The sequence below is a fragment of the Pezoporus flaviventris genome, unplaced genomic scaffold (assembly GCF_033815535.1).
Source record: "Pezoporus flaviventris isolate CSIRO_AGI_PZ_B2104156 unplaced genomic scaffold, CSIRO_AGI_Pfla_v1 ptg000013l, whole genome shotgun sequence".
Classification (NCBI taxonomy): domain Eukaryota; kingdom Metazoa; phylum Chordata; class Aves; order Psittaciformes; family Psittacidae; genus Pezoporus; species Pezoporus flaviventris.
Genome location: NW_026892561.1, coordinates 17,799,840 through 18,814,171, shown reverse-complemented (window position 1 = coordinate 18,814,171; position 1,014,332 = coordinate 17,799,840). Strand labels below are relative to the sequence as shown.

Sequence of the window (1,014,332 nt, the reverse complement as noted above, 5' to 3'; positions counted from 1 at the left end):
TGGATTTACTCAAAACAGTGGGACTGTGGTTGGATACTGTGCCCCTGCATCAGCCCAGAGCAATTCATGGCTCTGGTTTTCCCTGTGCAGCACACAGGGCTGTGGTCCAATATCCATCTGGAGGGGCTGTCCTGGAGGGATGAATTGTTGTTGGCTTGGAAAGCAGAGCTGTAGCTGAGGACCTGTGCCTGTCCCATGGGGTGGCTGTCACCAGGTGGTCTGCCTTCCTACAGCACTGTGTTAGGATTGTTGTGGGTACTGCGAGCATCTGAATTGCAGAGTGAGAAAGGGGGCACTTGCCTTTCCTGTGCCTGTGTGGAGCAGCTTTCTAGGGGAGAAAGCTGAAGGTCGGTTACAACTGATCTCTCTGGCTGTGCGGGTGAGAAAGGCAGGATGGGCTTACCAGCATGCATCCTGGGGATGGGGATCCCCAGGGGTCAAGGCAGCTGTAAGCTCCCATCCAGTGGGTGTTCTGGTTGTCAATGGGTCTGCATTCCACTGGGAAGGATGAAGTACGTGGGCAGATCCAGCTGGTTCCACCCAAAAAAGCAGAGGAGGCAGACCCCGTAGCTCCTCATGGGTGGTGTTGAGGCAGTGGTGTATCTGCACTACAGGTAGCTGGGTTTTGTGTGGTCCTCTTCCAAGCTGGGTGTATTTTAACATGACCAGCTTGTTCTCCCCAGGCCAGGGTGTCCCTGAGATGGGAGGAGCAGCTCATCCCTTCCCCATGCCACCTCCAGCTCTCTGCCAGGGCAGCCTGTGGTCCCACACAAGTCCTAACCTGCTGGGCAACCTGCTCCTGCTGTGAGGTCCTAAAAGGGGAGTTAAAAACATGGGTCATTAAGGCTGGGAGATAAAATAGCTGCTGGTCTGAGGCTCTGGAGATGCGCACCAAAACTCTGGGGCAGGTGATGTCTCCTCCCTGGAGCTAAGGGATGAGCAGCCAGTGACAGCCATCGTGTCAATCAGATGGAGGCAAAGGAGGAGAAGAACAGACATTTCTGGGTTGGTTTTTGGAACCCAACCATGAAGCCACACTGCTCCAGAGCCAGCAGCTGGCCCTGCTGTCTGGCCCCACCAAAAAGAGACAGTCTGTCTGCCTTGTGCTTTCGGGGAGGCGTTGAGAGCCCTCCTGACTGTAGTACTGCTGCACGTGGGAGGCTCCTCTCTCTGTATTGCTGCCTGAATGCAATTAGGCTTTAATGAGTCATTAAAATAAATCTCTGTTTCTACTCCAAGCAAACATGCCGGGGGGATGCTGACAGTCGGAGCTGCAGGTCTTGCATCATGCGGAGGAAGAGGCTGCACTTTCACGCACCCTCCTTCCCAGGGCTGGGCCCAGCACCCTTCCTCTCCCTTCCCCATGAAAAAGAGGATTTTTCCCAAGCAGGTTTGCAGCTACTGCAGGAGTGGGATTTGGGATTACATTATAACCAGCACTAGGGTTCGGCTTCTTTTGGAGGAGCAGTGGTCTGAGGGTTATCTGCTCCCTGATACTGAAAGGCGCTTGCCCACTGGAAACAGTCAGAGATGTAACAAATCCCAGATTTTGGCTCCTAGGTTGTTAAAGATGCTGATGGCTGTGTCCCTTTTAACCCGTATCTGGATCGGGTGGGCAGCTGGGGGAGATCTCAGCAGGTCCTGTGGCTTGAGAGGGATGTACATGAGGTGAGCACTGATAGGAAAGTGTGGTGCATCACTGACAGACGTCCATATAGTTTTCCTAGCTGTGAATGGGGTTTCAAGAGAGCTTGTGAGCCAAGAGGGATGCTGGTGGCCTTTCTCCTCATGGGCAGGCTCAAGGCTCATCTTCCTTCACCCCGCCTAACTGGTAAATGATCCAGTTATCCCTGAGGATGTCTTTGCTAATTTAATCCCTCCCCAGTGGCTGTCCTGCTGGCACGCTTGCAGGCGGGAGAGCAGATGCCGGCAGGTCACAGGGGGACGTCCCCTGTGTGTCCCCAGGGAGCAGCATCCCTCAAATACAGTTGCTGTGTCAGCCACTGGCCCTATATTACTATCCAGGCTGCAGAGGGGCACGAGTTAAAACCACGGCTTGAGCAGCAGAAGTTACTTTGTATTAGCAAAAGTGGTAAGTTGGGTGACATCGAGGCACGACAGAGCCGCCCCGGCACAGCTTGCGTGGCTATGCCCAAGCGTGCCATGCTGGGGAGGGAGGCTGAAGCTGATGGGGTTACAGAGGCTCCAGCTCGGCCGGAGCTTTCCCCCCAGCTTTGCTTTCATGAGCAGAGCTTACTGCTACATGGAAAGGTTTTGCACGAGTCGTGTTTCATACACCAGGCTGGGAGGAACTGGGACAGGGCAGCAAGGGCAGAACTGGGTGGGAATTTGGAAGCTGGGCAGAGGATTTTGAAGGAAAGATGGAAATGAGAAAAAGGCAAGAGAGCACCAGTGTCCAGGGCAAGGAGGGAGATCACAAAGTGGTGCCTTGGAGAAGAAGCTGTCCTGGGGTTTGATGCAAAGAAAGCTGGTGAGAAAAAAATCTTTAGTGAGAAACTAACTGCTGTGCTCGATTGGATTTTGTTGGGGGTGCTCTGGATTGTGTTGCACAATGCTTCTGCTGGGATGCATGCTCCTCTTCCAGTACGCACCTGGGATGAAGATACATTTTGGGTCGCTGAGTCTCCTGGTGGGATTAGCCACACTGGAGAGCAGAGAGCGTGCCTTCCTGTGGTTGAACAGTGAGAAAATCAAACTGAGGAGAAGATCCTGTCTCCACAGGCTGTGTTTGCAGTCCCTGGCGAACGGAGGGGTCTGGCCAAGGCCTTCATCTCCTTGCCCTGATGGGAAGAGTCTGCTGGTGTGAAAATAAATGGGTGCTGAGGAGGTGAAGGTTCCCTCTTGGGGCAGCGAGGGTGCTGGAGGAATACTGCCCCAGGGCTGGGAGTGAACAGCAGAGCATCCTCGGAGGGAGGCTGGCTCCTCCACACTGCCAGGGAGGGTCTCCAGGCTGTGGGACCAGCAGGATCTGCTCCGCCCTGAGACCTGAGTGTGGAATAGCTGGAGGCTGAGAGCTTTTAAAGAGGTCCCTGCTGCCCCATTTTGCTCTGCTGGTGCCTTCTCACCTTTTCCTGGGCAAGTTCTGGGAACGCTGGCTGACGCAGGGGAAATACTAATGCTGTGTTAGTGCTTTACCACAGGGTTGAATCCGTCATGGGATACCTACACCAGTGCAAAAAGCTTGTGCAAGCAACAAGGGTGACATCAGGGTGAAGGAAATAACCCTTCCTGCTCCTTTCCATGCTCACGAGGATCCATTGCTTGTGCTGTACACAGTGAAAACTCAGCCCATGCTGTGGCAGGGGATCTAGTGGCAGCATGGGGAGTAAATCAGACCCAAGTCCTTGCACTCCAGGGCCGTGTTCACATGGTATCCATGGTACATCAGGATTCAGCTTGGGCTTCAGCTCTCTGCTGCCTGTGGCCATAGGCATGGTCCTGAGCCTTTAGTACTCGTGCTGCAAAATGCTCTTTTTGGCAAAGGTCAGTCTCACCTGGGGCACACCCAGCACTCTGGCTCTCCACAGCATCGCTCTGCTTTCCGCGTGGTTGATGCTGCCACAGCTGCTCATCACAGGGGATATTTGGGTATTCGGAGGGATGGTGCACACAGCAGGGGTTGGCTGGCCAGGGGCTGGCTTGCTTCATGGAGCCTGTGGGGTTCTCATGTGTGGGATAATCTCAAAAGCCCTTCTTTGTGTGACTTGGCTTGATGCCACCAGTTTTGTCCCTGGTTATTTTGGGACCACAGTGGAGTGGCTCCCTGGCACATGTGCCTGGGCTTGGCCACGGCTTTTGCCGGGAGCAGCCCCAAGCAGGACCTCAGGCACAGCAGCAGATGAGCCATGTGGGTCAGGCAAGGGCCATTTCTATCCTGCATCCCACCATGGGCTGCCCATGTCTGACTCCTTCTCTGTGCCCAGAGCTGCACCAGCCACCTTGACTCCCAGGCTGCACTGGGCTGGAGCTGGCCAAGAAAATGCAGCAGGTAGGAGATGGTGGGGATGAGGAGGGAGGTGTCATTTTCCTGCTCTGGGTTTTAAGCCATCCTGCAATTAGGAGGGACTGCAAAAGGACGTAATTATATAGGTAATTGCCTAGATCCAGGTGTAGCCCTGGCCATGCTTTGCAGTATCACACTGGTGTGTGTGCTTGGTGGGGACAGAAGGGGGTGATGGTTCCTTCTGTGTCCTACCATCTCTGCGCATGTGTCCAGTTAATCCATGCAGGCAGGTGAGACAGGATCTGACTAGTCACTTAAGGGTATAAAGGGCAGGGATGCCAGAGTAATGGGATACTCGTGTAGTCTGTGCCTGAGACATCCTAGGCTACAAAGCTGTCCTTCCACCAAAAGTCTGTGAAGTGCTGGGAAGTCTTCCTGGGACAGGGATGTGGATGTGCTGACTGGTTACAAAACATGCTGGGACTTCGCACACCAGGCAATGCTACAGTCAGAGATGGGAGGGGGATACTTGGTCCTATGTGGCTGTAAAGGCAATTGCCACTGGTGGGGAAGGTCTCCTGTGCTCGTGGAAGGCAGGATAAGGCCCAGTGTTGGGGGGAGTGAACCTGGGCTGGCAAGAAGGTGGGTTTGGCAGAGTTTGACAGCCAGGAGAAGGGATCTGCTGGGCTTGGTGGATTGGGAGCACAGCATTAGCAGCAGAAATGGAACCTTTAATGCCCACCCAGGATCTGGGGTCTGGCTGGCAGCTTCCACCCTGGAAATGGTTTGATTTGTGTTAATTTCAGTTAGTATCTTGCCTTTTCCACAAATTTTTTGCAAGAAAAGGTCTGGTTTCAAAACCCCATTGGCATTACTTCTGTCCCATCCCTTACCTGGAGAGAGGCAGGGCTGGGAGGATGTGGTGGGAAGCCCCAGGGAGCTGGTGAAGGGAAAGCAAGGGCAGGCATGTGGCAGGGCATGGGGTGTTTCGTTTTGATGACTGAGTGCAAATCACCCCAGCATCGGTGGCAGGACAGTGTTACCTCTGCAAGCTGGCTGTCCTTGTGACACCTGGGACAGGGTGTTTGCTGTGGTTTCCCCTGCAAAACTGATGGGCTTGAGGCACCAAAGGGCCCACAGCACAAAATCGTCTCGGGTAGGAAACAGGTCACACAAAACACCCTTTCTGCCGGGAAAAGCCTTTCTTGGTGTTCTCTGCAGCAGGTGGATGTCTGTTTTCCCAAGTGCTGCTGTGATTTCTGTCTGCAGACTGGTCCAACTTCAATTATAACTTGGGCAGAAACCACAAAGCTCAGTGCTGGCTCAGGAGGTGTTATTGCTGCAGGGCTGCTCCAGTCACCCAGTGTCACTGTTGATTTTCATGCCTGAAAGATGCCTTTTCCTCAATATATTTATTAACAGCACATCAAAAGTCAGAACGAGCTGGCCCCATCTTCCCCTTTCCCCCTGAAAATAATGGGGCTTAAGTAAGCTTTTGTGCAAGGGTAAGTCAAAGCAGCAGTTTGTAGTGCTTCCCAAAATCAGTGTTCTCAGGGCCTGGGGTGGACAGCAGTTCCTTGGTGGCTTGTAATTTAAAGTTTAAAGCCTTCCAAGTGACCCAGTGGTTTGGGACCTGGGCAAGAAGCACCAGCAGTGAGTGCTGGGGCTGGAGGGGAGACGCTGGGGGGCTGTTGTCTGAGTGCAGCCCCCCCAAATCCTCTTGCATCTCATGTTGCCATTGCTCTTTGGGTGAAAATTCACTTGGGCTTGGCTCAGTTTGGGAGAGGGATCTCATTAATTCTACTTCCCAGGACTCGGCTTGTCCCATTACACCTTGCAGCACAAAGCATCTGATACGGGATGAGTTTGCAGGGCCTTGACCCACGCTGTGCTCCCATCCTGCCCCATGTTGTCCCACCTCACCAAGTTTTGCAGCCACGGGTTAACCCACCCAAATCCCACCGCGCTGAGCCCGTGCCCTGTTGTTTGCTGCCATAATCTGTTTTGAAAAGGCAGCCCCTGATGCTGTTTCTTCCAATTAGGCCCAGGGAGATGATTCTGGTAAGGCAGCGGCTGGGCTAATTCACCAGGCAGACATTTCATTGAATTAGCCCGTGAGCTGCAGAGCAAAACCAGGAGAGCAGAGCCCGGGCTGAGGCAGGACTCACCAGCAAGGTTCAGCATGGTGCTCATGGCAGATAGCTGTGCTCTGCCCCAGCCCAGGACCTGCTCCCCAGCTCTTGTGGTAGTGCTTGACCCTTGTTGGATGGCAGGGGTGAGCTGGGACACACAGGGTGAGAAGGGGCAGGAGATTCTCAGCTGGGCTGAGAGTGCTGGCAGCTGGCAAAAACCTCACCATTGACTTGCAAACTCTGCAAATCTCCTGTGGACGTCATTGAAGGGGAATAAATATAGAAGCCTGAGATGCCACTCGTTCCCAGAGTCACTTTTCAGGCCGTAACTTTGCAGTGTGAGGCAACATCAATTAAAGAAAATGTATCTCTGCAGCAAGCAGTTCTGCACGCTGGCCCAGGGTTGTACAATATGGCAGGGTTCCCTCCCTGTGCCTGCTCCTGTCCGTATCAGGGCAGCATGACACCACTGCATAGCATCTCAAATTGCTTCCCAAAAGCCAGTGAGGGGAAGAGAAAGTAGCACAGCCTGGCTTATATAAATCCTGATTTTATTCAGCAGTGGTTTGTACACCATAAGGTCTCCATGTTTGCCCTTTGGTCATAGTCCCCTCTCCTGAGCTGCCCAGGAAGCTCAAGTGAGCAGAGAGAGCCAAGGCATCTGCTCAGGGTGGGGAATTTAGATATATAAACAACTTCCAATTCCCTTTTTAAGCCAGAGGAGAAATGGGACCGTGCCCAAGGGAATTGCGCTTCTGCGTCCCCTTGCAGTTTTATAGGCACAGAATAGAAATTAACTGCTAGGCTGCTGGTGAGCAGGATTTTGAGGGGGGAGGAGAGTAGAAACTTTCTCCTCTCTGAAAGCATCACCTCCAGAGAGATGAGGAAAGGCAATGCTTCTCTTCTTGTTTGTTTTAATTTCTGCTTATTTTTCTTTTTAACAGTCCCTATTTTAATAAGGAAGAGCCTTGCTCCTGAGCAGGGCCAGTGAAACACTGACCAAGGCAGCCCCAGAAATGGAAATGCCAGATGTGGGGCACGTGGAACCCTGGCCCTCCTCGAGGCAGTGCTGATCAGACATGTGGCTCTCAGAGGTGACCAGAGTCCCTCCCTGCCCAGGGTTGTTCTCCAAGGCTGCCTGCTCACTCCAAACCTTGGCCTAATTGGATGCTGCTCTCTGAGCTCTAAATCAAATCACAGCTCCCATGAAATGAAGTTTTCTGGATGCGAACAGCTGCTTGCATCATCCGTCACTGCCCAGCTCACAGCGGGTCCCTCTTGGGGGTCATTGAAGGTCAATGTCTGCCTTTTCCAGCTGCCCACCATCAACTTTTCCCTGTTAAGGATGGCACCTGGGGAGGTGATAACTCCATTGAAGGCTCCCTGGTGTGTGTCCCCTGCGTCTCCGGTGCCCCTCGCTCTTGGTAGTGTTTCAGGGTGCTTTTTGGTAACAGGGTGTAGGAGCTGAGTGTGTTGGTCTCTATTATTAGCTCTGCTGGGTATGGACCTATTGATTTCTCAGGGCTTTTTTTTCCCCCCTTTGTTTTGTGTGTGAGAGCAGCTTGAGGAGGAAATCCAATGCGTGCCCGCCTTCTGGCTTTGCACAGGAACTTTCCAAGAGCTGAAAATCAATTTGTGGCAGGCAGGATCCTGCAAATCACTGCAGCAGGGTGAGGAGGGGGTGATTTGGGGAGGATGGCTTGTCCCCATGGTGCCCAACAGCACATGCAAGAGCAAGGGGCCGGGGCAGAGTTGGGCAGGTCTTGTTTGGAAGCTGCCACCTCTCTCTCAGTTAGGGCTGCGTGGTAAGTGGGTAATTAGATCTCTTCGGCTGCAACCGGCTGGAACTTGGGCCCTATCAATTAGCCTTGCTCTGGATGATGCACAGAGGGACGCAGAGCCAGTAATGAAATGTGGTTATGCCAGGCATCACCCAAGGGTGGGGGTGGCAGGGGCGATGGGTGCACCCACTTCTGGCGTGCAGGTCTCTCTCACTGAAATTGCAGGGTTTGGGTGTGGGGTTGTCCTTTCATGGCGGTTTGGGTTTACCCACCTTTGCAGCACCACCTTTCCTGCTGGTCTCCCTAAAACCAGCAATTTATTCGGCTCCGCTGCAGGAACAGAGGTGGCACCAGTGGAGATGGGGACATTGGGCAGCCCCCTTGAGCTGACGGTGGGTTTTTCTCCTTGTCCTCTCTCCCAGGTCTGCCAGCGTCTCCCTGTGGCCATGCACCGCTGCCTGTCCCAGCCGGCTGTCCTGGGGCCAGCGTATCCGTAACGCCCTGCCTGTCATTTCCCAGGTGCCTGCGGGGTGGCAAGGGGGTGCTGGGGAGAGCCCGTTTCCCAGCGGCACCTAAAACATCGGCTGCTTGCACGGTGATGCATCTGCCTCCCCCATAATTAATTTTAAAGAGGAAAAGGCAAAGTGCTGACTAAGCCAGGCCTTTGCCCTGTGAAGCCGCGTGATTCAGGAGCTGCTGATGGCACAGCCTTGTCCTGTGCAGTATTTCTCTGAGGTCGGGAAATGCCTCCTTTCCCTGCTCCAAATTAAAGAAACCGTAATATTTACCATCATTATCATCTGCAGGACCCAAAAATATTTTTGCACCGTGCAGGATCCCAGGGGCACATGCTGAGCCCCATCCCCATGGGACACGGGGTGAAGCAGTGCTTCCTTCTCGCGGGTCCCAAATCAAGACAAATTCTCAGGAAGCAGGGAAACACGGGCAGGTGAAGGGGCACTGTCAAGCCACTGCTAACCTCTCCCTCCACTTCTTACAGGTCTAACGCCTCCGTTCCTGAACGTAAGTAGCCTCCAGGTGCCATGGCACAGGGATGGTGGTGGGAGCTGCTTGGCTCATGCCGAGCCCATGTTAGACCCATTGGTGCCTGGCAGGCAGCCGGGGTGTGTTTTTTTCAGCTCAGATTGCCACAGTTGTAGAGTTCAAAGCCTCCCCTCTGGCTTTTCCTGGTGGAAACCCAGGTTTGCTTCTGTGTTTTAAAGCAGAAGCTGTATTCTCTGCCAACAGGGTGGAAATCAGTCCTTTCAGCCCAGCAAGGGAGGAGGCTCTGTGGGTGGACCGCGGGTGTTTCCCAAAGACCCCAAGCCAGAGGCAGTGATAACAGTGAGGGGCCATGAGGCTGCATCTCAGGTGTCTTCTTGCTAAGAGGAGAATGATGTTAGGTGATTGACAGTTTTTTGGTTGGGGCGGGAGGAACAAGAATGTGATATTTTGGGATGCCTCATGAGTGTCATGTCTGTGATATGATGATGAAGCCATGGTAGATGACTTTCATCTTCTGGGGTGACGCATGTCCCTGTGGCCCTGCCTTGCAGAGTTTGATGGAGAATCGGTCGGATGACAGCAGGAACTGTTGTTATCACCGGGGGAATCCTAGCGACAGTGATCCTACTGTGCATCATTGCCGTGCTCTGCTACTGTAGGCTACAGGTGAGTGCTGCGGTTGTCCCCATCTTGCCACAAACCCCAGCAGTGGCAGTGCTCCTGAGACTGAAATGATGCTGCAGGAGAGGTCTCGGAGGGCGTTTATTGCTTGCAATGGACAGGAAGTTGAAATACCATTTCCCCCAGGTACCGCAGAATTATGTCCATTCTCATCCCAGTGTTGGGAGACTCCCCTAAGGCTTTTGAGGCTCTGCAGCGCTTGCTAATTTAGGTGTAGGCTTGGCTGGGCTTGCAATACCAGACTGAGATTTTTTGTGCTGGTTTTTTTTTCCCCACTGTAAATGAAATGAGGAGGCTTTCTACAGCAGCTAGCTACAACCTCCTGCTCTTTAAAAGTTAATGTAAAGTCTGTGCCATGCAGCAGTGTGATGAAAAGCACAGCAGTTATTTGGAGGAGTTTTCAACTGGCATGGTAAAATACCTTCCTCTTGCAAACCTCACTGGGAGGGGAGAGGACGAGTTCCCAGCAGCTGCCTGCTGCAGAATGCTCAGGTCTGGGTTTGTCCAGCTTCTGCTTTGCTGGACCAGGTACCGTTGGAGCAGATCAGCAAGAGGCCAGCAGAGGGTTTCTCTGCCAGGGGGATGAGGGGGCGGGGATGTGGCAGGGCAGGCTGTTAAGACGAATTCAGCTGCTCTGCTTCCCCTAATACAACCCTTTCCCTTTCATACAGTACTATTGCTGCAAGAAAGATGACTCTGATGAGGAAGAGGAGGAGGAGGAGGACGAAGAGGAAGAGCCAGACCTTCCCACACACTCGCACCTCGGCATGTGCAATGCCTGCAGCTCCCACATGGTGGACGGCCAGGGAAGCCCTGCGCCCCCCGCCAGCGAGCTCAACCAGCACGGGGCTCACAACTACTGCCCGACCTGCTCCCCCTACGGCTCCCCCTTTTACATCCGGACTGCCGACATGGTGCGCAACGGGGGCGAGAGGGTCACCTACACCCCTGCATGCTACAAGGAGATGGGGCCGCCCATTAACATGGGCACCCTGCAGAGCTACCTGGTGAGCCGCCACAGCCTCCTCCGAGAGAGCTTCCCGAACCCACGGGCTATCAGCACGGAGGTGTAGTCACCATTGCCACTAGCACAGGGTGTTCCCAGACGGCACCTGCTCGAGGGAAGGGGCTTTTCACTTGTCTTTGGAGGGGGGGTTCTGCAGAAAAGACCCCATAAGTCCAGCCCGAGACCAGCATGGTCCTCCTGCTGAACCGCCCAGCGCAGCTGAGCTTTTTGGGCAAGAAGACAAGAGAGACCTCAAATGACAACATTGAACCGGTCACCTCCGAATCCATCATAAGTGTCATTATTATTCTACTCTATCTCCTGAGGGGACTTGTCTAATGAGGGCTATGTACAGTACAACCTAATTTAATTACCCCAGGCTCCCCAACTCCCCAGGCCTAGAGTGAGGCATTGGGTGTCCCCACACAGCCACCCGAGGCGATGCCCACCACCTCTAGCACACAGAGTGATACGTGACCCCCCACCAGCTGCTGCCCGTGGCAAATCCCACTGCTGAGCTGGGAACAGCAGCACTCCTGGCCGATGGGAAAGCAAAGAAGGGAAGATCCAGATCATTCTGCTCCCCTTGTACTGAGTTAGTTGCCGCTAGCAGTTAGCTTTCATGTTCGAGTGTAAGATAGGACACCTTCTACCACCCGCTTCGGTCTTTGCACATTCTGAAGAAGTTCAAGACAGAGTTTATATCACTGCCGAGGGAAGCAAAGTTGCTCACAAAACCATTCACCCACACAAGTGGTCACAGGATGATCTTTCTGCAGCCAAAGTCCCACCCTCTTTCACTCTTCACAAGCTTTTTTAGGAGTGATTTTAACTTGGACCCATAAAAACAGCAAGATTTCACTTATGGGAAGAATTGCATCCCTAAATAACTGCAGTTTTGGTCATCTTCAGCTTTCAAAGACCTAGCCAGGCCACCCTGACAGCTCCGGACAGCCACAGGAAGGTTGGCTTTAGGATGGCTTTTGCTTTCGACATCAACAACAGAGACCACCAGGTCACATCTCCTCCTCTGAGGGGCCCACAACCTGCAATGGGAAAGACGCGATGTTCCATTGGTCAGGATCCCCTCTTCTGCTTTTGGAAGAAGAGGGTGCAAGACCCAAACTCGGGTTCACCGGCTCTGTGGCTGGTAATGACAGCCAGTGACTCTGCCTTTCTGCAAAAAATGAATGTGGGAAAGTTCCTTCTTCCTCCATAAATCAGATTAGGTGAAAAATTACTAAAAGGCCATCTCCATCATTCACAGGCACTTCCGTAGCAACTGGTGCAGAACTGCTCAGCTGAGCAATTCACAGTCAATGCGGAAGGACCAGGACAGCAACAGTTCCCACAGCCCTGCAGATGCTGCTGGAGGCAGTGATAGGAAATGCTTGCCATCCCTTTGCAATATAGGGTACCACTGCTCAGAAATTTGAGTGGTGGCTTGGTTTTTTTCACCACAGCAATTTAGAAATCATCCTGCTGCTCACAGAAGGATTTGGACTTAACCTTCCTGTTCATGCACAGAAAAAGTATAAGTCTTAGCATAGAGGCGTGCACTACATGAGTCTTGGAATGTCTACGTTATCAGGCAAAAGGCTAATTTACACTTTGGGCCTGCCCATGCCTTGGCACCTCTGCACCAACTACCCAAAGGAAGGAGACAAGACGAATGCCAAATGTGGTGACAGTCGTAGTAACCGAACACCTTGCCCCAGCCTGCATTTTACACAGCCTTTTGTGCAAACTTTACGCATCATCTTCCCCACCTCCAGCCCAGAAAGTCATTGTATTTCCATTATTCTGAGACTCAGCCTAACTGCAGTGCTTTTAGAGTCTCCTTCCATTCTCCAAATAGTGATACCAGGTTTTAAATGTCCTCTCACATTAAGGGCAGGCAGGCAGGCAGGCAGACCAAAGTTATCACCTGCAAAGCTGTCTGGATCCCACTGGGCAACAGTCCATGCTTCCCATCCAGCCAGTACTCCTCCCTGAAAACAAAGTCTGTAACTGGAAAAAATATCTTGACTAAGTCGGTAAATGCCATCCTTTTCCACTAGAGCATCCGCTTAACTAGGTCTCATACTGCTGGAAGCCACGAGAAGTTAGTATGTCCCAGCGTGATCTGCGGGCTGCCACCTGCAAAGCTCCACCAGACAGCCCTGAAATGCCGTCGCCTCAAAGGGCACAGAGCCAGCTCACAGGCACAGTGGCTCCTGACATCCAACTCTACCTTTTGGCACGCAGCAAGGCTTCCCACCGCAACGACAGCACATGCTGGGCTGCGACCACCGGAGGGTGGGAATAACACCGGGGCTTTTGCTTCTGTGGGTCACTCTTCTGGTGAAAACAACCGCATCATCCTCACATGCACATTAAGCGTGACCCGTCACTGGCTAACGAGGTGCCAAGGCTGGCAGGGCAGTTCCAGAATAGCTGGATAGCCAAGAGGGTTAGCCTCACAGGCAACACAACACCCTGGGTCTGGCACTGCTACAGGGAAACGGGTGAGTCTGAAAGGGCTGGAAACATAGGAAATAGCTGTGGGTTCGAAGGTTTGGGGGATGGTGGAGGAACAGGATGGGGTAGAGGCAGGGATCCCAGATTTTTTCAACTTCAGATTCCTCCTGGTATTATTCTGTGTCTTTGTTGCTCAGCTATGGGTCCAAATTCAATGTCAGAAATAAATGAGGACTTTGAAATACAAACAGGAGCGGTTTCTGTTCTTTGGCAGGCAACACAAAATGGGGTTACCTGGTGTTGCCTGGAAGCTATACTGATGAAAGAATTTTTCCTCCCCACTCTTCCTGCTCCTGCTTTTGTTCCTTGTGGCCCCTCTCCTCCCTTGCCTCTGGCCTAGGTGCACGCATCCCAAAACCACAGTTTCATAGTTTAGCTCTTTATTGTGACACAGAATTTTTCACTGTATTTTGGAAATTGTCCTTCTACTATAGAAATCTGCAGGGCAGACAGGAGAGATGGCTGCTGTTGTCTGTGCCCTGTTGCAGGCTGGCCTCTGGCCCCACTGCCTCCAGCTAGAGCTCTTCAGAGACGATGACAGTGAGACTCACTTCTCAGTAGCTTTTGAGGAACTGATGGGTTATCTTGTGTAAAATCCTCTTGGTGGAGAGGGAACAGCGATGACTAACTCCTAGGAATTCTTCCTCAGTGAGCAGGCTGGTCTACAGGGACTGGCTCCACACCCAAGCCAAGTGGTGTGGCTTCAAGTGGTAAAGTCTGGCTCGAGAGAGCTCTTGCCCCTTAACATGGAAGGGAAGTATGACCTGACAGCAGTCAGGGTGACTTGAGCCGACATGACCAGCAGCAAGCCTTCCTGTAGTACCAGTGAGAGCACAGCTTTACCTTCAGCACCAGCACACAGTTGGCTGTCGCTTTATCTTCACAGTCCTCTTCTGGGGAACAGAAGGGTCCACAGAAGGAGTTAAAAAGGAGATGTGCTTCCCCAGAAAACAGCTGGACAGAGCAAAGGGCTCCCAAGGGCTCCACTCCCTCCCTACTCTCCCACACTTACCTGGTGCCTCTGTGGGGCATGGCTGGAGCTGGCATGTCTGCCTGGCTTCTGGTTTGGAAGTAGGGTCACAGCCCTGAGCCAGTGCTTCCCCTTGGTAACACTTTACCTCACGCAGTTGCACACCAGCACCACATGTCTTGCTACACTGTCAGCATCAAGAGGATAAAGGAATCATGAGAGACATCCTTTTATTTTTCTTTAGTTTCCAAGTTTGTTCTTCCAGTGAGGCCTCCCAGTCCCTGCTTTGGATACTGTTTTGAGGAGGTTTGGGTAAATTTCACACTGATCGCAAACTTATTCTTTTTTGTTGCTGGAGCAGAGCCTCCCAGAGCTGGGGTCAGGACAGAGCAAGGAAGGTGTTTGCTTTCACCTCTTTAGTGCAACTTGCAATGTTTTTTTCTTGGACTGTCAATGGACTGCAGTAGAAGAAAAATGGCTGCTGTAAGCCAGGCCCAGTTTCCCGTCCTCCATTCCATAAAGGCTCACTAGTTAAATCAAGGGAAAGCCAGAACACTGGATGCTGGCTGTATCCTGTATGTCTGCAGTATGGTGCATGCTCTTGCTTGAGGCAATAATCCACATGCTAGAAGGTTTTCCCCAGCTTGTGTGTGCCAGTCCCTTCACCTGCTGCCTGGTCTGCAGAAGAGCAGAGCTTATGGTCCCACCCAGACCTGACAGAGCCATCAGCAGAACAGCCTGCTAGAAAACCTCAATGCAGGTTGCGCTCCACCAACCAGGATTATGAGGCCTCCTCTCCCCCTTCCCCACAACCCTGAACCCTACCTGAGACCATGAGGTAGTGAACCACGTTGCACAAGGCCTCCTGAAACAGGTAGCTTGTTCCTCAGGTTTCTGAGAAGCTTCACAGTGCTTCTCAGGGTACTCCCTGTACACTCCATTCTCCAGGCCTGCACACAAGACAACCCGGGTCTTCACCCCTCGCCCACAGCTGGCATCACACTGGGAAAGAGAAGAACATAAAAGCCAGGTAACAAATGATGCTTGTCAGCTGTAGAGCTTCAAGTAGTATGGTATCCTGCTCAGAAGCAAGGTGCATAATGTCTCTGCTAATACCAGTCTAATGGAGCTAGCACTGCCTAGGTCACAGCAGCAATGGGTGTCTGCAAAAGAGCTGAGTTTCTTAGGGAGCGGGGACTTCCTAATTAGTGGTAATTAGTGTTTAGCCAGTGCTGGGGATGCGAATTCACCTCTGCTAGCCTTGAGAGCAGCTAGAAGGGATCTGGAGTAGCCAAGGTAAGACTACAAGATGCTGTTTCTGTCTTATTTTATGTATATCTATGTTCTCAAAAAACACGTAGCCTATTCATGTAGCAACCTATATTTCGGAGTACTGACAAGCTTTGTGTGGGACCCAGGGGACTAAACTGGTACAGTGCAGGTAAGTTGCATGGACAGGTACTACTGAGCCCAAAGCTACATGTGCCTAGCTGGGAGGACTCACCCTCTCGGGACACCACCAAGAGAAGCAGCTCATTCTATCTTAGCTCTGCTTCCTGATGCCCATGGAGACAATTGCCAGTTTCAGATTTCACTGCTTTGTCCCTTCTTCACCACAGCAGGGCCAGCATAACTAGCCTGTATCTGCCCTTAGTCATCCTGTGAACTCAGAGCTTAGCAGCTGAGAGGGAGAACACAGCAAAGGCAAAGAACCTGGCACATACAAAGGTAGGGAATTCGGATTCAAGAGAGTTTAATAACCTGCTACAGCTGAAAAACTGCACTGAAGTATTGTCTGTGACCCACACTACAGGCCAGAGCTGAAGAGGGTTACAGAACTGCCACGGATCCCCAGGTTTAACTAGTTTGTGATCATTACCAGTGCTGGAGGGAGACTCAGATGAATGTAGTCAACAGCTATAAATGATAGTAAAATGAGAACAGAGACAAGACTTGATTGCTTCTCTGGTTCCCTAGAAATCTTTTTTCTTAGTACTCTGTGAATCCGTGTTTTGCTCAGGACTTTAAAGACAAATCCCAAAATGGACTCAATGTGCTCTTCTAGGTAAGCTGGGATTTGGATCAGCTTGTATCAGGAAGCCTAAAGCCTCAGGGCCTTAAGCAACAGAAGGGAAGAATGAAGATCGACAGAGACCAATTGACTGATTGTTAGAACAGGGCCCCTGGACTATTTTTACTAGACTGAGTAAAAGTTCTGAGGCAAGTACACAGTCAATGGCCTGGACACGACTTCCAGGACAGAGATGTGGACTATAGTTCAGGTTTATCTTCAGATATTATTTATCAGAGATGAAGCTGTGTTTGTTGAGGCTTTCTCTTTAGCATGTAGGACCAAACTCTTGAGATGGGTGAGTGCAGGTTCTGGACAAATTGCTCTGCTGAGGTGTCTACAGAAACCCAGCTATGAGCCAGAAGTGGAAGAGTGTAGTTTCTGTAGGTCACTGCTGCCCTCCAATGGAGGGCCCTAGGAAGACAGCAAATGGCACAGACTGTGGCAGACTATAGGGTATTGGAGGCAGGGGACAAGCTGGGGTATTCATTACTCCTTCATCCTTTCTAAAAGGAACTAGGAGAAGGGTACAGCCACAAGGCTAGAGGTCACACCATACAACCTTATTCCAAGGCAGCCAGGCTCCTACTGTCTCCTATGGGATATAGGGTGGAAAGGAGGGCTGAGGACACAGGGCTGTGCTTGGCTTTACCTGGTCCCATTCCTGCTCCACCCAATGTGCAGGGCAGTTCTTGTCTCCACACGGATGGACAGCCAGGGGCTTCGTGACTGGGTCACACTGTGAGTCGGAGATGACCTTGCCCTCTAGGTTGCGACACGCAATGAAGCGGCTCATGCGTCCCTCACCACACGAACCTGAGCACTTGGAGGAATAAAGGGCATTTAGACGCATCAGAAAGCAGGAAGGTGGAGGGGTCAGGGTTGGTGGTGCCAGGAGACCTGAGTCCAGAGCCTGGCCCTGCCACTGGGACTGTGGCACTGGATCCCAAGGGTCTTTAGAGGTACATCTGGTCAGGGGCTTTCATTTTCCTGGTGCCATGAGCTTCCCAGGTAATGGAATGTAACTCACCTCACAGCTAACCAAAATTTACAGCATGAAGAGGCAAAAATACTCTAGTTTCTTTAGATTAGCCTCTTCCAGAAGAAAGCCAAAAGAGAGCAGTAGCATGACAGCCTGCCTGCTGCCTCCTGCCAGTCCTGTATCCCCAGCATCAGGTACAAGCAGAAGCAGACCCTCAGCACTCACCGGGCCCCAATCTGACGCAGTCCAGTGGCGGTCGCAGGGTGGGCCTGTGCAAGCCTTCTCGCTGCTGGGCTTCTGGGACTCATCACAGAGGGGCGCTTCCACCGAGCAGCGCACCTCCCGCTTCATCATCCCCTGAGTGCCACACCGGGCTGAACACTGCAACGGCCATACACAGTCAGCCCTGGGGCTGAGACCAAGAAGAATGAGCAAAGGTGAGGGAGGCAGCTATGCCTCCTCCCATTTCCTTCTGCAGCATTAGGTGAGAGGGGAAGAGCACCAGCAAAGACAGGAAAAGGTGGGTCCGTCTCTATCTCTACTGCTTATTTAATTTGGGTCATAGAGTTCCAACGCTCCAAGATGCTGATACCTGGAGTGCTGTTCAAAGTCACTAGTTCACTGGCCCAGTACCAAGCAGACTGTGGAAAGTTAATCAAAAGAATTTTGATTGAATTTTAGCTTCTCTGTGTCTCCTTGCTACCATTTCCCTATTTGCTCTTAGAATCATAGAATTGTTTATATCCTCTGGAAGAGGGAGGTAAAGCCTCTTGCTTGCAGGGCTTTAATTGGGTCCACATCCTGCTTGAGAAGTGACCTTAGAAAAAAACGTTTTGCAATGGATTTTGTCTGCTGAGCAGTGCCAGAACAGAATAGCCATGCATAAAGGCAGTCCTTGCTTCCCCAGGATGCAGGTAGCCAAGGGCTTCTTTAGCACCCAACATCTACCAGCCACCTTCCTCCAGGCCCCAGCCCAGCCCTGGTTGCTTACCTCTGGAAGCAAAGCTCTCCTGCTGCTTACCTACCTCAGACCACTCAGAGAGCTCCCACTGGGGCCCACAGGCCTTGTTCTGGCAGGCTTTCCTCTCCATGGGCCTGGCCAGCCCAGCTGACTCACAGAGGTCATCATAAACAGAGCTGTCGAAGCCTGGAGCCAACATCTTCCAGCAGCGCACAGTGCGGTACTGATAGCCCTCACCACAGGTTCTGGAGCACTCACTCCACCGGCTGGTCTCCCACCTCCACGGGCAGTCCCAAGGAGAAGGCACAAAGGAAAACCCAGGTAAGGGAGACAAGGGGCATGGGGTGGCTGGGGAATGCCTGCATAACTGGAACCCCATCACCCAGTAGCTGCTGCTATGAATCTGCTCATCACATACATGTTTGTGTTAAGGCAATGCTGGTCTAACTGCAGGCAATTTAGACAGCAGATTTCTTCCCTCTTTTTGCTTAAAGAGGATACTTTCAAGTTTAAGCATATCTTTCAGCCCAGAAATGGCTGTATACATTGAGCAAAAAATGATCCTTAGAAAGACATCTTGTCCCTGTGGATAGCTGATGTCATTTCCACTCACCTAGGCTGGCAATCTCTCCCTGTGCAAAATTCATGAGTAGGTTCTGGTCGGGTTAGGGCATCACAATATGTTTCATCCACTTCCACTCCATCATACCGGACACACATCGCATAAGAGGCACTGATACCTGCTGGGCAATCAAGACACTCCCTTGGTCACACTCCATTGGATTAAAAGCCTCCACTCACCATGATTAAGTTACTGGAGTGCTCACTGCATCTGAAATGCTACCTGCCATTTTAAAAAATACCAGTATTCACCCCATCAACGCCAAAAAGGACTTCACATGATCAGTCACGTGAAGCCAAACCTACCTGAAGTGCATGTGGAGCTGCAGGGGGCATAAGCTGAGACTTTCCACCGATACATGTCAGCCAAGCTTATGTCATCATGGCCCACAGGGCTCACATCAAACTCATTGCTGTGGAAAAAGGAGGCAATATGAGCTAAAAATGAGGAATTGCCACAAACATAATATATTGAAATTCCTCGTCAGTGTCTCTGAAGATGGGAAAAACCCTAGCGTTTCTGCTCTCCACCTCCCCCACCTTGGTCAAGATGGACCACTGATGAACAGAATGTAAAGCCTTGATCCACCTCCTGAATTCAACAAGCAAGGCAGTGTGTCATCACTGTTGAGAGGAGGCAACACTCATTATGAGTCTTGCGTATATTATGGTCTTTTGACCAAGCGGGTGCCCTCAGCCTCAGTTCACACTATCACCTTGAGAGGTATACTAGGTTGGAAAGGGGAGCTCAAGCACGGTCCTTCTTAGTATATAATTTGGTGAGAAGAATTCACATGTGGCTTGCCAGAAATGTTTAAAAATTGGCCCTTATTCTCCTGCCAAATATTTACTGATGTTACAGAAGCTTCAACAAGCTTATGTGCTCAGAGGAATGGAATAGAAGCGGCATGATGTAGTGGTAAACACATGACATGCTATAGACTCCTAGCCTTCTTTACAACCACATCAGTGTTGGCTTCACAGGTCCTTCAGCATGTGTTTAAATGGATCCCCTAGATGCAGGGGACCTGAAATACATTCTGGGAGCTGTGTGTCAGGCCAATTGTAACAATCAGTCTTTGAAGGACATACCATTGGTCAAGCATCTACAACAGCTGCCACAGGCAGACACTGGTGAATGGGGACATCAAGGACAGCAGTGGGACTACCAGAGGACTGACTTGTTCTTCCCTCCCTAGCTAACCATGCATTTGTTTTGCCCATGAAATCAAGTGCCACCTTTCAGTGCCAGGAGCTTGCAAAGGCTCTGCTTGGCTGATGTCCATGGTTGGGCTGGCACCCAGCAGAGGGCTCTCCACAGGTGCCATCATGCTGGAGTTGGCTGCTTCCCCCTGACTCCCAGCAAATGCATCCACCTTCAAGTCTTCCAGTGAGTTCTTACGGGCCGGCACTTTGTGGAGGCCCTGTGGCCACCGAGCAGCTGTCTCGGTCCATAGTCCTGCTGTGGAGTTTCTTGAGGCCAGCCTGGCCAGGTGCTGCAACTCCCTACAGAAGGCAGTGTTGTATGTGTCTCGGTGACACAGGCGCCTGAAGAGATGAAGGGTGGAGGATGCTATGTGGCTGTTCTCTGGGAGCTCGGATCTCCTCATGCTGTAGGGTACAGTTGTGCTGATGGAAATCTGATTAAACCTAAGAGCTGGAAAAAAATACAGGCATGCTTGAACTATATTGAATGGCATATACTTCAGCATGTGGTATTTAACAAGACAAAAGAACTTATTTGGCCTCAAAATCACTGGTTTTGTTTGGGGTTTTTTTGCCACCAGGGAGCACCAACAGGCCTTAACTGCCCTGAGCAGCTTCATATACACTCTGCCCATTGCTCGGGAGCTCCAATTAAGTGCAGGCCTGGGCCTTCATTTCTGGTGTTCTTTCTTCCTAAACTGTTGTTTGGCTTCCCCAGACTGACCTCAGATTGGACTTCTCCCCTTGTTTTTACCTGATGATCTCTGGACTGCTTCTGTCCCTGCCCTGCCTGCCAAGCTCAGGTGCTTTGGAACTGCTCTGCCTAAGAGGGCATTGACTGATATCTGCTGCAGTTACTCTCTCCCAGCTCCCCTTCCCTAACAGTTACTAGCCCTTGCTGCTCCCTGACAATCTCCACCCCACTACCAAGTGTCATTCCCTCCTGTCCACCCTGATGGTAAAGCCACCTTAGATTTCAAGAAGACCAGTGTGGTATGTCCTCTTCCAATGAATAAATTGGGAGAGAAGGAGCGACAAAGCAAGCAACCCAACTCTCTTTCTCCACCAACTGCTGCTGCTTCCTCATCCTCTCCTGCTGTGTTTGTGGGATATATTTGTCTTATCTGGAAGTCATAGTCCTTCTCTTCACCTTGCTTCCAGCCCCAGTCCTGAGCCTGACTGGTGGAGTTGGTCTGGAAGAAGTGTGGGTGACCCAAGCCTAAATCTTCATGCCCTTCTCTTAGAGGAAGCTGTTCACTGGTATCATCTGGCGACAGAGTGAGCCATGTGGTGTTGAAGTCCTGGGCAGCTCTGGAGTTAGCTGGAATGGGATAGTTCTGGCTGGTCTCTGGTAGGTGGTAGTAGAGAGGTCTGTCTATATCAGGGGCTGCAGTTTGGAGAGGCAGTATCCGTGGTACAGTGTAGTCATAAGTTATGTGTGGCATTTTCCCATTGAAGTTGTAGTACTGGAGGAAACGGAGCAAGAAAACAAAACTCTCTTTATCTTAAGGGCATGTATTTCCCAGAGAACTCCCCTAGCCACAGCCATCTTGTGATGGATGATAAAAGAAGACAGCATCCTCATAAATCCAAGAGAAGTACACACAACCAAACCAATATATGGCTTCCTCAGCCACCTACCAGGTTGGCTTGGGAACCAGGTTAATATTCCCCTTGTCTGAGGGAGGCTGACAATTTTAGTATAGGCAAGACAGGAAAGCTTAAAACTACTTCTTTACATACCATGGCATTCAGAGACTGGTTAGTGGGTCCGTGAGCTATGATATACTCCAGTCCATCTGAGTTCAGGCTCAAGGGCCGCCGGTACTTGAAGACTGTGCCAGCTACCCTGAAGTTCTGAGGGTTGTCAATGGCAGAGTTACCATTGAAGAAGAAATGTCCAGATTCATCTGCAAGTGCTTCAAAGAGAGAGAAAATGGGTAAATGTGATAACTCTGTGCAGAACACTGGGGCTGCACTGGTAACTGAGAAGAGCAAACAGCTCAAGAGCAAGAAAAACCCAATAGAAAAAGAACTATAGGCCTTCCAGCATTCATCTTCCACATTAGGTCAGCAGTGCTCAGTGCCTGGTGCTTTCATTTCCCTCTCCAAGAGCACAAATGTCTTCACAACAGGGACAGTCCATAGTGAGCTGTTTCCAAATGTCCCTCTTGCCACTGGTTGCTGGAGATATAACTTTGATTTATGGATAGATGAAGTGCCCCTATGCTACCCTGGAGGAAATGCTCACAGATAGCTCTCTCACAGGATTGATGGGAGCGCACAGAGCCTTCTTCCCACCTCCCAGGCAGCTGAACTGGGATCTCCACATCCATCTGGTTCCTCTGCTTACCTAGGATGTTTTCTGTTTTCCTGCGCTCAATGATAAGGATATCTGTAGCACCAGCTGGAATGTTGGTGATGAACACATAACCTGATGAACAGAACAGAGTGTGAGGAAACCTCTAGGACAAAATAAAAAGGTCTGGGCAGGAAAAGCAGCTTGTAGGACAAGTGTGTATGTAGGAGGGCAATGCTGCCCTTCAGGGGCAGGACTCTTATTTGCATTACAAATCACTACTACAGATCATTAAGGCTCAGTCTGAGCACTGCTGGGTCTGGAGTGAAGAAGGAGTTGCACAAGTATAATAGCCTGGCTTTAATGTGTGGTTGAACGTGCTGTTGCAGTCTTTCTGGCAAGAGCAGAGAAAAAGCTTACTAGTGATCAGGACTGATGCTAAACAGAGGATGGAAAAAAACACAGGGCCCTTCAGCAACTGGCTCAACAGGATTTGTCTCAGGAGCAGCATAAAAATTGACCTTTAAAGGGAGAGGAAATAAGAAGGCTCTTAAAAGTTGTGGGTTTGGCAGCTTGTCTTTCCTGCTAGAAATGCAGGTCTTGTCCATTCTGTAAGATTTTATGAGGACTGGAACTGGAAGCCAAATCCATACATGTACTGCTGGAGAGGTTAGCACCATTACCCCTGCTCTGGAAAGGGGCCTGAGTGCTTTCCTAGTCTGGTGTCTGTAGGGAGTGATGCAGACTAGTGAAATATCAACAGTGTGAAATGTTCCAAAACACTCTCAAACACCAGTTAATTAACTACTACTGAGTATACCACAGTCTTTTCCTTCTGTGTGTGAAAGAATGGGCCACGAAGTTGCAAGGGATGAATCTCAGCCCAGTTTCACGGGGACTTCTCTTCAGCTGTGCCAGCCATAAGACTGGGTAAAGCAGGAGTCTAATTGAAGGCTGAAACACTGTGACCCTCACCATAGGAGCTTAAGTTTCAAATGAATACATAGCACAAATATAAAAAGATTTGTTGATCTCTTCACATTATCTGAGGTAGACAAGATGCCAAAATCAATAGGAACAAATAGATCCCCAGCTGCTTCCTGTTGTAAAGAGGTGAAGGGAAACCTTACCAGCCTAATATACAGCACATCAAAACCCATCTCCTCTGGTGAATAAGTGAAAAGGACAAATTACAGGCATTTAAGCAGGCATGGTACTCTTCGGGTCTTTCCATCAAGCAGCTGGGAAACTCCTACCCGCATCCAAGCCAGTCACCCTTCATGCCCGCTGGTGTAAGAAGTAACAGGTGAAGTCTCCAGACTGTGGTAGCAGGGAGTACCTATCTGTGAGACTGCCTTTCGGAAGCTGCCCGAGACACGGTGGCAAGTGCTGCCGTCCCCTCCACACACCCTGCATCTGTCCATCGTCCGGGGTGAGTACAGGCTCCCATCGCACCCAACTGGCTGCAAGGAACAGAACAAGAGAGGGTTTCCCTGGGCCAGTATATCTCCACAGGTCAGGGTCTTTTCAAGAAAATGCTACCATGCTCTTTTGGTGAGGCTCTGAGACTCGGTGATACTGGTTAGCTTGGAATAGAGTAATGAATGAATCCCACAGCAGCAGTAATTCAGCCAGGCATGCACTTACACGCTCCTGATTTCTATACTAATTCCTCCCAGAGCCTCACCTCACATTTCCCATTGATGCAGACCCCTTGATAGGTCCTGTCCTTGCAGGAGGTACCATCCTGTGCTTGGACCATCAGCTGCCTCTCTCCACTTTGGGTAGTGCACTGGAGGTCACATGGCTTACTGGAGATACTGGTGTAGTCATCTGAAGGGACAGAGGCAGAAAGTCACCAGGCAGATCAAGGTACTCAGAGATTGGCAGTGAGAAAGGGGACTTTCCTCTTACTCATGCTGATGTCAGCTTGGATATTCTTGCTGCTTGAGATGAGACCCCAAGGCTACAGATTTTGTAGTACCAAAGTGGGCATGGTATGGGGCTGCAGCTGGGAACCACGCCTAGCAGAAACAGTTCTCGCTGGCAAGCCCTTTTCACTGCCATACCCTCTCCCCTTTGCAATGCCCTGTACCAAACATGGGACTCTGCATTAGCAGATCCCAGGCCACACATAAATACAAAAGAGCAAGCAAGACCTGTAAGAGGGATACTGACTATGTGGGGCTGTGGGCAGGTCCACCCCATTCAGCTCAGAAAGCGAAGCTAGAGGTTCAGCTATGTCCCCTTGGCAGCTAATGGAAAAACAGGTGGGTCCAGAAAGCGGGTAATATCTGTGGTGAGCTCAATCCGGGCCTCAAGGCACAACTAGCAACCCATGTGAAGCAATCTGTCTTGCCTGTACAGGAAATCCATGGGCATCCTGTTCAGAACAACCCACCACCAACCCCACATAAAGCATGCTGGGTGACAGAGGCAGCCAAAATTGTAGAAGGCACAAAGAGCGTGAACACCCACTCTGCCAAGATGACTGCTGGTTAGCCAAGACAACTCAGAGAAGCCTGTGTCCTGTCTGCCCACCAGTGCTTGCTGATGTAGGATCCAAAACAGGAGCAATGTGGTGAGAAAGGAGGCCTGGCTGGGTGGAGCAGTTCTGTGAAAAGACAGGGAACGATTTCTCCAAAGCAGGGAGCATAGGGAAGCACTTCCAGACCAGCCAGGAGCATCCATCCCTTTTCCCCTGGGACCTTCCCCTTCTCCTGTGTCAGAAAATCCTGTGGGTTTTTTCTCTCCCTGATCCTTTGAGTGAAGCTGTGAAAACCCACCTGGATAGAGAGGCATCCAGTGGTAGTAACGCTTCCCAAAGGCTTTGGCATTGAAACTGGAGCACTGCTGCTGTTTGAAGCTTGCTGTGTTGGCTGGGCAGGGCTATGGAGGGAATAAATGTGATCAAAAGCTCCCTATGTCACAGCCATGGTTGTGACAGCTGCATATCCCTTCTGCATCCCTGGAGGATGAAAATGCCCTGTCCACCCTGGAAGGAATCAGTGATAGACTCTGAGATGCTGTAATACAAGCAGAAAGGCCAGGCCTCTGTTGCCAAGGGCCCTTCAGACAGCTGTATTTAACAGTCCTGCAAAACTTACTTCCAGCAAAGAAAAAACATACTGGAAAAACTTTATCCACCTCCCCACCCCACAACAAATACATTTTTATATCCTATTCCCCCACCTCTCAGCCCCAGAGAGTAGAGCCCATCTCTTGTATCTTCAAAGGCACACTGTCACCCACCCCAGGAGTCGATCACACCCCCTGTCTGCACTCTGAGTGCTGCTACTCTTGCAGCTCTCCGAATTTCACATTCCCCAGTGAGGACCAGTTAGTACTGGAAGTTGTTCTTACCTGCTGCTGACACAGTTGGTAGTGCTTGGCTTGACCAACACATATGGTACTGTTTGTTGCCTGGGGTATCTGTAGCCTGCAAACCAGAAAGAAAATGAGCTGGAGGTCTGTGAAGTACTGAGGTAGTAAAGATGACAGAGAAGTTAGGCCTGACTTAAGTGGGAGAAGCAAGGCAAGTATTTTTATCACAGGAAAGCTTTCTGGATCTAGACTAGCCAACATCTCTGTTTTCTGTGCTTCTAGGTGAACTGAGATTTTAGATTAATCTCATTTTGGGACAGGCTGAGCAGACAGGGAGCAACTCCAGTACCACCACCTCTGTGTCTCTTGACCTCTGAGCTCCAAAAGGGTTGATGTGATGAAACGACAACACTCCCATGGAAGTGCAGTGACCAGGGAAGCTGATCTCAGGATTCACTTTGCAGAAGGCAGAGATGGAACCTCTCATGGGGACTGGCCCAGTTAAAAGATTAGCAGATAATGGACCAAAACCATGGGAATTTCTCAACACTTCAGCTCTGGCCAGCAAGGGCTATCCATGGGACACTGGAGTCCTAGATTGATGCAAAGGCAAAAAAATTCTTGAAAGCTGGGAAGATGTATGGAGAATGGCCGAGACCACAGATTAAGGCAACAGTGTGTGTGAGCAGAAGTAGCAGGCAATGTGTTAACAGTATTGGGAACTTAGGGTGCACTGTGTAATGAAGAACTCTGTAGGCATACTCAGGCTGGACTAGCTGGAGGCTCTGCAGCTGTTCCTCTAGAACAATGTTTTACATGATGTAAGCAAAGCCTAAATTTACACCAACCAGCTTGAAAACTGCCATCCTTTCCAGCTGAAGCAGAGGCTTCCTGCAGCCTCAGAAATCATTTTGTGGGCATACCTGGCTCAGACTTAAGCCAGTCTCCTTAAAGCTGAAGAAACCTTTTGACTGGCTTTTATGGTGAGGGTTTTTTTTTGTTTGTTTGAATCTGAATCAATCCCTGGAGTAAAATGTCATAGCAAAGTCCTCCCCTCCCCATTTGTGGTGTCAAGGATACAGCAGATGCCAAATGGAGATGAAAATGTCTCTTCTGTCAGCAGGCAAAGGGCAAACAGGCTGCTCTGGCTGTGGGGGGTATGGGACAGCCCCAGGCTTCTTCCCACACTTTGTTTCTCACTCTTCTCCCATCATGGCCATAGTGTGCCAGGGAAAAGCAATAGCAGAGACATTGGCAAGGTAGCATAGAGGCTACATCCAGACGGAAGGTACTGCAGCACATCTGGACCCTCACCATGCTGTCAAAGAGCCCACATAAAATAAGTTTTCTGCTGAAGGAAGGAGAGCAGGATCCTAGCTTGAGCTTCCTCCACGCAGGAGTGCATCCATGCAGAAGGGAAAGGGGCAGAGTATGCGGTGGGCAGCGCCTGTGAGCTTGCTGTGCTGCAGGATGCTGGCTCTCATTACATCACAGGAGCCTGGAGTAGGAGCTTAGTGAGGTGTGCAGGAAGAGGAGAGCTTGGCGGCAAGGTGACTCAGGAGATACAGCAGGAGTTCAGGCAGCTGAAGTTCCCCAGTACTCCTCACTCCCACAGACCCAGTCCAACTGATACCAGGACTGTAGCAGCTGTAGGGGACAAATGTGGCTATAGGGGACAAATGGAGATGCCAGATATATCACAGAAGGAAATAAACTTGCAAGCTCTGCAGAGAATAAAGAGGGGAAACTGCTGAGATGTGGCTGAGCTAACTGCTGTCATGAGTAAATCAAGTCCCCATAAGGCGTTTGGGAGTATGTATCCACATCCTTAGCACAGGAACTGCCTACAAATTAGGGTTAGGTTGGTCAGAGCTACCACAGCAAGCGAAGGAAAGGGGAAGTGGAATAGAGCTAGCTTTCTTCAGCTCACAACTTTGTCAAATCTCCCACAGACTCCAAAAGGGGACCAACCCCTTGCTCCCTATCAGATGAAGCAGGCTGAGTGGGTGATGTGTTCAGGGGGCCTGTGGCTTGCCCCATTGCAGCATGCTTCTCCCTTGCCAGCCCTCCCCACCACTGCCTGCTCATCACCTACCCCACGGGTCACTGCCACCTTCCTTTCCAAGAGACCAGGGATGAAGACAGAACAGCTGACCCTACAAACTCAGGAGGTTCAGCCCTAAAACATAGGTGAGGGGCACCCCATTTCCCCTCTGCCATTTCAGACCTGGCCAAGGGCTCAGGCTGGGACACAACACACCTCTGTTGCAAGCAGTGCCTCTCCCGGGACATCACGCCTCTTCCGCAGGACCGGGAACAGGTGGACCAGGAGCTCCACTCTCCCCACCACTTGGTGACTTCTTCATCCCAGGAGCCAGCTCCATCTGCTGCCTCACTACTGTCCTGACAGAAATAGAGCATGGTTAGCTGGAGAACCTGGCTCCTCACCAGCCCTGAAACAGAGAAGGGCCTTCCAAAGGCAGCTCCATCAGGGACCATGTCACCAATGGACAGCACTGGGACAACCATGGCAGGATCAAGGTCCTTGTGGGGCCACACCAGGCTCATGCACCTCAAAATTCAAATTTCCCTCGAAGACTGAGTTATGGGAAGGAGAATGCCTCTGGGATCTTATGCCATGCTGTAGAGAAGGGCTGTTGGGCTGGTTATGTGTGACAGTATCATCAGCTGCAGCCTGGGTCAGAGAGAACAGCAGATCATGCTGCCTGCCTAGGTCTGATGCAAGGCCAGGAGAGAAGAGGAAGATCTGCAGTGCTTGGCCATGCAGATGCCTGCCTGCAGGGAAGCTGGGGGTACACATCTATCACTCACTGGAGCTTCATTTCACCAGGTAAACTCTTTGTGATTAAATCAGCTCACATCCAAGCTCCTCTCCCTCCAGCCCTCACAAGCCATTTTCAACAGTGCTTCATAACCTGAGTCTCCTGCAATTGCTGGAGATGGATATTGCAATTGCCAATTGCTGGAGATGGATATTGCAATTGCAATATGCATCCCACTCTTCTCAGAGGTGGATTACTCCATCTCCCAGCATGCCTTGCTGGGGCTGAGCCTTTAATTTTGGCAAAACTGAGCTCTCCTGGCCCCAGTATGGTCATTGCAGCAGGTTGCTGTTGGCTGTGTCTTCACAGTTCCCAGCAGGTAAGAGATTCTGTGCTTTAGCTTCAGGTTTGGGTTTCTTTCTTAGAATATTTTCCTGTTTAGTGTCTGTCTGATGGCTTGAAAACTCCCAAGGACTTTGGCAAACTAGCCTGTGCAGGAATTAATTTGCTGTTCATTGAAATACAGTGAGTAGTGTTAAATGCAGCAATGAATTTAACACAGAACAGTGACTAGAAGGGATTTATCCAGTTGAAACACTGACAATGTTTGAGTACTAGTAGAAGAAAATAAATAATGTGTGTGTGTGAAGTCTGCTATGTTGAAGTAAAGGCTCAGGGAAGTTGTATCAGTGCTACTATCTGTGGCAGTGGCAAATAATCCTCTTGCAAAGAACCAGTCTGCAAAGCTTAACCGATGGACATGAAAGAAAACTCAGCAGGGTTTGCTCATCACTAAATGTGCTCTGTATGCTGTTTTGGTTGTCTGTCTCTTGGCTTTATGCTCTTTCATAGTGTAATACAGCTAAAGTGTTCTTCATCTTGCAGTGTAATTCCTGCATGAAAACTTGTTTTTACAGCATCTGCCAACAGAACACCCTCTGGGCAGAGGAGATGCAGCTGGTTCATGCAAATGTTTTTAAGTTGTAACTTAGAGTGGCTGAAATATGCATAGTGCTGCTTCTTGGAGATAGCCAGAACATGCTGAAAGTAACCTTTTCTTCTGCAGAAAAGCACCATAATACCCAATGCTTTACTCTCTAGTGATTACAATAGTTAATTTTTGAAAACAATAATACGGCAAAACTTTTGGCTGTACTTAGATGTTCTGGCTGGAGTTGACTTGCCTGACAGGGACCAAATGCTGTGGTCAGAAGCTGAGCTGCTCGAGAGAAAAATTAAGCTTACAGGAAACAGACATATTTTCACAAATAACTTTTTCTCTTCTTCCAAATGATCATCTCAACCCATTTCCTATGAGAATTTTTGTCTGACTGTATACTATCAGACTGTACATGGAAATGCTGACTATGTTGCTTTCACACGTAGAAATGAAAAAAAAACAAAGGTCTCTTACTGTAAGGTATTTTTGGCTAGAATCTTTCCCTGACCTCTTCTATGCTTCTCTGTGATAAGCATCTCAAGGCCTGTGGAGAAAGAGCTCTTCACAATTGTTGGGATGGAGAATGCCAATGATTTATCTGGTGTCTGTCCAGAGAGCTCAGCACAATACAGATTCTCTCATTGCTGGGGTAATAATCAAAGCTTGTGTCTTACCAGTTCACTAAATAGCTGCATGAGATGCATGGACAGCCTGGGGAGAAGGCATGTGGACTAAAAGCTGCAATATTTACACAGCTTTTCCCCAGGTGGCAATAAAAATCTGACACTCTAACCAGCAAGATAATCCTGCTCCACAGATCTTACAATCCAAATAGGCAAGACAAGGCAGAAAGGAAACAGAAGGGAAGTTAGATGGGCTGTTCTACTAACTTATCCTAGGTATGAAAAAGACTTTGTGTATCTGGAGTGGGGGAAAGTTGCAGTCTTCTTTCCTGGGTTACTGCTCGGGTGTTTTGCCTTGGTGCAAGGAGACTTGGCATGTTTGGGGAAGATCAGCATCTCTCCCTTTGTGTGCCTCTTTCTTATGGTTAGAACAAGATACGTTTCTCTCCACACTGGGACTTTCAGGGATGACAGGAGCCCAGAGGAAGATTTATTGAAGGATGCTAAGCAAAACCTTTTTTAAAAATAAAATGTGTTTTCCTATATCCATAAATTCTGTTCCTGCTTCCTCATTGCACTGGAGTAATCAATCACTTTTAAAGTAGATTGATTTGGCTCTCAGGTTTTCCATGACCAAGCTCCCTTGCCGATCTTTGCCTAGGAATGCTTATTTTCTTGTGTAAGTAAGGAAAATGCTGAGCTGTCCCCTTGACCAGTAAGACTTGCAGCATGACTACACCAGAGTCCTAGGCCTGGTGACGTAGAGGGGGAACTCCAGGTACTTAGAGCTGGGACAGCTAGTTTCAATCTGTGCTGAATTTATTACACTGTCAGAAATAAATCTGCACTAACCGTGACACACAAATGGTTCTTGTTTTTCATTAGTGATGATACTTGCATTTTCCAAATTTTCAGATAGTAAATTAAAGACTGTAGGAAAGACTCCAGATTAGATTAGCTCCTAGCTTTAGTTTCCCAAGCCCCTCAGCAAATCCCAAGTTACCTTCTGGCCAAGTGAATTCCTCTCCCCCACCTCCTCCTTGTAGGATAAATCAAAGGTGCTTAAAAACAACTGTTCTGCATTCTCCTTGTTGTAGGAGATGCTGGAACTGCTCTAACTTGCACTCTGCAAATAACAGAAACAGAGCAGGCTAGAAACAATGGAGCAGGAAATGTGAGTAGGTCCAGTCTTTATAAGGCTGGTTCTGTCTGGCCTTGAGTGAGGGCTCTGCCTAAAGGAGGTAAGAGGATCAGGTGTGATTCCTTAGGTAATGAGGAATATAAGGCCTAGAATTTACATCTGTAGAAAAGAGGGACCATATTCCAGTTCACCCAGGTGCTTTCCACAAGGATTTCCCCTCAGGCATTTGTGGCTTGGCACCAGTGATTATATAGCTGCAGTTCTTCCTCTCTGAGGTTAACCAAGCTATTTCTCTGCTTCTGCACCTACAGGGGAGGCGATGCAACTGAGTAATTGAAAGTTGCCCTCCTGTCTCCTTGTTGGGGGAACCACATCTTTGAACCCCAGCCTACAGAGAACTTTCTGATGACAAGATATCTGTCTCCAGATTTGCCAGTATCAATAGCAGAAACGTCAGTCTCTCAGCCAGCATCACTGAAAGCTTTTTCGGTGTAACTGAAGCCCCAGAAGCTGCTTCCCCTCTCCCCCCTGCCAAACAAAGGCTCACACAAACAAAATGCTTCAGTCCTGCACTGAAGGGTGGGCTTGGACTGACATCCTATCAGATTTCCAGGCGGTCTTTCTGAAGAGCTGAAAGGGATAAAATAAATTCTCCACTGACTCCCTGTCACGCCCTGGATCAGCTCTAAGCTATGCTGGGTTTCCCAGAAACCTGGGAAAAACTGCAATTACTGTGTCGGTGGCCCAGTCTCCTGTGTTGCTTATTGTTGTGCCTAATCTTGAGATTCGTTAGAGCCTGGGTCCTGCAAAAATGCTGTCTGGGAAGAGAGACCACAAACATGCCTGTCTAGTTTCCTTAATAGAGGAGCTTGGGGGGGAAAGCTCTCCTGCTGCAGCCTGACATGCCTTAAGCACTGGCCCACCCCTGAGGGGCACAGTAGCTGTTATAAACTGTTCTGCTCAGCCCTGTCTAAGCTTGTAAGACTACTAGAAACAGCAGCTGAAAATGAAATAAATTCTTCATAGACTTTTTCTGAGGCTATTAACTGTACGTCCTCTACCAAAAATTTCCATGATCCCTTTACTGAAGGGCTTCTCTCTACAGCAAACCATACACACTACTTACTGAAATACTAAGTGGCTTCAGATGTCTTAACGCCTGGAGTGGATGTCAGATTATTATCTGAAAATGAATGACCATGTTCAACTCCTCTTCTTTGAGTTCCCCATGTCATTCTCTGACTAAAGCTGTGGTGAAAGATTCTACCACAGCCCTGAAAAAAACGACAATAGCATTTGCAACTATGCCTTAATGTTTTACAAAAGAACTGGTGTTTGTGTAAAGCTGCTTCTCATCCTGTCATAGTTTTATCCTATTTGGTTAGGCTAAATAGTTTGTATGAGAGATTCAGTGTTGGAAGCAGACACAAAACCCGATTTTCTTTAGAAAAGTTGAAACAAGGTATCTGAGGAGTCTTCCATGAGGAGAAGGTATCCTGAGGTAAAATAAGCAATGCAGCATAAATTTTAGGGGATCAGGAAGAACGTTAATCTGGGTGGAAATGGTAGCTTGCTAAAGATGTGATATTGCAGCAGGTATGTGACAGAAATCTAGACATATAATGAGGTGCAGATGAGAAGCAAATTAGAAAACTGGTGAACAGAAGCCAGTGGAAAACTATGAGGTACTGTTCATAACCCTGTTGTGACAGAAATTTCACAGGCAAATGCTGCACATCATTACAAAATACTTGATCCAAGTCAGTTAGGTTCTTCAAGTGGGATAACTCACTTATTCTGGGGCAAGCTGGTAAAAAGGATGGAAATCTGTGAAGGGGAAGAAGTGAATAACAGGCGGCGTGTATGACAGGCATCTCATTGTCAGTTTTTTCAGAGGCACTGAATGCAATTAGCCCCACATAGGAATTTGCTTACCCTATCTATAGATTTAGGTTTTCTATGATGCTTTCTGTAAAATCATGTTGTATAAAGAAAACAGGACAGCAAGAGAAACTGTAGGTTAATTCCTGAATGACCGTTTTGTGCACTGGCTTGCACTGGAGATACCAATCAATACTAGGAACATCTGCTAGGCCAACTTGCACTATGCAATCCTTGATCAGAGTGCTCTGTGGGATTCTCCTGGAGTAAGGGAGTCTTCAGAGCAGACCTGTGAACAGTACTGGTGTGTGTTTGTCCTGGGGAGAGCTCAGCAGCCTTTCTCCCAGGCCCAGATGCCCTCAGCTTAGGTGCTGTACAAACACAGGTGCTGGGGGCAGAAAGAACCACCAGCAGCCAAGGCTTGCGTGCACATGCTGATGGAGGAGTCCATCCAGGTCACTCTTAAATGAAGGACTTCACATCTTTTAACTTGACCCAGCTTGCTCTGCCTGAAGTTTTCTCTGACATAGCCCTATAGCTAAGGGGTAAACAGAATGGGCAGTGAATGTGTGTGAAGGTGAAAACAGTGAAAATGAGACACTTCAGCTGTAAAATTAAGATAACCCCAAACCAGGAGATGCTGCTGCTCCTTAAACCGGGATTATACATAGTAAAGCTGGTGTCTGGTCTTCTCTGCATTTAAAATAGCTCCTGTGAGATTGCTTCACCATGATGGAGGCTGGCTTGTGGGGGTGGGAAACACAACCCCAAACCCTCTTTTCCCTTCTGCAGAGCAGAATCCCTTTAGCAGCAAAGAAATCTGGCCGGGTTCCCCTTGGGGAAACAGGAGCGCTGAGCCAGAATGCACGCAGTGACCCGTGAAGGCAGGAGCACAGCCGGTGCCCTGCAAAGCTGGGATTTCTGCCTCCCTGCCACAGTAACAGGGGCAACTCTCCCAGGCTGGGCCTCAGGGAGAAGGGGACTGGTGGAGGGGTTCTGGTGTTGCTGTGGAAAAAAGTGCTGCCAGGAGGGCCAGGCTGAGAAAGTCCTCTATGGAGGAGAGCAGAGATGACGGGAGCATGGGGCTTCAATGTCTGGACATGCACCCCACTTAGGAGAGAAAGCTGCTGCCTGAACCCATGCGTGGGGTGGCAGGAGGGCCAGGGGGGATCAAAGTCTGTTTTCAGCCCTAAATTGGAGTCAGCCCTCTGCTAGAGATGAGCATGGGGGGCAGCCCCTAGCAAACCCCCCACCAGGGAAAGGCCCTGCTCCCCATGATCCTTCAGGTGATGCTGGGAAGCTTCCTCAGGCATCGTTATCCCCCGTCGGCCTTTTACAAAGTCACGCGCTGGGCAACGGGCAAAGCGTCTGGTCCTTGGGGTAAATTTGGGGGAAGACACAACAAAACCCCCTCCTCAAGTACTTCAAGGCTGAAGGAGGGCAGCGGGGGAAGCCCCAAGTCCAGGCTACCCCCTGCAGGAACCAGAAACCTACGACGAAGGGCGAGGGGCCGCCGATTCCGTAAGGCGACCGCCCGCTCCCTGCCCCGCGCAGGCCCGGGGTGGCCAGGACCGGCCCCGCCAGCTCGGAGCGCCCCTCCTGGCCCCGGGCCCACCGCGGCTCCCTGAGGGGAGGGAAGGAAGAAAGGAGGGGGCGAAGGGAGGCTTCGCCGCCGCGGACCCACCCGCTGCCGCTTACCTTAGCGCCGAAGGGGGCGGCGGCGGCGCTGAGAAGGAGGAGGAGGCGGAGGCGGTGGGGAGAAGCGGCCATGCCGCGCTGCTGCTGCTGCTGCCGCTGCCGCTGCCGCCGCCGCCGCCGCGGAGGAGACGGCGAGGCGGCGCGGCGGCCCACCAGCGGTGGTGGCAGGAGCAGCCGGCGCGCGGGCCGGCATGGCTGAGGGAGTTAATGACTTTACAGCCTGCCGGGTGGCGACCCGCGGCGCGGCCGCTCGGCAGGGGGGCAGGGGGCCGGGCGCTTCTGAGGCCCCGCCGCCCCGGGGCTCGGTCCCGGGTCCCGCGTCCCGCCTGCGAGCTTGCGGGGCCGGGGCCGGGGCCGGGGCCGGCAGGGGGGCGGGCAGCCTGGGTCTGGCGCCTCGTACCGCCCTGCCCGCTGCCCGTCCCAGCGCCCGTCCCAGCACCAGTTTCTCTCGCCGCTTTCCGCCGCTCCTTCGTAGCCCCGCACCGTCTCCCGGGAGCGGCGGGATGCAGCGACTGTCCCTGCCGAACCTCGGCCACCCGCGCTGCCCCCTGCACCGCGCACACCCCGCGCTCCCAAGCGAAGTCCTCCCTCCGCTGGTTTCCTCCTGTACCAAAAACATTTGCTCTACCCAGTTCCTATTTCCTGCCCTTTCTGGGCAAGCTATGCTTTTTGGTGCATCCCTTTTAGTTCTCCTGGGGCTGAAGGGCAGCATGTGGTCCGTGCCGGAAAGGAGGGAAACTACCCGGGACACGGAGAGCTGCTCTTTCTGGCGCTGCAAATGGATTGTGCCTGTGGTAGTGAGCCCGATGACCTGGCCCATACTAAAAGAGGATATAGTTACCCAGAGGCCCCCAGATCTCCTCCATGGTTTGTGAAGTTTTATACTAAAGTGCAGCTTAAGCCACACATGGAAGTTGTTCAGTTTGTGCATCCTGACCTAAGTCAGTAACTGCAAAAAGCACGGTGCAATATCAGACCATTTGAACCTACTCCAGCAGTCTGCTCTTTGCTAGAGGCCTTCTCAGAAGGTGCAATGGCACCTCAAAAGCCCCCATAAGCTCCCTGAGACCTTTCAGGCTAAAGAAATCTGTCGATGCCTGTCTCCAGATGCTGCTTTCAGGCTGGAACACTGAGATAGTCAAGTGTGTAACTTAAGAGGAATGAATTTACTTGCCCTCCTTTCTGGATCCCCATTTGTTGTGCTTGTTATCAGAAGACAGCTCTTGGTGATATCCTTTGAGTCTCCAGCTGCTGTAAGCCATGGACAGAGGCTGTGCAAAAATGGCATTAGGTGTCTCTGACCTGGGGCAGGCGCCTGGGCAGCAGCAGTTCCTGCCTGCCAGATGTGCTGTAATTAGTGTAGGAAGGTGATCCGAGCATTCCACACCTCTCCCCTACCAAGGGTTTCAGCCTCAAGGTGAGGGGAGGAAGGAGAGAGGAATGATGGAGGGGTGTCAGCAGGAGGGAGCAACTGGGAACTCCCATCAAAGCTGTTTGCTAGCAGGCAGGGGGCAAGGAGAGGAGGGGAGCAATGTTCTTCTGACCCATCCAGAGAAAATGAGAGTGAGGAGCACTGATAACAGCACGGTTGCATCATGAGCTGCCTTCTACAAATGGGGAGGAAGCTTCAGAATCAATTCTTGGCCTTCCTGCCCTGCTGCAGCCCTGTGTAATGTTCCTCTGGACCCAGCTCCTGCACTGCAGATAAGCAAGGCTGTGGAGAGGCAGTTAGGTGGAGGAGAGGCTGAGCTGAAAAGTGTGTCTGGCTCCAGCTGAGTGATAGAGTCAGTAGCAGTTCAGGTCTCACGTGAGTTACGGTGTGTCTGATGTTCTACAGCTCAAACCCAGTATATGAGCAGGAGCCCAGGGAGGCAGAAACAGGCTGTTGTATGCTTTTCAGTGCAAAGACAATTTGAGGAGGGGGATCTGCATGTGAGGTGCTAAGGGAGTGTGATGGGGCAAATCTAGGTGGCTTTCAGTGCTCTCCCCTCCAGGGCCCCTCTGTGCCCCCTCTCCTGACCTTTCTTGCTAGGCCAGTTTGCATCTCTTAAGCACAACTCTTGAGCCTCTTCTGCTCACAGGGGTGATGCAAGTGCAGTGTGAAAGGCAGCAAGACACTGTTAAAATGCTGCTTGCCATTTTACACCCCGAGTTTAAGCAGCATGGTTGTTTTCTTGATGTTCAGAGCACATTTTGAGTAATCTCAGTCAATGTGGGAACAGTGGTATAGGAGATAAAGGTTCCCTCTTAGTCTTGAGAACCCAACCCCCACTAATCAATATATAGAAGGGTTTGGTAGGGTACTAAACCAATTAATACACTTAAAACTTTGCTAATAAAATCATCACCAGCCACCACAACCAGCTTCCAGTCTTGTAATCATTTCTAATCCACCTCTCTCAATTTGTATTTTTTTCCCTATTGTCTTTATTTAAAGTAAATTTGCCACTTTATAACTGGGCCAGCTGGTTCTGCTGTATTATGTACATGAGCAGGCTGAGCTCTGCATGTGCAGCAGCTCTTTGTGGTCTTGCATTCAGCCTTGCCATTGAAAAGGGCTTTTCCTCTGCTGCTTTCCAGTTTCATGTGCCCCGTTAACAGAAAGTAGGTCTGTATTACCACCAGGGAATGTTTAAAGGATTTATGAGGTTGAGGATCTCCCTTTTATTAGCACCCAAGAGCAGAGCCATATAGTTTCATCCCAACAGTCTCTCCATAACCAGATTTGAGCTGGGGCCAGCCAGTGAGTTTCACTGTAGGTGCCAGCCACATTTGGACATATGGGCTGCTTGTAGGGATCTGATCTGTGCTCATTTCTTGCCCTCTGGAAGTTGCCTAGGGTTATTTCAACTTCTTGTTTCATTGAATTGTGTTTCATCAGCCAACTGTTTCTCCCAAAATCTTCCAAACACAATCAGGAAGAGGAATCAAAGCATATTGCCTCTGGAAAGGAGAACCAATGTTTGTGGCTGCTGTTGCAGCACGTCCTGCAGGACTGGAGTACACTGTCCTTTAACATTACCTGAAGGGATTTATTCTGCTCACAACTCACTTGCAGATGTCAAGATGGCAGCTATCTTCCCACAGCGAAAGTTTCAGCGTCATAATTACAGAGGTTGTGAATTCAAAAAAACACATGTGAGAGATGGGCCTGAAGTGTAAAGGTGTTTGGACCTCTTTATTTCCCTGTGTTTTCCTCCCACTGGCCAAGCTGCTGGAGGAAGACTGTCTTTGACAGCAGTCTTGCAGGACACTGCAGTGGGTTTTTAGTCCATCCATACCTCTGGCCGAACAGTCACAGTGACTCAGTTGGCTTTACCTGGTGTTTGCCCCAGCACAGATGCCCCTTCCTGGCCCTTGGAGCAGAAACAACTGGACTTTGCTCTCCCTTTTGTGGAAGAACCTGTGTGGTATAAGGCTTCCCACTGCAGGCACAAGCTGTGACCAGGGAAATGGCTGGTTCTTCTTTCTATCGTTCTGACCAGCTCTAAGGGGTCAGCTGTGTTAACATAGAAAAAACAGTGGCTTCATTCAGCTCAAGCTGTAACTGGGGGAAGAGGCCAGGTCTGCTCTCCTGTAGAGATCACCACGACCTGAAACTGCTTCCCGGAGGTGTTTGAGTGGTCCTTAGATTGCTGGGGCAGAGGATGAAGCAGACCTCAAAGGATGTGTGGTGTGGGGAGGCTGTTTCCATCCCTTGTGTTGAACCGCGGGGCTGCCCCGGCTCAGGCTCTGAGAAGATCCTCAGCTCTCGAGTGCCCTCTCTCGGCCTGAGCAGAGCTGCACACTCCAGCCAAATCGGAGAGAGGCCAGCAGGTCTGCTCATGGCTTTGCCTCCTCCCTGTGCGGGCAATACACGTGCAAGCTGCATTCTTCAAGCCTTTTTTCATTGCCAGCTCCTAGATCCACAGCCCACAGGCTGATGCCAAGCTCCTTTGTGCAGTTCATTGTATGGCTGCTTCCCCTGGAGAGGTGAAGGAGGGAAATAAAAAAACCTCTTAAGCTCCCGCTATATGCAAATCTCTCTTAAAATGGAGGTTTTGTAGGCCTAAAAGTGACCCCCAAGAAACCAGCCCTCTGGCAGCAGAGCCTGCCCATGCATGGAGCTGCAGGAGAGTTAAGCTGTCAGAGAGCTCCTGGAGGTTAAAGCTCAAAAGGAGAGATGTAACTCAGCTGGGTTCACTACTTGTCTCTCTCTCTCCTGCCTTCTTCCAGTTTTAGCCTGTGCCGGTGCAGAGGGGCAGAGATGTGGCATGATGTGCCTGTTGCAGGGACAGGGATGCTGCACAGAGAGCCAGGTGGCATGCCAAGCCCATGCAGCACTGGCTGGGCCACTTGCCTTTAAATGCTGGAGATGGTAAGTTTATGTCCTATCACAAGGCAGTGACACATTCACACATATTATCAGTGCTCATTTTGTGATGCAGTCCAGACTGGCCTTCCAGAACTGGTTTTGCCCCTCAGTTGAGCTGCTGTGTAATTTTCAAGGTGATTTTTAGGGTTGTTGAGCACCCTGTGGCAGCACATCTTTCCCTGAAGAACTACTGCTGCAGAGAGCAGTACTAAAAAAAAGGGAAGGATAGCTGGGGAGTGGAATCCTTTAATAGGCCAAGTAGAATAAGTTTTTAATTTTTTTTTTAAGATCAGGAGTTGAAAAATTATTTCAGGTTTTTTGCATTCATGTAACAGCAGGCAACTGATAAGCTCCAGCCAAACCCATGGCCTTGCTGGGCTTGGGTGATGTGTATGTGCAGGAAGAGATGTTTCCAGAGAGATTATGAACTAGGCCTGGGAAGAATAATTTACCTGCGATGCTGCAGAGCTGGACCATGTCCTGCTTCATCCTGGTCTTGTGCTGACCTGTCACAGCCTGGGAAGGGGAAGCTTTAGCTCCTCCTGAGTTGCCATGGGTGTATCTGCTCCCTGTGCCCCACGACCTCTGTGTCACCTGGCAGGCACCACTCCCATTCCCGGTTCAACCTGTTTTTTGGAGCAGGATGATGATTCTGTTTACTAACACAGATCTTAAGGTCCTTTCCAACCCTAACTATTCTATGATTCCATGGTGAGCACACCATCTAGGGGAAAAATACCAGTGCATCCTTCTGCCTGAAGACACTCTCGGAGCTTGTTCAGCTGGTCCCTTAGCACTCACTTTCGAATTCATGTGCAAGACTAAAAAAGCAGCCTGGGTTTGTCATCCATCAATCATTTAACCTGGTGACATCAGACTTTCATCTGAATCTTTGGGCTAGGACCAAGTCTTGTTCTTTTGCATCAGACAACAGGAGACGAGTGATGTTTACTTCTGGCTATCAATCACGTGAACATCTGTGTGAAAATAGATGCCAATGTTATGAGTATTTAGGTTGTCAGGGCCTGGACAGGGATGAAGAAAATCCAGAAAAAGAGTAAATCCTCTTTTGTTCAGCCTTTTCTCTGTTTAGGCCAGAGCTGGGCAAAGTAATTCATCACAAATATAAGAATTTGTGTGTGCTGACATGGTGTGACATTGGGTGGAACCGATCTGATGAACGGTGTTAAAATGAGAAATATTTGCTTTCTGTATTTCTCAAATATTTCAGTTGTCCATGGATTTTAGTTTAATTATTATCATTAAGCATTACGCAAACCTCAGTATGTTCCAGTCTGCGCTGAATTCAGCGGCTGTTTGGGGGTTTGTTTTTACTTTTGCTTTAGTTGAAAAAGCTGCAAATGTTTGCCCCAAACAACTGAGAAAAGGGTTGTTTGTTTTTTTTCTGGTAAAAGCTAATATTCGATTTACTTCCACAAATATAGCCCTGGCCTAAAAAAAAACTTTGTCAATATATAATGATCCCTTTTCCTTAATAAACTGAAAATAGCTAGTGGAGGGGAAAAAAGAAAGAGCAAAACCAAAACACCAAAAAAAAAAAAACCCAACAAAAAACACTATCAAAAAAGCAAGCAAATAAACCAACCAATCACAAAAGCAGAATACGTATGGTAAGAGTCCAGTCTCAGTTTAAGAACTTCTGGTTTCTTTTGCAATCTCATTATTTATTTTTAAATAGAAGTTTTGGTTCAGAAGCAAGCAGACAGTTTGTCTTTAAAAGGTCATAAAAATATCTATGTCTGTATTAGACCAGCTCAGGTGGATGGAGCTTACAGTGATGTGTCCAAGCAGTGTGAATTTGGCCTTCCATACCCTGGCTATGCATTACAAAAACAGAGCATAAAACTGAGAGTGAGATAACATTAAAATACAGACTTCCTTCGAGATATTGACATGGTCTGCTGGTTCTTACATCAACGCCCATACTGAACTGCGCAGAGCAGAAACAGTATTTTCTGTTACCAAAGTAATGTTTACCAATAAAAAGGAGGAAGGGGAGGAAGCAACCTATATCTTATACAAAACCATGCCCTGGGCTGCCCTGCTGATGCTGAGCTGCAGCAGGTAACTCACATCTAGCCTAGTGTTTGTCACGGTTAAAACTCTTTGGTTGTGTCTTCATGTCCCCAACCAACAAAGTTGTCCTTTGACTAGAACATGAACAAATAACCCCTTCCTCTTCCTTCGTTTTGTCCCCTCCTCCAAGTTAGTGGCCACATATCTCCTAAGAGACGTCAAGGCACGCAGCAGGAGGAAAGAAGAGACAGGCTGTGGTTTTAGGGTGCAGGGTTGTACCTCAGCTGGCCCATCAGTGGGGCACATCAGCAAGGCACCATTGGCAGGAGACCTGGACAGCACCAGGGTCCAGTTGCTCTAAGAAGCACTCACATGTGCTGCTTGTAAAAACACCATAGTGTTCTCAATTTGTGTCCTGTTCGGATACAGAGCCTGGCTCTGTAAGGCCCCAGTCTGTGCTGCTTATATGGAAATAAGCCATGCTCTGCTACAGCGGCTCCTTCCCTGGCAGACAACTCTGTAGGCACGAGGGTCTGACACCCGGGGCAGGTTGTTGTGTTGCTATAAATGCTGCAACCTGCACCTACCCCTGAGGTGTTCCCTGAGTTGGCTGCTCTGTCCCAGAGTCCCAGAGCACCTGCAAAAGTGCAGTGTGCAGGGGCAACACAGTGTTTCCAGGACTCAGATTTTTCTTCCTGGTATGCAGAAGAGGAGGCACAGTAAGAAACCGACTTGCTTTTGGGGGGAATTTTAGTGTTAACATGAGAGATTTTGTCTTTACCAGCAAATCCCAGCTCTGTTCCTAGTTGCTTTAGCATATGACAGAGCACCAGCTGCCTGTCAGGGAGGCCAATGTACCTTTGGAGGGCAAAGACCTGGAGTGCTACCCTATGTGATTTGAAATAAATATCAATGCTAACATCTACATTCATCAATAAAAGTGAGCTGGGGAGAGACAGGCTTCCTGTCCTCACACAGATCAGAGACCCAGGTGAAGAACAATCCATCATGTAGGGCCAAAGCTGATGCATCAGCCCAAAGATGTAGCCATAGTCTCGTGGCAGCAAAGGGATCAAGAGTGGACACTTTTTAAAAGAGGTAGCATAAGTTAAACTGTGTTACTAATTCTTTTACCTGTGCAATCAGAGCAACAGTGAGGCGGTTTCTGTTTCACTGCTCTCTGAAGTTTCTTCTAATTGATGTTTAGGGGATTTCTGAATTGCAGGCTTGTTTGGACATTCCATATTTAGGATCTGGTCTTTGCAAGGTGTCAAGCTGTCTGTGCAAGTGTGACCCTATCAGGACTGACTGGTCAAACCCCTGACTAGCAAATGAGTTTTCTTTTTGAAGTATGCCTTCAAAATGTTGGGCTTTGAGGAATTTGACCTTCCTGTGTTTCAGCAGCACTCTGAAAATGGAGAGAAACCTTCTAGATAAAGTACATTCGGAGACCAATGTACATGACATTAGCAAACTAAGAGGCAGGGAGAAATGAAAGAGATACTGAAGTATCTTTCTGGAATACTAGTTGTGTATGTTATTTGTGTATCTTCTGATAGAAATTCTACCTGCAAAGTCTTGTTTTCCCTCCTGCCTCCCCACACAGCAATGTTCTCCTGTGCAATTAGCAGTCTAGAGTACCCACTCTTCCCATCTGCCAGAAGGAAGTGTGCAATCTATCATCTCCAGGCTGGCAAACAGCCTGAATCAACTTACACCTGTCAAACTCTTTCCAGGAAGATACAAGAAACAAATTGAAAAGAAATAGCACTGTTTGTGCATGCCTCCACCAGAGCTGACAGGACCATTGTCCAACCCTCCTCTAGGGGCTCTGGCAGCCTCTGCCCCTAGGGTTTGGTGTGGACCTGGCAGCCTCCCTTCTCGATGGCCTGCACTGGGTAGATCGGTAGGACCAGGTGGGAGATGCGGCTCCACAGACCACTGAACTTGTCAGAGTCCATGTGGTCATGGGAGCTGGGGGTCCTGGTGTCAATGAACTTGGCCCAGAGGAAGTCGCGGACACTCTCCTCCGCCTGCTGGAGGCTGATGTGGGTCTCCAGCATCTCCTCCTCCAGCAGCACAGTCAGCAGCAGGGCCACGTCCTTGAAAGCAGCACTTTCATGGTCACAATATTTGTAGAAAATGAGGGTGGCCCCTGCCGGCAGCAACTCAAAGCGGTGGATCACTGCAGCATGGCTCCTAGCCTGGAAAGCTGAGCTCAGCTCCATGTCCACCTCCAGCTTGGCCTTGTCACTCTGGAGCCTGGATTTCCCCATGCCATCAATCTGGACCGTGCTGCCATGTAGGGCAGCCGAGTAGGTGTCAGCCACATGGGTGCTAAGGCATCGCAAGGTCTGCTCACCCTTGCGGGCAGCTGTAAAGATAATGATGGCTGGCTGTGTGTGGTGAGATGCATTGAGGTGCTTCTGCAGGAACTTGCGCCCACGAAGCCAGAGTTGAGGACTCTGCCCCGGAAACCTTTCCTGCAGCTGGTTGAACTGCAACAGGAATGCCTCCACCGTGGGGTTCTTGGGGGCTTGCTGGGAACTGGAGGTTGGGTTGCTGAAGCAGAGTAGGCAGAGACCAAGCAATAGAAGGCTCAAGGTGATAAGCCCTGTTCAACAGGGGAAAGACCCAAGATGGGGAACAGAAGTCAGTCCCAAGTGACCTGCAATGATATGCTACAAAGTAGCTATGAAGGTTCTTTTTTCTCATTTCAGACCTTTTCCCCTACACTAGGAAAGTGGTTCAAATTGACGTTCTCTGGGGACCCAAGAATGAAGCAGCTGCTCCGCCCATGCGGCTACCCACCAGATGGGGGGGCTACAGCTCCAGAGATGGAGGCAAGGACAAAGCTTTTTTGCGCAGAATTTCCTGAGGAAATTGCAGCTACAAGCTTTTCTTTCACCCTCTCTGTTTGCTTTAAGGTTTGTGGCTGTTCAGAGTACCTATCTCCACATAGTGACATGGTTTAGTGGGGGACTTTGCAGTCCTTCAGTAAAGGTTGGGCAGGATGATCTTAAACGACTTTTCCAACCTAGCTGATTCTATGATTCTATATACAGGTGTCTGACCCAGCTAAAGTGTTGTGTTCTCTGCCTTCCTCCTAGCTATGCTGGGTGAACAAAGGCTACCATGCTTCTGCCCCAAAAAGGACAGCAAGGTCCAGACACAACTGCTTCTGTCCCTCTCCAGATCAGCATCACAGTTCCTGCTTGGGGCCCCATGACACAGAGAGAGACTGGGAAGGGAAACCATCAATGTAGTGGCATCAGACCTCCCAGGGCATGCCAGGGTAATCCCAGCAGTCTGAACATGCTTTTCATGAGCATGTATGCCTGCTTTGGAGTACTCAGAACTGGATGAAAGCTGTTACTATAGGTTCAAACAGAGCCTATTTTTAAGGGAATGTTTTTTCCCTCAAGCCCTCAGAAAAGGCTGTGAAAGGTCCCAAGAGAGAAGAATTATTAAATGTGCTTCATTACTTGTTCCTGGAGGATCAGGGCCTTCCAGTCGATGAGTAACATGCAAGGGAAGCTTCTTTTCCTCACCTTTCAGGAAGAGGGACTTTTTTGCCTTCTCCTGGTCTGTGTTTTGAGTGGTGATATTCTGCAAGCAGGACTGAGCCTCTGGCTTTGGAGATGTGTGCCCTACAGTAAGAAAAAGAAATGTGCCACTCACGGTTGAGGGAACAGGTAAATTGAGCTGTAATAAGAAAAGCAACAGAGCTGCCAGGAGCTCCCAGCTGAGGGAAAGAGTTAGAAGTCAATACTGCTTTGCATTAATACTGCTTTGAGTCTTGACAGTCTGCTATTTGAGCAGGGGAAGGAGAAAGATAATGCAGAGTGCAGTGTGATTTCATGCAGGACAGTACCCAAAGGAGAGAGAAAGAGAGAAGCCAGATAGTTTCTTATACCTTCTTTCATGCTTGACTCTGGAGAATTGACAATAAGCACTAGAGATTTCACCTTACCATTTTTCTAACACCTATGCAAAGTGTAGGCATGTGAATAGTGGAAGAGCAGCAACATGCAGCCACCAGCTCACCTTTCATCCCATGTCTGTTCCTTAACATGCCTTGGGATCCATTTTCCTGTGTTTCTTGCTCCATGTTCTCTTCTGGCTCCTGATCTAAGAGAGGAGCACTGGTGCCCTTCTCTGGCAAGGGGTCCTTTGTGATATCTTCTGTGGCAGTCACAGACGAATGTGTCACTTTACTGTCAGAGCTTAGTGACTTGCTTCTTGATGAAGCATCTTCCTCTGCTGTGTAGGAGCTTTCATATTGCCTGCTTATCTCCTGGTCCTCCTGTGTTTCCTGCTGTACAGGGCTGTCTCCTTTGCTGTCCATTTTATCATGGGCCAGCTTGGCTATGGGGAATAAAATTTGCAGACCTACACTTACCTCTCTTTGGTCTTATTCAAGAACCAACAACCCCCTCCTGCATTTTTGGAAACACATTTGATGATTCTCTATACAGATGAACACAAGGCAGTGAACACAGCACTTTACCTGGGTCAGATATCTCTATATAGAGATTTTTGGATTTTTGGAAATGCTGGATGGGGAGAGACTCACCTTCATCCAAGTCATCTTCTTCCTGGCATCTTTTGGAGACACCATCACTTGTTTTCCCAGATTCTTCCAGTGCTATTTCAGCTTCCTGGTTAACCTTCTCTGCTGTGGGGCCAGCTAAATCAGACAGTGTTGTGTCTCCATCAGGAGTTGGTGATTTACATACTGAAGAGTCCTCCTCTAGTTTGCAGGAGGTCTCAGGCCACCTGCTTGCCACTTGGTGCTCAAGTGTTTCTTGGGTGGGCTCTTGGTGGACAGGATGCTCTGCTGTGCTCTGATCCTCATCCTGGGCTGGCCCTGCTGTTGAGATCAGAGTTCAGAAGCTCAGCTAGGCATACAGGAATCAAGAATACCCTGTGCTTTACCACCACCCTGTAAAATTCCCAGTTCTTGCATTTCAGAAACATCTACCCCAGGTGAGACGGGGGAGAGAATAGGTGACCGAAAGTGAGAAAACTCACGGCTTGAGATCAGGACAGCTGAATAAGTGAAGGAGAGGAGGGGAAACCACAAGCAACGCAAAGGCAATTGCTCACCATCTCCTACAAGTGGACTGATGCCAGGCCACTCTTTGAGCACTGTCCAGCCTGAACCAAACCCCCTCTCCCTTTCTTCCTGTATCGTTTTTTGTTAGAGTGTGATGTTACACTTTATGCAATAACCCATTTCCCACCTTGGGTCTCCACCCAATCTTCTCCCCCCCCCCCCCCCCCAATTATTTGTTTGGAGCAGGGAGAGGAGGGGGGAAGAGAAAGCCTTGATGCCACACCAGCACTGTGGAGAGGAGGGGGGAAGAGAAAGCCTTGATGCCACACCAGCACTGTTCAGCCATCACCAAAACACTGCTGTGTTATCAACACTATTTTTTTTTAAACACAAATCCAAAACACAGCACTGTACAGGCTGCTGTGAGCAAAGTTAACTCAATCCCAGTCTATGTGCATGCTGGGGCGAGCAATTCTTTTATTATGTGGTAGGATATGTTGCCACACCTTCCACAGATAGTGGGGTTTCCTAGGTTGGCAAATTAAGGTGATGGATTTGAAGAATTTCTAAGGTTGTTGTTGAGAACTGGCCAGAATAGTTACACAAAAGCACTTCAAGCATCTGTTTGAATTGTAAATGTCAGCTCTGCTCATGCTCCTTCTCTGCTCCTGTTCTGGAGCTGCTCTCCCAGACAGCTATGGTAACATATAATTAAAAGCAAACAGTGGAGCATAATTCAATAGAGAAATACTTACTCAGAACACTGAAAGTAAGTGTTTGTAACACATTTTGAATCTTACAAAACCAAACAGTGCAGCTCAAATTTCAGGCACTATTTGTGGAAAACTCCTTATGAATGATCAAGCACTATAATGACAGAAATGATTATGCTAAAACTAGAATAAAGACTGATAAAAATGGCAAGGAACTCCCCGCTAATTTGAAAATGGAGAAAAACGTGCCCTTGTCACATGTCAGAACATGCTGTCCTTTGGAGCATGACTTTTACATTCCTTGTTGCTGATTATGATGGGAAAACTTCTGATCACTTAGGATGGATCTGAACTAGTTACAGCATCACAGTATCACTGAAATATATAGTAGTCATAATGAGGCACATGGAAGATGTAAGTACAGGGTAGAAACTGAACCAGGAAGAACCTCAAGGTATCCTGCTATTCAAGCTGGGTACAAACAGCACTCCTTGCTGTGCCTCCTCCAGAGGTTTTCCATCCATAGGTGATGGAAAACTGGCCTATTATGTAAGCATCTGTAGATGGGAAGCACTGGGATGCAGTGAAGAAAGCTCTCCCAGCTGTAGCTGCATCTTTAGCCTTTCTTGGGCTGCCATTCTGGACACAGAGTGTAAACCTGTTGCAGACTGGAATCCAAAACTGAAATAACTTGTTAATCTTTCACCCTTCAAAAAAAGATAGCAACTTGCTTTTCTGGGTCTGGAAAAGAGGGGATTTTTTTTTTTTTTATTATTATTATTTTGTTTAGGTTTTCCATATCACTGTTGAAGTGTTCTTGCAAAGGGGTTTTCCTAGTAGATGGAGTTAAGCATATGATTCACTTACCTCCAGAGAGATCCACACTTGGATTCTCTTCCATTTTCTTTCTTCCCTGGAGCTCTGGCTTCTGCACCGTTTTGTTTCACTTTCTTCTTTGGTCATAAGAAGACGTATCTCCCTGCTGTCTGAGTGGCTGATCAAATCCTACCCTCCTCACAGACACCATCCTGTCTAGGTCTTGGGAGTTGCTATTAAATGCCCATAAACCTGATAACCAGAAACACAGGAGCAGTGATTCATGGTAAAGAAGGAGGCTACTCCCTCCTCGATTACCAAGGTGATATGAAAATGGACGGATACTGCTGATAAACTGAAACCTTTAGCCCAAGAGCTATTAGATATTTTGCTTCCCGCAGGCTGCTGTCTTGGGGCAAGCCAGTGGAGGGAGGCACCGGTTTGTCACCCAGGTGGACCTGGATGGACTCATGCGCTCTTGAGATGGCAGGCCTGGAGCCTGGGGCTTGGCAGGCTGCCCCATGTGCTTCCAGGCACCTGGGATCCCACAGCCAGGCCGACACAGAGCAGTGAGCCTGTTCCACCTTACCTTCCTGCCTCTGGCACGTCAGAACGGGAGACAGTGGTGCTGGGAGGGGAAGCCACTGACAGAAACACCGACTGGCCTGTGTGCAGCACTGTTACCCCCAGCCGACCCTCAGCAGTGCCCTAGCTGGGTGCTGTGAACATGGAGCAACACCCTGACTCTCCTACACCCCCAGAAATACTTCCCCCTCTGCTAAAATGCTTTGGGACTGGATGGCCATGCTGGCCTGCTAGTGTAACCTCAGAAAGTGGATGGCTTCACAACAGCAATGCCTGCCTGCGGAAATCCGTGCAGCACGGAAAACTCCTGAGCAGCTTTCCCCACTGGGAGTGGTTTATGGGGATTTCCATACAGAAATCTCAAGCGCAGCCTTCTCAGCAGCCCGTCTAGCATAGCGGGGCACCTTCTCCCAGCCGCACTGTCTCTACAGTTGAGCTTTCCTGCTAAACACCAGATTTGGGAGGCAGGGTGGGAGGGTGTAAAACTGCTGCTCCTTGCCGCCCAGCTCTCGTCCCTCCCCTCCCTGTGCTGCTGCCTCTGGCAGAAGAAGGAAGTCAGAGGAACAAAGTGGTTTGCAGAGTCAGACGCTTACCCGGGCAGGTTCGGAGCTGCTCAGGGCGCCGAAGTGAAGCAGGGGCGGCAGGAGGAGGCCAGCGCTGGCCACTCCACTTGCCCTTCCCAGAGGCCTTTCGGCTCCGCTGGGGGCCGGACTGCCCCGGCACCCGACACACACCCTTAGTCATCCACTGTCAACGTGACAGTGAACTCTGCCCTTCCCCGGCTGCCGGCAGGCTGCTGGGAGCTGTAGTTCTCCTTCGCTCCTTCTCACCAAAGGCGGGCGGATTTTCCGCAGCCGTTCTCGGGAGCGTTCAGGAAACTGTGACTTCTTTTCTTTGGCTGTATTTCTGAATGCGATCGTGCGCAGTTTCTTTCTGGCAAACTGGATGACCATCAGCTTCCTGCATTAAGTAACAACGCTGCAAATTTAAACTAAATGACAGTGAGGAGGGAACTGTTTTGAGAGTTGATTTATGTAGATTAAAAGTGCCACAAGAAAAAGAAAAAAAGCCAAACGTGTAGCCAGCAAACCCCGGGCTCTGGAAATGTCACACTGTGCAAGTGCAGGGAAGATGGGGAGCCATGGGCTGTGAAATGGAGTGTCTAGCGTCAGCCTGGAGGGTAAGGGGTGGGGAGCCCCGCAGTGCTTCCTGTCCAGTGTGGTCCAGAGACTGCAATGCGGAAAGGTCAGAGAGAGTGTGTGCAGCTGCTTCTGGCCTCATTTGGGCAATGGTTTTCCAAAAAGTGCTGATCTGACTTCTTGTGCCCACACAGGGGAAAAGTTCCAGCCTCTTCCCTGTTCCCCCCCCCTGCCCAGAACACTTTTCATAGGAAGCAGTGGCATGGTGCAGGGCATGCCAGGAGAAAGGCACAAGGAGCAGCAGCACAGAGGTGGCAACTTCCACTGGGGATGCCAAGCCAGAAAGGGGCTGCTTGTGCCCCGGGACAGAACCAGCCAGAGTGTGCCCTGCTCCATCTCTGTCTCTTCCCAGGCCTTCACAAGCTGCCTCCTGCCCTATGGCCAACTGTGTGTCCATCATTTGACTGTATTGTAACTGAGCAATAATGAAACACGTGTCACACTACACAAGAGGTGAGCGTGTGCATAGGTATCAATACCGATGCCGGTCATATCAGGAAGGTGAGGCATGTATGGGCACAGTGCATGTAGCAACTGCAGAATTGCACCTTCTCTTCAGGAGCACAGAAAAGCAGTGGCTTCCTCTGAGACTCACACAGTCACTCTGATGCTGGTGGCCATCCCCTCCCTCCCTGGTAGATTCAGCACATTCCTTTATAATGGCCAACCTCCTACTGGATTCAGTAGAGGCTGTAAAACCAACAGAATGACAAAGCAGGGAGGAAAAAGCCTGAGAGGCTCATGTATGGAGACCAAGATCTCCCAAGCACCCTGCTCTTGGTTGCTGTCCATCTCATATCCCAGCCAGTGGCACATTTGACTTGGTCTGCTTCTAGCCATAAGAGATAGCCAACATGGGCAAAGCAGATGGGAGCTGCAGGTGTCAAAGGTGTCATGAAAATCAAAGTATTTTACATCCTTCTGTCCTTACAACTAGCCAGTCCCTTCACTACAGGAGGCAACTGGGAGCAGGCAGAGGGAGGGGCCTCATCAGGGAAGCATAAGAGTCATGAAATCTGTGGTGGAATGCCAGCATAGCAAGTGGTGAGGAAAGAGGTGTGTGATGAAGTTAAGGGATAGCTTCATCCTGTGCAGGATGAGAACCCAAAAAGCAGTTTGGCAGGAGAATTAACTGGTAGGTCTATGACATGAAGACATCCACCATCACAAAACTCTTACAAAAAGGCATGTTGACATTATCTTATGCTGCTTTTCTTCCTTTAGTGTCCACAAAGTCATGGGATAAGAGCTGGGATATAGTATTGTAACTTAACAAATCCAGTCTTTTTTTTTACTCAAGTTTGAGAAAGGATTTTATTTAAACAAGAAAAACATTTTCTCTCAATCTGCAGGAGAATCAGCAGTGACCAGGTGAATTATGAAGGTCATGCTATGTAAGTATTTACACAAGGTAGTCGTTTAGAAACTTTGTTTGGAAACTTGTGAATAAATTGATAGTAGAAGCTGTAGTTCCACACTCGGTCAGGAATCAGCAGGTCATCTTCTACTTGGTTTGAACTGCATGATGGTTCAGCTGTACTTTGAAACCTCCTGATGTGGTATTTGTTACATCCTCTTTCATTTCTCCATTAGAAAACATTGCTCAATATCTGTGTTCTGCTTTTACATCTTAAAAAAATAACATGTACTCTGTTGCTGGTACAGAAGGAGGTATGTGTAATGTCATAGAATCATAGAATCGTTAGGGTTGGAAAGGACCTTAAGATCATCTAGTTCCAACCCCCCTGCCATGGGCAGGGACACCTCACACTATCACCCAAGGCCTCGTCCAACCTGGTCTTGAACACCGCCAGGGATGGAGCATTCACAACCTCCCTGGGCAACCTATTCCAGTGCCTCATGTCTCACAAATACTCACTTGCTTCTAAATGAAGCTGGAATATTTATGGTGCAATAGTACAGCATTAAAATCGTGGGGTTTTAAATACATGTACAGTCAATACAGTAGCAGAAGACTGAATGGCACTTCCCTCACCCAGCCTTCTCATTTGAGCACACAGAACACCTAACTATTTACAACCCTGCAAAACAACTAACATCAAACATGAACATACATATTTTAGAGCATGGGAGATGAAGATACTGCCACTACAGATAACAGATATCATCTTCCTTGTTCTTGGCTTTTGGTTTGTTTGGGTTTTTTTAGCATGTAAAATCCTTTGGGATTTGTAAAAAGATCTCTATTTGCTTAGCAGCTTGATTCTGAACTGGTCGTGAACTGTTTGCTGCTCCGGTAACCATCTATGCAACAGTTACAGAAAACGCCAGTCCCCTGCTGAAAGATGTGAAAACCGCCTGGTTTTACCAGACATACGCAGGTGTGCAACAGTTCCAAGCACAACTCCCGTGCGTGCCCTGTTACAGTGAGTACCGACCGTAAAGCGCGCAAACTTTGCACCTGGGAGTCTTCCGACCGCCGCCGTCCCTCCGGGGGCCCCCGCTGCAGGCCCCGCTGCAAGGCCCGGCCCACCCTCCCGCGCTGCCACACGGGAGGCCGCTCCCGGGACCTCGCGGACGGTCACCCCAGCGGGGGGGGCCCCCCCGGCTGCTCACGTCCCTGCACGCCCCGACCCCTCAGGTGGGGACAGCGAAACTGCCCGCAGCGGCCGCCGCCCCGCGCTTCGCCCTGCCCTGGGCTGCTGGCAGCGGGCCTTTGCCGCCTGGAAAGCTTCGGTCGGGCCCGGCCTCCCCTCACGGGCCGCCCCCACGGGGCCCCGCCGGCCTAGGGGAGGCCGCGGCCGAGGGGCCGGCTCGGCGCGCCGGGAGCTCCCTCATTTTTTTCACTGGAGGGCAGCCGCGACGCAGCCAGGCCACGGGACGGCCGCTCCCGCCTCGCGGCCTCCCTCGGGTTCCTCCCGTGGCTGCGGCCGCAGGCACCGGCAGCGATCCCGCTCCGTGGGCAGGCGGGTTACGGTTGCGGGGGGGAGGAGAGGCGTGCGCAGAACGTAGCGGCGCTGGCGCAGGGCAGCGGCGCAAGCCATGGCGGGCCTGCCTCTGTACCACGTGACCCCGCGGCGCCCTCTCCGCGCGCAGGCGGCGGTGCGCGGTGAAGCGCCGGAAGCTGTGGTGGTTGGGACCGCCCCGCGGCGGGCCCGGCGGGAAGTGAGGTTCGCGGAGCCGCCCCCGCGGCGGGAAGGCGGCAGCTTCGGTCCCGCGAGGCGCGGAAAAGCAGCAGCCGGCGGTCGGGGCGCGGGGCGGCGGGGACGGCGGCGCCGTGGGGCTGCGGCGGGCAGGATGGTGGGGGACAGCGATGGGCAGGCTCCGCCGGACGCCACCGAGCTGAAGCACAGGCGGAAGAGCCCCCGTTTGGCGGCGGCGCGGGCGGAGGAGGCCGAGGCGGAAGCCGTGGCCGTGGCCGAGCCCGGCCCCGGAGGGGCGCTGGAGGGTGAGCGCAGCGTGCTGCGGTGGATCCTGCGGTTGGGGCGGCAAGAAATGGGGCGGGCGGGCGGGCTCGCCCTCTGCTTAGCTGAGGCCGCCTTGCTGGAGGGCGCAGCGGCGCCCGGGGGTATACTGAGTCGGGGGTGTCCTCCCGAATAGCCCCGCTGGAAGCACTGGGGCGTCTCAGTGAGTCTGAAATGGGTGTTTGGTGCTGCTGGAAGGCTGTCAGGCTGGAGTCCGGTGGGCTTGAGCTGAGCTGCCCGGGCTTGCTGCTCCCCTCACCCACTTCTCGTTTCAGGAGATGAGCATCACTTTGGGATTCCGGACTCCTTGACTCGGCCGCCTATTAAAGCATGTAGATCGCCAGGTAGGCTTTAACCTGGAGAGGTTACTGTATATGCTGCTTGCAAAGTGCTGAAATGCCCAAGACTGGAGGAAATTGAGTTTATTGGGTTTTAGCTCTATTGTGGACTTTACCGTGATTCTGGCATACAAGTGAATAAATCCCGCTGTGGTTTGTATTGCTGACATAAGAGATGAGGAGTGCTTATCGGTCTTCCACAAGGATTCATGCATGTAGAGCATGCTGAAGCCCTTAGGTGGCTGTTTTATCTAGTGCATCACCTGGAGTAGTACTTTGCCACAGCATGAAAATAGAGACTAACTTATTTTACTAACACTGCTTGGTTTGTAAGGGCTGAATTAAAATTAAGTATCTTGAGCTGCAAAAAGAGATCATTGCGAGAGTTTGCTTGGTATATACTGAGCAGTGTTGCTTATGAGGAAGTGAGTAATTTGGGCTTTCCTGGCCTTTCTCTGAAGTACCAAGCACATATCAGTACTTGCTCTTGGACACTGGACTAGACAAGCTGTTGGGTTAGCTTTGTTTGGTACCTTGTTTCTTTAGCTGATGAAAACTGTATCCTAACTCAGAGAGGTGTTAACTTTATGTAATACAGTCACATGTCTTTAGCCTGTCATCTATCAGAAAACTGCAAGTAAAGTGTATTTCCTTCCCTTTTAGTGTGTTGGTCTGTTTTGGGTTGGACTGTGTACATTATTAGTATGTGGCAATTTTCAGATGGATAAGGACTCTCATTAGGCTCTTGTTGCAGCTGTAGGGCATGACCTTAGTTATGTGGTACTGTCCTTAAGAAATGTTGCCAATATTATGCTTCAGAAGCAAAATTCAAAGGAGGTGTGGAAGCATCTTGAGGGAGGAATAGGGGGGTTATGAGTATGTCTTTGGGAAAGTGCAAAGGTTTATCTGGAAAAAAGCTGTGGGAAGCTGTTACTCCCAAATGATATCTAACAGTACTAACATATGTGGTATTTTAAATGTGGCTGGGCTGCTTTGGGAGTTACAGAGGTGTGCGGTTTTTTTTAAGTAAGCATCTCTAAAAATGAAACTGGGGGAGAAATGTCCTCCCCCCACCTCCCCAAACTCTTAACAGTGGTATTTCATTATAGTCACAGCAGGCATAAAAGTGTGACCCTAATGCTTTATATAGGAATGAAGATGTAATTTTCCCCCTCATAGTCCTATAGCTGTACAGTACTGTTTTTTTTTCTGCAGAGTTTAGGGGAATGCAGGGTCTGTGAGGCAGCAGGAGTAGATTTTTATAAAGACATAATTGCCATGCTTCCCTGAACAGAATGGAAGCAAAACCACAACTAGAGAAACTGGTTTCTGGCATCTGCTTAGAGGTTTTAAATATAGATTAGGAAGTTTGCTTCTAGAGCTAAAGAGTTAGAAGAGCCTGCAAACCCTACCCTGAACCAGGCATCTTCTAGATCAGCAAGCTAAAGATGGGTGTTCTTGCAGTCTCCATTTAAGTTGTCTTAAAATATGCAAGTTGGTGTCCTGGGTTTAGCACTTGTTGTTCTTCAACTTTCAGCAACCCCACAACAGAAGGATCCTCTGAGAGACCAGGCAAGGTGGACAGCTGCTCAAGTTCCTCAGTCTCCAAAGCAGCAATTGTTGTTCTGTATTGTCCTGGGTTTAGCAGGACAGTATAGATTATTTATGAGTGTGAACACTGATACAAAAAGAACTGTCGTGGTTTAAACCCAGACAGACAGCTTGTTCACTCGCTCCCCCCCTTTCCTCCCTCTTTCTTTCCCTCCCCCTGCTCCTGGGGGGACAGAGAGGAGAACTGAAAAGAATGCAACTCCCATGGGTTGAGATAAGAACAGTTTATTAACTAAGGTATAAGACACTACTGCTACCACCAATAATAATAATGATAAAGGGAATAACAAGGGAAGAGAATACAGCACCTCAGCACCAGCCGACCGATAACTTGCCCCACCCCACCAGACCAAGCACCGACCGATACCTCCTCCAGCCCTGCAGTCCCCCAGCCCTTCTGGCTAACTCCCCGTTACATCCTGGGCATGATGTGATGTGGTATGGAATACCTCTTTGGCTAGCTTGGGTCAGGTGTCCTGTCTCTGCTTCCTCCTGGCTTCCCCTCCTCCCTGGCAGAGCATGAGGCTCACAAAGTCCTTGGCCAAACCAAAACATTGTTATCAGCTCTGTTCCCAGACAGAAAGTCAAAACACAGCATTGCACCAGCTACCAAGAAGGAGAAAAATGACTGCTCCTGCTAAACCCAGGACAGTATGGCCTACAACTGTATGAGTTAAAGGTAGGCACTGGGTGGTATTGGCACTCAAGTTTATAGTGTCTGTTGTTGCTGTGGATACATTCCAGCAAGTGTTTTGTGGGCTTATCTCTGTTGAAAAAGATTGAACCCATAGGGGTAGATACATACTAGACTTAAAAGAACAACTTCCATTATGTTGAAATAGTGGCTTTATATTTTGGTTTATAAACATGTAGTTTATGAACTCACAGATTGCTAATCCCTTTGATTAAAAATGGGTATAGTAAGAAGATCACTCTTTCTTGGCAGGTGACTGTGCAGTAAGTGCCTGGCTAGCAGATTTAAGGTGGATTGGGAAATCCTCAACAGCTGGGAGGCAGGAATGATCCTTTGGATGGGAGGCTTAATGCCATGTAAGGAAAGAACAGGAATGTCTGGACTGGAATTTGTATCTATTTCTAGGAAAGTTACGCTTCATAAAGGGAGAGTTACTTTTCTCTGTAGGAGATGCCATATGTGCTGTCTGCTTGCACTAATAATCTTCTTGTTGGTGATAGCCGTTGTTACAGAAGGTGCTGATTCACAGGCTGTCTTCATGTGAGAAATGAAGTTGTATGTATTTAAATCTTCTGCTTTTACAGCAACTTTTAAGAACACTTCAAGAGACAGAGTACTGATTGATGCAAAGAAGGGGAGAGGAATTAGAATGTATGGACTGCATGAGTAGCCTTTTTTAGATTCATAGATCTTCCTGGTTTTGTGATTACTAGCTACTGCTACTAGTGAGATTTTCCTTGCAAAACGTCAGTACAAAGTGAAATATGGGTATGTTGTTTGGCATTCCTGAAGATCAAGTAATTGGAGTATCTTCATTCTTAGCTTGGTGGGAAATCAGTCACTTAACTTTTTAAGATGGTTGTGAAAATACAGTATCCCACTCACTATGTGCAAATACTGTTTGTACCTGTGACTTAATATTTTTGCTTAAAACTTAAAATTTTCTCACTTGTTCATATTTGTGGTTTGGTTTGGGTTTTTTCCTCCTTTTTATGCATTGTATACACTGACATGCTAAAGCTGCCAGAACATATTAGAAAAAGGCTATGGTTTCATTTCTTGAAGTAAAATTAATAAACACTAGGTGGCAAGCTATGTGTTACCCTCACACATATAGTGCAAGAGCTACAGAAATACATTAAACCCTGGGAGAACCCAGTACTGTTAAAAGAAAAAAAAAAAGGCCCAGTGTGAATGTCACAGAGAAAAAGTTTTACTAATTGTTTTATTCCCTTTGCTGTTTCCTCTGCTTACGCCCTTCAGTGTGATCACTGTGTCATGGTCTCTGTTCCACAGCTGTATTACAGCTCTCATTCCATATCCTGAACTGTTTTCCCCCACCTGGAATCTGGGCAACTATGTGGTTGCACTTTATCCTTTCAAGCATCTTCTCCTGGTGTTTGGCTTTTGACTGGCTTTCCAGCCCTGACCTTTGCTCTGTGACTCCTGCCATCTTCCATGCCTTTATTAGTTGTAGTAAATTAACTACATTAACTTAGTTAACATTAACTAAATTAGTTTCAGCATCTGAATGGCTGTGTAATTTGGCAAACAATCTAGAGGTGTTGGCTTAGATTCTTCCCAGCTACATGAGGGAATTAAATTATAGGTCCCCTAGATTGCCATTATGGTTAGTGAGAAAGAGAGAGAGGAGACCTAACTAAAGGATGGCTTGGACTACATAAAAAGGGGACTTATGTTCTCTATTTGCTTCTCTCTCTTTGCCCCTCTGCCCAATGCTGTGGAAGACAGCACAATTAATTGTTTGTAAGTTGTTTGCCCAAAGCTATGGGCATAATTCTCTTTACACCCATGCTTGTATATTTAGCAGTTTGCACTGATGCCCTTTAGAGTAAGGTATTTGCTGGTTCTCAGCATTTGGTGTTTTCATGTCTGGCTTGCTTTCAACTATTTTTAAGCCAAGAGCTCCTAAAAAAATAAAAATTCAAAAAATAAAAAGAGGATAAAAAAAAAAACAACCCTGTGGTGATGTAGTGAATTCAATTAATTGTGTTCATTCAATTCAATATAGTGAATAAGCTTTTCAAGTAAGTAACTCTTGGGAGATCACAACTTGAAAATCAGTTGATTTAGATCATGTAACTGTCTTGGTCTTGGAGTTTTGTGATGTTACGAGCACAAATGATAGTGCACCTATACCAATTTTCTTTTTATATTTTCTTTTTTTTGCCTCTTGATAGGCAGTCCTTCAGTTTACTTTCCTGCAGAGAATCCAACAAAGGAAAAAGCAAAGGCTTATAACAGTAATGAACCCGAGATACCAGCAGAGCATCAACCAAACCTTTATGCACCATTAAAAGGTAACAATTTTATCAAAACTGATAGTTTTATCAGTATCTTTTCCATGATGTAACAAGCGATTGCTTAAATGCGCTAAAATGACATACCTTCAGTTCTCTTACTGAAAGGGTGAGTTGTTGAGTTTAAAATCTGAATGGATGAAGATGTTTAAAAACAAAAAAACCCAGCCAAAAAAAATCAAAATCAAAGTCAGGGTGTACTCCTGCCTATGAGTCAAATTAAAACTGATTGTATTATGACAGTCATCTGCTTGGGTGTAGAATCTTAAAGTTCAAGGAAGCACAGTTTTAAACTTAGATAAATATATAGCTGTCTGTTTTCTCAAAACCAAAATAAAAAGATGGGTAATATCATACCTCCTTCAACAGCTGTTATGAGAGTGGATCTTTAATTGCCTTGGGTAAAGCAAAGTAAATCTGTTCTTTTTTTAAAAAAGATTAGTTACTTCTGACTTTAGCAGGGAGAAACAGGGTATACCAAGTGATTTTGAAGTGAGAGAGTACTTTTTCTGTTCACTGCTCAAGAGACTTTTCTGTTTGTTTCACAGAAGCAGTAGGAAAATATAGTGAAGAAGAAAATAAGGGATACTTTTTAGCCCAGCAGAAAGTGGTTGTGTTACTACAGGTGGTTTGAATACCACCTGTATACATATGCTGTGTAAAGGTTATATAGGAGAGCTGGTAACTGGTCATAGAGTGAGGTAATGGCTTGCATTCATTTGGTCAGTAACAGTCCTAATCACACAGTGTTTATGGGAGAGCACTGAAAGCAATTGTGAGTGCAGACTGACAAAACGCAGACATGAGCCCAGGTAGCTGAGATGAGCACAAGAAGACATCTGTGTCAGCCTGCTGTTTCCCAGTGGCACACACAGGCATTTTACTCAGGCAGCTAAGAACATGCCTGTGTGTGTTGGAATTACCCCAGGTCTGAAAGTGTTGTTAAGGTGGTAGCTTTACACTGTTTATTTTTGGTTTTCCCTCCTGCTGAATAGTTTTGGTTTCAGAAGTGACAAATCCAATGCCCTCCATTAGCAATCATTAAAGCTGCTAATTTCCCAACCTTTGCATTTTATTATTATAGTGTCATTACTTTTTTTTAAGAAAAAACAAGGACAGTTTTGTGTCATGTAGGGAATAGCAGTATGAAGGGCCAAATTAAGCCTTTTCTCTTAGACAATAGTTGTTTTCTCCATCTACAGAGGGTTGCAAGAGTTGTCATCGTGCAGGCTTGGTTTGGCAGCATAGTGTATGCTTCTTCCCTAATAACCTTGGAAGATTTCATAGAGCTAAAAGCATGTATGGCTTGTCTGTCTTACTCTGACCTGTGATGTGACAACCAAGTTCTTTCATTTGTACTTTGTTTTCAGAAAGAAAGGCTGAATTCCTTGAGAAGAAACAGGAGCACTGCTCAACAATATCGGCGAGTAAGTTGAAAAGTCTTTCCCTGTAATTAAGTGAAAAGTACAGCATTCTTTTCCTTTCCTCTGCTTATGGTTTTTCCCATGCCCTGGGGGACACTGTCTGGGAAGGTAGAGAGGGATCCATGAGGCAGATCCAAATGGAAGCTGGAGAAGGCAGCACATTGCAGAGCCAGAGCCCTTCTATGAAATTATTCAACTTGCTGACCACAGAAAATGACCCACTTTTCTGTGTTGTTTTTTTTTTTCTTTTTTGTCTCAATGCTTGTTTCTGTCCTGAGCAAATACACATAAACAAAGTCTTGTAAATTAGAATTCAATGTGTAGAACCTGGGGGGCTGTTAGGGCTTTGTTTTTTGAAAACCACAGTGCCTTCCAGAAGAGAAGCTCATCCTGTGGTAGCTGCATATGTGTGAAGTGTCTTTGAACTATGGATTGTTGCAGGGAGTTCTTGCTCGTCTGGTACTTTCTCTTTTCCTGTGCCAGAGGTAATAGCTGCTGCGGGAGTGACCAGTTGTGTGTTGGGTGGAGAACTTTGGGAAATCACTTGAAACTCTGAAAGTTCTAACATATCTGCAGATGTTAGGCAAGACAAATAATTTGCTTGGCCCTCATGCAAATTAGGTTGTAAACAAGGCAAGATCCTTTTGTAGTCTAGGATCTGGTTTTAGACTGTTTATTGAATTTTTTTTTCTTTTTTTTTTCTTTTGAATCACAGCTGTCTCCTAAATATGAAACATAGTCCCTGCAAACATTGCATTGTGAAATGTTACAGAATTGAGGTGATTTTGATCTGTTAACTATTAGAAGACTTCTATGTTTAGCCAGTTATAAGCTCCATGTCTGTGCCCTGTCAGGGTATGGGGTTTAAATTACAGAGTAGCGTAGCTCATTGAGTCAGTTAAGATCAAGCTTAAACCAGAGCTGCTTTTACCACTTTCTGCAATTACATTTTTACAGAAACAAGGTTATAGAATTTCTTTTAGTATTCTTGAAGCAACTACTGCAGGGTGTGGGGGTGTGTGTTCAGTTTATTCTCAATAGTAATGACAGTATCCTTATTTGGTTATGTATTATTAAAGAGCCTTCAGCTTTGAACCAGTTGCTGTAGTTCATAAGAAGACAGAAATTCTTGTGACTTTAATTAACTGAGTAAATGAAGGCAACATGCTGACCAGTAACTGCATATATTCATGCCGGCCTTTTGGGAAAGTTTTTCATAACACTCTTTCATGGATAATATCTCGTGTACTTTGCTGTCTGAGCCCATTTAAATGAATAGCCAAGAGTATATTTTGAAGTTGAAAGCTTGCATTTTGCTTTAAAACCATAATTCATCCTAAGACACTGACTGCTGATAAAGCAGGCCTCTGACCAGAGCTGGAGGGGAGGGTATATGAGACTATGCGTATAACACATTGCTTTGCTTTTGCTACTTATATCTTGCATTCTGTTGTTTTTCTAAATATGTATTAATTGAGCTTCCATTTTTCTGTTCCTCTAATTCTTGAGCGAAATCAGGAAACCTGGGGCATGAGATCCTTATGCAGAAAGTGGCAGGTTACTAAACCTCTGCCATTTTGTCTCTTGTACTTGAAATGCCCATGTCTTTATTTGCATAATTTTTCAAGAGTTAAAAATCTTTGGGGGTGACTTGTGATAGGTTGGGTACTTCTGCTTTTTATGTAAGTTTGTCAAGATGACTTAAGAACTGACATTTGGCAAATTGCATAGATGGAGAGTTGGTCTGCCAGCTGAATGGGTCTTCTCAGGCTAATAATGGTGGTGAACATGTCATTTTCCTCGTACAAGACTAGCCTTGCTTAAGTACAGGAAGGTGAATGATGCAGAAAAGGACAAAAAGCCCCATACTTGATACAGGCCTACCTGGGATGAGGTCACAGCCTTGCCCTTTGCTCCTACTTACCAGGACTGTGTTCGCTTCAACAAAGCGCTATGTAAGGGTGCTTTGTTAACCCTCCGGTAAGCCTCCTGGAATTTTGTATGTAAAGCATAAATAAGAACAGCTTTTTTGTTGAAAATAATGCAGTTTAATGATTTCAACTCCATGCTGAATTTCGCACTGGAATTTTGGTTATGATTGTTGTCTTAGTATTTTTTTCATGTTCCTTTCTGAATCTTCTAACAGGCAGAAGCAGATTTCGAGATCAGTCCAGTATAGGGAAGCATTCACTGTCTTCAACCAAAAGTAAGACTTTTGTTTCACTTCTCTTTCATGGTTATGTTACATTTAACCATTTTCATGCCTGTCCAAGTGCTTTAATTCCTGGTAGCTGATGTTAAACTGAAGGTCTTTGCCACAGCAGATGACTTGCTTGCTAGGGCATGTGTTTTCAGCATGAAGGAAAGGTGTTCTATAATAGGTAACACTTCCGTCTGAATTTAAGGTCTTCCATCTGTAGTGTTTACAAGATTTGTTGCAAGATTAAAACTGAGGTAGGCCTAGTGGTGTTCTTATTTAACAGTTGTGTTGCTGTCCTGATAGGAGTTAGGATATAAAAAGGTAGCATAAAGTATACACTCCTTTTTTGTTTCCAAAGAGGTTGGTATACTTCATCACCAAGTGAAGGAGAGGAGAAATAACACAGAAACAATTCTGGTGTTGCCAGGTTTTGTATGGGTTTTTTTCTGCAGAGCCTAAATGTAGGAAAAATATTAGCCTTTTTCAGAACTGTTTTAAGCTCTTAGTTTGGATTTGATTACATAGAATGAAGTACTGATAAACTTTCAGAAGAGCTCCTTTTTCAGAAGAATGTCTGATTTCTCAGTCAATCTGGAAATGTGCTAATAAAAATGTCCCTTTTTAATGCTGTCACTTCACTAAGTTGCTAAAGAAGTTTGTTTTGGTTTTGTTTTTTTTTTTTAAGTAGAACATCTTTATGCTCTTCAACTGCTGTACCAGTGGCTTGAGAGTGGAATGAGTTCACCGAATTCTACTGTTCCCTCTTACTTTCATCTCACTTGTTGACTTTGTTTTACTTTGAAAACATTTTCTTCCTGTTTGCTCCTCCTTTCTGTAGGTGATGGTGAATCTCAGAGTGGATTTCACAAGAGCTGGACTTTGTTACTGGTTCTGTTAATTTGTGTCACAGTGCTTTATGTCCTGTGGAGTGGAATGCCAAGTCTTCTAGATACAACTTTGTCACGTAGAGATATTGAAATTCTGCAAGCATTTCGAGCCCAGATGAATAAACTAAAAAATACTTACCAAAGTCAGGACCCCAGACTGTGGAAAAGGACCCATGTGTTCCTTGAGAAACATCTTAATGCTTCCCATCTGCATTTGGAGCCAGCCATCTTACTGTTCACAGCTGGCCAAGAAGCTGAGAAAGCACTGAGATGCCTAAGTAATGAGATTGCCAATGCTTTTGCCTTCTCCCAGAATGCTACTACAATCAGAATTAATGGGGCAGACAAAGCTGTATTGGATAGTGACATTGTCAAACTGGAGGTAGATGAAGAGCTCAGCTCGGGGTTCAGTGAAGGCAAGAAAGTTGCAGTGGTGCATCGTTTTGAGTTACTGCCTGCAGGTTCCACCTTAATCTTTTACAAGTACTGTGACCATGAAAATGCAGCATTTAAGGATGTGGCTCTTCTGCTGACAGTTCTCCTGGATGAACAGTCACTTGGAAAGGGCCTCACCTTGCAAGAAGTTGAGGAGAAAGTCCGGGATTTCCTCTGGGCAAAGTTTACCAGTTCAGATATTCCTAGTTCTTACAATAGCATGGACACAGATAAGCTGAGTGGACTGTGGAGCCGTATATCTCATCTTGTGTTGCCTATTTGGCCTGAAAAAGGCCTTCCTGTGGAGGGGTGCACATAGAAGTTGTGTAAAGGATGAACACACAAAATGTATGTTGCAATGGCTGAACAGGGAAGAACATACTGTGGCTGTTGAGCTTGGGCTGCATACAGTCTTTTCTGTGCAAAGAAATTCTACGAACTGGCAGGCTATTTCTTCTAAAGTAACTGGGACTTCTGTAAATCAGCTGCAGAATGCGAGCAAAGAACTTGTGATTTTTTTGGTTAGTTGTGTTCAGTGACTTACTCAGGCTTGGTGTCCTTGAACAGGAAGTAAGTAGTGCAGAACCACCCATCTCCTGAAGCTCTCTTGGTGCACTACTGGCTTTGCTATGAGGTTTCTTTTCTGGCAGTGCATAAAGCTGGTATTGCATTTGACAAGGTAAGAGGATGCAAAAACATCACCAACTGCCAGAATTGCTTACTTTTCTTCTAACACAAGAAAAAAAAAACAGAAACTGAAAATTATGTTAGTGTTGTGAGTCTAAGCACCAGCTTTTTCTTTATCCATCTTATCGCAACGTAATGTCACATATCTCTGGCAACTTCCTGAATGATAAAATTTCTTGAAACATTTGTGACTTATAGAGAGCCTTTCAGCAAGCATTTCTTCCTTAAATAAGCCTCCCCCAAACAGTTCTGGAGAGTGAGAAAAGCTGAAGTACAAGGATTGCTTAACCTTAGTAGTACTGATGTCAAATAATCCCTCAGCGCCTCTCTGCCTCGCTGCTTCCAGGAATTCTCTGTTCTTTGTCAAAGTTCTGCAAGTCTTAAAATTCAGGGGGAAATGATAAAATGTCATCCATGTGTGTTTAATATCTCCTTTCAAACAAAAGTTTAGGAAGACATAGATGATTTCTCATTTTAATAAAATATTTTTGCATCAAGAGAATTTATTTATTTGTGATACCTGGTACCCTAAAAAAATAACCTTTCTTCATGTGTTTGTGTATAACCTGCTGCTTGCTTTTTAAGCTTCTAGTAAAGAACAGATTTGCAATGCATGTTTTTAAAATACATTATTATTAGCGTGCCATGTGCCAAGAATTTCTCTTGCCAGACTAAAAATGCGTACTTGTTTCTATTGTAAGTATTTGGGAGGCCGGGGGGGTGGGGGGGAGAGAATTCCAGCACTTCCATTTCATTGCTGTTACTGTATGCTCTTAAACTATTGGTCTGTGGGCATTTGGTTTTATTGCATATGAAGGAAATGTGTGAAGACTGCTCTCAAATTAATAGGATATTTTCCTATAACAGCTGGGGGATTAGTGGCTCCTGGACCCATCCTTTATTCACAAACCCCTTGAGTTGTCCTGTTGCAAAAAGTCCTTCTTAAACAGAAAACCTCTTGAGGTGCTGGAGCTTCTGGGTTCTTTGTGCAAGGAAAGGTTTGGGGTGTGAAGTGGAATGAACCAAAATCACCGTAAACAGAACACAGTTTGAGAGAGACAAAGGTAGTCTCTTAAACCAGAGGTGGGTATATTGTAGCCACTGAGAGCCAGCAATGGGTAATACTTCTTATTTTAATGGGAAGAAATAGAAATGGTAAAAAGATGGGGAAGTGCTGCTGTTCTGGATGTTTAGGAATAGCTCAGGAAGGAAAAGATGGCATTTACATTTTGGACATTTCACTGGACAAATGTTTTGTTGGGTTTTGTTTTTAAATAAAACAACTGTGACTTATTTTCAAGTGTGTCCTGATAGTGTATTTGTATATTATGTAAACTAGTTTAGCAATCATTGAAAATAAATATACTTGTTTGTTTCATAAGCTGTTTTCAGATTTGTACATTCATTTGTAAGTGCTCAGACTGTGTTTTACATGTGGTTTTTTACATCTTTTGCATGTTTAAGATTGTCTCTTTTACCTTGGATCATTTAAGGAAATTGTAATAGCTCTGAATTGTCTTTTACTTGGTGTTCTTGTACTAATTCCTCAGTTCTGATTTCAGCTGGAACTAATGATATGGTTCACTTGTTTCATTAGTCTGATACAAGAGTCAGCTGCTGACAAAAAGGGATGACATCATTCTTGTTCCACTCCTAGCTGCATGTTCTATACCTCTGCTGTTGCAAGCTGGTGCCCTGTGAACTGACGAGAGACAGCCTTGCTTAAAAACTGGCTTAGAAAAAACGTATATAATGAGCAGAATTAGCAACCACAAAAAAAGGCTAAGTTGTGACACGAAAGCAGGAGATTCCATGTTCTCATACAAATAAAACATGTAATCCGGGTTATTTTTCTGTTTCTAAAACTGCTCCTACCCCCTAATTATGAGGTATTAAAGAACTATGTTCCTCAGTTTCAAGACAAAACAGGAAGATTTAATGTTCTACTTAATTTTGTGCCAGACAAAGAAGAATCACTTTTTCTGAGGTATATATCCAAATATATGGTGTGCTGCTAAATTTGGAAGAATAAAAGCAAGATGGTATATCCAGTGGCCCCTTCTGAAGGAGGGGAAAGGCTCAGGATTAGATTGTTACTGCTCTTGTAGTGGTAGGTTGGTTTTGCAGCTGTTAGTGTCTTTGTCCTTAAAAGGCTCACATTAACTACCTACAGGTACTTAATGCAGATCTCATTAACTCCCTGTTAGCCAGAGGTGAGAAGTAATGTCTGTCTGTTGCTCATAGGCAGCTGATGGCTACCCTCCTTGTGCAATTGTTTCATTGCCTGCAGCAAACGTAGCCATTTGATGTTTTCCAAACTGTAAAGTTACAGACTTTGGCTTCTGCTAGAGAAATCTCAATTCTGAAATTGAACTGTCCCTAACTGTCAGCAGATAAGCAAATCAAATTGTCTGTGATGGGAAAGATGTACTTCTGTACAGCAGATACCAGGTCTGGCCTGGGGAATGAAGCGCATGTTTCTTTTTCTGTGGGCTTACAGCTAACAAACTTTGCTCTATGGGCAGAACATGATCTTCAGGGAGCTGAACCAGCTGCACACCAATTTGCAGACAAAATTTCCACTGCTGTGCAAAGTGAACTGGAATATGAAAACCAGTCATTGGGTTGCAAGCAAATGGACGCCTATGGATGGAGAGAGTCCCCTTGCAGATAGCCAGCCAGACAGAAAGTGGAGTGTGGCCCCTCTTCTGCTCCTGCTCCTGCTCTTGCCTTGGGAACACCTGGAGGATGGCAATACCTGCATTGCCTTCAACAGTGGATGTTGCCAAAGGGACCTACAACAGTGCACTGCCCCATCTGTTCTTACCTTCCCTTGCACACCCTGCTCTGAGTCATGTGCTGAGCAGTGGAGTTTTGAGCTTGCTAAGCAGGTTTTATTAAAAGGACTAATTCCCACCCCACACCCCCCATTTTTTTCCACACCAACAAAAGCATTTTTTAATTTTTCACAAATTAAAAATCATGGTTTTCATATTTTTTTCCTGAAAAATGCATTTGTTTTGAAACAATAATTGATTCAGCTCAAACTGAATGAGTGCAAAAGGCAAGATGAGCTCCATGCTAAGGTAAGTATAAATGTATTTGCTGTACAGAATGAAGTATGCGTATGCACCATCTGCGGTGAAGTCGTCACCAGTATGCTGTATTTGGGAGAAAGAATCTGGTTTTGGAGGTGTGCAATGACAGATTCTGTGTGTAAGGACCCTGTAGCACAGCTGGAAGACTATGATAATAAATCTGAAGTGATCCCTTTATTTTGTAAGTGCAGTTCACACAGAGAACAATTTTTCATGCATTGTTTCTGCTGTAGGACAAACTGCAAAATTGAAGGAGTATGGAGAAGTAGGTTGGGAGAGTTGTTCAACAGTCCTCACAGCTGTCCTGTGTCCTGCTTTACTGTCAACTCCTGACAGGTGGAGTTATAATTGAATTCCTGGACAAACTCATTCCATATCCAACAGGTGGAAGCACCCTTCCCCAGATTCCAACGTGGCTCTTGGGAGCCATGTCAGTCAGGGAAAGAGAGGTGGGAGTCTGGGGGGCTCCAGCCGATCTTTTCAGCTGAAATAGCCAGCTGCCCTTCTAATTTTAGAAAGGATGTGCAAGAATAGCATGGAGTGGAAAACCTTCCAAGCCTCTCTCTTAAAGCTGCAATATCCAAGTTAGCATAAGATGAGATTGCGTCTCTGCTGTAACCTACTGCATGTCTCCATCCACTGCTTTCAGTGCTTGGACAGTGTTTCTCTCTGCTGAGCAGTTTAGTGAGCAGTTCATCAAACTCGAGTGTGTTCCGTTCTTCCTCTTCTCTCAGCTCTGGCTGTTTGCAGGTAAACAGTTTCTTCTAGTCTTGGAGAATTTCACAAGATTATTACATTTTCCTTAAGAACATGTTTCTCTTCTCTTTCTGTGTGATGTTTGCCTGTCAGAGCTTTCTGTTCATTGGTGGGGAATCTTTGAAAAAGTAAAGTTTTACAATTAAGTTCCACTGGCAGATACAAATAATAAATAGAAGCAAAACAGGAAGGCAACAAACAATGCCTTTTAATTTTATTTGTCTGACCAAAACCAATTTTCATGTTTGGGAAAATCCTAATGTGATGCCTTATTTGCCTGAAGATGAAAAGGAGGAGCATGAAACTAGATTAGTGCTTCCTAGCAGAGAAGAGAAGCTATGTTTAAAAGCATAATTAAAGAGGTAGTGTATTACAAAAGTGCTGAGTAAACAGGCTGCCAATCCAGCAATATTAAGCAGTAAATTTAAGTAAACACCAGGGGGATGTAGTAATTTAATTTGCCCTAGTCTGTGATCAGGGCTTCCAATCACTGGTAATATTTTCATTGGCTGAAATTGTCATTGTTATTATTTATTACTGTCTTCTGCATTTGGAGGGAGCAGGTTTGTTCTTTGAGGATTTGGGTGGGAATTAGGCACTACTTACCACTTTTTCCCATGGGAGCTGTGCTTACCTTTCAGTGTTCACGTTTGCTGGTTTTTTTTTCCCTCACCTGGCAAAACAAAATAGTTTTCAAAGGTTTAACCACTGACATCTCAAGCTCACCTCTTGTTTTGAAGGGGGTTTGCTTATGCTGGAAAATATACTCTGTAATTAGTGTATGTAAAAGAGCCAAATTAAGGTTAAATGTGTATCTTGTAATTGTGATGTGATTTAAGTTCTACATTGCCTAAGCTTCATAGCTATAATGGTCTCCCAGTGTTCAGGGTGGTTTTGTATGGTATTCCCATATTTGAATAACTGACATGCAAAATGTTGACCATTCACAAGATGATAGGCTATGTAAAAACAGCTTGATTCTCTTTGGTTAAGAAAAAAAAGGGGGGGGGGGGAAGCTCCAGCAGTTTTAGTGGTCCTTCTATGGTTGGAGTAGAGAACTCTCCACCCCCATGCTCCCCCAAGAAATTTTGTCATCTGTAGTCAGACAATCATCCTAATGACTGAAAATCAGACTCTAGTGAAGTTGTAGACAAGTCCCAAAGGAGACATTCCCAAAATAGCTGCAGGAAGAATTTCTGTTTTACTATTCTAATAACTTTCTTTCTTCAGTGGAAACAATTTTGTTATAGCTGGATAACATCTTGGACCTATTTTAGAAACGTGGGTGGTTTTAATGCATCTTTGGGGTGGTAGCTATGCAATAGAAGATAGTATACTACCAAACACTTCCGGGTTTATAATGACTTGTTAAAAGTGAAATTAAGCCAGTGGCACTCAGTCATCTCTGTGAAGTTTTGCAAATGTTTATTTAAACTTGGCAACTGCGAGACTGTAATCAGAGCTGCTTTCATTTTGCAACCAAAAAAAAAAGAATTATTTTTATAAAGATGACTTAGCTATGAATACAAATGACTGAAAAGCGGTGCCCTAGTTTCTGCTGGAGCTGCTTCAGGAATGCCAGCATCAGCGTTGGCACCGTGCTGCAGTGGTGATTTAATAAACATTGCGAAGTCCTGTTCTTTCATCAAAACCGAGAGCTTTGCCACCTTTTATTTTTACAAGATTTGCATGTGGACTGAACAGGCAAGTCAAGCCTGCACAACCGCGGGGGGGGACAAACAAAACAGCTTTGAGGAAAATACTGGTGAACGACGTATTTCTGAAGCTGAGGGACGGCCTGGCGCCCGCAGAAGCGTGAGACCTTCGGCCTCCCCGGGCCTGGGGGCGTCAGAAGGCCGGCGGGACGCCCGGCCGCCCCGAGGTCCGGAGCCGCCGGCACCGCCTTGCCCGGGGCCAGGCGCGCCGCTGTGCGGGCTTCCCGGCCTCCATGAAAGGTGCGCTCTGCCGGCACCGCCCTCAGCCCTTCCCGCCGCTCTGGGTGCACTCGCGGCACTGCGCTCCTCGCCGGAGCTCAGCTTCAGCAAGGTAGGCGGGCTGTAGGGCCGCCCCGCTGCTCGGCCGCGGTCCGCTGAGGCGGTGGGGCAGGGTAGGGAGGCTGCACCGCACCCAACATGGTCACTGGCGGCGGAGAGGGGGACGCGTGCGGTGGGAGACTGCCGTGTCGGGAAGGTCTGTGGCGGGCTGGTTCTCGCGAGACTTGGTCGGTCGCTCCCGCCGTGCCCCGCGCCGCCGCTCTCTCCGCCGCTGCCGCTCCGTGTCAGTCGTTGGCCGATAATGGCGGCGGGCTGGTACCGCTGACGGGGCTGCGCGCCTGAGGGCAGCGGAGCCGATCTCGGGGCACCGCCAGTCTTCCGCTGCCCTTCTCTCTTCTTCTTTTGCGGGATGTGCAGGGACCTGCTCCCGGGACGGGGAGCGTCGATAGCCGCCGCCGCGACCAGGTAAGGAGGCGCCGGGAGCGGCCCGTGCCTCCGCCCCAGGCCGCGCTCGGCCCTCTGCCGCTGGCGGCTGCCGTCCCGCTAGGGGCCGGGACACCGAGCGAGGTGGAGCCGGGGCGAGGCTGGTGGCTGGGGCCGGGTTCGGCAGCTCGCGAGGCTCGGCGGGCACGGGGTGCCGGCTGTCATTTGGGTCGGTCTTCGCTGGTGATGCCGCCGGGTCCCCACGGCCTCTGCAGTGCTCATCCTACCCGTTAAGTCTCTCTCTTCCTTCGCTTAGTTTTAATTTGTTTCCTGCTGCTTATTATATCGGGTTAGCGGAGGAAGGGAAAGGGTAGAGGAGCTCTAGTTTCGCTGTTGTATTTTTGCCTTGTATGGGGAAACCGTCGAAACGGGGTGTTTCTGAGAAGCTGTGCTGGCTCCGGTTCGCTCTCTGCCTGCCGAGGGGCTCCCGAGCCCGGCCTGCGCCGCTGCCCTCGGAAACCGGCCCGCTGAGCTGGGTCAGGCTTGTGACGGTGCTTTTAAAGTTTAAATGCACGCTCTGCTAGGGCCTGTGCTGTGTGTGGGCTTCCTGCCCTGGCTCTGGAGCTTGCCGGGCTGGGGAAGAGGATCGGCATCGCCTGGTATCTGACCGCTGAAAGTGCTTTTTACATCCCTGGGTAACATCTGTCCCAAGTGTCTTTCGACTTCATTGGTGCCATTCATTTTGGGTGTTGTTGGCATAGAGGTTTTTATACTAGTGTGACTGCAGCTTTTCTTCTGTGGATGCAGTGTTTTCCATGATACAGTGCCTACTGTTGATGTAGTTTTCTGGAATCCTGTTCTTTGGATATAAGCTGTATCTCAGCACCGAAGCATTTCTTGGCTCACGGTGTCATACCTGTATGTAGAGGTTTATATCAAGTAACATCACAGTGTAAGTGAACGATCTAGTGTCTTGTAATTGAAAATTTACTACTTCACTGGTCAGTTCTGTATTTTTGTCGTTTTAAGCTGCTTCACGGGGCTACAGAGTCTACAGCCTTTAAAACTCATTCAGGAGACTGCAGTGACCAAAAGTGGAACTTGGTGGAACAAATGCGTTGTGGAGCTGTAGTCAGGCACTCATTTGTTGTTTTGCGTGTGGGCTCAAAATGTTCTGTCAGGCTGTCTGCATGGACAGGTGAAGTCATGTGAACTGCATTCTCTTTCGTACAGTTCTGATTGCTACAACAGTCTCATTAGGTAATGCTTTAGATAATTAAATGCAACTGAGAGTGTGGCCACGCAAACACTTGTAAACTGTTGAAGGCTTCAGTTTCTGTGAGTGACCTGAAACAAAGGTGTGTTGCATCCACTGAATAGAGCAACTTAATTTATGTAGTAATGACACATTTCTACAAGGGGCCAGGGTATTGTGGAAAATTATATTGCTGACTGGTGTAGATATTCTGGTAGATTGCATAGGCTAGGTGTGGTGGTAACTGAAAGACCGCAATTTTAAAGCTATAAAATGTTTTGTTTGCATGGATTTATTTTACTAAGCTCACCAAGCCTTGATGCATAGCTTAAGTTTGCCGCAGTAACGCTGGAAAGGCTTTGCAGATGTAACAGTCCCAGTGTGGATGATGTCCTTCATGTCTTGAAATAACTTTATCAGTAATTTGTGCCACCATAGTAAAAGCATCACTTGAATGTAAAAGAATCTGAATCTTAGAATGGCAACATCTACCCTAAAGGTTTTGTTGACTTGGGTACAATGAACTTTCTGCATCTCCTTGCACCCCTTTACCAGCATACTGCTGATTTCTGCTGGGAAAGTTATGTTGTCTCAGACATACCCATGGATAAAGTCACTAATGTGATCAATCTCATTTACTTCAGTGTGCCCAGATGAGGCTATAGTCCTATTAATGTCTTTAAAGTGAAGCATGTGTTTGAAGTTTGAATATTAGTGCACATAGCACTATATATGTTTTATATTATTGTATCTGTTGCAGTTAGGTGAAGCTACACAGCATGAGGTGAGCAAGCATGATGTTCTACTGTTGCTCTTTTTCCCCCACTTTGGCAGTGCATGGCTATTGGCCATGCAGCAATTTGATTCAGTGTGATAAACTGATAGAAAACTGAGCCAACAAAGATGGAAAAGGTGACTACTTTTCTTCTGGGTTAGTGAGTTGAACTGGCTTGTAGTATAGTCAGATGAGCACTGCATCTGTCACAAAAGAGTGGCAAGATTGCTAGGGAAGGCAGGGAGGAATATATCCATTCCTTCATCAGTGTCGGCGTGCTTTATCTGTTCAACTGTGCCTTAGAAATGAACATCAGGAGTGTGACCTTTTATCAGTACAGCAGCACTGTTTGATGTACTTAAACTAGTATAATTCGTCCTATTCAAACCAACGTAAGTTGTGTTAATATGAGACAGGTATAGTGGCATAATAATACTACAAGGGGTTTGGTAGCTGAGTGCAGAGAGGAAACTTTCCCACTACAGTTAATATATTAGGCATGTGGCTGCATCAGAATGTCTGAGTGTAAAATTTATCCATAGGTGTAAGTGCTTGGAGGATACATGTGTATCATTGTGCTAATGATATAACAGCCTTTAATGGACTACTCGATTGAGAATAAAATTACTTGTGCACGTAAGTCTGAAACCTTTGCCAATATACTGGAGAAAGAAGAGAGCAAATAAATTAACTAATCAATTATGCTGGGTCAGTTGAAACTTCCTGAGAGCTAACAGAAAGTCTGCCTATGTTTTAGCTTCATAAGAACACTCTTTACTGATTGCAGAATTTCACACAAAGTCTGATCCATGGCAAAAGAGCGTAAAAGTTTAAAGAACAGTTACATTTTTCTCCAGTATTTTCCAGTCATGTTAACATGATGTGTCATGGTTGCTAATAGCAAAATACATCATGTGGAATTGTCTGAAACAGAAAAGTTTGGGTTTAGGTACTTTCTTGTGGGATGCATTTAATGGGATGGAATTATTTAGACCTGGGAAAATATGTTACTGCTATTTTTAGCTAGTTCAAGAAAAAGTCTTCTCAGCAGAGTCCTGGTATCAGTCTTTATAATGCCAGATCAGAGACAGAGCTGGTGGTCACTGTTCAGCTTGTCATGGGGTTTGGTTTTCTTTTTGATGTCTCATGTTGTTACTCTGAGACATTTTTCAGACACTGCTTCTGAATGCAATTTCAAAGCAAAGGCATCAAACTTGAGAAAGTGGCATTTGAAACACATTCACTGAAGTTTTCATGCACTTTATTCTGTTTTGAAAGAAAATACTGACCCGTCTGCAGTTGACATCTGCAAGTGAAGTTGCTGCTGTGGTCATAGGTCCTTGGCATTGTTGAGCATTTGAAAGCTGTTGTCTTAGACTCTCAAAATTGGCAGGTCTCGTTCTTCTGCTTGACTGGGAGGTTTGTCTGTAACTTCTAAGAATCATAGAATCATAAAGTAAGACTTGCTCACAGTGGAGTGTTCCTTGCGAGATGAGAATTTGAGCATATTCTGCTGAATGGATTTATTATGGGCTTCAAGAATTGAAATCTTCTGATGTGTGATTTTTAGTAACTGGAGATGGAACCAGTGAATTTTTGTTTTGAAGGCCAAGGAAACGAATGCAGGAGTATTTTGTTTGTTCCTGAAGCTAAGGTAGTTGCCTATTTTCTGTCATAAATACCAAGATCTTTGAAGTCAAAGAAAATACAGAACTTCTGAATGGATAGACAAATCCTTGTGTGCATCTGCTTAATAAATGGGTGCATTCTCTGTGCCTTTGTACTCTCTTCACGAGCAATGAATTAAGTTACACTAGCTGTCACAACATTCATTTAAATAGATTTCCTCAAAAGTACCTTCTAGCATGCAATGCAGCAGAGCAAGACTGCCTTTTACTTTCAGTAAAACCACTAATCAACTTTTTAGTGTAATTTTTTTCATCATATTTACATCACTTGTGATGAAGCGGAGACACTTTTGCAAGTTGCCATGACTTGTCATAGCAGAAAGGTGTTGTAAATGTCCATTCTGAGCATACAGTTGGAGAGAATCAGATTCAGAAATGTTGCATTTATAGAACAAACTTCACTATAGTGTGGATCCAAATTTAGTAGCTGACTGATGCCAGGGATTTCATCTTAGAGCTCATGAAACATGTTCATATTTTTCAACTGTATTTTCTGACATTTGATGGATGTATGACTGTGGATGTCATTTATCTTTCTGGTTAACAGTTAGATGTAGTGACTCGTGCTTTGAAATTCTTTCCTGCTTTTCTGTCTGCACGTGTGTGTTGTATCATGATTGCTCTCTTATTTTTTTAATTTTTTTCTTTTTTTTCTACCTTAATATCCCTAAAAACTTTTTTACTTTTTTCTAGCTTAAGACATATCAAAGTTTATCAGTACATTTATTTTACTTTTGAGGCTTTTTTGGTGTATTTGGTGTATTTTTTGGTGGTATTGTTTTCCAGAGTCATAATGATTAAAATGTGAGTAGTTCTGGTATATTTACTATTTGCATTACAAGGCAAAATACTGAATATTATCTAAAACTAGTCATTCAGAGCAGCTAACATTCACAAGCTCCTTGGGCATTGTTGCTGTTTGTTACTTCTAGCTTTTTCTTGAATCAGCTTTACAGAATTGTGTCCATTGTAATTACATGTGGCCTTGCTCTTGGGGTGCAGTGCAGTCTGAACCAGTAGAATATTTCTAAGGCAATATTCTAGCAGCCAGTTGGATTAAATACCAGCAAAACTACCCATAAAGGCACTCTGAATACTTTAATCCTGCTCTGCACCCCTTAAAAATCATACGAAGAAAAAAACCCAACTTTGTAGCAGAAATAATTTTGGAGGAACAAAGTGGAGATTACAGACTTGAAATAATATGGTGACATGTTAAGATGAAGTTTGGGTCCATGAAGTGTTGTGCAGTTGAAGTCGTACTTGGATTGTGAACATTAACTTCCTTTCAGAACTTTTGCCCCTGAAAGGCATTTAATTTGAAGGCTTATATAAGTGAGTATTGAAAGAAGGTGGGGGGAGGACCTGCTGATTCTGCAGAGTTGGCTATAGATGCTGGAGATGTGGCACTTGTTTTGATAAATGTGTCAGGATTTGTTTGTTGCACTGGAACTTGTCTTCAGTCCTGAGGAGGGTCAGTAAATCACCTGCACCTTGCTTTGAGAAGCAAAGCTTTCTCAAAATAACTTGAGGGAAAAAAAAAGATATATTACTCTTGTATCAAAAAAAACCCAACATTTTAAAAGCCCATAAACATGTATATATGTGTATATATATATATATATATAATCATAGAATCATAGAGTCGTTAGGGTTGGAAAGGACCTTAAGATCATCTAGTTCCAACCCCCCTGCCATGGGCAGGGACACCTTACACTAAATCATATCACCCAAGGCCTCATCCAACCTGGCCTTGAACACTGCCAGGGATGGAGCATTCGCAGCCTCCCTGGGCAACCTATTCCAGTGCCTCACCACCCTAACAGGAAAGAATTTCCTTCTTATACCCAACCTAAACTTCCCCTGTTTAATTTTTAACCCGTTACCCCTTGTCCTGGTAATGAAGAGTCCCTCTCCAGCATCCCTATAGGCCCCCTTCAGATACTGGAAGGCTCCTATGAGGTCTCCACGCAGCCTTCTCTTCTCCAGGCTGAACAGTTCCAACTTCCTCAGCCTGTCTTCATACGGGAGGTGCTCCATTCCCCTGATCATCCTCGTGGCCCTTCTCTGGACTTGTTCCAACAGTTCCATGTCCTTTTTATGTTGAGGACACCAGAACTGCACACAATACTCCAGGTGAGGTCTCACAAGAGCAGAGTAGAGGGGCCGGATCACCTCCTTTGACCTGCTGGTCACACTCCTTTTAATGCAGCCCAGGATATGGTTGCTTTCTGGGCTGCAAGCGCACGCTGCCGGCTCATGTTCATTTTCTCATCAGCCAGCACCCCCAAGTCCTTCTCCTCAGGGCTGCTCTGAATCTCTTCTCTGCCCAACCTGTAGCTGTGCCTGGGATTGCTCCAACCCAGGTGTAGGACCTTGCACTTGTCATGGTTAAACCTCATGAGGTTGGCATCAGCCCCCCTCACAAGCGTGTCAAGGTCCCTCTGGATGGCATTCCTTCCCTCCAGTGTATCAACCGAACCACACAGCTTGGTGTCATCGGCAAACTTGCTGAGGGCACACTCAATCCCACTGTCCATGTCAGCCATGAAGATGTTAAACAAGACCAGTCCCAACACCGATCCCTGAGGGACACCACTTGTTACTGGTCTCCAGCTGGACATTGAGCCATTGACCACAACTCTTTGTGTGCAGCCATCCAGCCAGTTCTTAATCCACCAAGTGGTCCATCCATCAAATTGATGTCTCTCCAGTTTAGAGACAAGGATGTCGTGTGGGACAGTGTTGAACGTTTTGCACAAGTCCAGGTAGATGACATCAACTGCTCTACCCCTGTCCATCAGTTCTGTAGCCCCGTCATAGAAGGCCACCAAATTGGTCAGGCAGGATTTCCCCTTAGTGAAGCCACGCTGGCTGTCACCAAGCACCTTGTTGTTTTTTATGTGCCTTAGCATGCCTTCCAGGAGAATCTGCTCCAAGATTTTGCCAGGCACAGAGGTGAGACTGACTGGTCTGTAGTTCCCTGGGTCATCCATTTTCCCCTTCTTGAAAATGGGGGTTATATTTCCCTTTTTCCAGTCATTGGGAACTTCACCTGACTGCCATGATTTCTCAAATATGATGGCCAGTGGCTTAGCAACTTCATTTGCCAGCTCCTTCAGGACCCACGGATGGATCTCATCAGGAAGTTTCTGTTCAGCCTGGGGAAGAGAAGGCTGCGTGGAGACCTCATAGCAGCCTTCCAGTATCTGAAGGGAGCCTATAGGGATGCTGGAGAGGGACTCTTCATTAGAGACTGTAGTGACAGGACAAGGGGTAACAGGTTAAAACTTAAACAGGGGAAGTTTAGGTTGGGTATAAGAAGGAAATTCTTTCCTGTTAGGGTGGTGAGGCACTGGAATAGGTTGCCCAGGGAGGTTGTGAATGCTCCATCCCTGGCAGTGTTCAAGGCCAGGTTGGGCGAGGCCTTGGGTGATATGATTTAGTGTAAGGTGTCCCTGCCCATGGCAGGGGGTTTGGAACTTGATGATCTTAAGGTCCTTTCCAACCCTAACGATTTTATGATTCTATGACTTGTGCACATTCAGATTTTTGAGATGGTCTCGAGCCAGTTCCTCTCCTACAGTGGACGCAAGGTCTTCATTCTCACAGTCCCTGCATATGCCTTTCAAGACTTTGGTGGTTTGGTCAGAGCCTTTGCCAGTGAAGACCAAGGCAAAGAAGTCATTCAGAACCTCAGCCTTCTCCAAATCCCGTGTAGCCAGTTCTCCCGAGAGCTTCCTGAGGGGGGCTACATTCTCCCTAGTCTGTTTTTTATTTGCTATGTACCTGTAGAATCCCTTCCTGTTATCTTTAATACCTCTAGCTAAGTTTAATTCTAACTGAGCCTGAGGTTTCCTAACCTGGTCCCTAGCTTCTCGGACAACAATATACACACACGTATATGTCTTAGTGTATTATGGCTATTTTTAGCTCTCATTTAAATGGGATAATGCAATCTGTTAAAAACTTGGGTTCCAGAAAAATGAGTAGGTAAAGGTATTTGTATTCCACAGTCAAGCATATCATCATTAACTGTATCCTGTGGTATTTGAGGACACATGGAAAGTGGTTCTGGCATCTTTAAATAGAAATTCCATCACTTTCAGTGGGCTGGCTCAGAAAAATAATTTGCTTGACCTGCTCTGATTTTTGTCTGTTCACCTGTGTGTGTGTCTGTTACTGCCAGTAACACAGAACTGTAGCAGAACAGATGCGTGCTCCAGAGGGATTTTAAGGATTCAGAAGTCAACTTTCAATTATTTGTACATGGAAACTTAAACTATTTTTATAAACAGGAAGAAAACATCCCTAAAACCTTTCATATGTCTCTGTGTCTATTTCCCCATGGACAAGTTGTGCAGTGCGAGGCATGGGTGCAGTGGGACGCACTAGAGCAAGGTGTATAGACTCTGGCTCCCCTGGTGTCTTTGAGCTCCAGTGGCATCTCCGCTGGTAAGAAGGTGATGGGAATAGTTCTTGTTTTCCTCGGTCCCTCTCACTCTCCTCAAGGTGAAAGCAGTAGCAGCCTCGAGCATTTGCTTTTGGGGAACACTGTAGATTATGATATGCCACAGTAGCTATTATAGGACTGGGACTGATCTGGCTGTTCCCCAGTGTTTCCATCCTTCTCATTCTGCTTGCAGGGAGATTGTAGTTTATGGTATGACATAGATAAAACTAGTAAAGCAAAAAACCCCCCAAAAGCTACTTGTTGTCTTTACCGGATTACCAGTCCGCTTTGCTTTACCACATAATCCCATTGATTTTCTGTCTGAATAAGGCAAGAGCGACCAAAGCATAAAGAAGGGAAAAGATGGTTTTATTTTATTGGCACTGCTGCCTTAGTGTAGCTCAAACTCTGTGAATTGCTGGCCCCTGCACTGTAGCAGTTTGTAGCAAAACCCATTTCTTGGGGATTAAACATTTAAGAATATGACATAAATCAATAATTTGTTGCTTTCCCTACTTTTTGCAAAGCTTCATGCTTTCTTTTGTGGTATCCCTTTCATTTCATATCCCTTCTGTTTTTATAAGAAATTAATTCTTGAGGAATACTGTTTCCTATGCATACTGGGTTTTTTTTGCATAACCACTAAATGTCAGTGAAAACAGCGGGTGATCTCTTGCTCACATTCTCTGCCTTTTTGTGTCTGCATGATTCATCTTCCTCTCCTGTTTCCTTGCTTGAGTACCATGCCACGACTTCTGAGTTTTCTCTTTTCTTACGGAGGCTGTACTACTAAGAAAAAAAAAAAATCATACTGAGTATATTTGGAAAAACTTTACAAATGGACCAATATACCGGTTTCTTCCTTTTTGCTGCTCTCTATGACAGTTCTTCAAAAGTTCATTCCATTTCTCTCCTTCCTGCCTTTCTCCATTCTCTTCTTTTTTTATATCCTGCTTCTGTCACCACTTTTCTTTCTGTTCTTAGCAGCCCTGTTTTTCATGTCATCACATTTTTGTGTACCTTTGCTAAGCATATTCTACTTTCATATCTCCTGTTACTTTTAAAATGCTGTCCTCTTAACTGACTAGTTATTTTATCTGTTGTACCTTCAATACCATCTTTGGTATGCTTATTAGTAAATGTAGTTGTAGTTTCTCATCTTTTTTATTTGATGGTGGTTTTCTCTTTGTTTCCATTTCCTCCTCTCGTGTTTTTCTGATCTGTCAGTTCTCTTCCATGTCTTCCCATAGGAATAGTGTTTGTAGAAGAGAGTGGTGTTATGTCCTGTGTCTAGTACCTAAGTTGTCCTGCCTATACCAGTAATTCTGATGATAAAAATAAATTTCAAGCACTGAAGAGTAATACTTAATCCCTTCAGAAATGGTTGCTTTCTCAGAAGTTCTCTTACGCTAAATTTACATTTTGAGTAGGTTGTCTTACGTTTTTGTTTGGGCAAGACACATCATGGTATGTTATGACGTTTTCAGTGGCTCTCAAAATTGATTCTGTATAAAAAAATCCCCATTTTTATTAATACTTGTTTTTCTACATTTCTGACATAACTGCTCTTTGCTTCAGTGATGGAGAAAATCAATTAGATGATTTCCATGGTAGGGCAGTGTTATGATTTACAGCATGAAGGATGTGGGGCACAAAGCTGTGGTTGCATGAATGAGCTCTGCAGCACCTGTCCTAGAAGCAGGATCTTCTAACTTCACTTGGCTTGCTGCCTGTAACTAGATACTTGAAAAACAAAAAACCACCTACTTCTTTCTACTTCTGTGTTATTGTGGATGTCACTCTGTGTATATGCGTGTTTTTCTGTACCTACATATATAAGCTCACTTTTCCACACTCTTTTGAGCATGTGTTTGTATTCTGTAAAGAAAGTCACAAGTAAAGGTCTTTTGAAGACCTGTGTTGTTGTTATTGATAGTCTTGGGGCATAAGAACAGTTTTGGTGGAGTAAGTTGCTGCCTTAGAGATAAGCTGTATAACTGAGTGTGAGGACCAAGCTTCACTGCTGGTCACTGTGAGTATCCTTGAACCCATATATGATAAAAATCCTTGTCATAAGATACACAGGTAATGATTTGCGTCAGTAAGTAGTACACAGTGTTAATTTTGTGGAAAGTTTGGTCACTTTTATTCAGAAGGATGACCTGTATATTTGAATGCTCTTTTTATGTGGCATGCTCTGTAAGGAAGTGAAAGCAAAAGAAAACTTCAGAAATTAAGAGAGAGGACAATGTGCTTTATGACTCTTTCAGAAGTCTAGAACTTCCTGTATGAAATCGTGGTTACCTAATTTTTTCTTTTCCATAGCAGAAATCTCCTTAGTCTGTTGCAAAGACAGATCAGTAAGCACATGCGGTGGCCTCCACATGCAACCATATGACCTCCAAGACAGGAGGTCCTTGGTGAGAGGGTAGTGGCAGTACGTGCTAATCGGAGTTCTTATTGGCTCCATGAACTCCTCTTAGATTTCTTATACTTACTATTTTTCTTATATAGCAGTTCTTTCAAGTCTGTTACAACTTTGAGGAGGGCAGCTCAGCCTTTCCAGTGAAACTAACGAGAAATAAAAAGTTGCATAAATTACCTGCCTTTTCTTAAAATTACCTTTCCTGATTGCATACCTTCTTTTTTTTTTTTTTTTTCCCTTATTAAAAAATTCCTTTGGTGACACTCTTTTAGATTGCTGCTGAAGTACACAGGAAAACCATGGCAGCTCCGGTCTTTTTTCCCAGCTGTAGCGTCCTGCTGCGCAATTCTGTTCTGCCTGATCCTTTAACAGATAGAGGTGACACATTCATCTGTTATTGGCAGAATTGGGTATTTTGTAGGTTCAATCCATATTGTACTGTCTCTGTTACTTTAATCCATATATCTCTGTTACTCTAATCCATATATCTCATATAGTCTGTTACTATAATCCATATAGTGCTGTCTCTGTTACTCCTTCATGTGCAGTATTTCAGTATGGTCATCTTCAGATTTGCTGGAATACTTGTGACTGTGATCTAAATTGCATGACTTCTGGGTTTCCTTTTTTCAAGTTCACTCTTCTCTGTAACATACAAGAACAAAAGCAAAACCCTCTTTATGCACAGAATTACGTGGTTTCTAAAAAAGTGCAAGCTGTAAACATATTTGTGATTTCGTGCTGATGTTCACGATCTGAGTTTGAAATCATATGAGGTGAAAATTCATCATAGTGATCAAGGTTAGCATAAGATAACATTTGTTCTTACTTTATACCTCTTTGATTCTTACATAACTTTTTTTTTTTTTTCTTTTAATAGATAAATTGACATGATGTGGAGCAACAAGTCAAAAGAGGTGCCTCTACAAAATCTGAGGCATAACCAAACCAAGGACTCTGCCAGAGGTAGGAATTTTCTCTGTTTTATTGCCTTGTTTTGGAAGATGTTTTATCATGAAAAACATGTTGTTTGAAAATTTGAGGAGTTACAGAAAGTATTCTCTTGCCTCAATTCGGAAGCAAAGACCATGTGTTACATGGCTTCATTTTTGCAGAGATAGCAGTCTCATATTCTGATCAGCAGTTATCTGCTGATCTGCATTAGGAATTGCCAGGCTATCGTATGGTTGCCAAGATGACACAGAGACGGATTTTTTTTTTTCAGTACTGTGGAGGGTGAGCAGTGAGGGAACAGAAACTGAACTGTAGGCTCTTGAAAGAAGTGAAGAGCCTGAGAGGCAGTAGTTTCTGATTCTTTCTCAGTTCCAAAGCGGTGAAGAGCTAAGGACACTTGAGTAGCAGCAGTACATCTGGACTAGGATGACTTGCAGAACTTCTGTCTCCCTGAACTGGAGAAATCCTATTCGCTTTCTACTGTCATGTAATTACAGTACATCCCTGGGAGTAAGAAAGCTATAGTCTAGAGCTGAGCTGCATGTTAAGTCTGTGGTTCAAGATTAGTCTTATGATCTCCACTATGACAAAACTGGACTCCAGAAGCTATTTTGAAAGTAGAGGCAGATTATTATTTTTCTGTAGGAGGACATTATTGCTTATTGTTTTCTGGGGTATGTTCAGTTTCTTTTAAAATTATGTACTTTGTGAAACTGAGGTGTTCTGTAGGCATGAAGCACCATCTCTTTGAAATCAAAGTGAAGTTGTTGCTATGCTGCTTCCTTACAGCAACACAAAGGAAGAGGGTTATCTTACCTGAAATTAAATTGGCAGCTTTTCAACTGTAAGGAAAATACTTATTTATTTATTTATTTGTTTAAAAAACGCACTGACCCTACTACTCTCATGGTTCTGACACATATTAAAGTTTTGGATGTTGTGTTACGTAAACCATTGCATTAGAAGAAAACCATTAGAATCCAAAAGAAGAGGAGAACTGAAAAAGTAAGTACTTTTAGAGGAAAATACTAATGCATCTAACTGAACTAGTTTGCACAAAGAGCAAGTGCTGTTTAGATCAAAAGTCTGAAGTTGATTAGTGCCTCACGCTTGTTCTTTGCAAACATTGCTTCTGTTTTTTTTGTAGGGTGTACAGTTCAGAATTCACATGCTCAAAGCTTGTTGTTGAGTAGAGTCTTTCAGTGATCATGTATTCATGCTTAATTTACTGAAGAAGAAAATGGGAGGGAAAAAAAGTAGTTAAACTATAGTGTAATGGAAAAATGCAAGATACTTGCACTGGGGTAGATAACCCGCTTTTATTTTGTCTTCTAAACAACTTTTTTAATGTGACAGATTTGATTTCAAGTGTAATAATATACTTGACCTAATGTAGTGAACTCGTTAACATTACATACTCGTTTTACATTATGTACTTTATTGCTCTGGTTAAATGAGTCTTGACTGATAGCAGCCTCTCCTAGAGGACATTGACAGGCTGGAACTGAGTCATTAAAAGAATTTGATTAGTGAGCCCATGGAAATTGTTTTGAAGCAGCATTTTATTTCATTGTTTTACATGTACTAATGAGAAACATATTTCTGTTTTTTTTTCTGCTCCATAAGATCTAACTGCAGCATGGGCTACTTTTTCTCAGACTAAGGCTGCTGTAAGTACTGATTTTTTTTTTTTCTTTTGTGTTTTTGTTTGTTTTTTGGTCTTACTCCTTTTCAAATCAGTTAATGGCTACACAACTTTTAACTCGGGTATTGTTCAGTGATTGTTAAACAGTTTGAAATAAGGCAAGCAGTTGGAATATATGCATGTTGGCCATTGTTCTATCTTGGAAGCAGATTTCCACGTGCAGTAGAAGAAATGTTTGCCACAGAAAGCCCAGTCTTGAGTGTAGTAACACATGCTGAGTCTTGAGTTTAGTATTACCTTTCTATGTAAAAAAGCGGTGACTTCTGAAAACTTGAAAAAATAGCTCTCCCCTGTTTACTGGTCAGAAACTGGGACAACACCAGTGTATTTCATCTTTGAGCATTGGAATTGCTGTTTTTCTGTGAGAATTTAACTAGTTTCTAAAACCTGGCTTCAGGTAAGCCAAACATCTTGTTTTTTCATGGAATTCAGCTCTTTTACATAGCCTTGTCCATCTGTCTTTTTTGATAGCTTAGCATCAATGTGGGGTTTTACATGTGGAATCTTGTATCATGCTCGATTTTGAAAAGAGTATTACAGAATTTATTCCAAATGAGATTGCTTTTTCATTCAGGCCAAGCATTAAGATTCTGCATGGCATGTTGTTATTAATTTTTTAATTTTATTTTTTTCACAATAGCCTGCCTATGGAAGCAAAACTGTGCAACAGAACTATGTAACAAAACCTAATTTAGATAATCCTGTTAAACAAAACTTAATAATCTGATGTAGTTTCTGGCCATAAGGCTGTGCAGTTTTATGGTATCAGCCTTGTGAAGTTGCTTTTGCCTGTGGCTTTATTCTTTATGAAATGAAGAAAAATTGGTCACATTAGAGGAATAAAACCCTGTAGCCTAAAAACTGAAAACACTATTATAATTTGCATTATCTTCAAATTCTAGTTACGTCATATAGAGAACAAATTGGAAATAGCTCCCACCAGCACAGCTGTATTTGATTCTGTCATGGATGCCAAGAAGCCCTCTGCTAGTGCTAGCAGGAAAATATGCAGAAAAGGTATGTGTTATTGAGGGTATAGTGTGTAATGCAGGGTAAAGCCACTGTGATCTGGGAAAACTTGATTTTTCCTCCCTGCCCTCAAGTTGTCTCCTGCTAATGATCTTTATTCATGAAACTAATTGCCCATGAGAAACTAAAGTTTTCTTCCCTTAGCTTAGGGAGGAAAGTGTACTATCACAGTCACTGGGTTACAGGGAGGGACAAGACTTTCTGATGTTGTGAGTGAGCAGTGTTTATCCCATTCTGATACCATGAGTTCTCTGGGGGGGCAGGTGGGTGACAATTGTTTATGCTGGACTAGCTGTTTCTATTTTTTATTGTTTGTCAACTGTTATACCCTGATGCTCCCTTTATTTCATTTAAGGAAAGCATTTGCTTATAAGAAATAAGCCCTCATTTTAAATACTGTTCAAAGCATTCTGGTAGTGTGACACTGGAGAAGAACAGACAGGTCGACCTCTAGTGGCAACACAGCTTTCACAAATTTAATTACTTACAATGTTTAAATATGATTGTTGTTTCAAGTACTTGCCACCTTGCCTCCTAGCTGTTGAAATCAGCTTGTTGAAAAAGAGAGGAAGTACTTTAGATGTTATTTTGGAGTGCTGCTTAAACCTAAGGAAAACTGTGTTCTTAATTGTTTCCCCAAGAGTTTTCTCATTCTGGAGAGATAGGTACATAGAGAATTCTTTGGTTTCTGCTTCAGCTTCCCAGTCCTCCAGCCAAAATAAATCGAGCAAGGAAAAGTCCTCACGCAGCCCTCTTCGAGTGACCACTCTTGAAAGCAATGTGAAAAAAAGCAATCATGCGGAATTTCATGAACCACTGGCTTCATACAGGTTAGTGCTGAGACAGTTGACTGTTAAAGAAAAATATGCTAAGATCAAAATTAAGCTAATAGTGATGTTTTCTGAAAGCTCCTCAAAAAATTATTTGCTTCCTCCCCTCACCCACCCACCCACATGACTAGCCTGTGGTGTTGGACAAAAGTGTTTTCCTTTTAAAAAAAAAATATGAAATAAAATACAAACTTATTTATCATTCAGTGAATGTGAGTTTAAAGCCAGATGTCTTGAAATAGAGCCAGATCATCAGCTTGATTTGGCTGTGGCCTCAGTGGCCTGTAAGTTTGATAGGTATTTTGGTTTAGTTATAAGAACTAAAAAGAGTATTTCCTCCTGTTTATCCAACTTTGTTTTATTAGTTCTTTATCACGTATTCCCAAATGTGTTATCATAAGATGGTGTATAGCAAGAACATCTAGTACTAAATTTGCATTCAGTTCTTGTGTGTGAGAAACCCAAATAAGAATAGCTGTATCAAGGAGAAAAAGTGGCTTGGAATATTTGAGAACATAGGGCATGGTGGGGTATGAGGAATGAAGGAAAATATGGAAAGCCTGTTTTTCTTAGTGTATGTTAAGTGCTGTAATGAACATAAGATGCCTTAAAAACTTAGATAACATGCAGTCAAAATAAACTCCCTATAACTTGCTGTAATATCAAAGCCTAAAAGACTTCTACCATAACTTCTTTAATTCTTCATGATTTTTAAGCAGTGTGTGTTCTTTGCACAGGCATCCCTGATGATTAGCTTTGTTAGGTTCTTAATAGTCTTTTTATTGGATTCTAACACATAGTTTGAGTATTTTTCTAAATGTTCTCACAAAGATTTGGGGGTTGCTGATGGCTGATTAGAGTGGAGTTGGGACAGTGGTATTTTTTAAAATTCTACTAGATCTCTATTAATAATCATTATCCTAAGACCTGAGTTTTGGTCCCCTTTTCCACTACTTGCCAGCTGTGAAGCTTTTCTCCTTGTTTGTTGCATGGTAGGCTGATGTGAATCAGTTGTGTAATCTTTGGTCAGTTTTATTGTCTTCCCTATCTGCAATAATTTACATCAGTTATTTGTTGCAAAACTACATAGTAAATTTAACGGAATTCAGGGAAAGCAAGAAAATGAGAGCAGCTAGACTCATGCTGTTACATCCAGGTGGAAAGAATGGCTTTTTTACAGTAAAAAGAACTGTGTGGCTCTGGGGGCATTAATTTGGGAAGTAACATCAGAGCTGCTAGGTTAACATTATTCCTGCTCTGAGAGCAAGCCTGTAGTCAGTGCTTACAGTGTGCATAAGTAAACAAAAGCCAGAAAGCCAGACTAATGGGTAGAACAACCTGCTTGTCTATATATTTATATATACTTTTGATGAAATTTTGTGCATTTAAACCGCGCAACTGTTATGTTGGTTGGTAATGATTAGTGCACTATGCAGCAGCAGTGTGCTATTAGAGAAAGAGTGGTAGACAATTTCACAAGTACAGTGTTATGACTTGGCTTCAGGTCAGTTCTTTAAATGTACTTGCTGAGGAAGCAAACCAGGTAGCTTAAGTGCCAGTTTTTAGTATCTTCAGCCCTTCATTCGTGAAAACATTAAATACATTATATACAAAATGCTAAGAGATCCTTAGTTTGTTGAATTTTTAAGCTCTCAGTAGGCTTTATATTTTTTGCAATACATCCAGTTCAGTCTGAAGTTCTTGTCAGGGGCTTGCCTTTTTAATGCTCAAATACAGGACAGGGTTTTCTTGTGCATTTTATTTGTTTTCTCGTCTAATGACTGTGCTGTCAAGAAGCTGGGCGGTGGTTTGTTTTAGAAAATGGATATTAATTATACTTCTCAAGTTTTGCACTTGTTTTTTAATGTAAAGGTTTTTTTAAACTGAGGGGTGACATTACTGTTTGCTGGTTTTCTACATAACCAACGTTCAGCTTTTCAACTTTATATATAGTCATGTTCTGACAGAGTGCAGAAAATGAAATCTTTAACAGGAAACCTCTTTCAGTTTCATCACACTTGCACTATTAAATGTGTGGTGATCAAACTTTAGAAGAGCTTACCCTTAAAGTGGAGATGAGGTATAGGAAGTCATTCTTACAGTTAATGAATATGTCGATTGCTGGGTTGGAAGGTCATACAGTTGTATTTCTGATGGTGACATCTTTTTTCCTTCTATTACATCAGGGATACATACAATTCTCTCTCTTATCATGGTTCCAGCCAACTTGAGGCCAATCAATTGCTCTCTAGTTTGGACTTCAGTGAAGCACAAGGGAAGACGGAGATAATAGGCCGTATGATACATGACCGAGATGAGCGGCATCTACAGAGCAGAGATTTTGAAAGCCCATGTTCTTCTGCTGCAGGCGAGACTGTTGTTAGGTATTTGAATGACCGACCAGCTATTGATGCCTTGCAGAATAATGAGGCATTTCTTAAGGCTGCAACACCTCCAAGATTGGATGAGGAAAAAAATGGTGGCTCTGGAGGAGATGAGAGTAGCACTAAAACTCCTCAGAGTAACACATCCCAGGACAGTGAACTGAAAGCGTCTTCCTCTTCTGCCACCAGTACTTCTAATGCTCATAGGCTGGAGATTTTGAAGCGGCAGCAGCATGATGCTAAGTTGGAGAAGCTGAAGGAGCGGATTCGGAAGCAGTGGGAGCATTCTGAAGAGTTGGGTGGCAGAGGGCAGCACTCAGGCTATGTTGAGCAACCTGTTGTGATCACAAACATGGAGAATACAGTAACTCCCAAAGTCAGGAAAGTGGCAACTGCACCTGCTGCTCCATCATACAGAGGTACGGAGGTGCAGAATCCCTCCCTGTTGGTTATACATGGTGAAGGAGTGGAGTTCAATTCATTGAGCAACATGTCAAAGCATGGATATGACTCATAACTGTGTTTGGCAGTACAGAAGTGGAATAGCATGGTTTGATCAAAGATATGGACAAGAAAAAAAGGAAATTATTGCCTATTTAGAGAACTGTGGATTCTTTTGAAATTTTTCCTGTCTCATTCCGCATTACTATGTAAAAAAAGCACACTGTATTAGCATTTAATTTTATTTTAGTATGTTTATTTTATGGTCCCAGAGCTTATTGATTGAGAAAGCCTTTCACATTTTTAATAATCTTTTCTTCATGCAGTCTACTGTTTTTCAACTGTGCGCAACTGCCAGACTTTCTTACTTGGCAGTTCCCCACCTCTTCCACCCTGAGAAAGCTTTATTTACATCTTGTTGCAGTTATTTTAAACTCCTAAATTGTTTACTTTCAGGTTTCAATCCTGCCGAAACAAGAATTCGTACTCTAGATGGGAAGATCTGGCATGATGAAAAATTTCACATTAGTCGGGAGTTGTATAGAGATATAGCACTACAGTTAACAGGTGAGACACAAACTGAAGTGATTAAACCACACAACCTGTTCTTAAGAGGCAGAGAAGGATATTTTGAACAAGTCTGCAAAGTCCTGGAAACAAAAAATCGAAGCAATGAGTGTTAAATATATTGTATTCTTTACACGGGAGGAGTAACTCATTGAACACTAAAATGAATAAAAAAAATCCATCTCCCCATTCTCTCATTAAAATACTTTTAATAGGAAACCAATACTAAAAACAATCAAATGATGGCTTTTCTTTGAAACAGACAAAAAAACCAAACCACAAACAACTCTTTGGTAGAACAGTTGTCATTTAAGTTTGTAACTTCTTTATATGTGTCTGCGTGAATGAATGCGATTTCCTGTTAAAAGCGCAAATCTGATCCACTTTTGGTTTTGATGAAACCTGTATTATCTCATGGGAACAATTGGGGGTTATTTTTGGCATTTTAAGCACCATTAATGTGATACAGTGTTATTTTGGAGGCTGCATTCTGCATACTTCAGTATGTTATTAACACATTTTTGGACATGAAGCTGCTGTGGGAATTGTTAGTGGTTTAGTTGGAACATATAGGTAGCTAAAGGGGCGATGGGAGTTGTCTGCTGTAGAAAGTCTCTGGGAATCCTTATTTAAAATGGAGGAGGTAGCCTGCAGTAAGGGTGGTGGTGAGATTATATGGCATTAAGTTGATTTAATATCTCTGAACTTGTAGAACTGTATTATAACTGTTGGAGAAATTTGTATCCTAGAGATTTGCACATATGCACTTTTTTAGAGATCTCTTACCTGAATTCCTTGAGGAAGGGGAGAGCAGGTAGATCAGAGAAGATTTAAGAAATCTTGTAAATAGTCTATATTTTATTTCCTGTACAACTTTTACCTTCAGTATTATAAGGCATGGATAGGATGTGGGGTGGGAGACTGAATAACTTTGCATTGAGAAAATAACAGGATGTGTTAACTTTGGGATTTATTCCACATGAAGGTGTAGGAAGGAACCTTGAATGCTAAAAGCTCAGGAAACTGTTACTCAGTCCTCTTTGCCTAATGGTCTTTTGAAAAACATTGTTGCAGAATGTCAACACAGGAGAAATGATCTCTTTCTAGGTGATGAGTTCATTGAGCAACAAAGTATTCTGATACTTAAAATTGTGAGCAAAAACAATAAAAAACCTGTATTTACTTAACAGTTACACTGCTAACAGACCAAAACAGTGATACATGCTTTATGTCCTCAAATGTACTGCTCTAAGACACAGTCTTTATTCATTTTTCACTTTGGAAAACTGTAGTACGATTGGCAGCTCATTTCTCTGGGTGATCAAGGATAGGATGCTCAAGTGTGCATTTTGATTTGCTAGGCTGGTTACAGGGGAGTGCTGTAAGGTTGAATTGCTTTTGACTGACTTGGGAGAGGAGATACCAGGTGAATGAAAAGAAAGGGAAGGGAAAATAAAATCCCTTAAAGAGCCTATAGTTTTGCAGCTTAAGAATTTGTGTATTAAAAATAACCTTTCTTATTGGTCAATACATTCAAGACCAGAGGAGTATATGATGAGATTGTAAACTTGTAGGTGTCTTTGTATGTTGATAGTATAGTGGCTGGTATAGAAATTATTAGATTTCAGTACAGCTTAACAAGATGCTGAGGAGATTTTCTGGAATCATTCATAAAAAACTCTTCGGAAAGAAGAGGCACTTCTTTTCAGTAAAGTTGTTTTTCACATACTCTACTCAGCATCAGCCTATGAAAGTAGTCAAGCCTATGAAAATTTCCAGACTTTTAATCTACACTAGCATTTAATTTGGGGGGGGGTGTAGTTTTGACAAGCAAAATATAACTAATCAATGAGCTTTTTGTAGAAATCAAAATTTTTTAGAAGCTTCACTGAAGAGGTTTTATTAAAAAGGCATTTGGATAATGTGTTCAGTGGACTTCTGCCTACAAAAGGAAGGAGCTCTGTGTGTGTTCACCCATACTCCTGTCTTGATGCCATGCAAAGAACAGCTGTTGTGGAACACGTCTTCTTTCTGACCTGAAAAGATAATATTGAATAGCTGATTCCAAGCAATCAAATGCTGGTGCTGTACATAATATATTCTCTAAATGTATTTTTAGGCTTTTGGATTATCTATCTGTGTTAATTCTGTATTAAAGGTATAGCCTTTAAACTACAGCCTAGAGGTTTGGGTGTGTACAGTCAGTTGTATCAAAAGTGTCCTGTGGTGCTAAAATAAGCTATAATATCTCTTATATCTTCAGAAGCATTGTTCTTTACTGTAACAAGATTTTTACATGTAAGTGTAGACCATAGAGAACATCTTTTTCTTTGTTTAGCTGTTAGGCTGAAGGACGTTGTATGGACCCCAAGCTTCCAGTAATTCTGTCTGAAAGATGTTCAGGACTTGCAGTACTAAAACAAAACTGCTATAATATGAATAGAGTGGGAGGCAGCCTGCAGTTTCCTGGTATCAGGAAGGAACTGTTTTTCATTGGAAGAGGTGAGGAGGCAAGCTAGACTTCTGTAAATGCAGTCACTGAGGCCACTGGTACTTGATGCATTTATTCTGTCTTCCCTGCACTTGTAAGCCTCAAAGACGACTGGAAAATTTGTAAGGAAAGGATGTTACAAGGGAGAAAGACTCTAAAAATTCCTTTCCTACATCCTTTAATAAGACCTGTTGTTCTGTCTCTTATAGTTCCTATGGACATCCATTAGAGAGCAGACTCAGCTAAAATTAGGGACTGTAAAAGTTATTATTGGCATCTAAATAAAGCTTCGGATCTATCCATGGAGAGGTTATTTCAGGTTGTCGATCACACTCTTTCTAAAGGGATACAGGAAAACAGTGATTGTAATGGCCATGGAGTGCCTTATCTACAGATCATTTCAGGATTGAGAGCATCTTCAAGGCATGCAAACTGAAGTGCTTTAAGAAATCTTTGAACATGTCCAGTGGAGACTGCTGAGACCAAATATATAGCTTGCCTTTCCTTCTTGAGCAGTGATTGTCTCTGCTTTGTAACTTGGGGAGCTGGGAAACCCACTCAGTGGGGTGGTGGTCGAGCCACATTCCTGGTTTCCTTTTTTTTTTCGCCCCAACATGAGAACATGGTAAAATATGACTTTGGTAAGTGTTCCTGGCATCTCTAAAGCCTAAAACCTACCTGTATTGTAGATGAGGCCTTAAGTGATACATAATAGTTCTGCATTGCTGGGTGAATTCTGTGACAAGTTTTGCAGGTATCCTGTCTTTCATGCTGCAGCATGGCAGCAACGAGTGCTTGTGCTGTCATGGGTTGAAGCGGAAGCAGCAGCCTGTGCGTTTCAGATGTTGAAGGAACTACGTGTTCTTGTGGAACATTAATACTGAAAAATGTAATATCTGTAGTAGAAGTGAACCAGCAATTGTTCCTGCCAAACTGTTAACATTTCTTTTAAAATTTAACATGAACTTTGTAAAGATCTATTACGGCATTGCTGTGTGTTTGCTGCATTCCAGTGGGTAGGTAAGGAACACTTGATTTAAAGTTTTCATGATACCAGGATTTTAAAATGCTGGACTGGGAGTAGTTGGTCTCAACATATAATGTGGGAGAGTCAGTGAATTTTATTGTGTTTTTCCAAGTTCCCTTTTTTTAAGGTAAGTGTTGAAGCAGGCTTGTCATTCTATGTTCTTTTCTGTGGGATATCACTTAACAGCTTTTGTTTCTTTTTAGAGCATTCAACAGTGAAAGGAAAACCTAGTGAGAAAAACAAAGAGAAAAAAGCAACCAGACCAGTGCGGAAAGTACAAAAACTGACACGGTTGTCAAGTCCAGAGTCCAAACAAGGTGACTAGCTCTACTGTAGAGGGAAGGCTGTCACTTGTCCTTCGGAGATGAGTTGTCTCAAGAAATAAAGAGAAATTAAAGCATGTTACTTTCCAAGTCTTCTCAGATATGTGACAGCGCTGTTGTAGTGTGTTTGTAGACTATATGCTGCATTGGGGATGTGTGTGTTTTTGTTACTGGGTAGTTGGCTGTATGTGCTATTTTTTGTTTGTTTTAATTTTCTGCCTTTCCACTTGCTGTGAGCACTTTATGGGAACTGCTAAAGAGCATGTGTTTCTTGGGGTGTGGGGGTGGGTATCCTTAGATATCAGTCAGGCTAACACAGACAAAAAGCAATAGCTCTGTTTGGATTCTTCTTCTATTTTGCTTGTGTCAAAGCTGATTAGTGCCTTCTCAACTAATGTTGAGAAGAGGAATGGCGAGGAGTGCCAGTGGGATTTGCCAAGTTGACCCCCTCTGCAAAGAGGGGCTGCAGTAAAAGCTGTTCACTTGCATGATTGCTCAGTGGAGAAGCAGAGAACAGATGTCCTTCTGGCTTTTCTCTGGCTGTTGCCATTCTATGTCCTTTGTCAAGTTGTTGCTGTCCTGCACCCTTAGTTCTGGCTTGGCCCATTCCTGGCTTTTTAAGTTAGTGAAACTTACAAAAACCTGTTCCTTGACAAGACTTACAGATTTTGATATTTATAAAGGAATGTTTATTTCTTTAACCAATTAAGATTATTTTTTTCCACTGTTGTCTGATATTTCCACTCTCTATCAAGTAAAATTAAAGTATTAGGAGAAGATGATGTGAGATTACTATAAGGCACTCCTCTACAGTAGAAAATTGAGTTAACTATATGTGGAATTCTGTCAGCACTTCTTAGTTTTCCAGTAATGTTAATTTTTGATTGTGTGTAGCAAAAGAATTAGGAAGACTTCCACATCTGCTTTGCATTTGGTTTTATTTTTCATACAAAGTAAGTGGTTATGACTGCAGTCCCATTAAAGAGCAATATTTTTTCTTTGAATACATGTGGTATTAGGTATCTCTTGCACCTCTAAAGAATTGATTTCTCCTTACATACAGTGACCCATAATTGGTAAATACTTTGTTGAGGAAAAAAAAAAAAAAGCTTTAAAAAATCATTGCAAAGATTTTTTCAAGTGAGTGTGCTTCTGCAAGCTGTAAATCATGAAGCTGCATGTGACTATTTTGTGATAATGAATCATAGAATCATAGAACCATAGAATAGTTAGGGTTGGAAAGGACCTTAAGACCATCTACTTCCAACCCCCCTGCCATGGGCAGGGAAACCTCACACTAAACCATCTCACCCAAGGCTCTGTCCAACTGGGCCTTGAACACCGCCAGGGATGGAGCAATCACAGCTTTCCTGGGCAGCCCATTCCAGTGCCTCACCACCCTCACAGTAAAGAACTTCTTCCTTATATCCAATCTATACTTCCCCTGTTTAAGTTTTAACCCATTACCCCTTGTCCTATCACTGCATTCCCTAATGAAGAGTCCCTCCCCAGCATCCTTATAAGCCCCCTTCAGGTACTGGAAGGCTGCTATGAGGTCTCCACACAGCCTTCTCTTCTCCAGGCTGAACAGCCCCAACTTTCTCAGCCTGTCACTTGAAGTGATAATATGGATTTGCTCCTTCCTGTGCTGATCAGTTCATACTTAAGGGATGAAACTATCTTAACTTACGTATTTGTGACAGTTCCAAGTGATGGGGGAGCACAAAGATAGCTGCAAGTTTTAGTGGCAATGATTATTCACTGTAATGGATGAAATGTGAGGAGAATGATGTCCTGAAATCCCTAGAAGATAACAAGCGTAACTGAGTGGTATATCTGTGATGGTCTGTCCTCCTTCAGTCATAGCAATAAGAAAATGCTTTACATAGCCAAGGCTATAAATAGCCAGAGCTCATATTCTGCTCTGTTAGCGTGTTTTAGTTCAAACAGCTGACTTGAAATGGAAGATGAGACTTTACACTGCCTTTTTAAAAGCACATAGAAGTAATGGAGAACAGTGAGTTCCATGAGAGAACCCCTTTGACTGATATATCTGTTTCAAAGAGGCTTGTAGTGACATGTTTTAAGTGGCAGATTTATAAAATACTTGGGTAATTTACAATGTAAGCAAAGAATACTGTTAGTAAATGGAAGAATAGTGGGCTATAGGCTTCTGACTGAGCAAGTTTCCTCCTGTTTTACAATAACAAAAAGAAAAGGGGGGGGTGGCAGGGTGTGGAAATTAGGGACTGGGATTACAGAAACACCGTTGTTCTGCTGTCCTGGACTTCACTTGAAGTTGCTTTGGATTTTATCTTCAAATCCTGTTGGGCCCAGACAACAGTCTTTTTTACTTTGGCTGTGTTGTTTTCACGCTGCAGTGTCTGGGTTTGTTTAGTCAGTGCTGTCAGAGGTAGAACCTGAAACTGAATGGTTAGAAAGCAACTGCAGATTGTGTATTGAAGTTAGGTACTTTTCTAGCAATAAGATAACTGCTAAATTGTCTGAAGTAGGTTATTAATGGTTTTATTTTTTTATGTGATGCTTTTCTCCAGAGCTCTTTAAGGTCATTATTAAAAAAATAATAAAAAATTAACAATATTGGAAGTTATTGGGATGAAAGGTGAGCTGAATAACAGCATTTGATCAAACCAATATTAGGTAAAAAAGCCATCATACCCAGTTTTTTATCATCTAATTATATGTGGGATGATATAATAATACTAGTAACATTTTGATTTGCCTTCTGTCACTTACAAGATAGTCTGCTCTTGAATTAAGTATCAACTAATAGCATTTATTTTAAATATTTTCAGTCTTGGTACGGAAATCCCAGATGGAGGACAGAGTGTTAGCATTGGCTTAGAACAACTGCTGCTGTCTTATTTTTTCTAACCTTTCCCAAGACACGTATTGTAACAGTTACCTGAAAATTTCTGAAGGTTGTTTTTTCCCCTTAGAATAACAACTAACCTTCTTTTTGTATGAAGGTGAATTGTTCTTCATCTCCCACCTTTATTGTTCTTTTTCTGTTCCTTTTATTTGTTCTTATTTTCCTTATTTGAGTGAAGATGAACAGCTTCTTCTCAGACCTCTACAGTTATTTCCCCTCATCCCAGTAACATTTGCTTGTATGGTTTAGACCTGTGTAACACCATTCCCCCCCCTCCCTTTTTAGTTTTTTTTTTCCTTTTTTTTCTTTTTTCTTACACCAGTTCTTACACCAGAACTAAATGGTATAGAAATAATCTGTGGTTGCAATAAATATTGTTTGATATGTTGGAAAATCCATCTGATACTTGACTTTTATTTATTACTTACTGTGCAGGTGGAAACTATGTAATAAATGCATCCTCCTGGCGGGAGGGACAAAAGCTAGTAAAAAAGATACTGGGTCCAGCTCCCAGAATAGAACAGGACAGAAGAGCTGTATCTAGTGACAGAACAGGACGAGAGAGAGCTGCCAAGACTGGTAAGTTGTACTTTTATCGCTGGACTTTTTAATTACTTTTTTTTTTTTTTTTTTTTTTACTACTTTATTATGTAACACTGTGTGTCTGCAGAATAAAGCAGACTTCTGAGACAGAATGAAATCAGGTTCTTATTTTAATAACTCCTATTTTTAACCTGGGATTTGGGGGAGGGATTTTGCTCATGTCCACTGTTGTGATGCATTAACCTCTCTTTCTGGGTGGATTATGAACTTTGCTTGGTGTCATGGGAAGCTTACCCTGCAAGTGACTTGAGGTACGTTACATGCTGCAAAGGCACTCAGGAAAAGATGGCAGATAAGTTTGCAACGAAAAAAATAGAGACCACCTGCAGTCAGTCTTTACCTCTTGAAGCTAGTGAGGAAAAGAATGGCTAGCAGTGGTCCACAGGCCCGATGAACTTTCCAGATATGCTGTATATAATATGTAAGCTAGAATTGGGCATCCCTGTTTTACAGGAATTGGGGTTCTTCCAGATACTATCCCATCATCTATGTGCATCATAAATCTTCACTGACTCCTCTACCAACCCTTTTTAGAATTTATCCAGAATCTCAGACAGCACAAGTAAGGAATGGTGGTAGCTGCTGTGCTTCTTACTGCCTGTGAGGTGGTGAGGCTGGTTAAGACTATAAAGGGTGTGAGCTCAGTCGAAGCAAAGGCTACTATATTAAGATTATGACAATGAAGCAAAAGCACATTTACAGTGAGATTTGCACTCCTCCTTCATCCCCCCTTTTGCAGCTGTTGCAATGTTCTCATGTAATTTCCAAAATTTTATTTTTACCTGAAATATGTGACTGTTCTTTAGCAGGCTGTATTGGAAGGACAGGTTCAGATTCTAGACTGGATGTTACCTGTAAAACCTCTTCAAGAAGTTTTGAAAGGTCAAGAAGTAAAGTACATTCCGAGAATAATCTGAAGAAACTGGAAGCTGCTCTTCCAGATGATAAGCAAGAAGATCATGCCTCTGTAAATAAGGACTTCCTGCCCATAGAGATACGTGGAATTCTCGATGACTTGCAGCTGGATTCCATGAGTACAAAGCAGGAGAAAGATGGGGAAAAGCAGAATCATAAATCTCTATTGCCCACTCAAAATGCCAGGAGTCACAGTCCCACCAAAAGGAAACCGGACAAGATAGCCGCCAGTGAGGAGCCTCAGGTGATCTCTAAGAAACGTCACTATGATACAGATGAGGTTCGTCAGTACATCATCAGGCAACAAGAGGAGAGGAAAAAAAAGCAGAATGAAGAGAAGAAAGCACAGAAGGAGGCAACGGAACAGAAGAACAAAAGGCTCCAAGAGCTTTACAGAAAGCAGAAGGAAGCTTTTACTAAAGTGAAGAATGTGCCTCCTCCTGAGCCTTCAGCAGCCAAAAGGTTACAGGAAACTTATTCTAAGTTATTGCTGGAACGTACGATTTTAGAAGAGCCACCTCAGCTGCCTACAGTGCAGGAAACACAGGTAATAGCTGATTCACTAACTTGTGTTGCAGTTGTTTGCAGGAATAGGAGGTCATATGTTTAGGAAGGTCATGAGTTGGTCCAGTTATCAGTTAAGAAAAAGGATAGAAGGAAAAGTATAGATTTTGTTTAAATATAGTGGTTTTGATCTGGACCCTCCTTGCTAGTGGCTGCTTTTTGTCACAGCAAGGCCTATAAGAAAGGTGATTGGAAATCACCTTTCTGTTACAAATAGAAGCAGAATTCTGGATAATAACTTAAAGCAGCTATAAAGGTTGTCTGTTAAGAAAACTGAAGTCCAAGTCTGAATTAGAGAGCTTTGAGGTTGCTTTCAGTCAGTAGACAAACTTCAGCAGTGAGTTAAATTTGCTAATCAGAAACTGAACATGAAAAAAGATTAATATATGGTGAAAGACTAATATCAGTTTGTGTTTGGCTGAACTAGTTAAGTATGTAAGCAAAGCTTTTTGCTTTTTTCACAGTACATTCTGCTGAGACAAAAGCATAAATGTCTTGTGTTTTTAAGTCTTTGTGTGGTAGGAAAGATGGGATACTACACTGAGAAATGTAAGCCTTTTCAATTTTAATGAGATGAGCTTCTAAGATTTTGAAAGTTCATTTTTCTGGTTGTCTTCATTTCTAGCCCAGACCTGGTTATCAGCCATCTGGGGAATCTGACAAAGAAAACAAGGCTCAAGAGCGTCCTCCAAGTGCGTCTTCAAGTAGTGACATGTCGCTTTCGGAACCGCAGCAGCCGCTGCTGAGGTGAGCCACTGTGGGCCTTTTCTCTTTCTCTCTTTTAAAGTACTGCGGTACTTAAATGTTGGCTTTCCATTTCAGGACCGATTTGATGGAGCCTCCATGGATACAGCCAGACAGGTTGAGCCCAAGAGTGCAGCTCTCTCACCCATCAATGCTCATGGGCTCAAGTGGAGGCCCTTGCTCCCAACACTGGAGTCTGGAGCAGATGGATATTTTGTCAAAGGAATGTGATGCCATGATGGCAGGCAGGAGGAAACATGCTGCACCCATGGGATCACTGACCTTGATGCCTCAGCTGTACCTGAATTCAACTGCAGCACAGCAAAACCTCTTAGTGAAACCTACTGCTAATCAATATAAGAGCAAATTAGATCGGATTGAAGCTTTGAAAGCTACAGCTGCTTCACTTTCTAGCAGGATTGAAAGTGAAGCCAAAAAGTTGGCTGGGGCTGGCATCAATTATGGTACCATGTGGAACTCGGACCATGAATTCATGCAAGAAAAACAGGATGATGGGCGGTGGGCAAAGGCTGTGAGTCCTCCTGTGAGAGAGGAAAATGAAGATGCTATTTCAGCCAGAATTCAAAAAATGTTGGGTACCTGTATGTCTCATACAGCCTTTGATGACAGCCTTCCTGGTGCAGGCAACCTTAGTGAATTTAAAAAGCTCCCTGACTCTATCAGGCCTCATGCTGATGTAGTCAGCCTTGGAATGAGATCCCCTGCTACTAACAGGCATGAAGGGATACCAGGACATTTATGTAAGAGACAGACAGACTCCCTTGGGCATGAAAACCAGGCTTACACTCTGAACAAAGCTGTAATTCCTCATGAGTCCAGCATTGACTCCATCAGTGAAGGGCCTCTCCCAAGTGATGGAAGTCTCTCTGAAGAGGAAGTAGGGCAGCACAGACAGTTGCCGCTGAAAATGCTGGAGACATTAAAGGAGAAGGATTTCTGCATTCGGGATAGAAGTGCATTTGAGCCCATAAAGGAGTTTCAGAAAGCAGCTGAGAAATATTTGCCACTTTTCACTCAGACAAGTGATGCACACAGCAAGGGGCCATGGGAGGAACTGGCGAAGGGAAGTCCTCACAGTGTCATCAACATCTTTGCAAAAAGTTACCAACTTCATGGAAAAGGTAAAAATGGAAAAAATTCTCAAAGCTCTTGTGAATTCCTGTTTTCCCAGTTTTACTATTTCATACACTTTATACTTCACAGGTAAGGAATGTGCTTTTTAGATGTCTCAAACATGAATCTGTGTAAGGCTTTCTCACTTTTTCACTAACTTTTGAATGTTAAATTACTTCCCCTTGCCTTCTTTTGCTGCCTTGTCTGTGGAAAAAAGGAGAAAAAGGAAAAAAAACCCATGCTTTTGGGCTGGAAGAATATTATTTTTATATTAGATTGCTGTGTGTTTCTAGATTAGTAGCTAATTCATATATACTGGGTTACATTTATTAAGGATGCCCATAGTTACGGAATTATGAATGTAAAGTTAATTGTATCCAGAATTACATGCTAAATCTAAATTGCCCAGAATGCGTTTGGAAATGGTCTCTCCACTATGCGAACAGACCCTCTGGTTTGGAATGTGCATCCTCCTATTATGTATGCAGTCCAGATCATCTGTAATAGGATGCCATCCCTGTTTCAGTTAAAGCGGAAAGATGAAATAACATGCTTTATGCAGCACTTTATGGTGTAAACATAAGTGCCGTAAACTTGCTATGCAACAGCTTTACTATGCTGTTGTTGCCGTAAACTTTCCTATGCAAGAATATAGCTTTGCTATACTAGCTTCAGTGAGTGAATGATGTGGTCTTTCTTTTTTGCATCTTTCCTCATACGAGTTACTTGATAATGCCTCAAAGTAGTGCAACAATTAAAACTTCGCTAACAATACTGGATCTTGAGAAAATAAGGGACAGTCTCTTGTTTAAATGAGCCCTTTCAAGTGTTAATGTCTTAGGGCATGCTTTACAAGTGTCCCATGCAGAACACTTAATTTGATTTTTTGTACAAATTCATTCTTCATTTTATGAGTAGTTTCTCTTGCCTTGAGTTCCTAAGTTTGAGGAGTGTTTTCTAAGAAGTTGCTTTTTATCTTTGCTTGTTTTTTTTTGCCTTGTTTTTTTTTTTTTTTTGCTTCATTTTATTTCCCTTAAATATGATTGCGTTTAAATTTTCTGCATGTGGCTCTACTCAAGCGCTGTGCTCTTCAAGAATGTTTTAGCTGGAGTGTGTTAATGGAGTATTCACTTCATAATTTACAAAAAGAGGGCTGTGCTTGCTATGTTGCATTAAAACTGCCACGGGACAGCTGCACCATTTTTCTCCTGATGTTTTTGTGTTTGAAAGGAAGTCTTTGTAACTCATGGTTGGGAGCATTATAATTCCTGTAGCTTTAATATCTGCTTGATGCACATTGTCGTTTTGTGTCATTTTTGTTTTTTCCTTTCTTTGTCCACGTTTTAGTGTTTGATGAAAGGTTGAATGGAGGGTCTGCCCTTCTGCACCCTTTACTCCCTGCCATGAGCCCTCCAGAGAGCATGGTTTCTTCTGAAGATGACTTTGTCTCATCACAGGAAAGTGGCACTTTAACAGACAAAAAGATTGCACGTGACCTCAGGTAGCTGCACGTTAGATTTCTTGTTAAAATCAAAATGCAGAATTCAACAGAAAGTAGTTAATGCAGTATTTGTTTCACAATATGCTGGACATCTTTTCTGTTACGCTGTACAGTAATACTAGCCAAAGTGATGAGGTACGACTTTAGGACCTTTGCAGTTAATGTAACAACCATCATGGTTAAGACATAAAAATTGGAGTCAAATATTCCTGTTCTGTCTAATTTTTGTTGTTCTTTAGTCTGGCCAGGTAGCTTTAGGCAAGGTTTTTACCTGTCGTAGTCAGGTGAAAATTAGTTCTCCATATTGTGTGGCAGCTATAAAGCTCAATTGGTTGGTCTTTGTAATCTGGAAAAAAAAAAAGAAAAACATTTGAAAATGATAAAATATCTTCAGTACTTCAGAAAATTTTTAAAAGCCTATGATTGCTTTCAGTAAGGGTTTGGTAATGCTTAGTAATGGATAGGTAAATCATCTAAGAACTTTTAAAACCTTTCTTGCCGGCTAAAATTTGAAGACTGCAAATCCTAGGCTCTCCATGTTACTGCTGACTTCATGTCATGGTCCTGAATTTTCTAAGACCCCCTTGTATTTTTTTTTTTTTTTTTTTTTCTTTTTTGAATTGAGATATATTTACATCTTCTGGGCACCTCAGAGAAGGCCACAAGTACTGTTTTTATACTAGTAATACTTTACCTCAGAAGAAAGGAAGGTAAAAGGCATTTTGCACCCTGAAAACAAATGCAAAAAAAGTTTTCTTTCTGATTAAACTTCTTAATATTTCTTCTCTTGGTATTCTTTGTTATGTAACGCGGTGCTATATTTTTTTGCAAATCCTGTCTAATCACTGCTGTTTCTGTGAGTTGATGATACTTGTATGCCCAGAGATTATTTAAAATGCAGTCTTATTTGGAGTCATTCTTAAGTTCAGATCTGTAGTCAAATAGTTCTGAAGAGTTTTTAGCATTGGAGAGGATGGTTGTTACCCATCTTCTACGGTTTCATATTATTGGAAGCATGTTTCAACATGTTCAGTATCACGTCAAACTTTACTAGTGTCTCAGCTATCATAGTTTTTAATCTTAAAATCAATGCTTTTCAAGTTGGACTAATTAGTCTAGTTTTAGCCATCTGTCTAATTAAAGTGTAGTGGATTTCTTGTGCACAGTGCAATGTGGGAGCTGGAAATCCATAGTTAATCACTGTCAATGTGCTCCTTTTTAGTGTTGCTGGCAGCAGTAATTCAAACATTCAGGAAGAAGTTGCGAGTAGAAAGTCTCCTCATGAACCTCAATCTGCAGAGCTTGCTTCTCAGCATTCATCTGGACCACGGTCTGCAGCATCTTCTCGCTCGTCTGCTTCCTCTAAAAAGAGAGGGAAAAAGGAACGTAAGTGCAATACTTGACTGTAGCTTACCCAAAGAAAGCTAGGCTTTATTCAGATTATCAACATCAAAGAGTCAAATATGTATTTTCTTTATTAACAATAACATGCAGAACTGAAAGGTGAGTGACAGTTTTCTTGGTAGTGGACACAATACACAGAAGAGTACTTAGTCTCTTGTAGGAAGCTGCCGAATTTACATTTCTTGCTTGTTGGAATTATAAACTTCTAACTCGGAGGTTTCTTTAATTGTGGAAAAAAGTTCTCAATTACCTGTTTCGGGGCTCTTGATGGTGAGAGATTCATACTTAGAATTCCAAACATAAACTTCTGGCAATGATGTTTCTTCTTAGGGTTGGACTCTTTCAATGGAAGTTCTCACCATTTCCCTGTGGAAGAAGATAAAGTGCTATCTGAATTGGAGAGGGCATCCCAACCGACAAAGAAATCCTTATCAAGTAGCAGAATTTCTAGTAAAGATCATGAACAGAACCCAGATACAGACAGTACACTGGAAAACTTGTCTGGACACTCCCTGATGAGGTAACATGAACTTTATAAGACTGTATGCAAATATAACTAAACTTACGGTGTTATGGCATGTTATCAGAAATGGCAGTGGCTTTGGATGTGCAAAGGAAAAGTAACAGAAATGATCAAATGTTAGTAAAATGGGAATGCAGAAAATATTTTGTAGTTCATTTTCCCACCCCACTCCCCACCCTCTGTATTTTAAATGTCAAAGCCTAAAGTAAATGGCTGTAGTAAGAGAAAATACAAAACAGTGATTCCTTCCCAGATGGTTCCTCTATTTTTGTGTGGATAACTGGCCAATACAGTTGTCATGTCAGGTTCAGCAGTGAAATACAATTTTTATATTTTTTTTTTTACTTCTATAAATGTTCTGTAGGAAGTGTGAGGTGGGGGGAAATAGTGTGTGCAGTCATCTTGCTCTTTTCAGTAGAATCCACAGACTTTTTTGGCTAGACTTGTATTCAGCTAATACTCATAAACCTATCCAGCTACGTGAGTTGATGCTTTCTGAGAGGTGAACTGATCCTTGGAAAAGAGTATAGAAAAAAAGGAAAAAAGTACTAATTTTCTGCTAATTGTGCCATGAAGATGATTATGGAATACTCAATTTAGTTTCCTTTGCAGTTTTTTCTAAAAAGCAACAAATAAAACGAGTGGTCTCTCATCTCTGTGGGTACAGGGCGGTTCAGAGATATTGACTTATACTGGTGACTTTCACTGATATCCAGTATTGGGTATGAAAGGAAATTTGAACAGTAAATTTAAGAAGTGTCTGGGTGATTTTCTGTATGTTTAAATAACTTGATGTCTTTGTGTTTAAGCGTAGTAGTTTACTAATTGTTTGTCAAGTTTTGGCGTTCAAGTGTTTCATTGCATTTTGTTGAGAGAGTTGGCTCCAGGGCAGTGACTTAACCACATTCAGTTGCATTCATGTGCCAGTAGTAATCTGTTCACTTTCTAAAAATTCTGTTCATTGTATTCTGTTATCAAAATATGGCCCTAATTTTCTGTAAGTAAACCAAAAAACTCAGACTCTCAAAACAGATATATAAATGCACATGCAGGTGAGTGCATCCAGACTTTGTCATGGCAGGTTCCTAACAAGGAGGCATTGAAACTGCTTGTTTGGCCATGTAGAACATGGTAGATACTATGCTTTGGTTTTAGGTTTTGGTTGGGTTTTTTTCCTCTTTGGTGTGTACTAACTAGGTTTAATACTTGGAGGAAAAGTAGAGTGCTCTAGAAACTTAACCTTAACCTGGGATATGGGTACAAAACCCATCTCATGAGGCCATTTCCTAAAGGCACACTGGGCCTTTATAGTGCAAACTATAAAAGACTGCCTTTTATGTGGATCTTTTTGGTGTGTGTAAGTGGAAGAACTAGGAACTTCCTCATTGTGGTATCAAATGGCTGGATTTAGGAGAATATTGACTCCTTTCTTTTTTCGTTTCACTGTCAGTTTCTCAGACAAGGGAAGATCCCAGAAGACACCAACTTCTTCCCCATCTCCAGGTTCCCAAAAAATGTTGCAGTTTGATTCTATAGGCAATACAGCAGAAAGAGTCAAGTCACCTGCTGGCTTTACTGGAAGTACAGCCTCAGGGCTGAAGCATAATTCAGCCTCCCCCGACTTGAGTCTGGGAGCTAGTAGGTCTGTAGCAGGAGCAGCCTCTGCAAGCGGTGAGTTGGTTTTTTTTTTGTTAAAACCACAGGAATCCCAAAGTAGTTATATTTTTTCTGTATGTTTGATGTGGGGCACTAAAGTCTAAGGAAGTTGACCAGTAAGTCTTATCCTGCAGGATGTATGCGCTTCTCCCCTGCTGGTCTTCAGCATCGTTTATCAGTAGAATTGAACTACCTTAGTGCTATTGAGGAGTCTGTGAGACAGCTGTCAGATGTAGAACGAGTACGAGGCATATCACTTGCCCAGCAGGAGAGTGTTTCCTTGGCTCAGATTCTAAAGGTAATGGAAAAATACTTCCTTGTCTTAACCTTCTTTTCTTCTTTATTTTGCAAGAAAATTAATCAGGGTGAGTTATGCTTTTGTTGGCAATGCAGAGAAATTGTAATACTCCTGATAGTGTCTCTGCCAGTGTCCATTTTTGAGGATTAGTGTCTCTTCTTTTTCTGACTCTAAGTTGACACCAAGGAACTGATGACTCAAACATGTGTCATTAATATACCATTAGCTGGAATCACTGCTTTAGTCGTATACTTCAGTAAAATAAAAACTTGATTGTTTATAGAGTTTGATACCGGGTCCCAATGCCATGCAGTGTAGTTGTTCAGGCTAGATCATTTGTCTTAGACCATGAAAAGGATACTTCTGGTTGAAATTTCCTAATGTTGGCAGGATTGCTTGTTCTTGTTTGTTGAATTAATTGGTCTCCTAAATCCTCTTTTCTTTCCACACTGTAGTGGAAAAGTACGGGGCATGTGCATTGTCTACTGCTTGCTTGAAAAGGGAGAAGGACAGTTGGTAGCCTGGAAATTTTACTTTAGCAGAAGAGACACCACCAGTAGAGAAGATCTAGATCTTTCAGAGGTCATTGCAGCTAGAGGCTGAGACAAAAAGTGTTTACATTTAATTTGCATGATTAAAAACTTGTTTTCCTGATTTGTAGGCTCAGCAGCAGCGCCATGAACGGGACCTAGCTCTTTTAAAAATCAAGGCTGAACAAGAAGCTTTAGAAAGTCAGAGACAACTGGACGAGGCAAGGCAGAAGGCAGCTCAGGTAATGCTGCCCTTCAGAAAATGTGGGGTGTGTAAGAGGCAAAATGCTGTAAGTAAATCCATGCCTACGAGTATTATTAACTTGAAGCTGCTATGTGAAGGTGCTGAAGGGGTTTAATATAGCTGAAAAACTCTTAGGAGCCAATTTCAAACTTTTTTCCACCAGATTGTAAGAAATGAAAGTGTAGTTGTTATAGCCAGAAAACTTTGAAGAGGTAAACTGGCTGTGTTTTCTGCATAGGTCCATGCAGAGTCGCTACAGCATCTTGTCCAGGCACGTCAGGAGGCTGTACAGGAGACCCAATGCAAGGCTCCAGCCAAGCAGGAAGAAACTGCGCATCTCACTACAGATGCAGCTCACCAGACCCGTGAGGTGAGGTCCTGAGCGAAAGGAAAAAACTGTTCTAACCTGAGTAGTACTTTGCATACTTTTTTGCCTCTAGGATATTTTCTGTTCAATGTAATTCTTCACCTTCATAACATAACAAATGATAGGACTTTAGAGGAGCTTTTCCGGCATCATTACTAAAGAGTCAGTCAGCAGCCTTAAATCCCTGATCACTATTCTTAAGATCATCCAGTTAGCAAACTCTTAAGAAGTTTGTTCTTCCAGGATAGATTGAGGATAGTGAACACATCTTTAATTTGTAAGAGTTGCACTCCATCAGGGATGGATCATGTATCTTTTTCATACGCAAATAAAATCAGAAAAGTGGGAAAGTAACAGTTTGCTTACTTTTGAAGATAGAAGTGAGAAAAAAAAAAAGGATCTTCACTCTTGGTAGTTTGAAGTTTTCTTTTTTGGGGTCTCTGTTCTTCTGTGGCATCTGGAATATTTATTAGCTTTCAGGTTTTTGATATAATTTTATCAGTTTTTATACTACTCGCTCCAAAATTGTAGCGGCTGCTACGTAGGTAAAAAACACAGTAACAAAAAAATGCTTTTGCTGCTTCATAGTTCAGCAGTGGCAGTGCCTGCAAATTAGGGTCATGGGGTGGAATGCAGAAGGCTGATGAATGTGAACATGTTTCTTTACAGCTTATGCACATGTTAGTGCTCAGGAAGGCTGTGTGATGCGTAGTGGAACTGTAGAATAACAGTAATGTACTTGTTCTGGCCTTTGCCAAATATGTGACTTTTACATAATTTTTAATAAAAAGAATGGATTAGGTTAAAGGCACAGAAAAGCTCAGGCATCTTGGATCCATGCAGTGGTTGCTGGTAGAAGGTAGTGAAGTCTTGGATAAAGACAAAGAAACATTTGTAGCTTATAGAGCTGAAGTGGGTAGAAACCAGTTAAGAAACAAGGCAGAAGGAATAGAGCTTTTATTTGGTGTAGGGTTTTAATCTCTTGTTTTGCTTTAAATTCAAACTCTGAGATTAAAAGGTGCTAGTGGAGAGGTTGATGAGGAAGACCTAGTCAGTGATGATGGGCTAGCAGAGTTGCTTTTCCATCTACGTTTACAAGTGACTCCAGATACTCAGTTGAACAACCATTTATTTTAACTGGAATGCAGCAGTGGAAATGGCTGTTACCAATATGCTGGGAATATTTTGGAACGTATCCTATAATTTCTTATGTATAAGGGAATAGAGTTAATTTTCTGCATTGCTTTCAATTAGAAGTTTGTATTATGCAAAAGAATATAGCATGCTGCTATACAGTTCAGTTTGCTTAGAGTTGATTGTCATATTAATGAAGGCTAAGACAGTGGATGATGTATGCAGACAATCCAATTTAAAACATTCACTATTTCTATAAAATTTATATACATTAATTGAAGAATTAAGGAAGAAACTCTGTATATTTATTAAAAATCACTGGAATACAGCTTATACCTACCTTCAAAATGAACCAGACTTCCCTGCTCTGCAAGAGGCAGACCTTTGAACAGTAAGAAAAATATTTAATTCTAAAGCTTCTGAAAACTAGTGTTATCTACTGTGGTTTCTGAAGAAGCTCTTATTTCATAAGTCCAGTACACAGTGACTGCCATACATTAAGATGGATAATTTATGGCAATTGTTTATTTAATGCTGCTGATTTTAGACCTGGTAGTGTGCATGGTATTGGAATTTAAACCTGTTGCTTCCTTTGGAGTGAAAAGAATATTTTTTGCTTATTGGGCAAAATGCACTTTCAAATGAAAACATTGTTTCTGGTGTTTCTGGGGGTGGTGGTTGGAGGTTGTTTGGGGGGGGAGGTATTTGCTTTGTTTTTTGTTTCAATTATAAGAAGTCTGGAATGTTGTATTATGTGGGGATCATTAGACTGATCAGAGTTTGGTTAAGATGATTAGAATGATATGGTAAGTAGTATCTTGCTTATCTGCAGCTTCATATTAATAATTCCACTCTGCATAAGTTAAAGAATATGTATTTACAGAGCAGTATGTACCTTCCATATCCAAAATTGACACATTTATAATTACAAGCCATCTTAAACCCACATCTTACATATTTGCTCAATAAATGAGTAAGATTGTGAGGATTACTTTTCTCGCTCAAAAAGATTTTGGTGCTGATAGGCTTATTGTATTCCTTGGATTTTTATTTTTTTTTATTGTGCTCAGATGACTGAGTTAGCACGAACGGATACTGTCAGCACTCCAGCTGCTCCAGTCACCACCTTGTTTGACCACCAGCGGCAGCATCATTCAGAGTTCATGAAACAACTGAGAGCCCGAGCTGATACAAACAGGTTTTGCCTAATGTTTCACATCTTGGGAAGGGGGAAGTAAAATTTGTTAGGTTCTCCTTCACCTATTCTTGAAGAGAATTTTAAGATGTCATAATGAGTGAGTATTGAAGAAGAATTCAGATTCCATCTTTATTGCCTTTTTATAGTGTATGATATGGCAATGGTGACATTAACTAGTTCTGTGAACCTTTATATAAGAAGTGTAGAAAAAGATGTCCTAAATGTTTTGTGGGATAATTTAACTAGTCTAAGCTTTAAGTGATCTCTTCAGAAATTTTAGCTGTTACTACTTCTAGTAAACTATATTCCTCTTTGGTTTATGATAACACAGATTTACGCCAAACACTTTGCTTTCTTAGGAAATGTGAGTCTGGTGCCATATCACAAAGTAAAGAGGGGACAGGTGACTCGAAACAGACATACTCGCCAATGTTTGATAGTTATTCAGAGTCCTCAAGATCGAAGGTTCATGATCAGAGGTAAGAAGGGCTTGGATTACACAGGGGTGGTTTTGCTATAAGTAAGAACTAAAGTACAAAGGAATATAAAGATATTTCCTTCAAATTTTTTTATAAAAAGAGGTTGTCAGCATTAAACCTTCAACAGGTAAGCCTGTCTCGTATTATGGAGCTTGAAGGTTTATATGCCTACCAGAATTGGTTTTGTCTTTAATTAAAAAAATCCTACTACACTGTAGCCCACAGTGTGTTAATGTCTTCAGTTTTGAATTTGCTATATTTGTTCTAATTGAATGCTTTTCTCCTGTGTAACTTAAGAATAATTGAGTTTCACTTTCTCATTCAGCTGATTTAGCGGAAGTCTAGCAAGCAGGTGAAGGGAAATGGTTATTCCACTCTGTTCGACTCTTGTGAGACTGTATCTGGAATATAGTGTCCAGTTTTGGGCTTCTCGGTAAAGAGGAGATATTTGCATACAGACACAAGTCTAGTGGTGACCCACCAAGGGGAGGCTGAAGTGCATGATGTAAAAGACAGGATAAAGGAACTGAGCTAACTTAACCTAGAAAAGAGAAGGCTAAGGGGGCAGGAATCTAGTTGCAGTATCTTAAAACATGGGTTGTTAAGTAACATAAGGTTAGACTCTTTTTAGAGATGCATGGTGAGATGACGGAAGGCAATGGTGACATTAAAGAAAGGGGAAAGTCACTGAGGAAAAAAACACTCACTGTGAAGGTGGTCAAACACTAGACTTGGGGCTCTGGGGAGATTGTGGGATCCTTTGTTCTTGCAGCTGTTCAGAACTTGTACATAGCCTTGACTTTGGTTAGATGAAATGCATTCAGAAATTTTTGAGCTTAGATTATTCCAATTTCTGTGCTGTGGCCTACTTCCATGCTTTTATTGTGTCACCTTTGTAACCTAAAAGTCCCTTCAGGTCTCTGTTTGTATGAGTCTTTTTCCCTGTTCTAAATATTTGTATTTTGTGCCGTTCTCATTTTGCTATGTGTGATTTTGGAATGGACTAGAACAGAGACTGGAGCATATGTTCTGAAAACACAGTGCAGGGACATGTAGAACTGTCTGCTGTAATGTACATTACTTTCTTTTCTGTTCTCTGTGTATCTGAATGTTTTGTTAGGTTCTAGTTTTTGAACTTTTTATCACTGCTGCTGTGCACTGGCTTGAGAGTTTTCATGAACCGCATGGGGTATTATTTGCCTGAGGTTTAGGTTTGACTCATTTCTGGTGTTACTTTTCAGTATCTCACCTGTGTTTAACAATGGATTTTTAGCTTTTTGTTTCCTGTTGACTTACCTGATCTAGTTAGATCTCATGAAGTTTCTCACAGCCCTTCTGTGATCTTGTCCAGATGAATGATTATATCCCCTGTAGTTCTTCTAATTTAAAACAGTATTGCCATCTCGCTTATCCTTTTAAAAACTGTAAGGAGAGATGTTTGCAGTGGTTTATCATCCACACTCATTGCCAGGTAGAGAGTGTGCATACCTAAAAAGCACTTGGATTCAAAGGTGGAATAAAAATGCAAGTCCTGCTGTCAATCTGCAGCTTGTTGAGGCTTGGAATTTTGAAGCAGCCAAGCTGTATTTGAAAAAGGTCGCAGACCCTCTGCATGTGGATTGTTGCTGGCATTGTTAATCATGGTATGTGCAGTAGTAATGCAATATAAATACTTTGAAATGTGCAAAGTCATTTAAAAAAAAAACCTTATCTCTTTGATAACCCAGTAGTGCCAGCAGCCGCCAAGAGAGTCCTTCAGTTCCATCTTCTAAGGAGAATGAGAAAAAGCTTTCCCGTCGTGAAAAGATAACTAGCAGTATTGAAGACCAGGCACGTACTGGTGTGGATGATTCCTTGCGAAGTGATAGTATTTTATCACTGCCAGATGAAAAAGGTAAGCTGTGGTGTTCATATGTGATGAATCTGAGGGTGGTAAGGGGGAAGGGAGGGGAGGTGCTGTTTCAGAATTAGTTTCTGAAGTAAATGAGGGAATATATGTGAAGAAAGCTGAGCCTCAGGTGAATTGGTAGTCTCTTAAGAAGTAAGAGAGGGTGGCATAGTGAGACTGGAGCCTTTGAAATTCTGCACATCAGAGTGGTGGAGTGTGTGGGCCGTTCTGCTCTCTGTTGTGCTAACTGTGTCTGGAAGTTCACTTGCTGAATGTGCAAGCTGAACACTAAGTATTTCAGCAGCCCAGAAATGCGTTTATACCTGTTTACGGAAGTCTGTTAGGTTTGTCAGGCTGGATAATGATATTTCATGATGTCCTATAACTCAAGGTCAGGTCACTCACTTTTTCACAGTGAGAACAATCAGCCATTGGAATAATCTCCCAAGAGAAGTGATGGACTCCCCAACCTTGGACACTTAAGATTTGGCTGGACAGGGTGCTGGGCCATCTGGTCTAGGTCATGCTTTGCCAAGAAAGGTTGGACCAGATGATCCTTGAGGTCCTTTCCAACCTGGTATTCCATGATTTTCTGAACACCCATTTTATTCTGCATTAGTTCTCTCCCTGTCTTTCCTGCCCCTCTGACTTTATTGAGATTAGACAGAGTAAAATCTCATTCATGTTACATACCTGAGCATAAAACTGCTTCCCTGGTTTCTCCCTCAGATTCTGCTTCTGTTGCAACAGAATATTCCCTGAAATTTGATGAGTCCATGACAGAGGATGAGATCGAAGAAAAGTCTTTTCGGTCTTTGCTGCCCTCTGAGAGTCATCGCAGAAATAACTTGGAGAAGAAACGGGGTAATCGTGATGATTCTGATGAGGAAGTTTCCCCAGACAAAACAGCTCTGTCATCTATCAAGGTAGGTCGAGCAACTGTAGTGAAGGTAAATTAACTGAACTGAAATTGTTAAGCTAATGAGCTTCAGGTGAGCTGTTCTTACCTCTGTTTGCAAACTTCAGGTTTTTTCCTCCCTGTGGTTCTTTGAGCATCTCAAAACTTAGGGTTGCATGAATCATGCAATATGTCACTGTTGTACAAGCATGATGACTTACAAAATATGCCTCTATCCTCTTGTGACATTTTGAGGTGGGTTATAAAAGATCAGTGGATTAAATCTTTCTATTATGCCTACACACAAATAGGAAGTATAAGAGGATGCTTTGGTTCTCTGGCCCAAGAGGGGACACCCCAAAACTTTCACACAGCCAAGGGCAGAAAACGCTGGTCTGCACAAAGCTCAGAATAAGAGCAGCTTCCCTTCTTTAATATGTTTTTTTGTGTATGTCTGTATAGACACACACACACTTTGTAATTGAAAAAAGCCTTGGAATTTCTCTAAATCATGCCAAATTTTTCTTGCCTTCCAGGAGCTAAGCATGCCATTCTCAGGGGGACAAGATAGTTTCTCTAAATTTACCATGGAGATGGTAAGACAGTACATGAAAGAAGAGGAAATGCGAGCAGCTCATCAGTCCTCACTGCTTCGGCTCCGAGAGAAAGCTCTGAAGGAGAAGACCAAGGCTGAATTAGCTTGGCTGGAACACCAGAAGAAGTAAGGGAGCTCTGAATATACACTGTTGGTGACTGACCATTTTCCACCCCTCCCTTTTTAAGTATCAATGGTTGAACTGATCTTCTGACATCAGTAATGTATACAAATGTTATTGTCATTTGGAAAGACAGAATTCAGTTTGTGAGTGTACTTTGATGCACCACAGTGAGCATGGTTTGATCAAAGAGAATGTCATGAAACAGTAGAATATCAGATGTTTGTTGTCAGTCAGAGAAGGTAGTTCCCAACTGTTACTTGACAAGTCTTAATTCAAGAAGATAAAAAACTGTCAAACAGACCTTTATTTGCTTGATGTCTGAGGTCATTTTAGTTGACTCAAGCCAAATTTTGTGAATCTGGGTATGAGTAGTACTTAATAATTTGTTTCAACCTAACATATGCTTTGGCTGGGAATGCCACTTCAAATATGGTAGTGGCCAGATTTAATCAATAATACTTTTCTATGGTCACTCTCTGCATGAGACTACCATTGTTCAACAGGAATTTTCTTCCAATTTCTTGTTAATGTAGGTTTGACAAAGGATTGTGAGGTAGTGACCCAAGTGTCCTTCCTATTGCCTTTCTCAAAGGGTGAGAATACTACCTCTTGAGAGCTTCTGCCCATTCGTGTGAGATCTCGTATTACCTGCCCTGGCCTTTCAACTGTGTGTCTGACTAAACAGTACAACACATTTCACTATAGAGCATGCAAGTGATTAATTACAGACATATACTCTTCTGCAGATTAGGAAAAGTATATCTTGGTTTTTTATTTTAAAGTGTAAAAGGCTTGTGGTTCATTGTTATATCCTTTTTTCTTATTTAATCTTTTCTTCCAATCTGTTTGCAGGCATTTGCGAGACAAGGGAGAGGATGATAAAATGCCTCCTATTCGAAAGAGGCAGCGTGGTCTGCTGCTGAGATTACAGCAGGAAAAGGTAACTGATGCTCTGTAGGAAAACCCTGTTGGAGCCTCTCTGTAACCATTAAATGTTTCAGACACTGTAAAAGCTAAGAATTGAGAAACTTCCATACAGGCTTTTGGATAGAAAGCTAGCAGTATTTCTTACCAGCAAGTGTTACTTGCATTTTGGTGCTATTTAACACATTGATTTAAAGGGTCTTTCTAGATCAGTAATCTCACGTGTTGGGACTTGGAAGTTTTAACTGATCTTCTGTTCTTTGCTGCTGAAGTTCAGGCTAGTTGCTTCATCAGTAATTGCAGTAATTTTAAACCCCTAGCAAGGACACTGTGGCAGCTTTAGAGCATGTTCTTGAGAGTTGTCTGTCACAGTTCTTATGCTTAATCTTTTATACATAAAAGGCAGAAATTAAGCGTCTTCAAGAGGCTAACAAAGCTGCTCGGAAGGAAAGACAGCTGATCCTTAAACAGCAGGCGGAAATAGAACGAATACGTCAGACTACAATTAAACTGCAGGAGAAGCTAAAGTCTGCAGGAGAAAACAAACTAGTAAGTGTTCATACAGAAGCTGGAGTGTTCCCTCTTTGTCCATGCATCTAGTGTTTGATTTCAGTGTTTATAGGAATGGAAAGCTACTGGATTGGACCTATCACTTGAAAGTTTTGTCTGCCTCAAATGGTCTTATCCTCTTTATCTCAGCAGTGTTTAATTTCTTAAAAGCATTATTAAATGTTTTGTTTTAACTGTGCAGTAAATGATGTTTTAACTCTCAAGCTTAACTGGTAACTTCGGGAATATCGGCTTTTTGTTGCTTAGATCTCTTGGGCTCTGATTTTGTTTGATTCTTTTTCAGACTCCAAAGTACTAAATATAAGTGTTAAACCCAAAACTTGCTGCCTTGTGTGAGTGTTAGTGTCATTGCACTAAGTTTATTGCATCTGCTTTATAAGACAGCAAGACAGGATTTTGGTGACTGCTTCCTCACAAAATTTTGAGGAGACACAAGTTGAATAATAGTAGTATAGAAAGGATTGGTTTCCTGTTTGGGTAACTCAGTTCTGATGTTGGGGTCTTGTTGCGGTTTTTTCTGCATACAGCTAGGGAGAACTTAAATTATGGTGGAAAAGCATGTACTAAAAAACTTTGTGTCACATAAAAATGAAGTTGTATACTCAAGTTAAATCTGCAGGCTGACAGACTTACCTGAAGTAGTATTTGATGTAGTCTTGAGAGAAGTAAGCTAAATTAACATAATGTCTAAAAAGGATTGTAGAATAACTTCCTACTTTTAATGTTGCCTTTTGGGGTTTTTTACACTTAATTGCAGGAACTTCACAGTGAGGATGACATCAAACGGAGCAATGGTTCTAGCCCACTTCCAACTGATGGAGAAACACGCAGCCCTTCCCCAATCTCAATCTCCAGCAGTGAGACTAGTAGCATTATGCAGAAACTTAAAAAAATGCGCAGCAGAATGGATGAGAAGTAATTAATTTATTTTTTATTTCTTCTTATGCAAGACTTTACTATTTTAATAGAGTGAGTTGGTTTGGCCAGTATCTGCACTATTAATATCACATCAGCTTTGATCTGTGTTGCCTGAAAAATAGCTGATTGGGAAGCATTAATAGAACTGTGTTAATTTTTGAATATAATATACAAAGGCTACAACTGTTGCATGAATACTAAGATTTGGACATTGTTAGCTGGCAGACAGTGTGTCAAGTTTTTATTATACAAGATTGATTTTAATATTCTTTGTACTTCTTTTTTGATTTGTAAAAGCACATCAATTTAGGAGATTCGGCTACTTGTATGCTCAAGGAACTTGGACAGTCTCCAGCTTGATGATATTAGAGCTCCTATAGCAATGAGACCTCTGAAGTCAAATGGTCAAAATAGTGTCTGTATTTTGTATCTCCCCTTTTATTCTAAAGGGCAGAAATATAAGAAGTGAGACTCTGCAATTACAGTACCAATTTTATCTTGAATTGAAGCGTAAGTTAAAAGTAGGAATAATTTTATGCAAAAACTAGTAACTGAGATTGAGATCTGGCTCTCAGAAAGTCATTGAGCTTGTCAGGCTTGTGATTTCTACCTTATTATCCAGCTGCAGAATTTCAGTTCTGATTGCATTAAAGTGAGCTAGGATGCATTTTATAGTATTTTCTTAATTAATGGAGGTTGTATGTGTGTGACTGAGAAGATGGGCAATTAATAAGACCTTTCTTTTCATCCTGTTTGGTCCATGGGTTGGAAAAAAATTGAAGTTGATTGTTAGTCTTCAGAGGAAACAATGAAGTATATGTGCAGTTCCTGTGTCTGAAAACTAGGGCTGAAGGTTTCACTTGTTAAATTGTTTTGAATGAAATTATTTTTCCGCATCTTTTCAGTGTAGGGATTATTTTGTCTGCACTAAACATCCCAAATGCTTTTCCAGCATGTGCTCATTAGTTTGAAGCCTTAAATTTATTTTTGAGACTAATCCATTAAAAATTTGATCTCTGCCAATTTCTGCAAAAAATAGTCCTTGCTTAAACATTTTTTTTTTTAACTTATAACCAAAGTATGTCACTGTATTTTAGTCCGTAAGGGAGATCTTATATAATGGTTGTTTTTTTTTTTTTCCTCATGTGACTCCTAACACAGCTGGTTAAAACATCAAAAAGCAAGCACTGCCATTTGCAGGCTGTTTGTGACTCCTTATGTGCTTGTAATCTTTTTAGAAGTATATTTCCCAGACTTGCATGTGTTTGTATATGATGAAGATAAAAACCAGTAGTACTAAGTGAGGATTGGTGTAAGTAGGAAAAATCAAAAATGGCGTTCTAGGTATACATAGTCTTTGTGTTCTCGCCTGAATTCATTGCTATTTTATTCAAACTCTTCTGGTAAACTTAATGGCCAAAATGACAAATGATTTCAAGATTCTGAATTGTCATATTTCCAAAACTAAACTCTTGGCATTCCAGGTCGTGTGGAAACCAACCCCATCGGTATAGCAGCAAACTCTTTTTCTCAAAATGTATTTTGAAGTTGGTAAATGGCTGAAGATGAGGACTTGAGAAGGATGTGCTCTGGAGGCCATGTTGACTTACAGAGTTTCAGGTTTTTTTTAAAGAGGGTCTTTATTTTTTTTACCACCTGAGATTCAACATACAAAATTTCAGGTGGTGTAACAAAACCAAGTGACATCTTACCATTTTTGAGATATAGTGTTACTAAACACTATAGGAGATGACACTTTTGTATTTAAAACTTCCTTTGCTACTTTTTATCAGGTAGTGGTTTTGTCAGTATTGTTTTTGAAATTTTACTGTTTCAAAGTACTTTCATTTCTAAGCAACAAGTATGATTGCAGAAAGAATTACATATTAATAAATAATTGTTCTTACTATTGCAAGGGATAGTAGTAGATACAAATTATGTTCTGCCCTTAGAGATGTTTGAATCATCAGTCCAAAATAGAATAATTTTCAAAAAGTAGATAGCAGGATTTGAGCTGAAATAACTGCTTTTAGGCTGAACAAGTGGAAGTTGTGCAATATATGTGGTCATGTATTTTTGGTTTTATGGTTTTGTTTTGGATTGATACAGACATATTCAAAGGAAGTAGTATTTTGTGTAAACATAAGTGATTCTCTAGTACTTGATCTTCCCAATTATGTAGGTTTTGCACACCTTCTGCAGGCATTTTGATTGCAATAGCCATGCTTATTGATTGAAAACCAGTGCTGACTTGGAGTCTTTTAAATGTCCTTATTTGTAAAATGCGTAAGAATAATATTAACATAATAGAGTAAGACATTTGGTTTGGGGTGTAGTGATAGGAAGCTGCTGTCTGAAGGGCAGCTTAATCAGGGTGTGAGTGAGATACGGCAAAAGGAAAGAGGCTGAATGTTGAGTGAAGTAGTAGAGGAACTAGAATAAGGAATTAGGAGAGCCTACTATGCTGGATTTGGTATAGCCCATAGCAAGGTGGAAATCCTGTGGCTTCCTTAAGAGGCAACTTTAATATTTCTTTTCTGCTAAAAGGGGAATGAAAGAATGGTTATTTTTTTAACAGCCTGCATGTGAACAGGAGCATGCTCTGTCAAAGAGAATTAACCACTTCCCCTTGCTTTCCTTGCATATGCAACTTTAATGATAATCTGTGCTATAGAAGAACTGATTAAATGCTTATTTTCTTTTGCCTTTCCTTAATATGCTGCTTAGCTTGCGTTGTAGTTGATAGAGCTATGTGGAGCATGGCATTTTTCTGTAATTATGATCATTCATTAGGAATTAACTTAAAATGGTAATTGTTTAGAAAATACCATTTTAAGCACAGCTATAAGTTTAGGTAGGTAGATTATTTTTTTTAAACAAATGGGCATTATCTTTCTGCAGTTAGTACTTCAAATGAAAGAGGCAATGTACAAGTATTCTGAGACCAAGTCTGCACTTCATTGCCAAAAACCAAAATAGCAGCTAGAGGTCAAATTACAGGTATTTCTCAGACTCTTCCTGGATTTGCTCATGTTTTAAAATATGTAATTTAATCCCCCCCCCCCCTTCACTGGTGCTTACCTTTGGAGAATTAATTTTACTGAGGTTTCACCAGGTGAATGAAAATGTGTTTAAAGTTTCAGACAAGCAAAGTTGTCCATGTAGCAAAAGTAGTATGCTATTTAATGCTCATTGTATACTGTATTGACAATTACAATAACAGGAGTTGCAAAAAGATCAGGTTGAAATGTTAACCAGTGCATGTGGAAGTCTGCATCAAAATAACTCTTTCCAAAATTTAAAGAAAAATCTAGCAGTGTGAAAGTAGCTTGCCATTAGAAAATGAATTGGTGTGTGTGTGTTTTCTGTTACCTTCTGCATAACAGTGTATAGTTTTTCTACTTCAGATGTTGGGTAATAACTATACAATGTTAAATGCAATTAATTTTAAAGTTCTTTGCTAGATGCTATCCTTTTCTCATTCTTTCTGCCTTTTTTGCTATCTTAGTTTTAAACTCTTCCTCCTTATTTTGTAGACACTGCTCTCCTGTTCACTACTTCTTCTCTGTCTTTACGTCTCACCACTGGGCCTCTCTCAGTGTCTGTTTTCCCAATCTTCACCCCAAATTCCAGCTGTATATCTACAACCAATTGGTCAGGTAACTGCATCTTTTTCAAGTGATAGACTCTTTGATAGAGCATGCTCTGTTCAGTCCTGGGAAGTCAAGAGGTTCTTTCATCAGTGAACTTCTTGACGCTTTCCTCATTGTTTCCAGATTTTTCTGAATGGCATAGACAGTGAGCGGGATTGGGTATGTCTTTAAAAAGTCTGCAGATGACACCAAGCTGAGTGGTGTGGTTGATTCACTGGAGGGAAGGGGTGCCATCCAGAGAGACCTTGACAGGCTTGAGGAGTGGGCCACTGTGGACCTCATGGAGATAACAGGGTCCTGCATCTGGGTCAGAGCAATCCCCAGAATCAGTGTAGACTTGAGGGATGAATGAATTAAGAGCTACTCTGCAGAGAAGGACTTGGGGATGCTGGTGGATGAAAAAACCCACTGGATATAAGCTGATGCTTCCCCTCTACTCTGCTCACATGAGACCCCCATCTGGAGTACTTCATCCAGTTTTGAGGTCCCCAGGATGAAAAAGACATGGATCTGTTGGAGGAGGTCCAGCAGAGGGCCACAGAAATGATCAGTGGGCTGGAGTACCTTTCCTATGAAGAAAGGCTGAGAGAAGTGTGGTTTTTCAGCCTGGAGAAGAGAAGGCACTGGGGAGACCTTATTTGTGCCTTTCAATATATAAAGTGGACTATTTAAATAAAAACCAGAAAGACCTTCTGCTAGGACACGTTAGCAATAGGACAAGGAGTAATGGTTTTAGACCAACAGTAGGTCTAGATTAAATATAAGGAAGATTTGGGTTTTTTCTTATTACGAAGGTGGTGAGACACCGGCACAGGTTGCCCAGAGAAGTTGTAGATGCCTCGGCCCTGGCAGTGTTCAAGGCCGGAATGGATGGGGCTTTGAACAGCCTGATGTAGTAAAAGATGTCCTGGGCCATGGTAGGGAAGTTGGACTGGATGATCTTCAAGGTCACTTCAAATCTAAACCATCCTATGATTCAAATCTCTTATTCCTACTGTGTTCTGAATGGCAGGCAGATAGTTCACTTTGTTCCCACTGTCTAGTTAGCACTTCAGAATAGCTGCTGAAACTGTCTAATTTGAATTTGAAGTCAGTATACTTTGGATATAAATGTACAAGCACAGGTCAGAACAGCAAGTTATGCTTCCAGGTTAATATTTGGGATGCATTGATAAAATATGTGATGTTAGCAGCAGAGAAATATTTAGATTTTTTTAAATCATGCTGGTGCAATCCGAGTGCTGCTGCTCTTTTTCTCCCCAGTTTTCCAGCTTTGTAGATGCCAGGCATGGTTTTGCCTTTTTCTGGTTTCCCATGAAGGTGCTGCTGCTTTTGAGGATAAATGCATACCTTTGGTGTTACAACTGGAACCCTCTAGACCGTAGTAAATGTCAAAGCAGTGTGTATACTACCTTGTGGCTCTGACCTTTCAAACCCCAGGTTATAAAAGGGTCTGCATCTTTAGGCATGCTGCTTTAATCCTCCTCTTTCTGTAGGTGGAATGTTGGAAACTTCTTTCGTTCCCATCACTTCTTTTGACTTACCTTTCTTACTAGCAAGTAGTTTTTGTGTGGTGGTTAATTTCATCGTCATTTAGTTAATTATTCTCCTTTCTGTCTCCCCTAGTCTTAGGGGTTAATGCTTTTAGGGAGTCCTATTCTTTTGAATCCATTTATTTCAACCTATCTCTTGCATTTTATTTCAACTGGACTTGCCTTCCTAAAGATCCAGTAAGCTGTGAAGATCCAGACGTTCTGATTATATCAAACCATTTACAAGGAAGACAAAAAAGTTGCCTTTTGCAGTGAAATCATTGTAATAATTACTCTGTAATGAGTTCCAAATACATGATGATCTGCTAGATTAACTGAAACTGTTTTGTATCTGAAAGTAAGAGTTGATAAATCTGATAGTGCTGTTGAAAGGCACAACATGGCTGTCCATGTCATGTTTGTAATGCAATTACTGTTGGTACTCTATTTTCTTAATGGTATTAATCTGTTGGGTTTGTCTAAAAGTAGACAATGTTTAATGTTTGTCTATAGAAAGTAATAAAGTAATGCACAAAATCATTGAATCTGTTGCTTGAAGGTGTTCCCAAAGACTCTGTGATGCTTCTGGTTTGAGCCTGCTCTTGTTTTGATCATAGGAAAGAAGATTGTGGGCATGTCTTACTGGCTTCTGAAACTTTTGTCTTCAAATCATAACTTGTCTACCTTACATGAATCGATCTTAGAGAAGGATTCACATGAATCTTAACCTTTCTGGTCAGCTTCCAGCTCACTTTTACAGGGAGCAGAATGAACATGAAGTGAACAAACAAGACGTGTGCCTTAGCAGGCAAGACATGCAGATTAGCTATTTGGCTATTCCAGCGTCTGCAAATAAAAGGGCTTTTTTTGGAACATGAGAGATTAAAAAGCAGAAATGAAATTATCATCTGCTTTGCAGCTTAAAAATTTAGATGCCAAGTGATTGGTATGGTTTGAAACTTACAAATTATAAAGGCATTTGCAAAGCAAATAGTGCAAATCTTTGAAGACTGCCTTTTTAGGTACCCCACCCCCTGTAGAGGGTGAACTCTAGCTGGCAAACCATAAGTTTTCTGCAGAATGATTTTATGATGTCATAATTTAAGTGTAGGAGATTAATGACTTGATACACACTCTTCTCTAGACTTTGCATGTCAGAAGAAGTGCATGCAGTTGATGTTGAACTTGATTTCATTTACTATGTTAAAGCTTAAATCCTATGGTCTTGGTTACTTCAGTGTTTAGAAATAAGACCAGAGATACTGTTGTTCAAGAGCTGCCAAAGCGAGCTAGTATATTCACACAAACTTATTCATACCTAGAGAGTCCTATAAGAATTTCCTCATTTTTGAGGTTTTGTGGATCACCTAAGAAATCTTTGTCAGAAAGAAAATATCTCATAGTTTTCATCATGAGCTTTGCTTTTTATCTGCTGTTAAACCGGGAACCAGATATGCTAGTGGCTGGGAAAAAAAAGTCCTGCATCCCATATTCTCTTGATGCTGTCAGCTCGCAATTAACATTTCAGATGTGGTTATCCACAGAGACGACGCTTAAGGGGGGAAGGATAGAAACTCCAGTCATTCAGGAGATCTATTAACACAGCATCACCTTCTCTTAGAAGTATGTATTTGGAAAATATGTGGGGCAACTTGGAGTTACAATTTTTCTGTCATTGGGATTAGTGAAAAGAAAAGGTTTTTTTTTCAAACAGTCACTGCTTTCTTGAGGGTTCCAGTTTAATACCACTGGTACTTTTCATGTACTGAAATTGGGAACTTAGCCTGTTCATTTTAGTGAATAGTTAGTAGCACTTTTAATGGTTTTGAAGATCTTTAAAATGTAAGCAGCATATGTTGTAGTCTGCTGTAGCCCACCACTACAGGATGTTGTAGACTTATTGCAAAGAAAAAAATCTTTTTTAGTTGTAGGGGGTTTTTCAGCAGCACGTGGGAGGTCTAGAACATAGTTGTTAGTGTGGATATTATCCTTGAAAAAAATCTGAACAGCTGTAATTCTAGAAATTGTGTCAATAGAGCATCTGGGTATTGGGACCTTTGAGTGTGATTGGCTCTTTTCTCATTGTCTTCTGCTCTGTCTGTTAGGTTTCTAACTAAGCGAGAACAGAAGCTGATGCAGCGTCGACAACATGCTGAAGAATTGTTGGAGTGGAAACGCCGCCTGGATGCAGAAGAAGCAGAAATACGGCAGATAGAAAAGCAGGCTCTAGCTGCCTGGGACAAAGAGCTGCTCAAAACCAAAACAGCCAAGAAAGAGCTGGGGGATCAGAGAACTGAACCCAAAGGTAAAAGGAAGTGGAGGGTAGTGATACAAATAACGAGTAAAGCGTAATTTGACATGATTGTTCAAGTTTGCACTTCCTTCCTTTTTTGATGTTTTGGTGGTGGTGGTTCTTCTCTGGACCCCCTTAGAATATCAGTTTCTACAGTCTTTAGTGCCTTCTGTTGCCTTGTTCTTTTAGCCCCATTTTACACTTCAGTTAAAAGTGTATCCCTCCTCTGCTATGTATCTTCTCAAGTGAACAGTGCACCAGAGGCCCATTTCTACATACAATTCAGAACAAAAATACTTCATGATCTCTGCTGATCATCTTCTGAACTTACTCTTATTAAAACTTCTGTAGTGCTCAGAGTGTCTGTCCTGTTAGCTTCCTCACTGTTGGTGAGGATGGCTCTTACCAGAGGCTGTGTTTCAGCATCTTTTTCTACCCTCTGTTGTGAATGCAGGATAACCATTTGAAATGTGCAACTGTGCTTAAGTGTGTAAGGATATAATTGGCGTGAGTAATGCTATTGTTAGGAAAAAAAAAAGTTCAGAGATGTTGGGAGCCACAGCTTTACTGTTCTGTTTTAACTGGACCATACTTTCAGCATGAAGCACAGAGAAGCAGAGAAAATAATGGAACTTTGGGATTGTTCTAGAAACAATCAATTTTCTTTTTTTCTCTCCCACTTTGCTGAAGGCAGGCAGCATGTCCTTTGAATGTGCAAAGGAAATTCAGAATTATGCCCTATTAGGGCTGTTACTGAAGAGTCATATGGATTTTGGGCATTGTAAGACATTTTGAAGATATGTGTATCAGATTAACAAAAATTCAGAATGAGAAAATATACTTACTTCCTATTAATTGTATCTACTAGTAAGCACTGGAACACAGCCCATGTTCAGAAGTTCTGCTCCCCAGCCTTTGCTCAAATACTGAATAATTCTCTATGACTGCCTAAGTAATGCTGTGACTCCTGCGGAATTTAATAAACAGGAATTTTGAAAACCCAACTTATTATTTTAGTTGCTGCCAGTTGAGACACTCATGATGAAATCCTAACATTAAAATGTTTTCCGCAACTACTGTAAAGGAAGCAGTCAATTCTAAATTCAGTATCTGGCTTGCAGATTATATGCTCCTCCATGACTTCTTCAAACTAATAGTGTCTTTTGCTATGGTGTATGGTCAACCAGAAGGACAGGTTTCGCTAATGATCTTTTTTGAGTGTGTTGTCTGGAAAATGTTAGAATATCCTGAAACCCTCTTTATTTTATATGTTCAGCAATCACTTAGAAGGTTTGACAGTCTCAAATTATAACTTTCTAGTAAACATGCTTGTTCTTTCCAAGAGCTCCACCCTCAGTGTCTAGGTGGGGGAAATAACACCAATTTGACATGTATTGGTAGCAGTTACTACTTTGTATACAGGCAGCAGCATCTTTGCAGGCCTATAAATCAGGGCAGGTTCTTAAGCGCTTTGTTTTGTCTCTTGTTGAATCTCAGAAACAGCTAGCGAAGAAGAGTCTCCAGTGCCTTCTTGCTGTCATCTGAACAGTGAAAGCTCTGTCCCAGAAGGTCTGGGCAGTCTAGCTGCTGAGTCTGTCCCATCAGAGACTATGGGCCATGGACAGCCAGAAAGCCCAGATCAGAGTACAGCTAATGAAGAAATGGTTTATTCTGAAGAGTTCAAGTCTGCCTCACCTGGCAAACTCGTGAGTTTTTATGCTATATGTATTTTAACACTTGAAAAAGGCTATGAGAGAAGGAGTAAGCATAGCCATGCCAGTTGTCAAAGCAGAGATTAAACTATTTTCTGTTGGCAATACCATTTTACATTATTGTGTATACACATTGTGATCAGGTACGTGCTGAAGTCTTGAGGAGAAATTGCTTCATCACTGAGTTTAGATATTTTTAAACTTGTGGGTAGTCTTGCAAAATGTTTTGCGTATGTCACGTAGGTATGCAGTATTAAGTGGTGGAACATTGACCCAGTTTACCAGTATAAATTAGCTGTAGGCTAGCTTGTTACCATTGTATAAATTCTTTGAGGCCACAGAAACTATGCTCTGGTTTTCCGCATTGCTTTATTTGCAAGTGATGTACCCCAAATTATAAGTATAGGATGAAGAAGCAGAGCTGTAATGTCATGCACAACCGTTTGGGTTTCAGATTATGTCTGCGCAGTAGCTAATTCTACCTTATTGTTCTGTTCCAGCTATTCCATAACTGCTAATTCTACTTGGTTGATAATTTTTGTCAGTTTCGTCCTGATAACTTTGCTCTATGCTTAGTGAGACAGAAAATGTGGTGTCTGTGGGGTAAAAGAACTGCTCATCTAGAGTTTCTATAGTTATGCTGTACACGTATCTATATAGTTTTATATTCTAGAAATATTTCTAGAGTTATTACAAATATTTTCTTGGAAAGTTTGCCGAGAAGATAGTGAGGTAAAATGTCTAATATGTGCCAGAGGTTATGTCCAAGGTGTGTGAAAGGTTTGTGGTATAATGTCAAAGCAGTAAGCAGCACTGTGGGAGAATGTTTGCTCTTAGAATTGTTTGCCTGGCCTCAGAGAAATGCTCTGTGGTTTTACTAATTTAGAGTGTCATATTGCACCCCTTACGTGAAATGGTCCTTTTGATTTCATTGATATGTTTACTAGGAGTTTCTTTTGCTGTGGTTGTTACCAAATAAGATTAAATAAACTGTGTTAAATGCCTGTGAGTCAGAACCATGTCGGTTCATGTAGGTAGAAATAGAGTAATCTAAGCAGGTTTACTGAAATCTAGGCTCAAAGTAAGCAGTCAGCTATTTCTGCTCTTGGTATTCTTGTTTGTCCAGCAAACTGATATTCTTCTTAAGATAGTTGGATAGGTACCACTGCTTGTGAGATATTCTCTAGTCATGCTGTTCCTTCCTTGTAACTAGCTCCTGATGACAGTGATCTCCTACTTTTCAAACTGGTCTTTACAAGCAATGACTTATTTGTCATTCTCTTTTGCCATAGTCTTCTCCCAGAAGCAGCATATCTGCATCACGGCAAGATTCCAGTAAAGGCAGCCATAGAACTGGAGGACAGCTACGTTCACCTGTAAAGTCTCATCAGATATCTCACAACTGGTCTGATGAATCTTTATCTATGACACAGTCAGGTAAGTGTAATATCAGCTTGGGTTTAAACCGCTTTTTCATAGCTTTTGCTTTTAGCAAATAAACCTGAAAGGCAGAAACAGATGTGGGGAGGCCTGGAAATGCCAGGCTTTGTGGTTTTGTGGGAATATTTTCCCATGACGTAATTCGATCACTTCTGCTTAAGAAGGTCTGTGTATTATCTCTTCTTTTAGAAAAAACACATGTTCCTGCAAACAGGTATGAAGGAAATAAGAGTCAATAGTCAGGGTGGTCCTAGAATTTAAAAATACCAACCTTATCTGTGCTTAGCACAGATGTGACACATCTCCAACTGTCATGTTGTAAGAAAGCAGAATATGGTTCAACAGCGTACAAACATGATTGTTGTCCTTCTGAACACAGCCTGGCTTCAGAAGCAGTATAGCTTTGTTATCATGCCAGTATGAGTGAGCCCGTTGCACCTGCATTGGCATGCACAGAATGAATGGGTGCTTCAGGAAACATGTTTTTAGTTTTAGAGGAAGGTTTGAACTGTGTGCAGTAAAATAGGGCCTAAGGTTGCATTTTGAGCTGTAAATTGCAAGTTCTACTGAATGGACTAATTATACTCTTTTATCCAGTATCAAAGCTGGCTACCAGTAAATGCTAAGAGAGAAAATATTAGAAGTGAACTGGTATGGAGCAGTCCTTTCCCTGATGTGTTCTCACAGTCTGTTAGTCACATGGATTGCAGGACTTCCTGAGCCATGATTCAGTGAGGTTCACTATTGTGAGTTCTGTTGAACTAAAGTCTGTTTTGAACCTTTCTGTACTTCTAGTTCTCAAATGTGTATTCCTCAGTGCAGTTGATAGAGTATCATGAAATACTTCTAGCAAATGAGACAGCATCTTCCTGCCCTTTTTTTTTTTTTTTTTTTTTTTTTTTAAATTTCCTAAATTCATTCTTAAGTCTTTACTGGGAAAAAAAAAACAAGTAAACAAGTGGCTCTATTGTATGTGCTGACTGTTGTTTGTGTGTAGATGGATGGCTTCCTGGTATGTGTATATATCCAGTCATTGTGGTGCTTGATGCAACAAGCTTAATAATCTTTTATTTTGGGTGGGGTTTTTTGTTAATATTGTATATGTGAGTGCAATAGAAACACAGAAATTGGAGGCAGCTGTTCTCCTGATGGATAGAGAAGTGAATACATCACACCTAGGTATGTGTACTGAGTGATTTGTATTGGGATTCTGTCTGGAGAGCAGTTTGCAACATTATGGAGCATTCAACAACTTGATTATTTTCAAGTTCTGACTGAGCAACCACATAAGAAAGCTATTTGAAAATTAAAGCATACAAACAGGGGTCATGAAAACAAACTTTTGTAAAATAAAGTGTTTGCAATCTTTGATCTCAAATGTTGAAGAAGGGTGTAAGAAGTGAGAAGCTGATCACGATGGTGCTGGTTTCACAGTAAATCATTCATAGAATCATAGAATCGTTAGGGTTGGAAAGGACCTTAAGATCATCTAGTTCCAACCCCCCTGCCATGGGCAGGGACACCTTACGCTAAATCATATCACCCAAGGCTTCGTCCAACCTGGTCTTGAGCACTGCCAGGGATGGAGCATTCACAACCTCCCTGGGCAATCTGTTCCAGTGCCTCACCACCCTAACAGGAAAGAATTTCCTTCTTATATCCAACCTAAACTTCCCCTGTTTAAGTTTGAGCCCGTTACCCCTTGTCCTGTCACTACAATCTCTAATGAAGAGTCCCTCCCCAGCATCCCTATAGCCCCCCTTCAGATACTGGAAGGCTGCTATGAGGTCTCCACGCAGCCTTCTCTTCTCCAGGCTGAACAGCCCCAACTTCCTCAGCCTGTCTTCATACGGGAGGTGCTCCATTCCCCTGATCATCCTCGTGGCCCTTCTCTGGACTTGTTCCAACAGTTCCATTTCCTTTTTATGTTGAGGACACCAGAACTGCACACAATACTCCAGGTGAGGTCTCACGAGAGCAGAGTAGAGGGGCAGGATCACAGTATCACAGTATCACAGTATGTTAGAGATTGGAAGGGACCTCGAAAGATCATCTAGTCCAATCCCCCTGCCGGAGCAGGAACACCTAGATAATGTTACACAGGAATGCGTCCAGGCGGGTTTTGAATGTCTCCAGGGAAGGAGACTCCACAACCTCCCTGGGCAGCCTGTTCCAGTGTTCCGTCACCCTCACTGAGAAGAAGTTTCTTCTCAAGTTTAAGTGGAACCTCTTGTGTTCCAGTTTGTACCCATTACCCCTTGTCCTATCATTGTTTGCCACTGAGTAGAGCCTGGCTCCGTCCTCGTGACACTCCCCCTTTATATATTTATAGACACTGATAAGGTCACCCCTCAGTCTCCTCTTCTCCAAACTATAGAGACCCAGCTCCCTCAGTCTTTCCTCATAAGGGAGATGCTCCACTCCCTTAATCATCTTCGTTGCCCTGCGCTGGACTCTCTCCAGCAGCTCCCTGTCCTTCTTGAACTGAGGGGCCCAGAACTGGACACAATACTCCAGATGCGGTCTCACCAGGGCAGAGTAGAGGGGAAGGAGGACCTCTCTCGACCTACTAACCACCGCCCTTCTAATACACCCCAGGATGCCATTGGCCTTCTTAGCCACAAGGGCACAGTGTTGGCTCATGGTCATCCTGTCGTCCACTAGGACCCCCAGGTCCCTCTCCCCTACACTGCTCTCTAACAGGTCGTTCCCCAACCTATACTGGAACCTGGATCACCTCCTTTGACCTGCTGGTCACACTCCTTTTAATGCAGCCCAGGATACGGTTGGCTTTCTGGGCTGCAAGCGCACGCTGCCAGCTCATGTTCATTTTCTCATCAAACAACACCCCCAAGTCCTTCTCCGCAGGGCTGCTCTGAATCTCTTCCCTGCCCAACCTGTAGCTGTGCCTGGGATTGCTCCGACCCAGGTGTAGGACCTTGCACTTGGCATGGTTAAACTTCATGAGGTTGACATCAGCCCACCTCACCAGCGTGTCAAGGTCCCTCTGGGTGGCATTCCTTCCCTCCAGCGTATCAACCGAACCACACAGCTTGGTGTCATCGGCAAACTTGCTGAGGGCGCACTCAATCCCACTGTCCATGTCAGCCATGAAGATGTTAAACAAGACCGGTCCCAACACCGATCCCTGAGGGACACCACTTGTTACTGGTCTCCAGCTGGACATTGAGCCATTGGCCACAACTCTTTGTGTGTGGCCATCCAGCCAGTACTTTATCCACCGAGTGGTCCATCCATCAGATTGATGTCGCTCCAATTTAGAGACAAAGATGTCGTGTGGGACAGTGTCAAATGCTTTGCACAAGTCCAGGTAGATGACATCAACTGCTCTACCCCTGTCCATCAGTTCTGTAGCCCCATCATAGAAGGCCACCAAATTGGTCAGGCAGGATTTCCCCTTAGTGAAGCCATTCCATTGTAAAGAGACAGATCTCCCAAGTTGCTGAGTAGTAATGAAGTCATTGCTATGTCAATCCGATCCATGCGTAGACAAGATCATTAAAGATGAAAGCATCTGCAGATCTTTCCGTTATGAGTTGATCAAGAAAAGATATAATTACATAGTGGTCACTTACTATTTGGGAGGAGTTTGTTAATTACAAGAACATCATGAAGTACTCCTCATTAGCTAGTGAGATTCCTTTTTTTTTTTGTGCTGTTTCCTTTGTTGTTTTTTTTAATTCTCTAAATTATGAACAGCAGTTTTTAATAGAAAAATAACACAGTAGTTTGATTGTATTTACTGGCTGTTGTTGGTGATGAAATCCTTCATTATGGTGGTTTGTTGTCATGGGAAATTTGATTAGCAAAATGTCGAGCTGTTCCTGCTAGCTGACCAGATAATACAGATGACTTTATTTCTAGGATGTTCAGTAAAGCAGTTGATGATAATAAACATCCAAGCTTTTTGGTCCAGAAAACATTGTAGGTAATATTGAGCATTATAAAATCAAACCAGACAAGTTCCTTCTTAGGAGATGTAGCTGCTGCTGTACAAGTGGAAGTGGGACATCAGCTGCTGGGAGGAGCTTCCGTAAGGCTGTGTCAGATCAATATTTTGAAGAGGTTTTGATACTTAACTGTGGTAGCACCAGTGTGGGGCAAAGATCTCATTTTGCACTGTGTTGGTATACATTTTAAACAAGAAACAAGTGGACATAATCAGGTGTGCAGAAAAGAATAAGTAACGAGACACTAAGTCAGCCTCTTTGTAAAGTCTGAGAGACTGAGAGGTTTTTACATCAAAAACATCAAAAGTAGCAGAGTTACTGGTAGAATGGGGTTATCATGCAGAGAATGGATCTAAGTATCTGGCGACAGTGTCCTAAGGGAAAAGAGGTAGAACATTATCATAATCAGGACTGCAAAACCAGGTTGCAGGGAGTTCTGGGGTTGGAAAGGAATGGAGATCATATTAAAATTACTAAGAATAATCATTAAAGAAAAATATCTTTCAGGTGGAAAACAGCTACAGTCAGTAATGGCATCATAGGAGGATCTGTAAAATTAAATTTGGAGCCAAGTAGCTTTGTATAAGCTATTATTGAGCAGTCCACCACATGTCTAAGCTCAGTGCTACCCCCATTCACCCTGAATAAATTGTCATCCTGGAGCCTGACAATAGTGAAAAAATCTCTGCATTGTTCAAACTGACTTTCCTTCCAGCAGTTGAGCAGTCAGCTCTCAATATCATAGGTGGATTTAGTCTACATGGCAAAAAATCTAAATGGGCCAGAACCCTATTTTGCAGACCACTGTTCCAAATGAAATTCTCATCACTGAAGTGTACCCTGCATCTTGAAACTGTGTACTGTGATTGTAAACAAATTTTTTTAATATATTTTTGATACGCATCTTTGAGCTGTCATATTTTTTTAACATGTCAGAAAAAATTAATTTCGGCAACAGCTGACATGATAAGCACTTAATGAGGTAGCAGCATAAACATGGGTGGTTGATGTGAACAAGTTTGGGAGCAAGTACTATAACAGAGCCTTTCTTTTATAAATGAGATGCAACTCTCATACGTTGTATACTAGTGTTATGAATCTGAGATCCTACTTTAAGAGACTTACTATGTTACCATGTTGACATTAAATTCTTTGAGATTTTGCTTGGACCATATGTTCTATTTACTAAACTGTTTATTGCTTTGTGTAAAACTGTTCTGTGAGGTGGAAGTTTGCAAAGACTAAACCAAAACTTTTTCAGAAACCACATCCGATCAAAGTGACATTGAAGGACGGATCAGGGCCCTGAAGGATGAACTGCGGAAAAGGAAGTCTGTGGTTTACCAGCTGAAAAAGGAACAGAAAAAAAGACAAAAGGAGAGACTGAAGGCCCAGGAAGCCAGTTTGATCAAACAGCTGGAGGTTAGCAACAGTAGGAAGAAGGGTGACATGAAAGATCATTAGCCTTGGATAAACCGTTACAGTATGGATGTTGTTGGCAGACTGTCCTATCAACAGCTATGAAAGACACATTACTGTGACTGTGTTCTGGCTATTTAAATATTTTCAATAATGAACCACAGCCTTGAGGCAAAAATGCTATTCCCTTCTAAAATTTATATCTTGAATGGGTTACTGGCAGTGCTCAGGGGGCTTATGTATGTTTATATGCATTAGTATCTGAGCCTAAATTAAAGATTGATTCACATGTAATTAATTTTTGTTTATTTTTTTTTTAAGTGTAGTATTCAGAGAAACCAAGTGTCTTCTTTATTAACTTAATAGGTTTTGATTACCAAATTGTAGTTGTGGTTTTGTAGACTGACAGCCATAACTTTTCTGTGTGCAGTCATATGATGAGTTTATCAAGAAGACTGAAGCAGAGCTGAGCCAAGATCTGGAGACATCGCCAACAGCCAAACCTCAGATTAAAACTCCATCCTCAGCTGCTGCTGAAAAACCTAAGATCAAGGCACCACCGCTCCATAGGTAACTGGGATTTCTTCTTTCTGAGAAACTATGGTGAATACTGTTTTTAGGAGAAACCATGAATTTAGCAGATAACTGAAACTTTAAATCATGAGTATTAGCTTTTAGTTTAGAAACTGGACAGTATCCTGCTGACCTATTTGCTGGTCTCACTGACCCAAAACAGATAAGATGGACTGTCCTTGGAATTGTATGCATTTCCCTTTTGTCCTGCGCAGCCTTTCAGGTCCTATTTTCAAGTTCTTTCTGAACATTTTTCAGTTGTGCAAGAATTGAGCCAAATGGTTTAATGGATTACAAACGGGAAGAAATTCTTTTCTCATTTTGGTTGCTTCTTATGACCAGTATTATTGCCTGCAGCGCTGTGTGAGGCAAACCATTCATCTTTGCAACTTAAATCAGGTTTGGTTCTTGGGTTTTAAAAGGCAGAGAATTCAACTGATTTCTGCACTTCCTACTGTATTTTTAAGTGTTTAATTTTGTCCAGCAGATGGTGCAATTTTAGGGCATCCCAGTAAAACCCAAAATATTTAAAAAAAAATACTTTTCAGGACTTGCCAAACTCTTCTCTGTGTCCCCATTCCTATTTTCTAGGGTCACAGTATGGTGACAAAGCAAACTGCTTGCTATCATTGGTTTGGCCTTATAATCATAAATGCTGGCATTTCCACTTTTATCAATTCAAAAAAAAAAAAAAGACAAAGCAACACACTCTGGTTGTAGCCATGATTCATGCAATTTCATTTTTCATATTTAGGCCTGAGACAGCTAAGAACTGGAAATCACTGGCTGAATCAGAGCGATGCAAAGCATCTTTGGAATCCATTTCAGAGCATGCAGGTATGTAACTGGAAGAATTTGTACTACAGATGAAGATCTTGGAAGACTGTCTTAAAATTCTTTAAGCTTTTCCTTGGTGATTCAAGAAGAGGTTTTAAGAGAAAATGCAGACTTCATAAAATCATAATGATCAAGCTATATATTTATTTAGTAGGCATCTGGTTTCGCTGTTTCCTGTATATTCAGCATTTAGTTTTACTCTGCTAAGGTTTATGTGAAACCATAATTAAGTGACAACCTTTTCCGTTTCTTTTATTTCTTGTTTATTTGTCACTTCAGGAAAGTAAAGAAACAAAAAATAATGAAGAATTTAGGAATAGGGTTGGGTTTTTATAGATATTCTTCAATGTTTTGCTGTTGATCATTATCTAATAATAATATACCATTCTAATATTGGTTGTATTTGCAGCTTGCAAACAAATAACTGAGCCCTTACCTCAGGGTCAGTGTTGTATGGCATTGCAAAATAGTGGTACAGAAACAGTATCAGAGAAGAAGGGTTAGAAACCTGGAAGTAAAAGAATGTTGCTGGTGTTTATGGGACAGCTATAAATACATGTTTCCAAGGCACCAGTTTGTAACTTCTTTAGCGCAGAAACCTTGCTGTTAATTTTGTTGCCTGTTGTTGCAGTTTTCCATTAAACAATGCAACTATGATTCACTTTTTATTTTCCTTCAAGATACTGTGTCATCAAAAACGGAGAGATCGGTGTCTGTACGCACCAAGAAAGTGGCTGTGACAGATCTTCATGGAGAAGAACCTTCTGGAATACCTTCCTCAGTTTTAATGTCACCAGGGCATTCGAGAACAGGAACTGGTGATTCCTTAGAAAATGTACCCTTATCATCTTTTCTCAAAGATGTTAGCAGAATATCCCATGGGTCAGTGAACAACGTGATAAATGCATCCAGTGATAAGTCTGCCTTCAGTTATAAATCTGAGATACAGGAATACTTGGAATACTTGAAGTCAGAGGAACATGAAATTGAAGGTTCTCATGTCAAACCTTTGGAGAGTTCTGATGTCTTGTTGACATTAAGTAATGAACAGGAGAGCTCAAAGGACATCCTTGCAAAGCAAGTCCTCTGTTCTGAAAATGAACACTCTCAGAAGGAACTGTTTAATTTGGCTGTGGAAAGTCTTCAGGGTACGGAAAAAATCTTGGAACAGAGACTGACAAATAAACATGCTGTAACTGGCCAAAATACAGAAGAATCTTCTTGCAAGCTCAGCAAATCTGCAGAGGAAAAAGGTTATCTGCTTTCAGAACAACTCTTTAGTGAAAAAGAGGCATCGTACCTTGAAGACTTTGAAGGATCCACCTCCAGAAAACAAGCATCAATTGAAGAAATGCTTCCTGGGGAGCATTACAAAGATGACTTTGAAGCATCTCCTCTCTCCCCTAATGGGGACTCACTGAGAGAGCGGTCACAGCACACACAGACCAGCAGAAGCAGATCCACCAGCCTTGGCAGTGATGGTGAAATCAGTGAATACCTCAGTGACAGGTCTCTCTCTCTCTCTGGCAGTGTGCATTCAGAGAGGTTATTAGAACTGAAGTCCCCAACAGAACTTATAAAAAATACTGAACGTAGAGATGTGGAGCAAGAACAGGCCCCTATTGAATCACCACTGTGGGCCTCCGTTTCGATCATAGAAGAAACAGATAGTTTGCCAGGTTTCAACATTGGTGATAGAGTACTTGTGAGTAAAGTCCAACCTGGAACATTGCGATTCAAAGGCCTGACTAAATTTGCCAAAGGTTTTTGGGCTGGTGTAGAGTTGGATAAGCCTGAAGGGAACAACAATGGAACTTACGATGGTATTAAATATTTCGATTGCAAGGAAAAGCATGGTATTTTTGCTCCTCCTCAAAAAATCTCTCACATTACAGAAAGTACCAATAGCTATTTAGACACAGGCAACGATGAAGACTCATTCTTCGATGATAGACTGGAGAAGCAACACAAAGCCTACCAGAAAGACAGAGGAAGTTCCAAACCTGGCAAAGAGGATGAAAGCCAGAGCAGAGATGTAACAGAGAACTATTCCCAGGATAAAGGTCCTGCAGACACAGCTGTTTCAGAAGTCCCAGCTGAGGAAAGGCTTGATGAGAAGTTGTCTTCTAAAGCAAACAGCAAAAACGTTTCTGTAGCTATTGAATCATTTACCCAAGAAGAGTCAGTGGTGGATTATCTGAAGCATGTTGTAAAAGAGGAGGCCAGCCTTGCTCCTCTTATTTCTAGTGTTGCAGATGAGATTTCCACTGTTCAGTTGGACGACATCTCAGATTTCCTTTCTGAAAAACTGGAGAGGCAGAAGACACTGGGAGAAGAATGTGCTGAAAAGGTAGCTGACCTCCTTCCTGGACTTGTGGAGAAGCCTGCAACTCCACTTCTGGATTTGCTGACAAAAGAAAAGAACCAGTTGGAAGCACAGCTTAGACTGCCGCTTAGAGAAGAAGACAAGTCAAAAGACCAACTGGAAAAAGTCAGTTTGCTGACAGACAGCCTGCTTAGAGATTTTGTAAAAGACACAGTTGATCAGTTACAGCAAATAAAGAAGGTCAGGAATGAGAAAATCCAGCTCAGCAACCAGGAGCTCTGTGATGTAAAAGAGGAATACAGTACCCCATCCCAGCAGGTAGAAAAGCAAGTTCCTGATGGACTGAATAACTTTTTTCTGAGCTCCGAATTTGAAGATGAAAGAGAAGAACTTTCCTCTCCAGACATGTGTCCCAGACCAGTGAGTAGCAGATGTCTTGCCCTGGTTTTAAGTTAAATCGTTCCTTTGACTGATGATGATTGAATCTGAGGAATGCTATGTGGCATCGGTTTGTTTTCTCCCACGTTCTGTTGGATGATGTGGAGATTGTATGTGTGTGTCTTGTCTTACATGTTTGTTCTTACATATCTCAGTTCATGGCTTGTTTTGGTAGCCCTACAGGGCAAAAGACACATTTTGGCACATGAAAGTGAAAAATTCTTTTTCTAGGTTGCATTCTGCCTACACATTCAGTTTGTATTTAATCCTTACCTTTGGTTTTTACTCTAAAAATGGCAAAATGCAATAGACTGTTAACTTACCTCTGGTTATTGATATAAAATAATGATCTCTAAACATAATTAGTTGCTCTAGAGGTCATTAAGGTACCAAACTGCTCTGTTCTCTCAAATAATATACCATGGGTAGTGAAAGTTCAGGCTTCCTCAGAACAATCATTAATGATACAGATACAGGGCTTGGCCTTTCTGCTGAAGATCCCAGTAAATCTGTCTGCTTTGCCATTGATCTCAATATATTATCATCACAGGAAGCTTTGGCTCATTTCATCAGTGTGAGCACTGCTCAGTCACTGAAACAGCCATCGCCTGCTAAAAGCTTCTAGGCTGTTGATTTAGATCTGAGACTGCTTGTAAGAGAAGTGAAAAGTTGTATGTCACATTGCCAGTTTTTAAACCATTTAGCCTTTTGTAAGGAGTTAAACATTAGGACAGACAGTGGGCAGGATGCAGTCTTTTAAGCTCTGTAGGAACACACTGAAAGCATTTCTCAAAAGTGGTAGAAGCCCCAAATATTTGAATCAAAACATTTTTAATTTTACAGTGGGATATTTATTATTTTCCTGAGTATTTGTGCATATATTGCCAGTTACACAAGTAGGGCATTTAAAAATGTAAGCTGAGTTAGATAGGAGTGTGACACTGCTTTTACATTTAATCTGTGTCTCTTAATTCACAGGAGAGTCCAGTGTTTGGTGCCAGTGGTCAGGAAGAGCTTGCCAAGAGACTGGCAGAGCTGGAGCTCAATCGGGAGTTCCTGAGTGTGCTGGGAGATGATCAAGACTGGTTTGATGAGGACTATGGCCTGAGTTCCCATAAGGTCCAGCAGAAGCAAGCTGAGGAACCAGCAGTGCTGCCCAAGGTAGAACCTCAGAAAGTGCCAACAAAGCCATGTGAAGAGCCTTTGGCGGTCCCTCATACTGCAGTGGAGGTGGAAGTTATGGTGCATGCAGCAGCTGAGGAACTCTGGAAACTAAAGGAGCTGGGTCATGATCTTCAAAGTTTCAGCCTACATACAGATCTTGATAGTACTCTCAAAAAGCAGGACACAGACACTATAAATAAACAGGTTTATAAGAAGGTACAGTCTTCAGACAGTTTGTTCTTGCCCTTTTAATGTTTATCATAAACAACAGAAGCCTTAGCTTTTACTTCTTTTTTGTTAAGGTGGTATTTGATTTAACAAGAGAGATCTTTGGGGAAATGTTTGCTGAGGATCCTAATCTAAATCAGCCTATTTGGATGAAACCATGTAGGATTGCATCTGCTTACTTTCGCCGAGTGAAAGATCCAAATGATCTGGATGAAATCAAGGTAGGAAGAAATCTTTGTATTTCAGGGAATGTGAGATGAAAAATCATTGTACTGGCACTTGCCTGAGTGTTGAAAGATCATACCAGGTGTATCCAGCAAGATATAAGATGAGAAAACAAATGAGATTGCAAACCTGAAAGGGAGTTTGTCAAAATGGTCCGGGTTTTTATTCAACATGCTTCCCTGTCCTTTTGGCTGGTACTGGTTGCTTTTAAACCTTGGTCCTCTGTGCTTAACTGCCAGGGTGACCTTGATTTTATAAAATTGGTATGCTGGCAGTCTACTGCTTTAGCAGATTTCAGTGGAACTCTGTATGGGCATATTGGCATGGATCCAAGGGTAGGGTTGGGCCAAATGGGATGAGCTGGATTTTTTTGCTCAGACACACCTGTGCCAGCCTCACTGAGGACAGTGGGAGTTTGCAGAAGGGACCCAAAAATTGACTAGTGAGGGCATTGTTGTATTTGGTACACCAGAGGAGGTCTCCTGTTATCTGTGGTAGTGCTCAAGAAAGGACAAAACTCCAGAAGGCTAGAGCATGACTGGACCTAGGTTAAACTTGCAGGGCTAGACATTTGGAAAAAAACTGTCTCTGAAAATGCACAACAAAGAACTGTCCATACAGCTCACCAAGACACAAATGAAAATTTCAAGCTATGAAGACTTCCTTCTCCCCTGCTCTCCTTGCCCCCCTCCCCCACTTTGGAAGGTGGTAACTGTATTTTGATTAAGATGCTGAAGATGCTGCCTAGAAAAGACAGAAATAGTGTCTAGATCACTCAGTTCAGAAAACTTTCAATAGCATGGAGCAGAGGGGCTGGGGCACAGGACAAGAACACCAAACTCCCACCCTGCTTTTCTTTAATATTCTCCCATAAAATGAATTGCCATAATCTGTTTGCTTGTTGTGTTTAATTGAAAGTTTCTATTCTCAAGATTGTCACAGAAGTGGGTGTCATTCTCCACACACACACACACTTCTGGATTTAATAATTGTTCCACCTGTTCTGCCTCAAAAACTTTCACTCTTAACTTCATACATACACCCTGTGTCTCTTAGCTAAACAGAAAGGTACTTTGTGCATACATTTAATTTCTTAGGTCGAGTGTGATAAATCTTACCTTTACTGTTCTGTAGAGCTTCATTGCAGCTGAAGTACTGAAGTTTTTCAGCCTCAGGAAGGAGCCTAATCACAAAACAGACTGGCAGAAGATGATGAAATTTGGGCGGAAGAAACGAGACCGAGTGGATCATATACTGGTCAGTGGATGAAAATAAGCAATTATGTCAGATACTGTCCACCAGACTAAAGTGTGACATACAGTTGCATTTTTCAGTATTCAGTCATGCTGTTTAAAGAATCCAAAGTGTCTGTGAGGTTGTGATAGGTGGTGTTTAATTTTAGAGAGCACCCAAATGACAAAAACAGAAGTCTAGTGCCAGTAAGTGAAGTAAGGTGACTTGAGTGAATTAGCTGTTCATGCCTGCTAGTTTGGCTGGGTTATAAATTTGCCTACTGCCAAAAGGTTAAAGCATGAATTCACAGAAGGAAACACTGAAATATTTGACTGAAAGGAGAGTAAACTTTTTCTTTGGGAAGGGAATATGTTTTTCTTCTTACTTTATTTTAAAATATTTTAATATTGAAGTAATATCATTCATTGGAGACAGTAATATGGAGAATTTAATAGGCCAGACTGCTAACCAGATTCAGCTGAAATGTTGCAGAGTCGTTGAGCTAGAACTGCAAAGACTTCAAAGAGATAGTATGGGACATGATAGTCCCTAGTAGAAGGTAACCAGTCTTGACAGATGGTACCCACAGCTGAGCGTTTCCTCTAGTACTTGACATGAACTAGTAAATGCAGCTGCCACTGCAGCAGTTCAGTGTTAAAACTGCATAAGAGAGTGTGTCTTGGCTGTGTACTAGTTTTTGAAAGCTATTTGTTGGCTTGTATTGCAGAATGATTAACATCTTTATTGGCTATAATGATAGTGAAGGTTCTGCTTGGGAATATGAGTCATCATTAACACTGTGCTTGACTTAATTATACCTGAAATTGATTCCACACACGCGCACATATAAGTAATTTTGAGTCATGGGTCCTGTGGTCTTTTAATTGTCCATCAGTGGAAGGTTTCCAACACGGGCTTTTTCCTGGGGTTTTAATTGTGTGTAAATAGAATATCTGTGCATAGAACCTGCATATCATAGTAAGCTCAACTTGGGGATATAAAGGCTATTAAAGCATGCACAAAAAAAGTCCTATGTTTAGAACCTGGAGAAAACTAATGGTACAACTTTTTTACCAATTCCTAATTTCTTTGAACCATACCTAGAAAGAAAGATTCCTGACTGGAAAAAATTGTTCTAATTAAAGGCATCCAAAGTGCTTTAAGTGGAACAAGTTCAGATGAACTGATCTGCAACTTAGATGCAGACTCAGACATCAAAGATTAATGGAGCTCTGACAAGTTTGGCTTAATAAGTAATGTGTTTAATTTTATTCTGTTCTCATAAGAATATGGTAATAAAATTTTAGCTGAAGTCTGGGAATAACTCTGTGAAGGTTGCAGCAGTGGTTTAGGAATAAGGCTGTCCTGGTGGCAGTGCTAGCAAATGCATACTGTAATGTGAGACACCATAAGAGAAACTTCTGACTGAAAATGTAAGGAGTGTTAAATTTATCTTACCTTGTTTTATTAAAATTTCTATAAAACATGAAGTATCTGGATAGCTTTCTCTGTCTCCTAGTGAGCCTCCAACTTGTGCTTAAGGTCATGAGTTCTGTGATAACACAAGTCCTAGGTCGTAAGCAGATATACAGGCCTGTGAGAGATCTGCTACCTACCCCCTAGTAGTGGGTACACTCACGGTGTAGCCCTAAACGGAGAGGTCACTTTTGGAGTTTTACAAATCTTGTTCAAAGTATATTCAAGTAGTGCAATACAGCAGTTTCCTGAAAGATAAATCAAGGCTTTTTTGTTAAGTTTAGGTGTTGTGGAAGCTTCTCTAGAAATCATCATAAAAAATGTTCAACTTTTTGTGAAGATTTACCCAATATACACCTCTTGCAGTGTGCAGGAGATGTCACGTGAGCACCTATGAGCCGATTGATTCTTCACATTCTTTTGCCACTTATAAAGACAAAGACTATTAAAATAAAACATAATTTCTTTAAAGCAGAGGTAAACATTCTTAGGCTTCTGTTAATTTGCACATAAACTTCGAGCACAGGTCCTTCCCAGTTTCTTCATTTCCCCAAGCAAAACTAACTTTCAAATTAAAACATCCTTTGATAGTTTTCTGTTGAGGCAACTATGCATTATTAGTTACTTCAGTGAGAGGGTTGAACACATCTGACTGTCCAGTACTGTCTGACCCAGGAACTAGGCATGACTTAATTTCTTCTGAAGGTACAGAAGCAAGTGCCAGGCTTACTGTCTCACTGATTATCCCTGGATGTGTCTTTCTGGGTTTATTATACTACACCCAATTCCTAGAAGTTCTCATCTCCACCAAAGGTTCAGCCTTGTGGGGAAGGGGCAAGGCAGTAGAAGCAGCCTGTGCCGCACTGTTGCTTTTCTGTGATCTGGGTCCTGTGGGTGACTGCAGTCAGCCATCACACATGCTGGGAATGCATCTTGACTGCATTTGCACTTTTGTCTGTGCTTCCCTAGCATTGACACTAGTACAGTTAGCCTATTATTTTTTTTTTTTTCCTACCAGTGACAAAAAAAAAAGAAATGTCTTCCTCTTACCCTTTTTTGCAGCACTGTTCAGTTTGATCAAGCATTTTGGTCCTCAGAAGGCATTTATATTGGGATTTCTTAAGAGATCTTTCTTGTCTGCTGGATAGTTGCTCCAGTTATTAACATTTGGAGCAAATCTTCAGTAAATAAGTACAGGGAAGTTCTTATTTATGAGAAACTACTTTGTTTAAAATAAGGTTAAAGGAATGTTTAGGTATTTGCTTTCTTCTTCTCCTGTCCCTTCATGTTGCCACCTTTATCGTGTGTATGCTGTCTCTGCTTTGTGGGAAAATCACAAATGTACATGTAGGCTGAGGTGCTGCATTTCAGTTCATTAGGGCTGCCTTCATCTTTCAAAACCTCTGTTTCAGCTACAGTAAGAACTCTCATATCTCCTCATTTAAGTTCAAATGCTAACAATAGACCATTTCTGCTGCTTTTTTTTTTTTTTTTTTCCACTTGGGTCTTCAGCCAAAAACTCCTGGTGCTGCTCAGTTTGCGTGGGGTTAAAACAAACTCTGCTATTGCTTTCCCTGCCACCCTCCCTTCCCTTTTATCCTGAGCTTGAGAAAGCAAAGCTCACATGATACTGCCAAGCCTATGTGTTTAGCTTTTGCACCTGAGAAGCCTGCCAACAGAGTGCTGAAAAGTACTTGATCTTCTAACCTTTTGACTTAACATTTAAGGTGTTTCTCTCCGTGCAGAAACTCTGTAACAAAGCAAAGCTGTTCCTATAAAGCTGGCATAATGGCAAGGCCCACTTCTGCGGCACCTGAGGTCTAAACCCAAGGGGAATGTTAACAGTTAAAGAGAATCAAAGCCTGTTTGCATGCACACTGGAGGGTCTTAAGATTGCCAGACACTCGGAGAGCAAAAAGCTGTGAGAATGCATCTGCCTGCCTTCCTGCTACTGGTGTTCTTCCAAGGCACTAGTTTACATCTGCAGTTTTACTCTCCTAAATGATCTAGTCATCAAATGTAGTTTGGTTTGCAGATACTCATGTTTTGAATGGAAACCTTCAGAAATCAAAACTTAATAAGTTACTCTTTAAAGTTTCTGCCAGATTATATTAAGTGATGTCTTTGGGTACTGTAGCATTTATTAAATGGCCAGCAAAGTCACACTATTTTGCTGTCTCATGATTTTTCTTTTGTGTGCGTGCCCCCTTGCTTTCCTTCTGTGTTTAAAAAAAAAACGAACGCGAGTACAAAAAAAAAGTGCACATTAAAAAAACAAACAAACAAACATACAACAGCCTTCTGCATTGCGTCACTATTTATCTTTTCCTGTGGGATGGAATTCAGTTTCATTAAAACTTGTTCTCCTGACTTTGCCCAAGTGCAGTTTCTCTTTGCTATAGAGAACTTCTCCGTATCAAATATGCGAAGTTTTATTTTTGTCACAACAATGTACAGGAACTTACATTTTCTGCATGTACTAAAGACAGTGCGAAGTCCATTTCCATCAAAGCTGTAATAGTCACCAAATACAAGCAAACTTTCTCCATTGCTTAGAAGTTTGTGGTAGTACAGCAAATGGGTCAAACCTTTCCGTGGCTGAGGAGTTGCAACTGCCTTGGCTCAGATGTCTGCAGCTAAGGCTGCAAAGCAGCACAGCGGTTTCCCTACATGCTCTGAATACACTGTATTCAGAACATACATATATATTTATACACACACACACAAATTGCATATTCTCTTTAGTTTTCCAGAACTACGATCGAGGAAGTCCTAATGTCAAAGGAAATTGAGTATCTGAGAGGGGAATGGCAGAGGCAAGAGAAAATTAGTCACTGATACAGTTTTCCTTTCTTCATCTTTCTACTGCTATTTAACATCCAGCCCTTTTCTGCCTGGATCATGTTACCTTCTCCTCACCTGTTTATATTATCCCATGTATCTCTTTTCCCTCCTGGAGCACAGTAAAGGAATTGTCCCATCATGTTGTTGCAGGTGAGACAGAATAAACAGCACCCTAGTGTGGATCTTGATATTGGGGTTTACTTAAGGGCCAGTGTGATCAAAGCTTTTAGCCTGCTTGATTATTTTACTCACTCATTTCCACACACCCCCAGCGTTACATTCACAAGGTCTTGACTTCGCTTCCCAGCAGTGAGATCACTGCTGGCCTGGGAGGGCCCAGTAGAAAATCTCACCACTGGTGTGGTGCCAGTGCTCTCAGTAACCAGTGTTGGGTGTCATTGGTCAAGGTCCCTGGGTGTGCCCCACCCAGCATTTGTTTCCACCCACCTCCATCATCTCCAGGTTCTTCCCCCATTTCCAGGATCTCACCTACAGCCAGGATCTTCCCCTTCACTCTTTGGGACCCCTGTTTTCCTCCCCAGACCACTTCTGCTTTTTGGGAACCTTTCTTTTTAGCACCACCTCTTCTTTTTGTGACCCCTGTATCTTGCTTTTCCTCATCTAAATAGTCTGTGATGCAGACACACAGCACATGATAAGTCTCCAGATCGGTACTTCTATCTCATGCCTCTTTATTGATGGAAGGACCTGGGACATGCTGCTATTCTTTAGCCCAGTGTTTGTCAACATTTACAGCAAGTACATAGTGTTTGCAGGGAGCACAGTTCTGCTGGAGAGTTCAGAAGTCTGTTTCAGACATCCATGTCTACACAAACTTAGACCCAATTACCTGCTGCTTATTAGCATTCACTTTAAATTATTTTTCACCTACAACAGTCATTCAAAATTTGATTGCCAATATTGTTGCTTCTTCCTTGTTACTAAGAAGTGTAATGAAACCATTAACACCTCACCTTTAACAGCTATATAGGAAATGAGGGCTGTGCCAAAGAGGAGTGCTCGCTGTGGTAGCGCAGAGATTTGTGAGCACATAGCAAGACTCTTACAAAGCTCTTTGTAGGATGAAATCCCAGCTCCTCTCCTCAAGCTCTCTTAAGAGTGGGAGAAAGAAGCTGTCAGACTGAAACCACATGTACAACTAAGACCTTATGAGTGGCTGCAAACCCTGAAGCAGTGCCAGTTCCCATAGCAGCCTGATCTTGGGCTTCACACTGCGTTTGGGTTATTGAATCATCATTAGGCTACAGCAGCTGTCATCTTCCAAATGGACAAATTTGTGGGTGGTTTAGCTTCAGGCAAAAGGAAGGGTGTTGGTGGTATAGCACCAGTACTCTGTTTAGATGATAACATTAGATACTGATACTGAAATACTGGATTTTCAGTATGTTTTAACCTTGTTTTGTCAGTGTCTAAGTGTCTGGCTCAGTTGTTTATGTGGACATGTATTTTCAGTTCAGAGTGTAGGAATTACAGTCAGAGGAGCTTTCTGCTGAAGCTGAGCAGGGAAAGAGCTTTCAGCAGGTTTTCTTCGTCATTTTAAATGAGTGATGTTTGCACCCACTCTTTTCTCAAGTGTTTGAGCTTAGTCAGGATATGTCTGTAATACTGAAATGGTCACTAAGACAGATTTTTAGGAAGTTTAATTGGAAATGTCCAGTTTGGAGAGAGTCTTGCTAAGACTTTGATTTGCTGAATGAAATTGCATATTTCTGTCTGTTACTAAAACACCTATTTGCCAGTGGCCAGTAAAACAGGATTTTGTTTGTAAACAGTTTAGGTATAGAAAGAAATAAATATTTTTTGAGTTACTGTTTTAAATGTAATGGCACTTGTAATAATGCTGTCAAATCCAACGAAGTATGGCATATTCTGTGCAAAGGGAGTTGTAATACTGTCATACAACACATGCCAGCATTTTGTCTTCCTATACAGAAGAACTGGAAAAATTATTTCCTTTAGTTTTTCTAATTATTATTCACATAAACTGAACTGCAGAAAATTCTTTTCTTTTTTCTCCTTACCCTGTTCCAGGCCCTTGCACAATTTCTTACCAGATTAAGCTGCATGGAATCAGCTTCTTGCAAATAAACAATTAGGGATTGCTGTTGGCCAAGAGTATCTCATTAGCTGAGTTCTTTCAAATGAAAAACTTGTGAAAAATGGGTACTACAGTGAAAGGTGGAAAGCATTCATACAGTGAAATAGCCTGGTTCAAATAGATCTGTGTTCATATTGCTATTCAAACCTTTTCTGTAATCTCTTACAAAGACAGATATGTTGGCAGATGTGTGCTGTTTTGGACTCTTTCTGGAACTTTGCAGGGGTTACTATCCTAAAGCAACAGAACTGTAATATTTGTATTGCCTTTCTATCCTCCAAGGTACAGGAACTTCATGAGGAAGAAGCGCAATGGGTGAACTATGACGAGGATGAACTGTGTGTAAAGATGCAGTTGGCAGACGGGATCTTTGAGGCCTTAATCAGAGACACTGTTGATGTGCTCAACCAGATAAATGAGAAACAGCGGAGACTGCTGCTTGTCTAACAGTGCTGAAAATAAACTTACAGCTGCTTAACCACTGAATCAGAAGCCAGCCTTTCTGACTCCTGACGTACTCTCCACACTGCAAGCGCTGCTGCTGGACTTCCTTCCATGTGTGGGGTTTAAAGGCAGTTCAGATGTGATTGAAAGAATCTGAATTTGCATCCACTGCCATTAGAGACCTTGCACTGGATTTGGAACAAGCTGATTCTTCACTTGAGGCTGCGCTGGGGAATGGTCAAGACTGTTCGTGTGCCAGTACAGTTACGTCACATAACTGTCAGCAGCTGTCTGGAGCCCTGGCCTGGGGCTTTGACATGTTCAGCTTGTTCTCTGAAAGGGTTTGGGTAAGTTGGAATATTAGCTATTTTGCTGGAATGGCTGTCAGCCATCAGTATTCACCTTGTCTTTAGAAGTGTAATTGGGAGAAGAAATGGTTTAGTCAGGTTTTAGTCTCAAATGGAGACTTACCATACTGAAGTGTTCTAATCCTAACACCTCTTCTCCTGCAGCCAACCTTACCAATGTTCATCAGTTTCTTTTGCTCCAGAGCCAGTTTAATTCCCTTTTCTGTGAAGTTGGTCTTCACCTTTCTTCTGTGACATGGTGCCAGGTGTGGTGCCAGCCAGTCCAGGGTGATGATGTTGCTTTCTGCATTCAAGTAAAAAATTCTTGCTGCTTTTCGTACATAACTTAGGCTTCAGTCCCAAGGTGGAGCAAGATAAAGGCCGCCCAATGTGTTAAAGATGAGCCTGTGGACAGCTTTCCTCCTACCATGTAGCACTTCTCTTCCTAGAGCATCAGCTGCTCCCAGATAATGGATACTCAGGATTTTTTCAGGCACGAGACATGCAGGAGTGGGAAACTTTTCCTCACAAAAATTTGGCCTTCAATCCCTCAGCTTCCTCCCTTACTGTCACCCTAATAACTCGGAGAAGCTGTTACTTGAACAATTTAGAGAACAGAGTGTATTCACCAAAGAAAGTGGTGTCTGGTGCTTTGACTGTCTGCATGTTTTGTGCTTGTGGGTTTTTTATTTATTTTCAGATAATTTATTAAGTGGATTATAGGAGAGTGCCCTGTGCAGTTGGCTGCACTGTCTTAGTTTTGAGACAGCCAAACTTGAGAAAGCATCTGTTCTGGAAAATTCCAGAGCCCTGTACTATTCACACAAAACCTCCAGCTTCTTGAGGCAAATATGGGGGTAAGGTGAGAAGAACCAAACCCCAGTAACCAGGGGTGGGGTACAAAGGCAAGCACTAGGAATAAAGCTTCACCACACCTGGTTCAGAGACAGTGGAGAGTTGAGTGGGCTGAGCTTGAAAAAGCTCTGTTTCCTTCCTATCCCAGACCTTCTAGGCTATGGGCAGCTGTTACATGGTTGATTTGCCCCAAAGATGCTGCAGCCCACAATAGGTGTGGCAGGGATCTCTACCACTTGGTTCATCCATTTGGTTCTTGAGCTTCCTGCTATGCATACCTCTGCTAGTGCTTGATTTTGTTTTCTTTTCCACTTTTTTTGGGGGGGGAGGGGAGCTATCATTGGAATATTTGCATTTTGCACAATGACACATAGCTGGTAATTCTTCAGGGACAGTACTGGGAAATGTTGGATTTGTCAGAGGTCCATGCAGATTCTCAGATGTAGTATTGCCAGCACCTCACTTGAGAGTTAATGGAGAGCCATATTGATGGAAGCTTAATGAGTGGAAGAACAATGAGGAGGAGGTAATGGTGTATAGGAATACCTCCGACAAGCATATGTGTGTCTGTGTCTCTTCCCACTGTAGTGGCCCTTCTGGCTAGCTGGAAATAAGTGGTCTTGGTGGAGCAGTGTTCAGGTTTCCCCCCTTCCCCCTCCCCCCCCCCCCCCAAGTAATTCATTTGTCCACATAAAATGTCATTGTGCTGGACCAAGAAACTCTTGAATGCTTAAGATAGAAGCAAACTAAAGCTGCTATATTTAACCAGCATGGTGTCACTGATTGGGTCACCGCCTCAGATTCCCTTTCCTGGGTGTATCTCTTTCAAAAGTGGGGATTGCTGTTTTTATAGGTAGCAGTTACAGAAAGAAGGCAGAAACCTGCAGCACAGATTTATAGCTGGAGTATAAGAGAAACAAAATTGGTTTCTGTTCTGTAAATACCATGGCAGGTGTCAGGAAGGTTGTCCTGCTCCCCTGAAATTTTTTGGCTGTTCTGCAGGGCTGGCATAGCTTTTCTGGACTGCCCACCAGCAGGGAGAAGGTTGTACAGTTGGTCTGTGGTACCAGAGACCATTGGAGATCATGTGCCTGTTGTCTTGCTGGCTTGGGTGGCACTAGTTTAGTACCCTCAACATTAGTAGTAACTATTTTTGCAGCTGTTTGGGCAGAAGGAAGCAGTATCTAATTAATGGCGTTATTCCTTTGCAAACATCTGTTTATTTTTGGTAGCAATCCTTGCTAGAAGCAACCCTAAAAAGACTTGAACGTACATGAATTACCTTCTCAATACCTCAAGTGTGTTGAGTTGCTTTGAGTTGAGTATAGACTCAAGTGTGTTGAGTACCTGTAGACTGATGATTACTGCGATGAAGAAATGGTCTGTCTCTGTCACAGCTGGTAGCAAGGAGGTATGGGGAAGCCTGGAGTCTCACAGACAGACTGAATTCTCTGTTTCTTTCTAATACCTAACCTTCCCATTATAAAGAACAAGATGATATTTCTGGGTCCTGGTTATCTTGGTGCAACTACATTAGAAGATTCAAGGCTGAGACATTTTTCTGAGACCCTTAAGCTGTCTGGGGCAGTGGCTGTTGTCAGTGGGGAGGTGCAGTTCCCTCTTCAGAACGATCCTGGTGCCAGGTAGGAAAGCCCAGGCTTGTGAGGACAAGGAGTGTGAGTATCTCTGTCACAGCAGGATGCTCCCTAAGCCAAGCTGTGGAGTATCAGTACTTCTGCCTTTCAGAAAAGACTTGTTACTCACAGGGTGGAATGAGGGATTGAAAAATCCCATCTTGTTCACTTTCCTTTCTTGAAAAAGTGGCCTTAGCTTTTTGCAATACTTGAATAAGTGTGTACCTGCAGAAGATCTTCAGTAGCACAGTGATAGAGACCTTTTAAATGACTATTCTTGAAGGAGCTGCATGCAGTTCCAACGTTCATATCCCTTTGCTACCTTAAAAATATTAGGAAAATAAAGTACTTTTCAGCTGAAAAACAGTTGACTCTTATAAGGTATTTAGTGCATCTGAAGTGTTTACAAATCAACTAAAACAGAGAAAAGCAAGCTGTTGAACTTTCTTGTAATTTAAATGTTAAATGCAAAATTATATACAGATGAAAGAAGAATACTGTAATTAACCTGCATTTACTATTTTTTTCCCCTGACTTTGCAGAGCCTTTTGATACACATTTGCAAAGCTGCCTTTTGGGAGGCTCCATCTCCCAGTGTACTGTGTTGTGGAGATGCTGAAAAGAAGCCCGTTTACTGTGTATGTGTAAATAACCTGGTAACTTGGGTTTTGGGCCAGTTTCAGCTGATGTTCACATCCAGAGCAGCTTTGCACAGTAGACAGACCCAAGGATGTGGAGGGGTTTTGTTTGTTGGGGTTTTTTTGTAATTAAGAACTGTAAGATAACCAGGGTACTCCCTGTGTACACCAGTGTAAATATCTTTGATAACTGAAATGTACTTTAAGAGAACAAAATCTGTAAATAAACTGATTTATAAATTAATCTTGTTTCCTGATTCTTTATAAAATGGAGCTTTATAATTACCCAAATGGTTGCTAATTCTTATAGTGTCCTGGAAATCATCTGTTGTCGTTCCCTTTTCTGTCTGATGCTGTACTTGGGATGCCAGTCACAGTCCACAAAATCCCATTAGAGTTGCCTTAATTATAACTCATAACATTATTAGATATTTCCTTATTTTTAAAGCTGAGTGTTGATAGAAGTAGAACCAGAAAATAGTATTCTGTAATCATTGCAGGAGTGTGCTGCATAATCTCTGTAAGTAAAACTACTCCTTGGACATACTTATTTAAAACAGGTTTTTAAAACTCAAGGTTTAAAACACTGGGGGGGGGGGGGGGGGGAGCGGAGCTATTTTTATGCAAAACAATCATCTTGGAATTAAATTCTTCAGAGTCTTGGTCTTACTTTGGATCCCTCAGGCTCCTAAATTGTTACAGCTGTATAGAGCTGCTGTTACCAGCACTGATCACTTCTTCACTGAGGGGGCAAATGTTGCTCCTTGGAAACTTCATGTATTGATAGAACTTTGCTAAATCTTTGCTGTTTTCTTTCCAAAACAGCAAGCTAACAAAAAAAAACCGCACAACTATGCTTTAACATGTGAAAGGTCACAGAGCTCTCTCACAAGACTGCCGAACACTTCCAGTGCCAAATCAGAGGTGTGCATGCTGGTGGTGAGCAAGGGGCGGTGTGAAATGTGTAAGGCCAGGACTAAGTGTGTTTATTAAGTCTCCTCAGTGCCTACAGCTGCTACCGCTCCTGTACTTCAGGTGCATTTTGGTACCATTTATTAATGTACAGCCCAGCAGAAAAGGCTTTGCTTTCCGTTCACTGCAGACATCTACAAAACCCAATGTTGATCTTTCCTACTTTGCTAGAAAAAGTGCACTGCTTTCCAGTTGTGTAGCACTCTTCTCCTCACCACTCTTCTCTACCTGGGCAAGATGTGCATTTAAATGGGGGGAAAACAAAGCCACTGCAAAGGCATTACTCTCTGCTGAGCAGTTATTTGCTCTTTCCTTTTCCTTAAGAGAGGTACCTCATCTTGGAGGAGGACTTACTGCACTCGGACTCCCATTACAAAAGGAGCTTTGCTTCAGTCCTGCAGTGCCAGTAGCAGTAATCCTCAGCAGAGGAGGCCGGGAACGCCATCCACAACCTTCATACAGAGAAACACATCACAGCCCTCTGAGCTCTGGGGTTGAACCAGCCAAAGCCCAGCAGGTGGGTTCTTTGATGTCCAAAGCACTGTAACGAAGTGGTGGCGGTGCAGTTTCTGTGCTCATTACTGAGCAGCAGGGGAGCATCCGTGTCCCTACTTTTCCCACCCTGTAATGATTTTTCTCCATGAGTTCTCATTTTCAGACACTGATCTCCTTGCAGCCATCAGCATCCATCCCTGGAAGTGGCTTAGAGTGCATTTCACATTGAGGAGAAAAAAGAAATGATCTGTGCTCTCTGGCTGAGGAACTGGCTTCCCTTTAAAATGGCTCAAGTGGTGGGAATGCTGCCAAGGCACCGCTACTTGCTGCCCTTGCTCAGGATGCCCAGTAATCAGCTTGATGAAGGCACTGACTTCCTCATTTGCAAGTCTACATTGCTTTACTTGGGCACTGACTTTCTACAGTGGTGTTCGTGCAACTCTTATCAGAACCCTTGAAGTGCAGCTGCCTTTGACAGCCATTTCACCCATGGACTGGTGAAACTCCCGAGTTGGGCAATAGCAGGCAGCCACGTCCTGATGGCATGCTGGATTGAGTGGGACTGTTCTGGTGCCTCCCTTCCCAGATGCCACCCCCTCCCAGGTGCCTCCGCAGGAAGGTGGTGCCAGCTGCAGCCATCCCGCATCCTAAAACGCCTGGCAGAGTGCTGTAGCACTTGAAATGTTGACTTTGCTCTGGATGTCGCTGTGCCTTGCCTACCACAAGGGCTTCTGCAATGTCTGGGCTCTCATTAACATTGCCTTTAGAAGAAAAAGAGCTGGTGGGGAGCTGCTGAAGGCCAGCAGCTCTCTTCATCATGCAGGAAGGACAGGAGGGGGGCTGCTGCACCACTGGCACCCAGCCCAGAGCACGGGCCATTGGCAGGCAGGAATGCAGATGAGATACAATGGAGTTTGAAAGCTTAGGACACTCTCTGGGATGTGGGTCCTGTAGGGGAGGGAAAGATACCCTGTGAGGTCTGGAAACTGGAGCAAACAAAACCCATAGCCCAACCCTGTGCTCTCCTGCCTCCTTCTGATTAAGATCCTAAGGAAATTCAGGGAAAAAAAGATAATAGAGCTGTCAGGGGGCAGCACCTCAAATCAGGAGGGTGAGGTTTGGGCAGGAGCATAGCAGGCACACTTAGGGTGAAAATACCTTCTTTTGCCTGCTGAGTATGCTGTGTGAGGATTGCCTGGAGCAGGTCTGGTTTGTTTCTGCTCTGAATATTTCTCTCGGCCCCAGTTTCCAGCCCTTTACTGCAGCTGTGCAAGATCTGCCATGTCCCTTGGGCTGTGTTCCTTCCACAATGTTGGTTTCCGGTGGCTTCCTTTTGCAGGCTGGCTTCTCTGTCACTGCCCTGTGAAATCTATGGTGACTCAAAGCAGGGTTTTATCTGTGAGTTTGTTGGAGGTGGAATTAACCCCAGTTCCAGGGGTGTCCCTCAAAGATTTTTCTTTTCTTCCAGCAAAATAAAAGAAGCTGCAAGAGATCCTCCCTTCATGTTTGGCTTGAGGAGCTCAGCAAGGACACAAGGAGTCCAGTATCTGTGTTCTGCTGCATTTCTCTGCAGAGGTGATGGAGGAGCCAGTGCTGCCCAGTGAAACTCTGATTGGGTACCCCAGTCCTTGATAGGTGAGACCTTGCTTACGTTGCAGGACTACTGCCACATCAAGAGAGGAGTGCTCCACTGTCATCTGTGTGGTATTCTCAGTTTCATGAGCTGCAATTAAGCTAGCTGCCAAATAATGATGTGGCAAATCTGGGCGGTGTGGCCTCCTCCGATCTGCTCCTGGAAGCTGGGCAGATGAGCTAGAGAGGAAGACATATGCTCCGTTCATCCTGGGTCATAGTGATGATTTATGACTTTAAATAGATCTTAAATTTGCAGGTAAAACATTTCCTACCCAGACATACCAAAGACAGCACCAGTTCCTCCCGGTCCCCCCAGGTCCCTGTGTAAAAAGCAGGCACAATATTGCTGCCATCCTTTTGAGCAGGGATGAATCAGCAGAGGGTGAATAGCAGAAAGGGGCTGGTATTGCTGAAGTCTCTCTGCAGACACAAACTACGTGAACATATTCATCACATCCTGAGAATGTAGCCGGATTTTCTTTTACACCTATTGTTATTATAGGCTGGTTGGGCTTGAAAGGTAGAAATCTGCTGTATCCAACCCAGCCTGTCTCACGTAGTCGGCAATTCCCAGCTACCACTGAGGGCTTTCCTGGTCTTCACAGGTGTGAGCACAGCAGAGCCAATGCAGGTTATGGGAAGCAGTCAGGGTTCACATCCACTCTGCGCTATTCCCTGTCTTGGCAAAGCCATGGAAGCTGACAGCTTTATTGCACAGGCATTACCAAAGGTCTTGTCTGAAGTCGTGTCTCAGTGGAGGTGTGACTGGTGCCGCCAGTGGAAAAGTGCCACCTGGGATGGAGTGTCCCAGCTCACTTTGGCTGGCTGGGAGGTGGCAGTGGCACAATTTTCAGTTGCTCTCTCAAGCTGTTTGGCGATGATAATTGAGGAAATGAGGCTTTTTCTTCTATTTAGAGAAGGACCACACTCCCCCCCCCCCCCAAGTAATTCGTATGTCCACATAAAATGTCATTATGCTGAACGAGAAAACTCTTGACTGCTTAAGACAGAAGCAAACTAAAGCTGCTACGTTTAACCAGCATGGTGGCACTGTGGCACTGTGGTGCTGTGCTCCAGATCGACGAGAGCTTCACTGAATTCATCAGCCCTATCTTGTGAAGGACGGAGAGAGAGGAAAACTGCCAAGCATCCTTTTCAACTGGTATTTCTGAGGTGCTCACAGGAGAGTCAGATGCAAACTTCTCTAAATGGCCTCCAAAATGCCAGGGCCGGGTGACGGGGTTGCCATGATTGTATCATGAGTCTTGCATTGGTTGTGTGTTTTTCTTGGAGTCAGTTCCTGGAATCACACAATTAGGTAGGAACGTGTTCTTTAATTCTCAAGGAAGGAAGTCCATTTTGGGATCTCCCTATCCCTGAACCCTCACAACTAAAGGGAGCTGAGAAGATTCTGGGTCGGCTTACCTGGCCATGTGGAGCTATTGGTATGTTGTAGTGAGATTCATGCTTTTGAAAAGGGACAGTAAAAGCCTTTCTCCATTTTCTTGAAATCATTTCCAGCACTTGAACGGCTGAATACACAAAAACCCATTAGCTCTTCCCTCATCTCCTCTCTAACTCAGCACAGAGGCAGAGTAGCTCTTTGCATCTGTGAAAATGACCCATTTTGGGTGCACGAAACAAGTTCTGCAGGGTGTAAATAGTTTTGGTAAGATCTTAGCAGCCTTTGAGTCTCTCAGCCTGTTTGTGTTGCCCACACCTCATTGACTTCAAGGAGATTCCTACTGGGTATTAGCCTGGGAAAGGAGACTTGAGAGCCGATGAGCTTAATGAACTAAAGCCACCGCTTGGCTGCTGCACAAAGACGTGTGCAGCACAGGAACCTCCACAGTGGGCTTTAGCCCATGGCCTTGCCGCAGAGGGGGGAAGCATGTCTTTTGCCAAAGTTAAGGATGCTGAGGCGAGTGCTGAAGGTTTTGCAGTGCAGTGCAGTTTAGAACCTGCTTTGTTTCCAAGGGGCCATGAGAGCCTAAATCTGGTTTTTGGGGCTGGCTCATAAGCTGGGCATCTAGGGTCATGCAGCACCCACTCCCTGTGCATTGCTGCCCACAGGCTCTGCCAGCAGTGGGGAGGTGCAAAGTATGAGAGGACAAAAAGGCAGGCAGCACTGGGAGAGCGTTTAAAACCTCCCCAGACTTCTGCTGCTGCTTTGATTTTATTTTATTTTACTTTACTTTATTTTTAATTAATCTTAGTTATTCTCAAATCTACCTTAAACTGTGTTGTTTTAAAATTTTTAAATCTTTGGGTTTTACATGCCCATCCCCTGTCTCAAGGCATTCTGCTCTTCCCAGTTTGAGGCAGAAAGAAACCCTCATTTCTTGCTTTGCAACAGGATTAGAAGGAAGAAAGGCTTTTGGGGCAAGTCCCTGCCTGGAAAGCCCCACACCCTGCTGCTGAAGGAGGCTGTTCCCTGGGAGTCGTGGGGATGGCCACGCCAGCCCTGTAGCAGGGTTCTCGGCAGTACCTGCAGCCCCAGCTGTTCCCTAGGCAGCAGGAAGCAGAAGCATCCCCACCCCGGGGCTTTGGTAGGTGAGCAATGGTATTGCTCACCTCAAAAAGAGCCGGAGCCCCCGGGTGTGTGCTCTTGCCCTTCTGCCCTCCGGTTAGATGCTGCTTTTGCATCTACAAAAGGATTTAAGGAATTTGGGCTCCCTGGAAGGGAGGGGTGAGCTGGATGGGGAGGACGGCTGGCAATTATACTGGTGCTGAGCGCCTCCACCGTGATAACCTAATCGAGTTGACGAGCCCTTAGAATAAGGATGTCAGCTCAGGGTAAAATAACGGTGATGACATCCCTGAGCACAAGGATTTTTTGTTTTTTAATTGCCAGCTGGATAAGGACAAGTTGTGGCAAGGTCTCTGGCAATAGTGAGGGACCATATTTCAGAGCAGCCCAGCATGGGCCGGGCTGTGCCTCTCTTCTTGCGTTTGGACAGCAAGGTGTGATAATCCCTTAAGCATCTAATTACAGTTGGCAGGGCTGGAGCAAACCATCTTCTGCCCCATTTCCATCAGCATGGACGTGCAGAAAATGCGTGGCAGCGATCCCATGAGGCTTGTGTCCAACAAGCTCTGACCTCATAGCCAGGCCATCTTGAGGAGTCCTATAGCTCCCCAGAGCCGTGCCCCGTGTGGAGGCCCCTGCCCCCTGCTGCCATGGCGAGGCTTGGTTCTGGCAGGCTTGTTTTTCTAGCATGGCAAGTCCGCCTAAAGTACTTAGGTGGGGCCCAGCATGGCTAATGGCCTTCCTGGAGACAGAGCCAGTAACCAGCCCTCAGCAGCGATGGGCACCCGTGGGGCCGGGACCCCGTGCCCTTAGAGGCTGGGGAGGGAGTGGAGGGATGGAGGTCAGGGCTGTGTACACCCCTCAGTGCCCAGCTCTGCCCTGAGGCCCTGGGCAACGGACACCTTACGTAAGGGAGATGGTGACACGGGTGTGTGCGTGAGCCATGGCACAGACAGGGCTGGGAGGCATTGGCCGGGCACCGGCCTGCCCGCCACGAAGGGCAGCTTTTTGAGGGATGGAGGAGTTTGACTTTGGGGCCTCGTTGGGTATCCTTGTTGCTCACCCCTTGCAGGGTTGGGGTGAGGGCAGCCAGGTCTCCGGGGTCCCCATTCTCTGGGGTGTCCCGGCAGGCGTTGACCAGTGACGCTGGCTGATGTCAGGGTGTGGGATCAGGGCGCTGCCCTGGGGCTGGTGGCTCCGTCAGGGAGGACTCTGATGGCGGCACGGCGGGTTTGGGGCTTGAATCAGCCCCCTCCGCCTTCCCTCGCTGCACCAGAATGTGGTGCTCCCCGTGTCCCCGCAGGGGGGTAGCGCTGCCCGGCGCTGGGGGGGGCTCGGGGCTCCCCCCTTGGCGCTGGGAGCGCAGGAGCGCTGCGTTCCCAACAGGGGGCGCCGCGGCCCTCCTCGGCCCCGCCCCTGCCCCACCCCAGCGGGTGGGGCGAGCGGCGGCCCTAAAGGCGGCGGGCGGTGGCGCACGGCCTGGCGGGCGATGTGGCGGCGGCGGCGGCGGGCGCGGGGCGGTGTGGGGGGGCGGTGGTGGCCGGCGGCCGTTCTGGTGCTGGCGCTGTCGGTGCCCGCGGCGCGGCCCCGCGAGCTGTACTCGGCCGCTGACCCTCTGGAGCTGCTGGGGGCGGAGGCGGAGGGGCGGCTGCTCGGCTCCCCCAGCGCCTGGGCGGTCGAGTTCTTCGCCTCCTGGTGCGGGCACTGCATCCACTTCGCGCCCACATGGAAGGCCCTGGCCCACGACCTTCGCGGTGAGTCCCCGGCGCGGCTAACCTACTGCCCCCCATCCCCGCCTGCCTGTCCCATCAGCACCCCCAAACCCTCGCTGTGTCCTTGACCTTGTTCCCCCCCTTGTCCCTGTCTCTGGCTTCTCTCATCGGCACCCCATTTAATTCTACATGTCTCTGTGTTCTCATTAGCATTCTTAAGTACTCCCTGCATCCCTGTCTGTTCTCCTGTGAGCATCTGTAAATCGTCCCGGTCCCTCTCCCCACCCCCATCACTCCTAAATCCCTCCTGTGTCCTTGTCCATCATGCTGCTCTCCGTCAGTACTCTTCACTCCTGCCTGTATCCCTGACTCTGCATACTCGGTCCTGTCAGCACTCCTTCATCCCTTCTGCATTCTCCCTGTCAGTACCCCCCTCTCTCCTCTGCCTTCCCTTCTGTCAGCACCGCTAAATCCCACTGTATCCCTTCCCCAGCCTCCTTGAAGTGTCAGCCCGGTGGGAAGGCCCAGGGTCCCCCATGATGCCCAGGCCTCCCTTGCAATGGTTAGTCCTGGCTTAGCAGCATCCCTGGAACCCCCTTTAGCTGGGAGAAGCTTAGGCTGAGCCTGCCCCAGGCATGGGGGTCCTGCTGACTGCCCAGACCCTCCCTCAGCTGTGCTCCTCCCTGGTGCCTGCAGGGAGAGGCTGGCAGGGCTCTGGGGCGGGGCGTTGATCCCAGCTGGTTTGTTCCCAACTTTGACCTTGATACCTGGCCTGGCTTATGCCCAGCATCACTTGGGAGCCCGCACACCCCAGTGCTGGGCCCCTGGCCCCAGCAGGGCTTGTCCTGCCTCCCCCAGCATCCCGGGGTGCGCAAGGCTGCTCTCTGCTATTGCGGTAATTGATACAGCGCAGTTGCTGCCGGGTGACTCAGGGGCTCCTGCCAGGGCAGGTGTCCCATTCCTCGGAGGGGATGCCATCCCTCCCTGGGGATGCCATCAGTACTTCCAGTGGGGCAGGATGTGAGGCATGTGGTGTGTGCCCAGGCCCCCTGGGGGAATGCTGGCTCTTCTGGCCTCTCTCCAAAATAGGGTCACCCTAGGGCTCCTGCAAATGGGGTGCTCGTGAAGGCAGGATAGGGAAGCCATCCCTGTGCCCCTTGCCATCTTACTGCTGTTCCCAGGGGTGGATTTTCGCAGGTGTGGGCTGGCCAGGGAGGAGGCCAGGGTGACCCACAGGCACCATGTGCAGATGAGTCCAGAGTGTGCCTGGCTCCCTGCAGCAGGGCTTGGCACCGGCTTTCCTGTGCTGCTGGTGCTCCTACTGTGTTGTAGTAGGACACAGTTCATGTGCTCTGTCACCTGTGACCAAGGACAGTCCCAGAGGGTTGTCTTCAGCAGGCTCCTTCCTCAGGTGGCATGGGCTCCATTTGTGTGGTGGTACCATGCCCCTCCCCATCCTGCTCGAAGGACAGGCTGGGCATTCTCTAGCTTGTATCTTTTACACTAAAAAGAAGCCATTTCAGAGCTTTTATCTCCATTTTGCTGCTGGCTTTTAGAGCTTGCTGCTTGAAATGCCTCTATGCATTCTTTTTTTCCCCACTCTGTTTTACTCCAGTGATCTGTTGGTCCTCCCCAGGCAGGTGGTGGTGGAGAGTCATAGAGGGGGAGCAGATACTTGGCAACTGTTCTTGGGTTGTTCCCTTGTGGTTATCAACCGTACCCTTGGGGCGAGATGAGCTGAAGCCTGTGTTCCCTGCTCTCCCCCAGCAGTGGTTAGCCATCCCTCCCTTTCTTCTCCCAGTGGCCTCTTCCCGCTGGCGCAGAGGCTGGGCAAGCAGAACCAGACGGGCAGGCAGCCGTGGGCAGAGCTGCCTTGACTCGGGCGCCGGTGAGGGCAGGGCATGCAAAGCCTGGTCCCGCCTTGCACAGCTTTCCCTGCACTCCTCTGTCTGAAAAGTAGGCTTTAGCTCGGACATGGCGTTGGGTATTTGGGGCTTGGAAACCATCAGTTTCCTGTGAGGGATGAGCAATGACTTCGGGGCACAGGGGAGCCATGTCGCTGGTGTGGCAGGAGATCCCTGCCGTTTCTACAGCAGCTGTGAGGAGTAGGGCAGTTTTGGGGACCTAGAGAGGCTGATCTGTGCTGACCGCATCCTTTGTCCCCCCAGAGTGGAGGCCTGCAGTGATGCTAGCAGCCATCGACTGTGCTGATGAAGCCAACCAGCAAGTGTGTGCTGATTTTGGGATAACTGGCTTTCCCACGCTGAAGGTGAGGGCTGTGTGCACCAGGTACTTGCCTGGTTTCACAGTGCTTTGCGTTTTGCTCTGTCTCTGTCTTGCTCAATCAAATTGACAGTATTATTGCACCAAAGCATTCCATTTGGGGCTTTGCAGTCCAGAGCTGCTTCACACTTCCCCAAAACAGAGCTGCAGCCAGACTGCAGGCAGCGCAACTGCTGGGTGATGTATCAACAAGGAGGGGGAAAACCAAAGTGCTGCTTCGTGGTGAAATGTAGAGGCCATATCTCTCCTAGGATAGTGTAGTGTCTGAAAATTCAATTGGAACCACCTGGGAAAGGCTGCTGGAGGGCAGAGAGCAGTCACAGACACAGGTTTTGAAGAAGGGTGCAGGGATGCTGCAGGAGGCTGCTGGGAGCCTCCTGCAGTGGCTGGCGAGGTGCCAGCCTGAGCCTGACCTCTTAGCTGTGTCAGGGTGGTGTTTCACAGTGTTTCACACTGCAAACAGAGCCTTGTTCCAACGTAAGCAATAAAGCTGAAGCACCCCAGGTTCAGGCAGCAAAATCCAGGATCATCTTGGTATGGAACAGGGGGAATATGGGTTTTATCAGGTATGCCCTCAGTCCCAGCTTACAGGCTCACTCCAAGGTGAGGTCAGGTTTGGTGGTTTGCCAGGTGGGTTGGCTTGTGGCCTAACCCTGCCCTGTGGTCTCAACAAGCACCTGCTGCCTGAGCGCCCACTGCCTGTGGGACATTGACCAAAACATCTCCCAGGGCAGGGAGGTGTGCTGATGTGGCAGTGCCAAGAACTCACTCGTTTTGCATCCCCTGTCCCCACCAAACACCTTTCGCAAATAGCCAGCGCTCCTAGCCCAGCCTGCAAAGCAAACACTGGTCTGATGCAACCTGGTTTCACTGCTCTGGATGTACCACAAGCTCTGGAGCCGCTGTGGCAGGTCAGAAGGGGAAAAAAAAAAACAAAACCCTTCTCCTGGTTTATGAGAGCTCCGGAGCAGGGAGCTACTGGATTGCAGAACCAGACTGCCTCCCTGGGACCCCTAGAGACACCTGCCTTGCTGCCTCCCAGCACTCAGCCTTTGGCTGGACATGGCTCCCAGCCCTTGCGGGCACCCCTCCCCTTTGGGGATGCCCTGCAAGATGGGGACGCAGCCCAAGTGCTACCTCTGTGGTGGCTCATGTTGATTGGTATGCTGTAATGTTGTAGGGAAACTGAGACAGAGATGGTGTGGGGGGAGTCTCTGCCTGCTGGGCAGCACTGCCTCCTTGTCCCACTCTACACTCTCACTCCAGTTTCCCCTTGTGTTTTGTTTTCTCATTCAGTTCTTCAGAGCTTTTAGCAAGAAGGCAGAGGACGGGATAAGGATTACCAGTGAGTGTTCAGAACCAATTTTTTGGGGTTTGTTTTGTTTCATTTTTTCCCTGGGTGCAAATGGCTCTGCTGTCCACATCCCCCATGCATCTGGACCTCAGGGAGCCCAGGGGGCAGCTGAGAGTAGCTCCCTCAGCTTAGCCCAGCCCATGGGTCAGGCTTCCCCATGACTGACCCTTGGCACCCTGTCCTCCTGCAGATCCCAGTGCCACCGTCGAGGACCTGCGCCATGCCATCATCACCAACCTTGAGCAGAGCCAGGCCGCCTGGCCGCCTGCCTGTCCTCCACTGGAGCCAGCGAGGTAGGAGTGGCGTGATGGGGAATGTCTGTGTCAGCCTCTGTCCTATGGAGGGCAGGTTTTGGGGAAAATCCTGAGGCAAAACTGAGCACAGAGCAGCCACTGCATCACCCACATCCCAGGGAGATGCAGATGACCTGGCCAGGCTAGAGACATTTATGTGGCCCAGATGAGATAGGCCTTAATTACAGCAAGCAGCGCCTGGGCCAGGGACATGGCAATGCCGACTGCTGCTCTTAGCAGCTTTTTCCTGTCCCAAGAAAGGGTTTTCTTGGTTCGGTACAAATTTGTTGGGATCTGCAGTCTTTACTGAATGCAGGCAGTTGCTCCACTCTCCCAGGGGGAGCATTCAGCTTTCCCAAAGTGATAGTCAAGGTGGGCACATGCTTCAAGTCTCTGGTGCCTCTGTCCGCTAGCTAAAAAAAACAACAGTCCTGCTTCCAAGTTCATTGTTGTTTTGTTTCCCTGAGTAACTGTGCAGCTCCCTCGTGCCCTGCTCTGCCTGTGCTTTGTTTGGCTGACCCCAGTGGATTTTCTCAAAGTCTGTGAACCAGAGCAGAAAATTGGGCTGGAACTTTAGTGGCAAAGAATTGCATGCTTGGTGAGGCTGAACCTCCACCAGGATCCCCTGCCAAAGCCTAGCTCCTTTCAGGTGGGAGGGCTGATGCTGAGGACCTGCTGTCATCCTCTTTTCTCTTGCAGCATGGAAGAAGTTCACACCTTCTTCCAGAGGAACAAAGACCAGTACTTGGCACTTATATTTGAGAAGAGCAACTCCTTCGTAGGCAGAGAGGTGGGTATAGCTGCATTTATCCCCCAATTCTCTTGAAGCCTGGGTGCCTTTGAGAGGGAAGTTGTCATGTGGCAGCCTCCCCAGTTGCCTTGCATGCTGCCTTGCTGGTGCAGTGTCTTATACAGGGTTCTAAATAGCCCTGCTGCCTCCCCAGTGAGATGGTGGATGCTGCTGTCCCCCCATTCTGACCCGGGGGTTGCTGGTTGCAGGTGGCACTGGACATGCTGCAGTACGAGAATGTGGCAGTGAGGAGGGTGCTGAGCAGCGAGGAGGAGCTCGTGGAGAGGTTTGGCGTCACCACCTTCCCCTCTGCCTACTTGCTCCTCCGCAACGGCTCCTTCTCGCGCCTGCCCGTGTGAGTGCAGGACACGGGGGGTGGGTTTGTGGACCCTGGTGGGGGGTCTCCTTTTGGGAAAGTTCATTAAGAAGGAGACAGTGGCTGGGTCGGGCAGGCTGGTGGGGAGTAGGGGGCTGCTGGTGGGCAGTGAGTGTGGCTGCCAGCCCTGCCTGGTGCTGGGAGAAGGGCAAATGGCTGCATCTCCCTGGGGTGGCTCAGCACAGCTGCCAAGGGCTCAGCTCTGCCCTGGGCTGCGTATCAGGATACCCACTGCCAGAACACATGGAGAGTGCAGACCACCCCGCACTCATTCCCTAGGTCAGAGTTGTCAGTCTGACTAAGCCTTGGGTCTCCTTTGCTTCCTTGTTGGGGCTGGGGGCTGTTTGGGAGTGAAGAGGGTCTTGCTCACAGCTTCTCCTTCCTTGCAGGCATATGGAGGCACGCTCCTTCTACACCTACTACCTGCGCACACTCTCGGGCATCACTCGTGGCTCCTACAAACTGAACACAACCATCACAGTTTCCAACGAGACCAACGTATCCCAGCCAAAGCATGCTGACCGGTCGGACCCCTCCCTTCATCATTCTGGGGCAATGGGAGGCCAGGGCTTGTGCAAGGAGGAGGTGTCATGGCCATGGGTGGGCAATAGGGTGGTAGGTGGGACTATGCCTTTCACCTGGGGAAAAAGAAGAAATCGTGGCTGGGTTCCTGGGGTACAGGTTAATGGGCTGGTGGAGCATCATGTTGTGCTACCCTCCCCAGCTCCAAGGTGTACATGGCCGACTTGGAATCCACGCTGCACTACTCACTGCGAGTGGAAGCCACCCGTGCCGCCGCATTGTCAGGAGCCCAGCTGGCTGCCTTCAAGTGCTACGTATCCACGCTGGTGAAGGTGAGGAGCTTTTGGTGCTGGGAGAGGAACCACCAATGCCTCCATGTAGCTATTCATAGGGTGAAAGGCAAATGCAGGTTTCAGGCCACCACATTCCAGTGCTCACTGGTAGCAAAGCATAGTGGTCTCAGATGTGAGCCCTGTGTCCCAGTGTCACTGTGGGGCTGTCCCTATCCCTGTGGATCTCCAGACAGCCCTGAGTTGCAACAGACAGGTGCCAGAGAGTTTCTGATGAGATGTGAGGTGCTGGTATTGGAGGGCAGAGCAGGATTGGCCTTGCAGGAGGTGTTGAGGCAGCAAGTCTTTTCAGAAGAGACCACTGGGTGTCAGAGATGGTCAGAGGGGTTTGTAATTCTTGTTGTCTGACTTGGATGCTTGGTTTGGGGAGCTGATCACTGCAGACTCCTTTGATAGTCCAGGAAAGGGATTCCTGCTCTCAGTCAAGCTCTGGAAGAGCCTCATGTAAGGTCCTGGTTTTTCTTTTGTCGGTGAAATTGAAGTATGTGAATTGAAGGAGCTTTGAGCCAGCAAAAGTGGGGCACTTTAATTCCCTGGTGCAATGAAGCACTGTTTGGCTGAGGTCTCCAACATTGCTGTTGCAGGAGCCCTGTCTTCATCCCTGTGAGAGCCCAGGATCCTTGGCATACCTTCACCCAGCCATGCCTGCCACCTTTGCTCTCTCCTTTGTCACATAGGATTTCACACTAAGTTTAGACCTTGCATAGCCCTTGCTGATGTGTGAGATAGCCTCTGCTCCCACCCCTGCCTGCTCTCCCCCAGCAAAGAGCTCCAAATGTGAGACACTAGTGCAATGAGTCTTAGGTCCTCAGCTCAGCAATTCATGTGGCTCTTACTTTATTTGCACCCATCTGTCACCCTTGCTGTTTCTCCCTTGAATGAGAACCACAGGACTAGGGAAATAAATCTCCCATCACACCAGTTTCCTGGCCAAGGGCACAAGCTTGCCAGCATGGTGAGGAGCAGCAGTGGGATTATTTGATCTGCTTCTAATTCTTTCTGCAAACCTCCCCCTCGCTTGCCAAGGATGAGCTGTGGCCTCTGGCAAGGAGACGGTGGCATCCCCACTGTGGGCAGGAGGCACCGGGGCACTGAGTGGTGGGTGCTGGTACTTCCAAGAGGATGCTGCAATGGTGCTGCCATTTCCATGCTTATCCACAGGACGGAGCAGCATCCCCAGGATTGCAGCCGTTGCTGCCAGCCGGGCAGGGCTCAGGCTGGGGAGCTCAGCCAGCAGCTCCCAGACTTAACTGTTGCGTTCCCAAGAAGTATTTAAGGAAAGGAGGGAGGAAAAATCCAAACGTGGAAAGAAGTGGTGCCTAGAAAGCATGGAATTGTGTGGTAAAGCCTCCAGTCGAAGGAGCAGGGGGGACTGCGTTTTGCAGCAGAAATCAGGTTGCAGATTAATTCCCCTGTGAATTTGGGACTTTCAGCGTGATTCTCCGCGGACCTGGAGAGAACAGCTCGGAGTTAGCAAAATGCTCCATCCTTTTGCTTCCCTGTCACTTTTCCTGTGTGCTGCTGGTCTTGTCCTCCACATGGTTCGGTTCCTCTGTCTCTTTGTCCAGCAGTAGTACATACTGGTGGTCTGCCCCCTCTCCCCAGAGCTCCTGTGGTTTTAAAGTACTGCTGCTAATCGGCTTTGTGCTGGTTTATGGTCAGAGTGGCTTTTGCTTCCCTCAGACGGGCTGAGGTTTGGAGCCTGAACATGCATGCAGGAGAGTATGGCCTTGCCACCATGGGGGGGTATGCTGTGACCACCAGCCCCTCAGCACCAAAGCCTTGCTGGGACAGCACTGCCTTCCAGCACGTGCTGCCAGAGGGGATGCTGGTGCTGCCCAGTGCCTGTCACAGTGAGCTGGTGGTGCTGGTAGGTTGCCTTGCTGCTCCCGGGACAAGGCCTGGGTTTCCTCACCCCTCTCCCTACTCTGCAGTACTTCCCGGGGCGCCCCTGTGTGCAGACCTACCTGCAGTCCCTGGATGTATGGCTGAAGAACTGGACAGAGCCTGAACTGCCCCGTGACGTCTTGAAGGGGGCCATGAAGAATAACAGAGATGTAAGATGCCCATGGGGACCTCGGTCCCTGCCCCAGCCCTCACCCCTTTCCCAGCCCACATTACCTGCCAGCTCCCTCACACCATGTCTGTCGGCCCACCAGGCCTCCCACCCTGCCTGGCTCCCCACCAATGTGACCTGGGTGGGCTGCCAGGGCAGCGAACGCCAGTTCCGTGGCTACCCCTGCGGGCTCTGGACCATCTTCCACCTGCTGACTGTCCAGGCTGCCCAGAGCGGCCCTGACAAAGGTACCAGGTCCCGAGGGGGGAGGGTCTTCGGAGGAGGTGTGTGGGTGGGCTGCAGCGCAGGCAGGGGGGTTGCATGCAGGCAAAGGCTTGTTTCCCCCCCTTCTTAATCTTGCCCCAAGGCAGATTTGCAGGGGGGACAAGAGCCACATAGTCAGGGTGTGGGGTTGCCACTTTAGCTGTGGGACCATCAGGACTTGCCTTCCTGTCCTCCCCTATCCTCTGCCTCCTTACAGAGCTACCACTGGAGGTCCTGAGCATCATGCGTTGCTATGTCCGGTACTTCTTTGGCTGCCAAGAGTGTGCTCAGCACTTTGAGGCCATGGCGGCTGAGTCCATGGACCGGGTGGCAAGTCGGAAAGAGGCTGTCCTCTGGCTCTGGTCCCACCACAACGAGGTCAACGCTCGCCTGGCGGGTAAGGGGGGCCACAGGGAGGGGAGCCAGTGCAGCTTCCAAAGGGAAGAGGGAGGTGAGGTGGAGGAGCATCTCTCCTCCTGGATGGAGCTGGCAAATGGCTGCATTAGGGTGCAGCAATGGAGACATCTTCTTGTCAGCATCCCCCACCATAGGCGACAGCAGCTGGTCACACAGCATCAGACCACCCCAGAGATGCAGTTGGGTCTTACGTGCTCCCTGAGGGAGCTTTCCAAAGCTGACAGGTACCCTTGGAGGACCTCTCCTCCTTTGACGCCTCCTCCAAATGTCCCATCTCCATCATTGTCCCCAGCTGCTGGATGCTCCGGGGCACTTATACCAGTACAGGGGGAGGACTGTCACATGTCTCCTCTAACCGGTCTTTGCAGGAGGTGACACAGAGGACCCCAAGTTCCCCAAGCTGCAGTGGCCTCCACCGGACATGTGTCCCCAGTGCCACAAGGAGGAGCGGGGTGTGCACGCCTGGGATGAGCCGGCTGTGTTCACCTTCCTCAAGGCACACTTCTCCCCAGCCAACATCTACATGGATTATGCTGAGGCTGACCCCATCCTCATGGCTGGAGAGGGGACTGGTGGCAGGGTGGGCACTGAGGGCCCACGAGAGGTGAGGGAGAAGGAGGAAGAGGAGGAAAAGGAGAGGGAGGGTGACATGAGACCTCCGGGGCGACCAGGCTCCACTGAACCAAGACGCCCCAGCATTGTGCGGCTGAACCCCAAGCTGCGAGAGGTGGGTGAGGATATCGTGGACCTGGACTCCTTCAGTGAGCAGCACTTCAAGAGCCAGGCGCTGCGAGCGGCAGCCAGCCGGCACCGGCGGCTCAGCAAGCGGGACACGATTGCCCTACTCCAGGATGCCAGGTTGGGCCGGGAGCGTCGGTGGCCTCCTGGCGTCCAGGTCCAGGAGGAGGAGGCGGCTGGGGAGGGCGTGAGGAGGAGCCCCTGGCTGCGGGTGCTTGGTTTGGGCTTCTCCCGCCTGGACATCAGCCTGTGCGTGGCCCTCTACTTCCTCTCCTCCATGTGCCTCCTGGGCATGTACACTTTCTTCCGTCTCCGCACCCGTGCCCGGAAAGGCCGCCCTAGCTTCCCCGTGGCCTGAGAGCAGTTGCAGGGGGCCGAGGGCTGCCCCCGGGGTGGGGTGGGTGGGCTGCTGATCCGAGACACACCTGGGACAGCGTTTTATCCCCAGTGTGAAATGGTTTGGTACATCCTGCCCAGGAGCTGCCCACTTGCAGCAGCAAGTACCCCAGGGTGGGGGTGGAGGGTGGAGAGCTCTTTTTGAGGGGGAAGGAGGTGTCAGAGCATCCCCTCTCAGGCTGCAGTGTCACATTTCGGGTGTGCGGGAGCAGGGACACTGGTTCATGTCTCGGCACCAGCTGCCCTTGGAGCTGCCTGGACTGGTTTCAAATGGGGAAACCTAGTCCCATGCTGGGGAGCAGCCCTTTGGGGTCAAACCACTAGTGGGGCCAGGAGGGTGGGGGGTTTAACCCCTCAAAAAGTAGGCACTGCTGGATGGGGGTTGGCAGACTCCATTATGGGGTTTCAGCAGCATTATGTGTGTGTGTCCCCCTTTGAGACACGAATGGGGGCCCCCACCGTTCCTCACCCCCTCACGCGCTGTTGCTCACTCTAATGCTTGTCTTAGTGGAATAAATTATTTTCGCTGACACTGGCCCTGTTGTGTCAGCTGGTCCCTGCCATGTGGGCACACAGGGCAGCACCTCCCCTCCCTGCCATCCCTTACTACTGGCTGTCCTGGCTCTGGTCTCCCCCATCACCCCAGGAAGAACACTGTTGGTTTGATCCTTTAAATGTTTTTAGCTGCTGTTATTGTATATTTTCCCCTGCTTTTTGCTTCTGGAGGCACCTGTGGCCCCCCATACAGCCAGCATGTCCCCATGGTTGGGGTGGCTCATGGTTTGTCCTCAGGTGGGGTGATAGGGAGGGAGCCTGGGGAGGGCAGGAAGCTGCAGGAAATTAGTTGACGTAAGCCATGGAGCTGCAGTTCGGTGCTGGCCATGCCCATGGTGCAGAGCAAGGAGACACTTGTGAGCATCCCCTTCGGGAGCAGGGCTTCCATGGGTGCAGGTGCCTTGTGCCTGTCCCCGATTCTTTCTGCCCTTTTATCCTTGTTAGAAATCATTAAGGAAAATGGTTGTTTTCCAGAGCTAGGGCCGGAGCCATCTGCTCTCCCAGCGCTGCCTAAATCCCCCTGTAACAAATTCATTGGGATTATGCTGCCCTCCCTTAATCCCAGCCCTTCCCCCCACACGGGGGATTTAAAAGGATTAAAGCCTCGCCGATAATAAACTTCATTAAGAGGGAGGGGGGGGGTGTCAATCCGATTTGGAGCCTTTTTCTTGATATCTTCACTTTGCCCAGGCGGGAGGCGAGGGTTGGCAGGATGGGGAAGGAGGGCAGCCAGCTCTGCTGCTGACCAGGCACTGCGATCTCTGGCTCCTCTGGCCCTTGCTCCCTTACCTGCTTTTGAAATAAATTGTCTTGCTCTGCCTTTTCTTCTTCCTTGGTGTCTGTGCATGGTCACACCTCCGTGGGACATGAGGCTGGCAGCCCTGCCCTGCCACTGGTGACCCACTTGGCCTTGGCCACATCCCTTAGCCAGGTCCTCAATAGCCTCAGCCCAGTGTGGAGGGGGCCTGTGTCCCCCCAGCCGAGCACTGGTCCTGCCCACTGCCATGTGATGGATGGGGAAGGTCTCATTGCTGCAGCCCTGCTGCCTCCTTCTCCTTGATTTCCCAGGGGGGTTTATCCCCAACATGAATAACCTCCCATGCACACCCTCCCCACCAGCTGCTCCCCTGTGTGGGATTGAGGGCTTGTGATGAGGGGCTGCCTGCTGCTACCCTAGCCCCAAAATCTTTCGGTGGGCTGCTGAAGCTGTGGACAGGCTGGAGGATGTGTTAGGGAGATGGATGCAGTAGGTGGGTGCATTGGGGGGGTGCAGCAGGAGGGTGCAAGGGGTTAGGTCTGGGCAGGTGGGTGCAGGGGCTGGTGAGGAAGAAGCTGCAGGTAGGGCTGCCCAGATTAGCATCTCCAACAGGCCCGCAGCCTAAAGCTGCCATGCACACAGGAAAAAGTCCAGTAAATAGACTTTCCGTAATCCTGTTTGGTGCAGTCCAAATCCTCCTGGCCCTGGCTCTCCTGGGCTGTAGCACCAGGGTGTGCTCTCAGCACCTGGGGAACCCCAGTGCAGGGCACAGATGGGCCAGAGCAGGCAGCAGTGCAGGCAGGAGGCTGCTGCAGGGCTCGGTGCTGCCTGGGGAGGATCCTCCTCACTATATCCCCCAGGATGGGGTCTTTGGGATAGGCCTGCACACAAGCCCTGGCACAGGGGGAGCATCAAACCTTACCATGGCCACACTCATGGGTAGGATGGGCTGTCTAGGGTGGGGGACACTCCCCGATGGGGTTACCCCTTCCCAGAGGAAGGAGCCTGGGTGTCCCCGAGGCTAATTACCCAAATGGCCTCGGGCTGTGTGAGGCGGCGGCTATTCCCTAATACAATTTACCCTCAAGTGCAATTTAATTTTCCTCGAGGCTGGTGGCCGGCCCCCCGCACACCAGCCACCTTCCCACCCCTTTGCGCTCGCTCCCTCCCGCCTTGCCCCTCTTCCCCTTCCCTCCTCAGCACGGGTGAGAGCTTTTCTCCATCGGCATCCCCCCTCTGCCCATGCTGCGGCCATAAAATCACCGGGGGTTCGTTCAACATCAATTAATTTTCAATTACAATTAGCAACGGCAGTGCCTGCGAGGGGAGAGGCTTCCTCCAGCCGCTGGTGAGTACTTGGGTCTCACTGTGCTTGTCCTTGCTCCAGGTGACCGCTGGCAATAGGGGTGTCTGTGGGATGGGGTCATGCACAGCTATTGGAGTAATTAAGAAGTGGGGAGCAGAAGGGGTTGTGCACATGGGGGCTTGGGGTGCACTGCTCAGAGGGTGGCTGTAGCAGCTTTGGCCCCATAAGGATGTCCCCACCTCAGGCAGGGGGAGCTGGTTTTGTTATGCAGGGGGACGCTGGGAGCTGGGATGAGACCCAGAAATCTCGCTGCATGGTGGCACAATGCCTTGCTGTCAGCTGAGCTCCTGGCACCTCCAACCCCACTCAGGCTTTGCTGATGAGGGACATGGCTGGGCTCACACCCACCAGGCATGAGCCTTCCTTACATCCACCCCTAATTTTGCCTTGAAACCCTGCTGTTGCACCTGGGAACAATGCACTGATGTCCCCCGCGGTGACATGCTGCCCAAACCAGCCGCAGTTCCTGCATGCCTGGGCTGGGGCACAGCAAGGGAGGCTGCGGCTGGGTCTCAGGAAAGGCTGTAGTGTTTACCTGCTTTTTTATTATTAACACTGGTGGGGAAGGTGCCGGGAGCGCTATCCCTGCTTGTCTGTGGGGTTTGCATCACATTGCTTGTGTCTTCACCTGGCTGCAGAGGGGGTTCAGGCAATACCAACAAGAGAGCAGGATATCTGTATGGTGCCAGAGACCCCCAAAACTGCCCCAGAAATATAACCTGATGAAAATCGTGGCATTCACCCTTCTGCGGGCTGGTCACCACTGCCCCTTAGCTCTGTTTTAGATCCGGGAGGAGGAGAAAGCCTGGAAGGGGATTTCACACCAGTGACATGCAACCACCGGCTCCTCAAGCAGCATCTTGGGTGGCACAAAGGGTGTTTGCTGGGCAAGAGGCCCGTGCCCACCTCCCCACATGCCAGGATAATGGGTTGTGATGGAGAAAGTTAACCTGAGAGAGACCAAAAAACCACAAAGCAACCAAAAAAAAAACAACCCAGAGATAACAAACAAACAAACAAACAAACAACAACAAAAAACAACAAACCAAACAAAAAAAAAAAAACAACAACAGCAACAACAACAAAAAAAACATGACACCAAAATGAGGAACAGAGGGAAAGCAAGAAGGATGGAGGGCAATGCTACAGGGGATGAAGTCTCTACTGGGAAGATGTAACAAGCCAAGGGTGAACGGGGAGGAAGATGGTGGTGGGGGTTTATTTTTAGTGGACACTCAGACACTCGTGTTGGCTGTGCACTGGCAGCACGATGCTTCCCGAGGTAAAGGCTCAGCACTCCCTTTGCCTGCTTGTCGCTGCCGTGAGTGAGCAGGACAGAGGGGCCTGGATCAATCTGGCAAAGCAGAAAAATGAATGAAAATTGAATTCCCCAAGGAGAAGGGATGGGGGGAGCTGTTATCCCAGCTGAGAGATAAATCAGAGCATGCTGGAGAGTGGGGGATGGAGACCACTCCTAACAGTCGTGGAATAATTAAGGCAATAGGTTGGAAACGCAAAGAGGTGGGGCAGGGAGGCCACGGGGCAGTGTCCGTCTGTTTGTCCGTACATCCGGCTAAACTTCTGTAAATGTGCCTTAGGGACCTGCCTTCCTGCGTGCTGGGAGCCCCGCTCCGCGCTGCCGGCTGGCTGGGGACCGAGCGGGGGGACGGGACAGTGGCCCCTGCCCCAGGGGGCTGTGGAGCGCAGGTGGCCGCGGCAGTGGGGGCCGGGTTGTGCTTAATGCACTTAAAAGCTGGTGCTTGATTTAGGGGAGAAAGAGAGAGGAAGGGATGGGATTCATCTCCCCCCGTGGTGGGAAGCCAGTTCTAGCGCTTGGTGGACTGGAGGGGGCTCATTCCTGCAGTGAATGTGCATCAATCTCTGCCCAGAGATGGGCTGGGGTTTTGCTGGTAAACTAAAACTTTGGGGTTAAAACCCAGAAGCTTATTGACAATTACATTTTTTTTCCTGAGCAGCCATCGGGCTTAATACATTTCTTAGGTTTTATCACTTTTATTTTTAATCAACCTTTTTTTTTTTCCTCTTTTATTTTTTTCCAATTGCTGGTGTATCCCACCTGCACATTTCCTGAGGGGACAGTTCAGTTTTTTTCAGGTGGGAAAAGCATCTTCCTGGTTTGCATTTCAGTGTGGGTATGAAGAAACAGAAAGGGCATATGTGAGCTGAGGGTCTCTGAGTGAGCATCCTGCCATTCCCTCCCAGTGCTGCCTCAGAGGTGTCACCCTACTTGGGCAGGCTCAGTGCTCTAAGTGCTCCTTACCCAGGCAGCGTAGATGTCACAGCACATCAGGGCCATTTGGCACTGTTGTCCCCAAGCTGGGTGATGTGACTACCAGGAAGGGTGATGCTCAAGGCACCCTGGCTAACTTCAGCTGCATTTTGGTGTGCTTCTTCACTCAGACCTTAGCCGCTGGGTACTGCCAGGTACTGCTGTCTCTCAACACACTGGCTTCACTCTGGTGTCACAGGCTGGGTTGCCCCAGTGTTTTCCCTTGGCAAAGCCCATGGGGATCCTTCTGGAAGTTGTAGTCACACCAAGCTCTTTGACTTTGGCATCACCACCCTTGTGCCACAGCAGCCGGTGGACTGCTGGGCCAGGTGTGCTGCAGCACTGCAGAGTTGGGTTGGCTCTTTCCATGCCCTGGTGAAGCTGCTGTTGGAACGGGCCTTGGGGCATGGGTGTGCTACAGCACCCTGTTGGAACAGAGCGTGCTGCAGTTGTGCCTGGTACTAGGGCTGCCCATGGGGATTAACAGCCACTGGGAAATAACTCATGTCGGTGTGGCAGCAAGGGGATGGGGACGCGCTGGTTTCTGCCAGAGCCAGGGAAGGAAGCCGCCTGGCTGAGCCCCCATTCTCAGTGGCAGGAGGGACAGGAAGACTCACTACTCGATCACATGGAGTGGAAGAAGGTCCCAGAGCTCCAACAGCGGAGACTGGGGCCTTTGAGTCTTCACTCTCTCCCCGCAGTGGCAGGGCCGGACAGCGCTCCCTGGTACCGGACAGCACCCCGGGTCTCGACAGCACTATGTCGGGACAGCTCCGGCGCGCTGCGGGGCCGCAGGACGTCCCTAGGCCCCGCCCCTTCCCCGCAGACCCCGCCTCCGTCCAGCAAGCCCCGCCCATTCCGCACACAGGTCACGCCCCCTCCTTCTCCAGGCGGGCGTCGATTGGCCCCGGGCGGTCCGCCCCGCCCCCGCCCCCCTGCGGGCAGTGACGTCAGGCTCTCTCCCCGCAGGGTGAATGAATGGAAGGCGGGCGGCGCTGGTGGGCACAGCTGCGGCACCGCGCCCGGGCCGGCACCGGCACCGGTACCGCCCGCGGGACACGGCGCTGCCTCCCTCCGCGGGGCTCCGCCGGCCCGGGCCGCATCTCTCCCTCCCCTCTTCTTTCCCCTCCGCCGCCCCCGGGCCAATAAAATGATGCAAAGCTCCGCTCTCGCTGCCGAAGGGGCTGTCAAGGGGCTTCCCGAGATCCTCGGTGTGCCGGTGCAACGTAAGGACGCTTTTCTCTTCTCCCTCCTTCGCACCCTGCCGCAAAGGCGGCCCCGGGCCGGCGGGGCAGGGCGGGCCAGGGGGGGCAGGGGCTGTGGTGGCAGCGCCCTGAGGGCTGGGCAGGTGCCTCCCGCTCCCGCCCGGGCGTGTTTTTTGTTCTTCCTTTTATTTTTTTTCCCGTGTGTAGCGGCGTTAATGGACGTGAAAATTAGGAGCGTACGGAAGGGACAGCGGTGCCCCGGGGCGGGCGGGCAGCGGGAGCCTTGCGGAGCGGTGGGGTTCTGGCCCCGACGGGGAAGTCGGCGCTGCCGCGGCTCCGGCTGTGCGCGTGCAAATGCGTGTGTGTGTGTGTGTGCGCGTGTGGTACCCCGATCCCCCTCACTCCCGGCCCACAGCGCACAACTCCCCTCTTATATCGTTTATCGCGACAGGCTACGGGCAGCTGTGGGAAGGGTCCCACGGGCGTGCGGGCATGTTACCGGAACGGCGAGGCCGGCTCGGCTTTGCGAGGCCAGTGGGGAGATGCCGCTGTCTCTGCGCCTGTCCCCCAAATCACCTATAGATCTGTACGTGCACATACATGCCCTGCAGCTACAGGTAGCATGTTCCTGTGAAAGCACACGCTCGCTAGTGCTGGGGGTGTGCGCAGTCCCGTACGCGGGTGCACGGATCCCAGCGGGTCTCGAGGGCACGCACCTGCCGGCAGCCGGTGGGGGCCGGCAGCCTCCTCGCATTTCTAGGGCCGAGCCCCACACGGGGTGAGCTCCTGTGCTCGCACACCTCTATAGATTCTGGTTCCGGTGCGGGGCGGCTGTGCCCCTGTGGGCAGGGGCCCAGCCCCAGCGCTGCGCGGCCGGACTGCCAGCAGAGCCGGTTGTATTATTATTATTATTGTTGTTGTTATTATTATTATTATTGTTATTATTGTTATTATTATTATTGTTATTATTGTTATTATTATTATTGTTATTATTGTTATTATTATAATCTCTTCGTTTACAAACGGTTCCCAAGAACCGGGGCGTCCCTGCTGGCCCGGTGAGGGGAGGAGCCCGCCGGGGGCAGCCGGGCAATGCTCTGCACCCCTCCACTCTTCCCGGAAAGTTGAGGGAAGGGAGCTCCGGCGGAGGGGTGAGATGGGCCCAAGTCCCGGGAGAAATCTGCCAGGCGGGCAGCAGTGCCTGGGGGTTGGTAGCATTTTGGGGGGCACTCCAGAGTAGGGGTGAGCACCCCGGCGCCTACCCGCTCCAGGCTAGGCTTTGCCCCCTCCCCCACCCACTCGCCGCTGACCCCCGGTCATCCCCTGCCGTTCCTCGCCCCGCACCAGCATCTGCCCCCCCCGGGCGCCTGTAATTCGTTTTCCTCAGGTGTTTTTGCGGGGAGTGAGGCTGGTACCTGCCCGCTGCTGCCCAGTTTGGCGAGCCGCGGACAGTCTCCATCCTGCTTGCGGGGTTGTCCCCGTTATCCCCCGTTTCTGTCCGTTTGCCATTGGTGCAGGAGGGCACGTTTAACAGTGTTTCTCCGAAGGAAAGGGGAAGAAAAGTCCCCGTCGGGAGCGCAGAGACAGAGCCGGTGAGGAGACAGGTGGGGGCTGTCCCACGGCCGGATCCTGACTGTTCCCTGCGACTGAATAGCACGAATGTCGCCCCTGGTTCTCAGCCGTGGGGCCACTTCGATGGCCCCGAATCCCGAGGATTTAAGGAGAAATGATGTGCCTCAAGCACCCCAGAGCTGCTATTGCCGTAGCAAAGCTCCGTGGTTTGGCCTTTCTGGGCGCCGCCAAGCTCTTTGCCGCCCCTGATTTTGCCATTTCGGTACCAATTGACGCGTATCGCGAATTATTAAGAAATAATCTAACGAGATACGATGAATATTTATTGACGCACAAACATTAGTGGCAGGAACAGAATATATGAAGGTGGCTGCTGTCAAAGTTCCCACCGCCCCGCAGTCCCACGGCGGCCGCGGCCGGGCCCTGCCGTGGGGCCTGATCCTGCGGCGGTCACACATCTGCCCGCTCCCCAGGGCGAAGGGGAATTGCCCCTGGGCAGGGAATGCCTTCTAGAGGGGAATTCTGCCCGCTGCCTGCGCCGGGGTCACCCTCCCAGCAGCACCTCGATATTTCGTCGTGTGTGCGATGAAGATTCTTGACATTTTCATTTCTAATGACTGTTCAGTGGCAGCTTTCCTTCTGATTAAGCACTGCACAACCTCCTTGTTTTAGTAGGGACTGTGTCCTGCAGCATCCCCTTCAGCGAGATTTTGGGGAGCCGAGCCTTCCCCCGACAAACCTAGCTACAGCTCAGCTTTGCAGACGGGTTTGTTAAAAAATATAATTCCGAGTATTATTTATGAATATTGTTTTGCAAATCTCACTGAAGGAAAAACTTCTGCCAAAGCCTGTGGGAATGGTGCCGGGCGCCGTCAGCCTCTGGCCAAGGGTCTTTAATGGGGGTGATTAATCGCCGCTGGGAAAGTCGTTTGCACGCTGCAGATAAATGAATAGAAGAGGTTTTTGCATGTGAAGGAATGGGGTTTCCTCCCTGCAGAAATGGGTATTTTTAAGGAGTTCCCGACTTGGTGCTTCCCCTGGGGGCGGGTGTTTGGTGCCGGCTCCAGTACTGAGGGGATTGGACTGCCTTTGTGTTCCGGCTTCCCACCCGCATTGCTGAGACACTGATTCTGCAGTACCTTCGTCTTCGTGGTTGACGAACTCTTAAAACCAAACAAACCCCAGACCCCGGATAAAGGCTGTTTGCCAGGGGTTGCCCGGGGCCGGGCTGTGGGAGCGCGTCCTCCCGACTGCTGTCCCCGCTCTCGGGTTTGGGGGTTTCTGCTGTCTGAGGGATTCCTGAGGCCACCCGCCAGTTTCTTTCGTTTCCATCGTTATTTCTTTATTTATCCGTCGGGGAGAGATTGGGATGGACGGATGGACCCGGTGCCAATAAATCACGGTAACAGCGGCAGGCGGGGGCCGGAGCTCAGCGCGGCTTGCCGGGCCGCACCTCGGTTCCTCGGCATGTGGGGGTGGGTGGGGGCGGAGAAGGAAAAGGGGGTGATGCACGACGGCACTGCAGATTTGGCTACGGGTTTTAATGGGATACAGCCAAATCCTGTCCGGGCTGCCGCTGGCGGGAGGCAGGGATTCGCTCAGCTGTGAGGTCTCCTCTCGGGCACATCACCAAGGAGGGGGGACCTCAGCCTAACACCCCCCACCCGGGGACCGGCTTGCATTGAGGCTGCTGCGCCAGTGGGGGAGATCCCTGTTGAGGGGAGAAGAGGGGACCGTGGGGCTGGGCCCCCAGGAGCCCCTACCAAACTCCCCTGCACACAGAGCCAACCCCGCGCTGCTGGCGGGCAGAGACAGCGACGCCGTTAACATCAGCTCTGTTCTAGCCAATAATTTAGTTGAAACAAGTGAAATAAATGCGAGGCTTTCTGTAGGCAGGGAGGCAATGCAGAGGGGGGCCCGGCGCAGTCGTCGCAGCTGCAAAGCACAAAGCAGAGGGCAGGGATTATGCTTGGGATGTTTTCTCTGTGCATGAATCGGACAAACCGGCAGGTTGGCCGAGACATCTCCTGGTACCCCGGCAGCTCAGTGTTGTTGTTATTATTTTTATTATTATTATTATACACGGGGGAAAGCAGACAAGTGGGTGCGAGTCCTGCGTATTTGAGCGTGCACACGCAAACCCGTGTGTGTTCGGTCGGTGCCGTACATCTACAGGCAGATCAGAAGTAAGAAAGGAGGTCTCGTTAGAAAAAAACAAAAACACCTGAATCTTTTCTTCTCTGGAGATTTGGAGGAAGATATTTTATTATCTGTTGCGGTTGTTTGCTTGCTGGAATGAAGCTGTGTTGCTGTCTTTAAGAAGGAGAAAGCTGTATTGGTTAGCTTGTTAGTATGTCTATATACTTATATATGCGTACGTGTATATCTATGTATATGCATACACGTGTTTATATAAATAACTTTTTTATATAAAACAGGTTTCACAAACGTTCATACATGTTTGTGAAAAAACTGACAAGGATTTATTTTGCAATGACACCGAAGGTACTTCCGCTCGGGGCAATGCTCCGCTGGTGCCATCATCTGTGCCAGCGGCTTTCACGTTGTTCTAAAATAGGTTTAACGAATGAAATGTGGAAAACGTGGCCAGTACCGACCTGCAACCGTAGTGCTGCTGGGAGAGGGGAGCAAAGCATCCAGGTGTTTTCAGAGCAAGGAGAAGAAGGGGATCTATGGAAACTGTAGATTTTTTTTTGTTGTTGTTGTTGGTTGGTTGGGTATTTTGTTGTTGTTGTTTGATTTATTCTACTCTTGTTAATGCTTAAATGCCAGCAATAAATATGGTCTGAAGGGCACTCGGATGGTAACTGCCTAACCTGGAGAATGACAAAATAAGCTACGTTCACCTGAGATACGTGTCAGTACCCCGAAGAATATTTAAATAATGTTTAAGGCTGTAACAATGCGATCCTCTCCCATGCTCTTTTCCTCTTTCCCCTCCTTCCTTTCCTTCTCCCCCCCCTTCTTTCCTCTTTTCCTCGAGCTTTTTTTTTGCTCTTTTTTTCCCCTCTCTTTCTTTCGTTTCTTCTCCCCCCCCTTTTTTCATCCTTTTCCTCCCTTTTTCCTCCCTTTTTCCCCTTTTCCCCCTTTTTCTCCTTTCCCCCCTTTCTTTCCTTTTTTCCCCCTTCTTTTCTCCCTTTTCCCTTCATTTTCTTTTTCCTTTTCCCTTCTTTTTCCTTTTCCCTTCCTTTCCTTTTCTTTTCCCCGTCATTTTCTTTCCCTCTTTTTCCTTCTTTTCTTCCTTTTTTCCTTCATTTCCCCCTTTTCCTTCATTTCCCCCTTTTCCTTCATTTCCCCCTTTTCCTTCATTTCCCCCTTTTCCTTCATTTCCCCCTTTTCCTTCATTTCCCCCTTTTCCTTCATTTCCCCCTTTTCCTTCATTTCCCCCTTTTCCTTCATTTTCCCTTTTTTCCTTCGTTTCTCCATTTTTTCCTACACACCCTCCTTCCCTTTTTCCTTCCTTCTCTCCCCTCTTTTCCTTTCCGTGTTAGTTTTGCCTTTCCCCCCTCCTGGTAGCACCCAGCCCAGGTACAGGGGTCCCCTATCCCCCAGTAGCCGAGCCCCGGCAGGCCCCCTTCCAGGGCAGGGCCGCTCCCTTAGCGGGTGGTGGGAGCAGGTTTCCATCAGCCCCGGTCCTTTGGTTGCTGATCCGGGGCAGCCCGGCTGTGCGGCGCCGCTGGGCGCGGGGAGAGTTTTACCGCGGGTCAGTGAAGGATTCGCCGCGCGGCTCGGCCACTTCGGCTGCGGACAGCAGAGCCTCCGCTGAGCCCCGCACTGGGAGCAGCTTAGAGAAACACACACACACACACACACCCTCGTATTTACTGTCATCCCTCTCTGGCAGGAGAAGGAGGCAGCAATCCTTGCCCATAAGTATCTCTCCTACTCGTATGCTCCAGCTACGGGCATGGCAGTGCTTTCTTCGGCCTCCCTTCTTGCCCTCCCCATTCAATCTGCTTTCATGCTTGTGTGTCCTCATTGTGTGTCTGGCTTTTACCAGGCACTCTCCTGCAGGCTTCTACAGCATCTCCCGTTCATTCGAAGTGTGGGCAGACAGAGACATAAATATCTAGCTCTCCGGATGTACAGAAGCTGTCCATCTATAAGACAGATATTGTAAAGAATGGCCAGGGGTACATATTCCCTTAGGAAAAGCCCCAAAAGCATCCCCTCACAGTATGGGGGCTGTTGGGAGTGGAGGGGGGAGGGCATGATGGGGCGGGACATACTACCCCTTGTTACTACTGCTGTGCTCCAGAGTGGCTTTGCTTCAGCCCATCTTTCCCAGCCATTTCCAGTGACAGGGGTCTGTAACACCCCAGTGGGATTGGAGGAAGTGGGCAGAAACCTGCCGCTCCCGTCTGTCCAAAGGGGCGGTGGGCCATGGGCAATACAAAGTCACCAGGTGCCCTGTCACTGCAGCAGGAGGGGGCCCTTGGCAGCTGCTGGTGGGCCACATGGGCTCATGGTGCTTGGGATGCAGTGGGAGCAGATGAGAAAAGACATTTGCCCATGTTGAAAATGCCTCTGTGGCTGGGGTAGAGGCAGTTGGTGTCCTCTACCCCGGGTTACAGCCTGGATGCTGTGGGTGACCCCCTGGGTCTTCCCAGCAGCCTGGCCCTTTGCGGATGGAGGCTGCAGGGAACAGCAAGCCATGCCCCTGGTTGGGGGTTGCAGGATACCATCCCAGGGGGAGAGAGGCAGGCAGGGAAATGGGTGGCACAGAGCATGACATGGCCTGATTCAGCAGGGGAAATCATCAGTGTGTACTGTGCCTGGAAGAGCCGGTAGGGCTGTGGACTTAGCTATCCTGGAGGGTTTTGGTGAAGGTTAGGGAAGGAAGATGTGCCGAGAGAGTGGCAAGGCCAGGGGTGGCAGCTAATCACCCGCGAAGTGCCAGCACGGAGCTTTGCCGGTCGTATCAGCTGGGTGGGAGCACCGCCGGGATGAGGCGGCTGCCGTGTTTCACACTGCTCTTCTGTGCTTCTCTCCTCCCGGCCCAGAGATCCCCCAGTGCGCCGGCTGCAGCCAGCACATCCTGGACAAGTTCATCCTCAAGGTCCTGGACCGGCACTGGCACAGCTCCTGCCTCAAGTGTGCCGACTGCCAGATGCAGCTGGCAGACCGCTGCTTCTCCCGGGCCGGCAGCGTCTATTGCAAGGAAGACTTCTTCAAGTGAGTACCACTCGAGGGTACGGCCCCTCAAAAGCGGCGTCTCCCCCTCCCACCCTGCACCCTCCCCCTTCGCCCGCGAAGAGACAAGCGAGCAACCTATTTTTAAGCGTAATTTCTCCAAAATCTTTATCTAACTCTTGTTTGTTTGGTGTGGAAATAAGGGAAATGCTGCCGCAGGCTGGATGCTGCTCGTGGGATTAACCTTCTGAGAGCTCCAAATCTCCGCGATGCTCCTGTCCCTCCCTGTGCTGGTTTCAGCATGGGATGGCAAGCTGCGGTGGTTTGGCAGTGGCCCTGGCTCTGCTCAGAGCTAGAGGGCAGGAGAAACCCGTGCAAGGCAGCGGCAGCTCCGCCTGCTCCTGCCCGAGCTCCGCTCGCCGCCCGGGTTTGCTGATGCCGGTTCGCTTCCTTCAGCTTTTTACATTTTTTTTCTTTTTTTCTTTTATTTTTTTTTTTCCTCCCAGTGGTGTGAAAACCTCATTTGATTTTGTTGTCAGCTGCCTCTGAGCTGAGCTACGCCCCAGCCTCAACGTTTCCCTGCTCCAGCAGGATAGGACAACCTGTTTCCCGTCAAAAATGGACTTCTCAGAGGGGATGATTTAGCCGCAGGCTGCTGGCGAAATGGGGGAGTTTTCCCAAGGGATGGCGGGAGCGTTGCGCTGGGGCTGGGCACAGCTTTGCCGGCGGTGCACGGCTGTGAAGCAGAGGGGTGCTGCAGGGGTGTTGCTTCACCCTTCCTGCAGAGAGGAGGGCCAGATCCTGGCCAGCACACGCCTGGCCTGGACTCTCCCTGCCTGCCCATCCCCAGGCTCTCAGTCCTCCTGTGTGTCCCCTGTCAGGTTTCAGGGCCAAAGATGCTGCTTGAGTTTCTCCTTCCCAGCTGCGGAGTATGCAACAGTCAAAGCGGCCGCTACAGCCTGAGTAATAACACTTCACTTCTGATATTTTCCAGCCTATTAATCTCCAAGTCATTTAAATAGTCGCCCAAAAGGTGCGGGTAATCAATGTTAATTAGAGTTGAAAGATCAGCGACTTTCTTAGATGAGGTCCTGCCTGGATTATTTGGTGCCAATCAATAGCATCTCGGCGCTCGCTGAAGCGCTCACCTCACCTTTCTTTCAACCGCTCATTGATTTCAGGGTAGAAAACCTGCAGAGGACGGGAGGATCTAAGGCCAGCTTCACGGGCAGGTTTGCATACAGGAGCGCTCCTCAAAGGACCAGATTCTTTGATTTTTATCTTGTTCTTCCTCTCCCCAATTGCAGCCCTTGCTCCTCAGCTGTGGGCAGCTCTGTCCTGGGTCTGGCTGTCCCCAGGTGGTGCAGAAACACCCCAGGATGCTTTGGGGGGCGGGGGGTGGGGTAAAATTGCTTTAATAGTGTTCTGGAGGGTGGTGAATGGGTGAAGGGAAGATAGGGGCTGTATAGCCTGCACTGGCTCAGCCTTGGGCACAGAAAAGTCTTGTTTGTCTGTCCTGTCCCTCTCTCTGTCTATCCCTACATCCTCCATTTCCTCCCTTCCTCCTTCCATACCTCTCCCCAAGCTGATTCATGGAAGGCTGAGATTTCCCCAGCAGATGTCCAAGGACACTCCCTTTAGGATACCAGCCCAGTAAATGAGACAAAACCTGTTTTCCTCCTTGCTTTCTGATCCAGCACCTCTTTGGGCAGCTGCTCAAATTGCACCAGCACCATTCATGCCTAGTACCTGTCACCCACCGCTGGTGACCCCTTTGTGACTAGGGGACCCAGGTTTGGTGGTCATGCCCTCACTCTCTGGATGTTGTGAGGTCAGGGGCAGCCGCAGGCTTGTGTGATCGGAGGATGTTCAGCCCTCGGGGCTCAGTGGGAGGTGTTTGGGGTGGCTGTACCCCCTATGCACCCCCAGTGCCACTACCTGTCCCTGCAGCCTTGGGGATGGGGGCCAAGGTGCTTGGGTTTTGCTGAACTGCCTCCTTCAAGGCAGATGGCTCTGTTTAAGGTGCAGGGGACAAATTATTCTGGTAGCTTTGCTGCCTGGGCTGCTGCTGCAATGCTAGGATAGCTCTGTGGAGTCCCAGCGCCCTGCTGATGGGGTGTTATGGGGTGCTGGGGGGGAGCAGGGGAGACCCAGCAGAGCCCTTATGGTGCTGATGGGAGGTGAGCATCTGCCCTATGTCAGTCCCGAAGCCCGCAGTATCTGTTGCTGAAAACACCCGTGGAACATCCACTTGCTTTTTACTTCTTCCTGTGCTGCCACCACCTCCTGCAACGTGTTGCCCTTCCTCCATTAATTCAGATTATACCGGGTGTTATCTGAGTGTTAGCCTTCATGTCTGCACATGGCAACTGCACCCCACCACAGTTTGTGGGTGCACTCCAAGTGATGGGCACCCCAGAAGCTCTGCAGCAGAGCGCCTGTGATCCATGGGACTCCTGGGTGGTACACACACTCCTTGCATGCTCCTTTTATGCTTCTTCCATTCTACTTGCACCATTCTTACATGCTCCTTTCCATGCTTCTTGTCCCATTCCTGCAGGCTCCTTGCGTGCTGTTTTCACACTTGTCGCATGCTCATCACAGAATCAGCTAGGTTGGTGAAGACCTTTCTGATCATCAAGTCCAACCTTTACCCCAGCGCTGCCAAGACCATCACTAAACCATGTCACTAAGGGCCTCATCTACGCAGTTTCTGAACACTTCCAGGGATGGTGATTCCATCACTTCCCTGGGCAGCCTGTTCCAATACCTGATCACCCATTTGGTCTTTGCACGCCTCCTACACACTCCCTGCAGCTGTGCTGGCGGGCTTGCTTGGCCCCATACCTGCCCCAACCCAGCACACCCACTGCACCCATCGGACTATCATTATGGTATAAGAGCCCCATCATTCTCCATTAATCTGGGATTCACCATGATAGTGAGGAGATGTAATTAATTTATTTGGTATTAATGTGGATGAAATATGTACTGTCCTTGCAGGGGAAAATCAGGCAGCCTATAAGCATTAGTTAAAAGAACCATTAAAATCAAACCTTCCTCAGCTCCATTAGGCTGCTCTTTCACGCTGAAGAAGATAAACCCCTGCCGTGTGAAGTGTCATGCATAATAAGGTTGTTTGCTGGGTTAAACTCTGCCCTGTCTCCTGGGCCCCACCCCATCTCCAGCAAAGCCCACCTGGCCGAGGGGCTCAGGGGTCTCTGGTTTTCCTCGCAGGCGTTTCGGGACCAAATGCACGGCCTGCCAGCAGGGCATCCCCCCCACCCAGGTGGTCCGCAAAGCCCAGGACTTCGTCTACCACCTCCACTGCTTTGCCTGCATCATCTGCAGCCGGCAGCTGGCCACCGGCGATGAGTTCTACCTGATGGAGGACGGGCGGCTGGTCTGCAAGGAGGACTATGAGACTGCCAAGCAGAACGGTAGGCACCCTGAAGGGGTTAAGAAGTGGAACATCGCACTGAGGGGTGGCCATGGCTCGTGTCCCTGGCGTTGTACCTCTGGGCTCTAGGCAGGTGGTTTTGGGGAGCTTTTCCCCAATGGTGTGTGCTGGCCGTTCAGGGCTGCTCATGCTGCTGCAGTTGGGGCTGGTACCGTCTCCTTCACTTGCAGATGACTCTGAGGCGGGTGCTAAGCGGCCCCGGACCACCATCACGGCCAAGCAGCTGGAGACACTGAAGAACGCCTACAAAAATTCCCCCAAGCCCGCCCGGCATGTGCGGGAGCAGCTCTCATCTGAGACGGGGCTTGACATGAGGGTGGTGCAGGTGAGGCCACAGGGAAGTTCCTCTTCACCCTGCCCCTAGTGAAGGTGGATGCAGGGGTCCCACTGGGGTGCTAGGTTGCAGGAGTACCAGGCTTCAGGGGATGCAGGGGTGGCAGAGGTATTGGGTGGCATGAGTGCTTAGGAGCTGCCTTGCAGGGGTGCTGGCATGCAGGATTTTGCGGTGCTGGTTTGCAGGGGTTACTGGATGCTGGGTTACAGGGTGCTGGTTTCCATGGGTGTGTGGGAGCTGGGTTGCATATGTGTTAGCATGATAGGTTACGGGGGGACTGAGTTGCATGTGTGCTGGCATGTGGAGTTGCAGGGGTGCTGGGGATGCAGAAATAGAGCAGTGCTGGCATGCTTGGACGTAGGGTACCAGGCTGCTGGCGTGCCGGCCGACTGCATTGTATGGGTGCTGGTGTGCTGGGTCGCAGGGTTGCTGGCATGCAGGGGGGCCAGGGTGCTGTGCTGCCATCAATGTCCCCACTTCCTGCCCCAGGTGTGGTTCCAGAACCGCCGGGCCAAGGAGAAGCGGCTGAAGAAGGACGCAGGGCGGCATCGCTGGGGGCAGTTCTACAAGAGCGTCAAGCGGAGCCGTGCCGGTGGCAAGCTGGAGAAGGAGAGCTCAGCCGAGGACTGCGGCGTCAGCGACAGCGAGCTCAGCTTCCGTGGTGAGCGGGGATCCGGCACAGGGCAGGGGGGCCGCGGGTGTCCCCCCTGCGCTGACGTTTCCCCTCTGCTCTCCCTCCTCTCCCCAGCAGAAGATCAGATCCTCTCCGAGCTCGGCCACACCAACCGGGTTTATGGCACCGTGGGGGACGTGGCAGGAGGACAGCTGCTGAACGGCAGCTTCCCCATGGAGGGAACAGGACAGTCGTACCAGGACTTGCGGGACGGCAGTCCCTACGGCCTCCCCCAGTCGCCGTCCTCCATCTCCTCCCTGCCGTCCCACCCGCCCTTGCTCAACGGGCTGGACTACGCCATGGACGGCAGCCTGGGGCTGGTGGCCCACGGGGCGCAGGGGGTGAGTCAGACGCTGCGGGCCATGGCCGGGGGGGGGCCCACCTCCGACATCTCCACGGGGAGCAGCGTCGGGTACCCAGACTTTCCCACCAGCCCGGCCTCCTGGCTGGACGACATGGATCACCCCCCTTTCTAAGCGCCGCTCGTCCCCTGCTCCGGCCCCCCTCGCTTCCCCCCAGCCCGCAAGCATAGCCCTGAGGGCGCCTGCCGGCAGTTGACCTTTCCAGGATTTCCCATGGGAATCTGCCCCGGAGGGCTGGAAGGAGAGGGATCAGCATCCGCGATGGCCCTGGGTGGCTGTGCTTGGGGCGTGTGTGTGGGACACAGATGCCTTTGGGTGTAAGCACAAGAGAGGTGTCGGCGCACGGGATGCATGGCGAGGACCCTGCGCAGGGCTGGGCACAGCGGGGTGCTGGTGATGGTGCGGGCCGGCGGGAGGGAAGGACAATCACGGATGGCAGAGTCCGTCCCGGGGCCCGCGCCAGCCCCGCACCCCTTCTTTTGAGCACCGCTGCTATTTTCAAGAGTTATTTTTCGATACGGAGTTGAAACGCGGCTTGGCGCTGCCCGGAACCTCAGCGGAAAGAAAAGTCTATATTGTAGAAGGGTTTATTTTAGAGAGGCCGGGGACCTGTCCAGGCAGGGCCATTGCCCTGCTGCCCGGGGGTGATGCTGCCGTGCACGGCTGTGATTTATCCCTGGCACGCAGGAGCACTTACAGCGCATCCCTGCGGGCTTTACCTCGGTCATGCGGCAGGGAGGAATTAAAACAGAAAAAGCCTCTCACTGGAGATGCCCATGGCCAAGCAGTGCTGTGCTGGGGCCGGCCGGGGTGCTCGGGGCTGGCACATGGAGAGCAGCTGCCGCAGGTGCTGGAGAAGGGTGGCAGGGAGAGGTGGGGAATGTTTGCTCTCAGGGTATTGCAATTCCCCCCCCCCACAAGAAGGGAAAAAGAGCATTTCATCAGCTGCAGAAGCATCCCCGTGGTGGGGAATGGAGGGGATTGTACTGTGACACCCCCGTGGCATAGGCCAACCACCTCCTCTGGTGCTGTGGGGCTGCACAGCGGTGCTGACAGGACCGAGGGTGGATGCAGGCAGCTGGGACACCACGGGCCCCATGAGGTCTGCTCCTGGCCGGGTCCACCCAGCACCACCCCCTTTCTCAAAACCCACCCCCCGGGCGTGCAATGGCCACTGCCCATCTCCCTCACCCATCCTGGCCAGGCTGAAGGCATTCAACCCGGTGACAAAATCCAGCTCCACACTCATTGGCCGGGGTGCCTGGCTTTGCCCCGGCCCACGGCGGTGCCCTGGCTGCGGGCTTCCTACCGCTCTGGGGTGATGCTGATGATCCCAGGCTGCCCTTCCAGGAGGGTTGGTGGTGGATCCAGTTGAGTGGCTGCTGCCAGAGGCTGGAGGGAAGGGGGGGGTGGGGGGGTGGGGGTGGGAGGAAGAGCTCCAGAAGGAAAGGAGAAAAAAAAAAAAAGAATAAAAATGAGAAAAAAGAAAAAAAAAAGCCACACAAGAAAGCACATCACTGGTATGTCCCTGTCCCTCCGTGCCCTCCAGCTGGGTGTGTTGGTGCTGCAGGAGCTGCACCCATGTGCCTCCCCTCCCAGGCTTAGGTGCTGCTTTGTGCCAAGCTCCCGGCCTCGCCGGGTACCGCAGGCAGCTGGTGGGGAGGTGAGCAGGGGGAAGCTATGCCTGCTGCTCTCCATCCCCCTTTGACAAGGCCAAATACCCCCTCCCCTCACTGTGTAAATTTTGTACAGTTCCAGAAGGTGAGAGTCTTGTTTCCTGGGGCAAAAATGAAAAAAAAAAAAACCAACAAAAATAGTAATTAAAAAAAAATAATCAAAGAATCAAACCTTATTTATTGCCATGTCTTTGGGGAGAAAGGATCCCTCCTCTCCCCTGAATTTGGGCCCAGGGCATTGCTTTTGTATCCTGCCTCCAGTGCATTGGCATGAGATGTGTACAGTCACCCCCTCCGCCTTGAGGGAAAGTGATGTCAAATAAACTCGGGATGCTGTTTAGCCACTGCTGTCTTTGGGATCTTCTTCCTTAGGGAGGGAGGGCAGCAGCCACCATCAGCATCGCCTGCTCCAGCACCATCAGCTGTTTGGGATCAGGATCCCCTGGGTGTTGGATGGATGGAGGAGCCAGCATCCCCATGGGATGGGGCAGGATCATTATGCATTGGCCTTTTGCAGGCACAGGTGTGGGGGGTGGGTTTCGGGTGGGTATCTTCATCCCTGCCACATGGCACCCAAAAATGCCAGCAGCTTTCCTGACACCATGCAGTGATGTTGGTGCCACTGCCATTGCCTAGCTGTACCACCACAGCACTTGGTGGGCACAGGTGAGGTGGAAGTGCCATGCCAGGGGGCCCAAGCTCCACCATGGGCACCTGTGCGTTGGCTTTCTATATTTTAATCATTTTAACATTTAATGCCTCTCAATTAAAGTGATTTCCTGGAGTAGATGCCAAGCTTAGAGCAAATGCACATTAACCACTTTCTCTATCAGTAGTTAAAGGCACCAAGGGATTTAAACAGCAATCTGCAGGGCTGCTGGGGAAAGGTTTGGCTGAATAAAGCAGATTATAAACAATAATATATGTCTTTCTCTCCCACCCCCACCCTCTTTTTTTTTTTTTTTTAAGTTTTTTGGAAAGGCTCCAGCCTCACAAACAGACCTAAAGTGCTATAAACATCTCCAGGGCTGAGCACTCAGCCCCCAAATGTGCTCCCTGAAAGCACAGGGATCACAGCTACTGCTTTTCATCCCTGCTTTAAGAGAGATCTTTTATTACCCAACATGTCCATCAAGCTGTGCATTATAGCACTGCACAAGGGTGGCCTCGCTTGTCCCTAACCTTGATGCCACCATGTCTCCATCCCAAAACTAGTGGAGTGGTTCCATGCAGAGCACCTCAGCACTGGGGTTGGCATCTTTGCTTCATTCACATTTGGGTGCAAAAGTGACCATCACTGCTGTCAGCACCCATCACATTTTGACTGCATAAGCCATGTTTGTGGTGAGATGAAGTACTGTCAGCCTGCAGGTGCCCTTGGGAGGGTGAAGGTCAGCAGAAGCCATTGTGGGCCCTTGCTCAGGGGTCAGGGGGCTGCCACATCGCCTTCCATCAAATAAGCACTGTCCCACAGGCACCCTAAATGTTGAAACCCGACATTTTGTATAGAACATGGATGTTTATCAGCAGCAGCTTGCTTCACGCCACTAAGGAGACACATCTCTATATCCCCGGTATGCAGCTCCCTGTCTGGCCGCTGCCAGCTCGTTTTACCAGCCCCTTGTCACAACTGGGCAGCAAAAGTGCTGGTGCATGTGTGGTGGCTGCAAACGGATGCACAAGGTGTATTTTAGTTTCGCCATCCAGTGTCCGGCTAGGAAGGCAGTTTCTCTGGGATAGTCAGAAGAAGCAGGCTTAGAGCTTGTTTCCTACCCACTTCACAAAAAGCCCTGAAGGGCTATTTTTATTTTTTACCCAAAAGCACAGAGACCACCACCACAGCTCCCCAGCTCATCAGACCCCTCCAGTATGAAGGTAATGGGAAACAATTTGACATGGTCAATCTAAATGCCCATACAGTCCATTAACTTGCCTACCACTGAGCTTGGCGTGTGAGCTATGCCGTAGCGGTGCTGTGGCTGCTGGTGGCATTCAAGCCAGTGCAGCAAACTCAAGACAGTATTAGCAAATGCTGGCAGGAGTCAGCTCCCATGAGGGGCTGAAACACACAAATGCCTTCTGTCCAGCCAGTTATTAGTGGCAGGAACATTCCCATTTATTTTCCTGAGGCTGGAAGGACTTGATGGCAAGTAGTCCATCACAACAAGGAGGTTTCCTATGCTTTCCCCCAAGCTGCAGATCTCCTTCTCCAAGGAAAAGCAAGCAGCATGGCAACACCCTGCAGGGAAGCCACAGTCTCCTCCTGCTGTGTACACCCACCCAGTGCAGCAGTCGCCCTCCCAGACAGTAGTTTTAGCCCAAAGCACAAACCCACCCCTGGCAGCTTCCCTGTACGATGGCTGATCCACTGGCACAGCCCAGTGGGGATCCCGATAAGCAAGCAGTAAGCCCTATCACAATCCCACCTCACTCCAGCACCTGAGACATCCCCGCAAGGCACATCTTTCTCACTTCTTAGCATTTAGCCAGCTGAGGCATTCCAGGGATCAGCATGCAACAGGAGGACCTGGAGCAGCTGACGGAAGTATGGTTTTAACACCATTTAATTCAGCAAAGCAGTTCTGTGAAGTGGTAAGAGTCCTGTTGGCTTGGAAAGGTTGGTTAGCCGTAAAACACTTACTTGTCTTATATATGTTAGGTAAGAACTAGAGGGATGCACAAACAGCTGTACAACCCCACTGTTGTCTGTAGCCTTCTCCCCAAGATGTGGGCTTGAATAGAGCTTTCCAATGGCTATGACAGTGCTGCTCTTCCTCCCATCCTTATTGCTTCCAAGGAACTAAGTGACTCCCATTGAAAAAAAAAAACAAACACCCCATGACACTCTGTCCCCACACTGTGCTTTTCTTTTATTTATAACATTTTGCTTGGACCCATCAAAGAAAACCCGAACAACTGAAAACAAACCCCCAAACCTCAACCCAAAGGGCAGAGATGAACATCTCACCTGGCCCAGCAGCCATCCCCTCCCCACGGAGGAGCTGACCAGTCAGCACAGGCTGCTCTGGTGAGACATCCAATGCAGTAATTGTATTTAATACATTAAAACAATACTTCAGGCCTTCTCCAGACTCTCTTTCCCCTCCCTCCCCCCCAGTACTGATAAACGTCAGAGCATGCAAAACCCTGATCCCATCCTGCCCAGGATACATTCTCGGCCAGCCAGCCCTGGTGCTGGAGAGCCCACCCAGACCCTGTGCTCTAAAAGCTCCCCTTCAAGCCCCCAAGGCCTTTTGGCAGGCACCAGGGGAAGAGAAGGGGCATTATTGCAGAGTGTCTCTGTCCTCCCTGCCATGCGTGGCTGTGGGGTTAGGTCTTGCCAGCGGTGTGCTGCTGCAGAGCTGAAGTGATGGCTTTACAGTCTGTTACTTCCTCTGGCAGGCAGCCCTCCTGGTCCCGCAGCGTGGGGTTGGCACCCGACTTCAGCAACAGCTCCACGATGTCCAGAAATTCGCAGGCAGCAGCTGGAGGGAGAAAGCAAAGGGTTAGTTAGTCTGGAGATCCTGACCTGAGGCTGTGGTGACGGGCATCTCTGGAGCAGTGCCGTAGCTGGCAATTTCCCGTGCATGTACCAGAGCAGGAAATGCTGTCTCAGCACCTGGCCAGGCAGAGCATATAATTTTTCAGGGCAGTGTTCTGTACTCAATGTATTATTTGCCTTTGGATTTAATAGTGCAAAGGAAAGAGAAAAGACAGAGAGACGAAAAGCCCCAAATCCTGTGGGGGTCCAGAGCCTGCAGCCCAGCCATGGAGCCACTGGTGGTTTGTGGGGCATCACCCAGGATGATGCACATGGTACCTAAGAGCAGTTTGGTTCATGTTTCTTCATGTCCAAGACTGGAAACAGACCCAGAAAGGGCTCCAGAGCACTAATGCAGCACCACAGAAAGCCCCAAAGTGCCACCTGGGAAAGCATTCCCTGCCTGCTTTTGTACTCAGAATTTACAATGCATTTATCATTTATAACATATTTATAAGCCCCTCACCTGCCTCCTGAACCTCCCAGGGCTCCACGCTGTTCCCAGGCAGCATGTCCCAGGCAGGACATCACCAGTACTACCTTGCTCCTGGCTTTCATCTATCATTTCTCCTTGCAGAATATTCGGGGCTTTTTATCTGCCAGCTGGCCCTTCCCTGAGCAGCAGCTCCAGGGCAACGTGCCTGTGCCCATGGACAGCCGGTTACAGCACACTTCTACGTTATTCCTAACTCACACCTCTAGCAACTATTATTTCAACCCCAATTTACTCTGCCAAGATAGAACCAAGTTTGACCTGAGCTCTTCTCTGTCCTGAGGATGTAACAGCCTGACAGCTTTCAGCTTTCCCTCCAATCCTGCCTAAGGATATTAAAAAACCCAAACAAAAGAGAACCAGGAAAACCAGAAAAACTCTTAACACTGAAGGGCAAGGCTTAGCTGACATGAGACCCTTGATGTTTCCTTAAGCCCATGCAACACAAACCCTGGTGAAGCCAAAAAACTGCCTCAGCCCCTGTCTGCCTTGAGACCATGAAGTCATCATCTTCTTCTCACATTGGTAGCGATTGGGTTTATATTTCAGGTGCTTTTACAAAATAACTAACTCTTTTTTGCTGTTAAATGTCGTAATTAGTGTCTTCTGCATTACTCTGCAGTTTTCTACTGACCCAAAGGGACACCAGCAGTTTAGTTAAAATAAATTTGATGTGTGATTGGAGCTTATACAGAAAGAGACAAAAAAAGGTGAAAACAGGAGGAAGGGATTGGTAAGGAAGCAGGTGGGGGTGTGGGTGAGGCTGAGCTGAAGGGCTGGGAGGGCCCGTCCTGGGGATGGCACAGCACCCTGGCAGAGAGCAGACATCCAGGGGTGTCATGGAAGCTGTGCTGGCAGCTCCTGGGGATGGGGAGGTGGTGCCCACATGGAGAAAGGTGGCTTCGTGGTCTGGTGCTGCTGGCGGGCACAGCCCATGACCTTCAGCGGGCTGGGGATGTCCCCAGGGATGAGCACAGCTGCTGGATTTATCGCACCCTGGGACCCTCGATTTGTCAAGGGCCGGAGCGGCAGCCCTGACATTGGCACGGGTGAAGATGAATTTCCATTCAGCGCAGTTTGCCTTCCGACTCCATTAATCCTCAGGGTTCGGATGATAAATTTCTTTTCTTTCTTTTTTTTATTATTTATTTTCCCTCCAGCATCCCCTCCCACTGCCCTGCCAGAGCACAGACAGAGCCGAACAGATGGTGCTTTGCAGGGGAGTTGGGGCACCCATGAGGATACAGAGCCTGCCCACTCTGTGGCCACGTGGCCACCAGTGCTCAGAGAAGCCTTGATTTCCTCTGGGAGAGGCAGTGGCAACGATTTTAGTATTCCCCGCGGGTGAGTGGGTGGATGGATGGATGGAGAGGAGCTGAAGACTAACAGGCCATTTAGTGGGGAGACCGTGTTCATACTGATCGTACATGGCACTGACTGCTGCCTTCAGTCTGGAAAAGAGGGTTCCGATGGCAGCTACCACTGGTGAACCAGTGCCTTCGGACCACGCTGCCGGCTGGCCTCCACTTAACCTCCAATTAAACCCGGGTTGGCGCCGATCGGAAAGAGGCAGGATTTATAACCCGCAGCAGGATGCAGTTTGACACCAGCTGTAATCAGGAGAGCTGTCACCACAAGGACAGCTGTCTGGCCATGCCAGCTCATAAAAAGGGATGGAGAAACCCTAAAAGCAGTGGCTGCCATGCTCATGGGATTTAACCCTTCCCTGAACAGCTTGTTACAAAAGGGAAGGCCTTGTAAAGACGCAGCTTGGCTCAGCATCACCAGAGACAGTTTCCATATAAGCTCTCACGCCTCTCCACTGCAATTAATGGTTTGGTTACGAAGTGATAAGCGAGACGGTATCAGGAGATTTTCAGTGAGTTCCAGTTCCAGGCCAATAGCTACTTGTATCAAAACCATTCACTCATTTAACAAGCTGTGTTCAAGATCAGAGTGATTTATGACCAGATCAGCTAAGTAAGGAAATGAGGATAGCCAGGTTGCAACGATGGTCAGCCACGGACAGCAGGGCACCTGTGGGCACATCAGACCTGTGTGCCAGCATTCCAGATAGGCTTATCAAAAGATGATGGAGAGGGAGGGGATGTAGGGTAATGCTCAAGGGGAAAAAAATTTAAACTTAAAACATTCCAGCAAAAAGCCCTGGTAAGCTGTCATTATTGAAACATCTGAGCTGGCAGGGTGGATCACAGAAACCATTTATGATTTAACGTTAATTGAATTAGTTATGTCTGTTTGCTTGTGTTAAACAACTCGCTTCAGTCACCAGCCAGAGGGATCCACCTGCACATAGCTTACACTGAGGTGATGCATCCACCCTTCACTTTTGGATAGTGGACTTGCCTGAAATGGCATTCTTGGATAACTTACATATATGCTGTGGCTTTGTACAATCAATGATAATCCTACCCTCAATAGGCAGATACCAGTGCCGGAGCTGGGGACTGTGCCTTCCCAGGAGAGAAAAGGTCAAAATGTGGAATGATCTGGGCAGAGAAAGCGGCAATATGGCACTAAGTGCTGTCATTCTGTGGACACTGCTGCACTAAGCAGCAGATCTGCTACTCCAGGCAGAAGGCTAAGATTTTGAAAAACAGAGTATCCTACAGGAAAGATCGCATGGGGAGAAATAATACATTATTGTAATTACAATCCTGGTTCAGGGGCTCTGGAATCTGGCAGTTTAGATCCAGATCCAAATGCTGTCTGTGGCTTGGACTGATGTTCTGCAAAGCAATTTTGCCATCCTGCTAAAGTCCTCGTGGAGAGATCAGAAAGAGAGAAAGACACAAACACTTCAGAATGGCAAGTGTGCTCTTAATTACACAGTGACAAGCATTGAGAAAGAGTATAAAACAATAACTGGGTACGTCTTAATTTTGGAAGAATTATGATACAGTGTTAATCAATACTTCTTTTCCTATTCCCCACACATCAGCACCACATGTGTCACTTTAGTCTCTACTTTTCTCATGTGGACATAGAACAACTTTTCTATTAAAGGTTGCTACAAAATCATATACCTAATTAGCATGTAATTGTAGGAGGGACACAAACTGTTACTTTGCTCTGCTGACTTTGGTAGTAGAGAAGCTGCTGCTCTCCTAGCTGTGATCAAACAGGTTTGTCTCCAGGACATATGGAGGTGAAGGCCTTGTCCCCTTCCCTTCACCTGCATAACTAGTTGAAGCTGGTACAGATGCTCCTCTAAAACCCCTGATGTCTAAGGGACATCCCCTAACCAGAGCCATTCCTGGGTCTGGAGATAGTACAGTTGTGTCCCAGAGACACCTAGGTGCAGAGGAAAAACTCTGCAGAAAGTGCAACATAATTGGTGGAAAAGGAAGGCTTTAAGGTGATATTCACAGAGGAGAATGAAGGGAGAACAGCAGCCTTCTTCACTGCTTCTCCCAGGGCTCCTATTCATACTGTGCTGGGATTTGCTAGTGGAGGTAGCCGCTGCTTAATCAAATCCAGTTTCCCTGCTCATATTTCTGCTGAAATTTGCTTTCTGTACACCGACCATTTACTCCAGCTGCAAATCCATTCTGTTAAAAGGGAATAACCAAGCTGAAAGGCAGCTTACCGTAATGGAGTGCAGTCTGGCCTTCCCCATCCTGAAAAAGAAATAGACTATTTTAGAGGCATAGGAAACATCATGGGGATGCAAGTAAATCCCAGTTTAAAATGAGTAAGCTGAATCACAGCAATATTTTAATTGACTAGATAAACAGCCCAGGACATGCAGGTGCCTGGCAATTAGGCTTTGAATCACCATCCACCATCAATCAGTATTGATTAATAATCAATATCCATCCACCCATAAGAGTGCGTGGATCACATAATGACATGAGTATAATTCAGTTCATAGCGTTATCACTTCCAGGCCATAAAAATGAAGAATTTCCAATCCTATGGCCTTACTTTGGGACCTTCACTAATCCTGAAGCTTTAGTGCAAGATACTTCTGTGCAAGCCCATCCTTGGCCCCCATGCTTCACTAAAGACAAGGGAAAAGCACAGGGATGTTGGTACAGCTGAGTTTGCTGCACTCTTCAGCACAAGGGAGCACATAGGGGAAAAAAAAACAGCACTTTTCTTCCACCTGAATAAATCTTTGGTCCCTGCTCTTCAGTACTGAGGTATGACCAAAGGTGGACCCAAAGCCTGAGTAAGTTCTGTTGGGCTGCTGGCATCCCTGAAGGATGAGGGTGAGGAAAGGGCTATGTGCAGTGCTTGGGAGTGAGAGCCAGTTGCCAAACTCATGCTTGTGAAACACCTGCAGCAAGGCAAATGCAAAGCAAGCCACATGATTTGAAGATGTTGGCACACAGCTCCCTCTTCAAGCTAACACATACGCCACTGCACTAGCTGCAATGGTTTGGGAAGCGTGTCCTCTTCCCAGACTCTGCAAGCATGGCCACGGCTTTGCTGGTGAGCAGTTGATGCTCATCCATCCACAAGACACATCCAGGCACCTCACTATGCTGCAGCCTTGTCCTGCCACAAGAACAGGTGAAATAACAGAAGGGAAGAATTACTGGCCCCTTTGCTTTCACTACCCCCCCAGGATTAGCCTCTAATTCAGTTCTTTGCCTCCTTAATTTATTTGCATCTGTTTATGGAGACTTAGGTTTTTAATTACCATCATCTTTAGGATTAAGGTGCAAATTCTACAGGCTGCTGTGGATTCTGGAGCAGGCAGAAGGGAAAAGAAAAGGAAAGCAGGTAGAAACCCCATAGCTGTTTGAAGACTTATTTTGCACCTTTGAAGGTTTCCCAGCCTGTTATTCTGTTTGATATCAACCCTGTTCAGTTGAGGAACTAGGAATGACCTGTGTTTCAGAGTGGGAGATCCCACGCTTTGCTCTGGGACATCACACTAACAGGACAATCACAGGAGCAACAGGGACAAAAGACAAAAGCCAGATAAAGGAGGCATTTGCCACCTAAACATTCATTTCACATCTTTTCTGAGCAAAAGATGAGGGGTTGGATTTTTCCTTCCATACGCTGCTATGCCCCATTCGTGGAACTCACACCAGTGTTTGGAGGTGCCTCATTTTTAGGACTCTATGAACTGAAGGAATCAGGGACAGCATTCATTGATTATTCCACATTAATAAGGTAACAGACCTGAGCCAGAGGCACTGAGCAGTCCTTAAGCACATGCCTGCTCAGAGAAGTGACAGGGCCGGCACTGACTTCAGCAAAACATGGAGCAGGGCTGGGGAAGAATAGGCGTGAGTGCTATGAATGAGTTATTGGAAAGGCAGGCTTTCAAATATGCGGGTTGTGTGTGGGATGGGGGATGGGAAGCCAGCTCCCCTCTGCATCACTGCCTTCAAAATTGTAGCTGACAAGAATGGGATTGGAGACATGCGGCAGAAATACCTCTTCCCTTGCTGCAAAACTCTGTATAAAACACATAGGACTGCTCCAGGAATAGTACAGCCATTTTGTTCCTCTTCCAAAGGCCTGTGTAAAGCACTGCTGCTTCAGCAGGAGGCTGGGGGCTAACGAGACCTTTTATTTCTCTTACTGGCATTTATTGGGCTAAGAAGGGAGTGCAAGTCCCAGCACACAAAATGTGTCTCTTTCTTCTCTGAGTGGTTTTTAAAAAGAACTGTTAATCCCATGTTATGCAAACATTGTTTACCCTTTATGTGGCTTGGTTTTTCCCCTTTTGAGCCTAACAGTTGGCCAAATGCTATTTGTTATACTTCTCAGATGCTGTGTTATTTGCTTGTATTTTCTCTGTGACAAATTTTAATCCAGGTAAATTGAAAAAGCTTTAGTGTGGTCACTCACGAGAGGCCTTGAAATGCCCTCAAGAGGCTGCTGATCTCAATCCCTCTTTGATTTGGCTTTTTAGAGCACCATGCCTAATCAGAGCCTGACGTGCCCAGCTTGGCTCTAGGTTTGGCAAGACTGAGCCTTCAGCGCGAAACGGTCACACCTGGAAACTAAATCAAAGACAGGCTGTGAAAGTGAGGATTACAGCTCCCCTTGTGGAAATTACGTGAGATGAATACCGCCTACCAGGCACTGGAAATGTTTGTTTTGCAATGAAACAAGACATGAAGAAGTGGTCTTAAGATGAGTTCTAACTGACCTTGGTGAATGGGGTATTTCCTGTTCTGAACAGAAAGCAGCAGTTTCTGGATCACACTAGGCAAGGTGTGGTGTGTCCTTCTCCCAGGACATGCCTCTGTTGGGATGAATTTCCCCAAAGGGTGAGTGGACAGGAACAACCTGCCACAGCCTGTCCTCACCCCACTGCACCCTGCCCAGGGCATGGTAAATGTGCCCAGGTAAATCCCCAGCCAGGGATCACTGGCACCAGCCGGAAGAGGGGCACCCAGAGCACATCCTCCGCAGCCAGGAGAAATGCACTGATGCCACTGCTGGGTGATCACATGGAGTGGTGATCAGATGGACCATTTTGCTCATCTGGCTTGCAAGCAGAGGCATGTCTTGGTTTAACTCCAGCCAACAACTAAGTTCCACGCAGCTGCTTGCTCACCCTTCTGCCAGGTGGGATGAGGATGAGAATGGGAAGAAGGTAAAACCCGTGAGTTGAAATAAGAACAGTTTAATAACTTAAATGAAGTAAAATATAGTAATACTAGAAATAATAACAAGAATGATAATAATAATAGGGAACAACCAAAATAAAACAAAAAAAGAAAAAGAAGAAATAAAAATTCTGAAAACACAAGTGATGCAAAACCGAGCTGCCCACCACCCACTGACTGATGCCAGTCAGTGATCAGTGGCTTGTGGCCAACTTCCCCCAGTTTCTGTCTTGAGCACGACATGCTGTGGTATGGAGCATCCGTTTGGCTAGTTTTGGTCAGCTGTCCTGGCTTTGTGCACCCAGTCACTAGCAGAACATGAGAAACTAAGAAGTCCTTGATTTAGAGTAAGCACTACTTACCAATAACTGTGCAATAACTGCGCAATAACTGCTGTGTTACCAACATTATTCTCAGACTAAAGTCAAAACGCAACGCTGTACCAGCTACTAGGAAGAAAATCAGCTCTATTCTAGCCAAAGCCAGGACAGGGCAGCTAATATGAGCTTCCATAGCATGACAGAAGCACAAAGGTGTTGAGTAGGGGAGTTGGGGAGTGCAGAGGAAGAGAGAGGTAGCTCCGGAGCCAATGCTGAGCTCTGCTCTCTGGAGGATGCCTAAGAAAAAATCCCTTTCATCATAATGCGTTTGTTGGAATAATGTCAATGTGACATCTTAAAAAGGAGGAAATCAGTGCTCTGATTCAGTGAACTTCAACACAGAAGTGTGGAAAAGCTAGGCCCAAAACAGTAATACATGTTTGCTTTTGGCTTGCAGACACTGGCAGGTACCTCTCCCAGAGCCCTTTTAGCAATACCCTGCCTATAAAAATAAGGAGTTCATGGAAATGGCAGAACCTGTACAGGCAGACAAAAGACAACCAGAAAGGAAGGAAAGACCATTACACACTCAAATGCACGAGTGCTCAGTCCCACACACATAAGTTACCAACTAACAACAGATCACTTTCAAGCTTTCCTCTTGCTTCCTAATGCTGTGCCTTTTACAGCCTCCTGGAACATCTGGCCATGGCAGGACGACAGCCAAGCTGCATGGCCTTCCAGGGAGATGAGAGCGTTTCCTCGTACTTCAAAACTAAACCCAAATGTCCATATCTACCAAGCCCATCAAAACAAAGATGCTACAAAATCACTGGTACCTCCTACATCCATGGTCTGTGACATATGTCACTCAATGAAAATCCAGCTACCAGTAGGTAACTTATTGGATAACAGGATTTTGTTCTGCTCCTGAGAAATTCAAGCAAGAGAAATGAGAGAAGATGGACCAAGCGCAGATGGACCAACTGTCTTATCCGTTAAGTGGTACTATGGCTACTGCACATCAATTTTATCTTACAAGTGATAGGATTATATTGGTCTTGCCATCCCATGTTCATTCCTTGGGAATTTCTGTACCCTGCTTAACCTACCACAAGGTTTCAGGACCAGGGAGCAGAGATATGGAAATAGCTTGGCTAAGCTGAGCTGAGAGGCTGCACATGCTATAAAACATAACTGCTACTGCCCGTCATGGCAAGGAGACCTTGACATACCAGTGTTTGACTGTGCTGGTTTCACTGGAGAGTTTTAAAACCAGAATATATACATAAACACTGAACTTCCAGACCTGCATCATTTGTTCTCCAAGCTGCATGCAGAAACCACTGTGAGTGGGAGGGCAGCCCTAAGGGAGACATTGTCTCTTCCTCCATTCCACGTGTTTTATTTAGCAGAGAAAGAGGAAAACCAAAACCATGATGGTTACCTGTGTGAGTTTGGTCCAGCTAGACCCCGTATTGGCAATGAAATTGGGGCTAGACAGCCCTCCACACCAGCTCCTTGAGTGCTGGTCCACACTGAGACCTCATCTCTGTGCCTTCAATCACATTTCCAAGCAAAGACACTGTGAGTGTGAAAAGCACGGCAGAAAATATATACCCTCAACTTGCTCTTCTAAGGGATAGCACATGCAATATTTATTTTAAGGTATCTTTCCCTGCGTCACCTCTTCTTTCTGTTCATTTTTGGCACCTTTTAAGGTGCACGTTTGTTCCCATTGACAGGCTCCAAATGTTGGCAGGGATCACAGGAGATAAGACCAATGAAGTGATAAGAGTGTTTAACAGTGCTGGATCCTGGGCAGCATGGATGGGCCGAGGGAAGATAAATATTTACACTACATCTTTATAAGGTGAGTGAATAAAAAGGGCTAGAATAATACAGCCTCTGAACAAGCACTAGTGCTTAGGAGCTATAAATATAAATCTCTGTAGCCTCATGACACACACTCACTCAAGCCAGGAAGATGAAAAATAGCAAGAAAATACTTCCCTCCACTTTTAAAAAGGGTTTTATTTCTCATTTTTTTCCACTTTAGACTTCAACTTCCCAACAATTTACTTTAAACTCATCATCTTCTTTTTCTCTCTCTGAAATTTTATCCCCAAGATGACTGAGAGTGAGACTACAGCTAAAAGCATATCAGAATTTACATGCTAATACCCACCAACACATAAAACCAGGCAATGCGGGCTAATATAACCAGTCTGAACTCCACCAGACACTTCAGTAGATTCTCCCAGTACAGCCTTTATTTTCATTGACATGCTGCTTTTGCACACAGCAGCTTGGGTTTGGACACATACATTAATATATGTAAAATGAATGCCTGCTCAGTCGAAGCAGATAGATGAGTGGACTGCTGTGTCTGCAAATGCTGGCATAGAAAAGCAATGGTTTAGTCTGAACGTGAGCCTGTTCTTTTAGAAACCCTACCTTAGACCTGGGATGCACCCACATCCACATAGACATTTGCTTTTAGCTGCTTCCTGAGCCTTAAACAATGTCAACAGTGCATCTGAGAAACAAGACCATCTAACAGCTTTGTGTCAGAAGAATCCAGAGTCCCAAATAGTTCTGACCCTTGAAAAATAAAGCAAATCTTTATGTTTTCTCCCCACTTTTTATCTTTTTATTATGCTACAGCAAAATATACTTGTGACTGTTTACCTTTGCCTGCTATTTTAGATGGTGTGGCCCATATAAAGATAATTAATTAGCTAGTGATTGTGAAGTGCTTGTAAAGTTACGGTTGTTAATGTTAAGTGTAGGCTGTTGTGAGACATTACCCTGTGCACCCTTGGTACTGGCTCAAAGGCACTCTTCAAGGACCAACACTCTGAGACAAAGGATACAGAGCAACCTCCAGCAGAAGCAAAACCAAATTCCATGCATTGGCCATGAAGAGCTGTTATTTGGGGATTGCAGATAGCCTAGACCGACAGGTACAGGGTTTGGGTATCCTGTAAGTTTGGTTCCTCAACTAACTCTTCCACCTCCCTTAAATGTGGGTAGGCTTGGTAGGGACCCCTCTGTTACTGAGCTATCCCTCTTTAGGAGCTCTCTTCTGTGTCCTCTTCCTATTTGGACCTTTTCCTGCACTTTGCCAGGCATATATCCACAAGGATGGAAGGTGCTAGACAGATCTTTATCATCACCTCTCAGGCCCTTCTCCAGAGCCTACTGCCAGGCTATCATTTGGCCTATCTTCTAAGTGCCTCACAGATAAATTAGATCTGCACAGAGAAGCAATTATTACATTTCCAATGGCATGAACCCTTACAGCACAATCTGCTACTGAAAGGCAAAGAAAATTGCATTAACTTTTGTTTGATTCAAAATTATGATCAAGGGAAGAGTGATGCTGAAGCCCTTTAAAGCCAAGCCTCTGAGCTGGGGATCTTTCTGTCTGGGGACCTCCCTTTTCATATTTGCTGCCTGAGCTCATGCTCAGTTCATTTAGGTGCAGTAATTTGGAGGAGCCCTCCACTTGCAAAGCTGCTGTTAAAACCAGAACTAAGAAAGCTCAGAGCAAATACGATGCCCAGGAGCCACTCATTCCCTCACAAAGCCTGCATCTGCTAATGCACCCAAATGCCACTGGCCTGAGGAGTTCAGTGTGCCAGGGCTACGCTAATCCCTCATCGCCCTAGTTTCTAACTGGTGGTGTACCTAAATTTCCAAGTGCAATTTCAATGGGATTTATTACATCTACTATCATCAGCATGTAGTGCTGCTGGCACAGATACAGACGCTCAATATTCCAGTGCAGACATGGCTCTCTTTAATTGCAGAACAAACTGATTTCTGAATTTACTCAGTGGCTCATGCAGCAACAGCGAAACTCTCAGGCCTGTATTCCTGTTGAGCATTGCACCCCAATTTACAGCTGGCATTCTGTGCACAGCTGTATTATTTGTACATGCATATTCATAGGTTGCTCCAAGACATATTTGCTACTGCCTGTTACTTCCAGCACCAAGTATTTTTCTGGTCACCAAACAAGTGTGTTGATGCAATATAAAAGCTGCCAGAAAGCTGCAGGTTTCCTCAGCCCAGGGATCAAAAGTATGTTTGGAAAGAGCCAGTGCTGAGAGCTGTAACAAGTGTTGGAGCACTGCAGCTGAGCCAGCCTCCAGTTAAAACATGCAAACACAATCCCAAGCTGCAAATAGGACAATATTCCTAAGGGCAAGACACTAAAATCTCTCTTTTCAGGGTGCTGCCCTAGCCCCTGCCTGCGTAAAAGTTAGTAGCTCTTGTTCTGCTTTATTATTTTAGAGTGGCTGAGGCAGATACCTGGCTATTTAAGGGGCAGGATAAATGGGCTGAGATAGCTTTCCCATCCCAATTCACTAGGGAACGCTTGGAAATTCCACCTGACACCGGGACTGCGCTGTGCTCTTAAACAATCTCCCGTCTGATCCGATTGTTCCCCAGTGGGGAGGCAGGCTGCAGCTAGCTCAAGAGTCATTGATTGGATTAACAGCCTAATTCCCAACAGATGAATAGAATACTGATGTCTTGTCAGCCCACATCATAGAAGGAAAACACAATCTGCTTCTACAGCCCCGAAATTTAACCCTTTGTTTCCACATTCCCCCTCCCCAGGCACAGGGCTGAACGTACTGGTCCAGCACTTTCAGCTCAAGATCCTACCCTTTTGAATGAGAAAAGATATATTAACCTTTGGGATGCTTTGCCTAATCACCTACATGCCATGGGATCATATGTTAATTTCCATAAGGTTGGTTTTGTAAGAAATAATCTTTTCATCCTTTCTAGAAAGAAGAGATTTATACCAGGGACTTTAATTTTTCTTCTCTATTTTACTATTTTCCTTTAAAGGAAATACTGCAGGCTTCACAGTAAGCGGCTGAAAATTCATTAGCTTAACAATACTTATTCTGAAATATACAGATACTGAAGGTTTTCTGAGTCTATAATTTGATTAGTAGGACAGATCTTCCTAGAGAGAAGCATCCAGCCGCGTGCAGAAGAGGCACTGCTGCAATACCCTCTCCCTCCAGCAGCTCTTGGCAAGCTGTGGGGCAGGGGAGAAAAGCTGGGCACATCATTTGCTCTCAGAGATCACCCATTCTCCACCTCCTAATGGAGACACTAATGTTTTCTTACCTCATAGAAAGACTGTGATAAGAAATTAATTGCTACTGGTCAAATGTTCACTGCTACAGAAGCAGGACTGTGTGCATATTAAAGAGATTCCCCAAGAACAAAATTTATTTATGGACTCCTTGGCACTGTCTGCATTTATTTCCTTGCTCAGGAGACAAGAATAAATAAAAATAATCTGGTTTAAAGGAATGTATTCAAAATGACTTATTTTTCTCTCAGATCCATTGGGGTTTGTTTCCTTCTAACAGCTACCTTTTATACTTGCATTTACAAAATAGGCAAATACATCTCTGAATAGTACTTTTTTCAGCAGCAATCCTAGAATACACACAGAGAGTTACAGCACTCAGGCCAGGACTGTAATCCATACTGAGAGGTGGCCTCCATTATTCCTTAGCTCTAAAAAAGTAATTAGCCCCGCACTAACTAACATGACAAATAGGAAAGCAAGCATGAAAAGATGAAGATGCAAACCCTTCCCTCTGCCCCCTTTTAACAGTACCTGCTAGCCATGACAGTTTTCCAGACTTCATATTTTCACAACATTAATACCAATACAAAAAACTTGCTAGAAAATTGAAAGAAAGAAACAGGCCTTCACTCTCCTGGCTGCCAATACATCACCTCTTCAGAGAGCCCTGTCTTCAAAGAGATGCATGGTGCTCCATGTTCAAAACACCATCAGTGGGAAGGAACAGTGTGCATTAATGTCAGAGCTGCCTTAACAAAAACAATTAGTGAGAGATGCTGCATTGACTCAAACAATTCAATTAATGCAGTGTTAGTGCTAGTATTTTAAAGTCATTTGAATTATTAGCTCCTTTTACAATTTGAAACCATAATGTTTCATTTTCATTCCAGATGTGAATTGTTCCAGAACGGCAATAAATAAATAAGTCAAATGACCCCTGTCCAGTTCAGCCTCTGTCCTGTAATATGGCTGCATTGTGTATTCATGAATCCAGGTTAAGAATGGGGACTGAGGCAGTTGTGCCCTGGAACTAGCAGACTGCAGGTTTTATAAATACATACAGAAATAATTAAAATCTAAGGGGTTTAGAAGGGTTAATCTCCTTTAAATAATCTCTGCCACAAAGCCTGTAAAGTCACTGCTGGCACCATGCCCGCATGGGACCGGCTGTCGGATATCAGGACAGCACGTGTGGATGGGAGCAGAGAGATTAAGTGGAAGCACTGCTGTGGTGGCCTATCAGCCATGCTGTTCCCCTGCATACGGCTCCTCTGGTCACTACTGAGGGGCTGGAAATGCTGTGAGCAGGATCAGATCCAGCACCAACCAGCAAGTCAGCATGCCACTTGCTCCACCTGATTAAAGAGAGAGAAAGAAGCCTGATCAGGATGCTAAATTTAGCAGGCTGGATGGGAGACAGTGGGAGTCAAAAGCACTGCTGCCACTGCTCAGTTCACCTGAGTCCTTTCTGACTTCAAGGCAAATGCTGGCTTACATTTATTTAAAGGGATTCAGGACTTTGGAAATAACCTCTTTTCCTACACTGGCTTGAACTCACAGGCTTGGGTGGCCAAAGAGTTGTTGCACTTTTAATTGTCAGCTGTAATGGACTCGGAGCTGCCACTCTGCTTTTCAGTACACCCTCTTTGTATGAACTGTCACTCTAAAGCCAACAACTGAGTGCCCATTAGAGGTAAAGACATGCAAAAGAAAGCAGGGAAACCACCCCTGTGTGGACCAAAGCAGTGTGTCCCACTCATGGCTGAACCCATGGAGTTTGATTTCCATTGGTCTGAGCAAAAGCAAGGTCAACTGAAATACCCAAGAACCCTGCAGTAGCGGCTGGAGCACTGGCAGGGAAGTTGCAGTACCCTGACAACTACAGGCATGGTTTCAATGTGGCACAAGAGGAGCAGAGGTGCTGCTAGCAGCCTAGGGATATCTTTCTCTTTTAACTCAAGTGAGGATGAAGGCTCTGGATACTCTTGTTTTGGTCTCATAAACCTTCCTTGGCCTGGTGTGCAAAATCAAAACTTTCCATGTTGAGATGGTCTGAACCACCCTCTGAACTCATGAAATGAAATCTGAATTTTATTAAGCCAAGCTTGGGAAAGCCTGGGCTAGCAGGGTAGCTGAGTTATAGTGGCTGATGACCATCATCTTGAAAGACACTTTATTTTAGTCTTCTTTTATAAAAACCCAATACCTAGGACTTTGCTCACATATCTCAAAGCATCTCAGGATAGTGCTGTGCCCTGCAGCCTCCAGACAGCCTTTTCCTCCCAGGCATGACTGTTTCTTAAGGACAAGGACTCCTCTTTGTGGCTAATCTGGAATTAGAGAGATTGTTTGCACACTTACAGACGTCTGCCAGAGGGGGAAGGCATCAGAGCCTGGATCCTGCCCCACAGTGGACCACTGCCAGGGAGGCCCTGACTGCATGTGTTGACTTAAGAAGCTCCCGTCTCATCACCTCAAAGGGTTGCTGTTTTTGTTATACCCAGCAGCCTTTTAGCAGCCTCTGTGAATTGTATTAGTAGCTGATTTACCATTTTTTATTTTATAAGGAATGAAGCTACTCTTTCATTTGATCAGCCACCACCAAGTACAACTACACATCAGACTCTGAAAACTCGCCTCTCAGTCTATGATCATTGGGACTGTTTCCTGATGGAAGAAAGGAGAAATAAACAGAGAGGGAAAAGGTTTATTGGTACTGCTTATTCACAGACAGTCAGGTTTCCAAACAGCTATTAATAAAGTGCCAACCCTAAAAAAAAAAAAAAAAAAAGGAAAAATGTCTGGAGGAAACTGCCTCAAGACATCAAACTACATCAGTAACTGGGACTTCTCGATGGAGCCACTGTGCTATTAAAATAAAGCTGAACTAAGTACTTGCAGTTTGATCTGTCATTACTTATTTAGTGAGATGCAAAATTGATCTTCACTTTGAAGTCCTCTTTCAAAGTCTAGAGGCAGCACTTGTTCTCTTCTTGTGCTCTGTAACAGAGGTGTTCCTAATGAAATTCAGCAGGAGTTGGAGGCAACCAGGGAAAACCATGGCCAACTTTATAACAGACAGATTTATGTTCAGGGGTGTCCTGCTTTTTGAATGAGTTATTCTGCACAGGGCAGGAATAACTGGTTCACCATTCACGGGTCATGCAAGCACAGCAGAAGGTCAAGTTCCCTGGTGGTGCTCAAGCCGAGCTGAAGGCTGGGACTGCTGTCACGTCTGGGGCTGAGCTGAGTGGGTCCATCCCATTTCCTACTAAAGCAGCGCAGAGAGTCTGCTGGGACCTGGACATCTGTCCTCAGCACTCAGAACTGAACCAGCCTTTTTGCACTGGGCGGATGTCTGGGAAGGAGCAGATGGCAGGTACTGGTGGCGGTGACCAACGTGGGGCAGAGCTGAACCAGTGACCTCGAGGTGAAAGGCTTCGTATTTCCCATTATCAATCCCCAGAGCCCCTTCCAAAGTAAGTGTTGATACATTAATCTTTGTGACTGATGGAAACAAACTAAAAATATAATGTTCCACAGGGGAATCTTTATTTATTTTGAACCAAAATTATGCCTAAAATATAAAGTTAAGGGCATGCTTAGGTTTTGGTCTTTCATCAAAAATATTACTAGTTAAATGCCACCCTTTTTGTCTTCCACGAACCAAATTTGAAGAGCACATCATCACACATTAGTCTCTGAGCACAGCCTGAGTGTGGATTGCTGCAGTAAATAATAAACTTTGTTTCCTGCTGTGCGTGCTCTCTTCCTACATAGTTTAATAACAAAGGAGTATATTTAGAACTGCTGCTGGAGTGCCTCGATGAAGCATGTTGTGTAGGATAAATACCTCCACATCAGGACACTTTTCAAAGCCATCAAGCAGAGGGGTCAGTCTGTTGCCTTTTTTAAAAAAAAAAAACCAACCAAACCTGCACAAGCTAATGCTTTAAGAGTGTCTTGATGGAATCAGGGAAATTGGATTGTCCCCCCATTTGCTGGCCTAAAACAAGTCTTTTTTTTTTATTTATCCCATTAGAGAAACACAAGAGAAACCTTTTAAATGTCACTAAAATTTTCCCTGAATTGCAAAACCCAGTCAAAAGGGTTTTAATTTTCCTGGAGACCTCTTAAGTAATACAGTATGTCAAGGTTTAATACACAGCTTGTAAGGGATTTTCTATATTCTGTGCTGTTTCACCAGGGTGACCCTGTAGGGTCGGTCGCGTTTGCTAGGTTCATTCCCTGCCAGCACTGAGCTGCTCACCTAGCCCATACCACTTTAGATCATTTTTGTTGAAACAAATAGAGGCAAGTGATAAAGAGAAGAGATGTAGCTTCCCCTGGATAGGTCTGGGATTTTAAAAAATTCAGCTGTGCTGGTCACTCTCCAGTAATTTTATTCTGTGACTTGGAACCCTGTTTTTGTGACAGCCTGTAATTTATAGGCTTTATTTACTTATTTATAGGAGGACTAGAGAGACTTGGCAAGAGGCACCTATGTACAAAAGGCTCCAAATTCCCCTGGAGTATTAATATGACAGACATAAGTTGCATACCAGAGGGGGAGCCCAGCATTTGCATGGAGCCCACGCAAAACTGGCAGCACACAAAGCGGTAAAGCACGCTACCTAAAGACAGCAACACAGTCACACACCCTTTAAGGGCTGGGCTAGTGCTCACTCAACCCTTGTTGTCCCAGTGGCTGAGGGTATTAATGACAAAAAAGCTTTCCCTGGCCCACCTTGCTTGTCAGCCAGACTGTAAACTGGAAGCTATGGGTAATCTGTTCTTCCAAGTAATCCCAACTATTAATGTTTGCTACTAAAATAAACTGTTATTTTGCTTTGATAGGATAAGGGAGTTCACTATCCATGCTGCCCCTGTTTCTTTTTGCAAACAGTGAACACATTGTCATACCACAGCAGAAGAGGACCTCAGATGATAAGTCATTTTAGGCTGACCGCATAATTCTCTCCAGTCCTGGTTTTGCAGGGACAGAAGGAACTGGAGGGCAATGAGCATCCAAGCTGGAGTACATCAGCCCTCAACCTCTTGTCCCTGAACTCACACGCACACTAAGAACTGGGAAAGGTACAGAGCCAGGGAGAGCTAGGAAGAGGAGGCAGATCTCAGCCTCTCAATTAGTTACAATAAAACACAGCCCTGAGACTAAGACACTGTCTCCTGATCTTCCCTACAAGAGTATATAATCTATTTTACAAAATGTCAAAATTCAGTATGAAAATTGGAAAAAGGGGGTAAAAGAAAAAAAAATCAGACTGGCTGGTTATTGGACCAAGGGCTGTGTTAAAAGGATCAGGAGGTGGTGGGCCAAGTGGTGGGGGAGGGAATGGGATAAAGTAGTGGGTCTAATCAAATCAGTTTAAAAAGCTGCAGCCTCTCCGAGTTAACCTTGCCAATCAGAGAGTGAGCAGGAGCATGTCTGTGCACATTAAAGCTGGAGCGTGTCCTTGAACCCACAGCGCACTCCATCCTCCCCCCGGCAGCCCACGCAGGCTGTGTACCCAGCTCCATTGGCAGACAGCAGGAGAAAACCCCAGGATTAGGCACCCTCCTTAGCCCCGCTAAAGTGGAAGTGAACACGGCAAAGGCAGCTCGGATGCTTCCTTGTGATTAGAGGTGAGCTCACAGGATTAAGCCAGCAAGAGTTGGAGAAATGTTAAAAACAAACAAAAAAAGGAAACAAAAGGAGAAACCCTCCCACTGACAAATGCTGTCCTATTGAGTCTGGCAGCTGTGAGATGCATTACTAACCTTTGCTAATGACTAAGGGCACTGAAGTCACTTTAAAATAAATATTCACTAGGAATTACACGGGTAATCTAAGGGGATTATCCTGTTGCCTTAACAGGTCCACAGGTCCATAATCTAAATGCTAAATGGTCTACACAAGTGTTTGCATTAATTTTGACCCAAATCAACCCTTCTGTTAACAGCTGTAGAAAGCCAGATTCAGTTTTGGAAATCAAGTCTCTGCTTTGATTTAGCATTCTTATAAATTCCCCCAATCCTCTGTTTTCTGAAGGAAAAATGGGACTGAGCTCCTGGAAGCCAGGAGCCTGCCAGCAGCCAGGGAAAGGCTTTAGCAGAAACACACGTTCAAAACATGAAGCAGCAGGCACAGATCCAGTCTGCCACATAATCCAGTCCCTGTGGCAAAAGTATCCACGTTCAGAGTCTTGGCTCCAGCCCTTCTCCCCTACAGAGACAAGGGAAAGCACAGCATGGAGAAAATGAGCTCAGCCATAAACAGTGGCCAAACCCCAACTATTCTGCACCTCAAGTTTTCTCACCTGTAGGTGGTGAGGCGCTGACACAGGCTGCTCAGAGGAGCTGTGGCTGCCCCATCCTTGGCAGCGTTTAAGGCCAAACTGGACAGTGCTTTGAGCAACCTGGTCTAGTAAGGGTGTGTCCCTGCCTGTGGCTTGGAATTAGATGAGCTTTAACATCCCTTCCAGCCCAACCTTTTCTAGAACTCTATGATCTGAAGAAACCTGAAGCTGTTTAGAGTCTGCTGTACAACTTCAGGAAAAGAAGAACCAAACCCAATGGGAAGCTGGCAGAGAAAACACAGTCCAGAAAAAGATCAGTATTTTAAAACCTCACTTTTAGTAATGGAGGGGAAAAAACATTTGCAACCTTTAAGCATTTTTAAAGACTTGTTCACAATGTTCAGAAGTTCCTGCCTTTTATTTTTCTTAGGATTAGAAAAAGCCATGAAAGTCTAACCTGGCAAAATCTAATTTCAAAGGAGATCTTCTTTGAAAGCCTTGGCAATAGGAGTGGAAGTGCTATCACCCACTGAAGGCAGTGTAGGAGGAATGCCCTAACAAAGGCATTTTAAACTCAAATGCCAAGCAAACACTAACAGCAAATAAAGCCACAAATTTACACGCTCTCAAATGAAAAATCATTCTGCTAAATGAGATTTCTTCTCTCTGAAATATGTATTTTTATGAGCTCCTAAATATATGCTAAAAAAAAATTCAACAGATAAAAACGAAGACTTCTGTCTTTAAAGAAGATTAATTCTCCCCTTTCCTTTTTCAATAAACAAACAGTTCCAAAGTTTTCTTTGTCTATTGTAAAAGAATGATAATGGTGAATTGATCAACATCCTCCTCATCATTTTCATCTGCTAACAGTGACCTAAAAGATTTCTTGCTGCTGAAGGAGTCCTGATCAAACCTGGGAACATCTCTTCAGTCTTCACTACGACAGCTCTAAACAAAATACTAATTGCCATAAAAAAAGACACAGTTGCTATTTTCACTTCCTACCCCAGTTTGACTAGGGATGGGATAAGAAAGCTTTTAAAGAGATGTCACACAGACTGATAGGGTAAACCCCTGTCGACAGGATTGTCCCTGAAGGTGCAGGAGAACTCACTCATAGACACCAGCTCTACGGATGGGCCAGCATCAGCACTTTCTCAGTTGATGGATAAATCACACCAGTGAATATATTTGTAGTTACCAATGAGGCCTGGAGCTTTAAACAGAGATTGACAGCACCAGGTTCACCGCAGATTTAAACTAGTAGAAATCACATCTATGTGTCTATTAACAGGGAACACCTGTGGGACTTGCTAATGTTAACTGCTTTGTGATGCAGTTACCAACGATGTATGAATGGAAAGAGAAACCTCTCAGCCATTTCTGTTGTAGCCCTCCTCAAAATAATGTGAAGCCTGCTAGCTGTATTAAACATGGATATTCAAGTATCGGCTGCTTCCAGAAAAGATCCTCCAGAAAGCTGTCAATCTATTCAGGATAACTCACTCTACTGCACCTCCAGGTCATATCACAAAGCCATCCAGCACTTAAAGCAGAATGGAGATGACAACTCAAGAGGTTCAAGTTTGTACCGAACACAGCAGACCTATGTGCCTAAATCTACCAAGAGCATAAAAAGTTTATGCAAATAAAGCCCTTCTGTGGGCTGCATCAATGTCTGATGCCTAATGAAGACTGAATTTGGAAATGCAAATGCACTGATTACTGTATTTCTCTGGGCTGATACAGGCAGCGAGGTAAGGAATAGTTCTGTGCAATATTTGGGGTCAAAGTGTTGGTGTTTGGTTGGTTGTTTTTTTTTTTTGGGTTGTTTTTGTTGTTTTTTTTTTTTTTCAGAATACCCAGTTATGGGAGATGCTTCCTAAGGAGAACAGGTGAATATGGACTTTGACCATCCTTCCCCTTCAGGAAACCCTTTCTGCTGTAGGCAGGACTTCTAGTTTAAACACTCCTTTTGCTATCTTATTGTTTGCTCTGCCAAACCTAACCCGTCTCTCTGTGACCCTGTGAAGGAAGAAGTCCCAAAGTCCCCATGCTTTTATGCAGTTGTAGCTGTCATCAGAGCAACTGTGCAACAGCATAAAATTCAAAGATAGATAGCCTCACTTGGTGGCTTTTCACACCTTGAGTGCTCAGGAGACAATACCCTTCTCCAAGAAGAGGCACAGTGCTGTAGAGCGAATGGTACATATTAATTTCTAAAAGAGGATTTTAATCATCCAACGTCCTCTGCAGTCGCACAGAATTTAATCTCATTGCTGACAGTAGGTGATGGGGGAGCATGTTAAGTGGAAAAGTTGTATTCAAGACCTTCTTGCAGATATGTGCTACAGGCAGTCCCTTGGGATGAAGAAAATGACCCAAACCGGTCTCTCTTGCTGCTGCCTACCCCAGTGCAGGGCCCTGACATATCCTAGCCACTCGCACAACAGAAATGCAGGCACATTCCCAAAGTTCTGCACAAGGTTCAAGTACATGTAGTAATACAGTTAGCATTTATCAAGGCTTACTTTACAAATATTGATTTATTAATCTAGGCAAGACCCAGGGATATATGCACATCATATTCCCATGTTAGTCACAAAGCCGAGACATGCAAAAAAACCCACTGTCTGACTTACTCAAGGTCAAACAAGGAACATAGTCCACAGCCAAGATTAGTTTCAGAATGTTGAGCTCCCAGCACTATACTGTGACTATTAGGACATGCTGTCCTTTTCCACACTAAGTCTTCCCTTTTCTTGTAAGATCTGTCTTTACCTAAGCCTATATTCTGCCTTCATTTAGTAATATGAGAAGAAAAAATAATGAGGAACCAAAAGTTGAAAACCATAAGCTGTGACCTGAGACTCTCCCAGCTGTAAAGGAGACCCACCACAACTGGCTGGCATGCTGCCACATGTCTTCTGGATGGTTATCTTCAGTCTTCTTCCACTTTTACTGAGGACTGCTTGGTCAATTAAACAATTAAGTGCTGAAGACAAAAATCCAAAAGGAATTAATATAAGTTTTACACCAGTTTTAATGGGACCTTAAAGCTTATATGAAAAGTTGTATCAAATTGTGAAACAATTCTGTTTTAGAAACTTCTATGAAACCAAAGTAATGTTAGTTGCAATCACAGCCTAGGACGGATGAAATTCAATGTAGGGCTTTATTCCTGCTAAAATAAAAAATATTTCCCTAATATCTGAAGTTAGGGCAACTTAAGCAATGGCTTAATAGAATACAATTCCATACATCACTACACTTCAATGAAAAATGATGCATGTTTTCAAGCAGCACACATCTGATGCCTACTGTTGTTAGAAAGTCAAACTACTAAGCAGGTAAGTCACTCTAAACTCCTGTAACCATTCTTCTGAGGTATTAGGCCACTTTGGTCTACTAATGGATAAAAATTAAGTATGAGACAACAGATCTACTAGATTTAAAATCCTGAGAAATTGAAAGAATGACCATATGCTTTTGTACATGACAGCCATGTCTGTAGCATGGGAGCACTGCAAAAAGTATCTGAATGACAGCTACACACTAGGTCTGAAGGAATAGCTTTTAGAAGACATGAAATTCAAAGCATACTGCAGAACCCTGCAGGAAAACCATGACAACGATTACACATGCTTCTGTATGTCACTGAACACACAGTATGTTTTTTCCCCTCTCAGTTTTCCTGAAACATGGGAAATGTGCTGCCTAGGCAGCCAGAGTCAAGCCCAGAGTCTCACTGTAGACAACATACAACATGAGAAAAGAGGATAAAACTTTATGAATAAGAACTGAATGCTTAAAGACAGAATTAAAGCCTATGTTTGGTCCTCATCTTTCTCTAGTTGCTATTTCATTTTGCTCCTAAAATCCTTGGTTTTTTGCCAACAGAATTTGAGCAGGAAAGTTGCCCACCTGAATATGCCAGGCATCTCCTTTAAGTAGTGTGTTATTCATAAAAACAAAGAAAATGCTATTTATTTTTTCCCCTTCCAAAACCAAACCCATCCTATTTATGAGATTTTCAGAAGTGTTTGAATAATTCCTTGTAAGGATTTTTTTTTTAAATTAAATTCTAATTTCCATTCAATGTACTCAGGCACAAGAGAAATAATCTAACGGAGAACTAATAACATAACAGAGAAGAATTTTTCATTTGCCGTTTTCCAGCCTGATTCAAATGTAAAGATTAAGAATGTGAATAAACTAGACTAAACTACATAATTAAGTAAACATTGAAATACAGTGCCTATCTGATTAGCAAAAAGAACTAAATTTACTATAAAGGCTATACTTACTTTCAAATGAACATATTTTTAATGGCTACTAACCGATGAAAATCAACCTTTCCTTAGAAAAATAACCAAGAACTAGATTTAAATTGATTATTAAATCAATTAAATCAATCCAACCTGTCAGAATCTCTCTTGTTAGAGTCACTGTTAGATACAAAGCTGCTGCCTATATAGCATGCCCACACAGGAAAAACCCCTCTATGATACAGTGCCAAAGGTATAGTGAAAGCATAGCACCTTCACAGCCCATCCACCCAAAGTTATGCCAGATGCTGCTGAGTCCTAATGTGTGCACAGACCTCACCCAAACTGAGTGCATCCATTAATACATGGAACCCATTAATGTGTCCTATTTTCTTGTATTAACCAACCAAATGTAAAAAAGTGAGTTCCTGTAACAGCCAGACCCATTTTGAGTGCCCAGTGAACACAAACTGACTTTTATTTCTTAGAAAAAAAAAAAAAAAATGTGCTTAAAAATAAAGCAACCAGTTGCAGCATTGTGGGATTAGTTGGATGAATCCTTCAGCGGATATAATCAGCTTAATGGCAACAAAGATCACAGTGCAGTTAGTGCAGCTGTAACACACAGAAGCATTTCACTGAAGGGAAGGTTTGCATGGGGCTGGAACAGTCCCTTTTATTTCCAGCCTTTTTGCCTCTCTCTCTCTCTCTGCAGTCCACATGCCCATCAGCTCCATTAGCATGGAAGAATTAAGGAGGGAAATGGGTAGGGTGGAGCAATTTACGTCTGTGGGTCAGCATACTTACACAGCATCATATAATTCAATTAAATGGACAAATAAAGTGGTACTAGTTGTTTTCCAAACTCAGGTTAATTTTAACTTAATTCCCATGCTGCTGTGGGCTAAAGGGCTGCTTGCTGTCTGAGCCTGCCTGATACACAGATAAATGATCAGCTATCTATTATAGAAAAGAATGCTGTAGAAGTCCTGCTGCTCTTCTCTTAGGATACTCTTCAGAGTATCTTTACTGTGAGGATATTCCTCCTACCCTCACCTTCTGACAAAAAAAAGAAAGACTAAATGTATAGACTTGATTCCCCTAATTACAGCTCTGATTTCACCATCAAGTCCATTGCTTTAGATCATACCTTTTCACACTGTCACATTGCAAAAAACCCAGGATAGAACATAATAGATGTAAGGAGATTTTAGCCTGCCCTGTTAAGAAATTAAGAAACACTGTTTTCTAGTGTTTCTTAATTTAAGATTTTTATCATCAAATCCAGTGATCTACCTCTCAGACACAGTGTTAACATACACAAAAATAAGCACATAAATCCTCATCTATTTATTACTAACTGTTCTATTTCTGGATTTTGCTTCCTCCAGGAAAAACTCCCCTGTTATGCAGGTGAATTGCACTAATGACTGAAAACAACTGAGGATAAATACATAAGACCCGCAAATCTGGTCTCTGGAGGAAACTGGTGGATAGATATGGCAAAAGTATGAACACCTTGGAAACAAGCCATTTTCTGTAGAGCTTGCTAAAGTCTTCTGCTCTCTGAGCTGGTAAAACTCCAAAATTGCAAAGCTGTACTTTGGAGTAAGAGCACTGAAGCAGAATTAATTCCTATTTGCAGAATAAAGACTGTTCTCAGTATCACAATGTTTTGAAGCCTTTAAACTAAATCAGTGCTTAAAGATCCACAGCACTTTTCCATAAATAATACAAGTCTGTCTTGTATTCCTCAGCCCAAACTTCCCTTTGCTTTCACCAAAACGTCAGTTCAATACCCCACTGTCATTCTCCCCACCACAAATGCCTGCATTTCAGCAGTTCTGCATGGATATAATTTGTAAAGTGCTAGGCAAATAAGCATACTCTTAAACAGGAAATGTTATTGACGGACTACCTGGCTTTCAAAACCCACCAGGAATATCAGGAGGACAGATTTGCACATGTCAAGTCCATCACCCTTAGGAGGCTTTCAAATTTTTGCTTTTTGTAACTTTACAAAATGCATCTCTGAAACTATTATACAAATTAGTTGGAAAGGGCGGGGGGGTGGGGGGGTGGAGGGGTAGGAGGAGCAGTTAAGAACATCAGTACACCCCTATGAGGACATTTAGAAGCATCTGGCTCAGAGATATTAAGAAAGGAAAGAAAAATTAATCATGCTGGCTGGGAAAAAAAAACCCTGGCATCAGCACAGCCACCTTGTCATAAGGCAGATATTAATGACGTGAACCTCCAGGGAACACTCAGACATCTGAAAGATCCACTTGTTGGCTATCACAGACTAGGCAGGTTTAACTGATGCCTCTTTGAAACATGCTGAATCTTACACTAAAACATTGCTAAGGATTTACTTTTTCAGTGAAACAAACCCCTTAGTGCTAAAGATCAGACATTTATTGCATTTCTTTCTTACGAAAGAGAGTGCACAAGGGAGGTCAATGCACCTTGGTGCTTATAATTATGTGAGATTTGCTACAGCAGAATGGAGCAATGCCCAGTAACTGAGTGCAAAAATATCAGATGCTGAAGCTGTGGATAATTACAATATTAGGAAAAGGAAAACAAAAGGATTAATTCCTGGGGATACCTAGGCACCTCATTCCAACAGACATTGATAGTGGAAGGCCCAGTCAGGCGTTAGCCACTTAACGTTTTGTAGACCTGTAGCTTAGCTGCTCAGTAGCTGTGAGAGACACACAAAAGAAATGGAGGTGAAAACTGGCCAAGTATTTTAGAAAGAGAAGAAGCAAAAAGGATCTTGCTGGAATGGAAGACAATGGGGAAAACCATGCCTGGCCAAGGCACTGCAGCAATGGGGGTATGTCCTGATACCGCACTGCATCTCGTTTCATCTCAAACATAACTCCTCAGGGTTAATGTAGGACATAAAGTTGGTGGCAGCAACAATAACTAGAATTTACAATTTCAAAAGAATTTATTTAGCCAACAAAATATGGCAAACCCCTCCTTTTTATCTACCTTGTTACTTCTCCAGAGCCGCAGCAATCTTTCCTAACACACTGAAAGGAAACACAATAAAGGAACCACTAATCTGCTTGTACTTGAAGTGCTGCTAAAAGCACACCAGACACCCCCAACATAATCTTACATGTATTTTCTTATCTCTTGGGCCATCTGTGACTAGCTACAATTCCAGATTCATGGGACGCACAGCTGACTCACTGAAGTACAGCACCAGCTATACAAACTAAGTGTTTCAAAGACAAAATGATGATTGAAAAGCCCCAAGCTGTTTATATGCTATATGATGATGCAGAAAACACTACCATGGGAGCTAACAAACAGTTACATCAAACAACATGGGTTGTGGTTGGCAAATCTAGATGGACAATTCTCCAGTTAGAGAATGTTGCTCAGATATTCTTAGTTTAGAAACAGCAAACTCTCACGCTTAAGTGTAACCCTGGAGACCAGCACTGTACCAGATGTTTTCAGTAGCTGGACACAAGGTTGAAAGCATCATCCATCCAGAAACAGTGCTACTGTCTGCCTAAATCAGAAACAATTTTGCAGCTGGATGACAATGTTTTTAAACCACCCTATCCCAGAAGGAAACACTTCCGGCACTGGGTACAGCTGTGATACATTCCAATGCAAATGAAGCAATTTTCTCTTTTTCTCTATGGAAAGTCTCCCATTTCTTCCCCATCACTGAATTTATCTCCCAATGGACTTGATAAAATATAGCACTTGCAGGTTTGTTTTTTTTTTAATTATCACAGAAAGGGACACATTCAGCCCTAAGATACATGGCAATAAAGTCCCATTGATTTAAGCAGGGAATTCAAGTATTTATCCTTCATCAGAAGTCCTCAGTAATGACACATTACCATCCCTTAAATCCTCAGACTACTTCTGCCATGACTCTCTGTGTCACCACTGTCTGGCATTGCTTGGGGAAGTGAAGAGCCAATAATACTATTTTTCTGCTGATCTCTGTTTTGTTCTCTTACGTCCATTCACTCAATCTTTCCATTTGCACTACCTGTTAACACTGCAACTGATGCCAAGATGATCTCTTTGCTTGATTACTGACATTTCTACTAGCTACAAGAGACAAAATAAGGTAGAAGAGCTGAGGGCAAAATTAAACCTGCTATTATCTATGTGCTAGTTTACAGGTGTGCCTTGCTTGGTGTATGGAAAGGCACTGCGGTCATAGGCATCTAGGGAGAGAACCGGGCACAGCAATGAAAACTTACAGTTCAGTAAATGTTTTAAAAGCTTGAAAAGATTTTCTTTTCTACTTACGCTGGACTTTCCTTTCCCCAGGCAAAACAAAACACTTTCTTTATGATTTTGTAGTTATTCTCACATAAATTCAGAGAGCTGTTTCATATTATAATTTACATGTGCACAAGAGGAATACTTGAGCTGACAGGCAAAAAAGAAAACACCAATGACTTAAAAGAAGTCTAAATGAATAGTTTATATCATCTTTAATTTTAGACACAGTGCACATTTATAACCTGTCTTTACATTGTGGTTTATCCCAAGTGACTGGGCTCCCATGGCTTTAGCATGTTGTTTCTTACCAGCTGATGAGTGCAAACTGACCACATCCGCACTTAACTTTTCCATTTGAGAAGTAAACTTAATGATAAAGTCACCATAGCTTTGAGTTTTTCTGCTGCTGTGCAACATCCAGACTGAAACTGTCTTCAAGGTTTAAATTAACCTCTTTTACTTTGCAATTAGGACTGGAAGTAAGGCTGTATTTGATCGCTTCCTGTCATTCAGAAAACAAGCACTTGGTTATTAAGCTATGAAAAATTGATAATTTGCAATTGCTGAGCCACAACTTTACAAATCTCTTCTGAGTTTGACCACTGGAATTTAAAGTGCAATGCTCAATTTCACACCACTTCAGAAGCAAAAATTATCATGTAATCTGTGAGCACTGCTTGAAAATATCCTAACAATAGCAGCAGGAATAGGTCATTACAGAGAAGGTAACCAGGCATCTTTTGCAGACCTGGCTTCTGACTCAGACTCCATTTGCACAGTCCAAGTGCGATTAAAACTTGAGGTTAAAAAAAAAAAGAAGAAAGAAAACAGTAAATTGGAATTTCCTGCACACAGGTAACCAGGCCTCTGGCTGCATCCAAGCACATGCCAAGGCTTCTCTGCAATGTATTCCAGCCTACTGCTTTCGGAAATACTTCTCTTGTCTTCCGTGTTGGAGAAAGTCAACCAGTCAGAACTCCCTCTTTACTGTATTGTTCATTAATCACTATCTTGCTTTCAAGGCCACACTGAAAGGGAGACATTTCTCATCTGATCACCAAGACAGGGAAAGAAAATGCCTATAGATAGAGCTGGTGCTTTCCTCCTCTCTTTCAACATCTCACACACAGACAAAGCCCACCACTGTGCTCAGCCTCGCTGTCAGCAGCAGGGATGCATGGGGTTTTCCCCAGTGTGAAGCAGAGAAGTTGCCTGGAGGTACAGCCGCTTGGCTCCATCTCTGTGCTACCCCTCCCCACAGCTGTCAGGGGCATATGCATCCTATGAAACAGACCTCCAAAACCATTCTGGGTAAGAATAACCTTTAGGCCATTCCAATTCCTTTCCCTTGCCTCACAAAACCACTGCTGGATGTACACTAAAGGAAGGAAATATCACAGGGGAAAAACCAAAATCAATTAAAAGAAATTTGCAAACCATTGTGTGAAACAGCATCTAATTTAGAGCAGCCAGTTTTTATCTGTAGGGCAAGTAATTGCCATACTATCACAGCAGTAACATCATGCATCAGAGAAGGTGACAGCATTTTTAGGGGTATTTATTGTATGCATACTAAATTCAAGACTGTACCCCGCAAATTAATTTTCAAGGGTGACAGAAGTCAGCTGGCTAGAGCTGCTATTGCTAATAGGTAGAAAAGACCCACTTAATCACTTTGCATTTTTATTTGTAGAAGATAAAGAAACATTTCTTTCAGTAATAGTTTCATGCTTGTTTCATCTCATTTTATCTGGACTGCAAGTTCTGTTTAACTTCATTTGATCAGTTTTGTAAAGATTTTAGAACTACCATATTTTTATAATCTTGTTATAGCCATAAGATAAAAATGATTATTTGCCCCACCATTTCCCAAATCGGAAACCAAGACAGAAAGAAATCAAGTGACTTGTCCAAGGTCACACTGGGATTCCGTAGCAGAAATGGAGAATTAGAAATCTGAACTCGATTCTGAAAACAGCCAAAAAAGGAAATTTCCTCATCAAATCCACAGGGATTCTACAGACCTGGACATCTATCACTATGTTTTTAAATAATATACAGAACTGTGGATAACCCAGTTCTGAACGGGCAGATCCTGCTATTCCTCTCAGGTGAAAAACAACAAGCAAGTTCTCTCACTAATAAATAAAACCACCCTACCACTACTACCAGATGGGAGGAGCCTGAAGTTTAGCAAAAGCACCTGAAGGTTTATCACTTGCAAGTTTTGAAAATTTCAAACAGCAGGTCTGCACCACAGCTGTGTCTCTACAAAGAGGAAAAAAGTGGTAGTAATCATATTTTAATTTTTTTCTCCTAAGCCTTAGCAGAGCCATAATAGAATCTTAGAATCACAGAATAGTTAGGGTTGGAAGGATCATCTAGTTCCAACCCCCCTGCCATGGGCAGGGACACCTCACACTAAACCATGTCACCCAAGGCTCTGTCCAACCTGGCCTTGAACACCCCCAGGGATGGAGCATTCACAACTTCCCTGGGCAACCTGTTCCAGTGCCTCACCACCCTCACAGTAAAGAACTTCCTCCTTATATCCAATCTAAACTTCCCCTGTTTAAGTTTGAACCCATTACCCCTTGTCCTGTCACTACAGTCCCTAATGAATAGTCCATCCCCAACAACCCTATAGCCCCCCTTCAGATACTGGAAGGCTGCTACGAGGTCTCCACGCAGCCTTCTCTTCTTCAGGCTGAACAGCCCCAACTTTCTCAGCCTGTCTTCATACGGGAGGTGCTCCAGTCCCCTGATCATCCTCGTGGCCCTCCTCTAGACTTCTTCCAACAGTTTGATGTCCTTTTAATGTTGAGGACACCAGAACTGCACACAACACTCCAACTGAGGTCTCACGAGAGCAGAGTAGAGGGGGAGGATCATCTCCTTCAATCTGCTGGTCACGGTTCTTTTGATGCTCCTTCAGGACCCGTGGATGGATTTCATCAGGTCCCATGGAATTGTGTATGTTCAGGTTCTTAAGATGGTCAAGCTAAAGGGAAATATCCATCTTAGTTCCGTACATTTGAGACACGTTACTCACAACATATCACTGTTAAGTGGTGAGTTGTTCAGCACTGTGGTACGTCTGGATTTTTCTGTTAAGTTTTTATATGCATGCTAAATAAATTACTCAATCATCCTCTCCCTCTGATAATGGGAAACAACAGTTGTCAATGCAGTTTTGTTTGCAAGTGTGTTTAACAGCCTCAGGGACTTCATTTTGCTCCTGTCCCAGCTGGGCAGGAACGAAGCAGGAGTGCACAAACAATGCAACAGAAGCCTGCAGAATGAATCCACCAACTTAAGGGAAGGAGGTTGAGGTTGTGCTGGGAATGGGACATGAATGAGGAAAGTAAAGTAGTATATAGCAATAGCAAGTATATGCATGTACTGAACTGCTGCCTTGTTAACTACATTCTGTCCATGTGAAGCAAACATCCTGCAGTGGAAAACAAGAGGTGTTTTTCAAAGACAGTTTCAAAAGGGTGTGAGAGTACAGCAACCACTTATACACAAATATCAACAGCTGCTTATTAGATTAAAACCTGAAAGCTGACCTGACAAGGTGTTTGACCTAGACCTCTACACTTGAACAGGGAAGCCAAAGAGATCTGAACATTCTTGACAAGACAGACATTAACAGCAGCTTTAGACTTATGCAGTGCTAATGTGAAGAGGAGGTATGTCAAACCGAGTCACTGGCTGCGTCCAAGCTACAGTTCCCATCTCTCTTCCAAGCTGTGTTGAAGTACATTGGCAGAACAACATCCATCAGGCATGTATCAAATGCTGACCACAGCAGTATTTGTCCTCTGCAAAGATGATACCAGCAGAACAGTCAGATCTGCATAAACATTGCATTAATAACAGACTGGGTGAAGATTGCATTTTAATATTGAACTGCAGTTGAAGTACTGATTTATTTGAAAGATCAGAGAAGCTTCATCAGTTGCTAGCATTGACAACTACTTCAGTACCTACTTCTAGGGGATGCTGTACGTATCCTTTAACGCCACAAGTCTCATGCTAGGACCTCCAGCTTCTTCCCCACCTTTGGAGTTAGGGGATCAGTGTTGTAGTCAACACCAAAAGTCATTACATGGTTAGGTAAGGGCTTGAGAAACCAGTCATCGCCAGCACATACAACCCCCCACAAACAGAACATTTTGGAGATCAGAGCAGAGACACCAACTGCTTTTCCGAAGAACAGGCAAGACCACATCTGCCTCCACTGGCTTCTCTCACACTACAAATCTACCTTAATGATTATTTACACTTCCCTCTTCCAAGCTTCCTCCCTCCTCTTATGTAAACATGCTATAAATACAGACTTGGCATAAAGCCCACCAATCTACTACTCAGTTTCCCCCTGTTCTAAAGGTCTTTCTCTGGACAAGCTATGATTTAGCTCCAAGTTCCTGTAAGCCTGAGCAACTTCTTCCAACCTCCATCACCACTAATGTGACACATGCCCTTGTGATACTGGTGAGACACCCATACCGTGAGAAACCAAATCCAAATTTCATCATGACTCACATGGACTTCTTTATGGGCACCCTTCTGTGGCTCCTATGAGCCCTTTACAGGTTCTTCAGAGTTTTGGAGGGAACACTGACAGAAGTCACCCTACACTGTACATGCCATCGGACTTTGCCCTGAACAAGACCAAGACCTCTGGCCAATGTCAGATAATCCGTCACTATAAGCTACTTGCATCCAAGCCAGATATTTATTGGTATTGATCTGCCTGGTCCCAGCGAAAGACTTTTGTTCTCCCAACCCAGGACTTTGACCTCAATTAAGTTATGAATTTCAATCCGATAGACTGCTCCACTTACCCTGCTGCTCTCCCTGACTGGATTAATTAGAATTAGCTAGGCTGGGAGTCACCCCGAGTGCTTCATGGATCGTGTTATTTTAATAATAAATAAAGAGACAGCAGCAGCATACAAGGAAGGATTTTGAAAGATTGTTCGTCCAAGAGCATCATTCAGAACCTGCCAATACTAATTTCTCTGAGTTTGATTACCTCATTTACTTCTTTTTATTTCTATTCATTAATTGAGTTTTATCCCCCATTACTTCAGCTCCCCAAATGTGCCCTTCCTATAAAGGAACCAGACACACACTTTGCTGTTACAAAGTTTTATTACTGCAGCTCATCAAAAGTATAGTTAGCAGGAATGGAATAGTCATTAAGCATTTAATAATCTAATAGTACTGAGGAAATATATATATAATAGGGGAGGGGGAAGGGAAAGGAAAAGAAAGGGACAAGGCAATCCTGTCTACTGCCATAAAACGTGCACTGAGGGCTCTTTGTACAGATAGCTAATTGGCTGGTGGACAACACCAAGCATCTTCAAGAAGGTAATATCTAACACTGGAGAAAATGCATATAGCCATCAGGGTGTTTTCTGACATCACAACAATGCCTTTGGAACGAGCCAAAAATGGGTTGAATACCAAAGATATTTGATTGGCAAGGGGAAGTTTCTGAACTAGTGAGGCAGGGCCTGTTAGCTACATTATCCTTATTACTTCTCTTTCCCTACGAAAGCAATTACAAACTTGAAGATGTTGGGTTGCCCAGGCCTCTACTGAAATGGATTGTGTCGTGGCCAGCCATGTCACAGACATACTACAGAGTTATTGACCCATAAATGAACACTTATTTGTCATGCTCATTTTAATGTTTAATTGGCTGGAACAGCAGAAGCAGGTTTAGATGATGGAAGTTTACCAATTCTTCCAACACTGATGTCCAGCTTGCAGACAGCCAACTCCTAAGCTGAGAACAAATGCAGCAGACAACTGCAGTGCTCTTTCCACCTTCATGTAAGTTCATGCCATCATTTTGTGAGAAAACCTTCACAGGACAGGGTGATTTATTCCAGCCAAGATGAGCCTTGTTGTAAGACGACAGAAGACACAGTACAACATGGGATATCAAAGCTGGAACAGGTCTGTTAGATAAACCAGAAGGTCACTCCAGGATAGGATTTATTTGTTTTGTTGCAAAAGAAAGCAATTGAACAGTCTGTCTGAGAGACAGAGGGAGAATGAACCACCAAGACTTCTGCTATCCTTCATACCAGCAGGGATGCCTGTTCACATGGATTTCCAAAAGCCTTTTGATAAATTCTCTCACCAAAGGCTATTAAATAATACTGTCACAGAGAAAGAGGAAAAGTCTTTGCATCCTTGATAACTAACTACAAAAGTACAGATTGAATAGGAAAAAACAACCAGCTTGCACAATTGCTGGTGATCACTGGAGTCTCTGAGGGATCTGGCAAGAGCCTAGGTTGTTCAACCCACAGAAATGAACAGGGGAAGCAGGACTGAGAGTGAAGCATCCAAGCCTGTTAAGCCAAAAGCTGACTGTAAGATGCTACAAAAGGATCTCACAGTGACAGGGTGAAAAAAATGCAGATGAAATTCTGTGCTCATAAACGCCAAGTAACGCACATGTGAAAAAACAATCTTTAGTCTAAATCCACAGCAATGGGCTCTGAACTATGTGAACTAGCTATTACCTCTGCAGGAACAGATCATGAGTTATTATAAACAGCTTTATTATAATAGTAGTTCAGTACTCGATGGTAGTTAATAAAAGGCAAACAACAAGGAAGCATTTGGGTAGGGGAAAAAAAAAAAGAGAAAAAAAGAAAACATCCTTATATTGCTTTATTAAACTTCATATTGCATTTACAGCTTGGGCACTAAGAGAAGTGCTACTCCCTTCATCCAAAAGGAAATACAGAAGAAATTACTCAAAGAATGACAAGGAACAAAGTTACCAAATGGGTAAGCTTCCAAATAGGGTAGGATTAAATAGATTAAACTCCTCAGTCTGATAAAGAAGTGATCATGGGAAATCAAGGCCAATAAAGTCAAAAGCAGGACAGAGAAGGTAACTGGGGGAACAATTACTGTTTCTCATTACACAAGAACGATGGGATCTCACATGAAATGATCGTGGCAAGTGCAAAGCAAATGCACAGTTAAACTACAGAACTCCCGCTGGCATAAAAGGTTGGAAATCGGGATGAAAGAAAATTATCAAAGAAAAATTCAGAGCACAAAGATAATACCAATGGTTCAGGAAGCCTCCAAGCCACAGACTCTGGGAAAATATATGAAATCATCACTGTATGCTTAACCTACTCTGTCCCCTAAGCATTCACTCTTCTCTGCCACCGGAGACATGATACTGAGCTAGAAAGACTTCTGCACTGACAGGTATTCTCATGGATGCAGAATTAAGATGTACAAGTTGAGAAACAGGAACCTCCTGAATTAGCTTTGCCATTTCAAATGCTGTTTTGCCACTTAAAATTCATGGAATCAAGAAATAGCTATGACCATAAAAAAAATCTTATTTAAAATCTAAACAAAATAAGCATAAAGAATTATTTCTCTGACATCTGAAGTGTTAGAACAATCTTATTTAGGAAAACTACAAAAAGTACTTTGAACCAAAGCCTGCAAATTCAAGATACCCCAATGATGCACTCAGAACTGTGGGTTTTGTTGTTTTTTTTTTTGTTTTGTTGTGTGTGGGTATTTTTAGTTTTGTTTTTTAGAGCAAAATGGAAGAGACAACTACTGACAACAGATGAATACAAAATTCCATTTAGAAAGTAAACCCAGAGTTGCTCAGATTGAAAAGTCCTCAATGAGAATGGGAGTGGCAGAATTTAACTCCTTCAAAACAGGGAATGCTTTTTCAAAAAAAAAAAGAAAAAGAAAAAGAAAAGATGTTCTAGGAACTTAGTCTCCTGAGTGGCTGATTGGCAGTTCCTCTGAGGGAGAGGTGACACAAAGGCTATAGGAAATGAAGCAAGGCTAGAGACCATTCCTATGGTGATTAGAGATCATTCCAATGGTGATTCATTCACCTGAAAAACCAGCTCGACTGCCGGTGGTATCCTGTTTGTGAAGTTAACCAAACACCTTAATGAGGGGCTAAAGCATTTTCAACAATGACTTCATGAATTACAGGTGTTTTAGCACATGCTTATTTCAGAGAGACAAAGTGACACGGGGCCATCCCATGTCCTCACAGAGAGGCATACAAGCTAAGACTCTTTCCTGCCTCTGTAAAGACATATGAACACAGTAGGGAGTAAAACACCTGTTTCTTCTCTGCAGCAGAACATACGCAGCACCATGATGCCATCTGCACTGACCTCAAAGCTCACTGCTGCTGGCCTCTGCGTACTTTGAGTATTGGTAGAGACTGCAGTCATTATACCACAAAATACCTGTGCTGGTCAGGCACGGAAACAGGCACAAGGCTCCCTGCTGCTGAGCTAAGACTATATGCCTACTGCCAGGCTGCATTCCCCCTGCACCAGCAGGGTCCACGGAAAGTGCATCACTCTGCACAACACAGCCCTCAATACCAGGTGATGGCCACAAGCCATGCACTCTCACAGCAATCCACTAACATGTGCGGCTATCCTCAGTCCCCAGCTTTAAACCCTGCATTTTGATTACCCTGAAAGAAGCTTTAGATCTTGCGGGTGCAGCAGCAAAGACCACTGCCTGTTTTTTCAGGACCAGCCCTTGGATTTTTCTTTTCAAACATTTTGCATGTAGTGGTTGAAAGGACTGTGCGCAGACCCTGAAACCACTGCTGGAACATCACAGAAGCCTGCAGTTGCTTTCTCAGCTGGTAAGCCTGCTTTGCAGGCAATGCTGCACGCATACTGCCTGAGAAAGAGTGCCAACTGCTTTGCTGCACCAGCAATAAAGCAATGATTCATATGTCTACAGGGAGCAGAAGAAACAAAGACTGTACATATCAAGCTGGAAGATGGGAAGAAACAATGGAAAAATAAAACCAAACCCTAGCCTGCACAAGCAGAAGCAAGTATCATCTGTACAACCTACAATTTCTGTTGATGAGGCTTGAGGTGTCTTCAGAAGCTGGAGAGTAAACTAGGGATAAATCTCTGCATCTCCAAGCATGTATTCAGAGCTGCAAATATTTTGCAAATGTTTTTGCTGAAAGGGACTTTTCTCCTAGTAGGTAAAATCAGCATCTGCTGAGTGGTGACCATTTAACATTCAACCTGCTGCCAATCTACATTCCACAGAGAGACCCACAGGAGAGACATGGAGCTGTGCCACTTCTAATAACTGTGTGACTGGCAGTATGTCAATGCTTTAATGTAGAAAGCTACCCTCTGTCACTAAGCAGATCTCTCCTTTCTTTTGGCTAATGGCTTTCACACCCATTGGCAACAATGTCAAGACTGAAGGGGTATAAGCCTGCAGTCTTTAGATCTGCCTGACAAAGCTGACTACAGAAATACTGAGACAGGGACTGGAGGGAGTGGGTATAAGGAAAGAAGAAAACTATCATGGTTAATAATTCTGCTCTCATTGCTTTGCATTTCATCTTCGTTTAAACAGGGTCTCCATTTATTTGACACTCTACCTTCCTACTGCAGCAATGGTCAATTCAGCAGTACCTGCAACATCCTTTGCTTACTGAGAGCGTAACTATGCCAAACCCTCTGCAGCAATCATCAGATCTGGGACAGGATCCCTTCTGGCTTTATGAGCCAAGCTTTTAGCATATTTAGGGGAAAATTTATACCAGGGACATTAGCTGCAAGGGCACAAGGCTCAGACATTTTCCTTTTTAATCTCAGCCAGGTTCAGAGAATGGTCATAATAGCAGAGTACTTTGGCAGCTGGCATCCTACCTACAAGTGTGTTTGTGCTGATTAGCTTGCAGCAGAGGTGGTAGGCTGCATGGATGCACACAACATATTCAGTGGGGAGGGGGAAAGTTGTGTAGATACAGCCTTGGAACTTTGGTCCTTGGTCAGAACAGTCAAGATGCCCACACTGCTGCAACATCTCCCTATAGATACAGAAAAATGAGGGCATGACCTATATTTGGTGCGAGAGGCAGGGATGTGTGTTTGCCAAGACCAGCTTGATTTTTAAATGTCTATGCAATGACTCCAACACAAGGCCCATGCAAAGACTGAAGCAGTTTGTACTCTTGCTGTGAAATCAAAATGAGCAATACTGAAAAAGGCAGGCAAGGAGCCCTGACTTTTCCTCGGGGTTTTTTTGTTTTTTGTTTTTTTCCCTTGCTTTTTATTCTATATAGACACAATGCTTTTAGAGTCACACAGGAAAATAGAAAAAAACATACAAATAAAACAAAACCAACAGATCCCCCATCTTAGCAATTTTTAACATATCCATAATTTTGACTTCATTTTTAGCTAATGGTGGAAATTGGTCTTTGGATAGTTGATAAAAATCAACCTGTCTCTGCTGGGTTAGGACCGTGATCTGTGGCCCAGTAACTACTTCTAGTACAATTGATTTTCTTTTTTGGCAACCAATAGGCCAGTCAATAATAATGTTGTTTGAGAAGGATTGAGTCATGAGGGAGATGAACCCTCCTTGCCATTTATTATGTTTGTATTGTCTTCATTTGAAAAGATTTTTTTCCCTTTTTTTTTTTTTCCCCTATGAGGATGTGAGTGAAAGTATTTCTAAGGGAACGGCTACTCCATGTCCCCATCTCCAGAAGCCTTCTGACTCACAAGTGTGTTAGCATGCAAATAGACAAGAGGAAAGTGGCTGTCTGCAAGCGATGTGCTGCAGGGGACTGGGAAAAATAGCTGGGGAGGCAGCCACATTCTTCCTGCTACTCTAGACATCTTTTAGGAAAAAAGAAAAAAAGAAAAAAAAAAAAAAGAAAAAAGAAAAATCCAGCTAACCCAAAATCATACCAGAAAGCATGACTTCAGACAGCTGTACAGCCTTGCATGAATTGGTACAAGATACAGATACATCAGCACTAAAAGCAACCAGGTCTTCTCTGCAGACAGCACAGACACAAGGTGCTTTTCACTGAAATTACTAGTGTATATTAATAAAATAAAAATAAAGTAGATAAAATAAATTAAAAATCTGCATATAATAGCAACAGATTTTCTATTCTGATGGGTTTCAGTTTTCCTTCTCAAGTTGCCTTGTCAAACCGCTAAGGGTCCACGGGTGACCCTTGAGAACTTGTTGGCAAGCAGTTGAAAATCTCAGATCAGTGATCTGCACCTTTACTAGGAAAGTGAAAGGTCAGCAAATAAAAACTGAAGACAAGTTATAGGTTTTTTTCATCCTTGTCATAGCACAATTTTAGCATACACAGATTATTAGCATAGCACTGATGATTAACAGAACTGTACAATTATTTAGTTTAAAAATCATAAAATAATACCTAGATACAATTTTAACTCAGCTGTTCTACTACATAGACATGTACAGAGATCTCAATTATCTCTCCTGTGCCAAGAGATACAGTTCCACTTAAAAATAACAGTATTTATTTGAAGACTTGTTCAAGTGGCAAGATAGGCTTGAAAATTTTTTTCAAAGTGAACTGATTTGTGGCAATCACTCCAGGACTGTTCTGCATGCATTCCCAAGGGCACATCCTAAACACACAGATTATTATTTTGGAGCAGAGTATCCACAAATGGAACAAGGTGCAGCCACAGCAAGTCCAGGAGGAGAGTCTATGGTCTTCTGTTTTGATGTCCTTCTCTCTCTCATTGAATAATCACCATACTGTGATGCCCTTCATCTTTCTTAAAACAGCACTAATAATTTGTATACCTGCAATGCTCCCTGCACAGGACAAGCAATCACGTGTGACTTTTGCACCAGAGGACAAAATCCTCCTTTTCAAACTGCCTTACTTGCCTTGCTCTTGCAGGAGAAGGTGACCAGACAGATCCCGCCCCAAGAGCGATCTTCCACCTAAGAGTGTGTAATCAGTACACTGTGCCTAAACTTCCCCTAAATACACTAAAGGAACCCCCCCTGAAAGCTTGTTGAACATCGGGGGGCAGAGCCGAGTTCTGCTGTCTCCTCCACACTGGCACTGCACCACCAGATACAAATGAAGACGAATAAATTCTCCAACCAGGCCAGCTTGCTGTTCCTGGCAGGGGGAGCACTGAGGATGCCATGGTGCAGCTGCAGGGGAGCACAAAGCTGGGATGTAGTCCAGCACAATTTGCATCCAGTGCCTCCCCAGAAAACCTCCTTTCCAAGGCCAGAGAAAACACTGTAAGGAATATCTCTCCCTGTAGGGGAAAAAGGTTTTCCTTTGTTGCTCATCCTGTGCAAGTAAAGCTTATCCACATCTTCATACATTTTAAAGCTAGAAATAGATATTATAATCATGTTGCTGACCTGCTTCATAACTGATATGAATATATTCCCCTTCCTTTTCAATTAGAAGCCTACATTTTAGGCAAACGGTTCCAGTGGAAGAAGGCCGTTTTCAGACTGAGCCCCAAGCTCTGGATACTTCCAGCAGAGTTCCAAAATACCATATCACCACCCACTTTGAAATGGCCTCTGGCTCTGAAGATTTAGGTAATTCAATTACACAAATGCTCCTTTTTTCTACCTTTCAACAAAGTAGAACAGCCTGTTGCCTTTCTGTATCCCCTTGCCCATGGCAATCGCTTACCACCTCTTTTCAAATGTGCTATTAGAGTTAATTATGAACAATCAGAGAACTCAATGGCTGTAGCTTTTCAGTGACATTAGTGAACTACCCTTTTGAAACTGCAGTACCACTGTTTAAAACAAAAAGCACAGCCGCTGGACCACTGCAGTCCACATTGCAGTGTGGTTATTTCCAGAATTAAAGCAGTTTCGAGCATGCTACACGAACGAAGAGGGCCAACCAACCTCTCCTCCTGCTCCCAAGCTGTCTGTTTATCAACAAAGAGCAGTAAGTTGACTCTTGCAGAGCCTCTTGATCCAGAAGCTGCTAGTACTTTGACAATAGATAGTACAAAGATAACTAAAATAAAGCAGCAAAAAGTGAATAAAGCGCATCTGTGGGCACAATGAACTGGTATGCTTCACTCCAGGCGGCCTAGCAGAGCACCACTGTCACAGTCTGCTTAGAGCAGCTAAATCCTTTAGCACATTCCAAGAGAGCCAAGATGGAAGAGCATTTATTAAAAAGGTAATGGAAGAGAACATAAATCTGTCGTGCTGTCTGACTAACTTTTAAGAAGCATACAAAAAACACAGGCAATTTAAAAAAATAAACTGTTTTATAGCACTTTTCTCCTTTGCTATATGCTCATAACCAGCATAATCCCAAATTCATTCTTTATCTTTTACACTGCTTGCATGCAGGTACTGCTGCAAAATTGAAGAAGACAAAAACACCTGAATTGCTCAGCAGTGGGTGGAAACTGCAGAGGCTGCTTGTATGCCCTGGGCCCTGGCAGAGATGCTGCATGCAGCCTGTGAAGGGAACCTCTACTGAGAGCACACTGCTCTGAAGTAATAGTGCCACTGATTCAAGTTACCAGAGATTCCCTTACACCTAACCCACTGGTACTGTATAACAGGCACTGTGGTGTTTATGACCTGTTAAGAAGCCAGGCTTTTTCCCTCTCCCTTCTTCTTCTGATTGCTCTTAAAATTCCTTCTGCTCTTGCTTTGGATGAGTTCTTACAGGGTAAAGGTCAAAATAAAAAAAGAGAAATAAACATTAGGTCACAAAGTCTTGAAATGTTATTGCAATTTATATATAACTGAGAATAAAAATGTGTCTGCTTTCTCTGGGAACATACCTACATGCAAACAGAGACCTTTCTAAAAATTCTCCTTTATTACCTTGGTGGGGGAAAAAAATAAAAATCAAAGATTGATTTTCTTTTTACGGCTATTATTAACCTTTTGTTACTGGCCAAAAATCATCTGGTTAGAAAATGTGCAATAGATCAAAAAGAAAAACACGATAAGAATTTAACAGAAAATTAATACTCAGGGAAAACCAAGATGACTCTCCCTTCAGCCTTTTCTTTTACAACTCAGACTTCACCTCCAAAGAAATGAGACAAGCGACAAAGAGGGGTGACTTTTCAGACTGCTGCAGTGGTACAGCATCACAAACAGAACCATCTCCCAGGCTGGCAGGGCAAAAGGGACTGGCAGGTGTCTGACCTGACTCCACCCCAATTTCAATGCAAAGCTATTCCCATGTGTATCTGACACATCGCTCACTTGCTCCAAGTGAAAGGCAACTAACTGGTCTCAACAGTGAGGCATGTAAAGCTCATCATTTGTACCGGCTCCACTGCCCCTCTTCAGTGTAAGGGAAAACTCTCATAAAATCCATTACAACTGAAATCACCCAACATCTAAGCATGAAGACATGGCTCTCCCTAGCTACTGTGAAGCCATGCTTCCTAATACAAGGCAAAGGCAAGAAAGACTTTTTTTTTTTTTAAACCAATTCCATGTGTGCTAAATACCAGCACAGCTATTTCTAGCCTGTGAACCCTACAGGTCTGCTGACAAGTCTTCAGATTGCAAGTGTGCATAAGGTTCACCTCTTACAAATTTCTGAAGCATTTATCGCAAGGCTGCCCAAGATCTCACTGGTAAGAGCTAGCAAATTCGTCAGCAGAGGTGTATCTATGCCCAAACTGGGCAGGAGAGCAAAGCCAATAAGTGCCATGCTGGTCAAGAGCAGTCAATCATAATTCAACAGAAATAGATTGGACAATTATTTCCAAACATGATCTCATTTACACAGGTCAACCCTTAACTACAACAAGCTGACAAAACTAGGAACATTGACTCATGAGCACAGGCAGACTCAAGCTGGTTGGCTGGAATGAATCACTTGCAAAGCACAATGCAGTTCATTGGCTGGTCTATTAAGGTGCCATAAAACTGCTTCTAGTTAAACTCAGACACATGAGCTGCATAGTGTATTGGCTAAAAAAGCTGCTTTATTTTAAGTCAAATTGTGCTAGAAACAGTGACTCCCAAGGGGGTGAGGTGGGTATGTGAGCATGGAAATGGTATAAGCTGTTTGACTTTGCCCTCAATCAATACCGAGATCCTACTGTAGCTGTCATATGCCCACCACGTTGTGACATGAAGCATCACTTCCTCCTGTGGCATGCTCTGCCAAAACCAGGCACTTATCACATGCTTTTCTGCTAGGCAAAGCGGTATTCTCTTTCCATTAGTTTACTAAGCTCTGCTGAGAGTGTAACATTACAAAAAATACACTAGAAAATGCACTTTCTGTAAGAACCTATCAAACACCTCGCGCAGGAAATCCCTCTTGCCATCAGTACCACGAGTCACATTGGAAGCCACAGCCAAGGTGTTAAAACAATTTTACTGCAAGGAGAAGTTTCACCAGGAATGGAAAAAGGCCCTTTATTACTATGTACTTCGTGCAACCAAATTCTGTTATTTTTCTGAGGTTACCTTTTTCGATGTTCTTCTCTGTGATACGTATCCTGAGAGAACTTGCTATGGAGTTTTGGGAGAATTCCATTTCATGTGAAACATTTGGTCAAGTGGCTACATAACATATTGATCATATTAAAATTCGTAGTCCTTTCTTACCTGGCTGTTAACATCAGCAGCATGTTGTAACAGTACTGTAACCAGCTCCTTGTGTCCCCTGTCACATGCCCAGTGAAGCAGTGCCCGACCCTACAACATCCAGGAGAAAATTAAGAAAGCCAGCCAAAAGAAGCACAGAGAATCACAGTCTTGCTATTAAGTATTGAGCACCAATAACAAAATTACCAGACTTTTTTAAAAAAAGCTCCACTAGTATTAGTATGTAACATATTATTGCTCCTCATTTGGACTTACAGAATAATTATAGAAGTGTTAAAAGTGACACACAGTTCAATTTTTATTAATTTAGCATCAAACCCACAAGCCAGCATAAAAAAAAAAAAAAAAAAATCAAACCCAAACAAACAAATAAAAAACAGAGGGAAAAAGTAAGCAAGGAATGAAAAGCAGGAGCCATGACAAAATGGCTTGTTTTCCTATACAGACTTGGGATTTTGACACTTCTGACTTTTCTGGGAGCAATGACTGACACTGTAAAGATAACATTTTCAATGCTGCCTAAGTCACCTGAACACCAACTGCCCAGAAGCTCTTTTCTCTGGCAGGTCCAAAACACTCAACCCACAACCCTGCCTCTGCTGCAACAGAAGATTAAAACTGGGCATTTGAGCAGGCATCACCCATGACTGTCCTGTTCCCAGCTCTGCAACACGGGCTGCTGACTCCATGCCTCCAGCCCCCCACAAAACCTCTGCAGTTTTCTTCCCATCCCCTTTCTACAAGTCTCTGCACAACTTAAGTCTCACTGCATGCCTCTGCCACCACAGGAGGACATGCAATGGAAGTTTAGATCTTCCTGCCTGTAAAGGACACAGGAATGAGGCTTAGGACCCGCCTGAGGGCAGACACACACAACTGAAAGCACAGATGGCCTCAGAATGGGCTAAGGAAGTAGTCAAGTGAAGCCAAGCTTTTGTGGTTAGGTTCATGGGCGCCTCTCTGAGCTAGAACAGCAAGTGTGGCACACTTACAGGGAATTCCTTGGAATCACCCTGTAGATGACCAGGAAATCATCCCCCCAGCTGTGACACTGTCAGATCAACCTTTGTTTTCCATTATGCTACAGTAAACAGTCACAGACATTCACAGATTAAATCAGTTAAATTAGCCCACGCCCAGTTATAAATCTCATGACAGAGCAGTGAGGAACAAAGTAAGGAACTAATTTATCTACTAATGAGAACTATGAGACAATTTTCCGACCACGGTGCCAGAACAGCAGGAGTGGCAGAAGACACCTGCAACGAAAGCTCACACTGCTTCTGCTGGATATTCTTGGGCAGGGCAGCAAAGGAAGAACATGTTTTCAAGTCAGGAAATGCATGCTTTTTGACTCAGGAAGTAGTTAATTTTTGTAACACATAATTTTAATGTTACATTAATTAACCTTGAGTTAGAATGAATATTCTCACAATGACTTTCTATGGAAGTACTGCTTACATCCATAGGCCATTTAATGATTAATGTTCTTGTACTCAACACCACTATCAAAGTCTAAAAGGAGGAAAGAATACAATTTTAAACCTCCTGCCACAGAGGTTTATTTTGAAAGAAAGAAACACTATCTGCAACAGGCACAATAGCAATAATCAACAGATTATTTCCATTTCGCTTTGCATATCTAGGGGAATAATACTGTAATTACATGTGTAATTACTGTGCAATTCACAATAACAGACATTTCTATCCTTTATAGCAAAATTCATGTTACAGATTAGTGGCTATAATAGGTTGGTTTGCATTTCTCTCTGGACAAGTAGAATCTTATTTTATTGTTGCTGAAATTGGCTGGGACCAATAAATGTAAACCAACAGATTGTGAGAGACAGTGCTGCCAATGCTGCCAGCTCAAGGATACTGCAGCACTGTGCAGCTGGTTCCTTCACATGACACTGGAGGCTGGTCCTGCTGCAAATGTTGCCTTTTGAACAAGACAAAAAACTGAAGTCTGATTATCTATAGTCATTAAAAATCTCCTTGCGCTATTTGCAGGAGTATGGATTTCAAGTCTTGGGCCAATTCCACTTTGGATAATTACACACTGCTTACCTATATATTTTCTCTGTAATTCTAAATGGATACAATATTTTCCAATTAGTGACTTAAATGGCTCTGCATTGTAATTGTGCACTATTAAAAAGATGACACGTTCCACCCAAGAAATGTCTGCATCCTTGTGGCATGCTATACCCTAAACACAGGGTATAAGGGACTTTGGAGACCTGTACAAGAGCACACCATCTGCTAAATAAGTAAAAATACGTGCAGAAGAATCTCAACCTACTTATTGCATAACAAAAAGCATCTGCATATTTGTATATAATACTCACTACTGTGTGCATAGTATCAGGCAAATCAAAATGCTCAGGAGTTCTAGCCAATGTACTTAAAGCAATATACAGCTACAAAGCCCACTTGTTTCCCATGTCTTCCTTCCACATCCTACCCTTAGCAGTAAGATAAACTTAAAATGAATGTGCAATACAACTCTTTGCATAGCATGGATATTGCCTATGAACATTGAAAAATTCTTTAGTCTGCACAGCTGCTGCTTTATATCAGCATATAACTTGTGTTTGTGTTTTTAAATAACATGGCAGAAATCTTAAAAGCCACAGATCGCACTTCCCATATGACCATTTAATTAAGCAGTGAGACTCAAAGCAGTATGAATAATTTCATATAGGAAATCACTGCAGTAGTGAGGTCTAGACTAAATGCAGGCAACATCAAGGTACTCCCTCTGTGCAATTCAAACACAATTGTTGCAGAAGTTACTTGAGAGGATGCATTTCCCCCTGCCTTTGAATTGTTTAATAAAAAGAGCATAAAAATAGCTCCACTGCACTAACACTGCCTCTTAACTCTTCTATGCTTTGCTTGGATAACTGCTGCCAGCTTGGCCAGCTTCTGCAGCACTTCTCAAGCCAGCAACACATCAATTTTGCTCAGCTCGAAGTCACAGGGTGTTCACAAACAAAGCACAGGACAAGGATTTGTCTCCGATATACTGAGTCTCAGCAGACAAGCGGATGGGAATGATTTTCACATCAATTAGCCAACGCAGAGAAAGAGGAGAACAAAGCTAAACTGAATGATGCGCTACAATATTAAGCTATACTTCTAGGCATGATGTTTGCAGCTGTAACGGCTGTATGGCAATAAGAGCCACTCTAACTTGTGGCAAGTGTTTTATTACTGGTAATTAAGAGGAAATATATATAGAATGGCTGCATCCCACCCTAGTAGGAAAAATAGTGAACAGAAGGGCTGTTGTTGCAATTATAGAGGGAAACTTCAGATTTGATTTGGAAGTCAATTGCTTTCACACCTTTGAAACATTTGAGGAAGTCTTTCTAATGGGACTAAGCCTGTAAATCCAGAAGTATGTGATCTTTCTTCAAATCCACTTTTTTCTCCCTTGTCCTTTCCTTGGCAAGCAGGCACCAATTTGGCATTTGCTATCTCAGAAGCACAAGGACTAGAGACTAAGCAAGCATCATTTCAGACGCCTTTCATTAAAGTTTTGGCAGTAGCTTAAATATTGTACATAGGTAACGTGTTTGCTTACTCAGATTTCTCCAACAATTAAAAATAAATTCTCTATCTATAACTTTCACAGCCCTTGGCACAAATAGCAAAAGCAACTCATCTATGCCTCTGAGCACTTTCTGGTTTGTTATAACTTGAACAAATATTGTTCTCAAAAAGGCAGCAAGCAACCCATACTACCAGGATGTGCCTGTGGCGACTTCACAGCCACAGACCATTTCTTATTTCATTAGTCCTGCTGACATACACAAGAGAAACAGGTTGTTTTAGTCTGTGCTACTTTTAAGTGAATGCAAGCTATTCCGTTGAACTCCAGACAATTTAGATACAGTAAATGGAAGCTTGTACATGATTACTGTCATTAGATTCTTTGTTTAATTCTAAATTGAAGATTATTATTTCCAAACTGTTAGCAGGTATGCTGACTTGAATGCTGCACATGAAGATCTTTTATTTCTTGTGAGGAGAAGACCACTTATGCTTTAAAGTTGCCATCTATCTAAATCCCAAAGGTTTCTGTTGCCCTTTCTGATATCCTTTTTCTTGAAGTAAGTTGGTTTGTCCCCATTTTTCATTTTCATTTTGGATTCCTCTTCACCTTTCACTAACTTGTTTGCACAAATGAAGGGATACAATTAGGTAAGGTACTAATGCATCACCTAAAAATAAAAATCTAAACACCTTACAGACTCAGACAAGCCTTTATTGTACAAGCAAAGGCTGAGCCTAGTGTCGCTACAGTTTAGCGCCAGACTGTTCGGTGCTTCAGTAGATTTTGTTTCATGACAAGTTAACTCTTTCATGTATCTGTCCCTGCTGCCATTTTAAATTTATATGCATTTAAATCAAAGGATTGACACTGTGAGTTATGGTCAGAGGGCTAGGAGAGGCATCTTTGGATATGGCAGGATGCATTTATACAGTAACACTAAAACAGTTAATAAGAATGACAAGATTATGCTTGCATACACTTCACTCTACCAACGGCTCAGTCTGGGTTATGTCTAGTCTAAAATGGGTTCTAAAACTTCAATCAACCTGCACAATGCTGGAAAATAAGCTACCCTCCAGATTATGGAAACTATGTTTGGATTTAAAAAAATAAAAATTTCTTACTTCCCCGGTTAAGCATTTGCTGGGGTAAGCCAGAAATCACTGAGGCTGTGAGAATTTCATCTACAGGGGAATTCTGCACCAGTAGGAACCTTCCCATGAGGCATTCACAGGTAGGTAGGCTTTTCAGCTCTTACCTGTGCTGAAGCAATTGCATACTCTGCAATAGTCATGTGCTAATACCCATTAGTTCAGAAGTAGGTCTTCTCTCATATTAGAAACTTGTGGATAATTCCCAAAGATGACATCATTTGGCTGACTTCAGGTCTGACTCAAAACATTTATGTTGTTAGAACACAAAAATATTGTAACTTTCAACTTTTTCTTTTGTAAATATTTTGCCTGAGAACAAGCACATCTGCTGCTTGAACACAAAGGATGGTATGAGTTTCTGAACACTGCTAACTACAAAAGAGCATCTTGCCAGTGGAAATGAAGTAGTGCTAACATAATGTTATTATATAGTTATTGCAAGTGTGCGATCTCCAAAAATGAGCTTTTATTAATGAAAGGGATTCAGTCATGTTCTGTGGAACTGCCCTGGACATTTACTTCCGCAACCTGTGATCGGCAGAAGGAGGGATGAAGCTCAGTAATGGCGCTTGCAGCGACTATGTGGTACATGACAGTTTCAGTTCATTGAATTTATGATGCAAAATTCCAATCCCGATCATAAACACCATCTCTCTTCTCCTCTCCTCTGAAAATTAATTCATATGAATTCCTGATTAATAATAAAAGGCCCTGCCATCAGCATTCAGAGCCCCAGCCGGGGCTGTCATGGCTCAGAGGGCAGAAATCTGCTTAGTGCTACTGCAGAACCCAACTGAATTTGTGGCGTCTCAGTCTATGAATGCGTAAGCACTTCATCTGTTCACCAGAACACAATGTGTTGGAAAGCAGCAGGCAAAAGCAGCATGGACCACAAGCAGGGCTAGGTGGCAGCATGCATCAAAACCAAGATGATAAAGCTGATACCACTATATTTTCTGAAGGATATAAACTGTCCACACCAGGTATCTACTTTCACTAAGAAAGAGATCAAGCTAATTGACAATTTTAAACCCTTATTTACTTGAGGTTTTTGACAATGCCTGCATTACCCCCCTTATGGGGAAACATTGTTTTGAGCTTGATGAGCAGAGAAAGCCTGGACAATGTCACTGTTTTTGTGAAGTTGGAAAGCTGGTATCACTCATTTGTCCTCCCATCTTGGAAACAATTAAATGCTGTTGGCATGGCAGAAATACTACTTCAGCTGTGAATAGTTCATCAGTCAAAAAAGCTATTTGCCTCACATCCAGCTTCTATTTGATCACATTTAATATACAAGCTGAGAAAAGGGAGATATTCAGCAGATGTTATCCTGCAAGTAGCTGCTGGCATTGCTGAAGATAATATAGAACGTAAGTTTCTGATATGCTACAGCATCAGTTAGCACATCCACACTACTAGAAACACAATTGAAAGCTATTTTCAAATAGATTAACCCTGTCTTAATGACCAAGTATTTGTTTTAACAAGATATTACAGCAGCTAGACAGACCAGAGAATTTTGTAAAGGAGTGGCACTGAATTAACACACAAAACAGTTAAAAGATGATTATCTTTTTCTCTCCATACCTCCTCATCTGCAGCATTCACATCCACTTTTTTTGATTGAATGGCTTTGGTTACATAGTCAATGTTGTTTTCTCTGCAGTAATCAAAAATGTTCTTGTCCTCTTCCCTAGTCAGGAAACAAAAGCAAAAGAAGCACTGTGTTACTGCACAGCACAAATGTCACATGTACATCATATGCTCTATGACATTTCAATACAATCACTGGACTGAAACAGACAGCTACTAGTGCACGTGCAGCATAATATGGTGGGGTTTTTTTTCCCAAGTTAAGACAGGATTCCACTTCCTAGAATACAAAGTTTGTTTTTAACAGCATTACGCTATGACAAAAGTCAACTTACTCCTGTGAACTGGCACAAGAAGTCTATAAAGTTAGCCAGCAAAACCCACATTCAAGCCCTGGTAAATCACTGGAATCCCACAGCAGACAACTGCTATACAAACTTGTAACAACCACTCTGGGTCAGACCAAAGCCCCCTTCCAATGCCATCCATCTCAGACAGTGGCCACTAATGGTAGGTTGGAGAAGAAAAGCAGAAGGAACAGGACACATTCAAAGCAATCTGTCCCCAGCATTGGATCCTCCCAGATTCAGAGTGACCTAAGGATTTTTGTAGCTAGAGGCTGCATCCAGATAAACATATTTATTAGCCTTTCCCAGGTCCTTTTTCCACTCTATTCTGCACTTTAACCCATTCAAACTCTTGATTTCTCTAAAGGACAAGCTCTACAACTTGGTTTTCTGTATGTGAAAAGGTGAACAGTGGGCAAGTACTTTCTTTTGGTGGCTTTAAAACAGGTGCCTGCTATTACCAGGTACTCTTTAGTAAGTAATTGTCAAGAGATTTGTTAAATTTTTGGTGTTTATTTTGGAATCAGACCAAAAGGCTTGGGTTTTATTTTATTTACCAGCAAGTAACCCAATTACAAGTGATCCTACTTACACTCCTTTTTGTAATTGACAGTGTTAAGAGAAAGCTTGACCATGATCTCTGCTCAGAGCAGCAGGCTGGCATATGCAGAGTGACTAGCACATGTCTGTGCTAGGATGCCAGTGCATGCTTGCTTAGGCCTGCTTGCAGGTAGGAAGATCAAGTTGTGTGATGTCACAGGTGCTTGAGGTACCTCTATAGCTTCTTCTAGAGGTAAAAGCAATACCCCGGCGTCAGACATGATAAAACTTCTGTCCAAACAAACCAAGCAGAACCTCTAATGAAGTTAAGATATTTCACAGATTCTCAAAACATCACAAAAGAGCTTTGCAAGAGTGACTGGAGATAGTGTTTCATGGCAGTTGAAAAAAAAAAAGCAAGAGCTAGGTGCCCCATGGGATTTCATATTTAGGTCTAGAGATATAACAGAAGTCTTCCAGTTTCTTAACCAGTCTCCCATGAACTCATCTGTTGGAGGTCTTGTCCACTCACTACACACAAGCTCCTGGGAAGGAGATCACTGCACACTTTAGATGCAATTTGAATTCTGGGGGAAAAAAGAGTCTCATGGTGGGATTAGAAAAGGCAAAAAGCTTATATTGCTCAAGATGGAGCCTGACAGATTCATGATGGAGGTCATGAGACATGCCTACCTCTACTAACAAGGGCTGATGTGATGTGCTGGGAGGTCTGTCCAGTCCTACCTTGGTAGTCAAACCTCTCAAACACACCCTTGGCTGCTTAAAAGCAGCCTTTTGCATGAAGCTACTTCTCAGATGACACTGTACAGTAATTTGGTTCCAGCAGTTTTCTCCCCATTGCACGGCCACACACACACACTTTATTACAGATCATTCTTTCTTCTGTAAGAAACTGAAGCCCAGTCTCTTCTTGCTAGAGAAGTCCACAATCATCCTCAATTACTCCCAGATGATTTTCTGCATCACAACCATGAGCTCAGGCTGTGAGCCTAGCATCTTTAGCAGTGATGCCACCCAGTCAGCCGGGACACTGGCATTTCCACATGCTACAGCACCTGGGTGGCTCAGCCCTGCCAGACCTCACACAGCAGCACAAGAGGTACCAGAAGGTACATGACAGCGATAAAGCAACTGACTGTGCTCCATGGGAGGCATGCTGCAGGATCTGCACCAGTGGAGAGAGGACACATTAACAGTGTTGTACCAAACTGTCCTGGGTTCAGCAGTACCAGTCATGTTTCTCCTCCTTGGTAGCTGGTGCAGTGCAGTGTTTTGACTTTCGGCTCGGGAACAGAGCTGATAGCGATGTTTTGGTTTGGCCAAGGACTTTGTGAGCCTCATGCTCTGCCAGGGAGGAGGCGAGGCCGGGAGGAAGCAGAGACAGGACACCTGACCCAAACTGACCAAAGAGGTATTCCATACCACAGCACGTCATGCCCAGGATGTAACTGGGAGTGAGCCGGAAGGGCTGGGGTACTGCAGGGTTGGAGGAGGTATCGGCTGGAGCTTGGTCAGGCTTGGGGGGCGAGTTATCGGTCAGCTGGTGCTGAGGTGTTGTATTCTCTTCCCTTGTTATTTCCTTTATCATTACTATTACTGGTGGTAGCAGTAGTGATGTGTGTTATACCTTAGTTACTAAACTGTTCTTATCTCAACCAGTGGGAGTTGCATTCTTTTCGATTCTCCTCTCCGTCCCTCCGGGAGCAGGGGGAGGGCAAGAAAGGGGGGGAAGTGAGCGAACGAATTACCTGACTGGGTTTAAACCACTACATAAACCCAGGTAATCTTCCTACCAAAGCCTCTAGATAAGACTTCTACAGTCCATTCTCAAGGATATTATTGCCTGTAAGGGGGAAAATGACTTGACACAGCTATCTGGATATCATTTAGCTTTCCTGAAATAACCACCTCTTCAAATGCTCTATATATCCCCCTTCCAAGAAACCACTTCTCTTTCAGAAGTCTCCAGAAAGGAATCAATCCAAAATAGCAATTTCCCCACCTGAAAATAAGGTTTTGGGAAATTTAATCTGTTTACTGCACATTTATTTCTCTAAGCTTTAAACCATACCTCTGTACTTGATGCCCCTTTTAAAACAAAAATAGCATATATTATATCCAGCTTTTCTGTAAATATTAGAAAGAGAAACAAGCCCTTTCCTGAATAGGTCTGAGAAGTCCATGCAGTCAAACCACAGACATTTTATCTGCAAAAAGAACCAGTCATGTGAAGCTGAATTCCAGATATCGTCAGCATCAAGGCCCAGAAACTGGTAGAAACAGCCTAAAATTAGATAGAGGCACATCAGAAATCAGAAGTAAGTGACGCTCTAAGATATTGCTCAAATAATGTTGGGGGGCTGGGGTAGGTAGAGGAAGAACCCATAGCATTTCTATTAGTATTGTCAGGAAAATATCAGCTTATGCAAAAATACAGCATTCAAGTTACCGGTAGATGGGAAAGACCATGAAATTCAACCTAAGGGAGATGTGCACAATTTAAAACTTCTAGCTAGAAAGAAAGACTCAGATGCAATTTTGTTTCCATGTCAGAGTGTGTGATATACAAGCACTGGCTCTTTTTGTTGAGCTTAAAAGGAGTCAAGACCACTTGACTGTCAGTAAAGGCAGGGAATACGTTTACATCTATTTCCTGAAGATGGCCAGAAGGGTTTCTCTCCTCCCTGCTGACTCATGTTCAACCCCCCTCCAGGCTATTTTCTTCTGCTTTCCCTCATCCCCAGTAAGAAATGCTAGCTCTGATTTGACACTGAGCTGAAACATATCTGTTGCCTGCAGGTAATACATGGGCAACTTTCTTCGTCCTTGAATAAAAGTATGTGGAAGAATTTAAACAAAGTCATCTTCTTCCAAGCTTGCAAAGCTTAAGCCTAAAAAACACTTGGTGAGCCAACAGTTTTTAAACATCTCACAGAAAAGATCTGTTGCTGGATAACCAGGCTTCACTTCTGCACCTTGAGTGCTGTAAACCTCCTTACTTTCTAAACAGCCACCAAGACTACCAGGAAAAACAGCACAGAAGAGACCTGGTATTCAGGTATTCTACGCTCACACAGACAGCATCCTCCAGGTTTGCCCCATGCCCTTCCTCCCCCCTTGCAGGTTACCTCCAGCACAGAGGGCTGTGATTGGGTGCTACTTTGGGCATCCTCTCCCCTTTTCCTGGGGCTGGTCCAAGCCACGTCCCAGTGGACCCGCTCTGGAGTGGCCCCGGGTGCTGCTAACAGGTGGCTTCTCCCATCTGCTTGGCAAGGTGCTGCTGAGCAAGTGGGAGTGCGGCGGAGCGGAACACAGCATGTGGGGAGCAGAGAGACACTCGAAACACTTACTGTTTTTGTCAAGGCCCTTGGCCCCCAAGGGACCCATTTCACATAATCTATAATTATCTCTTTGCTTTAATCACCTCCTCACTTCTGAGGCTCTCCTGGGCACAGGAAGAGGAAAAGCTCATTAACTGAACCTTTTCTCCTCTCTCCAGCCACCCATAGCTTTTAATTGCTTGGTGTTGTTATTATCTATCAGTGCAACTGGGATCATTTTCATAAGAAAGGGTGGTGGGAGGGAGGAAGACAGGAGTGGGTCCCTGAGGTATGCACCACAGACAAACCTTTGCTTTCTCAATTATTTATGCCAGCTGAGGTATTAGAAGCTGAATAAATCCATAACTCAAGTTTATTTTGATCCGGCAGGCTGTCTCAGGGGAAGTGTTGTCCACTTGCTGGCACACTCGCGTGGTGTCCTCTGAGAGCGGCCAGGACATAGCGAGACATGTGTCATCCAATTCCCCACCAGTCGCTACACCGCCACACGTACTTTGTTAGATTAGTGGCAGCACTGGAGAGGAGGCTGAAGTGAAAACCCTAAAAAGGAGCCACCACTGAAGGATTCACTCTCCCAAAGGGAAGGCAGGCCTGAGCAGACAAGCTGCCCCTTTCCACAACAAAGCAAAGCCCCAAGGGTCACCACTCCAGGGACAATAAAAAGGGAGGGAAGCAATAAACTTGGCAATCATCTTGAAGTCAGAGACTTGCCCACTTAACATCACCAGAAGAGCATCCATTTCTTAATGACACTGACCTGAAAAAACCCAAACCCCAGCTGCTTGGACCTGGAGGCGTTTTGTTTGAGATATGCCAGGGCTGAGCACACTGCAGGCTGCACAACCAGGAAAGCTCTTCCGAAGGGATTGCCAGCCTAGCATCTATGTGAACAAGACATCTGCAGCATGGCCACCCAAACACGCACATAATACTAGCACGAGCCTGTAATTCCCAACACAGCAAGGATTCTGGCTCCTGCACCACTGCAGCTTTGTGCTCATTTCCAGTGCCGGTGTTCCTGAAAGCAGGGTTAGAGGGAGAGAACAAAACCCAAACCATGCTCCAGAGTGCTGGGCTTGTCTCAAAAGCCATCACAACTCCAAAGTGGCATCCCTGCAATGGATGCTGGAAGCAGCTCTTTAAAATTCAGCAGCCTTTGTGCCTGACCACACGCAGCGACCTCTGGTATTTTCTGCCAAAACAGTTCATTTGTCTCGCACAACAACTAATCAATTCCCAAGGCCATCCATCACAGGGGCTCGCACGAGCCGGCCCAGCAGCAGGGCCAGATGGCGGCTGCGTTAGTGGGATTAATACCATTCTGATAGATTACACAGCATCAGACGGGCTCCCAAATGAGGGGTGCCTGCTCCACACTGTGAGCTTAAACAGAGCCCCACTTGCAACTGGGGTCATTCCTAAATGTTACAGGTAAGGGTGGAAGTTTCTACCAGACAAGGGTTTCTACAACATCTTTTGGGATGGCAGAAGTGTAAAAGATAGCTCAGGGAAACCTCCATGCCAAGCAGTGGATGTCATCCCCAAGCTAGCATGCTGGAGCCACGTGGGAGCAGCCCATGGCAGGGTGCAGGAGGGCTCCTCTAGAGGAAACGGACAGACATTTTGCAACATATTTTTGCATTCTCCATCTGGCAAGTCAATGCTTTCATGTGCTGGAAACACAAACTGCCTTGCCCTTGCCCCCACTTAAAAAAAAAAAATGCTGCAAAGTAAAGTTGAATTTCCAATGCCATGGTATTTTTGGCATCTCCCTGTTTGTGTCTTAGATTAGATTTATATTGGTGACACGTCAGTCAACCTCATCTCACTGCTCATTTCTCAGGTTTGTGAAACTAATTATAGCTATGTGATCATGAAGGAGCTCAACTACTACTGCTTTTGTTCTGGTAATAACACCAAAAAAGAGACAAAGCTTTAGGCAGCAGTAAAAACCCTACCACTACACCCAGCCTGAAACTGCAGATAATTTTTGCATTCTCCCTTCCAGGGGAACCTCCAAGTCCCATCATCAGTCACCATCATGCATTATTTTTGTGTAATGCCTGAAGTGAGATAAGTGATTTGCAGAGAAACACAGAGGCAGAGCACTATGCTAATATTCTGCAACTGCTCCCTATTAGTCACTGGGGGTACTTGAGCTCTTTATTGCCAGGGTTTATTAATGACCCCTAATTGATGACCAGGGACCAGCACCCCAAAGTAAATAACTGCTATGCCTCATTAGCTCAAGAGACCTCTGGATGTGAAGATTGATCTCCAAATACACAGATTGCACTGATTTAACCAGTTCTCTTTCTAAATTGATTTAATTAGATCAGTATAACCTGTTTTTTTGGATGCTCTTGAATTTATTTGGAATCAGTGCAATTATTTGGAATCACAGTGCTGTACTTCTGTGAGCCAGACAGACCATTTTTCTATCTTGTTCTCAAAACAGAAACATTTGAGATTAGTGATAAAGCAAAATCAGCCCTGGCATAATCCCAGTTCCTCCTATTTCTGATCCACCTGACTTCAGAGTAGGGTATGGTTAACTCCACTTTGTCCAACATGCACAGATTTGCATCCTAAACCCAAAGTATTTCATTTCATAAAAGGAATGTAAGCATTATTTATACATAATTTTAGACACTCAGTTTGAAAGCAGTGGCATTCCTGCTTTGCTTGGTTATTTACTGCTGAGGGTAAACTAGTGATTTACACCATTTAAAACAAAATCTCTCATGTCTCTATTACATAGCAGCAGATTAGAGCATATTAATTGTTTGACAAACTGTTCAAAAGCTTCTGGCAAGAATAAAATAAGTGAACCTTCAAAACCCCACACTTGCACTCTTGTCTATGTCCCAGTGCAAGGTGAGGTTCTAAGGATCCAGATAAAGTAAACAGCCTTTTCCTGCCTTTGCATCAGCAGAATCTTAAAGGGCGTGTGGTAGGCTGTATTTGGCAGGATAATGCCTGAGAAACTGCTTTCAGCAGTCTGTCAGTACCCAGGGACTGATGAGGACTTGAGTTTTCATTTTTAATATATAAAATACAGGGTTGTTTGTTTTTTTCTTATTCTGGGCTTCCTTATTATGATCCTGTAATTAAAAAATATTTATCCTATCAACAGCCCTGGGAAACAGAGACTAAAGTGCTTTGCCTTGTATCTCAATTTTTGTAAGCCTGTTGTATAGCTTCAGTAGGTCCAACAGACAACTGAGTCAATAAAATAGCCTCCATCTGAGTTCTTCTCAGATCTTAGCTTTTAAGGTAGCATACACAATGCACACTGAACTTACAGCACGGGACTTACCTGCAAGTATTAATGTATTTAAGTATATGTATTTAAGCTATTAAGTTTTCTTTCCTCTTAAACATTTTCATTTTCTTCCTCTAGAAAAAATAATGCATTTTCCAAAGACTGCATTCTATTTACAAATGCACTGAAGTATTACTGAATGCTAACTTTATGCTCTTGTAAGTAGCCACGGACAGCCTCAGTAAAAGTCACCCTTCTCAGGTGAGCAATATTACTATCAAACCAAATCACCCCCTGCTCTAGAATAACCTTGGATGTCAAACAAGGTCTGAAGTCACCCTTCTCTGGCTCATCTGCTTGCAGATTTGGTACCAGGGCAATTTTGCTGTTAGGACTGTGCTTTTACTATTATACTTATCACCATTAGAGATGTGGCTGCACGCATATATTTCCTGTTCCAGTAAGCGAATGAACAGTAGACAAAAGCCATAGTACATTGGCAACTCTGAGAAAGTTGAATCTGTACAAGCTGCACATGGGTGAGCACTTACTCGCTTCCTATCTTGCAACTGAAGGCACTGTACCCTATGAACCAAGCTGTGCTAACAGACTACATAAGCTTCCACATTCTGACAGCAGTTAGGAGACTTCAGTTAATTCACTTTTAGCACAATCACCCTATTCTATCTGTGTCAGAGACTACATCTGCCTATAGCCTCATTTTGTAAAGGCTGCAACTATGCTATACTGAACATACAGCATGTATGTTCTCACAGCATGCTTGAGAAAAAAATATTTGGAGCTCTACTTATTTTCAAGACCTGCAGAAGTCATGTTCTCATGGAAATAAAAACAAAAATTTGACAAAATTTAGACTAGTCAAGCCTATCAGAACAAACTCTGCTTTGCAGTATATTGTGCTGTATTTCACACTCAAGAAGGGGCACAGGCAGTACTTGGGATAGCCAAGACTCAAACTACTGTAGGACTAAGCACAGCTCATACTTCACACCCAACACTGGGCAGCACTGATATGCTCTACTCCTAAAAGAAGAGCTCAAACAGGATTTAAACCACAAGGTCACAAACTGTCAACAAGGATGTTGGCTGAGACATACATTGACAGAGCAGGGAAGAAAAAGGAGCTTGTGGCTAGCAGAAGTGCTATTCACCACACAGCTTGTTAAACCAGGGTCATATCCGAGTACCTCTGGTCAAGGTCCAGGGGCAAGTTAAAAAATGCATTGGCTCTCCATGCAAGGCAGAGAAGGCTACTCCTGGCCAACTGCTCCACCTCACTAGAAAGTGGACTGTAACAAAGGTAAGTGCCCATGCTACTGCTGAGCACAAAACTGCCATTCTATTTGCTTACATGCAACACCCGTATCAATTTCTACCTGAGCTTGCAAAGGGTTTGGAGCCACCTTCTCAAGATTTATTTTTCATTAGTTTGTGACAACAAGTCACAGAACTGCTGCGTTAGAGATTTAATACTTTGGGAAAGATCTAGCAAGCTTGGGAGGCTGTGTTTATCTTGTTTGTTTATAGGAATCAGTGTTTATCTTTTAATTTCCTGGGACTAAAATGATGCGAGACATTCAATAAAACAAATGGCATCACATACACATAAATGGGTGACTGCAACACGACAGCAAACGCTGCTCAAAAATTTACTCTTCCTTGACTGTTCATTTTAACTAAAAACACTATTCTGAAAGATCCTTTCCAGGCATTTAGGTATTGGAGTTAATATTATACCCATGATTAGTAGTCTGGAAGAGCAAAAAAACCAGCCAAACAAAACACCCAGCTGTCTTTATTCAGTAGCTAAAGTCACTTACTACTTGCACTTTGACAGTTTTTAAATAGCAGCCATTCTAGTTCAGTAAATGCATTTCTGCTATGCTAGCTGCAGAAGCTAGAAAGAATTAATTTGATATAAGGTACAAACTCTCCCTGAAGGCAAACACTGTCCAACATTAAAATCTTCACTGAACAATCTTTAATGAATGTATTGGTAAAGAAATAACTATTTGAAAAAGATAGTGTCTAAATAGCTTTCTATTAAAAATATCCAATATTACCTTTTTTAGCCATATAACTGAAAAATGGGAAATCTTGCCCTTCCTCCACATCTTGTGCTAGGGAAAGGTTACTACCTGGCAATGATACAGGCAGTTATTGATTTAAATGGTTATGGACCTGAAAAGTTCTTTCCTGTCATTTATTATCCTGTTGTAGTTGCCACCACGCTTGTGCAATATAAAAAAAAAAAAGAAAAAAAAGAAAAAAAAGGGCTTAACAAAATTAAATTAGAAAAATAGAAAAATACTGGTTTTAACTGTATTATCCAGTGCAGATAATCACCTGATTGTTTCTTCTTGATATAATGAGCTGACAACTGGGCCTCCAAATGCAGTTTTGCTTTCCTTTCCCCTCTTCTCTGTCATCTGAAAGAAAAAGAAAGATTGGTCCAGCATGCTGTCTCCCAGCCCACTCCAGGCTGTGCCATCCCCTATTTCCCACCCCTTCTCTTGCCCCAAAGACAGGACAAACCCTCTGGAAGGCTCATCTTTATGGCAGACAGTACCTCACAACCCTACTCCATCAAGAACAGATGGATAGATGTCTCAGCAAATCAGATCAATGTTCCTCACTCTGAAGGTGGCCCAGAAGGGTCACCTGAAAGGTAGGTTTGGCAGCCTTGCTGTCCTGCTCACAATGAGCCAAACCTTTGTCTCTGCAGCACTCGCAGCTGTGGCTCCTTAAGGCCCAAAAGCTGAGCCTCTGTGAGATAGCATAATGTTATGTTACCGGATTGCAAAGCTTGCCTTTATAAATCTATTTAATATAGATTTAAAATTAAATTTTATAATGGGCAGCATTTCCAAATGATTTACTCCCAGGAACTCAAGGATTCTGAATGATTCCGACCATAACAGAAATGAACAATTAGAATAATGACTGATCAATACAGAGCCTCAGCCCTACCTTTTCAAAAAAACATCCTGCAGCTTGGGATCTTCAATTGGCTGACTTTACATTGATGCCAGACTTCCACAAAGGAAGAAGTGGCCTGCTGTCTGAAACTCTGACCCTATTAAAGAGTACAAAGTACCAGAAACCCTAACTCTTCCATAGCATCTAGTATCTTGGTCTTCAGGTACGCAGTCAAAACTGGTTTGCAGTTCACAGCAGTAATTCCTTGTAAAGCCAGCCCATTAACCGCAACGTGCTATTGTTAGTGGAACAGTTCTGTGGCTTTCTGTGATAAGAGACTCATACACCCAGGGTGAATAAGATCAGAAGCCAAAGGAAAGCTACTCTAATCTCTAGCAGTCCAAGTAGCTGCAATACATTGCTGCTTACATCAGAAAGCATTGCTGCCTCATCAGAATTCTACCTAGAAGGATGTTAATTTTTTTAAAAAGTGAACCATGTTTGCATTCGTCTTCCTTCCTTAGGTCACTTTTGTTTTAAATCAATTTACTGTTTTCCCCATAATACATTTACTTCTACATTCTGCCCAGTCTGACACCAACAAGCTCCACCTTTCAGTTCTCTCTTCTGTACCAACCCAAAGTTATAAAATTTAGGTTTACAAGTATCACAGACTTTTTTTTTATTTAAGAAAAAAATGGAAAGGAAATTGGCTTCCCAAACTATTCCTAGTAGTTTAGGAATACCAGCTTAGGCAAGTAGGCTTCCTTCAAATTACATAGTTAAATGTGACACAAAGTTCTTTCCTGATGGGAAAAGGCTTCAGTGTTTACAGTGCAATGCTGAATAATTTTTTCAAGATGCGCAAAGAACCTTACTGTCCATCAGTTATTTCCATACCACTTGTATGGAAATATGTATCTGAAAATTAATTTCAGATCATCTGCTAGTACATGCAAGAGTTATTTCTATAAAACAAAGCTATACTCACAACTAGTCTATCTTCTTTGGTATTGAGGGGCAGTGGTCATTCAATCAATATTGGTTGTTGCTTCCCCCACCCCCCCCAAGTCAGAAACAACACTTGAGAAAATACATTTCATCTTTCCAGAGGCAGAAATTGTAAAAAAAAGTTTCCTTGGATTAAGTTCACTACTTTGCACAACCAATGCACTTCTATCAAAGATTAACCATATTGATTAAGTAGATACATATGGTCATTGGAAATCTTAGCGATAAAAGCTTTCCCAAAAATGCTCAGCCAAAAACTTCTCTTTTATGTGGCTTTTAATCCATATACAAGTTACTTTATCCAAGTAGTTTTTATCTCTTTCACACAGAAATAGGTAACTCAATATTCAGCTTATGAATGTTGAACCAAGTTTATTCCACCACAGTCCTCAATATGTAGAACAAGTTTATGAAAAATGTACAGGAGAAGTCTCAGCTCTGCTCTCAGGATTTAATGTGTGCCCCTATTCTGCAAAGCCAAGAAAGACAGCATCAAGACTCCACCATTCATCACCACTGAACTTCCCAAGGGGAATCTGCTCAGGATATGAGGAATGCTTCTTCCCAAAAATGTTAACTCTGCCTTGACGCAGATACAAACTGGTTTCTTTCCAGCCGCCCTTGACAACTTGCCTATACCATGAGCTCATCTGCCCACTTCCAATATCTGTACTACCCAGCCTGCCAGGGACTTGCACGCAATATCTGAGTGCGATGTACCAAACTGGGTAATGAAAGAGGTGAGACAGCAGCTGCTCCTTCCAAACCACGTCACAGCTATTGTTTTTATTTATCGCTCATACTGGCCGATGTGCTCAGTAATGTGCAGATGCACTTTCCTCCTTAAATTTCTTGATATTTCTACAGCAGAAAAGGGCTTAAGCTGGAAAGATAAAGCAAATGCTACATATACACAGATAATCACCAGTAAGTTTAAAGTTACATTACCTAGAAAAACCACAATGAAATTAAAAACTGACACTGCAAATTTTCTTTCTCCTCTGTTAAAAAAGGCACTAATAATTAACTATGTGGCTCTCAATTCAGCTCAATTTCTTTCACTGCTGGCAGCACTGTCCAAAAGCACTACAGATGCACATGTAACTAATGATAGTTAAGAAATAACATGATCCCAGGCTCCCATAACTTGCAACCTGAATCTGACAGAGATGATAGCAGTATTACCCATAGTCAGGGCCATGTGAGAGCATGCTGTAGGAAAGGCAAAATTACTGTGGGCTCCATGAGCATGAGGGGCTTGCTAGTTAAAAACTGTGGGAATAAAGGGGAATTTGTGACAGCACTGGAAGAAACTCTGGAGGATTGCACTCGAGTGCCAAAGCATAGGCAGTAGCACGTAAAAGCTCTGGGCCTTAAGAGGCACTGGAATTTCTCTGGGTTTTCCCTAATTCTTGCCCACTGATTCTTTGTTGCTTGTGTACAATTAAGGCTGATATCAAGTCACTATTAGTCTTGACAGTTAACTTCGGTAGGTGGATCTGGTTGACCAAAGCTAGCATGAATCATGGGCAAATACGTGCTTCAGTATGCAGCATACGTACTCATTAAGAGACATTTTCAACTCCCCTGACTCCCAATGTGCTCACTGCCTGGTGCAGGGAACTCCACTAAGCCCAGAACTATCCTTCTCAAATGTCACCAGGAATGCCAGGAGAAAAGCTACATTCCTCCTGGAAAAGACAGCAGAGTATCCTTATCCCTGTCTTAGTGCACTGTATTTGTCAATAAAAGAGCAGCTCGATTCAAGGTACAATCGCATCTCGATTGGCTGTCACTGACAATGTTGCTCCAGACAGCCTCAAAGCCTGACAACCACTTTCTGAACAAAATGGAAATACAGGGACTAATATTTGCTAACATCATTAATTCTTTTTTTCCCCTCCACTCCCCCTTCTTCCTTTATCCACGATGTCATGATATATACTTTTAAATTGTTGTCAGCCATAAAATAGACGTTGTGTCCCAGTTCAGAGGTTAACATATAATGACAGACACATTAAAAAACTCTGTCCAATGCCTCACTGAAAATTTCAGGTCCATCTTCTCTTCAACAAGACAGTAGCTCAAACTCACTTATAAGCTTTAACAACATTAAAGCCTAATCATGATTGAAAAAATAAAGGAGAAAGAGAAGATAGCTTTATCATACTAATCATTATGGAAACAAAAAACAATTAGACAAACATTTTCTTTGTGAGGCTTTCAAGTTCACCTTCTATTCTGGTCTTAAAAGTTTCCCATAATCACAGCATGACCCATTTCTCCTCTTGCACTTTTGGAGAGCAGGATGAAAGTTACCATCTAAGAGGAAGAGTGGTAGCTTCCTGTCAGGGTTGGTTTGGTGGGCCAGCCTCTTGCTATATCCCTGAAGACAGGACAGGGATTTATTATTTTTAATCTCCAAGCACAAGCTTTGTTCCAATCTACACAAAACAAGCTATAAAAGATTTAACAAGATGGCACTTGGAAAGGCCCTTCTGATGACTCACTTCAAACTCATGTGCCAGAACTCGTTATAGAGATGCAAGTGAATTTACCATCTGTGATTAGCTGGGATTGAACTGGACGGAATGGTATGCTATTGGTAAAATGGTAAGCTATTTTATGTGGAGGGTGTATTTTATATGCATGACACATATGTTATGAATCTGATAGAAAGGTACAGAGAAGTTCTACAAAGATCCCACAAAACAGCAGGAATAACACAGGTTTCAGTAAACCTTAAAAAAAAAAAAAAATCCAAAATACCCCACATAACTTGGAGTTAACAAAAGAGCTAGATCCTAGGCATGGGTTAAATGTAGGGTATCCCAGTCTTATACAAAGCAAAATGAGAACTCTACTTGGCTAGTTCTGCACGTCTAGGCAACCAGCACACAGCAGCAATAGCTCTTTGGCAAGGCACACGGCCGAGTTACACAGCACATCTATCATCCCCCCAACTCCCTTACATCTCACTCTGGCTTTTCTCCACATCCAAAACCTTTAAAGTAGCCTCACATAAGCAGATATTTAAGAAAAACAGCCATCAGTAAAAAAAGCTCATGTAATCAAAATACTTATCTTTGAAGTTATAGTGAATAATGCCTTAAAACAGTCAAGACTTAAGTTCTTCATCATGAGGCATCTTGGAAACAGAAAAGTAAGGCAACTTAAATGAGAGCTATACATCAGGATCTCACACCTGAGCCGCTACAGTGCATGGAAGAAGTTATCTCAGGTTGTTTTCAGAGGCTACTTGTTGTATTATTTTTCTCTCCCTCTGAGCCTAAGGCAACTTGAGCCACAGTAGCAGCTGTATCCAGCTTTATGGGATGGAGACAAGAAACACTCCCAACAAAATTATTACCATCAAAACTTCTCATGTGTTTCTGCTGCAGCAAATACATAGTGCAGATTTCAATCTGCATTTTTCTGTGTAATTCACCTTCCTATAACCTCACCCATTCATTCAGGTGCAGGTGTCTGCATGGCACACTCTGACCTTCCTGTGTAGAATCCAGCATTGCTCCAGGGACACACGTTACCTTGCCCAGTGCCAGTTTGCAGAAAGATGCATATAACGCATCAGCAGCACAGTGTAATGCCCTCCTCGACAGCAAAGTGGCAGCCTTCTGCAGCCACCGGAGAAGCAGCCAAGATCTGCCATGGCCTCGCAGGATGCCTCAAGGCTCTGGGGTGCAATCAAGTCACCAAGCCTGGCAGAGCTGCAAGCACTGGATGTTCAGAGGTCTGCTTGGCAGCAGTAGGAGAAACCCTGGCTCGTGTCCCAGCTCCCTAGACTACAACTGGGAGATGATAAAAACTCCAGTCTCTACTGCCATGATGGGACAGGTAATGTCCTGTAACCCCATCAGGCTCACATGGAGGTACATGTAAGTCCCTGAAGTGTGCTAACTGAATTGTAATTAAGCTCATATAGTTGCAGGTGAGAGATTTTACAGAAGACATTTCACAGACTTAACCCAACATGACTGCAAGGCCTGCTTTGCTGGCCACCATGTCCCCTCAATGCTCTGGATTAACATTTCTGGACACAATTTGAGGAGTGGAGATTATTAGGGAGGCAACAAGAAAACAAACTCTCCTAAAATTTCAGACCCTTGCCCCCCCACCCCTTCCCCTCCCTTCCTCTCTGCTGTGGCCTGGCCATCCCCCTGGGAAGGGAACTTGGGCAGACACTAATTGTATTTGACAGCAGCAATTACACACAAGGCTGGAGATTAGAAGCTCGTTAATTGTGTGTGCCATAATTGCTGCTGTCTTTTCCTTTGCTAGTTAAGGCCAGTGCCAGGACAACCAAGGGGAGGAGGATGCTCTCCACCCCAAATGCAGGTGGTCCAAAGACCAAAGCCCTTGAACAGGGAAGAGATGTCCTAGCACTGTGGGGGGCTCCTGACCCCACAGCAATGCAGGAGAGTCCCCCAGCAGGGCAGCTAATGAAGCATGAAATGAGGACAAACAATGTCCCCTTCCAAAGGTATTTTCCACCTGCATCCTACAGCTCAGCTGAACTTCACACTACCTGCAGCAGGAGGGAAGGTAAATATTAACCCTTCAGAGGTGATGCTACCAAAGGAATTTTTTTAAGCCATCTATGAAACTAGGCACCTTATTAAATACTTGAGTGGGATTCATAAAATCCTCCCTTCTCTACTAAAATGGGTGAGCTCAGCATTTATTGCCACTCTCTACATACTAGCAGAGGCCAGTTACATCCAAACAAGATGAAAGCACACCTTGGCTGAGGGCACCCTCCCTATTACACTGTGATGCAAAGCCACCTTTCACGAAAGGCCACTGCACCCCCCACACCAGTCATATTAATAGCTATCATAAACAGACTATTTTAATATTCCTCTCTCAACAATCCTCCTTGGCTCCCAGCAGCAGCTCAGCCAGAGCGTGTACATGACTCAGCACCAGGAGCCTTTTCAAGAGACGACTGGGGGTCTGTACCATTGAGCATACTGTCCTACCAAAACAGCAGTACGCTCCATGGGATAATGCAGGGTTGGGGCTTTTTCAGTTTATATATTGCAGGGACTGTCTAATGCCATTGTGTTATATTGCCATTAATGGCTACATAATAACAATAATAATAAAAAAGTTTCTGATTCTTTTAAATCTCTTCACAGAATTTCCTCTTGAAAAAAGACATAATCTAAGACAGGGAAAATATTTTCAAGATTACATTCAAAAAATAAAACCAAACATACTATAATTAACGTCATAGTTAAACAGCGGTGTGATCTAGAACAAAGCCTTGTAGATTACTCATTTAACCTACAATGAGTTAATTAATAACTGCACCATAATCACATTTGGAAATTAGTAGTAAAGACAGTCAGGGGAAAGGAAATAAATGTAAAATGCTTAACATAATTTTGAGCAAGTTCTATACTTGCTAGGAGCCATGATTTCATGACTCACTGTACACATCAACATATGCATGGAAGGAATAATATCTTCAATCAAAAAAATCTAATGGAATGGCTTCCAATAGTTTTTTGATTTTTAGAGGGTTCTGGTTTTTTTTTGTTTTGAATTTAAAACAGATATAGAGCTGGCAAACACAAAACCACTAGCAGACTCCTGTTTCCTTATGTCCCTTTTGTGGACTCTGCAGTAACTTGCAGACTCCCAGTGTCTGTAGACCAAAGGATGAAGCAAGTGGCCTGCTTGCATTCTTCCAGCTTAAGGCACCTTACAGAAATGGAGAGCTTTTATGAGAGGAACACAGAGCATTGCATTGTCAGTCCTGGAAGCAATCAAACACTTCTGTCACATCTCCATATGAAAATCCACAAATGCCCAGGCAGAGGGGACCAAGCTGTAGATACAAACATAGCCTGTACTGCAATTGCTGTTGGTTTTGGGTTGTTTTTTTTGTTTGTTTGGGTTTTTTGTTTTGTGTGCTTTTTTTTGTTGTTGTTGTGTTGTTTTTTTTTGGGGGGGGGGGCATTGTTTTTTTTTTTAATGCAAATCACAAGATATTAATTCATATAGATTTACAAAGACATTTGTACGAGTAAGAAATGTATTCCAAGCCAAACTGAAAACACTGAACAGCTACATAGCTTGGGGTGAAACATTCCAGCTCTGAAGCTGGAAAGCTGAAGTCAACCCTAATTTTTGAGAAATAAAGAAAGGACATCTGCCCCTACTCCCAGCCTGCCTGTTGACATCCTGTCATCTACTTGCTGGACTGACACTGGGCCAACACAGCATCAGCAAAGGCAAAATTTCCCATTTACAAAAGGAAAAGCTCAAAGGCTGCTTGCCCAGTGCCACTGAAATCTGTTTCCTCCAACAGATCTAGGTTGTGAAGCAGAGGGTGAATTTATGAGTTCTGCAGACAGAGAAACAGCAGAATGAAGAGCTTTTCACAGGCCTCTGTCCCCCAAGAGACAAGAGAAGGTACAGAACATCCCAGCAGGAACAGGTTTCTGAAGTTATTGTGCAATCCTTTGCAGGCTCAGCCGGAAGGATGCAGTAGGATCTGGAGACAGCTGCCTGCTGAACAGCCTTTAGCGCTGTGCATTGCGCTGTGTCAGAGCCTTAACGTGTTTTGCGTTGTTTAGTTCAGCTCAAAATAACTGTAGAATGCTATAGAGACATTTAAGGAGTGCCATCTTTTCTTACAATAGGAGTAATTGGGTACGATAGTGCCCAAGTGTCTAAGTACTAGACAACATGCTCTTTAAAGGATACAACTTATTTTCCACTCTTAAGAAACAAATTGCCTTTACAAGACATTAACAAATGCCTTACCAAACATTCAAACAAAATCTTAATCTCTAGTAATTACTCTCAATACCTCCTTCATACTTTGTGTAAAGTGCAAGCTAAACATAACCACTTAAAACCTTTTTCTAACGTGAAAAGCTGTATTTTCACTACAGAAACAGCATAATTATGCTATAGCTTATTTTACACACAAAAAAAATTAAAGCTATTTCTCCTAACCAAAAGCATATGCCATTTTTAATTAACACATTCTCTCTTCTAAATCAGCCTTTACATAGCCCTGTGAAGCAGCAGGGTACATGGACCCTTCCTGTGTCTGAATACTATCAAGTACATGTCTACAACTCCACACCTAAAAATCAAGCCATTATATATTCCACAGTAAGATAAATCTGTAATTTCTACATAAATCCTAATTTTAACAGCCTCTGACAAACCAGGTTGAAAATTTTTCAACAGCTTACATTACTTTGAAAAATTTAAGAGGTTGTACCATTCTCCATTTAAAGCAGTCAAACTGCTAGCACAGCCTGGTGAGTTTCTGGACAAAACAAGAACAGAAGTTTGACAAGAAGCTACTGTGAGCTCCAGGATGAGCTGCAGAGCAATTCAAAGCCCATATACTGAATGCCCACCTCATGCCACAAGCAGAGGATACTGTCCCCCTGCTCCTCCCACCCTCACTGACCACCTCCCTTTGCTATGCAGGGTGGCAGGACTTGGGTGCATTTGATCAGGCTTTTCTAGGTTTCTGGGCACCCCAAAAAAATATTGGGGGAATGGATGTCAGGCAGGCTCTCCACTGCTTGGAAAGTGACCTGGCCAGCAGGAAGCTAAGACTGAGCAGAGAAAGGTCCTCTTACTCTCCTGGTCCTCCTCACCTCCCCTTGCAACTTCCTATTTGGTTTTCCTCCCCTTCTAAACTTCCTGTTACATCAGGCTGACTCAGCCTGCTCCACTTTCTGCCTCTGCCCCAAGCTCCTAACTGCATCTAACTGCCTGCTTACCTCCCCTGATAGCCCATGGCAGCATTGTGCTTTGGTTCAACACCTCTCCTCTGTCAGCCCATGCTGCAACCTCCCCAGACACCAATTTTTAATGGTGCTCAGCACTACCAAAAGCTCAATTTTCCAATTTGTTTTAGGTAGTGGAGTTTCAGTACAGAAATTAACTTAACACAAAAGTTTTGATTGCTGGTGGAGTCACTTCTCATGCCACAACGCTGGTCTTTTCTGCTTCCAGCCTCACACAATTGCTTCATAAAAACAAACTTTTCAATACTTCCGTTACCCACATTTCTGTTGCTGGGGAGAAGCAGCATTGCTGCTAAAATCTGCAACAAATGAAAACTGCACATGGCATTTCAAACCCTTCCTTAATCTTGCCAGAAACTGCCACCTCAAGGCCAAAATGCAAGGGGCAATACCTGGTTACATCTTAGCCATTTCAGCTTGTGGTCTGACTTCCAAACAAATTCAAGGTGGCAATAAATTGCCACCTCAAGTTAAACCAAGATCTTGGGCTGTCCCTGGAAGTATGAGCACCTATCCATTTTCTGTCCACTCAGCCACAGCAGCAACTACCTTGGTCCTTCGCTGGTACGCTTTCTCAGCTAGAAGAGCACTTGCTCAACTAAAGTTTTAAGATCCCAGAGTTCAATTGTCCCACATGCCTCCAATCCCACAGCTGAAGGATCACAGAATAGCCAGGTCCTGTGGAATTGCTACCTGTGCACTAGAGCCATAGAGCAAACTCTGTTACTTATCTGTTAAGTGGGAAAGGAAAAAAAGCAACTAGGTCCCTGCTGCACAGGAAGTTACACACTAAAGTACCTTGCCTCATTCTATTACCTCCTGTCATAATTGAATGCCATTAATTTGATACATATATTAAAATTTTACTTTTTTTTTTCTTCCAGTTGCCTTTGATATATCTGGCTAGCATGCAGTGTCTTAATCTTAAGGATTCATGACACTGGGATGCCACACATATCACTGTGCTGCAGCAACACAAGCAGCATCAGCAAAGCAGAGCTATATGTCCAATTATTCTTTTTTCAGAATACATTCCAGAGAGTACAAGATACTTTTTTGCATTAATGTGGGATAATGAAAATTAATTAATTGAAAAATTCAAAAGGAAAGAATATTTCATCTTTGCTTAAATGTTTAACAAAAAGCCCTACTTTGATAGCCAAAACCAACAAGTCCCCCAATTTTTTGTTTGAAAGTCTAGAAAATAATTACTACATTCAAGTAGCTGTGAGAGAATGCATTATGCTGTTCACAGTACACTAACAGGTAGTGCATCAGCACTGCTGGCTCCCACTTGAAAAAATGGAGGCTAACATTGGTACAAGCAAAAAAATTAACCCCTGGAGAGCTAGTAAGATTGCGTATTTAACATACAGTATGCTTTACTAAGACCAGGCAGGTTAAAATGAGCAAGAGAAGAGAGGTATATCCTTAGCGTGATAATTTTTTACTTTAAAGAAATTTAGAAAGAGAAACATGGGCAACCTCTGTCCAGGATTCCAGTCCAGTTTGCAATACACAATTGTTTGCACTGCTGGCCTGCTTTCTAAGCTTCAACCTTTCTAAAATACAGGCTTACAGCTTGGCACTGTTGTATTTCAATCAATCGCTTGAACAAGGATTGCAATGCCATAAATAAAAGGAGCTGAGACCATAAATTTCTTCAGAGATGTAAAATCAAAGAGAATAATCCAACAGACTCCCAAGGGGTAGGAGGCTGACACATATTCCAGTTGTTTGTATTTCTACTATGAGACACTTTTTCACTTTAACTTTTTTACTTCTGCACAGCTTGCTAGAAACACGGTTTCAAAAAACTGGAGATCTCACTCTGGATGTGGCATTTTGTTTTGGGCTCTACAACAGAACGCAGCTACAGAAAAAGCCCTATAAATTATGAAGCCTGTTCACAGGAAAATCCCAGACTACCACAGACAACAACTCCACCAGCACAGCAGCACACTGCCTGGCATGTGAGTCACTTGTTTGAACAAAGCATCCTCTAACACCTCCATCTTCAGGCCATGGGTTCTTGGCAAACAATCATCAGCTCCCATCTACACTGTCATCATTATAAACAGAAGTTACACATACTGTTTTATTAATCTGCTTCCTCCCTTAAACAATAGTCAAGGGATGTCCCTCTTACCCTCACAGTACTGCAAGGACTAGCACTGCCCATGAGCCTGTGATGCTTTTAAAAACCAGCAAGTATAAGTAGGAAAATGAATTTGATTTGCTGCTCAGAGAATAACAGTCAACACAACAAAGCAGGTAGGTAACACACTACTTCCTGCTTGGTTTGCCAAGGTTGAGCTATCTTGTATGGAATAAAATTGATAAGCAGTTACATGTGCAAAGAAAGGGACAGAAAATAACCTATGGACAGTTTTGTTTATGAGTACAACCTATATCAAGTACTTAAAGCATCAGCACACTTCCCTCATGAGAAGGTACAGAGCAGCAAAGGATGCAACATCATCCGCCTTTATTGCAAAAGTACAGGGAAATTTAGTTCATGTTTGCAGTGTGGTATCTTACTGCCTTACACAACAGGAACAAGAAAATATCCGCTTGCTAGTAAGAGAAATTGGTTCTGAAAGCATGCTCCAAAAGCAGAACATTCATGGCCTAACTTGTGCAGCCAATAAACCACTGTTTTCCCAGCTTGGCTAAAACAAGGGGGGTCACTCTGCCTGTAGTCTTGCATGTATAAATAAGGTGCACACAAACTGTGAGCTTCTGTTAGCCATGCACGGCACAGATTACTCCCTCCCACAGGAGGGCTGCACCTACCACTAATTCTATTTGCATGCTAGGCACTGTCCCTCACACTGGCAAAAGGTAGCAGGGCAGAAGAATCCATCTGTGTATTAAGGTCTAGCCCTCTTAAGACATATTCCAAACTACTGCATACCCCAAATGAGGTTCACCAAAACCCCTACTCTGCAACTTGCCTAAACCCAGAGGATATTGCTGTTTTACATGTCCCAGAGCTAGAAGCCTGACATAGATAAGTTTTGGTTTTTTTTTCTTAATTTCTAGTGCTTCCTTTTTTGTTAAAAGGATAAAAATGAAAGAAACAAAAAAACACTACCAAAAAACAAGGCTTGCTGTTTGGTTTGTTTTAAAGGGGAAGAGCCTGATTAGAGGCTGACTTCTCAGTGATTTGTTTTTTCCAATGTGGTCATCCTTTGAAATAGGAGCTTATGTGTGTGTATGTGTGTATATATAAATAAAACAGTGCAGTTTGTTTTCTGCATTTTGTCACAACTTTATGTACAATTATTAACCTTTAGGTAAAAATAAACAAACACAAAATTCATTATGGCAAAGTAACACACAAGGATCTATACAAACCCAGAAAGAAAGGGGAGCAGTGAAGAGCAAAGACCCTGGCAGCACTGCCGTGTTGCTCACAAGAACACAGGAGGCTCCTCATCCCAGCATGCTGCATTAGCACGGCACGGGAAGGCAAGCTTTACTGGGCAAAGCAATAATTCTATTAGTCTCCGCTTTACACAATGCAATTAAATTGCTTTTATACTACAAAAGAAATAAAGTCATTATTTTCAAAGTTTTTGACTTCCCAGTATAGCAAGCCATAAACTGAGATATTTACCCAAACTAACTGCACAGCAGGTATATGAATACACTGCTGCTCATGACAGGCAGAGACCTCAATGGGTCCTTTACTGTTCTGCTCTTCCCATCCCCCTTGTAATCCTGCCCACACCACTCTGCTGCTCTTTCTCAACCACAAACAGTGGCTGCTCGGACAGATTGTCAAGGGAGACATCTGTTTGATGGATAGACAAAAAAAGGAAAACATGATGGGTACACTCATTTTGTTTACAGACCACTGTTATTTCTAATGCATTTTTTTAACTTCTAGAAGAAATAACATGGACCTGCAGTACTAACCAAAAAAAAAAATTTGGAGATTTTAGCCTTAAGCTACAGCATGATTTACCATTCCCTAATGCAATTCTTAGAAGTTGACTAAACGTAAAACCTGTAAACTGTAGAGCACAGCTTCTTGCTCCAGACATGAACAGGCCAGATTTGAGCAATGAGTCCAAAGTTAAAAAAAAAATTCAGGTTTGGCTTTCTGAATTCCTGTTTTAACTGGATACACAGTTTATATTTGAGTTACTACAGAAATTTTAAGTTGGCTTTGAGACCCTACTTCAATACAAGAGACTTACCAATTTAAATCAATTGTTAAGAGTATTTCAGTAACACCTGGTGCAACCTACAAAAAGCACACATTCAAACTCAGATCCTCCGCAAGCCTGGAAATTGTTTCTCCTGGTTTTCAGTGTATCCTCAAATTGAAAATTCCCTTTTCCACATTTTATTTTCAACTTGCTTGCCGCATTTGAAAGGTGAGAGAAAAAGGCTGTTTCAACAGAAAGAAGGGGGAATGGAGCCCAGTCCTTTGCACAGGGTAACTAGACAGCCACCTTATCAAATATTGCCCCCTGCAGTTCTTCCTGCAAAAACACCCACTGGCGACCAGACAAAACAATTTACTTTATTCTTGCAGGTTTTCCAGCTTACTGGACTGCTCTGAGCCTCCAGCAATAGAGCATTTACTATTTTATTCTCTCTGAAATTTGTTTTCTTTTTCAGGAGACTGACTGTCTCTTCCCCAGGTGTCCTCTCCCACTACCCTGAACAGCACAACTTTATGCTCCCACACCAACACAGCAACAGAGGTATTTTTACTCCCATTGAATATTGGTCCAGAGTGCAAAGGAACAAGCCCTCCTCTACTCAAAGCACAGAATAATATTTGGAAAAGAAAAACAAACAAAAAAACAAAAGAGCCAACAACAACAAAAAAACCAACAAAAAAATCCAAACCAAAAAAACAAACAAAACCCAATCAAACAAAAAAAGAAAAACTCCCAACACACAAAACAAACCAAAACACACCCCAAATCATAACACACACAAAAAAAAAAAAAAGAAAAAAAAAGAAAGAAAAATAAGCCCGGCAGCTTTCTCCCCAGAAACATCAGCACTGGAATTTCAAACCTTTATTAGCTTAAAAAGATGTCTAATGAATGTCTAGTTTCTTTGAACTCAAGCTCTCTTCCTGCTTTGTCTTAGAGACTGGTCTATACTCTTCAGATTCCTAACATGCAACTTTTCTCATTACACAACAGAAATCTTACTAAGTGCGTTACTGGTGAAGTTGTGTCAAACAAGTTAAAATGGCAACTTTTTTTTTTTTTAATATAGGAATAGAAAATCATTACATCCTCCTGCAAGTTTCAGCAGTGAAAGCAAATACAAAGAAGGACTCTAAGTGTTTGGGGAAGGATGGCACTGAAGTTAGTAGCATGACAAGCTGTTGAGATTGGAACTGGTAAGTGTGCAATATAAGAAATAGGAAAAGGAAGTATTTAGAATCAAGAGATGCCAAAACTGCAATCAGCAAATGGAAGTCTAAAACTGATGAGCAAATCTGGATGCTTTTTTATTCTTTATTTTTATTGTTTAAGCTGTGCCATATAACCGCCTTGTTACGAGAAACAATCAATAACAGCTCCTAACCCCCTCACTGCAGTGTCATGTACCCACCTCCAGCCCCATCCCTTGCAACATGAACCCAGTTAGAGATATGTTCAATGCTGCTGAGCAAAAAAAGTGCTGTCCTGCCTCTGGGTGGTCAGCCCCTGCAGATACGAACTCCCAGGCCAAACTGAATGCTTAAAGCCAATGGGGATTTGTAATATTGAACATGTGACACAGATTAGAATTTTAGGCTTTGTGGGGAAATAGAAATACAGCCACCGAGACTGTCTCAAAAACTGTAAGGACTAGAAGTGCCCACAGAGACAGTCATGTACATGAGAACAAAGTTAGAGAACAAAGATGCAAGACAGTCAGCCCGTGACGGTGAACCTCCCTAGATCACTGAACCCACTGCTGAGACTGCAGCATAGCACCACAACAGTGGTACTACAGAGGCACAGTGTGAGAGAAAGGGTCAGAAGGACAAGCACACGTAGGCAGTAAGCTGTAGGTGGCTGGTACGGAGAGCAGGTAGACAGCACTGCCAAACTTACACACACATCAGCAAAAGCCACCGAAAGCAACATGTCATTTGCTGCCAGTAAAACAGAAAGAGAACATACAAGAAATGAAGCAGCGAGGACACAGATACCTGTCCAAAGAACTCAAAGAACGTGGGAGGTGTTGATGGCATAAAATATTTTTGTTTAAGAATAAAGAAAGCAAAAGAATTGCTTCATAAATTGTTCTGGAGGAAGAATGAACAGACTTGAAGGACAGGTGATGTCTCTGAAATATGCAAATAGAGCTGAGCTGGTCCAAGCAATTACCTTTCCATTGCCTGGAACTTCAGACTCAAAGGAATGACTCACAAGAAAGAACAAGAAACAAAAGAATGTGCTAAAAGGTAGAAAATGACAAAGGAAGACTGCATCAAGAAGAGATTGGAGACAAGCTTGGGAAAGTATAGCCCTGGCCTCCTACTAACACCTGTACTAGGGAAAAAGGAACAAAACAACCTATGACACAAAACCCAGTAAGACCAAGCCAACACAGGAAGACCTAACTGCAAAGCATCCACAAAGGCCAGGATTATCGGTTATAGACTGCTGGGTTTAAAATAAGTAGAGCAAAAAGATTCCTGTAGCTTCATGATTGTAAAGACCATGGACCTCACCCCAGTATCCCTTAGGTTATCTGCTATTTTAAATATTTCCTAGCAAACGACATTAAAAAAAAAAAAGTGGTATGATAATTTCTGTCCAGGTTTTAGACAAAGCCCTGAAAGAAAAGATTAGGCATGACTATCAGAGAACCTGCTAGCAGCAAGGGTAGAGAAGTAAAATAGACTGGAAATAGCCATGGAGATGAGCCAACATACATGCCTCTACTGTCAAAAGTGGTATACCAGCTTTACAGAGCATTGAACACCTGTGTCTTTGGCCTCTACACATTCGGTTGTCTCTTAAGAAAGTGTAGGTAGGTACTCTAGACTCCATACAGGAGTAGGAAGCAGTAGGTCAGATTTTGGCTGCTACTGGTGCTCCATTGCCTCTGAACACAAATTCAGGGTGCTCCTACTACATCAGAATGCTTTTACTTTGGGTTTTTTTCCATCCAAACCAAGCAAAGATTACTAAATTATAGCAGTCACAGTCTGATGCTGGAAATGTACTAATACAGAAACTGCAAGGTCAATATGAAAGAATGAATCAATGAAGAATCAAGAAAAAAGAATGAGGAAGTAGATCTATTTGGACTGCATAAGAAATACTGCATTTAGTTCCATTCTATTTATTAAGACAAATACTGACAGCCTGAAAGCTGTGGAACAGCAGCATACTTGCTGGGAAAAAAAAATGAACCTATGAAAAAGATAAGGTGTTTCCAAGTTTTAATTTTTGCATATTTGGTACTAAAGGATCAAGACATTACAAACCTTTTTCAAATACATGAAACAGGAGAATGAGGAGGATTTAAGAGAACAACACAGGAACAACTTTAAGGGATGAGATGAACTGTTGAAGAGAAAATATGTAGGTAATATTGAGAAAACTTTACAATAGCAAAATTCATGCAGCTGCACAATGAGGAATTCAACACCCTTATACTGTAATTACTATTTAAGATTCATAATGCTCTGAAAGCTGAACTTCTCAAATTTGTACCAAACACTATATTGTTTTTAAACAAATACTAGGAGTATTTCATTCATGATCTACTGAACATAAGAAAACTCGATGGAACCCAGCAGATGAGTATGTAAAGGTGACACAATGACAGTGATGAAGCACCTTATAATGTACCCACAGATCTTTTCTATAAATCTAATTTGAAATTTGAATACTAAAATAGCTATTTTATCTCCATCCCCTGACACATGCATCTCCATCATTTTAAAGAACAGAGCTCCCTCTTGTGGCTCCAGAAAGTGGATGGGGGAGGTGCGGTGGAGTACAGAGTAGAGAGGACTTCTGATAACATTTTGGTCATATCAAAGTGGATTTAAAAGGGCAGTGTAGTAGCAAAGACAGGTGACTTAAATATACATTTTAATGCTAATTTCTAAATTACATTCTCTGCTAATGTAACTTTATCTGCTAGGTCTTTCTGCACCCGAGCACATTCCTTCAACGGCAGGCACTCAGATCTCTTCACAGGTTTCTAGCTCAGTCACAGACTGAGGGGCACAGGAAGAAGAGGACAAGAAACATGGCACATGTGCAGCAGCGCAGGGACAGTAAGTCAGGTAACACTCTACAGATTTTCCCCAGCGTTACAGCTCTGTGCACTGAGACCACACAGAAGAAAAAAATAACTGGCTTCAAAAAGCCAGGAAATATATGCATAGCTACACGTGCAAGAAGCACATCTACTGAAACACTGCAACAAAGCATCTGAAAAAAGAAATTTAAAAAAATCGTATTTCTTTAAACCACTCAAACTCAGCTCTGCCATCTTCACAGAAACTTCTTTTCAAGCTCCAGCACTGCTCTCCTGCAAGCCCACACTTCTTACACCAACTATGCAAAAAGAGAGGATAGAGCAACACAGGAATGAGGAAACACACTGGTGCAACAACACTACCCAGCAGAGTCTAGTTTCTGCCGAGTCCTGGGGACAAAGTTATGCAAGGACAACAATGGGAAGAAACATAAGCATTCAATCCTCACCATCAGGGAAGAGGGGAGGAGCAGCATGGCAAAGCATTCGGTTTGTTATATGGTTGTTTTTTTTTTAAACTAACAGGTTATCTCCCTTTCTTAGCTGACAACTTTGTAACCTAAAGGTCACACCTGTGGCAGTATTTCTCTGAGGCAAGAAAGTGAAGGGAGTACCTAAAGCTACCCTTGTTGCCATGCATGAGAAGTCCTATGAACAGCAGCTTTTCCTATAAACATTCAGGAAACTGTTGGTGTTTTGGTGGTGGGTTGCTTGGTTTTTTTCCCCCCCACTGTTTAATGAATGTTTCTGTGTTTCCCTTTACACTGCTAGACACTTTCTTGGATTCTTTTTAAATTTTTTTCTGTATGAGAATTTTAGATTGGACAAGAATTTACACAGCATACAGCCTGCTTTGCTAACTGCCCTGCACAGCATATAAAACTGTTTTCCCCAAGGGGAGAAAAAAGGGTTACCTCTGAGTTACAGTACTTCTTTTGCTGCAAAACCAGCATTAACACCATGAAATAAGAACTAGTAAAGAAAAAACAATTACTCTAAAGTCTCTGGAACAGCATCAGAAGACAACTAAGAATCAAATTCTTGATTCATTGGCTTGTGCTCACACAAGATTTTGCTTCCAAAGCACAGGATCAAAAAAGAATCAATTTCCTCCCATGAAAAGAAATTACCATGCCTTCAGCATTTTGCTATTAGTAAGATACCTCCACTCAAAGGCAATACTTCCTCTAAAGAGCAATCCTCTTTAAAAATTGTATAAAATTCAGTCTATAAGCAGGGGGATATCTTTAAATATTCAATCAAGTAACAAACCTGGTAGATGAAAGATTAATTAACATGACAGTAGAGTCTCCCTATAACACCTATATAGGACTTACAAATACACTTGTTATGTCGAAGTACCTAATCATAATCAGATTTGGTAATTTGCTGCACTGAAACAAAAAGGAAACATTTTTAGAACTGATCATTCAGTTCATGTCACTTTCATGGAGATTACTTGGTATTGATCAACATTTAAATAGTAGCTGAAAAGAGAAAGATGAGAAAAGGATAAAAAGTACCTTTACATGCTAAATACAGCATGAACCAATAAAAGCAAAATTAATTAGATCACTATAGCAAAACCAACCCTGTGCATGCACTTGCTGTAATGAAGATAATTGTGAATGAATTATATGGTTCCTCATGTTTTGGTCATAACAAAAGAAGAGTTTAAAAAAATTAATTTAGACTTTAATCTGTTCAAAATGAAGCTTGCCATGCAGCAATTAAAATCTTTGTGAAGCTGGACCACTGTCAGCTTTACAAAGACAAATACTGGTTTATTCTCAGAACGGTATTTGTGTTTCCTACCTGTGGATTCCAGCTGGGGTCCAGTTTTTTCACTGTAGCAACATACTCCTGCATAGCTTGATGAGGGCTGGTATCTCCCAGGGCTTTCCAAGCCTCCCTAAGACAGGGAGCAAAACATCAGCAAGCCACTCGGAGACAACATAATGTATTTTTATACAGTGGAACACAGTGAACAGACTCATCTAAATACTTCCAGAGAGTGCAAAGCCATCTTTCATTCAGTTTGAAAGGGCCAGCTTTTCTCCAAAGCCATGAATGGCCACTGTCAGTTACAGCACACCATTGTGAAAGGATCTTTCAAGAGATCCTGGTCCAGGGCTGGAGCATAGGTTGTGCCCATAAGATAAAGCTGTTTGTAGAGCTGTAGCTATTTTCATAAAATTTTTGTTGTAAGCAGGTTAATCCTGGATGAGCAAGGTGAACTCAGGAGTCTGGATTTCACGTCTGCATCAGGCACAGCAGCAAGCATTTCCCTATTAAACAGACTCCAAGTTGACATCCTCTAGGTCCATAGTCTCAACAGACGAAACAGGACACAACAAAAAGTAGAGTCAGAAATTGCTAGGAATTACAATTATTTCTTCTTACCATTTCTGCTTTCCCTCAAAATCAAAGAAGCTTGGCTTGGGAGTGTTACAGGTTCCAAATTTCACCTAAGGAAAAGAAATTTCCTTCTGTTAGAACAAAGCAAAGGGAAGGCGACTTGCATAAGGGAAGACTGAGTTCTGATATTCCAGGGTAAATTCAGAGGAAAGGTTTTTGAGGGAAAGAACTGGCACAACTCAACCCCACCTTACCCTCATTTTAGCTCTCAGTTATTAGCACCTTTGCATTCCTGTGTTTTCTTTTTGTGATGCAAGGAAAGCAATTTTGTTACACAGTTCATTTCTTTTGCAAGCATTACCCAACAGGGATAAACAGCAAGTGGTTTCTCACTTAATGTTATGTTTATTACTAAGCCAAATGTTTCATCCTCCACCAATATAAAAGAAAATTCTATTGATTAGAGTTTCTACAGAGATGATTCTTCATTAAGGCTGAAATTCATCCACTTCCACACAAAGCTCAAGTAAACAGTCTTTGCTTAATTATTTTCAAAGTCCTCTGGAAGGCAAGGGGACAATCTCAGAGCACAGGAAAGCCAAGCAGCTTCTGGATTTGCTCTGAGGCACCTGGCTGCACAGGAAGCACTGCATGAGAGATGAGTCAAGGCTCAAGTGCCTGAGACGAATCAGTCTGTCAGAAGCAAGACAGAAATTAAGATGTGGGGGGAGAAATAAGAAACACAAGGAAGCAAAGGAACAAGCCAGAACTGGCAGACAGATGTATGTGGGGAGGGGGTGGGTGGGTGGTGGTGGAATAATCTTGCATCCAATGTAAAATGGGCTTGGTACCAGTGAGATTCAGGCAGTTTTCTATGGGCTAACGTATTGACGGAACAAATATAAAGCCCTTCCTCTAGCTGCCGTATCTCCTCTGTAAGCTCGCCCACAAAGGAGACTGACAGAAGCTACACCTGCCCAGGGCTCCAAAGGCACAACCATGTTCCTGCAAAGAGGCCAGCACTGACAAATGCCTCCATAACAACAGTGATTAGAAGGCTGAGATTTGGGCAACAGATACTTTTTTTGAAGTCTGCTCAGGAGAATGTAAAAGTGAACATGCCTCTGTCCCTCCCTGGAAGAGCCAGGGAATATATGGGTCAGGACCCACCAGATCTGGCTGTTACTAGAGTCCCTTTCTCACAAAAAATAAAACCCCTTGCACAGAGGTGTAAAATGAATCTAACTGAAATTAAAATACCGTTATGATAGGAAATTAATTTACACAAAACATGGTTTGTTTGAGGTTTTTTATTATTTTGTTTTGCTGTGGGTGTTTGGTTGGGTTTTTCTGGTGTTTTTTGTTTGGTTGGTTTTAAATTAAAGTGCTATATATCCCACAGGGGTGACAGATGAGAGACTGTAGATGCCAGAGCAGAACCACAGCTCCAAGTACAACAGCCCCTAGGAAGCAGTCATCATAGCCAGTCCCCAAAACACAGGGCACAGCCCAGTGCAAAGAAAGCCCAGAATAGATGGGCTAATATTCAAACAGACACCGGGGGGAACACAGAAATGTTCTGGAAGTGGGCAAAGGCTGCTGGTTGAACATTTTGTTAACCAAGCAAAACTAACTGCATTCATCAAATGTTTTATGAAATACACTCAAGTGTTCAGGCAGGTGAAGTGCTTAAATCAACTAACAATTCTTCACTTTAACAAGGTGGGGATTTTATGTTGAGGGTAGAATCATTAATCAGGCTTTAAAGAGAGCATGCCCATGCTGAGGGATATTTATTAGTCACACTATGTTTTCATTTAAAATGTTAGAGGATATGAGTGACTGTAACTGAAATTAGTTTTCTGTACATCTGACTGTCTCCCAGTGAGCAATTCATTCCAATTAGACCAGCTTAGCTGGCCTTTAATACAACGTATCGCATTTTGTGGAGAAATAGGAGAAAGAGCTAGTAACAGTTAAGTCCTATAAATCAACCACAATTCATGAAGCATAAATGTTTTCTCCCATGCTCAGAAGAGGATTGGACCACTTGTTTTAAAAAGCAAAACAAGCCTACAAATAAAATATAAATTCATTATCTGTGTGCAAAATGCCAGCTTGGCAGTTTTTTAGTTCAATATCCAACCTGCAAAAAATTGGCCAACTTGGATAAGAAAAATTAAACCTGGTTTAACATTAATTTTCACCTGCCATCATCAAAATACGACAGCAGTTTCTTCTCTTTAAATTTGGCATTCAAAGGCTGTTCTAGCACTGGGGAAGACTGTTAGTAACATAGATAGTAATACAAATCAAGGAACAGCAGTTAAACTTCATCCATCAAGAGGGGAAAAGTACGCACTTGTGCCCTGTTTGCTATTTTAAGATATAATAAAAAGGCGTGCGGTGGTTTTGGTGGAAGGAAGAAAGTAAAGGTTTTGGCTTCCCTCCTTTTTGCCGCAAGACTCCATAACGCATCAGAAACCAACCAGTAATCTAGCATTAGAGGGGACCTGAGTCCAACAGCTGAGAAAGGGGAGTTTTAGCTAAATATGCCAATACTGACAAATACCGGTAGTGAAATTCTGTGAAAGACTCTGTCCTCCTGTTACTTCCCTGGAGGTCCTCATAATCTGTTTTTCTGCATAACCAGCAGAAAGACAAGAGCCCATATTAGTATTTCAAGTCAACAGTTTCTCATTCAGTGTCCACAAATAATTACTGATGGTCTCTAGGGGCCTGACTGGTTACTTGATGCTTAACTCTCCTCATTTACAGCTCATCAGATTCATTAAAAAAAGATGACAGCCAGAACATATTAAATATTTTCCTAGTATTGCTTCTGCATGCAGAGTCATATTATACTCATGAATTGTACAAAGATGACCCAGGCAGGTCCAAATGGGAAACATCTGCAGACATCTCCATTTGTGACCAAAATGGAAACTTAGAAACCTCAGACAAAGCCTTCACTTGAAGGTCACAACATTCAGAAGAGTGCCTGGATAGACACATGCTCAGAGGTGCATTAGGACTGCATACCATACAACTTCAGCTGCTGGTCCAGACTGTGAGAAACCTTAAGACTCCTTACACATTACTTCAAAACTGATCTCCTCCCCCCACCCCTGGTGGTGCTGGGAAAATGGCTCTTTGCTAATTTTTCAACTAACACATTTATACAGCACAGAGGACCAGCCAAATATTCTTACCCGATTATATATCTTATAAGGTGAACTCACATCCATGAACAGCAGGACTAAGCACTCTAACTACACAGCCCAAGTAAGCTCAATTTCTTTGGCAAGACAGGAAGTCCTGACCCTGCCCAAAGCTCTGCCCCTTTAACCTGCCCCAACCTGTGGGAAAGCCCTGTACTCAACTGATTAAAAGTGGGGCATAAGGAATAACAAGCAAACATCAACCACAGAAGGCAAGGGGTCCCAGCCCTGACGACCAAGGGGCTTTATGTCCCAGAGACGTAACAACTGAGTCAACTCCATCACTGTTCCAAGCAAGGGGAAGCTGCAGGGAGAAACTCCCACGTTCAGACATCATGCAAAAATGGGACTACATGCTTGAGACACTACACTCAGACAGTGTAAGTCCCACTTTGTCAGCATCACTGAGTTTCCAGCTTGCCTGCATCTCTCAGCATTTACATATGCACTGGTACATCCTCATGCCAGCAGGGCAGTTTCGTCAGTCTGATCATTTCCAGCAAGTTCTGGATTCTCTCCCCTCTCTGAATGACTACAGTTCCTGAACCTTAGTTTATTTGAGTCCTCAACACACCAAGCAAGTGCTATCTTTACTTCACCACTACAGACTCAAGGCACAGACAAGTGATTTACTCAAAGGCATAGAGAAAGTAGGGGGAGAGAAAGAAAATCAGCCCTAGTCCAGAGCTCTACCGACTAAGTCTGTTCTTCCTGTTCTGGGGCAGAGTCGTAAACTCAGCAACATCTTCTGAAAACCTCACTGGAGATGACAACTAAGCAATTCCCTTATTTTCAAGTCTCTGACATATAAACAAAATCAGAGAGAAAAGTAATAAAATCCAGAAATGGCCTCCTATAAAAGGTAATAAAATTCCAGGAAAATGCCTATATACACAAACAGTTTGAAATAAATAACATACAGTATTTTAACAGAGAGCTCAGCTGTTACTGTCACCTCTTTTATGATGGTGCTGTATCTTAAATCAAAGCCCTTAGAGACATAAAGCACTAAATGAAGGAAAGACAAGGGTGCCAAATCAAGGACAGTGGACAGATCTGAGTCAGCACCTTTTGTGCGCTAGTAATGCTACTGTCCACCCGAGTAATATATTAGCAGCCCATTATGCATACTGATACGGGCTGCTATAATTAAATAGAGGAAACTTGCATTAAGCACCCTCATTTTGATTTAAAGCACAAAACGCTGCAAAACTCAAAGTTGCAGAGCACAATCCTTTAGTAGCTGTGCTAGCAAACTTTTCCCATCTCCACTGCCAGCACTACCCTTCTAGGTACTCTGTAACAGGGATGGCACCTTTCTGGATCTCACTGGGCAGACAAAGGCATGGAAAATCAGGAGCCAAGCACAGCCTGAAATCAGGGAGCACAAAGGCACTTGCTGTTGCATCCTGCTTGACCAGGGACAAGAGGGACAGAGCAGGACAGAAGCGCACTGTTCAACTCAGCTGAAGGCAACTGGAGATCTGTGCTGACAGCTTTTTTCTGACTTGTATCAAAACTGCTGTGAAATAGGTTCCAATTTAAGTAATTTTTAACATTAAACACATTATTGATCTTACATTGCTAACACCAGGAAACCCTCTAGAGTCTGTTGAGAATCACAGAGCTGATGGGCAAGCAATGCCTTCCCATTTCCACCCAGGACAGTTATTAAGCATTTGCAACAGAGTGAAAAATAAGAGGTTGTTTGTAACAAATCTTCTGAGAATGTGGACAAAAATTACAGAAATGAAAACCACTTTCTTTTCATCTCATCCTAGGCATGATCTTGTTATTCTTAAAAGTTCTTCTAGTATTTTTTTCTGCTCTCCTTTTTCTTAAAAGGGAAAGGGAAACCTGCAGATATGTTCAAGCTCTGAAAACGTCATGACCAGTCTACAATTAATGGTCCACAAACCACAGTCTAGAAGCCACCAGCTTAGAGGGTAACTAAATACTGCATTAAAAAATTAAAGCACTTACAAGTAGCAGTAGTAGGACAAATGTATTCCATATGGGAGGAGAATCACAGGGAAAATACACACACCAAACTCTGACTATTAATCCAAATAGGTGGGATTCAGTTTTCAAGTCAAGGCAGCACCTCTTGGAACACGAGTTTTATTTTCACTTTTACTCTTTAGTCTTCCACATGTAAAAATTCCTCCAGGTTAGGCGATTACAAATGTCCTTTGTATCTTATTTGGTGCTTTTTTGTTTGTTTTATGTAACTTCTCCCACAGGAGCAGAAAAAAGTTACACTGTATTCCCACAGGATACATCCTACAGCTTGCTCCATTCATAGGGATTGAATGGGAAAAGGAACACTAGAACTAGAGCCAAGCAGTTTAGTTTCCCAGGCCACTCTAAAGCCCTCCACAGACAGATCTGCACAGGCACTTCCTTCATGAGGTTACATCATAACCCTAAAGATTTAATGCTTAGACCTGGGTCATTACAGCAGATCCCCAATGCCTCTAGAGGGGAGGTAAGCACCAGCACTAGCCACTCACTATAAACCATTTGATCACCATTCTCTAACCTGTGTCAGTTGCTTCATCACCCAACACACAGAGAGAGCCTGGCAAACACAGGCGAGGCAGCTACTCCACAAAGACACATTGGACACTCATACAAGCCATCAACCCACCGGTGACCTATCACAGCCAACAACAAAAGCCAATCCTCCACACCAACACCCAACTTCAGTCTACCACGCAGTCCAGTAGAGCCAAGCTGATGTCCTCACAGGAAGCAATGCAGCGTTAGGGCTGACCACGCCGAGCAAGGGGGAGAGCTGAAGAACAACTAGCGTGATGAATTTAGCAGGGCCCTGTCCCACCAGACTTCACCTGCCTTCACCACAGGCAAACCCAGCGGCACCAAACTCGGTGCTGGACAGGAAGCTCCCCGTAGTCCTAGTTCCCACACCCCCAGCACAACTTTTTTCCCCTTGCCATCGCCACATTTTGCTCAGCAGCCACGTAGGCCCTGGGCCGGTGGCCCCGGGAGAGCCCCAGGCCCTCGGGTACCCGAGCACCGGGCCGGTCCCCGTCCTGCTCCTTCGCCCAGGCCCCAAGCCCCGCCCGCCGCCACGCACTGCCCGCGAGGTGCCCGACCTCAGGCGGTGGGCTGGGCTGCCCCCCTCCCGCCTCACCTGCTTGAAACGGGCGTACAGGTAAAGCAGCTGCTCCTTGCTGGCGGTGGGCAGCAGCGCCGGCAGCCGCTCGGCCGCCTGCTCGAAGAGCGCAGCCAAGTCGCGGTCGGGTGGCACCGTCCCTGTTTCCTCGGATCCCGAGCTCGCCTCAACGCCGCTCCCGGCCGCCGCCGCCGCCAGCGGGGGCGACGCCATGGCGGCCCGCCGCCCGCCCAGGTCCGCCTGCCTCGCCGGTCCCCCTCACGCCTCGGTACGAGCGGCCGTGTGGCCCACGGGAAACGCGCATCGCGCCCGAGGGTTCCGGGGATGCCGTGGGCCCGAGAGCCGCGTGTGGTCGAGCAGGAGACATGTCCGCTAGGCCAGGCTTTATAAGCCCTCGCCCGCGGAGCTGATGATGGCAATTAAACAGAAACACCTGAGGACGAGGCTGCCCGTACCCTCAATCTTGTATAACCCTTATAACATGAGTCCCCCACCCTGAGCGCTCCGCGCCCTCAAACTCCACCCGCGCTTGGCTGGGACCTGCGTCCCTCGGGGTCCTGTGGCGGGGCCAGCGCTCCCCCGGCGGCAGGGCCGGGGGGGACCTGCCGCGTTCCCGCTGCCGCTGGAGGGCACTCGCAGGCCACCGCCGCAGCTCCGCTTCGGTCCCGGCGCTGGGTAGTTCCCGGCTCTAGCTGGCGGCCCGGGCTGTTAGGCGGGTGCCGGATGGCAGCCAGCATCCTCCTGGGAGGTGGGTGCAGAGTGCCGCCCCGAGAGTCCAGACCAAGCGCCAGCCCAAAGGCGGGTTATATTTAGCCCAGTATCTACTTGGTGTGGAAAGTTTCCCCCTCCCTGGCACAGCTGTCAAATCCATCTCCCTCCTCCACCCCCCGGCTTCAGCAAATGGCAGCCCTGAGTCCCCCGGGGAAACCTGGGCCACCCCGGCAGCGTCCCGGCCCACTCCTCCTCCGGCCACCAGCCGCCTCGGCCGGGACGGCTGCTCCCTCAGCCAGCTGTGTCTTGTGGGGGGCTGCCCCACAGCGTGACCCCATATTAAGGGGTGCACACTGAGGTGAAGAGCGGCAAGCAGTGCACCGGGGTTCTACACTGTGACTTTAGAAGTCCTGTCTCACCCTAAAGCACAGGGTGTTGGGTTCACTCTCCTTCCCCCAGCCACGAGGATGAGGATGAAGACACATCTTGTACACGACAAGGTCCATCCGCGTAGCTCTTTGTGGTCTCCTGGCCATGTCCCAGACTCATTCACGCAGCCGCCATCTTTCTATCCTGGGTCTTGCAAGGGAGAATGCAGGAGCTGTGGAAAAAAGACCTGCCATCAGAGCCAGAAATAAGGTGGCATTTTTTCCTCTTACTTCCTTCACAGCCTCACTGGGTGTGGGAGGTTTTACTTAGCAAAAAATCCCGACACAGCCAGAGCAGCAAGCTGAAACATCACTGAAGCACCTGGACGTGGCCTTGCGGGGCCGCCACCACTCTCCCGCCAGGCTAGCAAGCCATGGCAATGTCCTCATTCCTGGGCTGTTCATGCAAGAAAGAGGTGAGGTTCCAACCATGGGAGCACAGCTACACCATAGCCCTGCAGGGAGCACAGAGACCCCTGCATCCCAGACCATGTGAGAGGGCAGTGGGGCTCCAGTCTCTGCTCGGTTCCAGAGCAAGATGGGCTCAGCTGTCGATGCCAGGAGTATGCCTGCAAGTGCCAGCTCTGCCCAGGGCTACCTTCTGAGGGGCCTAAGGTGTCCTGAGAATGGGCTGAACCAGGAAGGGGAGAAAGGCAGAAACAGCTTGGCTCTGCTGCTAATAAATACAAAATAATAGTAGCTCCTCTCCAGGGTGTGATTACCTCCCAGCCTCATAAACAGACTGCAATATTTACAGTGAACTTGTCCTCCCTGCCGCTCTCCACCAGAAGCCATTCAGCTCCATCCAGCTGGCTGGTTCACCCTGGATAGTCCTGCTCGCCGTGGAGAAGCATCGCCTGGTCTGAGCCTGCCGGCATTCAGCTAGGGACAGACAGCCGGGTAGGCTGGCAGGGTGAAACCCCCTTTGAATAGCTTGGAAAAAGTACTTGCAGCAAATTAAGTGAAGCTCACAGCCTCCGCATGCTCTCTGGCTCATCTCCATGGTGAGAGAGGCCTCCCTACCTTACCTTGCTGGTTCCTTTGCTAGAGCACTTACAGCTCCTACTGGATCTCTTTCACTTTTTCCTTGCCTTTTTTTTAAAGAGCAACTGCAGTGAGGGCCTGATCCTTCCTTCCACCTCCTCTCTTTGGCATGAGTGGGAGCAGGTTTGATGCAAGACACCCATGGAGATTTTTGAAGTCTGTCATGGAAACAGTGAGGATGTGGATGTTGGGTTCAGCCACGCTGTGCCTGCTCTGCAGGATGATGTTTATTTAGTTGCTGGTCACCAGTCGCCTTGGAGAAGGCAGGACCAGGGCTTGGGGCACACCAGTGCCAATGCCCTTGTGCCGGATGTACCAACCACCCCCTGCAAACGTGAAGTACACAGAGCAGTGAGAGCCCCAGTCATCCCACTATGAGCTGAGGCAAATTTGTCCCATCTCTCAGTCCCTGTCTGCAGAGTACACAAACCCAGAAGCATTATGGGCACTGAGCGGTAGAGAAAATAATGCAGGGCCCTTACGTGAGCTGTGCATGTGGGTCAGCCCCAGGGCTTGTGCTGGAATTGCAGAGACACAATAACAGGCTGTGACCAGCAGTGCCAAGCAGCAAAAAATATCCCTGTATAATTGTCATCCACCCTGCCAGTCAGCCTGGAGACTTGTCATTGTCCTTTTGCAGAGGGCAGAGGCCACTTCACACAGCAAACTCTGGCCAGCCTGAAAGGAACATCTGAAGGGATCCCTATGAACTAAGCTATGATTACTTCTATTTTTTTTTTTATTTTTTTTCCACGACAAGAGGAGAAAGAGACAATTAAGAGCGCGATTGTTTGTAGCCATGCATTTTACTGTGGGAGACACCTGTCTATGGAAGAGGAGCAGGCTGCAGGCTGGGGATGCTTGTGCCCTCCTGAGGCTGAGGGGCATGGGGATAGGGAGAGCTTGGGCACCCTCCCCTCCCCTGGCACAGCCCCCAGCGTGCCTCAACCTGGCATACATCACCTCTGCTAAAGGCAGAACTCTGCCTCTGGTCAATAAATGTTCCCTCCAGAGTTCTTCCAGTACACCCATTGTATGTGTCCTTGTCCCAACACAAGGGGTGGCCCCTCTTCTTCTCCCTCATTGCTGCTTCTTGGGAGATTTGCACCTGAGCCCACATCCCATAAGAGAAGCTTCCTCCTCATCGTGCCCCCCATTGTGCCACCCCTATGCGACAGGGTGGCGTGCGTCTGTCTTGAGCTGTGATTTCCATCTGGAAATGGACTTTTTACATGACACACGATACATGTCATGACACCTGGCTTGCCTTCAACGCTGCAGTGGGAGAGGGAGGAGGGGAGACAACCAACTGCTGCCCCTCTACTCTGCATGCTCACTTCTTTAGCAGAGACATGAAAGAGCCCTGCTCATTTTTCACCCTGTGCATGTGTTATCTGTTAGTAAGGCAGAGCAAATGCACACCCTAGGTATTTTGGGGAGCCCACCGATGCCATAGCAGCCAGGAGCCCACAGCATGGCTGCGAGAGCCGTGTCCTCCTGTGCCTGACAAGGGAAGTGATTTCTGCTAAATGGAAATGGAGTCATAGGCCACAGGAAAACAAAATTCAGTGCTGGCCAGGGAAGAAGATAAACAAAGGGCTGAGGTCTCTACCCTGGCATAAGCAAGGTCTCCCCTGCACACATCACCTCCATGGAGTTCGGCTCTGTTGCATATTTTACCTGCATTCATTATAGCACCAGGGCCATTTGTTTGTGTGTAATAAAGGCGGTCTGGGTGAAAAGCAAGTAATTAGCACATCCATCACACAGGTTTTTTAGATATCAACAAAACATTGATTCCCTTCTTCCATAAATTCTTGTGCTGTGGTGAATACAAATCAGTAGCTGTGTTGGAAAAGGAATGCATAACCCCGCACGGAAGTGCATAAATCTCCCCTCTCCCCAGCATGTCATTAAACCGCTTAAACACTGAGGGGAAAACTCCTCTTCCAGGTGTCAAGTACTGCTCCCCAAGCACTCCTGAAGTCTTGCTGGACTGACATTAGCAACAGCATGGTTGCAACACAGCAGCTGGCCAGCAGTTCAAAGGTTGCAGCCAGAGCTGCGCAAATGGTGGCTCCTTCCATGGACAGAGATAATTCACCACTAAGTCTTTTTGGTTTGGGGCAGTCAGATGAAATTTTATATGGTATTTTCTTTTCTAAATTTAAATGAAAAACAAGGAGAAATTTCATTTTGTTTGACCTGGAGTGTTTTGCTTGGTACGAAACAAACAAAAAGCTTTATTTTTGTTTCATTTTACTCAGCCTCCTGCTCTATCCATCATTTCCCATCCAAAAACCACAGCAGAGCCCTTACATTTGAAACAAAACCTTAGGTGTTATTCCTTTAAAATATCAAAATAAAAAGTCACTTCTTACTCCCCCCCCCCCCCCCCCCCGATAATTATGAAATTTAGCTCAGTTTTGGATGTTTCAGTTCCTGTGTAGCTGTGTAGAGAAGATAGAGCCAACGTGTTCAGTAGGAAAGCTGGGCTGAGGTTTGGCTACTGCAGGGCCATCACCTCCACACACGCCTCCACTTGCCAGCTCCCCCTTATCTCACATCTCTGCATGGCAGCAGACAGTGAGTAATGGCTTCATTTGTCACAGCCCTGTTACTGCAAGGCCACAGTTGTCCCTCATTTTGCTTTCCATCTCCCGCAGGCAAGGTCCTCTGCATCCCTCTGGTACCCATCTCCCAAATTCCTCCTCAGCTCTCTGGCTGCTCTGCCTAATGGCACCCCAGTGCCCACGGGCCTGGCATGCACCAAACATCTCACAGGGAGGAGATCTAGATTGTGGTGTTGGAAACAAGTGCCTGGTAGTGATGCTGCCTTCACCTGCAGCCCAGCTTGGGGTTATCTGGGGCCACCAGCAGCATTTCACCTCGGTGAGCGCTTAGACCTGCTGTCTGTCCCAGCATAGCCCTGGGGCAATCCCCTGTCTCACAGAGGTGAGCACCAGCTGATGAGTTCAATGAGCTCTCCGTACTGGGGAGCATCCTGCATCCCTTCCCAAACCCATCTTACTGGGGGTTACCCCTCATCTTCCATTCCTCCCTGAAGCCCTCCCTGAGCACTGTCCATGGGTGACAAGGTCCACTGAAGAGGGGATGCAGCTCTGGAAAAGCTGCTTCTGATCCTTTCCCTGCTCTGCTGCTGACTCCGCTCTTCCCCAGTAAGGAGCAATCGAAGGGAGTGCCTGTAATTGCAGCTGTCAGCAGTAACAATCATGGCACTGCCATTATAAATGGCTCCAGTCTGACTTTTACTTACAGATTTCCCTCACGTGATGCTACAAGTCATGCAAGCAAAAAACTGTCGCAGAAAAGCAATTGCACCTTCCAGCTCTGTGGAAGGAAATTTATGGCTTGTTTTGGCCATAAAATAGAATGGGCAGGGCTCAGGTTGCAGATCAGTGTGTCCTGACCAGGCAAGCTGAGGGGGGTTTGGAAGAAAGGAACACGCGGCATTCCCTCCACATCGGCCCTCTGGGTCTGAGCCTGGGAGTCGGAGCCTCTGTCCCTGCCTGCTGTTAGCAAGGGAAGGGTTTTAGTCTAATTCCTGCCACACGTATAAAATTGCAACAACATCTGGAGCCAGAGAGGAACTGTGGCAGACAAGTATCTTGGGCTGTAGAGGAGACCCTTGCTGAATCTGCTGGCATTGAACAAAGGCACTGAGAAATGCTGGGTGTCTCTGCTGCATACGTGTGGTTTGCAGCACTGGGGGCTAATTTCTATGGCAAGGACAAAGCCAGGCTATGACCAGTTCATGGCTGCTGTCAGAGACCAGAGCGCTGTTTTCCGAGCAGCCGGCTGAGAACAGCCAGCACAAACCCAGCTCAGCCACTCCCCAGCCTGGGAACACAGCTGCTGCGTGGCCTCTTGCTCTCTGCCCTGGTGGCACAAGCACCTTCAGGACATGTTCCTACTTGCTTTAAGTGATTCTTTCCCACCTGATATCAGTCCTGAGGCTTCAGGACCTGGAGCTGTGTGTTACAGCACCTAGAGACAGTTCACACTCAGCCCTGATGTGTGAGAGAGTGACCTGGAGGTGCGTGATTCCTTCCAAGACAAGCAAGACCCCCTGTGGAGAAACAGCCTAACCTAGTGATGTCCCAGAAGATCACCAAATGGACTTGCTGCGAACAAGGTCTGTCCCCTGCAGCACACTGGGGCATCAGCAGGTGTTGGCCACGCTAAGGATGCTCGTGATGTAGGGCTCAAGTCAGGCAGGGTCAAACCAGGTTTGGCAGGAGCAGCTGGTGTTTTCCTAATGTGGCCCTTGCAAATAGGAAGCCCGTGGCATTTTGTGCACTTTGATAAGGTTCAGAGGTTGTTAAAGAAAACACAAAGCTATGGCAGGATTCCCAAAAATTCCCAGAAAGTCCAGCTAGCTTTGGAGATTTCTGCCATAGCTATCACCACACACTTCAGTCTCACCTGCACTTAGTTTTTTGTTGACATCCTGGAAAAGGGGGACAGGTTTAGTGCAGAGAGTCACAGTGACATGTCCTCCAGCATGTGGTTATGCCAATGCATCATGTCACACACAGTTATGGTCTACTCTTCCCAGTGGGGACCACTTGCCAAACATAAAGCATCTTCGTATCAGCACCAAGGCACAACCCCAGCAATTGTCCACCTGCAGCCCATCAACTGTGGGGGTGGCACAGAAAAGGGTGATTCCTCCAGCCCTACCCCACAGCCCCAAATCTATCTGGCTCTGGAGCAGAGGGAGGGAAAGAGCAGCTTGCTGTGAGCTCCCACCTGGGCAGCGGGAGGGAGGGACCTGGTCAGCCATGCAAAGGGCACGGTTCCACTCCCAGTGCCACCCCACTGCTTTGTTGTTCATGTGGCAGCTTGGTGCTTGTACCATTGATACACCAAGATGTGCTCATACATTGTGTTTAACCCTGTGACCTGCCACAACTTCAGCATGGTGGTGGCATTAGCTGTGCGAGCTGGTAGCAGGAACTCCAGGGACACTTGTTTTCTCTCCCAGATCTCATCTCTTCCCACTGTTTGGCAGGGTGCTGCCCCAATTCCCTCCCTCCCTTTGCCTGGTATATCCCCCTGGACAGGCGGCAGCAGTCACAATGGTGACGGGGAGGTAAGAATGTGTTTGAGGAAAGAAAGGTCGGGGTAAACAGGACCCTTGGGACAGTCCCAAGAACACCTGGCACTTTACCAGCCCATCCACTGGAAAACATCCCAAAGGGATAAGAGTCCATCCTGATCCAGGGCATGGTGGGGTGATGCTACAGACATGTAGAGGTTCTGAGAGGATGGAAACTGCATGCCCCTCAGGAGTGAGGCAGTCCTGGGGCCAGAGCAGGGGGGTCAGAGGCTCTTCTCAGGGCTCTCCTGGAAACAGCCCAGGCAGCTCTGGGGCTCGGAGGAAGCAGCTCTTGTTTCTTCTCTAATTTTAGACCTTTTCAGGGTGTTCAGTTTTCTTAACCACTGGTCAGCTGCTGTCTTCTCACACAAAGTAAGCATGCATAAATTAAACCAGACACATGTATATGCATTGGAAACAATCCAGGAGCAATCACTTACATGCCAGTGAAGGGCGTGAAACCCCCCATATGCTCCTGGTTGTAAGACAGCACAGTGAGTCCCGTCCGAGCCACCACCAGAACTCTCCCCAGGACTCATCCCTCTACAGTGCTGGGGGACACTGCACCCCTCGCAGTACCAGAGCGTGGCTGAAAGCAAACTGGCAGAGGCATCTTGGCTTAAACTGGGCAGATGAGTTTTTCTGTATTCCCTGGCCGGGTTTCCAGGAAGAACACCCCTGCAATCTCAAGCAAAGTGGAGGGGACGTGTGCAAGCAGCGAGGAGCTGTTGTCTGCACACAGCCGTGCATACATTGGTTGTGGGTTAGCCTGGGAAAGGTCAGCCTGCTCAGGGGCACTGGGTGATGAGCGGAGAAAGCCCTCCTACCCCTGTGGGGGAGGCTCCCAGCAAAGGGAAGCTGCTGCTGCTTTAGCTTTTTGCTCCATGTTTCTGCATCTCTTGCAAACGGGGTAAATTGTTGCCTGACCTTGGGATTTTCAACATCAGGCACTCTGACACTGAGCAATGTATGGGCCAAATCCTGCCCCAAAGAGTGTAGGTGAGGTGATACATAAGTTCAGTGGGGCATGGTTACTGCCCACAGACCAACATGCCCATGAGCTGGTGAATGTGGACAAGGCTGCCCCATCTCTGGGGCTGGCTATTGGGGATTTTGAGTCCTAAATCCAGCTCTGTGACAGCCTCAAGTCCTGATGGATCAGATTCAGCCACAGGGTAAAGTGACCCATGTGCAGCCAAGGTGGAGCGAGGCATGTCCCCTCCTGGCAGGCCTAATCCTGGCTCCTGCCAAAATAGGGATGAAAGCATCATCTTACCCCACTTGGAAGAGCTGCAGGAGGTTGTGGCTGCTGCAACAGCCCTTGGAAGGGGCCAGATCAGTACCAACATCCCTGCTGCTGGAATCAGGCCCATCCAATGCATTATTACTGCCTGGAAACCACTGCTCCAGGCATCTTGCCTGGATGTACAGGTGCCCTGACAATTCCCAGTAGATTGGGCTGTGCTACTCCTGGTCTGACCCTGTGCACTCACTGCCTCTGCCCTGGGGACTGAGAACCCCCCCCTGATCCTGATGCTCATAATCACACCCTCATCCTCTGCCAGTACTGGGTGGGGAGGGGGAATGTGTGAAAAATCAATAGCTCTAGCTCAGGCTGCCGGAGGATTTGCGCATTTTGCTCTGCTGTCTCTGGGAAATCTAATATATTGATTGTGTTTCTCAAGACTGGTATTGATGAAGCAGATAATGGGAGGGTTCGAGGCTGGCCAGCAGATGCCGAGGGTGTCCAAAGCCCAGGGCTGCTGCTTTATTGATCCTGACAGGCATGGCAGTGTGTCTTATTGTAATTTACTAAATCCCCTCCTCATTCACATCAAGCTTGCCCCTGACCTGCTTTTGCTTCTGTATTTATTTATTCCCTGCCTTCCTTTCCAACTGGTGGCAGTGAAGCCCCTGGTCCTCCCTTGGGAGCAGGAATCACTGCCTGGGCAGGGCAGTGGAAGATGCAGAGAGCAGCCGTTTCCCCACACGATGCTCCTGCTGCCTCTGCAGAGCAGCTCTGGCTGGTGGCAGAGAGCAGCTTTGCTGTGCCAAGGTCCCGGGCTTGCCTGAGCTCAGGCATTATTTCTGGTTTCAAGGGGTAGGAGATGCATTAATCTTCTCGGCTTTCTCTGATGTTGACCCACCCAGTGGTCCAGGCTTAGCACATCCTGCTTTGCTCGTAGAGGGTTGTGCTGCTAAAGCATTCCTTTCCATGACAAACTGAGCCTCTACCTATCCAAGCACCTTAAAAGTCAGCTGCCTGAAGAGGAGGTGGGAAGAAGGGTGTGGGAATGGTTGTCTGTGGGTGTCCTGCATTGTCTCCTGCTATGGAAAACCCTCCTCTTTGTGATTTTATGAATGCCATTAAAGAAAATTTTCCCTCTGCAAGACTCTTTTTCTAAAGTCTCTTTTGAAGACTCCCTCTCCCCAGCAATGCAGGATCTTTAAAGTATAATTATATTAAAAAAACCCAAACCACCATGCTATTTATAAATTATTCTATACACTCTCAACAAAGCAAGCGCCAGACTTCACTGGCGGATAGCCCACTCCTGACTTCTTGCGCGGTTAAAAATGCAAATAACACAGCTTCTTTTATTTATTCCTAGCTACAACAGCATGGGGGAAAATCACAATGCAAACTCTTTCCTGGAAAAGAGCGAGAGAGAAGAACGTGGCAGCCTGGTGCAAGTGAGGTATGGGGACCAGGATACAGACCTGCAGTGAAGGGACTGGGACCAGACCTGAGACCAGAAGCAACTGGGGTTGGCATTCCTCTTCTGCTAGGATCTGTTGAGTGCATTCCCCCTGCCTGCCCTCCAGCCCGGCCATGGGCAGATTGCAGCAGAGGCAGTGGTGGCCTTTCATTTAAGGCTTCTCCTGCCCTCTTGTCCTTTCTCCCCCAGCCCCTGGCTGTGCAGAGCTTGGAGTTTTGAAATGTTTCAAGGGATAAGAAAGCCCCAGGTCCCAGCAGAACAGTGAAACACTGTCATGATGCTAAGCATGGTCTGAAAGCACGTCTGATAACGGGAGGCAGGGTTTTGTCAGTATTTAAACGGAGCTGTTGCTAGAGAACATGGGAATGGTGAGTAAGAAGGAGTCCAGCTTCTGCTCTGCCTCCCCTGCTATCATCTGTCTTTGTTTAATACCAGTAAATAGCATTTATTGGTATTAAATAAATAAGAGGCTTTATTGGTGGGTAAAAACTCTCTGAGAGACAAAGGGAAGAGGGGATCACTAGTTATTTTCAGTCCCTGATTTTGCAAGCTGTCATATCAGATGATACTCTCTTATCATGGTACATATTTCATGCAATGTATCCACCAAATAATAAAGACAATATTTATTCCTTAATCTGCTCTTCTTCCACGTGTTGCACGTTATCTCTGGAAGCCCGACAGCATTCAAAGCGTTGAAGCTGCAAAGACCCTCCTCTTGGCTGCTCCTGCTGAAGTCAGTGCCACTGATTGTGGCGGGAGCAGGCTCAGATCCTGAGTGATTTTATCTGGTACAAGCCTATGAAGGTAATGCATTAAAAAGCCAGTGACCTGCTAAACATAAGCCAAGCTGTGGCACAGTGGTTGGCTCACACTGAGGTCAGCATTGGGCAGGTTGCTGAGTGTGAAGTTTCAGATGAAGGGCACTAAAGCTCTATTCATTAAACGGTTTTCTGCAAACATAATTAAGAGATGATATCAGTGAGCATCACTGCTGCATGCGCTGCTGTCGTGCCTGGGTAAATCTGAGCCCGGGTAAGAGCCCTCACAAATCAGAAGACCCTAGGCCTGTGACAGGATCCCAATAAATCACCACAGCAAATGAGCTGTGCTCCTTCAGATGTCAGTAGGAGTGATGCTCCAGTGGTTGCCTGCAGTGGTGGGGAGGAATATTGCTGTTCTGAGGGGCTGGCAACTGTGACAAGATTCGTCCTTGTGTTGATACAAGCAAAAGCTAAAAACTATCATGTGAAGTTATGCTGGAGGTTGGGAGGCTTGAAGGAAAACCAGAATTAATCCCAACTGTAGCAAATTCCCAAAGTCTGGGAATTAGGGAAGGTCAAGATTAGGGCCACTGGTGTTTCTGGAGATAACCAAGGGCTGCAGCCCCAGTCTGAGCATCTCCAATTTGGTCTCCCACACTATAACACAGTGGATACTGAACCCTCCAGCCCCTGGGGTGTTTGTATTTCAGGGCTGCTGTGCCCCCACTTGAGTGGGCTTGCTCTTACAGTTGCCCTGGGTTTCCTCACTCTCCCTTGTTCAGCCCCGCTGTGCATGGCACCCTGTCAGTGAGCATGACAGTGGTGAAAGGGCAAGGGCTGTTGTAATCAGGCAACTTTTGGAGAATCTTTTTCCTTTCTCTTCCCCTCTTCCTTTTCCTTTGCACTGTCTTCTCTTTCTTCTCCTTTTCCCCAGCTTTCTGTGGCCTGTCAGCCCAATTTCTCTCCTCCCTTAATTCTTATTTACCTTTCTTGCATTTTCTCCTGTTCTTCCCCTCCATCTCCATCCTTGCTCTCTCCTTGGCTGATACCTCCCCATCCCCTCACCTCCTGCCCCCACGCACACCGTGCTACACTTCTTCCCATCCTCATCTCCATCCCCATCCCGGCCAACCCCAAAGAGTTCAGGATTCAAGCTGAGGCTGTCCCAGAGCTGCCATCACTTACGGAGGCGCTGGCCTGGAGGTCTAGAGGGACGGAGGTGACACGTTTGTGACCGAACCGACCCCAGAAACGAGCAGAAACCGCAAACCGACGCGGGGCGCCCTCCGCTGGGGGAGCCTTGGCGCCACCGCACCACCACCACCCCCCCGCCCCAGGCGGGCAGGGGCGGGGCTAATGTTCGGCCCCGCCCCCCCTTCCCCCCGCTGGGCCCGCCCTCCCCGCGCGGCGGTAGGTGGTGGCGGCGGTTGCCGTGGCGATGGCGCCTTGCCGGCGGCCGGTTGGCTGCTGGGCCGGCTGACGGCTGGGAGGCGGTGGCGGTGCGGCGGGACGGGGAAGATGGCGGCGGCGGCGGAGGAGGTGGAGGCGGCGGGGCGGCGCTGAGGAGGCCCGAGGCGGGCTGAGGAGTGGCGGGGCGGGCGGGCGGGGGCCCATGTGCTGCGGCGGCCCCCCCCCGCCCCCCACTACCGGCGGCGGCGGCGGCCCCTTAGCATCCAGGCGCCGCTGAGGCGGCTCCGCGGGCAAAGAGCGAGCGCGGCCCCGGCCCCGGCCCGGCGGCGGCAGGATGAAGTTCGCCGAGCACCTCGCAGCGCACATCACCCCTGAGTGGAGGAAGCAGTACATCCAGTATGAGGTAGGGTCGCGCCGCCGCTGCTGCCCGCTCCCCTGTACCGCTCGGCGGGGTTTGGATGTCCCCCGTGCCTCCTCGGGGCAGAGCGGTCAGTTCCCGGGAAGTGCCGCCCGAGCGGCATGAGTGTCCTCCAGCGCATAGCGGCCGCCAGCCGTGCCGGGGGTGAGAGGCAGCTCCCCTCCTCGGCGGCGGTGCCGGGTGGCCAGCAGCTTCCCGCCTGTATGCTCGGCTGGAGGACGGTGCAGAGAGAACGTGTTTATCCGCCCCGGGGAGAGGTTCCGGCTCTTGCCGCCCCCCAGAGCTCGGGACCGCGCGAAGGAGAAGCGCTGGGTGGCCGGTTAATGAATGAATTGGTGCCGGTAACCCTTCGGTGTGGGGCGAAGGTCAGGAGGGACGTGGAGCCGGAGAGACCGCGATCGGGGGCTGCCCAGCGCACGGGTCCCGGGCGTCTCCGGCGGGCCCGGCCGCAGCCCTCGGCGCAGCCCCGCTGCTGGCAGCGCCGTTTTTCAGCACCACCGCCAGTTCTCCGCGCCGGCAAGCAGAGGAAGAGTGACTTTGAGAGGCGACTCAGCCTCTGACTGCGGCTCCAAGGGCAAGACCCAGGGGCGAGCTGGCGGGGTAGCACCCACCGCCTCTTAGCCGGAGGCCAAGCCTTCCTTTCCTGCAGGCGTTGCCCTGCGAAGGGCCACAGGCTTGTGTGGTAATGCTAACAGCTTACCTGAGTGACTCAAAACACGGCAGTAAAGCTGGCATCGACTGCCTTTTTGTTTTTTAAATACGGCTATGAGGCTTTGTACCTCGCTGTTTCGTACTTGCTTTCAGGTGAACCGCGCGAATCGGGACATTTATGAACGCTGTTTACACAAAGTTCTGCTGCATTAAGCATTAATTATTTGCATAATTCAGGTTTTCAGATTTTATTATTCCAACTATTTAAAGGTCACAATGTTTCAGATTTATCATAATGGTGCTCGACTTCAGTTTAGGTGAAGCTGAAGGTGGTTATTTGCAGCAAAGCCATTTCCTATTTCATCGTTAGCAGTAAAAGTATTTGGTGCTAGTGATGTCAATCTTTTCCACAAGTAAAAATTAAACCTAGACAACAGAAAGCTGATTATAGCAGACCCATGATCAGCAAAACTTCTTGACTAATTGAGTCAGTCAAAACCATGCAACATTTGTTATCATTTGAAGGCCTGTATTTTCTCTCTAGAACTATAATAGCAATTTATTTCTGATATCCCTATTAATCTGTCTGCATTTGCAAGGAAACTCACATATAACTTACCTTGCTTTGTTGTAATGCTGAACTTGAAAAGTTTATATCTGCTCTTTTGACTGTTCCTTTGTTTTCCTTTACCTGACTGCAAAGGAATGGATGTTTAAATTAAAACTGCAGCTGGATTTGACTTTAGAACAAAATTGCAATTTCTTTGAATTAGGTGCAGAACTAGATGACTAAATAATGCATCAGTCTTTGAGAGGAGGAAAACCATTGTCTTGATAAAGTACCAGCTTAGCTCTGCATCCCGTCTCTGATGCATTATCCGTGCAATAGTTTTTTTCTGTTCCTGGAAATAGAAAACTTGCCTGTCTATCTAAGAGAAGGTTTGGTGGTGGGTTGGAGGTGAAGGAAAGGAGGAAATAGCCAGGCAAAAGATTTGGCTGCATGCTGACCAGGCAGGTGCAGAGGGAAGGTAAAGGAAACCCCAGTGAATTATAGTGCCTTGATTAATGTGTGAAGAACTCTGCTGCTTGTCGGTTACTGTTTTCATTTTAGGAGGTTAATTATCAGATGTTTTAACTAGGGCAGTATCATGATGTCATTCTCCTTTCCCCCATCCCAATGCAAAACAAAGGTAGATTTCAGTAAAAACTTCCTTCAAGTTGTTACTCTTTCTAGACTTCAGGTAATCTCCTTGGATAGATAGCTTAATGTAGAGTGAATGAAAATTTAAAACCCACCCACATTTTTAGTAATAAGTTTCAAAACTCTTTGTTTCCCTTGCTACAGCTGGCTGAATGTGAGTCAACCTTCTGCTCATGCATATTACAGTGCTGGAATTGCCTGGCATTTATTATTCAATAACTGGTGGTCGTGAGGGTGTGGTGTATAGAAGGCTGGCGCTGCCCTGGTTTACTTGTTGATTATACTTGAGGCAAAAAGCATACAGCCCTCCTTTGTCAAGAAAAAATTGGTGGTGTTGATTAGCAAATGTAAAGGCAATAGCTATTTGTGTGCAGTATTGCTTACAGCATGCATCATAGTAAAATTAAAAAAAAAGTATATTTAATAGCATTACAGTGTTTTTTTCATCTGACAATTTATATCTTTTCCTTCTTAATTAAAACGGTAACCAAGCACTGTTTCAGAAGGGGATCTTGCTGTGTAGGATTTTAACTCTGAAAAGATTATTCCTGTTTCCAGGCACTTCCTGTGTCAAGTTCAAGATGCTGATAAAAAGACTACAGGATGGCAGAGGTGGCTTTCTTTAAGTCATTCTGCATCATAAAGCTTATATGTAGTCTTCTTATTTTGGTGTTATTTTGACTGGAGAGCAAGTAACTCAGGCAGTCAGACAGCCCCAAACTGTAGTAAGACCCAGGTAACCTCTAAGATCCTCACCAAACTGTCTTTGTTTTGATAGGATGGACTGTGGCTGCAAGGAGCCTTGCCTCCCATAAAGTGCCAGTTAGACTAGGAGTGGGATATTATGAGTTGCTGATAATGTTGTGTTTTGAATACATAAAAACATACTTTCATTTTCAGATGGCCTGTAACAATTTACAATCCTCAGAGTTCTTACCATTAACATAATCTTTCCCTCTAACAATAATCTGTTTAAGTATTATAATTGTGCTAGTAGGAGGTATGGAAGTTGCCTGAGCTCAGGGCAGATACTTGGTCAGCGGAAGTGCTTTAGAGAGAGAGAAATCTACTAATTTTCTTTAAACTGGGAAAAAGGAGGTGTATTTTGATAGCTGTGGTTTAGATTCTTTTCCTTCAGCCAAAGCTCAGCAGTACTGTTACGGTATGCCTGCTTTCTGAGAAAGAGCACTGGGCTTGTAGAAGAGAGGAAAAATGGTGACATACGCTGTTCTGTTTCATTCAGCTTTTCACAAAGGCATTTGCCATGGCTGAGTCAATGTTAAGATGGAGCTTTACACAAATTTTGATTGACTTGATTTGACTTTCCATTCCAAATTTCTGTTCTAAAGATTGTGTGAAAGCATGCAAATTCTATGTCACATTTACTACACAAACTCCATTCCTAACCAGTGTTTTTTGAAACCTAAGACAGTACAAGTGATCAGGAGGGTTTTATGTAAGAACTAGTGGCAATAACATAATACATGATCCCAATGTAAAGGAGCATTTCTACTGTTGAAGTACTGAGTGTCATTATCAGAGTACTCCTTGGATGTGATTGAGTTTAAAACAATGTATTGAGAAATGCTTAATTTGTGGAAATGCTTGTTAATTATGTTAAATGCTAAATATGCCAGTTTTAAACAACTTTTGTCCTAATTTCAATGGCTGTCATCAAAAAGCTTCCTATTTGTTAAAAGTAACGCTTCAAGTTTCTGTACTGGTTATCTTCTTTGTGCAAAAACCGCAGTGGTTTTAAGGGTGCGTGCCCGGCCTCTGAAGTGCTGGCTGCCGCACACATGTACCTGGGCACTCTGCTCCCCCAGCTGCTGCATCTGCAGTGTGGAGCAAGCATGTTCTCCCCATGCAACTGAGCAGTGACACATGGATGTGCCCTGACCTTGGCAGTGGTGAGATTTGCTCACCTTTTTTTTAGGGGATCTGGCAGCGTATCTTCTTCTGTAAAGTCAGTGGCCTTTTCCTAGATAAGTTACTGCTGCAGCATGCATTGCTTCTATGCGCTTCTTGTCTTAAAACCTTCAGTTTTGGACTATTCATTTGCTCTTCAGTTCCTTTGGTGTAAAGATAACATACAAAACCAAACAAATTCCCATATTTGTGTGTCAGACAACAGAATTCTCTTTTTCACGTAGTCAGTACCAATCAAATTTAGATAATTCTCAGATGAATTTCAGCAGATGCTTTTTTGGCTAAGAGCGTGCTTCACTGCATTTAATGTGCTTTTTTTTTGGGTTACTAGTTCACTGTTTATCCACAAGCCATGCTGTAGATTTCCTTTGCTCTTGTGTCCATCTCTGGACTGCTTTTTGGAGAAAGAGGAGAGCATTGTTCCATCTGCTCAGACTTCTAAATGGAAGTGTACGCCTGCATGTCTGGCTGATGGAAACTTGGTGGAGTTTTACAGTTGCCAGATGGCAGTTTTGTTTCAGTTAATCTGGCCTGAATTTGCTTATCTGGATGCAGAGGTCTGATGGTATTTTCAAAGAAAAAGTGCTTTATGCCTTTGAAATTGCAGCATCTGGGAAAGAAGGAGAATCAGAACGTCAGTTATTACAGGTGCAAAGTCCATGGGAGAGATGGGTAAAAGGTATGAGCAGGTTACTTTTATTCCTTGTTATGGAGACTCCAGGCTTTAAGTACTTTTGCCTTTGGAGAAGAGAAACGGGTTACTAAGTTTCAGAAATTAATTTCTGAGACACAGCCTCCATCAGGAAGTAGGAGGGGTAAATGAAACTGATATCTGAGGTAGCCTGCTTGCCTTTAGAGCCTCTCTTCCAGAAACAGGCTTTCAGTTTCTGGGAGGTAGCCAGTTCTGCTCGTCAAACCCTGCTTCATGATAGGCAGTTCACACCCAGGCTTGCCACCTCCTGACACAAATCTGTTGTGCTATTTCACTATTTGTCCTTCTGGGTGTTAGCGGACGAACTTAGAAGAGCATAAGCAGTTTGAAAGCTACTCATTTAAAACAACATTTTGTTAGAGTGCTTTAGGGTTTTTGTCCTTGAATTTGTTCACTCTTAAGGTCTGTCAGGTGCATTTTTAAGTCTGTTTTCTTTCAGCCTTTTCTTGTTTGTTGTTGGTATTGTTCTCTGATACACATCTATGCAAGTTTACTGTGGGTCCTAAGTGTATCGCAGCACAATTTAAAATAAGGGAATAATCCTTTTTGTCTGGTTTTAGGGCAGAAAGAGTAAGAAACTTTTGAAGTTGTCAGCGATAGATAAGTTCTTGGTACAATAATTTCTAAAATTCTGTAACTAGAGGAATAAGTACTTTAGGTGTGAAGGAATACTGGACCTTTCACTTGCAGGTTATTGGTTTACTGTCATAGATCAGGTGAGCAGTAACAAAATCTGCTGTCCTGCAGCTGCCAGATTGTAATATATCAGTCTGCATGGGGAGAGGTCTGTGGGATGACTGACACCTTCAGCTTTCAAGACTGTTTAGTGCAGAACTCTCTCTCTGCTGTGATCCTTTTTTATTTATTTGTTTATAAGGGCTGATAAAACCAGAGATAGGAATTACAGTGTGAGTTTACCTCTGTGTGGGTTATGGGATGTCATTCTTAGTACAGTAGCTTTCAATTTGCTGTCTCTTCAGGTTTGTTTATCCTATGTTTTGTGGTTGTGGTTCATGGAAAAAGTTACAGGTAGGCAAGGGTGACAAGTGGGATGACAAAGGTGGAAGGATTTTTGACCGCTTGGTACATGGAGGCAGATCATGTGCCGCTGACCAGCGAGTGAGTCACGGGAGGGGAAAAAGGACTGAAGTGAGTAGTGTTCGAGAGGCATTTTAGAAAAGAACCAAGGATAGAGGAGAGTTCTGCCACTGGAAGGAGGATCATTTAGCAGAGACTCAGTTGAGAAAACAATTATGCAAGTGACCTTTGTTGGGACCTCTGTGGACTCAGGAGTCAGACCTTTGAGAGATGTCTGAGCTGCTGGTGTAGCCTTCCACCTAGGCTATCTTGTGATAAACAGACGTGTCCTTTAGACCTTATATTTACTTAACAGGATTGTAACCACCATGTTACAACAGAGCTGAGTTTTCAGCTGCTGAGTTTGTGGTTTTCTTTTTGCCTTGAGGGTATTAGGGTATTTGCTGTTTAGGCTCTGATGTTTTGACCTGGGGCATGATGACACAAAAGATGGTAAATGTAGAGATGTACCAGTATAGAAGTATAGGATATGTTGGGAAGCAGACAGGAGAGAAACAAACTAAAAAGACCTGAATGACTTCTGCTAGATTTCTGTGGGCTCAAAAGTGAGGGAATAAAATCTAGTTTTTGCAGCAGTTGCATGTGAAGCACGCTCATGTTCAGTATGTGCATTAAGATCCCCGTCTTTATCAGATGATGCAGGGTGAGTGTAAACAAATACTTTTGCAATAGGAGTGGGTCCTTCCTGGTGGCTTCTAATTCCAGAGTTATTTAAAGTTACTTGTTCAGCCATTGATCTGAAATCAGTTTAATTCTTGCTTGCACTTGTGATGTGTGAGAGAGCAAATCTTTAGTCTGTGGCTGGAATAATAGCAGCATCTTAATAACTGTCTGAAAAGAGGCCTTTGGAAAAGGAGCTGTGATAAGGTTTTTGATGCGGTGCCTCTCTCCTGGCTCTGGTAACATAAGTGCTCAGTATTTAGCTGTAGGACCACTTTGCCTCCTGGTCCTGCTGCCTGCACTGCTCATCTCTTGCAACCAGCAATCTGAGTGTGAGTGAGCGGCTTGTTCTGTGGTAGCTGGGAGGCAGCTCACCATGCCTCTAGGACCTGAAGATTTAGTTAATAACTCTGGCTGGTGTTAATGTTGTCATTTAGTTTCCACCTCAAGAGAAGGCCATCACCCCTGGTTCCCTAATCTCCTTCCTCATGTTGTCTTCAGCTTTTAGAATGTATCTGTATTTCTGTACTTCTATGTAACAGTGATAAGAAATCCCTGAGGCTGTTTTTCCTCCATTTGCCTTGACAAACTCCTTTGTGTCAGGCAGCAGTTTTTTGTTATTGTTGTTGGTGTGTGTGTGTGTTTAGTGTTTTTTTTTTTTTTTTAATGTGAAACCTTTAACATCCTATCAACCAGGAAACATTTTTCCAAAGGAAGATGTTGATACAGTTACAGTAATTTTTATAGGTTAGTAAGGTATCAGGCTTTAGCCAGTAAACATGAACTTGTGTTTCTTTCCTTAACAAAAGAACATGCTATAGCACTGGCATCACATACCAGAGCTTTCTGTGTAAGTCTGGAGGATAAAACAGCATTAATTGCATTTGTTCTCAAGCAGGCGTATCAAAAGAATGTTATTTTTTTGTTTATTATTTTAAATATTAACTGTATTCTTTGTTCTTTCCCTCTCCCTTGCAGGCTTTGAAAGAGATGCTGTATGCAGCTGTGGACCAGGCCCCTTCTATAGAAGGTAAGGAAATTGTAACAGAGAATCATGTTTTTCTTGGCATTGGGTGCTGGACACATAGTCCTGCTACTTTCCTGTCCTCAGTCCTCCTAAACTGGTAAACTTAATACAGTGATGGGCAAATGCCTGGCCTTTCACAGCCTGCATGCTATTTTTGTTTGTTAGAACTCTTTGTCCTCTGTCATTAGGACAATAAATGTCTTTGTATAGTTCGGCACTTCAACAGCTGGATTCCTCCTGCTTATAAGGGCATTCACTGGTGGAAGTACTTTCTTCATCATTTGAGAATAGAGCTTTGTTTTCCTGTGACAGCTAGCCACTTTAGGAGATAACTGTGCTAGAGAGATACTGGTTTCTGGTTTGTTACTGGTGATTTCAACTGTAAGAGTCTCATCCTTTTGTTCTGTGTCCTCCATGAATGCTGTGCTACCTCTCGTATGTACACGAGTATATTTTCTTGTATGCATGTGTTTATTGCCACTGAGTTCTCCAGATTGTTTTACTGCAGCATTTGGTTTTAAGCTCACTGAATTTTGAATAGTTTGTTTAATTAAGTGATGATCTGTGCAAAATTTCTCAATAGAGCCCTTTATCTTTCTTCTTTTCATTGTCTTTGAAGTACTGAAGAGTTTTTGCCTTTGTGTTGCTTCACTCCCTCCTTTCTTGCCCTTTGTGTGGTTTTCAAGCTGTTTTTTTAACCTCCTTACCTTTATTATTTTTACTTTGATAGTAGTGCAATGTTAATATCAGTAACCTCTTTGGATGGAGCTCTGGGCTTCTTAAATATTTATAGAGCAGAAGAACAACTGCTGCCTCTAGCATAGTCAGTTGGCTAACATCAGTACTGATAGTCACTATTAATGTTAACTTATTAACTACTTTGTGTTGATTAGAATTGGGAGATGAGATATGACACTTATGTGGTTTTTTTTTTTCTTAATTTAACTCTACATTGTGTTTGATTAGACGTCTAAAACAAAAACTGCAGTAGTTAATAGATTAAGTTGCGTGTGTGTGAAGGGACAGTCTGTCCTTCTACTCTGTAGAAGTGCAATTTTAGCTGAAAACTTCATTGACGCTATGCTCAGATGAGTGTAATCTTAGTTGCTCTCTTGATTCAGCCTGCTAATTTTGTTAAATCTATCAACCTTTTCTCCAAAGTGCAGGTCCTAGAACTAGATTTCTAAAGGTTATGGTCCAAGCATAATCTAAAATATGAGTTATCTTTGGAAAACTGAGGAAAACGTGCCAGAAATACACTGGCAAAAGAGGAGAACCTTGCTTTATTTTTTTTTGAGTTGCAAAATTGCTTAAAATCCACTCACAAACCTTTTTCCCCAACAGTACAAAACCAGTTTTCTAGCTAAGAGGAACTAAAGTGTTTTGTGTGGTCCAAACTGACTATTAACAAGACACAAAGACAACTTATTAATTTTGTTGAAAATCCAGCATTAGTTTTATGTTAGACTGGAGCACTTAAAGACCCTTTCTTTCTTCTATCCATCAGTTTATTATTGACAACGGGAGCAAATGGTGTCTGTGCTAATAATTTTTTAGTCAAATGTCTGAATGTGACTTACTAGATTTTGCTTGTGGTACCTAGAATTTCAAGGCAGGATTTTTGTTGCTAGGTGTTGAACTCTGAAGTGTTGTAATTCAGCATTTTGATTTCTTTTTTTCAGTGCTTGTGATATACTGATGTTCTGTAATGTACTGTGATGTCTGTGTGTAAACTTATTTGGCAAAGGAAGAAAAGGTGAAGAGTAAAATGGTACAATATTATAGTTATGCTCTTTTAAATGTGAAAAGAATTTTAACTTGTTCTTCTACCTCTTTTGATGGTTTTAATATCTCAACAAAAGGAAAGTAATGACTGTACATAAGTAGAAAAATGTTCTATTTATTTTTGGGGGCTTTGGTATCTTCCTCTGTACAGTAGAAAATGAAGTAATCCAAATTGTTTTGAACCAATCATATTAAACTGTCTTCCCTGACCACCTCTAGGTAGAGAGCAGCTATACTGATCCCTTCCCCTTTTGTTCATTAAGAGAATATATGTGCATAGCAGTTGGATTCTTTTTAAAGTTTGTTTTCAGTGTGCTGCTTCCCTCTCTTTCTCTCTACTGAGTCTGTTTTGCTTCTTAGTCTCTGGGTCCCTCTCTGAAAATTGTGTGTTGCTTAGGATGGGGCAGGCTATTTGTGCTGGAGTGGCAGAGCTGTCTGTATGGGCAGATCTGAGCCAGTGGATTCTTCTGTTGCCTATAGGAGTGCAGACGTGAGAGGGAGAATGGATGGCTTTCCATGAGCTGTAGCTTTAAGGAAGGCTTGTGCTGGAAATGGATCAAGACCAGGCATTTCTCCATGCTTGTCGCTTACTTCCTTCTTCTTTAAGCCCTTCTGTCCTTGTTCGTAGAAGCCTTAAGCCAGAGTTAGTGTACAACGGCATATAAACTGTGCCCAAAACACAGCTCTAGTCCCTATCAGAGGAGATGGAGCAAGTTCCTTGAACTTTGTGGGGGATGCATCAGCTATTGTAGGGGGCTGGCTGTTGGCCTGCATGTTTTAATACGGATTTTGCAATGGATACTTCTGCGTCAATTTAAGCTTAGCGCAGAAACTACAGGACTGTGCTACTGAAAACCAGTTTATGAGCCTAATGTAATCTCACTTTAGATTGGTCTAACTAACCCTTTCTAGTTGATCACAGACATGCTGTAGACATGCACAGTTGATTTTGATTTACCTTACATGTATTGTAAGGCAGTTACATTGGACTGTGAAGAAAAGGGAGCTTTGTATACCAAAGCCTAGTTCTTACTCTGCTTGGCTGGATGTTCAATTCAGGACTTGTGAATGAGTTTCTTAGATTTCTGTTGCAGGATGCTTATTATGTCAGTTGGTAAGAATTGTAGGCATACAGAAATGCTTTGTATTCCTTAGTAGTATGCTGGGAGAATTTTGGAAAGTCTTTAAAATAAAAAGTGCTACCCAACCAAGGCATGCTGTATGTAGTAGGCAACGCAGTTAATAGGCAAACCATCCATCATAAATAGCTTTCACTGGGTTTGTAGTTAGGAATCTCCTGTTTGTGGTTGGGATGTGGATAAACAAAGCTAACTTCAGAATGTTAAACTCTGCAACTGATGGTGCTAGTGCTACTTTAGTGGATAAAGTGTTCCTGGGAAGAGATTTTGGCTCTAAATTGCACAATTTTTACTCTCCTCATTGTCTAGTTATATGGTGACTCTTGTGCTGCATTGAATTATACCCATGTCTGTCTGATTTTTCCTATTTTCAGGTAATAAACATAGACTGCAATGTTAAACAGAAACCCAGTAGAGATCAGTAAACAAAACCTGTCAAGGCTGTGTGATCGGAGGAGATTGTTTATAGCTGTCCCCTGACATTACTGCAAGGTGCTGTGACTCCCTGTGTTTCATGAGAATTACACCAGACCGTATGCATGTCTGTCTTTGCAGTTGCTAGCTGTACACATAGATTTCTTTAATCTGTTCAAAGATACAAAGTAGACAGCCAGGGGGTAAGGGGAAGAGAAATGTAATGAGAGTTTTCTGTATGCCAGTGTTATTCCTCCAGATGCTCATAATCTTTTTACAAGGCTTTCCCTGGTGAAACTTGCACCATCTTTCCACCTGAGTAACATCTGTACCAAATTAGTATTTAGTCTGTTAATTCAGTCTCATACGCATCATTGGAAAGTGTCAAATAATACTTGATTCCTAGAAGTATGATGGGACTTGAATTTCTGAAGAATTCTTTGATGTATGTTTGCTTTGTTAGCTGTTTGTTACATGCTGCTATTTGTGACTAGAGCAATCTGGATGAGCTGATGCTGCCATGATATTATTCTGAGCTTCTCAGTCTTCATGGCATGGCAGAAAGGCCTGCATGCAAGCGTGTCAGGTCAGTGTGGGCAGGCACTGTTCCTTGACTCTGAACTACCTTTAGAAAGAATTTATGACAATTTAAACCCAGCAAGTGCTTGTTTTCTCCAAGGTAGAATGTGAAGTATTGCAAAACCATAAAATACTGACCTCACCATAAGCATGTAGATTTTTTTGCATTCGTTGTTGCTTCCTCTGCTTCCTGTCCCATTTGTCACCTAAGTAAAACAGGTTACTGGACCACTGTTGCTTGGAGTCCTCCCAATTATTCCACTTGGTGAGCAGATGTGTTGGTATCTCCCCAAGCTCCTTATGATGCAGCTTTTCTCAGCTGCAATGGAGATGAAAGTGTGGCTGTAAATTATTCATTCTGATAATCTGCTTGAATGGGCAGGGTCCACTCTAAATATTATTTCCTAGAATTATTTGTCTTTCATACACTGAAATTTAACCTCCCTTTAATACTTACGTAAACAAATGTTGTTTCAATATCAGATGGTACAAGAGTATTCTGTTGTATCCTCTTATGATGGAGATTACCTATTCCGCTTAACCCCAATCCTGAATTCCAGTGGTGTCTTTTGAATGAAGATCACTGCTGGTTGAAGGCCTGTGTGGGGCTGGAATGGTGTGACAGTGTAGGAGTGGAAAGTACTGGTGCTTTAAGGTAGAACTCAAACCCCAAATTAATAGGTGATGTTTAAATAACATTTGATTGGTAGGGGGCAAGCTTTAGTGGTAATGGAGATCTGCTGCTGGTACTTGTGAACAGATGACCATATGGATTAATTGCGCTGGATTAGAAAAGCAAGAGGTGCAGTTTGGGACATAGTGAGAATGCCAGCACTGTTGTTGTGTGGTTTCACCCTTGTTTCTGCTTTCATTTGCAATGCACTTACCATGTTAACTGACAGCTACAAATCTTTAGTTTGGATTTATTTCTGTTTCTAAACAAATAAAATAGTATTATTTAGGGTGATAAGTAGTCTTGGTGAGTAAGCAGGGTGTGGGAAATCATTCTTTTTTTCCAAAGGAAATTACGAGGCTGACAATATTTGTTTGTTATATGCAGACATGCTTTATAGCATTGATCAAAGGCTTATGGCTTGTCTGTATATGTACAGATGTCCTCTTCTGTTTCAAAATAAACATTTATTTCCAACTGTATAAGCTTACTTTGTAGTGGGTTGAGGTTTTGTTTATATGGGAATGTATAAGGCTTAAGGGAGTCTTCAAAAGAACTGCTTCACATCAACTACTGTGAAGCAGTCACAAGCAGATTAATGCTTTGTCTTCATTTCATTCTGTTGTTGCACGCCCATAAAAGACATGGGGATCGTCAGTATCCTTCTGAAGCATGCATGTGACTGAAGGCTGGTGTCCTGCACTGTAGATGCTGGTCCTTGAATCTGAACAGTTTGTAGTTCATCCTGAAGGCCTCACTATCTACAGCTAATCTCTAAACTTGAAAAAAAAGAAAAAAAAAAGGAGTAAAAATCCCATGACAGTCCTCAGTTGGAGACCTGATGCCAGGAATAAAGGTCAGGTTAGATACATAGCTAGAGTGATTGAGAGTGACTTGTAATTCATAGTGCAGACAACTGGTCAGTACAAGTTTTGATTATTATCCCTGTTGCATAGACTGTAAGTTCTTAAGTTGTGCCATAAGAATACATTCAGAGCTGTCTTGGCAGCAGGGAGCAACCCTTGCTGCTGTTACTAGGGACTAGTGTGCTCAGGGTCCTGGCCCATGTGCAGGTGCTGGTTCCTGTGGGCTGCAAGTTTGTATTTTTGTACCTGGCTGTGAACCTTTTCAGTTCTTAGAAACCACTTGCTTCAGGAAGTCTGTGGGAGAGTACCCCTGGTGCAGATGGGAGCTTCCCTGGGGCTCTCTGGGCTGGTGTGGGACCATGCAGGGTAACAAAGAAGTCTGGTGGGAAGGAGTTCAGCAGGTTGATCATGTAGATAACTGTTTCTTTCTGAAGGAAGCTTGTGATTGCAGTTGGTTGAAACACTGGACTTCCTCACATTTTCCATTTACTCCATGGGCAGATCCTGGACTGATATGTCACTTCATCCATGTGCACAAGCCAGAAAGCTCGTGTTGTTGCTGAGCAAGCTTTTTTTCCTTTTCCTCTGTCTTCTGAAGTCTTCTGGGTGACTTCCTCAGAAGCTCAGAAAGCTTTCAGGCATTCACATTGGGTGAAGAACTTGAGTCCTAAGTGTACCATAGAGTACAACTTCAAGGCTTAGGGACAGGCAGTTAATTCTTTTGCAGTTTTGTTCTGTATACTTTTTTTTTCCTTTTTTTCTTAAGCATCCTTTGATATTGTGTACTAAGAGGTGTTAAACACAGGGTAATCAAAGAGCTGTCCGTAGCTCAGGAGGTAATAGGGAAAGCTGGGCCTGGTAGCCAAGGCTGGCCCATATGAAAGGGCTGCACCTAAAGGCAGTTTTTGTTTGCAAGTCTGCAAGCTGCATATTGGTTCACCTGCAGAAAGGCTGTAGATGCTTCCTTAATGCTGTGTGTAGGGTAACAGCAACATCAGAAATGCTCAACTGTGCCTTTTTTCTCTTTTTCCTTCCTGCATTTGCTTTCCAGTAATTTAAAAATGGCAGTCTGCTACCTTTTTAGTGGTTAGAGGAATTAACAGTGCTTATAATTTAACTGGTGTGTGCAAGGTTTCATGTTAATGATCAAAACCTGAGGATTAGAAAATGGAGATTCATAAAGCTTGGAAGATTGACAGACAGCTGTGCTTTCAATGAAGCACTCCTGAGACAACAGTGAAACATCAAACAGCATTTTGGCTGTAGACACGAAGCAGCAGTGCACATGTATATACAAAAGGCCAGTATTTATTGCTTTGTTTCAAAAAAAAACTTCACTAGACATCTCAGCAAGATTTAGTGTGCGTGTAGGAGGCAGCCTCTGGATTTCTAGTTATCCTTTGGAGCTGTACTTGAAATAGGTGATTTGAATTATTAGACAATTAAGATTTTGGATGAGACTATAGCTACTTGGTGAATAATGCAATATGAATTAAATTTGATTGGTTTCTCTTCTCTCTTTAAAAATGCATGCTGTGGGCAAGGGAATGAGCAGAATATCCCTGGAAGGAAAACAGATTCTTCTACATCACAGCTGCTTGTAAGATGCCTTGGAAAAATGGCCAACCCGCCGGTACCCCATCCTGACATCTCTGTGTGGTGCAGTGGAGGAGCAAAGGCTGGCCCTGGGCACCCTAGAGTAGTCCTTTCAGTTGTGCTACCTTAATCTGCTGTAAGGCCACACCATGCTGTGGTTACCACAGTAATGGTCTCTGAACATGAGAAAGTCTGTCTCTTTCATTAAGTAATTTTAAAATTAGCAAGGATGTCGTAAGAAGGCAACCCACATTTGAATGTTTCCTTTTCCTGATTCCTGAAGTAAAAATGAAGGCTAGTTTTGTGTTCACCTATTGGTTTGTTTTTTTATACAGTATATCTTGCAGCTTGACCCCTTTCTAGTAAAAGTAGATAATGAATTAGTCTTAAAATGTAATTGTGCTTTTTGTAAATACATAATCTTTAATTACAGTGTAAAACTGCAGAATAACAGCATCTTAGTTTTACAACTCCACAGTCAAAAAAGGAGGTTAAAAATATATATTTTATTCCATTTATTATATGGCCATTTAGTTAATATATTCTAGATTGGTTTATGCTACTTATATTGAGTTTGGTAAACTTTTTTCCCTGAATTAGTACAGCCTAAATGTAAAAGTCCAATCCTATGGTTCTGTTACTCTGAGCAGCTTCAAGAAAATTGCAGCAAGTTGTATATATAAAGGATATTTTACTATCATGTCATATGACAAGAGTAACTATAGCTCTTTAGTTGTAAGGCAGTAGCACTTTGAGAGTTGTGTGTATTCAGCTAAAAATCAAAGAAAAATATAAGATTATTTATTACATAAATGTAATTTTAAAAGTAATTACTGCTCTGTCAAGGAAGGTGACTGGTTACTGCAGCAGGCACAGAGTACCACTGGAATGGTGCAAAGCCTGCAGGCCAGCACACCCCATTCTGTCTGCTTGAAGGCACTGGCCCTTGCGTTGTGCACTCAGTAGCTCAACTTCCCTTCCGCAGAGGGGGAAGCCTTGGTTATCTCCTAGGAATGGAAAAACCAATTTCTACTTCCTGAGGAGAAGCTGACAAGCTATTTGACTTAAGAAGAGAGTCAGGCAATGTGATTGGTAAGAGGGGAATTGCATGCCACAACATACCAATATAAATGCAATTTATTTTGCATGTGCTATATAGCTCCAAGCACACATTTAGAGCGTGTGAGAATTCTTTGCATGCTGAAATATGAACTCTAAATAGCAAAAAGAGGCAAATTTAGCATCCAGACTGTTTATAGTCTTGGTTTTATTTTTACTGTAATCATTTAGCATGCTTTTATAAATGTTCCTAATGCATTTGTGGGGCAAAGTGCAGAGAAGCTGAAAAGATCAGTGTGAGTGAGCTGTTAATTCGGGATCTATCTTGTCCCATGGTTGCAGACTTGTTCTGACATTTGGCCAAGGCTGTTGTTGTGGTAGCACCTTTGGTGGTGTCCTGTCCATCACAGCTCTCTGGAACTCCTCACTTCTGAGATGGAGCAGTTCAGTATCACTGGGCCTGCCTAGTGGTCAGTCCTGTAGTGTGTCAGCTATATGGAAAAATGGGCATCATTGGTCTAAACCGCTATTCTTTGTTCTCCTTGTTTCCTATTCTAGCTAATTGATCATTTATAGGAGTTCAGTGTGAATAACTTTGTATTTTTAATCCTGTGTGTTAGGTTATCAGCAGCATTTACAGTGTGGTTGTTAATCTGTACCCAGGTATGCTTTTTAAAGGCAGCTCCCTTAAGAGCATAGCTGTAGGAGTGAGTCACAGACGATGCAGTAAAATGGGATAATAATGAGCAGGATTGGCTAATGTACTTACAAGGTAACTTCTGTAAATAGTTTAATGGGGTTTGGCTTGTACTTCAGTGTTTTGTATGACACTGTCTTCTATAATCAGAGGTAGCAATTAGAAAGCAAGGAAATAAATAATCTGAAAGCCTGATTAGGCATTCTGTGTTACTTCATAGTCCTTTGTATATGCCAAATGGTCCTTGAGCTCTGCTCAAGTCAAGCCAATAAGACTTGTTTATGAAAACTTTGTGTTTCACTGGATAAGTCAGTAAAATATGGATTGTGAATGAAATTTTGAGGAGCTGGAGGCAGAAAGGTTAGAGACAGGATGTCGAGCTTGTAGGGTTTGCCACACTTCATGAGGCCCATCTGCTGTAGTACTATCTGTAAGGTAACTGCTGGTTTTGGTGAGCACTTAAGGTTTTGCAAAAATACCCCATATTAGGTGTGAGTTTTAGCATCATCAGCAATGGGGAGCCTGCCACAGCTTTGATACTGTTCTCTTCAGCAGATGTCATCTTCATGGTGAAGCCTCAGAAAGTGGCAGACCAGGGGGGACAATGAAGTGAAGAGGTGAAGAGATTCATCTGTGTGCAACCAATCTGCCAGGAGTGGGTCAGGGCCTGGCCCCAAGCTCTTTAAGGGGCTGCAGTGTGCAGTGGAGCTTGCCAGGCTGCTTTTGGTTCCTGGCTTATGTTTCTGCGTACATGTGGACAGTATTCTTCCCCAGCTGGTGTCTTTGGCTCTGGTGTTAGCTGCGCCCATGTCTTCTTACAGGGGAAGATTATTTTGCTACTGCTCTAGTCTCTGAGGCTTTAAAGGTACTGACAGAAAACCTTTCAAATCTGCCCCTTCAGTTTTAAAAATCAAATTGCAGCTCAGCTGGAATTGGTCTGTACCAATTTCCTATTCAGGTTCTTCTGCTTTCAGCCAGCTCCTATAGATTCAATTCCAGCTTTTGTTCTCAGCTGAACTGATTGAGCTGGGTTGATGTGGCTGTATGCTAATGCAGTGTTCTAGATGTAGCAGATGTGCACCCGCTCGCTTTCTGGCTGAAGGAGGAATTCAGTGTTGGAAGGTGCACGATCTGGTTTTGGACTTGCCTAAGCACAAATCCAAATAATGAATTAGTCATCAGACATGAAATTCGTTTCCCTGGGGTCATGAAGAAGGAGGCTGGTAAGCCCAGCTGTCAGTCAGGAATTGCTGATGCAGGAGCTGTCACCAGCTGAGAAGGTTCTCCCCACCCCTGATAATACAGTAAGGCTAGGTTGCCAAATCCTTTAGTTTGGTATTTCAGAAGCAACACAAGTGCTTTGCACCGTGTGCTTAAAGTCTTACCTAACTTAAATAAAAATGTTAACTGGTTGTTTTGAAACCAAAGGCAGCAGACCTTAATTGTAGCAACTCTGCAGTCCTCTCTTCTACATGTGAGACAATTTTACTGAATCCTATTTATGTGTTAAGCAGGGTTTGCCCTCTTCCATCCATTTCAGGAGTGATTTCATGGTTACTGAGGTATACAGGTGATAATGGGATGAGTTTGGGATTTTTCTGCTCCACTATCACTTTATGACCTTGGCTACTATTCTGTTTGTTTTTTTTTTTCCTCTCTTGTTAGTGTTCAGCTGTAGCACATAGCTCAAGGTGGCTGGTCTCATGTATGATAATAATTTTCTGAGATATTTTGAAGCTTTACCTATCAAATAACGAAGGCGAATTATGGCATTGTGTGCCGTTTTGTACATGACTAGCTCAACATCTTGTTTGAGATTTTCACTCATGCAGTGTTTTACTCTTTAGACTAAGTAGAAAAGGCTGGTGTAAGCATTTTTTTCCTGCCTTATGAATTTCCCTATTACAACTTCTGCGTATGCTGATCCCTTGGAGAGTTGCTGTTATGGCTTCTAGCCAGCCTGTCAATTTTTTTCTGTTACCTTTGCTGGACAAACACCATGTGCCGTAGCAGATAAATGAGTGATTCTCTGCTGTAGTGAGAGGAAGTGATGTAAGACCTCAAGTGAGCTTTTGAATGACTTAGTTATTTTAAAAATCTGAATAACAATGCTAAAGCTTTCCAAATATTAGTTTTAGTTTGCCTGAACTTTCTGGTATTGGAAGGGCTTGATTTTTATCAACTGCTATACTGAATTAAAATATTGCAGGGGTATTTATTATGAATATTGCAAGAAGCTGGCATTAATATGAAACTGTATTTTATACTTGCATTCTTTTCTTTGAATATTTTGCAATTACTGATTATGTTGCAGTTTGAAAACAGTCTTTTTGTCGAAGTGTAGGCTGGAGAATGGAAGTGTTCAGTTTCCAGTGCTCTAATATGGTAGAAACCCTATACCAATTACAGGAGATCCCACTTGAAATATTCTATATCGAAATAAAAAAGAATTTTAGTGTTAAATATCACAACTTCATTGAGTTCTCTTACAAATAAATACCCACCAGATCTTAGTCTTCATGTGGTCCTACTATTGTGAGATTATTTTAAACAGAGAAAGTAAACCCCAAACTTTCTCAGAGTTTCAACTGATGTCAGTACAGGTTTTCATCTTTTGGGAGTTACTTGTAACTGTAACCCAAAGAGGTGGTATTATTTCAGTTTTTTTTTTTTGGTTTTTTTTTTTTTTTTGCAGATGACAACTTTTGGCTGTAGTGGAATGTAGAAAACTGCCACTATGAGTTCTCTTCCCATTGTTATATTTACTCTTTTTCCAGCCCTTTGGCTAGGCTAAGCTGATATGCCTTGGACTGCTTAAGAACTGGTGTTTTGTCACTCTCTGCTTTTCAATTTTAAGCTTATTTACAGAAATTAGCAAAAATGAGGAAGTACTTGAAGTGCTATGCTAATTTGCTTGTGTTGTCTATGGTCAAAGTTGTCAACTTCTCTGTTTAAAATGTTTGAGTCTTATTTATGGATTAAGATTTGCTTTTTGTTTTCGTTTGGTCACACTATTCTGTTTTTAATCTTTCAAGACCTACATTGATGAGTTTGTTTTAATACTGAGTCCTGTTTCTGATCTGCTCTGCTGTATTGGAAGTGAGTGCAACTGCTTTGCGCTTGCAGCTTCTGGATTATGCAGCACTTTCGGTTTTGCATAACATTGTACTGATCTTTGATGGACTTAATTTATCTAGGTCTTCAGTTTTCCATGTTAGAGGGTGAGGAGATTATTTGAATGGAAAACAAAGGCTCAAATGGCTATTTGAAACATAAAGCAGAGAGCATGCCATCCAAGAGTGCATTTGCTGGTTTTTATCCGGTGCCTCTCTTGTACACTATGCTTGGTGGAATTATTTGTTGATGGAAGGTTCATAGTTCAGTTGCAAAGACTGTGGCAAAGAAGAGGCGGAAAAGAGGAAGCAGTGTTTGCTCTCTGGTTTCATATCTGTGATGCACCGTGTTTTCCACCTACCTTCAATTAATCTTCTGTGCTTTCCTTCAGTGTGTGGTCAGATCCTCATAAAAAGTATCCAATTTAATAAGCATTCTGTACATACATTTATTTACAAATATTCTTGATCTTTAAGGAATCCAGTTCTGTTACTTGCTGCTTGTTGCTCACTTTCAGGCTGCAAGATGACTGACTGCAGAATTTGACGGCTCTGTGCATCTGTCTGTTTAAAACAAGCAGTTTTGTAGCTGATCAAAGCAGGAGGATTATGCTGCTGCTGTGGAACTAAACTGGCGAGGTGGGAGAAATGGCAGTTCTGAAGCAGGCCTACCTGAACTGATGGGCTCTTTAGTGTCAGAAGGATAACTTGGATAATTTGCTGTTTGTTTTTTTGGTTTAGGTTTAGTATTTTTTGAGATTTTGATCATTCTGTTGGAATATTTATTCTTACGTTTCAAAGCCTAAGCAACTGGGTTACTTTTAACAGAAATCTGTATTGCATATAGCTCTATATGCAGTGTAAAGTTTGTCTTTACCTCGCTGTAAGCAATATAGGGCATCCTCTGTAGATGTGGGTTTTCAAACACTATTCTTATATAGAAAATAGGGATTTTGTTTTGCACACATGTATTCATACTCTGAATGTAAAACCTGGAGAGTTATGTCTGTTTTATTAAATGGTGTATTTATCCCAGAAATGGAGAAGTACCCGAAACTAGCAATGTTATGGATTACATGTACGGATTACAGTTGCCTTCTGTGCTACAGGTAGGCAGTTGGGTTCTGTCTTTTCTTCCCATATGTTTCTGGTTTTATAATTTACCAGATATCCTCACCTAAATGGTGTGTATTTAGGTAACTATATACAAAGGCAGCCTTTTGCTTCCTCTCTAGTAATGCTTTTTATTTACCCAAAGTGCGCCTGGATATGTGGTAAGAATTTGTTATCAGCCAATATAATCTTATTAATGTAAAAAGAAATAGCTTATAGAGCATGAACTAGAGCATAGAACTTTTCACGTTTTGCATTTAAGCATTTTAATTTCTGGTGTGTTTGTTTTACAGTTAATCTGTGGATGTAAATTTAAAATTATTTGCAAAATACAAAGTACAAGTAGTGTTTGTAATATCGGATCTTTTTTTTATGGCAGATTCTGTTTAATAGCTTTCTCTTGTAATTGTATTTTTTTTAATAGCTTTCTCTTTACTGCATAGTGAAGGATTTTATGACTGAAATAGGAGTTGGTGTCTCATTCTTTTGACAAACTGGTTTTGAGTCTGTATCTTGCTTTTATAGACTACAATATTTCTTTTGTATTTTTTGGGTAGCTAGTTTAGTGTCTGGTAGATGAAGATGCGTGTATATTCCATAGAACTTTAGTTCAAGTGTTTGAACTTGGATTATCTGCAACGGCAGGGGAGTAGAGGAGGAAGAGGAAGAACAAAAAAATGTGGTTTTGTTTCTGGACAAGGAGTGAGTGCCTGCAGAAGGCATGGTGCTTGGCAAAGGAAAAACCCAAGACTAATGGTGTTGAGCTGTTTCACTCCTTGTGTTCATTAAATCTTGTAAAACTGTTGGAACCATGACTCTCTTACAGTGAAAAATAAGACAATGTGAGTAAACTCAGAGCCTTTACTGTTCTCCAGTATAGATGACGTTGTTTTCCTTAGAATTGTTAAAATGGGTCTGCCTCTTAAGTAACAGCCAGATTGCACCTCATTCCACGATCCATTACTGTTGCTTTTCTTGGTGTCAAAGTTTGCTTATAATGAACTTAATTTTAAGCTTCCTTAGCAGTTGGTGCTGGCAGAGAGCAAGGACATGATAGTCTGCTTATTAGAGATTGCAAGAGGGAGTTTTGTCCTCCTGCTGCTTTGTGCTATGCATCACAGGTTGCCTGTGGTGTGAGGCCTTTAGGTTTTACATCTCCCACTCTGCCATGGGTCCAATAGAATTTTAGATATTTCACTGGGTATTTGGATTTAAATTTTTTGTATTTAACCTGTTTAAGGTTTGACTTTACTCATTTTAAAGCACTTCCTTTTGGGGGAGGGGTGGTGTTTGATTTGGACTCCATAGTTAGCTTTAATCAGCAGTGTGGCATTAAGAACTTTATCTGAGTACAAGCTTGAGGATTTAAAAAAATCTTTCTGCGTTCTCTCTGTTCTTGTCATTTGTGTATGAAAGTCTGTTGGAGCTTTCTCTGATGATGCTGACACTTCATTTGAATATCTTGGAAGTGATTTCTTATTATAAGTGAATTTATCCTGTGGAAGAAACTTTAATAATATGGTTTTATTATGGCTTTTTTCTTCATTTCTTCCTCATACCTAGTTGGAAGTTCATGAAATCTGGTAGAGGTTCCAAGACCCTAAAGGACTTGCAATGTTAAAATGAGTCATTAACTATTCTAATTATATGACTTCTAGGGCATGCCTGAGTGCTTCAGGGCAAATAGGTATAATAACAGATACATAATACCTGGCCTGAACGAAGGCTTCTCTTTAAATGCACCTGGGCAGCTGGTGCGACTTAAAAATCTTATCAAAAAGAAAAAACAAAAGGCACAAAATATAATGATTCAGGTACACAGGTGATGATACACAGCCACTATATATGGGTGTTTTTATTTGACAGCTACCTATTTGAAGGGCTGAAAAACTTGCCACAGAGCTTCTTCCCAAGAGTTAATGGAGGAATTGGTTTGTTGATGCTCTGAGTGCTCCTTTCTCATATTGATAGCAATAGAGACAGTTTAATAAACTTTTTTATTTACAGCTCCAAAGGCCAAAATATTTTCTCTGTGAAGCAAACAGATCTATATTTTCATGTGATTGATGTAGGCTGATATGGGCAGCTTTTGAAATTCAAACTGCAGGCAGCTTCTGACATCTGTATTGCAGGTAGCTTCTCTGAGGCGGACTTGTAGATAAGGCTGTTGCGTAGGCCTCTTGCAACATTTAATGTCAGAAGGCTGAGCTAAGATGTGTTAATTTTATTAATGAAAGTAAGTTTAAGCAATAATAAAAGGAGTAGTTATTTGTAAAAGTGCATTTTCAAGAGCAGTAGACCTGAGTCTCTTCAGTTTATCTTTAGTTTGTGTACAGGATGGGAAAATGTCATTAGCTGAAACCGAGAATAACAAAAGTGTAATTTCCTTACAGTAGAAGAGAAGTTCTTAATCTCGTGAAAGCCATAATGTCAGGATCCCAAGAAACTAGCTTTGTGGGAGAAGTTATGTCTGATGGCTTGTCTTGATGGTAATCGTGTAAGAGTTAGGCAGCTCATTGCTATTTCTAAACAGCAGTGGAGTAACCTTCTGTTAGGTTCAGGTGGCAAGTGGCTTTCAGCTGTGCTTTATTACTGAGTGCTGAAAGGAAAGCATGCTGGCACTTTAGAATTTGTTTGGATTTGCTAAAATGGAAGTTTAGTGCACATTATTAATTTGTTGTAGGATCAGGCATGTCTTTTGAAAATGCTTTTGGAAGGTTTCCTTTTCGAGTCTGAGTGAGGGATAGAAGTTATTGATACATCTGTAAACTGAAAATAAACCTAAAATTGAACCTAAAAGTAACTTTGTTACTCTGTCTGCAAGTGGTCTTTTGGAGTCTTGAATGGTGCCTACAGGGAGTAATGGAACTGGTCCCATTGGAACTAGTATGAAATTAGAACTTTGCAATGCAAGTAAGATCTAAGGGCTAAATGCTGCACCACCACCACTCCCCCCGTGCTAGTGGTTGTTTTTTGTTTTTTGTTTTGTTCCTTTTTTTCCCTTTTGCCACCCTGGAATAGAGAAGTCCCCAGTGACATTTCTCAAAACACAGAGTGCCCTTAAGAAAAATGCTCCTGTTAGAGATTGTAGGATTCTGGAGTGAGCCATGTGTTGCTGCAGTTTAATACCCACAGGATACAGAGAGGCATGTAGAAAACAGCTCACATTTCTCAGTTGTAGGCATGATCTGTTTTTCTTATATTTCTTTCAGAGAAACAATCAGGCTCATTAAGGTGATTGAGTAAGGCAGTTTTCTGCCATCAATCTTTCTGAACACCCATATATGTAGCATGCAGTCAAATCCATTAACATGCCATGACCCTGTGCTAATTGTTAAACTCTGCTCTTTGAACAGCTTGGAACTGAGGTAGGTGCACATAGATTAGTGTAGTAAGAATGACTCCCTCACAAATGAAAAGATTTAATTTGATAAAAACAGATAATAATGCTAGCTCTCACTCTTCAGTTGTTGATTTACCTGAGTATGTCATTAATGGTATTAAAAGTTATTAAATAGGAGTGAGGAAGACATGATACAGAAAGTGAGAAAATCAGTGCATCATCATATGATTCTATGTAGAATGCTGGCCCTGTGTCAGGCTGATCCATAAGAGAACTCATTTAAAACTTATTTAAACTATTCGGCATACAGTTCACTGACTTTGGTAAATGAAGATGAGGCTAAAATGAGCACATTCAAGTTTTCATATAAACCATGGGTTTCACATGACTATGATATGAGTTACTCCAGTACAGTGGCAGTAAGTGCCCAACTAGACTTGCTAACTGAAGGCAGTCTTTCAAAATCTAGTCAAAAGCCTAGTGAGAACTATATACAAATACATTTTACAGAACCTCTTTTTTACTGTTTTATAGTAGTAATGTGAATACCTGCTTGAAGTAAAAATATGATATGTCTGAAAACTTCAGTACATGAACTTCAGGAAGAGTAAGATGGAAGGTTAAGATGACCACAGTGACTAAAACATTGATGGGAGGCAATGCTCATCTCCGGAGTGATGGATAAAACCCATGCAGCTTCATTTAGAATGCATTCCTATGGTGCTGTATTTGGGTCATGTTGCTGGACATCCATGAAGACAGAGATCTGCTCTTGCCATGGCAGGAAGCCTGATGTTGTGACACAATACTCTGTTTGAATCTCTGGTGTTGCTTTGGATGCTTTTGGTTGGTAACTTTCAGGAAACTTTTTTGAAACTTCTTCAGACAGCTCTAGCTTCAATGGATATTGAATATTATTTGTCCGATGCAAGCCATCTGTTATCTGTTTTGGCAGACTTCAGTTAGTAGCATTCAAAGGAAAAAAAAATGCTTCCCTCAGTGCTGCAGTTTTTTGCTTTACCATCTTCAAACAAGGTAATTTTGTGGGGTTCATCCACCTGCCCAACTTTCTTATCTATGCAATCCAGGCTTGAGGATTCACTTGCAGACCTAGTATTTGGGGATTTGGAAGGGAGAGGTTGGGGGGTGGAAGTAATTTTATCTCAATTATTTGTTACTTTTGCATTTCTTTCATTAATCTTAATTTATACTATAAAACTGTTTAAAACTATATTGATTTTTGTGCTATCACAAATGATGGGTGTTCTTATACCAATTGAATCTGGTTGGAAGAGCCAGTACTTGTGATGGTGATGTATGCTTATGCAGGTCTAATGGTTCTGTTCTTTGGATCTCTGCAAGTGTGACTAGGCTTATTTAATAACCACAGTTATTACTGATTAAAAATTGAGTCTGGTGGAGAGCAAGCTGATCTTTCCAGTGTTGTACCTGCTCTATACTGGTGGGTGTGTGCCAGCAAACAATAAGGGGCTTTTTGTCTTATGACTGCACTTGCAGCCCAGCTGACTTATTTGAAACTAATGAGAAATATTACCACTGAGAAGAGGGTGTCGGGTCTTTTAACTTATGGTATTTTCATGTTTCAGATGAAACAGTTGAGGTTTCTATTAGTATTGTGGGCAGGTTTTGGCAAAAGCTCTCTGAAGTACTTGGGTGGTGCTAAACTTCTGTTGTATGTTTGCAAACAACTTCAACTGCTTACTTGTCCTGTAACTTGAGAGGAAGAGTGGAGTAGATAGCAGCCTGAAAGGTTTTGTGTGAAGTTAAAAACACTATTCGGCTTCTGTAAAAGTGTTATTTGAAGAATGTGTAGACTCCTTCCCAGTATAGGAAAACGTGGGATTTTTTTCTGCTCTGCACAATTACAACTGAAGGGACTTTGTACTTGAAACCATGGCTTGTATTAGCAACAGAGCATAGGAATCTCTAACTCTGTAACTATCTGAAAGTTTGGATCATGTGAGAATTTTCTGTGCTAAAACAGTAAAACTTTTAATTTTCCAGTAGCAATTGGACCGTCTTTCACTGAACCCCCCCAAAACTGCAATAAACAACACAAAATGGGTCACCTGAAATTTTAGTAACATACTCTTATTGCTAAGCTGTTGTGTTTTGGATTTTTTTTGGTTGTTTGCGGGTTTTGTTTGTTTGTTGTTTTGCTTGTTTTTTTTAAAGGTTAAGGGGGAAAAGAAATAAAAAATTACTTCAAAAGCACTCTATACACTTTTTTGGTATCTTTATTCCAGTATTTAAACTTAGAATTGGGGAATAGTAAGAGCTTAGTTTCTTTTTACGTATGGACCACATGTGCTACTGTGTACAGAATGACTGTGAAGCTAATTACCTTCAAATGAAATACAGCACTGCTTTGTGTGAGGGTTTATTTCCTGCTTTCTTGGCAGTATGAGGTTCATGATTGAACTCTCTGCCTCAGTTTTTGAGCATATGATCTGGTTTCAATAGAAGGATGGAAGGCCTTAGTATTACCTAGTTCCTACATCTTTTTTGCAGAAAGGCTGTTGAGAGACTGGGATTGGTTTCTTCATTGCTGATAGCTGGGCCTGCTATCAGTAATGTAACCTGTGGTAGTTCTGGAAGATGAGCTGGGCTTATTGCATTGTGGTGCTGGAAGGATGTAATAGATATCCATCAGGAACCTGCTTCCATTATTACTTTTTTTTTCCCGTCTATGTAACGGCTTATTTACTATTGAATAATTGCATAAATTTGGGAGTAAAATATGTTCTGATTCCAGTTCCTTTGTGAATTTCTTGGTGGTTATTCACATACCGAGTAAACTTTCTGAGCATCAGCAAGCTAATCCTACTGGAGATTAATTATCTTTCTGAAATGCTGTATAGTCAGAGAAGGAATTTGAGATATTTGGGCTGCTCAGAGTTGCCAGCTGCACAATCAAAGAGAAATACCTGGTCATAGGTCTAGTGCAGGCAGATCCACAAGCTGTTTGTAGCCTCAGAGTCTGGGCCTGATTATTTAGAGTAGCTTCAAACACAAGAAAATTTAAATCTAAACTTGATTCCTACATAGAAATTAGATGCCTTTGGAAGTCGGAATGCATTCTTGTGACAACTTTCATGTTATTTTGGAGGAACATCTCATAAGGTCACTCCTCTTTCTATTTTGAAACTCATACTGCCACAACAACATAATTAAATGGGATGCATTTTCTAACTTTAACATGTATTATTTGATGTGTTTTTTTTGAGACATCAGGAACCTTAATTTAGAATGGTAGGAGAAAAACAGATTGCTATTCATTGGAAAATACAAGAAATTAAACCAATACTTACTCCATTTTTATAGCTGGTAATTTGTTTCAGGTCCACGTCAGAATGATCAGCAGTAGCTAGCTGTCTTCCAGTTAAAGAAAGCTGCTGACATGATCTCCAGTTAATCACTGTGATCATTTGAGACTTGATAGCTGCTGAAACAATTTGAACATATGCTCTTTGTTACTACATTTGTAATGATGGGTTTTTAGTATGTATTGAATATTGCACAAGATACTAAAGTCTCATAACTTTTCATTTAATGTTGCTACTTATTACACAAGTCTTAAAAAACCCCCACCAAAAAACCAAAAAAGAAACAGAAAAACCCAATCCAAAAAAAACCCAAACAAACAAACAAAAACCTATTTCAGGAGCAAGCTGTTTCTTGAACTCTGGAGCTGAGATTCCCCCCATGCTTTTCAAGTTGTGATTTTGCTTTCTGAGATCAGTACCAGCTCAGTTTGAAAGTTTTACTTTATAAAAGCTTTCATGACAGTAACTGCCCTAAATAGACTTCCAGCAAATTTCATTCTCTTCCTTCTACCTACTGTTTTGTCTTATTTGGGGAAGCTGCTGATGGGTTCAGAGGCTTTGGGATGAGGGGTGAAAGAGGTAGTATGGGAAGGCAGATACGTGGAAACGACTCAAATGGTCATGCTTCCTGGGGAAAAAAATCATCTCATTTAGACTCTTAGACAGTTCTTTGTTCAGTGTCCCCATACCAGCTTATCTTCAGATCTGTGTGCTTGCATGCTATGGTACACCTAACTTACTAATTGCTGCATTGATTGATTTCTAGCAGCTAAGATAGCTGAAGCAGCTTGATTAGCAAGGAAATGGGTTGTTAAATTTGAGACTTGCTGAAGGGCTAAGTATTGATATGTCACCACCTGTAGATGCCTACATTTCTCTAAGGAGATACCATGAGTGATATAAGGTGCATTTTGTGTCAGTGACAATCACCCAATTAGGATTTGCTTTGTCAAAATGACAACTTATGTGGAAAAATCTGCACAATTACGGTTTTTTTTTTTTCCCCAGAAACATCCTATTTTATTTCTTTACATAACACATGATTCTGTAACATTTTCTCAAGCATTTATTTTTCAAGTCTCGCACAAATAACATTTTAAGCAATTTGTACACTTGATGAAGTGGAGTTTGGGCTATCCTGCAAAGTGAGCTGTTGGCTTTCCTGTAATAGTTAAGAGGAGGTCTCTGACCTAGAGAATAAAAGCATTTTGTGGGAGGCCTGTTAGTGTCATCTGAAGTTTTCAAGCTTCCCCATTTATTTCCTCTTCAGGGTTTTCCTTGTTCTCAATTTTTTCATGTTCTAACCTTACAAATGCTCTCTCAGAATGAAAAATACCTGTATTTTACAAGGGGAATTCTTTCTTTAAAGAGCTGGCACAGATGAGTGAGCATCACCCAGATTTGTCTCCTGCTTTCATGTACTTTCTGATGGGTCACTAGCGCTTGACCTCACTTATGCTGGCCACTTGTGCTTCTAAAAAAACTAAATGAAGGCATCTGAGGCAGTAGCACGTTCTCCAGGGAACTTGTATGACTTGGAGGATGAAATAAGATTCAGATATGAAGTTGTCTTTCTTTAAACACTAGATCTAGGCATCAGAGTTCTAGCAGTCAGGATTTAAGAACAATTCACTTAGGATAAAAGTAAAGAACAAAAAACTTCTAGAGGCCTTATTTAACCAGATTAGTTCAACATTTTGTAGACTTTTTACCTTCTTTAGAGGGGCTGTTAATTCCGGCTCAACTCCTTTGTGTAGTAACCCCCCAAGACAGAACTGTATTTGAGGCTAGTTGTGAATCTGCCTCAGATTGTGGTGAGGAAACATTCCCCCTTACTGAGACTTACATATTCAACGTAATGGCCATATCTGTTGTGTTTGATATGCTAGGCAGTACAACATGACATAAACCAACAAACTGTGAGTTTCACTGTGATGCAGATCTGTGATGATTTATTTATTTATGTTATAATAAATATTATTATTTATTTTTATTAAAATTGTGTTGTACTATGCACAGAAACACAATGTAAAATGATTACTGTGACAATACAGCATATTAAGAAAATTTATAGCTTTGTTGTTTTTTTTTTCCCCCCAGTCTTGCAGAGGTTTCTGTGAGACTGGAACACAGCATTTCTGAACTGAAGCTGTGAGACCAGACGCTGTCAGAAAGGTGCTGATGTGGAGCAGCCTCTCCTGGCTTTGTGAAGTTTTTGTTCTTGCTGCCTGAGGATGTCTGACTGATGCTGAAAAATTTCTATATAGAGTTTTCTAATTGTTACCCCTTAAAATTTGGTGACCTTCTATACTCGTGTCAAGATACACATGCACTGCTCTTTTTTCTTATGAACCTCTAGGGAGTGGGTTATCATGAAAAATAATAAATGTAGTATTTCAAGCAAGAGCTGCTTCTTGGTCAGTATTTAACTATTTCTTCTTGATATTCTCCTCATAATACTACTTTAGAGGTTTTTCTTAAATAGTGGTGAAATAGAAGTAGAAAAGAAATAATTTTCCTTTAATTTACAGTGATATTATGCAAACTGAGCTGCTTCAGAAAAATCTGTGTGCTTATTTCTGAGAAGCGGCTGGTAAAATTCCAGGCCAGTGTATTTATTGCAAAGCTGTTTCTCTGGTGTGGCCTTTAACTTCTGAACATCCCTGGCCCTGTAATGTCATCTTGTCACTGGTGCCAGCTTCAAAACTGTAACTGCCCAGTTTGTCCACCTAAGTCTCCCACCTAGTAATTTTGCTTCACTTAATTGGTAGAAGAGAGTAAAAGTTCTCTATATTTGACTCCTATTTACTTTAATTATAGTAAATTTTGTCAGAAATAAAATACTGCCATGCTTCATGTTATGAAGCTCATCACAGTGAGCTTCAAGTTCTTCTATGGATCACTGTTCTCCAAATCAGCTGTGAAGTTGAATGAAGTCTTCTGAAGCCTGCACCCATGTTAGTGCTGCGACTAGGAACCAAGAAGTTCCCTTTAGAACTGGCAGTGCAGCATGGTTTTCATCCACCAAATGTGACTGATTACAGCATCCGTGAAAGCTTTTAGTGAGATTCAGTTATGAACAAGTATCTTTTTGAGCCTAGATCTATACTTTGTCCAAGCAGTGCTGTTTTCATAGTTTACCTTCTCTGTGTATCTTCTTTGTATCTTAAATCCTTGGTGTTTATCACATAGGAATTTCTTTAGCTCTTTAGGGAATTCTTAGCTGTCAAGTCAGCAGTGTTGTAGAGATGCTGTGGACATAGGTTGATAGCCTTTGTAAAGGATGGGGATTGGTCTTAATTGCAGTTCCTTAAGGTTTCTTTGCTCACAGCTGCAATCAGTTTGTTGCCATACTTGAGTATGCTATGTACTTTTAACGGTTGATTCAGTAATGAATATCATGTGTATCATTGTTCTGGCGTAGTTTTTTATCATGCCAGGTCATCCTCAGAAGTACTACCATAGCAGACTAGGTAGGCACTGCTCCTCCAAAATACCATTACCCTGAGTTACTCTTTCATGTAGTAACTGGAGGGATAATATTCCCAAGTTCCACCTGAAAAATATGAGTGTATAGCAGGTATAAGCATGCCTCTTATGATCCACTAAACATGAAGAACTCCAAGCAGGCTGTTTGTCTTACAAGCCCTCCACTTTGACACAGCTATTACTGCTACTGGCTTTGGCTAGTTATATAATTTTGTAATGCTGTTGTGGCTCGCTGGCTTAGCTCCATAACCAAAATCAAGGTAAATTATAGCAGTCAGCACAGAAATGGATCACAAGTTAACAATGCTTGTGTTTATAATGTAGTCTGAAATTTGTATTTGAGATGTCGTGGTAATAGTGTCTTACTGTTCTATCTTGTTTGTGCTTCTCCTGTCATCTAGGGGTACTGTAACTGGTACTATACTAGAAGAAAAGTGAGGCAGGAGGCTTTTAAATAGAAAATATGTAATCATTAACTGTTGGAGTGGAGGAGGATTGTGGCTAGTAGAAACTTTGTTGGTTCTTTTGTACATCATTGCAGTTGTCGTGGGTACATGTCCATTGGGAAGATAGCATTTTTTCCTTTTTTTTTTTTTCCCCTCTCCATGGTAAGGTAGGAATAGCTATGTCCTTGAAGCATATCATGACTGTGTATGTCTGTGGAAGTGATTTCCCTAAAGCTTTTAGAACTTTGATTCAGCAACAAGAAAATGTAACTGTAAAAAAAGGAAGCCCTCTAGTTTGAGATCAGAGGGATGGAGAGGCAGACGAAACTAACAAGCAGGGTTTTAGCTATAACAAGGCCCTGGCAGCAGCACACAGTGTTCTTGCTGTCCTTCAGCTGTCCTTTGTGGACAGATGAGAGGGGCACAGCTTTTGGGTACGGGTGGAAAAGCAGTGTCTCACTTCTTGTTTTAAACTGTTTTCCCATGACTACTGAATCAAGTGCTGTTTAGCCTTGAGTCACTGAGCCTCATGCACTGTGGAATTTACTGAGGCAAATAGCCACGACGTGCTGCTGTTATTTATAACATTATCTCATTGTGGGTTACATGAAGCTGCATGGTATGAGGATTTGAAGGACATGGGTTCAGGGAGGCCCTTTAGAGTGTGAAGCATTTCAAAACTTTGTGTTTATTGCTCTAGCATAACAGCAAGTGCAGTTACCCTTTCAGACTGCTGCCTGATGTCCAGGGCTGATGGGTAATTGATGAAGAGGTGAATATGGAGGTTTTTAAGTAATTTTTCAAGGCTGAGATACTAGTATCTTGAGGTAAAAAGACAGTAAACTGTCTTTAAACCTCAAAATTGGGCAAGAAAGATAAGGGAATATGCAGAAACTGTGTTAAACTGTGACTTTTTGAAGTAGGCCTTCACCAGACATTTCTTCATAAACATTTTTCAGTAAATTGTAAGATGAAGGGGGTTTTTGGTATGAAGCTCCTGCCAACTTCTACAGGGCATGGAAGAGGGTCCTCTGAATTGGCTAATATTTTGTTGTTTGGTTTTGATGGGGTGTGTGTGTGTTGTGGGTATTTATTTTTTTTTTCTTTAAAACCACTTTTGGGAGTGTTATAATTGATATCCATCATCCAAATATGTTCCCAGACACCCAAGATGGAATGGTGCTAGGGAGGGGATCTGATGCAGATAAGTATGTGACTTGTCCCGAGAAGAAGTGTGTGGAGTTTTCCTACTTGCATTAAGGCTTTTTCTTTAATATGAGCATCCAGCTTTTCCTGCCTCTTCTCTGGCTGATGTAATTCTAGCCAGAAATGCATATCCATACTTTTATCCAGAACTTCAGGCTTTCCTCTGATCAGGACACATCAGATTTGCTGTTTTTTTTTCAGAGCATGTGGGCAGTAAAAGAAGTGGCAAATTCAGTGTTTTTGGGAAGCATCCTACATGTTGGCTGCAACTTCTCTGAGACTGCTGGCTATCCTGGAAAAATGCATCTTCATTCTACTTGGACAGGTTTTCTAGGGTAGGGGAGAGAATGCTCTGAGGAACATGGCATGTATTTGTGGTGCTGTTCAAGCATCACAGTAGCCTTTCTTGGGGACTTTGTTTCTTGAAACATCTTACTGGTAATCTTCTTGGGAATTGGTTCTTTTCAAACACCCTGAACTTTACACAAGGAGCCATTATTTGAAACCATCCCGTCAGCTCTCCTTTTGACCCAGAAAAGTCAAGTTCTTAACAAAAAAAAAAAAAAAGCAAACCAACCAAACAAAAAAGTCATAAATACGTTATTAGAGCTGTCACTGAAACCTTCTGTAAAAGCAGATGTGAAATGGATACGTACAAGATGCCTTCAGGTCAGATGCAAACAAAGCTTTTTTCTGGATCTCAGTCTTTTGAATTGGCTCCATAATAGTGGAAGGGGGTGGGAATGGGGAATTTCCAAGTGAGTAAGTTTCACTGGGATAAGAAACAGAAGAAATACCTTAAGAAGCCAGCCTCCCGTATGCTATCAAGCATGACTATGAATTATTTCAGTGTGATTGTGTTTTCCAGATATTGGGGGGGGGGGGGGGGGGGAAGTCAAAATGTGAAAGACCTCGTGGAAGCCAGTTTCAGGAATGGGAAAATGCCTTTCAAAGAACTCTTCTATTGGAAAACAATGGAAGAATGTTATACTTTTGTTTGGCTATGTTCCTAGAAAATTCAGGCTTTGTTGGTGAAGACATAACCTTAGGAGTGGTTTTAAAGACGCTGGGAAGATTTAACCCATTGCATTCTCTGGAAGAAAGCACGTGTTTGCATGCATGTATGTACTGATTCATGTGTATGTGCACACACAGTATAAGCCATCTGATACTGTCAGAGGGCAGAAGTGTAGTTTGAGGAAAACCTGAAGAACAGGAAGACTGGGATTTGTCAGAGTTCTCTCTCAGTAAGGCTGCAAATGCAAGATACCTGACATGAGAATTCAAGGTCCAGGAGAAGCCTTGGACTTGCATTCTTTAGTGCTTTGCAGGTATGCTTGCTGGTAAGTGGCTGAAATTTGCAGAATAGCTGGAGTAGGAGGTGTTTAAAAGAAATGAAATTGAACTAAACATGTTATTTCTGTTACTTCGTAATTCTAATATTTTTCAGTTTAGAAGGTATGAACTCTGAATGCCTGTTCTTGAATTTTCCACCTAGGTAGCAGGAAGCCAGATAGCATTTGAGGGCCACAAATCTTCCTTTTTCTTCTGTTACTGTGTATAGACGAGGGTGGCTATATCTAACTGCTCTGACTAGAAACAGTTAATGCCAGAACTGAAGAGACTTTAATGGTGACTTCAGGTATTGTAAAATTTTGCAACTAATAATCTGATAGAGGGGAAGAGGGACATAACTTCTGTTTTGTTATATACTACCATGCGAACCCTATGTAAATGGGCCAGAAGGGACATCTAATAGAAGAGCAGAGACCTATTTGTGATACTAGAGGTAACTTTGTGAAGGCGACTGGGGAGAGGTGGGAGTAGCTAATTGTGTTGTCCTTTGCAGCCACTAATGTCTTTGAGGGAGGCTAGACTGTCTTTCCACCTGAACACTTGCAGGAAAGTGATATGTTGGGACAACAATCTTGTTGGAGTTGGCATCAAAGCCAAAATCTTTTTACCCTTTGAACATGTGCTAAGTGTTTGGATTTCCTCTTTTTGCACTAAAGAATTGAGTTAATGCCTTGGCTTTCTCACTTTACTTTTGGTTTTGCACGTGCAAAATGAAAGCATTCAATATACTCTTCTTGTTACCATTCCTTAAGGAAGAGGCTGTAGGAAGTCTTTTAATAGCAACTAGATTCCAGGCACAGGTAGATTTTGAGGGTGACGTTTGTGTGGGTTGAAGTTGGAGTCTATTTTTCTTTTTTTTTGAAGTGTCTTTTGTTATAGATTTGCTCTCATCTCCCTGGAAACCAAGGAATTAGAACCGCAGTCACAGAAGTGAGAGGAGGAGGTTTTAGGAAAAGGAAAAGCTTATTAGAGACTGGGATAGTTACCTGACTTCCTAGCTAATATACACCTGAAAATGAATATACTTTATTTCCACTAACCACACATTAAATACAGCACTTGCTATTGCATTTTTTTCATCTTTGCGATCATAATGGTGAACCTATCTTGAGATTTACAGCTGATTGCAGAGTTCTGTGTTGCTTCCCACCTGTGTGAGAGCCTGCCGTGCCCTTGAATTCTCCTTGCTGTCTGAATACGCTAGCAACACTTCACTGAAAGATCCAGGCTTGTTGCACTTTAGATGTGAGAATGTGTGTTTGGTGGCGACATTTAATGTTGTGCTGTGTTGGTTATCTGAATACATATTTTTTTAATAACTCTGAAAGTTGTTCTTTCTATATGTCAGATGAAGCTGTTTCAGAAAAGACAAGAACTCCACTTGGAAGTATAATGATAGACTTGGGAGGCTGTTACAGCTTTGTAAAGCATAAGTGCTTTGTATTGATGGGATGAATGTTCAAGGTGTGTGTGCATGGGGAGTCTGTGAATAATTAACCAGATCTGTGTTTCATTTTCTTTTGATTCACTAAGTGTGTGGATTCAAAGTGGGTTCAGCATTCTGTCTGCTTGCTTTATGTTGATTTACCGCTTTGATTATTAATCTTGCTAAGCTGAATTTTATGCAAGTTGTCTCTCGCATCCCCATGAAAGAACAAAATGTTGCTATAATAGCTACCCAACTGTTGAAATTAAGATCAAGAAATGATATCAACTTTCTTGCATATTATTTTCACAGTTTTGGCTGAAAATATGATGATTTATCAAGGACAGGACACTCAGATGACTGAACAAGACCCCTAGAAACTGACAGTACATGAGGAAGATGGATACCAAATAGATCCCTTCTGGTTTATTTTTTTAATTGCTTATTTTCCTGACAGCATTTTGGATTGAATGGCTGTGTGTCTCATCTGTCTTGTCTTTTGCGTTGCATGAAGAATTGTAGTGAAGTCTGTAAATGCACAGCTGTGGATATACCTGAGCGCTGATTAGGGGCTGGCCTAGGTGCACAGTCCTTTACTTTATATCTGAAGCAGACACAGATGGTGGAAGGGTTGGAAAAGTGAAATCATGTGAAATCAAGGCTGCTAAAAAAAGATGGTATTTTTTTTATCAGACCACTTGTGTGCAGTTCTAATGTTGCTGCTCTTCCTCTCTTGCTTATCCTCTTCAAAAGGCTTTTAGCAAAGTTGGAAAAGGTGCAAAGTAGGGCAGTAAAGATATGAATGAAGTTGTAGGATGGCTTCTGTGTGATTGTGTTCATTAGCACTATTCAGCCTTGAACAAGAGATCTGATAGAGGTTTATGTGATTAAAAGGATGAAAGATTTACTCTTTCTTCCAAAACAAGAACTAGGGGACATCAAATGGAAGTAGCAGGTGCCAGATGCAAAGCAAAAGGAGGAAAAACTAACTTCTTGTCATAGGTGTAGAGGATGCTAGGAGTATGTGAGCTCAAAAAAAGATTCAACAGATTCCATAGGAGACAAATATATTTACGCTCCAAACCAAAATCAGGAAGGCCCTTAACCACAGATAGCTACACCTGGAGAGGTTATTTAGGGGAAGCTTCATTTACACAGTTGTCTTTGCATTCTTCCCTGGATAGCCACTTTTGGATGGTGCTGGGGATGAGCTACAGAACTAACGCACTTTTTTGCCTACCTTGGTATGGCAGTTCTTGTAATACAGCTGGCAAAATGGGCAGAACTTTCATGAGCAACAGTGCTTTGTTGAAGTTATTCTTTTCATACAACGTTATAATAGAATCATGAATGGCTTGTATTGGAAAGGACCTTAAAGATCATCTAGTTCCAATCGTTATAATAGATCTGTAAGCGTATCTGCTCTGGATTTTTCAGTTAGACGCATTGTTAAACAGAATTGCATTGTTGCAGTGTGTCCTGGGTTCAGCAGTAGCAGTCATGTTTCTCCTCCTTGGTAGCTGGTGCAGTGCAGTGTTTTGACTTTCGGCTCGGGAACAGAGCTGATAGCGATGTTTTGGTTTGGCCAAGGACTTTGTGGGCCTCATGCTCTGCCAGGGAGGAGGGGAAGCTGGGAGGAAGCAGAGACAGGACACCTGACCCAAACTGACCAAAGAGCTATTCCATACCACAGCACGTCATGCCCAGGATGTAACTGGGAGTTAGCCGGAAGGGCTGGGAGACTGCAGGGTTGGAGGAGGTATCGGTCGGAGCTTGGTCGGGCTTGGGGGGCGAGTTATCGGTCAGCGGGTGGTGAGGTGTTGTATTCTGTTCCCTTGTTATTTCCTTTATCATTATTATCATTGGTGGTAGCAGTAGTGATCTGTGTTATACCTTAGTTACTAAACTGTTCTTATCTCAACCCGTGGGAGTTGCATTCTTTTCGATTCTCCTCTCTGTCCCTCCGAGAGCAGGGGGAGGGCAAGAAAGGGGGGGAAGTGAGCGAACGAATTACCTGACTGGGTTTAAACCACGACACAGTGGAAAAGCAGAATTTGGTTAACCTTTGAGTTTCTCTCTGAAGCCAACATTTTCTTGGCTTTCTCAAGTCAAAGCGTAATAGTTGTAAGAAATCTGTATTAATTGCTGCAGAATGACTTACAGCAATCTTTGTCGGGCCTTTAGTCCAGTGTTTTGGATAATTTGTTAGTGCACTTATCACTGTATGAGAGCATGTATGAACTGTAAAATTTGCTTATTATTAGTGTCCTGGCAATGCAAACCTCTGATGATGTCCCTTTTTGCACATTAATTTATATGCAGTCTTCCTTTCAACTCTCAAAAAGGAGTTTTAACTGCATTTGTTTGTTCAAAACAAAAGAACCTGTGTAGTCAGATTGCTTTTCAGAGTTACTGGAAGTTACTAATGAGAAGGGTGGGACTGTTACACCCCTTCTGCTTGCTTTAATTAAAGAGGAGTATGGTGGGGCAGATGTCAGTCTCTGCTTCTGTGAATGGTGCATTAATCCTATCCTGTCATTTGGCAAAGCAACCAAATAGCATAAAGGCATAGGAGGGTGGTGAGGCACTGGAATGGGTTGCCTGAGGAAGTTGTGAATGCTCCATCCTTGGTGGTGTTCAGGGCCATGTTGGACAGAGCCTCGAATGATGTGGTTTAGTGTGAGGTGTCCCTGCCCATGGTAGGGGATTGGAACTTCATGATCCTTCATGGTCCTTTCCAGCCCTAACTATTCTGTGATTCTATCTGTTGTCTGCAGACAGTGAGGTTTGCTCTGGGATGGTTTGTGGTCTGCATTTAGTGTGCCTTATGCAATCAGAAACACGAAATCTCATCTTTTAAAAGGCATATGTTAAATACTTTAGAAACTTTCTGCTAAAGGTCACCTGACAACCTGACACAGTACCTTATGGACATATGGAATATGGCAGTCATTATTGAGGTGTGGTGTCTCTTTTTTGTTTTGGGGGGGTGGGTGGTGTTTGTTTTTTTGTTTGTTTTTTTTTTGTTTTTTTTTGTTGTTTTTTTTTTGTTTGTTTTTGTTTGGTTGTTTTTGTTTGGTTGTTTTTTTTTTAAGCCTTCTAGCCCGAAATGAAAATTCTTTAACAAAAGTTTATTTTATTGAGTAATCTTTGTACTGGCAACTAACACAGGCAAAAAGGATGCTCCTGTTTTAACAGCAGTCCATTTGTGTTTTGACTCTGAATCCAGTTGTGAATTAGCAGCTGAAAATTAATGTAGGGCTCGTCTGTCCTGGAAATGGATGATGGTCAGCTGCAAGAAGTGGCAGTAAACACTGCATATTTAGCACCTTACTCCTTTGGTTTTGGATTGGTCCAGATTGCATGTAAAAATAAGGATAGTGTAATGAACCCTTATCCATGCTTTACAACAACTATTTAAGATTATATATCTTTGTGTCATCTCGTCCTGGTTTAAGTTGAGTCAGTAATTAAGAAAAAATCACATAGCTGTTCACTCACTCCTGCCCCGCTTCCTCCCCCCACTCTGCTCCCAGAGGGATGAGGAGGAAAATCGAAAGAATGTAACTCCCAGGGGTTGAGATCAGAACAGTCCAGTAACTAGGGTGTAACACAAACCACTGCTGCTACCACCAATAATAAGAATGGTAAGGGAAATAACAAGTGAAGAGAATGCAACCGCTCACCACCCGCCGACTGATACCCAGCCCAACCCGAGCAGTGATCTAGCCCTGCTGGGTCACTGCCTCCAGTTCTACATCCTGGGCATGATGGAATACCTCTTTGGCTAGTTTGGGTCAGGTGTCCTGTGCTTCCTTCCAGCTTCCCCTCCGCCCTGGCAGAGAATGAGACTCGGGAAGTCCTTGGTCAGACTAAACATTACTAAGCAACAACTAAAAACATTGGTGTTATCAGCGCTGTTCCCAGGCTGAAAGTCAAAAACACAGAGCTGCACCAGCTACTAAGAAGGAGAAAAATGACTGCTACTGCTGAACCCAGGACACATTTGTACTGAAAAAAGTAAATCCAAGTGTTTTGTTCTTTCCTGATCTTTATAAATGCTGTTCGGAAATCAAATGCACCTGTTTCCTCAAATCAGAGTATTTTAAAGGTTGCTTAATAAGTTCTATCGGAAGCCCTTTATTTTGGTAGAGTGGTGATTTATTTTACTACAATATCTGCTAAGTGAGTGTCCGTCACTTAAAGTAGCATGGTTGACCCAGCTGGTTCTCTAGCTCCTTTCCATCCTCAAAGCAGGTCTTGCTAGCCAGCCATTCTGTATGTTGTCTTAGTGAGATGTTAAACACTGACAGACTACTGATAGTCTTTGGTCTGAAAAGCTCTCTTTTAATGCATTGGCCAGAATGTAGGTGAAATGGCATGCCTGGCTTTAAATATTCAAAATATGCCCAAGCTTGTCCCTAACAGCTGTTACGGCTCTTTATTTTAATGATGTAAGCCTGGGTACTTCTGGCTTGTCTAATCAGCTGCTTGTTAAAAAGCTGACTGCCACCAGGGTAGTAGCGGCTGGTTTCAGGGAGCGTGAGTCGTGATGCTGACTTACATGAATTAGGTAGTTGTAATTCAGTGGCGCTGACACAAAGAAATTAATGCGTGCTCATGTCTCCTGCCCAGCCCTTTGCAGCTGTTTGTCAGATTGGAAGCTGCGCTTGGTGAGGGTGGTCTCTAGGGCTGCTGTGCACCTATGTGTCAATTGGGATGTTGTCTTATCTGTTTAAAAGCTCATTAAAGTTGCATATCCCTTTCTTAATTCTTTCCTTATCCTCCTCTGGCTAGCTGTCCAGGCTTTTGTGAACAAACCAGAATTGATTATACCAATTAGATAGGCCCAGGGGAGATTTTGAAATGTATATATATATTTTTTTTTCTTTGCTATTAGATAGCTCTTTGCTACTCCTAATGGTTTGTGCATCTGTGCTTTGATGCATTTTTTTTTTTCCTTTTAACTGTTCTCAGTACATTTGTTATTTAGGTAACATGGTTACCTAAATATGTAAACATGGTACCTAAAATATGTTACCTAAATAACATGTGATCTTTAGGTAACATAGTAGATGTCAATGTTTAGCTTGAAATTTCTAACTTAATATTAAACTGGTGATATTTCCAGCTGCTGTTGAAGTGCTGTTTGCCTTTCCCCCCCTGAATTGTATGCATCTGCATGAAAGATGAATTAAATGTCACTTGCTGTGCTTCTAGAAGTTGAATGGTCCAAATAAAGACTTTGTATACTCAGAAATAAGTCAAACTACAAGCTGTTGCAGGCTTTTGAAGGAGTCAGGTTGTTTGAGCTGTTTCTTGGTTATAACTTCCTTATCTTGAAACAAATTCAGTAAAAAAGAAAAATATGATTTGGTTAAGAGGCAGTGGGAAACTGTGGTTTGACATGTAAAGCTATGATTGCTCATGTGTGTCTTACCAAACAGAATGCATGCTACAGCACATAGCTTTCCTTTCTTGAAAATATTTGTCTTTTTCCTACAGAAGAAGCATATGGTGTCCTTTTCTGACCAACTTCCTCTTTCTTGACAAAAGTTCAGTAGTAACTTATGTTCTGAAGAAATGGAAACTCTACAGAAAGTTGACTTGACAATTGAGAATCTTGACTGTTGCGATGGTTTTGTAGTATTGACTCAATATGGCTGTTCTAATAAAAATAAGCACATCTCACCATGTGAACTGGATGCTCACCTTGGAAAAGAGGATAGAAAGAAATCACAGCTTTGTACTTTTAGTTGTTTTGTACAGCACCTAAGCAGTGATCACAGAATCATAATATTGGGTTGGAAGGGACTTTAGAGATCATCTACTTCCAAACCTCTGCCATGGGTAGAGGCACCTTCCACTAGACCAGGTTGCTTAAAACCCCATCCAACTTAACCCTGAACACTGACAGGGATGGGGTATTCTCTGGGCAACCTGTGCCAGTGTCTCAACACCATCACAGTAAAGAATTTCTTCATAATATGTAAATCTAGTCTCTTTCAATTTGAAGTCATTCCCACTTGGCCTATCACTACTTGCTCTTATAAAAAGCCCCTCTCCAGCATTTTTGTAGGCCCCTTTTAGGTATTGGAAGGCTGCAATAAGGTCACTCCAGATCCTTCTTTTCTCCAGGCTTAACAAGCCCCACTGTCAGCCTGTCTTCACAGAAGTATTTGAGCCCTCCAATTGTCTTCATGGCCCTTCTCTGGAAGGATGTTATGTTGTTTGTTGTTGTTGTGATCTTATGTATTCAATCAGTTTTCTCTCCTGAGTACCAGAAGTAAGCATGTCTTTTCTTAGGCTAAGCTGAATTTTTCCTCTTAAGATTATTAAGTATTAAAGATCTTTCCCATGTCTGGTGTTGGTCAAAGTCTCCAAATGCTCTACATTGAAGCATGTAGAGACATTTTACACCAATACCCTTCTTAGATTAGTTTTGTTTTGGAAAAATACCAAACCACCTTCGTATATTCCCAGTTCATACCTATATCATCATGGTGCTCTGTTAGCTAGTTTGCTGAACTATTACATGTTTTTGCAATGTGAGTTTGTGGATATCCAGAGCTTAATCCTTTCTACCTTCATGACTAGACCCAGTTTTACATGATACATTTTTATAGCAAAATGTGAAGGTAAGTTGTTTCTACTCTCTTTGTGTAGAACTAATTCTGAAATGACCTCTGTACCCAGTCATTTAGTGCTCTTATTTTGGGTTACATCTTTTTGATGTGAGAGCAGGTATTTTAACTGGTGAACTTTTTATCATTTAGGTCATGGCTTAAGTAGGTGGCTTGTCTAACTCAAATTTTCAGGGCACCCCCAGTCTTGTTCTCTTTGCTTCATCCAAACACACAAATACAAGTGCAGCTGACAGGTTGGCCACGAAAAGACCCTGCCTGTGTTGCCCATGATTCATTCCAGAATGATGCTGGAATCTGGAGGAAAGGTCTCTCTGTGCATGCAGATTCATGCCTCCTTCTCCTTTCTCTGTATTAGGCAGGTTTCTTGCATGCCAGCCATAATGTGGAGATTAAAAGAGCAGCAATGCTTCGTAAGACTATTGCAGGTTTGAGTCAATGTGTTAAAAGCCAAAACAATGGCAGGGGAGGAGGTCATGGTGACCTTGATGGTTCCTAGGAGGACCTAACCCTTGTGTTGCTCCTTGTAGCTAAGTGTGTTTTTATTCTCTTTTCCATACTTCCCTCTCTCTTCACTTCAGGTTAGTTCTAATTCTTTCTTCTATTTTGACTTCTAGCTGGGGTCATCTACTGTTCAAACATATACACAAATACCAAATTCAGAGTTTGTACATGGAGTGCAGTCTTTGATGTGAATATCACTTCCTGTGTTGCCACAGAATTAGGATTCTAAAAAGTACTCTGAAAGCATCAGAAGCATCCTCTGTAATATATTAAACCCATACTTTCCAGTATGCCTCAAACACATACATTGTTCCAACACATGACATTGTGAAAATAAGATGACAGCTTTAAAACATAGTGCTTTGGCTAAGCCTTCTCCTTCCATCTATCTTTTTGGTTGTAGGGGCTCTTGATGTTACAGCCTTCATATGGCACATGAATTCTTGGCAGAATTTCTTCTGCTTTCAGTCCAGACCTTTACTGCTGCTCTTCTCACACATTAATATGTTGGGGGGGTTTATATTCAGTTTCTGTAGCCTTGTTGTCCCTTGTTAACCACAAGGGATAAATAGGTCTTGTTTTACAAATTCACAAGACTCTAACATAATTCCTGCATTAATACTGCTTGGTTGTGTATCTTTTCTCCTTCACTGATCTCTGGAGTTGTCTTCCTCACTATGAGTGAGGCCCTCAACTATGTGTCTTTCTCCCTTTCTACCTCACCTTCAGGAAAATGGGTTACCAATTTTTTCCTGAAAAAGTGAAGTCTTCCTCATTGGCTAAAGGTACAAAAATTAACTCCAGAAGAGCCTCAGTTTTGCTAGTAGTAATGTGGAGTGTTTTCTCTGCAGTAGGGTGCAGATGGAGATCGCAGGGTGCCCATGAGATAGAATCATAGAATCAATAAAGTGATAGAAGTGCCTGTCTTCTCTGTATAACTAATTTAATTGGCAGTTAGCTTTTCAGTTGTGATATTAAAGGCACTAGATGCATTGGGTGCACCTTCTTCTGCCCCTGAGGCCTCCAGCCCTCGGGATTGGTGCCACATGCCTTGCTGACCCTATGGGTGGATGTGTGCCGTCTGGAAATGCCTCCAGCAGAACAGTTCATCATGGAAGGGTAACAAATGCATTAAAAAATGTCCAACATAAAGGTTACTTTGGGACTGGTAACAGTCAAGCAGCTTGCAGAAGACTAATCAGGTTTGGGACCGATAAGCATGGAATTGATTACATTGGTTACAGCTTTTCTTAGGCTCTGAGGCCCTTTTGGTTTCACCTCTCTCCCCACAGGCTATAGATCTGTTATCAAACACGTTGCTACTCAAACCTGCTTTTTGCAGAAACAAAAGTGAGATTGAGCACTAGGTTTCCTCCTCCCATTGCTGGTTTCCACCAATGACTTTGTAGCCTGTAAAAATCTTTATTATCCTCAATGGTAGTTGAATGGCCCCCAGTAGAAAGTTGGCAGTGAGTTGCCAGTGAAATAAGTTTGTGCCGCTCATACCCACTAAACACTATTGACACCTAGCTTCGAAGCACAGCTTTGTAATCCTGCTGAAGAGGCAGCTTTGCCTACTTCTAAAATGTAGATTGACTTGCTGCTCTCAATTTTAGTTGGAAGTTGAGGGATTTATTTTTTTTTTTTTTTATTTTCCTTTTGAAATGCCCTTTGAAATTTCCTTTTGAAATGTGTAGTACCACATTACAGGAGAGATGTACTCCTTGTACCTCTCGGTGGGGCTTGAGCTAGACTTTCAATTAATAAATCGGATTACTCCTAATCAAACTAGTTTTGTGACAGAGAAATAGGTTTGTATGCATCCAGGGATTTGCTCTTAGCTGTACTCCCTGGGCAGAGACAAGGTGTAATTTTAGGCTTTGAGAGGTGGACTTAGCCAGGATTGCTGTAGGTACTGTTTTTAAGACTGAGTTCTATAAACGTAGGATTAAGGATAATAATGTATTTCATGATCATTCATCTAGATAACTACTTTAAAATATATGGGAGGGTTATTTCTGTAAATTAAAGCAATTAGATTGTGACTTCCTGCACGGCCTTCCAAATAGGCTGGTGAAGCCTGATCTTGGTACCACATGTGTTATTTCAGTGCCACTGCAAAGTTTTTCTGTTCTGAAGATCCAGAGGCAGTTAGAATTCAGCCTTGCCAGGAGCATGGTGAAGTACTTTCCTTTCAGCTCTGGCTAGCACTTGTCCTTACAAGAAACTACACTTCGATACAAGGGGTTTTTATTTGTTTCAAGTGGTGTGCTGGCTTTTTTCTTCATGCTGTAGGTAAGCATTCTTAATCATAACACTGGTTAGGATTTAAAAAATTCAGCCTGGATTTCTGAGCTACAAGTTTGGATCCTAAATGCACCAATTTTTCCTCCCCTATTTGGGTAAGACACTTTGAAGTCAAGCAAATGCAGTTTAACTTTGAAACCAACAATGATACACTGTTGATGACTACAGTGGTACTACAGGTCCTTTTTTGATAAGCGGAATGACATTTTTAAAGGTGGTTTGCTACTTTTTCTTCTGCAGGCTCTACAGTACGTAAGGAAGTTACCATGGAGGGCAGATTGGGGAAAAAGTATATAGTTTTCCTTTCTGCTTTAATTATCTTTGAGCTTTGAGACTTCTCAAATTACACCTTTTTCCTTTTTTCTTCCATTTCATTATATTGAGAGAAGTCATAGAGATGAGGCATATCCCTTTTCTTTTTGTCATTTTTTTTTTTTTTAAATAAACCTTGATACCAAGACAGTTTCTTAACAGAATAAAACTACAGAGTATCAAGCTTTTGTTTCATAGGAATGCTTGTTGGGTTTGTGTTTTCTTGGTTTTCTTGGTGGTGGGTTTTGTTTTTTTTTTTAAATTTCACTTTGAGATTTTGCATGTGATGACACTTTCCATGAGAAAAAGGTGCTCCTTGCAGCTTCATAGAATCATGTAGGTGATATCTGTTTGGTCCAAAGCCATACTCAAAGCAGGTCCAATGAGATCGGGTAAGCAAGTGCCTTGCCTAATAGAGTTTTGATTATCTCCAACGGCAGAGATGCCACCACCTCTCTGGACTGAATGCTCAGCACTTCTCCATCATTGTGGTGAAAACATTTTCTCTAGTTGGGTTTTCCTGTGTTGCAGCTGTCCGTTACTTCTTGTACTGTGCAACTCCAAGAAGAGTCAGACTCTGTTTTCTCTGTACCCTCTGATTACCTAGCTGCAGATAGCAATAAAGCTTTTCCATTCTTAATATTGAATAACCCCAATCTTAGTTTCTCTCAGCTCAGCTACCTTAGATGTTTTTGTAAGAAATGCAGATGATCTAGAGGACTTCTGGCCTGTCAGCTGATTTCTTGCTTTTTGAGGTGAAAGGAAATATTCACTGGAATAGTACCAATTGATGAAAGACTGCTGAGACTTTCTTGCATGTTCGAGATTACAAGTCTCAACATCTTTCCTTTGCAGATGTCATATACCTTGTGTCAGACTTTTATTTGTAAACAAGTTCAACTCAAGAGGAACTTGCTGACCTTCCAGACAGATGGTTTGTATCCAAAATGGTTGAGTTTTGCCACTTGATTCAGTTGGAAATATGGCTGTGCTTTGAGAAGAGGGTATTCCTTGTAAGTTCGGACAGATTTTTAAGGATTTTTTTAGACTTGTATGGTTTAGACTGTATACTAATGTGCCCTTCAGAAGTAAAAGGGGGATGCTGAATGCCCAAAAATCTTCCCTCTGTATCTTCTTCTGACAGATAAGGTACGCTTATTTATTTGTTAGGGAAGTGGACAGCTGCTGAAGTGACTCCCCATTGCCAGTGTGTGGGTCACTTCATGTGAGCTTAAGAAAACCCAATTACATAAGAACGCATTGTTCAGTCTGATACGCTTGCCATCAGAGAGCCCATTTTCATTGTAAGCACTGCAAGATGGAGCCACAGTTCCACTGTACAAAGCAACAGCAACACTGACTTCAGGAAAGGTTTTTCCTTTTTACTCTCCCCAAGTGAGGTTATTCCCACCACTGTGTTTTGGCACAGCAGACCGTGCAGCTGTGTTGCGCACTGAAGCGAAGGATTGGATCTGGTTTAAAAGTTAAAAAAAATAAAAAAGGCAGTAGTTCTGGTTTTAAATTTTTTGCTACAGGAGCAGGGGAGGAGGGGAAGAAGGAGTGCAAGGGTCATCTCTGTTCGGTCAGTTCGCTGGTTAAGAGCTCAGCCCTGTAAATGATAGAGCTGAAGTAACAAGGGCAGATGCTGGACTGCAATGGGGGAGGACTGGAGCAAAGACCTGGGGTGTAGAGGCAGGAAGGTCAAACTGGTGGTTTTACCATCTGCTTTGTAATGGTTGCTTTTTCAGAAATAACCAGTTCAGACAGCTGCCTACCTAGAGGTCCTTGCCAGTTACATTGTTAATTATATTTTTTTAAAGTTTATAGTACAAGTTTGTTTGTAAACAAGATGTGGGCATTCTAGTACTTGCTCATGGCATTTGTTTGCAGCTCAGAACACTATACTTTTTTTTTTTATTTATTTATTTTTAAATTGAGCACCTGACCTTAAATAATACTGCTTTAAGAAAACAAAAACAAAACCCCAAGGCAAATCTTTTAAATTTTGTAATTGAATCAACTGAATGCAAGTTTTAATCATTTTTTGCTTTGAGGTACAACACTGCCATGGAAAAGACCTGCTCTAGCATAAATTCTTTCATAAATATTTCTGTCCCTGTGTCCATTTTCCTTCATTGTTTAATATTCAAGACACTGGTGTCACTTCCTAGGGGGTTCTGGTTTTCTTCAGACTGTCTTGCAGCATGCTTTGTTCTTGTTGCAAAAGCATAATAATTGTCTAAGCTTACCATTATACTTCTATATTCTAATGTCCTTGTTTTTTACCATTCAATGTGCTTAGTAATGTCAACTTAGCTTTGAACCTATTAAAAGATCGCATTGCTTTGTTTTTAACCTTTTTTTCCTCACTGTAATGTCAATATATGCTCAGTATCCACAATGCTTTCTCACAGTCTTGGTATGTCTCACCTATTCTCTTCCTTTGAGTACTGGTCTAAACTATTCTCTGACTTCTTATAAAAAAAAAAAAAATAATGAAAAAGTGTATGTGTATCTGCCTATCTTTAGGCATTTATTCTAAGTGGTCTTTTATTCCTTACACATTTTCTTGATCGGGATGTCAAAAGGATACTGAATGCTATTGACAAGATTGTTTGACTTATTTCAAAATGAAATCTATTTAACTGAAGAAATCCTTGTTTCCCATGGAACCCTCACTTTCGTATCTGCAATTTAAGACTACAGCTGCTAAAGACAGAGATGACTGGCTTAAGAACTTATGCTGAAACATGGATAGCAACACTGTTGAAGGTTTTTTTTTCACTCAGTGTTCTGGCAGAAAAAAAAATCTGCACATAGTTACTGTAGATAAACCAGGATTTTTAGTCATCTGTAGATCTGGTTAGTCAATTTGGATAGCCAAACTGAACTGCAGTAGCATCAGTCTGCTTCCTTCCCAGGTATGAGAATGCTTTGGATAAATGTTCTTGATAGCAGAGGAGGTTGTCGCTTCCATTTTTGAGGTAGTCTGGTATCCTATGATATGTAGCAAAACATGATTAGGATGTCACAGGGGATTTTCACCATTGCAGCCCTTTCCTGATCCCCGTTTTCCTTTTCTCCTCTGTGAGTGCTATGTTTCCAGCTTACAGCTTCTCTTTCAGCTTTCTGCAGGAAATACGAAATTCAAAATCAAATGAGGTTTCTAGAGTTAGTACTGAATGTCGTTTCTTTTCCTGTACCTCTAGGTTAAGTATTTTACAGCATAAACAAACAGTGGCCTCATCTGGTGTCCTTGGTTTTGTAAAGCTTTGTAGGAATGACTCTTTGAAGAAAGAATAATTCTGCAATTAGTAGGAATGTGCTCAGTGTTAGAGGTTGAAAATCTTGCTGGCAAAGAAACTGGGTCTATGCCAGAACCTGCTTTTAAATATCTGTATTCTGGATCCCATTTCCAAAGGCAATAATAAGAAAGCCCAACCCCTGTACTTGGCTGCTGGGAAGAGAGTGTGTGCTGGAAGGAATCCATCTTATCAGCTTGTGCCGTTTTCCTTTGAAGAGGAGCTCTTTGTCCTTTGCCTTTCTGAGAGCCTCCTGCCTCCCTCTTACAAGCAATGTTTCTTGCCTATTGTGTCCTTCTTTGAGCTGCCTTGTTAGTGCACGGCTGAGGTGGCCTTTATGCAGGGGTGAGCCACCATCAATGCCTCCTTCCTCTCTCTGGTACATGAGAGCGCTTCCTGCTCCTGTCTGCTCCACATCCTCCCTTGTTCAGCTTTCAGAGCCTCTGTGTGGCCTTCTCATCCACAGGGATAGATTATCTGCCTAATCGTGAACAGGTGTTGAAACTATGTACCTGGTTTTCCTTTGTCAAGCCTGATTCTTACCAATGATCTTACATGTGATCACCAGATAAAGAGCTGTGTGAATTTGTAGCGTGTCGTCCCCCCCATATATGTTTATGATACTTGTAAGTATGTCCAGCCATTAATAACTTCTGAGAAATAGGTGGATGTAAAATGGCATCATGGGACTAGAATTGTATTAGTTATCATTGTTCTTGTGCCTTGGAAAATGCATTTAATTTGAGATAACTAATGAGAAAGTAGTAGGGGAGCCTTTCCAGTGGCAGCTTTGCTGACTGACTCCTGCCTGTGGCTGTGCCTCTGCAATTTGCTGGGCATGTTTACTTTAATATATCCGTGAATATGAACTTCTCTTGGACGGAGCAAGCTGCTGACTGCCAGTCTGCTCTGTCTACTGCTGTCACTTTCAGGTTTTGAGGAGCATGAACCTGTGAGCCATTATGTCAGTAATAACCATAGCCCTCTTTTTGACTGCTTGCTCCTGGTGAGCAGCCAGTTTTTCTGCAGACTTGGAGAACAGAAATGACATGGGGGGATTAGCTAGGTTGCTTGCACTTGCAGGAGGCATTTTTTCTTGCCCTGTAGGACAAATGCAAGTATGTGTAGTCTGTACATGTTTATTTTCAGCTGTACAGTAGTAATCCTTGCTGTGTTCTAAAAACTGAGTCTTAGTGGCTATGTATTGCAATATTGATATCTTTCGGTGAAAGCTGCCAAGAAAGCTGATCAAAGAAGAGCAAAGAGAATACACAGGCTTGGAGCATTTGAGTTTACTGACCTCATTACCTTGCCTCCAGCACTTAAAATTAAGCTGTTCAGATGACAAAATTCCATTTTACTGAAACAGAGAACCGGTTTTGATGAGTGTAGTTTTAGCATACTACATTTGTAGTGTCTCCTACCTTTGTCCCTCACTGCAGAGATCATAATGTCATCTTCTCCTAAGCCCTAGTTAAACCTCCATGTAAGTTTGGTTTTAGTGCTATTTACACATTCTGACCAGAAGAGCTCTGTTTTTGTGCCAGTGTCACTGTTTCACATAGATTTCTGAGCAGGGAGCAAACGGATCAGCTCGTGTCCTTTCATGCCTATTTGCCATATGATTTTTTTCATTGTTACCAAGGCAACCCTTCTACCCACGCCCCCAAGAGGCAAGGTCTCAATACAATGTAAGTTATTGTCTGGAGCAATTATTAGGCTATTATTAAAGCACCATTGAAATATGTCGGCAGGAATTTTAAACAAGTGGGAGCAGAGACAATAGCAAGCATTAGAGGATTGCAAATTTATCTTGCTGCTGGTAATTTCGGGAGGATGCCTGTAGCCCTCCTAACAATGTCTCATAGAAAGCATGAGCAGCCTTCCCAAACTCGCAGAAGTCAGGACTTCCCAATGTGGAATAACATTGAAAGATAAAAGAAGGGAAATAGCTAAATCGGTGCTCTTCAGCTGCGTGCTGCTCCTCATGTGGCAGCCGTGCGTGCTAAGCATCTTTGCATGTATTAAGGGCAGCCCCCAGGGATGCACTGTAGCATTGAGAATGTTTTTTGGTTGGTTTGTTTTTTGTTTTTTTTTTTTTTGAAAACGGTAGTAAAATGTTCGCATTCCATGTGGATGGGGGAGTGTTCATGGTTAGAAAGTCTTTTGCATTCACAATTCCTATTTGCGTGTCCTGATTTTAAAAGTGAATTATTCATCATTGGTGACAGGATATGTGAGAACTGGGCAACAAGCGGGTAAAATAAGAGGAAAGTGACCCTTGAAATTATATATTTTATAGGTTATAGTGCGCTGTTCCCTTTACAAAAAGAAAGCTCTTTTCCTGTTTCCTAACTGTGGCGATTGCGGAGATGTAGGACCAGGGCTTGCCTTGCGGTCTCCACTTACAGGACGTTTCCTGCAGATGCCACTTGGGGTTGTATTCCTGAAGCTGCCACCACTCATGCAGCCCTAACAGTCCAGCTTTTTCCATACTATCCTGTATCCTGAACTGAATTCTCTGTCACTTTTGTCTTGCTGATACAGTCCTTCTGTTGAGCAATAGCAAAACTAACAGGGTTTTATAGCACTGTATCAGTTTCATCCAGGAATTTCCTTCCAAGAACCTGCTGTGCTGTCGTGGGTCAGGGATGTCACCAGACTGATTTGGCAATTCATTCCTGAAAGTTGCCGGAAGAGGACTGCAGCTCCCTGCAAACGTCTTTGTTTCGGGCTGCGCAAATGTTAAGATCAATTGTTGAGTGCAGATGGAGAATCCATTAAAAAAGGCAGGAGAGTTTTCAAGAACCATATTTCTTCCTGTTGGAAAGTGAGAATGTTTTTGGTTCTTTAGAAACTAATTTCTCTGGGAGGATTATTTTAAAGTCATGTGAAGATCCACCTCCATGATTTCACCTTCCTACCTCTTATGAAAGGTCTTTTTCTCCATCCCAGACTCTTTTGGCAGAAGCAGAGGGTTTTGCCTCATTCCTCAACGCTGTAATGTGCCATGATAAATATTTGGGGTTGTGTCTGTATGTCCCTTATTTGTTGTTTCTCTTAGACTAGCGCATAGTATTGTAAGGCTATAATGCTTAGCCTGATGTATAACATACTTCTTGGTTCTTATTTGTGGCTTTTCTGCTGTTTACTTCTCACACAGATCTTGTGTCCACAGATAACAGCAGTGAGGGATTCCCAGCTAGTAGAGACCAAGTGCATCTGAATTCATCTGCTGCCAGCATGTGGCAGGTAAAGCCTGGAGTAGGGGTCGGGTTTATAGATCCTGAGTCATTTCAGTGATTTCGTCTGTCCTGCTTGCTATTTTCCTGATATCTGGTGAAGTAAGTGATGTGAGTTTTGTGAGCTGTCTGGTTATCCGTGAGTTTGGGGGTAGCAGCAAAAACAGATGCAAACACTTCCACTACAGTTGCTCAGAGCTTTTCTGTATTTTAGTGATGTTGGAGGCAGCTCACTACTGTCTCCTTTAATGAACCTTGTGGTGGTATGGAAGTTGTTTCATTGAGACATTGTTAAAGACTTGTTAAAGGAAGTCAGATTTCCTAGGTGATGGCACTGGATTATATACCAGCATATGTTTTTGACAGGGTTACAATTTCAGGCTCTGAAAATGATGTAACTATTTTACTATAATAAAATAATTACAATTTTTAGAGGGGAATCTAGGGCAGTAGGCTGTGATTCATAAGAAGTGCTTGTTTTGGCTAACATTTTACCACTCACAGTAAAAAGCAATTATTTAAAATTATAAAATCTAAAATCTCTTTTTTTTTCCCCAACATTACAAACCTTTTCTTCAGTACTGGCAGCATTCCTAAATGTGTATAGCTTGCCTGAATACACCATAACCTCTATGGAACATCATTTAATTCTTGTCAGATTTTCCTATTTGAAACCTTATATCATGAATATCTTAAATACATGCATGTGGGCAGTTGCTGTTAAATCTTTGCTGTTAGTTTTTGCAGAGGTGGCATGTATTTATATTGCATTTTCAGGGAAGGAGTTTATTTTCCATCTTTCAGTACTAATGGAGCTGATCATGAGGAAATGCACATAGTTTGTGGGCATGCAAAGAACATTTCACAGATCATTTCTTAATGCTAGTCGTACATTAGTGAATCTTTGGGTTTGCTTTTTGCATTTTTAAATTGAAATTATGAAAGTCTTTACAATAAGCTGCAAAGATACTTTGTCATAAAATGTCACTAGCTATAAATTTCCTAGATGTGCTTGTCTACATTAAACACAAAAGCAAATATAACCATTAGTTCAGCAGCAGCCACTCAGATAGGTCTTTTGAAGCTCATTCTTAAAAAGCGAGACTGATTTAATGATCAGTGACTTTTTGTATAGAGGCAGCCTGTGTGTAGTTGTATTTTGTGCCTTGTGGGTGTTCTCCTGTCCCTCAAAACAATCCTGTGTAATTGATAGTGTCAACTGAGCTGTGTGCTCAATGGCTGCAGTGCCAGTGCTGCTCAAATCCTGCCAACAGAGGACTTGGCTTCTGGGTTAGGTTCAGCTTATGTCAATTTAAGGACAGGTAACCATGCAGCCCTCCAAAAGGGGAAGCTATTTTTTCCCCTAATAAATGATTGCAGCTCTCTTAAAGTGTTTTTACATTTTATTGTGTACCTTTTGTCTTCACTGCCTTTGATACCTTGTGTTCACATGTTCTCCTATAGTCATGTGATACAAAGCCTGTAGGTCTCATGAATATCTTTGCTTTATGGCTGTTGCATATAGTGACACCAGATGGACCTTTCAGATGATAGGGTGACTGTAGCAAATGCTCAGCTTGGTCCTGGCAACAAATTTGAAATGTTATTTAGACCCCTTGTCTGTGTAAGACTTCCCAGAGAGTTTTTTCAGACTTACTTCTGCTGCGTCCACTGTTAAGTATATATGACAGCCTGTAAATGCTTGTCAGGTAAGCTCCAAAGTTGGATTCTTTCACCAGAATGGACTGTGTGTGCTGCCCAAGTCTATCTACAGAAAAGACACTATCTTTGCCTTCGGTGCAGGCCATTTCTTTTGTGTCAACAGTTCCTCTTGTAGTAGTCTCAAAATTTATGGTGACTTCTTTCTGCATCTGAAAGCTTGACTCACGCACCAACAGATGCTTGGGTAAGTTTGCATCTCAGACCAAGGGCACTCCTTTGGTCTTCATGCAGTTCTCCTTTTATTCATGTGACTTCAAGATTACAACAGTTGTGGACATTATTGCCCCTGGAGAGCAAAGATATGTCAAACCTTTTGTTGCAGCAGCTATCAGTGTATTTTTGACAAAGAGTTGTTGGCATCCTTCTGGAAAACCCATCTTGTATTTCTACTGAATTCTTACTGTTTTGTCATCTGCATGCTACCTGCCATGTGGCACATTTCATATACTTGTTTGGCAAAAGAGAGGAAAATACATCCATGTTCTGATTAAAAATAGTGTAGCCGTCTGTAAGATCACTTGTGTTGCGTTGTGGGATTGCTGTAATAACACTGTCTCTTAAGCCAGATTGATAGCTACAGAATTGCAGTTTCAGGGTGTGTGTGTGAATCGAGCGATAAAACAGCAAAGGAACCTGAAAATTAATTCATATGTTACATGTGAGTAACTTTAAGCTTTTGGATTGCTTTTTGGTTAAAAGTTACCGTTATTTCAGAGGTACAACAAGAAGCTTCATGCAAAGCTGAGTTGACTCCAGTGGTTCAAAAGAGGTGGCTGAGACCTAGTGGTCCTTGACATATTTAGCAGGAATAGGGACTGTGTTTCTAATTTGGGGTGATGGAGACCAAACCAGAAGCAAATAGCTCATCAGTGTTTGGAACAAGTGCACCATCAGCAGCTTCCCTCTGTATTGCCACAGAGTGAAGGCATACAAGTAGTCCTGCTATTGTGTACATTTTTCTGTATAGTCAAAGCCATGGTGTTATAGTGTTGGCAAACTTTAGGGTTTTCCAGTTTGAGAAATTTCTTTGAGGTTAGTGGTGTACCTCTCTCCTTTAGGAAGCTTTGCGTGCATGGATATTGACGTCTTGCTTGTGTCTCTGGCTTAAATTTTCACTTCGTTCCATCTCATCCCTCCAAACCCCCTCGTCTTTTCTTTCATAACTGTAATGAATTAATGATTTTATGTAAATCTGGTGTTTGATGGACTTAGGAGGTGTGCCTTGGGACTTGTTTAAGCTATCACATAGGAAATGCATCATCTGCTTCATGTTTTCTGCAATTGCAGTCAGTTTTATTTTCCCTTTATTACTTGTCCCTGTTTTCTTTTTTTTTTTTCCAAAGCAGCTCTTTAAATGTTTAGGCCATTTGCCAGGGTTTAAGGATTTTGTTCTTTCTTCCACCTTCTCTGCCCTGTCCCCCCTTCCCTCCCCCCCATTTTCCACCTTAAATTGGAAGGAAAAAAAGTAACCATCCCTGCATTACATACCTGATTGCTATTCAGTTCCCAAGGGAGAGTCACTGAGAGCTAAATGCAAGGGCTGGAGGTCTAGACTCTCTGGTTAGATTCACTGAATGTCACTAATTAGAGTAGAGTAGCCACTTACATATTTATTCATGTTTCAGAACAGTTGGTGAATCAATTGAGTGAATGGACTGGGGCAGCTTCAGTACTTCTTGTGTGTGAATATACTTAAAAGAAACCTCCAAACCTATTTATGTTGGTTCTTCATTTCTTGCTGGTATAGACCAGCATGGCTGTAGCAGAACTTCATTTCCATATGACTTTTGTGTGATGCTTTTTCCATTCCCTCTGTCTTCTGCTTTTGAAGAGAGATGGTTCTAGCCTGTAGAATGTTTCCCTCCAAGAATACTTCTCTTCTGGTGAGAAGAAAATACTATTACCTTTAAGGCTGTCCTTACTCAAATTGTCATTAATGGAGGAATTTGCTTAAAGCTTTAATTAAAATCCTTGCAGGAAATAAAATCGGGGCATTAACAACTTGTGCCTGATGCATTGCTGACAGATATAACAGCATAGAATAATCTTGCAATGCATGGTAGATTTGTTTTAAATGGAGCAGATTGATTCCCCATAAACACCTTGAAGTGCTGCCTTTCACCAAAATTCTCTCTGAATTTAGCTCCTAATTGATAATAGCTCATTTACGTTTTCGGAGCAGGATGGTGACAGCCTCCTGGTCTCCCCTCGCTGGGAGACTTTCATTCCATCTGCTCTGGCTGTTGATTAGCAGCATGCCAGCTACATGAGCAGTGTTTCTGGATGCTATGGTCATCTGTTGCGTTAATTTTTTTCTGTGAGGAAACTACCACAAAGCTGAAAGCATGGGTAGGGGAATCAGAATAATGACTTTGGGGTTTGCTGTTGTTAGAAAGGGAGTGCCTCGTGCAGTTTGGCTTGAATGTGCATCATTAGGTCCAGATTTTCTGGAGCCTAGCTGTCCTGGTTTCAGGTGGGATAGAGTTAATTTTTTTCTTAGTATCTGGTGCATTTTCTGTTTTGGCTTTTGTCTGAGACTGATGTTGATAACACACCAGTATTTTAATAATTGCTAAATAGTGCTTGCTGTTAAGTCAAGGACTTTTCAGTGAGGAGGTGCCCAAGAAAGTGGAAGGGAGCAGAGCCAGGACAGCTGACCCAAACTAGCCAAAGGGGTATTACATACCACAGCACGTCATGCTCAGGATAGAAACTGAGGGGGAGTTGTACAGGAGCCACAGATACCTGATGGGTTGGCCATCAGTCAGTGAGTGATGAGCAACTGTATTGTGCATCACTTATGTTTCTTGAATTTTATTCCTCTCTCTTTTCCCTATTATTATTATTTACTTAGTTTCAATTATTAAACTGTTCTTATCTCAACTTGTGGATTTTACCTTTTTTTACTAGGGCAGAGGGGAGGGCAAGTGAATACTGATATCCTATGTGTTTCTCCACTCTCCTCAGTGTCTTTAAACGTAAGTCCAGTCCTTCATCTAGAACAGCAACACAATAAAATGTTCTAAATTTAACTGTTCGGGGTTTTTTTTTGTGTGGGATACCACAGAGTAAAGCTGAGGTTTGTCATCCTAATCCTGAACTTCCGTGTTGTGACTTGGCTACTTTGAATGGCTTATAACCTCCACTGTGGAATGTTTTAGTGTATGTATGGCTGGTATCACCTGAGAGGGTGCCAGTTTGTAGATAAATCAGGGAAGATATCCATAGATGATTTACTCTAGCCTATTGAAAATATTGTTGTTCTGTCCATTTGCAGAGCTGATACTGCAGCTGGGACTTACTGCCACTTTTTGCCACTGCACAAATAGGGGTAAAATAGAATTAATTGTGTTGGCTCTGTAATGCATTCTTTGAAATGTAAATAAGAAGTGACTTAGGAAGTTTGGCCATTTGCTTTTTTCCCCTCAGCATACTTAAAATTTGTGTTTGGATGCAAAACCCTTCTGTTGGCTGTTACTTCTGCAGTTTGCGTATTCCCTTCCCACCAGGTTTTGTTCTGAAAGCAATAGAAATTACTGAATGGTTCCTTTTGCCTTTTTATTTACCAAGTGCCAGCAGTGCTGTGCATTGAGCTTGGGGGAAATGTGTGTGTGTGTGTGTGGAGAAATCACATGCCTCTAAATCTTTCTTCTCATTTAGGGTGTAAAAATCCTTTTCAAAAGGATTCCCGTTCCAGTCTGGCAGGGATGCTCCAAGAGGAGATACCCAGCCCTTGTGGTTTCTGGCTAGAGACTTGGGCTGTGCAAAAAGAAAGAGATTGGCTTGGAAGACAGACAAACAAGTGCAGTCCTGTTCTCCACTGCATTTTAATTTTAAACTGAAATTACCCCTTGAACACAGTAGCTCTGTTGAAGAGTTGAAGTGGGCATAGGCTTTCAGATCAATTCCTTTGAAAGATAATTTCTCTTTCTTTGAAGGAGGGTCATTTGAACTATAGCTTATTCCTTCCATGTATATAAATGATAACAAAGCTTCCAATTGCAGAGTGACATCTGAGAAATGCTACTTTTACTGGAACTGCATTTAAACAAGCCCTTTAAGCACAGGATTGAGAATAAGGGAAAGCAAGGGATGCTACTTAAAGGTGTGTTTAAAAGAAAATGACTCCAGACTTGTGGAGACCTGCACTGGAGAACTTCTGCTTATCTTGAATTTACTGCCGTGACTCCGGGCATGCTTCAGTACGTATTTTTTAATGAGCAGCAGGGTGGGGCTCAGCTGGGTGGCTGTGCTAATGTGTGAGTGAGGAGGAGCATAACCTTGGGTAGGCTTTGTAATGTTGTGAGGATCTTGCAACATCTGTCACTGTAATAGTGTAAGAATTAAAACAGAAGAATTATTGCCTTGAGTTAGATGAACATTAAGGTAGCTGCTTATTTACTGGTGTTTGAACTAGACTTGTATCATTTAGAAAGAAAAAATTATATTTTAAATTGTGCAAAACATTTAGGAAGACACATGTGAACACTGATGAGAACTAAAAACCTCTTATGTTTCCTGAACATGGTCTGACTGTAAAAATGTCTCCTGGTAAAATCTTGAGGCCTGCGTCATTTCTCTGACACACCTTGGAAACATGTTTTTCTTCATCTGATAACTGCTTGCTTACTATCTTCGTGCTGTTTGCTCTTACAAGTTGGTAAAATAAAAAAAGGAAAAATGAATTTGAGTAGTGTTCACTCCCTGGGGGGAAATTAAGCCATTGATAGCGTATTTAAAGTAGGCTTGTCTTTGTACTGTGCGTTCATGTCCTCTATATGGGGAGCCTGTAGTTGGTTCTGCATCATTTGTTTTGTCTTTCTGGTTGCTCTTAATATTAATTGAAGTCTTTCCCAAGACACAGTTCTGTTAATCTTCCTTTTGTCATTTCCCTCCTTGCCCCACCCCCGATATCCACAACAAAAATGCTATCCTGTGCCTGAGATAAGGTTTAAAAGTAGCATTGTTTTGGGGGGCTTGGGTTATTTTTTTTTTTTTTATTGTGTTGGTGGTCTATTTATGCACCTGTTTTTTACCACCAGTATTAGTGTACCTCTTTCTTTGCTTAACTTCCGATATTTTGTATGTGCTGTAATTGTTATAAGGATGCAAATAGTTTCCTGGAGTGATGGGTATAGGTCTCTTATCAGTTCCAATTATGCAAAATGTTTCCAATTAGCTGTAATACCCTTTTCTGCTTTCCCCAGACAAACACAACCAAGCAGGGTCTCTCCTGGGATGCCAGTGTGCTGCACAGGGCAGGCTTTCCCCTTCTACATCGTGTCCTGTCCCAGGAATGTTAGGATCAGAAAGCACGCTCTGCTACCCCTTGTATTTAAAGAAAAAATATAGTGATCTTACTGCAGATCTTTAGGGAAATGATGTAATTATCACTGCTGACAACTTAAAGGAGGAGACAAGTAGCTTCATCTTGAGATTCTCACAATTTTATCAGCAGCAATGGAAGCAAATCATTGTCCTGGACTGCAAAGCTTTATTGAGCTTACTCCCTTACTATGTAAAGTCATAGCAGGTAGCAGAGTGCTTTGTCCAGTACTGGTAACTACTGAAGTGGGATGCTTTGTTAGATGGATTGACAGCTTACTGTGAAATGGCAATTTCTGTGGTGCTGCACAAGGCAGAGAACAGTTGCCACAAACTGAGCAAAATGTCCCTGTATGCTCTGGGGTGGTTCTGGCTCTGTGGTTACCACCATGTGCAGTGACAGAGGAGAACAAGGAGAAAGCAGAGGAGTTTCTTGACAGAAACAGTTGTCGTATGGAGGCTTCATTGGAAAAGTCTGAAGTCCTGTGGATGCGGATTGTGTTTGCTTAGGTAACACAAAAAAGAGGCCTTCTGCCTGCTATGGAGAAGATTTCCCTTTGCAAAACAGTGCTGACTCTGGTTTGCCAATATACACACTGAATTAGCAGCAGCAGGATGAAATAACTCTGAGTTTAAATAGCTTGCTTCCTCAAATGAAATATTTTGATGCCCTCTAAATGCTACCTCTGTAGTTGGAGCTTACTCTTCTCCCTGTTCTGCCTTAAACTGACTTTGCTGCTTGGTTTAGGCCTTATTTTGGCCCATTTTTCATACTTCCACTGCTGTTTTCACAGCTGCCTGACAGAGTCCATAGGGGAACCGAGAAAGGTTGAGAATAACCTTTTCCAGCACGCTGTCATTTGATTACACAGTTGTACCAGAGCATCTGAGATTGCTGGGTGTCAGAATGGGCTCTCAAATCAGTGCTTGAGTCCATAGGGAGGTTTTATAAAAACTGATTTGTTGCCTCTACTTCTGTGTTACTCATCAATCCAGAAGAAGTGATGTGGGTCCAGTTTCTGCAGCTATTTAAGCACTCTGATAGGCAGGCAGCCTTTCTTGTGGAGTGGGCTGTTGGACTGCTGGGCTTGTTCTCACAGCATGCACGCAGAAGCCTGAATGGGGCACGGTTTTAATAGTAAAAGATGGCATTTCCGAAAGCTCCTGGAATGTGTATCCTGCTGGTGACTACCTGCAATCTTGACAAAGAGCAGAACTGCTTAGGTTATACAAGTCTCAATTTGGGCAAGTGTGGTAAGGGTGCACAGGCTGGTAGTGCAGCACAGGTGATAGGCTTGTCAGGTTGCATTTGCAGTGATGGCTTTATCACTGTGACAGTGTTGATAGTTTCTGGAGCTCTTATTTCAGCATAAATTTTCTTGTAGGACTTGCTCATGCACAACCTGAAGAATAAAGGAAAAGAAAGAAAAAAGTATATACATTGTAGAAGTTGATATTTGATGGAGGGAAGGAGAAAGAAAGTGGGGGAGAAAGCACTGAAAGAAGATGACTTAAATTACCTTTCAAGATGATTCTGCCGTGCATTTATCTCGTTCTTCAGATGAGTGGGTGACGGGATAAGTCTGTGGTGATATGCAGGTATAAACTTTGTTCAGTTGTTTCTGTTCTTTTCTGGGTAGAAGATTTTCTTTCTACTTTGTACATCAGTTGCCATACCAAATGTCATCTGCACCATGGGGGCTGTAGACAAAGGGAAATGTCCACAAGGGAACATACGGAAGCTTGGACCTGTTGCTTAGCTAGTCATGTGCAGAGCATCTTTGGTACAGATAAGACCTGTGATCACAGGTGTCTTGGAAAGGCTCATCAGATCCAGCAGAAGACATCCCTGTAAGGACATGTGGAGGGGATAGTGAGCAGCCATCCTGTCCAAGAGTACTTTGATCAAGGTGTTGCCTGTTTCAAAGGTCCCAGTACAGCTCCATAGCAAAATGTTGCTGCAGTCACTTGTAACACCACGTTGCAGTGAAATTTTATATTACTTTGTTTTCTAACTTATTTCTTCTTTCAAGATTTACATTTTTAAATTAAAATAACTATTTTTGTTCCTATTCAGAATAGTTAAAAGTATTCTAAAATATCTTGGAAGCATTTTAACATTTGCCCTGGAGTACACTGAACTAGCCAGCTTGTATCCAAGGTAGGAAAGGCTTTTTGCCATGAATGCATCCTTACAGAGTTTGTAAGGAAGGAAAGACTAGAGGCACACGTGCAACTGGAGTGTTGGCAGGAGGTTAGGTGCTGTTGAGAAAAAGACCAAAGCTTGAACATGTTCAATCTGTTTAACTAATAATCAAGACATTTACTGTGTTCACATGAAGCGTATAGTGATTTCAACTCAAGTGAGTTGTGTTGGCTTTACCAGCGTCTCCTTGTCAGCTGAGCTGTGGGGTAATGCTTTTAGTCATCTCTCATCACGAGATAGACGTGTTGAAGGGGGGTGATTTGGTATTTCAGTTAAATCAGTCTAACAGGTAGTCGCTGCCAGGGGGGTAATCTCCTGCTCACTTCCTCCTCCCTTACCTGCAAGGAGCTCTTTCAGAGTACTAAACCACAAGAAATTAGTTTGCTGATCAAATAGGTTTTAAATGCTTTTTACTTCTAATGCTGAGTAGTACTTTAAATACTGGATTAACTTTCTGAGCTGGTTCACTGTGGACTTGGATGAGCAGCAGTGAAGGGGCAAGGGAAGGGGCAGCCGGTGTGTGTCTGATAGAGGGCATAAAGGGCAGCTGGAACTGCAGCTGAAACGCCACATCTCTCCTTCTTCATGCAATTTTTGTGGGAAGAAAAGACTTTATCTAATAATGTAAGATTTATAAAGTCTTTATCACCACTCTTTTAACTGGCTGTAATTACTCAGTTTTGTTTTAATTCCTATCTTGTGGTTTAGGTTATGTCAGATGTTCTGAAAGTTTTTGTGCAGTTTTAATGAGAAGGTAATTACTGTTGCTTAGTAAAATTCTGGAAATAAAATTATTAAAACTGGAGGCGCAATAAAAAGAGCATAAACAGTCATTTTATTTGAAGTTTTATCTCCTTACAGATACCATTTTTTTGTTGATTAAAATATTCACAAGATTGAATGTCTTGATAAATACGAATGCATATTTAGAAGATTGGAAAGGTTCCTCTTATTTCTCTTTCCATGCCGTGAAGTATGACCTTCATTCAGGACGTGGGGCAGGGAAAGAATATTTTTGCGATTTAGTGTGAGGAATCTCTACTATATTCAGCACTGGAGCATTTCAGTTTCCTTTAATTGCCCCTTGCTGCTGTTTCCAGTCCCTATGGTAATTTCTTGCATCACTTTGGGGCTGGCCCAAATGCCCAAAGCTATATGACTGGGATGATCTTCTCCTCCCTTTCCTGGAGCTTACATATCTATTTGTTTAAATGAACTTGGCTTAAAAGGTCAGGAGCCCTAGCACTCGTACTGATAATCAGCAGAGGATTTTCTTAATTCATAGAATCGTAGCATGGTTTGGGTTGGAAGGGACCTTAAAGATCATGTAGTTCCAACCCCCTGCCATGGGCAGGGACCGAGTTTTGCCAGGCTGAAGTGTGAGGTGGGTGAATATAAGCAGAAATTTCAATATAAACTCCAAGCACCAGATTTTAAATCAACAGTTCTGGTCTTGGTTTTCCATGTGTGTGCTTTTGTGACATTCTTTGGTTTTAGATGTTCAGTTGGGTTAAGGACCAAGTTGAGCAGTTTAGGGACGTGTCCTTGTTGCCATCCATGTGAATTAGTAGAAGGATTTTTTTTCTTTTTTTTTTTTTTTCCTTTGTACCCATATAAAACACAGCTGTGCTTATTTCCTTGAGGCTCATTCAATGGATCTTAACAGCATGAACAGATACTGGTAATTTTTTAGTTTGGTGGCCCCATCATTGACGAGGAGGAAAAACTTTCAGATGCAACATTGCTCAGATTAAAGGCTAATGAAAGATCTCTCTTTGCAGAAAGAACGGATGGCAGTGCTGAACTCTTATCTCATGTGGCATCTCTCAGAGGTGTACAGGCTAGTTCAGACCTCTTGCTCATAAGAGGCTGGAGTATCTCAGCGTTACTTAACCTCAAATGTGTAAACTGTGATATAGGGTTTTTTTTGTGCAACCATAATTGCTGCTGTCTTGTCTCCTTTAAATGAAAGCCAGAACTCAAGGCAGAAGACCAGCAGCTTGAGGAATGCACAGGTGTGTTGTGTAACCAAGAACTACCCCACTGTGATCCTGGTAATTCCACAACACTGCAGTATCTCTGCATTGCCACTTACTTGCCTAAACTGAGCATCTGTTACCGTTATGTCTGGACAGGGCCCTCATATGCACTAAGTTAACACTGTTACTCTCCATTCTTTATCTTGGAGTCTGCTAATGGTCAATGTGAAATTTCATCTGGATTCTTAGCTCTGGTTGACCATCTTTTCTTCACCTTTAAGTGCATGGCAGTATTTCTGGTCTAGCTTATTAAGAAACTTCTGCAAAAGCACATAGTGAATCTTTACTTCTTGAAAAAGGTAAGAATTTAAAGGTTGTTCTTAACAAGGGAAGGCAGGTATTTAGAGTGCTGTCACTGTACGATGTCTCCTGGCATCCAGGTCTGTCCTACTGTATTAACAATATTTTTTGTGGTAGGTTTTAAAATATGATTGGACATTTGTTCTACTACTCACCCTGCCCCTCCCCGTCACAAGCTTATGCCTTGCTGGCCCTCAAATCTAAAGTACCACATAGCCTAGGGTCTGTAATTCTCCTGGGCATATTGATTTTCCCAGTAGTTCAGAAGCGAAACACTGTAAAATCACTGAAGCATCATGGTCACATACACAGACAGAATGGAGGTACAATCCCAAAGCTGAGACAGCACTGGCAGTTTGCAAATTCAGACAGCAGTGGTCAATTATATCAGCAGAACAGGGGACAGCTGGGAGGTAAGCTTACAGAGGCTTGGGGTCATCTCTGTTCCAAAGCTGTGTCAACCTACTTGGGCTTTTTGCACTCGTCACCCCCCAGTCCAGCTACTTTGAAAGCAGTTATTTAGATCGTCTTCCAGGTGCACTAGCCATGCTTTATACATATCTGCTGAAGGGTTAGAATCTTTTTTCTGTGAAGTAAGAGAATTTGGAAAAGGTCAGGTTTGAAGCCTCGTTGCACAGATGGCCTTGTGGAGCTCTTGTCACAGTAAATACTTGTGTAGCTGTGCTTTTACCAGGAGGTTTGCTCTCGCATTAGTGACTTATTTGTAATAGCTGACAAAGGCTGGTGCTGCCACCTTTGTTTGCAGGATGACTTCTTATGTGTGCTAGGTACTTGCCTGAAGAAGTGAACCTGTAGAACAGCTGTGCAGCTACCCTGCAGACTATGAAACCTGACACTTTGAGCTACAAAGCTGAGAGCCAACCAGCTGGGCTACAGCTGTCTTCTCACATCTGGTACTGCATTGCCTGCTTTTTCTGCACCCGAAGTTCATACCAGGATGCTCTTATTCCTTTAGAATCTATGTTTATAGAGTCACAAATATAAATATTTTATAGTAGGCACTTGGTTGGATATCTAGCTTGTACACTGGTTGTGGAGGTTGCTTTTTCTTTCCAGCTAAGTAAGCCATCTACAAGAATACTTCATGAGATATCAGTGATACAACCTAAAAATAAGGACGCAAAAATTTTACCAACCTGAAAATCATAATTTCTAAATGTATTTTGAAATAGACTCCATTCATTCTGGGTCAGTTGGTAAAAACAACAAAATGGGGAACCAAAACCTGAGAGGACATGTGTTGGTGACTGCAGCCGTTCTTGCCTTCTCCTTCCCCACCCACACATAAACACTGCATGTACAGGCAACACCAGCCTTGTTTACTACCTGAGTGGTCATTTTTTATTACTAGATTTCGGGACATAATTTAATAACCAAGTCTAATCTGGTCTAAAGCGGTCGTTAAGTGAAGAGCTGACCAGCTCGTCCATGATGCTTTAGAAAAATAGGTATAGCCTGCTATGAAATTTTTTTTTTTTAAATATTAACTTGTGCATAAACCTTTCTTGCTGATCTCATAGTATTTTGATTTAAGGTCCACTTTTTGTTGGTGGAATAAATTTCAAGAGAGAGATGCACACTATTACACATGTATGTACAATTTGCAGCTCAGAATCAAAGTTGGAAGAACGTGAATGCAGATGTTCCTTATTTGCAAGCAGAGTTGGCTTCCTTCCTATAGCATGTCCTAGAAAGAAATCTCCATATCTGTTCTGTAAGCACTTAGAAGTCTTCTCATACCAAATTTTATTTACCCCAAGATTGGACCTGAAAATACATGGAGAGTAATTAATCTATTGGAAGCTTTCAGTGAGTGATCCAATTTGCAGCTGACCCAGGTGTGGCTTTCTGTTGTGAGGAAGGGAGTTCCCTTGCGGAAGAACCTTTCCTTTGGAAAAATACCCCCATAAACATGAGGAGGATTCATTAGAGGTGTAAAGGTAATCGTCATCCTTGCATTTGTGTACTACACAGTTTGATTCTAGTTGTAAATTTTCCACTACTCCGTGTAAAAGGTTGGAGAGCTGTATAATCTTGGTGCTGTAGAACTGTCAAGAGTGTTAGAAAATTGTCGTGGCTGAGTATACGGACAAAGCTGATGGAGGTTTGGAAACAGATACGGGTTTTCATTATAGTGACCCACTTTGCTAGAATTTTGACTAGTAATGAAACTGGCTTTTTTTTTTTTTCCCTATATGCCATTGAGCCTCCAAGTATAAGCAGTTACTGTCTTCACAGACCTGGGAACAAGGACCAAGGAACCTGTGTTTTAAACCTTGTTAATTTTTCTGAGCACAGTTTTAGGCCTATTTGAGCCCTGTGTACATGCCTTTTAGCTAGCAAGGGGCCAAGGATGGTGTGTAAAATGTTAGAAGTTTAGCATATTCAAAATGGTGCAGATGTTAAACTTAAGATCACCTGTTCAGTATGATTTGATGTGTTTAATGCTAATGTTGAGTTTGACCTTTTTTTTTCTAGCTGAATAGATGGCAGAGTCCTCCTGATAAATAAAATTGCCTCCTCTCTAGGTGAAGTGTTGAAATAATCTTACTCAGCTAAAACAGAAGGTGATTTGGAGAGCTAAACCTGTGCTGATCTCATAACAAAGCTAATTAATACTTATTAGTTAAATGCCCCTTAAAATTCAGCATGATAGACTGAAGGATGTTTTTAAATGAATACTTTTAGAGGGTGCAGTTCTAACATAGAAAACTTTTACTGTGTGTTTTCTTGCATTGAAGTAAGTAAAGCTGATCAGGATGCTGATCATTTGTTTATACACTAGATCTGCAGAAAATGAGAAATTGAATGAACAGTTGACAGATGCGCTGAGAAATGAGTGCTTGAGACAGTGTCAGAATATAACTTGAATGTTAATTTTTAACTTCATGTTCTATTTAAGATTTGCCAGTGTCTGAACTCTGCAAACTAGGAAGTGTGGTGATAGGGGAGTTCATCCAGATCACTGCTGGTTCACTACTTGGCTTTGCAAGGAAAAGCAAGAGCCTTCTAGGCTTACTTTATTCACAGCAGGAAATTGCATAGGAAGATGAGGTTGTGGAGCTGCAATATTGATCAGACTATCTTCTTGGCAACCTTGTTCATGGCAACTTAGTGGAGCTTAGGGTAAATGGAGAATTAGGGCTATAGAGAAAGGACAAAAGGAAGCTTACTGCTGGCCCTTCTTGGCAGCAATAACTGGATGCCTTTTAAAAACAGCTTCTGTTGTCATGGAGCTTCTGAATCCAAGGCCAGTTTCTGGCACTCTGATTTTCTCATGGCAAAAAACGTTGTCCTGTCCTAGCCTTGGGGGGAAAATAAATAAATAAAGGCAGTAGCCTTGGCAGCACTTGTCTATTATTGCAGCTAAATGACTGAACTGCAGTGGGAATGGGACCAAAGTGAAAGCTTTTCTTCACAGAGAATCCTGATTTTTAAAGCTGGCATCCACCATGGTCTGCAGAATCTTTTGTAAGAAGGTGTTTGACATTTGGAGAAGGATTTTGAATAGTTTGTATAGAACTTGTTTTCCTCTGAGTCAGCGATGTTTTGAGGTTGAAATAGAGACCTGAATTCCTGAGCTCAAGGTTTTTGGAAGGTCTTCCAGTGGTGGTTGGTTTGTGTTTTAAAGCCCATTTTCCTTTTCCAAACTTCAGAGATAGTCAAGCTGCTTAATACACTTAATTATCATTTCCTGAAGTGGTCAGTAATGTACAAAACAAGATATTTCTTAATGTATTTGGCATTGATTATGTTAGTTTAACAGTATGTTAATTTGCTGAGCTTTTTCCTGTTTTAAAAGGTGATATTTTGACTGCATAGAACTTCCTGATGATTTTTTTGTTGTTGTTGTTAGTTCTTGGATAGTTCCAGTGTCTGAAGTTTAAAAACTTCCTTGGTTTTATTTTTGCTTTGTAAATATACTGAAACCTAGAAACCAGTGATGATGGAAGTGGTTTGGTGTTTTCGAAGCAGGAAAACACTGTGTGCTTTTATTTCTATATGACTTATTTTTAAAGGCAGGAAATGCTGATTACCCCATGTCAGAAAGCCTGTATAGGAAAGTTTTTCTTCTAGAAATATGTAAACTCTTTGGGCTGAAGAATTTGCCCTTCAGGTCCTTCCTTAAGAGTCAGCTCTGTTTTAATACTGTCTGGTCACTGTTACTTGAAAAGCTTCAGACAGCTAGTGAATAAAATCTCTGCATATTAAGTATTGCATAGTAATTTCTATTGCTTCACTGTCTGTTTGTGTTTTGTCTGCCTGAATTTGAGGCTGTTGGGTCAAGGATTAGAGCTCTTGCAGGCAAGTTCAGATTGGCCTTTCAGGGTTCCAGGGTGGGATGTCGCAACTGCTGTGACTCTGCTGTTAGAAGTTACCAGCCCCAAAGCAAGAGTTATTTTCTGTCCTTCTGGTTTTAGGCTGCCCACAGAGGGATCTGTGTTGAGGCACATACATGTTCAGTTCTGCAAAGTCTGCACTGGGCCAATGACCTCGAGCAGGGGTGTAATGACACCTCGGGGCTGTTCTGGCTTTTCTTCAGCAAAGAAGAGTTGGAGCCCTGTCATTTCAGGGTTTGTTTGCATAAGGGAGGGAGCCCTTGGCCTTGGGAGTAGCTGTGAATCTGCAAGTATAAACGTCAGGTAATAAAGGGACCCCAGGAGCCTAAACCTGGAGTTTGGAGCAGCCTTTGGAGCCCTTGCAAATCCTTTTCTACAAGCCCTTGGATAGTGGAATTGTAAACACCCATCATTGTTTTAAGACTGTTGTTTGTTTTTCCCTCCCCTTTCATTCTTTAAAGCATAGAAAATTTTGAATGCTGAAAGTTTTGTGTTTAAATATTCTTGTGATTAATACTACTCTGAGGTGATTTTTACCTAAAAAATTAATGCTAAAAGTTTTCTTAGTTATTATAGTCTATTTATCTGCTAGTAAGTGAAACTTTTCTGAAGACACTCATATTTTCAATTTAATAACATGTATTTCAAAATCTATTTCTTGTTGTTATTAAAACTATAATAAAATCTTATTTTTCCTCTCTGTAATAACACTAACTTTTTCAGACTGTAAGGCTGAAATTGAGGAACTAACTATGGAGGTTATGAAGAGTGCTTTATTTCAGCATTAGGAACATTTGGATAGAACAGTGCTAAAATTTGTAATTATAGTGTGTTGTCTTTAATTTTTTACTCATTAAACTAATTTCTTAATTATTAGAAAATTCATTCTGTCTTTGAAGTTCTGCCCTTCTGGAGATGCTGTGCTGTAATTTTATAACAAAGTGACCAAATTGCTGCTTTAATATCAGATTTTTACTTTAATTATGGAATTGTAAATTGTGCATAACTTTTCCAAGAGTTAGAACAGTCCCAGAGCAGCAGGGAGGGAGAAGTGTGGGTCTGTTCATGATTGCTGTAATTTAGGCCTCTTCCTTTAAACTTTGCTTGTGAGATGAGGTTTTTCTTTTCTGGGAAGAAGATACTTTCCACATAGTTTCCCATGTACTTGTCAGGCATATTTTAGTTTGCTGTGATGCTAGGTTTATATTTGAAGGGTTACAGTGATGAGAAGAGAGGAATGGTAGTTGAACCAGCGAGTCCTCCTGGGAGGTCAGATGAAGCCTTTAGTTAAAAACTCTGCACTTCTAAATGCCGTTTGCTAAGTTAGGATGAATACTTTTCACAGGCAGCTCTGCTCTTCAAGAGCAAGACCAGTGCCTGTGGTAGGTTTAGGTCCCTTATACAAGTCCCAGTGCAAAGTGTGCTGCAGTGTTCTGAATGCTGGTGAATCTCTGGGGGAAGTGATGGACAAGCTGGAAAGGGCATGACATAAACATGCAGCACTGATAGTACTTGGCTTTCTGGGGGAGGAAGAACATAAGAAGATCATAAACCCTATCTTTGATAAAGAGGTTTGATTTCACTAAAGTTAGTATTGGAGAACTTGCCAGTGCCCTAGACTGGAGAGTAGAATAACTTCTGGGTGGGTAAATGTAACTTAACCCTGACATATAGTGCTAGCATGTTGAGAGTGGTTATGATGCTGCTTAATCTGCTTTTGTTTTGGTTGGAAGATCTTTCCCTGATTTGGCTTACCACATGGTTGGAGAAGTGGTGTGGGAGGGAGGAAGGAGACCACCCCTGCAGTGGCTGTGTGGCTTTGTTCTGGATTGATGTGGCAGATGAGGGGTGGCTTCAGGGTGCTGGAGGCAGCAGAAGTGGGCAGGTGGGGATGTGGTGTGGTGTTTCCTTTCCACTGGTGTGCATCTTTGCAGTGGGTGCCTTTGTGATGGTAGGTAAGATGCCTTTTAAAAAAGTTCATGTAGATATAAAGAGCAGTCTTGATCCAGGATGGCTGTACAGGTGCAGTTGCACAAGCTGGGTTAGGAATTGGAAATGAAGGATGTGAGATCCGCAGTAACACTTGAAGGATCAAAAAAGATAATGAAAACTTTGGCCAAGATGCAGTTACTGCTTATGAGTTTTTACCTCTTAATCTTTGTATAATTCCTTTTATAAGCAAATATGTGTTCCCTCAGAACCTTTAGGGCCTTATTGTTCTTCCTTCTCTATATAACGAAGAAGGTGGATTTACTCTGAAGAAATATTTCCATGGCAGTCACTTAGAAAATTGTTCTTATCTTCTTTTGTTAAAACTTTTGTTTTATAGACACAGATGAAGACACAGTGAAAAGATGTTTTGCCACGTTTGAAGAGAAGTTCTTCCAAACCTGTGAGAAAGAACTTGCCAAAATCAACATTTTCTATTCAGGTAAGGTGCTTATTTGTGTATATTTGTGGAAAATACAGCAACACAAAAAGAGTCCAAAGCTCCCAAACTTTCAGAGTAACCATAGTGGTCATGCAGGTCTACCATCAGGTAATTATAGGACGGGTTTATATGGGAAACTGCTCTGGTTTAATCACAGATGTGAAGCCTAAACCATGGTATTTGCATGGAGGGAAAAGGAGGGCAGGTGATTTCATTGGTCTGCAGTAGTGTTCTGCTGAACTTCAAGAAGATGCTCTTATCTCAAGTGGTAGGGCATAGGCAACAGTTTCTCACCTTATCCATGGTGACAGTTTCCTGTGCATGTTTTAGTTGTGCTAAGTTCCTTAACTGGTGTTCCCTGAGCTTGTGCACGAATAGCTATCATGGACTTGCCCCGTATCATAACTTGACCATCCTGATGTGTCCAAGTTTTAAATTCTTTCACATAAACTCCTTAAACTTTCTGGAGTAGGTCAGCCAAGTAGCAGTTTGTCATTGCCTGTGTATAAATTCCTGTTTAGTAAATTGAGTAAAAATGTAATGGTAAGAGTAGGGATTCCTAGGGGTCATGTGTCAGAGTGCTGTTGTTTGTTGTTTTCCCGGAGAAAGTTTGCTTTCCCATCCTGTGTTTTCTTTAGAATGGGATAATTGGAAATTCACCCTGTAATATTGCTGCAAAAAGCTTAGTGTTAGTGTGATCCAGTTCCACCCACCATTACACTTCAGCTGGTTTTCTGCCTCTTTTGCTAAGGTTTAAAATGGGTTTTCAACTAGAAAAGCATTTAAATATGAAGACAGTGATGCCTTGACTTCTGCTATACTTTCTCTTAACATGTTGACTTACTAACTTTATGCTATAAACAGGCTTTTGCAGCACAATATGGTACCCTTTTCTATTTCTGACTTTCATCTGGTAACAAAGACAGTTGAATTGTGCAAAATATTTTAATAATCATCAGGCGATTGCTTTATTGCTGGCTATTTTATTGCTAGCAAAATCTGGGTTGTGAACATGAGAATAGCTGAAAGCATAATAGATGCAGTAACAGTGCACTGCAGCTTGCCTCTGTCTAGCTTACATCTAGGCAAGTAAATCTCTTTTGGGCTGGCTATGCCTGCTCTCCTGGCTCCCTGGAGCCGTGGTATTTTGCTATAGCCAGAGCGGAGTGGGTGTCAGAACAAGGGCAAAGAGCATTTTGTAGGTAGAAGTGATATGTTTTACTAGGCCAGCTGGGTTTTATACTTTATTGGCGTTTTCCTACATGTAATTCATACATATGTAACTGAGAACAATTGTTCTGCTTTGTTTCCGTGTGGGGTCTTTTGTTTTTATCCCAGGTCTAAGATAAGGCATTTATGCTTAGAAACTTGTCTTTCTTCTCTAGTTATATCAGATCCTGTGTATATGAGCTAGACTCTGTGAAGGAGGTTCTGTCAATTTAGATGCACAATACAGATTATAATTTTCCCTAATGAGGACCTGCTAGAGCACGTGCATCCACATGTACATGTGCACCCATTCCAGCATTGTTTAAAATGGCACTAATAATATAGGATAGGATTTTTTCCATCTTGCTGTCATTTCAAAAATGTTATAGAAGAGAATACATGTAATTTGAAAATCTTTTGTGATAAGCTTAAAGTAAGTCTTTTACTTGCAGAAGTGACGTGACTTTAACAGTATGGAAACCCTTATTAGGATTATTAACGTTAAGCTATGTCAAGAAATGTTCCATCAGTGGTTCCTCTTCTTGATCATGTCAGAAATTTGTCACCTCGGACCCTATTGTAACTCCAGGTGTGTGTTAGCTTGGATTGTGACCTGGTACATTCTGTCTGTTACACGTTTATCATATGTTTTATTACACACTTGGCTTTACAATGATAAATATTGCCATTTTCAAGAAAGCTAAGCCTTCTTTTGATCCCTGCTTAATTTTGTCATCTTCTTGATCCCTGCACTGAGGGATTCTCAGTGAAGATTTCCAGGGATTGCCACAACATGGACAACCCTGTCCTCTTAGGATAGGCTCCTCCTGGACCTCAGCTCCTCCCTAGTGTACTTAGGGTCGGAGTACCTGCTGCATAATGCTGTATGCTAAGGTTGTCAGCTCTTGTCAAACATAGCCTTAATTCCCCAGACCATTATTGCAGCTCAGTAGGAAGTAAAACAGCCATTAACTAAATCTGATTTGATAAACAATTTGTGATTATTTGGACTATGCTCAAGAAAATCTATACTCAATTGAAAGAAAAAAGCACAGAAGTAAAATTTTCAGATGTTTCCAGTAGGGCATGCCTATTCAAGTGCTGAAGTTTCATTTGTGGCCAGTTTTGGTTTGTGTTTGGGATTTTCTAGAGGGGAAGTTTGTTATATTTTAAGCTAGCATCATCAGGATTTGCTTGGGCTACAGTGTAGCTAGTAACATTTTTGTGGTTAATTTAGGAGATGGTTTTGTTATTTGTAGGCTTTAACTTGGTAAGCAAAATAGTGAATATAGTAAGTACAAGTAGGAAAAGGAAGGAGTGCTGAAAGAGCCTGCCTAAAATGCCCAGACTCCTGAGCTGGATAGCTGCAAGGAGGTATGGGCTGTTCGATTATCTCCTCTCTGGTGAAACAAGTTTTGATCACAACCATGGCCACGTGAGCTGGAACTTGAGAAACTGTACTAGTTCTTTGATGTAACAGCTTTTCTTCCATGATTCTTATGTGTGAGCTTTTCTTTACACTTGGAAAACGGAGTCAAAACAACTTGAAATTGTATAGCTGAGAGGCAACTCTTTAGACGGTGGTTTTAGTCAGGATCTAGAAGCATTTCTGGGGCAAACCTGCGTCTTTATTGCAAGTACTTTTGTTGAAGTCTTCCCCTGGTTTCAAATTTCTCCTTAGTCTTTGCTGTGAGGTTACACTTGAGCCGAAGACTTAGTGGGCATCATGTCATGCGAAATGCTGCCACACAACAAGTGCTTCCAGTTTCCATGTGTATGCTGCTTTTTTTCTAACTCTTTTGAGTGACATATTTTTTTAAAAAAAGTCACATTTGGGAGTGCTAGGTTAGTGGTGAATGACTTCTCAATCGTTTTGGAGTGTGCTGTAAACTGAGAAATTAATCTGTACTCTGCTTTGCTGTTTCCCTAAGCGATTCAGTATGAGCTTTTAAGAAGAGCAGCACATATTTTGTCTTATTTTGCTTTTGCAATGAATCTCCATGATAAAATCATACCTTAACTAGGTGAAGTCAGTTGTGGACTGTATAACTGGAGTCCATGTGAGAGAGAGCAGGAGGGAGAAGAAGGTGCAGGACTGCTGTTTCTCAGGAGGGAGTCAGTTGCCTTTAAAGCCTCATTCTTAGAGAACTGTGGTCCTCCCCTACAGATGTGAGAGGGCAGTGCATAATAAAGAAGAATATTTGTGTTTGGAGATGATGCTTTCTTACTGGACATTGCTTTGCAAAGAAGAAAATTGCAGCAGCAGTTTTGAGACTATTTCAAAGCACTGTGTTTCCTTTAAATATTGTTTTGTTAGGCTTTTAGTTGGCTTTTTTTTTTTTCTGGACATAGGGAAACTGGAACATAGTTTCAATTTAGAGATGTGATTTAAACTCTCGCATATTTAATAATTTGATCCAAAGAAATCTCAGTGTATCACAGTTTAATGTGGCATTTTGAATATAGTAAACTTGTGAGTTTTATTTATATGAAGGCTTTTGATTCTAACAGTTGCTCTAATAGATATCTGTTACTTCTTCCTGAGAAAGTTCCTAAAGTGGGGAAAGATTTTTGCAGTCTGACCTTGTGTGTGTTAAATATTATGTAATTGTAGGCTGTGGGCAGACAATTCTTGCTGTGGGCAAACGATTCTGACTGTGGGCTACATTGCCTCTCTTCAGTGGAGTCCTTGAAGCTATAGAAGTTACCAGGGAGGAGTTGTCCTTTCCTGTCTTTTTAAAACATCTTACTTTAAGTAAAGCTTATAATCAAGAAAGTTAGAGAGTTTCAGGCTCTTCCATACTTGATTTTTGTATATTGATTCCAATTTTCCATTCAGAAGGGCATTCTCCTTCTGGAAAATACCTTATGCAGAGCACTGTATAATTATTTACAGATGAGGTTTGCTCTTAAAATTAATCAGAATTGAGTAAGACTGAAGAGAAAGTCAGAATTGCACCCATAAGAGTAAATCTTACTTCGAGGGAGGTGCGGCAGCAATTGAAAATTACAATTAAGTTACATAAGATGCTAATGAAGGGGAATTAGATTGACAGCCAGGAGACTGTTGGGCAGAGTTTTGAGTGGTGGAGGGACCGTGGGGCTCCATGGTTTCTGCTGCGGTGGTGTGTGTCCTGCTGGGTGGAGGTGGCTCCAGCCTCTGCTCCAACACTGTGAACCTATTTGTTGCCTTCCTGGCCAGCGCCACTGCACATGGTCCATGATGAGGCTTATCAGCAGAGATGCCAAAGCTGTGACTAACGCCATAGGGGAGGGAAAAAGATTGGAGTGAACTAGTTGTACAGATCAAAGAGAAAGATAATGGTGTCAATTATGCTGGTTTTAGCATTAAAAAGATTTTTATTTAGCAAAAAATTATTTTTTTCTAATAGTACATGAAGCTGCATACTTAAAGAAACACCTTTTTCATACTTGAGATGTGAGGAAGAGAGGCTGACTTCTTCTGAATACACATCAAAATGATATTTAAATTCAGGTTGGCTGTTCCTTTAATCAGTAAATAATGAGGCTATGCTTCTAACCTGCATGAGCCTAAACTGAGGAAGAGAGGGATGTATTATTACAGCAGTTTGTGTACAGCAGCTAGTAGTGTTGTAATTCCTGATCAAAGCAGAAGCTGTGTTTGTCTGTCACTGTGAGCTTGGCAGAAGGGTAGCGTTGCTCTCTGAGCAACAAAATTCAGCATCTCATTTGAAGTGGGGTTTGTTTTCTTTTTTTTTTTTTCTCCTTGGATTTCCTTACTGTCATATAAAAAGATAGTAAACACATAGTTAGTAGTGGGTGCACAGATATGAAAAGTGCTTTGCTTACTAAACTGTCAAATTTCATAACATTGTCTAACAGTTGGGTTTTTTCCTCATTTGCTTTTTGTGCATTTGCTTTATTTGAGAAAGGCGATCAGCTTTCCTTTGTGTGCAGAGTAGACGTGTGGTCACTGCTTTGGTATTTGGATGAGACCCTATCTGCCTGGCTGCATCCAGCTGTGGCTCTGCCGATGTGGGGGGGCCTAACCCTGCATCCTTGTGCTGGTTTATAGCCTCTCGGTACAGGCAGCAGCTGAGCAGGTTGGTCTTCTTCCATACCATACAGGTATGCGTAGAGTCCTGGAACAAGCATCCTCTAGAAGAAATCAGATCTTGAGTGGAAGTGGAGAGGTCCGAATTCATGTCTTTAACTAAAAGGAGCTTCATAGAAAGGAAATATGGAGAGTCGTGGAATTTAATGCTTAGGAGGGGAAGACATGCTGTAGGTTATTCAATGCAGTGCTTTTTACCTACAGGCATGTTATTTGAGGAAAAGGTATAGTGCTTTTTACAGGCTCAGTAGGCAAGTTGCTATCCTCTCATCTGACTTTTTCCTTTCTTTGCTAACAGAAAAGCTTGCAGAAGCTCAGCGCAGGTTTACTACTCTCCGGACTGAGTTACAATCAACTTTGGATGCACAAAAAGAAGCCAGTGGGGTTTCCACACTTCAGCGGCGCAGAAAGCCAGTCTTCCACCTGTCCCATGAAGAACGAGTCCAGCATAGGAATATCAAAGATCTGAAATTGGCCTTCAGTGAGCTCTACCTCAGCCTCATCTTACTGCAGAACTATCAGGTACCTGCAAAAAGATGTGGGTTTACAAAGCCCTATATGTAAATGACTCTGTGTATCCTTCAGTTGCCTCATTCAAGCTGTTATTTTAATTTCTTCCTTAATTTTGGGTTCCCTAACACTTAAGAAAAGGCAGATGCCTAGCAGCTAGCAGTGTAATGTCTTGTTGCTTTTTGTTGAAATAGAATTGCTGAGCTGACCTTCAGAAGGAGCTTCCTTTGTCTTCCTTTTCTGGGCTGGCTGACTCCAACACCCTTTGCCCAGGCATGGCCAGAACATGAAGTTGTATCAGTTCCTCCTCCTCCTGTAATGTGTTGTTCCTGTGCAGGGCTGGAGCTGGCACACTGGGGAAGAAAGAAGCTCTTTTATCTAATATTTGTAATGAAACTTGAAATGCTAACATACTGTTTTCTCTTGGCGTTACCATGGTAGTGACTGTGACCTTGCTATATCAGAATTTCTTGTTAAAACATTCATTAAAAAAAAAGTTTTCAATTCTGTAAGATACAGGCTTGTTTGCCTTGAAGTATGAGAAAACCAAATCTTTACTTGTACTAGGGTTTCTGGCACGAAAGGGCATGGTAAATATTGCAGATGTTGATACTGTTCCAAAAATCTTGAAGCAAAAATCTGAAACTGTTATGATCTTTTTTTCTGGGACAGCTCTTTTGGTGTTAAGTACTCTGAAATGCTTTTACATGTCTTACTGTGAGGGTTTTTAGCTTGTTAAATAAGAATGTTTGAGTTTAAATTTAGTACATCTATATTTAGAGATTTACCAGCATTGTACTGGAGAATTTTACTAAACAAAATTAATTGTTAGAAATACTACCTGCAGTATGGGCAAACTTAATTCTACCAAAATTTTGAGTATTCGTACCATTCCTAAAGTGATGTTATTATGTCTTTGAGTACATGTCTGGAAACTATTTATGGGTTTCTCAATAAAGCCCTTTAACTGTTAGAGGTAATTTCTGGTTCAAAATCCTGGGAAAGTTAGAGTATCTGTAGCTTTTCAGGAATGGAATGAAACAGTATTACGTGCTGTGATTTCTTCAAGGTTTGTTTTGGTTAAAAAAAAAAAAGTTCTTGGTAACAAAAGTCACTTCTGAGGCTTCATGGAGAATTTAAATAGTGGTGACATAGGTCATTAATCTGGAAAATCTTTTCCTGCTATTCATCAGTGAAGAAGGGCATGTTACACACCTATATTTTTGCTACCAAGAGTTCATTGTACATACAGAAAATGTTAATGTAAATCCCATCTGGATTTGATAGCTTTCACAGTATCCAAAAGGAGCAGAGCTTCTTTCTACAACATATTGAGAATGAGAAAAATTAGTTCAAATTGGTCTTGAAGTTTAGGACAATGAGTACAAGTACTAAACCAGATATAAAACCAAATCCCAGAATACTTCTCTTAATCACTTTTGATCTTAGCGTTTAAGAACTAGGAGTATTCTAGCTCTTCAAGTTTTGGAGAGGAAAAACAGTAACCTGGTGGGAAGATGACATAGCTGAGGCCTTCATGTAGGTGGTAAAGGGAAGTCAACAGCAGCATTATAAATATCAAGCTATGACTTTGATGAAATGCTGAAGTCTTGAGGTAGGTTACCAGGAACAGAAAACACATTTGAAGCAAATTCTAATCTGTTAGACTGAAGCAAGAGCAAAAGCAGCATGCATTCATGTCTAAGGTACACAAACCAAATGTCAAGTGGAACTGTAACTTGTCTCCAGGGCAGCTGATATTTAACTTGCCAATGATTAAACATCTGACAAAATTGATTTGTTATTAACAGTAATATATTATTCTAGAATGTGTAGATCTATAAATAGATCTATTTCTTTGAAATACTGTTTCAAAACAAATTTTAATTATTAAATACATAGTATTTACTTATATGTATATAATACAGTGCATTAATCAGGCAAATAACAAATACTGAATCAGCCTTATTAAACTGCTGTGTGTCTTGCTGGTGCATTTCCTTATGCATTTGTATATGAGCAGAGATTTTTGAGTCCACTGACTCTACTTGATCTTGCATTATGTTATTGCATAAGTTGTACTCTTTGGTTTTTACTCGCCTCCAATGGATTGAACTAGTGTCCAGCAGAAATGGAAGTCAGGCTTGGAGAAGGCCCCTTGCCAAACAAAAGCATCATGAATAGCAAAACATCTGACTGTGTGAATGATGTTTGACTGTTCCATCACTGTATGTTCCTTGTCAGAAGCACCACTATAACCACCAGTATTTTTATTGTGTGCTTTGGGCTTGCAGAATTTTTGCAGTCAGAGGATGAAGTGCTGCTGGAGAGGTTCAAGGGTGTCTGGTGTAACCATGCCCAGACCGGCCAAGGCACATCAGAGTTAGGATGGGATTGGACACATGGCATATAAAGTGATGTTAGTTGAGGCTACAGAAAAATCTCTGACCAAAATCATCATTTTGTTGCATAGTTTAATTTCAAGATTCTGAAATGGTGGTCTCCCTGGGTAGAATGCTGGCTTTTCCATAGAAAACAGTTAAAGTCTCTTGTCTGCAATAATGCAGATTGTTACCTCATTGGCTTCCTGCTCCTGTCTCCCTGCCCTCATTTCCTCACCTGTATGGTAGGGGATTAAATATCAGTATACTTGGATAGAAGATATTTCAGTGAGTAGCTGGTGCCTCACCCTAGGGCATGGGATTTTGCGGTTTTCTTTCTTTTTCTTTCCAAGCTCCTTTCTAAGCTTTTTTTTTTTTTTTTTTAGAGATGAATCTTGCCATGATCTGTCTGTGTTCCTACTGTTGCTTGAGTGAAACATTGAGTGTTTTGAGTGGTGTTTTCTGCATAATGAAATGCAGGATTTTGGATGCATCTTGTCACAGCAATTGCCTGCAGTGTGATGAGCTTTGCCTTTCTTAAGTTACTGTGCATTAGAAGAGTACTGGGTTAGTCTCATATATAACTTGAAAATGAGCAATTAATTGTTGTTTTAATGCACCTCTACATACTAGGGAGTTGCATCTCCCACATCTGCAAGTCTAAAATAGTTTTGCGGTCATTGTGCAACGTACGCTGTAGAAAAGGATAGTGCTGTGGGGATGTACAGGTCTGGAGCTGATCTGCGGCATTTATAAATTTTGTACGAGGATTTCCCTTCTGTAATGAATTTATCTGGACAACTTGACTTGAAACTAACACAGAGTTTAAAGAAACTAGAAGCTAGTAGCTTAGCCTTTTCAGAAGGGAAAACCGTTGAAGGATTGGTAATGACTATGATAGTTTTGATAAACATGTCTTTCTGTAGCTTTGTATGTTTCTTAAGAGCTCATTACAACTCCTGCTAATCCAGAGACCCGCTGCCAGTTTGCAGTACCTGGGGTATATGCAGTAAGGTATACCCAGGGAGAGGGAGCATGTCATGAAATAACTTCAAGCATGCAAGTTTTGAGCATGTCCAAAGGTTATTAGTCTTCAGGGAGGTTTCATCAGCATTGTCATCACTTCCTGCATTAAGGAAGAAAGTGGGAGTAATTTGGCTTTTCAGGAAACATGAAGTTTAGGTAGGTTCCTGCAAATAAGCTATATGGCTTTGTGCCCCCGAGTCCCACATTTTTTCTGTTATTTGTAAGGGATATGTATGCCTTCTAATATAGCGGTAAATCAGAAACTTCCTGACAATAGATGCAATAATTTGTTGGGGTTTACTAACTATTCCTTTTTTGCTAGCACTGGAAATACAACCATTTAACTTTCTTGGGACCTGACTGAGTTTAAAAGCCAGTAACTCTTTTCCCTTGTCTGCAGAACCTGAACTTCACCGGCTTCCGCAAGATCTTAAAGAAACATGACAAGAACTTGGAGACAGCACGGGGAGCAGAATGGCGGGTGGCTGAGGTGGAGGTAGCACCTTTCTATACTTGCAAGAAGATCAACCAACTTATCTCCGAAACAGAGGTAAAGATGCTAGTCTGCGTACTGTTCCTCTTTTTAACTAGAAAACAGTGGTTTTTTGTTCACTACTGATTCCTATAATGTTTTGCTCTCTCTAGCTTGTATTTGCCACCAAGACAGCTATTAATTGATTTTGAAATGCCACTGCTTTCTGGCACTGCTTACATAACTTGGGTATTTCTCTTCAGCTGGTAGCTTTTCACTCTGAAAAGCCAGTGCAGTGTTAGCTCGTATTGTGTAACTTGATGCAGCGTGGTGAGCTTCTCCTATCTTTGTTAATGTGTGCTAGGAGAGTATTGGGCCAGGGCTCAAATGTAACTTGGAAACCAACTGTTATTTTTGTTTTTAATGCAGTACCATGTGCTTATCATTAGAATGAACTTCTGTGATGTGTATCTTCATCTCCTTAGGAAGTGGTGACCAATGAGTTAGAAGATGGAGACAGACAGAAGGCTATGAAACGTTTGCGTGTTCCACCCTTAGGAGCAGCTCAGGTAAGAGATCAAGCTATGCAGCAAAGATGCTTCTCCAGCTTGTTAAGGTGCCAAATTAGATTCAATGTCTAAACAAAGTAGTGCAAATAATTGATGTGAGCATGCTCTGTAGATTGTGAGGGGGATATTGTCACATAACCTGCTTTAGTTTGGAAGTTTTGGAAATAGCTTACTTTTCCTAATTTTAAATTTATTCCACAGATTAATCTGACTTTGCTGATAACCTGTTTACCTCACCTTAATTCCACCATTGCTTTGTTCACAGCCTGTACCAGCCTGGACTACATTCAGGGTTGGATTATTCTGTGGGTTGTTCATTGCACTGAACGTCACTGTCATACTTTCAGGTGGGTATCCTTGACTGGACTCGCTGCCTGCCATACCTTGGTTTGGATGTGTTCTCATCACTTAACGGGGGTTTGGATCTGAACTGAGTTGGTCAGGATGTTCTGGATTGAATCAGTCTGAGTCAGATCACACTGTTGTAAAGTATTAGTTCTGCTCAGTAATAGATTGTGTTTTTTCATGTTATATATGCGGATTTTGGACTTCGAATATATTATGGTTTGTTCTCCTGGTTTCCTCCCTATTCTTGGAATGATGTTCTGGAGGTGGAACATCCATCTACAAAGACAGATTTCTGTTATGGTTTTGTGAACACACAGACCTCACTCACCTTGAGACAGGTACTCCTAAAACTTAAGTTTTTCATTAAACTAACTCCCTACAGAGAGTGAGACCAGAGATAGAGCCATGTAAGCACCATGCCACTTGGGACATTTTCATGTAGAAATTTCAGGGATTTCAATGACTGGTTCCTGTTAATGGAATTAATTTAATTTTCTTGTTGGCAGATTTTGGCAAGATTATTTAACAGTTACAATGAATTATTACGTATCTCAGACATTGTTTTTATTCTGCTTTGTGCCTTCTGAGTTTGAACTCTGAGTAGAGTAAAAGCCATGTTAGTACTGTAGATCCAGACACAGTGTTTAATTACAAGCAGCTTTACTAATTGTGTGTGTGATTTCAGTAGTGTTATAACTTGCTTAAACAGTAAAAAGGAAAAGGCTTAACAAATCAACGTGCGAGCTCTTGTATTAGGGAAAGCCCATGTCTGTGGTTTTGACTTAAAAGAAATTTTTAATCAGATGTTTCTGTAATTGAATCCAGTCATCTCTTGGGATAAAATGTCTCTGTTTGAGAGTTTGCAGTGCTTCCCATTTGGTCTTCCAACGGTAGAAGCACAAGCTTGACCTGTCTGTGTGAAGGGTCTGTTTAATGTGTAGAAGCTGCTCTATATTCATCGTGTCTTTTTTCTGTTGCTTATATGTTTGATCTCTGTGTGAGTTGCAAATACAGTTGAAGCCAGTTGTGTTTGCGTTATCTCTCAGTAAGTGACACAGTTGTGAGGAGGAATTCATAAAAATGATTATACCTCCAAAGCAGATGTTACTAACTTACTGTGAATAATAGCTTTGTTATCAGCAGACGTGATCTGTACATTACTTCAGATATTGGGCAAAACCTGTATTCTAACTGCAAAGTGGTTTGTGGTTGTTTTTTTTTTTTCTTTTATTTGGATATGAGTCTGCTAACCTCTCTGCTATATTTGAAAATTATGATTTGATTGACTGAAATGGGATTTAAGTATTGTATGTGTAGAATCTGTGAAACAGTGTAGAACTTCTGCTGGAAAACCCCTTCTTTATTACCTGATTTTACAACTAGAACAGCAACCTTTTACAGATGAATTAATGATATCTTGGGGTCTGTTAGATGCTGCAAATGTTACAGTTGGATCACAGGGAAGTGTCCTCCTAAAGAGTACGAATTTTGAGGCATCACTGTTTCTGTATTAGCTTCCCTAGGTGCCAAGCCAGTATGTAAGTGAAAGTTCATGGAAGTGGACATATGTTTTATTAACCAGAAACCTGTACTATTTCATGCAAAATCTCAGACTCTTGCTGCATCAGTGCCCTGTCTCTTGTTTGAGAATTAGGCTGCTATGCCATTGGTCTTGTAACCAGAGACATCTTCCTTTCTGAACATCTTGTTCAGAGCTTGCATTTGCTGAAAGAATGAGTTGATCAGGTGTCACATACCTGCTGTGACTCTAGCAGGTGACTTTGCTTGTATTTTATTTAACTGGATATGTATGGAAAATCTCTCTGCCTTAGGGCTGTAGTATGGAGGAGCCCTGGACTGGGTGTCACCAGTTTGAGACCAGATACACCTTTGCTGGACACTTAACTGCAAGTTGGTCTTTGGGGGTCTTCAGTCAAACTGCTCAGCAGTAGTGAAGCAAATGGTTCAGTCAGGACACATGAAGAGGGAATCAAATCTAGCCATTACACTGCGGAAGCTAGATAGGGTTTTAGTATCAGAAGAGAGAATATACAGAAATACTCTTAACTTCTTTGTGTTAGTATCTGATCTGTTTGTACTGCTGAGTATCTGTTTTTTCTCCAGAACCAGCTGCTGTTCAACCTGCAATTATGGTCCTGAGCCTAGAAATAAGATTAGTGGGCATTAGATATGGAAGTCATATGCTATACTGTCATGAACCGTGTTCGCCTCGGGATAAACCTTTGTCTGAGTGTTCTGTCTTGAATAGCACGCAGCATATCTGTCCTATTCTGCCTGGTCATGTCTTATTTAATAGTTTTGGGGATGCCTTGTCCTGTTTGAAAGCACCTCCTTTGGTTTTCAGATCAAAATTTGAAATGCTGCTTTTGCAGTTCCGTATTTAAGACTCATTTCTTTCAGCTTCTTCAGGGTGTCTGTCATTTCTGTCCAAAATTTGACTCTCTTTTTCCCTGAATCCAGTAGTCTCCAAGTTATGCATTTAAAGTAGCAGTTCTTGAGTCATTGCTCCTTGCACAATTTTACTCTATAATTTTATGTAGTATAAAAGTACAGATGCTGAACACATTAAACTTCTTATGGATATGTTTGAGAAAAAACAAACCACAAAAAAAACACCCCAAAATATGGAAACCTCAGGGTTGGAATTGAGACAGGAAGGTTTGTGCAAATAATTCTCAGCATCAATTCTGTAAAACTGTATGCTTCCCCCCCCAAGCACATGGGTGAGAAACAATGAAATTGAGGATTCAAGTAACCATATTTCCATATTTTATTTGTGCTTTTCTCATGAAACCTGTATTGGGCAACCAGGTGACAGCATTTTGTAAAGAGGCTTATGCTGGAGAAACCTCCTGCTGTATGAGGCTGCTCATTGTTTGAAATTAAGTGAATTTGTTTCCAAACCCCTGAAGACCGAACAAAGGAAGCAATAGGCTTTCCAGTATTGCTTGTGTTGGTTTTTCTGTTTGGGTGTGGCTGGATATTATATTGCTAGTTATGAATATGTATTACATTACAGTTGTATTGAGTTCAATGATTAGGCACAGTTTACCATTGTTTTAAATGCTGTAAATGGTGCTTCTTGGTTTTGTGGGGAGCTGAAGTATTTGTGTATCTGTCTGTTAGGATTTCATCTTCATTAAACCAGAACATTGAAGTGCTTATAGTCAGTATTTATGCTAGTGATGTCCCACGTGCCGGTAGTATGACACAGAGGACTTACAATGCTGCTAATGACCTAACTACACAAGCTGGAGAGTGAATTTTCCCCAGAATACTCCTAAATGCTCTGACAGGCTGGGTAAAACTCCTCTACTTGCTGGAGTACGCAGGTGCCTATAAGTGCACCCTGTTTTCACAGGGTACAGCTGAGCATCTGAGAATGAGCATAAAGCGGTAGAGCACAGCTTTGTGTTGTGACATGACTTGTGCTATTGCTAAGGTCTTTCCTATTTTTTCTTTTCCAGGTGTGGCTTTTATAGAGGGACCAAATGTGTGGCCACTGGTGAGAATCTATCGAGGTGGCTTTCTCCTGATAGAATTCCTCTTTCTCCTGGGTATCAACACATATGGCTGGAGACAGGCTGGAGTGAATCACGTCCTCATCTTTGAACTCAATCCCCGCAGCAACTTGTCCCATCAACATCTCTTTGAGGTAAACAGAATAGATTGCAGGAGTGGTTGAGCTGTGTGGCATACCAGGAGGATAAATCCTGCATCATTTCCTGGCAAAGAGTTCTAATACAATTAGAAGAGGAAGTTGCTGAAGTCTGATTAGATTACAGGATTGAGCACTGCTCTCCCTTTTCTTATAATGAGAATTCATTGAGGATTTCAAAGCTATATTTTCATAAAGTATCTATGTGGTTTTTTTCTATCGTTTTGTAGATTGCTGGTTTCCTGGGCGTTTTGTGGTGCCTGAGCCTGCTGGCATGTATATATGGTAAATTCACCTACATTCCTATGCAGGTGAATCCACTCATCTTATATGGCTTCATGTTGCTTTTTCTCATCAACCCTACCAAAACCTTATATTACAAGTCCCGTTTTTGGCTGCTCAAACTATTGGTAAGTCTCAAACCTGAAATAATAAATAATTTATAAAAAATGCTGTAGCTGAGCAATAGCAGTTCAGTATATATAAATGTTACTAATCTTCAGGAAAGTAGGATGCTTATACCACTGTGCGTTCATAGAGCAGACCTGATACGGTATTGACTGCACATCACTGTTGAGCATGGTTTTACAGAAGCAACTTCTGCTTGTACCAGTCTATCATTATCTTTGTATTGCAGGTAGCTACTAGCTAATCTTCCTGTATACAGCTGTACGCATACTTTTGCACATATAGAAACACTCTGATGTATTTATTTTTTGTTCCTAAATTCAGTGAAACAGTTTGATCAGGTTACAGTGCTGTAAGGCAAGGTTGCATGGAAGCTTCTCAGCCCAAACTGAGTGAGTGGCAACATTGAGAGGATTCACTGATGAGTGGGAACCTTTGCAAAGGTTACTACTTATAAAATTATGTTCATGAGTGGGCTTTTTTTCACCAAATCTGTTTGTGGTCTTAAACTATTTATTTTAGACCCAGCTCCCATTTTCCAGGTAAGATAAATCTGGTAAATTGAATGTAAATGTGTGTGCTACTTCAGTGCTCTATTTATAGGTGGGAGGAACAAAAGAACAGTTTTCAAACATGTATGGATCATCAGTTTCTTCCCAAATGGCTGATTCACATGTTCAAGCCCACTGTGTATGCCCTGTTAAATTGGCTTTAATCAAGTTTATTCCCTCAATACCTTATTCTTGCTGCAACTGCTCAGAGAGCATTGGGTGTAAGAAGGTTTGGCAGGCTGATGCTATTTGTAGAATCATTTTAATGCCAGTTAAAACAATTAACTTTATCTGGAACATGACAATAACAAAAAATAGAAACATGCTTCAAGCATGAACATGCAGGTGTACACACAGCTACTTAACCTCTGTGTGCTTACCTCTGTTATTTTATTTACTAGCTAACTACTATTTCAGTTTTTCTTTTTTGCCTTCCAGCATTCAGCCATTTCTCATAGACGTGCCTTTAGTCCCAAGCCTCATTAGTCTTGCTGCTCTCCCTTGGTGGTAGGGGAAGCACTGGAAGTGCTTTAACCATGTGAGCAATATCTGTGCTAATTTATCTTATCTTAAGATATTATCTTAATATCTTAACAGGGTAAGATTTTCAGTCCTCACAGACCTCTTAGGCAGTTTCCAGTACCTGCTCTAGCCCACCTATCTCTAGACTATGCTGCAGTCTGTGATAGAGGCACATCTTTGAGTGTGCAGAGGCCAATTCATCCCAAGGTCTCCTGGGGAAAAATGCTTCATCAAAATGCAAGATCACCTTAATGGTGGAAAATGACACAGTACTTCTGACAGTGTGTTATGCGGAAGGGGAAGAAAAAGGCCAGACAAACCACATAAAGAGTAGCTGTTAGGCTTTTCTAATTTTATTGTGTGTAATTGGCTGGCTGGGTGTATTTTATTGCTCTGTGCAGTTGCCAGCAGCTATCTGGGTGAAAGGAGGTTTAAATAGTGCAATTCCTAGAGCTGTGCTGTTCACACAGATCTTGGTGAGCATTTTTCTTCACATCCTTAATATGTTTAATTTCCAGCCATAACAAAATATGACATAGCGGGTGTAGCAGAGCATTACTGGAACCTTCAATTTTTCTAGAACCAAACCAGGAGCATACTTCAGTGTGTTGTAGCATTTCCTGATGGATTGGGGGGTGCTTACTGCATCCACCTGTGATCATCAACAGCTGCTTGTTGGTTCTTCTGAGTGAGATCTCTTGATAATCCCTAAGGGACTGTAAGATATATCTGAATTGATCTTCCTCTGAAAAAAAAAAGTGTAATTCCCACACCAGCTCTTCTTTCTTGCCTAAGTACTTAGGTGAGTGTTCCTTTGCTGCCAGATGAGAAGCCCATGAGTGTGCTGTGTAGGCTGAGGGGAGCAGCTCATCAGGAGGAATCCAATCCGAGTACAGGGGGTGGCACAGCGTCTGTATGCCCACACTCTCTGCAGGGAGCCAAAATGGCAAAATAACTGCAGGGAGCCTGTCTGAGAGAGGTGAAAACCTAGGAAGTGTTTAGCTCCAGCTCAAGTATCTACTGTTTCAGCACTTACTGAAACCACAGCACCAGGAAGTCTGCTCTGACTGTGGAACTGTTGATATATAATTGCAACTGATTACTAGAAAATGAGGTTCAACTCCAGCTTTTTGATGACTTTATTCTTGCAGCCCATCTTCTCTGGAGGATGTTGCAGACACTCCTCAGCTGAGGATTGAGGAGTTACCTGTGGTACCTACCAGCAGACAGTGCCCTCCACTGCCAGCACCCTCTGGTAGCTGGGCTGCAACTCTAGCTGTGCCTGGGCAGCATGTGGCAGCAGCCAGAAACCACAGAGCCTGACGTGCAGGGTTAGGAGGGTTCAGATGGTAGCTTAGGCTCTTAAGGATAGTTCATTGAGCTGCCGGTGCCTTATCTAGGTCATGGACATATCTGCTGACTCCTCATCTGCTGTAGCATTTAGGTGGAAAGCTTCTACTTTTAAATTTTATGTTGTCATCTGGCATTGCCTGAGTGTCTCTCCGAAATTAATTAAATAACAACATGGATTTTATTATTTTCTTCTTTGTTTTTTCATTTAATTTGTTTTAGTCAGTCTTTGCTTATAATAAAAAAGGTCAGATGAAACAGGTAAAGATAGTATCAGGGAATGTTGGTAAAATGGAGGAAGGACCTTTTAAAAAGGAAAGCTGGGGTGGCTTCTCTGACCTCTGCAGAAGCTGTTCTGCAGCTGGACTGCTTTGAGGACAGACCTCTCTAGTGGCTGGCCCTGTTTTGAGCCTTTGTAATAGGTTCCGTCCTTCAGCACAGTGCTTTCTGGGTCAAGATCCATATCTGCTTTATGCCACTAAGTCTTAATATCCCCTATTTGGCTTTGAAATTTAGGACCAGAGCCTTAAATTGACATTAAAAGCCAGTGGGAATGGGTCAGTCTGTTCCCTGTAAGGTTTCTGTAACTGTGTACCCTTTAGGTTAATAAGGAGAGCAATATAAAAGATGAGTGTTAGCTTGTGCTTTCATTAATTTAAAGATTCATAAATCTCTGAACTACCGGATGGTGCTGGTGCTGTCTTTTTGAGAAATTGGCCTTTAGTAGCTATAACTAACTGGGTAGAGAGAGTTGTAATCAAAGGTAATGGACCATGAAAACTATCTGGTTTGAAAGTAGCAAAACTGCTGTTAAGGTTTAGAGGGAAAGTGGACTGGGATTGAGAGGGAGTCTAATTGACAGTCAATGGATTTCCTCTGCCCTTTCTTTAACTCTTTCCCTGCTAGAGGCATGAGCAGATTCAGCAGTAACAATTTTTGCTTTTTTCAACTTCTAACACCAAAGAATAACTAATGTGTTAAGTGAACTGAACCATGATCAGAGTAATGGCCATGCTGAGGGTCTATAATCTAACTGAAATATTAAGGGTGAGGGAGAAGGTAAGTGTGGAAGATGTCAACAGACACTACATAAATGCCTGAAAGAAAGCACTGATCAAAACGAGGAGCAACAGGAGAAATGGAGATTGGAAGTTTCTGTGAAAGAGCTTGGTTGGAGGAGACTAGGCTCTTCTGCCAGTGGGGAGGGAAAAAAAAAAAACAAACAAACAAAAAAACAAGCCCAAAATAACAACAACAAACACCAAAAAAAGCAAGGGGACGTGAATGGTTGCATGCAGAGAGGAATGCAGGAATGTTACTTGTACTAAAAGTGAGGAGACAACTATCTTTTTTTGTGTCAGTGGGAGCAAAAGGTCAGCAATAAATCTTCAAGCTTTTCTGTGATTTCCCATATTTGTTCAATGCCATGATGTCCTGCTGTTGCATTCGGATGTATTTGACACTGTTATGAATTATTCCTTTTTCTTCCTGACAGTTTCGAGTATTCACTGCTCCCTTCCACAAGGTAGGCTTTGCAGATTTCTGGCTGGCTGATCAGCTCAACAGCCTGGTCGTAATACTCATGGATCTGGAATACATGATCTGCTTCTACAGCTTTGAGGTTCAGTGGGAGGATAATGCTGGACTTCTGGCAAATACAGGTAGAGTAATGCTGATGACCTATTCAAATACAATCAAAATGATCTGAAAAAAACTGGCAAGGCAGCTTCATAATTATATGTCTTTTTGAAGAGGGCTACCAAAGACATAGGGAACTAAAATAATTTGTGTTTCTTGTAAACACAGTGTTGGAGAGATTCTCCCTTTCTTAATTCCATCCAGAGAAACTGAATTTCACATCAGTGTTCATTTCCTAGTCCAGTCATATGTCAGATGCAGCACTTCTTGATTGGAAAGAGAAATCCATTTTCCTGGCATTGCTGTTTTCTTTCATAGTAGTTTAACCATGAATTTGTTTTTAGCCTGTTCCTCTTGCTCAGCATCAAAATGAGTTGCATGAGGTTGTTAACCACAATTTGCTATGCTGTAGCCTGCTTCTTACAGGCCCCATCAAAGTACCCTAAAGCAAGAGAGGATGGAGAAACTTCCTTGTTAGTGTCACCCCTTATTCAGTTAGAGTTGATGCTGTGATGCCAGGGTTGTGCGTGCTCTGTCTCTTCTTTCTAGCCAGAATAACCGCAGAGTTGGCACATGAATTTTGACTTTGGCCTTCCCGGTGGCAAAATAGTACCTGTCTCCTCCTGGATCAGGCTGTTGTCTTTTCATTTTAAGCAGTGACTGCTGGCAAATTGTGTTGTCTGATGGTTTTGACACCTGCCGAAAGAATTTGCAGTATGCTTCAATAAGCATCAGTGTTCTCTTTGTTCTTCAAATCTGCCTGATCTGTCTCTTCCCTTTAAGACAGTGTTGCAAGTAACTAAATATTTATTTATTAAGAACAAATAAATAGAGCAACTGAGTGGATATCAACTTGTCCTTTTCCAATAGAAATAGTAGGATGATAGCACAGTGCTTTGGGATAAATATCAGCTAATAACTTGTCTTCATTATTCTGAATAAGTTGTTTGTTAATGGAATGTTTGGTTTAGATGTGCTCAGCATGACAGAAAGAGAATATGGCATGCCTGGGGGTTCCAAGCAAAGCTGGGTCTTTCCTGGTCATTTCCTCAAACATCAGAGCATATGCCAAATACTGGCATAGTCATATTGGCATAGTTGTCTCTCACCTCAGTTGTTGAAGCCAGGGCTTAAAACATAAAAAAAGAAAGGGGTAGCAAAACAACATATTGAAACATGTTTTGTCCTATTGCAATATAAAAGAAAAATGGGTCAAGGACATCTTAGGCAAAGTAGCTTTTTTGAGCTGTCCCACAGAGTTTGGAAATGCTTTCCCATTTATGCACAAAAATTCAGTGCCGAAGGCCTTTTATAATTCCATTCTTAACTGATTATTAACAGTACTGCCAACAGCACAAAATAAATTTAAAAATAGATTATTTCTGATCTTGTTGCATGTTAGTTACACCGGCAGCGGTGAAGGAGTTAGATGATGATCTGTCTGAATGTGTTTATTGATGTCATGTCACGTGAATACCTCCGAGATGGAATAAAGAGCTTTAGGATACTTCCTGGTGATGAGGAGCTTCTCACTGTTCTGGATGTGTGTGTGCCTAAATATGAGACATCGATGGGAAGTTGCTCTCGTATCAAGTGATAATATTCTTACAGAAGGGAAGACAATAGGAGTTCTTAAATTTATTAACTCTTTGTCCCTGAAACTTTTTTCTTGCAGATAATCAGATTTGTTACAGCTACTCCTACGGAGTGAGAGCAGTTGTCCAGTGCATCCCTGCTTGGTTGCGATTCATCCAGTGCCTGCGCCGTTACCGTGATAACAAACGGGCCTTTCATCTGGTTAACGCTGGAAAATATTCCACCACCTTCTTTGTGGTGACATTTGCAGCCCTCTACAGCACTCACAAAGGTATTGGTTATTTTGGAAAATCCTTTGCAAGTCATGGGAATTGTGGTTTACATGAGAGAAGCTCAGAATTTGACATGCCATTGAAGCATGAACTTTTGGCATCTGTGAAACATTTCAGTGGAAAGGCAAAGGCCTGCCTAGCTTGCAAAGAGTAATTTAAAGTCTTCATTTAGGTATTTTTCACATACCTGGTCCCCTTAGAACTGCATTTCTGGAGTGTGAGAGGATTTTGAGGTTTCTCTCCCCAAAGGAAAAAATGGAAATACCTGTCAGTTTTTGCTGTCAAGGAGGTTGAATAGGAGATGAATACGGAGAGAACATAGGAAAGACTTCTCCCTTACTATTCATGAGTAGCTAACCTGCATCATGTAAATAAAGCTGGTCCATCATTCCTGGATGTGGAGAAATGTACACAGTGCCATGAATTGCGCTCTCTGGATTTTCCGGTGTGTTTCTATTCGTGCTTTATTCTGCAGCTGTTAGGGAGTTGTTTCCAATCCATTTAACTGCAGATTGAGCTCTGATCCCTGAAGTTCCCCATCTCCTTGGAAACAACAATTACTCGATTCTACTCTTGTTCTGAAGGAAAAAGCTTTTAGTTTCTGCACTTAAGGCAGTCACCCTGTGTTTCATTGTTCTGAAGTCCTAAAAGCTGTGTTCTTTTATTTGAAAATATATGCCTTCTATATTTTCAGAAATTAGCAGCTGCACACGCTCATGACCAATTACTTATCCTGAACTATGATTGTGGCAGAGCAGGGAAAAGTGTTCAAGGCATGCTGTTTTTTTGATGGGTAGCAGGGTTATTAGAAACCTTCCTGTGGCCAAGAAATGGCTGTTTTAACCTAGCTGGGCCTGATGATAATGTTTGTCAAGCCTTGTATTTTAATGGCAGAGAAGTGCATTGGTGCAAGCTGGCTGAAAGCTGGAAGTTGGACACTCTGTCTTGGAGGTACACGCAAACCTGGTGTGGGAGCATCAGTTGTGGATGCAGTGCCTGGCCCCTGTGTGCATCTCCTCCCCGCTGCTGTGCCCCTGGAGCTTGTTACCATTTTAACTTGTTTGCTCAGTGACATTCCGCAGCTCTTCATTTTTAGCCCTGCAGTCCAGTTAGTCACCACCGCCGAACCCCAAGATGAGACAAATACAAATTGCCTGGCTATAGTCACTGCTTATATGCTTTATATACAGTGCCTGCTTTGGAGAGGCTGACTAATGCTTCTCCTTCCTGGGGGTGGGCACTCTGGCAGAGCCTTCTGTGGGAAAGGTTAGGGTATGTTTGGAACCAAGAGGAAAGCCAGCATCTGTCAAAATGTCCTGTTGAGGAGTCTGACCTCTTTCTGCTTCCTGTGAGGTTTGCTTCCTGCTAGCATCACTGGTCATTGTTCTCGTTGCTGCCATACATAACTGTTGTCTGCTCTTCAAGTCTGGCAGGGAGTGGGTTGCAATGATGTGTTTATGAGGTAAGCACAGGGCTTGCTCCAGTTGCTGAGAGTTCTTTGTGACTCCCAGCTTTTGCCTGTCCAGTTTTGTTAGTGGAAGTCAATAGCATGTAGTTGTTGGTATCATACAAAATAAATGGGAAGCTTTGCGGCCTTTGAAAGTTAGACATTAGCACACATTTTGTCAATGTTACTTTGCCTGGGCTTGTAGCCACTTTTCAGAGAGCTGCCTAAAGACCTTGTTGTGTCCTTTCAGCCCTGTAGGCCTGTTCCCATCCTTCCATAAAAATGCACTTTGTAATACTCTGTACCAGTTAAGAATCCAATTTAATCTGTGTGCTTTACATAGATCCCCAGTTCTTTTTGAACTTGGAATCAGATGGTCTATCATCAAGTTGTTATGATGTTACTGTTGAAAATAGATGCACTGCTCGCCCACACCTTCTCTATGTCTGCCTAAGGATAGCAGAGACAAACACCAGTCCTTACCTACAGAACATCTGTTGGGGGCTAGCTGCTTCCTATCAAGAAAGCAAGCACTTCCCAAAACAAATGTCAGTTGGTAAAGATCCTTGCTCATTAAACCTGCTCTAAATTACAGTAAGCAATGAACCTGTTAATTGCTGGGGTAACAAAAGTTTTATTTCAACCATCTTTAGGACCTGTGTTTGCAAGCCTATGACTTATACCCCTGGCATGACAGCTTTGGCTGCCAGGACAAGAGGGTAATTGGCAGGCTTTTCCTGGGAGGTCAGGTAATGCACACCAGTGCCTGTTTTCCACTTGGGAGTCCTGGGGACATCTCAGCCCTCTGAAAATGCTTGTTCTCCCTTCTTCCTTTGAACATTGAAAAACTTACAGCTGGAATTATGCGGGTAGGAGGGTTTGTTGGCATTGAAAGCCAGCTAATTCTCATAAAGTGCACTTACAGCATTCTTGTGCTGTGTTTTCATATGCTTGCTGGAAAACAACCTGAGCTAAACAAATGTTCAAATGCCACCTTATTATGTTACATGATGTATGGTGGTTCTGGCCATATGTGATACTCCCTTCTCCAAGCCTCCTGTAGTCAAGTTTCCCCCACCCCCCAGTAACACAGTGTGCTATGGGCTTTTGATGCGTATCTGTGTTTCACCAATATGTCACTGTTTAATAATTCATAGTGCTCAGGCAGTACATAATTCTGATTCTTTCTTCCTTCGGTGATGTCATTTCTTTCCTTTTGCTCCTTTATTTAACTGCAGAATGCAATTTTCTCTGCTAATTGCAGTTGGGGTGTTAGACTGGTAAGACATCAAGGTAAATTCTCTTAGGTTTTCACTTCCAAACATCAATGTTATTGTGCCAGGACTAGACTAGTTTTACAGAGTTAACTCCAAGCTATCATCTCTATACTCAGATATCATTTAAATTAGTGAGGCTGAAGTGAGAGTAGCTACCCCATAAAATAAGACCAGAGCAGGCAGCAGTAGCATGGACAAGTGTCAACTCAAGCTGCCCACTTCAGCACAGCTCAGAAGCACCACCACATTTCAGGGATGACAGCAGCAACCCAAGGGCAACTGTTGCTGAGCTCCCAAAGGAAGAATTCTCAGTATTTTTATATCGCTCAAAGGAATGAGAAGCAAAGGCCGCGTTCTGTAAATATAGTCCTGCGGGGTGTGTTAGCACAGGCAAATGAGGCATATCTGTAACTCTAAGCTACCTAGCAACTGGAGTGCATGCTGCCGGTCCCTTCCTGCTCACAGCATGGCCAAACAGAAGCCTTTGACTCAGCTCTTTCCTTGCCTTGCTTTGCACTAAGGAGTTCAGTGCTGCCTTTAACTTCCCTGGCAGTGCTGAGTAGCTGTCCCCAGAGCTAGCCAACTGAATATTACATTGCCTTATTTAAGCCGTGTGGAAACCTACCTGGTGCTGGGGAAACAATTATGCCTGAGTCAGCAGCAGAATATTTACCCCGAGTGCAGTGCTATTTTGATGCACAACTTTTTGCAGTGTTTTCACTCTGCCAAAAGCAGATGTGCGTACTTGCGTACTGTGACAAATGCACCAGTGTAACTGCTACCACCTCAAACCAGCTTATCCTAATATTCCACAGGGATCCCCTCTTGTATAAAGTGTTTGCATTTAGGGTGGTACACTGGCATACCTAGAATAGCCAGCCTCGGTTTCATTCCTCATTCAGACCTGGTTCAGGCTTTGTAGGAAAGGATTATTATATTTAGGTGTTCAGCTCTTATGAGAAAGAGTGTAACTGGAGTTGTTTTGTACTGTAAGAGTGACGATCATGTTTTAAGCTTTATGCATGATTTATGCTACAATTTTATTCTTTACAAAATGAGACAAATCTTGGTTTTGCTATTGTCTGTCAATTTTCTCTTACCTTGTTGCCTTTTGCTCACATGGTGTCATCAGAAATATCTGACTCACACAGAACACAGATTTGGCTTCTATGCTGGAAGAACTGAGCTTCTTGAGTGCTTTGTACTGTTCCACCATTTCCTGGTTTTGTGGGATTTGCTGTTTCAGCATGAGCATTTGTGTGTTTACCTTGTTTTTTTTCAGGAATGTATTACTGAACTTAAGCGCAAGTACTAGATTCAAATTGGCTAGTTGGGAGTTTATCTTTTTAAGTTTTCATTGTCAGCTTGATTTACACACCTTATTCAATGAAGTACTTGTGGTCTGGATAGTGTCCAGCTATTTATTATCCTCTGAATTATACCAAAGTTTTAATCCACATGGCCTGGAAACTTAAGTAAGCATCAGTTCTTCCATATCACTTCCCATACCCTTTCCAGTTACTCCATGTGACGACTGAACACTGTCTGTCATCAGCTTGGAAGTGCTGTGGAGAGCCTTAGGTTGGTCTAAGATAATGTAACTGCCATGCACTTTCTCATTAAACGGCCCAGGAAATTGATAGTAATTAAAAATACAGAAGTTGACTAAATAGGGCTGTCTCTAAAGAGTAGTGCTTCTGTGTTCTCATCATTGCTTCAGAAGCAGGCTTCTCTGATGAAATGGTACATAATTTGTTTTGTTTAAAGCCAGTGTAAGAGAAAACTGTGAAACTCCTTGCTTTGCCACGGAATAGAGATGTCAACTGCTTAAGACAAGAGCCATCCTTCGATTAATGGGCTTTTGCAGGAAGGTGCTGGACCATGCCTCACTAATAGGGAGGTTCGACCAGGTCTGACCAGATGAAGATGAATGGGGAATGTGCAGCTGCTTGAAAATACAGTGAAAGATTTCCAGGTCTTGTAACTGCTGCCAGTTCCTCATTAATCATAATGGCTTCAGTTGTTACCAGTGGTGATACCGGCTGGCGTAGCCAAGTTCATGGTGGAGCAAACCACTGGTTCTCCTGCAGTCTGTCCTGCTGCAGCTCCCTGAGGAGGAGCGTGACTTCCAGATGAAAGATGGTGATGCACGGCAGGAAGGGGGGTGGGGAGAGGATGGTGGTAACATCAAACTTGCACTGGTTGCTGCAGGAGGGTAGCTGATTGTACCTTAGCTCTGCCGGCTGAAGTACTGGGAAGTGTGTTGTGTCACTGAGCCCTTGTTGCTACCATATTAGTAACTGCAGGGTGCAACCCCTGTGGAGTGAATTTGCTGGTAAGTGGAATAATAATTAACTGTGATCCTAAATGGTTACAGCAGGAGATGAGAACAAGTTGATGTGAGAACTGGGACTGTGTAAAATGACTTTTACACAAACCGGACATCATTGCAACAGCTTACAGTACTTCAAATGAGAATTTCATTTCTAGGGAATGGGATGTGAGGCAAGGTAAAATAGCTGGACATTCAGAATTCAAGTAGACTTTTATTTTTAAATTTAAAGGCAAAACAAAAACCAAGCAACATTCACAAAAGAATGAAGTCAGTAGCATTTGTGAGATCCTGTTCAATAGCTTATCGCTTGTGTGTTCCATCTCTCCACCTCTTTCTCGGTGCTGGAAGAGCTGTCAGCACTGTGGCAAGCAAATAATTTGATTTAGGTGTCAGAAGAGCCTTATAGAGTGCTCAGATTGACCTCTTAGAAGTAAAACAAACTTTGTAATGGGATTAACTGGCTTTTTTCTTAATACTTGTAGCTTTTGCACAGCTTGCCTTAGCACATCATAGTGGCAGTTCTATCAGGATGATTATTTGGAGCCAAAACGTGCAATGTCTGTCACATTGCTGTGAGCTAGGATGAATTTTTGTCTGAAACCCTGTCATCTCATGCCCAGGAGGCCTTCAGTAATGAGTTGTGTTCATTAGCCAGTCTTTCTGATCCTTTCCATTGGAGCAGCAGCAGCAGCAGTGTCATTTAGTGAAGACTTGGAGGCATTGCCATGGGCAAACATTTCCATTCTGGCCTCTGACCCCCTCCCAGCTTTGACATGGGTCTCTGCAGCACTCTGAGCAAGCCCTGTTTCTCCATGCCAGCTTGTTAGCTCCTCTAATTGCTTAGACACCCATCCCAGCGATGGTGCTTCAGAGTGGAGCCAGGAAGGGTGAGGAGCACCCGAGCAGGGCTGTGGTAGGACCACTGTGGCGGAGGTTCTGGCAGAAGCTTCCTTGCTGGCAGCCTGGGGTGAGTGGGGAAGGGGAGAGGAGACGGCAGCCTGTGCTTGGCGGGGAGCCTGGGAAGGAGTGTTAAGTTTCGGGAACTGACACCACACCCTGAACGTCAGCACAAATGAGGCATGAAATCCCACCGGGAAATCTTCCCATGCTTTGTAGTTCTGCAAATGTCAAGCGGGACATTCCTGGTGCCGGCAGCCGCGCTGTGGGGGAGAGGCAACCTCAGCACCCTGCTGCTGCATGATTCATGCGTTTGCTTCTCAAGATTGCAGCTGAGAAATGGATTTTAATAGCTGGGATTTGGAAAGTGGACTAATGGTACTGTTTGTATCGTTTAATATACTTTTGTGTTAAAGATGGCAGGAACTCTGATGGGTAAGGTGTTAAGTAAAAAGGGTGGCACTTAAGAGGGGGAAGCCTGACTTTTTTTTAAGGAATATTTCAAGAAAAGCAAGTGTCTGTATGAGAAGCAATTTCCCTGTCAAATGTGTGCAGGTCTGGAGTTCTCTGGTGCTGCAGAAATCTAGATGTGATCATCTGACATCTGTATTTTTAATTTTGATCATTTTTTCATTGCTGTTATACTTTGAAGGAATCTGCTTTTGGATCTCAAGCGCTATAGAGGTAGCAGATGATGTTGTGTCCCAGTCCCTAGATTGCCTAAAGAAGGCCCTGGTTACCATGCTGTTTATTTCTGATTGTGAATCCAAATATTCTTATTAGTGAGACTGCTGGCAAATGCATAGGTTGGAAACTCCATCTTTCTCGAGGTAGCAATTGAACATCCCCTAAAGAACACTTAAATGCTAGAGAAGCCACCGGAAGAATCATGTCAAATCTGTCATGACTGATAATCTTCCTTCTGTTTGCAATTAAATCACATTCTTTTGTTTGTGAGAGACAAGCAATTAGATTGCTGTGATGTCTTGAAATTAGACACAGTTGTATCATCCTGCAAGCCCAGTGCAAGCCTACAGAGTATTTTTAGTCAAAACATGATTTGGGGTTTTCCCTGCTCTACAAATGTAGAATCTAACTAGAATAAGAAACGAGATTTTGCCTCCTGACAGTTCTTCACTGTACTGTATCCTGATATTTTGCTTTAAATTGTGCCTGGAGGCTAAAGCAGAGGTTTGCAGAATCTAATGGGAAGGTTGTTCATACAAAATGGTTGGTGTTTGACAAAATCCATCAGCCCACAATGGCGAGTCCTCCATGTGCTCCTCCAGGTTATTTGCCTTTTTACTGCATCAGGGCCACTGTCGTGTCATGGCTCTGTCATTGATCAGTATTAGAAAGTGGTACATGCTGGCTGAGCAGAAAGGCAATGCTGCTGCTATTCCCTCATTAAGACGTGTAATTACTGAGGGAGTGGTAATACTGCAGTTCAGTAAGGTGTTAGCCAAATGCTCTGGGGTGTCATTCTGATGACAGTTCTTATATAGATAAGTCACTTCTGCCTGTCACCGCCCTCCCGTTCTGTGCTGGGATGGAGTTAACGGGCAGATGTCATCTCCAGGATAAATGAGTGACAAAAAGTATATGCTCAGTACTCTAGTGTCTGTGTTTGGCTAGCCTACTGTAAATATATGTATTCTTGTTTTGGTTCGGTTTAAATCTGTGATTGAAAGGCTGGTCACCAAAGGAGACTGAATTTGGTGTGCCTTGACCAAGAGGTTTTTAATTGATGCTGGAGGCAGAACTGCTCTGGCTGGATCTGTTTTGTCTGATGTAGCGGGGCTTACCTGACTGTGTTTCCTGATAACCTCATGCTTCTTACAGCTTTTATCACAGCTTTCACCATCAGCAGAAACCATGCATCAGGACTGCTTATCGAGGGCCATTGTGCTTTTGTCCAGATCTTCAATAATACATGTCATTGATTTTTTTTCTGTGTTGAATACTATATAGTGTTTACATTCCACAGAATCATTCAGCCGGGTAAACAGATAGTATTATTTGGAAGAAAAGTCAATATTAACTGCATTCAGGATAGTATTTGCTGTCTACCTTTGATGGAAAGCCACCTTTCTCTTGCGTGTGTTTAGAAGGGGCTATAATTTCTGTGGAGTAGTATTCTCTTAGAACACTAGTCAGATACTGTGTCCCCTGGGGCTGGTTTTGGGATCCAGATATTGTCCGTTAGCAATTTTTGCAGGCAGTAAATTCTGCTGCTGCAAGTGCCTCTGGCTGTTTTCTGGCACTGTGGCCATTCACAGCTTCAGTTCAGAGGTGGAAGTCTTCCATTATTTATCTAGTTGACCTTCTGGAGCAATTTGTAGGTGTATTTGTGCAGTGTATCTAGTGGAATTGCCTTTAATAGGGTAACCTGAGAATGCTAATGGAAATTCTGTGGTGAAGGTTGCAAATGGCTCCTGTGGTATGCTGTCTCCCATCACCTTTGCAGCAAGTGGAGATGGCAGGGCACTATGAGCTTGAATAGCCTCTGACGCTGCTGAACACCTCCAGGTTGCAGACATGGTAATGTGAACATGTACTGAAATCTGCCTATCAGCAGGGAGGGTGAAGCTGTGCCTGCAACGTTACATACAGGGGTTTTGTGCTGGTGGTGTTTCATCCTGCATGTGCTGTTTTGAGTAAATCTAGCTTAGGAAATTGTTAGATGGCAGTGCCCTTTGGAGTGTCAAGTAGAAAGGTCCTTCGTGTACCTCTTGCTGGGTGGACTGGCTGTTATGCTGCTGAAGGATTGCTGCAGTCCCTGGGATGTTGAAGAGTTGGGGTTTTTCCCTCTTGGAGAGGTTGAGATGTACCATGTGTCCAGAGTGCTTCCCTCATCCGGAGACTATCCCTTGCTAATGATTTTTGGTGGTTTCTGGCACATCATTAAACACAGGATGAAACAATTCCTGCTTAAATAGACCCTGGCATTATCAAACATATGCACAGCTATGAATCGCTTCTGAAGAACTGGGAGGCCAGGAGTAGATGGAGCCTCTGGACAGAATATGAATGCCTTGATTTTCTAGCCCCTTGAGCAGCACTGAAGAGGGCTACTAGAACCAGCCAGTGGAGACTGAGATATAATTGCTTGCCTAGAGCAGTAACATATTTCTGTACACCAGTTGAATACCAATGAGGACAGAAGGAAGGAAGGTATCAAACAGAATTGCATGCAGGAGGAACAGGAGGATTAGTGATTAAAGGAAGGAACTCAAAGGCCAAGGCTGAAGACAATGGGCTAGTTCTGATTAGAGTGTTTTACCAGGGAGTGATTTGGATTTTTAATGATTTTTTTTTTCAGGAGATGAATGAATTGCAGAGACGGTTGGTGAGAAAGCGAGCAGGAGCAAGGGGCAAGCAGTGTGACCCCAGGTGCCACTGAAAAGACTGCTGCAAAGGGGCAGGGAAAGGGAGTTGACACCAGGATAACCTAACTAGAAGCAAGCATGTCCTTCTGAGTTTGATGAGGTTAATGTCACAAGGTTTCTTACTTGGGCCTTTTTTATCCCCATACTCCTCCTTTCTGTAATTGCACACAATAACCTTTAGACAATTTAGGTTGAAATAGCATGAACCTTTGTGTTGTGGTTTAAGCCCAGCTGGCAACTCGGAACCACACAGCCGCTCACTCACCCCACCACCAATTCTTCCTCCCCCCTTTCCCAGAGGGATGGGGAGGAAAATCAAAAGAATGTAACTCCCATGGGTTGAGATAGGATAGGAGCAGTCCAGTAACTAAGATATAACACAAACCACTACTGCTACCACCGATTATAATAATGATAAGGAAAATAAAAACAGAAGGGAATACAACCATTCACCACCCACTGACCGATACCCAGCCTGACCTGAGCAGTGATCTAGCCCTGCTGGGTAACTGCCCCCAGTTTATGTACTGGGCATGACATGCTGTGGTATGAAATACCCCTTTGGCTAGTTTGGGTCAGGTGTCCTGTCTCTGCTTCTTCCCAGCTTCTCCTCCTCCCTGGCAGAGCATGAGACTTAGAAAGTCCTTGGTTGGAGCATTACTTAGCAATAACTAAAAACATTGGTGCTATCAGCATTGTTCCCAGGCTGAAAGTCAAAAACACAGCACTACACCGGCTATTAAGAAGGAGAAAAACGACTGCTACTGCTGAACCCAGGACACTTTGAAATCACCTGCCTATGTAATTGCCAATTTAGGATACAATTTTGATAGCCTCTTACATAGATGATAGTCAGGGCCAGACTGACCTCTCTGTTACCAGAGAACTCCAGAAGAGTGCCCAATAATGCCAATTCACTGTTCTTCAGCCCAGTGCCTGCGGGGCATGGCTCATGCCAGGGATGTGGCCAAAGGCATGGCAGTGAATGGTACTGTCTGTGCTGCCTTCTGCATGTCTGCTTCATGATGATGTTGAGCAAGACTCGGTTTGCTTGAATTAGGAAAAAAAGCCTCAAACCAGACAGCATGACCTATGTCTTCAAGTCTAAGCTTCTGATAGGAAACATGCGGCTTCACAGGGTAGTTATTAAAGCACTTAACCCGTTAATAGTCTCTGAATTGTCATTTAGGATCTGGTAGTGAGAACTAAACATGGAGATCTAATGAGCTAGAAATAATGTTGGAAAGAACAGGCTTAGTGTCTCTGAGTCACTGAATGTCAGCATCTGCCTTTTCCTGAAATAATGTAGTGGAGGCTTTGGAGGGGCTGATGGGGGAGAGTGAAATCTTGCAGTACAGCCGTGATTGCTAAGCTCCAAAACCTCACTTCTGTCCTGCTTTTCTGTAGGCAGCTGCACTTTAAAAATGGATCAGAGAGGTGGTTTCAAAGCAGCAGCATTAAGGTACCTGGGCATCAGAGCCCATATTCTGCAGGACTTGTGTGCCTGCTCCAAGGTGACGTCATGGCTCTGCAGCGGCAGTGGTGGATGATGCGATGCTAGACCTGTCACTGGGTAAAGCCGAGCCACAGGGGTATTTGAGGTAGTGCTCAGAGGATTCCAACCCTGCACAAAAGCAGGGAAGGTAATCAAGCCTGAGAGCTACAGCAGGTCCTGTGTCATTTTCCTCTGTGATGTGAAGCTTCAGTGCAAACAAGCTTTGCTGCATAAGTGGCTTTAATAGGTTTGCTTTAGGGGGTGTGTTTTGAAAGGAGAATGAGACTGTGTATTTGACCTATATCCTGCACATCATGTCCAGAAAGCCTGAAAGGCATAATGTGAGGAGTGTACTCTTTACACGATGCCTTTCATTTTCACCTCCATTAATTTTATTGGATTGCTGCATTACATTTATATTGTAATTGTCAGAAACAAAAGGGAAAAAGAGGGCAAATTGTCTTGTTGCTCCCTCTGTGATGAGCTTCGGGGATTGTGTTGCTATAAAGCCACATATACGGACAACACTGTTGTCAATTAATGTGGCATCAGGTTTGGACTGAACACGTTACAGCTTTTTTGTACTGGAAGCGTTATTTGCTTTGTTAGAAAGAATCAGTGAATGAGCAATTGCAGGAGCTGCATAGAAAGGAGAAAAGACTCCTGATAGCAGCGAAATGCAAAGTGTCTCAGCCTTGCAAAGCATTATAATGTGGTTTAATTTTATAAACTTTGACCCAGATTTGCTAATTAAAAGCAAACAGAATTATGTGATCTGTTTGTTTTTACCCAGCCAACTGATGCAGGAAAATTTAGCTGAGTTGAGCAGTGTAGCCTTTTCAGGGGGGAATGGGAAACAACTTGGTGGTGAAAACATATCCGCAGGTGAACAGACGTTGGGCCCATAGACCTGTGTTTCACAAAGAGGAGTTCTATATGAGTATTTAAAACTCCGTACAGAGATTTCTTCAGTTTATGCATATATGTCAACGTATTGCCACCTTCTTGCTTATTTTCCCCTGCCACCACAATCTCTGAAATGGCTAGTGGAAATTTCTGTGCTGCCCATCCTTTTTCAGGCTCTTAGTGCACTAATTCACAGTTGTTTATGCAAACCAGAATATTTTCTTACGAATCCCTCCTAACTGAGCACTGCCTCATTGCTTTTTCCTTTGTACAAGCCTGTCCTTTGTGAAATACGGCCCTGAGCTTCCACCTGCTGTTCAGAGTCAGAATGGCAGGTCTACCACTAGTTTCAAGAAAACGAGATATTAGGGCCGATTTCAGTCCCAAGTGTAAAATGTTGAATGAGATGAGAGTAAAATGTAAGTGACAATATCAGGCTGGTCCTGGTAAGGCTTTTGGTTTGATTCAGGCTAGCTAGCCTGATTTTCCCAGAACTTGAATAAAAAGGGTGTTATTTCCACTAATCAAATCAGCCAATTTTTAAGAAGCAGTCTGCTTTAAGTTGTACAGAATTGTGCTGTTCTTCTCTTTTCCAGCTAAAAACCACAGTGACACCCAAGTGTTCTTCTACCTGTGGATTATCTTCTATTTCATCAGCTCTTGCTATACCCTAATTTGGGACCTGAAGATGGACTGGGGTCTCTTCGACAAAAATGCTGGTGAAAATACCTTTCTTCGAGAAGGAATTGTCTACCCACAGAAAGTGAGTATACTGCCTGCTTTTACATTGGGAAAGGCTTTAATATTTTAACAAAACTTACTGAGTTTAGAGCATGTTCCAGTTAGCCACTGGTGCTTCTGAATGCTATGAGCTGGGGTTTTCTAGCAGTAGAGTTCTTTTGTTTCAGAGAAATTGTTTCATGCTGTAAACTTTTCCAGCACTTGACCAGCAAGTTTTGTATCTTCCCAAAGGCCTGAAGAGGTCTCTCTTGTATGCAGAACATGTACAATGAGATGTCCTGTTTGTCTGTCTTGTTCTTCAGGCATACTACTATTGTGCCATTGTAGAAGATGTGATCCTGCGTTTTGCGTGGACCATCCAGATATCCCTCACTTCCATGCAAATATTTCCATACGCTGGGGATATCATTTCTACTGTATTTGCCCCACTTGAGGTATTCCGGTAAGGCTGCCTGACTGAACAGTTCATTTATCTTTTCCATTTGTGTTATTTGTATAATAAGATCAGCTTGATGGGAAATGCCTTGGATGTGGAAGGTACTGGTCCTTGAAATGGAAGACTAGGTCTAACAGGAATGTTTAATCCCAAAGAGTGAAGAAAACTGGGGAGCTCTGTTGCAATGTGGGGTGGGTCCTTCATAACTGCATTTGCAGTTTCTTCTAAACTTGGACCTAATCCTGAGGGTTTTGGGTTTTTTGGTTGTTTGGGGTTTTTTTTACTGAATTTCTCCTTAAAATGACCTGGTGGAAATTTCACTGGATTCTCAAGGTCACAATTTTAAAATCTCTGCATCTTTTCCAAACGTAAATTTGGATTCTGCATCATCGGTCTGGATCCTATACAGTTCCAGGGCTCTTTATATGTACTCTAGCTGGAAACCCACCCCAAAGCTTCCTGACAGGAGCAAGAAAACTTGAGGCTGAATCTCATTTACCTAGTTGGTGGAGGTTGCTTTAGCTTGTAACGCCTGGTGCCTCCATGCTGTCCAGACAAGGGCTGTCATCATTAGGACAATGAATAAGCCTGTCAGAGGTGGTGTTCTTAAGAGAGCTGGCAAGATGTTGTAGCAGGTGCTGCTGTTTCGCTTGTACTCCCAGCATGTTCCCAGCAGCACTTTGGTCAGTGAGAAGAGTCAGTGGTATCCAGGTGCTTCACCAAACAAGGGCAATGTAAAAATGGAAACAAATGGGTAATTTTGCCTTTTTCTCCATCCAGGAGATTTGTGTGGAACTTCTTCCGTCTGGAAAACGAGCACCTGAACAACTGTGGTGAGTTCCGTGCCGTGAGGGACATCTCCGTGGCACCACTCAACGCTGATGACCTGACGCTCTTGGATCAGATGATGGACCAGGAAGATGGTGTACGAAATCGCCGCAAGAACAAACAGTGGAAGCGCAGCCAGAGCGTGTCCTTGCGCAGGCCTCGTCTTGCTTCACAGTACGTTTTGCCTCTCCTCCAGTGCAACAAACCAAATCATACATTGCAGCTGTTCTTAATGTGTGGGGGCCGTTTATGGACTGGGTAATCATGTGAAGATCTCAGCCAAAATAGTCATTCAAAGGGAGGACAGGTCCAATTAGTAAACAAATGTGCCTCTGACTGGGGGTCAGTCCATCCTCATCTTGGAGTTCTGGTAAACCACTGGAAAAGGGAGCTCCCTTTACAAGACTTTCCTTCTGCAAAAATAGCTGTAGCAGTCGCCAGAGGTTATAAATGCAAACCTAGAGGAGAGGTTCTCTTCAACTGGCCATTTCCATGCTTCAGACCATCCCAGGATTTCAGTTATCATTAAGGTTTCATATGTGAGATCTCAGACTCCTTCCTCTCTCAAATCTGAACCCATGCATTTTTTTTTTTTTTTCCATCCATCATTCTTGCACCCTGAATTTTCCCCACCTTGCACCGCAGCTCCTGAACCTGTTGACTGCATACTTTCACTGCGGTGCCTATGCTCTGAGCATCACAGAATGCTCCAGTATCCAAGTATTACTTCTGTCCCAGCAGCATAGCTGCAGAGGGCTGCCCTTTGGCCAGGGAGCAAGCTTGGGCTCCCCGGGGATGCCGAAGCAGGGCTTGTCAAGACTGTTGTGCAATCCCTGCAGCACAAACCCCTGTTGCATCACTGCATGGGAGGGGTGGATGGGAGGAAAAGGAGGCCATGGCTGTCACGCAGAGTGCCCTGGCCTGAGTCACAGCCCTTGGGCCATGCTTGTCTTTCATCTGTGTTGGCTCCGAGTACATGGATGTGACCAGTACCAACCAGCAGAGACTGAAGAACTTTATGCAGAGGGGATGTGGGCCTGCTGTGACAGTATTCTGTGCGGAGGTGTGGATGCAGTGCCACAATGGACCCGGCCGCTGTGGGTGCAGCCTGGCAGAGGGCATTGTCTGTGCACACAAGACGGCTGGCAGGGTGGTGTGAGTCATGCCACGGGAGGAGGATGCTGGGGGATGGATGGGTCATATTTATAAGGCTCTGCTATTCTCAAGGAGAGTGGGAGTGTGAAACAGTTCCGGCAGTCTGCTTATTCCCTCTCCATGTAAGAAAGACTACAACACTCCCCCTAACCCTCCCCAAATGCACTGTGGTTTTACTGTCTGCATGTAGTAACAGATATTACTTCTCTGCAGTGAGTGTTTTCTGTTTTTCTTTTATTTCCCCAGATCCAAGGCTTCTGACACTAAGGTATTGATAGAGGACCTAGCAAATGAAGTGAACACATGAGATGGCCACGGTCTCTTATTCCGCATTCTTTGTTTTCTCATTCTGTTCACCTCTTCCCCAAGTAACCCAATCTCTGGTACAGTTCCATCTGAAAACAGGAGAAAACACTGAACATGTTTTCCGAGCTCTTCCAAACCAGATCCTATGGACTCCAACAAGCTCACTGTGTTACATTTCTTTTCTTCTGGGTTAATTTTAATGTTCTCTTTTAAAACAATAAAATATTTTACTTTGTTTTGCCAATAAAGAGGACAGTTCAGGAAAGAAGGATTGTTTACAGTCTCAACAAGGACATACAAACCTATCTGGATAACGAAGCATCATAGGGACTCCCTCATGGGACAGTACCGAGAGCACACTCGGTTTCTGCTTGGCCCGGTTTTGACTGGTTGAAACCGGACTTAAGTTTTTAAATCTGATTTTGTTTGTTTTGGTTTTTTTCCTTCATATCCAGCGCTGAGGCACTGGCTGCACTTGCAGGGAAAGTGCACTTAGAGCAGTATCTTCATTCATGAAGCTACTTTTTAATTTGATGTAACTTTTCTTATAATTTTTTGGGAATATGATGTATCTGTTGCATATAGCTTTCACATTATTTATGAAACTTAACAACCATACGAGAATGATTTTGAGTCCTGTGCAATGAAGGTTGTAATGGGAAAACAAAGCTGGGAATATAGATGTAGATCTCCAGGGCTGTGGAGTTATGCCCTGCAAATACCCTCTCGTGAGAAAACTTTCACCTATGTTTTACCTTTTCTCTCTTTCTTTCTTTTCAATTTTATTTTAAACCAAAGTTTCTGGGTTTTTTAGTTGCTGCTACTGCTTCTGAGCATGTCTTGTGCTGGTTCAACGCCAACTTTCCATGCAGCTGTGTGAAAGTAGTGCAGATGATGCTGTGGCCCTTTTGAAAGGAGAGTTGGGTCTTGCCAACAGTGCAAAAAAAGCTAGGTCAACAAAGGCTTCAGAACTTCATTCTCCAGATCAGAAAGTATTTTTCAAAGCCTTAATAATCCTTAAATGGCACGAGGGCATCCCATACTGAGCAGAGGGCTCTTCCAGTGTTCTCCTGCAGCCCAGTGCAGTGAAGTGGGACAAGGCAAGGAGGTGATGGTGGGCTGGGAGAGCTTAGCAGGCTGGGGTTCAAGACTGCTGGCATGTTAGAGGGCTGCTGTGGAGCATGGGAAGGACTGTGTTGTGCCCACCTGAATGGGGAAGGTGAAACTGAAAACAGCTTTCCTCATGGCTTCTGGTTTGGCAAAAAGCCTCCTTTGGGTGCTGCCCTGTGGCTTGGCTGCTACTTGTGCTCCTTGCCATGTCTCACTAGAGCCCCACTGTCCTTCCCCTGGCACAATGTGTGCTCCCTGCCCTCTTGCAGCAGTACTGGTGGTGGAGCTGGAGCTGGGTTGGGTTGACATGCCTGAGGTCCCCAGGACTGCTGCCCTCCCCTCAGCCCGGCTCACAGCTAGGACTGCAAGGCAGGGGTGAAACTCTTGAAGTAGGATCCTCATACTGATGTCTGTCTGGTGAATCGCCTCTAGTTTGGGCAATGGAATTTTAGGAATCTCTGCTGAGTTGCTGTTTGGTGGTTTGTTTTTTAATTAGCTAATAGCATGGTTTCCCACACAACTGGTACATTGCATTTTTTCAGTTTGCCTGCTGTGCCTCTTACCCGGAGGAACTGAAGAAGGAAACTTGGCTCTCTTCATTTAATTGGAAATAGATTGTTAGAATTCATTGGTGATGAACCTGTGCCCCATGCCAGGCGGAGGGCAACACTGCAAACCTGTAACTGCCTACACTTCTGTGATGTGCTCTCAGCTTACAGAGAAGCTGTGAGGGACCTGCTGGGAGATGCCTCTGTTCTGTCAACGGTTGGGTAGTGGCGTAGCTGCTGTCCGTTGTGGTGCTCCTCCTCGCATCTCCTGCCACGTCGGTCTGCTCCAGTGGGAGGGCAGCTGGACTAGCTGGCATTGTGCTGTTCCTTCTTTCTGTGCCCAGGAGCCTGTTTCCCTGTATTTAACTCCCTTAGGTTTGTTGTTCATACTTAAGTGGAGGGTTCCTGTTCATATGGAAGTGGAGTCTGAGATACAAAGCCCTTAAAATATTTCCATTTCTGAGTTTGCGTTGCAGCAGTTGTTGCCATGTCCAGACCTTGCATAGGTGTTTCCAGTGAGGATGGTGGAAGATGAGTGAAGCCATACCTACCCAGGAGAGTGTCAGAGGAGGGCAGCTGTACCAGGGGAACAGTCCAAATAAGCCTGTGGCGTTATTTAAGCACGTGGTTCTTTATAAACAGGAACAGAGTTTTATTGGCAATTCTTCCTTTCAGACGGAAGGAAAAATACCGAGAGAGATTTTGAAGTGATGCCAATCCCCTGGGAGCACTCTGCCTTCCTCAGCTGGGCTGGGAGGAGCAGCCATGGCTGGGTGGCCTGCATCCTGCCTGCCTGCTGCTGCAGTGTCCCACCACCTGCTTCCCAACCTGGTGGGGAGGGTCAGGTTGCAAGTAATTAAACTCTTATTCTGTAGCTTACCCAAATCCTCATGGGAAACAAGCATTCCGTCTGCCTGCTCTGTTCCTTCCCTTCCCTTTTTCTCTGTCTTTGCTGGCGGGAGAAATCATGAAAAAAAGGGAGGCGACGTGCTACAGCTAGCAATTGTTATGTCCTGATGTAAAATACCATCCCTTTTGGCAGTGAAGATGTTCTCTCAGGGGAGCGTAGCCCGAATTCCCAGAGGCATGGCTTAAAAAGGCTCCCAGCGCCCTGGCGCTGTGTCTGCCTGTTCCCTCCCTCCCAGAGATTTCTGAGAAATCAGGCATGCAGATTCCTTCTGAGAGGGAGTGCTAAAGCCAGGATGGCTCCATGTCTGCGAGAACATCTGGCCAATAAAGGGAGACCTAATGAAGCAGAGCAGATGGTGAGAGAAAATAGCCCCGTCGCTCCTTGTCATCAGCCTGCGTGAGGATGGCGGGGGACAGTCCAGGGTGGCTTCACTTTGTGACCTGGCTTTGCTTATGGGTGCTTGGAAACACTCCTGGATGGAGAAGAACAGCAGGCTTGCAATCCAAAATTATGGAGAGCACAGTTAAAAAGGAGCCGTTTTGGGAGTTTTTATCCAACGCTTCAGTTGCTGGGTATAGCTGGATGGAAATTGGAAGAAGATGAGCCAGATGCTTTGGGCTGGCTGAAACCCTTGCAGATGGTACCGTCTAAGAGGAGTGTGGCTGCTGACTTTTGGAGATTCCCTTTGGACTTAGGTCTCCATGCTCATTTCCTGCTGCGTTCCATCCTTCCTCCTCTTCCAGGGATTTTTGGGTTGCAGGAGGGTAGGGTTTTCAGCATCCGGAGTTTATTTGCTAGCTGGAGTTCTCTGCATGGCTTTGAGAGTGTATCTCCAGAAACTCTAGGTCCCCCTGCTTGGAGAAGGCAATGCCATGTGCTGGGGGTGCACACTCCTGGAGGGGCAGTAGGGCAGGCTTGGGCTTTATGGACTTGGCAGGCAGGAGCAGGAGTTGCTCCGTCAATGGAAACCAATGCTGTCTCACCACGTTATAAAAGAAACGCATCTGCGGCACTCATGGCTGCAGCCTGTATGATTCAAATAAGCTCCTACCTCTCAAATTCAGGCGCATTCCCAAAGTCAGCTGTTGCTCATTCCTATGCCTTTCCCAGCCCTGCTGCTGGCCCTCCTTGTTCTTCCTGTGTCTTTGCTTTTTGTCTGAAGCCAGTGATATGCAGGGTATGAAGGGGTGACTGCCAGCAGCCTTCAGCATGAACATCCTGGGGAAGGGAAAAGTCTCTTGTGGATCAGAGTTGGATCTTGCTGCTCTTCCCTAGTAATAACTTGTGCTGCTTATTCTGCCTCCTAGATGGTGCTCAGCCACTGCAGCTGTGTGGGAGGCAGGGAGGGAAAGCACGGTCCTTGGCTCAAGAGGTAGCAATCCCTGGGGATTTTACTGTGGATCTTCCAAGGAGCAAGGGAGATGGTGCAATGCCTTTGAGTTTTGTCTGTTTTGAACAGCCGAATGAATTTGGCCTCGTACTGCAAGGATGCTGCTGCATACTGCTTGCCATGGCTCGGTGTATGCCCCAGACTTTTGGGGGGGCTTGTGGCCCTGATGTTGGATCATCATGCTGGGATGTGCCCTGGGATGGGGCATAGCTTGGCTCCCATTGAGAACACAACAGCCACTTTGCTCATGCATTGCATCCTGGCCTTATCTCCTCCCTCCTCTCTTCCATTGTTCTGCTTTGCACTCACAGGGGGAAGATGATCTTCTGCCTTAAGCATATCTTTTTTTAACTAACACTTTTATTCCAGAAGGTGATTGGATTTTTTTGACTCCTTGGAAAAGAGAGAGGCTGGAGCTCCTGGGGGAAGAGTGGAAAAATCCATGCAATAACTGCAGCAGTCACAGCTGGGCTCAGTGGCTGTCACCTCATCAAACCTTGCCTCCTTTACATGACACCATCCTAAATACCACACCTTGGGACTAGTTGTCATCCTGCCACCACTGTGCGGTTAAATTGATGTATCAGCATCCCTTGGGGGCCTCAGTCCCTGCTGCAGCATCCTGGCTGCAAGAGAAATACAGGTTTTGCAGGGGGAGGAGAGAAAAGGGATGGTCGTATTGGGTGCACTCAGATGCTGATGCTCAAGCCCTATTCCTAGTTGGAAGCTGCTCTGGCCCCAACACAACTGTACCACGGTGGGCAAGAGGCGCCAACTCTGCCTGGGGAGATGCCCCATGGCCTGACAGCCCCCCAAGCTCTAGAAACCAAATTACAGACTCTTTGCTCCAGAGGAGAAATTGGGCAGCCTGGTAGAACTTGTGATGACCTCTCTGTCCCATGGGTCCTCCTGGTGAAGGATTGGCGTTTGGAAGGGGGCTGGGGTGGAAATGCTGAAGTTCCCCCCTGGTTCCTGCTGCCGCCTTCCTCTCCCCCTCCCCACTGTGTTGGTCAAAATGATCTTTCTATGAAGCCCTGTAGATGTCAAAAGTAATTATGGAGTGTGATTAGTCCTCTGTGGGTGCTTGCTTTCTTTCCTTCTCCCTTCTCTTTTGCTATCCCCTTCTCCACTCTTCTTTTTTGGCTAAGTGGAAAAGGTGAGGACAAAGAATTGCTGCTTGCTTGGACTCATGATGTATCTGTAACTGCGCTATTAGCTGTCTCCTCTTTCTCCCCAAATGGATATAATTTTGAAGTGTGGAATACCCTTCTTGATAAGTAGGTTTTAAAAAAACTTAATGCACAATGTGATACTGTTTCATAGTTTCTAGGTGGTTGTATAAAGCAAAGTTACTGTGATTGTGTTTTTCAAAGGAAAAAGTGATTGGTTACTAAATCTGTCCTTTTTTCATTATTACAAGCTCTTTGTTTTCCAATGATCTGATGGCTCTTTTGTCCCTGGTCTGTGTGTGTTTCTTCTCATGTCCCATGCCTGGTGCCACATTCACTCACAAAGTGTTTGCTTCCACTGCTCTGTAAAGATGCTGCTCTTGGGAGCTCTGGGCTGTTGCTGGTGGCTGGAGGTGAGGGACTTCTGTGTCCTGGGAGGAGGGGAGGTGCCTGGAGGAGGGGGATGTTGGAAAGGGGTTGGAGGTGGGCCGGAAGCCTTCTAAGGGAAGTGCTCAGGGCTCAAACCCAACATGTCAGGGGGTGGTCCTGGAGGAAACCTGTCCAGGCTGTGCCATACCAGCTAAAGGCTCTTGGTCCTTCTGAGAGCTTTCAGTTGCTTCTCTCCGGCTTGTCTCTGGTCTAAGGTGGTTGGTGTCCTGCCTGCACAGTGGGTGACCAGAGGCTGAGCAGCCCAACTCTGGGTTGCCTGGGGTCTGTGCTTTCATTTTGCTCTCTTAAATCTCTTCATCATCTCTTGCAATCAGTCTTCTTCCAGAAGAGAGCCCAGCTCCTTAAAATCACTCTAAGCCTGTTGTTGGTCACGCCAGCCGCTTCCCAGGGTTTAATCCTGTCCGCAGGCCCCTGCCTGGCTGGTGGCAGGAGCCTGGGTTTGGCACCTCACTGCGCAGTTTATTCCCAGCTTGGTGGGGACAACATCTCCCAGGTGTGTTTCACCTCCCCATCCCAGGCAGGGGAGCAGGGATCCCTCTCTGTCACAGAGGTAAGGATGGGTCCTGGCATTGCAGGGGAGGTTGGGCTTCAGGGTGGGGGTATGGGGTGAAGAGGGTCTCCCTACTCTGAGCTCTTCCACCCAAACCTGCCAGCAGTCCCCTCCTGCCTGGGAGCAGCTGGGGGAGGTCTGTCCCCTATGGGGAAGGAGTCATCTCTGCTGCCGGTCAGCCCAGGTGTGAGGAAGCATGGCCAGCCCCTGGGGGGGAAGCCCTTGGGCTCAGTTATGGCTGTGATGGGGGCCCTGGGACCACTGTAGTGGTGGTGAATATTTTAGGAAGATAAAAATAATTTCTTGCTGCTCATGCTGGTGGGAGCCAGTGTGGCCAGAGCCGGGAGGATTAAAACAATTTCATAATCCTGGTGATTTCATCGGGATTATGAAACCAATCACAAATATCAAAAGCTGCAGCTTAAAGCGGCAGCCGGAGCGGGACCAGGGTGCCCATGTCCCCCGCAGCACCCCTCATGTCCCCCAGGGACGACAGTCCCAGCACCTCCAGGTAAGCGATGTCCACACAGGACCCCCATCCTGTGGGATGAGCTCTGTGGGGTCTCAGGGGAGGTGGGCAGGGGAGTGCATGGGGAGTAGTGGGTAGTTCCTCAGGGTGCACGTTGCACGATGGGTTTAGGGGTGTGGATGGGTGGACCAAGCTTGACTCTCACCATCCTCATGCCTGAAGTTGCCTGGTTAGCCCTGGCTTGTGGCGGGGTCCAGGCAGGATTTGGCCTCTGGGAGAGCTGGAAAATTTAGCACATCTGCAGGCGTGCACGATGGTCACAGGAGGGTGCCAGCTGGAGGCTGTTAGAGAAAACTCCCGCTCCTGGGGAAAGCCTCCCTCATCCTCCTGGCGTCTCCAGCCCCCCCGGCCGGCTCAGGCAGCTGGCCTGTCCCTCCCCGCTCGCCTCGCAAACCCGCAGCCCAGACAAAGGACATTCCAGAGGCGGCCCAAGGCAGCCGCGCTTCCTCCGTCCTGCCGGGTTGGGTTCCCCCGACACGCTGCACATGGCCACGGTGGCGCTGGCCTTCGGGACCACCCGCCAGCGGCGTGGGGACACGCTTCGGGCTGTGTGCCCTGGCGTGGGGGGCGCCCTTCGGGGGCGCGCTGCGAGGGAGGAGGAGGAGGAGGAGGAGGCTCGGTGGGGAGGCAGGGCCAGGAGCGGCCCCACAGCCCAGCCAAGCGGCTGAGCGCGGCTCCGGGAAGGGGCCGCGATTTGCTGGTTTGTCTTTTTTTTTTTTTTTTTTTTTCTTTTTAATTTTTTCCCCTCCCCTGCTTCCTTCCCCTCTTCCGCCTTCTTCTCCCGCTTCCCAGCCCTCTCTCGATGCTGCTCCGGGGGTAAGGACAGCCCTCGCCTCCCGCCCGCAGCCCTATCCCACCGCTGCTCTGCCCTGGGGCATCAAGGGGCTGTGGTGAGCCCGGGGGCAATGGGGCCGGGGTGGGTGTCCTGGGGATGCTCCTGCCACGGGGGAGGCTCCTCCAGGGGCACCAGCGGGGACGGGATGCTCCCAATGGGGTGCAGGGGGGCAGCAGCAACAGGGTGCCACCGGGACTGTGAGGCCAGTGCAGGACGGGTGACACGTGTGACCCTGGGGGCCGGTGTCTGTCTGGTGACACCTTTGGTGAGTTGCAGCCGCGAGGGATTTCTGTTCAGGGGAGTTTTGGGGCCCTGATTTGACTCGGAAGAGAGAGAATTCCCTGCAGGGCATCTTGCTGGTGCCCCAGGGCACCAAAACAGCCTGCGTAGACACAGGCGCTCCCGCTTGGAGGAACCACGGCTCCCCCATTCCCCCATTTCTGAGCGATGCTTGTACGCTGTCAGTGCTCTGGGAGGGTGGGTTTGCCCTGTCGGGCTGTGCCACAGTGGCACCGCATACATTTGCCCCCTGGGCACAGGCATCACTATGTCTGCTGTCCCCAGAGCCTCAGGCAGGCAGGAGTTACGCTCTTGGGAGAAGGGTTGTGAGGGCGGCGCAGGGGCTCACCCCTCCCGCGGTGTTCTCCCCGCAGGGCGCATGGAGGGGGGCTCTCCTGCTGAAACGCGGCGGGGTCCGCGGCCCCCCAAGCCGCACAGCCAGAGCAGCAGCCGAACCTCTGCCCTGTTGGAGCACCCCGAGGCCTCCCGCGGGCCCCACGCCATCCTGGAGAGCAAGGTGAAGGCGCTGAAGGAGAAGCGGGGGGGCGGCCGCCCGGGGACCCCCGCGGCTGCGGCCGAGCGCCCCTGCCCCAAGAAGCCCCGTCCCCGTCGGGGGAAGCCGGGAGCAGATGCGGCAGCAGTGGAGCCGCGGGCTCAGCTCCGCACCTACCTGACGGATGGGCTGCTGGACGGGGAGCCTGCGACTGTCAGCACCTCGGCACCCCGCGCTGGCACCCCGGGGCTCTGGCGGGTGCCGGCACCCAGAGATGTGCCAGGAGGCACCGAGCTCCCCCAGGCTGAGAGCAGTGGGACCCGGGGCTCTGCCTCCCCCCACGAGGGACATCCCCTGGGAGAAGAGGCACGAACCCCACTGCGGGACCGGGGGGGTCCGCCTGTGTCCCCCACCATGGCCAAGGGCTGGGAGAGGCTCTCGCTGGCAGAGCGTGTGGAGAGGAACCGGCGGCTGCTGCAGGAGGTGCTGGGCCTGGATGCCCCTGGTCTGTATGCTGGGCAGGTGGCGGCTGTCTCGGTAGAACTAGGGGGAGTGGAAAGGAAAAGCTTTGGGGTGAAGCAGGGCCCTTGGTGCTGTCCTCCAACATCCTACGGTGTGGGCACAGCTCAGTGCTGGTTCACACCCCAGTGCTGCCCAGTCCCCTGTGGGTGTTGTGTCCCCGTCACCGACAGCTGTGGGAGATGCTCACAAACAGCATGGGGTGCTTCTTCCCATGGATGTTCTGGGTGCTGCTCGTCCCCTTTGACACTTTGGTGAGGAATTTCACTGCTGAAAACAAACAAAAAAACCGCTTTCTGGGGCACTTGAGGTCTGCAGGCATCATCTTCCCTTTGCAGGCTGCCACCAGAAGAGGGAATTAATTTCTCCCTAGAAAACATCTGTCTCAATGACCCTGTGGGCACACCCTATGCTGGGTGCTATTGCCCCATGTCCCACTCCCCTGGAGTCTCTCCAGAGCCAAGCAGCTGGGGTAGCCCCCAAAAGGGTGTTTTTTAGGATGGACTGAGTGGTGAGGCTGGGGATAGGGCGCTGTTATGGAGAGGGACCAGGGTGGGGGCTGCAGCCCAGCCAAGCTGATGCCTTTCCCTGTCCTCCATTTCAGAGGTGCCAGTGAGCGATGGGGACTGGGACTCGGGGGTCTCACTGCAGGACATCGAGGGCTGCAGGTAGGTCAGGCCCAGTGTGGCAGAGCTGGACATCGCCCTCTTTCCTGTAGTGCTGGGGCTTGGCAGGGCTCTGGGGGGAGCTGAGGCAGCACCCCCTGCTGTGGCAGCCAGCGGGGGGAGTGTGGATGGGCTCCAGCGATGCTTTGGTGTTAGAGGGGCAGGAGGGGCAGGCCAAGCCAGGTGTCCATGTGGTGGTTGGGCACAAGGGGTCCCTGTCAGGACCCCAGACTGGGAAGGGAGCTGGGGAAGAGGAGGGGACAGAAACTTGCTCCAGGTGCTTAAGAGGATCCAGGCGGCAGGCATGTGTAATCTTGTAGGACCTGATAAACCTTAGAGGTATGGACTAAAAATACCTAGGTGGGACTGGCAGGTGAGCTGGGCAGCAGCATGTTGGCTGGGGAGCAGGGATGGGGGCTTGGGGGCTGCATGGGGGGAAGCAAGTGAGTGAGGAAGACCCCCATATTTTGTGGTTAATGGTTCTGCTCCCTTCCTTGGTTAGGGTTGATCAGTGGTGGCTGGGTGCAAGGCAGAGCTGGGGATGCTGCACTCCCAAGGAGCAGGGCAGCCAAACCCCAGGTGGAAAGCTGGTTCCCCCATGGTGCTGCATAGGAGGCTTTCTGTGGTGGCTGGTGTACTCCCATCCTGCTGCCACAAAGAGGTTGAGGCCATGCTCCCCAAAGCAACTGCCTGAGCTGATTATTTTAATCAGGGGATTAGGGCCATGGCCAGCAGGGAAGGCAGTGCTGGAGTTGATGGATCCCTGGCGGGGCCAGGGGGGTGCAAAGGAACCCCCCTGCAAGGAAAAGAAGGCAGCAAAGCATCTGGGTGAGGTCGTCCCAAACCTACCTCAGTTCACATTGTGGGATTTACACCGGCAGGGATTGGAGGCAGTGCCTGCCTCAGTTTCCCCATTCGTATCTGGGATGCTGGTGATGCAAAGTGCTGCCTTGGCTGAGCCCTTCCCCAGAGCATCACTGGTGCAGGGTGCTACCCCCTTCTTCCCGCCTGGCACTCGGGCTACAGGGGTTCCTGCCCTGCTGTCCCCCAGCATGGCCGCCAGCCCTCCCATGAGCGGAAGCCAGGCCCCGCTTTCTCTGGTCAGAGCAGCCGCGTCGTCACTGTTAAACCAGGTCTAATCCCTGTTATTTTTTCCTAATCCCGCTCCCCACTGCGGGGCTGCAGGGCCTTTGTCCCTGGGCAGGAGCTCGAGCTGAGCCCGCGGCACGAGCAGGCCAAACAGCTGCTGCAGCGTGCCCGCATGAAGGCTCGAACGAACCCCCTCCGCGCCAGCCACGACATCTTCCTCCTCTCTTCTGCCATCCCACACCACAGGTCGGTGCCAGCCTTGCATCCTTCCCACCCCCACCCCCTGTGCCGTGGTGCTCCTGGGATGCGTTTGGGTTTGGTGTATGTGCAGAGCCAGGGTTCGATCTGCTGCAAACGTATGTGCAGCCTCATACCCTTGCGTGGCCAGCTCTCTGCTTGCAGGAGCATCCCCCTGCCAGGCACGTGTGAAGCGTTTGTAGCGTGGTGTCTGGGGGTGTTTAACTGTGCGTGCTGATATCGTGGGGGGCATTAAGGGTATGCTCCTGGCTGGCTGGGAGGACCGGTTTCCCAGTGATGAGGAGCTCGGTGCTGGAAGGTTGTACCAGAGCCAGTGGCTTGCCATGTGTCTGCCAGGTCATGTACAGTTCAGTGTTCCTGGACTGATTAACCATGCACTTCGGGGCAGAGGAGAGGTGATGGAGGTCGAGCTGCGGCAGCTGGGTGTTGCCACAGCCTCTCATGAATTCAGCTTCAGGCAGCCTGGGCAGAGGGCTGGGGAGGAGCAGGGCTGTACACTGTGATGGGGCATCAGGTGGATTTTCCTCCTGTCCCATGTTCTGCCCTGTGTTTTCCCCCTCCTGCCCTACTTACCCAAAGGAACTGGGCAGCCCTTGCAGCTTGTCTATGCCCATCTGTCTGTCCCCGTGTCAGGGAGCCCAGTGGGAGGCCGAGCACTGCCCCACATGATGTCGGGAGCCTGAGCGACTCATCGAGCGGGGAGTCGAGCTGTGGGCAGCCGCGGCAGCCGCGGGGGCCCTCCCCATCCCGTGTGCGCTTCGAGGATGAGTCGGCCCGCGACGCCGAGGTGCGGTACCTGGAGCGGCTGCAGCTGCGGCACCGGCGGGCGCTGGGCTCGGCGCTCTCCTCACCAGAGCCGTCCGGCAGCAGGCAGCCAGGGGACGGGTCCGGACAGCCCAAAGCCTGGAGCAGTGACCTCGCAGCTGGGGACAAGTGCAGCGCCTGTGGCTCCTTCATCAGAGCTGCCGCCGCTCGCGGCATGGACATGCCAACAGCCACCAGCAAGGCTGAAAGTAGCCCTGCAGCACAAGGAAGCATCTCAGGGGATAGCAGGGGACTGAACGCTGCCCAGCCAGAGCCCAAAACCAGGGTTCTGGGCCCCCGGGGGTCACCACTGTGGATTCTCCCTTCCCGGCAGCGCATCCACACCGAGAAGATCAAGGAGACCTATATCGGGGATGTCACTTACATCGACGAGGTGGACTCGGCCCTGGAGAGCACAGACACCTCTGATGGCTGCCGGACGGATAGCGAGGAGGCAGGACCCCGCAGCCCCCACCTGCAGGGACACCAGGGCCCCCATGCTCGTGGGCACAGGACCCCCTGTGCCACCCCACAGCCGGAGGCGTGGACTGAGAAGGAGACATGTGCAGCCAGTGGTGGTCCCTGTGCAGAGGGTGACTCTTCAAGTGGTGCCACAAGCCGGACGGGGGCTGTTTGCCCCCTGCCACTGGGGAGATCCAGCAGCCAGGAGGACAGAGACCCCTATTGTCATCCGGGGAGCAGCAATGGGATGGGAAACACCGCTCACACCCTGCAGCAGCCCTGCAAGCCCCTGGAGCCCTCCTTGCGGCCAGGGGCTGGCACCAGCATGCCAGGTAGCCATGTCCCCGCTCCCCCTCACACCAAGAAGGCCTGCTCCCAGGTGCCTTGCAGGAAAGCCCTCTTCTCTGGTGGCCTCCGCCGAGCATTGAGCCAAGGAGCCCGGGGCCTGGAGCCTGATGCTGGAAGCACTGTGTCCTCCCAGCCTGGAGGCACGGTGAGGCCAGGGGAGCGTCGGGGTTCCTGCAGCCCCAGGTGGCTCCCGGGGAGCCCTCTCCGTGCCTTGTCCACCAACAACTGCAACAACACCCATGGGCAGGACCCTCTGGAGACAGGCAGAGGTAAGACACCCACACACGGGGATGCCTGGGGGGGGGTCTCTGATGAAGCAGGGATGTGACTGGCTTGCTGTGGTTGCAGGGGCACCGTCACATCCCACTGCCAGCCCCATCACCCCTGTGCCCCAGGAGGCTTCTCATTCCCTTGGGGAAGCAGCTGGGAATCTGGGATCGCAGCAGCAGTGCCCAGGCAGGAGCACAGCACATGGGTGAGTGAGAGCGAGGGGCTGCTCACAGCCTGCACTGCACGGTGGCTGCTGCATCCCTGAGCATCCCTCCTTGGCACAGCAAGGTGCTGCCAGGCGGAGCTCCCAAAGGCTTCCTGGTGGGACTCTACCTCTCAGCACCAAAACCCTCCCAGAACCCACAATGTGAGGTGACAGTTTTGCATGTGTGCTCAAATGGGTTTGTGGGAGCTGTGTTTCACGCTGCATCTGGCTCCACCGGGGGTGTTGCAGCAGATGTGACTTGTGGGCAAATGTGGGTGACCTTGGAGGTGTTTAGCCCAGTGCCAGGTCCTTCCCTTTTGGGGAAAATTGGCTGCTAAATGCTGCCAGCCCCGGGCTGCCTTGGGGCTCACTAAACATGATCCTGCTGGACTCAGCCTGGCAGTAGGGTTTGGAGGCAGCACTTGGTCCTTCAAGCCCCTTGGCAGGATGCATTCCCTTCAGGCAGAGACTAGGGGAGTTAATGGTGGTAAACTGCTGAAATTTTGGGGAAGATGTTAGGCATCCTGGCTTGTGAAACCTGCCCTTGTGCAAGCTGAGTTACTGCTGCAGGGAGGTGGCAGCACCCCAGTCTCACCACGGTGCAGCTCTCAAGGCTGCAGTGGCGGGTGCAGGATGTGCCCCCAGCCCTGAAACACCCGCTGGCCTTGCTCCCCCCGTGTACAGGGTAGATGACAGTCACCCCTCTCCATCCAGGGAGCCGGGGCAGCCAGTGAGCCGCAAGGGGAGCAGCACTTCGGCATCAGGGCTGAAGAAGCTCCTGTGCAGCCTCAGCCAGAGCACGAAGCAGCGCCTGGGCCGCTTCCGCTGCTACAGCATGGAGCAGCTCCCGGCCCCCGGCAGCACCGCCCCAGATGGGTCCAGCATGAAGAAGTCACCCTCCCTGCAGTCCCTGCAGCTGGTGAGCTTGAAACATCAGCCCATGTCAGGGGTATCTGCAGGGAGCCGAGGGGTCCCACAGGAGAAGAGGTGCTGGACTGGGCTGAAGCATTCCTGAGCCATTGCTTTATGGTCCCACAGGAAGAACTGGGGGGGGGGGTGGTGGCATGGTCCATCCCAAACTTGGGAGTTTGAAAAGCCTGCAGCCAAATGAGGAATGGAAGGGGGAGGGAGCGAGCATGGGAGGGTGGAAAAGCAGCTTTGGGGAGGGGAGATAGGGTAATTTGGTTTAGGGTCATGGCTACAGTGAGATGCATCCTCAGGAAGCTGGCTTATCTCTCCTCAGCAGTGGACGCAGGGGGTGGGGGGGAAGGTGTAAGAAAGATGTGCTGTTAGCCCCTGCTCCCTCTGCATGTTGGTGCATGATGGGCTGCAGCGCTGCACAGCTTTTGCTGTCCCCATCTCAATCAGGTGCTTTTCTCCAGGTGTCACCCTTCCATCAGCCCCAAAACGCCGCCTCTGTTCAGAGCCTGCACCCACTCCTGGGCAAGGCACCCCGTGCCAGTGCCTACCTCCTGCCCCAGACCACGGCTGACAGGTAGGATGGGGCTCTGCGCATCTGCTGTTTCGGGGTGCTCAGACACATGCACTGGCTCGGTGCAGCCAGGGCCCGCGCTCACCCCATCTCCCCTCTCCCCGCAGGAAGCGGGGCTCAGGGCCACGGCGCTCGCTGAGCGTGGAGGACATTGGGGTGCCCGGCCGGCTGCGTGCAGTGGGGCGTGTGGTGGAGGTCTACCCTGATGGCACCAGCCAGCTGGAGCTGCAGCGACCCCCCCAGGGCGCCTTCGGGTTCTGTGTCACCTCTGGGCATGGCCGGCCTGACAAAGGTATGGTGGGGTCATCCCAAAGCTTCACCCAAACCCTAGGGGAGGCCTGGCATGGCCCCTCCACAGTGGCTCTTCTCCCTTCACAGGAGCAAGCCTGGGGACAGGTACAAAGGGCTGCTCCGTCCCTGCTGAGCCCCAAAGGGGTGATGGTGGATGGGGGGATACTGCCACATGTGTGGCTTTCTGCACACAGTCGCACATGTCCATCAGCCCTTGGCTTGGGGGACACAGCCTGTCCGAAAAGCCATTTACAGTATTTATGACTGGGGAGCCCTACGGGGCACAGCTCCAGCCACGGGGTGCAGGGTGGGGGCTCACCTGTCCCATCCCTCTCCGTAGGTGTCTACGTGCAGGAGATGGTGGACGCCAGCACAGCCAAGCTGTACGCGGGGCTCCTGGGTGTGGGGGATGAGATTCTGCAGGTCAATGGGGCAGCCGTTTCGGGGCTGGGGTTGGCCCGCATCCGTGAGCTGCTGCTCCAGGCGGACACGCTGTCGCTCCGTGTGCTCAGGCACCGCCCAGCACCCCGGTAGCCCCAGCACAGCTCCTGGGAAGCCTGGTGGGAGGAGGATGACATCCCACCGATGGGACGTTGCAGGCTGGCACAGAGTGGACCAAACCACCCTGCAGCACCAGGACCTGCCCTGCTCCGCTGCAACACTTGCTCCCCACTGTGGTGGAGGTCCCCTCCCTGGGAGACAAAGTGGGACCAAGGACTCCCCGGTGTCCAGCATCTTGAGGAGCTGCCCCAGCTGTGGGGACAAAGGACACCCCAGCCCCACCATCAAGCCAGGCTAGGTCCGGCCTGCTGGGCATTGGGGTGGCCAGAATGGCAATGCCCCACCTCTGTGACCCCGGAAGATACAGGGCTCCCTGCCAGTGCTAAATACCTGCCCGCATGGGATGGTGGGTTTAAATTATTTCACACTGCTGGAAACATTAAAATATGTACATATATGTAATAACGCATCAGGGTGCCCTTGGCTTACGGGAGGCTGGGGTGATGCTTACTGGTGCGGGCTGGCCGGGGGGGCCTCAGGGCTGGGGTTGTTTGGCTCTTGATGGGTGCAGGGGGGGAGCGTGTGGGTGCTTTCCCATGAGGCTGAGACACCCCTCTGCCTTGGGCCACTGTAATTACAGTGGGCTTCACTGTGTAAACCCAGGGTTCTGAACACGTCTTGGCATGCCCCACAGCCTCAGGACAGAGTGAGCCTGGATGCTGTAATCTACAAGCCAGGAGAAGCAATTGGGCCTACGGACCTGTTCAGTCTGTGGGGTGAGGAAATGGCGACGGGGGTAAGAGGGGCTCCCTGGGCTAATGCTCTGCAGGGAACTGTGCTGGGGGGTGAGTGTACTCCCCGCAGCGCTATTCCCAGCCAGCCTGTGTTTTGTGAGATCCTGCACCTCCGGACCGTGTGGAGGTGCTGGAGGGCCCTAAGCGGGCGTGGGGGGGGGGGCTCAGCCACCTGCACTGCTCCTTGAGCTGAGCAAAGCCCCTTCCACGCCCTGATGAGCAGCACTGTGGGCTAGGAGCACGGGGTGACGGTTCTCTTCCTGTGTGTGCTGCTGGGACAGCACTGAGAACATGCTTGCAAGTATTCATAGCTAAAGGGGGGGTCCGCACTCCTGCTGCCTGTCTGGGGTTTGGTTTTTTTCCAGCCACAGTGGGGAAAACTTGCAGGGTGGCACCAGGGTGTCTGCGCACCGACAGGCCTCTGCAGCAGATGCCGGCCCAGCAAGTGCAGGAACCAGCAATGGCTGCCCTGTGCATGCTGGTGCCCCACATGTGGGCAGCATCTGCCAGCAGCTACCTGGTGCCGGGAGAGCCCCCACTCCAGCTTGTTCCTGAGCAAGGGCCACTGCGAGAAGGGACAGTGATCTTTGCTGCTGCTCAGTGTGGCACAGCAGCAGCGAGTTTATTTAGTGTTAAAGGGAGCAGCACCACCACCAACAAAGAAAGCTGATGTACACAGAAAAGGGACTGAAGGCTGTTCGGTGGCTCATGGCTATGGCAGCAGCTGGGCCAACCTCCAGCACTGCGCCAGACTAAAGAAGGCGCAGTCCCTGCATGGAGCATCAGCTGTTTCTGAAGGATGCAAAACCATGCTGAAAATAACATCAAAGGTGTGCAAATACTGGCCAACAGCAAACCCCATTCTCTGGTTAGACTCACACTCCTGGGAACCTGCTCTTGGAGAGGTATTAAGCCCAAGGAGCCATGCAGATGCTGGTATAGCTAGCCCTGGAAAGGAGACCCCACATATTTCTTGTAATGACACCAAAAGAAATGAGGTTCTCCACAAGGACAAAGAGCAACTGCTGAAACCATTAGTGCGGGCTGCTGCTCGGGGCACATGTGCATTGATGAGGAAAGCACCCACCCAGGTGTGCGGTAGGGCAGATCCATCTCAGACCCCCTTATCCCAGTCTGGCGGCTGTAGAAGGCACAGCGCTGCTGGCCATCAGCACCTAGCACCTGTGGCAGGGCAGGAGCATCACACAACTGCTAGAAGGGAGCAACAAACGCGGTGGGGAGAAGTGTTCAGTCCAGGCTAAGCATCTCAGAGGTAAGGCTGTCTGGTGGTGAGCTTACCACTCCAGGAGGATGATTTCCAGGGCCGAGTTGCAATTTCAGCAGAAGTATTAGCACCAGCACCAATTAACTTCCTCCCCCAGCCCCATCTGAAAGCCAGATGAGAGGTGTAAAGCCAGCCTGGCCTGAGTCTTTTGGTGTTTGCGAGTTAAATATCGCTTTTGTTTTTCTGAAGTCACCCCATAAACTGCAATTAGTGTTAGCAGTGTAACCCCCTGGCTGCATTTCTCCCCTGTGATACTGCCAGGGTGAGCTTTATTCACCACATGCTGGTATCAACCACCTGGCTGACTTTTAATTCACTGTACAAGGGAGACAACTAGGCTATCCAACACTGCTGAGACAACTCAAAGTTAACAGGACTGGGAAGTAATACAGGAATGTGACCTAGCTTTAAATCTCCTGCCTTTTAGTTGCTCACAATGGAGGTGTCAAAAAAAAGCAGTTGGGAAAATTAAGACATCCTATTTACAAGTTCATATGCACTCGAAGTACATAATGGAGCCTCATTCCTCTGACAATGCATGTTGTGCACCCGCAGAGAATATGGGGCTTGAACGGTCATCAAAAACATCTTTAAAGTTTTTGGTTTTTCCTTAAAAAAAATAAGTTATTTTAGACCTGACAAATCACTTGCCAAAGGGAAGCAGCTGTTAAACAGAAGCAGTTATACAAGGGCAAAGAAAGCATCAGTCAATGAGCTTTAGAGGCTTGTATAACGAAGCAGGCAATTTTAAAAGCTTTAAGAAATTCACTCTCTGGCTAACGGTTGTTTGCCAGCTTTCAGTGTGCAGCAACCCAAGTTTAAAGCTCTGGGGTTTCTCATCGCACCCAGCCAGCCGATGGCAGGACAGGACAGGACACCCTATGGCTCACCTGCATGCAAGCTTCTGCCAAGCGGTGGTGGATGTGAGCTCAGCTGGAGACTCACTGTGGTACCTCGGCAGCAGATCAGCAGCACTGAGCCAGCCCATGGGAGGAAGGCAGTGTGGGGCAGTGGGAGTTCAGCCAGGGCTCCCCTCACTCACCAGGGCTGCACGGACTTCCACACCACCACTCCTCCCAGTAATGCCTTTGGCTGGCAAGCACTGGAGGCTGGCAATGCAGTTTGTAATGCTCAGTGAATCAACTAATTCCTCCCCGCTCCTGTCCTCCCCAGGGCTTGCTGCTCTGTGTTCGCATCCGACCACAGGCGGCTTGGGAGTGCTGCAACCGGCTCCTACCTGCACGAGGTGAAAGGGTAAGGGGTCAAGTCCCCCTCCAGCTGCCTGGGTCCAGACCTGAAGGTCAGGTCCAGATCACACTGCACTGGGGGAGGAGGCAGCTCCAGTCCTGCACCCCTTCTCCCCAGGTCCCGGTGAGACACCAGCAGAGCCAAACCATGGTCCTCAGAGGAGAATGTTGAGAGCCGGGGTCAGGTATCTCTGCGTGCGGACGGAAACGGTGAGAGTTTCATTTCCCTGTGACACCGGGCCGAGGGGGCAGGGAGGGGGCATCCCAGGAAGTTCAGTCCATCACAGGACAAAAAGCAGGATGAGCACCACCAGCAGGATGACGAAGAGGACAACAATTGCACACCACTGCCGTCGATCTGGAAGGAAAAGGACGTGTCAGTCTTCCTGCTTTAACAGGGAAGGAAAACTGGGGGAGAGCTTTTCTTTGCTCGACTACTAGGAGCCCAGTTTAAGCTTAAGGAAGCCTGAAAAAAACAAAGCAGCAGCTCCTTTGGCTACGGGGTGACAGTGTTTCTCCTCCAGGACACATCTGTTTTCAGGGACAGCTGTGGGAATTTTGAGGCTTCTCCCCAGCCAAGTTCAAACAGATTTAATAAGCTGGTTCAAAGGCAATCAGGAAGAATAATCAGAAAACTGCTGTTTGTTGCTGCTCATTCTTGGAATAACCTAGTTGTTGGAGGAACAAGAAGGGGTCTGGTGAAAGCTGCCCCAAAAGAGCTCTGCCAGGAAGAGCCTATGGCGGCTCCCTGGAGGAGAGTGCCAGGAATGAGGTTTCCCATGGACATCTTCACACCTTGCTGGCCTTGTGCATGCTCTGCAGAAGCTCAAAGCTGCATTGCCTCTAAGAGCTACTCTGTCTATGGCCACATCTGCATGCCAGAGAGAAAGCCCCTGCGAGACAATGGTGCAGCAGTGGGGACAGGGCTGCTGCCACCCCCAACTTCAGGGCACAGCAGGGAAGAACCCTCCTGGTCAGCCCCAACACATACAATGCCTGGGATAGCAGAAACGCTCATTCACAATTCTCAGGAACACTCCAATGCCAAAGCATTTTTCCCAGAGGAATGGAGAGATATGCAAGGCTTGCCAGCAGTCATGCTGCCACTGGGCTTACTGGTGATCCAAAGTGCACTGTCAGCACTCCAAACGGTCTCTGTAGGACCGTATTTCCACAACCTCAGAAATCCCCTGTCCAGCCTAATCTTGCAGAGCAGGAACGCTTCTCCTCCTGCCTCGCTGCTGCCTCCACATGCTACCCCAGCACCCAGGGGAGAGGGGTGACAGAGGAGGCGGCCACAGGCGCAGCACCAGCACTCAGAGCAGTGAGCTGGCGGCAGGGGACTTCCCGGCAGGCATGCCGGGCTTCCTGTTTGTTCTGCCCGCGGCGCCCTGCCAGCCCACCGGCTTCAGGCACAGCCTTATAAGGACTTTCTCGTGAGTTCAGCCTCTCCCGGTGCAGAAGTCGCCTTTTTCCTCCACCAGCTGAGTGATATATCTGACTGACAACAGGCCTGCAGCCCGAGGGCACCAGCAGCCTGAGGGCAGGTGGGATTTGGGAAGGGGCTTGCTGCAGGCGTTTGGTGCTGGGAAAGCCACACACGGTGGTGTTTTTATGGCACCTTGAAAGCTTTTGTTCCACAGGCAGCCCGGGAAACTGCAGCAGAGCAGGAGGCTGCAGAGCTTCCCCTCCAACCATCCAGAGGGGATTTTCCCACTGCAGCGGTAGCAGCATAAATAGAAGGGCATCTGTAAAGGAAACAAAGGCTAAGAACAGCCTGCAGAGTAGAGTCTGGGCAGGAGCGGCTGCAGGCCTTGAAAGTCTTCCCCCTTTTGCAAGCAGTGAGAGCTGGTCCCTCCCATCTGCTCGGTTCTGGGATGGCTGTCAGCGGGGGGGAGCACATAGCATCCCACCGAAGATCTGAGAGCTTGTCTCTCCCTTCCCAAGATTGGATCCCACTTCCCAGGATTTACCACTTGTCATGTGAGACACTTTGGCGAGCTTCTTCATGACATTATCAAGCCGTGACTGAGTGCTGTCTAATTCATGGGAGAAGTCATCCAGCATCCTATGGACAGAGAAGCATGACATTCGTCAGCACGTGGCACGTCCCATTGAGATTTCTCAGCATGCTTACACACTGGTCAGAAGTCTTGATGTGATCAGTGCATCACACCTTGGCAGAGAAAATGAACGTGGCCTGGTCTCCTGAAAGCACCCAAAAGGGGGGAAAAACCTGCTGAAGCAGCTGGTCTGCTGCGGAGTGGGAAGTCATTTGGGACTCCTGTCAGACTGGTCTCCCTGCATGTCCACAGCTGAGCTCTAGGCACCCCTGCAAGGTGAGGAATGGGGTTTCTCATCTTTTCATGGGAAAAGTCTCATTTATAGTCTGTGATTAGCAGACACCAGTTAGACAGATCTAGGTGCCAGCTTGGACTTGAAATCTCTTTTCTTGTTCAGAGCTTGTAGTTAAAGCAAAAATCTTGTTTCAGTCATGTATCAAGCAGGAATGAAAATCGTAATTGCTTTTAAGGTGCTTTCTAAGCTCTGCATGGAAGTTACCCCTCTACTTCCTCCATACTAAGACTGTAATGAATCTGAAAGCCTTCCTGAAGCCATGCTTTGCCAATGCCAAGCACCTATTTGAAAAGATCACATCCAGAATCAAGATACCAATCCAACAGTCTCCAGCCAGCAGGACTTTAAAGCTTAATACATTTAAAAGGAGAGCATCCTTCAATTGGAATTCTAAGGCATTGTTAAACCTTCTTTCAGTGGGGAAAGAGTTGTAAAAAAACTCATTGCAGTAGTCATCTGCTACTGTCTAGCAAGTACTGATGGCTTATGCAGTGATCTGGAAGCAGACACACCATACTGATCTGCTTCCTGAGAGCAGGAGAGTCTCATGCTGCAAGGCTTCATCAGGAGGTGCATTTAAAGTTCCTCCTCTCCATCAAACAAGACATCACTTCACAAGGGGCATAGCCTTCCAGACTCCTATCAGCCAAACAATGAGGGTTTTCAGGCATGAACCCTTCAAGCCCCTTTGGAAGTGGTAGCTGTCAGCCTGCATAACTGGAAACTTTATGCACTTGTTTGCAAAGGACAGGAATGGTGAAAAAAAATCTAATTTATATGTAAATGATAGATGCAAATTACCCTGTGAGCTACCCTTTACCCTTTAGCGTGGGTGAGGGATATTTTTAGCTTTAACTATGAATAGCAGCTCTGTGCTGCATGTTTCAGAGTGGCAAGGCAGAGCTGAAAGCTCCTGGGTCAAGCAGTTATCCAGGGGCAACAAAAAAAGCCCATGGAGTAGTAAAGTGCCCAGTATTCCCATTATACAGTACCTCCCTCCCTCCCTCCCTCATCTTTTCAGCAGTGCTGGCTGCCTGAAGCCAAGGAGCCGTGTGTTTTAGGGGGAGTATGCAGAAAGGAGAGAGAAGGAAAAGCAAACTGGCAGCTAAGCCTGCCCTAGGTGCAGACTTTCAAAATGAACAAGGCTGCAGCTGGATCCTTGCAGGCTGCAGTAACAAATGCTTTCCACTGCCAAAAATTGAAGGCCAGCTAGGAGAGGCTGCCTGAGGGACTAGTAAATTCAATACCGTAACAGGGACAGAGATGTGAGTGTGAGAACCTCCAGCTGTGTTGCAGCCAGCCCCATACTGGGTTTTTGGTGCTGCTTCTGACACTTACACTGCTTGCTCCTCCAGTTCCCCGCCAATGCGCTGGGACATGTTCTTCAGCACTCCAATGCTGCCAGAGACCAGCTCCAACTGCTCATCCTGCTGCTCCACAATCAACTGGGGCCAAAGAGAAAGGAAACAGGCAATTATAAGTATGCTGCATTAGGCAGTTGGGTCGGAGCCAGCTGATCTGCTGGACACTCACTGCTCAGCCAACATCAGCTGCAGAGCCTGGGTACAGATCTAAGCCACAAGGAATGAGGACCACACTCTGAAGAAATGCTGGAGAAGTGACAGCCATAGGAAAGCCTCCCCAGCATGGCATTCCTGTGGCACAGCAGGCTGCAGTTTCTTGACACCCCTGCAAATCCAGCCTCAGCTCACCTATGCCCTTGCTGTTCCCTGCTGCACCCACCACTAAAGAGACTCTTGAAAGCCACAGGGACTGGTCACCAAAACTTCCGCAAGCCCCCCTGCTCATAGCAGGTATGGGAAATGCAACCTGAAACAGGCTGCAGCTAACATGGGGTTAATGTGAGTAAAAGGCTTTTGCAGCTTCTACAGCTAAAAATAGCAAGCCTGGCTCTGAATGTGCCAAAGGAATAGGTCTGCTAATGTTTTAAGTCACTTTCAGGGAGCTGTCACACTGAGGATTAGATTTACCCTAGTTACCTATTTCTGAATCTATTTATCTTCCCAGAGTCACTAGGTAAAACTCGTCTGAGAGCTGGGGTGGCAGTGTGGGTCAGGAGCTTTAGGAGAGTTTGCCACCCTGGAGAAGCTGCCTGTTTGAAGGCCTGTATTTGGGTGGGCTGCTGCACGCTGCCTGGCACTTCCACAGGCAAACTCCTCCGGTGTCGGGAAGTCCCTCACCAGGGGCTCTCGCAAAGCCCTCACACAGGCTTTCTCACAAATCTCATGTTGACAAAGGCAGGAAAAGGAAGCAGACACATGCTCCTGCTCCCAGCCCGTTCTGATGAAGATGCACACAAACAACAGCAAACATCAGCTCATTTTTTAACACAGGGAAGTTGTGTAAGAGAAACAGGCTCTTTTCTGTTTGCAGTATTTCTACTCTTCCAAGGATTTCAGCAATCCTTGCAGTGTTAAAGCTTAGTGAGCTACATCTTCCAGATCATGTTGATTGCCTTCGGTACAGAGCAGAAGACTCAAGCTTCAAGGCTTAAAAACTCTGCACCAAGATGTATCCAAAGCTGCGATGTACAGGAAACGCATGCACAGCTATGTGCTGCAAGCAAAGAGGAGGGCTATCAGGCGCCTGGTTCCAGACCAGCCAGGGACTTGATTTTTTTGGCTCTCTCAGCCCATACCTCATCCCCACAGCACCCATTTGGCAAGCAAAGCTATTTAATCTGTGTGGTGCCAGCTGCCATACCTGTTGTTGAGCTTGCTGCTCTTCAATGAAGTGTGAATTTGCTAATTGCAGGTCCCGGTCCAGACGGCTGTATTTGTCAGGTCCAGTGCTCCAACTCTGACTCCCACTTTCTCCCAGGAGTGCCTAAACAGATGCATAGAGCCCTTAGCAACATCCTTGTGTCTGCTCACAGTCTGTCTACAGGGTGTAGTGGGAAGGCAGACAGGGCAATACTTCTGTACACATGCATACAGCATCATTTTCCTCTTGCTCTATCACTACTCAGCCAGAGTGCTGTCACAACTAAAACAACACAATGCCAAAATGGCAGCCTGAGAAGTCTCTGCAGCCTGATTATTGAAGATATGCCTCTCCAGCAACAGGAGACCCCGAATACGATTGAGAGACGATGCACACAGGAGGTATGCACAGTACAAAGGACTAGCAAAGGTCTGCTCAAGAGACAGCACTGTGTGCTAGGACACATAAGCTGGGAAGTATCCAGATATATTGTGTTAAAAGATGTATAGCTTGAACTGAACACTGTGATACCAGTGACAGAGGTATAAGAGGGTCTGAATAAAGTACTTAACCAGTTAAGCTGAGTGTAAAATACTGCAATATATAACCACAGCAGTGTTGAATGCTCATGTTCTTTGATTCGGGCTACCTGTGCTAGGAAAGACTTAGTTTTCCAGCCAAGTCTGGTGCCTGGAAGGGGTGTAACATAAGGAGAAGATGCTAGAGAATGAATGTGGCCCACAGGTGAGGAGCTACACCCTGCATCACTACAATGGGGTAGGGAGCTCTGCCCATCAGCATGGAGGCAAGCCCAACTTGTAATGAGACAGTCTTACAGCTTCTGGACAGGAAGAGATGACCAAGTATTTGTGAAGAACAGCAAGACATCACTAGGCTGCTCTGGCAGGCTAAAACCAAGACTGTCTCTACGGTTCATTTGCCTTACAAAGTTCAAGAGTGGTAATGAAAGCTGATGGACCAACAGCGCAGGAAGCAAACGGGACATATGGCTTTGCCCTGAGACACTGAACAAGCTCCTGGTTCTCTTCAGTTCGTGGCAAGCGTAGCTACCACTTATTTAAAATGGTGCACTAGTTTTGCTGCAGAAGGGCCTGTTTGGCATCCTTAGCCCATAAGGGTCAAATCACCACGAGCTAGTCTTTCAGACACAGAGGCACATTGAAGAGCAGCTGCAGTCCAGCTCAGCACAGGCTTCACGGTCTGGAGGAAAGGCGAGGAGCTGGGGAAAGGGGAGGAAGACGGCAAGGGGAAGTCAGTTTTCCTGACCAGATGTCACCACATAAGCTGAGCCATATGGTCTCCTGCAGCTAGCAGGAACTTTGCACAAAGGAAAGCAGCAAAATGCAGAGACAGCTACAGACTTGTTTGAGCAAGAGTGTAAGGGATTTTGCTTCTTTGTGTTTAGCAAGCACATCAACTAACCCTGTAACAAGCTCAAGAATTAGCTCTGTACTTCAGTAGCTTGTTGCAGTTTGTCATTTTTTGCCACAAGTTACTTGTATGAAGTGCGCACCAATTTTACTAAGGCAGCTCTGGAAGTCAGCTCCGAGATCTCCTTACAGGCTCCCTGTCAACCAGGAAGGAGCACAAGCTGCACCTATTTCTATTCCTTAGATTATATTTGCAGACACTGCAACTCCTTGAGCTTTTTCCATCTGTTTACATGGCTAACCATTATGACAGGCAGCTGTGTGAAATGATATTGCAGCATCTTGGATCCTAAATACAGCAGAGCGCAGGATTACATTCGCTGACATGGATTCTGAGTCTGCGCCCCTAAGGAGGGATATTCCCCTTTCCACCGGATGATGCAACACTGACAGTTGTACACAAACAGATCTAAGACAGCGACAGATGGTGAATGCTGACTTTCTGCTTTGAGAGACAGACCTGGAAGAGGCAGCAACATGCCTGCAAGACCAGCTCGCTCAGGTCAGAAAAACACACAGTTCAAACACACAGCTTTGCTATAGCATGCAAGCCCCTTCCCAGAACAAAGGCTTTTAAGGGGATGAACTACAGACAGGATATATCTTGTAATTACAGCTTTTATACAGTTTTAATCAATGCTATACACTTTACCTTACAACATGGAGCCTTGGAGTAAGTGAAAATAGAAGTTTCCCCTAACACATACCTTAAGACAACGGCTGCTAGAGCTGATAAATCCTCCTCATTCCTTAAAGCATCAAACAGCCACTGTGTTCACTTAACTTGCCTTTTTCCGTTTCTCACCTGCCTGTTTCTTCTTTCAGCCAGTGCTTGTATGGAGGAGTTTGACATCTGATCCTTCATTTCCTGTTTGTTCAACAAAAGATGTAGTATGTGAGCATTGGATTTGAGGTGACAGGCAGTTTCACAGTGCAAAAGGGCTGTCTATATCCAGGAAGGCTATTTTAGAGGCAGTGAGGGAAGGGAGATTTTCTTTGAAAATGTAAAATTTTGAAAATTCTAGAAAAAAATGCAGAAAGCTTCATTGCAGTTCATCATTTTACTAATACTACAATCAAGAGCAATGAGATATTTTGAAAATACTAAATTTTGCTACTTTTTTTGCTCCGCTACAGCCAGAAACACTTTTATTTGTATAATATTAAACTAACGTTCCCATTGATAGACTGTAAGGAAGAATCATGTTCTTCAAGATTTTGGGAGCCTGTAACCCCCTGCACTTTACTCCCAGTCACATCTGGGTTTCTACTGCATAGGACAAGATAGATTTCCTGTCCTGTGGCCATCCTCTCTGACTACGCATGTTTTCTCCTCTATCAGTTTTGCTGCCGAGTACCTGGAAAGATCACTAGCTACAGAAGGCTCCCCATTATAACAGTCTAGTTTTAATAGGACAGATTAGCAAGTAGTCAATATGATCTAGTAGAGGTTGACTCACCAGAATTCTGATGTCACCAGGACATTTAGGTATGTTTTACTGTTCAGAGGCATGTAATACATCACTTAAGAGCACTGAATCCCACTCAATTCCTTTCACCCGCTGCTGTGCACCATGTATTACCCCACGGAAACTGGAAGTCAGCTGCATAATGCCTCTAACGAATCTCATTTAACAATAAGAGACGCTGCTCCAAAACCCATTAGCCAGCAGTCTTCAGCCAGAAAAAGAGGACCATAGGGTGGGCTTGCATGATCTTGTCTGTTTAGGAGTGGACTACACTGAGGGCAAAGCAGTCAGTACATGCCTGCTACATGGGGCGAGTGTGGTTTAGCTATCAGTTCCCAGGCAGCAAGCCTTAGGAATTGCATTCAGATCACAGGACTGCAGGTAGAGTAACAAGCTTTCCACCAGCCACAGCAATGCATTTTGTGAAATAGGAACATCAGACTCATGAGAGGCAGCAGAAACTGAGCTATGCTAGTGTAGCTATTAATAGGAAGAAAACTTCCCAACTAGCAGCTTGTTACCAGGCAGTGATGCTTTCAGGAAGATGTTCCTTCTCTATTTGTTACCACCAAGTTGTTAAAATCTTCCTTTTGCTTCTGAAGTGTGAACTTAAACTAAAAACCCTGATCTTTCTTGAGTTAAAAATAAATCTAGTGGTTGTTTGGACTGTGTTGTAGAGGTAGGAAACTGAAGTCACCACGTCAGTAATGCTAGGCTTTAACCATCTGTCAGTGTTCAAAGTGGACTCTGTTTTGAAAAATAGTGCTACATAAGCACAGGACAGTTGTGATTTCCTTCAACTCTGAAGGGAGGCTCCAGCCTCTCCTGCATCACAGAAGGTCTTTATTCTTCCTCTCCAGTTACTATAGGTTCAGGCTTACTGTTGTAAGAGTTGTGAAGACTTACAAGAGGTAGCAGCAGCAACAAAGGAGGATATGCTCCAAACCCATATGGGCAGCCCCAGGAGGGAGCACAAGGGGAAGAGAATGAAGCCTGAGAGAGAGCAGGTATCAGGTTTATTCTCTGCTCTCCAGTTCATCGGGGAAATGACCACAAGACTTCCTTTATTTAACCACCTAATCACTCCCCCTGCCTTCCTTCCTCAAGCTACCTCCTCATGCTCCCACCCCAAGGCCACGTTCCTTACCCTGACCACCTGCCGTGTGCTCGTGATGAAGGCTTTCCTGATACCCAGCTCCGTCGCATCGAGGTTGAATTTCCGTGGGTTTGCCTCAACAATGCGTAGGCAGCGAGTCAAGGAGTCCCCATTAGCTGCTGTCTTGGGTATGCACACAGGCACACAAACCCACAGGGTGCCTCAGTGGGGGCCTACCAAGCAGCCACTGTGCTGTGCCTTTTCCCAAAATTGTATTTGCAAAGTATGGAACACTGGAGGAAAAAGCAGGCATGGCAGGAACGTACTGTGCAGTACATGCACCAGTGTGAGGTTTCTCTCCTCCGTTTTTCTTGGTTCTCTGATTCTGCACAGTGCTTTCAGGAGTGTTCAGATGAACACAAGGGAAAAGGAGTATTTCTGGAAGCCAGCCTAGAGTATGACTGACTACACAGAAATCCAAATTCATACAACACAATAGGCTTTCTAGAACAAAGCCTTAAAATATACCTTGTCAAAAGGAAAAGGAAAATCCTTTTGCTGCAGATGTTTGCCTTAATTTCTCATTTGCAGTTTGAGAAAAGCCAACATAAATGCAAAATTCTATCCCAAACAGTCCTTTCTGCAAAAAGTAACTACTGGCAAGCACTGGTACTTGGCTATTTAGTACAACCCAGGAACCACATCCCACCTCTCCAAAGAACCACAGAAAGGATATTAATTGTTTCATCCAAGTCTTCCAGGTCCCACTCGATGCTCCGCAGGTTGTTCCTGAGCTCATTAGTGGTCCAGTCGATTTCTTCTCTTGTGGCAATGGAGGGATCTTGCAAGAGCTCTGTCCACCTCTGGAAAAGCCCCTGGGCAGTATTCACAGCTTTCTGCACCTCCCTGCAGCCAAGGTGATTAAAGAGAAGTGAAGGGATTACCATCAGTTCCTCTGCAGCAGTCACAGCCCCATGTCCAACTGCTCAGGGAAGCACAGCTTTCTCTCCAACACTTTTTAGCTTATTTTGTGAAGTAAGGATTTGCCCTACCTACTGGACAATCCCATCTCTTGTTGCAGCACCAACTTACATGTCAGCTATTAATGAAGGGACATATTTCTTTAGAGGAGGTTTCTGTCGAGTATCACACAGGCAAGTCAGGGCAGTGTCTGAACAAGGCAGCTCTTTGGCAATTAATGTTCTGTATTCCTCTCAACAGCTTTCCTCTGGAGACTCCTGACTACCTATGTAAGATCCCCTAGGGCACACAAAATTAGAGGAACTGTCCCCACAGTACCAGCTAGGCAGACTGTTGAGTGCAGCACTGTTTATTTTAATTCAGCATTTAAAAAATACACAGCTCTACTACACTGGCTTAGGGAACACAAGTCTTTTCTGCTGCTCTAAGCTTTTTGGAGATGAGTGTGTTCACAGCTTTGCTGACAGCACTGAATGCTGCTTTGATGATTTGGGGCAAATGGGTCTGTAAGTTTGGGTCACAGTCCATCAGTGTGGTTATCTGTATTTACAAACTCTGCAGTCCTGAGCTGTGAACTGCTCCCCTACATTGACAAGAACCCAGGATGAGGGATGCAGACAAGACCAGACTTTGCTGGTGTGAAAACTGGCCACCACAAGCTCAAGAGCTTACACACAGCATCTATGTAAGATGCTGGTGGTTCATCCCCAGTGAAGAAAAGCAGGTTATCAGTAGGGGAAGCCCAGAAACAGATGACCCGAGACTGCACTCTGCAGCTCTCTACACCATGACCTGAAGTATGCAACCATGCTAAGCTGCAGTCTCTCGGCACCCTGATGAGTGTCCCTTCTTGTCTCGCAGGCCTACAGTTCCAAGTCCGCCACATCTAGTGCCCTAAAGGCAGCAGCCCACACTGAGGATCTGTCAAGCTTTGTTCCCTTCACTACTTGCTAGAAAAAGTTTGGGGGTATTTTTTTTGTTTGGGTTTGTTTTGGTTTTTTCATTTGAGCATACCTGGAGAGGTTCCCACAAAAGGAATTCAAAGTAGAGCTGGACGTCCTCTGATGGGAGAAACACCAGGAAAGCAAACTAAATGCAACGCTGGTGGTTCCACCACCACCCCCAGCCCCTTCGACCTGCTGGGTAATAATTAACACTGGGAGCGGCAGCACACCCCTCTCCCCTCCCAGCCCTTCCCCGCATGGCACGGGAACCTCTCCGAAAAGTTTGACAAGAAATTTGCTCCCCACCCATGGCGACTTGTATTTTTTCCCCCTTTGCACCAGTTCAACCTGGCAGATTGATTCACTTTCCCTGGCTGCACCAGCACCCCTTCCCACACCTCTTATGCTCATACGGCTTTCCCCGCTGCTCCTCAACAAGCACCTCTGCTGCTCTTGAGTGCTGTTTCACCGTGACATGGGGTAGGAGACCCACCTGCAGCAGAAGCTGAAGGTGGCCCCAAGGTAGTTTTAGAGACTGAGGTGCTTTCAACCTATTAATTTCCTTCTGCGCTGACCACCTTTATGGTGGTCACCTTTGCGGTCAAGGCAGGTTTGCGTTTGCCTGTGTTCAGGCGCTTCCCTGCTTGCTTTTTCTCATGGCCACTGTCCATACTGCAGTTTGTTTCACAACTTGGTCCCCTCGCCTCTCCATCCTCCAACCCGTACACCGCGGCCCTCGGCTTTGGGGGATGCCATCCACAAGCCGCCCGCCCTGCTCTGAGCGCTGCAGGGCAGCATTTCCCAAGTCTCTGCCACCTCCCTCCGACGGGGACATCCGGGCACGCTGTCCCCAAGCTGGCGCTCCGAGACGGGACCGCACCTGCAGCCACGGCCGCGCTGCACCTCCCGCTTTACCCGGGGGTGCATCTACAGAGTTCGGGCGTCGCCGGCGCCGAGAGCGGGAAGCGCTTCGTGCGGGGAAGCCCGGGAACGGCCCGGCACCTGCCCGGCACAGAGCCTCGTCCCGGGGCCTTCCGCGCCCGGCCTCCGACGTCGAGCAACCCAGCGGGGCCGCGGCCGAGCCCGGGGCCGCCCCAGACGCAAAGGGGGGTGTCGGGAACGCCATTTTCCCCCGTCCCGGTCGCCTCCAGAGACCCCCGGACGCCGCTCAGCCCTCACTCCCTAGGGCGGCTACGCCCAACCCCGGCCGCGCCCAGCGCCCTGCCCGTGGCCGGGTGTCCCCGAGGCTCGCCGCTCACCCCTTCACCACGAAGAAGGGGTCCTCCATCGACATGGCGCCGCCGCCGCGCGCCCCAGCCGCAGCACGCCACCGCGCCACGCCCCCTTCGCCGGGCCACGCACGCCCCTGCCGTCACGAGCGGCGCGCCTGCGCACTTGGGCCGGCGGGGGGGAAAGGGTGCCCAGCGGTGACGTGGAGTCGGCGGTGGAGGTTCGGTGTGCTGTGGCGGTCTCTTGAGGGACGGGGGCAGCCGAGAGGGGAGATGCTGCGCGGCTGTCCCCGCTCTTCCAGCCGGCTCTTCCAGCCCTTCGCTGCTTGGAGCACAACGTCCCTTTGCCCCCTTTGCCGCCGCGTCTGCTCCTCCCTGCTTCTCGGCACTAAGGAGGCACGTCCGGAGTGGGGCTGCGGGCGGCCGGGGTGCTGGGCCGTGGTCCTGGCAGGGTGTTTTCCCACCCGGCGAGGGAGGAAGAAGGAGAGAGCGACAGCCAGTCTGCTCTGCTCCCGCTACCCTTCCTGCCCCGGGAATGAACAGGCACCGCTTCCTTCCTCCTCCCTTCTGCGGGTGAGAACAGCCCTTTGCCTCTGGGCTTTTGTCCATCTCAGCGTGAGGACCTCTTGTTCCCTCGTTTCCCCCTCAGATCTCGGCTACCCAGTAGTCTCTCTCAGCTGCAAGCACAGATAGCCCTAGTCTTAGGAAAGCTGGCAGGAGAGAAAGGTGCCTCTGCAGCACCCGGATGTTCCCACACACGCAAGGCAGAGCTTCCTCTGTGCAGCACTCTGCGTGTGGAGTGTCCTGTGTTACTCCATGGGTCAGGCAGGCAAGATATTCAGTTTTGCAGAGGTATGGCCAGGAGCAATCACCCAGATCTTTGGCCTCTTGATCGGAGTGCATGTCCCTGCCTGTGTTCTCTGAATGTGGCTGTGGTCCAGCATCCCTAGCAAAAGCAGTGCCGATTCACTGAGAGAAAAGTACAAGAGATGCCTCCTCAGCATGTGAACTGGATACCTCAATTTTGCAATCACAGCAGCTTTACTCATGAGTGTGGGGTGGGAAGGCTGCGGCACATGTAAAACTGGTTTCTGCAGTTTTGTGGGGTGAGAAAGCTGTCTCCTGCTCCGGCCAGCCCCATACCAGGGAAGCTGCAGCTTGCCAAGTGTGGTGCAACAGGCCGGAGGCAAGCTTTAGGGTTTGTGTTTGCTGGCCCCTCCTTGCTGCACCTTGGATGGCTTGTTTCGCATGCTGGGATCCCAGCGAAATGCACTGTGCTGAGCATGGAGGGTTCCCTCCAGGGGCCAAGGAGTCATTAGTATCCAAAGACCTTGTACTCCCCAAACCCCCACGATCCTCCAGTGATTTCCACTGTGCTTCACACTCTTCAGAGCTCCCACCTTAACAACTTGCATATCGCAACCAAGCTCAGAGGTGGAGGGTTGTTCCACAAAATGCAGGGCACCATAACTCACCTGTCCCTCAATGGGGACATTGCTCTGAAGCAGCTCAGCAAATGTAGCCTTCTTGCTTTGTGTTCAGAGCCTCCATGGGATTTGGTTCTAGAAGTTATAGTGTGTTTAAAGACATGATATATTCTGAGCAGCCCACTGAAGGTTATGAGGGTTAGATTTGTTCAAACACTTACGGAAGTCTGTCAGAGGCAATTTGCAGTGATCCCCTTTTGGTGTGCCAAGACTGCGCAGTTTGGCTTGCTCCTGTCAAGCATCCCCTGAAACCTTCGCTATGATGGGAATGAAACAAGGGAAAGCTCCCACAGCCGCTCAGAGTTACTAGCTAGGAATTTCAGAAATCCTTTAATAAATTCTATGAACACTTTATTCACTTAATTGAAAATGGGTGTTTTTTTATGCATTTGCAAAAAAGTGCAAAAAAGTGAAGCTTTGCAGGGCTGTTGAGGGCTGAAAATAAGGAGGGGTTACTGAAGTGTAGGGAAGTTGCAGACTTTCCAGTAATAACACAGACAGTCTTTTCTTTGATGCTGGAAATTAATGTACATGATGCAGTCAATGATTTAGATTCAACAGCACTGCTATGGACTTTTCAGAATGGAGGCATTTTTGCCATATCTTGTGGGAAACTCTGATTTTTGGTTTTGAAGCAGTGGGAAGTATTTTGGTAGCTTTCTGGCATGCTCAGCTAACCGATTCCTCCCTGGGAGAGGAGTGCTCGTGCATGGCACACAGCTGCAGAACTGGTCAGGAAAGATCTGATTAAACACTTCTGTTCCGAAAAGCGCCAACTCATCAAAATCCCAACTGTCTGCAGGGAAGAATTGGGCTTACTGAGGCTTTTATCAGGAAAAAATTGTGGCATGTGTGTACATGGACGGGGGAGTGTGTGTGTGTGAGATCCCGTACTAGCCCGGTACAAAAACATGCATTTGGCAGGAAGGGATGGCTTTTCCTCTTGGAGAAAAGCTGGATTGATTTGAATTTGGATTTGTAAAAACATAGGGGATTTTTTTTTCCTCCAGAAAAGGTTTTACAGCTAAAGGAAGAAGTAATAAAGCTAATGGGTTTCAGATGCTTCAGTGTTTCTCTTCCTCATTTGCATTTTTAGTGAAAGTTGCTGAAGATTTTCTGTGGTTGTAGGAGGAGAGATAAGGCAATGATAACTTGATAAAAAACACTGCTTTGTGGCTAAATATTCAGTGTTGTGGTGGGCAGTGAGGTTTTCCATCAAATCCCAAGTGTTTCCAGCAAACCCTACCCACTCATGGCCCCTCTGTGTTTGTAACAAGGTTTCCTGAGCCTCATTTTTATGAATAGGTGGGGACTTCCCTGTGAAGCACCAAGGGCACAGGTGACACAAGGCCTCAGCTGTGTGACAGCATGGTGGCCTGACAGTGGCAGCTCTGAGGCATTAAAAGAGCAAGATGCTGAGAGGTGATTGCTCCTTGCCAAGAAGGTGGCTTGGATGCTGGGTGCTCCTGGTTACATGCTAGAGCCAATGGAGTGGGTTTCCTTGGACTCACAGTTGTCTGGGAAGGAATGAAGCCTCACCAAACCTTCTTCTGTGGTTGTGACTTTCCTCCTGCTGCTGTCTGTTGTGAGCTTGCATTGTCTACTGAGAGCTGGTTTCATGCCATAGCTTTACCCTTGGGTAGGTTCGTATCAGTGCAAGGCCTGTGTGCAGTAGAGGCTGCAATCCCTGACTGGACAGCTGGCCACAAAGGTCAAAGTTACAATCAAGTACAAAATAAATGAGCAAATGCAAGGTGATAATTCGTGGTAGGATGTGGGATGACTATTCAGAATAATGGTGGTTTTGAAAAAAAAAATAAATCCCTCTTTGTAGTGCATGAGCAATTGATTATTTAATGAGGGTGAAAATGGGAAATGAAATAGAGCAAAGGCAGCATTACTTTCAGCAGGGTGAACCTCTGGGACTGCCTGCCACAGGATGCCAGGGGTGCTGAGAACTTACCTGGATCCAGAAAGAGATTAAATTACATGAGTAGCAAGGTGCTGCACTGCCAGAGTCCTTGTTACTTTTTTATGTGGGTGAAATCAGAATTAACTTTTCCCTGGCATCCTTTCCCCATAACCTTCCTTGTTATTCCTGTTTCCATGGATGACCTCACCAGGGCTCCAGGCTCTGTCACATTGTTAGCCTCACGTTGCTAGAAGGAATGGGTGGCTAAATGATAGCCTGCACGAGAGGGAAGGGGCACAGATCAGAGAGAAGAGTGGGAGTGAATGCCTGCTCAGAGGCACAGATGTTTTATTTTGCAGTTTCGCTTGATGGTGGGAGGAGGGATTCGACACAGAGAGGATCTGCTCTGCCCTTGGTGCCCTCCTCCATGGTTGCTACTCTTAGGACTCAAGGTTGCCTCCTGGCATGCCTTTGGACTTTGAATAAGGACTGTGTGTGGTGTGGTTTGTTGGCAAGTCCCAGGGACCTTGGTCCCCCTTTTCGTCAGCAGGGAGCAGAGCAGGCATCTCTCCTAGGATAACAGCTCCATGGCTCCAGAGCATCATTGCGCATCCTCCCCATCATGCCTAAGCAAAACAGTCGCACAGAGGACACATCTGTACTCTGGGATGTGCAGAGGGCTACAGCTGACATTTGCCTGCTGGCTAAAAGGAAGGTGACATTGAGATACAGGGAAAGTTAAAAAATAATTAGGCAGAGAGTCCTTTGGGCAGGAGATCTACCCCACCGTTTGCCCAGTTGAGACCTGGTTGGCTCTGCGGAGTTTGCATGATTAATTTGGGATGTTTAACCCCATACTGGGCTGCAGGTGAACGCCACTGAGGCTGCCTTCTTCTGTAGCAAAGAGTTTGCTGGGGAGCTAATCACTCCAGTGAAAAGCATGGGCTTTGCTGGGCAGCCAGAGGGTTGTCTGCTGGGCTGCATCCCAGGGCTGTCCTGCTTCTTTTCCCCCTGGACACAAGGCAGCCTCTGTCTTTGGAAATGGCACAGGACCCATTGCAGGCATATCAGAGGGGAAGAAAAGTACAGGAAGGTGGAGTACAATGGAAGGGTTGTCTGATAGGAAACCCTGGACAAATAAATGCATTTTTTTTTCTCCAGGAAACCCAAACTGGTTCCATAAAACACTAAAAGATGTGGGGCCACATCTGCCTGAAGAAGCTGATAGCTGGGAGTGGGATTCTGCCCCGACCCCCTTTGTGCTTGGAGAGAGTGCTGGAGGAGTAGCAGGATTTCTGATGAGCAGGGAGTCCAGGTCACGGGTCTCCAGGGAAGGGAAGGGAAATCCCAAGGCTCAGAGTAAGGGAAAGGAAATTTTAAATCATTTGTGAAAGAGCAAAAGGGGGAATCCCAGGTTATTGGTGAAAAAAAACCCTGTAGGAAGGAGTCCTGACTGCCTGGGCTACCTACACTATCATCGCTGCTCATGGGTAGGAGGTTTTTAACCCTGGAAAAAACCTTTGCTTTCTAATATGTGGCTGTGCTTTCAGGGGTGGGTGTCTCAGCCCTTTCAGAAGAGGAGGGAGGGAGCTTCTTTCTCTCCTTTGGCTTTAGGTTTTGTATTGATTTGTGTTTGTTTCACTTGTGCATTGTGTTTGGTTTTCATTTGGCAGTGATTAGTGGTTAGCACTCTGCTGTTTTGGGATGTTTCCCAGCTCTTCTGACCTTATCTCCAATCTTGCATAAACCAGAGCAGTTGGGAACCCTGGGGAATTAGTTACTGATATCCGACTGCAGCAGGTCCAGACCACATCCATGCAAGTCATTGATTTTTCTGGGGAAAAAAAAAAACAAACCCCAGAGAAACCTCCTTCTCATCCTGAGCCCTGTGTAAGTCCCTCACAATTGAGATGTTTGTTATTTCCATCTAGAAATGAACTTGGGCTGCAGATGAATCACGTTTGGAAATGATCCTCCCTGTGCCGTTTTGCTTCCATCAGCAATCTCTTGGGATGTGCCTGGATCTCCCTGAGGCTTTGGCTGTCCTGAAGCTCTGTTCTATCTGCAAGGCAACTGTTGGTGCGAAGGCTTTTTTTCCCAGCCTCAGTGGTGGTGAGGGAGGTTTGGCTTCTTTTTTCCTATCTTCTTCCTGGGAAGGCTCTTATGAGTTCTGGTCTGAATTTAATAGAAAGGGGACAGTGGACTGCAGTGGTGCTGGGACGGGCAAGAGAAGTGATGGATGACTTCAGTCTGTGCTTCGAGGAGACCCTAACTTCACCATCTGTCCTACCCACAGGGTTCTCCACCTCTTTGTTGCAGTTGGCTTCTCCCTGGGGCCTGGGCTGCGCGTTTGGTGACAGCGAAGGTCTGGCGGGGGAGTGGGGACTGGGACAGGCGCCGCGGTCGAAACAGGACCTTGCTAACCACATCCTCAGCCCCACCGCCGCAGGTCTTGCGGCTGTGCTGGGTGCCAGATGGCTGTGCTGGTGCGGCTCCAACCACGACACTGCTGCGTGGGCTGCAGCTGGGGGGGGAGGGAGGTGCAGCTGGGGGGGGGGGGGGGGGAAGGAGGGCGGGAGGACCCGGTCGGGGTTTTGCTGCCATAGCAGGGGATGCAGGCGGGATGCAGGCATCTGGCACACAGCCCCACGCTGCGCCCAGCCAAGATGCAGCCCTGCGAATCCCAGACGATCTTCCCGGCGCCAGCCTCCTCTGCCCACTGTGGAAGGCGAATTTAAACACCTCCAAAACTCCCGGTGGTGTACGCAGCCCTCTCCAATTATTATTTGTACCACAAGCTGCTTCCTGCCCCGAGCTGCTTTTATCTTGCATTGTTTTCCTTTCCAGGTGGGGCCGCAGGCTCCCCGCTGCTCGGCCTCCGGGGCTGCCTCCGCCACTGGCTTGCTGGCCACGCTGCCGACTGCAGCTTGCTGGCGGAGAGGCCACCTTTGTCTGCCAGCCCGTCCGCCCTCCTCCTCCTGCCAGAGCTATTTCTGGAAGCAGCAGCTGAGGCCGAGGATTGTTAATTGTTCATCAACCCCCTTCCAGCCCAGTTAGATCACATGCGGAGATTAGAGCACCTCGTCACACCCTTTCCTCCGCCTCCTTCTCGTGTATCCCCCCCTCCCCCGACCCGCAGGGATGGGGGGTAATGTCCCTTCCGCAGGCAGACGGGGAGACACGAGGCGTGTGCGACTGTCCGGGATGCCAGCCCCACCGAAGTGACGGCTCCCACGCTGTGTCCAGCCGTGGGTATCACGGAGATGCTGAGCCATGGGTATCACGGAGATGCCCTGTTCAAGGGACAAACACAGCAGGGTCACCCAGCAGCAAGGACCGGCTCGGGTGCAGGCAGGAGCCCAGGGCAGGCAGGCAGGCAGGCAGACAACAAAGCCACCCCAGCAGCTGACCTCAGGAGCTGCCATGTGACTGTCTCAAACTTACTAAAGCATGACATCAGCCTGGGAGGGAAAGGCAGGGCTGCCACCAAAATACTGCCGGGCTTAAACGGGCTGCCTGAGCGCGCTGACAGCATGTTGCGGACAGCCCTTGTCTGCACTTGGTGCCGGTCTTCCCGTTTTCCCCTTGCATGTCACCCCCCACCCCGAGAAAGCAAACCACTGTCCCATCTCTTTGCAAAGGGTATGAAGTGTAGGCAGGGGTGGGGCTATTTTGTTCTGGGAATAACACATGCCAGTGGTTATGCCTGACAGCAGGCACAGTGTTGATGTGTGATACTGGGTACTAGCTCTGCCACCTGACTTCATGTGCCTCTGTTCCTCCCTGCCACTCTTAAAGATTCCTGTCTGAGCACTAACAGGGATGAGAGACCACTCGGTACCCATTCCCATCGTGCTTATCCCTAGCCAGGGCAAGGGGGAAGCTGCTGGCCCACCTGCTCCTAGGCAGGTTAGGTTGCTAAAACACAGCAACTGGAGAGGAATGGTGCCTCATGCCATTGGGGTGAGGCAGTGAGCGGCAGAACAGGTCAGTCCGCTCAGATCCAGGCATCTTCACTCAGCAAAGCTCTAGTGTTGTGTCTTCTACACCTGCATTCAGCTTTTTTCAGCCAGTGGGATGGATTTGCACCGCTGCTCTTCACCCACATCCAAGTCAGGAATATATCCAGCTAAGACGTATCAAACCTGGCTTTATCCTTCTAACTGGGGTTATTTCTGCTGAGGATGCAGATGCCCAGATCCTGCAACCAGCAGTCTCAGAGCAACACGCCTGGTGATGGACAAGCCATTTTGCAGGGGCACAACTGAATGCTGTGTCATGGAGTGGGGAGGGCACTGGTGTTGGGCAGACATGTGGGCTGAGAGCCAGGAGGTGTGACTGCAGTCCCAAACATCCAAGCCTAGACCTGCTCTGGCTGGTTAGACTGACCCGAGGGCTTAGGCCAGGGTGTTGCCGGCCCTCCAAGGCGCAGGAGCAGGTTCGGCGGGTCTGGAAACCCTCGGTTCCCACCACTGGGGCTCGCGTCCCTCTAGCCTCCCACGCTGGGTGTGGGTGGGACAGCCTTGCTCCGTGAGTCCGGGAGAGGCATGCCCTGGCGTGGACAAGGGACAGCTGAGGCTGGCTGCTTTGGCCGGTGTTTTGGCTGTACAGTTGAGCATGCTCTGGTCTAGTTGTTTAGGATGGAGTGTGGCAGGTTTGTGCAAGAGGAGGTGGACATTTTGAGATGTTGACCCCCAGGTAGAAATGTGGTTGTGTTCAACATCCAAAGAGTGGCACTTGAGGTTTTCTAACTGTGCTTGAGCAGAAGGAAAACTTTTGTTTGGTCTGAGTGTGGGGGGGATTCCTGGGGAAACGCTCTTGCTGTCTCACTATGTCTTGATGTGACTAAATCTCAACCTGTTTTTTGTTACCACTATGACCAGCCACCCCCTTGTTCTTCCAGTGATCCAGGACATGGTGGCAGGTCTTGCCAACCAGATGTCATCACAGCCTCTAACTCTTGTCGGGGGCCTGCAGACAAATCTCTTGGAAAAAAGGGATGGAAGCAAGTTGTCACATGTGTCAGCTGAGAATGGAAACTGATGCTCCAGGGCAGCACATTGAACTTCCTTAATTTTGGGTCCTTTCACTTCTTGCCTCCTTGCAGATGGTGGTTGCTTCTCGGTGGAAGAAGGAGGGTCCCCACTACAAGCCCTGAAACACCCCCTGAGCTTTCTTGGAGGCTACCCTGGTGCCTGGAGCTGTGTCTGGGGGGTGGGTTATCTCCTGCAGCCCCCGGCCACCAGCCTGGCCCTGACAGCATGTTTCACAGCTATGGCAAAGCAAGGTTTCAGTTCCCAAAGAGCTGCCACAAACCCCATCACCCCTGGAGATGCTGGTGGCATATTGTCCTCCCCCACCCTGTCTTGCAGCCCTACCTGACCCCATTGTGGATCTTCATCTTCTATTCTGGGCTGTGAGCTTTGCTGCCAGACCCCTGGAGCAGATCTCTGCCTGGCAGTGGGGCAGGCATGGCTTTCTGCTCCATGTGAGGGCAGATATTCCTTGAAGAACTCAAAGCTGCACTTCCCCCTCTAGCCAGCACGGTCTCTTAACACGACAAGATCTCAGAGCCCGCTGCTGAAACTGAGAGAAACATTTCTGACCTGTAAAACAGAGTTACTCTTGCTTTGCTGTTTCCTCCCCTCTCCTCTCTAAATGTTTCAGCTGTTTTGGCCAAAATCCCCACTGCTGCCTGCCGGTGTGATCAAGCCAATGCGGGGTGCAGTGAAGCTGGGGCTGCCGAGCCCAGGCTGCTGCCGCAGTCCCGGCCGCTGTCCCGCGGCGTCCGACGACGGGAGGCCCCCACCACTATCTCGTGCTGGCGTTGCCGCTTTAAGAGCCACCTCCGCCGGGAGAGCGTTCGAACCCGCTCCCCTGCGTCGCCATTGGCAGGCGCGGGCGCGCGGGGGCCAGCCGGCAGTTGGAGCGGCCGGCGGGGCGCCCTGATTGGCCGGGGCGGGGGCAGTATAAAATGGCGCTGGGCGCGTGGGCTCGCCTCAGTCGGCGGCGCGAAAGGGCGGCGTGGGGAGCGAGAGGGGCGGGCGGCGGCCGGAGGTTTGGCGCGGCTTCCGCACGGCTTCACCTCAGCCCGGTGGTCCTGTCGCCCCCTGTCCGCCATGGAGTTCAAGCTGGAGGCGCACCGCATCGTCAGTATCTCGCTCGGCAAGATCTACAGCGCACGGGGCCAGCGCGGCGGCCTGAAGCTCCACAAGAACCTCCTGGTGTCGCTGGTGCTGCGCAGCGCCCGGCAGGTTTACCTGAGCGAGCCGGGCTGCCCTCCTGAGCCGCCCCCCGCCGCCTGCGGGTCCCCCGACGACGAGCAGCCGCCCTGCACCACTGTCTGGGCGGCCGGCGAGGTGCCGCCCCCGCCGCCGCAGGACGAAGCGGGTCGGGGCGGCTCACGGCTGCCCTGCGCGGACTGTGAGGGCCCCCGGCCGCGGCGCTGTTGCTGCGGCTGTAGCCGCTGCTGCGCGGCGGCGGACGGCGAGGCGAACCGCTCGGTTTGCGCCGCTGAGGCCGCGGCCCCCCCGCCGCCTCACTGCCCCCGGAAGCGCAGCGCCGGCGATCGGGGCCAGGCGGGCTCCCCAGTTAAGAAACCCCGCCGAGAGGTGGAGGAGGAGCCGCCGCCTGGCGAGCAGGAGGACATGGAGACGGGCAACGTCGCAAGCCTTATCAGCATCTTCGGCTCCAGCTTTTCAGGACTGCTCAGTAAGGAGCCCAAGGGCCGACGGCGGGCGCCCCTTGACGGCGGCGAGGCGACGGCGGCCACGACACCCACCGACGCGGCGGCCGAGCCGGGACAGATTTGCTGCGACGAGCCGGTGCTGCGGACCCTCAACCCCTGGAGCACGGCCATCGTGGCCTTTTGACGCGCGGGCCGCAGAGACTGGCTCGCCGCCGCGGGGATGGGGGCCCTGTTGGGACGGACGGGCAGCTGGACAGAGAGGTGATACCCCCCGCACCCACGGCCCGGCGGAGAAGGGCGGGCAGCGCCGCGGGAATTCGGCGCCGGCGAGTCCCGGCGCGTTGCCGGGGCGCACGGGAAGGGCCGCGGGGCAGGGGTGGCAGCAGCAGCAGCACTTCCCCGCCGGCAAGCTGGGTCCCGTCTGCCGGCATCCGCCCTGGAAGCGCCCTCGGCCCTACCCTCCCGGAATTCCCCTTCCCGGCCGGGCCGCCGCCCTCCCCGGCGCCCCTGGGAGGCTCTGCCGCAGCTGCCGACACCGGGGGCGCACCCACCGGGTAGTATTTTAAGCTTGGAAAGTATTAAGTTTATTAAATAAAGTCTCTATTTTGGGAAGGTTTAGGTCAGAACTATTACGTGGTGCTTTTTAAAAGTGTTTATTGAGAGAAACGAAGTTTACAGACGCTCTGACGGCAAGTCCTTGAGCCTGTTTGTTAGGCTTGGTAACTCCTGGTCTTTGTTGTATAAAGGCTTGGGGCTCCCGTAGGGATTTTGTACAGTGTTTTCCTTCAGTATGTATCTTGTTTTGTATAAAATGTAATTCTACGTGTACAACACGTATTAAATATTTTCAACTGTACAAGCCTCGTCCTCGTGTGTGCCCCGGCCCGGCTCGGGGAGAGGAGGTCGCTGGGAGGCCGGCAGGCAGCAGCCAGGGTGTGGCTGCTGCGTGTCTGTGGCTGGATCCACCCTGCTTCGCCAGAGGCTCAGGGTGGGTTGGAGTCCAGCTCCTCCGGGAAGAAAGGGAAGTTCTCTCTGAGCGACTGGAGTTCTTACCAGGATCTTCCAGGTGCTCTCCCTGCACCTCCGGCTGCAGTTTCTTCACAGGGCTGAGGCTGCTGTGGCATTTGAGGTCTTGCTCAGTATCTAATGTGCAGAGTCACGCTCCGTGGGTGGAAAGCGGTTGCTAAATCCCGGCAGAGCAGCTGCGCGCAGTCTGGCCCCGTGCTGTGGAGGGGCCGGACGCCGGACTCCTGCTTTGCCTGGCCGGAGGTCCAGGCTGGGGGCGTTGTGAGTGGATCTTCCCGGACATGGGCTGTGCTCCCGCCCCCTACTGCTCTGCCAGAAGGGTTTTTCAGTGCCTCCTCCTTGCTGTTACTTGTGCTATACTTAAAGTGATGAGTATCAGGGCTGTATTTTTTTTTTTCCTTTATCTGTAAAGCTGTAACTGGGTTAAAGTTCCTGCTCTTAGGGGTGGGGAGAAAAGTTTGGCCTCTGCTTCACAGTGACTGTGGAGTGCCCTAAGGCCTTGTAATTAAGACTAAATTGTGGATTTTTTTCCCCGTCTCGCTGGGAGATTCACTAGAGGCGTTTCTGCTCCTAATTAATGAACTTTTCAACTGAGGATTGCATCTCCTGTGAGTCAAGGAAGATGTTTGTGTGCTGTGAAGTGCAGCATGGGATATCTAGCTGAACCTCAGGGAGCTGGCTCGGGCAGGAACAGTGTGGAGTAATGACCAATGTGAAGCTCCTTGCTCTTAGCTTTCTCTGGTGTGGCTGACATAGATGGGTCAGGAGGCACCAAGGTCCCTATGTGGGGCCCTGGATTTATGGGCTGGGGCCTTTACACGTTGTTTCAGTGAGAACTGGAGAGGTGAGGCTTGGTCTTCTCGAAGTCCTAAGAAGGCAGCGAGGGGAGGACTTGTGGTGGAGGAGAAGCTGCCTGGTCTGGAGGGCTTAGAGGGATCACTGTATTTGTGTAAACTGGTAGCTCCCTATTCTCACATAAAAGTGAAAGTCTCACCATCTTTTCTTGATAATTACACTTAATGGTGACAGACAACTTTAGTTTGGTAGACTACACCAAGGAAATTCCATGTGATGAGACATTTCTTTCCGCATTATGACCTTTGGGAGGTGACAGGAAGGACCTGTCCCTGCTTCACTTGTGCAGGTGCTCTCCAGGAGAGCCCTGGAGTTCAGCAGCATGGTTGTGGAACAGGAGATGAAGTCACCTCCCAGACCTTTCTGGGAGGAGAAGGAAGTTGGCTACAGAGAACTTTCCCCCCACCTCTCCTGCTCCCTTGCAGGACATCCTGCTGGGAGGGCACAGGTTGCTTTTCTTATTCAGAAGCTGGGCTTTGGGGTGGAAATGGCCTGCTGCTCCCGTATAAACACAGTTTCCTTCCCAAGAGAGGGGAGGGAGGACTTCAGTCCCACTTCTTATTCCCCAACAGTATCTCTGTGGAAGTGAATGGTTTTGCCCAGGGCTTGCAGTCAGCTCCTGAGTGCTGGAATGGGGTGGGGGCACTGCTCTTGGCTGTCAGGGAGTTTATCAGGAGCATCTTGGCAAACCTCAAGGCTTTCAGGGCACCCAGCTGCTTTTCAAGCATCTGGTCTGGTTGATTTATATGGCTCTGGTGTCCCTATGCAGGCAAGACCCAGCCTCCCCTTGGCACAGATCACCAGCAGTGCTCTATCTCTTTTATCTTCCAGAGAGGAGTTGTGCAACAGCATAATTGCTGTTGGCCTCTGAAAATGTAGCAAAGATGACTCAGAGGTGCCAGTGCAGCCCCTTCTTGCTTGTGTGACCTCTCTATGGAGCTATCTGAGGTGAGCAAGTACTTGCTTATTGGCAAATGACCACAGTGCCATGTCCCCAAAAGACCCGGTTCAGCTCCACTGGCTGTTGGAGCCGCCTCTGCTGTGCCAGTGCAGAGGTGTTGCTTGTTCCTATGGCTGTGTTTTCCTAACGTGGGGTTTGCTCCCTGGGATGTGTGTATCCTCAGGGAGCCACAGGAAAAAATAACCAAGGCATGATAGTTGCCAGTGAGCTTGGGCGTGTCATAGAGGAGTCCTCATTCCACTGGAGAATGAGTCTCAAATCGAAAAAGACATGTAATGATGATCCTGTGTTCCATTTGGTAACTTTTCTGTTTTGTTTTGTTCTTCCTTCACTTTGTTCTTTTTTATTCCTATAATCACTTTTACCTAAGGCCTGTTTTCCTTAATTCATCTGTCCTGTCATGCTGCTTTGATCCCTGGACTTTTCCTTCTGCTCTTGGTGCTGCCTTTAGGTTGCTGCAGAGGTGAGGTGATGGGATGGGACAACTGAGCAAGGAAGGTGGAATGATCTTGAGAGGCTAATGACCCAAATCTGCCCAGGCCAACACTGACAGAGGGAAGAGAAGTGCTTAAATAAACCAGATAAAAATAAAAGCTTCCATCACTTGGAAGGGAGGGTGACTCCTATGGAAACTGCCTCACTGGGTCAAGGAGGATATGACTTAATGGCAAGATGGCAGCATCCTCACCTTCCTGTAATAGCAATGAGCTGTTGGAAGTGTTCACCTAGCCAGCTGCTTTTTTCCAGCTCAGATCAGGTCCTCTGAGAGCCTGGTAGGAGACAGGAGTTGCGAAGATCCCTTAGTGCAGCTGAAGGGTGGGATATATATGCCGGTGGAGGAGCAGTGGGAGCCAGGAGCCAAGGCAGCCAGGCTGCCTGGTCAGTGCTCAGGGAGGAGGGTGAGCGGCAGCCTTTTGCTTTTTTCTTGCTGTAATCGGCACAGCGTGACTGTGGGGTGGATGAGGAGCAGCTCTCCTCAGGGATACCTTCCGGAGACAGGGAATGATTTAAAACTGGCTGTTGCCAATTGTTAATGGTGTGAGTTGCCTCGGCCGTTAAAGGTACGGCTAGCTGTACATGTGCGCCAGGACCGGCGCCAGCCAGAGGAAGCCTGCGGGGCTGAGAGGCTATGGGCAGCGAGGGGTCGGGGCTCGCAAGAGGCTCCGTTTTTCATTCCGGATGCTCCCTCCTGGCCTGATGTGACCCATTATTACCGCCCGTCCCTCCTGTCCTGGGGCAGGGGAAGGGGAGGAAGGCCCCACACACTCATTGCTGCAGCATCCTGTGTCAGCGCTCAGGAATCCGGAGAGTTGCAGGGAGGGAGGAGGGAGGGAGGCCAGCGCTGCGGGGCTGCGCCTGACGGGGCCTCTCCCGCCTGGGAGTTGGAGGCACCGGAGCAGCCCTGGGGGCGCATGCTTTGCCAAGGTCTAAACCCCAGGGCAGGGGGTTTTGCGGGGCAGGGAGAGGTGCGGAAGCCTTGTGTCGCAGGACTTCTTGCTTAAATGATGGCTCAAAAGGCTGATGAGGCGCGTCTGGATCCCTGCCTGCCCTCACGCCGCTGCAAGGCTTGCATCTGTCTCCAATGTACTGTGCTTGCGGCGATGCTCTGCCAATATATATTTAGGGTGGGTGGAGGGAGCCCCCTACCTACCCTACCCTGCGGGCTGGGGAGCTTGTCGCCGCTCTCCCTGGGCAGGGTCGGGTTTTCCCTGGGCAGGGTGCTCCCATCCCAAGGGGAGAGGGAAGGCACTGAAACTTGCCGGCAGGGCTGAGCCAGCTGGCCAGGCTCACAAAAAAACCCCGGGGTTTCTTCCAAGGAGCATCCAAGCACTTTTGCTAGGCTGAAGCAGGGCTGCGAGGGGGGCCAGCGCTGAGAAGGGGATGGCTGGCGGTGGGAGAAGCTGGCTGGAAGGTGCCCGGAGCTCCCTTGGCATGGAGGGACCCCAATGGAGGAGGCCATCACAGGTCCTGGAGTCAGGGTCAGCGCCAGGCGAGTGCTGGGACATGGTGACAAACAATTCTGGTCTTCTGGTTGTGATTTCTGCTCCCGACGTGCAAACCCCGCAGGGCCCCCCCTCCTCTCCTTCTCCCCAGCTGGGCAAGAGCTGGCCTGGCTGCAGTAATGAAATGCAGAACTGCTAGGGGGAGCGGGGTGGAGGGGGGGGGGGGAAGCTCTGTTTGAGGTTTTGTGCCTCCGGTTTCCTCTGGCCCACTCTCCCAGCGGGTGATTTGTTGGTGATGGAGCCTGGGGAGAGGGGGAGGGAAGGGCTTAGAGCTACAGGCAAATAGTCATCATGTATTTCCCAGGCAGTCACACAAGGTAGAGGGGAAAACCGGATGAGGGGTAGATAAATTGCCTGGGCAGGGGTCGTACAGCATCATTTGCTGGAGCTGAGCTCTCCTGACCTTGTCCTGGGTGCTCAGGGATGGCATTGAGCGCTTTGCCCTCCAAGGGACTGGCTTTGTGGTGGATACACTCTCCTGCCATCCCAGTTTCCCCACCTTCCCTCCATCCCAGCTTCCCTGCCCAGTGGGCAGTGGAGTGCTGAGACTTGCCTGCAGGCGGCTGTTCCATGACTGACGGGCTCTCGTGGCCCGGCCCAGCCCAGCCTGCAGGGCTTGCTTCTCTGGTGAAGGCAAGGGGTGTGATTCATCTTTTCTCCCTTTCCTGCAGCAACAGCCAAGGAAGACATCCAGACCTTTCCCAGGCTGGTGGAGAAGCGGAGGTACTGGCTGCTTCTGACCTGTTTTTGGGTACCTGTGTGGAGCAGCTGTGCTGCTGGAGGGACTGCCAGGCTGCAGATGCATTTGCTGCCTGCAGCTACTTCAGCTCAGCCCAGCTTTTCCCTTAAGCCAGGCTTTAGGTTCTGCTGTGTTCTGGCACTGCCTGCAGTGAGCTCCCCTCCTGTGTGGCATGCTTCGGTGTTCTGTGGCTTTGCAGGGTGACCTCCAGCTTGGGAGAAGCAGGCATGGCTGCCTGTTGTTCCTGCTCACTGCTCTGGTTGGGAACATGTGTTGTTTCCTAGGGGGAAGGTTTCTTCCTTCTCCTCCTCACCTCTGCTGACAGCGTCTGACCTCAGCTGTCATCCCTGGTGGTGCAGGGGGATTACTCTGAGCCTCGGGACAGGTTGAGGCATGTCCAAGGCAGAGGAGAGCTTCATGCGTACAGACACAGAGGAAGGAACAAAAACAATTCCCAGGGAAATATTTTCCTGCTGCTTTTCCTGGCAGCAAGCAGAGTGGGAGGAAAAGACCTTGCTATAAATTGTTTGCAGGAGACTCAAGCCCTGGATCTACTTTCCCTTGGCCTCCAAGACCCCATGAAGCTCAGACCCACACATAGAAAACCACAGAGGGTGCTCACCCCCCAGGCTGCTGCTCAGCATCCCTGGGGCTCTGCTCAGCTAAGGCATTGCCTCCACCACATATTGCCTGCCATGTTCCTGGGTGTGTGGAACCAAGTCAGAGCATTTACAAAGCCAGGAGAACCTCCCCACCCTGGAGCAGCAAGGCATGGTCTGCTGGTGGACTCTGCCCTTTGCCTGCTCTGGCCTTGGCTGCCCTCCTCCTGCTGCTGTTTGCTTTGGCAAACTGTGGGCTTCAACCCTGCCAGCACAGCTCAGCAGCCCTGGGTCAGGCGGAGTGGGATGGAAGCCAGAGGTGTGAGGCAGGGAGGGAGCCTGTGGGGAAAGGAGAACAGGACGGGAAATGGAGAAGTAAATGGCTGGCTGTGTGGATGGGGCATGCCAGCCCTGCCATGAAGGGCAGGAAGGACACCGTTTGCTTGGAAATGTGGAGGATGGGCTAGAAAAGGCAGGAAAGGGGAGTGAGGGCTGGAGGAAGGGGTGCAGGGGTGGGAACCTCAGTACCACACCATGTTTGGGCTGTGGGAGTCCCATGGGTGCCTGCTCTCCTTGCCCCTGGGCTGGGGGTGTGCATGCCATGGTGCCCTGCTCCCCTCCTGGAGCAAATAGATGGATGTGGGCAGCATGGCACAGGCAGCCCCACAGCAGCAGCCTCTCCTCACACCATTCCTCATGGAGCTGGGGTCCCAGCCAGAGTATGACTGGAGCATCACTAGAAAAGAGGGGCAGAACAGTGGCTGGTTTGGCAGTAGGAAGCAGAGAAATCCCTGCTGGCCTCATCCCATCTAGTTTCCAGGTTTACTCCTGCAAGCCCAGGCACGGAGCAGCACATGCAGGTGGGCTTTGCTGGTGCGTGTGGTCCTCCATCCCAGCTCCCTCCATCATTTGCCATTCTGGGGATGGTGGGAACATGAGGCGATGGAAGTGTCGAGCTGGGAGCAAGGGGAGAAAGCAGGTTTCCACTGTGGTGCAGTGCTGGATTAGCAAGCATCCCTGCCTTGCCTTGGCTGGGTGGAGGGGGTCACCGGAGCAGTGCAGGGTTATGTCTCCATGGCAATGGGGCTGCTATTTTTCAAGGCAGGAAGGATTTATGTGTTTTCTCATGCGACACCAGCCCAGGGCAGCAATATCAACAGGCAGCCACAGTCCTGCGGGGATAGGGGATGTGGAGGGGCAATGGGCCATCCTCACCTCTTTGGGGTGAGGGTGAGACCCCCAGACCCAAATTTTGCCCTGACCCAGGGCTGAGCACATTGGCAACCGCAAATACAGGGCTGGCAGCGGAGGGCAGAGCCCATTCCAGCAGCTCGCTGCTGCCCATTCACAGCCCTGTTTGCTCAAGGGTTGAATATTTGACCCTGTGGACCTTTGGCATGGTGGAGAGGCTGGGAGGAGTTGCATCCGGAGGAAGGCACAGCTCCCATGGGAAGGCAGGAGGGACGGAAGGATGGACAGGGAGGGAACTGGGGCTTTTCTTCCCTGCGGTGTGGTGCAGCTGGCTGGGGAACGTTGCAAAACACTCACTGGTGTTTTCAAGCTGGGATTTACCCCGTGCAGGGCTGGTGGAGCCACGCTCCCCTTTCCAGCTCCAGTGCTTGGTGAGGGCTGGTGGCAGTGCTCATTGGCAAACAGAAGTGCCACTTCTTTAATCACTGTGGGCAAGAGTGGCCTTTCCCTGTGGCTTTTGTGTTAATGGAAAGCAAATATCAGAGGGATGTGAACACTGGCCATGAGGAGGAGCCGGGTAAAATTCACACTGGATATTATTACCTTTGTTCTCCCATCCTTTCTTGGACCATTGTCTCTAAAGGATAGTGCTGGTTACCCCTTTGCAGGTTGAATTTCTCCCATCCTCCTTTCCAAGGTTTTCCAGGGGGAACTGATGCATTTTGTGTTAAAGAACCACTTTGCAGGGAGGTGGCCAGGGCCATGCACACCTCTCGCTTGACCTTGTCCTTCTTTGGCCCGGGCAGTGCCCCATGCATTGGACTTGCCACAATTCCCTCCCTGGAAAGGGCAATGGAGTGAGCGTTTGCCTTCAGCTCAGGAAAGCATGATGTGATGTCCCTGGTCTGTGGCCAGGGGGGAAGGGCCTTGCTGCCCAGGGTTCAGGGTGGTGGTATGGGGCTGACTGGTGCTGGGAGAGCACCAGGAGATGCTTTCCTGGGAGGGAGTCATGTCTGAGCAGGAGGGAGGGCTGTTAAAAACAGGGTGACAATGGCAGGAGGAAGGAGCCGCACCTCGAGTCTCTACAGCCCTCCCTGGGGAAGGGGGAGCAGCTCTAAACTGGCGTGTGCTGCCTGGTGAGCCAAGCATGGAGCCAGGCTCTGATCCAAAGCCTGCTATGGCGGTAAGGCTGGTCCTGTCCCAGGTCACCCCAGTGCCTTGCAGCCTTGCACTTTCCCGTGCCCCACACTGGGATACAGACATCCCCTTCTGCTGGATGGTGTTGGTGGAGAGCACTGGGTAGGCTGCTGGCAGAGGATGGACGAACCTGAGCACAGTCTATCCTTTATAGCAGGCACGTGCTGCCAGTGACAAGGCATCAGCAGTGGAGTGGTTTGGGTCCCCCCTTGCCACCACCAGCAGATTGGAGGCTGGTGGCAGGGCAGCTCAGCTCCCTGGACGACCTGAGCTGGGAGTCGCCACAGTTTTGTGCCTGTGGCAGCATGATCCTCGGTCACTGGAGATGCAAAGGTCCTGGTGCCATGGACAGACAGAACTGTATATCCATAGCTGTCCTCTCCTTGCAGTGCTTTCCAGGTAGGGAGAAACTCCTGAGCACCAGGAGGAGGGGGAAAGGTGTCCCTGTGCTCAGCTGTGGCTCGCTCCAGCACTCTTTTCAGAGGAAGCAGCCGGTGCACAAAAGCAGCCGCTGTGTCCCCCTGCCCGGCTCTGTGTCGCTTCTTGTTAGATCAGGGGGCTAGGAGGCTGGAAGTGACCTTGAGAGATGATGTGCTCCTCTCACCCTCAAGAGAGTCTGGAGATTGCCTGGCAACGGACGGCCAGGCTTCACCCTTGTAGGAGTAAAACCCCATGAGATTAAGGGGCTGCCCTACCCCAAGTCCCACTGCTTTGGGGTCATTGACAGTCAGGGACCTCCTCCTGGGAGGTCTTCAGTTTAGGCAGTGCTACCCAAAACCAGCTGCATCAGTGCATCTGTTCAGACAAGTGGGGGTTGTGTCTGAAAGGGCTGGTACTGTGTGGTGTGCTGTTGTCTTACTAGAGCTGGTGGCCTGCAACTTGTACCTACAAGTACCTACACCATGATTCGTGACTCCTGCTAAAGACCAGCATGAGCATGCATGAAATCAGGTTGAATACTTTTGGTCATGCCAGGGGCAGAAGATTCATCTTCCTCTCTTCTGCTCCTCTTCTGCTGTGTGAGTTCCCACGGTGGCAGTCCAACAGGCGCTTATCTCTGGGGATGTGCGTGTGGGAACAAGGACCCTGCCCCATCTGTCATCACATGTGCTTCAAAGCCTCGGCTCTGATGGGACTCATTACAGGTGACAGCCCTATGCCTCCCAAAGCGTGTTGGCTGGCTCATTTCACAAGCGGGTGCATTAGTGCTGAAGGCTGCGTCTTGCTTTGGGGACAGGTTTGGTGCCAGAATACCCTGGGAAAGTTGGCTCAGCCCCCCTGGATGCAGCTTACCCGGGAAAGAGAGGCTTCAGGAAATAAAAAAGGTGGCTGTTTCCAGTGCTGTTCAATTCCAATTCCAATGCAATATGAGTATTGCCTTTGGGTGTAATCCTTGGGGACTGTGTCCCACTGCTGCCTGCTAAGCCCTCAGTGAGAAGATGGGGGAGAAAAGACACGACAGAACTGGAAGCAGGTTGTGAATGGAGCTTCTCTTTTTCGTTTCCTTGTGCAGCAAAGCCCTCTCGTGGAGGTCGGCAGTAGCTTGCCAGGGGAAAGGTGGCTGCTGCGATATCCTGTTTCATTCCCAGGGAGACCTAATTCTCTCCCTGGGACACTGTCCCCTGGGGTCCCATGGGCAGTTATTAACATGGCTGTCCCATAGCCACAGCCTGAAGGTACGTGGGAGAGACCTGAATGTACTCTTGCACCTTGAAGTTCCTGTCTGCACATCAGCTTTGCATGTCTGTGTTTCATTTCGTGAGGATTCTTGGGTTTTTCCAGGGAGCTGCTGAACCTGTTCTCCTGGCTCTGTCAGGAGATGCTTGGCACTTGTTGGAGCGGTCCAGTCCCTCAATATGTGCCTCCAGAAAATGGGAATGGTTGTAACTTCGTCTTTCCTTATGGGCCACCACTTTTAAGGACACCACAAGACCCCAGTCTGTAGCATCTGCCACTGGGATCTGTGATGCTGGGATGCTGGGGTGGGACAGCATGAATTTGCTCAGGGCTGGTGCTGGCTGGGACTGCTTTAGACCCCATGCACATTGCTAGTCTTGGCATGGATAATTCCCTGGAGCTAACAGCAGATGGTGTCAGTCTCTGCAGGTTGGCTTTTTAAAAGTGCTTTCTTCACAGCTCCCCTTTTGAGAGGGCCAGGGCAGCGAAAAAGAGCCTATATAGTCGTGGGGTGGCTTGATATAAAAAAACCTCAGAGATGAAGCCAAGCGAAACCCTAACCTTGCTGGTGCAGACGTGCTTGCTGGGAGAAGAGAGCAGGATGAGTCCTTGCTTTGCAGCAACCACCCCTGCCTTCCTACAGGCAGGAATGCCAGTGGCAATTACGTTCCTTCTGAAGGTGCAAGGCTCTTCAAGAGAGTGGCTACAGCATCAGGTGACTTTATGTCAGGGCCCCTGTCCTGTCATCTGTCCCTTATTAACAGAAGTGTGTCTTGGTTCACCTGGGAGCATCACAGCTAACAGTGGTATGTGTCCTCTGGGCTGCCCACACCAGGTGTGAGCACTGTCCCATCACTCAGCATCTCTGCTCCTTCACCCAGCCTGGGTCACCTCCTTGCAAGAAAACTGTTTTTCCCCAATGTATATACTCTGTTTGGCTCTTTAAATCTAGCAGAGATGAGCCACTGCCTCACCTGCAAAGCTGGCTAGATGATGGCAGTGTCCTAAATGGCCTCACTTGGGTTTCCCTCTATGCCCCACACTATACTAAAGGCTATATTTAAGCTTAACCTAGGGCTCTTAGTTATTGCTTGGGTTGTTTTAGGGGTTATGGGCTGTCCTGCTCACATGAGGTTCTCCCTTGGTCCTGCCTGTAGCCTGGTGCTTGAAGGCAGAGAGCAGAGTCAGACCAAAACAGCATCTACTGCACTGCTTACAGCCGATGTCAGAGTTCAGGTAAGGTTTGATTCTGCAAAGCATAGGGTATGGGGCTGGTGGGCTCTGTGTTGAGCCCTGAGGGTCTTCCCCTGAGTGCTGTGCTGCTGGAGCTGTGGTCCTGTAACTGTTGTAGTGTATGGCACTGATTGCAGAGCAATGTCATTTGCCTGGCTATATGTAGTATTTAAGAGCCTGGAACAGCAAACGAGTAGCTCTAAGGGATTATTTGCATTTATTTTGAGACACTGTTTTGTGGTCACCTCGTACATATTGCTCTTTTATGAGCCCCCAAGTCCCAGTTTAATTCCAGTCCCAGTAATTGCATCCTGATGCCATCAAGTGCTTCCCTCTGCCATGGCCCTCGCTGTCCTGCTGTTCCCAGCGAAGGGGGTACTTTCTACCCAGGAACTCCTTTGGTGCTGCTGACAGCAGCTGAGTGCTGTTCCACCGCAGTCCTGGCTCTGGTATGGTGGTGGGTGAGGGCCCCCCTTGTGCTTTGGGGGCACCAGTACCTTGTGACTACTAAACCCCATTGAATCCCTAGAAGCTGTGCTTTTTCTTTGTACTGCCCGAACACTTGATTCCCTTTGTCCTGACTGAGTTTAATTCCCTACATTGGGTATGTTTAAGTAATTTTCTTGCATGTCTAGTTACACAAAAATTGTTATGCTGGTTGCATTTAAATTGTACAGTTGCCGCCTCCTTGCCTGGGGGCTGATGGCAGGCTGTGTAAATATTTAGTGTTTCTGCTCAACTGGCATCAGCCTTTTGGTTTCTCCAACCCACCTTCTCTGCTGGTGCTTTGCATGCTGTGGCCCTGAATGTGGTGTCAGAGGGGGCTTGTTCTTCAGTCTCAGGGGGCTGACTTATGCCCTGTTGAGGGTGATGGGTAAAACTTTAGTGCATCTGTATGAAGATTAAGTGTGCTTGCATGCCTGTGTGTGAGGAGCAAAGCAGTCTGCAGTCTTACAGCAACAGTGATCAACAGAAGGCGGCTGCTTCAGAGAAGACTCTGGTGGCCTGATAAGGCTGGTTTGTGGGGGGAGCAGGGCTCTCCGTGGGCTTGTCTCCAGTGGAGCATCCCCTGTACCCGCTCAGGTGGTTTTGAGGGAGCCGTGGGGGCCCGCGGCAGCGCTGGCTCCTGAGTGCGCTCTGCCTGGTGGTGGTCCCTCGCCCCGCGGAGTTGGGATGTGCGTCCTCCACGGCCAAGCCGGCAGATGGGGCTCCTGCCCACGTTGCTGCTCGGGAGGCTGCTGGGGAGCTGGGCATCCGCGGGCAGGCGGCGCTGGCGGTGACCCAGGGATGCTTGCTGGCCCCAATCCCTTGGAAAGGATTTTTGGTCCATTGCACGGGCTTTCATTTTCTTTTCCATCCTAATTATCTCGCAGCAGCTGAACTCAGTTTTTCCTCAAGGTTTTCCTTGCAGTACTCATTCTGGGCACATGTGCGATCACTTGAGGCGAAGGAATCCTTGGCCTCTGCTCAGCTTCATCTCTCATAGCCTAGCCCAAACCCTACCTGCAGTAAGTTGTTGGGTCTTGGTACCGTTGGATGAGTGTCTCCAGCCTTGGCAGTGTCATTGGCTCTTTCTGCTGGGGTGGAGGCTGAGCTTTGGGGAAGACTAGGTTAGAGGAGAGGCACAATGCTCCGTTAGCTCCCAGGCAGGCTCTGCTTTCCTCTGCCAGCCCTGGAGCATGAGTTTGCTATCTCTTCGGTATTTTCTTCTTGACCTTTTTAAGCTAGAAGTGGTCTGCATCCAGGCACTTGTGGTGGACCAGTGTAAAATTGCTCTGTGAGGACTTTAGGTTGGGAGGATCCTGTGACTGAATGCTCACAGCATGAATTCCCCTCTGCAGCTGCTGTGTCTGAGCACCCTTGTGCCACTTCCCTGCTTGTGGCCATATGGGGTGTCCCACCAGCAGCAGCTGTATTCTTACCTGCTATAAATGTATGCAAAGCCATCTCCTGTCACTGCGCTGTCAGACCTTTGCAATTCCAGAAGCCTGGTTGATGCATGATTTCCCTGTTCCTCTTCCTTGCTGGACCCTAGCACCCTCCCACCCCTCACCAGCTGTCCCTCTGGCTTGCACCTGTGAGCACCCAGACACAGCATTCATTTTAATTGTTCAGCAACATCTCCTCCTTTGATCGATAAATTACCCTCTGCCATTTCCAAAGTAATAAAATAAAAACCTCGTGGGTGTAGAATGAGTTGATTGAAATTAATGACTTTCTCGTTGTCTTGCTCGAGCTGTTAAACAGCCTCTTCCAGCCGCTGTCACTCCTGACTCCTCGCTGCTCGTGTCCTGCTCTGCACCTCCTGGGGGAGATCTCTGCTCCAAGGGACTTGGTGTCTTGAGGAAAAGCCTGGAACATGTGTGTCAGGGGGATGGGGCCACCAGACATGGTAGGTATACAAATGTATACTACCATGGGTGATGGTAGGTAGCATCATTAGCTGCTGTGCTGCCTGGAGAGAGCTGCTGAGTTCAGTTATCCTCTTGGAGGGGGATCAGGAGTGCTATCTGCCCCATCTTAAACACCATGTTGGCAGGTGGAGGATGCTAGGGACGGGTCTCCTTGCCAGGTCCTATTGCCCCTGGGCCATACTGCCAGAGCTTCTTCCTGTCATCATCTTACCTGTTGGGTGCTTTCTGAGATGAGGAAGAGGGGGTCTGGGCATAACTGAGGCTGCTTTGCTATAAAATCACCAGTGACCCAGAAAGGGAGTGTGAGAATTACTTGGTTTTGGACTCTGAGATCTAAGGGGCTACAGCTGGAAGCAGCAGGGTCCAAATACATAAGCTGTGTGGACTGGTGGTTAAGCAGGGGGACTTGTTCCTGAGTGTGCTGCGGGTGCTTAAAATAAATTGAAACTGAGCTCAATTTGTGGTGAAAAACTCTGGAAATTAAAAAACATGGAGAGCTCCTTATTAAAGATGACTGCCTGCTGAGCCTGGGAGAGCATTCTGGGGAAGCATCACTGCATGTTTGCCCTGGTCTCATCCATGTAAGCTTGATGGCTGTAGCAGGAGGTGAGGTGGTGTCTTAGATTTGGTCCAGCTTGCCTTTCTGGGTATGAGGGTGTCAGGCCTCTTGCTTTCTGCCCATGCTGCTAGCGTTGATTTTGGGCTTGACAGGAGTGTTTGCTCTGCCACAAGGTTTGCAGGATCTGAGAGCTGGAGGGTCATCAGAGACAATGGCATTGCCCTGCATGGGGCTGAGGAGGCCGGGGACTGTACTGCTGATTCTGCAAGGAAGAAGCAACTCCTCATTTTCATTAGCTAGATGCAGGTTAAATGTTCCTGGTAATGACATAGCATGCGATTGGACATATTAGAGGAGGTTTATGCCTTTCTGAAGCGTAGGGGGTGGGATGCAGAGAGGAATGGGCTCTTGAGAGACAGTGGGTCATTAATCCATCTGGTTTTGTGCCTGAACAATTCTCCTTACTGGCAGCAATTGCAGTGGATTTGAGTAGTCATTTTCCCCAGCTACTAGGGATGGCAAGCGCTGCTTTGCATGGCGAATTTGGGGATTCTCTCCAAATACATCTGAGGAGATCTGCTTCCCTTATCATGGCAGTGCTCGGGGTCTGAGCTGGGACAAGCTGCTGGTGGGGTTCTTCCAGAATGCTGAATGGTGGCAGGTTTGGGTTTTGCCTGATGATGCCCCTGCAAAAAAGGGGGGCTGAGCAGATCCACAGACTCAGAAATGTGGGTCTGAGGGAAGGGGATCTGCCTGCTGTTAAGCTCCTGTTATTTATCCTTGAGGTGGCCAGTGTGGTACTCTATGGTGGGTACGTAAGCCAGCAGCAGTAGGTTTTAGCCAGGAAAGACAGCCCTCCCCCTTTATACTAGCCCTGTGAAGAAAGCATGCATTAAGCAATTTTCCTTCTTCCCTTTGTGCTCCTCAGCCATAAGTGATCAGAAAGCTGCTGGAGCAGGAAGCAGATTGCTCCATGAGAGTGATCTCAGGTACTTTTTTTTTCTGATTATTGCTTTCTTTGAGACATGGACGTTCGCAGATCCTGCCTGAGTACCTTCCAGGGCAGCATCCCAGCACACCAGTCCTCTGGAGAGCAGCACTGTGTGAGGCGTGGTGTCTGGCAGCGAGGGAAACTGCACATGCATGCACTGAGAACATTGTTGTTGGACTGGGAATGCAGTGCACTAAGAGCAGGCTGCTCACCTGGGAGGCACTGACAGTTTTAGGATGCAGACCTCCTGCTCATGAGTAAGATAAAGTCTGCTTGCACTGTGGGGTTGTGAAAATGGCCTCAAAATGAACATAGTGTAAAGAAAGGTGGAAATAAAGACCAAGTCTTGCTCTTGTCCCAGGGTGGTCTATACGCTGTCGATGGACATTGCTAGGCTGGGAGGGACCTTGGCCCAAGGCTTGTTCCATATGTGATACCTGGGCCATCTCTGCTCTCAGGGTGATTTATGACACTCAGTGCAGTTACTGGAGCACAGAGGAGTTGCTGCATCTCCTTGGCTTCCCTGTGTTCTGAGCAAGCAGCAACCAGCCCACACTCTCGGCGAAGATGCCCGAGTCCCTGGGCAGCGGCTTGCTGGTGAACACTCCTGTGGAAAGCCATGGGTGAAGAGCACCCTAGGGGATGTTTTTGCCTCCCCCAGCCAACATGGGTGCTCTTCACTGTGCATGCCACTGCTTTGTTTGCAGCTCCCTTGCATCCTTGCTCTCAATTAGCTGTGTGGTGATGAGTCCCACAGGTTAATTGCATGTTGTATCTAAAAAACAAAAGAGAAGATCTGTCTATTGTTCTAAATTCATTGTGCTTTGGCATGAATTCAGGGCTGTTGTTGTCACTGGCTTTTGTTGCAACGGAGACAGCATAACCACTCTGAGCTCCTTACCTCTCATCCCAGTATTGCTCACTCCTGAGTCCCTGCTCTTTTCAGTCTCACCGTGGCTGGGAGCTCTGCAGTCTCTTGTTGTCCTGATGCCTTGGTCTGTTGCTCCCTGTCCCCATGAAGCTCGAACAAGTGCTGTGCCAGTCCTGTCTAAAGCTGAGGCTTCCACAAGCACCAGCTGAGCCCTCCTGCAGCTGATCCCACCCCAGCATCTCCCAGCCAGCAGCTTGCAGAACCCATCACTGTGCTTTTGCTGCATGCTGCTCTGGGGACCTCTGCAGCCCCTTTGGTGTTGACACTGAGGCCTCCTCCATCTTCTCTCCAAGCAGATGCAATACGTGTAGTGCCCAGCAATGTGTGTGTGAATCAGTCACAACCTTGGCTACAAGACTTTGGTTGTCTGTCAATAAGAGATGTCACCTGCCCTTAAACTGCTCACATTCCTGGTGTGGTCTGTATGGTCCCAGCTAGAGTCTGTTCCTCTGGTTCCCCTGTAACCACATCTCTGGGCTCTTACCACCATCAGATGCTAGTGCAGGTCCCCAGGTGATGAATTTTGGGTGTGCTGATTGTCACTCCTATTGGATATCCTCATTGGTTTCTGATGGGTGAATTCAGTTTATGGCTTAGGAGGCTGATGATTTGGTTTTCTTAACCTCTTAAGAGAATTTTGGGCTGAAGCATTTGACAAATTCAGATAAATTGCCATGTTCTGTCTCTTTCTTGGAATTCTTTCTATAAACTTACCTGCATTTTGAGAAAACAGTTGAAATGCACGACTCTGTGGTCTTGTGGGTTCTCCTCAGAACTTGTAAAATCCTACTTTTATGATTAAATGTATTTATTTATTGCTATAATGAAACTGTCCTGTGATTACTTGGACAGTTCTTAAAGATGAAGGTGATGCCTGCTCTGACATAATCTTCTGGTGCCATGGTGTGATCCTCCTTTGTAAATGAGAAGTTGGGCTTTTTCTGACATAGCTATCTACAGATCAGGGAAAAAAAATATTTTGCTTGGCACCAGAGGCACGGGAAGCCTGCAGACTGCCTCATGATGGGCACAGGAGGAGCTGGGGGGAACATGCATTTAGGGGAGGTAGATGGGAATTCAGGTTGCATCAATTTAGTCTTCCTTGAGCTGACAAAACAGTTTTCCCCATTAGGAAATTGCAGTGCTTCAACACTCAGCTGTCTCAGATGACAAATAAAAGGTGATTATTCAGTGTGGAAACTTTGAGTTGCATTTTGACGTGCTCCCAGAGTTGAAAACCTTGCATTGAAGGTTTCTCAGATGCATTGAAGTGACCTGAAATGCTGGACCTGAGCAAGCACAGCCCAGAGCTGCATCTTCTCCAGCAGCAGTTGGTGTGAGGGAGGTTTATCTGGTGGTTCATCCCTGCTCTCTGCCTGGGTGATGCTGTGGCAGAGAAGTGCAGCTTCATTTGTTGTCACAAACCTTTAGTGCCCTTCTAGGTTTGCACTAAAGTCCCCCAAGCAGGTAACAAATATGGCCCGGGGGGTACCTAAGGCAGTATCTGCTATTGAGATGAGGAAGAGTCAGTTTCTCCTGTGCTCCTGCATGCTTTGAGTGGTCTTGGTCCCTAATAACCAAAAAGAGTTTTGCAAACTTGATGCTTCATGTTGCCACCAGAGCCTGGCTTAGGGCTTTTGCAAGCTCTGCACCCTTTGCCTTGTCAGAAGAGCAAGGAAGGACAGACCAGAGATTCCAAAGCAGGAGGAAAACCTGGTGCCAAAGCCTTTCCCCAATGTGCTACATCTCTAGTCTGTGGGCAGAGGGTTTTAATGGAATTTTAGGTGGTGATGGCTGCATCCATCTGCACTTCAGCTATAGCAAGATGTGCTGTCGCTCTCTCTGCTTGCCAGGCTTTCTGTTGCTTTGGGGTGTCCCGCTTGGCTCATTTCTCTGACAGCACCTCCTTGCAGGGAGTAATTAGCTCTATGCTGGAGCAGTCAATACTGCAGGCAAGGTATGGGAGGGGAATGCCAGGGGAGGGGAGTGTGATGCTGCCATGTGCCCTCGGGGTGGGGGGACGAGACCCCTGTGGGAGCTGACTGAGCTAATCCTCTCTGCTGGTCGTAATTACAGGCTGGTCTGGCAGGAGACCCTGCGGGCAGGATTGTTCCCAGGGCAGAGCCACTGCTTTCTCTGTAAATGAGCCTCCTTGGGGCTCTAAAGCTGTTCTTTGCTGTGCTGAAGATGCCCTGGTGCCAGGCTGGGGGTGAGCTGGTGGGATAAATGGCCTTTTTTGGCATGAAAAATTGTTCTGAAAGCAGTGTGCTGTCTGCTGCCCCTGGAAGCTCATTGCAGCAGAGTGGCTGTGCCCAGCTGCCTACAGGGAGGGCTGTGATGTGCTGAGAGGCCTCGGAGTACCTGTGCAGTCATCCTCTGGGAACAGGGCACTTGAAGGCTGCACATAGAGCATGGGCGTATATTAGAGAGACCTAACCCAGGCTGCAGCAGGAGAGGGAGGATGAGGGTTCAGTCAGGGCTATAGCTGCCTTGCGAGAGCTAGAGAGGCTCTGGCTCCTGCTAAAGCCATCCAAGGGGTTTGCTCTGCCATGTGATGGAGAGATGCTCTTGGGAGCACTGGAACTGTTCTGTGGCTGTCAGGTGAAAATGAGAGAAAATGTACCCCCCTCAGTGTTCATTGCAGAATAAGGAGGAAAAGGAAATGAACGTTCTCCTTGGGCTTTTTCTGAGGAGATAAGAGAAACAACAGGAGCAGGAAAATCCAGGAGAGGAAGTGATTCATATGTTTAATTCACTCTGCAGTTGCTATTACCACATTTTATTTGTGCTACATGGCAGCATTCAGAGGCCCCAGCTGAGATCAATGTCCCACGAGTGGCTGTTGCTCAGCCTGGGATGGGAGGTGCAGTAAAGAGGGTGATGAGCATCCTTCATCTGCAGGAAAGCCATATTGTAGGGTGGGGAAACAGCTCTGCTGGCTTCATTGAGCTTTCCTCCCTATTTCTCTCAAGAAATGGCCAGTGAAGAGGGGAGGGGAGGCAATTTCCAAGGGGACATGATATAAATTGCCTTGGTATAAATTGCTCTCCATCTCTGGATGTTTCTGCTATATTTGGGTCTATCTTCAGCTCTTTCCATCACATCTGTTGGGCCCATGACAAACACGTGGATCATCTGCTGCCGTAAACCACAAAGGTTTGTATTTCAAAGCTCTAACAGTTGTAGCCAAAGTTCCTCACACTGGCTAGCATTGAGCTTGCTGGGCAGCTGCACCCCAGCTACATAACTGCAGGCTTCAGAGTAAGAGAAGTGAATGATGTGCTCTTCATAAACCCAGTATCAGGCACTTGGGGAAAAGCATAGAGCTTAAAAAAACCCAAACAACCCTCAAGGCAATGCCTTGTGGGGTAAGCATTCGTTTAACCGTCTGCTGTCTGTGCTGAGCTAGTTTCCCACTGAGCAGAGCTGGCAAGGAATGAAAGGCATTTGTCTCCTGGAGACAGCAAGCAATGCCTTCTGTGGCAGCAGGCTGGAGATGGGTTGTGCTGGGGTTTGGGGGCAGAATTGCCCCCAAGTGGAGGTGAAGCCCTGCATATACCCTCACATGGGTGGCTCTCATGCTTTGGTTGCAGGGTTGTTTGGTTTTTTTTTAATGTAGGAAACAGTATTTTCTGTTAAAGGAGCTTGTAACTGCCTCCTACATACCCCTTTTGTGCTTAGCCTGGGTTGCTGTGTGTCCCTCTGCAAAGCTGGGGCTAGCCAACAAAACCCCTGAGTGCTGCAGTGCAGGCAGGTAACACCATGTCACTCAAAAGCAAAACTTGTTACAGGCTCTAATGCCTTCCCAGGGGTAGGTAGGAGAAATGTGCACACTTTACAAGGTAGCAATTTTGTCTCTGGTCTGTAGAATGAGGAAGAATGGTATTACCAAGGTTATGGAGGCAATGAGACCTGCTGTCTGTGAGGGTATGGATCTAGCGCTCATTGCTGAGCCCTGCATCTAGTGGATCCACCCTGGAGAATACCCAAAGAGGAGGTGTTCCAGGCTCCTGCGTCTCAAGGAGGAGCAAATGCAACTCGGCACCAGCGTGGTTTGGGGGAAACCACTTCTGCATGAGCACAGACAAACCTTTAATGGGATCCAGTGGACCATAATCTGTCTTGCTTAGCAGACATACTGTTCTAATTAGATTGGATAGTCCGTCCTAAACAAGGATCTAATTTGCAACTATCAGGGCTGGGATTAAGTGGATGATCTGCCTGGATATAGAGACCGATGGGATCACTGGGTGGCTGTTGCTCTCACCAACCTGTGCTGCTTGGGTACCCTCAGGGCTGTGTTTTTTAGGTGCACATCTAGCCAGGGTTCTTGAACAGTTTCCCAGCAACAGTTTCCCCAGCTCCCTGCTGCCTTCAGCTCAAACTGCCCAAATGTGAGCTGCAAGGGAAAGTATGGGGGGAGAAACAGGCAGCAGAGCAAACTGGCTGAATCTTCTGAAACCTGGGATTAAAAGCTGAAGCTTCTCTCTGCCCTCCTCAGACCAAGGCCCTCAGCTCTTCTGTGACAGCTCCCTGAATCCGATGAGTGTTTTCTGCTGTTTCTGTGGCTTCTCCCTCCACGTGCTCTTGTCACCCTTGGGAGTACTGTTTCCATACAAGATGGTGCAGGCAGCCCTGGGCACCTCTCTAAGGTAGAAACGCAAGAGAAATATGGAAATATGGGGAAGCTTTCTGTAGTCCTGCCCAGGTGAGGTGGGTTGGTGTGAATTCAGCAGACCTTGTAGCCCCAGTGGTTGAAGAGGCAGAAACGGAGGCGAAAGCAGAGAGATCCAGCTGGGCTCAGCTCTCGAGAACAACTTATTTTGCCCTTGTTCATGGCTCAGTCCAGATCTGAATTTCTACGTTTTAGAAGTACTACAGTAACTCCTGCTCTCCATCAGCTGGGTAACAGGCTGTGCTCAAAGCTGACACATGCAGGGACCCATAGTTTCTGTTTTTTCCCCTGACCTCTTAAAAATCTTCATTCTTCATGTAGTCTGGAGACCCCAAGCCACATCCAGTTTTAAATCTGGACTTTGTCACACCAGACTTGTCCTAGAGTAGTGTGTATATGTTAGCTCTGCCTGGGGGGGGAGTTCAGTGCCCATGCACAGGATTTGCCATAACCCAGGCCAACTCATCTGTCCATGGCAGGAAGCAGCGTACTCTTGCACTCTGCCATGCCTGTCATTACCTAATGATGTGCTATGTGCTTTCATCTAGGTACCTTGTGCCCTGCTAATATCCATGAGGCAGCTTGGGGCGGGCGCAGCAGGCTTTCTGCCATACCTAGGAAGTCACACTTGGGCCTGGGAAGCCTGATAGCACATTCCAGGATCCTGCTGGTCACCAGGAATGCTTGGAACCTGGCCTGGCATACTGACCACTAGCTGAGGAAAGCTCTGGTGCCTTTCTATGTGTCGTTACAGCTGCAGGCTGATGCCTTTTCTCAGTGGTTATCAGCTTCCCCAGATTTAGCTGAACTGTCTGGATACGACGTTCCTCAAAGCTCCCTTGTAATCTCATTTCTACTGACACACATACTGGGAGAACTGTATTAAAAATGATAAGAGCTGGCTTGGAGATTCCAGCTTTCATAAATACAGTAGCTGACAGCCGCTTCTGTAATGCTTTAACACCTATTGTAAATAGCTCCCACAAGGAGAAGGATAAGAGCAACATATAATAGCTGTGGTTTAGGATATGTGCTGGTTTAAGGTGAGCAGCTTGGGGATTAGATGGAAGCACTGGGAGCCACAGCTATGGCTCTGCAGGCAGTTCTGGGAGCGCTGCCTGGTTAGGCTGCTGCAGATCCTCGCCCATCACTCCCCTCCCTGCTTCTGTCTGCTCTGGGTGATCAAACCCACCGCCTGCTACAGCACCCTGGTCTCTGTGCAGTTCTGTGTGCCAAGGACAGAGGCAGCATACAGGATTTGTGTGTTTATGGAGCCTGAGTCTAGGCTTGCCTGAAGTTGGGGTCCTTGGAGCTAAAGTATGAACTTCCCTCTGGGTAGGTGTGAGAATATAGCAGGTGCTTTGCAAGATACCCGTCTTGTAGTATGTGAGTGTGTATCCACAAAAGTCCTGACTATCCCACCAGCAGCGTAATGCAGAGAGAAAGGGTCTGTTTGGTGTAGAGAAGAGACTGCTCAGTGACTGGAGTTGAGATCAGCTTCATCAAGAGGAGAGAGATGTCAAAAAAGCTACTCACCATTATAAGCTATTTCCTTGTTGTTCGTGCACGTCTCTGAGTGCCTCCTGCAGAGAGAAGTCCTCCCTGCCTGCCTGCTGGCAGGAGGATCCCATTTGGATCTGTTTAGACATCATTTCACTAATATTGTTGTTTATCATGTGTTGGAGCTGTGCCTCACAGCCTGAGCAGCCCTGGGGGGTGCCAGCTGCCTGGTGTGGTGCATGCCTCTGTGCTCAGCACCAGCCCTCATGAAAGCATCACTGGGGCTGCCTGGAGAGAGCTATCACCTGCCCTTGGCTTTGCTCAGAGGGTCTTTAGCTGTCTTGGTGTCTTTACATAAAGCTGGGGCAGGCTGGTAGCGTGGGGGTTATCTAAGAACCTGGCACGATGGATGTATAGTCACTCCCACTGCAGCGTTAAGGTCACTTTGCAGCCATGTGGCCTCAAATCCATGGGGCTAGAGCCTGCTGGGCGAGAGATTGTCTCTCAGCAAATCCCTTGGTTAAAAGTTTGGAAAATAAAATCCAGTTTGTTTCTGGATGTCAAAGCAAATGGAAATGATGCTGTATCCTAAATGTCATCAAAGCAGGTGAATTAGGCTCAGCAGCAGTATGTGATGAAGAGGACAGGAGAACAAAATGCTGCTGCTGAGTAATCTGGACCCCTTTCTCTGCAGTACTCAGGATGGGGAAGCAGTGGCCTGGAGAGGAATAGGGGCTGCTTTGGAAAATCCACCAAGTCACAGGTGAAACCCACCTAGGTGAGCCCTGGGGCTTGGGAGGAGCAGCCAGTGGGTGTTAAGGGACTTTGCTTCTGCTTTTAGTTATACTCCTGCAATAACACACCCTTCTCTGGTCTGCAATCAGGGGGATGCTGAGAAGTTAGCTTGGAGCAAATTCAAAAGCGTGATTAAGGGTTTTGAAAAATGTTACACAGCTGGAGACCTGGTATATTTGCACTGCCATGGGGTGTGTGTGGGGGTGTGTGGGAGTGTGTGTGTGTGTATGTAAGTGTATGTAACTAGATCTCTGGTTCTTAAAAGCTGGCAGCAGCCCTAGGGTGAGGACTTGCCCATCCTGCCCAAGCATGAGGAGAATGGTGTGTATCTGGGAGAGATAGGAAGATGCCATCCAGATGATGGACCCGTGGGTGATGCTGCGGGGCTGCCCACCCAGGGACTCTGCTTCTGATCTCTCTCCAAACCTTCCTGATCAGCTGCAGCTTTCAGATACAGAGCCGGGGTGGATATGGGGAGGTACCTTGGCTGGGGTGTTGCTATAGGCATGAGCTATGGGAGCAGGCAAGAGGAGGTAACTGGGCAGCGCAGCAGCATCATCCTTGGTCTGGTCCAGCAATGACACCGCAGGGCACTTGTTTGGGTTGGCTTTCCCCCATGTGTGGACACGGAAGAGCTTTGCAAACACAGGCTATTGCAAGGAGCTAATTGACTTTCCATTGTATCCTCCGGTCTTTTTGTGAGTGAAATGACTAAAACACAGCCGCAGGCTTCCCAGTAAACAATGAGCAGTTGGTTTCACATGGCTCCCTGTCAAAAATCCCAAACTGGAAAGGCAGGAAAACAAACAATCAGATCAGAAAGAAATGGGTTTTTTGGCACCGATTTCCTTCCATGTTGACTGGGCTGTGAGACAGACCCTGTGAAATGGCTTATTTTTTAAGTGAAACGGTTCAGACACAAATAAGGGGCTGGGAGAAATGGATGAAAATTGTGTGCTTAAATCCAGGTGTCTGCAGTTGGAGAGGAGCAGGGCAAAGGTATGGGTCCCTGTGTGCTTTCCAGATGGCAGATACATTTTAAATACAAGAGGCATAGTTATACCCTGGGTACTGAAGCAGAACAAGTGCCAGGAAAATACATACTTCAGCTAAAAGGTGGGAGTTTGGAAATCGAGAGCAGCACTTGTTTTGTAACTGAAATAAAAACTATGGGTCTGAGGTGGAGCAGCAGGCAGGGTAAAGGTGTCTCCTCTGTGGGCTCAGCTTTCCCAGTGACAGGTCAGAACTGTCATCTCTGGTCATTTAATCATTGATCAAAAATTGGCCAGAGCATCCAGGGGGAATTTATTCATACCATTTCTTGCAGTCTGCAATAGCTGATGTTTCTTGATCATCCCATTCAGGCTACAACTACCCTGCAATTCAGCTGGCCAGAAGAGTCGTCCCAGAAGGGAGAGCTCCATGCTTTTGTCTGCCTCCCAGTGTACTGTATTTTCCTTTTTCTTTTGCAGCACAGTCTTGGAAGTTTCTGTTACTGAAAAGTTTTTTCCAGGGAGGATTATCTGGTTTTAGAAAGTTCCTACTTTGGGAAAGTTTAGTCGCGCGTCACATAAACACCCGAAGCTTTAGGCCATTTTTCTTCTTTCAGCCCTTGTTAACAGTGCTCACATTATTACAAGAGAGTATCTATCATTAATCATGTTTCAAGTTTCACAGCCTTTCCTGTTGTTGAACAGAAGTGCATAATTTGGCATATGCGGGTCCTTGGGAACAAACCTTAACGGGGTACCAGCACAGCATCTGGAGCGTGGGGCACTTACTGGAAAGTGCTTTTGTTCCCACCCTGAGGCAGTTTCACGGGTTTCTGAGAGTTTACCACCTGTGGGAGTCACAGCAACCCTTACCCAGTTTCTATTCCCCATGCCAATTGTAACTTCCTCTCTCCAGGAGAGCAGCACTTGCTCCCCATGAAGGTCCATGGCTTTCTGGTGGATGTCTCCAGCTCTCACCTCTCAATGGGACCAGCAGACAATTTGGCAGCTCGCATATGTGTGCTTCTAGCAGTTGTCCTCTGCTGAGTTGGAGGCTTTGCTAAATACATGTAGCTCCTTTGTTTTTAAAGATGCTTTCAGGTGGCCTCTGCTTCATGTCCTCTTGCCTCTTTAGCTCTGTTTAAAATACACACGTGCCTATTTAGTAGAAAAATACACAGATCAACTTGAAAGCTATGAGCATGAAACTCAAGAAATGAGGCACATCTCTAGCAAAACAAGGAGCTTCACTTTCTGACCCAGACTAGTCAACTTTAGAGACACTGATGACCCAGAGGGAGTGCAGGGCTGTGCCACACCATCAGTCCTTCCTGCGAAGTGCAGGGTGGATGATGTCCTCATGCTGCAGCTCACCTGGGAATGGATGTGGTACTTGGACAACAGTCCCTGATGTGCTGTGGGTCCTAAGCACAGGAGACGGACAGATGTAGGACAAAATCTGGGTGCTTTCTTACCCCAGCACAGCCCCAAGCCTGTGTCAGGGAGGGCAGGCTGAGATGCTCTATTACCTGCAACACCGTGGACATTGCAGAAGGCAGAGGCAGAATTAACCCGGGATGGGGGCATGGTGCAGGGCTGGGCAGGGGGTGATCTGCATTACCCACAAAAAAAGCTGCTGCTCCCCTTATGCTTGACAGAAACCAGTGCTAAGACCCTCTGGCAGGAGCATCCCTTGCAAGTGATCCTTTCCCTTGTCTCAAAATGGGAGCTGCTTTATCCAGCTCACCTCATCAGTGTTGACCTGCTCTCAAATCCCAGTAGCTCCCCAGCGTCTATCTTGAAGCTTAAATAATCATTGCTATTGAGGCTGGTTGTTTTTTTTTTTTTTCTTTTTCTAGTGTCTAAACTACAATTTACAACCCATTACTTTTTTGTCCTGTTCCCTGTGGGGATGCAGTGCAATATATTCCTGCACCCTCTGTAGCAACCTTTTACATAATTGAAGACTGCTGTCGTGTCTCTTCTGCCTTCTGATTTCCAGACTACACAAACACGGTTCTTTTGGGCCCCATTTTTTTTTTTTTCCCAGCAGGTTGTGCTTTGCTGCCCTTTGTGTGCTTTCTTTACTGCCCTCTGAACTGTCTCCAATTAGTTCACATCTGAAGGGTTTGTGGCTGTACATGCAGGAAGGAGGAGTAAAGCTAGTTAGACTTTTGTGCTGCACGGGAAGAAAGCAATATTAAAAAGCTAGAGGTCCTTGGTGTTGCTTTACACAGTGCTGCTCTACAGGAATAATCTGTTAGCAAACGAGCATTGAACATAAATCAAGTCCAGGTAGCGTCTGCAAATGAAATGGTGCTGGATTTGAGCTTAGGTATCTTGGATGCTCCAGTGAAACTTCGGGTCGAGCCAAGTCGGGTGCCCCTGGATGTACAAGGTGCTCGTTTCTGTCTAGCTGGGCTTTGCAGTTCCGAATGTTTTCGGTTCTCCAGGCAGTGCCTTGGGCTCCAAACCTGCACGCCGGTGCTTGACTTGGCTGTCTTCGCATGCTTGCGCGGCTGAGGAAGGCTCCTGCGAGCGGGCGCCGCTGCCCCTGCTGCTCGCTCCCCCGAGATGACAGCAGCTCAGCACAGGGATGTCGGCGCTACTCCCGATGCCTTCTCTCCATGTTTCATTCCTGTCTAGCTGGGTGGTGGGAGGAGGCGCGCGGCTTTGTCTCCGTGCCGATCAGGATTGTCTTTTCTTTTGGGATGAGGAAGCTGATCTGCATTCGTGTCTAATTGTCTGAGGAGCTGACAAAATTATTCACGTAATGAGCTCTCGGGGAGAGCCTTGCTTCTCCTCCCCCTCCGGGGGGAGCTGGGAGCCTTGTCACTTGCCTAGGAAGGCAGAAGGGCTGCGCGGAGCCGTGAGGATGGGGAAAGTGAGATGGGCTATGAATGAACCCCCAGAGTTCAATTACCCCCAGCTCCCACCACGAGCAGGTAACCATGGAGACATCTGAATCCAAGGCATTACCAGTGCCCAAGTAACAGCATATATGTATTTAAATGAAGTCCCTGGGTTTGTCACTGAGAAAGCCGTCTTGGTGTGTTCAGGCTGGCTGCCATGCTGGGGTCACCTGAGTTGCAGGGAGGCCATTCAGGACAGGATCTGGGGGGTACCATGTGTGCGGGATGGTGTGTTAGAGGGTGTCAAAACCTTTTCTCTGGAAGGCCAGATGAATGCACTCTTCTAGTGTGTTATTTACCTATCCCTACCAGTGTCAGATCCTAGCAACATGGGAGAAATGGGGTTGCTGATGTGTGTGGGCCTTCTGGCAGTGCTTTTTGCCTTCTGCAAATGCCAGGATGGCCTTGCTTGGGCTGGATTTGCCAGTTTGGTATGCAGTGTCCTGGCAGTTGGTTGAGGAATTTTTATGCATCTCAAAGATAATGGGTATTTACAGGTTTTTCTCTGTGCCTTTTCCCCAAGGTGCTGGCAGAAGTGTGCTGGGGCACATGTGTGTGCTGGGGCAGAAGTGTGCTGGAGCATGTGAATGAATGGGAGTGTGAAGGGGATGTCTAAATGAAGCACTCCTCTCCAGGATTTTCTTCCTTTAGCTTCATTCAGATTTGGGGATGAAGGTTTTAAAGAGACAGCACTCATGCTGGGTGGCACAGGCAGGTGTCCCTGTGAAGGGGAGGCTGGGTGCCTTGTTCTGCTTCCCCAGCCTCTGAGGTGCCAGCGTGCCACTGCAGAGCCATGCAATGCCTTGATAAAGCAAAAGTAACATAAACTGTCCCAAATATTTGGTGCCCTGGCTCTCCGGGGTGACGTGAACTATGATACCAGTAATGGCTGCCACAGGAGGGTGAGGTATGTGCTGGGGCAGGAGTTGTGTGCCATGCAGCAGCATATGTTGGGAGACTCGGTACAAGCACAGGGACAGAGGAAGCTTCAGGGCAGTGTTAGCAACACTACTGGTCCAGCCCTGGAAGTTTCTGAAGCCTGGAATGCTCCTGGGCATTGCCAAGCAGCACAGGTTTGCTGGGATGCTTTGCAGTGTGGTGGAAGGGAAGTGGGGAGCTGGAGGGGCATTGTGGTGTGGGGGCATCCTGCCCACCCAAACAGTCCCCTGGCCAGTGGGCTGTCTCCCAGAGAAGCCAGCAATGAAAAGCTTTTGGGGACTCCTGTGCAAACCAGCTGGGCTCATCTGAGCCATGCCGTGCTAGGACTTCTCCCTGCGCATGCCAAGGGTGAATATTAAGAGCTGTGCGCTGCCTTAGTCCAGTGATGCTGCCAAGGGGCTGCTGTCACTGCTGTGACAGTGCTGTAGGTCTCCTTGACTAAAATACAGAGAGCCTGTGCCACCTGTAGCTCTGCTACCTTGCACCTTCAGGTCTAGTTGTCCACAGGTGCTGCCCAAGGTGCCAGGAAAAGTAAAATGGAGCCCAGGCAGAAGCAGTGGGCATGCACCTCTGCAAAATGGGCTGCAAACATGATTGAGGAGTTGAATGCAACCCCTTCGTGCCAGCAGCCTTCAGATGTTGTGGTGTAAATCTCTGGCTGATCTTGAGGTCCTTATGCCCCCATGACCCTCACCACCCCCGAAACTGCCCTTGCTTTTGATGCTGGCTAAGAGGAGATCTCGTGTCGGAGAAGGGAAGGGAGTGCAGGGTAGTATTTCACTTGGATATGTGGTGGCTGGAAAACTCATGCCTGCTTTGTGTGGGAAGATCTATGGAGGTCACTAAGCCCTGGACTGAGGTGTGTGGAGAAAGGGGGAGACCTGGGCTGCAAAAGAGGGTTTCAGGAGCACCAACACTGGCTGGTGGGGCAATGTGGGGTCCTTTGACAGCAGTCCACAGTCCTGGTGTGGGTCTGAGCTGCTCAAATCAAACCTCCTGAAGCACCCACGGTGCAGGTTTCTGGGTGCTGCTGCTGGGCGGGTGGAGTGGCCGAGCTGTGCGGGTGGGCAGAGAGATGTGCACCCGTCCTTACCCCTGTGCGTGTGCAAGGGGGGTGTGCCCGGACAGCTCCTGCTCTGTTTTGGTGGAGCTCGGCTCCTTCCTCCTTTGTTATCTTGCGTCTGCCCCCTCTGGTGTATGTGCGAGTTCCCTTTCTCCGATTGTCAGAAATTTCTTTCCCACTGTGTGGGCAGGAGACAGATTTTAACTGTCTCTATTTCGCCCCCCCCCCCCCCTTTTCTTTTTTAATTTCGTGTCGTTCCCCCCCCGTCCCCTTTCCTTTTCTTCCCTCCCTGCTCCTCTTGTTTCTCCCTCCTTCCTTCCCCTCCCCCTTTTTCTCTCTACCTCCCCCCGGTTCTTTTTCTCCCTTCCTATAACAAATAATGTCTCTGGAATAGTACCCCGACCTCACCCAGCTCTCCTGCAGGAGCCATGCCTCTATTTTCAGGTAAGCTGTGCCCAGCGCTAGGTGCTGCCAGGGATGGTGGCCCTGGGGAGATCCCACTCGCCCTCCCAAAGTAAAGAAACGCTGTCGCCGTTGGGGACATCGCGTCCCCCCGCTCGCTGCTACCTGTTGGAGACGGCCGGGAGACGGCAGTCCCCGCCAGTTGAGGCTATCTCCATCCCCCTCCTTCTCCTCCTCACTTTGAGCGATTCCGTCTCAGTGAACACCTCCTCCCCTCCCTTCTCGGCGGCTTTTGTCTCACCCCAGCCGCTGGGGATGCGCTGAGCTTCGGGCGCACGTTGCGCCGTCGCGTCGGGGAAGGAGGACGGGAACGGGGGGAAGGAGCCGGCGGCAGCCAGCTAAGAGAGGTAGGCTGGGGCCCCGGGGGGCTGCGGGGCCGGGGGGCTCTCCTCCTCGCACGGGAGGATGGAACTGCTCTTTGGGAGGGCACCGCAAGTTTGAAGCTCGACTCCCCATTTCGCTCCTTCCCGAGGGTTTCTCGGAGGCTGCGGCTCGGCCGTGCCTGGGAAAGCAGCTCTGCGCTCACAAAGTTTTTATTAAGGTAGCCTGAGAGCGGCGGGTACCTCGGCTCTCCGCTTAAGGTGGCTCTCCGCTGGGTGTGGGAGGGGGCCGGGGGCTGCCGTCGGGGTCCCGGTCGGCAGCGGCCGTGGCCGTGGCCGTGCTGCGGCTCCGGGCCGGGCTCGGCTCGGCTGGTGGGGCTGGGTGACCCTCTGCCCTGGGAAGCAGCAGCGTGTGTGTGTCTGTGTCGGGGGCTGCCCTGCCTCATGTCCCGGGTGGGGTGGATGAGGCCGAGGTGGGGTGTTAGCCCCTTCTCTTCCCCTGCCTCGGCCACCTGAGAGCTCTGAGCACTCTGAAGAGCCCGTGCTCTGGGCAGGGGCAGTGGTAGTGACCTGCCCTGGACTTGTCCAGCTCCAGTCCTCTGCTAGCCCAAGTCCTCCCAGATGTGCAGGATTTCCTCTCTTCTCTGGGAGTGCACAGGCTGCATGGGAGTCCCCAGGCTGCATGGGAGTCCCCAGCAGCCTGCCCTGCCTGCCCTGGGCATCCAGCGGTTTGTGTGGTCTCTCTGCACCCAGTCCCCACTTTGTATGGGTCTGGGTGCTGCTTCTAAGGTTGGTCCATCCTGGCTGTTGTTGGTGGCAGTGATGAATGAGTGGTGCCCAAAATCAGGGTTTGCTTGTCTTGTTCCTGTAGCTTTCCTGCCTGCTCTTGCATTGCTGAGTGGGTGTTTTGGTGCTTGTGGTTCCTGCTGGCCTTCTGCATGGCCAGGGTAGCTCTCACCCACGATCCTGAAACAGACAAGTGCTACTTGCTCCCTGGACCACCCTCATATCCTTTATGGGCTGCATTCCCCTGGGTGGGTGATCTCATCCCCCTCTTCACGCTGACACGAGGCCAGGCTTGGTCCATGCTGCAGATGGGGAGGTCTGGGCTCAGGATGCCGTGGGATGTGGTGACACTCTCAGCTGGTCCGTATCCATGGCCGAGGCTGTTTGGCAGATGAGACAGCGTTATGGAAGGTGCTGTGAGTGAGATGAGACACACGACTGCAGCTTCGGCTGCTGCTGCTGGCAATTTTGGCAAAGACTGGGACATAGCTACCATCCGTTGAGTAATTTGAGACTGAGCACCATCCAAATGGGAGTGTCTTTTGGAGGGATTCTCTTCAGCTCCCTCTCCCCAAAGTGTCTGCACAGTATTGCTGGCGCATAGCAGCAGCAGGATGCCAAGGAATTTTGATCTGAGGTCCCTCTAGTCAGCAACTGTGGGGGTCTCTGCAATGCAGCCCTTCACTAGCATGGCACAGGCAGCATGGCAGGGTCACAGGGCAGGTCTCAGCGCTGGTGCTCTCCTAGGTGTGTCTACAGGCTTGAAAGTAGAGAAGATGGCTGTGGTAGGAGGCTGTCCCCAGGCACTAAGCTCCCCTCTTGTCTCTCCTTCTGCATGGCTGAATTTCCTTGCTTCTCATTGGTCCTGGAATACCTGGAAAGTTTGTTCACTGTAGTTTGGGATGCATTTGCACCCCTTGAGCACCTGGAGGTTTCCTCCTCCTCTGCCATCACACAGGCAAGAGTATAGCTTTCCCCAGTGAAAGACCAAATGAGAGCGTGGCCCGTCCCTGCTGCACTTTAGCACCTGTTCTGGACGGGTGACAGGTTGATGCTGAGATGTGGTGTTTTCCTTGGGCTCACCCATGCTGCTGCTGATATAAGCATGTCTGTGTGATCTCCCAGACAGTGGTGCCTTTGTCCCCCTGCAAACAAGACTTTCCCATGGCCATGTGAGGCTGTAGCCCCCTGTGCCCCATCCCTGGCGTGGTTGAGTCAGTGCACCCACCCACTGCATCCAGTGCCTGAGTCAGGCTTTTCATACACTGGTGTGAATCACTCACAGCCACACTGATGACTTTAGTGACAGCTGAAAAGAGAAAACAATCCCTTCCCCACTACTGCTGTCAACTGGTCTCCTTGCTCACAGTGACCCAAGAAAACTTCTGTGAGTGGCACTCTCGTTATGCCAGGTGGAGTTTCTGCTAACTTTCTGCATTCTGTGGTTGGGTTGATCCATGGATGCTCATGGCTGAAATGGGTGTACAGTGGGCTGGGATGATGCAGCCTGGAGGACTGTTCTTCTTCCTTGGTGCAAAGAGGGCTCTGCTTGCTAGGTTGGAGTGAGTCTAGCAATGTGCTGAGCCATCCCTTGGCTCTTACCTCAGGGCAGGGTGCATTTTGGGTCAGTTTTCCCAAGGCTGCTCCACTTTCCACCTCTGTCTCTCTGGGGATCGCATGTGGAAATCTGGATCCCCAGACAGGCACCTTGCTCTTCCTTCTCCCCCAGCCTGCTGGGGTGCAGCAGGACCATCTGAACCCCAGCATGAGCAGCTGGTGATGAGTAAAAGAGCTGTCAGGAAAAAAGCCAGTTCCCCCCCATGGCGTCGGCTGCTTCTCTCCCCAGTGCTGCTGGCTGGCAGATGGTCTCAACCAGCAGCTCAGCTGGTGGCTGGGATGCTCTTTGCTCCCCTACCAGAGGCTGGGGCTATGTCTCCACTGACCCCCCTGGGGCCGGAGGTGACTGTTTTAGCACAGGAAGGATGTTTGTTAATTAACCTCCCCAGGGATCCCTATCTCTTGCTTTCCTGGCTCTGCTGGAGAGACTGAGGCTGGTGGCATTGCCTTCTGGCAGCCTGGGCAGGGGACTGGGGCAATCCCACAGCCCTCAGCACCAGGTAGAGGCTCACTAGGAATTATTGAAGCATCCCCGTCTTCCCATTCAAGCAGTGAAACTGCAGGGTGAGGGGAGACACTAAATAAAACCAGTGCCTTGTTCCTCTGCATAGCTCCAGGGGAGGCACAGGTGAGGAGCACATCAGACAGGCTTCCTGGGTGTCTTCCAGTTCTCAGCCTGCTCCTCAGCCGTCTCCTGCAAGTTTTAGATACTGCTCTGCTTTATTGCTGCCTGGTGCTTTTGCAAAAGCTCTTCCTGCTCCTCCTTCCCTCTCAGTGCCGGCTCCGCACCAGCATGTCCCCTCCTTCCTTCCTGCTCCCTGCGGCTGAAATGAAGTGCTGGAGTATTTCAGGGATGTCAAAACACACCATTAGTCACAGCCGTGAGGCCTCGTGCCCAGGGAGAGGCTGCTGAGCTCTCTGTCAGGCTGAGAACTGAACAGGGTGGGAGATGGGGGGATCGGGGATGAAGGCTTGGTGCAGCCCAGTGAAAGCTTTGGGATTTCTCCCTTTCTGGTGTCTGTGGCATCATTCTGAGTTTGCTCTGAGCAGTGGCTTCAATCAGAGGTTCCCTGGCATCAGTTATTCCACAATTCCCCTGAGATGTTGAGATGTGGCATCTGCAAAATGAGGAGCTAGGTTACCCCCTTGCTTTGTTGGGGATTCTCCCTTACTATGCTAAGGCCAAGGGGACCCTCCAACTGTGTCCATCTCCTGTGTTAGTTATTAGCTCAGAAGAGATGTTTTCTTCCTCTTCAGCCCAGAGGGTTAAGTTTAGCACTTTCCATGTTAAGTTATGTACCCTCTGCCTCAGAGGACACCTCTAGTGGATTTAAATCAAACATTGAGTTTCCCAGGCAGTTGTTTAAACAAGGCAGCACAGGCACCAAAACACGCACTCCCCTCAGAGGGACAGAGCCCTGCTGCCCTGCTCACCATCCATAGGCATCTGTGCTTCTCAGCCCGGCTCGTGTTTGTTATTCTATTTCTTTGGTACCAAAATACTCTTATTTCCTTTCATTTAACAAGCAAGGAATATAGGATCCTGTTAAAAACACACCGTGTGTGTTAAGCCTCTGTACTCACACAGGCAAGATACTGGAGCCTGATTTCTACTCCCTCCAGTGCTGCTCCCCTGTCCCCCCACTTAGCTAGGCAGCAAGAAAGCTCAGCATTGTCAAGCTTTCTGTGGAAGAGGTTGAGCTTCATCTCCTCTTGCAGTTCTCTGAGGACTGCTGCCTATAAATAAGCACCAAACCAGCTGGAAAGGTGCCTTAGAGCATGGAGATGTTGGTAGGCCTGGGTGATGATGAACCTTACCCCTGTGACCAGATCCCTGGAGAGGGGCAATTAAGCTGTGGCTAATACTTGGTCCAGCAAAACATTTGCATTTTCCCTGCTTTGTTTTTCCCAGCTGCAGGGGGAAGGTGGGCTTTAACTCCCTGTTACTCCGGATGCAGAGAGGGGTGCATCTGCTTCATGCCCTCCAGCTGGGACCCGTGTTGAGTGCTTTTATGCAACTGATCCATGCTAGGCAGCTTGTTTGATGTTGACCCATCCTTGGGGCATCCTCTGTGACTTTTAGGGATGGGTGCTAGAGGGTGAAGGGCTTTGTTCAACCGGCTCTACTGTTAGCAAAGAGCTCTGGAGAGTGAGCTTCTTCCTGCAGGCAGTGAGCCTGCTCCCCAAGCCCCTGTGCCACCCTGCCCGCCATAGGGTGTGAATCCTGCTGGGAGTGAGGGTTCATGCAGTGGTGGGAGCATGTGAGCAGAGCTCCAGAAAGAAACCCCGGCTGTGGTCTGCTGTTGGGGCACAGATCCAGCCCTGGTGGCCTCTCCAGCCCTACAGCATCTGCTCTGGAAAGCCAGCATGCATTCACCGAGGCTTTCCAATCAGGGCTGGGAAATAAGACTCAGTTCACAATTAATTTAAGTGTGTCCTTCAAGGAAAGGAGCACCTCTTCCGCATGTTTCCATGACCTGGATGAGCCCCACGGTGGGCCAGGGTGCCTACTTCCAAGTTGGCTGCGTGATGAGTTTTAATTGACATCTCGTGTGCTGGCTGTGCCTGAGAAGATCAGGCTGTAACTAATGGGAGTTGCTCAAGATGGTGGCTAATTACCATGATATTAACTGGGGAACAGTCTGGGTGACTCTTCCTCCTGCTCTGTGCTCTGCCAATCATCCCAGCCCCTGGGGGATGGCTGCAGCCCTGCAGGAACATACCCTGCTTACCTGGGAGCTTGGGGAGGAGAGTGGGAGATGGTACACAGCCCTGTGGCAGTGGGGTGGTCTGTCTGGCCATCGCTGCTCCTCTGCTTTCTCTATAAATAGGGTTTTTCCTCTCTGGAGGCAGCTGGTGAGGGGGCTTGGTGCTGTGGGCATGGCTGGAGCTGGGACCCCTGTTGTGGGGCAGTAAAGGGTGAGAAACTCCGTCTTAAAAGTGTGAATATAGGCATGAGGGACATGCTGGGAAACGGGGTCCAGCTCTTGAGTTTTCTCTATCCCATGCTCCTCTGCAGGATTTTCCCCTGTCTTTGGGTCCCCCCTTCATTTCTGCCACATCAGACAACGGCTTTGGCTGTTTGATCAGCAGCTTACTAAGCAACCTTAAAAAAATCTGTTTACAAAACACATGTCCGCTGATGCTAAGTGAGTCTGGTTCTGTGGGCTGCCGCTTGCCGGCTCCGCTCAAAATGTGTCACTTGCACCGATGGTTATTTTTAGAGCTGAGGTTTGCAAAATGCAAAGGCTGGGCAGGTTTTTCCAGGGTGCCAGATTCCTGGGAGGAGGAAGGGCAGTGATCTCTCGTTCTGTGCCGGTGCGTAGCAGCTGTTGCTTTCACCAATGTCCTCCTGGGGAGACGATGCTCACGTGGCTTTCCCATCTACATGGGGATTTATAAATTCTTTGTGTATTTCTCCTGGTCCTCCTTGCTTTGTGCTCAGCAATATTCCTTCCTCCCTACTCCATCTTTGGTGGCTGTCGCTTCCCTGGAGGCTGTTTCAGGCTCCCAGTCTCTGCTGTGGCCAGCCGCAGTGCAGCCCTGCCCGTCCTGCTGGCCTCTTTCCTTGCCTATGCCTCCCGTTTCCACTCCAGGAGGAAAGGACCCTGCCTGCTCTGCCAGTGGTGCGAGCTCAGCCTGTGCCAGGGTGAATGTTTGTGTGCAAACAGCCAAGGAGGCAGTGGGAAGGGTTTGGAGGAGATGGGCAGCACAGCCCAGCCCCTCTGCTCTGGCAGCCAGGCTGTCTCTCCAAAGTCAATGTCAGGATAGAAAGGCAGGAGGAATGGGTTGGATGTTGGCCCTGCTTCCTCCCTAGCCACTCTGGGCTGGATGGCTGCAGTGACCCCATGGTGGTCTCAGCAGGAAAGCATTGCTTTGTTCATGTTCACCTTCATACCTGTCTGGGCATCTTCTCTACCCCCTTCCAACCTGCTTCTGACCCAGGCTGGAAAGCCATTGGTCTTGCGCCCTATACCCTAACCACAGGCTACTGCTTGCTGTCTCTTCAGCCTTCTCTCTGTCTTGTCTTGTTGCAGCTGGGTTCTGAGCTCCGGGGTCCACTTCCCTTTCCAGCCTGACCTGTCCCACAGTTATCACCCCAGCCTGTCACAGGTCCCTCCCCTCAATAGCTCCTGGGGTGGAGCTGGTGTGCGGTGCAGGGCTAGACTGAGTGCACCCCTCAGCCCTCATCCTGGCATCAGAAGTGATACTGGGTCTTCGGGCGCTTTATGATCAGAGGGCAATGTCATGGGGAATGAGGGATGCTCTTGAACGCCTTCTTGTGTTGGGGTGGTGCTGAGCAAAGAAGGGAGGAAACCAACTCCTCATGGTGCAGCTTGGTGTCCTGGGGAGTCCATGGGCATCCTGTGCATCGCATTGCAGTGTGGCAGCCACTCACAGGGTTTTCCATGTCCTCGGAGACAGCACTTTGGTTGAATTTTAAATACTTCTGTGGAGTGCAGCTAGCTTGCACCAGGCAAATTCATGAGAACAAGTAAAAGGGATGAGGAGAGGGTAGAGGCTTTGAAAAAACCCGAATTAATGTTGCCTGTTGGAATAGGAAGTTACAGGTTTGAAGGCTTTAGGTTTGAAAGCCATCTTTTTAATCTGGTGATGTTTTTCTTCTAGTGGATGTGATATAAAAAGCAAAATTGAAATGAAGTGTGTCGTCTGTGGTGGAATAGACAGTTTCCACCAGCTACAGATGACTTCCCCTCCCCCTCTTCCCCCCTCTTTCCCTTCTGTTGGCACTTTTTTCTCCCAGCAACTTCTGTCTGGAGCTGACACTTTCTTTGCTTAGCAGGTGTCTCCTGCCCTGGTTCCCCTCCTGTACCCTGGGCTGGCAGCACTCACATGTCCTGTTAAAGGTATGAGAGGGAGAATTTATTACTCTGCTGCAGAGTTTCACCCTTCTGCCAATGAGATATGGCAATGCACAGATATTAGCATTAGTCCTGGCTCTTGTGTAGGACCTTTAGAGAAGTGCTGCTGCTCTTTCAGCACAGCGGGGCTGGGTTGCAGCTGAACACGGAGCTGGGCAGCACGGATGCTGCAGTTGCTCTGCCTGCTTTCTTTTCCACTGCCTATTTCCAGCCACCTGCCAAAACTTACTCAGTTGTTCTCATGTCTCACTCAACTTGTGACTGTCGTGACTTTGTTTCAGTCACTTTATCTGTTTTGCTCGTGCAGAAAGCTGTTAGTGTTGCTGGGAGAGTTTATTAGTCTTGAAGCTGTCACCTGTTTCCTACTTGTTATTCCTGGTAGTTAATTTTCTTGCTGCTCCTTGAGAGCTGGAACTTGTTTTCCCCATGATAACCTTCCAGAGGAAAGCAGCTTTCCAGCCTCTGTCCTGAAGAGGGCTGCTGGGGTGATTAAGTGGGCTTTGGTGTGCTCGGGGATGGGGCTGCAGCTCAGAACTGGGCTCAGACCTACTCCTATCCACTGTTGGGATTTTTGGGTGACTTGAGCTTGCTTGGATCAAAAGCTGTAATCTGAATTAATGTTGTTCTTCCTATTTTTAATTTTGAAAAGCCTTCATATGTGATCTGGTTTGTCTCCTGCTTCCATCATCTATACCATGCAGCTCACCCCAGGAAGCGAGCCGAAAGCAAGGATGCTTTCTCTGGCATGAAACATGAACTGCTGCTGGGGGCTGTGGAGCAGCTCCTGGAAAGCAGGCAGGCGGGCAGCTGAGGCGCTGATACTACCAGGGCTCCTGCTGCAGCCTCTGTATGCCAAACCAGTCGAGTTTCTTGGCCCAGGCTTTCCGAAGGGGCATTGGATAACAAGATGAGGAACTCCTGCGTAATAGAGATATCCTGAAACAGCTTCTCCCAGGTGATGGAGGAGGGCGTGATGCATTGACTTGAAGGTGTCACCAGCTACTTTAGTAAAAGTGGACCTTTGTGTGCACTAGATCTGTAATCATAAAGGGTGTGGGTGCTGCTGGGGTTCTCTGTGCCCCAGGGAGTGGCATGCAGGGTGCAGAGGATAAAGACAATTCCCAGGGTGGCTGAACACTGTCACCTCTGCACTGAAGTGAGGAGTCTGGTCAGTTCTTAGCAGTGCTATGCCCTTCTTTACAGGAGGGTGCATAGACAGGTGAGGGGGCTCTGGGGCACTGCTGTTTGTTTCTCTGTGCCTGGGAGCAGTGCCAGCACAGGAGAGCTGGGGTGAGGTGATGATAAGAAAGGGCGAAGCTGCTCTGTTGGATCAAATATGTATTTTATTAATAAAAGGCTTATGCTGTGGTTGGGGTGTCCTGCAGCAGGAGCAGTGTCGATTAAAAGTGAGGATTTAAATGCTTTTAAAAGAAAAAAACAACCAAGTTGGACACATATGACAGAGCAATTTACAGTGTTTTCATCTTGCTCTTATTCATCAGTTCCCTTAATAATGTGTGCTTTTTTCTTTTTTTAAAAATACGTATATATTAGAGGAGACCAGAGATAGAAAATAAATGTGTCTCTTGAAGCTATGAAGTAAGTACTGAGGCTTGATAGTTCTCACTTTCAGTTGATACTGGATTCTTGCTATTAGAATACACAAATACACTGCACCAGGAACTGATTACCCCATCTCAACCTCTTGTAGCACGTCAATTTTAATGTTGCTTTATGGGATTGTATTGAGAAGTGCTTACATCTGCCCAAGCTCCTTTGCTGTGGTGGTCTGTCACTGGGTGTGGGAAGGACCCTTGGTTCAGAAGCACAAGTGAGGTCTTATTCATATGGTGATCTTGGCATGTAAAATGAGGATAGAGTGTTGACCTTCCCATCTCCTGCCCCAGTGTGAGGCTCCTCTAACAGGCTGGACTGGGTGGACATAGTCAACAGAAACATCTGCTGCCCGTGTGACGCTGGCATCTTTGTGCATGTCCTACATTGCTGCTGTTAAATCACCTGGGCTGCCAGCAGCTATTGCTGCGCATCACTGGGAGGAGAAGACAAATAACCCTCCCCGGTCTGTGCGTGGTTCCCAGCACAATATGTAAAAGCTGTCTTGAGGAATATTTAATGTGTTTCCAAAGGGCTGGGGGGTATGGGTGGCTTCAAAAGTCTCTTTATGTGCTTGTTGCATTGGATGTATTTACTTGGATTTTATCCCCTTTATTTTTTGAGGTCTCTAGTTTTGTGGATTCAAGGGTTGAATGCTGCAGGCTCTGTGGTGCTGTATCCTGCTGTTTTGTCCAGCCAAGAAGATGCAAACATTGCATTGGGATACAGAAACATGTAAAAAATTTGATTTGTGATCTAAAAAATGAGCTGAAAACCATTAGAACTTCCTATATTCATGTTTTCAGGTCTCTTTCTGTTTTCTGAAGCTTTGGGGCCAAAGAAAAACAGGAGGGAGAACTGGAAGGGACTTCTGGTCTCATCCTGTTTTGGCTGGGGAGCAGTTTATTCTGGTGGCCTCTCAGTGATGCTTAGTGTGATTGAGGATGTTCTTGTCTCCATTTCATCTTGATGCCAAACAATTGTACTTTTCCACATCTTTTCTCCAAGCTAATGATTTTTCCAAGTCATGCTTGTTTTCTGGACTCCTTTCAGTAAATCAGCATCTTCCTTGGAATGTGATCTCTGTTTTGATTTCCCCCTCACCTCTCCGAGGCCTCAGTGGCTGGGGGTTCTTTGGGGATTGTCAGACAGCTGCTTATCTAGTGCTGAGCCAAGCTTTCCCTTGTTTCCTGCCTCCAGGCCCCTGGGTTTTCAGAAATAACCAAAGCATCATTAGATTTGGAGGATCCCTCAGGCACACTGTAGTGGACTGGGATGGCAGCCTTTCCCTGGGGAGACCTGGGAGCTGAGCTTTGGTTGGAGCATCCTTGCACTGGGGATGGACTAGTTGGGATGCTGCAGCCTGGGAGGAGCAGGGTGGTGGGTGGCACCACCAGGATGCTCTCCCAGCCTGGGATGGTGCATGCTGGCAGGCTGGGTGAGACACATGGAGAAACCCTGTGGAGAAGAGAGGGTAGAGATTGTTCCAGCCAAAACACTGTGGCTCGGCAGCCCACTCGTCCCTGCCTGTGCTGCTGGGGACTGTCTCCCTCCCCAGTGCAGGATGGGGTGTTAGTCACACACCACTGGCATTAGTCACGTTGGGAGGTGTGCCGGGGCCATGGTGATGACGGCCGTGCGACCTGGGAGAGTTGTAGGTAGAACCTATTTTTAACAAGGATTGCTTTGGACCCAGAGGAGGTCCTGGTGTGACAGCCCCTGCAGGGTCCCAGCACACCACAATGGTTGGGTGAACCATGGCAGGAGCTGCAGGAGACATGGGTGGGTGCAGCCCAAGGTGAGCACCCATGAGCTTACCCCTTCCTGCACTGTATGACAGGGCTGTGCCATTGCTTTAAGGCTGGCTGGGGTGAGGGGCTTGCTGCCTATGGCTTTCCTGGAGGGAAAACTTACAGCTGAGTTAGAGGCAGCCTGGGGATGCTGAGAAGCACCAGTACTTCTATACAGGTTTGGCTGGTGGATTGAACCCCTTGTTCACTGCCATGCAGTGCTGTAAGCAGGCACTTGGCACAGGAGCAGGTCCAAACCCTCTGCATCCCTACACGTCACACTGAGGGGATGCAGTGGTTCCTGGGGTGAAGCACAGCAACAAGGATGGGTGAAATCAGGCCAGGTTCTATTAGGTTTAGGCTGTGAGCATTTGTCCATCCTGCCATTCCTAGGTAAGTCCCTTTAGGTGACATCCTGGTGGCTGCACTCTTTGCGCTCTCCTCAGGCAGTGTGCACCCAGCCCGTGTTCCCGTACCCTGCTTAGCACCCAAGGGCAAAGGTGCAGGTTTTCTCTCTTAAATAACAAACTGCTGAGGTGGTCAGCTGAATATGAAAGCAGCAACGAGAGACCTTGATTCGTGTTGTCCTTTTGAAAGGAGACACAATAGAAATCTCCTGTGGAAGTTTTTTTTGTTTCTTCCCCCCTCTTCTTGACTTAATTCAGCATTTGCAGTGCAGAAAGTTTCTGGGAGATGGTGTGAGGCTGGTTCTGCTATGGGGTGTTTTGGTGGGTGTTTTTTTTTCCTTGCTAGAGTAGCTTTAGGAATTTATCATCACTTCTCTGGTTTTGGGCTTCCCCCCTCCCCAGCATATGGAAGTAGCAAGCTGGGAATAAATGTGATCCGTTAGTTCGAGCAGGCTGTATGTACCCAGTGCTCCACGGCTTGCACCAAACTGTGATTTTTATAAACACTTCATACTGGCCTCATGTTAAAGCTCCTGTGGGCTGCAGAGAGCACTCGAGCCTCTTTAGAGGATGCATTGCTTGGTGTGTAGCATCCTTGGTCAAAACCTGCATGGGGGGTTAGGGTATGCTGTGGGTCTGTGCCTGTAACACTGCTTCCTGGGCTCCAGGTGTGCTGGGCCACATTTGAACCAAAGAGCACGCTATAGTCATGTACTTAGTGCTGCACTTCTCATCCAGGTTGCTCACTCTGACTTTCAAATGGGATGGGGAAGCCAGTTGGCAAAAGGAGGTTCACCCAGAGATGCTGGCTTAGCTCCTGGCTATTTGCTGGGGTGACATGGGAGACCCTCAGCTCTTGGCAGTGGGGTGAATATCTGGGCTTGCTCTTGGACCTGCACCAGGGTACAGGTGATTCAACAATTTGGCTGGAGATCCACTGTGGCTGAAAAGAAACTGTGAGGAGTTTCTGCAGAGGGGTAGCTTGACTGTGTCAGGTCTGTGTCTAGAAATCCCTCAGTGACTGCATGTGATCTGCAGCCAGCCTTGCCTCCCTGACATCTCAGGGATGCTGATTGCTTGGAAAGTTTTCTGTGGACAGCTTGAAAATGTCTTTGTGCACTTGCTGGTGTTATTGAGCTTTGCTGCTGAATTTCTCAGGCCAGGTTTTCTGTGCAAAATAAAAATGAATGTGGTGGAAATGAGCCACAAACGTGCTTGTGGGTGTGAGTGGGTGCTCCATCAGTCTGACTTGCAGTCAGTGTTGGGTGACACAGAGTAGCTTGGGAGGCACAGGAAGGGTGAATAGTGAGAGCACTGCAGATGTGTATCCCTGGTGAGCGGCTTGTCTTGCACAGAGCAAAATGTGGCCTGTGTGCACAAGGCTGGGGAGATGTCCTGAAGGTGTGGGTGGGAGGTGGCTCATGTGGGGTGTCTGCTCTGGTCTTTGCTTTGCTGGTGAAGGGGATGGCCCATGTGTAAGAGTGGTTTTGGCTTGAGGGTGCTCAGTGCTGGACATGTAGCTTCCTTCTTTCTCTGTGCCTTGTGTGTAGCATGATGGGGTTTTAGTACAGCCGCAAACAGACCAACAGGCACTGGAGGAAGGCTGGAGACCTCACAAGTGGTTCTGTTGGTGGCTAACACATAAACAAGGGTTAAACCTGTTTTAAACCCTAGATGTTATATGGGAGTCATGCATCAGCTCCAGCCTGGGAAGGGTAAATGTGTCAGTGTGATACCCTGCTCGGAGGGGTGAATTTCGGGTGCCACTTGGAGGAATGGAGGTATGGGGCTGGAAACCATGAAGGATGGTTTCTTGGATTGCCCCAGCTTGCTGGAACATCTTGCTGGTGCTCTGAAGCCTGCCAGCAGATGGTGGATGGCTGGCATGGGAAATTCAATGGCATTAAGCTATTTAGGAAGGAGTGAGTGGGCAAGAGGAGAGAGGGGGAGTGACACTGCCAGAAATAGCTTTGCCCATTTCCGAGTTGCCAAGGTTCTGAAAGCAAATGGTCCCCGCTGGTGTCCAGCATGAGCATGCATGAGGAGTGATGGTGAGGGGGGACAGTACTGAATTACACAGCAGTGCCGGACGGCCATGCCATGCCGGAGGAGAAGCCCCCGGGTGGCTGTGTGCTGTGTGACATACGCCGGCAGTCTCGCACTGCCGGTCCTCAGCCATCCTTGGGATGTCTACAGAAATTACAGATGGTAGTTTTCTAGTGTAAAAAATGTTGTGTGCCGCCTGTGGAAGAGCCTTGTCTGCCTTCCTGGAGACAGAGAGTGACGGATGGAGGGCCACCGATTATCAGCCGCTCGCATGCTATCGCAATGTGATCCCTGATGTTTGCAAATATGGTAAAGTCCAAGCTCCAAGCACACACGCTGCTGTAAAAGGGCCAATTTGAGGATAGAATTATGAGCTAATTCAGCTCTCAGGCATCGTTTCAGTAGAGAGAGATGGGGCTGACAAGTGAAGCAGTCAGTTTGGGTCAGAGCAAAGTTCCTTCTAGCTTTGTGCCTGGTCTGACTGCTCGCTGAGGACTGTGGAGATGCTGAGCTGGCCTGGTGTGCATCTTAAGAAATACAAGGAACAGCGTAAGAAATCAGACGTACATCATTCTTTCCCTGCTGTATCTTCTGAGGCTCTGGCTACTGGTAGCACGGAGCTTGGAGACTGCAGCTGGGCTGTTATTCCTGGGTTTACCTGCCATTCTTTCTTCCGTGAATTAATCTCATCCTTATTTTGAGCTCATTTTCAGTGTGCTTAAGGTCCCACAAAGCAGCTATCTGGCAGGAAGGTTGCTTTGGTATAAATTATTCTGAGTAATATGCTTCAGAGGGATGAAACAGCAAGGATGAAATAATGCCACAAATAAAGAGGTAAAGGAGGCAATCGCAGTATTAACAGCTCAATGCCAGCAATTGTAGCAAACTGATAAAAGAAGGGAAAGCAGAGCTGGATGAGCTCTCGCTGAAAGAAGAAACATTTCGAGGAGGAGAGGGAGCCCGATGATGTGGTGGTGGCTTTGGGCCAAAGGGAGGTGCTGAATTGCTGGCGTTAACAAAGCAAGGCAGACAGTGTGGGTGCTAAGCATCACTGTTGCTGGGGTCTGGGGAAGGAATTTGCACCAGGAGTAGGGGACAAAGCTGCACTGCTGGAGGAAAAGGAGGCTGCTGATGGTGGCTTTGGTCCAGCTGCATGTATCTGAAAGAGCAATGCCTAAAAATGCCATGCCCTGTGCCTGTCCTCTTGCCCAGATGGTTTCCAGAAGCCCTAACCTTTCACTTGGCACCTTAGTGAAATGGCTAGGCTTGTCTGTGCCCAGGCTGGCTTGCCCACGGTGCTCAGCTGGGTCTGGGAGCATGGCTGCCTTTAGGAGCTGGAAGGAAGCACCCAGGCTTTCCCAAGGGATTTGGTGGTGTTCCCTAAGGAAGAGAGGGGCCCCTAGGACCAGGCATGCATAAATTTGGTGGGAGGTGAGGACTGGATGCTTGCTGAATCCTTGGTATTAGTCCTGGTTGTGAAAAAGTAGGATTGCTGAAATGGTCTTTTTAGCTCCCCATAAATGTTTGTTTGTTTTCCTTCCATCTCCCATACTGTAAGTGACTGATGAGAAACGGCTCAGGGGATGAACTCTGTGTGTGTTGGTCAGCTTAGAGTGGCTGAGCGTGGCAGGGACAGGTGAGGATGAGGAAGCACAGGGACTGGTCCAGGTTTTTACTGCTGAGCAGCCATGTATAGGACATGCTCTCCTACCCAGAAGGAAGCAGGTTGGGGGATCCACAAGGCCTGATTTCTGCATCTTTTATGTTGACAAGAAAGAAATATGTTTTTATTGTCTGTTTATCCTGACCTGGCTCAAGCCAGGGTAAGGTAAAATGCAGATCTGCTTGGGTCTCCACAATGTGCAAGGTAAACAGGGTTATAGAAGCCATGAGTGAAGGAGCAAAAAGAAAACTTGCCTTTCCTCCTCTGAGATTGAATCACGAGGGTCTTGCTCCGTTTATCCAGTGATATGGGCTGTGCCTTGCCCTTGTGCTTGTGGCTGAAGCTGGTGAGGACCTTGCAGCAGAGGATGCTTGGCAGAATTTCTTCCCCAAGTCTTCAGCACAGCAGGACATACTTATTCTCTATTCCCTTCCCTTCTTCACTGTGCAGTTTGTGCAAGAGGCTGTCTTTTTTCTTTCTTTCTTTTTTTTTCCCCCCACAAACAATAATACCTTTTCAGTGAGTCTTCGCACGTAATGAGAACAAAGTCAAAGAAGAATAAACTCCGCCATCGCTCACCTTTAAAGCATCCCTTTGTTTTAACCTCTCAGGGGTGCTGTGACTCCTTGTGCCAGGAATCTGATGTTTGCATGATCATATAATTGCCTTTGCGGGTCTATTAAGTAATGACACACATTGTGGTTTGTGAGTCACCTTAGCAAAGGCACCGTTGGAAATGAGAACTTCTCCCTGGCTTTGCCAGGTTAAACAAGAATTTTGTTATTTTTGTGAAGTTTCCCGGCTGGAGAGAAGAAGGGCAGTCTGAAGGAGCTGCTGCTGCTGAGTCCAGTGTGGGGTGAAATGCAAGGAGAAAGCCCAGAAGGCTATCCTGGGAGATGAGCCTGGAATGTTGCAGTTTGAGGCATGTGTGTGTGCTTCCTGCTCCATTCCAGCAGGCAGTACCTGGCTAAGCCAGACATTTTTGGAGAAGCTATAAGCTGTAGCATGAAGCCAGAATCAGGGTGTGTGCTGGCAATGCTTGGAAGGCATTGGGTGCCATTCAGACCCACAACCCAGCAGCCCAGACCAAGCAGCTCCCAGGATCAGTGTCCATCTTGGGATCACATGTGCTCAGCCCGCCTCAGTACTGAGGAACAAACTTTTCCTGGGGTGGTGCTCAGGAGGCCTGGATGTTTCATGTCTCACTGTTTTTCCTTCTGTATTTACATTTAATCCTCTTTGCATCCACGGTTTCAAGCTGACCTGGGTTTCTGATTCCCTGCATCAAAAGCAATACCTTGTTCTCAGCCTCTTCCAGTGTGCTGCCTCATTTCAGGTGCTCTGGAGCAAGGAGCAAGGGCTGGTTGCCAGCAGTGTTTCCCAGAGACCGGTCTATTTATTTTTAAAAGCATTTTCTTTCTCTGTTGCACAGCAACTCCAACACACCCTGGCTGGTGCTGGGAGCTCTTGCTCCTCTCTATACATTGGCAATTCTTGCAGCTGCTGAGAGTGATGGGGAACGATGGCAAACCCTGATGTCACTTGGGATCAGTTGTCCTCTTTGAAACAAGCTAGCTGAGGCTGAGTTACAGGGCTGAGCAGCACAGCTTTCCACAGCTTTGGGTGCTGGAGCAGCTGGGTGCCATGTGCAGAGCCAGATCTGCTGCTGCGTGCTAATTAAAGCATAAATTCAGGCTGTCCTTGGGGATGGTGTTGCTTTGTCTGTGACTACCTGTGTGTGCTGCTCTTGGCTCACCAGCTATCCAGAGAATGGTGGGCTGGGACGTGGAAGCACTGCTCTCCCCATGTCTGTGGCTGGGTGAGGGCACAGTTCCATACATGTACTTTATGTTGGTGCTGTCTCTCTGTTCTGCACTGCAGGAACGATAGGCAACCCAGGGGGAACACTGTGCCTTTCGGAGGAAAACCTCCTTGCGGTGGGAGCCGGAGAGAGGAGGGCAGCTTCGAAGCGTGACTGCTTGCACAGTTGTGCTGGAGCAGAGTTATATTCCTGGAGGGTGGCCCAGTGATTGCAGCTGGAAATTTTCTTAGGAAGTCCTGTCTCTGCCCTTCTTTGGAAAGCAAACTCTTAAGGGCACGCTCTTTGGCTATGTGTATGTTGTATAGCTTCAAGCACTACTTGTTTCTAGACACTGCTGTTGTGCAGATCACAGCTTGCTTTCCTGTCCCCAATTATTCCTATTGCCAGATTTGGTCCTGGCTGTTTGCAGAGCAGCAGTGCTGTGCTAGGTGAGCCAAAGCCCAGCAGTTGCCCACCAAGGTGATACCTCTCTCCTTGGCCCTGCTGGGTGGAAGGGAAGGAAACGCTGTGCAAGGAAGGGAAATGCTGAGCTGTGTTGGGCATTGTTCCACATTCCCCATCTCTGCCCACAGCCAATGGCACACATGTCCTCAGATCTGCCTGTGTTCATTTCCTCTGCCCTCCGGGGAGCTGGGATGCCCGTGTGGGTAAGTGCTGGTGAAGGTCTGATATCAAGGGTGACATGTTAAAGGCATGAAGGGTGTGAGATAAGGGGTACCTTGCCTTGAGATCCAGAAACATCTGCCCGTTTGGTACTGAGGGGCACAGGAAGAGGTGAAGATATGAGACCGTCTCAGAGGTGATGCTGGAAGAAATCTGGGGGTTGGGTGGTTTGTCAGGACGGGCATTCCCAGTCACCTGGACACCTTGCTGCCCATGCCTGGAGCCACCCTATCAGTGAAATGTCAGGCCAGCCAGAGCCCTGTCTCTCACTGCTACCCCAGCAGCATTTTGCCTGTCCCTGACCTTGCCCTGAAAGCATCCTTGGGGTTGGGCTTGCTGCATCCAGCCAGCACCTGTGCCAGGTCCTGCTCCTCTGGCAGTCTCTGGCTCTCCTGCCTCTCTGCTGGAGATGGAGGGCTGATTTCTTTGATGTACATTTATATAAATAATAGTGGGGTTGTTTAACATTTGCTCTTAAAGGAGAGATGGGATTATTTCATGTTTTGGTATTCTTAAAGCTGATTCCCCTGGGAGCGGGGCTCTGCAGGAGGGCTCCTGTACCTCGGGCTGTGCTATCCTATTGCTTGCACAGGGGGAGCCCTCGCACCCACCTTGGGCTTGCTGGCCTTTGAGGTGCCTCCTAATTGGGATGGGATTTGAGCAGCAGCCTGGCCCATCCAGGCTCTGTGTGGCTTTTCCTGGAGAGCAGAAGCAGTTCTCAGGCCTGGGAAGCTTGCTCACCGCTGGAGCATCATCTCAGTGTGAAATCCCTGGTGTGGCAGAACAAAAGCTGTTTCCCAGACAAAAGGTTGAGTGATGTCTAGAGCTGAGGCATCTCCCTGGCCTCAAACAGCCCTTGGGTATTATTTGGAGCTGTGCTCTTTTCTCCATTTGATCTTTGCAGTAGTTCCAGGGGTCTTCGTTGTAGTGTCTTGACACAGTGAAGGCCCAAAAAATTGTTCATTGCATGTGAATGGGAGATGAGAAATTAGTGTTTTCTGAGAAATGAGCCAAGTGGCATTTCTTTGATTGCGCCATGAGTGCCCCAAAGAGACTGGAAGGCCATGTGCAATGCTGCCTTCCCCCCACTCTTCTTTACTGGGATGTCTGACCTGACCCTTCCACCTGCACTTGTTGCTGAGGTAGGAATAGGTCTGTGCAAGGAGCCTTTGTCTGTAAATGTCTCTTTTATTTTCATTCTTACCTTGCTTAAGTCTCTCCATTGCTGGTGTTGTACAAAGCTCCCAAGCATAGGATGCAGCTCTGGCTCTTGCTGGCTACTAAGCAAGTACTGGGGCTGCTGGGAGCAGCTCTTCCCAGCAAAGCCACAGCAAACCTGCCGGTGGCAGGGACAACGGGAGAGGGTTTAATCCAACAGACTTTCCCCCAGTAATAAATGACTCGACTTAAAATAGCTCACCCTCACCAGCTGGCTCCTGCAGCCACGCTGCTGCACAAACCAAGCTGCTACATTTGCTGCAAGTTGAAGGAGCTGGAGAACTAGGGGGATCCGGAGCTGGTTTGAGCGGTGCTCACTCACCACAGCATCCATGCTGCTGTGAGGGGAAGTGCACGTGGTGGGAGAGGAAAAGGCCACGAGGATGAATCAGGCACTTTTGCAGCCCATCTGTCTCTGTTTGGAGGGGCCCCACGCTGAATTTTTTCCTGGCACTCTGAGGTTTCGTGCTCTGCTTAGCTGCACTGCATGAGCTCTCCTTCTACCCTGGAGCAGGGACTAATAATTAGCAGCTTGGGGTAAGCACAGCTCAGAAGAGAAAAGCAGATAGCGTTTGATTGTCCTGAAAATCATGTGGACTCTCTGGCCTGGGAGAGGCAAATTAGTGAGCCAGAGGGAAGGAGTGGCAAGGGATAGATTAGAAGCATCCTTATGCCCCAGGATGGATTGGGGCTGAGATATCTGAGCATTGAGTTCCCAGGGACATCATCCAAGCTTAGGGAAGAGATGTCCCCTATGGGCTGGCGAAACATAGAAATGCTGCCTGACTCGGGTTGTCCCCAGGATGCTTGAGGGCAGCATGCTAGATGCTCTCCTATATATACACATCTTCCTGAGGGTTTGCTCTTGTCCCTTATGTGCTCTCTCCTTGCTCATTCAGGAGAGAGGAGGGACACCTGCTCACAAGGGGAAGCAGCAGCATCAGAGCAGCTTCTTACTCGATGCTGCTGTTGAAATCATCCCACAAATCCCCAGGGAAGGCTGCTGGGCTGATGGACCGTGGTCAGAGGACTGGCAGCTTTGCTGCTTGTTGCATTCACCACAGCCAGTGTTTGTCCATCCTGGGCTGAGGCCTTGTGTCCTCTTCAGGAAGGGGTTTCTGCCTCCCTGCTCAGCTGGGGCTTGTGGCAGTGCTGGAGCTCAGCACTGGTGCTGGACCATTGTGCTTCCTGGGGAAGAGCAGTCCCCACAAGCCAGCACAGCATTAAGCCTTTCTGCTTTATCTCTGGGGGTTTGGTGAGGGTTATTCAGATAATGGAAGAAAAGAGCTCACCCTGAGTCTTAAGTGCTCAGTGTAGTTATTATGGTAATGCTTGGCTAAAGACTTGATTGCTGCCATTGTAACACAAACACATACACTGAGAAGACCCCTAAAAGGAATTTCCTCTTTGTAGGTCAGCCATGCTGCTGGAAACCTGCTTCTCACTGCAGCTCTTTATTAGTTAAGCAGCTACTAGAAGTTAAAAATGAAGTATGGTGTGGGAGTCCAGGGTCTCCTGCTTGCAGAGGCTGTGTGCCTTGGTTGTGGTATGTGGTTTGGGTTGAGATAATGGGGTTGAGTCACTTGTCAGTGTGTGGTTGTCTCTCGAGGATGCTGCAGAGGACCTGTGTGTGTCTCCTCTTCCATCACTTGTCCTCTCGTGCAGATGTCTTGAAAATGCTGTTCTCAGTGGTTTGTGGGCTGGGATGCTGCTCTGGGTTGTGTCCCTTTTCAGCCCATGTTGCCAAGGGGCAAGAGACGCTCGCTGCACTGTTTGGCTGTGATTAAGACCAGTGTGGGAGGGGATGGATGGATGCTGGGTGCAATCCCTCTAATGAGATCCCCATTAGACAGAGTGAGCTCAGGCTGTGCATTGGCACAGCTGGGTGTTCTGTGTCCTTAGATGTGCCCTGGGTTCTGCTGGAAGCTGTGTGCTGCTCCCAGCCACCATGCAGGTGAAAGCACAAGTGCCAATGCTTTAACAGCTAAATATCCACTCTCTAATTCAGTTTGGCTGCTCATGGTGCCCTGTGGCCATGGTTTTATCTGGATGACTTCTCTGCTGCAGGAGCAAACAGTAAATTTCCTGACTGTTACTACTTTTGGACTGAAATTTGGGAGATAAGAGCCTCTAGAAACTTCATTTTCTGGTTTTGAAAGGCTATGTGTCACAACAGCAGTTGTTTCTCAGCTCTCCTGTATCAAAGAGTGGCATTGCTCTGCAGTAACGTCCTCTGCTCCTGCAGAAGTTGGGTGAGTAGAGGGGCAGTGGGGACTGCCCAGAGCCCTGTGTGGGTCTATGCCATGTTCTTACCACATCCTTCTCATGCAACCAGGGATATGGATAGTGAGCGTCAGCCAGAGTCACCTGTGGGAAACCTCACAGGGGTGTGTGGGCTGTTGGGCAGGTGGATATACTGTTTTCTCTTTGCTTTTTTAAATTATTGTCATGAAAGAGCTGCAAAGACATTTTCTCTCTGGCTGTTAACAGGGAGCTGTGTGGCAGCCTGGGTTCATTCCCATGCAAAGGCTGATCTGCAGCTGGAGGGGTTCAGAGGCAATGGTATGCACCCTAGTTGTATGTTACTAAGCAAACCTGGGGTGGAGATAGGTCTGCTGGCTGGCTCTGTGGTCCCAGCTCTGGTCATGACCCGTTCCCAAGCTGTGGGTTTCCACCGATGGGATCAGAAAATAACTCTGTATTTTAAAACCAGCCATGTGTTGGCTTGCTGTAGGTTTTTGCCCTTTTCAGGAGGCAGGGCTGGCAATTAAACAGCAAAACCAGACAAATGTGGTGTTTTTACCAGTAATTCAGATTATATGTAAAAATGTAGCAGGTTTGTTTTCAGTGCAAGGGGGAGACCAAAGGCTAGAAGATGGGCAGACACCCTGATGTCAGATGCTTTGTACGTGGCGCCTTGCATCCTGTGAGCGCTCTAGTTAGCACATAGCCTCATCAGCTTTCCTTAACAAAATGTTCTGGCATCCTCCCGTCTCTGCTTGTCACTTCTCTGGAGGGAACGTGGCTTGTTCTGCTGGCAGTGTAAGCCTTGTTTGCTTAGGTGGAAGCAGAGCTAATGATTTCTATTTATTTCCTCAAACTTTCTTGGTGTTTCATTTAAGGGCTCTGCTTGAGCTTTTTCATTTGCCTCCAAGCCTGGGAACCACCGGTGTCCCTGGAGCAGGTCCGGTGGGAGATACGTTGGTAGGCATCAGAAGAGCCAGTGTCCGCATGTATGCTGAAGCTGCTCTTGGGATGTGTCCTTATTTGCCCTGAGATAATTGTCCTTGGGGCTATGCTGTGGCCGAAACCCAGAGTGCTTGTGCTTGGTATACAAGAAAGGCTCCAGTTCTCCCCAAGGAAATGCTCAGGGAAGAAACAGGGCTGCAGAATGGCTGTTAAAAAAAACCCAAACCAAACCAACAAAACAAACCCAAACCAACAACCACCACCGCCAAAAAAGCCCAACCAACCAACCAAACCCACCACCCACAAAAAAAACCCACACCAAAATGCAAAATCAAAAAATGCCCAAACCCCCAAAGGAAAACTGGTGTGGCTGAATGAGGAGTTAAACGTTAGCAGGGGAGCATTGAAAATGAGGAAAGCAACATGAAAAGAAAAGGCAGAAGTTGGAAAAATTATACATTATAAAGAACTGATTGAAAAAGTAATTAATGCTCTAAAAAACAAACCTCACATGGGTAAGCAAAGTAGTGAAGAATCTGTTCATAGCTTTCAGTGGGAGCAGCCAAACTCTTGTCAATGTGCTAATTAACTTGCCAAGGCTCTTACTGGCAGTTGCCTTTTTCTTTCTGGAGACCTTGCTAAGGGGTGAGTATCCCTTGGGTTGGTCAGGTTTAAATTCAGGGGCAACTTTAAGCACTTCATATTTGTCATGCAACACCACAGACTCGAAGGAGGTGGGATGCTTCCATGGCTGGGATGTGCCCCTCTTCCTCTGTGGCATGGGGATGTCAGGCTTGTTTTGGTTCACATGGGGGCCATGCTCTGTTTTATTCCCCCAGTTACTCTTCATTTTTATTTTTTTCCTATATGTAATTTACTTTTTACTCCTGGTGTGGTGATTTCCTAGCCTTTCTCCTGACTGCCATTCTCATCTCCCTGCTTGTTCTGGAGGAGGAGTTCAGGTGTCTCCAAACACCCTGTGGAGTGGTTAGGATGAGGGATCCGCTCAATTTGTTACATTATTATGTACCTCGTGGGAGGGTTAAACTCTCTTTTCCCTTGCTGAGTTGTTTCCTCCTGTGTCAGGGTTGCGGTTAGGAAGGCCATGACAGCCCTGGTGTGAAGCACCTGCTGCCTTGCTCTTTTCCATCATCCCCTCTTTCACCTCCATTGTGGGTAAGCACTGGGGGAGGAATTTGAAGAACTGATGGAGTGAAGCCCTTTCCATAGCAGTAACATGCAGAATGGCACCTCTCTAACGTTATAATAAAGCATTTCACCATGACAAGGCTTTGGGTGTATTCTCAGATACAAGCATCTCATGTCTGTAGAGCGCTGTCTATTTTGCTTAGCCAAGGAGCGTTGCTCTAAGCGGTGCTGCTGGCAGCGTTCCTGTGCCTTTTGCTCCCATGTGCAGCTCTTGAGTCAAAGCCACACTGATATTTTCATACCCAGCCTCCTAAGCTGCTGCCTGCCCATCATCCCACCTGCGTGGGGTTGGACAAGGGAGGTGGACCCTCCAGCCACGGATGCTCCAAAGCTGTGCCCCCCCCGGGAGGCAGCTTGCAAGGGCACTGCACCCTCTGCTGGCACGCGTGCCCCTTGCACGGCCCCTGAGAGCCGGCAGCGCTGGATTCCTGGTGGATGCATGGCTGCCAGCTGGGCTGGATAGGGAGAGCCCCGCTCTGTGTTACGGGTTGTGTTTCCAGCATGGCTGTGCCATGCCAGTCCCTTTAATCCCTCCCAACCCTTCACAAAACCAAAAAAACCCAAACCAAACCAAACCAACAACAACAAAAAAAAAACCCAGCAGAGAAAAATCCCAAGCAACCAAAACCAGCACAAGGGTGGTTTGACCCAGGTCTGCTGAGTCTCCTCTTTTCCCACCTGTGGGATGGCATGGGAGCTCATCACATTCTGGTCTGGCTGCAGGGAGCTGTGCTGCTCTGGGGTCCGCAGGGAGGACAGGCTGCAGTGTCAGAGAGCTGCAGGTTCAAGAGGTGAAGAGCACCCAGATTGGGAAGGAGGAGGAAAGCAGTAAGACAGGAGGTGCTGGGCCATGCCCTAGCCTTGGGGATGCAGTATTGTGCACCCTTGTGCCTGGTTTGAGAGCCCAGCAAACCCAGGATAAATGGGACTTCCAGCTGATGTGGGAGGAAGGGAGGGAATTGGGGGGCAAATGGAGCAAAGCCCTGAGCTTCCCTTCTCTGTCTTGTGCCCCTCCAGAGTAATGAGCTACAGCAGCAACAGCACCAAAGATGCTGGGATTCGGCACATGCTCCGTCAGCGCCCCAGCGCCGGGCAGGGGGGGTGAGCTGGACACTGCCTCCCCCCGCTACATCCTGGCCCTGCCCGAGGAGGAGACATGGCGCAAGCACCGGCTCGGCCTGATGCAAACCACCCAGTCCTGCAACCTGCTGGAACCTGAGAGCCTGGCCGAGGCCCTGGTCTCGCGTGCCGCCAGCTTCGATGCCCTCTATGACCCCCGGTCCCGGGATGCTGATGCCAGCACAGAGACTGGCAGCCCCTTCGACCTGGGGCTCGGGCAGTATGTCCCTGTGAGCCCGGATGTTATCAAGCGCCGGCGGGGTGGGTTGATTGAGCAGAGGGACATTATCAAGGCGCATGAGGCGCACAAGATGCAGAGCACGCCGCAGGCACGGAGGAAGGAGTGGGAGTAAGTACTGGAGAGCCCCCAGCCCAGGTGGGCAGCCAGGGGGAGTGGGAGCGTTGCCTATCCTCCATGGGGCTGGTGGACATGGTTGGGGGGGGTGTCATGCCAGCATCACCCCTGTGGAGCAGCCAACTCAGCAGTTTGCCTTTGTGCTGTGAGAAAAGCCAGCTCCAAGGCATCTAATGTGAATGCTCCATCCCTGGAAGCGTTCAGGCCACTGCTCAAGTGTTTGAGCACCCTGGTCTAGTGGAAGGTGCCCTTGCCTCTGGGAAGGGGCTTGAAATAAGATGATCTTTAAGCTCCCTTCCAACCTAAACCATTCTGTGATTCTCCGAAGCCCTGGATTATTCTCCCCTGTCCGACATTCATCGTGCAACTAAGACTGCAGCCATGTGTTTCAATCCTGAATTTAAATTACATGGTTCCCCCCCTTGTGTCTATTCAGCAGAACTGCCTGGGCTAAACTGCTGCAGCTCATCCTGCTCCAGTATCACTGGTCTGCAGCTCCCTGCCTCAGACACTTTATGGGAATATTCATTGTATTATAAAACACCTGAAGGAGGTGGGAGCCCCTGTATTAAATTAGATGTGGCATGTTGCTTTGGTGAGATCCAGGTCAGTGTTCCCCTTGTTTGAAGCTGATAGGATTTTTTGGGGATGCCTTGTGTGATAAAACTGCTTGTAACACTGAGGCTGCTCCTGCCTTTTTTTGGAGGGCAGTCCATCAGTGAAGTTGGCTTTCCCTGGCCCTTTCAGCTCGGTGCTCATCCCTTTGTGCCCAGGGAACCTCCTGGCTGGTGACTCGGGGAGCCTTGCACAGGGGAAATAAATTGACATATGGGCTCAGCAAGTGCTCTGTGCCTTGTTATCTTTCCTGACCCACCAGGGATGCCAGATGAATAAATCATGGCCGGGCAGGAAGCAGAGGGATGGCCTCGTTAATTGTTGCTGGCGGAGAGAGCTCCTAGAACGGCTGCTTGCTAATTAACTGGTTGGATGACTACAGCTCTATTTTGTGGCAGGGAGATGAAGCCAGAGCCCTTCCTGCTCATACTGTGTAGGATGTGCCCCTTTTGCCACCCTCATCTGCTCCAGCTAGCAGTAATTCAAACACAAAGCCTAATATTTCTGTCTTTAACGCAGTGGGAATATGCAGATGGCCATGCTGGCTGCTGCCATCCCGACCTGTTTCCCCAGGCTGGTAGGGTCCAATCTTTGCATTTCTCAGTTTCTTAATGCCTGGTTTGGGCATTTCAGCCCACTCTACAATAGTTCTGTGGATTTGCGTAGGAAGTCATGTCTAAGGCAGGTATACCTGAAATTGGGATGGGCTGCACCCCTTTACCTGCCCAGGCTCATCGCTGTTGGGGTCTAGGCATGGGGCTCCCTTCTTGTAGACACCCAAGCCCACAGCCTTGTTGCCATGCTGCAGGATGTGGAGATGGTGGCAGTTTGCAGGAGGCTCCCAGTGCTGGGGAAAAGCTGGGTTCTAGTACACATGGCAGCCCTTGGGCTTTGCAGACCTTGTGTCTCTGAGGACCAAAGAGCCCTACTGCCTGTTGCTGCCAGGTCCCTTTCTGGGGAGCTGACAGTATTGGCACAGCAGGCTGAGCCCCAGAGGGCTGTATCTCTCTGTCCCAGAGTTAGGTGCCCTGGTACCCCTTTAGCCTGCAAAACTCATGTGCTAAGGCTCCTGCTTTAACAGCAGGCTCATCAAACAGTGACATTTCTCCCAGAACTGTGCCAAAGTCCAGGCCAGTGTGCGGAGCCAATAACCCTGGTTCCATGAATGCTCCCAGGGACTAGTTGGATAACATGTAGGGGAGAAAAAAAGCAAATTTATTTCCATATCTATAATTTTATTAGTAATAATTAAATTTCCCTGTGATTTAGTTTTCAGAAGGGCCCATATTGTATGCTGTCAATCACCTTAGCGGCTTTTGCCCTTGAGGTCTGGCTCTATCCTTTTTGGTGAGCAGTGACAGTAGTATTTTTCCATGCCCCAGTGTGGCGGTGGACATTAAATGGACTATGGGGAACCTGTAAAATGGGTTTCCTGCTTGACTTCGAGCCATGGTAGCAGACCTTGAGGGATGGCCTGGGGGGCCAGGGCAGCCCCACAATAACTGATGCCTTTTTTTGTTGTTGTTTTCTTTTTTCTCCTGGTTTTTTTTTTGTTTTTTTTTTTTTTTTTCCCCTTGTTGCCAAAACTTGATGAGTTACACCATGGTACTCCTGGGGAGTTATTGGTTAAACATGGTGCTCTGAGTGGTGTTTGTCTTGCAGGACCGAACTGCTGCATAGGAGACCTCTGTTCCCCTGGAGTAGTTTTGTCCTTGCAGATGCAGATTCCTGGTGTGCAGCCAGAGTTACGTGTGCAGCTGCACTTTTGCTGGGTTGCAGTGAGGGAAGAGAAGTGAATGCTTTTTCTTGCTCACCGGTGTTAGCGTTAGCAGGTCTGATCCTTACTGGAACCTCCATCTCTGCTGCCTTTTACCAGTGAAAAAAGAGCGCAAGTAAAATGTGCTTTATCCTTACTACAATGGAACAAAAAGAGGAGAGGGGAAAATGCTTCTTTCCCTGTTCTTTATTTTAGGGGAAACTGAGGCAGGGAGCAGAAGTGCATGTGGGACAGTGGCTCTGTGGGAGGCTTGACTTTATGGTGAAGTGTGCGTGTACCAGCACAACTTGTTCTTGACTGAGGGACTTAAGCCCAAGGCAGACACTAAAACCTGTTTTCCAGAGTGCTGGCCTGATGTTCTTCCCTCCCACTGTTCACACATTGGGGTCAGTGGTGGAGGTATATGGAAGTATCTGCTCCACTTCAAGGTTTGGTGTGCTGTGGCAGCATGGAGTGGTCATGGTTGAATCACTGGTGTCTTTGCCACATACATGTGGCAGCATCATTTGGACTACATCAGACTGAGAGAGAGCTCAAAAGAAAAGCTCCTTGTCAAAATAAGCAAACAGGGAACCTCCTGTGGCTTCTGTGGGCTGAGCAGCTGATTCCTTAGCTGATGGTAGGGACAGGCATAACCACCCAGGGAACATCCCAGAAAAGTCTCAAGCTGAATTTGCAGCAGACAGGACCCAAACTTGCCTTGCATGGCTTAAAACCATGTGTGCATGGATATTTGTTGAGTTTAGCTTGTGCGACCTGGGGAATGACAGCTGTGCCCTCATTTTGGAGTATCTACAGCAAGGATGCATGGAAAATCTGGATTCCCAAGTGTTGGACAGGGATTGAGGGAGCAGAGAATACCAGACAGAAAGTAGCTGGATCTTGGTGCTTTGTGGAGGTGGGATGCTGTAATTCAGTGTTGGAGTACCTGGGTGACGGGTGGCAGGTTTCAGTCCTGTGGGAAGCAATGCGCTCTGCCCACAGTACAGGACAGTGCTCCTACAGGTCATTAACAGTGACCTCCTGTCTTGTAGTGTATTAGAGTTAATGGCTTTAATGCTATGATTTTGCTAGGACTCCGTTGTGCAGTGTGATCTGCAGTGAGGTCCCTTTAGCCCATTTGGGAGCCTGGGGTCCATGGAGTGTCAGGACAGGAGAGCTTTCTGCTGCTTGTTCAGATCTGTACCCACAACACAGACCATGGGGAGCCTTTTGGGCTGGAGCATAACATCACTGCAGCCCTGCCTTGGTGCGGCTTTATTAGAAGAAGTAAGAGAACAGAAGAAACTGAAAATGCATAGGGTGTTGCTAGCAGATCTTTGGCTTTTCCTAACTTGGCAGCCTGTCTGGTTATGTGCACATTCTGCATCCCAGATTACAAATGAAGCTGACTTTTTTTTTTTTTAATAATTTGTATTTTCCTTGGTGCTGACTGAGACAAAGGCCCCTCTTGGTGTGTGCTGTGCTGCCAGCTCCATCACTGCTTCCCAGCATATTCCCCCAGTGCATCTGGGTTTGATTGGCTGCGGAGGTGGAGAAGGCAGGAGCACACATAGAGTGGTGCTGCCTCTTTTGCCCCTCATGCTGGTGAGGCTGCCTGGGAAATTCCCCCAGGCTGAGGCTGCTTTGACAGCAGCAGCCCTGGTTGGACCAGTGGTCATCATGTTAGCCCTCCTCAGGTCTGCAGGAAAGGGACAAGCCCCAGGCTGGCTCTGAGTTGCTGTCACTGGTGTCAGTAGCTCTGCTACTGTTTTGGGAGAGGTGTTCGGTTAGTGGGTATTGCTGCCATGCTGTAAGCAGAAGCCTTGCTCCCTACCCTGTGCAGCAGCTCCTTTCCACCCAAGTGGGCTCCATGGGGGCCTGCTCCATTCTGTCCTGCCACAGTGTGGGACTGGAGGAGGGCACTGGCTCTTGGCTGCAGTGTTGATGCTGAGAGGGACCTGTGAAACAGCAGCCCTTTTTTCCTCTGGGGGTGCTGCTGGGGAAGGGAGAAGGTGCCCTGGCATCCCATCCTGGTCTCAGCTCTGGCGCTACTATCCAGTGCTTGTTACCCTTCCTCATGCCTTTGTCCCTGACTCTGTCCTGGGAGGTCAGTGATTTTCTTCCTCCAGCCCCTCTGCAGTATTGGTCACTGTCAGAGGCAGCTTATCCACATACTTCTCTGCCTTGGGCTTCCATCCAGACATCTGCTGCCATGTGGCTGGGAGCTGAGCAGGAAGGTCAGGGCAGCTGGCAGGAGGTGCAGTGGCCCTGCAAAGCCACTGAGATGTCTGTGACAAGTGAAGCCACGGATCCTGTACCTGGGAGCATCCTTCAGGGAGATTTAATCATGTCTGCTATGCAAGTCCTCTGCAAACCAGGGTGAAACAATTAATCTCTCTGAGAGCCTAATGAATGTGTGTCAGTTAAGATGATTTTCCCTGCTTATGTTTTACCCTACAAGAATAGCAAGGCAGGTGGTAGAAAGGGCCTTGGATTTACTAAACCTGGAGCATTGAAATATGGCATTTATTATGGTAGCTTGGCCTTGAGCATCTCTCCCAGAGAGATCTGCTCTGGATTGGCCTCCCTGTACTCTCTCCTCTTCCTTACACTGCAAACCAAGGTTTGGATGCTTGGGGAAGAGATTGTTTTCTGACTCAGGGTGAACTTGAGTTCCACTGAATATCCTGGCAACAGCATGAAAATAGCAGCATCTTTCCCTGAACTTCCTTGAAGCCTGGGTTTCTGGCACACCCTGGGTGAATTCTCTTTCTGAATCAATGCAGGTGACTTTGCAAAGCCTCCCAGTTGCTGCTGGGAGGTTGAGCCGTTATGGTCAGTCCCAGCCTTCCCACACAGCTGAGGCCACTCTTTTGGGGAACTGCTCTTGTTCAGAGCTGGTTGCTGAATATACAGGACAAGGTGGTTCCGAGCAGATGCCACTGCTTGGGAACTGCTGCCCCGTATTTTGTCACTGAATCCTGGCATACCTTTTTCCTGCTTTCCTCATTGCAGTCTCAGCTGTGGGTGTCAGGAAGCTTTGTTAGCACATCCTGGCTGTGTCAAAGCCTTGCACTGTGCTGGGGCTGGTTGTGCTTCCCAGAAACCAGCCTTCAGAGAGAGTTTGACCTGGGGGCTGGCCATAAGCTTGGAAGCCCAGAATTGCTGGGAGGTGATGGGGTTGGAAAGAGCCTCAAGCAGAGTCACCGAAAGCAGCTGCCCAGGACCGTCTCCAGATGGGTTTGGTTATCTCCGAGAATGGAAATGCTACCACCTCTCTGGGCAGCCTGTCCCAAATACTCTGTTCCTCTCACAGTCAAAAACTTTATTCCCATGTATATCTTAGGGTTTCTTTTATTGCAGTTTGTGCCCATTGCCTCTGGCCCAGTCACCGGATGCCACAGAGAAGAGTCTGGCTCTGCCTTCCCACTGTCAGGTATTCATACACACTGATAGGATCTGCTCAGCCAGGCCAAGCAGCCGCTGTTCTCCCAGCATCTTTGTAGGGCAGTTGCTCTACTCCTTTAGTCACCTTCGCTGGCGTTGTTCCAGTGAGTGTATGTCTCTCTGCAGGGCTTTGTCTGCCAAGCTGCTTTCCAGCCAGCGTGTACTGGGTTGTTCTTCCTCAAGTGCAGGACTTGGCCTTTCCCACGAAGCTGAGCTTCATACTGTTCTGCCTGTTTCTCCAGGTTGCTGAAGTCCCTCTGGATGGCAGCACAACCCTCTGCTATACCAGTCCTGGTTTTCTCTTCTCACACTGTGAAGGCGACTCAGTGCAGCATGCACGCAGTGAAACTTCTGGTATTCAGTACTCATTTGCACCCTTGTCCCTTCTCTCCCCGGGAATTATCCAACCTATTCCCCTCTCCCAGGCAGCCCCCAGCTGTCCCTATGTAATTCTGGTGAGGAGGCTGTCTGCTGGCCAGGAGATGTTTGTGGGAGAGGTGCTTTCCAGCCTCTCGAGTGTGTGCGGTTCATGTACTTTCTATTAATTGTTTCTAAGGTGTAGTACACCCACTCCCTTGTATTATATATACTTAAGAGATGTCAGGGTGAGAAGATAATTCAGGATGAAAGGGACCTCAGGAGGTATTTAGTCCAATCACACTATAACTTACTTTTCATTTAACTCAATGTTTAACATCTTAAAACATAGATGATGCCTCATTGCGCAAGCCCAAAATGGCATTTTCTTCATTTCAGACCATATAGTCTTCAAACTTGGGAAAGGTTTTTGAATGTTTGGTGAAAACTTAGCTGTGAGGATTAGTGCACAACCTGTCCCCAGAGAGACTTGCTTCCTGCAGACTTACTTGTACCTTGGAAATGGCACTGCCACCTAACTGTGCAAATGAACGCAGCAACAGGGAAATTTCTTCTGTGTGTGTGGGACCTGATCTCAGTTCAGCTGCTCTGAAGGGTTACAGGCTTTTCTGCACTTGCCAGTTGGTCCCTCCTAGTTCAAAAGGTGTTTGCTGTGTTTGTGCATGACAAATGTTAATCCCTGTCTTGGGCTGCTTGCACTACTTGAGAGCTGAAAAAAATTTCGTGTGAAAAGTTGAGATGGTCCCCGAAGCTGTACAAAAGCAGCTTTCAGTGTGGCTTTTGATTTCCTAAGGTGGCCTTTGAAACATCAAGAGATCTTTCTTTGAAAAGCATGGAGGAAAGATGTATTTCTTGTCTCTGCTTACCTTTTGAATGCTCAGTGGGGAAGTTCCACTCTGATCCTTTGGTGCAGGGTTACAGGTGCATGGGTCACCCATATATGTTGCTGTTTCATTGCTTGGCTGGTTTTGGGCTGTGTCTATGTACACCAGCAAGGCTCTCACGCTTTAACCGGGGAAAATGTGCTCATGCTTATCTCCAGCTGTGGGGGACCATGGTGTTGAAGGAGATCAATATGACATCGTCCTTCCCAAAACACGCCTGAAATCGCCAGTGTTTTGCCTCATCCATCATGGATGATGCTAATCAGTTGTGTGAGGGTTGTTTGTGGCAAGCAGCTTTCCTGCAAGTTTGGGGCACATCACTGCGGTGGATGATGCTGTAATGAAGCATGTGTTGTCTTTGTGAGCTCTGATAATAAACCACGAGTCCTTTATTTTTGTCATCAGAGGAGCTTCACAGGGGTAATTTTTTCCCCACTGCAGCTTATGAGACAGCAAACCAGCAGGTAACGTGCTGAAACTGTCTTCTCTGCGTGTTTGCTCAAGTGGAAATAAGCCAAAAAATTCTTCAATGAACTTTTTCCCATTGAGGAATCGCACAAGACATGTTCAGCTGAGCTTTCCCGGGGATGGGCGAGGGTGTTTGCCTTCACAGAGGATGTTGAGCTGATGACTGCCTGTCGCCGCAGCAAGGAAGGTGGTTTTTTCACACCTCCCAGCACTGAGTAGCTTTCGGAGAGAGGTTTTGCTCTTTGGCCTTTTCTCTTTCACAGGTTTGGAAGATGCAAGCAGCATCTCCTTCCTGGCTGTGTGCCAGGGATGGGGCTTCTCTGGCTGTCTTGAGCATCAGCTGCTCAGTGCCAGTTCAGAACTGCAGGAAAAAATTTACAACAGCTCCATCTTCTCCTGGCTCTTGTCCTGACAATTTAATTTTATTGAAGCTACCCTGTTTGCTAGCAGGCTGCTTCTGAGAAAGCTGAGCCTGTGAATTTGGCTTCATTAGATTGCGGATGGAGTTGGTGGGTTTCTAGTCCAGCTTTCTTTTTATTGCAGGGATTATTTGCAGCCCAAAGGCAAGAGGCTCTTTCGTCATCCTGCTCACTGGTACCATGGTTGTGTTTGTCTGACTTGAGTCTTGAAGGGCAGGCAGAGGATCAGAGAAAGAACAGGATAGTTGTTGGGCATGGACCTACCGTTTGCGGAGGTAAAGAAAATATCTAAAGGAGAAAAATCACCCGCAGGCTTTGGCAGGAGCTAATATTGGTGCTCCAGAGAGGTCATGAGGATGCTGGTGGAGAAAAGTGAGGGATTTGTTTTGCTTTGGGTAGTGCAGAGTTTGAAAAAATGCTTTTAAAAATCCCTCTCCAACCCTTTGGTGGGCCAAAATAAAGCTTTGTCCTGTTGACTGTCTATGGCTGGCCATGAGGATGTCTTTTCTAAGCTCAGTCTCCTTGTTCCTACGCATGTGTAAGGCTTGGCAGCTTGGTGTTTGGCTGTGGCAGGATCTGCCCCTCCGAGCCCTGCGCTCACAGGGCTTTTGTGGCAAGAAGAGGAATAGTCACCCTGGCCCTGTGCTTCTGCCTCCCTCCCACTTCTTTGGTCTCCTCTTATCCTTGCTGCCCAGCCACAATCTTTTCGGCAGGGTCATTCTCAGATATCCCTACTTTTCCCCTATGGATCCTCTTAGATCAGCCTCTCTGGAAGCGCAGTGCCCAGAGCTGGACCCATCTGAGATGGAAGAGCATGGAGAGGTGTTATCTCACCTGTTGCTAGCTCTTGGTTTGCGTGGGGCTGGGTTGCTCAATGGCTTAGCTGAGGGGAGATGTTGTGCCGAGGGATTTGGGAGTTGGAAGCAGAGATGGAAATCTGCTTTAATGTAATGGAAAAGCAGGGGCAGGCGGATGGCTGTTCTCTGAGAGGTGGGATTGCTGCATGCCTGCCTGGAGCAGCTGGGATGTGGCTGTGAATGCTAATTAGAGCCCGACTTGCAAGGCTAAATAAAGCAGCAGGGCACTCCAGGCAATTTATTAATGGGTGACTATTTCAGGCCTCTTCAGCTGAGCCACAAAGCCTCCCAGCCTAAGGCAGAGTGAGCTAGCCCAAGGAGCACTGTAATCATCACCCCACCAACATGGGATGATTTGATAGGAGATAGGAGGACAGGCAGCAGCAGGACAGGGGATGCTTCCCTTCTGCATAGCATTACTGCAAGCCAGCGGTGGGGCAAAGTGATGCTGTCCCTTGACTGCAGTGGTTTAAGGATGATTGCTGACAGCCCTACTTCTGCCTAAGCTGTCAGCAAACCCTTTGTGCTTTTTTTGTGTGACGTATGCAGCTGCAAAAGTGGCTGTTGGTTTTGGTTTGGACTTTTTGGAGAGTACAAACACCTGAGCAGCCTGTGGGGAGATGGGTAAGTTCTGGCACTGAGCTTTACAGTGGCAGAGTGAGACCAAGCACCAAAACCAGCTCCTGTGAGTTTTGCAGGGCTGGATGCACAACCCTTCTGTGTCCCCATAAATGCACAGAGCCAGAGGTTTCTTGTCTGTCTTTTAAAACTCTCCCAGCTCTTTCATCCTGTGATCATTTGGTTGCTGAATCCCTCTCTGATTCAAGATACATCATCCTTCTATTTTATCAGTAGCTCCAGTCCCACAGCGATGCAGTGTGGGGGAATATCCAACTTCAAGGCTCTGTGGTGTATATGGGCACTTCTGGTGGCTTCAGGAGGAACATGAGGAATTTATCTTGCGGTGTTTGTGATCCCAGGGCACTGTGGGTGGTGGTGAGCCCTGGTCTTGGGCCACCTGGTACCAGGCTGCGATGCCAGCATCTTGGCATGCCTGGCCCATGCCAAAGAGTGCTCAGGGAGAGCACAAGAAGCAGATTATATACGCACCTGATCCCTGTTCTGGCATCCCGCCTGACTTGTGGAGACACCTTTAGTGTGTTTCTCCTTTGCTTGTGCGGATAGATGTCACAACAGATCAGCCACTGGAAAGCATCTGCATGAAAACAGTGAGGGGAGGAGGAAAAGGGATGGTGGCTCATGGGTTTTCCTCCAGGCTGTGCCTGAAGCTCCCTGAAAAAAACATGGCTAATGCATGCAGTCAGCTCTGGCTTCTCACCCCTAAAGAAGCTGGGGACTGGTGGGCCCTGCTGGGGTGTGATGAGACGTTGCGAGTTTGGGAACCTTGAGTGGAACGTTCTGGGAACCACACTCGTGTGTGTGGCATTTTGCTTCAGGTTTGCGTTGCATTTTGCTTGGCAGCTGAGAGCTTGCCGGCATTTTAAAAAACAGGGCCAAAGATGCTCTGAGCTGAATTCTTTTAGGCAAACACTTGAAGAGAGGTTGGGAAAAGAGATCTTCTAGGGTGGGAATGCAAGGTGTGCTGTGTCTTATGTCTGGGGAAGGAGCTGTGGTGGGGAAGGCTGGGTGGGAGCTGCTATGGCACTGCTTCTGCACTGCTGTCACCCGTGTTCCTGCTTGTGAGAGCTTGCTAGAGGGGAGATATAGTGACCAAAATCCCCATTTCCAGAGGGTTATTCCTCCAGCCCAGGGAAGAGAGCTTTACAGGGTTGTTATCCCATTGATTTTAAAGATGCCAAGACTGGATGTTGGACTTAGGGGTTTTGGTGATGAAAACAAGCAGTGGTTTTGCCATGTTTTATGGCAATATGTGGCAAATTACACTTTCAGCTTAAAGCAGTTTCAAATTTTAATGCCACCTCTGCTGCGTGACACCTGGTGTGGCTGCTTTAGCCAAAATGACCCAGGAGGAGTGTTGTGGAGCAATGCTAGTTGCTTAAATCTGGAGGTATAGGTTATAGCTCAGTGTGGAGTTTGCTGGCTTTCACTCCAGCCATCTAATTTCTCGGTAAATAAATTATGGTGCTGACCCTGAGAAGTCAGCCCTTTGGGTCTGTGGTCAGAATGTGCCCGGTCAATTTTGCAATGAGATTCAGCTCATCTCTGTTAGCGCTGGGGAAGGCATGTCTTGGTGAGGCAGGCACCTTGTGAGGAGCACAATGAGTTGGGCAAGGTTGTTATCAAAAAGAATGAGCAGACAGAAGAGAGGAAACACTTGCCCTGGCTTCAGTGAGAGTTTCCTCTCTGCAAGGCAGTGCAGAGTCTCTACAGCACAGCCAAGGCTGTTGTGCCTGGCCTGGGTTTTGTTGGCAATAGAGATGCCAACAGGGCTGTTGTGGCCCATGCCACAGCTGCTAACATTTGCACAGATGAACATCAGGCAGAGACTTGTGTGGTACCTCCCTCCAGAGATGCCACCCTGGAGCTGCTTGGACCTTCTTCATCTGCAATCCTGGGTGTCCATGGGTGAGCTGCACCAGCCTGGGGTTCTGCCTCCCTGTTGCAGAGGTGCTTGGCGCTTGGCAGAGCTTCCCTTTGCAAATGGGGAAAACATCTCTTCCTAATCAAGTAGGTAATGAATTTGTTCCTGGAAAAAAATCCCAAACTTCCATTCCTGCCTGGTTATAAACATGCTTCTGAGTCACAGCTACCCAGTCCCAATTTGAAATTTGGCCAGAGCACTGTAGATGATTCTCATTTGATCCTATTTCTTTTTTTCCCTCTCAGCATAGCTAAAGCCTTGTTTAAAAAATAAAATCAAATCAGGATGCCAAAAGCAACTTTCCAAGATGAATGCAGCCTAACTGAGCTCCTGGAACTATCAGTCATGGAAGGAGAGCCTGTCTCTCCTCTCCATACCCTGCCTGGGCTCCATCAGGGATGATATCCCCGAGACACGGAGCAGCCTCTGGCTTTCCGAACAACCTGGGGCTCGGCCGAGGGTACATTTAATAACATTGGTGGTTCTTTGGGTGCATAGCTGGGAGACTTTGGGTTGCCTGGGCTGAGCCGGAGGCTGCTCCAGTGGCAGAAGCGCTGTGCGAAGGGATGCAGTAACTGCGGGACGGGAGGCGGCCTTTATACTTGCCTCAGAGCCCGCCGCGGGTAGGGCACGCAAAGGAGGGGTTCGTCTCCCCACAATCGCAGGCGGAAAAGCGAAGCCGAACGCAGTGCCCGGGGCCGGGGCTTGCGGGGAAGGGCGGCGGCGGTCGGTAGATGGCGGTGCCGGAGCGGCCGCCGCCCGGGCGCGTCCCCGCGGCGGAGGTGCGGGGGGCTTGGGCTGTGTTGCGGTGATGCCCCGTCGCGCAGGGGTAAGCACATGGCTGGGAGCGGGGACAAAAAAAGCCGGCAAGGAGGAGGCTCGAATGGCAATACCAGTGCGAGGAGGGTGGCTAGTCTGTCGCTGTAGAACCCAGCGCGTCCCAAGTGCCTTCCTGTGCTGACACCCACTGTTGCCCTGTCTTACTGGATTTCCTTCATTCACATAAAAAAAACCCAAACCCAAAACCAAACAACCCCGCATAGCTGGCTCTGAATCTCTGTGCCATGTTGAATCATGTGGGCATCAGCCACGCTTCTCCCTGATTCACCGATCCCAGTGTGCTGGGGTGAGGGTCAAGACGAGAACAGCAATAAACATACTGGGAAACTGAGCCTGCATCTCTTGGCATAGCTGGGGACTTTTTTTTTCTTTTTTTCATCTTTAAATCTTCTCTGAAGGAGCTGCTCTCATAAATACCCCATCCTTTAGCACTGTCTGAACAAGAGAGAGGCTCCCTGTGGGGTCATCTTGGGTTCTGCTCTGCAGCAGCAAATATAGAATAGAGCTGGGAGTGATCCCTGGGGTACAAGGGATAGCCCGCTGCCCCAGCAGAGGTATCAAGGTAAGGTGTGCATCCCTGCTTTGAGACGGTAGGAGGAACACTGCTTTCCTTCCCCTTGGTCCCTTGCAGGAGTGGTGAGGCAGGTGTGGTGTCTCTGAGACAGGCAGAGGATGCAGAGCGAATGCTGGGTCTGGCCTTCCCTATCAGTCGTTGACCTCTGAGTATCAGCCAGAGCCTGAGCATTTAGTCTGGGTGGAGGCTTGTTTGCAGGCTCAGAAGGATGGGGTGAGAGGCCTGGGGGGACAGAGGAGCCAAGGAAGGAACTCTGCAGGGCTGAGGATCTGCTTCTGGCAATTGGCCCAGCCTTGGTCTTCATTAACAGCGGCTTAAAAGGTTGAAAGGTGGGAAGACTGGCATTGCTCCTGGTGCTGTCCTGGTGGTGGGGAGGAGAAGGGAAAGCAGATGAGCCACAAGTCATAATTGATTTGTTTAGGGCAGTGTCTTGCTGGAATAATCAAAGGGGCTATAATTAGTAGGTAGCTGGCATGGCCTCCTCACTGCCTGTTGTTAGTGGAAGCCCAGGGTCACTCTGGCTTTCTGGCTTGCTCAGGGGCCAGCCAGTGGACTGTGAAGCATTTTGGGAGGAATCTGCCCACCCCTTCTCAACTTTGTGCTGCAGTGTGGTGGTGGCAGATGTGGGGGATTTGCTGTGCCTCCCCACTTACACCTACCTCGGTTATAAGGCTAATCAGAGGAGCAAAGTCAAGTACAGATGGGCATCATGGTGAACTTGTGGGCTCTCGGTGTCTGGCTGAGGTTGAGGGAATGAACCCACAGCCTTTTTTGCAAACACTCCTCTGTTATCTTGCTGAGGAGGCCCTGATCCTCCTCCTTCCTCACTCAACCAGCCCCAGGGCTTCTGGCAATGCGCATGTGAGAGCCTGGGCTAAAAAGTAAGTGCTATGGTCAATCGGTTATGGTAGTGCCTGCAGGGTGGAGAAGTCTGTGGTGAGGTGCTGCTGCCAGGCTACATTGGTGGAACAGCCCTTACCTAAATGAGTTAATGATTTATGTGATTTAGGGCTTGACTGTTGTAAAATTTCCTTTTTTTTTCCTTTTCCTTTTTTTTTGGGGGGGGGAGGGGCGCTGCCCAGATGTTCTAGACAGGGGATAGGGCTGCAGTGGTTATGTTTGCAGAGCAGGTTGCTGGTAGTAGGATGGATAGGTGAAGAGCATCACAGGGATGCAGGGTGTCTTGTGATGCTGGCTGAAGCTGCAGGTGCCCTTCCTGCAGGAAGGGCAGGTAGTAAGTGTCCAAGGCCATGGGGAGCCCTTCATATGAGGGATTGAATGGGAGCGGTTGGGGAATTCTGTGTGTGAGCAGCTTGGAGGGTGTGCTGAGCAGTGAGGCTGATGCCCTGCACTTTGGATAGGGAGGACATTGGGAACACCCCTGGGGAGCCACAAGTCCCCTGTATATGCTAGGAGGGCAGGGTGTGTTCCCCAAAGGTGGGTTGGCAGGCAGCTGCCATACCAGGGCTCAGTGCAGCCCAGGGGACTCTGAGCATCCCTGTGTGATCTTGGCACCCACATGGCCTCAGATGTGAGGGTGCAGCTCCAGCAGTGTCCCAGTCCTCTGCTCATGGTGGGCTGAGGCAGCAGGGTCGGAAGCCAGACTGGCCCTGTGGCCGGGCCAGTCCTTCCCACCTTCCCCACTCTGGCTGCTGCTGCAGGGTCACATCCAGATCGGGTTGTTTACACCTCTCCAATGAGTTGCTGCTTCTTCTGGCCAACATCAAGTGTCAAAAAGGAAATACGGAGGCGGGGGCTGCTAAGGCGGCTGATCTGTATGTAAGTGAGCAGGAGGGCTCTCCGCGGGCACCCCTGGCATCGGGGCGGCTCCCGAAGTTTCGCAGGGAGGGGGGATGGTGCATGTGGCCGGAGAGATGCTCGGTGCGAGCTGATATGGGGTGAGCCTCTTGCCTCTCCTGGGGGCAGGGTGGGGGCAGAGCCACCCTTTGCCCCCCAGATGGGCACCTCAATTTAGTCACTCACCTAGGGGCACCCATGTGCTGGGAAGCCCTCTGCAGCCGGGCGGAGGTGTGTGTGGGGGGTGCTTCTTGCAGGGTGAGGGCTCCCCCATTGCCTTTGTTCCTTTCAGACCCTCCCCTCGCCTCTGATGTTCCTTTGCGGCAGCTCCCGTGCCTGCCAAAAGAATGCACCGGATGGAGCGAGGGAGCGAGCCGGGCGGGTGTGCGTGTGTGCGCGCTTGTGTGCGCGTGTGTTGCCACTGACTTCATTAAAGCGAGCTGTCCCCGAGCTGCAGAGGCGCGGCAGCCTCCAATTCCGTGCTCCGGCTCCTGCGGGAAGCCGGCGTCGCCGTGCTCGCTCCTGCCCCGGCAGCGAGGGGCTGAGCATCCCTGCCACCGCCGGTGCCTGCCCGGGGGGGAACTGCCCGCTGCCTCGGGGAGCCAGCGGACTGGTGGCCGGGCTCCCGCAGGCTGCTGAAGATGGAGTCGGGAGGAGGGAGTTGGACGCTTGGCTCCAACTAGGCTGGACCACACTGCAACCTGTTTCCCCGGCCTCCGCTGCGCTGGGTGCTGTACCAAATTGCGTCTTCCTTTGCGCCGGGGCGGATGGATGGACATGGATCCCAGCCCCTTCCCTGCCTGATCTCAGCCGGCAGGCAGCCCCTGGGCTCCCCTTGCTGGGGGGGGGTGGGGGGTGGTGGGGGTGGTGGGGGTGGTGGTGAAAGGGGGCTGGTTGGGGCTTGCAGGCAGAGCGGTGGGAAGAATGTGGCTGGGTTTAACCCCTTGCTTCTTGGAGGAAGGTGCTTAGGAAGCGAGCCGCTGCGGCCTCGGCCGAGTACGCCGTCCGGCCCCTGCCTTCCTGCCGTCCGCGTGGCCGCTGCGGGGTCCGGAGGCGCTGCGCCGGGGCGTGCGCGGCAGCCTCTCTCTCTACACGCGGGTCCCCGGAGGGATGCAAAAGAGACGGGGCTGAGCATCACCCGGAGGGGAGGAGGGGGCTGTGGTTGGGACTGCGCCCGCAATCCCCCTCCGTCTTCTTCTCCCCCCCCCCCCCCCCCCGCCGCCTCGGTGGTGCTGCTTTGGCTCACCTGTGTGTTTTCTTCCAGGATGGCTTGTTTTGGGGAGGCGGTGGCCGGCAGGCTGGGCTCTGGAGATGGGGGTTCCGACCAGAACCGGAGCCGGCAAGGACCTCCTGCCCCTGCGGGAGGCTCTCCAGGAGGCTTCAAGCAAACCAAAGCGCAAAGAGCCCGGACTATGGCTCTGTACAACCCCATTCCTGTCCGGCAGAACTGCTTCACTGTCAACAGATCACTCTTCCTCTTTGGAGAAGAGAACATAGTCAGGAAATATGCCAAGAAGCTCATCGACTGGCCATATCCTTTCTGCGCCCCCTGTGAGCTCCCCTTTGCTCCCTGGATTTGCCTCAGTGGCTGCCCAGGACACGTGTGGCACTAGCGGGCAGGTAAGCACCTGGTTCTGCTCTCCTGAGGTGTGTGGAGAAGGGTGCCCTGTCCCTCAGGGTTGCTGTCCTTGCCCTGTTGCTGCTTTCCCTCCTATGCTCTTTTTGGCACCTGGTGGAGAGGTGAACCCCTTCTCCCTCAGGGGGAGCCCCCCAGCCTCTCCTCAGGCTCGGATTTGGGAGCTCTCCGTGCTGGCAAGGAGGGGTGCCCCAATCCCGGTTTAACCCTGCATGCTTTAGGATGCTCTGTGCGTGTGTGGCTGGGGGAGGGGTTGTGGCCTTTCCTTCTGTGCCTTCATGCCTTCCTGAGGCTTTGCCACCTTACCCTTCCTGGAGCCACCCAATCCACTGGGGGATGTACACAGGGAGCCTATGAATCTCCAGTCCCTGCTGGGTGGTGGCTTCGTTCCTTGGCTGCACCTGCCTATGTGTGTTCTCTTTGCTGCTGATCACACCTGGCAAGGGTACAACCATCCTCGGCATGCAGCACCCGGCCCCCCATGGTGGCTCTTGGAACTGGTTTCCCCTTCCCTGCAGCAGAGGGGAAGATTCTGAAAACCTCTGGCTGTGCCGTACAGCCCCTCGGGGGCTGGTGCAGGGGACTGTGGATTACCCCAGAGACCTTCTCTTCTAGGCCTGGGTGGAGGGTGTGGATCCACCCCTTTCTTCCCCTGCACCTCCATCCTTTCTTGCACCCCCGCGCTTGTTTCTCTCCTCCCACCCTCACTGTGGGTACCTACGGTCACCCTGGCAAGTGCCCAGCACCACAGCACTCAATTCCCCATCAGCGATGTGCTTAGTGCCCTGCTGCCCCCTGAGACCCCTCCTGGGCTTTGCCTCTATGGAGGAGCCAAGCCTTAAAACTTCAGTGTGGCTGTGCTTTGGCTTTCGGACCCTCCCTGTGCTGTTTTCTGCAGTGGTGATTACATGCAGCTCTTGCTGCTGCTGCTTTCTCTCCCCGTAACTTGTTGGTTAACTTGCTGGCTCCTCCGGCAGGCGCAGGAGAGCTTGCCCTGGTGCCAGGCATGCCATGCTTTGTCTGGTGCAACAGGTACCTTAGGGAAACCATCTGGTGAGGCACAAGGATGCAGGACAGGTCACCCACCCTGCTGAGCATCCCTGGGAAAGTAGTTCCTTTGCAGCTCTGACACGTCAGGTTGAGCCTCTGCCAGGCATGAGCTGGTCCTGGCTGGAGAGCCACAAAGCTCTCAGGCTTGGAAGGGTGACCTGGAGGTTAAGGGGCAGCTTGGGGGGGCTGAATTTCCCATTGTATCCCTAAATCTGCCCCTGCTGGCAGCACCCACTGAGTGGGCGGCTGCAGGAGATTTGGTGTGGAAACGAGGATGGGCACGCAGCAGCTCAGCTTGGAGCCTTGCAGGGCAGCGGCCAGGCCGGCCTGCCTGCTTTTCCAGAACATGCCAAATTATTCATGTGCTTTTTCAGCACGGTGTGGGAGGGCCCTCGCCTCTTCGGCTTTCATTTGAAGCAAGAAGGAGCTGGGGTGCTGCCGCTGGCCCGGCACTCCCCGTGTGGGCCGGGGTCCCGTGCCGGCATGATGTCTCATCTCTAGGCAGCCGCTGTCTCCTAGAGACTAGAGCTTCACCACCGCGCAGTAAAACCTCCCCAGCGTTATTCTTTCCTGGAATTTGCAATGCATGAGGGAGATGGGCTCATTTTATATTTTTTTTTTGCAGAAGTAGGTGACATATGCCTGTGTGAGTGCTGGGAATGGGTGTGCTCCAAGCGCGGGAGCTGAGCTTCCCTGGCAGTCCCCCGCCTGGCTGCCATCTCTTTCTAAGAAACTCATCCACCCCAGAGCTCCTCTGCACCACTTGAGCTCATAAGGGCTTGGGGATGGACAAGTTTTTTTGCTAATGAGTTTGGTGAGGTTGGCCAGGTGTGTTGTTCCCATCCTTGTAGTTGTAGCCTGGCATATGTAGCTGGTGCATTTTGGTAGGGCTAGAGAAAATGTGTGAGCATCTCAGCTGCCTGGCCTGGAGCCCATGGCATCGCTCCTGGGAGAGGGTGGTTTGAGGAGGTAAGCACTGGATCTTGGCCACAGTCAATGAGAGCTGCTGGCTTTAGAAGGGAGATGAGCTTGTTCTGGTACTGTGGGTCAGAGTGGGCACTGAAGACAGAAGTGCCCCCCCCCTTACAGAAGACATATAAGGGGGCTGGGTTGGAGCGCGGGGAGAAGTGGAGGCTCTTCTTCATCCAGCTCCAGTTGACTAGGTAATAGGGCTAAAAATAACTGGTGATTCAGGCCTGTATATCTGCTGGGTAACCGTATAATTATAACCAGCAGCCTCTGCAGTTCGGCTTCCCAGTGTAAATAGGGGTGATGCATGGAAGGAAAGGAGGAGAAATATGAGCAACTGGGACTGGGATGCAGCTCTGTGGGGAGGCGAGTCTTTGCCGAGTTCCTTGCTGGAAAGTTCAATGCATTACCTCCACTGGAGCTGCGCTTTTTACTGGTCCTGTCCGAAACGTGAGGAAGCTGCTGTTCTGGCTGTAGGAACAACTACTCTTCTTCAGGAACATAGCCTCATCCTGCCTCTTCTCCGCCCACTGAATGCCAGGCCTTTAGCCCTGATTTCATTTGTTTGGCTGCCTGGAAAGCTGCAATTCAGTTAGCACATGAGATGGGCGCAGCTCATCTATATTGCTTCGTTCTTCATCTACTTAATCACATTTGACCTGGATAAAATCCCTCTCCCGCCCCAGATACGCCAGATGACATTGTGTGGTTCTGGTTATGTCCCCAAGGACAGTTTCCAGCTGCAGGTGCACACTGGCCTCTTTACCTGCCTCCCTGGTTTGGCATGGGAGAGGGTTGTCCACCAGTCCTCTGGGGACCTTGCTGTACCCTACAGTGGAGGCCTTCTCCTGTCCCAATCCCTTTGAGTACCCTATCTTGTGCTGGTATGGCCAAGAGGAGCTGGGGTGTCTGCAAAGCCCTAGTGTGCATCCCTGGCCCAACATACATGGAGGATTTGCTCCATGGCATGCACACCCGTTTGTCCCTGACCTGTTCTGCTCATGACGACTTCCATTTTGACCCAGGCATCTCTGGTGCTGCAAAGGCACTGCCCCCCAGGGACTGTGCCAGTGTTATGCCCACCTGGGCAAGCACCTTCTGCCCCTTTGCTTTTGCCCAGCCAAGATTTTGGCTGGTCTTGCCTCCCTGCTGGAAGAGCTGTGCCATGTTGTGCCATCCTTGGGCAGCTCCCTTCTTGCGCTACCCAAGAATGTATCTTTTTTCCCTCTAGGGCTGTTTTCTGTGTCCTCCATTCATCAGATGATAATTTATTTCATTTTTTGGGGAGGGGCGAGTAGGTGTAATGGAAGGTCCATCTTTTTTGACAGCCGGGTAGAGCGAGGCTGCCTGTCAGATGGTGAATTTAAACAGAGGCAGCTGTTGTCATGGTGATGCCAAGTTGCATCCTGTTGCTGTGGCAACCAAAGTTAAAAAACTGATGTTAAGGCAGAAAAATCACATGATGTAGTTCTTTTTTGTTCAAAAAAAAAAAAAGAAGGAGAGGAGAGAAATTTGATTTTGAGTTTTAAGTGTAGGGTGAGGTGGGGGAGAAGGAGACATTTTTTCATGGAGCTATTTGCACGTGGCAGGCAGGCATCCTGCATCCCTATGGGAATGGCATCAGTGTAGGCAGCTCTGCTCTGACTGGCTTCTGCATGTTTAGCCCCTTTGGTTTAGCCCCTGATGGACATCAGCCCAACGCATTTTGAAGTTATAAGCAGCAACATCTATGGCTGCAGATAGCCAATAGCTGGGATGTGTCCGTGCAATGAGATTTAGGCAGGCTGAGCATCTTGTCTGGGTGCTCCCTCAAAGTTGTGCAGAGGCACAAGCACAACCTCAAGCCTTTATCTGCTGGGGAAGGACCCCTCGCATCCTCAGGGAGAAGCCAGGGAGATGTTGCAGGACTAGGGAACCACAGGGTTAAATTAGGATCACTCATGGTCTTTGCCCCATTTATCATTTTGGGCTCCTCTTGGAAAACAGTGTTGGAAAAGAGGTGCTCACTTTCTTGCAGGGATCTGGAGTTCAGAGAAGGGGGTGTCTGGGCTTCCTAGGGTTAGGAATGTTGAAGAGGTGGGCCTTTCTTCCTGCCAGGCCACATCTGTGTGGAGCAGGCATCAGTGGTGGGGTTGGGACGAACAAGACGGAGTGCACAGATGTAGGAGCTGAAGCTCCTTCTCACTGACACCTGGGGAGGAGGGAAAGCCCCTCAGTGCAGCAGATCCTGGGGGGAAGCCTGCGGAGCAGTGGGAAATGTAGACTTGTAAGTTTCTAGGAGATGTTGGAGCTGGGCTGGATGATGCAGGCAGCACGAGGGGTTAAATTGTCCCTGCCCTTCTCCCTGGCCCTCTGAGGTAGGCTTCCCCAAGAATCCTTTTGAAGATGCCCATGTGGTCTCACTCCTTCAGCTCTTCCGCGCCTTCCTCACCTGTCTGCCCAGGACAAGGGAGAAGGCATGGTCACTGAAATGGGGAGATGGAGGGGGCTTTCTGCAGCTCCCAGCCCATGCCCACATCCGGGGAGGGATTTATCTTGCACCCAGCCTCTTGGGGAGGTTGCATCAATGTGATATGAACACCATAAACCTATCTTCAGGGACTGGAGCTGGGCACACTGCCTGTGTTAGCAATATAGATGTTCTGGATGGCCTGGTTTTGGCTTCTAGTTGGTGATGGAGGTGAAGAAGGGGGGGGCACAGCTGGAAGCAATGATCCACTGGTGGCTGGACATCTTGCTGCTAGCTCCTGCCAGACACTCCAAAGAGCTCCAGCTCCAGTCATGGGATTATCTCAGTGCCTGATCCAGTGGGCTTGGGCCTGGGTATGGGGGGAGGTCCACATGACCTGGGGGAACCTTCTCCACCTCAAAGGCACTGGGAGGGAAGCATGGAGCTGCAGGTGTGGTGTGCAGTGGGACTGGCCGAGTTGCTAAGGAAACAAGTCAACGGTGCAGGGGAGAGAGTGTTGGGTAAAGGAGATAAATCAATAAGAAAACCTATTTTTATCGGCTCCCTAATGATCCTCCAGGAGAAGCCAGACGAAGGAGGAGGAGAAGGCTGGAGGGAGATGGGCTTTCATTACTGGGCTCGCAGGGAAAAGAGTGCTACCCTGTGTTTCAGTTGGCTGGAAGGCTGTGTAGTTAGACATATAATGAGAGAGTAAACAAAGGAGTGACAGAGCATTGTCCAGTGGTCTCCAACCCCAGCCTGGGGGGGATGCTTGCTTGGCAGAAGTGAAATGTGTAGATAAAATTTCCCCTAGTTCAGCCAGGTGTTCCTGCTGTCCCTTGGGGAGGGTTTTCTTACCCTTGGCCTTGCAAAACTTGGCACAGCTGCGGCTACTGGGGTTTGTGTCCATGGGGTTGATGCCTTGCAGCTCTTTCCCAGCTCCAGATGTGATAACCCAGGCTCTGGTCCTTGGGAAACAGGGCTACCAGGGCTTGGAGAATCACTTTTGGCTGTGACCTCCTGCTTAGGTTGCTGCTTAGGTGGCAATTCCCTGTTTTGCTTAGGCTTGATATCTGCCAAACCATGTACCACATGCTCACTGGAGGTGGAGAGGGGATGTGGTCTCTTGCTGCTGCTATGACAAATGTGTACTGTCCATGCACTGTCAAGCCAGTTGTTAGAACCAGCAAGGAAATATAAGTGGTCCATTAGAGGTGGTCCTGAGTCCCCCAGCCACTGCCAGGCTGGGCTCGCCCACTGCTGGCTTTGAAGAAATTGTTTTTTTCCCACCTGGGTGTTTTCCCTATGGGACTAGCAGTGACAGGAGGGGGGATGCAGGGGTAGATGCCCAGTGTGCTGGGAAGGAGCACAGGATGCTTGGCAGGGTAGATGCCCTGGGGCTCACAGATGGACTGCGCAGTTCCCACACTTCTCATCTAGGCAAATGTGCCTGGTGCCTGGGGAGCTTGCTGCACCGCCCCACTAACAGGCTGTTTTCTTTTAAGCCTGTGCTAATTGCTATCAGACTTTCAGGAAAATGAAACAAAAAGACCCCAAATAGGCCAGTGGCTTGGGGCCAAGTGCTGGAGTCTGGGTATCAGCTGAAGTGTGCAGCTAGAGGTGGGAAGCAGGGAAAGTACGTGGCTTTTGCAGGAGTTGTGCGAAGAAGTCGTTGCTTGTGTTAAGAGTTCTAAGCCCACATAAGTGAGCTTTGTAGTACTCTCTCTTTTGGTTTGCCTCTAACTTACCAACCATTAATTTCACTGAGTGGCCTTTTAAATGCCTTGGCTGAATCCTTCCTGGCTCTTCCTCCTACTGGGCTAAATAAATCCCAGCTCCTGCAGGCTCTCCTTGGCTACCCCTCCTGGACAGTCCTCTGGGGAACTGCTCTGATGCCCAGCCCCACTTGCCCATGTGCCACAGGGTAAACAGGGTCGCTGCTGCTGGGGCTGCTGCCACCAGGGTCACTTCGTGGTTTACAGTTTCCCACACTCATGACCAGCACTGGGATGTTTTCTCTTGCACACAGGCTCAGGGCTGCTGGTTTAAAACATCTTGCTGTAGTCAGTGGCTTCAGTGGACAAAAAGCAAGGTTGCAAAAATGAAAATGATCCCTTTTCCCTGAGGTGATAGCACGGGCATTTGGCTTCTCCTGGCCTGAGAGGTGTGAACCTGAAGCTGATGGGTCTGGAGAAGCCCAGTGCTGTGTGAAAGAGCTCACCTGCGGTGCTGTTCCCTCTGCCAGCTTGGGAATGGTGGGAGCATGGGTGATGTCTTTATGGAAAAATCCATCCTAGGTGGTATCACATCTGATTTCAACAGACATTGGGATGACTTGGGATGGTGGCAGTTCCATCCTGGGGTGACTGCTGATGCCAGTGGTGACAGTAATATAGCTGGGATTTTTTGGCATGGAAGGAGTGGAAAATGGGTGTGCTGCTTGTTGATGAATCTCACCTCATTTTGTTTTTGAGAACAATAGGGCTTTTATTGCAAAGATGTGGTAAAGATGGATGGGAAGTCAGAAAGATGTGTCCATTCTGTTGCTTGGAATTGCTTTGTTTTTAGGGCTTGGCAGTGGGCCAGGCAGCAGGAGGGAGCTACATGCCCCCACCTTGCTCCCAGCAGATCCTGTGAATCAAAAGGCAGGAGGGGGCTGAGTTTTGGATGCTTTCCTGGTCATCAGCCTGCTCTTTTCTCTGCCCACCCCTTCCCACTCACTCAGGTCCTCAGATGCCAACTCCTGCAGAAGGGTGTGCAAACCCTAGACATGGCTGTAGGATTTAGGATGCTCGTAAGGGTCCAGCCAGATCCTGGTGATAAGGTACTGATAATCCTTGTGGTCTCGTGAAGTATCGCTGAGCTGGGATGTCTCCTTAGGGAGTTTCCACCCTGCCTGTATTGAAGCTCAGACCCAGGCACCATCAGTTCAGTTGTGAATGCTCAGCCTGGTGCTCCGCAGCTCCCGAGCACTGCCTGGTCTCACCCTGTGACCTGCAGCATGCTTGGCAAGAGATCCTTGGTTCCCAGGGCATGACCACCTTGCCAGTGCTGGGCACGGAGTGGGCTGATCCACCTCAGATCCCCAGGACCTGCTAAGGAAGCTCTGTCCTCCCTGAGCTGTGCAGATGATTTCTCCCACAGGGATGCTTTAGAACCAGAGCTGCTGATAGCCTGTGACCTGCCCTCCTCCCCTCCCCCAAAGCCCCATCTCCTGCTTCTTCATGGTGGAATAGAGAAGGCTGGCAGCAAGAACATGGCATGCAGAAACATGCTGACCATGGCCACCACCATGCCATGCCAGCCAGGACTTCCCTGACTCTGTCAGGGACCATGCCAAACCCTTTTCAAGATGAAGCCCTCTCTGGTCAGAGCCTGGCTGTCCACCTTCATACTTGTGTCCATCCTCTGGACTCTCAGCACAAGCTGCATCTCTCTTCTAAGAATGTTCACAGTCCCGGCAAAGGTTAATGTCCCATGAACTTGGGAAGAAGGTGATAAGGCTCATCAAGAAAGGCTCAGCGAGGAACATCCTGGGGGCTCTCAGTTCTCTTGACACCCCTCTCACTTCCAAACAGCACCAGTGGGGCTTCACCCTCCTGGCTGGGAGCAGCAGGAGGCAAAACCTGGGCTGTGTGTATGCATGTTCCTGTGGACAAAGCGGTGGTGCTGGCTAATGAGCAGGTGAAATGAAGGGTGGGCAGCGGTGGGCTGGTGGGCTGGGGACATTATCTACCTCTTCTTTGCTCCTTAACTCCCCTCCACTCCCTTTGAATACATGATCCTGGCAACCATCATTGCCAACTGCATCGTGCTAGCCCTTGAGCAGCACCTCCCCGAGGATGACAAGACACCCATGTCACGGAGATTAGTAAGTACCGTGTCCATTCCTCTCCACCCTGCATCGGGGGTTATGGAGGGTGGGCAGGGTCATCAACCAAGGGGAGCCAACCTTTTCTCCTAGCCAATTTTTTCTGGTTTCAGAGTGGTATGGTGGGAAGTTTCCTCTGGGACCAGATCCTCCAGTGTTCCTGGGGCTGCTGTCACATACTCCTCTATGGAAAGGGTTCAGGAAGGTTTAAGCCGCTAAAAAAGTGGGATAGGGAAGGGGGACTGGGAAACTTGGGTGGGTCATAGTCACCCTAGTTTTATTTCCAAGGTTGATGCTGGCTGAGGAAGGGTTGTGAAAACTCCCAGAAGAGGATGGGGCTGGGGAAGGTGGGATGGGACATGAGTTGGGTAAATGTGAAATGGCTGGTTCTGTGTTTGCCCCGTCTCCAGCTCTCACTATGTCACTCTGTTTCCCTCTGGCAGGAGAAGACGGAGCCCTACTTCATCGGTATTTTCTGCTTCGAGGCTGGGATTAAGATTGTGGCCCTGGGGTTTGTTTTCCACAAGGGCTCGTACCTGCGCAATGGCTGGAATGTCATGGACTTCATCGTAGTCCTCAGCGGGTGAGTCAGGAGTGTGGGGCCTGTGGTGGGGATGGGCAGCTGGGCATGGGCGCTTGTCCTAGTGGGGACACAAACTCCAGGATGTGGTCCAAGGCCTTAGTTTGCTGCTGTTTCTTCATCCCAAAAGAGAGGGGAGGATGGTTCCCTGTGCTGCATGCTCCTGTGTTGGCTTTGCTGCGGGCAGCTGGTGGAGAGCCATGATTCCCCATCAGGTGAGGAGGAGGGCTGGCTCTGAGGGTATAATGTCTAGCTTCCTCAGTTGGTGGCCTGGCATCTGTCACCTTTCTGGGCATGGGGCAGGGTGAGGACAAGGTAGGAGCATGGCTTGATAAGCAACTGGATGTAATCTCAGAGAGGTTTTGGTCAAACCTTATGTGGTGAGGGCAAAAATATCTTCTCTTCTTGCCCTCCCAAGCACTTTCCAGCCTCGGCCTGGTGCTGAAGGTTTGGGAATGAGGTCTGGGTGAGGCCGTGTTCCCAGGTGATGCTCACTCAGTGTCCCAGTGTGCAGCAGTGACGCTGGGGGTGGTAGCACACAGAGCTTCACAGGTGCTGGTTGTGTCACTGGTGGTGTCATTGCCAGGGACGTGGCCCAGATTTGAGTCCTGCTTGCAGTGTGATGGGCTGTGCTGGTGACACAGAACCAACTAGAGGCATTTGGGCTTGAGTTAGACAACAGTGGTATTCGCCTTGAGCAGAAGTCCCCCAGGGTGACTCCCCTGGGCCCCTCACTGTGTGGAGGGAGCAGGTGAGTGCCTGCGGCCACCTAGGGGCCTGGATTGCAGCTGTTTCTTTTTGCATGCCAATGATCACCTTCAGAGGAGCTAGTCTGCTGCATACAGATGGAGCCTGTAGACATCCAAGCACTTCATGAGCTTTGGGAGGTACAAAGAAACTGCAGGGATGTCTGGGAAACTGAGGCATAGGACCCAGGCAAGATACCTGGGGTCTCTCCCAAGTTGTTTGCTGCACAGTCCTGTCTCTTGGCTTCTAGGGTTGTGGCACCATGTGAGACAAGACACCTGTTCAGGTATTTGGAGGAGGAAGGGGGATGCTGAGCCTGGTGTTGCTGAGGATGTAGTGATGGGTGCTGCTTGTCCATAGTGGAAAGGTTCAGGTTGGGACTGTGCCTGAGAGTAGGCTTGAGGAGAACATGACTGGGAACACTTTGACTCCCTTGGTCCAGTGTGGGTCTGGATGGGCTTGCTGGGAAGTGGGACCATGTCTGCCTATGAAGGCAGGATGTCTTGGTGTGCTGGTGGTGGGGTGTTGCTTCTCAGTGGGTAGCAAACTAGCTGCCTATGGTTGGTGCAACCATCACACAAGATGTAGCTGGCTCTTCTGCATCTGCAGAGTGACTGTCAGGGGATGGCTTCTGAGGGCAAGGCAGGTTTGTGGGGAGAGCAACCAGACACAGCTTCTGGGCTGGGCAAAAGTGGTCACACCTCTAGGAACAGCGTGGGGCACGTGGAACACGTGGTTAGCAACAAGAGAGTATGTTCTGGTCTCACTGTGCAGCTGTGGTGCTGGACTGAGTGTAAGGAAAGTGGTTGGGTGACTGGGAAATGCCCATTGGCTGTTTCCTGGCCCACGCATCCTTTAGAGCCTGGGCCAAGGGGAAGCGCTGGGCTGTGAGGGGGGGTTTGCCACAGACCTCTCCCTGCCCTCCCCACAGCTCTGGGTGAGCTGACTGTAACCGAGCTGATGCTGAGTCAGCATTCAGCAATTACTCACTCATGAAAGCTTTGCCAGCTCCTTTCAGTGCTGGGCCCAGCCGGGCCCTGTGCCAGGGAATCAATTGTCCATGAAGGGCTGTTAGCACCGTGCCAGCCATCCTGCCAGGAGATGCCTGGGTCCCCCTGATACTGCCAGTTACAGGGGGCAGCCCTCTGGGGTCTGCTTCGCTACTATCCCTTCACATCCTAATGTTTCACCAGCAGGATGAAACCCTCTCCAAGAAATGCCCAGTTACCTGCTGGCTTTGCACGAGAAGTGCCAGTGCCCGCTGGCATGAGCTCACTGGCCTTTTGGGACAAATTCTGTTGTATGATGGGCAAAGTAGGCAATCCACAAATACTCACCCTAGATCAGTTTTGGGGAGGATCACGTCACTGGGGGATCAGCTGGATGAGGGCATAGGCTCCTCTGGGCTGTTCAGCTCTTGCTTTTGCTGTGTGGTGCTGATAGAGCTGCTTTTCTTCAGGGCTGTGGTTGTGACTCCCTTGCAAGAAACTCTTGTCTGTTTGATCTGCTGAATTATTGGCAAATTGCTTCAGCAAATAGTCCTTGGCTGGCAAATGACTTGCAAACAGCTTGTGGGAGAGGGTTTGCATTTGGCGGTTCATGCTGTGTCGGTTGTGTAAGGCGGCCGGTGAAGTCTGCACGGCGGATGTGTGCGGGCGACCAGTGGGTTCAGGATCATCTTTGTGGACTAAAACTTTATGTTTGATAAATGTGGGAATGTCTGTACAGGGACTATCGAGCTGGGGAGAATTACGTGGTTAGGATCTTGTCGTGACTTAGCAAGAGGCAGTGGTTGTGGCGGAGGGGATGTTGTGAGCATCTGTAGTACAGGGTAGTGCTCGCCTTGGGATGTGCTGACTTGTTAGGAATGCTGATGCATCCCATGATGATGGACCAGAGGATATCTGTGTGAGCAGGATCCCACTCTGTCCCTAATGGACCCAGAGAGACCCAGCATCATGCTTGCTGGGCATTGTCCCTCCAAGAGTGACAGAGGGATTTTTCCTTTCTGCACTTACTTTTTATGACATGTCTGGTGTGAGAGGTGCAGGTGACACCATGGTCCCAGATACTGTGTTGGGGTTTCCACTAGCAGTGGAATATCCTGGGCATGTATATTAGCCACATGAGGGGCTACTGCTGTGAGCAGGTTCTCAGGACCCTGTGCAGGAATAGATGGCACTGACTTGGGTTCAACTGGTGTTTGCTTCTTGTGTCAATAAATCCAGATTTTTGCCTCTTAACGGAAATCAACGCCCACCTAAAACTCCCTGATGCTAAAGCTTCCACTGGGGAACTAATAGTCACATTTGTAAACCTGCTCTGTTTATAACCTGTGGTTTCCAAATCATCATTGCTGCCTGAAAAAACAACCTGTTCTCCCTCAGCTAAAAATTTTTATCCAAAAGCGTGCATAAAATAACTTCACACTTTTTGAGGTAGAGCCAGGGAGGGGAATGTCTGTTTCCCCTGGGGCTTGGGGATGCTCGCTTTGCCCGTGCATGAGCCAGAGCTGTCCAGGCGCTGAAGCTGTACTCATACATGCAGCATGTGCTGGACTAAAAAGCAGAAAACTGCTCAGAAACAGTCAGAAAGGGCAATGGGTGCTTGGAGACCTCCTAACTGGTGGTCCTAAGAGGGTGAGGTTGAAGGAGCTTTAGCCATCAGCAACTAAAGCATCAATCAGCTCCCTGCTCTCCAGGTGCCATTAGCATAATGAACGGAGAAGGAGGACCCTGCAGCAGCCTGCCTTGTCCCACACCATATTTGAAGGTGCTTGTGGAAAAAGAGGGGTTAAAGATTGCCTCTGCAAGTATCCAGGTGGGTGTGTGCTTCACACACTCCAATGCCTGAGCATCATAGCACGGAGTTCGCTTTTTTATAGCAGTTGCAGCAGTAATACAATAGTACATTATGTGAGAGGTGAAGGGGTGGGGGAACACTTCTCACAATGGGGAATAACCAAAACGTGAATCAAAAGGCCCTTGTGAAGTTGTGCTGCTCTGAAGTCAGGAAAACAGCCGCTGTAAAACCGGATAAATACACCAGGGTCATTAAAAGGAAGAGCTGGCATCAGGGTTTTTTTGAGGGTTTAATAATAGCTGCTACACCTGGACGCCTTTTGTGAAGCCCTTGGGCACTGTGGTTTTCATTAAGGGATTTTGTGGGGTGGAGCGTGGCCAAGGGAAGGCAGGAATGAGTGATCACAGGTGGTGCCTGCTGTGCCCTTTGCAAACGCAGAGCTGACTGGATGGGTACCAGCCTGTGCCAGCAGAGGAAAGCCTGGCTCTCCAAGTCTGGACAGCTGTCCCAAAAACCTACAAATGCAAGTGGCAGTCATGAGCCTAGTCTCTCTGTCTGACCTCCTCAGTGAAATCCTGTGCATGCTCGTGCCCTCATTTTCTGCTGTGGCTGGGGTGAAGGAGGAGAGAGAGGTTCCTAGGTGGCTGCTTCCCTCCATGCTGCAGGGCTACAACGTGAGCATGGGGACGAGGAGGGCAGGCTGGTTGTCACCACAACAGGTGGTTGTGGTGCTGTCTGGATTTTGAGAATACTGTCCTGGAAAGTGCCTTGATTACCCTTTTTGCAGTTCCCTTGAGCTCCCCCATGGCAGAGGCAAAGACGATTTACCCTGTGGCAGTTAGTGCACCTCGCGCAACCCAAGTTCTGTGAGTCTTAAGTGGTGGTCTTTTTATCTTGGTGGTTCAGAGATGGAGCAGGGGATGCAGTATATGAATATTCCTTGTGGTTTGGGGTGCTGCCCCCCAGCAGTGTGCCTGGCACCCCATGCATGTGAAAGAGCACACACATGTACACATGCACACCTGAGGTTGGAAGAAGCTCTTCTCCTACTGCTGACACCTATTTTCCTAATCGAGGGAGTACAGTGCACCTCCAGGCAAGGAAGCCTGGGGGAGTGGATATGAGGCTTGGAGAACAAGCGTTAAATCAGAGCACAAGTGGAACATCCTGACATGGTTATTCTGCTGGAGCCTGTACCATTACAAGGAGTGCTGTCCAATAGGATAAGGCAGTAAAGAGACAACCCCAGCTCTAAAAGTGGAGCAATGTTTTGATCACATCCAACAACTTTTTTCTTCTTCCCTTCTTTTCCTTTCATAAACGGTGCTCGTTTCCAACCTAATGTCTGGCCCATCTCCCACGTCCTTCCCAGCCCTTTCCTTCCAGGACGATTAGTAAAGTGTTTGGTCTTTCGTTAGGATGAATAATTAATTCCCCAGCTTTGTGAATGATTCATGTGCCATATGCCACGGTGACAGGATGTGCCTGACATTGGCACCTTGTACAAAGGGCTGTGCTGCTTCCCCAGCCCAGTGAGGGGATGGGGTGGATAACGAGGGGAAAAGCTTTGCCGTGCTGAGAGTGGGTGGAGGGGATCGCATGAGCAGACCCCTGGGCAGGCAGATCCATGGCTCTGTCTTTGGGGAGACAGGCATCCACCCTTGCCCCTGCACAGGATCCAGCTTGATGCTGCTTATGTGCTTGGCCCTGTCATTCCCAGTTCCTCTTCCCCAGAGGTTGGTTTCCTGCAGCCGTTCATTGTGCTGTGGAGTCAGTCTCTTCCACAGGCTGCTGGTCCCTGCGGGCATTGCCTCCCTTCCCAGGGAGCCCTTTGCTCCATGCAGTCCCATGCAGTCCCTAGGGGCTCCTTCTGCACCCCAGCATCCTTCCTACAGAGCTCCTGGGCTGGGGTGAAGCCCTCAGAAGCTCAGGGGGCAGAGCATTGGGCTGAACTACAAAGTTCCTGTGCACCATTACTTTGCACTGCCATAGATCTTGCTCCAGGAGAGGAGTTGTGGGGTAAAAGTCTGGCTCGAGGGAAGAGGAAAGGGGTTATTTTCCAAACCATCCTTATGGGAGGAGGTGTCACCCAGGCTTGGGTGGGTATCCCTGGGGTCTCAGACTTCTCCTTTGGCATGAGTTCAGACAGGTCATGCTGTAGTATGTGGTTGCCAGCACTATGTTTCTCTTCCAGGACCAGCTCTCTCCAGCCTCCTGGCAATGACTTCAGGTTTCCACCAGGTCATGTGTATGCAAATGCAGTTTCACCAGCATCTCTCTCTGCCAAATCCTTTATCCACTGAGAGGTGTCACAGGGGCTGGAGGCAGTAGGGAAGTGCAGAATTTGGCCAACTCACAGGGTGCAGAGAGGATCCTCCTTCATGCACCAAACCCTGAGAGCTTCTCCAGGAAGTGATAGCCTTGGGAGGTCATTTCATACCCCAGATCAAAGGCTAGTGAAGGCAGCTTTTGTCCCTCATCCTCATCACACCTTGCAGGGTGTTGCTGATGCTCAGTTCAGGGCTCTTGAAGCTGTTGGGAAAGACAGGATCAGTGGCTTTGCAGCAGTGCAATCCACTTGTGTCGTGGCCCCAAAACCTAGAAAGAGCAAGCAAAGATGATGGAGGCTTTGAGGTTGCTCTGAACTCTGCCAAGGGCAGGACGTAGACCTGGTGTCTCTGTCTTTTGGCATCCCCAAAGCAGGACCACTTCATTCTGCTGGGCTTGATGTCCCAATCCCCCTGGCCCTGCCTTGGGCAGGGTTTGGACCCAAGAGCCTAGAGTACATCCTGCTACTCGTGATGCTGTCTGTGGAGAGGAAGGGATTGATTCACCAGCAAAAAAGGGGAAGAATGGGGTAAATTTATCAGGTAACTTACTTTCCATCAGCCGTTTGACCAGTGTATTAATTATGAAGTAGTCTCCCTCGTAAAGTCAGGTGGCAGTGCAAGCCTTCGGGGGCCTTTCCACTTAATTATAAATATTAATTTGCACGTCAGCCAGCCAGCCAGCACCCTCCCTGCCCTAGATTTTGAGCTGAGATTAGTCTGTCTGAGCTGATCTCTCCCTCCCTCCATCTAGCACACCCAGGAGCTGCCCTTTGCTGAGACAATTTGTCTGCGTGTGACTCTGCAGCAGTCCCTGATGGCAATGGTCAAGGGATACAATCAAAGGTTGATCTGATTATCTGGGGGTTCAGCCTTTGCTTGTGGTCCCTGGTGTGAAGTCCTCTGCAGCATGCCCTGAGCTGTGTGTGTGTTGCCGCCAAGGGCTGAGGCTTCAGGGCTGCTGGTGCTGCTCCTGATGGGAAGATTGGGACTGGAGTGGGTGCAATGTGCAGCCCCTGGCATGGGCAGTGGAGGCACAGTAGGTGCTGTAGTGTGTGATAGTGCCCAAATGTGATGCTTGCTCTGTGCTAGTAAAAGAGCTTTGTGTAGGCAGGGTCTTTGAACATAGCTCATGGTTTACTCTGCTAAGTCCCATAGAGCAGAGTGTAATTTTAAATGTGATTTATCCCATTTTCTTTTTCTCCCCTGGGAAGAGAAATCCATAGGTGCAGGTCTTCAGCTGGAAGAGAGGGTGTGTGCTTTGCTCAGCTGCTGCAAGCTGGAGCAGTGCCTGAGGGCTGAGCAATGCAGCCAACCCAAAGCCTGCAAGTGCGTTTGGTCCAGTGGGAGCTTGCTCCAGAACCCGTAAATAAATAAAACAATCATCCTGGTTGCAAACACAAAGCATTGCATTCCCCCCCCCCCCCCCCCCCAGCATGTTTTTGTCTGCCAGTGATTGCTCACTATTCTATTATACTTTTGGGGATTTGCATATATTTCCCATCCTGCCTCCTCTCTCATTTGCATTCTTCCAATAGCTCCTCTTTTCTCCACCTGAAGTGTCTCTTCCCCCTTTCCTCTGAAGAAGTAAAACTAACCCCTTTGCCTGGGTGACCTATAAAAACGCCTTCACTTTTTTTCCCTTCTTTTTTCTCTAGTACATATGATGAAAAGCATGAGATCATTGGGATTTTTATAGCCCAATCTGGCAGCTTTTTTCAAATAACTTGGATGGTGAGATGTAATTTTAGTTTGGGTCCTTGCCTAAAAATAAAGAATAATTATTAGCACATCAGACATAGATATTGTAAATGATCGAAAAGGGTTTAAATTGTTCTACAGGTACCAGAGCTGCTGCCCTGCGTCAGCACAAAGGTCTCTCACAGCCCGAGTCTCACCTCTGTGCTGTGCATCCAGAGGAGCTACAAGAAGCCTTAAGATATGTCAATCGGTAAATCAGAAATGGGTGGTGATCTGGAAAAAAAAGAACTCCAAACAACACCCCACCCCCCCCCCCCCAGCATGTTTATAGTGTTAATAAGCCGTTAACAGGTGAGATGCTGAAGTCCAGAGCAGGAGGGTGTGATTTGAGCGTTGTATTTATTATTAGCTGCTCAGTCCCTGAGATGCCTTGTGGTTCTGGGATGGATGGGTTTGCTCCAGCAACGTGTGCTCCCAGTGCATCCGCCCTCACCAGGAGCTGCAAAAGGATGCTCAAGCACCTGTTTCATAGTGGTGGGTCATTGGTCAAGAGACACGTCTGCAGTGCAGCCACCTCACTCTGGTGATCTGTCCAAACATGCTTCCGAAAGAGCTCATGGTGTCCCTTGTCCCCCAGCAAGGACAAGGAGCATGTCACCTTGCCACAGAGGAGTCCCATTCTTAGCAGCTAATTTAGAGCGCTGGGAAGTAGTGCCCTGAAATCGCCTGAACCTTGCCTGGAGGCTCAGCGGGACAGCTCCTGAGCCCTTCAAACAAATCTGGGTTAGCAGAGGATTTTGCAGCCAGGGTACTCTGCTCCCCGCTGCAGTGCTGGACCAGTAGTGCCTCAGGTGGTGGTCCTGCTCTGTGGGGGGGAGATGGTGTCATAGGGAGCTGTGAGGGCTCCACCTCTCTCACTCTGCCTGGCTGTGAAGGACTATAGCTCATGCTGCTCTGTGGTGGTAGGAGAGAGCTGTCAATCCTGCTGGGCTGCCAGGAGCCTTCTAGCTGGGCTTGTATCGGCAAGCCCTTGGAAGAAGGGTTGGAGCCTGCATCCAGCCCAGGAGTATCTCTGGCCTGGAGATGCTCAGTCCTGGCTGGAGTCGGTGCAGGGGCTGCAGATGCCTTTTCCCACCCCCCTGTGAGGCTGTTTGGAGCCCAGGTGTTGGAAGATGTAGAGCAAAAGCTGAAGGAAGGTCTTGGGGTCTCCAGCACGGTTTTGGCTGCTGCGTGTCCTTTACGGTGGTATTCTGGGGAGCGCTGGCAGGTTATGTGAAAGACATAAAAGCACTTGTGCTCTCTCCCACATGCTGTGGAGTGGCCGTGCTTTATCATATTTATTGATTTTGATCTTACAACCAATTTAACAACGCAGCTCTCCCCAGCCTTTGGGAGCTCCTGACTTAATTAAGTCCCTTTTCTGCTCTCCCATCAACTCTGTGGATAGTGGGGGCTGGTCAAGGGCTGGGACATGGGGGAAAGGGAAAGTGCTATTAAGGGTAAAAGATCCTGCATATATCAGGATAAGCAGCCTGGTACATGGGGACTTGTGGATGGTGCTGGAGTGATGCCAACTGCTGATGATGCTGGGCTTTGCAGCTGACCCCTTGTGCTCGGGCAGAGAGGAAGAGGAGGCTAGGAAAAGGAGTTGAAGCAACCTGGTTTGCTGATGTGAGAGCATTTGTACTGTCAGGGTATCCTAGGAAACCCAGCTGCCTTTTTGGAGGGGCAGGTACCTGTCGTACCTCAGGGAGAGAGGGAGAGAAAGTGCTAATTGCTCAGCGAGCTGCTCTGGCCTGTAATTAGATGAATTAGTGGAACAACGACCCAATTTCCCTCAGTTTTAAGATTACTGCAAACAACCCTGAGGTTGCTGCCTCCTCCTGTCCTGCTCTCCTCCCCATCCCCTTCTCTCTCATCCCCTGCTCCTCTACTGCAGTCCTCACTACTCCTCCTTGGCCAGCACCTGGGGACTGAGCCCAGATGGGAGAGGAGGCCATGAGCTCTAGCACTGCTGTCTGTGCTCCTGCAGCTCTGCCCAAGCTGAAGCGTCTCCATCCCTCCAGCAAGTTCAGGGGCTCTGAGTATTTCCACTGCTGGACATGGTGTGCACCAGCTTGCTTCTGCCCCAGTTTATTTTCTAGAGATGGGCTTGAAAAAACTCTTGTATGTTAAAAGAAAACCTCTGGAGTCCTTCCTGCGCCTGCTGATTGCCTTCCAAGGTCATCAAACTTTCATTACTATAGATTTTTGAATGCATGTGAGGTTTTCGTCTTCTCAGCAATCCCAGAGGTGGAATTCCAAGGAAGCTCCATGTGTGGAAAATGCCAGAGCAGCTGATGGATAAAGGTGCTGCCAGGGGAGCAAGGGTGACCATTAAGGGAGCAAACCCCATCTCTGGGGTACCACCTGCCTGGAATGGAGGTTAAACTCATACAGCTGGGATGAGCTCACCATTGGCAGTGTTGAGACCCCAGAGTGTGATTTCATGGCATGGGTTATGGCCAGCACTGTGGTTTAGGGCTGTCCCCAGCCATCCTGGTATGTAGGGGGCATTGAAAGGGAGCTGCCAGGGCTGGGTGGCCCCTGAGTGGCTTTGGCTGACCATAGTGTCCCATGAGCTTTGGTGCCAGCATCAGACGGGGCTCACTGGCCATGTGGGCTTTGGGAGGCAATGAATCTTTGTACTTGCTGAGGAATATGGTCTTCCTTGTGGCTTCCCTCAGCCTAGTGTGAGAACATGGCTCTTGACACCACCACGGTGGCCAAGGCCTTTGCTCGGGCTAACTCTTGCTCTCTCCCTGTCTGCCTGCAGTATCCTCGCCACAGCTGGGACACACTTCAACACCCATGTGGACCTGCGGACGCTGCGGGCCGTGCGTGTGCTCAGACCTCTGAAGCTTGTCTCAGGCATTCCCAGTAAGTTGGATACTCCTGGTCTCTGTCCTGGGGTGTCCGCATCCATTCCTGATGTCCTTCAGCATGAGAGGGATCATTGTGCCACCTCAGAAATGTAGGATGAAATCAGCAGAGCAAACCTCCCCATGTAGTGGGAATCTAGGGTGGCAGCATTTGGTGTCCCCGGGTGGCATTTCCCCCTGCCCAGCCTACTCTGTGCTGGCACAAGGCTGAGCTCAGCAGCTCTCTGGGGCCTTGCAGCAGCTCTGCTTCCCTGGCCAGAAGGCGGTGGGTGGATCCTTTCAGGACTGAGGTTTATTCAGGGGAGATTTCAGTTTTCTGCAAGATTTCATCTGCTGGCATGGGGATAAATAAAGAAACTAGGCTGCTGCTAGCACCGGTCCTCCCGTGCCTCCTGCCTTGGGCACTGGTGAGGCGGTGCGCTGGATCCATGCCATGGGGCAATGAGGGAGGTGGAGCTGCAAGGGGCACATCCCACCACATCCAGAGCCGGGACCAGGTCCAGAAACCAGCCATCCTGGAGCCTTGCTCTACAGCCTGGCCCTCCCTGCTCCCCCTTGGGTTGGTGTTTTCCTCCGTGGTCCTCAATCTGCCAGGCTATGCTGGCCTCTTTGCATCTGTCAGATGACTGTCCATCCTCTCTGCTTACTGTTATTTTGCCAGAGGTGGTGTGGACATGTCGTAGGCAGGGGTTTGCATGACCATGCTGAACTGTGCCCTTTCTTTCTCCTTCCAGGCCTGCAGATTGTGCTGAAATCCATCATGAAGGCCATGGTACCTCTCCTCCAGATTGGCTTGCTGCTCTTTTTTGCTATCCTCATGTTTGCCATCATTGGTCTGGAATTCTACAGTGGGAAGCTGCACCGAGCCTGCTACACAAACAATTCAGGTGGGGAAAAGGGCTCTGCACTTGCTTTACATCCCACGGGTGGCAAACACCTGGGACAACACAAGCTGCTATCGTGGGAAGCCCAGGGCCGAGAAGATCCTTTGTTTCATGCACACAAGGCATCACCCAGTTGTGTTCAGGATGCCCTGTTTTCTTATGGGAGCAGTTTGTGTGCAGCCAGGGCTAGTCTCAGTAGGGTCCCCTGCTCTGCCCCAATCCCATCTGTGTTCAGGCTTTTCTCCTCACCTGTCCCCTGCTTCTCTCTTACTTCTGCCTCCTTTGGCTCTCTTCTGTGTGCTTGCAGGTGAACTAGAGGAGTTGGACCCCCCCCATCCATGCGGGGTGCAAGGTTGCCCCCCAGGCTATGAATGCCGGGAGTGGATAGGTCCTAATGACGGGATCACGCAGTTTGACAACATCCTTTTTGCTGTGTTGACCGTCTTCCAGTGCATCACCATGGAAGGGTGGACCACAGTTCTGTACAATGTGAGTAGTGCTGCTCTGGTGTCTCAATGGGCAGTTGGATATGGGGATAGGGGGCTGGAGATGGTATTCTATGTCCTGGAAACTTGTAAGATCCTGAGTTCCCTTTGTGATGGGGATGGGGTTGGTCCTTCCCATTTGGATAGGCGATGAGGGATAGAGAGGTGTGTGTTACATGTCTCTGGGCAAAGGGAACAATAAGGGTTTGGCCTCCATCTATGGACTGGTTATACAACCCATTGCAAGAGTGAAACCTTGTGGATATGGGCTGCAGAAAGCCTCCTGCTTGAGGGGTGTCCCTGGGAAGGTATCCTTCCTTCCCTCCTCCTCCTCTTCTTGGGGATGTGATTACTGGGCACTGCAGACCAGGCAGTGGATGTGCCTGCATTCCTGGTTGCATAGGAAAGCACTGGAGCTGGGATTGGAGGCCCTCCCTGTGGCAGAGGCAGTGTTTCGGTGGCTGACAGGGAGCTGAGATCTTTGCTATTCATGCTGCGAACATCTGTCAGTGCTGAAGGGGATGACTGGGCTGGGTTCCTGTGGTTTGCAGCTACTTGAAGTTGCCAATGCCCAATCCATTGGGGTGCCCAGGGAGAAACTTTGGGGCAAAGCTGGAAGCAGGAAAAAAGCTACAAGCGATCACAAAGTGCAATATCATTGTGGGTGACTGGCCATATACAAATGTTTCAGTTTATGGGCTAGAAGCAGCCATGCCAGTTCTGTTCCCAGCCTCATTTCAGCATCAATTTTGGCATCATTGCACCAGGAATGTTTTTATACCATGGTTCCCATAATGCCCAGAGATTTGCAAAGTGGCATTGCTCTGCAGGAGGCAAATTGGATGTCTTGTGGTGGGGAAACATGGTTTGATAGTTAACTTTGTCATCAGCAGAAAGGATGGCTTTTCATCCCAGGTGAAGGCACTGCACTGCCAGTGTTGGGGTCCCCCTCCTGCACTGTGTATTGCAGCATCTTTCTGGGGGTACAGGATGGTGTGTGCAGGCAGATAGATTGTGAAACTTAGACTGGGGTAGAAAAGGAAGAATTCATGGCAAGTGTTTGACCTTACTGTGGGTATTTGGTTTTCCTCTTCCTAAAGGAGATGGTGGTGTTAGGATCTTGCTGCTTCTGGAGGGGAATTAGGCAGGATTGAACAATCTGGCTCTTCAGGAGGATAAAAGACCATTTCTTGGCTGCTTCTGGTGTATCAATGGGATTAGAGATTTAACTACAGCACCTATTGCCGAGGCATAACTGATTATAGCATGAAAGGGGATTTCTACTGCCTGGCATTTTGTTCCCCTGCTTTTAGCATGCTGGGCAGCTGCTGCCCACTCACACCACCCTATGGCAACCTGTGGATGCCCAGCACTGCCTGCGGCTGGTGCCACCAACCTGCCCTGCACTTTGTTTCTTGTGTTAATGACTGTCTGCAAAAGCCAGGGGCTGCTTCCACCTGGGCTCTCCATGTCCCCTCCTCCTCATCCTTTGGTGCCTGAAGCAATTGGCAGCAGCGCTCCCTGTGCTAGAGCTCCAGCTGAAGTGTGCAAGGAGCCTGTGAGCTACATGGACAGGCAATTTATGGTCTGATTGACATTGGCAGCTCCTGAGAAAGTCTGGTGACGTTCCGTTTAGGATGTCCTTACGAGGAAAGCTGAAGCCGATCCATTCGGTGTCTGGTATTTGCTGATCCAACATCTGGATCTTATTGGAGGGTAGGAAAGGGAGACGTTGCTGGGAGCACTGAAAACCATGCTGTGCAGGACCTACCTTGCAGGATCCCCTGTTTACCACCACAGCTGCTAAATTGGGGTCTCTCTAGGACATTTGGGGGCCCACAGCCCTGGGATCCAAATAACCTTCCCAGCACCAGTTGTGCTGCCAGGCAAACATGCTCCGTCATGGCCAGAACCATAAAGTGCCTCCTTTTCCTGCTCCTCTGCAAAGGACCAGCTATTACTTACCTGTAATGGAAAGGATTAAGGACTTTCCTTGGCTTTTAATTGCATAAGGACTGGGGCCTTGGTATAATAAAATGCTGCTGATTCACTTTGGGAGGCAGTGAGGGACAAACACTGTTCCCAGCACTGTTGGGTTGTGCCTCCTGCCCTCCATGGGGACACAAGCTGTCTTTCCCCTGGGTTGCAAAGGCTATGGCTCGTCAGTCCTTTCACTGCTTGGAGGCAGCAAAATGGGCTTTTACCTTTTTTTTTTTTTTGGCAGAGCAATGAGGGATACACATAGCGGATATGGTGCCTGTGGGATGCAGGGATGGAAAGCCACTGGGATGTTCTGCCATCACCTTCATTGCTCAGAGCAGCAAACCAGAGCAGGCTCCCACTGCTAGCCAGCATGGACCTTGCCCAGCACATGCCCCAGGTTTGGGGAATCAGTGCGGGACTCTGCTTTCCCACTGGAGTAAAGTGATGGGAGGCTGCATCCTTGCAGGTTAACACCACACAGGAGAGTGAGATAGCAGGAAAACCACTTTAGAGGCTCTCAAACAAATTGCTTACTATAGTATTCCCCTGTGTTACTGTATCGTGATTTTAAGATCCATTTTTCCACTATTTACCAGGTCTAGAAGTATGGCTCCTGGAATTTGTAGATATCATCACAAAAAGCTAATTGGACCCATGTTCCTTTCCATGTGTGTTATTTCATGAATGTGCTTGCCTTCAGTCTTGTTTTCATCAGCCTTGCCTGCTGGATTGCTAGGTAGAAATCACACTATGGGTAAAAAAAGGAGAAAAAGCCTCAAATTGTGGGGTTTTATGGCTCTTCCATCTCCCATCCCTGGAAACCTGAAGGAACTAATTTCTTTTGGAGGGAAGGTTCAGATTTGTGGTTTCTCTGGCTGTCTCTGTGGTCCAAAACAGGATCTAAGGGGTATTTTGCTCTTCTTATACTGGAGCAGATGCCCCTTCCCTGGGCTGGCTTGAGACCAAACCTGATTTCTGTAGGGACAAGAGGGAAATACAATGCTGGCACAGAGGCTCATTGTCCTACTTCTTCACCTCTGCAGGCACGCTAGTACGAGGCAGGGTCTGAGTGGCAGTTTTGTCATTAAACAGTGGTGCCAGGATCTGGAGGGGGTGGAGGGGTGGCAGGGCTGGTGAGGGGCTGTTAGTGTGTGCTGTGGGGCTGGCTGGACACAGCACAAGCACTCGGTGGTGCTGGTGGCTTCAGGTGCTCAGCCTGGCTCCCCTGATCACAGAGAACAAACAGGAGAGGAGTTTGAAATCATTATTTCCTCAGAAACACTGACTCAAGGGGCTGTATTTATTCACTGAGATTGTTTATTTGCTTTTCCATTTGGAAGTGCTCAGCCGCTATGGTTGCAGGTAGTGAGGAGATTAGCTTGCTGGAGCTGCCATTCTTCAGTTTCCCCCACGCTACTGGGAGCTGAGATGGGAAGAAAAACACTGGTGCAGGCATGTGCCGGGGCTGTGGGCTGGCCCAGTGGCCTCTGCAGGGAGAGGGGTCAGCCCTGCCTGTCCTTGGCTGGGTCCTTTGCTGGAGCACTGCTCTGTGCTCGCTGGAGCTGGACACCAGCCACATAGCACAGGTACTACGGCCCTCAGTGTGAGGTTAGTGGGGAACACCACCACAAGTCCATGGCAAAAGGTGCTGTTTATAGGTGTAGGCGCAGTGCCAGTGTGGACAGATGCCTGCAGGGGAGCTAGGGCTGCCTGCTTGTCCTGCCGGTGCTGCTTGCGGGGTCTGAGGCTGCTTGCGAGACACAAGCAGTTGCAGCTCTGAGCAATTGCAAAGGAACATGGGTACAAGCATGGGCACATGTCTGGCCGTGGTCCTGAGCACCCTTCGCTCACACCAAGAGAGGCTCCAAGTGCTTCACAGGATCAGCATAGCCAATGCTGAGAATCAGAGCCTGCTGGTGGGGAAAGCCTGTTTCACTGCATGGATCTTGCCATTAAGTTGAATTCCTGTTGATCCTAATGTTGTGGCTCCGGTAAATTCTGAGAGTTGGAGCCGCCTGCAGACAGGCAGGAGTGCCTGCATGGCAATGATAACCAAGCTGCAGCTGGGCTAGACAAAGAGCTGGCTTGACTTTGGACAGGACAGTGGCTATTAGCAGCGATGGGTAAACATTTGCCTCCTAAGCAGACACATTAAAGCAGCACTGGAAGAGCATCCATGCTGCTAATTACAAATGCATGGCAAGGCCTAATGGGAGCTAGCTGACCACAGATGCCTGCTATAAACCCAAAAGGCCTCTTGTGGCACAAGGGATTGGGACTGTAGGGAAGCAGGAGGGCAAAAAGGTACAGGGAGCCTTAGGAAATGCCAGTGCCGAGTGTTGGGAGCCTTCTGGGAGCTTTTGCAGCAAGAGGAGAGTGTTTGCTGCAAAAATACCTTCCAAAATACCTTCTAAACTGCAGTGGTTGTGGGCAGATCTGTGTGCTGTAGCCTCAGGGGAGGTGGTGTGTGCAGGTCCTGTAGCCCTGTGCAAAGCTTAACAGTCGCCTGCAAGCAGCCAGGCAGTTGCAAATGTGCTGGTTAGGTGCGAAGCACAAGCTGTGCATGCAGAGCCCAGCAGCAGAGGCTCTGCAAGAGCCGCTGTAGAATGCGAGCTGCTGCAAGGACCAGGGTTTTCAGCAAGCATGACTCAACCACCACGTGTGGCCAGGAGGATGCACGGGGAGGACATCCTGCAGGAGTGCTGGTGCCTGGTGCCACCATAGTGTGTGGGATCCCCTCTAAATGTGGGGTGGAAAAGGACCAAGAGGAATGTCATGCAGAGGTTAGGGTTTCACGAGCTGGGTGTTCAGAAGTTGGCTTGGACGGGGTTTGACTGTGAAGTACCAAACCTGAGATCTGCTGGAGCTTGGTTTTCAGGTGTGGCGAAACGTCCATCCTTTTTTTTAAATGGGGACTGTTCAGGTAGCCTTGATTTGGGGCACTGGGAAAGGGAGATGTGTTGAATCACTGGGTGTGCAGGAGCACGTGGATCAGACATGGAAGTAAGGCTTGGCTGTCCTGCTCCCTGACAGCTCCCCAGTTGCAGTAGTCATGTGGCCTCAGGGAGGCTCAGGGGAGGAATCTGTTGCAAAGCAGTTAATTTTCACAGTGTGTGTATGTAGAAAATTGCTCATTGTTCATTGGCATAAATTCCCAGGGTGTCATGGTTGTCCCTTGGGATGCTCAGCACTCAGCTGCTCTTCCTGAAGCACCTACATGTGAACAGTGTGAGCAGGACCTGAGCGTTTTGCATGTCTGGGTGGGTTTCACCTCTTGCCTTTTGGAGAGCAAGGGCAGTGCCTGGCAGTGCCTGAGGCAGCCAGGAACTAGAGGGATTAATGACTTGGCCAGAGAGGAATTGCTCCTTTTGAGGTTTGCTCAGACCTGAGATGAGCTGGGAAACCTCCATGAGCCTCAGTGTTTCCAGGTGCTGCTGCAGTTCCTCTGGACATTGGTTCCTTTCCCCTGAGGTCCCTAGTCCCAGGGCAAGAGCTGCAGCAGTGCCAGCCATGTGCTGAGGGTTGTAGAAACCCCAGGAAAGGCTGGCAGTGCAGTGATCCCCTCAGAACAGCAGCTGCCCTGACACCACGGTGATGGGCAGAACACTGGAGGAGCTCAATGCAGCAGTGGTCTCGCAGCTGGTGGCTAAGCCTGCTGTGCTGCTCCTTTGGGCACTGTGGAGGGTGAAGCTGTGAGTGTGATGCGTATTGGTGGCTCCTAGCAAGCAGCAGCGCCGGCTAGAGGTGATACCTGGAGAGAGGAGGAGGAGGGAGAGAGGCTGGAGAGCAGAAGAGATGGAGAGATGATGAAAGAGGGAAACCACTTGGCTTTTTAGCCTTCAGTGCCCTGAGACAATGCCAGGCCCTCAAGCTGGAACACTTGCAAAGGGGAAAGGAGTCCCTTCTTGTGTGTTTTAAATTAAAACGCAACACACACACAATATCCTGTTGGGGAGGTATGAAAATTTAATCAACACCCAGTACTCTTAGCAGCTCGGTAGAAAGCACAGATCTTAATGCCTCTGCAGCTATTCCTGGTGGCTCCTGGCCATGTGGGCAAGGCAGGTTGTGCTCTGTGCCTGGGGGGGAGCAGGGGCATCCGAAAAGTCCCCAGCACTCCTGTCACCACAGGGCAGAGCCCCTTCCTGCTTCCTTCTCTGAAATGTCAAACACTGAGTGTTTTAGACGCGACTAAGTTAGCAAGGACTTCAGAGAAAAGACTTCAAATTCCAGCCTGAAGGTTTAAAACCTTCCTAACTTTATGAAATGAGATGGTTTTCCCCAAATGGCTCATGTTGGTGCCCAATCTGGCAACTCGTGTGCTGCCAGCCGTGGGTGCTGGAGCCCATCCCTGACAGGCACGAGTGCAGCAGCCAGTCTGCTTTACCCTCTCCTCCCTTTGGAAGGAATGGCTCTTTCTCTGCACTCAGCAAAGCCAGACCCTTGCCAGCGTGCCAAATGTTTCAGCCTTTTCTCCCCCCCCCCCCCCCCCCCCTTTTCCCTCTGTGTGTGTGTGTGTGCTGAAATGACACAGCAAGAAACAAACTGTGTCTGCTGGATCCCCAGCTTTGCAGGCATGTTCTATCAAAAGCTCCCTGCCCACCCCCTCCTTGCTCCTAGACCATCTGCTGGCAGGAGTTGGGGAGCCAAGGGGTGGTTGGAAGCATTGATGCTTTGGCCCTGGTGCTCCAGCGCTGCCCAGGAACTCCAGGCTTAAGGAGGGGAGGTGGGAAGGGGGTCTTGGTGCTGCCTGGTCTCACATTGCTCATCTTCATTAAGCCCAGGACTTGTAATTTCATTAGCAAGTTTGTTACTGGAAACTGCCGGTGAGGCTTTGCAGAGCTGTGTCCATGCCTCTATTGGTGCACATGCTGCTGTGCATCAGGGCTGGATTGTGGGGGGATTGGGGTCAGTTGAAGTCCTTGAGCGAGGTTGTGCATGGGTCTGATGTCCTGAGCATCACAGCTGGAACTGGGAACATCCCTTCATCAAAGGAAGCATCATGGGGCCCAAGCTGCCTCTCTGGGCAAAGCAGGGATCCAGCCTGGCAATCACTGACCCCCATTGAAAAACAAGCACAAGCCTGATCCCATGAAAACCATGCCCTGCTGCAGCACACAAGCTCTGGGTCCAGGTGGGCATGGACTGAGCCCGATGCTGAGGGTCTTGCACTAGGAGTACCGGTGCTGTCTTAGCCAAGCACTGGGTCTAATGAAGATTGAGGAGCTTTGCAAATACTTCATCAGGAGAAGTTTATCCTACCTGTGGGGCAGTTAGTGGGTGCCCACATCTGTGGCTGGAAGGCTGAGGAGGAATCAGGGGTGGGGGAGAAGGTGGGAGTTCTGGAGCAGAGGTGGAGGCAGCTGAGAGGCACAGTGAGGGATGACTGGGGGGGAAAGAGGAGGAGGAGGCATGCATGGGAAGTGGGTTGTGAATCAGTACTGGGGCAATTTCTCAGTGGATAAGAGGAAATCTGAACATTATTCTCTGCCTATTTCAGATGCTTTGAAAAGACTTGATTTTAGTAACTTCTAGCAATGTGTTTATTGCATTCCATTTGGAAAGCAGAAAAATGCAGTATTTTGGTATTTTTTTTCCTGTTTCCTCATCCCTTTCCCTCCCCCCACATACACAGACACAAGCATGCCTATGGGCTTTGTTGAGCTTCGTGCACCCCTCTGCTAGGACTCTTGCCTGCTGCCTGTCCCTGGCAGCTCGGAGCACCACAGGTTAGTGAAAGGCACTGCTGGAGGCACAGCCTCAGGCAGGAGGTGCCCACCCTGCATGGAGACTCCAATACATGGCCATGTCAGGATGTGTCCTGCAGTAGGCCAGCCCTGGCCCTGCAAAGGAAATGTACCAATTTCCTCATTAACCTGATTCGGGAAAGCAAAGCATTTTCATTGAGATGTTGTCCAGTGCTGGGGTTGCTGATGGATGCCAGGCAGGGCTTGTGGGGAGTGAAGCATGGTCCTGCATGCAGGAGATTAAATTACTGCTATTAAAGGAAAGAAACAGATCTGTTACTGTGCTGGGGAGAGCAGCAGCAGGTGTCAGGGTCTTGAGGGAACTGGTTAGGCCAGGGAATATGCTGTAAGGTATTTTTTTAAATATCTTTTTTTCTCTTTTTGCTGGGCTATGAAGATCTTGTGGCTGTACCTGCTGGCCTGCCTGTGTTTCTCAGCTGGGTGCAGCTGTGGTTTGCAGGGAGGAGCTTGTCAGGGGCTGCAGAGATGATGCTGGGGGGGATGCCATTACATGTGGCAGGGGCACAGAGAGTGTCACCACCAGGCAAAGAGTTGCCGAGCCAAGGTTTTCACATACAAGTCGTGGAAGTTGTGGATATTTTGTGTCTGCTGTCCAAGCAGGACTGCTCTGTCCCCACACCAGGTAGTGAACTGTTGGGAAGTGCTGGGAAAGGCAGGCACAGTGCCCAGGACAAAACCTTCTGAGATAGCGGCTTTCACCTTCATCCCCACACCCCTTTGCTATGATTACAGCCTGGGGGAGCAGACAGACCTCACCTGCCCAGCCATGAGGCTTGGGACAGTTTGGTCACCCCATCCCTGCCCATTAAAGCCTGCCTGCAATGCAAGCAAAGCCACAGTCCCTGTGGGAGCTGTCCATGGGGTAGGAGATTCCTGGCAGAGGACAGTGATGAGAGCAGGATGGGGCCACCCGTGCTGCTGGAGGTCCTGTGGATTCTGCACTGCAAATACATTGCAGCCAGTTGGTTGCAGTAATGAATGTGTACTACCCCAATCTAATTACGTGCTGTTTAGTGTGTGCCCTTGCTGTTAGCCATACTGGACATGGAGGTCTCCAGGACACATCTCCTGCTGGGAAGGGCATAAAGCTCCCCTCCTCTCCAGGGAAAGCCTGAAGTGGAAACCCAGGCCTGTTACTAGGCACTGGAGAATCAACAAGGGTGGATCTCTGTGTGAATGTAGTCCAGTAGCTCCCTGGGACCCGCTGCTCCCTAAATGACTTGGATGCCCACAGCCTCAGTCCCCTGTCCCCCTTCCTGAGCTGATGGGCAGTGAGTGACCATTAAAGGCACCCTGCACAGGCAGAACATGCTCTCTGTTTATTTTTAGCTAGGAGAGACTGAATTTGTGCTGGTTTTGGTGCCTTCTCCCCCCCCCCCCCCTTCCCCTATAGCAAAGAAATCCTAAAGTTTCCCATGCAAACGCAGCCCGAGGGAGGGTACGTGTGGGCTGCGAGCTTGTGCTTTGCATTTGACTTGGGTATATATTTAGATTTCTTTAGATTTCTGGCCCCCTGAGTGAGACCTGCTTCTGCAGCTCCCTGTGCCTTTTCCCGCCCTTTGGAAAAAAAAAGTCCAAACAAAAAATCCACAAGAGCTGCCAAAAGAATAACCCTGTGCTGGGGGTTGAGAAATGGGAGCTGGTGGGAGCTCCTTCACCAGGTGGAGACCCGCCGTGCCAGCTCTGTTACCCCATGAGGGTCCAGCTCCCACGTCTTGGTGGTGTCATTTATATAGGCTTGGAAGCTTTTTTGGCTGCAGGATGCATTGTGTCCAAGATGTCACTGTGGTGGTTCAGCTCCAACTGGGAGTCTCCACCACAGCTTTGACATGACAAGCACCCTTAGGTGTGTAGTCCCTTGGGGAGGCTGTAGATTTTTAGTCTTCACCGACAAGCTCACATTAGTTGTGTTTGTGTCTTGGGTATGCCTGGAAGCAGTAGCAAATGTGTTTCTTCCTCTTGTGGGCATGGGAGAGTTTGGGTGGTGATGGTTTAGGCTGGTGGGGTGCATAAGGTGGTTGTCTTAAAGGGAAGGGAAAAAGCAACAAAGCTAGGTGTCAAGTAGCTCCTGTTTCCCAAAGTGCTTGGATGAGTGGTCTGCTGCACTGGGAGCCTAAGGCAGGAGTCAGGAATTTCTTCATTAAAGGAGTTATGGTGTCTGTGTAATTTGGGGATTAAACTCCTGGTCTACCCCGACTTCTGCATATGATGACCTCCTAGTACCTTCAGCACAGGGGAAAAAACCGTCTGGGAAGACACAGTGGACTGAGGTGATGAACCACAGCCTACAAGGGATATTAACAAAAAGTGATGCTCCAAAGGGATGGGGTAAAGGGCTGTTCAGTCAAGACAACTGCATCTTGGTGCCAGAGAAGCTGTGAAGTGCTATGGGAGCCACCAAAAGTTATGTTGGCACAGACCTCATGAAGGGTGCTCAAAGGGACAATGAGCAGTTCCCTACCTCTGCAGATGGAAGCAAAGCATAGTGAAGCAGTGGCTGGGGAGATTTGGGCACGGCTTTTGGTCAACACAAAGGCAGAGGCAACAAAAGGCTGTATGGTGGGAAAGGATACAGCCATGAGTGCAGCCAATGGGGAAGCCAAGTGCTGAGACCCCATCAGCCTGGTGCTTGGGATGGCTTCCCCCTCCCCATGTTCAGAGGGAGCTGGCACATGAAATGGCAGGTCTGGTAACAAGTATTTTTAACAACTCCATCAAGTTGGGGGAGGCACCATCTGACTGGAGAATAGTGAATGTGATGCCTATATTTAAAAGCGGGGGGAGGAAGGGAAAAAACTAAGGCAGGCAGGAATAGGACTGTAAGCCTGACCTCGATTACATGCCTTTTTGGAACAGATTTGGAAAGCAAAAGAGGAAAATGAATCATGGGTTTGCCAAAGGTAGGTCACTCCGGGCTAACCTGGCATCAGAGTCCTGGAAACATGTAAAGCTGGTCTTTGTAGTAAAACTTTTGCTCTGGGAAAGTGTTAATGAAGAGGAGCTCTGTGAGGCTGGCAGGGAAGTGAGCAGCATTGGGATGGTGCTGTGTGGTGTTGAGGGAATGTGGTGACCGGTGGGTCTCCTCGGGGTTGAGTCATCGGCTTTCCATGCTGGCTTCCCAGCATTTCAGGGGTGGATGGAGGCTACCACCCTGGGCTGGAGGAGATTGAGAGCTGGAGGAAGAGATGTGGGATGCAGTGTGAAATGGAAAGCCATGTGTTTGTTGTGGAACAGCAAAGATATCTCTTCAGAGCCCAGGTCTCTCTGATGGGAAGTAGCAGTGTGGAGGAGATGAGCAAGTGACCACAGTAGCAGTGCTGGAAGGAGAAAGGAGGTTTGCAAGAAAGGTGGCAAAGTCTCATTAGCATCATGCAGGGATGGAGTGGGACCCATCAGAATTGCTCCCTTGGCTCTCCTGTGTCCAGGGAAATTGAACTGAGCCTGGGCTGTAGTAGGAAAGGGACTACTGGTTAAAATAGTGAGGAAGAGCCAATCATGCAAGAGAGAACAGGAGGAACCTTGCTTTGGCTAACAAAGTAGAGGCTGGGAATAGCCATGATTGCTGTCTATAAATACATCAGAATGGGAAATGGAAAGGAGAACTGCTATTTCAGCCAAAGGCCAATGCTGGCAAAAGAACGAATGGTATATAAAATAACCACAAATAAATTCAGGCTGAAAATTGGAGCAGCCATTAGAACATTTGTTTGAGGAGCCTTCCAGTGGGAATAGTGATTTTTTAAGATAGAGTTGACAAAATCTGGGGGAGATCGCATGACGCATGAGAGGGAGCATGGTCTGTGTCAGAGCATTGGGGATGAGAAGACACATGGCCAGGCATGGTGGTTGCTTTGGTTTCCTGGACAGATGTGCTTCAGCTTTGGGAGTGAAGAGATGGGAATACGTCCACTTATTTGTGTATGTATGCACATGCACATGCTCTTCTGTGTTCTGATGCCCTGCTGTACTGGGTGCTTTGTGGTCATGCTCTCTGTCACAGGCTAGAGAAGCAGTGGAAGATGCCGAGCCTGTGAAATGCCAAGCCCCTCGCATTTCCCAAATAAGCCCTCTTGTCCCGCCCTGGCTGGGACCTCTGCAGCCTGGGAGCTGCAAAGGCACTGCAGCAACTTTTCCATCTCCATGGGGGATAAAAGGTTTGACAGTCAGAGCAGCTGAGGAGGTACCAGATGATGGTCTGGAGCCACTGCAACCTGGCTGGGCTCACTAGCTCCTGGTTTTGTAGGGAGTGTTGGGATGTGGACCGGGAAATTTTGTCTTGGTGCAAAGCTGGCACCAGGCAGCGTACTTGTGTGGCTGCTCAGAGCAGTTCTGTTCCTGGGGCTGCTGGTATTGTCATGGGTGGCTGGGACCATCCCTAAACTCACTGTGGCCAGTTGTATGTGGGGGTCTATGTGGAGTACTCAGCTCCCCATCCCCTCCCCTGCCTCAGCAGTGCCCCTCCTGGTATCACTGGCTGATAACCCTGGGAGAGTTGCCCTCTGGTCCATCGTGTTGTCCCTGTCTGTCCCTACACCTCCTGCTGAGCACTACTGGAGAGGAGGCTGAAGGAGGAGTGGCTGTGGACCAGCCCTGGGGAAGATGTCTTGTTCACCTGTAGGAACAGAGTTAATCTCTCTTGCATCCTCTGTACCAAGGACCTGGGGGAAAGCCTGCGGGTTTTTTTTTGGCAGGAGCCAGTTTCAAAAGCAAGCAATCCTGACATGGGTGACAGGTACACAATGGCGTCTCGGCAGGGAGCTGAAGCCAGCCAAGGCTTATGGGTTCATAATCCTTGAAGACTATTCCCACAGCAAATGGTGCTCTTACAGCAGAGCATGGTCGCTTGGGTGTCTTTGGAGGGCAATGATGAGTGTTTCCCATGCATCATTCCCATCTCCCTGTGCTCACTGCTCCTGTGGCCCTGAGCAAAAGGGCTGGTAGAGAACTGTGGCTCTTGAAAGCGCAGGACTTTGAGAAGATGGTTTCCCTGGTGCTGGAGGAGGAGGGTGGTGAGTCTTCCCAGATGCCTTCCCCAACCTCAAAGCCCTAATTGCTGCTGTGTTCCAGGCACTCCTTGGCACTGGGGCCTCTGCCCACAACATCCCTCTGACAGTGCTGTGGTCAGTGCCTGTAGAAGGATGTTCTGGCATCACCCTTCCTGTGTCGGGCTTAGTGTCAGGGTGGTGGGGATACCTGACTCAGGCTCCCACTGGTACCTTGGTGACCAGAGGGAGACTCCAGCATGGTGATTTTATCTCCCCCTTGGAGATACACTTCTCCCCTTGCAGAGCCTCTTCTCAGCTCCTGCACTGGCCAACCAGGAGATGTAGTGCCAATGACTCAGACAAAGATGAGGGCTTAATTAGCACGGGGGGGGGGGGGGGGGGGGGGGGAAGAGAGAGAAAAGAGAGTCTTTCATTGCAACAAGATTGATACCACCTCCCCCAGACAGTCACGTTCTGCCGCATCACCCTCCAGCCCGGCGTCATGTGCACTGTGCCTGACACCAGAGGACAAATGGGGCCTGGGAAGTGGCTGCAAGGTACAGAGGGGCACTGCTTTATTAAAGGACTCAGTGAATAAATGTCTGGAGGTACTGAGCAGGACTTGACAGCAGCCTTTTTAGCTGTCGGACTTCGCCCTGCAGTTAGAGCTCTGCTCTCAGCCCCTTGTGGTTGGGATAATGTACCTGGGGCAGGAGGTACATCTCCTGCATGCTATTAGAGATGATGCCATGAGCAAAACACCCATTTGAAGGTGTGGGGCTTGTCCACACCAGCCTCTTTCCCACTGTGCATAGAAGGACACGTATTGGCTGCAGCTTCTTTAGCTGCCAGCTTCCCTGACCCTAAGGCACCTTACAAATCTTTCCCTCTTAACCCATGTTTGCTCAGCAGGCACTGCTGCTATGGGGCTGCTTTGCCATGTCTCAGTGAGCTGCACAGGGGAGCACTGAATCAAGCTACTGAGAGGCATGCTCAGGTTGGCCCCCACACCCTGATTTCAGGCCACTACATCTCTGACTGCATCACTGTCTACAGCCTCTGCATCCCTGCAGGGGAGGGTAGGAGGAGGAAAAGGAGAGTGGTTCTGCCCAGTGAGAGCTGGAGACTGTGGATGCGAGTGTGGCTGGGGCAGGATGCCGAGGGTCATCAGGGCACTGCTGATTGGGATCTCCCTGCAGGCATGTCTGCACAGGCAGTGCCTGGTGCCCATCAAGACTTGGCAGGCATGGCCGCATCACCCTGAGGAGCCTGGTGTGGTCAGCCTGGAGTGAGAATCGCCACCATGCTGCATCTAACACACCCTCGCCCTGCCCCAGTTGCTGGTGTTGAAGATAATGTCACATGTTTTTTCTTTCCCCTCCAGACCAACGATGCCTTAGGAGCCACCTGGAACTGGCTGTACTTCATTCCCCTCATCATCATTGGATCCTTCTTTGTCCTGAACCTTGTCCTGGGAGTGCTGTCGGGGTAAGTGAGATGCCATCCTTCTCCTCTCTGTTATGCTTTTTGCATATCTCTCGGCCCTGAGGCTGGCCTGCTACTGCCATGCCCCCCTAAGATCCTAGTAGCTGGTTCCTCTGCCCTTTCCATGCCTGCCTGCCCCACAAAAACAGGTTGCTCCCTGCTTAGCTCCTTTGTTCCCTGGGGACCCAGGAAGGGGGCAGCCTTGAAGATGCTTTCTTGTTGTTTCACCTTGCTGAAGAGTTTGTGGGTTTGGTCACCTGCAAGAAACGGCCAGTGCTGATTTTCTGGCTGCTTGGAACTTGCTAGCGGGTAGAGACATGGTGGGGCCTTATGGAAGCGTGTTTGAGTCCAGGATATGTTTGTAGTGGGGTGCATATTTGCTGGCTGATGGAGTGTGGCGGGCATGGGTTGGGATCAGTTTGGGGCAGCTGTGGGAGCAATGCAGGGCACTTCTGTGCAAGCCCTGGCTGCAAGATTATGCTTGGCATGGTGGGTAATACCCATTTGTGAGGGTAGGGATGCCTGGGTTGCCCATGGATGAGCCAGGGACATAGGGATAGCAGAGTTGCCCCTATTCTGCTCTTCCCAGGGGAGAGGAGGCTTTAATCTAAGCCATTAAAATGGTTTTGGAGAGCAACAGGCTTCTGTCTCCATGACAATGAACTGTGGTTGCATCAGCACATCCTCAACTGCTGGTGGGGGTTGGTGCATGGGGAGAGCATGCCCTCTCCTGCACTGGGAGGGGGATGTGGCTCCTCCGCCCTTGCTGCAGGTGGCAGTGGGGACTCCATGCCCAGCAGCAGGTCATTTTGTTCCTAATTGTCCACTGTGAAAAAAATAAAACAAAACAACCTCCCCCCCAACACTATAGCACTGGTTTGGCCAGCCGGAAAGTGCTCTGATGCAGGGATCAGTGTGGAGACTGCTCCTGGTTTTCTCCCTCACTGTCTGAAGTGCTCCCATGATTTCAGGTGTGCTGATAGTGGTTGTTTCAGGAGTGCTTTGCTGTACTTCAGGGTCTGTTGGTGGGTTGAATTTCCCCAGTTTTCAGTCTGGGGTATGACTGAGTCCAAGGACTCCGGGGACAGGCTGCAGGAGGGGATTCACACAGCCTTGCAAGGAGGGATCTCTTATGGAGGATGAAGGTGTCCAAGCAGTCAAGTGGCTTTTGAATTTCTTATGCCCCATCCAGCTTGGGGATTTGAGCAAAGCCCAGCTGGGTGTCAGTGTCAAGCAGGAGCTTTCCTACAAAAGCCCAGAGAGGAAAAGTTAGGTTGGGGCTAGGCTGGTTGATGAAGTACTGGATCATGCCAATGTAATGTTTTGTGTAGACACTGAGGCTTTTGGTGTTGTGGTGCTGAGAGCAGCCTGGGGATGCAGTAAGGTAGCAGTGCTCTAGCCTACCAGCCAGCCACTGGCAGGAGGACCACAGGCTGGCTGGTGGGACGCCTGGTGTGTACCCTGGTCCATGGTTGATGCTTACCTGCTCTGGGACTGTGTAAGGCAGCTGTTCCTACACCTGCTGAATGGGATGCAGTTGTCTAGGGCTCTTCCCAGGCACCGGCTGGCATTTCGACTGTTTGTTTATTGCTAATAGGGTTTGTATTGGGGAAGGATGCAAGTGGGTGGGTGGCCTAATTGGCAATGGAGATGCTCTCTTGGAGTGCCAGATATCTAGGGAAAAGTGTGACTGCTCAGCTCCCTGGAGGGCTGAGCAAGGTGAGTGGAGGCGGCAAACTGGGCTCTGCCACCCAATGGCAGAGCCATCGTCTGTGTGCTTCTGCTTGGCCATGGTCACAGACATTCTCTGTGGTTCAGTGTGTGCAGTCCCTCAGCAGTGGTGAAGCATCCTTTTGCCAAAGCTGCTGCCAGAGCTCTAGAGGGGTATGACATAAGGTGGGAGAAGGTACTTCTGCACACAATGTATGTCCTTGAGGGCAATAAAAAGGACTTAGTTCCTTGCTTTGCTTGCTTAATTTTTATTGTTTTTACAGAAGCAATCCTCTTGTGCTGGAAGAGAGCACTTGGCTCTGCTGTGAGAGGGGAAGTGTGACCTTTATGTCCCTGGTTTCTGGGCTGGATGAGAAGGCAGGGTCTGGCTGCATCCTCTTGCATGCCCTGCAGTTGGGCTGAGCTGGGAGGAGAAGGTCACTTTGGGGATGAGCTCCATGGAAACATCTCCATGTGAAGGAAACCTTTCTTCAGCATTCAAACACTGCTTTGAGGGAAGACAGGCAGCCATGCCCCACTAGCTGAAATTAGGGTCACTCTGTTAACTTAGGACACAGCAGTGAGTGGTGAGCCATGGTAGCCTGCTTGCAGAAACCTGGATGCACGTTGCTTGCAAACTGCACCATCTGCACTGGCAAATAATGAGGTCTGCTCAGGATTTCTAGCTTTCTTCTCAAAGTTCACACTCGGGAGCTGGTGCAGAGCTGCCTCTCTGCCCTTGCTTTGTCTCAGCAGTGTTTTTTTGGGGGAAACAATCAAACACCCAAAGCAGGTCTTGAATGCAAAGAGGCTGCAGGAGGACATTTGTATGTTTAACTTGCCACCAGCAGAAGTTTGCTGGAGCCCAGATTTAGCAATCTTCTGGTTGCGATGCGCATCTCTCCCAACAGTCAGTTCCCCAACTGTTAAGCTGAGGCATGACCTCCGTGATGTAAACAGCCTGGATCCATCTGCTCCTAAGCACAAAGTATGTGGGAGAGGAAAAGAAATTATTTCCATCATACTGAGGCTCCTCGATTTTTCTCCCGAAATACTAATGCGCACACATGAGCTGGAATTGCATGCAACACTATTAAGAGGAGATAGAGTCACTCCAGGCAGGGGCATGGAGAGCCAGTTCTTAAGGGGCTTTGGCATTTATTACTGTGTTTATTAACTTCCCCCCTCTGTGGGTGCAATTACAGATCAATTAATTCTAACTGAAAGCAGGAAAGAAAAAAAAAAAGGCCCTGTTCCTCTTTGAGAGCAGGTATGAAGTCCAAGGAAATGTGACTGCTCAGCTTTTACAGCTACACAGGCTACTGAAATAATCCTGGCAGAAGAGAGTCGGTGGGAGCAAGCGAGGATGGAGCATCAGCTGAAGTGCCTTGTTTTCTGCCATGTGGCAGCCAGTGGATGTTGGAGCTCAGGAAGTTGCAGAGACTCTTATCAAGCATTGCCTGCCGCCATGCCATGGCCTGAGGTTGGTTTCACTGAGCACCGTGCTGTGGTGTGGCAGGGTGCACCTGAGGATCTGCAGCTCTTCCTTGGGAGAGCTGCTGTTAGTGCAAGGAAAGACTCACATGCTGCAGGAGGAGTGGGAGGGATGGATGGGACCTCCTCCTGCCCTGGCTGACGGCCCATTGCAGGCAGTGCACTGCAGTCAGCTGGCTCTGAATCAGGGGTTGCAGAAGTTGCATGTGCCCCATGCAAGAGCTCTGCAAAGGTCTGCTATCCCTTCTTTGTGAAATTTTTTAATGTTTGTTTTTCTCTCAGCTGGTTCTCATGTAAAGCAATTTGGATCTGTGTGTTTGGGCTGCACAAGCAACATAGACCCAGTGAGAGCTGTTCTGCCCTGTCCCTGCTGCCTGTGGCATGCATGGTGCTGCAGTGGCAGTAATGCCATCCCAGTAGTGAAAGTAGCTTACCATTGTCCTGTCCTAGCCACTGAAGAGGTTCTGCCTTTGCCCCTGATGGCAAGAAGATGGCTTGTGTCTAGCTTGTTGCAGGAGCAAGAAAATGAAAAAGTGAAGATAAAAAATAAGCTGTGCTTGGAGGTATAATGTTGAGGACTCACGTGGAGTTTCTGAAACTAGACAGGCTGTGTTTTGACTCTTCTCCACCTCCCTTTCCCCAGCCCCTGCAGAGAAAATCTGGGTTGAAATTGCTGTCCTCTATTCATTGTAGCATCTGTACTCCTGTTGAGGGCTGGTAGACTTCTTTCCCCTATCCAGTCTCACACTTCCAGCCCCTTTCCAGGGTGACAAACCTGCTGTAATCACTGGCATTCATGGTCCACAGCAATAACTGTGTGAGTGCAGAGTGGAAGAGGATGCTGCCTGACCTAGCAAGGCTGGGTCCTTGGGTCTGCAAGGAGATCTTTGAAGCTGATGGCAGAGAAAGATGTTGAGCATGATGACAAGAAAAATAAAATCCATCTGCATTGTACCAAACAAGAGGGTAATTTAAGTCCTCCTAATTGCTTCCACTCATCCTGGTGATGTTAAGTCTTTTCTCCCTTTAAGACTTTTCTGCCCCCACCCCCAGCTCTTGCTCTAAGCCTTTGAAAGAAATGTCTAATGTTATAATTAAAGGATCAATTTGGCAAGATTTCTTTGTCTTAAGATCTTCTTTCTTTCAGGTTGGGTTACTGCTGTGTTCCCAGTCTCTGGAGTGTTTCCTCCGGCTCCTACAGGAGCCTTCTGTACAATCTCTGAAATCTTTTCACTTCACTTAATTTGAATTTTTTCCCATCCAATTTTGAGGCATAACAAATGATGAATAAAATTAAGTTTTACAGCAATTAATAATAAGGGCATTGAAGATAACAAGTGTACATTTTCAATGGAGGCAGGATTGGTTTGTTGTTTTTTTTTTTGCTGGCTCTCCGCAAAACCTGGGCCCCATGTATTCAAGCTGTATTGGGTGGTTTGAAGCCAAAAACACTGGAAAGACGATTAATGTCTCAGAGGTAGGTGGTTTGTGGAGGGGAAATCAGGGAGATGTGTTGCCACAATGCAGAAAGGCTCGTGGGGAGATCATGAGTTGGCAGCAAAATGCCAACAAGCCCAAGAAATATTGCATTAAAAGCATGAAAGCATCTTTTTTTTTTTTTTTTTTTGTTTAATGATTGTAGCATCTCAGAGAGTAGCTCAGATGAAATGAAGGTTGTCTGTGTCTATTGTGTATTTGGGAATTCACTCGTTGGAGCTGCTCTTGAATGGAGGTGTAGGTGTAACTAGGAGGAGGGACCGTGATGCCTGCTGCCAAGTCCCCCAGCACCATCATGGGATGCACATTGGCCAGATCACGTTTAGTGAGAAATGGCTACGCTTGTCTCTTTGTTCTGGGGAAGCCTTTGTGTCGTCAGTGTGGTGTTTGAACATGAGCAAAGCAAAGGAGCCTTTGAGATCTTCCATATTCAGCAGCCAGGTGGGCATCCATATTCAACGAGTGCTTCTCTGCCTTGCTCTCCTGTACCAACTTTCTGTGGAGGCCCTCCAGGCCCTTTGCAAACAGGCTGCCTGACAAGAGATGCATGTGTCTGGTGTGCTGTATCCTCTGGTGTTACAGGGAACAACTCCTTTTACAGCCAGCTGGACGAGATTAAAAAAAAAAATCCAAACCAAAATGATGACTCAATGACTTTCCCCTTTGATTTCTCTTCACAAATTATTTACTAGGGTGTCTCAATTGCTTCAGATTTGCTCTTATTTGCGCCTTCTTGCAAACCTGCTCTGTGGACTGCCCATTGTCTGTGGGTGAAAAGGCTTGATTTTGATCCTCTTGACAGAGCGCTTGACAGATAGTTCTTGCTTACAGACTGCTTTCGGAGTTGTTTGTTTCAGATCATCTTGTAGTTTCTGTCCTCCTGGTTCATGACGGCAATCGTGGCCATGGTTGTGGCTCTTTGACTTGGCAGATGGCTTTGGAGATGCCCAGTTCCTCCATGACCGACTCCATCCTTACAAGGGGTAATGGGCAATCCTGCTGGGTGAAGTAGACAGGATGCCCCAAATGAATCACACAGTGTTATCACTTCTTTGTACATCATAGCTGGCTGTCTGTTTTGCAGTGGTGAAGTGACGTATCTGGCAGTTGCATTGTGGATTTCATGTTTGATAGTTGGTTCTGAATTCATTGTATTTGTGTGTTGAAGGTATCAATTAGAGTATTTGGAAGTTCCTGGGAAGTTAATGTGATGAAATGTTGGAATTTGGTGATTTTTTTCCATGCTATAACTCACTTTGCAGTACTGGCCATGCACCTTTCATCTGCAGATCACTGTCACTTGCAAAGGGGGACTATAAAACTGTTCTCTGCTTACTGAGGATAAAAACTGGAGCATAGGAGGGAAGGGAACAAGTGACATTTTTCCAACGCTGCATGAGCCAGTGGGAGTGATTGTGAACAAAGCCCGGGGCTCTTCAGGCAGTGAAGCTCTGCCTCTCATACCAGCCCTGCCTGGTAAGAACGAAATAAAATCCAGAGCTTCCATCTCTGCTTCTTACTGCTGGAGCTACCAGACCCTCTGCCACCTTTCTGTAGCTTTCTTGCAAATAGCTTGACCATGTTATTGCTGTCTTTTGTGCAACATTGCAAACCACAGACTTCTTTGAGCAATGGGGACAGAGATGTGAACCTCAGTGTTGTTACCCTCGGAAAAATGTTGAAACTGAGACTCTACAACTGCAATGTTGGTGGCTCCCTTTTGGATGAATGAGAGCCTGTTGATTGAAGCTAAGAAACAGGAATTACTGGAGACAGGAGATATTTAAAGTCCTTGCTGTTCAGTCTGGGTTCTTGCTGTCCTGGGCTGGGTTCCCCATCAGCAGATGCAAAGTCTGAGCTCTCTTGTGTTTCTCACTGCTTTGAGTGATTTTAGTGTCTCCATTGCTGCTTTGGATCTCTGTCATACCAGTTATTTGACTTTCTGAGCTTCATGTTCAGGGCTGCACAAAGCCTGGACCCAAGAGATCCTATAACACAGCTAGCTAATAGTGACCCTGTCCCTGCTGCTATGGGCCCTGTATGGAGCCACAATGGCCCATGTATTTTTGAGGAGCCAGTTTATAAAAAGAGCAACTTAGTGCTGGGAGTCTTGGTTTTTCTTTTGGTAGCTCCTCATCTTGAGACGTTCTGTCCTTTCCCCACTTTTTGGAGACAGTTTCTGATTTGGGCTGCCTTCTCCCTGTGTCTTCATGTTGTCATTGCCTGTCCTTTCTGCCTCTATTTTAGTTCACTTCTCCTCTTAGTGCGGGGTGTTAACGCAAACCAGCATGACGAGGTCTTTCTGAATTGTTCATGCTGCTAAGAAGCAATCCTGTCTAATACAAGCCCGTTTAGGACCTGGTGGAAGCGGCAGACATCAGCAAGTATTTGTAATAAAATTTGATTTAAATCAGTCATAGAATTATAGAATACTAAATTGGAAGGGACATAAGTTTCATTTGGCCCAACTTTTCTTTGCAAAAACATGGCCTAGACAAGATGGCCCAACGTGCTGTCCAGCTAAATCTTAAAACTGTCCAATGCTGGGAAATTCACCACCTCCCTGAGGAGATTATTCCAGTGGCTGATTCTTCTTGTGAAAAATTTTCCTTGTGTCCAATTGGAATCTCTCTAGAAGTAACCTGTACGCATTACCCCTCGTCTTTTCCATGTGACTCATTGTAAAAAGGGAGTCCCTGTCTTCTTTTTAGCCACCCTTTAAATACAGGAATGCAGTGATAAGGTCTACCCTAAGCCTTCTTTTCTCAATGCTGGACAAACTCAGTGTCATGGTTTAACCCCAGCTGGCAGCTAAGTACCATGCAGCCACTTACTCTCTCCCCCTGCCTTATTAAGATGGGGACAAGAATCAGAAAAAGGTAAACCCAATGGGTTGAGATAAAACCAGTTAAATAATTGAAATAAAGTAAATAATAATAATAATCATAGGGAATAGCAAGAGAGAGAGAATAAAACCCAATAAACACAAGTCATGCACAGTACAGTTGCTCACCACCTGCTCAACAAAGCCCAGCCTAACCTGAGCAGTGATCAATGGCTCCCAGGTAACTCCCCCCAATTTCTATACTGGGCATGACATGCTGTGGTATGGAATACCCTTTTGGCTAGTTTGGGTCAGGTGTCCTGGCTCTGCTTCCTCCTGGTTTCCTGTGCCCCTCCTCACTGGCAGAGCATGAGAGACTGAAAAATCCTTGATCAGGGTAAGCATGACTGAGCAACAACTAAAATATTGGTGTGTTATCAGCATTGTTCTCAGACTGAAGCCCAAACACAGCACTACACCAGCTACTAGGAAGAAAATTAACTCTATACAGGCTGAAACCGGGACATCCAGTTCTCTTAGCCTTTCCTTGTACAGTTCTTTGATCATCTTTGTGGCACTTCTCTGGACCCTCTCTAGCCTGTCCACATCTTTTTTTATATAGCAGGGACCAAAACTGAACACAGTATTCTAGAGATGGCCTGACAAGCACTGAGTAGAGTATGATTGTGACTTTGTTATCTCTACTGGTGATGCCCTTGTTGGTGCAAATCCTGTTGGCTTTCTTTGCCATAGCAGCACACTGTTCACTCATACTGAGCTTGCTGTACAGTAGGACCCCCCCGGATCCCTTTCCACAGAGCTGCATCCCAGCCGGGTAGATCCCAGCTTGTGCTGCACCCTTGAATTATGCTTTCCCAGGTGCAAGACTTTACATGTGTCCTTGCAACTTCATAAGATTCTTGATAGCCCACTTTTCCAGCCTATCCAGGTCATCCTGCAGGGTGGTTCTCCCTTCTGAAGTGTCCACTGCCCCACTGAGTTTGCTATCATCAGCAAATTTCATCAGGGTATATTTGATTCCATCATCCAGATCACTTACGAAGATATTAAACAGCGTTGAGCTCACTGTCAATCCCTGGGGAACCCCACTTGCAACAGGTCACCAGATTGAAAAAGAGCTATTCACCACCACCCTCTGGGTGCGGATGGTCAGCCAGTTCCACATCCACCGCATAGACCATAATGTGTCAGTTCCTTAAGGAGGAGGCTGTGGGGAAACCCTGTTGAAAGGCTTGGAAAAACCCAGGTAGACAATATCAAGCTTTCTCTAAGGTAGAAGGTAACCGTCAGCATTTGTCCCTGGGACAGTGATGTAATGGGCTGGTATCTCCTGGCTTCTTCCTGGTTTACAATTTGATGTCACCAACAGCTTGTCAGCTTTTCATTCCCCAACTTGTGTGTCTGCCAGTGCTCTATAAATGTGCTCTCTCCAACATCATCAGCTGTGTGCTCTGCTTCTTGCTGCAGCTTTGTCACAACGTGGCAAATATGTATATTTTGCCATAGTACAGGGGGATGATCAAAGCCTCTGCTAAAAGGGAATACAAGAAATAGGATGTTTCTGTTTTCCTTTTCTTGTATTCTTTCTTTTCACCAGTTAGTGTTTCATGACAAGATTTTCTCGAGACAATCTAGCTTTGTTAAGGAATCATAGAATGGCTTGGAAGGGACCTTTAAAGGTCATCTAGTCCAATCCCCTTACCATGAGCAGGGACATCTTCAATTAGATGAGGTTGCTCAGAGCCCTGTCCAGCCTGACCTTGAATCTTCTCTGACTTCTTCTGGCAATTCAAGTGAACTTAAATCAAGCATTTACCTGTATTCAAAAACTTGTTGCCTCCTTCAAAGCAGGCCTAAGAAGCACATCTTCCCTCTGCAGAGGTTTTTGTACCTTGCGGACACCCTGCTCTAGCCTTTGCTATTGGTTCAGTACAATAATCCCGGTCTGCAGTGCCAGTTCTGCTCTGCTTGCTTGCCACCGTCTGTTTAAGTTGAAGCACTAGGTTACAGACTGCACAGTTAGTTCAACACTCTTACTTAGTTTCTTTACACCTCTTGGGTAAATACCATCTGATTCCCTTGGTTTGCACCTGTCTCATCTGTGTTTTCCAAACCTTCTGTTGCCAATTCTGTCCCATAACCTTCACCTCCTGGAGTCGAAGGTGTTTTGTCCTCAAACTGTGATGCTGAAACCTGAAACAGAGCCATGAACTGAGACCTGGTGAGCGTTGAAGAGAGCAGCAGTATTACCTGATGTCTTCAGAACGTGTTCCTTGTTATACATCCCATTACATGTGTTTTTTCACAGCAGCATGGTACTTGTGCCTCATCCTCAGCATCCTTTTCTTACACCATCCTTTCTGCTGCCTTGTATTGTTTTAAGACCTGCTTGGTCATTGGTTTGTTGAAGGAATCTTTAATGGTGGTAAAAGGTGACAATTTGATAGTTTTGAAGTTGGTTGGCTTGTTATTTCAAAGCACTGAAGCTACAGTATTGTTGTGACCAGTCCTATATGTTCCCTCTGGACTCAAACTCTAAAACAAGGAGAAAAGTGGTTTGCAGTATCTGTAATTTGTATTTTTTTTCCTTAAGTGTTTTTTGGTTGTTGGTTTCCTTGTGCTTGAGTATTTTGTTTTGGATTTGGTCTTCAAAAAAGGCGGGGCTGTTTTCAAGCTGAATGCTTCCACATGGGCTCTTCACCCATTAAAACCAGACCTAGGCTCTCCAGTCCTTCAGAGTGCAACAGTGTAGTGAAAGGATGGCTACCCTGGTGTGAGTGACAGTGTGGGGGCCTGGGGAGGAAGGTGTGGTGTCCCCCAAGGTTTCTTGCTGGGAGCAGAGACACTCTCAGGCCATGTGAGGGGAATGCCAAGGCTGTAGAGGAGAATTTGCAGGCAGAGGAGGAGCGAACCATCTGTGCTTCAATCGCTCCGGCAGGCTGGGCACAGCGTGTGGATGGATGGTGTCCTTTTGTGCAGGAGGACAGATGGCACGCTGCTCCCCAGCTCCCACCGCGACCTTCAGTGCTTGCCTCCATCACACACTGCATGCCTTTGGCTTTATGAGGCTGGATAGAGAAGGACTGCAATGACACAGGGTAGGCACAAGTGTTGCTCAGCTGTCATGGGTGGATGTTTTCAAGTTGGAAGCATCAGGATTTGGGGCCAGGAGACCCAGATGGACAAGCAGAGCTGTTGCAGGTAGAGACAGTGCTGCGTCCCCTTTTCAGGGACCTAATGGGGCAGCACAGCCCTGGGCTCTTTGCAAGGCAAAATTGGGCCATCCCTGGTGATGTAGCACAAACACACTGGACAACAGAGCCCTTCAATGAGAGGCAGGGACCTAACTCCCTCAGCTGTGATGCTGCCCTGCCTGTGACTTGGAGCCTTCCCAAGCAGCTGTCAGTCACCATTGCTGGCCCTGTTCTTGCTCACATACAGTATTATCTCTACCCGCTGCTGCAAATTGGCTCTGAGCAATCCTTGATCTGTCATCATCGCCTACCCACTCTCAGATGTCACCAGCCCCCGCTGCTGCCCTGCTCGGTAACATATCACTCTGAAATGTAATAATTCATTAAGTTGAGATTAACTTCCCCCTCCCCCCCTCCCCTCTCTGCCACCCCTTCCTCTTTCTAATGGACAAAAGCAATTAAGCTCCATTAGGGATCAAGCGTGTGGGAAGTGTCTCCCTCGGAGAGGCTGCCGCAGCTGCACAGACCTTGTCCCTGGATGTGTGTGGCACCAGCTTCTTACAAATTAGGGCCCCATGAGTAAATGGTTGGGTAGGAGAAAATGTTGTTTGATAAGGGGAGTGCTGGAAAAGATGGTCTGCTCCCTCCTCTGGGAAGAAGCGATTTGAGGCTCAGCTGATCCTTCTGGCTGGGTTTTACTGTGGACACATGATGATGGCTTCTGTTACCATGCAGCAGAAGGAGCACTAGCCTCAGCAGAGGAGGATGGGCAAGCAAGAGATGGCAGAGAGGGGCCAGATTCTCAGGTGGCGTAAATCAGGGCAAGCTTTCCAAGTGCTTCCAATTGCAGAATATATCTGCAGGGCCTGGCTGGCAAAAGTTCTGCCAAGGTGCTGGCTGCCATGGGGTTATGGCCCACAGGGCAGAGGTTCAGCACATGGGAAGACCAGTGGACCAAACCAGAGGGAGAAAGGCAACTTCCCCATTAACTCTGGCTGCAAATGGCATCTTCTCACATCTTAACATTTGAAATTTGCTAACAGCGGCTGGTGAGCAGTGATGGCACAGCCAAAATGGTCCTGCCTTTCCTCCAGTTAATGCAAGGAGGGTTTTTTTTTGCATGGCATATCCAAAACTGAGAGTGTGTTTCACTGTTGGCTGTGGGAGGTCCTTCTTTCTCCCCCATCTCCTCCCGCCCTCCTTCCCTCCACTTAGGCTGCTTTTCTCTTCCTTGTCTTTTGTTCTCTCCCTCTTCCCTGCCCTAGGAAGAAAGTCTCATTTCAGTCTGAAAGCCAGTGATGGAGGGGGAGAGTCATTCGATGCTTAATGCCAGAGCGGCAGGAAGCTTCACCTTCCTGGGGTGGAATTAAAAATGCTTGAATTGTCTGGGGATCTTAAACAAGAGATGCAGGGAACATTCAGGGCTTTTCACACAAACACACATACACACACACATGCAGAAGCCCACACAGCATTAAGGGTGTAATAGCTCAGCTGGGGTAATGCACTTGAACTCTCTCTGCAGCAGACAGACCGATTCTTTCAGTTCTTTTGAATATTTTATTTTTCTGAGGCTGGAGATTGCTGCTAGTCTCCAGGGAGAGAGACATTTGTCTTGCAGAGAGAATGATGCCATTTGTTCTTTGCAGTCACTCTTCCCTCAGAGCACCCTGGAACCAGGAGGGGGCTGAGGGCACGGGCTGTGTTCCTGTGTGCTCCTGGAGCTTCTGTGGCTGCTGGGGCTTGGGATGGGAGTGTGAACCGCAGCCAGCATATTGCATCCCCTGGTGTTGTTGCAAGGAAGGGTGTCCTGGGGGCATGTCTGGTGTGAGAGATGCTTTCTGTGTGCAAATGTGATCATCAGTAGAGGTGCAACTTGAAAGTCAGGATGCCCAGAGTACATGGTGTGTGCAAGCATGGGGTGTGGGACCTCCTAGAAGCAGGTCCAGCTGTGTCATCTTACATATGACCCATCTTACACCCATGATGTAGGTGGGAGGTTGCCTACATTGCCACCCCTCTGTTTCCTGCTCGGTATTTCAATTTCTCTGTGTGCCTTTGCATATATGCTTAGGGCTCCATGTGCTGCTTCATACAGGGTGGATGAAAAATCTGCCTGGGTCTTCTACATACAGCCACAGGTGTGTGTAAAACAGAAACTGGACCATGCCTACCAGCATGGTCTTGTGTTTTAACTACATGTGAGAAGATGTATATAGCCCTAGCTACATATGGGTGTCTTTGCCCAGCTCTGGACTGAGCTATAGGTGAAAACATATGTCTCAGATACTGAGGAGTGTGTTTATGTGTGTCCCTCGGGGTGCACATGAGCATCTGGATGCTAGCACATCTGTGCACCACGTGTCTTAGAGGCTGCATGAGTAGGGGGCACAGCATTATCTCTGGCCAGTGTTGATCACCGTTTGACATGCCCTTGCTGGCACAGAGCCTATGAAGTGCTGCCTGCATTCCTGCCCACTGCAGAGCTGTGCCAAGCTGTTGTCCTTCTCTGGTCTGGTCATTACACCTGGACAGTTCGTGTGAGACACTGAAGTCCAGAGAAAATACTCTCAGGTCCTGAGAAAATACATCAGGGAGAAGGTGGAAAGAAAAAGGATTCAGATGAGGAGGTAAAAGTGGCGGATAGGACCTGCCCTCTTCCACCCCCCTTGCTGCCTACCCACAGTGCCCAGTTTTTATTCCTAAGGGACATGCAGAAGCTGAGTTGGTTCTGGAGGCAGGTGGCACTGGGAGCACTCTCCCTGAGCAGTAGTGGGTCCCAGCTGGGGCATGCAGGGCTGAGTGACCAAGCAGGGGGTTTGCTCACATGCATCCATGCCTTTCCTCCTGCAAAGAAGCCTCTCCACCTCTCTGGTCGTTCATGCATCCACTGGCCATGCTTTGCCTGGGGATGGCTGTGCATCTCCTCAGTCCCAACTCCTCTAACCACCCCCTTCTGCCCTTTCCCAGGGAGTTTGCCAAAGAGCGTGAAAGAGTGGAGAACCGCCGAGCCTTCATGAAGCTACGGCGCCAGCAGCAGATCGAGCGGGAGCTCAATGGTTACCGGGCCTGGATAGACAAAGCGGGTAAAGGCTGCTGGGCCACGGGAGGTCCCTGCAGTATGGTGGGCACCGCATGCTGCTGGTTATGGGTGGTGGGCATGGGAAGGGATCCCTGAACATCATCCAGTGCAATCCCAGAGTTGCACAGGTGCTCACATGCTGGCATTGGCTTCATGGGTGAGCTCTGTCCCAGATGGTGTGAAGGTCCAGCCAGGCTGCAAGCAAGGACATCACCAACATGAAACCTCATGTTCTGTGGCATGAAACTGTTGTATTTTGAACATGAGGTGTATTACATCTCCGGGGGAGGCTGTGAGCATCATGGCTGTGAGCTTTGCTCTGCCATGGTTTCCTTTCTCTTGATATTTGCTGGAGTTCCCTGCAGTGGTGGGCCATGGGAAAGTAGAGCAGTGAACGGTGACTGTGGTTTTCCAGCTATACCTGTACTGGAAGCAGTCTGGTGGGGATGCACTCACCAGGGCCCACTTCAGGGCTCCTGGACCTGGGTGAGGGCTGGGGGTGGTGGAGCTTTCCAGACTTCCTGCTGACAGCCCATCCAGGCATGACAGCCCATGTAAGTAAGGCAGTAAGTCTGATGTGTTCAGCTGATGGTATCTTGTCTCCTGATGCTGAGCTGTGTGTTTTGCATAGAGGAAGTCATGCTGGCTGAAGAAAACAAAAATTCTGGGACCTCAGCCTTGGAAGGTAAGACAAGCAATGCCCTTCCTAAAAATCTCACTACCCTTCCTTCTACCTGCCCGTAGCTGGAGATTGAAAACCTTCAGCTGTGATGGGAGGCCTGGGGATACCCCAGTGGGATCTTCAGCCCAAGAGAGCAGTGTGGGGGTGTGAATCAATGACATTACCTCTGAGACAATGTGGAGGCCAGGAGGTGTCTGGTTCCATGAAAGGGAGCATTCTGGACTAGGGTCACCTGAGTATCTCTGCCTTACTACCAGACCTGAGATAGCTAAGTACTAATCACCACGTCCTGGTCCAATGAGCTGGCTACCAACAGAGTCGGTAGCCACATAGTTGTGCCACTATGGCTCTAGCACCCATTCCTCTTCCCTTCCCAGTGCTCAGGCGAGCGACCATCAAAAGGAACCGGACAGATGCCATGAACCGTGACTCGAGTGATGAACACTGTGTTGATATCTCCTCTGTAGGCGAGCGGAGGCTGGCACAAAGAAGACCTCTTCATCCAACCTTGGGTCAGTAAAGTTTGCAGCTTGCTTCCTCAAAACTTCTGCCAGCTTAATGAGTTGCCAGTCATACCCATAACGTGGAGACTATCATAAACCAGCCATCTCTGCTAGTTTGGCAGCAAAGGGGGGAAATCACCTGCTGCCCACTGTGCCACACAAAAACCACCTGGATAATTCTTGTCCCATAAAAGCAGTTTCTGTGAGCCATCTGTCTGGTCTCATGTTGCAGGGTAGGCTGAGGCACTGAACTCCTCCTCTCATCTTGACTGGAGCACCCAACTCCTTGTCCCCACTCTTTTCCCTTAGGTAACCCCCTGAGTCATTCTGGTCTCAAAGGCGCCAGAGTGGATGGTGCCTCCTACTTACGGCACAAGGAACGACTCCTGCGCATCTCTGTTCGCCACATGGTGAAATCCCAGGTCTTCTACTGGATCGTCTTGAGCCTGGTGGCTCTCAACACTGCCTGTGTGGCCATCGTCCATCACAACCAGCCAGCCTGGCTCACCCACTTCCTCTGTGAGTCCCTGGGCTTTGTGTAGGTGTGAGAGCTGCTCCTTACCCCAGGCATGTGGGGATGAATCTCACCAGGGACACACTTGTATGGAGCTGAGTGGGGAATAACATGAACTACATTTGTTCACTGCTGATTACAAAGGACGACATGCAGTGATTTAATTCAGCTTTGCCCTTGGCTTCATGGCCACTGATGGTTGTTTCACCCCAGCGAACAAACGTGAAGGGGTTGTACTGGCCAAATGTTCTTCAGGTCTGGCATGTTTGTCAAGAGAGAGGAACAGATCTGAGCTGGGTTTATCCTAAAATTGTGAGCAGTGGTGATGGAATGCTTGCTGGAAATACATCTAGTAACTGCTGAAAAGGTGTGAATTTGAGGAGATGAGACCAGTTGTGGGAGAAACCCTGGTTAAAGATTTGGTGCAAAGCACGGCATGGAGATCCCAAGCTTGAAACCACCTATTTGAGCGTCCCCCAGCCCTCTGTGGGCTATGGTCAGGTCTCGGAGGCAGTACACCCATGTCTATTCTAGCGTGGTGCTAACTGCAGTGCAGTGTGGTCAACCCCACAGCAGTCATGTTTACCCCTGAGCTGCTGCAGTAGGGACAATGCTGCTTTCTCAGCCATATTATTCTTACTCACCTTGAAATTGTCCCTGTCAAGCAGTGGGCCTGCTCAAATCTGCATTAGCATGCTCAGGCCTTCTGGCATCCCAGCATGCCACAGTGTGGTATGGCAGCTGGTCATGGTGAGAAGCATCTTTTGGACAAGGTGAAGAGCCAGACTCTTGCCTGGTAATTTTCATGAAATAGCTGGAGAAGCTTTTCACTGTCTCTTGGCTGTTTGGCTTTGTTTCCCTGGCCATGTTCCAGTTGTGCAATGATTTAAATCCAGGTTGCTGATATTCTACAGTGTCATGTAGTTAATATCTTTGCAGATGCCGCAAGCACTGTCTATAATGCTAAGGAGCTGCTCTGCTCCATGGTGGCTGTCCCTGATCTTCTCATACCCCTTGTACACTAGTACATCTACCCTGAATGATTAACTTGTGTGGTTGATGCTCTGTTATATGCAGTTTAGCTTCTCAAAGACAAGCTTCCCTCATCCCAGACCCTGAGAACTTGGGGAAGAGTGTGGCCCTCAATTTGTCCCATCTCTGTGGTGTACTATATGGGCCGCTGATGGGTGTGTGCAGGATGCTGCATGCAACTCTGTGCCCCAAGGGTAGCATGTTTGGGTTTTCTCTTTCAGACTATGCAGAGTTCCTGTTTCTTGGTCTCTTCCTCCTGGAGATGTCATTAAAGATGTACGGGATGGGGCCACGCCTTTACTTCCATTCTTCCTTCAACTGCTTTGACTGTGGGGTAGGTGTCCCCAGAGATGCTGTGATTGTGTGGGGAGATGTTTGGAAGGCATCTGCAGTGCAAAGCACTAAGGGGAAGAAGAATGGGATGGTCCTTGCAGTGAGCAGGGGAGCCCTTTTTACCAGGACAGCCTCCCTGTGCCAGACTGAGACACCAGGTCTTGGGCAGGGTAGTTGGTGCTTCATCTTCAGGCATGTGAAGATTTCCTGCAACAGCCTGTCCTGAGCCTGTCTTTGACTCATGGCTATGTCTGCTTTTCAGGTCACGGTGGGAAGCATCTTCGAAGTGGTTTGGGCTATCTTCAGACCGGGAACCTCTTTTGGGATCAGTGTCTTGCGAGCCCTTCGTCTCCTGCGAATATTTAAAATAACCAAGTATGTACTGACTGTACATGCCTGTCACCCTTCATCTCAGACTGTGGCTGCAGCCAGATCCTGCTTTCCTGTTGGCATCACTGCAAGTGCTCCAGCAGTATCTGTATTCTAGGTATTGGGCATCCCTGAGGAATTTGGTGGTCTCACTGATGAGCTCCATGAAGTCTATTATCAGCCTTCTCTTTCTCCTCTTCCTCTTCATTGTAGTCTTTGCCCTGCTGGGAATGCAGCTGTTTGGAGGCAGGTAGGTCATTTCATGTCTGGGGAAAAGGAATCTTTTGGTGTTAAAACCAAGCAATGACACCATCTTAGGTGTCTAGGAAGATTGTAGCCTTTCCCCTCAGCCTTCTGCTAACATTGCTACTTCTCTCAAACAGAAGTCCTCTGCTCAATGAGTGCCTTTGGGCTCTGTGAGCTCTTCTGGCCAGTAGACCTTTTGGGTTTTAGCACCAAATGCTCAGGAGACCTTTTTCAAAGTGAGGAGAGGTCCTCCTAAGCACAAGAGGGCTGATAGCACAGCATTCAGGGGTTTTATATTCTTGGTACTCCAGCCCATTTATGTCTTCCCAATTCCACCTCCAGGTTTAACTTCATCGATGGGACGCCATCAGCCAACTTTGACACTTTCCCTGCTGCCATCATGACAGTTTTTCAGGTAGGAGCTGAGCTGCAAAGGGATACAGCCAAAGGAACTTGGGACCACTGGTTTGCTTCTCCCTGGTTGGAAAGGGTTCTTTAAATCAAACAAGTTCCCCTCCATCAGCTGTTAGAATATAACTCACTTCATCCCTGTCTCTTCCTGTATAACTAATTAAATGGAAAGAGATGGAAACTCTTCTGAGGAGACCTAAATCCTCAGCAGTGTCCAGCATCATCTCCCTAAAGTGCTGCAGCTGCAGAAGTCAGTTATCCACTGCACAGGGCCTTTGTACTTGGCTCCTGCATGTTGGTGGAATAGATCAAGGGGACTGTCCAGGTGATGGGAAGGTGTGGGTGACAGAGCTCCTGGTTTGCTTTCCTGCAGATACTGACAGGTGAAGACTGGAACGAGGTGATGTACAATGGCATCCGCTCCCAGGGAGGCGTTCGCTCAGGCATGTGGTCCTCCATCTATTTCATCGTCCTCACCTTGTTTGGAAACTGTATCCACCTGGCTGCTGTGCTTTTAGTGGAGACAACCCCATCTCATCACTCTCTCTGGGGGCATCCCCTTCCCCATACTGCTCCTTCCTCCTTTCCCAGTTGAGGGAGACACATCATATGTGCAGCAGCCCTGTGTATCCCAGATGCAGAGAAGGAGCTGTCTGGAGGTGCAGTGAGGGCTATATGTATGGGATGGGTGAGGATTTTGTCCCTTTGGCTGCTCCTCACCAGCTGGTGAGGAGCCATCAGGGCCACTCTCATTTGGTGGCTGCAGGCACGCACATTCTTAACATATGGCTTGTGCATCCTTAGCTGCTCACAGATACTCTGCTGAACGTGTTCTTGGCCATTGCAGTGGACAATCTGGCCAACGCTCAGGAGCTCACCAAGGTACATTTCTGTTGCTCTATTTCTCTTGTGCAGAAAGTGAAGGAGAGGGCCAGCAGGAAGGGCACCGGGAACAGTGCCTGTGACTGTCCTCACTCTGGAGCCAGGGCCAGCAAGTCCCTTAGCTCAGCCTACCTTGAAAAGAGGTTGGGTCAAATTGAAAATGGAAGCTCTTTCTCCAGGAACATACTTAGAGTGCTCCCCTGAAACACAAACCCATATTACTGGGCAAAGCCATTTAGACTTTGATTTAGGAAAGTGCTTAAACCTTCTAATATCTCCAGGAACACCCATATTTCCCATCAAGTGTGGCTTAACTATTTCCCTGTTAAGCTCCCCAGTTTTGTTTGCCTCCAGTCAGACCACAATAACTCATCTGTCTGATGGGGTCTGATGCAGGGATGGTTATTTGCCAGAGTGCGCTGGAGATGTGGAGTGGGAAGGCTTTCCAGTAGTGCCAGTATTTGTGTCCCATCTACCCACAGGGCAGGGGACATGATTTAGGATGCTATTTGGGATGGTGCTTGAGAAGGTTTTTGGACTTAGCTGTTTTTATGACCATGCTGGGAAATATTTTGGGAATGCTAAAGTGTTGGGGCACCATCTGGATAATGGTGAGTAGGTGAGAGCTGCAAGGGTCATTGCTGCTCTTTGGAGTGAACCAGGGGATCCTGTGGTGCCTGTTTTTTTGCAGAGCCCATGCCTATTACTCAGGTCCCTAAGGCCCACTGGGAGGTTTCCGCGCTAGTGTAAATTTGACCCGTTAGCAGCAAACAAAACAGGGCATGGTGCTTTTTGGCTGGAGGGGTGTTTGTGGGTCCCTGTCCTCCCGTGGTGGGTGCAGGTGGCACTTCCAGGGCCTGCTGGCTGCATTGTGGTGAGAGGGCTGGGGGACCCCCATGGTGTACCAGCAGCATCAATTAAGAGCACTGAGCTTTTGAAAAGCTGAATGTGTGCTAATGACTCCTAATGACATTTTTTTTGCTCCAGAGACACAACAATATTAATTAAAGCAATACAGTCTCTGCTGGGGTCATTTGCGGATGCCTTGCCTTCCACTCCATTGGAGGATGCCTATCTCACCCCTGTGGCCGTGAAGAAGGCAGGGCTGAGCTAGTCTATGCTGCCTGGGGCTGTTCTAGTATGTACAGCCTGGCTCTTGTCTGGAGTGGGCTGGGTTCACTTGTTTAAGTAGTGCTAATGCCTTCAGTAAGATCTGGTGTAGTGGGGAAATTGTGTCCCCATAGCACTAGTTAAAGGCTGCCTCTGGAAGTACAGGTACCCTTTCTCCTGCAGGCCTTGGCATCTAAGGTAGGCCTGTGCATCCTTTGCTGGCTCCAATGGCTGTACTTTCCCTTGAAGCCCTAGCATCCAACTAAACATGTCCCCTCTTTCCTCTGCAGGATGAGCAGGAGGAAGAGGAGGCATTTAACCAGAAGCACGCCCTTCAGAAAGCCAAAGAAGTCAGCCCCATGTCTGCCCCAAACATGCCTGCTATCGAGTGAGTGACACCCCCAACCCCTGATTACTCCAGTGCCCCCGCAAGCCCAGCTGGGCTTCTCTTCCCAGTGGAGAGCTGAAGTGGAGCCTGACATGGCTGGATGTGGGAGCTCTCACAAGAAAAAGAGGTCCCTGCACAGGGTGTCTTCCTGAGGATGGATGAAGATCTAGGAGCATGCTCCCTGTGAGCAGCAGTGGCTTCGGAGAGCTGTCAGAGTGGGGTCCAGGTCACCCAATAGGACCTGGAATTGCCCACCTCAGTGCTTGAGCATGGCAGAAATATGCTAAAAGAGCCTTTCTGCCCCAAATGTACAGCTCAGACACTCAGGGCTGCTGCTAGGGGCGGGAAAGGAGGTTGGGGAGGAGGAATGTATCTCAAGTTTTTCTTGAGGAGGGGTGATATTTGTTCCTGTTTCTTCATGGCAGAGCTGCAGGAGAGCAGCCAGGGCTGGGGGAGAAGGGAGCAGCCGTGTCACAAATCTCCCTCGGGCTCTTTTCCTGGTAGTGAATGCGAGTAGTGCGAGTAGTAATGAGAGATGGAGCAGGTTTGTGAAACCAGGTCTGATCACACAGAAATTTGATCTGGGCAGGAAAACATAGCCCCAAGCCACATAAACCCCCAGCATGGTGTTAAGAAGCCTTGTATCTGTGTTTCAGCAGAAGAAAATTCTGTTTTTTCCTTCCTAGACACATTTTTTTCCCTTTATTTTGCAGTGTCATATGGTCTAAATCACATAAAACTTTCCAAGTCAACATTGGAACAAGGCGTTTTGATTTGTTTCCCAAAACAGTACATTTCAGTACAGCTGAAAGGATTTTTTTTTTTCCCTTTTTTAAAATAGAATCCCTTCCCAGGGAATTTTAGATTTCGTTATGCTCTGAAACTGAGCCAGGCTTGTACATGGCAGAATCGCTTGCAGGTTTATCAAGAGAAACTGCTGTCTTCAGGCAAGCAGCTGGGAGGGGTTGGAAGCAGCATTGGGAATAGCCCCATCCCTGGCTTGTCTGTAGTGGCATGTAATGGTCCCCCATCCTGCATACATCACCCATGGTTTTAGGGGCAGCAGGAGCTGGGGGTACTTGTAAGCTCTGCCTGGTCTCCCAAGCAGCTGCAGATAATTGCCTTTGGGAATGGGATGTTCATAATAAATCTGTTCCTGGCCAAGTATTGGGAGGGTTACGGGAGAGAGGGCAGAGTTTGTGTGTTGTGACTGTCTCTGGCTACCAGTGGGAACATGTCAGATAAAGCAAGGGAATAGATGACTTTAGGATGCAGAAGAGCCTGGAGAATGGACAGATAGGAGAGAGGAGGAAGTGGAGATGAAACATATGAGGGCACTAAAGGGCTTACCCACACTGCACATCCCCTGCTAGCATTTTCTAGACATTGTCAGATACAGCTGATTAGGAAACAAATCTCTTTAACCTTTTGCTGTTGTTCTAGTGGCATTGAAATAGGAGGTATTGATATTCACAGATCTGTTTTCCAGCTCTTCCCCTTCATCAGGATGGATACTCTCAGGGGCAGGGAAGGGAGTGTGATGCCACAGGGGGCAACCATCTCCAGCATCAGGTCTGATGTGCTTTTGTCAGTGCTACACTGATGCCAGCAACCAAGGAAGGATGGTGGGGACATCACAAGAAGGGACAAGCCAGAGCAGAGCTGGTACTGAAGGGCTGTTGGAAACTCAGAGTGGTGAAGCCAAGCTGGTATCTGTGTTTGGGTGTGTGCAGACACAGATGGCTTCATTTCTATGTGGGTACCCGGCACAGGCAGGTTTGGTACACGCATTTCTGCCTGCAGAGAGGTCCGGTGGCACTCAGGGATGAGTGCTCCCACGTGGCCAGGTTGGCGTGGGTAGCTGTGGTGCCGATCAGAGTATTGTATTTGTACATGGGTGCCGTTGGTGCAGATGGCTCGGGGCTGTTTGACGAGTGGGTGGCCAGATGGACGCATGCAGATGCTGTCATGTGTTGGTGCCTAACGTGGTGCGTGGATGCATTTGAAGGCGCGGCCACTTGCTTCGGGTGCCTGCAGCTCGCTCTCTGCCTTGAGCGTGGCACCAGGCTGTTCCCATGCACGTGGCCGTAAGGAGGCAATCACCAGTGTGACTCACCTGCGGGCTGAGGGTACCGCAGGACGGCAGCGAGATGACCGCCATCTCGCCTGCATGAGCTCTGCGTGCACGCAGGTGCTTGGTCCCATGTGGTTGGAGAATATATTTGTTTGCATGTCCTGCACACACACATAGCATTTGCAAAAAGCAAAACCTGTAAATCACTGCATGCACATTTGCATATACTCAGGGCTGTTTGCTTGGAGCTGTGCATATTTGAATCTCTTCTGAGCTGATACAAAGGATAAAGCTTTCAATTGCCCCAGCTGCCTCAAATCAGTGGGATTGAAGGGCATCAAGAGCCCCATTACAGTTCTCTGCGTTGGGGCTGCTTAGGTGATGGGCTCTGCGGCATCTCAGCCCTGGGCTCGTGCATTGCTTTTCCTGGGGAGCTTCATGCTCCCCTCTGCAGTCTCAGGGCAGCATTAATCCACGGCAATGGCTCTGAGCAGGTCTGGCCTAATGCATTGCTTCCTCTTTCAAATTGCCATGTGTTGCTCGGGAGAAGTGAATTTGGAGCAGTTTGAAAGAGTTAAATATCCAAGGATGTACCGGGGCTTCTGAGAGTCTGCAGCCTGCACTGCAGTGCCCGTGCCACAGCTGCACAGCTGGCTGGCGTGGGGAAGGGTCCGTGGCCCCCACGGAATGGATCGCAGCACGTGAGTGTGAGTGCCGGCAGGCAGCTCGTTGCCGGTGTGTGAGCACGTAAGTGCAGGGTGTTCACTGCTGGCTGCTGCGCTCTGGCATCCCAGCAGCCGGCGGCCGATAGGCAAAGAGATGCCGGCTGCCCGGCGCGGGGGGACACCTCTCTGTATTGCCCACACGAGTCAAAGGAGGGGTGAAGAGGGAATTGAACCCATTTGTTTTTCCTCCCCAGAAGAGACAGGAGAAGGAGACACCACATGTCGATGTGGGAGCCACGCAGCAGCCACCTGTATGTGGGCCGGGGGGGCGCGTGTCGTCTGTGGCTCCTGTGCTTCCTGTGCGTCCGCGGGGCTGGAGTGCACACTGCTCCCCGCTGGCCGCCTCGGCGGGGGGTCATGTGTGTGTGCCTGTATTCAGTGTGCTCCTTTGCACCCCTGTTTGTGTGTGTGCGCGTGGGCATTCATGGATTCGTGCGTGCAGCCTTGGTTTTGTGTGTGCCGAACCTCCTCGTGTGTGTGCCATGCAGTACGTGTGTTGGTGCGTGCTGCTACCCGTGAATGTGCAGTCACGCATGCTTGGGGGGGTGAGCAGTGTATGTACATGTGTGTACTCATGGGTGTTTCTGTGTGCCTAGGTGTGTTGGGAAGGGCCTGTCTGTCTTCTCCAGGGTGTTTGTGTGCATATTTACAGCTCTGCAAGTTTCATGGCATAGCCCAGGCCTCCTTAGAGCAGAGCTGCAGGAACACAGAGAAGTCCAGTACAGCTCCTTCCCCTGCAGACAGACAAAACTTCTCCTCCCCAAGCCTTGGGGCAGGCTTTCTACCTGGGATGTGCTGGGTGAGAGGCTGTCCTGGCCAGGTGTAGCTGAGCACAGGGAGAGAGGGAGCCTCCTGCACCCGGTGAGGACATCTCCTATTGACCTGAGAAAGGCCAGGTCTTGTACCTGGCATCTTTTCCCCTCTTACTGCCCTGATTTCATCAGGACTGCCACTCTTGCTGGCAAGTTGGCTTTCATGTCAGAGTCCCTGCAACATCATCTGTACCATTAGGACATTGCTGCTCCAAAAAGGAGCCCAGCTCCAAGAAGAGATGCAGAGACATCCCCAGTGCAAGGAGGTAATCCCCAGGTGCAGTGAGAGGGCATTGCCCATATTTAGGAAGGTGTCCCTAGGCAACCACACAAGAGGAAGGTGGTCATTGCCTGGCTGGGATAGAGCGAGCCAGGGTTTTGGGTGCTCCAGCAAGCTGGGCACACTATTTGAAAGCTTTAGGCCAGCTGTGGGGCTACTAGGACTGGTCCTCAATCAGCCTGATGCCTTCTGAAGGGACAGAAGTCCAGTCTCAGTCCTGTTTTCAGCCCCTACCAGCACCAAAAGAATGCTGGAAGACTGAGGATGAAGCAGAAATCCAGCCCATAGCCCTGGGGATGGCATTTTCTTCTCCCTGGGATTCCCAAATTGAATCCAGGGTGCGTACTTCAACAGGGGGTGGCTGGGACGCCAATCTCTAACTGTCCCATTGTAGGAGGGAGCGTCGCCGGCGGCACCACATGTCGGTGTGGGAGCAGCGCACCAGCCAGCTGCGCCGGCACATGCAGATGTCCAGCCAGGAGGGCATCAACAAGGATGAGCCACCTCTCATCAACCCCCATGCCAGCATCTTCCGTAGGAAGAAACCAGGTGATGGCATCACCCTGGAGAAACGTGCTGAGGAGCAGAGTGGCAAGGCCGAGCGGCCGCTGGTTGAGGCATCTGAGCAGCCGGTCCCAGGAGCCAACCCCTGCAGTGGTGAGGACAGGAGGAGCCCATCACCCCGAGCCAAGCGAGATAAGGAGCCCTGGCACCAGAAATCGTGCCATGGGAACTGTGAGCTGGGCGAGCAGGATGGGGCAGGAGGTGGCATCGAGGACAGGGCCAGGATGAGGCAGAGCCAGCGGCGCAGCCGGCACCGCAGAGCCCGGATGGAGGGGAAGGAGCCAGCTGGCACCCTGGGGAGCCGCTCAGCCAGCCAGGAGATGAGTCTGGAGGAGGTCAGCCCCACGGAAGGGGTGCAGGATGGGGACCAATGCAGGGACATGGTTGCAGCAGAAGCACTGATTCAGGGGGAGACAGCAGCAAGCGGGGAGCTCTTCAGGTTGGTACCCAGGGAGGACATCTTTTGGTTCCTACAGCTTCTTATCATCTTCTCCCCTTACCTTCGTGCACCTCTTTTTCTCCCACATCCATCTTGCAGGACAAATGGAGTCTCTGTCAGTGATGCCGAGTTGGTTGGGACCACTGAGGCGGGGGCCCCCCTGCAGGTGGCACCTGAGCCCTCCCGGGGGAAGATGGGCAGCCTGATGGAGCAGGACTGCAGCAGCCCGGACACCAGTGAGCAAGCACTGCTGGAGGCCAGCCGCACTGTCAGCCGGAGTGAGCCCGACCTCTCCTCCATCACCCCCACCACTGAGAAGGCCACGGAGAGCACCGCCATCATGATTGATGTCCACGACTCCACTGTGGTACAGAGTGAGGACCCATCTCTCTCTCCTGAGTCCCTGTCCCATCCCTCAGGGACCCTGCAGGGATGGAAAGCTGTTTGCATGGCTTTTCCTATCCACATCCATCAACTGGGGAGCTTTCCTTGCTGCTTCTTGCAGCACCTGCCTCCAGCACCCCAGTTTTGCAGCACAATGCTGATGTGCCACCATCTCCTGGGGAGCTTCTCCTTTTCTTACCTCTTTGTTACCCACCTGTTTGCCTGATCCCTCCTTCCCTCTTCCTTTCTGCCTGGGCAAAGCACATGCATCCCCTGTTTTTCCTAACACATTCACAGCCTCCACCCAGCTTGCTGCCACTCAAACTCCTTAACAGCAACCTTGCTGTCAAGGTGAGTGCTTTAAACAGTGTTATTAATTAAACAGCACTCTGAAAGCTGGCCTTGTTAAAACTCCTTTCATCTGCTTCATCCTTGCAGCTTGTGTCTTTTCTTTCCTTCTGGTTGCTCTTCCCCTAATGGCATGGGGACGCAAAGCAGAAACTGGGGGGTTGCATGTGCCCAGGTGGCAGTGACACCCCAGGGTGCTGTCTCGGTACAAGGCTGGGCAAAGGCTCTCGCTTTCTTGCAGTTAGCAACAAGACAGATGGTGAAGCCAGCCCCTTAAAGGAGGCTGAGACCAAAGAGGATGAGGAGGAGATGGAGAAGAAGAAGCGGAAGAAGGACAAAAGTGAGACGGGCAAAGCAATGGTGCCACACAGCTCCATGTTCATCTTCAGCACCACCAACCCGTGAGACATTTTTTTGGACTGTAGGAGCTTGTGGGCAGGGAGGTCTGCAAGGGGAAGGCCCCTAGACACCACTGAAAGCAGGGAATCCCCTTGGGAAGGGGGTTGAATAGCTCCCAGTCAGCCATGGTGCTCCCCAAGCCCTGCCAGAGCTCTCCCTCTGTGCCAGCCATGCTCCTAGTTTTCTCTCCCAGCTGCTGATTGTTAGGTGTGATTTTTATTCAACGCTTTCTACATTTACCTGCAGTTTTCTGCTCCCCTGTGGCTCTTGCCCGGCTCCAACAGCCTGGAAGAGTAAGCACCCCAGTTTCCCGGGCACTATCCCTGTCTGGCCATGGGTTGCCTCTGGGGCTGGGACAGCTAAGCAAAGAGGTCATCAAGCCCAAGGCACTCCTGGGCTCCCTTGTTTTTCTCCTTAGACTTTGCTGCCCTGTCCTGCCCTGAAAGCCGGTGATGTGGGGTGGATTTTGCACATGGGCCATGCCAGAGGCTCACAAGTCAGGCTGTCTCCCTGCAGGGTGCGGAGGGCTTGCCACTACATCGTGAACTTGCGCTACTTCGAGATGTGCATCCTTCTGGTGATCGCCGCCAGCAGCATTGCCCTTGCAGCAGAGGATCCTGTCCTCACCAACTCCGACCGCAACAAAGTGATTGCAAACGTCCCCCATTCCCCTTATCATGCAGACAATGCAGGCAGAGGTGCTGTAGGACTTTAGCTTCCATGGTGGGGCACATGTGGGACATGGATCAGGGGAGCCAGTGGCAGCACCTGCACAGTGCCATGGGGTCTGACTTCTTTCCCATCACCTTCCTTTATAAACCCTGAAAATTGCTCTCAGTTTCCCACACTTGGGGTTTGGAGCCTGGGGAGCAGACCAGGGCACCTTGTTGACAGTAAAGTAGCTTAAACTGGGGAGATGCTGATGCGCACAGGCACTGTTACAGGCGAGCATGGTTTTGGCTCACAGATTTCAGAGCTGCTTGCACCATGCACAGGAAATGTTTCCCATCCACCTACACAGGCTGGATTTATGGCTGTCCTGAACTCCTAGGGAACAGGCTAGGATGGGGCAAACAAGCCAACCCTCCATCTGCACCTGAGCCAAGCGGGCCCTGATGAGGGGTGGTGATGGGTTCTGGGTGGCCACAAGCAAGCCTGTTTGCCTGGCAGTGGCTGCAGAGCACCTGTGCCCTCTCTCTGCAGGTCCTGAGGTATTTTGACTATGTCTTCACCGGCGTTTTCACTTTCGAGATGGTTATCAAGGTAAGAGCCCTTGCAGGCTGGCTGTGCTGGAGGTGCCGAGTCCATGCAGCAAGTGGGAAATAGCTCAGGTTTTAAGTTCTGGTCCTAAATTTGGATGATTTTGGAGTCACAATGAGTGGGTGGGGAATGCACGCACCGTTCCCACCACTGCCGAGGCATGTCAGGGGTGTCGGTCAGTGGGAAGGGGAGATGGTGAGGGGACAGGAGAGGCAGCCATGAGGGATGAGGGGAGATGGGGAGGGGAATGCAAGGGCAGCTGTGAGGAGAGAGCATGAGGGGAGAGTAGGGGCAGCCATGTGGGTGAGGGGAGATCATGAGGGGAGAGTAGGGGCAGCCATGTGGATGAGGGGAGAGTAGGGGCAGCCATGTGGGTGAGGGGAGATCATGAGGGGAGAGTAGGGGCAGCCATGAGGGTGAGGGGAGATCATGAGGGGAGAGCAAGGGTGGCTGTGAAGGGTGAGAGGAAATCATGAAGAGAGAGCAGAGGCGGCCATGAGGGGTGAGGGGAAATCATGAAGGGAGAACAGGGGCAGCCATGAGGGTGAGGGGAGATCATGAGAGGGTAGCAGGGGCAGCCGTGAGGGGAGATCAGGAGGGGAGAGCAGGGGCAGCCATGAGGGGAGATCATGAGACGAGATCAGGGGTGGCCATGAGGGCTGTTCATGAGGGAAGAGCAGGGGCAGCCATGGGCTGTGAGGGGTGGCCATGAGGGGTAGGGGCAGCAGCTATATAGTGTGGGCAACTATGAGGAGGCAGACGAGAGGTGGCTGTGACTGGAGATTATGAGGGGCAACCATGAGGGGGGATTTTGAGGGGAGATCAGTTTGCCCTCAGTGACACGGTTTAGTGGTGGGGTTGATGATCTTAAAGGTCTTTTCCAACCTAGTTGATTCTGTGATGGTGACCTAAAGCCTGGTACTTAGCAGTGGGAGTCAAGAGTGCTCAGCACTGTTTTATCAGCCTCCAGGCTCCTACAGAATATGATGCTCTTTGATATATACCCAAGGTACAGGGAGGACAGGTCTGCTGCTCCCCATCAATGTCCCTGTCCCTCAGCATGTCCTGCCTGCAGCTGCTTCCACCTCATGGCCAAGCTGCTTATTCCCTGCCTGTTTTTCTCAACGTTTCTCCTCTCCAGATGATTGATCAGGGCTTGATCCTGCAGGATGGCTCCTATTTCCGAGACCTCTGGAACATCCTGGATTTCATCGTTGTGGTGGGAGCGCTGGTGGCTTTTGCCTTGGCGTAAGTGGCTGTTGTTGTCAGTTCCCTGCCTTCCCTTGCCTGGGGTGGGAGGAAGATGCAACTGTGTGTTACAGCTGCTAGACCTTGATTTTTGTTTTTATTTCTCTGCACCTTTCTGTTCTGTTTCTGGGACGGCTTCTGGCAGTGGTGCGTGGCTGCTCCGGAGATGTATTTCTCTTTGTTTGTCAAATGCTGGTGAGCAAGCAGGCAGGGATCAAGGCAAGGCAAGGTGGAGATGCTAGGATGTTGGTGGTGAAAGTGGACTTGAAAGAGTGCAGAAGGGACTGTTAGAGAGGTAAAAAGACCTGAGGGTGGCAAAGTTATACACCTGGTATGCCTCCTGGTGCACAAAAAAAGCAGCGTCCTGTCAGGTAGAGCTCCCCTCCAAAGATGTTTGTGCTGGAAATGGTCCCATGTAGCTGGTGACTTTTCCTCTGCTCTAGGGAGAGAGCATTGCCCTGGATACCTGCAGGGATGGGGATGCAGCTAGTGGGGTTTGTGCCTGCATCCTTTGCAGCATCATAGTGAGGGCAGGGTGCTTGCTCTGTAGTATGTCCCCACTGAGCATCGCCTTGCAGTTTGGCACCAGTACCAAGCTTGTGGCACCCGCAGGTCTTCCTCTGCAGGGTGGCTTAATGTCTCTGGCGCCCATGCCATGGAGGGCAGGAGCATCCAGGGATGAGTTTCATGCTGCTTTGCCCCACTCTGTGCTGCTGATTGGACAGGAGGTACAGTGAGAGTGCAGGGAGAATGTGCTGGTACCCAGAGAGTGGGTGCCAGTGTGACGCTTGCAGATAAGGGACACCCTCTCTTCCCCAGGGCTGTGGTTCCTCATTAGTGCCTGTGGAGGGAGAGGAGAAGAGAGGAAAGGCTCACGCTCCTTTGTCGTGCTGTTGTTCTCTCTTTGTGCTTTTGACACTGACTGCGGTGACGTTAGTGCTGGTGAGAGGGATTGGAAACCTCTCCTTGTTCACAGCTCAGGTACTGTATGAGGCCCTTGGGGTGGCTGAGTCCAAGCTCTGAGGTCACTCGATGGATTACAGCCCATAATCCATCCCTCCCTTCTCACCCAAGGCCAGGTGGCAGCTCCTTTCCTTTGCTCTTACCCACTTGCACCTTCCCTGATTCACTGTTTTTGCCTTCCTCATCCTTCTCACCCGCTTCCTCTCCTGATGCTTTCTGCCACTGCTCTCTCCTTGGGAGGAGCATAGGAGAATTCAGCTTGCTCAGCACAGGTATGAACCAGCCCCTGGGCAAAGAAGGGGGGCTGACGGCAGACCCTGGCATGGGGAAAGACCATGGGGCAGGTTTGACAGCTGAGGACGTTGCTCTGAGCCTCCCAGGATGGATTCAGCATCTCCAGGGTCTGGCTGAGCCTTCTTTTGTCTGGACAGCTCCTCAGAGTATGCCAAGGTGGGGGGGCGGGCCCGAGGGCATCAGCAGCCTTAAGATGCCCTGGGTGGTTTGGGGAATTTCAGGAGGACAAGGGAGCATTTTCCTTCCAAGGCTGGAAGGAAAGTCTTCCATCAAGACTTTTTGATGGCTGGAGATCCATAGATTGATGGCTCAGCCTGCTTCTGGGTGGATGGGATGTCCTTACCCCTGCTAACAGTACCATAATCTGTTAGTTTACTGTTCTCTTGCCCCCACCCCACAAAGGTAACACAATTCCTGGAGTGGCTGCTGGGGCTGGCAGGATCCCCATGTGCCAGTGCTGAGCATGTGGGAAAGCTGCTGTGCCCTTTCTAGCTCCACTTGCCACCTGTTCCCAGCCTCCCAAGGGAAGGACAGGTCCCTTTGGGCTCAGGGCAGCTGAATTCTTAAGGGTGAGCACCCCCACTGGCTGTGGCAATGCAGTAAGAATCTATGTCGCCTGCTCACTCTTGCAGCTATAGCCAGGTAGACACCGAGTTGCTTGAGTCAGGGATGAGGGATCTTTATAATGTAAACCTGCAGTATTGTCCCCCTCCCCCACATCCGATGGTGGCTCCTGCTGGAGATGATCTCATGGCTTTGGGGGTGAGGGGAACAAAGGAGCTGCAGTGATTTCTGATGGGTTTATACATTATAAAGCATTTGTAAGAACACCTGCCTCTCCCCTTGGCAGCCCATTGCTGCTGCAGAGCTGCAGGATGTTCTACACTTATATGTGTCCCAACCCATTGCTCTCCCTCCCTCCTTCTTTTCCTCCCTTCTTGGTTTTGAGAGGAGAGCTGGTGGTGATGTTTGAATCACCTCCTTTTCTTCTCCCTCCATGAGCAGTTTGATACGGGGCTGGGGTGAGGGTAAGTGTCCTTTCTCTCCCTCTCCTTACCTCCACCACAGTGGGCAAAACAATGCCCACAGGGTGGCTGCAGTAATTGTGTGGTTGAGAGCAGCTGTTGACAGGGTAGAAGTACTTCCTGGTAGAAGTGTTGCTGGGACATGCTGTGCTGTTTGCGTTTTCTGCCCCTCTTGCCTCCCTCTGCAGTTTGGTTTTCCCACAGGGCTCCTGGGTAGCTGTGGGCAGAGCAGGAGGTCTCTTAGCTCATCCAGTGGCACCACCATCATCTGCTGGCTATTGATGCCACATCAAAATCACCAATAAGCAGATGTCCTTCTGTAAAGCCATCTCTTCGTGTGCTATAGTGGCTTCTCCACTGCCTCCTCGGAGCCCATACATCCTGGGTAATAGACTGTCTTGGCTCATCTGTAGCTCTCCATGTGGAAAGCTAATACGTCAATCCAAATGCAGCCTAAATAAAAAGCCCAATATAAAACCGTAAATCTCCAAAGAGTTAAAATTAAATTAGTTGAAATAACCAGAACCATAACTAAAGACCCTGCTCACTTTTGCCTCCCATGGCACTGTCTGATAGGCATTGTGCAAAGGAGCGGTGCTCACTTGCAGCTTTGCAGAGCTGCCGGGAGGCAGTGATGCCTCTGCCTGTGGGGTTGCAGCAGTGGGAAAGGCTGAGTGGTGAAAAGGTTGGGTGATCAGTGTGTAGCTCTCATTTTCTTACCTGGTGAGCAAGAGCAGGTGTTTCTCCACACAGAGGTACCCAGCAAAGGGGCTTCTTTCCTTGCCAAGCAGCAATTCCTTGTGCCTGTCAGCACCAGTGTCTGGAAGCAAAAATGACCTGTGCCTACTGCAGAATAATCTGGGGAGAGGCTAGTCAGAACAGTGGTCTGATATCACATCATGGAAGTGCTACAAAGTTAAACTGTCACATTTTCAACACACCTTCCATCTGTTACACTAACGTACACCTAGAATTTTGGGTTACTTTTATGTTTTTTAAGAAACATTTTACTTCTTAGGCTTTACTGACAGTGCTGAGCACTGTATGCAGGTGGCAGGGACTCAGATCAAGGAAAAGACAGAGGTTGGTTTCCAGCAAGGGACCTTGTAGACCACCTTCGCTTGTCCAAGCAGATGACCTGCTGGGTTGTAGGAGATGCTGCACTGCATCTCAGGCTCTTAATCAGTGGATTTCTTGATGGAGGTGATTTAGCAGAAATTAGCCTGTTTGAATGGGAACTACTGTAGCCTTGCAGGTAGGTTCCCACCTGCCTTTGGCTGGCTGGGGCCAAGTCCCAAGGTCTCTCCCTAACTCCTGACTGAGTAGCGCCATGTGCCTACCTGCTGTTAACCCACTGTCCCACTCTCTGCAGTTCCTCTCGCAGCAGGGGTTTCACTATGTGCCCCTCTCCTAAAATCTCCAGCAGGGTGGGCAGGGGGCTCCTGGCTTGCTGGGTGAGTCCCTCCTTGCATATAAGCCCCATCCTGGAGGATACAGGGTAGTCTACTCATCGTGCCTTTCAACCTAGACATGGGGCAGCGAGGGCTGCTACAGGGTCCCTGCACCTGAGAGACTGCAGTCATCCCCCTGCAGCTCCCCTTATGGTTTTCTTACCTTCTCTCTCTCCTCTTTCTTTTTCCTTCTCTCTTCTGGTGCTGTTTCCTGGCTGCCGGGCTGGATCGCCGACAGGAATGCTTTGGGGTAACTATGCCAGTCACGTCACTGCGGGGTGCTGCCCTGGGGAGATGGGTGCAGGCGGGTGTCTGTCTGAAACCTGGGCTGCATTTGCAGAGGCTGGAGTACGTTGTTGTGCATGCATCTCTCTATTGCCCTGGGATACATTAAAGGCGATGTGTTCTGGGAGAGTGCAGGTGGGATTTTCTTTGCAAGCAATGCAATTCCTTGCCTTCAGAGGAAGGTGCTTTCATTGCAGATTTCAACGTCTGTGTGGTACACATAGATGGTGTGAAGCACACCCAGGGCAGCAGGGCACAGAAAAAGTGGTGTCCATCTCAGAGCAGAGCGCTCTGCCCTAGTGGAGGCTTTGCCAGCACTGAAGTACCACAGGGACACATGGGATGTGGTTCATGCCAAGTGCAGGGGTCTGGGGAGAGCTCAGTCTTGGTTGTAGACTCAGCAACCAATTTCACAGGAGGCTTTCTGAAGTCTGAAGAGGTCCCTCCTTGTCAGATCTAAAGCACTGCAGTTTAATTGTCCTTGATGGCAGCTTGCACCAGCTGAGCACTCAAATCCTTGCCCCAGCCCTGAGTCAGATGCCCCAGGCATTTACCCAGGCTGTGTTACTGAGCAGAACAGGAGCTGCAAGGCGCAAAGTGAGTCCTGTTTGTACAATTGCTTCCTGTGCATTTGTGAGGCTGTGCTCCTAGGGAGGACTATGAATTAGTGGTTTGGTTGCATCTCTTCATGATTATGCCCAATATTGTGCTCCTTGTTGCATTAGCCTTTTCAAAGGAGCTGTGTAATTTGGAGCATCTGTTGTTGTAAGTCATTTCATCGATGTTTTTTGAGGGTGCCTGGTGGATCTAAACTGTGTCATCTTCACCAGGGCCTCTCTATTCCACCCTGGGTTCCAGCCCATGGGCTTTGGTTAAAAGGCAAGGTTTAAAAATGGTATTGTGGTTCTGATTAATCACCCTATTCAATAAATTAGGGTCACGAGGGGGCTTTTCTATATAACCCTACTGGTAAGCTCTGCCTCAGCTGACTTGGGGTGGAGGCAAGTACAGCCCTGATCTGGAGAGGGAGGAGAGGGCTGAGGTATTATATGTGTGTGAGATAGAAGACCAGGCTGACCATGTTATGTAGTACTGATGGAATAAGGCAGAAAGCTGTAAGTGACAGCATTTATGTGAACAAACTAAGCACAGAGCAGGTGCTTCCATAGCACTCTAACCTGAAAGTAAGGACCATGAATCTCAGGTTTAAACTGGGATGAAAAAGATATTGTGAGACACCTGCATGTACAACCCGTTGAGTGCATTTCCCTCATTTCGTTATGAATGTCTTGCAACCAGTAGTAATGGTAGAAAACAGTTTGCAATGTTGGTGGCCTTCTGCAAGCCCCATGTGCAAATGGCACATACCTGCAGCGGGAAGCAAACCTCCTTGCCCTGTTGAGCGGCATGGCTTAGCGACGTGGGGAGAGGCAGCATGCCTTTCCTCAGGGAAAGGACACCTGGCATCACACTGCTTCCCACAACGAGGGGATTTATTAAGGTTGCTGCTCCCCAGCAAAAGGGAAAGGTGCTAATTCTGAGGAGGAGAGAATTGTTTCTTTTTCATCTCTGCCAGCTGTCACTGAGTGTGCTGAAGTAGACTCATCTAGATGGGCTGAGCACTCAGCAGTTGCACATTTGTGGGTCCCCTGTTCCCATCCTTACGTGTGCAGGAAGTGGCAGTGGGGGAGTTGTCATCATTTGTAGCCCCTAGACAATCTATCTGGGGCTGCAAGATTATTGTCTCTCTGTTTCATTTTTGGGTGCATGTGCCTCCCTCTGATGTGATAGGACCAACAAGGGCCGGGATATCAAGACCATCAAGTCTCTCCGTGTGCTACGAGTCTTGAGGCCTTTGAAAACTATCAAGCGACTGCCCAAGCTGAAGGTAATGGTCCCTATCTCCTGTCTTACATCTGTCTTCTTCAGCATGGACCTGTGGGTGCAGGGACCATTCACATTGATTTGCTCGTGAGCAATGAGCAAGTAGTTTTCAAAGCATTTGCTGTTTTCAGAGCCCCATTTTCAAGCACAACATCCTTCAGGCTGCTTCATATCTGAAGGTACAATGAGTTATTAAAAGCAAGCCTGTATCCCTGTAAGGTGTCAGAGTTAGTTCTTTTGCCAGGGAAACTGGGGCTGGAGTGGACATGAGGCAGCAAAGGCCAGGTACTCCCCTGATAAAATAAGCTGCCCTGGCTTTGCGATAGCTCAAATCTCTTTCCAAAGCATCTTGCAAACACCTTTGGATTGTGTGTGCTGTGCTGTCATGGTGTTGCACTGGAGGGGGATTTCCCATCTCAATAGAGATTTTTTTTTTATGCAGCAACAGTAGGATTATGGATTTCTCTACCTTAGCTGATAGAGTATAGAACCAGAAAGGAGAAAGAGACCAAGGAAGCCCTATCTTTTTTCTTACAAGAGGTTATTTGGCTGATGCATGAGACCCAGGGTGGCACCCCAGAGACTTGGGTTTTGACCCCGGATTTCTTCCTGATCAGTGGATGGATTCAGCCCATGCCAGTTCATTTCTGGACACCTCTGTTTCCACCACAAAGCAGGGATAAGGACATTCCTCTCTTCCTTAGAGTTCTGTGGGAACTAGGCCTGAGAACACAGCCTGGGGAGGTGCTGCTATTGTAGGCAGAGGTATTTGCTCTGTCTTGTTATGTGGGATGATGTGAAACAATGAAGTGTTTACTAATTGATCTACAGTTCTGCTAATTGCATAATTGGAATAATCCCGTCTCCTACCCTGGTTGCAGAGAACATTGAGGATATAAATATTCATCTGCTTCTGTCTCAGGGGCTGTGTGGTGTCTACGTGTGTGCTGGGGGTACTCTGGGTGTTAAACTTGTTATTGAAATAGCTTTTTGCCTGTGAGAAGTCCCAGCTCTTTTCTCCTTTCCCCACCACAAGTGAAAGATGTTTTTCCACATGATAGTGGAAAATCTCTTTGTAAAGAGATTTGGTTTTGGTCGTGCGATTTGCAAAGACTGTGAGTTCCCCAAGGTGAGTTATGCCCTCTCCTTCAGGCTGTCTTTGACTGCGTCGTGACTTCTCTCAAGAATGTCTTCAATATCCTCATCGTCTACAAGCTCTTCATGTTCATCTTTGCTGTCATTGCTGTCCAGCTCTTCAAGGGGAAGTTTTTCTACTGCACTGACAGCTCTAAGGACACGGAAAAGGACTGCATGTAGGTGCCCTGTTCAGTAGGTCCGATGCCGCTGACACCTCTAGTAAAGGCAGGGTACTGTCTTCTATGGTTCTCAGTTAAGTCCTTGGTCATGACTCACTCTTGGCCATCGTCTCTTGGGGTGGACAGCATGGGCTGAGCCCTGTCCCCAGTGCTGTATCAGGACTGTGCATCCTTGCATGGGATGCGAGATGCAGAGCCCTGTATTTTGCTCCTGTTCTTTTTCTGCCTTCTGTTTTCCCATTTGCTTTTGCCCAGGTTGTTATCCAGCCTCTCCCCATTTTTCCCTCCAGCCTTGCAGGAACAGAGGTGCCCCCTCACTGTGCACACACACTGCCCCAGGGTGTGAAGCCATTGTCTCATAGTCTGGCAGCTTAAAAAGCAAGGTCATTGCTCTCTCCCAACCTTGCAGAGGGAACTATGTGGACCATGAGAAGAACAAGATGGAGGTGAAGTGCCGGGAATGGAAGCGCCATGAGTTTCACTATGACAATATAATCTGGGCTTTGCTCACTCTCTTCACAGTCTCCACTGGCGAGGGTTGGCCCCAGTGAGTATTCTGCTTCACCTGACCCCTTGAATGGGGTGGTTGGGTTAATAACTGGCTACATTCAGGCAGGATTGAGAGAGGAAATGCTGGTCAGGGAGGAGGAGAGGGACGGTGAGAAATTGCGTCAGGACAAAAGAACTTCTAGCCCCCATATGAGGCTGGGACTGTGGAGGGGTTAGCTTCTTCCTTGGGGAGTCAATGATGGGTAATTCCTTATCCTGTGTGGCTCTGAGCAATATTTTAGATCAATTTTGGAGATGACCGTAGGACTACACCTCTCTCCATGCTCATGTGAGCTTGGGCAACTTTTTTTCTCACTGTATAGAGCACAGGAAAATCCATTTTCCATCAGAGGCACAAACAAAGCACCATAAAGCAAGCTGTAGCCACTTACAAGAGTCATCCTTATAAAGTAGATTAAAGCAGAGCTTTATCTTGTCGTTGTTACAAGTGTGAACAAACAGAACTGTCGGTACAAAGGGGGTCCCGTGAGAAGTGCCACATGGGCATATCTCTGGTTGCTTTTCCTCACCTGTCTGCCCACAGGGTGCTGCAGCATTCAGTGGATGTGACGGAGGAGGACCGTGGGCCCAGTCGCAGCAACCGCATGGAGATGTCCATTTTTTATGTCGTCTATTTTGTGGTCTTCCCTTTCTTCTTCGTCAACATTTTTGTGGCTCTCATCATCATTACATTCCAAGAGCAGGGAGACAAAATGATGGAGGAATGCAGTCTGGAGAAGAATGAGGTATGGTCTGGGGAGGGGGAAAGGGGATGTTTCCATGGGGTTTCTGCAATTTCGGAGCTTGGAGCTCCCTAGATGTTGAAAAGGTGTAAGAAACTTGTGAGTCACCTGCCTGCCCAGCCCATGAAGGAAAAAAGTGTGGCAGCTGCTGTCGCCCATGTTACGATTGGCCAGGGTCTGATGCATGTTGTTTTATTCCAGAGAGCCTGTATTGACTTTGCCATCAGTGCCAAACCCCTCACACGGTACATGCCCCAGAACCGGCACACCTTCCAGTACCGGGTCTGGCACTTTGTGGTCTCCCCATCCTTTGAGTACACCATCATGGCCATGATAGCGTTGAACACTGTGGTGCTGATGATGAAGGTGAGCTGGTCAGAGTAAGCCTGTCCTGTCTGGGGCAGTGGGGAGAAGGAGGATGGGACTGGGGGGTATTTTGGTTGTTTCTAGGAGATGTTTAGAGGCAAAGTCTAAGCATGTATTCCTTGGCATAGTCACTTGAAACACCACATGCCCCAAACTGGAGGCAAGATGTTCCCTAAACAAGATGACACAAATGATCTGGACTTCTTAACTACTGCAGAAAGATCTGGATTTACTCCATGCTTCCTTCTGAGAAGGAGTGGCAGCTGGCCTGAGAGAGGTGTGGAGAGGGGAAGGATGAGATAGTCTTGAGCCAAGGAATATATATGGTCCACCACAGGTCTTCCCTGGGACAGTCTAGCCAAAAGGCTGGCAGGCCCCCTCCTAGCTATCAATGTCTCTCTCTTTCCATCAGTACTACTCTGCTCCATACACGTATGAGCTGGCCCTGAAGTACCTGAACATCGCATTCACCATGGTGTTCTCCTTAGAGTGTGTCCTCAAGATCATAGCTTTTGGCTTCCTGGTGAGTGGCTGCTCCTGTTCTTGATGAGGGTACTAATTTGGACTTTGGCAGCACACACATCACAGAGGGAAGGTGTTAATAATGTGGGGTTGTTGCTATTTATTTTGGGTCCCAGCCTGAGAGCTGCTTTTAGGCTGGAATCACTTCTTTGGTTCTCGCTAAATTTCTCACTGCTGGATGCTGGTGGGGGAAGCCACACCATTGCTTTGCTTTTTGCCTTGTTTCTGCAGTACTCTAGTGCCTGGACCCGGAGTATGTTTTGTGCAGCTGCTCTGCTAAAGCCAACTGCTGCTGCAATTATGCTGGGGGCTGCAGTCCCTTAACCCCAGGAGCCATGAGATGCTAGTGCATTGCTCTCCTTGGGCGTATCAATTGGACCAGATGTGACCAGCAGTTAGACCTCCCTGCCTCATTCAGTCTTCAAGTCCCCAGTTACTCATTTAAGACTTGAAGCCATGGACTGCCTTTTCTTCAGCTACTCTGTGGCTTATGAGCAACTGTTGGATTTGCTCTGTTATATTTTCTTTCCTGTTTGTAATGCATACTGGGAAGTGAGGTCCTGTAGCAGGAGGGTTTCTAGTTCCTTACTCCTAGCAGCACCAGCCATGGTCAAGTCTGGTGTTGCACCAACTGCTGCAAAACCAGCAGGGGCTGAGGTGGGTCTGGGTGCCCTTGAAGAGGGCAAAGCAGCCTCATGGCTGTGAGAGTCAGCTTGATGAGCAGTTGCAGCCTAACCGGGGCTGGCTGTGGCTGCTTTTCCCACTCCCTTGCACCGGGCTGACCTGTTGGATATGTGAGTCATTTCCTAGGAGAAGATGCTCGCCGCAGACACTCTTGGGTCTGCCACCATCTCAGACGCAGGAAGGTGCTCCAGACTGGTGGCGTACAAATGGGCAGCCAGGTCTCTGCTGCTGCTGCCATTGTCCGTGAGCAGCCTTGGTCTGTGGCCCAGCATCCTTCAGACTTGCCATCCCTAAGCTCAAATCTGTGTTCCCTCTTTCCTTCCTTCTGCAGAATTATTTTCGGGACACCTGGAACATCTTTGACTTCATCACTGTCATTGGCAGCATTACGGAGATCATCCTGACAGACACCAAGGTGAAGCAGGGGCTGGGAGCAGTGGGGTATACTGCTGCAGGGTGGGGGGGGTCCCACCTCCCTCTGACTCTCATCTCCTCCCAGCTGGTGAACACCAGCAGCTTCAACATGAGCTTTCTGAAGCTTTTCCGGGCTGCTCGGCTCATCAAGTTGCTGCGCCAGGGTTACACCATCCGCATCCTGCTCTGGACATTTGTGCAGTCCTTCAAGGTAAGTCCCACACATGTCCTGGTCTCATCCCAGGCCACAGTGCTGGGGTGCTGCTCCCAAATGCAGGCTGTTCCCAAGGTCTTGATGACTTGTTGGCTTGTAGGAGAGATGGATGAGCACAGCTTACCTCCTCACTGTGTGCTTTGTACTCCTCTGGAGCTGGACCTGTGCTAAATGAGATCACTCATCTGCTTTTCTTGCAGGCCCTCCCCTACGTCTGCCTCTTGATTGCCATGCTTTTCTTCATCTATGCAATCATTGGGATGCAGGTGAGCACAGACATCTCGGTGTGCATCCCTCTGGCGCGGACAGGCTGGACCACCATGTCCTCAGAGTTATGTACAGCAGGTAGCCTCGTGCCTGCCTGTTGCTTCACTTGGTCACTGTGTCCAGGAAGGTCCTGAGGGTGGAATAGCTTTTCTGGGAGCTGCAGAGCCATGTGCCCTGGAGAAGCTGCCACAGTTGGCAGTTGATTGAGTTCAGTCAAGCCCCATGGCTGCCTTTGCACCTCTTACCCTTGGAGATGCGGTCTTGGAGGCTCAGCTGGGCATCCTGTGTTGCAGCTGCTTTCAAATTTCCACCCCTTCATTTAGAAATTAATCGCTATTTCCAACTCCCTGGGAGTCCCCAGAGACTGATTTCATGCCTGAGGGACCTGGTGAGCAGCGTTCTGCCTTTCCCATCCAAATGGCTGGGTCACGGAAGTGATCTTAGCAGCCCACCATTCACCTTGTCCCTCTGCTCAGGGTTTATGTTGTAGCCGTGCCACTGATGGTCTTCTTGGGCTCCTTTGTTTATAGACCCATGATGGCCTAACAGGTAGCAGGAGGTCATCAGAGCATGGAAAGATGTAAGCTTTCCAGGCACCAGATGGTAAATAAGAAGCACGTGAGCTAAAACCCTCAGCCCCACACGTGCTGCGGGGCTGGCTCAGTTCTGTGATGACTAAATCCCACGCTGAAGATCTGACAAAGCATCTTCAACAGTGAACGCTTGGGATCTGGTGCTGCCTGATGAGTGAGCTGCTGCAGTATCCAGCACCATTGCCTGATGAGCACCGCAAGGACAGGCAGATTCTGGGGAGGCAGAGCACAGCGCAGCAAACCCCACAGAGGGTGCTTGGCAGTGCTGGTATTCAGTCTCTTCCACGCCATCTCTCCTGCCCTGAGAATCCTGTGGCAGGTTGTCGCTGCTCTCATGTTGGCACTGGCTCCAGGTGTTCTCTATGCTAAACAACCACAATCTGACTCAGCCCCTTCCCTGCCGGGTGGTAGTATCTGATTTTTTTATTTTTTTTTCTTAACACCATTGTGAACAAATCCCCAAGCAGTAAAGTCTGTGGGTGTTATTTGAGCAAAATAGCTGGAGGCAGAAAATATTCTACAATTACACATTCCAAAAAACCTGTACAGGGAAAAAATACTCCGTACTTGGTATATTTTTAGGTTCACAGAAAGTGGAATAAATATTTAACAGTAATAACAGCACATTTTTTCCTATTTGAGGCACTTTACGAACATTTGTAATGTCTTATCATGGCCTTGGCTGTGGGTCATTATTAGGGTATTGTCCACATCTGGGGCTTTGTTGCCTCTTTTCGCCTTGGGAATGGTAGTTCCAGGTGTCTGGCTGTCCATGGTGGGTTAGTGGTTGGTTTGTCCCTATCTCACTGAGCCCTTCCCTACCCTGCATTGCTGTGCCCAACCCCAGCACCACAGACCATTTACCCACAAAGGGAAAAGCTCCTGGGAGATTCCAGGACCATGGCCCAGCACCTACCAGGGTAGTGCGATTCGTCCCTGCGCCTCCAGCATGTTGAAGACTAGTGGGTGCTGTGCAGTGCTCAGACGATGCCCGTAACATGGCAGAGGGATGGATGTCAAGCACTTGGGCTCTATTGATCCCAGGTCCTCTGTGCTCCTGTTTCCATGGCAGCTTGGCCTCTTGCAGCCTTTGCCGCCTACCACAAATCTCTGCTGAGGAAAGGAGATTCTCTTTCCCCAATGGCTGCATAGCGCCAGCTCCTCAGTGTGCTGGCTGTGCACCAGTGTGTTTGCTGGGGTGCTTTTCCATGACGGATTGTGCAGAGGGTGGATGTTGACTGCTCTGGGGGCCAGCTGTGCTGAGGGTGGTGGACCTTGGGCAGGATTGGTCCCTGCGGTACAGGGCTGTGTGCCCATGAGGGAGGTAAATGCGCAGCCACTTCCCCAGCCAATGAGTTCTTGCCTGAAGAGCTGAGCCCTTTTTCTCCCTCCTGTAGGTTTTCGGCAATATCAAACTAGATGAAGAAAGCCACATTAACCGGCACAACAACTTCCGCAGCTTCCTGGGCTCCCTGATGCTCCTCTTCAGGTAAGCAACCATCAGGCTCCTTTGGTGTAGTGTTTTTGGGTGGAAGTGTGCTAGGAACCAGGCTGGACAGGTTCTCATTGCAGGCTGTTTGGTAGAGGTCAGCTTTTGATACTGGAGACCAGCTGGGCAAGCACACAGTTGCAAGAGCTCAGGAGCCCCTTCCCCTCCCACCTCCTCTCCATCCTGCCCCAAAAAGGATGTCTGTCTCTCTGGGTTTTGGATCATCTGGCTGGGGGGGGAGTCAGCCCCATGTGCCTGGAGCTACACCCTGGCATGGGTGCACTCCTGTGGGTCCAGCTTAGTTGCTGCTGACCCAGTGCCTCTCTCCTCTGCGTGCCAGAGATGTGTTTAATTTGGGCAGGAGGTTGCCTAGCTCCTTGTGTGGTTTCTGCCTGGGGCATCCTGCTCTAGCTCCATCTTGTGCCATCACAAGCTGCTGAGCATGGTTGTGTTGGGCACAGGAGTGCCACGGGAGAGGCATGGCAGGAGATCATGCTGTCCTGCCTGGAAGGCAAAGGCTGTGAGCCAGACACAACGGCGACATCTGGGCAGAACGAGAATGAACGCTGCGGCACTGACCTGGCTTATGTTTACTTTGTCTCCTTCATTTTCTTCTGCTCTTTCCTGGTGAGTTCCTCCCCCTGAGAGCCCTAGGGGTCCCCTTCATCAACACCTGAACCTGCACCCAGAGTCATCTTCCCACAATTAACTCTTCCTTCCCTCTCCCCTTCTCTGCTCCCTCTCCCCCCGCTTTCCTTTTTGTCATTTTCCTTTTTTACTCAGATGCTCAACCTGTTCGTGGCAGTCATCATGGACAATTTTGAATACCTGACTCGGGATTCCTCTATCCTGGGACCTCACCATTTAGATGAGTTTGTCCGGATCTGGGCAGAGTATGACAGAGCAGCATGGTATGTAGTCAGGTCCTTCTCTCCCAAGCAGCCTCTTAGAGCTGGTTTTAAATGGGTGTCTCAGTCTTCTACTACTGGAAACCAGCTGCGATGCCTGGGATGGTTAGGGAAGGGCTGCTCTCGCCTGTGGTCCTTACAAGGGCAGCACCTGGTTCCTACAGTGCCTGGTGGCAGAGGTGTCTTAGATAATGTTCACGGTTTTGCCATAGTATTTATCCTGAGTGCTGGAGGTTCCTGCTCTTCCTCTCCTCCCAGCCTCCTTCCCAGTCCCTGTGCACCAGCTGGGTGCCTCTGCTCTGAGACCAGTTCCATCGCTTGGTCCCCAACACCCACAGCTCCCCACCAAAGCAGGGCTTAGTGTGATTTGTTGTCAGCCCTGAGGACCTTGTTTCGAGCATGTTTGGGTTTGGGGACTTGCGTTTCCACACTGGCCAGCCTGCTTGCCCCTTAGAGGTGAGAAGATTTTGTTTTGTGCCTTTGCTGATGAGGACCCCAGCAAACATGCATTTGCAGTCAGCAGCCTTTTCCCAGCAATGGGACAGGTTTATAACAGCTGTACATACCCTGAGTGGCCAGGCTTTAGCTCTGCTACCACTGCTGCTGCAGAGAACTTGCTCTCTGTTACTCCTCCTAAGGTGGTCTGGAGCATTCCTAAGGCAGTGGGGAGCCCTTGGCAACTTTAGGAGCATGTATGCCCTCCACTCAGTCCCAGAACTTTTATAGCCCCTTCCTCCTTCTCACAACCCAGAGACAGCCTCTGGACCCCATGACCCACTACTGCTGTGCTAAGGAGCATGAGCAATCTAAGCTTGAGAGCTCTTGGCAGCCACACACACTCCCTTTGGAAACTCTTCACCTCCACTGCTAATGTCCTGCACCTCGAGAGACCAGCTCCAGCCAAGATATTTTTTTTTCATGTCTGATATCAGCAGATCCTGGCACAGTTTCCTCCACCATTTGTGTCCAACCCTGTGTAGCCCAGTGCTGGCCAGGTTCCTCCCTGCATGCCTCCTCCAGCACTCTTGCTGCTGTGCAAGGCCTCTGTGGGCAGATGGGTTTGCTTGTTAGTGGGTGAATATGCCCTGTGCAAGGGGGAGAGGTCAGCATGGGTGAGTAGATGTCCTGATGGACAACTAGAGAAGGGAGAGGAGGTGAAAGCAGTGAAACACCCAGCTGCTCCACACCTGCAGCTTTTGGGAAGGATTTCTTCACACCATGTACTTCATTCACTCTCACCCCATGTGTTGGTGGCCTGCGTCTCCAGGACAGTCACTCGGAAAACATACCTGACCTGTTCTATTGATGCCATGCACTCTTCTGATTTCTGAGCAAGCCATGCACTTTTGTCATGATATGTGGCCAGTGGTTAGGGGATGTGCACAGGAACTCGTGGTGCTGGGCCCCTGGAGGCAGCCCTAGCCCCAGTTGCTGGATGAGGAATGGGTGAGTACATCCGAATAGGTCCCTCTACTTGAGTGGGGCAGCAATTCTGCATTCTGACACCTAGACCATCACATGAAGGTCTCACAAAGAAGCTGCCCAACACCAAGGAGGCTTAGGGATGGATTTTACCTGGCTGGTTGGGTTAGCTTTGGCCAGTGATGGAGAGGGGATGGAGAAAAGCAAGGAGAAACCAGAAACAAAGGTGCTCAGTAGACAGGAACGCTCTTCTTTGCCTCCTTGCGTGATTTCCCTCCAGGCTTGTCTAAGGATGCCCAGGAGGCTGCAGCATGCTGCACCTCAGCACTTCCACCCCACATGGTCCTGCTTCCCAAAGGGCTCTGGTCTGGAGCAGAGTGTGGAGCAGAGCATCTGATGGTCCCTGCATGGTCCTGCCAGCTCTCTGCCTTGACCGTTTTGTTATTTCAGCTGGAGCAGGAGGGATATGGGTTGTATCCTGCGATGATTGCACCCTGCTCTGGGGAGATGTGCTTCTGTGGGCAAGAGAAGGGGTGTGTGTATGGGAGGGTTTGCTTCCAATAATGTGTAGCTTTGGCAGAGCATGATCTGGTGGTCGGAGCACAGGACCGGACCATGAGAGACCTAGGTGCTAGTGCCACAGCCACTGCTCACCAGCTGGTCACATTATGTCTCCCTGTGCCAGGTTCCCCAGATACTACAGATACAAGTGACTCAGCTTCCAATCTCCCTGGGACCTTGTGAGGACCAAAGAACTGGCCAAGAAAGTGCAGGTTTTCTGGTGGTGTGGTAGGACACAACTCCACCAAAAGTGCTTGTGGTGACTCGAACCAAACCAAACGGCAGGATCACCCCATCTAAAATCCCAGCCCTCTCGTACCAAATGTAGGCAGCCAGAGGCACAGTGAGAAAGGGCGATGGGGTGGTGTTCACTGCCAAAAATTGTTCATCTCCACAGGGCCAAGATGGGTCACTGTGAGGATGTATGAGCTGACTCATAGTGGAGAAGGCAGTAGCTGATTCTCACAGCTTTCCCCTCTCTGGGCCTGACTGAACCGGAAGGAGAAGAGCCATGGACCCCCCCAGGGTCTTGCTCCACAGATGGCCCCAGCAGCCCCTGGTTAGGCTTTCCATCCTCCCCTCCACCCTCTCAGTGTCCTATTAACCCACCTGTGCTTCCTTTGCAGCGGCAGGATCCCGTATAAGGATATGTACAAATTAGTACGGGTGATCTCGCCTCCTCTGGGCCTAGGAGAGAACTGCCCCTACAGGGTGGCGTGCAAGGTTTGCCTCCCAGTCCTCTGCCACAACCTGGCCACGGGACGCACCATCCACCCCTCCTTCCCCCTGCTCCACCACCACCGCGCCTCCTGAGGGAACCCTGATGTTGCTTTCCTTCGAGTTTAAAGAGGTCCGCGGCCTCCCAGAGCCAGCAGCTGTCCCCCTCAAGGGGAGGCATGAGTGGGGCCAGGGGGGCTCAGAGCCTCCCAGGGTGGGTTTCAACAAATTGCATCCCCCAGCCAGCCCCTTGCCCCAGCTCCATCCATGCAGAGAGCCTCAAAGGGTGCCAGGCCAAAATGCCACCATCCCTGCTTGGCTTTTCAAAGTACCTTCACGTGGAAGCAGGAGTTCTGAGCAGGGGGGCTTAGATGTGCTTTGATCCTAGGGAGGAAAGGGGGAAACAAAGGCTTGTTTGGGATTTTGTCATTGTTTTAGGGAGTGAGGACTGGGGGGAGGCCAGAGTGACTCCTCTCCCTGGTAGAGTACCAGTACCAAACAGACCCTTACTCAAGTGTGGTTCTTGGAGGACATATGACCATATCTCTGGGGAACAGGACTCTTGCTAGCCTTGTCCTTAGCTTGTCAGACCTGCCTGGGAGGTGGTGGGACCTGGTCATATCTCTGGAGCCTAAAGGGTTCTCTCACTCTGCATGAGCCAAGCTGCTGGCCGTGAGTGCACAGCAGTGACTTGGTGTCCTTGTGTATCTCTGACTTGCACATTTGGTTCGTTGGGGATATTAATTTTATCCCGGGGCAACTGTTGGGCAAAATCCTGTGCCTGCTGCCTTCTCTGAAGTGCCATGACACCTAAGTGTCTGTGGCATGAAAGGATGAACTGCAAAGCTTGTTCTTCCTTCTGCTTCCCTCACAGTATCTGAGGACATGTACAAGGGAAGCTCAGATGCCCTCAGCTCTTAATCTTGGTTCTGCAAAGGAATAGGGCTCCTTGGTGTGGCATGGTGTAACCACCACATCCTTCTTGTCATATCAGTAATGCTTCTTCCAGCCAGCATCCCTAAAATGGGTCTGTTTCCCTCCACAGCTGGAGGGATGTGGAAATGATGCACACATTTGAAATCTTGAAGTAGACCACCGGAAGTAAAGCCAAACAAAACAAGGTCTGGATTCTCAGTCATCTCATTAATGAAGAGGTATTTAGGGATAGGAGACTTCTTGCAAGAATCTCAGATGACTCATCTGTTCAAGGAGGGGCTCCTTGCAGTCTTTCCACTTCTGTCTGTCCCATCTCTGGCAAAGGATAGTGGCTTTGCTGAGGACGTTTGCTCAGGTCCTTGCAAACAGAGGATACCTTCAGGGAGAATTGCTGGTCTTTTCAATTGACCACAGGGCTTCACTGGCAAATGCTGCTCTCCTAAGCTGGATCACTTGGCACTCAGAAAGGTACCTGTAGTTCTTCCTAGGAAGAACGAGCTCTGTGGGACTTTTTCCGATGATTCTGCCCAGAGCAGTGAAGGTGGAGAAGGAGAAGTGGAGGCAAAGAGAGTGAGACCAGCTTCTGCTGTCATGTCCCTATCTCTTCCTTGTGTTACCTTCATCTTCTCCTCCCTCTGCACTGGGTACTTCAAGGACATGAGATTTTCAGGGATTCCTACTGCCCTGCAACAATTCCCAAAAGGCAGCTGATGAAGCAAGAAAACCCACGTGGTTGTTGCATCTTTCCACCATGGTCCAGATCCCCAAATGCCAACCCAACCTGCCCACCTTTCTGTTTGGTGAGCCTGCCCTGCACATCACAGTGCACAGGTTTTACCTCCCTGGAGCCCACACCCCTATCCATGTGATGATGATTTGTAGAAACAACCACAGATGTGTTTATGGAGTGGTGGACAGCCTGCTCTGGAAGAGATGGGTCTGAGGAAAGGATGCAACACAGTGGTACAGCATGGTATGGAAGAATACCCACTAGGCTATCCTCAGGTGGGCTAAGAAAGGGGCATTGACTTCCCTTGGAAGTTCAGCAAGCTCTGTCCTTATGCTGGGAGAGCAGGTCTTGTAACCATGTCTTTCTGGGATTGTGTCCTGGCAGCCTGCTCCACTTTTTGGGGGTATCTCTGCCTTTCTTCACCCCTTCTGCTTCTATCAGTCATGCAAAAGTGAGCCAAGGCATCACTTCTGTCCCCGAAAAGTAGCCCTTGAGATGGCCAGGGGTCAGGTGAATGCTCCACAGACATTGACATCCCTGTGGACATCACCTATTCCTGAATCAGTTCTCACATCACTTGCTATTCTGGTGCTCTGTCAGCCTTGTATGGCCCAGTGCTTATTTTGTAACCACAGGAAGACTACACATGTCCCCCAGATTTCCTCCTCTATCACTCACAAGGTCCTCTCAGAGTACCACGATTGAGCCATCAGTGCCTGGTGGTTTTACAGGTCACTCTGGGCCATAGCTGTAGGTCACATCTCTGCCCAGTCACAGGACAGAGGGTCAGCTCTCCCATCAAGGATGTGCCTGTGCTTGGACCATGGGAGCCATCCTGTTCAGATGAATGACGTTCCATGCGCCTGCCTGTGCTTTGCTTCATGGGGATGTGGTTTGTGGGCACTGCTGTACTGCTCAAAATGCTTTAAGATCCCTGCTCTGAGAAGCAGCAGTATGTGCAGCCCATGTGTGAGAATAAAACAGCTCTTGTGTGGTCCTTCTTGGGTACTGATGCAAACTCTTCCTTACACAGAAATCCATTCCTTCTTCATTGTGTGGAGAATCTCAGTATGAAAGACAGTGTTTAATGTGTGCTGGGTATGCTAAAAAAAAACCCTTGCCAGGAAGGGTGTGTGGAAGATCATTGTCTTGCTTTCTTTTTGCACTGAGTTCATGTATAAAAATTTTGAAGCCATCTTCTCCCCTTCAGACACCCCAAGTTGGTGCACATGCAGCTCTGCCAAGATGCTGCTTATAGACTCCAAACCTTGATATTACTTCTTGATCATCCCACTTAATATTCTCCAGTATTGTCATCAATCCTCTTTCCAACCCATTTAGGGGTGTCTGGTCTCAAAGGGGATAGCTTGCCTAGCCTGTTCTATACCTGCACCCCAAAAGCTCCTGTTGTGGTCATCACTGTGTTTACATCCGGAATGTCAGGACTTATCTTGGTGGGGGACCTCTTTGGCCAGGAGTCTGCTTCAAAACAGTGGCACCCTTTGAGGAGATATGTTCTCCCCTTTCCACACTTCTCTGAGCACACGGGTAGGGAAGAATCCAAGATCCCATGGGGAGTGCCTAATTTTTTTGGAAGCCACCCCAGATGAAATGGGTTCCTCTTCAGAAGCATCCTCACAGCACAGCTCCAAGGGTTGATGCCTTTGCGGTTGTGAGGTTGCCCTTGCCCATTAACAATGTTGAGCATTGCAGTGCAGGACAGAAGCCTGGTGCAGGGGAAAGAAGAGGTGGCCGAGCACAGGATCCCTGGGAGATGGTACTTGAGCAGCCTCCTGGATGTGCAGAGAGAGGAAAACAAGCCTGGCAGAGGGCTCAAGGCATCATCAGGTGGCCCATTTTGGCAGAGTTCCTCACCGCAGCAGTCCTAGGCAGGACCTTATAGAGCAGAGGAGCATGAGGTGGGGGTCCATCCTAGCTGCCTCCCTTGGGAAACCCAAATGAACACCAATGTTGGAAGGCCCAAACAGCTGCCTCTGCTGAGACTCTTTAAACTCCAACCTGGTGGAACTTGCAGCCGCATGTGGGAGAGAGCCAGGGCGGGAGCATGGCATGTACAACTTTTCCTCCCAGTTTTGTTTTTTCAGCCAATTCAGCATGCCTTTTGCACTGGTGCATGGTGGGAAAGTGGTCCATCCGCAGAGCCAGACGGAAGCAACTGGGCATCTTCCTTGGACAAGTGACCCTGGCCCACTGCCTTCTATGCAAGATGCTGCCTCCCAATTGCATAGACCTTACGAGCTGGGGATACACAGCCTTCCAGCTATGGGTTAGGTGGCAATGCAAAGCAATACCCAGGCCCCCCAGGAGGGAAGACACTACGGAGGCCACAGAGCACTGTGGTGCAGACCACCATTATCTCAAATAACCCATGGCTTGAGTGCCGTGTATCTGATTTATACCACTCGCACACAGCCCTGGAACCTGTGGGACAAGTTGGGGGCTGCTGGAGGGCTTTAGGAAAGGGGTTGAGACCAGAGAAGGGCCCCCAGACTGCTAGCGAGACAGGCGCTTGAGGCCAGCAGCAGAGAGGAGAGGGGTGAGTTGCTTTCTGCCAGCATTCCTGGGTCTGTGTGAGCAGTGCTATAAATCCACATCAGGACAGTCTGTCATGTATGATTTGCCTTGATTAACAGGTTTCCTGTTCTTCTCCTGTTTGTCCGTTTGTTTTTTTTCTCTCCTGTTTTCCTGTACTATTTTTGTTTGTATGTTTTCCTGCTCTCTGGGAATGCCTCCTCTCTCTCTGCATCTCCCTCCCTCCCCTACCCCCTCCATGAGCAGTGGCCGAATCCATTACACTGAGATGTATGAAATGCTGACTCTTATGTCACCACCGCTAGGCCTCGGCAAGAGATGTCCTTCCAAAGTGGCCTATAAGGTAGATCAACCCTTCCTTCTATGTGGGCTAGAGCCAAGGAGGAGCTGGGGCTCAAGGGAGCTGGGGGCGGGGGGAGCTGGGGAAGCATTTGGGGTATCCAACATGTGTTTAGCTCACTCCTGGGGAGCCTGGTGTCCTCAGAAGAGTCCTGGCCATGCTGGCTGGTCTCCATTGCCCACACATGTGACACTGCTGTGGTCAGTTGCAAGCCTGGGGAGCTCTGGGGTGGAAGAGGAGTGGCAGGATCAGCAATAGTGTGGAAGTGGGAGGGTTGGAGAAGATGTGGTGAAGAACAACCCCATAGCACAGTTAGGAGTGAAATGTCTTCAGAAGCTCATTGACCCAAGCTCTTTGCCTAGGCTTGGAACCATCCTTGTTCCAGCCAGTGCAGAAACAGGGCTAAAGCATATGGAGATGGGAAGCAGGTGAGCAGCAAGGGCATATCCTGTAGGAGCAGCTCTTTAGTGCATAAGGAGCCAAGCACATAAGTATAGCCTACCCCAAGAATGACTTGTGCAAGGCAAAGCCAGGTGTCTTCAAAAGGTGTCTCTGAGTTTTACCCCTTGTTCCTCTTGAACTAGAGGTTGGCGGTCAGCTTATGGCACTGGCACAGCGTGCTCCCAGCTGCATAGGCATGGAGCAGGAGCACGGGAAGCCCTGAAGGACATGGGGTGGGAGCTGTGTGGCTTTGCTGAGGGTAGCAGCTGCTAGGACAAGACCCAGAGCTACAGGACCATGTGTTTCCCAGGTCTGGAGCAAACTGAAGTTTTTCTTGGTCATGGGCTGTTTCCTGCAGCCCTTTCAACGAAGGGGGGATTTCTGCACACTTATAAACACTCTGCCACTCTCTCCAGCTCCCACATGTTCACACATGCATACATCCACCATCACACTTTCCCAGGAGAAAAAGGGAGGCTTGAAGGCAGGAAAAGGACATGAGAAGCTGAGTGAAAAGGAATGGGCAGGGAAGGGTTGACCCAAGGTATTCACAAAGCAAAATATACTCTCTGGAAAGTGGATCTGGTCACTTCAGTTTGCACCCCGCCTGCCCAGGGTGGGGAAGGAGCATGGCGTGTCTAACCTGCCCTGGTTGCCCTTCTCTCTTTCCTTCTGCACTTTTCCTACCCCTCCTTCCCTTCCCCATCCTTGAATAATTTGGACCCTGTGCATGTGCTGGCAAACTTCATCTCTGAAAGACGCAAAAAGGGAGCGCCAGGATGTAGCATGCTAGAGGATTCCAGCCAATCTGAAGTCCCTGAGGGTTAGGGACCCTCCTCTCACCTGCCCAAGGTGGGAAGGGTTGAGAGCTGGAAAGCCAAACCACCCGGGGAACGGAAACCTGAGCCCCCTCTCCCTTTCCCGAGCATCTCCCACTGCTGCATCCCTGATGGATCAGACGTGTCTTCCCAAAGTGCCGGGAAGTGCCATGGCAGCCCTGGTGCTGTGAGGAGGGGTCTCAGGGGCCGTTCCAGGGGTGCAGGAGGAGCCCTGGAAGGCAGTGAGCCGGTGTCCTGGGGTGGAAGGAGCCAGGGGGGTGGCGGGACGATCCTTGCCCTTCTTTTTTGGCTGTGCTGTTTTGACACTCTTTGTTGCTTTTTATTTTTTATTTTTTTTTTCCCCTTTTGTTTAACGTTTAATTTCTTTTCCTCCAGCCTGGTCGATGTGTTTTTCGATATTGTTTTCCGTCCGCTGTTTTCTTCTCTCTCTTGCGCAGAGACTGGTGATGATGAACATGCCCGTGGCTGAGGACATGACAGTCCATTTTACCTCCACCTTGATGGCGCTGATACGCACAGCCTTGGACATCAAAATTGCCAAAGGTGAGGTCAGTGGGGTAGAGAGGGGTCAGAGACAGCAGGTTTTCAGAGTGACCGTCACTCATCCTTTGGGCAAGCTGAAGACATCACAGCCAAATTGGGGTTGGCCACCTAGAGCCTGGCAAGTGGATGGAAGTGATTACCTTGAACAGGCAAATTTCTGCTGCTTTCTATTAAAACAAACAAACAAATTTATTCCTTTTGGGAAGAGGTGGCCATTTTTCCACTAGAAACTTCTTCTGGAGAACAGGAACGGCTTGGTGTTCAAACTGTGTAATGGAGGAGAGAGAGAATTCCCTTCCTCCCCATGTATAAAACCAAACCAAGCAGGGAAAAGATCACATGTGCTTGACTTGCTAAAGCTGTGGGGAACAGAAATCTCTCTCTCAAGGAAGATAGCACCTGCTTTGTTGTTGTTGCTGGAAACACTCTGATTCATCAGATGAAAAACTTTCTGCAGAAACATGCCATTATCAAGAAAACATCCCCTGTTTTCAACAGCTCTGCTTTTGGAAGAAAACCCAACCCAGGGCAATATATCGTCAAAAGCCCAGTGATCAGACAGCTCCTTACGTCCCTCTAAATAAAGCAGAGATTTGAACCTGGGTCTCCTACAGCTTGGCTGAGTTGCCCTGGGCTTAGGTGTCTCCATTTGACATGTGTTGACAGCTCCCTTTGAGTTCTTCTAAAGCTCAGCAAACCTCTTCACCACTGGCCAGAAAGCTCTGCTTGCACAGCATCACGGAGTATTTAAGGATTTCAACCAAGTAGAGCTGCTCTTTCACCAGCACATGATCCACTCACCAGAAAAGAGAAAGTGGGGCAGCAGCAGGTGTGTGTGGGCTGGAGTAGGATTGGAGGTGCAGAGATGGACCCAAGGCGAGCTTGAAGATGGCAGCTTTGAGTGGGAGGGCAGAGGATGGGGAGATGGAGGCACATACAGAAGAGATGGTTGGAAAGTTTCCCTGTGAGAGCAGGAGACCAGGCTCGCTGATGCAAGACTGCCCTTTCAGCCCAGAGCTGTTTCCTGCTTGTGAACCTCACTTCAGGATGGGAAAGGGGTGATTTTAGTTGAACCCTGGTGCCAGGTCTTGATGTACATGGGTCATTTTTCCCCCCGCTGTTCAAGGTGGTGCAGATTGGCAGCAGTTAGACTCTGAGCTTCAAAAGGAGATCCTGACCATTTGGCCTCACCTGTCCCAGAAGATGCTTGACCTGTTGGTACCCATGCCAAAAAGTGAGTCTCTTGGGGGGGGAGGGGTGGGGGAGGCTGTCATTGTTGTCAAGTTCCTATCATGCCTGCAGCAACTTCTTTCCAAGTGGGGAAAGGGTTTGTGTTGCTACAGGCTGGCTTCTGCCTTGCTCTGCCTGGCTGCTTGGGAACCCTCTTTGAAAAATACCCTGCCAAACCCAGTCTCCTGTAAATAGTCTCTGGAGCATCACTTGCTCTGTTACATTTGATAATGTGACGAGGATATATGTCTTGGTGGTTTATGATGATGTTTTCAAGCCATCTCAATCCATTTTGTCTCCATGAGGAGTGTCTGGGTGTTCAGCTCTCTCTTTTTTGGAGTGATGAGTAGAGTTTAAGGGTCACCAGGGTGTCCCACAGCAGGGCTTTTCCTGAGATCCACTCTGGTGCCTTCAGATTTGCTGTTTCTGTTAAGACACAAGTGTCCCCACTTTGTTTCCTCTTGTGCTCTCAGCCTCTGACCTGACTGTTGGCAAAATATATGCAGCCATGATGATCATGGATTACTATAAGCAGAGCAAAGCGAAGAAGCAGCGGCAGCAGCTGGAAGAGCAGGTGAGGCTCAGTAAGGGCACATGGTAGGCAGAACAGGGATGTTCAGAGCATCCTCACTGCTTCCTACCAAATGTGCAGCCAGCTGCATGGGATGCAGCTGAAGGATGAAGATGGTGGTACAGGTTGGGATTTGGTGACTACAAGGCATGTGTATGTGCATCCTTGGTCCTGGCTGTGAACATGAGCATGCTGTCACACTCCTAAGCCTTGGGGGCTTGGTTGACAAAGCACTGGATGTTCAACTGCATTTCCTACAGGTTGAGTTTCTTCCTTTCTTTAATACAGAAAAATGCTCCCATGTTCCAGCGCATGGAGCCATCCTCCTTGCCGCAGGAAATCATCTCGAATGCGAAGGCTCTGCCTTACCTTCAGCAAGACACTCTCTCTGGCCTGTGAGTATTGCCATTCTAGGGCAGAAAATTCACAGCACAAAGCTTTTGCGGGACTATAGGTAGCTGGTGTGTGTCAGCATCACCAATAGCAGTGGAGGCAGCTAAGGGGCATGGCAAGGTATCTGCATGGATGCTGTTCTTGCAGGACCATGCCAGCACTAAATGAAAGCTCTCTTACTTAGGAGGGTCTGGGATGGACCTAAACCTTGAGAGCAGTTGAGCAGAGGGTCCTTGGGTGGTGCAGAGTTGGTGGGGGTCCCAGTAACCTGGCTGGTGGGAATGAGATGGTGGGAGTTGCTGACACTGCTCTTGGGATGTCTCTGCTGCTGCTGAGACCTGGGCACTGGTGTCCTCTCCTGTCTGGGCACCACTTCAGAACTTCAGAGGAACATGGTGTTTGTCCTGGGGGTTTCAACAGCCTAGGGGTAGCAGCTCCCAAGCTCTGAGCCACTGGAGAAGCAATCCAGTGCTTGGCTTGTGGCCTCTCTGAAGCTGGACTGTCTTTGCAGGAGTGGCAGAAGCGGGTTCCCCTCACTGAGCCCACTCTCACCACAGGAGATCTTCCAGCTGGCATGCATGGATCCAGCCCACGGGCAGTTCCAGGAGCACCAGTCTTTGGTAAAGTTACGCACTGACTGGCGGGGGCTCAGCTTTGGTCCTAACAGGGATGCTGGTGGGCACTGGGAAGTGTGGGGCTGCCAGCACAGTGGTGAAATGCTACTCCCTGCCCCTGTAGCAGCAAGTACAGTGGAGGGATGGTAGCTGCTGGGACACACATGCATCAAGTCAGGGGACAAATGTCCCTGGGTGTCCCCTAGCCATCCTTGGACCAGCCCTGGCCAGTGGGCCAGGTTGTGGAAAGTGCTTTTGGGGCGAGAGCTATGATGAGGGTCCAGTGTCCTGCAGTAAAATATCCTTCTCTTCACAGGCTACTCTTTTTACCACTGAGTGCTCATTTCAGTGGGTTATCCCTACCCCATGCTGAGTGATGGTATCTAATGTTTTTGGATTCATGTTCATTTTGTTGTCAGTGCTGGTGTCCCCTATTCCAAACCGAGCTGTCAAACTGTCTCTGATGGGAGCACGCACGCTCCAGCCTCACACACATGCTGGCCAGCAGCAGCAGTGTCTGTCTGTGTGTGTGTATATACATACATATCTATATATATCTCTCCATGTCTGTGTGTGTGCATTCGTGCACCACCCTGACACGTGTCAGATGCAGTGTTGTACCACTGTGTATTTCCAGCCCGGCCCATGTCCCTGGGGTCTGTAGTACTCTGTATGAGTTGCATACCATGCAGGAGGGCGTCCCCAGCTGCCCTGACCACTCCATCATCCTGCAACTGGGGTGGTGGCAGATGAGACTCCCCTTTCCCCGTAAAATCACTCCCTACCCTTCTCCTTGACACCTCACCACGTACAAAATTGTCCCTTACTCTGGGAATTAACCAAAATGCAAAGGTGCCATGGGTGGCATGCTTCCTTTTAATAAGGATATGGACAGAAAGCCTTTAAAGCAAGGTCAGAGAGAAAATCCCACATGTTCATTCCCTTCCAGTAAAAGGAGAAGGAGTTAAAGCCCAGGCAGAGCGTCACCAGATCCAGGCAGGGTTTCCACTGCCACTGAAGAGGTGCAAGATGAATTGGCCATTAGGCAAGCCTGAAGCACCACATTTATGCTCATCTGCAATGGATTGTGAACAGATTATTTTTCAGTGGTGACATGATGGACAATGTGTTTTGGACTCCCTTTCTGGCCCACTTAAATTCTGCCTCCCATTGAGTGAGTAGGGCTGCCCCCTGTGAACAGGGCAGAAGCAGCACACTGCCCTGCTGCAATCCCATCCCAAGAGCTTGGCTGTGTGTTTATTTCCAGGAGCCAGAGGTTAGGGAGTTTCAAAGAGTGCAGCCCTCTAACCGTGGCAGCTACCTTCCCGTGGACACTCAGGACCATGCTGTCTCTGGGAGGGCCTCCTCCATGCCTCGTCTCACTGTGGATCCCCAGGTAAAACCAAGCAAAGCCCCCATGGGTGCTGGGTCCAAGCAAAGCCTACCAGGTAACACTGGGGCTTCTCTCTGCGCTGAGCAAGTCCCTCGAGCCCCACAGCTTCTCCAGAACCCCAGTATTGAAGCATCTCCCCCTCTCTGGGGTGCTGCTTGGGGGACATACCTCTTTACATGGGGGACACTGACAGAGAGCAGCCAGTGGAATCGATCTCCTGGCTCATGTGGGAGGTCCATGGTGGAGCGAGGTTTCAGGGTCTCCCTGCAGTGGGACACCACTCCTTTTCTTCAGCCCCGGGCACTGGCTGAGGTTCAAGAAGTCCCAGCCTGGCTGTCAGATGATCTCCCAGGTCATGAAACTCCTTTTCCTTTGTCTCCCATTGTCCCACCACACACGCTTCTCCATCTGTCCAGGGGAAGCCAGGCCACATCTCACCTCCTTGTTTGTCTGCCTGGTTTCTCTGTTGTTCTGTTTTGTACTCAAGCCTCCACTGAGACACGGGCACTTACATGAGGTTTGGTTTTGCTGTGAAGTCTCTGGGTCTGCTTTCTCACAGAGGCGGTGGTGCAAGCAAATGGTCCTGGTGTCAGTGCCAGTGTGACATGTTGTGGCACTTTGGCAGGGGCATAAAGAGAAAGGGAGGCTTTGTCTTGTGGGCTTTATTCTCCCCATTCAGCAAGGGGGAGATGATCAGAAGGAGAGAATGGGAGCAAGAAATGTTACAATGCAAGGAGAGGAGACAGGGAGAACAGTCCGAGACTGCAAAGGCAAAAAGCCACTAGAATTAAGCAAAGGACCATAAAAAAGAAGGTGATGCCTTCCACAAAACATGTGAGAACACAAGCTAGAAGGAGAGAAGAAGGTAGAAAGAAGAAGTATGGGAGAGGGAAAGGAAAGGAGAAAGGAAACAGGAAAGGAAAGGATAAAGGGAAAAGGAAAAGAAAAAAAACACTGTGAGTGGGGAGAGAGGGAATGACTGCAGGGGAAGGAGATGGGGATGCAGGAATAAAGGAGGACCAGGGCAGGGTCTGGGAAAGTGTCAGCAGCTGGGAAAATAAGGACAAAGTGAGGGGCACTGGAGGATCCCCTCTGTCAATTGTTTCTTCTTCAATGTCTCTGTTCACTCTGCTTGATCCTGATTTCAAGGTGGGGACGGATGCTGAGACAGCCTGGGGGTGATGGTTTGGTACTCTTCATGTCCCCACATCTCGGGTGGGATGCTGCTGCTCTTCCCCCAGCACACAGTGCCTTGGCTTGAATGGTAGTCACTGGCTTTGCTTGTGGAGCATGATTCCAAGCCAGCTGGGGAAGGGAAGCCCATGAGCATGAAGGCTAAATCCCACTTTCCTCCCACTCCTGATTTATGCTGCTCCCCTCACCCCAGATCTCCCCATCCTGGAGGCTGGTGTGCCAGTGATGGTGAATGAACTGGTAATTGCTTGGCTGCTATCCCCCCACAGCTCTGCCTGGCACTAACCCCCTCTCCCGGTGGGCTGGGGTTGCTTGCAGGTGGTGACAGACACCAGCTCGATGCGGCGATCGTTTTCCACTATCCGGGACAAGCGCACCAACAGCTCCTGGTTGGATGAGTTCTCCATGGAGCGCAGCAGCGACAACACCTACAAGTCCCGCCGGCGCAGCTACCACTCCTCACTCCAGCTCTCTGCCCGACGTCTCAACACTGACTCAGGTGAGCAAGGGTGGGTGGTCCCATCCCACATCAGTGCCAAACAAATCCCCAGCTAAGCATCCCCTACTCCAGGGGAGGGGACAGTGGGGACTGACAGAGATGTCCTGCAGGCCACCGGTCCGATGGGCATCGCTCAGGTGGCAGGGAGAGGGGACGATCCAAAGAGCGCAAGCACTTGCTGTCCCCTGACATCTCCCGCTGCAATTCTGAGGAGAGGAGTCCCCAGGCACAAGATGAGTCACCAGAGCGGCGGCGTGAGTCCCGGTCACCCAGCGAGGGCAGGTCGCAGACACCCAGCAGGCAGGTGGGTGACAAACACCCTTCCTAAGCACAAAGGGAGAGGTAGAAAAAGCTCCTTGCCAAAACCGGGAAGATAAGCCCCAACTCTGGGAGCTTTGCACCATCGCTCCTCCCTGTGGTGGCAGCTCCCCATTCCTGTAATCTGAGCAGGTTGGGGCTTCTTGGGCACACTGCAGAGCATTTGTGAAAAGGGGTGAATCTCCACACTGATCTCATCACTGTGGCATCCGCTCCCTACCAAGGTCAAGGTGTCCCAGCTACAGAAACTTGGAGATGCCAGTGCTTGAATGTGCTTGAAACCATGGAGATCTTGCCTTTAGAGATCAGCAGCTGGTGAGCTGTTAGCTCTTGCTGCAGCAGGTTTGTGGGTACTTACTACTTTTGGCCACAAACGCAGATACCATCCTTGTCCCTGGAGCAGATTCTGAGGCCAGGATGGGGCAGACAAAGGTTCAGTTGGGCCTCATTCAAGCTGGAGGATGCTCTGGAGACCCCAGGCTGAGTGGTGGGCAGACTGGGTGCACGGTGCTGCTTGTCACACCTGTATTCCCCAGTGTGTCTTGGTGCATTGCAGGGAATGGGGTCTTTGAGCGAAAGCTCCATCCCCTCCATCTCGGACACCAGCACCCCTCGGCGAGGCCGCCGCCAGCTCCCACCGGTGCCCCCCAAGCCGCGTCCCCTCCTCTCCTATGCCTCCATGCTGCGGCACACCGGAGACGCCTCACCACCCGCTGAGGAGAGCGAGGGAGGGTCTCCACTCCTCTCCTCTACCCTGGAGCCCAACACCGCCTGCCTGACCGAGTCTTCCAGTTCCCCAATGGGGAAGCAGAGCCGACAGTCCACCCCACAGCGCTACATCTCCGAGCCCTATCTGGCCCTGCATGACGACTCACATGCCTCAGACTGCGGTGAGGAGGAGACGCTCACCTTCGAGGCGGCCGTCGCCACCAGCCTCGGCCGTTCCAACACCATCGGCTCAGCCCCGCCGCTGCGGCACAGCTGGCAGATGCCCAACGGGCACTACCGGCGGCGGAGGCGAGGGGCAGGGCAAGGCATGATGTGCGGGGCCAGCATCGATGTGCTCAGCGACACCGAGGAAGATGACAAGTGCTAGAAGCTGCCCCCGCCCCATCTCAGCTCTCCCCCTTCCCACCACTGCCCTGCCCCTCTCCAATGCATGCTCTTTGCCACGCCTGGGAATGAAACAAAACCAAAACCAAATGCAGGGGAAAAGGAGAAAACCAAGCCGACCGGAATGGAGGGGGGAAAAGAAGAGGAAAAAAAAAAAGTCTTTGTGCAAAAAAAAAATTAAAATCTGTCGACTTTCATTTATTACTATCACTTTTTTTTTCTGCACAGAGAAACATTTGATGGGCAGCAGAGTGACCCAGTTGGGTGCGCATTCTCAGGGGAACATGAGATTCCCCCCAGCTGCAGCCCCACTCCCTGCCCCGAGCAGGACCCCTGGGAAGGCTTGTCCGGATGGTTTTCTGCTCCTGGAGGCTGGAGAGTCCCAACAGGGGCGTACCAGGAGCCCCCTTTGCTCTGTTGCTTGGGCTCATGCTGCTGTGGCTTTGAATTTCCCTCCCCAGGGGTTTCTTCCAACCTGGAAAAGGGGCAGAGTGTGATAGAGGGGTGCAAGGGCTGAGGATTTGGGGTGCACCAGGCAGACTAGAGTGGCTCTGCCTGCCAGGGACGTGGCAGGCAAAAGGGAACCCACCTGGTTTGTGCTGGAGCAGGCGGGAGCAGGGCAAGGGGCCTCAGTGCTGCCGAATGTATCCTGTCTCCCACCGACATATATTTATTTATATATGGAGAACTCTAGGTGTGCCTGTGTGTGTATATAGAGTATGTGTGTGTATATATATTTATATACTGTATATATAAAGATATACACATACATGGATTTGTTTTAGTCATCTGAAAATGTTGGGGAGTCCCTTGGGGTTTTTACTTCCCACACTCTGTTGGTGGCAGGACCAAGCCTACCCATGGGTGCTGCTGTGTACCCGTCTCTGTAGCAGAGCATTGGGAACATTGCCTTCCTCTCCTCACCGCGTCCCAGATGTTTCCAGTGGTGGGAGTTACATTTTGTCTGTCAGACGTGGCCATGGTGAGGGGTCTTTCGGCAGCTCTACTGCTGGCTGTACCAAACAGTGTCTGCAGGAGTGGGCTGCCCAAGGGGAAAGGACAGGGCTGTCCCTGGGGGTATGGCTCACTTGGCACCAGAGTATCCAAGGGGGTGATGGCAAACCTCTTTGCTGTGTTTTCCCAGGAAAAGAAGATACTCACGTCTGCTGGTGAGGGAAGATGTTGTGTGTGCTTGTCTGTATCCTAAGCTCTGTACTGGCAGAGTAACCTGGCTTTAGCACGTCCTCTGACTCAGTTTCCCCTGCAGCCATGGTCCCTGTCTGCTCCCAGTGCCTGGCAACCCCTTCAGAGGGGCCTGCCATGGGGTTGGCTGCGTTTGCAAACCCTACGGCCCTGGCATGGTGGGCAGGTGGGTGTCTGAGAGTCAGTGGGGCTTTGGGAGAGGAGTGTGGTCTACGGGGGTGAGCAGGCTGGCTCTCTTCTACTGAAAATACTGAAAATGCAGTACAGGGCCACCTTCCAGCATTTGTCATTAGTTAACCTGGTAATTATGTGCTGTCAGCTCTAATGATCCATGTGCACCCTTGGCTGTGGGTGTGATGCTTTGGCTGCCAGCCTGGAGAGATGATGGTCACCTTGTGGTAACGGGTGGCTCACCCTGGCAATCACTGGCATGTTTCTGCTGTGAGTTGTGTTCGTCATCAGCCCAAGTGTGGTCCTGTGGAGCTGGAGGGTGCTATGCCTTTGGAGCCTCAGGAAAGGGCTTGCTCTGTGGGCTGAGGGTCTGGTTGGTGTAGTTGGACCAGGCATGGCCATGTGCATGGAGATGGGATGTTGGGCAGGGGGAGGTGGGGCAGCTCTCGTCCTACCCTTCCTCCTGCCCATGGCTTTGCGCTGCTGCAGTTTGTTGTGGTCGGTGTCTTTGGGGCTGCTCCAGCCCTAAGCAAAGCTTTAGACAGACTTAGCTTTGGTCCTGGATAACTAACCCATGTCTTTTCCTGACTGAAAGTTGCTCTGAGCACAAACTGCTCTGCTCCCGTATGTGCAGATCAGTCCCTGCCCTGATCACTTTGTGAGCTCCCCCAGAGGAGCTCTGCTTGTCAGAAGCAAATCCCACCAGCTCCAAAGACTGGCAGCTCCTGGGGTCGGTCATGGACCAAACCCCCTCTTTCTAGTGGTCAAGCTGCCCTCTGCACACCCGAGGAGCAGATCTCGCTTACGGGGCAAAATCTCCTACTCCCTTGATTGGTCCCTGCTGGTTGGTGGCACTTCTGTTCTCCCTGCTCTCCATGTGCTTCCTAAACAGACATTTCCAACTGCCAAAGGATCAAAAAATTCCCCAGGAAGTTTTTCCATTGCTCTGTCTCAGCTTCAGCATCTCCCATCTCAGTGCAAGGGGGTAAGCTGTGCCCCATGCAGCTGCTGGGAAGGTACCTGGTGCTGGCTGATGTCATGGGCATCGCCTGTCCTCTTCTGAGCATCACCACTCCACCTCCAGCCATCCATGAACAGTTTGTGGCTTCAAACTGAAGCTGCTGGAGCATTGCTCCCTGTGCTGGAGTTTGGGGGAGTCAGTCCTGACGGGCAGCATGGGACCACATAGGTCTTGGGGCCAGGGGTGCAGTGGTGCTGCAGGCCAGGGCAGGCGATGCTGTATATGCTCTAAACATAGGTGCTGCTTCTAAATTCAGAAAGGTGTCTGACAATAGCCAGGCTCTGAGTAACAGCCTGCAGGGAGTAGAGGAGACGGCTTTTTGTGTCTGTGCCTGTTGGGTGGGAGGGAGGGATGCTCTTGAAGGGTGGGCACGTTTCAGGCAGTTTTCAAGCTTTGGGTGTTTTTCTTTCTTTGGCCCCAGTGTGTGGCAATGCTCTGCAGTGTAGTGCTGGTATGGGATGGAGCAGAGCCCTGCGGCATGCACCCACATGTGGCAGTGGGCTGTGGTGTCCAAACCTGAGCTTTTTGGCATGTAAGCCCTGTGTTTTACTAATGCACAGAAACTGTATGAAGCAAAACAGCCTCTTTTTGTCCCTTGGGCACCCAAAAATGGGCTGATCCTGTCTGTCTCGCAATAGCTGGTGGTCCCGCTCCAGCAGCAGGACTGCAGGCAATGACCCAGGGGACAAGGTGGCACCTCCAAAGCATGTCTCTGAAACCAAAAACAACCCCCAGGAGAACTATGGAAAAGACTACACTAAGGGGGAAGGAAAAACAGACCTGAGGCCCCATTGCAGCAAGACACTGGACTCACTTTGCTGCTGTACGATCTCTTGTCTGGCTTTTTGCACATCTCTCTCACCTCCTGGACATCAGGGATCTGCCACTTCAGTCACTGACGGTGGCTGCTGGCTGTGTTTGACCACGGGAAGGAGAATGAGAGAGGGAGGGGGACATGTTTCAGCATGTGCTTGCACAGGACAAGCTGCTGCCCAGGCAGGAATTCACCAGTTGCATGCAACTAGTTCCCAGTTTGGTGCTGGGATCGAAGCCCTGCAAAGCTCCTGGGAGGGTAGCAGAAGGTGTACAGAGAGATAAGGCAGCACTGGAGCATGAAACCTTGCTGTCCCCTCCAGGCTGGCTGTCCCAGCACCATCCTCCTGTCCTGTGAGGCCTCAAAGGACAGAGCCTCCCACATGTGGGACTGGTGGCTCCTGTGGCCAAGGGAGGGTGGGTGACAAGGAAATTCTCTGCCTTCATACCCCAGGCACTGGGGTGGGTGTTGTAACATAACATGCTCGTTCGGACCCAAACAGGGAACCGAACTGACTGATGGCAGTGTACAACTTCGATGTTTTTTGTCAAAATGAAAGAAAAATAAAACCTTGTTGTAAAGAACTGCTGCAGACTCCACCTTGTTGTCACTGCCCTACACTGGTGGGGACCACTGGTGAGATGCTGGACTCTTGCCAAAGGCCTCCATGGCAGGGATGAGACGGCACACATCTTGCGCTGTTCAGCCCCATCACGTGGGATGGGGTGCTCCCCAGCATGAGCATGAGGACTGTCCCTTACCAGTGCTGCCCTGGCATCCCTATGGTCCCCAAACAGGGTAGGGGGCTGTAGGAGAGGTAGGGAGCAAGTTTGGGAAGGGTTGTCTCCCTGGGGAAGCTGTGGCTCATGCCTGGCTGCTTCCAGACATGCCAGCTGGGGAGGACCAGGGGTCTGGGGGGACCAAGGGGACTGGGGAAAGGAGCCTGAGGAGTTGTTAGCAGCAGCACCGCAGCAAACTGGCATGGTGAAGCCAAGAGCATTGTGGTGGCATTGTATTGCTGGAGAAATGCAAGGGAGCACCAGCCTGTAAACCCAGGGCTTGGAAAACCTGTGGGATCTGCGTCTTTGAGGGGTTTAAATAGCTTGGATACCTCCTCCACACCTGCGCCTGGAAGACGTCAAGTGGATTCAGATTCTGTTCCCTGGTCCAAAGCTCACTGGTGAGTTGTCAAGCAAAGATGCTGAAGTCAGGTCTTATATTTCTTTTTTTGCAGAGCTGTTTAAAGTACAAAAAGTTCTCCAGCAGTCAGAGGTGAGTCAGCAGCCTATGGCAGTCTGCAGGCTGAGCATGAGTGACAGGGATATTTTATAGCTTTCCAACAGCACTCTTCCTTTTCCTTCCCGGTGGTGGGAGGGTGCTGTGCCAAGAAGAGCTCAGGGAAGGATGAAGACAATTGCTCTGCTCATCTGAACCACTTTGAGCTAAGCTTATGCTGTGTGTCTCCCATGTGCTGCTGCCCCTCTCTGCATGGTGCCACCAAGAAGCAAACCCAACTGTTATGACCTATAGGAACTGGCTTTTTGTTGCTCTTCACTTTGTGGATCTTTTCTTTTATTTCCCAGATGCTGTCAGGTGTGGTTTTCAACTCTTTGGCTCACAAAGTGCTAGAAAGCATGTTTTTGGTGGGAAGTGTACAGTTCCATAAGAACATTACCCAGGAGATGGCCCAGCTTTGAGGGCCCTTGGCCAGGCAATGGATATAGGGACAACCAGGGGCTGGAGACAAAGCCCAGCATTTTTTCAGCCTGTGAAGCACGTTCCCATTTTATAGCTGAATAAGTGATCTGCATCCCTGGCTGTGGGCAAAGCCTTCTGAAGAAGGTGATGCCTTCTTCATCACTGAGGGCTCTGCACTGCCACTGAAAGCAGTTTAAGGAGAAGAATTTCTCCTCCTGTGAGGGCCAGAAGACCTGTATTAACATTTTTTGAAGTGAGTGTCTTAAGTATGAACTGCCCCAAAAGCTTTGAAATTGAGACTGAGTGTGGCAAGTCTCTAATGGACATGCCATGGAGCTCTGCCTGCGAGGCTCGTGCCAGGATGAGCAATGGATGTGGCAAGCTGAATGCTTAACCTCTTCTATCACCTTTCCCCAAATCGCACATGTATCTGGGGCCATGCTAACTATACCCAGTGCAATGCAGATAAGGCAGAGCTTTATCATAGCAAGGGAAACTGGTGCTGCTAAACAGGGAGCCTTCGTTGTCGGAGAGCCAGCACTCTGCCTGGCAGGCGTGTTGGCTAAAAAAAGCCCCTTGACAAATGGAACAGAAAGGTTAAAATTATCTGTACATCATCTGAATAACAATGGCAATGCAGATGTACCTGCTTATAATAGCTCCAGGAGACAGGGGATAAATTGGGAACAAAAGTACCCCAGGAACAGATGATGCTGGTGTGCGGCTGGCAGAAGTGCTCGCAAGGCTTGGGACACTATGGGGGATGGGGCCACCAGAAGCACCAAAACTTGTCCTGTGTTTGTTCCCCTCACCTTGCCCATGGATGCTCCAGGACCCTTCTAGCCCTAAATCCCAATGGAGCTGCCCAGAAATCTCCAGGGTCATAGAAGCAGTCACTGCCTGCAGTTACTGGCATCACAGCAAGTGTTGTGCTCATCTTGTCTTGCATCCAGGTACCAGGGGGGATAGGAACAGTTCTTTTTTCTGGGACTGCTGCAAATCATCACCCTGTTACTTGGATCTTCTTCCTGGAAAGAGACCCTTCCCAGGAACAGGCCTCATCAGACTTTTTCTTTCTATCTCTGCTCTGCTTTCCTCCTACTGCCCCCTGCAAAGCCAAATGAAGACACATGGTGCTGGGTGCATCCACAACCCTGTGGGCACTGGCTCTTCAGTAAGGACTCCCCAAATTCTTTTTAAGGCAGGATGCCAGTAATTGTGCAACCCTGGGGGGTTGCAAGGGCATGTATTGAAAAGTCAAAGGGGAATGTCTTTAAACTGACAGCGGGGAAATTTAAATTAGACATTAGGAAAAAGTTCTTTATTGTGAGGGTGGTGAGGGGCTGGAACAGGTTGCCCAGAGAAGCTGTGGCTGCCCCATCCCTGGCAATGTTCAAGGCCAGGCTGGATGGGGCTTTGAGCAACCTGGTCTAGTGGAAGGTGTCCCTGCCTGTAGCAGAGGAGTTGGAACTCTGATCTTTAAGGTCCCTTCCAACCCAAACCTTGCTATTATTCCATGATTCTATGTTGGAGTCAAACCCAAGCCCCTGGTGGTGGAAGGGACAAGAGGGTGAGACTAGGAAACTCGAAAGAATGAAACATTTTTTCTTCCTTTTTCCAGACCCAACAAGGTGTTGAAAATCTGTATGCACAAGGCTAAGCTGGCAGGCAGGGGGTTGCTCCCTCTGAGAAGACAGCTGATAGCTCAGAGAGGAGATGCTGAGGGTGGCTTTCATCTCCCCTTCCCTTTCATTCCTCCAGCGATACTCAGAAGTGCGCTCTCCTGGTGCCAAGCATGTGTGGGGGCTCTGAAGTGGGGCTGGTGCTTACTCATGCTGGGAGCCACGTGGCGTCGTTGGCTCATGGGCTGTCAGCATCGGTAGTTCCTCAGGCAAGCATCCCCCCACGGGTGAGCATCCCCCATCCACGAGCAAGCACATGCAACTGAAGCTTCTTTCCAGCACCAGCATGGCTCCCCAGGGAAGTGGGACGTGCTCATGAGGGTTGTCCTCCCTGAAGGGCTTGAACAGCCTGGCCTGGCTCAGCCACCTTACTTTTTATTCTTCTCATTTATTTATGTTTCTTGACACTGACCTTCCTCACTTGGTGCTGTAGTGCTGCACATCTGCAGTGGCTGTTTTTGCCAGACCCCATGCAAGCAGGTGAAATGCCATGGACTACCCTGGAAACTGCCCCCTTCTAGTGCACAGAAGGGCAAGCTGGCAAACACTGTCTCCCAGGAGATTTCTGGGAGCTGCGTTGTGTCACTTTTGGCTTTACAGGCAGCAGAGAGCAAGGGATGGGCATGGCCAGTCTCACCCCTGCCTCGCCAGTGGGCTGGGCTTGTCTTGGTACCCACCACGCCATCTCTTGGTTAAATGCCACAGAGTGGGAAAAAGCCCACTGTTCATTTGCCTTTGCTATTTCTTTGCTGTTGTGTTGATAATGAAATAAAAATATATATAAAAAAAAGAAAAAACCCAACCAACAAATCAACACGATTCTGCCTTTTAAATAAATGCAGAAAGTACTAATTGCTCCCCTTCCCCAGCTGGTATCTTTCTCTCACCAAAGCAGGGCTCTCCAGGTGCCCCTGGCAATGGGCAGTTGGGTGCTGGGAGGTCTGGTTCAGCAGTTGGAAACCCATGAGAGGTGAGCTGCAGCCAGAATCACCCAAAATGCTCAACTCAAAGCTGACGCAGGGCTGAGCACTGGATGTCTCCTCAGTGGTCCAGTGTACAAGCAAGCGGCTACAGGGACAAGGGCATAGATGTGACAGACGTGGCAGGCTGCTCCAGCAGACTTCAGCAGAGGCATGAGTGCTGCTTGGGGTGCAAGGGAGAAGGAATAAGGAAAAAGATGTGCAGTTGTTTGCTAAAGCCAGGCCTAACCTAGACACTCTCTCTCCCTCCCACACGTGCTCCCCTGGGACCCAGTCATTCAATTTATGGAGCAATCTGCCATAGATGATGTGATTTTCAGATTGATTTTCACACATCTGCATCAAAAATGATGTGGAGTTTTTACCTTTCCTAAAGGGGAGGAGCAGAAGAAGGAAATGATTCCAAGGGTTATACCTCCCAGCAGAGTTTAATCCTATGGTATCTGGGCAAATACACAGGCTTTGGGCCTCAGTGTCACACCTCTGGGACTTCTAGGTGAAGCACGGAGGGTGCAGAACCTTCAGCCAGAGCCACAGCTTCCAGCTGCCTCATTGCCTTGGCCTCTGAAGTGTTGACAGGGGCTTGCAGATGGCCTTATTTCATTGCTAATATTTTCTCCCTGATCAAAGGGGGGGCTTCATTTACACAGCCATAATTTTTTAAGGACCTGTCTTAGCTTGTTCCATGCTTCCTCCAGCATGTGACGTTGTGCTGTATCAGCAAGTCTCACCTCTTTTAGCAGCTAGGATTGCATTAGGAAACCAGTGTGAGCTGTGCGAAGGAGCTGTGAATTAGCAAAGCCTCCCCTGCCCCTTGGCACAGCCTTGTCTTACACCTCCAAGCAGGAATAGCTACAGCTGCTTTCTGCAGCAGAAGTGAAAGAAGAGGGGGTGCAATGGAGATGGGGGGACAGTGGGATAGGCCATGAATCCTTGCATTCTCTCAAGGACACAGCCTCAGGTCACAGCCAGCCTGCTACCCACAGCTCAGGGTATCCACACCAGTCCTGGGAACAGAGGCTCTCCTGTGGTCCCCACATCCCCAGATGCCTGCTGTCTCCAGCCACGCATGTCGCAGCATGGATCCGAGGACAAACATCTTTGTCCGTAGGTCTCAGTGATCACTTAGGGGTGGAAGATGATCCACAAGGCCAGGCTGCAGGGAAGAGCAATGGAAGGTGCAAGGCAGGCAGAGAAACCACCCATGGCCACCTGCTCCTTTGTTGGTAGGGGACATTTCTGTAATGAGTATTGGCAAATCTCTGCTTCACCTGGTGCTGGTTTGAGAAGAGGGGCATCTTCCCACACTGAGTTTAGCAGACTGGTGCTTCAGAGAACCAGCTTGCTCTTCTGTGCCTGCAACTTCTCAGCAGTGTTGGCGGGGATGAAGACCCATGGCTGACAGAGAAACAGGCAGATGGGATAATCAGTCACATGTGCCGCCACTCTGTTCTTGTCTTAGCCTCTTTTTTCCCTGCATTAACTCCTCAAGTGGGTTTTCAGCCTGTACTAGCGACAGAGATTTGATGCTTGTCACAATCGGCTTCTTCCCGCTGTCTGTGAGAAGCTGGTGGGTGTTTAAACATACCCAACGGGACATTTCTGAGCAAGGCTGGCCTTCCTCTGCATCATATCCCAGGAGCATCCTGGCAGGAAAGCCTCCCTGGGCACTGGAGAGCCCAGCAGCTGGCAGGTGGAAGGACCTCTGCAGCTTGTTTGGCCGCACTCACCCAAAGTTCCAGACGCAGCCCACCACTATCTGCATGACAAAAGGAGGCTGACCTGCCTAATTTCCTTTGTTGTTTTTCCCCTCTCCTGCATTGCTCTTGATTTAGTGATCCTTGCCCTAGGAAGAACTTTAGAGATATGCTCTGGTGACTGTAGCTAATGGCTGGAAAGTCATCTCAGCCACAGCAGGCAGCCTTTGCTAGACTTGCTTCTCCTTTGTGTGCACTCCCTTAGCATGCCTGCCTGAGGAAAAGGGTGATAGAGATGGCTGGCTCAAAGCTGGGGTTAGCCGCTGACTCTGGCTGCTGCATAACAATAACAACCAGCACAGGCTTATTCTACAACTACTTACTCGCCTCTGGCTGTAAAGCTGTTGCTGCCCTCTGAATCTCTAGCTCCATCACACCCCTCATGCTGGAAAGATCCCTTCAAAACATTCAACCGAAGCAAGGAGGCTGTAGCAGGAGATTTTACAGATAAAATCTGCAGCCCCTGCTGGGATTAGCTGTTCCCAGGCCTTGTTGTTTGTACTTGCTGCATGCACGCACACCTTCAGCCAATGCACGCGTGGCACATCAAGGCTTGCGAGAAAGAGCTGCTGGTACTGAATGTGCCCCCAGGCTTCCCATGGGGTGCTCTGCCAGAGGGCTCTAAGCTTGAATGCCCGTTCCCAGCTGTGAGGGTGGAGATGCTACAGTCCCTGGCTGTGGCCTACAAGCCACTTCTTAAACAGTGGCGATGAGGCTGAGTTAGTCTCCCTGCTTTTCTCACAGGGGAGTTGCAGCCAGTCACTGCAGAGATGGGTCTGTCCTTCGGCCAGGACAAGTTTTCACTGTCCTTGAGTCTGGTCCTTGCAGGTGGGGAAACTGAAGCACAAGATCATAGGGTTGAGAATAGCAATTGCTAGTGGGCTGGACATTGCTCCTCTGGTCTTGCCAGGAGTTCACTGACCAAATGCTTTAATCATGTTTCTTAAAGTTTCCCCTGTAGAACCCCTTTTCACTCTACTTGCAAAGGTTATCTGGTAGGGATCAGGAGGCTTTTAGCTAGAGCTGTGCTTACTGGGGCTGAGCTTCTGCCCACACTGCCACCAAAGCTCTTACCCTTTGGACCAGTGTCTCATCAAGGGAAAGAGGTTAAGCCATATTTTCAGACACAAATGACTTCAGTCAATTAACTTGGAGATGCTATTACTGGCTATGAGAACAGGTCAGGTTTCAGTCTGGGAAGGAAGCAAATAAATGATTTTCTACAATCATCTCCTGACTGAAATCAGGCCAGAAAATAAGCTTTTTTTCCATATTCTGCCCTTTCCCTTGGCTCATGGTGCAGGAGGATGGCTCTGCCACCCCTGTGCAGCATTGCAGGCCAGGGCAAGCTGGGAGGATGCTGTCCCTCACAGCAGGGCTGGGGCAGGGGAGAAGCTCCAGCAGTGCTGGGAGCGAGTCTGGTTCTTCTCCTAGCAACAAAAAACTTATTTTAGCCGGGAAGTTTGAGGCCAGGAGGGCTGGACAGACCTCCCAGGCTGAATTTCACAGAAGTAGTAGAACAAGTTGTTTGATTTTGCCAGCATTGCCATAAGGAGACATATTGCAGATGGAGAATGCTGTATCCTCTGTTTCTGACAAATTCCTGTCATGATAGCTTGATAGCTCCTGCCCCTCTACTCTGCTCTCGTGAGACCTCACTTGGACTGTTGTGTGCCGTTCTGGTGTCCTCAACATAAAAAGGACATGGAACTCTTGGAACAAGTCCAGAGGAGGGCCACGAGGATGATCAGGGGACTGGAGCACCTCCCGTATGAAGACAGGCTGAGGAAGTTGGGGCTGTTCAGCCTGGAGAAGAGAAGGCTGTGTGGAGACCTCATAGCAGCCTTCCAGTATCTGAAGGGGGGCTATAGGGACGCTGGGGAGGGACTCTTCATTAGGGACTGTAGTGACAGGACAAGGGGTAATGGGTTAAAACTTAAACAGGGGAAGTTTAGATTGGATATAAGGAGGAAATTCTTTCCTGTTAGGGTGGTGAGGCACTGGAATGGGTTGCCCAGGGAAGTTGTGAATGCTCCATCCCTGGCAGTGTTCAAGGCCCAGTTAGACAGAGCCTTGGGTGATATGATTTACTGTGAGGTGCCGCTGCCCATGGCAGGGGGTTGGAACTAGAAGATCTTAAGGTCCTTTCCAAACCTAACTATTCTGTGATTCTATGATTTTATTTTATAAGCAGGGGATTAGGCAGAGGGAGCTTATTTGGTGTTTGTATTTTTCTATAAATTCATGTTTCTCTGTAAACCCTCATAACCTCCAGAAGCCCAAAGCAAAGCCAGGGCTCCCATGTGCACAGTAGAAATGCCAGAGTGAACCCCATCACCTGCAGGCTGTGTCCTGGAAGAGGAAGCCAAGATACAGTGTGTTGGCATCCTTGTGATGTGGAGGCTGACAGGCATTTTATGCAGTGGTACTACCATGAGGTACCTGGAATAAATGGGTCTGGTGTTGCCTGGTCCTACAGCACAAAGCCATGCCCTAATGCCACAAAGCTGAGAGGCCATATAGTAATGCTGGTGGCCAAGTCACCAACCTTCCCATGGCAGTGTTGATGCCATGGGCCCCTGCCAGGATATGTTGCAAGAAGGAGGAAGGGCTTCTTTTTGCCAGGGTCACCAAAGGGGATCCTCTTTGGTATCTTCCTCCTGCTCAGCTCCCTTGTTCCTCACCATTTGCTCCAGCAGCCCCCCTGCACCCTCAGAGAAAGGTTTTACTCTGAACAGGGTCATTTCCTGGCAGCATCCACCAACCCACCTCGGTCCTGGAGGTCGGAGAAGCAAGACAGATAATGGCAGGACCACAGGAACAGCTGAGAGACGAGTGGTAAAACTGCATATAGATTTATTTCAATATGCAGCTGGAATTTTACACCTATCCTTGTGCTTTGTGCCTGATACTGCAGCATGTGGGGAGAGATTTGAAATGTGAGCCTGGGAATAGCAAAATCTCCCTTGAACAGCCATATTTTAATATGCATTTCTAGGGCTCTGGAAGAAACCTGGGTCCTGTGGTGTACTCAGCAATGGATGAACTAAATGGCCATGAGTTTCTATATCTCTGACCTGCTGGGACAATCTGGGCAGTTGGCAGACCCAGTAGTTCTCCTGGTGTTAACACAGTAGTGCTGGTTGTAAGTAGTGGCTTCCGAACTGGCGGATGGACTAGCTGGTGGGTTTTTTTAATGGGTTTTGGTCTATTAATCCAAACCTCAGCTTGGCTTGACTTCTTCAGTGCCACTGGCTCAATAGTCTGCAATGCAGGATTAAATGTCCCTGTGCAACCAAATGTGTGATGGGTGTAGAAAGGAAGGGAGAGCAAAAGCATAACAGAGGGGAAAGAGGAGCAAGGCTGGAAGTGACTTATACAGGCCCTGTCCTGAGAGACATGGTCCCCAGGAGCATGAGGATGAACTGCTCTTAGAAAAAATAAAAGGAGGGAGCTGCAACCTAACAGCTTCTCTTACACACACCTTCATAGAGCTGTGATGCTCATGCATAAGGCTCGCATGGTCATGGTGGCAGATGTGTGCAAGGTACTGCCGCTTTTACACCAGAAGCGCTCTCAGTGCTCCTCTGATGCTGTGTAGAAGCCCCAGGCTCCCTGCTGCCATGTGCTGCAGTAACATCTTGCTTCTCAGTGGAGATGGGCCTCCTGGGGGTGGTGCCATCTGGACACCCAGGAGGAGACAACCTTTGCTCCCTGAAACCCCCAGCTCAGGGTGGGAGAAGAAAATCCTATTTTATGGAGGCATGAATAGCTTCATTCGTGGAAGGAGACTTTTCTAGAGGTGGTTATTGGGTCCTGAGCATCCTGGCTCTGGCTCCAAACATGAGTTATCTCATGGCATGAGGTCTCAGTGCTGGAGAGTGCAGAGTGTGATTTGGTGAGAGCAGATGCTTGCAGGCAGCTTGCTTGCTTGCTGCACAGGCAGTGGTTGCCTGCCTTGCCTGCCCATTGCAGATTGAGCTTGCCTGGCATGGGGCTGGCTCCCTGTAGACTGGTTGTTTGCATGCTTGGTTGGCTGTCTGTGCCTCGTGTTGGCTGGTGTGATGCTCCCTGGGGCGGGTACAGCTGAAGACATTTTGATGAAATTAAAAATCTTTCCACAGATAATCAAAGTGCACCCAGCAATTGGCCCACGCTCTGCCTTGGTCAAATCTGGGAGCAAAATCTGGACCAAATCTGGGACATCATGGCGTGTCACAGGGGTCTGCATCTCAGGAGATGCATGCAGCATTTCCCAGTCAGAAAAGCCCTGTGCGGCTTTTCTGTCACATGGAGGTTTGTGCAGCTTCCCCAGACAACAAAAAAAGGCTGCATGGCAATTGTCTCTTTCATTGTTAATTTCAGCCGTGGCTAAAATTGATGACTCAAGGTGCTCCACAAGGCCCCCGCAGATGTGCGAGCGAGCTCAGTGAGGGCTTCATGGAGCAGAAGAGCAAGCATCCCCTGTAAAAGGGATTCTGGCATTTTCTAAGCTCTCCAGCAGCAGCATGAGTGTCTCATAACTGGCTCTCTAGCAGGGACCCCGATAGTTCTCTGACAGTGATCTTTCAGCACTGAGTCAGGAAGAGGAGCTCTCAGGGCTGAATCACAGCGGCAATCACAGTGTGTGCCTGACAGCCTGCTCATCCAGTTGTGGGTCCTATTGGGCTTTGGTCACTTCAGCTGAACTGTTCAAGTGAACGTAATGTCCGTGGTTTTTAAATGAAACCTGTTCTTTCTTTTGGTCTACTGCACTTCCAGCTGTCCCCATGTGTCTGCTAAGTGCTAGGACTGTCATGGATAGATAACCAGACTCATAGCTCTCATCCCCTGGGAGTACTAGCTGCTGTCTGGAGGACCAAGTGGCCAAAATTTCTGGTCTGCTCCTTGTGATGCCACTGCTGTCTTGTGTGGGTATCATGAGCCTGCAGGCATGTGCAGAGTGGCTTGTCCTTGCCCTTCCTGAAGTGATGCTCTATTGCTCTGCAAGTATCTGTTGCTGTGTGTCTACTCAGGCACTGATCTTGAAGTCTGAGCCAAGGGTGGATGAATTTCTTTCTTTTTAAATAGAGGCAATGCAGAGGCCGCTGTGAGGCCATGCCAGGGGAAAACATCTCTTGTTTTGCAGGAATGTGAAAGCCAGATGATTTCTCAATGTGCCCAGCTAAGATAATACCAAATAATCCTGTTTGCATTTTAATTTCCCAGCCTGTTGGGGAAAGATGACACATCACTGTTCTCCCCCTCCGTGGGTGGTGTGTGCCTGCAAACATGCTTGTCAGAGGGTAGCACTAGCAGCAGTTGGGCTTACCCCTGCTGCCACGCTGTCTGTCAGGAGCAGTGGGATCAAAGTGACATCAAGGGCTCCAGGGTGGCTGGGAGAGTGTTGGTGTGGTGATGGTGAAGGCTGACCCACCACCTGGAAGGCACACCAGGACATTTGGACAGAAGCCATTCCAAGTTCAGTCTATGTGCAGAGGAAGGATCTCTGCTTTGAGGAGTAGGTGTGCAAATGAAAGCAGTTTAGGTTGTGATCCCATACTGGTATGAGCACACCTCTCCCTTGGCACATGCCTTGGCTGTCCAGCTTTGATAGCCAGGTGCCAGCATCCCCAAGCCCAACCCCACTGCCTTTGCCCTGGCAATGGGCCTCTTTTATTGAGTGGGTTTGTTTGACTCTCCTCAAGACAATGTATCACAGTCTACGAAACAATCATCTATTTAATTCTTTGCTTGTATCCCCTTATATACTTTACCAAATCTGTGGGACCAGCATATCTCCACCCCTCTACCTGGTGAGGGGAATCACTGCTATTTCCCAGTTTCAGTCAGTATCACCTGTTGTTGGCAGGAACTGGTGTAGGGTCCCACAAGCCTTCTCCTTCCCTTCTCCTCTGCCCTGCTTGTCTGTCTTGCAACTTTTTCTTTCCTCTGGAAAGCTGTGGAAATAATCAAGTATTTGCAACATATTTTCTACAGAGCCTGTTTCCTCTGAGAGCTGATTAAAGGTGAATATGAGAGAATTTAATTGCATCTCTGCCTTTATCTCCACTTCAGGCATCACGATTTGGCAGGAGAACAAAAAAATCCTGAATTTCGTGAGGTCAAGGAAACTTCTCTAAGCTCCCTTGTTAAGCAGAAGCAGCATCAGCCCTCACTGGGCTGATAATGCCTTTGGTGTTGGCAGAGTTGTACTGGGGTGAATTTGGCCTGGCTTGCGTCAAGTATGTGAGAAGAGATGAGCAAGGCTCTCATCAGCAGACATCCTGCAAAGGGAGATCTGGGCAGAGAGGGCCACTGATCCCTGTCCTGTCCCACACAGAACAGCAAACACAGCTGGTGAATCACAGGCTGAGCGATGCTGAGCACAGGTAAGGATGCAGGAAGGTTTCTCCCAGCAGCTGCTGTGCTGCAGGGTGATGCAGCAATGGTGGGGCAGGATCTTGTGTCTGCCAGATAAGCAGGCCCTGTGCTGCCCACACTCGCCGGCAGCAGCATGATAGCAGCTTTCTACTTCATATTTCATCCTCTCCCTTAAGAAGATGTCATTTCTGCCTTTCATCCTCCTGCTGTTTTACAGCTGGGCTCCTCTCATTTACCTTTGAGCTCTGGAGTGGGTTGACTTGGAGGTATCCCCATAGAGGGTGCCAGGACCTGCCAGAAGATCTGCTGTGGGAGAAGACACCAGCTCCTGTGTCCAGTGGAGGGGGCTGGTGGTCTTGTCATGCACCCGCACTCAGCCCCCAACCAGAAAAATGGAGGCTGCTGAATGCAGGCGGGGGAGACATCACTTGTGATGCACAAGGTTTTGTTTTCCTTGCTAATCTTCATCTTTGTCTTGTGTATTTTAATAAGCAAATCTCTATGGAAACAGGTAGTGTTTGTAATAATGCCTCTGTTTTTCACTTTACTTTATTGCTTTCGAGGAAGGAGAGAGGCAGAAACCTAGAAAGGGCAGATGTTGTTTAGGCTGGGAGAGATGTTTCAGCTGGCTTGGCCCTTAGCACAGATGGAAGCAGTCTTAGCAGCCCTTGGTCCTGCCCTTGCTAATGGGAGGTGGAAGCTGTGCTCAACCAGACCCCTTCTTGGCTCCCTCGATTTTGGTGAGGTCTCAGTGCCTGGCTTACACAGCCCTTCTTTCAGTTCCAGCTGGATGGAGGGGAGCACTGTGGTGTTGAGTGGGGCGCCAGTCATTCTTGCCCAGAGTTAGTAACACTGATTTCATGTCTCCCCAGTGAGCTACTAGCTCTACAGCACCCTGGCTCTTGAAGGTCACCTGGTGTTAGTTCTGTCTTGGCATCCTGACAACATCCACCGTGACATTGCTATGGGGTACATGTGAGCCACCTCCACACTAGCTGCTGTGTGGGGGGAGCGGGAGCTGTGGGGTGTGATGCAAAGGGTCCGGAAACCACCATGAGACAGAAGGATGCACAAGCCCCCGCCTTCGTGGGATGCTGGAGCTCTGTCATCTTGCAGAGCTTCCTGCCTGCAGCCCGTTCCCAGGCTCATGAGCTTTCTAGCTTGTTTGTTTATTTTGGGGAGGGAGGGTGATGTTTTAGGAGCTGAGAGAGGAATATTTTAAAGGAGAAATTCAGTGCCAGATCGGCATTCTCTGCATCAGACACAGCAGCACATCGAAGCATGCTCAGAGCTGCAGGAAGGAGCTGTTTGTCAGCTCCTTCTGCTGCATGTCACCCTTGATATTCAGCAACCCTGGGCCTTCTCAGGTGCTACTAAATTCAGACCAACCTGGAGCAGCCTAATACTCAGATCCGGTGTTTTTTTAGGACACTTTAAGGTGTTTCTGTTTTCCACGCAGAGTGAACTGGGCCCTGACACAAACATAACTGGCCTTTGGCACTGAGTCCATCATGGCACTTGGCACCATGAAGGGTCTTCCACCCTGACCAGGAGTTGGTGTCCTCTCCCCCTGAGAGCTAGTCCTGCTGTCCATCACTCTAGCCAGGGGCTCTCTGGCCCACGGAGGGTAGAAAGACGTGCTTTAAGAGGTCCCTCTTCTTCCCACCCGGCTTTTCTATAAGTAATTGTATTCTGCCCAAACCAGCTGTGTGTAGCCACCCTGCAGCTAAGGCTTGCTCCAGAGGAAATCCATCTCTCCAGATGAAATCCATCTCACTCATTCCCCTACCCACCCTGCCAAGAGGCACAGCCTAAGGGCTGCTTTGCTGGAGCTCTCAGGGCTGATATTTGGAGATCATCAGCTCTAGGGCACCCCAAGCGTGGAAAAGGCTCCCTTCCCACTCCTGTTTCTGTGAAAATTACATTTGTTTTAAGAACAGAGATTCAGACTATAATGATGCTTTCTTCTAAAAGGAGTCAGTATTACAGTCTTTGTAGCTCTGCTGGAATTACAGTACCTGACTACTGGGGTTGAACTGGTTAATTACATAGTCATTTGTTGTAATGCTCCCAATTAGCTTGTGAAAGCATAGCAAATGCATTACTTCACACCTGTTTTTAATGGCTCATACAAGGTTATTCATAGATAGTAGAAGATAAACAATGTTGCATGTCAGATTAGATTCCTGTTTCTTTGGGTGTCCTTTCTTAGCCTGGGGAAGGCAGGAATTCATAAGTGAGATGAGGTAAGTACGTGATGTGATTCATTTCACATCCAAGCTAATCACATCACCTTGGATGTGATACAGTCAATCACGACTTTCACGGTAGGCATTGCAGCCTGTCAAACCCCATGGCAATACCAGCAAGGCAGGGCGGTTCAGCCTGCTGGGGAAACAGGTTGAAAGGAGGTCCTGCAGCACTGACCACCTTTCTGAGTCTTCTTAAGCTTAGTTATCTGGGCTTTTAGGTGTCAGGGAGTACAGGAAGGGTGTTTGTGCTCAGGGAGAGGGGCCAGGCTTCACTCAGCCCCACTTCTACTTGCTGCCTCTGTGCTGCACCTTATTTCCTGCCCACAGGAACACGCATGTCAGTGTTTCCCCATACAAGTTCCTGTTTGCACACACAACACATTTGTACATCTGGCTTGGCAGATTGGTGCACATGCAAAAATGGGCAAGAAAACACTGAGGCCTGGATGGCAAACTGGATCTGATTTTTCTCCCATTTCTTGTGAAGGTGCTGCTCACTGTTACCTGGTTAAAGCTGCACTGAAGCGGGCCCTTCAGGAGAGCTTTGGCTCCCAGATATTGCACTCCAACAGTCTAAATTTTGTCTCCATGTTTGGTGCAGTAAGTCACCTAACCTATTAGCCTCTTACCCAGAAAGCTTTCTCATGACCCTTCCCTGAACCTTGTGTCTCAAGCTACATACCTCCTGCAAAGCCTTTAGTCCCTTCCCCATGCTACCCCAAAGCAAGCTGGTCCGCCAGCACAAGATATACAGTCTGAGGAAAGGTACTGAGGTTCTAGATCCAAACCCTGCATGTTCGCATGATGATGCCCGAAGGGTTAATGATTTAAAGAAAGCTGCCCTGCACACTGCAGGCTCAACCTGCCCACACAGAGAGCTTAAAGCTGCTAATAACTTGTTTGTGTGTCTGGACCCAAAGATGTGTGTAAGAAGAATAGGCAAGAAGGAACCAGAGCATCTTCTCCAGCCTCACCGAGTGCCAGTGGCTGTTGTGGTGTCCCGCGACAGAGGCCAGGCAGGGCCAGCACTGGCTGAAAGGTGAGTGTTTCTGGACGTGGCTTTCTTCACTTACTCCATCTTTCATTTCCTCCTCTTTGAAGCAGAGGTCCGTGGGCGACTGTCTGCAATAGCTGAGACAATATATGGATAATCTAGGTGCAGCTCCCCGTCCAATTTCTCATCTCAGCAAAGACATGCTTGAGAGATTACCCCAGCTCGGGTGATGTTTTTTAACGACAATGGCCATGAAAATCTCTATTATTTATCTCCAAGCTGCTTAGTGATAAAGTGGGTGGAGAAGGAAGCCACATTTCCTTCTCAAAGAGTGTGTGGGAATACCTTTTCAAATGTTAATTTCTCATGTTTTTCAAAAAGCTACCCAAAGGCAGTGGTCGGAGCAAACTGAGCATATTCAAACCAACCAGCTTTTAAAAAGTCTGAAAAGATATTTGGGGTGAGAAGGGGGAATAAGAATGAGCTCCAGGAAAAAAATCTGCCACCATTTCCCCCACTTCAAAGTTAAAATTTGATGTGCACATTTCCTTCTTCTCTGATGCACCTCCCTCCAGGGAAATAGGTGATGCATGCAGAAGCCTGAAGGAAACAGGATCAGCCAAGGGTTCTCATCCAGCAATGCTAATGAATGTCCTTCTCAGGTCCTTCACCCCACAAGGACCCATCATCAAACCTCAACTGACTGGTAAACGGTAAAACCACCAGGCAGGGCTCATGTGGGCTGGTTTTGGAAAAGTGCCAGAGAAACACAAAAAGCCACACATCCTTACTTCTGTTTTGCATCCAGGGCAATCTGGTTCCCCAATATCAAATTGTCCCACTGTCAAATTCATCATCTTCCACGAATTTATTATTGATAAAACCCTTTTCACAAGAGCCACCCAGGCAATATGCGGCTAATTGGCTGTTGTTAATACACATCCTAGGGTTTTCTGTTGTAGCTTTTGCTTTAAAAACAAAACAAAAAAAAGTCATGCGTGATTTTAATGCAGATTTGAAAGAAAAAAACATCTCTTGGGTCTGTACCCACCACAAGTTTTAAAGTGCAGAATCTGTGTCTGTTATTGAATAAGAAATGCATGCTGACTGCCAAGTTTCATCTTGAAAGGAGCCAGAAGCTATCTGGGAAGAAAAAAAAATGTTTTGCAAATATCTTTTATAATTGTAAAAATAGAATAAAATAAAATAAAAAATAAAAAGTTTATAAATAAACCAACTAGAAAGAATTCACCAGCTATTAAACATTGAAAAATACGGAATATTGTATAATTCAGAGCCCAGAAATTATATCTAAGCTGAACAAACACTTGAAAACATGAATTTATAGCTGCATCTTATTCCTCATAGCCAAGCAGTTTTATAATCAAAGTCTCTTCATCCCAAGTGCTCAAGCAAGAACAGAAAATGCCTCAATCCTGGCAGTAAGTGCAGTGAGGGTATATAGATCCTACTGTCCCTAAGTACAAATTCCCTCATTTGTAAAGGTTTTCTTAACTTTCATTTTGACCAGACATGAAACAATAACATCTTTTCTTGGTGACCCTGAGCTATGCTGCAGGTGTGCTTGCAGCTAGGCGAGCATCTCTTTGGACCTTGGTGAGCAAGCATTTGTGTCAGGCAACATGGTTCAGGAAACCCAGGGCCCTGTCAAGGTCAATTGACCACGCGTATCTGCAATAGCTCCTGAATTCAGAGTCAACAAAGGTAAGGGTTCAACAGGTACATCTCTTCCCCATCACAGCACCCTGAGTGGAGGCCACACAGCTGATGCTGATATGCTTCTTTTCATCCTTGCTGTCCTTGGGAGCCCCTTCTGACTTAGTCTGTATTTGCAATCCATACCCTGCTATCAAGTCACTTCATACACAAGAAAATTAGTCTTCATGATGCACAACGCAAAGTAAATCATGGGGAAAAGCTCTTCAAAACAAACATTTTTTTATAGATCAAGGATTTCACGACCTAGGGAAAATCGCAGGTAATACTGGACCAGGAATTCATAACATTTGGTGCTTAGTTTGTATAGATACTGCAGCTACTATCACCAAATAAATACTTCTGTGACTAATCCTTTGGAAAGAAAAACACAAAGAAAGAAGCTGTCACATGAAACAAGATGCTTTTGATGTTTGTTTTGTATTTATAAACCCAAATTTTACCTCTTGGGCTGTGTAATATGCTTCATCTGAAAACCCTCTCAGTCTCTCACCAGGTAAATATGTGTTTGCTTTCTGTCCTCATCCCATCCCTCTATCCTTCCCCAAAAGCCAGCCAAGAAGTCCTTATTCTCCTCTGTGGACTCAAGCAAACCTCCACATATTTTGCGGAGGATCTAGAGGTACAAAGTCTTAAATTCCAGAAATAATTGCAATTTCATTCAATGTGATTAAACTATGGAAATTTTCTCCGTGGGATTTTTTTTTTGCATAACAGCAACAATAAAACCCCATGAAGAAGAAAACAAAACCTGTTGGCATCATCAGAACCTAAAAATAAGAGGAAGATGACTGCTGGTGCCAGAATGGTATCAAACTAAATCTATTATTGAATTAGATTCTTTTCAATTGTTGTTCTTAGGAATATATTTTCCTTTTCCCCTCCAGGTTTGTTTGGAGCCAAGGTATTCTGCCTGCCAGTGTCATTCCACCACTCAAATTAACAAGAAGTGATGTCTTTTACAGTAAAACCCAATATCTATTAAATATTGATGAAGGCAAATGAGCTAAGAACTTTGCAGTGTCTGGTTTCTAGCTGGCAGTCGGGGAATAACTTTGAAGGGAGGAGAGAGCTGCACAGCCTCACCCCACTGCCACGGCCAGGATGACCCTCCTGTTCTCGAAGGATAGACCTTATGTTCCCAGGAGCAAGCAGCAGGAGAAGCCCGACTCCAGGTACTGATGTAGCTCAGTGTGTCTGGAGCACCGGGCATTCTTTCCTCTGTTTTTCCTCCACTGCCAGTGCAGCAGCATCTGTTTTCTCTCTGGTGTAGGTTTAGCGGCCTTGCTTGCTGGGGTTTGCTGTCCATTCATTTAAAAGATTTCACCTTTTATTTATTTTCCCCATATATCATTCTAATTAAGTGCCTATCAAACCTGTTTCATTGTAGCTGAACAACCTGGCAACCGTGGGACTTTCTTTTGTGATGGAGAAGGGACTTGATCCAACAGGTCAGCTTTTATAGCTTAATCTACACCTCTTTCCTGCTCTAGTATCTTAGCATTATTTTAAGGGACTCCTGAAATCATCTGTCACCATTTCTCAGAGTATTTCTTGCTTGCTGGCATTGCTGCCCCACTATCACCATTATCTTGACCAGCAAAAATGAGCTGATGGCTCATTGAGGCCCTCTTGAAATGAGGGCTGCGCTTTCATTAGCTTAGCGGCATGCATTTCATCTGCAGTACCGCCATGAATTTATCTAACCACGTCATCTTCATCTGTAAGGATTCCCTGACAATTATATTAATGGTGCTGGCATGGCTTTGCTCTGCCATGGCTTCTGATTTTCTTATGGCACATTTCAGGCCTTCCACCAGACTGGAGCTCAACCTTTGCATCTCCACTGTCACAAGTGAACTTCGCCCAGCAGACATGGTAATGCTGAACAGACCTGCCATGAGGGCTGGAGGAGTCCTCGCTTTGACCCAGGATCAGAAAAAAGTCCCCCATCCATATTACACATATTACACAGCTTCCTGTCTTGAGCATTCCTGCACTGTTGAGAGGTGACCAAAAGCTGGTGCAGTCCAGCAGTGCAGCCAGGGTGACCCACTGTTAGCATTAACATCACCGACTTGCTTTACCCCGGATGTTTTTTCTACAGCCAACGAGCATGTTGGATTTTATGCCTCCATCTCTGCCACCCAGACAAGCACTAAATGACACAATCCGGGCTGGAAGGAGCCATGTATTTTCTTACGCGTTCAGCTACTGCTGTGCTTCCAAACATGTCTCTCCTCTTCCCTTTTTTTGTACACTAACTTTGCACACAGAAATGTCAAACAGCAGCTGTTTGGCCAGCATTTTGAAAAGCAACTAGTGATTTTAGCTCTCTTAATTTTGAAGCCAGGGTTTCCACTCTACACATTAAAAAGACTTATTTTTCTCCAGTAGCTGTAGATTTTACCTGTTCCCTCTGTAAATGTGAACCATGGAAACAGTCAGACATTATAAGGCATGAGAGTCTTTGAGGTTTCCCCTTGTAGAAAGAAAATGTCACGGTGCCTGTCAGGGCTTCTCCTACTTCAATTAAGCATGAGCAAACCTATAATGTGTCAGAGCCTGCACTAGGTAAACAACGTGCTGGATAATTCCGGAGGTTGCTTCAGTGCTGGGTTTGAAAACTTGAGCAGGAGGCTGTGCTGAGAAGGGTTCCTTGAAAAGTCTTTCACTCCAGTCTGAGCCACCCAACCCCAGAGCCTTTTCTGGTGTTTTGGCCCCTCTTGTCTTGGGCTGGAGCCTGCTTTAAAAAGGACGTGCAGTTTTTGGAGAAGCAGACTCAAGCCAGATTAAAGCTTTGAGTCCTCCAAAATGTCCAAAGGAAGCCTGAAAAATGCAGCTGAAGGAATTGATTCTTAGGGTACAGTTTTCATCTGGTGTAGCTGAAAGGCCACTTGTTAATAGTTTGGATTTGGTTTGGATTTTTTGCTGTGTGACCAGAACAGAGCTCTAAGTTTACCTTGCAGGGCTGCTGCTTTTCCAGTAAGTGGTTAAGAGCAGAAGGGAATCAAATTCAACAGGTGTCCCCTCAGGACTGAACCAGGAGCACTTGGTGAATGAACTGGGGAAAAAGCTACAGGATACTGATTTTCATTTATGTGTGCGTGTGTCTTTATTGAAAGACACAGGAATGAAACCCAATTTCTTCACCTGTGATGGGAAAGCATTAAAACACAAGTCCTACCTGCAGACATGGAATTGCTGCACCAAATTAGCTGTGGACAGCCATTCTGGAGTGCTCCCACAAAAAAGGCGTGGAAGAAGAGACAAGCCTGTGCGCTTCCCAAGGCCAGGATAAAGCCAAGTGTCCCATCTCAGAGCACCTTCAAAGGGTTTTGTTGATATTGCAAAGCATAAAGGAAAGCCTGGTAATGTTGTTCACCTTTTGACTAGAATTGGCACCAGAACTAATCTCACTAGAGATCACTACTGTGTTAGTCAGCCTCCCATGGATGGTGGCAGGGCAGCGACTGTGCAGTGTGCAGGTTTGCCTGTAAATTCCATTTGTCACACAACACTTCTTCTGTCTAATCACCTTTTTCCCCATGCATGGCTAAATGATTGCAAGGCAGTTGTTCCCGATAACATGACAGGAGGCAGCTGCCTGACTGGCTTACATCAGACCTCAGAAAAATGCATTTTAAAGCGTCGATATTAATTTATCCACTTCTCATAAAATTCATCTTGCTAATCCTTGCTTCTCAGATACCTTTTTTTTGGTGGGATTGACTTCATCCCAAACCTAAGCTGCTCAGAGGGTGCATTGCCTGCCCTCTGCCACTTCTCTATGGCCCAGGTTAGCAGTCAAGGAAGGGAATAATTGGGGATATGTGATAACAGACTGCATGTTTGTAAAAATCACACTCACCACACATGGGCTGGGTGGGAGAAGAAGTAGTAGGCCTAAACAACAGCAAAGCAGATGCAGTTTGAACACAACAGAGGAGAGAAAGAAAAGATGGACATGACAGGTATAGGGTAAATGCTAAAGCAGATTGTGCGAAAGATTACAGAGACTGCATCTAAAATTTTGTGTGTGTAGCCTGTCAAAATTCTATCTTTGGAGTGGATTTAGGTGTGGATGACCATGCTCGTGTGTTAGAGAGGTGAAATGCCAGATCTCTGCAGTTCATTTCATCCCTATTTCTTATGATTTTTGTAGTACTCCTGCTGGAGATCAGGAAGAATAAAAGGGAAAGTCTGTCTCATCCGATAAAAGTAGAAGTAAATGCATAACACAGCTTAACTAAAATTACTGACTTCCCAAGAGAAGCTGAATGTAACTAGATCAACAGTGATCTGGTTAATACAGAAAAACGATTTGCCATACCTAGTGCTCACAGATTAGAGGTGGAGATGCCAACAGTGAATCTCCATGGGGAAAGAAGACCATGTAGATTTGCTGCTGACACAGCAAGGATAACTTGGCCAAAAGCAAAGGCCGGTAGTTCAATCCTTGAATAGGAAATGGAGAGGGTGAGGAATTGGCTTTAATAGCACCACCCCTAGGGTTCTGGTTCTTTGTTGAGTTTCTTGAGCAGTTCCCTGCTATTCTGGCCCTCAGTTGAAGGTGTAGGCTCAGTATGATCTCTAAAGTTGTAGAAAAAATGAGGCCATCTAACAACGTAATTTGAAAATTCAACAAATCCACTGAGCTGAACTGAGTGCTTTGTCCTTGAGATTAGCTGGAAAAACTTAACATTTGAGGGACACACTAGAGGAAAAGAGGACTATTTAAGGAGCATCTGGAGAGATGGGCTTTAGATGCCCTTTTCCCTATTTATGCTTATTAGAGATGAAATTGCAGTGTGGCATGATTAAGTTATGCATATGAAGAAGAGTCTCTACAAACAAGAAAACATAAGCAATGTGGGAAGGAACAGAACTGCAAAGAGAACGAGAGGAGCGAAACCAAACAGGATGCCAAACTGCAAAAGACATTTCAACAGCACTTAATTAAAACTGTTAGCATTTGCAACAGACAGAAGGTAAAGGCATTTACTAGGAAACAGAAGAAAGGGGGGGGGGGGAAGCCCCAAACATTAAAAAGAGTCAACTACAGGAGATTCTGGAAAAATAGCAAGCTTCAGCAAAGGCCAGTTGCAGAATTGAAATGCACCTAGAGTCGGGGGGGGGGGGGGAATATGTGTGTGTGCTATTTCTATTTGTGCTACAGCAGAACTGATTCCAGCTAGTAATAATGAAAGATACAATGTGCAGCAGCCCCTGCCTGCATTGCCTGCAACCTGTGCAGAGCTGTCACTACCAATGTTTTGCATCTATCTCCATGCAGTGATTTGAATAAGATCACACAGCAACCAGTCCAGGACTGAGAAATCAACCCAGTTCTCCAAGGCCCTACTCCAATAACTTATCACAAGATTATTTCCCAGCTTCTTTTGTTAATTAAGGAGTTTTCATCTTTTGGCTTTAGAAACCGTAGACACAGCAGTAACAGTAAGCCTGAAAATTCAGCATAATACCTTTGTTGGCAGGATGAACTAATAATGTTTTTTCTCCTGTGACACCTTTCAAAACCTGACATGCTCACCACTGGATTCATCTGATTTCAAATGTGTAGCAGAGCAGCAACAGTTTAAAAGTGGAATAATCATTACAAATTAGTCCTTAACCATCTTTCAAAGTGACCAAATCAAAACCTCACTTGTGTGACAAAAGCATGAAAGATGAAAAAAAACCTCAAAAAATACATTGTACTTTGCCTGTCTCTGCCTAAGCAAAATAGTTATAATAATTGGTGAACATGGAATGAAAAGTAGTGAATAACATTTGAAATGCAGAAGACTGTCATGTATCGTGTCTGAAAATGAAAAGAGGAAGGTATCTTTCTTTCTTGTGGCAGAGCCTTTGCTTTCAGAGCTGGCTAGGTGAAAAATGAGCTTTCTTGCTAGAGAGAGACTGATTTATGTGTACACAAGAAATCTCAGTATTCAGCGATAAGACACCTAAGTGGTTTGTTAATGATGGATGAAATGGCAGTCAGAGATGTAGGAAGGAGCTCTTTGTTAAGTAAATCAGGAGCTGTTAGAGACCTTTGGCAACCCACAAGTCTAGATGCTGCCTGAGATCCAGCCTTTCTCTACTCATCCATCCATGATGCTACACAGAGATGTTATAAATCACTTGTACACTCCATGAAGAATTGTCATCTGACCAAAGGTGCGTGTTAAACAATACCATGCTGGGATGTTTGTATTTCCCTTCTACCTCTATAGGTCTCAAATAATTAGCCCTGTGTCAGTAGATGACAACCAGCAGGGACGTCTTGTCCCTCCTAACCCCCAGAGCAGGAAGGTGCCCAAGGGGCTGAAGTCCTGCTCAGGCCAGTCCATTTACCCTCTTGCCTTTGCCATGCTTGTGATTTGGCTGTGAGAGCTAAGGCCAGGCAATAATGCTCTTCCTAACCCTGACACAGAGAAATGAGCAGTGTCACCGAGACAAGTGGCACTGGATTGTGGCTGTATTCATTGTTGCCTCAATAATGTCATTTTTATAGGGCAATAGGAGCAGGGAGAGCAGAATCCCCTCTGGTCCGCCTCCTTCTCAGGGAAATGACTGATGAGCCTGGCAGCCTCTGAACAAATATTTCTGATGCAAAGAGTTCACCTGTCAACTTGGAGGAGCCCCGAGAGAAAATTTCCAAAGCATATCTGTCGGAGATAATGACACTGCACAAGGAAGCCCTCCTTAGGAGGAATGTATTCGGAAGATGTGGAGTATTTGAAAATACAACGCTTCTGTGTGTTCCTGTTGATTCGTTAAAATTCTGGCAACTGTGGCTGAATTTTTAATCTGTGAGCTGTAACAGGTGAAGCACAAGGAGGCAGTGATTCATTTTTTCACCTTCTCCGATGCTTTCTTGGTCAGTTAGACCTTTTCCAGACCAGAAATCTCTCTTTAGGTGCAATATAGCTCGCTGTGTTCCGCATCATTCAGGTTACAAACCAGGGAATTTTTGTGCATCTGGATGTTTGTGTAATTGCCTAACACTGTGAAAAACCCATCTCAGCTGAAACCTCTTAGCTCCACTGCTAGATAAAAAGCAATTAACAGTAACCATAACCAGAAACATATTTAGTGGTAGGACAGGCAGCAAATGGCATATAGAGACATCAGCAGATCTGGTTTTCCCTTGTACTTTGCTGTTTGCATCATTAATTTTTATCTGGGTATCGCATACTTACAAGCGGTTTGGGAATCTTGAAGTTATTACCTATGAGAGTGGCTTTGATTATGTTGGCTTGTCTGCATTGCCCATGATCATTTGGTTTAAAAGTCATTCAAAAGGGTACAACAGCCAGAATCTCACCCCAAGGCAGTCCTGGGTACCCAAAGGCACTCAGGCTGCACCCTCATTACTCCTCACGCTTCCTGAATCTCTCAAACGTTTCCTCAAAATGGGCCTGGGTTTGTAAAGGTATTTCCCCTCTGAAAGCTTATCAGCATTCACACTTTGCAGGTGTTGTTCAGCTAACTTTTCTAAGTAGTGGTATTTCACCCTGTCAAATATGAACTTGGCTCAGGTCAGTAATTTTGTGCTGAGCTAGCCAACTTTGTGGTTTTCCCTAATTAAATCTAAGACAGATAACCAATAGATTCTTCAGCTGAACAAAAATAATATTTATTTATCCCCTTTTTCCAGGAGGTTTCTGATCATTTTACATTTTTTGATTCATTACCTCAAGTTTCAGTTCTCTGGGAGAAAAGGAAAAAAAATAGGACAACGTATATTTTACTTGGCAAGTTGATCATTTTATACAAAATCAGGTATAGTTTCTATGCAAAGTCACAGAGGCAGTTGTGGAGTATCTGTGTGCAAAATGGTGTGAATAATGCTAACTGGATTCATGCGAGTCATGTTTTTTAATCTGAATAACTCTTGAGCTCCTAAGAAAGCAAATACGGAGGTGTCAAGAACAAGACTGCCTGTTACCACACTCTGCACTGGAGCTCTGCTTTGGTTATCAGCAATTTTTTAGCTCTATCTCCTGGTTTGGTGTCAACCTGTGCTTCCAGATAATCTATCAGCAATTACCTGTTTAGTTTTAGTACGTTCTGTTCCTTTCTGCACTCATTCAGGACTTCATTTGTTTCCATTTGCAGTGTGTTTTAAATGTTAAGCTTGTTTTCCTACCAGATGGAGAACTGATGCCTCTATTTCAGGTAAGTGCTTTGCGGTATCTCCCCAGTGTAAGAAGATGATACTGTGCTTGTTATACTTCATGTCAGGAAAGCCGCAAAATGCAAATCAAACCAGACCTTTTGTGCCTCATAGGTTAGAGGGGTTTTGCTGAGATATTTGTGTATTTAATATAAGTTGGGTGTCCTTCTTGCATAGTCACGTGGGCAGTGCAAAGAGATTTTGCTGGAGCAGCTCATCCTGGAAAGCCACGGTGCTGGCACAAGGCTTGCCGCTATTGACATGGCCACCTCATACACATGGGGCAGTAGAGATTCAGTTCCCTGTCAAAGAACAGCTCTTATTAAGTATTTACAGTGCTGAAAACAAAGCTTCTCTGCAGCCCCAACTGTGCCTAGTCCCACAGGATCATATTCACTCCAAGTTCCTCTTTCAAGGGAGACAACAGCCTGCAGCAGCTAAAAAATGGCTAGTCTGGGTTCAATAGCTGCCTACTGGCAAGGAATTTTTATGTCTTCACTTTTCCTGAGGATTATGACAAAGAAAACTGAAAAAGAGACAAATGAAAAGGAATTCATACAAATGTGCAAAGACAGCCACCTTGGTCATCCCAGGAGTGACCAAAATGTTCAGGGCAGAGCGTTTCTCCCCCTTGAGCAATCTGACCTTCGTGAATACGGTTTCCAGCATAGTCCTGCAACAGGAAGATTGTGAGAGGGATCTCTTCTGGTGGCAAAGTACTGTTTCCACTGATAAAGCTGTGGTCCAGTAGTTCATCTAAAGAGAGTTTGCACACATAGGAGAGAATGGAAAGCAGGTGTTTCTATAGTTTTATCCCCCCCCATTATAAAGGATAAGTCTGTGCTGTACAAGTTTCCCAACAGCTGAATGCAATCAGATTGCTTGTCTTATCTCCATTTGCCCCCTTCTGTGCAAACGTTTCAGTCACTTCCATGCTATTTTAATGCTTTTTCAGCTACTGACATGCTCCTGTCTCCATTCTGCAATTATGAATTGATGTGCTGATGTTTTAAGTAAAATGTTTTGTTTTAAAATGTGCAACATCCAAATTTACAAAAACCACCCAAACCAAAATACAAACCCAAGCTAAAAGAGACAGCTCCCTCCGAAATTCTCTCTGATGCTAATTATAGAAAACTCAGCTCTCCAGCAGAAGCATCAGTCAACAGAGGGTTTGGCTCTTTTCAGAAGCTGAAGCTTTGGAAAAATATACTGGAAATGGTGCATGCAACTGGGAGATGTGGCAGGTACATGCTGAAGGTGAATGCTGAGAGTCTGGAAATGCAGACTTTGGGGTTTGCCAGTCCACTTCCTCCAGCAACACCTAGAATATTGCATTGTTGGTTGGTCTTCATTTTTAAATTATCCAGGATTATTCTGTCAAGACACATGTGTTCTTTTCATAGACTTGGCACCAGAAGTTTTGTTTGGGTGTTTTTTCAAAGGGTGACAAATATTCTGGGTTTGTTCTGGAATCATTACATGAGCAGTTCCTGTATTATACAGTGAGGTTGCACCTGCAGTGAAAGTGTAGCTCTTCTGTCAGAGTTTCAGCTCAATGGTGCTTTTGGCTGTTAGGATAAAACCCCAGCCTGTGTCCCCATCACAAGAGAGGATTAGAAATACGCTCGCAGGGTCATTCCAGTGCTGATTTTTATTAGGGAATCTTATTTGCATACTGCATTCTCTTCTTGCAGAGGAAAGATGGAGGCATTTTTTTTTTATTTCTAATGCATTTAGAGGTGATCTGACATTTTCTAATGGCTCTCAGGTATATATAATTCATCCCATTCCATGTCTGCATTTTCCAAAATAACACTGGAAAATTATTTGGGTTCCTGCTTTTTTTGGACAATCATTACTCTCACTTTTTCCAGGTTGACCTATAAATGTCTGTATGTTGCAGGATAATTGCAGTAGGTGTAGGTTCCTTTGGAGATGGTCTTGTGTGGGAGACAATATGATAGCTCATCTGCATAGCGCAAGCATCAGACCCCTGGCTTGATTTAGCAGAGTCCTGGATCTGGAGGCTTCTCCCATATAGCCAGTATATTTAGGGGATGTCTCATATATATTGTGCACTCATGCTCTCTCGTGCCATCATTTCACCATTATCTGTGGGCAGCTCAGCAGGTCTCAGAATAAATCACAGCATGCAACAGGCATGGCAGACCCTGGCTTGGGGGCATGGCTGCTGTTGTTGGATCTCCACACTGTATCCAGACATTCTGTGTTGTTAAAAAATGTATGTTAATGTACAGCCAGAAGATTTTGTGTGAAAAGCTTTGCACTGACTGTGTGTAAACAGCAGTGACAAGGGCTGTACTGATAAACTGGCAGAACTGATGTTCCAGGTAGTGTTCAATCTCCCAAATGCCATGACTTCTGATTAGGAACTACAGACAACTTGTCCTTGTTAAACCTATAAAAGACTCTTGGGAGGGGGAAAAATCTCAGATGCACATTGTCAGCAGGAAACTGGGATGAGGTGGAAGAAAAAGAGCAGTGTCACACCATGCCTCAGCATCCCTAACCCTGTTACAGTTGTATGTCAATGATTTTCACCTGGCAGCCTGGAATTTATGAGTATGTAAGATCTCCAGAAGACAAATATCCTTCTCGCCCAATGGGTGTGTTTTGAAGAAGGATTGAGCAGGCAGGCTTGAACACATAATGGAGATAGGGCACCTTTATTCATTTTGGAGGCCTTTGTGCCCTAATGAGGTATTTCCATTGCTAAGCACCCTACAGAACAGTGTGCTCCTGCTGTGAGCACGGTGGTGCCATCTCCTGTTGTGTTTTTTGATGTCTAGTGAGACTCCCTGTGAGCTGAGGCTGCTCTCCGGCTTCCTTGGCCCCATGGAGGGACGTGGCCTGGGCTCACCAGCTGTGTGAGAAGAGAGGACATGACAGCCATGAGGGGCTGCGACAGGTGACTAATCCCTGTCAGGCAATCTGGTGGAGTGGCAGACGCACTAGTGCTGTTTGCTGCCAGGTTTTTTGGGCCTTCATACAGGGTGCTGATGGGGTGGTTGCCCTGGGTGTCGGTGAGGCTACAGCTGTGGGAAGGTTTGCCACTCAGCCATGCTGACGGGTGGTAGGGGGAGCTGGGCTCTGGCTGGATCAGCCCTACTCGGGGGGTTGACAAGGGCTGGGTTTTGAGTGACAGTCTCACTGGGGTGGTTATGTCAGCGTCATGGGACTGTGATGCATAAGGGAAGCATGACAGTCACGTTGATGGTTGGAGCAGGAGTTGGTGTCTGGTTGTGCCAGTCACGTAGGTGTATCTGACAGCAGGACAGCCTCAGGGTCTCAGACACACTGGAACAGTGACAAGATGGTCACTGATTGTATCAGTCACACTGGTGGGGGTGACAGGGGTGGTCCCTGACAGTGTCAGTCACACTGGGGGTGTGACAGAGGCAGTCTTGCCGGTGTCAGTCACATTTGGGGTGTAACAGCTGCAGTCCCTGCTGATGTCAGTCACATTTAGTGTGTGACAAGGGGTGGTCCCCAGCTATGTCAGTCACACTGGGGGTGTGACAGAGGCGGTCCCTGACAGCGTCAGTCACATTTGCTGTGTAACAGGGGCAGTCCCTGCTTGTGTCAGTCATACTGGGGGTGTAACAGGGGCGGTCTCTGTCAGTGTCAGTCACACTGGGGTGTGACAGAGGCAGTCCCTGCCGGTGTCAGTCACATTTAGCGTGTAACAAGAGACGGTCTCCAGCTACGTTGGTCACACTGGGGATGTGATGGGAGCTGTTTCTCGCTTTATTAGTCAAATTGGGAGAATAGCAGAGACTTGCGTCTGGGCGTCAGTCAGACTGGGGAAGTGACGGGGGCTGGTGTGTGACTGTGTCAGGCCCATTGGGGGATGAGATGGGCCGGCCTCTGGCTGCGTCTGTCACATTGGAGGTGTGACAGGGGAGGCCCCTAGTGGTGTCAGTCACATTGGAGGTGTGACATGGGAGGTTCCTGGCGGCATCAATCCCACTGGGGATGTGACAGGAGCAGGTCACTCACACAAAGGGTTGTGAGCGGACCTGGCCTCCGGCTGTGTCAGCCACACTGGAGTCTCTGAGTGTCAGTGCCACGGGGGTGTGACGGGGCAGTTCTCTGGCTGTGTCGGTCCCTGGCGGAGTGACGGGGCCGGTCTCCGGTTGCAGCGCCCACCGAAAGCTTTGGAGGAGCGCCTCCGGTGCCGCGGTCCCCTGGGCGCGGCAGTGTGTTGCACCGGACAGTCCTTCGCGTCGGTTGGTGGCGGGAGCTGTCCGTCAAGCCGGGCGGGGCCACAGCCGCATCATCCCGGGGGCGGCTGGCGTGCTCGCTCCCTGCTCAGGGGGCTAGCATAACCTGGTTGCAGCCAGGTCGGGTCGGGAGTGCTGCTGCCCTCGCAGTCGGCCGCCGTGGAGCGGCGGGGAGAGGGCTGGGAAATTCCCTTCGCGGGGTGCTGGGGTGGCCCCGGTGAAGTGCCGTGTTTCGGTCGGAGCTGCTCGTTCAGTGTCCTTAGTCAAAACAGATCTTGGAGAGAGTTTATGTTTTACTGGGGCACTGCTAAAACCGTCCCGCTTAGGCTTAATCAGGTACTCTAGTAAAAATGGTTATTTGAGTAAATTATCAAATGCTTTTCTGAGTCAGCCTACTAATCCAAAAGTTACAATAAGAACCACTGGTTACAGGCCAGGTGTACTAAGAGAACTGCTCAGTAGGCAGAGATTTCTCCTTTAACTCTTATGTACTCGATTTGAGGGTTTCCAAAGCTGTGTAAGGTGCATGTGCAGGTAAGAGACTTCTCTAAAACTCCAGCCATTGCAGGCAGCCATAGAGTGTGGTTGGTTGTGCATTTGCACCGTCTTGCACCAGAAAGGTCAGGTATTACTTTGCAGACTCTACAGTGTTGCATGTCCAGCACCTGAATTGAGCTGTCAGAGTTGGGCTGGGGATGTTTGTAAAATCAGATGTTTGCAACAGTTTTGCCCAGAAATTTGCTGACAGTCTAGATCAATACGTATAAAGGAAAATGCAAGTTTGAAAAACTAAAGCATGCCAGAAAGTTGGTACTTGACTAGCCAGCTTTTTGCAGTCCTTGCTTAGTTTCTCTCTGTTAATTGTTCCATGTTCTTTACAGCTTGATTCTAGATTTTGTAAAGGTATCTGACTTTTACTGTAGTTAGGACTTGGTTTCTTAATGTGTTAATTTTTTCCAAATGCTTTGTTCATGAGATGCCAGTTGAATGACAGATGCCAGTTGAATGACAGATGCCAGTTCCCAAAGACTTTGGCAAGATTCACATTAAAATCATGTTATGATAGCAGGCTGGAGGCGGCTAGGGATAGTGTGACAATTCCTTGCCTCGCATGTTTTGAGAGAGGACCCATCAGAGATCCTTAACCTTCTCTTAGTTGCGCTTTCAGCAGGGTACTGTTGGAGTGTTGACTGCTGCTCTCTCTGGCTGTAGCAGGTTGCAGGTGGTGTAATCAGCTTTGGTAAGACAACACTTGCTGTCAGGTGCTGTGATAATGTTCTTGCAAAAGCAAAAAACAACAGCTCTTGTTACTCTTTCACCACAGTTCAGTGTGCTAAGGGGAGTCCACTTTCCCCTGGGGTGTTAAAAGTTCAGCAAAATGTTAAGACTCTACGAATTCAGCTCCTACTTAGAAAAAAAACCTGGGGGATTTGTTTAGGTAGAAGAGTCTGAAGCTTTCAGATGTTTAAAGTTTCAGGGGAGAAAACTATGCGACTAATAAAACATATAATAAAACATAAACTTTGATAGAATGTGATTTTAAGCCTTTAATAAAATATATTGAGCTCCCACTGTGACAGTGAGCGAGTTTGCACATTTTAGCAAATATAATGGAAACATGGGAGTGTAGAGTCTATTTTTATTTTTTTTTAAGAAAAAACTAAAAATGACTCCAAAGCAGATCAAACTGACAAATACAGATGCTCATGTGTCCTGACAGACTCCTCACATTTTAAGGACATAAAAGTAAGGTAGCATAAATAAAAAGGATTTGGCATCCATATATGTGTGTTGGGAATATAAATGTAGGGTGGGTACAAAGCACCAATAACATAACTCGTCATCATCATTATTATAATCATCATAATTGCCATTATTATTATTATTATTATTATTATTCAGTAAGGAATCATAGACTGTAAATAGATGGGTGTTTCACTTATTTTTCTGCCTCCTTCTCCCTGAGGATTGCAGCTTATTTTTTTGTGTGTGCTGGAATAATTCATCAAGGCTGATGGGAAAGGTTTAGAATGTAGTAAAATTGTATGCTTATAAATGCAACATATGAATCAGAAGGCAGAGCACATTTTTAATACCTTAGTATTAGGAGGAAAAAATAAAATATATGGAGCTTGGTAGAACTAAGTATATTTGTCTAAAGACCAATGAACAGGAAATAAGACCTCCGAATTTCCTTTTTTTTTTTTAGGTTAAAAGGGAAACTTTAGTAGATTGGCCTGTTCTTCATTAGTGAAAGCAAGAGACTGGTTTTGGGACTGTGCTTATGCATTTTAGGAGTGTGTTGGCAGTTTTGTCAGTCTTAAGTGTTGGAGTGTGTACATGCTGCTTTTATCACCTTGCCGTAGAAGCCCTTTTCTGTCTCATCTTGGATCAGTAACAGAGGACACAGTGCACTGAACAGAGTTGCTTTGGGTTCTTGATCTAACCCATGAGACACCAAATGGAGTCTACCGTGTTATTTATTACCACTAAAGTATTTTCAGTTAGGCTGACAGCTTAAATGCTAGTTTTGTCTGGCAAATATTGAAATTCTTGTTTATTTTCCAAGGAAGCTGAGATGAAAGAAGCCAACCATGAGAGGTCACAGGAGTTTGTACTGCCCATCTCCACAATTACTAACAAGTAAGCACTATATGATATTATAGGATGGAGATGAACTGGGTCTTTGTTAATGACAGTTGTCACACAGCTGAGGAACACTTACGTGATTTCCACAAGAGGAAACCTTAGAAACTCATTCAACCAATGCCACAACCTTCCCTGCAGTGTGAAGATGAACATTTAGAATGCCTTTCCTCTGAACACAGTGAGGAACCTCAAGAAAAGATAAGGGAGGATGATGAAAGCATCATTCTTACTGATGCTTTTGAGGATGAGGAGGATCTAGAGCATCTGGAGATACTTTCATCATTCCTCCATTATCCTTATGAGGAAGACTGTTGATTGTTGGCATTACACCATTGCTTGGCAGCTGCAAGAGGAAAAGTTGCTGTTGTATCAGATTGACGTCAAGAAAGTTGTGTAGCCATTGGATACAATTAGGACTGTCTGGGCTCTTCTGGACATGGGTGCTTTTCATGTGGATGTGTTAAATTAGAGCTCTGGTGTGCAAGTGGTCTGTTAAGTTACAGTGTTCCTGTCTAGATCATCACCACCCTATGGGACTGGGTTTCAGACGAGTCACTGCGAGGCTGCACAGCCCACATGGCCAGAACGATGCATCCATTTCTTCTCTCCATACATCCTTTCATGTTGTTTGAATGTACTAGGTCTGATAAAGCATGGTTTGTTCGGTTTCTTTTTAAATAGCCATTCATCATCTGCACCCACACAGGCATGCTTGGCTGTGGAGATATCGGTGCTGTATGTGCTTATGTATCACTAGAGCTTTCCTCGTGAGAACTGATGAACGAGGGGAGGGTTGTATGCTTGTCTTCCATAAGGGAAGTGGGAGGAGTATGTGATTCCATGCATCTTAGGTCCAGGTGGAAGAAAGCATTTATCTTGCCCAGCTATTACATTGCAGTAAGAAATGTTTAAGAATTTTAAAATAAAAAGATTATAATAAAAGTAATGAAAATGATCTGAGGTCTTTTTCATAGTTTCTGAGAGTTGAAGTGGTGGTTCTTTATCTGCAAGGTTCGCCATGCTAAGCAGCATGTGGGTTTCTCATGGATTCGAGGACTGTCATTAAAGGAATGTTGCTTATTTTTTTAACTGCCTAGTCTGAAGGAACTGAACTGCCACTTACTCTGCTCTCAGAAGTAGCTCACTTTTCTGTGTGAAGGGAGTAGGTACGTTTCTTTTCCTCACCCTTGATTCTCAGCAGTTTCTTTTTTCCTATTTTTAGAAAGAGTTGCAAGATCAAAAAGATGTAGAACTTGAAGCATTCTTATATACCGTATTTACATCTAATAATATACACTCCTGTTTAATATTAATTTCACTTCTGTATTTGCTGTTAATTGTAGAAGCCCATTTCCAAAACTTGTAGTTTTGTTAAGACCGCAGGACAGGCATCCAGTGTGCAATACAACTGCAGTGTTAGAAATGGGAGCAGCACGGTGATGTTGGAGAGCAGTTTTTCAACTTCAGGAAGCATAGAACTGATCAGTACAATAATTGGGGAACAAATGCAGAGTGCTGAGGGGAGTGGGTCAAGGACCACTGGCTGTAATTGAACAGAAGCTGTTGGGAGCTTCCCAGTGGTGCTTCTCCCTGCTGACAAGGAGTGTGAATAGGGGGGAGGGCTGCAGAACCACGGAAGAGTGAGAAGTCTTCCAGAAATGGCAGTAGAGAAATAGGGGCAATTTCTGCTCCAGACTGGTGGGTTATCAGCTATACGGGAAGGAGAGAAGTAGCCTGGGAAGGCCAATGGAATGTGGCTGTACTGTGGCTTTGGAAAAGGCAAATGGGATCCTGTTTTGTCTCTGGCAAAGGACTTCTCCTAAGAAAAAGGAAATAATGCTGCTGTGAAAGGCCCTGGTGAGACACAAGATAAGGAGTGCAGTTCTGGGCATTCGGGGTGAAGAAATAGTTATTCGAGTTGGAAGTGAGAGGCGGAAGTTGGGGAGTGGACAGAGCCTTATTCGTATGAGCAGAGGCTATTCCGTCTGCCAAAGGAAGGCTTGAAAGTGAATCCAGTCACCGCCAGACTTTTGCGGGAAGACGCTGTCATTGCCGTTGTGAAGCGAGAGAGAGGGGGCACAACCGCGCTGTGACTTGCGGCCGGCTGGAGCTGGGGAGGCGGCTCCAGTCCTCGGAGCACCGGGGGTTCGAGCGCGCCTTTCTGCAGAGACAGGCGCGAAGGGCACCTGCTCGCGTGGAACCAACGCTTGTCCCACCCGGACGTTCCTCCGGATCCCCCGGCCCCGCCGGCCGCTGCCGCAGCAGTTTGACTCGGGCGGCGGGGCCTGGAGAGGGTTCCCGGCCCGCCCGGGTCCCGCCCCGCTGCTGGCAGCGGCGGCCGCTGCGGGCTTCTCAGCGCTGCCATTGCGCCGCCGCCGCCGCCGCCTCAGCCGGGGGCCTGCGCGCCGGCGCGAGGGGCTGCGCGGTGTCGGCGAGGCCGGGCGGTGGGGGAAGCGGCGGCGTGAGCGGCCCCCGGCTGTGCCGCGGGGAGAAGTTGGGGTTCGTTCTGCCAGGACCAAAATCCACCCTTTCAGTTTTAAATTATTGCTGTTATTTTTAATCCTACATCATGATTTACAAATCCCCCCGTGGCAACCGCACTGGCCTTCGTCCGGGAGTTTTCATAAGCCAAGCAGTGCCAGTCTGCCGTGAAAAGTTTTTCTTCGACAAAGAAAATAGCAGATCAATTACCGAGCTGGCGGTGTGCTGCGGGAGATGCTCAGCACCTTGCAGGAGGTGAGGAATAGTTCCTGTTCTCATACACTTGTTAGTAAATTAACGGGAATGGTTGAAGTTGGGGGGTGACTCGAGCCATTCTGTCAGGCAGTGACTAGTGAAGAAGACTAATTCAGCATGTTTTCTGTATCAGAGCAGAAGAAAGCACACCTTGTGCCTCATGAAGCTGGCCTTTCTGTGAACAAGACTTATCTCTTTATGCACACTGATATAGTCCTTTATAACTATTTAAACCCACTGAAACTGAACAGACAAGCTTTATATTCATGTACACATAGAAATGCAGAAATGCATATTTTTATGTATGTTTTTATATATATATATATATAGTTTTGTATTAAGGAATGACTTACCTAGACAAAAGCAGTTAAGAGGAAATGAAAGTGGGAGTAAAGGGAATATGAAAAGTAGGTATGAAGAAGATGGGGGCTGTCAAGGTATCCATCCATGAGGATGGGAAAAATGCAATTTCTGATCTTAGATTAGCAATTTAGTGTTTAAAAAAGGTGAGTGAAAGCTCCATGTGGAGTTGCTGTCAACAGGGGCTGCTGGGACAAATCTAGAAAACCCCTTGTGAATCCATGCTTTAGTATGGCGTGAGCAATGGCATCTTCTTCACAAGAAAGTTGGAGTCACCTATTTCTGACCAGTTACCATTGCTTATATTTTCTGCTAGCAAGGCTGGTCTGGAAAGGGAGTCTAGCCAGAGAATTTGAAGCTGTAAGTTGTTCCAGTGGGCCAGCTCTGGAGGATTACTAGCTGTACTTTGAATCATAGAATACCCCTTGTCCTGTCACTACAGTCCCTAATGAAGAGTCCCTCCCCAACATCCCTATAGGCCCCCTTCAGATACTGGAAGGCTGCTATGAGGTCTCCACGCAGCCTTCTCTTCTCCAGGCTGAACAGCCCCAACTTTCTCAGTCTATCTTCATATGGGAGGTGCTCCAACCCCTGATCATCCTCGTGGCTCTCCTCTGGACTTGCTTCTGGAGCTCCGTGTCCTTATGTTGAGGATACCAGCACTGTACACAGCACTCGAAGTGAAGTCTCACAAGAGCAGAGTAGAGGGGCAGGATCACCTCCTTCTACCTGCTGGTCACGCTCCTTTTGATGCAGCCCAGGATAGGTTGGCTTTCTGGACAGTTCTTTCATGCCTTTCCTTGCATTATGTCTTCTTTGCATAATGCTAACTGGTAGTGGCACAGGGACCCAAAACATCTTCAAGACAATTATAATAATGCTGGTCAGGATGGGAGGCCAAAGGCACTCCTGAGCTCTCCAGACCCCCTTCCGTACGTTACTTTTGGTTTGGGTTTTTGACAGTTTCTGGGTCTCACTGCGTTACTTAAGTTTTTAAAAGAAACACCTTGTGACTGGTACTCCTAGTTAATATTTAGCAAAGTAAAAACAAGGATTAAGCATGAATCCTCAGAAAAATAGCTGTGATGGAGGCAGCTATGGTGTAGGACTTTGTCAAAAATCTTGAATCCCAGAGTTCTGAAGTTTTCTCATCTTTAGGTGAATTTTGAATGGAAATGATCAATTTATATTTGTAGTGAAGGCTGGATTATGATAGAGGATTTAAATGTGGTCTGTTTCTGTTTTGTATGCTGAATGTATATTTTCTAAATATATAATAGTAGATGATTCTGTGTCTCCTACTGCATAACTAGTAGTCTTCCCCATTCTTTTAATCAGGAAAAAATCTTCACTGTGATAACTTTATTTTTACCAGAAAAATCACTGATTAAATGTGTGTTTTATTTTGTAGAGAGGATGGTAAAGAGAGCTGAGAATGAGATGAGTTTCCCATGAAAGACTTGAAGCTCTTGGCATACATATCATTGATGAGCTGCAGATGAACACAGTGTATGCCTCAGAGGATGGATATGCATGTGGTCTGGGACTCTGAGAATAACATTTGTGACACAGGTACGAAGCATTCAGATTATTCCTGGAAGACCTCTAAGCAGGTGGGCCACATATCCAGCCTCCAGAAGGAGGCAGACGTGAATTACTTGAGGACATGCACTCCTTGTTGCAACTCTGCTGGACCTCCAGGTAAGCAGGAGCTTCCTGCAGAGTTGCAGTATGAAGACAAAGAATCCTATGAGACCTACTACCAGAAACGAGGTGAGAGTACAGCTGGGATATTTGTTCCCTCCAGTACCAACTCTGACCTGCAGTATGAAGATAAAGATTTAGAGCAGTGTTCCCCTGAGCAGTCTGAGAAGCCACAGAGAAGACTATGTGCTGGTAACAAAAATACCATTCTTGTGGATGTGTTTGATGAAGACCTGGAGCCTATCCCTGAGGAAGCTTTGCCATATGGTTGCAAGAAGTGTGGTTCCACTTTCCAGGGTATGAGTGAGCTGCAGGAACATAAGCGAATTCACCTTGTGGAAAACTCATACCAATGTCCTGTCTGTGCCAAAGAGTTCTTCCGTGCAGCAAACTTGCGAATGCACAAGCTCATTCATTCTAGTGACAGGCCACACAAATGTCCAGAGTGTGACAAGGGTTTCATTCGCACAGCTGACGTCTGGAGGCACCTGCGCAATGTGCACAAGATAGAGCGCTCCATGGTGATCTTGGGAAATGGCATGGCTAGGAATCCGTGGTCAGTAGCACACCGTAACCAGCACACTGTTGAATACACTGATCAGCCTTGTGCAGAGAACCACAAGCCTGAGGAGGATGACTATAAACCTTATTCCTGTCCAACATGCGGCAAAGGTTTTGATAAGCCTAACCTGCTTTCCAAACACAAGGTGATTCACCGACAAGACAAACCCTATAAGTGTCAGGAGTGTGGCATGGCATTTGTCCAGTTGCTAAGGCTGAAAAGACACCAGCAGACTCACTCTGGGGAGTGCCCCTTCTATTGTGAGGAGTGTGGAGGGACGTTCACCCGGCTGGCATCGCTCCAGCGCCATCACCGCATCCATACTGGAGAGAAGCCCTACTCTTGCAATTACTGTGGTCATTCCTTCACTGAGTCAGGTACCCTACGGAGGCATGAGCGCACGCACAAAGTGGATAAATCTTAATTCTTAGTTCATTTGTGATTGTGGTCTCCTTGGTTGCTTCTTCCCTGAATGAGGCTTGCTCAGTTGGGCTGGAGAAAGCACTCCCCTGCATGCACTCTGGCCGGTACAGACCCACTTCCCAGCAGTGGCTGACGGGCAACACTGCATCATGGGGATCTCTGGAACTTGTACTTGGTAGAGATTGTACTTACTGGCTTTAAACTAGCTTTGTACAAAAAAAAAAATAACCTAATTATCACTGAGTAATGAAATGTGAGACTTGAGAAGACTGAAATCACTCACAAGTGCTAGTGCTATCTTAATTCACTGAACTGGTGATACATCAGCTTGTGCTTTTTGCAAGGGTGCATGAGCTATGAGACTTCTCTCTGCAGTCTTGGTCACTGGATAAATTTGCCCTACCTTCTTAAGTGTGATGACTCTTTGGCATTGGGTTTGGAGATCTGTTGTTGCAGGTCTTTGTTAAGTTAGAACAGTCCAGAGTTGTCGTTCTGTCCCTTCTCTCTCTCCTTGCAATCTCCAGTTTTAATTTCTGTTACTTTTCTTTTTTTTTTTTTTTTTGTTTAGAGGGGAAGTATTATGTTGGTTATTTAAAAAAAAAACACCAAACCCAAACAAACCAAAACCCACAAACAACCACAAACAAGTTCCTTAATAAACTCAAGGTGCCAGCTGTATGTCATAGATGTTTCTATCTAAGGGAGTACTGATCCGTTATGCACTTTTGTGTGATTAGTGAATGTCTGTTAAAAATGGAAAAAGCTCTATTTTTGCTATGACAGTGGATGTTCTTGTGGTGAGGGATCTGAATACATTTCTGTCTGGTGGAACTGTGCACTCTGAATCTGTCCAGCTGAGTATTACAGTAGGAAATGTTTGAGAACACATTTAAAGAGCAGAAGAACAAATTTAACCCACCTTTGCTACTCACTGCATAGAAATCTTCTTCATTTAAGCATTTTCACACACATGGAAGGTTCTCATAACAAAAGCATGTGTTTTTTTCTGTGATGTGTCTGAGTACTACCCAAAGTGTCTGCTAGACTCTTCACTTTGATTTAGATTCTATTGGTTAGCGAAGAAAAACTTCCATGGAAACTAGCTGAGCAGACTCAGCAGGTGCTGCCAAATAACCTAGGGCTCTAACTTCCAAAGAGGTATGTATTGCCTCATTTATAGAAGTGGGTTTTTTAATTTTGAAACTTAATAGTGACACTTAATCTTCTGTTAACCACTGTGGTGGATGCATCCAGTTTGTTCTTAAGTTGCAGGCTTAATTTCCTTTCCATGTCAGAAAGCTTTTCTTCATTTCCTCTGCCAGCTGCCATAATTTCACTAATTTCTTTCTAATATATTCTGCCTTTTCAGCAGGAAGTTGTACAGCAGAGTGAAAGTAAAGCTTCAGGGTAATGTACCTTTGCATTTACTGTTAGGCTGTTTAGTGTAAAGTATTGATTGTGCCATTTGTTTGCATATTTCATAGAGTAAAAATTGGCAATGGCTGCTCAGCACCTTCCACCCATGCAACAGCTGAGCAGGCATTCTGCAGTTGTGAGTACTGTTGTGTTTGATGTGAGGTCCTTGGCTCAGACCAAGTTGAACCACCGTGCACAGCAACACTTTAGCATGATTGTGAATGGGAGACTAATTCTCCCAGCCTCACTCATGGGTCAGTTTAATTCCTCAAAGAAGTCTCCAGATTATGGAACTGATCTGCATCCCGCTTCTTGGGGATGTGTTCTGTTGTCTCTGAAATTATGTCCTTTTGTAATGCAAATACCTCTGCTGGGATGGCTGAACCCTGCATACCATGTGCGTTCACTACAGCTGTGAGTGAGACTTCTCCAAACTCCCTTCTGCAGGTAGTTCCAGTACAGTTTTAGGTTTCTTGAAGGGCTTTTGATGGGGCTCCTTAGCAAAGGATCAGTCTTACTGAGGGCTGCTTAGCCTCTCTAAGAGGAAATATCTTTGTGTGTAAAAAGTGGTTAAATAATCTGCAGAAAGAGGTCATTAGTGCCCTTTCTGTGGGGACCGTGCTGTTCAACACAATCTGAAGTGACCTAGAGAGAGGGCAGATATCAAGGTGACAAAGCCATTCCAGAGGCTATCATGCATTAAGTTTCCACCCTAACCTAAACCCATTTTGAAGTTGTTGGCTACAATCTCCCTTTTTCAGGATCTCGCTTTTTCCCTCGGGTATGCAGTGCTCTTTCTGCAGTGGGTTTTAATATCCAATTAAACTGCACTAATATGTGTACTTTTATGTTGTGTGACTGTTCTGCTTAGACAGCTGTAATTGGGAACATCTAGTTGTTCTGCTTTTTGGTGTAAGCAGTTGGTGAAATTTGTATCTGTAAGAGCATAATGGTGAAAGTGTTTTGAACAAAGGTCTGTTTAATGGGAAGAGTAAATGGTTGGTGAAATGAAAACTACTAGGCTTAACTAAAAGGTTATTAAAAAGATACTTGCCTGGAAGGTTGACTTGCATGTAAGGTGCTTGGATGTGTGAAACGAGTAATTAAAATGTGATGGTTTCTGGGAAGAGCGTGTTGAACCCTCTTCAAAGAAACTTCCGCTAACTCCGTGTAAGCTGCAGGAAATCCATTGGAGCTTAATTTAACCCAGAGACTGTCACTTCTGTCACTTAATATAAAGGTTTAGAAATGGCCCTGACACTCTTAATGGTGTCAGACTGAGATGCTGATAGTCTACATCAGACATAGCTAGTCACAGTATCTAGCTGAAACATGAAGAGAAATGGTGAGCAAATATACCTGCTGTACAGCATTGCTTCATTAGAGAGGTTTCGAAGTGTGTGGTTTCAGCAGAAGTAACTTTTCTTTGTTCAGAATTGCCAGTGTATCTAGTAGCTCATTTGTGTCTGTAAAGGCCATCGAAGAAGTGGTTCCCTTTGATGTTGTGCTGTCCAAAGGACTCCTTCACAGGCCACCATTGCCAGGGCATTACAGCAAGCACTTGGACACAAGCATAGGGATGGAGCTGTGAGCTAGGCAGGGGATCCTGATTGTGCAAGTACTTTTGATTGCTACATGGTGTTTAGGAGCAGTGGAATGGCTTTTTGCTAATTTTCCTGTCTCCTTGCTACATTCCTTCTGCCCAACTTATTTCCATCACAGAGGGTCAGAAAGGCTGTAGAGTAGTAGCTTTTCCTTTGTTCTGTGTTCCACATGCGCAGGCATATTTACCATGCAATACCTTTGTTAATAAGGTAAGAAAACAGTACTGTAGCTGCCAAGAACTCGCTGGTGATTCCAGATCAGTGAGGGCCAGGAGTCTGCAACACTGGAACTATTTCTTGACTTGGGTTGAGGTACATCTGTGAGTAGTTGCAAGACCTCATGTCTTGTATTACTTCTGAACATATGCAGATGTACAGTCCTTGCATGCACTAGTAGACACTGAAACACTATCCATCTATACAAATACCTGGATTTGCTCAAGACCACAGTAGTATATGTGAGCTAAAAGCACAAGAGATTTTCTTGTTTGTGGCATACATGAGTAGGTAGTATTTATTTCCAGTGTATTCACTTTAGATACAAGAGCAGCTTTAGAATACCTCCAGGACAGGGGAGTTTATGTAAACAAAAAGAATATCCCCAATTTTAACTACGTTATTTCCTTCTCTGTTTGCATACTATGACACAGCATCAAGCTCGTAATGATCAGACAGTAATCATTGCAAGAGTGAAAAATAAAGCTAGGTTCCCCCCCTATGCTTGGCAGCTACAGTACTATTACAATACAAGCATATTTATTATAAGCGCATTTATATATCATCAGTTACAGATGTATTTGCATGTCTTCAGTAGCACTGCATGGCCAAGTGATCTGGGACCAGGGCTCAGCTCTTCAGCAGGTTTTTATCACTGTGAAGGGCAGAATAAGAAATCCAGAAGCAACATCCCAGCAGTGCAGGATGGACATCCTTCTAAAGTGCAGAGTAGTGCTGCCAGCAATGTTGCTGTGAAGGTCAGACCCACCAAGGCAGAAGGGTGAAGGACCTCTGCTCCTCTCCAAACTGGAAACAAGGACAGCTGTCTTTCTGGATATGCTTCCTCAAACTGATGTGATTTCTTGTGATATAGAAGACAGCCTGCTCTGAGCAGGGAAGGGCCCAGCTTGATCTGTTTTGTTCATACTTGAAATGGGGAAGCAAATCTGGTGGGCTTTTAGCAATTTCCAGTGCAGAGCCTTGCTGAGTGCATTGTGCACCTGTCTTGACCTGACTTCCTTTCTGTTTCACAGTTTGCTGTAACTGTTTTTTTTTTTTTCTTCTTCCATCAGGAAACTTGAGGAAGAGTTTTAAATTACTTTTCTGACCTGCTTTGTAAAGATTTTGCTGGCTGTGTACAGACCCATAAAACATGACCACCATTCCTGGTAGTGGAAATGATGGAGTCAGCATAGCATGCATCTTCCTTAGTCTTCCAGACTGGTCTCCAAACCCTTCCTGGAAGAGCTTGCATATGGGAAGTTGGACAGGCTGAAGCAGACTGATGTGGACTCTGGAGCAGCGCACACCTGCTACATTTCTGGGCTTCATCCTTTACCTGCTTATCTTGTGGGGAAAGGGGATGCTGGTCCTGAAACTACGCAGAGCCCTGTTGTCTCTTCCAGAAGGTCAGTGCTAAACACCAGCCCAGGGTAATACTAAGCCTCGTTCTGCATGAGAGAGACTAAAATCTGGGGATACTCTGACTTAGGAAACATCAGAAACTTTCTGATGCTACTGTTGCCTTCTGCAAATGAACCCAGCATCAGGCTGCCATAGCAGGAAGGGTGGAAGAAAGGGCCAGAAGAGGGGTGCCTGTGGGTGACGGGCTACAGTGTAAGCCAAGCTTGGCTGCTGGAGGTAATGATAAAGGCAGGGATGACTTGGGGTTCTGTCAAGAAGTATGAGGTTCATGCGAAGAGCATTTTGGAACTTGGATCCTGACCATACTGGCATCTGGTCAGCAGGCACTTAATAAATATCACTCTTTTTTTAGCTATGAAAAAGGTGGAAGGGGCTTTCTGTTTTCTCGCACATGTGAGGCCACTTACTGCAATGAAGAGGTTGGCAAAGCATATCTGCTGTGTCCCCTGGCCATTCCTTGTCTTTCAGGTCTTACAGGACACTCAGATAGGGGGTGAATCTTCCTTCCTGACCACTGTGTTTTATGGAGTTGTGAAAAACAGCTGGGAAGTCCCTTTGCAGGGGTGGCCAGCTGAGCTCTTGGGAGGAGCTGGCAGTGTGGTCCTATCTGCATGAGGATGATGCAAGGTGGGTCTTCCCACCCAGAGAACCATTTCCCCTCTATGAGAGGCTCAGATACAGTTGGTACATCTGTGTAGCTGGTGGGGAAGCTAATGATGCTGGACAGTAAGAGACAGCAAGGGGTGGGAGTACAGCTTCATCATGGAGCTGCCCCCAGGCAGTTGATGGAAAGATCCTTCAGGCAAGTGCTATATGCCAGAAAATGAAGACTTGAGCCCTTCATGTGAATAATTTGAGCAGGGAGATCTGGCTGGTAAAATGTTGTTCATCACCAAGTGAGGCCAGACCAGGTACCAATCACAAATATGTCTGCCATCATTTGGTAAACCCTTCACTTCTAGCATTTGGGGATGCAGCAATAGTAGCAATTATCAAGGAAGAAAGAAGAAAGAAAAAAAAAAAAGCCAAAAATACTTCTTGCCCTTTTGTTCTTTGCAACAGATGGGTGAAAACAGTATGTTCCCAGCAGTAACTTTTAATTATTTCACCACTGCACATCTCTTACACTGCAAGTTAGAAATGTCAGTTTAATTTTCTTTTAATTGCCTCAGCTATCAGGTACCTGAGAGAAACCATTTTTACCAACTGTCTAGTCCCTATTCTTGATCTCAGAAAGCAGCTTATTGCTGTAGAAACACTCAGTGCTTCAGGAACGGGCTCTCCCAAGAGGAGAGCAAGGGGTCCAAATATTTTGGCTGTAATTACCCTATCCAGCATACTCTGTGTGAAAGGGCTGTGTTCTGCAGTGCTCATCTCATTGGCAGAAAAGGTGGGTTCAGGCTTCAGTTTGGTTTTCCTAGCCCATTTCCATAGGGAATTTAAACTCTGTGTATCTACTTAACTGATAAGGGTGATGGGTTTTCACCATCCCATGAAATATATGTGGCGCCTTTGCACAGTCAGGACGGGGTGCTTGCCAAGGGGATAGATACCATGCTGGCCAAGCTGGGATCCTCTTTTCCTGGAGGGAGAGGGATCAGAAATAAATAATGCATGAGTGACTGAGCTCTCCCTCTTTCTCTTGTGCTTGATCAGCCTGCATTTTGCTGACCACCTCCTCTTTCTCTGCAAACTGTGTTGGAGGCTCCCTGGGGTACAGAGAAACTTGCAACCTGGTTTTCTTCTGGCTGTGCAGCTCTCCCTCAACTGCTTGTCCTTAGGATGAGTCAGGGTTCTTCCATGCCATGCCAGGAGATATGTGGTCTTTGCAGTGGGGAAGGTGAAATGGACACCTCTAAGGCTCTTATACCCCTAAGGACCATTGCAGTAGGGGACCTGGATTTTGGAGCAGAAAGGAACAACAGGCATGAGGAGCAGAAAGCACCCAGGCAGCTGTTTCTTAATGTAGCTGATTTTGTCTTTACTCACATTGATTTATGCTTGTATCTGATGTCCTTTTCCTTTTTTCTCATGGCTACAATGCTTATTTGAAAGCATGGATTTTTATATTCTGCGCTTTTACCCTATTTTTCTGCTTTTCTAAATACAGAACCATCAGGAAACAAAATGCAGACGTTATTAATTACGGAGGCCTTGATGCTCTGCCAGGTTTCAGATCCAGTGACTGTTTCTCTTGACAGATAATGAGCTCACATGTTAGAATGCCAAGCGAGCAGTAGCTGCTTCTTCCATTCCTGAAGGGCCCAGCAGAGAGCTCCACATTAATGCAGAATCACGCAGTATTAAAAAATACAGTTTTAATAAAGGTCACCTGGGCACACAGAGCATTTCTAGAGAACTAAAAATAGCAAGAGGGTGAGAGTGAGGGTTTGGAGCTGTGATGGTGAAGGTGGGAAAGCTGTCCAGCAGCCCACCCAACTAGCTCAGCAGAGCAGATGTCCTGCTGGCAGGGTTATGGGCAAGCCAAGCTCCTTCTTGCCCCCAGGCATGGAAGCAGCAGTGCAACCACATTTCTACTCCCCTCTTTCATGTGGAACATTTAAAGACAATTAGAATCAGACCCTGACAATGAGCCAGAGGCAGCCAGCAACCCATGGGTTTGCTGTTTGTGGGACATGCAGTGCCGAGGCCCTCCAGTGCTCTTTGCAAGCAGGTCAGAGAGCTCTGCCCTGCTCTCATGTGCGTGTGTAAAATGTTCCAAGGAGCTCATGGTGCATGAGGTGTCTGAAGAGCAACATGTTCCCCATGCTGCTGCAAGGCTGGGGAGGTAGGAGGATGAGGGCATACTTCTCAGGAAGACAAAGCCTGTTGCAAACCCCAGCAGAGAAGGGGAGAAGCCCTATTCCTCTCACTGGCAGGAGGTGCAGTGTAATACTCTTTGAATGCTGAATTCCCCTTTGGATGCAGCTTTACTAGCATCCCCCAACACCCTTGTTCAGAGGCTGCTGAATAGTTTTGAGCCAGCTGGCTGAGCCTGAGCAAGCCTGCTGCTGACAGAGACAGCACTTGGGAGCATTGGGAAATGCCAGTGCTGCTTTTACCTATTTCCTTGCTCCCCAGGAGGAAAGCTATGGGCAATGGTGTATGGCCTGTCCAGCCTGCTTCAGTCCACTGCTGTGGAGAGGCAGGAGAGCACCTGTAGGAAAGCTGCTCATGCACATGTCAGAAGAGTGAACCTGTTTCCCTGAAGCCACTTTCCAAAGACAGTCATCTACACTGAGTGATGCCAGGGGCATCTGGAGGTCTCATTGCAGAAGGGAACAGTCACCAGTGGCCTCTTGCCTGTTTCTTCTCTGGGTTCCCCCCACCAACATTGCTCCCCATCACCCTCAGGCCTGTGTGCCTCCCCCGAACTCCACCTGGCAGAGACTTACCTCGATGGGGCAGCTAGTCCAGCAGGAGAAGCCCACAGGACCCTGCATGGGAGATGAGAGCATCCCATGCAAATCCACCAGTGTCTGGCTTGCCCTTTAGTGTGCAGTGGGAGCAGCTGGAGAGCCTCTGGAGGTGCAGCCTCTCTCCTCGCCCCAGCCTTGCTGCCTGCATTGAGCAAGCAGCCTGGGAAATGCAGCAAGGCTGCCCTACCTGCCTGCCCTGCCTGCTCAAGTTTTGCCTCCTGGTGCACCCACCTGGAGAGTTTTGCCTGATCCTGGCTTTTAGATGCTATTTCCACTTCTGCCAGGGAGAGCACCAGTAGAGCTCACTGGGTGCTTCTCCTCCCAGGACTTCATGCTGTGACCTTCAATTTGTCCGCGGTGCACTGTGCTTAACCTCTGTTTTTCCTCCTCTTCAAGATGTATTTCTCACTATCTAGTTGGTCTTGACCACCATGCAAGTGGTTTCTCCCTCCCTCCCTCCAAGTCCACTGTGTGTTTCTGTCTCTGGTGTGGGAGCCTTCCCACAGGGATATTTCCTCCCCATTTCTCTTATTGCCTGTCTCACACACACTGCTTAGCTTTCACTTCCTCACGCTGAGTATTTCTGTGTCCTCCCTGGCATCGAAATCAAACCTTTCACTTTGTTTTGAGCTGCTCACTTTGTAGGCAGTCTCAGCACTGAGGACTCTCTGCCTACAGTTGTTTTATTTGGAATTAGCAGAAATTAAATCCCCCAAAGTCCTGGCAATGTTTCAACAAAAATGTTACAGAGCAGCCTTCAGACTTGTACTGCTGATCAGGGCTTTGCACGTGCAAATACGGGAATATGATCCTGTTGTCAGGAACTGGGGGAGCATGTGGGAAGGGGTGCTTACCCCTAGGCTGCACTTGGAGCATCTTGAAGATAATTCCCGGCACAGTACCACTAGCAAGGTGGTGACAATGACAAAGCCATTGCCATCCCACTGTCTGCTCCCCAGGTGCTTGTTCCCTCTGTTTTTCATCTTTTGGACTTCATGTATGCAGTAAATGACAGCATGTGTCTTGGAGACAGCTCTAGATCCAGTAACTCAATGGAATTAATGTTGTGGTGCCCACAGGAAACCAGAAACATATAAACCCATTTCCTTCTGGAGTCATAGCCAACTGGGCCATGAGGTTGCTGCTGTGTGACTGTGCATGTGAGGAACTGTCGTGGTTTAAACCCAGTCAGGCAACTTGTTCACTCACTCCCAATGAGTGGTGCCGGGCTGACAACAATCGAGGCTCCCCCCCCCCCGGGGCTCTCCCCTTCCCCACTCCCGGAGGAACGGGGAGGAGGATCGAAAGAGTGCAACTCCCACGGGTTGAGACACGAACAGTCCAGCAACCAATGTACAACACAAATCACCACCGCTACTACCAACAACAACAATGATAAGGGAAAATAACAAGGGAAGAGAATACGATACCACCGGCCAAGAAACAAGTCCCACCTGGAAGCCCGTGTCCTTCCAGGTAACTCCCCCACCCCAGGCATGACGTGCTGTGGTATGGAATACCTCCTTGGCTAGCCTGGGTCAGGCGCCCCATCTCTGCTTCCTCACGGCTTCCCCTCCTCCCTGGCAGAGCATGAGCCTCACAAAGTCCTTGGTCAGGGTAAACATCACTTAGCAACAACCGAAAACATCGGCTTCACCAACACTGTTCCCAGGCTGGAAGTCAAAACACAGCACTGCACCAGCTACCATGAAGGAGAAACATGACTGCTACTGCTGAACCCAGGACATTATCCACCCCTATAGTATTCTCTATATGTTAGCATCCCTGCACCCAGTAGTCTGCAATACTCCTCCCATCAGTTTTATTCCCATGGTCTTTCCCATGTAGCCTCTTTTTGCACTGAAGCAAACCATACCATACCAGCAAAAATCATTTGCCATGTCTTGGCAGCATCTCTGTGAAGTAGAGAGGTTTAGCTTGGGTTGGTGAATAGAGGTAGGATTTGAACTTTCAGGGAAGTTGTCACTGCATGCAAACAAGGGATGGTTTAAAGACCAGAGGGCAGGAGAAAGTCATGGAAAGAGATCTGCAGAGGTTGGAGGCAGGTTCAGCTCATTATGGTGAGAGGAGCATCATCAATGGGCTCGTTCACAAGCTATGAAGAAAGCAGGGACCAGGGCTGGAGCTCCCTCTCTAATCCAGGTTGCTGAAAGTAGTGCTGGGCTTGTATGGTCCTATGGTGACCCTGGCATTGCTGGTTTCCCTCCAGCTGTGCTGGGGTGAAGGGAGAGGGGGGTAGCCTTCCCCATGCAGAGCACTTTCCCTGCCCAGGGCAGGCATGCTGCTGTGGCCAGCCTGAAAGAAAAATACATCCTGCAGAAGAATAAGGTAATTTTGATGAATAGCAGCCTCCCCTTCAGCCTCTTGAAATAGGGGATAAATGTTGTCAGGGAAAAATACAGTAAACTGTTGTCCCTGCTCAGGTCTGTGGGTAATGAGTTTTCCTGGAATGGTTTTTCACTGCAGCAGAGTTCCATGCTGAAGATGCAGCCAAGAAAAAGTCTTATGCCATATACTAAGAAAGTTTAGTCATATGACCTGGGTGAGAAAATGGTGATTTAAGAAGAAAAAGATGTCACAAAATCTACAGCACACAGGTAAGTGCATTTTTTTTTAATTATTTTTTCTTTGTGAAGTGCTCCCTTTATCCTTGCAGTCCCTGGACTGATCTGAGATCCATCTAGTATTTTCCTTGGTTACCATCATTAGGTTAAGGGATAAATACTATGTTGCCTGCCCACAGAGAAGCAATGGTGCCAGCAACTGGGGAGATTGGGTTCTTGGGGCAGCTACTGAGCAGGCTGTGTGTCTGAGGCCACATGGGTGTAAAACACAGGAAATAATACTGCAGCAACAGCACAGCAAATCTCAGTGTCATCCCTGACAGGAGGGGAAAGTAATTCTGCTCTCAGACAAGCCTGATTTAATTCATTCACATTGTCCCTCATGACCAGCTGCAAGGTGTGTGGCCAAGTGTCTTGTCCAGCAGAGAGTGTGTCTTGTGGTCTGTCCAGAATAGGGTAAGAGACACTGACTCCCAGCTTCCCTCAAGTCTCCCAGGCCACAGTTAGGTTGGTGATCCTGTGCTGCTTTTGGCTATGCATTTCTGCACCCGTTAGGACTCGACAGCAATGTGACCTCAGATACCTTAGTTAATCTCAGCATTCTGGAGTGTGAATGTTAACGATCTCTTGTGGTAACTCACTGCAGCCCTAAAGTGGAGGTGACAGATGCACTTGTTAGATTTGTACTCACTGTTGATAATATGAGACATATTTATCCCCATGGAGGAAAGCATTTTCTCTTGTCTGGAGATGGAGAACTCTTTAAAATTAGATTTTCTTTTAAATTCAGAACCAGTTTAGTACTGACACTCCTGCTCTGTCCAAGGTTCTCTCATTTCCAACTTCTGCCATGGCAGCCAACCTACAAAGCAAGAACCCTCAGTCCAGCGGCTGGGTCCCACATCTTGGATAACTTTTCTTTTTTGAGTGTATTGTTCAGCACTTGATTGTCTTAGATCCTACCAGTGAATTTCAAAGCAGAGACATCAACTTTCTAGGCCTGCTGGGCTTGGCTGGTCCTCAGGCACACTCTGTATTTTGGCAGGTGCCACTTTAGTGGGTCCAACTGCTGTTCTAATATAAAGGAGGAATCAATAACAAGGATCTCATCCGTTCACACTTGAGCTCTCCTCAGCCCTTGCTGCTTTCTGAGTAAAGATTAGTGATTCCTCACATGCAACCACTTTCCACCTCCTACAACAGCAATTACACAAATCTCCTTCCCCCTCTTGCATCAATGTTGGTAGCTGTTCACCCCCAACATTCTCCACCAGTTAATGCAAGAAACTGGTGTATGCTGTTTCCTACAGAAGCACTGCTGTGTTTGTAAGTTCCTGTAAGAAGTCATCTAGACCCCTACAGAGGTCTCGTGGTGTGATGCTTCTTATTAAATTTCAGCCAGGCTTTGGGGACAGTCCCCAGCATCATGCAAGTAACTGGGAAGGAAAATCCACATTTCTCCTGTTTTTTTGCCTGCAGTGACTCCAGCACTGTGTTACTATGCCATCTGCTGTGACCTTGTCCCTCTCGAAGATCAGAGCAACCATCAACCCTAGTCTGTGCTGGTAACCTATAAACCCAGGCCTGCTTGTGGCAAACCTCAGGTGGATAATCTCAATTATAAACTGCATGGCTCCTTTGAAAAGATCATTTAAAAGCCTTTAATAAGTATAGCTGGAAGTCCAATTCCTTCTCTAAAGGTTAAACTAAAGTGCAGATAATTACTACTCTTCTCCCTTTGGTGGCATCTTCTGCTTTAGGCTGTAGAAACAATATGTAGGTGCTTCAAAGTTTAAAATAAGCAAATGTGTCTCTGTGTGGCTGTGAGTTAAAAAAAATCTTTGTGTTTCCAGATGAAGAACCCAAGGCAGAAGAGGTGATGTGTGTTCCTGCTCCTCAGGTGAGTCATCAGTAGAGCTGAGGGCAGCACTCTGTGACAGGAGCTTGCTAAACAGGAGCTGAATGGTGAGGCTGGCACTTGCAAAGCTTGGCTGTCAGTAAGGGACATGGTGCTAGTTTGGGACACTTCTCTGCCATCCCTGTGCTGCTGTGCAGTTGCATGTTCATTGGCTGCAAACCAGTGTACCAGCCACGTACAAAGCCCCTGAGTAGGGTAGACCTGGAGATGCTGAAGTGCAGCTGCCTTGTGCTCCTCACTGCTGGGCTGGAGCTGTGAGCTCTGTGCTGCCCACAGGGTTTGGTGCCAGTGGGGCATCTGCAAAAGGCAGCTCTCTCTGGGGATGGTGGCATGGGTGCTGCCCCAGTACCTGTGGATCTCGGTGCTGGAGGGTCCCCGCAGGGACAGTCGCCTGCTAGTGGAGATGGAGGAGGGCCAGGCCTGGGTGGCAGAGGCAGACTGGCATGTCCTGCTGAGCAGCAGGCAGCAGATGGCAATGTCGCCTTGCAAGAGCCGCAGGCAGAGAAACAGGCAGGCAGGGATGCAGGTAGATGCCGGCTGTGCTGACGGCTTGGAGACAGTGAACAAAGTGACCCCTCTGGAGTGTGTCCAGCTTCTTTAGCAGAAGCTGGAGAGTTTCAAACAGCATTGGGTACCTGGTAGAGGTGCTCCTTGGCTCCAGGCTAGCTCAGCTGGCTGCTTTCTGTGACCACCCAGGTGGAAAAGGTGATTAAGGGAGCAGGCAGGGGCACCCTTTCTGCCTGCTGCCCTCCTATCCTGCCCGGCAGAGACCAAGTGGTCACAGTTGGAGTAGCCACAAAATGTGAAATAGCCCAGGCTGGCTCTTGCCAGGGGGTATACTTTTTGACACCAGGAGAAACTGAGGGCAGGGAGTGTGCTTGTGAACAGGTACTGGGGACACTGGAACTGGTCAGCAGTGGGGTGAAGCTGCTCCCACAGCTGAGCCTTGGTAAAACCTTGGCATGGCTGGGACATGAGCTTCCACAGTGTTGTGCCTCCTCTCCCCAACTCTTCTGGTGCCAGTGGGTATCTTCTGGGTGCAGCAGAGTGGGAGGCCTGGATGGCTGTATCTCCTCCCTGAACTCAAGGATTGGTCCTGTGCCCCACAGAGCCCTGACAGGTTGGAAAGTTGGGCTGTTCCCTGTAGCTGTCACTGACTGGCCTGGCCATGTCATGAGGCCATCCCAGAGCTGTACCCTGGGGACTTTGTACAGCTGTGTACTCTCTGTCTGATGGGAGGAGAGCCAGTGCTGAAAGTGTTTTCTTCTCCTTTTCTCTGAGCGGCTCCTTCTCATCCTTTATCAGGCAGGGCTGCAGAGCTCAGGGAAATGGGAGAGTTTGCCTGCTCAGGGCAGGCTCCTGAGGAGTGGCTGTGGGTTTTGCTGCCTTCCCAAGGCTAACAACATGCTGGTGGTACAAAACATCAGTGGTACAGAACATGGGGCTAGCATTAGGGTTGGGAGCTCAACCCTAATCAGGTGGGAGCTCCTGGTTGTTGCTGCTGGAAGTAACATCAGTGGCCAATGTACCTCATTGCAGGCCCATGAAGGTACTAGGAAAAAGTCTGAGTTGTCAAAAGGTGTGCTGTGGGTCCCCTAGGCCTCTTCATTGCCTGGCTCCAGCACATATCATCTAGGCTTGAACCAAGCTATTCCCCAGGGAGCAAGACACTGAAGTGCACTTACCGAGTCCATCTTCCTCTCCTTAAGTAGGAATGGGGCCATGCTGGTGCTAAAAAACCAACTAATTTCTTCCAGCTGAGCACTCCTGATTCAGCATTTCTCCTGCCAGCACTTTACAGTGGGTGTGAGATAACAAGAAGATACTGTGCTCAGAGGGGTGGTGGTTGTCCCAGCGGGGTAATCAGGGTATCTCCTGATTAGGTGCTGTGCAGAGGTACCAGCCATGCGCTTTCAGCATGCCAGGGCCAGAGGTGGAGTTTGGCAAAAGGGTATGTGGGTCATGGAAGCAGGGGTAGCTCCTTGTGGTGCCTCTGCCACTGACGTTCAGCTGTATCCCTGGTTCCCTCCTAAAGGATGTGAGCACCTTGCAAAAGGATGGTTTTGCAATGCTCCTTACAGAAATCAAGGCTTTATGCCAGAAGGCGTCAGGCATGTGTAGCCTGACCATAATTTCTTCCTCTTAGGAGAATTTGTGTGGCTGTATGTTCTCTTTTTGCTTTACCTAAAGCATGGTACTGTTGTCATCCGTTAGAGGCCAGGCTTTGTTGCAGTAGTGGCTGTGTTTTGGGGAAGGAGGAGTGTTCTGGTCTGATACATCCATGAAACACTGCTAGCAGTGCTCATGAGAGAGAGATCACACTAAATGAGAGGTCTTGAGAGAGGCACTGAGGTTTTCAGGCTGGCTCTGTGTTGATGCTGTGTGTGGTTTCATGTGCTCCTCCCCTCTGAAATTATGCTTTGGTTTGCAGGAGAGACTTGACTTTTCTCATTAGCCCTTAGCTGTGACATTTTTCTCAGCTGAAAGAATAAGGAGACTGAGGCATAGCATGAAGGTGCAGAGGTCTTTTCTGTCCAAGAAGATGGTATGTCATATGTGGGACTGATGGCAGAGAGGGGGCATGGATACCCAGAGAAGGGGACTGGCAGCATTAGAAAAGCCATGGCTAGAAATTAGGAGGAAGTAAGCCCTGCCTTGAAGTCAAGTGCAGTACTAAGGCAGATTTTTCTCCACTTGCTTTGTGTCCTGATCACCTAGAAGTCCTGGAAAAAATAATGGAGAGGGAAAAGCAATTAAAACTTGAATGCATTGCATGTTGGTGGTGAGATAAGCAGAGATAAGGAATATGCAGTCTTTGCAGTCAGGGCAAGGAGCTGATTCCAGTCCGAGACTAGGAGATAGCTATCTAGCTGGACATTGCTTGTGCCACGTAAACCTGCTGGGGGTCAGATTGCTGCCAACGTTATAAACGTCTATCATTCTCCATGTGCTAATAGGCTTCTATCTCTTAAAGTGAATTTTATTAACTAGGAGTAGACTTTGCTGCCTGTATTGTGGCCTATAAATCTCACTTGAGGTTCTTCACCTTCAAATGAATCAGAAAGGGTTTGACAGGGTGGAGGAAAATTAAAACAAAGTGGTTTCTTCTAGTGCAAGCTACTGTGAGCCATGAGTGTCCTGCCAGCCCCATGCCTGGGCACTGCTTCAGGAGCAACTCCAGGTTTGCTCCAGTGTGATGGTGAGGACCCAGAGTGATCTGGGGGCTGTGTCAAACTCTTGTCTTCTGCGCTGAAGCAACCCAGGTCCATCATACCTGGAGGGCCTCTGTAGGGCTCTACCAACTCCAGACAAACAAGTCCCCCATGCTGACTTTTTGTCCCTTAATGCTCTGCTGGTCTTGCAAGGCTGTCCCCTTCCCCATTGCATAGGAAAGGAAAGAACTGCTCAGGCCTAGAGGGACTGCAGAGGATAGTGAAGATGTCTCAGTTTCTTTGGGTAGCTATAATCTGCAGGTGTGGAGTTGGCTGATGGGACGACCTGGGCCTCTTCTACCAGCTTGGCTTTTCAAACAGCTGCTCCCAGAGCTGTCATTAATGGCAATTTATCACCAGAGAGAAATGTACTGTCTCTGCCTTGCCAGCAAAATGCTAGCAGGGAGGCTGGAGGCTTGGCTGCTCATTCAGAAGTCTGCAAAGATGTCGAGCCCTGCCTGCTGCTCCCTCCTGCATCTCCCTCGGCGGCCAGATCAGCAGAGGGCACTGCGTGTCCGTACTTGATCCACCTGGGAAGGGAGGGAAGGTCCTCTCCAGCTCCAGGGACGAAGGAGGTACGGACCTGCAGCATTTGCTCTCTGACTACCTGGCCTCCAAAGAGCCCTGAGCCGCAGGGCCACTTCACTCATGGAAAGATTGGGTTTGATGAAGTAAATCATTAAGCACTCGGTGAAACGACAGGCAAATTTAGATCAAACAGCAGGAAACTTGCTCTCCAGCAGCACAGAAGAGCTGTGCTGTGCAAAGCTCTGGTCTGGCAGGAGGTCATCCAAGACAAACAGGCAGCTGCCTTCTGGGGTGGACTGGCCAGCTGGCAGGATGGGTGAGAGCTAGGGATCTGGGCAGGTGAAGCTGTAAAAGCAGTTTGGCTTTGTGTTCTGCTGAGTTCACCACAGGCGGTCAGGGAGGAGTTCCCACCCTGCCCACAGTCTGAAGGACACTAACCACAGCCCATGCAGGGAGCAGAAGGAGCCTTTCCCACCATAGCCTGAGGCAGTCTGGTGGATTTTTTTTTCCTTCAGCAGAATAGGATATTTATCAGCCTGAGTGTCATCAGCATGGTCCCAGCCAGGTTTGGTGCAGATCATGTCCTCCTTGGTGAGGTGGCCTGGGGCCCAGTGTTTGGAGACAGGCTTTGGGCTCTTTCATTAAGAATACTTGTGTACAGACATAGAGATAAATGCTCCAAAGGTGATGTTCCTATGATGCCCATGTAAGTGCCTTCTTGCTGGAGTGAACAGGGAGACAGATGCTGCCTTCTGCATTGCTATAGCACTGCAGGTTTTGATGCAGCAGTGACTTCTCAGTGGACGTCTCTGGCTGAAGAGTCAGCAGTAAAGGTTGAAGGCTCATAGACTTTCTCAGATGACATGTCCTGCTGTCTTTTGTGGGGCAGGAAGACAGAGTGATTGAATTGTGGTGTGTTTCCTCTCCAGTTTCTTCACTGTTTGAAATCTGTGTTGTGCGAGAGCTCTTGCCCTTGGAGAGTGATTTGGCAGCACTTGGATGACCACTCCATAAACCCCACCTGTCTGACTGTTTTCTGCAAAGCAGAAGTTACAGCTGGAACAGTGGTGAACCTCAATAGGAGAGAAGGTTTGTGCCTCTCCAGGCAGTACCTGTGGTTTGAGCAAGCCAAAGGCTTCACTCAAGTGTAAGCCGATATATTTCTAGCAAGTAGAGGTGATGGCTTCCTGAGAACCTGCCTGGGAGTTCCTTTGTTCACCGAAATCTTTATCAAGAGAGTGAAGGTGATTTTCCAGACTTGTTGATGTCCTCAGGAAACAGCTTGCATGGAGGCTTTCCAGGATGCTGCAATCTCAGCTATTGCCCTTTGACAGCAGCAAAGATAAAGATACATGAACCTTCTCCTCAAGGAAGCTCCTTCCTCCTCTTGCACCACTTCCTTGAGATTAGCATGCAGTCTGCTGTTTTATGGCCTGAGGCTCTATCAGAAGAAGCAACTGGGATTTCACATACAGCCCTAATCATCTGTGAAAGTACTCTGACTTGTTTCTCCTCAACCACTTGGAGCAAGGGCTTGTGTGAAGGTGTCTGAGCTCCACACAAGTGAGAGAAAGCAGGGGGGTGGAGCTGGCTGATCTGCTCTGACTCTGCAAGCAAGAGGGATGGATCTCATCTAGGCAACCTAAACAAGTAGCTGTTGCTTAAAGGAAGAGAGATGATTTAAAACCATGTTCCCTGGCATGATAATGCCTGAAACAACAGTGTGTTTATGTAAGACTAAAAAAGAGCCAGGAAAGTCTGCCAGCCTAGCCATGAATGTCCTGGTGAGCCTCCCAGAGCCCGCAGCCATGGTCTCAGCTTGCTCCATTTGGCAAGATTGGACACAAAAGGGAGAGAGGTCTGTAAGTGGGGCCAGCTGGGGAGTTTGAGGTTGCACAGACCTGACATGAGAAGGGCCTATGGCAGTGCTAATCAGCAAAAAGGGAATGGGAGGTGAACTTCCTCCTAGTTTTCCTAACTGAACCTAGGAGGTTCCTAATCTGAACTTCCCTGGTGCTATTTGAGGCCATTTCCTCTCGTTCTATCACTTGTTACTTGGGAGGAGAGTCTAACTCTTCTCTGTAACAAGGTGTAACCCACCTTGTCACAACCTCCTTTCAGGTAGTTGTAGAGAGCAGTAAGTTCTTTCCTGACAATCCCTTTTTACAGACTAAACAACCCCACTTCTCTCAGCTGTTCCTCATCAGACTTGTGCTCTAAGCCCTTCACCAGCTTCATTGCCCTTCTCCGGACATGCTCCAGCACTTCAGTATCTCTCTTGTACGGAGGGGCCCAGAACTGAACATAGGATTCAAGCTGTGGCCTCACCAGTGCTCAGTACAGGGTGATGATCACTGCCCTGGCCCTGCTGGCCACACTATTGCTGATACAGGCCAGGATGCTGTTGGCCTTCTTGGCTGCCTTGGCACAAGCTGCTCATGTGCATCTGGCTGTTGACCAGCATCCCCTGGTCCTTTTCCTCCCAGCACCTTTCCAGCCACTCTTCCCCAAGCCTATAGAATTGCATGGGGTTGTTGTGGCCCAAAGTGCAGTATCCAGTCCCAAGCCTTGTTGAACTTCATACAGTTAGCCTCAGCCTATAGATCTAGCCTGTCCAGATCCCTCTATAGAGCCTTCCTTACCCTTATGCTAACCGATGCTCCCATCCAATTCAGTGTCACCTTGTCGTGGTTTAAACCCAGTCAGGTAATTCGTTCGCTCACTTCCCCCCCTTTCTTGCCCTCCCCCTGCTCCCGGAGGGACAGAGAGGAGAATCAAAAGAATGCAACTCCCACGGGTTGAGATAAGAACAGTTTAGTAACTAAGGTATAACACAAATCACTACTGCTACCACCAATGATAATAATGATAAAGGAAATAACAAGGGAACAGAATACAACACCTCACCACCCACTGACCGATAACTCGCCCCCCAAGCCCGACCAAGCTCCGACCGATACCTCCTCCAACCCTGCCGTCTCCCAGCCCTTCCGGCTAACTCCCAGTTCCATCCTGGGCATGACGTGCTGTGGTATGGAATAGCTCTTTGGTCCGTTTGGGTCAGGTGTCCTGTCTCTGCTTCCTCCCAGCTTCCCCTCCTCCCTGGCAGAGCATGAGGCTCACAAAGTCCTTGGCCAAACCAAAACATCTCTATCAGCTCTGTTCCCGAGCCGAAAGTCAAAACACTGCACTGCACCAGCTACCAAGGAGGAGAAACATGACTGCTACTGCTGAACCCAGGACATTATCCACCCCTTATTCCATACCATTCACGTCATGCTCAGATCCCACATTTTCAATATACCATCACTCTTATCTCGGTGCACTCTTATCTTAGTGCATGGACCAGTCCCTATAAAGCTGCTGCGTCCATCTGGTCCATGTCAGGCTCCATCTCTTGTAACAGTCTTCCAGAGCAGGAGAGACTGTGTGCAGTGTTCACACTCGTGAATAACCTGGGCAATAGTGTCCATTGCTAAGTCCACCCCTCGATCATGAGTCCATCTCTGTGTTGCATCTCTGCTCTGATGGCCTGAAGTGCCATGGGCCCACCAGGCTTAAAATAATTCACTGTCCCCTTCAGCAGTTTCTGCAGCTTGTTGCTGGGGACTCCATACAGCTGCCTTCCATCTCCGACGCTTCCAAAGCACTGGAGGGGCCCAGTGGACTAGATACTTGCCCATACTGTCCCACACACCCTGCCACTCATGACTGTCCAGCCTTGGAGAAAACCTTTTGGTCCCCCTATATTGTTGTCTAACCCCAGACAAGACCCAAACCTGACTCTGCTTAACTTTTGAGATCGGACAAAATGGTTGTGGGTAGAACACAGCCTGTGTGTGTGCCAACATGCTGATCCCCATCACAATCAGCAGGCAGGTCCCAAGGATACCCAAAGGCCATTCAGAGCCTTCAGAACTCTCAGTTGATGCTGCTGTGCTTGCCGGCTCTGCCACCGCCAGCTTCTCTTTTCCTGAGTCCAGCTCTTCCTCCTCTGCCTTGCTGGGAAATGCTGCGTGGTCTCCTGCATCCTCCTGGGGCTCGGCGGGCGGCTGCCGGGGAATGCTCTCGGCCGTCTCAGGGCGGGGCTCGGCTGCGGGGCTCGGCTCGGCCGCCGGACTCGGCTCCTCCGCGGGGCTCGGCTCCTCCGCCGCCTTCTCCCGCTGCTCGGCAGCCGCCTCCTTCTGCTCCTCGACCGCCCCGACCTCCTCCACCCGCAGCCGTCCCTTCGCGGCCTCCGGCCCCGCTCCCGCCGCCGCTTGGTCCCCGGGGCCGCTCTCTCGGGCCGCTTCAGCAGCCGCCGGCTCCCGGGACCGCTCCCCCTCAGCTCCCCGCAGCCTCACGAAGATGGAGAGTAGGGTGAGGGCCAGGACGGTGAAGAGCAGCCGGACGGCCAGGTACAAGTCCACGGCCACGTCCGTCCCGCCCTGCTGCTGGAGCCCGCCCGTATTACAAGCCATTGCCATAAAGCACAGTGAGACAAGAACCTTAGCCCAGGCCCCACACTTGATAAACACTATCACAGCAAATACCGGCTCTACGTAAGTTACAACGGTCTGAAGCTGTGAGATCAACAAGAACAACTCTGATACCCAATAAATCAGCATTGTGATGAGTGACTATTAATCCAGTCAAATCTGTCGTTATCTCAACCCTTCGTGCCCCACGTTGGGCGCCAAAAAGAACTGTCGTGGTTTAAACCCAGTCAGGTAATTCGTTCGCTCACTTCCCCCCCTTTCTTGCCCTCCCCCTGCTCCCGGAGGGACAGAGAGGAGAATCAAAAGAATGCAACTCCCACGGGTTGAGATAAGAACAGTTTAGTAACTAAGGTATAACACAAATCACTACTGCTACCACCAATGATAATAATGATAAAGGAAATAACAAGGGAACAGAATACAACACCTCACCACCCACTGACCGATAACTCGCCCCCCAAGCCCGACCAAGCTCCGACCGATACCTCCTCCAACCCTGCCGTCTCCCAGCCCTTCCGGCTAACTCCCAGTTCCATCCTGGGCATGACGTGCTGTGGTATGGAATAGCTCTTTGGTCCGTTTGGGTCAGGTGTCCTGTCTCTGCTTCCTCCCAGCTTCCCCTCCTCCCTGGCAGAGCATGAGGCTCACAAAGTCCTTGGCCAAACCAAAACATCTCTATCAGCTCTGTTCCCGAGCCGAAAGTCAAAACACTGCACTGCACCAGCTACCAAGGAGGAGAAACATGACTGCTACTGCTGAACCCAGGACACACCTGCAGACTTACTGAGGGTGCACTTGATCCCCTCATCCAGATTATTGATGAAGATACCAAACAGAACTGGAACCAGTACTGAGCCCTGGAAAGTACCACTTCAGACTGGTCACCAACTGGGTTTAAATTCATTCACCACCACTCTTTGAGCTTGGCCATCCACAGCTCATTCCCCACAGTTCCTCCTGTGAGAGGGAGCTGGGCTCGCTAGCTTGCTGTCAGGATGCAGTTTCAGAGGCTTTCCTCAGATGAAGTGTTAGGAAAACCCGGGGCTGTTGGGCTTATGAGTCCTCAGGCTGATGAATGCAGATGAAACCTCTGCTCACTGCAGGCAATCCACTGGTAAAAGCGCTTCCAGAGACCAGTCGTGCTTTGTCTTGGAAACAGGTTGAGTTTGGGCTGTTTTGTGTCCAATGGTCCTCTTAGGAGACTGCCTTGGGGACCTTCCCTCTCAATGTTCAGGATCTTCTATGGATTGCCAGCACAAATGTATTTGTGGCCAGCTTCTTCTTCATCTGTTCTTGAGCCAGAGGACAGTGCTGGCACAAACAGCTCTTCTCCCTGCCTGTACTCTGATTCAAAATAGTCTTTCTTTGGCCTTGGGCTTCAGAGGGATGCGTTTCAAAACCAGAAATAAATGGGCTTGAAATATTTCCAATAATTTGTAGGATCTTGACCCTCTGATAGCAAGATTAGAAGAAAAATTAAAAAAAAACCAGCATTCAGACTGGAGACGCTATTGCTGAATAGACAGCATTGTAAAGCTAGTACCTCTTGCTTACAACTGAACTCATGAATTTTTAGATATTAATGTACAAGGGATTGAGTAAACAGCCATTGTGCCTCTAAGGAATGCGTCCCAGGCTGTCCTGAGCTGGAATACTTTGTACTTTCCTGATTGCCTTCCAAGAATTTCAAATGACTTTGTAACAGAAAAACAAGCCTGCTTCACGAGATGTTTGCGAGGTTCTTGGGACAGCCTTAATTCCTCCACACTGTGATGTGGCTGGTTTTGGGGCAGAGCTCTGCAATTTAGGAACTGTGGGATGCTGAGTGCATGCATGTTCATAAAGAGGTGGGAATTAACATGTGAAGAATAAACTGATCAGGAAAGTCAGCCTGGATGCATTAAAACCCTGCTGCAGTGCACAGGTCTGCAAGCAGTGTGTAGCCTTGTCACTCCCCATTCCTAGTCTGATGGCTGTCTAAGTGCCATTTGGCTAGTTTTGACCTGAAACCAACAGCCAGAAATGAAGACAACTTTCCACTGGGGCTGGGGGCTTGCAGGTAGAACATGCAATGAAGGCAGCTTTGAGGTGTTGTTCTCAGCCAGTCTGGGCAGTCCTGCTTTGGGCATCATGGCCAGAACTTTGGTAAAAGAGGCAGGAGGGTCCCTTGCTACCTGGGTTGTTCTTGGGTTTGGTTTCTAAGCCATCAGCCTGGAGGTATGGAAAGAGTCATGAATTTGGGTTACCAAACCATCTGCTGGCTGCATTTTATAAAGCAATTAAAGCAAAACTGTTTCCAGCCCTTCTGTTTGCAAGATGTACTCTAAAGAGAGATAGCCAAGCCAGGATTTGCCTGATCCTGACATAGCTCCAAGTATGAATTAATTTGATCTAAACCCTCTGCTGTGCATGCTAGAAAGTGAGGAGTTCCCTTCTGAGGGGTCAGGGAGCATGGAGGTAAATAGGGCTGCCGTGCTGTTAGGTTTGAAAGATGATGAAGCCCAGGAAAATGGCATTTTGACACTTCTTATTACTGCTTTTAATCAGAAATTATTCAACAGAGTAAAAAAATAGTAGAAAGTAAGAACACTTTTGCATGGTAGAGGATAGTAGTGTGTTGCTGAAGACTGACGGATGGCAGGTCTAGGTGTGTTGGATGGAGCTGCTAAAGCAATGGTCTGGGGAGCTCTTCCTACAGCACCCCACAGAGCTGGGGGGCTGGTGTGACTGCATGGGTAGCTGGGGGCATGAGACCCTTGAGCACTGGCTCCTTGTGACCTGTCAAAGCATGAAACTTCGATTTCTTCCTTCTTCCTCAGTGAAAGGCAGGCAAAGAGAGCAAAAAAAGGGATAGGGATGAAAAGAGAAGGTAGGGTGAGATTGTTCTTCCTAGTCCTCCTCTGGCAGCTGTCACCTTTCAAAACTGGAGAATAATCTTTTGTTGGAAGGGAAGGTGAGGCCATGACTGCTGGTGAGGGGCATATGCATAGAGGATTCAGTATTCTTTCCTGTGTGTTTTTACGTCTGTAGGGTTTTCATTCCTGTTCTGTAGAGATATCATGCCCAGGAGAGATGGGAAAATGAGTCCTCATAAGCCTGCAGGGCATGTGTTTGGGGATGCCCTTATGTCTAGGGACTGCTTGACAGCTAAAGATGATAGGCTCAAGATGCCCTTATGAAAGCAGGGACAGGTTGCCTTGGTGCTCCAGTATGTGCTTGCTGGAGAGGACACACATCCACACCACTGGTGCCAAACCTCGTGTGACTGCCTCTGTGATGCCCTGGGTGTGAAATGGAGAGAAATGACGTCTGATGTTACTGAGGCAGATTTGAGTTAAAGCATCTCCTTTCTCGAGCAGGAGAAGAAAACATGCCCCAGTGCTGAGTGTTGAAGAGGATGGGATGGGATGAGATGATGAAATGAAATGATGAGATGGTGGTGGCTATGGTGTTGGGTTTGCAGGATGCCATGGGGATAGCCCTGCCATGCCAACAACCAGCGGAATGTAGCATAGTTGTGTATCAAGGGGCTGTCCAGGTCTCAGGCCTTACTTACAGAGGGGAGAAAAGAAAACAACAGGCTAGCAAGGAGGCAGGGGAGGGGTCTTCCCTAATAAGCAAAGGGGGTAGCACAGCTGCAGGGTTCTGGACTGGCTCTGCTGTGGCAGCTACTTGGTTCACCAGAAGAAAGCCCTGAGTACAGCACCGGGCCGAGCCGGCAGCTTATGTAAGAGCTGGCAGAGGGGCCGGTGGTGCGGAAACCCAACGGGGTGCAATCGCCTTTGATTTTCTCCTGTTTGCTCAGCAGCTTTCATGCGGCAGGGGAGCGAGGAGAGGGCACGAGATTCCTGCACACTGAACTCCTCTGTTTCTCTCTGCAGGATAAACAGGACATAAAACAAAGCCCTGAGCCAGCCCTCGCCTCCAAGGCAGCATGCTGCCAAACTCCCCACAGGGCAGCCTGTCCCACCATGTGCTCCCTGGGGAACAGCCACCCCATCCAGGGTGACATGGCCTGGGATGCAGGGAGGTTATGGGACCTCACCCACGGAGGTTTGTGGGCACTGCAGCCATTTTTGCAGCAGGGTGATGGCTGCCCCATGCATTGGTGAGGAGTGGGAAGGAAAAAGGTGGCAAAGGTCCCTGGCAGGGCTCAGACATCAAGTCCAATGCCCCTGGAGAACTGAGAATGGGTGCTCCAGAAGTGACACCAAGCTGGGCACTGTGTGGACATCAGCTGGACTAGATGTCCCCTGCAAGGGTTTTGCTGCGACCCAACTGCCCCACAAGGCACAGTCCCAGGCGGTGGGAGCAAGCCCCTTCTGATGCGCCATGGGATGTGGTGGAGTGAGTCCTCTCTCCAATAGGCTCTGTGTGTGGGTTTCAATGCTCCCTTAAAGCTGGGCTGCTTTATTTATAACTTCCCCTAAGGAGTAATTTCTTGGCTCTCTTACCCTCATGTCAGCGACAGGGGGTGATGGGGCTGACCTCAGCCCTTTCCCAACACAGTATTAGCTAAGCTGGGTCCCCAGAGATGTGCCAGCCCAAGCCCATGCCAGCTCCCTTGAATTTCCACATGGCCATGACTTCACCACTGTCAGCCTGCTGCAGGGCAAGGTGAGAAGACAGGGAGCAAATGCTTGCTGCTGAGGTTAGAAACACTTCTAAGAGTTTCAAGTGGGGTTTGCTCTGGAGCAAAGTGTTCTTGAAGTCACTTGCTTGGGGAAAAGCATTCGCAAAAGCGAGGCTGCAGCAAAACTCCTAGGAAATGAAATCACTGCTAAAGCAACACAAAGGGAGAATGCTTTGGTGCTGCACCTCTATTCTGGTTGTCTGTCCTGCCAGCAAGGCCCCTTCTCCTCCAAGCTACTGCTGGTGAGTTCATAGAATCATAGAACAGTTTGGGTTGGACGGGACCTTCAAAGGTCATCTAGTTTCAACCCCCCTGCCACGGGAAGAGACCCCTTCAAGTAGAACAGGTTGCCCAGAATCACATCCAGCCTGGCCTTGATGTCTCCAGGGATGGCACATTCATTACCTCTCTGGGCAACCTATGCCAGTATTTTACCACCTTCAAAATAAACTATTGTTTCCTCACGTCCAGCCTGAATCTCCCCCTCCTAGTTTTAAACCATTATCCCTCCTCCTATCACAACAGACCGTGCTAGAAATTCTATCCCATCTTATATGGACCCCTTTCAAGAGCTGAAAGGTCACAATAAGGTCTCCCGCCCCAGCTATGCCACACTCCATGTGCCGTGTGCAATGGTGTTTCCAACTTCTGCTCCCAGAAGGAAGAGCTTTGGCAGGGAAAAAGCTGCCTGGGCAGAGAACTGTTTTCCTGGCTGGGATCTGGGTGCTCTGAGCTGCACACATTGGAAATGCAGAGGTAGGAAAGGCAGGTGCTGCCTGCTGCCGCGCTGAGCCAGAAAAGCCGGGCTGGGCAGGTTCCTTTTCTTGTGCCCAGATGAGAAGACCAAGCTGGTGGCTGGAGCTGTATGAGGGCTGGGGTCATTGAAGGCTGTGGAGGTACGTGGGGCCACCTCCCCCTGCAGCCACGCCAGCTTTGGTCATAGGAGGCTTGAGAAGCAGCATGCCTGGGTGCTGATCCAGTTGCCTGCTTGTGGATGCTGAGCACCCCTGCAAGTGCCTGTGGCCAGCAGAACCAGAGCTGTGCTCCTCCAAAACCGTCATGATCTTGGTGGTGGTGGTGGGATACACAACCCCTGGGACCACTTGTCCAAGCAGCTTGGCTTGGGGTTCTGTGAGAGCTGGCCTTCTCATAGGATTCCCACTCTGGGCTCAATGGATTGGAAATACTATAAGAGCAGCCCTTTTTCTGTTTTGCTTTATTTTTTTTCCCCTGATGTTTGTGTCTTTCCACTTCTGTCTCTGGCCAAGGCGAGTGGTGCCAAGGCACAAGGGCCAGGCACACCCAGAGGGAGAGAGAGGGAAGCCAAGCACCCACAACATGCAGGAAAACGGGAACAGAAAGCAAACACGGCAGCTCGGAGTGAAGAGGATTTGCTTTCTGGATCCGGCCAAGGGATGGCTTTCCTCAGGAACTCCATGGACTCAAAGTGGATATCGTTGCTCCAGTCCAGCACCCTGTCGTCCGCTCTTGCACTGATGCTGGTTTGTCACAGGAGAATCTGCACATGGGGTGCACACAGGGCTCAACACCCTCCCGCTTTCCAGCCATGTAGTCAGGTCTCCTTGGCCCCACTTTGAGCAGCAATATGGGCTCAAGCTGCACAACTTGAAAAGGCTCAAGCTCTCAAAAAGCAATGTGGGATCAAAGCTTTCTAAACATTCAGGCATTTGGCCCAGGAGGTTTTGTTCCGACTATTTATAGCAGTTGGGGCCAAGCAAGTTCAGAGTTGGAGGCAAACTTTTCCAAAGCTGGGGGCCATTTGGATTAGGGAGGGGGAAAGGGAGTTCAGCCAGGCCTGTTTCCAGCAAACGTTGACTCCTTCCCTTAAGTATGTGTTGCTATCCATGACACACTAACAACAGCTCTGCACAGAAGTTCCTGGCTGGAGCTGTAAAGATTGAAACAAAAATGTGACTCGGCTGGAAAGGAGAACATGAAATAGAGGAAGTTGCCAAACAGCAAAGCTGTAGCATTTGAAAGTGAAAATTTTCCTTACCAGCTTGTTTTCATCTTCTGGTCAATGTCCTTCAATTGCAAACACATTCATATTGTTTTCAAGGGGAGAGCTGGTGATGACTTTACAGCAGAAAAACCAAGATATGGCTTCCTGAAGCATATTCCATGCTTAGAAATGGAGAGGAGGGGTCTATTTATCTTCAAGGTGAGGATTTTTTATGCTGTCACTAAAGAACATGCCCTTTTTCTGCACTACCCTCTGTAGGCAAAGCCAGGCTTAAAATCTGAGCAGACCAACCAACCACGACACCCTTGAAATCATGTCACATTTGAAGCTACAGCCATTGCAGAGCATGACAGCAGAAGCTGGGGTTTTCCTGTCTGCCAAGAGAATTGTGCTAATGGTGATGTTTAATCATGAGGAGCATGAGCAGCATGCTTTAGTTACACACATCTTTTTGCATGCCTAGATCTACTCTCTTGATTTCAGGCACCCAGTGTAGGTTATAAATGTATCCCTCTGATTACCAGTAGCTTCCCTGGCTCTGTAGGAATAGCATCTCTGAGCTTACTGCTCCCCAGAAGAAGTGGGTCCAGCCCAGGTAGGCTGTTACAGGGAGTGACACTATGCTCTTTCCTAGCAAGGGCGGTTTGGATTTTCTGCATGCTGCTCCATGCTATTGGAGCTGGCTGCTGCATCAACAAACACAGCCCAAGTCTACCACATGTATGCCTTGGGTTCTTTTCGGAGAGAGAGATGCCATAGCTGGAAGATTTCCTTTCATCGCCGACATTCCCACCAAAGCCTATCCTCTGATGCAGAGGCTGCCCATCCTTGCTGTGAACAGTTGGACTGCACTAGAGAAGCCAAATTGTTCTACTTCAGGAAAAACTACAAGATCTCAAATGGATTTTGAAGAACAAAATTATCTGTATGTGGTTGGACAGTGGGATACGAGTGGGTCTGGGCTGACTACACATCAGGGGTCCCTGGCTGGTGTTGAAAGGGGATGCGTTAGGCAGAAGGGAAGGCTTCCTCTGAAGCTACCCAGATATCAGCCTCAGGGCTTGTCTTGTTTCATATGTCTGTGAATGACCAAAAAAAGTAGAAGAGCAACATTCAGATGTGTGAATGAGGCAGAGCTGAGGGGGTATCAACAATATAAGAAGTTATCTTGTAGGGAGTTGTGGCTGCCCCATCCCCAGAAGTGTTCAAGGCCAGGCTGCATGGGGCTTTCTGCAGCCTGGTCTAGTGGAAAGCATCCCTGCCTGTGGCAGGGGGGTTGGAACTAGATGATCTCTAAGGCCCCTTCCAACACAAACAGTTCTATGATTTTATGATTATAGGTGTCCTAACAATAGAATTGAATGACCTGGAAGACAAACAAAAACAGCAATATGAAGCTCAGCAGTACAAAACACAAAGTCTTTGAGCTTGAGGAGCAACAACATAAGATAGGACTTCACATTTTCTAGAGGTAACAGAGAAGGGCTTCCAACTATCCACTGGTATCATACTGCCTGTGAGCCACCGTGTTAATGCTCATGCAAACAGCAGATGCACCCTCTGTGGACTCTCATGACAAGGCCTCTCTATTGACCTTAAAACGCTCACAGCAAGAGCCACCAAGACATTCACTGGAACAGCAGGTACAAATCTTATCATCCTTTCCCTAGAAAAAGGTAGAAGAGAGCAAGTGCAAAGAAAATCAGTTGTCTGGGTTGCTGCAAGGGTAAAATAGGTGTGAGGGTCAGATGTGGTTGTTCTCCTACCTTGTTTTTTCAACATGGGAGAGACAGGCTCTGAGCCCAGTTTCCACCCCTAGCCAGCAGAAGAAAATGTTCTTCTCATTTTTGCCTCCTAATGATAATGATGACCATTTACCTCTTGTTTTGTACATGTCCTTAATATGAAAATCCATTCTTGTGCTTGGTGCTAATGTTCCCAATTCTTGGTTTGGAAAGGGTACGCTGGCCAACTGGACAGTCATGCGGTTCTCTGAGATGCTGTCTGTTTTGCAATTAACAGACAAAATGCCTACCACTGTGGTTGGAAAGAAGCTTTAATTAAAATCCTTTGGTATTGGCCTTGGCCAGACTGTGGAGTGAGTGGGAAGAGGCCAAAAGGCCTGGGTCAGTGTCTTGGGTCACCCTAGGAGAGTGCCCACTTAGCTGAGACTGAACACAAGGAAGAACTTGGTTTATAATTGCACTGGCTTTTTTTTTATTTTTCCCCTCAAGTGACCTGCCCAATGGATGATTACAAGCTGACAGGAGCGCAGATACTGCCAGCCAAAAGTTGGGATAGGTTCACAGGTCGTTTTAATCCTAATGAGGTGCCATGAATAAAAGCTCACATCACACAAATAAAAAACACCTCACTGTCTTCTCTAATGAGTGTGGCTCTTCAGATGCTTTGTCTTGGGCTTTGCTTGACTTTAAGAGCTGCCCAGGGCTGCATCTTCCAGGCTGGACTCCAAGCTGTTGTCATATACGCCATCTTCTCTCAGATGGCCACCAGTAAGATACCTCACTCTGCTGGGTGGCCAAGGCAGACCTGCAGCAGCCCTGCGTGTTTATGATGGTGGCACGGGTAAGCAAAGTCCTTGGAGGGTGAGAAACCCCCTTGCAGGGATGTGTTGGGCCCTGGTCAGCATCACCTGAGTGGAAGTTGCCCTCCATGTGCTTGTCTGTGATGTGCTGGGCTCTGGACAAATGGGCATGTTGTTTAGTGTGTAGTGTTCCCCACCAATGCTGTAACTGCAGGTGCTACTCTAATGAGCAAGTGCCTGCTCCTCCCCATGTCAAAGTGCATTAATTAATGCAGAAGTCACTTACTAAGCACCAGGAAGCTGGAACCAGGGTAGGTTACACTGTCCTTCACATGGAGCGAGTCCTGCTAGCTTTCCTGGTAGCCAGCACTGTGGGCCTATTTATATTCCCTCTGCTCAGGACAAAGTGATGGACTTTCTTGTTTGCAAGCTAATGAGCAAGCAAAATTAAGAAATCTTAAAAGCTGAGTGGTCACTAGCTGCAGAATTTGTTCAAGGCCAGGTTGGACAACGCCTTGGGTGACATGGTTTAGTGTGAGGTGTCCGTGCCCACGGCAGGGGGGTTGGAACTAGATGATCTTAAAGTCCCTTTCAACCCTAACTATTCTATGATTCTATAGGGTGCTACCAGCCCATGTTTACTCTTAACAAGGTACCAGGGCCCTGAATCCATGGAGATGTTTTTCAAAGCATTATTCAAAAATCTCTTTTATTTTTTCTAAGATTATTAAGGTAACTTTTGGGAGCCCTTGGTTCTATGCAGTAAGCCTTGACTTCTGCACCTTTCCCTCAGCACAGCACAGACTCTGTCCAGAGGTACCCCAGACCCTCATGCAGGAGGATGGAGTGGGCATCTGGCACAGGGAGCTGAGAAAAGGTTTTAGTTTTTCTGTCTCTGCCCTAGAGAAGTAAATTGGCTTTCACATGTTTTACAGTTAAAAAAAAAAAATATCATTTCCTGCTGCCATTTAAGGTGTTGTCTCCTGCTTTCAGGTCTAATCCTGTGCTGTCAAGCTGTGTGGGAGCACTGAGCAGCCTTGGAGTTTTTTAGCCTGTGCTGGTGATGGAGGACACATCGTCCAGGTGACTCCAGGCTCTTCAGCTCAGATACACTTGCATATAGCTAGGTAAGTGTAGGTGCTTACTGTGACCGTCTGGCACCCATCCTGCGGGCAAGAAGGGAGAGGGGGAAGCTTGGGTAGCCAGCAGTGGGAAATGGTTGCCACAGTGATGAAGTACAGGGGTGGTTCCAGGGACTGGTCATCAGTGGGCTTTGGGGCTGGGTGAAACATCCTTCAGGAATCAGTGTAGCCCTGTGCTGGGCCAGCCACCTGTGCAAACCCAGCTTTTGGGATAAAATTAGCATTCTGAGGCAGTGGCAGGGGATTTTTTTTACTGTTCCCCAAGAAAAATGCCATTTTTAATGCCCAAGTGTAGCAGACAAAAGGGTTGGTGGTGTTTTTCCCTTTCCTTTCAATTCCCTTTCTGCATGGTGACATTTTCTCCTTCCAAAACCTGTTCTTTTTTTTTTTTCCCCAAAACCTGGTGTGTTTTTTTTTTCCCCCTCTTCTTTTTCTCCCTCTTATTTCCCATCCTCCCCCCCAGTAACCCTCTGGGGGCATGGCCCTATCCCATTTCCCGGGGTCCCCAATTCTGGCAGGGTGCCGAGGAAGTGCCAAAGCACAGAGGGGCAATGCCAGCACTTCCTGCTCCCTCGCTGGCAGCACAATGGGGACATTCAGGCGGGCACCATGCAGCCCAGCACCAACCCAGAGCTAGAGACCTCCCCCTGCCTCGCCATCCCCATCCCCCTTATTGCTCTCTCCCAAATAGCAGTGTGAGACAGAAAGCAGCTGACGCCGTGTCCCAGCGCGCCGGCGGAGGCGAATTGGAATCCAGCATCACAAAACAAGCCCTGTGCATGTTCCCCTCCTGACGCAGGCGCGTGTGTGTGTCCTCCTCCCTCTATCCCCCCTAATTCTCCAAGTCTGCCCGGTAACACCAAACTGGGCTCTCTTTCCCACCCCCCCACCCAATCCGCGCACTGCCAACAGCCCAGGGCCTCTGCTGCTGAGCTGCGAGGAGCTGGTGGAGCTGCAGGGAACGGCATGTTTTCCTTCTCCCTTTCTTCCTCCAGAGTCGCTTGTTTTTTAATTCAGGGCTGGCAGGGAGGCGTGGGTCAGGGCTTGGAGGCAGACCCCCTCCTCTCCCAGTAACACAGCCTACCCGAAAAAAATCCGATGAGATTTCACTGTTGCTCAAGGGAGCCTTGTTTTCGATCACAGGCAGATCAGCGTGTTTTTTTAGGGGTGGGACGAAGCAAGGGGGGCACAGCAAGGAAAGAAGGGTTTCCTTCTCCCTGGGTCCACCCAGACCTTTTCAGGCTTTCCTGCCTGCTCCAGGGTGGGCTTTTTCCCCTCTCAGCTGTGCTTTGCTGGGTTTTCACGTCTCTGTGCTTGCAGCAGTTGCCGTGTTTGCAGAAGGTGAGGCAGGGCTGGTGTAAATCCAGAGGTCCTGGAATGCTGGCTGCAGGTTGGGCTTCGGCCTCCTGCCCTCTGAAACTCCCTGGGAAGCAGTTAGGGTAGATGCAGGGATGAAAATGAAATATGCTGGGTTTCAGGGGGTTTAATTGGTGGATGTCAGCTGCCTTGCACAGGCGCTGCCAGTCCCTGTGCCTCCTCCCTGCATAAAGAGCTTTTGCAGGTCCCTTGGGCTGAGCAGCCACAGGGCATGAGTTGATGATTACTGGGTTCAAAATAATAAACCCATTTGGTCCTTTCTGGCATGTTCACAACACCTCAGGATGAGTTTGCCAAGGTGTGAGCCATGCTTAGAGCACAGAGGTATCAGGGATATCCAGTGCGCATGCCTAATGTAAGGGATGGGTGTTTGGACCCAGGCCTGGCAGGGCAGGCAGGATAACATGTCCTGTGTTGCAGGCTCAGATGCACAGTTGTGCTGCGATGCAACGGGGCCTGATGAAAGGTGGAAGCAGGCACCTCCAGAGGAGTGTCATGCTCCCCTGGTCATTTTGGGTGCTGTGTCATAGCACTGGCTGAAGGGAGGATGGAATAAACATCTTCCTCGCTCCAGGTGCCCCAAATGGCTATGGAGAAAATAGAGTGCTGCAAGCTGGTGCCCTGGGCTGCAAATGAAGAGGAGGCATGCCAGATCCTGCAGGCACTGTGTGCAGTCATTGAGTAAACTGCAGGAACAGAGATTGGGCAGACTGTAGACAGCCAGGGGTATGGCAGGATAAATTGGGCCAATCTTTGGGGGTGTCTGGGAAGGCAGGGGAGGGCACCATGTCCGTGTGCGTGCTGGTGGGGCTCCACCCCAGGGAGAGGCTGTGCCCAGGGCTTCTTGCACAAGCTGTTTGTGTAGGGTGAGGAAAGCCGGGGCCTGGGGGCATGGAGCAGCTCAGGACGTCCTGTGGCACCCATCCTGCAACAGCTGCTGGAGCTGGGCAGGGACCATGCTGCAGCTGCCTGAATGAAACATGGATTATAGCTCCCAGGGGACGAGGGCATTGCTGGGCAAGCAGGGTCAGCTCAGCTCTGTAGGATCTTCCCTCCAGAGACATGGACAGGCAGCACAGGCATGGGCTGTGTCAATAAATGTTTTTTCTTAATAAGACTTCAGGATCTTTTTTTCCTGTGCCCTGCTTCCCTCCTCTGTTTCTCAGCATCTGCCCTTCTCATTGACTCCACTAAATTATGTCAGGTCATAGAATCATAGAATCGTTAGGGTTGGAAAGGACTTTTAGATCATCTAGTTCCAACCCCCCTGCCATGGGCACGGACACCTCACACTAAACCATCTCACCCAAGGTTCTGTCCAACCTGGCTTTGAACATTGCCAGGGATGGAGCATTCACAACGTCCCTGGGCAACCCATTCCAGTGCCTCACCACCCTAACAGGAAAGAATTTCCTCCTTATATCCAATCTAAACTTCCCCTTGTCCTGTCACTACAGTCCCTAATGAAGAGTCCCTCCCCAGCGTCCCTATAGGCCCCCTTCAGATACTGGAAGGCTGCTATGAGGTCTCCACGCAGCCTTCTCTTCTCCAGGCTGAACAGCCCCAACTTCCTCAGCCTGTCTTCATACGGGAGGTGCTCCAGTCCCCTGATCATCCTCGTGGCCCTCCTCTGGACTTGTTCCAACAGTTCCATGTCCTTTTCATGTTGAGGACACCAGAACTGCACACAATACTCCAGGTGAGGTCTCACGAGAGCAGAGTAGAGGGGCAGGATCACCTCCTTCAACCTGCTGGTCATGCTTCTTTTGATGCAGCCCAGGATACAGTTGGCTTTCTGGGCTGCGAGCGCATGCTGTTGGCTCATGTTCATTTTCTCATCAACCAGGACCTCCAAGTCCTTCTCCGCAGGGCTGCTCTGAATCTCTTCTCTGCCCAGCCTGTAGCTGTGCGTGGGATTGCTCCGACCCAGGTGTAGGACCTTGCACTTGGCATGGTTAAACTTCATGAGGCTGGCATCAGCCCACCTCACAAGCGTGTCGAGGTCCCTCTGGATGGCATTCCTTCCCTCCAGCGTATCAACCGAATCACACAGCTTGGTGTCATTGGCAAATTCAGAATATCTGGCCTGAAAAGCACACATCTTGCAAGAATAACCAGCACCACCATCGCTTCCTGGCCTTGCATGCCTCCAGCACACAGCCAGGTGTGAAGAGGAAGAGCCCTGGAAGATCCCAAACCCCAAGCTTTAACCTTTATAGCCCTTCTGAATTATACCCTTGGAGATAATCCCCACAAGAAGAGCAGCCAGGGCCCCGCCAGTGAGGACACGTTGGAAAGTGAAGTCAGGTAAAGTCAGATGCAGTCTTCAGGTAGACTTGACTGTAGCCAGGATAGAGGTTCATTCAGCAAACTCATTGCTCTGTTCACCCATGGGTGCAGAGCCAGGAAGAGGGCAGGTGCTGGTTTCCCCTGAGCTGGTTATGGTATTCACTGGACAAACTAGTCCTCCTGGTCACCTGCTCATTGAGATTCTTACTGAGTGATAAATAGGATGCAGGTACAATATATAGGATAGCCTGTATGGTATCATGGCATAGGATACAGACACAGCCTACAGCTTGCCGTGGAAAACAAAGTAACAGCTCAAGACCTGAATTTCATATTGGATGTTGGAAGAGCAGCAGTGTTAGGAAATGGGCTGGGTTTGTCCAAGTCTAAAGAAAAGAGAGGGGAGGAGTTTCATTCCATCCCAAACCATAAGCCCAGTCATATCCCTCCCCATCTTAGGTTCAGGTTAGGGATGTAGTAGGGCTTAGTAGTAGGATGAGGGTCTCTCTCTACTGGGCAGCCCCACATCCATGAGGCAATTGGGGTAGGGCTTGAGCTCAGCCTTTTGTTACAGGAGGACTGGCAGGGAGTGGGCAAGGGGGACGCACCCAGTTTTTCATCAAGTTTATGGGATGGAAAACATGTTCAGGAGGGTGTTCACTATGTCACGGCCCTGGAGTTACGATAATCCTCCCCACTGCCAGTGATTTGAGCTGTACCTATTGCAGGGCAGCAGCCTTGTGGCAGGGCCTGCCACGCTGGGTCGAAGCATCAAGGGCAACCTTCCCATTGGTTTTCAAATCTCAGAGATTTCCCTTGCAGAGCAATTCAGTTTTCTTTGGAGCAAAGATAATCTTCCCCTCCTCCACCACTGCTGAATACTCTGGCATTGCACCAAATAGCAAAGTCAACATAAAATATACCCTTGATTCCTGGGCCTTCTCTCCCAGTCATCCTCCAGCAAAGAGGAGTGATACAGCATCTGCTCTTCTAGCCACAGCCTTCTTCCAGGACCGAGTCTTTGCGTCTCTTCAGAGGGGGTGCCAAGAGCTTTGAAATCCATTCAAGGCATAAAGCAAGGCAGCAGCAAGGAGCAAGCAATACTGCCTGTATTGAGCCCTGCCCGCTGCCAGTAGTGCCTTGAAGGGTCTTTGGGTTGCTCAGGCTTTTAAAGGGCAGCACTGAGGCCATCACCATCCTGCAGTGTTGCACAACCTATTCAGTTCACATGGGGAAAGAGCCACTCACACCTCTTCCCTTTCAAAGAAAGGTTGGAATAAGGCTGTCAGTTCTGCCCTATTGGCCAGGAAACCACTGTCCACAGCTATGACATTGAGTCTTATTTATGGGCCAAGTACGATCAGGAGAAGCTGATCCACAGAGCAGGATCCTGTCAGTGTCTGCCAGAGTATTTGCTTCCGGTGTCTGGAAGCAAGATGGGTTCAAAGATGCATTATGGTATCCATTATGCCTTCATTGCACCAGCTTCTCATCTCCATCCCAGTTCTCATCTCCATCCCAGTTCTCTTGCAATGCAACTCAGAAGCCAGACAAATGGCTTTTCCCATCTCCATCCCCTTGCCTTGCTTCAGTGACCTTCCTGGGATGTTGCTCCCATGTTCCTTCTTTGCTAATGGTGTGACAGACCCACCAGGACGACCATGGGACTAGCTCCCATCCATTTGCTGTGGACTGTGGAGGACACGTAGGGACTCACCTTCCACACAGGAGTGTCTGGTTTGGGAGAATGGGGAAAGCAGGGGACTTATTAAATCCTTTGGAAGAATTTAGAATTTGGAAAAATTTGGAAGATTTAGAGACTGCAGGACATTCCTAGTCAAAGGAAAATTATTTAGTAGGTTGATATTTTTTCCTAGCTTCAATATCTCATGCGGCCCATTCCTTTGCACTTACTAAGCTGCCCTTACAGTCAATATCTTCAGCTCAGAACCAGTGCAGTGTGAGCTATAAACTGCTGCTATCAGTCCTGTGATTCCCATGCCCTCCGGATTGCTCTTGCCCTGGACACTCAGACAGGAACCAGCCTGGGCAGGGCAGGAGGATCAGAGAAAGAGATAAAAACTGGAGGGTGAACTTTGGGAATGACATGTTGGACAGGAATCAGGCGGAGCCTTTGGTAATGGGGCAGTATATATCCCATAGGTCAGACACCATGTCTGGGTGTCAAAGTGGAAAGAGGTGAGAAAGTTAGCTTGTGTGTGTTCATGCAAACATATTTACTGCCTCTTCAGGGTTGCCTTACATTCAAAATCCATGGTACAGACTCTCTCCCAGCAGTGTTTGTGGAATCCAGTATTTGTTTCCAGGGTGCAAATGGCATGTGGGGAGTACTTCCCCAGCTCTTGCACTGTTCTGCCTGAGGTGCGGTTTTCTTCTGGTCTGCCTGTTCTTCCCTGCTGCTCCTATCCTTCCTGCTTGTTTTCCACATTCTGCAGCCAGGCAATGTGCTATGATATTTTCTTCCAAATGAAATTTCCTACAGTAGTAAAAAAGGGAAAATGTGGTTTGTGCTGCAACTTAGAAATGCCCTATGACTCTACCTCACACACTCCTCCCTGAAAGCATGTGGTTACCTCTGCAGGAAGGTCTGGCAAAGCATAGGTGTCAGTGTTACAGGGCTGTGGAGTCTTAGGGTCTCTAATTCCTTCTCAGATGAAGAGTGACATTTCTTCACAGGCTGTCAAAGCCTTAGCACCAGCTAATCCAGCAGAAAGGGGCAAGTGGGGGTATTAAGAGGGAAATCAGTGACAGAGGGGTAATTCTAGCTGGGAAAGAGCCACTGATGGAGTTTTCTCCGCTGCTTCACTCTGCCTGTAGCTGCAAGCCTCCTGTTTCTTGCAGAAAAAAAAAGGAGGCTTTGAAACATGTTTGCAAACCCTTTGTCCTCCTCCTGGTATCATCTGATCCCTGCTATAGGAATCTGTGCTTAGGTGGGTTATATAAAGGGAAGAAGCAGCTTCCCAGTATAAAACCCACGGGATGGATGGATTGTGCCAGGGAGGCACCAGCTGAACAATTTGTGCAGCTCCGAGGCAGCTAACAAGCCTTTATCTGGTAACGTGCCAGGGCACAGTGGCTTCGGGGGGAGGTCAGATGCCAGACACAGATCATGCTCCTAACAGAGAGCAACCTCTGTGCCACAACGGGAGCTGACTCCGTTCCCAAAGGATGCATAGCAAATTCCTCATGAACCTCCCTGGGAACTGGACTGTTGTATGGCCATATGCGATCTTCACCACTGCAAAACTGTTAATTCTTGGTGTGTTTTCACATCAGCAAAGACCTGGCTGGTGTTCCTCCTTGCCCACTGTGCACTCGGCACTGGGCAGAGACTCCTGCTGTGGTCCTTATGACTCCCCATGTGTTCTTGGGTAATCTGATGCATTATAGTCATTATATTTAACTGGATTAGATGACTGTTACTTCAGTTACTGTTACTGTTTTGCATTGATCATATTTATAGGGCTGCAGAATCAAGGTACAACTTTTAAGGTCTGCAGCCCTGGACCTTGTAGGTCAAAGTAACCCTGGATAAAGCAGAGCATCACTCATTGGTACCAGTGCTTCCAGGAGACCATACTGGTGTCTCCCTGCAGGGCAGCATTTGGCATGGCAAACAGAAACCCCACCTCTCCGCACCTCAAATTTTATTTTGACAGCAGTGTAGTGTACCAAAATAATCTGATTTAGGGGAATAGGGCCAGGGAGAAGATCCTAAACTCTTCTGCCTGAAGAGGGGGCAGTTCACACGGCTGTCAGTTCCTGCAAGCCTAGGAGCTGAAAAAAGAAATGTGTAAACCCTGTGTGTTCAGTGACTGGAGGATGTAATTTGTCACAGCCTGGGTTGCTGAACCTGCTAGATACCTGCATCATTGGGCTTTCTGCTCATCCAGCAAGGTGGGCACTCTGCACTTCTGGCGATGCTGGGGCACACACTGGTGCTATCCCAGTGCACCTAAGCCATGTTCAAGAACTGAGACAAACTTTGCCACACATCCCAGCTTTGAAAAAGCAAGTGCAAAAGCCTGTCCATGCACACCCTAGCCCCACTGCAAGCACAGCTCCATGCCCCAGTGCCCTGAGGGCACCCTGCCAGCCTCCCCAAAGCTGCCTCTCCACCTTCCCCATGGCAGGCTCTGCCCATGGGGGTCCCTGTTTCCCCAGCAGCCTGGCAGGCAGGAGGGGTGCTGGCTCTGAGGAAAGCTGCCAGCAGTTTAGCTGCTGTTATTATGGCATCAGTAAACACCTTCCCATAGCTGGCCAAAGTCCAGTGCTGGCATCAGCTCCAGGGCTGTGACACAGCCTGCACCCCAGGAATATCCTGTTCATGCCAGGTGCCAGCCTCACTGCCCACAGAGGGAGCCAGGCAACCCCTCTGCTCATCCTGATCCAGCTTTGGGGTATTTGTGCGGACCCAGAAAGCAGTCCCCCGTGATGCTGATTCAGCCACAGTGAGCAGCACAAGGCATAGGCCTACACCCTCCACTTCGCACAGGTCTTGCTTGTCAAGACAGTGCCTTCTCTGTGCCCCTCTTCTTTGAGTCCAGAGGATGTCTCTGAGGATGCACACACAAAACACCTTGTTAGCCAGACTTAAGGAGGATGAATATTGAAAAATGTTAAGAAATTGAGCCCTTCCATCAGAATCTCTTCAACTGCAGCTGGTCTCAGCTGTGCAATCATGCTGCACATTCAGATGAGCTAAAATTAACTGTGTTCTTATGCAAAGGCTGTGGTGGAGCTGTGCTTGGAGCAATGCAGCATTAACTGCTGCTGCTGGTTGTTAAGTGTTAGTGAATGGCCAAAGCTAACTCCTAACAGCCTTTGTCCCAAAGATGAACCTTTTCAAAAGAAACGTTTCTGGAGGCAAAAACAGGCAAAATGAATCTCCTGAAGACTCAGGCTGTGCAATGGCTGAGGTAAAGACTATGCTTGCATGGGCATGTGGAACTTCTCCCTTTTTCTGCAGCCCCAGGATGTGTGGGAAGGCTTGCAAAGCCCCCACTGACTCAGCCCCCCACCATACTGCCCTGAAAACACAATCCCAGCAAAGGAAAAATACAAGTCTTTGCTTGGTGTCTGGCTGCTTACGGATGTCAGTTGGATGAACAAAGATATTCATATTGCTTGGAGACCCTGGGCATCCTCCAGCCCCTCTGCAAGGCGCACAGCAGGGACCAGCTTGCCCTGCAAGGCTATGAATGACCCTCCAGCCCGGGTACAGGGAGTTCCAAGTAAGCTCTTTGGAAGTAGTGAGGAACTCCAGCACATGCACTAAAAATAAGGAAACAGCAGGTGAAAAATAAATCACTTGCAGGGGCCCCCAGCTGGGAGGCTGAGCCAGGAGGCTCCTGCATGCCCTGGTTTACTGAGCCCTGATTTGTGGTCCGTCCTCAGCCACACTCATTGAACTCCTTGGGCCCCAGCTTGCCTGGCTGGAAAACTGAGTAGAATGAAAAGCGGGATGTCAAGGCTGAGCTTAGCTTTTCCTTCTGCAGATAAATCACTGGGAATTGAGGAAATTGGCTGTGTGTGTTTGCGAACAGCTCGCTTTCAGCATGCCAAACCTGCCTAAACAGGGCAACTCTGCCAGGCAGGCTGCATGGATGTAGTGGAAGCATGAGCAAATCCCCTACACTGGCCTTGACCTCGGAGGAAGATGATGTTAGCCCAAAGAGCCAGTCCACAGCAGCGAGGTGGCAGCAGGGAGAGGGAGCAGAGCATAAGCCAGTGGTGTGCAGGGACTCTCCAGCTTCTGCTGGAGTGGAGGGACTGTCCAGCTTCTGCTTCTGCAGTATTTGCCATGTCCTTGGCACCTGGGTTGCACCAATGCTCTCCATCAGGTACTAGGGGAACTACGTAAATCAACTAAAAAGAAAAGAGACAAGTTTTTTCTTCAAGCATCTTCCAATCACTGGTGCAAGAAGTGTTGGGTTTTGGGGTTTGGTTTTTTCTTTCCTTTCCATGTAAGAAATCTTTTACTTTGTGCTTCTGCATGCTGTGCCATCCCAGTCTGTTTTGGGTGAATGGGGTTGTTGTCCAACAGCCTCACCAGTGTTCCCAGGATGTTCGGGAGTATAGTGCTCTGTGTAAAGGCAAATGCAGCTTATTTTCCCTTCTCCAGATGCTGGGAAGTTGAGAGGGGTGATCTATTTTAGCTGGTAAAGTAAATGAGCCAGAGAAGCAAGCTGAGCTTGTGGATATTCAGATCATAGCAAGTGTCTGTAAGTGTTTTCCATGGTAAAGAGTTTATCTAGAAGCACCTTTGCTATTTGACACTCATTAGGCTTGACTTGGGGTATCTCGGTTACTAAGTGCTTAACAGAGGAAGCTCAAGGGGACAGAGTAGTAACTGCACCCTCCTCGTCTCATTTTTCTTGCAGATCCTAGCAGCAGGAGCAGAGTTTACGGTAGTTTCTGTTCCCGTCTATTCTGGAACTGAAGCCGTAAAAACAAATGGAGGATGATTACACCACGCACTTGCAAGCACTGAGGAATGGTGTGGATGCGAGAAGCAGAAGTAAAATTGCTCATTTAGTGTTTTTCTGACTGCCTGCCAGAGCTGCATCTGCTCTTCAGCCAACGCAGTGTAAGACCGCTAGCTGGCTATTATATGAGAAGAATTCAAGTAATTTTTGTCACGTGGAGGAAAAGGGAGCAGAGACCAACCCCGATAGCTTTTCTGAGCTGAAAACTCATTTTCACGTCCATTGGCTGCTATGTCAAAGATACTAATGCATGGATTTAAAAAAATACATGTATTTTTTTAGAGAAGTGCTTTCTAAAGCTTTTATAATTTGAGAAGTTAACCAGCATGGGCAAACCAAGCAAGCAGCAAGACAGGCAGCTGTTGTCATGAGGTGAGCTTTTGTCCTCAGTCTTATGCTTCTTCAGTGAACCTCTGCAAACATGACCAGTTTGCTTTCATGGGGACAAAACTTCCATGGACCAAATAGTCTATTGCCAAGTGTTCAGGCAGGCAGGAGTACATGAAGCTGTGTAAGAAAGACCTGCTATTTAACCCCTACTCTAGGAACATACATGTAAGGGTTTTCACTGTGGTTTCCTGAGGGGTTCTTCACTGCTGAAAGCAAAGCTCAAAAGGACTCTGGAGCTGTGCACAAGACAACATCAAAAGCCTTTTAGAAGCCTGCAGTCTTGGATTGAACAGATCCTAAAATCCTATTCCTGGTGCCCCACAGCACCATTGTCCACAGCATGAATGTAAATCAAATCCCACACCCCACACCCCACACCCCCCCTTCACTCTCACTTATGTTCTCCAAATCCCCTTATCCCCTGTGTTTATACAACAGTTAGGGTTGGAAAGGACCTTAAGATCATCAAGTTCCAACCCCCCTGCCATGGGCAGGGACACCTCACACTAAACCATCTCACCCAAGGTTCTGTCCAACCTGGCCTTGAACACTGCCAGGGATGGAGCATTCACAACCTCCCTGGACAACCCATTCCAGTGCCTCACCACCCTAACAGGAAAGAATTTCCTTCATATATCCAACCTAAACTTCCCCTGTTTAAGTTTGAACCCATTACCCCTTGTCCTATCACTACAGTCTCTAACGAAGAGTCCCTCTCCAGCATCCCTATAGCCCCCCTTCAGATACTGGAAGGCTGCTATGAGGTCTCCACGCAGCCTTCTCTTCTCCAGGCTGAACAGCCCCAACTTTCTCAGCCTGTCTTCATACGGGAGGTGCTCCAGTCCCCTGATCATCCTCGTGGCCCTTCTCTGGACTTGTTCCAACAGTTCCATGTTCTTTTTATGTTGAGGACACCAGAACTGCACACAATACTCCAGGTGAGGTCTCATGAGAGCAGAGTAGAGGGGCAGGATCACCTCCTTCTACCTGCTGGTCACGCTCCTTTTGATGCAGCCCAGGATACGGTTGGCTTTCTGGGCTGCGAGCGCGTGCTGCTGGCTCATGTTAAGTTGCTCATCGACCAAATATATATTACCCAAATTATACTACCAGAATTATACTACCCAAATGAACTATTCTGAGTACTGGGCCACATAAAAGGCAAAAATATCCGTTAAAACCAGACCTGTTAAAAAGAAATAAATCAAGAAGGTGACAAGCAGAACAGCCACAGTACAGCTGCTGTTGCTGATGCCAGAAAGATGTTTGCAGAAGAGCAAGAAGAGCTGGTGAGAAATTTTGTCCAGTCCCACCTCCCAGACTTCAGCAGATCTTGCTGCTGGCCCATCATGGAGGTGGGAAGGACAGAAAAGCATGAGTGAACATGGTCCCTTGCAGCATCTTGGAGACACCTGGGTTCCTGGGGAAACTGCTCAGGAGGCCCTCAGGACCTTTCAAACACTGGGCTGGGAGAGCCTTCTACTGCCCTTTCCCCTCCTTTCTTCCCATCTCTCAGCATCACCTCTTCAGAGAGCTAGGACCAGTTTAAACCTGCCTATTTGAAGCCAGGGCAGGGAGGAAGGAGGAGAAACACAATTACTGGGTCAGAGATTGATCTCCTGCAAGGTGCCTGGCATGCAGAGTGTCTGCTGAAACAAAAATCACCATTCATCTAGCCCAGATAATTTCATAAATGGCTCTGGATGCAGGGATGAAATATGGCCATTCCCAAGGAGGTGCCTGCATTCTGATGGATGCCACAGACAGCTGCTCTGTCTGGTATAAGCAGGGCTCTTCTCTGCCCAGAGCTGTAGGACAGACCCCAACAGCTCCAGACACAGCCCAAAAAGAGCACTTCCAATATACCCATCCCGGGTGGTGGCATGGGGGATGGATCCATCATGAGCCTGGTGGCAGTTGTCCCCTTGGGTTTGTCACTTGGTGTCTAATCCCAAGGGACACACTGGGTGGTTTTGGAGGCTGGGAGAAAGACAGATGTGGGTCTCTGAGCTGAGCTATGTCTCTGTGTCATGTGTTTTAAATTGCAATGTGAAAAAACACTAATTCCATTTAATTAGGAGAATCCCAAGGCCTGCTGTGCTCTGGTTTGGCCTGGAGTAGGGAACCAAGCTAGAGGGACATACAAGCAGTAAAACATAATTTTGGGATTACAGGCATCAATCAGTGCTGTAGGTATGTTCATGTGCACCCTGCCTGTGGGCTTTGGGATACAATACAGGGACCAGACTGTGTCTCCTACCCAAACTCACCCCATGCTGCAGTCCTGGGGTTTGGGCTAAGGCAGGATTAGTCCCATGTCTTTGCACCATGCTGTGGTGCCTGCAACATGTCGGCATATCAGTTTCTTAGGGAAATTATCACCCGCAGAGCATGGAGGAGTCCAAGGAGTGCTGGCCTGGACCTGTGAGCAGGGGAGAGCTGTTGAAGGCAGCAGGATGTGCAGAAGACATGCTCCAGGGCAGCAGGATGGAAACAGGAGCTGACGCCAAGGCTGCACTGGGCAAGGATGAGCTCCCCAAGTACCAGCATGTGCCAGGGGGCCTGTGCCCACCTGCACAGCTCAGCCTACACTGGGAGGGAGCAGACAGCACCAGGCACGTCCTGGGCTTCTTTCCAGACCTGTGACTTACAGTTGTGTAATCCTCCACAGAGCAAGTCACATCCACCCTGGCTTGCCAGGTAATCCCCCCCAGCATGAATGAGGAGCTAGGGGCTGCAGCACTGGGTTTGCTGGCAGCAAGGCTTATAACATAGCCTTGCTCTGCTTTGTACTGTCCATCCCCTCTGAGATGGAATGTGCAGCTGGAAGATATGACATGGCAGACTGTGGCCATTTCTTCCTGGTCTGGAAAATGGTCCCCATGAAAAACAAGGGAAATTCAGGGAGCCACCAGTGCTCACTTGCCAAGGAGCCATCAGGACATACCAAATGATGCATCCCAGCTGTGCTTCTCCTTATGAACCCAGCCCAAATTTTCACGGCCATCTCAGTAAACAGGCACACTGCTTGCTTTATTTGCAGATAACACCAGCAGCCATCAAAATCCAAATGAAATGCCAGGCAAAACCAGCCCTAGTTCCAAAGCACGGTAGGACAGCAGTCACCTCCCCGCGGCTCCCTGCAGCGCTGTGCCAGCGCCACTCACTCCTCTCTGGGAAGCGGAGAGGTAACCAGAGGGGTTATGCTAATTCAGCTGGTGCCATCCTGCCCCCACGGCCGTGTCCCACTGCCGCAAGACGTCATCCCCACTGTGGTCCCTACTACACATCCTGCAGGGCTCCTCCACATGCTCCCTCTCTCTTGGGGCTTCCCCGTGCCTCAGTCTTGGTTGGCAGATGGCATTTCCACATTTCCTCCTTGCTTATCCAGGGAGCATGTCTCACATCTTAGACTCACTCCAAGATACCACCACCTCCCTGGCCCAACAGGCCTGTGTGAGCTGCGCCCCTCACACAGCTAAGGCTGCATTTCTCAGGGGAATTTCAAAATTCGGGAAATTTCCCAAAAGGGGGACGGCTGCCAGTGAGCCAGTGTCCAGGAGAGGGCAGGGTTAGCCGCCCCGCACTGCAGCACAGCGCCGGCATTTCAGATCTCAGCGAGCCTGCCACTGCCATTATTTCCAGTTCAGAGAGAGCTTTGCCTTTTCTACAGCTCTTCTTTTTCTGTGAGCTTAAACCCCACTTACAGCTGTGTGGTTTGTGCAGTTTTTTGCCTTTCCAGCCCCAGGCTGTCCCTGCAGAGCCGGGGGCCGGCAGGCACCTTGTTTACCCTGTGTTCCTGGTACTGAGCCATCACATCACTGAGGCTGCTCTTTCAAGAGGCAACGTGTGCTCCGGTGGGGCAGAGAAAATGCCTTACATTAATCGAGGGATTGGTTGCAAATAGTGTTGCCTTCCAGCCAGTGAGCCCTGGGGGCTGTGGACAGCAGGGTTTGCAATGGGCATTGCAAGGATGCCGGAATGGTACCAGCTGGGCCAGCAGTGGAGCTGGCATCACCCCAAGAGGCTTAGCACACACCCCAGCAGCATCTCGTTGGCCAGGTCAGCCTTAGGTGTTGCGTGAAGTAACTCCGCCTATGGAGTGATTGCTGGGCAGCTCAGCACGCCCCTGCTTAACCAGACAGAGATGGCAAGAGAAGATTCGGAGACATGATGATTGAGGAAGGCTTTCAGTGAACATGGATGGTGGAGCAGCCAGATGGGAGGGGGTCCCTGAGCAACACAGTGGAAGGCTCTTTCTTAGCATTGCTTTCTCCAGAAATAACATCCCTCCCCAAGTCACTCCTGATACTCATCTGGCCTTGCGCTAGCCCCAGCCTGTTAATGTTTAAATCATTGGACAGGGACAGCATGTTGGAGCCAGCGCATGGGAGGCGGTGTCAGCATGCAGGAACGGCATCGGGTAGCTGAGCACACGTGAGGTCACCTCCCTGCGCTGGTGGGGCCTGCGTTGCCTGGTGTCGTCAGCGTACCCAGTTCTCATGCTGTTTTCATAAGCACTAGGACATAGTTGGGGTGAAGTGGTTTTGTGGGGGTAATGCCAGTTCACTTGGTAAAGGGCCTGCTGGGGCTGTGTAACCCCAGGGGACCAGCCAAAAGGTAAAAGGGGGGTATGCTGGCTTCACACTCCTCCATAAAGCATAAAACCTGGCAGGCAAAGACATAGGGTAAGGTACAGCGTGAGCCTGGTGTGTTTGCACACATAAAGCCCCTTTTCCTCCAGAGACATCATCTCCAGGAGCTCAAGCAGGCCCAAGTCTTACAGGGATGATTGGTGCCATGTTTTAGGGTGAGCTCTAGCTGTCTAATAAGGGGAAAAAATACAGTTTCTTTGTAAGCAAACAAAGCTTGACTTTATTGCCTTTAAAGTGCAACTAGCACAAACAGTGGCAAAAGTGCAAACACTGATAATGCTCAGAACATTTTGACCTGTGCAAACAAGCCAGAGGTGGAGGTGTGTGTTGAAATGAAGGGTGAGGGGACCAGGGGGAGGAGGTCTCTCTGCCACAGCAGCCCTGCCAGCACTGCCAGAGCTGCCCAGGGCAGCGATGCTGAGTCTGGGTTGTGGGGTAGGGGCAGCCTCTGGATGAGCAGGGCCGAATGGGAGCCCTGCAGAGCAAAAAATCCCCACAGAGGTGGAATCCAGATGTTATTACAGCATTTTCAGCTTCATCCTGAGACTATGCCCTACCCCAGCAGTAGGAAGAGCTCCAGAGCCACGCAGCAGAGCCACCAGGACAAAGTTGTGCATCCCTTGCCCTGTCACTGCCCACATGGAGCATTCCACCAATGTCTCACATGCTGTGTGGCAGACAGCACACTACCCCTGCCTTGCTTTTTCCCCATCTTCCCCCACCCCACCTCCTTTTTCCTAGGCAGACAGCTGCACTGCACATGCCTCATGCTCCTTTTGTGCATTGTTCAGCGTTTTCTGTTGCATACAGCTCTCTGAAGTCTTCTCCATCTGACAATCCATAGATGGCTGCTTGTATATCCCAGCCCTGCCCTGCTGACTTCTTGCCTGGAGATCTCAAAACCTTGTTCCTCACCACCCCTGGCCCATTTTGCTCTGTGTAGGGGAAGGTAATGTGCAGGAGACTCAGTCCTTGAGACAGCTTATAGGGAGCCAGAGCACCAGTGATAGGTAGGGATTAAGGACTAACTCCTCAAGAGAGTTTCAGGCATCTGCCTCGTATTAGGATTACCAACCAGGTTGGGAAAAGCAGGCCACTGCACACTGGGCTAGAAGAAAGCGAGAGACTTTGGTTGGATCACTGGAGAATCAGGCAGGACCTCAGCCTTTATCTTGGCTCCATCCCTCTGAATCCTGATGCACCAGACAGTCTCTCCAGGCTGTTTCTGCTGCCAGGCTGGGAGGGGAAGAGATATGTGCAATCAGGGCAGCCCCTTCCTGCACACATACCCTTGGTCTTTCAGTACAGCCTGCCTCACCGTGACATGAGGGATTACCAGGTTTTGTGTCTTGTCTGATGAACTCTTCCCTAGTGCAGCCCCAGGTGGGGACAAGGGGGAGCTTTTCTTATTAAATCCATTGCCTGCCCCAGTCCTGCATGGGATATCCTGGATTGCTCCCCTTCCCACCCAGGCTGCTGCCTGCCAATTTGGTCACTTCCCCAGCTGCCAGATGCTCCAGCTGATGGGGTCACTGCCAGTCATGAGTTTTCAGGAAACTGGGGACCCAACAAGCCTTTCCCTCTCTTCAAGAGATCAGCCAGGCTTCTGGTACAGGCACCTGTTTTCATACAGCCACAAATACCTGAATACTGGGGAGGAATTAATGTTTTTGCCAGATCTGTGCAAAATCAGCCAGTTCAGCACGTTACTGAGGGAAGGGACAGGCAAACAGAATGACGATACACTCACTTTTGTAAAGCTTGAGAAAACAGGTTGGAGTACAGTACATAACGTGACAGAAAATAGACATATTGGGGTAAGTTCAGTCGCTTTGGGACAAAGTGATTTTTTTTCCCTTTTAAAGCCAAAGCTTCCTTTACTTTTGCTTCTAATTCTGCCAAGTCTCTTCTGAGTGAAGTTGTAGGGATTTTCCCAGTTGGACTCCATTTTCTGGGAGGAGAGGCAATGGCAGGAGCACCTGCAGAGCCCAGACTTGGAACAGAGAGACAATGCACATTGGACATGACATCTGGGGTAGTTTTACTGAGGCTGGGGGCCAAAGGCAATAAAGGATTAAAACAGGTCAGGCAAGCAAGCAAGGGGGCTTTCTCAGCAGTGTGTTTGCTGGATGGTATGGGTGATGCTCCCATGAGAGCTGCATCACTGGAGTGCACCTGGGTGTGCAGATGTACAGCAACAGAGCCCAGGACCTACACCCATCACAGGCATGCCGTCCCATGGTTGTACCTTTGACATTCAAGGAAGAAGCCAGACAAAATGGGTGCTTGGTGCTGTCTGGATTTTGGAGCAAGCAGTAGTTTTCAAACGGGGTCTTTCATTGCTGCTCACCCCAAACACTCACTTTTTTTTCCAAAAAAATCACATCACATGAGCTAGTGAGCCCCATAAGCCCCATTTCCCCCCAGCCCTCCCCTACAAGGGGCTTCTCTGCAGTGAGCAGCTGTACCTCACCCGCAGGGTGCTGGAAGCTGTCAAGCTTGAAAATTCACAGCTCTCTGGGGACCAGGAAAGCTATTTCAGTCTTCAAAATTGCAGCAGCCTAAATTATTTCCTGAAGCCTGCATTAAGTTATTCAGGAATCTGGCTGCACAGGTATAAAGAAGCTTGCTCATAATAATGGTACTCTCTGATAATTTTCTTGAGTTTTCCCACAGTCATGTTTTTTCCCTGTACTACCGTTATGTGGGGAAATAACCTTATTCAGGATGGAACAGGAGGGGATTTTTGTGTGCATACACACAGCTATATGCACGCCCATCCTTGGCTTGATCCTGACACCACGTTGTCCACGGTGGTGGCTGCATTCACCTGACCTTGGGCAGAAAGGTAACCTGAGTTCTGTAAGAGGTAAAATTTACCCAGGCATGGCTAGCAGGGCAGGTGGGGAGAGCCCTGGAAAGCAAAACTACCATGTCTCTGGAGCACTCAGCATATCACAAGAATGCTAGGGTTTCCTCTGCAGGGCCCCAGGGACAAGAAGCAGGTCAGTGCCCTCCCCACTGGGCAGCCTGTGTCCCAGCCTTACACCAGGGTCAGGCGCCCGCATCACGCGCCAAAGCATCACCACCAACTGGCACTTCACAGCTGCTTTGAGGTGCTGCCAGGGACTGTAGGTCTCCACTGCCAACAAATCAGAGCCATTGTGCTCCATCACTCCCCCCTCTTTCTCCCCATTAATAGCCCCTTTCTGTACCCAGGGAACATGATTCTGCATTATCCCATCCCTCTGTAAACCCCAGCTCTGCTTCAGCCTGCCGGTGCCTACCATAGACGATGTCCCAGCTGGGGTTCTCCATGCTGGCTCTACAGGAAGCGCGCACACATCCAGCCCTGCAAGCTGCCCTCACACCCCTCCCTCCTCCCCCAAGTGCTTTCATTTTGTGTCAGTGTGTTTGTATTGGAATGTTGCACTCAGAAAAATCATTGTCACTGCAGTATCCATAAGCCCTTCCACCAAAAATGGGTCTTATTCTGTTATTGTTGCAGAAATGTCTTCCCCGTGCACCCCACGGCTGGTACCTGGAGCAGCAATGTACAGCAGTGGGCACCCCAACACAAGGGCTCGAGCAGGTGGGTTGTTTGGATGGTCTCCAGGAACACGAGTCACCTAGCCAAGCTGTTGTTCTCATTTGTTATTCAGTGTTAAGGAAATCTGTACCATTCCCCCATCAGCCTCCCCACCCTGGAGGATTAATTGATGCTAACGTCATTTAATTTTGGTCCAGCTGCTGGGCTCAGGAACAGATGTTTTATTGTTCAAAATGAACACAGAAAACCAGAAAGAAAAAACAAAACAAAACAAAACAACCAAAACCCCAACCCAGAAAGCAACAAAACCCCCAAGTAATTTGTGTTTGTGATGAGGTTGGCCACAGCTTCCTTTCCCCAGAAATACAAGGAGACAGAGCAGTAGCCCCAGGGAAGACTGAAGCCTCAAGGAAAGCCAAGATGTACACATCCAGCTTAGTGTCAACCTCCAACATAAGATGCAACATGGCCTCCAAAAGCCTGCCATGTCCAATAGGCAGGCATTTCCAGCACAGAGCCATTTCCTTGACACTGATAGCCATTTCAGCAGGGATGTGCTACATCCTTCACATCCTCCCAGGAGCAGAGATCCACACTGGTATTTGCAAGGAGGAGTGCAGCACTTGGTTAAGAGCAAGGATACATATCTCCTCCAAAAAGCAAACAAAAATAGGTGCAAAAGTGTGCCAGCAACATGTGCACCTTCAGTGCACAGGCAATGAGCTCACCCTCTTACAGCTCGTGAAAGCAGCCTGTGCATTTGATGCTTCAGCGCAAGAGTGCTGCAGAACCACACATATACACACACATTTCTTCAAGGGCATGTCATAGAGGGAGAAGGCCCATCACTTGCTCTGCAGCAGGAACAGGACAATACCTGGAAATCACAGGCTGGTACAGTCCCGGTCCAGCCAAGCACTCTACTGCATCCTTAAGTGTTTCAGTAAAGCTACCACCAGGCAAGCTATGGAGCAAGTGGAAAACACTTCCCTGGCTACCAGAGAAAGATTTAAAATAAAAATAAAACAAAAAAAAATCACAAAAAAAAAACCACCAAAAAAATCACCTTCCTAAAAAGGCAAAAAAAAAGAACCCCTAAAGCCACAAAAGTTAATAGATGTCAAATACTCATTTTCAATTTAGTATAATAACCCTATAGGTAAGAACAGAACTTCTCTCATGAAGAACTGAGAAACACTAGTATATCTTATACAAACTGGGGAGGAGCTACCAGAAGGACAAGCACAGCTGTGCTCCTTCACTCACTTGCAGAGGCACTTGTGCTGTAGGTGAGACCTGGCCCCAGAATTAACAGGCTCTGAAACACCCACAGCAAATTGCTTGGGTAATTTTCCCTACATGGCCAATGCAGAAGGGACAGGGCTGCTTGTGAGGCCAACGTGAGTGTTGACACCTCCTGGTGTGTGCTGTATGCTTGACATTATTTCTGGCAGCATATTGTGTTTTCTCCCTGTTCCACAAGAGGGGGGTGGTAGGGGCCCAGTCCTATATACAACAGCATGAAATACCCCAGTCCCACCTGGGAGACCATTCTGGGCCTGTGAAGTAGTGCATGGGTTCAAAAGCCCCAGCAGGAGAATGACCAAAGCATCTTCTCTTAACAAATCAATGGTGGGGCTTTCTGTGTTTGCAAATAAAATAGACCTCAGCCATGAAGAGTCCTGTGCAGTATCTGTCCGCATTGTAAATCCAGCTGCCAAGACCTGCTCAGGATCAGTGCCAGATGTGACTGACCCCATGAGAAGAATGCTGTTGGGGGAAGGAATCTGTAAGGGAGAACCAAAATATGATCAGTGAGAACCTGGAGGTGGAAAATACCCGTTGGATCATTCACCCCTTCTCATTCAGCTGAGCAAGCAGCAAGGATACAAAGTCAATATGCATCCCCCCTTCGCTTGGCAACAAGTTGCTCCTAGTTCAACACAACCTCCGTGCATCCCACCTCTGGCCCATGGATGCTTCGCTCCTGCTCTAAGGCTGCTGCCTGCAGCATCCCAGCTGGCTTGACAGCAGCCCATAGCCACAGGCGTTTCGTAGCTGCAGGTGAACAAAGGGAGGTGTTGGAGAAACCATCACAGCAAGCCACCGGGATTTGGTGTCTACAGGGAGCAGTGCTGGCCCACAAGCCACCTCATTTGCAAGCAGAGTCCCTGGAGGGGGATCCAAAGAGGTCACTGAAACCTTCCGGCAGTGACATTATATGGGGACATGCAGGGAGGCAAGGAGAGGGCAGAATCCAGCCCCATTCCCCACACAAGCGAAGCCAGGGCAGGATAGCTGCAAACCCGGAGCTGGGTCAGCTATAGGTAGAGAGCCTGAAAGGAGATGTCAGAAGGAGATGTCATGGAAAATATTTACTCTGTGAGGTCATTGTACCCTTGGCTTCTCTTTGGAGGGGACTTTGAACACAGGAGGGCAGATGTTTCCCGCATGCTTCTGCAGACGAGAGACTGTGGAAAGCAGGCGCTTCCCTTGGATGAAAAGAGGAAAACCACAAGTGGAAAGTTCCATGCATTAGGCAAAGCAACTGAGCCTTCAGCTGCTGGTTGATGGGTGCTTGCTATTAGTGGAACAGCCTGCTTTGGGAAAAAAAAGGGAATGAATCTTTGACAACAAGGCCTAGAAAAACAGAGAGGACGCCCCAGAGCAGAGCCATGGACCAGCAGCAGTTTGACACCCTGGAGGTGCAGGCAGTTACTGGGTTCTGTACTAGAGGGAAAAAAAATCACCCCCAAACCGTAGAGTGTTGGAGGTGAAGTGTGAGCACAGGGTGAGGGGAGCCCTTGCTCTCAGCACAGACAGGCAGAAAGGACTCAGCATGCCAGTGGGGCATCCCCTGCCTATTCTGCTGCCCTATGGAGGCAGCCATCCTCTCCCCATCACATCATCCTGTGCCACCACACCAGGGAAGGGTGGCTCAGAAAAAGAGATCCCAGTCCCCAAGTCTGAGGTGAAACAACAGGCCATACATAACAAGGTACATATTCCCTGATGCTAGCCCACACAGCAGCCCTGGCAGCCACAGATTGTGCCCTGTTTCTAGCAATACCAACAGGGCTTTGCATCCCCTTCTCCTGGGGTTTGGCTCCCTGGCACAGAGATCCTACCTTTGAGGCTCAGGCTGTGGTTTGAATATTGATCCTATTGACTCTCATCAGTGTATGTATCTCTGAATGAAAACAACTGGCCCCATGCGGGTGTGATCACCGCTGGGTGCTCAGGCCACCTGAACCAGATGATGCCAAACATTTGAGTAGCTCAAGCAGGGAAAACCATCTCCTAAAGATCATAAGGAAAACGTTTCACACCTCCCAAGTAGCAACTTCAAACAACAGCTCTCAGCACATCGTGCTTGTCCTAATTGCTGGGCAAATTGCTTGCCTTAAAGCAAGCAAAGCAATGATCTGAGGCTCTTTGCTCTTGCTATGCTTTGCAGTTGAGTAAGCATCCAAGGGGACAGTTTCTTTCTTTATTTCAAGTTGAACTTATAAAGTGGCAATTTTGCCGTGGGGGGCTGTGGCTCCATCACCCCTTGCAAGTGAAAGCAGCCAGTGGAAGCTCCCAGAGCTGAGGCCCAGTCCCGCAGCACTGCCAGCGGTGATTCAGAAGGTGGGGCTTCCACCCGCCTGACTCACTTGCTGTCATGCCCCAGTCCTAGTGAGATACTTCCTTTGCATCACTTGTTGCTGGAGATGATGAAGAGATTTGAGGTATGTTCTCAAGAAGATGTGCTGTACCATTTTAAACCCCCCCACATTCCTGTTTGCTAGATTTCTTCCCCCTCCTCAGGTTTGACTCACTACGTTGCTCATCACTCCATTCAGCAAGCATGGTACACCTCAGCCTCCTCTTAGATGTATTTGAGCTCCTCACCCCTCCTCAGCTTGTCCCAGTCTCATCTCAGCATCCCCACAACACAGCTCCCTTGGGGCAGGGGGGGGAGTGGGGGGGGGAGTGGAAAAGAGAGAGGACATTTTCCTACAAAAAAAAAATTCCCCTCTGAGATCATTTGCACCAAGAGGCCTCTGGCACCCTGTGCCAGCCTGGGACAGGGTCTTCAACAACCTGACTTCCAGGGTGCTCTTCTAGGAGCAGTAGCAGCAGGAGGGCTGTCCTCTGCTCACCACCTTGCTGGTCCCCAGCTCTTCCACACAGAGCCGTAGCACCCACCCACCCTGCTGCCCCTCACCTTAGCCGGGCACCACCATGGCTGGGACACGAGCTCTGGCTCAGCTGTTGACTCCAGCTTACCCCTGAGGAGAAGGATGGGGACCAGGAGCTACTCCGGGCTCCAGGGTGGAATTTCACTTCAGTGACCTCGTGCCTGCAGCACACTCTAAAAATACAAATAAACCAACGGGCAGCAGGAAACCCACCCTGATTCCCACAGAGGGTGGCTCAGCCAGGCCCTCCCTGCACTGGCTGCTTCCTCCTTTGTGAAAGAAATTGAGCGGGGGGGGGGGGGGGGAATGGAAAGGCCAGATCCTGTCCTTCCCTGATGTAAGCTGAGGAGTATATTTAGAAATTGATTTGCGCCAATTTGCTGAATACCTGGACGTGGGGTCAGGAGAAGGCAGGCTCCATGTCCTTATACTCCTTGCTGTGCTAAGCCAGACCAGTCAGACTTTTCCTATCTCACTTGGGCCCTCCTGTCCCTCTGACTACCCTGGTGTCCCTCTCATCCAAAGCATTCTACTGCAGATAGTCCAGGCTGGGTGCAGCAGCACACACACACCCCCCCCCATGCCATAGGAAAACCATCCCTACCCACCAAGACCACCTCACTCTCATAGTGTCCTTGCCTTCAGACATCTCCTGCCACTTCAGCAAGACCTCTTCTTCCCCATCTTCACCTAAGCAGCTTCATGCTCTGTGTTAACTAATTTCATCCCCACTCCTACCTTCTCAGGTCTCCCCAGCTGCCACACTTAGGCTCATCTCATGGTCACTGCCTGGGCTGCAGTGACCATGAGATGGTGGAGTTTAGGATCCTGTGTGGGAGGAACAGAATACCTAGCAAGGCCACATTTCTGGATTTCTGAAGGGCAAACTTTGGCCTCTTCAATCAATTGCTAAGGGAAGTATCATGGCAAAGGGTACTAGGTGGTAAAGGGGCTCAAGACAGTTGGTCGGCATTCAAGAACCACATCTTCAAAGGTCATGGTTTCCCTTGAGCCCAGCAGTAAATAAGCTCTCCAGAGTAGCAGGGGAGGGAGGAGGGCAAAAAGCCCAAGCAAGATGTATTTTTGCAAGCAGGCAGATTAGGAGCTGGCAGCAGGCACAGCAGAGCTGGTGTTATCTGTGAATGGGTGCAGGCTGTTACCCACAGCTCCGGCTGCTGCCAGAACAGGGAGGTGGGGAAGGGGAGGTTGGGCAGAGATGTTTGCTCCTCGGCCAATGGCTATTTCTGACTTTGAGAGCCTTCAGCTGAGACCAGAGGCGGTTTACAATCAGCACTTGGATGCTTACGACTCAAGGAATATCCACTCACCCTGGACTGAAGAAGCTGCCCTGTCTTCAGACCCTTGGCGCAAGCTCCCCTCACCCTTCCCATCACTCGTGAACCCCTGCTGGCAATGCCCCGTGCCCAGGGACATGCTGTTCCATGCACTGACACCCCAAGGAGCCACCAGCCTAGTGAAGTCCCCAGGCAGGCAGCAGCAAATGCAGGGAGCTGATTGAGTTACAGGCCAGCAGTTGTATCAAGTTTACCAGCTCCCTGCTGCGTATCCTGTACTGGGAGGATTCCTGGAAGCAGGAGCTGATTTCACACACCCTCCCCATGCTGCACAAACACACAGGCTATGCCAAAGGCTGATCTCTGCACGTGACCACTGCTGCTATTACCCAAGCGGCTGGCAAGGAGCAGCCACCCCCTTCTTGCTCTCCTCATCCTCCCCTGGCTGTACGCCTCCCATCTGCAGCACAGGGCTGGCCACATGCCTTTTTTTATTCTATTTTTTACAAGAGCATGTAGTGACAGGACAAGGGGGAATGGCCTTTAACTGAAAGAGGAGGGATTTAGATTAAATACTAGGAAAAAGTTCTTTACCGTAAGGGTGTTGAGACACGGGAACAGGCTGCCCAGAGAAGGTATGGCTGCCCCATCCCTGGAAGTGTTCAAGTTCAGGCTTTGAGCAACCTGCTTTAGCGGAAGATGTCTCTGCCTGTGGCAGAGATTGGAACTAGATGATCTTTAAGGTCCCTTCCAGCCCAACCATTCTATGATTCTATGAAAATTGAGTTAAAATTGAGCTAAAATGATTGATACAGAGACCAAATATACAAAAGGGTAAGGGAGACCCTCCCATTGAGTCATTAGGTTTAGAATAGACCCAGTTGCTCTCTAAACTCCTGGTGAAATTTAGGTGTGGCTAGGTATAATCTTAGTCTCAGATTTGGTCAACAGTTTATATCTAAAGGGCTACATATGTTATCAATTAGGATCACATAAAGAATCATTTTATCAATCCAACACAGACACACACACACACAAACCCCTACCTGTTAAAAATTCCCTTTGAGTTCACTGCAATATTCACGTCAAATGCTTTCACATTACTCAACAGGTGACGGTTGAGCCTTTAGAAGTGGAGAGTCTTCAGCCCAGGTCCCATCAACAGCTTTTGGGAACAGTCCTCTCATTATTGCAGACTGGAGAGTCTGCAGGCTCTGAGAGGTGTCCCACTCAGAGAGAGGTGCTGGCCGCAGCCCACTGAGGTCCAGAAGAGCTCAAAGGATCTCACTTAGGACCACTATTTATACGGTTGCAAGATGATTTGGTTTAGTTATTAGTAAAAGTCCATCCTGGCCACAACCTGAGTTGATAATTACTGAAACTCTTTCAAAACTCCAGTGAGAATGGTACCAGTCCTCTTGGGCTATGATCAAGGGAAGGAATGTTCCAAGGCTGTCAGGGGATGACTGATTATCCCGCTCTCGTTTACCACCTTAACCAGGCAACAGGAGTCCTGGTGTGGTCCGTGCCACTTCCCACCTTAGCCATGCGAGAGCTCCCAGTAGGCCACCAAACTCATTACACAAGGAAAAGGACTGACAGGAATTCCTGAGATGATAGAGCAGCCCAGAAGAGGCAGGGGGAAATGCACCACCACGGTGAGTCAGTTGCAAGAGTATCACTTGCAAACCCAGGCACTAGGACAGCAGTTTCCAGCACCAGGGCACCGGGGTCTAAGGTTGCTGCAACACCTTCCCTTCATCTGGCACGTAGGGATGGAGACAGAGCAGGAAGATTTTCCTGCCTCCGCTGGGCTAGGCATCGACACACTACACATCTCTGATACCGTACTCTGCTACTCAGAAACTCAGCCTGGAAATCTTCCATGCACAACCCCCAAAGGCATCCTCTCATATGGAGTTCAGGCTCTTTCTGCAGCCCTACCAACATGTCTTCTCCCTGCCAGCAGATCTGGGGGTGACAGTTGCTGGGTCAGTAGGTGCTACCTCTGTCTTTCATATCTGGGCCAGCTGACTCAGCAAGATGGCATGGTGCCCAAGGACTACCACCCATTCTTGGTGATAACACTGCACAGGGGATCTTCTTCTGCCTAGTGTAACACTGGGCAGAAGGGCTGGGAATGGTCAGACACATCACTGCTGGGGAGCCTGAGAAAAGGCTTGGATTTCTCCTAGCCAGCCTCTCCTGCATCCCCATCAACATCCCAGCAACACCCATAAGAAATGGGAAAGGTTGGCCCAGCCAGGAGCCGTGCCTCTGCTCTGAGATCCAGCTACTTTAGCCTCAGTGCTCACAGGCATGCAGAAGACACAGCTTGCCACAAGCTTGCTTGCACTCCCCCTTCCCTGAGCTCCTCCATGCCTCTGATCCCAGCAGTGCAGGGCAGAGGGAGATGAGTGCTTGCAGATGCCCTTGTACCCTGTTTGCACATATGAGCTGTTCTGGATGGGGATCACATAACTAGCATCAAGCAATACGCAAGTCCATGGCCAGGCACAGTGCAGCCCTGGCTTTACAACCCAGTATAAAATGTTTATTCTTCTTCCTTTTTTGGAGCAGCATCATCTGCAGCTGGTCTTTACCAGGTATCCCACCTGAATTACCCTCATTTGTGTAATGTCTTCCGGCATGAGATTTCAGGTGTCCAGCATCCTCTTAGGGCTCCTCCTATTAGAATCATAGAATAGTTTGGGTTGGAAAGGACCTACAAAGGTCACCTAGACCAACTCCACCTCCCACCCCCATTACTTGCTCTCTGATTTGCTTTAAATACATCCCTTCTTAAGACATATTGTTTATGTCTTTCAGAGGGGTTTGTGTGTCTAAATCTATTTTTATTCAAGATTTCTTTCTGAGATAGGAAAACTAGGAATCTATCCTGAGTTGCCACCAGGACAAAGGTTTCCCTCAGATATATTTACACATGCAAGAAGACAATAAGGAAGATTTACTTTTGCAAAGACTGATGCATGTATTTGACTTGAGACACCTGTACCATTCCTTCATGGCAAGTGAAACAGCTTCAAGCTGAAAGTTTACCTACACCTAAGGTTTGTTTGGTTTTTTTTTGTTAGTTTTTTTTTGTTTGGGTTGGATGTTTTTTATTTGTGTGTGTGTGTGTGTGCATTTTTCCCTTGTAAACAAAGAACTTTGGAAATAAATGGTTGGATTTGCAAAGGGTCAGGACAGCATTCAGCTCAACTGAGTGTAGGAACACAGCTAGTGAGTACTGCTGCATAAAAACAAGGGAAAAAGAGAAAGGGAAGGATGTGAAAAAGAAGAGTAGGAAGCCTATGCAGCACTGCAGAGAAATTCCATGAGCACCCCACTATCGAGGTTAAGTCTCCCAATGCTCAGCTCTGTTGCCACATGGGGATGGATCAATTCTAATACCATGTTGGGTCTGGATCCCTATCCCACATATATGAACACCCTATGCCCAGCACACCAATGACGTGGGAGGGAACCCACACTGAATGTCACGGAGGAGTAATCTCAACGCTGACTTTTAGTGTAAGCATCCTTTCCTGTGACCTCTTCAGAGAGCCTCAGCTCTTCTGCAGGCTCTGTCTCTCCCATCATATCTGTGTGCTTTTGCCCCCTTCCTCCGTCACAGCCCCCCTCCCACCTTCTTTTAAGTACAAACATCACGTAAGCCCAGGCAAAGACCCAGTTAGCAGCCAGATTCCTGTCAGCACCCGTTATCTCTGTGTGTTAGCTGCGTCCTTAGTGAACTGCTTAAAAATAAAGGCAGAAGACCATTGCCCATGGACAGGAATTTTCCACCAGGTAGGTACAGCCAAGCTGGGTCATGCGAAGTGGTGCCCTGGCTTGCATTGTGTGCCATCACCATGAGAGGCAGCTGTGCCCATGGGCAGCCCCTTCCTGCACTGCCTAAATCCCACTGCCCAAAAAAGGCACTTTTCATGGGCCAGTTGAACCTGAAACATCCATGACCTTGACCAAGGGGGACAGTCACCAATCTCCAAATTCATCCTGCAGGGCCACTAGCTCACTTGAGACTCAGAATGACTTTGGCACAAGGCCTCATGCATGAAATGGTTTAATGCTGACCTTTGTCCTCACAACATGAGGACTAAGCAGAGGGATGGCTTTCTCAGTGATGGGTGTCTCTGTTCCATCAAGTTGCCTACAAGAGTTTTACTAGAGTCCAGCCCCAGTGGGGTTGCTCAGGAGGAGAAGGTGGGGACTGTGGGCTCTTTGAGGCTAAAGACATATCTGGGAGGGAAAGCATCCTCAACTTTGCTGGAGGGGCACTTACTCTGCAGCACAGAAGCGGCCAACTCAAGCTGTTGGAAACTAGCTGAATAGCTACCAGGGCAGCCTAAACTGCTTCCCCTGACCATGAGCAGTGAGATCAGAGGGTTTCCAGAGGAAAACTCCACTGCCTGCTCCCCAGCCCACTTTCCAAACAGCAGGACTGCCTCTGGCTCCCTGCCACTCCACATCTGGAAGGAAAGCATCAGAAACAGACATGCTGGGTACTTCCGTCCTGCAAATCTGGGAACTGAGAACGCTGTTTCATTGCACTGGAGCAGGGAGGGTTTCGCTGGTATTATTATTCCAAGCTGGCTTCAAGTCCTAGGAAAACAAAAGCTTCTTCCTTGCCAAAGGGAGAGCTGGCTAGAGGCAGCCACTGGAGAGGAGGGCTGGGATTCTAAATGCTACATTTTGGTGTTTAAATTTAGCCCTAGATTGAAATTCTGCACACAAGGGTTTTTTGGCTGTCTGGTCTGCATTGAGACAAAGGCAGATGATCAGCTTGACCAAAGAGAACCTTCCAGAAGCAATAGAGATGTCAGATATTGATAGCTCTGGTTGTGCCCTGTGCCACCTGCTTTTTTCCTGGGGCACAGAAAGTCGTTAGGCTTTTGGCCTCTTGTATCCAGCCTTTAAGCTTTAGAATGCCAGTCCTCAAGCCTTAGGATGCTAGTCCTTGCCTGGGAAGGGAACCAAGCCCACACTTCTATTTTATCACTATTATTGCTGTTCATTTCTCTCACCTTACTCCAGGGCATGGTCAATGGCTTCAAGTTAAAAAAGCCTTGGTCACAGCAGGTCTCCCCTCTGCATTTAGGACCCTAAAGATGTGTTAGACACTCTTTTTTTTTTTCTTCCAAATACATAATTTAAAGGCTCCAACCAGAAGTTTTTTCATAGTGCTTGATCATACGACCTGGGAAGCTGGGCATTGTCCAATACTTGCCAAATGCTGTCACCTACCCACGGCCAAGCTCTGTGGCCTCTGCTTGGGTTGGCCATTGCAGTAAAAGCCAGCAAATAAGAATCAGGAGAAATTCTGTTTATTTGCTGGAGTTCTGCAGACAATTAATATGGCCTTGTCCTTTGGATGAACCTGGTTTGATAAGGATCCTATTCATACTCCAATGATTCCGTAAGAACAGAAAGTTGACCTGTTCTTGTCTGTTGCCTGCAAGGGAAACGTGCCTCCAGGCTTGTACCCCTGGGAAAAGAGAGGTGCTGCAAGCTTTCACGGCTTTTCCGCACAAATCCAGTGCTACATGAGAAGTACCCTATAAATGAGGCAGAAGGAACAGGGAAAGGTGGGGAATCACTCTGATAGAACATGACACAAGGTCATTTCATACAGCGGCTCTCCTGCAACTGCTTTCCCCAAAAAGCTATTCAGCCCCAAATCCAGACCTCTGGATTTGTTCAGAGCTGCTGTATGTGACCACTGGCTGGCTGATAAGCACTGGAAGTAGTGTGTGGCTTAAGAAACAACCTAACTTTAAAGGACACCTAAGAATAAATATATCACGGTAGACCTTCTTTAAGATGAATGGACTACCAATTGCGAATTTTTTTTATACACAGAGTACTAGAATAATGCAAACAGCCAAACACCCAGTTTCTTGGCTTATTAAAATCCAGGGGAAGCTGATCCTCTTTGCACACAGCTCCCTAGGGATGAACTGTCTCGCTGTGGAAGGGCTAAAATGCTACAGGGATGCACAGAAAGCTTTTGAGCACAGAAAGTCTTCAGCAAACACAAAGGTAGCTTTGTCTGGAGTATATCTACCTTCTTTTTTCTTAAATACTAATTCTGACTTAAAGGTAAATATATAACACACATGGAAATATGTGCTCCTGTCTAGGAAAAGAACTGCAAACACACACTGCCATGCACAATCTAGGAAGAGCAGAAATGCAATCAGCTTCATGTTGAAAAACTTTTCCCTGCTGCCTGCATAAGGAGAATCAAGTGGATTCAGTGAGTTGCTTTAGCATATGCTTTGCTAAACCTGTGGCTCAGTGAGGAAGATGGATCAAAGAAAGGTGCTGCCCGCTGCACGAGAACTGTAATACAGATGAAATCAAACTTATCTGCTCTGCTGAAGCTTTGAGTGACCCTGAAGATATGGGGAATAAAGATTAGCTCTATTTAAATCAACTCAATTGCTCCTACAATCCCCATATTCTTCCTAGCAAGTGCTTTTGCTTTTAACCGCTTTTATTGCTTCCTTTCCCTGAGCAGTCACTGCCATGACAGGATCAGCACTGTCAGAAATGCTCACATCTTCAGATTAAAATCCAATTCTTCTCTGAAGAGCAGCTGTGGAAGTGTTGAAGGGGATTTGATTTCAATGACCTGCAGAAACTGGTCATACAAAGCATCAGCTTTGCAGCCCTACCAAGAAGTAGAAGGGGATGGTGCCACCAAAGCAAGAGGTTTCTGCTCAGAAGACTCATGGGCAGCACATCCAAGTTTCATCAGGTCTTTTCTCCGTAGAGACTCTGTGATGTTTCTTCAGGATGGGCTCCACTTGTAAATAGTTGAACCATCCTAATGAATCCAAAAGGAGAATTAGAAAGCTATAGGCATAACAAGAACATTTTGTAGTTTTTATTGCCCAAAGTCACACCTTTGCTTTTGGTTTGCATGAATCCCTGGTATTTTTGCGAAGGCTTATTTGACCACAGTAAAAGGAATGTATCACTGCACTCAAGCTCCTTCAGGCCAAATTTTTCCTTGCAATTTTTTTTGGCCAAATTTTTCCTTTGCCTGCAAGAGCCACCCCCTCTCACTTCTACATGGTTATACAAATATACATGAGAACTCTCTGAGTTTTTACTACACTGTTAATTTCTAGCAGGTCTTCCTGAAAACAGCCCTTCCTGGATGCCCTCTGGTTTCACAAGTGCCAACACCTTTTTAAACAACCCATAGAAACTAGGGAAAACAAACTTGAAACAAGCAAAGGCAATCAGCTGGAAAAAAGCACAACCACATGCCTCAAGCTCATCCTGTGGAGTGGACCAGGGGAAGGGGAGGCAGAAAGCTAATAGTGGCCTCAATGCTGGCTGCATCCCACCCGCAACGATGCTGGCTGGGAGGGCAGCCCAGCACAGCCTGCTGCCTCCAATCACACCGCCAGCAGCTCCTGTTGCTATGGCCCTCAGGTCTGAAAATTTGGAAATTAGGTAAAAGGTCTAAACAAGAAGCTTTTTTTTCCACCTCCCCCCACGAAATGGTGCCTCTTGCCTAGCACAATCCCTCTTCCTGCTGAGCCCTAGGAGGAAAGCAGCTGGGATGAAGAATTAACTCTTGTGGTCCCAGGGGCTTTCCAAAACAGGAGCGACAACATGGGGAAGGGGGAATGTACAAGCAGATCTTGCTTCCTACCTGCCCTGCGGTGAAGAACAGGAGAAAAAAACACATGTATGAGGATAGATGCATTCTCTCCTACCCCCAGAAGGGAGATGGATTTTAAATGGGTTTCGTGCTGGTGGAACAAACTGCCTGGAGATCCCAGGGAATGGGAATTTTCCATCCCCTGAGTACAATTTGGCATTTCTGAGGCTGCATCCTAGACCTGGAGGGACTCGTCTTCCCTCCTAGAGCAAAAGATAGTCCTGACACCTGTGCACGTGGGTCCCCAAGCTCTCCCTTCAGCCCGGCAAGGGGATGGCTCTGCTCAGCAGAGGTCGGTTTGGTCCAGGCCAGACCAAGGGCATCTCTGGCTGAGGCTGGAGTGCTGGTGATTAGAGACAGCGCTAAACTGGCAATGCACCTGCCTGCCACAGACCCACGAACTGACCTGATGCTTGTCCTGTCCCAGAGGCAGCCTGCAGGCACTCACCTGTGCTCTGTGCTACATGGCATGTCTGCGCCCCCCTGCCCACCAGGGCCACCCCAGGCATTGCAGAGATGTACCTCGAGAGGCCACCCATCCCGCTATAAACATCTCTGCTACATCAAGGTGGGCTGGCAGGGAAGGTGCTGGCCCCATCAGCAGTTTTAGAGGTTACCCCATCCAAGCCCCATTACACTGCTGCTCTCTCCAGGTGAGAGAGCAATTGTCATCAAATTTCATCTGAGAAGCTCGTGGTTACTCAGCCAGCCTTTCCAAAACCTCTTGTCTCAATAGCGACCTAGGCACTCTCATGGCACAGGGCCAGGCAGCTCCATAGGGCACAGGAACGATGACAAAGGCATCTTTGTTCCTCTTGTCTGCTTGCTACTTCATCGCAGCACTGGGTGACACCTAAGAGGTGGAGCCATCGTTCCACAGAAAGCCTCCAGCAGTGTTTCCTGGATGCTGCATCAACACAGCAGGATAGGGTTCCTCATCCCCCCCCTTCCCCTGACACCAACCCAGGAGCAATCGAGGCAGGATTTATCCACTATCTGCTTGACCACGTGTTTGTATTAATTCTTCCTGGAGCAGACTCCTGTTCCCATCTCTGCTTGTCTCCCTGAGAGCTAGGCTCACCTCCCACCCGGTGCACATCTTCCCCAGCGCTGTGGAGTGGGAAGCTACGAAAAGCACCATACGCATTTTACCTTCTCTCTTTCAGCCTTGTTATGTAGGGAAGTTAAGATGGATAAACTACAGGTGTCAAGTCCTTAAAGTCTGTAGGGAAAGGAATTATATTCTATCAAGACAGCTAGAGAAACCTCAGAGAGATGGAGGCCCAATACTATCATAGGTCTGAGATGGAGCAAGAAGTCTTCAAAGCAAGGACAGACCAGGAGCAGAGCTAGTTCACATACCTAGTTTGAAGCTGGCCATGTCTCTGCTTACACATTTCTTGTTTTCTTTCTCTTGTGCCAGCAGGTAATCTGTTTTTCTTCCAGCAATGAGGTAGGTCTAACGGAAGTATTACCTTTCCTGAGAATCACTGTCTTTGCCATCACCCGAAACCTGCCCAGCAGCCACAACAATGCTCCTACTGCTCGGAAAGCATGGTCTGCTTTCTTGCAGACAATCTCACTGAGAAATCAATCTCCATTTGGCACAACAGCTAGACTTAGCTACAGCAAAATACGATCACTTTCAGAAGATCATCATGATCTTTGTTCACACTCTCACCTCCCTGCTTAGAAAAAGCCCACCTGGAAAAAAAAGATTGCCCTTGGATATTAAACAGCTGCAGCTCTTATAAAACATCAGCTGGGGGGTACTCAAAAGGAAAGTAGATGCAAATCAGTGGAGAACTTTGCTGCTTGAATCTTGCTTGGCTGCTCTCAGCACTGTCGGGCAGTTTGGAAACTGTGAGCTAGGCTAGGATGGAAGCTCATGCCTCTCCCACCAGAACAAGCTCCCAAGGCAGCCCAGATCCTGGCCATCCCCATTGCTGTCCCACACTCAGGAGAGCAGCATGAGCCAAGCTAGGACCCAGTGAGGTTGTGTACGTGGCTGTTCAGATCCCAGTTTGCACGGGTGCTCTGGGGGGTAGCAATAACCATCATTTTCCTTGCAAACTGCCTTCGATCTCAGTATAATCGGGATGCTGAAAACATGGGTCCTATGCCTCACTTTTCCTTTTAAATACAGAGCTGCTCTGCAGAGCCGGTCTGTCTGCTACACCATCTGTAAAATAGCACCAGACTCAAAAAGAAACCAAAAGCAAACAAAACCCAGAATTTCCCCCAAAACCCCAAACTAACCAAAACCCCCAAAGGAGGTGGCCTTGCTAAACACAGTTAATCCTACAGAGGCTGATTTCTAGAACAGCAGGGGTATGCCTTGGGTCTCAGCCTGCCTCACACACAGCTGGTTGCGGCGGACTTGGTGATGTGTGCGTAGGAGGAGCCAAAGCAGGGCTCGGACAGTGTGTGCCCTCCCGGGTTAAAACTACAGCGTACAGCTGGTTGCTCACAAGCTCTAGCTCCAGCAGTTGGTGAGAGACTTCTTTCAGGCAGTGCACTTCCCCCCCCCCCCCCCCCCCCCCCCAAGTTAATCATTTCGTTGATCCCGCTGACAACAGACTGCAGAAACAGAAATTAGCTCGCCCTTTGCCTGGCCTTGTTACTCAGCAGTTCCTGGCTCTTCTCTGGGGACTTCCCTGTACCCAGCTGCCACTGCAGGGACCCACAGACTGTGCGAGTATCCCGCAAGCCACAGGGACCAAGGCGGGCAAGAGGTTAAACTGGGAGCCTGCCCACGAGACTGGTTTGATCAGTCTGGTGGCCCTGTCCTAGTAAAGGCGGAAACAGGAGCTGTGTCCAACACCGGGGACTCAGGGCAGTAATCCGGGAAGCAAGGAAGAGCACACCTTGCCCAAATCCCAATCCACTTCAATCAGAGCAGTAGCCCCAACACAGTCTGAACTGTGCACCATCCTGCCTGAAGTGCCATGCAGTGACAGCCAAGTACAGCATCCTTTAGCCCGTCTCCAGCAGCCATGTTACGTGGTGGTAGGCAATTAAATAGCATCTCATTTCCCCCTAGGGCAAGCAAAACAATATTCCTCCCTGTCTCTGCAAGAGGAAAGAGATGGGAAGGATACAGGGTGGAGTAAAAATTAATGAGGTGCCTTCCCAGTTTTCAATTCTCTCTTGCCACATAGGGTTTAACGGTTGGAAAGCAATCTGAAATGAGCAGATGTCAACAGCACTGGAAAAGTGCACCCATGCAAATGAGTCATAAACCCAGCACACCCAACTGACCCTACAGACGGAGCAGATATGTACAAGACAATAAACCCTGTGCAGCTCCTAGCAAAGAGAAACCAAGTCAGGCAGAAAAGGCCATCCGTGTGCGTGATTTATTCAGTGCCTTCCCCTCACCCCCACTGCTCCCATCACTGCTGTTTTCCACTTGCCACTGTGTTGAGGGGATATCCACATTGCTCTGGAGCAGCCACCTTGGTCGCTGTGGACATGGCAAGCCAGAGCCAACCAGCACAGGTACTGGGGACAGCACAGCCAGGACTGAAGCATTTGTTTATTCAGCAAGGGGCAGAGGGATGTGCAAAGCAGAGGAAAATCTCCAATAGTAGCAAGATGATGGACACAGTGCCTCTGACAGCAAAGTTCCATTAAGCTCCTCAGGACTAAGAACCAAATCCACAGGGTGAGGGGAACAAACAAAACACCTGAAACAAAGCAAACAAAAACAACCAAACAAAAAAATCAGTGTTTTCCTATGGAGGAAGATTGCATGTTTCCTCATTATCAAAATATAACAAATGGCCCAAAGAAAGAAAAACAAACAAAAAACAAAAAAACAAACAAACAAACAAAAAACACAAAAAAACCCCAACAAAAATACAACAAAAAAAAACAACAACAAAAAAAACACCCCAAAACCCCAAATGCAAAACTAACCAGACAAAAATCCTCACATCCGAACATGTTCCTTCCCCTTCAGCTCCTCTCAGCCTTCTCCAATCTTCCATATCCTTCTCATCCCACTCTGAGCTAACAGTTAGTGCATTAGTGGACAGACAGAGCAGAGGGATGGGAAAGTTGAGATGAGCATTGAGAGGAGTCACTGTTTTAACTAATTCAGCACACAGAGCTGCTTTGCTCTGACCTGTCCTTTCTTCTGTGCAGAGGACAGGTCTGAATGAGAGTATGGGGTAGTGCTGGTATGGGGGGGTCCAGCATGGCCTGGGGGTCCAGCAGCAGAGGGGCAAGTGTCTGCAGGCATCTGAGGCAGAGGGATGACTCCTGCTGTGCTGGGGAGATGGACCAGTGGTGCTCACAGGGACATCTGCTCCTGCTTTCTATTTTCCATGACACTGATGTTCAAAACAAGCTGTTCCAGAGCCTAGAAGGGCTGGTGCCTGCCTCCTGGTACCTGGCAGAGGGAGGCACAGTGTATCCTGTGGGACAAGCACATGGTGCTGTGGACACTTTCCAGAAGGGCTGGATGCTTTGGCAGGGCTGGTGCTCTGACCTTGCAGCATGCACAGGCAGAGTGTAGCAATACACACATACACAGATCCAGCTGACACAGAAGTGTCTCATATTTGTTTTTGCATGCTTCAGAAGAGGACTATCCAACAGCAAGTGCATAGAGACCTCTCTGCATAACCAAAATCCTGTCTAGCAGCAGCTGCTGCCTGACTGCACAGGGGAGCTCCTCACTTTCCTGCTCCAGTAGACACCAGTAGCAGCATGCACGACTGTTTCACCTCTACAAAGGCCACTTCTTCTCCCCTCCAAATCCCTCTGAGCCTCAGTCTGGGAGCCTGGTTCAAAGTTGGTATAAAGCAGATCAGCACTGAGGTCAACCAGAATTACACCAGTTTCCACCAGCCATAATCTACCCCAACTTTGCTAAGAACACTTGATTTCCTCCCAGAGCACTGACAGATGGTTGAAATACAGCTGCTGCTTCAATAGTGCATGCAGACAAAAAGGCCTGACATTATTCACAACAAAAAGGGAAGTACTGCAGCATTTGCTTTAGATTTATGTGAACAGCTTCCGCTGGCTGGATGGGAGGGGGAGATGAACAGGGTGAACCACTGGGTGTCGAGAGCAGTTTTGGCTAAGGTGTCACTGGCTCCCACCCAAGACATCCCATGACACCAGGGGCCCACTCTGTTTGCACAGGCGCCTTGGAGAGTGATACAGCTCAGCTAAAGCCCATTAGAAACCCATTCACCTTGGTCTTGCAGGTGTGGTACAGAACCCATGTGGCACCACTGCCTTCCCCCCATCCCAGTCTCTGCATGGAGATTTATGCTTTACTGAGACCAGATCTTCCAGACGAAGCTCCCTTTTTATGAGCTTCATGACCTTCTCCAGCAGAAGCTCCCCAGCAAGCCCCAGCTGCCTCTTTGCAAGACATGGAGAAGGGCTGTCTTTTATTTCAAGAGGAACCATGTAGACTTATGCCTACGCATGCACAGGCTCAAACTGCATGGCTGGCTCCTTCCCAGGTGCTTTGGAGCACAATGGGTGGCTCACAAGAGTGACTCAGAGCTCTTCTGCTCCAAGCATGCCAAAGCCCAGATGAAACACCCCACTCTGACCAGGACATTTCCATGGCACAGACTGCTAGCATGCCACAAACTTTAGGATGCTCTTTAGTGCCAAACCACCACCCCTGGAGTGTTCCTGGCTCCTGGTACACAGAACACACCTCCAAATCTGTGCACACCCACAAAACAGTGCAGAGGACAGCCCTGCTAGAGACTACCTCCTTCCCCAGCCAGCTTCACAAGCAGCTTTCTTCATCCTAGAGGGATTACAGATAAAAACCTTCCAGGCCAAAGCAGTTCCATCTCTTAATGAAATGCTTCCTCACAGGTCTATAGCTCATATTGACAGTGTCACCCACTGATCACTGGCAGAGTTGTTTGCCAGAAGGGAAGGCATCCATGTTACAGTGAAAACATTTTAAAGAGCGGATGGAGATCTTGCCAGGAGAGCCAGCCACAAGGGGAGGTGATAAAAATGGAGCCAGTTAATCACCCTGCATGTGTTATCTGTCTGGGTGGAAAATAGTCTGAAAATATCTGGTATTACAGAGCAAGCGCATAGTTTTCAATGATTCAGCCAGCTGAAGCCATGGCCTCCAACTTTCAGAGACAGGCTAAGCCCATCTCTAAGCCCAGCTGTTCCCAGGCAGCTTTCTAAATGGAAACAGCATTCAGACAACATAGCCCTGAGCAGAGCTATTCCCACCTTGAACTTGGTGGCTTGAACTTAGGATCCCCTTAAAACAGAGAAGATGTTGAATAGACTGATTTTGTGGTTGACAGAAATGCTGGTCCTAGCATTTTACCAAATACCTGCTGGCCAGCATGCTTTCCAGAATCCTATGGGTTCAGCTCAGTAGGAGAGGAGGATCCTTTTCAGTTGCTTTCCCAGTATTTTAGGCATCTTGGCCAAGCTCTATCATCTCAGGACTTCATTGCCCAGAAGTAGCTGGGCAATACAGCCAGCTGCCCAGCATCTCCATGAGCAACGCAGATGGGCTTGAGCCACCAGCTTTGTGATGAGAAAAAGCAGCCTAAACCTGGACCTTATTAATGATTTTCATTTTAACAGTGTGTTTGGCACTGGGGAAAGCTGCCAGCAAAAACTGTGGAGTCTAATATCTCATCCACCCACAGGACATAAAAACACACATCAAGGCATTGCTGCTATCAGCTTCATCTAAAACCCAAGTTTCCTTCTGAACCCACACAACCCATGCCCAATCATACTGGGTCCTGAAGGTCATCAATCCTGAGCTCAGGAGCTACAGGCAGTGGGCTCAGGTTGATGGGGAGCCAACAAATACCCTGACAAGCAGCCATTGCTGTCCTGCACCCTACACCCAGACAGGCTGGTGCCTCAGAGACCTGTGGGTGCAGGATCTCCAGGGCTCCCCCAGGTCCTGGGTGGAGAAGGGTCACATCCTGCAGATGTGGCACTCTGGAGGGCAGTCAGTGGTGGGACAGATGGAGAAGCTGCTTGCACAAATGTGGTCTTCCCCAGGCTCTGCAACCTGCCTGCTTTCCATGCCAGCATGGCAACCCACCTTTGCCACTGTTTTTCAAGCTAGAATAGTTGAAATCTCCACTTCCATTTTTCTCCCCCAATAGCCTTTCTGAGAAAGTGCAATCAAACCACAGAGCACAGAGAGTTCAACAAACAAGGGGAGGAGAGGAAGGCCTCTCAAGACGTGGTGTGCATGTCTGGGGCAACCCTCGTAGCAGCCAAGGAAAGGGCTTGCTGAGAGGAGCCATGGGCATAACCTGTTCACAAAGGAAAGCAGGGCTGCCGTGGCAACTAGCTGGCTCCACCTGGGGCAAGGGATTAGAAACCTTGGCACAGCCCTTCTGTTCCTCCCAGCAAACAAACTGTGGCTGGAGGCAGGGATTAAACCCACCGGCAGAGGAATGCAGCTCCTTCCCCCTGCAGAGTCCAAGTTGGCACCACATTCCCACTTAAGACATGGCTTACATAACGCAGCTTATGAAAGCAAATAGCCCAGCCGTGCCAGCCTGCGGGCAGACTAGGACAGAGAGGAAAAAAGAGTAATATTTTGGCTGAGGTAAGGCCTCGCTACACCCCTGCACTGCTACCCATGCAGCAGTGTTGCGCCATCTCACCCAGGGAGGAGGAAAGGAGCATCGAGGGAGAAGGCTTAAGAGAGGCAAAGGGCCTAGTCCTACAGGACTGTGAAGAGCTGCAGCCCTAGTGCTCATTCTGCAGCCACAGAATATGGATTTTCCTCCTAATTTCCCCCGCTGACCCTGGGTTTCTCCACAGCCAGGCAGGTTCCCATTGAGGTCAACCTATGTATGCTCTGCATACAAGGCCACTTCAAGTTTCTGGGGCTAACCCGCAAGAAGCACCCAGCCCCAGATCTCATTTCTTCTTCCAGCAGCTGGAAGAGGTCTTAGAATCATAGAATCGTAGAATCATAGAATAGTTAGGGTTGGAAAGGACCTTAAGATCATCAAGTTCCAACCCCCCTGCCATGGGCAGGGACACCTCACACTAAACCATATCACCCAAGGCCTCGTCCAACCTGGACTTGAACACTGCCAGGGATGGAGCATTCACAACCTCCCTGGGCAACCTATTCCAGTGCCTCACCACCCTAACAGGAAAGAATTTCCTCCTTATATCCAGTCTAAACTTCCCCTGTTTAAGTTTTAACCCATTACCCCTTGTCCTATCACTACAGTCTCTAATGAAGAGTCCCTCCTCAGCATCCCTATAGGCCCCCTTCAGATACTGGAAGGCTGCTATGAGGTCTCCACGCAGCCTTCTCTTCTCCAGGCTGAACAGCCCCAACTTCCTCAGCCTGTCTTCATACGGGAGGTGCTCCAGTCCCCTGATCATCCTCGTGGCCCTCCTCTGGACTTGTTCCAACAGTTCCATGTCCTTTTTATGTTGAGGACACCAGAACTGCACACAATACTCCAGGTGAGGTCTCACGAGAGCAGAGTAGAGGGGCAGGATCACCTCCTTCGACCTGCTGGTCATGCTCCTTTTGATGCAGCCCAGGATACAGTTGGCTTTCTGGGCTGCAAGCGCACACTGCAGCCGGCTCATGTTCATTTTCTCATCAACCAACACCCCCAAGTCCTTCTCCACAGGGCTGCTCTGAATCTCTTCTCTGCCCAACCTATAGCTGTGCCTGGGATTGCTCCAAACCAGGTGTAGGACCTTGCACTTGGCATGGTTAAACTTCATGAGGTTGGCATCAGCCCACCTCACAAGTGTGTCAAGGTCCCTCTGGATGGCATTCCTTCCCTCCAGCGTATCAACCGAACCACACAGCTTGGTGTCATCGGCAAACTTGCTGAGGGCGCACTCAATCCCACTGTCCATGTCAGCGACGAAGATGTTAAACAAGACCAGTCCCAACACCAATCCCTGAGGGACACCACTCGTTACTGGTCTCCTCCCACTGGGGCTGGAGACCCTGGAAACTCTTCAATGTGGAGAGCAGCAGGGTTGGGTCTGCTCAGAGCTCTTCTCTGTATGTTCTCATCAAAGATCATTGCACAAGAGAGGGGGACAGTCCCAAAACACCCCGCAGCACTAGCTCATAGCAGAGTCACAAGGAACAAACTGAGATCACCATTTCTTCATGAACCAGGCAATTAATAAGAAACACCTTTAAAATTCCAGATGGGTCATTACTCAGTGACTGATGTCCCACACAGTCTACATGACCTCAGGAAAAGCTATTTGTCTCCAATATTGCAAGTTCTACAGATGGACTCGCCCCTTTATCAGCAAACAAAGAGTCAGGATTCAATTTAGAGCTAGCATAGTGAAACCAGACACTGCACATAGATGGGCAGTCCCAGTAGCAGAGCCAGGAGAGCCACTCGTGCATGGAGGACCTACTCATGAGCCACCCTAGCTCTGTCTGGCTTTTTCAGTCAGCTGGGGATGCAGGGTCAGACCTGAGGAGATTTCTCCTTTCAAGAGCTGCCACTTGTTTCCTAAGCAGCTGTCCTCAGTTTAATCAGTAACTGTACAAGTGGCATGAAATCCCAGCTCAGCTGAAGCCAAATTACTGATATCCATGACAGCAGGATTCCCCTCCTGCTCTACTGCCTTTCTCATCTGGCTCACACAAGAAACTACCAACCCACCACACTTGACCTGTTCACCATGGGCTGGGCTACAGCACCTTTACAGAGCATGCCCTGGCCTCCTTCAAAAGGCCAGAGGACCTCCAGCTCCTCTTCTATGACTCCACACTAATGCCGATGAACAGTGAGTACAGATCTCAGCCACGACTTTTCTGCACACTGTATTGGAGGAGCTGTCTCCAGGAGGCATTTCAAGAGAGCAAAGTAGGACTACTCACATAACATGAGGTTCAAACATAAACAGAGTCTCTTGCAGAGCTATGCAAATCACCCTTTCAGTAGCCTGTGTCTGGCTCCCTTCCTGGGACCAAACCCTTCCCATCCTCCACTGCAGAAAGAGATGCAGGACAGTCACATGGGCCAATATCAACATCCCAGGAAAAGAGAAAAACAGAGACGTAGAGAAATAAAAACTATTTTCTCTAGCAACAAGAAGTGCCTTTCTTCCCTGCCAGGTAACAGCATCCAGAAGACAGCTCAGCAAAACCTTACCCACCTACCACTAGCTGATTTCTCCTCTAGAAGCTGTGTTCAGGAAGAGAGGTGGTCAGACCCGGAGTTTGCGTAAGGATGAAAAGGCTGATCTACAACAAAGATGAAATAGTGCTAAAAATTATTAAAAGGGAAAAAAAAAAAAAAAAAAGGGAAGTGGTATATGGATACTGGAGCAGCATCAGGGCACTCTGGGAGTGTGTAAAGGTAGAAGAAACCCAAGGAGACACACCTGATTCATCCGGCTTTTCAGAAAGAGTAAAGCCCTCATATCCTCATGGTAATTGGGCTGGCACAGTTCAGTGTTAAAAGATGCTGCAAGTAAGATCTTGATTAGCTCATTTGCTGCAGGCTATATTTGAAGGGAGCTGTGGCTAATCTTATTTTGATTGCCTTAAAATTCAGTTATGAGGAAAAGTCTGGTGAGCAGATATATTAATCGTCTTGGAGCAGCCTTGTCTCCTGAGCTGGTGTTTGGTTGAAAGGGAACAAAACCAACATGCACTTCAAAAAGCTGGTGCTACTTTTGACTCCTTCATTCACAGCAGCTCCTCATGCTCCAATGTGCCTAGCAAACCCTTTGGGGCCAATATGTGCATTTTCTTGTATTCAGTGAACATTTCTATACCATTGTGCACATTTTAAGGATGTGTGATTAAACAGGAAAAGGAGATTCTCTTCCTCATGAAAAACTAAGATTAAAAGTAAAAATGTTTTATATAAATACATAAGCAGCAAATTTAGTTTCTGAAGGTTTCAGGCTCAATTTAGCAAGAGTTCCACAGCCTTAAGAGGGAGCCCCTCTACCCTGTATAGCTGGGAAATGGTGTTTAGGTAACTGCAAAGCAGACTCAACAGGAGGCTTTAGGGACAAAAAAAAAAAAAAAAAAAGAAAAATCAGAAAACAATGTCTAAAGAGTTCTTTCTCCTTCTAATTCATTTTAACTTTTTACATATTTTTTATTCATTATCTGGAAAGTCTTTTTTGCAGCACAATGTTGTTTATGGAGCAGCATTTTCTCCATAGGGAGAGCGGGAAAGGGTCCTCTTCCACAAACCCTTTTTTTTGTGGTTTGCTGGAATTTTGTTTTCTGTGGGATTTCTAAATCCTGTAGAACTTGTATGGAGGAGGCTGGAAAGATTCACAAACGCCCATACTTATCCCATAACCCTCTCTATGGATGGTCACAAGCTCAGTCCCTTTCCCACACCAAGAAAAGCCCACTCCAGTCACAGCTGGAGAAACAACCATCACCTACAAAACCCCATTTTCTGGGGAGCACACACAGATTGCAAGACCACTGCCCAAAAAACCCACCCCACAAATGAAAGCCAAAGCCTACCCACTATCAGGGTCAAATTCCCTTCAAACAGTGAAGGCAACATGCATACAAAGGCAGCTGCCAGGCTGAATCACAAGAATGATGCACAAGTCAGAATTAAGATTTTGTTTTTTATTGTAAAAAAAAAAAAAAAAACAACCCCCAAAAAAACTAACAACTATTCAGCAGAAATCCAAATGCAACAGAATAGAAATGGCACCATCTAAGATACCCGAATGTAAAATTCTGGGACATCTGAACTCACCAGCACAAGCTGGGAGGTGCCTGGGCTGGCCAGGAGGGACAGGTGGCCTCTCTCTTCTCCTAGCCCCCATCACAGCTGGAAAGCAGGCAGCCCAGCAGCCAAGACACAACAGTGACATTAATGGTCTCGGTAAAACCACTCAGCTTTAGAAACTAAGAACCTTGGGAAATTAAAAAAAAAAAAAAAAGTAGTATCTGAAACTTTTTTTTTTCCTTTATCAAAAGCCCTGCTTTAGTGACATGCTAACCCTGCTGGAAAGGTAAAACATCCACAGCTCTGACCAGAATGCAGTCGACTGGTCAGCTCTCAGTTCAAGACAACTTTCCTCCTGTTGATCTACACGCTAATGAGCACACTGCAGCTGCTCTAGTTACGGGCTTCCAGAGTCTGGGAACTACCTCTTGCAAATTCCAATCCATGCCGAAACAAATCTCATCCAAGTCTCATCCACTCATCTCACCCTCAGTCCCACCTGGTGGCCCTCTGACCACATCCACAGCAGCTCTGCCTGCTCCAACTGGGTAAGCCATCTATTTTGTATTTTTTTAAAGAAACACTTTATATATAATTTTTTTGTCGTTTTTATATTTAAATATAAAAATACTACTTCACTCTGTGTTATGAGACAGAGATCAGGTGACTTGCAGTGACAGAACCACTCCTGTGCGTAGCTCAATGTGCCAGACAATTACCTGGAACCTCAGAGCAACTAGAGGGTGAAGATCTCCCCATCACACAATACAGCTAGGAGCACATAGGGCTACATCATAGCTCCTGTCTTCCCTTCTCTACAGAATGGAACCAACCTTAGAGAACCATTAGTCTGCAGAGAGCCAGCAGCGGAGGCAACAAGCCAAATTTGATCCTTGGGGAAGTCAACTGTAGTTTTAAGCTTTCCACTCACCTACCAGCTTTTTGCCTGTGTAGTCTGTTCCTGGAAGCCACTGGATCTCGCAAGATGTTCACATGAATTAGACAAAAAATAAAACAGTGGTTAAAACTTCTCTAACATCCTCTCCTTGTCTTCTGAAGAGTCAACGACAAGCAGAAATTGATATAACTAAATTTGCCCTCCTCCCTACCTCAAGACAACAAGAGTTACTGAGACACAAAATGTGTTATCCTGTACCCTTGGGATTACACCTAGAAGGGAAGTTTAGGGGAGTGGGAAGTGTGGAGGGGAGGTGATGCCTATGGGCGCAGTCTGCTTAGTTTTTGTACTCAAAAGGCTCATCTCCAGTTTCGTTGAGGAGACATGTGCGGATGAGGGCCTCTGTCACAGCGTAAGGATCACAGTTGGCAGAGGGTCGACGGTCCTCAAAGTAGCCCTTCTTCTCCTGGCCCACATTCCTGGGGATACGGATGCTGGCACCGCGATTGGCCACGCCAGCGGAGAACTCATGGATGTTGGATGTCTCGTGGAAACCAGTCAGGCGCCTGGCATTGTCGAGCCCCCCTTTGGGGTCGTAGGCACGGATGTGGTACTGGTGACGCTTGCTCAGCTTCTCAATGGCCTCTTCAATGTACCTGCAAAGGAAGCAAGGAAGAGGGGAAGACACAGTGAGTGTCTGATGGATGGTACAACTGAGCCACTTGACTTGTGTCAAAGTGACAAGAGAGTCATTGCTGTCCCCAAGCCATTTCATGATGAAGCCTTAAGCTCTACAACCTCAACACAGGGCTTCTCTCCACTCCTACCACTGACCCAGGCTGGTTCTTGGAAAAGAATCCCCATGGCCAAATCCCACAGGGTCCTTCAGTAGTGCTGTGTGTGAGACAAGACCAGCTCAATCCCTTGCTAAATCCCAAAGGCACGCTGCCACTGGAGAACTTGCTCTCAGAGCAGAGACTGCTTAACAGGTAAGTTTCTATTCAGGAAGCTCACAAGCCAACCTGGTCACAGGCTGGCTCATTATCTCAAGACATCACTATGGTTAAGTCAAGAAAACAGCTGCTAGAAGTAATCCCTTCATAGAACTCTACTGCAACCCAGTGCTGTAAGGTCCCTGCCTGCTGTCAGTACATCAGTCTCATACAGGAACTCGGGTTTTACATTTCCAGGATCTTCATGTTTAAGAAAACACAGCATTTGCTTCCACAGCCTGGTCCAGGCAGAAGCAAATGGTCCTTCTTTTTCATCATGGTTATTAAAAAGAGGAAGAAAAAAAAAACCAACTAAAAATCAAACAAACAAAAAAACCCACCAAACTATGCCGAGTTTATTTTTTTGTCTGCTCCCAGCACTGGCAGATCAAGAACTGGACAGCCTGTTATGAACAGCTGCACCCTGGCCACCTGTGCTTCTGTCAGAAGCACACAAAACCCACAAAAAAACTTGAAACAACCCACCAAAAAACAAGCATCCAGAAGGAAGTCTCAAACATGCCAAACTGACATCTCCCATGTCATCAAAAGCTCTGCAAAAAGCTCACTGCTAGCAACCAAGTCCAGCCTGAAGCCTAGTGAAGAGATGCTACCAGCCCAGCTCAAAACACTTACTTGAGACCTCCTTCTTCCCTCATGCTCTTGGTGCTGAAGTTGGTATGACAGCCAGCACCGTTCCAGTTCCCAGGGATGGGTTTGGGATCGAAAGACACAACAACACCGAAGTCTTCACACACCCGATGGAGGATGAAGCGTGCAATCCAGAGGTGATCCCCCATCTCAATCCCTTCACATGGTCCCACCTGGAACTCCCACTACAAGGAGGAGGAGTCACAGACTTAGTGGTGCAGCCACTTGCTGTAAGGCATTTCCCATCCCCTTATGCTCCGATCATTGATAGAACAAAACAAATCGGAGCACGCAGCAATCTGCTGCCTGGATTTTTTCTGTACTAGTTCATTATTTGAGGCATTTGAAACAATTTACCTGGGCTGGCATCACTTCTGCATTGGTTCCTCCAATTTTAACACCAGCATAAAGGCACGCTCGGTAGTGGGCCTCCACAATGTCTCTGCCATAGGCTTTATCTGCCCCTACACCACAGTAGTATGGACCTGCAACAGCACAGGTGAACAGCAAGGGGAAAGTGAGTTTCTAGAAAGAAAAAGGCTTAAATTCAGTGAAGACTGAGGACAGAGAGAAGAACTCTCCAAATGCTTCAGATGCGTAGAAAAGTCCCAAAATCGGTTTTTCATGGAAGCACTAATAAAGCAGAGCACTGATGAGAGCAAGTCCCTCTGAGAGTCTGGGCTTGTGCTCTGTAGTGCTGGACATGAGTTTAAGTCACCTGCAGACTATCAAACCAAGCAGCAAATCTGGTTGTGGACAGTCACCATCTTAGCTTTTCCGTAACAATCTTAATCTCATGGTTTAGTTTTTGCTAATATCCTGCTTGCTATTGTCCATCTTCAGCTCAGGAAACCCCTACAAATCTTTCAGTTTGCCTGAACCACTTAAGCCATGTTGTACTGATTAGAATTCAAGCACTCCTGAGTTGATCCAGCGCAGACTCCATGAAGATTACCTTGGGGTCCAGGGAAGCCATTGGAAGGCCATCCAAATGGATGTCCATCTGTCCCCAGAAGAGTGTACTCTTGCTCCATCCCAAACCAGGGATGCTGGTTGGATACCATATCCATAATTCGTCTGCAGGTGTGTCGGAGATTTGACTCTAGAATGAAAAAGCAACATAAGCCTTATTAGCATTTTCACCTCCAATCCCCATTTCCACAATGTTCGCAGTCTGACTCCCAGCAATATCAGTGAAGAATCCCACGGCCAGCCCTTTCTCCACCACCATCACTTCATTTGCCTTTTACCTTCAGGGCAGGGATTATTACTGTGTCATGCATAACACTAAGGACATGATCAACATTTGGGCATGTCTCCCTCTCCCCTTCCCAGAAACACCACCTCCAGCAGAAAAAGGTCCATTCACCTGCAGACTGCCGGTTGTACTTGAAGACCTCACAGAGAACTAGTTTATTTGGATCCTTGCGAAAAGGGTCCCGAAACATGGCAGCAGGTCGCAGGTACATGTCACTGTTGGAGCCTTCAGCCTGGAAGGTGCTGGAGCCATCAAAATTCCACTCAGGGAGATCTGGAGCAGAGAAGAAGCCACAGTGACCTAAGGTCCCCAGGCACCAAGAGGATGGTCCCCCTGCTGCCCTTCAGTAGTACAAGGGTGAAGATGTTTATAGGGAACAGGCCTATGATAGGTTTAATCCCAGCTCAGCTATTTTAGTTCCAAAGGGGGGAAGCAAAACAAACCAACAATCAACTCACAAAAACATGGAACACCAAAACAAGAGAAAAACAAGGGAGTGCAACTTCCCAGCCACCCAGGAAAACACGATGAGCTGGGCTGCTGGCCAAACTCAAGCAAACCGAGCAGCACTGAGAATGTTTCCCATGTCACAATAACCATGGGGATGAGCAGAATACCCAGTCTCCTCACAGAGGTAGCTGGGCAAGCTGGAAAAGGTCAGAGCATAAGACATGTTCAAGCTGTATGAAGGAGAGGAGCCATTAAATATCCCGTATTCATGCTGCATGGTCTGGAGAATGTGGGACAGCAAATCACATGTAGGTGGAATCTCATATGAAGCAGAACTATGGCCAGCTTTCCCCTTCAGCCATCCATCCAGGCTGGGCACTGCCCTCCAGGTCAAAGCACAGCAGGGGCAGTGAACTCCACTAGGCAATGTTATCTCCTCCATACCCTAGGGGGAAAGTGGGAGGATGGGAAACACAAAGATTTCAAAGGAGCTGTGCCAACCACTCCCTTAGAGGGAGAAGGGGAGAGAAGAGAAAGGGAAAAAAAGAAGGAAAAAAAAAAAAGAAAAAAGATAGTTCTGCTCAGTCACACACAGCATTTTCATTTCATAACCGTCTCCTGCCAGCACCATGGCAACCTGGGGAAAATCCTAATGCTATTATTGTGTAAGCTGGGACTGTTTGTTCTGAGGGACACAAGCTCTTAATTACACCGGATAGCTCCATTCTTTCCCCTCCACTTTCTTCTGCCAAACTACTTCCGGCCAAAACGAGTACTCAAGAGTCAATGAGCCGCCGAGCCCCTGCCAGCAGCCCCCTCCACAGCAGGACAGTGCCAGGGGCTGGCTCCCAGTCCCAGGCATCTCACTGAAATGCCACATCTGGAGAGCTGGGAACATTCCCCTGGGCGATCTGGAGAAAGAGGTAACTGGATGGGGGTGAGGAGCAATGTTTTCTTCAAGTACCATTCTTCCACCATGAAAAGAGGAAAATGGCAACCCTTCTCTGGAACAGCCAAGCACAGCTGCTTTCTCCATGCAGCAAGAGACTGAATCCTGCACCTGCCCTCTCACCTTCAAGGCTCTTGGGCTCATGGTCCAGCGTGCGGGTTTTGCAGCGGAGGTGCTCCCCTGTCCCATCAATCCAGATGTACATGGCTTGGACCTTCTCTCCCTGCGGCAGCTTCATGTACATATGCTTAATGGCTTTGCTGAGTTGGGAGCTTGCCGAGGTGGCCATGGTTGTGGTCTGGATGAGGGGGTTCCTGCAGGGACGATACAAAACACAACCCCAAAGGTGAGCCCTTCCCTATCCTCCCAGACTTTTGATCCTCCAGCCAGGGAGGATCACGAGACAGCTTGGCCACAGGGCTCACTGCCATATCCAGCAGTTCCATGCCATTCTGCAGACAGAAAACAGCAGCCCAGAGAGATGCAAGCAGCTAGGAGAGCCCTGCTCCAGAAGTGATGCCTTCAGAGTACCATTAATACTCAAACTCTTATAACTAAAATAAACTAGTATCACTTATCTACCAAGTTCACAGCCTTCAAAAGCGCTCCTCAGCCCTGTGTGAACTTTTCACCTCCACACTCATCAGGCTCCAAAGCCAGGCTACTGAACAGGAAAGCTTAGCTGGAGCTTTCTTAACATTCGGTGAGGAGGACCTGCCAGCCCCAGCTGCTTTCTCAGATCAGCTGGCCTAAAGTTAAACAAGCCTCGTCTAGAAAAAAGGAGGAAGCGCAAATACAAGCAACAGGCAGCGCAAGCAACCTCTGAACAACCCAGGCAGCAGCCTCCAGGCAGCGATGGGGAAGGAGACTGAAGGGGCTCTGATCCCACACATCGAGAACTGCTGCATCTCTGGAAGTCCGGCACAGCCTGGAGCGGGGATCCCGGGGACAGCCAGCTCATGCGTGTCAGGACCAAAGCAGCAGTGTCTGCAAGAGCTTAGAAATGCCATCGACTTGTAAATGTGAAATGACTTGAAAAGTCACTCCAATACGTAGGCACATCTCTGCAGGGAGGCTCGGCTGCCCGGGCCAGCCCACCCTGCTACGGTGGCGCTCGCTGCCCGCCCGGGGAAGGTCCCCAAAAGCCCTACTCCCCTGCGAGCAGCGTCACCCACACGTTCGTTCCCCGACAGGGAGGCAATTTACGCAAGCAGCTCAGTACCCTCGTGAAAACAGAAACCTGCGAAAAGCATCTGTTCTCAAGAGAAAACTCGAGCTGCCTCTTCCCACACACACACACACACACACACACACACACAAACAGGAGCATTCCCCTCAAAGCTCTGCCCGCCGGCAGCGCGGCACAAAGCGGCGCTACCAACCCCCCCCCCCCCCCCCCGAGGGGCTATAGCAGGGAAGGCGCTGTCGGGCGGCCCCCTCCCACCCCGCGGAGCCGTTACCTGCGCTCCACGGCAGCGGGCGCGACTCTCCCACGCTCAGCTCACAGGGCCGCACCCGCCGCCGCCGCTTTATGGCGCCACAGCGCCGGCCCCGCCGCACTGATTGGGCAGCGGCAGCGGCGGCCTGGCCGGGTGGACGAGGGGCCGCCACCCCGCCCCTCTCCTCCTCCTCCTGCGGCGGCGGCGGGGCTGAGCCATGCCCCCTCGACCCCGGGAGAATGGGAGAGCCTCTCGCTTCGCCCCGCACGGGGAGAGGAGGAGGAGGGTGGAGCGTTGGGTCCTCTGCGGTCCTCTCGGCCCCAAAAATAACCCCTCATCTCACAGAGGTTTGAGAAAGCGGCGGCGGGAGTAGGTCCAGGGCTTTCCGCGGGGTTTACATTAGCAGCTGCCTTTGCATAACTCTTAGGGATGGAAATCAGCCGCCGACGGTAAACAGGGCAGCGGGGAAGAAAGAGGGGGAGGAACTGGAGCCCCCTCTAACCCCTGGCCCAGGCTTGGTGCATAATTTTTGGGGGTGGGGGAACAGGCAGTGCCCTCGCAATCACCCCTTGCCCCTTGGAGTAAGTAACAGGCTCCAGCACCTGAATCCTCTGGATCCGAGCTAAGACCCTCGCTCCAGGAAACAGGATTGGTCCCTGTCACACAAGGGAGAAGAAATCTGCAAGCCCCACCGTGGGTGCAGGAGCACCCACTACAGAGGCACCCAGGTGGCAGGGGGCATCCTGCAAACTGCAGGCACTGCCCAGTATTTTTCCACCCCAGCAGCTTGCTCTTGCTGTCCCACCCCGCTCCTGTTCAGCTCTTTGCACCTCCCAACCCTGGCCCAATCGGTGGGGGAAGAGCAATGCCAACACTAGCAGAATGAGCTGTCACCCATGGGCACATACCTACATGCACACACAGGTAACAGGCCAAGTACCACCCACACACCTGCCTCGGGGTGACAGGATGCTGGGCTGCCCCATGCCAGCCTCGGGGGTTGGCACTCAAACTGGAGCACTGGAGCTGGACCCTCCTGCCAGAATCACCTTACTGAAGACACAGCCTCTCAACAGCCAGGGTCTGGGAGAAAAGTGGACAGGTAGCACTGGATCCTCAGCCAGGAGGAGGTGGAAGTGCTGGCTAAAGCTTCACCTTGATTTATTGCCCATCTCAAGAACCAGGTCTGCACCCTCCCTCTGGGGACAACCCCTCTTATTCTTTAACAGCACCTTGGATCAGCCGCAGCATGTGTTAATCCCCCGAGGCTGTCCAGAACCCAGATAAAGTGCTTTTCACCTCCCTGCATTGACTGGACAAGGCAGAGCTACCAAGCATGACAGAAACTTCCTGCCCCCAGAACCTCCTATGTATAAAGATGTCAATCCAGAAACAAATGCTATGTTTTACCCATAGAAATTAGCTCGGGATCTTACTGTCAGGCCAGGTTACCTGAATGTGGTTACCTGAATTCAGCAGCTCAGCTGATGCAAAAGGAGAGAGGAGCTGGTGCTGAGACCCAGTCAGGCCAGGAGAGATCCAAAATAGCTCCCATAAAAGGGGGCTGTCAAGCCACAGTGTAAAGTTGTTCCCAGCCCTTTTCCCCAGGTTTGCTGAGAGAGTTTGTTTAATCAGTACACTGACAGTTCCAATAGCTCCAGATTCTTAGAAATGTACTTGGTAGCTGCAAATTTCCCAGAAACTTTGGCACCAGTTAACAAGCCCAGGGCGTTCCCAGGTGGAAATCCCTGCAGTGCAGGGTGACCCTCTGAGCCTTAGGGCTGGACAGCTTCTCTTTTCACTTGCTGAGCTCCGAAACACCCCGAGGAGAAGCAAAGAGGCAGAGACAGCTTTGCAATGTAAACATCTCCTCTCCATCCGATAAATACATTCCGGCCATCAAGCCACTGCCTGGGAGGGCCCCGCAGCGTGCGCAAGACTTTTCTGGTTGGGGTGGGAGCATGTGGCTCCCTGCCCCGGGGGAGGTTTGGTGGCAGGCCCCTGCCCTCTCCCTGTACGTGTTTACGAGCCAGCGGAGAAAAGCCGGGCGCCGCCGCTGCGGGGCCAGCGCCCTCTCCCGGGAGGCCGGCGGGGAAGAAACGTACCCTTGCCGGCTCGCAGGGCTCCCGGCAGCTTGTTTACCGCCTGCCGTCCCCACCTCCTCTCCGGGCTGTCGGGTTTTTTTGGGAAATACGGCTCAGCCTGTGCCTTCTGCCAGCTGCGTGCTCCAGTGACCCTTATTGTCGCCAGCGTTCAACGAGACAAAAACCTCATCGGGGAGCTGTGGAAGGCACGGTGCCAACAGGTGACACCTCCCAGCAGTGGACTTAAATCAGCCTTCAAAGGGCCCCGCTCTAAACACGCAGCGAGCCGGCCAGAGACAATGCGCCGCTCCAGGGGCGAGCCCAAACTGGCTCACGTTTTTTCTTTCTTCCTCCTATTAATTCGTGGGAACACCTTTATTCGCCTGCCCCGGCACTTCCCTCCGGCACAGTTTATATCCTGCGACAATCGCCAGGGTTGGAAAGCACCTGGTGAGCTGCGTGCGTGGGTCAGGGCTGGACTGGCCAGGCTTCTGCCTCCAAGGCAGCAATGCAAACACGGAAGGGACATCACACAGCTGGAACAGAGGTCTCTGGTCTCTCCAGGAGAGGTCTGGGGACCAGGACTGTTGAGTCTCTCACAGTTGGCATGAGATGTGCCTGCTCTTACGTGTGCCCAGTCCATTACTACCCCAGCATCTCTTTTTCCAACCCCAGCCAGGAGCCAAGCAGCAAGGGGTCATGTGCTGTGCCTTGCTGGGGCTGCTGTCCATGTCTGTCCCTGTCCATGTGACCCCCCCCATCCCTGACCTCATATTCCCCCTGGGCAGCCCTGGCTGCCTTGCACCCACCCCCCCTGCCCCTACCACCCCAAAAGTGTAGCCTCATAAATTTGGGAATACCTTAAAATGCAGAAATGTCACACCATGAGGAGGACAGGATGCAATTCAGCATCAAAAGGCAGGATACTAAACTTCCCTGTGGCTCAGGCCTTGGGGCATGTGGCTGCTGGTTTTGCTGCTGCAGTGCTAGGACTCTTTCCCAGCACCCTGGGGCCATCTCAAAGGGTGGCCAGACCCTGCAGCTGAAGAGCTTGTCAACTCTGGGATCAGATTGTGGATCTGTTCTGCAAAGCCCAGGTACCCATTTGCTTTTCAGCAGCACTAACAAAAAAAAAAGACCAAACAACCAAATCAAACAAAAAAATCTCAAACAGAAATGACTGAATTTTCTTCTTTTTTTTTTTTTTTTTTAAATAGAGATGTCACAAGAAGGAGGAATGGTCCATTTTGTTGTGACTGGTTAGATCGCAGGAGGAAGTGTGATGCACCCAAAATGGCCCTGCTACCAGCAATGACACAGCTGGAAGGAGGGATGAGCACAGGATCATAGAATCATAGAATATTTTGGGTTGGAAGGGACCTTTAAAGGTCAGCAGGGACATCTTCAGCATCTCTCCTCTCCCCATGCCCAACAGCTAAGACGTTCCTGAATTCAGATACACCATTTTCAGGCACATCTGGGAAAGCACTTTGGGTTTCAAGGGCCTGCATAAAGACATAGGCTGGATGTCCTGATGCTGCACCACCTCCATCTCTACTTACTGGTGAGCACAGTTGCCTCTGCTTGGACCCATCCCAGTGTGCCCACTGCTACTGTGACCTCAGCTCTGAAGTGAGCTCATGGGGCTAGAGATACTAAAGATGCAGCCCCTTTTACCCTTTTACCAGCAAGGGCTGGAAAAATAAACCTAATGCCTCATCAAGACAAGCAGGCGCTTCATTTACAAGTTGCCCAGGTAAGACTGGAACAGCAGTCACTAACTGAGGACAGGGAGCTCACCATGGGCTGGGGAAATATGCACCGGGGAGGTGAGGGGGGACTGACCTTGTGCAAACAGCGGCAGCTGATGGGTGTCCCCTGGAGCGCTTCAGGAGGCTGACGAAACCCCCCAAGTCGGGGAGGCGGTAGCTGCTTGCCCGATAAGAGAACAAACATTGCACACTCCGTAGCAGGCTCATGGTCTCTTTGAAGATGCTGCCCGGGTCAAGGGTAGCTGAGGTCTGGTGACCCTGGGGGCTTTTGGAGGCAGAGCAGGTTACCTGGGCTGCATAGAAGGGCAATTGAAGAAATAAAATTAATAAATAAAACCACGCAGAAGCATATGCAAAGAAAACAAAAAAAGCTCCCTCCCCATGCAGCTCAGCACCCATGACACATTTAGGGAACAGGGGCCTCAACCAGGAAAGCCTTGCCCAGCCTCCTCCTCTCCCATTGCTTGCACCTCCCTCTTGACCCCTTTCTCAGCCACCTTGGTGACGGTCACTGTGCTGGATGCCCACTTTGCTACCCCTCACAGGAAACCATGGCATTGCTTCATCCTGCAGCAGTCCCCCTCCCTTGCCTCCCCCAGGAGGGCTCTTTACAGGAGGGGCATTGCGGCTGCCAGCTTCAAGCTGTTTTGGCAGCAACTCTAGCAGGCAGCACTTACCTCTTGCTGGCTCTGCCCTGCACACGTGCAGACCTTGTACAGAGGCTGAGCGTCTTCGGTGAGCAGGGTCTGCCACCGGGAAGCACGTGCTTGCCTTCAAAAGCAACCGGGGAAGCTGGAAGATGAGAACGTCCGGGGCAGGCGGGATTTGAGACCTAGAAATTGCTTGGCTCAGTTTGCTCTGTACAAGGGTGGAGAATATCCCAGGGAGCACTCAGCACATGTCTTTCCCTGCAGTTGGAAGTCAGTCACAGTGTGCAGGGTTGTTTTTGTTGGGTTTTTCTGTCTGTTTTTATTAGTGCTGTTCACACTGCTAAATGCACTCCCAGCTAGGTCAGGGCCATGTTAGCTGGGGCTGGCAGATAATTTCAGCCCAGTATACTTCACAGCTCTGTAAGTGAGAGTGCAGAAATCCTCACATTGCTGCCCAAGTGGATTAAGTGGTAGGATCCAAGCCCAACATTGTAAATTATAAAACAGAACTGCAAAGTGCTGTTGTCCATATCCCTTCCTTATGACTGAACTAGGTCCCCATCCTGCCTCAACACATATTTAACCTGGACCTGTAAAGTCAACACACCCGGACACTGATGTAAGGTTACACAAGTGATTTTGCCTTGGCTGGAGAAGAGGGAGGCAAACACAGAGCATGCTGCAGGGGCTGTCAGGTGTAACAGGTCAGAGCCGAGCCTTCATGGTCTGCCCCAAGCAAGGAAACTACAGACAGATGGCAATAGGCTCAAAAATGCCTCTAATTAATATAAGGAAATACCAGAGATGTCCTTGCTAAGCAAACAAGTCTACACACCCAGGGGACTGAGCATGAAAATCATACATTAAAAATAATTCTAGTATGTTCAAGAAAGGAATTCATATTTAAAGTTGAACTGTGATACCTGAAACCTCAGACAATTCCTTAAAAACTTTAAATTTTAACGTGCTATGGGCCAAAAAGTAATACACCCATTGCTAACAGTCTTTGAGGTGTCCTGAACTGTTTATATGAGAACAGGCTGAGGCTGTATGGAGAGAAACAAAACAAAACAAACAATCTTTCCCCGAAAGATCACTTTGAGCATGTAATACCTATGCTAGACAGAGAGCGGGTTTGTGCAGCAAGGTGCTTGCACCACTCCCTTGTGCTGGGGCTTTTCAGCTTGCAAGGATTTTAGACCATCAGCTGAGACCAAAAGTAATGTCGAGGTATTCAGGGTTGCCATGGGTTGGTGGGTACCAACTGGAGCTGTGGGGGAAATAGCCCCACCATCCCTCCCGCCCCAAAAAGGACAGGTTGGCCTGCCTGGGGAGGCTGCAAGCAGCCAGTGACTGCAGGCAGTGAGGCTGACCCTGTGATCAGTCAGCCTTGGACTTTGCCATACTGGTTTATGTTAGGCAAGGATAAGAAACCCAGACCCATCCCCTCTGCCACCCCAGAAGTGTGATGCTCTGCCCTGGCAGAGGCAGCCTCAGGTCTGCGAAGGGTGGGCTGCTCCCCATGCTAGGGGATCATAGAATCATAGAATAGTTAGGGTTGGAAAGGACCTTAAGATCATCTAGTTCCAACCCCCCTGCCATGGGCAGGGACACCTCACACTAAACCATGTCACCCAAGGCTCTGTCCAACCTGGCCTTGGACACAGCCATGGATGGAGCATTCACAGCTTCCTTAGGCAACCCATTCCAGTGCCTCACCACCCCCACAGTAAATGCAGGACGCAGGTAATTTGGACTCAGACCGGGGGGAGTGAGGCCCTTCTGACGTGTCTGGTGTTGCAACCCTACCCTTATCTACGTATAAATAGGGTCCAGCCACTCTGCACTCTTCTCTGAGATCTCTTCACAGGGAGCAGCTCTCCTGGTCTGTACTCGTGTGTCCACCTATTTTTAAAGCCTCTTTTTTCTTTCCTGCAGGTTAGGCTGAGTGGAGCTCCATCCTGCCAGACCTCTTGGGGAGAGACTCCATGGAAATTGCTCTGTACACTCCCAGAGTAACCGTGTTGGCCTGTTTCTGCTCACAACCTTGGTCCTTTCCCAGCAGAAACCAGAACAGCCCCAGTGAGGTCAGTTCAGAGCTGAACAGGCATCAGCAGAGCTGCATCAGTCTCTGTGTATGGACATCTGTTCAATTTCCAACTGGAAAATGTACTTTTTTGACAGTTACAACCTTTTCATGAGGACTTTTGAGTCTTTCGTGTGTGTGACAGCCACACCAGCTCATCCCTAATGCTCTTTTCATCTCTCGGACTTAGCACCACAAATAGGTTTGAATTTGTGAACAGAGCAACACCTCCCCAGGGTCTCACAGAACTCCTTCTGCCTAGCACCACTAGGTCAAGCAGATGTTTTAAGGCTCATGGCTGCTCCTTCCCCATGTTAGTTTGGGGTATGGCATAGTGACCAGCTTATATCCCCAGGCTGTGATGGAAGGAAGGTGAGTGTGCATCCCCAAGGGACTGTGCTCAGCCCCATCCTAGAGCTGTCCCTGCTCAGCAGCTGATGCAGGGCAGGCGTTGCCAAGCTATCCTGCAGCAGTGCACAAGTCAGTCGTCACCCTCACCTCCCAAACCCAAAACATCACCAAAAGGAGAACATCCCTTCATTGTCACCACCAGAACATGCATCTCACATGAACCCTGAGGACATGCACACCACTTAACTGCTGCTAAACCCAACAGCTTTAACCACGTGAACTAATACAATATAGCCAGTGCCTTGCAGTGTGGCAGAACATGACCTCCCCAAGTCACACGTGTGCACAGGCGGTTCAGGCATGATCTCTAACATGCCTTCGCAAGTCTGTCATGTCCCTTCTGGCTTGGTATAGCACCAGTTATGCTCTTTGCACAGAACAGCGCAGTGATGCACAAAGGAATGAGCTGACTTACTCAGCGTTAGAGAGCAAGTCGGTGCCAGTAGGCCAAGACTGACACCCTGGGGTCCCAGCACCAGCCCCGCAATTAATTATTGGCCCTGTACTGATTGCGGCTGCGGAGTCCCAAGTCTGAATTGCAGAGCCGTGTTGCTGCCGAGGACAGCCTCACTCCTGATTTGACAGCGCCACCTGGTGACGTGTCCTCGCTTCAGGGGACGCTGCGGGTGCGCCAGGGAGGCTGCACACTGCTATGTGTGTTTTATGCCCGTGCTGGGGACAGTCATAGGGACTGCAGGCACGGCGACAGAAGGGGACATGACGCCCAACATAATGCAGCTGCGTTTTGTTAATGGCTAGAGCAAGGAAGCTCAGGGCTGAAAGGTTGGCAGAATATGTCCTGCAGCCAACCTCTTAGGCAAGTACCCAGAGATGTCCAGTATAGGAAAGGCCGCAAAACCTCTGCTCCACCCTCTCCACAGACCACAGACCCCTTCCCATTCCCACCAACAGCACAGAAGGACTCTCAGACAAGCACACCCACCTGTCTGCTGCAAGGCACATCAAAGACCCCAGGTACGATGGTGCCCAAAACCTGACACCACAGCATTACAAATACCCACCTGGGGAGCAGATTCCTCCTCAGGCCAGGGAAATAGGTCACTGCTGCTTCAAGAGAGACACAGTTTGTTCTTTCTTTCTCTTCTTCCCACTGGAAGGTCTTCAAGACTGGGGTCTCAGGCCCAGATCTGATAAAGCAGGATGACTAATAAGAAATCTCCAGTCGCTCTGTCTGGGGCAGACATGGGGGGGTCTCGTGAAATTTCCATCACTACCTGAGCAGATGCCCTGGTAGTAACCATATGCAGTTCTGAGGTACTACCCAGAACCTGGTTTGAAGTCAGGAAGTGGAGATAGGGGAAGGGTTTAATTCCAGGACTGTCTAAATGCATTGGCAGTGCTGGAGATTACAAAAGCAGTATTTCCCTGAAGGGCAACAAAGAGGGAGGTGCAGAGAGCTCTGTGGTCATCGAGAGTCCTCTGAGAGTCCTCAATAATCACACTGAGAACTCACTAGGTAAGCGTGGAATTCTAGAACGCATCCCTGGGACACGACATCATGATGGCCACTGGTGAGTTACCTTTGCTGAAGGCTTCAGCTTCTCTAAGCATGCCCCAAAGGGAACAGCAGGGAAAAAGCAGTGTTAGCCTTCCAAGTGTGTGTTCTCCCTGTGACACATCTGTGCCTTCACTTAAGTGGACATTTTCAAGGACACCCACCCATCAGTAGGCTGATTCCAGCCCACCCCTCCTTTGCACCTAGATCTTTCAGACATGAGTAAAACTTCACAGGATAGCAGGAGGTGTTGGGTGGTACTGACACACTGCCTTGATGTCCTGGGTGGAGGGGGTGGCTGTCTGCAGCGGTTGTCACTCTACCCAGAGGCACAACCTGCTCCCGGCCTGATGGTGCCTGCTAATTTGGGGTGATTTGCTACAAAAACCTGAACAGGAGGACTCGGGGCACCAAGGCAGTGGGGATGAAACAGCAGCACCAGAGCACAGTTTCTCTGCATGGTGGCAGTTATGCCTGGTGGCTGGGTAAAGTGGAGGAGTAGAGTTTGTCACCTCCCACCGCAGCAACCCCTTTCTCCTGTCCTACAGATGCTACTGCATTTGTCCCCATCCATGAATCATGAACCTTTGCTATTCAGGAAGCTGCTGTTTGAACTTTTCAGCTCCTGCATGCAGCTGAACCCAGTGTTTTCCAAAACCCTGTGTCCGTGTCCATCCCCCCGTTCCCCCCCCCCCCCCCGCCCCGAGCAGATGGATGCACTAAGAACCATTTTCAAGGACTGTCCCAGGTCCAAATTCTCCTCTGTGTGCACACGACAAACCCATACTGTACATTCCCTAGAGCTGTCCCTGTCAAAACTCATCCTTGGGTTCATATTTATATCACACTTGGCAATACAAAGCCCAGGTAACATTCTCTTCTCCCACTTGTAGCAACCATAGCCTCCATGGACATGAGGCTTCTGCTGAGAGATGATGTTTTTGTCGACTTTTTCAACACATTTCTGAATCTTCCTGTAAGTACACTCTGCACCATGAAGCCCTTTTGAGTTCTTCTCATGTGAACTTCCAGCTTCTGTTGTGGTAAAGGCCCCAGGAAAATTGTGAATACACTGCATTCAGGCTGGAAAATGAGGGAAACCTAAGCACCTCAGCTTGGAGATAGAGGTCTGAAAGGGAAGGTCATGCCCTTCCCTGTAGTAAGAACTAAATAGAACAGCTGGGCTATGGGCTCCCATGCCACCCTCCATCTCTTTCAGATCTCCTCTTTCCTTTCAATGCAGGTTTTTGGCCAGACACCCATTTACATCAGCAGTACAGGCCAGTGGAACCTCTGGCCAGAGCTGCCAAGCCATCTGGTGAGAAAATGCCTCTTTGTGAGGAGGGAAGAAGGAGGAAGGGCAGAGAGCACGGGAAGGAAAAAGCTGTCCTCTCATTACAAAGGCCACTCTCTGGCTCTCCTGTTCATGCAGTGGGGGATTATTTCAGACACAGGCATCAGTTTCCCTTTAAGCTTTGGGAGAAGCACAAGCCATTTAAAATCCTGGTGCAGCTTATGGGGTCTATAAAGCCCTCCATAAACACTGATAGCTGGAGTTGAGAGCATATGTGGTGGCAGAGAAGGACAACGCAAGCATCATCCCTTTGCACCCTATATCCCTCCTGAATTCATCAGGAGTGAAGTCCCGTTGATTCTCAGACTGGCTCAGCCCTCTCCATGGACGTCCCACTTCCCCACAGCCATAAGCATCATTTGCAGTGCTCAGATCCCGTAGCAAAAGGAACCTGCTCCTCTTGGTGCTGCTGGGAAGCTGCCGTGCCTTCTTGTCTGGGCTCTGGGAAGGTGGGCAGGCTGCACGCAGCCCCAAGTCTCCATGGTCTGCAGGCAGAGCTCATGGAGATGAGGGCAGGAACTATAGCTTGAGTATCCCCATTCTTTCTCAGCAGGGGGATGGCTTGCATCACTCAACATCTAACAACAGGGCACCTTCCCCTGCCTCCTTCTGCCATAGCAGCAGCCCTTTACTTACCGTAATCCCCAGGCAAGAGACGGCTCCTTGCTCACAGCCTAATCCTCTCCTTGGGTGTGGGGATTGCAATGCAGGATCCCAGCCCCCCGGATTTACTGGCTTGGCTGGAAAAGCACCGGCTGCCTCACTTCTGCAAATCCAGCCTTTGCCTCCACCTCGTCCTCTGCCAGAAGCTTCTGGATTTCATTCGGTCGGGGGAAGCAGGTGAGTCATCGCGGCAGAGGAAAATGGGATTGGCTTCACCACAGCTGGGCTTCCTCTCACTGGGGCTGTCACCACCTGGTGCCTGCCCAGCGGGTCCTGCCTCTGCTCTGGATTAAAAAGCCATTGCAGGGCCCAGGATTTCCACAAGATGAATGGGGCTTTACCCTGCGCCCTTCCTTTGTGAATTTGAGCCGAGATAACTGCTTAGCAGGGTTTACCGTGCTGTTCATGGGTGGAGGAGGGCTGGAGAGCATGGGCATGGGAAACTGAGGTGCTGACATTTCAGGTTTGCTGCTGTGGGGCTGCCCAGGGCTCTCACACTGTGTTACAATACGCTTCTTGTCTGATGCATGCTGCACTGCGAAAACAGGCCTATGCCATGGTTTGCCTTACCAGTAGCAAGTCGGATTGTGCTCGGTTTACCCCTAAAATGAGCCAACTACTTTGCCAGCTTACATGTCAACACAAGGGAAGGCCACTGGAAAGCAAGCTGTGGCAGCAGGTATGCAGATTTTCATTTGAAAAAAAAACAACAAGTAAGTCAATGAAGCTTGCTCCTGTGCTGTTTCTGAGTGCATTGCTGCTTCTCCTCCAGTTGGGTAGAACATCAAGCTGAAGAAAGTTGAGAGCAAGCCCCAAACTCAAGCAAAAAAGATGGATGTTTGCAAGGGGAAGAGGCATGATAGCTGGGCAGACTATCACCGACATAAGCAGGTTGCCCTTGCAAACATCACACATGTGCCCCACAACCTGTCTGAAACTCACATTTCAGTGCTATTTGCTGGTATCGTCCCTCACAGCACTGCTGCCCTACAGCAGCCTCTGTCAGGGAGGCCCTCTGGGGGGTGCTGATGAGACCTGGAGGGCTTTCTTGGACACTGCTGCTTTCTTCGCATGCAACCCCTGATGCTGTGCTCTGCACTGTCTCCGACAGCAAAACTGCTGAACTGGCAAAGCGCTGACTGGTGGCTACTGGAAAAGTGCATCAGTGGGAGCCAGGCCATGTGGCACTTTCGGGCCTTCATCCGAGGAATGGCAGGTGGGTACAGGATGCTCCACAGCCCCTTGTCACCCACCTGTTGGCAAGCTGCCCAGTGGGACACAGGCACAGAGCTGGGGGCAGTGGGTAAGGACCAGTGGGACAGGGAACACTGCAAACCCAAGTAAAGCTGTTGAAGATGTGCCAGCAACAGAGCTCCAGCATGGGCTGTGTATACTACGGAAATATAACCATGGTGCTTCTCTACACTGTTCCCTTGTGCCATCCAGGCAATCTTTCCTTCTTTCTTTTTTTAAAAGACACAAGCTGCTTCGCTCATCAGTGGAGCTTTCAGGGACTCCCTCCAAATCCTGTCCCTTATCTGATCCATAGGCGAAGAACTGACCAACTTCTGGCTCACCACTGAAAGGCTCCTGGGGATGGATGAGTCAGATGAAAGGCAGAGGGATCTCTATCTGTCCTTGCTCCACAGGCTGAAAGCCACTCACCTGCGTGAAGGCTCCAGTGTCATCACTCTCTGCAGGACCATCACTGGTATGAAGCATTGAAGCTAGGGATGAGCAGTGCCCTGCCAGAGGGGTGACCTTTCCTGGATGCTCCCATGGAGACGGGATACCATCACCAGTTTTCTTTGGCTGGAGAGCGGTCTGAATGGAGCCATCTCCCCATCATAATCACCTGTATCTATTTCAGGACCACTGCTGAAAGCCAGGCACATTCAGTCCATCAGCACCAGGAGAGAGATCCTAAGCAAGATGCAGGAACAGGCCCTTTTTACGATTCAGAGTTACTGGCTCCCTAAATTCTTCATCCACTGCAAGATGGGCATGAAGGAAGAGAAATTGTGCTGGCCTTTGCTGCAGGAATATCAGGAGCGTTTATTATGGGCCAAATCAGAGGAGCCCTCAGGCTTTTCAGAAAATCTCTTCACGATGCATATTAAAAGAAGGCAGGGTTTGTCAGGGCCCTACTGCAGCAAGAAGGCCAAAGTGGAGATCTGGGCTCTAGTCAGGGAAGTAAGAGACATCCAAGAAATGAAGATGCCCAGTTTTCAGGTGCAACCAGAAAGGCAACCAGGACCAGCTGGGAGCACAAAGGAATATACTCTGGATAAGAATGCTTTGGAATCAATTCCACAGCAGTCAGAGCATCCTGCAGACCCTGCCTTTGGAGGCAAAGGAGGAGCAACCTGTCACGAACTACCCAGGCCTAACGCAGAGCAGGTTCATCACCTGAAAGACCTCTCTAAAGAGAAAGTCCTCTCTAACCTGTGTTCCTCTGCACCCGTTGCCCAGCTGCCATCCCTGGAAAAGCCAGTCAAGACCTTGAGTCTTCTTCCTTGGGCCCTTAGCGCTGAGACCTGTGCAGGACGGCCCTTCAGGGATTTCTTGAAATGCCAGGACCGGCCCATGGAGACTCTTCTCCTGGACCTGTGGCATGACCTGGAGGAATTTCTGTCTGCGGTGCTGGACCCCAGCAGAGAAAATAGTTTCTTCCTGCGTCATTTGACTGGGGAGAAGATATGCAAGACCTACCTGGAGGAGGGAACCGTTCAGCAGCTTCCCTTGGAAACCAGGACCCTCAAGAAGTTGCGGAACCATCTGATGTCTGGAGAATTCTCCCCCTGGATATTCAGAGCCCAGGAGGAGATTTGCAAGGTACAGAGCAGTGCTGGCAGTGGTCAGGCTGGAAGGGAGAGCTGGCATTGGCACCCCTGGGCTGGTGTGAGGGCTCTGGGCATTCATAAGAATAGAAGTATTTGAGAAAAAAAAAATATTAGGAAAGGAAAAAACTTACAGACACAAGCCACCTTGCACTAGAACCAGTTAGCAGGATGCACGAGGTCAGTGGAAAGGAGCATCCTCACTGGCTTGCTGGGCAGTAGAGCAGAGATGAGCAAGTCATTTAGCAGATGGTGACCTTAGCTGTTAGATGCATACACTAAGGGCCAGGGGGATGGCAGGGCAGAGGCCGTACTTTCACATCTGAGTTAGTGGTTCCAGCACAACACAAGTAAAACACATTTAAAACCCAAGCCCTTCTGGGCAGCCTCTGAGCAGCCCAATGGACTCCTCTGGATGTACAGCTCCTGGCTGAGCTGTCCTGGGCACCTAAGTGAGGTGTAGCCTGCCCACAGCATCACCACTGCAACTCAGGGTACAGTAGGCAATTGCTGCTGCAGCACTGACTGAGGATAGCTCACCTTTGCTTCTCTGCAGGTGCTCTGCGGCTTCTACGAGGAATTTCTGGCTGATGATGACAGAACGTTCCTTCAGTTTATGGTAAAGGCGATGCAGAGGGGACATGGGCACCCTCACGGGGTGAGCAGGCACCAGTGGGGAGATGAAAAGTGGGAGAGAGAAGGAGGAGAAGCCAAGAATTACCTGAAGTGGTCTAGCACCCCCAGTGTCTCTAGCCAATGCTGTTGCAGGGTGATACAGCAAAACCTGCCTTGTGCAGGCTGCCTGGAGCAGTGATTCTTAGCTCTTCCACCACAGCATCCCGTAAGTCAACAACACTTCAGGCACACCCTGGAAGAGCTCCCCTGAGATGGACCATGACCTGGCCCAAATGCAGGGAGAAACTTAAATGCAGTCTTTCAGGATAGGCAGAGGTGAGACCAGCAGCAGGCAATGCACTCGGATCCTCACTTCTGGGAATTAACTCTTCCCTTTTTTCTTTGCCCGCAGCAAATACTACTATTAATGTGACTCATGCAAACACACATGTGTATGCCCCTGTCCACACACCAGCACCTGGCCAACAGGCTGGGGGAAGAGGTCATGCAGCCTGTTAGCCTATGATTCAACTACACTCAAGTTTTCCACGAATTTTTTTCCACTGTGTAAAGGGATGATTTAAGAAAGCAGTCACACAAGCACTCATCTTCGTGGACTGTTACCCCTCCTGGCAATGGAAATCCCACTAATACCTCATGTTTATTAACAGCCTAAATACCAGCCTTACACCCATAAGCCTCCTTGCAGACAGAAACCCCCAAGCATCCCACCTGTTTGGGTCCCCACATAACCCACACAGGCAATCTTGCTCACTGCAGACAGTGTTCTTCAAACTATTAGACCTTTCACCAAACTGCAACATAAAATCAGCAGATGATCCTGGAAATAGTAAGGAGAGGCTGTCAGGGCTAGTGCCCCCAAAGACCTGGCTCACAGCAATGCTAGTGTCCCAGTCAACGAAAGCTGAGCATTTTGGAAGTCAGCTGGCAGCTGCTGACCCTGATTCATTAAATGCTCTTGTTAAGTTAATCAGCTGTCCAGGTTTTTAAGCAGCTCTTGTCAAGGAAATCACTGCTCAGAGCACAGGGCTGGTCTGGGAGTGCAATTAGCACTTCAGCAGGTGTCAAGACCATGCTCTCTGCAGGCACTAAGCCATACTCCTCCTGGGTGTCACCACAGTGATGTCAGGGATACTGCTCAGGGGTTTAGCAAGGTTATTATTGGTGCTTGCTCTCAGCTGCATGTATCTTGGTCAAAAACCAGCCACTTTGACCTTGCTGCTTGGCGAGTCATGCAAACTCCTTACCAGTGGGGAGGGCCAAAACCTGCAGGAGGGTCTCAGTGGTGGGCAGTGGAGGCACTTGCATGGCACTGGCCAGAGCCAGACACAGCAGCCAAACAAAAAGGCAGATGAGGTTATGTCTGCCCAGGGTTGTTTTCAGCCCTCCTGGGTGGACACTGATCTCTTCAAGAAAGCTGCTGCCTTGACTGTCAAGCTGTTGTCTGGACTACCTGGAGGACCTACTGCATGTCCCCAGTATGACCCAGCTGCAGGCCAGCACAGATACGGTTAAGATCTGTGCTGAGCTTTAAACTCCTGAGAGTTTAAATTCCTGAGAGTTTAAAGCTAGAGCAGAGATCTAACTTGGGTAGCTTTGCACTCTAAAGCACAGTAAACCATGCAGCTAGCCCATGAGGCACAGTGCAGGAGCAGCTCCTCAGGTGGGGTATGTCTTCTGTGCAATCAGCCTCTTCTCTTCTCCCTGTAGTCTCTGCAGAGCAATGTCCCGATGCCTGAGATGCAAGACCATACTGTTGGGAAAGAAGAACGTTTCCTCCTGTCCCAGCGGATAAACCAGTCCTTGAAGCTGAGCCAGGCCTTGCATGGCACAAGGAATTTGGAAGGTCTCTCCTCCAAGCACTGGCAATTAATTGCCACTCGGGACCTCCAGAATGGGGGCTCCATCCAGGCAGAGGTGGAACCTCTCCTGTGCAATACCAGTAAGAGGGGGCTCTGAATTTCTGCTGTGGCTCATGTTGACTTGGACTGATAAAGCATACTTTGTGCACCCATGGTGACCAACGCCTGTAACACACAGATGCATTACTGTATTGCTGACTGGGCATGGACATCATGGAGCAGATTGGGAGAGTATATAGGAGCTGTCAGCTGTAATCCAAGCTTTGGCAGTGACCTATGGGCCAAATTCCCTCCTGCCAGTACCAGAGGTACCAAATACTACATCCCTGCTCTAGCCTGTGTCACCAGGTCAAATGAAATCTGCAGCAAAGCAACTGAAATCCAAAGCCACTGACAGCCATTGTCACACCCCATTTCCACATCTTTACACTCTCCTGTGGTCATGCTGGTGGGACACCTCAGATTTGTCTTCTCAAATTATCTTTTGAGAATGACATCAAGTTTCTAGGCACCTATCAGTGCACTGAGAGTGAAAGCAATCACCTGTAGCAACCCTCAGTTAGCTTGTGGGGCCTCAGTCATACCTGAGAAATGCAGTTTCACAGATAGATCATAGGAACAAGACACACAAGGGGAAAGAAAAGGTGAATAATGATCACAATACATAACTAAAAACAAGTTCTGAAGGGCTGTTAAAGCCAGAAGGAATGATTCCCCTTTCTCTATCTGATGCAGACTCCCAGAAGATGATGTCAAATGACCTGGCTGTTCAGAAACCTTCACTGACTTTGGATAGCCTAAGCAAGGAAAATGAGCTTTTAAGTCTCAAAAGCCCATCAGTTGTTCACTCCAGTCTTGAGCAGGCTGGTAGCAGGGTGGGCTCCAAGCATTATGCCCTTGCAGGTGCTCCAGCATACCCTTAGGGGACTGGACCAGCAGGGGTCTTCCTTGTTTGTATCCCATCATCTAGTAGAACACCTCCAGAAGGAGAGGCCTAGCCACCCTTGAAAGGGATGTGTTTTGGGGTGTTAATCCAGCCAGGGAAAGTGTGAGGGCTTCTCTGAAGCAGATGCTGAGGAGGTCAAAACATGCGAGGTGAAGAGTTCCCACAACACCCAGTGTCTCCTGCACTGGGTTCACCATGCAGACAACAGCATGGTGGCTCTGGGGTCCTTTGCCCTGTGGCCAGTTGTGAGCAGGCTCTGGCTGTGATTTGAGGAAGCAGCCAACCCTGTTCTGTCCACACAGCTGTTGAACACAAGAGCAAAAAGAAGAGGACTCTTCCTGTGAGAAAAAACAAATCAAACATAATGAAGTCTGCTTCTGCTCTAGTAGATAACCCATCTAGAAGATTCAGGTCTGGCACCTTGCAGCATAGGGCTTTGCTGGTTTTTGCTACTTCCACTCTTTCAGGAAGCAGATTTTCCCCAGTGCTTTCTTGTAGTGTCACTGCTCCCTTGCTTCCTCATTGGGCCGTCTCAGATGTAGGCACAAGTGGCCCATGGGTCTGAACTGTAGTTACCAAGGAAAGAAGAAAACTATTTTAACAACCCCCCACACACAATATAGTTCAGATTTATTTCTCACATCTTCTGCCTGCCTCATGCAATTCATCCTCAATCACACTCTGGCATGCCACCTGTACTACAGCTGGGCAGCTCTCAGATTCCCAGAAAAATCATTCAGAATCATCCTGTGACCACAACTTAAATCTCTATACTCACTGACCACATGAATGTCCACATGGCTCATGTTTCACCTCCTGGGAATACTCCAGGCATGAGTCCTTGCAGCTCCACACAGGGATATAAATGGTAACCAGGACAAATCCCAAGTAAGAGCAGCTATTATTGTTACTTGTGAAAGTCAGTCTCAGGAGCCACGCTTAAAGCAAATATTTAACCCAATCCACTGAACTTCAAAGAAGGTCTTTCTAACCTCATAAATGACCTGAAATCCCAGTCCACTCTGAGCTCTGGTTTTCCAAAACTCTGCTGAATCTTTTCAATGTTGCCATCCTCTGGCTTTGCATCTGTCGATAATCTCCTGATATACCAGCTGCAACAGGTGAAGGTTTTCCACTCCAGAACACCCCCTTCCTGGCCAAATGCATGAAGCCCTCTGCCATTCAGAGGCAAACTGTTGTTTATTCTCAGTGAGAGAAGAGCACAGGCTCCTTCTCCCACTAGTCCTTCCACGTGCCCCCTCCTTACCTTCCTCCCTCCCCTGGTCTCTCTGGGGCTGCTCAGTTCACTTGCAGATTCTGAGGTGTCCATCACAGTCCCAAAGTCCTGCCTTCTGCTTGACTCCCTAAAGCCTCAGCCTCCTCTTCAGGCTGAGACCAGTTCCTTTGGATATATGGCAAGCAAAGCTGTTTGACAGGTGCACCTATAGCAGAAAAGAATCAGCTTGTCAAAAGAATTCCCTCCCTGGATTCCCAGTGGCTCAGTGGATGATGACCTTTAAAGTCTTTCCAAACCTAAACAATTCTATGGGTAAGACAGACAAGGGAGGCTGTGCTCTACTGGTACCTTTGCTGGCCCGTCTGTTTACAGATCCCACACACCACTTATCCACATATTTCTAGCTCTTCTTCAGATGTGTCTTTCTTGTGGGAAAAGCAAGCACAGAGGTCCTGGGTATTTTCCAGGTCACTGGTGGCACAGAGATCACATCTCCTGGTGATTCCTCCTCTAGAGGCACTTAATGAAAATACTGCACAACCCTGACCGCTTGCAGTTCTTCAAGCAGTTCCTTGAGGAGCACAACACAGATAAGCTACTGCATTTCTGGATGGCTGTACAGAAGCTAGCCAGAGACCAACCCAGAGATGAAGAGCTTCATTATTAACAGCATTGTCAGAAATTACTTCCATGCTGAAACCCCAGCTGATAAGCGCCCTCCCATCCCATACTTTACCCCTTTCATCATAAAATCCTCCTTCCTGAGCTAGATGCTAGTTGCAGATTTTATATCCTCTTGCAGGGACTTGCCAATTCCCCTTTCCCATCCAGTGGAGCATTTATTTGCTGAGGCCTTCCACTGCCACTTACAGTTCTAGAAAGGTGGCTTATTTGTTGGCAGGATCTATAGATCAACACCTGCAACATGCAATTCCTGTGGCGGCAGCATTAGCTCTTCCCTATCTTGTCTCCTTTGGATGCTCTTGGAGTCACAGCTTCACTCCCAAAGTATGCAATTAGCACAGTACAGAAAAGAAAAAGAATGAGAACCAAAGTCAGCAAACAGCAGACAGGGCAGGTAATGGTGGGAGAGGGTGAGGGTAGAAAGAGATGTCATGGTGGCTCGTGGGTGGCAGTCAGGGGAAGGCAGTGACCACACTTCTCTTCCAGAAGAGGAGCTGAACTGCCACACTTCTACCACCAAAGAAATAAATGAGGCTGAAGCAGTCAGCCCCCACACGTTGATGACAGCACAGATCTTTGTCCAGAAAACAATGGTAAAACAATGGTGAGCACCCAGGTCAAGCTGGTTCCTTAAGCCCAGTAGTTATACAAACACATCCTTCCCAACCGTCCATCCCACCCCAAGGTGACAGACAGCAATTGCTACAAACATATTTTCCCAATGAACTGTCAGCTGGTCCATCAAAATCGCAGCCAGGCCCTCACCCCAGCAAAACTGCTGCTGAAGCTGCTGATAAATTTACCTGAGCAAGGCCAGCAAGGCTTGTTCTATGGGGGCAAAGTCACTGTTTGGCTTCCAGGATGCTGGTCTGGAGGAGGCAACATGCTGCAGATAGGCAGGACAGACACGCCCAAGCCTGCTAAGCGCAAGAACAGAGCCCATGGAGGAGATTTACCCTTTCCCCCCACCATGTTCTATTCTCCAACCTTCTCCAAGCATAGGAGTCCAGTGGGACCCCAACCTCAGAGCTACCCCCTTGTCAGCTGCTCCCTCAACTTAGCCACCATCCCACGAAAGTTCTGCCCTCATCATGCATCTGGCTGCCAGCAACATACAGTCAGAAAAGGAAGTTACTTTTCTCAAAAGGAAAGTCACCATCATCAGCAAACTCTTCTTGAACTCTGACATTCTGCCCAAATTGTGGGTAAGATCCTGGGACCCACCCAGGAAAGCTGGAGGCTGCTGTCTGCTCATTGCTCAAGACCATTGCATCACAGCTGTGAGTGACTGTAGGGAAAGGGGAACCAGGCAGAGGTCTGGATCTGCTCCAGCAAAGCATGCTGTGAATCTTCAGAGCATGCTCTGAAGCTTGGGACCTCCACTTGGGCTCCACAGGATGGGAAGCAATCCATCACCATACCCACACTAGCGCTTGACCCAGGTAGACTGAGAACAAGCATGTGGACAAGGAGATGATAAAATCTCCTACCTGCCAGAGAAATGCCAGAGCTGAAGCACCAGGATGGGTGCTGCATGCCACCAATTCAGTCCTCTCACTCTCCAGAGAAAAAGGTCACCATCATCCCCTCCCCACTGCAGCCACCTTTTCCCCTTGCCATAGCTGTATCTTTCCCTTTGGAAAGCACAGCACAGTGCTTTCCACAGAAATCCAGGGGGGATCCTGCCCTTTTATCTGGGACAGTCAGCTAGGATGTAACTAGTCTCTCTTCTTGGAGACTGCTGAAATGAAAAGTGGGGTCAGGGAGAGAAACATACTTCTAGGGCCCATCAGAGGTGCCACAAACTCCTTTGGTCAAGCAGAGTCTCTTCTGTGGCCAGGTAAACATCTCTGAAGAAGAGAGATTTTGTCTGGAATTTATCTTCCAAGGAGCTACCAAACTCTGTCATCTACCACAGAACCAAGGTCATCATCTTCCCTGTCCTGATACACTCCTGGAGAAGGTAGACACCATCCCCTCTCTCCCAGAGCGGTGCTGGTTCTGTGGATACCAGCCTTTTTCTCCAGTCACGTGTTTCTCTGACATGGTGAAATGCAGATGAGACACTCCCCAGGAGCCTAGCTGCAGATGTCTGCTTGGATTTGCTGTCTTCAGGGTTTCTCATACAGGCTCTGCACATTAAAGGTGATGAGGAGCTTTCAAGTCTCCAAGAAGGACAGGGTGCAAATCTCTTTGCTTAGGACAAGAACCTCCTCCAAATCATGGTATCTACAGTCCAAGTAACCTAAGGACCTGTCTCCCTGCTCCACACCTGTCCTTAGGCTTGTTCTTCTAATGCAGAAATGTCCAGATCTGGGTTTTTGGTGTCCCACAGGGTGCACCTTAAAAGAGCCGAAGTTTTTCCGTCACACAGCCATGAGGAGGTGTGTGGTGCAAACCTACTGGAAAATGAAGCATCTTTGAAATAATTCCTTTCCAGCAGATTCAGTCAAAATTTCCCAGTGGGTTTTTAGAAATTTCTTTCAGGAATAGGGAAGTGGGTGCAGAGACTTCGTGAGCAAAAAACTGTTGCGTAACTCTTGTCTGCACTGATAAACAATTAAAAAATATTCTCACACACCTCCTAAAATAGAAATAAAGCAACTAATCTTCTGGGTTGCAAGTCAAATGAGAGTAAGAAAAGGAGAACTATGCAGCCACACACCAGGCTCAGTGGCGTTACATGGGGAATGCTCTGAGTACCCTCAATGGAAAGTAAGCTTCATCAGGATTTGAGGTGGCACTCACTGGGAAAGATACTTTTCCTTCCTCATCCACTTGTTTAGTTTCGGTACACTGAGTAACTCTAAACTGAAAAACACAAAGAAAGTGGTGCTAAGCGCTGTCAGTCTGCCTGACAACCCGGCTCCTTGACTGAATATTCATTTGGAAATTGTCTAATTGATTTTTGATTAAAGGGGAAACCAAAATAGGCACATACTGATTTTGCTTTGACGGTCGAGTGGGTGTTATCAAGCTGTTGTTCAGCTCCCTGTCATTTATGGCTGTCAAGTTCTGGTTAAAAATCAGGTTTATACAATTTTGATACCTACAGGCAGGTGCTTGAGCTGCTGCTCCACAGCCAAGCTGGGGTAAAACCCCTGTGCTTGCATTCTCCAAGACTGCCAAGTCACATCAATTAACTTAAACAACCCCAAAACCTTACATATCTCCACTGGATAATAAGCAGTGTTCAGCTTGAGTCTCCACTTTACAGAGCCTCACTGCAATTCTAGGGCCTTCTCAAACACAGTTGTTTTAATTGCCCCCAGAAAAAGCAAGCAAAACTTAACCTATCACAGATCTATTTTCAGCTAGCAGTAAACCAGAAGTAACACGTTACACAGGAGATGTGTTATCTGGTAAAAAGACACATGTTTGCCAAGGTTTTCAGGAAACCAGTGGGGAGCTGGTTTCCATCCCCACTGCTGCCTGAGCAATGCAGCCCATATTTAGCTCACAGAGCCCCACTAAGATAGTGCTCTGGAGAGACGGCCATGGATGTGTAAAAAAGACTGAATTTCCTCACATGGACATTAATCCTGCAATGACTGTCCCTGGGATAATTTTCCCCGAGCCACAGCTTCTTGCAGCGCCTCTCAGGAACAAATAACCAGAGCCAGGCAGATAAAATCACTCAGCTCGAGTGATGTGTGTTGGGAATACATGTGTGATCTCTCAGACCCGTCTCATTTCCCCTGTCCTAGCCTGCATGGCTGGCATATTCAGTCTGGTGGAGTAGGAAGGGTAGACACCATCGGGCAGATCTGTACCTGCAGGATGCAGCACAGGCTGCCTCCTGCTCTTGTATCACCTGTCAGCCCACAGGCAGCCCTGACTGCAGCACCCTGTCAGAGAAGCAAACCAAATCAGCATGCAACCCCAAAATAGCTGCAGGTTCTGAATGCAATAATGCCCGTGGTACCTTTTGCTTGGAACGCTTTTCTGCACCTTATCACAGTTTCACCAATGACCTTTATCTGTGAGTCTTGCTTTTCTGACCTTTAGATAAAAAGCTTGCTTTTCAGCTGAGAAATATGGTTGTGCTGTCTCTTAAAGGCACCAAAATTGTTAGGGAAAATACCTATAACTCCAGAGAAAACCTCTTATCGTCCACGCCTTGCTTTTTTGCCGATTTTGAGGATTACTGCTTTGTGCAGATGCAGTGTGTGCCCACTGGGAAGGTGGCAGACTTAAATCCATCTATATCACCAGGCGTCACTGTGGTGCTGTCTGTGCCTTTACGCAGAGTGGAGGGGCCGGTCCTGCTGAGGTTGGGAATACTACCTGCACCCCACTTCACGAGCAAGAGCATGGAGCTCCTCTTGGGAGAAGCTTCCCACACCAGCACAAAGCTGGGAGCATGTCTGTGTGTGGGAGCAGCTGTGCAAATGTGTGTCCCCATTTTTCCAAGTGCCATTTCCTTGCAAGCCCCTCATCTGCCACCCAGGACCCCCCAACACTGCAACAGAGCCAGGGTGGGACATATCACCCCTGCCCTGCAGCCCCCAAATAGCTCCACAGTCAAGATTTGGGTAATCCAAGTGCTTGCTCAGCCACCCTTCTTTAACCTTTGTATAAGCCCCATAGAAGTCAAAGAAGCATCCTGGTGTCCTCCCTCATTTGCTGTCAGAGCACTTGCCACACCTTACTGCTTCATCTCCCTCACCAGGCAATCATGCTATCATTGTCTTATCATTCACAAAAGGCATCCAGATCCTGCTGCCACAACCCCAGATGACAATGGAACAACAGAAGGAGCAAAAAAGTGCTGAAAGGAGTGTTCCTGCTCTCAAGTGGAGCTCCAGCTGCCCAGGACCGCTCTGAGGTTTAGGGCTTCCTGAACTGGTCCATGATAGGAAGTTTGTATATGTTGTTTTCCCCAGATTCAGATTAAAGTCTTGAGAAAAGGCTCTACCTTCAGAGCAGGTAGGCAGTCACAGGAGCAGTCTACCTCCCCCAGATCACACCAGCATAAGCACCTGGAGCAGCAGAGCCACGACACCCCTTAAAACCTAAAGGCCAACTGGGTGGGTCTCTGCAGTATGCTGGTCACCCCCACCATGTCCAGTAACACTCACAGAAAATGTCCAGTTCCTGCACCTCTCCATACCCTGAGCACCTTCCCAGGAGCACACAGCCATGCTGCTCACCTCTGATCACCTGCACCCTGCCTCCATCAGCAGTTGCACCATGGCCACTCATGCAACATCTCTCCCTTCCCTGCAGACATCAGGGGAAGGACAGACCTCCAAGGAAGAACAGAACTCCCAACATAATGTGCACACTGAGCAGGACAGGGGCGTGCTCCAAGAAAGCTCTGCACAGCCCAATCACACTGCATAGTTTGCACTTAATCAGCAGTGAGACCTAAAAATATTCACAGCATCCTCCAGCTTGCCTGGTAACAGCATAGCAGCTTGCACCTCTGGAACTACACCAGGAACATGCCACAGCGTGTATTTCCACCTGATCTGATACCCTTATCCACACAATAGTCTCCTTCCTTACATGTACCTGTAAAAGACTGTATTGCACATAGCTGGGACCCCCCAACAGTGTAAACAAATTATACGTAGCCCAAGCACACCAGCGCCTTTGAGGTCTTTCCCAATCTGGAAGGTGCTTAAAGCCAGAAAGCAGTCACAATAAATACTTTGCCTAAGAAAGGGGCTTCTCAAACATCACCCACCCCTAGAAGTTGCTCCAGCCCTGCTATGCAGAGAGCCACACTTCCCACAGAAGACCAAAGCTGCTCTGATCTGGATAGCTCACAACCTCATCTCAGCTCTTCACTCTTAAATACCTCCTGTGGGTGGCAATGCTAAGAGAGCCCACCTGGCTTACTACTTAGCTGTCCCTGAGTGGTGAGATGGTGCCTGCCTTGCCACAGCCTTTCTGATTTTCCAATCAAAATCAGCTCATGCCTGACTCAAGGCCTCAGAATGTTTTTTTTAACAGCTAGTATGTTTACAAAGCACTAACCAAATCATACCATATTCATTTTCCCCAGGTGAAACTGAGTCAGAGTGGCTTTGCCTCGTCACCAGGAAGCCACAGAAATCCCTAACGTTCTTTGGACCTCATGAAGAAAAGACCATGATCTTTATCACACCTTGACTCTGACAGCTCCCTAGCAAGCTCCCAGCTTTGTAACTTTGAGCTATTTTTAGCCACTTTTTAACCCTTAGATCCTAGAAGACTGCATCCTGGGAATAACACAGGTGTATTTAAGGCAGACACTGACATGTTTCATATTTGTGAGTTATGATTATCAACACTTTGCTTCTGGAGGATCAGAAAACCTGAACAAATCTAAGCAGATTTCTATAAATGAAGGACTTAGGAAGCTGATGCCACTATTACAACCTAAACAGATCCTCAGAATTGCCCTTGCGATGTAACTTGATTTTGCTCCAAAAACCTTGAGCCCCAAAAGCTAGCTGCATTTTTATGTGCTTTTCACTAACACTTCAGGCTCTGCAGCCTGAGCCCAGCTGAGCCCACTCTCTAGAAGGCTTCACGGATGTGCCTGAAGCTCCACACAGCAAAACCACAGCCAAAATGATCTTCACTCCACTGCATCTGCAGACTGGGTTTTTTTCCCAGTGTATCAGATGAAACACATTGACCTGGGACCATGCCTGTGCACAAGCATATCCTCAGCACAAAAGTGACAGGATGGGGAGCACCTGATCCCATCACATGGGGTTAAGCCAGCTGCCTGCAGGAGCAGAGGAAAAAGGCAGAGGCACAGCAAATAGACAATGTACAGGCATGACAGCAGGGGAATGAAGCGTGTAGGGCCAAATCAGCATGCCCTTGGGCACCACGCATGGTCTGCAAGCCTGCCTGTAAAAGGCAAAGGCAGGCAGCACCTCCCAGGTGGGCACTGATGCTGGGAGCCATCAGCACATCAAGCAGCATTAACTGTGGCAGCTGGTTCCACCCCCCAGCTCCCCAGGATACCTTTATCCCCAGGCTGCACCCTCAGAAACTGCCATACTACCCCATTTCAATACTTTCCAGCTGACCTTGCCACTGGATTTTCATCCTGCCGGGCCTCTGACTGAGCACTCACCCATCCTCCCTGATCCTGCAAGGAGGAGAGGCAGCCTTTGCATGGCTTGGTGGTCCCCAGCACTGGTCCAGTCCCACGCCCCCCTCTTCATGTGGGCCGACACCCTGTGAGCAAGCTTTGCAGATACTACGCATGGATCAAGTTTCCCCTCTGACAGCAGCCTCCCGGCACACCTCTGGCTTCTCGGAAAGCAGGACACAGCCCTGCAGACCACGCAAGCCTTTCCTGGACATTCTTCCCAGCAGCCTGATTTCCCCAGAGAGACAGGTCACAGCCTCCATGGGTTTGATCATTGCTCTGGTTTGGACATCCTTGAGAACTCCCCACTTTCAGGAAGGCTTTTCCACAGCCTTTTAAGGTTGCCAAGTCACAGCCCTTTAGCAAAACAGCAGAGCAATGCAAGAAGATGCAAAGGTCAAAGCAAGCCAGAAATGTGGTGCTTTACAACAGGCTGAAGGAGCCCAGCCCATTGCCTCACCTCTCCTTAAGCAAGAGCAGAAACATACTGCTGTGGCATTGAGCCACATTTGCATGGTGACATAGTGCTTCATATAGTATCCCTGCTCCCAATGCTGCTGAGACTTCGATATCCATCTCTATGCATCCTCCTGCTTTCTGACCATGAGAAGAGAAAATAAGCAAGAAAAAATGAGCAAGGAGGAATAGAAAAGAAAAAAATATTGACATAAGAGGAGTCAATATTCTCTTGGTTGTATTTTCTCTAATTGGCATCTCATAGTGGCACAGTCAAGTTTTCTTGTTGCATTCACATATTTTTTAAAAGGTTCCCAAGACCATCAGAAGGACCTTTTGCTCTGAGCCAGGACCACTGATGCAGGCTGGCACATGGACCTTACCAGCCATATGTATGGCAGTCTGCAACCCAATTCATGCACAGCAATGCCTCCTAGTTTGAAGGTAGTTATCAGAGGACTGGAGCACCTCCCGTATGAAGACAGCCTGAGGAAGCTGGGGCTGTTCAGCCTGGAGAAGAGAAGGCTGCGTGGAGACCTCATAGCAGCCTTCCAGTATCTGAAGGGGGCCTATAGGGATGCTGAACAGGGACTCTTCATTAGAGACTGTAGTGATAGGACAAGGGGTAACAGGTTAAAACTTAAACAGGGGAAGTTTAGATTGGATATAAGAAGGAAATTCTTTCCTGTTAGGGTGGTGAGGCACTGGAACAGGTTGCCCAGGGAGGTTGCGAATGCTCCGTCCCTGGCAGTGTTCAAGACTGGGTTGGACAAGGCCTTGGGTGATATGGTTTAGCATGAGGTGTCCCTGCCCACAGCAGGGGGGTTGGAACTAGATGATCTTAAGGTCCCTTCCAACCCTAACGATTCTATGATTCTAAATACATCTATAATCATACACAGCTAAAACAGATGTGTAGGCTCAAGGATACTTTCTGGACAGCCATTCATTTGTAGAGGAGATGGGTCAAACACATCCACTCCCAGACTTTTACATGTATGCAAACACACACATGCAAGCATTGACGCTAATCTTCACACCTCAAATCATCCATGAAATCCTCACCCTCACTCCACAAAAACAATGCAAAACCTCCCACCATTCAGGCAGTTACTTCACAAGAGACAGCTTGCTTCTGAGGACAGGAAGCCTTCAGCCCTTCCCAACATCTTTTCCCATCAAATACCCATATAGGCCAGAAGCAGTTCATTTGAACAGTGACAAAACCATCCACCACCTTACCTAAGCAACCAAGAGGCACCTCCACAGGGAGGCCAAAAATCCCAGCCTTTTGAGCATTTTACAGTGCTGCAGACTCTCTCTTTCTGTGCAGAGGGGATGCAGGAACCTCATTCATAAATGAGTGTACAGTCAGTTTTCCAGGCAAGTTTATTCCAAGTTTGGGTCTCCACAGGCTAATTGAAAGAATAACAATCTCAGTCTGAAAAAAATTAAGGAATCTTTTCAACAGCTGAGAAATATTTCCATACACAACATGTAATCATTGTGCAAATCAGAGCATTAGTGGAGAAACAAGCAAGCCCTTGGACAATCAGACACACACTGCATGCTGTAGGATTTCAGAAATGGGTTTGTGCTATGAGCCTCCAATACAAGACCTCTGATCTGGCTGCATGCTGCAGCTGTATGGGCACCAGCGCTGTGGAAGTGAGCCAAATCTGGCAGGACAGTAATACCCAGGAAGTGGCACTGGTTTGGAGACAGAAGTGCTGAAGCCTTGCAGATGCAGCCTGCCACAACAGAGCTTGTCCTTTCCAGGAGGAACCAGTCCCTGGAGTCCCTTTGATGTCAGTGACCTTCTTCAGCTGAGTCAGGAACAGTAGCAGTTTCGTGGAATTGTGCTCCTTGCACCCATTCCTTGTGGAAACATCTCCTGTGTTACTCAAAAGAAGTCCTTCAGGTCCCAGCAGGCTGGCCTGAGTGCACCTTTAACAGATCAGATGAATAATGAGCCATTGCCTAGGCATCTTATGGCTGCTGTGTTTCAGAAAGACTGAAAAGACAAGATTCTTGTCTTTCTAGGGTTAGATGAGCAGCTCATTAGTACAAACTGTAGGGAATATTTGCCCTAGCAAGGAGTTTGAACTTTTTCCTTTAGCAGAGTCCAATGTCATCTGGCAATGCCCGAGCTCTTCTCTTGCCTCCCAGACACATCAGGTTTATGGGGGCTGTCCCACATCTCCCTGCTCTCCATAAGGATCAGGGCCTTGATCTGTACCTTACAGATGCAGGTAAGTCCAGAGGGATGGAGTAGTCAAGGGGGACATGGGTTGGCACTCAACTTGGTTCCTCTCCAAAACCTGTTACACCAAACACTTCGAAAGCATCTTCAGTTTCTTAACTTAAGTCCTCCACACTCTGTCCCTGCATCTGCTCTCTCCCATCTCCTTACCCACTTTCTTCACTCCTTTGCAGACGAAGAAATAGGGCATAAAATGAGGCAGCGATGGTGGGATTGGACATGGGACAGGAGGCAATGACATCCTACAGAAAAGAGTACTGAATATCTGCAAAGTGACTGTATTCAGGATTCTGGCATAAACTGTTGTACACATAAATGGTAAGTGCTGGAAAAAGCTTCAAGAAATATTCAGCATTGTCTCCTATTTTGTTGCTGAGCCTGAAAGAGAACAAACCCAAAAAGGGTTTTTAAAGCTTGCCTAAAGACTCAAATATCCAGGATACCCTGGTCCCTCCCTTGCAGAGAAAACAAAACCAGAAACAAAACCACCAACCCACCCCCCCCCCAAAACTAAAAGAAAACACCAACCCCAAACCCCACAACATTCCAAAGGCTTTCTGATAACACAGGAAGGTTTCCTATAAATACTTGAGCTGCAACTTTTCTATATCTTCCCTAAGCTACTCAATCCATTTTTTTCACTATTTCTCCAGCACCTCCATCTGCCTAATCCTACCTGCATCTTCACTGAAGAGCAGTGCTGGCTACCAGCCGCAGTGAAATCATCACTAGGAGTGATTCGGAGAAAACTCCAGGAACAAATTCACCAACAGTTTCAAGTTGACAAGCAGGTATTCTTTATTGGCGCCGGGAGACACGGGGGATAGCTCCTCCTAACGTGTGTCCCCGAATTGCTATACAGGTCATCCTTATATGGTCACTGAGCATATTACATCATTTTCCAAAAAGTTTCCGGCATGCATACAAAAATGTGGTGGTCTTTAAGGGTCGTTGACTTTTCCCAACAAGCTGAATTAACATTACAGACATAGCAATCATCCTGGCCTTCTACTTATCAGTTAGTTTAACTGCTCTCATCCTGGACATCTGCTAGTCCGGGATACTCCCTAGTAGATGCTTACACCAGTTTAATGGCTTTATTAACACCCCAAACATAGCAATCATCCTGTCCTTCTTCTTATCAGTTAGTTTATCTGTGCCCACCCTGGACATCTGGTAGTCCCAGATACTCCCCATCCCCAGGTCCTGTCCTTCTGTTCTGCTTTTCTCACACCTTTTGTACTAGGGTCCTGAGGGCCTGAAACTATGTCAACTACCTTCAAGCACCGCAGTTATTTTCCATTACAAAGCCATCAAATTTAACATTACTTAGAACTGATTACATTTTGTACTTTTGTGCCTCTTTGTCTCAGGAGCAAACACCACCTCTAACCTCATGCTTAAGCACCCATGACTATGGAGAGTTAGAGACTAGCAGCTTTTTAGGAGTCAAGACCTCCTAATAGGATCTTCTAACAGGACCTGTGCTGTTATGTGATCCATATCTCAATGCATTTCAGCACAGTAAACATCAGCACTTTGGAAATACTAGAAAGGTAGATAAGAAGGCTTTTCAAAAGTGTAAAGGAAAATACAAATATTTAAGAGGGATCTAAAAACCTTTCTGGAGTTATAGCAAGAAACATCAGCCTGCAGCAAAAATAACAGCCCAGAAGACATGTTCATGGTGTCCTCTGCTGCAGAGCCATGACCTGCCTTAGTTGTCATGGACACCTCTCCACCCCACAGCCTGCTCTGCAAAGGCTAAGATGCAGAGGGAGTGCCATCAACTCTCTGTAGCTGCTGCCATCCCTCTGGAACAGAAGGCTCTGGTTGAGGATGTTCATCTGTGGGAGATGATCTAAGTTCCTTTTCTTAACCTCTGGAAGGTGATATTGAGGACTGACTCCAGATGGCTTGCAGCCATGACACACGATCTTCACACACTACTGTGCTGCCAGAAGAGATAACCCCTCTAAGGAGATGAGCTCTAATGGACTTTCTCCCACATCCCAGTTGTGTTCTCCCTTCCCGAAAACCATCTGAAGATTTTTGTCCTCAAACTCCCTGACATTTCCAGATACCCATATGCTCCCTGCAATGCAACTGTGGCAGGGGCACGGATGTGAACGTGTACCTGATATCTGGATGTTCATTCAGGTTTCTGATGAACCTCAGTAGGTCACTGACGTTGTTGCTATATTTGAATGATCTTCCTTTCTTGGGATTTTCCATGATGTTCAGAACATCTCTGTTAATCTGAAAAAAAAAAAAGCACACAGATGATTCTCTGCCTTTCACACACCACAAAAGCAGCACATCTACCTCCACTCACCACACCTACTGCCTTTCTGCAGAGACATCATCTTGCATGAGTAAATCTTGTAACTCTTAAAAGCGTATTCCCCAACACGAGCAGAAGAGTTCACTCTGCAAGGCAGGTACCACACAGACCCCCTGATTTTGCTGTTTCCCATCTATGGCATTTGCACTAGGATGTCAACATGGAACAGGAGATTTTCATGCATGCCTGTAGGGCAGGGGGAGACTTGGAAGTCTTGATCCAGTTGTGCCACTGGTGAAAGGACCACATGGGCTGCTGCATTGAGCCAAGACTGTCATATCTCAAACACATGCAGCACGTCTTTCCAAGATGCTCCCTGCAAAAACAAGCCTGGTCTCACTGCTTTTGAGACAATCTAACAAAACATATTTGCCAGGAATTTGCAGGCAGCAAAGGCCAGAGGTCACCAACAAACACCCTTGAAGGTTTGCCAGCTAATTCTATCATAAGTATCCCCTACTAACACCCCAGTCAACAGAGCTCCCTTTACCACCAATGCTTTTAGTCTTGGGTACTCTGATTACATGGCTTAAATTTAATTGTTTCCTTCAGTTACCTGTATTTGCTACTTTTGAAGCTTCTTTTTCCAGTTAAAGTTTTAAATGGGGCTTTTTCCTAAATAGGAAAAGCTTCTGCCTAAGTGTTTCACTCAAACCTTGTACTAATTCAAAGAGAAGAGGATTACTTCCTTGGTCTACCATGGACAAGGAAAACTTTCAGTAGCATTAGGAGCTTGAAAGACAGCTTTCTGATTGTGGAGATCTTTGACTTTATTCCATATAGTCTTCAGGAAATTGAACCTGCTGTGGAATTAGATGATTCATTAGCTGCAACAGGACATTGCTGTTCCCAGCACTACAGGCAAATTCCTACCAAAAACTTTCCCTTTGTACTCCCAGGACTTACATCTGTTTGCTCCAGAAATACGGATGTACGCTCAAACCTTCCAAGCCTCATTCATCATGAGACACCAGGCTACTTACAAGATCCAGAGCCTCCTTGTAATCTGGGGAATCGGCAACTAAATCTTCAGCACTGACTTGCTGAAGGGGCTTCCTACCCCATGTTAAAACATACAGCACAAGACTGCTGAGGGCCTGCAAAGAAACACATCACTGTTCACATGCCAGATGTGTGAAACTTCTTACCAAATGGAGAAGGACTGTTATTCCTAAATAAGCTGACTGTATATGTGAACACGCATGTGCACCTATAGATGTGCAGAAGTCTGCAAATACATAGAAACACAAACTTGGAAGCTGTATGCACAGAGGAGACAGGCACCATAATCATGTTCACAGGGTTCTCTGGATATCCTATCACCAGCTATAGCCTTGCATCCTAGCCACTATCATCCTGAGGCAGTGCTTTGGGCTTTCCCAGAAATCAAAATGGTTTCTAATTGAGGACACAGAAAGGCTTCCCCCTAGGTTTCACAGCTACAGAAAATATCAGAGAACACCTGACATTTTAAACCATTCATTGATTTGCAGAGAAGTTACCTCTAAATCTGAGTTTACAAGCTCTTGTTTGTCTTCAATCAACCTCCTTTTATTATTGAAGTCAGCAAGGTAAATTTTGCCACCTAAATCTGAGGAAATAATAAACAAATTTTATGGGGAAAATGTTAATGGTGGAAAATGTAACAGTCTGTCATTGACTTCTGGATGGCCCCTTCTTTAGAAAACAGTTCTCTGATGAGATCTGCTGTGGGTTAATCTGACTGCAAAGATCTGGAAAGAAGGACAGGTCTATTGAGACATGCAAAGTTCTGTTTTATTTGGCTGTCCGCAAACATATCTATACTCACTCAAAGAGGAGCTCTAATGCCATAGACATCCCATTCTGCATAAAGACATCTGTTTTTTGTTTTGTTTTTTTTTTTACAGACAGCTATGAAGCATCTTCTCTACACTACAGACATCAAGAAAGCAAAATGAAAACACTGAGAAAGCAAAGGATAACCTATCAAAAAGTTGCTGGGATGCAGATCCTGGTGAGCAAATCCAAGGGAGTGCAGCTCCCTCACTGCCTGGAAGATCATCCTCAGAGCACCTTTGCAATCCATTTGGCCTTCTGTTTCCTGCAGATGTTGTTCAAGATTTTTCTCCCAGAGGGGGAAGCGTAAGTACACGTAGCCTTTTGCTTTCTCAAACTGGAAGAGCTTCAGTTCACAGTTATTACATTGTTCAAAGAACCTTTTCTCTTTGTCACCCTCTGTACTGGAGCTTATTCTTACTGCCACCTCTGTCCCACTATGGATCCCAAGGTAGATGCCACCTTGAGAAGTATTCTGGATTCTCTGCTGGATATATTGATGTCTTCAGTTTGCCAATCATAGGACCAAGTCCTCTTCATTAGGTTGCACGGCACTCTGCAGTGGTGTCCAGCCACTTTCTGCTTTGGAGTTCACATCTGCCCCTTTCTCCAGCAGCTCCAGCACATCTTTTTTAATTACTGTCCCTCACAGCAGCATTTAACTTGAAGGCAAGGTCTTCCTCTGTCTCTGTGCTGGAAGGGATCGATGCCTCCTGCTGGCTGTGAGCTGTAGCCTCCATGGTGGTCAGAGGGAGGGCTCTGTACCTCTGACTTTCATCACCTGAGCTCAGGCATCCCACTGAAGGATGGGACTGGTGCAGTGCTCAGTACTTTCATCATGGTGGATGCTCTGGGTTTGGCTGAAGCACACTGCGTAAGATAGGCTGCTATTTCAAGGGCTTTGTGGACTCAAAACTAATTAGTAAACAGAAAAGTTTATTAGACTGTGAAATATCACATTTATGTTTGATGTCTTGCAGGTCTACCTGAGAAGCAACTAACAGCAATGCTAAGTGCCAGCCAAGAGAACTATGTCTTGGTGAGAATCACCACTTCAGTACTAATCCAGACATAAGTACTCATTAAGTTTGCTTGCCTGGTCTCAGCGTTAATTACAGCCCAAGCAGACATCCCTTGGGGTGCCTGGGTGAAGGGATGGGGGAGAACCCACTGTTTTCTTGCTATAAATGCTATTTCAGACTTATTACAGGTTACCTAAGAAATCATCCCTCAGCGATGCTTTCAGGTTGGAAAGCACAGCAGACAGGCAGAGACAGGCATTCCCCTTCAGTTTTGGATGGCAGACACACACACAGTCCTGGAGAGTCCCCAGTCTGATACCTGGAATGAGACAGAAAGCCAGCATTAATCCCTCCTGCTTCCATAGGCAATTAGGAGACCCTATCTGAGTAGAAGCCCTTCCTAAGCTTTTCATGACATTACGAGGTTAGTCAGGTAGAACCTGATCTTTTACTATCTAGTATCTAGTAGAGCTGGAACTCCAATACCCATTCTCCTGACTGCAAAGGCTGGTCCAAGTGATCAGCACTTCCAGGAGTCACTGTTTGACAAGCTGAACTGGAAATAAATTATCTAAGGTGATCAAAAAAAGGGACAGAGAATTCCAACGTTTTAAAGGCAAAGTATAAATTCACAAGGATTGACCCTCAGGAAAGCCAAGGCCAGCGGAAAATAAATACCCTATTTCATTGATTTAGATGAATTTCATTCCCATGAAGTAACTTCTATGCCTTTTGCCACATACAAAAAAAAAAAAAAAACAAAACAGAAAAACCAAAGGTTACTTTCATGGCTGGAAAAACAACACAACATCCCTTGCGCACGGCGGGGCTCAAGCTCCTTGCTTCTTTGGGGAAGTCAGACGCCTGGGGAGGCGGAAGGCAGGAGCTGCGCGCTTTCTCTCTGTGCCGAGCCGCAGGACGCCCGACGCTACGAAACGTTTTAACGTTTCTATCCCGCCCCGCTGACTTTTGGCCAGGAGCTGTTTGCGTCTGAGCACCAGCCGATATGCAGGGTCACGCAATGCTGCCTAGCGTCACACGCCACCACCCACGAGGGAAGGTGAGAAAGGCACTCTCTGCCCAGGCAAAACCCCAGACATGGCTTAAAATGCCTTCAAAGCCAAGGAGCAGGTTTTCTCAGCAGCCGCTTTTCACTGCTGTTTCCTAGCAATTATCTCCAGATAGTAGTTGCTTCCCAGCAAAGTCTGCAAGTATGTGCTGTCCCTTCCCCCAGCAAGGAGCATTTTATCCACTTACATGGGGGTGCTGCAGTTTTGGAGGGTGTTTAGCAACAATTTTTAACACACAGCAGAGCGCTGATGAGCAGGTGCTCTCAGGGAACAGTCCCCCACACATAGATCCTGTTTGCAAATGTATGCTCAGCAGTGGTTCAGGAGCTGAAGGTTCAGACATTAAATGAGCCAGTGCTGGAGTTCTGGGGAGGGAGGGTGTCCTGGGTTCAGCTGTAACAGTTATTTTTCTCCTTCTTAGCAGCTGGTGCAGTGCTGTGTTTTCTGCTTTGCCCTGAGAACGGTGCTGACAACACACCAGCGTTTTAGTTGTTGCTAAGTAATGTTTACTCCGATTAAGGACTTTTGAGTCCTTAATGCTGTGAGAGTGAGGAGGGGCACAAGGAGCTGGGAGGAAGCAGAGACAGGACACCTGACCCAAACTAGCCAAAGGGGTATTCCATACCACAGCATGTCATGCCCAATACATAAACTGGAGGGAGTTACCCGGAAAGCCCAGATCACTGCTCAAGTTGGGCTGGGTATCAGTTGGCAGCGGGTGGTGAGCAGTTGTATTGTGCATCACTTGTTTGTTGTTTTCTTTTTCCCTTTTATATTCTGTCCTCTTGTTACTTCCCTTATCATTATTAGTGGTAACAGTAGTAGTAGTTTTGTATTATACTTTAGTTATTGGGCTGTTCTTATCTCAACTAGTGGGATTTACATTCCTTTGAATCTCTTCCCCATCCTTCCAGGAGCAGCGGGAGGTAAGAAGGTAGGGAGTGAGTGAGCGGATGCTTGGTTCTGAGTTACTGTCTGGGCTTAAACCACAACAGAGGGAGGGGCAGGAGTTTTGGGGTTTTCTTTGGGATGCAAGAAATTGGGTTGGGGTTTATATTTAAGCATTTCCTCACCTTTTGGTAAATCCATCCACATGAGGAAACTTGCCATGCTGCTAAATTTCATCCAGGGAACCACTGAGCTCCAGGTCCGTTTATACCTCAGCTGATGTGTTCCAACCCTACCCACATTGGCAAGCAGGCAGTTCCCTGCTGCCCAGGCACTGTCCTTGTAGGCAGCTCTGTGTAAACAAGTACTGCCTGAGGAAGTCCAGTCTTCCAGCCCTGCATGCTAAGCGTGTGCAGGAAACGCGTAACAGAGCCCAGGCTGTGACATGCCACCCACTTTCCCCCACTGCCTTCTAATGTGAGGTAAGTTCACCAGCATGCAGAGCTCATGCAGCCTCCGCAGCCTCCTCCACCCAGCTGTGCCAGCTGCAAGATTCATACCACACTTGAAACAGGGCTGAAATTGTACCAATGAATTCATGCCTGGCTTTTCATGATACACTGATGATACTGGTTGTGTTTGAGGGAACAAAGGAGAACGATCAAAGCACTAAAGGATGAGTTATCTGACAGCTTGGCAAAGTGACCATTTGGTTACCTAACTTGGCAAAAGAGCCAACTTTTAAGGTGTCCTAAAGTGAACTACCTTCATTATAATACTTAAAATCACAACAAAGGTCAAAAAGACCCTGGGCCAGTTGAAGACCCCTCCTCTGAGCATAGGTGGTGATTAGAAGGAATGACACAGCAGATATTATAATTATATGTAGATTACAACCAATCACTGTATCTGGGAGTGTACTACCTTATAACGTCTGTGTATAAACGTAACAAAGAGAGTCTGCATTCATGGACTTGATTTGGGTAACAGGCCACCCAGCACCCCAGCCTGAATCAACTCAGTATCACTTCCAAGAGTGTGGAATTGGTTTACTGCACACTGGGCATGAATCCGCTTTTTGGACAACATTATTGCATGCACAAACTGGCATCCACATATATACACAGAGGGATGGATACAAACACAAGGGTGTGAATGCAGAAACATACCCTAAAGGGGTACAGGGATGCAAGTTTTACAAGCATATCCAAATCTCCATGTACATCTACATTGCTTGCTCACATCTGCATGCCAGCTTTCACAAAAGCTCTACCTATGCATGAGTCACATAGTCTTTGTACCTAACCATCATATTGTATAACCTGCTCTCCACAGCATGCAGAGCATCAGCAAGGTCTAGGAATATCCTGCAGCCTCTGGGTGGAACTTCATAAGGTTTGTATTACTACAGGAGACCTTGACACAGCCGCACAGGGACAAAGACCATGAAAACTCAGGGACCAATCTCAAATGATGCTCAAGGCTGTCAGGATGCCATTTTAATTCACAGAAATTTGCTGAACTCAGTAGCATCTCTCCCGGTTCAACCAGAGCTGGGGCTTAGGCTGCCAGTGTTTAATCATCTACCACTCTTCACAGGCTGTAAAAGAGATAAACCAGCAGAGCAGGGGCACATCACAGGTTCAGAACCAACAATAAAGATGTAAAAAAAAACAACCAAAACCCCAGCGTTATGATACACAACAATACGATGTCACCCAGCCACAAAAGTACAAAAGCCTTCTTCAGCTTGCTGATTTAGTTTAAGTAGTTTGTTATAGTGGGAAGATAAGAAACCCTAGGATGGTAGGAACCCAAATTCTAGGATGCTAGGAACAAGGTTTTTGCAACAGGCAGAAGTGTCCTGTGCCTGTACCCGAGCAAAGAAGGATTTGGTGGTAACGCTTTCCCTCTCTCTCATGGCTGATCCAAATTGCTTTCCACAGAGTCATAATTTTAAACTCTTTGTCCCTGTGACAGACAACTTATGGGGAATAGAAGGGCCTCAGAGGGTTTCTAGAGCAGAGGAGTCACAGAGCTACTCTCTACAACCATTCCAGTAGTCTCTGGGCTGTGTAGTTCCTGCTGTATTTGCCCTTATGCAGACTCCTTATTTACCACCCCATTCACAGGGAGCCAGAAGACAAGCTGCTGAAACACAGTCATCAGCGACATCAAGGGTGCAACATAGCAATTCTTTTTCCTCCATCCTGATGGACCTACACCCATTTTGCAACCTTTTCCCAGAGATAACATCTCTGAGCATCTGTGCCCTGACCAACAGCTACAATTAAACATGAGGTAAAACACAGCCGCAAAAACTGCCTGCCAAAGTCAAAATAATTTTAAAAGTATCTAGGAATAGTAGCATGGCTTTTTTAATTCATGTTCCCTGTACTTGCTTCCTTATTTTATTTCCAAAAGGGAATGTCCCAGGGTTTATATGCTTGGCCACACTGATGTGACTTTCAGTGCTGGAACACAGCCCTGAAAAATAGTCCACAGAGAGATGCAATTTAAACACTGACTGGTGATGTGGTCCACACAGGAGCATCAAACACATTTCACTTTACTGTGGAGTATTTTTACATTTATTAATCTGCATTTGCTAGGTTTTTAGACTGCTGTTCAGTCCTCATCACCACAAATAAAAAAGAGCAGGGGATCTGCTAGCAGGAGTGGGCTGGGAAGAAGAGGTTAGGACCTTACCATGTAGGGCACTGTGTACCAGTCCCTGAGCAAGAAGAGCAGAGGGGATCCATCAGAAACATCCCAGATCAGCCAAAACAGGTCATACAAGGAGCCAGGCTGAGGACCTGAGCTTAAATGCATTTCCTAAGCAGCAGAGGTGGCTCTACAGCAGCATTTCTCCCAGCTGTTGCTCATCCCCAGCTTCTCCCCACAGGCTGAGATCAGGCTGCAACAGCACCATATCAGAGCAGCCTCCAGCACAGGCAGCCCAGCCCTAGGGAGGCAGGAGGGCTGCAGAGCCCAGCACTGCCCTCAGCACCCCAGCACTAGCAGAAAGCATAAATATTATCAATCTTTTCTCAGTTCCCAAAGCACCATGTGGATAAGAATCCCTGCGCACAGCTGAGCCTGATTGGTAACCTTGACATTTTGCTGCATGTGTACTGGGAGGGAGGGTGAGCCGTATGGAAACACATCACACGTGATTTCTACGCTTTATTCAGGCTAAGGCCTTGAAGCAAGAGCTGCAAAGTGGGAAGCAGTGTGATACAGCTGCTCCCTTCCTGCCAGCTGGCACAGAGGCTGCTGAGCACTGCAGACCACTGGATAAGGTGTTTGTGGTATTTCAAATAGTGCATCCCATTTGCTGGTCAGCTTCCTTCAAAAATATATTTAAATGACATTTTAGAGCATTTATTTGAAGATTGTCTTTAAAATTTGCCTGCATGTGTGTTGTTATGCATGTGTACCCATTGCTGTGCATGCGCTCCGAAAGTTCAGCATCCATACACCTGCCCAAATACTTCTCTTCATGGGGCCACTCTTGCACTTATGCGTATGCCCTAAGGCCACACCAAAGACTGCTCAGTCCTGCCAGAGTGGTGACCCTGGCCATAGGAGGAGACAGAATGCCTGAGGGACAGTGTCACCTCAGCAAGCTGCTACTGGGAACACACTGGGTCCCAGGGCAGAGGGAAACCTGTGTTTTTTTCCACCAAATAAATCCACCCCCCCCCCATCCCAGCTCATGGAAACCTGGCCCTGGAGCAAGTATGTGTCATGCCTGGGGGAGGCAGCCCCAGCCCCCACATTTGCTCTCTGGAGCTCAGATCTCTGCTGCTTCCAAATTTGCAGCCTCCGCCCTGGGAAACTTCAGCCGTGGTTTATTGGAAGCAACCGCAGCCAGCCGTGCCCAAAGGAAGTCATGGGAAGCTTCAGCTCCTCTTTTTCAATGAGATTTTGTGAGTTGGGGTTTTTTATGCCCCCAAAGCTTTAAAGGTTTTGCTGTATTACCACCGGGTTTTGCCAGCAATCACGGAGGATATGCCAGATGCAAGCATGGTTTTATTGGCTGAGTTTTCTCTTTGGGAAGCATTTCAGACTTGCAGACATGAAACTGTGCTAGAAATGGGATACTCCAGTATCACTTGTGAAATCTGAGTGCTACCACCAAGGTTGAGACTTGGCCTGGGCCGTCCATCTCTATGCATGGAGCATGAAGAATGGACATAACCCCAGATTTCCATCTAAAGAAAGCTCAAAATATTTTAATTCTTATTTTTTTCTTACTTTATTTTTTGTTGGTCAACTTAAATATTTTTTCAGTTGAGAACTGGCTTTAAATGAGCTTCAAGGTATGCAAGACAAAATATTCATTTTTTTTCAGTTAGCAGCTGCATTTAGAAAAAAAAACAAACAAACCACTATTTTTTCTTTCTAGATGCTTCTAGACTGTTTGACTACTCTTAAGTGTTTCTTGCCAGATAATTTAAATGCTTCCTGGACACCTTTCAGCTCGTTTCTTTCCTCTGACAGGCACTAAGGTATACACACAGACTACTGCGATTACAAATCACCTGTCTTGTAAGACAGGGCCATGTCTAATGAATATTGAATAAAAGATAAGGGAAAGTTTAAACTGCCTTCCTCCAGTTGGGTGAATGACGACTACGGGGAATAGGGATGGAGGCGAGACACTGTATCTTACAATGAATGATGAACCTTGGACTCTGCATGGCTGCATTAGAAGGAATGTAAGCCTTTGTTATAGATGCAGTTGCTTGTAAAATGGCTTTTTAATGGCAGAGGCTGGCTTGTGCTAGCACTTGGGACCTAAGTGTTCCTGAATTACAGACACCTGTGATGCCAGCTCTTCCCACTGTCCTCCTCCACTGACACAGGCTAGTTAATGCTGGCTTTCAAAACACACAATAAGAAGATAACTTAACTTAAAAATGTGTTCTGTTTTTATTCAGAGCATTAGCATCTCTGAGCCGCACTTGAATACTCCCCTCCCTGCAGTGCTCTTGCCACAGGAAGCCCTGCAGTGATCCCGCAGTCCCTGGAGTTCTGCACACCACGCACCCCTCTCCCCTCCCTAAAGCATCCCATAGGGACACGGGACTGCTCAGACCTCAGAAGCAGCACTGCAATAGAGGTAGGATGTCTTCTAATAACCACTTTAATATCAGATCCTTTGTCCCTTGTAAATGAATTGTCATCAGCTGAGTTATTGATAAAAATCAAATATTATTTATGACATTGACCCAAAAGCAGTTTTTGCAGATAGCAGCCTTCATTTGAATCCTCCCATGCTTTTGAGACAGTGGTCTATTACTGATACTAAATAGATATTAGGATCTGCAGTCTTGTAAAGTGCTCAGAAAATGGCGAGCAAAGCAAACAGTACTGAACACCCTAGCAATTAATATACTAAAAACTTAATCTCTGCTTCCATTCTTGCTGTGAGCTGTTCAGTTCTCTTAAGTAAGCCAAATACCTTGAAGCTTTACTCTTCACAAGTCTTCCCCTTCCTTTTCTGTTCCTGACACTGCAACTTTTAAAGCAACTGTGAATGCACCTTGACCCATTCAACACAATCAGCTTTTCTTAGCATTCTTGCAAGTCATCCAAAATTAGAATGTAAAAATTGAAAACCCACTACCAAAAAAAAAAAAAAAAGCATGTTCTCACAGTATTTTCCTTTTTACATTTTATTTTATAATGACAATATTATGTCAGTAATGAAAATGGACCATGGTGCATCTTTCATTTCAGTAACACAACGAAGCTGGTTCCAGTTGTAAAAATAAATAATAAATAAGAAAGCAGCTAAAATCTCCCTGTAAACCCAGTCAGGACCCACTGAAGCTCAGAGGTAGAACCAGAATGGGGAAAGTGGAAAAGGACTCAGAATAACATCCCAAACTGGTCCTCCATCCCTTGCTCTGCTCAAACAGCTGCGAAAAGCCCGAGTTATCCTGTGCTCCAGTGGAAGTTTGAAGGGGTGGGTGAAAGATGGTTCCCTTGGCAAGTAGTGAGCACCAGCAAGATAAGGACCACCAGGTTTGATCTTTAAAGATAAATTGAGGCACATGTGCAGCCCCAGGCTGTCTCAGCATGAAACTATGCTGGTAGCATGTTCCTCATGACCCAGCATGGGATACTGTGAGCTCCCCATCACCCACCCAAGTGCCTACTGGCACCGTTGCTGGCAAATGGGATCAACAGCTTTCCAGAGCAGCTGCAGAACCCAGAAATCCCTGCTTAGAAGGGCTTTCTGAAAAGCTCACCCCACAACTCTGAGCTGCTAAAATATCCTGCAGAGCCCTGAGACACTAAATTCACAGCATGCATTGCTGTTTCACTTGGCTCCGTGGGTTTCTGGTAAAGTGCTGTGGCTGCAGAATAGTTTCAGTGGCCAAGGGAACACCAAGCTGAATTTTAAACCAGGGGGAAAATGTGTAAAAAAACCCCAAAGTTTTCAGTAGGATCACTCACCAAAGTGCCCATCACTACTCTGTCTAGGACAAGTTTAGAGGAGAAAGGAAACGACACTGATTGCAAAGCATCCTTTTACTGCCATGAGTTGTCCTTCAAGCTCGCAGGATACCTGCCACCTTAGACTCCTCTAGCAGCCTTGCTGGACTGCAACTCTGCTGTTCGTGTCCCTGGTTCCACAGTCATGTTACATATCTGTCTGGTCATCAATCTTAAGTTATTATACAGAAGTAATGAGAGGCATGCTAAGTACTACAATATCTAATATAATTTCATTTAGAAACTCCTCAGAGCAAAGGACATGTGTATGCTTTCAGCAGTGCTCTTCTAATAAATATATATATAATAATAATGATAAAATAAATAACAATAATAGTAGTAAAAACTTCTGCATGTGACCTAAGATTTGTGCAATCTAAAGGTCACATAGCTTAAGCAAAGGATTAAAACATCACCGCTAGGGATATGCTGTATGGAAGAAGGTGTAAAGCTTTGATGCAGAGCATGCATAGGAAATGGCAGAAGGATCCCAGGATCAGGAGAAGGGCTCCCTCCAGCTGAAAATGCCACGTAGCCTTTGGATTTTTATTCTGGCCATTCCCTCACAGGGTGGGCCCTGTGAGCCGGTCTGGGGTGGCTGTCCCAGGCACTGCAAGAACTGCAGGCTCGTGTGCTGGCCCTGCAGCCAGCAGCTGGTGCTGCAGATCAGAGTCAGGGTGCTGAGGAAAGGTGGGAGCTCGCTGGTTACAGATGCTACGAGGAATCCCATCTCCGTTTCCTGGGCTTGCAACTCAAATCTGATTTCTTTCTGTCCCTGTGGTGATGCCGGTCTCCAGCCATGCTGCAAGCAGAGACATCGGGTTCCCACATACTCTGCTGCTCCAGGGAGGGCGGAGTAATTTTCTCAGCAGCTCAGTGGGAAGCAGGGAGCGCTTGAGGTCTTGGGGTTCCTGCTAAATTGACAGGACTTCAACCGAAACCCTGCTGCACAGACCTCAGCCCTCACAAACTGTCTCTCAGTCTCTGCCTGGTGCCCCAGCTTGTCCCCCCATGGCAAATTTGGGCATGGGTCAGGTATGTGACCGCTTGCTGATGCCACGGCTGGTGGCCTGCTTGGTCATGTCCTGGTAAGAGGCGGACTTCAGGAATCGGGGGTAGGAGTCCTTCTCCATCAAAGTGCGGGTCTTAGCCTGGGCTTCGTTAAAGCAAGCGGAGGTGGCACCTGAGAGGTTCTTGCGGGTGATCTCTCTGGTTTCATGGTCAATATTGACCTGCAAAGAAGCAGTGTCCACGAATATTAACTCAGTGTTAACTTCCCTCCCATGGGGGGACAAAAACTGTTTTCTCCATCCTCAGATGAGGGTGAAGGTGCTCACAAGCTTTTATATCCCTTCACATTGGTAGACTACATGATATTAAAAATGAAAGCTCTCATGAATGTAAGCACAGATTCCCACTGAAAAGAGAGCACTTTAATAAAACCCACCAGGATATTTCATTCCTTTCCCACTCTATTTGATGCCACAGAGCAAAGGCAGGAAATGCTCTCACCTCCCTGGGTGCCTCATTTTGGACAAACTCCTCAAAGATCCTGTTGGCCTTGGAAGCCAGCTTGGTTTTCGATCGGGTCTTTTTGAAGTCCTCGCATGCCAGCCAGAAGTCAAGGTTCTCCTCACTGAACTCCGTCTTCAGGAAGGTGTGGAAGGCAGTCACTCCACCTGTGGAGGGACAGAAGAGCAGTTAATGGGGCAGCAGGGGGTAGGAAGAGGACAGCCAGACTCCACACTGCCTGTGAGCATCCCCCTGGGAGCTCAGACCTTGACATCGACAGATTTCTTCCTTTCCCTCCAGGCAAATTCCACCCTCTGAAATGCTGCTAATTGGCCTCTAGACTCCAATAAAATACTTTCCCACACACAAGTAATCCTCTGGTTTTATTTATCTGACCTTTCTGTAATGAGGCTTCAGAGTGTTTTCTTTACAGCTTCCGAAAAGAGCTAATTCTACCTATGGAGAAATCCACTGACGTATCAGCATGCCTGCACGAACTGAGCAGCAATGGCTTTATTTTTATTTCTCAGCTGAAATCTAGGGGGAACAAGATGCTGAGGAGTACGGCAGAGTAATTGCAGCAAGGATTTCAGAGCCAGGCTGGGGGGGAAGTGTTAAGTTACAAAGCTGGAGGTGCTTGTAAGCCATCACAGCACACGAGGAAAACTGGGAAAAAGAACCTGTGAAACCCCAAACTAGCACCGTGGAAGGTCTATCTCTCGCTGTGGAATAGCTTTTAAGCTAGGTAACTTCTTTTGTATTAAAATTTGGCACTTCTACCATTGTATAGCTGCTGTACAGCCCAGTGTAAGGAAAGGATTACATGTGGGACTCAAAAAGAAGTCCCCTCTCTGGGTCTGGAGATACTGTCTGCATGGGGGAGAGGGAGACAGCGCCTTACAGGAACCCTGTGTATCACCATGCTTATAGGAAATATTGGAGGGGAAAATGGCTACGTGTAACTCAGTAAAGCAGCTGAATTCCTTCTCCCTTTGGAAGAGCCATCCCCAGAGGCATAGGATGGACAGACAGACAGACAGAGGGCAGCAGTGTAGTTTTCTGAGGAACAAAAGCCTGTGGGGAGGTGGCTGCATTGCTGTGCAAAAGAGGACTCGGGAAAGCAGAGACATTTCCTTCTCGTAAGTGTGGAGAAAGGAACTATCAGGGCATGGTACAACATTTCCCCTGAAGGACTGCTGTACATGGGATGCCCACAATGATGCTCTTGTCCCGAGGCAGCAGCGAGGGGTTGCAAGACAGCACTTGTGCCCTCCCAAAAGCACCCAGTCAGAAGAAAAAGAGTCCAGCTTCACAAGCCAGGCACTGACCCCTATACATCAGCTCTGTCAGGGCAAGAAAGGGGCTTCTTTCTAAATCCTAAACTATCTTGTCTGAGGAAGAGACAAGATTTCCTCACACACTGGCTCCAGGCGTACAGCCACACCATGGCTCACTAGGAACATATTTGTCCTATTCGCTCTCACCAAGAGAAGAACACAAGATCCTACTTACTTTTACTCTTCAGGAGTTGGTCGAAGGACTCCCTCCATTCAAGTACTTCTTGTGAAGAATTTCTGAAAAAGACAAAATGATGTAAGGCTCACTATGCCACCAACAACACATCTTCTGCCCCATGGTGAAGGATGAAAGCAGTTCAGTCAAGCAGCCCAGTCAACAGGAGACAGTGCAAGAAGGGAGGCAGCAGCACTCAGTAGGAAACCAAAGTGAGAATCCAGCGTCCATTACCTGTGGGCTCGCTTTCCTTTCTCCCTTTCTTTTAACTTCCCTGATGGCTCACCAGACCTCAGCTCCATAGTGCAGCTTTGGCCAAGTATCTTCTCTAAAGGATATGCAGAAGAGCTCTTTTCTGCTGGCACAAACCCAGCAGAGCCTCCTCTGCAAGATGATACCCCGCCTTCAACAGCAATATTTAGTATTTTGTTTTTAATGCTGCCTTCATTCGTCTGGGGTCCCAGGCACTAGTATGAGATGCCAGAAAATGTGGGAGCCCTCTAGGTTTCTTGCCTATTGCTGAGGCCCTGCTCTCCTGTGCCTAATGCGGGAGCATCGTTTCCCCTGTCTGATTTTATAATTGGTGAAGCTCGGAAACGATCCGCCTTCCCTGCCTGCCAGGGTGGGACTGTGGGGAGGGCGAGCTGTGCTTTCTTCTCTCCGTTGCGCAGATGGGCTGGAGCATCCCCCAGGACAGCCTGGTCCAGAGGGACCTGTCGCAGGCTGAACCTAGGACACAGCACCGCTTGGCTTACCTCTGCCTGGAGCCCAGCTGTAGCTTGCTGGAGGCGCCAGTCCTGTGTCCCAGGTCTGGTTTATGAAGCAGGATCCCTAAGCGGGTCTTCAGGTCCTTGGCTCTGGAAGGAAGAGGAGAAGTAGGATTCTTGGACTACCCGACACTGCTGCCCAACCCCCGCTTTGCAGGGGCTGAACCCCACAAACCCAACACAGCTCAGAGGGGCAGCCCTCACTCCTTACTTTCAGCTGCTTTTTTGCCTTGTGATGTATGAAATAAAAGCTTCTCCCATTGCTTCTCTGCTCCCTGGCAACCACACTCAGCAGTGCATAAAGCCCAGGGGACTGTTTCCTCCTGCTCTCTTCTCAGGTAGTGTCGCATGCATTTATAAAGCACATTGAGCTTTTTCCTCTGGGACAGGAGCAGCTGCTGAGTAACCAGCTGGAGCCCCCCATCCTCCTGGAGCTAACCTGGCCCCTTTTCCCACACCCCCTCTTTGAGCAGTGCTATGCTGCTCTCAAAACACTGAGAAAACACAGTGATTGCTTTCTGCTCAGCAGAATAGGAGTATCTCCCTGCTGTAAGGCTGCTGCAGCAGGGTTGATGATCCCCTGCTTTTTTTTTTTCTGGGGGGGGGGCTGCATCACCAGGAGCTTGCTACCATGCCGTGGGGATGTCTGTGCTCCCCAGTGTCACCATCCACCTACCCCATGCCTTTGAGACCCAGCGAGCCCAGTAGCAGCACGATGCTCCTGTGCCAGAGCTCCTTTGTAAGAGCCTGGGATGCTACTGCCTGCTACCGCAGCTCTGTGGTGGGGACACAGAAGCACCTCCCTACCGGGAGGTCTTTACAGCAATACAGTAGGAGCTGCTGCTAAATCGACTCCTCTCCCTTGGGTCCCTCCCCAGGCAGCGCATGGCCCCGCTGCTATTTGTGTGCTGCAGCTCATTCAGGCATCCCAAGGCGTTCATACAAAAATAAGTGTTTAAATGTCAAGCCGGCAGCATGGGGCTTTGTAGCCATGTTTGGCAGGAGGAGCAACATGTCACTTAATGTTTCAACTGTGTTGACGAAAATAGTCCTGCTGCTGTCAACTTGAAGCAAGTTCTGCAGAAATCGAGCCAGAGAAACAACCCTCGTGTGCTTGTATGCCTGGACACAAACAGGGCAGCCCCATCCAGCCTCCTCTCCCTCTTCATGTTTTACCTCTATATTTCCCTCCTGGGAAGCAGAACAGATACAGCCAAACCAAATCTATCAGGCCATCCTTCACTGTGTGTTTCCTTGCAGTCTGCACCCCAGTTTCTGCCAAAACATCATGGCCACAGCAGCAGATGCTGGTCCAGCCACTTCTAAGTTAGATGCATCTTTTCCAGGTAACCCTCTGCATCCCAGAATTGCAGTGTGGCGAAGGCTCTTACCTTTCCAGGCAAGCGATGGGGAGCGCAGCTAACCCCTGGCACATGCTGAAAGCTGGGCACCCAGGCATCCAGCAACTCATCGGGTCCTTACGGCGGTGGCAGTGGTGTGCAACAGGCAGCTGTGGCACCACCTGCACCCACAGTCATGTGCTGTCGGCTGGAAAAGCGGCAATGAGCCGTGCTTTATATCAGGTTGGAGGTGGGAGAGCTGGGAGGGGGGCCCAGCATCGCTCCAGCCTCCAGCCAACCAAAACCTGCTATAGCAGAGCCCAGTGAAGATAACGGCTTAGGTAGGTTTCTTTTGTGCTGTTAAGGGAGGGGGAGTGGGAGGCCCAGGCTTGTCCTTGAGCATCACAGTCATAACTGCTTCCTCAATAACAGGAAAAAACAGGCTCGTTTCCACCAACGTGTGGAGCCTGCTGAGTAACTGCCAGCGGGTGAGTACGCAGATGGGGAGAGCGAGAGGGACAGGACAGACGCTGTAATTCACGCCAGTTCGTCAGCTCTGTTCTGTGGCATGAGGACGTCCGATCCTCCCAGCGCTGCAAGGGCTGGTGTGGTGGCATTGCAGCAGCATGCTTTTCCCCAGCTGGTGTAAGCAGGGGATGCTGGTCCCCATCAGAGTCAGGCTGCTTTACAGCATCCCGAGGGCATGTGCAAAGCCTGGTGGAAGGGTTTGCACTCCCCAGAGTAATGCAGTACACCTGCCATTGCACTGCAGATAGAGCACAAGGGTGCAGTGTTTCCCCGTCCCCCCAGATTACACTACTGGTCCACAGCTAGAATACATAAGGACTGATGTCTGATCCCATGTACTGGCAGAAGTTGCACTTCATCACAAACTGTCTGCTTGCTCTGTGGTGGGAAGAAACAAGGGGAGAGGATGCACATTAAAGACAGTTTGAGTCAAGCATGGGAAAGCATCTGATAAAGGTGGATCCTAATGAGAACTAAGGATGGAAAAAAGAGGCTAAAAGCAAAGGAGAGATAAAAATTGGAAGGTAAAGACTGAAATGGCAAAACAGAAGGATGAAGAGAAAGAGTTAAGCCAGTGTGAGACACTGCACACCAACGAACAGCAAGGTGTGGTGCAACAAGCAGAGAGCTCCATGACAGCCAAGAAGTCCCCCATGCCAACATCAGGCTTCCAGAATGGGCATCACTTGGTCTAACATGGGTTTTGGAAGTGCTTGGCCACATAAGACTGGTGGTGTATCCCAGCTCACGGCCATGCTGCGAACACCGGTGTCACAGCGGCAGTGCCATGCTGACATGGGTACAGGCTCCTGGTATCCACAGGAAAGGTTCACACTCAGCTATTTTGGCACTGCCCATACACACGTACCCTTTGCACTCACCTCCCAGCTGTAGTGTTTGGCTACCTGGGGTGGTAACATCGCTTCTCCTCCATCACTTGAACCTCCACCGCCCACCCATTCTGCACAGAAGCAGTGCTCAGTGATGCCCTAGTTGTTTTGTCTCATCACTTTGGGGCATGCCTGGCATTAAGCAGGACTCCATGTGTGTCCTTTTTGCCTTTAAAATTGTGCTCACACACTGAAGCCCATTCTCCCATGTGTAGACAGCAAAGTCACAGGATGCTGTGGTGATTCTCCCCAATGTCTGAGGCATCCCCCAAGAAAGTTATGCTGAGACGAAAACCTTCAGGAGGCTGGGCACATGTTACAGATACACAGGACAGACAACTTCTAGCAGCTGGGATGGCAGCAACAGCTGTAGCCAATGAAAGAGGAGCATGGGTGATGTGAGCCAGAGTGGAGGAACTCTGCACACCTCTGCCTCGGCATTAAAGTCTGCTGAAGCCTCCATTTCAGATCCTGTCTCCCCACTGCTATATCCCATATAAATAAAGTGTGTTGGGCAAGCGCATATATGATTTTACCTTGTCCCATCTGCAACAGCTTTTGAGGCACATGGCTCAGGTGAAGCAATACTGCTGGTGAGGCAGAAGTGAGGAAAAGTCTGTGGTGCAAGCTTGGTCCCTGCAACCTCCCATTTTATAGACATCCCTGTAAAACCTCAGTGAGAGGGAAAGAGTCAAAGGCTGTATCTTCTCTGTGTCAAAGGCACTGCATTTACTCAGCCAGAGATACACAAACTCGTCAGAAAAGATGGAGTCCCACACTTAGGTGTTTGGACTGGTGTGTGGCTCTGGGACATTGGTCTGACTCTCAGTGCCAGTACCATGCGTACGGGTCTGAGCCTAGATGCAGGAATGAGAACATGAGCAGCCTGTTCAGCAATATTCTCTATGCCAAGGCTAGGACAGACCCTGTGACAGCTCTCCTACAGGCACCAGCTCCCTGCACAACCCACTGCCTGGCAGCTCTGCTCTCTTGGGGCAGGTTGTTTAACTTTCCTCTTTGATAGGGTGGAAGATAAGCATCTTGCCAGCACGAGATGCAGTAGGTACAACGTTTTGTAGCATAGAGCTCTTCAGTAGGGTTATGCAATAGCCTCCGAGCCCAAGAATGTATGTGTACTCAGATGTCTTTATGCCACTCTGTATCTAATTTAATTATGTGCTTCCTGTCTTATTTAGCTTAGCAGCCTCCTGCAGCCCCAGCTCCGTTGCCTGTATTATCAGTCCTTGTTTTGGAACATGAAACCTCATCAGTGTCACAGCGCCTGGGGCACGGCTCCTTCATGCTGCAGCTGTGCCAGCATGAAGCCCACCTCCCATCCATGGGGACCAGTCCTCTCAGAGTTTCATTTCCACCAGGGAAACTGGGCAGGTATGCCAGTGTTTGCCAAGGTACAGCTATGGCTTCCCCATCAGAAGCAAAACACAAAACCTCTCAGCATCAGGTATTGCTGCTGTTGTTTCCGGGTGAGTGGGCAACCTTGAAAAATAGGAAAACAAAATTTTCAGCCCCAAAAACTAAACAAATGAGGCAGGTAGCAGGGAAAAAAGGAGGGACTGGTGACAGAGTGAAAAGCGCCCTTGCAGATGTGCCCCAGTGCACAGCCAAGCATTGAGAGGAGTTTCTAGTACCAGGTATGTTTGTATTTTTACATGGTTTGAGTGGAATAAGAAGGGGAAGATACAGCAATGGATGGGAAGAGAAGAGGGGCGGGGAGCTAGGCCAAACGATGATGCTGTCATCTTGCTGCATCATAGATGTGGGCCAGGCAAGCTCACTGTGGAGCCTGACACCTGATTTATCCTAAACTGATGGGAAACCTCATGGGTAAAACCTGAAGACAGCATTGTATGCTCCCTATATTGCTTCAGTGGAGAATGCCAGGAGCTGACAAGTCCCCTGGGGCTGTCTGCAGGAAATCAGGGAGATGCTGAATGTGAAGGAGTAGAAAAGAGAGATCTAAAGGCTCTGCTCATGCAGCAGTCTGTTGTTAAGCTCTGGTTGTGTAAGGAGAGGTGTAGGCAAAAGAGATGGGGAAAGGGGTGTTGGCAAGGGATTACTTGTGATGAGAGGTTGTTGCTGTGCAGGCAGGACTGCAGCATTGCTTGGAAGCTGGCAAAGGTGCCCGAGAGTAGTGGGGAAACTGCTGAGACTATGACAGCAGCAGAGTGCTTTCAGGGGTTCCCCAGGGAGCCACACTGCAGCTGGGTCTTGGCTACAGACACAGCTTGTGAGACAGGGACAGTCAGGGGCTGCTGTGGGATGCCATGTCCATGTGGTTGCAGGTGAGCGTTGCTCCATCTGTGTCTCCCCACCCTGGATAACCCCCGTGCATTGCAGGACAGGCAGCAGCGCTTGTTGCTCGGCAGCTCCTGTGCAACAACAAGCCCTCACCCTACCCCATGGGGCTTTTAATTGATTCCCAACAAAAGCGCACGCTGTGTTCACATGAAGCATGACAGGAAATAACTGCTCGGGAAATCTGTAGCAGTGCGAAAGAGATTACTGAAATAAAAAAAAAAAATAGAATTACAAATGAGCTTTTCAAGGGGCAGCTGTTATCCACTCTGCTCACATGCTCACTTTGCACAGCACCAGAGCACATCTGCGTAGGGAGAGGTATCTGACAGCAGGTATTTTTAATCTTCTTTTTCTGTTCCCAGCACCTGCTCTTTAAAGCAACTGAACAGCAAAAAAAAAAAAAAAACTACCCCAAAAAAAACCAAAAGCAAACAACAAAGGCAATAGCTAAATATATCCTAACTAAGAGGAGAGACAGAGCAGCACTAATGGCAGATCCTTCCCTGGATGCATGCAAATTGCTTTGGCTCAGGGACAGGCTTAGAGGGAAGAAGCAGCAGATGAAAAGGAAAAGCAATAAAAGAAAGGAAGGGAATTAGGGCAAAAAGAAGGGGGGTAGAAAGAAGACAAAGGTACTGATAAATTCCACTGCACCAATTTCCAGAGAAAAACAAGCAAATTTGAATTTTTGCTATTAAATGCAACCCTGTGCAGATCATGCAGCAAACACTCACCTTTTGGCAGGGACAGTGGGCTGTGCAGCAGATGAGGAGTGCTGTTGTTGTACCCAGGGCCAGGAAAGATCCACATTACTGCTTGCCCTCACTTACCAGACCTGCTCAGAAGATGCTCTGTGTGGCCGCAACCCTCCCCCACTGAAGCCCTCTCTCCAGCTGGGCAGCAGCCTCCATGGAGTTTTTGCAGCCACACTCTACAGCAATTCTCCCTCTACACAATTTTCTAATACACAAACAACCTCCCCAGCTGTCCTCACTCCAATCTCTGCCCCTGCTAACACCTCCCCTTCTCCCTCTAGCACCCAAGATTGCTCTCAGCTGCTGCCTACCCCTTCCCCAGAAAGCCCAGGCTCCTCCAGACTCCCTAAATTGGCCCTTGGGACTGACTGAGTTGCTCTGACTTCTGCAGCTCATGTATGCCCTGGTCCCCATCTGCGCTCTCACTGCTTGCTGAGCTGGCCCTTGCCTTTCCCATTCATTATTTGTTTGCCCCCATCCCACTGCCAGCCCTCACTGTGGGCTTTACTGCTGACTCACAGGCCTGAAGTCTGTTCATATTTGTCTTCCTTGTAGTCTCCTAAATCCTACTGACAATACTTTGGACTTATCTCCCCAAATCATACGTCTAGGGAGACGTAAATTGCTTCAACAGAGAACGCTGACTGCTTAGAGTTAACACATCCCTTCACTACCTCATCCAGCATGTCTGCACAGGTGAAACCAGCACACAGAAAGATGAGGGCAGGGTCCAATGAGACACAAGGTTCTCCCATCCTTTTCCTCCTCAACAATTCTGCTAGGAGACAGCTCTCCATCCCTAGGCTTGCAGTTCCCACTTTCCTCTTCACACAGGAAAACGTGCTCAGACACTGAGGCAGAGAGCAAGTAGTCTCAGGCTGTTTATTACGTTCTCGTGGTCTCTATACAGTACAGATGAATAACACTTTATAATGCGGTGACAAGACTCAGTGGAGATATCATGGCCAGTTGGACATCTGGTATGGCTGAGGAGCTCCTCTAGCCTTGTAGGTAAAGGTGAGCCTAGAAATGAGCAGCTAATGCAGAGGGAAGGTCAAACTGAACCCAAGTCATTGCCTTTTCCCTGAATAGGAAGGAATCAGATTAAACAGCCCATATGTCCTGCTCAAACAGCTCCTGCTGTTATCTACCAATACCAGGAGCACTCAGACACTTTGGAGGCAATTACAGCATCAAGACCTAATTAAAATTAAAATGTGGCTTAGAGGTCTTAAAAAAGCTGATCTTTTTACTCAGGTACCTGGTGGCTCTCTTCTGAGTTTACTCTATGGAGTAATGCCTTCCTAAATCTCTTTTGAACCACCCACAAGCATGTTTCCCAAAAAAAGAAAAAACATCTTTATTGTCTTAGACACCCTTATTTGGTGCCGTTGGGTTTGGAGTCTGGTCCTCAGGGCCCCTTCTGGCTGATGGGACACTGCCAGCCCACCAAAGATGGAGGTGCCTGAGAGCTTAAAGAAAAATCTGAACTGTGCATGTCTGATTTGGGTTGCTTGTAGAAGAAATGGGAGAGAGGTTATAGGAAGACAAGATACTTCAATCATGGGTTTTGAGGAAGGGGGATCTACCCAAGGGTGTGCTTGTATCCTGATCTCTTCATTACAGAGGTCTGCGTAAATAAACATGACACAAGATGCCTCCTTCCTCTTGCTGTTTTTTAGCTGGTGACTGCAGGCATTGATAGAGCAATGTGAAGACATTTATCTTAGGATAACACCATTATCTATGCTGTAAATGCAAAGATGAGCAGCCCTCATCTGTCATGTTTTACACCTAGCCTGGGGCACGTAGCACATGATGCAAACTATGAGTTGTGAGGCTACTGGAGACAAACTGTTCACATTGGACTTGGTCCCCATACCTTTCTGACATGCCAGGTCCCTCCAGAAGCAGGCACTGCCTTTTCTTCTGTACCTTTTTACCAGAAATATTTATTTTTTTTTTTCCAATAATGAGCTCATCCCCTTTTGCTATGCCCTCAGTTCCCTGAAATCCAGTTGAGTTTACTGCAGTGTCAAATTAGAGATACATCCCTCCAGTAAAACCAAGAGGAGGCACAGAGCAGAACAACTGACTTTACTAAGTAAATGCAACACGCACCCCTTTATTTACACTCTTTTTTTATGCCAGAAAGCCAAGAGGAAGCACAGCATTGACCTTGTTGAAGCAGCTGCTGCCTCTGCGCACCCCAGCTGCTGTTTCAACTAGTCAGCCCTTTCCACAAGTGCAGCACATGGAGCATAGATGGAAGAAGACACCATTCCAGGGACAAGCCAAGCCTCTGCAAAGCCCAAGGGGTGTGTGGTAGAGAAAAGCATTCTGGTCTAGCAGCAAAATGTACTTTAATTCCAGTTCTGTGATATAATGCTTTGATGCCAGAGAAAACAGTATCAAGGAAGAAGACAGCAGCCCCAGGAATGAAAGATAATGTAGAAATTGTGTGAAGCAATTTCTTCTTATATAATGGGAAAGGAATAGTTATTAGGAACTTCATAGTGACAGTAGGAGGTATGTAGGAGAGAGATGGCAAGATCAGAGACAAGTGTCTCGGGAAGTAAAAGGTAAAGGAGAGTGGAGGGATAGATGGGGATGGAGGGTATGCAAACAGGGAGGCATGGGATGAGGTTATGTGAGACTCAAGCTCAGATGAATGGAGGCAAACAGTGCTGGTGGAAGGTTTGCATGGACAGGAGTGCTTCAGGGAGTAAACTCTAAGAAGGAGGAAGAAGGAAGACCATGTAGACAGGACTGAGAGGGAGAGAAGAGTTTGGAAGGAGAAGCAAGAGGCCCCCAGGGAAGGGAAAGCTTGCACTAGCGGGTGAGAGGCACTCCAGGGCTGGCATGAGGTATGGTTTGCTATTGCTCTGAATGCTGTAAACATTTTGGTTTTGTGTCTATCAGTGAACATTCAGTTCAGTTTGATACATGTGCTCTTATGGGTAACTGGAAGCCTAACAGAGTTTTACATCTCTTACTACTAGTCAAACTTACACACAAGGCAAACACAACACTGGGCTAAAAATCTTCTTTTATGTTATTTATGCCTAATTCTCCTATTTTAACATGCACATCTATGTCTTGGAAAAGTTTCTCTAGTAGGAGACACTAAATAACATACACTTGAAGTCACATGCACTCTCACCCACCCACACCTGCAGACACACATACCTGTTTCCACCTCCTGCTTAGACTAGCAGAACTTTGCCCTTCACATCTTCCCAGCATGGAGGGCAAGAACCCACTGGTACATTAACAAGTCCAGTAAAAGCGATGGAAATCGTCCCAGACCTGGCTGATGGACCAAAGTAGGAGAAAGTCAAAGCAGACTGGAGTTCTGCATCTGCTTCTGGAGTTAAGAACACCTGAAGCTTATAGACAATCTCTAAACACTTCTTCCATTTTGCTGTCAAAGGACTTGGGAGCTGACTGGATACGTGCCAGCAAACATACAGAATAAAAAGAGCTGAGAGAAACAATTATTTTTCCTCTCTTCGTGTGATGGCATACACTGACATTACTTGAAACTGGAAGAAAATGTTGGAGGTGTGTGCTTGTGGAGAGGGGAAATAGGGTTTGTAAGTCATGAATATCCCGTTCACATAAGTAAGAGATGAATCAAAGATAGGATATTTGTCCTTGAAGGGGATTAGTCATCACTCAGTGCTTTCTGAAGCTTTGGCTCAGTCATTATTTCCTTAATTTCCCCTGGTTTAAGGGGAAGAGCTATAGCTGCCTATTTTAATTCACTTCAGACTGACATTCGGTATGAAAGAAGCGGCTGGTGCCAATTTCTTGGTATAAAAAAAAAAACCACCAAACAAACAAACTTTAAATAACTAGTCTGTTTTCCTTCAAGAAATACAAACTGTAAGAGAAGCAACAAAAATAACCGTGATAGACTCACGTGCATCAGACAATCCGTTTGGTCTACTCTATGCTTATAGGAAATTTGCCATGGAGGATATTATCTGGCACCAATTTAATGGGAAAAACACTTCTCCTATCAGCCAGCATGATAGGGTTCCTGTCTCTCAGCAGCTGTGTCTCTGAATAAACCTGCTCAAAGCTATTCCCCCGGCGACCCAAACTCGCCGGATTTCTGCTCGGCTAACCTTAAGACGGGCTCACTGAGCACCCGGGGCCGCATCTGCAACAGCACAGCCTGTCTCTGTCCAAGGGGGGCTGCAGCGTGAGCGTGGGGGTGGCCCCCCCAGATTGTCCTTGCCAAGGAGAAACATGACTGCTACTGCTGAACCCAGGACAGATGGGGAGAGAGGGGAGCTTGGTTTTTATAGGATGTCGGTTACTTTAAAGTTTTTCCACAAGTTCAGTCATGAACTGAAAGAATGACAACACCAACACTAGAGGAGCTTGCTGAGAAATGTTACCCCCCGGGCTTCTGAAGTCACACTCTGAACAGGACCAGCCTTTGTAGCCATCAGGGAAGCCTCACTTCTGAGTTTCTGTTCCTCATTCCTTGACACAAATATCTTATTTCTGCTGTTTCCTCATTGCCTTCTTTTTCTGTGACCCTCACCATCATGGGTGGCTGCAGGCCACGTTGCTGAAAAACCTTGTCTGGAATGCGTCAGCTGGCACTAGAGGTCAGCATCGTCAAAGCCCACCCAGAAGACGTATCAGTGGCTTTAAGAATACCATAAAGCACTTTACATGATGTTTCTGCCTTCTCTTTAAAAGCAATGACTTGCATAAGCCTGCTGCAGCTGTCCCCCACATCCAGGGCAGCACTGAAATGGTTTTTGCATGTGCAATCAAGAGGAGGCTGAAATGGAGGAAGGCAGGGCCTTTCCTTCATCCCTTGCAACACAACTCGTTTGACACCACAGCACTGGGAAGCTGAGCTGCTGTGTTGCAGTGGTTGGATCACCAGTCACTGTGCCATTTTGTGGTCACACTGACACTGGTTACAACTGGCACCACGAGCTATCTCAGGGGGAACTATTTCAGCCAAAGCAACCTGTACCCGAGAGATCCCAGTCCAGCCTGTTTTATACAGGTGTAGCAGACACAGTGTTCCTTGGCGAGTTCTTCTAGCTCCTCCTCACATTCAGTGGCTTTGCATCCTCTCTTGCATGTCAAGCATCGTTTCACCGCAATGTGGGGTGGTTTGCCCACCTCTTTCCCTTTCACCTATAACAGGAGGTAATATGTATAAATGATGTGACTCTGTTCCACTTCCTGTAGTCCAGGTATCATCAGCGACAGCCACTGGATGCTTGCCTCTATATCCTTTGCTTCTGCCTTTGACTTCTTCCAAAGCATTGCACAGGTTTCCCCAGACACCTGTACCACTAGACCTTCTTTGCAAGGTACCTTGTTTGCCATAAAGCTATGGGCCTGTGAACAGGTGGCCAGTTGAGTTGCTGCATAATGTAGACCCCTTGAATGAATCATGGCAAATCTGGGGCATTTTCCAGACCTTGCTCATTGCTTGCATTTTCAAATAAGCAGCAAAGAAGTTTGCATGGAGCCGCCACAGTGAAATTTGAAAAGTAATTTCCTGATCTGGAGCTTTGTCTCTCTGAACACATGGCATTATGGACCTCACGTAACTCAGCAATTTCAGGAGTTGTGCCATTGAGCCTGAGCATGGCTACAGAATGCTACATCTCTCAACATGCTTCAGACCCTGCTTCTCAAGTTACCTTGCAGGGGCAGAGGACAGCCAGGAACACTGGTTCAGGATGCCAGAGCATGCTGTTCTTTCTGGCCAGTCCTTGGAAAAAGGTAACTGGAGATGGTATTTGCCTACCAAAGAACTGGAGAATTCTAGAGATGACCAAGCAGGTACTGAAAAGCAGGTTTCCCTACTGATATAAATCTTGCACTTGCACTGAATTTAGACTTTAGTGTCATAGCAACCACAGGAATGCACCTCCAAAATAAACAAGTATGTTTACCACCTCTATCTTGCTTCTAAACTTATTTGTCCTAATGTCCTGCTCAGCATCCTTACAGAAAGCCTCAAAACCCGTTTCCTACCTAAAGCAGGCTTTACTATCCAAGCAGGTTTTTGTATCTCATTCCATACACATTATGCTTAACTTCAGAATTCACTCTACCTTGTTTACACCACATTACACTAAGTATCACCAGCTTTCTGATGTATCCAACCTACCCACCACCCTCAACCAGAGCAGAGGTTTATAGCCTCTGATCTGTGGATGCTTGAGAGAAGGAAAAGATCCAAGGGGTCACTCTCCAGGCCTTCATAAAACTAAGTAAATAAACCTCTGGTCTGTAGGCTCAAATGCACGGACAGGCTGTCTGCTTCTCCACTAGAAAATATTGCAAGAATCTGGCAGCTGATAAGCTAGAACAGCAATGCCGTAGAAATGGGGCCTTCAGATGGTATTATTGCACAGCACAGAAGAGGTGCTTGCTACACAACTGACATCTGCACAGAGCCTTCTCCCACAGCTGCCTATCCAAGCTATGGGAGAAGGGCCATAGAACACTTCACACATCACTTCACAAGCAGACACTCATCCTGCTCACTGCATGTTTCCCTGTGTCCTGTTTTTAAGCAAGCATCATGCAGAAAAGTCTCTGTTTTAGCAGATCTTTACATGGTATTGAACCCGCAGTGGAAAATTCGTAGGTAACAACTACAGTCAATAATCAGCAAATGACAAAAATGTAATTGTGATTTTTCATGTTATCTCTCCCTGCTATGCAGATGTAGTATCTCCCTACAGATACTACATGAACAATGCTATCTACCATAGAAGACAGGTCTTGTGCTCTTTGCACATCTCAGCATGGGGCAGATGGGACATTCCTTCTCTCAACTCTTTACTAATGGTAGGTCATTCTTGAGAAGCCACCAAGCCTGTTAATGTAATGGTGGCTAGGAACCTCTTTGTCTTAGGTTTTGGGGCAGTGCCTAGCACAATAGAGCCTGAATGATGACAGGGGTCCTGAGGCTGAACTACAGCACAAATAAATGCTATTAATGAAAAACAGACTTGCCTGACCAGGTCTAGTGAGAGCTTTTGGGATTACATTCCTCATGAGAAAAATTTAGCTCCTTGACAGGAAAATAACTCTTAATCTCCATCCCTGGGAGATAAGGGGCTGTGACAGGGTAGCAGCTGGTGTTACAAGGTGTGCAATCAAAATGGGAAGGTGAGCTGAGTTCATTGATGGTTTCCACTCTGGGAAGCAGCATGAATCATGTGCCTTTGCCTTCTCTCCCCCTCCTCATGGTCCCTGGATCCAGACGCCAGCAGCCAGTGTGGGAGAAAATGTTCAGACTGGACTTGGCTTCACACATTTCACAACTGCCCTTAGGGCCCTTCCAAACACAGGGGAGAGGTGAGAGCCAGGGAGAGGTCTGGAAGGATGGAAAGGTGCAATGGCATTATTTACACACAAACCAGCATAGTAATTTCAAAGGAAACTTCCCTTCCCAACAGATGACCCCATGACTAGAAAGGATTATGGGTTTGTGCTAGAGGGGCAACAACTGCAAGGTGCTACCACTAACCAAAAAAAAAAGCACAGAAAGAGTCCTAATACCACATCTGGATCACACTCTGGAACCTCTTCTTCCCTTTCTCCCTCTTTTCTCATTCCCACTGTTTTTAACACCAAGAAAGTTTCACATTTAGACATGGTTTCTCACTGTTGTGGGAAGCACATGGTTTCTCAGGGCCCCATCGCTGCTTTAACTGAGCCTCCTCTGGGTTTGAGACAGCAGGTCTGTGTAAATTTTGGACCTCAGGAACCTGGGGTAAGAGTCTTTCTCCATCAGGCTGTGCACCTTCCCCTGGGCTTGGTCAAAGCAAGAGAGGGAGGGCTCCTGCATATTTCTTCTTGTCAGCTCCCGTGTCTGGAAGTCTATGTTCACCTGGGAAAAGCAGCAGAAGAGAGTTTGGTTCCGAGTGACCAGTTTGCCTCCTTCAAATGGCATATTTGTCTCATCTATAGCTGTAAAAGCAGCAACAGAACTAATGTCCTGCTCTCATCCATGCCTAAACAGCCCCTCGAACTCTGAGGGGTTTAGCAGTCCAACATATATAAATACTGCCCCAAATTTGGAAAAGCTGAATGAGATTTATAGTGACCTGAGCACTTCTGAAATCAAATTCCTTTTATTCAGGCTCTTCAGCACAGGTTTATGTAGCACATCTTCTAAGAAATGCTGAGTCAGCCTAACCTCTCTCCTGTTGATCAAGATTTCTCTGGTCCCTTGATTCTTCACTACAGCCCAATATAAGGGTGACTGAATTTTTAGCTGGGTTTATACTATTACTACATTCTTACTAAATGTTTTTAAACTGTACTGTTATGGATTGTTTGATTTTTCCCGTAACAGCTTCGTGTTACAGTATCTCAAGTGAGGACTTGGTAAAATAAACCGCGCTCACATTATGACTGCCGTTTGTTTGCAAAGCCAACAATGTGAGTTTTCCTGTTTTCTTTCCCTATTGAAGCAGTCAGCATTTGTTATGGTTATGGTTTAAAACCTGGGTGAAAATATGTTATTTATTGTTATTAACCCAGTGTCCAGTCTTCAAGGTGTCTAAAAAGTAAAGCTGTCTGCCTTAGCTCAGATCACAGCTATATAGATTAACTCTCTGTATCACTTAAGGGTCATTTCACATTCCAGCATGCCAGAATAATGAAAACAGGACCAAATTTTAGGAAAGACCTCATCCAACCTGCACTCACATTTCTAATCCAGATTCAGCCCTGCAATCCTGAAAATCTCACCCAGCTTCAGGAATAACAGCAGGAAGATGCTCACTGAGGGTGATGGGGATTGAATCGTGTCCCTAGACGCCCACATCCCCTTGCTGTGGGTGCTTCCTCATGGCCTCGCAATAGCCTTTCTAGTTCAAAGATGGAGTAAAGAGAGCCCTTATGCGGGGATCCCCACACAGGCATGTGTATTATGACAAGCACCCATGCAGTCTACCAGAGGACCACCGTGAGAGAGCAGGTGCAGTAATCACCCTCCTGGTTGTGTTGTGAATACAATAACACAGCCCAACATCAGGATGCAGGATCTGACAGTCACATAGCCTGAAAGAGGACTTAACTCCAAGCTTCGGGCTATGAGTGCACTTTTTGTTCAGCTCTGAGTTATTGATCTCATCTTTTAGGAGGTCTAATTGAGTTGGGAGTTAGTCAGCAGATAAGTACCCTTCCCCAGAGAGTCAACAAGTTAGTCATTTGTGGGATGCTTCTCTGCAAAATGTCCTGCAAGAAATGAGCCTAATAGCCTGCTCAGGGATTGATAGTAAATGAGAGGAGCAAGGTCAAATACTCCTAGGAAGCTCATAGAGGTTACGAAATGTAGGTTGCAGTTGCCAGTGAACTCACTGGCTGTGACTAATTTAGCATCATCAAAGTGGCTGCCCTCACCATGGGATGAGTCACCGTGAGCAGAGGCAGTTATAGCAGAAGGATGGCATTCCCATCCTTCTTATCCTTTCCTCACCATCACCTCTGGGAGGAGAGGGAGAGCTCCCCGGCACCCTGCAAGTCCCTGTTGGGGGAAGTGAACCTGCTTCTCGTGCCACAGGGATGCTCTGCCTGCCCAGGGTGCTGGCATACCCACCTCTCGAGGAGCCTGCACATCAATGAACTCCTCAAAGATCCTCTGAGCCTTCGAGGCCAGCTTGGCTGCTGAGCGGGTCTTCTTGAAGTCCTCACAGGCAAGCCAGAACTCCAAGTTTTCCTCACTGAACTCTGTCTTCAAGAAAGCACGGAAGGCAGCCAGCCCATCTGCAAGAGAGACATGGGGAATTACAGCAGGAGAAGAAAGAAGGTGGGGAGCAGTCTCTTTAATAGACGTTGTTGTAGTTTAGCCCTGCCAGTAACTCAGAACTGCACAGCCATTCACTCACCTTCCTCTTTTCCCCCCTGCTCCTGGCAGGATGGGGAGGAGAATTGAAAGAATGTAAATCCCACTAGTTGAGATAAGAACAGTCCAGTAACCAAAGTGTAATACAAACCCACTACCACTAATAAGGGAAATAAAGAACAGAGAGAATATAAAACTAAGAAGGGAAAGGAAAAAAACAACAAACACAGGTGATGCACAATACAACTGCTCACCACCCGCTGCCGACTGATATCCAGCCCAACCTGAGCAGTGATCTGGGCCTTCCAGGTGACTCCCCCCCATTATATACTGGGCATGACATGCTATGGTATGGAATACCTCTTTGGCTAGTTTGGGTCAAGTGTCCTGTCTCTACTTCCTCCCAGCTTCTTGTGCCCCTGCTCACTGGCACAGCACAAGAGACAGAAAAGTCCTTGATCAGGGTATGCATTGCTTAGCAACAACCAAAACGTCGGTGTGTTGTCAGCATCGTTCTCAGACTAAAGCTGAAACACAGCACCGCACCAGCTACTAGGAAGGAGAAAAACAGCTGGTACAGCTGAACCGAGGACAGACATCTTTCCATCCAACCCTGCCTACTAAGGACCATTTGATTTTTCTCCCCAGGTCTGTGATCCCAGGATGTGTTCATAACTTACACCGTCGCATCAGCTGGACTCTTGTGAGCTGCCACAACGCCAAACATCCTTTGCTGTCACTCTGAAAAAGTGGTTTGCTAGCTACCAGAGCAAAAGGCTTTCTTCAAGACTGGGGCACCTAACCTTTGTAAAGTTCTTCTTGAAAACGTCAGGCTTCAGTTGATACAGTCTCTTTGCCACAGCATCTTGGGCATGTTAACGCAACACTTTGTAATGTCCTATCTGTCATTAAGAAAAACCTTTAATAAAACATAACATCTGTAGACTTGTCTCCTATGTTTTCTGTCACTTTGCTTTATTGCCTTGTGACATATTTTTACTTCAGATTTAAAAAGAGGAAGGATCTTGAAGAGTCTGTTACAGCTACAATAAAGGGAAGAGGGAAAGGACATGGCATAATTACTACTTGTCTAGTAGGGGGTAAAAGTGTTCTTATCAGTTGCTAATGCTTAGCAATTGTGACATTGCAGTAATGTAATCCGAGTTAGCCAAGACAGATTAGAAATAAGGAAAGATTTATTAGGCAGTCTGTGTCCTCTTAAACCCCTGCTTGGTTGTATTTATGGACACAGCTATTGTATTTTATTTCCTTTCCCTGAATGGCACCAGCAGAGTTGAAGTAGCTGAAGGATTCACACATGCCCTTTTCTTTCCTTTAGCTTTGGGATAAATTTGGCTCCTAAATTTTGGTTTGTTGTTTTGCTTTGGTGGTTTTGTTGTTTGGTTTTTTGTTTTTGTGTTTTTTTCCCAGTAATATGTTTCTAACTTTTTCTGGTCTTTTTCTACAGGGTCTGAGTATTTGTACTTCATGATTGGAAACCTCTTGAGTCAACACTGGTTATTTCCAAGCAAGTGTCTAAAAATACTGATGGAATTGGGAATGCACTTGGCAAGATCAGACTCCCCAGAAGGATGAGAGGAGCAAGTGCATGTGTGCCTGGCAGGGATGGACAAAGGCTAACAGGGGGTTGCAGGACCTGAACTGCTGCAATGCTGTGGGTTGGAGGCTCCACGTGTCCTCTTTCTGCTGTGAGAGATCTTGGCAGAGCTGCCTTCCCTCCTGTCTCTCCTGGCAGGGGGCGTGGGAGCTGAGAGAGACCCCAAGAGGCAATACTTGATGCTTAGTGCAGGTCATTTTCACACATCCACAGCAAGCCCAAGCCCAAACCCACTAGAGACAGCGGCTGACCATGTCACAGGACCCATCATAAATTCCCTAGCAGCTTTGTTCTTGCCTACACTAAGTATGGGAGGAGAAGTAATGTAACACTGCCCTTTTTCTCCCTTGTATGTCCTAATCTTGTTCCTGCTTCTCTTGTTTCTGGCAATAACTTAGAATACGGAGATATTTTTCAGCTGTATGTCCTGAGCCTCAAGCCCTAAGAAAAGGCCCTGGGTGCTGAACAGCAACTAACAATGCTATTTCTGGCTGCGCATAAGTCAGCGGAGATGTCCAACTGCCCAGATTCTGGAAGTGAAAGGCAGAAAAGATATTAGGCCAGACAGGAGCAAATTGAAGGCTAAACCTTTTGTTTCTCAAAGCTACTTTGTTAATGGGCTCTGTACTGCTAACTAGTCCATCGGCAGTTCACGTTGCAAAGAGCACAGCAATCGGTGACTAAAATAGGTACATCCCATCTCAGCTATGCTTGCTTATTCTGTCAGCTCCAGTAGGGCAAGAAATAGCTGTATCATACCAACTTGTCCTGCCACTTCTTAATTAATGCCCTCTTAGGAGATCAGGTTTTCGGACTGCTACCGTGGACAAAACCAGGGCTCTTGTCCATGAGCACTGCAGAACAATTAACAGCGCGAATTGTGGGCTCAAGCCTGAGGCAATAATGTGACGTTAGCCCTGGCAAAGCCTGCAGAGTGCCAAAGGCATGTCTGGGCGCAGGGTCCCTGTAAGGATCATGCTGCCTGTGGCTGCTTTGAGCATTTCAGTGAGTAGACAAATGCAGTGAATGAGAGATATTTTAGGGCTGTTCCCCTTCCTGTAACCTAGAAGAAAAAAATTTCAAAACCTGTGTCCTCCTTAACACCTACAAAATTCCCAGGCTCTGTGGTGGGAGCAAGTGGAGGACTTGGGAGTGAGGAGCAGGAATTCTTTGCAGGAGGAAAAGGAGAAGACATAGCAGCAGACTGACAGGTTTGCGAAAGAAGAAAGCACAAAAGTGAGAAAACTGCAGTTCCCCGAGATGTATGTCATTTTATCTATCATCAGATCCTAGGGAGTTTGACAAATACTCCAGCACCCAAGCACACTGCTGTGACTATACATGCTCTACTGTGTGTCCCTGTAGAGGTTTTGCTCCCCTTTTTCTGTCCTGGTCTTTTTTCCTCCCTCCCCTTTCCCCTACAACACCCCCCGAGCACCAGGACTGACAAAGGATCAGCAGGAACGGTAGCTTTGCATGGCAAATATAATACCTGCAAAACATACCACCTGTAAAATACGATACTGGATAAAAGAAGGGGACATTACAATTGATGCATTGAGGAAGGAGTTTGCTTCAGCCCTGCACTGGAGAGCAGCTGAAGCAGGTCTCCCCTGGGAACAGGAGGTTTGTGTATGCTCTGCCTCATGTCCTCATGTCAATCAGCTCCTTTTTATCTTAAAGTAAGTTTAAGCAGCAGATAGATTAATAGTGTCTGGCAGTTCTCCTCTTTATATGCTCCTGTTGTGCCCTCCTCACAGCCTTTGAGGAGCCAGAAATTATAAGGCTGGACCTGGGAATTCCTTGCTGGAATTTGACCTGGATGTTGACTTTAATCTCGTCCTACACAGGAAGGCTATCAAGGAAGCATTGCTCATGAATGATCATATTTTAAAGCTCATCTCACCCAGCTGGGCAGCGTTTTTACTGGGGCAACCAGCACTGAATTGCAGTGTGGTATGAGCATCACCTACTGAGGCAGCCTCTTGAAATATCCTGGAAGATGATCTGAGAACCCAAAAATATGACTCCACAGGGATGTTTTACAGAAAAAAAGCATAAAAATGAAAAGCAGGATTAGAGGCCTTCAGATGCAGCAGCATAAGATATCCTTAACATGTGTAGCCTAAAGGTATGTCCATTTGAGAAGACAGAGATATACTTGTATATACTAATATAGATCCACAGCCCTTCAAGACAACTATTGACCTATTATTCAGGAATTAGACTCAACAGTGGTGAGCCTTGTGTGAAGCCAAAGAAGTATACCAGTACTGATGGAGTAGATAGGATGAAGGCAAAGAAATGAGCTCTTCTGTTGAGTGTCTAAAGCCTGAAAGAGAAATGAAAGACATTTGCTTTTTTACTTTTGCAGTGTAAATGTAAGCTTTGAAATGCCTACTCTCCATTCAGATAAACCAAGGGAATGCACAAGAGGACTGACAGGAAGGACTGGGCAAGTTCTTGTATGTTACCCTATCCCACGATACTGCAGTGCACTGTACAGCTATAATTCTGCAGGTCACCTGTGAATTGAACAATGACAGGAATTTTTGATTTATAGATGATGACTGCCAGGCAGGTCAATGACTATGTCATTGGATAGGGACTCAACTCAGATGCTCGTGACATCCCATTCAAATGATGTTCTTCGGGCCATGGAGAATGGATCTTTCCAGCAAAAAGGGCTGTGGAGGAAGGGACTGAAGTGGCTAGCACAAAACACAACAGAGGTCTTAACTAACACAAGCTTCCCCAACATGAGGAAGAGCTGAGATTAGTGGCTTAAATCATTCAGGCAGACAGTTTAATAACCAAATATTAGCCACTGTCAGAGTGAGAAAGGGATCAGCAGTAATTTATTTAATGCATACATTTCACACCATCAGGGCAATCAACACTTCATGTAGGGAATAACAGTGGAGTCATTATGGCTGGTAGATGGAGTAGCTCTATGGAGCATATTTGGTCCAGGCCTGAAGAGGCAAGGCTGCAATGCTCTGTGTAGCATATGTTCATACTCTCAATGATGCTTAGCATTGCTTCATTGAGCGTTAGGTGCCTGTCACCAGCACAATGCTAATGCTAATGCTGTTCTGGCTTAGAAAGAACTAGGAGTAGGCTGGGATATTCCTGTGCTGCGTAGGAAGAGGAGCAATGTGTAGACAACAGAAGGAGGAGGACAACAATAAAGTTTGGTCAGAAGAGTACAGAGATCACAAAAAATGGGGGAGGGGGGATTGAGATAAAAAAATGTAAATTCAGGGCAAAGGTTTTTTGTGTTGTATGCTTCATTGAAAAGTGACTAAGGGTTGAGGACAGACTGTCCTGCTGGATTCTGGACAAATGTCAAGCCATGCATGTCCAGCCTGCAAGGGATGCAAAATGAGACATGTTATTGCTTGTATTTCCCTCCAGCAGCCTGTCAAAAGACATCTCCATCTGGCTGACCAGCCTGTACCTCCTGGGCATGGGTACAGAGAGGGGACTACTACGCAGTTACTCATATGAACGCACACAGACTCTGCAGACCACACTGAGCTCCAAGTCCCTGGGAGCCTTCACTAATCTGCACTGGCACAAAATGGGAAAAGATGCCAAAATCTAGCATGTAAAAAACACTGGTTTTGCTCCCTGGACACCCAAGGAAGCATGCTGCATACGATCTGTCTCCCAGTTTCCTGCTGTAAGTAAAATCAAACTCCTCTCTCCTGTTGCTTGCCACACTCAGAAGCCTTGACCCCAGGGACCACTGCTACACTGTGCTTGTGTCTCTTGCAGTGAACTCAGACAAGGCTCCTGCTACGAAGGGGACTGACTGGTTGACCAGTCAGCCAGTTTCAAGTTGATTTGCTTCACCCATTAGCAAAAACAAGTAGGATATCATTATATTGACCTATTCATCCAGAGGTATCAATGAAACAGAACTGAGCTGCATCCTACTAGGCTGTGATGTTTAAGTCCCAATGCCAGTGCAAAGAAAGGTAGGGGTTTAACAGAGAGAGCCTTTCTGCCTTCCCTACTCACAATCTCTTGCTAATGTCAACACAAATTATTCCTTAAATGACCAGGGAATTAATTCAAATCAGATCACTCTGTACAGAGGGACATTGCCCAGACTGGGAATCTCTGCAGACACGGAACTGCTTCAAAACCTAAGAGTTTCCAAACCTCTGCTCAAGATACTGCCAGACAGCAGTATGTCAGGATCAAACATTACCCCACAACAACGTGGGGAGAGAGGAGGGGCAGGAGGGCTCCAGAGGGTCATCACACTTCAAAGGATATTTGACAAAAATTAGCATAATGACACTCTCCATAGAGTCTGCATAATGCATGGTACCTATTCTGGTACCTTCCATTTAGAAATCTTTTGGAGACTCGTGAAAATAGGAAGTGGAAGAGTACAGTTTGCCTTTCCTATAAAGAGTACTGCAGCCCCGTGAACCTCCTCCATATACAAAGGCAGCCTGCTCATCTTGGCACTTCAGAGAGTCTTTTAGGGAGCTCTGATCCACTTTCTTGTTCTGGAATTCTTTTCTGCACTGTCCAACCCCTTGCAATATTACCCACAATGATTGCTTCATTTTCAGCTGCTACATCCATCCCCTGTGTGCTACTTGAGCACTCTGGGTTTTTCCCCCAGAACAGGTTGGCTGGAGGGGACCCTAAACCACTTTAACATCTGACCACAGCAGAAAGCACCACTCAAACCCCTGAAATCAGCATCACAATCTCCCTTCCAAAATAGATGAATTGTCCATCTAGTAAAGAAAGATTTTATGACAGATATGTCAATCAGAAGAGGTCTACCTGCTGATGCTGTGAGCCCCAGGCAAAATTCTCCCTGAGCCCAGCTGCTGCTTAGCCCATGCCCCCAAGCATGAATTCAGCTTTTCCCTGGCTAATATTGTTCACCTGGGCAGCCACAGGGAAATTACACTGAGACAGTTCTGTCCTTCTCTCACCACCTAAGTACAATATTAGTTGGCAGCTTCACTACAGACAGATGCAGCCAGGCCAGGCACTGCTTTTCTTACTCTCAGATTTTGGTCAGAGAAAGCAAAAGACACCCTTACTTGTCTAACATCAGCACATCTCTAACAGCAAAAATGCAATTCTCTTGTTCTGCTTTCATAGCAGATCTCTGGCATTGCTCTGTGGTTTTGATACAAGTACGGATAAGTAAAACCACAATGACTTTACAATATAACTCAATTTATGGATACATGCTTTTCTCTCCTTTAAACCAGTGTAACTAAAAGAACACTTTTGTTTCAACAGAGCTTTCTGCATTTGCATCATTATAACCCTTGACTACCAGGCTTGCAATTCCAGAAACTTCGGGTGCAGAACAGTTGTAATATATTCCTTTAGAAATTAGTTTATTAAACAACATTTTTTTTCACCAATCACCAGGCAATGTCACTGTGACTGCTGATTAAAAAAAAAAAAAAAAAAAGAAAGAAAGAAAAAGTCTAATTTAAATTTTAAAGATCACCTTCTATTGTTATTGGGAACTGAATATTTTTCATTAGGTACAAGAGTTATCACAGATACTTTCCACTAGAGACAGGAAAAATTCTGATAATTCATCACTCTATAAGGCTAATCTATTAATAAACCCAGAAACTCTTGTGGAGGCTGTTGGACAAAATAATTGAAATAAGGTGTGATTTAGCATTTGCAGCAGTCAGCTGAAGAGGGAACAATCTGTATAATGTCAGTTCACAGATGTGCAAATTCACTGGCTTTTGTAACAAAAGAACTTTTGCTGCAGTCTATACCTAAGAAGGAAAATTTCAGCTTTTACAACGGTGAAGGTGGAACAGGGGCTCGAGTACAGAATTGAAATGCTGATGTGAATATCCTGTCCTCGCCCCTCCTCATTCCCCAGGCACCCAATAGTCAAACTGGTACATTTTTCCCTTCTTGTTTTGAATTTCCACAAAATAAACATTTCCTCTTAGCCATACCCAGCAACACCGTATTTTATTTTTTTTCCCTATTGGCTACAAGAGCAACAATCTCAACAAGATAGTGCTGCTAAAATTGTGTATTGCTTTTTCTGCCTTGGTCACCCAGCCTGTTTAAAGTGTTCACTTAATTTCCTGCCAAAACTGTTGTCATATCAGTAGAAATCCAGCAAAATTACACTTTATATAAAAAATAATATTACTCTACACTTATATTTTAAAAATTAAGTGCAGAAAAATCTGAATCTCTAAGAAAGCCAGACAGTTCCTTGTTGCAATAAACCAGTTCACTATCCACATTGACTTTTCTCCAACCCTAACTCTCTCTTGTTTTATTCTCCAATAGAAGCACATCAATGAACTTATACTGTGAGCTTCTCTGTCTTGTTTATAATTTTCCAGTGTGAAAATGTTGTTGAAGTTGAATAATGTTTTCTGAACAGAACTGATTTATTGAATGGAGTGGGGTGCACTGATTATACGTTTGCATAAGGTTTCGGGATGTGAAATTTTCAAGTTTGCACTGGCAACTGTAAATTGGATTCTGCTAAGGGCTACCACGCATGATTTCTCTTTTACAGAGCAAGTTGTTCAAGGTTACTGAACCATGTACACCGTTGTGTTGTAGAAAAGGCTGCACTTCAACACAGCATAGCTGTACAGCAGCTCAGAAGAGCAGCTGGAGGGAGAGAGAAACAAAATGGTGTCACGGATCTCAGGGGGCTTTAGACAGCTGAGAACCTGCCATTTGCTTGTGTGGAAAGACTGGATCCAGGAGTACATTCCAAAGGATGGTACACATGGCTACAGCCCTGGGGTCCTCCCTCTAGCACATTCCCATGAGCTGGAGAAGGCTAGACCTTGGGCTAATGACTTTATCAGTTGTGATCAATCACTGAAGAGCAAAGCCAAGAAGGAAACCCACATAAATTCATTCCTTTTAACCAGAGGACAAGTCCTGCCTATAAATGATTGCGAGCATTGCCTAGTGGGTAGTAAGGAGCTATCTGAAGGACCATTTCTGCTCTATGCAATGCATATTTTGTTTGTTCTAGCTACAACCAGTATCAAGGGTACGAGGGCAAAAAGGGTAGAATTTGATCTCTACTCACATTTATGGGACAAAAGGACATCAAAAGAGTCTGCCCATCTTGATGCTTCTTCTGTTGACAGCCTTCTGTAAAGAAAGGAAGGGGTAAGTTACAGACAACCCATGGCCACTGGTTACCTCTACGGCTGTTTGACAAGGACACCAAGGAAGGCTGAATTCTCACTTAACATTGGAGGTCTACAATGTCAAGGTCTCCAGGTGAGCAAGTCACCTTGGCTCCCTTTAGAATCAGTGAGAGGAAACAGAGGGACCTACAGGGACTTGACTCTCTTCAGCTCACATCCCCAGGTAAGTGGGTAAAATAGGCCAGATGAATCACACTCAAAAAAGGACTAATTTTTCCTCACTGACTCTAAGCAGAGGCCCAGAGAACAAGTTCAGATGTAGATATTTACATTGTAAAAGCCAAAAGTCAAGCAAAATTAAACCCATCCCTGCAGGATTGTTAATCTCTCTTTCTTGACTTTCAAGGGAAGATTAAAGTCTTAGCTCAGGTCTAAGCAGTGACCTGTGAACACATTAATCCCATCCCACTCATCTCAAATCAGGACTCTGGATTGTCTGAAGCATCTATCTTAACTGTTGTGCAGACTAACACAGAACTTTCTGGGTAGTGCTTAATAGCAAGGCTTAGCTAAAGCAGACAGTGACCTGAAATTGCTGGTCACCACTTACACCGAGTCAACTGTTCAGACTTTGATTTGTGATGACAGAGGGGTAAATTACATCCTCAAATATGTGCAAACATGTTCCATGTACAGCAGTGGGGACAGTGCACATGTCCTGTCTCACAGGAGAACTCATATCAATGATCAGGGTATTTTCTGAAAATGCTGTTCCTTCTGTATCAGCACAGTTTTGTTTTCCTTCTTCCTTGTGGCTAAAAGAACCAGTCAAAGCTTATACGAAGTACAATAAAAGGAAGATAATACTGGAAGAGGTGGTGGGCAGGGAGGGGAAGGACAGAAATGGGGTTGGGGTGAGATGCTGCAGCTATACTCACTTCAAAGCCCGGTTGGGCTTGTCCGGAAGAATAGCTGTGAAATCATTATATGAGTCTGATTTGTGAGACAGGCAGCCCAGGCGAGTCCTCATTCCTCTGTTCCTGTGGTCAGTATGGGGGAGCAGGGGTGTAAGCAGGGGAAAACCAAAAAAGACACTGATTATAAGTCTAGCCAGAGCGGAAAAAAAAACAGACAACCAAACCAAACCAAAATAAAATAAAATAGAACAAAAAAAACACAGTGTCTCTGTGCCTCATCAGACCTGTGTCCTTGGTTCCCTCATCTGTGGGAGGGACCCTGAGACATCTTCAGTGAGATGCCAAACAGTCTCTAAGGACAGACAGTACCAGAGCAGCTGAAGGCTCACCCACACCAGTCATTCAGCTGCTCTGACTGGCAAAAAGACTTTCAAAGACTGTGCTTTGGGATGGTTTCTTGGAAATCCTGCTCTGGTGAGGTGTGGAAGGAGAGCAAAGGGCAGCAATACCGGAAATAAGTCACCATGATCCAGCAGCACCAGAAAAAGCCCAAATACCAGGGTTTGAGGGCAGGAGGGGGAGGGAGGAAAAATAGAGGGAGTAAGGCACCTACAAGGTGAGCCTGTGCAGCAGAGCCATGAAACTGTGGCTAGGATCAATCCCAAGTAGCTTCTTTAGACTCAGGGTTACATAAGCAGGTTAAAACTGCCTCTTTCCTGACAGGTTTATCCAGGCAGAAAATGGCTTTATTGCTTTTTTCCCTCTGAATTTCAAACCAGACTCAGAGCCTTTGTGCCTCCATCAGCCCCTCATGTCCTTGCCAGCCCCTTCCCAGGATAGAAAATGCTTCCACAGCATCCTTGATTACATAATCCTGGGACATGGAAGAACACAAAAGGAAAGGGGGAAAAAAAAACACATACATGCATTATACAGGACTGGCATCATTTCCTCTCAAAAACACAGAGATGCCTGTTAATGACTTTACGTGGTCTCTAGAAGGGAAGAGCATGTGGTTTGCCTCTCCAGCCCAAGGTCATCTCTTCTGCTAGATTCCCAAGACATCAAAAAAGGCCATCCTAGCCTCTGGACCACAGGAGGAAGATTTAGTGACCTACTCTCCACTTCTCAGCTGCTAGACACGCTTAGCTGAAGAAAGCCTTTCCCTGAGCCCTGCTGCCAAACAGATGCTAAATACTTTCTGTGACTGTAGAGGGAAGTACATTATTTTTCTCTTCCATATGTAATTCTTGCGGAACACTTCAGCACCAGCAACTGAGCCAATCTGTAGCATGCCTGTTTCCCCCTTCTCCTCCCGCCCTTCAGAGAGTTTCTATTATTGCACATTTTAATGTAATCTTAAAGCAAATTAAATGTTAATTAAATGCAATGAGTGTCTCCCTGGCGCAGCACAGGCAGCTCGCAGCAGTTAACAAGCACAAAAACCTGGAGATCTTCCGTTGCAGGAATTGTTGCACAGCCTCAAAATATGGACCCATGGTTAGTGGTTTTGGGATGCTACACTACATAAACCTCAAACATCAGTGCAACAATAGTGTGTGTAAAGTGCTGTGTTCCTGGCTGAGCATGCTGGACCTGCTGTGCTCAAACAGACATTGAGCCCACTACAGGATCTTTCTGGTACCTTTCCTGATACCTCCCACCTCCAACCTTTGTCTTGTCTGCACTATTTTTTCTAGCAAGCTCACGAATTTCGCAGTGAAAGGTGTGACACAGATTACCGCAGTGCTGCTCAGATTCCTCTCTGATGCCTGAGATCAAGGCACTGCAGCAGGGAATCAGAGTATTTGAGGGACAGAGACACTGCGCCACGTGCAAGGAACTTGTCTCTTGTGGAACACTGATCTCTAGGTGAGGACTTCCAAGACAGGACACAGGAGAGAGGAAAAAAATCTGGGTCTGTGGGAAGTGCAGAGGGCAGGGAAGGGCAGGAGGGAAGAGGGGCACCACAGCAAGCTGAAGGGCTTGCTGGACAAGGTAGGCAACGACAGGATGGGCAGGGATGAGAGATGCATCATGTCTTTTCAGTTACCTCCGTGGGATCAGTAAGGCAGCCATTCAGGCATCCAGTTATAGTTAATCCTTTAACTGGCTGGCTTGGACAGCAGTTGGGGCTGTTTGCAGGAGGCAGGAGTGCAGGAAGGAGGGATTTACTGTTTCATGTCCTAGCACTTAAAAATGTACCAAAGGATTCTCTGGAAAACAAAAGGAGGGCCAGTTGTTCTCAACCCATTTGATCCTTGCCTCCTAGCGCAGAAGGTCAGTTTTTCAGCGGAAGACGTTCAGAGTTAAGGGATGATCACAGTGGAGAAACAGCATTTCCTTCTAAGACCAAGACCGCAGGTTAAGTCCAACTTCAGGTCTAAAGTGATTTGAGTTTGGTGTCACAGCTCACCATGGAGCAGCAGGAGTTGGCATTATCGCACTCATCATTCAACACCTCTGAAGGTCTCTTTCCTCAACAGGCAGAGCTCCGAGCTGACCTCGCTAAGAAGACCAAACTACCTCTTGTCCCTGTCCTTCCAGGTCATGGCTGATGTTACTGGCCAGGCATCATGGAAAAGCTGGCACTGCAAATAGAATAAAGGAGGACTTTCATGTGTCTGCAGATGCTGGTCCTTTCACCATCACAGGCTTAAGCACTCATACAAAAATAACTCAAAGAAAGCATCTCCTCTTTGGGGTGGTGGGAGCCTGTGGGGAGCCACCAAGGAGATGTACAGTCTGCAAAGGGGAAGGAAGGAGGGAAGGAGGGAGGTACAGGGGAAGGAAGGGATGGTAAAGTCCCCGTGAGCCTTGGCACATGGTTAGCTGACTGAACAAATCTCACATCAGAGTGGGAAGGTGAGGTCCATCAGCCAGGAGACCAATGGAATAGAGCAGGACTGTATGGTGAGCTAAGGGCAAAGGTTTCTTATTTGCCAGGACAGGGCCAAGCTCCAGGTAATCTCCATGTCCTCTTGTCACAAGAAATAAATGGAGGAGGAGACAAAAGAACTGGTAAAAGTAGAGGCTGCGTGCAAAGGAACCAGGACCCTGCTCTGCTGGGGCCAGGGGAGATCCTAGAGCTTGGGCTGTCCAATGCAACGTCCCTTTTAAAATCTGATTACATTAAAAATGCACAAAGCCTCTTCCCAACTAAATTAATGGAACTGGGATTGTGCTACATGCCAGTGAGTGTATTTCCTTAATCCTTACCCCAACCGGCTGCTTCGATGCGCTTTAACTGAAATCAATCCTTGTAATTCCTTAAGCCCTTTCAAATTTTCTCATTAACAGCCTCACCCGCATGTGGGGCCATAGCACATGATTTTCTAGAGTCCAGCAGCCCCTACTCCTCTTTCCTGCTGCTATTGAAAAGCGATAGCTGGAAGCAGAGCTAGGTGCCCTCTCCCTTGCAGCCTCCTCTAGCAGCCTGCTTTTTGGGATACTGTTATGAAATAGCCTTCTGCTTGCCCCTGCTCCCACCCACTTGCCAGCCCCCGCAACAACAACCTGCACAGCTAGGCAGCATCAAACTTCCCTGTGATCCCAAAGTCTGTACAACTTCACAGATGCCAAGACCTACATTTCCTGTGAAGGCAATCCCACTGCTAAGCTGACATACCCACAGATATTTCCTCTGATTGCAAATAAAGCCAGTCAATTTTGACTTTAAAAATACAATCTGTGCTGTCTGGTAAAGGCATCCTGGTAGATGTCCATGGTGAGGTTTTTTGCGTCTCACTCCATCCTTCATCCTACCTCCCCCTCCTACGAAAGGACCCCAGTCAAGGAGAATTGCCAGTCTCATCATGAATGTGTTTTGGGCTTTCTCCTTGGGAGACAGAAAGGGTATGATTGTGACATGCAGGTTATCAAGCCACCCCAGGAGATCACCTGAGCAAAGATAAAGAAACCATCCCAATAGAAAAAAACAACAGCAGCACAAAGGTTAAAAACCCCACAACAAATGCAACAACAACAAAAAAAACCTAAATAAAACAAACCATGAGATCTCAGGGGCTTCAAGATATTAAGAGCATTCATTCAAATGCAGCGAAAGCCAGAAAAAACTGAACAGAGGCACTGCAGACAGAAAAAAAGATACTCACTGCCTTTGACCTGTCCTCTCTGCCAGTGGGTCTGTGCCGACAGCGTGGTCAGAGAGGCTCTGGGGAGAGAGCAGAATGGTCTTCTTCAGAGACAACCCCTTGCACAGGGTGAAAGTCTCACTTTGACACCCCTCCCCTCCCCACCTCTCTCCGGCCAGCAGCAGCGCAGCTCAGAGCAGCTCTCTCACATCCAGCAAACCCCTACAGCAGCCTCAAGCCAGCAGACTGATGCTCTGCTGTGCAGCTGGCTCCCACTGCTCATCAGCGGCACTGCCGGGGAGCCCACCAGAGCAGCACGTTTCGCTGCATCCCCTCCGCACCCACCTGGCAGCAAAAGCCCAGCTTCTCCCCCGTTGGAGATGGGGGACTGCTCTGCACGTGCGGTGGATGCCAAAGTCTGGCAGGGAGCATCTGGGGGTGGGGAGGGGGAGATGCCTGCAAAAGCACTCTCTGTTGTCACCCTCGGTATGTTGGAGAAAAGCATCCGCCTGCACCATTTTAATCGGCTCCTCTGAGGTTTAGGGAAGGTTGCTGCCCTCAGATCGCAGATCATCAGGAGTTGCCACAGACATTAGGGATGGGAGAGTTTAATTAAAGTGACCAGATGTCAGCAGGGCCAAATAAAATTTTGGCAACAGGCAAGGGAGGACCTTTCTGCAGGGTATGGGATGACAGAAGAAAAAAAATCCACTTGGCAAGTCACTAATGTGACTGACCCCTTGCATCCATCTCCCCCTTTCTCTCACCTGATGGGTGCAGTCCTGCTCACTCCCTGCAACCTCCCTCAGTGTGCTCACCCCATGGTTATAGGTTCCAATTCCCTTTTCACTCCTACACCCACACCTTCATCCTTCAAAGGATGCATATAGGACGTCCAGTGCCTCACCCCAGAGACTCTAACAACAACCTAACCCAGGGCTCCGACACAGTGCAGCTGCAGCACAGCCCCAACTCTCAGCTTAGCACAACATCTGGGTGTCACGCAGGCTGCACAGCCACTGCTGTGTGTCACTGACTCACTGAGAGCTCAAGCCATGGGATCTCCGTTGCTTTATTGCTTTCTTGAACATAATGATCAACTATAAACAAACAAACAAACAAACAAAAACAAACAAAAAAGGCCCTCTGCAGTTAAACAAATCATCATCCTTTTCCTGGAAACATGTAGCCTCTCCTCTGCTAAAAAACTGCTGTGCCTAACATCCTGGTGCTACTAGCAGGAAGCATGTCTTGAGATAGCACATTATCACCAGGCAACATCCCTAGGCAGAAACAGAATCTTGCAAAACTTACTACAAAAACAAAGGGATTAGTAGCACTGCAGTAATGATCCCAGCTCTCCATCAGCTTGGATCCTCTCTTTCACAGCTCAATGTGAAAAGGAAATATTTGCCTTGTTCGCATCCTCCCACCACAAAGCTCAGGTCATCCTGACTCAGGTTAATCATGTCTCCAGTTATCAGAAGACAAGCATTGAGAAAACACCATGGCAGATACAATCTCCTCTCAGCCCAGGTCAAAGGTTGAGGTTCATCTTACGCCTCTGCTATGACAGGCTGTTTTGTTCAAGTTAAATAACGCTCAGCTTCAGCCCTTGCCCCAAACATAAGGCAAATTTAATACAACATCACCAAGGGTTTAACTTCTGTGGGGTCATTTTTGTTCTAATGCATTTTCACATTTCCAGGTTCTCTCTGAGCAATTGCAGGATATCACAAGTGTTGTTTTTATAATACTTCCAGGGCAACTCTCAGATCTCATTTACACACACAGACACTGTGGGGCGGAGGAGGTCAACAAAATGTTATTCAACAAAGCTCTAGATAATTCTGGTCCCTGGACTTTGCTGCAGTCTCAAACAGATCAAAAACTCTGATCCACTAACTCTGGATGGGATAAATCAGAGGACCGCATGAGTGCTCCCACTTCTCCTCCTGCTTTTACACCAGTTTTCTATATTGCCATCTCACAGCCATCACCAACTTAGACAGAGACCGTATTTCTATATTCCTGTTTCTCCAATACATAAGTAAAACATTTTTGTGACCTCAGTGAGATCCTGTAACAACCCACAAACAACTCTGAACATCAAGTTTTTTCTTCTAGTTGTTGCAGCCAGGTGTGAGTTAATGCAGAGTAAAAAGAAGTGAACTGTGGTGACACGGGCACTATGGGAAATGTAATTAAATTGCAGGTAAAGAGAATTACATTTTTTACAGGGTAATATTTTAGAAAGCTTCTGTGCAGCAGAAGAGTTTTATGGCAAATTCCTTCTAAAACAGCTCTCCTGCTTTTCACTACTCTGTAGCTTCTATTTAAAAGCTTTTAATGAAAAAACTCATTTTGATATTAGGCTTGAATCCCATCCAAAATTTTAAATCTCTCCGACAAATACATTGAAGCAATTTCCTCATGACCTGCTAACAGCAAAGCACAAGTGGTGAACATGTGCAGCATTGGGAGTGTTGGTCTGTCACTGGGCAGGGTGGAAGGGAATTTGCCAGCCTGTTCCCTGGATGTTAACCTTCTCTCCACCATCTCAGGGTTGTTTTCACCCTCCCTATTATTTTAAGTACCTCCCTGCCTATTCCATGTGTTTTGTTCATTGATCATCATTCAAGTCTTTTCTACACAGAAACTTCTGGACCAAACACCTCCTACAGTTTCACTTGGTTGCAATTTCTGCCACCCAACTGCTAGATAGAATTGCATGGCCTGAAGATATCTCTTCCTTCCAGTACGTCTGTCGTTACACATCCAGCAGGATCACAAAGACAGCTTTGGCTGGTAGTTGTGTGGCTTTTGCCTCTCCAGATACAGAGATGCACCTCCCAGGGCTGGCAGCTAATCACCCTTCCCAGGTGGGAGCTGGAAGATCAGAGGATGCCTACACTGACTAGCTCATTTGCTTGGCTCACATCTCCAGTGGCTTTGCCTTAAACAAACTCCTTCACCTTGACATTTAAGCAGACTTCTCTGTGTCTTCTCACTCTTGCTCTGTTTCCACAGGGTCCGCTGCTGCTCTAGGATTCCATTATTCTATGCTTAACAAGCTGTCACACCAAGCCTGCCACTGTCACTTCCACTTCTCATTTCTGACTTTGTGCCCTTGTCATATTTACAGTGATCCATGCCACAGGGGCTTTGAACTTCTTTGGGGTTGCATTCTCTCTTCCTTTGTGACTTTTCCTGGGTCTGTGCCAGCATCTCTCTTTTCTAGTACTGTGCTGCAAGGAGCTTGTTCAAGGGTGTGCTTCACAACTTCCTAGCCCAAGAGGTTTTCCCTGATGCCAAGAAAGTGCTTATTCAGACTGCTGTGATGTTTGGCAGATACATCCTCACAGGTGGAATCATTCCTTGGAATGTTTTCATGAGATCCTGTTGCCTCTATGATCTCTCTGGAAGATGCTCAGTCATGTAGGTCCTGTGACTGCAAAACGCCAGTTACATGAGGTTGATTGCCTCCCGCAGTAGTGACTGCTTTGGGAATTCAGGTGGCCTGCATGCTGCAAAGCCTGCCTTCATCTCACCTACAAGCCTGCAGCACTTGGTCCACTTCTGGTGTGACATGAGGGGGCTTGATGGAGGACTGGAAAGAACAACCACCCTTGACCTGGAGTGACAATTCTAGCAAATCTCTAATGACACTAAGTGTCATTCGATGTCCTCTGACATATGGCCATTCAAAATTTATCCAGAATCCAGACTGCTACCTATATGGGCCTGACCCCAAGGTAATTCAGATTAATAGTTAATTTACCTCCAGAGCTTGCTGTTCTCTAACACTATTTGCAGTTAAAGCTGGAAGAAAATTTTTAGTAACAGACATGTGACATGCAATGTTATGCTCACTATGGCAGGCTGCCTGCCTGCTTGTTTGACAGTCCACTAGAAAACACACTTGGTCCAGCATAAGGTGACTGTCTGGGGAGGAAGAAATTACAACTGACATAGATACCTTCCTAAACTGCAAAACAAATCACAGACTTGTCTTACTCATGAAGAAAGCCACAAGAACAGATTCCCCCTCCTAAAAAGGAGCTCCATGAAATATCCAGACATGTAGCTCAGAGTGTCTTTAAGGGATTATTTTTTCTATTCACCTTAAATCTCAAATCATTCTCCACATCAGGCCAGGCAAGCATGAGAGCCTGAAGGGTGAAACAAGGAGAGCTTGAGTTTCAGGGGTAGGTGAGGAAACCAAGCAGCAGATATAACAGATGGGGGATTGATAGAAGAAGCCACTTCACATGTGCTAACAAGTGCAGGAAAGAGGAGACACCCACTGAGTTGAACTCCCCCTGAAAATAAAAGACTATGTTTAAAAATAAAAGTGAATTACATAAAGTGTGATCCACAGTTCTGTCTCTGGCTTAGCTTGAGAGCATGGCTATTTAAATTCTCCCCTGCATCAATGATAAAAGTGTCTCCTGGACATGTTTGTGGCTCTCAGGCACTGCGACTGCTGCAGCAGAACAGATGCCTCTGCTGCAAGATGGTTCCTGGCCCCAGCCTGTGTGGTCTCCACTCCGTCCCCAGTTCCTCCAGGCAGGTAGCAAGCAAAACCAACAGCTGAGCAGTGTGGGAGGCTCGAGGCTGAGAAAGACAATATGCAAGACAGGAATCAAGGGAAGAATTTTCCCTTTAGAGCCCTTTATTACAATTTCATAATTGTTCTCTGAGGAAACATGCTCCCATGCCCAGGAGCAGTTACACGTAAAGAAGCTAGTCAGTGCCTCTGTATGCGCACTGGAGAGGATGCTGTTAGTGTGGAGCAGGGAGGCAGAAAGGATCAGGCTTGACGCAGAACTGCTCTGTGCAGCCTTGGAGTCCTCTCAATTTTCAGCATCACTGCTGCTGTCAGTATGGCAGCATCTGTAACACCATCGGTGTGTATGGTTGGGAAGCCAAGACAGATCCACCCCAACAGACTAGTAATTTATTGAATGTTAGAAATGAGCCCCAAGATCTCAGGGTTGCAGTCATAAATCCATTTATGATGGACAAGGTCTACGCTTCTTCGCTCTTATCACTGTTATTTCAAAAACTCAGGCTCAACAAAGCATCCAGGTCCCACAGCAAGGATTTACTGGGGCTATTAACTAGTATATAGATACACAGTGTGGCTCCAGGAGGTCATTCCCACTGAGCACGTGCTTAACTTTAAACATGTGAGCAGTTGAATGGATATTTATACAATAAAATACAGAGTTAACTGCATGGTTGAGTTGGGATTTCTCTTTCATCTCCGGAGGCTGCTGCTCTAGCCGTAATTAAAACATAAATGAATTGAGTTAGATGGGCTCATCCTCATTCTCTGGCAAATGGAGATTCTTTCATAAAAATGTCTGCTGCATCCAGCACCAATCTCTCCTCAGGAGACTGTCCTGCAATCATTACCTGTGTCTTGCCAGTCTAGATAGAGATGCACACTGACCTCTGCCAGCACCTGCACCAGTCAAGCATGGGCAATGTTTCTAGAGCCACATGGAAGGACTGCAGGGCAAGGCCAGGCTTGTCCTGCTAGGCAGACTGTGCTGCTTCAGAGGAGCCCAGGACTGCAGGAACAAGTGAGCCTCAGAGAAGAGCAGCACAACAGGACAGTGAAAGGACAGCCCTTTATGCAATATGTACACTCCCCAGATGGGGGAATGCAGCTCTGCTCCTCTGGGACTGGGTGCAGCAATAACCAGACAGAGAGAAGATGCTAGCACAGTGGGTGCCTTGTATATCATAGCTGTGCCAAATTACCAGTCTATTTCCCCCACCCATCAAATGATGGCAAAGAGATGACCCTTGCTGCTGCAGCAGTCTCTGTGAGTTACAGCATCCCTGCAGTCAGGGCTGAAGAATAAGTAGCCCCACAAGTTAACTCCCCATTCTTCCCCCAAAGAGTGCACATGCTCCTGCCATCTGCAAGTTTTTGCTACAGTCTTTACTCAATGCTGTTCTCTTGCCATCAACATGCTGTCTTTTTGCTCCAAGTAGTCTTATTTTTAACTAGCTCAGTCGCAGCATTAACCCCGATGTTAGTCACAATGTCACAGATGATATCCAAATATCCAGAGGAAATACAATCCAACATTTTAAAATAACAAGGGGGGGGGGGGGACGGATGAAAGGATGGTGAAGATCGAAGAGCTGCAGGCACCAGCATAGGCTGATGTTTTCTCTCAGCATCAAAGGCCCACCGTTAATCCCATTGAAACGGAGATTACCCTAGAATGAGTCCTGTGCTCCTGTATCAGCCCAGATAGATCTGGGCTGGCTTAATTTATGAAATATGCTGCTCTCTTTCCCTGCCTGCTAATTAGAAGCAGTGCCTGTGTCCCTTTGACCATTCATAAGACACCACAGGAGATTAATGTGCTGGGAGAAGCACTGCCATGACATCAATAGGGGTGACATCTGAGCAGCACCCTTCCTCTCCTGTTTTGCCTGTGGAGCCATCTTTCCCACTGAAAACTGGGGCAAGTAAAAACCCCTCCCCCCAGGGACTCGTAAGCAAGCAAAGGACCACAGGGTCTTTCATCACCCACGAGGGCCCTCCTAGCTCTTACCTGTCTTGCAGCTGGCAGTAGGGTGGTGGCTACGTGGCTTTTGGTGCTTGATGGACACAGCTGGTTGGAACCCTGAGGAACAGTGTCTGCAGACTCCCGATGCATCGGGGAGGGTGAAGGGCCCAGCCCTGCCACAGTTACCTCTGGAGGAGCAGCAGCACTGTGCCACTTTTCCTGGCTCTCTAGCCCTGTATCTCATGAAAAGAATAGGAGCTGGTGGAAGGAGGGGGGTTACGAAAGAGAGGGAAGGGGGAGAAGGGAGAACAAGAGCGCGCACTCTCGCAAACGCACACACACAGAGCAGACAGAGGCTTGTATAGGATGGCACTGCCTGACTTGCTCTCATTATTGCTGCAGGCTGGCTGCTGCCCGTGGAGAACTTGCCAGCATCTGCTGCTGGCCAGGGGCATGGTGGGGAAAAGAGACAGGGAAGAGATTAAGACCTCACAGACCATTGGAGCAAGGAAAACTACCACCTAGGCACCAGGGGTTTTGTTTTCTGTCTTTGCTTTTACCTGGGAGGGGAAATGCCATACCAAAGGGCTGGAAGGGATTGCAGTGATGGAGTTCAGCTTTTCCTTGATGACTCCTTTCTCCTTTGAACATAAAAAGAAGCCCCAGCCCCAGTCCTCTGCAGTTGCACCAAGGGATGTTGTAAGGCTAGCCTGACCCAGAGGTTTTGGAGATAGTATTGCACCAAGACAGACAGAAAGTGGGTTGCAAATATCCAAAACACCAGCATCACATAAAGCTCACCCTTCCCCTCTCATTCCCATTATCCAGGTCATGTCAATACAGGTCCAAAGGCCTGGCAGGAGAGTGTGGAAAGGCATTCAAGCCATAATACCTCCCCCTTGCATGTTGCACAGAAAGCTGTATGTATGTGCATGCTGCACAGAGCTGCCTGCAGTCCCTGACACTGCTGATCTGCTGCAATGACAGACCCAAAATGCCAGGGATTCAAAGACATAGTGTAATCCTCCCCGAAGGGGCACTAATTCCTCAATCCACAGATTTTTACAATGTGCTTTTCTAAAGCATCACATGCTTAGAGGCTGGTGCCCCTTTGCAAGGAAGTAAGAGATTTGGCCCTGATTCCTTTTTCAGCTTTGTGAAAGACCCACACCTCCTCCCCTCCTCCTTCCTTAGTGGCTTACCACTCAGAGGGGCTGGGTCTTGCCTGGGGTGCTCAGTTTGGTCAGAAGGATTAAAATGACAGCAAAATCAGATACCTAAGGTACTATACGCTCCCCTGAAACACCCAAGTCACCTGTTCACTGCAGCTCCCTACTCTACCGTCTCCTATTGGTGATTTCAGAGATGCGTGTATATCTAGCCATAAGGCTGCTGTTAATAAAAATCAACGTATGGCATGCATTGAATTACAAGTGCAGGAAGTCTCCTAGTCGATACTCTCTACAGCAGTTAACCTAAAAGTACACCACGTTGCCAAGCCCATCTCTAACGCACCTTAAGGACTCACCTGAGATCACAGTGCAACAGAGCAGGATAGGACACAGTCCTACTGAGCCAAAATCCAGCACACAAGCCACCTACCTGCTCAGCTGGCCTCAGGACATTGGTGCCCAGCTCCAGGAAACATCTCTCTTGTGAGTCACTCTGCCAGGAGCTGTCAGAATATATTTTCAGTCACAGCATGCCATCAGCCCTAGAACACTAAAGGTCTCATTGTAGATCCATAGTTACAGTTGGTTCCTCTGACTGTAGCAGCAGATACATTGTCTCAGGGGATGATGGTTTCAGGACCTAAAATCAGGAATCCTTATTCCCACCACAAGAGGAGTAGGAGGCTGAGATGTAAAGCTATGCCAGGATCCTGACCGTTTCCCCAGTATGCAGAAACTCCAGCAGCACTGGGGAGCTGGATCCTTTGAGGCTGCTGAAGTAGAGAGTAGTATCACTGCAAGGGTGGGCATGGACATCTTTTTTGTGGGCATGGACATCTTTTTCCCAGCTCTGTGCATGTGTATTATATATATCACTAATAAAGCCTGCTGGAGTCTCAGTGGGTGCATGTCAGCTGTCTTACACCCCAAGGCTGGGAGATTTCCAAATGACATCTGCTCTCTATAGGGCTGTTTTAATGCAGATATGCTGCAGTGCAATCTCCTAGTTGAAAGCAGAGTAGGCATGAACCATCTTTGGGGAAAATAATACCCATATCTGTGGCTTCTGGAGAGTGAGAACATCTGTTCTGTGCCCCAAAGCATGCAGCCAAACTTTCAGTTTCCAGGATGCCATGCAGCCTGCCAGGAAGGCAGACCCTCCAGCATCCTTGCAGCTGGGGTCTGACTTTCCATGGGGAAAAAAAGGACAAGGCATTTCAGATGATCTGCAGCACAGTGTCCAGGACTTTGCAGAGTCATGTCACTCACAAAGAGACATTGGCTGTGCCAATGTCCATCACCACTGTAAAGGCTTTATACCATCAGGGATGGCTTCTCCCTGGGTGATCCAGGATCCTGGGTGATCCAGCTGCATGTGAAAAATCAGAGGGTTTGTTTTGTATGTGTGCAAAAGGCTAAACTTAGCAAGATTCATTTGTGAGGGGAAAATAGGCCATATTTATGTAACTGTGAAAAGCTGCAGTGAAGGCTACGGATCCAATGGGAGAGGAGTGTATGTTCAGAGCTAATGACAAACGCTGCTATGCACTCGGCTTTGTTGAGAGCTTCAGTAACTGCATATTCATCACCCTACACACCAGAGAAACGGCTTTGAGGCATTCCAGGCTAAGAATAGAGGTCTTGTTGTGTTTGCTGCTCCACGACCCTTTTTTTGTCCAGAATTAGAGGAAACAGGGTAAGGAAGCCCAGCTGAACCAGCGCTGCAAATGGCAGCATCCATGCATGCCTATGAGCAGTGCAGGGCCCTTGACTCAGCAGGGGTGGAGAGCACTGAATAAAGGGCAAATTCATTCACAGCCATACAGGATGGCATTAGTGCTGGCCCTCTGCTCACAGAGACATCCCCTGTGGTGGATGGGGTACTCACAAAACATAGCTCCCTTGTGAATAAACAAAACCCAAGCATCTTGCAAAGCAGGCAGCTGGGGCAGTGACAGTACTGAAATTAGCAGCTCATCCTGGCTGTGAAATCTGATGGCTTGGTTCTACCTCAGGAACCCTGGTACCTGCAGGGACAGACAGCTTCACCAGCAGCTGCTTGCCAGTGACATTTTTCTCCCCTTCCCCTCACACACACATATTCTGCCCTACTTAAACCAGGTTGTGAATCCAGTAATACCCAGCCTAGAAATATAAACCTCAGAGCTAGTCACCCAGGTGTTCTTCAGACACCCCACACCTTTAAGAGATCCAGAAACAATCATGTGGCAGTGCTGGCACTTGCGGGAAAAAACAACATGATGCTGCTACTTGTCTGATTTTGCATGTGTGACCCTTTTATTGGCTAAATGGGTCTTGAAAATGGTGGAAAAGGCAAGCTCACTCCTATGGGGAAATGAAGGGAAAAACCACAGAAGCGTGGATGCTTCTGTGGCTTCTGCTCCGTTAGTCCCACATCCTGGGGCCATGTTCCTGAACACCTATTTGAAAACAGCAAGGGAGGAGACTTCCAGAAAGGATGGTGACGAAGGACTCTGAATGTCTGTAAGCAGAGTCCAAGCCAAGGGTAGTAATGAACAAAGGCATGGACCGCAGACAGCTGTATTGTAACTTCTGTGTGCCTGGGAGGTAAGGGAGACAACCACGTCACAGGGGACCAACAGACCCAAGGCCTCAAAGAGTATTGTGTTGTTTTCAAAAAAATGGAGACAGAAATAAGTTTTCTGAAACATACAAGAAAATGCTCTGCAAAATAGATTCATCTCCTTAGGAAAAGCATAGTCTCCGGAGAAAGTCTATCTTGCTAGAACATCGCATAACAACTCTCTTAGGAAAGACTATTGAGATAACCTGTCTCTCTCCCCTAAAATAAATGGCCCTGAGAGCAATACTCTTGATAAAGCATTTCTGGGGAAAAAGTCTTAAAAAAAAACAAACAAACCAAACAAACAAAAGTGTTAATTCTGCATTTACCCTTGCTGCTGCAGCAGCAGCAGCACACAGAACTCAGAGGTGAGCCATCATCTTCCAATGCTCCTTCCTAATCACAGCTGAGAAGGATATAACAACCTTCCTGCTGGTCTCTCCTTTCCTTCAGCTGTAGCTCACTGCTCACTCAAACTAACCTGCTGTGAGCAGCAACACTGCAAAACGTGTTTTGGATTTGTATTCTGGCTTTGTGGTGCACAACAACAGGGGACTTCCCATCTGCTGCCGTTTGTTTAGCCCTTGCATTGCTAAACTAACATCTGGGAAAACTGATGAGCCTCTATTTAAAGAGTGGTGCACTTGGAGAGGAGATGTCTGTCTAATTTGTCTTTCAGACTTCTATCAGTGCAGCCCAGGAAAACATGGAGCCATGTTGTAAGGCAGCAGAAAGTCCCTTATAAGTAGCCATGAGCTGGGAAGATCTTTCCCCTATGGGACAAATCCAGCAGGCAAGGCAGCCCCCATAATCAATGCTAGGGGTGAGACAGGGCTGGCTCTGGTGCTTGAGGTTGACTTTTACCTTCCTCCCTCCTTGCCAGCCTAACCTGTCACTTGTCTGACATCAACCCTGCTACCTTCTTAGCTTTCACTGAAACTGCCTCCAAGACTGAGAACAGTGTAATCCTCTCTCTCTAATTTTCTGCCACTTCTCCAAGGGATTCAGTGTCCAAGGGCCTAATGCCTAACTTCAATGCAGCCCAGCTCTGGAAAATAGGGAGAAATTGCCGAGAAGCGAAAAAAAAAAAATATATAAACCAGAGTTATGCCAGATAAGACAAAGTTACAGAATTGTTGCAGCTGGGGAAGCCAGGAGCTCAAAGATTCAAGGGGAAGACATCAATATCGAAAATTCTATAAGAAATACTCATGGAGGCAGAGGACAGCAACTGAGCACCACTAAGGATCTGCTGCAGGGAGCACTGGAGACCAACTTTTCTGCTTCTGGCAATGCCTATGGGGCCAGCAAAGGCTCTTTGGATGTCTTTGGAAAAGGACGGTAGAAGCATACCAACACCTGACATAGCAGCTTGTACTAATGCTTGGTCTACCAGTGTGTTAAAAACTATGTTCCTCCCTTTGTGTTAAAGCCATAAAGCTGTATTTATTAGCCAAATTGTGTATCTCCTGCTTGCAGCCTTCTTATGCATGACTAAAATTGTCCAAATAAGGTGACCCACAGAAAGTGGGTTGTATTTCAGGATTTTCCCATCATCTGCCTTTGCAAATATGCTGTTTGCCTGACAGCAGGCAGATGAAGTCCCCACAGTTTCATGGGCAAGTGAAGTTGATCCAGACCCAGATGATCCTGAGCTCAGACTGCCTACAAAGGCAGCATGGATGCAAATTCTAGGAATCCTGTGGACTTCAGGGAGCACCCAGAATATGCAACAAAGGCATGATGTGAATAGCCCGTCTGCTCTGTAAAAAAATCCAGTATTAACTGTCAAATTAACCTGTTATGCCAATTAACACTGGCATAACAGGTCAACTCTGCATGGGCTAGGAATTGAGCTTTAGGGCTGCACCATACTTGACACCAAAAAAGAGAACCCAAGTTGTTCACCCAGTCAGCTCTCTGGTATCAGTCTCTGCCTTCCCTTCTTGCAGACAGGAGGAAACAGCTTTTCTGTATCAAAAGAGAATCATTTGACACCCAAGTCACAAGGCAGCAAGCAAACAGCGGTGCTTTTTGCCAGTCCAGAAGCACAGACTGAGAATTATGGCAGCATGCAGGTTCTCTTCAAGAGCACAGCTGCAAACGCAAAAATCAGGTATTATAGCTGAGACCACACCATGCTGAACAGAAAGAGACAGCTATGCCTGTTTTGCTTTCTGAATAACTGTTTACACCCCAGCGTGGTATTTGCTTTTTCACAATAGGACAAGCTTGTTGACTCATGTTTAGCTTGTGACCCAGTATAAACACCAGCAGTTTCTGCTGTCAGAACAGACAGCATCTGCTGCTGTCTACAGAGCTGTTTTTTTTCTCTTAAATACAGAAACTTGCATTTATCTGCACTGCATGGCATCCTAGTTTTCCCATGAACATTTCTGCATTTGTCAAGGTTTGAATTCCAGCCATACCACTCTTCAATACCCTACAGATTCTTCAAATCTGTAATAGTTTGTTAATAAATATATTAAAATTACATTTTCTGTTTACCATCCAAGACTGAAAGAAAGGTTCCTCCGACAAGCACCTCAAAATATACATTTATGTTCCCCCCTCCCCAGGTAGAATCATAAACCATTCTGTATCCAGTTTCATCTAGAGTCACATCAGGTATGACTATGCCAGAAAGACTGTGTATTTGTCATGTACTGCCTCTCCCCTAGCAATAAGACCTTCTAATCTTGTCATAGGATGATAATACTTTGGCTTGAGCTGACTTTCCTCAAAAAACCCTCAAACTTAAAAGCAGCCTGGAAGATGCTGGATGTTTCAGATTGTTGTGTTTGTTTTGTTTTTTTGTGGGTTTTTTTTAAATGTAAATGAAAATTAAACTGATCTGTAGCTACCCTGGTCCTCTTTGTCTTCCTTCTAGATACAGGTACTGCACAATGTTTATGGCAGTCAGGTTCTCCACCTGTCCACCATAATTTGTCAAAAATATCCACAAATTATTCTGCAATCACTTCAGCTAACTTTTTATCAAAATTCCTGACACCCAGACAGCTTGAGACCATCTGATTTCCCAAGAGCCCTCTTGAATGTATTGTTTTTTTCCTCTGTTCTAAGCAGAGATGTCACTATTTGTCATTATCATCAGCAGTGCTAGTCAGCACTTCTTTCTTTTGAACTTTCTAACAATGCCTAGCATGAGGAAATAAAGCACTAAGCATTTTCAGCCTTCCTGACATTTTTGAATAGGTCTTTCTGTTCCCATGATTATCCTACATGCACATTAATAGTATGAGGAGGACCAAGGAAAGTGCTGACCTGCTCATTTGTTGTGCTTAGCAGGACTACTGAAAGGAAGGGTTGTCACAGTCATAACAACTATTTTTTATATTAAGGGGTCATGACAGAGCAAAGGAGCATTTGTCCTGCAGACTTCAAGATATAAACTAATCTCACAGTTACAAAGACAGAACTGTGGTTATTAATTTAGTCATGGCACTTTAGGTCAGTGTCACCAAAAGCTCGCTCCCATTGCTCAAGAAGCAAGCCCTAAGTTAGAAAGCCTGCAATAAACCAAGCTGTAATACTGACAGAGAAACCAGGCTAGGGAGAGGGAGGAATAAAGTCTCATTTGGCCATGCAAGCTATGCAGCACAGTCCAGCTCACCCTCTATGATACATTACATGAAGCGTTATAAGTGGCAAATGGCAACTATTAAGTACTATTTGTATAGTCTCAGAATGCCCTGAAAAAAGATTTGGATAAGCATATAGAGCTGCCAGGAGGCATTGCCTCCTGAGACCCCTGTGCCTGGAACAGGGACCACAGTAACTAAGGGAATCTGAGTCATCTACAGACAGAGAAGAAATCTGAGACGCTAGCAAGAGCAATCCTAGATCCACGGAGAGAAAAAAATCCAGAACAAACCTACAGCAGTTCAAAAGTAAGGTCAAGTGAAACAAGAGCTGCCAAAGAGGTCATAGAAGTATTAAGCTTAATTAGAAACATCCTACTGTTCATGTAGGAACGTAGAATCATGTTCAAGTCCTGACTGTTGAAAGCAAGGCAAGTTAAGGTAACTCACCCTCATTGTTTCTTCTTTTATGAAACCAGGGAGGACACAGCTTCCAACAAACTTCAGAGAGACTTCTCAGCCTCAATTTTACTTATCCTCCAGGTATACTTAATAAATAACACTACCAATCAACTTCCATATTTAACTCTATTTTTGGTTTATGAATTTATTAAATGCATAAATGCATTCAAGTTTCTATAACAGCATATTATGTGATGTCTATTCTCCATAATAAGATGGATAGTATCACAGAAGATACATATATTACACCCTGTGCACCTCCAGGTTTTTAGTTCACACTATTGTGAAAGGATAAGGAATAAGACAGCAACCTACTTTATGGTTTCAAAGGGAACAGTAACACCTAGGAAAACACACAAAAATCTTCTGTCTGTGTCACTGGCTATTTAAAGAACAGCTTCGGTGTTTCCTCCTGTTGTATGATAGATTCTGATTAATGCTTTTCAGTATTTTAAATCTTTTTAAACAGGAGCCACAAGGTGGCAGCATGATTTAACCGCACGTTATTTTACTTCAGCATCAGCTCATTCCCGTTTTCTCCAAACGTCAGCCACCTACTCCTATCGCTCACCTGAGCTGCAGCAGCTGTTTAAGAGGCCATGCAGTGTGCTGGATCCAGAAACTGGTCCTAGCTGAAATAATGCTGGTTACCGGGCATCCCTCAAACGCTTAGATTGGTGCTGCCAAGGAAATAGTGAAGAACAGAAGAGAGGGATGGAAATGTCCTTGACATAATAAGTGGTCTGCAAGCTCACAGCTTGGATTTAAATAGGTTTTTCAGATAGCATTAATAAAGTTATAAACTTACTTTCTGAAAGTCAATTTCATCTTAATGTCCTCATGACTGCAAAGTACTTCATATTAATCAGTGTAGTTATTTAACTAGTGAACTTACCTTTAATGGATGTTTATATTCATCAATATTTATCTCATCTTCCACAAATGCAATTACCAACAGCATGCCAGATATCTTCATGTGGCTCCTGCAAATGCATTAAAACCAGCAATCTATCTCCAAAGGCAACTGTGGGCAGAGCTTGGTCTTTTGTATTTCTGTGGCAACTGTGCTAAAATTACGCTCTCCCCATTAAAAGAATCTGTGGTTTTTTTCTGGATCTGGCTTTAGCTATACAATTTTAACATCGAAAATATGTAATAAGAATTCACGCTTTCACTTCGAAATCTATGTAAATTATTCTTGGGATTTTTACAAGACATCCTAAACATCCAAATTAAGTTCTTGCCTTCCATAATTGTTTTTTTAAATTTTTATAGGAAATATGAAACAGTACTTCTTTTATTTAAACTCCAGCATTTTCCTTTGTGAAGAAGCATGCGAGGTTAAAGATGAGTAAGCTTTCTTTGTGAACTGTTACAGTGCTCCTGGGATGTTCCATCTGGACAATACCCTGTGTGACCTTGAGCTAGTCAGCCTGTCATGCACCCACCTCTCCTACTGGTTCTACAATATGCTTGTGCAGAGCTGCGAAAAAATGCCATTCTACAGTTAGCAGGGGCTGTATCACACAGAGGAAATATCACATCCGTTTTGATCTAGACACTGTTGTTTTGCCAAAGTGAAGTGATGCTGTTTGAAAGGATTAGTGTTGCTCTGTACCAACCTACTCACAGCCCTGGCACTGTAATTGTTGTCAAATTAGTTCTGTTCATGCTACAAGAAAAAACATATTTAAGGCTTTTTTTTACAGAACCATACTGGACATCTGTTTCTTTATACATATATAATGACAAGAAAAATTGAACTGATGACAACTGAGCCTACATTTCAAGGGACACCATCAAATTGCTGAAACCTTCAAGTACAGTTCTCTTCAAACTGCTAAGTAAACAAGTAAAATCTTCAGGATTGGAAGTGTGTTAAGTCTAGCATTCTCCAAATAAAGGATAATATAAAAAAATCCAATAGTAACTGTGACTGTTGTTCCAGAGAAAACCACCACTGTATCTGCCCCTTGTACTAACCGTTCTCAGAAATGTTTTTATATCATTCACTTTGGTATACATCTGGTACTTGGGAAAGCACAGAGCATTGCCAAAACTTATTTTTCTTTTTCAGGTACATTGTGATCTTTCTGGTAATTCATTTTATTTTTTTTTAAGTATTACCTGAAGTACATAGTTAATACTAGGTTTTGTACCAAAAAAGTTATTTAGTACCTCTACACAGTACAGACCAGAAAGTGAAGGTTGATAAATACAAACAGTAGCACATAAGGGGAAACACCCTCCAAACAGCATAAAACAGCATAAAACAGCATCAGCTTTTGGCCACTTTAGCTGCTGATGTGTGTAGGGAAAGTCAGTGCTGGTAGCACAGGAGGCATGCAGGCAGGTGAAATCACCCTAAAACTGTACAGCTTAAAATGGATGTGACTGAAAAACAGATTAATTCATGAAGTAATGGGCAGAATGAAAACACAAAAAATTTGAGTATTCACTCCTTCTAATAACCTGCATGGGAAGGTACCTCGTGAAAGGATGAGAGATTTAAATTAAGCAAGAGGAATTACTTTCTAGAATAACACACAATTTAACAGAACTCATGGCTGTAGAAATACAAATACATTTAAAATGTGACTAAATTAACGGGAGAGCTGTCTATAATGCTTTTCTTGAACTCCAGCATTAAAGGAGACATAAAGGCTATCAAAGCAGAACAAGACATCTGGAGCCTGATGGATTATTAAAGGCAAATGTGACCAATCCCTTTAAATGTATCCGTCACAAAGTTCTGCCTGATGTAAAATTTTGGCTGGCACAGCTGGTGACTGCAGGTAATCAACATTTTTTAATTACATAAAACAATGCTTTGAAAAAAAAAGCAACAAACTAGAACAGAAGCCTAAAATAAGAATCCAGACATTTAGAGATGAAGTCATGTGAGGCTTACACGAGGAATTTCCATCTGCTACCATTAAGGTGGCTGTCAGTTATCTATGCTTTTTCTGCTGCTGTTAACACACAGGCCAAAGAGTGTACCAGGTATCCTCACAAGACAGCTGGTTACTGACACTGAAAATAGCCAGAATGTGTGGTCAAAACAAATCATTTTGCAAGCAACTAAAGGCATAAAGTAAGCAGAGAAAAAGCAGAAACCCTTACGTAAGCTCTCTTTATCCTTCTACTCTTACCGTTATGGACTTTTTTTCTGAGGCTACCTGTATTCACCAGATGCTGGATACCAGTGCAGCATCACCTGACAGCGTGCTTTCTCCATCCCTCTCAATGGGACAGACCCCAGTGAAATAGAGCAGTAGAGTCATGCCTTCCTAGGGAGAAGATTCACCATTCAAACCACCAACTCCTGCTCACATAAAACAACACTGGCTCTAGCATTCAGTCTAGCTCTAGGAGTAGCTTTGTACAGCCAAGTAATGTTCTCTGGCTTCCACCGCACTGAGTGTCCTTACATCATGTCTGAGCTAAGGTCTCCATACTCTCCAAGACAGAGGAAAATTATACACGTGTCCTCCTATCAGACTTGGGCTATAGAAGAGTGACTATACAGCTGTAGCTCTCCCCCTTTCCCCATAGGGTAAAATAGTGGGTACAAACTCAGCTGAAAACAGCTGAAATCATTCTTTGAAAATTTATTCTGATTTGTAACAAATTATAACATTGTTACATAACAGTGGTCTGATTAAATCCCAGAAGTGGGATTTATTCAGCACCCTGAACCTCCAGGTATCTGCAGCCTGGGATCACACAAAGCTGCTGTGAAGTTGTATTATAATTTAGCTAACCTTAGAGAGCTACCAGCACAGTATAGGATTAAACTTCAGCTTCAGTTCTGAAAACAGTTCCTGTCTTTGTGGCAGTTGTACAAAACCCTTGCAGCCAAATTCACCCAAGCCATCTGAGACGGCTGAAATTCAGCACTGCAATCTCCCCCCAGCTTGGCCCAATCTGAAATATTCTGGGTAGGCTTGGAAAATTTTCAAAAAGAAAAGAAAAAGAACACACTTCAGCTGCTGAGAATCCCACCAGCATGCTATATTTCTATTCTGGAAAGGCAGGGAAAAAAATACTGAAACAAACCAGAAACATCTCTGATGTTACAAATGGGTGGTATGAACTTACTAGATGATTGTTCTAGTTAAATCTTTTGAAATATGCAGAGCCAGGTCCCCTACAGGTGGAGGATAAACTGTCTCTCCATTTTACCAGTGTTTACTTCAGTTCCAACAGAAAATCAGCAAGCTGGTACAAAAACCTGACATACAACTCTGGCTCCCGCAAGAGCATTCCTTGTACAATTCTGCGTATGCTAGTCATTAAGTTCTCTGGAGTTGAGTAGACTACATCAGAGAACACACTCAACCATCACAAGCTGATCTGTACCTGCAGAGACCCAAACCAAATCCTCAGGCAGCATCTCTATCCAGCTGGTGATTCTTACTTCCAACAAATCCAGCTGCTCCAGATAGGGTGCCTAGAGGCTTGGCATTTATCTTGTCCATCATACACACACACACACTGAAAAGAGATTGAAGAAAGAGCAGAAGAGTCACAATGACACATGGAGATCACTGCAGGAATCCATAGATAGTAATGGTATGGGGTTTTGTTACCAATATTACATGCGTGCATACTGGAGCACGGTGCGATGCTCTGTCTGCCAGGGTAGGAGCAGCATTTCTGGCAACAGCCAACAGTCTTAGTACTTCCAACACAGGGAGAAGCCTGCACATATTAATTGTATTATTTATTGCTCTTTGGACAAAAAAGCATAGCATAAAGGCACCCTCAAGGATTTTGAACTCTCATTAAGTTGATGAGCAGAGTTACACTGCTAGTTTGACTTGGGCCTGGAGAGTTCTGCTGCATGAGGAAGGGAAAAAAAACCCCAACCAACCCAAACCATACAGCAATACAAACCCACCAACCTTTTCTTACACATCACACCTCTAATGAAAAGATCACTTAAAGATTAACTCTCAGCAAAAGAATCCAGAACTTTGCACCTTCTAGCATAGTGGACATAGCAACATTTCTCCATAGGCTTATCTCAAACAGGGAAAAGAAAAAGAAAGGAGAATAGAAGTAACAAGGGCTCTGTGAAAGACTCTGGTTTGCCGTTACGCTGTAGCTTATTTTCAGTAGGACTTTCTGATGGACTTTGTGCTGTGCTTTTAACATTCATTTTCAGAATCACAGGGCAGCAACTTTTCTCCAGCAAACACAAGATACTAGTTTGCAATATGACCACCCCTTATTTATACATATTTCATTGTAATACCTGTCTATTGTGTCTTCTACCAAAATATGCAGCTAAGTATACCAAGTAGATTGTCCTAAATCAGGACACCTATAAAAAATCCCAAACAATTAATGTCTTCTCTGTGGCAATATTCACACAACCACAAATTCACATGCTAGTAAGCCACCTTCATTCACAAATCCAAGCACAGATGGTCTACAAATTTGGGATACATCTTTTCCACTGACCTACTTGCAGCAGGACTGAAGCAGCTCAGATGACATGACTTGCTGCATCTTTTTTTTCACTCTAATTGTAACTGTGTCACACACTTACAACTGCAGTGAGTCCTTAATATAGCAGTGGGTAAACGAAAATCACACAGAATAACTTGCACAAGACAGCAGATGCATATGCCTCAGAGACAGCTTACTCACGTTTTCACAAGTGCTCTCAAGAACATTCCAGGCAGTCTTACATTCCTGCATAAGCCTCTTAGAGCATCAGTTACCCCTTGAACATTCGATGATAATCCTAATTTAAAGAACTGGGACTCTTCAGATGTAAACATTTGCGTTTGCAAAGGGTTACTAACCAAGTAATACAGTACTCCTTATTTCACAATTAAATAAGTTCAGCACATTATGCTTACAGTTACTATAAATAATGGGGGGGAATGAAGAGCTGCTCAGAGTAACTGTTATTTTCTGTGATGCTATGTCCCCAGTCAAGCCTCTGACACCCCTGCTTTAGGAACACAGATGATCCAAACCAACCAACCAAAAAAACCACAACCTAAAACAATCTTAAGAAGAGCCACCTCCCTTACTGTTTGTTATCATCACAACAGCCCAGTGTTTAATAAAAAGGAACAGTGTACACCACCATGTAATGTTACCCCACAATGGGGGGTCCGAATTAGCTGATAATGCTTACAGCAGCCCAGAATTCATTAGGATCTGTCAGGAGACCCTAAGGCTGTCATTCAGCATCAGCTCAGCCAAGAACTGCAGTCTTCCTTCTGTCCTTCCCAGCTGGGACACAGCAGCTCTGCACTTCTTCCTTTGCATCATCTTCCTAGCTTGTTCAGGTAACCTCTTCTTTTTTCCACAGCTTCTTCACCTCCTTCATTTCCTCCCACCAATTCTCTGCTTTCTTCAACCTAAACACAGAGTTAAGAACATCTACTGGAGTGCCTCTGCAGAGGGCTCACTACACACTACAGAGCAGAGTTGGTGTGGTACAATGCTCATAGAGCCCACACTCTGCACTGTGGCTGTTCTGGCATGGGACAGCAATGAACAGTCACTTGTGCAGAACTTGCTGCTGCAACCCTGCTCTGCTGTCACAGATTTCTTGTCATCTCCTGGAGTGATCGAGGGTCACAAAGAAAAACTGACACCTTGGTCTTGTAAAGGAAGCCCAAAGCCAAGCTCAGTCAAAAACACTTTTGCCAGATGAACTTTATTTAGAAATATACAAACTTCAGAATTAACGTGCTGAAAAGCACAAGGACCACAGGCCCCAAACACAGATCATCACCTCTTAGACAAGTATTACAAGGACAATTGTTGCCAATGTTATGAACACTTCCCCTTTTTAAAGGGGGAACACAGCAGAATATGAACTCCATGTGGCAAGTTCTGGAGGATCTTGTATTTCCCAACATTAGACAAGCTTCCGGCTATAATAAAGTTTTGCTGTGAAGTGTCCAGAGCTTTTGGCCCAGCACAGCACTGCTTTATTGTGACAGTCCTCAACTAACAGATTCAATGATCATCAGGAATATAAACCATCCTTCCATGGAAGCTAACATTATCTCCTCCAGATGGGAGTAGAAATGCTTTGAAAGGAACATGTAAAAATTGGGGGGGGGGGGGGAAGATAAAATATATATCAATAACACCACAAAGGCAACAGTCTCAATATCCTATGTTAGAATTAGCTAATTTCTAGCTCTCCTTTCCATTACCAACTAAAGGTGAACTCCTATCAGGGAGCCCTATCTCCCATTCAATCCTGAAACTGTCATAGTACAGTGAGTTGTACTGTCCCTCACCCTCCCATTCATGTCTTCTGAACTTAATTCAGAAGCACCTCTAGTTATACAGATCAGCTTACATCACTGTCTTTAAGTCAGTTTTTCTTTGCCTCTTTTTCCTCTAGAGGCCAGGAAACCTGGATGTGATACGGCTTTAGTTCTTCTGGAGTGACATAGTCTGGAGCATTGCCCATCAGGTCTCGTCCCCTGAAGGATTTAGGGAAAGCAATAACATCTCGGATACTTGGAGCATCAACAATGAGAGAGATCAGTCTGTCAAGTCCTAGAAGCACAAAACAAATTGGTGAACCACTTGAGTTATGGCCCTGTGTTACTTCCTCCAATTCAGAAAGATCAGAAAGATGTAGTAGATAATACTACTGAGCCTGAAGATGAAAGTGAAGCAAGGGGGCAAAAAAATAATCTAAAAATAAATCAATATTAACTAGTAGCAGAGAAACAGATTTGCCTGAAGACCAGAAATGCCTAGCAAAATAAAGCTTTTCAATATTACACAAAGTTCTGCAACACATCAAGTCCTACAAAAAAAAAAAAAGCCTACAAAAAAAAAACAGGCCTACAGAAAGGCAGTGTGACAAAATGAGGGAAGCTAAATGGCAAGAAGACTGAGGGCTTTAGGGTTCTGCTTAACTGCTCAAAGATTTTGATCATCCAGTTCTGAAGGATTACAGCAACTAGGAGGAATTAAAGAAGAACAAGAGCCTCTGGGTAATTAGATGGAAAGAAATCACACTGGAAGGCCACAGGTTAAAATGCTGCCTTTGTTATTTGTAGGTTTTTGGGGAGGGGGTTGCTAGTTTTGCCGGTTTCTTTTGTTTTGGTTGCGGGTATTTTGTTTTTTTCCTTTTATAAAACCACAAAAAAAAAAATCTGACACCAAGTTAGTACACAAAACAGATAAGGAAGAATGGAAGCAAGACTGATGGAGATGGCAAGACCGAGTCAATGAACCAGCTCATGGAAAACAAAGTATCATGGTGTCCCAGGCCTCTAGGCATGCAGTAGAGGAATGCTGCTCTGGCTGCACAGGAATGAGAATAAAGGTGACCTAATCTTAATGAGTACACTGTAGAACAGGAGATAAGGATCACTCTTAGACACACCAACATATGATTTGGTCATTGCATAAGAACTAAATCACACTGATGCTGGGAAGGAACACCAAAACATTCTGCACATGGTGACGAGACCCATTTCCTTCTACAAAACAGCTACAGAGATGTAAGCGCTGTGTAAGCCTACACAGTGTTACCATATTAGTGTACCAAACAGCAACACCAGGACAGCTATCTCTGTCAGAAGGAGACATGGGTTTTGCTAACCAGCATGAAACTTGTTCCTGAAATCTAACATGCCAGAAAGTCACAAGACACCCGCATCTAGTAAGCTACAGAGCACTTACCTAAAGCAATTCCTCCATGAGGTGGAGCTCCAAGCTCCAAAGCCTCAAGCAGATGGGAAAGCACCTCAGAATCCTCCTGTAAAATTACGCAAGTGTCACTGGACAAGCAATGCTCCTCCTATCAGCAATGTAAGAGGAAGGTATGATGAAGTCATCCATCACTCAGGGCTAGGAGTTACATGTCTTTATCTGAGAAACACACAAGTGTTTCTTTCAGAATTTGAAATGGATATTTAATTAGCCCTTTAAAACTTCAGGAGAATGTCAGAGACATCTCTAGGTAGGTGTTACCTTCAACACTTTCTCCAGCACAAAACGCTGTTGTTCTGCACTATGAATTCTGATGGAACCACCTCCGATTTCATTGCCATTTAACACAAGGTCATAGTGCTGGCTACGGACCTGCAGAAAGACATGAACAAGCACCTTAGCAAGGCTGGGGCACAGCTGGATGTAACAGCGACCTGCATCCAGATGTCAAAGACATTGGGAACAAAGCCATGCCATACTACAACACTGCCCTCAAAAGTATCTTGCAGTTCAGCTACCAGTCTTATCCAACGCATGGACTGCTGCTGAGAGATACAGGAACAGTACAAATCCTTTTGCAAAGTTTATCAAAACACGAAGCAAAATGAGATGGGTCAGAATACAAGACTCCACCTTAAGCAACTGCTTCCCATAAATCCCTTTTATCAGGGGCACACATGGATATTTGCCACTTGGAATAATCTCAAAGTCATCTCTTCCAGACAGACACATACAATATGCAGTCAGTTCCATAAAACAACATCTCTTTTTCTTGCCTAGCTTTCCATAACACACAGCTGTAATTTAGTTACCTTTGTGGGATCAGAATAGAGGAGGCTGGTATCTGAAGGATGAGGGGCAGTGAAAGGGTGATGAGCAGATTCCAGTTCAGTGGGATTGTCTTCTTTTGAGAGGAAAAGGGGAAAATCCACCACCCACAGAAAGTGAAAAGCTGCAGGATCACGGAGTACCAGCCCAGCCGCCTCAAGGAGGTCAGCACTCTCCAACCGGAGGCTTCCTAATGCAGAGCACTGCAAAACAGAATGGAGCGAATGAGATGACGCAATCTACTGTGACTCAAGCACTGACCAGGGAAAGAGCGTTTCATAGAGAGATTCTATACCACAGACAGCATCAGCTGTCAATGCACTATTGCCTTGAACACTTTTGCCTTGTATCCTGAAATATACCACCTTCCTGCTGAGGCAGCATCAACTCCAGGGTTTGACAAAGACCACGTAAGGAGCTAGAAAGTCCATTTTCTTCCAACTGTTCCACCTTCATAGAACTTGTCTAGACTAACCACAAGCTCCACACAACAAATGTGGATTAACTGAGGAAGCACTCATAAGATCTGCACTTTATAGACAGACAAATGAAGACATAGGAAGAATATGACAACATTTTGACAATCACGCAAAGCATAACACCTTGTCATAAACCAATGCCTGGAAAGCAGTATCTGCTGGCAAGAATACAGAGAAGAGTATGGACAGAATCTCCTATCACTGCTGCTAATAAACAGTGCTTCACTTTGTCACCTGCCTATGGGAGATGAAATTACTTAGTTGACCATGTTTTCCAATCTCTATTTGATGCTTTAAAAATTAAGCTAAGGTGAGAGAAAAGAAGGCACTGATTTGTTCCTGTTTTATAATCCAGCTTTCATTACAGGTACAAGTTCTACCCACAATATGACTAACAGAAATAAAAGCAATAGGTACATTACATGCATTATTTGCTGCTGCTATAGCTCAGCTCCAAAAAAAACTAGAATTAGATTATTACCTATTTTAACACCAAGAAGAATTAAGACTAGATTTAGATAACATAATAGATTTAGACTAGAATTAGATAACAAATTCATCATCAGCAACAGTCAACTCACATAGCCACCCAAGAAATGCTTCCTACCACTTGCTTTTCTTCACCAGCAGCCAGCAGCACCACATCATCCGCCTGCATGTTCAGTGCTTGGACAAGTTGTGACTGCTGCTTCTCACCAAGAAACCTTGTAAGCAGAGACTTCAAGCTTCCATCAGGCCTGCAGATAATTTCCACGATTTCCTAGAGAAAAATGAGTATGTTCAGTTCAGTGCTGCCCCCTCTTGTCGTGAAGCATCACACGCTCAGGCACTAACTGCTATTAAAAACTGCTCTTCTACTTTCCTCTGCCTTCAGTTGCCCTTATACATACTTTGTCATTTACCATTTCCAATGCCTCAACAGTGTTTTGGTCTCACCTGGTTAAACTGGGATTTTGCAGACTCCTTTAGTGACTCCAAATTTTTATTTTTAAAGTATCTCTGGGGAAAGAGCAAGACAAGACACATTAAACATCAGAAAAGCCTATGGAAAACCTGACCAGGATTCAAATCTACTGTCTGAGCTGTTTCCAAACTTCCCAAGCTTTTTGTTTTTAATACAAGTTCTTATGAGGGCTATGGAACAGGACAGGGCCCACAGCACTAGGCAGCAGCTGGGAATCTTCTCCAAGGGCTCCTTTCAGGAAGAGACCTCTCTAGGTTTTACATCTAGCTGCAGTTTTCTCTCCTGACTCACAAATCAGATACAGCTGCTCACGAGAGTCAGATCATGACAACTAATTGCCTCAACCAAACAAACAAGGTTATAGCATTACATTGTTGAAGGAGAAGGCATAGCTCAATTTGGAGTAACAACAGAGGACTTGACTCATTCTCACACGTTAAGAAATACAGTGAGGACCTGTGTCAGGATGTTGACTTCTTCATCTACTCTAATGTTTAGAGGCTCAAGATTCCAGTTTTTTCAGCTCAAACACACACCCTAGTGCCCTCTCGTGGGAAGCCAGTAACTTGCACTTTGTACCAAAATTAAAAGAATCCCAAGAGAATCATGGTCAGAAAGTCCTATTCCCCAAATAATAGTCAGGGTTTAGTGGATTAATTTTTTTCCATACTGTCCCAGCTTAAAATATAAACACAGACAGAATTAAATCTGCTTCCCTTCCAAAATATATAGCTGTGTCAAATAATCATTTACACCTATTGTGAGCCTTGGATTTGGTCTGTGACATTCTCATTACACAAGATGAGCTGTGCCACAAATGCAGCAAAAGCAAACATAAGGGCATGTAACAATCTGAACTTTCTCTCACTAGTCCAGAACAGAGCTGCACCATATCTGGCTCTATTTCCATCTCTTGCCACAGAGCAAGATTTATTATTGAGATGCACATCAGAAGCAACCCTTGACAAAAGCAAGCTGAAGCCCTGGGAAGCTTCCCTATCCTCAAGGGATCTTGCAGCTGTTATTTTCCTCCCCTTCCTAAGATGATATATTCTTCCTGTCAGGTGATCACCTCCATTCCAACACCTCTCAGACCAACCTGACATCAACTACAACCAATCCCAAAGGATACCAAAACCCCAGTAATAGCAAGGAACATTTCCATATCAGTAAAGGAATTCAAACTGTCATTTTATTTATTTCATATAAACCATAAGCAGTATGTAAATGCATCGCTTACCACTCCCTGAGGGATACAAATGGCTTTGACAGTGCCATGTGGGTAACTGAGTGCATTCTGTACAAATGGAATATCCGATCTTTGTAGAAAATCACCGATATCCACTATCTAAGAAAGGAGAGAGCGCAGGAAAAAGCTGTTTGCTTCAGGAACATGAAACAAAAATCCAGTACCTATGTCAAAGCCTCCAACACCATTCCCTGGGATATCATTTCTTTTCTCAGAGAAATCAAATGGTTCACAGAAAGAAATTAACAGGGCCAAGCTGGAATAACCAATAGGAGGCTGAACACTGCAGGAACAGAAATGCAAGGCAGGCAGAAAAACCCAAGGTTGAGATGGTGACATCTTACCACAGAGAAGGGAGCTGCAGACTGAGAAAGAAACCCCCCAAATTAATTCCTGAGGAAAAATAAGATGCTTTCGTACTTTTCAGCACTGTTCTGTCAATACATTTGTCAATATTCTGATTTTATACTTTCATACTCTTATTTCATATAGAAAGTGTATACACACAACCACAGCTGGTTATCTTGAAAATACCTTCAGGTCATTAAAAGGGTGGAGAAGCCTGTCTCATGAAGCATGCTCACCAGGAGTATGCCATGGAGTACAGTAGGTAAAAGCATTTATAGTTACTTGTGAACTCCTTATGGGCTTCAGTTCCTAACACTACATTATCTTCAACATAACATTTTCTTAAAACATACATTTTCCACAGCCAACTAATCAAACCCTCTCTTCTCCAAGCGATTACCTGTAAAAAGCAGCAACGATGAGACAAACACCTTGGGAAAAGTACAGCATTAAGAACCCCAAACAATCATGTATGTATGATCCAAACACAAAACTAACAGAAAGGAACAGATGCAAGTTTCCAGTGGGCAAACCCTCACCTTCATCCCAAAACGAGTGTCTGGTTTATCAGTCCCATAGTCAGCCAGTGCCTCCTCATAAGTCATGGAAGGGAAAGGAGTTGAAATGGAGGCTCTTTCCTCAGGCCAGGAATACTGCAGGAGGCCTTCCACCAGTTTCTGGATCCCAGCTTTATCTACAAATGACATCTCTATATCTATCTTAAAACAGAAAACAAGAGGGTGGATTCCACATTAGCTAGATTTTGCCTTTCCACTGCTACTTGCAGAAGCTCTTGACTATGAAGCTAGCATAACAAGAACCAATATGCTACGTGAAATTATAGCATGACTGCATTAGGCTGGGGACATGCTATGGTCTCCCTACACCATGATGACTCAGGCAACATTCTCCTCGGACAACTGAATGAGGTAATGATGACAAGTACAGATGGAGAAGCCTTGAATGAACCAGGCTAACTCTGCCTGGGATCTCAAGGCTGAGGAATGAGATGCCTGACCCAGCAGGACAGGAAGAGATCGCATCATCAAGCACAATCACTGCTGCAACACAATTCCCACATCTGATCATCTAATGTACATGGGATCAGTCAGCCAAGGACAGTAGCCATTCTGTACACAGCCCTTTGAAGCTAGTATGGGACATGTCTGTGAAGCATGCAGCAAGCAACACTGTACACACCACCACCCCCCCACCCCCCCCGGCAAGAAGCACAAGAGCAAAGAGAAATTAAGCCTTCAGAAGGGAAAATAGCTTCAAGCTATTTGCTATTTGGATCGAGGAGGAAGGTGAAAGGCAGTGTGAGTTGGTTACCTGAGTGAATTCAGGCTGCCTGTCAGGCCGTGAACCTTCATCTCGGTAGCAGCGAGCAACCTGAAAGTACCTGCAATAGTACTTTTACTCAGGTAACAATTTAAGTACCCTGAATCAAATTGTGGCTATAGAATTGATCATAATGTAAAGAAGAAGGGAGTGGGGGCAGAGAGAGAACTCTGTTCCTCTGTTTCCTTTGCAGCAGAGGATCATAGCCCTGATTGTTCCCATCCCTTCAAAGGCATGAATTTCTGTGTGGAAGCAACTGTGCCAGCAGCTGTATCCATTTCCAGGCATATCTTCCAGAGGCATGTGGAGGCTGCCTCCCAGCAGGGACATACACAATCCCTTTTCCCAGGTTCCGCTTCAAACCTGGACTCCACTAACAACCATGCAAAATTCACCCATGTTCAGACCTGGCCTGCAGTTCACTGTGTGAACAATTGTCTTCCTCTCCTTCAATTCTATTTGGAGAACAAGACAAATTAAAAGCTTTGTACTCGTGCACCCTGAAAGTATATGTTCCTTGTCTCAGTCATGCTCAGCTGCCCACTCATCTCAATTAGTTCTACAGGTTGCTCATGGAGAGGCTTTTATCACACACTAGTTTTTCTGCTCTTCAGGCAGATCGTGCTTCAGATCAGGTTTCCATCTGAAACAACCCAGAAGGTTTCAACCTTCAAACAGGATACATTTCCTCTTACTGGGAGATCCTATTGCTGGGTGGGGAGGCAAAGAGCATGGTCTGCCTGGAAGATCTGAAGTAATAAAGGGTTCCTCTTCAAAACACAAAACCCTTGGCTGTATGTTTTTGGGGAAGTATTTAAAACCTCAGACCAGAGCAAGCACACCCTAGATGGGACATGCGGAGAACAGGAATCCAAGAAACAATTACCTGTCCAGGCCTCCAACCATGAGGAGCTGCTTGAACTGCTGAGGACTCTGCGGTAGAGAGTAGAACTTGCCCGCTTCCCTTGAGGGTACAAGGAATTCTTTTGCTCCCTAGCATCAGAAAGAAAAGCTTACACAGTTCGGCAAACAAGTGGCCTCAATTCCTGACAGAGAGCACAGATCAAAAGCACAAGAGGAAAGGACCTATTTTCCCAATAATAAAATTTCACTTATGAGGAAATGGCTGTTTGTACATTACACTCAAATCTGTTAACCAGCTTAGTCCAAAATATCCCAAAGGAGGATTTCTCCATCTTTTATTCTGAGAGACTAATGCGTAACAATACACCATCCAAGGCAGGGGCTTAAATGCAAGAATTCCAAGTATTAGCTGCATCAACAATTCCTGGACCACAGTTCTCTGTGATTATTTTTTAAATGAAAGAACAGAATATAGACTCAGAAATTAAAATTGAGTAATGCCACTGCAGTAACTTACTCATTAAAAGAAAAATGCTGGGGAAACAGTGCTTAAAGGAAGTTTTTTGGTTTTGCCAAATAATAATCTGTCTGTCCCAAGACAGGACTTTCATTCAACATGCGCTCTACAAGACAGATAATTTTGAACCTTCAAATGAATAAAGCAAGACCCATGGTATCACCTCTTCCTTTTCACACCCTCTACTTTTAAAAGGATCCATGTATTGTATCAGAAATTTGCAGAAGCTGTTACTTAGTGAGGAAACAGCAATGAAGGCTGAGGGGAAATTGACAATACTTCAACTGAACTGCCTATGGAATTGCAGGAGGATAAAAGGCTCTACTAACAGAATACATACCCCTGGAGTTCTTTTAAAGAGTGTTGGAGTTTCTACATCCACAAACCCTGAGGGATAAACACATGCTTCAGACACAGAATATGCAGAAATCAGGGAGAACTAGCATGACACAGACTAGGATAGAGTAGGGTCAGTCAGCGAAACAGGTAATCCAGCACACCATGTAGCCTCTCCAAAATGCACAGATTTCACTGCTTCCAAGAATAACTTGTGTAATAAAAGATTTAAAGGCTCTGAGTTATCCTGCTGGCCTGCCAGAATTGTTAATGACAGGACTCCATACAGACTGAAAAATTACTAGCTTTCTATTTCAAACCAGGCTTTGATTTTCCACAAAGCACTTCCTGATTTTAAGACAACCAGAAGCCCTACAAGAAACTCATCCCTTTGATATGCCTCAGGCTGGCTGACCAAAAGGGAAAACTATCTGCAAAAGGCCTTTTCTCACTGGATATAGCTCATTTGAAATAACTGGTCTGTAACTCACAGTAAGATTTCAACATACTTGTTCTTCAGGTCTGACAACATCTCTAAAGACCACACAACAAGTAGACATATCCTTCCTCCTTATTAAGTAGGACCAGCTGGAATAGCAACCTGATTGGCAATCTCTCTCAGCAATACAAAAAAGAAGCAGGGAGAGCCAAAATGTTGTTTGCTACATGTTGTTCTTCAAGCACTTTCCTTACCATGGAGGTTACATAGATATTCCCGCATCTTCATCACAATGCGTGATCTCAGCCTCAGGTTATACTGTAACTGGAAGCTACGCAAGTCCAAGTAGCGATACTGCATCCGTAAGGCCTCTGATTTCTGAGGATGAGTTAATTAGGATTAAGAGACAAAATTTAAACTACACCTCAAATGAATCTGCTCCTGAAGCTACAGAACAAAAGGAGTAAGGAAGAAAACAATGCTGCTCCATTACCAGAGCCCACCAACCTACAAATATTAAACTAAGAGTGTTTCCATGCATGACAATTACTAAAAAAGACATAATCTGAAAAAAAATTAAAAAAGTAAAACAAATAAAGAAAAAAGACATTTACTGAGACAAAAGCTGCTTCAGTAAAGTTGAATACACTTGAGAATTTCAGCCCTCCTTATTCTTAGTCCACTGCAACAGCATGTAGCACCTCCTTACAACTTTTAATCAGAGGAGTGGTATCATGCACAGATCTAAAGGAACAACTAAATGGTGAAACATCCTTGTTACAGACAGGAAAACTAAAGTAGTGCAGATGATGGGAATTGCTCAGGACCCACAGCTGGAAGGAACAGGACCCTGTTCTCCCAATTCCAACACCTGTGCATCAGCTATGGTTTCAATGGCAAAGTTAACAGAGATGCCACCCCTTCACCATGAAGCCTGTACTAAAACTAAACTCTTGTAAGACTCTACTTACAAAGAAAGTCTGCCAGACTACCTACTTTTTAGGTTGGATGTAAGAAGGAAGTTCTTTCCTGTTAGGGTGGTGAGGCACTGGAATAGGTTGCCCAGGGAGGTTGTGAATGCTCCACCCCTGGCAGTGTTCAAGGCCAGGCTGGATGAGGCCTTGGGTGATATGATTTAGCGTAAGGTGTCCCTGCCCACGGCAGGGGGGTTGGAACTTGATGATCTTAAGGTCCTTTCCAACCCTAACAAATTCTATGATTCTATGATTCTACTTGTCCAGGCAAGACTAAGCACCCTTGCCTTAAAACACAGCAGTGCACTGGCAGGTTCTGTTTCACACTCAAAAAAGCTAGCATAGTCTGATTTCTTTTACCCTCCCTTTATCATCCATTCTTACATTCTGAACAACCTATGCACTGGAATTATTCAAGCCTTGTTTTCTGCTTAACTTTAATTAGAAACGCATCCTCACAGCTAAAAAGAAGAACCCCTGTTTTAAATACTATTCTTCCCCCAACGCAGAACTGGGAGAATCAGATGCAGCTCACAGGTTTTGCCATCATGCTGGGCAAATTCCCGATTTACTGAAAAGCCACTACTTTGGAGAAAAGCAAACAAACAAACAAACAAAAAACAACAAAGAAACAAATATGGACACCTTGATGAAATCCTTGATTTCAAAAGGCAGCTTCTTGCAGGAGTTTAGGATCTCTGCAGTCTCTGCCTTCACTTCAATATCCCCTGTTGGCATTTTCTGGAGCAAAAAGACAAACAAAAAAAAATAGGCTCAAAACTTAAGGAAATCAGTTGGACAAAGGTGTTTCACAGATGGGGTAGGGGGGAGACGGCAGGGACACCAAAATACCCATGTGATGCGATTATCCTCCCTGCCTTCTAATACAGTGTTAACTCAGAGAACTTCTCTCAAGGAGAGATTCCTCCTAGATTTCCCAACTGTTGAGAAAAACACAAGTTGCCTCACCAAAGATAGCATGCTCTTTCCCAGTAGCATACTGATCTCTACAAGAAATATATTTACTTCACCTTCTTCTTGAAGGACATTCTGCTTCAGTGAAACCATGCAGTATATATTTTAGAATAGATTAGCAGCATCACCATCAGACCTTAATACAAGTCCAAAAAGATAACTTGTAAGTAACTTCTGGTTCTGAATACCAGCTCTCAGAACTAGTCTTCTTTTTCTTAGATCCCATGGGAGAACAGACAGCCTCCCCCACTCAGCACTGTGCCACATCAAAGTTCTCCTGATCCTACAGAACTCTGTTTACCACGGGAAAGTATATACAACCTTCCAATAAAATGATAAACGGTTAAAAGAAATAAAAGCATTGTTTGAAGCCTGCATTCTTTATGCACATCTGTAAGTGGTCAGAGCAAAAAAAGAAGTTATGGTCATAAATCGAGGTTCTCTTTTTAAGCCTGCCAGTGAGAGGATACATACAATCCCGACAGATTAATCTACAGCTGATTACAGTGAGAGCTGAGGAATGCATAACATTTTAAAAAGTATTTAACCTCTGTTTCCTGCACAATGAGAAAAGCAAAATCTATTTTGAGTGAAAAACAGGTCACTGCATGCTGCGGAATTTGTGATGACAACACTTTCAAGAAAAAAGAAATTCTCAATCACACTTTGAAAGCCTGAAGAATCTAGCCATTATTCTTCCAAAGGGCTGGAACAGAATTTAATTTTTCGGTATCTGTAGCATGCTTTGAAATTCTTCTAAGTTACATGTCATAGCAGTTCTCTCACCTCACATTATCTGAGGACAGGCTGTCACACACCCAGAAACTATGGCAAAGCTATGACACAAAACCCACCATAATTCTGTTGTCCAGTGCTCTTTTCCCTAAGGAATAAAACCCCAGTGTTCGCAGCATCCTCACCGGATTCTCCTGCCCTGGGGGTCGAGGTGACACAATTCCAGTCACTCGAACAACAGACTCCACCGGGGCATTAGATAAAAGATTTTTCACATGGGAATGTGCCTGCAAGAAGATGACAATGTCTCACAGAAATTCAAACAGGACAAATACACCATGTTCAAGAGCCTCTTTTCTTAACAGCCCATTTGATTTCAGGATCACTCCTCATAAGCCAGAGGAGAGCACTGATGTTTTCATTACTATCTCAGATCAGGGCTCTTATAACACTTAAACCTACTTGTGACTCAGAGCACTCAGTCTGACAAAGTGCTTCATTCTGTACTCTGTGTCTGCTGGACCCACGCTGTCAAAGGAAAAGTAAAAATAAGAGAGACACTCATATTTTGGTAGCACTTACCTCATCTTGTGGAATGATGACCTGGATCAGTCCCTGGAAATCCCTCAAAACCAGAAAGAGGCCTTGTCTGATCCATGAAAAACACAACAGGAAAAACAGTTTTTTTCCGAGAATGCAGCAGTCTTCTGCTTTTTAAGCCAAAGCACATAGCAACTAGCTACTTTCTGTAGCTCTTGACTAACCTCAAAGCACTTCCAAGCAATGTACATACAGATACTTTTTCCACACCTGAATCTAAACTGAATAATTTATTTCAGATTTTGCCAGCCACAAACATGTGCAAATAACCAGGAGAGGCAGGATTTTAACTTGAACGTTAATCCATGTAGAGCAGGAATTCTGAACATGTGTGATTTCCTCCTAGGAAACATCACATTTAGCCGAGCAATAAAACTAAAGTTCACATGGATACAAAACCTCCAAAAAATCTCCAACTACAAAATAAGAACACTAGTCCCATTAAAAGTTTCACAAGAACAATCCACAGTCCTAGATCCAGAATTATAAAACTTGACCTCTTCAGCTGCAGCAGAGACAAAAACCACTGTACTTCATCCATCAAGAAGCTGTCAAATCGAACATGCTTTGCCCATCTTTAAAAGCAAGACTGCAACAATTGCACTGCAATAATCCTGCTTCCTGAAACTCCATGTTGTATGCAGACATGCTTTTCACCCAATATTTACAGAACATTCAACTTCAATGGGAGTGATTATATCATGCCACCTATAGCAAACTACTGGAACTAACATTTCACCAGCTGCTCTTCTTAAAAGCTTCATTACCTTAATATTTCCTTAAGCAAAACTTGCATTCTTTAAATATGCATGATTAGATGCTGTAGTTGAAGAGACAAACATCACTTGCTTAAAATTTAAGGATGTTACATAAAAGACATTATTTGCTCACAGCTGTTAGAATTGCTATAAATATGCTATTATTTGTTTTTTTCTCCTATACAACAAGGGTAATAATATTTAACTGCTTTAAAGTGCTGTAATGAGGATCAATAAAGATTTGTATAAAGCTCTGAAATCTTAAATACTGATCTGGCACAGTTCTCAACTGGTTTACTCACTTCAGAAGTAACTACAGCAGGACATGAAAAGACAGGACTTCAGCCACTCCAGCCAATAAGCCAGCATCATCAGGGGCCCAATTTAAACACCTCTATGCCAATGTACATCGCATGGGGAGCAAGCAAGAGGAGTAAGAAGTGTGCATACACCTGAAGGGTTACAATCTCACTGGCATCATGGAGACGGAGTGTTGGAATGGAAGGATATAGGCCCTGCAGGAAAAGCAAGCTGCGGAGATGAGGAAGGAGAAACATCAATGACTGCCAGTGACAGCAAATGCTCAGCTGGAGTGCACAGAGCTCTGTCTGGTGATGGATGAGAAGCCAACTGAGAGCTTATCCGTCAGTTTTAAAGGGAGGCCAGGGACGGGACACTACAGTGTTTGCTACAGGCCACCCACCCAGGAAGACAAAGTGGATGAGGTCCTCTATAGTCAGACAGGTGTCACCTCATGTTCACCAGCCCTGGTTCTCATGGGGGACTTCAACCACACCCATATCCCTTGAAGGGACAACGCAGCAGGGCACAATCAACCCAGGAGGTTTCTGGAACACCTTGACAATACCTTCCTTCTCCAAGCGATGGAAGGAACCAACAAGGAGAGTGACAATGCTGGACCTTATCCTCACCAAGAGGGAGGGGCTGATGGGGAATGTGAAGCTTGAGGGGACTACGAAATGGTGGAGTTTGAGATTCTTAGGATGGCGAGGAGGGCACATAGCAAGCTCATTACCCTGGACTTCAGGAGGGCAGACTTCAGCCTCCTGAGGGATCTGCTTGGAGGAGTACCACAGGATAAAGCCCTGGAGGGAAAAGGGGTCTAGGAAAGCTGGTTAATATTCAGGGATCACCTCCTTCAAGCGCAGAAGTGATGCAACCCAACAAAGAAGATGCCAGGCAAGACCACCAGGAGGCCTATGTGGATGAAATTGCTCCTGAATCAATCCCAGGGAGAAGAAAAAAAAAAGGAGGCTTACAGAGCGTGGAAGCAAGAACGGGTAACCTGGGCAGAATACAGTCAGAGCAGCCAGGGATTAGCTTAGGAAAGCTAAAGCCATGACACAACTGAATCTGGCCAAGGACATTAAGGGCAACAAGTAAAACTTCTACAGGTACACCTGGGGATAAAAGGAAGACAAGGGAAAACATGGGTCCTCTCCAGAAGAAAACAAGTGACCTTCCCAGGGGTGCTGGTTGACAAGAAGCTCAACATGAGCCAGCAGTGTGTGCTCACAGCCAGGAAACCAACCATGTTTTGGGCTGTATCAAAAGGACTGTGACCAGCAGGTCGAAGGAGGGGATTCTGCCCCTATACTTTGCTCTCATAAGACCTCACCTGCAGTACTCTATCTAGCTCTGGAGTCCCCAGTACAGGAAAGATATGGACCTGCTGGAGAGGGTCCAGAGGAGGGCCAAAAAACAATCAGAGGGATGGTACACTCACTATGAAGACAGGCTGAGAGTTGGTCTTGTTCAGGCTGGAGAACAGAAGGCTCAGGGGAGACTTTGTAACAGCCTTTCAGTACCTAAAGGGGGTATACAGAAAACTGGAGAAGGGCTTTTTACAAGCGCACGTAGTGACACGACAAGGGGGAATGACTTTAAGATGAAAAAGGGGGTACTTAGATGAGACATTAGGAAGAATTTATTCACTATGGGAGCAGGGAGACACTGGAACAGGTTGCCCAGAGAAGCTGTTGATGCTCCATTCCTGGCAGTGTTCAAGGCCACGCTGGACAGGGCTTTGAGCAATATGGTCTAGTGGAAGGTGTTTTTGTCCATGGCAGGGGTGTTTGAACTAGACGATATTTAAGGTTATTTCCAACCAAACCATTTCATGATTCTACAGCCTGAAGCATAGAAAGAAGTGTTTGAATCCAGGCCTACAGCAGATACTGAATCTGGAAAACAAGCATCTCCATTTTCACCTTCATTTGCATTTACCTTTGATACTGAATCCATCCATACAGTGTGACCTCTTGTCCCACATGAGCAGAACGTAGCTCTCCACAAGTATTTGTCCGAGTGACAAAACTATTGAAGTCTTGAATAAAAATAATAAAACCTTTTGTGGCTTTTGGAGACAAGCAAGACAAAACAGTGATAGTTTTGCTCCCCAATCCAAATACAGTTTAGATGTACACAAATTATTTTATATATCCCAAACAGGACTACTATAAGGCATGAGGACATATGATACGAAATTATTCTAATCAAGTTTTTAAAAGGAATTAATTTATATGTCTCAATCAAACTTTCACAAAGAAATCTGAACAGTCTTGCTGCAAACTGTTGCCCTAAATATTTCAGGGGCAAAAAAAAAGGAGAGCTGCAAATCAGTCCTGAGACATACTGACAATTCCATATTCAAATCTAGAAAATACAACAGACAAGCCAAGACAGAAACATACATACACCAACCATGTGGGAGCAAGCTAAAGTTTCCTGCCTGCAACTACTGGTAAAAGGCCTGAACCATTACTACAGAAGCCTTTCCACAGACCTGTGTGCCTGACATCACAACTTAGAAAACCAAGCACACCATTTACAAAATGTTCAAGAAATTCAGCTCACAAAGAAAAATTTGAAAGAAACTATTCCCTAAACATATATGTAACTATGTGAACTGATCTTCCTTGCTACATCACAGGCTTTACAGTTAAAAGATTAAAGTAAAGGGCAGAAAGGTTTGGTTTCCAACTATTTCATTAGGGTCTTCCACTACCCCTGTTTACAGATAGTGCGCTATGTAAGAAAGAGGGTCAAAAAATAAAGTAAATGCTCAAAGAAAAAAACATGGTCTTGGTATACTTTAAATCACAATTCATTAAGAGAAAACAAAGGTTAAATAAAAACATGATTTAGAAATTACGCTTAAAAACTGAGCCAAGGAAGACAATTTGTCGTAAGTGTGCCCTTAACTGTGCGTGCAGACTACCCTGACCTGGATCCCAGGGACAAAGCGATAACTAAAGCCCAGAGAAGCCGGTGGAAATAAAGCGCTTCTGTCTCACCTGGAGCCACCGACGCTGAGGCAGAGGCCGAGGCCGCTCTGCGGAGAGCCCGCCCGCAGCCCGCCCGGGTAAGCCCTCGGGCCAGCTCGGGCAGCACCCACGACAGTGCCATCCTACAGCTGCACCTGAACCATAGACAAAAAGGGACAGTCACAAACCTGCGAGTCGTTACGAATACAGACACAGAAGGAAAAGCTCCAGCCCACCAGCTTCAACCTCTCCCTCCCAGGGGAGCCCTGCGCCGGGACGCCACCTCCCGGAAAGGAGGCTGGGGCACCAGCGGGGAACAAAGACCCTCCAGCCAGGGCCAGGCGCGGCCCAGCTGCAGCAGGCAGGTCACCTCGTGGTAAGGCCTACTACCGCCAGCTCACCAGGAATGCCCTTCTCGCCCTCAGGCCCAGCGCATCGAAGAAGACTGGGTCCTTCTCCACTTCCGGCCGCCACAAACATGGCGACCTAGCCCTCCGCGGGGCTGACGGGAAGGCAGTTCAAACGGTGCCTGGCGGGGAGTGGTGCTGCGGGTCGTTGGAGTCATGGAGGCGCTGGACGGGGCGGCGCGGACTCTGCCCAGCATGGGGCGGCTGTCGTGGGGGCTGCCGTTTGGGCGAGCGGACGGGCGGTGCGGGCTCAGCCCCAGCGGTCGGCTGCTCCTGCAGGTAGGGCCGGGTGGTGGATGCGGTGGGTCCTACTTGCCCTTTCGGCTCTCGGCCGAGCTCGCTCCTCCGCTGTTCCCCCCGTACGTGAGACTTGTCTCAGTGCTGCCGTCTCCCGCTCGGCACCGCTCCCGTGGTGCTGCCAGGCGGGAAATCTGCGCGTGTTCGGGCAGAGAGACTCCGAGCGGCGGCCGGGCCGGGCCGGCTGGGGGTCCTCCTGCAAGCCCAGACTGAGGAAGCTGTCCCTCTCTGCTGGGGGAAGGGAGGGGGGTGTGTGTTCTTATTTTTATTTATTTTTTTTCTTTAGAGAAACTTAGATTCCCAGGCACCAGCGTTTCTACTGCGCAAGCGGTGGGCCTTATATAGTGTGAGCCCTCTGTATAAGTTCTCCTGCGCTCATCTGAAGGCCTACGCTAAGCTGCTGAGTGCATATATGGCTGCCGAGAAGCAGAAGGGGCTGGCGGTGGAAGTAGGGGTTGAGCTGGACATCAATGTGGCTATCTCCAGCCTTCCAGACCTGAAAGGTAGTGACCAAGACGAGGCTGCAGTTCTCGTGCAGGTAAGGAGTCTTCCTGGCAGTATTGATAACTGTAATTGAGATTTGCATTTTACAAGTTGCTTTTGACTTAATAAAATGCTCTACCTCTTACAAAAAAAACAGACAAACAAAAACAAAACAAAACCACCACCACTCCTAAAAAAAAAGAAAAACAACCCACAATTAAACCCTAGCTGTGTGTGGTAACTACTGTAGTGTCTCTTGAAATTTAATATAAGTGAACCTGGTCTATTTTTAACTGGAACACATGTAATGCAATTTTGAGTTATAAACTTTTTTATAAGATCAGAGTAAGACTACAAGGCGCAATCCTCATCTATTTTTTTAGTGAGCAGTCAATTAACTGCAAGAACTCCAGTTATTTAGCTTCCTGGGTAAAGTTGGCATAATCCTACCTTGTGGCCCTAGCTCAAGTCTAATCAGCATTTCTGAAATGCCCTGTCTCAAGTGAAAGATGCTGTTGAAATGCCAAGTTCAGTATGGCAATGATCAGTGTGTACCATGGGTTGGCTCTTCTGAATTAAGCAACATAAGCTTGGATCTCAGTACCATTCCTAATTAAGTGCTTTTTCCTGCTGTTTTCAACAGAATTGCATGTTTCTTTTAGGGATGTAACAGACTGAATAACTGTATGAGCTTTGCAGAAAATAATGTTGTATGTGAGGCTCCTGAGGAAAAAATGTTGTACCAAATGCTTGAGATTATAAAACAAACAAAAAAAAATGGCTAAAAAAAGTCTTAACTTCTTCTGTAGCATTCAAATGCTTCTCTTCCCTATCCCAGCTTTCTTTGGAATCACAAGCTTCCCAAAAAAAGTCAGAAGAGAAACTGGTATGGTCGGGCTGGTTCTGTTCTGTGTGTGGAGATGATCTTTCCAAGAACATGCCAGCAGACTTCACTTGTTTACCTGTGTTTCTTGCTAATGGGGCAGAGAGTTACACATCCATTGTTGGAAGTTGGTTTCAGAAGACTTTTGATTGCTGCTTCCACCGTTTAGCCATTAGCCCTCTCAATCTCAGTTGGATGGCAGCTATGTGGAGTGGATCCAAGTTGGAAGAAAATGCATCTGCTATGGAACTTGTTTTCTCTGTCCCAACTCTATCCCAGTCTCTGGAAATTTCATATGCCATTCATCCAGAGGATGCAAAAGCTCTGTGGGACACAGTCCAAAAAACTCCAGGGGAGATAACACAAGAAGAGGTGGATGTCTTTATGGACTGCCTTTACTCTCACTTCCACAGACACTTTAAGATCCACTTGTCAGCTACAAAACTGGTGAAAGTTTCTACAGCAGTTGCCTCAGCACACTGTGATGGGATTATAAAGGTGAGGTTTAAAGTAGCACATTGTCCTAACTAATGTGTGACAAAAAAAATAGTTGTACCTCTCTAGAAATGCCTTACTCTTAAAAATGAAGGTTTCATGTTTCTTATGCATTATTTCCTTTAAGAAATTGTTAAGCCCTCACATTTTATTAGTCATAACTGGTTCTGTAGTTCAGGCTATCAGTACAGTATTTTACTGTTGTATTGCAACAGAAGCTACTAACCCTAGTCTTGGGCCAGAAATAGGTGTGTTAGCTGTGGTATCAACAGGAAAATTTCTTTGCCCATTGCCCAGTACTGAAGCTTAAAATGATCCCCGACTTAATAAAAAAACCTTTTAAAAAAAATTATTAGCTTTCTAGTACTGCAGTTATTAAGACAGGCAGAAGACATATAATTAACCTACTATATAAAAGTAACTGGTGTGTGAACCAAAAGACAAGATGATTTTAAGAGTTGAAATGTTTTGCTTAAAACTACTTCACTTGTAACTCTTTTCATAAAGGTGCACTGGTCTTCCTATAGAGATATCTACGATGTCTTAAAATCATGGAGGATTAATCCTTTCTGAAGTTTCTTCAGTCTGAGTTAAAGAACAGTTTGTGTAAATGCAATTGCTTAAATTTAGTCTATGACACACTGCCCTTATTGTTCTGGGTACAGAAGGAATGTTAGAGGCTGTAACTGGGACCCCCCTCATGCACCTCTTTCCTGGAGCATGTGCTCATCAAATGAGAGATAATAAACTTTGCTGGGAAGCATCTCTTAACAATTTTGGCCTTCAGCAGAACTGCAAATGCTAAATGTTAGGGTTACGTTGCTTCTTTTTATCTGCAGCAGTTTAAAAGTGGCTGAAACACTTTGCAGTTAAATAAACACAAATGGTATTCAACTGAATATGCTTTCTGAAGAAAATTCTCTTCTGGAATGTCTGTGGTGTAAACTCAGTTATGGCTCTTCCATAATAGGAATATATGTGGTATAGGAAAATAGGGGTGTTCAAGGAAATTGGCAATGTCCTTCCTGGCCTTCCGAAAGAAGGGAGGTAGCTGAAGGAGCAGAAGTGCTAGGATGCTCAGCTTCCAAAAAAGTTGGAGTAGGAGCAGGACATTTCTTAGATACCCTGCTTCACATGGGACAGGAGCAGAAGACTGAGGGCTCTGAAAGGAGAGCATGTAGGCAAGTGCATCTTCTCCATATCCAGGGTCAAAACAGTAACAAAGGTACTGTACAAACAAGAGAAGCTGACTAGACACATGGAACATGTAGTTGGTTTTCAGCCATTTAAAGGTGTGGAAATCTGGCAACTGTAATTTTTTTACTTTTTTTTTTTTTTCTTTCTTGCAGTTTCTACAAAGCCAATATGTAATTGAAGTGCTGATGCTACTGACAGAACTAGCAATCTCTCAGATACAGTGAGAGTCATTTCAGCAAATCATGAAGAGGCTACTGCTGGAAGATACATCCTGAGAAATCAAGTGAAAAGTCATTCCTGCAGCATCTTCTTTGCTTTCATGCTGTCAGAAACTGGACTCTTAACTCCTGCACTCAACTCTAGATGTAATTCAGTGTCCTGCACAGTAAAGACAAGAAGACATTTTTTCCCTAAAGAAGGGCTACATTACAAACTACTAGTAGCTTCTTAAGCACCTTTGTTTTTATCAGTCATTCTCTTCATTTATGTGTATTACATCAGATTATGTGTATTATATTCAGAGATACAGGTATCAGCCAGGGGCTAGGAGATAAAATTTGCAAATTCTTGGATGCAGCTTGCTGTCAGATACTTCTGTTGTTTCAAATAGCAAGTTGGTTTTCACTTAAGTAGGTAGCCTAAGCTATACCGACCTTAACCTTGGCTCAGCTGTGACTACTCTTGGGCCAATCTAAACACAGAATCAAACACCCCTGAGAAAGGGTGCATGCTCTACAACCCAGGACAGAAAAATCCAGGTTTCTAACTTCCTTTTTAGCTTGCTAAGGCCAGTTGGTAATAGTTAAAGCATTCATCTGTGTCCTGTTGGGCTAAGTTGAACAGCATGAGACTGACAACTGCCTTTTGTATCCAGCCTGTTGGCTGTCTTAGATGAGTTAGTTAATACATCAGAAATTAAGGGCTGTGGATAAGCTAGATATTTACTGTGCTATGCCTGATGGTTGTTATCTTGGATGTAATCTTGTAGGCTCCAGAGCTCTTGGGGTCAGAGCTATAGGTGCTAAAATTTTATACTAGATCTCTCCATACTTCAGTAGGTAGGATTTCAGACAGCTAGTGGACAGTGCCCTAATCATAGCTTAAACAAGCAGAAAGTAAGTAAATACATGTCAAGTGTTATAAGTTTGTGTTACAGTACTAAATTTTATTTGCCATTTTTTACCAACACATTGGTCTTGAGGTAAGACAAGGCCAAATATGCCTGCTTAAATATACACTTGTATGCGCTTACCTGATTTAACTACACATTGTTACCTATTAAGTAATTCTGTGAGCAGCAAAATTTAAAGTCTAGTTTCTTATACAACTCACTTGTAATACCTTCACACTTGTGCACCATCTCTGAGGTCTGATGAGTTTGCGCTGTGATATTCCCCCTAAACAGGGACAAGTTTCCCTTCTTTTCCCAACCATGTAATTTTAGGATTTGTCAGCTGTCACTAAAAACAGTCTTCCTTCTCCCCACACAGGGAGATGAACCAGCCATGCAAATATTTAACTACCTAATGTGACATAACTGCATAACTAGTTCCTAATCTACTTTAGCTAATTCTATAAATAGATTAAAACAAATGTGCAAAAACTAGTTTTTGTTTACTAGTTGGATTATTTTTGTAGAGGTTGCTGTCTGTAAAGTGCTAACTCTTACCCTGATAGAAGCAGCTAAGCAATTTCCTGAAGGCTTTGACAGCACAGCAGCTATTTAAACTTTAGTTTCCTTTTATTAAACGTCTTAGACAAAGTTTGCTATCTTGATTCAGAGGAACACGGGGTAAAGCAGTAGGAGGTCTGATATAACTGGCACCTGTGTTTGATTTGAAAACAAGACTGTTAGACCCATGGCTTAGTTTTAAATCTAATGCTCGGCTCTTTCCAAGAAATTTGCATAAATCTCTAAAAACCTAAATTCCATATAGCCTCTTTTAACTAGTTCTTTGCCTTAAGAACCCAGTCTAATAGCATGGGAAACTCCAGTGGAGTGCATATATCAACTATGGCCACACTCAGCTTTCAAAACTGATGCTTTGCTATGTATACATACCTCTACTATAGCCTAGCTTTAAGGTACTGCTAAAATGAAAACCTACTTTCTCCAATTTAACATCTACAACTTGGAGTATAGCCCTCAATGATAACTGCAATAAAATGACCAGAGCTAGATTCATCCAGGTAGTACAGCTGCTTTCTTCGAGAAAAAGCTGTTTCTGAATGATGTGCTTCTAAGCAATTGATGGTAGCAATAAACAGCAGAGTTTTAAGCCAGTTTTACTTGGACTAGTACCTGGAAAAAAACAAAACACACCAAAAACAAGCCAGCATCTGTGTTCACACAAACTATACAAAAGCATAGTCCACTGCTTTCACCCAAGGGAAGAAACCAAGAACAGCATAGAAGAAATTTATTAAGATAGTGCTATTTATACAAGTTACTCATGCTAGAAAAAAGCATAAATGATACATGTAAACATTTGTTTACAGAATACTTGTTTTCCTTGTAAAGGTGCAAATGATCTTCATATGTAAACACAAGAATACCGATCCTTAAGGGAAGAGGGACTTTTAAAAAAGTTTTAAATGGCCCATTTATTACTGTAGTGTATTTTTTACTATATTCAAGCACATTAAAATTTGAGTTACATGAATCAAACTATGAAGTTAAAGAACTTAAGATGTCAGCACTGCCTTTTCCATCTCAAAGATTTGCAATCCTCTTACTCTTAAAATCAGACTTAGTAAGGTCCAAATTTTTATCAGGTGCAGAAAATCATTCTTTCATACTAGACAGAAATTACAGTACAAATGTATCAGAACCTTTGAGTCTATAGAGTTTCTCCTTCCTCTCTTCCCAGGTGCCTTCACAGTCACTGAAACATGAGTTACTCGTAGTGCCAGCAAAGAGTCCATCCCCTCCAAACTCTTTAATGAGTTTCCTACATTTTCCTGCTCTAAACACACACAGGCAAAGTGCATAAAAATAAAAATCACTAATAGGGAGGGTACCATCTCATCATGGCCAGTGTTTTACAACAGGAATTCTAAAGACACAGATAACAGGCTGAAGGGCAGCTAAGATGCTGGTCTAAACTTTGTTTAGCAGGAACTGACTGTGTGTCTGGCATTCTAGCAAGAACCTGAGAGGTGAACATTGATCTAAGGTAGTCAAAATTAACAGATGACACCTGCATCCCAGCTTCAGACAAAAATTGATATCTAGCAGCCAATGTGAGAAAATGTTTTCTTATAAGTAAGCAACAACTAGTTGTTTCTAGGTTTACACAGGGGAGGGGAGAGACAAAAGCTGAACTTTTGTACCATACACTGTACAGTAAAAAGGCATTAATTTGAAATCCTTTTCACTCTCACCCTTTTTGGGCACTTCACTGATTCAGCTGATAGATGAGAGTTCCAGTTCTACTTCTTGCCTCCAGCAAGACTGAAAAGATACTCGGGGCACCCATCCTCACAGCTCTCCTGTACTCTCTTAAGAGACCCTAAAACATACCACAAGGGCTGGAACCACAATAGCTGGCAGGACATAGCCCTGCCCTGCCAGTTTATCAGAACTCAAATTGCACATGTACATATACATATATATAAAATACATATATATATGCACATATATGTATATAAAAAGCTGGAATTATCACTGTGAGCAGTACAAAGAAAATACATGATACAAATGAAATTAAAAAATAAATATACTCTGTGCACAGAAAAGCTTCCGTGCAAAGGTGGCACCTTGCAGGTCAAGTACTTTTTTGAAGCTCTCTGTAAATAAGGCAAAAGCAAAGTTTTCTGTATCACTTTCCTCTTTCGCACACCACACAGCTGCCACATCCACTACTCACACAACAGGAGGGAAGGCAGGAAACCCTCCTCCTTGCCAGACTCCCAGTGTAGCATATAGTTTCTACATCAGCACTGTTTACATTACAGTAACTTTTACAGTTTGGTTTATTCAAAAATGTAGACTCTTTAGAAAAAAATACAGACATAAGCAACACCTCTGCTTTTGTCCAGTGGTTTCCTGGGGTCTGACAACGTGGTCTCCCATCGGGCACGCTCTCACAGAAGTCATTTTTACGATTCCACAGAAAGAGTCACTGGCAAAGAGTTATACTGGATCTAGACTGTGCATACTAGAGCTGCAAAGAGGTCCAGTGTCAACAAGTCTCTTCAGTTTTTCTTGGAATGAGAAGCATGGGATCTCCCTCCCTCTTGATGCTTACCATATATGGGATTCACAGTGTGTCATTTTGATAACACCTACTCCTCCTCCCAGCCGCCGATAATTCATACCACCATACAACCTGCAAAGACAAGGTTTCAGTGGTCACTGGTTTATGTCCTTCATGGAGCTACCATGGGAAAGCCTGAACCATCCATTGTGAGCACAATTACACCATTGTTAACCTCTGGTTAAAGGGGACCATGACAAGTAAGAGGCTGGGTAGCAGTCAACTTACGTACTTCTGAGGTAAACAGCAGTATTTGCTCATTCCTTTCTCAAAGCAGAAACTGCTTCTCATTTTGACACTGCACTTTTCTCAAATAATCACTTGCTTTCCCCATCTGGTAATGTACAAGATAGAACTCTAGACTATAGCTGACCTTGGGCTACATTTTGGGTAACACAGAAGGTTTAGCTATTCACAATTCAACTAATATTTTTTTATATTTCTAATACCAAAAATTCAGCTGATCCAACCAAGCTACAACACATCTGAAGCACCATCTGTTTCTCTGAAATATGTTACCAGAATGGTACCTACGTTTCATATGGAAACCTGATCCCTAGTCACTTCAGCTGCATATCCCCCTCTGTGCCACTGAAGTCTGCTGGCAGAAGTGGGAGAAGCGAGTTTTTAAACAACTCCTACCAATGCAATTTGCTAAATCCAGATTGCATCAGAAGCATTTCTCAGTGGGGTGATGCAAAAAATAACCTTCATAGAGCAAGAAGTTCAGCAAACAAAAGAAAGGACTGCAGATGTTATCAGCTATACTGAATTTAGTGGGAGATAACCACAAGCAAATACATTGAACAACCTCCTAACTTTCTGTGAATGCTAGCCCAAGCAGTAACTCCTAACTCTAGACATGTTATTACTGTCACTGGGAAGAGCTGAAGCCATTCAAGCTAAGGAATATGAAGTACATATTGCTCTCTACTCAACTGTTTTCTCAGCAGTTCAAAAAGCACTGTCCAAAGCTCAACAAACAAGGGGAAATTTCTCCACTGCTTCTTATGACAGCTTATCTCAACAGGAAAGAGACTACTAGTAGTACTAGGCTGGAAGCAATAAAGACATTAACTTCTACTCCCCACTCCTGCCAGATTACTAAAGCAGCAAGAATACCCATGGGAGCTTGAAATTTTGTACCAATTAGATTTGGGAATAAATACACAAGCAATTGATTTCAAGGTAGTTATTACTAAAAAGGCTATCTTTCCTGTTTCTTTTCCGCTCAGTATGTATTTTTGATCAGCAATTTCATATTATTTCTCTCAGCTTATAAATCAGATGACATTCTTCTAATTGCTGTCTTGCAGATTTAAAGGGGAAGAGCATCATATGCTTGAAGTGTTCCGTTTCAGCTCCTTCAAAAGGGTTTGGAAATCAGAGCCTCAGCTTGAAAGAAAAAAATGAGTAGGCTTAATTTTGCATCATGACTGTGAGCTCTTTCTGTTAAGGGCAAGCTTAGTTTTATTGAGCAGCGGAAGAGATTCAGCCCAAAATAAACAGAAGGGGCATCTCTCAGTGTGGTCCATTTGTGCTACACTCAAAAGCAGCACTTAAAAACAAACTAGGTTTTAGTATGACCTTTTGCTTGCTACCCAACAAGCCTGCCAAATCATTTATTTTCTCTGGGTCTCAATAACCTGTACATGTTCCCACCTGCAAAGGATGCAATGCAACTTTATTCATCAGGTGTTGGTTAAATCTGTTGGATACTTAGATGGGAAAACTGTCAAAATCTCACTCCAGTTTTACTTAAAATGCTGTCAATGACTGGAATTCAAGCAGAAACCTGCAAGAAAATGTTTCTCAACTGCCACAGTCATAGACATGGGGATGCTGTAGGTAAATGACATACTGTGATATTTTTCAAAGTGCAATTCTCTTTCTTACACTTTCATGCAAGCCAACAAGACACAGTGTCAATGTTATGCTGGCTACCACACATGAGCTCTTCACTACAGTGTACATCACACTTCTGATCTGTCTGGGACACCTCCAGCTGGGTGGCAGCAGGTACAGCTGAAGATGCCTTTTTGATTGTTCCACAAACTTAACAGTTACCTCCATGTGTTAGCATCTGGATCAAACACCTCAATGGTCTTCAAGTATGTTGTGCCATCAAAACCCCCTACTGCCATCAGCTGTCCATTCACCACGGCAAGGCCAACCTGCAAAACAAGCACCACAGATAACAGCTACTTAGCTGGGATGTCCTGCAAAGACAGGTCCTGAAAAGCAGGGTTAGAATTAAAAGGATTTAATAATCATGTTTGGTGAAAGGCAGTCTGCAGAAGAGGTTTTGTGGTTGGGGGAAGGGCAAATAAAATAGCCTAAAAATAATGAGACATGAAAAGTTCTCAAAACAGAGAGTCTCTTGGAGGAGAAGCAGAAGGTTCCCCTTATTACCAGCTAAAAGAACCAGAACTGCCAGAATTATAACAGATACATGAGAACCTAAGCCTTTGTCAGACAAAACTTACTATGTCCTGGACTGAAATTCTTCAAGTGTGACATGCATGCACCAGAATATCTACCAGCCTACAGCCTGGAACACTTGCTTGAACTAGGGACCCATATGTAAGCCCCTGGCTTGCTCCTCTCAAGCTGGGGCTTGGACCATCTGTAAGCATCTTGGATTCCAGCATTTCTCTTTTTTCTGCCGAAGCACAAAAAAAATCACTGAAATCTCCAATAGTTCTGTGGTTTAGGAAGATCATTTCAGTGAAAACATCTTGTGGCATAACAGAGAAAGTACAAGAACACAATATAAAGTGCTTGTTTTGGCTCTGAGAAAGTTAGAAAACTCAGGAGGGCTGCAGATACAGATGCATCTGTTTAGCAGCTTACAGAAAGCACATAGAGAAGCAGCTCATGAAAAGTCAATGCCTGATCATTAACTAAAAAGGACAGCACTGGACAGCAAACTATATTTCTTGATGGAAATAAATACGTGTTCTCTGCCTCCAAAACCAGTAGCTGCTCAAATTATGATTCATACTTGCCTCATCAGACAAAGAAATGCTAATTTACAGAAAGAATTAGTCCACTCTTTACTACAGAATTCAGTACTCTTCATGAGGGACTGTAGTGCTACAACCAGGGGCAATGGGTTCAAATTTAAACAGGGGAGATCTAGCTTAGATATAAGGAAGAAATAGTTTACTGTGAAGGGGGTGAGGCACTGGAACAGGCTGCCCAAGTTTTGGATGCTCCCTCCCTGGCAGTGTTCAAGGCCAGGCTGGTCAGGGCCTTGAGTGACCTGGTCAAATGGAAGGTGTCCCTGCCCATGGCAGGGGGGTTGGAAAGAAGATGATCTTGAGGTCCTTTGCAACCCAAACCATCCTATGATTCTATCCAATGATAGATATTCATGGCATTTGCATGTGCCTAAACCCAATGACTACTTAAACCACTTTTCTTCTTTTTTAAATAAGTCTACAGAAAGCACTAAGATTAGCAGTTGATGACATGCTGCAACTGCCAATATTCACAGGATTCAGTGAAGAAAGGCAACATACTAACCAAAAGACCAGAAACCTTCTTTCCACACACATCTCAAGGCAAGTAAAAGACTCTGATGAAGTCTGTATCTGAAAACCTGCTTGCCTGATTTCCTAGCTTGCTCTTCTATGCAAGTATGTTCATCTCCTAATTCACCCAAAGAGAGTCGGGTACTGGTTTTGATACTGTTCTCTAAAAGTATCTCATACCAAGTATGGCTACATCACCAAGTAAAAAACTGAAGAACTCTTCTGTTTCAGACCTAAGTAGATGACTCCATACAAGGGACCAAAACCACTAAAAAGATCCTTAAATGACTCCATTTCCCCATCCTCAGGCACGTTAAACAGCTGTTTATGGAATGATACGACTACCACTTCATTCTCCAGTCTTGCTAAAGAGCTTTGACTTTTTGCAAAGCTTTTCCCCTTTCCTCTCACAGATGAGAGATGAAGGTACAGAGAAAGCAAGAGAAAAACCTCACAAGATGACACTATACTATGTTCTCACTACATGATTATGTATAGTACAGACAGGAAAACCAAGCCAAACTCACTCCACTCCGGCGGGATGTCATGGCCACAACAGGAGACCACTGGTTGGTTCGAGGGTTGTATCTTTCAGCACTACTGAGCTCTGTTGTATCATCTCTGCCTCCCACAGCATATATCATGTCTTGGTATACTGCACAGCCCAGGTGCTTCCTCCTTGTCCCCATAGGTGCAATTGTGTGCCAGCGGTTCTCCTGGGGATTGTAGCGTTCCACTGCGGAGGAAATGGCACAGTGGGGGTTAGCACTTTTGAACCTGCATTCAATCTTTAAAGACGCTACAATTTCCACACACCAAAAATATGACGAACCAGTTTGTTATCTCTCACTCTAGTGCTTTTGTTCTACAGAACTCTTGCTATTATCTCTCCTATCTCCAGCCCTACAGTCAATCACATTCAGCATCTTCACTCAAGAGAGAGCTGGCAATGCTGCAAACTGACCTGCATAACCATCTTGCAGTAGTTTTACCTTTAGCAATTTCCTTCCTACAGCAGAAAAGGGTTACTGCAGGGGGAAAAAAAAAAAAAAAAAAAAAGAAAAAGACATGCTTGCAACTATTATGCAAATGATCAAAGTATTGTATTCAGGACACACTGCCAAATGCAGCAACAAGAAAAAAAAAAAAGCAAGATACAAGCAGGCCATAGGAGCTCACAAGCCTGCAGAGTAAATTACTGTACGGCAATAATCATATTTTAAGAAGAAAAAACACTACAAATTGATCACTAAGACAATCAAAAGCCATCTGGTGACATAAAGGACAAACAGGACCACGACAAGTGCTGATTGCAGTTAAGGGACAGCAATAGGCATACCAGTATTGAGAGGAGAAGTTCCATCAGAGCCTCCCACAGCATAAAGGAAGCCCCCCAGCACAGCTACTGCAACTCCCAGGCGCCTGGTGCTCATAGAAGCTACTCGAGTCCACTTGTTTTCTTTGGGATCATACCTGGCAGAAGAATAAACAAAGCTTAGCGAAGTGTCTACATCTTCACAAACGGGCAGGAACCTTATTCTGTTCAAACAAAAATCCCTGTGAGATCTGTCCAGCAATTGCTCGCTCTCCAGCTCATCTGCATCAATTGCACCTTCTAAGAGACCTTCTTCTCCCTGAGCCCCGCTTTTTTTAAATCAGAAAGTACCTTTCTACAATGTTTAGACAAGAGACACCATCCTGGCCACCCACAGCATAGAGGTAGCCTCCAAGAACTGCTACTCCAACGCTGGTCCTGCAGGTACTGGTGGGGGCCACATCACTGCTCCACTGATTGGTCTTCGGATCATACCTAGAGAAAACATACCAAACAGGGTAAACTGCTTGTCTAGGTATGTTTCAGACTCTCTCATGCTTTGGGAACTACTAAGGCAATCAAACTTGCCTATCTTGAGCTTAGACTGCAATGCAGCTATTTGTAAGATAGGCAAAATCTCTGAGTCATATAATGCATCCAATACATGTTATTCCAGGAATGTTCAAACTGCTGCGTGAGATGATCCAAACTGAAGATCAAAGGTTCAGGTCCATAAGGGAGCAGGTTACCAGACACTGACTGACATGTGGTAACTTGCTTCTATGCAAAGAGCAGCAGCCCAAGTTACTCTGCTTATGTCTTCTGAGGTTCACACAAGAACTCAGCCTGCACTAGGACCTGCATTTCAAGATAAAAGGATGAAAGAGCAAGATGGACCTGGGAATCCACAGACAAGAAAATATGGTGCATAGAAGAAAAGTGCAGGATGCAGGAGATGTAAGGCTAGGGTTATGATTTGGGAACCTGGGAGTATGCAAGGAGATGGGAAGGAAAGGCTCAAGGAGAAAACAGATTCATATGTGTATAGTATAGTTCACTGTATTTGTTACAGGACCAAGATTTATAGTATTAGGACTGCTTGAGTCTTACAGCTTCTAGGTATGGGGATTGCCATATGAAGCCTGGTAAAGCTTTTCTGACTTAAGTCTTTCACAGGTCTAAAACTGACCTATTTTCCTTCTTCTGTGTAAGTGCCAAGATTCCTTAAATCTTTAGTTTTCACTCCACAATAAAATTCCAGGATCTTTCCCTCAACATCTAAGAAATGCTTACTGTAACCTCACCTTCCTCAATAATGCTAAAAACAAGGCCACAATTGCAAAGAAGGTTGACCAGGATCAGCACTCCTCCCACCAATTATACCCAGAACCCACCTCTTATATATACTTTCCTTATACCAAAGGCTACGTATTGTCTCATTAAGCTGGGGACAACTTGACACAAGCTGTTACGCATTAAGTCACAGTTCAGCAGTAAACCAACACAATATTGAAAGGGTACACAAGGGAGGAGGAAACGTATATAACATAGTATAAATTTCAGGTTTTCAACAGAACAACAACAGAGCTGGCAAAATGAATTCATTTTTAAGAGGCTTCACCCAGATTTAGGCATTCAGAGTTAACATCTTGTACACTGGCCTTCTGGAGACCTACCTTTCTACACTGTTAAGATAAGAAGAACCATCATGGCCTCCCACAGCATAAAGAAGATCATCCAAAACACTGACTCCAACACCACAGCGTCTTTTGCTCATGGAAGCCACCATCCGCCACTCATTGGTTTGAGGGTCGTAGCGCTCAACGCTGGAAATTGCATCCCCGCTACACCAGCCCCCCACTGTAAGAAACAAGCACAAGAAACAGCATCATAACAATGCACTGAGCTCATGTACTCTGTGTGTGCCTGGTACAAATTATCCCTCTGGACTTTGTGAGTCTTAATCCACTTACCATCCTCAAGTTACTCATTCTAAGAATTACAATTAGAAGACAGAATGTGATTTTCAAGAGTATTAATGTAAGTTTGGAAGTACTGTGGTGTTCATAGCACCAAAGAAACAAGCAAGAATGTGAAAATTAACTCAAACCTTCAAATATTAATGCACAGGTCACTTCAGAAACATGTTGTGAGGACTGGCCTTCCAAGAACACTACCACCAGAGAACCCAGAACAGATTCTTCTCATCGAAGACAGCAGGAGCTATACATACCTGCAAAGAGCACTTCTCCACAGCGGATGGGTTTGCGTGGCCTAGTTCTTGGTCCTTGCATTAGTGGCCGCTCTTGGGGCAACAGGAGATAGTTCTTAGCTTCATCCACTAGATCCCTGTGCAAGATAGGAGAATATTAATCCCCAAAGTTCACCTGATACCAGTCTCGGGAGAAGATACAAATCAAAACTGATGACAGTAGAAGCCAGCAATAGTCACACACTTCACGTATTCACAAGTTATGTAAGTGCATGAATAGGTCAAGTCAAAACATAAACTCATCACTTCACTGCCATTGTGGGAAATAACAGATGAATCCCAGAATCCAATTAAGTTATCAAAGTGCAGACTTTTTACACAGAAAAGCTACTTTAAGTCCTAAGGAGATCGTCAATGCCATGCAAGTCGTAAGCTGTAATGAAAGCCCATAACTAGAAAACCAAAAAATATAAAGTGGAAAACAGTACACTGAAAGGTATTTTACCAACAGTAAAACTGCACTCTTAAAGTTTACTATTTCACTGGAAACTTGAGAGAACAAAAAAACATTTCTAGGGCACACCACTGACTACTATGCAAACAGAAAACACTTTTTCTTGCCTCTCTTCTCCCAGTTGCAAGAGAGGAAACTGTGAGATATTACCTATTTACCACTGACAAATCAGCACAATTTTAGAGAACAGATGCAATGCAATGAAATCCCATTGTGTAAACCAATGAGGATATTTACCGGCATTCCTCATCACTCTTAATAAGTGGATCAGAACCCACTGTACCCACAAGAAACTTGGGACTCAGCAGTGGTAGACGGACATGCTGCAGGACCTAAAACACAAAACAGAACATATATGGTAAACCACATACACCCACAGAGATGCAAGAAGCAAAATAGAAAATAATGGCCAACAGATTTTGATAAAGAGTTAATAATTCCTCTGGCAAACATACACAGTCATTTACACAGCCTAATCCTGGCATTTTAGCTCCTCTTACAGCACCTTTACCTTTTCAATACACTCATTTATATACCCAGCAAAATATTAGTCTTTGAAAGGGAACAACCCACTTGATTTATTAACAGCTGAAAACAAGGTCACAATCAAAAACCTTTACAAAATTACAGATGTCAATACATTTGCCTGAAACACTAGTTTACTTATGTTGGGGTTTAAGCTCAGCCGTAAATTAGCCACACAGTCTCTCTCTCACTCCCCCCCACTTTTTCTGTTCCCCTGCTCCCAGAGGGATGGGGAAGAGAATCAAAAGAATGTAACTCCCACGGGTTGAGATAAGAACAGTTTAGTAACTAAGGTATAACACAAACCACTACTGTTACCACCAATAATAAGGGAAATAACAAGGGAAGAGAATACAGTACCACCAGCTGAGCGATACCCAGCCCAATCAAGCAGTGAACTAGCCCTTCTGGGTAACTCCCAGTTTACATCCTGGGCATGACGTGCTGTGGTATGGAATACCTCTTTGGCTAGTTTGGGTCAGGTGTCCTGTCTCTGCTTCCTCCCAGCTTCCCCTCCACCCTGGCAGAGCATGAGACTCAGAAAGTCCTTGGTCAGACTAAACATTTGAGCAGTAACTAAAAACATCAGTGTTATCAGTGCTGTTCCCAGGCCGAAAGTCAAAAACACCAGCTACTAAGAATAGACTGCTACTGCTGAACCCAAGACAACTTAGAAGTTCTATCAACCATTTAGCTCTCTTAAATGTGAGCGGTTGTCCTGGGTTCTGCAGTAGCAGTCATTTTTCTCCTTCTTGGTAGCTGGTGCAGTGCAGTGTTTTGACTTTTGGCTCGGAAACAGAGCTGACAACAATGATGTTTTGGTTTGGCCAAGGACTTTGTGAGCCTCATGCTCTGCCAGGGAGGAGGGGAAGCCAGGAGGAAGCAGAGACAGGACACCTGACCCAAGCTAGCCAAAGAGGTATTCCATACCACAGCACGTCATGCCCAGGATGTAACTGGGAGTTACCCGGAAGGGCTGGGGGACTGCAGGGTTGGAGGAGGTATCAGTCAGTGCTTGGTCGGGCTGGGGGGTCGAGTTATCAGTCGGCTGGTGGTGAGGTGTTGTACTCTCTTCCCTTGTTATTTCCTTTATCATTGTTATTATTGGTGGTAGCAGTAGTGATTTGTGTTATACCTTAGTTACTAAACTGTTCTTATCTCAACCCATGGGAGTTGCATTCTCCTCTCCGTCCCTCCGGGAGCAGGGGGAGGGAAAGAAGTGGCGGGGGGGAGTGAGTGAACAAGCTGCCTGACTGGGTTTAAACCACAACAGTGGTATTGTGTAGTAAAGGAACAATAACAAGCAACATGCCTTTCACATTCATTTAGAATTTAGAGGTGAAAGCAGGTATAGACAGAGAGGCCTAAAAAGACAAACATTTATATGAGTGTTAAGAGATACCAAGAGAACAGCAGGTTTTTCTGGCTTGGTTTAGTTAATATTTTATACTTGTAAATTGTTTTCCAAAGCTTTCAACTAAATAAAGTTGCACTTAATGTCTATTTCCAAAGCAGAAACACTGAGGCAGGCAGACTCTCACTTCTTTTGATCAGAAAGCCTGAGACTTCAGAGGCTTTCTGGCTGACGAGCTTTGTCAGAATGGCTAATTCTCTGTGAAATGGCTTGGCTTAGATGAAGCATCATATTTCAACAAAACCATTCTGACAAGCTCCAGTATAGGATCACGAGGGCCAAGGCATCAAGCAGCAGAACTTAAAGATACATCATAAATGAAGATGAGTGCTTTTTTCTTTTATTCACTATGTTTTTTATAAACACTCAAAGCAATGCAGACAAGTTTGTCTGGACAGACCACTGGAGTGATCTAGTTTAGCGAGTCCTGCCTGGAAACCATTCAACAAAGCCCCTATTGATGGCTCCAGACAGTGCACCTTCCAACCTAGATGAACGGAGAGTGCAAGACACCTAACGTAGGTGGAAGTCAGAAATATTTACTAGAGCTTTTCATACATTCAGAACTGACACTGCTGTGGCACCACAGTTTCAGCCCTCATTACTCTTCTTCTGGGTAAAGCAGCTTCAAATGCTACTGTGCTCAAGATTACCTGTGGCAGCTGGGGTCTTCTTTCCTGAATGCTGTATTTCACCCAGGCCATCACTGCATTGAACACCTGCTCTTCACTGCGAACATTTAACTCATCACTGGATATAATGTCTATGAGCTGATTGGCAGGAAGTAGCATGAACTCCTCACTTTCCATTACCTGGTTAAACAGAAAGGGAAGGGGAGGGGGAAAAAAAAAAGTAAGGACAATGGTCAAAGCACCAGAGCATTCATCACACCAGCACTTCAGTGCAACTCTAAAGAGGATACAGTCCACCTGAATTACAGTCTAATGGACAGATCCAGTAAAATGCCAAATACCTGTCAGTTTTGACATCAACCCATGTGACGGGTTTCCTATACAGAGCAGAATGCAGCCCCTTGCAACACAACAAAGACACTTTTAGATGAGAATGCAAGTGAAAGGGACCTTTACACAATATTTTTTTTTGTAGGACACTTCTAAACCCCAGAACACACTGACTGGATTCAAAATATAGGAAAAAAAACAACCCCCTTCTTTAAAATCAGTCTCCTTGTTTGGCATGTCTAACACAAAGCAGAAATAAAAATGTTGCATAGGTGATAAATATGTGACTGAAAAGCACTATCAGAATAGGGAGGCTCTATTCACAAGAAATTCAAATCAGAGAACAAAATAAAAGTCTCAGAAAAAAGTTACCAGAGGCATTGTAGAGAACATGGGAAGTCTTCCCGAATGCCGATTTGTGGCAGAACAAAAGTATTTCAGGAAAAGGAGATGAACTCATTTGATCCTCCCTCTTTCATTCGTTTTTAATATATATGTACAAGTCCAGATGCACTGAAGAGGGAATCTGAGCCTCCTAAGGCTCTAAAGACTGATCTCTTGTGAAAGTCAAGCCACTGACAATCTCCAAACACATAATTCCTTCAGCACGCAAGATAGCAACCAAGTTTCTCAGGATGCTTTACCTGTCACTGAGGACTGCTCACACAACACACTGCAGAGCACACGTGAGTCAGTCTGTGACTGCCTTGAGAAGTTACAGAGCTCATGCACAGCCATGTCTTCCACACAGGTAGCATGGGAAAGATGCAAGAATCAAAATAAAGAGAACTGCAGAAATGGTTTGATTGACAATTGCCAGCTTGGCCTCCCTACAAGCATTCCCAGTTTGTAGACTGTGATCTCCAAGAGGTTCAGTGATAAAAAGTAACTTAATATTGGCTTGTTCTTATCATTTGTGAGCACATTAGAATTCCATGACTTATTTCACGATCTGAAGCACAAATTAAGGAAAAATATCTTGACACAACCATCTCAACAGGAGTCAGCTGTGCAATCCTTTTAACTACCTAAAGAAATTACTTAAAAGCACTCAACAGATACATAAAAATTGGCAAGTTACTGACAACAGAAAATACAGTTAAAAAAGACTACAACTATGAGATCAGTTACCAGACTGTTCTTGGATTCCATGGGCTTTCAGGGACAGGTTAACCCACACTTCTTCAGCCTTAGAGTAAGAACTGGGTTGGTCATTAAAGATCTTTATCAGCATTTTTCCATAGTCTCCCTCCTTTCTACATTGACTAGCTTATGTCTGAACTTTACTCTGACAGTTTGTAAATGAAGCAGCCTGAAAACAGAGGCTCTGGAAATTTACGAGTTAAGGATAGTCATCTAGACACTCCCATCTACCCTCGGAAAACTCAGTTCCATTGATAACCTCACAAAACTCAAAGTACTGGAAGCACTTCTGCAAACCAAATCATTACTTCTATGCAACTTGTTAGTTTATACAGTAAATTACTTTAAATGCTTTGGCTTATTTTGGCTTAATTATCAGGCCACTAATAATTACCTGATTAATACTAGTGGTCTACTAGACTGACTCCTAAACAAGAATAGGATGGGCTTCATTTTCTCTACAGTATTCATGTGCACTGCTGCTTTTACAAATAGAACAGATGTCAAAGTATACAATATAGAGTGCATTTTTTGTTTGTTGATACAAAGCACATGCTGTTCATCCCCAAGTATATTTTTCCCTTCACAAAGGTGTCAGAGACCAAACAAAAAAATACAAAAGTTGTTCATATACAGCAGAGTTGTTAACAGAACCATTTCACATTATGTCTACAAGATTAACTAGGGGGTTTAGGCAACAAATTAAATTAAGGGGAATGGAAAACTTGGAAAAATATTTTACCAAGAAGTTAATGACATAATGCAGGTACATACACATAAACATTAATAGAACTAGAGGTCAGTGCAGCAGAGGACACTAAGCAATACAAACCGCATTCAGGGTAACTGCATGGATTGGCCTGATGCCTAGTGCTTAACATTTTACATTGTCATTCAGAAAATTCCCATCTCACATTTCTGCCCAGCTCAGAGGAATGATGAGCGTACAGCCTCTGCAGAGGCAGGCACATTTTTATCAGTTCTCAGCCTCCACAGTAGAGGATGATTAAGTAGCTAGATCACTGGCTTCCATCAGACATTATCAATCCACCCTCCAGAAGGAAAATAATGGCAGAATATAACACAGTCCCAACAAGCAGCATCACTAAGATTGTCTGCAGAGAAACAGTGGGAGCAAAGAAATTATCATTAAGGATGAAGAGCTGCAAAATTCCCAGGGCACTGAAAGGGACAACAAAACCTGCCCAGGCCAAAAAAAAAGTAGTGCTCTAACCTAAGCAATTATTTTCCAGAGGCTGTGATTCAGTTAAGCCGATTTTAATTTGCATCATCTTTGAGGAGGAGTGTTTTGAGTCCAAAACTTTTGCTTTGTGTTTTAACAGGGATAAGAAAGACAGAAAGCTGTTTTTGAGGGACTACAAAAGAAAAGAACCCCATAGCAAGCAGCCCTTAATAGCCAGCTACATGTATTAATGCTAAAACATTTTAAACAAAAATTGTTATGCTGTTATAAAGTTATTTAGAGACTTGTAAGCATGCCCTACTCACGTAATAACAAAAGCAGCACAGATCTAACCATTAAAACAACCAAGCACTGAAAAAAAAAAAAAATATATACCATCCTGTTCCTCCCCCCTGAAAAAATGCGTAAGAAACGAAATGCAGAGCAAGCACTGAGCACATGAAATGGAGCTAACATGTAGGGCTTTTGGGAAATCACCAAATTCTGCAGAACACAAGCTCTCATCTTAAACAGCAAATTCTATTTTCTAGTCTTTACAGATAGGAAAGATGTATTTAACTGCAACTTTTAGAGTAAACTGATGTCATGTGTCTACAGTTAGATACCAAGTATTGTCTTCAATGTGTCAAACAGTCAAGTTTGATTGTGTTTGCTTCTGCTCATATTTTTCTTAAGTACTGACTGAAATTAATACAATTCCAATCTGTTTCCTGCAGGGGAAGAAAAGTCAGCAAGCTGCAATCAATCACAGCATTTACATACTGCAGCTTCTCTGGGGACACTAAATGAGCATGAGGAATTGATACCGGAGTTAGCCGCTTTGGAAAAGATCTACCTGTGAAGAAGGTAGAAAGAGGAGATTTCTCCACAGCAGGCTACATGTTACAAGGGATCGAAGAGCGCAGTTTCTAGAAGAGGCAAGAGGCTAATCTCTTTTAGCAGGGGAAAAGACATCCATGCTAAGCGCACTCCTAGAGAGCAGCTCGTTCCCAAACACACACAAATTTTTACCCTTCCAATAAGGGCTCAGGAAAAGCACCACTTAAAAGCACTAGGCTCCTTTCTGCATCTGGGTGTAATAGTAAAGTAAAGACCCACTCTTTCAGACTACTGCTCCCAAAATTCTTAACTACTATGCTGATCCTTCCTTGAACCCGTTGCTGGCAATTCCCCAGCCCAAAAGAAAAAAAAAAAATCATCTAGGCAGAATTAACATAGGAAGAGAGACTTGAGTTTAGAAAGGCAAGCTACAAAATCTAAACAGTTTCTGCTGAATAACAGATGCAAATCCCCAGTTCTGCTACAGCAAGGGAGTTGAAGACTCCACTGAAGTAGGTGTATGCTCTTCCATACACCCACCTTTCCAATCCCTAAACTTGACATCAAACTTTTTTGGTTCTATTGATGTGTTGTCCTTCCTTTAATACCTGGCTCCCCTCCAATCACGCAGAATCCAGAACATTTCTGAAAGATGAACGAAATGTCATACCATTATGCAGTCCTGTCAGATTCACTGCCAAACTCCAGCTACACCTGCAACCTTGCCTTCCACATAGCACTTGTCACCCAACTTAAGAAATGCTATGGATCTTATACAAACCATCAGTACAACACAGTCCTGCAAGTACTTCTTTCCTCTTTCTTCCCTACCTAATGACTGGTACTCACCATTAGGGCACACAGCAAATGTAAAGGCAGAATTTAAAAAGAAGCACAAGATGAGAGCTGCTCAAAGTTGTCACAGGACACATTCATACATTTTACACCTTAACTACAACACACTAGCTTCTTACCTCCTGGAAGTTATGCTGTGTGAACTTGTCAGCAATCCTCAATAGTTCACGGCATGAGTGGGTGTCAGCAAAAGCTCGGATGCCCAGGCAATTGGAAGGGTCCAACTGTCTCTTAAGGAATTCGCAGCAGGCCTCCTGGATCTCAGCCAACTGGAGAAGGCAAGCAGCTGGCAACAAGGTCTGGACATTTCCCTCTTCTACAGTGATCTGAGAGGTGTATGCAAAGTCAATCAGCAGTTCCATGGCCCTTTCATCAATGTCTCTAATTACTACCTCTGTCTGTCGAGACTCTGCCAGCTCCCCAGTGAACATGGCTCGGAAGTAAGGGCTGCAGGCTGACAGAATCACCCTGTGGGCGTAGATCTTCTTTGCACCAACTACTAGCACCACATCACACAACTCCCGGTGCTTCCTCAGAAGATTGATGACTTCCAAGGTTTGTCGAGGGTGCTTGTCAGAAATGTAGGGCATGCGAGCAGGCTGCGGCACCCCTTCTGGCAGTTTGTTAGGATCTCCAAGTGTGCAGCGGCTAGTCACATCCATTCCGGTCTCTCCTGGTCGAGTACTGCTACACCTGCAGCAGAGGAAGTCATAAGACAGGACCATCATCAACTAATCTACCACCAACTGTAAGCCAAAGCTCTACAGCTCTCATTGATTACAAGCACAAAACCAGCAGTGCTTGTAGCTCCTTGTTGTAACACAGAAACAAGCACACAATCACGTGAAAGAGGAATCTGTCTCTAACCAAAGCATACCTAGAAGTAAACAAATGTCAACTTGCAACAGGCTTATATTTATACCTACTTTTATATGCTTTCTATGACACATGGCTGTAATACCCAACTACACATACATATTCATTAACTGAACCTCATAATAGCCTTGTGTGGTAGAGAAGCAATATCCCCATTTCACAGAGAGTGACTCAAAGTAGAAAAGATCAGCCCACTTGCCCATTGTCACTTGAGTTTTCTTTAACAGAGCTGGAGATGGATTTCCAATGCGAAGAATTCCAGCTGCATGATTTAACCAAACTTTTCTGTTCTTCTACCTACAGTTTTTTAGAGGGTCACTCATCAGTGATATCTGAACATATTAAACTGTCACACAAACTTCAGTAACTTACATATCCTGCAGGCTACCATGAGTGTTCTGGGTTCACAGAATACCAATTTAATCATCACCTCCTCAGTTATTTTTGAATTATGGAGGCTTCTGACTCAATCCACCTTCCCTGACACATTTCAAAAGAAGGTTAATCTTTCCCAAGAATGGTATACTAAGAACTGCAGAAAGCAATCAGGATTATCAGACTGATCAGGAAAAAGTCAAAACAATTGAAGTATCTACAACTATCGGCCTAGTGAAAAAGGAAGAAAATAACGTCAAGATGATAACTTTAGAGATGAGGAATGACTTGAGAATATATAAACCAAGTTTCTGGCAAAGAGTAGGAACAACATACTATCTTACAAGTTCCACATGCAATGTGTTAACTAGTTGATCTTCTTCATTATGGAAGTTCAGGTACCTTTCCTTTATCTCTCACATCCCTGAGCACATGTCAGCTCTGCCACAGCCCAGGTGCAGTACCCCTCTGCACAGCAACATGACAACACTGTTCAGCCTCTGCACCAACAGATCAGACTTCACACCACATATTCCACTAACCGAAGCAAATGGGAATGCAGTATTGCCTCAAACCCTTCTGCAGTTCGGCAGGGATGAACCAAGATGACACATCTCAAACCTCACTTTGCAGAGACATCTGCCTACACCCCAGGCTTCACAACATGTTATGACTGAAGTCAGTGCTAAACAAGAATTAAACCCAACTCTATTTTCAGCAATCAGACTAAATAAGCAGATCAGTACACACAAAACTGAGGTGGCATTTTGTATGTTCCAAGCATACCATATGTGAATTTCTGCCACATATCATATGCACAATTATTAAAAAAGATGCATCAGCATCAGTAACATATCAATTATTATGAAAATCAAGAAAATTAAGGAAACTATTTCCTCTTCCCACTTCAAAGGAAAACCACCACTTAGATCAATTAAAGCATACTGCACAAAATACCAGAATACTGATAGTTATGAATTATAGTTAGTACACTAGCTTTGAAGATATACTGAAAGACCCAATACATGCTATCCATTACCACCGCCTTTGTGAGCTGTCACTACCTCACTTGGCTCATATTAAGAGTTAAAAAGAAATCTAACTTTGCATTGCAATTGCTGAATGCATTTTGCAGCATGCTTGAAGGATAGAATTAAAAATAAGTAACTCACATCTTTTCCTCTCATTATTATGTCAAATGCACTTTCTAACCATAGGGAAACCAGTCTCTTTGAAGCAGTTCAAATTATTCACTTGCATCTTAGCCTGTTTTCTCATTCCCCCCATATACTCCGTCATCATATTCCGATGTTTCAGACCATTACCAGCTGGATCTCCCCTCCCGGTTTTGTTCCTTGCTCTCGTTCAGCCTCTGCACCTTAAATGCCTTGGGTTTCACCTCAATTCCATCTTTTTTATATCCATCACCATTCTCCTTTTCTGACACCTCTAACAAAGCCTTCTGCTGTTATACTGCCTCTCACTCTCCTCCACTCGCTCTTGTCCCTCACAACCCAAATTCACCTAGTAGGGTTTGACAATCATTTTCAAAGCTCTGCCAAGTTCCTCATGAAAAATGTGCAAAGCTCTCCTCACAGCAACATAGACAAAGTAAGTTTAATGGTACCCCTACACCCCCACCCCCAAGACATTGAATAAAGATCAATTTACCTAATTAGCTTACATTCATGGTCCTCAGCAGCTAAGGCCAGAGGGCAAGTAATTTAAACCCTCTACCGAGAGATGGAGAAAGTTAGTGACAAAAATCCACCTGCAGAATCTAGCTCTTGCCAAGCAAGACAAACAGATTTTTACTGTGCATTAGGGCCTTCAAGCTATGTCAAACCATCCCCTGGGAGAAAAAAAGAAAAATACGAGCCCCATTAAGACACTTACTGTAATAATTTTTGGTCAGTCAAATCACAATAGTACAGAACAAGCATTCTTCAAATAAAAAAACATTCCACGTAACTAACATACCACAAGAGATGACCTATGTCCTAAGCAGTAACTGCTTCCAGAAAGCAAAATCCCTCTACTACACCTGTAGGCTTTCCTCAAAGAGAACTCCCACTAAAAACAGCCCTAAAGTATATCTCAGAACTTTCTAGACTGGCACAGATTCTAAGTACAGAAAGATTAGATTAAGGCTATGCTGCCACAAGGAATACAGTGTACCTTGTCAATCCCACCACATAAGACTCTGTTGACACAAAGCAATGGGGTAGACCATCTTATGCCACATGACTGGCCAGATTTAGGCAGTAGTCCTTCCTAGCCAAGACTGGACAGAACAGGATTCTTCTGCCCAAATGAGACTGCTTAACAAGTCTTTAAACTGACTGAAAGAGAGTCTGGTTAGTAAGATCTGGAGGTGCTCCTGCATTGTTCCCACCAGCATTCATCTGGGCACCTGCATTGCATCCATCTTCCTTCCTTCAGGAAAGTCCTGGTTAATAACTAAAGAAAACTGAAAGGATGGAAAAAAAGAGTAATAAACAAATTAGCACATTCATCCATAACTTATCTCTGGGTAATGCAACAGCTTGGGAATTTTCATACCGGATCAAATCAGATACCTGATGTTAAGCACTGTGGGTTGCTGCTTACACAGGCATGAAAGCATGAATTAGAAGGACACTGATTGCAAGCAGGTCCACAGGTATAATAATTTAACTGCATTATGCATGCATTATGCATATATATGCATAGAGAATGAAATGATGAGTCAGTAGCTTAGAGGTGTGAAAGACAGAAGGCAACACTTGATTCTCACATGGCAGGCTAGCTGCCTCACACACACAAAGCTAAGAGCTGCTCCTGAACTCAGGGTGATTAAGAAGGGTTGAGGATCAGAGAGGAAATGTGTATGCAAGCATAAAAGATTCACACCCAGCTATGCAGATATTGTGGGATTAGCTTCCATCAAAATGCAGGGCTCGGGAAATCAGCAAATACAATGGGATTAAGAAAGGGCTGACGAAGGATCAGTTTTTGTAGCGCACTGCTGCAAAGTACAAATGGGAACACAGGCAGTCTGCAGCACTAAGTGAGCTAGATAAACGCGCTGCTCTGCCTCCATTTTACTAGGCTACACCACTTGCCAAAACTTTATTTACTAACACAGACATCTATAAAACATCTGTCCTAGGAGCTTATAGCAGATCCATCCAAAGTTCAGAAAAATATCTAGTAACATAACTAAAAAAAAATTCTCTCTAATACTGACCTAGAGCTCCTTAACTGCCAAGTCACTGGACTGCCTTTTTTTTTGTTTTGTTTTGTTTAGGTTAACATGTTTTTGGTTTAGCATAAGATTATAAGCAAGCTTTAACACTCTTCAGAAAAAAAAAAATAAATAGGCTGACCTGTGCAACAGAGTAAGTCTCAGAATGAAAACATCAACTAAAATCCAAGACCATACATCACTACTGGATTTCAGTAGCCACAGATTTCAGTAGCAAATGAAAATTCAAACCAAACCGGTAGCAATTTCTGTCAATGCTTTGATTTGAATTTAACACATACACAAAGAATATATTATTTCCTATACTGATTACAAAACTGCCAAAACAAAGACCTTTGATTTGGCCTGGCCAAATGCAATACCTTTGGTGACAAAAGTGACAACACCACTGGCAACTATATAAATGGAAGTGCTTTACTGTGACAATTGATACTCTAAGAATTAGTTAGCTAAAAGTCTGTTATCATTAAAAATACCACCAATTCCTCTTCTTACCTAGCCAGCAAGTTCTAGATACACATTATCAACGAGACCAAGTCACCCAAACAAGCAGATAAACCTGACTGCAACAGTATTTTACATTACTCAACAGGAGAGCAGCAAAGATCTGCTGCATATTTATACTATGAGGGTGGTGAAGCACTGGAACAGGTTGCCCAGAAATGTTGTGGATGTCCCATACCTAAAAGCATCCAAGGCAATGTTGGATGGGGCTTTGAGAAACCTGGTCTACTGGAGGGTGTCCCTGCCCAAGGCAGGGGGGATTGGAACTACATGAGCTTTAAGGTCCCTTCCAACCCAAATCACACCATTCTATGCTTCTATGATATGTCCCTATTCCATTGTTTAGTTTGATTTCCACTTACCAATCCTAGAAAACTCAGTTTCACCAAGAATGAGGATGTCCATACTCTGAAAGATGAAGTTATTGCTGCAGTCTTTCCAAACCTTCCTAAGACTTTTGTATTTTATCTTGGGAAAGAGCTATGTCCAAGCTACTGGTTAACTTCAAGTGCACACGAGGGTCCCAAACGCACTGCTGGGGTCTGAAAACTCTCCCTCAGCATGGTCTGTCCGCCTGCGCTCAAGGCCCCTCCACTACAGCACTGCTGTAACCTGGAATCAGGCTGCAGGGAAGAGGAAAGAGGTAGGAGGACTGCCCCACTTTGCTTGGGAGCTGCTCAAGCCCTCGTGCTTGGCCTGAGCACATCTGCACCTGACCTTGTACTCCACTGATACTGACCTGCTGAGTAGGCTTCCTGGCTTGACCTCAAGCCCTTCTTCATCACTGCAGACTTGCCTGATGAGCACCAGACTCCTGACTGACCCTGATCATCAGATTTGCCCTGCCCTCCTTACTCAGGTACTGTGGGACTACGCCCTTCACTGAGAGGTCCCCTCTGCCTTGCTTTTTCCTTCAGAAGAACAATGTTCTCTTGCAGCTCCCTGACAGTGAGAAAGTATAGCCTACCCCAACTGTCACTGCATTCTTAATGCAAGTGTCATTGTTCAGACCAGCTGGAAACATAGCACCAGGTACTACTCACTCACACCCTCCACTTTTCCCTCCCCAGGCAGGATGAGGAAGAGAATCAAAAGAATGCAAAACCTGCAGGTTAAGATAAGAACAGTTTAATAACTAAAATAAAGTACAATCTCATAATAATAAGGGAAATAACAAGGAGAGAGTTATAAAACTAAAAGGGGGACCCCACCCCCCAAGCCAGCAAACACAAGCAATTCGAAATACAATTGCTCGCCAGTCACTGATCGATACCCAGCCCATCCCTAAGCAGCAATCAGACCCTTCTAGCCAACTCCCCCATATTATATACTGAGCATGATATGCTGTGGTATGGAATACCCCTTTGGCTAGTTGGGTCAGGTGTTCTGTCTCTGCTCCCTCCTGCCTTCTTGTGCTCCTCCACACTGGCAGGGCAAGGGAAACTGAAAAGTCCTTGATCAGGGTAAGCACTACTTTAGCAACAGCTAGAACACAGAATCATAGAATAGTTAGGGTTCAGCATTATTCTCACACTAAAGCCGAAACACTGCACCGCACCAGCTATTAGGAAGAAAATTAACTGTGTCCCAGCTGAAATCAGGACAGCAAGATAAATCCTGTTTCAACATCAATGCGTTTTCTCCACTATACCCTTGACCGAAGTATCTGCAACTCCTTTTCTGTTCAAATTGTACTTCCCATCCTCTGAATGCTGTACATATTTGATACCAAGCCACCATGCTTACTAATAGAGTACAGACGAAGTCTCACTTCCCTCTTCTTGCAGTATCTAACAGGACTCTTGCATGTGATATTAAATGGCTGCAAAGCTCTGAATAAAACGATAAAAGGAAGTGCTCCACCATTTGCTTAGCTGGACTTTATAGGAAGATTTGGGAGCCTAAAATTCAATCAGGAATCTTTTATCATTTTCTGCTAAGACACATGTGAAAATAACAAACAAATTTTAACAATCAACACAGAGGCCCTTAAAACATGCAAGCATATTCAAGAACTGAAGTTCACAGCTTATGATAGAGCTCTGCTTGACAAGCCTAGACTGCAGCAGTACAATATGTTGAGGTACAGTAATCAGCTAGTTAGGTCAGAAGTAAAAGCATGTAAATATGTCAAACTTGTTATCTACGCTTTACACTGTTTTGCCAGAGAGGAAGAGAAAACAAAAAGTACTCAAAGGTCTTTTCTGCACTCATTATCCAAATAAAATCTAAAAAAACCCCCAAAGCCTGAAGTGCCAGGATCAGCACCACAATAGAAAACATCTATCATTTTAGCACCCAGCTGCTGCTCACCACTAAAACTACCTAGCCTGAGTAGCAGACACAACTTCCATGCTAGCAAGTCCAAGGCCACAAAGCCACAAAAGACATGAACTTCAGCACTTCAATTCTCTTCCTCAATGCAACATGCAGAAAACAGCAGACAAAAAAAAAAAAAATTGAGAACCTCCATTTTTCCATTAGGAACACAAAAAAATAGAAAACAAGAAAACAAGCCAAGCCAGTCACCTATTTTATGTAATCTTGCAAAAAGATTTTGATAAATGGAGTACAACACAAGAACCTGAAAAGTTGTGGTTTTACACTAGTTAATGTTTAAACAGTCTACATTGTAGAAGACTAAAATGGAAGAAAGTTCACCTGCTACTTAATCCGTCTTAAAAGAAGGAAGGAACTCACTGTAAAAGTCACATACAGCTCATTTTCTAAACCACATTTTTTATCTTGGCAAAAATACTGAATAATACACAACCTCACAGCAGTGATGTCCCAAGGTTTACTCATTAGCTTAACTACAGCAGCACAGCCTTTTTTTTGTTGTGCTTTACAGGTTCATTTAATTAAACAATACAGTGTCATTCTTTAAGGGTTTAAATGACTTATTCATTTATTGCCTTCTTACATAGAACCTGGGCTAATGGTTTCCGCAAATGCTGTAGACAGAAATACTCTACGTATTAATCTATGATTAAAATTCCTTTTCTACTTCTACATGACTGTTTACAGAATTATTGTTAATAAAAGTTTCCTTGCTTTCAACATCCTGAAGAGTGCTGACAGACTGAGCAATTTGTGTGAGTTGTCTTTACTTCATTTACAGGTATAGAACTTCAGGAAACTTAGCTTCCACACAGCTTGTATCACACACAAATACAAAAATGTATCTGCTGTTAAGTTTTTCCATGGGATTGCCACTGGATAGTGAAATGCAGCTAGTACTAGCAGACAACCCTGTTCGCCAACCTGTCATCAAGCTGATTTACTGTGGTAATTGTTTCTCTATATAACAGATATGTTTTTAACATAATCACTGCAAAAACTCCCCTGAATCAAACTTCAGCTTCATCTTGAACTCATTCGAACTGAGGCAGCTGGCATTCATAATTTGAAAACAAAATCTCCTTTTCACCCAAGACCTTACCCCAGCAAAGCAACTAAACTTCTTTAGTTAAGGGGAAAAACAATGCCCCTTAAATTTATTCCCAGGCAGATTATTTCACACACTTAAATTAGTAGTCAAATACTGAATTTTAAATAGGATAGTAAACAGGGTATGGAGAATCATGATAACTTGTCTGCTGTACTCTTTCTAACAGCACATTCATTTAGAGACTTCCGGTGTTGTAAATATAGAAAGATAAATACATTTAAGTAAGGACTAAAAGTGAACACTTTATATTATAATTCTCTTAGCCAGGGCTTAACAACAACAAAATAAAAATAAAAAAGAAATTGTCTAGTCACTTAAGAAACCAATTTGTGTTATTTATCATATCTGCGTAAGAGAAGGACAATTGTTCTTCATAGTCCTACCTGCGCATTGGCTTTCCGTCCATGCACCGTGCGGAGAAACCTTCACACTATTCTTCAAGACCTGATCCAAAAGAAAAAAAAGAACAAAAAAGGGTCATATTCTGAAGGAAGAGAACGTTCTTTCCTCTCTTCATCCTGGCTCTAGGACAACAGAACTGACCACATCCACAGACTACTACGCCTTCAAGCTCTTAACCAGCTAGAATTCACAGCCTAAATTAATGATGTCTTGGACTGCAGAGAATAAAACAGGAGAAAATAACATCAACATTACATTTCAACACAGCTGCATAACGATTCTTTAGGCAAATGGAACGCACACATCATAAAGTCAATACACCGTCTGCCTCCCTGAATCCTTAAAACTGTTCTACCAAAGGAAAAAAATACCTCATGTAACAGGGTGTTTACTCTCACTCCTTCCCCAGAGCCAGGAGGTATCTCTCCTTCATACATTTACCAGATTTAAGGCAGGCTGGCACCTAACAAACGCCTCACAAACAGCACTACGCTGCTGAACAGCTACACCGAGGAAACAGTATTTGACGCAAGATAGAACTTGTGTCTGGAAACTGAAGATAACTATGTTCCCCAGAGGTAAAAGGGATGCTAATAATGGTACTACATCTGCAAAGATTAATGATGCTGCCTAATGCTCACTACATATCCACTCCAAATATCCATTTTCTGAGGGGAATAACAGTTGCAAACTCCACAGGTCTTCCACGTTCAACCACTAACTTCAATTCTAATGTAGATTAACCCTTTTTACAAAGGTATCAACCATCTAAATTTTCTTTTAATGTAGACTCAATTAGGAGTACACTTAATTCAATCATTATTTAAAGCAATAAGGCTAACTTAAGTCATATACTAAAAAAAAACCCAAAAGGGTGACTTCTTCTCGTTCATAAATGAGGTGAGAAATCAGAACCTAGTGAAACTATAGGAAAAGCAATGACAGGATGAGACTGAATAACTCTGACAATAAATAGAAGTAACAATTCAAATAGAAAAACAAATTCTGGAAGAAAAAATAATTTTTGGAAGACTGAAATTGTCTCATTGGAGTCCTGCACCCAACAGTAACAAAAACATTTTTGGCACAATTTAACTACAAAATAAATATTAACTATATGAAGAAGCACATTATTTTATATGCAGCATTCTGTAAGTACATTATCTCAGAAACACAAACACAGCAGTTTGCCAGTTAATGAAGAATGAGCTCAGCCTTGCTGTCTTCCACAGTTGCAAATTACTCAGGTTCATCGTTTCCTGCAAATAAAGCCAGCCGATTCATCCTGGTTAGGGCACTGCATACCCATTTAAATCCAAACTATGACTGCTCGACCTCACTCCGACCAGCCTCTGCTATCCCTCCTCTCGCCAGCATCGAGGGGTTCCCGGAAAAGCGAGCCTCACTGCATGCACCCATAGGGAACACCAGCTGCCCCACTGCAAAGTAGCATCTCCACAACTGCCCGCGTGCCGTAACATATTCAAAGGCTGTTCAGAGCATTCTGCACACGCTAGGAAGTATAGACGACGCTATTCTTACACGCCTGATTGCATCAGATTTAAACCCCTTAAAATATACATTAAAAGTCATGAGAGGGAAAAAACAACCAACCAACCAAAAAAAAAAAAAAAAAAAAAAAAAAAGCCACCACATTTAGTTCGGGATTCTCGATTTGGTGCTCTCCGCGGGGCAGCAACGGGACGAAATGACAACCTCCTCAGCAACGCGTAGCCCTGGCTTTCGGTCACCCGCAGGCGCAAGTAGGTTTCCCGGGACGTGCGGCTGCTGCTCCTCCCTCACGACCACGGCTCCCTCCTGCCCCTTCCCCCGCAGAGACAGAGCAAGCCGGCAAATGACAGTAAGCGGCGCGCAAGGGCGCGGACCCAGGCCCGCAGAAGAAGCCGACCCGAGCCGAGGCGGGCACGCTCCTCCAGGCCGCCGCTCCCCCACCGGCCCGGGAGCGAATGGCCCAGGCCACGCTGCAACGGCGGCCTGCCGAGACAGCGCGACACGCACGGCTGCCAGTCTTGCCCCGCCATGCCAACAGCACCGGCAGAAGGCAGCTCGCCCGGCCCCGCACCGCGGCGGCAAAGGGGCCCTCAGCAGCTGCGGGCTCCAGCGAGAACCAGCCCCCAGCCCAACACCGCCGGACAGCACGAGCGGCGCTCACTCACGCTGGGCGCGGGATCCGCCACCGAACTACGGTCCCGCAACAGCCGCGCCGAGCACAGCGCACCCAGCGAGCCCCTCCCTACCGGCAGGAAATGATCCGACCCCGCTCAACTGCCCCGCCAACCGCTGCTGCCGCGCGACGGCCCGTGCCCGCCCCTTCCGTCCCCACCCCGCGGTCGCGGGCTCGGCCCCGTAAAGGCGGGGACTGCCGCAGCCCGCCACTGGCTGCGACTTCCCGCAGAGCTGGTCCTTTGTAGGCAGGGTCCGTGCCAGCCGGTGTGTCCGTGGCGGCCGGCGTCATGCGGCACAGACTGTGCCGAGGGCCCCGGTGGCTACCCCTATCCCGCCGGGTAATCGGTGCCCCAGAGATGCACCCACACCTTGGAGGTTCCAAATACAAGCCCAGGTACCGGTGAGGCGGCAGCAAACGATACGTGCCAGGCTACCACAGGTCGTTTCCCTCCAGGAGTAGTTACGAACTAATCGACCTCCAGAGGTAGTGCGACGGGAAACATGACACGAGGAGCAGGTGTTAGGAGGATGGCACCTCCAGATGTAGTAAATTGAATCGGAGAAATCTCCAGGAACTCGCCAACAAAGTTTTAAGTTGACAAGCAGGTATTCTTTATTGCGGCGCCGGGAGACACGGGGGATAGCTCCTCCAAGCGTGTCTCCCTCAGGCATCAACCAGGCTGTGATTATATTGTCCTTAAACATGCATATTCATTAGATCACGTACATTACATCATACTTCTTAGACAATGCCTCCTGAATGCATACAAAGATGTGGTAGTGGGCTTTCGGACCCCCGGTGGTGATTTCTTCATCACTTTGTTTTAGGATCATTGTCATATCAGTAACCACCAGGAGGTTCTGGCAAAGCTTATCTTAGTAATTTTCGTTTTCTCTATAGTTGCTAACAAAGCCTAACGTTCTTGAGGTTACTTATTTACAACTCTATTCTTCAACCAACCCCACTCTTCCAATATTCATCCACGCACCAGTGACTTCGCTTCGCCACTTACTACTCCCTCAGCTCCTCCACCGGCAGCCACCAAGCCGCCTGCTGGGGAGGGACAGTTCCCACTGCGCCTGCCGCAACGCATTGTTGCAGAGAGCATGGCTGCTGAATGGAGCGGCAGCATTGCTCTTCGCAGCCCCCATGGCAGGGTCCGGGTTAGAACAGACCTCTGTGGAGGCGCAGCAGCTACCTCAGACAAACCCCTGTGTCCACAGACCAGTGGCTGTGGAGACCTGAGCCTACAGTGTGCCTGAAGACAGCCACGCACCCCTGTCTCACCGCTGCGCTCCTCTCCCAGCCGCCCCAGGTCCCCCACGGCCAGCCAGCGTGTTCCCACTGGCTGCGCTGCTGGGGAGGGACAGTTCCCTCCTGTGCCTGCCGGTGGCAGCGGCCGTTAAACCCTGTTCCAGACCGTTTGGCCGCTCCCTCTGGTGCACGCTCCCTCCCCTGCCCGTGCTCGCTGCTCTTTTGCCGCCATGTTGTACAGTTCAGGCATCGCCTAACGTGAAACTTCACGGGCAGCTGTGCGGGAAGTCCCAGTGAGGAGGGACAAGGGTACGTCTTACAGCCAAGCTCAGGGACACTCGAGAAGGAAGCAAACTGGCACTAGTTCCTCTCCCAGCTGAAGCTGGAGCGCAGCTTCCCACCAGTGCCAATTGCTGGTGATGCGCGGATTGACTCCACAACTCGTTAAAAGTTGTAAAGTAGGTATGCTTTTTATTCAGCGCTGAGACGCACGGGGATAATTCCTCAAAGTCATGCGCGCCTCAGTGTTGTTTCCCTCTACATTTATTCTCTGAAGTTATGTATATTCATAAGGCTGCACAATACGCCTATACATATTCATGTCCTATTCCCACTTCGTATTATAATGAGCCAGAAGGTCCTCTGCGCCTGCGCAGTGCCCCCTCTGGTCATGGGCAGGGGTCTCAAGATGAAGTAAATGAGTCTTCCTCCTCCGGGTAGGGGTCTTCAAGATGAAGTAAATGAGTCTTCCTCTTCTTGCGCTTTTCACCTTTTTTAGTCTTTACGTTTGGCCTTAGAGTTTGGTCAGTGTCCCAGCCGTAAATCCTCTACTTCTCCCCTTTATCAGTAGAGTTTGATCAGTGTCCCAGCCGTAAATCCTCTGCTTCTCCCCTTTATCAGTAGGTTCAGGCGTCTGCTTATTAACAGGACCGGAGGTCTCTGTTCTGCTTAGCAGGCATTTACAACAGATAGTCCTTTTGTTTAAACAAATTCCTCTAACCCCCTTGTACAACCCCCCTGTACAACCCCCTTGTACAACCCCCTGTACTACCCCCCTGTACAATAGTCAACCCTCTGTATCAATGGGGTCTTCCAGGAGCCTCATGTGGGCACAGGAGGGTCGTGCTTGTGACTAAGGAGGCCGAGAGCAGGGAAAGCCTTCGCACTTCTATCGTGGTTTAAATCCAGTCAGACAACTCGTTCACTCACTTCCCCCCCCCCCCGCTTCTTTCCCTCCCCCTGCTCCCGGGGGGACAGAAAGGAGAGTCAAAAAGAATGCAACTCTCACGGGCTGAGATAAGAACAGTTTAGTAACTAAGGTATAACCCAAATCACTACTGCTACCACCAATGATAGTAATGATAAAGGAAATAACAAGAGAAGAGAATACACCACCTCACCACCAGCCGACCGATAACGCGCCCCCCAGCCCGACCAAGCACCGACCGATACCTCCTCTAACCCTGCAGTCCCCCAGCCCTTCCGGCTAACTCCCAGTTACATCCTGGGCATGACGTGCTGTGGTATGGAATAGCTCTTTGGTCAGTTTGGGTCAGGTGTCCTGTCTCTGCTTCCTCCCAGCTTCCCCTCCTCCCTGGCAGAGCATGAGGCTCACAAAGTCCTTGGCCAAACCAAAACATCGCTATCAGCTCTGTTCCCAGGCCGAAAGTCAAAACACTGCACTGCACCAGCTACCAAGAAGGAGAAAAATGACTGCTACTGCTGAACCCAGGACAACTTCTTAATGCTGAAACCACTTTAAAATTCATGGAATAGATGAGCTTAGGCAGCTTGTGAGTTACATCAGAGTGATTCGTGTCAGCAACTCAGGGGTCCTAGTGATCATTGCACTTTGTGTGGAGATGGAATCCCTTGTGATCATGTGATCATTGTGCTATGTGCAAAGGGTATGATAAGTGTCCCTGTCAATACCACAGTGAGGAGGAAGAAGAAACAAGGGAATAATTCCCCTGGGTCAACTGCAATATTGTGCAAAGAAATGTTTTGTTCATTGTTTAAATTGCATGAAAGTTCTTAGAAAAGGGGGGGGGGTAGGTAACTTAGAGGTATGTCCTGTTACAGAACGTTGTGAAATCTGTGCGCTGAACAAATAGACACATAAGGAGTGGAATTTATGGGGGCTAAGATGGCGGTCAGACTTGTGATAGACATAAGATTTCTTCACCCAGAGACAAGACCCCAACAACAGGTGGAGAAGCCTGGGAAAAGAAGACAACAGGATTGGCTGAAACCCAAGAAGCCCAGGAAGCCAAGAAGTATAAGAGGCTATCCCCAGAAGTTCCCGGTGTGCGTCTCGAGCAGAGCGGAGACTCCCCAGCACACCCAGCGCCGCTTGCTTAATGTCTCTCGATACTAATTAAAACAGATTGGCTAGATTTTTATAACAGGCTGCTCTGGATGACAGGTTGTCCAATGCTCTGTTCAGGAAGGGTTCAGGCTATGTTCCAAGCGTGTGGATTTTTGGCTTTCCTCTTAAACATGGGCTGCCGCTTGGTCCCCAAGCGGATTTCGAGCTGAACCGTGTCATGACTGTCCCACTGCTGACCACAGCCTTGCATGGAGTGTGAGCACAGCTCCTTCTGGAAGAGAAGTAGCGAGCACAGCCCTGGGACACGTGGGACAGAGCCCTGCTCCACTGCTGGGCTCAGTGTCTGCCAGCAGGCACAGCAGTGAAAGCAGCTGGCTTCAAACTCCACCCACAAGGGTCCTCCTCAGCTCTGCCTCAGCCATCATCACCTGCTGGGTGCCCAGGAAAGGGTTTCGTGACATCACAAAGCCTTGGGTGACATCACGAAGCCTCGTCACATCAGCAGCCTTTACAAGTGCAGACCCTCAGTCTTGCTTGACACTGCCTGACAGACAAAAGCCAGCTCGCGCACTGAGACTTTTTTCCCTTGGGAGGAACCAAGATGAAGCTCCGCACGGTTCTCTTCCTGACCACGGCACTCTGCATGCTGGTTCTGTTCGGTGTCAGCCTTGATCTTTTCTACCAAGACCACTTCATCATAGCCAGGGGGAAAGACTTTGCTGATTACCTGAAGCAACTGCCTCTTGTCCCTGAGACCTGGGCTGCTGAATGGAGCAGCAGCATTGGTCTTCGCAGCCCCCACGGCAGGGTCCGGTTCAGGCTGTCCGGCATTCCTGGGAGCCAGCAGCAGCAATGCATTATTGCAGAGTGCATGCCTACTGAATGGAGCAGCAGCATTGGTCTTCGCAGCCCCCATGGCAGGGTCCATTTCAGGATGGCCAGCATTCCTGGTAGCCAGCAGCAACCCACTGTTGCAGAGAGCATGGCTGCTGAATGGAGCAGCAGCATTGGTCTTCGCAGCCCCCACGGCAGGGTCCGGTTCAGGCTGGTCGGCATTCCTTGGAGCCAGCAGCAACGCATTGTTGCAGAGAGCATGGCTGCTGAATGGAGCAGCAGCACTGGTCTTCGCAGCCCCCATGGCAGGGTCCGGGTTAGAACAGACGTCATTCCTGAGGGCCTGAATATCATGGCCCCTCACCGGCCCCACTCTCTGGGCCAGCAGGGGAAGATGACCTGGCTGCTTTCCTGCCTCTGGATAACCGTGTGGCTGCTCTCTATAGCTGGGACTGTACTTGGCCTCCGGAGAAATGTGAGGAGACACAAAGGACTGGTAAGCAGTCGAGATCAGTCACACCAAAGGGGACAGGTTGTGGGGAGCAAAAAAACGCAACAGCCATGGCCAGGAAGGCTTGCAACGAACAAACAAAATCCATACTGGGCAAGAAATCTTCAGGAGGCCCCGAGAGGTCCTCTGTCTGTTCACAAAGGACATGCCAAAGCGCAGGGCCAAAACCCTCCAAGAGACTCCAGCACAACACAGTCCCCGTGGAGTTTTCCTCAGCTCAACGTACTACCCTGCGCAGTCCTGCAAGGCTGGACCTCTTCCAGAAGAAGCCAAGCCCAGCAGGGCACTTTTTAGCTCCACCAGGCCTAACCTGCTTCTTTGTGCCCCAGCCCTCTTGTTTCCAGGCAAGGAGACAGACGGCCTCATCTCTCATGGGGAGATGCTGCTGTAGAAAGAGAAGCCTGAAAAACTACAGGCTCCTCTGCCGGCTGAAAAACGTCAAGGCCGTGCTGCTCACGTACCTGCGGCGTATCTCCCACCTATCCCAGGAAGTGATTGAGCACAACACTTGAAGAAGGCACGAGGAAACGGTAAGAATTGGAGCGCCTTCTCTAGCTCCCCATGCAGCTCCAGCCAGCATGTGTTCCGGGCAGACTGGCAACATGCAAGGCAGTGGTACAAGTGACTGCTGCTGTCCATGTGAGGTGGGATGTGAGGCAGGGGAGAACAGGCATCTGTGGCTGTGAGGTGCCCCATGGGTGTCCAATCCCAGGTAGAAGGGCCCATGTCGTGGCAGATTACCCTTGTCCCGTGACGTTCCATGTCCCACAGAGGTACTTGGTACGTGGTGCCCATGTCCCGTGAGGTCTCTGGTGCTTCCTTCCCATGTCCCATAAGGGAGCAGTGGCCAGTGCCTGCCCATGACCCATTCGGTTCCCTGGGTCTTAGGATGTCCAAGGCTGGTGTGAGGGCATCACAGCAGGAAGAGGGGCAGGTGTTAGGAAGAGGGTGGACGGCAACTCCAATGCTCCACTGCTGGGCTCAGTGTCTGCCAGCAGGCACAGCAGCGAAAGCAGCTGGCTTCAAACTCCACCCACAAGGGTCCTCCTCAGCTCTGCCTCAGCCATCATCACCTGCTGGGTGCCCAGGAAAGGGTTTCGTGACATCACAAAGCCTTGGGTGACATCACGAAGCCTCATCACATCAGCAGCCTTTACAAGTGCAGACCCTCAGTCTTGCTTGACACTGCCTGACAGACAAAAGCCAGCTCGCGCACTGAGACTTTTTTCCCTTGGGAGGAACCAAGATGAAGCTCCGCACGGTTCTCTTCCTGACCACGGCACTCTGCATGCTGGTTCTGTTCGGTGTCAGCCTTGACCTTTTCTACCAAGACCACTTCATCATAGCCAGGGGGAAAGACTTTGCTGATTACCTGAAGCAACTGCCTCTTGTCCCTGAGACCTGGGCTGCTGAATGGAGCAGCAGCATTGGTCTTCGCAGCCCCCACGGCAGGGTCCGGTTCAGGCTGGTCGGCATTCCTTGGAGCCAGCAGCAACGCATTGTTGCAGAGAGCATGGCTGCTGAATGGAGCAGCAGCATTGGTCTTCACAGCCCCCATGGCAGGGTCCGGGTTAGAACAGACGTCATTCCTGAGGGCCTGAATATCATGGCCCCTCACCGGCCCCACTCTCTGGGCCAGCAGGGGAAGATGACCTGGCTGCTTTCCTGCCTCTGGATAACCGTGTGGCTGCTCTCTATAGCTGGGACTGTACTTGGCCTCTGGAGAAATGTGAGGAGACACAAAGGACTGGTAAGCAGTCGAGATCAGTCACACCAAAGGGGACAGGTTGTGGGGAGCAAAAAAAAACGCAACAGCCTTGGCCAGGAAGGCTTGCAATGAACAAAAAAAATCCATACTGGGCAAGAAATCTTCAGGAGGCCCCGAGAGGTCCTCTGTCTGTTCACAAAGGACATGCCAAAGCGCAGGGCCAAAACCCTCCAAGAGACTCCAGCACAACACTTGAAGAAGGCACGAGGAAACGGTAAGAATTGGAGCGCCTTCTCTAGCTCCCCATGCAGCTCCAGCCAGCATGTGTTCCGGGCAGACTGGTAACATGCAAGGCAGTGGTACAAGTGACTGCTGCTGTCCATGTGAGGTGGGATGTGAGGCAGGGGAGAACAGGCATCTGTGGCTGTGAGGTGCCCCATGGGTGTCCAATCCCAGGTAGAAGGGCCCATGTCGTGGCAGATTACCCTTGTCCCGTGACGTTCCATGTCCCACAGAGGTACTTGGTACGTGGTGTCCATGTCCCGTGAGGTCTCTGGTGCTTCCTTCCCATGTCCCATAAGGGAGCAGTGGCCAGTGCCTGCCCATGACCCATTCGGTTCCCTGGGTCTTAGGATGTCCAAGGCTGGTGTGAGGGCATCACAGCAGGAAGAGGGGCAGGTGTTAGGAAGAGGGTGGACGGCAACTCCAATGCTCCACTGCTGGGCTCAGTGTCTGCCAGCAGGCACAGCAGCGAAAGCAGCTGGCTTCAAACTCCACCCACAAGGGTCCTCCCCAGCTCTGCCTCAGCCATCATCACCTGCTGGGTGCCCAGGAAAGGGTTTCGTGACATCACAAAGCCTTGGGTGACATCACGAAGCCCCGTCACATCAGCAGCCTTTACAAGTGCAGACCCTCAGTCTTGCTTGACACTGCCTGACAGACAAAAGCCAGCTCGCGCACTGAGACTTTTTTCCCTTGGGAGGAACCAAGATGAAGCTCCGCACGGTTCTCTTCCTGACCACGGCACTCTGCATGCTGGTTCTGTTCGGCGTCGGCCTTGACCTTTTCTACCAAGACCACTTCATCATAGCCAGGGGGAAAGACTTTGCTGATTACCTGAAGCAACTGCCTCTTGTCCCTGAGACCTGGGCTGCTGAATGGAGCAGCAGCATTGGTCTTCGCAGCCCCCACGGCAGGGTCCGGTTCAGGCTGTCCGGCATTCCTGGGAGCCAGCAGCAGCAATGCATTATTGCAGAGTGCATGCCTACTGAATGGAGCAGCAGCATTGGTCTTCGCAGCCCCCATGGCAGGGTCCATTTCAGGATGGCCAGCATTCCTGGTAGCCAGCAGCAACCCACTGTTGCAGAGAGCATGGCTGCTGAATGGAGCAGCAGCATTGGTCTTCGCAGCCCCCACGGCAGGGTCCGGTTCAGGCTGGCCGGCATTCCTTGGAGCCAGCAGCAACGCATTGTTGCAGAGAGCATGGCTGCTGAATGGAGCAGCAGCATTGGTCTTCGCAGCCCCCATGGCAGGGTCCGGGTTAGAACAGACGTCATTCCTGAGGGCCTGAATATCATGGCCCCTCACCGGCCCCACTCTCTGGGCCAGCAGGGGAAGATGACCTGGCTGCTTTCCTGCCTCTGGATAACCGTGTGGCTGCTCTCTATAGCTGGGACTGTACTTGGCCTCCGGAGAAATGTGAGGAGACACAAAGGACTGGTAAGCAGTCGAGATCAGTCACACCAAAGGGGACAGGTTGTGGGGAGCAAAAAAACGCAACAGCCATGGCCAGGAAGGCTTGCAACGAACAAACAAAATCCATACTGGGCAAGAAATCTTCAGGAGGCCCCGAGAGGTCCTCTGTCTGTTCACAAAGGACATGCCAAAGCGCAGGGCCAAAACCCTCCAAGAGACTCCAGCACAACACAGTCCCCGTGGAGTTTTCCTCAGCTCAACGTACTACCCTGCGCAGTCCTGCAAGGCTGGACCTCTTCCAGAAGAAGCCAAGCCCAGCAGGGCACTTTTTAGCTCCACCAGGCCTAACCTGCTTCTTTGTGCCCCAGCCCTCTTGTTTCCAGGCAAGGAGACAGACGGCCTCATCTCTCATGGGGAGATGCTGCTGTAGAAAGAGAAGCCTGAAAAACTACAGGCTCCTCTGCCGGCTGAAAAACGTCAAGGCCGTGCTGCTCACGTACCTGCGGCGTATCTCCCACCTATCCCAGGAAGTGATTGAGCACAACACTTGAAGAAGGCACGAGGAAACGGTAAGAATTGGAGCGCCTTCTCTAGCTCCCCATGCAGCTCCAGCCAGCATGTGTTCCGGGCAGACTGGCAACATGCAAGGCAGTGGTACAAGTGACTGCTGCTGTCCATGTGAGGTGGGATGTGAGGCAGGGGAGAACAGGCATCTGTGGCTGTGAGGTGCCCCATGGGTGTCCAATCCCAGGTAGAAGGGCCCATGTCGTGGCAGATTACCCTTGTCCCGTGACGTTCCATGTCCCACAGAGGTACTTGGTACGTGGTGTCCATGTCCCGTGAGGTCTCTGGTGCTTCCTTCCCATGTCCCATAAGGGAGCAGTGGCCAGTGCCTGCCCATGACCCATTCGGTTCCCTGGGTCTTAGGATGTCCAAGGCTGGTGTGAGGGCATCACAGCAGGAAGAGGGGCAGGTGTTAGGAAGAGGGTGGACGGCAACTCCACTGCTCCACTGCTGGGCTCAGTGTCTGCCAGCAGGCACAGCAGCGAAAGCAGCTGGCTTCAAACTCCACCCACAAGGGTCCTCCCCAGCTCTGCCTCAGCCATCATCACCTGCTGGGTGCCCAGGAAAGGGTTTCGTGACATCACAAAGCCTTGGGTGACATCACGAAGCCCCGTCACATCAGCAGCCTTTACAAGTGCAGACCCTCAGTCTTGCTTGACACTGCCTGACAGACAAAAGCCAGCTCGCGCACTGAGACTTTTTTCCCTTGGGAGGAACCAAGATGAAGCTCCGCACGGTTCTCTTCCTGACCACGGCACTCTGCATGCTGGTTCTGTTCGGCGTCGGCCTTGACCTTTTCTACCAAGACCACTTCATCATAGCCAGGGGGAAAGACTTTGCTGATTACCTGAAGCAACTGCCTCTTGTCCCTGAGACCTGGGCTGCTGAATGGAGCAGCAGCATTGGTCTTCGCAGCCCCCACGGCAGGGTCCGGTTCAGGCTGGTCGGCATTCCTTGGAGCCAGCAGCAACGCATTGTTGCAGAGAGCATGGCTGCTGAATGGAGCAGCAGCATTGGTCTTCACAGCCCCCATGGCAGGGTCCGGGTTAGAACAGACGTCATTCCTGAGGGCCTGAATATCATGGCCCCTCACCGGCCCCACTCTCTGGGCCAGCAGGGGAAGATGACCTGGCTGCTTTCCTGCCTCTGGATAACCGTGTGGCTGCTCTCTATAGCTGGGACTGTACTTGGCCTCTGGAGAAATGTGAGGAGACACAAAGGACTGGTAAGCAGTCGAGATCAGTCACACCAAAGGGGACAGGTTGTGGGGAGCAAAAAAAAACGCAACAGCCTTGGCCAGGAAGGCTTGCAACGAACAAACAAAATCCATACTGGGCAAGAAATCTTCAGGAGGCCCCGAGAGGTCCTCTGTCTGTTCACAAAGGACATGCCAAAGCGCAGGGCCAAAACCCTCCAAGAGACCCCAGCACAACACAGTCCCCGTGGAGGTTTCCTCAGCTCAACGTACTACCCTGCGCAGTCCTGCAAGGCTGGACCTCTTCCAGAAGAAGCCAAGCCCAGCAGGGCACTTTTTAGCTCCACCAGGCCTAACCTGCTTCTTTGTGCCCCAGCCCTCTTGTTTCCAGGCAAGGAGACAGACGGCCTCATCTCTCATGGGGAGATGCTGCTGTAGAAAGAGAAGCCTGAAAAACTACAGGCTCCTCTGCCGGCTGAAAATCGTCAAGGCCGTGCTGCTCACGTACCTGCGGCGTATCTCCCACCTATCCCAGGAAGTGATTGAGCACAACACTTGAAGAAGGCACGAGGAAACGGTAAGAATTGGGGCGCCTTCTCTAGCTCCCCATGCAGCTCCAGCCAGCATGTGTTCCGGGCAGACTGGCAACATGCAAGGCAGTGGTACAAGTGACTGCTGCTGTCCATGTGAGGTGGGATGTGAGGCAGGGGAGAACAGGCATCTGTGGCTGTGAGGTGCCCCATGCGTGTCCAATCCCAGGTAGACGGGCCCATGTCGTGGCAGATTACCCTTGTCCCGTGACGTTCCATGTCCCACAGAGGTACTTGGTACGTGGTGCCCATGTCCCGTGAGGTCTCTGGTGCTTCCTTCCCATGTCCCATAAGGGAGCAGTGGCCAGTGCCTGCCCATGACCCATTCGGTTCCCTGGGTCTTAGGATGTCCAAGGCTGGTGTGAGGGCATCACAGCAGGAAGAGGGGCAGGTGTTAGGAAGAGGGTGGACGGCAACTCCACTGCTCCACTGCTGGGCTCAGTGTCTGCCAGCAGGCACAGCAGCGAAAGCAGCTGGCTTCAAACTCCACCCACAAGGGTCCTCCTCAGCTCTGCCTCAGCCATCATCACCTGCTGGGTGCCCAGGAAAGGGTTTCGTGACATCACAAAGCCTTGGGTGACATCACGAAGCCTCGTCACATCAGCAGCCTTTACAAGTGCAGACACTCAGTCTTGCTTGACACTGCCTGACAGACAAAAGCCAGCTCGCGCACTGAGACTTTTTTCCCTTGGGAGGAACCAAGATGAAGCTCCGCACGGTTCTCTTCCTGACCACGGCACTCTGCATGCTGGTTCTGTTCGGTGTCAGCCTTGACCTTTTCTACCAAGACCACTTCATCATAGCCAGGGGGAAAGACTTTGCTGATTACCTGAAGCAACTGCCTCTTGTCCCTGAGACCTGGGCTGCTGAATGGAGCAGCAGCATTGGTCTTCGCAGCCCCCACGGCAGGGTCCGGTTCAGGCTGTCCGGCATTCCTGGGAGCCAGCAGCAGCAATGCATTATTGCAGAGTGCATGCCTACTGAATGGAGCAGCAGCATTGGTCTTCGCAGCCCCCATGGCAGGGTCCATTTCAGGATGGCCAGCATTCCTGGTAGCCAGCAGCAACCCACTGTTGCAGAGAGCATGGCTGCTGAATGGAGCAGCAGCATTGGTCTTCGCAGCCCCCACGGCAGGGTCCGGTTCAGGCTGGCCGGCATTCCTTGGAGCCAGCAGCAACGCATTGTTGCAGAGAGCATGGCTGCTGAATGGAGCAGCAGCACTGGTCTTCGCAGCCCCCATGGCAGGGTCCGGGTTAGAACAGACGTCATTCCTGAGGGCCTGAATATCATGGCCCCTCACCGGCCCCACTCTCTGGGCCAGCAGGGGAAGATGACCTGGCTGTTTTCCTGCCTCTGGATAACCGTGTGGCTGCTCTCTATAGCTGGGACTGTACTTGGCCTCCGGAGAAATGTGAGGAGACACAAAGGACTGGTAAGCAGTCGAGATCAGTCACACCAAAGGGGACAGGTTGTGGGGAGCAAAAAAACGCAACAGCCATGGCCAGGAAGGCTTGCAACGAACAAACAAAATCCATACTGGGCAAGAAATCTTCAGGAGGCCCCGAGAGGTCCTCTGTCTGTTCACAAAGGACATGCCAAAGCGCAGGGCCAAAACCCTCCAAGAGACTCCAGCACAACACAGTCCCCGTGGAGTTTTCCTCAGCTCAACGTACTACCCTGCGCAGTCCTGCAAGGCTGGACCTCTTCCAGAAGAAGCCAAGCCCAGCAGGGCACTTTTTAGCTCCACCAGGCCTAACCTGCTTCTTTGTGCCCCAGCCCTCTTGTTTCCAGGCAAGGAGACAGATGGCCTCATCTCTCATGGGGAGATGCTGCTGTAGAAAGAGAAGCCTGAAAAACTACAGGCTCCTCTGCCGGCTGAAAAACGTCAAGGCCGTGCTGCTCACGTACCTGCGGCGTATCTCCCACCTATCCCAGGAAGTGATTGAGCACAACACTTGAAGAAGGCACGAGGAAACGGTAAGAATTGGGGCGCCTTCTCTAGCTCCCCATGCAGCTCCAGCCAGCATGTGTTCCGGGCAGACTGGCAACATGCAAGGCAGTGGTACAAGTGACTGCTGCTGTCCATGTGAGGTGGGATGTGAGGCAGGGGAGAACAGGCATCTGTGGCTGTGAGGTGCCCCATGGGTGTCCAATCCCAGGTAGAAGGGCCCATGTCGTGGCAGATTACCCTTGTCCCGTGACGTTCCATGTCCCACAGAGGTACTTGGTACGTGGTGTCCATGTCCCGTGAGGTCTCTGGTGCTTCCTTCCCATGTCCCATAAGGGAGCAGTGGCCAGTGCCTGCCCATGACCCATTCGGTTCCCTGGGTCTTAGGATGTCCAAGGCTGGTGTGAGGGCATCACAGCAGGAAGAGGGGCAGGTGTTAGGAAGAGGGTGGACGGCAACTCCACTGCTCCACTGCTGGGCTCAGTGTCTGCCAGCAGGCACAGCAGCGAAAGCAGCTGGCTTCAAACTCCACCCACAAGGGTCCTCCCCAGCTCTGCCTCAGCCATCATCACCTGCTGGGTGCCCAGGAAAGGGTTTCGTGACATCACAAAGCCTTGGGTGACATCACGAAGCCCCGTCACATCAGCAGCCTTTACAAGTGCAGACCCTCAGTCTTGCTTGACACTGCCTGACAGACAAAAGCCAGCTCGCGCACTGAGACTTTTTTCCCTTGGGAGGAACCAAGATGAAGCTCCGCACGGTTCTCTTCCTGACCACGGCACTCTGCATGCTGGTTCTGTTCGGCGTCGGCCTTGACCTTTTCTACCAAGACCACTTCATCATAGCCAGGGGGAAAGACTTTGCTGATTACCTGAAGCAACTGCCTCTTGTCCCTGAGACCTGGGCTGCTGAATGGAGCAGCAGCATTGGTCTTCGCAGCCCCCACGGCAGGGTCCGGTTCAGGCTGGTCGGCATTCCTTGGAGCCAGCAGCAACGCATTGTTGCAGAGAGCATGGCTGCTGAATGGAGCAGCAGCATTGGTCTTCACAGCCCCCATGGCAGGGTCCGGGTTAGAACAGACGTCATTCCTGAGGGCCTGAATATCATGGCCCCTCACCGGCCCCACTCTCTGGGCCAGCAGGGGAAGATGACCTGGCTGCTTTCCTGCCTCTGGATAACCGTGTGGCTGCTCTCTATAGCTGGGACTGTACTTGGCCTCTGGAGAAATGTGAGGAGACACAAAGGACTGGTAAGCAGTCGAGATCAGTCACACCAAAGGGGACAGGTTGTGGGGAGCAAAAAAAAACGCAACAGCCTTGGCCAGGAAGGCTTGCAACGAACAAACAAAATCCATACTGGGCAAGAAATCTTCAGGAGGCCCCGAGAGGTCCTCTGTCTGTTCACAAAGGACATGCCAAAGCGCAGGGCCAAAACCCTCCAAGAGACCCCAGCACAACACAGTCCCCGTGGAGGTTTCCTCAGCTCAACGTACTACCCTGCGCAGTCCTGCAAGGCTGGACCTCTTCCAGAGGAAGCCAAGCCCAGCAGGGCACTTTTTAGCTCCACCAGGCCTAACCTGCTTCTTTGTGCTTCAGCCCTCTTGTTTCCAGGCAAGGAGACAGACGGCCTCATCTCTCAGATGCTGCTGTAGAAAGAGAAGCCTGAAAAACTACAGGCTCCTCTGCCGGCTGAAAATCGTCAAGGCCGTGCTGCTCACGTACCTGCGGCGTATCTCCCACCTATCCCAGGAAGTGATTGAGCACAACACTTGAAGAAGGCACGAGGAAACGGTAAGAATTGGAGCGCCTTCTCTAGCTCCCCATGCAGCTCCAGCCAGCATGTGTTCCGGGCAGACTGGCAACATGCAAGGCAGTGGTACAAGTGACTGCTGCTGTCCATGTGAGGTGGGATGTGAGGCAGGGGAGAACAGGCATCTGTGGCTGTGAGGTGCCCCATGGGTGTCCAATCCCAGGTAGAGGGGCCCATGTCCTGGCAGGTTACCCTTGTCGCGTGACGTTCCATGACCCACAGAGGTACTTGGTACGTGGTGCCCATGTCCCGTGAGGTCTCTGGTGCTTCCTTCCCATGTCCCATAAGGGAGCAGTGGCCAGTGCCTGCCCATGACCCATTCAGTTCCCTGGGTCTTAGGATGTCCAAGGCTGGTGTGAGGGCATCACAGCAGGAAGAGGGGCAGGTGTTAGGAAGAGGGTGGACGGCAACTCCACTGCTCCACTGCTGGGCTCAGTGTCTGCCAGCAGGCACAGCAGCGAAAGTAGCTGGCTTCAAACTCCACCCACATGGGTCCTCCCCAGCTCTGCCTCAGCCATCATCACCTGCTGGGTGCCCAGGAAAGGGTTTCGTGACATCATAAAGAGGGATGGAAGAGGGTGGACGGCAACTCCAGCTAGAACATCCAGCTGCCCAGAGAATTTGTGGATGCCCCATTCCTGCAAGCGTTTAAGGCCAGGTTGGATGGGGCTTTGAGCAACCTCCCCTCGAGGAAGGTTGTCCCTGCCTGCAGCAAGGGGGTTGAGTCTAGATGATCTTTAAGGTCCCTTCCAACCTAAGCCATTCTATGATTTTATGATGCTATGATTTTATTTTCATCCAGGTACCAGTGAATGCACTTCAGGGTTGCAGCCAGCTGGTGTGCCAAGACTTGCTTCAGCCCGCCAAAGGCTCCTGGGGTAATGGCTTTTCTGCTGACTACAACCTCGTCTGCTGGCAGAAGGCCATTATCGCCCAAATGCTCATGTTCCTGCAGGGCGGCCCCAGCCACCCCTCAGCAGGGGACAGCCAGACAATGCCCATGCAGCAGAGACATCTGGGAAACTCAGCAAAACTCTTGCTAGGAGCAGCCTACTTTCTCAGGCTTCTAGCACTTTTCATATCAATAAATCTTATTGTTCCTGTAGCTCGTGTCACTGCTCTACCGAGGGGGTCCAGGGAAGCAGCAACATGAAGGGCAGTGGTGCGAGCCAGGCTGCTGCACGCAAGCTTGCGCAACGTGCGCTGCGGGACTAGCGGGAGAGCTGGCGTGGGAGAGAACAGGCATCCGTGGCTGTGAGATGTCACAAAGGCCCTCATAATCCAGGAGGAGTGCCCCACATCCAGCAGGGTGCCCATGTCCTACTGAGCTTCCCAGGGGGTGCCCATGTCCCAGTGAGATGCCTGGTGAGTGCCTTTGTCCCAGTGAGGTGGCAGTGGCCACTGCATGCCCAGGATCCTATTGGTCACCTTCCTCCGGGAATAATGGCACTCATCACACTCCTCATTCTCAGTGGTCCAGAGCACCTGAGTGTAGCGGTACTGGCTGGGAAACAGCAAAACTGCTAAGAGCACACTACTCTCTTCATCTTCTAGCACACTCCAGATCAACAAAATGCAGGCATGTGTCATATGAAAAATGAGACATTCTGCTCTTGACTCACGTACTGCCCATTTCTGGGGAAGGAAAAGTGCTGGGCTTTCTTGTATGATTCCTGCCTGGTGCGGCACACGGCCGTTTCTGTCTCAGTACCCAGCAGTAATGCGAGGGAGAAAGCAGCAGGACTTTACAGGGTGAAATTTAAGTTAGGTCAGTCATGAAAGAGATGTAGTGAAATGCCTGTTGCAAAGCGGGGCTTTTGGTGCACCCAGTTCCCTCTCTGGAGCAGAAGCAACTGTGGCTGCAGATGTACGTGAATCTCTAATGTAGTAGCTGGATGGCAGCCAGGGGAGAAATCCAGCCTACTAAGGACTCCTGTGGATGCTGGCCTCAGCTTTAATCCCCTACAGTGGTCAGATCTGAGGAGCATTTCATTATTCCTCCCCAGAGATGAACAACAGATAATACCTGTCCCAGGTAACACAGCATCCATCTCTTTTCTCAAAGAGAGGCAGCAGTAGCTCACAAGGATGCAATAAGACTGTGAGGCTCGATTGCGGTGGGGTGCTGGTCCTGTCTGTGCTCACAGAGGCCGCAGGCAAGTTCTTCCCCAGAGCAGAACTGCAGCACAATCAGGAGAAGAGGGACCCACCAAGGCCTGATGGCCTCTCTTCTGTAGCCATGAAGGGAAATGCAGATTTTGAGGAAAGGAACTGCATTCAGCCTGGGACACCCGTGATTCCAGTTAGATTGAGGGAAGGCCACAGCAGTCTCTCCTGAAAGCACGCCTGACTGCTGCAGTCTATAATGGTGTCGCAGCTCCCCAGATGCAGGACCCCTAATGCGCCCATTCATCTCTACCGTCTCTTGCACGGATACCTCTGCTTGGCACAACAGACCCATATGCTCACGTGTGGCAGTGACAAGTGCTGAGTGGAGCCGCAAGATCACCACAGTATAGGGCAGAACGCATCAGCATCAGATCCGGCTCCCACAGACCTCCTGTACACCCCCAAACTTGGCCCTACCAATGGCCCTCACCTCTCACCTCAGAGTCCACCCTCAACGCATGCTGCAGCAGTTCAGCACCTCTGTGGAGGCGCAGCAGCTACCTCAGACAAACCCCTGTGTCCACAGACCAGTGGCTGTGGAGACCTGAGCCTACAGTGTGCCTGAAGACAGCCACGCACCCCTGTCTCACCACTGTGCTGCTCTCCCAGCCGCCCCAGGTCCCCCACGGCCAGCCAGCGTGTTCTCACTAGCTCAGGATACGCGTAATTTCTGAGGGCCAAAAGCAACAAGTCGTTGCAGAGAGCATGGTTGCTGAATGGAGCAGCAGCATTGTTCTCTGCAACCCCCACAGCTGGGTCTGTATCAGGATGGACGTCTTTCCTAAGGGCCTAAGTCTGTCCGTAATTGTTGCAGAGATTAACTGCTGTGGCTGGTTCATCAGCCCTGGTCTTTGCAACCCCCACAGTTGCGTCCTAGTCAGGATGGCCATCATTTCTGAGGGCGTGAACACCACAGCCTCTTACTTGCCCTACCCCTTGTCAAGCAGGGGAAGAAGACCTGGCTGCTTTTCCATCACTGTGTGACTGCTCTCTGTGGCTAGGATTGCACTTGAGCTCTGGAGAAATTTAGACATTCCCAAGAAACAAGTGAGCAGAAGGATGGTCTTAGCTGTGGGGAGCACAAAACTGCCAACAGCCTTGGCCAAGAAGGCTTGCTATGAACAAACAAAATCCATATTGGACAAGGAAGCTTCAGTAGGCCCCGAGAGGTCCTCTGCTTCTTCACGAAGGAGATGCCAAAGTGCAGGGCCAAAACCCTCCAAGAGACCCCAGCACAACATGGGGAATGAAGGTGCTGGGCTTCCTTTTAAGATTCCTGCCTGGTGGTGCAAACAACTGTTTGTGCCTCAGTACCCAGCAGTAATGCAAGGGAGAAAGCAGCAGGCCTCTACAGGGTGAAAATTAATCTGGGTCAGTTGCAGAGAGCACTTTTCCCAGAGGGTGCCCTTGTCCCTTGTGGGTGCACTGACTCCTGGCTACACCACTAGTTTCTGGTCCTCACTAATCAACACACTCTTTGTGTCAGCCAGTCAGCCAGTTTTCAGTCTATCTCACTGTCTGCTCAGCTAGCCCATACATCGAGCTTCACTTGAGGATCTTATGGGAGTCTTTGTCAATAGCCTGAGAGAAATCAACATAGACGATATGCTCTGATCTTCCCATATCTGCCAAGCCAGTCATTTCTTTATAGAAGGGTTATCACTTTAAGCATGTCTTCCCCTTCGTGATCCATGCTGACATAAAGTGATTTGCCACACAGTAATCTACCCCTGTGCTAAAAGCACTCTCACCCTTACCCAGTGCCCACCCCACTAATGCTAATGCCACCCTGCCTGTAAGTTCTTTTGATGAAATTCATTTGGCCGTCACCTCTTCAAGAGATTTAATGGGAAAGTCTCAACTTCTCTGTCTCTCTGCTATCCTGAGAGCACAGAGGGGTTTCAGAAAAACACCCAAGCCATATGTGCACAAGTCTTACTGAGAGCTAGCCTGGCCAGCCAAAAGCCAGAGCCACTACCTTCAGCACCTCCCTCTTCACCCAAGCAGTCTGTGTGCCAGGAACTTTGTTCCAGGTCTGGCTTTGACTTGCAGAACTAAGACAACATTGCCCAAGTCTGCTTCCACACTGGGAACGCAGCCAGCAACACGCAGTACCAAACAGGAAACAAGAAACACCAGCAACCATTTGTCCTTGTCTTTATTTACAGGGGAGAAGGAGGCCAGCATTTTATCTTGAGGGCTGTCTTGGCTGCTTAAGCCCCATGATGCCTCACCAGTTCTGCAGGGCTTTGGTCCCTCTTACCTATATGTGGCAGGTACACCCACCCTGACAAAAGCCCTGGCAAAGAACTGACAAAAGCCCAGGAAAGCTTCCCACCACAGACAAGAGCCCAATGGAGCTTCTCACATGTACAGCTCTTGTCCCACTCACATGGTGGTGGTCCATGGGTGCAGGGGTGAGCCCCCCCGTCCCCCCATGGGGCCTATATGACCATGTCTAACCACAGCTCAAGACTCAACCAGGGTATAAAAGGAGCCGCACCAGAGGGCATGTGGTTTCAGTCCTCCTCAGAACAGCAGGTCTGCAGTCAGGGACTCTCCCCTTGGGCCAGAACACCATTCAGGGGAAGTCCTCAAGGTTGAGAGCCCTCCCATTTCATGTGAGTGATTGAGCATTTTAGATCATTGGCCATGAAATTTAAGATTCAGCAGCGTAGTGACGAATTCATGTGACATTCCAAATCTTTAGTTCATATTGGTGGAGTTTTAATTGAGTTTGAATAAATTTTGTTCAGCTTCAATTTATCGGTTCTGTGACATTATGGCTGTACCTAGAATTACTCAGTGCAGCCCCTGATTATGGCAAAGCTAGCATGCCTTGGGAAGTATCTGGGATAAGGGATAAAGGGGATGAAGACTGGAAAAGGGATAAAAGGCTGCCACGTGCCCACATCACAGATCAAGAGGGAATGAGGTTGTCCCAGCAGAGGTCATGGCAGGGAGTGTGTGGGGTGTGTTTTTCCTTTCCTGTTCTCTCATAAAAAATGAAATTTTATCTCACAGGGGGCTGGAGAGCAATGGAGCATTGAGCATCCAAGGTCTTAAGCTTTTAACCATGCAGAACAAAAACAATGCTCTGGAAAAGTTGGGAAACACTGGAGAGAGCAAGGCTAATGGCCCCTGCTCCAGGCTTCATGGGATGCCTATGAAAGTTTGTTTTCAATGTGGCAAGTCAGACACTGCAGCATGGGCCAAAGGCTGCCATTCTATGTCCCCTTCCCTGGCTGTCACCAAGCCTCTGGCCCAGCCCTGCTGCCCCTTGCTCTCCAGGCATCCCCTGATGTGTAGTCCAATCCCACCAGCCTCTACTGAGAAACGGGTGCTGCAGCACTACCAGGTTAAGGGAGATTCGTTGTCACCCTGTGCAAGGGAGGGCACTTCCTGCAAGGACACTGTCCTCCACCAGGATGCAATGAAAGGGACACAGACTAAGTGACAGCATGCTTTGAAAAAGGGGAACAGAAAATTTCTGGGCATCCAGGTTCATGCTACCCAGCTGGGACCTGTGGATGTCCCATATGGGGATATTGGGCAGCCCAGGGACACGCTGCTGCCCCTGCTGAGACAGCCTGCTCAGCAGCCACCTTTCATCATCGATTTCTCCTTTCATTCAGTAGAAGCTGGTTCTCCCTTAACTGTATCTTACAGGCCCCAAATGCCCCGTCTAGAGCAAAACAATTCCCAGTGAGGAATGACAGACACACTTCTGACCTTCTGCAAGCCATTCTCCAGGCTTAGGGTTGACCCTAGGGCTGTGCTAGGAGTCCCACCACACACCTGGCCACCAAGCATCAGAGTGTGCTGTCCCCACCACAAGCCAAGCACTGAGACTGCTAAAGACATGAGCTACCATGTTCATATGATCACATACCCAGCATCCCCTACCAGGTCCTTGCTGAAAGTGTGACAGCTGACCCACACTGTGGTGGGAAGGGGTGTCAGACACAGAAAGGGATGCTGTTGAGAGTCTGAGACCCGGTAGTGCAGAGAGTCAGGGGAGGTATTACACATCATTCTCCCAGCGGTATTGTGCAGTGCCTGCCAGCCAAACCCAGGCTGCTCAAGCCTGAACAGCAACAGCAGGAGGAGGCAATGCCAGCCAGTTGCAAAATCCATGCCACACTCAAGTCACCATAGGTCTGTCCCTTCCCCGGGATGGAGACCACTGCGATACTAAAGCACCTGTTGCTCTTCCTTCATGCCTTTGAGGTGAAGATCCTAACAGCAATATCTCCTATGACCCTCTTCCCCATGCCCTCCCAGCAACACTCAGCCTGGCAAATACCTTATGGCAAGTAATTTTACATTATTCTGCATTTACACAAAAATAGAGCAATTCTATATTTATAGATACTTATAGCCGGTTCCGTGCTAGAGGAGTTGTTGAGCAAGGCCAGGAGCTGTGGACAGTCCAGGCTCCCAAGTAGCTGGCCGATTCTCAGTCAGCATTTCAAACATAAAAAATTAAAGGCATTCATCTCCATCTGTTTTCTTAAATAGATAAGGGGGGAGTGAATAAACAGTATGTACACAGGGGCAGTGTCAGGGCCTAAGCGCCCTCTGCCCCAGCCTCACACTGCCACTCAGGTCAGTGAGGCCGGCTGCTGGACTCTGAGGGCTGCCGCTGGCGGGGAGGAGTGTAGCCATTCAGGTAGCCGTTGCTTTGGCGTTTGCTGAGTCCTCCATTAAGAATGTCCTGGATGTGCTGCACAATGAGGTTTATGGCCACTGTGAACAAAAAGGAGGGAAAGACACGAGGGAGAGATTGCATTAAGATCACTGCAAATAAACTAGAGCCAGTCCAGAGATTATGACCCTGATGTCTCCCTTGCTCCCATCCCCTCCTATTCCATGGTAAGGAGCTGCAACCCTGCCAGGAGGAGCTGCCCTCTGGGACTTCATCCCTCTGCCCCAGCTAAACCCAGCACACAAGCCAGCAACTGGCTGTCCCAGTTGCACATCTTGCCTTGGGAGAAGCACATTTATTTCCCTTTGTGTGGGATAAACCAGGAGTTTGCCTAGAGGCACTGCATGTAGATGGGCACCCATGCTTGATCAGAGGAGCACAAACTTCCAGCCAGGAAGGAGCAAAGAGAGAAGCTCATCTCGGGGAGTGCATGTGTGGTAACAGCACTCTCTTGTGTGACAGTAATTTAAGTCACCTCTGTGGAAGGCTTCACTGCAACAGCACAGCCCAAAGCTGGCAGCCAGGACATAACAGCAGGCTCTGGGTCCACTCACCTTCGTTATCTGCTCCTCTGGGAATGATCACATCAGCATACTTCTTGGTCTGGAAGGAAAGAGAGCACTGTGTTATGGCAAAAGTGGGGACCCACCAGGCTGCGGCATTGTCCCTGCTTCCTGGGGCAGGTCCTTCCCCTCCCTTGACAAACCCAACCCCCCTGGGAGGTATGTCATTGTTGATAACACATTTTGGATGCTTTTTTTTGTTTGTTTTTCACTCTGTGTTTCAAGGGCCACACTTTGTGCCTTGACTCCATTTTCATGATCTCATACAGACTGCAGTAAGAGGCAGCAAGAGTCAGTTTAACAAACCTGAAATAAAAAATCGTCACAATCACAAGACTCCAGCAGTTGATGCTTTTGGGAACAACCTCACTGCTGAATCCAGCCAGACTTGGTGCAAGAATTGGCATGCCTGGGCACAGCCATGTGGTCTGCTTGGGACGGGGGAAGAATGTTCTACCAGCGTCGCTTGCAAAAAAAGGTCTGATTCAGGACACCAGTTCTAACCTATCTTCACCTGTAGGTGCCAGTCTCAGTTTCCTCCCCTATTTGTGTCAGCTTTTACAGCTGACCAGTTCCTGACAACCAAGCTCCATCACCAGTGAAGAAGCCAGCTCCATGGATGAAGGGTTCCATCTGACACCTTCATATAAAAAATCATCAGCAGATGCTAGACCATTTCAGTGCTGAACCACCTGGCCCAGGGCTGGGTTAGGAGCCATAAGAGAGCAACGGTGGGGGCTGAGCCTGCTTAACATCTGCATGCAATTGCTCTGCAGGTGAGTGCACCACCAGGTTAGAAGCAGGAACAGGCCACTGCAGCTGTTTTTTACCCTGCTTGTTTCACATCCCATCCTCCTACAGACTCTTCAACAGAAGAGGCTGATGCAGCATCTGCTGCTTTGCAAAGCTGTAGATATACCTGGCTGGGGACTTGCAAGGAAGGGAGCCACCTAACTGGACCTGCCTTTCAGGAAAAGCTTTTCTGGGATTACCAGGATTTGGATGTTGGTCCCCAGAGCCACAATCGAGCAAGGCAGAGAAAAGAGTGCTGCTGAGGGGCCAGGAAAAGATCTTGTAACAAGCACAGAGCAAATAAGCCCCTCTTACAGAAAAGGGCAGAGCTGGCCGCCTAGACAAGCACAGAGATGCTCCTGAGGCTGACAACCCAGGTTCCATTCTTGCCTGTAGTGCTGGCCAGCAGTTCCCAGGCTGCAGGACTCTGCTCCTTCTTATTCTGCCTCCAGAATAAGAAGAAAATCCTCATAACTACCACATCTGCTTCAAAAGCCTTGAGAACCAAGGCACAGGCTCCTTTGCATGAGAGCCAAGAGAGGCGTGCAATGGCTAGTCCTGCAAACGTGCTATTTCACCTGCAAGTTCTGCACGACTGCAGTGGTGTCCCACATGCAAAGTCCCAGTCTGCTAGGGAGCCTTGCCGCATTTTTCATTCTCAAAGTAGCGTCCTATCTCCAGGCAGACCTTGCAACGCTAGCAGCCAGCAAGCCAGAAAGACTCCAGGGTGAAAAGGGCAGGCAGGACAGTCCAAAACAGGAGGCAGACACAGCAGACACTGCCTGTGGCAGGAATCTCCCCTGGCTAGATGCAGCCAAGGATCTTACCTCCTGGCTGGCATCTGCTGGGCTGCCTGGTGTTGGTTTATCGGACCCTGTGCAGGGAGGGGTTTATTTTGCTATACAGGCATCCCCACAGGGAAGTGTGAGCTTACTGGGAAGTCAGTGTCTGTATAAATAGTCCCCATCTCACCTTGTCTCAGCCAGCACTAACACCCCTATTTTTGCCAGTGCCTGCAGGGAGGGATGAAGGTGAGACAGGCTGACCTGAGCTCTGGGACACAAAATGCTCCTGTCTGAAGAGCTGGCCATGGTATAATGCATTTCTGGCAGACTCCTGTGGGTGTCACTCCCCTTACTTACTGGCAAACAGAACTCTTCAAAGGCAGGCTTGACGAAGGTGATGTACTGAGATAAGATCTGCTCCAGGTCCCTGCCTCGCTCACTAATATCTCGTAGCACTGCAGGGAAGATGTAAGGCATAGTCAGGAGATGAGACATTAATTACTCCATCACCCTCCCTTTGGCCAGCTACCCATGTATTTTGCAAGAGGTCTTTGTTCCTGGAAGTCGCTGCCCACATGTTCAAGCACACCTCACTCCTGCTATATGCTTGCAGGCTTTCCTGGGAGCCAAGAGCTGGCTGACCTAAGGGCTTTTCTTGTCCACCCTCTCCTCTTAGCTCTGCAAGCACATTTCAGCTGTAACCAGTGCTACCCCAGTCTTGACTATTCCCAGCCTCACAGTCCCTGCAACCCTTCTATCACTCCTTTGGCCAAAAGGCATTTAGGGCCATTTCCTCAAGTCGATCTGGTACAGAGGTGCCCAAAGAATAAAAAAGCAGTGGAGTTCACCCATACACATATTAAGGCACAGTTTAACTCAGGTGTTCATAGTAAAACTCACCCACCCACCCAGCTCTGCCAGGCTCCCTGTGCTGCTCCCAGCTGAGCAGGATGGGAAGGCAAAGCAGGCTCCCACAGTAAGAGGCTGGGGGTGGTGCTTGGAGGAAGCCCGGAGAGTAAGCTGGCCTCCTGCTTGTTCTGCCATTTGGGCCTTACACCCTGCTTGCATAAGGTGTTTGGGCCATTGCCATCCCCAGTCTGAAGCCACTTCAACATGAACAAGCACCCCAGTTCAGTGGGAATTCAGTCCATGAGTAAGAGCCAAAACTGCTGTGCTGTGGCAAAGCAGATGGCTCTTGGCTCCCCCCAGGGGGCTGGCTTCTACCCAGTACGCCTGGCACTGGGTTTGGAGTGAACGTTTTCCACATGCCAAGGCAGAGCCAAGCCACAGCACTACTAGCCTGTGTGACTTGCTCGGCAGCCATTGCCCATGTGCTTGCAGAGCCAGGACAGTGCTGGTTTGGCACCATTCCTGTGGATCTGTTTGTCCTCAGCCAGCAGCTTTGCAGTGTGCTCTTTTGCAGCCCCTAGCGGGGGAGGTGATGGAGGAAAGAAAGGACTGGGAGCAGGATGTATGCCAGCTCCAGGAATGGCTCAGCTCAGCCCAGGCTGCTCTAGACAGCTCCTTGCCTTCTCCAGAGTGGGAACAAGCCCCAGCACAAACAATACAGAAAAACAGGAAAATAAACCAGAAAGATTTTTGTTTCCCAGGTCCCACACCCTGTTTGTTGGCTGCTCTGAGGCAGGGAAGGAGCACAGTGAGGGCATATTTACAGCACACCCAGCCTGGCATGGCATGCTTGAGGTCTGTGAACTGCATAAGAGTGAGTGTCCACCTTGCAGGGACTGGTCCTGACAGGCAAAGCTCTCCTGCCTGCTCCCAGGCAGACCACAGAAGGGCAAATCACCCTCATACACAAACAGAAGTCAAGCACCTATTGTCTTGTACCTGACCCAAAACAACAGGTCCCAGCAACCCAGGCTAAGACCACCCACCCTATTTGGAAGTATCACCCTCTACTTGCAAGGCAGGCAAATGTCCCAAGGACAGATTGGCACCATGTAGAACCAGCAGGCAGACATCTCTCAAATCAGGTCCAAAACACGTACAATGACTTGTCTTTGTTTTACAGCAGCTGATTGAGAGCAGAGCAGTGAAGGGACCTCCGCCAGAATTAGCTTTGCATGGCTCAGCCTGTTTGAGGCACTCAACAGAACTAGCCCCTTGTCCTAAGGTAGCAGTGTTTTGTCTGGGAGAGGTGCAGAGATGGGGACCGTGCAAGTTACAGGTACAGAATCACAGCACTACTGATTAACCAAGCTGTCAGCTACATTTGCAGGAACTTCATCTGCTGCTGCCTAGTTGAAAAGCCCATTGCTGCAACTCTTCAGGACTTCCAAGAGAGCAGGATGACCCAGAGCCATGTCACAACACAAGATCCTGAGTTTTGCTACGAGCTGCCTCCAGCTACATTCCAGGGACACTATTATAGCTTCAGCACCTCACATGCAGGTTCTCCTTTCTCTGAAATATTAGGGAGATAAACAGATTTACTGCTGCGATGGTCCTACCAACTGCTAACAGCAAGCCAGGTCAATTCCCTACCAGGAGGCCAATGAGTTGCCCTAACTGGGAGATACCAGCACCTCAACCAGGCTAGCTGCCCCTTTGCACTTGGTGGTGGGTGAGAGAAATACCTAATAGCCTGGGACCGGGCAGACCCTCTCCAACAGCTGCAGCACAAATGGGTTTACCTCTGCATTGTGGTCAACAGCTGGATAGTCTCAGGTCTCATATCTTGGATGGGATCTCAACCAGTTTTCACGCCCTGAGCTCACCCTTCTGTACCAAGTCCAAAGTGACTGAACCATGCACTCCAGAGTGAAGCTGAGATGCACACGGTCATGTTGCACTGCAAATGCACACGCAACACCTTTCCTTCAGACAGCTGATCCAGGGCACTGCCAAAATTGTTGTAACTTGAGATTTGAGTTGTATGTTACAGGAATTGCTATAGCACGGCGGTCTTGTTGCTAGCCAGGCTGGGAGCAAGGGAAAGAGTTCATTGCAGTATTAAACCCTATAACCTGGCCCAAAGGGGAAGAGGTGAAGATTGTAATGAATAATCTTTAAATCATTGTAACACATAATTTAAGTAGCATGTTATAGGAATTACTACAGCAGGAGGCACCTGAATCAATGGAGGTCAAGCCTTACAAGAAGCAGTGCAAGTGCAGCAGTGACCCAACCTGAGCTGACTTTGGTGCCCAGTAACTCCACGCAACACACCACCTCTCCTGTCCCAAGTGATCTCTGTAACAGATGGAGCCCAAAGTCATGGACTAAATGAACTCAATGGACATTTGCAGCTATTTTATAAGGGCAGTCCATAAACAAAGGGAATTATATCTGTGCATTTTATTAAAGGATGGGAAGAGGTGTGGTGGGCAATCAGAATGCATTGGATAATGCAGGACCTGAGAATGACATAAATGGTATGAAATAAGGGGTGGAGAATGTGCTGGCTTTGGCTGGGATAGAGTCAAGTTTCTTCAGAGTAGCTAGTATGAGGCTACATTTTGGATTTGTGCTGAAAGAAAGCAGAGTTGATAACATGGATATTTTTGTTATTGCTGAGCAGTGCTTACAGAGAGTCAAGGCCTTTTCTGCATCTCACACCACCCCATCAGTGAGTAGGCTGAGGGTGCACAAGAAGTTGGGAGGAGGCACAGCCAAGACATCTGATCCCAACTGACCCAAGGGATACTCCATACCGTATGACATCATGTTCACTCAGCATATAAAGCTAGGGAAAAAGGAAGAAGCCAGGGAGGGCAGGGGAGGAAGGAATGACAGATGACAGGACACAGCATTCAGAATTGTGGCATTTGTCTTCCCAAGTAACCCAAGTGTGAAGGAGTACTCCTTTCCTGAGGATGGCTGAACATGTGCCTACCGATGGGAAGTAGTAAGTGAATTCCCTGGTTTGCTTTGCTCGCACACGCAGCTTTTTACTTATTAAATTGTCTTTATCTCAGCCCATGAGTTTTCTCAGTTACTCTTCCAGTTTTCTTCCGTATCCTGCTGGGAGGGCAGAGATAGCAAGTGGCTGCATGAAGCTTAGTTGCCGGCTGGAGTTCAACCAGAGCAGTGTGCTACCCTGTGGCTGCGTGTGAACCCAAGTTCTTGTTCTTCTACAGCACAGTCTGCTTAACAGATAAGGCTCACACTGCAGGATCTTGCAAATGTCTATCTCCTAACACATCTCCCTGCAATGACTGTGCTGTCACCTCCCTGGATGAGTCATGCAAGAACACTGGGCAGGGTCAAGAAGGATGTGTAAAAAGGACTGATCAGCACTGATTACATCCAGCAGCAGGCTGTGTATCTGTCTCACAGACAAGGGCAGGCAGGCAGGAGGAAGCAGGAACAAGGAGATGGCTGGTCTCTTCTCTCAAGTAGCAAGTGACAGGACAAGAAGAAACAGCCTCAAGCTGTGCCAGGGGAGGTTTAGACTGGATATTAGGAAAAAATTCTTTGCTGAAAGGGTAGTCAGCCATTGGAACAGGCTGTCCAGGGGGCAACAGTGGAATCACCATCCCTGGAAGTGTTCAAAACGTGTACCTGAGGCCATTAGTGACATGGTTTAGTGGTGGTCTTGCCAGTCCTGGGGTAACAGTTGGACTTTACGATCTTAAAAGTCTTTTCCAACCTAGTTGATTCTATAATTCTAAGACTAGTTCTGTAGCAGAGTGGAACAGTCCCAAGCACACAAGCAGTTCCAGGCTAACACACTGAGACATGCTCCACTCATCACGGCATAGAGGTCTGGACCGGACCTCTCCTAAGTCATCTTCTGCATCCCCAGACACCCTGTCGAGGTTGTTGGAGCCAGGAAGGGGCAGGGATAGTTCAGAGAAAACCAAATTCTGCCCCAAGAATCCCAAAATGCTTTCTTACTCATCTAGGGAGACTCAGATGGCTGCATCAGTGAGCCCACTCATAAAGGCTGCTTTGAAATGAACAGCGTCTCGAGGCACACAGGTCCTGCAGAGCTGGAGTCCCTCCTATGTCAGCTGCAATCCACAGCCAAGCCAAGCTAGACATGGAGTGTCGTAGAGAGGGATATTCTGATTTCTAGAGCTCTTTGTTCACAAAGCCATCATCGCAGTGCCTCCCACAGAGAGGCTCCATGCTGTGCTTGTTGTGCTTGCACAGACTAAAAAAATGAACCACCAGACTCCCTATTTGCATCATCATCTACGATGGACAACCTCACACCCAAATGAATCTTTGGAGCACATCCATATCCCACGTCCTGAGCAGATCTATCAGACACTGCCTTCTGACTGAGCTGCTGAGATGCTCTGCCTTGCCCATTGCACTCCTCCCCGCTGGCACGTGCTGACTGTAGCTGCTATTTAGCCGATGACACAGAGGTGGTGCCACAGGGCCATACAAGGACACAGCATGCTCACTAGTCACACTGCTACACACATGAAAGAATCCCAGGCAAGGCAGCAAAAACCCCACTGAATCCTAAGAGACATGGAGCAAGGTGTTCTCCGCTGCCATACACTGCTCTGTGTGATATTCTGCACTGGGAAGGAAAAGCTCCCTGGCTGTTTGCTAGCAGCAGCACAGCTTTGTGCCAGTTCCAGATCTGCTCTGGTCACTGTAATCTGCCTCTGCAACCAGATGCCCAGATCAATTGACATTTCTGTCCCTGCTCCACAAGGCATGTTTGGGCCTCACCTCTGCGGGACAGCCGGGTGTCTGCATCCGTGTCCACAAAAAGCTTCATGCGGAACAGATCCCGCACCTCCTGGCTGTAGAAGGCGAGGATGCCTTCGAAGAGCACCACATCGGCAGGGTAGACAGTCACCGTCTCCTCTTTCCTAACAGGAGGAGGGAGAGTCAAAATATGCTGATAGCAGGAGATAAGCCAAGAGAGGTGGGAGAAACAGCGGCGCTCCTAGGCACTGCTCCAACCCTGGGACATCACTGCTGCACCAGGGGGGTGACCAAGGAGAGGGCAGACCTACACCACTGCAATGAAGGGTGCCCAAGGCATACGTACACTTCCTAGGACAAACAGCAGAGCAGGAAGCAGACCAGCCCTTCTCCCCCTACCTTGGCCACCTGCTGCTTGCAAGCACTATGTGCCAAACCATAAAGCCCAGAAAGCCTACACATTGGGCTTGAGCCATGGGAACCTGCAAGAGCCAGCTCTGCTCCTCTGGCAGCCAGGCAGCACTCCCCTGACACCACAGCACTTCTGTGTGAAATGGAACAGAGTCACACTGTCCACAGCCAATATAGGCATGCAAAAACAAGCTGAACACATGCAAGGGAAGAGTTACAGGAGCAAGTACTGTTGCTCTCCTCCTTTCCTGGCAGTGCCAGGCTGTTTGAGCATGGACTACTTGTTAAAGCTGCACACACAGTTTGTGGGGAGATAAACTGTTGGTGGAAGAAGAAAAGAGGGACTATACCGCCCAACTCTGTTGACACCTATATGTTGCTGGATGCCACTGCTTGGCTGCACAGATTTCCAGACCCTCAGACTGCACCTGTACCTGCCCTGGATCCTCTAACCAAGAGGTCTAGAGAAGTTAGGTTCGAAACTTTGAGTTGGCACATTAGGTGCCTAACAGTGGGCGCAAGCAGAGGGGCAGGCGGTTTGGGCTTGCAGGACTGCGTGCTGTGCCACAGGGTGTTAGCAGCAGCACAGCAAGGCAGGAGCAGCTGTTGGACCTGGAGTGTGAGACAAAGTCATAGACAGGAATCTGGACCGTCTTCCCTTCCGTGATCTCTTTGAGCGTTTTCACGATCAGCTCGTTGTCAAAGGCATCTGAGGAGAGAGGAAACGTTACCTGAGGAAGCTTTGCAACCCCTCCCACCCACCAGACACTGAGCTTAGCCTAGCCAGAGGCACCAGGACAGACAAACATGCAGACAAGGAAGAAAAGCCCTGCACATCCCCGTGGACATAGCAAGGCCGAGGTCTCCCAGAGACCCTGGGTATTCACTGTCACTGCTTTGCACTAGCCTGGGATCTGGCCTGCAGAGATCAATACCGCCCTTGTATGGTGGTGCGGCTGCCCAGGCTCAGGAAGGCATCTCCTCCAGGGCTCCAGCCCTCAGAGAGACTGGAGCAGTGTTTCAGCCTTGAATCACTGGACAGACAGAGCTCTGTTTGCTCAGTGCTTGCTGTGTCTGGCCATTGTCCTATGGCGATGCAGGGACAGCAGCTCTGGAATTCCCCCACCAAGCCCAGAGATGGTTCAAAGAGCCCCTGTTGTAGTAACAGGGCACAGGCCCCTCAGTGAAGGGCTTTGCAGAGCAGCTGCACAAGACTGTTCCCTTCCTGAAGGAGGGACACAGAACTGCTGGATCCAGGGGGCTGTGCCAGACCCAACCTCCCTGGTCCCAACCCAGCTGCACCAGAAGGGTTTTCAAACTGACAGATGTTTTTGCAGGGAGAAGAGGAGCATCTCAAGGAGTTTTGAGGGTTCACAACCTGCCCTTTCTCATCCCAAACCCTCCACCCCACAGGCACTTTCCTTCCTAGGAGAGACAGAGGTTGTACTGTAGGGAACACAGGTAGTCCCCAGCCACCCTGCCAGGGGTGAACCCTCCACAACAGCTCAACTGAGTCTCCCCTCATGCCCCATGTGGAGACAGGGTCCCAGTGTCCACGCAAGACTCTTTGCTGGTGAACCAAGGGGTCCCGCTCCAGCCCTCGCCCTTCACTGCACGTCAGAGCCACAGTGCTGTTCTCCATTCATTCACCTGGGTGGTCAAAATTGAACTGGCCTTTGAGTGCTTTGGATTTCTGCTCTGAGGTGAGGACCCGGTAGAAGCTGTCTTGGCTCACGATCACCACCTGCTTCTGGCGGTAGTCCACCTCGTTCTGGCCCAGCAGCTGGACAATCTTGGAGCATACAGAGGACTGGAAAAAGAACAGCAAAGGAGGCAAGTCAGTGGCAAGTGGTGTCTGAGCCATGCAGGGAGGATGTCCCCAGGTAACAGCCATTTCTGGGTGCATGAGACACTGCTTGCTGGACCTCCAGCTGGGTCTGTGGTCTCCTCAAAAGCACAGCCCAAAGCCACTGAGGGAGAGTGCTCCAGAGGCATCAACATGGGGTCCTTCAGGTTCAAAGCAGCACTAAGTTAGTCCCTGCATCCCTCTCCTCTGTCCCTGTGGCCTGCCAACAATTCTTACTCTGGGCACAGGGCTGTTGACTGCTCCACTAACTGGCAGCTGGAAACCAGTCAGCTACTGCTTCGGTTCTGCCACACCCCCAGGGGCCCGATGGCCAGCTTCAGCCTGGCCAGCAGCTCCCCAGGGAGCAGAGCTGCATGTGGTACCAGGGCTGAGCCTCCTCCCTGAGAGGCAGCCTCAGTGTCTTGGTTCCTCCAGCGCTGGTCCAGGCCAGAAACCCCACCACAGCATGGGCAGGGAGGGAAAGCCAGATTGTTTCCAGATGCTAAACAAAGCTCAGGGTGAAAAGACACCAGAAAGACAGCCATGGAACTACATCAGGGATCTCTGCCACAGCTGCCAGGGCTGGGAGGGGCAGTATCGAGCATATCCTGGTGCCTCTTGGCACAAGACTAAGGGCACTGCAGAGCCACATGGCTCTGGCTGCCGGTGCAAGATCCCCAGGAGCACTGCTGGCACAGGGACTGGCACCTCTCATATTGATACGCGGATTGACTCCACAACTCGTTAGAGTCGTAAAGCAGGTATGTTTTATTCAGCGCTGAAGCGCATGGGGGTTGCTCCTCCAAAAGCATGCGCGCCCCCCTTTGCCACTCAGTTTGTTTATATTACATATAATGATTACCTAAGCATGAGATTGCTTCACGCCTAATACATATGCAAAACCTATTCCCGTCTAGTATATAATTAGTTTTCTGGCATTCATCCCATTGGTGCACCTGCGCAGTGCCTCCTGGTGGTGGTCGTTAGGGGGTCATGAGGATGAAGGCCTGTAGTTCTCTTCATCACCACGAGTAACCTCTTGCTTTCACGCAGACTCAAGAGTTTCAGCTCCTATCCAAACTTCAGGTTCAGTACAGGCTGGTTTTATGTATCTTAAAGTAGAAACTTGTCAAGTTTGCAAATTTTGTTACTCTGGCTATCTTTTGTTCCTTTTCTTTCTAAAGATACTATTTAAACAAGAATGTCTTAAATGTTAAGTTATGAATCTTATCTACTACAATTCTGTCTAGCAGCTGTAACTCTTACAATTCTGCTTCACCTTTCTAGCAAATTTGACTCCTACGGTTCTGCTTCACCAAGCACAGCGACTGCTTAAGCAAGCAGGCACAATGTTAACCCTTTATTTCCCAGTATCAATATCACATGGAGGAGGCTGGGTGCTGGTGGGGTGGCTTCAAAACTCTGCCGGCACTTGCAGCAGGCACAAGCTGAAGGTCATGCTGGACCCCACCACCACAACAAGAATAAAAGCAGAGCTTGTGGGACAAATCCCAAAGCCTGCTTCAGTCCTTTCTCCTTAGTCATAAGAGTCCTTGGCCACTGTGCAACACAGGGGTGTGGACTGCATCACTAACTGGCAGCCAGCATGCCTGCCCTAAACAGCAAGACTTGCCTGCATGAGCCCTGTGTGTCAGCCCCACTCCTGCCCCACAGCATCCACTGTTTGGGGAGAAGCGGGTGCTCCTGGTGCCAGACTGAACTGCTTCACCTCATGGAATTTTACTTGCTGCAGATGCCCAGTTGAGAAGCTCCTGGTCTCGATCACCACAGATACTCTCTGCTGAGCCCTCTGATTTGCAAAGAGAAGTTTGCTTGCCCCAGACTGTTAGTGGCTCCTTCTGTGCTCCCACTTCCCTGCTGGCTTAACCATCTGCTTTGCTCCTGGCTGACAACCTCCAGATTGACAACCTTCAGCAGAGCTGAAGGCAGCAGTGGTGAGAGGGAACAGGGAGAATGCTCGCCTGGCAGAGGAGGTCACTCCAGCAAGCAAGAGGGCAAGGCTGTTTGCCTGAGAAGCTGGAAGATTTCACGGCATTCCTCTCCCTAGAGACTGTCTCTTCCCCTCCAGGCCAGGCTGACCTGACTTGGCTGTGACCACTGTGCTGTGAGTCAGCCCCAGCCTGGCTGGAGAGCCTCTACACACAACACTGCTGCAGAGTGAACTGGCTCAGGCTGCCCGGCAGCAGTCCTTGTGGCGCTGGCCACAAATTTGGTCAGGGACAGGGTCTCCCTGAGCATTCCACCTTCTTTTCCTGCCTCTTGTGGCTGGCAGGTTATGCTTCCTGAGCCACGTCAGGAAGCCCTGCCCTCCAGCAAGCTGCTACCACCCACAACAAAGCACTGCAAGTCAGTGCCAATCGCTCACCCTTCAGCATGCACAGACACAAAGCCAGAGCCTATTCTCAATTTCCTCTGTTTTCTCACTCTCCACATCCTTCTCCAGCCTGTGTTAGCCCTATTGCTTATCCAGCTGTATCCCATAGGTTTTGCAAAAACAGGGAACAGAGAATGCACAGTGCCTCTCCTCCGCTTTTCCTTCCTGCTCTGTCCTACACGCGCTGCTGCCTTCAGATGCTGCCTGTGCAGCAGGGAGATGCAGTGCAGCAGGGTTCAGCCTTGGCCGCAGCCACTGACGCCAAATTTCCCATAGCCATTGTAATAAACCACCTCCAAGCACAAGCACCCAGACAGATACCCAGCCTGTATATCAGCAGGCTCCATACGTATCTAGCAGAAATCGCCTTCCCCAGCCCAGAAGAAGCAAGGCCCCTTTACTTTGGATCAATGAAAGCAATACACCAGTTGCACACTCACTCTCCCCTTGGACTTCAGCATAAAGATGGAAAATAAAATCATTTGAGGGCATCAGACAGTTCCTGACAATCTTCCTTCTGCCTTATGCACACTTGTCTCTGGTCTACTGATCTTGGAAGAGGTGGCGGAGGGAGGGGAAGGAGGAAAGTCCCCATCAGCTCTGAAAAATCACCCTCCTGTTTCATACCCTTAACACACCTAGTGGTGAGGAAAACACAAGGAGAAAGTAGCTCCCAGCTGCTGGAGACAGGAGTACATCCTCCCACTGGGGCCCATGACAAGGACTGGAGCATGTCCTGGCTGCATTTACCATTCAGTGTTCTGTGGTGGCAAGTGACTCCTGCAAAAGCATCCAGGCAGATGCTATGGGCCCTTCCCTTTTCTTTGGTGGTCTTTGGCGACCTATCAGAAGCACTGGAGAAAGATGATCATGAGGACATCCTGCTCTCAGGACTGAGCTCAGGTTTGTCGCACTGTGCTTCCCAGCTAGGCAGGGATGTCAACTCTGGGCTCTGGGAAGAAGCATATGCCACCCTGGTCCCACAGAAGGTGTGGGCCAGGGCACTAAGTGCTGCAGGACACAGGAACAGCAGGGGACATGGCATGTTCCTCCAACCCAAGGGCTGCATTCAGCTTGCCTTAGTGGGGCAGCAAACCTCAGCAAGATCTATATGAAAAAGGTAATTTTTTCTTTCCTCACAATCATTTGTGATGGAAACAAGAATGACTCATGGGGGGCATTCCTTGATGCAAGTCTGGATACCTCCCACACCTGGACAGGCATTTTTTCCCCTTGGTTGATAAACACCCTATGTTAAGGAGGAAATAAAACCAGAAACACAGAGGTTACAAATTCCCCTACACAGTGGGAACAAAACTTTCCAGTCTTAGGAAGTGTCCCTCCAAATGAATAATGTGTGTCCCCTGCTTAAACCTTCTCTCAAACCAGTAACGCATACATGCATATGATTGATGTTAATCAGAAGTGTGAAAAATCCACTAATAACTGGAAATGATAGCAGTTATGCTCTGGGGAGGCCTTACAATGTCCTGAAAGACCAAGACATGCCTGTGAAGTAACATGCCAGGGTGCAACCAGCCTCGCTCAGCCCCTTCCCCAGATCCACACTGTGCAACCCTCACCATGACCCAAAGTGAACACCAGTGGCGATTCAGCTGCAGCGCACTCCCAGCAACAGGATGCTTTCTTAAGCAAAAGCCTTCCCCTCCTCCAGAGCTTGTTTAAAACTAAATATAGACAGAACACAAGAACCCCAAAGTCTCCATGCCTGCTAAGTGGACCTTCCCTGTGTTAGCCACATAAAACCAATGCAGGACTTCCCAAGCATACAGGCAGGCAGGCAGGCAGCCCTGGCCACTCTGCCATCATTCATTACTTTCCACACACTGCACTGAGGAGAAGCAGGGCTCCAGGTTTAAGCCAACTTGCTGCAACCCACTGAGCTGCACTTCCCCAGACTGCCCTTGAGCTGCTCCCTGGGAAAACTGCAAACCAACCCACACCACGGTTGATAGGGAGGTATCTACACAGTGCAAGAAGCAAGTTCAGAGATGTTATTCCTGAGCAGAAGCAGCTCCAGCTCCTCTTGCAAGACTCCTTCTCTGAACCAAGCACACAAATAACTAGTGTTGAAGGAAGAAGTACAGCTTTATTCTGCTTGGAAAACACAGAGGGCACCTGGGGAAGAACTTCAGCATATTTTCCCAGAAGGAGAGAAGTGGTGCACAGGGGAAAAAACTCTACAGATGGTTATTTGGAGCCCTACCCCTGACATTTACTTCAAAGATATTAATTACATTACATATTTAATTCACATTTACTCACAGCCTATAGCTGGCTGCTCAGATATTCTTCAGGAGTTGACTAATTTCCCATGCAGATTATCCTAAAGTCCCTCTTCGGTAGCTGTTATCAACCAGAGAATTAGGACTTCAGATGGGTTTTAGAGAGAAAGCCGATGGACAATGCTATAGGTAACCACCACAGGAAGGTTCCAGGCAGGACACAGCTGATGCCTGCAATCCCAGGTTTGCTGCAGCAGATAGGGCAGTATAGGTATTTTTGCCCCAGCTGGTAAGGCCTGTCATGGGCTAGGAGGGATCTGTAGGCCTCATGCATGTGAATACACTAAAACCTACTTGTTCAAAGCAGTCCCTCTATCCCCAGGGAGCCTGGCACTGCAAAGGGATGTCTACACCTAGTTGCTTGCTAGGGTCCCAGTACAGCAGCAGGGAGGACCCCTCATCCTCCCTATGCCAGATAAAGTGATTCCAGCCCTAAAGGAATACTGAAGCTGCCAGTACCCCCAGAAACAGGTACAGGGAGAAGAGCTGTGCCAGAAGAAAGACCTACCAGGAGAGACATGTGCTGTGCTCCAGTTTGAAAGGAAGAGAGGCACTGCTGCAAGCTGCTCACCTTGAGCCAAGATGCTGCTCACCACGAGGACAGTCCTCTCCAATAGGGCAATGCCCTTGGCCCACAATAAATGCTACAGCCAAGAGCAAGGATAGACTGCAGCAGTTACATCCCACCTGTCATCAGGGAGAGAAGCTCAGAGTTTGTCTCAAGGGATGCCACTGCCGTAACCCCCTTTCCTTTAGGATCTGCATGTCAGCAGGCTTGGCAGGGGCTGTCATCGTCTTTGTACTCATGGAGAATCATAGAATAGTTAGGGTTGGAAAGGACCTTAAGATCATCTAGTTCCAACCCCCCTGCCGTGGGCAGGGACATCTCACACTAAACCATGTCACCCAAGGCTCTGTCCAACCTGGCCTTGAACACCAGCAGGGATGGAGCATTCACAACTTCCCTGGGCAACCCATTCCAGTGCCTCACCACCCTTACAGTAAGGAACTTCCTCCTTATATCCAATCTAAATTTCCCTGTTTAAGTTTTAACCCATTACCCCTTGTCCTATCACTACAGTCCCTAATGAAGAGTCCCTCCACATCATACTTACAGGCCTCCTTTAGACACTGGAAGGCTGCTTATGAGGTCTCCACGCAGCCTTCTCTTCTCCCAGTTGAGATGTCCTCATCACATGCTTGTGGATAAGAGTCTCCAGTCTGGGGATCTGACAGGATTTTCCCTAAGATCACATGAGGGGCCGCTGGGATTACTCATTGCATTTCTCTGAGGTCCCCTATAGTACAGTTCCCTTTCCAGGCATCACAGGGGACTTTCACTCAATTGGGTCCCTGAAATCAGGAGCCATGGTAATGCTGCCCTTCTCTCCAGCATTACCCTTCTCTCTGCAGCACAGTAGTTATGGATTTTGGTCTCTTCTTGTAAGGTTATGTTAATTGTAGAGTATTAGGAGGTGCTTGGTGGACTGGGGTGATACACAGAAGAGATACCAAATTGGGAAGGGTCACAGAGCATCTATTAAATATCTGCTTGCAACTGTAGAGAGCTGGTTCATGACCCACACAGTCCTTTCCAGTCCTAATGGAGCACATCCGCATGGCAGCACTGGGACTGGAAACTTGCTATTCTTGTACCAAAAGCCTGGGCCTCCACCCAGAGCTTTCCCAGGCAGCTTCACCAGTCTTGCCTTTCCCTTTGTGAGCCACAGGCTAGCCGGTCTAGGACTGGGATAGCAAGGTTTCTGTTCACTCACCCTGGGATACTGTGCATGTGATCAGCACTCCTGGGCTGGAGCATAAACAGGAGTACAAACACTGAGGATCTGAACACAGATTATGCGCAGGGAAATAAAAAGAAAAGCCCTAACACAATCTCACCCAATCCACTGGATTTAGAGATACGGGTATTTTTCCAGAGCCTCTGCTGCAAACTCCAAAGCCTTGAGCAGGCCTAGTCCACAGGACTATGGTAAGCAGTTGCTCCATAACAAACTTACACATATTCATTCGTTAACAGGAAAGGGCTGACCCATCAAATGTCCTGTGTATAAATCTGATCAAGGGCTGGCACAAAATAATGTTCTACTAGAAAGTTTGACAAGTCTCTAGCACACATTGACACCAGTGTTTAAGAAGTCAGACCTTGTGATGCGGGGCTCCTGCCAGCCACAAAACAAACGTCACCAGGAAATGGTGCTGAACTGACACAGGACTGCTGCAATCCCTGCTAGTCCCCCTCCCATGGGTCCCCCTGGGTCACTGCAGGGTCTCCCTTAGGCTTCTTTGCCTGGCATCCAGGTGATGACAATGTGGCAGGGGATCCCAGACTTCTGTGGGCAACTTCAGCCCTTGCCAGTATAAGGGAGTGAGCTCTGTCATGCAAGAAGCCCCATGTGGAGAGGGAACTGCCTCATGCTGTATGTAGTGCAGCTGGAGCTACTGCTTCCCTTGGGACCAACACTTTGGCTGTTCCCCCCTGGCTAGGTGATATCAGCCTTCTAATTCATTCATCTAGGCAGCCAGCTCAGCCTCAGACAGCATTTGAGGTGTTTCAAGCAAAAGTGCCTAACAGATTAACAGTGAAGAATACACCTGGCTGAACACATGCTGCAATTCCGGTGCTCTGCAGTCTAAAAAACTCTCAGGCTGCATGTTCCAGCAGGCATTTCCAACTTTATGCTCTAACACAAGATCCAAATGATGCAGCCACTGGGCCACAGTGGCACCAATATTCAGCCCTCACTAGTTTGAGGGCTGGGTAGCCAACAAAAGCATTTGCAAATCTGTCTTTTCTTACAAACTCCTGTTGGAAAGTACCAATTGGCACCCTGCTTTGCAGCACATGGGGACAAGCCATTAATGCGTTAGCCAGAGTTTGAAGAGCTCTCCGCACCTCTACAACCACCCCATCACTATATGTTTCCACAGCCACTCCAGCACTGCCAGCAGAGCTGCAAGGTCCCAGGAGGCAAGCTGAAGTGAGGACATGTAAAGAACCTAAGAAGGTATCCCAGCTCTTTACAACACATCTCAGTTTGCTGTCTTTTCCTCTAGCCTGCAGCCTGGCTGCCTGCCTTGCATGCTGCAGTCTTTGGTAGCCAGGAATCTCTTGCGGGAGGAAGGGAAGAAGGTGTTAGCACAAAGACCAAGGGTATAAAAAGGAAACAAGAACTTTAGCAGAGTGCTTGCAGGATGAAAGAAAATGCTACCATCAACCTTGGGAATCCCTCTAAGGAAATGAGGCAGTTGCAGTTCTCTCCAGCTTTGGCACAGGAGGGGGTCTTAATGCTATGTCGTCTCCTCCACATTAGGAGACCGCAGCACAGTGCCTGAGCTGCACAGTGCTTGTATTTCAGCGGACAGTGGGAGAAATGCTGCCTCCCAGCAGGTCTTGTGAAGAGCCTGTTCCAGCTGAGCAGACACAAAACAGCCACCATGCAGCTGAGACTGCCCTCATAGAGGCTGCAGCATCACAGCCTTCCCAGGACCTCTGTGGCTCCCCAGTTTTGCTCCCAGTACAGTCCAGCTTCCTTCTAAGAGCCAAAAAAAAAACAGAACAGCACTTAGGCTACCTCCCATTTGAGTACCAAAAGTTGCTCAAGCCTCTTTTGCTCACCCAGGAGCAGCAGTTAGCCTTTGGATTTGAGTTCTCACCAATTTGCCTTTAAGAAATACCAGCCAAACACTTCCCCCAGCTTTTCAGGGAATGCTGGCCACTTTGGATGCCAGCTTCCCCACAGCACCACACAACACAAGTTGTGGCAAGATACAAACAGGATCCCTTCCTTCCACAGCCTGACTGTGCTGGTGCATTGAGAGGGATGGGGGAGGACTATGGAGCCTCTTCCCCACCTTAGACTCAAAAGCAGCAGTGGGAGGTGCTGGGGGGACCACGGAAGGCAAATGCCCTCTGTTATGCTCTGTCTGGTGTGCTGCCAAAGGGGTGTGTTATGATAACAACCCTCAATTGGTGTGAAGGTGAGTTGGATGGATTTGCCACTTTTCTAGTGGAAAGGTGCCTGCTTTCTTTCCCTCTAGGAGCATTTTGTTCTCATCCAGAGCCAGCATACTGGCATGGCAGCCCTGGGCTAGATTTTAGCTGCAGAGAAGCCCTTAGCTGAGCAAACCACACCAGCCCCCCACTGCTTTCCCAGAGTGTGCTGTGAACCCGGCATCACTCAGCACATGGCAGTGTCACTAGCCAATGGTGGGACAACCTCAGTGCACCCTTGCCTTGCAGCTGCATCAAGTGTGAATTTGAGGGTCTCTGTGCATAAGCCGCAGGTTCTTTTTTTTCTGTTGCTTCTCCTCAAGCAAATTTTTTTCCCCAGCATATTTCTTTCTGTCTTTTCCCACAAATTTTGTACTGATCTGCTGGATCCCCTTCAACTGGCAGCACTGCACAAAGGTTTTAGCAGGCATCAGTCACTGGAGGGGGGGACACACACAAATCTAGGCTGAGAGACAGGAAAAGCCAGTTACTACATCACCCTTGCTAGAAAGAACCATTTGCATATTTTTTTTTTTTTACTAAGGCAGCCTGCTGCTACTAAGTATTTGCACTTTGAAGTTGAAAATAACTGTGGCATATTGTACTGTAATCACTGCTTTTACCTTGTGGGCCAGAGACACAGCGCTCAGAGACATAACAGTTCAGCAGCGCCAGACACGATGTTATTGGGACAGCTACAGAGAGGCAGACCCACGCATCAGAGAACAGACAAACCCAGCATGTTTAAAATCACCAGGAGCTGTAGTGCAGAAACAATCCAGCTTTGGTTCCCAGTGGAGGAGATTGCATCCTCTCACCATCCCTCCTGTTATATCTGGATTTTTCTCCCTTGCAGTAGAGCAACAACAGTCCAAGAATAAACTGGGTACTGAGAGATGGATTCCTAAAACACTGTTATTATGGACTGAGGTACAGTTGTTGGGTTATGCCATCCTTCAAGAGAAAAAGGGCCCCCCCTCCAAATACAACTCAACCCACAGATATAAGGCTGTCTTCCTCCTGTGACAGCTCAACATTCAGTTTCCTTAGCAAGAAATATTGCAAAGGTATTGCTACTTCCAAATTTATTCATGCTCTCTGAAATACCTCTTAAAAATGCAGGTAGAATATCTGTGCTGTCCTGCACAGGGGCTGATTACCTGTGGGTCTGGTTTTACTGCTCTCTAAATAAGGCAGGGGAAATCGTATCAGGACAGAAAGCAACCTACCTCAGGTTAAACAAATAAAGGAAACCCCACTGTGTGAAATAACAGAAAAAAGGAATTAAAAAAAAAAAAAGGAAATAAAAACCGTGACGCTGCTGGAGGTGCCCAGCGCTGCAGTCTGGATGCAGCAGCCCTCCCGAGAAAGTCCGCATTAGCTCGGCCAAAGCGGCTCGCCCCGGCCCCACCGCCCCGCTCCCACCTGCCACGGCCAAGGACCATCCCCTCCTGGGCGCAGGCAGGAGGTCGCTCTGCCGCTGTGAGTCAGCATTTACTGCGGATTTTCCACTCCTGCTACCCCGAAATTAGCTAGAAAAGGGCACCCCCATGCTCGACCGACACCATAGAAAAATAAATGAATTGACTGCATGGCACCCAACGGGCCCTGCGGGTCAGCCGCGGGGCGAGTGGCCCTCGGGGACACTCCGAGTGAAGGGGTGACGGAGAGGGGCGCTGGTTAAAGCCACAGACGGGGGGATTCTGCGGGGGGGCATCTCCATCCCGGCCGGGCCGAGGCTGCACACTTCCCGCGCAGCCCCCAGCCCTGCCCGCCGAACTCCGGCAGCCCCCGGGAGCAGGGTCCCCGGCCGGGTGGGGTCAACGTTTGCACCAACACCACCACCCACAGCCTCCCCTCCACGTGCACCCGGGACTACCGCACTACCACCCGGCCAGAGGCCTCGGAGGCCCTGTTCCCTCCGCCGGCTCCTCCTTCCCCAGGCCGCACCGTGCACCGTGCACCGCCGGAGCAGCGAGCCCTCCCAGTCCTGCCACCTCCCCCGGCACGGCTCGGCAGGTCCCAAGACAGCGCACGTGGCGGAGTGGCCGCTCGGACCAGGCGGGCTGCCATGTGGCCGCCGCGCCCGGCGGAGGGAGGCTGCGCCGCGGGGATCCCTCTCCTGCCCCCCGGGGCTCCCCGGAGCCCGCCGCGAAGTCCCGCACCTTGCCGCTGGCTGTGCCACCGCTGACCCCAATGAGAAAGGGCTCGCCGCCGCTGGGCTGCCCGTGTTCCTCCAGCCTCTGCTCGCTGTCCCCCGCCATCCTCCCCTGCCAGTAGCAGCAGCGCCACCACCTCCTCCACCTTCACTCCCCGTGCGGGGCTGGATTTATCTGATGAGTCAAGGGCCTTCCTCCCCGCCTGGTTCACATCCCTGCGCTGCGGCGCCCTGCCAGGTGCCTGCCGCAGCTGCACATGCTCCGGCCCAGCCTGCTGGCTGTCGGTAGGACACGACACGACACGACACGGTACGACACAATACAGTACAGTACAGTTCGGTGGCCACATGGCCCCACACCTCGCCGCCGCCCTCCGCTCCGGACAAAGGCGGTGCGGCCGCCTGATGCACTGGCCCTTGTTCCCTCTCCCTGCCGGCTTGGTTTGCCCCTCCACCCGATGGGTCCTGCTGCCCACTCACCATCTGCCTCCAGTGAGCACTGGGACCACACCAAAGTGGTACTAAGCAGCATGCCCATTATATGTCCCCCCTCTGGCATATCCCCCCTCCGGCATCAACCCCCTCCCATGGGCCCTGGTCCCGTGAACACTTAGGAGTGCTTATTGACGACTCAAACCAAGAATAAAAATTACGCTTATGTTTTGGCAAATGGGACCCATCTGGGAGGAGCTGCCAGGGCTCTGGAGGCCAGGATTCAAAGTCAAATGCTCTCGGTGAAATGGAAAAAGGCTCAGCAAAATGAAGGGTGCAAGTCCATATGGGCAAGTGTGACATACTGAGGTAGGAGTAATCATCTTGAAAATACAAGATGGGAACCTGCTGGCTAGCCAGCCCTTTTACAGATAAAGATCTGGGAGTACACTGGCTCAAAGAGTCAATGCTGTGCTGTAGTGAAAATGGCAAACATCCCACAGGAACATATAAATGTAGGCAGGGACTATGTTTTGAGAAAGGTGAGGCCTTATGACAGACTGCAGCAGGATCTTGGGAACAGCTTGGGGTCTGGCTTTGCAGAAGGACCACAGGAACTTTGCGTGTCCAGTCTGGGGAAGAGAGGGCTGCAGGTACAGGGCATCTGTTTCCAAATACATGAAAGGCTGCCACATACAGGAAAGGAATAAATTTCTGTTACTCATGGAGATTTGAACAAAATGTTGCCAGCTCAAATTGCAACAAGGGCAATTCGGGATAGATATTCAGGGACATTTTCTAAGTGTGAGAATGGTTGAGTCCTAGAATATGTTTTTGAGGAAGAGTGAGGACTCCACTGAGAGGCACCAGGAAAACTTTCTGATTAGAAAGTTTTTAGCAGAGTTGATCCTGCATTGGGGCAGGAGATGGTCTAAGCAATACCCTATGGTTCCTCCCTTCATAGGATCATCGGTTTCAGTGAGGTTTTTAAATTCCCACTTTAATACAGTGAAACAGGTGTGGAAATGTTTGTCAGAGTGCCACATCCTAGCCCTCATCATGCAGGATGTGAGAGAGCATCTCTAGGGAAGGTGTGACCCCTCTCTGACCACTGCTCCCAATTCCCCTCCAACTGCACCCCTGAGGACTGCAGTTTGTGGCATAGGAGCATGGCACTGCATGTGGCTGGTGCCAGGAGAGGAAGTGCCTTATGTGGACAAGAACTTCCTGTAGGGATGAATTCCGGCGGATTCCCACAACCCCATGCCAGTTTCCAAGCACCGACTGTGGCCACAGCTCCTGTGCACACCACTGCATACAGAAGCTATTCACAGCTCTTCTTTCTTACCCCCACAGCAACAAACCCATGTCTGAATGGCAAAACCCCTTCAGCGCATGGTGACCTCCAGGTTACTTGGTTCTCATGCCTATGCTTGCTGCTGCCAACCTCTCTGCTGCCCTGCTTGCAGACAAGTTCAAAACCTCTGCTGTGATGAAGCTTTTTCAGACTGTGCTGTCCATCCAGTCTCAGAGCTGAGCATCTTTGTAGGATGGCCATCGTGGCATTTTATTTCAGGTTCCCCTTCTAAACCAGACCCTTAACACCTGGCAGGAGCGGACATACTTGTATAGGGAAGGATAAGTAATGCCTCTTGACAGACCCTGAAGGGGTATAGTCAAGGCTTATTTATACAGAACACAAGGAGAACTTGCAAAGATCACATCAGTGGCTCTTTCAAAACCAGGCCAGGGCTGTAAACTGGAAGGGAAACAAATCCAAGTCCCAGCTAGTTTTAGATGGCATCTTTCCTCAAAACTTATCTGAGAATTTTACACTCTCCTTCCTAGTTGCCAGTCACTAATGCACTGTAAAAAGCAACTTAATCTTTTGTTAGTTATAGGCTGGAGATATCAGTATATGAAATCTATTTGGACATGACTCTTTCTAGTCTGGTTTTGAGGTTACCTCAATAAATTCTACCTCCTCTGTATCTAGAAAGTTTGTAGACTGCCCTGTCCCCTAACTCATACCTCAAGAGCTATGTGTTGTGCACATGCTTTCCTTTTTCTCACATCACAGGCTTGTTAAATCAAATCAAACTGCACCCAACTCTTCATCTGTCTGTCACACATTGACCAAAGCACAGAACGCTCTTTTAAAAGGAAATGCCATTGAGAGCACTATGCCTTCTGTTGTCAAAAGAAAAAAGAAAAAAAAAAAAGCTGAAAAGGAAGCTGGTGTGATTCAAAATGACAGGATGAAGTCACAAAGAGCCTATGTCACTTCTACCTCCAGTTCAAAGCACAGACACTAGAGAGGAAAGAGATACATGTCACTGACCGTCTCCTCCTAGCCTGGTTTCTGCCACACAAGCGTTCTGTGAAAGACCATGTTCAGTGTCGATAACTGTTGTGTGAATCATTTGCCATAGCGGTATAAGAGAAAATATTTCCAAAGTTTTCTTGGGGGACATAGTCTAGTATTCTGTGAAATATTGCTTTCCTTTATATGGATACATCTCACAGACAGGAAAGCCAGCAAGCTCTAAAGAAAGGGAGAGGGGACAGAAAATGGCATACAGCACAGCCAAGTGCATGAGGTGGTGCACCGCAAGATACAAAACATTATCATGGGCCCTGCCACATCATCAGTTGTTAATATCTTCCTGCTGCATGCACTAAAATGAAATAGAAACTGGAAAGCGGGAATGTCTTTAAGCTGACATTCTAGCTGATAGACTAGACACTAGCAAGAAATTCTTGACTATGAGGGTGGTGAGACGCTGGCACAGGTTTCTCAGAGAAGCTGTGGATGCCCCATTCCTGGAAGTGTTCAAGGCCAGGTTGGACAGAGCCTAGAGCAACCTGGTCTAGTGAAAGGTGTCCCTGCCCATGTCAGGGTGGTTGGAACTAGATGATCTTAAGGTCCCTTCCAACCCAAACCATTCTATGATGATTCTATGATAACCATCCTTAATTTCGTCCCTGATGTCTCCCACTCCCACAGGACTCCTGTAGCGTATGACCAGGTTCTGCTCTCAGTTCTCCCCCAGTGCTAAAGAAAACCCCCAGGGTCCAGAGGCAGTGCCAGGATTTTCTTGTGGTACAGAGGGTGCTTAGCTGCCACTTTCAGTGATGGCCTGACTCATTGCACAACCACCTGCACACATGGCTTTTGTGTTTCCTTGTATGCAAATCTCACCAGGGTTTGTTTGCCATCTCATCTCACATCCTCACTTATTACTTGCTGCTGCCTTCTCTGAACTATGTTTTGTCACCCTCTTTCTGAATGGAGTGTTTAATTTAAAGGCAATGGCAGGGCTTTTTACCTTCCTTATTTTCCACCCAGCTTTGCCTATCTGCATCACTCTTCATTGACAGCAAACTTCTCTGTTATACAAGGACAGGCACAAACCTGCCCTTCCCTGTCTGTACTTTTTCCTTTTCTGTATTTTTGCTTTCTAGGTCTCCTTGATCCATTACAACTTGTGGATTTGGTCTAGTTCTGTTGCTCCAGGTGCAACCACCAGAACCTTGACAAAAGTCAATTAGTCTCTTTGCTAAATCCGTGCTACTATTTAATTGTCGTTGTTACTGTTCTTCTTAGTCTCATCCCATCTGTGAATATTTTACACATGCACAGCAAGGTAGGATTTACTTCCCCGATTCCAGCCCTTTGAATTGTCCTTGTTACTGTTCTTCTTAGTCTCATCCCATCTGTGAATATTTTACACATGCACAGCAATGCAAGATTTACTTCCCTGATTCCAGCCCTTTGCATCATTAACACAGTACTCCGTTGCTAACTGTTGGAGCGCAGGAGCCAGCACCGAATCCTGGAAAAGGGCAGTAACCCTATTTGTAAATATCTGATCCCAGAAAACACCTCCTGCTGCTGTGTGCTAATGGGATATTCATGCCATTGCCAAATTAACCCAGGGTGCAACTTTAGAAACCAGGAAAGGCTGCTCTAAGCTAACCCCTTTGTGACTGTGAGGAGTGTGTTCATGAAAAACAGGTGCCTCACACATCTTACCCTGGAAACAGCCTTGGAGCAGCTCAGGAGGACCCGTATGGGGCACCACTGCCCGGCAAGACACGGGGAGGGGAGGGCTGTGCTGGCAGCAGGAACCCCACTGCAGGCCCAGCGCTAGGCCTGGGCACCTAGACTCAGAGGGTGCTGGGACAGGAGACCAGCTACCTCGGCTGCGATGACAGCGTCTGGTCCCGGCGCCGCTCCCCATGAAGCGCCGTGGCCGGGGGCACCCACCCGAACCCATGACAGGACGAGGCCGCCCCCATCGAGGCGAGCGGGGGCACGGGGCCCCACCACCACCACCACCATAAGCCTGCAGCGTCTGCTGGCACTTCCGCCGTCCCTCGCGCTTCCCTCCCAAAGCGGTGTCGACCAACCGGCGGCGGCTCCCGGAAGCGCTAACACCAACTTCCGCCCGTTGCTGGGCGACATGCCTCAGTAGCTTCCGGGTGGCGGGGTCAATTTCCGGGAGCTCGGTGGCGTTACTGGGGAAGGGGGGTGGCGGTGTCATCATGAGCACCATGTTTGCTGACACTCTCCTCATCGTTTTCATCTCTGTGTGTACCGCGCTGCTGGCCGAGGGTGAGTGTTGGGCCGCCGTGGAGCGGGCTGCGGCCTCGCTTCCTCAGCAGGCCGATGGGGCCTGTCCTGGCTGGGCTCTGGTGGACCGGAGGGCCCTGTCGGCGGGAGGCCTGAGCGGCTTGGGGCAGCCGGGAGGGGACTGGGAGGAGGCTGCTGCTTCTCGCCTGAGTCGAGCCACTCCTGAGCACTGGGAGCGAGCGGCTTAAAGGCTGGAACGGAACAGAAAGGAAAGGAGAGCGTGTGTCGGGAAAGGAACAGGGCCGTGAGAGTGTGCAAGAGCTTCGGTTTTTCAGGACCACCGGAGGCTTGGTGGTTGGAGGGCAGAACAGGCACCCTAGGAGATGGCAGGGAATAACTACAACAAAACCAACCTGTGATGCAGAGCAGTGAGAATTGGGTTTGTTTCCTCTAGGAGGAGGAAAGCAAGGAGAGGATGAATTAACAGTTCTTAGTGTGCCTGAAAGAGGACAGTGGTGATTTTCTGTAGTTGTCATGGGAAGGATGTGAAAAAAGTGCCTGAACTTGCAATGATGGTGACTTAGTCTGCTTGAAAAGGCTTTTTAAATGGTAGGGTATTGAAATAGGTGCAGCTTTTTAAGGATGTGTTGCATAGGTACTTTTTGGGGTAATCAAAGTCAGAGGCTGCTCTCTCTTTCAGGCACTGAGCTATATCACCGTATCTCCTTCATCCCAGAGCTGCAAGACACTATCTTTAGGTATTCAATGGCAGGGAGAGTCCCAGGTGAAATGTGATACTTGCTTTTTTAGGAACTCTACTGCATTGCATTTGGATTAGATGGTGTACACATCCTTTGCTTTTCACAGCATAAAGATGTGTCCACCTCAAGTGTCTCAGAAGCTTCTCTGCAGCTGGTGTTCCCTGCGACTCAGCAGCAGCCCTGTTGGCATTTTTTTTACTACTGCTTCTGCACTTGTGATGCAACTTATTTTGATCATGTTTGAGTGCATTGAGTGCATATTTTGACTTTAGAATCTCTTGAGGTCTGTTTAGCTTAATATCAGTTTGCCTTTTCAAAAGGGGATACTGCTAACAAGCAGGTCCTCATAGGAGTGGGAATTAATCCTTAGGCCTTAATTAGGTGCTATGAAAATGCAGAACAGAAAGGTGTTTATTACCTTAATCAGCTCCTGATTTTAAGGTGAGTAACAGCTGGTAGATATGAGCATGAAGAAATCGAATGAGTCCCAAGGAACAACAGTGCTCAGCAAGATAGCTGTTAACATCTAAGGACATTTATTTTATGGGCATCGTTGCTACATGGAACTTGAGAAGGGGATTTGAAAGAAGGTGATGATACAGTTTGCTGTATTATAATGTGGTTTTGTAGATGTCGTTTAGATATGACACATTTTTTTGCCTATATATTTGCAAACTTGTATTCCTATTATTGCAAGAGGTCTTTATTTAGTAACTTGCGGAATATTTGTTTCAGGTATAACTTGGGTGCTGGTGTACCGCACAGACAAATACAAGAGACTAAAGGCTGAAGTGGAAAAACAGAGCAAGAAATGTAAGTGCTCTTCAGACACTAGAGAATGTCTTGTTGCTCCTGTTGCTGTAGAAGATATAAAGTTGAATAGAGTATGTGCTCTGAGAAATACCTGTTGCTTTTTCTGCTGAGTGACAGAACTTTATTCAGCTTGGCTTTCATAGCAGCCTATTTCTACACATTACACAAATGTGTACTGAGGGGACTTATTTCTGTACTTAATTCTTGTCTTTTGCTGGAGGGGAGGTTAGTATAAAGACCTGTGGTATTGTCTGAATTGCCCCTCTTAATGGAGGACAGGAGGAAGTAAGAGATCAATACTGGCATCTTCTTTTGTGAACAAGTAGCCAGTGTTCGTGTATGTAGCTTCCTTTAGAAGCTTGAGATCAGTTTAAAGATGCAGTTTCTGCTTTTCAAGGGCAGTTGAGAATTTGAGATCTGAGGTAAGAAAGAACCAGGGTTGAACAATGAATACCATGAAAGGAAAGCATTGTATGTAAAGATTGAAAGTGGTGATTAATGGTGGAGAATGAGTAAAGACAAAGCCATGACAGACAGGTTTGGGCTATCAGCTGATACAAAAATAAATTATTCTAGTGTAAACTGGAAACAGATAGAATTGAATAGGAAGAAAGTCTCGGGCTGCTTCCATAGAGAACTGATCTGGGAGTGGTTGAACAAAGAAGGCAGGAAGGGAACTGAGGATGAGCAATCAGAAGATATGCCTCGGATATAGAGAGCAGTGGTAAACAGGAGGGTCTGAGTGTGGAGTGTTTCAATCGACCTGCTTGTATCTGAAGCCAAGGAACAGAGAAGAAATTCAGCTGACCTTTCAAACTCAATTGCACACACCCTTACACAAGTTGCAGTATACAACTGGGGCCAAACCTGGGTTGGGGTTACCTTAAATATTTCGCCATGGTGCCGGTGTGCTTAGTGCAGGAGAGAACAATATCATCAAAGCATGCTTTTTCAAGTCTAGCTTATCCAGCCTTCCCCTGGGCAAAATAAACCAAGGAATTGAAGTATAGTTATGCTTGTATCACAGCTGCTATATTAGGGCCTTTTGTCATCACAGCAGTCTCAATGGGGATTGCATCTCTGTCTCACTTTATTCCCACTTGACTGACAAAAATGTGTAGGTTAGAATTGGACCCAGAAGAGCAAGTTAGAGAAGAAATTGAAACCCAGCTGAAAACTGAGTTAATGTCCTTGTGTGTTTGTGTTGTGGAACTCTGAAAGCTGTTAGCAGAGCTTGCTCTCTAGGGCTTAATGGTTGCTGTAAGAGTTTAATGTTTTGTTTTGTAGCTCTCCTGATATCTAAACTGTAATCTATGAAGGGAAAGATGTGAGATTCATGCATCTCAATTAGTTTCTAACATCCTTCTTTGATTTTCCCACCCCCAATAAAAAAAAAGGCAAAGCTGTAATAAGGAGTCACTAAAAACGCATTTTTTTGGGTTTTTTTTCCTTCCCCTCCTATGCTAAGGACAGCTGGCTGACCTGATGGCTTACAGACAAAGTGCAAAGTAGACTACTTGAGCCACACCTTTCAACTGTTATCTAACACATCTGAAACAGGAAAAAACACATTTGAGATCTTTAAGCTCTCCCATGAGAGTCCCAGCAGTCCTTAGGATTGCAAAAACAAATGGGCCAAGTAGTGTGCTCAAGCAGAGGTTATTAATCCTGGTTCTTAGTTTCATCTCTTCCTGTCCCCTCACTTCTGTTGAGAGTCACAGCATTGTCTGAAACTGCTGCGGAGACCATAGTAAGCATTCTGGGGTAGATGCAGTAAATTTGCAAGGCTGAAGGCTACCTCTAGAATTGCTGCTGTGTTGTGTATGTTCCCAGGGATAGGTTTGTGAGACTGGCAGTTACTTCTTCTGCTCAAACCATAAGGGAATTAGGGCTGTAGAATTCCTTGGGATTGTCTGAAGTGAAGCTGTCGTCTAGAGGAGCCCTTTCATTAGGGCTGAGAGTAGATAGGCCTGAAAAGAGTCGGTGTTCTCCAGTAGTGTTTAGAGTGGAGGCCATGGTTTTATGTGGACTAGGTTGGGACAGACTGATCACAATTTCCCAATAGGATCTGGAAAAATCAAGGTTATGGAGAGAGCACTCTGTGAGCACTGGGTGTGCTGTGTCATCTGGCACCTCTCTCTGGCATTCTCTCTGAGCAGACTTACCTGTTTTTTCTACTTGTGCTAGTCTGTCCTTTGGAGATATGCTTGTTCTTTGGAAAGGCCAATTGTGTCTTACTACATTACCACAGAAGAGGTGATTTTTAGGTATCTTGTCTGGGCTACTGTGGTTCTCTTAGCAGTTGTGACTGACTCAGACATTTCTGAAGGCAGCGCAACAAATCCTTGTGTGGCTTGGAAGGCTGTATTATTTAACCTGTGCTTAGAAATAAAGTCTAGCAGATCTGTGCTGAGCTAGTACTCCATATGGGAGAAGAGTCCTAATGCTGAGGTCTCTAAGCTGATTCCGTGAGCTAAGAAGGAGCCAGGTCTACTTGGTTGAACAGATATGGTACATGTACACAGAGTAAAAAAGGGCTGTTATCTGTTGCTAGACCGTAGTCATGCTTTATCATTGTCACGTCTTGTAACACTCTTGTAATAGCTCTTAAATGACAATGTCTCTTATTTCCTGGAAAAGCTCTTGCTGTCAGCAGAGCATTTGCAGGTGAGGAGCCCATTTACTGTATTACATGTCCACTATGCTGGCTTTAAGTTAGGCTTTTTTGCTGCAGTGGTAGTCATTCACTGATGCTTTGTGAGTGTCTGATTCAGGGTTGTAGTAACTTTGAGCTTAAGGTTCTGCTTTAAAATATCAGAAATGCTTCAGTACTAATTAATTGAAGAATGGCGAGGCTGAGTCTGACTACTTGGACAGCATTTCCACTGAGAATGCCTGCTTGTGAAGAAGGGATGTATGAGAACACAGTCTTTCCTGTATTCTGCTTCCCACTGCAGATAATCGGGAGCAGAGCTTGCCACAAAGGTCTTTTCATTAGACTTGCTGAATCAAAAGTACTGTCTAGTATTAATGACAAATCAGCAAGGGTCATTTGAGCCAAAATTGTCTCCAGACTGCTCAGTTAACAATGTAGTGGGCTCTTGACAGAGTTTATAATTATCCCTTTAAATATTCTGGTATCTCATCCAGTGCTTTGAAATGTTGTTATTAAGTGTTTGGTGGGGTCAACCTTGATGGTTTATAAGTTGTTGATAATGAATATGTTCTTAGTCTTGCCCACCTTTGTTTCGTCTCTGTTATCTAAAGGAATAAAATACTTTGGTGTGTGGAAAAGGAGGGCTGGTATCCTTACATAGAAATGACAGTGTATCTTTCTTTTCACATGGCAGTGGAAAAGAAGAAGGAAACAATAACTGAATCAGCAGGCCGACAGCAGAAAAAGAAAATAGGTAAGACTGGGAGACGAGTGCGGTGCCCCAAGAGTAGGGGAAAGTTGAGAAACTTCATGGAAGTGATTATCCTTTCCTTTCTTTCAAAACTGTTTATTTAAAGTGATACTAAAGCTAGTTCGTGGCCTGATGACTGGAACATAAACACTTTTGCCTTACCCTTTCAAGAGAGGAGACATCTAGCCTCCTGATGGTATTAATCAAATGCAGAGAAGGGCAACGTCACTGAGAGGAGCAGCATTTCTTTCTCAACTGGTTGCCTTTCTCTCCAATTTGAGTCCTTATATCCATGATTATTACTAACTTCTGTTGTCAGAGCTCTGCTACAGTGCACTGTCAGCTTGCAACAGCTATATGACTGTATGAGTGTGACTTCTGAATCTTTAATCTTTTTTCCTCATTTGAGCACTTCACAGCTGAAGGTGTTCACATGATGCCTGCAACTGCACTAGATTTATTGCAAGTTTGATAATTTTGCTCAATTTTAGGTAGCGATATATTTTTTGTTGCTGTTTGTTGTTGTGTGGGGTTTTTTCCATTGTAAATAAATCTAAGTCTTTTGGGGTTAAGGTAACTCTAAGTACTGAAATACACAACAATAATATGGTAGATGTTTAATGGGTGTGAGCTTCAGAAGGTTCTATTATCTACAGGTCTCTAAAGTAAAATGTGCAGCAAAGCTCGGTGAAGTTATTACAGAAACTGTGGTAGGAACACTTCTGAGAGCTCCTGGGAGTTGGTTTCCTCATTCTTCTGTAGCACCAGGTAGCTGGATTAGCCATTTGATCTGCACACAGTTTGGGAATAATTATAAACATATCCTCAAATAGTTCTTCCTAGGTATAAAAGCTGTTATCATTAGAATCCTTAAGGGACAGGAGCCAAAATTCTTCCTCTTGTGCATTTTTAGTTCTTAATCTTGAATAATCTCTGCGTGAGATGAATACCACTTGGTGGATATGCACCTTTACAATGTTATGTGCTGTTCTTAGGTATGGTCACTTTTGAATGTGTGGCAATGACTTTTTTTGCAGGGCACCATCCAAGCTCTGTTCCTAGCACAGAATATTTTACTTTGCTTGGAGTAAACTAATAAACAGAATCTGAGGAATTCAGATACTCCACCATTTTTTTTTTTTTGACACTGAAATTATCTTGTTTTGCAAATGAAAAACAAAGCACAAAGGGACTAACAACAGAACTTAGGAAATGACCACTGATTCTGCTTGCTGTGATGCTGCTGGCCAAGCCTGAGATACTGAGGCTGATTTTTTTGGAAGTGCTGTATAACTTCAGTGTCTGATTTATTTTCAGGCAAAGCTGAATTTGTAGTGTTTCTGAAAAATAAGGCACTAAATGTCAAGCTGGACATTCAGAAAATGACTCTTACAGCTGTTAAGTGGCTTGGAAATACCTGATCCAAGTAATTTACTGGATGTCAAATCATCCTGTAAGATGTAGCATTGTTGTAACAGCAAGTTTATTTGTGCTGGAGTTCCTTTAAATTCTACCATTCTAGGTAGAAAAAGTAAAAAAGAGCTGAGGCTTTACAGCTAAGTTACAGCCATCTACAGACCTGCCTCACTTGCCATCTGTTCTGTGCACAGAATATGGCAGGAGGTGTGTGTATGATGTTACTTGGTTGCGTAAGGGATGAATCATGCATATGGACAAGGAGGTAGGGTGAAAGTTGCATGGGAAGGCTTAATTTGGTGTTCCCTGCTTACCAAACTTATTTTTAAGTGTGAAATGAACCAACTTCCGTCACGATGTGTCCAAATCACCTTTCACACTGCTGGAACAAGACACCTTTAACATCATGGTGCAGCCTTCTGTCATTTCAGCTGAAAGAGTGTGTTTATTAGCTTAAACTTTGCCACTTTTTCTTCTGCATCCATGTGTCCCTAGAAGAAAAGACAGTGATATTCCCAGGAGTCCAGGAGCTCTGGGTAGACAGCAAAACAAAAACAAAGTAACAAAATCCAACACCACCACCCCACCCACCCCCAAAAAAACCCACAAGCTGGCAAATAAGGTTATTGCTGAATCTGTGTATCCTGGTTGTTAGTGTTCTAATGAGGAGAATAAGGCAGCTTTGGACTTTAGGATGCTGCTTTTTGACCCACTCTTCTTTCTCTGTGCCTCTACCCAGCTCTATAGGAAAGTACTTAAAGGCTGCTTATGTATGACTTGGGGAGAAGGGTGGTAGGACACCTGAAGCCTGTTTGTTTAGAACTTGTAGAAATGGGTGAGAAACATATCAGGTATATTGGGAGACCATGGCTGTATTCTTTATCCCTGTGTAACCTTTAACCCATCTAAACAGATGGTTAGTTATGTAGTGGGGCATGTGGGGGAGCAAGTATTGTTGCCAAATGTTATTTGTAAAAAGCTGGCCTGCAATTGCTGTAATGTCCCAGAACAAAACTCTCCACCTGTATCAGGAAGCAAGTGTCTGGAAAGTTCCTGCCAGAGTGGATGGTATGTAGCTAGGAGCAATTGAAAATAGCAATGAGGATTCTAAGAAATTGAGTAGGGATGTAGCTGTTGTTTTTTTTTTCATAATGTTTACTCGTCATCCATGTATTTAGCAGGGGCTTGAAAGATAATTGAACGGGGCTGTGGGCCTCTTGTCCTGTGGATCCCTACTGAAGTTGCAGTATAACTTCCATGCTGGATAGCCCTTGACAGTCCTTCTGCATTCCCCTTCTCTTTGCCCACACTGTTCTTCATTGTCCACATGCCTACTGTCAGCTAGGTATTGCTTCTAAGCCCTGTCTGCCCCTCTGGATCCTCAGTTTGAGAGGAGCACAGGGCACAAGGGATCATAGAATCGTTAGGGTTGGAAAGGACCTTAAGATCATGTAGTTCCAACTCCCCTGCCATGGGCAAGGACACCGCACACTAAACCATGTCACTCAAGGCTCTGTCCACCATGGCCTTGAACACTGCCAGGGATGGAGCATTCACAACCTCCCTGGGCAACCCATTCCAGTGCCTCACCACCCTTACAGTAAAGAGTTTCTTCCTTATATCCAATCTATACTTCCCTTGTTTAAGTTTTAACCCATTACCCCTTGTCCTATCGCTACAGTCCCTAATGAAGAGTCCCTCCTCAGCATCCCTATAGCCCCCTTACAGATACTGGAAGGCTGCTATGAGGTCCCCACGCAGCCTTCTCTTCTCCAGGCTGAAGAGCCCCAACTTTCTCAGCCTGTATTCATACAGGAGGTGCTCCAGTCCCCTGATCATCCTCGTGGCCCTCCTCTGGACTTGTTCCAACAGTTCGATGTCCTTTTTATGTTGAGGACACCAGAACTGCACACAGTGCTCCAGGTGAGGTCTCACAAGAGCAGAGTAGAGTGGCAGGATCACCTCCTTTGACCTGCTGGTCACGCTCCTTTTGATGCAGTCCAGGATACGGTTGGCTTTCTGGGCTGTGAGCGGACACTGAAGCCAGCTCATGTTCATTTTCTCATCGGCCAACACCTCCAAGTCCCTCTCTGCAGGGCTGCTCTGAATCTCTTCTCTGCCCAACCTGTAGCTGTGCCTGGGATTGCTCCGACCCAGGTGTAGGACCTTGCACTTGGATAATGGGAACATGGGACAAGAAGGGTGACAGATGGTAGATAATGTGCAAAGCCAGAGCAGTCCTCCAACGAGGCACATGGAAAATGCCCTCTCAGAAAACTGGGCATTGTTGAAGCTTCTGGTGACTTAAGGACAGACTAAATTTCCAAAGTAGTGTTTCAAAGTATTCTCTGCAAAAACAGTAATACACACATTACTGAAATTCATGTAGGAAGTACCTTTTTTGATAATCTTCTAGGTGTGACAAGGGGTTGAAAAGTCATTACTAAGACCAGGAGGATGTTAGTGTTGCTGAGGCGGGGTTTCCAGCTCTGTGTATGTTTTCCAAAATGAAGTACTTCATATAATGTATTTATAATGGTGAGTCCAGTGTGCAGCGAATTGAGACTGATCTTTTTCAGAAATGTGATATAGAATCACTGTCTCTGTTTTCTGGCAACACTGTTCATGCTGCTGTGTTGGTTGAGTTAGCAAATTTGGCCTGCGGTGCAGATCTTTCAAAAGTGCTGAATGTATGATTCTAGCTACTGCCTTCTCTTTTGTGGCTGCTTTGCTGCATGTGTCTGTGGTGGAGAAGCAGTTGGCTATGTCCAGTTCTTCAGTTCTGCTGTCTGACATAGGAAGCTGGAGTTAGCTTTGGAAGTGTTGTTTGTTTGGAGAGCCAGAAAGGTTAAGTCTTCCTGGAAATGAAAACACTCTGTTTTCTAAGTTGGTAAAATTGATAAGTGTTTGTTGGTTTTCTTTTTCCAGAGAGACAAGAAGAAAAACTGAAGAATAACAACAGGGACTTGTCAATGGTAAGACAATTAAGTTCTCAACTGCTGAAGATTTCAGTGAGCTTTCCAATGGAAAGACTTTATTCAGTTGGCAGACACAGCAGCTTGTCCTCCTGAAAAGTTCTTCTGGATTGCTTTCTAATAGCTACAGGTTTTTGTATGAGCCACTGAGTTCTCCACCAGTTACTCCTTCATCTCATGCCCAACCTTATCTATGTTCATATTTAAAAGTCTCCACGATGCTTTCGAAGTAGAATTAATATCCTCTTTTAAGTTTTGTCTTCATAATAATCCCCTGCTGATTTGCTGTATAGGCTTAAGGAAAAAAAAACAACCTGTGAAAGGTTACAGGACAATTCTTGAGCACTTTTTTTTTCTCCTGAAGCAGCTCTTCACATCAGTGGTCCACTGTGGCTGCCTTTGTACCCAGCTGTTGACCAAATTTCTCTTGGACGTTCTCCAGTCACTTTTACAATCACTCTGTCCTTCTGGGTCTTATGTTTTCTTTCTATATTCCAGTGGTGCTGTACAAAGCCTATTCTTAAGGGTATGAGCTCATAATCCCTCAGTGTAGGTCTGTTCTGATTATTTCTGACCTTTCTGCTTGCAGGTTCGGATGAAATCCATGTTTGCCATTGGATTCTGCTTCACTGCCTTGATGGGAATGTTTAATTCCATGTAAGTATCAACTTTATGGATTTTTCTTCAGTTTTCATAGTGAATATATTCTCTACCTTCCCGCTGTCACCTGAAGTGTTACATCCAAGAACTGTAACTAAACTGTGTAAAATGGATCAGTATTTCATAAGAAGATGCAGTTCTTTTGTCGCCCACGCAGACATTCTGCTCAATAGGGAACACTACATGCTGGATGCAATCAAATTGAACAAATTGCATTAGATCTAGACAAAACTCTAATGTTCTTTCTGTGTGGGAACATCTTGTTTAGGGCAACTTTCATAAATGTCAGGTAAGCAGCTACAGGCATCAGCTTTTTTGGCTTTGCTGTAATAGTGTAAGTGAAAATGCTCTTGCAAGAAAAACTGGGTCAGTTCCCTTGCACTCAGAAATGAGCTGTAATTGCAGAATTCAGTGTTGTCGTACTTAAGATGATCAGTCAAGATAGTAACATGTTCAGGCATGGGCTCTAATCTTCCTTTGCTTTAAAAATGACCTGGGGTGGGTCTAGTATAAAACCAAAAACCAAAAAACCCACAACAACAACAGAAAAAAACACTGACCCCCCCAAAAACCAGAAAACGCCCCCAAAAACACCACCCCCCCCAAAAAAAAAACAAACAACTAAACAAAGACAAAAGTGCCCAAACTGGTTTGCATAGGTATAGACAGCTTTGTTTCAGATATGCAAAACTGAGAGACTGTGCTTGACTTTCTAAACTTGGTTTGGTCTTGAAATGCAGGCTTCCCTTCTGATAAATCTGAAGGTGACGATGTTCAGATTGAAATAGCTTTCTTGCTAACAGCTGAGGCTATTGAATTAAAATCTAAGTATGTGGTTCTCTGGCCTTTGGGGCTAGATAGTTAAATTTCTGCTCCTGGTCTCAGTCCAAGGTAGTGTATTTGTATCTGAATGGCAGCTTTGGTGAATTGTGCCTACACTGAAGCTGATAGAATGGTTTCATGGAGCTGGTTCTCGCATACTATCATTCTCTTGACATAGCATATACAGCAACTGCTTGTCTCAGGAGGAGAGTACTTGAATTATGAATTCAGTAGGCTCTTAGCTTCCCTCTAGGAAGCTGCTACTGCCTGGTCATCCATGGAGGTGCTGTGGGTGGGGTACGAAAAAGAGGAAAAGGGTGGCTGACACCTGCAGTGGCTGTACCCTCATTTGCTTGCCTCTCCTGTTCTTGAATGAGTTCATTTCTCTGAGGGACAGAAGGGGTTGGAATCATACGGAAGTAGCATGGTGTGCTGCCCTTTGGACAAGTACTATGCAGATGCTGCTACTCTGTGGCTAGGCACCTCACCTTTGCCAAGTGTCAGCCAAAATGGAAAATTCTGTGATGACTGCGTCTCTTTCTTAGAGTGCCAGTAGTAATAGGGCAGCAGAGTGGACCATGATGAAAGAATATGTAAATGTCAAGAAGGCTGGTTTAAACCTGAAGTGCAGGATACTGAAAATGAGCAGCAGAATAATTGTTGTGGTTTAAAAGGTATATTAGGGCAGTGAGAGCTGTAGCGGTGGTGGCCTCCAAGCAAGTGGGATTTCTTCTGAAAAGAAATTGGTTTCTGTGTGTTTCAGTTTTTTCTTGTCAGAAACTTCTTAATGCAATCAGTTCTTTGTCTTACTCTAGGAGTTGTGCATTTCATAAGCTTGGAAACCTGCTGGAATTGAAAGCAGGTACCTCGGGTGCTACTGCTGAAATACTTGTCATTCTCACAGCAGGAATAACGCAGAATTTTAAGCCACTGGGGGATGTTACAGGGAGATAAACATCCGTTCCTGGCTCTTCTGCCAAACTGCCTGTGAGATGTAAACAAAGTTGGTGTGTGTTTGAGCTGTAGCTGTGTGACTGCATCTCCACAGGAAAGAAGGCTCATTTAGGATATCTTGAAACAAGAAACACCTGTTAGAAAATCAGCACATGCAGAGGAAATAACATCCAAATATGCACATGCTGATGGGGCATCATACGCATTTACTTCAAAAGATTGGGTCTGGGTTGGGAGAAATCTTTGGAACTGGCCAGAATTCATACTCTGTCTGATGTCCTGGAATGTGGACCTGGAGTAGTTCCAGGAACAGGCCAGGCCACTTAGAATATGCGATATTATCCTGCCTCTGCACTGTCTTTATCTTCAGAGCTAATGCAGAGAAAACTATTGGTGTTAAAAATCATTCTGTTGATGGCTCTCTTAAGCATCTTTCTTGTGCTAAGAAGCATAGTTCCTCTAGGAAAGGAAAAGGTGCCTTTGTCTTGCAGTTTGCTTATAAAACGTGGTCTTGCTTAAAGCAAAGAATCTGTTGCCTTGCAGTGAGTGCAATACAGCAGGGTGATAGTCATCCATCTTTTATTCAAGTTCTGGGAAGTTATCTGGACTGGTAATAAAATGCATCATTAAACTGCAGAACACCCAGTAAGAGTTTATGAACCATCTTGTCCAGCTGATCACTTAAATCACTTTGAAACACTGGCTATGGCAAAACTGTTACTGAGTGAAGCCTGCTTAGCCTGTGGATGAATGGGTGTGGGGGACTTTGTGAGAGAGTTTTTTTTAACTTATTTATACACTTATATATGGTGTATATAAAGGAGGTCTGGAGAAGGCAGCCTGGCTTTTTAGCCTTCCATGCGGTCTTACCTGCTCCGGTGGCCTGTTGAAGAAGCTCACTCACTCTTTCTATAGCCAGAGGCTCTTCTACTGTCCCCAGTTCTGATGCAGTGCTCTTTTTTTTTCCAGATTTGATGGCCGAGTGGTGGCAAAGCTTCCATTTATTCCCCTCTCATACATCCAAGGTCTCTCCCACCGCAACCTTCTGGGTGAAGATTACACTGACTGTTCCTTCATCTTCCTGTACATTCTTTGTACAATGTCAATCAGACAGGTGAGTACATTGCTGTGTCTACTGCATGCAGGGAAAGCACATCTCAATCCATAAAGAGGAGTCTATTACTGCTGTTTAGTTTTGCATGTATAACTTTTGATCTGTTTTGGATTTCTGTGTTTGTTTATTCTTATGCTTCATATCCAAAGCAATTTTAGGTTGGAATCAAAACCAGCTACTATCCTGGACTGGTGTGGAAGACTTGACTGGAGGTTTACACCAGGGTGCTAGGACAGAGTTGGCAGAAATGGGTTCCTTCCTTGTGTGTGTTTGTAATTTAACTTTGCAGATTGCCATACCAAGAGATTGTCTCTGTGAGCAGACAGTCTTAAGAACTGCTTCTTAGTAATGATGACTTTTACAGTAATATGGGAAAAGAGAAGTGTAGCATCTTTAGGGGGAACTTCCTTAGTGGCTTGAGGTTCTGTAAAGGTTAAATCAATCCACAAAGTTGCTGGGAAAGTGAATAGAGTTAAACCTGTTGTTTTGGGTTTGTCCTTCCTGGTTTTGCTGATTGCCTGATTATTTTTTTTTTTTTTCTTCCCCAAGAGTTGTAAGAACTTTACCTTTGGTGTCAAGGCTTTCCCAGTGCTAGGAGTCTGGTATGATAAGCCAAGAAGAGTAGGTTACACATAGCTCTCCAGCAAAGCTAGTTAGGCCTATCTTTTCAAAAAAGCAGCATCAGTGAGATAGGGGAAGTGCCTGCTCAGGAAGGTTCCTGAGCAGCTTAAGTGGCATAATGGCCAGTGAGGACAAGTGGGTCTTCTCATTGCAACCGGATGTTTACTTTGTTTTCCAAACTTCCCCAGAGTGCTGGGGATAAGCTACTGGGTTCTGGGAACTGGAGAATGCTGGTGAAACCAGCTGAAAATTAGCTGGTTTTCTGTATTTATATTTCCTTTGATTCACTTCCTGAATTCTTGCTGCTTTTCTCCTTGACCAGCTTGTTGCTTTTCCTCAGTGGATGACAAGGGACTTTGAAAAGCTTAAAGGAGATACCTGGGGGGAAGTGACATGTTATGCCAGCTGCTAAGAGAAGTTTGGATGAGCTTGATGGAGCAGCTTGATAGTAGAAAGTTCCTTTAGTCACAAAGTGTGTACTAGTGAACATTGGTATGGGGTGGTTGTTTTGAAATTAATCTCTGCCTGGTGCTATGCAAATCAGATAACAAATTATAGAATAGTTGATTTTGGAAGGGTCACCTGGAGGTCATCTGGCTCACCCCTCACTCCAAGCAGGGACCAGCTTCAGAGTACTAAAGGCCAGGAGCTTGCTTCCTCATCCGGTTGCTGCAAGACAAATACTGTCCCACTTCCCAGTGGGAGTGGGAGTAAAGGGAGCAGTGTTTGCTGCTTTGAAAGTAATCAGACCTTTTTAGCTCATGGGATCATCTTCCTGAATTCCTGGGATGCTGTGGTCTGATGCTGTTCCTTCAGGCAATCTAGTCTGGTACTGCTCTGTGTTATCTGTTAATGGGAAGACCCTTCTTTGCAATGTTGCAGATTATTATATGAAACTAGCCCTGTCAGCAAGACTTTTCTGCACCCACTGGGTTGGTTGGGGAACTCCCTTGCTGAAATCCCCCATGGATTTTTTTTTTTTTTTTTGTCCAAAAATATAATTCCTGTGGTTCTAGTCGTGGGCATTTCCTGATGTTTCCTATTGTGAAATCTGTAGATGGCATGAACTGAGTGGTGATCCAGTCTGGCTCTGGGCAGAACCCAAGCTGTTTGCAGTGGGTTGGGCTTTCAAGAGAAATTCCAGGAAAAAGTTGCCCTTGTGCTTTAGAGTTTATGTGTCTGGTCCTGCAGAGGATAGAAGTTACTTTATTGCTTTGGAGAAGGGTGGTTTTGCTCTGAAGTGTTAAATTGCAGTCTTAGTGCTGCCTTATCTATGTGATCATGGCTAACAAACCTACTGTTCTCCAGCTGCTAGGGCAACTGGGTTTCTTCCTGCTACATGGAGGAAGGGCAGAGACCAGCCACAGTTTGTGCAAAAGGGAAGAACTGAAGCTGTGATAGCTGATGTCTGCTCTTGTCTTAATTACTATTTGAAAGAACTTGGGTAATAACAGCACTGGGAAGAGGGCTTTAAAAGGGTGTGAGAGGGCAGGGAAGAGGGGAAGAAAGTAATCAAGGGCTTAAAATGGTTCCAAAGACTTGCTTTTGATGTTTTTGATGACTTTAAGGCCGAAAGCTTTGTGACCCTTTGTGTTTCACTGTGTGGAAAAGGAGAAATCACAAGTACTCAGCTTTGAAACAGCTGTTAGCCCAAGGGAGGAGAACTGATGTGGGAGCTAGTGTCTGGCTTGATGCTGCTGACACTAGAGAAGGAGTGGACATGTACCAAAAGTCAAGGAACAGGTTGTGAACAAGCTAAGGAGACCATATATTCTTCAGGCTTTCCTTAATTCTTGTAGCTGCCTGTGAAAGGATTAAGGGCAGAGAAGAAAGACCTTTGGAGCTCAGAAGTAGAGGAACTCGTGTGTGTGGGGGGAAAATGACCTGAAGGAAAATTCAGGGGAGTACATGATGGTAGGGAGATTAACTGGACTGTGATTAAAATTACATTAGTGGGATGGGCAGTAGCAGCATCAGGCAGTCTCTTCATGCAGTCCTCAGGCATGTGAGGGTGATAAACTCTTCAGACTGACTGGGAAGCTTGCTGCCTGTGACCTGGCCAGCATCTCCTGAAATAGTCAACTTGCAGTGAGTAACTTCCTTTGCGCTGTTCCCAGCTCTCCCTGGCACGTAAATCCTGTCCCCTAGTTCCTCCTGCCTTCCTGTTTGGAGAGAGGAGGGTTGCTGGGAGAGTTCCTCCAAGGGTCCTTGAGCTATTGGGTTTCAGCTGGGAAAGGCTGTGGCTTGGCTGGGTGAGAGGCATAATGTCAGGGTTATATCCTCTGTCCCTCCTGTTTCTGAGCTCCCAGCTTTCACCTGTGATGTTTGTGAAGAGGGATACGTTGCTGTTCCTTAGGCATTTGCTGGTCTTCATTTCCTTTTCACACATGCCTGAACTGTAGATTAGGCTGCTTCTCTCTGAATGTGTTCCCAGTGGGAAGGGGAGCCAGCAGTTATTCCTACTGCCAGGAGTGCACTTTCCCACATGGTCCGATCTTGGGGCAGGGAGACAGTTGCTGCCTTGCTTTTGAGGCCCTTTTGGGTTTTGAGACAAAATCAGAAGCAGCTCGTGTCCTTGCAGTCATTTGAGGAAAGATCAGAAGAACTTAGATGAGGAATTTGGATCCTTAAGTCTTGCAGTCTTCCCTCCCTATTCCTGAAGGTGATGGCCTTGTTTGTGTTGAAAGCAGAATCTACAGACTGCCTTGTGCAACATGGCCCACAGATTTCTGCTGGACCTTGCCTCAGCCCTGATGTTTCCAGCTATGTAGACTTCAGGACTGCTGACTTGTAAAACTTGCTTTGCAACTGGTGCAGGAGCCTAGCTGTCTTACACAGCAAGGAGGGAGACAACTATGGAAGGATTATGCTGGAGACTGTGGTCTTGAATCTTGTGGACAAACAAGCTGTCATTTCTCTTTCTCATGGAACTGTTCAAGCAGATGTATTAAACTTTTTAGCACTACAGTTCTGTCTTGATACTTAAAGGAACATGGAGGAGGCAGTGCACACTTCCTTTCTTCCATGGATGCTCTTCTAGGATCTCTAGTGTTCTCCACAAATGAGGCAGTACAAACCTGGTAGGATCCTGGTCCTGTCTGCTGCTGACTCTGTCAATCAGCTGCTTTTGGTTTCTCCTTTCTGTCCATCTCATGACTAAGTTAGCTCTGAGTAGAGGAGCCACACAAAGGAGTCTCCCACAGCTAATGCTGTAAGATATATTCAGTTGCTGAATATCAACCAGTGGCTGATTGATGTATGCCATGGACTAGGCCTAATGTAGTTCTTTTGTAAGTGTTCCCCTCCCCTCCTTTACTTTCATGCTTGTGTGTGGACTGAAACCTTCCTTTCCATAGTCTCTACCTGGAACAATTCCCGGTTTTGGTTGGTTAGTTGGTTTATTTAGTTTGTTCTCCTTCCATGTTCAAGACTCTATGACTCTGCTATCTGACTTATCCTGACAGTTATTTTTGAAATGACACTAGCCAGGACTCAGCTGGTGACATGAGGAGGGCATGGTTATTTTCTTCTTTCTCTTGCATGAGATGTCGCCATCTTGCCAGCACTGCATGAGCAGCATCTTGAGCTGTAGTTATTTACATGAAGGATGATACTGAAAAAACTTTTAGCTCTTTATTTTGCAACAGTGGAACTACAAAAGGAATTTCACAAAAAGGGAGAAAAACATCAAATTTAAATCTCTTGTGATTTTTTTTTTTTTTTTTTTTAGTTGATGCCTGCTGCTTGGTTCTTTCCTTGTTGTTTTCCACTGAAACATCCTGTTCAGATGCAGATGAGGTCATCTTAATAGTCAGGTTTTGGGTTTTGCTACGTATGCCCTGTTATGCTGCATGTCTCCACTGAACCATTGTTCAGTTTGCATCACTAGCATTCATGTTAATTCTGTGCCTAAGCTCCTGACTTAAACTTGGCACATGCTCTGGTTGCCATGTTGCTGACCCATGTTCTGGCTACATTAGGAGAGAGCCTTCCTCACCAGCTTGCAGACCCTCAGGCTCTGATGGCTGCTATCAACAGTGTTTTCTGGAACTTGTGAAAACTGAGGGCTGATTTGGTTCTGTCTGTGAGCAGATGTTGGGAGCCTGTTCCTGTGTGTCATCATCATATCATGGCTTGACTTTGCGAACAAAGATTTAGGAAGGGCTTTACCCATGCTTACTACAAGTGTGCTGACGGCCAGCATAAAAGGCCAACATAAGATAGGCAAATCCAGCTGCATAAAAGCACAGCGAAAGGTCTCTTTGGGTGGTATAGGTGGGGCACGATTCTTTCTACGTTGTCTTTTCTCCTCGAGACTAGTTCTGCATGAGTTCTCAAAGGAGTCAATGGCATTATGTATGATATGTCTCCAAGTCTCCCAGTTGGAGGCCAAGGTGGACCACTGATGGTAGTCAACATGGCCACGGCTAAGGTATTGTTTCAGGGAGTCCTTATATCTCTTCTTTGGGGCACTTCTCTTGTGACTACTGGTGGCAAGTTCACCATAAAACGCGATCTTAAGGAGGCAGTGATCCTTCATCTAGAGACGTGCCGTGCCCAGCACAGCTGCAATTTCAGCAATATGGCCTTGACACTGGTGAGCCCTGCCTGTTCGAGGACAGTGACATTTGACACATAGTCAGTCCAGTGGATGCTTAGAATTGTACGGAGGCAGTGCTGATGAAAGCATTCGAGGAGTCGCAGGTGATGGCGGTAGATGACCCATGATTCAGACCCATATAAAAGAGTAGACAGTACAATGGCTCTATAGACGCTGATCTTTGTACTTTTCTTCAGGTGCTTATTGCACCAGACTCTTTTACGGAGTTTTCCGAAGGCTCTATATGCCTTTGCTATTCTGTTGTCTATCTCTTTGTTGATCGTGGCATCTGAGGAAATAATGCTTCCCACATAGCTGAACTGACTTAAGCTCTGACTTGCCAATGGTAATGTGGGGATGATGGTAATCTTCTTGTGGTGAAGGTTGGTAGAGAACTACTGTCTTCTTCAAGCTGACTTCCAGCCCAAAAATCTCAGCCGCCTCCGCAAAGCAAGATGTTAAATGCTGCAGAGCTGCTTCTGTGTGGGCAACAAGGGTGGCATCATCAGCAAAAAGCAGTTCGTGAACAAAATGATTTAGGGTCTTAGTGTGGGCCTTCAGTCGCCTTAGATTGAACAGGCTACCCTCAGTATGATATCGAATATAGATGCCGTTTTGTTTGTCGAGGTCTACCGTAGCCCTTTGGAGCATCGTGCTGAAGAAGATTGTGAATAAAGTTGGTGCGAGAAGGCAACCTTGTTTCACACCATTGGTTATTGGGAAGGGCTCAGGGAGTGCATCGCCATATCTGACTTGGCCTTGCTGATCCTCATGTAACAGGATAATCATTTTGAGGAACTTTGGGGGACATCCTAATCGTTCCAAGATCAGCCACAGGCCTTTTCTGCTCACAGTGTCAAAAGCTTTGGTGAGGTCAGCGAAAGTTACATAGAGCCCCTTATTCTGTTCTCTACACTTTTCTTCCAGTTGTCTGAGAAGAAGTACCATGTCTGTGGTACTTCTATTAGCTCTGAAACCACACTGACTTTCAGGTAGAAGTTCTTCTGTTATAGCAGGTACTAATCTGTTCAATAGTATTCTTGCAAGAATTTTTCCAGCAATGGAGAGCAGAGTTATACCTCGGTAGCTTGAGCAGTCTGACTTCATACCTTTTTTCTTATACAGAGTGATGATGATAGCATCACAAAAATCTGATGTGTACACTGCAGTTAAGTTGCAAAGATAACTGTTGTAGGTTCATTTTAAACCAACCCATATGCAAAGACATTAACAAGGTATCTGCCAACTGACTGTGGTGCGTAGCTGGAGGTAGAAAAGAACAGTCATACAAAATATGGATTTAATGATCAGAAGGCAGTTGTTGAGATGGGGGAGAGTGGCCCAGCTGTAACTGTAGCTGTTGTGGATGATGGCTGTTTGACTCTGTGCTAAGCTTTTGTGCATACATAGGGATAGAGGTCCAATATATATTAGCCAGATTGGTAAGGCTGCATGGGTGAGAACTTGCATCTCTTGAAACTAGTGGCAAGCTGTATTTGTGAGAGTTGGGATTTCTGCTTTGTCTCCTTTGTCACGGCCTGACACCATCCTCTTCTTCTGCTCTTGTTTTTGCAGAACATACAGAAGATGCTTGGTCTTGCTCCTTCCCGGGCTGCCACCAAGCAAGCAGGGGGCTTCCTTGGCCCACCGCCTCAGGCAGGAAAGTTCTCCTAAAGCACAGTTAACAACCTTCACAGAAGGTCTGACCAGTGCACAAGACTGCCTTTGGGAGGTAACAAGATGGGATCCTGCACCAGGCTTCACAGGTCCGAAACCAGCCTATGCAGTATTTGCCACAGTCTTGGAAACATCTTCCATTTGGAGTATTCTACCAGCAGTTGTTTGCTTATCAAACTAAGAAAGTTCTCAGAAGATGACTTGACCTTTTTTTCTGGTGTTTCTGAGAAATAAATGGCATGGGCATGTTTATTTAGATGTCTCTTAATTGTGTGGTAGGACAAGTAGAAATACATTGATTTAGTGCAGTTGATTTAGTTTACAGCAGGGACATCAGCTTGGGTGGCAAGAGTGACTTGGTTGCAAAGTAGACAGTTTGGAAAATTCGGAATGATCATGCTGTGAAGTGACTCTCTTGTCTTAGCCATACTGGCTATAGTCCTGGGTAGCAGGGAGCTGGACAAGTAGGTGTGGCCTTCACAAAGCTTCCATCGTGGAGGGTGAGATTTTTTTGTTGGCTCAGGTGACTGCAGGCAGCAGAACCTGCCCTGGTGCCAGCTGCTCTTGGAGATTGCAGGTATTTCTGGATGTACTGTCAGCATGTGTCTTCCTGGCAGAGTACGGCCCCACAGCATTTTTTGGGGTGTTCGGTGGCTTCTGTAAAAATTGCTTACTTAGGCAGAATCTGTTCAATTACAGAAACAAACCTGACCTGCAAACTTGAGTGAACTGTTAAATTATGTCTGTACCATCCACTGCTACTCAACTCTTTATTGCCTAAGTGGTTATCACAGCAGTGTTTTTGCTCATGCCCCTTAACTTTACTGCTAAACAGACTGATGATCATCAGTACATCTCTTAAAAAGCTTCACTCTTGGGCCAGGAAGCTCTCTACACTGTCTCCTGCTTCACCAAATAACTGTCTGGATCAATCTTGTTAGCTGGAACCTGCTCACCTTGTTTAAAAAGGGTGAATAAATCTTAGTGCGACTCAAGTTACGCTGTAACGTGAGGGGCTATTTATTTTCTTGCTTCGATGACCAGAGGTTTATCATAGGGTATGTCTTACTGGGAAGTTTTTTACTAGATGCATGGCAAAGGGATAAATTTGAAACACCTTACACAGCGTGCAGCAGGTGCAATACCATGTTAAATAGTGAATATTGAGTTAATTCTCGCTGTTTTATAGAGCACGCGCCAAGTCGCATCACACCGCACGCGGTGTCTTGGGGAGGGGAGCTAGTTGCACACTGCACTCCGTAATACCTCCGAGCCGCCAGAGGGAGCCCGAGCGCTGGGCAGGGTCGCGGGCTCCGCCACACCTCGGCGCGCAAGCAGACGTCGGGCAGGGGTGTTGCGAAACCCGCGGCCCAGAGGTAAAAGGTGGCGGCGGCGGCGGAAGCGGCGCTAGCGGAAGGGGGTGTCCTGGAGGTTGTGGGTTCTCCCGTGGGGTTTTCCCCACCCACCGCATTCAGCCGACGGCCCAGCCGATGCAGGCGCGGACCCGGTTGTCGGCCTTCATTCCTTCTCTCTTCGTGATCCGATCCAGACTCGCCATGAGCAGCGCTACCGGCACCGTCACCATCCACCAGCCCCTTAACTACCGGGCGGGCGCCCGCGTTCATCCGACCGACGGCGGGCAGGCTGAGGAGGTGTATGAGCCTGCCACAGGTACAGCCCCGCTCTGTCTGCTTGGGGTGGGGGGGTTGACCCTGCTCTGAGACGCGGGGTCAGAGCCCAGAGTTGCCTCTTTGTATTTGCCTGCAAGGGTCGGACGCTTTCGACTTCTCCCGCCGTCAGATGCTGCCTGTGAAGGCGTCCTTAACGCCGTGGTGGTCTGAGGGCTGCGTTTTGCCACCTGCAGTGCAGGTCCATTGTCAGACTCCTCAGCATAAATCAGCTCTGATTTGCTGTCAAACAAATAATCGAGTGGTGCCTGATCTTGGCAAATAACACGATTTAAACATTTCTAAAATTAATTTATGTTTTTATCTCGAGGTATGTAATTTTCAGCAGAATCATTTCAAGAAAGCGCTTAACTATGCAGAACAATATGTAACAGAGCCCTGAGGCTGGTAGTAGAAGTATAACAAGCTCCAGTGGGGAACAGAGGAATTTTGTAATGAGTTGAGCTAATTAGTAACCAGAACACGACTATGGAGAATTACAGATCTTTAAATCAGAGCAGCTGAATTAAAGTGCCTCTTCTGTAGCCAATTAAAAATCAGTGGAATCACAGCATGAAGTTGTGTAGCCTGGTAGAAATGACTGGACTGAAGTCTTCGTGTTTTGATACAATATAAACTACATTCTTCAGTGCCCCTTTTCTGAGACGTCTGTCTTTCTTATTTCATGTTTAAAATGTTCCCAGGTCGTGTGATATGCAAGGTGCTCTGCTCTGGGGAGAAGGAAGTTGATCTGGCTGTGCAGAGTGCAAAGGCTGCCTTTAAAATATGGAGTCAGATGTCTGGGATGGAGAGAAGCAGGGTGATGCTGGAGGCTGCCAGAATTATTCGGGTATGTTGTGGGAGCTCACCTCCTCTCTTGGAGAGGTTCTGTCTCTGAGCTTTCTTGTGGGTTAATGTGGCTGCTGGGGCCTTTCAGCAGGACTTCCTGAGCTCCAGAAGGAACACAAGAGTTAAAACCCACCTGTGTCCAGAAGACAGTAGGCTGTCTTTTGCAGGGCTTTAGTCTGTCGCTCTATTCAAAAGCAGTGTGTAACTTCTCTGCTTAGTTCTGTTAAAAGACACAAAACTAAAGCTATCCAGTTGACATCTTTCAGGGCTCTTACTTTGTTTCATAGCTTCAAAGATAAAGCTTCACTGCATGCAGTTTCAAAGTTGAAATTGCATAACCGTTACATTATTGAACTTTTCAGCTTGTCAAGATGCTGCTGTCACGTGGCTGGAGTAGGCCTTGTTTTAGCACTAAAAAATGTTGGAATGCTGACTTTTAGATAGCAGATAACACACTTGGGAGAGGATACAAGTAAGCTAGCTTTATCACAAACTCCTTTGCAAAGTAACATGTTCTTAGATGTTAGCATTAAAGCACAGATTTGTAAGAAACCAGACTTTCTTTCCCTGGTATGTGTATGTGATGATAGAAATTTTTTTTTTTTTTTTTTTGCCAAACTTCCACAGCAGGATACTGTTTCTGCCTGGAATATGGTCTGTTAAAGGACAAGTCACAGCTGTGTTGCTTCGTTTGTCCTTCACTAAGTCCTCTGGTTCCATTTTGATCTTGCTGTTTGCTCTTCTTCCCAGTCTGTTGTTTGCCAGCTGGCTTCTAAGTTCAGGTTTGCTCATCTTTTAGATAGACAGGGATGGACAGACTGGACAAGCAGGGAACCTCAGTGTTTAACATTACCCTGTGATCAATTGGCCCAGGGAAATTGATAAATAGCAGTTGGGAATGTACATTTTAGAGATGACAGTTTCTCACAGCAGAGCCTGGCTTACCTGATTGCAGAGTCTTGTTTGGGACTTATGTGCTTGGGAAACAGCTATCTCATTGTGAAGTTCTGCTATAGGCTTCTCTAACATGTCAGTGCTCTGTGCTTCCCACAGGAGCAGAGAGAAGAAATTGCCACCATGGAAACCATCAACAATGGGAAGTCCATCTTTGAAGCCAGAGTGGACATCGACATATCCTGGCAGTGCCTGGAGTATTATGCAGGACTAGCAGGATCTCTAGCTGGTGAGAACGTTAGCAAGAGTTTGCTCTTTACTCTCTGTCCTGTCACTTGCATTCCCTGGTAACTTCATGGCACAAGACCATCTTTGCTGCTGATTTCTCTAAGAGATGGACTGTTGCTTTTTTCTGAAGATCTTGGAGGGATTTTCAGAGATCTCTGCCTAATGCTGCTGTGTTCTGTTGCAACTTACACACCTTCTGCGAACTTGCTGGGGTAAAAGCTGCGTGTCTGTTCCAAATTAAAGTGAGTTCTGGCCCCTGAAGCTCTGATGAGACAGGTAGGGGCTTTATTTTTCTTCTGGCTGTTTCTTTTCTTTGCAGGTGAACACATCCAACTTCCAGGGGGATCCTTTGGGTACACTCGGAGAGAGCCCCTCGGGGTGTGTGTTGGGATTGGAGCCTGGAATTACCCTTTCCAGATTGCCTGCTGGAAGTCTGCCCCAGCCTTGGCTTGTGGTAATGGAGACTCTGCCTACACAAGCTTCTCCTTGAAGCCAAATCATCCTGTGGGAAAGAGTGATTTGGGGGATGAAGTCCAGGATTACCTTGAAGGAGTTGTTAAAGGATTAGCAGAACCTTCAAGCTGCTACTCTGGCAGGAAGAGAAAAGAAATGGAAACGAAAACATGGCAGGCACCAAGAGGGTGGGAGTGCATAAGGAGAAAGGCTGATTGCGTGGCTTTGTACCATATAAGGAAGGTCTCTGGAAATGTCTGCAGTGCAGGATCAGCAGCCCCATCTTCCCTGGCCTTTCCCAGCAGGAAAGTGCAGTTCCTCTCTTTTGCTGGTTGCAATGTTTATCTGAAACTGTTTCCCATTCTTTTGGGGGGGGATCTTCTGGGATATGTTGAGACAAACTCATTGTGTGGGGTGAGGTTTTTTGTTCGTTTGGGGTTTTTTTTCCTCCTTTTAAAGTATTTCAGGTGTTAACCCTGCCTTGCCTCTGTCTGCATTCCCCTAGGCAATGCAATGGTCTTCAAGCCTTCTCCCTTCACCCCCGTTTCAGTGGTGAAGTTGGCAGAGATCTTCACAGAGGCTGGTGTGCCCAAGGGGCTGTTCAACGTGGTGCAGGGTGGGGCAGCCACGGGCCAGTTACTCTGTCATCACCCAGATGTGGCCAAAATCTCTTTTACTGGCAGTGTGCCAACTGGCATGAAGGTAAGGGCACCTTTGCAGTCAGGGATGCAAGAGGTCTGTAGTGCTGGCCTTTGTGGTGTGTTGTGGATGCCAATACCTTCTTGAGCTTTTGTGCATGAGGCTTATAAAGATGGGGTGGGAGTCAGTACATTTCATTCTGAGCAAGGACCTTGCACATACAAATGACACAAAGTTACTCTAGGGCTCCCATTAGCCCACTGGGCACTAGCTTAGGCGCTCAGTCTTTTTAGAGGAACCCCATGGTCATCTTCCCTTGTGTAGACACTGATTGCAGTGAAGTCTCTGAGCTGCTACAGTGGCTGTCTATGTGGGGAAGAGGGTATGTAAAACAGCAGTGCTAGGAAATTATATGAATGTTTTTGGCAGTAACAGTTCACTTTAGCTGCTTAGAGTCTACTGGTTTTAAGCAAGAGGTTAGTTTCTGTGAATTTCTTATGCTCAATTAATTCTTCAAAAATTAAAAGTCCCTAGACTTCTAGAAATAAGTTCTGATTTGAAAGAGGGGAACCTCATGAAGATTAATAAGGGCAAGTGCAAGGTCCTGCTGTGGGTTGGGGCAATCCTAAGCACAACTACAGGATGGGCAGAGACTGGATTGAGAGCAGCCCTGAGAAGGACTTGGGGGTCTTGGCTGATGAGAAGCTCAACATGAGCCAGCAGTGTGTGCTTGCAGCCCAGAAAGCCAACCGTATCCTGGGCTGCATCAAAAGGAGTGTGACTAGGTGACCAGTAGGTTGAGAGAGGGGATTCTCCCCCTCTACTCTGGTGAGACCCCATATGGAGTACTGCTCTGGGCTCCCTAACATAAGAAGGATGTGGACCTGTTGGAATGAGCCCAGAGGAGGGCCACAGGGATGGTCAGAGAGCTGAAGCACCTCTGCTATGGAGAGGTTCTGAGAGAATTGGGTTTGTTCAGCCTGGAAAAGGCTCCAGGGAGACCTTAGAGCAGCTTCTAGTGCCTAAAGGGGGCTTACAAAAAAATCTGGAGAGGGGCTTTTTACAAGAGCATATAGTGACAGGACAAGGGGAAATGGCTTTAAACTGAAAGAGGGTAGACTTAAATGAGATACTAGAAATAAATTCTTTACTGTGAGGCCAGTGAGGCAGTGGCACAGATTGCCCAGAGAAGCTGTGGCCGCCCCATCCCCGGCAGTGTTCAAGGCCTGGTTGGATGGTGCTTGGAGCAACCTGGTGTAGTGGAAGGTGTCCATGCCCATGGCAGAGAGTTGGAACTGAATGACCTTTAAGGTCCCTTACAACCCAAACGATTCTGTGAAATGTTGCCCTTGAACACAGTACATGTGTGTACCTGCGGGGTGCAGTGACACAGTTACAGCTGTCCTCAGCTTACATGAGCACAAGACTTCCTGTAGATGACTCCTCAGGTTTTGTTGGTTTTATCTTCAGAAAATAACAAGAATCAAACCCTCTGAAACCATCCCCAGTTGAACTACACACATCTAGGAAACCCAGCTTGCCCTTTGTGCTGCTTCTATTGGTGAAGGGCCCTGCAGGAACTCACCTTTTGGGTCTCTCTTCCCTCCCTCCACCAGGCTTCTCTTTGCCAGTGGGTCACTTGTCTCTTCTGTCCTTGTTTCCCTCAGATTATGGAGATGGCAGCTAAAGGCATCAAGCCAGTCACCTTGGAGCTGGGGGGCAAATCCCCCCTTATCATCTTTTCAGACTGTGCCCTGGAGAATGCTGTGAATGGAGCCCTCATGGCCAACTTCCTTACACAGGGTGAGGTGTGTGTCCTTGTGGCAGGAACGATCCTCTCCAGTGAGGTGGAGGGTTTGAGAATGGGGCAGCAGAGCTAGGCTGTGGCCTTTTGTAGTGAGGGATGCCCTGATACCCCTATCTTGCCATGCATTTCCCTGTGCAGTGTCGCAAAGGATCGGAATGGATGTCCTTGCAGAAGGTAGTAGATATTGTCCCAGCAGAGTGTGTCTTACCTGATGCCCTGTCCTTCCCAGAAGCAGAACTTCTCTAACAACCAGTACCCAGCTCAGAGCAGCTGTTCCTGTGCTGGTATCCTCTGGAGGGGCAGCAGGTTCTAGTCTTGTGTGCTAAGCCATGACCCTATGGGACTCTGTCTCTCCCAAATTTGGGATCTCCACATGTGCTGCAGGCTTTTTTGAAATGCTGCTGGCAAATGGGCTTACCAGGTTCATCTCTGGGAACTGAAAAGTCAGCTAAAGTTCTCTTCTGCTTGTGACTTGATGCAGTTTTGCTACCTGATTGCGTCAGTACTATTACGTCCATCATGGACTGTTCAGTGCAGTTATGAGCAGCAGGGTAATGTAGTCTTCTTTGTTCCCAGGGGCAAGTTACCTTGTTTAGTAGCTGTGGAGGTGATTTCCTGAGAACCTTTATAGCAGGAGCCAAACAGGGAAAGACTGTGGAGTGCTTGTTGTGTGTCATGTACTGAACCACCTGTGCTGTATCTCAGGTGTGCTGCAATGGCACGCGGGTATTTGTGGAGAGGAAGATACTGGATGTCTTTACAAAGGAGGTGGTGAAACGCACACAGAAAATCAAAATTGGAGACCCGCTTCTGGAAGACACACGGATGGGAGCCCTCATCAACCGACCCCACCTGGATCGTGTCCAGGGCTTTATCAAGCAGGCGAAGGAACAGGTGAGATTGTGATGCTGCCTTGTGACTGCCCTGAAATATCACTGTCTTGTTAGACAAACAGTCCAGAGCTGCTTTCCTGCCCCATGTCTTCCAGTTCAGCTCGTTTTATTTCTCTGTTGTGGTTGAATTACTCAGTAAGTGTCTTGGGCCACTAGATAACATAAGACTGTGGGACCTGATGAGATGCATTGTAGCATCCTCAGGTAACTGGCTGATGTAGTTGCCAAACCACTCTCCATGATACCTGAAAAGTCGTGGCAGTCAAGTGACTGGAAAAAGGGAAACATTGCACCCATTTTTAAGAAGGTTATACAGGAGGACCCTGGGGACTACTGACCTGTCAGCCTCACCTCTCTGCCTGGGAAGATCATGGAACAGATCCTCCTAGAAGCTGTGTGAAGGCATATGGAGGGCAGAGCAGTGATTCAAGACAGCCGGTATGGCTTCACCAAGGTCAGGCAAGTCCTGCCTGAGCAACCTAGTGGCCTTCAGTGATGGAGTGACTACATTAATAGACAGAGGAAGAGGTATGGATGTTGTCTATCTGGACTTCTCTAAGGTCTTTGACACAGTCCCCCACAACATCCTTCTTTCTAAATTGGAGAGAGATGGATTTGATGGGTGGACTGTTTTGTGGATGGGGAATTGGATAGTTGCATCAGAGGGTAGTGGTCAGTGGCTCAATGACCAGATGCAGATTGGTAATAGTGGTGTCCCTCAGGGGTCTATAATGGGACCAGTACTGTTTATTATCTTCATCAGTGATACAGGCAGTGGGATTGAGTGCACCCTCAGCAAGTTTGCTAATGACACCAAGCTGAGTAGTGCAGTTTACATGCCTGAGGGATGGGATGTCATCCAGAGGGACTTGGACAAGCTTGAGTAGTGGGCCCATGTGAACCTCAGGAGGCTCAACAAAGCCAAGTGCAAGGTGCCGCATATGGGTTGGAGCACACCCTGGTATCAATACAGTCTGGGAGATGAAGGGATTGAGAACAGCCTTGAGGAGAAGGACTCGCAGGTACTGGTGGATGAAAAGCTGGATGTGAACCCACAGTGTGCACTCGCAGCCCAGAAAGCTGACTGTATCCTGGGCTGCATCAAAGTGTGACCAGCAGGTTGAAGGAAGGGGATTCTGCCCCTCTGTTCCGCTCTCTTGAGAACCCACCTGCAGTACTGTGTTCAGCTCTGGGCTCCCCAGCCTAAGAAGGATGTGGACCTTTGGAGTGAGCCTGGAGGAAGGCCACAAAGATGGTCAGAGGGCTGGAGTACCTCTGCTGTGGGGACAGGCTGAGAGAGTTGGGCTTCTTCAACCTGGAGAAGAAAAGACTCCAGAGAGACCTTATTACAGTCTTCCAGTATCTAAAGGGGGCTATAAGAAAAATGGGGGCAAACTTTTTGGCAGGGCCTGTTGCAACAGGACAAGGGATAATGGTTTTAAAGCAAAAGAGGGTAGATTCAGACTACATATATGGAAGGAATTATTCACTGTGAGGGTGGTGAAACACTGGAATGGGTTGCCCAGAGAGGTGGTAGATAACCCCATCCTTGGAAACAATTCAAGATTAGCTTGGATGGAGCTCTGAGCTATGCCAGCTGTGCAGGATGCTCCTCTGCTTGGCTCTTTTTCAGGGGGCAGAGGTTCTGTGCGGTGGGGACCTCTATGTGCCAGATGACCCGAAGCTGAAGAATGGCTACTACATGCGACCCTGTGTGTTAGGTATGATCCTTCCTGTTCATGATAGTGTAGTCTTCTACATGGATATTGCTGAGTTTCTTCTAGAGAAAGCTGTGTTCAGTGTAACCTGACTGTATATGTCCACAGTGTGGGCAGACATTCATATGGGTATCCAGAGAAATCTCTGGTGTTGAAGGGTCTGACGGGAATCGTGCAGTTTGTGCCTTTGCTGCCTTGAGATGCAGGATGGGGCTTGCTCCTTTGCTAGCCAAGCCAAGGGGGAGAGGGGGCTGTGCAGTGGTGAGTGCTAGCTTGAAGGCTGTGTGGGTTGCTGAATGCACAGGCTGTGCAACCTAGATCTTCCTCTTAAAGCCCATGTGCTCTGCCATCCTTCCAGGGAACTGTACAGATGACATGACATGTGTGAAGGAAGAGATCTTTGGGCCTGTCATGTCCATTCTGCCATTTGACACGGAGGAGGAGGCTGTGGAAAGAGCTAACACCACCAAATTTGGCTTGGCAGGTGGAGTCTTCACCAGGTATGACTGGAAAGTGTGACTGGTGTGGAAGCAGTCTAGGGAGGGGACAAGAAGGGAAATACTGTGACAACTTGATGTTTGTCTTGCAATCCCTGGCATACACATGGATATCCTCTTCCAGAAAAGCTGGAGCAAGGGATTGCCAAGAGGGAACTTTATAAATGACTATGCATCTCCTCCCATTTTTTTCTGAAGGGCTAAGTGGGCCCAGCTGTCCTTCAGACTCCTTCCAGCCTGTGCTTGGCCTGCTGCCTGCCTTCCTGCATCTCCAGGTGACATGCAGCAGGAGCCTGCTATGCTTCTGAAAGCATGCAAAGACAGCTGTTGGCTGTTTGCCATAGTCTGCTTTGCTGGTGTCCTTGTCCTGCCTTTTCAAATCAGTTTTGAATGTACTTGGGAATAGGTGATGTGTCCTTTGAGCTGGCAAAGACAGAGTAGGGGAGGTCAGACTCTGAAAACTGCTGTGACCTGTGGACCTTTCTCTAGTGGTGTGTTAGCTGGCAGGGAAGGAGGGGATGAATGGGAAGGGATACAGCTAAACTGTCCTTTTCCTGCAGGGATATCCAGAAGGCTCACAGGGTAGTGGCTGCTCTCAAGGCTGGGATGTGCTTCATTAATAACTACAACGTCAGCCCTGTGGAGCTGCCTTTTGGAGGATACAAGGCATCAGGTGAGCTCTGTTTGACCTTCCCTGGTATGACTATGTGCCAGCTAGACGGGGGTATGAGTGGTACCTGGTACTGCATGGAGCTGTGTTCTCACTTCTGGCTTGTCCCTGCAGGATTTGGCAGAGAGAATGGACGGGCAGCCATTGAGTACTACTCACAGCTGAAGACTGTCTGCGTAGAGATGGGTGATGTGGAATCAGTGTTTTAGTGCCTCTGGGGTTGGCTCAAGGGAGCATCAACCAGTTCTTGCTTGTTAGACAGAGATACGGATCATGTACACAGCAATAAAGTGCTCTAAAATTGTAAGTAAGTGAAGTGCCTAGGAGGGGAAATAGTGCTGGAGCAGCATTTATCCACCCTCCCCCTGCAATATAAGGGCCTGCCTGGTGCAGGATGGGAACCTCTGAGTAGGAGGTAGCAGTGTGGCTTTTAGCAGCAGCTCATGCAGCTAAGTAGGTGTTACCAGAGGTTTATCAGTAGCAGAGGTCTTGCACAGGTTCTTTCTGGTGCAGCATGCACCTCCTACCATCAGTCAACTTTTTAAAAGGTATGTCCCTACTCAATGCACATATAAGCTCTTGGACATTGATACCCTGTAGCTACAGGCTCCATCTAGTCTCTGACTACATAAAAGTCTTAAAGGTAGGATTGGTCATTTCCTCTAGCTCCCATAACACAAGTTTTGCTTTTTCTGTCTGTGCCTCACTTCCAAGGGGAACAAGCTATTGTGGGGATGTTTAGCTAATGCCACCTGGGACAGGCATGGCCCTGAGAATCATCCCCACAGCGCAGGGAGCACAACCAGGGTCCAGCATAGGTTAGAGGCCTGCTGCTCTTAAACAAATGCTATTTGACTTCCTTCCTATAAGCCTACTCTTCTTTATAAAGATGATCAAGCAACAGTTTTAAATGCTTGCCAACAGTGTTTTTTTGTTTGTTTTTTTGTAGCAATCAAGTAAGTATTAACTCTGGAACATGTTCTTGTATTGTGACATGAATTGAGAGGTCCAGAAATACGGTTGTTGCTGTATGTGTTAAACAAGTTGGTAGATGGCTTTTCGGTCACTGAAATCATAAAACGTAGAACATCTCTGTGTGACATGCAGATTTCTGTGAGTCTACAAAACCAGAGTTGTTCTGGCATTCTGCAGACTTCTTAAGAAAACCCTCTGTATCTTTAGAATGAAAATACGGAATTGACAGCTTCATTTTATTGAATGACAAAAGGCAAAAAGAACCCCAACAAAACCCAGGAAATGTTCTACAAGAAAACAAACTAAAAATCCCTTTAATTTCCCAGGTAGCCATTAGGATGTCAGTTCTTGCTGATCCAGCCGAGGTGCTGGAAAGCTGAATACACGCCTGTGCCCACCATCCCAATGAGTGCAAGTGAACCAATGGCCCCTCTGCTTCGGTTTTTTGGTTCTGAAAAAAGAAGATGACATGTTCGGTCAGTTCAGCAGCCCATCACTGGAGGAAGAGCCCATACTGAAAATTAAAGAGGAAGCAGGAACTCAAGATAAATCACAAGGCAAACCAGCAGGCACCAGCTCAGGCCATGTACCTACCATCAGTGTGCACTATTAGTAGACTAGTGCTCTTCCCATCAGTAGGAAGAGCATACTGCAGCATTAGCAGCCTGTGGACCTGCACCCTGTTCTCTATACCCTGACTGGAAGCTTTATGCTGCTTCTTTGATGTGAGCTGGAGTTAAAAAGCTCTGAGGCCACTGCAGGAGACTTGAGTTTCCAAGCACCTGCTGCATGCTGCAGACTAAAGACCTACCTCCTGTATAGTAACCATAGGCATAAAGGAGTCTTCCAACGATCCAGGTGAGGCCAAGCCCTGTAGCAATCCGCTAGAGAAAAAGGAGAAGCATTAAGGTTTTGGAGACATGCTGCTTGCATGTGCTTAGGTGTTCTAGCAGCCCTGCTTCAAAGAAGTAACCAGCAATTGCAGCAAGGGTCCTGATCTTGCTAGGACAGCTGGGAGTCAGCAAGGAGGAGGTGGGTGACTGATGCAGTGTGCTAGATTGAGTTTTGTATAGGAGGAGTCACTTTCATGACATCTTTGGGGAGAGAGCATGCAATGTGCTGCTGAGCCTTGCTCTTGCAGCACAACTCCTCCCAGGCAAGACATGGATAAGTCGTACAGGCAGCAGCACTGTCCAATTAATGAGCAACACCAAGTGCCAGGATCTTGGAGGCAGCTGTTGTCCCAAGCCCCACTTCAGTGCCTACAGTAGATGCACACATTTTTCTGTTTTGGGTGTTACAAGTTTCCACTTGGAACCTGCTGCAATGTGACTCCGGTTTGTCAGATTTGCCTATGCTACTTCTTTCCCTCTCTGAAAAAAAATATTCAAGAAGGACCTGATTTGTCTCTTGGTGGCAAAAAAAGAGCTACTGATTTTGGCCTCTCCCACACGCCTGCCTCCTCCCGAGTTGTCTACATCTTTCAGTGAAAAATAATCCAAGCTTTTTTTGATCCTTCACACACCTCTTTTGGTGGTGGCAGTGAGTGTGAAGATCATAGTGTTCCCCATCTATTCTTATCAGATAAAACTCCTCATGAAAGTCTGTTTAGATAGGGGGAAAAAGCATTCTTGCTGAGTAGCACTAATGGAAGCCCAGCAGGACCCTGCAGGCCTTGGAAAAAACAGGCAGGCTTGGAGGGACCCTTCCACTCACAGATTGGAGGCTTGAATGCTTCTCTTTGTCCAACAAGGCAGCCTTAGGTGTAGGAAAGAGGTCTAATACCTGAAGTAGCAGGAACAAGTTTATTAAATACTTGTGATTTCTCTGCACAAGACCTCTACAACTACATTTTCAAAAGGGGCACAGCTATGAAGCATGATGTGGCTAGTGAAGCTGCCTGCTGCCTCACACCCTTCCCAAGTCAGAGGCCAAGAGCAAAGTTCAGTCATGCAGACCTGCACTGCAGTGTCACTTACTGGGTGAAAGACTCCATCGGTGGCTAAAAAGAACAGGAAGACAGGGTAAACTTCCAACCTGAAAATAAAAGCAAGGAGGTTATGTTCTCAAGTTGCTTACAGAGAGCAAACTCCAGAAATGCACAAGCTGTGAGCATCACCTGCCAAGGTCACTGTTGGGCCTGACTGTTACAAGTCTCCATGCTTGATACTGTGGCCACAGATGGAGGAAAAAAGAAATCTGAGCATGCACAGATTTTCTGTGCCGTAAGCCCCTGCTAAATACTACTTACCATCAGCTAACCTAGGAGTTGTTACTTCCTGGTCTAGCATAGTTGGGTGGACTTAGGCCTATTCCCAGGGAGACCTGGACATCACAACAGATCAGCAGCCCCCCGATGGACTCTCCAGAAACAAGATTTTTAGTGTCTAGATCCACCCATGGAGGCAAAAAGCCAGACACTGGGAAGAGGAGGCTGCTTCACAGCCCTGTCTCATGGTTTAAGGCATGGTAAAGAGCCAGCATGGCCTTACTGCTAAGTGTTACACAGCAGTGTGTCTTCCTCAAGCACTGAGGATGAACCTAAGCATTTGGCAGCAGTGAGTCTCTAGCTGTAGGGCCTGCTCCACAATTTGGGCTATTTCCAAGGCCTGCATGCATACATGTTACTTACGTGTTCTGGTGTGCACGCTGGATGCAGTTGAACATACGCCCATGTTCAGGGTCTGTGCTGTACATGATTGGATACTGCCAAAAAGAATAAAGTAGCAGCAAAATATGAGCAAGTGCAGTCTGGGCTCAGAAGCCTGTTCTCTAGCAATGGAGCAAGCCCTGCTGCACCTCTCCCTGGAAAGCTCAGTGCTCCCTGACTGCTTGCAGGACTGACTTGCACTGGCAAGTTAGAGCCTGTCTTCTGCCCTGCATGCAGCAAATGCTTTGTTGAAATTGCTTGCCCCAGGCTGCTTCTTGAGCTCCCCGAGCAACATAACCGTCTCCTGCTTTGAACAGAAGATAGCCAGGCACTGTGTGACCTCCCTGTTTAAATCCCGTCTCTGGAGAGGAGAACAAAGCACCCTTACCAAAGATGTGCCCCCACATCTCTGAACTGGCAACAGCCCATCACCCAGGAACAGCCCTGGGAGGACACGTTTGTTGTAACCCTGACTTCATGCAGTAGGAGAGGTGTCACCCCAACAGGCACCATGGCCTGCAGCACATGCCCAGGACTGACGTTGTGCCCACCGCTGCTTGTGACTTCCCATAAAGGAGCATTTGTGCTGGAGCCAAGTGGCACAGAAGCCTCTGCATGCCATCACCCTGACTCATGGACAGGACTGGCTGCCCCCACCTATCCCACAGCCCTGCCAAGCTCAAAGGCTCCTCAATGGATGCTGAGGGAAGGTCACTTTGGAAGACTTCTTATGATAGGGCTCACATGACCCCAAGTTTGAGAAACCCTCTAGTCACTTTTTTTCCACTATTATCTCTTTGCCCAAATGCTGCATCAGCCTTCTTTGCAGGGGAAAAAGGGATGTGCAGTTTCTTGTTCATTAGTGATTCCAAGCTCAAAGCCTTGTGCTTTCAGCTGTATTGGCTTGGTGGGAATCACCTCATGTCCCAAACCCCAAGCTCTGTCATGCCATCTGCTCCAGTCTGGAAAGCCAGAATGGCAGCTCCCCTTCTATATCCATGTGGTGGGGCAGGAAATGTTGGCAAATCACCCAAAATAAGCAAGGGGTCACCTAGCTTGTCTGCAATATCCCCTGCAGACTGGCTCCAACCTTCCTGTTCCATCAGCCTGAGCACTCACCTCCACATTGTACTTCTTGCGAGCCTTGGCCACTTTCACCGCAAGATGCATGACCAAGAAGAAGCTGGCAGCCCCTGTCAGGATGACGTAGCCATACTCCTTGGAGAGAACAGCCATGCTGGTGCTGTCAGAGAAAGAGAGCTTGTTACTATTTCAGGGTGTGACTGGAGAAGTGTCAGCTCAATACATGCAGGTATGTATGTGGATGACTTGCTGAATATGGACCCAAGACCTCCCAGCACAGAGACTGGCTGAAGGAAAACAGAAACAGTGAGTTGAGGAATTTTTTCTTGGTGCCTGCTGGCTATTAAGCAGCACAAACCAAGGGCTCTCTGAGCAATTCCTGTCAAGCCTTAAAATGGCATAAGTGTTGGTGGGAGCTGGTGTATGGAGTTCTGCCGCTGGCTCAAAGCACGACTACGGCCAACAGTAGGTTCCATCAGCTCTGGCTGCGGCTGGCTAAGTCCTATCAACTCACTGACACTGACTGTGCTGTGCCCAACCAGACATTCTGGAGGGGTGGATGGGAACTGATTGTTCACAACCACTTCAACACCAGGGCTAGAGACTACCAAATTAAGTCAGTAAATAGACCTGAAAAAAAACAAAAGAAGTGTTGTTTCATGCAATGAAAAGCAGACCTGTGGAACTCCCTGCTGAGGGATGCTACCAATGCAGGCAGTTTTCATAAACTCAAGGAGAAACCAGGCAAGCTCTGGGAATAAGAAGCAAGTTGGGAATTATAATACAAACACACACTGGCTCAGAAATCCCCTGAGGTGAAAGGTGCTGGGCTACATGAATAGTTAGTTTGTACTGCTAAGGTCAACAATAAAACAATAATAAACCCCACCACAATAGTAATATCCACCAAACCTTTCTGGTAAAGAGGCACCGGCCAGATGAGTGATGCTCAGCCCCATGGCTTCAAGGGACCCTCTCAAAGTCACAAGTTAGTGAACAGCCTGCAACAACATGCAGCTGCTGTTATTTACCAACATCTGCACAAGCAAGTCTGCCAGCCAGGAGATGGCAGGGCCCATGTGGTTTTCATTTAATGGTTCTGCACTTCCTTGTGCAGGCCTTAGACAGAAGCATAGAGCACAGGGTGCATCCAGCAGCCTCTGCCACGCTGCCCTGCAGCAAGGCTTTGTGGTATGCTTCTCCCTCCTTCCTGCTGCCCATTCTGCTGGTCCAGCCTGCACTGCTGGGAGCTGCTCAACACCGAGTGCCCTGCCACCCTCCCTGGCTGCAAGTGAGCACAAGGATCCTTCCCTATAACCATCTGCCATGGGTCCTCTTGCACAATCCCAAACCTCAGATCTTGTCTGTCTGTGTGACCCAAGATAGTGCTGCATGATGAGCACAGCAGAAAACAGCAGAGACGGCTCTCCAGCATGTAGATGATTCCCTCTCCAAGCCAAGCCCAGCTGATGCCTACCTTCATCCATTATATCATGCTTCCATGATATAATGAGGTTTTGGTGTCTCCTGCGCTATCCCAACAGCACAAACTGTCAGTGTGGGGAAAAATGGGCCACCTCACGGAACTGGTGCAAACAGCCTTCCTACTGCAGCAGCACTGGCCCCCCTCCCCTCCAAGGGATCTTAGGAATCAGAGGGTTTTATTTCTCATTTGCAAAGGGATTATTATCAATAGAGCAAGAGGAAGACAACAGCTAGCTTTGTCCACATGAAGTCTGATACACAATTATCAATAAGAACACTGAAATCCTAAAGTAACGAAGAAAAGTCAGCTGAACCCACATGTAATAGAGGTTAGCACCTGACAGATGGCACACTGGAAACAGAACACATTCCCACTCAATAGAGTAAGCTGATGGTCACGTTTCTCCTTCCAGATTACAAGGCTGGTGGAAAACACCTGCCAGCCAGCAAGAACCAGGTACTTTATCTTCACAGTGCTAAATTATAGTATGAAGTTTCATCTTCACAGCAAAGTCCACAGTGAGCATTAAGCCAGGTGTATTACAAAGTTGCTACTCTTACCCTGTTGGTATAAAACTGCACCTGAAACCTTTGCTCTAGTAATTTGGAGCTGCATTAAGCACTCCAAAGTCAACAGGACTTTTACCCTCTCTCTGACTGCATGCCTAGTGCCTGTTTCTGGATTCCGGTCCCTCAAGCATTTCAGCAGCCTTTGTCTGCAGTCGCAAGGACTCTGGTGACAAGCACTGGCATGGCCCACAAGACTGAATTTGTATCTTCCATGCAGGGATGCTTCAAGCCAGGGCCACGTGACCAAGAGATTCTGGAGCGTGACACAGCACTGCCCGGGAGCTGTAGCTGAATTGCTCCTGGGGATGCTTTTGCTCCAGATCAAGGAGATCAAGTTTGCCATACCACTACAGTTACTGTGAGTCAGCAAACCTCAGCAAGCCGCACCGTGCAGACGAGCGCTTGGGTTCTGCCTGGACTACCCGACAAAAGCTCAGGCTCTCAACCCAGGAGAGTCTTTCGACCCCTCTGTCAGCAGGCGAGCGCGCAGGCTTAGCTCCATAGGCAGACTGCAAGCGCCGCGGCTAGGGTCAGGCTCTAAGCAAGCTAATCATGCCGGGGTGCAGACAAGGCCTCGCCGCATCCCGCTCACCCTGCAGACGCTTCTCCCCGAAGACTGCTCCCGGGGGGAAGGGGAAGTCAGGAGGGTCACGGCGCTCGCTGTATTTTTTTTTTGCCATCTGTCAGGACAGTCACATAATAAGCATGCATTCGGAGCACTCACTCCACCTGAGCTCCCTTCCCGCCGCGTTCTCCGCTGCTGGAGGGGCGAGCTGGGGGCCCACGGCCCGCACTCACCCTGGGGCGCCGCGCAGAAGAACCTAGCGAGGCACGTTCGGAGGCGGAAACGGAGTCGCGCCCGGGACCGGGTCTGCCCACGACACCGCCTGCAGGCGGGACCCCGCAGTGCCCGACCCCCCCGCTGCAGGCGGCGTGGGGCGGTGCTCACCGACTTCTCAAGTTTAAGTGGAACCTCTTGTGTTCCAGTTTGTACCCACTACCCCTTGTCCTATCATTGTTTGCCACCGAGTAGAGCCTGGCTCCATCCTCGTGACACTCCCCCTTTATATATTTATAGACACTAATAAGGTCACCCCTCAGTCTCCTCTTCTCCAAACTATAGAGACCCAGCTCCCTCAGTCTTTCCTCATAAGGGAGATGCTCCACTCCCTTAATCATCTTTGTTGCCCTTGCTAGTACTGGATGAAGAAGCAGTATTTCACATGTCAAGTCGACGTACTTTGTCATGTAAATAGATCCTTTTATTGGCAATTGCCAGCGTTAAGAGATATGAAGGCTCTTATTTACCTCTCCATTTTTTTCTGGTCTGTATATGGGACTTTGGCATTGAAACACAAGCCATTTCCAAGAATACTTGGAGTGTGTGTAAGTCATGGTTTTTTTTACATTAGTTTTTGAGATATGTGATACAAAACTGAAGCTGAACTTTGCACTTCTGTCAATGTTCATAACATAACATAACTGGTGGAGGTACAAGGGGTGTGGCTGCAGGGGGACAGATGATGTCTTTCGCTGTCACCAAGTGTAATGGGGAAGCAAGCAAGACCCAGTGGGATCCTGGGCCCCTAAAAGTCCTGGATTTAACCTCCTTGCTCATGTACTTGCCTTTCCACAGCAGAAAGTTCTTGGATTCCCTGGGGCCCCAGTAAGCTATCTAGGCTGGTCCCAGTAATCTCTGCTGGGCTTTCTGACCAGGGAGGGCTTGGTGAACCCCGTGACTAGAGCACAGTGCTGGGGCCTTTCCCATGTTTCAGATCATACCTCTTCAAGCAGGTCCCTATGGTCCTGCTTTTCGGTGGCCTCATGTTAAAGCAGAAGTGTAAATGCCCTGGCACTGTCCACACCTCTCAAGCATTCCACCCAAATGAATATTTTGCCAGTGTCCTGCATCTGAGTGGAAGAAGACAAGTAGAGGTAGCACAGTGAGTAGAACTGGGACAGACTTTCTCCTCTTGCAGTTTTATTTCACTTCAGGAAAAAAAAACAACAAAAAACCCAAAAAACAACTGAAGTGGGACATTATGTGAGAAAGGAGGCAGGAAGGGCCTGCCTTCAGTTCCCATGAGTTCAGAAGGATTTGTAGGGTGATCCTAAGTGACTGTGTCTTCTTCCTCCTCCTCCTCCTCTCCCTTTGAAATGTGGACTTCATAGATGACAGCACAGATGCCAGCCAGCCAGGCTGCCACGGTGCCGGCAAAGAATATGCAGAAGCCAGCGAGACACAGAAAGATGTAGTCTTGCTTGTACAGCTGGGTCAGACAGTTGAAATGGAGCTGTGCTTCCACTGCAGGCATTTTCAGGGCATGCAAGCTTTCTGGGGTATAGCAGGTAACATTGTCAGCATCTGCAGAGGGAAAAGCAGAAGCAAGACTTTTGCCTGTGTTTTAAGTGTTAGTAAACAGGAGTCCTGCCAGAAAAATGATGGAGGAGAGTGAAAAGTGTTTACAGATTTCATACCCCTCTCTCTCTATGGCTGAGGTAAAACCAGACAGGCAGATCCTTGCCAAACCCTTGCCCAACCACAGCTGCCAGATTGCCTGAATGATTTTTGTGGTGTTGCCTCCATACACAGGAAAATACTGCCTGCTGGATTGTGCCACTGAGGCAGACTGCTGTCCCTGCATTGCTCATCTCTGCTGATTAAACACTTTTATTTTAATATAAGAGAACTTGTGTGGGTTTTTTTAATCTCAAACACCTTCTGAAGGGATAGAGTCTAAATTAGTCTGGAATAACGAGGCTTGTGTGCATTTGACAATTAGAGAGGTTTGCAGTTAGGCATGAGAAACTAGTGGTTAGTGGTTTGCATAGAAACCTAACATGAGCCAGCAGTGTGTGCTTGCAGCCCAGAAAGCCAACCGTATCCTGGACTGCATCAAAAGGAGCGTGACCAGCAGGTTGAAGGAGGTGATCCTGCCCCTCTACTCTGCTCTTGTGAGACCTCACCTGGAGTATTGTGTGCAGTTCTGGTGTCCTCAACATAAAAAGGACATGGAACTGTTGGAACAAGTCCAGAGGAGGGCCACGAGGATGATCAGGGGACTGGAGCACCTCCCATATGAAGATAGGCTGAGAAAGATGGGGCTGTTCAGCCTGGAGAAGAGAAGGCTGCGTGGAGACCTCATAGCAGCCTTCCAGTATCTGAAGGGGGGCTATAGGGATGCTGAGGAGGGACTTTTCATTAGGGACTGTAATGATAGGACAAGGGGTAACGGGTTAAAACTTAAACAGAGGAAGTTTAGATTGGATATAAGGAGGAAATTCTTTACTGTAAGGGTGGTGAGGCACTGGAATAGGTTGCCCAGGGAGGTTGTGAATGCTCCATCCCTGGCAGTGTTCAAGGCCTGGCTGGACAAAGCCAACATGGTGTGAGGTGTCCCTGCCCATGGCAGGGGGGTTGGAACTTGATGTTCTTAAGGTCCTTTCCAACCCTAACTATTCTATGATTGTAAGGCTGAGCATGGTAAAACCACCATCTCCTTCTGGTGGCTGTGGAAGCACAGGGTGCTCTTGGCTGTACCTCTCCCCTTGCCGGGCAGGTTTTGTGTTCCCCAGAGCAGACACAGGCTGGTCACTACTTGATGCATGGGATAGATGGGCCTGAGGGAAAGGGAGCAGTGGAGAGGAGGAGGGTTCAGTGTGTTACCTCTGATCTTACTGCTAAGATCAGTAACAGTACTTTATACTGTTCAAGAATTGCCTGTAACTTGCATGTGGAAAATAACTCCACTGTCTATAGGGAGCTTACTACATCTAATAAGACACAGAGATGTCCTTAATTTGGTTCTGTCCTAACATCAGCTTCCATTTGCCCTTCCTTTTTTTCTCCTTGGGCTCTTTTGTGGCCCTTCCTTACTTGATGGACAGACTTTCTCAATTTCTTTTTTGCTGCTTTATCTCTATTGTGTCCTGCATTACTGAAAGTCAAGCTTTCTTCATCAGTATGTGCTCTGCTGTGCTTCTTGGTGGTTTAGAAGAGTTGAGTTCATGTGCTGCAGCTGCAGAACAAAGCTTTGCCCTTGGGACCAGTGTTTTCCTGGGAAAGGGAACTGGCAATTATCCTGCCTCATAAACACTCAATGTCTATGGCCCAGTTGCAGAATCTCTCAGTATGATGATTTTTGAAACAGCTGATTTTGGGATCCCAGGTGATGCGAAGAAGTCTTAAGAGACTCTCTTTTCAAGAAACGGCTTTTATTCAGCAGCAAGCTGCACTGTGCTGCTGCAGCTCATGGGACTCAATGCTCACTTGCATTATTCATACATTTCTTATTTTGGAAAAGATAAAAGAGTGCAAATTTCTTTTGAGGTGCTGGAGGAATAGTGGGAACCATATGGAGCCTCCCAGACATAAGGATACGGACATTTTTCTGAGCATAATTTGTGTTCTGTTTCTCTCACCATGAAATGTCAGCAGGGACCCAAACCAGAGCTCCCACGGGAACAGCAAAATGTCCTCCTCTGACTTCTGAGCATTGGGTCACATTTGGTATGGAGAATCAGTCAAATGTACCTGCTCTGAGCTCCATTCACAGCTGGAGGTTGCAGTATTTGTAATTTTTATCTGTCTTAGCGTAACAGCTGCTATGCTATTAAGGCAAAGTACTCTTCATGTATGGTAAAGGGCCATCAGGGATCAGGGTGTGATCACAGCACCGTAAGAAGTCAGCAGCAAAATTCTTACTGGCTGCCACACTACCCAAACTTTTCCCAGAGACTATGTCAGTGAAAGGTTACAGCGGAAGAACTGACTGGCTTTCAGCCTGGCTTTGTTTTCAGCACTGAGTGGAATTGCCGCTTGTAGACGTTGTGTGGATGAGGTCTGCCTGCCAGGGACATTGTGTGGGAAGCGCTGGCAGGTGTTTGAGGCGTAAGGAACACTGGTGGATGATGAGAGGTCAGGGCTGGAGAGGCTGCCCTGAGCAGGTCAGAACAGAGGCAGCATTTCTGCAGAGAAAGGGGGCTTAACTGATGGTTATACACACACTGATACTGTGGCAGCACTAAGCGATCAGAGCAGGAGACGAGGCAGAAAATTCAGCAACAGTTTTCCCAGTGTTTATTTTCCAGAGCAGTGCTGGGTTTCTCATTCTTGGCACTGCAATCACAAGGTGCTGTGACTTGCAGGCACCTTCTGAGGCTGAAACCAGCCATTTTAGAGCAACAACGTTCTAGCTAAAGGGTCCACTTTTCTGACTGTCCTGAGGGTGTGAGCAAGTGTGACTCTGTGGGTGGAGCACATGTAGCTCAGCTGATCTTGTTTCTGTTTTGTGCAACACCAGAGGATGGAACATGCAGCAGCACACACCTGAGCTGAAGTTTTGAGAAAGAGAACAGAGGGCCCTCTCCATTCCACAGAGATCTGCAGTAGGGAGAAGAGAGGTCCTGTTCACAGAGCCCTCACCTGGAAAATGAACGTTGCTCTCTGTCATCCAAGTGATGAAGTCCAGAAAGGAACAGTTGCAGTGCCACAGGTTGTTACTGAGCCCCAGAAACCTCAGGTTGGGCAGGTCTTGGACAGTGCTGGCGTCTAGGAATGTTAAGCCTGTCCGGCTCACATCCAGGTGCCTCAGCCAGGTGTTGTTGGCAAAAGCATCCTTCTCAATGGCCACAAGGCTAGGATTGTCTGAGATCTTCAGTACCACCAGGCTGAGGAGGTGTGAGAAGGTGCTGAAAGTGACCTGTGTGAGACTGTTGAAGCTGAGGTCCAGATAGACAAGTTTGGCCACACCAATTAAAGTGAAATCCAGGTCATGCCCTAAGAGGTTCTTCTTGCAGTCCAGATAGACCAAGTCAGCCAGGAAGCTCAATTCCACTGTGGGCAGGTATGAGACGTTGTTTGCTGCCAGAATCAGCTTCCTGGTATCCAGCGGGATGGCCTCAGGGAACTCCTGCAACTGCTGCCCTGTGCAGTTCACTTCCAGGTACTGACAGCTACAACTTCTCGGGCAGTTGATCCTCTCTGATGCCATCCCCATCCCTAAAAGAAACAGGAGGCTCAGGGGCTGTGGTCTACCTGAAGGAGACATGGTGTAAGACCTTGCAGACTTCTCAGCCTTTTGGGGACTGCGAGGAGCCCTACGGAAGCTGCGTTACTGTCACAGCCATGCCAAGGAGATGTCTGGCTGCAAGGCTGTCAGGAAGCACTTTGTGTCCGTGACTCACCTGACTCTTTGGCAGAGTGCCCAGCTGGAAACCGAGACGGATTTCTGGTGCAGAACAGTGGCTGGAGCTTCTCCATATCACACTTGGTGCCAGATGACACCTCTGTATCAACGGCTCGCAAAAGCTGCCTAGCTCCAGGAGAAGTGCTGTGACCTTGCTGGCTGAGCAGGTGCTGCTTTCAGCTGGAGGTACAGAAGACACGTGCATTGGATGAGAGCATCAAAACTGCGCAAAACAAGCGTGAACAGTGCAAATTTTGTCACAAATGGCATCAAACTGCAAGAGCTGGTGACTGGTACTACTTAAGTGAGAGCCCTGTGCAATGCTGCACTGGATTGGCCTTGACTCCTCTCAGGAGTCGGGAGAAGGTAACTAAGGAGGTTTTTTCAGAAGCATTTTTACCAAGGACAAGTTTTCTACAGGTGCCTCAGTTCCCTCTGACTGGCCATGCTGCTCCTCTGCCTGCCCACCCTTACGCAGGAGGACCTCCTCTGCCCCTGGGAGAAGGCCTCCGGTGGTAGGTGCCCTTGCAGCGTTTAGCACCACAAGCCGGCTGCTGGCGGCCTTCCAAACCCCACAGCCAGAGAGGTGCGAGGCCACCGCCGCTCCCTCTGCGGCCACAGCCATGACAGCGGCTCCGCTCCCACCAACCACCTCAGGCGGCCCCACCCCAAGCCGCCAACGGCCGCCGCGCGCCGGGGCCTAACCAAGGCCCGCCCCCTCCCGCCGGCGCGGTCGTGGATTGGTCATCGGAGTGTTGCTCGTGACGCGGCTCTGTGGCGGGGGAGTTGCCCGCCAGATTCAAGCTGAGGGGCCGTTGGCGGCGCGGTGAGGTGATAGCCCTGCGCCGGCATGGAGGTGCTTACTTTCCCTCAATACAGCCCCGACGATATCATCACTTACCTCCGCGGCCTCATCCTAACCGGCGCTGAGGCTCGGAACCTGGTCAAGGGCGACGTGTTCGGCAACCCCAAGGTGCGTGAGAGTGTTTGGAGGAGGCTGCGGCCTGCGGTGGTGTGGCGGGAGTGGCAGGAGGAGCCCATCCGTGGTAGTGTTCAGGGTCAGGTTGGACTGGGCTTTGGAGCAACCTGGTCTAGTGGAATGTGTTCCTGCCTGTGGCAGGGGGGTTGGAACTAGATGATCTTTAGGGTCCTTCCAACACAAACTATTCTATGATTCTAAATAAACTCTCTAACCAGGATAATAGGCTAGAAAGCTGATAATTACTTTGTTATGGTACCAGGTGCATGGGGGTTTGCTCTGCCTGTCGTGCATACCAAGAAGAGACAGTTTACATCTTATGTAGCTGTATTATGCACGTATTAATCATAATTCCATGAAATGCCTACCCAATTCTTGTTACTCATTGCATATGATAATTTGAGTAGATAAGGCCGTGGTGCAGGTGCTGTGAATTTGAGGAGTGGTCTCTGAGGATTGTGGTAGTCGACTGGGGAGAAATATCTCCACTCATTTTACCTTTATTATGGAAACCTGTTAGTTAAGAACATTGGAATGCTTGTTTAGTTTTGCCAATTAACTACATGTTCTTGTTTGGGTGTATTTACTACCCTGAGAGGCTCCTTTAGCTGTTTTCTTTTGCAGCTATTTATCTATTTCTCAGGCCTTATCAAAAGGAGAAAGACCCACATTGATTTGAAAGAAGACACGTGGTCCTCTTGTTCCATGCCCTCCTTATTTTGAGAGTCCTTACAGCCTTGCCCATATGTCTCCATAAACAATGAAATACTTATTCAATTTGGTATTAGGTGTTTCCCCAGCTTGCATGATCTTTGGCATGCAGCAATGCCCTCTAAGTGAGGTGATTTGTTTTTCTGATGCGGCAGGTTAGTCTTGTAGGAGTGACAGGATTAAACCTACAGTTTCTCTCTTCAGCTTGAGAGAAGCTTGCTCAAGTCTCAGCAGGAAGGGGGTGAGGGTTTGAACATGGACATACATGGAAGTAAACTGCCTGTCTTTCTCGGTTCTGTGGGAACTAGGTTAAAATAGCCACTGTTTAGTACATTGTCATAGTTTCAACAGCTTAGTTAATCACCTAATGCTTTTAAAACAATGCTGTAAAAAAAAAACAAACCCAAAACCCAGTCCCTCCCTGCTCCACTCCTTGTATCTGTCTGACTGTTCGTGTTAGAACAGACTTTTAGTGTCCTCAACAAAAGCGAAGTGACTTTAAAGTTGAATTGCGCTGTGTGGTTCCTTGTGCTGTTAGGTAAGTGCTTGTGCCTGCTGGAGGAGGAGGAGGCTGGTCCTGCTTGGTTAGGGAATGATGGAATGATTGTTTTTAAGAAGCGAGATTGATTTGAATTAATCATGGTTCAGTGCTGTAAATGAATAACTGGCTTGTAGGTATTTTCTGCCACTCCATTTTAGTAATATGATGAAGGGTGCCCTTGCTATGGGATTTATATGTGCTGTGACCTTTTTTCAGATTTTGGTGTCACCTGTTTTGAAAACTGCTCAGTGGGCAGCAATGTAATGAGAAACAGTGCACAGCTGTGGTAGGTAGGACTGTAGTTGTCCAGGCTGCTTGCTGTCTCTTATAACTGTATTATGAGATAGTAATGCTTGAACTGCAAACTATTGGAAGGTAAAACTTGTTAGTCTTGCTGGCTCTTCTCATGAAGACTTGTTAGTCTTCATGGCCTGGTCTGGAAGCCCTGAATAATAAATCATATGGAATAAACAGAGTATTTATTCATTAGGGACTGTAGTGATAGGACAAGGGGTAATGGGTTAAAACTTAAAGAGGGGAAGTTTAGATTGGATATAAGGAAGAAATTCTTTACTGTAAGGGTGGTGAGGCACTGGAATGGGTTGCCCAGGGAATTTGTGAATGCTCCATCTCTGGCGGTGTTCAAGGCCAGGTTGAACAGAGGCTTATGTGACATGGTTTAATGGGAGGGGTCCCTGCTCATGGCAGGGGGGTTGGAGCTAGATGATCTTAAGGTCCCTTCCACCCGTAACTATTCTATGATTCTAATACTGATTCATATCTTGTCTTCTTGCAGCTTGAAGTTTTACATATGATTTACATGAGAGTCCTGCAGAAAGTATGTGGAATCCGCCTGGAGCATTTTTACATGGTATGTCTGTAGTGGCAGGTGCAATGAAATGTGAAAGAAATAATTGCACATAATAAATTAAATGTTGACTTCATCTTCTCACTATCAAATTGGAAGTAGTTTACTGTTCTGTATATTGTCATTGCATGAGTGGGATCTTGGCATGGGTTGTTTACCAGAGGTAAACAAACCTGGGAGCATCATTTGTGGGCTGTTGCTGGGGCCTTGCTGATCATGTCTGAGAAGTTGCTTTGATCATTGTTCCTGGTGTAGAAGTTGGCTTCAGCTCAACATACTTGTAGAAACAGTGGTTTTGTGGGTGTGCTGCCTCTGGGTTGATTGTTTGTTTATTATTCATGGAAAGGAGACTCCCTTTTCCACTAGAGCGACTAGTGGGCATGAAAAGGAGCTCACTTACACTGTTGGCTGTAATGACAGGCTTTGTGGAAACCCCTCACCTTCTGCAGTTAAGCTGTGAAGTGGGTGCTGGAAATATCTGTAATGTCCAGGAGGGATTGGACAAGCTTATGAAGGAACATCATCTCTGGCCTTGAAAACATATACTTGCTCCTTAGGCATCTGTCTTTGTTTCTGTCTGGAGGAAGATCTTTGCTTTGCTTAGGTGTTAGACAGGTATACAAGGAAAGTAAATATTGCTTTTAATGTTTTATGATGTCCACTTTTCCATTAACTGAGAGGAAAATAAGGAGAAAGTGCAGCTGGATGTTAACTGTTACCTTGTTGATTAACAATTTATCTTCTGTCTGTGTTAAACAAGAACTGATTCCTAAGTGAGGATAAATAGTAATGTCTTATGCCATTTTTTAATAAGCTGAAATGAAAGATAATATATGCACAAGATGTCATTGCCTTGAAAGAATCAAGTTATTAACTGGGATACTAATACAGTATGAGGCTTAAAATATCAGAAATGGGTGGCAGTGTACCACTCCTGCTGCCTTCTGATTTCTTAATAAAACAGTTGAGTGTGTGAATTTCAGGATGTTTAAGGGAAGAGCTTTTTGGTGTTAGGTGTGTAATGCTGAGATTGTTCTTCTGCACCAGTTTTGAGCAAAATAAAATGGAAGGTTTCAATTGAATTCCAGAGTTTGTAATGTTGCTGCCTTAGTTACTATTGTCATCTTACAATTTGACCAGCCAAAACTGACACTTAAAACAGTCTGCTGACTAACTTGATGGCATTCTTCAGCCTCTAACCTGTGTTTCATATGGAGATGGGGAGACCATCCTTGGTGTTTAACCTCTTTGAATTATCTTATGTTTTGGAAACAGACCTGTGTAGTTTTTGTTTAAATATTCTACACTTATGCATTGACTCTTCATTTTTTAGATGCCACTCAACACAGGTGTAATGTATCCACAGATATTTGAAGGCTTTCTACCCGTTTGTAACCTGTATATTCACATGTAAGTAGAAGATGCTGCATCTGTTCAGTTGCAATTCCTTGTAAAGGTCGAATTTACCAAAAGTAGTGGGGCTTTATGCCTTTTTGCTGATGCTGGTTCCACTGTTGGTTCTGAGCAATGTGAAATTTGCAGTTGAACAGGGGACAGCTGTATTTAATAGACTAAAATTCTCAGCAGGCAGCTATCTTGTCAAAATGAATGTGTTAACTAAATAATCCAGCCTTGCCAAGATGGATATACTTTGGCTAGAAGGTCATCATAACGCCTAGAAGAGGGATCTTAAGTACCTGTTGCTTAAACTTGCTGCCTGAATCCTGTGTAGATTCTTTGTTGGAATGAGGTGAATGTTAGACTTTAAGCTTAGTTTCAGTTGTAAAGGGAGAATTGACTAACAGTTAAGTGTAGGAATTCCTGATTAGCATAAGAACTTGTTCTAGAGGCAAGCATTTTGTCTATAGAAAACTTTGTGAGATGATACACAAATTTTTAATGCTGATCAATGTGTGGAGTTCTACTGTGTGATTCTTATGAGACTTAATGTGGTCTGTGCTTCCTGTATTTATGCTCTGGGGTTAGAGGGACAAGATCCATTTTGTAGTAAATGGCTATAGCACAAAAGCAGAATAATGGTTATTGCAGATAAAGTTATATTTTGTTTTCCTTGCAGGGAGCGGTTACTTCCCGTGTGCCAGATTAATGATTTTCAAATTGCTGATGTGTTAAACCCAAGTAAGCAAGAGCACTGTAATCCTTGTGTTTCCTGGGGTGTTAGGTTTTGCTTGATCTCCAGGTGCTTTATCTCATATCGCATAGCCAGATGGGCATCTAGTATGGGGAACTGCTCATGGCTTTCATCTTCTGATGGTAGCTGTGGCCCCTAGACAAGTTGGTTCTAATGAACAGTTCTCCTCTTTATGTATGCTAATCCAGTTAAGTAATTGAGGGGAGTTTTGAATGCTAGAAGTCTGTTGAACTGCTGGCCTAGAGAGTGGACTGTGACATACTTGAAATGCTGTAAGAATAGATGATAATTAAAATTACCCTTGCAGCTATGGAATGCCATAGGATTTATTATGCTGATGCTTGTGTAGGAAGCGACTAAGTTTTTGTTTCACCCTTTTCAATACCCAGCTGTGGTAATTCAGGTACAATGCAAACAAAATAGAAAAGGCTATCCTGCGGAACTTTTGGCTCTCTACTGTCTAAGACATCCTAGACCGTTGTAATCATATTCCACAAAGTTTGCTTGGAATAGAGCCAAAGAGTTCATGCAATTCAAACTGCTGTCTTTGGTTAGCCTGAGAGTTACAGTGAGGTTCTGTCTTCACAGTTGTAGTTGAAGATTGGCACTCTTTCTCCCTGACTTCTGTTTTAGTGGGAAGCTGTATGTTAATAGGTAGTTTCTAAGATGCTATTTCTATTTGTTAAATTGCATAAATTGCTAGGACACTGTAAGTTCATAGTTTGGTGCTAGGTTTTGTGTAGTCTGTGAAACCTTTGCAAGGTCAGCAGGAGAAGAACTAATTTGGATTTTATGGTTCTGTAATTTTTGCCTCTTTGAATTAAGTTTTCAAACTTTTCCTAAGCAGTTGCAGTGCATGTGAAAACCAGCATAGTGATGGCTTGCAATTCCTATTTCAGAAACTAAGAGGACAGTTCGCTTCTTGAGTGGTATTCTCAACTTCATGCATTTCAGAGAATCCCGACGTGAGGTCTACTTGGAGTTACAACAGAGCTATGTAAGATTGGGTGCCATGTTGCTGTAGATACCTACTTAAAGATAATTATTATTAACCTAGAACTGGGAGCATGAAGGCTGTACTTTTTAACTGCATGTTTATGAAACACATTGGAATCTTAAATATAGCTAAGTAATACAGGAAGGTACCAGTTTAATATTACGTGAAATTTGTACAACTATATTGCATGTTATAAGCATACACAGCTATTGTAAATGGTTAAAGAAGAGCCTTTGCAAAGCTCCTAAGGAAACTTGTCAGTTTAGAAGAGTGGATGAGCTTGTCAATGTTGTAACAGTTTCTTTATGACCATGGCTAAGTTATTTCTTGAGCTATTACCTGAATTTTTTTTCCAGTAACTTATTTGATAGTTTAGCCTGATAAGCAAAGGTCTCACACCGTGAATTCTTTTGAGAAAAGATAGATGTACAGTCAGTGGACTGAGTTGCCGGTGTCTCCTCTTCTGAATATCTCAGAAGTTCATAGATGGTGCATTTCATGTGAAATAATGATGAGCAGGGCTCTAATAGAAGCCCAGAGAGAAACTATTTTCCTCTAAAATAAAAAGTTATCTCCGAATATTTAATTTGCAGAAAGCAGCTATGGAGAAACACCAACAACTGGAGACTGCAAATCAGGAGGCAGCAGCAAAGCTGGAGAAACTGAAGTGAGTAGGAGGAGTAAGCACTGTGAGATGCACTATGTGACTTTCTTGTTCAGTTCACACAGTCTGGACGTGCTGGGTAGGTGGGCTCAGGCCAGTTGTATGAGGTTCAATAAGGCTAAGTGCTGATGCTTGCACTTGGGTCCTAACAACCCCATGCAATGCTATAGGTTTGGGGAAGAGTGGCTGGTGGAAAAGGACCTGGGGGTGTTGGTCGACAGCTGGCAGTGTGTTCTGCTGGCCAAGAAGGCCAATATCATCTCTACCTGTATCAGAAACAGTGTGGCCAACAGGACTAGGGAAGTGATTGTCCCCCTGTACTCGGCACTTGTGAGGGTGCACCCTGAATACTGTGTTCAGTTTTGGGCCCCTCAAGTACAAGACAGACATTGAGGTGCTGCCTTGTACTGGAGCGGGTCCAGAGAAGGGCAACAATGCTGATGAAATATCTAGGGAACAAGTCTTATTAGGAGCAGCTGAGGGAAGTGGGCTTGTTTAGAAAAGGAGGCTCAGGGGAGACCTTACTGCTCTCCACAACTACCGGAAAGGAGGCTATAGCAAGGGGGGGGAAATGGCCTTGAGTTGCACCAGGGGAGGTTTAGATTAGGTATTAGGAGAAACTTCTTCCCCAAAAGGGTTGTCAAGCATTGGAACAGACTGCCCTGGGAAGTGGTGGAGTTTTTAAAAAATCTGTAGGTGTGGGGCTTAGGGATGTGGCTTAGTGGTGGACTTGGCAATGCTAGGTTAATGGTTGGATTCTCTCTCTTCCAACCTAAATGATTCTATATGGGGTGCCTAAAAAGCAACTGAGTAGTTAAGCTGTGTGATTTGACAGAATTGTGTGATAACTACTGGAGGAATGTTTACCTTGAGCAAACTTGACTTCTCTGTTGGTCCTTTTCTGACTATGGTGGTGGTGAGCCTGCCTGGGAAATAAGCTAGAAAATACAGAGGTGTTGCTGTTGGGTTAGTTTAGGGTTAACGGAAGTAGCTCTACTGGCGTTAGGCTAGATGAGTTGCTGGCAGAGAATAAAAATAGGTCTTTAGGAGTATATGGTTTCTTTGAGAGGATACTGTTTTTTGGAGGCTATGGTGAAGCCTTTTGCTGTTATACATAGTTTTTGGTGAGATGTCTTTGTCTGCAATAGCTGTAGGAAGGCCATCTCTAAGAGATGCATGAAGTTGTCTTCCTTAGTTATTTGACATTTTTGCCCCATCTTTTGTTTCAGGCCATTTAGTTCTTCTGCCTGTGTATTTGCATTAAGTTTTTTTTTTTGCTTGTGGATAATAGGATGAAGAGATGGCTAGCTTCCAAGATAACTTTCAAAACAATGAGTTTTTTCTCTTATAGCTGTTCTTGGTATGTGCTAGACAGGAGGTTCTGTAGCTAGCTGTAGGTCTACTCTAATACAAGCTGTTCAATGGCAAGTAATATGCAAATTTTGTAAATGAAAATCACTACAAAATTGGTCAAAGTGTTGTTCTCTTGTGCTTTGCTAAATGTGATCTTTAAATTTAGTTTTCTGTTATGCTTTGTCATGGTTTAAGCCCAGCTGGTAACTCAGAACCACACAGTTGCTCATTCACTCCCCACTTTCTTCCACCCGACTCCCAGAGTGATGGGGGGGAGAATCAAAAGAATGTAAATCCCACTGGTTGAGATAAGAGCAGTCCAGTAACTAAGGTACAATACAAACCTACTACTACTACCACCAATAATAATGAGAAGGGAAATAACAAGGGGAGAGAATAAAACTAAAAGGAGAAAAGGAAAAGAAAACAATAAACACAAGTGATGCACAATACAATTGCTAGCCACCTGCTGACTGATACCCAGCCTGACATAAGTGGTGATCTGGCCCTTCTGGGTAATTCCCCTCAGTTTATATACTAGGCATGACATGCTGTGGTATGGAATACCCCTTTGGCTAGTTTGGGTCAGGTGTCCTGTCCCTGCTTCCTCACGGCTTCCCGCACCCCTCCTCACTGGCAAAGCATGAGACTGAAAATGTCTTTGGTTAGAGTAAACATTACTTAGCAACAACTGAGAACATCAGTGTGTTATCAGTAACAACTAAAAAAATCGGTGTGTTATCAGACTAAAGTTGAAAATACAGCACTGCACCAGCTACTAAGAAAGGGAAAAATAACTGCTACTGCTGAACCTGGACCAGTATGTACCACTTCTTGCCAAAATATCTCTTTAGATTATGCTTCAACTATAGAATCTTCCAAGTAAAGGAGAATAAAATGTGTTACTTGGAGACTGTCTTGACCTGTTTACTAAAGTTACTGGTTGTAAACTGTTTGGAGAGAGTGATTGTTTTATCTACTGTGCTCTGTTGACCTGACCATAATTATGCTGAAACTGTCCAATATCTTCCTTTTTTGCTTAGCACTGTTCCAGTTGAACATCAAGCAGAGGTCAAGCAACTAACAGATAACATTCGAGAACTGGAACAACTACTAAGGCAAGACTATCGTCGAAAACAAGTATGATCTTGTTATACATTTCTCTCAAGTGCTGCTATGGCTTCTGATCATGGGTGTTCCTTATTTCTGTTTGTTGGTTTTGTTTTTTTTTTTGTTTCCTGCCCTTTACTTTTACAAAGAATAAAGGGGACTTTTCTGATTTGAAACAAATGTCATTGCAATGCAGTGTCTTGTCTAACACCTAGCACCTACCCTTCATTTCATTTTAAGGAATGTGAAACATACTGGAAATTGGAGTTAGAGCTAAATATATACTTTTTGTACTCCCTTTCTGTTTGAAATGCATAATTGCAATGACTTGGGAGATACACATCACACTTTTGAACAATAACATGAGTACATTTCCCTTTGTTTTCCCTATGAATTCAAAGAATTGGAACTGGAGGTGAGCCACGGCAGGAAATGAGGCCTAAGAAGGGTCAACAAAGGGAATGCCTAGCAAAAAGAGTAGGGTTGATTGCAGGGTAACTTTCCAGCAATGACAACTTGCCTCTAAGGTCTAATAAGTAACTTTTTCATCTGCTTCAGAGAAAATTAAAGAAAAACACAAACCCACAAAACAAAAATAACACTAATCACAGATTTGTTTGTTTGTGTTTTGTGGGTGGGTGTGTTGGTTTTTATTTTTTTAATTTTAAGGCATGTCTCTACTATTAATATTATTAAACATGTGACCTCTATTATTTGGGACCTTGCATTAACTTAGATTTTTCTCAGGAATAGTGACTCTTGGTGAAGAAGGTTGTGTCCGTATAATGCTGTCAGGGTTGGCACAGAATAAAACAAAGTAGTACTCTGTCTCTTATCCCTGTTCCTAGTTACTTACTGCTGGCTGTGTCCCTAGTGCTCCCACTGGCTTTTGTGACAATGTTCTTTGTCCCTGTCTTTTAAACCTTATAGGCTGCGATTTTGTTTGCCTAGTTAAAGCACTCCAAAGAAACCATAAATGGGATTTTACTTGTAGACAGTTCTGTGATAGAAAGGTAAAGGAGGCAGCAGTTGTAGAGATACTTATTTAAAGCTTGTTGATTTTTTTTTTAATTTATTTTTTTTTTAGACAGCTTTGCAAGAAGTGATTGCACAGAAGAAGTCAGCTATTGCAGAGAGTACCCGGAAACTGGTAAGTACACCTTTGTGTGGGGGTAGGCTGTGGCTTGCACCTCAGATCAACTAATAGATCATCTTTCTTTCTAGGATCAAATTATTCTTGGAGCTAGGTAATGTTTAGGTGGTGACTATTATTATATTATTTTTTTATTTTTTTAAACTGATTTGGTATCATACCTCCCTGCCCCAAAGTTTTACTGGCTTGTTTTGTTGATAACTTTAAATGCACATCTCTTCAATGTAAAGCTCTGTCTGTGTTCAGGAAGCTGACCTGTTAAAGGGCAAGAAATCTGGATTTCTAAGGTGGAATGGGCTTACTTTCAGTGCATAGAATGGTTAATGAGGCAGCCACTGACCTGGTGGGGATAACCCAGCAGGTTTTTGAGAGATTGCACAGGAAGCTTGAAGCTCTTCTACCAGATTGATACAGCTGTCTCTGAAACTATGCATAGACTACCTTGATTGCCCTAGGTGAGGGGTTCTGAAGGAGAGCACTGTTGGTAATATGTATTAGCTGGCAGGCCTTTTGTGGAATATTAGTTAGGCACTGTTCTTGTGACTTAGTTTTGCACCTGAATAAGCATGTTCAGGGAGCAAAATGGACTGTTTACTGCTTTGATTTGGAATATTAATGCTATTTAGGGGAAATTATATATATATTTTTTTTAAATTTCTGGACCTAGATGATCTTAAGGTCTTTTCCAACCCTAACTGTTCTATGATTCTAATAGAGAACAATTTAGAGAAAAGTATTTGTCTTGTTGCAAGACCCTGTCAAACCATGCGTCACAATTCCTCTTTGTTCACCTAGTTGCTGATATTGAAAGTGTGTTTCTTGTTGACTAGAATGACCTTAAAGTGACAATGGCTACTTTGAAAGAAGAACAAGAGCAGCTAAAATCAAAAATTGTGGAGAGTCCAGAGGAACTGAAAAATTACAAAGAAATGATGAAAGAGACTGTTAAGAAACTCAAGAGATCCAAGGTGAGGTTTTTCTCCACACAAGGAGGTATTCTATTAGAAAAAGCACATTTTAATGAACTGTCATAATCTAGAACTGGTGCTTGAATGACTTACACTTTTAGTGACAAATCAACAGTGGTTAGTCTGAAATTAAATCATCTTCAGAGAAAACTGAAAGTTGGTTGTGCGTGTGGCTTTTTTGTGTTGGTGGTTTGTGTGTTGTTTTTTTTTTGGGGGGGTGTTTTGTTTTTTGGTGTGGGTTTTTTTTTCTTGAGATTGCAGTCACTGCTGCTTTGTCCTCAATGAGTGAGTATTTATTTATGAAACCAGGTGTAGAACTCTTGAATTTATATTATATCTGTCTGGCTGTTTGCTCTCTAGGGTTGACAATATTTTGCAGCTTACAAACATCATGCTTGGATTTGGATTATATTCTTCATAGTATTTCTGTTGTTCATTGTTTCTAGAATTCATGTCTGTCTCCACTAGTATGCTGAACACCGAGTTATCTTCCTAGTTGTTTTGGGGTTTTTGTTTTTGTTTTTTTTTTTTTGTAGTAATGTCCAGTTTTGAAATGTTTGAATTTCATGATCGCTCATACATCAGTGAAGCTTGCGCCACTTTGTCTCTTAGCTAATTTTGTTCCAAAGGTGGAAGTGTTATTGCTTTAATTCCAGACATCTGTTTTTATGATGCTGTATGTAACTCTGGTTTTACCAGTATAGAATTTCTTTACTGTACAGTGTGGTTGTGCTTTTCTTTCTTTTTTTTTTTCCTGTCCTGAAAACTCTTCTAATAAGCTTGTTAGTTCAGTGTAAAACACTTGTGTGTCACTTTGTCTGTGCTTTACAAATAAATGATTCTTTTTACAAACTGAAGATCTTATTTCAGGAACTATTAAATACTACTTCTAGTGTATATTAAACAATGAGGGAATGGATACAAAAGTTAATATGCATTAATACTACACAAAATAATAGCTGAACTCTAAAGCTATTTATTAATAGTCTTTTCTCTTTAAAGCAAGAAGTTATTGAGAAATATGAAGGTTATAGAGACCTAGTTGAGGTTCTGCCATCATGCCAACTGGAGGTGCAGTTATATCAAAAGAAGATGGAAAGACAGGGAGCAAATGTGGAAAGACTGACCAGTGTATTATCGGAGGTTAGTGTTATGCAAATTTATGTCAGGGTGGGGATAAATTAATGACTAAGCAAGATAGGTGATTGTCAGTAAATGTCTGTTTTGAAAGTCCCCATCTCTCCTCTTCTCCAAAAAGGAAGAATTCGGATAACTTCAAAAATCTCATTCTTAAAAATGTCAGTAAAACATAGCTGTGCTCATGTACTATTGACCACTTTTAATAGTCAAAGCCTTTGTTGCCATGGAAACCTGACCTAAAATAGTTTGAACTGTCTTGGGATTATTGGTAGGAAATGATGGAAAAAGAGAACTGAGATCCAGTTTCTTCTGCCTAGAAATGAAGAGCAAAAAATTATTACTTCAGTAATTGTTATGGCTTAAATGCTTTTAACTTTATTACTAAGCCAGCCTTTTCCTGATGAAAAGTTTGTCACAATATAGTACCTTGCTATTTGCTACACGATTTTGAGATAATAAAATTGTTAGGAGTATTTGAAAAATGGTATGCATTCTTTTTGGGTATTTGTGTAGCATATGTTCAAATTGCCCTTAGCTAAGAGCTATAGCAGAACTCATAATTTCTGAAAATCATTCTAAGTGATGGGATCTTGTCCATGTGGATACATTTAAAATCAGATAAATACTAGGGAACTGGGATTTAACCGAGAGAATTTGTTAGCATCATTTACTCCAAAAGCAAGGAGTTAGTTCCAATCTTAGTAAACCAATAGGGTACACTATTTTGATTTCCCCTTCCCCTCCCTCCTACTCAATATATTACAATACTTCTGTACTCTAGGTCAGAGATCTGGAGGACCAGCTTGAGAGTGCTCAGATGGAGCTGAAAAAGGGGAAGACAGATGAAACATCCTTAAAGAGACTGGTCACTGCAAAACATGAGAAGCTGTCTACAGCTGAAATAAGGATAAAAAAGAAGCGTGAAGATGTTGAGCAATATAAGCATACTGTATTTGAGTATGGATGAATTGACATTTCTATATGATGCTACTTTATGTCTTTGTTATGTGCTACTAAAGTTCATGTCTGATACAAGCATGTAGTTTAGCAGTGAGAAGAAAATGAGTAATGTGGGATAGCTTTGCATGAAGACCAGTAATGCTGCAGGCAGGGACTTGGGGTCTCAAATCAATAATTGCAATGTGACTTGACAGCAATTCTTTTATTGGAGCACTAATTTAATTTATAATGCTTATTCTTGATTCTTTTATCTTCTTAAAGAGAATGTCACATTGGGATAATTTTCCAACTTATCAGACTTCAACAAAGCCCCATTTGCCTTTCATGAATTTTTCATAATTTCCCTTGCCACTTTTGCTCATTATCAAAGATGTTCAAGACCCATGGGGAAATGGGGCTCATATCTCAGAGGAGTATTATCCTGACATGATGCGTCTAAAACAAAAAGGGAAGTGTCATTTGATCAAAGCCTCTTAGCCCATCTACCTTCCTACCATATGCTGAAGGCAAGCTGCAAGGCAGTGTTTACAGCACAGCAGTTACTTTCTGCAACAGCAAACTGTAATGTTGTGGCTTCACTGCAAGATTAGAGGTGCTGATCTGTTATAGAGAAAGCTTATTATATAACTTTTTTTTGTGCATAGGTAGGAAGGGGAATATGGAAAACTATTGGTTAGGTAGATTAACTGTAATGGAAGAGAGCTTTTCCCACAGAGCTAAGAGAGTCAACTAAGATATAGTCACGTTAATAAAAAATTTGTATGATGTGTAGAATGGCAGCAAGGTTCCCAGGCTTTCTTTGCTCCTCTTCTAGTGTATTGCACCAGCTAAATAAGGTTGATTAAAAGCTAGTTTTCCTACAAAATAAAGGATGAAAATAACATAATCTAATGTTCTTTTATGTTAAAAGTTGCTGCAAATTTATCTCTTTGTAATGTGTTAGATATTTCCCTTAAGTGATAAAATTGAGTGTTTTATAAGCAAGAGGAGAAGGGAGGTAACCATGGTCTGAAAACAAGGGATTTTACTGGTGAATGAGAGAATATGTCCTGACTGTTCCCTTGATTTTAGAAGGTAGAAGTAGGTTATTGCTATATATGAGTTATTTGAGCCATTCTTTAGCAAAAGCAGCTGCTGGAGTTTCAACTGTAATTATTGTACAAATGCTTAGTATAAACTCGTAGGTCTTTTTTGCATTTTAAAAATAGCTCTCCTGTTTTCACACTAACAGCTTTGCTGATTATATAGCAGCTCACAGCTGGAGCTGTCTGAATTTACCTACAAGATGGGGAAATATTATTTAGTCTTTGTTTGGAATGCAATGAAATGATGGACATATGTAGATGCATGGGCTTAGAGCTTTAATATGGTGTGAGGTGATCTGGGGCTAAGGAAAATGTGTGACTTTCAATTATGCTGAAATATCAAGTTTAGTTATTGCTTCTAATGTGGTCCAGTGAGTTAGGCGGGGATCTTCATTGACACCTAAACTGTATTGACCTGCACTGCATTAAGCTAAGGCAGGAAGATGCAGTGTTCAGCTCTCTTTTAGGCTGTTTCCACTGCAGTCACTTGAGTTGTCTTGATTGGGAACAACTGAAGTTCTTCAACATGCTCCTCTAACTCCACTTCGTTACACTTGCACTTCTTGTACCTAAGTTCTAATGCAAGAACTGGACAAATTTCCAAGCAAGTAAATGATATATAACATTGCTTCTGGAAGCTGCTAGTTTCATGCTCATAAAATTTAAGCTTTATTTGTGGTGGGGCTAAGTTTAATCTGGAATTAGTCAAATAGCTCAGTACTAACTTCCCTCCCCCCTCTTTAGGTATTGTAACAGAGTTCAGGAGAAGAGGGATGTTGTATATGATAAAGTGGTGGCCATCCAAAAAGAAATCCACCAGACAAGGTTCAAAATCCAGCAGCTGAATGATAATGCTGAAAAACAAGAAAGGAAAGCTAAGGTGAGTGGTTTTTTTTGTTTGTTTTGTTTGTTTTGTTTTTTTTTTTCCCTAAAGGAATCCTACTTGGTATTATCAAAACTGATTTTTAACTTGGGCTGTATAGGTAAAGGATCACTTACTGGGCCTAAAAATGAGTAGGCCGTGCAGGTGGCAGTTTGGATGGATAACGGGAGGAAGAGTGCTTCTTGCTTGTGGTCTCACTGGGTTGCAAGGGCTTGTTCTTGTCTCTGCAGGCTATACAGGTGGCCCACAGAACTGGGCTCTGCAGACCAGAGAGAAAAGACTCTGGAATGTTGTGATTTGCCTCCCAGTGTTTTGGGAGGCAAATTTTAAACTTGTCTTCCCGCCAGTGCCCATAGCAGATATTATGCTAGTTGCATCATGCCAGTTTTTGTATCATGGTGCTCTATTTTTATTTTTTATTTTTTTTTTGCCTTGTTTGGCCTCTGGGACCTGACCTATGAGACTTTACATTTGTGTTGTAGTGATGGGCAGTACAAGAATCCTCTCAACAGTCTCCCTGAAATACTGGACCACTTGCAATGTCACAAACACTTTCTTCCTAGGCTTTCAGGAAGATGACTGTCCAGCTCAGCTTTTGAAAGAGACAGAAATCCTAATGGGTTTGGAGTAGGGGGTCATAGCCTGCCTGTAACATCTCATCCTATCTGTTCATTATTGAAGTACCATCCATGCTGGGATGACAATGGTGTCAGTCACAGTAGCAAAGACCTTGGTGGCACAGGTTATTGCAGAACGGGGTGGTAGCAGTGTGAATGCTGGGCTAGCGCTAGTTGTTTGACCATCTTAGTATTTTGACTGTTTGACTTACAACAGAATTGTGATATTGGGATTTTGCTTGTGACTGCTCTTATTCTTCTGGGGTTTTGTAACTTTCCTGTGCTCTGTTAATGCAGCTTCTTAAGTAAGGGATGAAGTATGTTTGAAGTCACTTGCGACCAACAGGCCACTCTCACTTAAATCCTTATAAAGCATAAATATTAACTTGGCTTGTGGATATTCCATCCACCTTTATCTCCTCTTTCTAGGAAATATGCCTACATCTGAAGGCTTGTTTGGAGAAGCATCATGACTCCCTCATTAAGACAGCAAAGAGTTACGCAGCCTCACAGGAAGATAAAGTTGCTGAACTGGAGAAGGGGCTGCTCAGAGTTCAGGCTTCTGGAAGCAGTTCATAGACCTGTCTTCACTTGTATTCCACCTTCATTATGTTTATCCTTGTATCTGAACTGAAGAGCTTGTGCTTTGTGGCATGGATAATTAATGACTTGATTTTTTTTCCGCAGTGCTTATAATTATTTAAAAAATAAAATGTTAGTTTTTGAAATAGTTGATATAAGGATATTTAACCCTCTCTCTCTTATGTCTTTTCCCCCTCTCCATTCTCTCCCAGCTGACTTTGTATAACGCGTTCCAATTTAAAAATTTTGGTTTGGACATTTGTAGGAATGTGTACTACTAGAAGGTCTGTTTTTTGTTTTTTTTTAATAGTGAAGGGTGGATGATTCAAGCCTGTATAGAGAATATCGTTCTGGTTTTGTTTAATTCTTCAACTTCTCTTATTAGCTAGAGGTGCTAGTAAGTCAGTTAGGGCCAGCAGGTGATCATTGCTTCTAAAGCTTTTACTGGGGCATCAAAAACTTTTAAGTTCTTGCTTTGAAGATTTTTCTTACATTGAAGTATGCAAGACATTTCAGTGAAAGTCTGTGTTAATCTGCAAGTCTTAACCAAGTACAAAGCTTCTCATACAGATTCCCCATTTCCATCAAATATAGTTTGTGTGATGGTGAGGTGTGTGTATTGTAACTTCGTGTTTTTCAGAGTTCTGTTATCCCAACAGTCTTGCAGTGTTGTGCAGCATCATCTAGTGTAGAGATCAAAGTTTATCTGCTAAGGCAGGTGATTTTTCCAAGAGCTAAATATGTTAAGTACATGCAAGGCACAGAAAAGTTCTTTATGGATTCCATACTCTAAACCACACATAGAATAACTTCTGGGTTTTTGTTGTTTTTTTAAGGAATGTCTCCTTTTGTGCTGTGTGTTAAAGCATTATGTTCTTCATGTGCAGTGTACTTCATTCCCTTTGCCATAGCATGAATTCTATCTAGTGTGATACAGATACTATCTATGGGAAGATGTTGCTTCTCATTGGCAGAACTTGCTAATGAATTTGATGTCTGTTCAAAACGGTATGATAATTTTTAGGTATTTCCAGACTTGCAATACTATAGAATTCCTTAATACAGATGGCAAGGGTTGTAAAGTGTTTTCCTTGAGCTTTCTTGAGATCCCTGCTTCTCATGTCAGCCTAGCTTATATCCCAGCTTGACAAGATACTTTCTTTTAATTTCTCAGAATTTTGGGATTGAGACTTTTTTTGGTGATGCCATAAAGATTTAAAGTAAAATCATGCAACTTGGTATTCTGTAAATATAGTAGTAATATCTGCTTTCTCATAAAGACTTGTTGGAGGCTGTGGTCCACAGCCTGGTCATTACAGCAGCTTTTGGGAAAGGTATTTCCAAAAACTTCAAGTAGTTACTGCAAGGGATTGCTCCAACCAGTAGATGACTTCGACAGGATAAACTTTTGCCTCAGGAAAATGCATGTAAAAATTCTTAGGCTAGAGATTATGCTTGTGAGGTCGGTGATTAGGAACTTGCGGAATAAAGAAAATGCTGGATTCTGATTCCTGCTCTCATTTTTGCAACACAGGCTGTTGGGTAAAATAAAAGGCCACAATTCGTGAAGAAATGAAATTTCTGATTTCTGGGGACAGGTTTATGTGTTTCCAGTAGATTCTGTGCCTTCAGAGTGGCCTATTGGTTTGTACCTAAAATACCTATAAATAAAAGCTAACAAAACCTAAATTTTATCTAGAGATAATTGATTTCCTAGGTGTGAGTCTACTGCTGCTTTTCAAGAACTTCTCATCTTGAACCGTATGGCAAGGCAGTGGGGGAGTGCTAGTGTGACCTGAATAGGAATGAAGGGATGATGGCTTTGCTAAGGTGACACAGCTCAATTTCCCTCAAGAGGGAAGTGCCATTCAAAATCTTGTTTGGGTTTTTTGGTAGTACTTCTGTACCAGAGCCCTCTGCAAAGGCCCAGATCAAAACTGCAGAAATCAAATCAACCCCTTTGAGACAGTTGTGAAATAACTGCATTACAGGTGGACATTTATCATGAAGCTGATAGAGGAGGATAGCCAGGCTAGACTTTGAATGAGGAATGAGGCCATTGCACCCTTCCCTGTAGTCTACCTGTGAGAATGATTGAATGGCAGTACCTGCTATACAGCTTGGTATAAAACTGTTTAAATATGTGGTTTGATTTTCTTGTTTGTTTGGTTTTGTTTGCATTTTTGCATGTACTTCAGTGTATTTAATATACTACATAAAGTTTGTAGCAAATCTGCATTGTATTGCTTGGGCTGGTTTCATCTGTTTAGTTACTAACAATAGCCTGTCAACAATGACGAATCTGGGTCAAATGATACTTTTGAGGAGTTTCAAACAAACCCAAAACTCAAGAAGCCTACAGCTGCCAACCAACTCCTGCACAGCTGCTCCCTTATCTGTCTGGTGGAATGGGGAGGAGAATTGGAAAAAGGTAAAACCCCATGGGCTGAGATGAGAGCAGTCTTCACTGGCAGAGCAGAAGAAACTGAGAAGTCCTTGATGAGGGTACACACTACTTAGCAACAACTAAAGCATCACAGTATCACAGTATGCTAGAGATTGGAAGGGACCTCGAAAGATCATCTAGTCCAATCCCCCTGCCGGAGACAGGAACACCTAGATAATGTTACACAGGAATGCGTCCAGGCGGGTTTTGAATGTCTCCAGGGAGGGAAGGAGACTCGCACACATCAGTGTGCTATCAACATTGTTCTCCGACTAAATCCAAAACTCAGCATTGTGCCAACTACTAGGAAGAAAATTAACTCTATTCCAGCTGAAACCAGGATAACAGTGGTGTTCACGACTAAATCTTGCAGCCAGCACATGGATTAATTCAAGGTGAAATCTTTAGCAGTACAAAATACAGACTGTATTTGCAGCTAGATATGTTTAAAGAGTAATATGAAAAATATTTTTAGCTCCCAAGCATGTAAGCAAACTTCTACTGAGGTGAGAGTGCTCAATATAAATGTATTGGTCTAGTTACATATGTAAAGTATCTCCCCTTTTCTGAGTGCATATAGCATCAAGTTAATTTTGGTTGGCCACCAGGGCAAGAATAATTTGTTGTAGCAGCTTCAGTGAAGTTCTTAACTCTCTTACTGTATTGATGCTGCTTATTTGATTTTAATCTTGTTACTCTCCCCGCTTTTTCTCGCAGAACTCAGATGAGGAAAAGGTACCTTGTTCTCTTTTGGCCATAAAAGCCTGTTGCTCCCTACAAACTTCTTGGGGTGAGGAACAATAACATCATGCCCCCTCCCCCCCAGTATTGAAAGCAATGTATGTGTTAGGGAATGTATGTGCTATTTTTGCATATTGCTGAATTGAAAAATGTTTAATTATTCTAATAGTTGTCTGCTAGGTTTTGGGGTTATGTTGTTTTTGTTTGTTCTTTGGGGGTTTGGTGGTTTTTGTTTATTTTTTTTTTTTCCCTAGCTAAAAGCTCTGAGGGAAGCGGGAATCTTTGCAGTGGTTTCATGAGTTGATCTTGGTTATTCATTCAGTCTGGCAAACCTCTGTATCAGCCTTCACTCTTACCACTGGCTGTACTTCCACTTTTGACCTTTCATCTTGCTGTAGTGCTAGTGTCTGTTCTTGGGTAGATTAACAATCAGAGTATTTGGATGATGTGATGCAGCATCAGTAACACACCACATTCAGTGATTCATGTGTAATCATGTGGCTTTCTACTGTATCTGTATTCTAAACATCTAGTGCATACAGGAAAAGTCCTGGTTCTGAATTTCTGTAGCTAGTATCAGCAAGATCTTTTCTTTGTTTAGTTGTCATGTAGATCCAGTTACAAATGCTTGTCTTAGGGTCAGCCTGAAGATGCCAGGCCTTTTCTCTTCAGAAGAAACTTAGCTCCATTATAGTCATATGTAGATGATATGCTGCCTATTTCTTCTGTATAGCAAAAAAATTATTGTAGCTATATAATGATCCAGAATGTCTTTTTAAGCAGTACAACTTTCCCTCTGATGTTGATAATTGTCAGATATTTTACTCTAAGACGAGGTTGTTTAGTGTATGTCTTGTTTATAACCCTTTTGTTGGGCCGTATGTGTGTCTTCCATGGGTAGAAGGCCATATCTGATGATCTTTGGGAAACCAGGGCAGGATGTAGCTGTGATAGCAGCATGCTAGCCTGTGTGAGAGATTTAATACCTACGCCATCTTTGTATAAGTACCCTGTAAACTTGGCTCTACACCTCTGCTTCTATGCTAGAGTAACCCAGTAACTCTGATGCCAATTCAGGTTAATTTACAGCAGAGCCCAGGCACTTTCTTTGTGCTCTGATTTATCAAGGTCTGGGTCTTACTAGAGCTTTTCTTTAAGGAACCTGCATAGATCAGGCAGTAGCTTAGATCACCCAAAAGTTCAGTGTGAATATAGGGTATCACTCAGAAGGTCACTTTCCAGGAGTAGGAAGTAGAAGATGGGGTTTGTCCATCAGGTTGTCCATAGCCTATCGCCAAAACTCCATTTTTTTAGGATAAACAGTTTTAGCTTAGAATTGTAGAAAATATGAATGCAGGGGAAGTGGGTGGAGTAGAGGAGGGGCATGGAGTTTATCAGAAGGGTTGTGCAGCTGCTGTACTGCTGAGAGAATGTACGTTGACACTGAGATTAAAGTACCTCCACTTACAAGCTAAGACATACGAACATCCAGAATATATGTATGGACAGCACAGCTTGAACTTCCAATTGTTTGTGAGTATCCTTTCTTTGCACAGACTCTATGGCAAAAACTATTGAAAGGAAGGGTAGGTGTCACCTGCCCACAGGAATAAGTTGTCCCAAGAGGGAGACCAGGGCTTTGTTCCAATATTTTTAAGAATTTAAACCAACTTTGTTATTTTTGCAAGTAGAAAAGGTAGTAATAAGATGAGAAATGGGTGGGCAGCTTAGATTATGGCTTAGCACAGTATGTGAACATGAGCAAAACTTTAAGAGGTTTTGTGACACATCTTTCCCTGCTTGTACACCTTGCTGCTGCTTTCCTTGTGAAGAAGCCTCTCTTTCACTTCCTTGTTTTGCCTTTAGTGCACAGTCTTGCTGGAAAGAAGATCTTAAAAACTCTGTCTCAGAAGCCCTCTTTCTTTTAGGCTTTGGGCATAATGAGTAGGGCTAGGTTAGATAAGTAAATTTGTATTTTTTAACAAGAGCTTCGTGAGACTTTTCTGCTTTGGTTGCAAGATGTGGCAGAGAAGATCTAGCTGTGTTTGGCCACTTGGTGGGGCTGTTTGCACAGATAGCGATGGTGAACGTCCGTTTTCTTTCCACCGTAGCTTTGCTGAGAAAGCCGCAGGAAACTTGCTGAATCTGCAGCTCCAGGATAACAACTTTGCAGCTTGGCATTCATATATTCTAGGACTAGCCAGGACCAGGTAAACGAAAAGGTGGTGGTTTTCTGTTTTTTTTTTTTTTGTTACAGTTTTTGGGCAACTGCTGATCAGTTTTGCGGGAAGACCATCCAAACAACTGCAAAAACCTCTGCGTCCTTCTTGGTGTCATCTTCCAACTGAAGGATATGAAGAGTGCTTTGAGGTTGCTAGTACCCATGAAATCATGTTACATTATACAGAGTGGGACTCAGTTTTGAAGTGCCCTTTTTTACCTTTAAAAAAGCTTGCTTAGGCACTGAAGCCACCTTAACTGGTGGTGTGTCTCCAGAGCTTACTGAGAAGATGTTCCCATCTAAGGATACAACCATTTATGCTACTGAAGTAAGAACTAGTCCAGAGAAAGGAGATGATAAAGCCTGTACTTGGTAGTCACTTTCGTGTGGTTTGTGGAGGTGATTAGGTAAGGGAAAGTTTGAGTGTGAAAGGCTTGTACACATGGAGCTGTGTTTTGATGTCAAGGTGATGTGTGTGTGTGTATGTGTAAATTATGAGGTCATGAGGTGCAGAACAGAAGGAATCTGGTAGGTAAATGCTTCTGTGCATCAAAGTCTTCTATCCAGAGGGACATTTTCCTTTTGGAAAGATTCTCTTGATGTGTCCATGAAACTCATTAAGGCTAATCCTTCTTATTGTTGTAAGAGTAAAATGAATGGCCAGAGATGCCCGGAAATAAAAGCAAGGAAAACTTGAGCAGAATATCCACATTCTTTTTGCCTGAAAAATGCTTCCTTTTCCCAGTGCTAAAAAGGGAACACTGTTTCTTGAGACATCCTAAAATGGAGATAACTGCAAGTGACACGGTGAAACTATAGTATTTCACGCTTAGCTGATCTCTTTTCTGTGGCATTCAGTGGACCCTCTTAATTTGTGGTACTTACAGTGCTAATGTTTCCATGAAAATGCTTGCAGAATATTGTTAATGGTGGACTTTCTTGATACCAGTGGATACAAGAAAACAAATAGTAGGTATGTATTGGCACTACTGCAACACACTTCTATTTCTTCAACCCAAAAGTTTGGGTGCTGTCTTGCTGTTCTACAGCCCATTGCTCAATAACAGTAGGGTCACTCCAGAGTGACAAACCTAGTAGCAGCTCTGAAAAACTGCACTGATGTCTTGCGAGGTAGAGACCAGGCTTTTATTTTGTGTGCATGACTTGCTGGGAATTGTGTCAGGTTTGTTCCTCTTGTTTTTTATCACCTTGTGTCACTTTCATTTCTGTAATGATAATGGGCCAGAATCAGGTTTGACTCTTGTAGTCCTATGCATTGTGTAACAGCCCTGGTAGTCTTTGCCTCTATAGTGCTGACAATCTAAAAGAGACAATGTGACAGGTAAGCTGAAATGACCTTTCCAAGGTGTCACCAGTACCCCTTCCTGTACACAATTCTTTGCCAGTTTGTAGTAGTAGTGTTTGTTTCTCATCTGGCATTCTCAAGTTGTACATGTGTAGTCACTGATGAGGCCTGGGCTACCTAACACAGAAGAATCTACAGGATTCTTACTTTGTTTCTTGCTGTGCTCTTTGCTTTGGTGTGGCTGGGTGACTACTGCAAATATAAAGTCAATTTCTAGGGGTTTTGGGTTGCTTCTTGGGTTTGGTCTCATTTGCTACATGGAAAACTCGTGGGCAGAGCTGTTGCTCTTCGGGAGTAAACACCTACAATGCCTAGAGTGAGACAGGTCCTTACACTGTAATAAACTTACACTGTACTAAACCACAATCACTAGAGGTGCATGTTGCTGACTCTGTGAGAAGGGAGGTTGTAGATATGTTTGTTTTTTCCACTGAATGAAGTCCAAAAAAGCTCTGTTTATTACTGTGAGGCTTTTCTCTCTTTTCCCCAAGCAGAAAGAGAGCCAAGTGCTTAGGAGCTTCCTAATCTGTGGCAAATTATACAGTACTTATTGCGAAAGAAGAGTTGAGAGTGGTCAAGAGGTTGTGACAGTGATATTGTGAAAGGCGATGTACAGAAAAACATGCTTGCCAAGAGAAGTGGACATCACGTAAAAAATCGTTTTTGCAAGCCCAGCTATATAGGAGTGGGAGAGGCCAGTGCTTGTAGAAAATGAACAAACAAAAGGAGGGAAAACCCAGGTTATGTTGAGGTTTCCATAGCAACATAATACTTTTCCTGGAAATCTCAAATGATAAGATCTAATCTATCTGCTATTTAACTCCTGCATGCAAAGCCCTCTCCTTTCTCAGCTTACCTTCATCCTTTCTAGTGATGGGTGTACTGTCAACATGCAATGGTGGTCTGCATGGGGAATGGAATTCCTGGGACAAGACCATACCTGTTCTGTTCTCCCTTTTCTAAAGCACATAGAAAAGGCAAAGCTTATGAGGCAGAGGCAGTGTGTTTATGATGGGCTATGTGTAGGAATGACTTCCCATCTGTGCTGATCTTCTGTTTCCCACAGATCCCAGAGAGGAAGTGTTATGCTGAGGCTGAGAGCAGAGTTGCCAGACAGGTACGTTGTCGAGGTGTTCCATGGCTTTCAGTGTTTATTGTGTAAGGATGTGTCCTCCTTATTGGAAATGATACAGCAAGTACCTGTTGGAGATATACAACTATGTGGAGAGGTCATCGAAGTAGCCTGACTTAAATGTGTACTCAGCAGTCTGTCCAGCCTCCGATCTGGGGAGCAGAAATCCATGATGGCATGAGAGGGTTCTTGTGGAGGAAGGTGGAAGGCTGGCAGTTTTTACCTGATAAAAAGGACAACTGAGAGAGTGGGCAGCATGACAAAAGTCCATGAAGTTACTAATGGTCTCAAACATGTAGAAAAGAAAAAGGGACGTACGACTGGAAAAAGAGAAATATAACCCCCATTTTCAAGAAGGGGAAAATGGATGACCCGAAGAATTATAGAACAGTCAGTCTCACCTCTGTGCCTGGCAAAACCTTGGAGCAGATTCTCCTGGAAGGCATGCTAAGGCACATGAAAAACAACAAGGTGCTTGGTGACAGCCAGCATGGCTTCACTAAGGGGAAATCCTGCCTGACCAATTTGGTGGCCTTCTATGATGGGGCTACAGAACTGATGGACGGGGGTAGAGCAGTTGATGTCACCTACCTGGACTTGTGTAAAGTGTTCAACACTGTCCCACACAACATCCTTGTCTCTGAATTGGAGAGACATCAATTTGATGGATGGACCACTCAGTGGATAAAGAACTGGCTGGATGGCCGCACACAAAGAGTTGTGGTCAATGGCTCAATGTCCAGCTGGAGACCAGTAAGGAGTGGTGTCCCTCAGGGATCGGTGTTGGGACCGGTCTTGTTTAACATCTTTGTTGCTGACATGGACAGTGGGATTGAGTGCGCCCTCAGCAAGTTTGCCGATGACACCAAGCTGTGTGGTTCTGTTGATACGCTGGAGGGAAGGAATGCCATCCAGAGGGACCTCGACACGCTTGTGAGGTGGGCTGATGCCAACCCCATGAAGTTTAACCATGCCAAGTGCAAGGTCCTACACCTGGGTCGGAGCAATCCCAGGCACAGCTACAGGTTGGGCAGAGAAGAGATTCAGAGCAGCCCTGTGGAGAGGGACTTGGGGGTGTTGGTTGATGAGAAAATGAACATGAGCTGGCTGCAGTGTGTGCTCGCAGCCCAGAAAGCCAACCGTATCCTGGGCTGCATCAAAAGGAGCATGACCAGCAGGTTGAAGGAGTTGATCCTGCCCCTTTACTCTGCTCTTGTGAGACCTCACCTGGAGTATTGTGTGCAGTTCTGGTGTCCTCAACATAAAAAGGACATGGAACTGTTGGAACAAGTCCAGAGGAGGGCCACGAGGATGATCAGGGGACTGGAGCACCTCCTGTATGAAGACAGGATGAGGAAGCTGGGGCTGTTCAGCGTGGAGAAGAGAAGGCTGCGTGGAGACCTCATAGCAGCCTTCCAGTATCTGAAGGGGGGCTATAGCGATACTGGGGAGGGACTCTTCATTAGGGACTGTAGTGACAGGACAAGGGGTAACGGGTTAAAACTTAAACAGGGAAGTTTAGGTTGGATATAAGGAGGAAATTCTTTCCTGTTAGGGTGGTGAGGCACTGGAATGGGTTGCCCAGGGAGGTTGTGAATGCTCCATCCCTGGCAGTGTTCAAGACCAGGTTGGACTAGGCCTTGGGTGACATGGTTTAGTGTGAGGCGTCCCTGCCCATGGCAGGGGGGTTGGAACTAGATGGTCTTAAGGTTCTTTCCAATCCTAACTATTCTATGATTCTATGAAGTGTCTGTTCTTCCTCAGTTGTAGAGAGAAGCCCTGAGTGGATGTGAAGTTCTCCATCCCTGTACAACAGAGGAAACAGATTCTGTTCTCTGCCTAATGCTCACAGTAGCAACACCCTTTGCTCCAACCCCCTTCTTACTTCTGACATAGCCAATGGCGGTCATGACAGAAGAAACTTTCCAACAGGGGCTGTTGGAGGGGAGAGATATCTGCAGTGGGAGGTGGGATGGTGGTGCTAGTGGAAGGTGAAGAATTCCCCCCTCACTGTATCTGAGGTCTTTTGCACAGTAAGTAGCTGCAAGGAGAGGGTGGCACGAGAAGGCCCAAATGATGCTATGTATATTAAGTACATACCTTTATAACTGCATTTAGGGTAGAAAAGTTCTTAACCTTCAGAGTAATGAAACTTGAAAACTACCCTGCAAGTGGCTGTTGTTTTAACCCTTTCTGGCATGGTACACGAGCTGAGGGCATATGATGATTTGGAGAGACTTTTATCTGTTTACAGGAACACTGTTCTGCATTTCTGTTGGTGAAAGCTGGTTTGTTGGTGGTGCTTTGTCATGTGTTGTGGGTTTTTTGTTTTTGGTTTTTTTTTTCGCTGCAGGTCTTAGGACTCTGGGTGAAGTTCTGTGGTCTATAGTGTGTGCTATGCAGGTAACGTAGGCTATTTTCAGTCTCTTCTGTTAGAGACCCGTTGCCTCTCTGACCGTCAGCACAGCATAGGAGGTTCAATAGCCTGGTGTGATCTTCCTGGTTCTCTGAGTCTTTGTGACTTTGAGGGAAGAGCAATGCCTATAGAGTATGATGTACAGTATGACATAGGGCTTCTGTATTTAGATGCATTATGTTACAGCCTTGTTAAGGGCCTGACTATGGCCAACTTCTGCAATATTCAGCAAAGGCAATGTTCTGTTTTAATAGGTGGGCTTCACTGTTTTTGGTTCGGGTTTGGTTGGTTTTGGGTGGTGTTATTTTTTTTTGTAGTTTGTTTGTTTGTTTTGGTTTTTTTTTGTTTTTTTTGGCTCTGACTGTTGTTTGTTATTAACCTGTTAATGGTATTGAGCCCTGAAGATTTGTGGATAGAAAACAACCATCACTACAATATTTAGAAGAAAACCAGCTTGAAGGGGTTCAAAGAGCAGTAATCCAGGTATGTGCCAATAAATAGGAAGCAGAACTTTAATATCCCTTAGCAAACCATCCCCCATCTTTACGCATTTATTATATTTTCTCATATTTCTCCTGACAGCCGCCTGTTCAACTTCGGACCTGTTTGTAAAAATCTGCACACCATCTATCAGAGGGATACACACACTTACAAACTTCTGTTCTGTGGGCATTAAGTAAATTATTTCTTTAAGATCATATGGCAGATCTATAATTAATTAAACCCTCCATGATATTAGCGCAAAATAATTTAGCCTTTCTAAAAAGGTAAATGTAATTTGCCGATCTGGTATTTGGAAGAATGCTTTCCCCAAAATCAATTCCTTTAGTTTCCAGAGAATAGAAATGAGAAGCAATCTCATTTTAATTATATCTCTTTATTGCTAACAAAGGAATGATTTATGCAATTAAATTAACTGGCTAGAAAATTATTCTCAGCTGGGCTGTCCTAATTCTTTGCTTTCTGAATTGCAGGCTCTTACAGTTCTCTATGTAGATTAATTTTTCTGATATGCAAACAATGCTCCTTGTGTTAATTTTTAACATTTTTTATTCACAGCTCCCCTTTTCTTAGTGTCATTGACATGAGTAATATTTGTGCACTGCTGGGTTCTGATTCAGGCCTTTTTATATAGAAAGATTGGGAAAAAATCTTTTCTTTTGAATCTCATTATTACCAGTGCAGAGCAAGGTTTTGAAGTTTTCTTATCTATTACTGAGAAACAGCAGCAGGAACATGGAAGGACTGCAAAGATGTCAAAGGATGCAAACTTCTGAAGGAGAACGTATCAATATTGAGGAGAGAGGTGAATTTACAGTTAATGTATTCTTAAACCCTTGGCTTTTTGCAGCCAGGCAAAAAGCTGAAATGCAAAGGGAAAAACATATAAAAATCTTTTATGTTGTACACAGACTTAATAGGGAAAGAATTTGGGATTTTCTTTCTGCCTGGGATTACCTTGCAGTGGCTGGCCAGAACGTTAGCTAGTGATATTTGGGCTGAGGGAAAAATTACCATGCAACAACACATTGTGACCATGTGCCAGCGCAGTCTGACATCTTCTGAATGGGGCACTGGTGTAATCTCCTGTTTTAAAACAGCAGCGAACATATTGCGGAGCACGTGTTCACTCTGTCTGAGCTGTCCTGCCCTGTATCAGTAGAGATGCGTCAGCTGGTCAGTGTTTGCTGTGTTGGCACTCTTGTGCTGCTATCAGATGGTTTTGGAATTAAAAAAGAAAGAGAAAAAGCAGTGTTTTATCCTGGTTGTTGTACAGTGCTTTGTGTGTGGAAAGGTTTATACCTTTGGTATTCCTAAGGCTTTTGAACTACCAGATAGGAAGGGTCAGGCTATGATGATTTTGATGGGACAAAAAAGCTACTCTGAGCCTGTTTCCTTTGTGTGTGGATCATCCAAGGGGAACCTTCCTCCTGGACTGGGTAGCTGTCGGGTGGGGAGTGGTGGGGTAGCTAGTGCAAGGCCTCTTGACTGCAGTTTGTGTTGTTCTTGAGGATACTCCTATAGAAACAGCACAAATGGAATTTGCTTAGAAAGTGGGATCACACTTATTGGAAGAACCTTTCTCAAAGAACAGTTGCCCTTGGCTTATGTCAAAGAGTGATTTTATTTTTTTTCCTCTTCCCTAGTCCTGCAAACTCTGCACTGGGTGGTACAGTTCTGCCCCATGAATACCTTGGCTCATACAGGAAAGGATATATTTGTACAGTGCCTGAGAAGGATGCTGCGATTTGGGGCAAGTTTACAAGCAGTCTGTAGAGCAGGCTTTGAGTTTAAAATGATCTAGGTTGAAGGACTGGTTAGAAATCAAAATCAAATTAATGACAAATGTTACCTTTAGGGAGGATACATCTGATTAAAAAAAAAAAAAAAAGAGAGAGAAACAACTGCTTAGGCAAGCAGTACTATGGGATTTGGGCTCATAGTGACACATAGGTAAGTGAGTTAGTGATGGTCCTTTAAAAGGAAATCTTGTTCTTGGAAGTATTAATAGGAGTGATGTGTACGGTGTGGGCTTGGAGGAGAGAGACAACTCTGTGTTATTGGGTGACGTCTAGTAAGCTGGATGCGTGCTGGCTTTTCATGGTGCATTTCAAAAGCTCAAAATGGAAAAGAACTGGGAAATCATGGCCTGTGGGGTTAGTAATGACAAGTCTTACAGAGGGAGAAAAACAAACTTCACTTATAGCAAGGGGGAATTAAGTTAATACCAGGAAAACCGTAACCATAAACTTCAACGCCTACATATCAGCCTGCCAGAAAAAAAACCTTGAGCCCACTGGATGTGTCCTTTGGTACCCCACCGTCACCTGCTTCTGTACTTAACAGCTTTCTCGTACTCTGTGCTTGCCCTGTGTTCCAGCAGCCTATGTGGGTAAATGGTTTCATTCTTCTTCCTTATCTTCACTTAACTCCTGTTCCCTGCTAAGTATTTCATTCTACTTTGCCAGAGAATTCTGGGGGTGCTGGTGCTGTAAGCTGCTTCTAGTGATGACTAAGGGAAAGGTTTCAATTCTCAGCGCCAGAAATCTTCCATTCTTTTTGGAATAAGCAGTGCAAGTAAGCATACAAAGAACAGAGCAACCAAAAAGATATGCTCATAGTTGAAGGGAATGAAAGATGAAGAAGGGAAATTAAAAACAAAACCAACACAAATAAAACAGCCACAAACACGAAAACCCAACCAAACCAAAAAACAGTTCCTTTCCTACATCTGATAACAAGATGATGCTTCAATGGCATCTCTGATTCCCTTACAAAGGGCATACTTTGGACCACCAGAAAGCTTTTAATGAGGGCCAGTGTAAGTTGCAAAACCAGAACAGTCCTTTGTTTCTTTGTATAGAAAGAAAGGAGGCGAGTGCTGTGGTATCGGGAAACATCCAGTCCCAGGTATGAGATCTCCATGAAGCCACTATGGGAGGAGAGCCAAAGAAAAGCCTTCAACGTTAGGAAATGCAGAATTTAAAGTGCACTTCTTACAAGTGCAGCCACATGGTGGTAACTAAGTCGATGAAAGTGATAGCTTCAAGGATAAGCTCCAAAAGAAACCGTTGCAATCTGAATTTTTGACTCCTTTTCTGTTCCTCAACAAAGAAAATAAGACTGAGTTCCCTCCAGATCCTCTAATAGAATTAACCACCTCTCCATGGACCATTTCCCAAATGTGCCAGGATTTAATTTTGTAGTGAGTGGTATCCAGAAAAAAACCTGCCTTTGTTAATACAGGGAATTTCTGTAAAGCAGATCTCTATTACAGGTGGCTGTTCTTGCTGTGAGATCCCTACCCCTGTGCCTGGCTGACAGGAGAATGCTTTTTCTCTCAGATAACGTTTAGTGCTTTGTGAAACTACTGTCTGCACGCACTGCTCTTCCAGATGAGATACTGCTGAGATATTAGTAAAATAAACAGGGGGTTAACCTGGTATAAGAAATGTGTGTGGATCAGTGAGAGGTGTGTGGTTGGGATGATGTGCTCTCTGGAAAACTGGGTGGAATTTGAAGACCTTGTCCGTTTGTTCACATTATCTTTAAAATAAGAGAAAAATCACTAGAAGGCCCAATTTTGCTTTTGCTTCATTCTTTGCTGTTATATTTGTCCGGATTTTTCTTAAGTCTAATATCTTCTAATTTTATTTCTACCCAGCTTCTTGTGAAGCAGGTCCCAGATAGACAGACTTTGGACTTGCTAGCATCAGAGTAGTTGAGTGGTATGTGAATAAAGGTAATTTTCTTCCTTTTCTTTTTGTTGTATAACATTAAAAATTCATGACTATTTTAATAAATATTTTAATAAATATTAAATGAATATTTAATATTTCATTTTAAATAACATTTGTTTATGTTGGATTCTAGGTATCTGAGTGCTAAAATTGAAGTTAAAATGATTTGGCTTGCTATGCTGAAAGAGACAAGTACAGCAAAGCTTTATGTTGGCCTTGCATTCTCATTTTTTCTGACTTTTCATTATTAGTCCTTCACATCTCACAGTAAATTACTGAGAGATAGTTCCTAGCTATATCTTGTGAGCAGCAGAAGAGATGAAGCAATGTAAAATATAGGTAATATATACTGAACAGTACTGTATGTAATTAGACTATATAGCTGTGTATGTATATGATCTGTCTCATTGCATTTCAGAGAGAAACAGTGTAACAGTAAGATCAAGGGGTTTATCCTGTGGCCTGTTCTGTTCTTCTTGTCATCTTAAAGATTTAGTTTGGAGCTGGGTGATCATCTTAAGGTCTCTATGAAGATCTGTATGGCTACTGGGTCCAAATTGGCAATAGCTGCATTGCTTGTGTGAAGCTTTGTACTGAAAGACAAAAACCGAAACGGCTTAGTAAAGGTATTTGCCTCCAAATGTCAGCCTCACTGGACTCTCTCTGAAAAGCAGTCTCATCCTCCAGCATATGGACTTGCCCTCACCGTTCTGGTGTTGTCCACTCCCTGCTGAGACAGCTTTGTCCCATCATATAGGTTGCTAATAACACCATTAAACAGCATCGATCCCAGCATCCATCCCTTAGGGATGCTACTGGTAATGGACCATGAGTTGGAATTTGTTCTACTGATCAGTCCCAGCCAGTTTTCTGCCCACTTTATTTCTTAGTTCTGCCCATTCTGAATTTTCTTCTTGATTTCCCCCCTCCTTTGATCCAAATGAGCTCTTTCTACAGGAATCTCAGTGTTTAGAGCTGGATCAGCAAAGAATTTGTCACTCCATTGATTCTAAAGGGGTTTTGCAAAATTTTATATATGCAAATAATAATAACAATTATTGCCCCTAACAATGTGACCAGCAAGGGAATTCTCTATTATTATTTTTAGGTTTCTCTGTCCTCTGCAGATGCTACTTTAATGCAAATCAAACTTTGTGGATTGTGTTACCTATTGAAAAATAGTTTCAATTAGAAATTCAATTACACTGTCTTGGGGGGATGGAACTGACAGTTTCTTTGAATTTTGCATGTTATAGAGGGCTCCAAAGTGCCATAAATCTGCTAATTGATTTCTGTACCTGTAATGTTTGATTAGGTGTATTTTATTGTCTTCTTGGTTTTAATTAACCCCAGGCTTGTCAAAATGCTTCCACTGACAAAGGATATATGATGAACCGAGATAAACTCTATTAACAGAGGCTGACTTTTGTCAGTAATTGCTATAATGCATAAGAGTTATTAGAAATTATCGCACACAAAAAGAAACTATACTTTTGGTAACAACTTTTATGGGCTGCTATAAATCTGTTGACTGCCCCCTACATGCAAGAGATAAGCAACTGTGAATGACAAGGGGTCTGAAGGAAAATCAATCATTTGCTAGATGTCTTATAAATATTAAGAGTGACAAAATGAGGAGAGTTATGAAGTCTAAGTGCTGAAAATTGAATGGATGCTAATGTGCCTAAACTTGTACCCATTACAGATTGGGAAGGCTGTTGAGACAAGGATATGACTACCTCAGGAAGGTCTTGGTTTTACTGAAGCAGAACATGTTGCCTTGGCTGTGGATCTCTGAAAGACTAAAGTGATACTGAGTCTTTGGCTTCTAGGTCCTTGGTTGGAGTCCAGGTCTGGGCTCTTACCACTTGGCTGTCCATGGCTTCAGAGGTCAGGCACCCAACAGGGTCACATCACTAGTGTTTGAGGACAGAGGCAATCAGAAGTAATGGCTTGATGCGCTGATGATAGTTGAGACATTTTTGCTGAGAACAGAGGTACTTGGTGATGCTGTTTATATGGTCTGGTGTTAGAAATGTTCTATCTAGTAGTAACAGACAAACCATCTCTTAAAACAGGAAAGAAGAGTTAATATCTTCATTTTTACTGGTGTCTCCACCTTTAAGGACTTGGCTTATGTAAGATCTTTAGGTAGCAACATATGCACAGACTTCTGCATATGTTTCTATAAGTAAATTTCACTGAACTGCAACTTCATAGTTTGCAGATCTGTCCTTGTTTGCTCTCTGGGCCCTATGTTTGTCTGCAGCTCTGTATGTGTTGATGCAGGTATAGTCCTGTGAACAAAACTGATATAATATTGTGTGTATAAGCAGAGCAGTAATTAAGCCATACAAAGTTGTAAAAGTATAAGACAAGCTTTCTGCAACACAGTTGTTAAATTTGATATGACTATTTCCTAGAAACTCCACACAACCTTGTGTTTTATATTGGCAAGGCAAAGTTTGTAAATGCCTTTTTTTAATTCTTGGTTTTGGTTGTTTTGGTTTTTTTTTTATTTTTAAATTATGTGTGTGGAGTACATCTGAACCTCAGGAGCTGCAGAGACCTGTTCTCTTATTTTCTGACAATTTCTGTCCAAGCTTTGGACACTCTTGGCTGCTGCAATTTTAAAGTTGCCTATCAAATCTTCTGTCTTACTCAAAAATAGTTAATTTCAGTTAGACTTTTTTTTTTTAATCCACAGCTGAAATAATATTTTATACTGACCTTCATTTCCTTTGCTGCTTTTTGTAAGAATTGTCATAATGGCTCAACTGTACAGCTCCATGAGTGTGCATGGAGAATGAGTGGAGCCTTCCCATGTAGAGGTTACATGCAGTCCTAGAAACTGATTGATCTAGTTATTAGGATATTTAGCTTATTATTAACATTTTTTTTGAGCTCCAAAACATCTCTGGAGCTTGGAGGTGTGAAATTCACAATTTGTTTTAGTTTAGCCCAAAACAGATCTTCAAATGCTTGGGGCTTTCTGGAGTAGGGCACTGGGCACCATAGTGTTTGAAGTGGCTCTGCTGCTGTGTGTGGGTATGCTGGGGTGGAGAGGCACAGCTGGTACCAGGGAAGCACTACCATGGGCACATGCATCTTTCAGTTGCCAGCAAGAGAAAAACATTTGGCCTGTTGATCCTCACTTATGAGCCATTGTTCTTGAATCCCAGTTCTTGTGGAATATTCCCGTACAGGACATAGAGGGAAGGTATTCTGTAGCATGCTAGGTTCCTAAGGACCATGTGTCTTTCAGCGAGTTGCTAGGGTGAGAACTGTCACTAGTTTCTACAGCCCAGCAGAGGACCTTGGTGCTAGACCCCTGGTGATGGTATAGGTGGGATTGCCTGTGGGATTCTTCTCTCTCAGCTGTTGTGAGAGCAAGGAATTCTAGTAGCCGAGTTGTGATCTGGCTTGATGTTTTGTGGACTATCAGAAAAGTCTAGACATCCCATAACTTTTGCTGTGGCAATGTGAATTGAGACCAGCACTGGAGAGGGGTGCAGAGTGTTAAAGATGCCTATATTAAAGAGCTGAGACAAACCTTTTAGGCTTGATATATTGCAAATGATTCTGTTGGCTGGACAGTTCAAGCTGGCTTGGTGTATGTGGTATCAGAGTGTTGCATCATGGTACTGCAATTATCCTACCACACTTGTACTTCTACCAGATTTTAAGGAGCAGTTGGTATGTTTAGTAGCTGAGCCTTTTTGTTTGTCTTGGTTACATAGCTCTGTTTAAGAGTTTCCATGCAAGTCTCGTGTGTGAAAATGCACATATATCTATATTCCCTCTTGGGTGCGCTGAAAACAATCCATTTAGAAACCAGGTGTCCTTGTCTTTCTTGGCATCTGGTTAAATATCAGCCAAGCAGGAGAAGGTAAATCCTAGGATGCCTTAACAACTGCTGGGTCTGTGAAGCCGTCGGCTTCATCTGATGGGATTTGAAGGTCATGGTGGTTGCCCACATGTGAAAGATGTGTCCTTATTCCCCGCAGATAAAACAGACCAAAATGATCTATCGTAAGGTCCCTAAACTAAGCTAGGAAGAGACTTGTGCATTTCAGTCTGCTGAGACCAGAGGTCGCTGTTGAACTGGAAATGGAGACACCCTTGCTTTTCCCCCGCCACCTTCTCTTTATTTTGTCCAGTGCTTAAGCCGCTCTGTAATAGCTTAGGCTTCTTTTTCCTTACGAAAAGACTGTGCTCTCAAAAGCAAAGCACAGCACTAGACTTCTGAGTATAAGGGACTGAATAGATACATCTAGAGGAGAAAGTAGGATAGTGCGGCTGAGCTCTGTTTCTCTGCAGTTCACTCTTGCCTCACACACCTACCAGTATGTCCTGCAGATACCTCTCTTAATCTGCAGCTCTTCCATTCATTCCTGATCCCTGGCGTAGTCTTGTTTATAGCAGACATATCTTCTTTTAGCCATGGTGGCTGTCTGTAAAAAAAACATATACAGTGATGAGCAGAGCAGCAGAGTAGCAGCCAAGGCAGTGTGACAGTGATGGTGTAAGGATGAGAGGAGCACGAATTTGTAGGAAGTATGATTTCTCTTCTGTCTGCAGGTCTGGAGGAATGAAACTGGTCAGAACTAGACACACCTTTGGGTAATATGGCTATCCTGAAAATGAGCAGCTGTTGGAGGGGAGCACATACAGGCACAATGGTTGGTGTTTGTGTTCAGGTGGCCATACAGTATTTTCTAACTCTGGGGTATGGGCTGCCTCCTTCACACAATTGAACTGAACTGACTGTGTGTGAGGAAGAGATTTAGCGAGGCTCAGAAACCTTGCATATGGACTCTGAAAGTGAGTCTATCTCAATCATACTCTGCTGGAACAGCAGCATGTCAGGCATGCCTTGTCACATGGACAAGCGGTGGTTGTGTAGGTTCTGGTTAAAACTTGGACTGAGTAGTAGCACTGCAGGGAAAGATATTTTGAAGCTCATTGAGCCCCTTTTGGCTGTACTGGAGGTTAAACTACTGCTGCACTCTTTCAGACGGGTATCATCCTCTTCTGGGTAGGCCTTGGGCAGGAGACATATTGCTGCCTCTTTGTACCCCAAGGCTGAACCACTGAGCCCAGCTGATCCTGACCTGGCTGTGAGCCTGTCTGCACCAAGTCAATTCCCAGACAAGGAGAGCTGGCTGAAAATGCTCAGTTCCTTTTATGAATCTCCGTAAAATCCCATAGGTCATAATATCCTGCAAGCTGCACAGGTGAATTAGCATCTTATGTTAGCATTCCTTACTGCTTGAAAACACCTTGGCTTTTAACTTCATTACTCTTCTCTAGAGAAAAAGCAAATGAGAGCTTCCTTCAGAGATGATGAACACTTGTGCCTTTCTGCAGGAGAATGGTCAGGAATGCCCGGAATTCAAAAGATGAGACATCTATGGCAGCAAGAGCCTGGGAAGCAAACGAACTGTGCTTCACATCACTCCAGTAATTCAGTATTCACAGCAGACTGAGATCCAGCAGTATGTTCTCAATTGGTTTATTACAGTCAATACTTATTATTAATAGATATGAAACGGACAAGATCTGGGCCTTTTGATGTTGTGAATCGATACAGATCTGTTCACTCCCTGAAACTCCAGGCTATTCTTAGCAGAGCCACAAATCCTTAATTAAAACTTGAGTCTTTTGCCCAGACCTGTAAACTTTATGGATACCTTTGTCTTGGCAGAAACAGGTCTTTCATTAGTCCTGCTACTCCAGTATGCATAGGCAATAAGCCATCCAGCAGAAGGCACTATTTGGCTAGAAAGATTAGTGTGGTGTGGTTATTTTGGCAAATGCTGTGCAGGTAGCCAGTACAGTCACAGCAGCATAGCTGTCACATTGAGCATTGCCTGGTTATGTTTGGACTCGAGCTGTGTTGCTCTTCCCTTGGGAGCAGAACTCTGCATTCGAAGCTGTGGGAGTGTATGAAACACTATAGTGTCTAAGTAACTTGCAACATCCTGTAATGTTACTACACAAAAGGTCCGAGTTAATGATCCAGTCGATTTTACAAGTCAACTGTGTGACAATAGAAATTAATATTCATTGATGAGCCAATCTGAAAAGCCTTGATTTTTATTATTTTTTTTTCTCTCTCTAATAGTTTTGTGTCAAATCTTAGGTGAGTTTATATACTAGTGTATGGATCAGAGGGTACCTGGGGATAAGAAGCATTTAATTAACCTTTTTCCTACCCTGGAAAATACAGTGCAAGATATGTTGTTTGAAACTGCTCAAGTAGAGTGCCATTCTAAAATATCCTTCTAGTACCAGAATGAGTAGATGGAAAAGGAGATTCCTGATCAAATGTGGCTTCATTTAGGGGGCAAAATGTAAGTAGCTGAGGCCAGATTCTGCTCTCTTTTTCTTCTGATTTATACGCAGTTAAGCTTGCACCATTGTAAAATCACAGTGAGAAAAAACCCTGTGGTATAGGGGAAGAAGGTTGAACTTTAACTGACGTGTAGTTAAAAACAGGCTTGCTGAGTGAAAGATGCTGGCTGTGGCAAGTTTCCTCCCTGCAGCAGAAGGCTACATGGATGGGACTTCTGTCTAGCATGTTGGTAGTCAGAAGTGGCTACTTAAACTCTGTTTATCCCAAAGAGCCATAGTGTCAATCACCTGCCCAATACAGAGGTGGGTGTTGGTTGGCTGAGAGCAGTTCCTTGGCACCTTTGGACAACTCTGCTTTTGTTTTGGGTTTCTTCCTTTTTTTTTCTTTCCAAACCCCCCCCCCCCGATTGAGCTGAGCTGAACTGACTGATGTCCTATGCTGTGCCTGAAGCAAGAGGTTGCATGAACAGTTCCTCATCAACCCTGGGACCAACCCATGTGTGAGATAAGGACCTCCAGGGATGCACCATCTTTCCTCCCTCCCTGCTGAACATATCTTTTTTCTCAGAGAAAACAAGCAGATGAACTTGTCTGATCTTTGTTCTGTTGTTCAACATTAGCAGGGACTGGGTGAAGATAACTTCTCCAAGGGGCATATGATATAGAGCTCCTGGTCCTGCTTTTTGCTCTCTGAGGCCCAGTAAGTTCTGTAGCATCTTCAGACTGTCCCTGTCTTGTAGCTTCTCTCTTGCAGAGCCAGTACGTAACAAAACTCCTCTAATAGCCTTTATGGTCTTAACCCAATTTCCTTCAAAACTGCCATATGTTGTGAGCTTTGAGAGGGATTAAGAACTTCAGAAGGCTGCTCATTAATATACCACGGAAAGGAGGGATTGTGGCATTCGGAGTGCCTGCAGGCAAGCAATAGAAAATCCTATCACTTGTTTTGGGGCAGAAAAAATTCATGCCTTTATCAAACTTAAGACTGCCTCCTTCAGCAAGAATTTTTTTAATTGGAGAAAATGTGAGGGAAGCCTAACTTGCTGTTTTGTTGTCATATTGGCGGGTGCTCTGAGAAGTTTGTAAAACTTGTGAAGAAATGATATTGTGCAGAGAATGAGGAACTCCAGAGAAGAACTAGATGCTGCAGAGATGAGGCTGAGTATCCTTCTGAGTAACTGCTTCCCTCCACATCAGCATGAGATCTATCCTGGCTGCTAGGGAGACTTGCAGGGTGCTAAGCCAGCCAGGTGCTGTCTTCTGGCACTGCTAGGTCACAGGCATCCTCCCATCAGCTGCACTAGGAAGTTGGTGATCTCTGATTTAGTCTTGGAGGACTTAAATATAATAAATAATAAATATAATAACTTTTTCAGGATTTGGAAAGTAGTGATGCAATCCATTGGCTGTCATGGAGTGGGACACCCTTCTTTCTGGATGGCTCAGTGCTAATGTGTGCTAGTCCTCAGTACTGATCAGCTTGTTGAGGCTCTGGTGACTGCCATCTGGAGCTAAGTCCTGCCTGGATCAGGACAAGGAGCAGTTCCCTATGGCCAGAATGCCTCCATATGGGTGAGAAAGAAGAGTCTGTCTGTAGCTATGGTAGATTTTGTGCAATAAAGCTGAGTACCAGAAGGTGGCCATTTCTTATGCATGTGTGGATCATCTGTCCACAGTGCACAAACAGATTAAAACTGGAAGTATTTTTCACCTAGAACACCTAATCTTTGATTCTGTGGGTTTTGTAGCCCTGTGCAAGGAGTGTTATATCACAGTACTAATGACTGTGATAGACACTGTCTCCTGATTTGGAGGTCTACAATTGAGTTTATTCTGCATTTGGAGAGTTCCCGAGATCCTTTGTTGCAAGCTGTGTTTGAAGGACCAAGTGCAGTGATAGAAACAGCTCTAAGAAGCAGGATCCAGAGGTCAATTAGTGAATGAGCAGGGATAAGAAAATGAAGGTTGAAAACCAGTCAAAGATATTTACAGCCTGCATGGCCTTCCCTCTCCTGATGCTTTATTTTTAATGGCTTGTTGCTTTTACCTCTCTTTGTTTAATGAATATTTTGCTGAGTTATTGGAAGTGCAAACTGCATCCAGAAGCAGGACACTCACGGTTTATTATATTCATACAACTCAAAAACAGCCAAATTGATTCCCCCCCCTTCATCTTTAAATTTTGCAGTGCGTTTACAGGTAGTGACAGCTGTGAGACTGACAACACTGGAGATACAGAAGCTGTGTTTAGGTAATGACCCCAGCAGTGAGTGGGGAGAGCACCTCTCTTTGCCTGATGCTTACTCCTTCTCCAGACACCTCTCCTTGTGGCTTGGGGCAGATACAGTCCTTGGCCGCTTGGTTGATATGCTGGTCTCCACTGCTGCTGGAATGGCTTTGAGAAGCTGGGCCTATCTTTTTCATCCAGTTACCAGCCACTTTCATGCCAGTGTGATCAGCTGCTCTCATATAACCAGACAGCTGAGGTAGTAGACATTCTCAGTTAGCACAGAGCATGAACTTGCAGCTCTGCAAAGGCAGCTGGACTTGAACCACTGAGGGTGACTTCAGCTTCCCTTGCTGCGGGAGATGAGTGGCTTGTGGGAAGAAACATAAGCAATGGTTGCTTGGGGTGGTCTTATTTAAGCATCTCTGGGAGTTTCCACTGATTGTCAGGCTCACTCCATATAATCCTTTCTGTAAGTGGCAGAGAAAATACGTGGTGGTTTCTACCTTCTTTAGGGCAGCCTGCATAGACCTGTAGTCTGCCTGCCCCCTCCTTGGGGTGTTCTCCTCTTACTAGTGCAGAGGTGGACATGGCAGCAAAGCGTAGGGCGGTTCTTGGAGCTATGCTAGCTACTGGGCCCTGGGACTTTGTCCTGCAACTACCTCACCTGTCTGACAGGAGTGTAGTACCAGTGGGCTTCAAAGGCACCCCTGTCTTCACAGGATGGCAAAGGGGCAGGTGAGAAAACCAGGAAGTAGGGAGATCTCTTCTCCTGAAGAAAAAATAAAGGACTTCACCCTCAGTATGAAACAGCAATCGGTTTTCATCTCAGCCCTGGTTAATGAGGGCATTTTGATCTACAATTGTTGACTGCAGAAAGAGCCTCCCTGATAAAGAGGGAAGGGATGTCCTAGGGGAGAGGGTCGCTGAATATGCATGGCCCTGAGTCTCTTTGTTTAGCTGATATCTGACTATATTTATTCTTCTAGATTACACATTCTGACTGCGGAACAAAGGGCTGGCAGGAGCTGCTCTCTTGTGCTTAATAATTTGAGTAAATTTACATTTCAATGCAGCCCTCTGCAACTTCCCACCCCCCATGGAAAGAGCAGAATTTCTCTGTTGTGGGGAGGGCGAAAAGAAACTACTATCCCAGTGGCCAGGCTGGGAGATTTATGGCTATTCCTCCCTGAATTTATTCGTCATGAACCCTGCATGTGTGCCTACCTGCCTGATGCAGAGGTGTTTTCTTCCCTGATCCCTTTCTACATGACTTGCTCAGATAACACTGTTTGCCCCACCTCCCTGCTGAGCAGTGTGATTCATTGTCAAGTAATTAACCATCAGCAGTACAGAAAGTACCTGGCTAGGCAGAAGTGTGAAAACACATCTACACCTAATGGGAACTGGACTAGAAGATTTCCAGTTTGAGTGACACCCAGAGAGCTGCAAAGTGACAAAACCACAGAGTTAGCTATTGCCAAAACTCCCCAGAGGTGGTCTGGTTTCTATGTAACATTCTTTTCAGTCTACTTTGAGGCCTGAGAGTGCAAGAAGTCTTTTGCTGAGTCAGTCATGGGGGATTTAGAGGTGGCACTTTCTTACTTGTCGGTCTGCCCAGGCTTGGATCCCTGCGCATAGCAAATCATTTGACTAGTTTCATCTCTTGCTTCTGAAATGAATGTTTCTAGTTTGCATCCCGAAATCTATCCGTGAGTATTATTTTGTGTCCCTGAATAGGTTCCTGGGCCGTGCGTGCACGAGCGTCCTGTGTTGGCTGCCGCTGGTGTTCACCAAGCCACAGTCCTGCAGTTTAACGCTGGGACAGCTGCATACTTTGTCTCTCACCTGCCTGATGGTAACCTTGCAGGTACACGTACACCGATGACCTCGGCATGCTACACTGCATTTGGGTCTCTTACCACTACTGCTCTGCATTAGCCCATTATAAAAAAACATGTAATTATAGGACCAGATCCTCAATGCTATTTCTTCACTTATCTCAAGCCCCTTAAGAGATGATTGTGAGCCCTACGAGCACAGGAGTTTCCTGGGTGGGATCTGTGTATTGAGGTGTAGATCAGCTAATACCTTTCCCATTAGCTCTCCTGCCTAGTTCCATGTTGTCTCACATGATGCAAAATGAGATGAGCCCTCGCTGCTCTTGAAACTGAAGAAGCAGGGCATGATGGAAGGAGTAGCCTCAGACATATGCGAGTTCAGCAGCAGCCATTTTTAGAAGCTCATGATATCTTCACTAGCTCCTTTGGGCAGCTAGAGAACATGTAGTCTTGTCTTTAATACTTTCCTTGCCAACCTTTTCCTTCTTTTCTAATCTGTATGAAGACCTGTGTGTGGGAGATGCGAGTTCTTGAGCTGAGCTGCAGAGTGCTTCCATATGCAAGGAAAACTTGTTTCTAGCCAGCTCTAGATATGTCATCAGTGGCCTTTAATACATTCAGTTCAAGCCTTCGTTCTAACCTAAACTGCAGAAGAACTTAGAAATGGGTTTTATAGCACTTCTATATACATTGAAATGTGTCAGTCTTTCTGTGGCTGTGCTTCCCTATGCTGCTTAGAGTAACAGGGCTGAATCCTTGGCTCTGCAGAAAGCAGTGCAATGATCCTAACCTACCCAGTGCTTATAAAGTAAGAGCTTGTACATGTGTGATGCTGCTCTTCTTACTACTATCATTTCTAGATGTAGTTTCTAAGTATTACAGAATGCATATACAATGTCCAAGGAATGTGGGCAGAACCAGGACCTTGCACTGCGTCATACTTGAGCACAAAGGAGGGAATTTCCTGTCCTGTGGAGCTTTGGTCTAATGGGTGAAACAGTGATTTTCAGAAATTCTGCCTGAAATGCCTGCTGGAACAGGTACCTGGGTTTATTTTAGTGGATAAACAGATACATTCATGATTTGTCATTCATTTTGCATTGTATACATGCATAAATGTGGAAATGTACATATGTGTGTTCCATACCACATATATACGCAATCTATAATATACATGAACACAATGCAGCATTAAATCAGGGGTTTGCACTTCTCTTAATTACCTAATTATATTGATTTTTTTTTTTTACATTCTGTACAGTTTGGTTTTATCTGAACTTTACAGAAGGTGTAAGCAATACACATCTTGTCACATCCCATTTTCACACTAGCGCTGTTGCTGTATGAACCATTGCTAGAAATAAAACATGACTAGAATAGTCAGCCATCTGTCTGGAAAGCACATGCAGTCCCAGATGGCAGTTTCTCTCCCGCTCACTGGTAGCAAAGTCCTCTGTCTGAGGAACACAGCAAAAATGTGTAACAGTTCAGCAGGGAGATGTATAATGAGCAGCCCTCCCCCAGGCTGGGGCTGGGGGCCCTCCAGCGACAGAAGAGAAGGGAAACTTTGAGCACAGAGTCCATCCCTAAGGGGGCATGTGTTCACCTCCTGTTCATCTCAGCATCCCAAGTTAGTTAACTCCACAGCAACCCCCTCTGCCACTCAGGTCTCTCTGAGTGAGGTTCTTCATCCCATCTATCTCTGGGCATGAGTATTCTTTTACAGGGGTACAGTGGTGAGCAGACAGAAGAGAGTCAGTGGGACCTTGGCAGGTGAAACTGGAGGGAGATGAAAGCCCACGAACTGTTCTCTCTGGCATTGCAGTATTGTTCATAGGAGAAATGAGTCTGTCTCTGCTGGAGAGCTAGGTGCTTGGTTTTCAGACAGCTTGGCCACCTAGAACTGCCACTTGCCAACCTCAAACCTGCTTAGACTACCTTCACAACCGATTTCCGAGCTCCTCCGTAATGTTCAGAACAATTGCAGTGTGGCTTTGCTGCCTGCCCTTCATTGGTGCCACCTGTGAAGAACAGCATAGGAATGTCTTTCCTACCAGAAGAGGTGAATGGGTGATAAAGCACTTATAGTTAGCAAAGCATGGTCGTTTCTACTGGACTGAGCCTTTAAGGGTTGCTTTCACTGGTCAAACTAAGCAGAAAGAGCCAAAGAATGTGAAAATCACCAAAGTCTGTGAGTGACTCTGTGAGAAAACATATTTGATATACTTTGAACTCTTCAATCCTTTGTGCAGTTTTAAATCTGACCTATGGGTAACAGAATAGGTTTCTATGGAACTCGGAAATACAGAAGAAATCATTACAAAAAGAATTACAGCACTCCATCGTTTTGGGAGAGGCACCCAAAGCCACCAACATCTTGGCTGGCTTGGCTTTCACTGCTGCCTTCAGAGAGCTTAACAGTGGTTCTGTGAAACAATGCTGAATTTGAACATTTTTCAAGCCTGTCTTTGTACCATCTATGGACTTTTTAACTTAATGATACATGTCCCCACCCCATGTTTTCCTCATGGGTGTGCTGGTGTACTGCAGAGGTTGGCACAAGTCCTTTTGGAGGGGAGAAGCTGCATTTTGGGCTTTCTGAAGCCTTCAGGAGACAGCAGAATTTTGCTTCAATCGCTGTCCTGTGCTGGGTGTTCTCTGGCTGGAGATCAGCTAGCTGTTTGCTCTCAGTGCTGAGCAAGGGCTGGCAAGGTGCCCTGTCACTTCAGTGGTATGGTGATGATGGTGTGTGCAGGAGGTGTCATGAGTTGTGTGGTCCTCTAATGCAAAGTTTCCCACCTCCCTTCTCAGGGCCTTTGCAGGAGCACCAGAGATGCCCAACCTGCTGCAGCTACAGAAGACAGCAGCCACTGGAGCTGCAGGTTCCTGGCCATCCCCTTTACACTCACATGGTCAGGAGGAAAGACAGCATATCAAGAAAAGGTCCTGCTGAGACTGTGCGAAGGGTCACGCTGTTCTGGAGGCAGGAGAAAAACAACTGCTTTTTTTGCTTCCTCTCAGAAACAATTTTGCTTTGGCCCAATTTTTGCAAAATGAAATTAGAAAGCCGTGTGAGATTTGGGAGCTGGCGGGAGCTATCATTCAGCCAATTCATCATAATGGGAGCCTGGTATCTAATAAATGCACCAAGTGTCCACCTTTAACTTGCTTCTGTGCCTCCCTACAGAGGTAGACCCTGGGCTGCAGCTGCTGCTGCTGCGAAGTCACCCTGCCTGATAACAGGTGATGTCAGGCCTGCTGGAGTGATAGCTGTCTGGCTTTCCTCTCCCGGTCAAAGGCATGCCAGGGGAGAGCACAAGCTCTGCAGGGCAAGGCTGGGGGAAGCAGGTTAAGGCATGAAAGCCTCATCCTATGTGAGTTAGCCCTCAAGGCAGTGTGGCCTGACTGATTTCTGCAAGTCACACAGCAGGTTTTGGTAGGGAACGTCTAGGGTTTCACTGTGTCATGAAAAGCTTCACATCTTTGCTTGACATGCTTAAAGTGTGATCTTTCCAGTTTCATTTTAAGTGCATGAGGTGATGGACAAAGCACAGCTAGAGGGAGATGCTTAGGAAGTACAAGAGGACGTTGAGTAGCGGAGCATAGGGTGATGCTCTCCTGCGCTGAGAAAACAGCTGTGATACCAAGAGGACTTGGGGCTAGGTATGGGGTCAGAAACTCAAGGGAAGTGTGTGTCCCAGGGAAGTGCCCATCCCACCTCCCCTGCTGTACTGCAGTGAGTGGCTTTTCTTACTTAGGCATGTGTGTGGAGAGGTGATCCTGGAGGTGACAAGTCCAGAGGAATGGATACTTCTCTGACCTCAGGGAAATGTAGATCCCAGGTGGCAATCAATGGGAAAGCATGGACTTAGAAGGGCCTTTGACGGCATCAGGTAGCAGGGACTGAGCTAGAAACTCAGTTTCTCTGGTGGGACTGGGAACAATCCCAGTTGGAGGAGAATGCAGAAGGGCAGGAAACAGGGATTCCTGTATACCCTCAAAGCAGTAAGGACCTGCCAGGACATAAGCTCTGGGACCACCATCTGGGACAGATAGCTCCCTGCGCTAACAATCTTCTGTCCTTTTGGGGATCTTTCCAGGGCACCCACCAGAACATGGGGATGCTGCTTTCCCTTGTCTCTGCTGGTCCTGCTCATCCAGGCTCTGAGCACCCACTGGCAAGGAGGTCATTATCACAGGGCCTTGCTCAGCAAAGCAGGGAAGCCTGTCCCTATTTGTCACTGAGCGTCAGGGCCTTGGAGGTGAATCAGATGCACTGTATTAATAGATCTAATCATCTCAAGCCTTGGTCGTGCTGTATGTAGCAATCTGTTTCCTGGCTGACAGCAAGTTTGCTGCTAGCAGGAGGGAGGGACGGAGGAAGAAGCATTGCCCGTCTGCAGCTCTGTGGGGCAGGACCTTGAAGGTGGCTGAACAGAGTTTCTTTTCACATGTTGGGTGGGTGAAATCCTGGTCTTGTGTTTGTTGATGGCAAACCTGCTGAAGAGGGCAGACCACAGCGGGGCAGACTTAGTTTTTTGGAGAATTTCCTGTGCTTTCTACACATGGTCTTCTCTTTTTCTTGGGTATCCTTGGACAAAGAGGTCTGCTTCTCCTTTTAGCTTATTGGCAGCCTCTTATTTTTTATTCATCTTCCTTGCTATTGCTACTATTTGCTGCCACTGCTGGCTGCTGTTTCAGACTAGCCTGAGATCAATAGGGGAGCACTTGCTAGCATCATATTAATTGAGTCTTATGCTGAGAGCCCTTGTGCTATTGATTGTAACAGTAACTTCAGCTGGAATTTGGGAAGCACTTACTTGAAGTCTAAAAAATGAGAAGAAAGCAGAATTCTGGGTGATTGGATTGACTTCATTTCCAGTGGATTACACTGTAATAATTGAGTACGTCCAGTCTCCTTTCATTACTTGTTCCTCTTAATAAAAGTACCAGGAATGCGTTCAAATTTCAATATGCAGGATTACAGGGCTTGCTTGGGGCAAGCACCAGAATATAGTGGATGGGAGCAATATGAGAGACTTTTATCTTGATAACTGGTAGAAGATACCCACTCACCCTGCTGTCTGCCCCTTTCACATCCTTTTCTTTGCTTTCCTTCCTCTAAAAAAAGGAAACAAAAATGCCAATTACTGACTGAGAACATGAATTTTTCATTGGCCTCCTGTAATTCCCCACAAAGCTGAGGAGCCTGGAAGGTAATGAAATGAGATTTCTTTGAAGAACAAATAAACAAGAGAAGATGCCTGAACCAAAAGCTTGGTGAGATGAGAGCATCACAAGGGCCTGCCTGTGGTGCGGGGCAAGGACAGAGATACTCTGAGGTCAGAAGAGATGAGAAAGAGGTGGCTGGAGGTACGTCACACATCTTTGTTTTTTTCCTCCCAGCCCAGGGGTAGCCCTCTCTAAGCAACTGCTGAGACTGTAGGATGATGTGGGATGCCCTGAGAGGTCCGGGTACCCTTAGCATGAACATGAAGGGCTGTTATATTGGGTTTATCTTTTTTTTTTTTTTTTTTTCCTCCAGCATACAGCTTCCTACTATTGATCTTGGTGTGGGGCACAGTATCACAAATGAACCTAGGCTGAGTGAGCCTTGGGTGTCAAACGGCTTGTTTTGCACAGCTTTTTCCAAACGGGGCCTGCTTGGTCAGGGTCCCAAGCTTGCTGGGGTGTTGCCGCCATGCTGGGATTTTCTAGGACTTTTGTTGTCTTTAATATGCTGCTTTGAAATAACACAGCAGAACCTGCTCTCAAACTCATTTATTATTTTATTTTATTTTTAATAAAGCTCCCTCCCCCCACCTTTTTTTAAAAGATGCTATCAAATTGCACTTCTTAAGATTCATGGTGGATCTCCTCTGCCTGACTCTATTACCCAATTTAAATACACAACAGCAAGAGGGGTTGAATGCCACTATGTTAACATGGTGCCAGAGACCTCTGTGAGGTTGTTTGTTAAAAGCAAATTGTACCTGTTACGGGGCCTGGGAAGGGGAGCACAGCTGCTGTTAACTGCTTTGCCAAATTGACTCTGACTCATTCGTTTCAAATGAAAATTGAAATGCTTTTGACTTCTTCCTTTTTCTTCTTTTTTTTTCATCCTTCCAGTGGCAAATTTGCTTTACTTAACGCTAAGTGGGGATCATTTCTTGTGATTACTGAAAAATGCATCATAACTTTTGATTACGCTGCTATTAAGGATGCAGAATGGCAATTGCTGCTGCTTGCAGAGATGGGGAGAGAGGAAATGTTGCTGGAAGAGCTGGTGTAACCCTTTGCTATGCTGAGTGCTGTGGACAAGGTGTAACTGTTGTTGGTCTGGGGCTGTAGGATGGTGGGGCAGGATCTAGGGACTGAATTCGTGCTGGGTGCAAGTGAGCATGAATGTAGATGATCTCAGAGGGACGAAGTGGGGGCTGCAGCATCACTAAACTGCTGTGGCTTCCCAGAGGTTTGCCTTTTGCAGTGGCTAATGATCCCCTCTTTAAATGGGAACACCCTGGGACAACTAACTGTTTAGAAGAAGGGAACATTTTTTGGAACGGAGAGGGAGTGCGCCTAGCAGCAAGATAAAGGACGCACATCCCAGAACCGTAGAGACCCTTTGGTGTGATAGAAGTTTCTGGCAGGGGGATTCTGATTTACAGTGGCAGAATGGTGTAGACAGCCTGGGAGATGTAGCAGCAGAGAGACTGTGGAGTGTTTAAGGACATTGTCTACAGTGCTTGGGAAACTGAGGTAGGGAAAAGAAGGTAGGTGGATGAATTGGTTTACATTGCATTGTGTTTTTCAGCAGAAAAGACATCACCTCAAGAGAAGTGCCAGTGAAGCTGGTGTATTACTGGAGGCAATATCTGCTTGGACAGGGAAAACTCTGGGCCACTGCAGAGGCCCTTTCCTGGTCAGGAAAGGTGTAGTCAATGTTTTACTCCTGCTGTTCAGCGTGGTGGGCTATAAAAAAAGCATGTGTGAACTAGCCTAAACTTGTGTGTGTTCAGCGTTGCACAGGATTTGGGCAGTTATCTGATTTTGGAGTTGAGAGGTGGGGAGATACTGGTTTTGCACTGTCAGCCTACAGGCAGCTCATCAGAGGGGCCACTAGGAGAGAGGCAGGGAATTTCAGTAGCTGGTCTCTTAGTCACCTGCTCCTTTGTAGCCGCTGGAGAGGGGTCTTGCTTCACTATTTTCACTGCCTCTTTTGTAGATCCCCCAGGACACCACGTGCCCTCTGGGGCTGCTTTAGCCCTTTTTTTCCACTGGGAACTACATTTCCTAGAATTCCTACTCTTAAAGGACTGAAGTGCTGGACAGCACTGACCTGCCTCTGATGAGACATAAAGAGAACAAGAAATGCTGGATGTAAGCCTTCTTTTAATTAAATAATAAGCATAGAAGAGCAGTTATAGCAGACATTTGTAACAAATTGGGAATATGAGGCCCTCTGAAGAATAGGGGAAGGAACCCTTTTTACTGCACTCCTTGTTTCTCTGGGTCATGCTGCCGCCAGCTGCAAACAGCTGGTTCTGTCTTTTGCCTTGGAACAGCAGAGTTGTTAGTGGGAGTGAAAGCATAGGCTGAGTTACCAAGGCTGTGCTTGCAAGTGAGCACCATGAGGTTTTTGGCATGCTCAGGAAGTGGATTCTGCCCTAGCAATAAGGCAATAATTTCACTCTCTCTAACCCTCCTAAAAACAGGTGCAGTGCTTTGCCAATACTGAAAGGCTGGAAAGTTAAAGTTGCATTGAGGACAGAGATGTGTGGAATGATTGGATGCAGAGAACAACCTGCAGAACTGCAAAGGAAGAAATGTAATAGCTACTAGTATTGATGAGACAGCCAGTGCTCTCCATGGAGAATTATGATTTCTGCTTTTTCTTCCTCTTCTCTGTGCACCAAACTGAGCTAGATAACAGAAAATACTTGCCTGGTCTGTCCAGTGAAATCTGGTTACACAAATGGGCCTTCTTAGAAAGCATTGGCAGCTGTGTGAGTTGGATTTCTTGGCTGTAAAGCTCTCAAAGGATCATATGTTTACCAGCTCACCACTAAGCCTATCCCTAGTTGGAAGGGACCTAAAGCAGACCTTGCAGTCTATCCACCTCCTGCATCTAACGTGGACAAATAGGGTTGGCTTTGTCTTAGGAGAATGGTGATCCTCATGGCCAGAGGCTGTGGCTTGGCCATGCACCAAAGGTCAACCAATCTTTGCATTCCCAAAAGTATATGCATGCGTAGTTATAGATATACATATATATGAATATGTGTGTGTGTATATATATATAAAATACGTATATATTTTTTTGCTGGCAGCTGAGATAAAAGGGATATAATGAAAATGTAAACGAAAAACTTTACACCAGGCATGGCCTGACAGAGGGAAGATTGATATCCCATGATGCTTTGTCTTGATGAGACAATGAAAAATAACCACCACGGCAGCTGTGTCAATATCAGACTTGGTAATGCACCACTAGCTGTGGGTTTTTATTTAATCCGCTTTGCTTTAAGATGATAACGGTTGTTACTTTTCAATGCCTGTCTGTCAGCACCCTGGCATTGCAATATTCCTCCGCAGCTCTGCGAGCGGGTTTCATTTATTTTAAAATACCATTTCACACACTGCTGACTTTTAACAGTGTTCCATGTGAGTTTGGGAGATTGAATAGTGACAGAAACAACACTTTTTATGAGAATACAGAATATTAAAAATGGGGCACAATATACAGATGGCAGTTTTCACTACAGCTTGTTTTTTCCCCCCCCAACCTGCTTCTGCTACTCAGCTTCCCACTGAATGCATTTGTAGTAACACCATAAATGTCACTTTCGCTGACTGCCTTTTGGCATTTTATTTAAACGGGAATTCGGCTCTTGCTGCTACTGCCACTGCATTGAGCTTGTGTTTTGCAGGAGTGCCACTGTGCACGGTCCTCTTGCATCTAGTGCATTTTTGATCAGCTCGGATCCAGGGACTGCCAAAATAGCAACCCCAGCTGTGGCAGAGCCATGGTGTGTGCAGCTGTGTATACACACCTGTGTATCTCTGGCAGGACTAGGAAGGTCACTGCAAGCCATCCAGGAATGGTGAAGTACTTTTCTTTCTGCTTGGCTCTTCTAAGACTCTCATCTTGCCAGCAAAATGCAGAATCATTTGCTACTGTGATGACACCAAGAGGTAGATGATATCTGGAGTTAGTAACACTTGGTTTCAACTCCTGGGGCTCTTTTGGCTGCTTTCTGCCTAAAATCTGGCTCTTTGCTTTAGCTCAGTTCTTGTGGTATTGAAAAAGCCCTGTTCCCTCCAGGTTTCCTGAGGCAAATAACAGTAAAGGCTTCCCACAAGGTCCCATATAGTCCTGATATAGCCCCATGACACATTCTTCTGTGGGCCTGGCTTGTGCTCCTGTAGCTGTGTAGATCTCAAAAATCTGAAAAGCTTGGTATGAAGGACCTTGATGGGTAACAGTCCTTGGCAGTCCTGATCTGTCTCCTGCCATGGGGCTGGAGACTGCTGTTGGTCTGCCGGTGCTTTCCTTGGGGACCATATATATTGGAAAACATCAGGGAAGGGAATGAACTGAGGACTTGCTTTGATTTGCTCTCCAAAACATTTGTGTCTTAGGGTAGCTGGACATGACCAGTAACCTCCTGAAGCATCCCTCCTCATTGGGAACAGGCAATAGTTTTTCTGGCTTTTACCCCATCTTGGCCCCCAAGGGAAGAGAGTGTGAGCCACTGTGTGTGATCTGGATGCAATGGCTCACCTTGCTGACTCCTGCAGCTCTGCTCCCTCCCTTTCCTGCACACTAGCTTTTTGGGCTGTGATCCTATAAATGCAGGAGAACTCTACACCCACTGCTGTACACAATCTCCTGTTGACACACAGTTCTTTCAGCACTGGGAGGAAAAGCTGGCGCAAGCCTTATCCTTGTATTTCTTGTCGCTGTTCCCCTGCCATCAGCCCTATTGATAGTCTACACTCTGTGATAACTTGTCCTCTCTAAACACAGCTGTGGGAGGGATGGGTTGCAGTCCTGTCTTTGTCTTATAGTTCTACAAGACCCCAAAGTGTGTTTGAAGATTGCCTGGTTCCCCTGTTCTTTGCGTGTCTTCTGAAATGTCTGATATCCTCTGCACATCTAGGCTGGAACGGTCTGACTGAGTTGTCAGGGACAATTGTGGCAGAGCCAGGAATCCTGCAGCCTTATGACCAGAAAAAAATGTTTTTGTTTGAAAATGGAAATATTTATGTTGCTTAAAATGGGAAAAAGGATTATGTAAACAATGTTTTGGGGTCTTTATCTGTCATTTTGAAGCAGTGTCTCATTGCAGAGAAGTATTTATTTGTTTCCTACCTGTGTACTCTGTAGAGGTCCTTGATGTCACCAAATGCTTCATAAAGTTCTTTTAGTGTATTGGAAAATGGTAGGCGTAGGATTATTACTTTCATCTCCATAAAATGCTTTTATTTTAATCTTTGAGCTGGAGGTTCATTGTACAGGTATACAAGGATATTATATAAAATATAATGACCTGAAACAATGTAGTTCCATCCTCCTTGTAATATTTTTGCAGTTCCAGGTTCTGTTACTGCAGGACTGAGTGCACCTGAATGCCTTGAGCCCTTCTGGAAGCCTGGAAATTTGTCCTTTTATAATCCATTGGGACAAAGCTGCTATTTCTGGCTATCTAGGTTGCAATGGCATCAGACTCACAAGTAGTGATATTTTAATGTACATAAAGCTGTTTTCCAGTGCAGGCTGAATCTTCTCCCCTCTTGGCCCCAAGGGAGTGTGTAGCAGGGGGTGGGAGGAGCAGAATGAGCCATTACTGAACAGGTTGACTTTCTAAAGAAAATGTGAGCTGTTTGAAAATGCTCTTACATGTGCAATGTTCCAGGCAATCCTGGGAGATGGATGAGCAGTGAAAGTGCAGGTGAGGCAGGCAGAGGCACTGGAGAAAATGTTACTTTTGTGTCTTTGTCCCAACAGGAATGATTTCCACATAAATAGCATCTATCTGTTATTTAACACTTAAATCATCAAAGTGTCCATCAGCATGGGGCTCTTTCATGCTGGGTGCTCTACAAGTATAAAAGTGTGTGCATGGGGAAGTGTGGAGATAGTTTATGGCTCCTGTTTTAGAGCAAGAAGGTAGTGCAGGTGACCTCTTCAGAGCCCTTACACCCTATTATCTATTCATCATCTGTTATAACTCTTCCTTGTTGCACAAAGTTTATCCTATGTTTTATCAGGTAAGAGCCTGATGCACACAAATCAGTTCTCTATGGTCTGGTTCCCCTGAATTAACTTAGGGAAGCTAAACTTTCCTCCTGGTGTCTAGGTAAAAATCACTCAGCTACACTTATCCTCATGTTGGTTTGTATAAATCAATAGTAATGCTCTATTTGCATGATCCTTCAGGCTAAAAAAAAAAGAACCATACTTTTAGCCTGCTTCTTTCTGGGCTTTTGGACACAAGGCAAGAGGGGAACAGGGAAAACAGTCTTCATTAGAAGAATGAAACAGCTCTGCATGTTTTGGCCCTACTCTAGCATTTCCAAAAAATGTTGCTTTCCTGTTTCCCAGATCCACAGTGTTTGCATAGTGCAATTGGTTGCCAGGGGTTCCCCAGCCTTACCTGGGATAGCTGTGCCAGGGGATATCACAGCACAGTATGCCATGTGTAGTGTATGACTTGGTCCTCACAGCTCAGCAAAGCAACTCCTTAAACAAGCAGAATGGAATAATTAATCCGAGATAAAGAAAGGAGGTTCCTTGACATCTCCCTCCTTCCAAACATTTATTTTCTGTGGGGGTGGGCAGTGACACTTCATGTAAAACAAATGGGGAAGTGCACTGGGTAAGGGGATATTGTTAAGGCTGGGTGAATTATAGTGGCGTGGGAATCATGGGTCACATCTGTGTCTCCACTGTGCACCTAAGGAATGTGTCTTTCTAGTGACGGATGGCATGCCTTGTGAGCCCTGGAAACCTGTCTTTTAGCTCACAGTGTGGCATTTATTGAGCATCAAGGAAGCAGGAGCAGCACCGGACAACTGGATTTTCTAGGACTGAGTGAAAGGGATGCCAAGGCATCTACTGGTTTGAGGTCTCTCAATCAATAGGTGCAGTTTACATGTGCGAGGTGGTTATAATGGGTTCCCTATATCTTACAGATGAACACAGTTTTGCTGTGTTTTGCTTGTCATGCAAAGCCCTGTTTCATCTCTGAGGACATTTGTCCTCCTTGCAGGAGCCATGGCAAGTAGCAGAGGAGTTCGTCCCTTTGCATTATTTCTTCAACAGGAAACAGTTTTTCTAGCACAGAACTATTGGTGTTAGGATGGTAGGTTAGGATTTGTGAAAGTGGGGCTTAGCATGCCCTTCTGCATGAACTGCTGAGTTTGTGGGTACAGGATGACCCTGACAAGCTTCATTAGGCGCTTCTGATGCCTATCTGAAAACCACTGTGCCTCATGCAGCATTCAGGCTGCCTGGCTACTTCTGCTTACCCATCCCAGCCCCTTTAGCATAGGTCCTGTGGGTTGTTATTTTTCACAAATACAGTCCAAGAGCATTTAGAGGTCTCAAGCCATCTAATGAGAGTGTCTGCCTGGGTGGCAGCAGCAGGGATAGGCAGCAAGCTCTACATAGAAAAGCCAGCTGTCTTCCTATCATGCAAGTATGCAGCTGCACTGATGGCTTCCAGATTTTACGGGTGATCAGAAGGCATTTGAACTTTGTGGTGTTTCTCTTCTCTCTCTTCAGCAGAATCTGTTCAGGTGCACCCACTGAGACAATTCACTACTGCTTCTAAGGATTTAGGTTTGCATCTTCGCAAGGTGGGAGGATTTGCTTTCAAACTTAGTGTTTGTAATATTAGCATAATACTCCTGTGTTTCCACTGTCTGAGCTGGCAGCTAGCTGTTTGTGTACCTGTGTTCATCATGTCTAAGGGAGATGGGCATTTTGTTTTCTCTATTTCATCACCTAACCAAGCTGTCTTGTCTTGTTCTTTTCCTGCAGTTGAAAATACCTCATGCCTGCTGCTGATCTGCTGTGTGTTATAGGGCATGGCAGACTTGGCTGCTCTGCAAGCCTATCCATATGCCCTGTTGAGGTATGTCCCTGCTATTGCTGGGAGAAGACAGCTTTTTCAAAGGCTGCTGTTCCTTGGATCTTTGGAGAATCTCAAAAGGAAGTGTGTAAATCACAGCTGTGTTTGTGTTGATAGCATGGTCTGCCATGTTGGCCTTGGTCTCTGCTTTGTGGCACTGAGTTTTATCACAGTAATAGTAATCTCTGCTTTTTTTTGGAGATGATGATGAAACTCCTGCTGGCTGAGGTGTTTGCAGAGTTAGACTCTCAGGGCAATAGACTTGGACATAACTGGCCTTCACTGACTTTGGTGGTGAGGTAATGTCTAGTGAGGCAGGGTGGTATATAGAAGAATGTCCTAATTACTGAGAACTGGAGAAGCCAGGACATCAATTCAGTGTGCATGTTGGAGTGGATTAGGATGGGATATGATTCTTCCTAGCCCCCATGCCTGGATCTGTGCTGGGATTTCTGGACAGAAGGTGGCAATTTCATTCCATGCCTTGTGCTGCAGTTGCTGACTTTCCATCTCTCATTTATGCCCACTAATTTTGCTTGGGCTATATAGACTACAGGTGCTAAGCCTTGTGCAAGGATTCTCCTTGTGAGGAGAGCATTGAGTGAATCAGTCAGTTGGGTGGGTGGGAATAACCCTACTCCTGCAGTTTCCATGTATTGTGTTTGTCAGGCGAAAAAGTGGTAGGTAACTGTGCAACAGATCCTTACTCTGAACGGTTGGAAGATTACCTGCACTGTGGTCCCTCCACTGCACCTCACCCCCCTAGCATCCCATAGGAAATTCCATGCTGACTGTCAAAACCTATAGTGTGTGGACAAAGGCAACCTACAAGGGTCCTGAGCTGTATTCAGGGGTTACTAGCTCTCTTTGCAGAGAATTCAATACCATTGGGAGTTTCCAGCACTTCTGTCTTCTGTTGCAGTACTGTTGTTATTATGGATAGCAATATTGGTACCCAGTAACTCTTTGTGGCAGTTGCTGTTTCAGAGGCTATTAAGCTTGCAGCTGAACAGTTCTTTGTCTAAGGTAGCACCTAATCTTTCACTTGACAATATCTTTACAGCTATACCCATCTGGAGTCTGAGTCAAAATCAGATGCACTTTCTGTTAAAACTGCAGATTTGGAGATTTACACTGTGTCAAGCAGGGAAGCGGGGAGAGATTTTTGGTACATAGATGAAGGAGGTACAGGTACAAAATACAGCTGGTTTTGGCTAGGATAGAGTTAATTTTCTTCATAGTAATTAGAATGGATCTATGTTTCGGACTTGTGCTGAGAGCAGTGGTGATAATACAGGGATATTTTTGTTATTGCAGAGCAGTGCTTACACAGAGTCAAGACCTTTTCTGTTTCTCACACCACCCTACCAGCGAGTAGGCTGGGGATGCACAAGAAGTTGCAAGGGGGCACAGACAAAACAGCTGACCCGAACTGAGCCAAAGGGTATTGCAGACCATATAGATGATGATATAAAGCTGGGGGAAGAAGAAGGAAGGAGTGGAGGCTGGGGATGTTTTTGGTGATGGTGTTTATTCTCCCAACTAACTGTTATGCATGATGTAGCCCTGCTTTCCTGGGCATGGCTGAACACCTGCCTGCTGATGGGAAGCAGTGAGTGAATTCCTTGTTTTGCTTGTGTATGCAGCTTTTGCATTGCTTATTAAACTGTCTTTAGCTCAACCCATGAGTTTTCTCACTTTCACTCTTCCAGTTCTTTCCCCCAATCCCACTGGGGGGAGAGAGTGAGTGGCTGTGTGAAGCTGGGGTTGCTGGCTGGGGTTAAACCACAACAAATGTCAGCATTAAATCTTTGTCAGGGGGTATTAGGAGGCATAACAATTTTACCACATAAAAAGAAAACCAAACAAGAGATAATGGACATTTATGTGAAAGCAAATGATACATGATTTTTGAGCATGCTGGAATCTGGGTAATGGATTACTTGATCAGATGTCATCTTTTAAGTTCATTAGCTTTGTTCTACCCTCTGCTTGGTATTTTAATATATTTTCTAAAACACTACTTGCTTTGTATTTCTATCCTTCTGTTTCAAAATACTGGTTAGAATAGCTTTAGTTCATATAATCATAGAATGGTTTAGGCTGGAAGGGACCTTACAGATCATCTAGTTCCAACCCCCCCTGCCACAGTCAGAGACACCTTCCTCTAGACCAGGTTACTTAAAGCCCAGTCCAGCCTGGCCTTGACCACTGCCAGAGATGGGGCATTCACAGCTTCTCTGGGCAACCCGTTCTGTTCCTCACCACCCTTGCAGTGAAGAAACCCTTGTATGTATCTGTTGCTTGAGACCTGAGTATTAATATGATTTGGAGGATGAAATACAGGTTCACATATCTTCCATGCTGCTCACTGTGGAGCTAGGAAATTACTAACTTGACACCTTCTGTTTGTCTCTGTGTTTTCAGTTGTGTGATGCTTCCTGCCAAATCATGGTGAGTTATAGATGGGAACTGTTTGGGTTTTAATCTTTGATGCTACATGCTGTAGGCAGAATTTTAAAAGGACTC

At 46.8% G+C, this 1,014,332-nt stretch overlaps 28 protein-coding genes and 5 long non-coding RNA genes across 81 annotated transcripts; 17 read left to right on the top strand and 16 right to left on the bottom strand.

Moving 5' to 3' along the window:
* The first annotated feature begins 8,413 nt into the window (after positions 1–8,413).
* On the top strand, positions 8,414–12,471 carry LOC133268617 (protein FAM163A-like). 2 transcript variants are annotated; one of them, XM_061451998.1, is made up of 3 exons: positions 8,414–8,900; positions 9,383–9,548; positions 10,235–12,471. In XM_061451998.1, exons 2-3 carry the CDS (start codon positions 9,456–9,458, stop codon positions 10,634–10,636), a joined length of 495 nt encoding a protein of 164 aa, XP_061307982.1. In that variant the 5' UTR covers positions 8,414–8,900; positions 9,383–9,455; the 3' UTR covers positions 10,637–12,471. The 2 variants fall into 2 exon arrangements, with proteins under 2 accessions (XP_061307982.1, XP_061307981.1); XM_061451997.1 differs by having other exon boundaries at positions 8,416–8,900; positions 9,434–9,548.
* Positions 12,472–13,640: 1,169 nt separating this feature from the next.
* LOC133268616 (ADAMTS-like protein 2) lies at positions 13,641–34,787 on the bottom strand. 8 transcript variants are annotated; one of them, XM_061451989.1, is made up of 18 exons: positions 34,590–34,786; positions 27,784–27,926; positions 25,563–25,638; positions 24,986–25,088; positions 23,887–24,032; positions 23,539–23,662; positions 22,254–22,334; positions 21,644–21,819; positions 20,949–21,366; positions 19,934–20,351; positions 19,001–19,107; positions 18,687–18,816; positions 18,138–18,351; positions 17,338–17,493; positions 16,783–16,953; positions 14,885–15,061; positions 14,102–14,246; positions 13,641–13,982 (listed from the first exon to the last, which is right to left on the bottom strand). In XM_061451989.1, exons 1-18 carry the CDS (start codon positions 34,659–34,661, stop codon positions 13,864–13,866), a joined length of 2,976 nt encoding a protein of 991 aa, XP_061307973.1. In that variant the 5' UTR covers positions 34,662–34,786; the 3' UTR covers positions 13,641–13,863. The 8 variants fall into 8 exon arrangements, 7 of the variants coding, with proteins under 7 accessions (XP_061307973.1, XP_061307975.1, XP_061307979.1 ...); XM_061451991.1 differs by having other exon boundaries at positions 18,687–18,813; positions 34,590–34,785; XR_009743117.1 differs by having other exon boundaries at positions 13,853–13,982; positions 14,102–14,241; positions 34,590–34,787.
* A 2,428-nt stretch (positions 34,788–37,215) lies between these two features.
* LOC133268186 (uncharacterized) lies at positions 37,216–40,485 on the bottom strand. Its single transcript, XR_009742976.1, has 2 exons — positions 39,396–40,485; positions 37,216–38,553 (listed from the first exon to the last, which is right to left on the bottom strand). It is a non-coding gene; the product is annotated as an uncharacterized LOC133268186 (long non-coding RNA).
* Positions 40,486–41,722: 1,237 nt separating this feature from the next.
* Positions 41,723–49,149, bottom strand: TOR1AIP2 (torsin 1A interacting protein 2). 3 transcript variants are annotated; one of them, XM_061451986.1, is made up of 6 exons: positions 48,747–49,149; positions 47,620–47,820; positions 45,557–45,853; positions 45,028–45,348; positions 44,466–44,630; positions 41,723–43,594 (listed from the first exon to the last, which is right to left on the bottom strand). In XM_061451986.1, exons 2-6 carry the CDS (start codon positions 47,651–47,653, stop codon positions 42,828–42,830), a joined length of 1,584 nt encoding a protein of 527 aa, XP_061307970.1. In that variant the 5' UTR covers positions 47,654–47,820; positions 48,747–49,149; the 3' UTR covers positions 41,723–42,827. The 3 variants fall into 3 exon arrangements, with proteins under 3 accessions (XP_061307970.1, XP_061307972.1, XP_061307971.1); XM_061451988.1 differs by having other exon boundaries at positions 44,532–44,630; XM_061451987.1 differs by having other exon boundaries at positions 45,557–45,850.
* A 2,867-nt stretch (positions 49,150–52,016) lies between these two features.
* Positions 52,017–64,755, top strand: LOC133268624 (torsin-1A-interacting protein 1-like). Its single transcript, XM_061452010.1, has 6 exons — positions 52,017–52,761; positions 53,053–53,121; positions 57,622–57,741; positions 59,112–59,168; positions 61,312–61,371; positions 62,204–64,755. The coding sequence occupies exons 1-6, from the start codon at positions 52,356–52,358 to the stop codon at positions 63,004–63,006; spliced, it is 1,515 nt and encodes a 504-aa protein (XP_061307994.1). The 5' UTR covers positions 52,017–52,355; the 3' UTR covers positions 63,007–64,755.
* A 4,695-nt stretch (positions 64,756–69,450) lies between these two features.
* CEP350 (centrosomal protein 350) lies at positions 69,451–145,406 on the top strand. Of its 4 annotated transcripts, none has more exons than XM_061452002.1 (39): positions 69,451–69,687; positions 81,122–81,207; positions 82,822–82,865; positions 83,803–83,917; positions 84,627–84,759; positions 86,946–87,562; positions 88,041–88,151; positions 91,873–91,986; positions 95,321–95,464; positions 96,298–96,950; positions 97,593–97,714; positions 97,790–98,853; positions 100,193–100,346; positions 101,569–101,732; positions 102,081–102,270; positions 103,724–103,944; positions 104,064–104,227; positions 104,889–104,999; positions 105,240–105,371; positions 107,573–107,700; positions 108,060–108,179; positions 109,907–110,073; positions 110,797–110,993; positions 111,502–111,686; positions 112,537–112,624; positions 113,011–113,157; positions 113,936–114,093; positions 117,633–117,755; positions 121,387–121,586; positions 123,072–123,280; positions 124,579–124,723; positions 129,959–130,119; positions 130,547–130,686; positions 131,444–131,526; positions 132,207–134,272; positions 135,269–135,670; positions 135,757–135,903; positions 137,042–137,164; positions 143,862–145,406. In XM_061452002.1, the coding sequence occupies exons 2-39, from the start codon at positions 81,132–81,134 to the stop codon at positions 144,024–144,026; spliced, it is 9,483 nt and encodes a 3,160-aa protein (XP_061307986.1). In that variant the 5' UTR covers positions 69,451–69,687; positions 81,122–81,131; the 3' UTR covers positions 144,027–145,406. The 4 variants fall into 4 exon arrangements, with proteins under 4 accessions (XP_061307986.1, XP_061307985.1, XP_061307987.1 ...); XM_061452001.1 differs by having other exon boundaries at positions 96,295–96,950; XM_061452003.1 differs by lacking the exon at positions 105,240–105,371 and having other exon boundaries at positions 96,295–96,950.
* A 4-nt stretch (positions 145,407–145,410) lies between these two features.
* Positions 145,411–152,764, top strand: LOC133268625 (uncharacterized). The gene is made up of 3 exons (XR_009743119.1): positions 145,411–145,439; positions 148,796–148,986; positions 150,433–152,764. It is a non-coding gene; the product is annotated as an uncharacterized LOC133268625 (long non-coding RNA).
* A 1,838-nt stretch (positions 152,765–154,602) lies between these two features.
* On the top strand, positions 154,603–164,726 carry QSOX1 (quiescin sulfhydryl oxidase 1). The gene is made up of 12 exons (XM_061452006.1): positions 154,603–154,883; positions 157,010–157,110; positions 158,421–158,469; positions 158,669–158,771; positions 159,471–159,561; positions 159,771–159,916; positions 160,327–160,461; positions 160,662–160,791; positions 162,744–162,866; positions 162,969–163,113; positions 163,347–163,526; positions 163,915–164,726. Exons 1-12 carry the CDS (start codon positions 154,619–154,621, stop codon positions 164,640–164,642), a joined length of 2,196 nt encoding a protein of 731 aa, XP_061307990.1. The 5' UTR covers positions 154,603–154,618; the 3' UTR covers positions 164,643–164,726.
* A 5,978-nt stretch (positions 164,727–170,704) lies between these two features.
* LHX4 (LIM homeobox 4) lies at positions 170,705–182,544 on the top strand. Its single transcript, XM_061451061.1, has 6 exons — positions 170,705–170,874; positions 177,450–177,621; positions 180,817–181,019; positions 181,210–181,364; positions 181,863–182,034; positions 182,125–182,544. The coding sequence occupies exons 1-6, from the start codon at positions 170,799–170,801 to the stop codon at positions 182,520–182,522; spliced, it is 1,176 nt and encodes a 391-aa protein (XP_061307045.1). The 5' UTR covers positions 170,705–170,798; the 3' UTR covers positions 182,523–182,544.
* A 4,398-nt stretch (positions 182,545–186,942) lies between these two features.
* On the bottom strand, positions 186,943–273,297 carry ACBD6 (acyl-CoA binding domain containing 6). 3 transcript variants are annotated; one of them, XM_061451983.1, is made up of 8 exons: positions 273,041–273,291; positions 266,708–266,772; positions 266,120–266,216; positions 246,666–246,748; positions 236,779–236,884; positions 230,470–230,559; positions 191,729–191,759; positions 186,943–187,569 (listed from the first exon to the last, which is right to left on the bottom strand). In XM_061451983.1, the coding sequence occupies exons 1-8, from the start codon at positions 273,233–273,235 to the stop codon at positions 187,415–187,417; spliced, it is 822 nt and encodes a 273-aa protein (XP_061307967.1). In that variant the 5' UTR covers positions 273,236–273,291; the 3' UTR covers positions 186,943–187,414. The 3 variants fall into 3 exon arrangements, with proteins under 3 accessions (XP_061307967.1, XP_061307968.1, XP_061307969.1); XM_061451984.1 differs by lacking the exon at positions 230,470–230,559 and having other exon boundaries at positions 273,041–273,297; XM_061451985.1 differs by lacking the exons at positions 266,120–266,216; positions 266,708–266,772 and having other exon boundaries at positions 273,041–273,296.
* LOC133268183 (uncharacterized) lies at positions 239,825–241,794 on the bottom strand. Its single transcript, XR_009742975.1, has 3 exons — positions 240,668–241,794; positions 240,331–240,583; positions 239,825–239,976 (listed from the first exon to the last, which is right to left on the bottom strand). It is a non-coding gene; the product is annotated as an uncharacterized LOC133268183 (long non-coding RNA).
* Positions 273,298–282,898: 9,601 nt separating the features above from the next.
* LOC133268182 (uncharacterized) lies at positions 282,899–284,437 on the bottom strand. Its single transcript, XR_009742974.1, has 2 exons — positions 283,075–284,437; positions 282,899–282,979 (listed from the first exon to the last, which is right to left on the bottom strand). It is a non-coding gene; the product is annotated as an uncharacterized LOC133268182 (long non-coding RNA).
* Positions 284,438–285,447: 1,010 nt separating this feature from the next.
* On the top strand, positions 285,448–391,366 carry XPR1 (xenotropic and polytropic retrovirus receptor 1). 2 transcript variants are annotated; one of them, XM_061451977.1, is made up of 15 exons: positions 285,452–285,624; positions 292,869–292,920; positions 355,158–355,259; positions 360,863–361,086; positions 364,882–365,031; positions 365,439–365,522; positions 365,788–365,869; positions 369,359–369,546; positions 369,780–369,959; positions 373,876–374,041; positions 375,694–375,885; positions 388,229–388,395; positions 388,676–388,815; positions 389,590–389,811; positions 391,039–391,366. In XM_061451977.1, the coding sequence occupies exons 1-15, from the start codon at positions 285,556–285,558 to the stop codon at positions 391,097–391,099; spliced, it is 2,079 nt and encodes a 692-aa protein (XP_061307961.1). In that variant the 5' UTR covers positions 285,452–285,555; the 3' UTR covers positions 391,100–391,366. The 2 variants fall into 2 exon arrangements, with proteins under 2 accessions (XP_061307962.1, XP_061307961.1); XM_061451978.1 differs by lacking the exons at positions 388,229–388,395; positions 388,676–388,815; positions 389,590–389,811; positions 391,039–391,366 and adding an exon at positions 385,165–385,421 and having other exon boundaries at positions 285,448–285,624.
* Positions 344,075–771,803, bottom strand: LOC133268612 (regulator of G-protein signaling 16-like). Of its 5 annotated transcripts, XR_009743115.1 has the most exons (7): positions 771,538–771,803; positions 767,118–767,972; positions 765,715–765,816; positions 764,960–765,021; positions 763,448–763,614; positions 762,045–763,167; positions 344,075–344,089 (listed from the first exon to the last, which is right to left on the bottom strand). XR_009743115.1 is itself a non-coding variant. In XM_061451979.1 (6 exons), the coding sequence occupies exons 2-6, from the start codon at positions 767,195–767,197 to the stop codon at positions 762,967–762,969; spliced, it is 612 nt and encodes a 203-aa protein (XP_061307963.1). In that variant the 5' UTR covers positions 767,198–767,972; positions 771,538–771,803; the 3' UTR covers positions 761,094–762,966. The 5 variants fall into 5 exon arrangements, 4 of the variants coding, with proteins under 4 accessions (XP_061307963.1, XP_061307964.1, XP_061307965.1 ...); XM_061451979.1 differs by lacking the exon at positions 344,075–344,089 and having other exon boundaries at positions 761,094–763,167; XM_061451980.1 differs by lacking the exons at positions 344,075–344,089; positions 771,538–771,803 and having other exon boundaries at positions 761,094–763,167; positions 767,118–768,490.
* On the top strand, positions 398,189–406,730 carry KIAA1614 (KIAA1614 ortholog). Its single transcript, XM_061451976.1, has 10 exons — positions 398,189–398,570; positions 399,243–399,866; positions 400,485–400,548; positions 401,731–401,880; positions 402,526–403,775; positions 403,855–403,981; positions 404,696–404,900; positions 405,364–405,476; positions 405,581–405,765; positions 406,105–406,730. Exons 2-10 carry the CDS (start codon positions 399,248–399,250, stop codon positions 406,296–406,298), a joined length of 2,907 nt encoding a protein of 968 aa, XP_061307960.1. The 5' UTR covers positions 398,189–398,570; positions 399,243–399,247; the 3' UTR covers positions 406,299–406,730.
* Positions 408,629–421,932, bottom strand: STX6 (syntaxin 6). The gene is made up of 8 exons (XM_061451975.1): positions 421,874–421,932; positions 419,415–419,595; positions 418,741–418,824; positions 416,930–416,992; positions 414,674–414,796; positions 413,288–413,394; positions 411,565–411,659; positions 408,629–409,949 (listed from the first exon to the last, which is right to left on the bottom strand). The coding sequence occupies exons 1-8, from the start codon at positions 421,906–421,908 to the stop codon at positions 409,873–409,875; spliced, it is 765 nt and encodes a 254-aa protein (XP_061307959.1). The 5' UTR covers positions 421,909–421,932; the 3' UTR covers positions 408,629–409,872.
* Positions 431,259–432,789, top strand: IER5 (immediate early response 5). The gene has a single exon (XM_061451963.1). The coding sequence runs from the start codon at positions 431,362–431,364 to the stop codon at positions 432,112–432,114; it is 753 nt and encodes a 250-aa protein (XP_061307947.1). The 5' UTR covers positions 431,259–431,361; the 3' UTR covers positions 432,115–432,789.
* On the top strand, positions 485,889–600,581 carry CACNA1E (calcium voltage-gated channel subunit alpha1 E). Of its 11 annotated transcripts, XM_061451974.1 has the most exons (49): positions 485,889–486,339; positions 502,211–502,477; positions 510,816–510,921; positions 511,365–511,504; positions 521,894–521,997; positions 522,734–522,886; positions 523,191–523,372; positions 537,489–537,592; positions 551,300–551,415; positions 552,043–552,096; positions 552,471–552,605; positions 552,906–553,115; positions 554,364–554,476; positions 554,738–554,850; positions 554,963–555,094; positions 555,433–555,505; positions 555,875–555,992; positions 556,316–556,383; positions 557,784–557,881; positions 560,875–560,931; positions 562,167–562,775; positions 562,875–563,149; positions 563,749–563,908; positions 564,423–564,552; positions 565,110–565,169; positions 566,308–566,414; positions 570,386–570,397; positions 572,224–572,320; positions 573,469–573,629; positions 574,042–574,179; positions 574,726–574,927; positions 575,126–575,290; positions 575,703–575,813; positions 576,828–576,911; positions 576,996–577,121; positions 577,325–577,390; positions 579,382–579,473; positions 579,935–580,100; positions 580,257–580,384; positions 587,547–587,643; positions 589,358–589,463; positions 590,590–590,697; positions 591,167–591,267; positions 591,553–591,659; positions 592,169–592,277; positions 593,539–593,667; positions 595,177–595,357; positions 595,468–595,661; positions 596,232–600,581. In XM_061451974.1, exons 1-49 carry the CDS (start codon positions 485,921–485,923, stop codon positions 596,769–596,771), a joined length of 7,323 nt encoding a protein of 2,440 aa, XP_061307958.1. In that variant the 5' UTR covers positions 485,889–485,920; the 3' UTR covers positions 596,772–600,581. The 11 variants fall into 11 exon arrangements, with proteins under 11 accessions (XP_061307958.1, XP_061307951.1, XP_061307952.1 ...); XM_061451967.1 differs by lacking the exons at positions 485,889–486,339; positions 502,211–502,477; positions 587,547–587,643 and adding an exon at positions 582,991–583,087 and having other exon boundaries at positions 510,796–510,921; XM_061451968.1 differs by lacking the exons at positions 485,889–486,339; positions 502,211–502,477; positions 587,547–587,643 and adding an exon at positions 582,991–583,087 and having other exon boundaries at positions 510,796–510,921; positions 552,561–552,605; positions 576,828–577,121.
* LOC133268604 (zinc finger protein 501-like) lies at positions 637,149–638,737 on the top strand. Its single transcript, XM_061451962.1, has one exon. The coding sequence runs from the start codon at positions 637,149–637,151 to the stop codon at positions 638,325–638,327; it is 1,179 nt and encodes a 392-aa protein (XP_061307946.1). The 3' UTR covers positions 638,328–638,737.
* On the bottom strand, positions 712,518–721,215 carry GLUL (glutamate-ammonia ligase). 2 transcript variants are annotated; one of them, XM_061451961.1, is made up of 7 exons: positions 721,191–721,215; positions 718,409–718,599; positions 716,998–717,159; positions 716,584–716,730; positions 715,986–716,113; positions 715,614–715,813; positions 712,518–714,641 (listed from the first exon to the last, which is right to left on the bottom strand). In XM_061451961.1, exons 2-7 carry the CDS (start codon positions 718,572–718,574, stop codon positions 714,323–714,325), a joined length of 1,122 nt encoding a protein of 373 aa, XP_061307945.1. In that variant the 5' UTR covers positions 718,575–718,599; positions 721,191–721,215; the 3' UTR covers positions 712,518–714,322. The 2 variants fall into 2 exon arrangements, with proteins under 2 accessions (XP_061307945.1, XP_061307943.1); XM_061451959.1 differs by lacking the exon at positions 721,191–721,215 and adding an exon at positions 719,746–719,770.
* RGSL1 (regulator of G protein signaling like 1) lies at positions 727,446–735,750 on the top strand. The gene is made up of 10 exons (XM_061451958.1): positions 727,446–727,510; positions 728,120–728,259; positions 729,137–729,219; positions 729,487–729,561; positions 730,308–730,437; positions 731,372–731,476; positions 731,810–731,971; positions 732,131–733,095; positions 733,657–733,719; positions 735,447–735,750. Exons 2-10 carry the CDS (start codon positions 728,247–728,249, stop codon positions 735,693–735,695), a joined length of 1,845 nt encoding a protein of 614 aa, XP_061307942.1. The 5' UTR covers positions 727,446–727,510; positions 728,120–728,246; the 3' UTR covers positions 735,696–735,750.
* RNASEL (ribonuclease L) lies at positions 747,392–752,968 on the bottom strand. Of its 4 annotated transcripts, XR_009743112.1 has the most exons (6): positions 752,593–752,968; positions 752,130–752,218; positions 751,611–751,724; positions 751,313–751,430; positions 750,421–750,542; positions 747,392–748,661 (listed from the first exon to the last, which is right to left on the bottom strand). XR_009743112.1 is itself a non-coding variant. In XM_061451957.1 (5 exons), the coding sequence occupies exons 1-5, from the start codon at positions 752,693–752,695 to the stop codon at positions 748,526–748,528; spliced, it is 564 nt and encodes a 187-aa protein (XP_061307941.1). In that variant the 5' UTR covers positions 752,696–752,968; the 3' UTR covers positions 747,392–748,525. The 4 variants fall into 4 exon arrangements, 1 of the variants encoding a protein (XP_061307941.1); XR_009743110.1 differs by having other exon boundaries at positions 751,534–752,218; XR_009743111.1 differs by having other exon boundaries at positions 751,313–751,724.
* Positions 771,804–778,150: 6,347 nt separating the features above from the next.
* On the bottom strand, positions 778,151–815,526 carry RGS8 (regulator of G protein signaling 8). Of its 9 annotated transcripts, XM_061451947.1 has the most exons (8): positions 813,934–815,526; positions 803,333–803,444; positions 801,776–801,988; positions 795,216–795,274; positions 791,122–791,223; positions 790,120–790,184; positions 781,169–781,335; positions 778,151–779,452 (listed from the first exon to the last, which is right to left on the bottom strand). In XM_061451947.1, exons 3-8 carry the CDS (start codon positions 801,878–801,880, stop codon positions 779,270–779,272), a joined length of 681 nt encoding a protein of 226 aa, XP_061307931.1. In that variant the 5' UTR covers positions 801,881–801,988; positions 803,333–803,444; positions 813,934–815,526; the 3' UTR covers positions 778,151–779,269. The 9 variants fall into 9 exon arrangements, with proteins under 9 accessions (XP_061307931.1, XP_061307937.1, XP_061307938.1 ...); XM_061451953.1 differs by lacking the exons at positions 803,333–803,444; positions 813,934–815,526 and adding an exon at positions 793,154–793,691 and having other exon boundaries at positions 801,776–801,793; XM_061451954.1 differs by lacking the exons at positions 801,776–801,988; positions 803,333–803,444; positions 813,934–815,526 and adding exons at positions 793,154–793,691; positions 795,907–795,924.
* Positions 815,527–816,747: 1,221 nt separating this feature from the next.
* On the bottom strand, positions 816,748–833,310 carry DARS2 (aspartyl-tRNA synthetase 2, mitochondrial). The gene is made up of 17 exons (XM_061451946.1): positions 833,011–833,310; positions 831,941–832,040; positions 828,918–828,984; positions 828,521–828,622; positions 827,271–827,366; positions 825,906–826,029; positions 825,217–825,263; positions 824,382–824,488; positions 823,487–823,556; positions 822,694–822,873; positions 821,798–821,905; positions 820,530–820,592; positions 820,201–820,353; positions 819,099–819,317; positions 818,548–818,658; positions 818,257–818,332; positions 816,748–817,116 (listed from the first exon to the last, which is right to left on the bottom strand). Exons 1-17 carry the CDS (start codon positions 833,120–833,122, stop codon positions 816,929–816,931), a joined length of 1,923 nt encoding a protein of 640 aa, XP_061307930.1. The 5' UTR covers positions 833,123–833,310; the 3' UTR covers positions 816,748–816,928.
* Positions 833,311–833,425: 115 nt separating this feature from the next.
* On the top strand, positions 833,426–838,045 carry CENPL (centromere protein L). The gene is made up of 4 exons (XM_061451945.1): positions 833,426–833,666; positions 833,971–834,222; positions 835,006–835,548; positions 836,895–838,045. The coding sequence occupies exons 1-4, from the start codon at positions 833,544–833,546 to the stop codon at positions 836,964–836,966; spliced, it is 990 nt and encodes a 329-aa protein (XP_061307929.1). The 5' UTR covers positions 833,426–833,543; the 3' UTR covers positions 836,967–838,045.
* Positions 838,046–838,550: 505 nt separating this feature from the next.
* Positions 838,551–866,666, bottom strand: KLHL20 (kelch like family member 20). 5 transcript variants are annotated; one of them, XM_061451941.1, is made up of 13 exons: positions 866,533–866,666; positions 864,337–864,397; positions 855,620–856,193; positions 851,171–851,329; positions 848,816–848,910; positions 848,086–848,201; positions 847,529–847,712; positions 846,204–846,347; positions 845,877–846,010; positions 845,065–845,273; positions 843,069–843,175; positions 840,993–841,073; positions 838,551–839,044 (listed from the first exon to the last, which is right to left on the bottom strand). In XM_061451941.1, the coding sequence occupies exons 2-13, from the start codon at positions 864,357–864,359 to the stop codon at positions 839,038–839,040; spliced, it is 1,833 nt and encodes a 610-aa protein (XP_061307925.1). In that variant the 5' UTR covers positions 864,360–864,397; positions 866,533–866,666; the 3' UTR covers positions 838,551–839,037. The 5 variants fall into 5 exon arrangements, with proteins under 5 accessions (XP_061307925.1, XP_061307924.1, XP_061307927.1 ...); XM_061451940.1 differs by lacking the exon at positions 838,551–839,044 and adding an exon at positions 839,146–840,908; XM_061451943.1 differs by lacking the exon at positions 838,551–839,044 and having other exon boundaries at positions 839,146–841,073.
* A 20,820-nt stretch (positions 866,667–887,486) lies between these two features.
* Positions 887,487–909,124, bottom strand: UCK2 (uridine-cytidine kinase 2). 2 transcript variants are annotated; one of them, XM_061451937.1, is made up of 7 exons: positions 908,767–908,993; positions 897,693–897,852; positions 896,655–896,751; positions 895,653–895,795; positions 890,355–890,452; positions 888,412–888,460; positions 887,487–887,898 (listed from the first exon to the last, which is right to left on the bottom strand). In XM_061451937.1, the coding sequence occupies exons 1-7, from the start codon at positions 908,863–908,865 to the stop codon at positions 887,759–887,761; spliced, it is 786 nt and encodes a 261-aa protein (XP_061307921.1). In that variant the 5' UTR covers positions 908,866–908,993; the 3' UTR covers positions 887,487–887,758. The 2 variants fall into 2 exon arrangements, with proteins under 2 accessions (XP_061307921.1, XP_061307922.1); XM_061451938.1 differs by lacking the exons at positions 895,653–895,795; positions 896,655–896,751; positions 897,693–897,852 and having other exon boundaries at positions 908,767–909,124.
* Positions 909,125–913,646: 4,522 nt separating this feature from the next.
* TMCO1 (transmembrane and coiled-coil domains 1) lies at positions 913,647–933,839 on the top strand. The gene is made up of 7 exons (XM_061451936.1): positions 913,647–913,809; positions 915,264–915,341; positions 918,692–918,751; positions 923,093–923,139; positions 923,729–923,796; positions 926,545–926,689; positions 933,486–933,839. The coding sequence occupies exons 1-7, from the start codon at positions 913,740–913,742 to the stop codon at positions 933,582–933,584; spliced, it is 567 nt and encodes a 188-aa protein (XP_061307920.1). The 5' UTR covers positions 913,647–913,739; the 3' UTR covers positions 933,585–933,839.
* Positions 933,840–934,960: 1,121 nt separating this feature from the next.
* Positions 934,961–944,269, top strand: ALDH9A1 (aldehyde dehydrogenase 9 family member A1). Its single transcript, XM_061451932.1, has 11 exons — positions 934,961–935,258; positions 935,959–936,104; positions 937,157–937,286; positions 937,605–937,739; positions 938,244–938,440; positions 940,045–940,185; positions 940,890–941,078; positions 942,711–942,798; positions 943,154–943,295; positions 943,853–943,965; positions 944,077–944,269. Exons 1-11 carry the CDS (start codon positions 935,078–935,080, stop codon positions 944,169–944,171), a joined length of 1,557 nt encoding a protein of 518 aa, XP_061307916.1. The 5' UTR covers positions 934,961–935,077; the 3' UTR covers positions 944,172–944,269.
* An 877-nt stretch (positions 944,270–945,146) lies between these two features.
* Positions 945,147–951,580, bottom strand: MGST3 (microsomal glutathione S-transferase 3). 2 transcript variants are annotated; one of them, XM_061451935.1, is made up of 6 exons: positions 951,524–951,580; positions 948,707–948,830; positions 947,570–947,643; positions 946,917–946,974; positions 945,749–945,821; positions 945,147–945,388 (listed from the first exon to the last, which is right to left on the bottom strand). In XM_061451935.1, exons 2-6 carry the CDS (start codon positions 948,821–948,823, stop codon positions 945,279–945,281), a joined length of 432 nt encoding a protein of 143 aa, XP_061307919.1. In that variant the 5' UTR covers positions 948,824–948,830; positions 951,524–951,580; the 3' UTR covers positions 945,147–945,278. The 2 variants fall into 2 exon arrangements, with proteins under 2 accessions (XP_061307919.1, XP_061307918.1); XM_061451934.1 differs by having other exon boundaries at positions 951,450–951,567.
* Positions 951,581–952,689: 1,109 nt separating this feature from the next.
* LRRC52 (leucine rich repeat containing 52) lies at positions 952,690–956,905 on the bottom strand. Its single transcript, XM_061451931.1, has 2 exons — positions 956,151–956,905; positions 952,690–953,090 (listed from the first exon to the last, which is right to left on the bottom strand). Exons 1-2 carry the CDS (start codon positions 956,773–956,775, stop codon positions 952,837–952,839), a joined length of 879 nt encoding a protein of 292 aa, XP_061307915.1. The 5' UTR covers positions 956,776–956,905; the 3' UTR covers positions 952,690–952,836.
* An 85-nt stretch (positions 956,906–956,990) lies between these two features.
* Positions 956,991–973,834, top strand: NUF2 (NUF2 component of NDC80 kinetochore complex). The gene is made up of 13 exons (XM_061451930.1): positions 956,991–957,886; positions 959,941–960,015; positions 961,346–961,422; positions 962,090–962,151; positions 963,064–963,161; positions 963,755–963,828; positions 966,222–966,318; positions 967,376–967,438; positions 968,272–968,409; positions 969,412–969,552; positions 970,331–970,506; positions 972,339–972,474; positions 973,524–973,834. Exons 1-13 carry the CDS (start codon positions 957,764–957,766, stop codon positions 973,671–973,673), a joined length of 1,410 nt encoding a protein of 469 aa, XP_061307914.1. The 5' UTR covers positions 956,991–957,763; the 3' UTR covers positions 973,674–973,834.
* A 2,544-nt stretch (positions 973,835–976,378) lies between these two features.
* LOC133268181 (uncharacterized) lies at positions 976,379–993,733 on the top strand. The gene is made up of 3 exons (XR_009742973.1): positions 976,379–976,608; positions 978,975–979,073; positions 993,553–993,733. It is a non-coding gene; the product is annotated as an uncharacterized LOC133268181 (long non-coding RNA).
* The last annotated feature ends 20,599 nt before the right edge of the window (positions 993,734–1,014,332 follow it).

Bases quoted from the DNA above. Each gene is read 5' to 3' on its own strand.
- LOC133268617 (XM_061451998.1), top strand. From the start codon at position 9,456: ATGACAGCAGGAACTGTTGTTATCACCGGGGGAATCCTAGCGACAGTG. The intron at 9,549-10,234 runs GTGAGTGCTGCG...CCTTTCATACAG, and splicing joins TCTGCTACTGTAGGCTACAG to TACTATTGCTGCAAGAAAGA.
- LOC133268616 (XM_061451989.1), bottom strand. From the start codon at position 34,661: ATGGCCGCTTCTCCCCACCGCCTCCGCCTCCTCCTCCTTCTCAGCGCC. The intron at 25,089-25,562 runs GTAAGAACAACT...TTCCCTCCATAG, and splicing joins ACCAACTGTGTCAGCAGCAG to CCCTGCCCAGCCAACACAGC. The intron at 21,367-21,643 runs GTATGTAAAGAA...CGTTTCCTCCAG, and splicing joins ACCAGTCTCTGAATGCCATG to TACTACAACTTCAATGGGAA.
- TOR1AIP2 (XM_061451986.1), bottom strand. From the start codon at position 47,653: ATGGAAGAGAATCCAAGTGTGGATCTCTCTGGAG. The intron at 45,349-45,556 runs GTGAGTCTCTCC...TATTCCCCATAG, and splicing joins AGAAGATGACTTGGATGAAG to CCAAGCTGGCCCATGATAAA. The intron at 44,631-45,027 runs GTGAGCTGGTGG...TTCTTACTGTAG, and splicing joins GAACAGACATGGGATGAAAG to GGCACACATCTCCAAAGCCA.
- LOC133268624 (XM_061452010.1), top strand. From the start codon at position 52,356: ATGGCGGGCCTGCCTCTGTACCACGTGACCCCGCGGCGCCCTCTCCGC. The intron at 52,762-53,052 runs GTGAGCGCAGCG...TTCTCGTTTCAG, and splicing joins CCCCGGAGGGGCGCTGGAGG to GAGATGAGCATCACTTTGGG. The intron at 61,372-62,203 runs GTAAGACTTTTG...TCCTTTCTGTAG, and splicing joins TTCACTGTCTTCAACCAAAA to GTGATGGTGAATCTCAGAGT.
- CEP350 (XM_061452001.1), top strand. From the start codon at position 81,132: ATGATGTGGAGCAACAAGTCAAAAGAGGTGCCTCTACAAAATCTGAGG. The intron at 111,687-112,536 runs GTAAGGGAGCTC...ATCTGTTTGCAG, and splicing joins TGGCTGGAACACCAGAAGAA to GCATTTGCGAGACAAGGGAG. The intron at 137,165-143,861 runs GTCAGTGGATGA...CTATCCTCCAAG, and splicing joins ACCGAGTGGATCATATACTG to GTACAGGAACTTCATGAGGA.
- QSOX1 (XM_061452006.1), top strand. From the start codon at position 154,619: ATGTGGCGGCGGCGGCGGCGGGCGCGGGGCGGTGTGGGGGGGCGGTGG. The intron at 154,884-157,009 runs GTGAGTCCCCGG...TTGTCCCCCCAG, and splicing joins CCTGGCCCACGACCTTCGCG to AGTGGAGGCCTGCAGTGATG. The intron at 159,917-160,326 runs GTGAGTGCAGGA...CCTTCCTTGCAG, and splicing joins TCCTTCTCGCGCCTGCCCGT to GCATATGGAGGCACGCTCCT.
- LHX4 (XM_061451061.1), top strand. From the start codon at position 170,799: ATGATGCAAAGCTCCGCTCTCGCTGCCGAAGGGGCTGTCAAGGGGCTT. The intron at 170,875-177,449 runs GTAAGGACGCTT...CTCCCGGCCCAG, and splicing joins CCTCGGTGTGCCGGTGCAAC to AGATCCCCCAGTGCGCCGGC. The intron at 181,020-181,209 runs GTAGGCACCCTG...CTTCACTTGCAG, and splicing joins TGAGACTGCCAAGCAGAACG to ATGACTCTGAGGCGGGTGCT.
- ACBD6 (XM_061451983.1), bottom strand. From the start codon at position 273,235: ATGGCGTCGCCCCCGCTGGCGGCGGCGGCGGCCGGGAGCGGCGTTGAG. The intron at 246,749-266,119 runs GTAGGAAACACA...TTTTTCTTTCAG, and splicing joins ACCCCAGCTGGAATCCACAG to ATGACAGAGAAGAGGGGAAA. The intron at 187,570-191,728 runs GTAAGCTGCCTT...TTCTCCCTCCAG, and splicing joins CCAGACTGCACTCCATTACG to CTGCTGCCTGCGAATTTCTG.
- XPR1 (XM_061451977.1), top strand. From the start codon at position 285,556: ATGAAGTTCGCCGAGCACCTCGCAGCGCACATCACCCCTGAGTGGAGG. The intron at 355,260-360,862 runs GTAAGGTGCTTA...CTTTGCTAACAG, and splicing joins AATCAACATTTTCTATTCAG to AAAAGCTTGCAGAAGCTCAG. The intron at 369,960-373,875 runs GTAAGTCTCAAA...TCTTCCTGACAG, and splicing joins TTTGGCTGCTCAAACTATTG to TTTCGAGTATTCACTGCTCC.
- KIAA1614 (XM_061451976.1), top strand. From the start codon at position 399,248: ATGGAGGGGGGCTCTCCTGCTGAAACGCGGCGGGGTCCGCGGCCCCCC. The intron at 401,881-402,525 runs GTCGGTGCCAGC...TCCCCGTGTCAG, and splicing joins TCTGCCATCCCACACCACAG to GGAGCCCAGTGGGAGGCCGA. The intron at 405,766-406,104 runs GTATGGTGGGGT...CCCTCTCCGTAG, and splicing joins GCATGGCCGGCCTGACAAAG to GTGTCTACGTGCAGGAGATG.
- STX6 (XM_061451975.1), bottom strand. From the start codon at position 421,908: ATGTCGATGGAGGACCCCTTCTTCGTGGTGAAGGG. The intron at 419,596-421,873 runs GTGAGCGGCGAG...CCTTGGCTGCAG, and splicing joins CCCTTCTTCGTGGTGAAGGG to GGAGGTGCAGAAAGCTGTGA. The intron at 416,993-418,740 runs GTAAGGAACGTG...TTGAACAAACAG, and splicing joins GCACACGGCAGGTGGTCAGG to GAAATGAAGGATCAGATGTC.
- IER5 (XM_061451963.1), top strand. From the start codon at position 431,362: ATGGAGTTCAAGCTGGAGGCGCACCGCATCGTCAGTATCTCGCTCGGC.
- CACNA1E (XM_061451974.1), top strand. From the start codon at position 485,921: ATGCTGGGATTCGGCACATGCTCCGTCAGCGCCCCAGCGCCGGGCAGG. The intron at 577,122-577,324 runs GTAAGTCCCACA...CTTTTCTTGCAG, and splicing joins CATTTGTGCAGTCCTTCAAG to GCCCTCCCCTACGTCTGCCT. The intron at 593,668-595,176 runs GTAAAACCAAGC...GGTTGCTTGCAG, and splicing joins GTCTCACTGTGGATCCCCAG to GTGGTGACAGACACCAGCTC.
- LOC133268604 (XM_061451962.1), top strand. From the start codon at position 637,149: ATGCCTCAGAGGATGGATATGCATGTGGTCTGGGACTCTGAGAATAAC.
- GLUL (XM_061451961.1), bottom strand. From the start codon at position 718,574: ATGGCCACCTCGGCAAGCTCCCAACTCAGCAAAGCCATTAAGCATATG. The intron at 717,160-718,408 runs GTGAGAGGGCAG...TCTCTGCTCCAG, and splicing joins TGAGCCCAAGAGCCTTGAAG to ATCTCCCTGAGTGGAATTTT. The intron at 716,114-716,583 runs GTAATCTTCATG...GTGCTGTTGCAG, and splicing joins TGGCTTCCCTGGACCCCAAG to GTCCATACTACTGTGGTGTA.
- RGSL1 (XM_061451958.1), top strand. The intron at 730,438-731,371 runs GTGAGTCATCGC...TGTCTCCGACAG, and splicing joins CATTCGGTCGGGGGAAGCAG to CAAAACTGCTGAACTGGCAA. The intron at 733,096-733,656 runs GTACAGAGCAGT...GCTTCTCTGCAG, and splicing joins CCCAGGAGGAGATTTGCAAG to GTGCTCTGCGGCTTCTACGA.
- RNASEL (XM_061451957.1), bottom strand. From the start codon at position 752,695: ATGGATTGCAAAGGTGCTCTGAGGATGATCTTCCAGGCAGTGAGGGAG. The intron at 750,543-751,610 runs GTAAGTAGCCTG...TTTTTTTTTCAG, and splicing joins ACAAGGAGGCTCTGGATCTT to ATTAACAGAGATGTTCTGAA. The intron at 748,662-750,420 runs GTACACGTTCAC...GTTCTCTTTCAG, and splicing joins AATGAACATCCAGATATCAG to GCTCAGCAACAAAATAGGAG.
- LOC133268612 (XM_061451979.1), bottom strand. From the start codon at position 767,197: ATGAGTTGCTGGATGCCTGGGTGCCCAGCTTTCAGCATGTGCCAGGGG. The intron at 765,817-767,117 runs GTAAGAGCCTTC...TCTTCCTTCCAG, and splicing joins CCCATCGCTTGCCTGGAAAG to AGCCAAGGACCTGAAGACCC. The intron at 763,168-763,447 runs GTGAGAGCATTT...GCTTCTTTGCAG, and splicing joins AAAATGAGGCACCCAGGGAG to GTCAATATTGACCATGAAAC.
- RGS8 (XM_061451947.1), bottom strand. From the start codon at position 801,880: ATGCATCGGGAGTCTGCAGACACTGTTCCTCAGGGTTCCAACCAGCTG. The intron at 790,185-791,121 runs GTGAGTATAGCT...CTTTCTTTACAG, and splicing joins AAGCCCAACCGGGCTTTGAA to AAGGCTGTCAACAGAAGAAG. The intron at 779,453-781,168 runs GTGGGTATGCCA...TGCTTTTCCCAG, and splicing joins ATGTGCAGGCTCCTCGAGAG to GTGAACATAGACTTCCAGAC.
- DARS2 (XM_061451946.1), bottom strand. From the start codon at position 833,122: ATGGCACTGTCGTGGGTGCTGCCCGAGCTGGCCCGAGGGCTTACCCGG. The intron at 828,985-831,940 runs GTAAATGCAAAT...TTCATGGATCAG, and splicing joins GGATGGATTCAGTATCAAAG to ACAAGGCCTCTTTCTGGTTT. The intron at 827,367-828,520 runs GTGAGGATGCTG...TTTTTGCTCCAG, and splicing joins CCCCAGGGCAGGAGAATCCG to AAAATGCCAACAGGGGATAT.
- CENPL (XM_061451945.1), top strand. From the start codon at position 833,544: ATGGAGGCGCTGGACGGGGCGGCGCGGACTCTGCCCAGCATGGGGCGG. The intron at 833,667-833,970 runs GTAGGGCCGGGT...TTTTTTCTTTAG, and splicing joins GCGGTCGGCTGCTCCTGCAG to AGAAACTTAGATTCCCAGGC. The intron at 834,223-835,005 runs GTAAGGAGTCTT...TCCCTATCCCAG, and splicing joins AGGCTGCAGTTCTCGTGCAG to CTTTCTTTGGAATCACAAGC.
- KLHL20 (XM_061451939.1), bottom strand. From the start codon at position 856,228: ATGATGGTCCTGTCTTATGACTTCCTCTGCTGCAGGTGTAGCAGTACT. The intron at 847,713-848,085 runs GTATGTATAGCT...TGTTTCTTACAG, and splicing joins TGGAGAAGTGCTCTTTGCAG to TGGGGGGCTGGTGTAGCGGG. The intron at 846,011-846,203 runs GTACTTTCTGAT...TTCTTCTGCCAG, and splicing joins TGTCTAAACATTGTAGAAAG to GTATGATCCCAAAGAAAACA.
- UCK2 (XM_061451937.1), bottom strand. From the start codon at position 908,865: ATGGCGGGGGACAGCGAGCAGAGGCTGGAGGAACACGGGCAGCCCAGC. The intron at 895,796-896,654 runs GTCCAACAGCTG...TCCTCCTGTTAG, and splicing joins GACTTTGTCTCACACTCCAG to GAAAGAGGAGACGGTGACTG. The intron at 887,899-888,411 runs GTGAGTGGACCC...TTTTGTTCACAG, and splicing joins CAGAGGAGCAGATAACGAAG to TGGCCATAAACCTCATTGTG.
- TMCO1 (XM_061451936.1), top strand. From the start codon at position 913,740: ATGAGCACCATGTTTGCTGACACTCTCCTCATCGTTTTCATCTCTGTG. The intron at 913,810-915,263 runs GTGAGTGTTGGG...TATTTGTTTCAG, and splicing joins TACCGCGCTGCTGGCCGAGG to GTATAACTTGGGTGCTGGTG. The intron at 918,752-923,092 runs GTAAGACTGGGA...TTCTTTTTCCAG, and splicing joins ACAGCAGAAAAAGAAAATAG to AGAGACAAGAAGAAAAACTG.
- ALDH9A1 (XM_061451932.1), top strand. From the start codon at position 935,078: ATGCAGGCGCGGACCCGGTTGTCGGCCTTCATTCCTTCTCTCTTCGTG. The intron at 936,105-937,156 runs GTATGTTGTGGG...TGCTTCCCACAG, and splicing joins AGGCTGCCAGAATTATTCGG to GAGCAGAGAGAAGAAATTGC. The intron at 940,186-940,889 runs GTGTGTGTCCTT...GCTGTATCTCAG, and splicing joins ACTTCCTTACACAGGGTGAG to GTGTGCTGCAATGGCACGCG.
- MGST3 (XM_061451935.1), bottom strand. From the start codon at position 948,823: ATGGCTGTTCTCTCCAAGGAGTATGGCTACGTCATCCTGACAGGGGCT. The intron at 947,644-948,706 runs GTGAGTGCTCAG...TCTTTTTGGCAG, and splicing joins GCAAGAAGTACAATGTGGAG to TATCCAATCATGTACAGCAC. The intron at 945,822-946,916 runs GTAAGTGACACT...CTTTTTCTCTAG, and splicing joins CCGATGGAGTCTTTCACCCA to CGGATTGCTACAGGGCTTGG.
- LRRC52 (XM_061451931.1), bottom strand. From the start codon at position 956,775: ATGTCTCCTTCAGGTAGACCACAGCCCCTGAGCCTCCTGTTTCTTTTA. The intron at 953,091-956,150 runs GTGAGGGCTCTG...TTCCCTCTGCAG, and splicing joins GAGCAACGTTCATTTTCCAG to ATGCTGACAATGTTACCTGC.
- NUF2 (XM_061451930.1), top strand. From the start codon at position 957,764: ATGGAGGTGCTTACTTTCCCTCAATACAGCCCCGACGATATCATCACT. The intron at 963,162-963,754 runs GTAAGATTGGGT...TTTAATTTGCAG, and splicing joins TGGAGTTACAACAGAGCTAT to AAAGCAGCTATGGAGAAACA. The intron at 972,475-973,523 runs GTGAGTGGTTTT...TCCTCTTTCTAG, and splicing joins AACAAGAAAGGAAAGCTAAG to GAAATATGCCTACATCTGAA.